This window comes from Eubalaena glacialis, chromosome 7 (genome assembly GCF_028564815.1).
Source record: "Eubalaena glacialis isolate mEubGla1 chromosome 7, mEubGla1.1.hap2.+ XY, whole genome shotgun sequence".
NCBI classification, from domain to species: Eukaryota; Metazoa; Chordata; class Mammalia; order Artiodactyla; family Balaenidae; genus Eubalaena; species Eubalaena glacialis.
Window position 1 is genome coordinate 67,185,581 of NC_083722.1, and position 1,153,433 is coordinate 68,339,013.

Sequence of the window (1,153,433 nt, forward strand, 5' to 3'; positions counted from 1 at the left end):
TTTACTTTTCCCAATTATGGCCATAGAGGCTGCTCTTCAAACTTCTACAAAGGAAAGTGACCCAAAAGACAGGCCTGGAGACACTGGTGGATGGTTTCCCCGGCAACTACAATTCCTGTGGCTATTTGGGAGTCCATGACCCAGCCAAGGGCCAACCAATGGCTTTTCATTCACCGCTATATGTCTTGTAAATCCAGTCAACTGAACTAAGAGTTGTTTCCTCAGTGAACATGTATTGATCACTTAGCATGTGTCCGGGTTCATTCTTGCATTGGGAGAATAAATCATGGTTCCTGTCCTCTGGCGTACTGGCAGATGAGATGTTCGTATAGATGAAGAGTTCAGTCAAATATCTACTGAGCAACTCCTCCCAGGCTCGGGGGTGCTGGTTATGATGTGTGTGCCTTGGGTTATCTCACAGAGACTTCAGTGGGATTGAGTCCACAGCAGTAACCCCCTCATTAACATGCACTTGATTTTCTTCTCTCTGTTCCCTGCTCCTTCACTCCTGCTTCCTTGAGATCACTCCCAAGTAATCTCCCTGCACCCAGGTGCTTGTCTCAGCCTTGCTTTTGTGAACACCTGAACTAAGACAAGAGATTCTGAGGGAACTCATCATTAGGAAAAGGAAACTGTTCACCATGACCACAGCTACGTCTTTCTTTTCTGTCAAATTGCTTCATGTAATGGCAGATGACATTGGCTATGTGGGCCTTTGGAAAATTCCAGGACAAATAATGGCATTTCTAATACAAGTTCAAGGGAAAAAATTCAAGATCCCAAATAGAAGCCTTCAAACACATTTCTAATCACAGCAAACATTGTCCTGACCTCCTTTAAATGGGGATCACTGTAACAAGTTTAAATTCCATGAATAATAAAGTAGGAGTCTCTAGTAGGTCCCTGGAAATTCCATTAAGTTTTGTACAAAAGCAAAATGGACATATGTCTTTGAGATACTTCACATGTCTTTGAGATACTACATGGAAACAATCACATTCCTGTTTCTGGGACTGCTTTTGGGGATGCCTCCCCAACTCTGAATGGGACCTCACTAAAATTGTTTTTGCCACAATCAGATGGAAATTTCTAGATTCCAAACCAATAAACAGTCGCAGGTTTTCTCTCACCTCTACTCTCTCTTCAATGACACATCTGGATATGGTTCCCACCCTTTCAGTTCCCTGCATGAAGCTAGGGACCTTCCACATCATGGGGCATCTGAGTCCCAGCTGTGAGTCTCACTCAGTGATAAGAGGTTGGCTGGGGTTGGGGGGGGCAACAGAGAGTGCACTGCCCTTTTCTATTCCTTTCCTGAGACAAGGGTAAAATTGGGGTAAAATTTAATTGCCATCTCACACTTGGTAAAATAGAACAAGAACCTCCAAACAAGGTAAAATTCCATTACAACTTCCCTTGTCTTTGTTCGTACTGAGAAGGAAAACCATTTCTCCTTAACATGAGCAGTGAGGTCTACATGTCAAAGACCCTCACAGAGGGACCTCAAGCAGGGGTTTGCACGTGTTCCTGCGGATACCCTGCCCAACCCCCCTCATACCCTCTCCCGGCTCTACTTTTCTCCTAAGCATTTGTGACCATCCATCACCTACTGCACCTACTAATATTTTTCTTGTTTATTATCTGTCTCCCCAACTAGAATGGAAGCACCATGAGTGCAGGGATTTTGCCTGTTTTTCTCTCTGTTGTAATCCAACAGTGCCTGATAGACAGTTGGTATCTTCAGTAGTATCATCCTGAAATTAGACAAAAGCTTGGGGGCAGGTGGTTTATTCGGGAGATGATCCCAGATACCAGAAGTGAGGAAATGAGGAGAGGACAGACAGGACACAAGGAAAATTGTTCAATAAATGTTAACTAAATGGATGGAGGGAAGGGAGTTCAGTAACTGGCTTACCCTAAGGAAATTCTACAGCAGTGTGTCTCTAAGTGTGGTCAGGGAAGCACCACCACCAGCAGCATTAAGGAACTTGTTAGAAATGCAGATTCCTGGGCTCCACCTCAGACCCACTTGAATCAGAAACTCTGGGAGGTGTTTGAACAAGCCCCTTAGGTCAGCGGTCCCCAACCTTTTTGGTACCAGGTACCGGTTTCCCGGAAGACAATTTTTCCACAGACTGGGGTAGGGGTGGGCGGATGTTTCACGCGGTAATGCGAGCGATGGTTCAGGCGGTAACGCCAGCGATGGGGAGCGATGGGGAGAAGCAGATGAAGCTTCACCAGCTCGCCCGCCACCCGCCACTCACCTCCTGCTCTGCGGCGGGCCCCTAACAGGCCGCGGACCGTTAGCAGTCCGCAGCCCGGGGGTTGGGGACCCCTGCCTTAGGTGATTATGCTCTATAACAACTTAGTGTTCTCAGACACGTCTTGGACACAGTCACAAATCAAACGAGTTTCCCCAACTGAACTACACAGCAGCCTCGTGGGAAAACCACTGGAAAACATCTAATCTGCAGCTCTGTTTCAAAAATGTTGCCTTTAGATTGCAGAAATGCAGCAGCTTCTAGAGTTCAGAAAGGGGGACGGCAACCAGAGGCGGCTCCCCGCCCAGCTCCCCGCCCCCCGCCGGCTCCCCACCCACCTCGACCCCTAGAGTCCCACCATCCCGGGAGCTGAGTACAGATTCCGATTTTGAATGAATCACTTCCAAATCTTTCTCCGGGAGGGAAAAAAGGGAGAGGAGTGGAGGACCCCGGGAGGGGACGAGGGATGGGTGGCGACCCCCAGGTCCCAGGCTGGAAGGCCTCGGTGCGCTGAGGCTCCAGGGGTCTGTGGAGGAGCCTTGGCCAGGCGCTGCTCCTGTTGGCGCCTAGGTTGCCGACGGTGAAAGGGGGCTGTCAGTGACTTTTGCAGGACGCGGCGAACCGGAGCACCAACTAGCGGACTCTAACACAAACGACTTCAAGGCGGAGGTGGATGTAGACCCCTACGGCGCGCTAGCTGGGGGTCGCCTAGCTCCGGAACCAGGGACGCGACCTCGCAGGGAAGGGCGCACGGCGGCCGCGGCGCCACCCGTGTCCCTACCAGGTGGTTGAGTGACGAGGGGCAAGGTCCTTATTTCAAAGCCGGCGGGGACGGGGCCAGGTGTGAGCTCGGGTGCTCAGGGAAGGTGGGAGTGGCGGACGCCGATGCCAGAGGGGAATGGGGACTGGGAGGCTTTGGGGGACACTCGCTGGCGCCACTTGGCCACAAGGAGCCGCGGCCACCGCGGGCAGGAGGTAGCTCCGCTGGGAAGAAAACACAGCCCTTTCCCAAACTCCGGGCAAAGCCCAATGGTGTCATCCTCATTTTACAGCTATGTGAATCGGGGCCCAGGACGCCAACAGCCAGCCGTGGCCGAGCCCTTTCACACTTGGTCCCCCGAGCGGACTATAGGCGTGCGGGCAGCTTCTACATCCCGGAGTAGGGTCCCCATTCCTAGGTCTCCCGCCCTGAGAGGGGAAGCTTCGAGCTGGAATGGGCAAGGGAGATGGGGTGGGCCCGGCTTGGGGAGGAAGCTCTCCCGACAGAGACGGGGCTGACGCCGGACACCCCGCCTGGGACAGGTTCACCCTACTCCGCTGGGCCATTGGCCCCTCTCTCCCGGCAGCCACCTCAATCTTTTGTCGCCCCGGTTGCCGCCCTCTGAGCACGTGTCGTTACCCGGCTGCGTCAGCGCTGGGTAAATAGATGACTGGCCAACGGCTCAGGCGGGGCTATTTAAGAGGCAGCCTCCTGCCCGCCTACCGTGAACTTGGCTCGGCTCCCCCGCTGCTCTGGCAGGAACGCGAAGCCCGTCGCGTCCTATTCCGAAGGTAGGTTCCCCGCTTTGGGGGATACAGGTGCCAAGTGTCCTTCATCCAAGTGAAGAAGGGTGTCTTCACTTTTGTGCCCCTTGCGTTTCATTTTTCTGTTTTCTGTGTCTTCTTTCCGACAGCTCGAAAGACATTTCTTGAAGTCAGCAAGGACAGTGCGGGTGGGTAGAGTTGCTTTAGAGACTTCTACCCGCCGGCTTTGTTCTTCTCTCGCGCAGGCAACGCTGGAGTATCTATCTGTTTGCTCGGATTAGCATGCAAATTGCGATTTGCTAGATGTTACACATCGGGGCAGTCTACTTTGCAATCTTTTCAAATAAACTACCGAGAGGCTTTAAGATTTAAATTCATTTTCTGAATACTGCAGGAAAATTCAAGTCTTTGGGGGATAGAAACGTGTGTGTTTTATCTGCCGGCGGATCTAAAATGCAGCGGTGCTTGGCTGAAGCCCGATGACTGAGCGCAGATTTCTGATTTTCTTTTTTAAAAAAACCTGCCTGTGCTTTGCGTAGTGGTTTATTGCCAATTCCCATGTGCACCTTGAAGAAACTTGAAAGATATGGCTTTTATTTATTGCTCCCACATTTTAAACCGTGCTTCTTGGTTTTTCACCATTTATTTCCCTATTGGAAGCTTCTTAGCTCTCTGGAAAGGTGCTACTATTCCTCAAGGGTCTCATTTCTCCCCCAGAGTCTTCTCTTTAGGATAATTTTCACCTATCTTTAATCTCTTGCTTTTCCAGTTAGGAGAAGAGAGACGACACTCTGTAACACTTCCTCAAACTAAAGGAAAACAGAAGACATTCCTTCTGCTAAACAGGGCAGAGGGCAGGGTCTCCCTCCGTCCCCCGCACCATTGCCCGGCCCCGGCTGTGGTTCCCCCAAAAGACGAGCGCGGTGAGCCCGGACGCGCGTGCTGGGGTCACGGCTCCCTCGTGCTTGCACCTGCCTGGCGGGTCCGGAGCCCCGCGCGTTTGGACTGAGCCCCCTTCTCCGTACCTCGGGGTGCCCGACCCTCCGCGAGAGCCCGCGGAGGCCCCACCTGTCCGTTCACGTCCCCTTCCCTGTGCTCCCCGCAGCCATGAACGGTGGCTTGTGCCTGTGCGTGCTGATGGCTGTCCTGGCGGCGGGCGCCCTGGCGCAGCCCGTGCCTCCCGCGGACCCCGCGGGCCCCTGGGCGCAGCAGGAGGACGAGGCCCCGCGGAGGCAGCTGAGGGCCGTGCGAAGAGTGAACGACGAGTCCCGAGCGCACCTGGGCGCGCTGCTGGCCAGGTACATCCAGCAGTCTCGGAAAGGTACGCAGGCTGCCTCCCTGTCTCTCCCTTCTGCCTCCAGTCCTGACCCTCTTCTCTACCTTGGGGCTGGTGGAGCAGGGTATCTCCTCCGCAGGAAACACGGGCAACACGTTAAGATGAAAGGTTTTTTCACTTTCTTTTCCCGAGTTGTACTGCACTGGACAGTGCAGTTTTTCTGGACGTCCTCTGTAGCAAACTGAGAGCGAGTGCGGAGAACTTAGTTTATTCAGGGAAACCTTTTAAAAAAGCTTTCTTTAAACTAATGTTTGGCACGGGTGTCGCTGTTTAAGTTCAACACCATATGAAGACATGAAAAGATAATTACTGAGCAAATTACAGACTCAGAAAGGGTTTGCAGATCCACTAAACGCTCTCTACTGTAAATGAGAAGGACCCAGGAGCCACCCAGATACTGCACTTGGAAACCCTCTAGCAGGCAGTAATCAATGCTGAGAACGCTTGAGATCTGACAGCAACAGTTTGAAAAGTGACAGTGTGTCGATTTTCACCAAAGTATGTAACAGGAGGAAAGAATCAGGAGCAGGTTTGAGCTCTCCTCGGCAGTGATTTAAGATGATTACCCAGCAAGACACGTGTTCGTTTTTATTTTGCTGTTGGAGAGATGGACCCAACTGCAGCAGGAGCTAAACAAGCCACACTTTTCTCAGCCTCAAAGTCTTTCTCCAGGAATAAGGTGATTCAGCAGCTCAGTAGCTGAGTGGCATATGGACAGCCCTGTCCCTTTCCTGGGCCTGGCTATCTCATCTATAAAGAGGGCACGAGGGTGGGGCTCCCCTCGGCCCCTTCCAGGTCTTTTTGAGATTCAGAGGGAGGCTCATTCATCTCTAGAATTCCTGGAAATCATGATTTGGACTGGGGCAGATTTTTTCCTACCAACTTTATCCACAGTGATACTGATGGTGAGCACACTGACTGGGGAGCGGTATTTTAAACTGGACCAACACAGCTGGACAATAAACCACAGCTGCTGGGAAGGGGTAGAGGGTGGGCTCCATTCCCATGAGGCTCTCTTAACCTGCTGGTGTGCCACGGCCTGGATTTGAAATTTAACTCATGGCTTGACGAGATGGGGAGAAAATAAAGGGCTTGGCTCTCCAGAATCTCCTATAATTCCATATGAAGGTGAGAAGGGACCTTTTTACCAGGGGATTTCAGAAGGAAAGAATAGAAGATGATTTGTTATATTTCATCCTCTCATTGGGAAATTGTCCCAACTACCATCTTCTATTTTGCTTTCCTGCTAATTAAACTGAAAGATGTGGAAATACTAGTCAGATGACAGAGAACATCTGAAAATTTGGGGGGTTCCTGCTGATTGTCTGCCTGAAAGTAGTTTAATATCTGTCCTTGGATATGGGTTGAATTTCAGCCAGACCAGTCTGAAATATCCTAGGCTTTTCATTGACCATAATCTGGAAGCCCTTTCATACCTTCAAGAAAGATCCACCAGAAACAGTTGTGGGTAAAAAAGCCAATTACCGATGATTTCCCCAGAACTGACACTCGACAGTGGCTTTAAACCACAAATCTTAGCTGGAAGGTCCTTCCTGGTGCCTCTTCTCAGCCCTTTGCCTTCAGCCTGCCATGACAAACAAACTCATGTGGGAATAGCCGTCACTTGGAACTTTAGCTGCCAACACCCAGGATCAGCACTAGCTAGAAAATAATCATGCTCTTCTATTTGACAAATATGAACTAGAAATAAGTATCTACATCTATAGAGTTTCTTTGACTGTTTTACACATTTTGAGATCACAGTGAATATTTACTCAACTATAGTATATATTATGCTTAAAGATTCCAAACAAGATAACGCACCCTTTGGGGAGTGCTCAAGAGTTTATCATTAGAAACTGTCTGTAGAGCTTTCAATGATCCGAGGAGAAGCAATTCTGTTAGTGTACACGTGCCCCAAGCCCAGCAAAGCCCGGTGCTACATCTGTATTGTCTCTCTTCATCCTCACAACAGCCTTGCGCAGTAAGGTCTATTATCCTCATTGTACCAGTGTGGAAGCTGGGATTCTGGAAGACTGAGTGACCTACATGAGGTAGCACATCCAGGCAGCATCAGGGCTGAGAGTCTATTCAAGTCCTGCCCTCCCTGGAAGGTCTGGAAGCCATTCAGCTTCCCAGCTGTACTGCCCATTACGAGTTTTAAAATTTCCAGTAGCCCGGCCCTTCAATTGTGTAAGTCGGGTGTAAGTGCCTACTCTGTGTACACTAAGTGAGTGAGGACTCGTAAATGCACAGAACCATGTGTGGAATGGGGAACTTGTGTCACAGGCGCAGCTTCCATGCTGTACACGGCGGCCCCACCAACCACTGAGGCTGCTCCTCACATCAAAGCTGCCCCTTTGCTTCCCTTAGGTGGAATTCCCAGCTGTGCCCAGCCCTCAGAGGGGGCATTCAGCAGCAACAGGCAGGAGGATGGGGCATATCGCCGTGTGACTGTGCACAGATAACTGGGTCCGAGAGTTTTGCTGAATGCAAGGACTAATATTTCACCTGAAAGGTGTTGCACAATTAAACAGCAGGGGCTGTTTTTCCTCTGCATAGACTGGGGATGCCTGCAAAGGGGCTGGAGTGTGCTGGGGTGACACTTAGTTCCAAAGCTGGGAATTAATGGGGGGGACGGGAGAGAGAGGGGAGAGGAAGAAAGGATGGGGATGTAACCTGCTCTGTAGGGTTATTTCTGGTTTTTAATTTAGCTAGCTTTATTTGATTATCCAACAAGACAGAATACCTGCTTCTGCACTGTCATCAATGAATAAGCCGTGAAACTCGATGCAGCCTGTGGGCAGGAGTTGGCAAGGGCAGCCTTGTGCAGAAGAGCTCAATGCCAGCAGTGGGACCATGGTGGCTCCCAATACAATAGGAACCATCGAGTGATCGTCCACCCCTCTGCCCTTGAAGCCACCTGGGCTTTGCCTATCGAGGTCCCTGAGGGACCTTAGGTTGTATAAGTGAAGGTATGATACTGATTTTCTACCCAGGAGGCCACTGTGTGTGATCTGTAGGCCAGGACTGTCACATGCCTCGTCATGGCCCTGTCCACTCAACGTGAATCATTCCTGGACTCATCCTGTTCCTAAGGACTTAACTCCCATCCCTAAAGGCCCATTTCAGGTTCAGTTATTGCATTTTGGTCAAAATGGCTGAATTAAATTACCTCTTTGTCCTGCCCACCCTTCTTTGAGTGTTACTGAGGTGCTGAGATTTTAATCTGATGGTGTGCCTTTTTCTCAATACCAGTTTTTAAAAAAAGAAGGTAGCTTTCAAATTAATAATTTTAAAACAGTATATATCTAGCATTGGGACTGGATTCCATTTTTAAAAACACATCCTAACATCAAAATATCGTAATTGCATTACCTTAAAAAGAGTCAGGCAGGCTCAGGGATATTAAGGGGTAAACTTTAGAAGTGGGTAGTACTGGGGAAATCCTGGGTTAGCACCTGCTGAGAGCCAGCTACATAAGGGAAAACACCCCTAGGAGTAGAAAAACCTAGGCAGGTCCCAGCTGTGAAAGGTGAGAGTGAATGAATTCACCTAAATTCATACAGATCGCAAACCACACCCACGACTAGAAAAGACTATACCCTCTCTCGAGTTAAACAGACATGGGTCCTTCTCCTCGCTTAGATTTTGGCCCAGCAATCCCACTATCTTGATACCTCTTTGATACCTTTAAGAAGGTGCATGTTATGTATTGTCTGGCCTTCTCCATTGTTTTCCTTTACAAACTGAATGTGTGATGCTCTTAGATATAATGGTCCCGTTTCCTTCCTCTCTGCCCCTTGTAGCTCCTGCTGGCCGAACGTCTGTAATCAAGAACCTGCAGAGCCTGGACCCCAGCCACAGGATAAGTGACCGGGACTACATGGGCTGGATGGATTTCGGCCGGCGCAGTGCCGAGGAGTATGAATACACCTCCTAGAAGACCCAGCCTTCGTCAGCACAACAGGGAGCAAACTCCTGACTCAGAGGAGGCAGAATAAGAAAACAATCACGCTCATAACTCGTTGTCTCTGACGTCTGACATTTAAAGTATCTATTTATTAAGTGTTCAATGTGAAAAATCTGTCTGTAACGTTGTCCAACGCAACCATGCACCTTAGCAGAAATGTACAAGTGGAAGACAAAATGTTTCCCTCATCTGTGACCCCCACCCCCTGTTCCTAAAGTGTTGCTATGCTATTAAAGTGATTTCATTCTGCCCCTTATTCCCTGTTTCTACCGAGGGCAAAGGGTCCTTTAGTCCTCAGAACATTCAAGGAGGGATTCCTGATGTATGGGGCCCAAAGAGGAATCCCTGTGGTAGATGGTCCCAGAAAGGGCTTGAGAAATGAGGGTCAGGCAGAGAGCTGGCTTCTCTACTTCAGGTCAGGTAGCCAGTGAAAGGGCCTTCTGTGTCAGCTCCACGGCCCAGCCCTGGCCGCCCTGGGCCCTGGGCCCCAGTGGGGCACCATTGCAAAAAGAAACCTGCCCAGCTTATAGTGCTACTTGTTTGTCTGGGTGAATCCCAGAGAGGCAGCTGGGGATGGAGCTTTCCATCAGCCCATCTCCACGGGGTGTTCTCATCTGCCAACTCCATCCCACACCAGGGTTTCTCTGGGGGTGCTCTTGGCCTTTAAACAAATAATGGGGCAGCACTGGTCAGCACTTTTGTATGCATTGGACCTCTCCATGGCCCTGTGGCACAGAGGCTATTATCCTTTTACAAATGAGGAAACAGACTCTGAGAGATGAAAGTGACTAGCCCGTGGTTCCCCAGCTAAAGAAATTCACAGACTTGAGGGCATATGGCTCCTAGGTTAACGTGACCTCCATCGCTCTAGCACTTCTCAGACTCTGGAGTGGGTATGAATCACCTGGAAATCTTGATGAACTGCACGTTCTGACTAAGCAGTTCTGGGCTGTGGTCTAAGCAAGCCCCCAGGTAATATCTGGTCCTGGACCACACTTGGAGTCACGACAGTATAGAAAAGAGTCTGTGATTACAACCCCTTGGGTCTCACCGTATTCCAGACATGTATTGCCGGGCATGTTCTGGGGGATCTGGTAGTTACCCAGAGCAGAAGCTCTCTTTTCGTGGGCCACTCCCTCTATTGGGTCTCTGCCGGGATCAGCAGAGAGAACTAGTCCAAAGGGATGTCCATGGATCATCTAACACCAGCCATCACACAGCAGCCTTTCTGTACCTCCTGGCTGAGGCCCCCAGGAACCCAGGGTTTTATCCAGCAAAGACCGCAGGTGGCCCAACGCAGCAGGACATGCAGCTCCAAAGGGGACAGACATTGGAAAGAATGGTGGTCAGTTCAGTTTTCAAGGAAGGCATACTGCTGTTTGGTTCCATATCAGTTGGGCACCACCCAGTGACCAGTCTGGGAAGTAGATGGTGGTCTATGTGTTACTTTAGCTCTCGAAGTCTTTGATATGCCAATTAGGACCAGATTCAAGCACGCATGGCTTGGGGTGAGCCCTGGAGTTCATGAAGGACTATATGGGGTTGCTTTCCTGAGCTACTCCCTTTCTATGATCTCCCCAGTACTTTCCAATTCCCTGGGGCTCCCCTTTTTGGTCCTCCACCCAAAAACTTGGGGCTCTGGTTACCCGATTCTGCCACACACTGCCACGTTTGGGCCCATGTTCAGGTCCAAGTAGCAGAAGAATAGAGAGAGAAAAAAATAATGGGGATTGACTCCACCTTCTTGGGATCACAGCTCCTCTGACCCAAGAGCAAGTTTCCCCTTCCTTAGAGTTTTGGCCCTGGCCAGGCTCATGACTGACTGCTACCACAGCAGCTGTGTGTTTGCCTGGGGGCTGTGGCATGAAAGAAAGAGAAGAAAGAAAAAAACAGGGAATGTTCATGCTCTCTGGCCATTAGGAATTCCCTTTTTCACTCCTCGAGCCAGAACTAAGGGGCATCTCCTGGAGGTGTCTGTGGCCCAGACCCCACTTCTGGTCCTCAGCTGTGTTAGGTTCAAGAAAGGCCCCACCCATAGCCTTCAGGGACTGTCCCTGCCTCCTCTCTGCCCACCAGGGCCTGGTAGTTTCTGCTGAAACTCTAGGATCTTGATGAAATATTATCTCAGGATGTGCTGAAATTTAAAAACCCAGTCATTCACAGCATCAGGCTATTCTCTAAGATTGGGTGCTTATTTTATTATCTTAATTTTGAATCCTTTACTATGACTCCCAAGAGGCTTCTGGTTTGGAAAATCTCAAGACAGCACAAGTGGGATTAGTGACAAGTGGGATGTTACATCTAATCAAGCTCCAAGACTAACAACTTTTCTACCTTTCCTTTCCCTGGCTCACATGCTGGTCTGGACACATGAAAACAGGCAGAATTGGCAAGAGTTCAAGCCTTACCTGCCCTAACACCTCTGGACTGCAGCCAGAGTGACTCAAAGTGTTTGATCTTTTTCCAAGTTCCATTCTGGAAAGGATGCAACTGCTCTCTGGTATCACCTCGTGTGGACTGTTACAAGCTCTTCACTAGCCCGACAACATGTGTGGAAGCGCACCTGTGTGTCAGGCACTATACTGATGTGGCAGGTATAGCAACCAAGAACTCCAGTGGGAGATTCACAAAAGCACAGTATAATGTTCCAAGAATGATGGCAGGTAATATTCAGAGGCTGGGCGAGAGCAGCAGAGCTGGCTGAATTAAGGGGCAAGACACCTGGGCAGCTGCCCCAGGAGCCAGTCTCAAAGAGACATCTAATCGCCACTGCAGCATTGGAATCTGGGTATCAGTGAAATTCTTCATACTTAGTAACTTAGCTAACTGATGAAATGGGCATCGATTCCTCCTCTACAGAAGACGACAATGCCCTCAAGTGGACAGTTTTTTAAAAAACCACTCCTGTGGGTGCCAGCTTCTCTCCGTAGAGAAACACGTTGAAATCTGCAGGATTCAGGCCTGCTTCTCTTTGCCAAGCTGCTGGTTAACCCACCTAGTCAGCTGAAATTTTAAAACCAGATAATTCAGGCCCTCAGACTGCTATTCTAAGAATGGGTGATTTATTTTATCTTAATGTTGGAACTTGAATATGACTGCCAAAAGGCTCCAGGGCTTGGAAAATCACTCAATGAAACTGAAAAGAGAACAAGAACCACCGACAAATGAAATGCTTTTTGTAGAATTAAAACCAAGAACAAAAAAAGAAACTCTTAGATGTATTTTGAAGATAACTTGGTAACTATGGTTACCTCTAATTAGTGAGCGCCTCATGCTTTCCAGATTTGAGTGGAGGAAAACTGAAGTGAAAAACAATTCCAAATTATTAAAAATGTTAAGTTCCATTGAGTGCATGTAATGTACTTTTGAAATGTAATTTAATGTCTGTTGAATCTAGTAATTAAAAAGTTGGTCTTGCATTTTTTAATTTTATTTTTTTCTGTAACTTATCATTATTACATGTTACAAAAAATATTGGCCCCTGATAGATCAATTTAAAAAACAAAACTAGGGGGGACCTTCAAGATAGCAGAGGAGTAAGACGTGGAGATCACCTTCCTCCTCACAAATACATCAAAAATACATCTATATGTGGAACAACTCCTACAGAACACCTTCTGAACGCTGACAGAAGACCTCAGACTTCCCAAAAGGCAAGAAACTCCCCACGTACCTGGGTAGGGCAAAAGAAAAAAGAAAAAACAGAGACAAAAGAATAGGGATGGGACCTGCACCAGTGGGAGGGAGCTGTGAAGGAGGAAAGGTTTCCACACACTAGGAAGCCCCTTCATTGGCGGAGATGGGGGGTTGCCAGGCGGAAGCTTTGGAGCCACGGAGGAGAGCACAGCAACAGGGGTGCGGAGGGCAAAGCCGAGAGATTCCCGCACAGAGGATCGGTGCAGACCAGCACTCACCAGCCCAAGAGGCCTGTCTGCTCACCCGCCGGGGCAGGTGGGGCTGGGAGCTGAGGCTCTGGCTTCGGAGGTCAGATCCCAGGGAGAGGACTGAGGTTGGCTGTGTGAACACAGCCTGAAGGGGGCTAGTGCGCCACAGCTAGCCGGGGGGGAGTCTGGGAAAAAGTCTGGACCTGCCTAAGAGGCAAGAGACCATTGTTTCAGCGTGCACGAGGAGAGGGGATTCCTTCCCTGTCTGCCCACAGAAGGCAGAGCACTGCCTAAACGAGCTGCAGAGATGGGCGTGAGCCGCAGCTATCAGCTCGGACACCAGAGACAGTCATGAAACGCTAAGGAGCATTTCACCTCCTGCAGCCACCAAGAAGCCTGTGTGCAAGCACAGGTCGCTATCCACACACCCCCAGGAGCCTGTGTAGCATGCCACTGCCAGGGTCCTGTGATCCAGGGACAAGTTCCCTTGGAGAATACACGGTGCACCTCAGGCTGTTGCAACGTCACGCTGGACTCTGCCGTCGCCCCTCATTCCAATTATAACTACCGCACCCCACACCCCCCAGCATGAGTGAGCAAGAGAGCCTTAATTAGCCGCTGCTTTAACCCCGTCCTGTCTTGGAACAGACCTTGGGGCCAAAACCAAAGCTGAATCCCAGGAGCTGTGCGAACAAAAAAGAGAAAGGGTAATTTCTCTGTGCAGCCTCAGGAGCAGCAGATTAAATCCCCACAGTCAACTTGATGTACCTGCATCTGTGGAATAGACAACTAATCATCCCAAAATTGAGGCCGTAGACTTTGGGAGCAACTGTAGGCTCGGGGTCTGCTGTCTATGACTGATTTGTTTCTGATTTTTATGCTTATCTTAGTATAGTTTTTAGCACTTGTTATCATTGGTGGATTTGTTTATTGGTTTGGTTGCTCTCTTTTCTTTAAATTATTATTATTATTTATTTTTTAATAATTTTTTTCTTTCTTTTTTTTCTCCCTTTCCTTCTGAGCCATGTGGCTGACAGGGTCTTGGTGCTCCGGCCTGATGTCAGGCCTGAGCCTCTGTGGTGGGAGAGCCAAGTTCAGGACATTGGTCCACCAGAGACCTCCTGGCCCCACGTAATATCAATCAGCGAGAGATCTCCCAGAGATCTCAGTCTCAACGCTAAGACTCAGCTCCACCCAACGGCCAGCAAGCTCCAGTGCTGGACGCCCCATGCCAATGAACTAGCAAGACAGGAACACAAACCCACCCATTATCAGAGAGGCTGCCTAAAATCATACTAAGTTCACAGACACCCCAAAACACATCACTGGACGTGGCCCTGCCCACCAGAAAGACAAGATCCAGCCCCACCCACCAGAACACAGGCATCAGTCCCCTCCACCAGGAAGCCTACACAAGCCACTGAACCAGCCTCAACCAGGAGAGTCAGGGGTCACATGCTGTCGCTGCTACTCTGGGCCTTAGTGTCACAGGTGACAGATAGAAGCCCCTGGGGGGGACCAAGGGTTTATACATTGGGGGGCTTGGGAGAACGACACATCTGTGGCTTTTCCCTTCTGAATAATGTCCCTAAACTTTAGCCTGCAGTTGTGAGTCTCTGCTACCGATGGCCCCCCGGTGCTGCAGCCGCCTGGCCCTAGAAAACCCTGCTGAATTCTGCCCTGCCCTCTGGCTTCCCTCAGGCTGGGGCTCTTCGAGAGCAGACCTGTTTTTCCTCATAGTGAGGCACCCTGAGGCAGGGCTGTGTCTTCCCTCAGGATGTGGCCCCTCAATAGCAGTGCTGTGTTTTCTGAGAGTGGTTCCCTGAGGCAGGGCTGTCTCTGTCATCAGACTGGGGCTCCCTGAACTCATGGCTGTGTTTCCCCTCAGAGTATGGCTCCCTGAGGCAGGGCTGGAGCTCCTCTTTTTTCTTTCTGGCCATGCCCCTCGTGGCTTGAGGGATCTTAGTTCCCTGACTAGGGATTGACCCCAGCCAGGGCCAGTGAAACAGTGAAAGCGCCGTATCTCCTCCTCGCTGTGTCTCCTCAAGGGCGGAGCTGTGTTTCCTCAGCCTGAGGCTCCCTGAGGCGGGGCTGTGTCTCCCCTCAGACTCAGCGTTTCTGAAGCAGGGCTCTCTCTCTCCCTCTTTGACAGCAGGGCTGTGTTTCCTCAGATTGGGGCTCCCTGAGGGTAGGGCGGTGTTTCTTTCAGTTTCTGGCTCTCTGAGGAAGGGCTGCATCTCCCCTCAGAATGGGGCTCCCTGAAGGCAAGGCTGTTTTAATCCTCAGATTTGTTTGCGCCCCCTGAGGCAGCTCTGTGTCTCCCCTCAGATTCCGGATCCCTGAAGGATCGCTGTATCCGCCCCCCCCTCACTGTGGCTTCTCGAGGACAGGGCCGTCTCCCCCTTAGACCGGAGCTCCGTGAGGCCAGGGCTGTGTTTCCCTCAGATTCGGGCTAAGGAAGGGCTGTATCTCCCCTCAGAATGGGGCTCTCTCAGGCAGGTCTGTGTCACCTCTCAGACGGGAGCTCCTTGAGGACAGGGCTGTGTCTCCCCTCAGATCTGGGTTCCCTGACGGAGCTCTGTATCTCCCCCTCACTGTGATCCTCAAGGATCGCAGGGCTGTGTTTCCTCATAGTGGGGCCTCCTGGCGTAGGGAGGTGTTTCCCCTCAGAATGGGGCTCCCTGATTGCAAGCCTCTTCTTCCCCCTCAGCTTCCCGCTCCCTGAGCCAGGGCTGTATCTCCAACTCAGACTGTGGTTCTTGGACAGCAGGGCTGTGTTTCCTTAGCCTGGGGCTCCCTGAGGGTAGGGCTGTGCTTCCATCAGATTTTCCAGCTCCCTGAGGAAGGACTGTTTTTCCCCTCAGATTGGGGCTCCCTGAAGTCAGGACTGTGTCTCCCCTCTGACTGGAGCTCTTTGAGGACAGGGCTGTTCTCCCCTCTGATTCTGGTTCCCTGAGGGGGCTCTGTATCTCCCCTTCACTGTGGATCCTCAAGGGCAGGGCTGTGTTCCCTGAATGGGCTCCCTGAGGTAGGGCGGTGTCTCCCCTCAGAGGGGGGCTTCCTGAGGGAGAGCTGTGTCTCCCCTCATCTCGGGCTTTCTGAAGCAGAGCTGTCTCTCCCCCTCAGACTGTGGCTCTTCGAGAGCAGCGCTGTGTGTCCTCATAGTGGGGATCCCTGAGGAAGGGCTGTATCTCTTCTCAGAAGGCAGCTCCCTGAAGGCAAGGCTGTTTTTCCCCTTAGATTCGCACTCCCTGAGGCAGGGCTGTGTCTCGCCTCAGATTCCGGGTCCCTGAGGGAGCGCTGTGTCTGCCCCTCACTGTGGGTCCTCAAGGACAGGGCTGGGTTTCCTCAGCGTGGGGCTCTCTGAAGCAGGGCTCTTTCTCCTCTCGGTATCGGGCTCCTTGAGGACAGGGCTGTGTCTCCCCTCGTTTTCGGGTTCCCCGAAGGAGCGCTGTATCTTCCCCTCACTGTGGTTCTTCAAGGGCAGGGCTCTCGAAGCCCTGTTTCCTCGGCTTGGGGTTCCTAGTGCAGGGCTGTGTCCCCTATCAGACTGGGGCCACCCGAAGGCAGGGCGTTATCGGCCCTCAGGCGCGGCCTCCTTGGAGTCAGGGCTGTGTTTCCCCTCAGAGTCTGTCTCCCTGAGGCAGGGCTGTGTCTCATCTCAAAGCCGGGCTCCCTAAGGCAGGGCAGGGCCTCCCCCCAGAATGTGGCTTCCCCAGGTTCCTGTCTTGCTTGCTTTCCCTGGATCTCTCACATCTACTCAAGGCGCTGCTGAGCCTCCGTTCTGCTGGTCTAAGATGAGGGCCCCGCTTTCCCTCTCTGGTTCTCAGTTCTTTGGGACTTCAGAGCATGATTAGCCTGAACCTTGGGATCTGGTGTGGTGCGATCCCAAGTACCGCTGAACAAATACTTCCTCCAACTCTGGATTCAATCATAAAGAATAAAGATTTTTTAAATTTTTTAATTTAATTTTTAAAAAATTGTTTATTTATTTATTTATTTATGGCTGTGTTGGCTCTTCGTTTCTGTGCCAGGGCTTTCTCTAGTTGTGGCAAGCGGGGCCCACTCTTCATCGCGGTGCGCGGGCCTCTCACTATCGCGGCCTCTCTTGTTGGCGGAGCACAGGCTCCAGACGCGCAGGCTCAGCAGTTGTGGCTCACGGGCCTAGTTGCTCCGCGGCATGTGGGATCTTCCCAGACCAGGGCTCGAACCCGTGTCCCCTGCATTGGCAGGCAGATTCTCAACCACTGCGCCACCAGCAAAGCCCCAAAGATTATTTTTAAAAGGAAGATGTATTAAAAGTGGGGTGGGTTAATTTCAAAAGATGGAAATATCGTAACATAGAATGCTTTTTTGTAAACTATTTTAAAAAGGTGCTTTCCTCTGTCTCCTGGGTGTGGCAAGAGGATATTCGAGGTGGTTTCCTCCCCATTCTATGCTCAGTTTTTTCCCTAATGCCCCAAACCTGTGTGTATGCCATGCCCTTCGCGGTGAATGCCTGCCTTGGGTTCACCTGGTGAACTTAGACAGGCGTCTCTACTAGGACAGCTGCCTGCCTTGAATTACTTTCCAGGGAAAAGCACACCCACCTGATTTTAGGATTGGATCATCAGGGCAGGTTCCTTCAGGTCTTCTGCTGTCTCCAAGCGCCCTCTACAGACCAAAGAAAATAAATCCTCCCAGCATATAGGGTCTTCCAGCCAGGAGCCCAAATGTGCAAAAAATTAAATTTATTTTTTTCTAAATTTGACTTAATCCCTATTATGACCTCCCAATCAATTCAGGTAATTCAGAATAACTTTCTACCTCCACCAACTTCTCCCCAGGAAGCATCTAAGTTCTGTGCACCGGCTCTCATTGGAGCTTGGGGTAGGCACTTGCCCACTTTCTTTATCCTGTTGGAAAGCCCCCAACCCATACCTGCCTCTGCTCCCAGGCAATGTTTGGAAGTGAGTCCCACATTTGCCTGGTGCTAGACACTTCGGGACCTCCTGCGGATCTTTCCACTGAGACCCACTTGCTGCCACTTCTACTCTCCCTGTGGTCACTGCCCTGTGATGGGGGTGAGGAGCTGGGCAGGGGTTCTGGAACATCTCCACTTTCTCAGTCCACCCCAGGAAATGAGCTTGCCTGTCCTTGCATCCCCACACTCCTCTGGGGCTTCTCCCAGACCCTGGACTTGGTTCAGGGACAGGGGAAGGCGAAGGCTGCCGCAGCAGCTCCCTCCTTCCTGCACCAGCTTGGTGAACCTGTTTGGGGCCTGGGAGGCATGGAGTGGGGCATGGGGGAGGGGGAGTAAGCAGTAGAAAGAAAAACTGGCTAGGTTTTCAATCCAGATCTTTTTGTCCTATACCAAAACAGATAGCCTTTTCTTTCTTCATAACTAAAAACCAAGACTTGGACATCTTTGTTTCCTGGTCCCATCAGCTGCCTCTTTGACAACTTCCCTTTGGGCCATGGTGCCCTCTGGTCAAGCTCCCTGGGCAGGGGGCAGGGCTCAGATATACAGAAGGAAATCCGTCACAGAACAGGGAGGGGAAAACCAGACCACCTCGAGCAACCCTCTGCCACAGTCACAAGACAGAAGAATGCATTTATTTTTATATTTACAAAACATATAGTACGAGGGTGCTTCCCACCTTTTGGGGGTTCCTTTTCTTGCACCTTCCTTTTAAAAAAATTCTTATTTGCTTTTTCAAGAAATATCTGAAGGTGACTTGCAGAAAGACAGCAAGCCCCTTTATTTTAATCCTTTGGCTAGTCTCTCCTAGGAAATAGGACATGCTTTCACATAGCAGAGTACAAGGACTGAATTCAGGAAATTTAATATTAATACAATATTTTAAAATATACTCCCAATATTCAAATTTCTCCGATCATCCCAATCTTTTCTTTTATAGCATCTTTTCCAATTTGGGATCATGAATTGCATTCGTTGTCCCTTTATTCTGGAACAATTCCTCTTTCTTTCATGACATTGATGTTTTTAAAGGGAACAGGTACATGGTTTTATAAAATGTCCCTCAATTTGGGTTCGTCAATTTGTCAACTTCATGATTCAGGTTTTGCATTTTGGGAACAACAGCATAGAAGTGCTGTGTCCTTCCCAGGACATCACACGTGAGTGGTACCTGATACCAGTTTGTCCCATTTGGGTAATGTTCAGTTTGATAACTTGTTTAAAGTGGTGCCCGACAGGTTTCTCCACTGCAAAGGTACCTCCCCAGCACTTTGAAAATTAATAAACATTCTGTGGGAAGGTACCATGTATGTAAATATCCTGCTACCTAACAAATTCTTACCCAATAGTTTTAGCATCCACTGTTGTCTAAATGAGTTAGTTTTGCAAAATTGCGGTTTTTCTAACTCTATTGTCCCTTCTACTCAGCATTCTACTTAGAAGCATGCATTCCAGGCTCCTTTTCCCATCCCTCCTCCCCTTGGAATGCCCTCCCCACTTGGCAAATCCTGCCCATCCTGGAAACCCAGATCCAGGGTCACCTTGTCTCAAAGCCTTCCCCGCCCCAGCCGGTAGATTAACCCACCCACTCTCTGTCTCCACTTCAAGCAAGGTGGCTACAGCTACAGCTGTCTGGCCTCCCTGAGCCTGAGACAGGGAGACACTGGGGAGGGGAACCCACTCCTCCCACGGCAGGACTCCCGCCCGAACTCCGAACTCCGCCTGATCTAGCACAGTGGTTCTCAGAGCCTAGTGAGCCCCAGGACCCCTTGCCGGGCTTGGTGAAACACATACCTGGACCCTATCCCCTGGGATTCTGATGCACCACCCCAAAACCTCACCGGCTTAACAACAAAAGTTGGTTTCTCCTTCAGAGCATATGTCAAATGCTAGACCGCAGGGAGTCTGGTCCACATGGAGACCCAGGATAATGGTGGCTCTGCCAACTTGTGACGCCATCATTTCAACATGTAGCTTCAGAGCAAGAGAGGAGCACAGAAAATCATGCATGGACTTTTCTCTGCTCACAGCTCACTGGCCAGAGCTAGTCCTGTGCCCTGCCCACTGCAAAGTGACTGGGAAACATGGGGATCAGATGGGCCATTTGGTGACACTGGTTTCTCTGCCGTAACCATGCTCCCCTTCTCTACTGGCACACAGCCATGCAGGCCTTCTCTCTGTTCCTCAAACACACCACATGCTTTCCTACCTTTGGGCCTTTGCACCAGCTGCTCTCTCTGCCCAGATGCCCGTGTGCCAGATCTCACATGGTTGGCTCAAATGCCACTTCCTTGGAGAGGCCTTTCCTGACTGCCCAAAGTAGCCACCCCATCTCTCACACCAGCCTATTTCAATTCTCTGTTCAAATAGGCCTTATTATGCCATGTTTGGGGTCATCTCTCTCCTATTAACAGACTGTACGTACACTCCATGAGAGAAACTGATCACTTATCACTATGTCCCATAGATGTTCAAAATATATCTCCCTCAGCTCATCAACCCTAAGGTGTATTACTATTCCCATTTTACAGGTTAAAAAAAATGGAGGACCCAAACAGAAGTGGCTTGCCCAGGGTCACACCACTACCAAATGGTAGCACCTGATTGAAATCCATGCCGCCACCACCCACTACTGTTTGCTTGCGTGATTTCACTGCTCCCAAATATTAAGGTGGCAGAAAATTTTATTTTATCCTTTTGTTCTCCATATGGTGATCCTCCACTGTGCTTCGTTTTTAAGTCTCAACAAAGTTCTATGGAGGGCAATTTGGCAACATCTATCTGGGAATTTATCCTACAGATATGCTCATGTATGTGGAAAATTACATATACGCAAGGTTTTTTCATTACAGTGCTGTGATAACAAAAGTTTGGAATTAACTTAAAGGTCCATGGGGGTGTGTATGTATTCACAGTGGGCACGTGCACGTGGTGGAGTAGTATGCAGCCCTGAAAAGTGAGAAAGAGCTTCAGGTTCTGATTGGAAGGTTACCTAAGGGAACGTATTACATTAAAAGAAAGGTGGGTTACAACAGAAGTATATGACTTTCAAGTTCCCCCAAGAGCTGAATACCTTCAAGTCTTTCATAGAGATCGTCTCCTCAATGAAAAGAACAAAATACAAATCAGAATAGCAGTGCGGTTTCCATCATTTGAACTTATTTTATTGGTACTCATTAGGAAATAAAATTTTATTGTTGATTTTGGATGCATTACAACACACTTTTTGGTAGTGGTTGCACAATGTTGATCATTTATTAACTATACTAAATACTGCAACCTCCGAATTGTTGATTTTTACACGGGTATTTCCTTTGTGATGATGGGTGGCTCCTCTCTCTGAATACATAAAATGGTCCGTTCCGTCCATGGTTTTCATATTCCTTTGTTATTCTACCTACTGCTTTAAAATACATTCAAATAAAAAGATATAAGTTCCTTGCAGTGAGTGCACACATACCACAGCGAGGAGAGTTGAAAACACAATTAACCAACACCCTCGTGTTCAGAGAATAAATAGTATGAAATCATGGGACCGAAGCTTGCTCCTGGGGACTTTCTCAAAGTATCTTCAGTGGACATAAGGTCACACTCACTCAATTGAAGGATACATCTTTTGCCAAGGGTGGCGGGAGGAGGGTAATGGGGGGTTGCAAAATGACGATTTCATTTGCGTATGATGTTATCCTTCCATAAATGTCTGGAACAAATGGCCACAGAGCACCGTGATGTGCAGTGCAGTCCTCAGATCAGAATAAATAAATGACCTGCTTGGATTGGAAAGCCACAGGCGCACTGTGACCGAGCTGGAGAGGACAGAAGATGTTTGTTTAAAATACAGCACACACAAATAATAAATAAAAGTTTGAAACTTAGTCAGTGACAGCGATGGGACCAGACTCCCTGTTTGTTCACGGTTCTTCTCACAACACCTCTACCTTTTCCTAAGGATAAAAAGTGGCACAAGGACACAAAGGGCTTTTTGGGACCACTCTGTTCTGAAACAAGAGGGCAAAATGTGTTTTGAGGGCATCGAACGGCTGCAGAAGAAGACCACAGACGTGAAAGCATGCTCACCGGTCTCGGGTCCAGAACAAGGACCAGAACAAGAGGACCGCCAAAGCCTCATTTCTCTGTGAACCAGTTTGGTGTTACCTTTGGCCGTGGTTCTTCTCTTTTACTTTTACTGCTAACAAATTTCATCCACCACCTTTCCCCAACCCCCTTTCCTTATGATCCTATTGTTAAAATCGCCTTGGGTCTGGTCTTAATTTGGTTGTGACACTAGGTCCCAGAAATAAGCTGCTATCTAATGAGCGGCTTGGTGTGTCTGAAACTTGTATTTTGGTGTCACAGAACCACAGAGAGAACATTCACTGCGACTTCCCATCTAGTACCATTACTTCCCTGCATATATTAAAACAAAATGCAGAAAAATAAAACAAATCACACAGAACACACAGGGGCTGCCAAACGGTGCAGCAGGAGTGTAAATACATTCTCTTTCAGGTCAGACGTCTGGTCCGACAGTGGATTACAAAACATGGAGGGATGAATTCAGGTTGAAGGCATGAGAAGAAAAAGTCACAGCTCAAGAACAGAAGCGACCGTCCGTTGGGGCCGCTGCATGTGGCAGCAGACGGAGGCCCCTTACGCTCTTACAGGGAGGGTGAGGCGAGGTGCCCAGTGACACCAGGCGGCACAGCCACTGTGCTACGTGACAGCTCAGGATGTGTGGCTCCGGCAGCCAGCCACAGATTCACTGGTTTCCTATCCATGGGATAAGAACACACATGGCGGGGGGGGGGGGGGGTTCAGTGCTTCTCAAAGGAAAGAAGGAGGAAAGACACCGGGCTGCCCCTGCCCCCGGCCAGCACGGGCCAAGTCCTCAAGAGAGCGATGTCGGTGCTGGGGTGCTTCCCGTGGGATTCGAAGGAAGGGCAGGGCGGATACAGGTCTCCAGGTCCTATGTACACATTTTACAGAGTCTCCACTCTGCCCCCATGAGGCACGAGGTTGATTTGTCTAGCTCAGGAGGGGACGTACAGAGGAGGGCAGAGGGAGCGTGCGCAGTGCAGTGGGAGGAGAGGGAGGCGGGAGCAAGACGGGTTTCCTCTAGCGGAAGGGCCTTCTCCCAGCCTCACCGTAAGCTAGTTTGTTTGGGGAGTTTAGCACCCATCAAGATGCCCGAGGTGAGCGTCACGGGGGCTTTCATCTGCATGCTGGACCCCACCATGGTGGGGAAGCTGCGGTTCCGTCGGATGCCACTGTTGAGCTGGAGCCCGCCGATGGCACTGGTGACAGTGGGGCATCCAAGGGGCAGGCCCTCGGGTACCAGACCTCCGGGGACAAGGGCCTGCGTGGGGCCCGGGGGCCCACAGAGGAGAGGTCCCTGGTCCTCAGTCAAGGTGGGGACGTGGGCTCGCCCCGAGTTCACCACTTTGGCCACACTAAACCTCCTGACTTTGTCCACGAGGTTCAGGTTGGAGACAGACACGTCGGTCTGGCTCTCGCTGCTCCGGACCGCCTTCTTCTCCCTCACCTCCCTCAGGATGGAGCTGGCTGGCTTGGAGGCCAGGAAGTTGTCGTAGGGAGGGCTCGTGCACTTGAACTCGAAGGAGGGCGGGGAGGACGTGGGCGACTGCATAGGCGAGTTGGGTGGGGTAGAGGGGATCACGGCCATCCTGGGGGTGTAGGAGTGCAGGAGAGAGCCCCGGCCAGCCCTGTCCCAGCTCTGGGGGTCGTACACAGCCGCGGAAATGCCCCGCTCCTTCAGCAGCCACACCAGCCCCAGGGATGTGCTCATGGTGGTCGTGGACTCACGGACGTTAGTGAAGGATTCGGCCAGGCTCAGCCTCCGTGGAGTGCACGGCGTGGCCACCGGCGTGGACTTCAAGTGGCTGGTGCTGCCACAAGCTGGAGTCGGGGCCGAGTTAAGGCTGATCAGAAAAGACAACAGGTCATTGATCAGAAAATGCCCACGAGCACCAAGGAAGCAGTCTGTGGCCGGCCGCCTGCAGGGGCGCAGCGCAGGCCTAGGACATGCTAAGGGGACTCCCCCAGCCCAGGCTCCCCGGGTGCCTCTTTCCATGTCTGCTCTTCCCTCTCACCACAGGGGCCATGGATTCCCCGAAGTGGGGACGTGGTTCAAGTTAACAGGAAGCTGCATGTGATTTCCCTCTTTCAGCCCTAGAGGGTGGGTACAACTGTCCCCTTTGCAGGTGAGGGAACTGAGGCTCAGGTTAGGTGACTTACTCAGCGTCACACTCAGCTACTCAGTGGAAGACCCTGGATTTAAACACAAGTCTGAGGGACCCCAAAGATAGGGGAGGAAGGCCTTCAGCAGAGAGGCTTTCTGTCCCTACCAAATTTACTCAGATTCCTGCCTTCCTTCCCAGTAGCCGCTTCCCTGAGGCAAGACGTTAACCAGGACTACGGCATATGAGAGTTTATCCTGGGAATGGCCGAAGCAGGTGGGACATCTCGGTGGAGGACCCTTGGGTGATGGGGAGACTGAGGCTGAAGGTGCCCATCAAGTCAGCGGCACACCCGGGCCTCCTGACTCCCACCACAGTGTTCTTTCTTCTGCACCCTGCTGCCCTTTAGCCCTTCTCCCGTGGGTGCCCAAGTCCACCTTGATGAGTGGAGTTATTGGGACAGAGGGAGCCACGTCACGTATTATCAGATCTTCATCTATGGAACCACCTAGAAAAAGGCCCACTGGGTGTGTGAAAGCTGGTTACTAAAGGAAAAGTGGAAAGATTCCTTCGTCTACTCATGTCATGCTGACTGAGGACCCACTATGTTCCAAAAGCTGGTATCCAGCAGTGAGGGAGTTAGGGCAGAAGGTATAACAGAGGGGCAGCAGCAGGGAATGCACTGCTGTCTGCCTGAAAACCAAGAGAGACCCACTTTTAACAACTGCTGCGGGGATGGATTGAGGCCACCCAGGCACGGAGGCCCTGAGCTGTTGCTGGATGAGCAACTGAGCGGCACAGAAAACATCCCTCCTGAGGGTCTCATGAGACCTGCCCCGGCACCTGCCCAAGGACACAGCAGGGGCTGCCGGTGCCCCCCGGGAACAGGCAGCTGGGTGGTCCCCGGGAGCCGGGGGATAGAGCCCTCTCTCCCTAGCCTGACAGGGGACAGGCCACATACCTTGGACAAAGCACCAACTTAGGGAAAGGGGAGGAAGGGGGTGGGCTCTGGAGCAGGTCCTTGGAATGAGTGGAGCAGGGCCCCCTCCTGCAGGAGGGACAGGTCAAAGGCAAGTACAAGCTGAGGCATCACTTGGCTGCACACTCAGGTGACCTCACCACTGGCCAGGGTGAGGAACCCAGAACAGGCCCGTCTCACACAAGCTCGGGACTGCGGATGCTGGTGGGTCCGGAGCACTCAGAGGAACATGGGATTAGAAACCACAGCAGATTCCTAAGGTGAAAAGGTGGATTCTTCAAAAGGCACAGGTGGAATTCTACAAAATTGATCTACAAGCAATAGAGGGCCAAAAAAAATCTGGACTTAAAATCTTGTTCACAGAGCCATTCCTAGGGAGATTCTCTATTTTGTTTCAAGCTGCCATTCTTTCAAACTCAGGCAAAAAGCCTTTTCCTACTACTGACTTCTCAGGCTTTTTCATCCCTGACGAGGCCAGAAGGACTTAGAGAAGAAGGCAGGGGTGCGGTGTTGAGTCCTATGGCTACAGTCAGAAGAGCACCAGGATGCCAGCCTCTCCCAGAGGGACGCTCTGTCCAGTGCTTTTAAACACGATCTCTTCAAACATAAAGCTGAGGGATAGGGAAGCCGGGTTCTCCAGAGGCAGGAAGGGAGACGGAGAGACAAGCTAAAATTTAGAGGTTCCCTTCCGGTAAGAACCTCGGTTAGACCTGTATTAGTGCTGGCACTCGGCGCGACTGGGGCATTTAGACAGGTTAGGGGTATCCGTTGTCAAGGCCGAGTTAGCCAGGCACAATCAGAGACACGTCCATGCCTACGTCGCGGGTTAGTGGCGGCCACGCGTGCACACACAGCTCCTTCATGGGGCCCTGCCAGGCAGGCCCTGCTGGTGGTGTTCTCACCCCCTGCCTCGCCCGTGGGCTCACTCTCTGCCCTACATCTGCTCTCAGCTCAACGGGGCCTGGGGCTGCTTCGTCGTCCTCCTCACATGACCTGCGGAGAATTATTCATCGTTGAAGGTGTTCCTTGGGGCAGCTGCTCCCTCCGAGCTGGCCCTGCTCGCCTCTCTCCCGTAAGTTACCTTCCACTCACCCTGCCAACCTCACACCACAGAGAAAACAGCTGATGGGGTCACGCCACCGCGTTGAGGGAGACCATTTTCCCTTTCACTGGAAGCTCTGGGAGGCCTGAAATCCAGCCAAGCAGAACCGCACACCCCACAGGCCATACAAGTCCTCTCGTCCTATGGTACCAACTCTTATCACTTCTTGGAGGTGCCCGAGGGAAATGGACCACGCTGGGCATGTGGTTCCATTTAAGTTTTATCATTTCGGTCATTACAGGGTGGCTGTGATGCATGGCCCCTGGGGCCATTGCCAGAGGCATAAGTGCTACCACAGGGCTCAGTAACTCCATTCTGTGAAAGAACACATTCTACTGACAAACTTTGGGGCAAAAAGCCAACAGACTTGGACTTAGGGGCTGTGGTAGTGCCCTAAACTTCAGCTGGTTGAGGAGGGACGTAAGAATCTTCCACGGCCAAGAAAAGAGCAACTAAAAGTGGGTCCAGGTCTCTCTATCTGTGTTGGATCTGAATCAATAGGGGTCTTGATTCAAAAAGAAAGAAAGAAAGAAAGAAAGAAAGAAAAAAAGATGGGACTCAGAACAGGTGACTGCAGTGCTTGGGAGATGCTTCCACTGGCTAGGGGTGGATTTGAATGAGCCTCTCTACTTTGGCTTTCCTCAACGTTAAGTCTCACAGGGAGTGTCTCAACCTCACCCCACCCTGCCCACCCCACGGCCGGGTCCCTTACCTTGGCGTGACCCGCGTGAGCTCGTCTGAAGGATGCAGGATGCGACAGGTGGTGAAGGTGAAGGTGGAGTTTGTCTGTGACATGCACTTCCCAGGGTGGTGGGCTAAATCAGGGGGAGGGGGAAGGGAGGAACAAAATATAGTCCTTGCATCCAAGTACACCCATGAGAAAAGTCAAACTCCCGCATGGCCCTGGACAGATGCAAGAAGCGATGGGCTACCTTGTGAACTGGATCTGGGCGAGGAAGGTGAAACGCAAATGTTCTGGATCGAAGGTGGTCCCTCAAAAATAACCACACTTTTGAGCACTGGTGTGCAGAGCATTGAATTGCAGCTTCCAACCCAGTCCAGACAGGGTTTCCCATCAGCGTTCTTTGGCCAGTAGTGGATCCAGTTTGAAGGGCTAATGGGCCCTTGGGGGTAAATTTGGGTTCCCTCCTCAGAGGTCCAAATCGGCTTCCTTCTTTTGTTGCTTTACTTTTCTTTTCATTGGCAAATAGGTGCCAAACTCTGCCAAGGGGAGGGGGGAGGTGCAGGGCAGGGAGAGGCACTTGCACCTGGGAACAGGGCAAGGCTCACGGGCTCCCTTTTCTGTTTACACAAAAAGGGGCTTGAGGAAGCTGGCTCCACTACTGTCTAACTGTGGTCGACAGGGAGGGAGACGGGGCCTCAGCTGCCTCAGCAACAACGTGGCAGGAGTCCCAGGGCCTGGGTTCTCTGTGGGGCTGAAGCTCCAGGACCTGGGCTGGGCTGACACACAGCGGTGCAAGCAGCACCAGTCCCCCCGGGCTGCTTTCTTGCCATCTCTAGGATGTCTGGTTTCTGATGAAAATGAGACAGAACAAGTTGTCCTCAACTTATTTCCTCTGAAAGCTCCAAAGAGTTGTTAAGGCAGCTGAAGACCACGATCTGGAGCAAAGTAAATCACAGAAGCGTTAGGACCATGCATCAGAAAGCTGGCAGGTGATAAGTAGGAATAGAGTCTACAGGAGACATCATGATTGTAGAGGTCATCCTCATTCATAACTCAAATGTAAAAAAAGAAAAAAAAAGGAAAAATGATGCTGCTTCCAATAGCATGCAAGGTGAGGTCTGGGTCATCCCCCCTTCCCACCCACTCCACCCCTGCAGCCTCTCAGCCCCCAGAGACCTCCTGGGAGACAACGGATTAGGATATTGGAGGCCATGAGCACGCTGAAGATTCAAAAGGCTGGAACGAGAATCTTCTAGCTCTTTATGGCAAGTTTTCTCTTGGATTTGACAAAAAGGAAAAGGAAAACAAACCAGAAGAGATCGGTGCCCCAAACCTACAGATCCACACACAGGTGATTGCATCTTAAAAAAGAAAAGAAAAAACTACAAACCAGATGAAACCAACAAACAAAAAAATATTGGAGACACGCAAATTGAAGGCAGGCAGGACAAAGCCAAAGCACAAAAATGGTGGCGGTGACTCAGGAGCTATGCAAGACTGGTTTCCCCTGATTATTGTGGTCCAATCCACGTCTTTGTGTCAAGGAAGGCTCCTGTGGCCCCTGGCATGGCAGCCAGCACCATGGCCACAAGAGCAAACTCTCAGCCACAGGGAGCTCCAGGCAAAGCAGGAGGGGGGTGGAAAACACACGTAAGAATAGCCTTTATGCATCTTTGTTTCTCAACCAAAAAAGTAATGGTTTAGGAACTCAGATAATTGAGAAATTACTGCAAGCAAAACAAAAATGGAAGAAGCTATGAAGAAAAGGCAACCAACCAATCACGATTCTCTGATTGCAATAAGGTCTAGAAACAAAAGCAACAAAAAACCTGAGAAAAGCATTCCAAATAACAGGTGTGAGGGGTTATTTGGGAGGGAGGAAAGAAAAATGCAGTAAGTAGAAGTAATTAAGACAGAACAGTTGAAAGAGAGAGAACAGTTTTTAAAAATATCAAACAAAAGCAAGGCTTGATTTAAACTTAGAAGTGTACCCCATTTAAAAACATGGCCAGAATATCAAATCAAAAGGTCACACATGTTCACTTTCTCCACCCCATTACATATCGGATCTTCAATCGCAACAGCTAGTGTGAGACGGACATTTTAGAGAGACAGTTGCATCAGCAGAAGCAAAACCCATCTTATTGCAAATGGGTTTTGGGAATAGGAAAAGGCTGCTAAAATTCAGAGGTCATCATTCCCCAGAAGCGATGGACAGCTTTAGAAGACCAAGGAAAATCAACAACAAGGATCAAAAGTGCCAAAGCCAGAGGTTCGGCCCCTCTGCAATACCACTGGGACACCTGGACCGGCCAGCTCTCCGAGTCACCACTGCCCACCGGGCCGCTGCAGCATCTCCCTTCCTTGGGACACAACACAGAGAGAGTGAGTCACCCGAGGCTCTTTGAGCTGCTGGGGGCTGATTCCTACAGTTCTGTGAACAGGAGAGAGCAAATTCCCAAAGCAAGAGGCACTGACAGAGTCTTCTAGGCAGGGAGCAGGGGCTCAGTGGGGAGTGCTCACTACTGCAGTCACCACTGCATCCCAAAGCCCTGCCTTAGGTGCTGTGGGTTAACCTCGTGCTGCTTGCTTGGGGCCTCCAAGGACAGGGGTTTTGGATTGAATGTTCTGACTTCCTACTTAAATCCTCATTCCTTTTCTCGGTCTGACTGGAGGACTGCAGTGTTCTGACCCAAACGTATTAACACTGACAAGTACTTTCATCAAATATTCTATTTAGGGATGAACTTGCATTTCCCCCCCTCAAAAGACCCTAACCTTTATTATTTTTATTTGTTCCTCCTCCCGCAGGTTCTGAAACTGGCACAAAATCCTCATCTGTCAAAGAGAACCTTTAAACTTCATTAATCCTTGATTATTCAAGATCGTCTACGTTGGTGAACTACATACAGGTAGCTACCGTGCAGATTTTTTGTTCTTTAAAATGTGCCACCTGCAAGCACACACCCTTCAGCCGAGGTGGAGTCTCAGAGGGCTGTATAAGGGGGACAGTCCCCCTGTTCACTTGCACTCTGACCGACCCAGGTGTGCTTTCCACCCAGAGCAGGTGCACTTGGTAAATGGCTCTGACTGGCTGTGCTCCTCTGAGGGCACATGGTGCCTGGTACTGACTGGAAAATTGGGTGCTTGGGATCTTGCTGCCGCAGCCAGTCGTGAAGGAGCCCTGGCCCAGCCCTGAGTCTCCAGTGAGGTGGGGCTTCCTTCTTGGATGCCCTGCAGACCACGCTGGGGATTATCTGCAAGTGTGCTACCCAGACCAGGGTGACTGCTGCTTGGTGGAAGGCTCGGGTCTCCAGGGAAGATGGGCAGGAAAGCCCAGTGCTCTCCTCGCAGCCCAGGGATCCAATGGTGAGAAGAGGAAAGAAACACGAATAAGGCTGGGTATAGTGGCGGGGACCTGCAGGGTGACTGGGCTTTGCAGCCTGGCCGTCTGCGTGATGAGATCTGTTCACACGAGCTCATGCATGTCGGTCAATTGGAACGATGCTTTCCTTCCCCCACCCACAGGGAAGGCCAGGATGGGAATGTGCCGGGGAGATCAGAAACTTCTCTCTCTAAAGGCCATTGCAGCATCGTCCTTAAAAGAACCCTCCCTGACACAGCTGTCAGGGTGCACCTGCACCTACTGAACTCTATGGGGAGCTGGGACCTACACACACACGGCTTCCAAGGGGATCTTGAGGACAGAGGAATGCTGGCCATGCTACACATCCAAGCTATTTTTTGGCTTACAGAAGTAACTTATTAAAATATTTTCTTTAAAATTACAAACCCATCCCAAAATCTTGGAAAAAGGGGTTTTATCTTGTGACATACTGAGAGCCTTCCAGATTCTTTTCCCACTCTTCATGGGAAGTGGTCAACTTGTGTAAAATACACAAAATGCCTTGACCTTTTCCCCTTTTTCTTGACTTGAACATGTCGTGTGAAGCTACCGTCACACGACTTGGATCTGCTCTGCCATTTCTATAAACTCATTCACCAAGACACACACACACACACACACACACACACACACACACACACACTCCCCCCACCTCCTTTAATTCTAGTAGCTGCCACCACATCAACAGTGGCATCCACCGGCCGACCTTTTCTGTCCAAGCAAAAACAAACCTACTGAAAGTAAAAGCATTGTCCATCCAGCTTAAAGGTATGGCTTGAAAGCCCTGCGAACATCAGTACTTTTTTTTTTTCCATCTTTTTACCAGCTTCTAATGACTTTGTTGTTTTTTGCTCAAGGAATAACCACAGTGGAGGTGGGGCGCGTATCTTTGCCTGTCAGCTACATGCCCTTTTTTTTTTATTTAAAGCGATGTTTTAGAATTCTTCCTAAAAAACTAAACTCTCAGGGCATAGAAAAATGCTCTAAAGATTTTTTCTATCGCTTCTTTATATAACTCTGCGTGTGAATTTTTCTGGAAAAAAAAGTTCTATGATGAGTCCATGTGGGAAAAACTCCATAAAACCTTTGTTTGCCCTGTGCTTCATCATTAACATCAATGCTGTTTGGGATTAATGTGGCTTTAACAAGTGTTTTTCTCTGGGGGGGGGGTAGGGAATCAAGGGCAGTTTCAGATACAGCAGTACAGCTTCTTTTCTTTTTTAAAAATAAAAGTGATATTAAACTACATAGTGTTGCAAAATGACATTTTTAAGCCCTTAGTTCCAGGCTTAACATGGGCCTGTGACTCTTTTTCTCTGCTTCTTAAGCATTTCTTTTACACAGCCCCTGTCTGCTCCTGTAGCTCTAGGGACCCCTGAGTCCCCAATGCAGACATCCAGCCCACAGGCACCGGGGAGGTTTCTAGCACAGAGATTGTGAACCACATCACAAGATCTCTTCCTGGTTTCTGTACAACTTTTGTTTTCTGCAAAATTTTTAAAAATAAAAAGTCTACTTGTCCCCCTACACCAAGCTGTCTACTCTGTTTCATCTAAAAACTGACTTAACAGAGGAACAATCTCACAGAATGGCACAGAGAGGACCAGAAATTCCCTCAGGTGGCCCTTGGGGTATCTTCAGGAGATAAAATGACTTAAAAAAAAAAAAAAAGATATATTTATTTATTTTTGCCTGCGGCAGGTCTTAGTTGCAGCACGCGGGATCATTGTTGAGGCATGCAGCATCTTCATTGTCGTGCCCGGGCTTCTCTCTAGTTGTGGCATGTGGGTTTTCTCTTCTTTAGTTGTGGCGTGCAGGCTCCAGGGTGCATGGGCTCTGTAGCTGTGGCCCGCCGGTTCCAGAGCATGTGGGCTCTGTAGTTTGCGGCACGCAGGCGCTAGTTGAGGCGTGCGAACTCAGTAGTTGTGGCACGCCGGCTTAGTTGCCCCGCGGCATGTGGGATCTTAGTTCCCTGACCAGGGATCGAACCCATGTCCCCTGCATTGCAAGGTGGATTCTTTACCACTGGACCACCAGGGAAGTCCCCAAATCACTTTTTAGAACGCTGTTAAAATATCAAAAGGGCAAACGCAAGAGTCTCTTTGGAGTCTTCGGATGCCAACAAAGCTGGACCCTGCGCCCTCTGCCTTCATGTCCGTCCTGTGGCAAACATCAACAGGTGTGGGGAGCGGGCCTGGCTAAGCTGCCTCAAGTCCATCATCCAGCTGGTGCTACCGGAGCCTGTTCAAGAGCGCACTTCTCCCGTGCGTCACTAGGCGGCGCAACTGGACAACTCACCGGAACTTCAACGCGCATCCACGTGCTCCCTCAAGGGCCCTCCACTTTAGAAGAGGCATTGTGCAAACAAACGCCCACTCAACAATCCAAGTGGGTGCCCCTCGAAGCACGGCAGTGCCCTCCTATGGTTTTCAGAGGTGAGGTTCCATAGAAAAAGCGGTTCCAGCGAGCGGGCTTGTTCTGGAAATTTTAAGCAGGGTTGACTCCGTGCTGTTTGGGATGAGTCAATTATGTGATTCTTCATTCATTTTTCACTTTGGGCTGCACTGGCCTGGTTCTGGTTTATTATACATTTTGATGCAAGAGCACAGGGCTTCCTTAGCATCTCCTAATACAGGGGGGTGAGAGCAGACCCCAGCTTTGTCCGTAGTGACCAAAGTCCTGTAACTGCTACACACCAGGGTGGGGTTGAAAAGTCTTCTCATTTGAGTGGGATCTCTTTGTCAACTCTCTCGGTGGAGATAAGAAGGAAACTTCCCAGAGGGTCTGTGAATCGAACGTACCAGACTTTCCCTTCTAGATTCATCAGGTCCTCACGGCCAACGTTGCCTCACAAGCCCCTTTGGGTCCTGCTTCTGCAGTGGGACTGACAGTACAAGAGGATGCCCACCCGGGGCTTTGCTCACACCAGCCCCTGCCCCAGAGGAGGCTGCAGTGATACTCAGGTCCTCGAGCTTTCTGTCTGCCTCCTTTCATCCACCAGCTGTTCCCTTCTCTTCACGTAACCTCTCCTGAACAGAACCTGGACCTACGTATCAAATAAGAAAGCTACAAAAGAAGCTAGTCCTTGGCTTTTGCTTCTGGGGGCCCAAGTGCTGCAGCTTCAGGGATTTTCAAGGGCACTTTTGACCAAATGTGATTTTTGCCTTCAACACTCAGCCCCAAAAATGACACACAGCTCCACTGCAGTACCACTGCCAGATAGGCTGCCATGATTTATAGGAACCTGTTTTAGGATATTTCCCCCACTGGAAATGGTCTCCATGTGTATGAGCATTAAGTAAACTGACCTTTGCTTTCTTTTGCATTGCTTTAATCCTGCCTCTGTCTCTCCTTTAAGAATCAAGGCATCCAAGATAATTCACCTGGACTGTCCATCCAACCATCTGCTGACCTAACTGTGTGACTTTAAACTCGGTTCTTAATCCTTTACCACATGCAGGCTCTTCTCTACACATAAATACCTAAAATTCAGAACACTGGCAGTACGAGATTATGTCTATTTCTGATAAAAGTGTACTTTCTATATGAATTAAAACATAAAATATATTACTGAAATAAAGTAAAACTGTAATCTAAAAATTGTTTTACATAATCCATTTTAATCATCTAAATTATTTACAAATATAACAAGGATTTATCCTTTTTAAAGACATGGGATTATAAAAATCAAATAATGACACAATAATACATTAAAATATATTAATAAATATTTTTCAGTACTCAAAATGTTTTCTCCATGAGAGAGTAGGCTCTAGACAAAAGTGCCTAATATACAAGTTTTCCCAATTGCCTCCCATAATACCAGTTGTTAAAAAAGAAAGGTTAATCACCTTCTGTCTTCAAAGGTTCTCCCTACTAAGTCTTCCCAGGAAGATGGCAGCTCCTGGAACTGTGCTGTTTGGCAACAGGAAAGGGCAGACCAAGGCAGGGACCAGGCCAGCGGGGTTACAAATTCCAAGACAGAGGATGCCCCAGGCTTTCCCACTGAAACTTATCTGTCTACCTGTGACTCCAAGATTGTGTGCATAATGCCACTCAGGGCCCCTGGGATGATTTATGTAGAGTGACGTGCTTCTTACATTCCTAGAATCAAAGTGGTTCTGTCATTCCCCACAGAGAAAAAAGAGCCAAATCATTGCCCATGCCTTTCCCTCCTGCACTGAGCTTTTACCAAGTCTTACCCAGAAAACAAGCTCGAAAGGACCTTTGCCTAGATGATCAGACCTTCCCTAAATTACCTTCAGCAATCTGTATAATTCTTTCTGGATGCACACTACCAGTGTGACTCCTCTATAGTTTCCACTGTATGTTTGTGTGCCTCTCCTCAAAGTTGCTGGGATGGATTTGCTGCAGGTTTGAGGAAGGTGGGAAGAAGCAATGGATACGCCTTTGTGTGTGGTAAGGAAAGTGGTTAGGACTTAGCTCCTCGTAACCGGTCCCCTTGCTCCCTCTGTCCTCAGAGAGATATTCTTAGCTGAATTGATAAGCTTTATTCCTTCTCTACAACTTCTCCAAGAGAAACCAAATGGTGCTTCTTTAAATTTACAGGATTCACCTTCTAATCCACCTCCAAGACTGCAGGAAGGGGTCACCACACTCAACACGATGCCTGCCCCTTCAGCCACAAAATCAGCAGACACAGTGTCTCCTGTACCACTGTCTGCCTTCCAGAGGGACGCCAGTGCCGATGACACAGGGAGGTAACAGTACCGAAGGAAAAAGGGTTCCTTTTCTTAAGTGAGAAGATCCTAAATAATATACATTTTCATTCCCTTGCAAGCTTAATCTGGCAACTCAATGGCTAAAAAATAAAATAAGACATAAATAAACCCAGGTGCTAAATAATCCTTTTTACTTGATGATACCTCTAAAGTTTATGTGAAAGAAAAAAGAAAAGTTCCTTGGCCAGAGGTGTGTGAACTTAGCCAGGGGATGGGAGACACCACCATGAACCTCAGCTCTCTCCTGCCCTGTACTCTATGGGGAGTGTTGTACGTCTCATGAACGAAAATTATCAGTCACAAAGATGAATGTCCTCTCCTCAAATCTGGTGACTTGGGAATGTCATGAGGATGACGACATTGGGTTAATTCATCTTTTTCTGGGTCTCTCCCCTCAGCCCAAGCAGCCAGGGGGTCCAGGAAGTCTGGGTTAAATAGTAAACCACGTGACCCTGTGATGCCAGGGCCCTGGGCACAAAGCTTTTCATCCCAGTGACGCCTAGGATGTGTAATTCTGCAACCTCATGGTCATATCTTTAATACTGGGGTGGAGGGAGGTGGGCACAGAGATCAGACAGTGCTCTTTTCCAGATTCATCTAGAGTTCTCTCTCTAAGAAAGCTTACTGACATCCTCTCAGGGTTTGCTGGATTAAGGAGTATTGCTAAAACACTTTAAAAAAAATCTACTTTGAACACATGTATAAGCTGGAAAGAAAACACATACGCCTTCACTGCAGTTAGGAAAGGGAACAGGCTGATCTATGAAGTGATCTCTGAAATCCTGAACACTTTCTGGGCTTCTTCCAATTTTAATGCATCGTGTAGGTAACAGATTCTCTCATTCACCTTCTGAACGATCCAGCACTCATAATTGCCCCTAAAACTGCCCAACTCAGCTCAGCTCAGCTCAGTTTGGAAGTCACCAGGGGACCCGAGAAGCTGCCTTTTAGACACGGGGAGAGAGCCAGAAAAGGAAGTGGGAGCTGATGCTTGGGGCAGGTAGGGGGCAATAATCCACTTCTTTTTAGCAGCCTTTCCTGCTCCCCTTCAAGAGCCCGCTGGGCCATGCACCTCCAGGATGGGCAGGGAGCCGCACCCATTGGTTACAAAAGGAGGCATCAGACTCTACTAAAAAACAGAACCGCACAGTGGGAATGCTTTCATCATCACCCACACAGACGAGCAGAAGCTACAGACAGAGAGCGACTACGGATGGTGCTCGGGACAGAAGTGAGAATGGCCCGGAACTCTGCCTCCGGTAGAGATGCCAGGTTTACAGGAGTGATCGCGATGCCCTCACCAGACCCCTCCTCCTCCTCCTCCTCCTCCTCCTCCTCGGCCGCTGGCGGCTCCTGCATCTCCTCTGGGAAAGCCTGAGGCCGGTTCGGGTAACTTCTGCTGCCTGAGACAGTCACGCGTGCTCGGGACCTCTCACCTGAGGTCTCTGGGTGCTGAACTGGCGTGGAGGTAGCTAGGCCCGGGAGGGAAATGTGGTCACCTGTGTCATCTTCTTCGAAGTCGTTAAGGCAGTACACTTCGTCCAGGTCAACGTCCAGTGTCCGGAAGCCCTTGGTGACCACACCAGGCCGGGGGTCCAGGATGCCCCCGAGGTGAGGCTGAGCCAACTGCTGCCAGTGGTGAAGGGTGGCAGAACCTTGCAGGAGAAAGGGCAGAGGGGGCGACAGGGAGAAGAGAGGGTTAGGATGGGGGTCTAAGCGGATGGCTGTTGACCACCCTCCAGTGCGGAGCGTGAGCCCCAGGGGGCTCTGGGTGCCACAGGTGGACGCTGGTACGGACACCCATCGAGCTGCCCTTGCCCCTCCTGCTGTGCAGCAGGTGCTAATCCCCTTCCATGCCCGGAAGGGACACCAATTTAAGGACGAAAATCAATTTTTTTACAAAGTAAAATTAACGCCATACTACCTGCCAAGGATGTTTGGTGACAAACTCTTTATTTTAATCAACTGATGTCAACCCCCCAATCCAACACAGAATCACTTTAGAACTAGAAGCGGAAAAAATAAGCGAGGCAAGCACAGAAGCGGGGTGGGAGGGGGGAATGTGTATGGATTCTATACCAAGTACACACAGCTGGGAACAGGGAAGACATAGCAGAGGCAGAGTAAGACGATGTCCAACCAACTCTAGGACCCACAAGAGAAAAGCAAAAAGAAATTAAAGTAGCACACAGAGAAGCGGTGGGCACGGCCGTCACCTCCTTTACCTAGGTTTTCTGTATTCCGCCAGCAAGCCTGACAGGCTGCAGGTTTGGGGAGTGGGAACTGGCTTAAAGAGACGTGATTTAAGAACACATAAGTCCACACAGAGGCCTGAAGCAGAGAAGCCCATCTCCTGGCTGACACCAGAGCCTGGGACTCAGATGACACCAAGCAAGGTCTGTAATAACACCGGAGTGCGTCCTTGAGGACCTGGAAGGTAAACCCCGTGCTCCCAAAGAGAGGTGTTCCAAGACCAAGTCTGCTTAGGAAACTTGGGTTAAGAAGCGTATTTACCAAGGAACTACATCTCAGAATCTTTAGCATGTTACTCTGTGCCGGGACTCTGCCCAACCCATCTGCTAGAGCAAACCTTCTCCCCCTTAGGACACTTAATACCCCTCACACGGCCCTGGTACTGTGGGTGCCCCGCCCGTGGGCATTCTATCCCCATTCCACAGATGAAGAAGCTAGCCACACCAATAACATTCCACGCTCAACAGAGAGACTTTGAGAACAGTTCTCAATGAACTCCCAGACACTTACTGCTGGTTTCCCGAGGGCATCCTCTGTTGGGAGGGCAAGAATCCCTCCAGACTACCAGGGTGCCCTGGGGAACGTCAGAAAGGGGAACCAGGGATGCCAGAGGCCAGCAGCTCAGGAGTCAAGATGAAAGAGAAGTGAAAGGCAGGCAGGCAGGCAGTGTGGCCAGGAAGTGGTCCAGGAATGTAACTGAACTCCCCGACCCTCCGCTGTGCCCAGTGAGTGCACTGCCTCCAAAACACTGCTGGGAAATAACTCCTCATGGGGCAGTCTCGGCTGAGGAGTCTTGAAAGGATTTTGCAAATGGGCAATTTCAAATCCACTTAAAAGAGAAAAAACTGTACACACTTAGGGGGTCTCTCCCGGTTTTAAGTGTCACAAGCACGATAGCAATCTACATAACCCGAACCTATTGAATATAACTAGAAAATATTCTAAATGCAAAAAAGAAAAGAGATGAAAGGTGCATATAATGAAACAAACGTGTGCATGGGATCCTGAGTCCCAGGTGCCACGGCACCATTTTTTAAAAAGCTACCCTGTATGGAGGCGTGCCAGCAGGGCAGCTTGCTCTACATGTATCACCTAGACTCACTCCTCAAAATCGCCCTGCAAGGTTAAGTATTATTACCCACACCTCACAGACAGAGGTTCACTGAAGTTACGTAACTTCCAGAGTCACTGAGTTAGCGGTAGCATAGCCAGGGTTCAGTGCTAAAGGCCCAGTTCTTTCTGTAAACTCATCCTGCCTCCCTCCTCAAACCACAGGTCTGAAAACTAGCCAGGAACCTGGGCTCAGTGAGAATATGGAGGAATAAATGGCGGCCAGTGCAGCTTCCCCGTGGGCATCCAGGGCCTGCCAGGAGATGCACACTCTCCCACCAACGGGGTTTCTCCTGCCACTCCTGGGGACCTCCATGCATAATAGTCCAAAATGGGTCCCCGGTTTGTGTGTTCACTGTTCACATGTCCACATTCCTGGCAACAAAACTGCACTGGGGAGAAATTTTAAACAAGACATTACGACACTCAGCTTGGGGCGGCACATCCAGGTCTTAGAAGGAAGATGAGAAATCCCCAGATGCAATGTGGCCATGGCCACATTGGGAAGGGGACTAAAGGGAAAGTCAACACACTGGAAAGTGAAGAACCATGTCAAGGAAGTGGCAGATCTCCTCATCCTTCTGAAGGGGGTTCTAGACGTTTACAATGCACCGGGAAAGAACTCATTGAGGCTGGAGGTCTGGGCCCGGAAAAGAGTCCCGCGGGCCTCCATTCTCCATCTGTCTAACAGGCTGCCCCATCTCTCCCCACCCCGTGCATGAGTCCGAGAGAGAAATGAGGCTACAGAGAGTTGCTATTTGGAGTTAAAGAGGCTACAGAAGTACATGGAGTTTTTTGCATTCCCTGAAAATGCAGAGCAAGGAAATCTAGTGAGATTACAATGAAAAGGTTATGCTGAAAGATGCACAATACGTGCCTTTTTACCCCACACCTCAGGCCTCCTTTACTCATGGAATAGCCAGCCTTTACCGAGCACTAAGGGCCAGGCTCTCTTCTAAGAAGCCTACATTACTGACTCAGTCATCAGGATAACCCTGCCCTCCTCACGTTACAGGATGAGGAAACCGAGCGCAGGGAGGTAAAGTGACTTGCCAGAGGCTGCACAGCCAGGCTTTAAACCCAGGCTGGCTCCAGTGCCCAGCCTCTTGACCATAAACACCACCTCTCAGACGGCACTGAGAAGGCCTCACATAATGTGAGCCTCAGAAATCAGGTCAATAACACACGTGAATGGTGTTCTAATTCTCAAACAGGTGTTTTCTATTCTACAAAAGTGACTATTGGTGACAACCTCTGCAAACTTGACTGTCATGTGAGTTAACGTCATGTAGGGGGCTCAGGGACCATCTCCACTCCTGACTGGTTCTGAGGCCCGAGCAAACGTGGTGGTCCAGGCGTGGCAGTGGATGGGAGGTGGAGTGTGAGGGGTTCTGCCTTATTCAGAGCCTTTGTTGTCTCTTTCCTATCCCGTTTCCCCAGCTCCCCACCCCCCACCTCCCGTGCCCACCCCTCCTGGCCTCCTTTATTTGTCAAGCACAAAGCAGGAGGCTCACTGTACTATTAACTACCTCCCATTACCATCACCTTCTCCCACCCACATGAGAATGAAGCTGGGGTCAGGCAGGCAAAGAGGGGAACCTTCATGTTCCTAGTCGGCACCAAGATGGTCTATGGAGCAGGGCGTGGACAGAGCAGAAACGTAATTACGGTCACTGCCCCTTTCCTTCTGTTTGCTTTCTTTCCACACCCCACTGTTCTAACTAAAAGGTTTTCATGTCACCAAAGGAGAAGAAAACTAAATCCATTTATGTCAGCAGAGCACCTAGGGCTTAAAAGTTAGAACTAAACCTGCTGGATAATGTACAGCTTGGAAGTGTATGCTTTTCCCTAATTACATATTAACTTGTTTATATTTGGAAATACTATCTGGTTATAATCAATCAGAAAGGAAGAGCAAAATAGAGGGGAAAAATACTGCCTGATTCATCTTTTGAATGCCGATATATCTCTTTCTAGTTTGAATATTTTGTTTGTCCTTTACCTGCTTAAAATGTGTAAGATAAGGTGAAGAGACAAGAGTGCTAGCATTCTTAAACACCTAGCCCAGTTATTTTGGCTGACACCAATGAGCAGATAGCAAGATTAATTAAATAGGTAAGGGAGACACAGATGGACGACACAGATTGGCTATCTTCTATGATCCCAGCCAACATTCTCCAGGGGCCTCACCACAGGTACATTTACCTGGGCCACTGGAGAGCATAGGAATCCTATCAGCTTCTTGGTGGCAGTGGAAAAAGATGTAAGAACATTGGCCCCAGCACAATGCTGGTCCAGGTCTCAACACTGGTAAGGCTAGCCCTTATACCTGAGTTACTGGAATAGGGGCAAGTTCAAGGAGACTACAAGTTAATAAGCACCTATTAGATACTGGGCACAATAAAAACACATCACATTTATTCCTTGCCACAATCTTGTGTGGCAGATGTGAGCCCTATTTCACAATAAGGGAAACAGGGCTCAAAAAGGTAAAGTAACTTATCCAACACCACAGTTAGAGCTGTAATGAACCCAGCATCAGGCAGACTTCCATGTCAGCACTTCACCATATCAAATTCAACATGGTAACACAGAAGTAACTGTAGAGGAGAGGAAGAAAAACATATTGGTTGTATTTTAAACAGCTAAGAAGTCAGAGGACTACAAAATGGAGCCAGAGGGATAGATCTCTATCATGAGGATACCTTACAGCCCATAGTGATAAGACATGACTTTTTAATGGTAGTGATATGGGTTCCTGGTGAGCAGGGTACTATAGTTGAAATTTATCTTGCAAATCTAATGGGATTTCCTCTTATTCTATTAATTTATCACAAAACTACTGCTATCTACGTCACAAGATTAAAAGAGAAAAAGATGAATTGGTCAAAATAACTTTAAAAAAAAATCTCTTCCTACAATATGCTTGGAAAATGAATCCAAAAACACATCCTTAGATGATCTAATGAAACACAAAGTAAAATATAGAAAGCAGACAAGATAGAGATGATAAATTCCAATGACCTTTGAGAGACAAAGGAGAAAAAAGAAAAGAAAGGCAAAAAGTAAAATTGCAGAAATGGAAGATTTTATTGAAAGAAAAACAGACATAATTATGGATCAGAAAACAATCACCAAGCTTACAACTGAATAAACAGTTAAAAAAAGGATGAGCCATCCCTCTTCTGAAATCTAAGAAGGACCTAAATTATACAATTAAAAAGTAATTATGAAAAAAGAATGTTCGCCCACCCTCTTCCTTCCTTTGGAGAATTATGGCACCCAGCATTTCTTGGGTCTTTAACAAGTAAAACCTCATCTTACATCATGCATCCTAACAGGGGTGATACTGCCCCCCAGGGTTGAAAACTGGTTCTTCTGGGGTGAATAACGGTACTCTCTTTAGGCACAGATACACATATAATACATATATCTATGGCATTAACTTTTCTGGGGGGGGAGGGATTGGGAATTAATGTCTAAAATGGCTTCTTAAAGAGGGTAACAAAAAAAAAGTTGAGAAATACTGCCTTACAGAAATTGATTTGGCTTTGCATTAGATACGTAGTAGAATTCTGAAATACCTTCTCAAACTCTCATGGGTTTCCAAACTAAAGGAGGAAAAAAGAAAGAAAATTACAAGCACTTAGTGGCTCTCAGCAGGGTAGTGGCAGGTAAGGGGAACACATGTTATAATGCCTAACGCAAAAAGAAGGAAAAAAGGGGAGTTTTTCCATGAGGTTAATCATCTAGGGTGTCCCTGACACTAGAAACTGAATTGCCCCTGGAAAAGGTAGGCTTAAGGAGGGACAGGACTCACTCGCCTCTACAGTCACCCCCTTCCTGGCCCCCAAACTGTGGAGGTCTAGAAGCCTTGCTCAGAACACACTGCATCTGAGGAAAGCCACACCCTCTTTATTTGAAGACCAAAGCAGAACATGTGAGTCAACAAATAGCAAACCGCTTTCATCTGGTTATTGAAAAAAACAACTTACAGCGTTTGCTTTGCACACCCCCTCCCTGACACCAAATTTTCTGAGACGTCAAAGCATCAATTGGCTACACTTCTCACACCCCCAGGCATGTCCTAGTTAACTTCTGAGGATGTTAGGAGTGCCTCTGCCTCCCCAAAAGATTTGTACTTCTACGGTTCTAAATGCAAGAGAAAGAGAACTAGGAAACCAGCGCCAACACGTTTTCTTTTCTTTGGCTGAGTTGGAGGTTAGTCTGGGCTGCCTGTGTGTGCATTTCCAAACCTGCACCGGGAGAGGTGGAGGCCTGGGCACTCAGAGGAACTCAAACCAGCAGCGCGGGTGGCTATCTCGGAAGAAAAAGGAGTAGGCGTTACAGAGGTTGCCAGCTTTCCGGTGGTGGATCAGGGACCACAGGGAGTCGCTGAGGAGGGCAGAGAGGGGCCGAGGCCCCTTGTGATCACCTTCCAGCGGCTTGACGATCTGCAGCTTCTCGGGCAGGTAGGAGCGGCTGCTGAACGACATGCCAGAGAAGCCGGTGAACTCCGAGAAGCGCGAGTGCGTGCCCAGGGACATGATGCTCTCGGTGGGCGTCAGGGAGCCGCTGAGCAGCTCGCCCTTCTCCGCCAGCTCCCTGAGCTTCCGCTCCTGCTCCTCCTCGAAGAACCTCCTCTCCGAGAGGTAGTTCTCCCGGCGGAGGGACAGCCGCCGCAGCGCCGTCTCCAGGTCGTGGGAGCCCGGGGTGCCCGGCGTGCCCGGCTTCTTACTCCGCTCCTCGTTTCTGGAAGGAGGGGAAACGGGGGTGAGCGCGGAGCACCCAGCAGGGGGCGCTAGACAACGAGGGCCTTACTGCTAGTTTCCAGGTGGCAGCTGGATCTTCTAAGGAAACCAAAGCAGCTGAAATTTAGGCTAAAATGGGGAAACAAATGCCTGTCCAGAAGAACTATTCCCTCTGTTGGTTCTTTTTTTCCTCAGGGAGGTGAGGAGGGAGCACTAAGGTGCATTGCAAATTTGCACACACTACGTAAAATCCAACCCCTACAAAACATCTCCCTCATGACGCCTTAGGAAGAAACCTTCTTCAGGCTGATAACCAATATTTTATAATAACTCTAAGTGGACTAAAACCTTTAAAAATTGTGAATCACTATGTTGCACACCTACCTGTAACTGACATAATATTGTACAGCAACTATACTTCAATCAGAAAAATAATAAAGTCCAGAAAAACCCAAAGTTCTCATAGAGCAGTTTCCAACTGTCTGACCCATCAGTCAGAAAAGCCAACTTTGTGAAGTCATAGGAAAAGGATGGACAATGGAATGGCGGTGGGTGGGTGGGGGGGTCCTGCAGGGCTTCAGGACGAGAGGGACAGACCACCGCTGAAGAGGACCCATCTCAGGAATACATAGTGTGGCGGGCACTTGCCAGACACCCTGCACCCCACCTTCAGAAGCGAACCAGATTCTGGTCACAAGACAGAGCCTGAGTCCTCCTCAGCCTTTCAGAATCCAAGCTACAAAGGGGTTCATGAAACAAATGTCTGGTCTGTAGCCTAACAGATAAAGATTAACAGAAAAAAACTGTCATTTATCCTCTCCTCCAACATTTTACAGAAAAGCAGACTTCTGGTGCATCCTGTTATAACTCTTTAAACTGGTTAACATAGCAGCATCCAGATAAGCATAAGCTCAGCCGGTTGGTACAACAGATTTGAGACCTGAAAGGTCGACACTTTTCAGGTGACTCTTATCAGCCCCCCTTCTTCTGATTACTGAACCTGTGTTCAATCCCCCCTACCTGTCCCCAAAGCAGAAAGATAAGAGACCCCGGCTGGCTCACCCCAGGTCTGCTGACTCTGCTTCCAGGATGATGCTGTTGGTCTTGTTGTCAAGGACGACGTTGCTGACGTCGCTGCCGTAGAAGCTGGACCGGGGGGTGCTGACACAGCTGGACAGGAGCGAGTTCATGGCCGAGGACTGGTTGGAGCCAGGGATGTTCATGGAGGACGGGGTCAGAGACCTCTGCTTGACCACCTGGTTGATGTTTCTTACGGTCTCAAAGACTCGCTTCTGGTGACTGGGGAGAATGCACAACATCATCCATGACTAAGCAAATGCAGGAATGACCCTGGAGTTCAACCCTCCAAACACTGTCCACTGAGAAGCCAATAGGCAGTTGGCCCACTGTGACCCCCAAGCAACCCGACACCCTGTGCCTTCCACGTGTTTCTTAGGGTGTTGGTTGGAATTCAAGAGACTCAATACCCACAGAATTCAGGGCTCCACTACGCGGTTGTGTCCTAAAGTTGATACTGCTTCCTACTTCCCTTAAGCTTGACCTACAAATATATTTAATGGTAACTTCTGTCTCCCACCTAGTTTTCTTCTCTCATGATAGTCTCTAGAAAGCAAACTCCAGGAGGGCCGTGTTCACTGCTCAGTACATAACAGGGCTCAATAAATTTTTGCAGAATGAGTCTTTGTTGACCATTCATATTAAAAAAAAAAAGTAAGACTTAAAGTTAGTCCTAAAAACTTCTATAATGAGATGATAAACACCAAATGAGTCTTTTTTTTTCCTGGAAACTGCCATTTCTAAGAGCAGAACCACACTTTGATGCTCATTTGTTCTCTTTTAAGGAGAAAAAGGTAGGTATGTTTCTATAATGGCTGCTTCTTCCTGGGCTGCAAAGGGCTTCACACATGCACCGAGGCTTAGGGACTGGTCACTTCCAGGATCCCGTTTAAGTTCTGTCTATGGGATTTGGGTACAGAGAAAACTTGATGAAATCAGATCCACAGGTTCCTTACACCTCCGAGCAGGCCAAGTGCAAGGTCTCAAGTTAGGAAGAGAGATGGCACAGGCCGGTCGGTATGTATGCAGAAAGGAAACGGAAGCCTTGCTCACACCCCACCCCCCGAAGAGCCCTCTGTATCTCAGATTGCATCTTATTTTTCTTTTCCTAACAGACGTCAAAATTTTTTTTAAGTAACATTTTCCACTGAAAAGAAAGATAAAAATGAGCGGTGGTGTCAAGACGGAGCTTGTGTGAAGAGAGATGGGAAATACATCTGTCCTTCTCTAACTTTCTGCAAGTTCATAATATATATTTAAAACCCAACCAGAGGAGGATGGGGGTTGTCAGCTGCGTTCTCCAATTTCCCTTAATCTAGACTGTCTGTGGAAGGATCACAGCGATCACTGCTGGCATCTGAGGCCCACCCCACAGTCCCTGGGAGCTGAGAACCAAGGCCGTACGCGATGTCTGGCGACTCGGGCTCTTCCAGCTGCAGCTCCTTGCGCATGGTTCCCTCAATCTCCGCCGCCAAGGAGTCCTGGGAAAAGCCGGGAGACACACAGTGAGTGAGCAGCAATTCAAGTGCTCTGTCTCTAGAAGAGGCGCGAAGACAGCCTGGCCCCAGAGCATAAACCGAGGCCTCGGAACACAGGGTGACAGCATCTGCCACGGGCAGAACGCCAGGCTGAGCGATCCCCATGGAGCTGAGGGTAAAGCCCCTTTGCTCCTATGAACTGAGGGTCTGAAAGCAAACCCTGTGTTCCCTGGGCCAAACCATGGAGCTGTGGCGGTGACCACAAGGAGAGGCAGAGGGCTTGCGGGGGAGGACCTGAGTGATGGGTGCTGTCATTTGGGCTCTGCTCTTGTGATCCCTGGCCTCCGGCAGGGAAAGCTCCTGTGCCCACCAACCATCTATGGCCCCGCCACCTTTAACAACCGGCTCACATCTCATTTCCGCCAGGAATCCTTCATCTCCTCCCCAAGGAGACAGCAAACACATTAAGACCTTGCCAGTTCTCTGAACAGTCCACTTGCGTCTTTCTCTAGCCAGGTTGTGAATCTGTGGGTCTGGGGAAGACCAGTCATTGAGGACTTCTCACCTTCTGGTTGGGCCAAGCCACAAGCTGAGACTCAGCAATGGAGGGGCCTGCTGTGTACCCCTCTCCCTGAACCGCCCACCAGGCCTCACTGGGTGAAGCGGAGCCTGACAGACAATCCTTCATGCTCACGCAGGTGGATGCCGATAGGACCAGGGTGTGCAGAAAAGCACCTGCTGAGGCCTCAGAGGAGGACACCACCTAGGAGAACCTGAAGAGAAGGGCTAAATTCGTGCCGAACAACAGAACTTCCTGCGATGACGGGAATGTTCTCTTTCTGCACCATCCAGTATGGGAGACACTGGCCACAGGTGGCTACTGAGCGCTTGAAATGTGACCAGTGTGACTGAGGAACTGAATTCTTAACTGCACTAATTTTAAGTGATTTAAATTTACATAGTCACTTGTGGCCAGTGGCTTCCCAGCTGACAGCGCATGGGGCCTCCTCCAGAGTGTCCACCTCCAGGGCCCCCCCACTCCACTGGGGATGTTCCCGTCTGGAATTTGTAATTTTTAAGCTAGTTATTTTTCTTAATACTGTTTACATTCCAAGTTCTGCACAAGGGAAGGACCTTCATACCACTTAAGAGAAACAAGATACCAAACTACTAATGACACTGCTGTTCTGGAGGAAAGTCACAAGCAAGGTCTGTGACATTTGGGGCCACGATCCCCCCTGGGCCATCTGGAGATGAGCATGGATCCCTTCTCAGAATAATGTTTTTAAATGAATAAAATAATTAGGATTAAAGAGGAAGCCAGATATACTGAGTTAATTACTAAAATATTAATAACTGCAAGTATGATAGAGTAACACACAGGATCGGGTTTCAGGACTGGTAATGACTGTCACTTTGAAGCGGAGATTAGCACAGGTGGTGTCTTGGGACATCTGTGGCCACTGACACGTGCTATGAAAAGAGCTGTGATTTCGATGGATAACAAAGTCACGGGGATGCTAATATCGCTGTGGTTTGTTACCTACCTTCATGAAGGAAGGAAACACCAAGTACAGTTAGGGATTAATAAACATATAAGATATAATCCTCCCTTGAAGTTCAAGGGCCCACTGAATCCTGTCTGTAGATCCCAGATTAAGAACTCTTGGCCATAAGGCAAGAGAATTGGGAACATACTTGAGCAAAACCTGCTACTCACTGTTTTATTCAGCAGTTAGAAGGGCTGGGAGCAAGAGAGGCAGATCCGGGTGTTTTGCTCCAGAGACACAGGCATGATGTGAGCTTTAGATTGCCTTAAATATCTTTCATGCATAATGCACTTTAAAAATAGCCGTCCTCAAAAACTGAGCTCTGCCAACAGCAGAAAAAGAGCAAACAAAAGCTCCACCTCAGCAAATAATAAACGCTGAGAATCAATCTCTCCAGAAGAAACCCAAATGCAGACTTTCAATTCAACTTTTCTTATGTCCTGGTTTAGCTTTAAAGTATAGGTCTGTCCTTGAGAGTGGGAACACAGGAGAGTGAATCCCAGGCATGCAGGAAACAAGACAGCCCCAAGGAGATGTGAAACCGGGAAGGAGGGAAAGTGAGGCAGGGAGTGTACAAAGCTACACGGGCCCGTCTGTGAGCCGACCATAGTCAGTTCTAGATCGGGATTCAGGGGATGTATTGTCCTTTGCTGCCTTCATTGGGATTCTTGGAATCACTGGATCACCAATCTGCTTCTTGGAAGGCTGACTATTTATGTTGTATCTTTCTTTTTGGTTTCCCTTAGATTTCAATCGGGTGGAGAGAGAGCGCCTGACTTTATATGTGAAATCAAAGAAGAAAAGGAGATCATGATTTAGAAAAAGTGGTTCAGACAGCAAGGGGTTGGGTGACAGTGTCTGCCATGGGGAGGGGGAATCTGTGAAGAAAAAAGAGCCCTGAGTAAAGGTCAATTTGAAAGGGACCAACTTTCACAAACATTTATACAGCCCTCCACTCCTATTTCATTTAGGGGAATTTCTCTCAAAAGTTCTTCTCTCCTCAGAGAGAACTGGTATCTCATCAAAGCATGGAAATAGAGCCTGAAAAGTTCTTGGTGGTTTGCTTTTCAGTCTGTTGATCCAGCCATCCAGATCTAATATCTAGTAAGCACCTACAACTCTACAATATACCAAGCACTGTGCTAGGTGCAGAGTATTAAAGAGAGGGAAGGAGGGAAGGAGGAAATAGCAAATAAGACATGGTCCCCACCTTCAAGGGGCCCTAGTCTGACAGAAGAAGATAAAATGAGAAAGTTCCCCAAATATTACTGGGAAACGACCAGCAGAGGGGCATCACCCTGTGCTGCCCAAGCCCCATAGGGAGAGGTCAGCCTCCTGGAAAGCCCCCTTCTCAACCACATTCCCCTAAAGCTTAAACATGAAACACATCAGGCCAGGGTTAAAGAAATAAGATTGTGGGGAAATAAGAAGAAAAATATAAAAATGTCACACCCAGCATAGAGGGAAATCTTTTTTCAGATCACGGAGGCCGAAAGCCACCAGAACGGTTAATAAGCATACAAAGAACCAGTGGAACCATAATGCAATTTAAGAATTCTCGAATGCGCTTGTGAGGCCAAAATAGCACATACTCTAAAAAGTCGGGGAAAAATAATGTAGAGTGCCTTCCAAATATCTGAGGTGCCTACTAAATCTAGTTCCTACTAAATTTATCTTCCAAGGGCAGGAGTAGAAAAGACAGATTCAGGGGGACGGAAAATAAAGAACCAATTCGTCTCACGTGGTTAAGAAGCCACGGGCTGGGCTCGCGAGCCCTCATCTCGGATCCAGATCCAAGCTGCAAAAGGGGAAGCCACCTGCAGAGGCTCAGCTCCAGAGCCGCCCTCCTCCCAGGAGCATCCGCTGGCCTGAGCGCGGGAAGTGGGGGTCAGGCAGCAAGTGGGCACTCACCATGGGAAACAGGCCCAGCGAGTGGTAGCGCCTGGACGTGGTGTTGGGCATGGTCTTGTTCCGCAGGTTCTTGAGCTCTTCCTGCGCCTCGTGGAGCATCTCCATGCACTCGGCGTACTTGTCCTCCAGCTCGCGCAGCTGCCGGACACCAGGAAGGGGCAGAGCGCTGGGATGTGAGACCTGGTACCACCCACCCACCCACTCAGGAGCCAGGAAGAACCAGGATCACTACCAGAGGCTCCCGCCCTCCACAGGACCAGCTGCCCTGTGTCCTGAGGCCAAAGAGTCCTGAAGGCACAGTTTTTCTTTTACTTGCAGACTCGGAAATCTCCTAAAACACTAACAACGAGCAACTGAGAGAAAACAAACAAGAGGGCAAGTCATCACTCCCTCGTTTCCTGCCACATCTTTGAACGGGGCTCCTCTGACATGGCGTGCTCTGTGTCCTTTCCCTTATTGGAACGTTTGTCGGGAGCCCGTGCACGCCGGGCTCCAGGCTGGTGTACAGCCCAGCCTCCCAGGTGCTCACAACCAGCGTTCAGGGGAACTGGGAGCCGCCTTAGGTGTAAGAATGACATTCAATTCAATATCAAAATGGTTGTTACGATGGACGGGACCCACACAGCCTGTTGGAGGGAGGCTGATGTACCCCAGCTGGGACCGGGGCCCTGATGAAATGAGGGAGAGCCACTCACCTCGGCCGTGAGCTGCCGCTGGGCATCCTTGGCGGCCCCCAGGTGTTGGACAAGTTCTTCATTTTCCACTGCACACTAGAACGTGGCAAAGGGAAATCAGCTTCTCTTTTAAGACACGTAGAAAAGTCTAACTTTCCCCCTCTTATTCCCTGATCTGTTATCATCCTATCACATGTCCACAGGAAGATTTTATCTTATACTGGAGTAAAATTTTGTCTTTTATATAGTTTGGAAGGCAGCGTATTTCCTGTGTCCGTGTTCATTCCCTATCGCTTACCCCTACCCTCCATAGTCACAGCTGCTCTCTGGAAGCATTTCACCTCAGGCTTGTAGCAAAGGCCTGACGTGGGAAACTTAATTGTTTTTTCGCTGCTTCATCTTAAATCTAAAGGGGATGGTTCTGCTGCAGAATATACAGGTGCCCTGTGTGAGGACAAATACCAAACTAGATCATTCAGACTTTGAATTCCCAAACTCTCTGTTTACAGCCCCTTTACCTTTCTTAATGAGTTCTATTCATTTGCAGATTTTTCTTAGGAGGTTAAGTGGTGATAAATGTGATCTCCTTGCCAATTCAGGGCAACAAATTTTATGCTACTGAATCCGCTAAGCTTTAGCAAAAGCTCTAAAGGGACAGCACAAATTCCTAAAATATGAATCTAAAGGGCACTGTCTTTGGGGTAAATGCCCCTTCTCGATCTCAGAACAGCTAGTTTTGTATCAGCCAGAGAAACAGAAGCCTTACAGCTTTTGCCTTCTTCTGCAAATCAACTATTTGGGAGAGCAGGTGTGTGATCTCCTCCTGCTGGCGGGCAGCATCTTCCGTCTTCTTGGCCAGTTCCTCCGAGATACTGGCAATCTGCACGTTGGCATCCCCTTTGACCAAGAAACGACAGTCGCAAGAGCCAGAGAGAATGGTTTCTTTGTGGTTTGTCCAAAAAAAAAAAACATCTTTATTACAAGACAGGGGGGAGGAGTGGAGAGGGCACGTGAAGATGGCTTGGAGGGAGAGTCCCCACCTTCCTATATGGGCTCGGTCTGTCGTGAGGAGGAACCGGCCCACCGGCTGCGGCTCGCAGGCTCTGTGTGGGTCCTCACCCCACTGCCCAGAGCCACCTCCCCAGAGAAAATCGGGCAGGCTTTGGCAGTCAGCCCGGAGGTGCCATACCACACAGAAGGCACCTCTGGCCAATTCTGCACGTTCCACACAGGAACACACCCCCATCAGTAACAGGAACCCCTGCTGCACTCTGTTCTAGAAAGGAACTATTGCCACGCACAACACAATTCCCCTGGGTGTTTTCAACCCATATTCAGGGCCATAACTCATTTTACTAGATTTAAACATAGGGTGTGTTTCATTGACTTAAGTGTTTTGCTGACACTCAGAATACTGTGTTGCCCGTTTGTCTTAACGTGTAAACTTATAATGGAGAGGGTGGGGGGAAGCACATCATATTTGCAAAGCTGAGAACTCTGGCCTCAACGTTTACACATCAAATTACTGATACTATAAGGCTGTTCTTCCACATCTTCAGCTCAGGACTCCGAAGCTGGACCTAACTCAGACATTAAATAACCAATATTCCAGCAGAAAGCCAAAATTAAAATTAATTTTAATTAATTGCGAGAGATTGGGGAACGTACGGCTGACAACACCGCACCCAGTGTCTCATAAACGAGGGTGAGGGGTGCCACACAAGATCAGGGGAGGCCTCTAGTTTTCAGAAAAAAATGCTACTGAGCCCAGGCTGGCAGGAAGACCACACTCTATCAGGTGATGCAAATCCATCTGGTCTTAATGATGGCAGATGGGGAAAGTAAAAGCGGGGGACGGGGGCGGGGGGCAGGCCATACTCAGCTCCTTCACGCAGTCGTTGACCAGCTGCTGTTCCTTCTCTTCATAGGTAATGGTCTCCGTCTTCAGCTGGCAGGCCTGTGGACGAGGCTCAGGTCAGAGATCCCACAGTCACACCCAGACAGCCTAGGGGATGCAGCAAGGGCTAACCTGGGTCTGGAAAGCTGCCCTTCAGCATCTCCCCAGCTGTGACCCACTGAGCCCTCAGATACAGAAAGTCAATCCCGACCACTAGAGGGCACCACACAAAGCAGTTGCTAAAACTCTTGTGAGCGCCCCCTCTATCAGTCGGCCTGTCTATTCACGTGTGTCTGTCCTGGCTCATAGTCATGGACCCCCTTGTGACCCAAACAGTGCCTATGACACAGCCCTGCCTACTGTGGGCATTCTAAGGATAACCACCACCACAAGAATGGCTAACACTTATAACACCTACTATGTGCCGGGCACCATCCTATGAGGTTCTGAGTGGGAGTTAGACCTGCTGTATTCAGCTGAGTAAAAACAGGGTACAATATGAAAGCATTAAAGTTCAGAGACCCAAGAGCTACCCTCGGACTTTGGGTGGCTTTGCTCCTGGCTGAAAAGGTGGGAAGATAAGAGATCTGAAGGCCCCAAGAAAATGCCCCAGTTAGAGAGGTACTCTGAGCCCTCAGGTCCTGGCCACAGAGATGCCACAGTCCTGAAAGCCAGATATAGGAGCCGGAATCTGTGGCTGGGAGCAGATTCCCTCCGCTTGCTTTAGGAGAAGACTCCGACAGAGGGACAAATTGCTGTGTGCCTGGGGCTACAGCATTTACTTGGGGCAGATTCTGGAACTCAGAATGGGGAAAACTGGACTGTAGTCTTGGCTCAGCCACTGGCTGGCAGAGAAAGCTTGGTCGCACTGGGCTTACGTCTCCCATCAGTAAATGAGAGGCTGGAAGAGGTGATGGCTAAGAGACATGAATGACCCTTGCCTCAGGCAGAAGAGCATCCTGTTAAGCCCAGACATGAGGCTCTTTCCAACATGTGAGGCAAGTTCGAGGTGACAGGTGGTCTGCCCTATTGGAGGGACTTCGGGGAGCCCTGGGCCAGCTTAGGTGAACATGCAGCCCAAACTTGACAGACAAGGGCCTGATCAATAGGGCTGTACCATACCTCTGGCTAGAGAGCATAAACTCACTGATAATTAAACAAAAAGTACTAAATTTGCATGCATCTGTATTTCTGGATAGGGGCAGTGGGTGAAGGGAAATAATGTGGGGTTTGGAGCCACCGAGACTTACAAACCCTGGCTCCATTGCTCACTAATTTGCAAGATCTTGGGCAATCCAAACACTTAGCAGCCTGGGTCCCGGTTTTCCCTACTGTAAATGAGAATCAAAGTAACCAGCTTCCAGCCTTGTTGTGAAGATTTTTTTAAAAAGAATGCAGGCAAAGTACCCACCACAGTGACTAGCCAATCAGAAATACTCAAAAGCACGGGTTTCCAAGCTGCCTCACTCAGTTCAACCTTTTTAAGTTAACTGTCTAAGAAATATGTCTCCAAGTTCTCGTGTACTATTAGGGCACATCTGACCTGCAGTAACGTGAAAACGAGGCTTTCACAGCAGGCCTCCAAGTCATTTCTACGTCCGAGTTGGAGACCACCATGGCAAGGCCCCACTTTCCAGGAGCTTTGGCCCTGACCGAGAAGGAGAAGGGTTTGCCACTCTCACCCATCCTCACGCTGCATAATTCACCAGTCTGTCTGCTGCAGCCCGGACAGCATGTGCTGCCCTTTGAAGGCAATGCCCGGCTCATAAATGAGGCACGCCCTCTGGGCACTTGGTGTGGCTGTGACCCCAGACCCACGTGGCTCTTCCACAGACCATCACCCTGGAGGACGGCGGGGCTGTAATCACGGCTATTCTCACCAGACATGCAAATGGGGCCACCACCCTTGCAGAGGGGACGAGGGCAGGGAGTGCACTTCACCTCTGATCGAAGTACAACGTTCTCCTCTTCAAGGTCCTTCAGCTTCTTCTGGAGAGAATCCAGATGGAAGTAATTCTGGACGGAGGAGGATGACTCATTCCTCTTCAACCTGGGGGAGAAAGTTCACTTTCTAGGGAGGGAGGCGTTTCCTCCCACCACCTGGCAAACCATGGAGAAGCACAAAGAAGGGCCGTTTCAAGGAAAAGCTCAGGAAAGGTGCAGGGGTGACAATGACCCATCAGGCTGCTCCCTCACCACCAGGAAAACAGCACAGGCTTACGGCACTTTAGAGCCACATCCCATCCCTTTGCTGCCACTTTGCCTGAGATTTCGGGGGAACCAACTCTATTTGAAGTCTACACAGTCTGCGATGCCTTCTATGTGCCAAGAACTATTTTAAGTACTCTACATGTATGAACCCATTCAGTGCTCACAGCCCTAAGAACTGAGTACTATTATTATGCCCACTTTACAAATGAGCAAACAAACAAGCACACAGAGGTTAAGTAACTTGGCCACGAGCCACAGAGCCAAGATCTGAACTCAGGCCATCGGGCTCTAGAGTTCATGTTCCTAATAGGAGACTCTGCTGACTCAGAGAAGCCCCCCCTCCACCCCGCCCCAGGCACCCCCCAAGCACCCACCATAGCACTGCTGGCTCCAGAACCCTGTATTTCCTCCAAATGCAGAGTCCAGCCTGTTACTCCTTAACAGCCAGGCCAAACCAATCTAAACTGACAAATAAGCAGCAAGACCCAGGAAGAGGAAAACTAAAGTCCCATCAGAATAGGAAAATCCATCTGTCAGAGGCACTCAGAGATGCTTGGCCTACAGGAGGGTGAGAGCAGCTGACCTGTGCTGCCAGTGAAGGTGACGCTGTCTAGGCAACTCCAAGGACATGGACCACAGGCAGCCAGCGCTCCGGCCCCTAGAGACAGGCCCTTGGGTGACTTACGGGGTGGAGCACACAGACTCCGGCTCGCTCTCCTCTGCGGCGCTGGAGTAGAACTGAAGCAGTTCATCCTTCATGGACAGTTCATGCCGGAGCTGTGACACCTGCACAAACACAGCCCGTCAGGCGCTCTCTCAATGTGACAGCATCCCCGCTCGCACTGAAACACTTATTGCTCAGTGACAACATTTTTTAAATTCCTCATTCAAAGTGAAGGCATGTCACCAATTTTGTGCTATTCAGGGAAAACAAAGGGCTGAGTTTGATCCCATTTAAGAAAAATACAATCAATTACTTTTTGGCAAAAATCCCTCTGTTTAAATTTGTAGTTTTTACTTTGGTACAAAGAAGAGGTGAGAGGGGACTAGAAGATGCTAGAATGATGGCTGGGGCAGCAAGACAGCATAGGGGCTTTGCAAGTAAATAGATGACCAGCTGGGAAAACACTCAGAGAAGCGGACCATGTTACCACATGGAGGAAGAGGTCATTCACTTCTGCCAAAACCGAATCCCATCTCAGACCAGGACCCTAGTGATGCCAGTTCCGGGTGGGCAGCTACAAGCAGCGAGCCCGTCAACCCTTGTTCTCCCGCTTGGAAAATCTCATAGCCCCACCTTGTGACTGCTACACCCTCACAGGAATTCTGGCCAAGCTTGGCCAGACCTTGCTTTGTACTCAATGATTACAAGACAGGCATTCCAGATACAGGAAGAAAAGAGGCAACCATCAGGAACTGGCTGTACTGACTACTGCAAGGATGGTTCTGCAAGTCACACTTATTTATACTTCAGGTTTAAAATAAACAGACCTGAGCCATAAAAATTTTCACCTGCCCTTTCACCATTCAGCACCGATGAATAGGCAACCAGCATTGTGAGGGAGAATTATAATTGTTCTAATTCCTTCTTGTTTCTAATTTGATTTGGGGTCTATAGTTTATCCCAACTTTCCTACACAACACCGTGAATATATTTTATCTTCCATGGAGAAACCAGTTTTATGTGCGTAAAGGCTTCAGCTTCAACACCTAGACTGATCATTTAATGATGTGCCAAAGGGAAACAGTTTTCAGACTCCAAGGTTTCCCAAGGGGACAAAAAGTCACTTCCACCCCCCAAGTGCAGGATGCACTTTGTGTGAGGAGAGGAAGCCCCAAGCAAGGGCAGCACCTTGGAGAAGCAGCGCGTGAGGGGCGACGGGTGACCATTTACTGGTTCCTGATGGCATGTCCCTCTGCTTAGAAGGGGCCAAGTAGGGGGCCAGGCTGAACTTCTCCCATACTTGGGAGAAGGGAGATTCAGGTCATGATGCTGGAGGCCGGGAGAGCAGGGGTCAGCTTTATTTCTCCTTGAACACGACTGTATCCTACCTCATCACCTTTTAAAGAAAGCCCAGGATTAAAACTTGTCTTTATACAGTGCTGTACATCAATTATATCTCAGTAACACCGGAAGGGAAAAAAAAAATCAATAAAAATTACAATAAACCCTTAAAAAAACTTTTTCTTATCGAGTGGCTACTCTGTTTCATCACATTAAATGATTGGTAAACCCAGACAACAATAGCTGGGAATATCTTTAACGAGGAAATAGTCTGAATACATCTTAGGGACATGAATAAGGGCATCCCCGCCCCTCCCCTACTAAGAAAGTTTCTGATAGAAAATGAGGGAGAAGAAATGAGAAGAAGGAAAGCCAATCAAAGTCCTCACAGCTCAGATTCACTGTTCAAAGGCCAGTGAGGATGATGGCGAAGACACTAGCAAGGGGGGCCTGGCTGTAAGCTCCTAATTCCGGTTGTAGCAACCCCGCCCGACTCTGCAGCCTTCCTCCTCCCGTCCGCACCGTATCCCTCCCAGAAAACCAGCGCTGCTCCTCTGAGACCTCAGCCCCTAAGTTAAGCCTAAAATGTTCTTCCCCTGCCCCCCCCACCCCCCATAATGATGGGGGCTGAAGACACAGGCCAAGATTTGTATCATTAACATAGTAGGGCTTCTCTCATGAAAACAATAGGCTATTTTTGGTTTTGTTTTAGAAACACAAAATTATATTGTGCTGATGGCGGGGCAGTCACTGCCTCACTCTGCAGCATGGCTGGCCTCCGGCTGCAGTTCCTTCTCCGCCTGCCAACGCCCACCCCGGCTCGGGAATCCCTGCTCATTGTTGGAATAGGCTGCGTGCCCTTTAGCCAAGCTCTCAGTGTCTTTCTCAGCTGATATGATGATCTAGACTCTTGGAGGACACGGGCTGTAGCTGGTCCACACTGGGGGCCTACTGACCACGTGAGGGCTGGTCCCAGCCTGGGCGACCCGTCCACGCTGTCGGAAGGAGACGCAAATGAACAGAAGGGGCAGCAGAAAGGCAGCTCTCCACGTCCGGGGAGGGCCTTTCCCAACGGGGTCCCGTTAGATCATCACCTTCCTCGGGCGCGCCTTTTGCGGCGCCCAAGCCACTGCAGACGCCCCTGCTGCCGGCTCACCTCCTCCCTGATGTGCTCCACCTGTTCCTCCAGCAGCTCATTCCTCTCGGTTAGCGTCTTGTTCTTCTTCAACAACGACTGGCCGATCCGAGCAGCCAACTCTAGATCCCGCTCTTTCTGTGAACGGCAGAAGCGAGAGCAGAGGTTGAGAGAACCCGTGCTTCCAGCAGGAGCCCACAGAAGTCAGTGTCAACTGAGGAAAACAAGGGCGTTCAGCAAGGACAAGGGAATTAACTAATTCACCAGCCACGCGCCAGCGTCTGATACCTGTTCAGAGAGGAGCTCACTCAGCTACCCGGGCCCCAAGCAATGAAAGGGAACCTTCCGATCTAATGAAAACAAGTCTCTTCCTACAGGAAAGACATGCTTCCAAAAACCTTTCTATGCAACTGCTTTTGGTCCTTGTGTAATCATTTGATAACCCGTCTCTCTACCTGAAGGGCTGGGCTATTGTATCGCCAGCACCCAGCACAGGGAGACACTCGGTAACTATTTGCTCAATGAATAAGCGAATCCAGAAATTCCAAAGTGCACTTAAAATAGCTAAGGCAGCCTCTCTGGCACACGTTAAGCTGGAATTTACTGAGTTCCTTAGATTTACCCCGTATGAAACAAAAATGTTTAAAGTTACTCTAAAATAGAATACAGTTATGTGTTTCTTCTACTTATGGGAGGTAGGCTACTTAGGCCTTATTTTTTAAAAAATAGCTTTAAAAATGGAGAAACAATGCATAAAATTGCCCTACTTCAGAAACAAAGACTATTGCAGACAGAATTTTCTTTTAGCTCAGTTGCTGACATTTAGAGCACAGCAGTACACGGAGGAAAATCTTTACTGGCATTCAAAGATACAGCTGCTTTTATGGGAGGAAAGCTGTTGCCTGACAGTGGAGACAGCGGGGCGGACACTGTCACCAAATGCACACTCACTGATCCTTGCTGGTGAAACTGCTGGCCACCACGAGCAGATTCACTTGCTCACTTTTAGGTGGGGATTGGCATGGGGAGGAGAACTCCGGAAAATGAAATCCTTTTAGAAGCCTATGCTAATTATTCTGTTCATCTGGTGTAAAAAGCAGAAGAAGAGGGACATGGGGTTTTGAGCAGAAAAAAGCTGGGGATTCAGGAATCCTTGCTTCTGATAACCATGTAGTCTTATGGCTTCCACTTAACAAGGATCGGGTACCCTCTAGATCCATCTTTTCCAAACACAGATTATAAACCATCAGTAGGTTGAGAATCATTTTAGTCACGGCAACTGCCATTTTGTTTTAAATGACATTCAACAGCATAGAACTGAAATACCAAAGTGCATTCCACATAGTAAGGTTATCACTTCATGCTTAAATTTTGCTTGTCACACATTTACCGACAACCTAAGAGGCATTTCTTATAGCAGGTACCCGTCAAAAGTTTAACTGCTCCAGGTGAACCGTTCTACTCTAAAATTTGAGAGTCTGGGTTCTGATTCAACATCCCTGGGGCCCAGTTCCCTCGTCTGTGAGATGAGGTAGGGTGGATGGGCAGACTTGCTGAGGGACCCTTGAAAGAATCTTCTAGCTCTATGATTCATTGAGTTGTAAAATATTTCAAAAAGCATCTTTTATTTCTAACTTCTTATATATCCACCAAATTATACCATGCAATAGTAGCACACCTTCCTTTGCTCATCACGGGAGTTTCGCTGAATTACGAGCAGAGTACTGGAGGTCAGAGCATAGTTTGGGGGGACTGGATCCAACAGCGATTTGGCTCTCTGGAGCTCTTGCATGAATGATGGTCTCTCTCCCCTAGGTCTTCCATGGTCCTGAAACCTGTAACTGCTGTCCCAGAAGCCAGCTGGGTGTCATGTCAAGTGAGCCATAAATTCCTCCACTCCTTCCCAATCTGTGCCTCCCCCTCATGCCCTCCCAGGGAACAAAGGGGACCAGTGAGTCTGCCCAACCAACCGAGACGCCCCTCTCTGTGCATTCATCCGTGCCGGCTACTGTGTCTACCAAGGAGGGTCCTTATCTCAGTGGCCCTTTATTACTTTTCAGACGGAACGGTTGTGCGTATTTGGTACTGGGAGGAAATGACCCACAGGGATTGTGTGAGGGAACCCACTTCTACAGGGGCCGCCTCAAAATTAGCAACTAGTGCAGGTGGTTTCAGCTGGCTAACTCTCAGTGAAAACTGTAGTACCACTGTCCATTTCCCTTTGGAAGTGTGGTCTCCATAAATCTCACTCCAGTCTGTTAAATCTCTCTACTAGAGCAAGCCCTCAGACTGAATACCCAGCAGGTGCTTCATGCTCGTTGGCTCACTGCCTACTGTTCTGTGTTGCTTGCTGTCATGCATTCGAGCTGCTAAGTTCCAGCACACACAGGCATTTTGTATGCAGATTTCAGTGCAAACAAATCAAGCCAAAATCATAATGATGAAGACAGGCTGGGCAAGGCACTGATGAGCACGTGAAGGATGCTGAAGGCTTCCCACGGCACACAGGGGCCAGAACCCAAGAGGAATGGGACGCAGGCAGGGGAAGGAAACAAATGCTGAGGGGCTCAACAACGAAGCCCCTCGCCCCTCCCCACTATACCCCAATACACGTCAAACCTCAGACTTGAGGGCCTCCTTGCCCTCCGGAGGGGGCAACTCTCACTTTGCCTACACCCAAAATCTAATCTGTATAGTAACATAAAGAAAATGTTCTGCTGGAAAAAAAAAAAAAAGGAAGTTAGAGTAAAAATATTCAGAGATGAAATGAAATTCTTAAACAAAAAAGTCATCAGAAGGTCTCTGGTTTTTCTAAGGCAAAAGGCCAGTTGGGTTTCTCATTAAGAATTTCAGTAATGAAAAGAGTCTCATTTCTTACAACCAGCCAACATGTGATAAATATTTACTTCGAAAACCAGGAAAACAGCTAGGAAATGACCACTGGATCAAACCCCAGTGAGAAAATGAGACCATAAATAAATCTCAATTTGGAAATCAGCTATTAGAAGAACTGGTTCTTTTATTCCCCAGGAGATGGCGGCCAGGTGGGGCTCATTCTGGCTCTCCTAGCTCCCTCTCCGCAGCTATGTTTCGCTGAAAACTTAATGCACTGTAGGATATATGTATGTGTATGGCTGATTCATTTTGCTGGGCAGTAGAAGTTAACACAACCTTGTAAAGCAACTATACTCTAATAAAAATTTTTTAAAAAAAGACTGTGACTTGTGTCTCAGCCCCTTTTAGCAATGACCATGAACACTCGAGCCGCCTGGCACGGCCCCAGAGATGCAGAGCTGCCTGCCTCCCATGCTGAGCAGCTGACTCATCTCATTCACCCATTTTGAGATAAAAAAGCATGACTAAGGGGCTCCCGGAATAACCCTCTCTGTAACTGGGGAGGAGACAGCTTTGCCCAAAGGTAAATTCCGAACAGCAGCAAAAGCCAGGGCAAGCTGCAGAATCCTCTTCCCCTTTAACCTGAAAGCAAACTCTTCACATTGGCCAGGGGCTGTGCTCCGGCATCCCATGGAAATCCCACCAGCACCCCGCCTGCATGTGGCAGGCATGCAAAACCAAAGCAAACGACCAGAGGAAACGGAACCAAAGCCAAGAAAAGCACGGCATGGCACAACCTTCACGCGACTGGGGCAATTAGACTTTAACCAGGAAACCCGCCTAGTTCCAAAGAAAGGCAGCAACTCAGATGTGATTCTTATCAGGAAAAGGAGAGGCACAGCGTTGTATATAAAACACGCAGATGCACACAGACCATGGCCATGGTGAGCTGCTAAAAATAAAACAAAGAAGCACAGCAAAGAGCCACCTGAAGAAACTGCCCCACAAATATTCTTTTGAGCAACTCAGTTTTTTTTTAAAGACGACAGCATACTTTTTTATACAGTGACACTCATTTAAGAAATGAGCTGTGGGGGCTTCCCTGGTGGCGCAGTGGTTGAGAGTCTGCCTGCCAATGCAGGGGACACGAGTTCGAGCCCTGGTCTGGGAAGATCCCACATGCCGCGGAGCAGCTGGGCCCGTGAGCCACAACTGCTGAGCCTGCGCGTCTGGAGCCTGTGCTCCGCAACAAGAGAGGCCGCGATAGTGAGAGGCCCGCGCACCGCAATGAAGAGTGGTCCCTGCTTGCCGCAACTAGAGAAAGCCCTCGCACGAAACGAAGACCCAACACAGCTAAAAATCAATCAATCAATCAATAAATAAAGTAGCTATTAAAAAAAAAAAAAAAGACTACCCCAAGAATAAAGCCTTATAGTGTTGTCAATAGAAGCTATTGGGTAGTTTTTAAAAAAAAAAAAAAAAAAAAAAAAGAAATGAGCTGTGAAGTGTTGATGACCAGGATCTGCATACAGGGCTGGAGTCCCAGGCTCCTCTGAAGTGGTCCTCAAGCATCCCAGCAGAGACGGGTCTGGCCCTGCAGAGTCCTCACCCAGCCCTGCCAGCTCACACTCGGCAGGAGCCAGGAACCGTGGGCCATGGATACTCACTGAACCAGCATCCCATTAAAAAAAAAGTTATCCAGTTCATGTTTTTAAAGTCAAAATGTCTCATTGACAATCAACTAACCATACTCCCCAAAACTAAATAAACAGGGCAGTAAACAACTACAGCCAAAATCAACAGGGCCACGTGCATAGTGGTTAAGGGCCCGGGCTGGAAAGCAGCTGAGCCACCGGGCGTCTTCTGTCCTCTCAAATGTAGGTCCCCTCACAGTAGGATGGGGGAAATAGTGGCATCTACTTCTGAGAACTATCGTAGAATTAATGAGATGATGCACAGACGACACCCAGCTCTCAAAGTGTACCCTTAATAATAAGCGTGACCACAGAGGCAGACACTTATCAAAGGCCCATCATTTCCGAGATTAAAAGGGAGAAAGAAATCAGGACCCAACAGGGTCCTCGCCTTGGAAAAACTTCTAACCAATCCAGTTGGATGAACAAAGCCAACAGAATGACAGGGTGGCTCCCGAGCTCAGGGCTGGCCGGGGCACGGACTACCTGGGTCTGGGGGAGTGTGACAGCTTCAGAGATCCCCAATGAGCCCTGCAGTATGACACTCAAAGGCAAGAAAAGACAGAGGGGCCAAATGGTGCAAAAGGTCACAGGTGGGAGAGCAGGAGGCAGGTCCCGGTGATGAGTACGGAGAGGATTCAGGAATGTGATCAAGTGTGTAGCCTTGAATGCCATGCCAAGGAGTTCTGAGTGTCGGGGGTAGCCGAGGTCATTAAAGAGGGCTTGGGAGGGTGGCAGCTGCAGGGAAGATGACAGCAGAGAGAAAACTCAAATCTCACTGCCAGGGCTCCAGGAGCTGGAGTGGTGGCCTTGGAAAAAAAATAATAAAGGTACAGACATAGGACCTCCCTCAGAAGACTTGAGGACTAACTGGGTATGGGGTGAGGGGTGGATTTAGAAACAGGACACTGTTGGGGAAAACTGACACAGCAGGAAGGGGGAACATGGTAAAAACTATTTTCAAAAGTTGGTGGTGCCAACCAAGCTAGCCTACGAGGTAGCTAATGCCAGCCGCCAAGACGGCTGCAACTGGAGAGCCACCAGAAGGCCAGTGCCCTAAAATGCCTCACCAATGGCCCTGTCACACGGCCAAAAAATCTAAACTCACTTATTCGGGGCTGAGGAGTTTGTAACTTCCCTGACATGCAGGTGGTCAAGCGGGTCTCAGCTCCTGCCCTGTCTCAGCTACACTGGGTCTACCCGTGGGTGGCCTTCAGGAGAATGGGAGGGGAGTGGGTAGCAGGGCAGGTGAACCCTCAGGAACTTGGGGTAGGGGTGGGGGAGTATTGGAAGGGTCCAGCCCTCAGAGCGGGTAGGAGAACACTGGATGTGCAGAAGGGAAAAGCACAGGGAAAGAGAGAGACATAAAAATGGGGTGAAAAGATGCCCCCCACCAAAAAACCTCAGGTCCCACACTCCTGCTTGGTCCTGTGTTTCAACTTTGTCCTGCCACTGGCTGAAAATGATGATTTCTGTGTCTCTCATATCTTTCTACTCTCTTCCTCAAGAAGGGCTAATGAATAGTCACATGACCCCAAATCATTCTAGATTCTACAGCAGAAACCAGGTTCTAAAAGTTAGCACCTCTGGGACTTCCCTGGCGGTCCAGTGGTTAAGACTTCGCCTTCCAATGCAGGGGGTGCGGGTTCAATCCCTGGTCAGGGAGCTAAGATCCCACACGCCTCAGGTCCAAAAAACCAAAACGTAAAACAGAAGCAATATTGTAACAAATTCTATAAAGACTTTAAAAATGGTCCACATCAAAAAAAAAAAAATCTTTAAAAAAAAAGGTTAGCACCTCTGCATTTGAGGTCTGATTTTGTGGGGAGAGTGGGAAGTAGTGCTTTAAGATGGGCACTTATTCAATAAATACTGAGAACCTACCATGTTCTGGCCTGTTGAAGGCATGGGGATACACATATTACACTCATCTGCTTCCAGAGGCCACCACAGCACCTTAATTCTCAACTGTCAACCGAATGCTGAGAATAAATTGAGAAAAGCATAGTCTCTAGACTAACTGCAGCTATCTAATCCCAAGCACGTTTCCTAAATTTTTCTTGCCACGCTTGTTTTGGTTATTTCCATGCTGACACTGCATAATAATATTCCCTTAACCTGATGTAAATAAAAACATAACAAAATGGAACTAAAACATTACAAAGATATGGATAATGATGTATTTTTCTGACATTTTTTGTATACACTTAACATATATCATTAGTATATATTATAAGGGTTTATAAAAATCTTAAACAGGATATTCTATAGCAAGTATTTAAATGCCACCCTATTCTGTGTCATTAATACATTCCTTTTAAAATCCAAAATACCTTGTACAAAGTTACAGTGACAAAAGCCAACATAGCTCTCAGTTCAAAAGATAAATAAAATAAAGCCACTGAATTACACCGAGAGGGCTCAGTTTCTGAGATTTCTTCACCGAGAAAGATCGTAATGTATGCTTTAACTGATATAAATTATAATCAGTCAATTATAAATGACTCTTTGCCTTGCCCCGAATCACTTACCTCCTCAAGAAGCCGAGTTACAGAATCTATGTCATTATATGTCTTAGTCATCTGGCCAACTCTTTCAGCACATAAAACTGCAAGAAATAAAAACGACAATGAAACTACTGATGCTACAAGCCTGCCAAACAAACAACCCACCTAAAAAAGTGGCTCTAAAGTCGTACTGGGCACAAAGGGTGATTGGTTTTGCTGGGTTCAGCCCCACCGGGTTTCGTTCCCCGGTTCCAGAGAAAAGATTCAAGCTGTGGGGTGAGGGGGCAGGGGTCTACTATTCACTGCAAAGCCTTGATGCTGCGTGTGTGTGTGTGTGTGTGTGTGTGTGTGTGTGTGCGTGCGTGCATATATGCACGTGCACACTCGGGGGTGGCGCTGAGGGCAGGGCGCTGGAGTGGAAAGGGGTCTGGCCTCATATACGGTCAACAAACCAAAGTGGGTCAGCAGCACATCAACTGAGGTATGAACCGTCAGAAAGATCCAGAGGATCTCGAACCCACTCACTGTGCAGACCCAACTACGTGGATAGACTGGGTCCTTCCCAAAGCAGCTCTTGGTATAATTATTAAACAGCCTAAGCTGATAATTGCATAATGGCACACAGCCCCCTCTTCCCCAAATGGCCTAAATTCGAAGGCTTTGCAACCGGTTTCCAAACCATGAAAACCAGGGTGACAGATTTTTTTTTTTTAATCCACACTCCCACCCCATACCCTCACATATGGTATTTCATGACATATGCCATTTGCTTAAGAGGCCTTAAGAGGCTGTCTGCAGGCCACTTTAGGACTGTGTTCTTCCACTGGAGAAAAAGGGTGTGCACTGAAAGAAGGCTTTAGTCACCAGAAAAATCTCAGGGTTGTTTTATTTTAAATCAATGGCAGGGAATCGATTTGTAGTCCAAATACCATGAAGGTAGCATGGGTTTTATTCTGAGGAGGAAGGAGTGAAAGCAAATGGATTTAGGGCCAAAGTGTAAAATTTTTTGAAACCAGCCACTTAGGGGCTAAATAATAACTTGTTAGTAACTCCTCATAACTAAGACTCTAGAAAATCATTCTTTTAAGCGTAGAGGACTTAGTCAGCTTTCGCAACAACCCACTTGCAGTCACAGCGCATGCAAGGCCTTTGGGAACTGAAGTGTATTGCTAAACCAAACTCAGTAGCGTTACTAATGGCTAACTGCAACTGGAGAGCAATAGGTCTCTGAATATTTTATAAATCCAAGTAGAGATCATCCTAGTGGGTGAGCGCAGAGAAATCTGATCTGTTGGAATGATTTTCTAGCTTAAGGAGGAGACCTGAAATCTGGTTCCAAATCTGAAACCCTCCCAACACAGGGCCCTCAGAGCTGGGGGCTGGTGGGATGAGGAGGGGTTCCTTTGCTGGCCTCTCCTCCAACTAGTGCTTTATGGCAGGAACCCTCCAGCCACTGGAGACAGCACTGCCTCAGGCATTTTCCTTCCCTTCCCACAAGGAAAAGCAAGGGAGATGTACAGGGTTGGTTTGAACCAGAATTTAATTTAACGGAGATGGAGTCCAGCTCAAATTGCTCTAAATAGATCATCAGCTCGAGGTCACAAGAAATCCTTAAGTGGAGATTCCTGTGCCTCGGACAGGAGTTGGTTTTCATGCTGCACAGCTGTGATGCTCTGCAACGGTGCAGACAAGACCCGGGAGCCCTCTAGCCAGCTCCCTCCAGGAGAGTATGGCGTCCCCTGTCATCTACCGGCAGGTACAAAGGCCTCTGTGTTGAAGCTTGTGCTGCGACTCTAGGGCCAGCTAATGTCCCCCTTGCTCTCCTCAAAGGACCAAGTCCTCTGCTTTCCTGGAAAAAAAGACAACCAGGCTACATTTTAAACTAATCTTGGTTCTATGTTACCCTAACGTAAGAGAACAAGATTCAGAGCAGCTTTCTGCTCTGGGTGGGATTGTATTAAACGGAAATTACACTTATATTTTTAAAGCTATTTTTTTGAATTGAGATCACTGTAGTTAATCATGTGTAGATAATCAGATGCAGATGTCAGAAATAACACAGAGATCCCATATACCCTGTAAGTTTCACCCAATAGTAACATTTTGTAACATTATATTCACAACCAGGGTACTGACATTGCTACAATCCAGGAATCTTACTCGGATTTCCCCATTTTACTTGAACGCGCACGCGAGCGTGCGTGTGCGTGTGTGTGTGTGTGAATATTAAGCTCTAATGATGTTATCGCCTGTGTAGTGTCTCGTATCCCCCAGCACAAGGACCCCTTGTGTTGCCCTTTTATAAAGCTAATTGTAGAAATATTTAACATGCTTTAACAATTGAACCCAATAAAACGTACACCTGGGCCAGGGTTTTTTCCAGCATTAACCAGTCAGGCACATAGTGTCACCACGTACACTTGTGGTGGAGGCTTGGGGTGCAGAAGATGCAGGCAGAACCTCCGGGAGGTTCTGAGGTCTTTGACAGAGCCCACCTACAGAAGTCAGAGGCAGAAATGAAAAACTCCTATGGTAGCATGTGCACTATTATTCCAGTTATGTTTTCAAAATACATATGATCTCACCGGTGGGGGGGTGTACAGATTTATAATACACAGAAGAAAACAGCAAAGCCATTAAAAACACTGAAATTTGGATAGAATTACCAATTTTAATATTCTTTTTTGTGCTTAAAAAATTTTTTTTGTAGTGACCATGCACTGATGGGGAAAACATTACTTAAAATATTTTTCAAAAAATATGCAGTTGACTACAATAGAGGGTCCTCCCTGAGGTAACTTTTAAGAGAAATTAGTAGCAGCAGCAGCCTACTTTTACCAAGCACGCTGACTACAGCCTGGCCTTGTTCTTAGCCCTCTAGATGGATTATATCATTTATTCCTCAGAGCAATAAATACTACAGGGTAGGCACTCACATTAACCTCATTTTACAAATGAGAAACTGAGGCCCAGAGAGGTTAACTAACTCATCCAATGTCACACAGCTAGCAAATGGCGAATTTCAAAATAAGAGGAGACTCCTAGCAGGGGCAGCAGCTAACATTTATGGAGGCCCTGCTATGTCCGGGGATTTAATGTGCTTCTTTCGTTTACTCCTCAGAACAATCTTGCAGGGTAGGCGCTGTTATGATGACTGCTCCACGGATGAGGAAACTGAAGCTCAGAGAAGTTAAGGACCCGACCAAGGTCACAGCAAATGAGGTTGCATATGGCGGGGACTGAACTGAGGCCAGTCTGGCTCCTGAACTAAACTAGGGAGCCACAAAGAACGCAAGGGCAAGGCTGAGGTCAGCACTAATCAACAAAGTTTAAGAAGCACAAAGAAAGCAAAAAGCATCTGTGGTGTAGGTCAGATCCCTGCCTCTGGGGCCCTGAGGCTCAGGTTTTCATAGGAGACTCTACCAAGGTCATGAGGCCCTGGGCAAACTCCTGTAATTGTGTGTCTTGGGTTTCTCTTCCGAGACATGAGGAATAACAAATGACTCTTTAAACAGTAAGACAAGCACAAGCTGCACTTTTCAAGCACCAGTTTTCTATATTCTCAATCTAAAATAAACCGTCTCAAGTTTCTCTCTCCAGGAGAACAGTATTTCAAATAGAAGTTCCACTTCTGACCACGGGAACTCTACCAAATAAATCTACTTCCCCGCAAAAGGTGTCCAAAACAAACAAAAATGTTATGCTCAGTAAAAGCTAGACATAAAAGACCATCTATTATATGACTCCATTCATATTAAGTATCCAGCATAGGCAACTTAGAGAGACAGAAAGCAGATCAGTGGTTCCCTGAGCTTAGGAGTAGGAATGGGGATTAACTGTATGTAACAGGCATGAAGGATCTTATGGGAGGGAGATGTGTGTTCCAAAACTGAATTATGGTGATGGTTGCCAACTCAGTAAATTTACTAAAAAACACGAAATTGTTCACTTAAAATGGGCGAATTTTACAGTATGTAAATTATACCTCAATATTTTAAGTTACCACCAAATACCATGCAAGCAAGCATCCCAGAACTACCTATGCCATATTCCAGCCACGTCCCCATAACATGACAAGGTAAACACATTCTTTCATGATCTCATGATGGAGCCTTCCTCCGGCCACAAGAATGTTCTCAGACAGCAAAACTGTTTAGGAGTAGCAAATCATCCATTCGAAAAATCAGCACTGATGAATGGCACATAAATGTACTAATCTATCCCACACAGACTAGACTAATTTTATTTTTTATTTTATTTATTTATTATGTATTTATTTTTTATTGGAGTATAACTGCTTTACAATGTTGGGTTAGTTTCTGCTGTACAATGAAGTGAATCAGCTCTATGTATACATATATCCTCTCCCTCGTGGACCTCCCTCCCACCCTCCCCCATCCCACCCATCTAAGTCATCATAGAGCACCGAGGTGAGCTTCCTGTGCTTTATAGCAGGTTCCCACTAGCGATCTATTTTACACAGAGATAGTTGTCATAAATATTTGCTCAGATGGCAGAAGAATTTCATGATACGTCCATAAGAAAACTGAGAGCCAGCTCTCTCTAGTTTTACTCTTCCACCCTTCTCCCAAGTTACAGCCACTTCTTGGAGATTCAGCCATGCCCTTCCTTTGCCTGTTGCCCTTCAATATCTATCTTCAAAATAATTTAGACTTGGCCCCGAAGTCCAAGTGTATTAACTACTAAGACCCATAAGACACACATGATTTGGCTTAAAAAACAAATAAGACCTAACTATTTTCATGCAGCCCTTGAAGTGTGTACAGGAATAGGGTGAGGCCCACAGTACCTGGTAATAAAAAACAATGCTCATTTGTCAGTAATTAGAACAAAACGAAAAAAGGCACAACAAATGCTTTGTATTCTTGTTTAAATGGCTTCATGTCAAAAATGGCCAGAAGCATAACGAACCTAATTCTTACGAATGTCCCATGTCCCTTCCCACCTGTATTGTACAGGCTCACTTTCCCTTGCCAGGGTAGTCTGAGAGCAGGGCACCAACGCAAGTTACTGAAGAGGCCGGGAAGAAGAAAGGAAGTAACTATTAAGTATTTACAACATGCTAACTGCTACCATGGGCATTTTACAAATATTATTTCACTTAAAGCCCAGAACAACCCGATGACACAAATATGACCCCCATGAAACACTATGAGACAGAGAGAAGGGCCAAGTGACTCGTCCAAAGCCAGACAGGACATAACCATGTACTTGAACCTGGTCTGTTGGGTGCTATAACCATCCACCCTTCCCTAGCCTTGAACACTCAGAGTTGACCTATGGTGGCCATTCATCACCAGAGTATTTAATGAAGACCTCCTTGGTGATGATCAAGTGGCTCACTTATGGACCGCTCACTGTGTGCCCAGCGCTCTGCTAAGTGCTAGATGTCTAAGTGCTGGATGTAGACCCCTCCTTCAGGGTCTATGCTCATCCTAGGAAGAAAGTACTACTATTACCCACATTTTAGACATGAAACTGCACAAGGTCACAGAGCTATAATGAGAGGGTCTGATTCTATTTGACCCCCAAGTTGGGGCTCTTAACCACAGCTGAGTAAACACATGAATCCTACCCTCGAGGACTTCGAGGCCTAATTGAGAAGGTCAGACACATGTATAAATTAGTATGGAACAAGCAGGAAGTGCCAGGTGAGAAATGCTCTTGGGGAGTTCAGACACAAGACGGCTGGGGACTGGGGGACAGGTGCCCCAAGTGGGCAGAGCAGTAAGGGGACCCCAAAATGCACAGACTGTGGGTCAGCTTTGCCCATGGCCAGCCCTGGGGTGATGCTGGCACCCCCACCCCAGAAAGAGAACCACCCTGAACAAGGCACATCACCAGAGGCCTGCGTGGAGTAGCCATGGATACGAACAAACAAACCGCAGGCTGAAACCAAGGTGATGAAAACCATGGGCAGAGAGACCTTTGTAACATTGCTGAGGTCAGTGCTGATAAGCTAGGCCAGCTCCTTTCTCTAACGTGACCCTACAGGAGAGAGTCCTACAAAGCAGTGCTGCTGGCCACGCTCAATCAATACAGACCGCAGGGCCCAGGCCTGACGGCTCTTTTCCTGGGGTGGACATTCCCACCCCACAAGACATCACAACCACCAGCAGGACTCGGCACCGTTCCGCACATGGCCCAGCCTTCCCCCTGCAGCCCAGGATGTCCCTCTCCAACTGGAGGAATGAGCTCCATTTGCTTCACCTTGGAACCAGCTGGAGAATTTGGACATGTGACGTTGGCCATCGTTTTCATCTCAGCTTTTGCAGATGATAATTACTGGTTAGTGCTCAGCACCTGAAAACTGCCCTTTGTGCAAAAGACTGACAGCAGCCGCCTCTGAGGAGGGGACGTGCGCTGTTCCGCAGTCTCAGGGCTCAGTAAACCCCAGACCGTGCCACATGATCTTTTCAAATCCTGCCACCCGAAGGCAATCCTGAATGACGCCTGCCAGGAACTGAGTGACCAAGCTTGCAATTGGGTAACAGCCTCAGAAGCGTCCAGGTGAAAAAACATTACATAGTCGGGCTTCTTTAGGCCTCTCCTTGAGAAAGCGGAGGGAAACTGCCATGCAACAAACCACAAGGGAGTGATGACAAAACTCCACTCTTCACCAGTGTTTTCCTGGTACAGGTGCCGCCACTCGGGCACAGAGGGGTTGTGACCACCATGTCACTCAGCAGCACTGTGATTCCCCCCTGCTCCAGCTCATCCTGAGCAGGCGGGATGGGGGAAAACAAGCAAAGCCCGTCTTCAAGAACACCACTCAGTAAGAAATCACTTGAGATCAACTCAGTTTCTGCACAACGCAAGCCTCCAGTGACCAGAAGACACAGAGCCCAGGTATTTTCTCTCCTGATGACAGAGAGAGCCATGCTGCCTCTGACAGCTGTGTGAGCCAAGCAAGCTGCTTCTCTGGGTGCCTTGTGGGTTATGAGGATGACATGAAGTAATGGGAGGCAAGGGCCCGAGGCTCTACTAGCTGAGAGCCTGGGTGTGGCGGAGGGCAGACCCCAAGGCGGGGCAATGGCCCTGCTCTGTGCTTGTGGCCCTGGGACTCTGGACAACATACCTGAGCCTCAGTCTCTTTGAGTGCAAAATGGGAGTAAGCCTTATTTCAAAGGCTGTTTTGAAGATTAAATGGGTGACACTGGGAAGTGCCTATCACCCCCACAAGGTGACCTGGGAGGGAACAACAAATGTCTCCTGTATCCATGGCTAACAATATGAGTGTTACCCCAAACTGATCTTGTCCTTCAGTTTTCAATCAGAAGTATCTCTTTTAGAACCGTTAATGGTGTAGAAAACCACCTAAATCACCTCAGAATCCAGGGAACATGGTTACCTCCACGTCTTGCACATATTCTCACTATTCACAGGGTCAGAAGAAAACAGGGTCCCGCCCAGTGAACACCCTGCTCTGGGATACAGGTCAGGCTTCCAGCAAAACTGGACACACAAACCAAGCCTTCCAAACCAAACCTCTGTCTTCCTGATCTACGCCACAGACTTCCTTCAGGCCGGGAACAAGTCTAGTGAATTTCAATTTACAAAGAAAACTAAGCATGTTGACAATGAAGTCTAGTTGGCCTTCCATATCCATGGGTTCTACATATGCAGATTCAACTAACCCCCGATTGAAAATATTCAGAAAAGAGAAAATTCCAGAAAATTCCAAAAAGCAAAACTTGAATTTGCTGCACTGGCAACTATTTACATAGCATTTACATTGTATTAGGTATCATGTGTAATCTAGAGACGATTTAACATATACGGGAGGATGTGTGTAGGTTATATGCAGATACTATGCCATTTTATATAAGGGACTTGAGCATCCATGGGTTTTGGTATCCAAGGGGATCCTGGAAACAATCCCCTGCAGATACCGAGGGTCAATTGTATCTTTCTTTTGCAGTTACTGTCCTGAAAATATTATTTTCACCTTCAAGACAGCTAAAAAAATTTTTATTACAGAGAGGAGGGAAATTGGATGGGAACAAAGAAGAGGCAAGGAAGAGAAATGTAACAGTCTATCTTAAGACGGCAAATACAGAGCCGGTTCCACCCCCCCCCCCGCCCCCCGACCCCTACCATCGAATGTGATCACAAAGTAGAGACCCTGTCATCTGTGAGATGTGGACCAGCACAGGACCAGGTGCACTGGAATCACCCAGAAGGTGTGTTAAAACCCAGACTGCTGGGTCCCACCCCAGCATGTCTGACTCAGCAGGTCTAGGGCGGGGCCCAAGAATGTGCATTTCTAACCCGTTCCCAGGCGATGCTGCTGCTGCTGTGTAGGGACCCTACCTTGAGAACTGCTAGCACAGTATCTAAAAGCAGTCTATGTAGGGCCCTAGAGCCAGTCTATGTAGGTTGAAATCACCTATGAGCTGTGTAACTTTAAACGAGTTGCTGAAGCTCCCTCTTATAAGTCTATGAAATGGAAAATTATAACAGTACTTAACCTCCTATGGTTATTTTAAAGATTAAATGCATGAATCCACTTAAAGTACTTGGAATGGTGCCTGACACATAGCAAGTACATACTAAACATTGGCTATCATCATCATTATCATCTGGCTATCAGTTCAAAAAAAAAGGTTCAAAATATATAGATATGTGAAATATGTACATAAAATACGTGCAATATGATTTTTCTTCTCTTGACGAGGATCTATGATACTGCTCTAGAACCTAGTAAAACCTTTCATTTTAGAATCATATGGTTCAATAATTGATTTTAAAAATGATCTTACGATGCTTTTAGGCAGCAGCTCATCTCATACTTTAATGTGCATAGGAATCCCCTGAAGGTCTTGTTAAAATGCAGATTCTGACCCAGTAGGTCTGGGGTGGGGCCTGGGAGTCTGCATTTCTGACAAGCTCCCAGGTGATGTGGGTACCCAGGATGCACGCCGAGCGGCCCAGCTTCAAGGGACACAAGCTGATCCAGTGAAATCTGGGCTGGCCCTAGTTCTGTAACAGCAGATGGAGGCCTTTCTCTTGATCACTTCCAGGAACCCAACAAATGCACAGTCCCAATTGGTCTTTCACTCCTCTCTCCTTTCGCCTCCACCATCTCTTTCATGAAAGGACCAGACAGGGGGTGCCAGGTTTCAGCACTGCTCTCCCCCTTTCTCCAATTAAACACTTTTAACTGTCCTATAGGTGAAGTGTTAATATTCTCAGGGCAGTAACCTCAAAAGAAGAACACTTTCAGTATATAGCCAATTATAAACCATTTAAAAAATAAAAAGTTATTCTGAGACATGAAAACAGGCCGTCACAGAGCAGAATTTTGAAAAAGTTTTCTGATTGCTTTTACTCAAGACCTAAAGAACTTCCTGCAGTCACCCTTTAAACATTCTATTTCACAACACCCCCCAAAAAAATCCCTTTTTCTGGGCTGTGAGTGAAAGCCCCAAAAGCCCAATTAGGAAACTCACACTCAGCATTTGGGTGTATCTTTATTTAAAACCCTCCCCTCTCTTCTCCAAAAGCAGCACCCCTCTGATACAGCCTGGTGGTGAGTTCCCAGGTAATTTCAATGTCAGCCCTTGTACTTTTCTATTTGAAATATTTCTAAACTTTTTTAAAATCCCTATTTCAAATTGGTGATTAATAATTTTTTAAAATAAACAATTTCCTAAAGTAAACAAAAACATATTATTTAATAATGACTCAGTTTCTTGTCCATTAACCCACCAAAAGCCATTCAGTCAGAAGAAAACAATGAAAACTCTAAAAACAGAGTGCTGGAATGCCATAAAGTGTGTGCATGTCGGGGGACTACTGACGTTTGCAAAAAGTATGAATTTCAAAGACCTCGGTTAAGCAACAGAAGCTAGACAAAATAATACACACTGTTTGATTCCATTTACATACATCGAAAACAGGCAAAACAAATCTAAGGTGATACAAGTCAGGACAGTGGTTTCCCAGGAAGGAGGTGTAAACTAGAAAGAAAGGGGGGCAAGGGGACTTCCCAGGATGCTGGAAACGCAGCTTCTCTCCTGGCGGCTTTACATTCACCACGTAAGACGTGTGTACTTGACCTTATACCCCACTACGAAAATAAAAGACTGCTGTGAGATCAGTGAAACAGCCAGACCTACATAGACACTAAGAGGGAAAGGATCAGACTGGCGCAAAGAACAGAATTTACCCTCCTCCAAGAGGTCCAGGGTTTCAGGCTGCTTGTGGATGGGCTTCCTCTCTTCACCCTGGCAGTCATACTCAAGATATTCTTCTTCTCCTCCCACATCTCTTAGGGACATTGCTGAAGTCACCCCAAAGCCAAAACATCACCCTAAGGAGCGGTCCTTGAAGGAGCTCCTGGCTGCCCTCCCGGAGGAGGCACTGGGGCCGGGGCTCCCCGGGGCGCACGCTGGGCCTTGGCTGGGGCCACGGACATGACCCGGCTCAGCTGAAGTGGACGGTGTGCACAGGGCCACTGGCCCATCGTCACCCAGGAGACCCGGAAGGGGGTGGCTCCCACAGAAGGAGGCGGGGCGGAGGGGGGAGAAGCACCTATCGGAATGGGAAAGCCCTGCCCAGCCCTGGGGTGGCCCTAACGGGTGCTCTGGAGTCAGACAGGAGGCGAGCAGGCAGGTGCACGGCCTTGGGCCAGCTCTCTGCATCCAGATTCTTCTTCCGCTTTTGCTCCCCCAGAAGCAATGAGGAATGGTAGCTTCCTGGAAGTTTCGCTGCAACTGCACAGGGCAATACCATCCATGCCTCAAGCAGGCACACCTGTCTAAAGGTGGAGCTCTGGCGGAGGAGGTGCCCTGGCGACTGATTGCCCAGTTCCCTCAGATGAGAGAGTTCCTGTGGGCGTGCCTCAAAAGTTGAGACAAATCTGACTGTGACAACAGCATGACACAGGGCTGAAGAGGGAAGGAAAAGATCATTCTGGTTTCTAGCAAGAGGAAAAGAAAAAACTGCAGTAAGCACTCCTTGTATTAAGCTTACTTCATCCCAGTTTTTCTTTGGTAATAATACATTGCATTTGCTCTTTTTTTTCTTTTTTTTTTTGCATTTGCTCTTTTTTAAACTGCGTTTTGTAAATCCCACTCTCACCCTACATCTGTGTATTCACAGCCAAATTTATAAAGATCTTTCCTAATTGCAGGATAAGGGGGAAAAATCTACAGCCTAATAGTTTGCAAAGTTGCCTGAAAAAAGAATCAAGTTTTATTGCACATCTCACTACCAATTCCTCTACACTGTTTGATTTTGCCTGTAACAGTGAAATGGCAGGTCCTTCCATCAAACCCACTGAAAGATGGCCTGAAGCACTGGTGTCTCAGAGAATCATGGCACATTCTACAATTCCTGTGCTTCAGCCACCTCCCTGCTACACTGTGGCAGGTCTCCCTGCTCCTAAAAGCTATACCAGGAGGCCTAAACCACTTCTCTGCCCAGTCACCCCCCTCAGGTAACCAAGGGGGCCTTTAGCAGAGGCCAGATTGTCAGCAAGAATTCTCTGCACAAGTTCAGGAACTAGGTCTCATCCATCTTTAAATCCTTAGGGCTGCAGATCCTGCTAAGGCGGCTAAAAATGTCTGCTAAACTGAATCGCTACCTCCATAAAAACAAATAGAAGACCATAGACCAGTGCCTATAAATAGAAAACCAGAATAGAATAAAGATTTTATTAAGAAATTAACACCTAGAGACATACTCATTGCCAGGTTACTTTTCTGGAACCTGAAAATGATTGCTACATTTTAGGATGTTAAAAATGTGTTCTTTGTAAAGAGTAGGGTCAGGCTTCCCTGGTGGCGCAGTGGTTGAGAATCTGCCTGCCAATGCAGGGGACACGGGTTCAAGCCCTGGTCTGGGAAGATCCCACATGCCGCGGAGCAACTAGGCCCGTGAGCCACAATTACTGAGCCTGCGCGTCTGGAGCCTGTGCTCCACAACAAGAGAGGCCGCGATAGTGAGAGGCCCGCGCACCGCGATGAAGAGTGGCCCCCACTTGCCGCATCTAGAGAAAGCCCTCGCACAGAAACGAAGACCCAGCACAGCCATAAATAAATAAATAAATAAAAATAAAAATAAAAATAAAAATAAAGTAGGGTCAGTAGAAATTCAGTAGCAGGGAGTTCAAAATCACATTTTGAAAATCTTCATAAGCTTTAAATACAATGTTTATAAAGGCAGACACTCAGGGGAAAAAAATCGTTCTTTAATCTCAGTAAACATTATCAAATTGGGGCTTGTTAATTCAATGCAAATGACAGTGAGTCTGAAGCTCTGGGAGGGGAGGGAGGGAGAAAGCTCCACTTTGTGCATTATTCATTCAGCGAGTATCAGATTAACTATAAGATGTGCAGGCTAGTGGGAGGCGCTATAGTATATATAAATGGGAAAAAAAAGCTGATTTCATATATTTGAAAATACTTTTAAGTGATTTTACTCATAACCAGTTGGTTATACTCATCTTTTAACTCAATTCTAGGCTACCTTTAGCAAATGATGTTCAAGTCTCTATATATTATATAATTAAAATATATATACATGTAAATTAAAAGATAAATTTAGGACATGGCATTGTGAACACAAGACCATCCTAGCCTCCCCATGTCACCCCATTTCTCTCAGTTCTCTCATTCTTCAGGGTACTCCCCACCCCAAACCCTTCCTCCTTCCCTCCCTCCCTCTGCAGGGGTGTGAGGGAATTCTCCAACCTCATCCACATCTGCATTCACTTCAAGGTTAAAAGCAGAGATGGGACAAAGTGCACCTTCTCTGAGAGAACAGTTTTCCAAAAGTCAAAGCAGAACAGACTCCTAAAGACCAGCAAGGAAGCCCAGGAATCCCTGTGCCAGGTGACGGATGGACCATGGGACATGGACATGGGAGGTGGAGCTGAGGGTGGCCCAGCTCACCCCGGACAGTCAAGCAGCCGCAGTGTGTGCTGTCCCAGAGGTAAGGACAAAATCGTGGCCCAGCGCAGGGGGGCAGGGCGTGGGTTCTGACCCATGTCCGGGAACGTTCAAGGCCACAGAAGGCGCCAGTCAGAGGGAGCTCTTCCTGTGAGTGTCCTCTCCAGATTTATTCTACACACCCCACAGAAGTCATCTTCCCGAAGCTCCACCCTCCGCTGTCCAAAGAGTGGTCACGAGCCACTAGGGCTATTTACATTGACATCTCTATTGATTAAAATTAAATAAAATCCAAAATTCAGTGGCAGGAGCCAAATTTCAGACGCTCCGTAGCCACATCGGGCTAGTGGCTGCCAAACTGGACAGCACAGAACGTTTCCATCATCACAGAAAGTCCCACTGGACAGGCACGCCCAAGGATGCCTGCCCCTCGTCTTCAGACATGAGCTTGATGCTCCCCAGCCTCCTTGGCCTGCTTTTCCCCTGCAACCTGTTCCTGCTGACCCCCCTCACCCTCTGCCAAGAGTCTCCTTCCCCTCTCTATCCCATGCATCCTGCTCTCCACGAGCCTCCCTGTACTTTTACTTCTCTGCCTATACAGAGCAGGGTGGCCCGTCACTGAGGGTCACTTCCCCAAGGCCCTTACTTATGCTATTTTAAAAAAAATAAATGAGAAACACAAAGCTCTGAAAACTTGGGCTCTAAGCTCCCTCTGGCCCTCTCATCAGTTCTCTAGTCCTCCGCTTCTACATCTGAGGGAGGACATTATCTCTGCTTTACCAAAGTTGCTGATAAAAATGTACAGCTACGTCATACATTTACATTCAGTTCTTTTTTTTTTTTTTTAAATCATCTTAACAGCCATTCAGAAGACTGCTGAGTCTGGAAAGGGAAAGTCAGCCTCTACCTCCAATGGTGCATCCCACAATAAACACACATGAAAAATGGGGCCTGTTTACATGTCTGAACACAAGCGAAGGAAAGTTAGAAAATCATCTCAAAAGTCTAGTAACAGTTTTTCAATTAATGCTTAAAATACCTCTGATAAAACTTCACTCGCAAACCAGCCACCCTGACCCTGGGTGACATTTTAGAGGTCACTGCAGTCAGGGAACAGCACACGTGCGACCTGTGCGTAATGCCGTGGATTTTCATTAAGGAATAAGAAGTCCTAAAAACAACCACTGCACAATCTGCCTGAGTGTCCCCATTTATAAAATCAGTATGAACTAGACCACCTCCCGCTGTGACATTCAAACCTATAATGTTGTAAAAGGGGACACGAGGGTGGATGATTACAAAAGAGACCGCAGCGAGAAACAGGTGGTCCAGATACTATACCTTTTTTTTTTTTCTGTCTGCGCTGCACAGCTTGTGGGATCTTAGTTCCCCGACCAGGGACTGGACCTGCGAACTCAGCATGAAAGCATGGAGTCCTAACCACTGGACCGCCAGGGAATCCCCAAGATACTATACCTTGTTCAAAATACCAGTTACCTTTTGAAAGGGATTTTTAAAAAGAACTTAATAACTAGTACTATTTCTGAAAAAATAAAATTAAGCACTGGCCTGGCACTTTGCCGATCACAAAGAGCTTTTACTTTATTTACACGCTTTACCCTCCTTCGCAATGGTTCTGGCCAACGTGGTTATCCCCATTTGCCAGATGAGAAAGCTGGGTTGACAGAGGCTCACTGGGGTCCCAGGATGTACCAAACCATTGGTAAAAAGAAACAACAGGCCCCAAATGGAGTCGCTTGCGCTAAGCCCCAGGGCAGCCAACCAAGACTTAATACCTGACCTAATTGCAGCTTCAGCCTCTCCCAGGAATGGAGTCTTAACCAGTCGGTCTGGAATTTCCCGGTCAGCAGTAATGAGGTAATCTGCCTGATAGACCCCATCCATCCCCCAAAGAAAGAGAGAGAATCTGCTTTTTCCCTGTCCCTGCTCCCGTCTGTCTATAAAAGCCTTCCATTTTATACACCTCCTCAGAGCTCCTTTCTACTTGCTAGACGGGATGCTGCTCGATTCATGAATCGCTGAAGAAAGCCAATTTGATCTTTATATTTATCCGTTGAATTTTGCTTTTTAACATCACACAGCCATGCAGAATGCAAAACAGGCCCCAAAGGCAGACTCCAAGCCAGCACTCTTTTCTGGCATTCTACCTATTTCTAGAATAATTACAAAAGTGCACTCCATTTCTTGAACTTAGGGACATATACTTGAACCCAAGCCTTTCTGAAAATTAAAAAAGCCTCACACTCTTTATAAGCATACTTTTTTTAAGTGACCAGTGTAGCCAAGAAACAACATAGGATTTCGTGACAGACATAAAGAATTATCTTCCAGACCCCTGTGCCCAGGGATGGTCTCCACTCACACTGGCATAGTTTCCCAAACACACCTGATGTAAAGAATCACCGAAAGCGTGCACTAAAGATTCAGATTTCTCAGGGCCTCTCCTGGTCTGGAGTTAGTCTGGGAATCTGCTTTTTTAATAAGCGAGTGATTGCCATTATTTGCCAGGTTTTAGAGGTTCCTGCAATTAGAGGTGGGACACACCCAACATAGGTAACCAGGACCCTGTTTGACTCTAGAGTTGTTGTTGTTGTTTTTTTAATTTTTATTGGAGTAGAGTTGATTTACAGTGTTGTGTTAGTTTCAGGTGTACAGCAAAGTGACTCAGTTATACATATACATATATCCACTCTTTTTGATGCTAGAGTTTAAACTGTAAACACCGAGTACATGTGTGAAAATTCTGCAAAGACCACTGCTGTACTCTGTTGATCGCTAGCTATTTCAAACCTCTAAAAATTACCTTAAGGTATTGGGCAATCAACCCCTCCAATTTCCTACTACTCTAAGCCCCTGCCCCATACCCCTTGTTTGGGCGGTAGTGGGGGACACAGAGTATTAGACTCCACAACTAAAACTGATTAAGGGGGAAGGATACAATCAGTGGACTGAATAAAGCTCTCCTAAACCTCAAAGAGAAAAGAGAAAAGCAGCCATTTCTTAATTCCACCTTTAAAAGAGGGGTCCCTAATCGTCCTGCAATCTATATTCCCACCCATATATATTACTTTTTTGGTGCTCACCCTGCAATTTAAGTGCGAGTCGGTAACTCTGACATAAATGATGATTTTGCATCTTTTTCAAAACATATGACTCATCTTTTGTTATTAGTATGGAAAGTTCCCTAGAAGTTTCCCTCATTAAAGATTCAAATGGCAAATAATAAGAGAGACAAAGCAACGCTGTGTGTCTAACTCCTACCTGGCCTCCTCACCAGGAAGTTCAGGACCAGGAGATGAAAGGGCTATTCAAAGACTGATTTGCAATTTTAAAGATGCATAAACACAAAGGCAAATTGCCTTCGTTTCCAGACTAACCTGCCCAGGTCAGGAAAGAACCCTAGTTAGACATGTATAAACAAGTAACGACAACATTAGCATATTCTTGAATTCCACCCCCTTTTGTGGGGTTTCCTAAACCAGATTAGTTCTGAGCTTCCATTCCTTTAATTCCCTGCTTTACTTAACTATCTTTAAAACAGGATTACGAAAATGTCAGTTGCCACAGTAAATTCTGTCCCAGTGGCCTTCTCTGCTTCATCCAAATTGGGATGGAGGATAAACGCAAGTATTTTGCTCAACATAATTCCGACAGTAATTGCAATCAACATTTATTTACCCTTGGACAGATGAGCTGCCTCTTCTTCCATTTTCCTTTTCTGCTGGAAGAAGAGAGATCTGGCTGCCTCGGGGCCAAAAGACTCAACTGAGAAATGGCTGGGTAAGAAAATCCTTCTGATAGACAGACACCCAGATAAGAGCAGGCCTCCTCTCACCCTTCAGATTAACCACCGAGAGTGACTGGCTTCATTTCCTCAGACAAGGGTGTAAATAGAGCTGGACGGTGTCGCAATTGGGTCAAGACAGTAGGAAACCTTCCTCCCTCACTTCCAGGATGGCTCCGTGGGAGCCATGGCCACACCCAGTGCATCCCCGGGCTGTGAGACAGGCCCTCTGCTGTAACCAATGCTCCGTGATCCTGTGGTCCATACTTTAAAAAGTTATGGAGGGTTCAGCGAGTCACAAATCACCAAGAAAACTTCAAGAGGTCAATGATGGATTCTGAAAAGAAGCACCCCTATAATTGCCTTCTGGAGTTGGGTAATAGGATGGGAACTTGCTTCAAGAATAATATACCCAAAAGAAAAAAAACTGAGTCATCTTTTCCCCTCACGACCCTGGGAGTTGCCCACCATCATCATTACTCAGGATGTTTAAAGATGCACAGGGACTCAACATGGCAATGTCTTCATCTAATGCTTGGGGATGGTGGGGCTCAGCTAGGGAAGTTTCTCAGCACATTTAAATATCCATCCACCTCCGCTAAGAAAGGCTCTTGGCCCTTTTCCTGCAGCCCATAGTCAAGGCAGAAATCAGCAGATAAAGAGATAATTATGTAGCTCTTAGCTTACTAATGAGGCCAGGTCCCAGCCTGTTACGTCATTCAGGTTAATCAAATGTAGTCACGTTAGAGAGACTGAAACTCCGGATTCAATTAAAAAGCAGTTACCTTACCTATTACTGGCTCGTGTGAGGCTGGGAACGTATCATCACTGGGGGAATGGACCCTCTAAGTATATATATTAATTGTGTCCTTTTTGTGTCTGTCTATGTAAAGGCACAGATTGAGGGTCACTTTAAAGAAGAAATTAAAGACGACAGGTTAACTGTGTCATATACAATTTGATGCCAACACCACAGGAGCCCGAGGCTCCTCCCCTGTGGCCTGAGAATGCACCTCAGTGCCATTTCCTGATGCCTGGAACCTCCTGAGGCCGCTCCAGCCACATAAACTCCACCCAGTCTCCTCTGGAATGTGCCACACCCTCCCTGCACACACAGCGGAGGATACAGGCTCTTCCAGCCCCTCCCAACATCTCCCACCCCCATCTCTGGGAGCCCACAAGGAAAATTCATTTGACTTGTCTGCCAGGTGGGAGGCTGCTTCTGCCTTTTCTCCAGCCTCCCCTGTGCCCCCAGGTCTGGGCTCAGAAAAGGGTGGATTCTCCCAGGGCAGAGGACCACTTCCTGAAAACACTAATCCCTGAACCCTAACGAGGACCACATCTCCACTTGCGCGCGCACGCGCGCACACATACACACGCATCACCCCAGAGAGAATTCAATCCCACTGAAGTGTGATGCTCACAAGCCCAGCACACACCAACAGCACCTCCAAACTGCCAAGGAGCCTCCCACAATCACGAGCCCTGCCCACCTGCTGTCTCCTCCACCACGCCTTCGCAAGGGTCAGAGCCATGCGGTCCTGGTCCCGTGGCCCTCTTTCTGCCCGTCTCCCCAGGAAGATTCCAGGACACCCCCTCCCCCGAAGGAGACAATGGCCCTACACATCCCCGCTCTGTTCTGCAGGAGTCATAATTACCGTCCGAGCATTCTTCATAATACCAGTCTAGTTCATAATAATCCGCTTCGATAAATTTCTGCATAGTCAGTATTCTTGCAGAGGAAAGAATGCACTTCACGGCGCCATCGACGTCAAGTGAAACGCTGCCATGCCTCCCCGCCCTTCCAAAACACTGGGCAGAAGAGCATCCCAAAACACGCCAGAATTAAGCTGTGCATTCTTAATGACAGTCTGGAGCCAAAACAGAAGAGGGGCAGTGAAAAGAAAAATTGTGGAGGGGAGGAGGAGGAGCAGAAAGAAAGGCAATTTGCAGAGCTATCAGAGACCCTGGCAGCCCCACTAATAAAGCGGCACCAGCCAGCAGCCCTGAATGGGAGTAGCCAGAATCGTCCTATCCGGAAGCACAGAAGGTGACGTCAGGGACACACACCACCACCCTGAGGTCTCACTCCAGCCTCGCCTCCCGCTCCCGCTCATCTTTCAATCTCACAGTTGCCATAGAAACAGGCCGGCTCTGAAAAATGATGCAGAGATGGAGGAAATGTCTTCCAAGGATGCTGGGAGCAGGGGCTGAGAGGTGCCACGTTGGCAGAAAGGAGGGTGCAGGTGGAAAAGGGGGGCAGCACCAGGGACCTTACCACCATCGTACCCTCCAACAAATGTCAGCACAAGTTTATTTGCTTAATTCTGGGTCACTACAGAATCTGCATTTGAAAAATGCCACCTTTAACAATCTGCAACCATTACTTCTTTCCTCAACCTGATTTTAAACATTAAGCATTTTTTCTTAAAAATTTTAACCACCACCTAACGGAAATGCAAAATACTTAGAAAATGGAAACGTTTTCATTTAGATACAGTCCTGTTCTCTGCTCGTGCCTTTGCTCAGACTCCTAGAAAAAGAGCCTGCAACACACAAATAGAGGAGAACGCCATTACAAAGGGGCCCGTGCAATATAATAGGCTGTTTTCATGGACATTTATATGTGTAATCAAGGTACAAAAATACACACCAGAAGGAAACAGCCCACCCTCAGGAAGGTGGTTCCCTCTGGGGAAAGAGTGAAGGAATGGGACTTTGAAACTGTACTTATAAATGCATCGGTAACATTTTATTTATATAAAAAAAGTGAAGTTAACATTTATTAGTCCTAAGTGTTTAGCATGTTTGAAATATTTCTTTTAAATGAGTAATGGGATAATTAAACAGATTTTACACTTACTATAAGTTAAACTCACTCCCTAAAGCAGGGTTTCTCAACCACAGCACTATTGACATTTAGGGTCAGATAATTCTTTGTTGCGGGGCGCTGTCCTGGGCATGGCAGGATGTTTAGCAGCATCCCTGGTCTCTACCCATTTAGGTGCCAGAAGCACCACCCTCTCTCTCTGTAGATGTGACATCCAAAAATGTCTCCAGATGCTGCCAAATGACCCATGGGTGCAAAATCTCCCTTGCAAAACCACTGCCCTAAAGCAAAACTACCTACAGAACCTCACCAGCCTGTTAGCCAGGTACTGTAACCATCTGCTGGTGTCAACAGCAACAAGTGTGGCCTTGATTCAGTTTTCCTCTTAACTTTCTACTCAAGACTGTATAATTTGCGAATGAGTAATAGTAAAAGGACTCTTCAACCACTACTGGGAGGGCAAGCTTCTCTCCTTCCACAGTGACCAAACGGGGACAATTTCCCTTTATCCTTCCAATGGCATATGATACCTCAGTGAATGAACTTGGAGGAAAAGGCATCCCTCTAGGGCAGGGCTTCCCAGACTTTAATGAGCATGTGAATTACCTGGAGCTCTTGCTAAAGTGCAGATTCTGATGCAGCAGGTCTGCAGTTGGGCCCAAGATTCTTCTGCATTTCTAACCAGCTCCCACATAATAGCAATGCCGCTGGTTCCCAGACTACACTGGATGGCAAGGCTCTTCAATAGAACAGACAGATTGGGTGGGGGGTAGATTTTACAGTGTGTGTGTGTGTGTGTGTGTGTGTGTGTGTATCTGTCTGTGTGTCTGGTAGAAAATTTAGAGGAAAACTATATAAGTGTGTGTGTGTGTGTGTGTGTGTGTGTGTGTGTGTGTGGCCTCCTCAGATCCCAACTTGGATACACATTTAAAATTTTCTAGGACATTCACCTAATTAAAGTCAGCAGCCAATGATTTTAATTCCTGCTGTAACTGCCCCCATTATCTGAACATATCTCATCTCTCCTTTTGGTCCTTATCATGTCTCTCCCTGGCAATGATGGCACCTCTCAAGAGCCCCACAGCAAACCACCAGGCGACCTCTCAGATGTCATTCCTCATGACAGGTGAGCTGAGGCTGGTGTCCTAAGGTTTTCCGAGACTTTGTTTTTTTAAAGTTCCCCAAGGTGTTTCTAAAAAGATGATTATAGGCCTCATAAATAAACCGATCAACAGTTAACAGGTTCCTCAAAATCAGCATGTTCAACAAGTTCAATCCAATATTCGGGGCGGGGAGAGTCCAATATTAATTTTCAAAATGAAGATGTAATAAAGGAACGGGAAATGCAAACTCCACAAAGCATCATAGAAAAGTTAGATGCAGTTAGAAACCCCTTAAACAAAGGCTTGGCACATTTACCTCACATTGCTATGAATTTCAAAAATATTTTATTCATCCCACATCACCATAAAGGCAAAAATCAATGGATGGATGGATGGATGGTCAACTAATGGCAGGCAGTTTAGCTTCATAGCTAAGAGCAAGGGCTTTTGGAGTTGGGCGGCCTGAAGTTTGGTCCAGGATCCTCATTTCCCATCTCTGTGACCTTCTTAGACACCTGAGTCTTATCTGCTCAACGGGGTGACTGTAATACCTGCCGCACAGATGGGGCGAGGTGTTAATTAATTAACGCATGGCAGAGCACTTAGCACAGTGCCTGGGACAAAGTGAGTTTGCAATAAATGTTAGTTGGGATCATCTTCATCACTCTAATTCCTTAAAAAAGGAAACAAGCCAGTACGAGCAATTAAAAAGAGAGTACAATTTTCTAAGCTGTAATGAGGGAGATGAGGTAGAAACGTCATTTATCAGCTTTTCCCAGCATAATTCATTAGAAGGCATTGAGTTCGCAGTAATGAGCAGGAGTGGCAATCTGGGGGTGGGGTGAGGCCATTTACAAATTACTGAACACAACTTACATCAAATCCGAAGACTGCATATATATACCCAATTGACTTTTTTTTTTAATTTTTTATTTATTTATTTTTTGGCTGCGTTGGGTCTTTGCTGCTGCGCGCGGGCTTTCTCTAGTTGCAGCGAGCGGGGGCTACTACTCGTTGCGGTGCGCGGGTTTCACATTGCGGTGGCTTCTCTTGTTGCGGAGCACGGGCTCTAGGCGCACAGGCTTCAGTAGTTGTGGCGCACGGGCTTAGTTGCTCCGCGGCATGTGGGATCTTCCCAGACCAGGGATGGAGCATGTGTCCCCTGCATTGGCAGGCGGATTCTTAACCACTGCACCACCAGGGAAGTCTCACAATTTACTTTCTTAGAAAATGCGAAAGAAAGCAGAATGTGTATGAATAAGGAAACAGCATCATTTATGGGTGAATTTTATGGGCCTTGAGCAAGTTTTAAATTGAACGTCTATACCAAAACTGCCATGTGATAGGCTCAGAAGGATGCAGTAATCCACCCACAACTCTGCAGAGATGGTTCCAAGGTTAAAATCCAGGTTTCTCTGCTTTCAAATCCACACTTTCCTCCAACATTCCCACGACTCCAGAAAGTTACAGCCCTTCCTTGGCCCAGGCTTACTGCAGCTGAAAAAGCACCTTCTCCTCCAATGTTCCTGGGCTCCCCCCATCACTGCCCCACCCCAGGAGGATCAGGAATCGGGACTGGTCCCAGGAGCAGCCTCAGAGAAGACCGCCTCACTCACCCTCATGTTCACACAACACTATTTAAGAAGTGCTGACTGCACATCAGACAACAGCCCTTTACAGCTCACTCAGCCCTCAGAGCCCTGCTACCTAATACCCCCTCATTGGGCAGACAAGGAAAGGGGGCTCAGAAAGTTGAAGTCACTTGACCAGGATCACTCAGCAAAAACCAAGGCACCAACCAAACCGGGCACCAACCACCTCCAAAGCCTTTTCTGTCAATAATTGAGAAAACAGGCCTGGGCTCTGAGCAGCGGCGGCCAGAGCGCTGGGGCGGGCCGCTTTGCTTTCCCACCGCCTCCCGCCGCGCCTCCGCCTCCTGCTCGGCCCGCCGCCGGCTTCTCCTCCCCAGACGGCCCTCAGCCCGCGCGCCAGCCGGCTCCGTTACGGCGACCCGCAGTCCCAGCGTCGTGATTAGTGATGATGCACCAGGCTATGACCTAGTTTTATTCTGTAGACCTAATCCGTATGCTGAGGATTTGGAAAAGGTGTTTATTCCCCATGGACTAATTATGGACGGGACGGAACGGCTGGCTCGAGATGTGATGAAGGAGATGGGAGGCCATCACATCGTGGCCCTCTGTGTGCTCAAGGGGGGCTATAAATTCTTTGCTGACCTGCTGGATTACATCAAATGAACAGAAATAGTGATAGATCTATTCCTATGACTGTAGATTTCATCAGACTGAAGAGCTACTGTAATGACCAGTCAACAGGTGACATAAAAGTAATTGGTGGAGATGATCTCTCAACTTTAACTGGGAAGAATGTCTTGATTGTTGATGATATAATTGACACTGGCAAAACAATGCAAACCTTGCTTTCCTTGGTCAAGCAGCATAATCCAAAGATGGTCAAGGTTGCAAGCTTGCTGGTGAAAAGGACCCCTCGAAGTGTTGGATATAGACCAGATGTGTTGGATTTGAAATTCCAGACAAGTTTGTTGTAGGATATGCCCTTGACTATAATGAATACTTCAGGGATTTGAATCATGTTTGTGTCATTAGCGAAACTGGAAAAGCAAAATACAAAGCCTAAGATGAGAGTTCAAGTTGAGTTTGGAAACATCTGGAGTCCCACTGAAATCACCACGAAAATTATCAAATGTTCTAGTTCTGTGGCCAGCTGCTTAGTAGAGCTTACTGAATGTATCCTCTAAGAATTTTATCCGTTTTGTATTTTAGAAAGGTCAGTTGCTGCATCCCCGAACTCTTTATTTGCACTATGAGCCTACAGACTATCAGTTCCCTTTGGGTGGATTGTTGTTTGACTTGTGAATGAAAAACCTCTTAAACCACACCACTATTGAATGAAAATATTGACATTGTATCTGTAAGAAACATTTAAAGAGAAGAATATATTAGTTTTTTAATTGGTATTTTAATTTTTATATGTTCAGGAAAGAACAGAAGTGATTGAATATTGTTAATTATACCACTGTGCGTTTAGAAAAGAAGCAGTCAGTTTCATATCAGTGACAGCATTTAGAGGTATTGTTATGTCGGATAAATCATATGTCCTGGAATTATTTCAGTAGGTTTCAGTAGTATTAACTGTATTTTCCCATTTGTTCAGATTATTTCTGGCAAATCTTTGTCAACAGTTCCTTTTAAGTACAGGTCAATAAGTTCTAAAAACCTACCACTTTTTGAAGTCTTCAGTGTAAAAATCCTTAAAATAAAGGCTCTCTCTTTAAAAGAAAAAAAATAATTGAGAAAACATTCAAGGAGTATTTACAAATAAAATTTGAAAGAAAAAAAAAAAGAAGGGGTAGAATTAAAGGAGATAACTCAAGTTGGCATCGCACAGAGAAAACAAATTGAAAAGATATTTTTAAGAACGATATTAAAAATGATCAGGAGAATAAGAGTTAAGTTAAAATTACCAATGTGTCTTTTGTGATGTTAAAAAAAATTCTATAGGCATACCTCAGAGATCCTGCGTTTTTGGTTCCAGACCACCGCTTTCATAAACCAAATATCGCAATAAAGCAAGTCACATGAAATGTTTGGTTTCAAAGTGCATATAAAAGTTATGTTTATACTATATTGTAGTCTATTAAGTGTGCAATAGCATTATGTCTTAAAAATATGTACATACCTTAATTTAAAAATAACTTATTGCTAAAAAAAATGCTAACCATCATCTGAGCCTTCAGCAAGTGGTAATCTTTTGGCAACTGTAACATCAAAGATCACTCATCACATCACCATAACAAACATAATAATAATTTAAACTTTTGAAATATTGAGAGATGTATCAAAATGTGACACAGACACACAAAGTGAGCAAATGCTGTTGGAAAAATGGTGCTGACAGATTTGTTCGTTAAAAAACCTTCAATTTGTAAAAAATGCAGTTATCTGCAAAGCACAATAAAATGAGGTAGGGCTGTATTGCCAGCTCTGTCAAGAAAGCGGCCCAACTAGGACACTATTCCACCCATCCCCAGCACATCAACCTTCTGGTGCCCAGATTTGGGTTAAATCTTAACAGGGCTCCTTGGAGAGTTGCTGATTCCATATCTTGGGGCAGGAAAATTCAAGACAGGCCTGCAGTAGCATGGTGCACAAAAGCAAAAGACCACTCCAAAAGGTCTGGGGTAGAAGTGATAAGGCGTAGGAGCCTGCTTAAAAGGACATCACCAGCCAGCTTGTGATAATTCGAACATCAAAAAGAAAAGCGAGTTAATAACAGTTAAAGGAAACGGGTTGAGTCTGTAAAGGCCACGAATGTCAATGAATATGAAAATAAAAAGGGCAACCAAGTGAACACGGCAACTGATATATTGCCTTAGGGAAAGGGGAAAATAACAGGGAGACATTTTTAATCCATCTTAAGAAGTAGGGGAGGGCGGGTGTGTGTGACTGTTCTGTTTCTGGCACTAATATCTTTTATAAAGCACTGTATGAACATTTCTCTAAGTAGGGTGGCTATGAATAAGCCAACCGCATATGGAATGAGGAGGTAGGTAAAAGAATAGAAAAACCTGATGTTGTGGCCACAACTACCCCCAGGTAGGAGGCGGATCAGATCCTGGGCTGCAAAGTTAGTTATATATTGTCTTTTGTAAGCATTTAAGTGACTCTAATAGATTTGGTCTGCAAAGTTAAGAAGGCTCTAGTTAAATAAACTTGTAATCAAAGTTAAATGTGTAAAAGTATTTAATACAATTTCTAAGTTTCTAATTATTAGTTGTGTGAACACATAAATATTCATATACACATACACAATTTAATATACTCATATGCATATATATATATACATATAAGAATTTTAAAGTTATTCAATACATTTTAAAAATGACTAAATGCTAACAATTTTGGATTAAATTACTACTGATGCAGTTATGAGTTTGCAGATAACTGCAAATTAAGATGAGTTTCTGATCTTAATTTTTTAAAACACTGCCACTACCAGTCACTGAGCTCCTGTGGCAGAAGGCAGGCTGCTAACGAACAGCTTGCTGTCAACTACCCCCTCCCAAACCATCTCCACCTCATTTCAAGCACAGGAAAAGCAGGCACCCATCCCACCTCCAGGGAGAAGGTGGGGACAGAACAAAGGCAGGAGACGGCACCCAACAGAGACCTACAGACTCAAGTGCACCCCAGCCTGGATGTAGTCCTCATTAAAAATCACTCATACATCTGAGAAGGATACAGAGAAGAAACAGAGTTCGCATGTGTTAAATGGTTCCAAGTTTGCTTCCTGCAGCCTGGGAGGGCTGCACAGGGCATCTCACGCCTGGGACCAGAAGGTCATGCAGCAGACGCCACAGGGTTCAAAACACAAACCAGAAGCTCAGAACACAAACCGTACCTCAGAACCACTACGGCCTGAGCCCGTCACCCAGGAGGGGCGGATGGGCTACAAGCTGAGCTGTCATGTCAATTTCCCACCTGAGTCCGTTCCAACTTTGTCTTAGACATGCTGGATTCACATGAAAAGGAAAACGGTCAATCTGTACAGAACTGCTTGCCAAGCATTTTTGTTCTTAAAAGAAAAAGCAAAGATAAATCAGCATTGGAATCTGGAATGATGAGAAAGAGTGAAAGTTGGCAGGTGGCAGGTGACAAAGTAGGCCTAAGGGTCACAGGGTAATCTGCTCACTGGGATAAGTAGCTGGCTGCCCTGCTCACCAGACACTGTGCCCAGGGCTCCTGGTCCCGGTCAGCACCCTGCATGGATGTGGCTGCTTTGGACCTTCAGAGATAAGCTCCTTCAATTCTCCCGGACACCTGGCACCCAGGCCCACGCCTGGAGGGGAATGGCAGGGAGGCGGCACCTTGACCGCGTGTCGCCAACATGTGGGGAGCGATGGTGCAGCCAGAGCTTCTCTGCTTCCACCTTTGACCCTGCAGACCTCTGTGTAGCTAAAAGCAATGAAAATGGGCCCAAGAAAGAACCCGCTCACATAAGGAGGGAGCAAGAGAGGGGAGAAGGCACAATTCCACGGCTCACTCAGGTCCTCACCTGGAAACAAAACTGCCCGAGGTCTTGAGAGCGGCAGAAAGGACACAACCAGTACGTGGGCGTTTACATGAGAGAAACTCACGGCAACTATTTATAAATATAATGTATATATTTTAGTATTATTTTTGTTAGCAAATGATAATGAAAAGTTTTCTCTGGCTATTAGATCCCTTCTCCATCCCCTGTACAACCTCCCCTGACTCCCATCATTTATCTTTCCTTCCTTCTTTCAACCCCACCTACCACAATGTTTGTCAGTGCTCCACATGGCACCCCTCCCGCAAACACACACACACACACACACCCTGTTTTCTCTTAGGTCACCATCTCATATAACTTTTGACCCCTCCCTTTAGAAGTTCAGCATTGTGTGTTATTTATCTCTTTAATTTGCACAGGCTCAGTGCATATTGTGGTGCCTTTATTTTTGTTTCACTTACGATTTTAGTTAGATGAAGGCAATCTTTGGAAGGGGGCAACAAACAAAATGATCTTTCTATTCTATACGCTGTTTTTAATTTTGCTTTGTTTTTACAAAAAAAAGATAAGAAAGGAGAAAAACTTGTTTTTTAATTTGAAGAAGATGCTTTTCCATTTTCTCTTATTTAAGAAGCACTTATTAAGCACCTATTTAATACAAGGCACTGGGCTGAGGACTCTGGCCTATTCGCACATGAAGTGGACATGGGCTGTACAATAATGGTCGGACTAGATCAACGGTCTTTTATTTTCTTGCCGTTGTTTAAATTAAATTTTACAAAATTAAAATGGGACGGGGAGCTGGTTTAACATGCAGGTTCCCAGACCCCATTCACTCCTCCCACACAAGCAAGGTAGACAACTCAGTACAGGATGCCAACGGAGGGCCTCAAGGGCACCTTGTGTTGGCCCAACCTGGTGCAAAGTCCCTGGTTAGGTAATGAAAGAAAATCAATAATCAGATGTCTTTGCTTCCTTAGCCAGAAAACCTCAGCTGGAACTCAAACAAGTCAAGCTCATGAAAGATTACAGGTACATACCAGGCACTCAATAAATACCTGTTGACTGATTCATTAATAATACTTTACAGCAAAAGCAAACAGTGAGATGGTATCTTGAAACTCTTATTTGCTTCATAACCTTCTCTTCTTAGGAAAAGGATTGTTCCAGATAAACTCAGAGGTGAAGTTGTCAGCAGATCATTTGCACTTGAGACAGAGAGAGATTTCTTCTCTTGTCCAATGCTCCTTAACCAAAAAGTTAACAAAAAGCACTGCCCTTAGAAACGGAACCAGAAGGAGCCATAACTACCGACATATCAGCACAGCAACCCTCATGGCTGGTGTCCACTGAACGTTATGAGATTAGAAAAATCTACAGCACACAGAGTCATCTCCACTTGAGTTCAGGGAAGCATAACCTATAGACCACAGGACGCAGGGGCAAAAATCACAGGGAAGAAGGAAACTTCATCTTGAAATTAAGCTACATCGGGCTAAGTTTCACTTGGGACAGTGACCTTGAGTGAAAGAAAATGAATTTTGAATATGTCGGACACATTTTTATAAATAAATAAGCTACTGACATATTCTAAAGCTGAGGGTTTGCTTTTTTCACGTTTACTAAATGTGTTTTATTCCTAAACTAGAATTTTTTTCTTATTTAGCTTCTCTGAGAGAATGGCTAATTAAGACATAAGGTGAGACCAGATTACCTAGGTTTGAAACTCAGCACCCCACCTTACTAGTTGTGTGATTTGGGGCAAGCTCCTTAACTTCCCTGAGCCTCAATATCCTCATTTGTAGAACAGGGATAGCAAGACTATTTTATTCAGAGGTCACTGTGAGAATTAAATGAGATACTTGTAAAGCATTAAAAACAGTGCCTGGGGGCTTCCTTGGTGGCGCAGTGGTTATGAATCCTGCCAATGCAGGGGACACAGGTTCAAGCCCTGGTCCGGGAAGATCCCACATGCCGTGGAGCAACTAAGCCCGTGCGCCACAACTACTGAGCCTGAGCTCTAGAGCCCGCGAGACACAACTACTGAGCCCACGCACCACAACTACTGAAGCCCGCGCGCCAACAGCCCGTGCTCCGCAACAGAAGACACCACAACGAGAAGCCCACGCGCTGCAACTAGAGAAAGCCCGCGTGCAGCAACAAAGACCCAACACAGCCAAAAATAATAAATAAAATAAAACAGTCCCTGGCACACAGTAAGACTATCCTTTCTTCCTGTTGCACCATCGAATCCTACATGCTCCATATTTATGGGTACATTTGCTGTGTGGGTCATTTTCATTTTCTGTGTTTCTCAGACTCAACGGGAGTGAAAATCCACTTGACTGTTGAAATTTGCCTGAAAAGGTATTCTACCACCTGGTAAAGGTGGAAACCCAAAGCTTTCCTGCCTCTTCTTAACAAGCCAGGTGAGGGCCAGATTTAAAAGGCAAAGCATCGTTTCTCTCCTCTGGGGGATGACATGTAGGAAAGGGAGATGAGTTTTATCCCACCTCCTGACACCCAAGGTGTCCACTCTGATCTGTGTAGCAATGGTGTAGGTGACCCTCTTGTCCAATGGTTCTCACCTGGGGGAGCGTATCAGAACCCCCTGGGGAACCACTTACCCTGATTCCCAAAGAGAACCACTGCCCTGATTGATGCAGAAAATAAATCTAAAGTGAAAGGAAGGTTTACGTTGTCTTCCTACACACCTCACAACTGATTTAATACACTGGTGAGTCACAGTGGTGTGAACCATGGCATGTCCTGGGTTACACATGTAAACAAACAGATGAAATCCAAAAGGGACACCAGGTACAGAGCAGGGTTCCTAACCTATGCTTCCACCGACCCCTGGGCCAGTCTGGCAAGGCTCACAGACCCCTCCTCAGAAGAAAGATTTAGAGACGTAAAATAAAATACAAAGGACTACAAACGAAACCAATTGTATTACAATGCAGTTATTAAAACTTCAAAAAGAAGTCTGCGATATAAGTGCCTCTTTATCAATGCACATTAAATAACAAGATCAGCACATCTAATAATGAATGTAATTTCAAAGCAGTGATGAGTAAAGATCTTATTTCTTCTGTATCTGCCTCTTCTGTAGCATGACATGAAAATATCTGTGATTTCTACTGGCGACAAAGTCACAGGCCCTGGTAATACCACTGTGCTTTGTTTTTTCTATGTTCATAATGAAAGTAAATGCTGCATTTCAGTTAGAAGTTTATGAAATTAAGGATGTAATTTTTTTTCCTTTACAAGTTAACAGAACTCCAATTTCTCTCTACAGACCCTTTGGGGGTCCCAGGACCTCAGTTTGAAAGCCCTGCTCTAGAGGGCGCTGTATTTAAGAGTTAATGCTTGCTCATTCATTTAATTGATATTCAGCAAATACCCACTTTGCTCTAAGCGCAGGTACCACAGAAGAAAATACAGAATTAAGGTTAGACTTGAAGGCAACCATGCTCTAAGAACTTTCGGAATCTTTGCTCAATGTTTATTTTGGTTTTCTAATTTTATTATAATTTGTGTTATGCACTGCCAAATCCACCAGGATTTTTTTTCTCTCTCTCCTTTAAATATATCACTAGAAGCAAAACAAACAAACAAATAATAACAAGCCACAATGTCTGTTCAAGTATACTGTTAAAAGGATTTTAGAAGGTATAGATCAGTGCTATGGAATAAATACTATGAGCCCTCCACACCTCAATTTCCTTGATAATAAAATCAGCCTGGCCCAAACTGTAGACATTTTACAGGGATAAGATGAGCCAATTCATATGAAAGGTCTCTGACAACAATGAAGTATAATCCTTGGGTGGTGTTCCAATCATACTGTGAATGTAAGTGATTAATCAGTGTGTGTGTGAAGGACCCGGGAGCCTCCCTCAGCAGAAATGGCCAAGCGGAGTCCTGCAGAATCATAGGAGGGTCTGTTAAGGAAGAGTAAGTAACACACAGGGATTTCTGGAAAAATAACTCTGCTGTGAATTCTACTGTGAAGCAGTCTGCAGAAACCAAATACGAAACCTACCAGGGAGGTCACCCAGGACGCGGTTTTCCACACAATACCACATCTCCCTGGGCATACAGATACCGTGAGTAAACAAAAGTGACTTGTAATGAGCCTCCTCTAGGCTACAAGATACACTGGAAGTTCTGAAGCATCAACCTGACCACTAGTTCAAGTCTAATGTGCTTCATATCTGCCCTTGTGTAGATTATTCTATTTTTACTCCTATCAAAACTGATCGTCTGCAGTGCTCACAAAGAGACTGTAGGGTTTGCATGAAGTATAAAAACACGGGCCAATTTAAACAAAATTCCTTCCTTACTAATATCTAATAGAGAAAATGTGAAAATAGCCCAGATACAAGCTAAAGAAGAAACTTACAAGTTCGACTTGTTTATTATTAATGATTTCACAAATTCAAGAATACTGGAGATTGGTTTGTATTGGCAAAAATAATTACAGAAAACTTTACAGATGCACAATAAGCTGGGGTTTTTTTTCTTTTTTTTCCTCACTTTAAAAAATTTATCTATTTATTTATTTATTTGAATAAGTTGGTTTTGAACCAAGTTATCTCTAAGTAGAAGAAGGATCGTTGTACTCTTTTTTTTTTTTAAAGGTGACGCAATGATACATGGATATGTAAATGATGTCACTTCCAAAGTGACATCACTAATTTAGACTAGGTTCATTAACTTGAATTTTAAGTCAGGAGGGTCAAAACAAAAGAGAACTGGTCTTACCAATCTCACAGGGCTGCCATGAATTTCTAAAGAGAAAAATTACATCAAAATTACATCTTGAGTGAACATCAGAAATATCATTGGTATGTTGTAAATCAACTATACCTCAATTTAAAAAAAAAAAAGCAATATCACTGGTATGAATTTTTTTTTTTAATTTTATTTATTTATTTATTTATTTATTTTTGTCTGTGTTGGGTCCTCGTTTCTGCGCGAGGGCTTTCTCCAATTGCGGCAAGCGGGGGCCACTCTTCACCGCAGTGCGCGGGCCCCCCACTATCGCGGCCTCTCCCGCTGCGGAGCACAGGCTCCAGACGCGCAGGCTCAGCAATTGTGGCTCACGGGCCCAGCTGCTCCGCGGCATGCGGGATGCTCCCAGATCAGGGCTCGAACCCGTGTCCCCCGCACTGGCAGGCAGATTCCCAACCACTGCGCCACCAGGGAAGCCCCTATGAATTTTTTAATTAATTTTTTAAAATTAATTTAAATTAATTTTTAATTAATTTTTTAAATTATCGTAATTAATTTTCAAACCTGTAAAATCAAGTTTCACATCCTTGTCATCACAAACACACTGAAAGAAGCCCCACCTAGTGTACTGCTCACCTTACCAGGTGTCAGCTCTGCAGCCCACGGCAGGACCACTTTGCTGCTGCAGCAATATCTTGCCTCTCCCGAATAACCAGCTTAGTGGGCTTTCACACAGAAATCAGCAGCCTTGATATGTCAGGCTATGTCCTATAAATACTGAGCAGCCTAGAGATTCCCAATACCTTGGGTTCTAAATGCAGACAAGCTCCTCCTCAACACAAGTTTCTAAGGACTCACATGGAAGGAAATGGGAGTTTTTTTTTTTTTTTTGGCCCTGGCTAGGGAAGTCCCTGGGAGCATTTTCTTTTTTTTTTTTAATCTGTTTTTTTGTTGTTGTTGTTAGTAAACTTTTATTTATTTAGTTTTTGGAATTTTATTTATTTTTTTATACAGCAGGTTCTTATTAGTTATCTATCTTAGACATATTAGTGTATATATGTCAATCCCAGTCTCCCAATTCATCACACCACCACCACCCCTGCCCCGCTTTCCCCCCTTGGTGTCCATACGTTTGTTCCCCATATCTGTGACTCCATTTCTGCCCTGCAAACGTGGGAGCATTTTCTATTCTTCAATATGGTTAAGAGAAAGCTGGTTCAAATGAAAACTCATACTTGTCCCCACTACTCTGACATTTCTATCCAGAAGACTCAAAGTCAAGGCCTTTTATGGGGCTAAATCCCACAACCGCATTTCTTCAAGTACTTTCCACAGATGGCAGGCTGCAAGATGCAACAGCCAGTACAAGCGCTCACGTGCGGCCACGGCTAAGGAGGACAGGGCACCACGAGAAAGGGGAATCACTCACGGAAGTACTTCAGCGTCTCCTCAATCTGCTCGGTCGTGAGGTCAATGTTGGCATCTGGAGAAATGAGGGGGGTATGGAGCCAGTCGTCGTGGTCATAACCGTAGATGGTGTCAGCTCTTAGCTTGTAATGGGGCAGCTGCTCCTCCAGCAGGCTGATGATCTCAACTTCCGGAAGGTCAGTGCTGTTGCACACGTCTGGAGGGGAGAAGATGGAGAGATGAAAGCCCGACCTGGTGGTGGCCCCGCCGCTGCTAGTGACCTAACCCTGGGGCCTACAGCCAGTGTCTTGGCTACTTACCCGCAGCACAGAGAGGCCAGATGAGGCCACATCAGAGATCCTTTCCCAATTTAAATTCTACTCTTGAAACTAGGAGTGATGCATGCTTACTGCCAGACCTACATGAAATAGTTCCTGCTTGTTTAGCTGCCCACTTTCTGTGAAGTAAAGCCAAAATTCTTGTGCTTTCACCATTTGGGCTAAGTCTTTCTTTCCAACCCTTTCTCTGGCCATTCTCGCAATGACTCTACAATTAAGCCAAACCAGTTATAATTTCACCAATATGTCAAACTTCTTCCTGCCACTATTTTACCATTCAAACCATGTCTCCACATAGATAAGATTTTGCCTTCGTTTAATTCATTCATTCACCTGTTCATCCTCCTGCATTTCCTTCCATCCACTCATCCATCCATCCATCATCATCCAACTATATCCTGAGTCCCACAGTCACAGGAGACACGATGGTAAATGCAACAGTCGTGGTCCTGCCTTTGCAATGCTTGTATCCTTATGGGGCTTGCAGCCATTAAACAAACAAGTGCCCCTCCGTCAAGGCACAGATTGAATACCACCTCTCCCCCGACAGGATGGTGTTTTGAGCATACCAGGCAGAATTAACCTGTCTTCCTCAGGAAGAATGTGGACACCTTTGCCCAGAAGAAGGGCTATGCCAGAGACTTACCAAAATCCCCATCTCCTTCGTATTTAATAAGAAGGCTGCACAGCAGCCAAAAAAATTATGGAATCACAGGTAAAGAGAGCGTTCAGTGGCCAACTTCCCCCCTTCTTGGGCAGGAGCCCAGGGAAAGCACCTGCTAGCCGCCCCCCGCTAACCTCCTACCACCCCACGCTACCCCTTCTTACTTAATTCAACATATAAAGCTTAACTGCAGGACATTTTGACTCAGGAAGTCCACGTGGCTTTTCAAGTGCTTGCGGAAAGAGTTATAAGTGGAAAGTAAAGACATCTCCGATTTTACTTGGAGCTCTGGGGACCGGAGGGGGACATGTGAACGCTCAGGACTCTCCGCCTCATGTGGGAAATGTCACAGCCAGCGCACTTGGCATTTCAGCCAGCCCCCACCAGGCCGGAGCTGCTCAGCCACTCTGCAAAGGTCTGCGGAGAACAGAGTGATGCCCTCCCCTCGGCCAGAGCCAGCAGCCCAACCTCAAGGCAGAAGATGTCTCGTGTCTCTTTATCATCTCCCACCAGCGACAAAACACCCTCCAAAAGGCTCCAGCCGAGCTCCTAACTAAGGAAATATTTCCTCATCTCACAGTCGAGTGGGGAGTAAGTTCCCACAAAGCTCATCTCGAGGTGAGGCCTCACAACCATAAAATGACCAGCATCTGGCTGAGGGGATACAGGGTCAAGGAGGGATGACACCCAAACGATGGCATCTCTTGGCTAAGCACAGATCTGCTCCACAAAAGGCCATGCCAGCCTATCCCTAGGAGAACGGGCAGGGTACCAACACATCCCTGCATGACGCACCCACACGACAGGCTAGAATCTTCTGGTGTCACTGCCATTTGGTGGTGGGAAAGGCAACGGACTCCAAAAAATAAAAATAAAATCCCTTCTAAGAACACCGTGTCACTTGTGAGCACACTGGCAGCTGCTCAAAGGCTGAGACTCCCCTGTCCTTCCAGGTTCCTAGGGCTGAAGGTCAACATATTTACAGTGTGGGTCCTTGTGCCCAAGAGGTATCGTTTTCCTTAAAGCGTATAATGACCAGTGAGATCAAGTATCCAAAGGTGAGGCTGCGTCAAAAAGCCTTTTTAAAAAACTCTGAATATTTGATTTTTCCGTAATGTGACCCGCCATGTAAACATCAGCAAGTTTTCAGCTGCCTGGCAGGCCCAGAGAGTTAGGAGACGATTATAAAGACTGCCCAGGGAGCTCTCCTTGACCCTGGCTGCAGGGCTAGGGGCCCCAAGGACCTCCTGTGGAGGGGGACACCACCTCTGCCGCATGGAGAAGACACATCTGAGGCCTGAGGTTGGGTAAACATAATACGAGAGCCTTTGAGAATTCCCCCGGAATGCTTTCACCGTGCCAAGCACCAAGCCAGGAGCCTTCAGTGCATTCTCTGACCCTCCCGGCAACCCGAGACGTAGATAATATTTGCTCTGACTTATAGGCGAGGAAGCTGAGATTCACAGGAGCTGTGGCATATCCTGTAGGGCAAGGTCACCTGGTTAAATAAGTGGCAGATTGTGTATGAGAAGCCTCAGCCGTCTGACCGTAAGCTGTGCCCTTCCCTCTGCCATCTGCTGCCCATCTCCCAGGCGGGAGCATTAGAAATGCTGGGGGATTCCCAGGCTATTCTCAACGGGAAGTTTCGTTCTAAACAGGTACAGATTTCGTAAGTATGGTAGAGGTGTCCAACTAAACACACTGACAAATCAGGGAGGTGTCTGGATGATTTTCCCTTCCAGAGCGTGGGAAGTAGAGCCAAGAACTGAAGTAGCTTGTCTGCCAACCCACTCCCTCCCTTGGCGCCTACTCAAGCTCGGTGCGTGAAAGGGCATTGCTGGCCTCACCTGGAGGAAAGGAACCTTTGAATGCTCTCTACGGTCATCATTTCTCCACTGCTCCAACTCACACTATCAACAAGCTATACTATGAAGTCTCGGGTAAGTCTCAAATGAAGGGCATCCCTCTCCTGACTGAACCCAGGCCCCGAAAGGTCCATGGCTTCTGGCAGATCGACAGCAACAGCAGCCCGGAACCCACCAACCCCCAGCCTGTCAAACCATCAAAGGCCAGGCTCACCCAGGCAAGTCGAGTGGACTTACGCTCAGCATCCTCCCCTTTGCCAATTACAACAGCCCCATGGATGCCAGCTCTATCTGTGAAAGACACTTTTAAAATCACAGTATTGCCCTGCTTTAAAAACCTCCCAGCTCCCTATAAACTGCTTCATGATTCAGCCCGTACTTTCCTAAGACAGAATCTACTGACTGCTTCCTGATATCCAATTTCTGCTTCTTTCTTTCGGTCAAGTCACCCCGAAGGTGTGGCTGGGCACACGGCCACGCAGCTAAAAACTACAATTTCCATCTTTCCTTGCAGTAAGGTCTGTCCATATGCCTGGTTAACAGGATGTAAACAGAACTTCCAAGTCAGACCCTATCCAACTGTCGAAATGCAGAGATGGGGTGGTGCTGGAGCCGCCTTCAACTGTATAAGTAAAGGCAGCACCTAGGAGGTTACCAGAGCAACCCTGGGTGCCTGGGACAAGCGGATAGCGGCAGCACTCCTGGGCCATCTACCACTTGGACTTTTAAAAGAGAAAGAAATACCCATCTACCTTATTAAAGCCACTTCTCGAGTATCCCTTCAGTGAAGCCATACCAACTTTTTGCCATCCTCCAAACACATTTTGGCACAAACCTTGGTTTGGACACCACCTGTTCTAATTGTCTGGAATGCCCTTCCCTGCCAGCAAACTCCATCGCAAAATATCACTCAGATTCACCCCATATTTCAAGCTTCCCTTGACCTCTCCCCTCTGGCTATGTATTTAGTACAGAGGTTATTTCACTACAACGTTACATGCGTTTTCTAACAGAGAGTCCCTAGGGAGGAGCTCTGAATTACCCCTTAACATCTAACCCAGCCCTCAGCATCACGCTGGGCAACAGGAAGTGCTCAGTAAGCGTTGGATGAATGATGGAAAAAAGGGAGGAAGAATCGGCAACGGGTGGCAAGCCTAGTCGGCCAAACACCCAGCCTTTAGCATGCGGAAGGTGGAGCCATCTAGTGCCCAGGTCTTTTCAAGTCTCACTCAGTATCTTCATCCAGCATGGAGGAAAGTCCCACAGGGAAGTGAATGTCACCTCAACCACTCAGCAAATGCAAATCCAATCCAGTGTCCAGCATTCTTATAGCACCACCCTGGGAGCAGAACGTAAGACCTCTCTTCACCTCTTCAGAGCTATAACCCTTCCTAGCTTTCTCCAAGGCATAAGGTTTGAAGCGGGTCCTCCTATCCGAGGATGGGGGCTTCACCGAGGGCTGTGGGAGGTGGGAGAGGGCTCTGAGGGTCTGGGGCTGTAGGTCCAGCTATGTCCACTCTCCATCTGACTTGGGCTAGATCCATAACCCCCAGAGGGGGCTCGAAGGAGGCCCCTCCATCTAAGCATTTGCACTGATGCAAAGGTGACACGCCAGGTTCATGAAACCTGCCAGGCACCCCAGATGATGCATACATTTTACAGCAGAGACTGCAGCTCTAAATTAGTGTCCAATGTTTAAAAATCAGAGAATCTCATGCAAAAATACAGATCCCTACCCTGTTGGAAAAAGCCAGCATATCTAGGACCACACAGTTATAGGCTCTGAGTGGTGGCCACCTCCAGATGGGCGGGGTGTAGCTCCACTGGGGTTTCTGGGCCTTCTGCCTGTACACCGGAGCTGAGGGCGCTGGGCCCAGGAGAACAGATAGCTGCAAGGGAGAGGAGGACAGTATCCTGAACACTCCCCCAGGCTCCGGAGATCCAAGGAAAAACAGCAGGGGGAGAGGTGAGGATAATAGGAGGGAGAGAGTGCAGTGCTGGACAAAGAGGAAAAGCTTGGCCAGAGAAAATCTGGCAAAATCAAAGTAAGAGAGGAACAGAAGGGCACAGGAAAGGAGGAAGGAGGAAAGCCAGACCCTGAGGCAGGCCAGCCAGCACCACGACTGCCACCTGCTGGCAAGCGCCTGAGGCCCTGGATGCAGCAAGAGCTGCTCCAGGAGTTTGGAGAATGGGCTCCCAGCCCTGGCCCTGCCCCCAACTTCGCCATGTCACCCGCAAGTCACGTCTTGGTTTATCTGCGACTTTGTCTCTCCATCTGTAGAACAAAGGCATCAGGTTGCAGAAAAGCTCTTTTTCCACCCAAAATGTCTCTGAGCCACCAGACCAAGGGCTGTGTCTGGGGGTGGCCGCCACTCCCAGCACATCCTGCCTCCACTGAGGGGGCCCCATAGCACCTGGATATGCCGACTTCTTCTGAGAGGCCGGGGATCTGTATTTTTACATAAGATTCCCTGATTTTTAAACGTTGGACGCTAGTTGAGAATCCTGTAAATACCTGAGGTCAAATTAAACACATGTGCCTCCGGTTTGCACGCCGGGGTTTCCCATCCTGGTGTCTAACTCTGGGCCTTGGGAGAAGGTTCCAGACCACACTAAAGGTGACAAGCAAAGAACGTGACCCCAGCCTGTGCTTGAAGAAGTTCTGGCTAGGGTCCGTAAGCCCCTGTCATTACCCATTAACCTTGGCAGTGACTGCAAAGCCATACCCATGTCTTAAAGTCTTCACAAGAAAAGACAGCTCACGTACTCAGCCGCCTGCAAATCATTCTGTACAGACTTGGAAACAACGCCTTTTTCTTGAGTTATTAGGATTAAAGGGCACGGGCTCAAGAGACTCACACACAGGCCATACTGGTGCCAGGGACACACGTGATACGTTGCAACTGGTATCTGCCAGGCAGCCTTCTGGAAACTTCTTCTCTATCATAGGGTCACATAGTTAAGAGCCTCACCTAAGCTTCGTCGGGGAACTCAGTAATTATTCTCTAGAATACCATAGAAGTTGTGATTTCACCAACTACAAAGGGACCTTTAGAACTAGAAACTACTGGCTCAACCACGTCATTTAATAGAAGAGGGCTGCACTCAGAGAGGCTGAGGAGGTGGCTGAACGTCACAGAGCAGCCAGTAACAGACATAAGACCGAGGCATGGTCCGCTGCATGGTCCCCGCACCAGGAGCCTCAGGAAGTGGCAGGACCACCCCGCAGGCGGACATTCTCCACTGTTTACCCAGCACCCTGCCTGGTAACCAGTAAATGCTCAATAAACATTTTGCTGAACGATACAAACCACTTGTGTCTATTCCTGCATTTCATTTACTCTCACAAACCAGCAGGCAGTGCAGGGTGAAGTGCAGGAACACATTTACAAACCAGGAAACCAAGGTCCCAAAGGTTACACGAGGAGCCCAAGTTATTCCACTAGGAAGTGGCTGAGCCCACTGCACACACACCTCCTGCCCCCCGACACCGTCCCCCCAACTCTAATCCACACACGACTCGCTGCTACTCTCTGGGGCCCCTTGAGAGGATGACCTAGGGAAGGAACCTGCAAGCAAGCATTTCTCCTCCCTTCCCTCATTTGTGGGCATTTCAGCAGAACTGGGGGACCCTCCCGAGAACTGAGCCTGGGGTGATGGTGCCCTGGGGCAGACAGCACTTCTGTAATGGGCTCTTTATATATGCTCCTTCGGTTCTACCGCAGACCTTCTGTGCCAGTATCTATGAGGGTGGGATCCAGGAGCTGGCTTTTACATCAAGTTCTCCAGGGGGATCTTGCCCATCAACATTTGAGAGTTGACAGCCCCTTGTGATTTTCATCAACTAAATTTGCCTTCTTTAAAAAAAAATGGATAAATAAGGACCGTGGCTCAACGTTCAAACGGTCTAAAAGGGCAACGTGGTCCCCACGCCCGTCCCTCCCACGCACCTGCCCTCTCCCCACTTCCACCCGAGACTTCTCAGACCCCTCCCCAGGGCCGGCGTGAGCTCACACCGAAGTCAGACTCTCCCGGCCCTGCCACTTACGGAAGGGGACACTGAGGCCCCGCCAGAGGTGCGGGGACCTGGGCGAGGTCTCATGGCTGAGCAGTGTTGGGACTGGATGCCAGGACTCCGACGCCTTCATGTCCCCACCATCCTGAGTTCACCTCCCGACACACTACCTCCTGCTCACGTTCCAGCCCCACAAGGACAAGATTTCTCTTCTCTTCCTTGCTGCCTCGCTGTGAGCAGTAACCAGTGTCTCCAGAGACACTCGCATGGAAGCAGAAAGAAAAGGCCAAGGAAATCAGGATTCAGAGACAGAAACAAAACGTGACACTGGAAGGGCCGTGGCCTTACCCGCCACCAGAAGTGACTCTTTCTAAGAAAAAGGATAAACAATGACCCCGGTTCAGTTCCACACAGATGGGGTGTCAGGTTCTGAGCTGTGGCTTGATCACACACGACACCAGCTCCCCGTGACAGCAGCACAAACGGAGACGGCCGAGCCGCCCAGCGGCCGCCTTCACAAGCAGGGTCTCCAACACGAGGCTAAAGTGCCACCTTGTGCAACTGAATGTGGCCCCGTCCACTCAGACACGCCAGCGTGTTGTGCAACAAGAGGGCAGGAAGAGGCGGGGCAAAGCAAAGTCAGAAGGACCCTGCTATGGAGGCCCCCGGATGTCAAAACTGATTGCAGTGTTTTGCAGAAATAGTGACTCCAATGGGCTTTGCACAGAAATCTACAAAAGCAGACAATACCACATCACAAGATAGATTGATTCTAACACTAAGACATAAAGTTAGAACTGCACAGAAATTTTATTTTAAAAGGAAAAATTAACGTGTTAATTTTAAGAGTTAAACCTGCAGGAAAATGCTCAAAAAATGGGGTGGGGTGGGGTGGATTAATATTCATTTGAATTTGTTCTACTAGGAAATAAATAGAAAAAAATACTTTGGCTTTCCAATTTTCTTGATAATTTCTCTTAAAAGCGTATATATTATATATCTTATAATTATTCAATTACCAGGCAAATATTTTTACATGAAAATAGCCAGTGTCAGTGTGATTGTAATTTATGTGCTCACAGCTGAATTAGTGTTTAGACAGATGGAGCTGGTGGAAATTGGAACGACACTTGCAGTAAACGGTTTGACAGCATGTTTGGAGAACCAAAATTCTGTCGTGACCCTCAAACAAGTAATCTCCCATGTGGGATTAAAAATAAGAGCGGAATCCAAAAAATCTGAAGTGCAAAATACATAAGCGTGTTTATAGTACATATCTGATAAAGTTAAAAACATGCATAACCAGGTTCCTTGAAAAGTTAAACAGAATTACCATATGATCCAGCAATTCCACTTCCAGGTATATACCCAAAAGAAGTAAAAGCAGGGACTTGACCAGATATTTGTACACCGTGTTCATAGTAGCATTATCACAATAGCCAGAAGGTAGAAGCAACCCAAGGGTCCATCAATGGATGAACAGATAACAAAATGTGGTAGATATGTACAATGGAATATTATTCAGCCTTACAAAGGAAGGAAATTCTGACATAAGCTACAATATGGATGGACCTTGAGGACGTTACACCAAGTGAAACAAGCCAGTCACAAAAGGACAGACACTCTGAATCCTCCTATGGGGGCTGCTAGAGGAGTCAAATTCAGAGACAGAACACAGAAAGGCGGCTGCCAGGGGCTGGAGGAGGGGGGAAGAGGAATCTGTGTTTAATGGGTGCAGTTGCATCTGGGGAAGATGATGAAGTTCTGGAGATTTACAGAGGTGATGTGTGCACAACAAGGTGAAGTGTACACTTAAAAATGGCTAAAATCGGGCTTCCCTGGTGGTGCAGTGGTTAAGAATCCACCTGCCAATTCAAGGGACACAGGTTCAATCCCTGGTCCAGGAAGATCCCACATGCCTCGGAGCAGCTAAGCACATGCGCCACAACTACTGAGCCTGCACTCTAGAACCCACGAGCCACAACTACTGAGCCCACATGCCACAACTACTGAAGCCCGCGCGCCTAGGGCCCGTGCTCCACAACGAGAGAAGCCACCGCAATGAGAAGGCCACGCACTGCAATGAAGAGTAGCCCCCGCTCGCCACAACTAGAGAAAGCCCGCGTGCAGCAACGAAGACCCAACGCAGCCAAAAAAAAAAAGGCTAAAATGGTAAACTTCATGTTATGTATGTTTTACCATTATTTTTTAAAAATAAATAAAAGATGACCACTCTACTCATGTTATCTCCCAAATGTACGGTTTTTGTTGGTTCTGGTTACAAAGTCACATAACTCCTGTTATTTTTAGTGTCCCATTTTGTAGAACACAGTTTTTCAAAAGCAAATATATCGTGTTACAGCAAGAATGCCTGTATAAAGTTTAATTTTTGTGCAGTCAAATTTTTTTCCACCAGTTTTACTGAGATATAATTGACTTACAGCACTGTATTAAGTTTAAGGTGTACAGCGTACTGATTTGACTTACATACATCATTGAAATGATCATCACAATAAGTTCAGGGAACATTCATCACCTCATATAGATACAAAATTAAAGAGAGAGAAAAAATTGTTTCCATGTGATGAAAACTCTTAGGATTTACTCTCAACAACCTCCATATATAACAAACAACAGTGTTAATTATATTTATCATGTTGTACACTACATCCCTAGTACTTATTTATCTTATAACTGGAAGTTTGTACCTTTTGACTGCCTTCATCCAGCTCTCCCTCCCCTGAAGCCCCCATCCCCTGCTTTGGTAACCACAAATCTGATCTCTGTTTCTATGAGTTTTTGTTTGTTTGTTTTTGAAGTACAATTGACCTACAACACTATGTTAGTTCCTGTTACACAACATAGTAATTCAATATTTCCATATATTTCAAAATGATCACTAGGATAGGTCTAGTCACAGTCTGTCACCAACCAAAGATATTACAAAACTACTAACTATACTCCCCACACTGTACATTTCATACTGTAAATCATTTGTTTTGCAACTACAAGTTTGTACCTCTTAATCTCCCCTTGATCATTTTCTTTGTAATCTTAGCCTTTGTATGGCCTTCCCCATCTCAAGATTACTAAAATATCCAGCAATATTTACTTCTAGCACTTCTATGGCTTCATTCTTAACATTCTATCTTTGAATCACCTGGATTTTATTGGGTTTGAAGGAGCTAAATAGGGATCCAGCTGTACTTTTTATAATGATAACAAACAACAGCAATAATAATGGCAAATATTTATGGATGCTACCATCTCCAAGCATTTATCTCCACTGACTCATTTAAACTTCCCAACAGCCCTAAGAGTGGAGACTATTATCATCCCCACTTTACAGAAGGGGAAACTAAGGCACAGAGGTTAAGTAACTGGACCCACATCACACAGTAAGTATTAGACCTGGCTTTCTCACACAGAGTCTGGACCCATTGGCCACAGCCATAGCCACCACCCACGATGCCTCTGGCCTTCTGGTCTCACTGATTAAATAATTCCTCCGTGTAACTCTCTTTTCTCTAAATTGTCCTCTTCCTCCCAACTTCCACTCTCTTGAGTACTTTGCTTTGAGACTTCCTAAAACATAGCACATAGCTAAAGCTTTACTTTTGACCCATTCAGAGACTTTGTCGTCAAATGTCAGGCGTGACTGATCTTACTTTTGTCCTGCCTCCTGGTGGTTCTACTCTCTTGAGGTTTCGTTAGTTACCTGTCTTGTTTTATAGAATATGTGTCACCAGATTCTTTTTTTTTTCCCTAGTGATTTAGGGCAGAGTTTCCTCCAAGTGCTGGGAATGGAGGGTGGCAGGCACTATGCAGGGTGGCCTCCAGCTATGAGTTACCATCACCATTTACCCTCTGAGCTATGCAAACGTCATCATTTTCTTATGGGGGTCATGTTGTGAAAGACGAGGAAACACTGATTTGGAAGGTTCACATTCTATCTTTAAGATATGACATCTTATGATATCACATCAAAGAGGCATGGTAGACACTGCTAGTGGCTTCCCAACCACCCATACTCTCCCACTTTCCTTAGTATCAAAGACCTGGGAAGTCTACATTTCTCAGCCTCCCTGGTAGCAAGGTATGACCAAGAGCGTTAAGTTCTGGCCATTGAGATTTAAGCAATGGTATGGTGAGGCTTTCCCAAAGGCTGCCTTCCTACAGCCTGGAACTTGGACATGATAGCTGGAGCTTCAGCAGCCTTCTAAGACCATGAGGTGACCTTAAGGATAGAAACCACGAGTATGGTGGAAATGAAGGAAAGGAAGAGCTCAGGCCTTTGAGGACAGGAGGGCCACACCAGCACCGCAGAGCCTCCCTCTGAACTTCTTTTACGTGAAAGAAAAATAAATCCTATCAGGTGAAGGCACTGTTCTATGCAGCTAAGCTTAAGCCTTACTTTAAATTACTAGGAGGTAAATCTGTATTTCTCTCATTATCTGTAGCAAAAATAGGATAACTTGCTTATACTTCGTCTCACTAATCTTCCTTCCACCTCTTGGGTTTTGTTGCTCTAATCTGGGGGTTCAGATCCAATTTCCTGTTTTCAAATTATTAACTCTTTACACCTACCTTTGCTTTCTGGTTTCTAAAAACATTTACACCCAATATTTATAGTTAGACTCTCAAAGACCTTCAAGGCAGCCTGAGCAGCTGCCAGAGTTCAGGGCCCAATCCTTCTGTCTATCCTCTCCTCCCCAAAGTCAGCCCTTACCAAGGAACAATGGAAGTCAGTTAGCATAAGGGATAAACTTTGAGATAAAGACTTATGTGCCAAATCACAGAAACTTTATTTTATTAATAGAACAAAATTTTGTGAACCCGAAATTCCTACTGTGCCTCTACCATTCAATGCAGCCAACTGTCTTATTGTTAATCTAAATTAACTTCCAGAACAGGAAATTCTGTTTATAAATGAACAATGGTTACTTTTTCAAAACATCACATGAGATCATCTGGGTATTAAAAGATTTCAAACTCATCCAAAAACAGATCACTACAGCCTGATAATAAACAGTTAAAACAGATGAAACAATAAAACCTGGGCGTGAAACGATTCCACGTTACTTGAACCAGGTTTCAAACCAACACAAACGTAAATTCAAAATGTAGACAATTACACAGGATAACCTCCTACAAAGAAGAATACAAATGAAGAAATATAAGCCTTTGTTAAATATAAATAAATAAAGGAAAAAAACTTAAAGTTATCTCATCAGGTGACGTATGTATGATACACAAGTGTGATCAGAAGCAGTTAAAGTTCCTATGAGGTGTGCACTTGAATAGCACGGATGACCACTCAAGATCCCTTGCTCAGCTCCCCAACGCCAGGGATAAGCCAAGAAAAACAAGGACAGCAGAAACCAAAAAGCGACTTTCTGAAAGCTTATTAAAAATGCAGCCACACTGGGAGACATGTGAGTGTATTGGTGGGTGACAGCTAAAGGGCCTGGGGTGTCTTTTTGGGGTGATGAAAATATTCCTAAATTGACTGTGGTGATGATTGCACAACCCTGTGAACATACTAAAAACCATCAAATTATACACTGTAAATGGGTGAATTACATGGTATGTGAATTCTATCTCAATGAAGCGGTTACTCACACACAAAAAATGTAACCACAAGGAATGTGAAAAAAGGTCTCTGGGCACACCTACCACCCTTGGGCACATCTCCAAATCTCCTGCCAAACACTGTTCATGAAAGACGCCTCTGAATCCATCCAAAAGGTTAAATCACCTTCCCTACCATCCTAGGAAAGCCCAAGGAATTTCTAATACCCTTCACTGCCATTTCTACTGAAAATGGGGCAAGTGAAATGAGATTTCATGCTTAGAAACAATAAACTCTGGTTGCCTGGAGAATCCAACGATACGGAACAACTGTTCACGGCTTAACAATGCTGAGGGGATGGGCTATTACTGGACCCAACAGGAGCCCTTTGAATTTTTATTTTTGGCTTCTCAGCTAAAAAGGGATATTTCTCTCTTATTGTTAAGTTGAAGTCCTGATACAGATCAGGGCTTGAAGGTCTAGACCAGGAGTCCACCAACTACAGCCCACAATAAAATTTGGCCCCCTCCCTGTTTTTATAAATAAAAATTGCATTGGAAAAGAGCTACACCCATTCCTTTAGGTATTGTCTGTGGCCGCTGTCAGCTACAACAGCAGAGACCACAGAACTGACAAACCTAAAATATTTACTCTCCGGCCCTTTAGGGATAAGTTTGCTAGCCCCTACGCTAGGCCATCGGAGCCCACGTCCTTCCCCTATCCACCCCCACTGAGTTCCCTAGCCCAGCAGAGCTAGGAGACTAGGCAAAGGGCTTAAAGGTCACTGACACCACTTCAGGGGCTTTCCTGAAGACCACCTACATGCCTGTGACATTCAAGGCCACTACTGCTACCTGAGGGTCTTCTAAAATCCAGGCTGATCTTCCCTCACTCCCCACCCTTGCTATGGTTCACTGTGAATGAAGTATCATTTCACAACTCAGTGACCTTGAGCCAGGCCATGGAATTTCCCTTGGCCAATGGAATGTGTCACTTACTGCATGTCCAATCAGAGGCTCTGAATGTGTCTGTGTGGTTACATTTGTCCCCTTGAGCTCCTGTCCTCTGCCAGGAGAAGAACATGACCCTACACAGCTGCTGCCCGTCATCCCAAAGCTTCAAATGAGACAAGTGAAGCAGACCTGAACTGAAGCTCAGGCATGGAAACTTATGAGAAAGAGCAAGGAGTAAATGTTGCAGTAGCCACTGTGAAATTGAGAGTTGTTTGTTACCCAGCATTTCTACAGCAAAACCTAACTAATACACACACCCAATTTAAAAGCATGTAAAGTACGGTCACCGATAACTAGGAGGATAAAGTTCACTGCACAGGACTGACATTCCATCACCATCAGGATCTCCTAACAAGTAGTCTAAGCAAGAAAGACGTGGCCACACTTGGCTTTCATAATGCCCTCCCTTAAAAAAACAACTCCTGGAATTAACTCCATAAAATAGCAGATGGGAATAAAATAAAATAAAGGTGGGATGGACCAAGGCAGGAGAAGAGATGGGAGCAGATTTCTTTTGTTCTACACATCTAAAGTTGCCGGCCTTACCTGTCATACTCTCTAGACAAGTAACTCCTCTCTCCTCCAATCCCTTTCAAAAGTTGCAAACCCAGGGCACTGCAGGTGTCTGGTCTCAAGGTTAAGGCTGCCACTCCAGTTGCTAGTGCTCCCCTGGCCCACTAGGTGGAGCTGCATCCACACCTGGGCAGGCCCACGCCCTCCCTCAGGTCCCAGACAAAGGGAGGAGAGGACACCAGAATACAGTACTTCCAGGCCTGCCTCAGACTCAGACTTGCCCCTTCCCATTTCTACTCACCACAAACCCCTCCTTAAATAGAACTGAAATAGCACTGAGCAATGGAGTTCAAACCTACAGTTACAACCACCTGAGTTGTCTGTTGTGAGGTTTTTTCAACACCGAAAAAAAAAGTATAGTTATATTTATCAGATACACTGAAATCTAACGTGTTGCGTTGGGCGTGAGAACTGAATTCCTACCAAAAGAAGAGAAGGGAGGTCAGGGTTCCCATGCCCATCGGCTCTGCCACATCATCATGTTTCTGACCATTAAGAAGCAAGACCTTCCTTCTCTCCCACCAAGAACATGACCCACATGCATGGTCCATCATGTAGATCAAAATCCAGTTTAGGGCTGAAAACCTCCTGGAAGAGGACGATTCGAGTCTTGCCCTAAGCTGACTCTCTGGGGGTCTGGGCTTCGTGTTGGCAATCTCTGGCTCCTCTGGCCAGACCAGTTCATTTTCTGCCACCTGCCTTTAAAAGTCCTTGCTAGCTTGAGACTGAAAAATGGAATACTGCCTGCCATATCAGTGAACAAAGGTCACAGTCATCAGCGATTGCAGCCACCACCAGACAGTGAGTTGGTGAGCCCTGAGGGAACTCAGGAAGGAAAGAATACCTGCCATCTAGCAGCCGTCAGACTGCAGCCACTCCCTACCGTGAGCCCTGAGGAAACTCAGGATGTGAAAACACAGGATACTGGCCCCAGATAGCTGAGGTGCATATCAAAGGAATGATTTCAGTGAGCCCAGACTCTTGCCATACATAGAGAAGTGCTAAATTCCTTAACTTGGGATATCTGTTTGTTTTTAATTAACAATTATCTTTCTAAAAATTTATTTATTTATTTTGGCTGCACAGGGTCTTCCTTGCAGCACGCAGGATCTTCCTTGCGGCATGCGAACTCTTAGTTGCGGAATGCACACGGGCTCTAGTTCCCCCACTAGGGGTCGAACCCAGGCCCCCTGCATTGGGAGCGTGGAGTCTCACCCATTGGACCATCAGGGAAGTCCCTTAACGATAATCTTTTGACATTCAGACTACCTGCCCTTTGTTGCAAAACTTCTATATAACCTGGCTCCCCCCTTGCCTCCTCGGAGCAGTTCTCTCAGGGTTACTTGAGATGCTGCCTCTGGGCTTGAAGTCCTAAAAATTCCCACCAAATAAAACATAACTCTCAATTGTTAGGCTGTGAATATTTTTTAAGTGGACAAGATTCACGCTGCCCCTGGCTTGTGCTCGCTTGCCCATTGCCCAGTCCGTCCCCTTGCGGCATCAGGCTTGCAGGCATCATCCCCGTGACGTGATGGGCACATCACCTCCGAGCCAAACACCGTCCAACTCCCCACTGCTCAGCTCCTGGACCCCATGCTCCCCCTCTGCCAGCCACCTCTGAAATCTGAAATCCACACATCTCCCTCCCTGCCCACAACCCCCAGTCCTCCCAGTTCTCAAGACCCCCTCCCCTTGATCCCCCATATTGCCTCCATCGCCTCTTCCCATCCAGCTTCAATCCCACAGCTCTCCCTCTGTGGTACTTTCGTGGCACCCACAGGACAAAACCCAATTCTGCACAAAACCAACAGTCCACCTTACTCTGCCCTGCAGCTGGGCTCCAGGGGGTGAGGGGTAATCACAAAGCATGATGGGCAGACGGAGAGCCCTAGAATGCCGTGGGCTCCCAGGCTCACCGCGCTCGGCACCCCATCTCCTCCTCCAGCACGGTGCCCAGGGGTGCCAGGGAAGGAAGTCCGATGGGCTGGATGGGGTCTGAAACAGCCTCTCCCTGGGCGGTAAACTAGGGTAACACAGCCTCTGCGCAGCTTCCAGGTGCCCAGAGTGGGAGCGAGCTGGTCCTCTCTCTTTCCCTCCTCTCCCAGAGGTCACTTCCCTCCCGAAGACTCCCAGAACTCCCAGCCTTCAGGCCTCCTCTTCACTCCATTCCTCTCCCTACCCGTTTACCTCCATCTAAGAATTCAGGAGATGTCCTGCACAGGGACTGCAGGCAAAGTGAGACAGGCCCTCCTCCCTCCATCCCCTCACCTGCAAGCTCACACCTTCATGACAAACCCCCGTGTTTCCCAATGAGCATTACAAAGCCCTTCATTATCACAGGAAGCCTGTTACCTAAGACACTACAGGGAAAGGGCCAGCTTTACAACAGGCCAACCTCACCTCTTCCACATGCTGGAAAACACTAAAGAACATGAACGCAGCACTGCCTGTAACCTGCTGTCTTTACCTAAGAGGCCCTGATTGAACGGGACGGCGAGGCTTACCAAGTCTTCACCAACCGAGATCCACCTCCCTTGTAAAATTTTTTTACAAGGCAAAAAAGAAAAAACTGTAACTGTTTCTTTTTATGCAGTGGGGGAGGGGAAGAGCAGGGAAAGGAAGGAGAGAAGGGAAGGAGTAGGGAGATGGGGAAACAGGTAGCACGGAGGAGAGAAAAGGAGTGGGAGGAAAAAGAAAGAGGTGGAGAGAAGAAGGGGGACGCAGTGGCGAGAGGAAGAAAGAAGAAAAGGAGAGAAGAAAGGAAAACTGAAAGTAAAAGTTCTCCAAGAGCACCCTCTGGAACCAGAAAGCCTGCTGGTCCCTGTCTCTATCGATTTCCCTATTCTGGACATTTCACATGTGACCTTTTGTGTCTGGCTTCTTTCACCAAGCATACTGTTTTCAAGGGCCATCCATGCCATAGCATGTATCAGTACTTCATTCCTTTTTATTCCTGAACTATATATACTCCATGGTATGAATATACCACATTTTGTTTACCCATTCATCCGTTGATAGACATTTGGGTTGCTTCTACTTTTTGGCTACTGTGAATAATGCTGCTTGGAACACTCACATAAAGTTTTGTGTGTGGAATTATGTTTTCATTTCTCTTGGGTACATAACTAGGAGTAGAATTGGTAAGTCAAACAGTAACTAGTATGTTGAACCTTTTGAGGAACTACCAGACTTTTCCACAGTGCAAGCTTTCACCTTGACTGCAACATCATGAGGGACCCTGAGCCAGAGCCACCTAGCTGAGCTACTCCTCAATTCCTGACCCACAGAAATAGGTGAAACTATAAATGTTTGTTGTTTCAAGCTGCCAAGGTTTGCGGAAGTTGGTTACACAGCAAGAGATAACTAACAGATGAGAATTAAACGAAGCTAGACACAAAAGGTGTTTAGGACAGTGTCTAGCACATAAGTGCTCTATCAATGTTAGCTCCTATTATCACTGTATCTTCCCACCACAGGGCCTTTGCTCATGCTATTTTCACTGCTTGGAATGCTCTTTCCCTCCCTCCCTCCCTGCTAACTCCTACTTATCCTTCAGATTTCTGCCAAGACTACTTCCCCACAGAAACCTTCTTAGAAATGCCACTTCAGGGAATTCCCTGGTGGTCCAGTGGTTAGGACTCTGCACTTTCACTGCCAAGGGCCTGGGTTGGATCCCTGGTCAGGGAACTAAGATCCCACAAGCCACGTGGCGTGGCCAAAAAAAAGAGGAAGAAATGCCACTTCAGAAATCCCCTTTACACAATCTCTTAGCACCCTGTACTTCTGTGAGTATCAAACATAGTCATAGTTAAATCGTAATCTGTGTAACTATTTTCAAGATATTTTTTCCTCTTCCGAAATATAAAAGAATCTCAACCTGGCACACCGCCCTACCCTCTGTACACACAACGAAATCTCAAGAATACCTCTTAAAGGCCAACAACCCACTAGAAAAATGAGCAAAGACAAAAAACAGGCTGTTTGCAGAAAAGGAAATAGAACAGAAAGGAGGCAGAGACTCATTCATAATTAAAAAGAAACAAAATAAGATGAAATACCATTTTTTATGACTATCTGATTAACCGTGATGAAAATGGTTGATCAAACTCAGAGACTGCCACTTCCCCACATGGATGCTGGGCACTTAATGGGTGCAGGCTCTCTGGAGGGCCGTGCTGTGATGCACACAAAATCCTAAATGCACATTTCCTGTTAGCCCACAGACACGCAGGGTAAGTGACCCAAAAGATGTGCATGCAAGAACGCTGTTCCTTGGAGCACTGTTAAAAAGCAAACACTGGAAACAACTTAAAGCATCCGTCAAGAGGGGACTGACAAAAACAGAGGCTCTTTTTTGGCCACTGAGTGGCGAGTATGATTAACTCCCTGCCCTTATAGCTGCTACTTGCACAGCAACCCTGCCTGCAGGGGCAGTGCCTGCCTGCTCACTGCGTACCCTAATGAGGCCAGGTCCACCAAGCTACAATCAGAATCCAGGCTCCATCATTTTAATTTAGTTTCTCCTTTACATTACAGTAAGGCATTACACTGGTTCTTCCAAGATGATGTGTTTAGAGGGATTCGTTACCTATTAATTTCTGATTAATAAAGGAGGAACTATACAATGTTTGTTATAAAAAAAAAACATGTCTGAGAACAGCTGGTTTAAATAAATGGAGATGATAACAATACAGCCAAACGAGTGACTATGGAGCCATTTCAAAGCATAAGGCAATATTCTATGTACTGTAATGAAATAATCATAAGTAATAGTTAATTTTTTTAATGCAGATTAGGGTATATGGTACGGTCCCATTCGTGTATTTTTAGAAAAGGAATTATGTGCATAAAAACTTCCTGGAATGATTTTTTTTTTTTTTTTTTTTATTTATTTATTTAGGCTGTGCTGGGTCTTCGTTTCTGTGCGAGGGCTTTCTCTAGTTGCGGCGAGCGGGGGCCACTCTTCATTGCGGTGCACGGGCCTCTCACTATCGTGGCCTCTCTTGTTGCGGAGCACGGGCTCCAGATGCGCAGGCTCAGCAACTGTGGCGCACGGGGCTAGCTGCTCCGCGGCATATGGGATCTTCCCAGACCAGGGCTCGAACCCGTGTCCCCTGCATTGGCAGGCAGACTCTCAACCACTGCGCCACCAGGGAAGCCCTGGAATGATTTTTTTTAATGGTCAAACTGTACAGATGGAAGAGTGATTGTTACTCTACGTTGACTATGCTTTGGTACAATTCCAAGTTTTACCATTTGCATGTGTTACTTTTATCATTTAAAACCCTAGTTAAATGAAATTATTAGAAGAGAAAAATCCACAGTGAAGGAAGTTAAATAGGGTCAGAAAACAACACTACTGGATTGTAAACCCAACGATGCCTGGTTTACATGACAGGACAGGCCACCCCACTCTGCACCTCCTTAAAGGTGAGGGTGATAACAGTACCTGCCTGGCAGGACTGTGCTGAGAAAAAAGTGAGTTTCCAGAGCAGTGCCTGGAAGCCTGCCGGGCACAGAGCAACTACTCAATAAGTGTCAGCCATTGCTAGGATCTGTGATGGCTGTCAACTTGGCTGAGCCACGGGGTACCCAGATATCTGGCCAAACGTTATTCTGGGTGTTTCTGTGTGGGTGTTTTTGGATGAGATTAAGATTTAAATTGGTAGACTGAGTAGAGCAGATTCCCCTCCATGACGTGGGCAGGCCTCATCCGATCCACTGAAGGTCTGAATAGAACAAAAAGGCTGACTCTCCCTCGAGTAAGACAGAATTCCTCCTGCCTGACTGCCCTCCAGCTGACATCAGCTTTTTCCTACCTTTGGACTCAAACTGAAATACTGTCTCTTCCTAGGATGGCGAGGCTGCTAATCTTTGGACTGGAATTACACCACCGGTTCCCCTGGGTCTCCAACTTGCCAACTACAGATCTTGGGACTTGTTAGCCTCCATAATTGTGTAAGCCAATTCCTTACAATATGAATATATATATATATATATATATATATATATATATATATATATCTCCTGTTGGTTTTCTCAGGAAAGCCCTGACTAATACAAGATTTATGAAACTTGATTTGCTCCAGGTCTAATTACAGTTACAAAGTTTCTGTTCATAATAGTTTCACTTGATTTGCTCAAGTTTGTCAATGTTCACACAAGATCAGACGTCAGAGAAGAAAGTCAAGTTTCTCTGGGCCGTGAGTCCCAGAGTCACCAGTGAACTATGTGGCTGGGGGAACATCCAAACCCAGCTGCAAGGCACACCCAGCACCCTCTCTTGCTGAATCCCTGGCAAGCCCCTACAGCAAACCTCCGCAAAGTGGGACACACAGGGTGCTGAGGGCAGAGGCCCACATCTGGCCGCTCCAGTCCCACTAAAGAGCATCTTGAACAAAGTGTGTGTGAAGTGACACTTGCTCTAATACTTGCAAAACAAATTAATGTAAATCCATTATGAAAACTTGGCATCTAAAAAAACACCCTTAGGAATACTATTTGTGGCTGGGATCAATGTTCTGAAGCCCCTGCAAAGCACCCCTGATCAATTCTTTAATAAGATTACTCTTTATTTTTATTGTAATTTATTATTGGCCAGCTTCCTAAAATGGTTTAAAGTAGGCAAAGACTAACACCAATACATTAGGTGCATTAAAAACCTGCTTCAAATTCAGAACAAAAACCAATTAGGAGGATAAAAATATAGCAGGCACCTGCAACTGTAGCCTCCCAATCACATGTCAAGAATCTTACTAATACATTTTTACTAAATTTTACAGTATATGTCAAAACCTTGTGTGATAAATATTGTACCCACTCACCTAAGGATGAGGAACGGAGGAGAAGCAAGGTCAGCTGGTAACTCCCAAAATCATTTACAGCATGTTTAAAAGGCAAATGTGAATGTTTTGTGTTTTGCTGAAGATTAAGTGTTAGCTCTAAAGTCAGCATAACAAGGCCCTCCTCCTGCACTGCATTTGCAAAAACAAACCAACTGCTAAATAGGGGCCATTCCACTGATAGAAGAAGCAAAGAACATTTCTAAATTTTAAATTTGAAAAAAACTTGTAATTCCCTAGATCCTAATTCACATTTTCTCCCTCTGTGAAAGAAGGGATGTTTCACTGTCCATTCTTTTCTGTTTCACTTAGCCAAGTAAGTACCATTTACATCATACATTTTCAATGGAAAACACAGTAAAAATTTTATACTAGACAGGAACTGACAAGCAAGATTTTACATTCAATTCATAAAAGAAGTCCATAATACTTTAATTTGAGCATGTTTTCAGAGGACAAATCATCAACTCTGATGGCTTTAAATCAGTGATAGAAAAGGAACAAATCTGAAATGGTGGCCCTGTGATGACAAGAACACCAGACAGGGCAGTTCCCATAAGCATAGTGGCAGCAATCCTGTCCGGGGTCACAGCGAGTCATTTCCACCTCTGCCCACCTCCAGGGCTCTGAGGGAGAGACCAGAGCTCATCTACGGACACCAGCAAAAAGCTGGCCTCGAACAGATGCTAGTTGAACAGAATTATTGAACAAGCCTGAAAATACTTTAAATACACAGACACACACACACACCCCCCACAGCATCTCCATAATCTCCCATCCAGAGTCTCATCTGTCTTGAAACCTAAAACTGAATGGAACAGGACAAGAGGAGCTCATGCCTCTGAGGAACTCACTGGTTCGTGGCCCAGCAGATTGTGAGTAACAGCATATAGACAGGACAGAAAGCAGACGGGTCATCAATCATCAGACTCTGATCAGCCTGGAGGAAGTGAGGAGAAGCTTCAGCCCCACATCAAGAGACAAGCCAGAGCAGAACTGATTAGCAAGCTCGCCGTCACCGGGGTGTGGATGGAGGTACAGGTCCAAGCACATTTCGTACAGAAAAAAAGAAAAGTGGGGCAGAAAAGAGGGAAGAGGGGGTGGGGGGGGAGACCCTGCCTGACTCTGTTCTTCACCTCCTGAAAAATTCCTTGCTGACCCAGATACCAGGTGAAGCTTTAAGAAACCAGGATAAGACACAGGATCAGGAAAATCAGTAGGAGAGGCCAGAAGGGGCCTCAGAGATTGTGGTCAGCCGCTGCAGAGAATTTCAAAGAGCAAGGTGGTGGAGTCCAGAAGCCTGGTCCCAACTCAGACCCGCTGCTCATGGCCCTGCAGGGGCCACCTGCCTCCCCTGCGCCTGGATGAGGGGCTGAGGGGTGAGCAGCCTCCAAGGTCCCTCCGCTCTGCCTGTCAATAACTCGATACTGCAATTCCCCACCCCAGGTCCAAGGACAACCTGCCAAGCCGAACAGAACAGGAGAGAAACAACTTTCCCTGTGGCCTTTTCACCCTTCCGGCCGCAACTTTCACAAAGAAAAGCAACAGTGGACATGCCGGGCAAACACACTTACCACATGAGCTTGTCCGAATGAGCCTGCCTGGGCAGAGTCTTGGCAGAGGCTGGGCCCTCACGGGCTGCCCAAACTGAAATACCAATGCCATGTGCAGAAAGAAACTCCAACAGCAATTCAGAGCGAAGAGCGATCCCCCATTAGCACCCAACCCAGGCAGCACCTCGGCACAGCCAGCTCCTGCACCTACTCAGCAGTTCTCTGAGCTTGCTTGTTGGGGCAAATCCGAAGACTACTCGCTGCCCTGGAAGCACAGTGGGTTACGTAACTAGAGGCAGCATGGGCACCCTATCGGCTCATCTTGTTAAACTGCCCCAAGCAGAAAATGACGCACCCCAAAATGTGATATCCCTAGGTTGAGGATAAGGGGAGGGAGAGGGGGAGCAGGGCTTTGTGATGGGCATTTGGGCTTTGCCTAAAAATTAAAGAGGAACAAAAAGCCTGCTGTTCGTCTCAGCGCTCCCCGGGAACTGTGGGTGGCGTGGATTTATTAGAGGCCGGGTGCCAAACGGTCTCCCAGGACTGCACTTGGCAAAGCCCTTGGAGTCCACATACGCATTCTCGGAGAAACTCCAGGCCTCTGGAAAATGTTTTCTGTTTTGTGTCTTCCTCTCAGTAACCGACAAATAAGACTTTAACCTGAGCGTGTTCTGCGTTGTCTGGCTGCACCTTAAGCACGTAACAGTGCCTGTGTTTACACTCCTGTTTACCAAGCCACTGCCAAACGTGACAGCACTGAGCTGTTTCTCAGCTGTCCTAAGGTGCTTGCTACACAGGTTCCAGCAAAGAACCCCCAGTTACCATGCCCCATAGCGTTTGAAGTTTCAGCACTGCAATTCTGCCATTACTTTGCCCTCAGTTGTCATGTTCAAATCGAAACTACTTTAACAAGCTAAATGTTTCCCGGATTTCACTGGCACAGATGCCACTAGCATCCCAGTGATTAGCTCATGTGTTTAGACAAATGAAGATGCAGTTGGGACACTGCCTCCTCCGAGAAGCCCTCCTAGTCTCCCGGATCCTCTCCCCTCCAAGGCTCACCCAGGCACCCTCGTTGATGCTCTCCCATGTGCTGTGCTTATCACTGGTGTAACCATTCTGCACAGCCTATTTCTACTCGCTCATCTATGTCCCCACCAACTGGACAGTATTCCTTGGGCGGGGGGGGCAGGTGGCAGGGAACACATACGCTGGGGGTCATGACCTACATGCAAGCCCCGCCCCTTAGAGCTCAGGATCTTAGGCCGGATGCTGAACCTTTCCTGATTTAGTCTCTTTACCTAAACAGTCTGAACCCTTCCTGATTTAGTCTCTTTACCTAAACAGTCTCCACTTAATGGGGATGCAGTACTAATTAAATGACACAACTCATTCATTCAGCAAATGTTTACGAGCACTGGCCACAGGCAGGCGCTCTTTCAGACACTGGGACTCAGTGGTGCACAAAGTCCTTGCCCTTAGCGAGTTTCTATTCTACTGCAAGTTTGGTCAACGAAATACAAACATGTAGTACTCACGGCTAAGTATGGGGAGATAGCTAAAGCAGGTAAGGGAGATGGGGAAGGTGGGTGTGGACCACCCTCTATGCAGGGGAGTCACAAAAGGCCTCTAAGGAAATGCCATTTGGAGAAAGTAAAGAAGGAATCAGGAGGACATCTGGGGTTAAGGCGATCCAGGTGCCGAGCAGCAGGAAGAACAAAGGCCCTGAGGTGGGATGTTCCGGGTGTATCCAAGAATTAGCGAGGAGGCCGGTGCATCTGGAATGGAGTGAGTGAAGAGGAGATAGGTCAAAGGGGCACCGGGAGCCCTGTCACTGAGGCCACGGTCAGAAGGGAGCCCGCTGGAGGTTTGGAGCACAACAGTTAAACCACCTGACATTGTATTTAAAAAGCCACTCCTTTGGCTGGGCAGAGATTGGACTGCACAGAGGCAAGAAGGGAAACAGGAGGCCCAGTTAGGAGCCCACTGCAATGATCCGGGCGTGAGATGAAGGCGGCTTAGACCAGGGTAGTTACTGTGGGGCTGGTGAGAACCAGTCAAACTCTGGACACACTGGGAACAAAGAGTCTGAACAGACTTCCCAGCAAACCAGGGTCTGAAAGAAATACAGAGGTCATGAATGCTTCCAAGGCTTCTGGCCTGGGCAACTGGAAGGATGTAAGTACCATTTAGAAAGACCGCAAAGAAAGCAGGTGGAGGGGGAAATCAGGAGTTCATTTCTGGCCAAGTTAGTCAGAGATGCCCATCAGGCGTCCAAGTGAAAGTGTTGTTATGTGGAGTCAGACCGACACATCTGGCCTTCGGGGCAAAGGTCCAGTCTGAGGACAGGAACTGGAGAGTGCTTAGTGTAGAAGCAGATTCTAAATCCCGGGCCCGCGTGAGATCACTTAGGGCATGGGGTACCCGAGAGAGTGAAGGGCTGAGCCCCGGGGCCCCCAAGGTTCCCAGAGGGGAGCAGCTAGCAAGGTCGGGACCCAAAGCCAAGGGAGGACCGTATTTCCAGGAGAAGGGGGTGGTCGGCAGTGTCAACTCCTGCTGAAAAGGCTAAGGATGGACCCCTGAACCGAACGAGGCCATCAGCACTGGGGACACGGTGGGGTCACAAGCCTGCTCGCGGTGGACACAGGAGAAAAACAGGAGAAAAAAACAGAGCAAACCGAAGAGCAGAGACACAGACGCTAGCTGCAGGGAAAGCAGAGCAAAGAAGGATTCTTTTTAAGAAGGGAGAGATGATAGCATGCTTTTATGCTAACAGGAAAGATCCAGGAGCAAGGAGAAACGGATGGTGTAGTAGAGAGAGGGCGGGGGCCGGAAGCGTGTCCTTCAGGGCACAGGCAAGCAGCGGTAGGATTTAGGGCACAAGTGGAGGGGAGGCCCCTGGTGCAACTGGGAGCTCAGGGGTTCAGCTCCCAGGCATTCGGCTGGGATCCCGGCACCTCCACGCCCCTCACACCCAGGAAGCTCTTGACATGGGGTGGGGCTGGGGGCCCTCAATGCCTAACTGGAGAGAGAACAGGGAAAAGCTACTGGAAGCAAATCTGCACCTTTTAAACTGTCACTGGGCGTTATTTCGAACAGCAGTATGAAAGCAAACAATGCAGACAAGACGAGAACTGGGCAAAAACTTCGATACGAACGCAACTGGATTTATCATTATGCCCCTCACTGCTGTTCTACACACCATCCCACACCATTCCCACTCAGAGCCCCCTCCTGTGCTGGCTCCAGGCAGTTGTCTCAATGATCCCTTGAGGAAAGACACAAGCGAGAGCTCCACTACAATGTGCCTGAATAGCAGATGTCGCCAGTGCGCAGGGCGGGGTGGGGGGGTGGGGGGGTGAGTGCCCTGTTCTCAAGACACTGGGAAGGCATGACTGACAAAACTTGACAGTGTACGAAGGGCGCTGCAGGGAGCTCCCCACTGCTGCAGCCCACAGCATCACGGCATGTTATTTCCATTACACCTACCTTATGTCTGAAGAAACTGAGCCTCAGAGAGAGGGGCAAGGGGCCAAACCACACTGAGCCCCGCTACGGGCCAGGGACGCTGCTCAAGGTTCAGTGATCCCGCCTTTAACCTTCACGACAGTTCTATGAGGTGCTGTCTTCATCTCAGACAGGTCAGTTCTGGATGGCCAGTCTCATGATCCCAAAGCTCAGACTCTTTGCACTTTGGTAGTCCCTCCCCACTCTCCACATCCCTCCCCCGGACCCACTCCTACGGCCCCACCCTTCCCCGGTCCTCACTGACTCCCCCACCATCCCTGGCGGGGAGAGGCGCCCTTACCAGTGATGGTGCAGGCATCCCGGTACCCTCTGCAGCCGGGAGCATCTTCCACAGCCTCGCTTACATAGTGTTCCTCAGGGATGCCCGGGCTGCAGGCTAGGACTGCATGGCTGGACGCCTCCGAAGGGGGCACGGAGTTGGCCAAAGTGTCGTCGTGCAGAGCGGTGGTGTCCAGCTTGGCAGGTTTCACGGGGAGGCGCCCACTGCCATCGGGGACCCCGCTGCCGGAGTCAGGGGCAGTCGGGCAGACGGCCCCCAGGAGGTCTGGCACACCAGCAGCGGCTCCTCACGGGGAATCTACGGGACAATCCAGAGAGAGGAGCTCAGTGACTTAGAGTCTCTGAAAAAAAAAAGAACAGAATCTTCAGAAAATAAGGACCCCGAGATGATGTGGGATCAGACTGTAAATTCTGTTTCCTTCAAGCCAAGGTATTTCCAATTGAATTCTTCAGTTTCGATAAAAGAATTGCAAGTGAAGTTCCATTCAACCAATCAGGTACCGGTATAGAACAAAATACAGAGTGTGTGGCTTCATTTACTAACTGAAACCTGTCTTGAAGCAGCTCTAAGCAAATCAACAGACTGGACCACAGCTAAAATGATGACACCTACCCTGAAATGAGCATACCCAGGTCACCTGGCAGCCACATGGAGTGTGGGAAGAGATATGCATGAGCATCCTGGGGAAGACATGCATCCCTCTAAAAAAAAGGCATCTTTTTTTTGTATACTGAATTATGTAAGATGTGATATCTCTCTTAAACCCTTTCCAACCACCGTACATTCTCAACTCTCCAAGAACTTTAAGGCATGCCCCAACCTTAAGCTACGGCATGAAACTAGAAGACTCCTTTAAGAATATGACGCAAACTACAGACCTTATGCCAAAAAAACACACGCAGGTTCAGGAAAATCAGCCCATTCATAGGCTCTCGGGGATCCAAGGGCAGCAGGTTAAGGCTCTGGGGATTAGCAGGTCACTCTCTCTAGAGGCCATTGCAGCAACATCAGCCTGACCCAGGGTCCACACCCCCGCGTAAAATCTGGATGGGCCTAAAAAATACCTGCTAGAAAAGGGATGGTGCATGGCAGAGGCTACTGAGAACCCCACTTGGTTCCAGTAACAGCGAACCTACATGCAAGAGATGTCTCCACACATTTCAGGAGAGCACTACTGCCTTAGACATTAACTTTCAATTCAGCCACGGCCCCTTTCCTCCCAGCCCACCTCCACATACCACATACTGTGGGTATGCACACATATACCCAGAAAAAATGCCAAACATGACCATCATGAACAAGACAGAAAGCCTGAGAAACATTCTTTAGCACGACAGTTCTCAAAGTGTGGCCTGAGAACCCCTGGGGTTCCCTGAGACCAGTTTAACCGGTCTGCAAGGTCAAAATGATTTTCTAAGGTACTTTCACTCTCATTCTCTCATAGATGGTACGATGGAGCTCTCCAGAGACTTCCATGATGTGTGATGATGCCTTTGCTCTGAAGGTTAATGAAGGGCATGTGTACTTCTGAGTCCCTGTGGTTTAAAATTTTCTGCTTTGATTTCTAATACAATATATGTAAATCAAGGTGACACACATGAACAAAACCTCTTTGGGATCCTCAATCATTTTCCTGGGACCAAGAAAGTTTGAGAATTATTGTTCTAGTAATGATATATTTACAGTTCATTTTTTTTTCTTTAATAAGAAAAAAAGAGAAAAAAGAGGAAAGTTAACAGAGATTTACTCGACATGGTGTAGTCAGTGATGAAGGGAAACTACAGCCCTCAGTACGAAGTTATTTACCAAAATACACCAAGAGTTCCTATTGTAAATGGTGATAAACTCCCTGCCCTCACTAAAATGAACACACAACTATAAAGTGGGAAGAGGTACGGGAGCCTGTACATCCCTGGTGAAAAGTGATAGGGAACCAGAGATAAAATCAGGATTGTATTGACAACATCTCCTCAGTGATTCAAGTACAGACAAACGGAGAAGCTGCCCAGTAAGAAAAAGCCTGGAATTCTCAAGAAGAACTCCCAAGATATTCTGGGCAGCAGAGGCCTGAGGGGGTAGACTAGAAGACCTTCCAGAAGGAAACCAATTAAGCTATTGTTATAGGGCACTCTGAGATATTTAAAGACATAACGACCCCACTCTTCCCAAGGAGCTGCAAGTACTCGGACCACACCTTGTGAGCTATCACTAATAAGCAGATGGACAAAAAGAACTCAGAGGTGGGGAAGACAAGCTGAAGTAGGCACAGCAGTGAAATTAAACCAGGGACACTTAAAATTAATACATGTTATTCACAAACCTGAAGCCTAGAAGAAGAAAAATGGGCAAAGGATATGAAGATTCTCTCCCCTCCCCCCAAAAAAAGAAGTATACAAACACAACACACCAAACATTTTCAGGACCCTTAATTGTGATCCAAAAAAATCTCTTTATCAGACTGACAAACATTTAAAAACTATAACAACGCTCAATTTGATAAGACTTTTAAGAAACTTATAGTGGAGAGAGGGGTAATAAATTCAGAAGGACAGCTTGGCTAAATGCATGTGGCTTTTTGGCCCAAGGATGCACAGACCAAGGGCGCTTATCACAGTGAAAGGCTAAGAACAAGCTAACACGTAACAGAGAGGATGGAGCCAATTATGGTGCAGCCACAGAGACGTGAACTCTGCAGCTGCAAAAAGGAAGTCTCAGAGCAGGTATGAATTCATCAGCGTGGAAGGATGCTCTACACAGAGAAATGGAAGGTAACGAACATGGGCTCTAAAAGGTTTTGAAAACTCATTAATGGATTGAACCCTCATTCGAATTTTCTTTAATCTGTACTTCGACGCAGTCTATATGATCCTTACACAGAAGTTTGAAATAGTTTCTCCCTTTGCAAAATGCCATTGTCCCCCTGAAATCAATAGGGTTTTTTTTTTTAATTGAAATATAGTTGACATACCATATTCTGTTAGTTTCACGTGTACTACATAGTGATTTGACATTTGCATACATTATGAAATGATCACCATAAGTCTAGTAACCATCTGTCCCCACCAATCAATGTGGTTTTTAAAACAAAGGGCCAAAAACATAAAGATTTCTTAAAGAGAACTTCAATCATGGATTTTACAACTTTTGCTTTTATCTTCTATAAAATGAGGGAGTTGGCCCAAATCACTACTGTCCCTCCTCCTAGTACCTTTGCTTCAACTTACAGCTGTCACACACTAACTCAGAAACATGTTGTTATAGCCAAATAGTTCAAGTAAGTGCAAACATTTTCTCAAAAAAACAAATTTTGGAGACACCAGCCCGTGCTCACTCAAGCCTCAAAGGGAACTCAAGCAACCACATTCAAGTCCAAAGTCCACTTTTTATGGGCAGCAACTGGCAAAGCCTTCAAAAGCTTGAGAAGCCCTCTTTTTTTTTTTTTTTAAAAGTAGAACAGAACTACTCCAACTGATTTTTTTTCACCTCAAACCCCAGTTAAAATAATTCAGCACACAGATGTGTATATTCAGCATTCACGTGCACACCAACTTGAGGTCCATCATATCCCATGATTTGTGAATTTTAATTCTCACCATATGATTTTTTTGTCAAAACAGTATTTTTGTTTTATTGTGGTTAAAAATAAACATATAACATAAAATGTACCATCTTAACCATCTTTAAGCTCAGGAGTGTTAAGTACATTCACATTGTTGTACAACCCATCTCCAGAACACTTTGCATCTTGCAGAAATGAAACTGTATCCGTTAACCAATAATTCCCCATTTCCACTCCTGCCAGCCCGGGGCAGCCACCAGTATGCTGTCTATCTGTATCTCTATGAACTCACTACTCTAAGTGCCTCCTATAAGAGGGATCCTACTGTATTTGTCTTTTAGTGACTGGCTTATTTCACTTAGCATAATGTCCTCAAGGTTCATCCATGCTGCAGCATGTCAGAATTTCATTCCTTTTTAAAGGCTGGATAATATTCCACTGTGCTGAGAAACCCTTCTTGAAGTAAAAAGATCAATCTTTAGCCCATGAAAATCTAGTGGGAAATAATCTAAATTTCTATCAATACAAAAACAGTTTATAAATTATGGCCCGCCCAAATCACTGGATTTTATAAAATAAGATTATCCACATAAGGCACTTACATCCATGCCAGGTACATATCACATTCTCAAAATAGTCATTATCATTGAAAGTACAATTTCCATATTCTCAGAATCAGGCACCTTTCTGGACTCTCCGCCAATATTCATATGCCAACATTTCCAAACCTATTATATCATGAAACCTTTTGCCACAGGACACCTGGTCCCATGGCATTTATTTCATGGAATAGACTTTGGGGAAAGCTTCTCTGTATTTGGCAAACCTCCATATCTTCATCACCCCCTGTCCAGGACTCATCTCTCCCACAGGCTGTGAGCTCCTTGAAAGCATGGGCTGGCCCTGGCACCCGTTAGTTACTGAGTAAATATCTGCAGAATAAATAATAATGAATGAAACAAGGGGTTTGGTCCAAATGACTTTGAGGATTTCCTGAAGCTACGAAGCTGTAGTTCTATGATCCATACAGGAACCAATGGGTCAAAACTCCCAAATTACACGCAGCTAACCCTGAAGATTCACAGAAATCAATGGGGAAACTTTCTGAAACACTCCTGAGGTGTTCCAGGGATGCAGACCACCTCCCATGGGCCCTTCAGAATGGCTTCAAATGAACCTCACTTCATCCTTTCCAATACAGATCAACATATACCAAATGTGATGTCACGATTAAACGTGTAAGATCATCCATGTACAATAATTCAGGAATCAGGAAGCCTCATTTATAGACCACTCAAAATCTGGGTTGCAAGTCCCTCGCCCAGTTTCTAGAAGAAAGAGTCACAGCAGGTACCCTCTGAGGAGACCCAGGGACCGTGGAGTGTTGAGTGGTGCTGAGAAGGACACCGTAAGGACTCAATTTCCTAGGACAACTGTTTATCAGTGTTTTTATTCATAATGCATTTTTTCTGCTGATAACTCAGGATCTCCAACAGCTCAAGGATCAGAAATAAACAGAGCCAGGCGTCTGATCAGACTCGCAGAGGAGTCAAGCATCCACTGTAGGAGTAGGAGAGGCCACCTGGCACATGGCCCCAACGACCCCAAAACATCGTTTGGGGTGAAGAGGAGAGAGATGCGTTCCTGTAGGTCTCCAGCCTCAGTTTCCTCCTCTCTGAGGTAATAATACCCACACCTCTCGGACTGTTAAACTGATTACGGACACAGATGCAAATAAAGTACCCAGCAGAGTGCTAAGCACACAGCAACCCTCCAAGTTCACACACTCTCAGAGTGGTCACCTCCCCCTCAAAATGATTCATTTACTGTCTAAGAGAAGTGACCCTTGCATGTTCCTAAATTTTCACAATTTCCCACACCAGTATTCTGTAAGGCAGTGCACAGTTGTAAAATCTTAACAATATCAACTTTTGTTGAGACTTACGGTGCGCGCCAGATACTATGTCAAGTGCTTTGGAACCTCTAACTTCTACCGCCTGCCGGTGGGTCACCTCCCTCTTAGCTGAGTACTGTTACCAGTTCCATTTTACAGCTGAGGACAAGAATGCTCAGAGAGGTTCAGTAACTTTCCAAAGGTCACAGAGCCAGCAAGAGGGGGAACCCAGGTCTGAACTGAGATAAGTGATGGGAACCCCATGGGAGAACGATCCTTGGCACCTGGTTACTGCCCCTCACTCTAATGTACACAGGCATTTCCGAGGCTTCACACGGGGTTCAGGAACAAAGCAGCCACAGCCCTGGATGCTCTCTGGCTCTGGCCAACCCTGGCACACCAAGCAAAAGGCTTCTTTCAGGCAGAGGGAACAAACAAGGCTTAAGCAAAGTGAGAGTGGACGGCCCTGAGAGATGAAAGCGCCTCTGTCTTACTCGATTCTGCTTGGGGAGCCTTTGGGAAGGAGAGATTTTTCTTCGCAGAGGAGTGAGAAATTCTGCAACCTGGTCAAATTTTCAGCAAAAGAGGTGCCAGAAAAAGAAGCAGGAAAAAGTACACAAGGAGGCAGGCTGTTTTGCATTTGAGCTGAGAGGGATCTCCTGCCTCTCACCTGGGGCCCTTGGCCCAGGTCCGGTGCCTCACTCTTCTCCTCCACTGGTGATCAAGATTCCAGCCCCTAGGCTGTCAAAGAGTACTGACCAAGCTGCTCAAGCCTAACCCAGTTTGCTGCTGACAGACTACATGTGTGCACGATTTCCTTCCTCTCCAGCATGGGATTTTTGTGGCTCAGAACCTGAGCAAAAACTCCAAGAGCTGTGTGACACTGAGGGGATGGTGTCGCTCCTCTGGGCCTCAGCCACCTCATCTGAACAAAGAAGAGACTGAATGAGCATCAAAAAGCCAGTGGCCTTGCAGATAAACCATGCCAGGAACCCCAAGTGCAGGCAGGTGGAGCTGCAGGAGGGCTTCTGTGTCCTACTCAGCCCTTCCCCCACTGCCCCAGTGCTATTAGCATGAACCTTCTGCCACCCACATGTAGGCAACTTCTGGCAGGAGAGCCAAGTGATACTGTGCAGACAGAGCTGCCCTTTGTGAACACAGATCACCTGTTTCCCAAGGGCTAAAGGAGGAGCTTCCTCCAGGACAAACTCAGAGGTTGTCAGGAGAAAACCAGAACAGAGCTTCGGGGTTGGCGGCCCAACAGGTGACAAGGAGAAGCCCATGCTGGGTGACCTCCTCCGTGGTCAGCCAGGTGCCTGAGCTTTCAAGGTTCATGTTTGGGGGGCAGAGGCAGCCAATGTATCTGGGGGACTGACTTACTGTCACAGTTCAGCAATTCTGAACAAACGGGTCCCAGTGCAGCAAAAGTTTTCAAAAAGGGACAAACTGTTCTCCAGGATCGTATCAGCCCTCTATTGCTATTGTGACAAACTGCCACAAATTTAGTGGCTTGAAATAGTCATTTTTCAAGTCACAGTCCTATAGGTTAGCAGTCTGACACGAGCCTCGCCGGGCTCCAGCCGAGGTGTCAGCAGGGCTGCGCTCCTTCCTGGAGCTCCGGGGAAAATCCCGTATCCAGGTTTATTCAGGTTGTTGGCAGAAATCAGTTACTTGTGGTTGCAGGACTGAAGACCATACTTCCATGCTGGCTGTCAGCCGGGGGCTGGTCTTTGTTCCTAGAGGCTGCCCGTGTTCCTTCTCCTGCTTTCCATGGGCTCCTAGAGGCCTCTCTCCAGTCCCTGCATGCAACCCCTACATCTCAGAGCCAGCAAAGGCATGTCGAATCCTTCACACACTCTATCTTCTCCTTCTGCTGCATCTTTCTAGTCTCCTCTTCTCTCCTTTTCTGTTTTTAAGGGCTCGTGTGATTACACTTCAGATAAGCCAGGACCATCTCCCTATCTTAAAGTCATGTGACCAATAGCCTTAATTCAATCTGCAAAGTCCCCTCATAGCAGTACCTAGATCATTACTTGACTGACTAACCAGGGGACAGGAGTCTTGAGAGAACAACTTCAGAACTTTGCCGCCCACAAGGGCCTTCGGTTCTAAAGGCACAGTATGCTTTAGAAGCCCCCACTAGCCCCAAGCCTAGTGAGAAGGCAGACCACAGTCAGCCCACAGCCTCCCAGGTCCTTTCAGCCCCAGAGAAAGATGACTCAGATCCAACGATGGGTACCACACAGGACTGGGTTTAGTCCCAGCCCAGCCACCCCCTACTGACTGCAGTCCCGGGTCAGGTTCCAAGATGTCTCATCTATAAAATGTGGGTACCACCAATGGTTGACAAGCTGCCGGAAGAAGCAGACACAATGAAAGGAAATGGCCTGCCAGGCCTAGGACGGCAGGCCTGAGACCAAATCAAAAGTCTGGAGACCTGCCTTAGGGGTCACAAGCATTTAGCACCTGGACATGCAATGGAGGCACTTTTTCACCACATTGTTTCCATCTTAGGAATAATCACATGAGGCCAAGGAACTTGCAGGCTGTGGATAGTCCTAAAGGAAAAGAGCCATTTGAAATCAGGGTGAGCACCCCAGAACCTTGATACCTGCTTGAGGCCGACTCACTCGCAAAGGATCTCGACTTAAGGCATGACTGGCACCAGGGTTTCCCCCTCTCTGGCCAGGGCTATTTGCTTTGATGCTATCTTACAACTACTTCTCTGAGCAAACAGCTGCCTGTTTACATGGTGATAAGACGAACATGTGCTTTTTGAAAGTGCAGAGAGCCCCAGCACTCCTTGCAAAATGAGCTACAGGTCTGGCACTGGGCTTGTTCATTTACATGCATGATCTCGTTTAAGGATCACAACCTATAAAGTAATATCCGTATCTGCTTTTTACAGGAGAGAAAACAGGCTCAGAGAGATTAAATTACTCGCCCAGGATGTGAACCTAGATTTGAATGGCTCCAAAGATGTTGCTGTATTACAGTTCTGAGTGTGTTGTGCTTATGTGCTTAAAGTTGTTCGAAGTCCAGTGGAGAATCAGATATTTCATGGGGTCCTTGACCAATGATCATTCTCCTGCATCTTGCCACTGTCTCTCAAAACAATGCTCTTGCCATAACAGAGGCAAAGGAACTCAAAGCGAAGACCCCACTGAGACCACTCAAGCCTGTATAAGAAATATGCACACCCCAAACAGCCCAAAGATGGGGGTCTGACCTCCAGGGCCATGTTGGGCTGGTGGACAGCTGATGGGCAACTGTGCGGGTCTGCTCCTCCCCTACTTCTCCATCATATCACTCCCACTTCATCTGACTTTTCTGGCCAACGGGACAAGGGGCTAAGGAGTAGAAAATATCATGTAAGAGTTGAACAGCTGGAGGAGGAGGAGATGAGCTGCAGTTTTGCAGCAATGGTGTCAGGTGGGAGAAAGAGCAGGGCCGCCAAGAAGCAGCCACTGGCCCTACAGGACGATGCTGCTCTCTGTGGGCTTTCACACGCGTAACGCCATTTGTCCCGTAAAATAAATCTATGCCATAGCTTGGTAGAACCGTTCTCATTCTGTGAGGTGGGGAAAGGTTAAGCGACTTGCACAAAGTTTTCTCTCAGATAATGGCAGAAGCAGGACTGGAAGCATTTCTTATTTACTCAAAAATTTCAGGGCTTCCCTGGTGGCGCAGTGGTTGAGAATCTGCCTGCCAATGCAGGGGACACGGGTTCGAGCCCTGGTCTGGGAAGATCCCACATGCCGCGGAGCAACTAGGCCCGTGCGCCACAACCACTGAGCTTGCGCGTCTGGAGCTTGTGCTCTGCAACAAGAGAGGCCGCGACAGTGAGAGGCCCGCGCACCGCGATGAAGAGTGGCCCCCGCTCACCGCAACTAGAGAAAGCCCTCGCACAGAAACGAAGACCCAACACAGACAAAAAGAAAGAAAGAAAGAAAGAAGCTTTCATTAAAAAAAAAAAAAATTTCAACTACTGCTATACCATGCTGCAAAAGGAAGGAGCATCTTGGGAGAGGGCATGTGTGACCACCCACAGAATGAGGAAGAATACTTGGAGGAGCTGATATCAGCAACTACAGCCAGAAAGTCAGAGCTACATGAGGTAACCAAAGGCACAGGAAAGGAGATGCCATATGGTCTCCAGGACGGCTATCAGGGCCCTCTGTGAAGTCCTATGAGAACGCCTGAGGGTCCCTAAAAAAGGAGAGGACAGGACAGCTGGAGACTAAGGCAGATACTGTCAAGGTTTCCACTAGGATGATTGAAGGGAAGAACTTGAGCACAGAATGGGGGCTGCGCGGGTGTGCCCGGCACATATGCCCAACACCTGCGCCTGTCACTTGTGTCTGTCATGTCTGCCTGACCTGGACACCTGATAGATGTGCCCATCACGTGCGTGGCGCCCATCACGTGCACGGCCCCCATCACATGCACCCATCACGTGCCCCTGACCGGACACCGGACAGGTGTATCAGTACTCCCGTCATGTGCGCCCAAGACGTGTGCGGTGCCCTCACATGTGTCTTTCCTCCCTTGCTCTCTCTCTCTCCCACGCTCTCATGCCCAGGCACACACAAGCACCCACGTACACCAACATACACGTGTGAAATAAATTCCATTCTTCAGGCCATACTGTTCTCTAGCTCTGAAGGTGAATCCCTCCGATTTTTTTTTTTAAATCAAGAATCACTCAAAGAAAATTTCCATCACTCAAGTCAAGTGGAGAAAAATGCCTCTGACCCAGCTTAGTCCCGTAACTCAGCCTTCTCTTTCTAAACTGTGCTGAGGACAGAAGCAAATCCACCAATACAAGGCACTGCCCCCTACAGATGCTTACGAAGTAAGGACAAATCCATTTCATCGATCAGGTCTCACTGAATGAAAACTGTCATGTGACCAAGTTCCCCGGTTTCCAAAAATAATTCTGCTACAACCAGAGCACAGGAGTGCCCAGCCACGCTGCCTGCTGTAAGCCCAGTGCCCTTTCCCAGAACAAGGAAGAAAGGAGAATAAAAAGGCAGCACGCTCTGACAGCCTTACGTAACAGTCCCTGTCTCTCCGGCTGGCAGCAGCAGATTTATAACATGCCATAAATAGCTCCCTCTCCAGGGAAAGGAGACCACGCTGTGAGGCTGAGCCGCAGAGCCTCACTGACAGCCTGCCTCTCCTCTTCCATCCCCAACGGAACCTTCACGTGTCTTGCAGCACAAAGCGAGTTCAGTGAGAGCAGCTGGCCCAAGCCCAGCGCAGACCTAAGAGACCCTAAAAGCTGAACAAGACATTCAGGGAGCATTGTGTAGCACAAGCCAGTGTAGGACCCATGACTACAGCACGGTCCTCTGCAGACAAGCCTCCCCAGCACACCAGGCCGACAGAGCCGCTCTGTGCTCCCAAACCAAGTCGGGACAAATAGCGGCCTCTGGACATTTCATTCTGCCAGCCAGAGAGTGTAAGCCCAGCCTGGCAGGTGGCAGGCAGGCTGGAGGTGGCTCTTGGTGGAGCATCCTGGCCCGTATGCTCCCTGCCCCAATTCAAACCCCCATCAGAAAACCCGGATCTGCACCAGAGTCCTCTCCACATTCCCAGGTCCAGGGAGGAACCCCAGAGGCTGGCCAAAGCCGTGCAGGGTAGCAGGAGTGGGAAGCTCATCCCAAATCCCTGTGGGGTGGCTTGTTGGAAATCTCTGCGATTCCAGGCTGGAAAGCAGTTGCTCTGAAGAGGAAAACTTTCCCTGAGAAGACTCAGATGTCTTAAATGAGGAAGCCCTGCAGCCCACACTGCATGTGCTGTCACTTCGAAGGGGGGTGGGGTCTCTGGGGAGCAAGAAATGGGGGGAGAGAGAGAGTCGGGATCCACGGGGAAGGCAAGTACATGAGGCCTGTTAGTGATAAACCTCACCCAGCCAGAACAGTGGCTGCGGAGCTGTCACGCTCAAGGATAAAGGTAATATAATAACCAGAGGCCCAGGAATGCGGGGCAAGGGTGAGAGAGGAAAAGAGGGGAAGAGAACAGTTCTCTGTACGGGACCCCTTCTTGGGTCCCGGCTTTTACTGCACTCACTCCCCAGGTGGAGTCTGGCTTTTAAAAAAATCATAATGACTCCAACAAGGAAAAGAACACGAATGCTTCCCAATTATTGCAGTGACCGTGAGCCCGGCCAGGCCCGGGTGCATTACCCCAGGGAATGCTGACCTAAAACTCAGAGCAGCCTGCAGGCCTGCGTCATGGCCCTCCTCCAGTTGCCGATGGGGAAACTGGGGCTGGAGGCAACTCCCCACAGTCCCAAGAACCTAGAGGTGAGGCCGGTGTTGAACCCAAATGTGTTTAATGCCTCAGCACATGGCAAACGCGCCAATAAATGCATAACGACAACATCGACTTAGTTCACGGTATTCTTCTCTTACCACTTAAGTAGATCTAAAATTTTCAAAACCAGTTGGGACAAAACAAAGAGCAATCCTACATGAAAAAGAAAATTTTAAGATTATAAGAGAATGTGGATTTCAAGACAAATGCTTTCAAAGAAACCATGAAGATCATTTTACACTGAAAAATGTTAACCTCCCCAATAAAAATACTCATGTAGGAATCATTATGAGAAAATTCAATAATAGTTTTCAGGAGAAAAATCACAAGTAATCAGAGAAATGAAAATGAAAACAAGTATGAGATACTCTCTTGTTATCTATCCCACATGCACACCTTTTCCCCCTAGTTATAACCTGTGCCTCTGACCGTGTGGGTAAGGAGGTCGCTCACACCCAGGAGTATGCATCAAAAGCAGTTCCACTTGGGGCTTCCTGGTGGCTCAGTGGTTAAGAATCCGCCTGCCAATACAGGGGACACGGGTTCGAGCCCTGGTCCGGGAAGATCCCACATGCCACGAAGCAACTAGGCCCATGTACCACAACTACTGAGCCTGTGCTCTAGAGCCGGCAAGCCACAACTACTGAAGTCCACGCGCCTAGAGCCTGTGCTCCGCAACAAGAGAAGCCACCGCAATGAGACGCCTGTGCACCACAAGGAAGAGTAGGCCCTGCTCGCTGCAACTAGAGAAAAGCCAGCATCCAGCAACCAAGACCCAACGCAGCCATAAATAAATAAATAAATAAATTTATTTTAAAAAAAAGAAAAGAAAAGAAAAAAATAGCAGTTCCACTTCTACAATTATTTCCTAAGGAAAAATCATAACAGTGCACAGAGATTGAACTTTCCTCTTCCAGCACTGCATCACAGTGAAACACTGGAAAATAAAAAATGTCTAATAATACGGATTTCAATGAAATAAAACATGGTCCATCCATATAACAGGTCTGTACACGTCCCATTTCTAATGATGCTGCAGAGAAACCCATGGAAGCCAAGAAAAGGTACTCGGGATAGCCTGAGTCGGAAAAAGGCAGGTCACAAAACAGGGTATAGAATATAGTGTCTCTGTTTCAGTAAAAATGAGACACATACAAATATAATTGAAGAGTATTTCCAGTAGAATTTCATCTCCGCAGGCATCCTTTTCCCATCCACAGAACTACACCCAACAGTCCTGTTACCCCTCCTTATTAGGTCCTTGGCTGTCCTCCAGCACGACAATCGAGCCCTCCCCTCTCCACACTTCAGCACCGCTGCACCGTTCTACCAGCCCACATGTTTAAACAGCCTGGATATGAGCACATTTCCTCACCATGGCCACAGAGGTACAAATGCATTTCCTAAAAGCACATCCACTACAAGTTTAACCCCTCTGGGGACAGAAAGACACAGTCACTATTAGTCACTATGAGATGTTGGGCAGGTCAGTTTAACTTCTACAAGCCTCAGTTTTCTCGTCTATAAGATGGGAAATAACAATAGTACCTAACGATGTAGGGCTCTCATGGGGATTAAAGGAGATAATAAAGTCAAATGTCCTCTAAGCCCTTAGTAAATGCTCAATAAATCACACCTCTGCTCAGACCTCTGAGAAAACTCCCCAGAAGCGGGGGTTAACCTTCTGGGGAAATGGGGGCCCTATTTCAACAGGCACTTTCCTACGATCAGGCTTTATAAAAAGTTCAAGTAGGGGCTTCCCTGGTGGCGCAGTGGTTGAGAATCTGCCTGCCAATGCAGGGGACACGGGTTCCAGCCCTGGTCTGGGAAGATCCCACATGCCGCAGAGCAACTGGGCCTGTGAGCCACAATTACTGAGCCTGCGCGTCTGGAGCCTGTGCTCCGCAACAAGTGAGGCCGCGATAATGAGAGGCCCGCGCACCGCGATGAAGAGTGGCCCCCACTTGCCGCAACTAGAGAAAGCCCTCGCACAGAAACGAAGACCCAACAGAGTCATAAATAAATAAATAAATAAGTCAATTAAAAAAAAAAAAAAGTTCGCACACATAATTTAAATTCCATGCCTCCTATAGTATTGGCAGAAACTGAGTAAAATAAAGACTTACTCCTGTCTGTTTTGTTCACTGTTGTGTCCCCAGCGCCTGGAACATAGTAAAAGTCGAGCGTAGAATGAATTAAATGATTCACCCTTTATGCTCAAACCTACTGAACACAACCAACCCAACTATTCTGTCTTAACCACAACTACACGATAGGCTAGTCACCACGATAATTGTGGTGACATAAAGTACAATGGATTTCCACTGAGTCATCTGTCATATTAGGAAAGGAGAAGGAAATGATTGAGGGGCTTCTTGAGTGACAGAAGTACCATCAACCAGGATCATTTCATGGTCAACTTCTGAAATTAACCCGCAAAACTTGAAAAGGGGGGGATCTCATCTAAGCATCAAAGGAAGACAGGAAGTTTTTGTTTTAAATTGTGTTGTTTTTTTAATTAGTTTATTTTATTTTATTTTTATTTTTGGCTGCGTTGGGCCTTTGTTGCTGCGCGCGGGCTTTTCTCTAGTTGTGGCAAGCGGGGGCTACTCTTCGTTGCAGTGCGCGGGCTTCTCATTGCGGTGACTTCTCTTGTTGCAGAGCACAGGATCTAGGCGCGCTGGCTTCAGCAGTTGTAGCACGCAGACCCAGTAGTTGTGGCTCACAGGCTCTAGAGCGCAGGCTCAGTAGTTGTGGCACACGGGCTTAGTTGCTCCGCGGCATGTAGGATCTTCCCGGACCAGGGCTCGAACCCATGTCCCCTGCATTAGCAGGCAGATTCTTAACCACTGCGCCACCAGGGAAGTCCTTAAATCGTGTTTTGAAGAAAGCTTCATTTCCATTTCCATATGAGCTTCTCAATGTGCACTGAACCTACAGTGAAATCATAGCCTTGTGTTTTTGAAAACAGATTCCGCAGCTATGGAAACAGAAGTTGTCACTGTATACTGACTTCACTGTAGGATCAAGTGAGAAGAAACATCTCAGCTTGGACACAGCTACTTAGCTACAAATATTGTTCTTTTCAATAAAAGTGCTTAACCGTAATCAATAAAGCCCTTAAATTCCTAATTCTCTAGACAAACTGTAGCACATAAAAGTTCCTTCAGCTAACAATTCATACTTCAGGCACATGCGTAGTAAAACAAGTGTCCCATTCCTGATTTTATTAATTCTAAATAATCCCCCGAGAAGCAAGTGGGTTCCACTTGGTCCACATTCAAAGTCAGATTCTAGACTTAAACCAGCTTGATGGCAAAGAACAAATTCTCTACAAAGCACGAATGCAGGCATCTGGAAATTACAAGAAAGGAATGGGAAATCTTAGCTCAATTTTTATCATCCACTTTCAGTAAGTAATCCAAAGCAGACCTTGGAATTACTCATGAAGTAGCACAAATAATTAGGAATGCGTGGTACTGACAGCAGAAGCCAGAAGTCTCTATATAAGAGTATCCCAGGAAGCGGTGAGGTCAGAGATCAGAGCCACCAATGGGCTGAAGGAAGCACATTTTTCCCCCAGAAAAAGGCACTCCGTTAGTCTTTCTGACTGAAATTAACAGGGCCGTTCCTAGGAAACTCGTCAAAACAGCCATGCAAACATTGAGTGAACACTGACAGCTGGGCCTTCAGTCACAGAGCTTCGTGGGATGGCAGGATTTCACTAGGGTGAGGGACTATGGTTAAGCACAATGCATAAAGGCAATAACAAGACAGGAAGTGAAAGGAGGAAACACACCAGCTAGGAACTGGATGGCGGGGGGCCGGGGGGAAGGGGGCAGGGAGGACTGAGTCATCCCCAAGCAAAAGAGGGCTGGCGCCTCACCAGTCCCCACCAGACACCACCCCCAAGGGTGCCAACTGCGGGAGGCCCCACAGAGGCACCACATCTGACCGTTGATGACCTTGCTCAGAGGGACCAATACCCAATACCAATACTCTCTCCATCGTATTTCCAGAACAGAGCAAGCAGCATCTCTGCACAGCCTTGGTGGGTCTAACACACCTCACAGCTCCTCTTCACAACTTAAAGTTGAACAGCAGACCCAGCTGAGACAGCTTGCTCATAGCTTTAAAACAACACCACCCACGTGGCCTCAGGGGAACTGATGGGGTCACATTTTTACAACTGTGTTATGCTTTGCCTACACTGTGTTTTTAATTTTTGGACTAACTGCCAAGTCTTAAAAATCATAAGTTTTCACACACAGAAGTCTGGATTTCTCAGCCCCTCTTGATAAATGTGGAGATCTGGCAACTTGAGGCTCACATTCGTGAGATTTTGCTGACAAGTAACACTTGGTCAGGACCTAGAAAGCAGCTGCCCTCCAATGTGCCAAAGTCCCCACCACTCCCTAGTACCTGGTACCCAGTTGATCTCATCCCTTTGTGTTATCCATCTGGCCTCTATTAGCTTGTTCTATAGGAAAAAAAAGGGGGCAACGTTCTGGAATAGCTTTGCTTCCACTAATACAGAATGATTCCAATCTTGGCAGATCTTCTTTTATATGTCAATGTCATTTGCAAAATTCCAGTTAAAAAGAATCTCTGGAAAGGGGATTGGTTTTAGATAGAGCTCTGATTAGCTTATTGTTTATACTTACAATTGTGACATATAACCCAACATAAAAATTTTTTAAGAAATCCTTAAACTTCACATCATGAGAATTTTCTCCAACAAATTCTACTGTTCAATTTACAATCAGAATCTTAGGAGATCTGTTAGACCTTCAAAGACTAGATAATCCCAATTATACTTAAATTGTTCCAGAGCAAAGGAAATGAAAAAGAAATCCATTTCTTTTTATGAAGCACATGTAACACTGACACCTAGGGACTTCCCTGGTGGTACAGTGATAAAGAATCCGCTTTCCAATGCAGGTTGGGTTCAATCCCTGGTCAGGGAACTAAGACCCCACATGCCGCGGGGCAACTAAGCCTGCATGCCACAACTACTGAGCTCGCGCGCCTCAACTAGAGCCCGTGTGCCGCAAACTACAGAGGCCACATGCCCTGGAGCCTGTGCGCCACAACTAGAGAAGAGAAAACCCACACACCACAAATAGAGAGAAGCCCGTGCACCACAACGAAGAGCCAGCGTGCCGCAATGAAAGATCCCACATGCCACAATGAAGAGCCTGTGTGCCGCAACTAAGACCCGAGCCAAAAATAAATAAAATAAAAATAAATAAATAGGGACTTCCCTGGTGGCGCAGTGGTTAAGAATCCGCCTGCTAATGCAGGGGACACAGGTTCGGGCCCTGGTCCGGGAAGATCCCACATGCCACGGAGCAACTAAGCCCGTGCGCCACAACTACTGAGCCTGCGCTCTAGAGCCCGCAAGCCACAATGACTGAGCCCGCGTTCCACAGCAAGAGAAGCCACCGCAATGAGAAGCCCCCACTATGAGAAGCCCGCGCACTGCAACGAAGAGTAGCCCCCACTCGCCGCAACTAGAGAAAGGCCGCACACAGCAATGAAGACCCAACACAGCCAAAAATAAATGAACAAAAATAAAATTTAAAAAAATAAATAAATAATAAATCTTAAAAAAACCACTGACACCTAAACCAGATAAATACAGCACAAAAAAATGTAAACTAGAGACTAACCTCACTCATGAATAGCAACACCTTACTCCACAAGGAAACAAAACGCCAGCAGCATTCTCAATAAGGTTGGCAACAAAGTTATACCTATACTACTCTAATATCTCCACGACTATGCAACAATGTGCACAATAATCAACAGCCTTCATCAATAACCAGTTAGAAGATGCAATGGAAGATAAAACACCAAATACAACAACAAAATATAATACTCAGAAGTAAACTGAACAAGATATATGTAAAACACAGGAAAACATTTTTAAAAATGAAACAAAGTTATTCATTATGACACAAATTAATTGTAAGAGTAAAATACTGGAAGCAACCTCAATGTTTACATATAGGAGTTTATACCAAACAATGGAATACTACGCCGCAGTAAACAAAAGAATATATCAGGAAGAACTCCGTAAACTGATTCTAGAACAGTCTCTGGAATATACTGCTAAGTGAAAAAGAAAAGGTTGATACTTTCTCTACAAGGAAAAAGGGAAATAAAATATTCACACATCAGTAGCTATTTATTTTTACAAAAAGAAATAAGGAATAAACTAACAATGGAAAATGGATTACCTTTGGGGGTGGGTAGGAAAAGGGTGAAAGATTAAGAAGGTAATGAGCCACCTTTGGGTAGAGCTTTTCCTACACTTGGGACTTTGGATCATGTTAATGTTTTACATAATCTAAGAATTTAGTTAAGCCAATGAAGATGGAGACTCTAACACTGAATGTAAACAGAAAGAAATGAACATAACCAGAGAGCAAACAATAACACCCTTAGCAACCTTAGCACTCAGAAGAAAAGAAAGCATCAATCAAAAAAGAAAAAAAAAGAAAGCATCAATCAATGTCACTAGTGCATACAATACTCTTGTATGTACTCAATGAGATACATTCTCTAAGGGTCAAAAAGAACTGCAAAAAGTAAATCTTGAATTTTATACAGTAGGTTTGTTGATGGTAGTGGTATGAGTGTAGCCAATTTTTAAATTATTTGGGGTGCAGTGTGTAAATATATTGGTGTTGTTTATAACAAGGTTTGCGAGTTGCTTGTCAGTTTAGTTGGAAGGGCCGGGAAGGCATTTTTGGCAGAAGGCACAAGAAAACCGTAAAAAAGTTTAACATGGGTGGAACTTTGGGGGGTAAAGGTGGAGAGGCGAGGGCAAATGCAGGCCGCTTCAGCACACAGCTCCGGGGTCTACTACTCACACTGTAATCTATGTAATTGTACACTAAGGTGGCCCTGGTCTCGTACCCCATGCTAAAAAGAGCTTGGCCTTTGTCCAGAGGCAAATAATCCACCATGGCAGACATTCTCTCGGCTGCAAGTTCACCCTGAGATGCTCAATGAGTTAAAGGAAACCATGCGCTTTGACATGAGAGCTTCATGGCCTGGAGGTCAGGAATACTCAGTATAAACCAGCACTACCGATTCATATCTGCAGAAAGACATGTATTTTAAAACCTATTCTAGAATTTCCACAATTCTGTGACCTCTGATTAGACTCAAACAATATCAAAGCGAACGGCCTTTACCCAATGTAACTACTGAAAAAAAATGTGGCTACTTAACCCATTGAAAATACAGCCTTAATATTCTAAGGTAAAGTCAATTCATAGATCATTTTCAGAAAAGCGTTTTCATTTCCCAGAAGAAATCTAGCACAAATATTTTAACTTCGGTATTTTAGGAAACATTCTGTAAGCTGCTTAAAATCTTTACTTTTCACTTGCTTTTCCATGATAAGTTCATAATAAAGCAAGATTCATCCTGTTCTTATTAGTCTAGAATCACATGGTAGCTTCCCAGATTCCAGCTGACAACATCCTAAGAGTTCTTAGGAATTACATTCAGGTAACCCAGCAAGTTCAGAAAACTGTTTCACAACTCAAAAGTCCTCCTGCACTGACTTGGGACTGTCTATGAGAGAATTCACATGTTTGTGACGTGTCACCATCACCCAATCCAGGAGCCTTCTGTGGCATGTCCCCCAGGTCCTATCTCACCTTGGTCTTGGGGTGTTTCAGTTATCTACTGTTATACAGCAAACCACCCCAAAACATAATTGCTAAAAACAACAACGACTGGACTTCCCTGGTGGTGCAGTGGTTAAGAATCTGCCTGCCAATGCAGGGGACACAGGTTCGATCCCTGGTCTGGGAAGATCCCACATGCTGCAGAGCAACTAAGCCCGTATGCCACAACTACTGAGCCTGTGTGCCAAAACTACTAAAGCCCGCGTGCCTAGAGCCCGTGCTCTGCAACAAGAGAAGCCATTGCAATGAGAAGCCTGCGCACCGCAGCAAAGAGTAGCCCCCACTCACCACAACTAGAGAAAGCCCGCGCCCAGCAACGAAGACCCAATGCAGCCAAATAAATAAAATAAAATTATAAAAAAAAACAACAGGGCTTCCCTGGTGGCGCAGTGGTTGGGAGTCTGCCTGCCAATGCGGGGAACGCGGGTTCGAGCCCTGGTCTGGGAAGATCCCACATGCCGCGGAGCAACTGGGCCCGTGAGCCACAACTACTGAGCCTGCGCGTCTGGAGCCTGTGCTCCGCAACAAGAGAGGCCGCAATAGTGAGAGGCCCGCGCACCGCGATGAAGAGTGGCCCCCGCTTGCCACAACTAGAGAAAGCCCTCGCACAGAAACGAAGACCCAACACAGCCAAAATTAAATAAATAAATTTAAAAAACAACAACAACAACGAATGACTATCTCTCACATTTCTGTGGGTGTGGCAGAGGCTCAGCTGGATGGTTCTTCTTCTGGTCTCACTTGGGATCCCTCACGAAGTTGCATCAGATGATAACAAGGGCTAGGGCATTTAAAATGAGTTCCCTCACATGTCTAGCACCTTGGCAGCGATGCCTGCAAGACTGGGACCTCTCTCTCATGTGGAAACATGTCGTTTCCACCATTGGGCTTCTCCAGTGGTGGCAGGAGTGGTCAAAGTATGAGGCAGAAATCGAAGATCTCTTTAAACTCGGTCTTGGGCTTCCCTGGTGGCGCAGTGGTTGAGAATCTGCCTGCTAATGCAGGGGACACGGGTTCGAGCCCTGGTCTGGGAAGATCCCACATGCCGCGGAGCAGCTAGGCCCATGAGCCACAACTACTGAGCCTGCGCGTCTGGAGCCTGTGCTCCGCAGCAAGAGAGGCCGCGATAGTGAGAGGCCCCCGCACCGCGATGAAGAGTGGCCCCCGCTTGCCGCAACTAGAGAAAGCCCTCGCACAGAAACGAAGACCCAACACAGCCAAAAATAAATAAATAAATAAATAAATTTAAACTCGGTCTTGAGAGTTAAACAGTGTCATTTCTGCCACAGTCTATTGGTAACAGTAAGTCCCAAGGCCAGCCCAGATTCAAGGGGAAGAGATGCAGACTCCACCTCTCCACAGGAGGGTGGCAAGAATCTGTAGCCCAGCCCAGGGCAAGACAGCATCATTCCCCTCAGACAATAAGGCACAGCTGTGCTGCCCCTGCCTGCTTTCTCTTTGTTCACCATATGGTTCACAAGAGAGTAAGAACTTGGGACTTCCCTGGTGGTCCAGTGGTTAAGACTTCACCTTCCAATGCAGGGGGAGCTAAGATCCCACATGCCTCGCAGCCAAAAAACCAAAACAGAAGCAAAATTGTAACAAATTCAATAAAGACTTCAAAAACGGTCCACATCAAAAGAGTAAGAACTCACAAAGTCACAAAGTCTTTCCTGGAGGAAAAGTCTGATAACACAAAGAACCTGAATGCTTCTTCAGCTATGGTCAAGGACAAGGGTTGACAAACTTTTTCTATAAAAGGAAAGACAGTGAATATATCAGGCTTTGAAAGCAATATGGTCTCTGTCACAACTATTCAACTCTGCCGCAGCAGCAGGAAAGCAGCCATAGATAATATGTAAACAAATGGGTATGGCTGTGTTCCAAAAAAAGTTTATATACAACAACAGGTTGGAGGGGGATGGAGTTGGCCTATAGGACTTAATTTGTTGAGCCCTGGGCTCGGAGAATGAGTGCTGGATTTGGGACCGGAAAATCAGGCCTGGAATTCTGACTTTACTCACTATCCATGTGACCTGAGTTTCTTCAACTTTCTGAGGTTACCTTCTTCATCTAAAATGTAGAGATAATGCCATTCATCTTCTGAGGCGGTTGTAGGAAGGGATACGCATGAAAGTGCACAGCCCCTTCCCTCAGTAAGACAAACATGCCTTAGTTCTAGCCTGCAGGGCCTGGAGAATAACTCCTCCGGAGGGGGGTCCCAGGGAAATCTGGCTGACAGGACAGAAGGACTTTCCACTACTGTTTCCCAATGAAATGGAACCTTCAGCAATGAAAATTATTTTTCGCAGCAGACTGAACAGTCTTTGTTAGAGACCTGGCCCTGTTTTGCTCTTTCTCAATAGCAAAATATCTTGTTTTAAGGCATATAGACAGTATGGACACAGATGGTTTTTCACAAACAAGTAAGCATACATGGTCAGTGAAAAGAAAAAACATACCAAAGTAAGCAAGCCTCAGAAGTGTGATTACTCAAATAGAAAGTTTGTTCAGTGGCACAGCAGTGTAATCATACTGTATTTAAGCTGGTTTTGTAGCTTCTGAAAGGTTAAACAAAAAACAGTCTCTGAGACAAGTACATATATATATTTTTTAATGCTAAAGGAGTAACTGGAATTTTTTAAACATGGGAGTGCAAGCTTTACTTTTCTAAAATTGGCCCTGATAGGGAAAAAAAAAGTATTCAAAAAATTTTTTAAAAATCTATCCTTAGCCAAAAGGAATTTAAAGCATTAAAGTACTTTGTTTGCATCTCCCCTAATAGGGCAGTGCTTTGTAATACCAACAGTCCTCTAAGAAAATAAGAGATTTCTATTTAGCTGGCAGCGTTCTACTCCAGCTTTCAGAAGATTCCATTCATCCACAGGAAAGTAGACAGATTAGAAGTTGAGTGATTTGTCCACTGTCAAAACCTTGTCCGCTGTAGGATTTTCCTGCAGCACCCACACGAGCAGGATCTCAGCCATGGCTCCTCTTGCAATTTCATCGTCCCCTTCTGCCACAGCGGTGTGGCCCTGGCCAGAGCAGCTGTCCCAGTCTCCAGGAGAGACAGCTGCGTTCTGGAGGGACGGCGTTAGAAGGGCGTGCGTTCCCTTCTAAGCCCCAGAGTGAGTGCCAATGGCTGTCATCATTTGGATTGAATGTCCCCTTCCAAAGCAATCTGGATCACTTCCAGAGCAAAATACTACTGAATAAAGTTAAAATCTAGGCAAACGGATGGATGGAAGGATGGATGACCGGACTTGTTGCTCCTGATCCATAAATTAATAAATGGATACATATTGTTGGTCTTCTGAGTCAGAAATGAGATGGAAAAGAAGTGAGATGACTTAGCATGAGACAAGCAAAAGCGAACATTCCCAAATTCCCTTGTATTTGTACTTGAGCAGAATGGAATTCTCACATGATAGCTGGGATGTCTATATTAAGGATCTCAGGCCAATCTTCTACTAAATAAAGTTCCAGTGGCGTTGAGTTCACATGATACCCAGAGCTCTCCAGACAGCTGCTTGTTCTCCCCATATCTCCCGCTTTAGAACTTCAGCTTCAAAGTAGCTCCTTGCCTGCTCTTGCCATGGCCAGAGTCCATGCTGTACCCAGGAGGTGTGAGTGTGACGAGCTATCAAAGGACTGACAGATAACAGAGCTGCCTCTCTCACGCTGTGTGTGTGTGTGTGTGTGTGTGTGCGCACACGCGCACGCGCCTCTAACTGCCTGCATATGTACACATAAACCCACCACTGAAGGTCGATGGTTATGTAACATGTTAACATCAGGGGAAGATGGATCAAGGGTGTGTGGGAACTCTCTGTACTCTCTTTGCAAGTTTTTTGTAAATCTAAAATTATACCATAATAGAGTTTTTTTTAAATAAATAAACTTTAGGTCAACTTGAAGGCTTGAAGCATATCATTCCAGTTTCCAAAGCCTCCTTCTGCATAAGGAGATGAAGCTGATCAGGTCCCCAAAGGACTGCAAAACATACCTGACATTCTGTGACTGTTGAATGTTGACATTAAGATGTTTCCCCCCTCCCCGATGGCAGGCTGCAACTATACACTAGTGAAATTGCTAAGCGGAGCCCCACCTGCAGGACAGGCAGTCAACTGCTTATTATGTTCCTAAGCCTTCCCACACTGTCAGTGCCTCCCTGCCTCCACTCTCCCAAACGCAAAGGGACAGCAAACACCAAGACGTGACAATGCGCAGGGGAAGCAGAGGGGCAGTATTCACATGTCTCCTTCTTACCCACAAGAAACTTCCTCAGGAGACCAAAGCAGACTGGTCCTAATTGCAATGGCCCGTGTCAAAACCATGGCGGGGGGTGGTGGGGAAAGGATGGGGGGATGGAGGGTATGGGGGTGATGGTCAGTGGGGGTGGAGGGTGGGGGGAATTGGGGTGAAGAGGTTGGGGGATAGGGGAAGGGGGGGTGAAGAGGTGAGAAGGGATGGGACCACGGTGATGGGCCTGGACCAGTCAATGCCTGCTCATGCCTCCCCCTCCCCCAGCCCCAGGTGTTGCAAAGGAGGAGGCTAAAGAGTGGAACAAAATCTGGATTCTGTTAGGAAAGAGGAAAGGGTGGTAGAAGACGGATATGTGAATTGGCAATCAGTTTCTGCTACTCCCATCATTCATTTGCTCATTCATTCATTCAAGCAGCACCACTGTGAATCTGCTGACAGTCTGTGTCTTGAAAACTCTTGCCCAGAATTGGATTCTAGCCCTCCAGGAGCTTATGGTACAGCCACATTTGCATAAGAATATTCCATTTCCCTGATATTCAAAGTAGCACTGGATATCCCAGGCAGTCTAAATACCAAAGAGTAATTTACTGGTTTCAGACTGATTTTAATTACTGCATCGTAAAATGCACCAGTGTCCCACTTCCCATCTCCATGGTCACTGCTGGCTGGGAAGCTGCTTAATCTGAATCGGTTGAGGCAGCAGAAGGTGCCCTTCACCAGGCCCCGTCCTATTAATAGCAGCTGTGCGTGACTCAGGTTACAGGTTGGCTCAAATCCGTATCAAACTGGCTCCTCCAACTGAGGCAATTTTGGTACTTAACTTTGTCTCTCACATGAAATTCTTATTTTTAAAACCCAAGTACTGGAAACAGAAAAGTTGATGTTGAAGTATATTAGAAAGGATATAGAGCAGTCTGTTATTACAATTAAGGCCAGAAAAAAGTAAGCACTGTGATTTTCAAAAAAAAAAATCCCAGGTACTCAATGTTGTATCCTCACGTGGCACACATTTAAAGCTTAAGATACGAAAAACACACACTATTATGTTGCGTTTGGGACATTAAAAAGCAGGATTTCTTACCTTGTTTCTACAAGATTTCTGAGTGAATGGAACAAAAAAGAATGCTTTTGATTTTACAATTTCTAATATTCACCTGGGTTAAACAACCTATTTAATGTCAGTTAATAGATATACTATCTATAATTTTAAAAATCAATGATACAAGAGAAAAGGGTATATTTCTATTTATGTTGAAATATTGTAAGCATTTATTGCAGGATACTTAACCCCAGATATATTTCAATTAAACAAAATCATTTCAAAAGTTTGCATGACACAAATGGCCAATAGGCACATGAAAAGGCGTCCAACATCAACAGACATCAGGGAAACGCAAATCAAAACCACAGTGAGACACCAATTCATACCCTCTGTGATAACTAAAATCAGAAAATAATAATAAAGTACTTCCCTGGTGGCACAGTGGTTAAGAATCTGCCTGCCAATGCGTGGGACACAGGTTCGAGCCCTGGTCCGGGAAGATCCCACATGCCGCAGAGCAACTAAGTCCATGTGCCACAACTACTGAGCCTGTGCTCTAGAGCCCGTGCTCCACAACAAGAGAAGCCATCACAATGAGAAGCCCGCACGTGGCAACGAAGAGTAGCCCCCGCTTGCCGCAACTAGAGAAAGCCTGTGCGCAGCAAAGAAGACCCAACACAGCCAATAAATAAATTAATTAATTAATCAAAAAAATAAAATAAAAACAAATTGTTTTTAAAATAAAAAAAGATACTAACAAGTGCTGGAACCCTCATACACTGCTTGTGGGAAAATGTAAAAGGGTGCAACCACTCTGGAAAGCAGTCTGGCAGTTCCTCAAAAAGTCACCATATGATCTAGCAATTCTCCTCCTTCCCATCTACCCAAGAGAAATGAAAATATATGTCCACACAAAATCTTGCCTATGAATGTTCGCAGCAACATTATTCATAGGAGCCAAAAAGTGGAAACAATCCAAAAGTTCATTAACTGATAAATGGATAAACAAAATGTGGTATATATCCACACAGGGAATATTATATGGCAATAAAAAGGAATGAAGGGCTTCCCTGGTGGCGCAGTGGTTAAGAATCTGCCTGCCAATGCAGGGGACACGGGTTCCAGCCCTGGTCTGGGAAGATCCCACATGCCGCGGAGCAGCTGGGCCTGTGAGCCACAATTACTGAGCCTGCACGTCTGGAGCCTGTGCTCCGCAACAAGAAAGGCCGCGATAGTGAGAGGCCCGCACACCGCGATGAAGAGTGGCCCCCACTTGCCACAACTAGAGAAAGTCCTTGCACAGAAACGAAGACCCAACACAGCCATAAATAAATAAAAATTAAAAAAAAAAAAGGAATGAAGTACTGATCCATGCTAGAACATGGATGAACCTCGAAAACATCATGCTAAGTGAAAGGAGCCAGACACAAAGGACCACATATTATATGATTCTATTTATGTGAAATGTTCAGAATAGGCAAATCCAAGGAAACAAAGCAGATTAGTGGTTGCCTGGGGCTGGAGGATTGGGGGAAATATGGAGGAAGTGGTGATGAGTACGGGGTTTCTTTTTGGGGTGATGCAAGTGTTTAAAATTGATTATGGTGATGGTTGCACAACCCTGTGAATACACTAAAAACCAGTGAATTCTACACTTTAAAGGGGTGAATTGTATGGTATGTGAGTTCTATCTCAATAGAACCATTTTTTTAAAGCTGTTAAAGTCTATGGGAAGGGGTGACAATAAAGGGATAGGCACAATTTGGAGTGATGCAACTATTCCGTATCCTGGTGGTGGTCACACAACTCTATACATGTATTAAAACTCACAGAAGTGGATGCCAAAAGAAAAAAGTCTATTTCGCTATATGACAATGTGAAAAATAAACATTTTTGCATGAGTCTATGGCTTTGGGCACGCACAGCTGACGTATTATGAACAAATGCTCAAAGATAATCACGTCAATGATTAGTCTGTAAGACAGGGAATGACTGACCTCTTGCTGACTTGGCTGTATCTGCTTCAGTGAATAAAATAACCAAGTCACCTCCACTTAGCACCATGCATAAATTGTAACATTCCCTTCCAAACAGTTCAACCATGCTGGGAACAGGTATGATGGTGATAAAACAGCAGAAGGCCATTTTGATAGGAAATAATGGAGTCTTCCGACATAATGCTGCTTCTTCCAGCCACTAGGTGAGGAGTGGGACTGGCTCTACAACTGGTGAGCAGGTGACCTGGGGTGAGTTATTTCAGATCCTCCTGCTTAAACCTACCCACAGCTTCCCATCATTGCTTATATAAAACCCAAGCTCCTGATTCCGGTCTGCAAGGCTCTCACTGTGCAGCAGGTATCTGGCTGTACCAGGCTGGGGGCCAGGACAGCAGCGTGGGCCATGAAGCCAGCCAGGCCTGACCCTGCAGCCAAAGGGAAGACTGAAGGAGGTCATTCACTCCACGGGATTGATTCATTGATCACGCTGACTCGGTGCTCAGCGCAGTAACTGGCACATATGAGCCCTCAATAAACAGCAGCTACTGTTACTATTATAGACACACAAGTTCCACACACATACACAGACACACACACACACAAACACACACACACACACACCAACGTCAGCTTCCTAAGGACAGGTGTCTGCCTCCCCCGTATCCTCAACGCCCACGAAACCAGTCTTAGAGAACAGAGGTAAGATTCAGGAAGAGCCCAAGTGTTTAGAGAAAATTCTACAAAAATTGAAAGCAGACCTTCCCAATATCTCTGTCACAGCTTACCTAAGTGTCAGGGTAGAGTAGGCTGTCTTCAGGGAGAGAGATTTTGGTTCCCACCTGTGTGAGATGAGCAGTAAATCCATCGCTGGTCATGGAAAAGGCACAGGGGACCCTCAGCAGACAGGGGCTGGGTCTCATTTCACTCAGGGAAGACAAATCAAGGACGGAGGGAAGACAGTGTCCCTGGATTTGGAATACCTCTTTGCTCAGGCCAGTTGAGGCCTGCTCTACCTGCCCAGCCAGGTCAAGCAGGGTCCGTGTGAACTTGGCTCACAGCTGGCCCTTGCCAGGGCTCCTGTGTGCCTGGATCCTGGGGGCGGCGGTGGGGAGGCAGTGGCTCTTCTGACAGGATTTCTCCAGTCTTCACCCGGGTCCAGGAGGAAAGGAGACCACACCACAGAAGGGGGCCAAGCAGAGTGCACCCAGCTCCCTCACGGAGAGGAGAGGCTTAGCAGGCCCCTCGAAAGCAGCCACTTGCCCCAAGGGTCCTCTTTTACCCTCTTCCTTCGCCACCAACGAGATCCCAAATTCTGAATGGGACTGTGGTATTTTCTCTCTCGCAGAGTGTTCGGGTTTTTTTTTTTTTCCAGGGATGGGCGGTTGGGGGGTGGTCATCATCCACCTTTTCTTTCTCTACGTGCAAAGGATGAGCTCAGCTATCACACTATACAAACCGTAAACGTCCACTAAAAGTCAATCAGACGGGGTCCATAAGGTCCACCAGCTTAAACAAATGGAAAAGAAAAGATTTCATTGTATGGGGCATTGCCTGGGAGAAGCAAGAACTCATAAAAACAGCCATTGTTCGGGAGGAAAGAATCCGACGGCTTTATTCCAGGCAGCACATGAAAAAGCAACATTCAGCCAGCTTGCCGAGTCAGGGAATCTAAATGGCAGTGGAGTGGCCAGTCAGCCGGCTCCCCCTGCCTTTCCCCCCTTAACAGAAGGCTTGAGAGGAGCCAGGCACACCAACACCACCAAATGCCATGGGAAAATGACTTCTTGAGGGCCTGTGCACCTGGCCCCCGATTCGCTCAGGATGCAGGGAACTCTGACAGCGGGAACTCAAATCCTGAGGCCCCCTCACCACCCCAGTCCTTAGCACACTGGTGTCCGCGGCTCTTTCATGACGGGGGGAAGGGTCAGAGGGAGACAAGGGAGAACAATGCATACAGTGTGAGCTCAACTAGGTTAGACACACATCTCATAACCATATGCACACAGAATAAAGACTGCAAGGAACCCCCAGAATGCCAACTGCTGTTATCACTAGCATCCACACGCACAGACCTTGTTAGTTCTTCACATAATGTACAATAAGACAAGTTATTTTTTCCTTCCAGATTTAATCATGCTTCGGGTCCAGTTGGCTACTTTCCCAAATCAGAGGCTGAAACTGCTTAACAATGGCATAAGCAGCCTTAAGCAGTGATTCTCCAGGGATAGTTCCCTCAGGAAGCCTCAGATGAGATTACGGCTCCCTAGGGGGATAGCTTTCCAAGTTGTCTGGGACTAAACCCCGAACCCACAACAACTGACTTTTCTGTGTGCGTCTACAGGATCATCTGAACGGGTTAGCGTGCACTAGAACCTTCTGGAGGGCTTGTGAAAACAGTTTGCTGGGCCCCAAGCCTGAGTTTCTGTGGTCTGGAGTAAGGCCCGAGAATTTGCATTTCAGACAAGCTCCCAGGTTAGCTGATGCTGCTGGCTGGGGACCAGCAGGAGGGCCACTGTTCTAAACCAACAGGTAATTTCAAGCCAAACACATCCCTAAGACACCAACACACTGAACTCCAGCACAGGGCCGATGCCATGCCCCTCAGAACCCTACCTGGGATGGGGCGTTTTTGCTTTGTAACCTCCTTTAAATTCTTTTTTTTTTTTTTAATTAAATTTATTTATTTATTTAATTTATTTATTTTTGGCTGCGTTGGGTCTTCGTTGCTGCGCGTGGGCTTTCTCTAGTTGCAGCGAGCGAGGGCTACTCTTTGTCGCAGTGCGCGGGCTTCTCATTGCTGTGGCTTCTCTTGTTGCAGAGCACGGGCTCTAGGCGCGCAGCCTTCAGTAGTTGTGGCACGTGGGCTCAGTAGTTATGGCTCACGGGCTCTAGAGCGCAGGCTCAGTAGTTGTGGTGCAGGAGCTTAGTTGCTCTGCGGTATGTGGGATCTTCCTGAACCAGGGCTCGAACCCGTGTCCCCTGCATTGGCAGGCGGATTCTCAACCACTGCACCACCAAGGAAGCCCGTCCTTTAAATTCTTGTGAGTTTGGACTTCACTGATGACTCTCTGCTTCTGACGGAACCTGCAGATCTAATCATTCAAAAACTGGGCACATGCCAAGTAAGCTATCGTATCACGAGGCCATAGGGCAGCTGCAAATCACAAAAGGTCTCCAAATGAGTCACTGGGGTGTCGCCAGGCAGTAGAGAACACAGGATTAGAAGGGGGAAAAGGCAATCTTGATGAACAAGAAATAAAGTTATTTTAAGTCCCTCAGAAAATAACAAAACTCACAATGTTCAGAACTGACAATCAAAAAGCATACATTTACTGGGAAGGAGGAGAAAACTACTCAATTAGCACCAGAAATATGACCCATTAGTGCTTTATGGATTTATGATTGGCAGTTAGTCTTAAGGGAAAACATTTATATTTCTTCCTCCCAAAACAAGTACTATAAATTGCAGCAGACACTGCACCTTCTAGCCTAAATCCAAACATAACAACTGTGAACACACTGATGCATCTTCCCCGTTAGACGGGCTCCAAGCATGCAGTAGACATCCTCTGAATTCCATCTTCCCAGGAGTGGGAACTCCAGCAAGAGCTGGTTTATCCTCCCGGCCGGTCAGATGAACCACAAACTCCTCCAGAGCACGAAGGTCTTGTACAAGCAGCCGGGCAAGGCAGCACAGAGGCAACCAACCAGAACCCACATCTGCCGGTGGAGCCACCTAACTCCACCCTGCCTTCCTAAGCTATGGCCTTCTGAGGGGCTCTTAGGAGTTCCGGAATGGTGCAAAAATTATGTGTGATTTTTTTTTTTTTTTCCAGATGTGCTTTATGGCAGATCTGAATCAATAAAAAGAAATAAAACTGTAACAGTTGGACTTCCCTGGTGGTGCAGTGGTTAAGAATCCGCCTGCCAATGCAGGCGACACGGGTTCGAGCCCTGGTCCGGGAAGATCCCACATGCCGCGGAGCAACTAAGCCCGTGTGCCACAACTACTGAGCCCGCGTGCCACAACTACTGACCCGCGCACCTAGAGCCCATGCTCCACAACAAGAGAAGCCACCACAATGAGAAGCCCGCACGCAGCAACGAAGACCCAACGCAGCCAAAAATAAAATAATAAAATAAATTAAAAAAAAAAAAAAAAACTGTAACAGTTGCTCAGCCAAAACCCAACACTTCCAGTGACACAACGCTACCCAAGTGAGCCCCGTTTTTATCTGTTTGCCACTCAGTTTGGAGACCACTGCCCCAGAACACACATTACTGGCTTAGATACCAGCCTGGTACAGGAGGGAGGGCGGTAGGAAAAGAGGGCCAATCTCTGCAGGCTCACAGATGTGCAGGCACAAGTGCTCTGCTTATAGGATATACTAAATTGTTCAATTACCTGAAGTTCACATAACCAAAAAGCTCCAATAAACAGATTTTTTTAATTACCTTTATATGTAACAGGCGATTATGACAATTCTGAAGAACGTTTAAATAAAGAGTACTCTGTGCAGCATTTCAATTTATTAAGCACAACGGCCTGATTTCCAGCCCTTCCAGGTGAAGGAGTCTTGGCTAAGTGGAAAACACATGCCAAATCCTCAGGATCACAGAACACCGCAGGCTGGGCTGAGATCTGGGTCCCAGTCTGGGGCCCAACCACAGCAGCAAATGGAGAGTCCAGGGGCCTCAGAGGCCCCATCTCCACTTTAAGCGTTAGCATTAGGCAAAGGGTATCTGATCTCCCTTATCCCAGATTAGACCCAGGACTACCCAACCTCACAGAGAAACTTCAGCTTTTGTTTAAATGAATTAAATAACAATGTGATTCCACCTTTAAAACTTCTTCCCTGGAACAGTTTCCACAGTGGGTTTCCTGTAAGTGAAGATGAGTCCAGCTTCTAAATAAGGTTATAAAAGGAAAAGGTATACATTTATAGAGATAAAATATACTATAAAATGTGTTCTCATGAGCAGAAGTTTATGGTAGCAATAGGTTTCTGCTTTGAGAAATTTTAATCATCACATTTCAAAATTGCCACATCTTACAGGAAATCTTTTTAAAAAAACACACAGGCATCAGCTGGTAAAGATTTTATTTTCTTCAAGGAAACTGGTTTTATGGCTTGAGTTTCTTAAACTGAGCTAACTTAAAAATCCAGAGAAATCATGTAATTCAAGTGAAAAAACAGAGCCCAGAAAGAAAACTGGCAGCAGGCTCACGGCTATTTCAGTGGCTGACCGGCTGACCTTTGCTACTAAATATTTGTAACAACTAATAGATAGCATTTATTAATAAGCACTTAACCTGTAGCACCTCCCCTCACCCTCACCACCTGATGAACGAAGCACCCCATCTCCGTCCTACTGAGGAGGAGACCGCAACTTTAGAAGCTTAGGAAATGATCACACAGCTGGCAAGGGGTAGAGGGGGCTAGAACCTGGGCGGTCTGGCTCCAGAGCCCAAGCTCTTGGCACCGCAAGACGAAACTTGTACTGGCAGATCCAATTTATCGACTCCACTTTCTAGGAAAGTTGCCCTCTTACACAGAGAAAACTCCTTCCACATAACACAAATGAGATCCAAACGACCTTTAAAAAAAAAAAAAAAAAGCCTGAGCCTGGATGGGAGGGGAGTCTGGGGGAGAATGGATACATTCTCAGCCATATGTACGGCTGAGTCACTTTGCTCTGCACCTGAAACTATCACAACATTGTTAATCGGCTATACTCTAATATAAAATTAAAAGGTTTTTTTTTTTTTTTTTTTAAAAAAAGCCTTAAGAGTAGATGGGGGTGAGGGAGGAAGACACTGTAGTAATGATAAAACAGTATTTTAAAATTCCAGCATCAGTGATATGGTCCACAATCTACAACAACACAGGGCCTGGGGCCACCTGAAAGGTGGGTTGGTACCCAAGCCAGGGGACGGGGACACCTGGACTCCAGCAAGTCAAGAGAACTAGCTGGCCACGGGCCACACTTTTCATCCCATACCAATCCACTTCCGGAGATCAGCACAAAGAATCACAACCAGACGGCAAGGAACACTGGCGTTTCCATTTTCAAAATACTAAACTATGATCACAGTCATCATTTTGTTTTATTTAAACTATACAGCCTCCCGCTAACCAAAGGCATTTTAAAGGGCCAGGAAGAAGGCTGTCCATCAAGTTATCAAGAGCTCTAAGAGGCCAAAGCATTGTCCTCTTCCAAATCCCAGTCCTCTGGGGAAGGAGCGGGGAGGGGCCCCTGCTCCCTCAGCAGGCCACTGGGTGAGAACCGGAGACACAGGGAGCAAAGCCAGGGACTGGCTCAGAAACGGCCAGACCTTGCAGACACAGCCTGTCTGAGACCATGGACACTGGGATCCCCTTTACTCCCCACCTCCATGGAGGAAACAGGACACAGGGGCCCGCGTTGGAAAAACCCACAGGCAAAAAGCCAAAGACAACATCCATCTAAAGCTGGAGAGATTCGCCCACAGGGCTGGGGGTTTGGAGCAGTTAGAGGGGTGCTGGGGTCAGAGCAAGGACAAAGGATTCCCAAGACAAAGGGGGAAGGGAGAGGGCAGGGGTCAGGAGGAGGGGACTAGGAAGAGGAAAGGGGGAGAGGAGGACGGATGAAGGAGGGACCAGCAGGAGAGGCCATGGGGAGGAGACAGGAGGAAGAGAAATGGGGAAAAGACAGGAGGAGAGGGGCGAGATGGAGGGGAGAGAGAAGAGGACAGGCAGGAGGAGAACTAAAAGCAAAGACAAAATGAGACAGCTGAGCGCCATGAAACGGTTGCTAGGCTGCTGCCCATAAACCCACAATAACAACCACAGATACACTAATCCTTACCCCAAAAGGGGAGGAAAGGTCAGCAAGAACCGTAAAGCAGAGTTCCCAAGATCGAATTCCACATAAGCATCCTTCCTAATGAATTCTTTACAAAGGAGACCAACATCCTCTGGTAATAAGAACCCAGGATCATCATTCTTTTTAAAAGATGAGACAAAGAGATCAGTATAATTAGCAGCACTTCCAGACCATGACAGGTCAGGGTCTACTTCAATATTAAAAGACAGTAATCACAGCAGTGGCAATGATACATACTCAGCCCTAGAGAGTAGAACAGCCCTTTTGCCATCCAAATTAAGAATTGTATTCCTTGTCTGGGACATATACTGTGAAGCAATCACTTTTATGGGTTCTTTTTCCAAAAGAAAAAGGACAAAGAACTTTAGTTCAATGAAAAAGAATTTTGCAAGCACAAGCAATTTCTATTGAGAAGTGTCTATTTCATTGAAAAGAAAAGGTATTTTCACTTAATGGCAGTTCTGAAAAATAATAAAAAAAAGTAGTGAGGCTATTTCTGAAAATCATTTATTGTAATATACCATATTAATAAAATAGAGGACAAAGACCATATGACCAGCTCAAGAGATGCAGAAAATGCATTTCACAAAATTTCAACAACCTTTCATGACAAAACATTCAACAAATTGGGAATAAAAAGAAACTTCCTCAACCTGATAAAGAGCATCTATGAAAAACTTACAGATAACATCAGACTTAATAGTGAAAGACAATGTTTTCCCCTATGATCAGGAACAAGACAAGGACGTCCACTCTTGCCACCTCCATTTAACATTGTCCTGGAAGTTCTAGCCTGAGAAAGTAAGCAGAAAACTACTTGCTGGCTGGGCAACCTCTAATTGGTTTCTATGAACCCACCTCTGGGGGGCTCGGCTGGGAGGATAAAATGCTATAATCCATGTAAATGCTCAATAAATGTTATCCACTGTTATCATTAAGAAAGAAGAGACAAGTCTATTCTCTATGTCTACATCTTTATTCCTGCCCTGCAACTAGGTTCATCAGTACAATTTTTTTTTGATTCCATATTTATGCATTAGCATACAGTATTTGTTTTTCTCTTTCTGACTTACTTCACTCTGTATGACAGACTCTAGGTCCATCCACCTTACTACAAATAACTCAACTTCGTTTCTTTTTATGGCTGAGTAATATTCCATTGTATATATGTGCCACATCTTCTTTATCCATTCATCTGTCGATGGACATTTAGGTTGGTTCCATGTGCTGGCTATGGTAAATAGTGCTGCAGTGAACATTGTGGTACATGTCTCTTTTTGAATTATGGTTTTCTCAGGGTATATGTCCAGTAGTGGGATTGCTGGGTCATAGGGTGGGAGGGGGAAGCTGCGGCGAATTGAGAGTAATATCGACATATATACACTACCGAATGTAAAACAGTTAGCTAGTGGGAAGCAGCAGCATAGCACAGGGAGATCTGCTTTGTGCTTTGTCACCACCTAGAGGGGTGGGATAGGGAGGATGGGAGGGAGGCTCAAGAGGGAGGGGATATGGGGATATATGTATGCATATGGCTGATTCACTTTGTTGTACAATAGAAACTAACATGGTATTGTGAAGCAATTATACTCCAATAAAGATTTATTTAAATAAATAAATAAAATGAAATACTTTGCCCAACATCAAAAAAAAAAAAAAAAAAGAAAGAAAGAAGAGGCAAGTGTTAGAGCCCAATTTTAGAGGCTGAAAGAGATTATCTAAATCTTGCTCGGGTTGGTTCCTCTAACACACTCTTCCAACACAGAACATGCTATTCCCTCCACCTGAATGGCACTGCCCCCTCCGTTTGACTGGGTTCTTTTCCTTTAGCTCTCGTCTCCTCAGGGGAGCCTTCCCAAACTCCCTAAGCCACAAGCTCCTATGATAGCCCTCCAAGCACAGTGGCCTCATGGTCACAGTTACAACTTTACATTTGTTTGTGAAATTGCATTATGTCCATCTACACAACCATACTGTAAACTCCGGGGGGCAGGGCTGTGTGTCTGTTCACCATCCCCAGCATCGTGCCTGCCATTCATTCAACAAAAGCACTGTGCCAGTTATCTAGAATAATCTTTACTTAAAACCAACTGATTATGGACTTTAATCACATTTACAAAATACCCTCACAATAACAGCTAGATGAGTGTTTGATTGCATAACTGAGGACTACAGCCTAGCCAAGTGGACACATTGAACTGACCACCACACCCCCTAAGATCAGGAACAAGGCAAGTATGTCACCTTTTACCACTCTTACTCAGCACAGTGATGGAAGTTCGAGCCAGTGCAATAAGGCAAGAAATGGAAATGAAAGGCACATGGATAGGAAAGGAAAAATAAAACTGTCTCTATTTGAAAAAAACAAAACACTGTACCAGGCACTCTGCTAGGTCCTGAGCATCCCCAGTTCACATGACATATGACGTCCCTGACTTACAGCAGCTTCCATTCTATTTAGGGGAAAGGCTGGAAACAAAACCCATAAACCAGTGAGTAAGATCGTAAAAGAAAATGGGCAAGGGTGGTCCAGTGGTTAAGACTGTGCTTCCAATGCAGGGGGAGCAGGTTCGATCCCTGTTTGGGGAACTAAGATCCCACATGCGGCGCTGCCACAAAAAAAAAAAAAAAAGAAAGAAAGAAAGTGGGCAAAAAATGGGCGCACCATAAGTATTTGTCCAATAAAAGAATGACAAAGACCCTTCTCTAATTAGTTACTTAACTCCTAAAACTATCAAAGTAGCTTTCGTTTATATCAGACCACAATAGCACGGCTCTCCTCCATGGTTCCACAGCGCTATCTACTGTGCTCTGCCAGGTTAGCTTCAAAGGAGCATAAACTCCCCAGAAGGTTAAAAGGCACTTCAATAGCCAGAGACAGATCTGGCCTGAAAGTGAGGAGACACTGCCTCTAATTCTCAGGACCAGAAACACATCAATTTTCCCCAGTTGCGACATGAGTCAGAGCAGCCACGGCTATCTCATGACCCAGGAATTCTGTTACACGGCTCTTGTGACTACAACTTGTGATTTTAAAAGGTTCATGAATGTGTGATAAAAGAGAGCACAAGGAGGCTGCAGAGAAAGTCGGCTCCTGTGAGGCTGGCTGCTATTTCCAAATCCACGCCCTTCTATCACCCTGGCAGAGGGATGGAGCAACTTAAATCAGCACCATGAAAACCAACTGAGTTAAGATTGGAAAGCTCACTTTTGCCCTTCAGTCATTCGAGAAATATTTATTGAGCAACTATTATGTGCCAGGCACCATTATGTGCCCCCCTAGTACTGGGAATATAGCGGAAAATGAATACAACAAAAACCCCTGCCCTCGCGGAACTTGCAGTCTGTGGGGAGTAATTATCTCAACAAGTTTTGCCCCCTATACTACACAGACAAGAATGGCCCTTTGGGTCAAGAGCTGAATGCCGAGTCACACGTCTGCATGCCTTCCACTGTCCAACTGAAGCCTTGCACAATGCTCTTTACCCTCAAGGAGCCACAGACAAAAATATCAGCAGTGATAGGCCACTGGAAAAATAAAAGATGGGTAACCTGGTGTCAGGAAAGGCTTCCGAGGCCAATCTCAGGTCAGAACTAAAAGGTGAGTGGGAATTAGCCAGGCTGCCAGAACAGGCTGTGCAGAGATTTTTTTTGGGGGGGGGGTGGTCCTCTACAGGAGAGGTAACAGCAGAGGCAAAGTCCCGGAGGAGGAAGAAAGCATAGCTCAGTTAGGGAACTGAAAAAGCTCTGAATGGCTTCAGCAAAAGAAGGAGGGGCAGCAGCCTCTTTGGCCCCATGGGGAGTTCCTGAATGGGTTTGTAGCAGGGGAGTGATGGGATTCTATCTGCACTTTAGAAAGGTCACTTTAGCAGCAAAGTAGAGAAAATATTGGAGCAGCCAAGCCTAGCAGGGCATTAAGGGAGATCTGGGAGGCGACTGCCCGGAAGGGAGGGAATAACAGAAATGGAGAGTCAGGAAAAGGTCCAGGTTCCTGCCTGAGCAGCTGAGAACAGTGGTGCCCTCCATGTGACTAGGCAGACCCTTTTTATGGCGGGGAGGAGGCGGGGACGAGGGGGAGTACGTGGTGGCACTGGCGGCGGTAATGAGCTGGGCAGTGTTTGTGCATCTTAAAACGGAGGTGTGCAGCACGCAAGCCGGTAGGTAAATGGGTCCAGAGCTCAGGAGGAAAGATTTGGGTTGTGATGGGAACGGAGACCACAGGCGTGGTGGCTTCCAGGGGCAGAGTGCAAGGCAAGGTGCTCACCTGAGGTGACACACCCTGAGGACACCACCACTCACAGGCTACACGGGGGCAGAGGAGGCTGCAGCCTGCCAAGGTGGGGTGGCGGAAGGAGGAGGAGGGAGGCCGTGAGGGTGCAGCTTTCCAGGAGCCAAGGGAAAAGAGTGTTTTGGGATGGAAACGATGCAAGTAATGCAGTCTGTGCTGTCAAAGGTCAAGAACGTCAGGACTGGAAGGTGTGCTCCGGGCTTAGCACCAAATTCACTGCGCTGGTGGTGGTGGAATCATGGGCTCGGGTGCCCAATGGCAATAGGGCCAGAAAGAAGAGGAGAGGACGTTTCAGTGAGACTGGCAGCGAAGAAGAGAAAAGCTATGAATGGGGGTGAAGACATGGTGTCTAGGAAAATGGCAGAGAGCTGAGTATATTATAGGATAGTGGGTGGGGTCCATGGATAGATGATGCTCTCCTAAGAGACAGAAAGGAGGGCCGATCAACAAGCACCAGCCCTGAGTAGGTGGGAGAGGATAGGATCCAACAAGACGGCACAGATCAGCCTCAGGCAGGAAGAGGGTCCTTCCCTCACGTGACAGGAGGGAGGACAAGAGAAAGGCACTCCCACGGCCGGCCGGGCATGAAGGCTGCAGGGCAGCTAGGCTGCTGGCTCCTGCTCACTCTGTTAAAAAGTATCTACTAAAAGCAAGCGCTGGGCTTCCCTGGTGGCGCAGTGGTTGAGAATCTGCCTGCCAATGCAGGGGACACGGGTTTGAGCCCTGGTCTGGGAAGATCCCACATGCCGCGGAGCAACTAGGCCCGTGAGCCACAACTACTGAGCCTGCGCGTCTGGAGCCTGTGCTCCGCAACAAGAGAGGCCGCGACAGTGAGAGGCCCGCGCACCGCGATGAAGAGTGGCCCCCGCTCGCCACAACTAGAGAAAGCCCTCGCACAGAAACGAAGACCCAACACAGCCAAAAATAAATAAATAAATAAAGTGTAAAAAAATTAAAAAAAGCACAAGCGCTTAGGTATTTGAAAGAGACATGGGAAGTCTAGATCAGTCACTGCGGCAAAACGCAGAGAGAGAAGCCCAAGGAACCACAAGGGAACCGCTGGGCAGAGCCCACAGCCTGGCTGAAGCTGCTTTACACGGTCATCATGCTGGGTGACAGGTGATTATATAATTTCTCCAGCCATCCCCAAAAGGCAGGGGCTGAGTTCTGCCAGGTGGCACCAAGGAAGGACAGGAGGTACTCAGTGAGGACAAGATAGGGTGGAAGGGGAGAAGCCAGGAACCTGGAGGGGGCAAGGAACGCGTGCAAAAGGCTGGAAGGACTGGAGTTCAGAGAGCCGGGAGGTTACGCTTAGGATCTGAGGTGGAACAGACTCCAGGAGATGACACAGTCCAGCTGTGACCGGGGCAGTGGGTGAAGCAGGGTGGAGAAGCCACTACTGGAGGGGAGACAAGTAAGGTGCTAGGTGAGTCATCAGAATCCAGAATGATTCACAAGTAGGTCAGGGGAAGATGACCTGAAGTCAAATGCTTAAGTCTTCCCTGGTGGAGGCAGTGAGGCTGGGAGCGGAAGGAGGAAGGAGGGGATAATACACTGAAACTCACCAGCCCCAAAGGAACGGGCTCAGAGCTCCTTCACTGAATGCCTGCTACATGCTGCCAACCAGCAAGAACAAGGCAAACCTTCCTATACATCCCCTTCTTTAATCCCTGCAATCACACTACACAGTCTTATTCTATAGATGGAAAAATCGAGGCTCATTGGCTAAGAACTCGCCCAGGGTCACAGAGCCTGAACATGCTGGACCCAGAATATGAGGTTCCGGCTTCTGAACATCAAATCAGCTCGTGCCCACCACATTTACAGAGAGACAGGGTAGATTGCGTTATTTATGCCCCAGCAATCACTTATGCCCATGCAAGGGTTCTCTAATTGCGCCTCACACCATCTCCGAGGAGGAGGGGTCAGCGGCCACCCGCTGGTGGCTAATAAGCGACCACCTGCCCTCCTGAATGGCTTACTGTACTCGCTGAGATGGGAGGCCACAGTAATTACCCAGAGCCCATTAAAAAGAGCCCAGAACGTGATGTGCTAATAGTTCCAGAATAAACTCATCGAAATATCAGTTTTTAAGGAAACACTAGTCTGGAATTTATACTTCTAAAAGAGCTAACTTGATCCTACTCAACAGGAAAAATCCCTTCCTTCCCACACTTCCAAACAAAGCAGCCAGTGTTTTAATTCCAATGACAAAGGATTTTCATTTTTAGGAGGACAGCGGCCTACCACACTTTTTTAGGGAGGTAAAAAATATTGGTGCCACCTTCTCAGGGTGATTTAAAAAACAAAAAAAACAAAAATACTCTGCCAGAAGGCAGCATGATTTTCTGTCCTCAAATACTTCAGATTCCAAGAGAATGCACCCTCCAAATTCTTTACCCATAACCTCAGCCTCTGACCCACCTGAAGCATCAGCACCTGCTTTACAAGGGAACCTGCTAAGCATTCTTAGCTCAGTCCCTCCAAGGCTGCAGGTGGACCAGCCGAGTCCCCTCACTTCTCAGGAGCTGCGGCTGTGTTTGGTTTCTCCCCTGTGCCACGCCTCAAGGCCAGCCTTGCAGGGAGGGAAATAACCTCAGATTGCTGATGTGAGCAACAGTGATAATGATAAACCTTGGATCAGCTGTTTAATCTTTTTAATCTCCCTGGTCCCTGAAATTCTGATCCTCCCTGGGGGGAAAATGCTATCATCCACATCCATCATAAGGAAGCCGGAAACGTACCTTCAGATAGCCCCAGTCTAATTTATGAGAGAAGCATTTTTAAAATAGTCAATTTCCCAATGCCATTTGCAGCAACATGGATGGACCTAGAGATTATCATACTAAGTGAAGTAAGTCAGACAGAGAAAAACAAATAACACATGATATCACTTATATGCAGAATCTAAAAAATGATACAAATGAACTTATTTACAAAACAGAAACAGACTCTCAGACATGGAAAACAAATTTACAGTTACCAAAGGGGAAAGGGTGGGGGGAGGGATAAATTAGTTTGGGATTAGCAGATACACATTACTATATATAAAATATATAAACAAGGTCCTACCCTATAGCAGAGGGAACTATATTCAATATCTTGTAATAAACTATAATGGAAAAGAATCTGAAAAAGTATATATATACATATAAAAAACTGAGTCACTTTGCTGTACATCAGAAACTAACAACATTGTAGATCAACTATACTTCAATTAAAAAAACATAAAAAATAAAAAATAAAATGGTCAATTTCCAATAGGGCACTGTCTCCAGACACAGGTTAAGCAAATATGCGTACTTACACTGAGACACTATTATCGAACCCTTTAAGAATCCCGGAAATTTTTCAATTTTGAAAATCCATATTCCTAAGGTTAACAATCAGCAATTGTTATTGATCCTGTGCTCTGAGGCATATTGCTCCTCTTTCTCTTTGTCATCTGTTCAGTGGTTACTTCATGCTCATTGATTTGAGATGTACCTTCTGACTTCTGCCACGAAGCATCTTTTCTCAGCCATAAAAGAAAACAGCATTCTCGTCCTTCTCACTGTTTAGCTCCAGCTTGAGACGTGGATGCCTCCACTCATTTCTTTGGTGTTGGGAAAACTTAAACCCCAGTGTCCCTACCAACCACTTGACCAACAAATTGCATATAATGATTTTTAACACCAGGATTCTTAAATTGTGTAAATGCTTTGTGATGTTAAAAATTCCGCTTAGAATACATGTAAGATTGAAGGCATCACACTAGATCTTCTTTGCTCGTGGCTCCCCTCACCCAGGGCCAGGTGTCCTGAACTGCCAGCCACCGGGCCACAACACATCCTTCCACTGGACTTGAGCTGCTACCACTCTCCCTGGGCCTGTACCAACCTCTCCTCTCTCCCGGCTTCCACTCCTGCCCCCATACCCTGGCTCTCCCCACAGCAGCTCGAGGATCCGTGAAAAAAGTCAATCAATTCATGTCACTCGCCTGTTCAGAATCCTCCAGCAGCTTCCTTCCAATCATACTTGGATTAACATTTCAACTCCCGACCAGGGCCCGGAAGGCCAGTGAGATGCAGGCCTGCGCTGACCATCCCCCATCCGTGGCCACTTACCCAGGGGGGTGCTGCCCTCCAGCCACACTGGCCTTCTTGCAGAGGCCTGGGCGCTTGCTGTCTGCCCTACCTGGCACTCTGTGCCTCCATATTTTCCCATGGCTCATTCCCCTCCCCTCACCAGTACTGGGTCTCTTCTCACCCACAACCTCCCTACTCCTTTGTGTCTCTCTCGCCTGCCCCCAGACCTGGACTGTCTATTTACTGTCAAATCTTAAGGCCTGGCCCAAAGAAACCACTCAACACACACTTAGCAATCATTCTTCTAAGGAGACCTCCAGCTCCTACCCTGCCAACACACCCTCACTCCAACCAAAGGTGACTCTTACCTGCGGAAGGCCGATGAAATCAGAACCAACCACGCTTCTGGAGCAAGCCATAAACCATTCAGCAAATACATCGGATGTGGCATGTACACATCTCTGCCCACAGCCCAGAGCTCCAGCACCTGCACCCACCAGTCTGTAAGATTCCTCTTCTCCAGATAAAGTTAGGAAAATGAAAAAAGACTGTTACTGTTTTTCTTTCCCATTCTCTCAATTGGCAGAGATATCAATGTGAATAATTAGTTGCCCAGTTCAGTATCACTTTTCTCATGCTGATCTCACTCTATAGTTTGAGTTTGGGGTGTGTGTGTGTTTTTTTTTTTTTACCTTTTTTGCAACTAAATACTTTTTTAAATTCAAAAAAGTATTTTTCTACAATAGTTACATTTACTCTCTCTTGAAGAAAAATGCCTAGGTTACAGAAACTTTTCTTAAGATCTACTTCTGACAGTTATAGCCATCATTAGAGTAAGAAAAGATGCTAATGTATGAACATATTATTTCATTATTTTTGAAATAAGAATATAATGTTGTGTCATAGCTACAAAATTAATATAAATATTTCAAAATATCAGCACTTTGAAATAAACATGAGGAAACTTCTATAATGAAGCTAGCATCACTCTGAGCTTTAAAGAATATACCTTGAGGTCATATCATATAACAGCACATTTCCTGCAGAAATTCAGGCTCCTAGAACAATAATTTAAGTCAATTTGATATTGATTCTATCTTGTGATCCCAAGCTGAGATGTGGGTTACTCTAAAAAGAAAGGGAGAGGGGGAAAGGCCATGTGGAAGCTGACCGATAAAAGCTGGTCAATGAGATGCAGGAGGGGTCATCAGCAGAACCAACAAGGCACAAATCGTGCACCAAACTAAACAAAAATTACCAGTGCTCCAGGCCAGCTCATCGATCTGTTCGGGCTTAGAGTGGCCCTGCAGCCACCGCTGTGCCACAGGAATGAAGAGGGCATTTAAAACAGACACTTGGCCAAACAACCTCCAGTGTAGCATCACCCTCGGACTTACCTGCACTCCTTATACTTTCTAGAAATGCCAAGGTTCACTTTTACCCTAAAACAGGCAAACTTTCTTCCTGTCCTACTGTGTCTTTTTCTAGTTCCACACAGGGTTAAATAAAAGGGCCTAAAAGGAGAAAATAAGGAAGTATGGAAGGGAGGGACAGAGGGAGCACGAGGGGAGTGAAAACAACACAGAAATAAAAAGAGAGAGAGAGAGAGAGACAGAGGGAGGGGAAAAGACACAGAGAAGAAACACATAGAGAAAACAGAGAGAGAGACAGAAGGAACAGCAGAGAGAGAAAAAATGACACCGACAGAGTGTCAGAGAGAGGAAAAAAAAAGGAAAAAGTTCATGGGAAAAAAGGAATAATGTGTTTCATGGAAAAGCTATTTGTTTCCGAGTCGCTCTTTTTTCCATGTACTGTATTATGCCATATGTGGGAAGTGAGCGAGGCTGGAACTCCGCCTAAGAACATCTGCCAGGGACCTTAAAAGCCTTAATAATAGCACAGCTGGTGTCCCCAGCCTAATGAGCTCACCACCCACGTGACCCCCCTTCCTCAGAGGCTCCTCCAGGGAAACGAGGGGCCGAGGGCTGGCCCAGGCCCGCCTCCTGCCCTCCCCCACATCCAGGCTCTCCTTCCTCCACTGCCTTCGTCCTCCCTTTCCTGAAATCACCCCCACCCCTTTTCCTGAGCTAACTTGCTCTGATTCCCCCAGTTCCTCCGAACAGAGAGGTTCTTAACATGAAAGGCAAATATCAGAAATAAAAGAGGTGGACATCACTACAGATCTGCTGGACATTAAAAGCACAATAGTTATGCCAATAAATAATTCAACAGCTTAAATGAAATGGACACACGCCTTGAAATAGGCAACTTGCCAAAACTAACACCAGAGGGAAGAAAAGGTCTGAAAAGCCCAATATCTATTAAAGAAATGGAACTCCTAATGAAAAACCTTTCCACATTCAAGGAAAGGCCAGGATGCCACCACGTGGGCCTTTCTGCCAGGGTACAGGCCCCTCCAGGAGCTCTGGCGATTCACTGTCTCTGACAGGGAGGCTCTCAGCCAGCTTGACTTTCCCACTGATCACTGCCTGTAACTAGGAGGAAACCATGCACACAAAATTGGAAAGGAGGGTGCTGGGGCATGGGAACAAAGAAGTGAGGCTTTACAAGTTTGGGAAGTTTTAACCCTCGCTGGTATAATTTTTTGAAACCAATTCCCATCACAGTGCACTTTTAAAAGTCCTCTGGCACTTGAACAAACGGCACCTTAGCATCAGGATGGGCAAGGATTTCAACTTCTAAGGGGAAACCTATTGCAAACTGACAGAGAGGAGACTCCAGTTGGCACTGACACAGTATCCACAGTAATTGGAAGAAGCTGAAAAATCTGCTGCGATCTCTCTCTCAGTCCGAGCAACACATCCCAACCACAGTGAAGAGCCAAATGGACATGATGCACGGGGCTTATTCACCAGAAAAAGACAAAGAAGGCCACGTTTCAGAAACCGCGCTTGGTGACACACAATACCATAGATGTCTGTAAGCACGCAGTACTGAGGCTAGCAAATTACATGATTCTATCCCTGCCTACCAGGTAATTATATCAACAGCAATCACATGATTAGCTGAAAGGTGGGCAATCATTAACTTTTCCTACTGTTAAACACTGTTACACACCAAAAGACAGTGTTTTATACCTTGTTAATGCCATGAATAAGTTATCTAAGCCTTGACAACTTCCTGTTTTGATTTATAACACCAATGCCACTCCTGCCATAAGTTAACATGGCAAAATTCACAAAAATTTAAAGAACAATTATGGTATTTCAGGGACTATAAACACTTTTATACATTATTCCCTTTTGTTGAAATGTTTAATAAACTGAGAATCCTTTCCAAAAATAAGAGTTGTTTCCGTTCGCAAAACACCAAAAGCATTAACAGAATCAGTTTAGTCTTTATCAACCTTGTCCTTCCACTTTCACTCTTTTTAGGTTATACATCCAAGGTCAAGTCTATGGTTCTCAAGTCTTAGGGACTCCTCCTGGCTCCATCTTTGGGCCCACAACAGTACACCTGGCCAAGCTGTATTTGGGCATCGGGCAAAAAGAAAATTCAGTAATACCAATTCTGCCTTTATTTAAAATTTTGATTTTTTTCATCGCAGATTTCTTCACATTAATTTAGATTTTTTTTTGAAATATTGCACTAAAATACTATTGATGTTGATTACTTAAATTTTTTGGCAACTCCCCCGCCCTTAAATTTCGTACTGTAGGCAAGTGCCTCAGTCACTTTAACTTAGCCCAGGTCCTAGCCCACAATAATAATACACCCTGGGTGAACCAATGAAGCAGAATAAACACCCAGGCTCCCTGTCAGAGACTGGAAAACAGCTGCCTTACGGACCATCTACTAGGGGTGTGTATGTGTGTGTGTTCTAAATGACTCCAAGGGGAAGGGGGAATGGTATGAAAACCACAAGTTCGAGCACAGTTAAATTCTGTGGAACAAATATTTTACATCATGTTGCATTAAAATCTAATAGTGGGGGCTTCCCTGGTGGCGCAGTGGTTGAGAATCTGCCTGCCAATGCAGGGGACACGGGTTCAAGCCCTGGTCTGGGAAGATCCCACATGCCGCGAAGCAACTAGGCCCGGGAGCCACAATTACTGAGCCTGCGCGTCTGGAGCCTGTGCTCTGCAACAAGAGAGGCCGCGACAGTGAGAGGCCCACGCACCGCGATGAAGAGTGGCCCCCACTCGCTGCAACTAGAGAAAGCCCTCGCACAGAAACCCAACTCGCACAGAAGACCCAACACAGCCAAAAATAAAAAATAAATAAATATTAAAAAAAAAATCTAATAGTGGCCAAATTAACTAGAATCTTTAATTATCTTACACATTCAGCTCCATTAATTTTTACTTACATATACACCTTATACAGTCAATACTTCCTCAGAGGTAACCACCACTATTCTGATCCTTATTACAGGATAGTTTTGCCTGTTTTTTTGTGTTTTATTTTTTGTTTTATTTATTTATTTATTTTTGGCCACACCATGCGTCATGTGGGATCTTAGTTCCCCAACCAGGGATCAAACCTGCGCCCCTTGCAGTGGAAGCGCGGGGTCTTAACCGCTGGACCGCCAGGGAATTCCCTGCCTGCTTTTGAAAATGGAATCCTACAGTGCATAATTTTGTGTCTGGTCTCTTTTGCTCAATATTTTGCGTGGAACTTTCATCCATCTGTTGCATGGATTAGTATTTCATTCCTTTGTATTCTGAGTAGTACTCCGTTGTATGGATATACCAATTTGTGTATACAGTCAACAGTAATTAATGGACATTTGGGCTTCTTCTAGTTTGGAGCTATTGCTAGTAAAGCTGCTATGAACTAAGCAGAGAACACTGGTTTCTGCTGAGTATATGCCCAGACGTGAATCACTGGGTCATAATATATATGCTCAGCTTTAGTAAATATTGCCAATGTTCCCAGTGTTTGTTCTTCTTTGCATGCGGTGCATGAGGATTCCAGCTGTTCCACATTCTCACCAGGGGTTGATATTGTCAAATTTCTTATTTTGTCCATTCTGGTGGGGCTGCAGAAGCATCTTTGCTAAAACAAGCGATTTCTAATTCCAATTTTACCACGATTCTATAGCTCCAATAGTACAAACCGTAAAACCTCAAGTAAGATGTACATGAATCACAAAGTGCAGAAAAATCTCTAATTCAGAGCTCATTATTTCAGGAATTCATAAAAATATGGACACAAGCAATATGTGAGACAAACACACATGATGCTTGGCAAGGAAACCTGAAAACATTCATGAATACCACAGGAATTCTTACAGTCAACGTGTTACTGTTAAGATGTTTACAAGGCTAAGCCAGCATCTCTTCTGAACCATGGAGAACCGAGTGATACAACTCTACAAATAAATGCACACCTATTATGTATGAACGAACCCAAAGAACATTTTAGCCCTTATCCTCCTTGGCCTCTCACAGCAGAGGGACCCTATGAACCCCACCTATCGCCACAAGAACACTCTCTCCCAGCATTTCTGGTCTCCTGGTCAATCTCTGTGAGTGCTTCTACATGTGGTATCACCACTGTCCACACGGGGATAGCCCCCAGACCCTGATCTCACACTCAGATCTTTCTACTGAGCATCAGCCCCAGATGTCCCACTGCCCTAAATACCTCCCCTTGGAAATCTCACGAGCACATCAAACTCAGCACATTCACAATAGGATCCTCCAGGCCTTCAGCCCTGTACAACTGATTGATGTTAATCCAATGTGGAAATCTTGGCCCCATGCTTGACTCTGCCGCCCTCCCCGAACCCTACCACCACCTCCCCGAAGAGCAGGGCACATCCCCTCAACATCACTCAAAGGAATCCACTTCTTTCCACCCGCAATATCACTTACGACCCCAGGTGAAGTCACCACACTGGGTCTCTCTCCCTGGGTAAAGCCAGGGCTTTCACTGCAGGTCTCAGTCAACCAGGAGGTGGATGAGGCCTGGGACCACACGCCGGCCTGGGCACGTTCACCAAAGGAAAGCCAGCCACCTCCCCTAAACGACACCCCTGCCCTGCCACAGCTTTCTCTTAGGAAAGTCTACAAACTGCATCCCTTTTCCGCCCTTGTGAGCAAACGTAGCTGCAACTTCAGAGTTTATGAGGGAAATTCTGGGACTTGATTATCCTCGCCATTCTCTGTCATGCTGCCTCTTGCCAAATAGAGAATCCAGTATATCATAAACGATAAAGGTCTGACTATAAGATAACCAAACTCCCAGGAATATTTATTTTCTTTTTTCCCTTCCATAGGAGTATTATTTCTCTTCTAGTATCAAGAGACTTACCCAGCTAAAAGATTTTCATGTTATGGATGGACCTAGAGATTGTCATATTGAGTGAAGTCAGAGAAAGACAAATATCATATGATATCACTTATATGTGGAATCTAAAAAAATGGTAAAAATGAACTTATTTACAAAACAGAAATAGAGTCACAGACGTAGAAAACAAACTTACAGTTACCGGGGGAAAAGGAGGGAGGGATAAACTGGGAGATTGGGATTGACATATACACACGACTATATATGAAATAGATAACTAATGAGCACCTACTGTATAGCGCAGGGAACTCTACTCAACACCATGTAATGGCCTATATGGGAAAAGAATCTAAAAAATAGTGTAGATATGCATATATATAGCTGATTCACTTTGCTGTACACCTGAAACTAACGCAACATTGTAAATCAACTATACTCCAATAAAAATTTTTTAAAAATAAAAATAAAAAGTGTTTCATGTTAACATTCAATAGTTGCTATGACATTCCTCTTGTACTTGTAAAGTAGTTCCTCGTTTAGTAATACAGACTATTTTCCTACCTTGCAAGTATAGTATAAATACATCCACTGCATTAGCCAGCACTTTAGTCTATTTTCCCAATGAGCTGCTTGTCATTCCTTATCTATTGTTGTAATAATAAGAATATTCTGCTTATTTTCTCAAATAGAAAGGTATTTTCTCAAAATTTTGACACCAAACTACACTTCTCCCTATAAGAGACCTTTGAAATGTCTTGATATTTGTGTCCAAATATCAAGTCAAAGGGATTTCTCTAATACCTTGGGATTCTTGCAAAGTTAACCCTTTCTCCTCAGAGCCGAAGGAGGGAAGATAGTTGTCAGATGAACAAAAACCACAGCCTACATCACTGCCTTTGGTCATGGGGGCTATTCCTGTTAGTATCACAAAGATGAAGGCCAGCACATACCCCTAGGGCATGGCACAGATATGTGCTCCAAAATTATTTGTGGATGAATGGATCATAAGGAGTTCAATAACAGCAGCAATAATAATGGCTAATTCAAAATGCTTACTGAGTCAAGCATACATATTAATTCATGTGATCCTCTTAATAACTATATGAGGTTATCATATAAGGTAATGATTCAGGAACTCGCTGTCATAAACAGGAGTTCTTTGCTGGGTTTAACATATCTGGCCCTGACAAAGCACCAGTCTTAAAGTGGAGAATAAAAAAGGAACACGGCTTCAAACATATCAACAGTATGGTTGTTTATCCAGACACATGGTTAAATCTGGACGTTTTTATTTTTTAACAAATGAAAAAAACAAGGCCATACACTACTCAGGTCCATAAAGCAAAATTTTACAACTCCCATAGTACTCAGCCTTTTATTAAAAACATTCTAGATACAAAGGTTGGAATGAAACACCCACCGTCCAGATAACAATCTTTTCTTCTCTGCAATGAAAGCCAGCAAGCCAGTTGTCTCACAAATTCTGCACCCAAATGTAGCACTCAACAGACAGAGCACCAGTGAGTCACACATGTAACAAATTGCTCATTTTCCTGCTCCCCATCTTTCCTCTAAATCATTACGCTGCTATTCCAGAATCATAGGTTTGGTTTTTTGTTTGTTTGGTGTTTTTAATCCCCCATCACAAAAGCTTACCAATTCCAACTTTGTTCCAATTTTGTAACTCAACAAGAATCTGCCTGTCCCTTTAGTTTAAGTAAACCTCCAATTTTCTTCCCAGGTTTGAAATTCTCCAATGAAAGCAAGGCCCACACCTTTGGACCCCTGTTTTAATTAAGAGAAAAAAAAAAAAAAAAAAAGGCCCTTGCCATTCTAACTGTGCTGTCAGATTTCTGCCAGTGTCAGACCACCAACACCCCACCCCCACTCAAAGTCAAGGTCCAAGAGGAAAACCAAATTCACTGTTAGAACCCTGTATTCAGAACCACAAAATGTAATGGATTGTCTCCCTGAGTTGCCCTTCTGTTTTATTCTCTTTGGTCTTCCAACTTACACACTCTAATTTCCATTCAAAATAAAAAAGGTGAGGGAAAAATGGAGGCAAAGACCATAAACGCACAGACCCTAAAACACTAGTAGCTTCTAGAAACCTTATTAACCTGAATCCAACTACACTTACTAAATAAATTAAATGTGATGCCCCCAGAGTTAAACAGCAATCAGAAGCAAGGGTTGAAGCAAGAACTCCTATTACCAACCACTTTTCAGGAATTCCCCAGAGCTCAAAGCAAGGCAAAGACCATGGTTAGTGCCGGGAGGATAACAGAATGAAGGGAGAAAAGTGACTTGAAATAACCATGTCACAACCATTAGGATGGCAATTATAAAAAAAAAAACCCAGAAAATCAGACTTCCCTGGTGGTCCAGTGGTTAAGACTCCAAGCCTTCAACTCAGGGCTCATGGGTTTGATCCCTGGTCGGGGAACTAAGATCCCACATGCCGTGTGGCCAAAATAATTAATTAATTAATTAATTAAATATACATAAAGTAAAATTTTAAAAAACGGAAAATCACAAGCGTCAGTGAGGATGTTGAGAAATTGGAACCCTTGTGCACTGCTGGTGGGAACACAAAATGGTGCACTCACTGAGGATAACGGCATGGTGATTCCTCAAAAATTAAACACAGACTTACCATAGGATCCAGCAATTCCACTTCTGGATACATACCCAAAAGAAGTGAAAGCAGGGGCTCTAACAGTTGTTTGTACACCCATGTTCATAGCGGCATTATTCACAACAGCCAAAAGATGGAAGCAACCCAAGTGTCCAAAGACAGATGAATGGATAAAGAAAATGTGGTACATACATAACAATGGAATAACATTCAGTTTTAAAAAGGAATGAAATTCTGGTACGTGATAGAACATGATAAACCTTGAAGATATTATGCTAAGTGAAATAAGCCAGATACAAAAAGACAAATACTGTATGATGCCTCTTATATGAGGTTGCTAGATATTCAAACTCATAAGAGACAGAAAGTAGAATGGTGTTTGCCATGGGCTGCGGAGAGGGGGAGAATGGGGAGTTAGTGTTTATTCAGTACAGAGTTTCACGGGGGTAAGATGAAAAAGTTCTGGAAATAGATGGTGGTGATATTTGTACAACAGTGTGAGTGTACTTAATGCCACAAAACTGTGCACTTTAAAATGGCTAAAATGGTAAATTTTATGTTATATTTACTTTACCACAATTTTTTTAAAGAAACAAAAATGGTCACTGCATTAGGGATTTCCCTTCATCTCTCAGACTGGAGGACTTGGGCACCTCTAAGGGAAAAACAGAATTTGGCAAAGATAGGTTATCTGCTCCCACACCCCACAGGAGGTTATGGAAGGGGCACGGCAGCCCTATGGCGCTGCACCTGCTAAGGAAGCAGGAGGGAAGATGGTAGGGTGAAGAGAAAGTTACATATACTGGGGTCAGATCCACTCACTTTCCATCTGGCTCCCATTCTGTCATTCTTGTGGTCTCCCGTATTCACAGTGCACATGACCCAGCACTTAAGATTTACTCTTCAAAGGGTAGGTAGGTGGATAGATGGATGGATACATGGATGGACATTTCAACTACTTGGCTAGAATTTGGGGAGAACTGCCTATGACCGCTCTGGCATATTTTTAAGAACTCAAAACACCTCCCAATGTTGGGGTAGGGAGGGTAAACCACTGGCTAAACTTTGGGCTGCTTTTCTCACTACTGATTTAGAATGACAGTTTGTCCCCTCCCTCTTGGGCCCTCCGATTATACAGTTCATTGCATACAAGTGAAGGAAGGGAAGAGGCGGGTGTTGGGAAGAGAGTAGATTCAGCAATCTTTTCTGAAAACCCCAGCCCCTTTCTTTTCGGTGGAGGGCAAGGAGTTGACTCCAGCTTTGAGCACCAATTCTCCCCAGCAACGCAGGGAGCAAGTGTGTGCTGGCTACTTACTCTTCCCAACATACGAGAAGTCTGGCCTTGTGCTTCTGAAAAGAACATTCTGTGTAACCATGAAGGAATGTCTAACAATTAACACCACCTGGGGACGTGTTTAAAATGCAGATTTAGATTTAGCAGGTCCGGGGCGGGGTCTGCCATTTTGCAGGTCTAACAAGCTCCCAGGTGATGCTGAGGCTGCAGGCCGACCCACCACACATTGAATAATAAGGCCTGACACTCCTGCAATCAGCTGGAACCATGACAGCAGGGACCGAAATCAGGCAGAAACAGCAACAGTCAGGATCTCCCTCTAATGAGTATCACCCTCCTCCCACTGCCATGCTCCACCCAGGCCACAGCCACTTGGTTCCACCATGAATCTACACCCTTCGTCACTTTGGGATAATTAGCCAAGCCATCTGCAGTCACTCACTCCCAGCTTTTCTCATCATACTGAAGACAACTGATGCTCCTGGAGGTCAAAGAAATTTTTGCTCCCCGCTCCCCAAGAAAAGTTTCAAACAGAAACTCGAGGATGGCTTCTGCACTCATTGCTTACCTGCTCCTCTTGGCTAAAATGCATGATTCAATAACACAAGTGAAGCCAAACTATTTTCAACACTCCAGGGAGACATTTTAGCTTTGGCCACATCTCAAACTGGAAATTTTTTGTGAAGGACCATAATAAAAGGAGGAGAGCATACACTAGATCATGCCTCCTCTACTTTTTGCAAAACTGAAAAACTGAGAGCTTGCAGAATGCTACCATTAAAAAAAAAAAAAAATCCAGGCCCACCCACAGTATATGCTGTTGATATTAAAGAACTGCCTGGAAGGTCTTTTTTGACTTTACCAAAACATCAGAGGAACTGATGGAGAGCCTCGAAAATCCTCTGGTTCTCCATATGCATGGATGATGCTTTTCTCCAAACCCGGAGAGAGAAGAAAAAATAAAATCTCATATTCCTATTCTAATTAGTATCTATTTTAAGAGCTGCAAATACACCTGCATCTATGTTATCAAATGTAGAATTTGCCAATAGCTAATCTGTGCCAACACAAGTCAGGAGACAGTGGCTTTTTTTTTTTTTTTAATGGTCTTTTTTTTTTTAAATAAATTTATTTATTTACTTATTTATTTTTGTCTGTGTTGGGTCTTCATTGCTGTGCGCAGGCTTCCTCTAGCTGAGGCGAGCGGGGGCTACTCTTCGTTGCAGTGCGCGGGCTTCTCATTGCGGTAGCCTCTCTTGTTGCAGAGCTCAGGCTCTAGGCGCGCGGGCTTCAGTAGTTGTAGCACGTGGGCTCAGTAGTTGTGGCTCACGGGCTCTAGAGCGCAGGCTCAGTAGTTGTGGCACACAGGCTCAGTTGCTCCGTGGCATGTGGGATCTTCCCAGACCAGGGCTCGAACCCGTGTCCCCTGCATTGGCAGGCGGATTCTTAACCACTGCACTACCAGGAAGCCCTCCACAGTCTTCTAACTGAGATCACACACCTGGTTTTAGGACTTAATGAAATTCAGGTTCTTGATGCCTCATCGCAGAAAGAATTCAGTGAGAGACAAAGTGATAGGTTAGAAGGGCATTTATTTAGAGAGAAACAAACTCCAAAGACAGAGTGTGGGCCATCTCAGAAGGCAAAAGCACAACAGTGGCATTTTTTTAAGTCAACATAATCACACTATCTACTAACTAAGCCTAGGGATTAGGAGAAGTACAATAAAGAAGGAAGGGCTCTGAATGGTATGCTAAAGGATACTCATCAGAAAAAGTCAAACCACTTACTCCACATGTTCGCAGTTATTTTCAACTAATTCTTTTTTTTTCTTTTTCAATTCTTTTATTTTTGGTTGCATTGGGTCTTCGTTGCTGCCCGCAGGCTTTCTCTAGTTGTGGCGAGCGAGGGCTACTCTTCGTTGCAGTGCGCGGGCTTCTCATTGCAGTGGCTTCTCTTGTTGTGCAGCACGGCCTCTAGGCACGCGGGCTTCAGTAGTTGCGGCACATGGACTCAGTAGTTGTGGCTCGTGGGCTCTAGAGCACAGGCTAAATAGTTGTGGCACATGGGCTTAGTTGCTCTGTGGCATGTGGGATCTCCCTGGACCAGGGATCAAACCCGTGTCCCCTGCATTGGCAGGCGGATTCTTAACCACTGTGCTACCAGGGAAGTCCCTCAACTAATTCTTTAAAAAAAAAAGATTTCAAAGCCCCCTGAATACCCCGAGCAGGGTCTTCCTTAACATTCAAATCCAGATAATTTATATTCTGGTGGTTCTTTAATTTACTCATATACCTATTTCCCCTAAAAAATGTAGCATCCTTTTCAGATGTCAGTACAAAATCCACTTCCTCTCGGAAGATTACCTTCTGCTGTGAAATGTCCTGGCGTATCATAAAATCTGGAACTAGAAGAGATCCTATAAATAATCCAGCTCCAAGACTGTCAAACTGGGGTACAGGTGCTTACGCTGTGGGGAGCCCCCAGAGCCCCAGGGAAAATAAGGTGCATCTTCCCTGAGTGCTTTCTGACTCAAGGCAGCAATTTAAAGCATTTTTATACTAAAATACGTAAGATGAATCCTGCATTCCATTCTACATCAAAGGAATCGCTGAGGGCTTCCCTGGTGGCACGGTGGTTAAGAATCTGCCTGCCAGCCGCATAGCATAGGGAGATCAGCTCAGTGCTTTGTGACAACCTAGAGGGGTGGGATAGGGAGGGTGGGAGGGAGACGCAAGAGGGAGAAGATATGGGGATATATGTATATGTATAGCTGATTCACTTTGTTATAAAGCAGAAACTAACACACCACTGTAAAGCAATTAAAAAAAAAAAAGAATCGGCCTGCCAATGCAGGGGACACGGGTTCAAGCTCTGGTCCAGGAAGATCTCACATGCCGTGGAGCAACTAAGCCCGTGCACAACAACTACTGAGCCTGTGCTCTAGAGCCCGTGAGCCACAACTACTGAGCCTGTGTGCCACAACTACTGAGCCTGTGCGCCACAACTACTGAAGCCCGCGCGCCTAGAGCCCATGCTCCGCAACAAGAGAAGCCACGGCAATGAGAAGCCCGCGCACCTCAACAAAGAGTAGCCCCTGCTCGCCGCAACTAGAGAAAGCCCACCGGCAGCAACAAAGACCCAACACAGCCAAAATAAATAAATAAATAAATTTAATTAATTAATTAATTTCAAAAATAAAAGGAATCGCTGAAGTAACACTGAAAAGTCGTGGAAATCTCAGGCTGAGCTCCCCAATCCCCCTTTCCAGGGTTCCTTTGCCCGGAAGGTTATGAGGGCAAGTTTCAGAAGCATGAAGAGAATCCATTTCCCAGCTTGAGACACGGAAGCCAAAAGACTTTCCCAAGACTGTGAGTGGCCGTCTGAAAGGTCACTGCCCCTAGATAGTCTTCAGAGAGATTTACAGTGCTTCTCACCACCACCCAGGTGAGTCTGGGAGCAGTCTTTCCAGAATGCCAGACTAGAAGCATAAACAAGGATTTTAAGAGCTCGCCTCCCACCCAGTTCCACCCTCTTCTACCTCAGGTGCAATATTAACAAACACGTAATTAAACAGGCTTCTCAATGAATAATGAAGCCACACAGCCCTTCATAAACACACGTCAAACCTTTCTTTAACCAGCCACACATCATTTGGTATTATATGTAGCTCAGAGGCACCTAGATTGACACATATGCTATTATTTACTGTCTCTTTGCTAAAACTTTGACTTTTTCAACAGTGCAGGTGGCCTCCATTTGGATACACCTAACAAGAAGGCAAGTCAAAATAGGGAACATTTATTCAAAAAGAAGAAAAAAGAGTGGGGGAGGAAGCAGAAGACCCATTCACAGTGTATCTCCATACAACTGACACTCACCCAAGATAAAATCTAAGAACACACATGAGCCTTGGGCTTGGTGGAGATAGTTCTCTCCCTAACATCTGAATCTCCTAAAAGAACCATCCTTTCGTCCTCCCACAAAAATCATGGTGCATACCAAATACAGATGAGTTAAACAGATCAGGGTTCATTTTCAAAACCAAGGGTCATGTACTCATATATTTGAACAGGCTGGCCACTGTAACATTATCCTCAAGTTTATTAAGCTGCAAGACAGGTGAAAGGCTTGATTTAATATCTGCAACCCTCAATGAGTTTAAATGAACTCTTCACTCTCCAATGCCTTTCTCATTGGAGCCCTATAGGAGAAATAAAGAACTGCCCCTTCAGGAAAAGCGGCCACCAACCTGCTTGCCTTCCTCGGCTGTCTTCCAGGCTGTATGGTGCAAAAGAATAATCAAGTGTACGAAAACACCAACAGCTGAGGGGGCAGAAAAAGCCCAAGGTCTGCTGCCCACCTTGGGAGCAGGCAGTCAAGATGGGAAGCCCAGAGGGTTAATTCCAGACTCATCTAACAATTACAGAGACCTACTATGTGCAAGGTCAGGGGTAGGGGCTCAGAAGAAAGTCCACATCAGATGGCAAACAGTAAAATGCTGCTAGTTTGGAAACTGAAAGTTTAGGAACTCCTCGGAATGTGAATAATGCTATTTTATTTTCAAAGTCCTTTTACAGGATCTGATTCAACCCTCACAATAAATCTATAAGAAGGAAAATAACCGCTATTATATCTGCTATCTTATCCCCGTTAGGGTTCAAAAATGTTACCAAGTCACAAATCTAGTCATGTTGGAATAAGACCTGAAAATCCTCCCAGGTCATTCAAACTTTTACAGACACTTTCATTCAAAACACTCTTTAATCCTTACAACAGTCCAGTGAGGTTTGTTTGCATTTTGCTTGTTTGTTTGTTTGTTTGTTTTAGAGGGACAATCCCAGAGAGGGGAAAGCCAAGTCAAAGAGGTTAAATAAGGGCCCAAGGTCACCCAGCCAGCAAAGAGAGAGAAGAGCTGGAATCTGAATTCAGGTTCCCCACTCCAAGGCCAACGTCCTTTTTTAACACACCAGAGAGGAGTGTGAACAACACAGCCAGAGTGGAGACACCCTCCACGGAGAGCTGGGGATGGGAAACCAAATCCCACAGGTCCCTGGGGCATCAAACAGGAAACGGCTTGTGCTCAGGCCAAGCTGAAACCCAACTCTTGCCAAACCTGCTGCACACAGACATGGGCTCTCGACCCAGCTCAGCATCATCCCCGAGCCCGGCTCAGCGCTCCAGGTGGCTCAGCCCACGACTCTCTGGGCACCTCTGTGATAAAGCTGGGGCCAGAGATCGAAGGGCAGACGAGCGTGATCTTTCCAAACCAAGAGAAAGAGGAAGGTGCCATCTGTCACTCCAGGTCCAACTCTGAACCTGCCAGCCAACCTGTCATCCTCCACTGGAACTTGGGACACCCTTCCCAATGCAGCCTGCCCAGAGCCCACACTGCTCAGTCAGCCACCTCCCTCTCTGCTGCTCTTGTAGTTGGAAACTGGAAAGGACCCTGTTCCTAGTTTCCCTGGGGTTTGTCTCCCCCCACCCCATAACCAAAAGATGCTCCACGGAAAGGGTACCCAGCCGGCCTACACACTCGCAGACACTGACAACATCCACACATTTGTTTGAAGCAAACAAAGTTCTAGGGAAGCTTATCGGAAAAAATATTTTTTAATCAGAGGCCTAGACATACTTAGGAGGCGCTCAAAGTGGACGCTGATTTCAGTTTCTGAACAAGTGCAGCGAAGGGTTCTAAAGCACGTAGACTGAACGGGTAGGGGCCATCCAGCGCCAGCCCCAAGAGCAGCGGGGCCGGGCTTTTGACCTGTACTTTCCTAAACACAACTTTACAAAAGAAGCAGCAATACACTTCATTAAGTTTCTTGTTACCTGCAGGAGGCTGACCTTGGAGATTCGAAAAGAATTGAAAAACTCAGGTCAAAAAAGTGACAAAGTGAACGTGTTAACTCTCAGGATGGAAAGGAGGGGTCCTAAAAGCCATTTGTCTCGACCGAAACACTCTCAGAAGACGTAGTTTACATTCGTTTTGCGGGTGAGTGGCAATCGGGGTTCCGCTCTCGCCCTAGCCTGGCTCAGCTCGGGACTCTTTGAAGGTCGCCTCACTGTCACTTCGGAGTGCCGGAGCCCGGAATCCAGGCCACGCGGCGTGACCGATACGATGCACTATTGGCACCTTCCTGTGCCCCCCAGGGCCTCCCGCAGGTGCGGCCGATGCCGGAGGGGGCCGCCCCCGCAGGGTCCCGGCCTCTCGCCGCTACCACACCACTCATCCACACTCCCGGGACACCCGTGTCCTTCCCCACCCACCCCCGGGCCCGATGCGCCCGAGGCACGGGTCAGCGGTCCACGGGCTTACCCTCGAGAGGCGCACGAAGCGCGGCCCCGTAGCAGGCGCGATCCCGGGGGCCTCCGGCGCGGGGCTGCCCGGGCGCTCGGCTCTCCTGGCCGCCTTCTCTTCGTTGTCCTCGGCCGACTCCCGGCCGCCCGGCGGCTCCGGTTCCCTCCGCAGCAGCCGGCCGGGCGGCACCGGGGCGCACGCGACTGGCTCGCCTGGGGCGCCTCCTCCTCCTTCTGCTGCCCGCCCGCCGACTCTGCGCTCCCGGGCTCGGGGTCCGAGGTTCCGGACGCGGCGTTCGTCGGAGCGCTCGGGCACCCCAGCGCTCCCTCCCGCGCCGCCCTCCCGCGCGCGGCCGCTCTCCGGGGGCGTCTCGCTCGTAGCGCGCGGCCGTCAGGGGCTCTGGGTGAGCGGGGGCGGCGGGCGGGTGGGCCCCGGGGCGGCGGGCGGGGGCGCTGCTGTGGACCAGGGCACTGACGCGGGCGCCGCGCCGCAGCCTCTCGCCATGGCTCTCGGCGGGCGGGCGCTTCGCACCTCCCCTCCGCGCTGCCGTCACCGCCCGACGCTCGCCGAGCCCTCCCCTTCCCCCGGCCCCGCCTGCCGGCCCGCGCCGCCACCTCCAGGGCGCCCGCCGGACGGAGCGCGTCCCAGCGGCCCAGAGCCGCGCCCCTCCTACCTCGCCGGCAGGTGGCCCGCTCCTGCGCCTTTACCCGCGCGGGGCCTGGAGAAGTCCCCGGCGAAATACCTGGGTCGGGAAAAGGTATCACACACCACCACCACCACTACCACCACCCCCGCCGCGAGCGCTTATTTACTTCTAGCACTTCTCCGTGTCCGTCCAGCCAGACTAAGGGGAGGATGGAACTCACGCGTAGACTGTTTGCCGCGAACGCCGTAGAAGTCCAGACGTTTCGTTCCTGCAGGCCGGGCCGTCCCTTAGGAGAGCAATCCTTAGTCTTAAATAAGGATGGGATAGAGCCGGGAGGTGGGGGGAATATGGATGAACAAAATGCCACCAAAGGGTAAGGAAGGAGGACAGGTGTGTGGCGGATCAGGAAACGATCCAGGAAGTAAGTCCTCACAGGCCACTCTATTATGCAAATGACCGGTGGAAGGTTTAACGGGGAACAACACGCATGACCTCATTTCCACTTGAGGCTGCTGAGTCTACAGCGTTGGCCTAGTCCCTGGCCAAAGGTCATAGAGGACATTGGGAGGACATGGAGAAGACTCAGACCAGAACCGAAGACCCAAGGAAACTAAACCATAGAAAACCTGGTTTCCAGTACTGGAAGAGTCAGTGTATAGAAGAGACTGGGTCAGGCAAGAATCATCAATGGATACTCACCCTAGGGGAGACTTTACTGGGGAGCAGATATTTGCCTGGATTAATGTGTTTTCCCATAGGTGGTTTAGGCTTATTAGTAGCAAGAGAGAAATATTCAATATACAAAGGCACAGGGAGACAGCACCTTGACCAGGATCAAAACTGACATCATTAATGAAAGCAGATGGATATCATGTCCTCAGAACACATCATCTATGCAGTATTTCCAGGAAGAATGCATAACCTGAATCTAATGATAATGAAACCCCAGACAAACCAAAATGAGGAATATCTATTAAAAGGGGGCAGGAGTTGTATTCTTCAAACATGTCAATGTCACAAAAGAAGGCTTGGGAAATGTTCCAGATTAAAGAGTGCTATAAAGTCGTGACACCTAAATGTGATACCTGGTCCTAGACTGGATTCTTTTGGGGGGAGGGGATGCTGTAAAGGACATTCCAGTGGACAAAATTGGAATCCTGATAGTAAAGTATTGGATCAATGTTAAATTCGCTGATGTTGATAATTTGTACTATGTTCATGTGTAAGAATATCCCTATCCTTGGAAATACACACTGCAGTATTGTGTAGGGGTAAGGGGGCATTCTGTATGCAACTTACCCTCAAATGATTAAGGAAAAAAATGTTGATAGAAAAATGATAAAGTAAATGGGCAGAATACTAACAATCAGTGAATTTGGGTACAGGGCGTATTGGAACGTTTCTGTAAGTTTGAAATTATTTACAAATAAAAAGATTTTTAGGGACTTCCCTGGTGGCGCAGTGGATAAGACTCTGTGCTCCCAATGCAGGGGGCCTGGGTTCGATCCCTGGTGGGGGAGATAGATCCCACATGCATGCTGCAACTAAGAGTTCACATGCCACAACTAACGAGCCCTGGAGCCGCAACTAAGGAGCCTGCCTGCCGCAACTAGGACCCGGTGCAACCAAATAAATAAGTAAATAAATATTTTTTAAAAAGATTTTGAAAAACCATCAAGTGGCAGAAGAGATGAGGTGGGAGGAAGGTGAGAAGTGGTCATAAAAAGACAACACAAGGGATCCTTGTGGTTTTAGAGCTTGTGACTTTAGAACAGGTGATAAAATTTATATAGAACTTACACAGACACACATAAGTACAAGTAAAACTGGGGAAATGGAGTAAGGCGGATTGTATGAATGTCAGTATCTAGTTGTGATACCATATTAAGGTTTTGCAAAATGTTATCATTGGGGAAATTGGGCAAAGTGTATTATTTCTTATGACTGAATGTGAATCTACAATTATCCCATTGAAAATTTCAATTACAGGGAGTTCCCTGGTGGCCTAATGGTTAGGATTCCGGGCTTTCACTGCTTTGGCCAGGGTTCGATACCTGGTCGGGGAACTGAGATCCCTGCAAGCCACATGGCGAGGCCAAAAAAAAGAAAAAAAAAATTCAATTACAAAAAAAGATCAAGCATATTCCAGGTGTACATAAATGAGCATGGCTGCCTGGGAGTTCAAAGAACAAATGTGCTGGAGCTGACTCCTAGTGGGTTTAGAGCAGACATGGAGCTGTTACCGACAGCAAGGGTTTTTAAGGAAAAAAAAAAAGACTGTGTGAAGCATAACTGACAGATCAGGTTCCTACCAGTTCTGTAATTTAAGAATCCTAGAGCTGGGGGATCTTTGAGATCATGTAGTCCAACCTTCTCATTTTCAGGAAACTGTGGGCAGAAAAGTGGTACATGACCAGAGGAGCATCAAATTAGTGGTAGACCCATAACTACAACTCTTGTCTGCTGAATATGTCCAATTGTCTTTGCACCTTTACCAGCTGCCTGTCACTCTCTATATCCATGAGATTTAGTCAAGGTTGGTACAGAATTTTGAAGTGATTCATTCAGCCGTTTGGAGTGTGACAGTGGCCTTGTGGGAGCAGGGTCCTGACATTTGGTTTCCAGCACCAGATGGCAGACATGTGGATCCCGCTCAGGAGGAGGAGGGGCCAATCTCCCTCTTGTACTCCCAGCTTGGAGGAAACAGGTGGCAAGCGGAACGCCTGGAGTGAGTGACCCCCCCCCCCCAGCTATGGGCCCTGAGCTACTTGGAGCTGCTGATAATCTGCCGCTGCTGCAAGTCAAGGGTGCAGGGCCCTGGGAGGGAGGCAGGATGGGCACACAGAAGAGAAAACAGTCATTGCCCTGGCAGGTCCCAGCCTCATCCAGTGTTAGCAGAGGTCTCTGCACCAGAAGTGACTCTGGGCTTCCCTGGTGGCGCAGTGGTTAAGAATCCGCCTGCCAATGCAGGGGACATGGGTTCGAGCCCTGGTCCAGGAGGATCCCACATGCCTCGGAGCAACTAAGCCCGTGTGCCACAACTACTGAGCCTGCATTCTAGAGCCCGCGAGCCACGACTACTGAGCCCACGAGCCACAACTACTGAAGCCCGCGCGCCTAGAGCCCATGCTCTGCAGCAAGAGAAGCCCCGCAATGAGAAGCCGGGGCACCACAATGAAGGGTAGCCCTCGTTTACCACAACTAGAGAAAGCCTGTGCGCAGCAACGAAGACCCAATGCAGCCAATAAATAAATAAATAAATAAATAAAATTTAAAAAAAGAAGTCACTCTGGCCTCCCTTGAGCCACAGAAAGCCACGCTATTCTTTCCTTTTGTCAAATCAAATCAAAATCAACACGTTTGTTCATATTTGCCAGGCTCTGAATTAGTAACTGGGGGAAAATACAAACAAACAAAATAAACAGCAAAAAAACCCATATCTGATCCCTGACCTTTAGGAACACAAAATACAGCAAAGGACCCAAGATGGAAATGTAGAAAATGATCTGACAGAAGAATTAAAATGCTAGCTCTGTAGGCTCGGATTCTCCTCAAAAGCAGTGTTGGAGAAGGGCTTGAGGGCAGTGATTACTTTTGGGAAGTGATCCCATGGAACAGGGGTGGGAAAAGGAACCAGGACCACACAAAACAGAGAGGGAGAGAAAGCCCATCCAAGGGTGCTTAATCTAGGTGGTCACCTCTGTGATCAACTGAGCTCAGTCCCACTGGGGGGCCCTCTGAGGAAATGCATAGAATGCAAGACAAAAGGAGGATACATCTATCCACCAGCTCCTATCTCTCATTGGTCAAGTGGATGCTGAGCAAAAAAGTAAACCAAGCAAGTATGACACAGGACATACATGCATAAAATGATGGCTGACTCACCAGCAAGAAAGCAGCCCGAGGGCAGGGATTTTTGTCTGCTTTATTCATTGTTGTTTTCCCAGCACCAAGACCAGCGCCTGATTCATAATGGATGCCCAATCAATACATATGGAATGGTTGAAATACTAACTCAGGTTGATAATAGAAGAAATTGTGAAAAAAATAGGAGCATAAGTCATTTTTTAACAATTTGTGTATGTATGTGTCTATTTGTGCCAGGTGGTGGATAGGCTAGGGTGACAGTATAGTGAAAACAGGCACAGTCCTGGCCTTATTGGACCTTTCAGTCTAGGAGAGGAGTCAGGTAACATGATACATACACACATATTGAGTTAGCTTGTGACAAGTGCTATGAAGAAAAGGATGCAGGCACTAGAAGTAGGTAATAGGCAGATTTATGATAGATTAGTTGGTCTGGGAGGACCTGTCTAAGGAGGTGACGCTTAAGTTGAGACCCAGAGGAATAGGAGCCAACCATGCAAAGGGGAGGGGGCAGCATGAGACAGAGACCCAGCGGCAACAAAGACTCTCAATAGCTGGAGCTCTGGGGAAGAGCCAGCCCGGGCCTGTGATGGTTTGGTAAGGAGAGAAGAGTTTTAGGTAAGGGAGTGATGTGGTCAAATGCAGATTTTTCTTTCCTTTTTTTTTAATGAACAGTTTTACAACACCATGTACTGGTGTGTCAATAGATTGTTCACTTTTAAAAAATAAATTTACTTATTTTGGGCTGCATTGGGTCTTCGTTGCTGCATGCAGGCTTTCTCTAGTTGAGGCGAGCGGGGGCTACTCTTCGTTGTGGTGCGTGGGCTTCTCATTGCGATGCCTTCTCTTATTGTGGAGCACGGGCTCTAGGCGCACGGGCTTCAGTAGTTGTGGCACACGGGCTCAGTAGTTGTGGCTCGCGGGCTCTAGAGCACAGGCTCAGTAGTTGTGGAGCAAGGGCTTAGTTGCTCCGTGGCATGTGGGATCTTCCCAGACCACGGCTCGAACCCATGTCCCCTGCATTGGCAGGTGGATTCTTAACCGCTGAGCCACCAGGGAAGCCCCCAAATGCAGATTTGTAACAGTCCCCTCCAGCTGCTGTATGGAGGATGGACTCGAGTGGGCAACCAAGAATAGCCCATGGCTGTGGACCAGACCATCTCAGGGCCAGCCAGGGAGGCATGGCTTCCATGGCATCCACCTCCACCACCTCTACTGCCCACCAGTAATACTTCAGTGATGTGCTAACACCCCACTGTAACATAAGTGGGCCCCCCAAGTTCAGCTGGTAGAGTGTAGAGTTGCATAACTGAAGTTTCATTAAAATCAATATTTCTCAATCTTACAGTTACTATGTGAAAAAAAAGGAAAAAATATTTTCTATTCATTTCATAAGTATGTAGGAAATAGACCAATTATTACAAATAAAGTATCAGCTTAAACTGACAGGGAGCTCCCTAAATGATTGTGGGGTACTCACTTATAACCACCTCCCACACGTACATCTTCCAAGAAAAGAACTTAAACCTGCCACCATTCCAGAATGAGAGCAAAGGTCCAACTACATTATATCCACATTCACGTTATCACTAAATGTCTTATCTTGGGGTTTTAATCTAACATTTATTGAGCACATATATGTACCAAGCACAGTACTAAATGCTTTAATAATAACAGCACATTGAATCCTCACAGTAACTCTATGGGGTAGCTGTTATCATCTGCAGTTTATAGATAAGGAAACTGAACCTCAGAGAAGTTAGTTAACTTACCTAAAGTCACATACTATTGACAAGGTCACAATCCACTCCAGGTTTCTAGCCTCTTATGACTAATTAAACACATTGCTTTTGTTCCCTGCATATAAAGGAGAATCAACCCCAGTCTCGGAAGATGGGAAGAATGGAGAGGTAAGGATTGGGGTGGGAAAGGAATCCTATAATTAAGACATTAATGTTGATGCATTGCTCACAGATTCCTTAGAAGGAGAAAAAAATGGATTAATACCAATAGCTTCTTTATTGCATCTGGTGTTTATCTTGAGACTTTAAACACCATCTATGCATGGATAACTTCCAAATTTATACTTCTAGCCCCGACTTTCCCTCCTGAAGTCCAAACTCCAGAAGTTTATAAACAAACTTCCTACTTGACGCTGCCATTTGGATGTCTAATAGACATTTCAGCCTTCTATGCCCTAACCTGAACTGCTGGTCTTTCCCCAATTTCAACTCTTCCAGGCTCCTAGGTTTCAGTTGCTCAGGCCAGAAACCTTGTAATCATTTTTAACTTCTCTCTTTTTTCCACCCCACATCCAATCTGTCCTCAAGTCTGTAGGTTCTACCTTCAAAATATAAGCCAGAATCTACTTCTCACCACTGTCACTGTTTCCATCTTACTCCAAACCACCATCACCTCTCCCAGATTCCTGTAAGAGCCTCCTAAATCCCTGCTTGCTCCCCAGCCCCCATCTCCCACACAGTCCATTGTCAACACAGGAGCCAATGTTCTGGAAAATGTGAGTCATATCATGGCCTTCCTCTTTTATTTTTTATTTTTATTTTATTTATTTATTTATTTATTTTTGGCTGTGTTGTGTCTTCGTTGCTGCCCACGGGTTTTCTCTAGTTGTGGAGAGCGGGGTGGTCTACTCTTCATTGTGGTGCACGGGCTTCTCATTGTGGTGGCTTCTCTTGTGGAGCACAGGCTCTAGGAACGCAGGCTTCAGTAGTTGTGGCGCACGGGCTTAGGTGCTCTGCAGCATGTGGGATCTTACCGGACCGGGGCTCGAACCCGTGTCCCCTGCATTGGCAGGCGGATTCTTAACCACTGTGCCACCAGGGAAGTCCCAGCCTTCCTCTTTTAAGACTCTAAAGTCTCCCCAGTGCTCTCAGTATAAGCAAGAGTCTTCCCAATGACCCATAAGACATACATGGTCTGCCCCCGACCTCATTTTCCTCTTTTCTCCAACTCACTCACTCATTCCAATGGTCTCCTTGCTGTTCCTTGAATGTGCCAGGGACATTCTCACCTCAGCACTTTTGCTCTGTTCCCTTTGCCTGGAATACCCTTCCCCTCCTTGAACCATCTCATTTAATAATACCACTTCTATTCCCCTGGCATCCCACTTCCCTTGCCCTGCTCTATTTTTTTCTTATTTAGCACATTTAAAAATATTATAACATTTATTATTGTTTATTTTCCATCTCCTCTTTCTTGATTCACGAGGTAGACTTATTCCCAGATGTATCCTCAGCACAATATCTAGAACATAGTAATTGCTCAATAAATATTTGTTGAATGATCAAGCCTTCAGAATCTAACCAAAGATCAACATTTTATTGTTTAGGGGGTGGAGAATGTAGTAATTTTTGTTTTTCATATCAAACTTAAAAGATCTTGAGGATATGTCCCGAACATTCTTAGCTGCCTTTTCACAGCCCATTGTGAAGTGACCATCTATCAAAAACCTGCTAGATCCTATTTGTTTTCAAGATCTACATTATTATCCTTGGGGTAATGAATGTCCCACATTACTTTCTTTTTGTTTTTGTTTTTTTAATTTACTTATTTTATTTTTGGCTATGTTGGGTCTTCGTTTCTGTGCGAGGGCTTTCTCTAGTTGCGGCAAATGGGGGCCACTCTTCATCGCGGTGCGCGGGCCTCTCACTGTCGCGGCCTCTCTTCTTGCGGAGCACAGGCTCCAGACACGCAGGCTCAGCAATTGTGGCTCACGGGCCTAGTTGCTCCATGGCATGTGGGATCTTCCCAGACCAGGGCTCGAACCCGTGTCCCCTGCATTGGCAGGCAGATTCTCAACCACTGCGCCACCAGGGAAGCCCCCACATTACTCTCTGATTATGGTAGAAAAGGACTTCTTATCTCCAAGTTCTAGGACTCTGTTGACACTGGCTAAACCTCCGGCTTTCATGGACTTTGAGCTCATCTAATCCTCTTTCTAAGCTAAAGAGTCCTAATCTCAGTTTAGCCTGATAGAAAACTACCTCTGCTATTTTAATTCTCTAGTTGCTCCTATTAAATCTTTTCAAATTTATATGAGTTTCTGGTGTATATTTTAAGTGTGGCTAATATTATCCTAGAGGCTTGTTTCCTAGTATTGTGGGTATATGTTTTGTTTTATTTTCCCCTGAGCAAGGATTCTTCATCCAGGGTCCATGGGGGTCCCATGGTAAGTGTTGGGGTTAATTAATATTAGAGTGGACTAAAGTGATATAATAGGTAACATTAAAATATAATGGCTGAACACAATGCCAATTTTTTGCTCAAGTAACAGCCTAGAGTAATTCCAGATTGTTTCACACACTTATTAAAGGACTTGGGCTAATTTTGGCTCTGCCGTCTTAGGTCACCCTGGGCCTGGTCATCTCAGTTAGGGGCTGGGGTAAAGAGCATGGAGGAGGTGTTATGAGTCAGGCCTGGCAAGGGCACACATACCACTTCCGCTCAAATTTCACTGGCCAGCGGTCCTAGTGACATAGCCACACTTAACTGCAAGGGAGGCTGGGAAATATAGTCTAGCTGAACAACAAAGAAGAAGGGGAAAATAGATTTTGGCGCTCAATAAATAAAAGCTAGCATTTTCTGCCAAAGGGGGGTCTGAGAAACGGACACATGCACAAAATATATTTTTTATTCCATTTGTTTTGTGCTATTTTGAAAATTATCAAGAAAATTTGCTTCATCAGTTAAAATTATAAGCTTATGGTTTTACTATACTTTATGCTTCACCAGGAAGCACGAAGTTATATGACTGGCCCAGCTTGGTCACATGACTGTAAGGACTTAGGGTTGCCGTCTGTTACTCATGAAACATGACAGTACATATGGTCCGGCAACGTACAAGCATCATCATACCATCATACCGTGTTATGACATCTGAAATAATTTCTTGTTAATAAGAATGGAGGAAAACCTGGTGTGAGGGACACTCTTGGGGCTCCATCCACATCCCTTGTGGCCCTACAGTTTCGTGCAGCCAGTACCAGGTGCCAGCCCCTGCATCTCTTTCACTGTCTGCCTCCCCTGGCCACTGAAGGCTGCTCTGCTCAGTACAGTGGCCTGGAAGTTCTGGGGAATCGATGACCTTGCACCAGAAGTTCCTCTGTCCCTTAGGGCAATGTATGTTTTATGCTGGCTGCTAGAATCCCTCCATGTGATTAAGTTCCAGTTATTTTTGCTTGATTAAACATCCTTCATTGGCTATCCTCCTTCCCCTGTCTCACTTCTCTTCTCTCCTGCCTATGTTTCCTGGGGTCACCAAATAAATTGCTTGCATAGCTCTGGGTCTTCTTCTGGAGGAACCCAAACTAAGACACCTGTCCTGCCATGAGTATTACGCGTATTAGTCAGTGTTTGCGCTCAGAACAGATTATATTGGAAGCCGTCAAAGCAAAGAAAAGAGCCTCAAAGAAAATTCTTTAGCCACTCTGTGATTATGTCACAATAGAAGAGAGGTGAGGAGAGGCAGGGTCAGCTGTTTCCGCACTGCAAGGTCTCTGAGAAGAAAACTAAAGTAACAATCTTGCACTGTTCAGCACCATCAAGTAGAACATTTTCCTCCTGGCGTTACTAAATTTATCGCATTTAGCAAAATAAAGCCATTGACCCAATATGAATAGATTCCTGTTTTTTTGACTGGGCCCTAGGAATAAAAAACCAATAAGAAACAAACTCCGTGTAGGGTATGCTAACTTGGCAAAGACACAGCTGAGTTAAATGATGGAATAAGGTGGCGAGACACAGTTTAACTTATTCCTCCCAAGCCCACCCCGCATGGACCAATTAAATGGAGGACGCAGCAGCAGCATTCTCTTAAAGGAAGATGCCAGGCCTATCTGTTAGCTGAATAGACAAAGAAGGACTTTCAGGAATGGAGCGAAGTGCTCATTCCTTTCATTTTACTTGAATCACCCCATGGGACAGGACACAAAAGCCACCTCATCACATGGGATGACATTATTGCCAACAAAAGCACAAAGCCCAGGGCAAAGTGCAGGAGTGCCTACGTCTGAGCATCTTGGACATTGTGAAGAAAGCGTGAATCTTTTTCCTGAAAAGTCAAACTAGAGTTGGCTTCCATTCAGAAACCTTGTTGGAAGCAGCCTTCAAGGTCATACATCCCAGTGCCAAGCAGGAAAAAATGACACACTATTCGAAGAAACTTGATTAAGTCATTGTTTCCCTTTTTCCCCTCTATTTCAAAAGCTTGTTGGATAGAACACATTTTATTGATTCTTTTCCTCCCCCTCTCAATTGGTTTGAAAATTTTGCAAACGATTTCTATTTCTTTAATATTTACCCTTAAAATTTTAACAAATTTATATTTCTTTAAAACAAGACGTAATCTTACTTGAGGATGTACTCTAGGAAAACAAACAAGAATGAACACAAATAAAGAACGTAATCGTTCACACGCAAAACATGATGATAAAATACAATATGTGCCTGGAGCATCTGGGAGTGCCAGCAAGTAAGAAGTGCTCAAAACACAAAACCCAACCCAACCCACAGTGATAGGGTAGGTCAAAGGGCACAGGAGTTCACTGAAAGAGCTTCCAATGGCCAAAGCTGAAATAATTTGAACCACAAAATAAAGTAGTATTGGATTATAACCCCAAGTACAAAATAAATAGCCATGAATCCACACTGATATAGATAAATGATTGAATAAATAAATACATGGGGAAGCAGAGACAAATCTCTCACGCAGAAGAATTCCGGAAGAAATCACTGTACGGTGGAAAAACCTGACAACCACCAGCTCAGCTAGGCAATCAAGGTTTTCAACAGTGATAAGTCAGGTTGATAGTATGTAATTTTGATATGATGTGATGAGAATGGCACTTTGCCTCAGTGGTCATCCTCTCCCAAACCCACAACCCCAGTCTAATCATGAGAAATATATTAGAAAAATCTCAGTTGAGGGACATTCTAAAAATATCTGACCAGTACTCTTCAAAACTGTCAAATTCATCAAAAACAAGAAAAATCTGAGAAACTGTCACAGCCAAGAGGAGCCTAAGGAGACACAACAGCTAAGTGTAATGTGGTGTCCTGGATAAGATCCTGGAACAAAAAAAAAAGAACATTCAGTAAAAACTCAGGATATCTGAATAAAATATGGACTTTAGTTAATAAGGTATCAATATTTTTTCATTATCAGTATTTGTGAAAAATGCCCCACACTAATATGAGATATGAATAATAGTGGAAACTGAGTGTTGGTCATATGGGAACACTTTTACTATCTTTGCAATTTTTCTATGAATCTAAAACTATCCTAAACTAAAAAGTTTACTTCAAAAATAGTGGTAAACATTGAAATTGGTATAATTTAAGGTCTAAATAATTTTTAATAATGTGTTGAGAATGTTTAATGCATTGGTTATTAAACAGCCATTTCCATTAACAGTATTATTTAAATGTCAACAAAATGAATGACTTGAAATTAAGATATAGTTTCTGCAAAGTCTGGACCGTTACGGGAGAAGGAAGAAGATGGAGAAAGGAGAACAGCCTAAAGGTTTCATCCTGTGTAAGGTATGATTTTGATGGAGAAAGGTAAGTTTTTTTTAGATATTAGGGGTTATTGCTAGAGAAACTGAGGTATAGCTGTAGAATATCCAAATCAATAGAGGGGAACAGTGATAAAACAAAGTCAAAACAAAATATAACAAGAATAAGGCCAATGAGTAACCAATGGTCAGAGGAAACATTAAAAGGTAAATCGTCCTTTAGAAAGAGAAGACTCTCAGACAGGGTCAAAAAACAAAGTCCAACTTTCTGGTGTTTATGAAAGACACACCCAAGCGAACACGAGTTTTAAAAAGTTGAAAGTGATGGGAAGGGCAAATATACAACAAAAGAATGCACAATAATTTAAGAGAAGAAAAAATAAAGAGAAAGCACAGGTGACTATTAATATGGCAGCAGTGTCCTCAAATTCTGTACACCTGCCTTTCTCAGTCAGCTCACATTCAACCTGAGTCCACATCCGGCCTGAGTGCAAGGATTTGTGCCCTTCCCCCCAGTAAACCTGAGGATCCTGAAAACTTCACATTTTCCAAAAATCCATCCCATTATTCTCGTGACTTCTTGTGCTGGGCCTCTAAATGACCCATTGCAGGCCCCTTGCCTCTGCAGATCTCACTAGCCAATGCCACTTTGAGGCCCCCCAACTGTCTGCCTGAGCACAGCTAATATAAGGCTGTCACGTTTAATTAGAGTTGACTAAGACCTGCAGAGAGTAATTACATGTTAGCCCAGTTAACCAGATGGAAAGACTCGATGTTGTGATATGTCATTCATCCCCAAATTAATCCGTGAATTTTATGTAATTCCAATCAAATGCCAAAGAAATCTTATTTTAAGGAAATGACAATATATCCTAAAGTTCATATGGAAGAAAAAATACATAAGAATATACATGACAATTAAAAAAACAATCAAGGGGTACTAATTTTGACCAGAAAGCAAAATATGACATAAAGTGACAGTAATTAAGGGGTTATTTCTGTCATAAGAATAGACAAATTGCACAGAACTGAGAGTAGAAAAGCAGAATAATGTATCTGTGAGATTTTAGTTTTATGGATAACAAGACACTATTTTCCCCTCATTATAGTAATCTAGATTCTTAAGGGTCCTGGATAATCAAATAGAAACTATTTTACTGGAAGAAAACTGTATTAAGTTTCATTAATCCTATGGTGCCCACTGTGACATGAGTTTTAGGCAAAATCCTGGGACAAATCAGAGAAAACACTTTTCAAAAAAACCACTTTTCTCTAAGTGTTCCAGTCTTCTCTAATTTCTTCTTAGTTCTTCTTCCTCTTTTTAAAGAGATGATCCTGATAATATATCCCTAGGGGCCTCACTTCATCCTTAGAAATTCCAAGATTAACAGCCACAACCAATAAAATCAGCCATTTTTTTAAAAAGTTATATTATAAAAAATTTCAAATATAAAAATAGAATCATAAGGACTTCCCTGGTGGTCCAGTGGCTAAGACTCCGAGCTCCCAATGCAAGGGGCCCGGGCTCGATTCCTGGTCAAGGAACTAGATCCCACATGCCACAACTAAAGATCCCACATGCCTCAACTAAAGATCCCACATGCCATGACTAAGACCCAGCGCAGCTAAATAAATAAATAAATAAATAAATATTTTTAAAAAATAGAATCATATAGTGAGCTCCATGTATTCACCACTAGCTTCAAGAATTATCAGTGCAGAGCCGATCTATCTCTATCCTCACCCAATCCCCTCATCCCTTGAGTTATTTTGAAGCAAATCCCAGTCCCAGACATCATATAATTTCACTCATAAACATCAGTGTTACCACTGGGGCAAAGATTAGACTTAGGGTTAAGGTTAGGTCTAGGGTTGCAACAGAGTGAGTTTTAGGGTTATGGCTTGGGCTTGGCTTCGGGCGTTTGTTAACCTTAGGACAAAGATAATTAGGATTAGGGTCAAAGCCAGTGGAATGCTCATATGGTGAATGTAGTACATGTTCTTTATTTCACACCCAGGTTTTCTTTGCCTGGCTAGTGTGCGCATCCTCCATTCACTTCCTTCTTCTGAAATTTACTCTTATCTTAACTGTAACAACCTCAACCCTGGAAATTAGGTTGCCCATCCCTAGTAGCCTGCAGTCACAGTTTGACTGCTACAGGCATTCTAAAGTGACACCCTTGCCTCAAGGTTGGGACCAGCTCTGGGGTGCAAATTTTGGTTCCAGGCTCCCCGTGGGTTCAGGCCTATTGTAGTCTCCATCGCTTAGCTCTTCTCATGCCCTGTCTTGTTTCCCTCACTGCCCTCCCCCTACAAGCACTTTCCCAGTAAATCACATGCACAAGAATCCCCTTCTCAGGTTCCACTTCTAGGCAACTCAACCTAAGATAGTGATCAACAACCCAAATATAAGGAGATTAATATTCTGAGCTGTCAAAAACTGACAATCACCCGCAATGCTTATCTCAATAAGAAAAGGAAACAAGATGCATAATCCCCACTGACTACATATCCTACTCCAGGGACAATATTTTTCTCTCTCTCCTTCCAATAAGCTCAAGGAGGCAGAATCCTATTTTTTTGTTCACTGCTTTAGCCTCAGGAGCTAATGTAGTACCTGACACATAGTGGGCCCTCAATATATATCTGTTGAATGAATGGACAGATGATACATATGATTCCTCTGATCTTGCACCTAGACTACTGCCGACTCCAGGCAGTCACGATGCCACACTTTTCTCTCATAATTTGAGGTTCTTTAGCTACAGCCAGGCCGTGAGAGAGCTCAGGGCGTTGACTCGAAATGACTCCCGGTCACACACACCGTGCTGCCTTGTCTTAACCATTTTCCCTCTCTTTATCCTTTGTCATCCTTGCCCCTTCATTCTCTGTGATAATTTTTCTTTCTTCTGTATTATTAAAATTTAATACCCAGGTGATTAAGAACCATCTCCAACTGGTTCAAAAATGGAGAACTCAATGGAGCAACTTTAATAAGCTAGCGACAAACCTCAATGTGCTTATTAAAAAATTGGTCTGTAATGAAGGAGGCACCACAAATTCCCGAGGAAAGGAAGAATTTTAGCGCTAGGATAATTGGTTAATTATTCTGAGGGGTAATAAAGTTATAACCTAATTTACCAATGTTCATCAAAACAAATTACAGATGGACTAAGTAATCTGACACCAAAAACTGAAATAAGTAGAAAAACAGGTGAATAACTAATCTCCATGTGGGAAATGCCTTTCTAAGGTTAAAAATAATTTTTTAAAAATCACAAAGGAAGTGTTAAACCTTTGGCACCACCCCATCACATATGAATTTATCCTCAGGCAAAAAATCAGAGATACTTGCCAAGATGGATGTATAAAAATGTTCATTTCAGTGTTAACTATGTATCAGGAAAGAGGAAAAGAAACTGGCGTTTACTCTGGACAAGGAGAGTGTGCCTCTCCTCTCCCCTATCAGAGACTGTTAGGGAGGTTGACCTAGTAATTTGTAAGAGAAAACTCTGAATTCAAATAATCTGCAGATTCTTTGCACTGCTAAAGGTAAAAGTCAGGAGTGGGAGACATTTGTTTAGGCAAACTCCTCAATGACTTCGCCGATGATGAAAGGTTAGATTAGGTTAGTTCTGTCTAGAGGGAGGTGAGTAATGGATAGAGAGTTCAGATGCTCCACCAGATAACATGCTAAGACTTACAATTTTCCCCTGAGGACAAGGAAGAAAGGGAGGTAAAGTCCTGGATGAGTAGAAGAGGTAAGGAAACAGAAAGAGCTACAGGCAGAGTCCTAGGGAGGAGGGTGGTGCATAGTTACCTGTGGGAGGACTTGCAGGCTGTAGATGGGCCACACTCCATTTTGTCCATTTAAATTATAAGTGTATAAATAAAGTACACACATATATAAAGTATAATTTAAACATATATTCATTTAAATTACATGGTGTACAGATAGAATAGGTAGTACAGTTATGTGCTTCCAAATTAGAAGTGTTCAAAATGCATCTCTTATACCCAGTCCTGCACCCATCCACCCACTTCCCCTCCACCGAGTCAGTAGTTACTGGTTCCTCATCCATCTTTCAGGAGATGGTGGATCTACTCTTTTATATATGAGCGACATATATTCTTGCCCCTTTTTTTTTCCTTCCACAGATGGTAGTCTACTACACTCAGTGTTATGCACCTTGCTTTTTCCCCTTAATCATTAGTCTTGGAGATATTTTCATATCAATGCACAAAGAGCAAATTCATTTCTCATTTAATCAGTCTCCTGTTGATGGACATTTGAGCTGTTACCAATTTTTAAAAATTACAAACAAGGCTGTAATGAATACTTCTGTGCACACGTCATTTTCCAAATGTAAGAATATATCCACTGGATAAATTTTTAGAAGTAGAATTTCTGGGTCAATGGGGATGTGCATTTATTATTTTGATAGATATTGACAGATCGCTCTCCCATCAGCAATGTGAAGGTGCCTGCTTTCTAACACCCTTATAAGCATCATGTCTAACATTAACTTAAAATTTTTATTGAAATATAGTTGATTTACAATGTTGTGTTTCAGGTTCACAGCAAAGTGATTCAGTTATACATACATATGCACATATATATTCCTTTTTAGGTTCTTTTCCATTATAGGTTATTACAAGATACCGAGTATAGTTTCCCTGTGCTATGCAGTAGGTCCTTGTTGGTTATCTATTTTATATATAGTAGTGTGTATATTTTAACCCCAAACTCCTAATTTATCCCTCCCCCACTTCCCCCTTTGGTAACCAGAAGTTTGTTTCCTATGTCTGTGAGTCTGTTTCTAACACTTTTCAGTTGTTTCCTTTCTGGGTTGTAACCTCCCTCTGTTATTGCCACAACTTCAGTAAAACCTGTTTCACACAGTAACATGGGCTTTGGGGAAGGAAGAAGAAGAAAGCACTGCCAGGTACATGAGGGGAGTCAGGGCCAGAGGTGGGCAGGATGTGCTGGAGATAAGACGGTCGGAAGGGACCAACCATTAAGAAATCTGTTGCAAGAAGTGACCAAAAAATACATTTTCACTGGAAATCTAGTTCATCCAGGAGTTGCCACAGTATGTGCGGTGGATGTTAGAGTGATTAATTTTGTTATTAAAGGAAAGAGACATCCTAGGAGGCCAGACATTTTACGGGCAATGGGTTAGTATTATAAGGTTGAAAATCCCCCATCCCAGAGGGAGGTGGTGTTTGGCTTTTCATGAATAAGTTGGTGCTGGAAGGATGATCACGCTCCCTCCCAGGCCTTCCAGAGTGATGGGGTGCAGCAGTCCTGAGGCTCCAGGACCCCAGCTTCTGTCTCCAGGAGAATCTGTTCCCTGAAAGGAGGGCTGGAAACCCCATGACACCTTGGCCAGCCTCTGTGTCCAGTTCTCTGGGGAAATGACAACCTGGAAGAACATCATAGAAACCATCTCTTGCCCTCTCGGTTTATACCCCTGCTTAGTGGATTCCTCCCCACCCTCCATTCTGTTTCATTCATTTCTGTTTTTATCTTTACCAATGCTTTCCTTCTATTTCCATGGGGATCATTCTGTTGTTATTTTTCTAAGCTCACTGTCCTTGAGCTAAACCTAACAACAAAGAATTGGCAAATCCACAACCATAACGAGTAACTTCTAAAAATGGTTCTCAGGAACTGGCAGAGCAAGCAGGACAAAGCAATGTAAAAGGAGGATTTAGGGGCTTCCCTGGTGGCGCAGTGGTTAGGAATCCGCCTGCCAATGCAGGGGACGCGGGTTCGAGCCCTGGTCTGGGAAGATCCCAAATGCCGCGGAGCAACTAGGCCCGTGAGCCACAACTACTGAGCCTGCGCGTCTGGAGCCTGTGCTCCGCAACAAGAGAGGCCTCGATAGTGAGAGGCCCACGCACTGCGATGAAGAGTGGCCCCCGCTCGCCGCAACTAGAGAAAGCCCTCGCACAGAAACGAAGACCCAACACAGCCATAAATAAATAAATAAATAAATAAATAAATTTTAAAAAAGAGAGGATTTGGAAGATTTGAACATGCCAGTTAATAAGCTTGAAGATATGCACCTGAAATTTTGAACCCAACAAATAAAAAAAAAATCTTCTTTTCAAACTCCTGTGGAACATTTAAAAATATTGACCACTGATTAGACCACAAAGGAAATTTCAAAAAATCCCCCAAAGCCAAATAACATACAGGCCAACCGCAACAACAGCAAAATTTGTTAATTAAAACCAAACAAACCCCTAACTCTTAGATATCTCTTAAAGAAAAAAGATAATGCAAACTATGGATGCTATACCTTTTCACATCTATAAGGCTATTAATTATAATTTTGAAGTTTTAGTCTGCTCTCTGCATTGTTTTTGTTTCCTGAGTTACTTTATTCGTTTGCTTATTTTAATCTTTGTCTTTAATGTTAGAGTCTTTTCTTGTATATCATGATATTTCTGGCTATGTGTTCACATGCAAGGTAAGGCACTAAAAGGCTCGTTCAGTGTTTATTGCACATTTTGAGGGTTTATTGATTAATAAGCTTCATTTTGTGTCAAGGCACTGAAATAGCTCTTTTATTGGGAGAACTTGCCTAAGCCAGATGTCAGTATTTTCTCTTGGGCAAATCCCTTTTCCCAGCAAGGAACCTCCCAATCTTTGCACCAAAGATGCTAACACTAGCTACTGCCATCATTCTGGTCAGGAAGGGCCACAAGGTTCAGAAGGCATTCTCTATCCTCTAATGCTCTAAGTCCTTTATTCAGTTGGTAGCAGAGGTGGAATTCCTTTCATCCACTACCAAGATGAGGATTAAATGCCCAGAGACTCACATGTTAGTGGCTGAGTTGGGGTTACTTCTGCTATAGATCCTCTGCTTATCTGAAGCCAAGTGCTTTCTGTGTTCCAGATGGAAAAGCCTCAGATTTTCCATCTGATGATGATTTCTTTCCTTGTTCTTAAGTGTCGTTATGGTTTAAGTCCTGATTCAGTCATTTTAGTGAGGATTTGGGAGGCTGCATGGTAAATTCATGTGTTCAGTTCCTTGAATCATGAGTCCAAATTATTTTCTGAGGACAGTTATAGCCTTTTACAAGTGTCCCTGTTTGGCTTCCTTCTGAGTAGAAGTGGAGCATCTTTCTCAGGTTCCCCAGTTGTCATAAGAATATGTGAACTTCTTCAACACAGGTGCTGCATATTTAACTGGCTTTAAGGAAAAACTACACTCCAGGTATTTTTCATGGTAGATAAACCTGGATTTAAAGCTCTTCTATCTTTAAAAGTTGTGACCTAAGTGTAGCAGTGTCAATGGAAGCTTCTCTGCTGAGCCTCTACTCTGAAAGCTTCCCCAGACTAAACAGACCAAGAGGGCTGAGTGCCCTGAAGCATACCCATTCCTGCAGAGGCCAGCGGCATTGAATGGGGTAAAGCTATCTGCTTATGTGGAGGGAACATGAAGAGAAATCCGCCTATGAACTCATAGTGTTTACAACAGTGCAGCTTTTCACAGCACATGTTATAGACCTCGGGGATGCATTTATTTCAGGAATAAATTTTTCCTGACTAAACGGTTTGCTTTTACTTTGTAGCCAGTGAAGATTTAAGATTTTCTCTCTAATAGCAGCTAGAATACACAAAGCCCATTTCAGGGCCCATTCTGCACACTTACCGTCATTCAGAGCCTTCAAAATATGTATTTTTTTTTTTTTTTTTTGTATCTTCTCTCCAGGATCCAGGTGAATTTTCTTAATTTGTTTGCCCTTTCCCTAATTTTTTTTCTTTTTGCCTAACTTTACATGTATTATTATTTTGCATGCTTCTTCGAATGAAGAAAGATAACCAATAAGTGATTTTTTTTTCTCCTCTGCAATGTCTAACATAGTGCTTTGTTCAAAGAAACTTTGTATGTGACTGAATGAAGAGATTCTTTATGATAATCTAGACAGTAGGAAGAGGAAGCAGAAGGTATTTCTGAGAGGAAGAGGTTGCATGTAATTCAGCATTTGGTATCCTTCATGTCAGATGTATTCTTACCAACTATAATGAGAAGGAAACTCTAAAATTGAGGTGAAAGCAAAGGTCACCCTGAAAGTGCCCAGGAATTGAAGCAATTAAGAACATGGTGTTTCAGCTCTGGCCTGTTCAAGAACCTAAACAGCACTCAGCTGTTTTTTATTTTTTGAAATTGAACTAATGCCTGTTGAGGTCCTACCTTTGGTCCAGTGGTGGTCACTGAGCGGGGTTCATGTACTCTCTAGCTTGTGTTTGTGATATTGTCTTAAAATTATCTATAGTAGTTCTTAAACTTTTCTGGGCCATTGGTACTTTTGAGAATCTGATCGAACCATGGACTCTCCACCCAGAAAAATGCACATGCACACAACATTTTAACTGCCTTGGCAGGTTCATGTATTCCCTGGAGGCATCCAAAGAACTTAGGCTAAGAAGCACCAGGATTTGGTATTGTTTCTGACATGAATGCTTAGGCTGTCAAAACTCGGAATAAACTAGTTGATATTTCATTGTATGTCTTGATTAATTAGGAAGTGATAGATGAGGAATTTTTTTTCCACATCAAATCTCTTAAATACAAAAAACTGACAATAATGGCTAATGTAAGACTCCTGAGAAGGCAAGAAGGGTTAGAAGTCAAAGAATAGGAGATGTGCTTAACTTGAGATCAGAGAGAGGCACGGTTCCTACACGTAAAGGTTTGCAAAGCGTGGTCCCTTATCGGCAACATCCACATCACCTGGAACCTTGATAGAAATGCGAAATTAGGGGCCTCGTCCTGATTTACAGAATCAGAAGTTCTGTGGGTGGGTGGGCTTGTTTTAACCAGCGCTCCAGATGATTCTGATGCCAAAGTTGATAATCTCTGCGCTAACTCGCATGGAAGAGAGGAGCTGGTGTTAACGTTTCTGGTGGTTGGAATTTGAGAACGTGGAGCTTTGAAAGTCATAAGCAACCAACTGGAGATCAGGGATCTGGTCTGTTTTCTCATGTACAAGAAAGAAGGTAATTCTTAGCCTTCTTTTTTCTAAAGGGTCAGGAAGCCATTCGAGGAGCCATTCGTTACCCGGATTATGTCGTCACGTCCACCTGAACTCTGGAGGGCGTCAGAAAGAAAAGGGATGGAAGGAAACGGAGGACAGTGGGTACAGGAAGAAATGACGAGGGCCCAGGACTCCACTGCCACCAACTATGCAACTACTGCCCAAGCAGTTCCCCTCCACCCGCCCCAGCCCCCAGTCCCCAGTCCCCAGTCCCCAGTCCCCAGTCCCCACACACAGTTCGGATGGACAGACTCTCCAACACTGCCGCCCACTTCCGGGCCCCACCCAACAGCTACTCAAAGTGCTCAGCCAGTCAGCGCCCCTGCGATCCTTCCGGCGTTCTGCGTGCTGCCCTGGAAACGGGATGGGCCAATCCAAACGCGGAGGGGTGCGGAACTCGCAAGGCCGGTCGCCGACGCTCTGAGCCCTGCACTTTCTACCCCTATCTAGGGTAGATCGGTGGACTCGTCCTAACGCTGGTCGCGAGGCCGCTGGAGTTGAGGGAGGTGCCTAGCGGCTTCACTTCCAGGCCCCAGCCAATGGGAACCGAAACTGCTCAGCCAATCAGCGCCCTGCGCTCCTTCCGGCGTTCTGCGTGCTGCCCTGGAGACGGACAGGCCGAATGCAAACACAGAGGGGTGCTGGACCTGCACGGCCTCACGCTGTCCGCCTTGCTCCATTGCTTCGCCCCTGGCTTTTGGCCAGTGGACTCGTCCTGAGGGGTCGGGGGCGAGACGCGCGCACTCGCGGCCGGCGTCCAGTGGACCTGCGGCTTCTCTCCACCAAGCTAGTAGGTGAGCGGTAGTGGCGGTTTTAGAGGCCACTAATGTGGGTTCCTGTCTCTTTCAGCGTTTGTTGGAGAGACTGTAGGCCTGTAGGGGAGCCGCCCACCACCCTCCCTCCCTCCGTGGACCCTGTGCCCTCAGCGCCCCCTCTCTTTTCGGGTTCTGCTTTGTGTTTGTGTTAAAGCCTACACAACTTTTGGTTCAGGGTACGCGGGACACCTCTTCTAGACCTGGGTTTGGGAGATGCGCTTTATAGACGCCCCGTGTTCGGAGTTTTATCCCTTAAAACTCTGACTTAGCTTTCCGCGTTCTAAGTCGGCCTCGCTGACTGATGTCGGTGGACGTGGGGAGGCAGTGAAAGCCGCCAGTTCGCTGGCCGCGATCTACTTGGGGTGGGGAGGAGAGGGTGTTTACGTAGCGACTCAGAGCCTACACTTTCGACGTCAGACCAGGCTCAAAGCTTGCAGTTGATTTGGTCCTAAAAGTGTTGCGAGGAGGAGCACCTGTTTAGTGCTTAGCATAGTGCCCGCCGCCTTTTGTGCCCTCGGGAAAGGTTGACTTCGCCTGCGGTTTTCAAAGGTAGCGCGCATCCGAAAGGCGAGTTAAAACGCAAAATTGCTGGACCCCGTTTCCAGAGTTTCTGATTCAGTAGATCTGGGCCCAGGGCGAGAATTTGCATTTCTGTCGAGTTCCCTGGTGTTGCTGATTGCCGCCAGAGAGGGAGTTAATGATTTGAAGGTGGGGATGATTAAGAGGAGGGTTCACTCATGTCTTTACCAGCGTGCCGTTACCACCTGAACCGTTTCAGAGTTTGTTGAATGTAGGCTCTGTCCGCTGAATCTTAAGTGCTTCAGTTGCTCGTATGTGTGAATTCCTCTGACTTCTGGCTTCTCAGATGATACCTAGGTGAACTTGTAGATTAAAAGAGACTTAAAAATGCACCATGCTTTTAGAAAGTGGAAGACTAAACTGTGGTGTCTGGGAATGCACACTACAGTGAGAAAACTATAAAGAAACGCATGAAAGTCAGGAGAGTGATTACTTTTGGGGAGTAGGAGTTGTTATTGTCCTAGGCTCAGGGAAGGAATTCTGGGGTTGCTGGCAAAGTGCTATTCCTGACCTGGGTGATGATTATGAGGATGTCTCTCTTATAATAATTCATTAAAGTATACATTTATTTTGTGGGTTTTTCTGTATTTGTGTTATATTTTACAAGTTGAGGTTACAAATGTTAAAAAAAATGCATATTAGGAAGTCTAAGGTGAGGAACATCCCTGGAGTGAGTCAAAAAGAATCTCAAAGTCATGGGCTTTCAAATTTGGAAGATAACTTAAACTTAGAAGACCATCTGATCCAATTCTTATTTTAGTCTAAGGAAGTTGAGCCCTCAGAATCGGGAAGTGCTGCAGGTAATAAAGGCTTGTCTAAGCCCAGTTTGTAATTGATGTGTTTTGTTAATTTCTGGCTGCCTGCTCTGCTCAGATGCCTCTATTCAGTGAAAGATTGAGGACATGAATTTGGCCTGACTCAAATTCAAAATTTTAAGATTTTATTTTTTTTCTTGTGGCCTAAAACCTTGTTTTCAAGGAATCACTTACTCATCTTACATAAAAACTTATTATTTCAACATCTTATTCTGATGTATCCTAATGTACCAATTCGTGAACATTTAATTAAGGTCTCTGGTTATTTTTTTTGCCATGTAATTACTCCTGTTAAGGCTGCATTTTAGTGGGTCAGGACTCAGCACTAGTTCTGTTTACCTGAACCAAAAGACTGGCACATATTTCTCCAGGAAAGAGGGGTTTATTTGGCATCAGCAGGGAATCCCAATTCAGGGTGTGTAACCATGACAAGCCACCGTGCAATTCCCCAGCATGGCAGGGAAGGCGAAAGCTTTCTTAGAGAGGAAAAGGAAGTTGGGAGGGCTGTAATAAAGAATCCATGGCTTTTCATTGAGTTGAGTCCTTGCCAGCAAAGAAGAGGAATCTTTCTTCTTCTTGTTGGGCTCTGCTATCTTTGCAGGGCATGAGAGCTCCCTGCTTCTGGTCTCCTAACTCTAATTGAGGTTTCTGTTTATTAGTTTTTTACGCTTCTCCCTTTTGATCAAGATTTTTCTCTGAAAGCATTGCTGATCAAGAGTCAGGTTTTCTAGTTTCAGGGGCTTTTTGTCCCTCAGTGTCGGGAAGTATCTTTCCTGGGTGTAGTGTCTCAAGTCGGAGGGAAAGTGCACAGATGGGAAACCTATTAAGGTCACAAGTAACAAGGAAAGGTAGGAGGGAGAACTCTCAGGCACTTTTAATCTAAAATCCATATGTTATCAAGATGATAGACATTGGCGATCCTCTGAAGTCTTAGGCCATCATCAAAGGTTTGGCTACTGTATGGTTAGGCCATTCAAAATGGCTGTTCTCTGCTCTCTGTACACGCCCTGCTTGACCAGTCCCTGCTTCACTCACATGACTATCCAATCATCGTAATTATAGAGGTTAATTAGTCCCTGGTAACTGATGAGCCCATCTGATGTCAATTCCCCCCCATAAATCGTAGCCGCCTCCTCCCTTGAGTAGTGAAGACTGCTGCCGTGTTCTGTCCTGCTTGCTGTCTGCCATACACGGTGGGGTGTCACTCCAGGACCTTGCTTCAGGCATGTAAGATCCTCTGTCCAATAAGCCATTTATGTCTCTGTCACTGAGTCTGGGCTCTTCGAGGCTTGGCAGCTACAAGGCTTGCAGGCCTGAGGGGTGCAGCCTAACAGTGACAACCTTCCAGCAGGTCTGATCTGGATATCTTGGGAAAGCTGTCTCATCAGATATTGTCTGCTTCAGTTCCGGGAAATCTTTACTTTCAGGTCACCAGAGGATGTGCAGGTCCAGTCAGAGTGCGGTGCTTCCTTTAGATGTGTTGTGAATCCAAGAGTTGTATTCCTTGGAGTTTGGTGGCACAAGGGTTGGTTAGTAGTACTTGATAGGGGCCTTTCCAGTGATGCTGAAGACTGTTCTTCTGGAAGTGTCTTTTCCAGTAAATGAAATCTCCAGGTTGCAAGGTGTGATGCTTAAGGTCTTTGTCTCCTGAGGGTGCATGGTATAAAGACCGCCCTACCGGGCTTCCCTGGTGGCGCAGTGGTTAAGAATCTGCCTGCCAACGCAGGGTACACGGGTTCCAGCCCTGGTCTGGGAAGATCCCACATGCCACAGAGCAACTAAGCCCGTGCGCCACAACTACTGAAGCCCGTGTGCCTAGAGCCCGTGCTCCGCAACAAGAGAAACCACCGCAACGAGAAGCCGGCACACTGCAATGAAGAGTAGCCCCCGCTCGCTGCAGCTAGAGAAAGCCCGCGCACAGCAACAAAGACCCAGCACAGCCAAAAATAAATAAAATAAATAAATTAAAAAAGACCGCCCTACCAAAACATGGTTATTTTTAATAGAGGCAATTAGACCTTTCAATATTGGAGTATCTCTCCTTTTATTAAATGTGGATCGTAAGAAGCAAGAGCCAAGTGCTTTGGGTGTCCTCTGATGATCTCAAAGGTTGAGAGTTTCTGAATTCCAAAAGGGGTGGATCTGAGATTTAGAAGGACCAACAGCAATGCTTTTGGCTGAGGTGTTTGGACGGTCTCTACACATTTTGCCAATTGAGTCTTAATAATGCCGTTAGTACGTTCAACTAAACCAGAGGACTGAAGATGGTAAGTAAAGTGTAAGTGTTGTAAAACCAGCTGAACAGCGCACACTTGTTGAAGCACCTGGCCTGTGAAATGGGTTACTTGATTACTATGAAGTTTGAGAGGAGTTTCCCAAGTAGCCATACTCTTTTCCAAAAGGACTTTAGCCACGTAAGAGGCAGTAGGCTGTCTGCAAGGGAAGTCCAGTGAAAACGTACAGACCATGACTAAAACATACTTTATTCACTAGATGAAGTTATATGAAATCCGTTTGCCAGACCTCAAATGGTCCATCACGCAGATGAAAATGTCCCGGGGCAGTACGAACAGGCCTACCTGGGTTGTATTTTGACAAGTGAGGTAGACACCTTTTGTGGCCTTCTTAATGTTTCCCCAGTAATATTGATTCATGAAGGCTATCATTTTGTCAGTAGACTGATGGTTTAATGCATGTACAGTGGTGAGGAGTGGGGATCTTAATCTCCCATAGGACTGGGTTGTTACTTAGTCCAAACCAGAGCTTTCTCTTCTATCAAACCAACAGCTGCTGAATTTCTAATCTTTTTTTTTTTAAGTCAGCAGGCAGCTTTCTTTTATTTATTTTTTATTTATTTATTTTTGGCTGCATGGGGTCTTTGTTGCTGCGTGCAGCCTTTCTCTAGTTGTGGCGAGTGGGAGCTACTCTCGGTTGTGGTGCACGGGCTTCTCATTGTGGTGGCTTCTCTTGTGGAGCACGGGCTCTAAGCGCGCGGGCTTCAGTAGTTGTGGCTTGCGGGCTCTAGAGCGCAGGCTCAGTAGTTGCGACGCACGGGCTTAGTTGCTCCGTGGCATGTGGGATCTTCCCAGACCAGGGCTCGAACCCCTGTCCCCTGCATTGGCAGGCAGATTCTTAACCACTGCGCCACCAGGGAACTCCCTGAATTTCTAATCTTGTTTTTCCTGTTCTGAGGCCAACTGTTGGGCCTTTCTAGCCAGTTTTTCTAAATTATCATTTGGAGAAATATCTCTTTGGACCATGACAGAGGTTTGGCTGCCGTTGGTCCCTTTAAGGGCAGCATTCCTTGCAGAAATAGCGGCAAGGTGATTTCCTTTTGCTTCCAGAGAGTCAAGCTTAGAATGCCCTGGAATCTTAATAATAGCTAAAGTGGCAGGTAAAAGTATTGCATTCAATAATTCCTGAACATAGGGACCACTTAAAATTTTATTTCCACTGGAAGTAAAGAAGCCACATTGCTTCCCCAACATTCCAAAATCATGAGCTACTCTAAAAGCATATTTACTGTCAGTGTAAATATTGACACTTCTGTCCTTGGCTGAACTACAAGCCCCTGTAAGGGTGTGTAATTCAGTATGTTGGGCTGAAGTAGCCATAGGTAAAGATGCTGCCTCAACAACATCAAAAGGAGTTGCAATAGCATACCCAGCAAAGTATTTGCCATTGTCACCTTTAAAATAACCATCAGCGAACCATGAGAAGTCACGTTTACCCAGTGGAATTTCCTATAGAACCATGAGGTGGTTCGTGGGGAGTGGTACTTCGTGGGTGAAGGAGGGGAGAAGAGTAGCCAGGTTAAGTTATTAAAACAATAAAAGAGTTATGTGAGGGGCAGTTAACAAAAGGATTTCATAGGCGGTGAGGAGGCCAGCTGATAAACGTTGAGTGTAATGAGAATTTAGGAGAGCTTCTATTGCATGAGGTACAGATGGTTAAAGGGGATCCCACATGATTTTTCCAGTGGCCTTAACCAAAGGGCAGTGGCTGTAATGGCTCTAAGGCAAAGGGGGTATCCCTGTGCCACAGGGTCCAGTTGCTGTTTATAATACCCTTTGGGCTGATGGTGGTCTCCATGGTTTTGGGTGACTACCCCAAGGGCATGCTCTTCCTTTTCATATACAAAAAAGAAAAAGGGAATATGATAATGGGGATGCCCAAGGGCAGGTAGGTTCATCAAACTCTCTTTTAAGGCCTTGAAGGCTGTGTCTTGTGGTCCTTCTCAAAAAATTGGGTTGAGGTTGTTATTGTTGAGTAAAACATGTAGAGATTTGGCTGTAAGAGAAATTTGGAATCCAATTTCTGCAGTAACCAACTAGCCTGAGAAAACCTCACAGGTGGTGCTTAGTTTTGGTTTTGGGAAACGTAGGCTGCCATGAAGTCTATCTGGATCTAGGTGTAGCCCTTTTTCTGATATTAGATGCCCTAAATATCAAACCTGGGTTTGGGCAAATTGCAGTTTTTCTTTGGTGACCTTATGTCCCTTTAAGGCCAAAAGCTTTAGGAAGTGGATGCTATCTTCCTGTGTTTCTGTTTATTAATTAAAAAAATTTTTTTTATTGAAATATAGTTGATTTACAATGTTGTGTTAATTTCAGATGTACAACAGAGTAATTCAGTTATACATGTTTATTAATTTTTTTACAGTTCTTTTTAATGAGTGGGTTTCAGGGAGGAGAGGAATGTAAAAGGGACTTAGTAAAACTGTTTCTTAAGATAGATATTATCTGTGCCTTTTTTGGGTTTGATTGATTTAAATTCAAAACTCTCCCACTTTTTTTTTTTATAAGTTAAGTACATCCTCTTGATTTTTATCAATGATTAGCTCACGTTAGATTTTGTTTCCTGAGTCTGAAGCCTTTTTTTTTTTTTAAATTTTATTTGTTTATTTATTGATTGATTGATTTATGGCTGTGTTGGGTCTTCGTTTCTGTGCAAGGGCTTTCTCTAGTTGTGGCAAGCGGGGGCCACTCTTCATCGCGGTGCGCGGGCCTCTCACTATCACGGCCTCTCTTGTTGCGGAGCACAGGCTCCAGACGCGCAGGCTCAGTAATTGTGGCTCATGGGCGCAGCTGCTCTGCGACATGTGGGATCTTCCAAGACCAGGGCTCGAACCCGTGTCCCCTGCATTGGCAGGCAGATTCTCAACCGCTGCGCCACCAGGGAAGCCCTCCCACATTTTTTCTACTTAGAATTTAGAAATTTCTCTGTTAATAGTTTGATTTCTTATTTGATCTAGATACCAGGTTTATAATCCAAATGACTAAATGTAATTACTAGCCTATAAGTTTTTTTAATTTTTATTTTATTTATTTATTTATTTTGGCTGCATTGGGTCTTTGTTGCTGTGTGCGGGCTTCTCATTGCGGTGGCTTCTCTTGTTGCGGAGCACGGGCTCTAGGCACATGGGCTTCAGTAGTTGCAGCATGTGGGCTCAGTAGTTGCGGCACACGGGCCTTAGAGTGCGTGGGCTTCAGTAGTTGCGGTGCGCGGGCTCTAAGGCGCACGGGCTTTAGTAGTTGTGGCACGCGGGCTCAGTAGTTGTGGCTCGCGGGCTGTAGAACGCAGGCTCAGTAGTTGTGACGCATGGGCTTAGTTGCTCCACAGCATGTGGGATCCTCCTGGACCAGGGCTCGAACCCACGTCCCCTGCATTGGCAGGCAGATTCTTAACCACTGCGCCACCAGGGAAGTCCATGAGCCTATAAGTTTTTATAGTAGAATTTTTCCCATTTTGCAGTAAGTTTTAATTTCATTGGAAGTTGGAATCATAGAGTTACTCCTAGATTCTTAGATTAATGGTTTCCTATACCAAGATAGGGGTCAATAAACTATTGCCTACCGGCTAAATCTTGCTCCTCTGTCTGTTGCTGTATGGCTTATACTCAAAGATGAATAAGTTCTGGAGATATAATGTACATCATCGTGATCATAGTCAGCAAAAATATACTATGTACTTCGAAGTTGCTAAGAGACTAGATCTTTTTTTTAAAAAATTAATTAATTTTTGGCTGTGTTGGGTCTTCGTTGCTGTGTACAGGCTTTCTCTAGTTACGGCGAGCGGGGGCTACTCTTTGTCGCGGTGCATGGGCTTCTCATTGCGGTGGCTTCTCTTGTTGCGGAGCACGGGCTCTAGGCGTGCTGGCTTCAGTAGTTGTGGCTCGTGGGCTCTAGAGCGCGGGCTCAGTAGTTGTGGCGCAGGGGCTTAGTTGCTCTGCGTCATGTGGGATCTTCCCGGACCAGGGCTCGAACGTGTGTCCGCTGCATTGGCAGGCGGATTCTTAACCACTGCGCCACCAGGGAAGCCTGAGAGTAGATCTTAAATGTTGTTGCCAGAAAAAAGAAATAATTATGTGATGAGATATGGGTTGCCATCATAGCATTACTTGACACTATTACAATATATAAATGTATCAACACGTTGTACCCTTTAAACTTACACATTGTTATATGTCAGTTATACCTCAGTAAAAATATTGAGATAAAATTCACCCCTTTAAAATTGTACAATTCAGTGAATTTTAGTGTATTTACAAAGTTATACAACCATCCACATTATCTAATTGTAGAACATTTTCATCTGCCCCCAAAGAAACCCCATACCCATTAATTTATTGCTCTTTTACGTTCTGTTTCATAGGGATTTTGCTATGTTCTGACTTCCTGGGTATCATACAGAAACATAAGCTGTTTTTAAAGAGGATATCTTACTGCTTGGATAATTTCTGGAAGTTTTATGTAGTCTAGCATGTATAATCCTCTCAAAGAGATGCCAGTTTAAAAGATGTTTTTGGTTGAGTAAATAACTATGTTGGAAATATGTTTAATATATCAAATCCATTATTTTATTTCAGTTTTAATTAAAAATCTAGACTAGTAAAAGACTACCTCAAATTGTTATTCACTCAGGAATATTAGGGGGCTTTTCTTGGCCAAGAAAATGAACTCATTATCCTTGATAATGATGTGGATGGTTTAAAAAAAATTCTTGATTTAAAACAGGAGTTGGCAAACTTTTTCTGTAAAGGGCCAGATAGTAAATATTTTAGAGGGTGTGCAGGCCATAGGGTCTCTGTTACAGCTACTCAACACTGCTGTTGTAGCCTGAAAACATCCTTAGACAATATATAAATGATTGAGCATGGCTATGTTCCAATTAAGTTTTATTTACAAAATAGGCATCAGGCTGGATTTGGCCCAGGAACCAGTAGTTTGCTCACCACTGACTTCGAATAATATTTGGATTGACTCCAATCCCTATGGATTAGATAGATGTACTATCATTTCATATTTGTTTATAGAGTGTATTCACATACATTGTCTCATTTCTCATAATTTGGGTTTAGGTGAGGCATGTTACCCCATTCATTATACAGATATTGACACAAAGTGCTTTCCAGTGTAACAGAGAAAGTAAGAGAGGTATCAAGATACACTGACTGAAATCTTATTCATTCCCTGATTTTGTTGCATGTGTTGGAAATAGCTGTCATTTTCATTATTTTTATTAAGGTCTTGTTACTAGGGAGTTGAATATTAGTTTGTGAATTGTTTCTTTTATTTTTTCCCCTTTTTTCATTCTATGAAAAAAAAGACTTGTATTCAACATTTGTAGGTGAATATTTTGAATTTATAGAATTATTAGATTTATTTACATATTAAATAGCTTAGGCTAATTAATCATGCAACTAACTTGCATTTTTAAAAAATAAATTTATTTATTTATTTGGATGTTATTTGGTCTTCATTGCTGTGTGCGGGCTTTCTCTAGTTGCAGTGAGTGAGGGCTACTCTTCGTTGCGCGGGCTTCTCATTGTGGTGGCTTCTTTTGTTGCACAGCATGGGCTCTGGGTGCGTGGGCTTCAGTAGTTGTGGCTCACGGGCTCAGTAGTTGTGGCTCGCAGGCTCTAGAGCGCAGGTTCAGTAGTTGTGGTGCATGGGCTTATTTGCTTTGCGGCATGTGGGATCTTCCCGGACCAGGGCTTGAACCCGCGTCCCCTGCATTGGCAGGTGGATTCTTAACCACTGTGCCACCGGGGAAGTCCCAAGCTTGAATTTTTTTTTTTTTAATTTTTATTTATTTATTTATTTATGGCTGTGTTGGGTCCCCGTTTCTGTGCGAGGGCTTTCTCTAGTTGTGGCAAGCGGGGGCCACCCTTCATCGCGGTGTGCAGGCCTCTCACTGTCGCGGCCTCTCTTGTTGCGGAGCACAAGCTCCAGATGCGCAGGCTCAGTAATTGTGGCTCATGGGCCCAGTTGCTCCGCGGCACGTGGGATCTTCCCAGACCAGGGCTGGAACCCGTGTCCCCTGCATTGGCAGGCAGATTCTCAACCACTGCACCACCAGGGAAGCCCCCAAGCTTGCATTTTTAAGTGTCATTTTTGTTTACTTTTTAGGAACTAGAGATGCTATTAGGCTGCCATTTTATCAAACGTGAGAAGTCAGCCCGGAGATGGAAAACTTCATTCTGTATGAAGAGATTGGCAGAGGAAGCAAGACGGTTGTCTACAAAGGGCGACGGAAGGGAACAATCAATTTTGTAGCTATTCTCTGTACTGATAAGTGCAAGAGACCTGAAATAACCAATTGGGTAAGTCAAGTATGTTTCCCTCCCTTTGGGAAAAGACAGAGTTATGATCAGATAGATTAAGTAGTATGTAAACAGAAGCCATTGAACTCACTATAGCAAATGGCACATTTTCAATCTGGAATGGGCAGCCTTCTCTCTGTAGTGCCACCAATCCTGAATAATGACTAATAAGCATACCCAAGTAATTAGCAACTTAGGTTTTTGTTCTTTGTTTTTGTTAAGAGTCAGGGAAAATATAGTCTATATTAGATCACTTACATTTAAATTTAGTATATGATTATGAAGCTTTCCAAAGGAAGGACATTGGGTGAGAGTGACTTGGGTTTGCAATAGCTGTACCAACTTTATAGCCCAGGCTCCTTGGACCAAACCTAGCTTTTTTTTTCCCCAACTTTTTTTTTATTGCGGTAAAATACACATAACATAAAATTTATTATCTTAACCATTTTTAAGTTTACAGTTTGATATTAAGCACATGCATATTGCTGTGCAGCCATCATCATTTTATATGAGGTACTTTTCAGAAACAAAGTACAAAGGTGATTGCCGGAGGCCAGGGAAAGGGGAAATGGGGAATTATTGTTTAATGTGTATAAAGTTTCAGTTTTGCAAGACGGAAAGAGTTCTGGACAATTCAACAATCGAACTCTTGGTATTTGCCCAAAAGAGTTGAAAACTTACGTCCACACAAAAACCTGCACACACATGTTTATAGTAGCTTTATTCATAATTGAAGCAATCAAGATGCCCTTCAATAAGTGAATGAATAAACAAAGTGCTACACATATGCAATGAAATACTGTTCATTAATAAAAAGAAATGGGCTATCAAGCCACAAGGAGACACAGGAACCTTAAATGCACGTTGTCAGGTAAGAGAAGCTGATCTGAAAAGGCTACATACTGTATGATTCCAACCATATGACATTCTGGAAAAGGCAAAAGTATGGAGACAGTAAAAAGATCAGTAGTTACCAGAGTTTGGGGGGCGGGGGGCAGTGGGAAGGATGAATAGGTGGAGTACAGAGGATTTTAGGGCAGTGACACTCTTCTGTATGATACATGTCATAACATATTTGTCCAAACCCATGAAATATACACTCTGTTTTCCACAGAGGCGATACCATTTAATATTCCCACCAACAATGTGCAAGGGATCCCATTGCTCTACATCCTTGCAGACACTTGTTATTTTCTGTGTGTTTTTTTTTTTTTTTTGGTTTGGTTTGGTTTTTGTTTGTTAAAACAGCCATCCTCATGTGCATGAGGAGGTGTTGGCTTTTGAAAGGCGTGTGAACAGTAAAGGGAAGACAGGTATATGGGGAAGGTGCACAGTAGTTGGTAGATTCGGAGCTGGGAACATGAGGAATTTCTCTTCTGATTAGGATTTCTCTGAGGTGAGAATCTAAGTCTATTAGGATTTCTCTGAGGTGAGAATCTAAGTCTTCAGTTAAGAGATGGGGGAAGGGGAAGGCAGTGTTCTAGAAAAGAGGAAAGAAAAGGTGTGAATTAGTCACCTGGAGAACAGACCAGCTGGGGCCATTTGAGATTGAGAATCATCAGTGGAAGGTAGCTCAGTCAGCGTGGTTTGTGTCTGCTTAAGTGCTTGGATGTATGCAGAGTGTGTGGAGGGTTGAATTGAACTGGAATAGCAGTACTAGACCGAGTGAGCTGGAAAGTGAGTGAGTGGTGGTTATGGGCTAGGATGTGTGGAAGAGATTTTGGAAAGAATACAGTTACCAGTAAAAAAAAAAAAAATCTAGCAATGCTGTCCAGTAGGAATATAATGGGGGTTACAAATATTTTTATTTTTTATTTTTGGCTGCGTTGGGTCTTCGTTGCTGTGTGAGGGCTTTCTCTAGGCGGTGAGCGGGGGCTACTCTTCGTTGTGGTGTGCGGACTTCTCATTGTGGTGGCTTTTCTTGTTGCAGAGCACGGGCTCTAGGCGCACGGGCTTCAGTAGTTGTGGCACACGGGCTCAGTAGTTGTGTCTCGCGGGTTCTAGAGCACAGGCTCAGTAGTTGTGGCCCATGGGCTTAGTTGCTCTGCAGCATGTGGGATCTTCCCGGACCAGGGATCGAACCCGTGACTCCTGCATTGGCTGGTGGATTCTTAACCACTGCGCCACCAGGGAAGTCCTTGGGGTTACAAATCTAATTTTAAAGTTCATAGTATCTACGTTGAAAAAAGAAAAATAAGTGGAATTCATTTTATTAATATATATTACTTAATCCAGTATATACAAAGTATTATTATTTCAGCGTGCAACCAGTATAAAATTATTGAGGTATTTTTCTAATTTTGATGTTAAGCGTTGAGCATCTGGTGTGTGTTTTACACTTGGGGCTCATCCCAGCTCAGACCAGCTGCTCCTCAAAAGAGCACAGTAGCCCTCTGTGGTGAGTATTGGCCACAGTATCTCCTGCATTGGCCAGCGCAGGCTGCAGATGGGTGGTTGCGGTGAGGGTGGAGGGTGAGATTGGCAGCCCAGCGTCTGGAAGAGTGGGTACTTGGCATGCATTTAGTGTACGGGAGGGTCTGGAGGGGTGTGCTGTGGCCTGAATTCTGTCGGAATTTCTGTACCTCTTTTATTTTTTCACTAGGACCTTCCCTTTTCTGTGCAAGAATCGGCGGAGATCCCTTTAAACTTGCTCACTGAGGGTTCTCCCCATTTTCTCTTGGCCTTATATTAGGGATCTATCACAAGGTGCTCTTCAAATTCTTTCTTGGTCACTCTGATGCTTGGTTTTCTACTCATCTGTCTTCTAAGTCATGTAGATTCATTTTCCTTTATTTTTGTTACAATATGAGCCCACCTAATTGTTCCTAGAGTGTGCCGAATTCCATTTCTTCTTCTTTTTTTTAATATTTATTTATTTATTTGGCTGCGCCGGGTCTTAGTTGCAGCACATGGGATCTTTTTTTTTTTTTTTTTTAGCTGAGGCATGCAGGATCTAGTTTCCTGACCAGGGATGGAACCCAGGCCTCCTGTATTGGGAGCGTGGAGTCTTAACTGCTGGACCACCCGGGAAGTCCCCAAATTCCATTTCTAAAACAGGGAGCTCTGTATTTCTACTAATTATGGGCCTGTTAGCCTGTGTTGAGTGACAGTAGAATTTGTAATTTTTTTTTTTTTTTTTTTAAAGAAAATCAGAAAGCAGGGGTGCAAAGCACTTTGGTAAGTTAGTCATCAGGAATTCTGAGTCTTCACGGTTCACACACATTTTTGTGGTTTTAGTTCCTATATTTAATGGGATTTTTAAAGGGAGAAAGCAAAAATCCCAGAAGCAACTTAGCGTTTTTAAACGGAGAGCCTTCTGCATCTTTATTGTTGAGTTTTGAATTCACTCTTGTTTTTGGTGCGTAAGTATTCTTATAATCTAATGGAAATGTACATTTTAAGATCAGTATGTTCATTGTAATCATTCCTCTTTTAATAATCTAGGTGAATTGATATTAGAATTCACTAAGAACATGCTTAAAATGAAAATAGAAAGCTTTGAGAGTTCTTTTAAATATTATAAAAGTAATACACTGTCATCATAGAAAATTTGAGAATATAGAAAACTGAATAGAAGGAAAAAGCAGCATTGTTGTATCACCCGAAGGCAATTACTGTTCTTTTTGGTTTGTTTCTTCTAGTCTTCTTTTCTATGGGCTTTTAAAAAATTTTCTAATCATAGTATTACATAATTTTATTTCTTGCTTTTTTCACTTAACATTATAATGTCACTTTTCCATGTTATAAAATTCAACAAATAATGTTGGCCTAATAATAATTATTAATATACAACTTATTTAACTATTATTGTATCATTGAGCCTTTAGGTTATTCTTACTTAAAGGTTTTTTTTGTTTCCTTTAAAATTATTTCTTTTTTCCTGATTATGAAAGTACTGGGTACTTAATATAGGAGATAGAAAATTAGAAGTAGAAAGAATTTAAAAACACGAGTAATTCTACTCGTAACAGCAGCTATTTTGATGTATACCTTCTGGTCATTTTTCCTATGAATATTCTTTTGCAATGTTAATTTACACAAATACACAAAACTTTTGTACAAGGTTTTGTTTGTTTTTAAAGACTGTACATTGAATTAACATTTTTCCATGTCACCAGCCTTCATAACCATCATTCTTAATGTCTGTATAGAATTCCACTGAATAAATTCCAGTGTTTTCTTATTTATTTCCCAGTTGTGTATTTAGGTGTTTCTTAATAGATGAAAGGGTTTAAGAACTTTTTTATTTTAGTGTGAATGCTGTGTGTTTTTATAGGTTCGTCTCACCCATGAAATTAAACACAAGAATATTGTAACTTTTCATGAATGGTATGAAACCAGTAATCATCTCTGGCTAGTCGTGGAACTCTGCACAGGTAAGATCATGTAAGAAGTGCTACGATTGTAGCCACAATATATAGTTTTGAAAAAACATATGATGTAGTTTTTTTTTTTTTTTTTTTATAAATTTATTTTATTTATTTTTGGCTGTGTTGGGTCTTTGTTGCTGTGCACGGGCTTTCTCTAGTTGTGGCGAGCAGGGGCTACTCTTCGTTGCAGTGAGTGGGCTTCTCGTTGCGGTGGCTTCTCTTGTTGCAGAGCACAGGCTCTAGATGCACGAGCTTCAGTAGTTGTGGCACGTGGGTTCAGTAGTTGTGACTCGGGCTCTAGAGCGCAGGCTCAGTAGTTGTGGTGCACGGGCTTAGTTGCTCTGCAGCATGTGGGATCATCCCGGACCAAGGCTTGAACCCGTGTCCCCTGTTTTGGCAGGTGGATTCTTAACCACTGTGCCACCAGGGAAGCCCTGATGTAGTTTTTGCTATTTTCCATTTTTCTTCTATTACAAATATAAGCAGTGTTGATACTATTGAGTACATTAACTTGAACACTTATTGCTTGATAGATATTAGGGACTGGAAAAGGGCAAAGGTGTTTGGTAAGAGGAAGACATGTAAAATTCAATTTGGGGTTAACTTTACTTTGGTATAAAATAATGCTAAATCACCTACATAACACTTAGAAACATTTTTTAGTGATTATTGATCAAAAAAGCTTTCCCATTCAGTAAAAACAAAGTATTTTAGGTCAACTAGCTATTAGCTAATTAGTTTATAAAGTCCTTATCTTTTTATTTTTATGCAAAGGATTCTTGCTCTTAAAAACTTAAGCAATATGGAAAAATACAAAGATGAATCAACAAATACCACCACTTAGCAATAATTAGAGATAACATGTTATAGCTCTTGCTTGATATAACTTTCTAGGACTATATACAGGAAGAAAGGTGACTAAATACATAGATACTGTATTATCTGGGCTTTTAGTTTCAGTATCTTTAGGAAAAAATGTAACAAGTACCATGGTTAGTGTACTTCTATTTATACACTGAGTAATAATAAATAATCATTAAATATTAAGATGAAATGTAATTATTTATAGCTTTATGAATCTTACGTACTGGCACTTAGAATTTAAAACAATCATTAAAGAGGTTATTTGGAATAATAACTTATTTGCATTTTATTTTTCTGAATGAATAGGAGGAGTCTGGTTTAATTACTTTCATGAGATGTACACACTTTTGAGGTGATCTGGGCACTCAACCCGTTTTACTTTTTGCTTCAGCTGTTATTTGTGACCCCTGGCCATTGTAATAGCCTAACTCTAATTTATGCCTGTGTTTGGAATGGTTCCTCACCCACCAAACAAAATGAACAAACCCCAAAATACCTCCTACCTTCATTGCACGAATTCTGATTGAACTTTCAGATGCCAGCTAAGACTTCACTTTCTCTGAACTTGACTCCTGTTATAATCTTGACCCTAAAAAAAAAAAAAAAAAAAAAAAAAAGCTTTGTTTCTGGCACTTAGGTGGTAGGAGATGTGAGTCGGACCCTGGTAGGGTATAGAAATGGAATTTGCAGTGTGTCTGCCATTGGCCTTTTATTTCATCAGTGGTGTACGTCAGAGTTTGTGATTTTCTAACTGTTAAGGAAGAGCACCTTTTTTTGCCATGCAGTTCTTGTAGAATGTGACCTAACTTTGCACAGGAGTAAACGTAACTGTATTTTGTACAATGTGATTAAAGTGCACAGCTTAGGTTAGTGTTTAACACTAATTTTTGTAGCTGTTTCTTTCCTGAGGGATCTGGAGTGCGAAGTCACAGCACCAGAGTGATTCTCCCTTCATCCCACTGGCTTATTTATTGACTCTTCTTACAGTCTGAGCAGTCGTTCTCCCTGAGCTGGCTCTGGAGCGTGGAGGTTTCCGTTACGGTGCTTAGACCACTGTTTGTTAACATGTATGTTTCCCTTGCCAGACTGTCCAGGTATACTGATTTGATCATGTTTTAATGCTCAGGTCCCAGCATGGAACCTCCCAGAGGCACTGTGTAATATTGGTGGGTTAAAGTGGGTGATTTTAATCAACTTGCAGGTGGTTCCTTAGAAATGGTTATTGCTCAAGACGAAAACCTCCCAGAAGATGTTGTAAGAGAATTTGGGATTGACCTGATTACTGGATTACATCATCTTCATCAACTTGGCATCCTCTTTTGTGACATTTCTCCTGGGAAGGTAATTCATGAAAGTTTTGATTTACTGTTTGTGTTTCAATTTATAGGGCTTCCTCAAAGATGTTTTTATTTTTAGATACAATTTTGATATAGAACATCTTGAAATTTTAAGTTAACATTTTTTTTAAACAAAAGGAAGTACATAGTACTATATTTTAGGTTCCTATTTAGCTACCTATTGAAGTAGCTTTTAGAAAGTGAAGTCTCCCCTCCTTTCAGGGTTCTTTGAGTAATTATTATTGCTCTTGAGGTATATGGTGAATGATGAGCTCAACAGATCTGTAAAATAAGATTCTTTGCTCTTAAATTATAGTACACAGTTATGAGCCATTATTTTAGTTTGATAATGACATTCTTGGCTATGTATGTATGATTCCTGATATTATGGATCAAATATTTTTCTTTTCTGGTAAAACGAATTATCCATAACTAAACGTGCTTCAGTGTAGTAGAGTCACAGAACCTGCTTAGAGTCTGAGTCACGTTAACACTGATATTTAGAAGCTGTGTGCCCTGGACAAGTTACCCTTTTTTCTCTCTGTACCTTAGTTTTCTTGCCTGTGATATGGAAGTAGATATTTCAGGGAGATTGTGAGGATTACGTATTATATTTAGGTTAAACTTGTAGGACATTTTCTTAGGGATTGTATGTGTTACTGGTCTTAGCTCCTAGTTCTTTTCCTTTGTTAATGTGAACACAATGAAATGAAAAGTTGAATATTTCCGTGTTAAACATTTTTCTAGGCCATCTGTATAAGAACCTAATTAAACCTACAAAAAGCTCTGTAAAAATTCTGTATAACAAATAGAAGTTCTTGTTTGAAATATTCATATACTTGTGTCAAGACTATAATCACTTAACTGCATTACAGCCCTGAAAGCAGCTATAGACAGTATGTAAATGCATGGGTGTGCCTTTGTTTCAATAAAACTTTATTGACACTGGAATGTCAGTTTCATATACTTTTCACATGTCAAGAAATATTAGCTTATTTTCATTTTTTTCCAACCATTCAGAAACATAAAAACCACTCTTAGCTCATGCTTGTACAAGCCTAGATGCTATAACGTGCCAACCTCTGTGTGGGAGCTCTTTAATGAGGTCTAGTATCGGCTCTTTATAATCTAGGAGCTTCAGGCTGATAAGTAAGGTAACTTTTTTTCTAGAACTGGGGTTGGCAGAGTTCCGGCAGGATGACTGTTTCTGTAAATGGAGTTTTACTGGAACCACCCACATCCTTTCATTTATGTATTGTCAGTGGCTGCAGACTTGAATAGTCAGGACAGAAGCCTTACGGCTTGCAAAGTCTAAAGTATTTGCTAACTTAAAATTTTTATCTGCCCCCTGCCGGTGGTTCTCAAAGTGTGTTCCCTGGACCAGTAGCGTCAGCGTTACCTGGAACTTGTTAGAAATGCAGGTTCTTGGGCCCCACCCCAGACCTGTTGAATCAGGAACTCTCGGGGTAGGGACTAGTTGTTTTTCTTAACAAGGCCTCCAGGCGCTCAAAAAAAAAGTTTAAAAGTCACTGTTGTAGACTAACTGACATCCTCAGTATTTGTGACTAGAAGTTGAGGGTAAACTTTAAATTGCTTTTAAGGACCAGAAAGCCCCCTGATCCATTGCCAGGGAGGAAAAGATGAAGGTATGATTTCAACAATCAACAGATGACTTCTAATCGCAAATTATATTAGCAGACTTGTGCACTTAACACATGCCAGTCACTGTCAAAAGCCCTTTGCATCATGTATCACCTCAGTCCTTACAACAGTCCGAAGAGTTAAGTATCATTTTTTCCATTGTATAGGTGAAGAGACAGATTTACAAAGGTTAAGCAAAGTCTGCAAGTCAGACTGCCAGTAAGTGGTGGACTTAAGTAAGTGGCTCAAATCTAGATCTCTAACTTCAACACACTAGTCTTAACCCTAAATCATATGTCCTCATTTGAATGAACAACCCCTAGGACAGGTGGGCTTCCAAATCCTCTTTCAACTGTCAATGAGAGTAGGTGAGTATAGATTGTTTCATATACTTTCCTCTTTATCTTTCCCAAAAGACTGAGGTTTCCCTCTGTGGTTAAATGATGTGTTTTTCATCTGCATCTGAGAAGGGACAATTTAATATTTGATTCTATTACTAGTCAAATGTTGGATTTATGTTTCTTTGGCTTCTTTTTTTAAAAAAATGTAAGCATTTAATTTTCTGAGTTGTGATGAAGCAAGAAAACCAATACTCAGAGTTCTCTAGTGAGATTATAAGAGGTACGGATGGAAATGCAAATTGAATAGAATTTGTTTCTAAGCACATGTTTTTTAACCTTTATAGATACTCTTGGAAGGGCCTGGCACACTGAAGTTTAGTAATTTTTGCTTGGCCAAAGTGGAAGGTGAAAATTTGGAAGAATTCTTTGCATTGGTGGCAGCAGAAGAAGGAGGAGGTGACAGCGGGGAAAATGTACTGAAGAAAAACATGAAAAGTAGAGTCAAAGGTACGTGGAGAGCTTCCAGGTCAGAACTCTAGTTGTGGGCGCCCAAGTCACGTGTTTAGGAGATAATGTCCACCTTTTATGTTGCCAGTCAAAAAATGTATTAAAAATGATCAGGAGAAGTCTGGATTTATGGATGGTTTTATCCAGGGCCTAAATTTTCCGTGTGGCTCTAATGCCGTGTGAGGCGCAGGGAACCTCTGACAAAGCCTTATCCTTAGCTTTATCACTGACCACTCATTAGAACATAAGGAGGGGGGTTTTGTCTCCCTTCCTGCTGTATCCTCAGCACTTAGAACAGCGTCTGGCGTACACTGGTGGCTCAATAGATACTCAACATTGTTGAGCAGCTGATATTCTGCAAGTCAGGAAGATTTTTAAGGGTGCGTCCTTGGGAGGTGGTTTTGTCAGTGAGATGGGGCCTGGGCTGTTAGACTGCTGTGCTTGAGGGGAGAGTGTGAAGTCACATTTCTTATACCAGAACTTTTGATAGAAGTGATAAAGATCTTTTTTCCTTAAGTTCCTGGTGTATGTACTTGAGACTTTGGACCACTGAAACTCTGGTACACTCACCAGGAAGCAAAGGGCACTGAGAGAGAGAGTGGCATCCTTGGGCTTGGTAGTCATATGGCCGTGGATGAGAGGAATGAGGGAAAGGGACGGGGAGCAGCAGGTTAACAGAGGTCCCATAAATACGAGCAAGGAAATTGAACTTGCAGGACCAATCCTGAAGTAAGATTTCATGCCCGGGAAGAAGGCTTTCTAAATCCCCAAGTGTCATTCCATGGGATGACTGGCATCCTATGAAAATGAGTACTATGGACTATGCTTTTATATAGAAAACAAGGAGGGCAATATGTTTCAGGAACGTGTGTTTGAAATTTTCCCCCTTCGTAAGGGGAAGAGGGCTGTGTCGTGGAGAAATGTCAGAGTTTCTAGCAGTGACACTCGATTGCTTCTGTGCTTAATCTAAGAACAGTCCCCATGATGGGCGCACATTAACCTCTTTTCCAAGGGATTGGTGATTTCTCACCTCATGGTAAGAACATTCTCATTGGAAGATGGGAGACTGTGGGTTTTGGCAAGTGCTCTGTTACTGCCCAGCTCTGTGACTTAGAGGATGTTAGAGTACCTTCCAGGCTTCAGCTGCTCTCATAAGTAAGCAAGGGAACTTTCTATCTCTAGAATTTGGTATTTCTATGTAATACTAAACTCTGTATCAAGTGTACATGATACACACTAGTGCTGTTCACCAAATAGGTCCTGTTCTGTTCCTCTTCTGGTTACATGGTAGGATTGCATCTTCCCTGCCAAAGCTCACCAAGTGTGCGCAGAAGTGATGCGAGTCTCTCTGGGATTTTTAAGAGCCAGTGTTTAATTTGCTACGTTCTTTGCCCCTGCCTTGGTGATTGAGGAAGCATGGTTGAAATGAAGCCTGGGTCTTGGATGGACTGACTGTGAGGGTCGGGGCCCCTTGGCTGACCTGTGAGGGACGTGTAGTTTTAGTTATAAAGAAACCTGTGTGGTTAAGTCAGTGGGAATTTGGGGTGCTTACTGCTGCATAACTTAACCTATCTTATTCAAAATACTACAATCGAAGGTTCTTTTCTTTCAACTATTTGAATTGTTAATTTAAAAAAAGAATGCACCTCAATGTGCCACACCTCTTAGGTGAATATTCAAAATCTTTATATTTTTATATATTCTCACATATTCTTGGGAAGTGGGACCTTAACATTAGAAAACATTAAAAAATGTGAAATATGCATGAAATTATATTTATGTGCATGTTCTCCCATCTTTTTTCACCTCACCTGGTCTCTCCTAGGTAGATTTGTGTTGGGAACATGACAAATGCCTAACAAAGCTGTCCTTTCTCCCTTGTTCTTAGGATCTCTTATCTATACAGCTCCAGAAATTGTGAGGGGTACTGACTTTTCCATTACCAGTGACCTCTGGTCCTTGGGCTGCCTGCTCTATGAAATGTTTTCAGGTGATTACTTTCTGGTTCAGTTTAAAATCAGAGCTGGACACACACACACAAAGGTTACATCTGGAGTTTTCAAAGAGTTTACCTATAAGATGTGAAAAAGCTAGTTTTCCTAAAATTTTCTATGTACTGATTTTGGCTGACTTGCTTGGTGTCTAGGCATATGCAGATTTGTAGGAACTTTTGACATGGAGGTATTTTTCATGATAATCATTTGGAATGTTGAAATATGCCTAACTAATGTGTCTAACTGATTATTAGTAGAAAATCTTGTAAAGGTACCTGTGACTGAATTATCAGATGTATCCAGTGGCCCATGTAGCCATTGGATCATGGTTGTCCATAAGTGAATTTTGTATTTGTTAGGATGATAAATTTTGAATTACACAACTATAAAAATATATAGACAGTGTGCCTGGTATGTACTAGGCATTCAATAATTAGTTATTGCTATATACATATTTTTTTCCTGTAAATTATGCAATCCTGAACTATCTGTAGTTGAGGTTTATTAAGAATTATTGGTAACAGCAAACTGTTGTTTAATTTTGCAAATTTTCATATGATTTCAGGAAAACCTCCGTTCTTCTCAGAAAGTTTCTCAGAATTAGTTGAAAAGATTTTTTATGAAGATCCTTTGCCACCTATTCCAAAAGGTAGGATGTTTTTATTATAAATGCAGTTAATTTACTTCTTACGTGGACTAAAGGTGCACTTTTATCCCCGAAGTGTGTTTTTATTGATTCATAACCCCTCAAATTTATATTTTCTAAATAGTCACAAATTGATATTTTTAGAAATGCTAGCATTCCTTTTGCCATTTTTAAAAAGATACTGAAATGGAAAGCAAAGTACTACTAAGACTTTCCCTCATTTAAAAATACGAATTATCTTGTGCTCGTATATCAAAAGAAGTCTGGTTCAAAGATTTAAGAAACTCAAACTTTTATGTCTTTTTTTGGTGTGTTCATGTGTATGTACCATTTACTTAATATGTAGTCATGTCCCATGTAGTTATTTCTATTTAGTGCTTGAATAGGAACAAATCAGGCGTCTCTCAGTCCTTATCTTGATGAATCAGAATGCTACCCAGATAAGCTTTTAAAGTTTTTTAAGCTAGATATGGTTGTATTTTTAAAGTGTTGGCAATTTAATCATACGAATTGTAATTAATGTAAGTCTACCATTAACAATTTTAAGAAAAGAAAAAGAAGGTACAAACATAATAAAACACTTTGCTGCACACCTCAAAAGATGTGAATCTTTCTTTTTTAAGTCAGTATTTTTTTTTTTTAATAATTTTTTTTTTAAATTTATTTTTATTTATTTATGGCTGTGTTGGGTCTTCGTTTCTGTGCGAGGGCTTTCTCTAGTTGCGGCAAGTGGGGGCCACTCTTCATCGCGGTGCGCGGGCCTCTCACTATCGCAGCCTCTCGTTGCGGAGCACAGGCTCCAGACGCGCAGGCTCAGTGGTTGTGGCTCACGGGCCCAGTTGCTCCGCGGCATGTGGGGTCTTCCCAGACCAGGGCTCGAACCCGTGTCCCCTGCATTGGCAGGCAGATTCTCAACCACTGCGCCACCAGGGAAGCCCAAAAGATGTGAATCTTAAGTCACAAAGATGAAGACAGGACTTTATGAAAAATAAGGTTGTGAGTTTTTAAAGAAAAAAAAAATCCTCAGTAATCAATGGAAAGAATAGAAATACAGAATATTTTCAATATTTTAAGAATCATCCTAGGTGAAAAAAAACAAAACTCTCAATATTTTGAAAATGGTCTATATTTCTTAAAACAAAAAACATTTCTTTTTTATTAACTTTATTTTAGTTTTCGTAGACATCAGTCATTCCTTTCTCCTATAATGATGACTTCTGATTTTTTTTTTGTTGTTAAGTACTCGTAGTACTGAGTATTGTTTTCTCCTATAAGTTAAAGATTTTTATGTAGGGAAGAGAAATCTGAGAATGAAGATATCAAAGGTCTGGTCAAGATACCGCTTTGGCCTAAGCGTAATTATTTCACAGGGACCTTGATCAGGCTGTGGCCACAGCGCCTGATAGCACCATCTGTTCTGATGGCTTTGGCCATTATCTTCATGGCCACTTCTTTTAATGATAGACTGATAATTTGACCATGGTATGTATCTTTCTAATATAAAAAGACAAAACACTTGGAGATTAACGGAATTGGACATTGTCATAATATTGTGATGGTTGTTTTCCTGTTAAAAATCTTTAAAATAGAGAGAGATTGCAAGTACTCTCATCATAGTATATTATAAAGCAAAGCTGGTCAAGTTAAGAGAAAATGGTCAGAAAATGAGGCATAATTAATAGTTGAAGATCAAGGGTATGAGTTTGTCAAGCTGGTGGTCCTTACTGGGGTTGTTCAGTAAAGAGAAAGTTTAGAGCTTAGTCAGAACTTAGTTTTTGAGATTCATGTTTTTTGTGGTCCAGGGAAAAGTTTTTAATTTTTGTGTCCTGCCCCGCCTAGCCCTCTCCTGGCATTAAATGAAGGCTGTAATTGTTACTGTGTATTCAGTGTTCTCTTAAAAATAATTTTTGTGCTTAAAATACTATTATTATAATGTTGATGTAGGGTGTGTTTTCAGCTATTTATCACTTTTTTTCTTTTTTGGGTATTACTTTGTGTATAGATTCTTCTCATCCTAAAGCTTCTTCAGATTTTATTAATTTGCTTGATGGTTTACTTCAAAAAGATCCTCAGAAGAGGTATGTATGGGTAGTACTTTAACATGAATGGAGACTGGAATCCTTTTTTCCTTTAGTGTACTTCTAACACTGTACTGTTCTTAATATAGAAAGAGCTGTTCAAATTATCTTTTTTGAAAAAAAAGAAATCTGAGTTTACATTGAGTGGCTGCTCTGGGTTTACAGGTGTTTTTAATCATGAGGAATTTTAACTCTTTTAATGTAGCAAATAGTTGCCTCATAGGTTGACAGATTTTCTTGTAACTCCCAAATCCAAGAGGTACATTCCCCGCCCCCATCCCCCGCCCCCCCCTCCCCCCCCCATTGTGGATTTCAGGCTAAAACTGTCTTAGCCTACTCAACTAGGGATGATACTGTCAAGATACTTAATGTAATAACGACTGAGCAGTATTTCAATGTGATGTGATTTATGATAATCCTGTCATACTGGGAATATCAAGTGACAGGATAATAGGCACAGTGTGAATTTTCTGTGTTGCAGGGATGGCAGGAAGTTAGAAATCCTTATGGTGTGGAGTGGGGGAAGGCAGGAGGGAGTGGGGAGTGAACGGTGGTGGGGGGGGGGTCTCCCTGGCCTGGGAGACAAGAGAAGCTAGGTTCTGGTTCTGCCACTAGGTATCTAGGGGTTTTAGGCAAGCATTTGGGGTCTCTGCTTCAGGGTATAAAATGAAGAATAAATTAGTGTAGCATGTAATGTATCTTCATTAAATATAACTGAAAAACTGCAGAAGAAAATGTTGATTCTCGTATAAGTTGTAAGACACTCCTATGCTTACGATAGAATGCTTTTAGGATCAACGTTATTTTAGTGGATACCTTCCCAGACATATTTGGATAAGATATAAATATACTTAATTTAACTTACTTTATTTAGGATTTATTTAGGACACATTTCCACGTATTTATATCCCATATTAAATACTTTTTTGCATACCTGAGACCACCCCATAATCTAGTCTTTTTCTCTCTCTATATTTGCTTGGTTATTTTAAATGGCTGCTGAATGTACATGTAATAACCTGTAATAACAGCATTGAGAGTTTTCTTGATTTAGAATATCATGTACACTGACTGCTACAGTAAATATCCTTCTATTTTTTTTGTTGTTGTTCACTTAGGCAGTTATCACCTTTGGATAATTTTCTTAAGGTGGGGTTGCTGGTCAAAGGCTAAGAACATTAAAAAGTTTGACACATTTGCTGCATCCTAGGAACACGAGTGGGTTTATACCTCCAGCATTAGAAATTTCCTTCCCCCCCATTGTTACCTACAATGGGTTTTGTTGATCTTATAAATTTTTGCTAATCTAATGGATGAAAAAAATTCCATTTTATTGGTAATTTTAATTGTTAGTGAATTTTAGGAGCCCTTTGTATAAAAGGAATATTATATGTGGTTGCAAATTCTCTCTTTAACATTTGTGTTTTAATTTTGATCAAGGTAGTTTCTATTTCAGTATGGAAATTTTGAACGATTAAATGAATCAGATACAAATTACTTTTTTGTTTTAAAATTTTAGTCGAGCTTAATCATTCTGAGTTTGAGTATACCTCAGGTATAATCTATTTTATTTATTATTTATTTTTTGGCCGCCTGTGCGGCATGTGGGATCTTAGTTCCCCAACCAGGGATCAAACCCGTGCCCCCTGCAGTGGAAGCATGGAGTCCTAACCCCTGGACTGCCAGGGAATTCCCCTCAGGTATAATCTACTAGTAGTAAAATTTGATGCTTTGATAGTGAGTCTGGGTTTTAAATATGGCCTGAAGTCATTTTTTTTTTTTTTTTTCTGAAGTCATTTTAAAGTGGGTGAACTAGTTAGATAACGTTTTGACTTCTAAAGAGAAGCGTGACTCTGGACAGTCATGAGGTTGATAATCTTGTTTATTTCTGAATGAAGTTCTAAAAGTGAAGTTCCAAAAAGAATGTGTGAAACAAATCTGATATATGTAACTGGGGCATGTCCTGGGAATTCTCCATGGTAAATCATGTTAAAATAGATTTTTAACATTTACGTTTTATAAAGATTAACGTGGGCAGGACTACTGCAGCATTCATTTTGGAAGGATGCTTTCACTAGAGAAGATCAGGACTCAAGCACCGAGGATTCCAGCGTCAGGTAGTATAAGCTTATTTTTGTGTGTGGGGCATGGTTATTAAACACTTGTACCCTTGCTATTCTATTTTTGCAGCATCAATGACATGCATTTCTATGCCTTCATAATAGGAGAAAATCAAGCATGTGTTTAATTCAGGGTTGCTTAAAGAGTTTAGTCATGACATTTTGTGTTCTTGATTTTGCTCATTTTCTGGTCAGTTGTTTATCCAGGCAGGGATTTAGTATGGTCATCATTAGTTGTGTTCAGCTGGCTTCCCACCTTGTCAGCACATGGTAGGATCTCATTTCCCCTTTCAAGTTAGGTGCAGTCATGTGACTTGCTTTGGCTAATAAAATGTGAGCAGAAGTGACCTGTGTTATTTCTGGATAGAAACTCAAAGAGCCACTGTGTGATGTGCCACATTTCTTTCTCTTGAGGTAATTGGGAAGAAAATGTCCAAGTGGAGTTGCTGTCAGGCTGGGTCTTTAGTGACCATGATGAGCATAGCTTTCCTGCCAGCCTTCAGTGGCTATGTGCACGAGTGAGACACAAAGCTAGGAAATTCTGAGTTCTAGGATTTGTGCATTATGTGTTACCACAGCATAACCTAGTTCATCCTGACTAATCCACTTCACTTTTATTATAAAATCTTTTTAGCCCAGGACAGTTATAAAAGTGATGGTATTTTCAAAAAATTAATTAACTTATTTATTTTTGGCTGTGTCGGGTCTTAGTTGTGGCATGTGGGATGTTTCGTTGTGGTGTGCAGGCTTCTGTCTAGTTGTGGTGCATGGGCTCAGCAGTTGTGGCGCCTGGGCCTAGTTGTCCCACAGCATGTGGGATATTAGTTCCCTGATCAGAGATTGAACCTGTGTCCCCTGCATTGGAAGGTGGGTTCTTAACCACTGGACCACCAGGGAAGTCCCAAAGTGATGGTATTTTGAAAAGAACAGGGTGAGAAGTAGATGAATAGAGACAAAGTCCAGATAATTGACTCCCCCTCTCCTCCATTCATTCGATGGTAAGTGGTTGTCTGATTCTTAATTTTAATCTTGTAAATTCAGCGTATTGGATAGAGACGTCTGACTTCTATTTAAGGTCTCTCCCAAACTTCGGTTTCTGTGATCCATTGAGCTTCAACTATGTTTTCACATTGTATTAGACTCTCTGAAAAGTACAGAAGCCTGGGCTTAGAACCTTGTCCATCAGTGTCAGCAAATCCCAGGACACCTTTCACCTTAGTTTGTCATCTTCCTTTTAATCTGTATGCCTTTTATTTCTTTTTCTTGCCTTACTTCCCTTGCTGGGACTTTTTTGGTAAGGTAATGAATGGGAGTGATGAAAATGAACACATTGCCTGGTTTCTGATTTTAGAATGAAAGCATTCAGCCTTTACTTGTTAAATATGATGAGCTGGAGGTTTTGGTAGCTTCCCCTTTTCAGTTTGAATGAATGTTGAATTTTGTCATTCTTTCTGTATCAGTTGATATGATCATGTGGTTTTTCTTCTTTAGACTCTCATGGACTCTTAAATAAATTGGTTTTCATATATTGAGGCAGCCTTGCCTTCCCACAATAAACCCCACTTAGTCATGGTGTATTATAGTTTTTATGTCTTGATGGATGCGTTTGGGACCAAGTAGCAGTAGGACAAGGAGAGAGGAGAAAAAAGAGAACAGAGCAACAGGGATTTGCTTCACATTCTTGGGGTCATAACTCTCTGGCTAGAGAAGAGAATGTTCCTCCTTCAGGGTTTTAGGCACTGGCCAGAAGCGGCTATTGTCCCCTGTAGCTGCTGCAGGATTACCTGCAGGCTGGGGAAGGACAAAATGGAAAAAGCAAAAGCAAAAGAACAAACAGAAAACTAGGGCGTTTCCACTGCTCTGACCCTTAGGGGTCCCCTTTCCTGTTCCTTGGAACAGAAATAGAGGGCTTCTCTTGGGGCTCCTGTCTGTACTCACTGCTTTTGAGTCCAGGTCGAACAATACTGGAAGGGAAAAAATGAAAGGGAAACTCACTACTGGTTCACTGATATCTTGAGTTCTGGTTTACTTCTCCGATCTGCCTGCTGTTACTTATATTTCAGGGATAAGGTTTATAGGCTTCTTAGTACAATACCTAGCATGTAGTAAGTGCTCATTTTAGCTCCTCAATGAAAAGTATTACTTTTCTAACTCGCTAGTTGTTTTTTTTTCTGGCCACGCCACACAGCTTGCAGGATCTTAGTTCCCCGACCAGGGATTGAACCGGGCCCTGGCAGTGAAAGAGTGGAGTCCTAACCACTGGACCGCCAGGGAACTCCCTCTAACTCAATAGTTTTGCCAAATGTCCTGTGCAGTTTAAGTATCTTTTCCAACCTCTTGTTTGACAGAGAAAACTCTACAGAAAGCTCAGTAGTAAGCTTGATTGTGTTGGGTTTCTATTGTTGAACAGCAGAAACCTGGAGTATTCTGGGTCACAAGATTCCAAGGAGCTTCTGAAGAGCCCTCATTGTGGACAAGCAAAAGGGGAGAAGAGTGGTCAGCAGCCCAGTCATGCCTTCAGACTAGGTGAGCTTTCATTTGGCACTACTGAACTCAGAATGCTATTTCTGAGGGTTCCTAATTTGTGTTACCTTCCTCTTTAAATCTCTGTGTACGTCGTGCCCTGCTCATATTTTTGTTCATTGATGGATATTGTTTTACCTTTCTGCCACAGAAAATCCATCTGAGTTGCGGCCTAAGAGCACTCTTGGGGGTCAATTGAATGAGTCCATGTTTCTTCTCAGGTATGTAAAATGACAGAGCAGTAAGGGATCCATGGGAGATGAAAGTGAAATCTTCTTAAAGTGTCTGTTGTCTGGCTGGTAAACCATGTTACACAGAAATAAAGGACAGGGATAAATGCAAATTCCAGTCTCACTCTCTACTTTCAAAGTTTCTGTTAAGTGCTGGCCAATGGAATGTAGACTTTGCTATGTATTTTTAAAAAATTTTAACCAAACCACCTTATTTTTCCTATTTATAAGGGTTAATTAAAACTTTTTCATTTTGTACTTCTACTTCAAATAAAATTGAATTTAAAATTTCAGAACTCCAGCTTTATTTAGATAAAGACTTATAGAAAAAGAACAGGCTGTGTTTTTACTTAAATGTCGTTTTATCTGGGAGGCTTAAACAATATTTGCAATCATTGAAATAATAAAATCAGAATGGTATTTAAAGTGATTAAGACCAGTGTATTTAAAATTTTATTAATGTGTAAATATTGTGTTATATTTTATTTATAGTTTTAGTCTCATAGAGAAATAGTTTAATTTCATGACATAGGGGTTATAATGAAAAACTAAAATTTCCTGATTTGTTTTACTCATATTTAAATATAAAGCATGTTAAATTTATTTATATATATCCTAGGCATTTTAAATTCAGTTTTTTAAAAAAAATTTTGTACAATCTCTGGTATATTTTATGACCTAAGTAAGTCCTTGTTTAATGAATGAATAAAAAGGCAAGTAAATGAAGGAGGGGTGATATTTGGAAATTTGAAGGAATTCATCAAAAGAGACCATAATGATCTGAATGGAAGAATTTCTTAAAATGCAGAAAACTCAAAATCAGAGACCTGGGTGTAATGGAGTGGTCCACAGAGTATGGCAGCCATTGATAAGTGTAGGAGGAATCATTAAAAATAGATGCAGAATATAACTTGTTGCTTAAGTAGGTACCAAGGTAATTTTCCATTTCAAACATTTTATGAAATAAAATTGTAAACATTGTCTATGCTTTGTAGAATATCTGTTCTATTTTATTATGTTAATCCTGCCTAGATCAGCAGACATTAAAAAAATAAAATCTTTTTTTTTAGGTTTCTGGTTAAAACAGAAAATACTGTATATAGCATAGAAGCTCCAAATAAAAAAAACAATTACCCAGGAAATTACTTTGAAAAGTTTTTTTTTTTTTTTTTTTTAAACTTTTTTTATTGCAGTATAACAGAAATACATGCAGTTTGGGAAAAGAAAAATGGCTCATTTGTAATTTTTGTTAAATTAATGATGTAAATACTCTCTTAATGGTTAATTTTAAGCTACCAACAGTTTGACACTTGACTCACAAATTCCTGTTTAACAATTGGCCCTCATGAACTAGGGTGAACCAGCTTTAGCACACCACTACAACATGTATACAGAAAAATGTACAGATCATTAGTTTGTAGCTCATTGTATATCAGCAAAGTGAACACACCTACCACCCTGATCAGTAAATATAATTATACCTTTCTTTCTTCCTTAAATGTGACCACTGTCCTAACTTCTAACACCGTAGCTAACTTTTGGGATTTATTTTATTTTATTTAAGGGTGATTTATTTTACTTAAGGGTGGCAGTGGGAATAGTCATAGATTTCTAATACAAACCAAATACAAAAATCAGACAACCATAAGAATAATGAAAATCTAAATATGAAAAGCTAATCTTTTAGGAGAAAAATAAGGAGACTATCTTTTTTTTTTTTTTTTCCCAATGGTAATGGATATGTAAGGATATTGACAACAACATTGGAATAGCAGAGGAATTGAAAATGCTATACATTGATCAATGGGAAACTAGCTAAATTAATTATATTGCATATACACAATAAAATACCATGAAGAAAGCAAACACATATATAGTCTTTGGTTGAACCATATACCATTCTAAGTGCTCTACATTACATATACTATCTCACATAATTTCCCAACAATACTACTACTATCCCATTTTACATATGAGACAAGAAGTTAAGTAACATGCCCAAGATGACACACATATATATATATATTTTTCTATGGCATAATATTGACATTAAAAAAATTAGTGTCATAAACACAAATTAGAGTTTAAAGTTTTTAAAATCTAACGAGATCACATAGAATCATCATATTCTACCGTTTTTCATGAGACATGTTTTTTAACCCAGAAAATAGTAAACAGGATAAAGTTTCTGAAATGTGAGTAATGTTAACTGGTGTGCATTTTTCAGTTCTCGTCCTACTCCAAGAACCAGCACTGCAGTGGCATTAAATCCTGGTGAGGCTATGACTCAGAATTCTCCACAGAAGACTTCTCCCTTGACCAAGGTAAGCAGAGATGGGATTTTCTTTTTTCTTTTTACGTAGGATACAGAGACTCAGAAGAATAATTGCAAGTTAATCTCTGAACTATGTTTTTAATTGCAAAATTTACAACTAAGTCATCTTCCTTGATTATCACTGGTTTTTCTAGTAAGTACTCTTAAGAGAGAGGTGCTTCATAGGTGTTTTTTTGATAACAGCTTTGTTGAGATATAATTGACACACCATATAATTCACCCATTTAAAGTGTATAATTCAGGGGCTTTTAGCATAGTCACAGAGTTATGCAGTCATCAGCACAGTCAATTTTAGAATGCTCATCATCCCGCAAAGAAGCCCTGTACTCATTAGCAGTCACTCCTGTTTTCTTCCAGTTTCTCTACCCTCTTGCCTGAGGCAACCACTAATCTACTTTCTGTCTTTATAAATATGCCTATCCCGGACATTTCATGTAAATGGGATCATACAATATGTGATCTTTTGTGACTGGCTTTTTTCACTTAATGTAATGTTTTTAAGATTCATCCAAATTGTACCATGTATCAATACTATATTCCTTTTTACTGCCCAATAATATTCTGTTGTATATACCACATTTTATTTTTCCATTCATCCATTTGTGGACATTTGGATGGGTTTCCCCTTTTGGCTATTCTGAGTAATGCTGCAATGAACATTTGTGTACATCTTTGTGTGGGTGTGTGTACTATGCTGCATCATATGGTAACTGTTTTTAACCTTTTGAAGAACTGCCAAATTGTTTTCCAAAGCAGCTGTACCATTATACATTCTCAGCACCAGTGTATGAGGGGTCCAATTTTTGCACATCCTCACCAAAACTTGTTATTATGTCTTTTAAAAAAGCGTGGTAAAATACACATTACATAAAATTTACCTTTTTAACCATTTTTAAGTGTACAGTTTGGTGGCATTGGTGGCATAAGTACATTCACACTGTTATGTAACCATCACCACTATCCATTCCCCCCTACCCATCCCTCCCCCCAACCCCAACCCCTGGCAACCACTGTTCTACTTTCTGCTTCTATGAATTTGCCTAGTAACCTTATATAAGTGGAATCATACAATATTTGTCCTTTTGTATCTGCCTTATTTCACTTAGCATAATGTCTTCATGATCCATCCATGTTGTAGCATGTATCAGGAATTTCATTCCTTTTTAAGTCTGAATAATATTCCATTCTGTGTATGTACCAATTTATTAATTCATCTTTCGATGCACACTTGGGTTGCTTCCACCTTTTGGTTATTGTGAATAGTGCTGCATTGTCTCTTTTTGGTTACAGCCATCCTAGTAGGTGTGAAATTATATCTCACTGTAGTTTTAATTTTCATTTCCCTGTTGGCTAATGATGTTGAGCATCTTTTCATGTGCTTATTGGCCGTTTGTATATTTTCTTTGGAAGAATGTCTATTCAAACCTTTTGCCCATTATTCAGTTGTAGGAGTTCTTTATATATTACAGATATATGATTTATAAACATTTTCTCCCGTTCTGTGAATTGTCCTTTCACTTTCTTGATGGTGTCCTTTGAAGCACAAAGGTTTTAAATTCTGATGTAGACCAAATTATCTTTTTCATGTGTTTGTTGTTGCCTGTGTACTCTTGGTGACATAACTAAGAAACAGTTGCCTACTGTAAGGTCATGAAGGTTTATTTCTATGCTTAGCTCTTACATTTAGGTCTGTAATCCATTTTGAGTTAATTTTTGCATATGGCATGAGGTAGGGGGTCCAGCTTCTTTGTTTTGCATGTGGATATCCAGTTGCCTCAGCACTGTTTGTTGAGAAGGCTCTTCTTTCCCCAAGACATTAAATAATGTCTTGGAATTCTTGTTGAATATTAATTAACTATAAATGTGAAGGTTTACTTCTGGGCTCTCAGTTCTATTCCATTGATTGATATGTCTTTTGTCATGCTACTAGCACAGTGTCTTAATCACTGTGGCTTTTTAGTAAGTTCTGAAATTAGGAAGTATGATTCCTGACTGTTCTTTTTCAAAGTTTTTTGTTTTTGGCTATTCTGGGTCTCTTGCATTTCCATATGAATTTTAGGATCAGTTCATCAGTTTCTGCAAAGAAGCCAGCTGGGATTGTGACAGCAATTGTGTTGAATCTCTAGGTCAATTTGAGGACTATCGCCATGCTAACAATATAAAGTTTTCTTCCACAAACATGGGATGTCTTTTTATTTATTTAGGTATTCTTTAATTTCTTTCAATCATAGTTTTTTTGAATGCAGAAATATTTTGAAGTAAAAAATTTACCAAGTTATCTTTTATTGTACTTATTGCAGTTGTTGCTGTATTTTTTATGTAATGTGAAATGCATTCGAACCATGTGAAACTTAATTTTGTATTGAAATGAAATGTAAATAGGTTGTAATAAAATCTCACTGTGCTAATAATTGTTTGGTTATATGTGAGAAAATCAGTGTAAAAGTAAAAAATGCATTCTGAAATGCGATAGATGTTGAATTTCTTCTGCCAGATGTTTATTGTAGAGGAGTGTATGTAATCATTTTATTGAGAATATTTAAGCACTAATTATATAAGTAAGGGAGCTTATGTTTTATAATTTTTTAAAATAAATTTCTAAGTTTGTTTACTAGCTGCGTTGGGTCTTCGTTGCTGCGCATGGGCTTTCTCTAGTTGTGGCGAGCAGGGGCTTCTCTTGTTGCGGAGCACGGGCTCTAGAGCACAGGCTCAGTAGTTGTGGCGCACAGGCTCAGTTGCCCCGCAGCATGTGGGATCTTCCTGGACCAGGGCTTGAACCTGTGTCCCCTGCATTGGCAGGCGGAGTCTTAACCACTGCGCCACCAGGGAAGCCCCTGTTTGTTCATTTTTAAACAAGGGGACATAATTTTATGACTTAATTTTTTCATTTAATATGTAAGACCTCATTGCAATTTTTGATTACTTAGTTTATTCCTGAGCATTTTATTTAACAGCTTATTTTTTGCTATTGTGAATGGGATATTGTATTTTTATAACCTGTTTTTGTGCATATATTCACTTTATGTATATGAAATTAATTTCTACATATAATTTTCTAATTGGTCTACCTTACTCATTTTTAGATTATTGTAAAAGTTTTTCAGTTGACTTCATTTCGGCTTTTCTTTCAAGTTTATCTGTTTTGCAAGTCCGTGTTCTTAAATTTTTTTTAAACACATTTTTTACAAAAGTTCCTCCTTACTTATTCTTCATGTATTTTTAATATGTCTGTCTTCTAAGTTGAAGAAGGGTTGTTGTGGCTTCCAGGAACTTTGTTAGCTAATTATTCTGTCCCTACCTTAGTTTTGGATCATTTCTTTTTCTACTTATTTTTCACTTCACTGATTTGATGTTCTGGTTAGCATTTTTTCAGTCAGAGTTTCAGTGGAAGTTCTTAATGCATAAATCCTCTTTTTTTTTTTTTCTTCTGATGTGAAATACTAAGGCATAGCACTAGGAATAAAAGTTAAGTTTAAGGAGAGCACAAAGAAACATCTTGAATAACTGATGGGGAACATCTAGTTATTCATTTTCATTATGTGTCAATTCCACTTTAACTAGGATTTGTAAAGATATGGGTGTTTAATACTTATATAACAGGTCAGTACTTCAGCTTGAAATTTTTTTATGCTGTAGTTTAAACTTCATATTGAATATTCTGTAAAGCAGAAATAAGCTGATTAAGTTTTGGTAGATGAAAGATAACAACCATGGTGGTAATTGAAAGACCAATTTGTCTCATCATAGTTTAGAATATCAAACTATAGAAGATCTGTTTTCTAGTTCTAACCAGCCGTCCTGGTAAACACAAGCAAGTCAGTTACTTTCTCTGAGCCTTGTTTTTTTCATCTGTAAAAATGGGAATAATGATACACTAGATTTAGGATTTTTGTGAAGATCAGATGAGACTGTCTGTGGAAGTGTTTTGAATAGCAGTGGAGGTCCATTGATACAGGTGACCTTTTTCCGTGGAGTCTACTCAGCATCTTACTAGCTCCGTCTTTTAAAGCTTTTCACTAGTCACAGAAACCGGGTCTAATATTTGTTCTTGTTTCAGATTACAAGTGGACACCTGAGTCAGCAGGAACTGGAGTCCCGGATGAGAGAGCTTATCTACACAGACTCAGATCTTGTCATCACCCCAATTATTGACAATCCGAAGGTGCGGGAAGGCACCCTAACAACCGAGGGCTGAAATCTGGGTGATGTTTCCATTCCCAGTATTCTTTGCCTTATTTTCCTTTTTTAAAAAAATTTATTTATTTATTTTTTGGCCACGCTGCATGTGGGATCTTAGTTCCCCGACCAGGGATTGAATCCACGCCCCCTTTCAGTGGAAGCGCAGAGTCTTAACCGCTGGACCACTAGGGAAGTCCCTTCTTTGCCTTATTTTCTCTCCTGTTCTTGTTGTCGTCTGCTTTTCTTTCTTTCTTGCCGCGTGTCTACATTCCTAACCCTCACCCTTTCTGTAACCCTCTCCTCTTCCTGCATCACCCTCTCTTTCACTGGAAGGGTAAGTTTTCTTCCCCCTTTGCAGCAGCTCTGCCTGTCAGTACATGAGCTGGAGAGTGGCTGCTGACTTCTAGACCTCAGACCTTAGCCTCAGTCCCTTCATTTCTCCATACTTAGGTGAATTACTCCAGACATTCTCCTCGCTGATGTGTTGTGAAGGCAGATATCAGAGAGCAGCGCTCACCAGACTGGGGTGGTGGGCAGATCACAGAGAGACCACACCTCTCATAGGTTGTCAGGATTGCAGGGCAGATGATGGGGAGACACGGGGAGCTTGGGGAGTCATGGTTACAATGTACTTCTAACCCAGTGGGATTTTCATTGCTTCACATCTTTGGAATATGATACTGTATTAGTAGGGAATGATGAGTACTCTCCTTGGAAAAGAAAATTAATTTCTCAGTTCCTCTGTTTTCTGTTGATTTCCAGCTCCAACACACATTTCACCACCTATTATGCATTTTTATTTTCTTCCTTTTTAAAATGTCTTTTTCTTTATTAATTTATGACTGTTTCATCTCACTGGGGACGTTTCTATAGTTTGGAACAAAAGGCTTCTTAGACGAATGTTTATTTACTAGATAAACAACATTTAATATAGATTACTCAGCTACTTTTCATAATGGAGCTATCTCTTTTTATGCATTCAGGTATCTGGCAGAGTAACTGTATATTATACCAAATGTAATGTGTAACAGGGCATTTTCCCAGTGGAACTTCTAGAACAATTTGTGCTATCTTTTGACCATATTCTGTATTTCTTTCTTTTTATAACCACACTTAGTTGTTTCTGGGAAAACTTAGAAGTTTTTTTTTTAACTTTTAATTTTGAACTAATTTTAGACTTAAAGGTTCAAAAATAGTAGACTTACTGTATACCTTTTACCCAGCTTCTCTTAGTGTTAATATTGTACAGGAACACAGTACTGTTAGCAAAACCAGGGGATTGACATTGGTACAGTGCTATTAACTGATGAACTGATTTGAATTTCATCAGTTGTGCCACCAGTGCCCTTCTTCTTATGTTCCAGGATCCCATGTTACAGTTGGTTTTTATGCCTCCTTAATTTGATCCAATCTGTCCTTGTCCTTCACAGTCATGTGGTAATTTCTTATTCTTTCCTTGTCTCTCATGACCTTGACACTTTGAAGAGTACTGGGCAGGTATTAATATTTTGTAGAATGTCCCTCTATTTGGGTTTGCCTAAGTGTTTCTCATAATTAGAATGAGGATATGCATTTTTGGTGAGAATACTGCCAGCAGAAGTTTAAAAGATGCTCTATAGAGAGGTTTTGGAGAAGTTAGACATAGAAATGATGGTTGAAATTTTTTTAAAATTATTTTTGGCTGCATTGGGTCTTCGTTGCTGCATGCGGGCTTTCTGTAGTTGTGGCAAGCAGGGGCTACTCCTCATTGCGGAGTGCAGGTTTCTCATTGTAGTGGCTTCTCTTTGTTGCGGAGCATGGGCTCTAGGTGCACGGGCTTCAGTAGTTGTGGCACTCGGGCTCAGTAGTTGTGGCATTCGGGCTCAGTAGTTGTGGCTCGCGGGCTTAGTTGCTCCGCAACATGTGGGATATTCCCAGACCAGGGCTTGAACCCGTGTCCCCTGCACTGGCAGGAGGATTCTTAACCACTGCGCCACCAGGGAAGTTTGATGGTTGAATTTTTTAATTAAAAGTATCATGTTGAAGTACCCCAGCTATTCCAAACTCATGGATCCAGCTGCTATACGTTTTCCTCACTTTGCTCAAGGAAATCGTGTGCTTTCCTATTCATGAAATTGTATCTTCGCCAATTCAATCATCAAGTCCTAACCACTCTTCAAGACCTCATGCCACTTTCCAGGTCTTCCATAAACCCTGCCCTGACCACATCAACCTAAAGTCCTTTCTGATTCTCTATCTTTTTAGAAACATTTCTCCTAAGTATTTTGTCTGTAATTACGTCCCGCCTGTTTTGCATTCTAATTTAAATATTTCATGTTTTTCTGTTGTTTCACAGATGTTTGTCTTATCTTTCTAACCAGTGTGTCAGCTCTCTGGCAGTAGGATCATGTCTTTTATGTCTTTGTATCCCCCTTAGCACTTAGCATAGTGCCTCACCCTGGCAGGTATCCAATAAATATTTGTTGAGTGAGTAAATTTCTAACCTAGAGGTAAATTAGCCTAAGAATAAGCCAGGATAGGGTGACCCTTTTCCATGAAGCTTTGTTTTATTGAAGATATCAATTGAAATGATTTTATTTTATACATTTTTACCTATATTTGTATATTTTAATCTGAAAGGGCTTTGTTGAATGCTTATTCTTTTTGGTGATAAATTTTACAGTGTTCTTTTCTGTCCGCATTGATTTATAATCTGATATAGGAGACATATCAGGAGATAGATACCCATCTTAAAAGGTTTTGTTTTGTTTTTTTAACCACAGATAATGAAACAACCACCAATTAAATATGATCCAAAAATATTGCATCTACCAGCACATTCAGGTACGATCATAAAGGGCTTATCAAGCACGTAGATTCATGGCAGACAAATACAAATATGAAATTTAATAGCAAATGGAATATTTTATTTATGAGTAGCTAAATTTTTATTTTCTTGCCAACTGGCTATATTCTTGAGACACTGTATAAATTATAAACAACCTGTAATCCATTTGAGCCAACGTTTGACCTTACTCAGCTGGCTCTAGGCTGCTCAGTACTCTTGTAAGTGGGAAAGTTCCTATGAAACTGGGCGAGTTTTCCTGTTGAATGGGTGGGCCCTTCTCCTGTCCTTTCCCTTGTAAAGCCAGTTGAATTTCCAACATTAATGGTGCTCTTATGGGTACGGAGGGTTGGAAACCACAATGAAGAATCGAGATTCTACTTGAGGGAGTAGGGCAGTTGAGATCAGGGTCAGATGGTTCACTTTTGTGGGGTTGATGTAGGACTGGAGATACTTAAAGGTTGATTGTTACATTTCCTTTCCCCTAACAGAAAGTCTTACTTAGGGTGAGTATAAGAATTTTTCTTATACCTTCAATTTTGATGTATTTTGTTTGATAAGTTATATTTTAAGCTGTTAAACTAGATCTGGAAAAATTCATTATAGCTAGAGTAGAATCTATGATTTGAAATCAAATCAAAGTAAATTCAAAATAAACAACATATGTTCAAATTTAAATAAACTATTCCAAGTAGAAGCACTATTTATGAAAACTTAGAGGAAAACTATCTCAAAATAATCCGTCCCTTTCCCCCTTTACTTTGAATTATTTTAGGAAATTATTGTTACAGCTTATTTTGTTCAAATATAGAGATTAGGTGAAACTATGTTAATTTTAGCTGGCATTTCATTTCCCAGTTTTTGTCTTTTGTTTGTATAGGGGTTTGGAGGTGGGACTCCCAGATGATTTCAGCTTTGTATTAACCTAGTTATGTTTACTAGTAATTTCACTGGGACCTTGTAACATCTGTAGAAATTTTGGCTTTTCCAGTACTTTAAGGCTAGGTTGCTTTATTTATGCAAAGGGTATCTTGTTTTTTCCATAGTACAGTTTTATTTAAGTTTGCATTTTGTTATGTTCTTGGTTGCAAGAACATTCTCCTAAATTTAGGCATCTACCTTCTTTTTTTAAGCATAGGTTTCCATTGACATAGTTCAAAACGTCTCCATGGGGTGAAAAAGAGATGAACATAGAAGAGCACGTAAAAGTAGTGACGTCTTTGGAGTATTTTTGGTTTTGACAGTGTAAAGTTATAATTTTCTGTTTGCCCTCACCTTAGGTATTGACATTCTGTGTTCCATTTTATTCCTCTGGTAATGTTCTCAGCAGTCCTTTTTCACATGATCCCCACTTTTAATATTTTCTTTCCTCTGCAGTGGATAAATTAGTATTTCTAAAAGACCAAGATTGGAACGACTTTTTGCAACAAGTGTGCTCACAGATCGACTCCCCCGAGAAGAGCACAGCGGCCTCCCGAGCCAAGCTGAATCTCCTTTGCTACTTGTGCGTGGCGGCCGGGCACAGGGAGGTGGCCACCAGGCTCCTCCACTCACCCCTGGTACGTAGTTAAGTCGTGAAGTAAAGACTCCTATCACGGACTTGCAGCTCTCCTTCTGCACGTAACTCTTTTATTTCTGTAGAGATTAAAACAAGTGCTAAAATACTAATACGATTTAATTACAGTGAAAAAAAGTGACCCATCAAGATGATAGGTTTGCCAGAATTGTCCTCTGTTTAATGCTTAGATCTAAAAGCAGTTGAATCGACAGTGATTTTGAACAACTCCTTTGGTAATGCTCAGCTTGCATTTTACGTTAACTTGTAAGGTATTTTTCATCTGTGAAATCATAAGACAGAGGTCTTTTCATCAGCTGCTGGAGTGAACTGCCCACGTGGAATACGGGCTCTTTTTACTGGGTCTTCCTGGTAAATTCCAAGGTTTCCGATGTGACACTGAACGGGGAACTGAGTCTCTAAGACTTTTCTTTTTCCTTCTTCCCCTGGAGATATTTCTTGGACCGTCTTGATTCATCGATGAAACCGTGGGAATTTGGCAGAGCTTTTGAAGTCATCCTCAGAAAGGAGTTACAGTGGTCTGGGGCATTTTCCCTTGTGGGCCTTTGTTTGGGAACTGGCTTGAAAAAATTTAAGTTCGTTTTCTTCCAGGATAGTATTACAGTTCCTTATTTGGTACTTGGTGTGTGTTTGTGGGGTGAGGGGCAGAGGCATATTTAGGGAATATAATTGAGTTGGAGAAACTGAACGTTCTTGTTCTTAGTTTTTATTTTTATCTTATCTTTACAAAGATGCAAAAGCACTGAATATAATTAATTTCCTTGGTGCAGGATTTGTATTTCATATGTATACAGGTTTGATTTGTTAACTTAGTGGTCACTTTCTGTGTCATTTCATGAATGAAATACATCTTAATTTTTTATTCTAGTTCCAGTTGCTAACCCAACATTTGCGAATAGCTCCAAGCTGGGATAGGTAAGTAATATTTATATCTTAATAAATTATTATTTTATTAAGTAGTTAAAACATATATATTTATCAAAAGCACATAGTCCTAAATTCTTATCACGAAATCGTCTAAAGTAATGATGACTCTGAATCATAGCACTTGCTGTAGGCATCCCAGTTGTCCATTTAAAAAGATTTCAAAATAGTCCTTATCCTAATATTATAAATATAATTCCAAGGTTATGTAAACTACATCTGGAAGCTTTATTAATGGTTACTCTTTTGAATATTCTTTATCAAATACTTTACAATTATCCCTGTGTTTTAATTTAGTTATGCTTCTAAAGCGTTTTCCCTTGCCACTTTATCTTTCCTTAAGGTGGTTTACAAAATCTAATGAGATTGTGATCTGTAAACTCCTGATGGAAGGATGTGTACTTGCTTATATGGGGGCAGCATACTCGGTGAAAAGCTCATTAAAGTGTAAGAAGGCTCTGTGCTCTGGTTGCCAGTGAGACTTGGTCAGATGATTGATTACCTCTTTCCGAGTCTCAGCTTCTGGGGGACTGTTTGTGGGATGATGAAAGTGCTTTGGATTCAGACAGATGTGGGTGTAGCTCACAAATCTGCCCCCAGGCAAATTATTATAACTGCTGAGTGTCAGTTTACTCATCTGTAAAATAGAGATAGTGTATCAACTTCATAAATTTTTGGTAACAATCAAATTTTTTTAAATTGAAGTATAGTTGATTTACAATGTTGTTAGTTTCAGGTGTACAGCAAAGTGATTCAGTTACATATATTCTTTACAGTTAAATTTTGAATGAAGTAGGTGTATGAAATACCTTGCACAGTGCCTGGTTCTTAGTGGGTGCTTAGTGTATTTTGGGGGTTTGGAAGTTGGTGTTATCAATCCTACTTATCTTGTATTATTGTTGAGAAGCTTGTGAAAACTTGAATGTGAACGGGTTTTGTAAAATGTGCCAGTGGTAGGATAGTAATTATTCTTCCATGCTGCCAAAACATAGGGGAAACAGTAGGTGTTCACAAAATGCTTTTTTGGATAATTATTCCTACGTATCTTCTAATGTTACTCTCCCAAGGTAAAATCTGGCGTTACAAAATAGGATTTTTAGATCATTTTTGGGCATGTTAAACTTTGAGAAGGATTGTGGTATGCTCACTGTAAAAGAAACCAACAAAAAAAATCTTAGCACTTCAGCTAAAACAAGTTATATCCTTGAATAGGGTGCCCTCTGCTGATTTTTAAAAAACAGACATTCTTAATCCTTTCCAGGTACTACTATTTTTTTCCATTTTTTAGATTTAAGTTTAATTGTAAAACAGTTTTAATTTGAGGAAAATATGGATAGATAAGCCCTATGCTTGGAGCCTTCTTTTACTCTCTTTCTCCATTCAAATACTTCTTCTTCCAACGAGGCCTTCTCTGTCCTGGGTCATATCACCTTGATAGCATATGATAAGGGTCTTTAACTTAGCTGGGGGACAATCACTGTTGAAGTATGTATGTTTATTCCTTGGCTTTGTTCAGCATATAGAAAAACAAAATAACATATAATTTTGTATGTTTCTCTTCACTTGATAACATGTATTCTTTTAATGTCACTAATTATTTGTCTAAGATTTTTTTATGGTATGCCTCTTTTTATATGCTATGAATATTTGATCATTTTATTTACCCTTCCCTATTTTTGGATAGTATTATAATATTGTAAATAATATATTGATGAACACTTTGCGCTTAAATCTTCATGCCTATTTTTGCTTTTTCCCCTAAGGGCAGATTTGTAGAATTAGAACGAATGGGTAGAGGGCAATAGATATTTTTGTGACTTCTGATAAATTGCTGAAATGCTCTGTAGAAACATGATATCAACATGCATTCCCAGTCGATGTGTGTAAAAGTGCCGTTTTGTTAGAACTTTTAACAGTGAATACTTATCAAATTTTATAGCATTTGCCAATCAACTTTATTGAGGTATAATTCACAGATAATGCATAATATTTTAATTTAAAAAATTTTACTAATTATAAAATATACATAACAAAATTTACCATTTTAGCCATTTTAAGTGTATAGTTCAGTGGCATTACGTATATTGCGATACGTATGTTGTGCAACCACAGTCACTATCAATTTCCAGAACTTTTTCATTATTCCGAACAGAAGCTCTTACCCATTAACCAGTAACTCCCATCCCTCCTCCTCCCAGTCCCTGATAACCTTTGTTTTACTTTTTGTTTCTATGAATTTCCCTGTTGTAGGTACTTAATATAAGTGGGATCATACATTTGTCCTTTTGTGTCTGGCTTATTTCACTTACCTTAATGTTTTCAGAGTTCATCTGTGTTGTAGCATGTATCAGACTGTCATTCTTTTTTAAGGCTGAATAATATTCCATATATGTATATGCCACAGTTTATCTTTTCATTTGTTGATGGACACTTGGGTTGCTTCTACCTTTGGCTGTTGCAAGTAGTGCTGCTATGAGCATTGGTGCAAAAATACCTGTTTGAGTCCCTGCTTTCAGTTCTTTGTGTATATACTTAGGAGTGGAATTGCTGGGTTATTTGATAATGTTATGTTCAACTTCTTGAGATACCATCATAACTGTTTTGCACAGTGGCTGCACCATTTTACATTTCCGCCAGCAATGCATGAGGGTTCCGATTTCGCCACATCCTCTTCAACCCTTTTTTTTTTCAATTTTTTTTTAATAGTAGCTCTCCTAACGGGTATGAAGTTATATGTCATTGTGGTTTTGATTTGCATTTCACTAATTAGTAATGTTGAGCACCATTATTCACCTTCTTTGGAGAAATGTCTGTTCAGGTCCTTTGCCCATTTTCTAATTGGGTTGTTTTGTGTTGTTTATTTATGGGAGTTCTATGTGTATTCTAGATATTAACGACATATTAGGTATATGACTTACAAATACTTTCTTCCATTCTGTGGGTTGCCTTTGTACCCTGATAGTGCCCTTTGCATAAAGTTTTAAGTTGTGATGAAACCTAGTTTTTCATTTTTTCTTTTGTTGCCTGTGCTTTTAGTGTTCTATCTAAGAAATCACTGCAAAACCAATGTCATAAATCTTTTCATTTGTTTTTTCCTAAGGGTTTTATAGTTCTAGCTCTTACATTTAGGTTTTTGACCCATTTTGAGTTAGTTTTTTTTTTATACAGTGTTAGGTAAGAGTCCAGTTTCATTCTTTTGTTATGTTTATATCCAGTTTTCCCAACACCATTTGTTGAAAAGGCTGTCCTCTCCCCATTAAACGGTATTGGCACTCTTGTTGATAACCATTTGACTATATATGCTGAGGGTTTGTTTCTGGGCTCTCTATTCTATTCCCTTGGTTTATAAATCTGTCTTTATGTGAGTATCACAGTGTCTCGATTACCATAGCTTTGTAGTAAGTTTTGAAATCAGAATATGTGATTTCAACTTTGTTCTTTCTCAGGTTTATTTTAGGGTCCTTTGATATTTATATTCTAGGAAGGATTTTTCTAATTTTTAGTATAGTTTGATACTTTAATAAAGTAAATGCTTATCGTCAATTTTTAAAATACAGTTTCTCCATTTGTGAATTACTTCACTTCTTGGTTGATGGGATTTCATTATTTGGTAGTTTTTTGTTTTGTTTTGTTTTTTGTTTTTTAAGTAGAATATCTCTCAGAGGCTCTGCTTCTGGAGTTCCTCCTTCCTTGAAGCTTTCTGCCTGTGGTTTTGGGGCTGAGGCATAGCAGGCTGAATGAGACCTTCTTGTACCTTCAGGCCACACTCACCTCTGTGCCATGCTGCTTTGTTTCTCACTCATGTGCTGGCTGCAGCTCTGGAAGACTCGGGGGCCAACCTGACTTTTTCTTCCTCTTATATGTGACCAGTTTGATTTTGTTTTTCAGTGAAAAAAGAATTTTTCTTTATATTCCAGGCTTGCAAAATTTTACTAGAATGTATCTAGGTATCTCTTTTTACTAATTTGCTTTGCCAGTCGGTCTGTTAAATGCTTCAGCCTTTCTTTCGCTTTCCTATTTCCTCACGATTTCCTCATCTCTATTTCATCCTTTTTCTGCTCCTGAAACTCCTGTAGGATGGGTGTGGGATTTTGTGTCTCTCTCTCTTTTTTTTTTGCTTGCTTATTTATTTATTTATTATTTATTTATTTTTATTTTTGGCTGCGTTGGGTCTTTGTTGCTGTGTGCGGGCTTTCTCTAGTTGCGGCGAGCGGGGGCTACTCTTCGTTGTGGTGCGCGGGCTTCTCATTGCAGTGGCTTCTCTTGTTGCGGAGCATGGGCTCTAGGCACGCGGGCTTCAGTAGTTGTGGCACGTGGGCTCAGTAGTTGTGGCACATGAGCTCTAAAGCGCAGGCTCAGTAATTGTGGCACACGGGCTTAGTTGCTCCACGGCATGTGGGATCTTCCCGGACCAGGGCTCGAACCCGTGTCCCCTGCATTGGCAGGTGGATTCTTAACCATTGCGCCACCAGGGAAGCCCAAATTTAGTGTCTCTTGACTTAATTTTCTTTTGCTTTCTCACTCTTTTATTGAGATACAATTCACATATCAAAAAATTCATCTTTTCTTGGTTTTTGTTGAGTTTATTTTTTAGAGCAGTTTTAGGTTCACTGCAAATTAAGGGGAAGGAACAGAGATTTCCCACATACCTCTGACCCCACATATGCATCGCCTCTCCAATTATCAATATCCCCTGCCAGAGTGGTACATCCTAAATTGACACATCAAAATCATCCAAATCTGTACTTTACATTACAATTCCTTCTTAGTGTTGTACATTCTGTGGGTTTGGACAAATGTATAATGATGTGTATCCATCACTATGGTATCATACAGAGTATTTCCACTGCCCCCAAAATCTACTGTGTTCTGCCTATTCATCCCTCTGACAACCACTGAACTTTTTATTACCTTCATAGTTTTTCCTTTTCCAGAATGTCATGTAGTTGGAATCATAAAGTATGTAGTTTTCTCAGATTGGCTTCTTTTACTTCGTAACATTCATTTAAGGTTCCTCCATGTCTTTTCATGGCTTGATAGCTCATCCTTTTTAGTGCCAAGTATCCCATTGTCTGCAGGTACCACAGTTTATTTGACCATTCACATACTGAAGCACATCTTGATTGTTTCCAAGTTTTGACAATTATGAGTAAAGCTGCTGTTAACATCCATGTGGACGTATGTTTTCAACTCCTTTGGGTAAATACTGAGGAGCCTGATTGCTGGATTGTGTGGTAAGAGTATATTTAGTTTTGTAAGAAATCACCAAACTGTCTTATAAAGTGACTGTACCATTTTGTATTTTCATCAACAATGAATGAGAGTTCTGTTGCTTCACATCCTTGCCAGCATTTGGTATTTTCAGTGTTCTGGATTTTGGCTATTTTTATAGGTGTGTAGTGGTATCTTGTTATTTTAACTTGCATTTCCCTGATGACATATGGTGTGGAGCATTTTCTCATATGCTTATTTGCCATCTGTATATCCTCTTTGGTGAGGTGTCCAAGTCTTTGGCCCATTTTTTCATCAGGTTGTTTTCTTATTGTTGAGTTTCAAGAGGTCTTTGTATATTTTGGAAAACAGTTTTTTATCAGATGGGTCTTTTGCAAATATTCTTTTCCAATCTGTGGCATATCTTCTCATTCTCAACATTTCTTTTGCACAACAGAAGTTATAAACTTTAATGAACTCCAGCTTATCAATTATTTCTTTCATGGATCATGCCTTTGATGATATAAAAAGTCGTTGTATATAAAAAGTCATTGCTACACCCAAGGTCATCTAGGTTTTCTATGTTATCTTCTAGGAGTTTTATAGTTTTGCATTTTACACTTAAGTCTGTGATCTGTTTTGAGTTGAAGTTTTGTGAGCGGGTGTAAGGTCTGTGTCTAAATTCATTTTTTTTCTTATAGATGTCTAGTTATTCCAACACCATTCGTTGAAAAGACTATCTTTGCTCCATTGTGTTGCCTTTGCTCCTTTGTCATAGATCATTTGATTATGTGAGTCTATTTCTGGGCTCTCTATTCTGTTCCACTGATCTATTTGTTCTTTTGCCAGTACCACACTGCCTTGATAACTGTAGCTTTGTAGTAAGTCTTGAAGTCAGGTAGCATCAGTCCTCCAACTTTGTTGCTCTTCTCCAGTATTGTTGGCTATTCTGGATCTTTTGCCTCTCCATATAAACCTTAGAATCGGTTTGTCAGTATCCACAAAATAACTTGCTGGGATTTTGGTTGGAATCACATCGAATCTACAGATCAATTTGGGAAGAATTGACATCAGGACAATATTGAGTCTTATTCATGAACATGGAATACCTCTCCATTTCTTTACTTCTTTGATTTTGTTCCATAGAGCTTTGTAGTTTTCCTCATATAGATATTATACATATTTTATTAGATTTGTTCCTACATATTTCACTTATTGGGTGCTAATGTAAATGGTACTGTGTTTTTAATTTCAAATTCTGCAAGCTTATTGCTGGTAAGACTTTTAAATATTAACCTTGTATCCTGCACCTTGCTGTAATCACTTAATAGTTCCAGGAGGTTTTTTTGTTGTTGTTAATTCTTCAGGATTTTCCGTATAGACAGTCATATCATTTGCAAACAGTTTTATTTCTTCCTTCCCAATCTGTATGCCTTTTGTTTCCTTTTCTTGTCTTATTGCATTACCTGGAGCTTTCAGTGTGATATTCAAAAGGAATAGTGGTGAGAGGTGATGTCCTTGTCTTGTACCTGATCTTTTTTTTGCCTTAAATATTTAATTATTTATTTATTTTGGCGGCGCCAGGTCTTAGTTGTGGCACGTGGGCTTCTTAGTTGCGGCACGTGGGCTTTTTAGTTGCGGCACGTGGGCTTCTTAGTTGTGGCACGAGAACTCTTAGTTGTGGCATGCATGTGGGATCTAATTCCCTGACCAGGGATTGAACCCGGGCCCCCTGCATTGGGAGCATGGAGTCTTACCCACTGGACCACCAGGGAAGTCCCTGTACCTGATCTTAGTGGGAAAATTTTGAGTTTATCACCGTTAAATATGATGTTAGCTGTATTTTTTTTGTAGGTAGTCTTTATCAAGTTAAAGAAGTTCCCTCTATTCCTAGTTTACTGAGTTTTTGTCATGAATGGGTGTTGGAATTTGTCAAATGCTTTTTTTGCATATATTGATATCATGTGATTTTTCTTTTTTAGTTTCCTGATATGATGGAAATTCACTTTTTAAAACTGTACAATTCAGCGGTTTTTAGTGTAATCACAAAGTTGTGCATGTATCACCACTATCTAATTCCAGAACTTTTTCATCACCCATTGAGACCTCATACCTGTTACCCTCTTCCCCTCAGTCCCTGGAAACCGCTAACCTACTTTCTGTCTATAGATTTGCATATTCTGAATATTTCATATAAATATACAAAATGTGATCTTTTGTGACTGACATCTTTTCACTTAGCATAATGTTTTCAGGGTTCATCCATGTTGTAGCATGTATTAGTACTTCATTTTTTTTTGGCAGTGCCACATGGCTTGTGGGATATTAGTTCCCTGACCAGGGATCGAACTTGGGCCCCTTCAGTGAAAGCAGGGAGTCCTAAACACTGGACCACTGGGAAATTCCCACTTCATTCTTTTTTATGACTGAATAATATTCCACTGTATGGATAAACCATATTTCACGTATCCATTTTTAATGGACACTTGGGTTGCTTCCACATTTGGCTGTTATGAATAACACTGCTCTGATCATGTGTATAAAGGTTTTATGTGAACATATGTTTTAATTTCTCTTGGGTACATACCTAGTAGTGGAATTGTTGGGCCATATGGTAATTCTGTGTTCAACCTTTTGAAGAACTGCCAAACTCTCTTTTACTGCTCTTCCCTGATTTTACCTTTGAGCTTTCAAGCTTGATACTTATCCTTGCTCATTTTACTGAGAATCACTATTTTATTTCAACAATCATATTTTCAAGTTTTTGTTCATTTGTTCTCTGATTGGTCCTTTTTCCTAGCTGCCTATATTTGATTTAAAATGTACTTTTGAATTTGAGGATAAATTATAGGATTATAAAAATTCTGTTTTGGAATAGAATTTAGGGTTAAATATTGTGACTAATATTTAAGGTTAAACATTAGGATTATAAAAATTTTATTCTTTTTAACCTGTGGGTCACTTCGTTTTCATCATGGTCCTGCTTTTTAATGCTGTTGGTTCCTCAAATGCTTGGTGATCTTTGGTACTTAGTTTATATTATGAATAAATGGTTAAATTGATCAGCATAGAAGCTGGCAGTACACATTTCCCCTATGGTTCTCTTAGTCTGTTTCTCCAACAACGTCTTCTTTAAAGGAAAGGGCTGGCCTGTGAGTGGATGATGCCTGTTGACTAGTTGACTTGTATGTTGGGAGCCCACCTGGCTGAAGAGCAGGTAGGCAGGCTGGAGGCCTCTTCAGTTTCCAGGTTGAGTTTTTCTTTGGGGTGGGGCTGGCTTTCTTCCATTAACCTCTTTCCTTGCTCTAGTATCTGGTGTGGAGGACCACTCTCTGTTCTCCACATCCATACTTGTATCCCACCCCAGAGTAGATTGCTCATTGTAGGAATAATTTTACATTTTTACCCTGGAGGCCAGGACTGAGGATTTATTCTGTGTATCAGGGAGGGAGATGGGAAGGAGGCAGGATCTAATTGGCTCACCTGTTCATTGTGAAGTTCTCTAATCTGATGATTGTCTATAACTAATCCTTGCTTTCTGTTTTACTTTATTCCAAGCCTCTGAGGCTTGTTGGGAAGACCTGTCTTCACCTGTGGTTCTTAGCCAGGAATTGCTTCTCTTCATTTTCTGTCTAATTCCATCTAAGTGTGTCATCTAGGATTTCCTCAAACATTCTGGTCTACTTTCAGCCCTTCTTTCTGTCTCCAGTTATTTAATTATAAATTTTTTTTCTTTTAGCAGACTCTTGAGGGAACAGAAAAGTGGGTGTCAGTGTCCCGTCTGCTATCGTAAAGTTTTTTTTTTTAATTTTATTTTTTTTAAATACAGCAGGTTCTTATTAGTTATCTATTTTATACATATTAGTGTATATATGTCAATCCCAATCTCCCAGTTCATCCCCCCACCCCCACTTTCCCCCCTTGGTGCCCATACGTTTGTTCTCTACATCTGTGTCTCTATTTCTGCCTTGCAAACCGGTTCATCTGTACCATTTTTCTAAATTCCACATATATGCGTTAATATATGATATTTGTTTTTCTCTTTCTGACTTCACTCTGTATGACAGTCTCTTGATTTGTGTTATTTACATGATGTGATTAATGGGCATTTTTATTTTTCATTTGCTGTCTAAGTTATACAGAAGTGTTTCTAAATTTACAAATGTTTAGGCTTTTAGTTTATGTTTGTTATTTCACTTTTATTATATCATCATATGTCCTGTATAACTTCTGCCTTTGGGAATTCTATGAATTTATCTTTGTGCTCTAATAAAAAATCATTAAAAAAAATGTCATGAATTTAGTAGATAATGTGGTAATCATAGCTAGCCCATTCAGCACATATTAAGTGTTAGACACCATGGTAATTTCTTCACACGGATTATTTCCTTTGACTCTTTGAGTAACTTGGTGAGATACATATTGTTGTTAGTCCTAGTTAACATGAAGTAATCAGGCACGTGAAGGAGGAGTAACTAACCCAGGGTTCCTTCCCCCCTGACCATGGGGCTAAGACTGGCCTCAGGACATTTCATTCCAGAGTCCTAAACACCATCCTATACAGCCTCCCACTGAGTAAGTGTGGTCAGAGTTTAGATCGTAGAGCTTGATATATACATCTGTTACTATGATGCTTGTATGTTTGTATTTACTGTGGCCTTCTTGCTGTGCTTGGGAGAGAGGTAGATTGGAGTTTCCCACTAGTGTTGGGTTTACTTTTTATTCTTTATTAATATGGTTTGTAATGACTCACAACTTATATCCTTTGTAGGTCATACCATTTTTAGTTCTCAAACAATCTTTTCCTCATTTAATGATTTTAACCTTAAATTCTGCTTTGATATTTACGTTGAAAATCCTGCTCCAATTTTGTTTACCTTTGTTCAGTCATATTTTTACCCACCTGTTTTCTTCTAATGTGTAGAAAATGTGTTACTTTGTTTTGATGTTGATATTATATTCATTCAGCAAACATTTATTGAGGGACCATGCCAGGTACTGTCTTAGTGCTCACAGCCCTGCCTTCATGGACCTTGTGGGCTAGTGGGGGAGATGGATAATAAATAGTCTGTTTTATTAAACACACAAAGAAGTAACTATAACATTTTAGATCTGCTCTAATACAGTAGCCACTATCTGCATGTGGTTATTTAAATTTAAATTTAAAACTAGTTCCATATTTCTCAAAAAGCTAAAAATAGAACTACCCTATGACCCAGCAATTTCATTCCTGTGTATATATTTGAAAGAAACAAAAACACTAATTTGAAAAGATAATGCACCTCAATGTTCATAGCAGCAATCTTCACAATAGCCAAGACATGGAAACAACCTAAATGTCCATCAACAGATGAATGGATAAAGAAGGTGTGGTACGTATATACAATGGAATACTACTCAGCCATAAAAAAGAACGAGATTTTGCCTTTGCAGCAACGTAGATGGACTTGGAGGGCATTATGCTAAGTGAAATAGAGATAGACAAATACTGTATGATATCACTTACATGTGGCATCTGAAAAATAAACTAGTGAATATAACAAAAAAGAAGCAGACTCACAGATATAGAGAAGAAACTAGTGGTTATCAGCGGTAAGAGGGATGGAGGAGAGGCAAGATAGGGGTAAGGGATTAAGAGGTACAAACTAATTTGTATAAAATAAGCTACAAGGATATATTGTACAACACAGGGAATATAGCCAATGTTTTATAATAACTATATGTGGAGTATAACCTTCAAAAATGGTGAATCACTATATTGTACACTTATAACTTATATAATATTGTACATCAATTATACTTCAATAAAATATAAAACTAGTTCCTTAAAGTAAATTTTGTGTGTATACATATATATATTTATTTCTTCAGTTGCACCAGCCATACTTCAAGTGCTGGATAGTCACATGCATGTGGTGGATACTGTGTTGAACAACGTAGACATGGAATGTTTCTGTTATCGCACGAAGGTTTATTGGCCATTGCAGCTTTGCGTGCTGTTATGGATGTGGGATGTTCTGAGCTACAGTGTAATGGGTCATTAGGGGCACCCGAAATGGTGACCTTTAAGAAAAATCCTGAATTATGAGATGGAGCCAGTTTTGTGAGGGCATTACATATAGATATAGTTGTATGTAAGTATTTGGTATAAATTGAAAAATATTGTCACTATTAGTTTAAATAGTTTACAACTTAAAACTGTAGGAGTTTCAAGGAGGGTGTTTTCTCTTGTTCTGATAGGAATTGTTTCTGGTGAGAATGGGAAAAATATTTAATTAGCATGTCCTGATACATTTTTCTTTTAGTTGGATAAATCTGGTTGCCATTATCTAATTTTGTAGATTGAAAAAGTGCTTCAAGGTTTCTGAAGTATTTTGAGCTTGTCTTTGAACTGAGATACATAAGTTTTTGCCTTGTATCCTTTAATTCATTAGTGAGTTTTTGATAATAGCATTTGTTTTACATTGTGAGAAAACTTAGAAGTTAATCCATCTGACCTTCTAAACTGCACACATTTAAGCAATTCAAAATTGAAGTGTAATTGACTTGACCGTGGTCCCATATCTGGTCAGTGACAGAGCTGTGACTGGAAGCTTTTCCTTGTAACTTTTGGGCCAGTGTCCTACCAAATTTTTTTCAAAACCATTACTTTTAAAACATAATCTTCTTACTCAGAGACAGAATGCTAATCATAGAAATGCCTAGGACTTCTTTAATCTGTTTATGTTTAGAGATTTAAATGGCTAATCCAAGAAGCATTGAAATCCATAACAGTTATCTCTGTATGATAGAGTTCTGACAACACGAACACTTACCTGTGGTACTTCTCTGAGTGTGATTTGTTTCCCTCCACGGGTCCTGCACAGTTTATTTTACGAATATGAAAAGTAGAGGCTCTCTGGATGAGGAACATGCAATGCAAGCATTACTAAATAAGAGTACAGTTCTAATCAACTCAATCATTTTTTTCCAATTAAAAAAGTCTTATCAAAACCAATTTTCTCCATGAAATGAACTTTTCCAAATCACCTGAAGTGATATTTAATAATTTATATTTCATTATAAAACTACTTTTATAATTTAATACTTCATTTTCTGCTGGGTAATGAAACAAACACCTCACTGAAAGTATTTTTACAATATTTGTTAGACTTGTAAAAATTTCTTTTAAAGTGAATATATACACATATGCTTCACTATCCTGATATTAATTACTGACTACTTGTGTATAAAATCATTGGTCTACTAATAAGTAGAGCAGAAGTCTTGAGAAAGAAAAATGGAGCTGGAGGAATCAGGCTTCCAGACTTCAGACTATACTACAGAGCTACAGTAATCAAGACAGTATGGTACTGGCACAAAAACAGAATTATAGATCAATGGAACAGGATAGAAAGCCCAGAGATAAACCCATGCACATATGGTCACCTTATCTTTGATAAAGGAGGCAATAGTATACAGTGGAGAAAAGACAGCGTCTTCAATAAATGGTGCGGGGAAAACTGGACAGCTACATGTAAAAGAATGGAATTAGAACACTTCCTAATACCATACACAAAAATAAACTCAAAATGGATTAAAGACCTAAATGTAAGGCCAGACACTCTAAAACTTAGAGGAAAACATAGGCAGAACACTCCATGACATAAATCACAGCAAGATCCTTTTTGACCCACCCTTAGAGAAATGGAAATAAAAACAAAAATAAACAAATAGGACCTAATGAAACTTAAAAGCTTTTGCACGGCAAAGGAAACCATATCAAGATGAAAAGACAACCCTCAGAACGGGAGAAAATATTTGCAAACGAAACAACTGACAAAGGATTAATCTCCAGAATATACAAGCAGTTCATGCAGCTCAATATCAAAAAAACAAACAACCCAACCCAAAAATGGGCAGAAGACCTAATTAGACACTTCTCCAGAGAAGATATACAGATTGCCAATAAACACATGAAAAGATGCTCAACATCACTAATCATTAGAGAAATGCAAATCAAAACTACAGTGAGGTATCACCGCACACCAGTCAGAATGGCCATCATCAAAAAATCTACAAACAGTAAATGCTAGAGAGGGTGTGGAGAAAAGGGAAACTTCTTGCATTGTTGGTGGGAATGTAAATTGATACAGCCACTATGGAGAACAGTATAGAGGTTCCTTAAAAAACTAAAAATAGAACTACCATATGACCCAGCAATCCCACTACTGGGCATATACCCTGAGAAAACCATAATTCAAAAAGAGTCATGTACCACAATGTTCATTGCAGCACTATTTACAATAGCCAGGACATGGAAGCAACCTAAGTGTCCATCGACAGATGAATGGATAAAGAAGATGTTGCACATACAATGGAATATTACTCAGCCACAGAAAGAAATGAAATTGAGTTATTTGTAATGAGGTGGATGGACCCAGAGTCTGTCATACAGAGTGAAGTAAGTCAGAAAGAGAAAAACAAATACTGTATGCTAACACATTTATATGGAATCTAAAAAAAAATGGTTCTGATGAACCTAGGGATAGGACAGGAATAAAGACACAGATGTAGAGAGTGGACTTGAGGATACGGGGAGGGGTAAGGGTAAGCTGGGACGAAGTGAGAGAGTAACATTGACATATATACACTACCAAATTTAAAATAGATAGCTAGTGGGAAGCAGCTGCATAGCACAAGGAGGGTGGGAGGGAGATGCAGGAGTGAGGGGATATGGGGATATATATATGTATATAGCTGATTCACTTTGTTATACAGCAGAAACTAACACACCATTGTAAAGCAATTATACTCCAATAAAGATGTTAAAAACTAAAAGAGCAGAGACCTTTAAAAATTTTTATTTTCCATTTCACTATTAAAGCACAACTTGTTCAGTTTTTGTCACCGTTACAGATGGTGCTACAGAGGGCATTGCGTTCAGGTCTCCCTGTGTACACAAGGGAACGTTTCTCTGGACCATATATGTACAGGAATGTATGCTCACCCTGTCTCATTCCACTTCTGTCTCATGTTAATGCTTACAGTTGTGTAATGTGACTAACGGGGGTTGGTTTCCTCGGTCCTAACTCTCCACTTCAGAGCCCATTTTCTCTCTGTTTACAGAAGGGCCAAGGTAGCGCGGTTGATTGGTTTACTGGCCTCGCACACAACGGAGCTCCAGGAAAATACACCTGTTATTGAGGTAATTTCTTTTATTACTGAAATGTTATGAATGGCAAAGATTGTTCTTGACTTTAGAATATGCAGCTTTCATTGGTGGTAAGTGTGGAATTGTGGCAGTTGTTATAAAATAACCTCAGTAGACCTGTACACTTCAGCACAGCCGCTCATTTACAACATAGTCTGTTGTCAAAGGTGGTGTGGTGGAATTACAAGGCTTGTGGACTCTAGTCATCATTACTGCATTTCAATAATTTTTGGATAAGGTTTATTTCATTACTAGTTTTCTTGTGGTCTACTCAACATTTTATTATAGCTAAAGTATTTTCTACTGGAAGCCCAGCTCAACTTCAAGTTAAAATTTTTTTGCGTTTTTCACATTGAATTTAGTGTTTTTATCCCTACCAGTTGTCAATTATTTCTGACAATAGTCACAGTATTTAACTGCCAGGCATGCACTAAAGATATTTTCAAATGCGGTCGGCCCTGTGTATTCACCGGTTCTGAGTCTGTGGAGTCAATCAGCCATGGATTTGAAGATATTCAGGGGGAAAAAAGTTCTAGAAAGTTTCAGAAAGCAAAACTTGAATTTGCTGCATGCTGGCAAGTATTTATATAAAATTTACATTGTACTAGGTAGTATAAATAATCTAGAGACGATTTAAAGTATGTGGGAGGATATGCATAGGTTATATGCAAATACTAGGCCATTTTATATAAGAGCATCTGTGGATTTTGGTATTTGTGGGGTTCCTGAAACCAGTTCCCCACAGATGCTGAGGGACAACTGAATCAATCATTTCTTTCAAATACCAATATTGGGAAGCCCTTATTAATTGACCAGTAATTCCAAGTCCCACGAAGTGGATGCTACCATTGTACTGCCTTTTTGAATGTTCCTGAACACTAAAAACTACTTTCTTATCTATCCTGTTAAATGTGTACTGCACTTAACTGGCAGTAGATTTTTATTCCTTGGACTAGGAGAGTGTCGAGTCAAAATAGGTTTGAAAAACCAAGGCATTTAAGGGGGAAGGGCAGAACTCCTGAAGGAAGGAGAAAATGGTAAAAAAAGAAGGGATTTTTGTAGAGCCAGACCTGGTAGTGTGGTTATTTGGGGCTTTGAGAGGAATTGTTTAGCCAAGTACTATTTGCGGTGAAGGAAGCTGTCCTGTATCTGTGCTGTCCAGTACCATAGCCAGTTGCTGGATGGTATTCCAGTTAGTCCTGGGCTGTCTAGGTGGAAGCAAATGGGAGATTAATTTGTGCTTAGTGCATTTCCTCTGCTTATGATTCCATCCCCATTCCCTGCAATTGTTAGACCTCTGAGCTACTAAAGAAAATGTTACTAAGTCTAAACTTTTCCTTCTTTTTGTGACCAAGAAAAATGAATTGTGACCTATATGATCACTGATGGTACCCAGCTTGGCTATCAGAGATCTGTAAACTAGATTTTTATCTAAAAGACCAAGCAGATAGGGCAGTGACACTTAGGCAGACGAGGAGAAGGCTTAGGAGCTCAAAAGTGGAGGCTTCTTCTGATGACTCAGAGCAAAGGGTCTCCAATGAAACAGATTTGCTGGAGGAGATGGGAGAGGACTTGATGAAAATTCTAAGACGAAGTCCTGACATTCTAGAGGACATTCCTGGATAATTTGAAGATAAGTAGGATGTGAATTCTCTTAGGATTCAGAAGAAAAAAAGAAAAAAGGATAAAAATTATGAACTAAGAAGGCACGGAAGACAGTTGCAGAAGATCTCTTACACTGTCCAGTATGGTAGCCATCAGCCAAAAGTGGCTACTAGGCCCTTGAAAAGCAGCAAGTCTGAATTGAGATGAGCTGCAAGTAGAGAACACACACCAGATTTTGAAGACTCAATATGAAAAAAAAAAATAATGTAAAGTATCTCACCTGTAATTTTCTTTATAGATTACATTTTTATTTTAAATTTTTATTGGAGTATAGTTGATTTACAATATTGTGTTAGTTTCAGGTGTACAGCAAAGTGAATCGGTTATACAAATACATATATCCACTCTTTTTTAGATTACATTCTAAAACAATATTTTAGATATATTAGGATAAATATTAAAATTTTTACTTTTATTTTTTAATGTGGCTACTAGAAAATTTTAAATTGCCCATGTGGCTTGAATTCTATTTCTATGGGACAGCACTTGTCTAAGATAAACACAATGGGATTTCCAGGAGGAGAGATCCAAGCAAGCAGAAATGAAAAATAATAGGAGAAAATTTCACCCTGAGCTGAAGAAAGACTCACATCTTTAGATGAAAGGTTTTTCTCCAAATGTCAGGCAAAACATTGAAAAAAAAGAATGCACACGTAGACCTATCCTGGTGAAATTTGTAATTTCAAAGATAAAAATAAAACCTAAAACCCAGGTTATAAGCAAATAAAAGCAAATTAGACTTACGTTTAATTTTTCTGTAACACTAAAGGCTAGAAGATAAAGAAAATGGTGGAAATGGATCGACACTTAGGAGGTCATGTGATGTTAAATTTCTCTGTTACATCCGTTTTACTGCCTGCTTGTGGGGACAGAAGACATTTTCAGAAACTCAATCTGAATTTCACCAACATTTCTAAAAAAAATTTACTTGAGCAAGCTACTTGAGGAGCTGCCAGCTTCAACACCCCCTTTCCCACCCAAGTTTTAAGATAGTGTAAAGCAGAAACAAATAAAAACAATGAATCTATTTAAATTTAAGTCTAAATATTAGCTGCTACTGTTGTTGTGAAATATAATCTGGAAAGAATGGATTCTTGAAAAAGAATATAAATATACTTAAAAAATTAATAGTAGCATGGAAGTAAATTCTGCATTATTTTAGAGGGTCTGAAAAGGTAGGGGAGAAGGGAATGGAGAAGGAAACGGCAAGTTCTTTCTTGTTCTTTTATGAATTGAACATTTACAGAGTGCCTCTTGTGGGTATGGCCTGTGTTACTTTCAGTAAGACCATCGTTCCAGGCAAGTTCTTGTCTTGTTCTAGAAGGAATTCATAGATGCTGTTTTATTCTTGGCACTGATAATCCATTTCATTCTTGACATTGATACTCTTATTCTTAACAAATATTTGTCAGTACCTGCATATGTACAGGGTGCTATCTAGGTGCTTATTTTATAAAAATAGATGGCAATCTCTGTTCTTGTGGATCTTGTGTTCCAGCATAAGGAGAGAGATAATAAACAAATAAATATATAAAATTCGGTGGTGATAAATTCAGTGGGAAAGATGTAGCAGGGTTTGGAAATGATGAGGTGGCAGCAGCGGTGGTTTAGAGATTGGTTGTGGAAGGCTGAGCAGAGACCTGAGGGAATTGAGGGAATAGTTCCCTCAGCTGGGGAAGAGCATTCCAGACGGGGAAGACACATGCACCCCAATGTTCATTGCAGCACTATTTACAATAGCCAGGATATGGAAGCAACCTAAATGTCCATGAACAGAGGAATGGATAAAGAAGATGTGGTAGATATATACAATGGAATATTACTCAGCCATTAAAAGGAATGAAATTGGGTCATTTGTAGAGACATGGGTGGACCTGGAGACTGTCATACAGAGTGAAGTAAGTCAGAAAGGGAAAAACAAATGTCGTATATTAACTCATATATGTGGAATCTGAAAAAATTGGTACAGACGATCTTATTTACAAAGTGGAAATAGAGACGCAGATGTAGAGAACAAACGTATGGATACCAAGGAGGAAAGGGTGGGGGTGGGATGAATTGGGAGATTGGGATTGATGTATATACACTATTGATACTATGTATAAAATAGATAACTAATGAGAACCTACTGTATAGCACAGGGAACTCTACTCAGTGCTCTGTGGTGACCTAAATGAGAAGGAAACCAAAAAAATAGGGGATATATGTATACGTATAGCTGATTCACTTTGCGATACAGTATAACGCAATATTGTAAAGCAACTATACTCCAATAAAAATAAGTAAAAAAAAAAAAAAAAAGGACTGGGGGTAGATAAGTGATTGGCACGTTTCTAGAAGCAACGAGGAGGCGAGTGTAGCTGGAACTGAGCCCGAGATAGCGATGGGAGATGAGGTTAGTGAGGTAGCCAGAGGCCAGGCCATCCAGAACCTTGTTGTAAACCATGGTCAGAACTTGGGGTTTTAGTCTGAATGAGGTGGGAAGCCATTGGAGGATTTGGAGCAGAGGAGCGCCTTGGTGTGGCCGATGTTTGGAAAGGACGGGGCACTTTGTTACAAGGACGGGGCAAGGTGGAATCAGACCACTTTAGGGGGCTGTGGCAGTTCAGATGAGGGATGGTGGTGACTTGGACCAGGTTTGTAGTGGTGGAAAGAGTAAAATGATTTTATTCTGGATACGTGTTTTTTTTTTTTTTTTTTCACAGATAGATTTTGGAGAGTGTTGATAGATCTGCTGATTGCTCTGATATTTGAAGGCAGACTTTAATAACCAAGTCTGGCCAGTATAAATTCTAGTATTCAATATGAAAAGTGCTGAGGCATCAGAAAAGCAAATCCAAAATGAAATTTCAAGACAGGCACCAGACTGGCAAAAATTAAAAAGCCTTAACAATCCTCAGTGTTCGTGAAAATACTGAGCAGGAGTGCTCACATGCTGCTGAGGAATGTAAATGGGCAGAGCCGCTCTGGAAAAGTGCTTGATCTCTGAAAGCTGAGCACATCACTACCCTGTAACCCAGGGTACCAAGTGACATGTACAGGAATACATGTTGCCAGCATGATTTGTAACAGCCCGAGATTTGAAACAACCCACGTGTCTATCAACAGCAGAATTGACAAAGTATGTCACATTCACACAGTGGAACGCTAAATAGCATTGCAAATGAGTTCATCCTTCAGCACTGGGAAATACGCTGGGATGAATCTCACAGTCATAGATAGTTTTCCTAGACATCAGTAGGACATTCCCTGGGCAAGACTGATCTATATATTCAGGAATGTCCCGGGGCTGTGATGGCTCTTGTTTAGAGGGTGAGCTCCCCCTCAGTGCCAGAGGTGACGAGGGAGAGGGGTACGTAGGTAGGAGTCATGGAAGGTCTGGAGATGAGGGCTGCCTTGAGGCACAGAGTCTGGGGAAGACAGAACAGAGGGCAGGGCTGGAGCTGAGAGGCTGCCCAAGTCCTCGTGCTTGGGACTCCTGTGGCTCTGATGGGATAGTATATTCTGCCACAGGAACTGGGCAGGTCTGGGCAGAAGGCATCAGTCACCTCGGGTGATGTGCCCAGCTCATCCCCGGTTCCATGCCTGTGGCCTCGTCCCCCTGGAAATTGCTGCTGCTGCGGCTGTGGCTACTGGGAGCATTTGGCCCAGCAGTTCTTGAGCTGCACCTGTCCCCGTGCTCACTCGGGTTGAGTTCTGTGGCCAGTGCTTCCCTCTCTTCAGTACTCTGTGTTCTCAAAGTATTTCCCCAGCTCCTGTTGCTGTCCCTTATTAAACATTGCATTCCTGATGCTCCCTTGAGAGGGGGAGGTGCGTGTTAATTCCTGAGGTCCTTGTATGCTCTGTTCCTTCACTTTTCCCTTTCTGGGTGTTTGCTGATGTTTTATTAATTTGAAATGGAACTTGGGAAAAATCATACTTAATTTAAAAAAGCAAGTGTATATTTAACTACCTAGGAAACTTTTGAATTATGAATTAACATATACTATATTGTGAATTATTTTCTGTTGGATAATGAGGAGTTTGCAGAATAACTTGAAATTGTGTCAGGTGATCCTTTGTGATGCCATCTTTTTTTTTTTTATTCTGTTACTACTTAACATTTTTTAGTTCTTTATTAATTCCTATGACCAGTTGGCTGTAACAATTAAAACAGCCACTAGAGAGCGCTCAAACACTGGAAACAAAGTTTTACAAGTTAAGAATTTATTTTCCAACTTCGGGAAGAAGTAGGCTTGGCAGGTATTTGGTACTGTGTTCATCTTTTCCCTGTTTTTTGGAGTTTCTGCTGCATGAAATGTGGTTCCAGTCCGTTGGCAATTATTACCATTTGAGATTAATGAAAGCCATGACAGCCTCTCCAGAACAATGCAGTCATTTCAGGAGATTTGGACTCCTCTGTGAGGCCCTATGATGAGCCTTAGGTTCAGAACTCTTGAGACCAGCTTTCTGTAACACAGTTGTGTCTTCATACATAGTTTTTCAGTAAATCATTAATAAAATTTCAAGTGTGAGACGCGTTCTGATTTTTCCAGTAGGTTTACTACCAGCAGACAATAAAACTCATGGTTGAAAATCCTGTAGGCATTTTAAAGGCATAGAATCTCATTTTATTTTATTTAAGTAATTTATTTTTTAAATTTTATTTTGTTTTTTATTGGAGTATAGTTGATATAGTGTTGTGTCAGTTTCAGGTATACAGTAAAGTGATTCAGTTATGCATACATATGTATTCTTTTTCAGATTCTTTTCCCTTATAGGTTATTACAAAATATTAATGGTTTCCTGTGCTATACAGTAGGTCCTTGTTGGTTATCTATTTTATATATGGTAGTGTATATATATTAATCCCAAACTCCTAATTTATCCTCCCTGTCTTTCCCCTTTGGTAACCATAAGTTTGTCTTCTTTGTCTGTGGGTTTATTTCTGTTTTGTATATAAGTTGATTTGTATCATTTTTCTTTTTTTTTTAGATTCCACATATAAGCGATACCATATGACATTTGTCTTTGGCATACTTCACTTAGTATGATAATCTCTAGGTCTTTCCATGTTGCTGCAAATGGCATGATTTCATTCTTTTTTATAGAACCTCATTTTAAAGATAGATTTTATTCATTTTATTTTATTTATTTTTGGCTGTGTTGGGTCTTCGTTGCTGTGCGCGGGCTTTCTCTAGTTGCGGCGAGCGGGGGCCACTCTTCATCGCGGTGTGCGGGCCTCTCACTATCGTGGCCTCTCTTGTTGCGGAGCACAGGCTCCAGACGTGCAGGCTCAGTAGTTGTGGCTCACGGGCCTAGTTGCTCCGCGGCATGTGGGATCTTCCCAGACCAGGGCTCGAGCCCGTGTCCTCTGCATCGGCAGGCAGATTCTCAACCACTGCGCGACCAGGGAAGCCCCCCTCTTGATGGTCTTATACGTGTCTTTTTTTTTTTTTTTGCATCGCGTCTTAGTTGTGGCACGCGGGCTCTTTGTTGCGGCGCGTGGACTTCTCTCTAGTTGTGGCTCGTGGGCTCCAGAGTGCGCGGGCTCAGTAGTTGCAGCATATAGGCTTAGTTGCCCCATGGCATGTGGGATCTTAGTTCCCTGACCAGGGATTGAACTAGCATCCCCTGCATTGGAAGGCAGATTCTTAACCACTGGACCAGCAGGGAAGTCCCTCATACATGTCATTTTGTATTTTATCATTGAACCAGGATTGAAATAAGGTCCTATATTGCATTTAGATAACGTTGACTCTTAAGTCCCTTAATTTCAAACATTTTTCTATTATTTTTTAGTGCCATTTATTTATCAAAGACAAATTGTCATTTGTTTTAGCCAAAGCTGGAATGTTGGAAACTTTCTTCTGTCCTTTTGGTGCCATGGTTCTTTCTCACCTGTATTTCCTGTGAACTGCTAGTTAGGTGTAGAGCCTTGATTAGATTCAAGTTGCTTTATGGAGGAAGGGTAGGAATTCTTCTTACCTGGTGCTGTGTATTTCCTATTGCCTCATAGGGAGATGTGTATAATAATGCCTGGTTGCCTCCTTATTACTGATGTTGTGATTGCTCACTGGCTTCAGTTGTGGTCAGCCCTATGATCATGAACTTTCCCATCACTGTCATACGTAGTAGTTTTAGTATCCATTGATGATCATTGCTTAGTTGCATTAGTCCTTTAGGGTTGCAAAAATGATAATTTTCTCATTCTGTAATTCCTTTCTCATTTACAGCTGGGAGTTTTCCTTACATAAGAGTTTTCCCATATCAGCTAATTGGTTATCCTAAAATATAGTTTGTTAGCAAAGGCAGGATAAATGATTGTTGCCCTTTATAGACCAATATTCAGAATAATAATTTGGTGCCTTAGTAGTCTTAATCTGTCCAATGAGATTTTCTATATAATAAGAAATTATGGATTTACATATGTATGTTTATTTCAGTCTGTTGCAGTCATTAGTCTTTTGGATGCTTAAGTTGTTCCATCTCAGGCCAATGGGAGCCCGTTCTAGTTTGCTCCTCTGTACTTTCTACGTGAGCCTACTAATGTGTCTGATAACTTACTTGCTTTCTGTCAACAAGATTTCACTATTCTTGGGAAGAGTCAGCCCTAGTTCTGAAGTCAATTCTATAAGGAACCTTGTTTAATTTTAGCTGAAAAGGGTGCTTCGAGAATGCAGTCTGGGTAAGGGTGCTCACTGCTGCTGGGATTGTCATTTCTTATAGAACTTTTCACGGGTGAGAGCTAGGAAATATTTCTTAAAGAGAAAAATCACAAGTTCATTCCGGTTCTATACTTCCAGTTCACATTTAAAATTATGGTTTTTACCTTTTTTAAAAAAAATTAATTAATTTAGTTTTATATTTATTTTTGGCTGTGTTGGGTCTTCTTTTCTGTGCGAGGGCTTTCTCTAGTTGTGGCAAGCAGGGGCCACTCTTCATCGCGGTGCGCGGGCCTCTCACTATCGCGGCCTCTCTTGTTGCGGAGCACAGGCTCCAGACGCGCAGGCTCAGTAGTTGTGGCTCATGGGCCTAGTTGCTCCGCGGCATGTGGGATCTTCCCAGACCAGGGCTCGAACCCGTGTCCCCTGCATTGGCAGGCGGATTCTCAACCACTGCGCCACCAGGGAAGCCCTGGTTTTTACCTTTTTATTTAAAATTTTAATTTCTCATAAACTGAAAGTCTTAGCTGCTAATGACATTAACATGCCTATTTTCTTTAACCTATAGTTTAGAATAAATAGTTTAAAAATAATAACCATGTTATTACTAACAGTAAAACTACAAAGTGCTGTTTAGGATATTTTTGTTTTGTTTTGGTTTTCTTTGGTCCTTGGGATACAATCCACAAGGTGATGTATACAGTCAAAATACTGAGTTTTCAGGTCAATTCAAATAGTTCTTCACTTTGTACTTCTGTCACCAGTATGATATATAATTATATATATTTTTCAATTTGTATTACATATTTTGGCATTAGAGATTTAGGGATTGCTTTGTGCTTTCTTTTTGGATCAAAGATGGTAGTGCTTTTTTTTACTGAGGAGTTACAAATATACAGAAATGTGTACAAAACATAAATTTCATGCTCACTGAATTGTTGCAAAGTGAAAACCCAGGATGCTGCCACTGGTTCAAGAAATAGAACATTGCCGGCTCACTAGCACACCCCTTGTGCCCTGTCTCGATCGCTAGTCTCTGCCTTTGCTCTAAAGGTATCCACTACCATACCTTCTGGTACTGTGATTATTTTACCTGTTTTTGAATTTTATTTAAATTGAATCATATGACGTATTCTTTGGTATCTGGCTTATTTTGTTACATGTCATGTGTGTGAAATTCATCCTTGTTTTAGGTGTCTGTAGTTCCTTTTCATTACAGTATCACACCACTAGTGATGGACATTTGGGTTGTTTGCCATATTTGGCTATTATAAATAAATCTTGTAAAAACATTTTGATGCACTTATGTGGACTTTCTGTTAGATAAACCTAGGAGTTAGAATTGCTAGGTCATAGGGTATGTGTACGTTCAACTTTAAAGGGTAATCTAAACTGTTTTCCAAAACAGTTGTATATACTTAAAACCCTTTCACCAATGAAAGAGAATTTTCAGTGATTTGTATTCTCATTAATACTTGGTTTTGGTATAAAATCACGTTAAATTAGTATCTACCAAGTTCTTTATTTTTAACATGAATGACTATTGAATTGGTTATATGATATCTATAGAGGTGATTGTATGGGTTTTATTCCTATCTCTGTTAATAGGTGGATTATATCAATGGCAATCCTAAAATTAAACCACCCTAGCATTTTTCAAAGTAACTCTACTTGAGTCATGATGTATTAACATCTTTATAATGCACTGTTGGATTCTTTTTGCTAATATTTCTTCTGGACTTGTCTCCCCATTTTCCCCCCCATGACATTGAGTTCTTGAAAAGCCCAAGCCAGTTGTCTTGTAGAATGTTCCACATTTGTCTACTTGCTTTTTCTTGGTATCATGAAACTTGATTTTCTAGTCCCTACGTTTCCTATAAACTGTAAGTTAGGTCTAGAGGCTTGATTAGATTCAGGTTAAAGTTTTTTTTTTTTTTTTTTGGTAAGACTATATCATAGGTGATGTTGGGTGCTTCATATTTCATCATATCAGGAAGCATATGGTGTTTGTACCCTATTAATTGTACTTACTTGGATCACTTGATTAAAGAGGTGATGCCATATATCTCCATTGTGAAGTTACATCTTTTTCCTTTGCAGTGTCACTTTTAGTGCCAAGTTAAGTATACAATAAGAAAATAATTTGAAAAGTTATATGGATTGTAACTTGCTTGTTTTAACCTTTTTCTAAATTGAAATGCATAATTTTAGTTAGTTCATGACATGTTTATCAATGTATTAGCTGTCGTTAATTGCCGTTGCGTTTTTCTCATTTCATTTTCAACAGATTAATTCACTAAGTTCATCGTGCTATGCAACATTATTATTGCCATTGCTGTTTTGAAATTCATCTAATTTTCAAATTTATTTTGCTTTTTATGTCCTAATTTTTAATTTTTGGTAGGATAATCACATCTTGTGACTTAGTTGCTCAAAAGATGAACTCTTCTCTGAATTCTTGATTTAAGAATATTGACACTCTGTTATTCAGCCTTCTACTGAATTGGTTTTAGACTTGAACTTTACGTTAAGCAGTAGATATATGGTGATTTGAAGCATTATTCAACTTAGTTTTCTCTGAACATTGTGTACTTGTGGAACTCTAAACGCAGGACATGATGAACTGTATTTAGGGACAGTTGGCTGTTCTGGCATCTGTTTTAGAGGTTGTGGTGTAGCGTGCTCCACTTTGGGCTCTTGTTCTCTATTAAGCTGCACAGTTGCACCACTTCCTTCGCTGTCCTGGTGCCTTGCATGCTGTAGCTTTTCATTACTGGAACAACTGCACATGGCAAGCTCAGTCATGGTCCTTATTTTCCACAGTCCTCATTTCCAACTTATAGCTTTTTTGAAGAACAAATGATACTTGTTGCACTTTTGGGGATGTACATATTTTATGTACATAAATGAAATTGTTTTTGGGAATGTACATATTTTATGTGCATAAATGAAATTGTTTTTACGTAGAGTTTTCCACATGTAGTGTTTATTATGCTTTTTTCTAATTATAAAATAACGTATGGTTTTCTTTTTTAAAAAATATTTCATTTATTTATTTATTTGGCTGAGCCGGGTCTTAATTGTGGCACACAGGGTCTTTAGGTGCGGCATGATCTAGTTCCCTGACCAGGGATCAAACCCTGGCCCCCTGCATTGGGAGCACGGAGTCTTAGCCACTGGACCACAAGGGAAATCTTTGGTTTTCTAATTATGACAACTTAGCTACTTAGATTACCTGGGAATCCTCCCAAATATCTAGAACTGCAGGATAAAATGTAACAAAAAGATTTGTAAAATACTTAGATGCACAAGAAAGGGAAATTCTCAAAAGTCAGAAATGGGGAGCTGAAATCTGATACGGTAAGACTTTGAGGCTGTCTGAGGCAGGGTAGGGTGGTGGTTATTGCTGTTAATTTTGAGATCTGGTAGAACCTAAGAATAGTAGATGAGGCCTTAGGTTCCCCAGTGGCAGTTAGTTGGAACTAAGACTCTTGAAGACCTATCCCTGTAGTAAAAGGGGAATTTTGCAGGGAGAATTAAAAAAGGAGCAATCCATTTATCTACACTGGGAGATAACAAGCAAGCTTGTTGATTTTATCTTCAGCTCTAGAAAGGTTAAAAAAAGTTTTCATATAAGTTTGTAACCACAGTTTTTCGAGTTTCATTAATGTTTGGAGTATGCATTTATACTTCTTCCCAACTGAGAAATTAACATAAAAATCAGACCTGGGTTGGAGTTCTGGTAATGGTTGAGAAGCTTCTGCCAATAATGATAATGAATCTGGACAGAATATAAAAACGGAAGTAGGTAGAAGCTAGAGGGGACACACAACTTGAAAGAAAGGAAGCTGTGTGAGCTGTGTTTTTAACTGGCTTATCTTCAGGCAGGTGCTCTGAGTTCACACACGGGAACAGAGTTCAAGTAGAACCCAACAGTCTTCCTGGATCAAGGAACTGAGTCCCACCACTTAACTTGGTGGGACTTAACCTCCAAACTCTATCTCCCCAGCACTGAGCAACTGTTGAAATTTCTGCTCCTCTTTGACTTCTCACCCACTGCTTTCTGCTGGGGTCCAGGGAGTTTCACTCAACGCACACACACAGCCTCCAAGTTAGCCAAGGACCTCAGAAACTTTTGGAAAATTTTCAACAATTTTCCCATCAAAAGTTTTTTCTATCTCATTCTATATTTTATGTGTATATTATGTTGTATGTATACATTGTATGTGTTTTTGCATTGTATGTGAAATAGGTAATGTTGATTTAAGTTGAAAGGTGATTACTTAACGGATGCTATCGTAACCTGAAGAGTATCCAGTAAAAAAGTAAACAAAGAGCTATAGCTAATTTGGTCAGTAGAAGAAATGAAATGCAATTCTAAATTAATACTCAATCAAAAATAAGTCGGGAAAGGAGGATTAAAGGGAGAAAGATCAAATGGGACAAATAGAAAGCAAATAGCAAGATGATAGACTTTAAACCATACCACATTAATAATTACATTAAAGTTCAGTGGCCTAGATAATTGAGTCAAAAGGCACAGATTGTCATACTGGATTAGAAAGAGAAGCCTAGCCATATGCAGTTACATAAGCCATACTTTAAACATGAAGATAGACTAACAACATGGAAAAAGATATACCATGGAAACACTGATAACAAGAAAGCTGCATGGCTATGTTAATAACAAAGTATATACTAAGGGAGTAACAGTAGAGATAAAGATGGGTGTTTCATAATGAGAATTTCAATTTATTAGAAAACATTAACAATCCTGAATTTGTAGGCACCAACTAAGAGCACTTTGAAGTAAATGAAGGGAAAATTGACAGAATTAAAATAACAGACAAATCTGTTATTACTGTTGGGTAATTTTTAAACAAGCAAGACAAAGTCAGAACACAGAAGATTTGAATGATAGGAATGAAATTGAAATAATTGACGTTTATAGAATACTAATTTGAACAACTGTAAAATATTTACATTCATTTAAAATGCACACTGAATATTCACTAAGACCATATTGTCAGCCATAAAACATATCTTAACAACAAAGGATTAAAATCATTTAGAATATATTCTCTGATGATGATGGAATTTAGAAGTTAATAAGAGGAAATCTAGAAAATCCCTCAAATATTTAGAAATTAAGCAAAATACTTTTAAATAACTCATGTTTTTTTGTTTGTCTCTTTGTTTCATCAGTTTCATGATTTATTTATTGAAGTATAGTTGATTGACACTGTTGTGTTTCAGATGTACAGCACAGTGATTCAGTTATACATAATATATATCTATTCCTTGTCAGATTCTCTTCTCTTATAGGTTATTACAAAATATTGAGTACAGTTCCCTGTGCTGTATTGGTCCTTGTTGGTTATCTATTTTATATGTAGGAGTGTATATATGCTAGTCCCAGACCCCTAAATTATCCCCCGCCCCTTTCCCCTTTGGTAACCATAAGTTTGTTTTCTATGTCTGTGGGTCTATTTCTGTTTTGCAAATAAGTTCATTTGTATCTTTTTTTTTTTAATTCCATGTATGAGCGATATATCTGTCTTTCACTTAGTATGATCATCTCTAGGTCCATCTCTGTTGCTGCAAATGGCATTATTTCATTCTTTTTTTTATGGCTGAGTAATATTCCATTGTATACACATTCCACATCTTCTTTATCCATTCTTCTGTTGATGGACATTTAGGTAGTTTCCATGTCTTGGCTATTGTAAGCAGTGCTGCAGTGAATTGTAATAGTGCTGCATGTGTCTTTTCAAATTAGTTTTCTCCAGATACACGCCCAGGAGTGGGATTGCTGGATCATATTGGTAACTCTAATTTTAGTTTTTCAAGGACCCTCCATACTCTCCTCCATAGTGGCTGCACCAGTTTACATTCCCACCAACAGTAACTCATGTGTTAATGAAAAACTCTCAAGAGGATTTAGGTAAATTTTAAACTGAATGGTAATGGACGCCTAACACGTCAAGAATTTTGTGATGCTGTTAAAGTGGGAGTGAGAGGGAAATAGTCCATAGCTTTAAATGCTCAGAGTAGGGCACTACCTATGAAAAGCCTAACGCATATCCCAGTTGCCTGGAAGGTTTGTTAGAATGCAGATTGTTGGACCTCACCTACAGAGTTTCTCATTCAGTAGGTCTGGAGTGGGGCACAATAATTTGTATCTTAATAAATTCCTAGATGACTTTGTACTGCTGCTGGTTCCAGGACTGTACTTTGAGAACCACTATATGAGAAATCAAGAATGTTCTAAGTTCCAATTTAAGAAGTTTAGGGCTTCCCTGGTGGCGCAGTCGTTAAGAATCCACCTGCCAATGCAGGGGACATGGGTTCGAGCCCTGGTCTGGGAAGATCCCACATGCTGCAGAGCAACTAAGCCCATGCGCCACAACTACTGAGCCTGCGCTCTAGAGCCCGTGAGCCACAACTACTGAGCCTGTGTGCCACAACTCCCGAAGCCCACACACCTAGGGCCCATGCTCTGCAGCAAGAGAAGCCACTGCAATGAGAAGACCGTGCACCACAATGAAGAGTAGCCCCAGCTCACCGCAACTAGAGAAAGTCCGCATGCAGCAACAAAGACCCAATGCAGCCAAAAATAAATAAATAAAATAAATAAATTAAAAAAAAAAAAGTTTAGGAAAAGGAAAGCAAATTCAACCCAGTGCAATTAAAATAAAGGAAATACTAAAAAAGAGCTGAAATCAATGAACTAGAAAAGTAACAGTATATAAAAACCAGTAAAACCGGTAGTTCATATGTTGATAACTTAAACTTATTAAACTTGTAGCCAAATTGATCAAAAGAAAATAAAAAGAAAATACAAATAAGCCACGTCAGGACTAAAAGGGAGACAGCAAGGGAGTAGATCCAACACTCAGGGTACTAAGGGGGTAATCTGAATAGCTTTATGCCTACTTACTTGACAACTTAAATGGACAAGTTGTCCGAATAACACAACTTTCTGGAACTGATAGAAGACAGAAAAATTTGGAGAACCCTATGTCTGTGAATACATTAATAAAAAACCTTCTGCCCCAAACAGCTCTGGGCTTCTATTGAGTTCACTGGTGAATTCAACCCCCAACCCGCCCATATATTAGTGTGTGTGTGTATATACACATATGTAACAGTATATACATTGATATATGTGTATATTTACTCAACATCACATTTACTTAGCTTTATGAGAAGGTACGAGACAGGCAACATAGCATGAATGATAACAAGGTAATTGGCCTTAAATCAGAAGGGACACAATTCACTGTCACAGGAAGAAAGGATTAATAAATGGAGGTGGAGTGGGGGTGTATGATTTGGTGGTGGGAGAATGAGGGATCTTGTATCTAATGGCTTCTGACAATGGAGTACCTCAAGGTCACCACCAGAAAGAGGTGGAGGAGAAGATATGAAGTTGTCATTTCAGAGAATGGGAAAGAGAATAAAGCTGCACAGAAACCAAGTTTGGTTTGTTTCACCTTAAATTGTTTATCACAATCTGCCTAGTTGTGTGATGTTCTCCAGAAGATAGTTGGGTCTTTAATCAAGGGAGGACTTGAGTCTGTTGAGGGGAGAGAGTGGTCATTTTTAGGTCTTTTCTGTTCAGAACCCAGTTTGTGTAGGAAAGCATGTAAAGAAAGACTGTGAGAAGGTGGTGGGATCATTGGCTTGGATGTTTAAAGGAATATTGCTGAAGGGCTTTGAATAAGGAAGCGTGAGAGAGGTGTGAGTGAAGGTGAGAGGGTGTCTGAATTGGAGAAGTATTGGGGATACTGTGAGGGTTCTGGGTGTGACTGTGGATGAGTCGGGGTAGAGGAACAGGTCAAGGGACCAAATGATGAGCTCAAGGGACTGTTGTGTGGTCAGGGTTCCAGTGTGTCCCCCATAGGGACATCCACTTGGCTGAAAGTGAGGACAGGAGTATAGGTGGGGAGGAAGGAGGTGAGCCAGGAAGGAGCTCGTGTCCTCAGTGCACAAGAAGCATGAACAGGGGGGTCAGCAGCCAAGGGCACTGAGGAGAGGACAGTGTGAGAAGATGATGCGAGACTCAGGATCACAGGTCCTTGGTCAGGACAGAGGGTTAGAGAGTGTCAGCAGGCGTGAGGAGGAGTGCAGCCTCACCTAGCCTCAGAATACACTTTGAGTTCGGCTCAGGATGCTTGCTGCTTGGCGGGGCAACAGGAAGCATAGAGAGACGTAGCTTTTCCACCGAAATCTCAGGGAAAACGATCTCTCTCTTCTCTGGATGAAGTGCTATTGATAAATTTGGCCCACCGTAAGGGCTCACTTAACGACAGTGCCGCCTGTGTGAGGGTTTGTGTTACAGCCAAACACAGAGCGCTAGTCAAAATGTTGCCGGTGGGAAGAGCTCTTCATGAATTAGTTAACCATGTTTTTGTGAATACTTTTCTTTCTAAAACCTGCATTTGAGCAGGATTTTCTTGTTGATGGCCATTTGTGAAAATGGTGCTAGGTGCTTTCCTGAAAAAACTACCTCTACCTTGTTGGGCTTATATTTTCCCCCTTTTCACAGGTATCAGGTGGTCCCGCAGGGTGCTTTGTACCCCACTACTGCCTCAGTGTAGCATCCTCAGTAGTTTCTGAGCCGAGGGGCTGTAAGACGCCGTCTTTCACACCAGGCACTGCATGACCGTTTCTGGCTTGTTTGAGGGTCTGAGCTGGGACTGATTCTCATTTATAATTCTTCCTCATTGTTAGTTTCAGTGAATTTGCCCTTGTACCTTTCTGCTAAACAAACTTCTTTTTCTGTTACTTTTTGGACAGCATGAGAGACAAATTTGTTAAATAATAAAGCAAGGGTTGAATAATATTCATACCTTTGTGTAGAACGAAGTGAAACGTTCTGGGTTTGTTATATTAAGCCATGATGCTGAAGTGCATATCGTTTGGGGAATTGCCATATTTGAATCACTTTTGCATACAAATTAAACATCTCACATCAAAGAATATTTATAAAGGCATGCTTCCTAATTTCTTATAATGATAGAATTCATTTAATTTCTTACCTGACATCTTGTAGAACAATTTTCAGCCTCTGTGTTTTCTGCTCTGACTAATTTTTATGCTCAGTTTACCTGGGCTATGAACATACCTTTGTTATAATATTTTTAGAATAGCAGTTGTGAGGCTTACATATTTGAATGTGATATAATTTAGTAATCCTTGGGAACCTAGCAAAGCATCACATTTAATTTTCTGTTAGATGAAAGAAACATGGGAAGAGAATTGGTGATGGAAAGAATTGGAGAGAACACACAATCAGAGCTGATTCCTGAAGCAGAAAAATGCAATTTAAAGATGAGTTTCCCTTATATTTCTATTTGAGGAGTGTTGAAAAGATGACATTAAGAATATAGTGACAAGTAAATAATACTAGTTGTATATAGCAAGCTCAGAACTACAGTATTGGGGCTATGTCTTTGTGCCGTAACTTTTAAATTATTATACATCGAAAAGAATTTTAATAAAGGACGATGGTAACTTGACCTCTTAAGAAAACATTTATGTCGTGAGCATGATTGTATTCTGCTCTTCCCAAGTAAAATGTCATTTAACCCTCAATAAATAAATATGTGTGTGTGTGTGTATACATATATATATATATATATATATATATATATATATATATCCTTTGCCCCCCAGTAGATGCTTACATTAGATACAGAAGAGGGGACCTGCCACCGTGTGGCCATACCTGGAATATATGTCTGGCTTGGTTTCTTCTGCCTGGAATGGCCTCTTCCTCCGTCTGTGTCAGGTTTAGTTTGTGGTCGCCAGAAAGAAGCAGAGAAGAGTGGAAAGAGGGTATGTGCATCTCTTTCTGGTATGGCTGCCAAGAGTTGTGACTATAGTACCCTATGTTGGTAAAAAGACACGTGTTAGGACAGCATTCCTGTTCTCGTCACCGTAGGTAGATTCTCGCTGGAGGCCTCTGCAGGCCGCCAGTGTCTACTTTGCACCCCTCTCCTTAGCCCCTGCCACCCAGTTGCCATCCGTGTACATCGATGCTTGATGAATAGTCAAGAAGTGGGATTCAGAGGCTGATTCTCTGATACTGAGATGACATATGAATTCTGTGTCCCTGGTGATTCCAGCAGTTTCTTTCCCTTTTTAAAAAATTTGAGTAAAACTAACTCAAAACTATAAAAACAGTAGTTTGTGAAGGCTTAAAAGGCTGTGGCTTAAAAGGCTGTTCCTCAAAAGGAAACCTGACAACTTATTCATTGGTCAGTCTAAGTGTATGATATGGGGTTCCACTATTCTTTTCCAAGGAGGAAAGAATGAATCCAGCTATTGGGGTGAACCTGTCATTTTCAGTATTAATTGAGTTCACAAGGTGATAAGGAAAAACTGGAAAGTGAAGCTTTTCAAAGGGGACTATCATTCACCCTGCCTAACCTGTGGCACACTCAAATTGGGATAATTCAATGATGGTTTATTTATAAAGGGGTGATTGAGTACAAGGGATGGTGCCATTTTCCAGGGTTGGTAATAGTAGAATTGTTCTCACCTTTCGGTACCAAAAGAATAAGTGGGTTGGGGAATTCCCTGGCCGCCCAGCGGTTAGGACTTGGCACTTTCACTGCTGTGGCCTGGGTTCAATCCCTGGCCAGGGAACTAGTATCCCGAATGCTGTGTGGTGTGACCAAACAAACAAAAAAAAAAAGAGAAAAAGAAAAAGTGGGTTGGGATGAATGTGGTTCCTGGAGCCCAGAAGGAGATGCGTTTGGGAGGCTGATTGAAAGGGGCAGGACCATGGATGGTGGAGTTGGCACAAGTGCAGGGGCAAGGATGGCTGATCCATACCTGGAATGGGCATCTCTTCCTGTGAGGGCACAGTGCTGTCCCCTCCATGATCAGAGGGTTCCAGTGTAGTCAACCAGCTGCTGGCTGGCCGGCCGGGCCCTCCAGGGAATGGAGCTGTATCATGGCGCAGTATTGGCCTCTGTTCGTGGCAGGTTGGGCACCCAGCAGTGTCAGTAGCCAGGTCAGCCTTGGGGAGCAGAAGCCCATGTTGCTGAGCCTATGCATTGCCTCCATCCTTGCCTCCATGTTCTTTGTACATGGCGTCGTTGAGCGAGCACCAGTGTAGCTGGTGAAAGATGCTGCCTGGCATCCGCGGGATAGTTCTGCTCTTCCAGCTGACTGGTGATGCCCTCTTGTGGGCATTTGTATGGGTGGGCTGTGAATGTCTTTACACTCTGTTCCCATTCCAAGAGCCCATCTATACCTCTCTCCCCCAGACTTTTTTTTGTTTTGTTTTGTTTTTTTTAGTACAGTTGTTTTCTTTCTAAGTATTTGACCCCTTGGCAAGCCTATTAACTACTGCTTTCCGAGTTGGTATAGATGCATCCCTAAGTCCATCTCTCTCTGGGCAGTGCATGTACATTTACCATAAACAAAGTTCTGCCCACTCAGAGGATTTCCTTTCACCGTTGTCCTTCTGGGCCACCTTTGGGTGGGATTGCACTGAAGTGGCCATCCACTTGGTACTGGTGCCGACGTACCATGCAGATCCATGTGTGCACCAGGTCTATTTGTGCTTTTTCGTCCTGGCAGGGAGGAAATGTAGAACTCCCTAGAAAGCCACGGGGATGGGCTGAGGAAGGGAGAGGCAGCTGAGCAGTGGCAGGCAGCAGATACCATGGGAGTCTGAGCTGCCTGCATATGGAATGTGAATGAGTAAATCTGCTTGGCTTGGGCTCATACGTACCATTTCAATTTTAAAATAAAATGCTACTGTGCATAACCAATTTTATGGTAACATCCAGTTCATGATGGGCAGATCAGGTCCCGAAGTATCCGGAGGCAGACATTCAGTCTCAGCCAGGGCCCAGCAACAAGCCAGGAGTGGCTTTTCAAATGGAGAATGGCGGTTGGCAGAGGGGAGGGCAAGACTTATTCCAAAATCTGGGGCATCTGTGCTATGATTCTGCTACAGGGGCTTGCCACGGGCTTTCTATAGCATCCCTTTCTGCCACAGTCAGTTCTGACAGCGATACGTCTGCTGGGTCTGGCAGGCAAGCTTGGACCTGCTGCAGAACTCCTTCTTGGGCCCCTCTCAAAACTGGCAGCCTTATCAATGATCACTAAATGGTTGGAGCCCTTAAAATCCAGATGGGCTCACTAATCATTGGACCTCCTAATCTTGATGGGTAGTGCCAGGTGTAGCAAATTCTGTCTCACTTTAGAAGGAATGTAATCACATGCTCCAAGACCACTGGATTCCTAGGAACTTCACCAATGTTAATAGACCGTGAACTTTTGGCAGGATTTATCTCCTGCCCTCTGGCGTGCAAGTTAGGACGCTGCTCACCAGGTCCAGTTAGCAGAATATCATCGGTGTAATGTAATAGCATGTTGTCCCGCAGAGTATCAAGATGATCAGGGTCCCTCTGGACTGTATTATGACAGAGTGGGAGACTTGATATAGGGGCAATGCAGCAAGTAGAAACAACTTCTGACTTTTTTTTTTTTTTTTTTTTTTACTGATTGGAGTAGAAAAGAAAGCATACCAAGTGCCAGGGGCTGTATTGATTTGCTTCTGTAAAGATGCCATATCTGAAATTGCAGCTACAATGAGCACCGTCATCTGATTAGATTTGCAAAAGCTGTAGTCATTCTCCATGACCCAAGTGGCTTCTGCCCTGTCCTAACAGGAAGTTAAATGGGCATGTGGTAGAAATCACTGCCCCTACACCTCTCAAGTCTTTAATGGCACTGATCCCTAATTGTTGATCTCCATGGATATGATTTGCTTTTGGTTTACTGTCATCAGGTGGGCAGGCAGGGTAGGTGTTCTAGTTCTAGTTGCTGCCACTTTGGTCCTTCCTACTCTAAATAGGGATCTGTTGTGGGAATCCTGCTAATTAGTATCTTTTTTCACTGTATGTTCTAGGGCTAGGAAAATAACCAGGGCTAGGTGTGTGGGCCCACTGGACAGATGTGAGATGGATTTGGTTAAGACTCCACGCAGCCCCTGGCCTTAATAAGCTCCTCCTCTGACTCCTGGAGTATAGTGGCACCCTAGGGCTTCAGAGATCAACCCTCGTGCAGAGCCAGTATCTAATAAGTTCAGAGAGTCTGAGCATTTCCCTTTCCCCAGTGCTCAGTCATGGTAAACGGCTGAGGACCCTCTGGGGAAGCAGAGTGCTGGGACAGATTCACAGCATTTACCTGTGGCCAGTTTGTAGGCATCTCTTTCAAGGGGACTTCAGCTTAGTCCAGGAGCTCTGGGTCTGTGAACCAGCTTGGGCGTGGGATCTGGATAAGAGGCTGTGAGTCCTTGTTACAGGGATTTTTGTTAGGTCTCTGCCCAAATAGACCCAGACATTTTCTTACTATATGTCAAGTATCACCTTTGTAGGCTGATTTGATGGTCAGTTTACCACTGTCTCAGATTCTAATGGGTCAGAATACTCTGATCACCAAATTGCCCTGTGACTCACTGTGGCACTTGTGTAGTTCAGTGCTGCCATTGGTCTCTGCTATCCCTAAATTCCTTTGCTCCCTCTGTGATCAGACAACCCAATTCCATCGTCAGTGTGTCTTCCCACTGTCATTTCTGACCTATAAAGGATCCTGCTGCAGAGCTGCTCAGAGGCGCTGGTGCCCCCTCCTCACCAAGGCATGTTTCTTAGGCCCTCCCAGGCCGGGTGGTTTAGGGGGATGGCTGGGCAGATTGCACTTTGCAGAACCATTCCAATGTTTCCAGTTCCCTGAGCTTTCAGACTCTGTCCTCTGTAGCAGTGGTTCTCAACTTTAGTGGCTCATAAGAATTCCCGGGGGGCTTTAAAAATTCTCATGTCCAGGCTATACCCCAGACCAGTTAAACCAGAATCTCTGGGGGTGGATGCAGATAGCTGTAGTTTTTAAAGCTTCACAGGTGATTCGAATGTGCGGACACTGGAGTCCCGCAGTAGTGATTCTCAGTGTGGTTTAGGCCGTCAGCATTAGCATCTCTTGGCAGCTCGTTAGAGTTGCACATTCTTAGTGCCCACCGCAGGCCCACTGCATGAGAAGCTCTGAGGGCAGGGCCCAGCATTCTGTGTTTTTACAGATTCTTCAGTGATTCCGTTGCATACTAAAATTTGAGAACCAGTGCTCTGCAGTATGCTGGTGAAATCCTAGCATTTTGACCTCATTAATTATGGGCCATCATTAAGGCCACATTTCAGTTGGTCAAACTAGGAAACTCCCAGGTGTTTGAACCTCTGGCCTCCAAGGTGAGAGGCATTGTGACTGTGAGCTGCAGACCTGCTTTTTTTTTTTTTTTAATTAATTTATTTTGTTTATTTTTGGCTGCGTTGGGTCTTTGTTGCTGAGCACGAGCTTTCTCTAGTTGCAGTGAGAGGGGGCTACTCTTCGTTGTGGTGCGCGGGCTTCTCATTGCGGTGGCTTCTCTTGTTGTGGAGCACGGGCTCTAGTCGCGTGGGCTTCAGTAGTTGTGGCACATGGGCTCAGTAGTTGTGGCGCATGGGCTCTAGAGTGCAGCCTCAGTAGTTGCGGCGCACGGGCTTAGTTGCCCCTCAGCATGAGGGATCTTTCCGGACCAGGGCTCGAACCCCTGTCCCCTGCATTAGCAGCTGGATCCTAACCACTGTGCCACCAGGGAAGCCCTGCACACCTGCTTTGTTTTGATTCTCAGGGAAGTTTTTTTTTTTTTTCTTTTTTTTCCCCACCGCTTCATTCAGTACCAAGGTCTTGAGGTTCCTTACTGCCCTCTCTTGCAGGCTGGTTCACTTCTTATTCGTACAGCCTTGGGGTACCAACTTAATGTGAATGGTTTCCTATGTGATAGCACACCATGGGTAAGCCCTAGAGTTTGGGTCTTGTTCCATTTTAAAAGGTCATTTCAAGGTCACAAAGATTCACCCACATTTCTGCAGGGTTAAAGTGTCTTGAATGCTTACCTATTTCTTTCTTTTCTTGTTTTCTCTCTGTTTGAATATTTTTTAAGTTTCTGTCTTTGAGATTTCCTTAATTTCTTGCCAGTTCAGCTATGCATTTTATAAAGATATTTAAAAATATTTTCTCTGGCATTTTACAATTACTTTCCATGGGAGGAATCTTTAGGATATTTTGTCTGCCATCTGCCAGAAATGGACAAAAGAATTTTAATGATTAATCAGGTTTTGAACTACAGATTTATTACAGATTTATTGCAGTTTGACATTGAATTTCTTAACCTGTATGGCAAGATTTGTCAGTATACTTCTCATTCACAGCTTTTCTGGTGATTGGTGCTTTGCGACACTGGTGTCAGTTCCATGATATAAATGTTGATGGCAGATCTTAGCTGCCACACAAATGATCTTCTTCTACCCTAAGATATGGGTGCAGTAGTTTACTGACTTGTTTTGTCAGTGATTATTTTAAAATGGGAAAACTTCATCATTCCTGTGTATAATTAGAGTGGTCTCTGTGAATTGGATGATTAGCGTTCTGTCTCAGTCAGGATGTGACTAGCTAATGATATGGTAATGGAGACCATCAAAATCTCAGAGGCTTAAAATTCTCTTGCTGCAGGCGTAGGTGGCTCTGAGGGCAGCTGACCTCAGCATTCCAGGCTGCTTCCAGCTTATGTGGCATCTCCATTCAGCAGGATGCTTTCATGTTTCCTGGGGCAGGGGAATAGAGTAGGGAAAATTGCACGTAGGTGTACATACATGATTTCTACCCAGCCAGTTGGTCAGAACTACTCACACGGCCCCACCCAACTCCAGGGGAGCTGGGAAGTATTTTTGTGTGTCCAGGAAGGGAGGGGAACTGGACAGCGCAAGTACTGTTTACCGCTTTTGCAGGCTGACTCTGCCTAACTTAAGCATAAAGGGTATTTATTAGGGGAAATGAGCAAGGTCAGAGACTCCAAGAGGAGGTCTGGAACAGTCAGGACCTGGGAGCTCCAGAGGGCCTTTGGAGCAGGACCCTCTTGGAGTCTTGCTTGGGACCGTTGCTAGAAGGAATGAGTGAACTTCAGCTGTTCCTTTATTCTCTGTCACCCGACTCAAGGTTCAGATTTCTGAGCAAGAGCCTTGGCTGTGGGAGGAAAGATGTTTCTGAAGGGAGCCAGGGGCCCTTGCAGGTTCCATGTTTGGATGGCTTCCCACACAGTGCCTGCTTTGTCATCCCACAGACCAAGCACAGTACAGGAGAGGTATTTCTTCAAAAGGAAGTTGGGTGATGTTAGGAAGAGGGATTGGGTGACTGTTGACCAAAAAATGACACATTCTTTTGCAGTTGAAATTTGTTGACATCTAATTAAAAAAAAAATAAATCCAGGAACTTGATAAAGTTTGTGTACCTACTGCTTCCAAACTTTTTCTACGGCTGTAAAAGACTGAGAAATCTACTGTGCATTTTATTTGCTTTTCCTGACAGTGCATAATCTTTAAGAGAAAAAAATCCACCAGTTACAGGCTGTTTGTTTACATTTAGGCCTTGACAGGGAAGTGACAAGATAACAGTCCTTACTTCTTCTCCCTGATTATTTACTTTTAGGAGTTTGATGCCAATTTGAACGTAGTTACCCAATTAACATGCAGAGAATTAGGGATTAAAGGTTACATCCATAGATGCTATTTTTTTTTTAACATCTTTATTGGAGTATAATTGCTTTACAATGTTGTGTTAGTTTCTGCTGTATAACAAAGAGAATCAGCTATACATATACATATATCCCCATATCCCCTCCCTCTTGCATCTCCCTCCCACCCTCCCTATCCCACCATCCCTATCCCACCCCTCTAGGTGGACACAAAGTACCGAGCTGATCTCCCTGTGCTATGCAGTTGCTTCCCACTAGCTATCTATTTTACATTTGGTAGTGTAGATATGCCAATGCTACTCTCTCACTTTGTCACAACTTACCCTTCCCCCTCCCCGTGTCCTCAAGTCCATTCTCTACATCTGCGTCTTTATTCCTGTCCTGCCCCTGGGTTCGTCAGAACCATTTTTTTTTTTAGATTCCGTATATATGTGTTAGCATACGGTATTTGTTTTTCTCTTTCTGACTTACTTCACTCTGTATGACAGACTCTAGATCCATCCCCCTCACTACAAATAATTCAATTTCGTTTCTTTTTATGGCTGAGTAATATTCCGTTGTATATATGTGCCACATCTTCTTTATCCATTCATCTGTCGATGGACACTTAGGTTGCTTCCATGTCCTGGCTACTGTAAATAGTGCTGCAATGAACATTGTGGTACATGACTCTTTTTGAATTATGGTTTTCTCAGAGTGTATGCCCAGTAGTGGGATTGCTGGGTCATATGGTAGTTCTATTTTTAGTTTTTTAAGGAACCTCCATACTGTTCTCCATAGTGGCTGTATCAATTTACATTCCCACCAACAGTGCATGAGGGTTCCCTTTTCTCCACACCCTCTCCAGCATTTATTGTTTGTAGATTTTTTGATGATGGCCATTCTGACCGGTGTGAGATGATACCTCATTGTAGTTTTGATTTGCATTTCTCTAATGATTAATGATGTTGAGCATCCTTTCATGTGTTTGTTGGCAGTCTGTATGTCTTCTTTGGAGAAATGTCTATTTAGGTCTTCTGCCCATTTTTGGATTGGGTTTTTTTTTTTTGATATTGAGCTGCATGAGCTGCTTGTATATTTTGGAGATTAATCCTTTGTCCGTTGATTCATTTGCAAATATTTTCTCCCATTCTGAGGGTTGTCTTTTTGTATAGACGCTAATGTTAAAACTTTGGTATCCAGACATCACCAAGGAGAACTTCTTACAGTGTTGCCACATTGCAACAACATTTTTAGTTATTACAGAATTTTTTTCTCTTCAAACAGGTTTACCATCTTTCTGTTCCTGCCTCTTCAGCCTTCTCTTATCTGTCTAGTGTGTTTTCTCTCTCTCACACTTTTTAAACCAACACTTGTGAAAATGAGAACTTGAAGTTTCAAGTCTACAGATCTGAAATGCAATACCCAAAGAAATCTAAGATTTAATAAAATAAAATTGAAGAAAGAGTTATGGGGCTGCTCTTTTATGTGCCCAAGCTGTGTTTGGGACATTGAAAATGGTGTTCTAAGAACGAAAAGGGCTGGGCAAAGTGATATCAAGTGGAATTCTCTGTTCATTTGAGATTGTGGAATGCCTCTTACTTCAGGAATTAGGGAGGAATTCTGAATAGTATCTAATTTAAAAGACTATGTTGTTATGATGGCTGCTGCTGTATCTCCCTTTGGGAATAGTTGGGTTTCAAAAATGTCCCTTTGGCCTAATAAAACACTGGGTCTGGAGTTTAATTCAGTTTCTATTTGTAGCTGTTAATTGTATACCCGTTAATGTGGACATTTAAAAACTATAATTTGAGAGTCAAGAGCAAGCAAACTCTTTCTGCAAGTTCAGAATATTAGTTTTATAACTGCAGAACTTCTTACTTCATCATCTTCCTGTCTTTCTGCCTAAGAGGCTCAGTCCAGGGTATGTGAGGTTGAAGCACATTTGACCTTTTAATGTCAATCTGATGATTTCAGATAAAGCCAAAAGAGGCCTGGCTTCACTTTGTCAAAGTTGTTGTAAAATGGGTTTTGATTTCAAAATAGTTTAGGAAATAGCATTACAATCTTAAATTATTTTTAGAAATAAGCAAGCAACCAATCATGCCTGTGGTTGCAGAATGATAGTTTCTATTAGGGTAATAGAACCAGTGATGGTGTAGATATGCCTCAAAGCATAATGATACTAGAAATAAGAGTCCCCCCACCAACCCCCTCATTTTCCTTAGGTTTTCCAAAAACGCACACAATAGTAGCATAATACTTGAATATACCATTTTTTATCTCTTTTAGTTTCAATGTTAGAAGGCCAGGCAAATTTTTTTTTTATAAATTAATTTTGGTTGCACTGGGTCTTTGTTGCTACGCAAGGGCTTTCTCTAGTTGTAGAGAGTGGGGGCTATTCTTCGTTGCGGTGCGTGGGCTTCTCGTTGCGGTGGCTTCTCTTGTTGAGGAGCACAGGCTTCAGTAGTTGTGGCACGTGGGCTCAGTAGTTGTGGCGCACAGGCTTAGTTGCTCCGCAGCATGTGAGATCTTCTGGGACCAGGGCTCAAACTCATGTGCCCTGCAATGGCAGGTGGATTTTTAACCACTGTGCCACCAGGGAAGTCCCAAGGCCAGGCAGATTTTTACAGACTATAGGACAAACGTGCATAAGAACAATATCCACGTATTACTTGGATTTCTGAGTTGGGAGAAGAATTAAACAATCTCATTTACCTTTTTCTGTTTAGTATTGGCATATTTGAATGTCATACTTAGGTCAGTAAAAACTTAAATGACAAATACCAAGGAGAAAATTATGTGGTTTGTTTGTTTATTAATTATTCTTACAGTTTTCCTTTTTAATATTAATATTTCTTTAAATTTTTATAGAACAAGTGGAAAATCTATACAGATAACATTGCAGGGAAACATTATTTGTTGTGTATTGTTTAGTGGTATCCAAAGTTAATTTTTGCAAGTGAGATGTCATGTTGCTGTGGCATTACTGGCATAGATTATATGATGTTTGTCAGTTTACAAGACACCGAACTCCAAAGCAATTTCTTTTATGCTGGAGGCAGTTCAGTTTTATCTCTTTAAGGGTCTGCAGCATTAAAATGTTTTTGATTTCCTGTGATGCTTACTGATACAAAATGCCAGTGGATGATAAAATGGAGAAAGGCTATATGTCCCTGCTATGAATTTTGTGAAGCAGAAAGTTGGATCTGGATTTTGAATTTAGTATGAGGTTGACTTGAAAAGAATTAAACCTTTTAGTTTGAGATAATTGTAGATTCACATGCAGTTGTAAGAAATAGTACAGAGAGACACTGGGTATACTTCATCCAGTTTTCCCCGATGGTGACATCTTGGAGAACTATTGTGCAATATCACAACCAGAATATTGACGCTGAGATAGTTAATGAAGAGAACAGTTTCATCCCCACAAGGATCACCCTTATTGCCCTTTATAACCACACCCTCTTCCCTCTGTCTCATGCCCCTCCTTCCAGCCCCTGGTGACCACTAATCTATTCTCCATTTCTGTACTTCTGTCATTTTGAGGATGTCTGAATGGAACTGTATGGTCTGTAACCTTTCAGAGTTGGCTTTTTTTCACTCAACATAATTCTCTGGCTATTCATCCTGGTTGTTGCACGTGTTAACAGTTCGTTACTTTACTTTTTTATGATTTTTTTTGATGTGGACCATTTTTAAAGTCTTTACTGAACCTGTTACAACATTGCTTCTGTTTTATGTCATGGCCCTCTGGCTGCAAGGCATGTGGGACCCCAGCTCCCCGACCAGGGATTGAACCCGCACCCCCTGCATTGATAGGCGAAGTCCTAACCACTAGACTGCCAGGGAAGTCCCAACAGTTTGTTACTTCTTATTGCTTAATAGTATTCCTTAGTATGGCTGTACCACGGTTTATTTAACCATTTACCTGATGAAAGATACCTGGATCATTTCCAGTTTGGTTAGTTACAAATAAAGCTGTTGTAAAATTGATGTACAGATTTTTGTGTGGATGAAAGTCTTCATTTCTCTGGGATAAATGCTGATGAGTTTCTGGGTTCTCTGGTAGCTGCATGTTTAGTTCATTTGTTTTTTAGAGAAACTGCCAAACTATTTTCCAGCCTGCCTGTACCATTTTACATCCCCGCCAGGAATGGTATGAGTGATCCAGTTTCTCTGCATCCTCAGCAGCAGGTGGTGTTGTCACTCTATTTTATTTTTGCGATTCTGATAGGTGTGTAGTGATATCTCATTGTGGTTTTAATTTGCATTTCCCTAATAGCCAATGATGTTGAACATCTTTTCATGTGCTTATCTGCCAGTTGTATAGCTTCTTTGGTACAATGTCTCTGTGCTTTTGGTATCAAATCTACTCTTTACCTAGATTCTGAAGACTTTATCTTATTTTTTTACTTCTAGTTTTCTGTTTTACATTTAAATCCATGATCCATTTTGAGTTGATATTTTGTATAAAGTGTCAGATGACTTAGGTTGAGGTTTCCTTTTTGTTTTTCCTGTGGAGAGCCAGTTGCTCCAGCAACATTTCTTGAAAAGATTGACTTCCCTCTGTTGTATTGCCTTTGCACCTTTGCCAAAAATCAGTGGGCCATACTTGTATGGAGCTAGTTCTGGATTCTCTGTTCTGGTCCATTGATCTGAGTGCCTGTTTCTCTGACGATGCCACACAGTCTTGATTACTGTAGCTGTATAATAAGTCTTGAAATCAGGTGGAACAATTTCAACCACCTTATTCTCCTTTTTCAAAATTGTTTTGGCTCTTCTGATACTTCTGCTTTCCACATGAATTGTAGGATAATCTTATTGATATCTACAAAAAAAATCTTGCTACGATTTTGATAGGAATTTCAATAAACCAAGCTATCAGTTTGGGGGAAATTGAGATCTTTACCGTGAGTCTTACTATATATGAACATAGTATATCTCCTTTTTGTATTCATTTATGAGATGGTCAGTCAGGAGCGGCCACAAGAGGAGAGAGAGGAGAGGCTCAGGAAAATAAAGTTTATTATGTTTACAGGTCCCAGAGACAGGCATGGCATACAGGGCCGTATGGAAAAACACCAAGGTGGTCAGGAGGCAGAAGAGGGGAGTGCTTAAGCCATAGCCTTTATTGGGGTTTCCATGGGAAAGGCGAGGCAGGATAAACACCTTAGAATTGGCTAGTCTGAATAATTTCAGCAGGCTTTGGGCTATAGGAAGAGTCTCTCGTTGCGTGGTACCTGGCCCTGGGATGATGAAGGCAGAAGAATATTGCCTTCTGAGTTATAAGGGCCAGATAGAGGAGGTATGGCTCTGGATTGGCGAGTTTGCATATTAAAGACATGCTCTCCTGGGCCTTTGCTACCTCTAAGAATTGGCTGGCCCTGGGAGGGTAGGGTCATTCTCTCCCCAGCCAGAAAGGTTTTTTTAAGATGTCAAAACATCATATTGTACAGAAAATAAAATACACACACACACGCACACACAAATACATCTCTTCATTTATTTAGCTTGTCTTTGATTTTTTTAAAAACAACATTGTTTATATTTATATTATACATAACTTATCAGTCTAGTGGTGTCATCATTTTACCCATTCAAGTGAAGTATAGAAAACTTACCTCCCTTTTCAATATTTAACCTCCCTCATTTTTATATAGTTGTCTTAAATATATCCTCCAAATACATTTAGAACCAAATCAAGCATTTTCCTAACATTTGCTTCAACCATCCAACATAATTTAGAAAACTTAATAGGAGGCGGAAAGCCTATTGTATTTACCTGTATTTTTGCCTACCATGTTTTTGCTTCCTTCCTGATTTTCCAAGGTTCTTTTTTTTTTTTTTTTAATCATTTCCTTTCTCTTTAGAATACTTCCTTTATCCGTTCTTTTATGATAGGTATGCTGGTGACAAATTGCTGTTTTTGTAGGTAAAAAGAAAAGGCTGAACATTGTTAATTTCAGATGGATTCAAGGTAATACTAGTGGATGATCAGTACGGGTTGAAAGAAAAGGAAGACTGTGTGTAGAAGTGACCTGCAAGGGCTGATGTGATGTATATGATTCCTTTTTCCTCCTCAACCACTTTATATGGGGGATTCAATGTGTGTAAGGCAGTGGGTGGTGGGAGTTACACAAGGTGGTATCCGTGTACAGGGGAATACTACTCAGCAATGAAAAAGAATGAACTATGTATAAACATAACAACATGGAAGAATCTCAAATGCATTATGCTAAGTGAAAGAAGCCAGACAAATAAGAATACCTAGTATATGATTCCATTAACGTAAACTCTAGAAAATGCCAACTAATGACAGAAAGTAAATCAGTGGGAGGAGAGAAAGGTAGTGAAATGGAGGGATTACCAAGGGAACTTGAGGAAACACTTGGGGGTGTTGCTATCTTGATTGTGGTGGTGATTTCACTAGGACGTGCGTATGTCAAACATATCTAATTGTACACTTTAAATATACGCAGCTCTGGAAATTCCCTGGCGGTCCAGTGGTTAGGGGTCGGCACTTTCACTGCCGTGGCCCTGGGTTCAATCCCTGGTCAGGGAACTAAGATCCTGCAAGCCTCACGGATGGCCAAAAAAAAAAAAACTGCAGCACATTGTAGGTCAGTTGTAACTCAATAAAGCTGTTCAGAAAAACCCACATCAACAAGTGTTCCTCCCGTGCATGACTATTGTGCAGCTCCCTGATGTGCAACTCCAACTTGTCCACACTCTTGTTTTACAGTATGGGACCAGTGATTACATGCTGGGATGTTGTAGCATCATCAGATTGCTCTGAAAGTTTTTAAGTGCTCAGTTTCAGTTTTTAAACTTTTTAATTTTTAAAAAAATTTATTTTATTTTTTGTTTATTTATTTTTGGCTGCGTTGGGTCTTCATTGCTGCGCACGGGTTTTTTTCTCTAGTTGTGGTGAGCGAGGGCTACTCTTTGTTGTGGTGCGCGGGCTTCTCATTGCCGTGGCTTCTCTTGTTGTGGAGCATGGGCTCTAGGTGTGTGGGCTTCAGTAGTTGTGGTGTGTGGGCTCAGTAGTTGTGGTGTGTGGGCTCAGTAGTTGTGGCGCGCAGGCTCTAGAGCGCAGGCTCAGTAGTTGTGGCTCACAGGCTTAGTTGCTCCGTGGCATGTGGGATCTTCCCAGACCAGTGCTCGAACCCATGTCCCCTGCATTGGCAGGCAGATTCTTAACCACTGCTCCAACAGGGAAGCCTTAATTAATTTTTAAAGTGAGATATAATTGACATACAACATTGTGTTAGTTTTAGTTGTACGACCTAATGTTTTGATATATGTTCAATTTAAAAACTTATATCTTGTCACAGTAAGAAATCATCTTGTTTGTGCACCATGTTTTCAGTTGCATGCACTGTTTCGGAGCAATGCTTCCACACTATTTATATACAATTTTTTCCCATCTCATTCGATATGTATCATTCTGAAACCATTAGACCCTACTTCATGGTCACAGTATCATTTGATTAGCCTGTGTTCTGGGGTATACATTCTGGCATGGAGCACATGGGATTTTCTCAGCATGAGTCCTAGGAAATTAAGTAGATCTGATAAAACATGCTGCCAGATTTCCAAGTGGATTATACTGGAATGTTGGTATAATGTTGCCCCACTTGTATTTTTGAAGGAATCATTTAAAAGTTTCATGCAGTGTAAGAATTTTTCAAACTGGGGTGCGCTGGAGCATCCTAGGGATCTGGCATGGGAAAATCTGTGTTCAGATTCTGGCTTCCAAGTGGGCTGGATGGCATGTGGGCAAGTGGCTGCAACTCTCTCAGCCTAGGTTTTCTGGCTTTAAAGATAGAGCAACGGTTCCCTCACAGAAGATTGGCAATATAGTGAAAATGCTTGGTAACTGATAAGTGCTGTAAGTTGGTAAGTTTATTTCACTGGGTGTATTTGTATCTTCGTCTGGGAGAGTTACTATTTTTTTCCTTCAGGAATAAGGCCCGTATGTTGAAAATAATTTGGAAACCAGTTCTTAAAAATGGAAGATGAATTTTGTAGAGTGTCTTGCCTGTTACATATAGGCTAAAGAACCAAGAGATACACATGAAATAATATACTTTTTCCCTCTCTTTTCAGGCAGTTACTCTCTTAACCGAATTAATTAGGGAAAACTTCAGGAACAGCAAATTAAAACAGTGCCTTTTACCAACCCTGGGGGAGCTGATCTATCTTATAGCCACCCAGGTAAGACTGTCTGGTTAACTCTGTTGTTCTTTGATGTGTTCTGACGTATCATGGCTGATAAGTGTTAATACCAAAGTTTTTTGATTTTGCCCCTTTGAGCACACCTAAGGAGTTTAGGAAAATTTTTACCTCTGGAGGAGAGAGGCTCTCAGTGTCTTTCTGACTCTTCTTCTATCTCTCCTTGTCTGTCTTCCTTCTCCCCCAGTGCCTCTTTTTCTTTAAAGTGTAGAAGATTCTCAGGCTGTATTTTGAAACCAGTGGACCAGAGTCCCCAAAGTACTCCCTAGTTTGCTGCCATCTTTGACTCCTTCATGCGAGAGGATCCTGTGGGTTCTCTCAGTGTAAAAGCACCATTATTATTTAAAACACTGTGTGTAAATATAGCTCTTAACATGGCATGAGAATCTGTGACTGCAGAATTTGACTTCTTATATTTGGGAATATATTGAATAGATATAGATAAATTACGAGTTATTCATTTCATGTGATGCTCTGAGTGTTTTAATGAGTACCAGTTAAGTTATAAGTTAATCAAAAGTTCTCTCCTTGTACATATGTTTTGCTTCTAGAACTTGCTTAAATGTTATATAACCTGAGTATCCTTAGTATCTAAATTGACTTTCTGGATGATCATCATTTTAAGGCAATTAACTTAATTACTATAAAACATCAGTATTTAAAATCATTTAGTTCCATATTCAGTATTGATAGCCTGTACGGCAAATCTCACCTCCTTAGTCTTCCTTTTCATAAATGTCTTGGCTATTCCTGGCCCTTTACATGTCAGAATAAATTTTAGAATCAGATTGTCCAATTCTGAAATCATCTTTTGAACCCTGCATTGACTATACAGAAATACTGCTGTCTTTGTGATTTTGAGTCTTCTAATGCATGTTCGGGATTGTACTGCATCTATGAGGAAAGTATTAGTACATTTATGGTATGTTTTCCTTTAATGCACAAAAAAATGGTGTTTTCATATATTTATATTAAAAGATCTTTCATTTAAGTTATTTAAATTATTGGGTTGGCCAAAAAGTTCGTCATCTTAACAGAAAAACCCAAATGAACGTTTTGGCCAACCCAATATATTTCACTCATAAAGCTTTTGTACATTTAGCTTGGTTGAGTGCATTCTCAGGTAATTTTATATTTTGAAGAGATAACACATTCATGAAACTAGAAAACTTGGAAGTATAGAAAGGTATACAGAGAAGGGTCTCTTTTCTATTTTTGTCCCCCATCTGTGTAGTTCCGCAATAAATAACCATTACGATTACTTTCTTACTTATATTTACAGCATTAGGTTTGCACAAATGAGTGAGTAGAAATGTAGATTCTTACTTTGTCTCATTTTATATAGCAAGTAGAGCAACTTTTTTCACTTAATAGTTACACAGTATTAAAAGCAGTGTATGGAGATACATACACTGGAGCTATTTCTTAATAATTAATATGGATGTCTTTCTCAATTAGTACTTAGAGCTCCCTCCCTCCTCCTCTTGCACTGGAACATTCTCTTGTGTGCTAAGTTTTGTGAAAGACGGTTTTCCTTGAGGTTCTTGGGGGGTGGGGCTGGAGAGTTTATATTGACTTTACTCTTACCTTGGGCCCTGGAGGCCTTGACATCAAAGCTCAAATTTACCAAGTTCTGCAGGCCCTCAGAATAAAAGCAAACTTCAGTGCTCTGTTTATCCCTTCATGCTTGCAGCTAATTTTTGGCTTGATTATTCTTTGTTTTCTTGTCAGCTGTCTGAGGCATTTTAAGGATACAGAATAAAACTGCTTTCCTTAGAAGAAAGGTCAGGTATCTCAGACCACAGGAAGTGTGGTCTGCCATCTTATCATGGGTGGGAGTCTAGTCCAATTTTTTGGGGGGGCGTGTGTCCCATTCTTTTTTTTTACCTTTCCCCCCAGCTTAATTGAGGTATAATTGGCATAGCATAAACTGCACACGTTTAAAGATTAAAATTTCATCAATGCTAATATATGTATACATCTGTGAAACCATCACCACAGTCAAGATAATGAAAATATGGCCTCCAAAAGTTTTCTCAGCACCGTTTGTTACCCCTCCCTCCTGCCCCTCTCCCCACCCCCAGGCAACCGCTGATTTGCCTTCTGTCATATAGACTAGTTTGCATTTTGTAGAGTCTTATATAAATGGAATAATGCAGAATCATATTTCTATTTGTTTCTAAAAGTAGATCTAGAGAATCATTTCCCTTGGTTCTCACTTTAATTGGATGTAAGCTAGGCTGTTTTAATAAAGGGATGATTCTGTGGCCATGACATTTGACCACATCTTATGATAGCAAACCAGAAAAGGAAGTTATTGTCCCTGGATCCACACAAATCACTAATGTTTCACGAGATGAGGCTGTTAGTGGCATTGCCACTTAGAATATAGGTCAACCTTAACATCTCAGGTCACTGCTGACGTAGTGAGACTGAACTGAAGTGAGTGATATATGTATACACACACACACACATACATACATACATACATACATACATACATGCATATCGTATATAATGTAGACACCTAAGTCCTGTCCTTTTGATTCTCTGGTAACACCCTACGGTTATAAGCATGAGAACAGAAGACCAGACTGTGATTCTGACGAGGATATTATGAGGCAACACATTTATAGTTTACGTATTTTTCTTTCTGACTTTTGTCAAGGATACATACCACATTGAGGCCAGGTATTCTTATATTTTGTCTCTTTTTGTCCAGCCCATAATCATTTCCAGATGACCTCCTTGCTTCACTCTTGTGTCCATTGAAGTCTTCCCCAAACATCAGCCAGAGTGAGCCTGTTAAACCCATGAGACTCTGCAGTTGTCACTCCTCAGAGCCCTCCCATGCTTCCTGTCTTCCTCGTTGTCACAGCTAAATCTCTAGTTGCCTTCTGGGCTCTTGTGAGCTGCCTCTCCAGTCCCCATATGACCTCTGCCCTCACGACCCTCTTACTTGTTTCCTCCTCCCAGGCGCACTGCCCTCCCCACAGTCCCCTGAAAACCCCCGTACCCTGATCCTGCCTCCACACCTTTGCATTCGCTGTTCCTCCTGCTTGCATTGTTTTTCCCCCAGATGTTTACACTTTCTCTCTGCTCACATGGATCCCTGCAGAGAGCCTTCTCCTGGCCCTGAGCAATGTGAGATGGAGCCTGTCTGACTACAGTCTTCCTCTAACCCCTTAGCCTGCTGTGCTTTTCTTCCTTTTTTTTTTTTTTTAATTAAAAAAGTGTTTTTATTGAGGTATAGTTGATGTACAATGTTGTGTTTAATTTCTGCTGTACAGCAAAGTGACTCAGTTTTATATATATATATATATATATATATATATATATATATATATACACTTTTTAATATTCTTTTCCATTATGGTTTATAACAGGATATTGAATACAGTTCCCTGTGCTATACAGTAGGACCTTGTTTATCCATTGCTATGCTTTTCTTTATAGCGCTCATCACTATCTTGACTTGTTTATTTTGTTTAATTAAAAAAAAACTTTGTCCCCCACTAAATACCATTAAGACAGAACGTTTATCTTTCTTGCTCACAGCTGTGTGGCTATTGTTTAGAAGAGTTCCTGGCACACAGTAGGTGCCTTTTTCCACTCATGAACTGCACCAAGGCCAATGGGACTGGAGGGGAATGAGCAGGAAGTAGGGCTGCAGAGACTGGCAGGGACGTGACCATGGAGGGCTCCTCGGCCAAATCAGATGCCTGGGTCTTTATCCTGAGAGCAAGGGGAAGCCGATAAAGTTTTAAGAAGGGTAAGGGTGTCATCTGATTTAAGTGCCACAAAGATGACTCTGGTTTAAATGTGGAGAATAGATTGGAGGATGGTAAGAGAGGCTTCTGGATCCTAATGGAGAGTAAGTGAAGTAGGAGCAAACTTAGGAGAGGAGTGGGCATTTCAGAAAAGAGAAGGTCGATAGGGCTGAATGTCCAAGAAGGAGGACCACAGAGTCCCCTGGCTTGAGTGACACGAAAGTCACCGGTAACCCCAACAAGAGCTGTTTCGTGTATTTATTTATTTAACGTGGAGTGAGTGAGGCCGAAGAAGTCAGACTGCAGCATGTTGAGGATTTAGGGGGAGGTGAGGACACTTGAGGAAGTGAACGTAAAGCTTAGGATGGTTGTGGGAAAGAGCGGAGGGGCTAGGGGCTGTTTTGAAAATGGGAGACAACAGGGGGCCAGATCAAGCTGGCGGAATAGAAGGACGTGGAGCTCACCTCCTCCCACAAAGACATCAAAAATACACCTACAGGGGACTTCCACTGCCGGGGGCACGGGTTCGATCCCTGGTTGGGGAACTAAGATCCCACATGCCACGCGGCCCAGCCAAAAAAAAAAGAGAAAAACATCTACATGTAGTTCTCACAGAACACCTGAAAATGGGAGATGACAGTGAGTCTGTTCTAGTGGAAATGGAAGGGATCCCGTGGAGATAGGACATCGAACACTTAGGAGCAACAAGGGATGGTCCAGATCCTAATGACCCTGAAGAAAGCAGGGTGGGAACGGGCTCGTGAGCCCATGTGGAAGGGGCGGAGGACCCTGTCCTGCTGTAACCACTGGGCGTGAGCAGCAGCTGGCTGCAGGTGGAGGTGAGTTAGTAGTTCCTTTCTCATCACTTCCACGGTCTCTGCGAAGGAGGAAAAGTAGGTGAAGTGATGGGAGGGCCGCGGGGTTGACATACTGTGGTCCTTTAGGAGAGGGAGTTGGTCAGAGAGAGAGACAGGCCTGGAGAGTGACGTGGAAGGTCCCTGGGCTTGCTGATCCTAGGTCCTTTGTGGACTCTGTGTTCTTGGCGTCACCCCTCCAAGAGCCCAGCTGTCTGAGCGCGGGCTTGGAGAAAAGAAGCCACTGGCTCCCTCTAAGGTTGAGTTTGCCCGGGCCCAGGACAAGGGCACTCCAGAGGGTGAGGTCATTCAGGCCTTTGGCAAGAGTGATTAAATGATAGACCAGGAATCTAAGTGGCTGCCAGGGAGGGTAGGGGATAGACTGGGGGAAAGAGAAGGGGTGGGGGAGGGGAGACGGGGAGCAGAGTCCAGTGATGTTAAGGAAAGGTTGTGGTGGGCCTTCTGAATAAATGAGCTGGAAGGGAGGAAAGTTGTGTTTGGAAGTTGAATTGGGTGCTGAATTCGCGATTTTTGAGCTGGAGCAGCTCTGGATGATAATGTCTAGATTATGACCCTATGTGGAATTCCATGATTAAGGGTACAGTTTTAATGGGTCACAATTCTCATCATGGGTATTAAATACTTTTGGATCAGTAAGGTACCAATTCTAACATTTGGACAATCTTAAATAAATATTCTAAGCAGAGCCTAATTTCTTCTGCTATAAAGAGATTATTGTTTTTCACCTTTCTCTGTGGCCCCTGGTTTAGTTTGTGATTTTATTTGATAGGTTCCAGGAGTGTTCTTGCGGTTCTCTCTCTAATTTGGTTCTTCTGTGAAAGAATTTTTCCTGATGTCATTAAAATCAGTGTACCCGCTAATCATAATTGCTGACTTTTATTGAGCTTTGTCTTGCTAGGTAGCATCCTGAGTTTTACTTGTCCCTATGGATTATCCGGAGATATTACTCAAATCTGTGTGTTCTGTGCTTTCAAATCGTTACGGATAATGTCATACCTTTTAGGTAGGAGTCACTGTATCATCACCTACAGTTATCAGTGGAGTGGTTTCTCTATCGACCAGGTCATACTGTCATTTCTTAGTTCTTTCCATCTAGCTACTGCTGAGGGGATCTTATCAACATCATATACAACATAATGAGAAATAGAAGAAACACCTTGTATGTACAGTGCAGTAAAAGACCCCTCATCAGGTCATAATTGTCAGGCTGTACTTTCAATAGAATGTTAAGAAGTTTTAGGTAGTTTGTATATATGAAACCGAGCCTTTTTCTTGAAAGGGTTAATATCTTTTGTGCTATTAGCTTCACTGCCTTTCCTTCCACTTCATTTTAGGAAGAAAAAAAAAAGAAGCCCCGAGAATGCTGGGCTGTTCCCTCGGCTGCATACACGGTGCTAATGAGGTGCCTTCGGGAAGGGGTAAGGCTCCTTTGTTGTCCTCTGTAGACGCTTGCAATTGTAATAACCCTTCAGGCACTGTGTGAGGATTGTAGCCTGCAGCAGTGCAGGAGCCTGTCAACCAAGCACTGTATTGCTCCTGAATTTAAGTAATCCCGACAAGCCACTGTGAGCCAGTGACCTACAGTGGAACAAGTGTAAAAACGAACTAACTCTCATTCACTTGTTTAAATGTCTTGCTTTTTAAGAGGTGATAGCAAATATAAACAACCTAACTAGTTCTCAATAACATATGCTTAATCCTGCCCCCCCTTTTAAAGTTATCGATACAACAGTTTAACAAGCAAGGTGTATGCAGAGAATTTTCTGCGAACCTTCAACATCCCCGTGATTATCTTGTCAGGTTGCCATTTTGTGGTTCAGAAACGGGGAAGCTGCCACTAGTATCTGTTGATTTTAATATTAAGTAGTAGTTATTATGTGATGTGTTTTTTTTTTTTTTTCCAATTTATTCACATCCCTTCTCATGCTATTGTTAATGGCTGAAAACCAGCCAGCTGGCCAACCAACCAACCTGAATATGTAGTTCCTGTGTGTAATTGTGTAGAGGATTTAGTAATTGACCTAAAAGGTTGGCATTTTTCTGTTTGCTTTAAACCTTGACATTGTTTCACCCAAGGCAGAGCCATAAGCTAAAAACATTCCTTAAGGAATGAAAAAAACACATGTCAGAATAAACATCTTTCTTTTGAGTTCATTACTTCATGCGTTATATGGTAATGGAATGATGCCCCAAGTGTAGAAAAATCTCTGCAAGGTTTTCCCCTAGTGATCCAGAAAGGAGGTGTGAACACTTACCCGCCTGTAGGGTTAACTACGTAGTCAGTTGTCACTGTGGGATGTGAATGAAGCCAGTAATCTGTACTTTATCAACAATATGAGAATTAAGTTATTTTTATCTATAGTCAAAAGACATGTTTGGATTTATCATTCAAGGCCTCAAGCTAGGCACACCTTGGGGGCACACGGATGAAGAAGGTGGAATTTCTATTCATGCACAGATCCTACCTGTTGTGGGAGATAAGATAAAAATATAAAGTGGAATCTGTCAAGTACATTCATGCAAAAGAATAAAATATAGGAGCTCAAAGGAGAAAGGAGTCTTCTAGGAATTTTTTAAATGATGTAAAGAAATTTTTAAAACTTTGTGTCTTTAATTTATAAAACTTAGATTAATGCCTAGTAAAAGATGATCAATTCTAATCCATGAGGTGGTATCCTTTATTAAATATATCCTCCCCACCCCCTCCTGTGTTTTCATTGAGTACATATTGTAAAGAATAGCGTTTGATATACATGTGTATTGTTAACAAATAATAACTGTAAAATAGTGATGTAGCTAATGATATAGTTAATGAATATACACACTTGCCTTTTATTGTCTTGGTATGTATGACAAGTTTTGTATACTTTTCATTAAGAGGGAGAAAAGTCCAGAACTCTCTAATTTATGAAAATTTTATATGTTTGAAAAGCATTTAAGTGTATGCTTTGGCAGCATGTACACTAATATTGTCCCTATTAAATAAATTCAGAGGTGATCATCCCCCCCTAAAAAAAGATTTCTATCCTTACAAAAATAATTCAATTGTAGCAATTCTTTAGCATATTTGTCTAATGTATTCAGGACATAGTTGAGGTAAAAAAATTTTAAGCCACTTCAATGATTAAAAAAAAATTTTTTTTAACGTAGAAAACTGTTTTCCCAGCCCCTACTGGTATTTCTGAATGTAGGTTCTTTTCTAGTGAAATGTACCTCATATACAGAAGAGTATATGAAATGTAGGAGTATGGTTAAAAGCACACACTCTGACCCACTTACTCTATTTAAAAAAAAAGTGGGGGGGTAACTTCCCTGGTGGAGCAGTGGTTAAGAATCCGCCTGCCAATGCAGGAGACATGGGTTCGAGCCCTTGTCCAGGAAGATCCCACATGCCGCAGGGCAACTAAGCCCATGGGCCACAACTACTGAGCCTGCACTCTAGAGTCTGTGGGCCACAACTACTGAAGCCCTCATGCCCTAGAGCCTGTGTGCCGCAACTACTGAAGCCTGCGTGCCGCAACTACTGAAGCCTGCGTGTCGCAACTACTGAAGCCTAGGGCCCGTGCTCCGCAACAAGAGAAGCCACTTCAATGAGAAGTCCGTGCACTGCCACGAAGAGTAGCCCCCACTAGCTTCAACTAGAGAAAGCCCGCACGCAGCAACGAAGACCCAATGCAGCCAAAAAAAAAAAAAATGCCGAGGGGGGTGTTGCTGGTTGCTTAGAGAATTTTTCTCTCTCCCTCTAGGATTGCAATATGTACTTTCTTTCAAAGAGTAAACACTGTTCTGAGTTCGGTGATAAACTTTCCCAAGGTTTTCTTAAAATTTTTTTCTCTTTTACTTTCCCAAGTTTTTCTTTATAGTGTTTCCCTTTTTGAATGTATTGCTAAATATTACGTTGATTGAGTCTAAATGTTGAACTCTATAAATGGACTGGCACTGTGTTCTTTTGAGACTTAAGTTTTTTGCTTAAAGTTAGGTTGAGATTGGTACATGCTGATTGTGTAAAGTGTTTGTACCACTGAATAGTATGTTGTTGATGTGTGCCTCAGAGACACACGTGTGTATCAGTTTATACTCCCACCAGCAGTGTATAGGAATATCCATTAACTCACATCTTCTTGAACATTTGATGTAGTCAGACTTTAAGTTTTTGTCAGTCTCGTGGGCATTAAATTGTTTCTCAAAGTAGTTTTAATATGCATTTTCCTGATAACTAATGAGAATGACCATCTTTTTCTATTTATTTTGGTTTCTGTAGTTTTTCCTGTTGTGAAAATGATTGTCTTAATTTTTTCTGTTGCTTTGTAGGAATTCGGCACACCTTCATTCCCACCCTCCCACCTACCCAGCCTATTGTTATAAAATGTTTCAAGTATTAGAAAAGGAAAGAAAACTATAATGATTACCTCTATTTACATCACCTAGGTTCAACTGTTAACGTTTTGCCCTCTTTGCTTTGTTGTAATATGTGTGTGTGTATATCTATCCATATATGTGTATTTGTTATTTATTCATTCGTTTATTTTCTGAACTGTTTGAAAAAATTTCAGATGTCATGGTACTCCACCCATAGGAATTTTTTTAAAATGTATTCTGGATATTAATTTTTTGTTGTTTATGTGTATCCCAGATACTTTCTAATTTGTTTGGTCTTTTCATTTTCTTTACAGTGTCTATTGATAAGCAGAAGTTCCTAATTTTAATAGAAATTTATCAATCCATTCCTTTATGATTTGTGTTTTTTATATCTTAAGAAAAGCTTCTCTACTCCAACTTCATTAAGATGGTCTATTACATATTTCTTCTAAAAGTTTTATTTTTCCTTTTTCCCTTTAGAAGTTTAATCTATTTGTAATTGTTTTGTGTGTGTGGTGCTATGTGTGGATCCAGTTTTTTTTTTCTTTTAAATAAATTTATTTATTTATTTATATTTATTTTTGTCTGTGTTGGGTCTTCGTTTCTGTGCGAGGGCTTTCTCCAGTTGCGGCGAGCGGGGGCCACTCTTCATCACGGTGCGCGGACCTCTCACGTCGCGGCCTCTCCCTTTGCGGAGCACAGGCTCCAGACGCGCAGGCTCAGTAGTTGTGGCTCACGGGCTTAGTTGCTCCGCGGCATTTGGGATCTTCCCAGACCAGGGCTCGAACCCGTGTGCCCTGCATTGGCAGGCAGATTCCCAACCACTTCGCCACCAGGGAAACCCCGTGGATCCAGTTTTATTTTAAAAAGTAAACATAATCTGTTATCCCAGCATCACTTAATTAAAAGTCCATCTTCCCCCCATGGCTCTGCAGTGTACCTCTGTCATGTCAATGTGCATGTCTCTTCCTGGTCTCTATTTAGTTCTGTTGGCCTATTATCTGTGCCATGCTGTCTAAATTAATAGTATTTATTTTTAATAATTTAAAAATATAGAGGGGCGTTTTTTCTTACCACTTTAATCTTTTTCATGAGTTTCTTAGCTTTTTTTGGTTCCTTTTTACTTAAAAAGTTGATTCTAAAAGTTATATGCAAGTTCACCTGTTGGGATGTTGATTGAGAGTATATATCTATGAATAACTTTGAGGAGAATTGGTTGATATTAGTGAAAATGGAAGGCATACTCAATGAGAAAACTAAAAAGAGAATGACACATTTGGTTTAAAAAACACTGGAATAAGATGATTGAAGTTCCTTTGAATTCTTGATGACATTCAGCTAATGTATTTAATTCATTGCTTAAGTTAACTCTCTCATATACAGCTCCCGTTCTTTACAGGTAGCATTTATGAAACATATTATGTACTGGCTGGACACAGGAAAGGCGAAAACGATTAAGACACTGCCCTATCTTCATTTATTCGGAAAGAAAATTTTTTTTTTATCCCTGGTTTAGTATGCCATTTATTGTTGTTTTGTAACTACATTTGCTTTTTTTTTTTTTCCTTTTTCTTTCTTGTGTAGTTACTGAGACATTTAAGGCTATTAACTTTCAACCTAGTGTTAGCTGTATCCCATTGTTTTGACATGTAGTGTTTCCATTATTGTTATTTTATAGATAATCCCTAGTTTAAAATTTTATCTTGGTCCCGAGTTGTTTATGAGATGGTTTAAACTTTTTCAGGTGGGTGGGATTTTATTGCCTCTTTTTTCTTTTGTTGCAATAACAAAGTTGCATTACTGTATAGATCAAGATTGTGGTCTGTTCTATTTCTCGTATTTTTTTAAATTGTGGTAAAACATATATATTTAATATAAAATTTACCACCTTAACCTTTAAGTATATAGTTAGGTAACTCACATTGTTGTGCTATTTCTGTTGTTCTTAAATATATTGAGATGTTTTTTGCCTAACTTAATTGACTTCTTTTTTCCACTTTCAAAACTTAGTAATGTACCTTGTTGAACATGGGCTGTTGATTCTGGTTTGTACTCCCTTTTCTCCTCCCTTTAATCTGTGCATTGAGAGAAAAGCGGAATGGAAATTTTACTTTTTTGTTTTAATTGATATGTAGACTTCTTAGAAGACAATTTTAGTTTTAAATTATACATATTGTTTTTGTTCATTGTGCATAGATAACTAGCTTTACCATGGGAAATTCACATGTGTTATAAGGGTTTTCCGGTCAAATACCTTGGGACACACTGGGTTAAACAAGGTTGAATAGTTTCGTTTGTTTGTATTTAGTACTTTTCAGAGCTTTTAATTATGAATCTCCATGGGCGCATATCGTATGTGATGTTTTCAAAGTTATTTGCCCACAGACCTACCTTATCCTGTGGCATGCTGTGAGATCCATTTAGGGAGAGGAAGATAGTCTTACACTGGGACTGTCATGAGTTTGTTTAAATAGTTTTCAGTAGGTTTTCTCTTTTTCAAAAAGTTACCTAAGAGATTATGACCTTGTTTTCCAAACAGGTCAACCTGTTATGATTTCTATAATTTTAACAATGGTAATAGAGATGTGAGTCAAATGCCTTTGATCTTGTTACAGATGTAAATGCTCAGGTGGAAAGAGGGGAAGTATTTAGAGTGAGAGATTTAAGGTGGAACATGCAAAAAAAAAAAAAAAAAAAAAAAGGAAGATATGGTATAACTGTTTTAAAAAGAGTGTGGCAATATAGAAGAAAAGGTACCCATGGTGACACTGAGTCATCGTTTCAGAGTTGGGGCTGGCATTTCGGAGACCTTGAGCTGGGAGTCAGAGGATGTGGATTTCAGTCCCAGGTGTGCCACTCTTGAGTAGTTTGATATTGGCCAAGCCCTGGGGCCCCATCTGATGTTTTGTATAAGGAAAGGTACCTGTGTTGGTTGATCTTCCACATGCTTCTGACTTGGGCCCTCTTTGACAGCTTTCCATTCCATTGCTTTGACCTTCATGTTTGTAGACAGTAGCAAAGAGCAATTCTCCCCTTGGTATCATTGCAGTATTGATCTCAGGAATATTTGGCATTGAACTTACATGGCATATGTTCTGTATGTGCATGGAATAGGGAGGCTGAGAAAGCTGGCTTTTCTTGAAGGTAGTTATTTTTATCTGGGTAGGTAGCAACCTACTGTACAGTGCACACAGAAGCTGGAAATAGTACGTAGAGTGTTTCCACATGTTTAGAGGAGAAGATTAATTTATGCATTTGTATCTAATCCACCACCTCTTTTTTTATAGCTTGCATAATAGTCTGTATATAATTATGGGTGCTGAAGTGACACCTGGCATATGTTAAAATGTGAGGTTCAAAAAATAAATGGTTGGCTTTATTATTCATTTCTCAACAATAGCTTATTAGATAATTTTGATGTAACAAAATTCTTTTAAGAGGAAATTGAATGTTCAGTTTTAGTGCTTTTTAAAAAAGAAAACTATTGGTAAATTGCTTGTATTTAATTAGAAAAAGATGGGGCTTGAACTAGAATGTATAGAGGTGTTAGCCATTATATGTATTATCTTTGAGGTGTTTTTAGACACTAGTTAACGAAAGTGAGAGATAAGTTAAAATTCTTGATACTGGATAAAAGTGAAAATGTACAGCTGTATTTTCTGTCTTTGGAACTGTCACAGTTTAAGTTTAATCTTCCTAATAAAGAATGTGTGTGCCATCAACATTGGGTTCTCTGCAGGTACGCACAGTTCTCCTCGCCTTTATGTAGTGAAAGTGAGCATCATGTATGTGGAATAGGAATGATGCAGGGTTTCTTGTGTTTTTCCTTTTAATATCACTATTCATAATATTTGGAAGGCTATTATTAGTAGGATGCAATACTAAGTATGGAGTTACCTAATGTGTCTTGAAGCAAACCTTTGAGAATGGCACAAAGAAGCGATCCTGAGTTTGCACTGAGTAGGGAGTAGACCAGCTTCCAGAGACTTGGTGGGGTGAGAGGCACAAAGTATGGTATGTTCACTGCTAGGGTGAGGTTTGTACCTCCTCTTCTTCTGCGGCAGATAATCTTAAGGGGGAAGCTCCACAGGGTTCTACGATTTATATTGGTTGGGTTTCATGTAAATTTTCATGTTCCTTTAACTGTTTTACCCCATTACATGCTTTGTAAACTTAACAAATTCTATACCTCTTTTGTTTCTTTCTCATTTAATACCCGTCTTTATGTTTTTTCTATTTATCTTTTTATTATTATTTTTAACTTAATGGTATTGTGGTTAGGGGGAGTGGTGTATGTATGATTTTAAATCTTTGGAATTTGTTGAGACTTCTCTCATGACTCAGTATGTATATGTACTTAGGGGGAAAAAAAGGTGAAATTCTGCCATTGTTGGGTGATGTGCTTTTTTTCTTGCAGTAGGTCAAGCTTGTTAATCTGATAGATAGATATAGCTATAAATCTATGTTCATGCTGATTGTTTTTTGTCTGTTTTATCAGAGATAGGTATTTAAATTGTTTTTCAGCTTTATTGAGGTATGATTGACATAAAATTGTAAGATATTTAAAGTGTACAAAGTGATGATTTGATATATGCATACATTGTGAAAGGATTCCCCCACTGAGCTAACACATCAGTCATCTCATATTTTATCCCGTTACCTTTTTTGGGGGTTGGGGTGAGAACATTTAAATTCTCCTCTTTTAGCAAATTTCAATTATACTATACGGTGTTATCAACTAGAGTCACATTGTTTTATATTAGATCCCCAGACCTTATTCATCTTACAGGTGAAAATTTGTACCTTTTACCAACCTGTCCCTATTTTCCTCACTTTTACCTTTGTTTATTTTTCCTGTTTTGTTTGTTTTTTTAAGAATGTTCCTTTTCTTTTTTTTCTCTCTTTTTTAAATTTATTTTTTAATATTTTATTTATTTATTTTTACTTTTGGCTGCATTGGGTCTTTGTTGCTGCGCATGGGCTTTCTCTAGTTACAGCCAGCGGGGGCTACTCTTTGTTGCGGTGCTCGGGCTTCTCATTGCGGTGGCTCCTCTTGTGGAGCACAGGCTCTAGGCACGTGGGCTTCAGTAGTTGTGTCTCTTGGGCTCTAGAGTGCAGGTTCAGTAGTTGTGGCGCATGGGCTTAGTTGCTCCGTGGCGTGTGGGATCTTCCGAGACCAGGGCTCGAACCCGTGTCCCCTGCATTGGCAGGTGGATTCTTAACCACTGCGCCACCAGGGAAGTCCCTTACCTTTGTTTTTGAAAGGTGTTATTGTTGGGTATAGATTAGTAGGTTGACAGTTATCTTTTTTTCTTTTTCTTTTGGTACTTTAAAGATATTGTTCCACTGTCTTCTGGTTTACATTGTTTCTGATGAGAAGTCTCCTGTCATCCTTATTTTTGTTAGGTTATGTGTTAGATAATCTCTACATAATGTGTCTTTTTACTCTAGCTGCTTTTACAGGTTTCTCTTTATTACTGGTTTTTAGCAGTTTGATTATGATGTACCTTGGTGTGACTTTTCTTTTTTCTACTTGAGGTTCATTGAGTTTCTTAGAGTGTGAATTATTAATTTTCATAAATTTGAAAAAATTTCAGCCAGTAGTTCTTCAAACAAATATTTTTTCTGCCTCCCTCTGCCCCCTTTTGGGATTCTCATTGCACATACATTAGGTTGTTTGAAGTTGTCCCACAGTTCACTGATGTTCCAATGCTTTTTTCTTTCTTACCCAGTCTTATATCTTTCTGTGTTTATTTTGGATAGTTTCTTTTTCTTTCTTCTTCTTCTTTTTTTTTTTTTTTTTTTTGCTAAGTGTTGTGTCTTCACTAATCTTCACTAATCATTGAGTCTGCAGAGTCTAATATGTTAATCCATTTCAGTGTATTTTTCATATAAGACATTATAATCTCTAGCCCTTTGATTTGGGTCATTTTTAAATTTTCTATTTCTTTCCTTATGCTTGCTTCTTCTTTCTTTTTTCTTGAGTGTATGGACTGTATTTATAATAGCCATTTAAATACTTTTTTCTTATTCTGTCACCTGTGTCATTTCCCTTAATTAAATTTTCTTTTTATGAGTCATATTTTCCTGCTTTTTAGTGTGTGTGAATTTAACTGGATGTCAGACATCGTGATTTTTTATGTTGGGCACTTTTGTTTCTTTATAGTCTTTTAAGTACTTTTGTGCTTTTTCTTGGTCTTATTTAAGTTACCTGGAAACAGCTTGATCCTTTCTGAGACTTTTAAGCATTGTTAGAACAATCCAGAACAGCCTTTAGTCTAAGGGTTAATTTGGTCACACCACTGGTGCAATCTCTTTCTTCGGACTTTCCTTGATGCCCTGTATTTAGGTGGTCTTTAGCTTATTGGTACACTAATTATTTCCAGCCCTGAGTAATTTCTGAAGATTGTTCTGCATACTCCTTATGATTTTAAAATTATCTTCCAGTTTTTATGTTATGCTGTAAGTTATAATTGTGTATTTTCCAGATTATTTCAGCCTTTTTATTGAAATATGTGGAGAATTATGTTATGCTAGGTTTAGTGATTAACCAAATGTAATAGTTTTATAATAGCCTGAAAAAATGACCACACCTCCTAAAACACCTAACACATCCAGGGGCACTCTTGGTATCAGGGCTTTATTTATAGAGCAGTGATTATGAAGAAATGATGTGTATATATTTCTCATCCTAAATAATACCTATTTAATTTTCTCATTGTTTTCTACTCCTTCTCTCTCTCTAGGAAGAACGTGTTGTTAATCACATGGCAGCAAAGATTATTGAAAATGTCTGCACTACCTTTTCTGCTCAGGCCCAGGGCTTTATTACAGGAGAAACTGGGCCTGTTTTATGGTACCTATTCAAACATTCCACTGTTGATTCTCTTAGGATAACTGCAATATCGGTAAGATGGAGCATCTTTTGGGGATATATTTGCATGTGTTTAAATACCAAGCTTGAAGAACTGTGCTAGATACAGAGTAAATTTCATTGGATAGGTAGAAATCTCAGAGTAACAGTTGGTAAGAACAATAATTTGATTTTCTCCTGAAGCAGGAGGACTGTCAGGAAATTCCAGTAGGATCTTGTGTGGCCATGAATTACAGTTTCAAAAACTCTTTGGAGGTGATAGTGGAAAACCATGGCAGTGGTTAGGGTGCAGAATTTGGTTTGGTATATTTCTAGTGTCCCTTGACTTTTCCTGTTAGCTCCCTCTTTCAGACTTTATGTTAAATGGGTTTATCATGCGGTTCAAATGAATTCATATTAATGTTCAAGCACCTGTGATTTTGCAGTTTCTGTATTTTGATTGGTTGTCTACTACTTTGCTTCCATGGTTATAATGACTTGATGTAAAGGATAATTATGTATGAAGATATGTTAACCTGGTTGTATCAATTTAATAGTCGGTTGAACAGATACAGCCCTTTCTCATATGATTTATTTATATACTCTGTTTGATCACCAGTCTTATCTGGACTCTCAACGTTATCTGGTACCCGCCCTGTATTTCTCTAGTCTGCTCATTTTTGTGCTTCTCACTGTGCCAATTTCAGACCTTATCCTCTTTCCTTAACCCTCCAATCCCACGTTTTCCCTCCTGCATCCTCAGTAAATGGCTTCCCCCTCAGTAGATACTTCCCAGAGAAAAATGGAGACATCCAGCGGGAATTATCCCAGTGTCGGTCTTACGCATCTTTGGACCTATTTGCATCCACACCTATCCTGCCTCAGTTCTTTCTCTCCTGTTACAGCTGATGAACTGTCCCTTCTCCTGTCAGAGACAAACGTGTCCATGATTCTTCCATCTCTTCTTTTTTTGAGAATCTCACTCAAGTGGTTATTTTTGCTCTTTCCTAAGTCTTTACCCTCTCCTTGTCTACTAGATCTTTCTAATCAGTGTTCAGGTATTCTTTACCACATTAAAAATAAAAAGACACACATAAAAACATATCCAAAGTTTTTTAGGATGTACCTCCATCCCTCCTCAGCCCCCCACCCCAGCCATACTTCTTTAAAGGGTTATTGCCACAAGCTTGCTCCTTTCTGGCCTGTTTTCTCTTCAACCCTATCTGGTATCTGTCCTAAAAACACCAGTGAACTTTCTCAAGGCATCTTTGAGTCACATCTTAAGGCATTCGTTTTAATCCTGGGCCTTTAAAAGAAAACCTGTCTTGCTTTAATTGGGTTTATATTATCATTTTCATTTTTATGCTCAGCATGGTTTCTTTTCTTGGCAGAGTTTTTTTCCGGTTGTTCCCACCAAAGTCTCATACCTTCTAGCTCTTTCTTCATTTGACACATTAAGCTTCACTCTTTCATCTTGAGCTTCTTATATTTTGTTCTTAGTGTTCGTCTAATTTACTAATTTTTCATTGTAATTTTTCCGATTTCCTCCAAAATGTCTCTTCTTTTCTGCTCCAGGATCATGTTCAGTATCATATGTTATATATTGTTTTCATATTTCTTTAGTCTCCTTCAATTTGAAACAATTCCCCAGTATTTCTGGGAACTTCATGTCATTTACAAGTTTAAAGGATGCAGGGCTTGTATTTTTTAGGGCAAAGCTCAACCTGGGTCTATCTAGTGTTTTCCCATTAAACCTCCTTAACATCATTGAGGACCCTTACCTGTAGCATATGCCTCTGTGATGGTTGCCATATGATGACCATCTGTTTCATTCCTTTTATATCAGAGATTGGCAAATACTTTCTATAAAGGGCCAGATGATATGTATCTTGGGCTTTGATGGCCCCATATGGTCTGTGTTCCATGTTCTCTTTGTTTTGTTTGTTTTCTTTAACACTTTAAAAATGTAAAAACCATTGTACATTGTTCTCATGAGCTGTACAAAAACAAGCCTTTGGTATTGGTTGGAATTCTATTTTAAAGACGCTCTTTCCCTTCTCCCACATGTATGTGTGTATTTATATCCTTAGGATCATGGGTACCTATTTTATTCAATGAATTGTAATGTGATACTACTATTACCACTATTATTATTTATTGTTTGGATGCTCAGATCATCCTAGAAGCCCTACAAGCTGGCTTTTGTGTCCCATTGACCTATTTCTTTTTTTTTTTTTTTAATAAATTTATTTATTTATTTTATTTTTGCTGCATTGGGTCTTCGTTGCTGCGTGCGGGGTTTCTCTAGTTGCGGCCAGCACGGGCTACTCTTCATTGCGGTGCGCAGGCTTCTTATTGAGGTGGCTTCTCTTGTTGTGGAGCACGGGCTCTGGGCACACAGGCTTCAGTAGTTGTGGCGTACAGGCTCAGTAGTTGTGGCACACGGGCTTAGTTGCTCCACGGCATGTGGGATCTTCCTGGACCAGGGCTCGAACCCATGTTCTCTTCATTGGCAGGTGGATTTTTAACCACTGTGCCACCAGGGAAGCCCCCATTGACCTATTTCTATCATTGATCACTTCCTTACTTTCTGACACCATGCAGTTTCTGGGCTACTTTTGTACTTGCTCTGCCAGCCCTGGAACCAATCATTTCTCCAAGGGACCTTTGGTATTTAGAAACCACGATCTAGGTGCTGTGCTTATTGCTACGGGGTGTTATTGTTTTCAGTCCTTCTTAGTATTCAGAGCTAGAAAAAAATATATGTACTCATACATACGCATGCATATAGAATTGTTCTTATATCTATCATTGTGGGTATTTGGAACAAAACTCATGCATTCATATTGATACTTCCAATATTAATCCCATACTTAGGATTCTTTTTAGCCTTCCCATTTTCTGTGTTTGTAAATCTAATCTCATACAGAAACCTGCTTTCAGTTATTCTCAGTATATTTACTGATCTGTTCATTCAGTTAATTTATTTATTCAGCGTAAGACTCCATCCACTCTGGCCGCTGCTTCTGTGTCATTCTCTTTCTCCCGTGTCACTGCCACTCTGTGTCCTGAGCCACTTGTGCTCAGTGCTCCCATTCCCCTCTGACCTCTTTCCTCAGAACCTGCTGTATTGCCCTTGGGAGGGGAAGGTAAGGGAAGATAGACTAAGGAAAACAAAGGGTTAGGTATCATTTTTGATGCTTTATCTTCCCTAATTCCTTCCCCTTCGATGTTTACATCCAGCCAGTCGACCTGTCCTCTGATTCTAATTCATAGATACTGCTCAGATCTGTCTGCCTCTCTCTGCAGCTCTGCTGCTGCCTCTATAATCCAGGCCACCACCGTCTCTCACCGAGACCAGTGGAGTGGCCTTAACTGGTCTCCCACGGCCAGTTTGCTTCTCCACTAATTCCATTTTCCATACAGGGTGAACTTTATAAAATCACATCTCCTCTTCTTACTGCTCTGCTAAAACTTTTCAACATCTTAAAAATGTTTTTTAAAGGATGATAATACTAGAGAAATACTACAGAGTACTAGGTAGAAGTTAAGAATTGGCAAGTGCTTTGAGTTTTAGGATAAAATTTAATGTTTAAAGCAATTAGCACATTTTGTGGAGTAAATTAGTGATGCTAGCTTATTTTACTATAATCCCTTATAGATTGTAAACTCCTGGAAAGCCAGGACTGTGTTTTGTTCATCTTTCTATCAGTTTGAAGCCAGGTCTTTAGTTGCAGGTTTGGGCTTTTCCTGCAAAGGTTGAGATGGAGCCTCTTGTCTCACGTCATGAGTGGAGGGCAGGAGGTTGATAACATTAAACGTTCTTCGTTACTTGGGATACAAGGGGAAATAGGCCACAAAGGTCCTGCTAATAATAGAATGGGGAATACAGTATGAGATCATTGTTTGGGGATCCTAAAACAAAGTTATTCTAACATCATAATCTTAAGAAAATTTCACCTGCCTTAAGAAGATTCATTAAAGATTGAGGATATAGAAACTGAAAATACGCATCCTGAAGACACTTTACACAGATTCCTAGAGGGATGACAGTTGCATTTTCCCCAGCATGCCTTACAGAGCTGAACTTCTTTTTTGGTTTCTTTTCTGATAACGACCTCTCAGGAATGTGCTCTGGAGGTTAACGTACCCATTTGGTGATAAAGATCAGAATTCTTCACATGACTTTCAAGACGTTGGGTGATTTTTGCTCCTGCCTACCTCTTTTGTCACATCTCCTAACACTCATTCCCTCACTTACTGTGCTTCAGTGACACACATGTTCTGATATTTTCAAGAATTTCCAAGCGCTTTTCGGCCTCAAGACTTTTCCCTTGCTATTCCCTGTGCCCAGGATGCCTTCCTCTGGCTTTTCACATGGCCGATTCTTCATCTTTCAGTTCTCACTTTAAATGTTACCTCTTTCATTAGGATGTTCCTTGCCCCTCGTGTCTCTTTGTATTTTCCGTCATAGCAGTGAACACAGCTGTATTTATGCACCCGATGTATGCACATCATCATACATCCTGTTAGGAGGTCAGTTCTAGGAAGGTAGGGACCCTGTTGCCATTGTTCCCTCCTGAGCACATGTGGTAGGTGCCCGGTGGATATCCGTTGACTTGATGGATGCAAGAGCAAGGCTGGAGGATGCTGTCATCGGCGCTGAGTCACCAACTTGCTCCTTGTTCCGCTTGTAACAGTCTGTGCCTACTGCCTGTGTCACTGATTTTCTGACCCATTTCTCCTAGTCATCTCTTGGCCCCATAGAGTCCCCCTGTACCAGTGTGATGCAGATAAGCAGCATTAATATCACCTGGGATCTTGTTAGAAACACAGGTTTCTGGACCCTGACCCAGACCTGACTCAGAATCTCTGCGGGGAGAGGCCCAGTAATCTGCATTCTAACAAGCCTCCAGGCGCTTCTAATGCCTGCTGAAGTTCGAGAACCACTGCCCTAGACCTTGGAGCTCTTGAAAAACACTGGCCTGGCTTGGAGTGAAAGATGGCTAATTAATCCTTCCCGCTCAGGAGTGGTGGCATCTGTTGCTTAGGGATTAGTTGTTGAAGGGAGCGGACCTGACTTGGGAAATGTATTGAATGCATAAAAGGATTCCTAGAATTATTAGGATTACAGGGAATCTCTGTATGAGCCACAGTGGGAACCAGAGAAACCTTTAGAGTTAGACTGAGTAGAATGGCTCCTAGGAGGGAGGTTACTGGGCTAATTATAATTACTGAAGTGCTGAGAGGAAGGGTGACAAAGTGAAGAGTTTTTCGGGGCAGTGGTTCTCACTGGGGTTGGAGGGGAGCTTTTCAACAACACTGACTGCTTCCTCCTCTCTCTCCACCCCCTGCCCCTGTCCTGATGTGTCTTAAGATCTCAGAGGTCAGATGAGAGTGTGTCTAGTTTGAAGAAGTTCCCAAGGTAATTTTCATACGACATGAAAAAATCATTCACAAGACAGAAAAGAAATGGTTCTTAAACTTATTCCATGGTGATTGTGTTAATGTTTCTAATAGATATGCAGCCTTCAGTTTTGAATTAGTCTCTTTCTTAGACATTGCTTTTAATAAATAGGTGGTCAAAAATTCTGGAGGTAACACAATGTCCTTTTGGAGGCAAATTTTGAAGTGAATTTTGAACTGCAAGTGTTCTTTCCAGTTTTAAAATGTAGTCTCAAGCTCTATTTTATTAAGTATTTGAAAACCTAATCACTGAAGATCTATCTTGAGATTTGATTTTTTTTTTTGATTTGGAGAACACAAGCCCTCATGTGCTCTTAAGCTTCTGTGAGCTTTCAACTGTGTTTGATATCCAGAAGTGATGGGTTAATAGTTATTTCCTGCATGAGCTTTTCAAAATGGAAGATAGGTTAGGCTTTTGAGCAGCTTTCTGAAGAGGAGAACTTCCAGTTGCCCTCATATTGCTTTGAATACACTTAGAAGCAGTCTGGACAAATCTTGTATCAAGAAACATCCCCATTATGATTGCGTAGGGATTTTATATCAATAGGAAGTCAGTTTTTGCTGTGAAAGCCTCTCTAAGAATTGTTACAGTGCTAATGAGACTTACTGTTCACTGTCTTGAAGCCAGTTTAAGGGCGACCCCTAAATATCCTTGAAAAATTCTAATTGTAGCATGATCTTTAGGGGCTCCATTTAGACTGCTCTTATTTCTTTTAATCCAGGGATTGAATAATCTTTGAAATAATACTGACTGAAATAACGAAATAAATCTGTTTTCTTAATTGAAATATGATTGATTTACAATATTATATTAGTTTTAGGTGTACAGCATAGTGATTCAGTATTTTTACAGATTATACTCCATTAAATGCTATTACAAGATGACGCTATAATTTCCTGTGCTATACCCAGTATCCTTATTGCTTATCTATTTTATACATAAGTTTGTATCTCTTAATCCCATACCCATGACTTGCCCCTTCCCCTTTTTCTCTCCCCTCTGGTAACCACTAGTTTGTTTTCAGTATCTGTGAATCTGTTTCTGTTTTCCTATACACATTTGTTTGTATTACTTTTAAAAATTCCACATGTAAGTCATATCATACAGTATTTGTCTTTGTCTGATTTATTTCACTAAGCATAATATTCTCTAGGTCCATCCACATTGCTGCAAATGGCAGAATTTCCTTCTTTTTTATGGCTGAGTAATATTCCATTGTGTATATATGTACTACATATTCTTTATCCACTCATCTGTTGTTTGGGTTTCTTTCATATCTTGGGTATTGTAAATAGTGCTGCTGTGAACATTGGGGTGCACCTATGTTTTCGAATTAGTGTTCTCACTTTTTTCTAGATATATACCCAGGAGTGGAGTTGCTGAGTCATGTGGTAGTTCTGTTTTTAGAGTTTTGAGGAACATCCATAGCAGATGCACCAATTTACATTTCCACCAATAGTGTACAAGGGATCCCTTTTCTCCACATCTTCTCCAACATTTGTTATTTGTAGACCTTTTTTTAAAATTATTTCTTTGGCTGCGTTGGGTCTTCGTTGCTGCGCACAGGCTTTCTCTAGTTGTGGCGAGTGGGGCCTACTCTTCGTTGTGGTGTGCGGACTTCTCATTGCGGTAGCTTCTCTTGTTGCAGAGCACGGGCTCTAGGGTGCGCGGGCTTCAGTAATTGTGGCACACGGGCTCAGTAGTTGTGGCCTGAGGGCCCTAGAGCACAGGCTCAGCAGTTGTGGCGCATGGGCTTAGTTGCTCCATGGCATGTGGGATCTTCCCGGACCAGGGCTCGAACTTGTGTCCCCTGCATTGGCAGGTGGATTCTTAATCACTGCGCCACCAGGGAAGTCCCGTAGACATTTTGATGATAGACATTCTGACAGGTGTGAGGCCAACATTAGCCTGATACCAAAATCAGACAAAAACACTACAAAAAATAACAGGCCAATACCTTTGATGAATAGAGATGCAGAAATTCTCAACAAAATATTCGCAGAACAAATCCAACAGTATATAAAAAGGATCATACACCGTAATCAAGTTGGATTTATTCTAGGGATGCAAGGATGGTTCAACATTTGCAAATCAGTCAGTAAGGTGCACCACATTAACAAAAGGAAGAATAAAAATCACACGATAATCTCAATAGATGCAGAAAAAGCATTCAACAAAATTCAGCATCCCTTCATGCTAAAAACTTTCATTAAAGTGGGTATAGAGGGAACATATCTCAACATTATAAAGGCCATTTATGACAAATCCACACTACCATTATACCCAGTGGTGAAAAGCTGAAAGCTTTTCCTCTAAATTCAGAAATAAGACAAGGATGTTCACTCTCACCACCTCTATTTAGCACTGTATTGGAGGTCCTAGCCATAGCAATCAGGCAAGAAAAATAAATAAAAGGCATCATCTAAATTGGAAGGGAAGAAGTAAATTGTCACTATTTGCAGATGACATGCTACTTTACATAGAAAAACATAAAGTCTTCACCAGAAAACTATTAGAAGTAATAAGTGAATTCAGTAAAGATTCAGGATACAAAATTAATATACAGAAATTTGTTGCTTTTCTATACACTAATAATGAACTATCAGAAAGAGAAATTTAAAAAAAAATCCCTTTTAAAATCACATCAAGGGACTTCCTTGGTGGTCTAGTGGTTGAGACTCCAAGCTTCCACTGCAGCGGATGCAGGTGTGATCCCTGGTCGGGGAACTAAGATCCTGCATGTCATGTGGCCAAAAAATTAAAATTAAAATATAAAATAAAATCACATCAAAAATACTAAAATATCTAGGAATAAACTTAACCACGGAGGTGAAAGACCTATACTCTGAAAACTATAAACACTGATGAAGGAAATTGAAGATGATTCAAAGAAATGGAAAGGTATCCCATGCTCTTGGATTGGAAGAATTAATATTATCAAAATGGCCATACTGTCTAAAGCAATCTATTAGATCTAATGCAATTCCTATCAAAATACAACATTTTTCACAGAATTAGAACAAATAATCCTAAAATTCGTGTGGAACCACAAAAGATCCCTAATTGCCAAAGCAATCTTGAGAAAAAGGAATGAAGCTGGTGGTACCACCCTCCCAGGCTTCAGACTATACTACAAAGCTACAGTAATCAAAACAGTATGGTACTGGCACAAAAAACAGACACATAGATCAATGGAACAGAGTAGAGAGCCTGGAAATAAACCTATGCACCTATGGTCAATCAATCTTCAACAAAGGAGGTAAGAATATACAGTGGGGAAAAGACAATCTCTTCAATAGATGGGTCATCATTTTCCCTTCTTTACTACTATCTCTGTCTGTCCTTCACCTGAGAGATGCATCAGACAAATTTCCCTTCCGAGAACCTGCTCTGCTCTTCGTGTCTCCATGTGAATACTTGTCCTCTTCTCTTTGGCTAGAATTTTCTTTACTTACTTTCCCACTCACCTTCAAAAGCCGACTCAATTATCATTTTCCTTATGTAGCTTTTGTTGACTTGCTTTTCCTGCCTTTCCAAGTGTAATTGACCCCATTTCTATTACAACACATTAAATTCTATTAGTTTATTAATTTGAAGTTTCATCTTTGATAGTCTATGAGCAATTGAGGAGTAGCTCAGGGGTCTGATTACCTTGGTTTGAATTCTAGCTTTGCCATTTACTAGCTATATGCATTTGAGCAAGTTACTTAAATATTCTGTGCCTTAGTTTTATTACCTATAAAATGGGGTTAATAATAATACCTTTCATATATGTTTTTTGGAAGGATTAAATGAGGTAGTCTTCAGATATTCTCAGATCATGTTTTTCACATACTAAACAATAAACACTTACTTTTATGACTATTTTTTCAACCCTGAGCTTAGTTTCTGCACAAAGAAAGCTTATCTTAATGTTTTTTATTAAAGTTTTTCTGTGTAGACTTATGAATTATTTTATCATTTTAGTTAACTCATAATGCATATGATCATTGTAAGAGTTTCTAATGTTTTACAGCAACTTAAATATTTATTGGTAGCTGGATTATTGTTTTAATTTTACATGTGTTGAAATTGTCCAAATTTCTTATGCCAAGGTAAGTAATGAAGGAACAAGGTAAACACCTTCTACTCCTTTCCACAGAAGTATTTGTTCTCTTTCAGGGGACTGGTTCATGGGCTTGGAGTAGTCTGATGGATCTGTTCTTCTGTTCCTGCAGGCCTTATGTAGAATCACTCGCCATTCTCCTACTGCCTTCCAGAATGTTATTGAGAAGGTGGGACTGACCTCAGTAATAAACTCCCTGGCCTCTGCCATCTGCAGAGTCCAGCAGTACTTGTTGACCTTATTCAGTGCTATGCTGTCCTGTGGGATTCATCTTCAGAGGCTAATCCAAGAAAAGGTTTGACCTATTATTCTACTTTGAAAATTGTTGTGTTCTCCTACAGTTTTAGTGGCTCAATAAGCAATGTATCTCTGTAGAATTTATTTTTCATCTCAAGGGGCCTTTTGAACTTTGCCAAACCTCTGTACCACAGCCCATTCATCTGAAGATGTTATAAGAGTCTTTTAGTGATTAAAATAGAAATCTGGTAAGTGGCTCTACCCGCTTGTCCCATTTTAGTAATGAAAAGTTAGAAAATTTATGAGTCCTTCCTACATGCTAATATTTCTTATGCCTCCTTGTCCTCAGCCCTCATCTCTTTTCCCATATCCCTTGCCTGCCTTAAGGAGGGGTCCCTTTATATTCTCTGCTTACCCTGACTCATTTTCATTCCTTTCCTTGTCCTAATACCCTGCCAGTACGCATAACCTTCAGAGCTCCCTTTCTCTTGTTTTTAACTTAGTCTCCTTCCAATCCTTTGATATTCCTTTATTTTATGGAGTGTAGAGTTTGTAAGTATTCAATTCCTATCAGAAAACTACATAGTTACAAAGAAGTCTCTGTAGTAGCTTTCCTCAAAGTGTCTTCTCTAGCACCTGCTAAGCAGTGATCCCTGGACCAGAAACATTGTATCACCTGGAAGCATGTTGGATACGCAGACCCTCAGGCCCCACCCACACCTGCTGAATCAGAATTGACATTTTAATGAGGTCTCTCAAGGATTTGTTGGAACTTTATGGTTGGAGAAGCCCTGCCCTTGAACATTAGTGTTCAGTGAGGTGTTAACAGGTGAAAAAAGTGGACCATGGTTATATACACATTTGGAAAGCAATGAGTCAGACATATTTCCAGTTGTACAACCTTTTCCAGTTTTTCGTGTGCTCATGTGTATTATGAATCTTCATGAGGGTAATGTAGTATGCAGTATTCTTTATACTTATTGGACCAATTACCCTTTTTCTGAGGGGAGATAACTGTCAAATTGGAGTTTTGTACAACATGGTGAAGGTAACACTGCTAGGAAGTGTGGAATGGGGCCACTTAAATATAGTGTTTGCCATGTTTCTCCTGCATGAAATGCAACACGTTAAATTTGGTTTTTTATAAAACTAAAAATTTCAGTAATTAATAATTGTCAGGCTTACATAGTAAACTTGATCTTGAAAGTCAAAATAGAAAGCAATCCACTTTTTGCCTTTAATTAATCTGATTTAATTCTGTGAAGAAATTTGAGCCTCAGAGAAAGTATAGTTTGTGTATCTAATTTTTTGCTATTAAATTTTCCAAGTCATTGTATTAGAAAAAGTACCACTTGAGTAGTTTTGCTGTGTAAATTGTGGTAAGAGAGGCTGAGAGTTTTATTTTTCTTGGTTTTATTGAGTTTAAGGTATTTCACAAAGGTGGTAAAATAATATGCACTAATTAATATGATTTTGTAATTGTTTTATAATGTTTAATATTCCATGTATCTTAAATAAATGATTGAATAATTACATGTATTAAATGAGAAATAATCTTTTGATTTTAACTAATATTGGCACTTAAAAATTTTTTTTAAGTTGTGGTAAAAAACATAAAATTTACCATTAACCATTCTTAAGTGTACAGTTAGGAGTGTTAAGTAGATTCACATTGTTGTGAAACAGAGCTCCAAAACTCTGTCAACTTGTTAAACAGAAGCTCTATATCCATTGTATACTTTGGGTGTTATGTTTTAAGACTCTGGATTTTATTTAAGTCTTCTGTTTTAGTAGGCCTCCTCTGACACTGAACTGGCCGAGGAAGGATGGTGATGCTTTGTTCCTTCCAGGTTGGGGTGAAAGTCCAGGTTCCCCTGTGGACTTCTGTTGACACCCCAGGGGTGTGGTAGAGCCCCTCCTTACTGCTGGGCAAGGGTGGGAACCCAGGCTTTCCACTAGGCTTCTTCTGATGCCCCCCTGGCTGGTAGGAGGACGGGCTCCTCATTATTCCTCCACTGGCACTGGTTGGGTAGGGGTGGGCGCCCCATTCCTGGTGGAAGGTGGTAAAGGTGAAGCCTTCCCACTTGCCTCCTCTGATGCCATCCCAGCAGAAAGAAGGAGGGGAACATCATTACTGCTATAAATGGGTGGAGGTCCAGGCGTCCCATCAGTATCTCTACTGATACCGTGGTTGGGGCCAGGGGGCCTTGTTATTGCTAGGTTGGGATGAAAGTCCCAGCCTTCTCTTGATCCTTTCTATTTCCCTGGCAGGGAAGAGTGTTGGGGTGCCTTGTTATGGCCATGTGAGGGTAGGAGGCTAGTCTTTCCTCTTGCCCTTTGCTGAAGGGGCCATTGTCTTTCCATGGTGTTTGGCTAGAGTACAGTAGCTATTGTCTTAATGTTTTTGGTCTTTCCACGCTGCCCCTTTCCTGATCCTTTGGCGTGGGAGAGCTGATTTTTCCTGTGTATTTGTGTTTGTGTGCTGTTTGGCTCCTGGATTATCCAGCACCCAATCTGGGATGTATGAGGCAGAGAGAAAACCCAGCAAACTCATTGATATATTGATCCTCAGGTGCTGAGGCCTCTAACCATTCTGCATCTTTTCTGTCTTGTCCTATAATCTTTAAAATGTATCTATGGCCACTCAGTAATATACAGTGAATTGTCATTTAAAAGGTAAGGTTCTAAAAAAAAAAAAAAAAAAAAAAAGGTAAGGTTCTGTTGTTTTTAATTAAAACAATTTACCATTATAGTGAACATTTATTATAGGCCAGACACTTAGTGACTTATAACCCTGGGTTATTCTCTAATGAGACTTAGTGTGTTGAGCGATTTTGTCAAGTTCATGGAGTTTATAAATGCTAAAGCTGATGCTCAGGCCAGGCAATAAATAAGGAAACAGAATAATTTCGGATAGTGTTAGTGCCCTGAAGAGCATTGCACAGGATGATGCTGATAGAGTGTCTTGCAAGGGGAAGTGTGCAGGGAGTGGAGCCAGACACCATTTGCTGGGAGGGAAGTCAGGGAGGGCCTCTCTGAGGAGGTGATGTTCCAGCTGAGCCCTCAGTGACAAGAAGGAGTGTGCTGTGTGAACCTCTGCAGGAAGAACTTTGTAGTTCAGCTTCCCTGAGGTGTGAGGGGTCATGGGGAGACCCGGGAGGAGAAGGAAGGCCAGCAGTGCTGAACGCAGTGAGCAGCGAGGAGGGGACATAGAAAGAGACTGGGCGGTGGAAGAAGACCCAGCTCATGTACGGCTGTGATACTGGCCTGCCTTAGGGGTTTCGACACAATGGCCATTGTTTTATTTTTACTTAAAGAAAAGTACAAATATTTGTATATAGGTGTGTGTTTTAGGGGCAGGTTTACCAATCTTAGTATTGCTAATTGTGTTTTTTTTCAAGTGCTTGGTTGTTAATGGGCTAGAATGAGTGGAAGAGGAAGGGACCCAGGAACAAATACCAGGCTTACTGCTTCCTGCTGGACAGGGAGAAAGAACTGCACCTGTTCTTTTTGGGGGATTGATGCCTCTATATGGTGATATTTTTTTGTTGTTGAAATTCAGTCCCCAAAAGAGGTCCATGCCATTCCTTTTAAATAAGAGAAATTACTATTTACTGCAGAAAATTTAGAAGAACCTAAAGAAGAAAACAAAATAGACTGTAATCTCACTACCTAGAGCTAATTACCATTGCCATGTGGGTTTATCTCTTCTTAGTCTTTGGTCCATATGTCTATGAATTTTATGCATACATTTATTAAATTACGATAAAAATGTGTCGATTTATCATTTTCATGAATATGTCATTAAATATACCGTAAGAACATTTAAAAAATTACTATATAATTTTTCATTTTGTGCCACTATGGTAATTTAACCCTTCTCCCACTGTTGACCTGTTTGCCTCTGACTTTTTGGTTTGCACTCACCCTGATGCAGTGAGCATCCTGTTTACATACAACTTTGTGTCTGCTGCTTGCAGATTACCACAGGTGTTATGCACACTTAGAAGGCTGTGCATAAACAATGCTAAATTGTTCTCTAGAAAGGTAGATGATGAGAGTACCATTTACTTGTAATGGTGTGAAAAGTGTTCACAGCCATGGTGACAAGGGAACTCTCTTGAGTTACAAATCATGTGTTCCGCATATTCAAGTAAATAGGAAAATTGGGCAAAACAAAAAGTGACAAACTGTTTTTCCACCCTGTTTTTAAAAAAGAAAAAACAAATGAAACTCTTAATAGGATACTTTCTGAACCCGTGGTAGATGGTACTTTGTAAGTAATTCTTGCATCATCACTAGATGTAGGGAATTGATAACCTTTTCACAATTCAGATACTTGAATGACTCTCAGCGAGAAGCTTCTGGAAGGCCTGACCAGGCATAAGAGAAAACCTTGTAAGTTAGGTGTGAGTTTATTTACTAATCTTTGCCCTGTAAACTGATTTTAAAAAAAAATTTCTGGTTCACTTTGTAGTTTTGTTTTTCTGATTCTTCCAAGCTCTTAATGTGTCCTACAAATATTCGATCTTGAAGATCTGGGGCTGGAGGAGTTTGGGAGTGCATAAAGGTGTTTGCTGCTGTTTTACTAGGAAGACAGGTATTGGATGAGGTCATTGCAATTTCCCTTAATTATAATATCTGGAAACTTAACGTAGCTAATGCCATTTTAATTTATTTTTATCAGATTATGTTTATAACTTTTATGAATTTTAGTTTAGTATTGAAAATCCAGAATATTTGAGATATAGAATACAGAAGACTAAAATAAACTGCTTAACCATCCCAGAATAATCTCTTCAAAAATTTTGATATATATCTTTCAAATTCATATTTATTGTGCATATATGTGTACACATACACAGACATTCACGAATTTCCTTCTCCCTGCTGCCACATACACATGCTATTAGAATCTTTTTACAGTAATTGGATCAGTTGTATACTGTTTGTTCATATTTTTCCTATTCAGTGATGTTGGGAATGTGTGTCTAACTCAGTATAACTCTTCAATATTGTTTTTAAAGTGTTATGACGTTCCATCATGTGAAGGTATCCCAGTGCATTCCAGCAGTTCACTACTGCACATTTTAAAATTTCCTTTTTTTTTTGCCAGGGAGAACATTCTTATGGCTAAATCCTTTCACATGGACATCTGTAATTATTCCTTTAGGATAAACTTTTAAGTAAAATTAAGCACTATCTTAGCTGCTCCTCCCAGAGTCTCTCATCAAGGATTTTATATTCAGTATCTTGGGTGTTCTGTTACAGAGACCACAGGTAGATGTATGAACATGGAAGAGATCAGTTCCCATCAGCTCTTCCTGAGGAATCTGTCAGAGAATGAGCTTTAGACAACCAAGAAATGTTTGAATAAGTTAAGAAGACCAAGTAATGTGGGACTTCCCTGGTGGCGCAGTGATTAAGAATCCACCTGCCAATGCAGGGGACATGGGTTCGATCCCTGGTCTGGGAAGATCCCACATGCCGCAGAGCAACTAAGCCCGTGTGCCACAGCTACTGAGCCTGTGCTCTAGAGCCCGCGAGCCACAACTACTGAGCCCGCGAGCCGCAACTACTGAAGCCTGTACACCTAGAGCCCGAGCTCTGCAACAAGAGAAGCCACCACAACGAGAAGCCCACGCACTGCAACGAAGAGTAGCCCCCGATCGCTGCAACTAGAGAAAGCCGTGCAGCAACGAAGACCCAATGCAACCAAAAATAAATAAATAAATAAATTAATTAAAATAAAAATTAAAAACAAACAAAACAACCCAGTGCCCAATTCTTGATGTTAGAAAATTGAAAATATATAAAACCCCGGGAACCCTACTCTGCTATATTTCAATTAATTGAGCGTAGTATACTCACATCAACTTGTTTACAAGTTACATGGATTCAAACATCTGCCTCAGTTTTTTTTTTTTTTTTTGAGGTATGTGACCTTGAATGTACTTTGTAACTGCATAATCAGTGATGCATACATTGCACTTCATATGCTTTGGGGTCACTTAACAATTTAAACATTACTTTTTAAAGTCATACCGTGTTTCACAGGTGGGTTTGTTCATGCTCGTTGGTAAGATGATTTCCTTCTGGGTGTTACTGACTATGGATACTGCCTTTCTAATTTTTGTCTTCCTTGCTAATTTTGACAGGAGCTGCTGTCCATTTTTATTTTAGCAGTCTAGTTTGACTGAAGCTGTTGCTTCAGGTTTCATGTTTTGACCGAGTAGCACAACAGTGATTAATAATAAGCCAGAAGGTGCAGATTGCTTATGTTGTTTGGAAGTACTATGGAAGATCACTATGAAATTTCATGCATATAAAACTTTGAAAAATTTGAAAGCTAAGTCAGTTCAGGTTTATTTTCCTCACAAAGTCACTAGGCATCCTGACTCAATGGTTGCTAATTTAAAATATGGTAATTAGTTTATGCATATTAATAACATGAGTTTGTATTGACACTTTTTTGTCTACGTTAATAAATGTGTTCTATAAGAAACATTTTACTAAGCTACTTGGCTAAACTTCTTTAAGGAAAGTGTAAACCAAAAACAATTTTAGATTTAATCAGTACATTTTTCACTTCCATCGACATTAAATGGGAAAATCGTGTCAGTGTATTATCCACATGATTTCTCTTTTTTTTTTTTTTTTTTGAGGCTATTAGCATTTGATGGCCAGGCTGTGCTCATTGATTTTCACCTGTGACAGTTGATTGAAACAGATCAGTTTTACCTCTTGAGAAATAAATAACTTGGACGTTCTCTACATCGTCATTATTTTTTATTTATCTCATAATTTTGTCCTTATCATATGTACTGGAGGGGTTTTTATCCTTTTGCTTACTTTTGATCAAGATATCATTTTCTTTATGATGGAAGCTTCATATATTTCGACCAGTTCCTCACATTGTGAACGTTTCATCACACCATCTTTACATTACGTAGGTATGTCCATTCTGAAATCACTGCCAAGAACCATTTGAATGTTGGACATGAACTCGTTGTTCTGTGGTTTGGGCTATAGACCTAAACAGCTTCTGCTTTTTTTTTTTTCTTCTCCACGTGTAAAATTTAGTTATGTTGAGCCAAATGGCAAGATGAATTTAAATCAAAGCTGAATACATAGTGGATTGCAAACTGAAGTGACCCGAGGTCATTTTTGGTTCTCTAAAGTAGCTTTGATTATTCATCCTTGGCACTAGTCTTTGCCTGCAGCCTGTAATCTTCCCTCCTCAGTGTTGTAAGATTAATGCTGTTCTAGAGGTCTGGTGCATGTTGCTTAAGATTAAATATGGTGCCCTGGGCAGTTAGTTTTAGGGAGTCAGTCAGTACTGTTCATTTAGTTTTTCTGAAATGACTAAATGAGAATTTATTTAGGGCACAAGATGCTTGTAGGTTTAGATCCAAAATTAGAGTCTGTAATATATTGTATCTTCTAAGGGACTTGGAATTACTATGTTAGAAACAAATCTTGTATGCAGTTTCTTTTATCTTCAGGTATTTGCTGCAGTTTGTCTAGTTTGTTTCACTCAAAATAATAGGCATTATTTTAGTTTTGCCAGATTGTTAGTAATGGCTGCATAACACTCCATCAATAAGAAATACAGTAGACCTTATCATCACTTCTTAGTGACATGTCTGTGGTTTTAAAATTATGACCGTTGCTGTACGAAACTTTTGTTGCGCCTGGAAAAATTTCCTCTTTCGTTATATGCTTAAGCTATATTTCACTTATCTCTTGCTGTGTAACTACTTCAAAATGTAGTGGCTTAAACAAGAGCAGTAATTTATTTTGCTTACCAATCTGTAATTTGGGCAAGATTGGGAAGGATTGAGTGGGAGCTGGAGAATAAACTTTCCAGAAGGCTCACTCAGATGACTGGAAAGTTGGTGCTCGCTGTTCCCTGGGAACCCTACTGGGCTGTGGGCTGGGAGCCTCAGTTGCTTTCCACATGGGCCTCTAAAGGCTGCTTGGGCTTCCTGACAGCACAGTGGCTGGGTTCCAAGAGAGAGTGTCCCAAGAGAACCAAGCAGAAGCCGCATGGCCTTTCAAAGCTGGCTTTGGAAATCATGTAGTGTCACTTCTGTGACTTCCCTTTCCTACTCCACCTGCCCTCCCCACATGCATCATTAGTGTTTGTAATGAAAGAAGGTAAAGCTGGATATGGGTAGATGCAATCTTTGCTACAATTATGATTTAACGAATTCCCTATTTTGGGATGTTAAGGTGGTTTCTATTTTTGTCTTATAAACAGTACTACCGTGAGCATTCTTCTTCTCAAAGCTCTTTTGTTCATCACTTGGTTAGGCTAAAATTCTTGAGATAGAACAACTGTGTCAGAAGAAAATAACATTTTTAAGGCTTTGGAGAAGTAACAACTCACTTTGCTACCAGCTAGAGGAAATGTTGAACACTTACTCTCATATGAACTATATTTGAGATTTATCCATTTACCCATGAGCATGCCAGCTCATCTTTGCTAGTCTGCTTTATTTTAAAACAGATTCTTATTCTTCCTAAATTTGCATTTCTTTGCCTACCAGTGAGTGTACATGATTTATTTGCTTGTAGGCAGTTTAGAATCCTTTGATTAGTCGTTTGCTTATTTCTGTAATTTTTTACACTAGAGTGTTCATAAAAGTTATATTGGTAAAAGTTATTTATACCTAAAGATATCGATTCTTTGTAAAAAGTTTCAAATATTTCAAATACTCTTTCCAAGGTTGCGTATTTATTTTGACAGATATGTAGTATCATAAGTTTGTTTTCCCCCATTATTTAAAATTTTCACAACCTGTTGAGAGTCTTTCTAGTAAAGGTAGTAAAGTAAGGATATCATTAGATGAATAGTCTGTCCTTTATCTTTTTTATTTGTTGAAGTCTTAAATATACTTGTGAATGTTTTGCTCTTTCTTTTGTTTTATTTGTATTTCCATACAAATTTCAAAAATGGAATTCTTGCAGCTTTATGCTTTATGATATTTTCTAGTATCTAGTTGGACAAACGCCTTCAGTCATTATATCAAGCCTATGAAATGTGTGTGTGTAATCACCTCCGACATGCTATTCTGTCAAGCACTGTGGCACTCGCACTCAGGTTTCTTGGCTCCAGATTACAAGTTCTTTACCACTATATTAAGCTGCTGCTTCATTTTTTCCAGCGTTTTCTTATCGCTCCATAACAATCTGTAGTTTTCTTTGTGTAAATCATACGTTTCTCTTTTAAGTTCTTTCTTAAATTGTTCTGTATTTTTGTCATTCTTAATCAGAACACATATTTATGTGTTTACAAAAAGACACGTATAAGAATGTCCATAACAGCTTTACTCTTTGTGGTTCCAAACTCCAAACAACCCAAATGTCCAAGAGTAAAATGGGTATATACCTTTTTCTGTGTTCACACCATGGAATATTATACAGCAATAAAATATGAACTACTTGTATACATAACATAGCTGACTTTCACACAATTAAATTGAGGTCAGGCAATGGTAATTTTTCTTTTTGTGTATCTTTGCTGTCTCCCCTTTTTCTTGCTTAATTTAGTGAGTGCTTTATTTTGTTGATATTTTTCAAAGGCAGCATTTTGATTTATCATTTCCCTTTTTTTCCTTTTACCTTGTTAGTTTCTGCTTGCATCTTTATTTTCTCCCTTTGCTTCATTTTGCTTTACCTTGTTCTTTTTTCAGCCTTTTGTGTTGGGAATTTAGTTCACACACTTCTTTCATTTTAATTTACAAATGTATTTGCAGGTCACATTTTCTTCTGATGACTGCTTTATTGTATCCTATAGATTCTTATATATAGTGTTTTTACTATTATTTTTTAAAATTCTGCAATTTTGGTTTGCATTTTTCCTTTACTCAAGGATTGTTTAATAGAGCGTTTTAAAATTTTCCAGGTAGAAAGGCCTTTTGGATTATTGATTTTTTAAAAATTACTTTCTACTTTTACAGCACTGTGATCATTACAGTTATTATTTTTTACTTCATGGATTCTATTAAGGTTTTCTTTATCACCTATTATGTAGTTACCTTAAAGGAACATTTCATATTTAAGAAAAAGATACATTTTCTATTATTTGAGTCTAAATTTTAATACATATCCATACTATCTAATCTTTTACTTATGTTATTTAGGTCTTCTATATCCTTACTTATTTTTGTTCTCTTGACAGTCTTGGACTGAGCGTAGTGTGGTTAAGTCTTCTATTCCTTCTTCCATCTCCTGTAGTCTTCACTTTTTAAAGGTGTTCACTATACTATGTAAGGCATAACCTTCATTACTGTATTCAATACTGTTGTGTATGTGTTGTGAATGGTGGCCTTTGGCATTAAAAAGTGTTGTTTGTTGTTTACTTCTTTTTGGCCTAAATTCTATCCTATATATCAGGAAAAATCATTATGTAATTCTTTGTATATCAGGAACAAACTTTCTGCTTTCGTTTTTGCTTGAATTTGCCTGATTGTGTGTGTATATGTATTGATTTATATATAAAATTTATACACTATGCAATTCGTATTTTTTTGGAGTGTAGTTGTACGAGGATTAACACATGCATAGACTCTTGTCACCACCACAAGAAGGATACAGAACAATTCCAACATCCCAAAGAATGACCTTGTGCTGCTCCCTTTTTTAGGTAAACCATGTCCCATCCCAGTCTCTGGCATTCAGTGATGCCCATATGGTTTTACCTTTTCCAGAATGTTATATGAGTGGGATCCTATAGTATGTAATCTTTGAGACTGGTTTCTTTTACTTAACATCATGCAGTTGAGATTCCTCCGTATTGTTGTGTGTACCGTTAGTTCATTCCTTTTGATCGCTGAGTACTATTCCTTTATGTGGATATACCACAGTTTATTTATCCATGTACCCGTTCAGGGACTTAAGGATTGTTTCCAATTTTTGACTCTTATGAGTAATGTTGCTATCAACTTTTACATGTAGATTTTTCTGTGAACATAAGTTTTCATTAAGTGAAATGATATGCAGTGGCTGGGGCATATATGATAGATATGTGTTTAACTTTTTTTTTTTGGCTGCGTTGGGTCTTCGTTGCTGCATGCAGCTTTCTCTAGCTGCGGTGAGCGGGGGCTACTCTTCATTGCAGTGCATGGGCTTCTCATTGCAGTGGCTTCTCGTCACAGAGCATGGGCTCTAGGCACGCGGGCTTCAGTAGTTGTGGCACGTGGGCTCAGTAGTTGTGGCTTGCGGGCTCTAGGGCTCAGTAGTTGTGGTGCACGGGCTTAGTTGCTCCGCGGCATGTGGGATCTTCCCGGACCAGGGCTCGAACCCATGTTCCCTGCATTGTCAGGTGGATTCTTAACCACTGCGCCACCAGGGAAGTCCCTGTGTTTAGCATTTTTATGAAACTGCCAAACTATTTTCCAGAATGATTGTGCCATTTTGCGTTCCCACAAGCAATGTATGTAGAATTCTAGTTGCTCCACGTACTTGTCATTTTTAATTTTAGTCATTCTAATAAATGTGTTGTGGTGTCTTAATTTGTGTTACTGTAATGATTATGATATTGAACATCCTTTCATGTGTTTATTTGACATCTGTGTACATTCTTTGGTGAAATGTCTGTTTAAATATTTTGTCCTTGAAAAATACTTTTCTTAATGTTGAGTTTTGAGAGTTCTTTATATATTCTGGTAACAAATACTTTCTCCTAGTATGTGGCTTATCTTTTCTTACAGTCACCTCTCCAGAGGAAACATTCTAAGTTTGATGAAGTTGAGTTCATCAATTATTTCTTTTATGGATTGCGATTTTGGTTTATATCTAAGAATTCTTCCTAACCTAAGGTCATGAAGATTTTCTCCTCTGTTTCTTATTAAGATTTTGTGGTTTTACATTTTACATTCAGTTCTATGATCCATTTTGGGTTAGTTTTTGTATATGGTGCAAGGTATGAGTTGAAGTTTAGTTTTTTGCATGTGGATATCCAGTTGTTTATAGCAAAAACTTTTTTCCAAAATTGCCTTTGTACTTTTGTCATAGATCAATTGACTATAATATTTCTGAACTCTCTACTGTTTCCCTTTAGTCTGTGTGTCTGTCATTTTGTCAATACCACAGTGTTTTGATTACTGTAGTTTTTAAAATGTCTTAAAACCATTGTGTGATTCTCCCATCTTTTTTCCCCCCAAATCGTTGTGCTTATGCTAGTTGCTTTGCCTTTACATATAAATTTTACAATTAGCTTGTCTGTATCTACTAAAAATCCTGCTGGGATTTTGATTGGAATTGCATTAAATCTGTGAGTCAGTTTGGGGAGAATTGATATATATATTAACTATCTTGAGTCTTTTAATACATGAACAGAAAATGTCTTTTATTTATATCTTAAAAATTTTTTTCTTACTGTTTTGTAGTTTACCGTGTACAAATTCTTGGCATATTTTTTTAGGTTTATACCTATATTTCTTTTGTTTTTGTTGTTGTAGCTATTTTAAAAAAATTTGTTTTCCAGTTCATTACGACTGGAATGTACAAATTCCAGTGTATACAAATATATCAGATCTTGCTAAAACTCACTTATTAGTTCAGAAGTGGGTTTTTTTTTTTTTTTGGTAGATTATTTGGGCTTTTCTATATTGTCTTGATATCTGAGACTATTTCTTCCATTCCAATCTGAATACCTTTTACTTTTCTCTCCTTATTGTACACTGCCTATGACTTTCAGCAAAATATTGAATTATGAATGATGGGACAGCCTTGCTTAATTCCCAATTTCAGGGTGGGAGGAAGCATCAAACCTTTGAACATTTAGTAGTTAGCTGTAGGTTTTTTTCTAGATGTTTTTGAGATGGGGGAAGTTCTCTTCTATTCCTCGTTTGGTGAGAGATTTTATCATGAGTGGATATTGAATTTTGTCAGATGCTTTTTTGTTATCAACTGATGTGATTGTGTGGTTTTCCTTTTTTAATCTATTAATGTGGTGAATTACACTGATTGATTTTCACATATCAAACCTCTTGAATTCCTGGGATAAATCCCACTTGAGTATAATGTATTATACTTTTAATATATTGCTGGATTCAACTTATATTTTGTTGAGGATTTTTTGCATCTGTGTTCCTAAGGCATAGTGTCTATACTTTCTTTTCTTGTATAACTAACTGTTTTGGACCTTTTTTATGTCTGTAAATGCTTGTTTAATGATACTTCCTTCTGATTGAGCTGTTATATTACAGATTACCTCTGCTTCATTTTTTTGTTTTGCTTGGGTGGAGTTGGAGACTCTTCATTGGCTGAAGTACTTTAATTCTCACTTTTTGTTGCCTTCTTAGAATAGCTTTATATGAAATTTGCGTCCTGTGTTCTGTACATTTTGAAATGTCTTAAATTATTCTGGCATAATGTTCCATGTAGAAGAGATCAGAGGTTTCAGTTGTTTCTAGGGCTCTTAGTTTTTTTTTTATTTCCCTTAGTTCTTTTTGTGTTGTTGTTAGTGATATTTATATATCAAGAAATTTAGCAATTTATCCATAAAATGTGCTACAATTATCTTACCTGGTTCATGCAATTCTTTTTTGTTCATTTATAGTGTTTTATTTCCATATAGAATTTAACATTTTTTGGTGTTCACGTTTCTCATGCTTTTTTTCTTCCTTTCTAATACATTATTTATGAACATTTTCTCAAATCTGAGATTTTAAATATGTATAAATATGTATCTGTATCTTCCATGGCATCTTCTAGATCTTTTTATCATTTGGTGTTTATTTTTTAAATCTTAGATTTGTCTAGGGCTTATTTTCAAGTAGGACAGAACCACCACACACAACTCAGTGTATTAATTTTGGTTAGATCAACATTTAGCAAACTTTTATTACATCACTTTTTGTTTTCAAATTGCATTCAGATGCATCAGGTATTCTGTCAATTTTTTCTCCTTAAAGAGATCTCTCCTGGAGCCTTCTGACCAACTCTGTTATGAATAGGCAGCCTCTGTACCTGGTTATAGTAGCTATCACCCTGGAATCATCCTGGGATTCCCTTTGCCTCTTTCCTGTGTTCTCCTCTTCCTTGGTTTATTTCCTCATGGTGACGGTTGGGAGTATATGAGAGGAGTGGTAGTGCGATAAGTGATTTTGGAAAGGTAATAAAAAGCCAGATCATGAAGGGCCTTGTATGCCGTGATAAGGGATTTTAGCTTCTCTCAAGGGTTTTAGCAACTGCTGAGGATATTTTATAGGCAAATAATGTATTTGCTCTTATGGAAGATCACTGTGGCTGCAACTTGTAGAATAGATGGAAGAAAGCAAAGTTAGACAAAGCCTGCTACAGTAATTCAAGAAAGATATAAGGATGCATTGAAATAGGGCAATGACAGTGTGAGTGTTGTTCTCATAGAAATTGGGTATCAGTTGGACACCTGAGAGAGGAAGGAAGAGTCAAGGAGGGTGCTCAGATTTCTAAGTTTGACTACTGAATTGATGACCCTCATAGTAGGATTATCACGCTTAGGGTAGGTGCCGAGTTTAGTGTTGGATGTGCAATACAAAGAATTGCACTATATCCTGTACCCACATTTACCAGATGTTAACGTTTTACCTTATTTGCTTTATAGTTTCTATCTTTTACCATGTGAGTGAGTGAGTGAGTGTGTGTGTGTGTGTGTGTGTGTGTGTGTGTGTGTGTGTTCCTACCCATTTGAGATGAGGTCACAGACCTGATGCTCCTTTACCTCTAATTACTTCACTGAATATTCTCTAAAAAATAAGCCATCGATTTAAAAATCAAGAAGCTAACATTTATTTAACATAAATTGCTAATCTGGACCGTTTTCAGATTTTGCAGTTGTCCCAGTAATGTTCTTTGACGTGAAACAAAACTTCCAGATCTTGAATTGCAGTCAGTTATCATGACTCTCTAGTCTTCTATAATCTGGAACAGTTTTTAAGTCCATGGCTAGTGGGTATTTGAATGGTTTTGGAATTAGGCACGTGGATGTGTGGGAGCAATGTTAGTGTGGGAAACAGATTTGTGGTTTTGGTCCTTGGACCACAGTGTATAAATTAGAACTGGGAGTTGACTGTGGGGAAATGGGCTTTCTACTGTCGACTGGAAAGGTGGAAACAGATCTATTACTCAAAGGCACCTTGGTGTTGATTCTGTTTTTTACTCCAATTGATGAATTAGTTTATTTGGTTCAGGATCTAGGTGAGCCTGATGCAGAGGTACAGATAAATAGTTATATAGATGTATAGATATATCTCCATCCTTAAATAGAAGCATATACCTGGCTGTGTAAACTCTTCCTGCCTGACAATATAGCACTCAATATAAAAGAACTTCGGCAAAAAATTGAGCTGTTTACATCTACGTTGGACACACAGTGTCACTGCTAGGTGCTTACCTCTGTCAAGGACTCTAGGGAACTTAACGTTCCTGCTCTCTGTAGCCATCTTGCTAACAGTACGATTCCATATTTCTGCCTACTTATATTCATTAACCCTGTGTGTGTGTATTCCATTTTTTTGCATATCAATAGGCACCTGAAGTGATGTATAAATCTGTTAGAAGAGAAAATGACACTAATACTTGTCAACACTTATTCCTCTGTGTTGTATTAAACCTTTAATTAAAGAATGTTATAGAAATATAGGTTTTTCTTTTGTGTTCCATACTGGCTATTTTTTTTTTTTTTTTAACATCTTTATTGGAGTATAATTGCTTTACAATGGTGTGTTAGTTTCTGCTTTATAACAAAGTGAATCAGTTATACATATACATATGTTCCCATATCTCTTCCCTCTTGCGTCTCCCTCCCTCCCCCCCTCCCTATCCCACCCCTCTAGGTGGTCACAAAGCACCGAGCTGATCTCCCTGTGCTATGCGGCTGCTTCCCACTAGGTATCTATTTTACATTTGGTAGTGTATATATGTCCATGACACTCTCTCACCCTGTCACATCTCACCCCTCCCCCTCCCCATATCCTCAAGTCCATTCTCTAGTAGGTCTGTGTCTTTATTCCCGTCTTGCCACTAGGTTCTTCATGACCTTTTTTTTTTTTTTTCCTTAGATTCCATATATATGTGTTAGCATACTGTATTTGTTTTTCTCTTTCTGACTTACTTCACTCTGTATGACAGACTCTAACTCCATCCACCTCATTACAAATACCTCCATTTCATTTCTTTTTATGGCTGAGTAATATTCCATTGTATATATGTGCCACATCTTCTTTATCCATTCATCCGATGATGGACACCTAGGTTGCTTCCATGTCCTGGCTATTGTAAACAGAGCTGCAATGAATATTTTGGTACATGACTCTTTCTGAATTATGGTTTTCTCAGGGTATATGCCCAGTAGTGGGATTGCTGGCTCGTATGGTAGTTCTATTTTTAGTTTTTTAAGGAACCTCCATACTGTTCTCCATAGTGGCTGTATCAATTTACATTGCCACCAACAGTGCAAGAGGGTTCCCTTTTCTCCACACCCTCTCCAGCATTTATTGTTTGTAGATTTTTTGATGATGGCCATTCTGACCGGTGTGAGATGATACCTCATTGTAGTTTTGATTTGTATTTCTCTAATGATTAATGATGTTGAGCATTCTTTCATGTGTCTGTTGGCAATCTGTATATCTTCTTTGGAGAAATGTCTGTTTAGTTCTTCTGCCCATTTTTGGATTGGGTTGTTTGTTTTTTTGTTATTGAGCTGCATGAGTTGCTTGTAAATCTTGGAGATTAATCCTTTGTCAGTTGCTTCATTTGCAAATATTTTCTCCCATTCTGAGGGTTGTCTTTTGGTCTTGTTTATGGTTTCCTTTGCTGTGCAAAAGCTTTTAAGTTTCATTAGGTCCCATTTGTTTATTTGTGTTTTTATTTCCATTTCTCTAGGAGGTGGGTCAAAAAGGATCATGCTGTGATTTATGTCATAGAGTGTTCTGCCTATGTTTTCCTCTAAGAGTTTGATAGTGTCTGGCCTTACATTTAGGTCTTTAATCCATTTTGAGTTTATTTTTGTGTATGGTGTCAGGGAGTGTTCTAATTTCATACTTTTACATGTACCTGTCCAGTTTTCCCAGCACCACTTATTGAAGAGGCTGTCTTTTCTCCACTGTATATGCTTGCCTCCTTTATCAAAGATAAGGTGACCATATGTGCCTGGGTTTATCTCTGGGCTTTCTATCCTGTTCCATTGATCTATGTTTCTGTTTTTGTGCCAGTACCAAACTGTCTTGATTACTGTAGCTTTGTAATATAGTCTGAAGTCAGGGAGCCTGATTCCTCCAGCTCCATTTTTCGTATTCAAGATTGCTTTGTCTATTCGGGGTCTTTTGTGTTTCCATGCAAATTGTGAAATTTTTTGCTGTAGTTCTGTGAAAAATGCCATTGGTAGTTTGATAGGGATTGCATTGAATCTGTAGATTGCTTTGGGTAGTAGAGTCATTTTCACAATGTTGATTCTTCCAATCCAAGAACATGGTATATCTCTCCATCTATTTGAGGAAGTAAAGCTGTCACTGTTTGCAGATGACATGATACTATACATAGAGAATCCTAAGGATGCTACCAGAAAACTACTAGAGCTAATCAATGAATTTGGTAAAGTAGCAGGATACAAAATTAATGCACAGAAATCTCTTGCATTCCTATACACTAATGATGAAAAATCTGAAAGTGAAATTAAGAAAACACTCCTGTTTACCATTGCAACAAAAAGAATAAAATATCTAGGAATAAACCTACCTAAGGAGACAAAAGACCTGTATGCAGAAAATTATAAGATACTGATGAAAGAAATTAAAGATGATACAAATAGATGGAGAGATATACCATGTTCCTGGCTATTGTTTTTATTTTATGTCTGTAGGACCTCAGCTGTGTAGACTAGAGACGTGACCTCTGTGTGTGCAGGTTTGCTCAGAAGTTCATGCCTCCATGCAGTTGTGACTTTCACTTCTAGTTATTTATTGCTACGCTTCTAGTCATGTGATGGAGGGGTTAAGAAGCAGGCTTTGTCATCTGCCTGGCCTGGATTTGAATTCAATTTTGTGAATTGGGGCAAAGTGCTTAGATTTTCAAGATTCCTTTTCCTCTTTAAAATAGGGATAATATTATCAACTCTTCATAGCTTCTTTTCAGGTTTAAATGAGATCATACATATTAATAACTTGGTGTAGGGAGCAGCACAAATTAAAAATGCAAAAGCAATAGCTGATATTATTTTATTTTCTGCCATCTGTTTGCTTATTACAGTCTATTGACCCTCAGAGTTGACTGCTCTATTTATTTCATGTTTTCTCAAAAAATATTCTAATGTCTCCCACAGGATTTTGTTTCTACAGTTATCCGTTTACTGGACAGCCCCTCGACATCCATCAGGGCAAAATCCTTCCTGGTTCTTCTGTATATTTTGATTCATAACCACGAGATGCTGCTGCTCAGCTGCCAAGCACGGTAAGATTTTCTCTGACAGTTTCACCAATGACTTCAATTTGACCCCTGTTTATTAGTTTTATTAGTAGTATTTCTTGGCCCCTATGTACCTGGTATTCAAAATTTTTTTCCTAGATTTTTCCAAGGGTTTAAATGTTTCACTTGTCACCTCAGCTTGGAAACACTGAAGCAGGGTGTTGGGAAGTGCTTGGAGTTTCCTAGATCTGAGTACAGTCCAAGGCAGGGTGTTAAAGTTGGTTCTGGTTTACATTTTTTTTTTAAAGGGAAATGTTTTAAATTTATTTATTTATTATTTATTTTATTATTTATTTTTGGCTGTGTTGGGTCTTCGTTTCTGTGCGAGGGCTTTCTCTAGTTGCGGCGAGCAGGAGCCACTCTCCATCGCGGTGCGCGGGCCTCTCACTATCGCGGCCTCTCTTGTTGCGGAGCACAGGCTCCAGACGCGCAGGCTCAGTAGCCGTGGCTCACGGGCCTAGTTGCTCCGCGGCATGTGGGATCTTCCCAGACCAGGGCTCGAACCCGTGTCCCCTTCATTGGCAGGCAGATTCCCAACCACTGCGCCACCAGGGAAGCCCTGGTTTACATTTTTGCAAGGCGTTCTTGACTGGTGGTTTGGTGATAGTTCTCATTTGTGTGAGCTTCTGGAATGAGTAGCTGGAAGCCCAGAGGAGCAGCCTAGAAAAGCAGAGGAGGAGGCAGGGCGAGGATCAGGAGTACAAGGACTGGCAGACCTCTCACTGTCTCTGGGTCTCACCTCCTTCCTCTGAAAGGAGAAGCTGTCCTGATGCACCTCAGGTTCCCTTCATCCTTTGATGTTTCTCGATTAACGTTTTTGAAACTGTCTGGTCCATGCTCTTGAACATATGGTTTATCACCTATTTCTCGATCTGGCTTTTTACTTATTGTAGGATACTGGGGAGATCTTAGAATTGCTGAGATGGATCTAGGTTAGGAACTAGAAAACTTACTCCTGCAAACAGAGAGTAAATGTTTTAGGATTTACGGGTCAAGAAGCAAAACTGCTAACACATATATATGGAATCCAAAAAAAAAAGGTTCTGAAGAACCTAGGAACAGGACAGGAATAAAGACGCAGACGTAGAGAATGGACTTGAGGACACGGGGAGGGGGAAGGGTAAACTGGAAAGAAGTGAGAGAGTGGCATGGACATATATACACTACCAAATGTAAAATAGATAACTAGTGGGAAGCAGCCGCATAGCACAGGGAGACCAGCTTGGTGCTTTGTGACCACCTAGAGGGGTGGGATAGGGAGGGTTGGAGGGAGGCGCAAGAAGGAGGGGATATGGGGATATATGTATACATTTAGCTGATTCACTTTGTTATACAGCAGCAACTAACACAACAATGTAAAGCAATTATACTCCAATAAAGATGTTAAAAAAAAACAAAAGAAGCAAAATTGTGCATATTATGTATGTACTTCTATTACAAGAGAGAAAACAAATTTCCACAAATTTTTTTATTGAGATAATAAAAAATATACTACTCCCAATCCATCCCTGGGATGGATTAGCAGATGCAAACTATTATATATAGAATGGATAAACAACTAGGTCCTACTGTATAGGACAGAGAACTATATACAATATCCTGTGATAAACCATAATGAAAAAGAATATGAAAAAGAATACATATATATGTATAACTGAGTCACTTTGCTGTATAGCCAAAATTAACACAACATTGTAAATTGACTATACTTCAATAAAATTAAAAAAAGAAAAAATACATACTACTAATAATTGAGTATAAGTTTTTGAAATATAAGTCTAATGAGAAGAGTAGAATTCTTTTGTGGGGGGAGAGATAACATTTTGTGTGATTAGGGGTCAAAGTGAGAGTCTCATGATCAAATCTGATTGCAGATGTTCTTCTTGGTGCTGATCCCTAATGCAGTTTTATGTATCTTATCTTTGAAAATGTCCTTTCACACAGGTTCTGCCACATATCAATATCAGTCCATGGGCACATGACTTTAATTGAGCATATTCATCACTTGGAAGGCATTTGTAGTTTTCTGTTAGATTCTTCCTTGATACCTGCCTGTAGCGTGTCATTGCATTGCAGGTGAACCCCTTCTAGGTGAAGGTCATGTGGAAGCTCCTGACAAGCCTCCTTCAGTTCCCGTCTCTCAGGGATCCCTGTCCTTTGTTGTTTGATGTCCAGTGTGCTGATTCTGACATCTCACATGTTTTTGTCTATCTGTTACTTGTTTTAGGTGGGAGGGTGTGCCCTGGTCCTGTTAGTCCATCAGGGCTGCAAGCAGAAGTTGCTCTTGTCTGTCAGTAAAGGCCTCATCGCTGGCTTTGCTGCCTCTCATCTCTCCTTGTGTTGACTATCGTTTTTCTCCAGGGCAAAAAATAGACTTTCTCGACAGATGTTCTTCCATCATTTCTTGGACTCACCGTCTGGTCTCCGTGTAGCAGCTGGAGTGTCTCTTACCCAGTGTGAATCAGCTTTTGTTTCTTCCCTGCTCAGTCTCTCCTCTCCTGTTGTGCTGAAATAATACCCCAGGCTCTGACCGTGGGCTGCTCTGCCCGACTTCATCTCATCCCTGCCCTCCTCTCAGCCCTTGTCTTCTATAGCTCCTCCTTGCACCCTCTCCGTGCCAGCTCAAAGTTCTCCTTGTTGCTTTCTGCACACGCTAACCTATTACACTCCCCTCGGGGGTTCCCTGTACCCACAGTGCACTTCCCCGAGATATGTGCGTGGCTGGCTTCCTCAGCTCGTTCAGGTTTCTGTTCAATCTAATGGTTACTACTTTTGAGAGCCACTCTGATCATCCTATCTCAACTCCCCCTCCTAACACCACCTCGGAAACTGTCTAACTGAAAAGAACTAAATCACTTAGACCATGAGGGCCTGAGCGGGACAGGCTTGGTCCTCCCAGGTAATTGCTGTGATTTCTGTGTCCCTGAGGGAATATTTAGAAACTTTGACCGTGGTGGGAAGATGGTGACCTGAATGCACACCCTGACCCTGACCTCCGCTGTGCTCTCACTGGAGAGTGTAGGGGTGGGGTGCCTGGAAGGCAAGGCTTAGCCTTGCAAGAGAGGTAAGAGTGGGCCCCGTTCTTCCTGCGCTGTGGGGCAGGGATGACGCCCTGTGCTCTAAGCCTGGGGAAATAGCAGATCTCAGGGCTTCTGTGGGGTCCAAAATGCAGGTGCTGTCTGTGTGTGGTCGTTGGGACCAGCACTCCCATCCCCAGCGGATCTGGAGCGGGACCGAATTGGGGGTCAGTGTGCCCCAGTCTGCGAGGCTGCAGGGAGATGACCTCATTCGCCAGCACTTGGAGAGAACAGGTCCCCCTCCTCGCCTGCTTCTTTGCTACAACCCAGCCTGATCAGGTCCGAGTCAGTGGGGAGGACGTCTTGGGCAAGCAAGGATTGGTCACAGGCCCCTGAAGGAGACTCTGCAAGTACTTGAAGGAGGAAGGACAAGAACAGGCAGCTCTTACTGAAGCAGAACTAATGGAATCGACAGAATTTTAACAAGCAAGGAATGAAAACTCTGTGGAGAGGCAGTTTTCTGCAATTCAGCAGAAGAACTGAAAGAAAATGGCCTCTTCTGGTGATGGCATTTGTGCTTTGAAAGGACACATTGACCCACACAGAGCTGTTTATAAAGACACGGGAAATTCACGTGGAAACAATAAGAAAGATGGAGTGTGGGTCCAAGAGACCTCACATGCAGAGTTCCAGGAACTCCAGGAGGAGGAAAGGAACAGATGGAGGAGGGTTTCTAATTGAAGAAATCTCAGAAGTCATCTTCTCCTTGAACATGCCTCCTTCTGATGCTGTACTAAACTGCGAGCAAAGGAGTTAAAAAATCACAAAACCACAAACGGAAAGGGAAAGATGACTAAGGCAGACGAGCGTTGTCACCTGTCTTTGTCTTTGGTAAGCTGGAAAGCTGACAGATGAATGTTCACTGATATAGCAGAATGGAGATAACTGAGATCCTTTAATGTCTGCAAAGGGAAAGGCTGGGAGGAGAAATGATCACTGCCTGGCAGAACTCTTGAAAGGTTGGGAAGGGGAGGTGTAAAGGTACCTTCGAAGGCAGTGGTGAGAGGGAGGTGAGACTCAAGATAGGAGGATTGATGGAAATTTGCCTGGAGATTTGATTCCCAGCCCTGAACATCCAGGACACTCTGCCTCTTCCACGGCAGCAGGAGGCTTGTGATGTGTTCTGGGTGATTTGAACCGGAAAGGCCACACATGTGGGGTTTGAGACAGATCAGAGGGAGATGAGGTGCTTTGTGAGATCCTCTAATGAGGATCGTAGAAAAGCCTGCTTACTCTCAAAGGTGAGGACTTCTGCCCTCTACCCCTCCTTGGCTTGCAGGCTCTTGGCAGCCTAGCTTGCGTGCTCTTGACCAGAGTTTAGAGATTCATCTCAGGGAAGCTGATCCATCCCCAGTAAAAGCCCCACAGGGGCTGACGTTTGGGTGTCCCCTACTGTAGCTCGGGAAACCTTGCCTGATATTCCTTTATTGGAGCGCATCAGTCATAAGCCCTGCTCCTGCACACAGACATTCCAACAATACTTCAGTGCATCCTCTTAAAATATAAATGGACAACCAAGTATCACCAGATATTTAAGGAAACATGGAACTCTAACATGGAACTCAGAAGCCAAAACTCACCAGCAGATAAAAGGAACTCAGCAGAAACAGACTAAAGTTATAAACAGAGAGTTCATGGAAAAAGGAATGAGGATGACTTTTTTTTTTAAATATTGTTTTTAGTTTATTCATTTTTTTTTGGCTGTGTTGGGTCTTCGTTGCTGCGCACGGGCTTTCTCTAGTTGCGGCAGGCGGGGGCTACTCTTCCTTGCGGTGCGCGGGCTTCTCACTGTGGTGGCTTCTCTTGTTGCAGAGCACGGGCTCTAGGTGCGCGGGCTTCAGTAGTTGTGGCTCGCGGACTCAGTAGTTGTGGCTCGCGGGCTTAGCTGCTCCGCGGCATGTGGGATCTTCCTGGACCAGGGCTCGAACCCGTGTCCCCCTGCATTGGCAGGTGGATTCTTAACCACTGTGCCACCAGGGAAGCCCGAGGATGACTCTTAAACCTATGAGTAAATGCTAAATCTTCCTTATTGTAAGAGGAAAGCACATCGTTACTCCTCACTAAAAGAGAAACTACACTGAATACTGTTTCCCACTCGGTACATTGGCAGTGTCTGCAATGTATTCTGTTGGTGAGGCTGTGGAGAGGCCGGCACTGTCGTGTATTGCTGGTGGGAATGCAAAATATTTTAACTACTATGAAGAGGAATTTGGCAATATCTAGAAAAATGGCATATTTTTACCCTTTGTCCCAGCCATCTCACTTCTAGGTTACAGTGTCCAATGATCTGTTCTTAGTGAAGAGGTGAAATGACACATGCATGAGACAGTATTTGTTACAGTAAAAAACTCTAAACAGCAGACTGGCTGGAGAATTGTGGTCACCCTTGTGTCAGTTATCTCTTCCTGCCGTAACAAATTACCACAGACTCGGTGGTTTAAGACACCACACAGTGTATTAATCTGACAGTTCCCGTGGGTCAGGAGTCCAGGCTCTTCATAGCTAGAGCCTCTGCTCACGTCTCACAGGGTTGAAGTGTAGGTGCTGGCCGGTGCTACAATCCTCATCTAAGGCTGGGGTCTTCTGCAAGCTCATTGATTGTTGGCAGAGTTCATTCCTTTGCAACTGTAGGACCAAGGTCCCCATTTCCTGGCTGTTTTTCGTCTCGGGCTAGAGGCCGTACTTCCTCTCCAGTGACAATCCACAGCAGAACTATTTGCTTTCTTCCTGGAGGCCAGTAGGAGTACTCTTTATAACCTTGAATCCTTTCCACCCAACTCAAATGTCTTCGACCTCACTCTTCTGCTACCAGCAGTAGAAAACTCTGATTTTAAAGGTTTCAGCTGATTGGGTTAGGCTCATGCAGATAACCTACATAAGTCAAGGGTAATTGAATTGGGACTTTACATCCTTAAACTCCCTTCACTGTAGTACTTAGATTAGTGTTTGAAGAGCCGGGGGGTGGGAATCTTGGCAGGGGGACGTCTTTAGAATTCTGCCAGCTGCAATGCCCATGGTGGAGGACTCTGCGGCTGTGAGAATGAACAAAGAGGCTCTCTACACACAGCCATGGAGTGACCTCCATGACATTAAATTATCCTGACAAAAGCAAGGTGCAGAACAGCACTTATAGTATACTACCTTTTGTATAAGAAAGGGGGAGAAAACAGGAAAGATATATGCATTTATTAATATTTTCAAAAAGAAAGAAGGATAAATTAAAAATGAACAAAATGGCATTTTATAGGGAATGGAAGGGAATAGGGAGCAGGGGTAGGGATGAAAGCTCCACTTCTCTGAAAGTACCTGTTTTATGATTTAGATTTAAGAGCCAGGTGAATGTTTTTATATAATTAAAAATAAAATTAAATAAAAATGATAAAAATAAAGCAGTCTCTAAATATTGAAAAAGAATCTGGTATCAAGTTTGTAGGATAACTCTCCAGAGACTAGATACTGAAGTGTTTAAAGAACACTGTGTTTGGCAGTACAGTTGATCCTTGAACAACATGGGGTTGAACTGTGCAGGTCCACTTATATGTGGATTTTTTTCAGTGCATGTGGGCAGTGCTGCAATCTGTGGTTGGTTGAATCCTCAGATGCAGAACTGCGTGAGTACTGAGTGAGAGCTGACTGTGGGATTTGAGCATCCATGGATTTTGGTTTCCGCAGCGGGTCCTGGAAACTGTATTCTATGGGGATATATTGATATCTCAAGGACTAAAATAACCCCATTAAGAAATCTTCAGCTGTGTTGTGTTCTTGTCAGTGTTAGTTACTGTATTGCTGTTGACATATATTTACACACATGTATGTATGAAAGTAATAGCAAGGTAGTAATTATGCAAATTGCAATAGGAACCAAGATTTTCAGCGTAAAAGAAGACATACAATTATAAAAGTAAAATCCTGTTATCTGTAATTTAAATCAAGTGTCAAGATGAACTCATGATGTATTCTTTTTTTAAAGAAATTATTTATTTTATAGTTTTATCTACTGAAAATCCACTCAGATTTTAATCCCCAAATGCCGTTTTCCACTAAAACGAACCATGGCCCCTTCTATAAACAGCCTCTTGGTCTTGGGCACAGCTATACATTCAGGCCAGGAGATGAACACATTGAGAACCTGGGGCATATTGTCATTCCTGAAAGCAAAGAAATTACCAGAAACTGTTAAGGTCATGTCAGAAGAACACAAGAGTCAACTGGAAGGAGTTTCTAGTGGCCCAAGATGGAATTTTGAACATTAAAAGGAATAAAGACTGCAATATATTAAAATATCAGTGTGAAAAAAGTCGAGTTCGTGATTATATTAAAAAAACAAACAACACTTATCAATCCCAGTTTAGAAAATTGCTAGGTCATGCTGTCATTTTCCTGAAGATTGTTCAATAAAGGAACAAAATCAGTATTTATCCATTGTTTAATATACAGGGTAATCAAATAGTTGATTTGGTGAAGTTTTTCTTTATAGAAGTTTCATAGCTAATAAATACCAGAGAAACCATAGAATTAGGAAAGCTCCATTTTGCAACCCTTAAACTCATAAACAGGATTTTTAAAAAAGCAATGAACATTTTTTGATAAATCTTTGGATATATGCTTTAACATTTCTCTTGGGTTAAATCCTAGAAGTGGAATTGCTGGGTCTTACAGTAGGTGTATGTTTAACTTTTTAAGAAACAGACAAGCTATTTTCCAAAGTAGTTGTACCATTTTATATTCCCACCACAGTGTATGAGAATTCCAGTATTTAATGTCGTTGCCAACTCAGTATGGTCGTTCTTTTTAATGTTAGCAATTCTAACAGGTGCGTAGTTCTATTTCATTGTGGTTTTAATTTGCATTTCCCTAATAACTTAGGATTTAGAGCATCTTTTGACGTGCTTGCTTGTCACTCTATATCTTTCTTCTTGAAACATATGTTCCAGTCTTCTCCCCTTCTGTAAAAATGGGTTGTTTTCTTAATGAGTTTTGAGAGTTTTTAAAAAAATATAGTCCAGATTCAAGTCCTTTATCAGATATATGACTTGCAAATATTTTATCTCAGCCAGTGGCTTGTCTGTTTATTCTGTTTTTTAATTTTATTTTTTTAACATCTTTATTGCAGTATAATAGCTTTACAATGGTGTGTTAGTTTCTGCTTTATAACAAAGTGAATCAGCTATACATATACATATATCCCCATATCTCCTCCCTCTTGTGTCTCCCTCCTACCCTCCCTATCCCACCCCTCTAGGTGGTCAAAAAGCACCGAGCTGATCTCCCAGTGCTATTGGCTGCTTCCCACTAGCTATCTATTTTACATTTGGTAGTGTCTATATGTCCATGCCACTCTCTCACTTCGTCCCAGCTTCACCTTCCCCCTCCCCGTGTCCTCAAGTCCATTCTCTATGTCTGCGTCTTTATTCCTGTCTGGCCCCTGGGTTCTTCAGAACCATTTTTTTTTCTTTTTTAAATTCCATATATATATGTTAGCATATGGTATTTGTTTTTCTCTTTCTGACTTACTTCACTCTGTATGACAGACTCTAGGTCCATCCACCTCACTACAAATAACTCAATTTCGTTTCTTTTTATGGCTGAGTAATATTCCATTGTATATATGTGCCACGTCTTCTTTATCCATTCATCTGTCGATGGACACTTAGGTTGCTTCCATGTCCTGGCTATTGTAAATAGAGCTGCAATGAACATTGTGGTACATGGTTCTTATTGAATTATGGTTTTCTCAGGGTATATGCCCAGTAGTGGGATTGCTGGCTCGTATGGTAGTTCTATTTTTAGTTTTTTAAGGAACCTCCATACTGTTCTCCATAGTGGCTGTATCAATTTACATTCCCACCAACAGTGCAAGAGGGTTCCCATTTCTCCACACCCTCTCCAGCATTTATTGTTTGTAGATTTTTTGATGATGGCCATTCTGACCAGTGTGAGGTGATACCTCATTGTAGGTTTTTTTTTTTTTTTAAATTTTATTTATTTATTTATTTATTTTTGGCTGTGTTGGGTCTTAGTTTCTGTGTGAGGGCTTTCTCTAGTTGTGGCAAGCGGGGGCCACTCTTCATCGCGGTGCGTGGGCCTCTCACTATCGTGGCCTCTCTTGTTGTGGAGCACAGGCTCCAGACGCGCAGGCTCAGTAATTGTGGCTCACGGGCCCAGTTGCTCCGCGGCATGTGGGATCGTCCCAGACCAGGGCTCGAACCCATGTCCCCTGCACTGGCAGGCAGATTCTCAACCACTGTGCCACCAGGGAAGCCCCTCATTGTGGTTTTGATTTGCATTTCTCTAATAATTAGTGATGTTGAGCATCCTTTCATGTGTTTGTTGGCAATCTGTATATCTTCTTTGGAGAAATGTCTATTTAGGTCTTCTGCCCATTTTTGGATTGGGTTGTTTGTTTTTTTGATATTGAGCTGCATGAGCTGCTTGTATATTTTGGAGATTAATCGTTTGTCCGTTGATTCGTTTGCAAATATTTTCTCACATTCTGAGGGTTGTCTTTTTGTCTTGTTTATGGTTTCCTTTGCTGTGCAAAAGCTTTTAAGTTTCATTAGGTCCCATTTGTTTATTTTTGTTTTTATTTCCATTTCCCTAGGAGGTGGATCAAAAAAGATCTTGCTGTGATTTATGTCATAGAGTGTTCTGCCTATGTTTTCCTCTAAGAGTTTGATAGTGTCTGGCCTTACATTTAGGTCTTTAATCCATTTTGAGTTTACTTTTGTGTATGGTATTAGGGAGTGTTCTAATTTCATTCTTTTACATGTAGCTGTCCAGTTTTCCCAGCACCACTTATTGAAGAGGCTGTCTTTCTCCATTATATATTCTTGCCTCCTTTATCAAAAATAAGATGACCATATGTGCATGGGTTTATCTCTGGGTTTTCTGTCCTGTTCCATTGATCTATATTTGTTTTTTGTGCCAGTAACATACTGTCTTGATTACTGTAGCTTTGTAGTATAGTCTGAAGTCCAGGAGCCTGATTCCTTTGGCTCCGTTTTTCTTTCTCAAGATTGCTTTGGCTCTTCGGGGTCTTTTGTGTTTCCATGCAAATTGTGAAATTTTTTGTTCTAGTTCTGTGAAAAATGCCATTGGTAGTTTGATAGGGATTGCATTGAATCTGTAGATTGCTTTGAGTAGCATAGTCATTTTCACAATGTTGATTCTTCCAGTCCAAGAACATGGTATATCTCTCCATCTGTGTGTAGGTTTATTCCTAGGTATTTTATTCTTTTTGTTGCAGTGGTAAATGGGAGTGTTTCATTAATTTCTCTTTCAGATTTTTCATCATTAGTGTATAGAAATGCAGTAGATTTCTGTGCATTAATTTTGTATCCTGCTACTTTACCAAATTCATTGTTTAGCTCTAGTAGTTTTCTGGTATCATCTTTAGGATTCTCTATGTATAGTATCATGTCATCTGCAAACAATGACAGCTTTACTACCTCTTTTCCGATTTGGATTCCTTTCTTTTTCTTATGGCTGTGGCTAAAACTTCCAAAACTCTGTTGAATAATAGTGGTGAGAGTTGACAACCTTGTCTTGTTCCTGATCTTAGAGAAAATGGTTTCAGTTTTTCACCATTAAGAACGATGTTGGCTGTGGGTTTGTCATATATGGCTTTTATTGTGTTGAGGTAAGTTCCCTCTATGCCTACTTTCTGGAGGGTTTTTTTAATCATAAACGGGTGTTGAATTTTGTCAAAAGCTTTTTCTGCATCTATTGAGATCATCATATGGTTTTTATTCTTCAGTTTGTTAATACGGTGTACCACATTGACTGATTTGTGTATATTGAAGAATCCTTGCATTCCTGGGATAAAACCCACTTGATCATGGTGTATGATCCTTTTAATGTGTTGTTGGGTTCTGTTTGCTAGTATTTTGTCGAGGATTTTGCATCTATGTTCATCAGTGAAAGTGGTCTGTAGTTTTCTTTTTTTGTGACATCTTTGTCTAGTTTTGGTATCAGGGTGATGGTGGCTTCGTACAGTGAGTTTGGGAGTGTTCCTCCCTCTGCTATATTTTGGAAGAGTTTGAGAAGGATAGGGGTTATCTCCCCTCTAAATGTTTGATAGAATTCACCTGTGAAGCCATCTGGTCCTGGGCTTTTGTTTGTTGGAAGATTTTTAATCACAGTTTCAATTTCAGTGTTTGTAATTGGTCTGTTTATATTTTCTGTCTCTTCCTGGTTCAGTCTTGGAAGTTTGTACTTTTCTACAAATTTGTCCATTTCTTCCTGGTTGTCCATTTTATTGGCATATAGTTGCTTGTAGTAATCTCTCATGATCCTTTGTATTTCTGCAGTGTCAGTTGTTACTCCTCCTTTTTCATTTCTAATTCTGTTGATTTGCATCTTCTCCCTTTTTTTCTTGATGAGTCTGGCTAATGGTTTTTCAATTTTGTTTATCTTCTCAAAGAAGCAGCTTATAGTTTTATTGATCTTTGCTATTGTTTCCTTCATTTCTTTTTCATTTATTTCTGCTCTGATCTTTATGATTTCTTTCCTTCTGCTAACTTTGGGGGTTTTTTGTTCTTCTTTCTCAAATTGCTTTAGGTGTAAGGTTAGGTTGTTTATTTGAGATGTTTCTTGTTTCTTGAGGTAGGATTGTATTGCTATAATCTTCCCTCTTAGAACTGCTTTTGCTGCATCCCATAGGTTTTGGGTCCTCGTGATTTCGTTGTCATTTGTTTCTAGGTATTTTTTTATTTTCTCTTTGATTTTTCAGTGATCTCTTGGTTATTTAGTAGTGTATTTTTTAGCCTTCATGTGTTTGTATTTTTCACAGTTATTTTCCTGTAATTGATATCTGGTCTCATAGGGCTGTGGTCAGAGAAGATACTTGATACAATTTCAATTTTCTTAAATTTACCAAGGCTTGATTTGTGACCGAAGATACGATCTATCCTGGAGAATGTTCCATGAGCACTTGAGAAGAAAGTGTATTCTGTTGTTTTTGGATGGAATGTCCTATAAATATCTATTAAGTCCATCTTGTGTAATGTGTCATTTAAAGGTTGTGTTTTCTTATTTTTTTTTCAGTTTGGATGATCTGTCCATTGGTGAAAGTGGGGTGTTAAAGTCCCCTACTATTATTTCCTCTTTTATGGCTATTAGCATTTGCCGTATGTATTGAGGTGCTCCTATGTTGGGTGCGTAAATATTTACAATTGTTACATAGTTTTTCTTGGATTGATCCCTTGATCATTATGTAGTGTCCTTCTTATTCTCTTGTAATAGTCTTTATTTTAAGATCTATTTTGTCTGATATGAGAGTTGCTACTCCAGCTTTCTTTTGTTTTCCATTTGCATGGAATATGTTTTTCCATCCCCTCACTCTCAGTCTATATGTGTCCTTAGGTCTGAAGTGGGTCTCTTGTAGACAGCATATATATGGGTTTTGTTTTTGTATCCATTCAGCCAGTCTGTGTCTTTTGGTTGGGGCATTTAATCCATTTACATTTAGGGTAATTATTGATATGTATGTTCCTATTACCAGTTTCTTAATTATTTTGGGTTTGTTATTGTAGGTCTTTTCCTTCTCTTGTGTTTCCTGCCTAGATAAGTTCCTTTAGCATTTGTTGTAAAGCTGGTTTGGTGGTGCTGAATTCTCTTAACTTTTGCTTGTCTGTAAAGGTTTTAATTTCTCCATTGAATCTGAATGAGATCCTTGCTGGGTAGAGTAATCTTGTTTGTAGGTTTTTCCCTTTCATCACTTTAAATATGTCCTGCCACTCCCTTCTGGCTTGCAGAGTTTCAGCTGAAAGATCAGCTGTTAAGGTTATGGGGATTCCCTTGTATGTTATTTGTTGTTTTTCCCTTGCTGCTTTTAATATTTTTTCTTTGTGTTTAATTTTTGATAGTTTGATTAACGTGTCTTGGTGTGTTTCTCTTTGGATTTATCCTGTATGGGACTCCCTGCACTTCCTGGACTTGATTGACTATTTCCTTTCCCATGTTAGGGACGTTTTCAACTATAATCCTTCAAATATTTTCTCAGTCCCTTTCTTTTCTTTTTCGCTTCTTCTTCTGGAACCCCTATAATTCAAATGTTGGTGCATTTAATGTTGTCCCAGAGCTCTCTGAGGCTGTCCTCAATTCTTTTCATTCTTTTTTCTTTATTCTGCTCTGCAGTAGTTATTTCCACTATTTTATCTTCCAGGTCACTTATCCGTTCTTCTGCCTCAGTTATTCTGCTATTGATTCCTTCTAGAGAATTTTAAATTTCATTTATTGTGTTGTTCATCATTGTTTGTTTGCTCTTTAGTTCTTCTTGGTCCTTGTTAAACATTTCTTGTATTTTGTCCATTCTGTTTCCAAGGTTTTGGATCATCTTTACTATCATTACTCTGAATTCTTTTTCAGGTAGACTGCCTATTTCTTCTTCATTTGTTTGGTCTGGTGGGTTTTTACCTTGCTCCTTCATCTGCTCTGTGTTTCTCTGTCTTCTCATTTTGCTTAAATTACTGTGTTTGGGGTCTCCTTTTCGCAGGCTGCAGGTTCGTAGTTCCCGTTGTTTTTGGTGTCTGCCCCCAGTGACTAAGGTTGGTTCAGCATGTTGTGTAGATTTCCTGGTGGAGGGGACTAGTGCTTGTGTTCTGGTGGATGAGGCTGGATCTTGTCTTTCTGGTGGGCAGGACTGCATCCGGTGGTGTGTTTTGGGGTGTCTGTGACCTTATTATGATTTTAGGCAGCCTCTCTGCTAATGGGTTGTGTTGTGTTCCTGTCTTGCTAGTTGTTTGGCATAGGGTGTCCAGCACTGTAGCTTGCTGGTCTTTGAGTGGAGCTGGGTCTTAGCGTTGAGATGGAGATCTCTGGGAGAGCTTTTGCTGTTTCATATTACATGGAGCCGGGAGGTCTCTGGTGGACCAATGTCCTGAACTCGGCTCTCCCACCTCAGAAGCACCGGCCTGACACCAGCCCGGAGCACCAAGACCCTGTCAGCCACACGGCTCTGTTCCTGGGAGTTCCCTGGCGGTCCAGTGCTTAGGACTCCGAGCTTTCACTGCAAGGGTGCAGCTTCGATCCCTGGTCGGGGAACTAAGATTCAGCAAGCCACTCCCCCCTAAGAAAAACAGACACCTGTTCCTGAAGACAAAGTGTCACTCCATGCTTCTGTCTGTTTATTCTTAAGAGCAGAAATGTCCAAATGTAAATGGACAAACAAATTGTGGCATATTTATGGAAGGGAATACTTAATTAGCAGTGACTACTTAGTGGCAAATATTTTTTAAGAACTGAAAGCTTTCATCTTACTTGTAAGGTAATAAGTGAATCTGCTGCTTTCATAGATGCAGATGGAAGACACGAGATACTGGGTCAGAGACAATGGACTTTTTTACCCACTGCATACAGCACGAGGGTCATGTTTGAGTTGTTTCCCCTTGACTCCCAAGTCCCGTGGTGGTTGCGGGAGCAGGCTGGATGCAGGCCCAGGTGATGCTGTGCACACAGTGATGCAGTTTGTGTCACTGCTGAGGAGCCCCATGATGAGGAAGCCCCTATTTTTACAAGGGTGCTGGCAAACCTGCGCAACCTTTACTCCCAGAAGGGGACGTTATCTTTATTATCCTTCTTGGGAAATAAGTCTGCCCTACTCCTGGAGGGAGACATTTTATTTTCCAAAGCTGTTTGCTCTACAAACATCGACAAAAAGATAGATGGGAACAAAAGCTGTCAGTGTCTCTTCACAAGACATGCAGAAATACAGGAGACCCATGGAGAATTTTCTTCGAACACTGTTGATATGGTAACTCCTGGCTTACTGTTTGTTTGTTTGTTTTAAATTTATTTTATTTATTTATTTTTGGCTGCATTGGGTCTTCGTTGCTGTGTGCACGCTTTCTTTAGTTGCGGTGAGTGGGGGCTACTCTTCATTGCCGTGCACGGGCTTCTCATTCTGGTGGCTTCTCTTGTTGCAGAGCACGGGCTCTAGGCGCGCGGGCTTCAGTAGTTGTGGCATGTGGGCTCAGTAGTTGTGGCGCATGGGCTTAGTTGCTCCGCGGCATGTGGGATCTTCCTGGACCAGGGCTCGTCCCCGTGTCCCCTGCATTGGCAGGCGGATTCTTAACCACTGTGCTACCAGGGAAGCCCTTGGCTTACTGTTTTAAGAAACTGGTGAACAGTTTACCAGAGTCAGCTGAACCGTTTTACATCCCCACCAGCAGTGTATGAGTGATCCAGTTTCTCTACATTCTTGCCAGTGTTTCATGTTGTTACTGTTTTTTATTTAGGCATTCTAATAGGTGTTTAGTGATATCACATTGTGGTTTTAATTTGCATTTTCCTAACTGCTAATGATATTGAATATTTTTATGTGCTTATTTTCTTACTATATATCCTATTCAGTTAAATGTCTGTTTATGTCTTTTGCTTGTTTTCAAATAGATTGTTTTTGCTCTTGAGTTTTTGAGCATTCTTTATATTTTTGAGACATGTGTGCACCATCAGATATATGATTTGCAAATATTTTCTCCCAGTGTGTAGCTTGGCTTTTATTCCTCTTAATAGAGTTTTTCTCAGAGTGAAGGATTTTATTTTTGTTGAGGTCCATTTTATTAGTTTTTTCTTTCATTCTTTCAATTTCAAGTCTAAGAACTCTTTGTAGATCCCAAAGATTTTCTCTAATGTTTTTTGTAAAATTTTTATGTTTATACGCTTTATATTTAAATTTGTCATTCATTTTGAGTTAATTTGTATATAAAATGTGTGTGTGTGTGTGTGTGTGTGTGAATTTCCTACAACCTTGCTGAATTCACTTATCTGTTCTAGGTGTTTTTTTGTTTTGTTTTTGTAGATTTGGGGAGATTTTCTATATCGACAATTATGTCATCTGTAAATATGGACTATTTCTTTCCCTTCCAATCTGTATTTCCTTTATTATTTTTGGCTTATTGAAGTGGCTAGAATTTCCATTGCTGCACTAAGAGTGATGAGAGCAGATGTCCTCACTTTGTTTCTGATGTCACTGGAAAGCATTCGTCTTCTGCTGTTTAAGTATAATGTTAACTCTAGATGTTTTGTAGATGCTCTTTATCATTTGGCGGAGAGTCCCCATTATTACCATCCTCTGTTCACAGTTTGCTGAGAGCTTTTTTTCCCCTTTAATCATAGATGGGTGTTGGATTTTGTCAAATGCGTTTTCTGTACCTATTAATATGACAAAATGATTTTTCCTTTTGTAGCCTGTTGATATGGTGCCTTACAGTAATTGGTTATCAAATGCTAAACCAGCCTTGAACACCTGGAATAAATCCCACTTGGACATTGTGTATAATTCTTTCATGCACAGCTGGATTTGATTTGCTAATATTTTGTTGAAAAGTTTTGCATATAAGTTCTTAAGAGATATTGGTCCATACTTTGCTCTTTCCCTCCCTCCTCCTTTCTCTTTCTTCCCTTCCATCTTCCTTCCCTTCCCTTCCCTTCCCTTCCCTTCCCTTCCCTTCCCTGCCCTGCCCTGCCCTGCCCTGCCCTGCCCTGCCCTGCCCTGCCCTGCCACCTTTATTCACTTCTTTCCTTCCTCTTTCTCTGGTTTAAGTATAACACTAGCCTCAGAAAATGAGTTTGGATATGTACCTTTCTCTTCTATTTACTGGGAGGGATTGTGTAAAATTGGTGTTGGTTTTTCTTTAAATGTTTGGTAGATTGCTTCAGTGAATCCGTCTGGGCCTGGAGATGTTTTGTGGGGCAGGATTTTAACTACAAACCCAATTTCTTTAGTGATTACAGGGCCGTTCAGATTATTAATTTTGTCCTGGTTGAGTTTTGGTAGTTTATGGGTTTTGAGGAATTTGTCCATTTCTTCTATGTTGTTGAGTTTATGGGAACAGTTTTTCTAGTCTTCTCTTATTTTTTAAGTGCTGAAGGATATGTAGTGATATTCCTTTTCATTCCTATATTGGTGATTTGTGCCTCCTCTCTTTTTTCTTTTTTTTGAGTCTTATATTTATTATCAGTATTCTTTTTTAAAAAGTAACTATCTTTTTGTTTCATTAATTTTTACTGTTTTTCTGTTTTCAGTGTCTTTAACTTCTTCTCTAATTTTTATCATTTTTTTCCTTCTCCTTGCTTTAGGCTTGTTTTGCTCTTCTTTTTTCTTTCTTTCTTTTGTTTTTATATTCTCAAAGTAGAAACTGAGAGTATTGATTTGAAATCTTTTCTCTTTATAAAAGGTCTCATGTAGATTTAGTGTTATAAGTCTCCTTTGCAGCAACACTTTTGCTGCTTTTGTACATATTTTGTTACATTGTTAAACCTTTTAAATTTAGTTCTATTTATCTTTTAAAATTTCCTTTGAAACTTTGTTGTTGATTCATCGATTATTTAGAAATGTGTTGTTTAATTTTCAGATGTTTAGAGATCGTCTATTGTCACTGTATTTTTTCTGGTTTGATTTTATTATGGTTAGAAAACATATTCTGTATGAGTCTAGTTTTTAAAAATTTGTTGAGGTTTGTTTTATGGTTTAGTATATGGTTTATCTTGGTGAATGTTCTATGGGTACCTGAAAAGGATTCTGCTACGTGTTGGGTGAAGTGTTCTTTATGTAAGTCAATTAGATCCTCTTGTTTCATTGTGTTGTTTAGATATTCTCTGTTCTTACCAGTTTTTATTTCTAATATTTCTATCAATTGCTGAAAGTAGGATATTGAAGTCTGCATTTATAATTGTGGATTTGTCTGTTTTTCTTTTCAGCTATAACAGTTTTTATTTAATGTCTTTGGAAGCTCCATTTTTTGGTGCATACTTATTTAGGGTTATTGTGTCCTTCCTGGTGGATAGATGCTTTTGTCATTATGTAAGTTCCTCTCTGTTTCTAATAATTTTCTTTCCTCTGAAGTCTCCTTCATCTAGTGTTGATATAGCCACTCTGCCTTTATTTTAAATTAATTTTTGTATTTTATACTTGTTTCCATCCTTTCACTTTAAACCTACCTGTGTCATTGCATACATATGAAGTAAGTTTATTGTAGATAGCATATAGCTGAATCATAATTTTGTATTTACTCTGCCAATCTGATTTAATTGGTGTGTTTGGACCATTTACATTTAAGGTGATTATTGATATGTTAGGGCTTAAATCTGACATTTTTTGTTTGTTTTCTCTGCTTTTCTTATCTTACTTTCTTGTGGGTTATTTGAGCACATGTAGGATTCTTTTATTTATAGTACTTTTGAGTATGTCACTTTGCATAATGTCCTTGATAGTTGCTTTTATTATTGAAACATACATATGTGACTTATAATAGTTTATTGGTTTCTGTGCTTTACTGCTTTGAGTGAAGATAAAGACCTTATTTCTATTTATTCCCTCACTTAAAAAATACTTGTTTTATGAATGTTCCCTACATATATTGAGCACTTTATCAGATGGGTTATAATTTTTGCTTCAAGCATCAAATATAATTTGAAAAACTCATGAAAGTATGTTAGAGTATTACATATTCCCCTAATTTTACCCATTCTGATGTTCTTCTTTACTTTTTTGATATTCTTAGCTTTATGTTAACATTTTCTTTATGTTTAGAGAACTTTCATTTGCTGTTCTTTAAGGATGGGTTTCCTGTAAAGGAATTGTTACTTTTCCTTTTCTGAGAAATCTTTATTTCCCCTTCATTCCTGAAGTTCATTCACTGCAGTTAATTTAAAACTTGTGGTTGAAAGTTTTTGTTGTTGTTGTTGTTCTTTGTTTTTTTTTTAGTCCTGAAAAATATTCTACTTTCTTCTGGCCCCTATAGTTTCATATGAGACATCTTTTATTTCAATTGGTGTTCCTTTGTTAGTGGTGGGTCATTTCTCTCTGGCTGTCTTAAAAGATATTTTCTTTGTCTTTAGGATTTAGAAGTTTAACTGTAATATATCTTTGTTGTGGATTTCTTTGGCTTTCTCCTATCTTGAGTTTGTTCACCTCCTTGAATTTGTAGATTTCAGTCTTCTGCTAAATTTAGGTATTTTTTCAGGCATGATTTCTTCAAATACTTTTTCAGTCCCATTCTTTCTGTCCTCCCCTTCTTGGAATCCTGATGATACAAATACAAGGCATTTTCTTATTGTCTGATAGGTCCCTGACACTCTTCCTTTTCTTAGCCTATGTTTACCTGCTTTTCAGATATTGTAAAGTCAGTTAATCTGTCCTTAAGTTCACTGATCATGTTTTCTGTCACCTGCACTATGTTGTTGAGCCCATCCATTGCCTTTAAAAAAAAATTTATTTATTTGGCTGTACTGGGTCTTAGTTGCAGCATGTGGGATCTTCATTGCGGCATGTGCGGTTTTTAGTTGCAGCATGCAGGGTCTTTAGTTGCGGCATGCGGGGTCTTTAGTTGCGGCATGTGGGATCTGGTTCCCTGACCAGGGATCAAACCTGAGCCCCCTGCATTGGGTGTGTGGAGCCTTGGCTGCTGGACCACCAGGGAAGTCCCCATTGCCTTTTTAATTTTGGTTATTGTAGTTTTCAAACTTCTATAGTTTACATTGGTTATTTTAAAAACTTTTTTTCACCTGAAATTTTCAGCTCTTTCATTGGTTTTCAGACAATTAGAAACTTTTTTTTTTTTTTTTTTGGCCATGCCACATGGCATGTGGGATCTCAGTTCCCCGGCCAGGGATCGAGCCTGTGCCCCCTGCAGTGGAAGCATGACGTCTTAACCACTGGACTGCCAGGAAAGTCCCTGAAACATTTTTATGATGGCTGCTTAAAAATTCTTATTAGATCCTTCTGGCATCTGCTTCATATTGGTGATAGCGTCTGTTGATTGTCTTTTTTGATTAATGTTGTGATTTTCCTGGTTCTTGCTATGATTCATGATTTTTAAAATTATATCCTGGACGTTTTGCCTATTATCTTAGACCGTGTCTTCATCTCACTCATTGTCGTTAAGTCTTGCTGTTACTAGGCAAGGTGTGGAGGTCCAGCTCATCACTGGACCCCATCGATAATTAACCTGGTGGGGGAATCATATTGCTGTTTGCTTCTCCTGGTTGGAGAATGGAAGATCACCTTCCCGCTCAGACACACTGTTGCTATCCCTGCAGGGAAACTGGAGAGTGTCTTGCTTGGCTGGGCAGGGAATGGAGGATCAGCGCCTGTTCAGTCTTAAAGATACTACACTTACAGGGGAATCAAGTCTCTGTTGCCTGCTTCCACCAGGTGGAGGACGGAAGATTAGCTCCCTTTTTGGCCTTGCCCACACCTCCCAGGTGGGGAATTTTGGAGTAGGCTATCTGCCTGGTGTGGGGATTGAGGTGGAAGATCTACTCCCTGATTGGCTCTGCTGAAACTACAGAGGAGGGAGGGGGTGTATGCAGTTTTCCATTGGTGTTTTGCCAGCTTAGGGCAGGTATTTTCAGAAAAGTTTTCAGTTAGGCCATCGTTTTACTGGTTCTTTAGCTAGGAGGAAACAGGCTTTTTCCTTTGGGGGTCAGTTCTGGGTTAGAGGCTTCTGTAACATCCTTTCCCAAGTAGATGAGAGGCGGTAAGGAAACCAAGGAGATGCACTGTCACGTTGTTCCCCAAGTCCTCCATTTTCTAGGCAGTCCATCTTCTTTCCACCTTTCCAAATCTTCCTATGCTTGTTTTTATGTTATATCCAGGGACATCTGGTTATAAGAGGGAGGACCTGTGAGGAATGGGGCTGCTCCATCTTGGCATAACTGGAAATCCAAAGTCACTTTTAAACATTGCTTGTGGAAATAGAAATTGTTGTGATTTTTTGGAGAGTAATTCAGCAACATCTATGATTATTAATAATATAACTTTGGTTCTAACAAACCTGCGTTTGGCATTTAGCTGTTAGAAATAGAAATATGGGGGCAGGACAGGAATAAAGACGCAGACATAGAGAATGGACTTGAGGACACGGGGAGGGGGAAGGGGAAGCTGGGACGAAGTGAGAGAGTGGCATGGACATATATACACTACCAAATGTAAAATAGATAGCTAGTGGGAAGCAGCCGCATAGCACAGGGAGATCAGCTCGGTGCTTTGTGACCATCTAGAGGGGTGGGATAGGGAGGGTGGGAGGGAGGCTCAAGAGGGAGGACATTTGGTGATATATGTATACGTACAGCTGATTCACTTTGCTATACAGCAGAAACTGAAACACCATTGTAAAGCAATTATACTCCAATAAAGATGTTTTAAAAAAAGTTAAAAAGAAAAAACTCATGAACAACAACAACAAAAAGAAATAGAAATATGAGTTATTCACAATATATGCATGAGCGTGTCCATTGTAGCATTGTTTCTAGTGGTCAGTACCTGGAAATATAGTTAATATCTATTGGTATTGAAATGCTTCAATAAATGATGGTATAGCTATAATATATATATATATATATATATATAATATGATATATATAAAATGAGTCATTTGATTAACTTGGAAGTATGTTCATTATATATAGATAAGTGAAAAATGAAAGGGCAGAAGTATATATTATTATGAAGTTATTTCTATAAAACAACATGTACAAATGGCAAAACTCTCCTATTTGTATCCAAATTTATTAAAAAGAAAAACATGTATGGAAGGATGATACCAAATTTGTTATCTGAGGAAGGTGGAAGTAGGAGATTATTTGTTATCTTTATTCATTCTTATTTTTAGCCTTATTATATAATAATCATGTTTCACTTATTATAATTACACGTTTCACCTGTAATTAAGAAAAAAATACAATGAAGCCAAAGGAAGAAACTAATTAAAATAAATGTTAGCAGTAGGCACCAGGTGATTTTGAAGGATTAAGGGAATCTTTAAGGTAGTCAAAACTCAAATTTGTTTAGGCTTTGTAGATTGAATTTAATAATATAAATTACTCTCAAAATCACATAGGTAGCGAGTCCAGACTATGGAAGAATGGTTGGTATTTGTTCCTTTTTGCTTTGCAGCCCAGGTGTTACATTAGTGTGTATATAAAATGCAATGTTGAATATAAAGGTATGCGGAAGGGAGGCAGACTTCAGGTTAGCGAGGTGTTAAAATTCTCTGTGATGAGTTTGTATAAAAAACTCTTCTCCCTTCCACACCTGTGCCTTGGAACTCTGCTAGCAGCTGCATTTCCAAGCTAACCGTGATGCTGCCTGTCTGCCGGAGAACTGAAACCTTATATCAAGAGCCCACGATAACCTTTGCTACATTATGTAGATATTTTTTCCCGCTTACCATCATCACCATCAGCCTTTTATGGACTAAATTTCAGCACGGTTTCTATGATGTCAGCTCTCAAATCTATCTAGTACAACAGGCAGTGAAATTGAGCTGTCAGGATTAGATAAAAATGATATGATAGCCCCTAAATGTTCACCTATTTCTCCAAATGGTTTCATACTCATATTGAAAATGACAGGAGATAAAATAGGGTCTTGTGTGTCTCTAGAAATGATAACCCTTTGAGGGATGAATGGTCTTGTAAGTTCATTGTATAGGTTTGCTGTGAGCCTGCAATGTCAATGCCTCCTGATGGATCAGGTTTTCCTAGAGGTTTTTTTTTTCTTTCCCCATAGCATTGCTATTAATATGGTAATCAGTGGGGAAAAAATCTGCTTTGATCTTAAAAGAAAGATTTTTTTTTTTAAAAGAAACATTTACTTTGTATAATTGGTTAACTGTGTGGGAAAATATTTTCTCAGCTTATACCATACAAAAGTCAATTCCAGATGGATTAAAGAATTATATGTGAGAAAGAAACTGTAAACAGCTGGAAGAAAATATGTTTAAATATGGGCAAGGAGAGCTTTTCTGAGCAGAAAAGGAATGAAAGAAACCATGAAAGGAGATACTGATAGTTTAGCTATATATAGTTTAGAAACTTTCATATCCCCCGCAAATCATAAATAAAATTTCATGCTAAGAAAATCCGTAAATTTTTGCATCATATATAACACACAGTTAATCTGTGTACTGTAAAAAAGATTCATAAAGATATTCAGCTTCAAGTCTAATCAGAGAAATGCAAATTAAAATGATAACCAAATACTTTTTCTATCCATCATAATGTCAAATTAAGGGAAAAAACCTTGCACTATCTTATATCCAAAGTACAGTTACAGGGGCAACTTTTAACCAGTAGGTGAGGTTACCTTTTTGAGGGCATTTAAAAATGTGTATCATGAATCCTTATGATTCAGAAGTTCCACTGTTATAAATAAACTTGAATCACAGATTCGTACTTTTCTGGGGATGTCAAGTACCTGAAGGATCTGAACCAGACTTTTCTTGGTTGCTTAGATTTTTGTTAACTTTAGCTTTTAGATATGGAAGTACCATGAGGCTCTTCAGAGAATCTCCTGGGTTCTAGTAGCCCCAGTCTGCACTGTTTGACCGCAACGTAATATTCCCTTGGTGATCATGAATCACTCACTCTTAATCAGTAGAGTAATCCTCTTCATCCCCCAAAATGGAATTTTTGCTATGTCCTCTGGTGGAAACCTTTCTTCCTTGGACCCATTCCAGCAGAGCTCGGGGTCCTGGAGACTGGAAGTAAAAATCTTGTGAGTGGGCTATTAGGTATAATACTGAGAGGCAGTCACTCCCACTTCCACCCCTTGATTACCAGACCTGTGTGTTTTGACTGTGGGGAAGGCAAAAGCATATATTTTGTTTACTGAGTCAAAGCATACACTTTGTTGTTGTAAGATAGGACCCAGTTTTTCGTTGTATTGTTTCCCAGCTGGCAGCACGACTGAGTTTGCAGTCGGCCATTCCTCCTTTCAATCAAGCCAGGTGCCTCTGGGTGATGGCGTACTTGCTGATGAGCAGATTTAGTGGGCTTGAGCATATTACCACACTTCCTTTGCTATTAATAAGTTCCTTGATCAGATGTAGTGTTACATTGATTATCATGATGATAAATAAGGCATTTCTTAAGTCTGTACTTAGGGCACTGGCAGAAGCATGTGTCAGGGAAAGCAAGTCCATATTCAGGGCATAACTATTCCAGCGAGGAGAGTTTACTGCCCCTTTTGTACACCAACCTGTTGCTAGATGACTGGCTGGTCCCCCCAGGATATGGGGCCAGGCTGAGGGCTCAGCACTGGTTTCTCGTGTTGGCTGGAGTGGCAGTATCTAGGCCATCGTTGATGAGGAGCATTCCTTACGTTGGGTGTTCGGATTCTAATGTAAATTTTGGGGTGGACACAAATCTTCAGAATATCGTGACCCAAAGATCAGGGTTGTGATTCACTTATTGATGCTTCCCTGGGGCTCCATGCATCACCCCTATTTTCCAGGCACCGAGAATACCACTAGACATGCTAGGTCATAAGGCCCAGCATATGGCAGAGCAGCTTACCCTGCACGTTGGAATTGCAGCAGAGCCTTTATTCACTCCAATTCCTTTAAAAACTATTAAATTTATGAGTCTCTCAGATAATGAGTCAGAGGGACACATTCAAAGGTGGTATGTATGTATTGCCTCCTAAGTTCACAAAGCCCACTTTTTGGGTCATAATCAGTAGAAGATGCAATAACTTGTCTTTGACCTGGAGGGATAGCCCAACATGCTGTAGACCATTGAGCCCTAGAAACTTCATTGAGGACCAGTAGACCATGGATTTTTATGGGGTTTATCTGTCTCTCACATGTTTTACTAAGCCAACTAAAGTGCTTGCTGCTACCTGTTTCTCAGATCCAGTCAGCCTCATGTCATCAAAGTGCTAGTGTGCAAGTACCGGTGTGATGTTGGTGGGACATCAAGATGATGTAGATCTTTGCGGACTGTTTTGATGGCCAAGAGCAGGATCGTTAGCATAGCTCAAAGGCAAGGCAGTGAGCTTTACTGTTTGCCCCGAGTAAGAAGCAAACACGTGCTGGCGGTTCTTCCGGATTCATACATAGAGCAAAGCCTTTGCCAGGTCAGTAGCAAGTACCACGTAAGGGCGATGTTGATTTGCTCCAGTAGAGGTACCAAACCTGAAACTGCAGCTGCAGTTGGAGTCACAACCTGTTTATATTTTGGATAATCCACACAGTCATTTTCTAAGATTCTTCACAGACCAGACAGGCGAATGGGGATATGATAGATTTTATCATCCCCGTACCTTTCAATTTTTTTGATGTTGGTATCAATTCCTATGATTTGGTTTTCTATGGATATGGGTTACTATCTTTTTTAGAGAGGGGACATGCCAGGGGCTTCTGTTTGTCCCTTTTTACCATCATAGTCCTCACTGCACAGATCAGATGGCCAATGTGTGGATTCTGCTAGTTGCCAAGTATGTCTATTCCAGTTATAAATTTAGGAACTGAAGAAATAAGCATGGAGTAGGTCCATACATGTGGTGTGTCAGTGTAATTTGAATTTGGGCCAAAACTGACTATAACCAGACTATCATAACCCAAGAGACAGTAGCTTTCATTACAAACAGAAGTATTGGATGATGAGCTTGCTGAAGAGCCCATATTTATTTTTTTATTAATATTTTATTCTTTATTTATTGAAGTATAGCTGATTTACAAAGTTTCAGGTATACAGCAAAGTAATTCATTTATATATACATATATATATTTTTTCAGATTCTTTTTCATTATAGGTTATTACAAGATACTGAATATAGTTCCCTGTACTATGCATTAGGTCCTTGTTGTTTATCTATTTTATACATAGTAGTCTGTATCTGTTAATTCCAAATTTATCCCTCCCTCCCAAGATCCCATATTTAAACTACAAATTTTTCCTTAAGGGGGAAAATACACTTATAAGTTAAAGGATGTGCAGTAGATAGATAAAAATGGGTTTAGATTGAAGTGAGGCAAAGAAAAGCATGGTGTCTTGATTTTCTGGAATAGTATATGGTCTCAACAAGGAACTGTTTGGGAGGTGGTCCAGGGTGAATCCAAATGGGATAGATTAGCCACAGTTCGCATGTTATGTCAGCATCATACTGCACATGGAAAGATCTGCAGTAGAAATAGACAGTGGAGTAGTCCATTGATGGGCACCGAGCCCAGAAGGACCAGAAGGGGAGGGAGGATGTCTCAGGGGGGTAGGAATGGGGGTGGGGCAGGGGTGATGGTGTCCTGGAGGAACTCGGATTAAGCTAAAGCAGGGAGTGTGGCTTCTTCATTTTTAAACCCCGTATAATTGATTTCTCACAATGTGAATGTGCCATTCTCTCAATAAGAGACTAGTGGACTCTTGTCTGCGGTTCACACCATTTCCAGGCAGCCTGCTCTTCTCTTCTCTTCTCTTGAGCTCCCTTCTGTTTCTCCTCTTCACCTGCATACTCGTAACTCCTAATTGCCTGCCTGGCTTACTTCCTCTTTCACCGTTTATCTGTGCCATTACCAGATTCATATTCCTCAAATGCCACTTACATCAAGTCATTCCTTTGCTTTAAAAAAGTCCTTCCTTCAGTCTCCCTGTGATCCCTCTCCTTTTAGTTACCATGGCCTTTGTTCCAAGTTTGCTGTTACTAGTTCCTTTAAAAATGGTTCATAGGGTTGAGAAACTCACCTCTTTGTATCAGCTTCGAAGTGTAAACTTGTTCCCCTGCCATTCAGAGCTTAGGGTTCTGCTGGGGTTCTCCCTGCTTCCCAGGCATGTTTTTCCTTCATGTGAGCTTGGACCTTCCCTTAATCCACTTATATCTGCACCATCATCTTTAGGAAATTCTTTGAAGGTTCTGGCTGTGAATGGTACAATTTCCTGTTTTTCGGGATAACGTGAATCTCCTGTGGGAATGTGAAAAACAAAACAAAACAAAAGGGAAGTAAAATATTTGGGTTCAGCTGGCCAACTCGAACCAGAATTTACCTCTGTAGTTACAGGGCTCATGGTAGGAAGTTAGCATACATTCTTTGCTTTCTTCCCACCTCAGTCTCTTCTTTGCTGGTTCTCCCTCTTCTGCATCTTCCTGGGCCCTCTGTTTCTATTACATTGCTATCCTAACGTGATTTCACTTAATCCAGTGGCTTCAAATAACATCTATTTATTGATATGCACCTGTATGACCTCTCTACACTCCAGCCTTATATTATCTTAACACATTCAATGGCATGCCCAAGAGGAATCTTCAAGTTGCCGTAAATGAACCAAATCTGTTCCCGAAGTCCGCCTCCACTGCCAGACTCCCCCCATCTCAATAATACTTGGATTACTGTTCAGATTGTTTATCTTTTTAACTTGATACCCTTGTAGACCACTAAGAAATAACATTTGCAGTTCTGTCGTAGAACAATTTTGAAGTGTTTATGGACACTACCCTCAAATGTTTCCATATTTTTTTTCCTTCATAGAATGTGAATTCTTTTACTAACTAATGTTCCGCTGTCAGTAAAGTCAATTTATTCTACTATAGCCTGTGTAAACACATCCTGTAATGTGAAGGCGTCAGGGAGGGCATGAAGAAATGAAGCATCATTCTAGAGTGAGTTTTATATTATTATGGATCCCTTCAGTCTTTTATTTCTCCCAGCAGAGGTAATGGATATTTTCTTATGTGTTAACAGTCTGTGCTAGTGGTTGAAAAGTGAGTAGTTTTTGCCTTAAAGAAAAGGTATTTCATACTATCGTAATTAAGTAGCACATTATTAAATTTTGTAATAGATAATACAGATTTTAGAAAAAATTGATTCCTTAGAGACAAGTGTGAATTTACTTTTCATACTCTGTAAATTTTGATGGGATTTCTTTTGTATTCTCTGATTTCCAAAAGATAAACATTTCCATTTTCTCTGCCCTCTGTTTCTGGCAACCCTGTTATTTATATGGAGGATTTCCAGGAATAGGGAAAGAACCACTTTTGAATCATCTCAATCTCTGGTTGGGTTAAGGTGATCCAGGATTATATGTAAATCCTGTCTCGGGAAGTCTAACCCTAGGCCTCAAAATATCCTTCCACTGTTCACAGACTGTGTGGATAGAGTCTAACACTCATCAGAAAGTAATCAGGCATATGAGAAGATAAGATGATATGATACAAAAAACAAATGAGATAAACTACAGTATCCCCAGGGGTTACAGTGGAGTTAATCAGATATAGACCTTAAAATAACTATGATCAGTATATTCAAAGAATTTGGAAGATGGAGAATTTCAGTAGAGAATTAGAACTATAAAAACAAACAAAGTGGATGTTCAGTAACTGAAAGGAAGAACTCAGTGGATTGGGTTAACTGCAGATTAGACACAGCTGAATAGAGAATTAATATACTGTACTCAGATCATCTGGGATCAATGGAGAGAGACAAAAGGATGGAAAATATGGAGAAGAGCAGAAGAGACATAGAAGAAAACAGTGGGGAAATGATGGTTTTTTAACAATAAATGGTGCTGGATCATTTTGGCATCAATATAAAAAAAAAACCCTTGGGGCTTCCCTGGTGGTGCAGTGGTTGAGAATCTGCCTGCCAATGCAGGGGACACGGGTTCGAGCCCTGGTCTGGGAGGATCCCACATGCCGCGGAGCAACCGGGCCCGTGAGCCACGGCTACTGAGCCTGCGCGTCTGGAGCCTGTGCTCCGCAACAAGAGAGGCCGCGATAGTGAGAGGCCCGCGCACCGCGATGAAGAGTGGCCCCCGCTTGCCGCAACTGGAGAAAGCCCTCGCACAGAGACGAGGACCCAACACAGCCAAAAATAAATAAGTTAATTAATTAAAAAAAAAAAACGCTTTATCTCTAAATTACACTGTACAAAGAAGTTAATTCATGTAGATTGCACATTGAAATGTAAAAAGATAAAACAGTAAAATTTCCAGTAGATAAGACACATGAAAATTTCTTCATTACCTTGGAGTAGACCAAGAGTTTTTAGCAGGACACAAGAGCACTGTCATAAAGGAAAGTATTGATAAATTGGATTACCTTAAAATTAAGAGCTTCTGCTCATCAGAATGCATCACTAAGAAAGTAACAAGACAAGCCATAGAGTAGGGAAAAGTATCTGCTATACACATAATCGACATGGGCTCTTCACTAAAATATATAAACAACTGAAGGGCAGATAACGCAATAGAAAAATGAGCACAGGCTTGTGAACAGGAACTTTACAGAATTGGTTATCTTTGAATGGCCAATTAACACCTGAAAAGATATGTTAATAATCATCAGGAAAATGCACTTTGGTCACAATGAAATACCAATGGATGTGCCGCAGCATGGCTATAATTAAAAAGCCTGATAATGCAGAATTGTGGCAAGGATGTAGAGCAACAGGAATTCTTATACCTGCCTGTTGCAGTGTAAATTGACTTAATCACTTTGGAAAACTGATCATCAGCAATGCCTATTAATCTGAAGCTAGGCATGCCTTATGATCCAGCAATTTCACTTCCAAATGTATATCCAACAGAAATGTCGCCATGCATTCAGCATAAGATGTGCTTGGCCGTATTCATTAATTGAAATAGCCCCAATGTTCATCAACAGTAAAATGAATAAATTGTGGTATATTCACACACTGGAATACCACACAGCAATGAAAAAGAATGTAGATGAAGATCTGCAAATATAATGTCAAACAAAGAAGGCATGCTCTCAGATAACTGGTAATATTTAGTCTGGTGGTTGAAGAGTTGAGGGAATGCCAACCTGTTCTAGAAGTTCTCAGCGCATGGGCATTTTTTGTTGACTTTGAGCTTCACACCAAGATCATCTGTATGGGCATTTTGACATGAACTTTAGCATCAATATCTCTAGGGTGTTTCTCTCGGGCCAGTTAGTTTCACCAAAGTGCGTTCCAGGTGTCAGCCTGGAGGGCAGGGACCTGGCTGCTTGGGTCTGGGGAGCCACCCTGGGGAAGGTGGCTGGAAGTTCTAGTATTCATTGTGCAGAAATTCACCTAGTCTCCCGGTTTTGTTTGGTGGCCCCCCCTTTTTTTTTTCTTTTTTTTGGCTGCGCCATGTGGCTTGTGGAATCTTAGTTCCTCTACCAGGGATTGAACCCGTGCCCTCGGCAATGAAAACACAGAGTCTTAACCACTGGACCGCCGGAGAATTCCCCTGGTGGCTCCCTCTTTGGCTTGGTTTGCTTTCTCCTAGTCTAGAAACTTTCTGTTTGACTTTCTTTAGAGAATAAATCTCCAGACTTCCACCTGTGTGCAAGTCTGGCAGTAGTCACCTAGATTCATTGGGTAGAGGAGGTAATCTACAAATCAAACACTTTTTAATCAGATTTTGCCAAATATTTGTACTTTTGCTCCTTTTCCTTCACCCTTAGTTTTTAGAAGTAGCTTTTCAATGCATGATACCAGGGCAAGTGGTTATCTACTTGGAAAAACAGTGGAATTAGATTTCTTCCAAAATCCATATGATAAATCAGTTTCCAGTGGATTGAAGACTTCTGTGTGAAAGACACTCAAAGGAGAAGAAAGAGAAAGAAGGAAAAAAAAAAAGGAAGGGGAAGAGGGACAGTTCTGGATCATTATAAATAATGCCTCCAAGTCAATAACAAAAGATCAATAACCCATGGGAGAATGAGCAAAAGACCGGAACAGGTATTGCACAAAAGAGAAAATATGAACAACAAAGAAATATCAGAATATGCTTACCATATTAATAATTACTAAAGTCCACATTAACACCACAAGGTATAAATGAGTAAAAATTGGATACTACTAGATACTGGTGAGGTAGTTGCTCAGGGGAACTTGTACACTGCTGGTGGGAGTAATTGGGATAACCATTTTGGGAAACCGTTTGGCAGTGTTGTGAAGTGGGACATTTGAGGTTCCATTTCTTTTTTTTTAATTGAAGTATAGTTGATTTACAGTATTGTGTTAGTTTCAGGTGTACAGCAAAGTGAGTTATACATATATATGTATATATATCTATATTTTTTCAATTCTTTTCCACTGTAGTTTATTACAAGATACTGAATATAGTTCCCTCTGCTACACAGTAAGTCCTTGTTGTTTATCTGTTTTATATATAGTAGTGTGTATCTGTTAATCCCGTAGTCTCAATTTATCCCTCTCTCCCCTTCCCCCTTTGGTAGCCATGAGTTTGTTCTCTATGTCTGTGAGTGTGTTTCTGTTTTGTAAATAAGTTCATCCCATTTATAATGAGAAAACTGAAGCTTTAAAGAGCTTAAGAAACTTGTTCAAGATCATGCTGTTAGAAAGTGCTAGGGCTGGGAATTATAGCCAGATTTGTTGAAATCTCTGTCAATATTATCAAGTTAAAAGAATGACCCTACTGAAGGAAAGGAGAAAAATAATCTAGAAATCATAATGGGGCACAGGCCATAATAAAGCTTTGGGGTACTGGTGTGGTATTGCTGTTGACTTACCTCTTTTTTTTTTTTTTTTTAAATCAAGACGGTTTACTATTTTTTTTTTTAATTAATTAATTTATTTTTAGCTGTGTTGGGTCTTCGGTTCTGTGCGAGGGCTTTCTCTAGTTGCGGTGAGTGGGGGCCACTCTTCATTGCGATGCGCGGGCCTCTCACTATCGTGGCCTCTCTTGTTGCGGAGCACAGGCTCCAGACGCGCAGGCTCAGTAGTTGTGGCTCACGGGCCTAGTTGCTCCGCGGCATGTGGGATCTTCCCAGACCAGGGCTCGAACCCGCGTCCCCTGCATTAGCAGGCAGACTCTCAACCACTGCGCCACCAGGGAAGCCCTGATTTACCTCGTTTTTAAAGTCAGCCTGACTCTTGGCACAGTGAGAAGATGGAGGTCTATAGCTCTTACAGAAAGTGGTAGTCTTTTTGCAGGGCACTCAGCATTTATCATCTGGTAGCGTATCCTGTGTAATTGAGCATTACATCACCTAAAAATTTCTTTGAAAAAATTGGCTGTGTAGAACAAGGATATTACTTCATGTTTTCAAAACATTTTAACTTAAGTTTTGAATAGATAACTCCTACTCATGGTTCATAATCCAAAAAAATTCAAAAAGTAAGAAATTACACCTCATGCTCCACAGCCCCAGATCACCATCATACAAAATAAAGCATTATTATTACTTGCTTATTCATCCTTCCAGAATTTTTTTTTAAATCCAAGCAAAAGTGAATATAGATTATATTCCTCTCTTGTTACACAAAAGCATACTATTTTGAACTTTGCTTGTTTTACTTAACATATCTTGTGGTTTTTTCCAAAATATATGTAGAGCTTGCTCATTTTTTTTGGTAGCTACATTGTAATGGTGGACTGTATTTTATTTAACCAGTCCCCTTTTGCTGGACAGTTTCCACCTCAAATTGTTGCTGTGTGTCATATGTATACAAGTATTTTAATAGGAATTGGAAATGTTTTTTCCCAATTTGTCTTAAAATTTTTTTAGCTTTATTGAGATATAATTGACATATAGAATTATAAGATATTTAAAGTGTACATTGTGGTGCTTTGATATATACATACATTGTGAAAGGATCCTCCCATCTAGGTAACACATCCGTCACTTCACATATTTTCTGTTTTTGTGTTTGGTGAGAACATTTAAGTTTTACTCTTAGCAAATTTGAACCGTATAATACAGTGTTCTCAATTATAGTCACCAGGTTTTACGTTAGACCCTCAGACCTTATTCATCTTGTAGCTTAAAGTTTTGTACCCTTATACCAGCTTCTCACTATTGACCCCAACCCCTGGCAACCACTTTTCTATTTTTAGTTTTCTATGAGTTTGACTTTTTTTTTAGATTCCACATATAAGTAATACCATGCAGTGTTTATCTTTCTCTGTCTGGCTTATTTTAACTTAGCATAATGTCCTTAAGTTCCATCCTTGTGTTGCAAAGCAATGATAATTCCATTGCATGTATACACCACATCTTTTTTTATCCATTTATCTATTGATGACCAAATGGGGGAAGTATTTTTCCCCAATTTATTTGTCTCTTTGTTTTGCTCATGGTATCTTTTCCTAAGCAGAAGATTTTTTTACTTCTTACGTGATCCAGCAGTATAATCAAACAGTAGAATTAAGAAAAAGGCCTTGGGGAAAATAAGGACCAAGGAATTGATGTAGAGAACTAGGTAAAGTCTTACAGCAATCTCAACAGCCATATGTATCTATTCAGCTGATGTTTACTGAGCCCTTATTTTGTGTCAGGAGCTATGCCCATAAGTGCAATGATGTTGTGGTGAGAAAAATCAGATACAGTCCTTGCCCTTGGCTATTTTTAAATTTACTGGAATGACACACATTATCAGATAATAAAAAATATATTAAGAAATTGCAGTTGGGTAAGGGCCTTAATGCTATGAGACAATGTCATAGATTTAATTTAAGAAGTCAGTGAAAACTGCAGTGAATTATGAAATATGTATAAGAGTTCACTGGCAAGGAGCGGAGAGAAAAGCCATGCAGGCAGAGAGGCAGTACCTTGTTGCTGGGGGAGGTATTGAGTTTGAGGGACTGTAAGAAGAACAGTATGACTGCGGGGGAGAGAAAGCAAGTGGAAGCTGGAGAGATAGCTGAGGGTGTTGTAAGTTATGATAAGGAGTGTTAAGAACTCCCATGTTAAGAAGAGTGGGGTTCCACTGAAGGGTTTTAAACACGGGAGCAAGGTGGTGGACAAGATCAGTTTAGATGTAAGGTGTGTAAGGGTTAGAGTAGAAGCAGGTAGGCCATCTAGGAGGCTCTGGTTGTAGAAGAAGGAGAAGGAAGTTTGGAAGCTTGCATTTGATGAGGAGTGGAAAAGTGTAATGGTTTAAGGAGTATTTAATGATTGACTTGGTGTGGGAAGTGAGAGAAAGGGAGGTGGGAAGGATGACTCCTGGGTGTCTGGCTGGTAGAGAGTGATGCTGTATGGTGGAATGTTATATTCTGAAAGACAACCAGTTTTGTTGGGATGATAATGGTGTTTTTTTGGGATACGTAGAGTTAGGAATGCCTTTGAGACAAGCAAAAGCAGATGTCAAGTCAAGTCAGCAGTTGAATGTACAGGTCTGTAGCTTGAGACACCAGGTTTGGGCTGTACATAGGTGATTGGAAAATGTCTGTGTAGATAGGTGGTAAATTAAATCATGGGTGGGGATGAGATGACCTGCGTGAGATGGGTAGAAAGAAAAGAGTAGTGGACCCAGAACTGAGTTTTGATAGATTTGAGCATTTAGGAGCGTGAACCAACAAAAGACACAGAGAAGGAACAACTAAAGAAACCAGAGAAGGAAACTAGAACTGTATGCTGTCATGATGTATAGAGGAGCAGGAGTGGCAACTGTATTGAACGCTGCTGAATTGTTCAGACAGGTGAAGGCAGACAGGTGTCCATTGGCTTTGATGTCATGGAGGTTGTTGGTGACCTCAGAGCAAGTGATGGGACTGAGAGCAGATTGTGGTGGGTTGAGGAAGTTAGGAGGAACAATGGAGATAGAAGGTGTAGATTTCTCTTTTAAGAGGTTTTACCGAGAAAGGGAGGAGAGAGGCAGTGGGGCAGTTGGTAGAAGGATGCGAAAAGCGTTTTGTTAAATGGGAGAGAGTGAATATATAAAAGCAGAAAACGAGTAATTGGCAGCTTTAAGGTTCTGAGAAAGTGGAAGGGAATGTGATCCAAAGCACAGTTGGAAGGAGAGAGAGGTCTGCAGTTGTGATGGGAGGAAAGGAGCCTAGGATAGGACGCACAGTCAACTGAGAATTAGGAAGAAGAGTTTTTGTCGTGATGCTCTCTATTTTCTCTGTACAGTAGGAGGCAAAAGCACTCACTGAGAGTCTCATGAGAGGATGGAAATTTCAGGGTTTAAAGAGAAGAAAAATTTGAAGATAGACTGGGAATAAGTCGACCAGTGAAATGTAGTTGGTTTGCTGGTGCTGTTCAGTGCCACTGAGTATTGGTGACATGCATTTACAGTGGAGTGAATCTGCCCCATGTTTAACTTGAGCAGCCTCTCTGCAGATGTACAGAAAGTATACAGATCATTGGATTCATCCAAATCATTTGGCTACATGGGTGCAAAGAAAAGAAAGAGGGCAAGAGTGTAAGTGAAGAAGTGCTGATGGATTGGGAGAAGATGTCATGGATTCAATTAGTGGAAGTTCCCAGCAGGCTGAAGAACTGTCACAGTGGAAGATCGTGCAAGTAGGAGTAAGAGCAGATTATGGTCAGAGGGCATGTTTGTAATACTTAGCTTGGAGGGGATGCAGTTAAATGCCGAAATCTTTAATGTTGGAAAAGCTGTTCAGCAGATGGCGAGACTGGGCAGGGAGATATCGCGACCCATCTTGGGGAACCAAAAAGGAAGATGGTATTTTCTGGTCCCGCTCCTTAGCTGGGCTGATGGAACAGGTGTCAACTAACCAAACTTCTGATTTGGTTTCATTCCCAGGTGTTTACTAATAGGGCTCCAAATAATAATAAGCAGGAAGGCAAGAGGATGCATAAATCTACTAAGAGAACCACGTAAATGCTAAGTGTTAAGATTTCAGCGTACGTTACGTATGTGTATTGTGTCCAGAACCACCCCTTTCCGGTTTATAGTGGAAGTTTTTGGAAGTTCTGAGAAGTAGAAGTTGGATGGGATGAGTGATTGCAACAGAGCTGGAGAGATGGATAATGGCAAGGGAGTCCAGCAAGGGAGATTGCTGTAAAGGGGCCTTTGAAGTCAGGGGACTCATTGCCTTTTAGAGAGTTTCGGGGACTAGGAACTCGGGGAGTGGGTCCAGCAAAGGGAAGGAAACGTGGGCGTAAAACTTTTCAACAATACCCTAAGTAACCAGACTGATGGTTCAGTTATGTCCCCTAGTTCTGGATTGGAGGCAGTTGGTTCAGAGATTGATATTTAATAAATGCCAATTGTTTGAAGAAGAAATAAGTTTATTGAGACAGATTTCATAAAACCAGTGGACAAAAGGGCATGTGAAATCCAGATGTTCAGATAGTGTCTGCTATCTATATCACCCAGTGCTGAAATGAAACTTTTTCTTTGGATTTATATACACAATTTAATGAAAGAACTGGAATTTATGTGACTTGCCTGGGGTTCAGAGCAAGTTTCAGACTGATGACCAACACAAGTGCAGACAACTTGTGGTTCTACTCTGAATCTTCAAAACACCAAAGCCCTCTTCTCTCCAGACGCTTTTGTTTGCCTTTCATCTGTCATCTGAAGAATGTGGTTTCCTTTCATGGGCCAGAGGCAAACGAAGTCAGGGCATTGTTTTGTAATACATTGGCAGAGAGATTCAAAGTTGCCTTATTTTCTCTCTGCATAAATGTTTCGATTTTTCTAAGGTAAAAATAGACTCTGCTTGACAAGTTGCTCCAAATCTAAATGTCAACAAGATGGGGGCTGTGCCCCCTGCAAACACTAGCCTTGGTGGCATGTTTGGGCAGGTGCTATCAACTGTTTTATCATGAGAGGTAATCTTTTGCATTTCTCTGTGTGTAGACTGGTGATGTACATCGAGAGAGACAGCAGAAAGACCACTCCAGGCAAGGAACAGCAAAGCGGCAATGAGTACCTGTCCAAATGCCTGGACCTGCTCATCTGTCACATCGTGCAGGAACTGCCACGAATCCTGGGTAAATTGGAGTCTCGTCCTCAGGCCCCTTGCTGCTTACCTTTCTGCGACTTGGCATTTAGGCATCACTTCTTTTTTTGTTCTTGCCAGTCTGTTTTTTGCAGGCGAGTGCAATGACACTTTTTCTTGAATGTGTAGTTTCAAAATTTGAATGTGCCTTATCTGTTTTCATAATTATTTTGTATCAGTGACATGAATGAGGCAATGAGCAGGCTAACGGTTACATTGAGTGTCATCTAGCAGTTTTGGAAAATAGAAGGAAAGCATTTTAATTGGTTAAAATTGGACTTAGGCTATCATTTTAGGTAACTTTTCTCAAGATTTCTCTCTGCATAATTCTGAAGAAAAGCTTTTTCCTTCAGGTTATAGCCACAAATTTATTTTTTGTTAAAAAATTTTTAAATGTGTAGGCATTAACATTTAATATTAAAGAATTTTGATATTAAAGTTCAAAGTTTGAAAATTTATTTGGTCTGAAAAAAAGATGAAAGTAATAATGATTTGCAAAGGATGTCTATTACAGCTAACAAAATTGATTATTCCACTGTTATTTACAGACATGAAAATAATCTAAGGAATACGTACGTTTAGTTTAAATCTCATTCCATGCTTTTCCAGCAGATGTAGCTATAAACCAGAAATGTTTAAAATGTTAAATTTGACCCAACCCGTTATGGTAAAAGCTATTTAGACGCAGAAATTCAGAATATTAAATCAAAGTAATGAAAATATCTTCATGGCTGATTTGACAGTAACTTTTTGCTCCTTACTAATACTGTGGGAGATTTTTGCCTGTTAATGACTGAAAATAGAGCATTTCAAAATTTATTTGGATTGTAACCTTTTTAAAACCTGCAAACCAAAGGCCATGAGCTGGTCAATTGGTAGTTGAGTTTCTTATTACCTGACTCGTCCTATCTCAGGAGATGAGGGATTCAGGTATCCAACAAACAAGTTTTATTTATTATTGGACTTGCCATCCAATGAGCAGTATTAGGAATTGATATCTTATTACTACCATCCTGTTCTATTATTAAAAAATTCTGATCTATAATCTGTTCACTTGTAATTTTTTAATAACTTTTTTCTGTTTACAAAAGTAATGAGTGCTCATGGTTGAAATTCGGAAAGTGCAAAAAAAAAAAAAAAAAAAAGAAGAAAAAAAGCATTTCTATTTTAAATTTCTAGGTGAGAGATCAATTTTATATCCATCCTGACCCCAGAGGCTACAACTTTCTGTTGTAATGTCAAGAGTTGTGAATTAAACAATGCAGCTTCTACCCACTTCTTTTATTTGGAGATTAATTGCCTCACTGAGCAATCCCATTAGTGTTCAACCCACAACCAGTGGTCCCTACGTATCTGTGGTCTCTAACCTCACGTGTGCTCTGGGGTGTGCTTCGCAGGTGACATTCTGAACGCCTTGGCTAACGTTTCTGGTCGTAAACACCCATCCACAGTTCAAGCGAAGCAGCTGAAGATGTGTCTCCCCCTCATGCCTATAGTGCTTCACCTTGTAACGTCTCAGGTATCATCCTGTTTGGAAAAAATGTATATAAATGTGACTCCCTTCTTTGTAAACTGGAGCTGAGAAACATCAACTCAGACAAAACATTTTCATTTTTCTTTTGTACATGGCTTTCGGGATTTAATCTGTGGAAACTTTCACCACACAGGTATTTCGACCTCAAGTTGTAACAGAAGAGTTCCTTTTCAGTTACGGAACTATTCTTGTGAGTAATGCTGAATTCTTCATGTTCCTAATAAAAATGTGGCTGTCTCTACTGTTTGTGGGATTTGGTGTCAGAATGAGGTAATTTTAAAATCTTAGTGGTATTTATTTGTCTCTAGGGAAGTGACCTTTTTATATTTTTATCTGTTGACTGTAAGAAAATTTGACATTTGGAGGAAAAATACATTCTCTCCTGATAATGCACTTTGTTCAGAGACGGACCCAAGTAGCATAAATAAGTCCATAGAAAACAATTTCATAGATTTTTATATTAAACATCATGAAAAAATTTAAAATAATAAATTAAAAAATTTTTATATATTTATATTTAAAGTGTGCACTTTGATACACTTTGATATGTGCACCCCTACGTTTATAGCACCACTGTTTACAACAACCAGAACATAGAAACAACCTAAATGTCCATGGACAGAAGAATGGATAAAGAAGATGTGATACATATATGCAATGGAGTATTACTCAGCCATAAAAAAGAATGAAATAATGCCATTTGCAGCAACAGGGATGGACCTAGAGAGATTACCATATTAAGCAAAGTCAGTCAGACAGACAAATATCATGATATTGCATATATGTGGAATCTAAAAAAAATGATACAAATGAACTTATTTACAAAACAGAAACAGAATCACAGACATAGAAAACAAATTCATAGTTACCAAAGGGGAAGGTGGGGGAGGGATAAATCAGAAGTTTGGGATTAACATATATACACTAATATTTAGAAAATAGATAACCAGAAAGGGCCTACTGTATAGCACAGGGAACTGTATTCAGTATCTTATAATAACCTATAATGGAAAAGAATCTGAAAGAGAACCGATTTATACATACATAAAAAATGGAATTCTGGGAATATAGTATCATCATTTACTTTGGCTAACATTGTTGAATTTTGTGCAGTATCTCTTTTTGTGATGGTATTTCTCTAACTTGAGCTTAATATTTTTTTTTTTTGAGCTCAATTTAACCTTGCCTTTAATTTTGATGAGATGAGTAACAATAAAAAACAAATCATCATATTATCTTTCACTTTGATTTTTGCTCACAAAAAATAGTCTCTTTGTTCAAGTTGTGACTTGTGAATTATATTATCTTTTTCCCTTGCCTGGAATAGTTACAGTATGTACTGTTGATAAAATGAGGAGCTGTACAAAGGGAAAACTAAGACATTGGTCACACAGCATCTTTGGTCTTACTTTGATATTAATAATAAACAGTGAACGGAGATTTTCAAAATGCCATGTCGTATAGGTATCTAGTTAAAATGAAGTAAACATCTCATTTTACTGCTTGTTTGGAATAAAAAAAAAAATGATTGCCACCCACAAGTGAGAATATAGTTTTCTAGAAGAGTCATCATATGGTGAAGTATGATGTTTTGAAGTATGAATGTTGAGTAGAGAGGTCACTGATTTTTGTAAGCAGTGGGTTTAGTCAGTGCAGTACGGGTCCTTTTGTACTCATTTTCAAAGTGTTATCATCCTTGAGTCCTGAATTCTACAAAGCACATAATTTTCCTAGTACATTCATGAATTTGAAAATTATTAGAATTTTGTCTGCCACCTCCTTTAATTTGCTTTTTAATCATTTTAAAGGACAATGTGGGCATCATTTTTAGCAGAACTATAATTCTATATTTGTAACTCCACTGCACGAACATATTGATGCCTGAAAATAGTAATTTTGCCCTTGCAGCCCACCTTGGAATATTTTGGCAGAGTGATTGTTTGGGATAGATATAATTGTGTTCATTCTCTTATTTTTTCTCATGTGTAGTACTTTTCTCTGCCTACATTAACTGAGTACAGTTTAGGTTTTCAAGGAACTACCAAGTGTCTCCAATATAAAAGTCTTTGTGGACTTTCAGGAATTACAGATATGTCTCTTAGGGAGACCTCATCTGCTCCATGTAACTCATCGGCTTCCACTGAGAAAGGGCCTCCTCATCTTCTTCTCCCAGGAGTGGGTGTACCCTTTGAAGGTTGGGGGTGTTCTATAGGGCTCTGTATGGGTTTTCTTAACAAAAGCACTTTCAGGGGATGGAAAATAACTTGCCTAGTTCAAAGGTAATTGTGCTACTGAAAATTCTTTAGCAGTCTTTTCCCTGATAATGTTGCTCAAGTACTGGGAGTTTATACACATAATGAAAAAGGTCTTTTGTCTCTCTTTGGACCATTTTCCTGGTTTGAGTCATGCCAGTCCCAGAAATCTTTTGCTATTTTTCTTACCTCATCTGTTATTTGGCCTTAGCTGTGTGTTCATCTTTCTTTACTCGGTGTTGATGGCACTGATGAGACACTAGTCCAGGGAGAATAGTATTGGCTAAAATCAAGGACCTGGATTTAGTTACCCACCCAGCTCTAGTGTACGTTATGATGAACCGTTGAGAGTTAGATGTTGCTTCTGTGAGTTGATTCACAGTCTACTCAGAAGATGCCACAAATATTGTTGAAGTCACAGTGCCCCTCTGGTGCCGGAGGCATAGGCAACTCCCCGGCAGCCTACAGCCCCTTAGAAGTTCATGGTGCAGATTTGCACAGTAAAGCCTTTTGAGTTTTCTGCTTTAAAAGAATTACTTTACATTTTGCATAGGCAAGGCTTTCCTGAAGTTGTTTGAGAGGTTTTGGGTTGGTTTGTTTGTTTTTTTGGGGGGGGTTGTGGTGGGAAGGCTGCACAATTATAAATGTTTGTAGGCCAGTGTGCAGAATGGCTTTGTGGAACTGGCCAGGGCACAGTGCTTCTGCTGTCCTGGTGGCCTGAGGGACCAGGCCATTCATGTGTATACCCTTAGCACTGTGTTGTGAAAGCCCTATTGTTCTACCTGGAGGTAAATATTAGTTTTAGTGTTTCTCAAAATATGTCTGGTTGAGTAGCTACTGTATTATGGCAGGCCCATTGTCCTTTTATATTTAAAAAATACACCTTAATTTGAGGTATTCAAGCTTGGTCCACCTTTAGTAGCTGTATACTTGGACTTCTGCTGAAGGAGCTCTCCAGGAACTGCTGGCCTGCCTCAGGTGGTGTGGGGACAGCAGTCAGGGTTGGTATGATCTCCCCTCATTAGAAGGGTCCTGAAGGCACAGGCTGGAGGGGGCATTGGAATTGTGCTTCCCATTGGCTTCAGTTTTCCTGCTGGCACCAGGCATGGTTTGCCTGTTAACCTATAGACATCTTTTATCTTTTTGGTAGAAAAATTCAGGGTACTTCTTATATGGAGGCATGAGTAGAGGAATTAACTTTTTGTAAACGCTTCTTCTTCCCCAAGTAAAATGAAGTTTTGGTCTCCTTATGTTTTAAAGAGGCAAGTGTTTAACACTGCCTCGGAAGCAGTTTAACAGGGCACTTTTAAACCATTATTAAGCTTTCAAAGGGTCCAGGCCAAAGAGGACTACATAGCTGATAATTTCTATTTTCACTTCTTATTGGCAGAAGCAATGTGCCATTGTATCTGCCTCCCTCTCCAGTAAAAAAAAAAAAAAAAAAAAAAAGTACGTAGGGATACTTTTAGCAGTGAAGCATCTAGGGAAGTGCTATCAGGAAGTTCCGTGGTTAATTTCACCATAGTTCTTTCGAGCCTCCGTTGAATTGGGCTGAGAAACAGGAAGTAATGACATGAAGGAAATCTGTTTGAGAACTCATGATGTGTATTATCCTGATGTTCACTGTGTTTTGTGTCCTTCTGAAAGTGCTCTTGATTAATGAGCTGAGGAAAAGGACTTTGTTCTTAAGTTTTGGCCTCATCAGTTTATAAAAGTACAGTGGTTGTGTGGTGGTTATAGTTTTCTACAAAAAGACATCAGAATTCAAATTTTCACATTAAAGAAATGATAAAATTATTGTGATTTTTCACATAAGAATATAATTACAATCTCTGTCATTGATAAATCTTCACTCATCCTGGGCGTTGGGATGATTATTAAAAGACATACTCCTGCCCTCTGCAGATTATTTATTTATTTATTTATTTAATTTTATTTTTTTGGCTGCACTGTGCAGCTTGTGGGATCTTAGTTCCCTGACCAGGGATTGAACCCGTGCCCCCTGCAGTGGAAGCTCCGAGTCCTAACCATTGGACTGCCAGGGAATTCCCTGCAGATTTTTACTGTAAGTGAATGTTGTTTTGTTGATAGATTGTGACTTCACTTGTAGCAGATAAAGCAGAGAGAGTGTACTCTTGTATTTTTAAAAATATACTATATAATTATTTTTTTTAAACATCTTTATTGGAGTATAATTGCTTTACAATGGTGTGTTAGTTTCTGCTGACTGTATACTTATTCATTGCCACACGAATGTTCTTGTTGTAAGGTTTTTTCCTTTCTTTTTTCTTTTCTTTTCTGTCTTTCTTTTTTTTTTTTTTTAATACAGACCCCGAATTGATACACCCACCTTGCTTTGAGAGCTTATTCTCAGCTTCTCTGAAGTACTGAATAGTAATGCAGGGCACTGGTCTGCCCTGGAGGCACAGCTTTCCCTTTTTCTCTCTAGATAGGGCCATTTTTTTGCCCCACAGTAAGTGCCCATCCTATTTGTTCCCCTGCTAAACTCCCAGCTTTGAAGCTCACACCCTTAGAAGATGCCCCATGTACTGTGGTCATCTACAGATTTTTCTGGGTCATTGCTTCTTGCTCAAAGTCTTTTAGCACTGGGCTCACTGTCATTCGTAGAGAATCGGGTATCCCTGGGGAGGATCCTTCCAACACCTCAGCCTCTCAGCTCCTCGACCACCTCTCTCCCCATGAGCTCGTCTTTCCCTCCCTCAGCTCCCTCCGCCCATGGCCTTATATTCAGCGTCACTGCTCTCTGGCTCCCACACCTAATTTTCAGCTCTCTAGCCCTGCTCCCCATCTTCAACAGCCTTTTAATTCCTTTGAGACTTAAATTGGCTTTTTACCACTTTGCACTCACCATCCTGCCCTCCCTGGGCCCAGTGACTTTTCTCTTTACTCCGCTTAGAGTCCCCGGTTCAACCCCTATCCCTGCCACACACACCCGTAATCCCTTTCCTCTCTCTTCCTCTGTTGTCCTCCTCTGGCAAACCCAAGTCCTCGTTCAGTTTAATTCTCTACCTACCCCACCCCTGCTTTAAGTGACTAAATATGGCTAGAGAAAAACATGACGAAAATAGCTGGTCTCCCTTTAAATTCATGACTGCTCATCTCAAACAAGCCCTCTCTGCAGACTGGGACATCTAGTGCCTTTTCCTAATTTATACACCTTCGCGCTCACCTAGATGACTGTTCATACGTTCCCTCCTCTCCTTGAATCTGCAATGCCTCCTGCCCTGTCCTCACTCTCACCTGATTAATTCCTATTACACTGAGAATGAAGAAGAAGAAATAGATCCAAAGAGATTTAAATTGGTAAATCAATGAAACATTCAGTAGGGATTTTTTTTTTAAGTTAAACTGGGGAAGTATAAGGAAGAAAATAAATTGAAAGAACCCTATAGTTTCACCATCTAGAAAACCCTTGTCGCTGTTAAAACAGAAAAAAAATTAATGCATGTGCATAGCTAGAAAGTTCCAACAGTGCAGAAAAGCAGAAAATGAATAGTGAAAGCGTACCTCCTGGGCCAGTAGTCCTCCCCAAAGGGAGCCTCTGTGAGTGGTTCCTGTGATTTCTTCCTTGAAAATTTTTGTTCACATCTATGTTTGTGTATTATCTATATATTCTTTAAAAAATTATATAGAAAGATCATACTGTAAACACTGTTCTCCCTCTTCTTTCTTTACTTAAGTAAGCTATAGACATTTAAGTAGATTTATTGAAGTCAAAAGACATCTTTTTATCAACATCTCTTTTCAACATCAAATCCATATTTATTCAGCAAAAGTTATGTGCCCGTGTTGAAATTTTATGAAATTATTTCAGCCAAATTATTATGAAAAGCTTACAGTGCCTCTTTTTATTATTTGTTATGTTATTTCATTGTTAATCTTTTTTGTTTTAGTTATAGACTGAAAAAAAGAATTCAAGCATGTATAAAATATATGCTTATTAAAGAAAATGTAGAAAATTATAGTGATATTGGAAGAAAAAAATCACTTATAACTATCAATGGTTAACAAGCATTGTTAACATATTGTTGTTTACTTAGTGTTTTCAATTTATGTATATGCATTTGTGTGTAGAAATCTATGTATGTATGTATAAGATATGTATATGACTTATACCAATACCTGTGGTTGAAACTATGTTGTGTATATATAGATTTGTATTCTTTTTTCCATTTAACATTGTAACATAACTATTTTCCCGTATCTTAAATTTTTTTTCACATTTTAATGGCTACATACTGTCCCATCTGTATGAACTGTATACAGTTCGATATCATTTCAGTAAAGTTTAAAAATACTGAAACAAAGAATATAGTATTTAGAGACACATGTATATGTGGTAAAACTATTAAGAAATGCTGAGGAAATGATAAATTCATGACAGTGGTTATCTCTGGAGGAATAACAGGCAGGTGGGATGTGGGAAGCTCATGCAAAGAATTGGGAATATCTTAGTTCTTAACTCGAATAGTGGGTTTAAGAGTCTTTATTCTTTATAACATAAAATCTATCTATATGTCTTCTTTTGTGTATGTTATATATAGTCTTTTTTTTTTGAATTTTATTTTATTTTTTTATACAGCAGGTTCTTATTAGTCATAAGTTTTATACACATCAGTGTGTACATGTCAATCCCAAACACCCAATTCATCACACCCCCCCGAACCCCCCCACACGCTGCTTTCCCCCCTTGGTGTCCATACCTTTGTCCTCTACATCTGTGTCTCAATTTCTGCCCCTGCAAACTGGTTCATCTGTACCATTTTTCTAGGTTCCACATATATGCGTTAATATACGATATTTGTTTTTCTCTTTCTGACTTACTTCACTCTATGACAGTCTCTAGATCCATCCACGTCTCAACAAATGACCCAATTTCATTGCTTTTTATGGCTGACTAATATTCCATTGTATATATGGACCACATCTTCTTTATCCATTCATCTGTCGATGGGCATTTAGATTGCTTCCATGGCCTGGCTATTGTAAATAGTGCTGCAATGAACATTGGGGTGCGTGTGTCTTTTTGAATTATGGTTTTCTCTGGGTATATGCCCAGTAGTGGGATTGCTGGATCACATGGTAGTTCTATTTTAAGTTTTTTAAGGAACCTCCATACTCTTCTCCATAGTGGCTGTATCAATTTACATTCCAACAAACAGTGCAAGAGGGTTCTCTTTTCTCCACACCTTCTCCAGCATTTGTTGTTTGTAGATTTTGTGATGATGCCCATTCTAACTGGTGTGAGGTGATACCTCATTGTAGTTTTGATTTGCATTTCTCTAATAATTAGTGATGTTGAGCAGCTTTTCATGGGCTTCTTGGCCATCTGTATGTCTTCTTTGGAGAAATGTCTATTTAGGTCTTCTGCCCATTTTTGGATTGGGTTGTTTGTTTTTTTAATATTGAGCTGCATGAGCAGTTTTTATATTTTGGACATTAATCCTTTGTCCACTGATTTGTTTGCAAATATTTTCTCCCATTCTGAGGGTTGTCTTTTCGTCTTGTTTATGGTTTTCTTTGCTGTGCAAAAGCTTTGAAGTTTCATTAGGTCCCATTTGTTTATTTGTGTTTTTATTTCCATTACTCTAGGCAGTGGATCAAAAAAGATCTTGCTGTGATTTATGTCAAAGAGTGTTCTTCCTATGTTTTCCTCGAAGAGTTTTATAGTGTCTGGTCTTACATTTAGGTCTCTAATCCATTTTGAATTTATTTTTGTGTATGATGTTAGGGAGTGTTCTAATTTCATTCTTTTACATGTAGCTGTCCAGTTTTCCCAGCACCACTTATTGAAGAGACTGTCTTTTCTCCATTGTATATCCTTGCCTCCTTTGTCATAGATTAGTTGACCATAGGTGCGTCGGTTTATCTCTGGGCTTTCTATCCTTTTCCATTGATCTATATTTCTGTTTTTGTGGCAGTACCATACTCTCTTGATTACTGTAGCTTTGTAGTATAGTCTGAAGTCAGGGAGTCTGATTCCTCCAGCACCGTTTTTTCCCTCAAGACTGCTTTGGCTATTCAGGGTCTTTTGTGTCTCCATACAGATTTTAAGATTTTTTGTTCTAGTTCCATAAAAAATGCCATTGGTAATTTGATAGGGATTGCATTGAATCTGTAGATGCTTTCGGTAGTATAGTCATTTTCACAATATTGATTCTTCCAATCCAAGAACATGGTATATCTCTCCATCTGTTGGTATCATCTTTAATTTCTTTCAACAGTGTCTTATAGTTTTCTGCATACAGGTCTTTTGTCTCCCTAGGTAGGTTTATTCCTAGGTATTTTATTCTTTTTGTTGCAGTGGTAAATGGGAGTATTCCCTTAATTTCTCTTTCAGATTTTTCATCATTAGTGTATAGGAATGCAAGAGATTTCTGTGCATTAATTTTGTATCCTGCAACTTTACCAAATTCATTGATTAGCTATAGTAGTTTTCTGGTGGCATCTTTAGGATTCTCTATGTGTAGTATCATGTCATCTGCAAACAGTGACAGTTTTACTTCTTCTTTTCCAATTTGTATTACTTTTATTTCTTTTTCTTCTCGATTGCCATGGCTAGGACTTCCAAAACTATGTTGAATAATAGTGGTGAGAGTGGACATCCTTGTCTTGTTCCTGATCTTAGAGGAAATGCTTTCAGTTTTTCACTATTGAGAATGATGTTTGCTGTGGGTTTGTCATATATGGCCTTTATTATGTTGAGGTAGGTTCCCTCTGTGCCCACTTTCTGGAGAGTTTTTATCATAAATGGGTGTTGAATTTTGTCAAAAGCTTTTTCTGCATCTGTTGAGATGATCATATGGTTCTTATCCTTCACTTTGTTAATATGGTGTATCACATTGATTGATTTGCATATATTGAAGACTCCTTGCATCCCTGGGATAAATCCCACTTGATCATGGTGTATGATCCTTTTAATGTGTTGTTGGATTCTGTTTGCTAGTATTTTGTTGAGGATTTTTGCATCTATGTTCATCAGTGATATTGGTCTGTAATTTTCTTTTTTTCTAGTATCTTTGTCTGGTTTTGGTATCAGGGTGATGGTGGCCTCGTAGAATGAGTTTGGGCATATTCCTTCCTCTGCAATTTTTTGGAAGAGTTTGAGAAGGATGGGTGTTAGCTCTTCTCTAAATGTTTGATAGAATTCACCTGTGAAGCCATCTGGTCCTGGACTTTTGTTTGTTGGAAGATTTTTAATCACAGTTTCAATTTCATTGCTTGTGACTGGTCTGTTCATAGTCTCTATTTCTTCCTGGTTCAGTCTTGCAAGGTTATACCTTTCTACACATTTGTCCATTTCTTCCAGGTTGTCCATTTTATTGGCATAGAGTTGCTTATAGTAGTCTCTTAGGATGCTTTGTATTTCTGTTGTAACTTCTCCTTTTTCATTTCTAATTTTATTGATTTGAGTCCTCTCCCTCTTTTTCTTGATGAGTCTGGCTAATGGTTTATCAATTCTGTTTATCTTCTCAAAGAACCAACTTTTAGTTTTATTGATCTTTGCTATTGTTTTCTTTGTTTCTATTTATTTCTGCTCTGATCTTTATGGTTTCTTTCCTTCTGCTAACTTTGGGTTTTGTTTGTTCTTCTTTCTCTAGTTCCTTTAGGTGTAAGGTTAGATTGTTTATTTGAGATTTTTCTTGTTTCTTGAGGTAGGCTTGCATAGCTATAAACTTCCCTTTTAGAACTGCTTTTACTGCATTCCATAGGTTTTCGATCGTCGTGTTTTCATTGTTATTTCTCTCTAGGTATTTGATTTCCTCTTTGATTTCTTCAGTGATCTCTTGGTTATTTGGTAACGTATTGTTTAGCCTCCATGTGTTTGTGTTTTTTACGTTTTTTTTCCCTGTAATTCATTTCTAATCTCATAGCGTTGTGGTCAGACAAGATGCTTGATATGATTTCAGTTTTCTTAAATTTACTGAGGCTTGACTTGTGACCCAGGATGTGATCTATCCTGGAGAATGTTCCATGTGCACTTGAGAAGAAAGTGTAATCTGCTGTTTTTGGATGGAATGTCCTATAAATATCAATTAAATCTGTCTCGTCTGTTGTGTCATTTAAAGCTTCTGTTTTCTTGTTTATTTTCATTTTGGATGATCTGTCCAGTGGTGTAAGTGAGGTGTTAAAGTCCCCCACTATTATTGTGTTACTGTCGATTTCCTCTTTTATAGCTGTTAGCAGTTGCCTTATGTATTGAGGTGCCCCTATGTTGGGTGCATATATATTTATAATTGTTATATCTTCTTCTTGGATTGATCCCTTGATCATTATGCAGTGTCCTTCCTTGTCTCTTGTAACATTCTTTATTTTAAAGTCTATTTTATCTGATATGAGTATTGCTACTACAGCTTTCTTTTGATTTCCATTTGCATGGAATATCTTTTTCCATCTCCTCACTTTCAGTCTGTATGTGTCCCTAGGTCTGAAGTGGGTCTCTTGTAGCCAGCATATATATGGGTCTTGTTTTTGTATCCATTCAGTGAGTCTGTGTCTTTTGGTTGGAGCATTTAATCCATTGACGTTTAAGGTAATTATCAATATGTATGTTCTTATGACCATTTTCTTAATTGTTTTGGGTTTGTTTTTGTAGGTCCTTTTCTTCTCTTTTATTTTCCACTTAGAGAAGTTCCTTTAGCATTTGTTGTAGAGCTGGTTTGGTGGTGCTGAATTCTCTTAGCTTTTGCTTGTCTGTAAAGCTTTTGATTTCTCCGTCAAATCTGAATGAGATCCTTGCCAGGTAGAGTAATCTTGGTTGTAGGTTCTTCCCTTTCATCACTTTAATCATGCCACTCCCTTCTTGCTTGTAGAGTTTCTGCTGAGAAATCAGCTGTTAACCTTATGGCAGTTCCCTTGTATGTTATTTGTCGTTTTTCCCTTGCTGCTTTCAATAATTTTTCTTTGTCTTTAATTTTTGCCACTTTGATTACTATGTGTCTCGGCGTGCTTCTCCTTGGGTTTATCCTGTATGGGACTCTCTGCGCTTCCTGGACTTGGGTGGCTATTTCCTTTCCCATGTTAGGGAAGTTTTCGACTATAATCTCTTCAAATATTTTCTCGGGTCCTTTCTCTCTCTCTTCTCCTTCTGGGACCCCTATAATGCGAATGTTGTTGTGTTTAATGTTGTCCCAGAGGTCTCTTAGGCTGTGTTCATTTCTTTTCATTCTTTTTTCTTTATTCCGTTCTGCAGCAGTGAATTCCACCGTTCTGTCTTCCCGGTCACTTATCCAGTCTTCTGCCTCAGTTATTCTGCTATTGATTCCTTCTAGTGTAGTTTTCATTTCAGTTATTGTATTGTTCATCTCTGTTTGTTTGTTCTTTAATTCTTCTAGGTCTTTGTTAAACATTTCTTGCATCTTCTCGATCTTTGCCTCCATTCTTTTTCCGAGGTCCTGGATCATCTTCACTATCATTATTCTGAATTCTTTTTCTGGAAGGTTGCCCATCTCCACTTCATTTAGTTGTTTTTCTGGGGTTTTATCTTGTTCCTTCATCTGGTTCATAGCCCTCTGCCTTTTCGTCCTGTCTGTCTTTCTGTGAATGTGGTTTTCGTTTCACAGGCTGCAGGTTGTAGTTCTTCTTGTTTCTGCTGTCTGCCATCTGGTGGATGAGGCTATCTGTAGCTCATTTTTTAAAGGAAGCAAACTCATATGTTTCCTAACTGATTCTATGTTTCATAATAAACTGGTAGGAACACTTTAGTAATTGTGATGTATTATTGGAGAGTCAGCATGAACTAGCTTGAGAGTTAAAAACTCCTGGGGGCTCAGTCTAAGGTAGGGCACACTTTGTGGGTTTTACCTCCAGAAGCTCCACCCAGTTGTCACATTAAAGATTGGGAAAAAATCTCATGTTCTTGACAATCCAGTGGTTAAGACTCCACGCTTCCAATACAGGGGCTGCAGGTTCGATCCCTGGTCTGGGAACTAAGATCCCACATGCTGCTAGTGTTAGAGAGTCTCCTGCAGATGTGGGGGGTGGTTGTGGCTCACCGTGGGGACAAGGACACTCTATAGTCTTTTATATTTACCAAAAATTTTAAGAAAATCATTGGATTATAGTAAGATCTATTGATATTTTCCACTCCAGGCTAATTGCTGACTTAATTATTTTTTATTCCAAGGCTATCTTATATTTTATTTGCTATTTGTTATCATATCTAAAATATGATATATGTATTATTTTGTGAGCTAGGGGCAGGCACTCAGTTGCAGTGTCTCCGTGTATCACCAGCACAGGTGCTCTGCCTGTTATTAGCCAGGGCAGTGATGGTTTCATTCACATCATGTTCACGGAACACCCCTTCTGTTCGGAGCACTCAGTTGGGGTCTGGGAGGTTCACCCCAGGTTGTTCACAGCTGAGCTGCTCAGGTCTGCCTCTGAAACATTGTTGGGGGTCATCCCACAGGGAGGCACGGGCATGGTGTGTGGGGCACAGTTAAGGGAGTTGGGGTCGGGGTACAAAGTATGTAGGAGGGTCTCAGAACAGTGGTGAATTTTGAAGACAGGCCTTTAACTGCTGCATCTTGATGCAGTACTGATGCTCAGGGTAGCTAAAGCTTGACCTCCCTTTGAGATGACTGTTTCTCCTGATTTAGTGCCATCCTCACTAATGTCCCAGTGTACTGAGTGAGTAAGTGTGGCAGATTGGAAATGGTTTATGTGTCAACTGGATTATCCTCACTTTAGCAGGTTGACCTTTCTGTGCTTATATTGCTATTGATTTTATTCTAACATTTAGTCTCACTGGTAGTGACTTGTATATTTAAAAATGATTATAGTTTATAGTGTATATATACTATTCATATGATCATGTTTAAAAACTATGATTATAGTGTTCATAATATGTATATAGTACTTGATGCCTTCCATGAGTTATTTCATTAAGAATGATAGAGTTTTGGGCAAAATGTTACTATTTTTTTAAGGACTGTCATATAAATATTATTTATTTGCAGTTACCATTCATGTGTAGTGTAGAATTATCCAAGTTTTAAAAAAAATTTCTAATTACTTTTGTGCATTAACTCAATCAAGAGACTTTCTAAAAATATTATCTTTCTGCTTCTGGATAAAGAAATTAATGCCTACTTATCACATGAAATTTAGAAACTGTAGAAAAATATAATGAGAAGATAAAAATCACTTGATTCCTACTGCCTGGAGTCACTCATGGTGAACATCTATAGGATCATATATTCAGTTTTTTCTGTGCATGGTTCTTATATCAGAGCTATTTGAAAATCTCTGTTTATTAACATTTTTATTTTTTACAGAGTCATATTAAATCAGTAGACTCAGGAGAAACTAATATAGATGGAGCCATAGGTGAGTAGACCATGGGACATTTTACATCTCTGCTTGAGGTATTTTGATATTATGATTTTGGACATGTAAATAAACATCTATAATAATTAACTGTATTTCTAGGACTGATGGCATCAGAAGAATTTATCAAGATCACCCTGTCGACTTTTGAAGCAGTGATACAGTATCCTGTTTTATTGAAAGACTATTGCTCTACGGTCAGTAGAAGTCCCTTCCTTCCTTGTTGACTTGTTTTTGGTGGTTCTTTGCTCATTATTCTCTTTCCCTTCTGGTCCACACCTTACCCCCAGCGTGCTCCTTCTTACTCCTTGCCTGATTATTGGTTGTAACCAACAGCGAAGACTCTCAGAACAGAGTTTCTCAACCTTGGACTGTGGGCATTTGGCGATGGACAGTTCCTTGCTGTGGGGGATGTCCTGGGCATTGTAGGATGTTTAGCACCATCCCTGGCCTATACATAGTAGATGAGGGTAGCACCCAGTCCAGCCCCCCTCGGTTGCAACAACCAAAAAGGTCTCTACACATTGCCAGATGTCTTCTGGGCAGCGAAATTGTCCCCATTTGAGAACCTGTGCCTTAGGATGATCCTTAGGTGAGCTGAGTGATGACTTTAGAGGAGGGAGGAAAGTTTTGTGACTACGTTCTCATCAGCAGAAAGCCCTCAAGAAAAGGAGCCAGGTAAGACGAGGACCACAGCAATAATTTTCGTATTCTCTCTCCTGGTTCTAGGGGTTGACTTAGGTCAGCAAGGCCGTTATCACTCAGGGTCTTTCAGGAGGTACCAGTCAGTGGTGCCTGGGGCTGGAATCATCTGAAGGTCACTCCCTCACATGGCTGCCTCCAGCTGGGACTCTGCAGGCATCTCTCTCCATCTCTGTGGGTCTCTGCAGCAGGGAGACTTCAGGGTGGCCTGACTTCTTACATGGCAGCTTAGGACTTTAATGATACATTCTCAAGAGAGAGGGGATAATTATTTTTTGAGGGTAGGAAATGTCTACCAACTCTTTATGGTTGTTTTCTTTTCAATATATTTTATTATAAAATATAAAATACAGAAAAGTGTATTAAAGTGTGTGTAGTTTGATGACTAGTTGTAAAGCAAGTGCTCAAGAAATCACTGCCCAGTTAAAAAAGAAAAACCAAACAGAATGTTACCATTCTGAGCCCCGAAGTCCCCTCAATCACAAATCCTTTCCTCCCTGGAGAGGGGACCACTATCCTGACTTTCATAGTAATCATGCCTGTGCATTCCTTTGTGGGCCTGTGCCTGCATTCTTAAACAGTATAGGCTGGTTTTGCCTGCTTTTGCTCTTTGTTTCAATACAGTATGTATTCATTTGTGACTTGGTTTTTTTTGCTCAGTGTTTGTAACATCCATGTTGTTAAGTATCTTTGTGCTTTTATTCTTCATGAGTGTGTAGTGTCCCACTGTAGAAATCTGAGTATATGAATATATCACATTTTACTTATTTATCCTTGATAGACGTTAGGCTATGTCTAGTATTTGGCATTTACAAACAATACTGCTATAGATATTCTTGTTTATGTATTTTGCTCCACATAAGCATGCATTATTTCTGGGGTACATACATAGGAATGGAATTAGTGGTTATAGGAAATATGCAAACTCAGTTTGTCTAGAAAGTGACATTGTGTTTTCCAGAGTGGTGGTGCCAGTTTACTTTCACACCAGCACTGCAGGACCTCATGTCCTCATTCTTCCCAATTCTTGTTATTTCAGCCTTTTAAATGAATGGGTGTATAGTGATGTTTCACCATAGTTCTAAACTGTATAGTCAAGACTACTTATGAGGCTGAGTGGTTTTTCAAATGTTTACTGGCCACTTGGGAATAATCTTTTATGACGTGCTTGTCCACGTCTTTCTAAGATTTTGGTTTTCTTGTGTAGTTTTTCAAATTTATTGGCATAAAGAAGTTCATAGTATTTTCTTGCCAATTTTTCTTAGTGTTTGTGTAATCTAATAATATATCCTTTAAAAATATTTGCTATTTACTGTTATTCCTTCTCTTTCTTTTCTTGAACAATCTAACTAGAGGTTTCTTAGTTTTACTAACTTTATCAAAGAGCCAGCCAGTGTTCGGTTTTGCTAATCTCCTACATACTATATGTTTCTTTTCTATTTTATTAATTTCTGTTCTGTTTGCTTAATTTTGTTCTAATTTTGTTAATTTCTGTTCTGTTTGCTTCCTTTCTCCTTTCTTTGGATTTATTCTGCATTCTTTTTCTAACTTTTTGAGATAAATAGTTGATTTTTAAAAATATTTCTTCCTTTCTAACATATGCATTGAAGATCATGTCTCCTAAATACTGCTTTAGCTGCATTCCACAAGTGTTGGTATGTAGCATTTTTGGTATCTTTCAGTTAAAATGTTTGCTTTCATTCATGGGTTATTAAGATAAATAAATTTTCAAACATATGGGCACTTTTTAGTTTTTTTAAACTGATTTCTGACTTAATTGCGTTGAAGTTAGAGAAATACTCTGATTTCAGTCTGTTGAAATTTATTAAGACTTGCTTCATAGTCCATTACAAAATTTTTGGTAGATGTTCTGTATGTGTTTGGAAAGAATAGGTATTTTGCAATTCTTAGGTGCAGTATTCAGTTATATGTCTGTTAGGTTAAATTTATTAGTTATCTTGTTCAAATCTTTTCTATCTTTATTAATTTTTGTCTGTTTGTCCTAGAAATTACTAAGAGAAGTGTTTCTAAATCTCCTTTAAGGCTATTATGAATTTGTTTATTCTTGTGTAGTTCTGTAGTTTTTGTTTTATATATTTTGAAGCCATATTATTAGGTGCATGCAAATTTAAAATTATTATGTCATTTTATGAAATTGACCTTTTTCTCATTGTAAAGTGACCTTTACTTTCTAGTAATGTTTTTGTCTTAAGATCTGTTTCATCCCAGCTTAATATAATCATACCTGCTTGCTTCCTGATACATCTTCTCTCATTCTTTTCCTTTCAACATCTCTCTGTCCTTATGTTTAGATCTGTGTCAAGTAAATATCATATAGTATTTAAAAAAATCTAATTTGACTTTTCCCTGGAACATGTACTCCATTTACATTTACTGTAATTGTTAGTATATTTAGATTCATTCCACCATCTTCTTTCAAGCTTTGTCATACATATTTTCTCTTTTCCCACTTCTACTTTCTTATCTTTCTTTTCTATTGGCTAACTTTTTTCTGCATTTTTTTTTCTTTATGTAAGGTTGATAGCAAAAGCTGAACTTAAAAATTAATGATCTTTTCTCTAAGTAAAATACAGGCCATAGCCTACTCAACTCCATTTAGTCCTCTCATGATATGTATGTAACTTTTGCCTGGTATTTTAAAGTCTGTCTTGTTTCTCTCTCTTTTTAACTCCCTTTTGTTATGAAATGATAAAAGAATACTCATTATTACTACTATAATATGATGTTCATTTGCCTTTGCCCCCATATTTACTACTTTTTTTGCTTTTCTTTCTTTCTTACTTCTCACTCCTTCCATCTGGGTTCACTTGTTTCTGACTGACATTCATCCTTCACAGTTTTCCTTAGCTTTGGGTGAGCTGGTGGCAAACTCTTTGTCTGATAAAGTCATTGTTTCTTTTTTTCCAAATATTTATTTATTTTATTTGGCTGCACCGGGTCTTAGTTGCGGCATATGGGACCTTTTAGTTGCAGCATGCGGGACCTAGTTCCCTGACCCTGGATTGAACCCAGGCCCTCTGTATTGGGAGCACGGAGTCTTAACCACTGGACCACCAGGGAAGTCCCAAAGTCATTGTTTCTTGAGGGAGATTTTTTTTTTCTGAGTGTTGAATTCTAGGTTGGCAGTTACTTTTGTTGTTGTTTAGTACTGTGAAGATACTATTTCATTATCTTATGTTCTGGATTGTTGCTATTGAGAAGTTCACTGATAGTTGGTTTTTCCTGTGAAGATAATCTGTCTCTCTGTTCCTTGTTTCCTTTTAAGACTTTTTTTGGGGTGGAGGGGGGAGGGCCTTTGGTTTCTATAGACTCACTGTGTCGTAACTAAATATGAACTTCTTTTTGTTTATTCTGCTGAGGATTCTGTGTACTTTTTGAATCTGTGGATTGTCCCTTTTTCTTCAACTCTGCAAAATTCTCAACCCTCATCTCTGCTTATCTTCTCTCTCCCCTGCTCTGTCTCCTTTTAGCAGCTCAGATCCCATGTATATTAAACTTTCTCACTGTATTTTCTATACTTCTTACTGTCTTTTTATATATTTCACCTTTTTCTCTCTCAGTGTTATATTCTGGTTAATTTTGTTTGCTCTGTTTCTGTCTTCTGTGTTCAGTCTGGTGCCAAATACATCCACAGTGTTTTAAATTTTGGTTGTTTTTCATGTGTAGGAGTTATGTTGTCACTAGAAATTCTGCTTGTCTGTTTTATTCAATCTACTGTATTGCTTTTTATAATTTCCTGTTCCTTATAGTTATTTCCCAGTTTGTGCTTTGTTTATTCACATTTGTTAGATGTAGTTATTTTACACTGTCTCATTATTTCAGTGTCAGAAGACTGTGATGTGGTGTCTGTTATATCTTGCTCATACCCACTTTGTCTTGTTTTCTTGCACACCTTGTTAACGTTTACTGCGCGTTGGTAATGGGACTTGAAATCTGTTTGTGGGCATTCCCTCGAGCCTAGTGTGGATGTTCCCTCCTCCAAGAGGCTTCATGTTTGTTGGGGCCCTGCCAGTCAGGGCTACCTCAGACCACGGTCATTTGTACCTGGTGTGAAAATTCCTGAGACTGTAGGTCTGAGAGCATAACTTCTCAGGGCAGCCTTCTCAGCAGTTCCCAGGAGTGTGAATTTATGTGGAGGGGTTGGTGACTAGATCTGGTTTTCCTAACTCTGAGGGTATCATCCCCACACCCGCCCCAAAGTGCCCAGCTCCGTGTAGAAGACTCCCAAAACTCCACATGCTGGGCAGACGTGAACTCAGACCCCTGTCTCTCTGGTCCCACTGGCCTCCATTGGAGCCTTGTGTTTTTGGTATTGGTAAATGCCTCCAGAGCACTATCAGTTCCATGCTCATATGTTCTATTCAACTCTCTAGTTAAGGCTTTCATTCAGATATTGGTAGGAAAGCTCCCCCACTGCCTTTTCAGGTCTTAAATATTTTAAGGTTTTGTTTGTTTATGTTTTATCTGGCAATTTTTCATTGTGAATTTTCAGTGAGAGAATTAATCCAAATAACCATACCCACTATTGCCAGAAAGCCTGTTTGTTATGGTCACTTTCTTAGCAATGATTTCTCAGTCTTCCATTGAGATACTACTTGCTTGAGTGTTGCTTATTGATTCTTTTCCTTAATGAGCAGTAACCCCATGGATAATTTGTTAAGATCCAGTATTTACAAATGTCTATAGTTATATTTAATTAGACATTTAATTAGTTTACTTTCTAATCATGAAGTTCTACCATAATAATCATTGAAAGGACAGCCTGTGTTACGATAGGGAAGCTATCATTGTAACTCATGGACTTCCTAAAAAGTATTTTTTTTAATGCTGTAACTCATGGGAAATCCTCTAATTACCTCTTCTTGAGCATGACTGGAATACATGAAATTGAAGATCCAGCACCGCAAAGGGTATCACATTGTTGGAAATGTTAGCACAAACTATATTCAAGGGTACTGGACAGTACTTTGTTATATGGAAGTGGTTACATGCATTTAATTCTTGCTGAGCACAAATACTTAGCTCACATTTTTTCCCATAATTTAGATCATTTAGTGCCTCAGAATTGGAAATTATCAGTGTGGCTTGCAGAGCAGTTAGAAATACCATAATGATTTGGTTTGTACAGAGAGTTCGTTCCCATTCATGGTGGTTTCAAAAAAAAAAAAAATGTTCTTAATAGCAAAGGGGAAAATAAAGATGATTCTTTATTAGAAATTTCTAACAGTAATATACATAAGTTGCCTAAAATATAATCTGTTTAAACTTAAAAAAAAGCTGTAAAAGCTTAAGCCATGGCTTTAAGCTAAGCCATAATACCTTTTTTAATGAAAAGCCTGTCCTTTTGTAAGTTTTAAACTGAAAGCTGGAGGCTAATAAACATTGAGTAGTTTAACTTGAATGAAACTAGATTTTTGAGTTAGTACCAAGAGTTGATGAGGATGTAGAGCAAATGGAACTCTCAGAAACTTCTAGTGGGAATGTAAGTTGATACAATTCCTTTGGAAACCTGTTTGGTAGTAGCTACTGAAAGTAAACATAAATATATTATGACTCAGCAATTTCACCTGTAAATATACATTCAGTAGAAATGCAAGCATATGTTCACCCATATACATATAGAGGATGCTCATAGCCCCAAATAGGAAACTATCCAAATGCCAATCAACAATCTAATGGATAAATAAACTATGGTTTGGTCATACAATAGAATACTATACAGCAATGAAAATGAATGATCTGTAGTTACACTTAAGAACATGGATCAATCTTACAAAGTTAATCTGTGACAAAGATAACAAATACGAAATAACATGATCCATTTGCATTAAGTTTAAAAACAGAGAAAACTAATCAGTTACAAGTCAGGTTAGTGGATACCCTTGGGGCAGTTAAGTGTTTACAAGGGGGCTTTGTCCAAAATGTCCTGGAAGTGCCTTTTTTTTTTTTTAATCTGGGTGCTAGTAATATGAGTGTGTTCATATTGTGAAAGTTAACTAAGTTATATACTTAGGATTAGTACATCTTTGTGTTATATTAAAAAGTTTACATAGATATGAAAAATTTTTTCTAATAAAAAAGTGTTTAGAGCTTAATGTAAGCCTATTTTTTAAATGAAGTTAACTGATATGAATTAGCATATCTATGTATGTATCTATCTATCATTGACATGGACTTGTATTCTGTATTAGTTTCCTGTAGCTGCTATAACAAATTACCACAAATTTAGTGGCTTAAAAAAACACAGATTTATTATTTTAGAATTCTGTAGGTCAGAAGTACAGAATGGGTCTTTGGGGCTACAAGCAAGATGTCAGCCTACCTGTGTTTCTTTTAGAGGATCTAAGGAGAAAATCTGTTTGTTTGTTTGTTTGTTTTTTTGGCTTTTCCAGCTTCTAAGAGCTGCCTGCATTCCTTGGCTTGTGACCCCTTCCTCCATCTTCAAAGCTGGCAGCGTAGTATCTTCAAATCTCTCTCTCCCCTCTCTCTCTCTCACCTCTGCTTTTGTTGTCACATCTTCTTCTCTGACTCTGGCCCTCTTGTCAAGGACGTTTGATTTTACATTGGGCCCACCTGTATAATCCAGGATAAACACCTCAAGTTCCTTAACTTAATCACATCTACAAAATCCCTTTTGCTGTGTAAGGTAACAAATGAACAGGTTCCAGGGATAAGGGTGTGGACATCTTTCTGTCTACCATCATTCTGTCTACCACAAATTCGTATTTTTTATCGATGGCTTCATTACTATAATTATTTTGGTGCTCTAATTATATCAGATTTGGCCTTTCAAGTTGGCTCCTCTGTCCTTGTGACATACCCTCTCATTTTTTGAGTGAGTTTTTACTTTGCGTCACAGCAAGATATTCTTGCCTCAGCTTGTAACTAACCTGACCTGGCTCTGGAATCAGTCATTTCTTTGAGGAACCCTGGTTCCCTTTCGTGGGAAATGGCTTTAGAGACCACAATCAGGGCGCTAAGTGTCTCCTCTCTCCTGGGATGTCTTAGCTTCTAGACCCTTCCAAGAAACAGAGCTAGGAAATATATACATGTAAGTACACGTATGAACACACACAGGACACACTTGTATGCATACTTACATATACATGTACACACACGTAAACATATTTTGAAATCATGAGTTCACACCAGTGTCTTCAAATCCAGTTCATCCCCACATGGTTCTTTCTTGCCTTGCCCCATTCCATATTTTTGTGTCCTTTCTTCCTTTGTAAAAATTCTGGCTTCCAGCGACATCAGCACATTTTCTCATTTGCTTAATGTTATAATATGTCTGAAATTGTTGCAGAATTGCTTTACCCAAACCAGTATGAAAACAAACCTCATGAAATCAGGATTTGTTTGCAGAATTCCCTCCTCCCCCCCCCCACTCCCAGATGTCACCCCAGCAAGGCTGGGGTGTACAGTCAATACTTGGATTAGTCCCCCATCTTTCCTTTTAGTGTGGTCATATTGAATAATATTCATTTGAAATATAGTTGATTTATTTTCAGTTTGCTTTCAATTTTAGGTTTTCTTTTCTTCCCTTCTTATGCTTTTTGATTTTATTTTTTGAATATGTAGAAGGTTAGCATGCTTCCAAAAGTAAAAACTGTAAAAACAGACATATTCAGAGCAGCATCACTCCCTTCCCCTCTCCCCCAGGGTATACATCCCGTCCACTTCGTCACCATTCCATCATACCCTCCCTACTCTTATAGGTAACCAGTCTCGTTTTCTGGCTTGTCCTTTCAGTGTTTCTTTTCGTAGAGATAACGTTTTCTTATTTCCCCTTTCTTTCTTATACAAGAAGTAACATACTATATTTTCTCTTTTGCACTTTGCTTTTTCATTTAGTATGGGTACTGGAAATTATTCCATCTCTTTCTTCATAAGAGCAGTGTGGCACTCCGTCATGTGTGTGTATATCACAGGTTGTTCAACCCATCTCTGATGTGTGGACATTTGGGTAGTTTCTAATCTTTTCAATCACAAACAGATAACCTTGTGCATGTGCAATTTCCTTCTGTTGGAGGTGTCTCTTCGGTGCCAATTCCTGGACTGTGGGATCAGAGGGTAAATGCATATGTGGTTTTGCTAGATCCTGCCAGAGTGCCTTCCACATGGGTTTACTATTTTGCTTTCCCAGCAGCAGTGATCAGAGTGCCTGTTTCTCCACAGTCTTGCCAATAGTGTATTGTCAAACTTTTGAAATTTTGCCAACCGGATGTGGCCTTGGGAATTCCTTAACATCTTTTTAGGCACTTAATATTGTAAAGAAGATTTAAACAGTGTTGTGTCTAGTTTTTATAGTTAGTTGTTCTCCTCAAAAGGGGCATTCTGAATCATCTGCTCTGCCATTAGCAGTGGTAGAGGTCATGTCCTAGGCACGTTTTTCCTGTACACCTGACAGACAGTACCTTGTGTGGGGTAAGGAGACTGGCAGTTGGTGTGAACGTGTAATTGTTGTGCTGTCAGATGTACCAGATTTTTGTAAGGTCTACTGAAATGAAGGAACTGATGATTGATTTTCAAAGGTAGAATAAGAATTTTAGTTGAGTGCTTAGAATAGTAAACTTCCATTTTCAAATTATTTACTTCCATCAGTAAAATTTTGTTTAAATTAAGAAAAAAACACCCTCTACAAAAATAACAGAGTATAAAGCATACTTTCATTATAAATGATTAAGGTTTAGAAATACACTTTCCATAGGTTATAAGATTGTTGCTTTATTCTTTGTGAAATAAGAAAATTTGAATGTGGGTACGTGTTTACTTACAGTTTAAAGCTGCTGAACTTCAGTATCTCATGTTCAACATTTCTTAAAATGGAAAATGTGTTTTTAAAATTATAAACAAATCATCATCTTGGGCATCAATGGCTTTGCTTAAGAACAAATGAAATATGGTTTAGCGTGAGTGTAATTTACGTGTTTCAGTGCCTTTGTGATTGTTCAGCTTGAATGTCTTACAGCTGTCTTTAGCATCCCTAACTCACAGACATTCATTTCTTCTGGGCCATGTTGTTGAGGACTATTAATAGTAATTAATGTGTATATGCAGACACATGTTTTTTGAATGAGGGACCCAGTTTTTGAGCACAGAAATAAAAAAGTCCCTAGACTTGGGAATCTGCATTTTCAAAAAGAGTTCAAAACGACTCTGTTTTTATGACATGTCCTGAAATGACCTTTAGCACATATGAATATCTTTATTTAAAAAAGCAATACCACTACCATTAAATATTAAAATTCCTTGGATTGTTCCATATAGGTGTATTACCTCTGCAACTAAAAAAAGTAAAGAATGGTGGAATTTTATGATAGAGAAAAGTCATTATTGCAGGGACATTGCATAGAGTTGCAGTGGTATTTATTTAAATGGTGTACATGTTGTTTATAAGTTCTGTGGAAGATTCTAGAAGGGGAAGGCACTGATGAACAAATCATCTAACTCCACAGCAGCAAAAGGGCTCTCAGTCTATTGTCTCAGATGTTCCAGTCTCTTCTTTTTAACAAGGAGACCTAGTACCAATGAGCAAACCATGCCAATTTGAAGGGTTAGAACAGTTTCTCTGTCATAATCTGTATCAGATTTTTTTTTTTTTTTTTTTTTTTTAAATTAATTTATTTATTTTTGGCTGTGTTGGGTCCTCGTTTCTGTGCGAGGGCTCTCTCTAGTTGCGGTAAGCTGGGGCCACTCTTCATCGCGGTGCGCGGGCCACTCTTCATCGCGGTGCGCGGGCCTCTCACCACCGCGGCCTCTCGTTGCGGAGCACAGGCTCCAGACGCGCAGGCTCAGTAGTTGTGGCTCACGGGCCTAGTTGCTCCGCGGCATGTGGGATCCTCCCAGACCAGGGCTTGAACCCGTGTCCCCTGCATTGGCAGGCAGATTCTCAACCACTGCGCCACCAGGGAAGCCCTGTATCAGATTTTTGTCATCCTAGATTCCTCACTGTGACTTGGAAGTGATTTGGTAAAGAGAGTTTTTAGGTTTTTGTCCTTTTTTCTTCTTCATTGTTATCTATTTTATTGCCATTTGGCATTGGGTTGTCATTAAAGCATACCATTTTCCTTGAGGACACAGTGGGGGGTGGTGGTGAAGGGTAAGCTGGGACGAAGTGAGAGAGTGGCATGGACATATATACACTACCAAGTGTAAAATAGCACAGGGAGATCAGCTCGGTGCTTTGTGACCACCTAGAGGGGTGGGATAGGGAAGGTGGGAGGGAGACGCAAGAGGGAGGGGAAATGGGGATATATGTATACATATAGCTGATACACTTTGTTATACAGCAGAAACTAAGACAACATTGTAAAGCAATTATACTCCAATAAAGATGTAAAAAAAAAAAAAAAACGATACACGCAAAAAAAAAAAAAAGCATACCATTTTCATGTGACTTCTCAAAATGCAGATTGAGGTTCATCATGGGTCAGACTGCACTCCCCAAGTGATATTTTTGAATCACACATTCCGCAACATGATTAATCGATAATCATTCTTTGTATTGGTATTGAAACCGCACGACTTCAGGTGAGATTCAAACACAGCCAAAACTCAGACTGGAACTCGGACCCACTGTCTTTTTTTTTTTTTTGAGTTATGAAGAAAAAATATGGAACGCTTCACGAATTTGCGTGTCATCCTTGCGCAGGGGCCATGCTAATCTTCTCTGTATTGTTCCAATTTTAGTATATGTGCTGCCGAAGCGAGCACCCACTGTCTTTTTTTTTTTTTTTTTTTTTTTCACTGTATTTTATTTTTACAAGAGATAAATAGACTGACACCAAGCATTGTACATGGATGACCACAACAAAAGCAACAATGATTGCAATTACCAAACATGAAACACACTCATACTATGTCATAATATTGACATTCAGTCCAGTAATCCTCCACTGTAACAGCTTCTTTACTTTGCAGTGAAAATTGATTTGTATATTCTTTGCCTCTGAGTCCTTGTGGGATTTTTTCTTTTTTTAACTTCAAACAGAAAGTCACAAAAATTATACTCATCCTCATCAGTTCACTCAGTTCCATGTAATTAATTTTTTTTTTCATCTTGATCTTTTGTTAGCACTTTTATGAGCGCATCAGTTTTTCATTAGAGTTCTGAAAATGCTTATTCATTCAGTTCAGCAGTACAGTCAGGTACCAGAAACCTGTACTTGTCAGAGTCTTTTCCATGAATTTCCTGAAGATGAAACCCTTTTATAGGAACATATTTACAAAAGCATCAGAGTACACCCAGAACTGTCTGTAAATGAAAGAAGACTTAAAAATGACCACGGTTAAAGATTTGATGAAAGTTCATAATAATGCAGTTGACAAGAAAATTAGTTATTTCTGAGCACCCACTGTCTTTTAATTGAAGTTGCACACCTGAAGCTCAGGTTCCTTATGTCTCAGTGCAGAAGGAATTCAGTGAGAGGCGAAGTGATAGGTAAGAAGTAGATTTATTGAGAGATACACACTCCACAGGCAGAAAGCAGTCAGTCTCAAAAGGCGAGAGCAGCCCCAAAATACAGGGTGGTTAGTTTTTATGGGCACAGTAATTTCATAGGCTAATAAGTAGGAGGATTATTCCAGCTATTTTGGGGAAGGGGCAGGGATTTCCAGAAATTGGGCCACCGCCCACTTCTGGGCTTTTTATGGGTGGCTTCGGAACTGTCATGGCACCTGTGGGCGTGTCATTTAATATATGCTAATATATTACAATGAGTGCATAACGAAGCTCAGGGTCTACCGGAAGTCGAATCTTCCACCCTCTTGGACCTAGTCGGTTCTAACCAGTTTTTGTTGTATCCTCAATGGCTCTGTCATTCTTTTAAATTTGTGCCCTGCCCCCTTCCTCCTGTTTCTGTATGATTTAGGATGCAAAATTTCTCAGGTCCTAAGGGAACTTATCAATAGCTACAATTTTAGATAAAAATCAGTGGGTGTTAAAGGAAGAGAATAAAAATGAATACATTTTAAAAGTGTGTTTGGAAGAGAGAATCCTCCATCTCTGCACGGATGCGTGGGTCTCATTATGTGGAGGGAAACCTCCTCCTTTGCAGGTAGGCGCTCCTCTCCAGGAAATACGGTCTGGTGGAAGACAGAGAAAAGCTGTCGCCATGAAACATCTTCCTGGCCTTTTTATAACCATCAGGATCTGTGTGGGATGGTGGGTTTTCTTTAAGTTAATTTATTTATTTATTTTTATATTTATTTTTGGCTGTGTTGGGTCTTCGTTTCTGTGCCAGGGCTTTCTCTAGTTGCGGCAAGCGGGGCCCACTCTTCATCGCGGTGCACGGGCCTCTCACTATCGCGGCCTCTCTTGTTGCGGAGCACAGGCTCCAGACGCGCAGGCTCAGTAATTGTGGCTCACGGGCCTAGTTGCTCCGCGGCATGTGGGATCTTCCCAGACCAGGGCTCGAACCTGTGTCCCCTGCATTGGCAGGCGGATTCTCAACCACTGCGCCACCAGGGAAGCCGGGGTGGTGTTTTTGTAGGTAGGGATCTAGGAGTGGCCTAGAAGCCTGGACGAACAAAGGGGCTGGGGGTGGCAGGGTAACTAAAATTTGCATGATTAATGAACAGGCATTGGGTGGTGGGTGAGATAAGAGGGAAGGAGGGAGGAGCCAAGAGGGGGCCTGGAAGAGGCTGGCGACAGGGCAGGAGCCCAGAGCTTGTGGAGGGAGAAGGTTAGGGAAAAAGTCAAAGTTGCAGGTGATAAAAGATGACTAAAAGCAGGATGTTTCATATTCAATTTTAAATTGTTGGTGTTGCTGTTATAAAACCTGCTTCACTTCGCACCCTCAGTAAAGCCTGCTACATACTGAGAGCTTACGAGACTTTTAATCCTTAAGAGAGGACTGTGTGTTCCGTCTCCATGTTGGCATGGTACAGTGAGAAAGGTGGACATTGATGAAGGCCACCCCAATGAGAACCAGCAGAGGCTGTTACTCAGAGCTGTTATAGCACGGGAGTCAGCACCATCACTTGCCTTTGGCAGAGACTCCAAGGCTGGCAGGGGGTGTAAAAACTTTAGGGTGAAAAAGAGGGAGGGCTTAAGGTGTGCCCTGATTGCCATGGGGGGACTGGAGTCAAGCTAATGAGAAACAGAGCATCCTATGTGGTTTGGATAGGAGAATATATTTAGGTTTCTTTGGTTGGTCTTGAGTCAAAGGGGACACAGTACAAAAAAGAGTGACGCTGGCAGTTATCGACCAAGTTCTAACCATTCTGAGCTTATGGCTGCAGCTGTTACAATGTGGCTTCCATGCTGTTTCCTGCAAAGGTTGTGGCTGGAGTCCTTTTGTCATAAATAGTCTGACCATTGTTCATTTGTATATTCAGACTCTCGGAAGCAAACATTAGGAGAAGGTGAAAAGCAGATAAAATACTAGAGTCAGTGAGGTAAAAACTAAGCATTGGCAATGAACCATGGAAAGTAAATAAGCCCTTGCACATTCCTATAAATCTTGGAGAGGACACTAGATTTCTTATAGCGTGCAGGGCTAAGGGTTTTCCTTTTAAAGCTCAAAGTTTGGGGTGATGGCAGCTGACAACTAGGATACAAAATCAAATGAGTTTTTTTTTTTTTTTTTTTGAGAAATTAGCATTCTATAGGACAAGTACCTTTTACGTTTCAAAGTTTTTTTTTTACATCCTGTTCATATTAATAGGATAAATTAGTATGAATAGAGGTATAGCAGTGATATAAAAATGGACACAGAAAACACTTAAGTATTTTGTTTACTCATATATTCATAATAAGTGCCTTTTGCGAACCACCTGTTTAAATGAAGCACTGAGAATACACTAGGGTGCTAGAATCAGGCCCTGCTCTGAATCCGGTTCAGTGTTGGCTGAGAGGAAGGGACCCATATGGAAAGCAAAGATTGGACCGCCGTAGTTGATTGGACTGTGTTGGTGGTACGCATGGGGCATGCCGAGAGCCCTGCTCAGTCTAACAGGGTCTGGAGATGAATTTTTAGAGGAGGCAATTCTTGAGCTAAAATTTGAAGGCACGTAGGAATCAACTCCTGATGGGCTCCTGTGGGAGGAGTGGGTGTTATAGGCAGAAAAAAATCATGTATACAAAGGGAGAGGAGTGTGAAATGATTTCATAAGTCATTTTATGGTTTCTCCCAGTATTATTTTGAGAAACCTAGCGTAATTTACTTGAAAGTACTTAACCTTTCACAAGAGGTGTGAAATTATATGCATGAGTTAGTTTTTTTTTTTTTAACTGAAGTATAGTTGATTTACAATTTTGTGTTAGTGTCTAGTTTACGGCAAAGTGATTCAGATATATATATATACACATACACATATATACATTTTCAGATCCTTTTATAGTTTATTACAAGATATTGAATATAGTTCTCTGTGCTATATAGTAGGTCCTAGTTGTTTATCTGTTTTATATATAGGAGTTTATATCTGCTAATCCCAAACTCCTAATTTATCCCTCCCTACCCTTTCCCCTTTGGTAACCTTACGTTTGTTTTCTGTGTCTGTGTGGCTGTTTGCATGAGTTAGTTTTAATCTCTGTCCTAGGAGAGGTCAGTTTATATGTGAAGTACACTTTCAGGAATACATCCTCCAGGGGTGATTAGTTAGCATTTGAAAGACCCTGATCAGAAGTTCACACTTGTGAGGTGTCTTTATCTTGATGATACTTTTGTTAGAAAGATTTTTTCCTTTGGTGAAATTAGTCCTTTTTGCAAGAGATGTGGATTAGCTAGAAATATTGTACAGGTGGCCCACCCACCCTTGGAAGGGTTCAAGAATCCACTGAGCCCAGCCGAGTGGTGTTCTTGGCATTGGACTCATTTGTTCCTATGTTTTGTACGCTGGAAGCCTTGGGCAGTCTGCCGAGGTTTGCGGACTCCTTCTAAGAATGGTGTTTTTAAATGCATAAAGCAAATTAAATAAAATGCACAGGGTTATATAGGAAACCATTTATACTGAAATATAGTTGTCAGAATATTTAAAAAAAAAAATTTGCCCTGCTCCTGGGCCCAAGTAACCATCGTTACTGTGGTTCCAAGAGCCTTTTCCTGTGGTTGTTCTCCCCTGTGCCCCCAGATCACTTCGAGCACCCTTGGAGCTGCTCTTTTATTTTGCAGCAGTCCCCTTCTGTGAGCCAGTACGTGTGACCTCCAGAGATTTGGGGCCGGAGGCTGAGGCTAGAACTTTGCTTCATTTGTCATCTTGAGACAGTCTCTCAATTTAGAGTTCCTTTCTCATCTCTGACTGGAATCTTGCAAATTGTATGTCTAGATGATTGTTTTAATTCTCATCTGAATGTTTTCAAATTAAATTCAGAGTAAATTACTCTAAATATCTCAAAAAAAAAAAAAAAAAAAGAAAGCCTAAGTCATCGCATGGATCTCTAGGCCTTTACATCTAACTTCTGGCAGCTATTTAGTTTAAAGGCAATGGCAGCAACAACAATAAAATACACCCCAACCTCTTCCAGGAAACACTGGCTTATCTCCACATCCCAGTTTATATAATGTTAGTTACTTTATACATATGTGTATACATATTTGTAAATGGGCTCCTTTCCCTTCTGGCCCTTAGTAGCTATTAAGTTCTGAGAGTGGTGGTGATAAAATCCCCTTACCTACATATTGTGAGCTCATCTAAATCATTTATTTTATGTTTGTGTGTGTATGTATATGTATTATATACACACACAATTAATGTTTGTAAATGTTGGGATGTGTCAGTTATACAGACATTTTTTCCCCCGCAGTTTGTTGAGAGTAGATACCCTTCTGATTTGCATGGAAATTTATTGAAATGGTTTATTTTCTTTAACTTCCTTTGTTACATTTTCTTTACATTTTCTGCCTTAAACGCTACTCCAGGAACTAAAGATGTTTCTTTGCTCTCATCTCCGAAGTAACTAACATTTTAAATGTTTTATTTTCATGTTGTCTTTTTTGCTGGAATCATTGTATATTTAACTTTAAGTGAACATTTTGCCAAAAGATATGTGGTCTCCTTTTTCTTGTTAGGATTTTAAAAACAACAATCTTTTCCTGAACACCATTTATTATTTCAGTCTATGTAGTTATTGAATAGAGTATAAATAAAACTAATGAAATTGTTCTTCAGTTTTTATATCCTTTGCCTGGTTTGACTTGCTAAGCATGCAAACATTTTCAGTGTAATTTCATTTTTCAGTTCATGTCTTAATGGGTAACTTTCATTTGATAAAGTAGTCAACTGTCATTGCTCACCAAAAATATGAATTAAAGGTGAATAGTCAAATAATGTTCTAAACTTCTGTAGTCTTCCTTTACATATTATAAAAAGCATTTTGTTTTTCCATTACCACCCTCCTGTTACTTCTTCTCAAGGATCGTTCTCAGTTGGAAGGATTAAATTTGTATCATCTTGGGATACTATTATAATTGCCTTGAGTTATTCAGAGGAAAACTGTGTTAATTAAAAAATTAAATAATATTATAATTAAATAGATTTATTCTTTTAAGACTTACGAAATACATTTTTAATACAGAAATTTACATTTAGTATGTATTTAAGATTATAGGTATTGTTTCAGGATACATAGTGTCATACTGCCTGTATCATTTTGCAAGTTGATGTTTTCATTAAATAATGAAATATAAATGTAATGATTTATTCAGTCTCTTTTCACTCCTGAAATCAGATCTGCAATGAGTGTTTTTAAATATGTCATGTAGAAGCTGAATTGCTGAGTTGTATGCCATGTTCATCTTCAGCTTTGGTTGGTATTGTGAAATTGTTCTTCCAAGTTAAATACTGATTTACTGATTTTTTTTGTGGTATGTAAGTACCCATTTCCCCCAGTCTTGGTATTATGTGATTTTCTAACTGGATTTGTGTAAATTTGTGTAAATTGAGAAATTTCATTTCTCTGATTATTAGTGGAGTTGAGTAGTTTTGATATGGTTACTGGCTATTTAGGTATTCTCCTTCGGGGCGCCCCCTATTCATGTATTCTGCATATTCACTCATTGTCAGGTAGAGGGATTGCAGAACTTTCTCCTAGCCAATGGCTTTTCTTCTCATTTTGTTTATGAGAACTCATCTTATACAAGTATTTTTCATTTTAATGTCAAATTTATTCGTATTTTTTTAAAAAAATAAATTTATTTATTTTTGGCTGCGTTGGGTCTTCGTTACTGCGTGCGGGCTTTATCTAGTTGCGGCGAGCAGGGGCTACTCTGCGCTGCGGTGCGCGGGCTTCTCATTGCGGTGGCTTCTCTTGTTGCGGAGCACGGGCTCTAGGCGAGCAGGCTTCAGTAGTTGTGGCTCGTGGGTTCTAGAGCACAGGCTCAGTAGCTGTGGCGCACGGGCTTAGTTGCTCAGTGGCATGTGGGATCTTCTCGGACCAGGGCTCGAACCTGTGTCCCCTGCATTGGCAGGCGGATTCCCAACCACTGCGCCACCAGGGAAGTCCCTGTTAGTATTTTCTTTTAGTTTGTACTTTTTAGGTATCATTTAAAAAGCCTTTTCCTACTCTAATAACACAAAGGCTATTCTCTCATATTTTCCTTTAAGAGCTTTTGTTTTAACTGTTAGATCTTTAAGCCTGCAGTAATTTTTTTTTTTAGCATTATGATATTTTTTTACCAAATAGACAACTAAGTTGTACCTATCCCTTCAGTGAATAGTCTATATGTTTTTCCACTGTTGGTAGTACTCTATCTGCTACTTACTGCGTTCCCATATGTATCTGTTTCTAGGCTCTCTGTTCTGTTCCATGAATCTCTTTGTCTACTCCTTTGCTTGTGCTATCATGTTTATTTCCATCACAGTAAACTTGGAAACTTGAGAAGGTGAACCAAATATGCCTCATGCTTTTTGGAAAATTTTCCAGTACTCTTGACCCTCTCCTTTCCAAATACATTATAGAATCAGTATGAGGAGTTCATGCAAACCTCGTTGGAATATTTATTTTTATTGGAATTACAGATTAATTTGCACAGAGTTGACCTCTCTGAGGCTTTTCATCAATTACTATATTTTACCTTCATTTATCTTTTCTCTAACATATAGATCTGAGTGTCTGACCTATGTCATTTTCCTTCTTTCTGAGAAACTTAACATTTCTTGCAAGGCAAGTCTACTGGCAAAACATTTCTTCAGTTATTGTGTGTGTGAGAAAGTCTTTATTTTTCCTTTTACTCTTGAGGGATAATTTCACTCAGAATTCTAGGATGGTGTTTTTTTCCCCCTCTCAGCACTTCAAATATTTCACTCCAGCATGATGTATCAGGTAAAATGAACTGAGATCAACGAGCCCTTAGTGTGAAGTTTTATGTTTATCTGGCTAAGAGCCAGGCTGTGTTTACTGTTGGCTGTAGCTGTAGGTTTCAGAGGCTAAAATTCCCCATAATGTCCTTATTTTGTCTCTCCTGTTGTCTTGGGTTTCCCTAATAACTCCTTCTGAAATAAAGCCTGTGTCTTTATAATAAAGCAGCTCTCTGTTGTAATCCTGTGTTATTACACAGGAGCCCTATTGATGTTGTGGTGAGGTGGGGGGAGGAGGGTTCCATAGCCCCTCTGATTTGGTCTCATTCCTCTTCTGAGCCTGTGTGCCTGGGCTGTGAACTTCACAAGTGCTTCTCACCTCATCCCCCCTCCCCGTTGGTAGGTGCAGGTGCACACAGGGCCTGAAGGAGGTTTTCTCTCTTCCGCTCAGACTCCAGCAATTAGTCAGTCACCCTTTACGTTTTTGCCCCAGCTGCTGGCTCCACTGGTGGTTTCTGCTCCTGTTAAGCTATGATTCTCTGTCTTTGCCTGTCTCTTCACTTCTGGGGGACAGCTGGTTTGCCCTGTGACTTGACGTCTCTGGTATGTCTGAGAAGAGTTGCTGATTTTCTGTTTGTCTTTTTTCTTGTTGTGAGCATGGTTGTGACAGCTTTCAAGCTTTTTTTCAGAAGTCCATCAATGGCTGTCATACTTGTACATATTATATATATATATATATATCTTTCTATGAAAGTCATGATGTCGTAGATACCTTAGAATTTTATTACTGTTGTAAATGGTACCTTTTTCTAATTACGTTATTTGATTGGTTGTTGTAGGCATATTGGAAAACTACTGATTTTTGTCTCTTCATCTTCTGACAGCCTTGCTTTTTGGACCACGCCTAATTGTTGGTTTTCAAACTTATTGAGTTGGACATGTAGATAATTTCAGTCCCACTCCTCTCTTAATATGCTCTCTTAAACCTTCAAGATAGATGTTGAGCGTGTTGATAGGGGTTGATAGTGGGATATATTTCTCTTCTTTGCATAGTTTTTGCTTTTGATGTACCTGGGAGTTTAGAGTTCTAAAAATTCCTTAGTGAAGCTTGATGTCTATGCTTTGAGTGATGTGATGTCACTTCATGGAAGAGGGTAAACAAAACATCCCTAGTTCTTAGGGTTGTGGTGCAAATATCTAGATATAATGTTACGTATAAACTTATTTTGCGGAGTGGAGCTAGAACAGGGTAACACTGACGGACCACTACCCATGTGTGGAGATCCTTACCTGTGTAGGGTATCCTTTCATTGGTTTGGACAGCAAGAGGGTGGTGTTGGGCCGTGGACCGCTTTTCCTGCCCTTTTGTCAGTGTGAGGAGAGCACATCTTAGGATCAGGAATCAATTCAGCTATAAACAACAGGAATTTTGTTTATTGTCACCAAAAGAGTTCACCAAATGAGATAGTGGTTTTCAGAATTACACTGTGGAGGGCTTCCCTGGTGGCGCAGTGGTTGAGAGTCTGCCTGCCGGTGCAGGGGACATGGGTTCGGGCCCTGGTCTGGGAAGATCCCACATGCCGCGGAGCAACTGGGCCCGTGAGCCACAATTACTGAGCCTGCGCGTCTGGAGCCTGTGCTCCGCAACAAGAGAGGCCGCGATAATGAGAGGCCCGCGCACCGCGATGAAGAGTGGCCCCCGCTTGCCACAACTAGAGAAAGCCCTCGCACAGAAACGAAGACCCAATACAGCCAAAAATAAATAAATAAATAAAATAAAAAAAAAAAAAAAAAAGAATTCGGTCAACAACCTTTAAAAAAAAAAAAAGAATTACACTGTGGAAATGATTTGTCCTTTCTTCATCATCCATTTTCATTTGGGGGGTAAATTGTTATTTTGGAGTAGGTTTCAAACCATATTTGATTGTGCTCTGTCTGATACAACTAGAAAATCATAGAGGTGGTTTGTGTAATGGGTTTAGATCTTTGGAATCTATTTCTAAAAATCACCAGGATTAACTTGTCATAGCGCTTTGATGTATTTGCAAAAACATGAGGATTATGTATCTCCTTTTCCTCCAACATTTTAATTGTTGTTTAGTTTAAACTTGACTAATGATCACCAGCTTACATATCTTTATTTGACGGTTTAATGTCAACCCATGCCAACCAGAGTTTGTATTATTATATACTAAAGTTCCTTTCATAAACTCTGAAGGTTTTGATAAACTACTGTCTTGATGACCATAATGTCATTTTGACCTGAGGACTTTTTCAGATTTAAATGAGCTTGGTGGTTTATTAAATGTCATGCAGAGTTTAAATCCTGGGTAAATTTAGCTGTTGCTTTTTTTTCACTCCTTTGACTAATGATTCTGTCAGTGGAAAAGGCATGGGTAGTGGTTGATATTGTAATAGGGGTGGGGTGGGCGCGAGTGACAGCGTGTGACCCTTAGTGGGGTGGTTAGATGTCCTGCTCCCCCAACAGTCAGCCTCACAGTGGTCTGTGCGCGTAGCAGAGAGTGCGGTGAGAGACGGATCGTGGCTGGCCTTCTCCTTGGGGCCCTCCAGGCCCTCTGGCCTTGGGCCGGCGGGTGAGCTGGGGGCCTTGGGGGCAGGCTGCGGGCTGTGTCCTGCAGGGCTCCAGAGCCCTCGCCAGGCCGCCCACGGTCCGGGCCCGGCCTTGAGGCAGCGGCGAACCTCTCCCCCATCCCTGCCCCTACAACCTAATGGCGGCGGCAGTGGTCTCCGTGGGTCGCAGTGCGTGGGACCCGGCCCCTGATTTGGGCAGCCTGAGGGCCGGCTGGGTCCTGGGCACCTGGCTCCCTCAGCGATGACGGCTGGGCGGGGTCTGGGGACCTGGCCCTGCGGGCGCCGCCAGCTGAGATCTGCCTCCTCAGCCGGGCTGGGCACTGGCGGGAGGACCCGGGCAGGGTGACCGGCCCGCGCAGGGACCCCTCCCCTTAACGAGGCCTGGACCTCGGAGGGCCAAAGTTGAGCCTTGGGACCTTGCCTCGTCTTGTCAGAACAGAGACTAACATTTGTTTGGTGGACGTTTACAGGAACATCGTAAACTGACCATGACCCGACCTCAAGAACAAAGGATCTGACACCAAGAAGCTTCCAACAATTAACCCCGCCCCTCCCTCACCTTTCCTGTAAAAGGGCTTTGCTGAAAGCTTTTGGGAAGTTCAGGGTTTTTAAGGCATGAGCCACCCGTCTCCTTGCAGGGCCCTGCAGTAAACCTTTGTCTGCTCCGAACTCCGACGTTTCAGTATTGTTTGGCCTCACTGTGCGTCAGGCACACGGACTTGAGTTCGGTAACAATATCAGTTTTTTGTTTGTAGGGATTTGAACCAAGTCTTTTACGTCTTTCCTTTTAGGTGGTTGATTATATCCTGCCACCCTTGGTCTCCTTGGTTCAAAGCGGGAATGGTAAGTGTGACCACATCAGTGAGAATTCCATCAGTTACACATTCTGTTTTCATTCTATCTCCACGTGGTCACGTTCTTGGCATTTTTTTTTCTTTCAAGTGGAGTGGAGACTCTTCAGCTTGCGGCTGCTCTCAGAAACCACATCTCTGCTCGTGAACCAGGAGGTTGGTGATGGCAAGAAGGAGGCGAATGTCGATTCTGACAGCAATCTTCTGGCTCTCATTAGAGATGTCTTACTTCCCCAGTAAGTCCCATGCACTGCACTCAGGCAGAGAAGTGTAGGGTGCCCAGGGTGCTTCTGGCAAACGAGGTCCAGTGATGGGCTCGGGGTCGCAGGGACCTTATATTTTTGCCCGGGGGCTTATGCGCTCCCTGTAAAGGAGGTCTAGAAAGAGAGGCAGTAACTACTGTGCTGCATAGGACGCAGGAGAATCTCAGTCCTTCTTCAAAAACATCCATTTAGAACTTTATCTGTTTTCTACAAGACACATGACTGGAGTTTTGCAGATTTAAAAATGTTTGTGGCCAGAGGGATAAGGTTTATTATTCAAGGTCAACATGACAAGACTCCTGAACATAGAATTGGGACTTTTCCTGGACCTACTCAGAAATAATAGAGATGGAAAGAAATCTTCCTTCCCTCCCCTCCAAACTCTTGGAATGGAAATTAAGTTTAGTTAAAAACAGGATATTTTTTGTGGGGGAGGGATGGTGGCAGAACAGTTAATGACTAGTAATTAACAGAAGGGGATTATTTTTTTTCTTTTACTCCATTGCTCACATAGCAAACACACAATAGGATGACTGCTGAGAGCACCCAATGCAAATATGTTAAGCTCTAAAATGGCACCTTATAATTCAGACAACACTGTAAATTTTATCAAACAAAAAAATTGAAGTTAAAAAAATTGAAGTTTAAAAAAAGTGCATGCCACATATCACTATTAAATAAATTTTTTATAAAATTAAACAAATGTTGGAAAGCGTGTCAGGCATTAAAGCGCATGCCTAATCCTGCTTCCTCAGGGCCTGGCCTACAGTCTGAGTCAGTTCAGCAAGTTTTCAAGGATGGCAGCTCCACCAGATGCTCCCCGATATTTGTTAAACTTCTCAAGATCTGTTCTTATTAAAAAACCTTTTTTTTTTTTTTTCACAATATAGAAACCAGATCTAATTATATTCCGAAGAGCTCAACCACTCCTTGTTGGCTTAGGAAGGTATATTTTACGAAGTGTGTAGCCAGTGTGTGACAACCCTTCTCCCAGCTGAGGGAGCCTGTCTTGACTGACGGGAGCTTGACCTGTGCCGGCTTGATTTACAAGCTAGACCCTTGGTTCTTTTTGCTTCCCGTGCTTCTGCAGTTGGCTTCAGGGAGACTCCTGGTAATACATACAGTAAGAATACTTTTGATACTCAAAGTAAGAAAATGATTATCTATATGAAAAAAAATTAAACTTTGTCATGTGGAGCTTTCTCAGTGATAAACTATCAATGAATATATTTTTGGTTGCATTTGTTATATATGCGTGTGTGCATGTGTGGTTTGTACTTAATGTGGGTAAATATAAGATTCCAATCTCGTTTCATGGGATTAATTAATGCTATCAGTGCCATCTTGTCTGCTACCCGACGACTTGTACTGAAACATTTTTCAGGACCTGAGATGTCCCCCAAGAGGGACAGGATTTCCTCCAACAAGACTTCTCAGTTTAACAATAGTTTGTTAACACCGATGCACATTTGAAAGAAAATCTCATTGTTTCTAAAGTCTGCCCACTTTTGGAACAGTCTGTAGTATAAAAAGTATTGAATCTATAATTTTAGTGCTCCTGTTTTATTCATTTGAGCTATAATAAATAATATGTATTTCCTTTAATGGGCATCTTTACCTTTTCCAGAGATGAGGAATTGAAGAGGAAAACACAAATGTAAACCACATGGCAACTCAAGAGCAAATGTAATGTAGATGAGCTCAGGTTTTGATTAAGCAATTTGAAATGCACTTTGGATAATGTTATGGGATTTATGGGGATGTGGTGTGGAATGTTTTCAAACCTTGTGTACTGATTCTGATGTGAAGTGCAGGTCTTGGCTCTGCATTTAATTCTTTAAGCCTCAGTTTCCTCATCTATAAAATGAGGATAATTGTACCTAATTTAAAAGATTCAAAAATGAGGATTAAATGGGATACTTCTTGTAAAGCACTTAGTACAGTGTGTGGGACATAGTATGTTCTTTTTTTTATTGTTTATTTATTTAATTTATTTTTGGCTGCGTTGGGTCTTAGTTGCAGCATGCGAGATCTTCGTTGAGGCGTGCGGGAATCTTTCGTTGTGGTGTGCAGGCTTCTCTGTAGTTGTGGAGTGCGGGTTGTTTTTTCTCTTCTCTAGTTGTGGCGTGTGGGCTCCAGGGCGCATGGGCTCTCTAGTTGAGGAGCGCAAGCTCAGTAGTTGTGGCACGCGGGCTTAGTTGCCCTGCAGCATGTGGGATCTTAGTTCCCTGACCAGGGATCGAACCCACATGCCCTGCATTGTAAGGCAGATTCTTTACCACTAGACCACCGGGGAAATCCCCCATAGTACGTTCTTGACAAATATGTAGCACCACTACTATTATTATTAGGAACATTATAATCCCTCCTATTAAACTTTAAAATGAAGATTGTAATGGTACAATAATAGTAATACTACATACTTCATAGAAGTGGCCATTAAATAGATGCTGATGATTGTGCCCACCTGGCATATATAGTAAGGGCTCAATAAATATTATGTAAAAAATTTAAAAAAATGAAATACAAATGATGAATTCATTTAACTTTGATACTGGAAAACTAGAAACCTTGACAAGGAATTTGGTCTTTGCAGATAGCTCTTGGCAATTGTAAATTTAGAAATGCTTATAATGGAAAATTCATGTTCTTCAATGAGTATGTGCATATAATGGCTTAAGAATAATAAAGTTTCTAGAGTTTATAGGAGCTATATAAAACCTGCTTCAATGTGCAAATAGACATATTAATGTCGATCCTTTTAATTTTGTTAAAGTTTTAATCCTTCTTTGACCTTAAAAAATACTTTGGGTAAAGCCAAGGTGACAGTCTTTTCAATCTTTTCACCTGAAAGTGTTGTATTAGTTAAGACGATTTCTTTTTTTTTAATAAATTTATTTATTTTATTTTTTTATTTTTGGCTGAGTTGGGTCTTCGTTGCTGCACGCGGCTTTCTCTAGTTGCGGTGAGCAGGGGCTACTCTTTGTTGCAGTGCGCAGGCTTCTCATTGCGGTGGCTTCTCTTCTTGCGGAGCATGGGCTCTAGGTGCACGGGCTTCAATAGTTGCAGCACGCAGGCTCAGTAGTTGTGGCTCACGGGCTCTAGAGTGCAGGCTCAGTAGTTGTGGCGCATGGGCTTAGTTGCTCCGTGGCACGTGGAATCTTCCTGGACCAGGGCTCGAATCCATGTCGCCTGCATTGGCAGGCGGATTCTCAACCACTGCGCCACCAGGGAAGCCCCAGTTAAGACAATTTTATTTGCAAACAGTAATACTTAACTCAGGCTAACTTGCAAAGTAATTATTTGCTCACATAACTGAGAAGTCAGAGACTTGTGCTGGTGTCAAATATAGCTGGATTCAGGGGTTTGAATTGTGTCTACAGTACTGTGTGTATGTCTCTTTCTTACCATCTCTTCTCTGCCTACATCTATGTGGCTTTGTTCTCAGAGAGGCTCTTTCTACTTGGTGGTTAAGTGGCTCCTGGTTTATGATTCTAGGGAAAGAGTGGATGTCTTTTCTAATGGCTGTTACAAAATTTTCAGGGAGCACAATAATTTAATCTTGTTAAATACCATGTAATACCTCTCTTCCAGGTGCTTTTCAGAACTGTGGTGTGATATGAATGAAAATTCAGTTGTAAGAATAAATATCATATTAAAATAAGTATTAGTTATCATTCTCAGAGAAACAGAACAAATAGGAGATATATATAGAGAGGGAGAGGGAGAGGGAGAGAGAGAGGGACAGAGAGATTGAGATTTATTATAAGGAATTGGCTCACATGATTATGGAGGCCAAGAAGTCTTAAGATCAGCAGTGTGCAGGCTGGGACCCAGGAGAGCCAATGGTATAGTTCCAGTTTGAGTCTGAAGGCCTGAGAACCAGGAGAGCTGAGGGTATACTTACCAGTACCAGTCTGAAGGCTGACAGGCTGGAGACCCAAGAAGAGTTGATGTTTCCATTCAAGACCAAAGGCAGCAAAAGACCCATGTTCCAGCTCAAGGAAGTGGCGCAGGAGGAGTTCCTTCTTACTCAGTCTTTTTATTCTATTTTGGTCTTCAGTGGATTAGATGAGGCCCACCCACAGTAGGGAGGGCAATCTGCTTTACTCAGTCTACTGACTCAAACGTTAGTCTCATCCAGAAATACTCTCACTGGCACACCCAGAACGTTTGGTGACACACCAGTAATCAAACGTTGGTGGCCCGTGGCCCAGTCAAGTTGACGCGTCACTCCATCTATCACAGATAACATGAGTGAACGGCTTACTATGTAAATTGTGAATATCAAAGAACTGTTACCCCTTCTTACTGTGCATGCTTTGCTTTCTAAAGAGATGAAGTTTAGTTACAAGCATTTGTTTAGTGCCTTTTGTATGTGGAGGATTATGTAATAACCACATATAGAGAGATGGTATTTGAGTTAGACTTTGAAACCTGGGTATGATTGGATGGAAGAGGAGTGGCTACCCCAGGCAGGAATGGGGTAAGCAAAGGTGTGGAAGAGGCAGAGTAGTGGGCAGTGAGCAGACCAGCTTATTTCTAGCAGAAATCTGCATGTGAGAGTTCTGTGAAATAAGCTTGGGAGAAAATGTTTTCTCTCTTCATCAGCCCATTCATTCACTGATACTAATTGTATCCATCTTATTTCATAGGCATATTTCTAATAATGACTAAGATAGGCACAGCCTCTGCCTTTGTGGAATGTATTGTCTGGTAGAGCCAGATATTTCATAAATTAATAATTTTTTTTAACCGTAGAAGTTTGTAAGTCATGTAAGTCATTAATGTTTAAGTATAAATTAAATAAATATCAAAGCTGCCTTTCTTAAACTGTGAGCCTACACCATGTTTATAAACGTGCTGAGGAACACATGTTCTTTCTGAAATATTCTGTGTGCTTTTGAGTTTTACCCATTTAACTTTTTTAAGCTCAAGGTTTCTCAACATTACATGACATTAGGACACTACTTACTGAGGCTTATCTGTTAACATCACCTAGAACTCTAGATTCCTTTGATCACAATCTTTAAATACTATTCCATTATGGGCATTTCCATGTCAGGAACAAGAAAGAGATGCTCATCATCAAAACTTTAACTTTGGATTATCAGTGTTAACTAATAATACAAGAAAATTAAACTCTAAATATTCTATTAGTTTTTCTGTTGGTGCATAACAAGTTAACACAGAGTTAGCAGCTTACGTCGACATCTGTTGATTAGGTCACGCTCTGTAGGTCAGGAGTCTGACTTCGTGCGACTGGGCTCCTAGCTCAGGATCTCGAGCTGCTGAAATCGCATGTCTGCTGGACTGAGTCCTTGAGTGAAGACTCCGGGAGGAATCTGCTTCCCAGCACACTCAAGCTGTTAGCAGAACTGTTTCTTGTGGTATTAGTTTCTCAAGACTGCTGTAACAAATTACCACACACCGACCGGCTTAAAACAACAGAAATGTATTCTCTCACAGTTTAGGAGGCCGGAAGTCTGACATCAAGGTGTCAGCAGGGTTAGTTCTTTTTTGAGACTCTGAGGGTGAATCCACGCATCTCTCCCAGCTTCTGGTGGCTGCCAGGCATCCTGGGTTTATGGCAGCATCTCTCCAGTCTGTGTCTGTCTTCACATGGCCTTCTCCCCTGTGTGTCTGCCTCACATTCACCTCTGCCTCTCTCTTGTAAGGACATCTGTCATTATCTTTAGGGCCTACCCTTAAATTCAGGGTGATCTTACCTCGAGATCCTTACCTACATCTGTAAATCGCCTCTGCCTCTCTTTTGTAAGGACATCTGCCATTATATGTAGGGCCTGCCCTTAAATTCAGGGTGATCTTACCTCGAGATCCTTACCTACTTCTGTAGAGACCCTTTTCCCAAATAAGGTCATATTCACAGGGGGTCAGCACTTGGACATATCTTTTGGAGGCCGTTATTCATCCCAGTATACAGATGCAGGACCAAAGTCACTGTTTCTGTGCTGCCTCATGTTCTTTTAGGTGCCCGAAATTCTTTTCACGTGGCCCCTCCATCTTCAAGTCAGCAGTGGTTTGTCAAATCCCCTTCATGCTTGCCATTACTCTGACTTCCTCTTTGGCCACCAGCTTGAGAAAACCGTCTGCTTATTGAAGTTGGTAGTAGTGTTCATTGGTAATGTGGATCTTGTGATTAGAATATATTTGTATTCAAATCTTGGCCCTGCCATTGACTTGGTGTGTGAGCCCTCACTTCCTCCTTCCCCTCCCTGCTTTCCATTTCTCCTCCTTTCTTCAAGATAGTTGAAATGCCAGGAACGTAACTGCTATCTGTATGGTTAATGAGGAAAAGTTTTTTTCTGGGAAGAAAGATAAACCACATATACTCAGAAAATTGCCATGATTTTTTCCAGCAAAGAGACAAGATTTAATTTTAAAGGTTCATGCAGAAGAGAAGAGGCAATATTTAATGGAACCTAAGCCCAGAGTGACCTTATTAATTAAAATCAGCACCTCTCAGAAGTTTTATATCAAAGTCATTATCAGTGAAATCTTAACATTGAAAGTAGTCCTCTGCTGACTGTTTGAACTTTTTTTTCTGACACTTGTTACATAAGGGGAGAGCGTTGCTCTTTCAGTATTTAGCTATAAGCAGGACTAGATCCTCCACTCAGGAAACACATCACTACTCTTGGGGAAGAGGAAATTCTAATATTCCTACAAATGTAAATAATGTAATTTGAACTACCTTGTGTGATTGTTCACAGGAGGTTTAAAACCCTTTCTTCTTCTCTCCCTCCTTTCTCCCATTTATCATATAAATGATATATCAAGTGACTTCTATGTGCCAGGAACTCAGGATACAGTGGTGAGAAAGATTGAATCCTTGCCCCTCGGTGTTCATACCGTATAGTGGGTGAGACAAAGCAGTAAATAAATAAATATATAAGGTGATTTCAGTTAATTGTGAGTGCTCTGAAGAAAATACAGAAAATGGTGTAAGTAGGTAGAGAATGACACCTGCCATATCAGTAAACAAAGGATGTTGTGGCCATCAAGCCCTCAGCCACTGCCACCACCCCAGACTGTGCACCCTGGGGGGATTCAGGATGGAGAAAAGCAGGACACTGGCCCCGGATAGCTAAGGTGCATATCAAAGGAATGATTTCAGTCAGCCCAGACTCTTGCATTTTCCCATACGGAGAAAATTGCTAGATTCGTTCACTTTAGGTGTCTGGTTTTTCTTTAATTGACAGTAATCTTTTGATGTTCCGACTACCTGCCTGGTTTTTGTTGCAAAAGCTCCTGTATATCCTGGCCCCTCCCTTACTTCTCTGGAGTGGTTCCTCAGAGCGATCTGAGAGGCTGCCTCTCAGGCTTAAGTCCTCAACAAGTCTGCCAAATAAAACATAATTCTCAACTTTTAGGTTACGCTTTTTTTTTTTTTTTTTTAATCGACAAGGGGAAATGGAGGGAGGGCCTATTTTATTTTATTTCAATAGCATAGTCAGGGAAGGCTTTATGCCAGGCAGCAAGCCGTGGGGGAAAAATGCGCTAAGCAATTTACCTTTGGTAGACTGGAACCACTTTGCCAACATGTTTTGTTCTATTTTCATATTTTTCTTTAGCTTTGAGTGTTTTGTATTGAAAAGAGATCATGCTGATATAAATGTGTTTACAGTGTTTTTATGACAGTAGGACATTCAGCATTTCTCTCCTGGGGAAAGTGAGTACTGTCTTTTTTTTTTTTTTAACAATTCTCTTGTGACCTGTACAATCATCAGGGCCATAATGACTTCATAAATTATTAAGGCTTTGTTTTTTAAAATCTCAGGACTGTATCCTGGACAACTTAGAATTGTATTTCCTTTTAGAAATTTGAATTTATAAATGGATTTTATTAGTGGCAACACACTGTAGAGTTGATGTCTCTGAAATAATATCCAGCAAAAGTCATGAGTTTCACTACCTGATTTCTGTGTTGGTGGCTCAGAGGACATCCAGATGTTTCTGTATTGCATCTTTGTCTCCCTTAACTACAAGTATTCTATGTTAAAATAGGCATGAACTTGACCATCTTTGATGGGAATCAGAATATATAGGAGTATTTCATTTTTGGCGATTCCTTAGGTAAGTTTTTTTTTGCACATAATATTTAATTAAATATTTTTGCACCAAAAGAAAGTTCCACTTTGTTCTTTTTACTTAATCCTTTTATGTTTTGAGTGTGTACCTAAATCAGTGCATTTAGGTAGAGTGATCTTTCCTCTTTTGGGGGTACAACCTATGGGAATCTGAATTGGGATAATTTGGGAGTTAAAGGTAAAGGCTCTTTCATCCTTCTGAATCAGAATAATTCTAGTGCTCCAGTTCTTTGGATAATATTTTGTAAACCTTGAGTGTTGCTTTAGTGCAGTCATTGTTTGGTTGTTTTTTTTAGCCTTTCAGGCCTTCATAATGAAAATTTGCTGTTGATTTTATCAAAGAAGCCCAGACATTAGGGCTTACTATCTGAAATTATATTTAATACTTATTTTGAAGTCTTACCTATCTTTCTCTCACTTAAAAAATGTAATATATATATATATATATGTATGTATGTATGTATGTATCTTCCCACCATTTGTTTATTTCTCCATCCACTTATGTATCCATGTACCTACTGATATGCTTAAGTATCTATGCATCCACGCAAGACAATAGAGTGTCGCGTAGAACTTAGGTCACATAAAAACACAAGATTGGAAAGTCTCAAGATATCAACGATTTATTTGATTTATGCCCTCTCTCAGTTCATAAAATTTTGGAGTTGACCGAGATATCACCTAGTACAAATTTTGGAAGAACCTGTACCGAAAATGCCCAAAAGAGTAGGTTATCTCCCCCTTTCTCATAGCGGTCCAGGGAAAGTCCTCAGCCTTCTCCAAAGGTAGATTTCACCTCCATGCGTTTACTGTTTGGCAGCCTTCTGTTTATCTGACCCCACACATCTCCTTCCTTTAAAATCTTTAAGCCTGGAATCCACCCTGCACTGTTACAAATGCATTTTAACATAATGCCTTCCTCATAGCTTCCTTTGCTCAGAAACCTTGAAACCTTTAGGTGGCAGAAAATAACATTAATAGTTCTTACCCAGCCATTCAAGACTCTCAGTGTTTTGCCTCTTGCCTACCATTTTATGTTAACATCTGCCTTCTCCACTATATGATTTCTCTATTCCTGGTGAGATTTACTTAGTACTTTCTGAAATTTCCTCCTTGGAACCTGTGTCTTCCTCCTACCCCCAGACGTCATACTGTGAATATCTGTATCTATACTTATATAACACTCTTTTATTGACTGTCTTGTAATCTACTTACCTATACCTACATTTATAAATGTTTTAAAATCATTAAACAATTCCTGGTTAGTAAATATCTAGGATTTTCCCAGTATTTCACTATTATATGTACTGCTACAAGACCATTTTTAGGGCCACATCTTTGGGTGCATACTGATTTCCTTTTGTTGAATCTCTAGATGTGGAACCACTGTGTTGAAAATTAAATACATGTTAAGGGCATTTGACATGTTTTGACAATTTGTTTTTGAAGATGACAAACGGTGTATACTACCAGCTTCTGTTTATGAAGCTGCCTGTTTTTCTGTACTCTTATTAGCTGCAGCTTGCATTCCTTCGGATAGTCATGATGCTGACAGTTTTCTCCCCATATTTGTTGGCCATATATATTCTTCTTAGGTGGATTTTGTACTTTTTTTTTTTGGTGGGATGGTTGTTGGTTTGCAAATAGCTCTTTATATATTAAGAATGTATAAAATCTACCAATATTCTGCAAATAAATTTCCCTGCATTTGATTTGTTTATGGTGGTTTTGCCACTGAGAAACATTTACTACTTAAAAACTTGAAAACTGTGAATATTTTTTGGATTCATTTCTCTTTGTTGTCATGCTATAGAGGCCTTCTCACCTAAGAGTATGTGAATATTTACTCATTTTAGTATTTCAACAAAGTTAAAAATTTTTACTTGAATTTTTAATTTATTGATGATACATTTTCATAAGATATGGCCTGACCATTCTGTCTCCCTTTCTGTGATGACTCTTTCTTGTCCAATGTTGGGTCACCTTTCTTTCCTTTTAATTTGTGTGTCTATTCTTGATCCCACGCTACACTTAACAATTCCAGTGGTTTTGTAATGTACTTTAGCTTTTCTTTTAGCAGGTTCTTCCTCATTGTATTTGTCCTTAAAATTCCTTGGATATCCTGGAATCACTCTTTCCTCCCAGATTCTCAGAGTACACTCCATTGACATGTGAAATGTGAGTTTGGGGTTTAATTCCAGCAGAGTGGACCTTTTTACGATATGGTGCCTCCCCTTTCCCTCAATGAAATAGGCACTTCTTTCCATGTGGCCAGTTCTTTGGTCACACCCCCCAGAATAACTCCTCACAATAATCAGAGTTATTTAGGTAGCCTGTTTCAATGTTCTGCCAGCCTACCTGCTTGACACTGGTTACTCCAGGCACTTGACAAGGTAGGGAAGAGTCTAGCCCTCGGATCCCTGAATATGTGATTTTTAGCACTTTTCTCTCCTCTTGGATAGAGAATTTAGTATGAGTGGCTTTTCTTGCCTGGTTTTCAGCTGTTTGGAACCTAGCAAAGATCCCTTATTTGGGGAGGATCCTAGAAGTGGAAGAGAGGGGTGTTGGGACACTGGACGGCATACTCTCACGTCAACAGCAGCGATCGCAGTCTCTGGCCGGGCTCAGCGCACTTGGAGTGCTCCTCTCCAGCCCCCGTCCATCCACGTGGGCCAGCTCCACACTGGTCACTCTCCTTTATAGCCATTTCAGGAGTCTGGGGTTATCTTTTTTTTGTTTTGTTTTCCTGCCAAGTCTCATTCAGAGGAGTGCAAAATCCAATTACTATCAGCTCAGTTGCATTCTCTCTCTTGAGAAAGACAAGCTTAATAAATCACAGCATTCTTTTGGCTAGTTCTTGCTGACCATTAGAAACCTATCTAAAATATGTTCAATATATCAATATTTCTATTCTAAACATATCCATTATAAAATTTACCCTTCTTTTTCCAAGGGGAAAAAAACATAGCAATATTCTTTGGGAAAATTGTTACGCGTTAGACTGGTACAAGCTTCATCCTTCCCTCCTGTTTCAAGGTTAGATAACCTTCAAACAACCTCAACACATTTGTATTTCAGACAGTAAAAGTTTCATCAGTGTTTTGGGTTTAAATGTAGGTTCTACATATTCTTGTTAAGTCCCTTTAAAAATATTTCATATTTTTCAGTCCTCTTGAGATTGTTTTGTCTATTATATTTCTAACTAGTTGTCCATGTGTTCTCCTCTGCTTTCTGTACAAGCATGTGAGTAAGGACATCCCATGGGCAGCTTTTTAAAATTCATAGTTTTGTGGTGCTTTCCTCAGTGATTCCAGTAAGTCTGGGAGTGGGGACGAGGGGAGCTGGTCATCTGGGGTATGTGAGTGACTCCTAAGAAGCTTCTTACCCCTACTTCTGTTGAAATTCTCTGGCTGACAATTTGCAAATACCAGTAATCAGTGGAAGAGTGCATTCTTCTCTTATCTCTGACTTTAATGCCTCACTATAAACTCAGCAGTGCCTCAGATTCCCTGTTAAGGATGTGTGCTGCAAAGGCTTAGCTCAGCAGGTGTGGGGTGGTCCAAACCTTGCACCTTATGAAGAAACTGGCTCTTGACTCCCTTCTGGAAGAGTACTTCTGAGCCTTTGGAATATCCTTCCTGATAAGAGAGTCTGTATCGCATGAGCCATGCCAGATAATTCACGCTAACAACGTGAATTATGGCGGGGCATTGGGCCACACCATATCAGCTTGACCCTCGGAGGGGCTGGAGACAGAGGTTAGCCACACAGGCACTCCACACCTAAGTGACTGACCCCTAATAAAACCCTGGACGCCAGTGCTTCCCTGGCTGGCGGTACTTCACACGTGTTGTCACGCATTGTTGCTGGGAGGATTAAGCCCTGTCCACACAACTCCACTGGGAGAGGACAGCTAGAAGCTTGTGCGTGGTCCCTCCTGGACTCTGTACTATGTGCCTTTCATCTTTGCTGATTTTTAACCAGTATCCTTTCTCTGTAATAAACCGCAATCGGGAACATAACAGCTTTTCTGAGTTCTGTGAGTCCGTCTAGCAAATCATTGAACCTAAAGGTAGTCTTGGGTGCCCCCAGTTGAGGATGATAAGAGCTTTTTATTTTATAAGACTATTAAGAAAAGGAAAATGCTGAGTTGTTCCTTTTTAAAAAAATTTCGAATTGTATGTTAATTTTACAAATACATTTTTATCACCTCTAAAGATGTTCCTTGATTTTTGTTTTATTCGTATGATAAAATGTCTGGCTTTCCTCAATTTGATTTTTATTTGTTAATATTTTATTTATGAATGATTGGTATTTTGTCTTTTATGTTTGTCATACATGGGTGAATCTTTAATTGCTGTAATTTAAAAATATTTCATAAGAAAAATTAAAATATGGTACTTCCTGGCTCCTTAAACAGAGTGCTCTACCCAGTTTAACATTTCCTTGACTCACTACCCCCATTTTGAACATTATGGTGTGTAATGGGCCCTCAGGTCCCATTGGGGGATGAGTGGCTGCTTCCTCTGCGTTAAATGCTCCCTGGACTGCTTTCTGCTAGGAGTTCTTGGGTTTGCTTTCTTTTGTTTTTCCTATGCTTTCAAGCCCCACTTCTTGTAATTCTTGGGTTGTCTTTCTGTAATAGTCCCTCTCCTCCCTTTACTTGGCTTCTTTTTTAAAGACTGTGGGCTTAGAGGCTGCATAATTAAGCTTGTTATGTAATGATTTCCAAAATGAGAGTAAATAGGCTCTGAGTAAGAGCCTGGGGCCCTCTTCTCTAGAGGATAAAACATCTGCTTCATGTCATGGAGTTTTAAATACACATTTTGGATTTTTGGAGATGGTTTGCTCCCTCGTTAGTTGGTTGTTCTGGAGAGTTAAGTCGTAAAGTTGATTGGTTAGTTTGTCCATTTATTTATTCATTCATTCATTTGGTGCTTATTAACTGAGCATCTACATGGTGTTGTTTACTGGATAGCTGAACCTAAGTAGGTCACACACAGCATACAGGCCAGCTCTATATCTAGCAAATAACATGGGAGCACAGTGGAAACTTTTGATGAAGACATTTTGAGTTTTATTCTCTCTGGTAATACTTTTCATTTCAGGTTCTAAAGTACTAATAAGAATGCCATTCAGCAAAGAGTTGACATAGCAGATCTGAGGCTGCTCTCCTGAGAAAGCCCTGCTTGCAAGGCTGGCCTTGGCTGCCATCTTGGGACTTGGCTCTCAGAGAGCTGCCAGTCAGTGTTTAACTGATGAGGGTAGTCCTCTGTGCCCAGACTGTTTGTGCAGACAGTATGGTTTATGCTGGATGCCTGCCTTCATCCTGGGAGTCTGGGATTTTTGGTACATGTTAGGTTGCCTATGCAGCCAGCCCCACGCGATAAATACCTTGGTCACTTGAGTGTCTAATGGGCTTCCTTGGGCAGTAACATCACGCACACATGCTGCGTTTTTGTGGCTGGGGGGAGAGTGTGCTCTGTGTGACCGCTCGTGGGAGGGAGAGAGGATAAGGAAGTTTGCACGTGGAATCTTCCAGCCTCCACCTGTGTCTGTCTCCCTTATGACTCAGCTGTGTGCCCTTGCTGTGCTGCTGTACTAAGTCTGTACTATAAATACAACTGTATGTGAGTCTTATGAGTCCTCTAGAATCCCTGAATGTGAGGGTGGTCTTGCGACGCCCGACACAAATGCCTAATGTTTCTGGGTCTCTTACTATGTGCGCAGCTCAATACTAATCATTTTACCTGGATTGTCTTATTGAATCTTCCCAACATCCCTGCTCTGTGAGGTCGGTCAGTATCATCACCACCATCGGCAAGTGCCAGTCCTATATCTCATACATTTATTTCAGTATCTATTTTCTTCCACATGTTTGAAACATGGAATATTGTTTCTGTTGTTCAGAGGAAACTTTAAGTGACAAAAGCACTGAGTGTTTTTTAATCACGTTGTCATTTCAGGTACGAGCACATCCTCACGGAGCCTGACCCCGTACCAGCGTATGCTCTGAAGCTGCTAGTTGCCATGACTGAACACAACCCAACTTTTACCAGGTACTGTCACTTCAAATTTTCTTTTCTTTGTTTCTCATCTAGAAAGTGAATTTTCTGTGTTCTGAAAATGTTGTTAAAGATGATGAGATTCTACAAGGCTAATGTTGGAGTTACCACAGTGGTAAATTTTCATGTTTTATGGTTTGTAGTATCTGTCATCTATGGTGTTTTGGGTCATGTTCTCATATTTTTATTCTTTATTAGAGTTTAAATACTGTGGAATTCATAATGCTTTAAAATTATAAATTCTTTAAAGAGAAAATACTAACACATAATACTTTTATTCTTTTTAACATCTTTATTGGAGTATAATTGCTTTACAATGTTGTGTTAGTTTCTGCTGTATAACAAAGTGAATCAGCTATATGTATACATATATCCCCATATCCCCTCCCTCTTGCGTCTCCCTCCCACCCTCCCTATCCCACCCCTCTAGGTGGTCACAAAGCACCGAGCTGGTCTCCCTGTGCTATGCGGCTGCTTCCCACTAGCTATCTATTTTACATTTGGTAGTGTAGATATGTCAATGCTACTCTCTCACTTTGTCCCAGCTTACCCTTCCCCCTCCCCGTGTCTTCAAGTCCATTCTCTACGTCTGCGTCTTTATTCCTGTGCTGCCCCTAGGTTCGTCAGAACCATTTTTTTTTTTTTTTTAGATTCCATATATATGTGTTAGCATATGGTATTTGTTTTTCTCTTTCTGACTTACTTCACTCTGTATGACAGTCTCTAGGTCCATCCACCTCACTACAAATAACCCGATTTCGTTTCCTTTTATGGCTGAGTAATATTCCATTGTATATATGTGCCACATCTTCTTTATCCATTCATCTGTCGATGGACACTTAGGTTGCTTTCATGTCCTGACTATTGTAAATAGAGCTGCAATGAACATTATGGTACATGACTCTTTTTGAATTATGGTTTTCTCAGGGTATATGCCCAGTAGTGGGATTGCTGGGTCGTATGGTAGTTCTATTTTTAGTTTTTTAAGGAACCTCCATACTGTTCTCCATAGTGGCTGTATCAATTTACATTCCCACCAACAGTGCAAGAGGGTTCCCTTTTCTCCACACCCTCTCCAGCATTTATTGTTTGTAGATTTTTTGATGATGGCCATTCTGACCGGTGTGAGGTGATACCTCATTGTAGTTTTGATTTGCATTTCTCCAATGATTAGTGATGTTGAGCATCCTTTCATGTGTTTGTTGGCAATCTGTATATCTTCTTTGGAGAAATGTCTATTTAGGTCTTCTGCCCATTTTTGGATTGGGTTGTTTGTTTTTTTGATATTGAGCTGCATGAGCTGCTTGTATATTTTGGAGATTACTCCTGTGTCCGTTGATTCATTTGCAAATATTTTCTCCCATTCTGAGGGTTGTCTTTTCGTCCTGTTTATGGTTTCCTTTGCTGTGCAAAAGCTTTTAAGTTTCATTAGGTCCCATTTGTTTATTTTTGTTTTTATTTCTGTTTCTCTGGGAGGTGGGTCAAAAAGGATCTTGCTGTGATTTATGGCAAAGAGTGTTCTGCCTATGTTTTCCTCTAAGAGTTTTATAGTGTCTGACCTTACATTTAGACTAATCCATTTTGAGTTTATTTTTGTGTAAATGACTCTACTGCCCAAAGCAATCTACAGATTCAGTGCAATCCCTATCAAACTACCAATGCCATTTTTCACAGAACTAGAACAAAAAGTTTCACAATTTGTGTGGAAACACAAAAGACCCTGAGTAGCCAAAGCAATCTTGAGAAAGAAAAATGGATCTGGGGGAATCAGGCTCCCTGACTTCAGACTATACTACAAAGCTACGGTAATCAAGACAGTATGGTACTGGCACAAAAACAGAAATATAGATCAATGGAACAGGATAGAAAGCCCAGAGATAAACCCACGCACATATGGTCACCTAATCTGTGACAAAGGAGGCAAGAATATACAATGGAGAAAAGACAGCCTCTTCAATAAGTGGTGCTGGGAAAGCTGGACAGCTACATGTAAAAGAATGAAATTAGAACACTCCCTAACACCACACACAAAAATAAACACATATACTTTTAAAAAGTCAGTTCTCGCCTCATTGTACTGAACAATTGTTTATTAAATCTCTGTAGTATTTATAGACTATAATTTTTCTGCTTTTTTTTTTTAAGAATTAATGTTTTTTTAAAAATAAATTTATTTATTTATTTTTGGCTGCATCGGGTCTTTGTTGTTGCGTGTGGGCTTTCTCTAGTCGCGGCTAACGGGGGCTACTCTTTGTTGCGGTGTGCGGGCTTCTCATTGTGGTGGCTTCTCTTGTTGCGGAGCATGGGCTCTAGGTGCGCAGGATTCAGTAGTTGTGGCACGTGGGCTCAGTAGTTGTGGCTCATGGGCTCTAGAGTGCAGGCTCAGTAGTTGTGGCGCACGGGCTTCGTTGCTCCGTGGCATGTGGGATCTTCCCTGACTAGGGCTCAAACCCGCGTCCCCTGCATTGGCAGGCGGATTCTTAACCAGTGCGCCAACAGTTAAGTCCTTAATTTTTTTTTTTTTTTTTTAGTTGACATACTTTCATTGAGTAGTGGAGAGCTTTTTGTCTTTATTGAAGACACTACCTGTGATGATACCAAATTTTTTAGTGCTAGTTGCCTAGGGTAGCGGCAGCTGCTTCACTCTTGCAAAGAAGGGTTTGTCAGAGACCACCCAGCTCTGCAGAAAGGCAAGAGAAGAGTTGTTGCTTTCAAACAAGAAGCCTAGTTTTGGTTGTATGGGTGATGTGTGAGGACCTTTTGGGATTGGATCCTGTACCTGTAGGTGCAGTGCACCTGTAGAGTTTCCCTTTGATCTTTCTCAGAGAACTAAATCATACAGTCCCAACCACCTGGATTTCACCTGGTCTTATGTTTACAAGTCCTGCATAGTGATGAGCCAGCATCATATTGTTAGTGCTGAACAAGAAAGGCTATTTGTAGAGTATCTGTATTGAGTGAAAGGCTGACCTAAGACAACCTTCGCAAGGGGTGTGCCAGGGCCTGGGGTATGCCATGACCCAGTCGCAGGGCTGCCCTGGTGCTCTGGGTCTTCAGGTCAGCCACCGTGTGGGGCCTGTCACAGCTCTCAGGCCTATGTCCTTCTGCTGTGAGCAGCCTCATTTGTTTCCAGAGAGTGACATATAAATATTACCCTGTACTCCCTGTGCCACGTTGTAAAAGACTTTGGGGAGCACTTAACCCTTTATATTGTTGGCAATTCTGAATCCTGTGTTTCTGTAGTCTTTTAAAAGTCTGTCCAATGAGCCTTCCAAATTTCTCACTCAGAAGGCACCATTCTCTATTCCTACAGAAGAAATTTATGTCTAAAGAGTGAATCTGTGTTAGGAGTTAAAGCCAAATTCAGATAGTTGTTTCTTTTCTGGACCTTTGATACCAAGTGGGAATATTGTATACTGATTTTATCCTCTCATTAGATTGAACAGATTGCGTTTCCTTTTTTTTATGTTGACTCTTGCTCATTCATGTGGCATGTTTTCCAGGCTACTTTCTCTTCTTGCCAACTCTTTATTAAATTCATCTGAATTTCCTCATATTGAGGGAAAAAAACCTAGTGAGGTGGAAACAGATAACTGATGACCTATAACTTTTTTATTTTAAAATGGTTAGACACTAGGTTTAGAAGTCAGTTTATATTTTTTTAGTTTACAAGCAGAATTCAATGGATTAATTTTTATAAACTTTTTTCTTTGTTTTCCTTGCATAATTAATACTTGAATATATTGTCTTTGTATTAAATTCCAACACTGTAATCACGAGGTCCCCTGGGCTTCCTCATTCCCCACCACTGCTGCACAGGTCTCTCCCCCAGGGCTAATACTTGTTATTATTTTGGTGGGTGTCCTTCCTGAACTTTTTTGGGAGCTATTTAAATTCAGTATGTATATACTGAATTTAAATAGCTTCGCTGTGTGGTGGTCAGTTTTTAAAAAAATCATAGATAGTATCATTGGGTGTGTGTTTTTCTGAAATTTACCTTTTCATTTATCAAAATTATTTGAAGATCTTTTCGTATCAGTATTTATTCACACTCTTGGCAATATCTTTGCCAAACTTACGGATGAAAATGGGATTTCATTTCATTTTGCATTCACCTATCTACTGATAAACTCGAACCTCTTAATATTTATTCACTAAATTCAATTGTAAAAGGTCCATAGCCTTCAACCGTCAGTTCTACTTCTACGTATCTGTTCAAGAGAAAAACTCATATATACACAAAGATTTCTGCCTAGGCAAATAAGTTTTAAAATGAGAAAAATGGTTTTAAAATTAAATTACGTTATAGCTATAATAAACACAACTGTGCAAGGGTTTGAAAGGGCAAGATACGTTTTGAATACTGCTCTACAAAGATATCCTAATAATTTTGTAAACTGAAATTGTTTATCACCCCCAAACTCCATTTAAATACCGCTTTGCCTTTTGTAGGGTCTCTTTCTGTATTCACTGTTCTCTTCTGTTTGCCTTTTCTCTTGAAACAGGATATTAAAATGAGAGTTGTCCCATGTCGATTTTGGCTGAGGCTCCAGAGGTCAAGAGCAAAGCATTAAAGGCCTATTACCACCCACCTGCTCTCTTCCCCCCCACCCCTTCTAAAGGGAGGTTCTAGATCCCACAGGCCCTAGCAACCTGTGTGCATTTTGCAAAATCCATTCATATACCTTGAAGGGGGGTGGGGGAAAGGAAGTTTTTTATTTCCCTAACTGGATTTTCTTTTTTTTCAAAAATGAATTTTAAGTCCAACATTTTGAAATGGGTAATACATTTCTATTTGGGGGGAAAAAACAATATAAAAAGATAATACCGAGAAGACCTGTTCCTTCCTCTGTCCACTGTGATCTTTCCTCATCTTCCCATTATATCCCTTACGGCTGACTGCTTTATTTCTTTTATGTCCAAAGGCAAACTAATGTGACTGTGTATTTTCTCATTTCTCCCTTTCACACACAAATAGCATATTATGTATGTTTTTCTACCCTATGACTTTTTTCCCCAATATTGTTTCTATGTCAATACATAGAGAGCTTCCATGTTGTGTTTTACAGTTATAAACTCTTCCATTGTATAGATATACCGTACTTTGTCTCATTAATGTCTAATGGATAGACTTGAGTTCTTTCTAATCTAGTGATAGAGCAAAGAATGGATAATCTTATGTTCATACTTCATTTTGTATGTATGCATCTACGTCTTACAGGATAAATCCCTAGATATGGTATTTGTGTATCAAAGGATAAATGCACTTAAAATTTGTTTTCAGGTTCAGCCATATTGCCCTATGGTGGGGACTTTACCATTTTGCATCTCCAAAGGACATGTTTGAGGATGCCTGGCCCCCTACAACCTTGCTATCAGAATTTGTTGTTAAACTTTGGAACTTTGCCAGGGTGATGAGAGGTTATTTCATTGTAATTTTAATTTGCATTTTCCTTTTCATGAGTGAAGTTGAATATTTCTTTTTATGGTTAAGGACCATTTGCATTTTGCTTTTTGCTCATGTTCTTTGCCATCAGTCCTTGGTCTTGGCAATGCCACCCTTCAAACTGAAACACCTCCTGCCTGGCTTTCCATTGCACAAATACATTACAGGCCACGAATCCGTTTTACTTCTAACAGTGTCTGCAGTATTCCTATTTTTTTTTTGCTGTCGTGAGTAGCATGACCATGGCTGTTACTTTGTATGCTACAAGTGGTGAATCCATGTATGTTTCTCCGTTGTGTATCCATTCTAGAATGGAAATACTGGCTCACAGAGCTTGTGCTTGCCTAGATCCAGTAGATACTTCCAAGCAGTTTTCCAAATCGGTTGTACCAATTTACATTCCTACTAGCATTGTTCACAAGGTCTGGTTGTCATGTAAGCTTTAAAAAATTTTTTTTAAAGTCAGGTTTACTGAAGTATAAGCTTACATAGAGTAAGATTCACTCATTTTAGGTATGCAGTTCTCTGAGTTTTGAGAAACGTACACAATTGTGCAACCATCACCACTATCAAGATAGAGTATTTCCATCATTCCAAAATGTTCCCTCATGCCCCTTTGAATGTTAGCTTATAAAAATTCTGTCTGCCTGGAGAATGATATGACCAGACTGATTTTAAGTTTCATTTTAATTTTTAAAATTTATTTTTTAAGAGTTAATACATAACACATTTCAAATTTCAGTATTTGAAAGAGTTTACATAGAAAAGCATATTTTCACCCCAGGAGATAGCCACCCTTTGAGCAGTTTGTGTGTGTATGTATATTATCTTTCACATATATGGTAGTATGTCGACTGCACCATTCTGTACTTCTTTTCAAAAATGTGTATAACAGCTTTATTGAGATATAGTTCACATACCATCTGTACTTTTTTTAAAAAACAGATACATAGTATTACATTTTATGAATATTCCATATTTATTTAACAAGTCACCTTTTGGTGAACATTTTTGTTTTCCTAATCTGTTGCTATTATAAAACAAGGCTACAATTAATAATTAATTAATTATTCATCACATGTGTGTGTATATATGGATAAGTTAAATAATGAGAAGTGGAATTGCTTCATCACAGGGTACATAATAGCATCTGGGGATCTTATAAAAAGTCTAAAACCCAGGCCATATCCCAGGCCAATTAAATCACAGTCTCTAAGGCTGGACATAGACATCAGTAGTTTTTGAAGCTCACCAGGTGATTACAACGTGCAAACAAGAGGGTTTTCTTTCGCTCTTTCAATTGAGACCCGTTTCTCTGCCTTTTCATTTTGCTTAACTTACTCTGCCTTTGTAAATTTAGGTGAAACACTTACAGGTTGCTGTCGTGAAGTGTTGTCCTTATATGGGAGCGTCCCTGTGTAGACTGGGTGTGCCCAGTGCCTTTCGTGGGAGATCTGGATTTGGCGTGGACCCAAGTCACGTCATTCCTCAGTGTGTGCTGGCAGCTCTCTCCTAGGTAGGGGTGGAGCTGGAGATGGAGGGGCTAGACCTGGCGCCAGGCGTGAGGTGGGACCACCCCTCTGCTCAGTGGCCATCACCACCTAACAGGGGCAGGGTCTGATCCCAGGTTGTAGAGCAGAGGCCCTGACAGTCGGGCCCGAGCTGGCTCTTTGCCTTTAAGCGTGTGCCTTCCCTGCTCCTTGCCCTGGGACCCTTGCCCCTTGCCCCAGAGGGGGGCAGTGCTGAAGCAAGGGGTCCCGTGGGGGCTTTTGGCTCATGTCAGCTGCAGACAGAGCTGTCCGCAGTGCGCCTCCTGCAGAGGCACCAGCAGTTGTTTCCCTTGCTCTGCTCAGACACAGTGAGTCCAAGTCCCCTTTGTCCCTCACAGCCGCTCACTCCCCTAGAGCAGTCCTCAGTTTGCGCTCTCCATCCTGCCTCGGGGACAAGCCAGCATGCACTTGTGCAGGCGTGGAGTCCAGGCTTCCCACAGCCCTCCTGTTGGTCCCAGTGGTCCTCCAGCCAGCCAAGGGGGTTCATCTCCCCTGTGTAGGACCCCAGGGTTGGGGCCCAATCTGTGGCTCACAGCACTCCCTCCCCAGGGCGGGTCTCCACCCGTGTATCTTCCCCTTTCCTCTGAGCTCCCTCCCAGTGGCACAGGTCCCAGCCTGATCGCTTTTCTTCCCTTCCTACCCAATTACTTGTGGATCTTTATTCCAGCCTTAGTTGTACGGAAGTCTTTTTTTGCCAGTTTCCAGTTAGTTTTCAGTGAGAATTGTTCCTCACGTGGGTGTATTTTTGATGTGTTTGTGGGGGAAGTTGAGGTCCACATCCTCCTCCTCCGCCATCTTGATAGATCTCCCACTGTTGTTAACTATTTTTTGAAAGTAAAATATACCTTACATTCTTATGGAAGATTTTATAGATGGATGTGTTTATGTTATATTGTCTGGTTGTAGGGAAATCTGGAGTGTATGTACATGTATTAGGATGTCTGTCTGCTTTCCTTGTAAACGATTTTTTGATTTGTGACCCTGTTGAGTTTGTGACCCCTGGACTTTAGACAGGATGCTTATTTCAACAAAGGAATCTTTTCTCATTGTTTTCTTTCAACACAGATGTGAATTCATGGTTACATGAATACTTAGCGGCTATTTCGGGGTCAGAAGTGGATGGTTTCAGATTACTTTTTTGGTGTGACATTTACAAGGCAACCACTTAGAGGTTATTGTACACCTTTAAAAGTAGTGGTTCCCCAGTCGTGTACAATAGAGTGCTGGTAAATCCAAGTAGGGGTTCAGTAAAGCTTTTTGTGTTTCACAAGGCATCCTTATCTGTAGGCTTTCCCAGGTTGTCTAAAACAGAGATTCACAAGCTCTGGCCCACAGGGCCAGGGCCTGCGAGGTAAGAGTGGTGGTTATGCTGTTAAAGAGTTGTGCAGCCTACCCACACAGACGAATTTGAGGCATAGAGACCTTGTGTCTGGCAAAGCCTAAAAATAGACTTTCTAGCCCTTTTCAGAGCATGTTTCCTGACTGCTGAACTGAAGGAGTACAACTTTTTTGTCTTTATTCATGAGAATAGAGAAATATTAGAACGTTAGCACTATATGGGACTTTGGGGAAATCATTAAAATGTACATTAACAAAAAGCTACTCTTGATCGCTGAGATCAACACACCAGGAGATGACTGCCCTCAGAGAGGGTGTGTTACACTCACAGATTCCGAGAGGAGGGAGCACACCACGCCACGGGCAGCCACGTGGGGAAGCAACAGAGGCAGTCAGGAGGCAGAGGAAGGAAGAGGAAAATGTGGGCCAGAGCCTTTGTTGTAGTTTACAAGGGTAAGAGTGGGTGAGCAGGCTTAGGATTGGCTGCTTGAATAATTTCAGTGGGCTCTGAGGTGTGGGGTTTATCTCTACTTAGCTGGTACCTGGCCCTGGGATGATCAGGGCAGGGAAACAGTGGCCTGGAGTTTAAGAGCTCCATATAAAGGAGGCTGTTGGGGGTTTGGTTGGCTTGCATAGGAAAGGCAAGCTCAAAGGAGAGTAGTTTGCTGTCTCTGGGAACTGTCTGGCCCTGGGAGGGGCCTTCCCCCCAGAGTTAGTAAGATCTTAAGATGTCAAAGAATCAAAAATACAGAATAAAAAGACATGATTAGTATCCTGGGCCGATGTCTTCATTTTACACTTGAGGAAAGTGAGGCGCCAGAGGGAATTTGTGTGCCCCAGACGCCATAGTCAAGTCGAAGAAGGTCAGGTTTCGGATCTAGACCTCCTAGTCCACTGTTGTTTGTATATCCAGCAGAGCCACATTTTAAAAGACACCCAAGTGAATATCACAGTGGATTTTGAAATAGGATTGTTTTAAGTTTCTTTGTGTCATATTTACTTGTAAGAGTGGTCCAGTTCCTCAACATACTTGTCTTCAGTGTCATGTGGATCTGATAATAGCACATGCATGATTCTCCTTTGTTTCCCTCTGCCATCATCATTAGGTTCTGGCGCTCCTCTCTCTTTATTTTTACCATTGAGGCAGCTCTTGGCACATTTCTGGTTAGTAATATCCTGGTTGCTGACCTGTGCCTTCCCTCACTCTCCTGGATTTTGAGCCCTCCTCTGCTCATGACTTAAACCACACTTACAGGGTTGAAATCCTTCCTTATTATGTTAATTATGATATAACACAGCATCCTGTCTCCTACAGGAACTAACGTAAGTCTTTACGTAAGCGCTCATGGAGTAGGTATTAAATTAATTCTCTCCATCCATCCCAGTATTCTGATAGAATTATGGAAGGACACCAATCTAAAGCCTTAGGAGTTTGATCCAAGGTGTTCTGTTTTCCTTAGTGATTTGTGAGGAAGATCAATAGTAATTGATCCAAATCTCTTTTGACGTTTTTTTTTTTAATCTTTTCAGGAAATAAAAAACTCTTATGTGAGTTTTTCCTGGTGCAAGTGGTAGTAATACTTCTGCTTATTTTCTTCTATTATCTTGTTCATCATCACAGAGATTTCCCCTAAGTACTTGGTGACTTGGTACACACTTTATTGCCTAACCTTACTGTATGGGGATCAGTTGGGTCCATTGAGACTGTTTATCTCAGTCCTTAGAAACAACTTAATCTCTTGAATCTGTATTCCCATAGCAACCCTGTATGCTGGAGGCTTACTCACCAGTTATCCTCCTCTGACTCGCATGGGACCAGTGACAACTTTCCTTATGGAGTGGCAACCAGGGCCTGGCCAAGAGCCCAACATGCTGATGTGTCTTTGGTCACATGGTGCCTGGGCTTGAGCCACTCACTTGTCGTGTTGGAAGCCAGCATTTAGTTGAAGTCTTTGGTCAGAGCAGTCCCTGGCGTTTTGGGGGCTACAATCAACAATAATTCACAGTTCCTTCCTTCTGTATTTAAATAGATGTTAAGGGATTTTTAACAGAATGCCACCTAACATTTTCTCTTGAAGTAGTTCCTTACTTGCCCACAAGAAAGTTCATTTGTTTCTTTGCTCTTCTTCACAAAGTCTCTTGAAGTTTTACAGTTCATTTCCATTGTAGAATTATGGAACTTCAGGGCAGAATCAGCTTTGATATTTTTCTACCTACAGGAAAAGTTAGTATTATTTATTCATTCACTGAGTCACCTCACAAATAGTTGTGTTCTCTGAGTTGGACAAAACATACACAGTCCTGATTTTCATGGAGCTTATGAATGCATGGGGGTAATAGACAATAAACAAGGAAATCAATTAAAAAAACCCCATGATTTCAGCTAGTGATGTAAGTGGTGTACAGAACAGTAAAGCGGCGTTAGAGAATGGAGAGTGATGGGCTGGGGTCAGCTGTTTTCAAGAGGGTGGTTAAGAGCTTCTTTGGGAAGGTGACAACATATAAGATTGAGGTGACGAGCTGCATTAATGCTAGCTTCATTATTAAAGAAGCAAGCCTCTGATTTTCTGCGACTTTCGGATGAGGGGAATAACAACAGTGTCGGATGCTGCTGCGAATGTCGGTAAGATGAGGATGGAGAATTAACCATTAGAGTTGGCAAGAGGAGTGATTTCTTAGGGGTTATTTTTAGTGGCATTCAGGGGCAAAAGCCTGGTGGAGTTCACTGAGAAGGGAATGATGCGGTGGAGACAGGGAACATCAGTAGTTCTAAAGAGAGTTTTGCTATAAAGCAGAGCTGGAAAATGGGGAGCTGGAGGGAGATACGGGATCAAAGCAATTTCTTCGTTTGTTCTGAATGTTGTAGTGATGTTTCTATGTTGATGAGGATGATCTAGTGCAGAGGCTGGTAAACTACAGCTTAGGGGCCAAGTCCAGTGCACCTGCTTTTGTAAACAAAATGTTATCAGAACACAGCCACACTGATTCATTTATTTATTGTTTGTGGCTGCTTTTGTGCTACAGCGGCAGAGCTAGGTAGTTTTGAAAGAGACTGCATGACCTGCAAAGCCAAGAGTATTTACTTCTGGTCCTTAACTGGAACAATTTCCCAACCCTTGATCTCATAGGAAGGGTAAAACTGATGAAGCAACAGGGTGAGCAGTGCCTTGCTAGACTGATATCCTTGCCTCCTAGGGGGGTAGCCCCTGCAATGCTCCCTGAGGGAGAGGTGTTAGAATCCAGTGCACGGGCACAGGGGTAATTGAGCCGGGAAGTTAGGAAGTGATGCTCTGCCTCTGGGATGCTTGAAAGTGAGACTTTTGAAGTGGTGCAATTAGTAGTCATAAAACTGTCTAGAAACTGGGTGCCCGAGGGGGGATTAGAAAAGAGTTTGGAAGTGATGAGGTCATTGAATTGAGTGGTCAAGGTATTGAATTCTTATTTGGATAACTGGAAACTATGTTCTGTATTCCTATTTTTAGACTATTTATAAAAACGATAGTAACTGTACTAGAGCCTCAATGTTGTTTACATATTTCTGTTTGGGGCTGTTGCCATTTGTTACTATCCTTCGTTTCCTACTTTCAGATAGAGAGTAAAATGGTAACTATTACTGTGGTTATTGTGGTCATTATTTTTTATGCGTTCCTCTTTTTATACTTGCCTTTTAAAAAATTATTAAGACATTTTCCCTATGGAAAATGCGTTATATTTCCCTTATTAAACTGTTTAAGCATGTTCAGAATTACTATTCATTCTTAGCTCTTTCAGGTAGGACAGAGCTCAGTCCTCTCTGGAACCCTGCTTAGAGGTGTTTTTTAGCCTGGGTCTTCTATCTAGAGTGGATATCTTCTGCCTAGAAACATATCTAACCATAGAATGTTGGTTAAATCTCAGGTGTACTATGCCCTTGGCCATATTTTATCACCTGCTCATTACTTGCTCAGACTTAAGCATTTGAGACACAGTTTGGGCCTGTGATTCTCCATGTCTTCCCTGGTGCAGCTTGATGGAACCTTGGAGTGGTGGGCAGTGTGTGCAGCCCGTAGGTCCCTGGTCATCTCCTCCTCAGCTTTTCACTGTCAAGAGCCCTAGGCTTCGTGTGCCCCTAGACAGAGCCAGAGACTGTTCTGCAGACTCTGTGGCCATTGTAGAGATGACATGAAAGCACTGGGAAGATAGTACTGCTCACATACCACAGTTCTTTTAGTGCAAGAGTCTAGCCTGGGCTATCAGAGCATAATGCGAATTCTAGGACTGCATTCCAAGCCTCCCAAGTAGTTAAACATTGGGCTTAGTTCAGCGGCAGGCTCCTCAATTCACCAGTCATTATTAGGGAATGAGTCAGTCGCGTAGAGAAACCTTTCTCTGGGTTTTGTGCCAACAGTTTTATAGGTGTGAGTCCGCAGTGAGCTTTTCCTGCGAGTTCTGTGAGGAAGCGAAAGCTATAAGTGGCCTGTGTGCCAGTGGAAATGAGACCTTCCCCTTGGACAGTTCTAGGGTGAGAGTGTCAGTGCCCATGACTAGATGGCAGTCATGGGCATTGGTAAAACCAAAACCTTCAGTAGCTTTCGTAAGCCATTGCCATCTAAATATTGATATCCTTCAGTGGAACACTTGATTTCTCATTTACATATAGGGTATGCCATCAAAGCAATCTACTTTATTCTTTACCATAATAAACAGTTTTCCATTTCTTTATCCAGCCACCATAGGCATCATTATCTTCAGGATTTAAAAGGAGTATTCTTTAAATTATTTGTTTATTTAACATCAGATTAACATCTTCATTTAATTGGTTCGTTAAGGAATATGTCAAGATGACAGTTGAACCAATTGCCTCAGACCAGAATATTAATGTATGATATGTTTATTTTGACTGATGCGTTTATTTATCTTTGCTTGGTGGGAGTTTCCAACTTTTCTTATTGGCATCTTTGATTTTTTTGACTCATCGGCTAATGCCTTTTGGTTATTTTGTACTTGTAAAACAAATTTGTTTTACTTCTGATGGTGTTAAAATGTGCAGCACTGGGGACTTTCCTGGTGGCGCAGTGGATAAGACTCCACGCTCCCAATGCAGGGGGCTCAGGTTCGATCCCTGGTCAGGGAACTAGATCCCACATGCATGCCGCAACTAAGAGTTCGCAGGCCCCAACTAAGGAGCCCACGTGCCACAACTAAGAGCCTGCCTGCCACAACTAATACCCAGTGCAATCAAATAAATAAATATTAATAAATAAATTAATTAAATGACTTGGCTGAAGAGGCCCAGCAAGTCACTAAAAGAGCCTTCATTAAAAAAAAAAAAAAAAATGTGCAGCACTGAAAACGGTGGCAAAAGGGAAAAGATAACATTGGCGATGAAACATTTCTCTATTTCGTACTTATACAGTTATTAGGTCTCTTTATGAATCGTAGTTAATTTAGAAACCTTTGTTTACTTGGTTAGTACAGCCAGCAAACCATCATGGCATCCTAACTGTAGACATAACAGCTAAACAAAGTCTTTCGATATGATCGGTGTACCTTCTGAAGTCTGAAAGAATCAGTCCCCCGATAATTTTTGGCAAGTTTTAGCCTCATATTTCTCTTGTCATGTTTGCGCTTTCTTTTGGTGATTCACCAAGGTAATGGACCATGTTAGAATTAGCAATGTACTTATGCTGCAGACTCATCGTTGTTGTTAATCTACTGCGGATGAAGCCAGGCGTTGTCTGAATCCATCACATACACCTGTCACTGTCAGTCATCTTTGTAGAACAAAGTGAAATCCGACCGAGTGGCATGTAACATGAGGCACAAAGCACAGATTACCAATTCAGTTCTCTTGTCTCAACACCAAACCCTCTTCCATGTCAGGTCTTCTGATTTTATATGATGACAGTTATTGGTCAGAATATATTACAGTGTTTGCTGTACAGACGGGGCCTTTGTCATGTAATTAAAGAGTACGAGAGCTGCCAGACTAAACAGTGGTCTGAGTTTCAAATAATGTTCTGCGACTGCCTTGGCACGTTTTTATCACCATCTCGAACATGTGTTATTACTTAGTATTCTTTGCCATAGCTAGATTACAGAGGAAAAAAACCCCAGGCAGTGAAGGAGACTAACCCTGGTTCTTCAAGGAGATAAATGCCTCCGAGATACCTTGTACCCTCAGAATGCACCATATTTGTGTGTGCATCTCTCTGCTTGTACTCATAAATCCTGCTTAAACCAACTGTTTACGAAGTCAACATAATGGTCAGCTTTTACGGACAGACTTCGTTAGTTATCTTGAAATTCTAAAGAAGGGTAGGCCCAAAGGGCAAATGGACAAAGAACTTGAAATAAACATGAAAAAAGGAGTCCCCCTCATTAGTAATCAAAGAAAATTCCACTATGATGATAAAAAAACATCAAACTGGTAGAGTTTTTAAAAAAAAATAGCACTCGTTCAGAGGCTAGTGAAACATACACTGTCATAAATTGGTACATCTTTTATGACAGGCAAACTGACAGTATGTATTAAACCTTAAATGTAGCCTTTGATTCCACTTCTAGGAATTCATCCTAAGAAAATGGTAAAAGATATACACAAATACTTATGTACAAGAATGCCCATTAAAACATGATTTAAAACAGCAACAACAATATTAGTAAAGACAGCTGGCATCTGTCTTTACAGAGAGCTTTGTGTGTACTAGACAGGGCTGGGTGCTTCACAGGCACAACCTTATTTGCTCCTTACCATCAGTAAGGGAAGTAGGCAGTGGTATCACACGGGAGGAAAGTAACGCTTGGAGTTATGTGCGCAGAGCTAGGAAGATTGAATGAGAAGTTGAACTCATTTGACACGATTCCTTAACCATTACATTTTTTTTTTCCCTAATGAATACTAGTAAAAAGTGGAAAACAGGGGTCCATCAATAGAGGACTAGTTAAATACAATGTAGGTTAGAAAAGTATACAATGGAATATTACTCAGCCATAAAGAAGAATGAAATAATGCTATCTGCAGCAACATGGATGGACCTAGAGATTATCATAGTAAGTGAAGTAAGCCAGACAGAGAAAGACAAATATTGTATGATATTGCTTATATGTGGAATCTAAAAAAATGATTCAAATGAACTTATTTACAAAGCAGAAATAGACCCACAGACATAGAAAACGAACTTATGGTTATCAAAGGGGAAAGGAGGGGAGTTTGGGATTGACAGATAAACACAACTATATATAAAATAGACAACCAACAAGGATCTACTGTATAGCACAGGGAACTATACTCAATGTTTTGTAATAACCTATAAAGGAAAAGAATCTAAAAAAGGAGATATATATATATATATATATATAATATATGTGTAATAATATATGTATAACTGAGTCACTTTTCTGTACACCTGAAACTAACACAACATTGTAAATCAACTATACGTGAATAAAAAAAAAAGAAAAAAAAGTTGACCCTAATAACAACAACAATAAAAAAAAGTATGTGGGTATGAGAACTTATACTTTAATTGACTATGTGATAACATGGGAAATGTTTTAAATACATTTAAAAAATCCCAATATATGTAGGATGATTTGAGTTTTTCTCTCACCCTCTACTGTGATATAATACACCTAACAGTCTATTAAAATAGGCAGATTCCAGTTCTAACCCCAGATCTATTGTTGGCTTTGTGAGTGACTGAGCAGATTGCTTCACTAGCCTAAGCGCCAATGTTTTCCTCTGTAAAATGGACTCAGCTATGGTTATTAGACATTAAACAAGGCGTGGCTGTCCAAGCAACACAGAGTACATGTACAAGAAATGGTAGCTATTATTTTAATGATGAGGTTGGTTCCATGTCTTATATGAATCAAAAAACAAGGAAATAACACATTAAAACTTATTAATGATTTTCTTAGAGTGCTGGCATTATAATATTTTATTTGTAATGCTTTGCTATTCTCCCAAATGTAACATTCAGTGTATTTTATGCCTCCATATTTGTATATTTTATAGAAAAAATTTTATATAAATAGCTACATACAGTTATTATGGTTTTTAATAATTTTCTGTAATCAAGAAAAAATACATTTGTTAAACACATCCACACAGAGACACAGGCTGGTGGTTCTTATCAAAAGTTAAAATATGAATGACAATCTCTAATCCATCTTACGGTTTTCCTGGTCAGCAAGGTAGCCTTTGGTTCAGTAGTTTCAAGTTGATCATCGCTCTCTATTTTTGTCTGTTAGTACCATAGTATCATGGATTGATTTTAGAAGTAGCCCCTGAAATGAGCTTGGGGATACTAAAATTACTCAGCATAATGAAAGTACAGTTTATAGGAACTGGGACTGAAGCGAAGGTCTGAACATCAAGGAGTTTGAGCCGAGTGTTAAGCTGTTCTTTTTGACCCTTTTCCATTCCACTCCCATTGACGTCCTTACTTCCTACCTCCTGTGAACTTCTGAGACTTCCAGGTTTTCTTTTTCCTGCCAACTCTTTAAATGTTGGTGTTCCATGGGTTTCTGTCCTCAGCTCACTTCTTACTCCCCTTTCCAAACTTAACTCACTTCTTCTCCAAACTAGCCTTTCCCCCATACGTTAGCTTAATATTGTATCTTAGAGCAGTTAAAAATCATGAACTCTGAAACTGATTAGCTGTGTACCTTGGATAAGGTTCCATGCTAGTGTCCTCCTCTATGGAATAGGTTACTCATTCCTACCTCAAGGTAAGGATTAAGTAAGAGGTGAAGCCCTAAGCCCAGTGCATTACTGCATAGGAGCTTCCATAGATGAGATCCCTTGCTGTGATGTTGGTTGTTCTGGTGGCGGTCATGGCGGTGGCCTCCAGGTAGGACAAGTCAAGCACCTGGAGTCATTCTGAATTTCTTTCCTCCTCTCTCTCTCCTGCATCCAGTAGATTTTCAAGTCCTGTTGATACAACCTTGTTGGTCTTTTCCTATTTACTCCTGCTTTGGTTCTTATTACCTCTTACCTTGAAAGTGGTCATTGGCAGCTACCTGATCTTCCTGTTCCCAGTCCTTTTTGTATTCAGTCCATCCTCTCACTGTAGCCTGAATAATCATTGGAAAAAGGTAAAGCTGGTGATGGCATCATTTTGCCTAATCCTTCTCTTAGTGGTATCCAGTCACCTAGAGCAGGGACATTTGCTAACTCAGCAAACTTTGTCTACAAAAGGCCAGATAGTAAATACTTTGGGCGTTGCTGGCCATATGGTCTCTGTTGCAGCTACTCTGTCATTGTGGTGTAACAGCAGCCATGGACAATATGTAAATGAATGAGCATGGCTGTGTTCCAATAAAACTTTATTTATGGAAGCTGAAATTTGAATTTCATGCAGTTGTCATATGTCATGAAATATTCTTCTTTTGATTTTTTCCCAACCATTTAGAAACCTAACAACTATTCTTAGCTCGTGGGCCACACAGATACTGGCAGGTGGCAGGGTTTGGCCTGTAGGCTGAAGTTTACCAAATAAGTTGAAGTTCCTCAGCATGGATAACAAGATCTTTTGTGATCTGCCCTGGTTTATTCCTCCAGCCTGATATTTTTTAAAAATTATTATTATTTTTTAATGCAGACTTTATTTATTTACTTATTATTTTTGGCTGCGTTGAGTCTTAGTTGCGGCACACGGGATCTTTTGTTGCGGCATGTGGGTTCTTTGTTGAGGTGCACGGGCTTCTCTCTAGTGGTGGTGCATGGGTTCCAGAGCACGTGGGCTCTGTAGTTTGTGGCACGCGGGCTTAGTTGCCCCGCGGTATGTGGGATCTTAGTTCCCCGACCAGGGATTGAACCAGCGTCCTCTGCATTGCAAGATGGATTCTTAACCACTGGACCACCAGGGAAGTCCGCAGCCTGATCTTTTGCTACCTTCTCTTTACTTCTTCCACTTATTCAATAAACTCACCTTTTCTCTGTCCTTAATGAGTCATCATGTTTTTGCTTTCTCTCATGCTGTTCCCTTTGCCCAGGGCACAACTCATTCTTAGCTGTCCTCCCTCCCCTTCTACCCTGTCTTCCATCCACTACTTGTAGATAACCTACTTCTCTTTCAAGGTTCAGCTCGAGCAGTACTTATTCTGTGCAGTGAGGACACTCATGTCAGCTGCCTGGGTTTATATCTCAGCCCCACTTCTTGTCTCTCAATCATTTCTTTGTCTCTCAGTTTCTCGTCTGGAAAAAAAAAGGAATTCATCATCATCATCATCCCTATGATTTCCCTTTGTTAGAATCCACTGAGCTACCATATGGACAGCACTGGGAATCATGGTTTTCACATAGTTACTGTGCAATCCACGTTTACTCTGCACCTCAGATAGAAGAGACTATTTCTGTGGTCCCTTCCGTACCCTTTATAGACATCTGTCATAGCACTTATAATACTTGATATGGCTCTCGGCCCAGGGCATTGCATTCAGTAATAATAGGTACTCAGTAAATGTTTATTGGGTGAATGAGAGAGAAAAGGGAGAAATCTTAGCTTGACTTTAAGTGGATTCCAAAACAAAAATCTCTTGCATGTTACTAAGTAACGGGACAAAAAGGAGCCATAGAGAATAAGCAGGTTCATTAAATTGAAAATAAATTTTAAAATATCTTATATACAATTACTGTTTTTTAGTATCGGGCTCATGTCCATAGGAGGAAAGAAATGCCACGTGGACAGTCTAGTGGTCCTCTTAGGAACCTGTGTCCCTGCCAATCCTTTCTCTTACTGATTTGCATTTCTTTCTGTTCATTCCCCTCCCCACTCCTGCAAGGATGAGCACGCTTCTTACCTGTGGTTTCAACATGTGGAGCTGTGGGACCAGTACAGAATCATGTCTTGGAGAAAGTGCCAAGGATTCAATGAATTATTAGAGTAAGGAGGCCAGCTGCAGAGCCACGGGGTTCAGAAAGACAGAAGGTGAGGGCTCAGGACCCAGGCAGAACAGAAAGCACTGGGCTGGATGTGGGGAGGCGGGGCCAAAGCCCTTGGCTGGTTAACAGGAGCGTTGTTGCCTGTGCAGGGACGGTTTGTGTAAAGCCGTGGACAGAACGGGACTTTCAGGCATATCACAGCATGTAGAATTAGAAAGAGTCAGAGATGTCTTGTCAGTGAGCTCCATACGCTGCGTGGAGAGCCTCTTGACTACTGCTATTCCTTCTCACCTTCTGTACTTTCTGTGATAGAAACATTCTGTTGCCTGGATTCATTCAACAGATGTGGATTATCACAGGGCTGTATTGGGCATCTATTGAGGTAATAGGTAGAAAAGCATTTTTGAAAGTTGCTAATGTAAAGTTCTTCTATTTCCACCTAAAACCTCCTTTCTATTGGAAAACGTTTGCTTTATACATAAGCAAAGTGTCTCTTACTGAAATTCATATCTTTTTCATGCTGTTTTAGGCAGTGGGAGATTTTTGTACATCAGAGGTACATTCTGGTATGGCTCGTGTGCTAGCTTAATTCTGACACTTTCTCAGCAAATGAAGCAGTCAACTTTATAACTTGGATTAAGTTATTTTTATATTGTTTATGTTTTGTGACCACTGGGGTGCAAATTTCCTCAGGGAATAAGTAGAATGCCTATCCTAAGGAGGATTCTGTAGATGTTGGTAAAATGACTAGATCTGAAATTCTGTGTGCTAAAGCTGCTAAAATCTTAACCCTGCCCCTTCTTTTGGGGAAAAATAAGTCTTTATATGTGTACCTTTATTAGTAAGACTTCTGCAGTTCTCTGCAAGAGGATTAGCAAGCATTGTAAGCAAAGGCAAACATTTCAAGGAAAAACCTTACAAATATTCTTGCTTTCAAGATAGACATAATATCATGCCATAAGTAAACATTATGAAACCATTTCCTTTTGAAGTTGATTCACTGAACCAATAATTTGAAATTCAGCTTGATGTTAGAGACCTTTTATTTTAAATGACTGTTGTTGGTCCACTAGACTGGTAAATTAGGTATGCCATAAGAAACAAAAAAGCTTTGTTTGTAGTCTAGCGCTCAGTTATTAACAAATATGAAATCTAAAACTCCTAACCAACGTTGTTGGAAAGCTAACAAACGTCCAGCATCTATTTTGGGTTTGTACACAAGTTGGCCAGAAGCAGCTTATTCAGAGAATGAAATCTGAATTATTAAAAAAAAGGAGGCGGGGGTAAGATGGAATTGGGGTGGGGGGAAAGGTCAAGTCTGTAGTGGGCAGAATTCTAAGATGACCTTCAAGACTCCAAGCCCATCTTCTCCCAGTTATTCAGTTAAACGCTAACTTAGTCCTGTTGTGAGGGGATATTGCAGATGTCATTAAGGTCCCAAACTAGTTGACCTTAAAATACGGAGATCATTTGGGTGGCCCTGACTAATCATATGAGCCATTTAAATCTGGTCTAGAGGTCAGAGACAGGTAAGTCAAAGAGATTTGAAGCTTGAGAAGGATTCTACATGGAGGAGATTCTCCGTTGCTGGTTTTGGAGACGGAGGGGGCCGCGTGGCAAGGAATGTGAGTGGCCTCTAGAACCTGAGAGGGACCCCTAGCTGACAGCCAGTAAGGAAATAGGGGCCTCAGTCCTACAACTGCAAGGAACTGAGTTCTGTCAACAATGATTGAAAATGGATCCCGTCCACCCTCCAGATGAGAATTTAACCGAGCTGGCATCTTGATTCCAGAATTTTGATACTCTGAGCAGATAACTCAGCCATGCTGAGCTAGACTTCTGACCTACAGACCTTTGAGCTAATCAGCAGGTGTGCTTTAAGCCATGAAGTTTGTGGTCATTTGTTACGCAGCAATAGAAGACTAATATGAGGCCTCTGTCATGTCTCCTTTGCATCACTGTAGTAGCCTATTAACTGGTTTCTCTGCTTCTAGACCAGTGTTGGTCAAACTGGTGAAGAAACAGTTTTTGAAATTCCAATGTGTTGCAGACCAATACTGTGGCAGATTGTGGTTTACGAAGATGGCTGCAACATCGCCTGTCCCTGTGCTTTTCTGTCACGTGACCATGCCACTCCCTCTCTCAGGAGGCTCTAGTTTCCTCCACCTGAGTCTGGGCTGGCCTTAATGACAGGCTTATAACCTCTTACCATTTTCAAGTGATGCTCTGTGTTGCAAGGCTGTTAGAAAAGGCCATGCAGCTTCTGCCTGGTTCTCTAGCAAGGCTCCTCCTTGGCACTCAGCTGCCATGCTTTGAGAGGCCACGCCACGTGGAGAGGGTAGTACTGGGTGATCCAGTCAACAGAATTAACAGCCTTCCTTGAGTCATCCCAGCCCAGATGCCAGACATGTGAATGAGAAGCCTTCAGATAATTACAGCCCCTAAGCTGGTCTAGTCAACCCCAGCCTTGTGTCTTCCCAGCTGAGGCCTCAAACATCGGGGACAAAGACAGGTCATCCCCACTGTGCCCTGTCCAAATTCACGACCCACAGAATCAGTGAGTGTCATAAAGTACTTACTGCTTTCTGGCACTACCTTTGGGATTGGTTTGTTATGCAGCAGCAGATAACCAGAATAAACATTTTTATAAAATGCTATGAAAGCGAAATTATAAAAAGAATATAAGCAGAAAACACATAGTGTCACTGCTATGCTACTCTGTTGGTCAAAGTAGTTACAAACCTGCCAAGATTCAAGAGGAGAGGATACAGACCCCACTTCTCAAAGAGAGGAGACTTGAAGAATTTTGGGAGCCATTAAAAAAAAAATTTTAATTTTGAAATAAATTTAGCCTTATCGAAAAGTTGTAAAAATATTACAGAGAATTTCCATATGCCTTTCACCCAGCTTCCACTAATGGTAACATCTTATGGAGCCATTGTACCGTTGTCAAAACCAGGAAATTGTCATTGATGTAATATTGTTAACTGATCTGCAGATTTTATTCCAGTTTTGCCAGTTTTCCCAATAATGTCCGTTCTCTGGACCCCACAGTGCATTTAGTTTTCAGGTCCCCTTAGTCTGCTCCAATATGGGACAGTTCTCACCCTTCCCTGTCTTTCATGACTAACGCTTTTGAAGTGTACAGGTAGTTATTTTGCAAGATGCCCCTCAAATTTGCTTGAATTTTTTCATGGTTAGATTAGGGTTATGCATTTTTCACAAGAGTACCCCAGAAGTGATGATGTGCCCTCCTTAGTGTGTGATATCGGGGTGTACATGACGTCAGTATGTCTTATTCCTGGTGATGTGAAACGTGCTCCTTGGGGAAGGTGCTCCCTGCCAGGGTTCCCCACTGTAAGTACCTTGTGGATAGGTCCTTTGAGACTCTGCAGGTATTCTGTTTGTCATCATATGTTGCTGGGGCCATGTTATAAAACTGCCACAAAGTTCAAATTTTTTATCATTAGATCCAACAGATTAAAACTTAATCTTTCCAGTTTCTGTCATTATAGTGTCATAGATGTGGGCTGTTTGCAGACTGGCTCTGGTCTGCAGACCACACTTTGAGGAGCAATGTTCTAGGCTGCACTGCTTCACCAGTTCCTTTTTTCCTATTACTGTCAGATTGGAGTTTGAATAGCAAATCCAACGGTGTCATTCTTCAGCTTAGAATTCGTCAGAGGCTTCCCATCCTTTTAGGGTGCAATCCAGACTTCTAAGCCTGACGGGCAAGGCTACATCATTCTGCTCCATCTTTCACATTGTCCCTTTACTAGTTAGACTTCTCCGATTATCTTCACCATTGTATCCATGTAGGCACAGCTGGCTCCTCCACACACTGTAGCTGGCCAATCCCCTGTCTTTCAAGGCTGATGAGCACCTCTTTTCAGTAGTCTGGGCTCACTAGGTTTTTCCCATGTCTAGTCCCCTGTATCCTGTGCATATATCTCTGATAGAAGTTGAATTTTGTTTTTATGTTTGGTTATGTATATGTCAAGCCATTTTTAAAAAAAAATTTATTGAAGTATAATTGATTTACAATGTTGTGTTAGTTTCAGGTGTACAGCAAAGTGATTCATTCATATATTAGCTATATCGTATGATATTTGTCTGTCAAGCCATTTGACTTGACTGAGCTTAAAGGCATCGATTTTGAGTTATAAGATTAGCCCATGACAAGGGTTCAAGAGTGTTAATCATAACTTGAGATAGTATCCAGGAAGAAATGTCTCCAGTACTAAGTAAGATCTGTATGACCAGATGGATTCCAGAAATGCAGAGACGGTGTGTGGAGAAGCCCTTTGGGGAGAACATTGTCCCTGATGGATAGGGTTGACTGTTGGGGCCTTTGGCTCTAGACTTGTGGCCCTTCTTCATGTGTATGGTCTCTACCCCAAGGGTAGGTAAAAACTTCAAGTGAGGAAGCAAACTCAAGACAGTGCAGCTCCATGGGTGGACCCCTGTGTCTCCGTAGGCCTGTTTTATTGCTTTTGGGGACCACTTTCTTTGTCCTGCAAAACTGAGCAAAGAGCAGGTGGAGATCCTCTGCCTTCCTCTCCCTGCACCTCCTTCTAAGTTTTAAAGGAAAATTTTAAAGAATGCTAATAATGGTTTGAAATTCAACCCAATCTAGTGTTATAGCTCTCTGAACAGAATGGGAGTGATCTCCCTGTACCAGTTTTTCCTGTGTTGCAGCTAGTCTTTAATATCTAAATATTGCTAGGCTTACTTTATATTTAGCCCTATTTTCAAAGTATATGAAATGTAATCGTGCCAGAAAATAGAGAAAAGCAAGGCCGCCATGATTCCATAGGTCACCGCTAATAACTTTACCTCGAAAGCAATTGTTCTTTCTTACATCAAAAGTGTTGACCTATTATTTAAAGTATACATTTTAATCTTTTTGGTAATCATTTAGCACATTTTGTGATAAAATCTTAAAATTTGTGCTCATAGCTTCCAGAGATAAATCTCAACTAAGTATTTATCAGAATTTAAATACATGGTATTTTAAATGAGTTATCAAGCATTAATAAATACATGAAAATGTTATCAATAAATGATTTATCAATTAAAAATTATCAATAAATAATTTATCAATAAATAGATTTAAAAAAATTTCCCAATACCAATGGCAACATTTACTTTAAGAACAGGAGGGTGTTAGAATGCCAAATAATGTATCCTAAAGATTTTCATAAATTCATTCAAAATTTTCTAATTCAAACAGCACCTCTTTTGTTAACAACATAAACCACAGATATACAAAGTCCCAGTCAATCTCCTGTAATAAAACCTTGTAAGGAAAACTCTTTCACCATGTACAATCTTATCATTAAATTACACTGTTAAGGGGAAGAAGAACCGCCCCTCCCCAACAAAAAACCCAAGGTAAAGTAGTCCCAAGAATGGAATTTGGAAAGGGCAGTATATTTCAATTTAATCATCTGGAATTACTTAAATACAGTGTGCTTAGATGGCTAACATAAAGGAAGAAAAGTTTACTGTGCTACAGTTACTATCTTCACAATCCTTTGAAGATTTGGGATAATTTCAAAAAGATCTCTACTTTGTTTTTGGTTTAAAAAATTCAGATAAATCTTTTCCCTTCCTGTCCTTCAGGCTGTCTATAAACCATAGAAATTTCATTCTTTTCAAATGTAGGAAATAACAGACTCATGTAGTAAGATGATACTGGTCATTTAAATCATGGGGGCCAACCACAATAGAGCCCCTGGATAAGATAGCCTTTTGAGTCATGATTTTCCAAAGTCTCTGTGATGACTTAAGACCTGCTGCCTGAATAAATCCCTGAGAACCAGCCACATCCACTTTGTTTAGAGGTAAGCCTCCTCCTCCCTGCTCTACAGAGGCCCGAGCATCAGAGCTGCTCCCCAGAGGACCAGGTCAGAGCAAGAGAGCTTCATTACTCAGAGCACATCAAGGGTTGATCATTTGAGAACCGAGCTACTAATTGGACTTATGATGATATGAAAGGAGATGCTTAAAGTAAGGAGATGTATTTTTTAAAATCAAAATTTAAGAACATATTGAAAACTATGATCTCTAAAGCAGTCTAAAATCTGTGGATTTCAAATATTTTATATACAACTCACAATAAAACAAAATGCATTTTATGTCACTACCCAGTACACATATTCAGACCTGTAAGTGAAATAAAAATGCTACGGACAATACTGTGTGTGACACCCTTGGATATTTTCTATTTTATTGTTTTAAATTAAGAAAATGCTGGTCAATAGCCAGTAAACTCATTGCCCACGTATCGGTCACTTCCCATAGTCTGGAAAAATGCTGCCTCAGATAGTTGTAAGTGTATGCAGCCACCGTTGTCCCATATCAGCTTTAGAGTGCTTTTGGGATTACATGTGAAGTTAGTTCATGAGTCACAGAAAATGTCATAGAAAAAAAATTTTTTTTCACCAGAAGTGATTTTATTTAGCTTGAGTTCCCTTTTTATTTACCAGATGTGGCTCTAAATTATGTGTTAGTCAAATCAAAGAACAAAATTTTTCTGGTTGATTGTGTTCGGAAGAATGTGAGGATTGAAGTTTTAGAACTTGGAGGAGACTTAAGAGGTAGTCCAGGCCAGCCTGCTCGTCATGCAGAGACCCGGAGACGAACTAGTTGCAATTTTTAAGAAAGAATTAAGGTCGTTTATGTAATCATATGTTAGTAATAGAATGTATTTTAAAATACCATCACAGAAAGGCTGGTGTTGTGAGTGGCTGCTTCTGGATCTGAATGTTGGGGTAGACTGTGATACAGGGGGCTGTCACTTCTAGGTACCATTGGGGAGGCAGTGGTGCCTGTGTCCCTGTGACTTTCTTGGCTGTGGTTGCTAGGGCCACTTGGAGATGGATGTGCTTGCCTCTTTCAGCCTGGGCCTAATAAAAGTATATATCATAAAAATTGAAAAAGACCTATTTAGCGAACGATATGGTTAACATCTAGGAAGCTGAGGAAGAGGATTAAGAATGTGCTGACGTAAAGTTGTGCTTGGTCCTGAGTCTGTGCATTTCCTGTCCTGCCCAGGCATGGTATAAGGAGCTCCGTCCTCACATCTGAGCCTTCAGTTGCCCAGGAAAGTGAGAGACTGTAAATGAATTCAATATTTGTAGTCAAAACCTTTTCCCTCTAATATATCGAGACTACAGAAATCATCACGTTTATTTTTGCTAGATACTGAGCTAGGGCTTTCTAAGTGCTTCAGTCTCTGAGAATTCTCTCTGTATCTCACTTTTCCTTAACAGATACTTGTAAAACACTGTGATCTTTTTTTGGCTAATCTCATAGGCTTTTCTTTCATTAATGTATTATCATAGACAAACAAGCTCTAGGGAGGCCAGACGATAAATTCCCTTTCTATCCTCCTGGTGTTTTCTGTGAAATAGACGAACAGCACATACCTACAACGAAAACAACATGCTTGTCTTAAGTGCTGTAGTTTATCCTACAAAGTAAATTCTAATCAAGTTAAGGAATCTGATTTTTTTTTTTTTTAAACTGAAGCAGGATCAGCAAATTATAGCTTGTGGGCCAAATATGGGACACTGCCTGTTTTTGTAAATAAAATTTTATTGGAACACAGCCATGCCTATTCACTTATGTATTATTTATGCCTGCTTTTACATTATGGAGACAGAGGTAAGTAGATGCTATAGAGACTGTGTGGCCTGCAAAGCCTAGAATATTTACTATTTGGCCCTTTATAGAAAAAAGTTTACTGACCCCTGGAATAAAGGAATATTTAGAGATTGAAGTATTGTTCTTAAAAAACTATCACTTTTGAATCAAGGCTATTTTCCCTTAAGTAACATGAAAAAATTCTTCTGTTACAAACAGATGACAATTTATAACTAGGTTTGATGAGAGAAAGTGCCTAGAAACTATTGAGTGATTGGTGTCTACCTTTTTTTAAAGATCATTAAAAATCATTGTACGTTAAATCATTAATGCTGAGAAGATAACTAATGGGGCATATATGAAAGATTACAGTGTGGCATGCTAATAATTTAACTACAGGGAGGATTGGTTACATTATTTCAGCTGGCATTGCCTATTTTGATAGTCTTTATGATAATTGTGAATTTTAATAAAATTTTACATTTATAAATATCAGTCTGTTTGAGATTTTACTTGCTACAGATCAGTGAGGCTAAGCTAATAGTCATTTGCAAAGAAGCCTCATACTTCTTGTGTTTAGATGTAGTTCAGTGCATTAAAATGAGTATTTAGTCATAATATTTTTCGGTCACAGAATTTAAGCAATAAAACATGGGGCTGAAATACTCCGTATCAGGGTAGCAGTTTAAATAATTTTAAAATAATTAATAAATTATCTTTTCATTTTTTCACAGACTTGTGGAAGAAAGCAAACTGATCCCACGCATTTTTGATGTAATTCTGGTAAGAGAAGAAATGTGCGTCTGAAATTCAAGTGAAATTTAAAAATTTTTTAAATTTTGACCACGTTGGTTGGTTGGGTTCTCACCCTAACTCTGCCCAGAAGGATTGTGTGTCCATCATCTCACTTAACCTTATTAGGCCTCAGTTTCCTTGTCTGAGCTTTTGTCCAGCTCTGAGATTGTATAGGGACGCTGTTTAATGACCTGCCCTCTTTCTGAAAATCCTTTGCATTTTATTTCCATAAAGTTAAAAAATGTGTTATCTAATATAGAAAGAATACTGTATCTGAGGTTGGTTTGTGGAGGAAGGGCAGAATGACGATCGCTGTGCTTCAATATGAATTTTCTGATTTTCACCATGAAGCTCTCTGACTTTGTCATTACTGGGTCAGATCAACAATTTTATGCCTATGGGCAGAAGTTGTCTTCTTCATAACGTAGAATAGCTTAGCTTCTGTACACCATTTTTTCCATTCATAGAACACAACTTGATTGAAAACCATCGGTTAAAGAAAACCTTTCCTCTCTGGTTCCTATGTGTAGAGAATAAAATGGGATGTAGGGTTGGCTTTTCTCACTTCTGATAAATCCCTATTTATACTAAATACAAATCTGAGAATTAGGCTGAAAACTCAGTTGGTACTTATAGCAAGGGAGTGCCCTTAGCCAAAGATGTGTTCTCTTGTACCTGAGTGGGTTGTCCCCCTTTACCGAAAAGTTTCCCTCCATAGCTAACTGACAGTGCAAGGGACAAAGGAGGGGACATGTCTGCAGTCAGATCAGCCAAACCTGCCTTGGTCATCAATAGAGCAATAGCTGTTTTTGTCTGATAACCCTACAAATGGAAGATTAGCCCTCCTTAATCATCCTAAAATATTAATCTACAAGTTGTTTGTGTGCTGATAGGGCTGTATGGTGAAAACATTATTTTTCTTAGCTGCAGATCGCCCTTTTTTTTTGGTGGAGAGGTGTTGGGTTTGCTGAGCTACTTGCGTTAGGCGGGGAGTAGGGGTGGGCATGGGTAGTATTCCCAAAGCACGCTCAAGTGACAACAAGATGACCCAGAGCTGCCGTGCTAAGAGGATTGAGTTGCTTCAGATAGTCAAAGGGGATTTTAGAGGCAGTATCAGGAGAAGAAAGGGAGAAAAAGGAGATGAAGAACCATGGAGATCATCAGCTGTCTAGTGGGGATTTTTAAGCTTTGCCCAGTGGTATGTGCATCTCCCACCTTCAGTAGGACATACATCACTTGCTAATTTGTTGTGGAGTTGGATTTGTTTTTGGAGGGCCACGGGTGCTGTTAATGTTGGGTTCGGCTGCACGGTTGGGCAGGGGGCAGGAGCCAAAGCTGTCCACATTCAGCCACCTCTGGCTTGCACTTGAAAAGAGACTTAGTGTTGCAGACATAGAGAGCTGGAGCTAGACTGGACCTTAAACTCATGGATGTTACTCATCCCCTTGCTGTGCCAGGAGGGCTTCTGACCTGCTGAGGTCAATACAGCTCCTTTTGTGACTGATAGAAAGTTCTCTAGCCTTTGGCAATCATCTCAAGGTCTAAAATCCCACACATGGAAAATTCTTCCTTGTAGGTTACCAAAACCCCTCCATACGTGATGAATCTTTGTATAACGAGCACCTAGCAAGGCTTCATGTTGCGCAAATGTTTAACTGATTAATGCCACCATTGAAACCCCTGTCATTGTGTTGTAGCTGTCGTTGGGAGTGCGTAGAGGTGACATATACTTTCCAGGTCAGGATTTTAACTTGTCCTGAGCCCTGTGACCTCGGAGGCATTTCTGGGATGAGGCTTTTCCTCCTGCCGGAACAGCTCCATACTCAAGTGTTTTGTAGGCCCTTATTTTGAAAAGAGGTCCTGCTGCTAAGAAAAAGTAAAGAAAAAAAACAGTTGGAAATCACTGCTTTTTGGGACAGGACTTTTGATGTATTTGAAGAACATTATTGAATCCCTATTCTATTTTTGTCTTTCTTGAGTTGAATAATCTCTACTTTTTTCTCTGTATAAATACATTTTTAATCAATGAAGTATCTTTGTAGCAGTTATCCTATGAACTATTACCTTGTCCTTTCTAAATTTTTGTCACCGAGCTAGACATAATATTTTGATTCTATGCTGTACTTTTTTTTTTTTTCTCCCATATTTTAACATTTCTGAATCCAGGCTATACTTCCCAAACCAATGACATTTTACAGTTGCTTTCAGCCAGGTGACCTGGTTGTCATTGCCTTAACCAATTCATTTCAGTTTTATTTTTCTTTTTATTAGTGCCCAAGAACGATATATTAGAAAAATGTATGTCTGTGTTTAAAAGAGCTCTTTCAATAAAAATGAAAATTCTAAGTAATAAGAAACCATGCCGTAGTTTAATTGGCAGCATTTTTCTTCTGTAGTGCTTGATAAAATAATGGTGTATCTTAGAACTGATGGATTCCTGGATTCAAGAAAACACAGTGTATACTTCAGTTGGGTTTGCTTTCTAAGTTCAAGGGCCTAGGTGGTGTCTGGCATATATATAGCAGCTTCTAGCAATGGTTTGATCAGAACGAGACATAATGAAAAGATTGTACGAGACCCTTTGGCTACTGCTTGTGTCTTTTAGCCACTCATTAAAAAACAAAACAGCATTTGACTCGTTTAGCTGGTGGTCCACTGTGACCTCTTGATGATTTTTTTCTTTACTCTTAGCACATAACTGTCTTCCATCTTCTGTTTGACGTACTTAGAGCCTGATAATGGGCTTTATAACATCGTTCTTTTCTAGAGTTCCTCATATGATATGCTCTTACCCACAGTGTAAGACATCCTCTCCTAGATGTTTTTCATTAGAAAGCAAAACTGTTTCTTCTGGTGGGCAGGAATTGCAGTCAGCTTCTATGTCTTTCCTGCAGGCTTGGAGGATGGTGAAGATGAAGGCAGCAGAATTCTAAATTTGTCATCCCGTTTGGTAGGAGGTTTCTCAAGGGAGAAAGAGAATACTGTGAACTCCAGGGGAGGGAGTGATTGGCTCTGCTCCGTGTAGGGAGAGGAGTTTCACAGAAGAAGTAACCTTTGAACAGGGCCTTGAGCGGCTTGTCGTGAGGAGAGGGGGCATTCCAGCTTTGGGGATGATGAGTACTTAAATGTGCCTGCACCAGGGCCGTGGAGAGATGGTAGGGAGTGAGTACTTTGGGACCAGATTCCCGCAGGGCTTTATACTGTGGTTCTTTCTTATTTGTTGGCTTTGCAAATAATTTATGCTCTTCAAAATCACGGCCCTCTAAACAAACTAGTGGTTACCAGTGGGGAGAGGGGAGGGAGGAGGGGCGATATAGGGGTAGAGGATTAAGAGGTACAAGCTATTATGAATAAAATAAGCTACAAGGCTATATTGTACACGGGGAATATAGCCAATATTTTACAATAACTGTAAATGGAGTATAACCTTGAAAAGATGTGAATCAATATCTTGTACACTTGTAGCTTATATAATATTGTACATAAACTATACTTCAATTTAAAAATTAAAAAAAAATCAGGATCCTCTATTCAAAAGAAAGCTTTTTGAGCCCCTCTGCTGCTGGGGCTATGTGCAGTGAGGAGGTGTGCTGCCTGGCCATTGGGGTTGGGTCTGGGAGAGGATCAGGATGAGGGTCATGGGCTTATACTGGAAACTTGAAACAGGTTGAAAGCTGGATTCTGAGAGTCACCTGCAAGACTCCATCAGCGAGGCTTTTGAGATCAGCCAAAGGGACTGTGGGAAGGGAGCTTAAAAGATAGAGCTGGTCTCAGAGGTCTGATCTAAGGGTCCAGGAGTTCTAACACCACATTCAGGCCAGAGAACAGGCAGGATGTTTTTAAATCCTGTGTTCCAGCTGCAAGTGTCCCCACTCTTGGCAGGCCAAGCGGTGGGAAGAACCAGGTAGCTGATAGCTTACAAAAGGGAGCTGTCACAGCAGCTCAGTGCTGCTTCCCTGGCAGACACTGCATTTTCACTGGCAGCACAAGGCAGCTGTGTTGGGGGGAGTGGAGGCTCAGGCAGCCTGCATTGAATTAAGCTGACTAGATTCCCACATACAGCCTTCAGGGTCTACGACTCTAAGGCAGTCTGGATCTGGTTAATAAATGCGGGCTCCTGGGGAAAGTCAATCATAGGAGGACCTGGTGGCTTGGTTTTTGAATGCAGAGTTGCTGGACGAGCAGGATGGAAAGCATTCTTCTTTCTCCTTTGCCACTTTCCAAAGAGTAGACATTGCTTTTAAATGTGTCTTAAGTATGAATTTGGACGGATCAGCCTTTGGGTTTTGCTATAACGCTAATCTCTCTTCATTTTATTTCAGTGGTTGATGTTTTGACCTACTTCCGTAAATCATTTTAATGCCAAGTAATATGGGCAACCTGTATTTTATTGGAAAAAAAATCTATATTCATAGATTTTCCAATATGTGCCAAAATATCGCTGTCATGATATTTTATGTGTCTATTCCAGAGCAAACAATTAAAGAGCAATTTCACTGGCAAATGTTAACAATAAAAATGGGATTAGCAGCACACGAGTTTGACAATTATATTGTTTTAACAGTTCTCGAGGATAGCAGTTGAAGCAAGCTTGAGTAAATCTTTCAAGTCAACTGTATCTTTAGAAAAGAGTCTCTTTACGGACCTTTGGAGCCTAAAGGATTTAGTCCCTGAAATACCAAAGTAGTACAGAGACTGGTAGCCGCATCACATTTAAGGAATGTTTCCAATCCTGAGCGTTCATCAGGCTTCTAAAATTACTTTGCTCCATTCTAGTCGCAGCCCATCTAATGTGAATTGGTTCTTAGGGTTAAAATGACAAGTTACTTATAAGTTTAAGCATCTGCATGCTTGTGTCCAATATGCCATTAATAAGCTGCTGCTCTGCACTTGAGCATGAGTTTCTAAAATAGAAAACATGATTTGATTAAAATTTCAAAATGCTTGACTTAGGAAGGTACTTTAAAAGTTACACAAAGAGTACTTACTGGATGCAGGGGATAAATCTGAATCTTCAACCTACATGGATACCTATCAGGGATTCTGTAGATTGTAAAATGGAGCTCTATAACCAATTCCTGGTGTATACGAAGATGATTTTATACACTGCTAACATACTGCCATTAAAGTATGTACTTCGAAGTGTTTTGTTCAGTGGGGGTGGGGAAGGAGATGGATTTGCGCAGATCTATTCTGTAAACTTATATTTACAGAATAACTCTCTGGGGCTAGTGTGCAATGTATTGATACTGGATTGAATGAAGTGAAGTTGCCCATACAGCATCTGAACTAATGGCTTTGATCTGATCAATACCATGTTATCTGGTTAACTGAATAAATGGGTTGAAGCTAAGTAAAATAAACTTCTATCAGTACACTTGGGCTAAAGCATGACTAGTTACTGCATAATCAGCCCAAATGGTTTGAAAGAAGATGGACTGTATTAAGATAAAAACTACATGTTATATCCACTGAAAAAGTGCTAGAATAGGGCTTAGGATATCTTTGGCCAATCACAGGGCATATATTGGGAATGTGTTACATAGGGCTTCTCCCAAGTCAGTGGAATCTTGCGTGTTGTCATCATCATTCTTGTTTCTAGTTCTGCTCTAGTTCCTGGGCTTCAGTTTGAGGAAACAGGTACTATTCCCTCTTCCTTCTCTGTAAGGAGATGGTCTAGTTACAAACCATAGAAGTAGAAAGTGATAGGACGTCAAATAATGTAGTTCCTAAGAGTGTTAAGCTTTTGTGTGTTTTGGTTTTATTCTTAGTTGATCGTGGGGTTAGACTTGTGAAGAAGTAAGGGTAAAATTAGGGCATAGCAAATAAATGAAACCTCAACAAGAATGAGTTACAGACCAGTGAAAAGAGATGCATGGTCCAGTAAGGTGTTATAAGGGAGAATCAAGAGAAAACAAAAACTGGATTAAATTTTGAACAAGCAAAAGAATTAGTATAGTACTGGAAGAAGAGTGTTCTTGTTTGAAGGTCTGTGAATCTTAGGTACTTATGGGAGCCTTTCCCCCTGCACTCATCTCACTGCCTGTGCTGTTGATCAAATTTCTCCTGCAGACCTGCGCTTTTCAATATGGTAGCCAGTAGCCACATAAAACACAACGAGCACTTGAAACATGACTGTCTGAATTGAGATGCGCTCTAAGTGTCAAAGAGATACCAAATTTCCAAGGGAAAAAAGAGCGTAACGTAGCTGATTAATTTTCCTGTATTGATTACATGTTTAAATGGCAGTATTTTGGGTGTGTTGGGCTAAACGGAATATTATTAAAATTAATTTCATCTGTTTCTTTTTTTTTACTGCAGCTTTCAGAATATTAAAAATACGTGGCTTGCATTATATTTCTGTTGGATAGTGCTGCAGTAGGTGATTTCCTGTCTTGTATCCTCAGTCACATTGTGACTTTTGCTTCAGGGGGAAACTGCTCTAGGTACAACCAAACCGCATTCGTCCCCAGCACCTTGCCCTCCCTGCTTTTTGTTTTTCAGTACGTTTTGATTTATTAGTGAACGAGTGAGGGAAGTGAGGCATGGCTGTTATATTTAGACCCTTTCTTCAAGATTGCAGTCACAGCTGACCTTTCTCCCCTTGGTGGTGGATTGGAAGATGAAACGGTAGGAAGGGCCGGTGTTCTTCAGTATAATGTACTCACAAAAGGCAGTGTGGTTGTAGCTCCCCTGAATTCTGGCCATGACTAGCGATACCACTCAATTCTACTTCTTTCCTAACTCTGCAATATCTGAGGATGCCCAGTGATTGGCCATTGGTCAACTTTGGGTTCAGGCTTGTGTTAAAATGCCCACTGTGGTCATCAGGCCTTGCCCATTCTCACTACTCCAAAGCCCTATGTGTTTGGGGCCCTTTGATAGATGGAACAAAGTAAGATAACTTGTGGTAAATACAAAGAGGTACTGGAAGAGCCAAGTTTAAAAGGAGTGATCATTCATTCTCAATATGTGACCAGTGAATGTTATGTTTTCTCAAAGTTCCTCAGTAATGTAGGACCCCATAAGTTTATTCATGAACAAAACTATTGAGATACCCACTTTTTTGAGAATGTGGAAATATCAGTAAAAAATTACTAGTTTTGATTAAAGCAGCAAACATCTACTAGCATTTGCTTTTGATGCTCTTTGCGTTTGTTTTCTTGGATGAGCAAGAAAAAGCAGAATTTATGTGCTTACCCCCTCGCTGCAAAGGATTTTCAAGCTGAGCCAGGAAATCTGATGCACTAAAGCAGTTTACAGATTTATGGGGAAAGGAGAGCTTTTTAAATAGCTCTAGCAAGTGAATTGCATTTTGGATTTATTAGAGGTACCAAATTGGAGAAACACTATGAGGAGATGCCAGTAAGGGCAAGTTATTACACAGGATTTTTTGGTTTATTTTTTTCTGACAACAAAAACTACGTGCTTGTAAAAAGTTCAAATTGTACAGAAATGTCTAAGATAGAATGGGAAAGTCTTCCATAATATCACAGCCTACAGCTTGATGCATATTTTCCTCATTATTTTTCATGTATGTATTTTAAAAAAAATATTTATTTATTTGGCTGCACTAGGTCTTAGTTGCAGCATGCGGGATCTCTGTTGCGGCACACGGGATCTTTAGTTGCGGCAGACGAGATCTCTAGTTGCGGCCTGCGGGATCTCTAGTTGCGGCATGTGAACTCTTAGTTGCAGGATGTGGGATCAAGTTCCCTGACCAGGGATCGAACCCAGGCCCCCTGCATTGGGAGTGTGGAGTCTTAGTCACTGGACCGCCAGGGAAGTCCCCCACATATGTATTATCTCTCTCTTCTTTTTTAAAAAAAATGGGACCCTACTAAATAATATATTTTATATATATCTTACTTTACAGTGTCCATGACAGCAGGGTGTGTGTGTGTGTGTGTGTGTGTGTGTGTGTGTGTATGTGTATGTATGTACACCCATATGTATTATTTGTTCTATTTGATGGCCATATAATATTTTTTGTATTAGCTTAATTTATTTAGCCAATCCCCACTGATGGACATTTCAGGTTTCCCCCCCAACTTTCTGCTAATATGAACAGCACTGAACAGAGAATATCTTTGTACATCTGTGTGAGTTTCTATAGGATAAGTTCTTAAAAGTTGCATATTACACCAAAGTATATACATCTTTTGTATTTTAATATTACTCTCTGAAGTGGTAATATAAAATTCCCCACACAGCAGTAGTATAAAACAACACTTGCCTTGCCATACTCACAACTGAATATTACTGGTCTTTTAAATCAGGGGTCCCCAACCCCTGGGGCAGGGACAGGTACCGGTGGTCCTTGGCCTGTTAGGAACCCGGCCGCACAGCAGGAGGTGAGCGGTGGGCCAGTGAGTGAAGCTTTATCTGTGTTTACAGCTGCTCCCCATTGCTCACATCACCGCCTTAGCTCCACCTCCTGTCAGCATTATGGTGAGTTGTATAATTATTTCATTATATATTTCAACGTAATAATAATAGAAATAAAGTGCACAATAAATGTAATGCACTTGAATTATCCCAAAACCATCCCCCTACTCCGGTCCGTGGAAAAATTGTCTTCCAGGAAACCAGTCCCTGGTGCCAAAAAGGTTGGGGACAGCTGTATTAAATTGTCAGTTGTTTGTGTTTTGACCTGTGTGCTTTTTAATATCAGAGTCAAATTTATCAGTTTTTTTTGCTTATAGCTTCTGTTAGGAAAGAACTTCTCTTCGACAAGGTTATAAAGTATTAATCCATCTTTTATTCTATACATTTATGGTTTTATCATTAAATCCTAAATCTTTGCTCCAAAATAACTTTGTTGTGAGGAACGACTACAAGTCCAACTTTTCTCTTCCCCATACCTCCCTCTCACCATCACCAAATTCTTTCAGTGGTGTTCGTTGATGTAATTCATCATGATGGTGACTTGAAATGCCATATTTATCATTCATTCTCTGTATTTTGTTTATTGTCTGTATTGACATACAGTAAGCTGCATATATTAAATGTATCAATATAATTTGATGAGTTTTTACATAAATATTCAATCAAGATAATGAATGAACATATCCATCATCACCAGCATTTCCTTGTGCCTATTTTTAACCCATCCCTCCCTACCCCCATTCCTGTCCCAAGCAACTATTAATTTACTTTGTAGATTAGGTTACATTTCCTAGAATTTTATATAAACTAGTAATAAGGGATGGACTCTTTTCTTTTTTAATGAATCCCTGATTTCTTTTGTTGAGCGTACTTACTTTTTCCTAGGGAGAAAGCATTATGTCTGATGTGAACCATTAGGTTTTGTTAGAATCCTTTAGTAGGTTGAGAAGTTCCCTTTCATTCCTAGTTTGCTGAGAGATTTCACTGATGGATTTTTTTCTTCATCTATTAAAATCATCATGTAATTCTGTAAAACATTTTTTAATATGGTGAATTTATTGATTGATTTTTGTATGTTAAAACAGTCTTGACGCCTGGAGTTAAAACCCATGTGATCATGCTGTATTTTTTTAATATATAATGCTGGATTTGATTTAGTAAAAATTTTAAGTATTTTTGTGACTATGTCCATGAAGGATATTGTTGTATAGTTTTCTTTCCTTATAATCTTTTTCCGATTTTTGTATCAGGGTAATGTTGGCCCCAGGGAATGAGTTGGAACATGTTCCCTCTTCTGCAATTTTTTGGGAAAAATTTTCTTTTAGAATTGGTATTTATTTTCTCCTTAAATGTTTAGTAAAAATAACCGGTGAAGCCACTTGGGCTTGAAGTTATCTTTGTGGGAAGCTTTTAAAGTATAAATTCATTTTCACTACTGGATAGAGGGTTATTCAGTTTATTTCTTTTGGTATCTTTCAAGGAATTTGTATATTTCATTTAAGCTGTGAGATTTATTGGCATGAAGTTGTTATGGTGTTGCCTTATTATCCTTTTAGGGTCTGAGAATCTATAGTGATACCGCCCTCTCATTTCTGATACTGCTTTTTTGAACAGTGATGAAAAATTGAGTGTTCCCTTTTTTTTTTCCTCTCTGATTTAGTTAGCTAGAGGTTTACTGCCTTTATTTGCCCTCTGAAAGAACTAGCTTTTGGTTTTATTGATTGTTTTTCCTATTTGTTTTTTCATTAATTTCTGTTCTTTATTACACCTTTTCTGCTATTTCCTTTGGGTTTCATTTTTTGCTCTTATTCTGATTTTTTAAGAGATGCTGAGGTCATCAGTTTGTCACTTCTCTGTTTTACTACTATAATCATTTAGTACTATAAATGTCCCTCTAAGCACTGTCCTAGTTTCAGTTTTGATATGTTTTATGTCATTTTCATTTAGTTCAACATAATTTCTAATTTCCTTTGTGATTTCTTCTTTGATTCATGGATTATTTAGAAGTCTGTTATTTAGTTTTCCCATATTTGGGGCCCAAATGTATTTTTTATTGATTACACTTTAATTACATTGTGGTTAGAGAACATACTTTGTATGATTTGCATCCTGTACAATTTCTTCAGACTTGTTTTATGGCCCATTCTATGGTAAATGTTTCCTATATACTTGTGGAGAATGTGTAACTGCTGTTGTTGGTTGGAATGTCCCGTGAATGTCAATTAAGTCAAGTTGGTTGGTAGTGTCGCTCAAGTCTTCTGTGTCTTTACTGGTTTTCTGTCTACTTGTCTGTCACTTACTGAGAGAGGGGTAATAGTGTCTCTGGCTGTAATTGTGTCTTTGGCTATTTCCCCTTCAGTTATATCACTTTTGTTTTCTGCTTTGAAGCTCTGTTATTCCATGTAAAAATTAAATTTGGGATTATGTGTCATTTTGAGGAATGGAACTCTTTATCATTATGAGATGCTCCTCTTTCTCCTTTGTTCTAAAACCCACTTTGTCTGATGTTAGTATCACCACTGCAGCTTTCTTTGATTAGTGTTAGTAGGCATATCTTTTCCCATCCCTTAACTTTTAACCTGTCTACACCTTTGTATTTAAAGGTGTTTTCCTGGAGGTAGATGTAGTTTGATTTTACCTCTTTATCCAGTCTTACAATATTAGTCTTCTATTTGAGGTGTTTAGAACATTTTCATTAAAAATATTTAAATCTACCATCTTACTACTAGTTTCATGTCACAGCTTCTGTTCTTCTTTCTCATTTCTTTCTGTCTTTTCCAGCCACCTTTTATATCAGTTGAGTATTTTCCCTTTTAATGGTTGGTATAAGGTTTACAATATGCATTCTTTAATTTACCTCAGTTTGCCTACTATCATGTAGGTAATTACCCTGATGTAATGATCACCTCCCGATATACTACCAGACAAAGTAACCAAGGGTCATTGGACATAAGGGATCACAGATCAAATAAAAAAACATCACGTGATTTATTGACCCAATTAAGTACGTATAGTGAGAAGTAAGGCATAGGGTAAATTAATACCTTTTAAATAGGGTGCAAGCAGAGTGAAGTACCCTCCACCTGAATCCTGCGGAACGGTGTGTTCTTATGCTCTCCCCCCGCACCCCCAGGCTGCATCAGCCTTCCTCAGAGTTGCGTCTGAGGAACAGGGCCCACCGATGGAAAGTATCTCAGGCCAACAGCACATACTTGGTGCGACATGTATAGTTGGCCCTGGCCGTACTTGCCAGTGAACTTGCTGACCATCCATGGGTTTTATTTGTGTTTCTTAAGCAAAGAACACACAGGACCTGAGTAGATGTCACCAATGTGTGGCTTAATTAAAACTTCATGTATTGGTATCTGCTGTTTTAGTATTTAGTTTAATATTTAGTGTATCATGAATATTTAGGGCCCAGATGTCTTATGTATGTTTAATGACTCGTGAATACTAGGTATCTTCTGGTCCTTTCATCCATTTTTATTCATGTCTAGCACACTTACGCTCTATCTTTATATGTCACATCGTATGGGCATCAGACATTCCATTTTTTCTTCCATCTCAGAATTAAATCCTCCATGTAATACGGAAGTGTACTTCACACCACTCCGTGTCTTATGTGAGAACCTTTCAGCAGTATATTTCTATTTGTAGTGGCTTCTTGTCATCTACATCATGAAATCCATTTCCTTCCGAACCCTGCATGATCTGACTGTGGTTTCCTGTCCCGCCTCATGTCATCCTCACTTTCCCTTCCTGACTGCGCTGTCACCATGTTGACAGCTCAGTTTACTGAACAGGCTACACACAGGCCTCCTTTTCTCCTCCTCAGGACCTTTGCTTCTACTAGTCCCTCTCCCCAGAATGTTCTTCTCCCGTCTCCTTGCATGGCTGAGTGCATCTCATCCTTTGAATTTCAGAGACCTCTCTACCTCATCCACACTATGAGAATAAGGGGCCACACCTGTCTCTGTAGCCTCGCCAGTCATCTGGCACAGAGTAGCCTTAGGTGTTACGTGGCTATATTATAGTTAAGGTATAATGCATTATTATTTCTAATGTCGTGCTAGATTTAATACACAGACTTGTAGAAGGGTTTTTACTTAAGTATTTGTAAATGTATGAAATTGGTCTGTAGTTTTCATGTCAGGCCTACTACTGTTCTTAACTTTATATTGGGATATAGCTATAGTTTCACAAGAAACTGGAAAGGTGGCACAGAGAGGTCCTGTGTACTGTGCTCAGTTTCCCCCAGTGGTTGTAGCACACTTAACTATAGTACAATATCAAAAGCAGAAAGTCTACATTGGTACACCATGTTCTGCATCATTCAATTTGTGTACAGTTTTTGAGGTTTGTTTTATGGCCAAGGATATGGTCTTTTGGTTTATGTTCTGTGGATGCTTGAAAGGAATGTGTATTCTGCTGTTACTGGTTGAAGTGTTGTATAAATGTTGATTAGACCGTTTTGGTTGATGGTGGTGTTGACTTCTATACCCTTGCTGATTTTCTTTCTAGTTATTTTATCAGTTGAGGAGAGAAGGGTGTTGAAGTCTTTAATTATAACTGTGGATTTGTTTCTTTCTCTTGTCTCCCAGTTTGTATTTCCATGTGTTTGCATCTCTGTTGCTTGGTTCATACATATTTAGGATTGTTAAGTCTTCTTGGTGATTTGAATCACCATGTCATTTTATCATTATAATTTTGTCATTATGTAATATCTGTGTTCCTTTTAATTTTCTTTTCTCTAAAGTCTATGTTTTTGCATATCAATATAGCCACACCTGCTTTGTCTTGATAAATGTTTGCAAGGTATGTCTCTTTCCATCCTTTTAATATTCAGCCTCCCTTTATCATTGTAGTTTAAATGAGTTTCTTGTAGGCAGCATATAGTTGGGTCATTTTTATTTCTTAATCCACTCTTCAAATCTGTCTTTTCAGTGATTTATATATTTAATGTAAGTATTGATGTTCGATATTAAGTTTGCCATTTTATTTTTCTGTTTTTCCTTTTTTTTTTTGGTTCTTTCTCTGTTTTCTTTCTCCTGCCTTCCTGTGGATTACTTGAATATTTAGTTATCATGTCTCCTTTTTTTTTTTTTAATCATGTCTCCTTAATCTTCTCTAGGCTGTGGCATTTCCTCAGACTTTACTTGTTTTTGATGACCTTGTCAGTTTTGAGTATTACTGGTGTTTTGAAGAACATCCCATAATTCGAGTATGTCCAATTTTTTTTCATGATGAGATAGTTATGGGCTTGGGGGAGGAATACCACGGAAGTAAAGTGCTGTTTTCATCACGTCATATCAAGGGTACATGCAATCAACAAGACCTGTCACTGAGTGTGTTAACCTTGGTTATGTGGCTGGGATTTGTCAGGTTTCTCCACTCTAAAGTTACTTTTCCCCCCATTTCCATACTTTACTCTTTGGAAGCAAGTCATTAGGCACTCAGAGGTTGGGGATTAAGTTCTACCTTCTTGAGGACAGAGTATCTAAGTAAATTATTTGGAATTTTCTATACAGGAGATTTATCTCTTCTCATTTAATTACTTTTTGACAACTTTAAAATTTCTCTCCTAGTTATTGGCTCTTCAGGTTTTTTTTTTTTTCTTCTTTAATTTACTTTGGAAATTTGAATTTTTCTAGAGTATACAATCCATTATTTATTAAAGTACATTGTGTAAATATTTATTTTCATATTGGACATTTACCCTTCTTCCTAATTTGGTATATTTGTGACTTCTCTCATTTTGTCTGCATTAAGATAGTATTTAATGCTTTTTTTCCCCCAAATCACTAGGTCTTGGATGTTTACCATTTCAACTGATTGTATTCTATTACATTAATTTTAAAAAAATCATTAATCATTCCTTTTTCTCTTTTCATTAGAATTATTTTGTTCTTGTCCTGGTCTCTTGATTTAAGTGCTTTTATCCACTTATCGATTTTCCTTCTGAGAAATAACAGGCATCAACCTGAGCTACATCTGTTTCCTGAGTGTGTGTCAGGGAGAGAAGTGGAAAGTGGTATTACGTGGAGTTTTGGGGTGTGACCTGTGGCCATCATTGTTGTTCAGTCAGTTGGTCATCAGGCACTGCTGGGATTAGAGAGGAGAATGAAACACAGGTCTTGGCCTCAGTGAGCTCACAGTTTACTGTGGAGGCAGACATAACTCGATAGCTGGAACACAGAACGGTGTAAATTGTAACAGAGACACAGTGGGCCAACTCCCTGCCGTGGGGTGATCCGCGCCCCTTCCAGGAGGGAAGCACACTTGGGCGGAGCAGGTAGTGTTGCAGTTTGCACATTGGACCGTATTCACCAGCAGAAGTGTGAATTTGCTCTGTCTGCTCCCTTCCCCAAAGGGCGGACGTGCCTGTCCTTCCTATGCTTGGACGACTCTGTTCTCCTGCCAAGGTAAACTGCCAGGGAGTCCTCGTCTCTCTTCCCAGCTGTCTCTTCTGAGGATCACCTGGTCTCTGTTGACCAGGTGAGATGCCTTTGTCACAGGTGCTCACAAAACCCTGTCCTTCTTCATAGCACTTGTCATTTTGCAGTTTTATGCTTGTTTTGTGTGATTCGTTGATTAAAAGTCTACCGCATGATTACTGACTTCGTGAAGCAGGAACTATGTCATATTTGGTCGCCATCGTATCCCTGCACTCAGATCACTGACTGGCACATAGTAGGTGCTCAGTGAATACCTACACGGTCGAGTGAGTGTGTAGGGGAGCGGTGGTGGACGGAAGGTGCTTGGGGTCCACGCCCCTGCCAAGGGGCTCAGACTTTGCTTCTTGTCCTCTGTGAGCCTCAGAAGAATATTAACCAAGGATTTGACATGGTTCAATTTAATTTAGAAGGATCTACCTGGGAACCATTTGTGTGGAAAGCACATTTTAGAACACGTGAGTAAAACAAGCAGTGTTAAGTAGATAATTTTTATTTCTGTAGATATTAACCAGTAGTTACTATTCACTAACCTTCCCATTTTGAAAATGCCTTTTCTGAGCAGTCTTTTTATATGTTAATGTAGATTCTCTCCTGTGCTGTGGGTAGGAGTGATATTGAGAGTTTTTACCTATGAATATTGTCTCCACCCACCAAGATGTCCACGTCCTAATCCCTGAAACCTATGCACATGCTAGGTTGCTGGGCAACGGGAATTTAAAGTTGCAGGTGGAAATAAGGTTGTTAATTAGCTGACCTTCTGCTAAGGAAATGATCTGGATTTTATCCCCGTGGGCCCAGTGTAATCACAGGGTCCTTAACTGTGCAAGGAGGAGTCCTCAGAGATGTGAGCAGGACTCCAGGGTCACTGGTGGCTTTGAAGGCGGAAGATGGGGCCCAAGGGATGCGGCGGCCTGCAGAAGCTGGAAAAGGGAAGGAGACAGCTTCCAGGAAGGAATGCAGCCCTGCCAACATCTTGATTTTCAGTTCCGTGAGACCCGCCTTGGACTTCTGACCTCCAGAACTGTAAAATAATACTTTTGTGTTAATCTGCTAAGTTTGTGGTTAATTTGTTACAGCAATAATGGAATACTAAGGGAATACCGCTTACTATATTTTATGATAAGCCTATCATGTAAACAATCATGAGGAATATCACAGAGCAGTCTTTGTAGAAGTAGCAACTGAGACTGACTTGGAAATCTGCTTGGGTCTTTTTGTGTTTGTGTATTTGGTGGGTGATAAAAATATCCACATATATTTGATGTTTTCTTAGATTAAGACTCACATTATGATTCTTGATCTAAATTGGTTGAAGCAGAAAAAATGTTCTTTTTTTATTCTGATGCTGCCCCGCATGATTCACACACACGTGAATACTTCCTGCTGCACCATGTAACTATGGCAATTTCTAGGTTTCGTTGTAAAAATGATTCATTTTGCTCTCCATGACAGGCTTTCGTTTGAAATATATTACTCATGTGCTCTGGGAGATTGCTCACATACGTCTCTCTCCCCCTGTCTGGTCTCCTGAGATGCTCTGTTGAATCATTGGAATTTTATTTTACTTCACTATAAAATGTTTTATAGTTTTCCATAGCTCCAGTTGAGCTACTTTGTAACAATTAATATTTTAGAGGGTTTAGTTTAGAAAGTATGCAGTGCTGTAAACTGTTTAGATAGATGCCGGGGGTTGCAGCTGAAGCCAGGCCAGGCCTTTCTCCCTGCGATGGAGGCTGCTCAGCCATGGGGTGGTGAGGTCAGCTGGGACCAGGGCGAATCTGCTTTGATTGGTTTTGCATATTGGGGATACTTGTAATGTTTGGTGGGTCCACTCAGCCCTCAGGGGCCTTAGAACTCTTAAGGTTTATTAGCTTGGGTCCTTTGGGAAGTCAGGGACTGCCAGTAATGAAAGGCATGCTTAGAAAAGAGTTTTTTTTTTTTTTTTTTTTTTTTAGGAAGTGGTCATTATTTTTTTAATTTAGGGAAATACATGTCAAGAGGCATGTTTTGGTTTTCACTTTTTGCCACGTGGTATGTTTTGCCAATGTATCTCCCTTGGTCCACACAGAGAAAAGAATTCTTGGACCCTGTTGAGTTGCCTCAAGAATCCTTAAGGAAGGCCCAGCTACAGAAGAAGAGTTAGCTCTTGGGTTGGCTTTGGATGGCACATGGGGACATATGTCCCTTAAGGCTTTTCCACGGTGCCCCACCACAGGGTGGGGAGATACCAGAACATCTGGGTATCCACTCTGGGTGGGACTTCCCTTCTCAGTCACCTCCATGCTGCCTGCGAACAGGGGCGCTCAGTGGATTTTACCCCTGACTCCTAATTGAGGACTCTGCAGGTGTGGCCTGTTCTCAGGCCTGGCCGCCCACCCGGGGAGCTGCAAAGAGACACTCGGCTGGGATGCTACCTCTGTCTCGAGGGTGGAGGTCAGGGATGCTACGGTAGCATACAGTACACAGGGCAGGCCCCAACAAAGACCTCCCTGGCCCCAAATGTCGGTAGTACTCACGTTGAGAGAGCTTTCCCTGGAATCTGGCTCACTTTATTCCTTCCCACGTCTACTGCTGTCATCATTCTTGGTGACTTCAGCTTTCGTGTGGATGGCCATCAGTACCTCAGCCGTCTCACTTCTAATGTTCTGTTCCATCCCCTGCACGTACCTCGTGTGCCCAGCCTGGGGACACATTTCTAACCTTGTCCTCACTCATCAGTGAACTCCCTTCACAGTCTCACTCCAAGCAGCCCACTTTGACCGCCCCTCCTGTCCTTCCAGCTCACCTACTGTGGTTCTCTCAGGAGTCCTTCCGCCTCATGGGGGTGTCCAGACCCTTGATGCCGCCACTCTCACTATCTGCCCATCCCTTATGTCCTCACTTGCCTTTCTCTGCTCCGTGATCTATCCATCTCATGCCCTTGGACCCCAGTTCCCTTACCACCCCCCCCCTTCCCTATTCCTTACCTGTCACAGCCGCAACTTTTATTAAGCCCAGCTCTTCTCCTGTTTTCCATCAACCCTAACCTGATAAATTAAAATCTGCTGGAGAAAAACACAACTATACTGACTATACTGGTTTCTCTTTAACTGACTAAATCTCAATTGGGAATCCGTGGTGCTCTGTGTGTCCCCACTCTCAAACGACAGCTCCCACTACCGAGCGGCCTTTAGCTTCATTGAAACGTTTGCTCATCCAGCACCAAAGCTGCCGACCTCTAGGCACGTGTACCCGTCTCCTTCTCTTTCTCCCCCACCGCCCCCTTGATGGAATGACTACAATAACCCTGCTTTTATCAATGGCACACCAAGTCATCGACTTGTGTTCTGGGCCCACCCCCTCTGGCCTTTGTAAGATTTTTCTCTCAGCAGTTGTCTTCTGTGGCTCTCTTGTTAGGAAATAGTAGGCATGCTCTTCTTCCCACACTCCTCTGCAAGCTATTACTTAATTTCTCTTCGCACCCTCGTAGCTAAATTTCTTGAAAGAGTTGTCTTTGATGCTCTCTTTTTTTTACCTTAGGCGGTTTCCTCAGCTACTCTGTAGGTTTTTGTTTCACTTCTTTACTGAGATTGTGCTTGTCAGTGTCAGCAATGACTTTCACACTTGCACATCCCATGGTCTGTGTTGTTACTTCCTTGACCTGCAAACAGCTTTTGATAAAATCGCCTGCCCTCCCTTGTTGAGACCATCTTCGGCCTTGGCTTCTGTGGCCCCACCCTCTCCAGTTTCCCTCCCACCTCCCTAGCTCCTGCTTCTCAGGCTCCTTTGCAGACTCCTCAAGCTGTATTTGACCTCGAAGATTCAGGGCGCTCAGAGCCTGTCTTGGGACCCCTTCTCTTCTTTATCTGCATACTTCGCCGTGAGTAAATCTATCCATGTCCATAGCTTCGAATGCTATTGCATTAGTAATTCTCCATTGACTGCCCTTTTTAGCATGACTAAACTGCCTTTTTTAGCCTGCTCAGTGCCCCAGGAGGCCGACCCAACCAGCTACATCACCTGGTTTCCTTAGCCTCTGGCTTCTTTGGGGTTCTGCCAGTAGGAGGTGCTGGCGTGATTGAGGGCAGGAGGAGAAAGAGGTCAGGATACTTATTTTCCTCATTGTCTCCCTGCCTGGTGACAGTCCTGGCAGTGGCTGAATTCCTTTATAACTGCAATTCCTGTCCGGGGTCCCCTCCTCTGTGGCTACAGCTCCTCCGGGGCTGTGGCAACACGATCCCTTTCCCTTGTCACTTCGGGCCTAAGAGTAGTCACTGCTGGTCCCTGGGTGCTTCACCGCCCCTGCTGGCTGTCTCTAGCTTGCCTACGCATCTGTGAAGAGTCCCTTCACTTTGCGTTTTCAGCTAAGTCCTTTTGAGTGTGCCATGTGTCATCTCATCTGGTCAGTGCACCACCTGTAATCTGTTAATACTATCTGTATCTGCTGCAGACTTCCAGATCTTATGTTCAACCTTGATCTTTCATTTGGAGCCCAGAGTCTTGTGTTGAGCTGCCCATTTGAAATCTCCACATGGATGTCTTAAAAGTATCTCAAACTTCACCTAGGCAAAGAGGTTTTCTGATTCTGTGCCCACTGCCCTTCCTCACCCATACCCAAACTGTTGCTTCTATAGTTTTCTCCACCTCCGTAAAATATACCTCTCTCCATCCATGTAGGATGATCCCAGATTATATTCTCTTCTTCTTCTAAACATACCTCCATTTGCCTACTTTTTCCATCTCTGTTACCACCACCGTGTCCAACTCACTGTCATATCTCACCTGGATTGCTGCGATGTGTCCTGCCTGACTCATCTCTCTGCTTCATCGTTTCTTTTTCTTACTATCCGTGCTCCAAATAGCAGCCAGATTTTACCTTCTTAAAATGAAAATTATATATCCCTCTCCAGTTTAAAACCTGCCAGGGCTTGACATCCCACTGAAAATAAAATCAAACCTCTTTACTCAGACTCACAAAGTCCACATCATCTCTTCCTTGCACCCCTCACCGCTTGCCCCATCACCTGCTTCAGCCACAGTGGCTGTCCTGTTTCTCCAACTTGTCAGCCTGATATCCACTTGGGACCGTTATGTAAAGTTCCATTTGCCTAGATTGCTCTCCCCTCACCTTGGTATGGCTGGTATCCACTTATCATTCAAGTTTGTCTAAATCTTACCTCATCTGGGAGGTGCTTTCCCCAACTGACCCGGTATTTACTTAGTCACTATCTATCAGATCACACAATTTTAATTCTTAATGTGGCCCTTAATACTTTTTGATATTTTTGTTGCTTATTTGTCAGTTTTGTGTCTTTACTCAGTAAGATTTAAGCTCCGTGAGGGCAGGGATCTTCTTTGTCACATTCAGCACCGAAACCCCAGCACCTGGAAGAGTGAGTGACATTACTAGAAATTTTATTTGTTTTTCTATCGATTACCTATTCATGGCCTTGCCCATTTTTCGATATACATATTTATCATTTTCTTAGTGATTTATAAGAGCTCTTTATATGTTAATAACATTAAATTTATCACATATGACCTAAATATTTTCTTAGTTTGTCATTTGATTTTTAGTTGTATTTGTTGATCTTAGACATTTCAGATACTTTTGGAGTCACATCTATATACTTTAAGATTTTGGTTTTGATATTAGACTTTAAAATAATTTCCCTGCTCCTAATTAGAAAAACATTTCTCTCTCTTTTATGGTTGTGATTTTATTTTCTAACATTGAACTTTTGAATCTACTTAAAATTTGCTTTGGAGTGTGATTTGAAATAAAGATCTAAAATTGTCTTTTTCCAATATTTAATGATTTAACACATATTTAGGGTGTTTAGTATATACAAGGTGCTTTATACATATTAACTTCTAATCCTCATAACAACCTTATGAAGTAGTTTGCCTCATTGTTACAATGAAGAATGTAGAGGCACGGAGAGGCTAAGTACTTGCCCAAGGTCACAGGATGGTAAGAGTCAGTTTTATCTTGCTTCGGAGTTTTGTACTATTAACCATTACAGTCTGCTACCTCTGTTACTGTTAAATATTCATTTCTGCACTGTTTTGTCAGTAGCCCATCCATCTCTACTGTTTGGAAAAAGCCACTTTTAACATGATGTGAAGGTATATACATACTCAGGTCTCTTCACAAACTTTCTCACCTGCTTAATTGTTTTAACCTCTATTGTAGTGAAAGTACCACAGTTAAAAATTTAGGCTTTCATTTAATCTTTTCCTCATTCTCCTTCTTCAGGTGTTTTAGTATTGTTATACATTTTTACTAAAACCCAACTTTATAGAAAAATTAAAACCTGGACCATCTCTATTAAGGTTGTTTCAGTTCCATAAATTCTGGCTTTATTGTAAGGAACCATGAACAGACTCTTAGTGGGATATGAGGAATTACTTTTTCACACTATGATGACTCAACTCTACGGCCACTGCAGGTCGAGTCTTCATTGGACATGAGATTGTAGTGTGAACGTGATTAGCACAAGGCTGGTGACAGAATAGATGCTCAGTAATTATGCTATAAATGCAGAAATGAGAATAATGTGTCAGTCTCCACATTCTTTTTCTAATTTTCATTTGTATCCTTTCTGTCAGCCTTACGTATTTAATGAGTAATAATGATTTTACTCAAATGAGATGAGGCGTTGAAATCTATCCTCTCTTGCCAGTTCCTGTTGGGGAGAGAAAAATGCTGAGTTTCCAGGGTTACCCTTTCCTTCTCCACTGCTATTATCATCCCTACTGGAATGGGTCAGGAGAGGCACCAAGATGTCTGGTTTCTCTGCAGGGACTTTCAGAGATTTTATTTTCAGAAAACTTTCCTCATTAGAGCCTAGGCAATTTGGGTCCACAAGAAGAAGTTTAGTAACACAAACCCATTGTTTCTTATAAGGAATTGTTATGTAACCCATTGTTTCTGAGAGAAATGGAAGCATCCATTATATGAAATACTAGTCATTGGAAACCAAGATGAGCAGGGAGATAGAAAGAATATCATTGGGTAACCTTTTGTTCTATTGAGATTGGCATTATGTATGGCATCTTTCCAAAACCGATCTATAAATAAAATTCCATACCTTCTTTTATTATGCTGCATGCTTTTCTTTAGGTCAGCCTAGCCACAAAATAGTTTATATCCTAGGGATGAATGATGTCGTTCCAGGAAGAATGTTTTCCATTGAGTATTTTCATAGAATGTTCCATATATCAATATTTGTAATGGATTTCTTATGATGAGCCTTTGGAATTGACGTGCTACTTTAAGGACCACATTGTTTTCTTTTTTTTTTTAATTAATTAATTTTTAAATTTATTTTTGGCTGCATTGGATCTTCGTTGCGGTGTGCGGGCTTTCTCTAGTTGTCACGAGCGGGGGCTGCTCTTCGTTGCGGTGCGTGGGCTTCTCATTGCAGTGGCTTCTCTTGTTGCGGAGCATGGGCTATAGGGCATGCGGGCTCAGTAGTTATGGCTCATGGGCTCTAGAGCACAGTCTCAGTAGTTGTGGCGCATGGGCTTAGTTGCTCAGCGGCATGTGGGATCTTCACGGACCAGGGGTCAAACCCGTGTCCCCTGCATTGGCAGGTGGATTCTTAACCACTGCGCCACCAGGGAAGTCCCCACATTGTTTTCTAATAGATAAGACATTAACCTCCCACTTATATGGAGTAATTGTTGGTCCTAATGGTTAATCCTTGAAAACCAAAATAAATAAATAAATAAATAAATAATGTCAACTGAGTCATGCAATTTGGCTTATATTATGCATGTATTATATATGGCTTGGGTTCAGTTGAAAAGTGAAAACAAAACTGGACTTTAGTGGCCTGTGGCAACATTCACATTTTGCAGTGCAGATGTATGGTTCTATATTACTCAGTGTCAACTGAATATATTTTTTCTGTGTGTGGTTAGTTTGTCTGTCATTAATGAAGTTTGTGATATTAGTTGCTTAAGAAAAATACACTCACCAAAAAACTAGGGTGGGAATGTTAATGTGCCTACCAGAAAGCAATTGTGTAAGTAATCAACTTAATGGTAATATTATTTTATACACTTATTTCTGCATGTATTAATATTTCCTCTTTTATGTTTCAAGTTAAGGGGCCATTCAAGGGTAAAACACTTCCCATAATATATGGATAGAGTTTGATAAACTCCTAGGCCAAGCTAAGGGTAGTGCAAGTTTTTGTTTCACTTACTGTGTTGTTTTGTGCTTTCACCATGTGTGTACAAACTCTGTACACATCTGCATAATTATTGACATGTACACATCAACATTTTTCCTTTGACATTTTCTCAGACAAACTCGTTGCACTTATATTATTGGGGAGAAATAATTTATGCCAAATAATTTTAATAAGGTAAATATTTAGGGAAATGAGCAATGACTTTTCCCCCTGGTTAAATGTTAAAATATATTTACAGAACCCATCACTGCTTTAAGAGTCAAAGAACTTGGGAAAAGGAAGAAAATGTGATAGTCTGTTCATTGGAAAAGGAAAAACAAAACAAACTAGAAAATATTTGCTGGCACTTAGATGAAATAGTCCCTGTGACATTTGATCAGCATTTACCTAAGGAAAATTGTGAAAAAAAATATGCATTTTCTGATTTCCGGTGGTTTGTATGAGTTTAAAATTATATATGTTCTACACCAGGAAATGGTAACACCCTAGATCATCAGTTTAAAAAACTTAGTATTGTCCTTTAAATATAATGATTGCTTTTCCTTTTTGTACAAGTGTTACCTTTAGATCTTCATTGTATGAAAACTAAAATATACAGAAAAGCCCAAAGAAGAAAATAGAAATTAGCTATAACCCCATACCCAGAGATAATCATAGTTAATATTTAGTGTATTTCTGTGTTTGTTTCTATGTGTCTCTCTCTCTATACATCGTTTCTGTTTTAGATATGAACTAATAAATTTCTTTGTGTGGTTCCAGTATGCATAAATTTCAACTACTGTGGTTTAGTTAAGTAACTCCAGTTTCCTAGAAACATGGCTCAGATTTCACTTACCATGGTATATAAACTGTGAGTAATTGCATTAAGTATACAGTTCACTGCTAGCTTTTTAAATCAAGTCACTAAGTGAATAACAGATGCACATCACGATGAGTGGCCTATCACATCGCTTCTTTCAAAGTCTGTTGGTGATTTGTCACGGTGTTTCTGTTCAGGCTTAGACAGCAAAATCTGTAGTTGTGTTTCCTTCTCATCTTCCAGTGATAAACCCACAGGACATTTCACAAACGTGGATGATTGAAAAAGAGATTGAAAGACAAAAGTTCGGCAGAGAAAGGAAATGTGATAATGCTGGAAATAAAATTTTAATCAAATGTAAATGGAATTAGAGAATAAAAATCTGTGAGAATGTTGACCACTGCTGCCATTCCAGGAAGTCTAGATATGCAGCCAGAGGAACTCAGCAAAGGTACATGTATTGACACTAGTGAGGAAGGTGATTGTGCTGAAAAGAGTGAAGATCTCCCAGAGGAAGTGACATCAGTTAAACAATAGCATGAAGGGAACTCTCAGAGATATTTCACAACATTGAAAGACAAATGATAAAATATTAGAAAATGAGTATGACAATTCCCCAAAGCATAGAAGAGATGCTCAGTTTATAAGTTATATGATGAGGAAAACACAAGTACTGTTCAAACTGTTGTTTGTTGGTGTTTTACAGCGATGAAATAAAACACTTTAATTCTCAATGTTTCTAATGTTTCAAATTACAGTGTAGTAAATATCAGGGTTTAAAAATTCCCCTGTACATGCATAGCTGATAATAAGAGTTTTGAATGTTTTGACAACAAATTTTAAAGGTCATGCAACAATTATATTTTTTTCCCATTAATTATTAAGGTCACTTTGTGTGATTTTAACTTGCACTTAGAGAAGAGCTAACACCTATCCTTCTCAAACTCTTCCAAAATACTGCAGAGGGAGGAACACTCCCAAACTCATTCTACGAGGCCACCATCACCCTGATACCAAAACCAGACAAAGATGTCACAAAGAAAGAAAACTACAGACCAATATCACTGATGAACATAGCTGCAAAATCCTCAAGAAAATACTAGCAAACAGAATCCAACAACACATTAAAAGTGTTGTTTTATCCCAGGAATGCAAGGATTCTTCAATATACACAAATCAATCAGTGTGATACACCGTATTAACAAATTGAAGAATAAAAACCATATGATCATCTCAATAGATGCAGAAAAAGCTTTTGACAAAATTCAACACCCATTTATGATAAAAACTCTCCAGAAAGTGAGCATAGAAGGAACATACCTCAACATAATAAAGGCCATATATGACAAACCCACAGCCAACATCATTCTCAATGGTGAAAAACTGAAACCATTTCCTGTAAGATCAGGAACACGACAAGGTTGCCCACTCTCACTGCTATTATTCCACATAGTTTTGGAAGTCCTTGCCATGGCTATCAGAGAAGAAAACGAAATAAAATGAATCCAAATCAGAAAAGAAGCAGTAAAACTGTCACTGTTTTCAGATGACATGATACTACACATAGAGAATCCTAAAGATGATACCAGAAAACTACTAGAGGTAATCAATGAATTTGGTAAAGAAGCAGGATACAAAATTAATGCACAGAAATCTCTTGCATTCCTATACACTAACGATGAAAAATCTGAAAGGGAAATTAAGGAAACAATCCCATTTACTACTGCAATGAAGAGAATAAAATACCTAGGAATAAACCTTCCTAAGGAGACAAAAGACCTGTATGCGGAAAACTATAAGACACTAATGAAAGAAATTAAGATACAAACACATGGAGAGATATACCATGTTCTTGGACTGGAAGAATCAACATTGTGAAAATGACTCTACTACCCAAAGCAGTGTACAGATTCAATGCAATCCCTATCAAGCTACCAATGACATTTTTCACAGAACTCAAACAAAAAATTTTTACAATTGGTATGGAAACACAAAAGACCCTGAATAGCCAGAGCAATCTTGAGAAAGAAAAATGGAGCTGGAGGAATCAGGCTCCCTGACTTCATACTATACTACAAAGCGACAGTAATCAAGACAATATGGTACTGGCACAAAAACAGAAATACAGATCAGTGGAGCAGGATAGGAAGCCCAGAGATAAACCCACGCACCTATGGTCAACTAATCTATGACAAAGGAGGCAAGGATATACAATGGAGTAAAGACATCCTCTTCAGTAAGTGGTGCAGGGAAAACTGAACAGCTACATGTAGAAGAATGAAATTAGAACACTTCCTAGTACCATGCACAAAAATAAACTCAAAATGGATTACAGATCTAAATGTAAGGCCAGACACTATAAAACTCTTAGAGGAAAACATAGGAAGAACACTCTATGACATAAATCACAGCATGATCCTTTTTGACCCACCTCCTAGAGAAATGGAAATAAAAACAAAAATAAACAAATGGGACCTAATGAAACTTCAAAGCTTTTGCACAGCAAAGGAAACCATAAACAAGACAAAAAGACAACCCTCAGAATGGGAGAAAATATTTGCAAATGAAGCAATGGACAAAGGATTAATCCCCAAAATATACAAGCAGCTAATGCAGCTCAATATCAAAAAAACAACCCAATCCAGAAGTGGGCAGAAGACCGAAACAGACATTTCTCCAAAGAAGATATACAGACTGCCAACAAACACATGAAAGGATGCTCAACATCACTAATCATTAGAGAAATGCAAATCAAAACCACAATGAGGTATCACCTCACACTGGTCAGAATGGCCATCATCAAAAAATCTACTAACAGTAAATGCTGGAGCAAGTGTGGAGAAAAGGGAACCCTCCTGCACTATTGGTGGGAATGTAAATTGAAACAGCCACTATGGAGAACAGTATGGAGGTTCCTTAAAAAACTAAAAATAGAACTACCATATGACCTAGCAATCCCACTACTGGGCATATACCCTGAGAAAACCATAATTCAAAAAGAGGCATGTACCACAATGTTCATTGCAGCACTATTTACAATAGCCAGGACATGGAAGCAACCTAAGTGTCCATCAACAGATGAATGGATAAAGAAGATGTGGTATATATACACAATGGAATATTACTCAGCCATAAAAAGTAATGAAATTGAGTTATTTGTAGTGAGGTAGATGGATCTAGCATCCATCATACAGAGTGAAGTAAGTCAGAAAGAGAAAAACAAATACCGTATGCTAACACATATATATGGAATCTAAAAAAAAAAAAGTTCTGATGAACCTAGGGGCAGGACAGGAATAAAGACACAGAGGTAGAGAATGGACTTGAGGGCACTGGGACAGGGAAGGGTAAGCTGGGATGAAGTGAAAAAGTATCATTGACATATATACACTACCAAATGTAAAATAGATAGCTGGTGGGAAGCAGCTGCATAGCACAGGGAGATCAGCTCAGTGTTTTGTGACCACCTAGAGGGATGGGATAGGGAGGGAGGGTGGGAAGGAGGTGCAAGAGGGAGGGGATATGGGGATATATGCATACACATAGCTGATTCAGTTTGTTATACAGCAGAAGCTAACACATCATTGTAAAGCAATTATACTCCAATAAAGATGTTAAAAATATGTATATATACCCAAAAGCATTGAAAAAAAATAGTACTGCTCATTGACAATGCATCTAGTTATCCAAGAGCTCTGATGGAGACGTACAACCAGATTAATGTTGTTTTCATGCCTGCTAACACAACATTCATTCTGCAGCCCATGAATCAAGAAGTCATTTCAACTTTTAAGTCTTACTCTTTATGAAAGACATTTCATAACGCTGTAGTTGCCATAGATAGTGATTCCTCTGACAGATCTGGGCAAAGTCAATTGAAAACCTTCTGGGAAAGATTTACTATTCTAGATGCCATAAACACATTCATGATTCATGGGAAGAGGTCAGACTCTCAATATGAACAGGAGTTTCGAAGAAGTTGGTTCCCACCCTCATGGATTACTTTGAGGGGTTCAAGACTTCAGTGGGAGAAGCAACTGCACACGTAGTGGACATAGCAAGAGAACTAGAATTAGAAGTGGAGCCTGAAGATGTGACGGAATTGCTGCAACCCTGTGATAAAACTTGCATGGATGAGGAGTTACTTTTTGTGGATGAGCAGAAGAAGTGGTTTCTTGAGATGGAATCTACTCCTGGTGAAGATGCTGTGAAGATCGTTGAAATGATACAAAGGATTTAGAATAGTGCATACACTTAGTTGATAAAGCAGTGGCAGCATTTGAGAGGATTGACTGCAATTTTGAAAGACGTTCTGTGGGCACAATGCTCTCAAACAGAATTGCAAGCTACAGAGGAATTGTTCATGAAGGGACGAGTCCACGGATGTGGCAGACTTCATTGTTGTCTTAGTTTAAGAAATTGTCACAGCCGTCCCAACCTTCAGCAGCCACAAAAATGACCAGTCAGCAGCCATCAGCATCAAGGCCAGGCCCTCCACCAGCAAAAAGATTGTGACTTGCTGAGGGTTTAGGTAGTGGTTAGCATTTTTTAGCAATAAATTATTTTTAAATTAAGGTGTGTGTACGTTGTTTCTTTAGACATGACGCTTTTGCACGATAGACTGTAGTAGAGTGTAAATGACTTCCACGTGCCCTGGGAAACCAAAAAATTTGTGTGACCCGCTTTATTATGATATTTGTGTGTTTGTGATGAAACTGAACTTGCAATATCTCTGAGTTATGCCTGTACCACTGACTGGGGGAGATTTTACTCAGCCTTTACAGACTTTCTGTTCAGCTTACTAGCCTTACGCAGCTTCAGAATCCATAAAATGTCTTCTGGGGATACTACTTTTGCATTTGAGGCCCCTGAAGCTTCCTGTTTGTCTTTCTAGCCTCTTACAACCTTTAAAACCATTGCTAGTTTCTCATGCCCTCAGTGGAGGCCCTCTCTATGTACCAAGCCTAACTTTCAGCCAGCATCCAGAACCAGCAGATGCCCCCCTCCCTAGTGGGGGAAATGTTTGGAAGTGTCAGTTCACCCTGGAAAAGTTCTCTACTTTCTGGATTTTAGTTCAGTTACTTCTTGGTGCTTTTGAGCTCTCTGTTATCTCTACAGATATGATTTTGTAATTTTTCTGGAGTTTTCTAGTTGTTGTAAGGTGATATTATTGGCTTGTGTGACCCATTGTATCCTACTAGAGGCAAAAGTGTCCTAATTCATTATATTCTGCTTTTACCTTTTTGAATTTCATCCTTTTGCTTTCTTTTGGTAACTTCATTTTTTCCTTAGCTTTTTAAAAACTGAGTGTGTATTTGTATATTTTTATTGTTGTGGTATCTAATGCTGTATGTTTTCCTCTGATAACTTTAGTAGTATTCCATAGATACTAATGCGTTGTTTTCATTATCCTTATTTTCACAGAACTTTGCAATTTGGATCTGTATTTCCCTCAAGAGTTTTAAAATAGCATTTCAGAAAAGCTTGTTTGGTTTTTTAATTACTTAATAGTATTGGATAATTGCACTGAAGAATTTTTATTTTGGGGGAAATTTATTGATGTTTTCTTTGTGTCTGCTCTGGTGAATTTTCATGAATTCTCTGTGTATGCTTGTGTACACTCTGTACATATGTCAGAATTTGACATCTCTAAGATATAGCTTATGGAGCAGTTATCATGCATAACCATACTAATAAGCTATCTTAGATGGAAGGAGGTGGTATACAGTACCGGATTATTAGTATGGTTCCATGTATTTCTCTTCACTTCTTCTGATTTCTGAGAGTTGTTGCTGTGTTATTGGGCATTTACATATTAGTAATCATTATGAACTTATTACATTTTATGATCTCTAGTTAAAATTGTTTCGTAAGTGTATCCTTAATAATAATTTTTTTTCTTTCTCTTCAGACCTTAATACAAAGTTAGAATGGAAAATTGGTATGGATTTATGTCTGTTCATCATATAACACCCTCCCAACCTCTTTTCCCATCGGTACCATTCTTTCTAAATGTGAGTTTCTCTACTAAGTCCTTTATTTCTTAATAGCCTCCCTTAGGATTTGGCCCAGAGACTCATTTAATTAGCGAATGGTGATTCTAGTTAAGCTTCATAGCTTTATCATCGTGACACGTTTTGCAAGTAAACATGCTTTGGAAAGAACATCTAAAACCCCACCTACCTATTCTGACAGGTGCTTCCGTTCTCTGCAGAGACCAGAATGAACACCCTCTCCCATCTTCCCCTATGGCATTCCATGAGAGATCGCATGATTGTTGACAGTCATTTGCCTGCCCCTAGACAGATTGTGTGATTGTTCACAACTCACGTACTCAAGGATTCACATCTAGATGGCTACGCAGGAGCGTCTTGCTGGAGGCAAACAGTCCAGCAGTTCCAGTCCGTAGTAACAAAACACTCCGAACGTGGTACCCGTCCATCAAACAGTAGGAGGAGGAGAACAAGCATGGGGGCTGAGGCCTGAGGAGGTGAGGTGACTGGTAGTGTGGGACCCACCAGCGCCTGAGGTGGGGATGACTGTGACTCCCTTTCAAGCCTGGTCTAGAAGGAGCTGCCTGGTTGGAGATAGTCTCTCTAGCAGGTAATACATTACTGTTGAATAGGATTCTAATTAGAGTGTAATGTTTTCCTCTGAAATAAATATAAAACAAAGTATTCATCTCTCTGAATGGTTACTTTCTGATTGCAGAATGAGTAAAATTTTAGATGATCCATCTCATCTTATTAATCCCACTGGGTTTATTAAATGAGACTTATTTATGCTTGCAAATCAAATTGCTGTAAAAGATTGTTTCAATAGACAGAGGCAAAATCATAATAAAATAATTTAGTAAAAATGGGAGCTTAGAGTATGCTTAATGGAACATGATTAGATTTAATTTTCTTACTGTTTCCATCATTAAAGCTCCATTATCTTTTCTGAAACCTCATTTAGGCTTCCAGCCACATCACAACTCTGAGGCATTTCTGGGGAGCACATAGAAGCCTGTGAGTTCCATTAAAAAACAAAAATAGCCAGTAATATGCTGTTCTTTCATTTTTGCTATTTGATATCAGCGTCTCACATCCAGAGTATCATATATCCTCCTTCTAGCCTCATCTCGCTCTTTTTTTTTTTTTTAATTTTTTTAGGCATAATCACCATGTGTGGTTATGTTTTTGTTTTTGATTTTTGGTTTTTTTTGGCTGCATTGGGTCTTCGTTGCTGCGTCTGGGCTTTCTGTAGTTGCAGCGAGTGGGGGCTACTCTTGGTTGTGGTGTGCGGGCTTCTCATTGCAGTGGCTTTTCTTGTTGTAGAGCACGGGCTCTAGGTGTGCGGGCTTCAGTAGTTGCAGCACGCGGGCTCAGTAGGTGCGGCACGCGGACCCTAGAGCATGTGGGCTTCAGTACTTGTGGCTCGCGGGCTCTAGAGCGCAGACTCAGTAGTTGTGGCGCACGGGCCTAGTTGCTCCGCGGCATGTGGGATCTTCCCGGACCAGGGCTCGAATCCATGTCCCCCGCATTGACAGGCGGATTCTTAACCACTGCGCCACCAGGAAAGCCCTCTGACCTCATCTCTTGAAAGCCATATGTATCGTTATCTGAGAGCTTTCATACAAAAGAAGTTTGGTTTTATAGTTGAAAAGAAAACTAAGACTTACTGCTGACTGTCCCTAAAGTGCAGAGGCTCTGAGAATTCATAAGAATCCTTCTGGTTATCCCTTTGCCTTCAAGGATATCCACAGCTAAATCATATTTGTAGATAATAACAGAATCAGTAATAGTGTTAGCCTTCTACTCATGGTAGAAGGATAGTTAAGAATCCATATGCCTTAAAAACCTCCAGAAGTTTTTGCCCCCTCTGTTTGCTGTAACTAAGGGGTGAGAGCTGGCCTTTCCAGCCAGAGAGGTAGAGCCTAGTGAATTTAGGCTCAGTCTGAAGTCAATGCCCAGAGGCCCCCAGGGCCAAGTGAAAGCAGGAAGGGAGGTGTGGAGGCCAGGTGATGAAGGCTGCTCAGAGGTGAGCTGAGCGAGGTTGGCAGGGAGTGACCCCTGTGGAGTTGACCACGAGGGTGACATGGTGCCACTCCTGCCCACTCTATGCGGAGATGATGTAACTCATATCCGCGAGTCATAGTGACAGTGGATGTCTAGTTTGCTTTCAATGCCACTGAATCCCCAAGAAATTAATATCCTGGGCATTTACTATAAACCAGGATTTAGTGTGGATTCCAAAAGTCTTAGCCAAGTGTTGAGAGTAATCGGCCTCAGTGTGCCCTTGTAACGTCTTATGCCTCTCAACTGCATGTTCCTAAGTTGCAGGGTCTCTGCTCTTCCTCAGGTTCTAGGTACCTCCCCAGGTTCCTGCCCAGGTCCATTCCCATCTCCGTCCTAAAATCTTCTTTCATCATCTCAGTTCTCCAAGGTCTCATTCCCTGGGATACTTAGAGTAGGGCTTGCCTTGATTGGCACACCGTGCTGCCCCTTAGCCTGTTCTGATTGTCTGCCCTGCCCACCCACTGGATGGGAAGCTCCCCAATGGCAGGTATCCCGGGGCAGGTTTGGGGCGCTTCATCAGGATCTAGGGCAGGCCTGGCATATGCTGGTCTTTAGTACAGATTGTTGAAGGAGTGACATTCATTTGTGTGCAGAGGAGATTTTTCATTTTTTACCTTCTTCAAAATTATATACTCTATTTTCTGTTATACAGAAGTATATCAGGTGGGCAGACTACTCAAAATGATGAATAACCTACAAATTGTTCACATAGTACTTTGTAAAGAGTTTTGTGTATGTCTGTGCAAGTGTATGTGTTTGTATGTTTTTAAATTTATGCAATTTCACACTAAAACCTTTTTTCTTTTTTAGTGTGGGATCTTAGCTACCATCCATTTATTCTGTCCAAGTCAGTTTTGTTTTCTATGTTATAAAACCCTGTGATTAAGCAGACAGTAATTCATAAACATATTCTTTTTCTCCCTCCCTTCCAAAATTGATGTGGTGAAGTTGGCATTGGTGGTAGCTCAGCTGGATTCTGCTATTTGGGATTCTTCTAGGGGGCTGAAGAAAGGCAGGATTCTGAGGATTTTTTTCCTCACATTATATCACAACTTTATATTGTTCTTGGGTTTGATTAATGAGCATTCTGTGGAGGGGTAGATGCGGGGATGCCAATCTAGTGCTAAAACTTATATTTAAGTGATCTTTGCCACAATCCACAGATAAATATTTGAGACAGTTTTGTTTAACTATAGTCACAAAGCTTAGAAATTGTTATATAATTTGACATTGTTTAACCTCTCATTCAAAGATTCATTTGGGAAAGACACAGCATCGGGTATAGCATCAAAGGATGTTAGGGAAGAAAAGGACCTTAGCTTGAGTCTCCAAGTAGATCATTTCTCTCCGGGCATCCATTTCTGCAGCCATAAAAGGCAGTGCTTTCCCCCTGCTGCTTACTTCCAGTGGAGCTTGCAGCCCTGCACCTGGATAAGACAGCTGATGCAAAATGATGCATCTGGGCGCTCTGCCCCTCTGAGTTGCTGTAGGGGAAAGTCTCCCTGTCATCTGTATGGCTTTAGACAACGTGTTTCCAGCTGCCTGAGGTTTTGCCTCTTTCTCTGCCCTTGTTGGATCTGGTGACAGTGAGTTGGACGACGTGGCTCAGAGTCATTGCTCTCGGCCTCTCTCTCTGGTGGAGTGCAGATCCCTGGTGGGAGCAGAACCCACACGTTTTGTTGAACTTCAGAGCATAGAGACGTGCAACGTTTCAGAATTGGAGCTACGTGAATTATTTCCTCTGCTTCCTAAACAGATTTTGGTTGGTTGATTGGTTTGCTTAACCTGCTACTTGTGCCCTGAGAGATGAGATTCTAAGTTTAGCCAGTAAAACTGGCGAATAATAAAATCCAGTCCTCCGGGAGTGGGCTGTTTATGCCTGTGAAGCTCAGGGGCATCGCCTAAGGATCAACACCCCTTCTCTGTTCACCCCACACCAACACAAGCTCATGACAGCCGTCACCATTCATTATCATGCACCCCAACAGGAGGAGGGATTCCCGGCCAGCCAATCAGCCCGAGGGGACCAGGCATCTAGTCATTTGCAGCTCATCAAAATTCACATGCAGGCCCCCACTCACTGCAACTAGAGAAAGCCCGCGCGCAGCAAGGAAGACCCAAGGCAGCCAAAAAATAAATAAATGTAAAGTTAAAAAAAAAAAAAAAGTAAAAAAAAAAAAAATTCCACATGCGGGAGGGGCTGTGATACCATCACTCTACTCACAGGTGAAAGTGTGGTAGCAAGAAAGCAACCCAGAAGCAGGGCTCCACGAATCCAGAAACAGCTGGAAGTGCCCAGATTTAAAGAGAACAGTTAAAGTGCCCAGAGTTAAAAAGCACTTCCTCTTGCTTTTCTGCTCCCTGTCGAGAATGGCAGGGGTCCCCTGGGGGCTGACAGTAGACAGTGGTGACGTGCAGGAATGAGAGCTCTGTCTCTGTGCACCTCCCTCTGAAACACTGGTCAGCACTTATTTGGAGGCACCCAGTGGCTGGATGTGTGGTAGGTCTGTGCCTCACTTTTCGTTCCAGATGGAGGTGAACAGCTGCCTTGGATGCAGAGACCTCTTGATTTAGCACCTGCAGACGAGGGGTTATTCCCTGAGCTCAGCCCTACTGGGCTCACTTTTCCTCTTGGGGAAAATCCTTCTGACCCTCTTTTCTTCCTTCCCATCCTTTCTCCCTCCGTAGTCTGTCTCCCTTCCATCCTTCCTCCCTCCCCTTATTCTTAGCACTCATTCTGATTTCTGGCTTTCTCTCAGACCTGCATGAGGAAAATTTAATGATGCCAACTTGACATCTAAGCTCTTCAAGCTGAAGTTCATTTATTGAAATACAGGAGTTAAAAATATGAAAACACCATAGCTGTCCCTTTTCCCTCCTCCTCACTTGCTCATTCCTGAGCTCAAGGGACTTTTCACGGATTGGTGGGACTGTTGCTTTCATGCAGAAACAACGCCGTGACCAAATGGGCACTCCATAGATGAGTCTTGGATGCCTAGCCTATAGCCAAGGCTGCCAAGGGTGTTTGTCCCAGAATAGATATTAAAGGGGAGGGTCAGCTGATGTCTCAAGGCTCTTAGACATACTGCCTGGTTTGGCATAAGAAATTAATTTAAACTGTCAGTTCCCTTTTCAACTTCAGAAATGGACACTGGCAAGTATATGGTCACTTTCTCCCGTGGTCAAGTTGGTCAGTCTCCTGACTCTTCTTGTTTGCCCAGCCCATGCCCTGCAGGTTTATTGATCCTTTCTCTCAAACCTTTTCCCAGCAAAAGACCCCTTGATGCGCCCCCTCCATGGTTGTCCAGCATGAACCACATTAACATTGACCAGTTTATGCTTATATCTAGGGAATCTTCCAATTCCATTTAATTTTTTTAAATGCTAGTAAGAACACAAAATATCATCTAGGAAATGAAAAATTCCTGAGATGATTTTATCCCATTGCAGCCAGTTTGTTTTCCAAGATGTTATAGTTTTTATCATCGTGTGGACAAAAATGAGCTTATCGAATGTTCCAACAAATATAACTGTTATTATCTAAGTAGAGTCTAAGAAAAGGAAAACTGCCCTCCATTATGGAGATTGAGAACAAAAGTGTGATCATGCATAAAATACCAAGTGCAGCATATTTTAGGGAGAGTGACAGAAGCCGGGGCTGCCTTAGATGCTGCTGATTTTTAAACATCACATATATGTGTTTGTTTGCAATTTCCCTGATGTCTGATTTGTTACCTGCTCAGAATAATTTATTGGGAAAAGGTGCTCCTTGTTTAACATTTCTGTGAGATGGCCAGGCTCTCCTATCACCTCTTTAGAGATAACCCTCTGCAACAAAAACTGGTTGAAAAAATCCTGTCAGCCCCAGAAAGTATGTGCTTCCCAGGCATGGGGGTCAGTAGGCATTATGTTGAGGTTTTTCCATTTCCCCAGTGGTATCCCACCTACCTGTTCAGGGATAAGAGCTGACCTATCAAAGAAGATGCTAAGGACAAATGAGTCTGCAGCCCTGGGGAGAAGTACTTAAAACATTACTCCAGTGTGCACAAAATTTGTATCCATCTTTAAAGTTACCTCCCTGACTCTGCATACCTCGATGTGATCGTTATTTATTTATTTTTTATTGAAGTATAGCTGATTTACAATGTTTTGTTAATTTCTGCTGTACAGCAAAGTGATTCAGTTATACATGTATATACGTTCTTTTCCATAGTCTTTTCCATTATGGTTTATCACAGGATATTGAATATAGTTCCCTGTGCTCTACAGTAGGACCTAGTTTATCCATGCTGTATATAATAGTTTGCGTCTGCTAATCCCAAACTCCCAATCGATCCCTCCCCCACCCCCCTACTCCACCTTGGCAACCACAAGTCTGTCTCTATATCTGTGATTCTGTTTGTTTCGTAAATAGGTTCATTTGTGTCATATATTAGATTCTGCATATAAGTGACATCATATGGTATTTGTCTTTCTCTTTCTGACTTACTTCACTTAGTATGATAATCTCTAGTTGCATCCATGTTGCTGCAAATGGCATTATTTCATTCATTTTTATGGCTGAGTAGTATTTCATTGTATATATGTACCAAATCTTCTTTATCCATTACCTGATGTGAATTTTACAATTGTGAGGGCAAAGTGAAGTAATGGAAAATGAAGATGCACTTCTGAGTTGAAGTCCTGGCCCTACTCCTTATGTTCCCTTCTCAGGGCTTCGATTCCTTTATTTTTAAAATCAAATGATTGACTTAGAAAGTTCTCTCCAGTTCTTCCAAAGTCTGGTAGTATGATTCTTGCTTTGCTCCAGGCTTGCCAGCTGGTTTGGGGCAGGCCAAGGAGCTCTTATATTTTTTTCAGCTCAGTTTTCTTTTCACTTACTGCACCATTTCTTTATGTGCCTTGAAACCCTAGGTTTAAGTAAACTTCCAGTCGTTTCCCGCTAGTATCTTTTTCCTGCAGGATTTACTAGTTCTCCTTTGGGACAGGAACCGTGAGTACCAACACCTGGGGAACTCCCACTGCAAAAACTGCAAACTCCCACAGTCAAGATAGCTGTAATTGAAAACTCTCTTGTCATAATTCTGTGTATTGATCTTTTCATTCATTTTTACCTTCTGTAATATTTTCTTTCTTTAGAATAGGACACTTCTTTATATTTGTGAGCAGTTATCTTTAACGGAGGGTCCCATTAAAACTGTCAACGTCTTTCAGAATTTGAGAGTGTACATTTTCCATGCTGATTCAAGTGCTTCATGAGTACTTGACAAATATGTAGCAGGTGAGAGATTTTATGTATTTCATTTGAAGTCAAAATATCTGAATGTATCACTTATTGCAAACATTATTCAGATGTAAATAGATAGCGATTGAAAACGTTTTGAGAAAGGTCATTTTTTAATCCTTTTGTAGTTCTGTTTCACACCCTTAAATAGCAAACTTTAGGTGCTCCACAAATATTTACTGATTGCTTGATTGAAGGCAGTTTCTAGTTGCTGACAAGTTCATTTCTCGAAGGAGCATCCCACAAGCTGTATATCCCTTCCCGAGCTGTGGTCGTATAAGCGACATTGAGCATTTCCTTATTTTACCAGAGGCCACTGCATACTGGGCACTGCACCTAGGCTCTGGAGACCCGGCTAAATGTCCTAATTCTTCCCTCAAGGGGCTCGGCATTGGTCGAGGAATGGATGAACAACAGTTAAGGGATGTGGTAGGCGCTGTGATGAAGGCAAGCACGGGAAGGTGATGGAAGCGCCGTCCAACATGAGAAGGGCAGCCTTTGTGCCCGCCCGCACCCCAGCTTCAGCAAACAACATCTGGCCTGAATTTTTAAGAAGGAATATGAGTTTGACAAGCCTTTAATGTTTTTTTATTGTTGTTCTTTTCCTTTTCTTTTTTTTTTTTATTCGGGTATAGCTGTTTTACAATGTTGTGTTAGTTTCTACTGTACAGTGAAGTAGAGTTCCCTGTGCTATACAGTAGGTTCTCATTAGTTATCTATTTTATACATATTAGTGTATATATGTTAATCCCAATCTCCTGATTCATCCCCCCCCTCCTCCTTGGTGTCCATACGTTTGTTCTCTACATCTGTGTCTCTATTTCTGCCTTGCAAATTGGTTCATCTGTACCATTTTTCTAGATTCCACAGATATGTTAATATACAATATTTGTTTCTCTCTTTCTGACATAGTTCACTCTGTATGACTGTCCCTAGGTCCATCCACGTCTCTACAAATGACCCAGTTTCGTTCCTTTTGTTGTTGTTGTTCTTACTTTGCACGTTGGCAGAGATGCTAAGAGAAGGCAGGAGGGGTTTTGTGTCTGGATGCACACTTGTATTTTCTCTTTCTCATCTGTCCCCGCTATTTCAGGCCTGTATTTAGCTCAGAGAGCATGTTGTGGGCCAGAGTGGCCTGTCTTTCAACACTCCAGGCAGACACATGAAAGGGGTACAATCCATCCCCAGGGACACTGGTCCTGGCAGCTTCCCTTCAGCTCCACGGCCAGGGTTCTCCCTCCTGAACAGTGTTGGCTCGGGCCCACCGCGCCTGCCTTGAGGCCTAGGGCCCTGCTGGGAGCCCAGAGGACGGAAGTTTCCTGCTAGAAGCCTAAATAATGTGAAAGGGCACGGCTGGGGAAGCCAAGTGACACAATGAACCTGCCGGAAGGGCATCCACAGTGCACTGCCGTGGGTGTTGCACAGGACTGGGATTCTAGAGCCGAGCTGGCACACTGACTGACAGATGGTACCAGTTGAGCCAGACTCCCTTCCGTGCCAGCTGGAATGTATTGCTGGTAATAACTTATATTTGCTGCTGGAGGAGCTCTAACGTGTTTGTCAGTCAAATTTAAAAACAATTTGAAACTCTTTTCTCTTGTGTGTTCAACCAGAAGGATGGAGGGAGATCTAAATAAAAGAAGGGACTTAATTTTATACCTCTAGGCCCTTAAGGTGAGAGCATCATATGTTTTTGGCTACAGATGGGAGAAGAACATTTCCCGGCCCTCCGAGTCTGCTCAGCCCCACGGAACCCCGACCACAGGGCAGAGGATCTGGTTAACTGCTTCACAGCTGGTAGAGCAGAGGCCCAGTAGCGGTTACCCCAGCACCAACTTCCTCATACCCCAAACAGTCCCACTTTGGACCCCTACATCCTGGCCTTTCTTCCCAGGAAATCCCATATATATATTTATGAGCTAAATGAGTGAATTCATTTTAAATCACTCTGTGCCCTTGCCGTTTAATCCAGTTTGTTTCCTTCCCTGTTCCTCACCCCCAGGGGTCAGTATTTGTCTCGATAAGTCTTGAGACTATTTCGAAATCATAATGCAGTGCTCCTCTGGGATTGAAAGCCTTGGAGCTCCAGTGCCTTTCCTCTGTCATCTCCTGGTTCTTGTGGCTTCTCCCCCTTTCAGGCCTTGGAATCCCACTGGGACTTTGGGCACAAACTGGACTGTGGGACGCAGTGGCCTCCCTCCATCCTGGATCTACTGTAGACTCCGACACGCTCACTCCCCAGCCCCGCGGCCCCCGATGTCAGCGCTGGGAGTGGAGCCTAATCTCTGCCACTTTAGAAAGAGGAAGCTGGTTAGCAGTCAGAACGGTGAGGCCGGAGGTAGAGATACCTTTAGGAGATGGTGGTGGCCCCGGCCAAAGAGGGCAGTGGCAGTGGGGTTGGAGAGCAGACGACAGATTCAGGAGGGGCTCGGGGAGAATCAGGGGACTGTCATGGCTGATTGGATGTGGGAGATGAGAATAGAGACAGTAGTCCTGGGTGATTCCAAGATTTATGACTGGGTAGCTCGGCAGATTGGAGGGTCGTTCACTGGAAAATGGAAAAGGAGAACGTGTGAGGGGAAAGGAGCTGAGTTCAGTTTAGATTCCACTGAGTTTGAGCTGCCTGTGGGACAGCCCTGTGAAAAATCAATAATATGAAAGTGTCCTCTTCTGCACGCATGTACTCTTGTGGTTTGGGTGCTCTGAAGGCTCGTTTCTGCAGGCTCCAGATCTCTAGCATTCTGGCTATGCAGGAGAACGTAAGAAAAGGAGAGTGGGTGGGCACCCCACTACGTCCTGGGGCAGCACCTCTGTACCAACTGCAAGTACATGCGCAGTACAGGGGCAGCTTGCAGAGCAACGTAAGTTTTTCCCCCTGAAAGGTAATGTGAATGTGTGTTGAATGGGATACGCTGTGTGTTTATTTCTAAGAGATCGTGGATGTCACGTGTGCATCACTTGTGTGTGTTTCTGCTTTTCGTTCTCTCGGTGCTCTCTAACCTTGTAGGATCGGCTCTTGTCTTCTAATGTGTTGTCTTTTGAATCCCGACCCACACCAAGGGCGGAAGAGACTTGCCACAGTTCATTGTTACTTTTGATCGTTACAGATATCTCCTACCTGGACTGTTCAGACCCCAGCCCAACTTTTTCATCTGGACATCTGGAGTCTTCTAGTGCCGTTTCCATCTTGAGATATTAGCATCAAGTATAACGCTCTGTTTACAGCGAAAGCACTTTGGGAAAACTGATCGTTTTTTAGCAGTGTTTCCTTGCTGTGCCCTTGGTGTTGCAGAGCTGCCCTCTTTAAGCACTGAAGCAATTAGTTTTGAGAAGGCTGATTCTTCAGGGTCCAGTGCTCTCCTGCCTTTCATTTGCTGAAGCTGTACATTTTAATGAAGTTGTTTCATCTATGTTGCCAAACACTAGAATTTTGTGGCTTCAATTCTAATTATCTCTACTGGCAAATGCTGTGTTTTATTAGAACTCTCAAGTGCCCTGTTTGTTAAATGTCCGCACACTGTGGCGTTGGGCTCACAAATTAGGTCAGCCTTGCTTATTGGGCTATGGATGAAGGAGTTAAAGATTTTCGTCATAATCTTAAAGTTCAGTAGGATCGCCTTGGGTGTCTTTGTAGGATAGCAGTGATGGCTTCTCCTGTGAGCTCAGCTTCCTTTCTCACCCATCAAGCCTACGCTAACACTGAGTGTCTCAATCATGTGGCTATTGACTGTGGGGCTAGTATGTAATTTCATCCTTGGGGGTAGTATGCCCATTCTTCCCTTTCCTTAGTTGCCTAATACGCACATCTTGCTTCCGGATTGCATGTCTTACAGCAAATGATCTGTATTAAGGGCTCTTGTGAAGCCAGGAGTTCCCAGTGGTGGTGACACAGGGCTGGTCACATTGTAGCCGAAGACGGAGGGCAACATTACAGTAGTGGCCCCAAATCAATATGTCTGTGCCTCTTTCCACCCTGCCTCTAGATTCCTTTAAGTCCGTGGGTCCTCAGGTCATGTTGGCTAACCTGGGGTGTGCTGACTGGTGACCCTGACACCCCACCCTCTGCTCTCTTGCTCCATTAATGTGGTCACCAGGCAACGTCGCTTGGTGATTAGGGACCCCTGCCATCCTACAGACTGAATCCCAGCTTCACAATCGAGGAGCTGGGTGATCCTTGGCAAGTGACACTTCATCTTGCTAACCTCAATGTCCTTATCTGTAAAGAGGGGAGAACTGTAGTCACTTCAGGATTTTGGTGAGGATTAAATGAGATAGAATGCTTGGGGTAGAGGCCATGGCACATAGTACCTTATCAGTATATTGTCAGTTCTGCCTTGTCCCGGCTCGGGCCCACGTGGCTGCTCTGCCTCAATCAGCACAGAAGCTGCTGGTGCCTGGGCCCCAGACCCTCTGCCAGAGACCCTGTTGCAGGTCATTAAAAGCTTCCTTCTCTCCTCACACCACTTTTCTTCCATGTGTTGGGGTGCCAGTGGTGTGGACCCCTTTCTTTATTAGTGAGCCATGGGGATTAAAAAAAAGACACCAGGATTTTACCTAGGCTTCTGTTACAGTCCTTTCACCCTGGGGCTCAGGTAGACCTTTTTAGGGAGAGGGGTTGTCTTAGAGGAACATCTAATGAAGACACAGGCTTTAATCAGCATCATCCCTTCCCTCCAGCTCTGACCCAAGGTCTTTGAATCAAACTTGTGGTTCCCTTTCCTCTTTACATCAGTCTTCCAGGGGCCCAAGAAGAACTCTTGTCCCACATGTTTACCCTGGTGGTTTCTCCCTTCATATAATTCTCGACTCTGACTTTGAAAGTAAATATGATGTTTTTCAAAGCATAATTTATCCCCTGTGGGCTATGAATATGGCTGTGAACAGCAAGAACAAATCTTAATAAAGTTGCTAAGAGAAATGAAATAACTCAATTTGATAGAAAATAATAGAAGTATGCTTAATTCATATTTATACATTCTCAACTACTCTTCGCCTGTCTTTAGCATTCTTTCTGGGGGAAGTTATGATCTAGGCCACAGCAATAACCGTCTAGATTCCCCTAGAGAACCATGTTGTCATCTTGAGCAGGAACAATGACTCTGTTCCATGGTCTCCCTCCCTCATACTAGATAAGAAGCATTTATACCTACAAGAAGGAAGAGGAAGTGAGTACAATTTTATAATATAATTTTAATAACACCCCTACTTTATATAGAACAAAGTTCAGTCTGTGAATGGTCTGAAAATCAACAACAAAGAAACTAAAACACAACAGTGTTTTGAATAATGGCTGGAATAGAAAAGGAACCATGCCTCCCAGTCTGGTTGTAGGATTATTGGTCTCTATTCTCTGCATCAAATATGGTGCCCTGAGTGTTTCCATGATAAGGTTAGTGGGGGCTTTTGATAGAGTGTACCTTTGTGCCCCTCTGCAGATTGAGTAGTGGGGCTGGCAGAGCCCGTCCTTCTGCAGTGATTCTGGAAACCCCAGGCCAGGAGTCTCAGGACCTGGTTGGCTGGGGTATGGTCCTGGGTTCTTAGTGTTCAGGGGTAACAGAGATTTGGAAACTTGGCTTTTGTACTTAAGGGAAATGCCTACATCAACAGGTGGCTGTCACTCTGTGAGCACAAGGAAAAACCAAAGTATTGGCTTTGCAACCAGCCAAAAATACTGCCAAGAGCACAGAAAAGGTGCATTTAATCATAAAAACATGTATATGGAAGGAACAATGGATTTATCTCCAGTAAAACTGACCTATATTTGCCGCCAGACTGGCCTTTGAACCAGGAGTGGTATGTGTTATTTTACCAAATGGGACCAAAAGAAGAGATTTGTTAGTGTCTTTATTCTTCACAAGAATAGGCTTCCTATGTATCGTTAGTTACTTTATCATGAGTAACATGTCATGTCATCTTGGTGCTTATTAATCACCCTTTCCTTCCAACCAACTGTAAGAATAATTAGATGAAATTGGTGGCAGCCCACTGCTTCCACATTAATATTCTTAAGCTGGTGTCAGTGAATTTTATATGGTTGAGGCTGTTCAGTTTGGCTTCTCCGTATCTATCGATTGCCCTTTTTGAGCAGAATGAAGGTGTTTTTATTAAGCTTGGATGCCAGTGAGAGTTATTTTACGGTGACCACAATGCAAGGCACTGTCAGCATGTCGGGGAATGGCAGGCGTGGCGCTGGACGGCAAGTCCAGTTATGGGCATCTCGAATTATGAGGGGGCAGGGAAGTGCCATCCTCCTGCATACCTAGGAGAGGGAAGTGGGAAATCGTGTACATTTGTAATGACTAACTTGAAGTCACAAATGTAGATTCTTGATTAAAACAGAAAGCTGGTTCCTTGAAAAGACCAATAAAATAGGCAAGGCTTTGGTGAGTCTGACCAGTAAGAAAGAGGGAGGAGACAGGTAAAAGGTGATGTCAGTCGGTTCAGAGAAGACAGGTGAAGACAGGTGACTGCTGTGTACGATTCTATTACAATACGTTTGGAAACTTGGACATTATAGGTGATTTTCTTGGAAAATGGAAATAAAATTGGGTCAGTGTGTACATTCCTGAGTATAAGATGTTTTTCAAAAAAATACTTGAAGATCTACCGGTAAAAATACACTGAGCCCAGTTGCTTTTATTAGTGAGTTCTACCACATCACCCAGAAATAGATGCACAATAAATATTTGTGGAATAAAATGGATGGACAAGGCTAGCGTGAAACTGATACTAAAATCAGATGAGGATGTCACTCATAGGCCAATAACATTGAAGAACATTGATGCAACTACCCTAAAACAAACTAGCTAACAGAACCTGGCAGCATAAAGAGTAAATCCAAACCTGCTCAGACGCTGCCTTCCAAAGGAGGTTTGCCTTACGTGCCTTGTTTAAAACTGCAGCCTTCCCCTGCAGCACTCCCAAACCACTTTACCCTGTTCTGTTCTCCTGTAGTGTGTATCGTCTTTAACATACCATGGAATTATTTACTATGTTGTCTTCCCTCTCTGCTTCAAGGTAAACTCCACAGGGCATCCGCAAGGGCAGGGCTTTTTCTTAAAAAAATTAATTAAAAAAATTTTTTTTGGTCTCTTTTATTCACTGACATAAGCCAAGTACCTAGAACAGTGGGCACTTAGTAAATATGTATTGCAAAAATGAGTTAATTCTAAGTGCAATATGGCATCCTGGATTGGATCCCAGAACAGAAAAGGATGTTAGTGGAAAATGTGAAATTTGAATAAAGTCTGTAGTTTCACTATTAGTTTTGTATCAGTGTTAAGTCCCTAGTTTTGTTTTTTATTTTAAAGATTTATTTATTTATTATTTATTTATTTTATTTATTTTTGGCTGCATCAAGTCTTAGTTGCGACACACGGGATCTTCGTTGAGGCATGCGGGCTCTTTTGTTGTGGTGCGTGGGCTTCTCTCTCGTTGTGGCGTGCGGGTTTTCTCTCCCTAGTTGTGGCATGCAGGTTCCAGAGCGTGCAGGCTCTGTAGTTTTGCAGCACGCAGGGTCTCTAGTTGAGGCGTGTGAACTCAGTAGTTGTGGAGCATGGGCTTAGTTGCCCCGCGGCATGTGGGATCTTAGTTCCCTGACCAGGGATTGAACCTGCGTCCCCTGCATTGGAAGGCGGGTTCTTTTTTTTTTTTTTTTCTTTAACGTTTTTATTGGAGTATAACTGCTTTACAATGGTGTGTTAGTTTCTGCTTTATAACAAAGTGAATCAGTTATACATATATATATATATCCCCATATCTCTTCCCTCTTGCATCTCCCTCCCTCCCACCCTCCCTATCCCACCCTTCTAGCTGGTCACAAAGCACCGAGCTGATTTCTCTGTGCTGTGCGACTGCTTCCCACTAGCTATCTATTTCACATTTGGTAGTGTATATATGTCCATGCCACTCTCTCACTTTGTCCCAGCTTACTCTTCCCCCTCCCCCTGTCCTCAAGTCCATTCTCTAGTAGGTCTGCATCTTTATTCCTGTCTTGCCCCTAGGTTCTTCATGACCTTTTTTTTTTTTTTTTTTTTTAGATTCCATATATATGTGTTAGCATACGGTATTTGTTTTTCTCTTTCTGACTTACTTCACTCTGTATGACAGACTCTAGGTCCATCCACCTCACTACAAATAACTCAATTTCGTTTCTTTTTATGGCTGAGTAATATTCCATTGTATATATGTGCCACATCTTCTTTATCCATTCATCTGTCGATGGACACTTAGGTTGCTTCCATGTCCTGGCTATTGTAAATAGAGCTGCAATGAACATTGTGGTACATGGTTCTTATTGAATTATGGTTTTCTCAGGGTATATGCCCAGTAGTGGGATTGCTGGGTCGTATGGTAGTTCTATTTTTAGTTTTTTAAGGAACCTCCATACTGTTCTCCATAGTGGCTGTATCAATTTACATTCCCACCAACAGTGCAAGAGGGTTCCCTTTTCTCCACACCCTCTCCAGCATTTGTTGTTTGTAGATTTTTTGATGATGGCCATTCTGACCGGTGTGGGATGATATCACATTGTAGTTTTGATTTGCATTTCTCTAATGATTAATGATGTTGAGCATTCTTTCATGTGTTTGTTGGCAATCTGTATACCTTCTTTGGAGAAATGTCTATTTAGGTCTTCTGCCCATTTTTGGATTGGGTTGTTTGTTTTTTTGATATTAAGCTGCATGAGCTGCTTGTAAATTTTGGAGATTAATCCTTTGTCAGTTGCTTCATTTGCAAATATTTTCTCACATTCTGAGGGTTGTCTTTTTGTCTTGTTTATGGTTTCCTTTGCTGTGCAGAAGCTTTTAAGTTTCATTAGGTCCCATTTGTTTATTTTTGTTTTTATTTCCATTTCTCTAGGAGGTGGGTCAAAAAGGATCTTGCTGTGATTTATGTCATAGAGTGTTCTGCCTATGTTTTCCTCTAAGTTTTATAGTGTCTGGCCTTACATTTAGGTCTTTAATCCATTTTGAGTTTATTTTTGTGTATGGTATTAGGAAGTGTTCTAATTCCATTCTTTTACATGTAGCTGTCCAGTTTTCCCCGCACCACTTATTGAAGAGGCTGTCTTTTCTCCACTGTATACTCTTGCCTCCTTTATCAAAGATAAGGTGACCATATGTGCGTGGGTTTATCTCTGGGTTTTCTATCCTGTTCCATTGATCTATATTTCTGTTTTTGTGCCAGTACCATACTGTCTTGATTACTGTCGCTTTGTAGTATAGTCTGAAGTCCGAGAGCCTGATTCCTCCAGCTCCATTTTTCTTTCTCAAGATTGCTTTGGCTATTCGGGGTCTTTTTTGTTTCCATACAAAGTGTGAAATTTTTTATTCTAGTTCTGTGAAAAATGGAAGGCGGATTCTTTACCACTGGACCACCAGGGAAGTCCCAGTCCCAAGTTTTGATCAGTGTACCTTGGTTGGGTATGCTGTTCACATAGGGAACATCTGGGTGAAGGGTATATGGAAACTCTCTACACTGTCTTTGCAACTCATCTGTAAATCTAAAATTATTTCAAAAGAAAATTTTATTAAAACTAAATTAGTCCAAAGAATTCTAAGATGCTTCAGCATTTAAAAAGTAAAATAAAATTTCCACTCAAATGACACCTTCTCAATGAGTCCCACCCTGACCACACAATGTAAAATGATGGAGAGCGTCACTGCTAAATTCCCAACCCTCCTTTCCTGCTCTGCTCTTTTCTTTTTCTACCATAGCACTTGTTATCTTCTAACACATAGTCCAGTTTACTTATTTACTCTGCCTGTTTTTTTTTTTTTTTTAAATATTTATTTATTTATTTGGCTGCTCCGGGTCTTATTTGCGGCATGCGGAATCTCTAGTTGGGGCATGCGGGATCTAGTTCCCTGACCAGAGATCAAACCCGGGCCCCCTGCTGTGGGAGTGCAGAGTCTTAACCACTTGACCACTAGGGAAGTCCCTGTGCCTGTTGTTTGTTGTCTATTTCCATGAGGACAGGGAACCTTGTTTTGTTCCCTCAGGTGCCTAGAACAGTGCCTGGTACATAATAGCTCTTCATTAGTTATTTGTTGCGTGAATTAATAAATATGATATAACTTATGTTTAGATAACAGAGCAAACCATGTATTTCTGTGTGTGTGTGTGTGTGTGAGAGAGAGAGAGAGAGAGAGAAAGGGAGGAAATGAATAGGAAAGGGTCTGGATGGAGTCTACTAAATTGATACACGCATAACTCTTTAGGATAGGACTCGTTATTAACAGTGACCAGGGGGTGGGGCCAGGGCTAGTGTGGGACAAGCTAGCCGCCTAGAAGCACTCACTTCCAGCAAGTGCTTGCATTGGCACAGTCCTGAGAGCGAGTGCCTCCATTCTTTCTATACTCTATGCAGCTGGCTTGCCTCACCTAGTCCTGGAGCTTAAAGACTTTATTTTTATACTATTTGAAATTTTATAGTTTCAATCACAATCAGTGCTAGTTGTTTAATTTTTTAAAAATTCAGAAGAGTGAAAAGGAAACAAAACTAAAGCAAGTTATTTTTTTTAATTTATTTTATTTATTTAGTTTTGGCTGTGTTGGGTCTTCGTTGCTGTGCGTGGGCTTTCTCTAGTTGCGGCGAGTGGGGGCTACTCTTCGTTGAGGTGCGCGGGCTTCTCATTGCTGTGGCTTTTCTTGTTGCGGAGCATGGGCTCTAGGCATGGGGGCTTCAATAGTTGCGGGATGCGAGCTCAGTAGTTGTGGCTCACAGGCTCTAGAGCGCAGGCTCAGTAGTTGCAGTGCACGGACTTAGTTGCTCCGCAGCATGTGGGATCTTCCCAGACCAGGGCTCGAACCCGTGTCCCCTGCATTGGCAGGTGGATTCTCAACCACTGCGCCACCAGGGAAGCCCCAAGTTATTTTTAAGATCCCTTAAAAGTTACAAAGAAGTTATCTTTTGTGTCTTTACAATGAGAAATGAGGGCCAAAGTTACTCCCTGCTGTATGATGCAAAGTGTTAGGGAAAGCAAAATTCACTTTTTCAGGTCCCAAGTGTAGTTTATTACACTGAAGCAGTGATGCAGTAAGTCATATCCAACATAACCAGCAATGTGTAAGACTGAAGAAGGAGAATAGCAGTTTACTCTCCAAACAGCAGAAATATTTCTTTAAGAAGTTTTTCTTCTGTGATCTCAAAATCACTTTCAGATGTGGTTTCCTAAGTTCCACGTACTTGATTTCTGATCTCTCTGACTCCTTTGGTGCCCTTTGAAAGCACAGAGGGCTATGTGGTTGTCCCTCAGTGCATGGGCAGGGGACTGCATGCAGCAGTGCTGGTGCTGAGCGATTCAGACTGCCTCCCGCTCACCTAACTCACTGATGGGGCCTTACCACAGAGGGGTCTGCTTCACCCAAGTGCAAAAAAATAATCATTCAACCTTGTAAAAGAATGAAGGGATGGAGGTCGTTTGATCATTTGTCTTTATTACGATGTAATGCTATTTCTGTACTGTTATGATGGAATGGTGATCTGTTGCAGGAACATCAGGCGAACATTCTGGGTAACACCATGCAAAGTGTGGTTGCATTGCTCAACAATCTGGTCACCTGCAAAGATTTGAATATGAAGCTACTTTATGAACAAGGTAAATGCTTCTTAGACTTCATCTTTGATTATGCTGAACTTTGCCTATTTGTAAGTTTCCTCATCTTAGAGAGTCAAGAAGTACTATTTAAAGTTGATCAATCAAAATAGATGTTTAAAGGTGTACAAATAATGATAACATCACCAGCAGAAATGGAAAGTGTCGTTAGATTGTGATAGATTCTCTGAGTTAATTCATTCTCCTTCATGTCACAAAATCAATACAGACTCCTTACAGATGAGAAACCAAGAAGTAGAGTGTAAGCAGAGTATTTAGACTTATTTCTGCCTATCAAAATGAAAGCATATATGGTCAAAAGCACCTTGGAAAATGAGACTGGATGAGTTACACTTTACACTTTATGCATATCTGTAATATTAAAATGAAAAACTTTAAAAAAATTAATTAATTAATTAATTTTATTTATTTATTTATTTATTTATGGCTGTGTTGGGTCTTCTCTTCCGTGTGAGGGCCTTCTCCAGCCGCGGCAAGTGGGGGCCACTCCTCATCGCGGTGCGCGGGCCTCTCACCATCGCGGCCTCTCTTGTTGCGGAGCACAGGCTGCAGACGCGCAGGCTCAGTAGTTGTGGCTCACGGGCCCAGCCGCTCAGCGGCATGTGGGATCCTCTGAGACCGGGGCTCGAACCCGTGTCCCCTGCATTGGCAGGCAGACTCTCAACCACTGCGCCACCAGGGAAGCCCTAAAATGAAAAACTTTTTAATGACTTCATTTTTTTAGAGTAGTTTTAGGTTTAAAACCAAATTGAGAGGGAGGTACAGAGATTTCCCATAAAACCCCTGCCCTCCACACATGCATAGCCTACACCATTGTCAACATCACTCACGAAAGTGTTATGTTCTTTACTAAAGGTAGACCAACATTGACATCCTAGTCACCCAAAGTCCTTAGTTTACAATAGGGTTCACTCTTGGTGTTGTACATTCTATGTGTTTGGACAAATGTATGACATATATCCATCATCACAATATTATACGGTGTCTTTTCTTTCATCACCCTAAAAATCCTCTGTGCTCTGCCTATTCATACCCCTGCCTTCCGCAACCTCTGATCTTTTTATTGTCTCCCTAGTGTTACCTTTTCCAGAATGTTATAAAGTTAGAATCACACAGTAGGTAGTCTTTTCAGATTGGCTTCTTTCACTTAGTAATGTTTATTTAAGGTTTCTCCATGTCTTTTCATGGTTTGACAGCTCATTTCTTTCTAGCGCTGAATAATTCTCCGTTGTCTGGATGCACCACAGTTTATTAATCCATTCACCTAACGAAGGACATCTTGGTTGCTTCCAGGTTTTGGCAGTTCTGAATAAAGCTGCTGTAAATATCTGTGTGCAGCTTTTTGTGGGGACTTAAGTTTTGAACTCCTTTAGGTAAATACCAAGAAGTGCAATTGCTAATCATACACTAACTGTTTAATTTTGTAAGGAACTGCTAAATTGTCTTCCAAAGTGGCTGTACCATTGTGCATTCCCACAGTGAATGAGAGTTCCTGTTCCTCAGCATCCTTGCCAGCAGTTTGTGTTGTCAGTATTCTGGATTTTGGACATTCTGTTAGGTGTGTAGTGGTAGCTCGTTGTTTTAATTTGCCTTTCCCTGGTGGTATATGATGTGGAGCATTTTCTCATATTCTTGTTTTCCATCTGTATATCTTGTCTGGTGATCTCTGCTAAGATCTTTAACCTAATTTTTAATTTTAATTGGGTTATTTGTTTTCTTACTGTTGGGTTTCAGGAATTCTTTGTGTATTTTGAACAAGTGTCCTTTATCAGATCTGTCTTTTGCAAATATTTTCACCCAATTTTGTGGCTTGTCTTTTGATTCTCTTGGTATTGTCTTCTGCAGAGCAGAAATTTTCAATTTTAATTAAGTCCAGCTTATCAGTTACTTCTTTTATGGATTTTGTCTGTGGTGTTGTATCTCAAAAGTCATCACTATACCCAACGTCATCTTGTTATGTTATCCTCTAGGAGTTTTATAGTTTTGAATTTTTTACAATTAGGTCTGATCCATTTTGAGTTAATTTTTGTGAAAGGTATAAGGTAGGTTTTGTGTGTGTGTGTGTTTGTGTGTGTATGTGTATGTTGCTGTCTAGTTCCAGCACCATTTGTTGAAGGGACTGTCTTTGCTCCATTGTATTGCCTTTACTCTTTGCCAAAGATCTTTTAACTATATTTATGTGAGTCTGTTTCTGGGCCGTCTGGTCTGTTCCATTAATCTATTTGCTTGTTCTTTCACCAGTACCACACTGTCTTTGATGTCTGTAGCTTTATAGTAAGTCTTGAAGTCGGGTAGCATCAGTCCTTCAACTTTGTTCTTCTCCTCAATATTGTGTTGGCTGTCTGGGTCTTTGCCTTTTCATATAATCTTTAGAATCAGTTTGTTGATACTAATAAAATAACTTGCTTGGACTTTGATTGGGATTGCATTGATTCTATAGATCAAGTTGGGAATATTGTTGCATTTTAAACATAACGTTTACTACTTTTATATTAATAAAATCTTTCATTTGAATGTTCATAAAAATAAGACTTGAATGAGATCAATCAGTGGATAAGATCATTAAGTCCCTGTTCTGATTTTTCCCCCCAAGAATTTAGAGTTTTGTTTCTATGTGGTCATTATATTTAAATGTTGGCAATATTTTTTTCCTCCCCTAAGAAAAATGTGCATTCCCAGCAGTAATAAATATTGCCAACAGTTGAGGGATTTTAGTGCATAGAAATATTTATTCTTTTATACAGCAGCATCCTATTCTGTTTTATGGGTATGTCAGAATAGACCAGTACTCTAATGGATATGGGTAATCTCCAATTTTTTGCTATTACAGATAGTTCTGCAATGAATAACCTTATGCATGCATACCTTCACACGGGAGCAGGACTATCTATAGGGTAAATTCCTGGGGTTAGAATAGCTGGATCAAGGGGTATATGCATCTGTAATTTCCATAGATATTGACAAGGTGTTGTAAGTAACATGCCAATTTGTACTTCCATCAAGTCACATGAGATTGGTTGTCTTCGGACCTATGAGTATATTATGTTTTCCCATTTGTTTGACTTTGTTTCTTTATAGTTTTCCTTATATAGGCCATATGCATTTCTTGTTGTTTATCTCTTCCCAGGTTTCTTCCCATCCTTTTTTGCTTGCTATTAGAAATAAGGAATTTTCTGTCAATATAGTTTTCAATTATTTTTTTTTAGTATGTGTTTGAAAGTTTTTGATTTCTATTTATTAACTTTGTTCCTAGGTTAATTCTCTTATTACTTTCCATAGTAATGGTTTCTAAATGATTCTGTTTACTTTCTGGTTATATAATAATAACCATTAGTAACCATCTTTCTTTTCAACTTTTATAGTTCTACTTTTTCTCTCTTGTCCAATTGCAAGATTCAAAGAGAATGAGATAGAGGATACGTTGGTATTACCTCAGAATCTTTTTTTCTGTTTAAGGAAGTACCTATCTATTTAAATTTTATCTTTTGTAATCAAGAATAAATAATGACTTTTGTCAAATGCCTTCTTGACATCTCTGGAAATGAGCAAATGATTTTTCCTTGGATCTATTCATGTAACAGATTATATTTAATAGATTACCTAATATTAAATCATCCTAGCATTTGAGTCAGTAACCACACTTAATTGTGATATAATATTCTTTAATTGTGCTACTTAAATTCTTTGTTAATCTTTTATTCAGGATTTTCCATTGCTACTCATAAGTGGGATTGGTCTGTAGTTTTGTTTCCTGTTTCTTTCTTTTTTAAAAATACTGTTTTTTGCTAGACTTTGGTGTCATTGCTATATTCTTCTTTTTTTTTTTTTTTTAAAGGAAGTTTTCTCTCTTCTTTTCTCTCTTCTTTTGAGCTAAATTGAGATAGCAGAAATTATGCAGTGATAGGAGATGTAGGAATTCCGTCCTAGCCAGTGGAGAAACCTTGCTATGCACCTAAGTAAAGTTACACCAGCCTGAAACTGAAGGCTACTCTAGACCTGCCATAGAGTTTCGACCATGTCCTAGGACTAAGGATTAAACCACTGTAGATCTTTCCTAACAAAGAATAAAACTAATCCCTCAGGGTCAAAAGATTGACAAGGAATTTAACTGCCTGCTAGAACAAAATACCACTTAAAAGATGACAATATAACCCACACTCTCTACAACATATTATCCACAGTGACAAGCATACAGCCAAAACTTAATATACATGAAAAAGAAGCTAGAAAATGTGACCCATGATGATGATATAATGATGATGATGATAATAAAATGTCAGTTCAAACAAAGCCCAAGATCACCCAGATGTTGGAATTACCAGATCAGGCACTTTTTTCCTATCTGTTAAAAATGTTTATTAGCAAATAATAGAGAGGTAAGATAACCCTAGCACCCAACTGATGCTTTCTTGACAGTCAGGAGATTTGAAAGGAGAATAATGCTCTCACTGTATTGTTCAAGGTGATTTCATATGGTCTTGGCATTCTTGTACTTCCTAAAATCATCCCAAATTCTGAGAAACTCAACACCAGGAATCTGTACGAGTTTTCATGTGTTGCAGTTTTTCTTTCTTTGGATAGAGTTTTTTTCCAGCTTTTTAAAGATGCAGCCGAACTACAACAATGTGTAAGTTTAAGGTATACAATGTGATGATTTGGTAGGTGTATATATTGTGAAATGGCAGATCAGGCTTTTAAACAACTATTATAAATATATCCAAGGCCAAAGAGAAAAGAGGTAGGGAATTTCATCAGAGAAATGGAATCTATGAAAAAATAGAGCCAAGTAGAAGTCTAGAACCAAAAAGTATAATATCTGAAATGAAAACTTCCCTGGAGTTTAGCAGATTAAAAACTGCAGAAGAAACAGTAACTAAACTTGTAAGATAAGTAAAGTTTTCCCATTTGAAGAACAAAGAGAAAGATTTTTTAAAAATGAAAGAACGTCAGTGACCTGTGGGACAATAATCAAGCATTCTAATATATGTGTAATTGGAATCCCAGAAACAGAAGAGGGTTAATGGGGCAGAAAAAGAATTTAAATAAATAATGGCCAAAATATTCCCACATTCGGTGAAAATATTTGCTTACAGACCCAAGAAGCTAAGAAAACCCTTAGCAAGATTGAAAAACAGAAACTACCTAAGCACATAATATCCAAACTTTGAAAAGTGAAGATAAAAATTTTGAAAGTGTTCAGAGAAAAATGACACATAAAGGAGGTCAGCAATACAAATGATGGCTGATCTCTTGTCAGAAACAGTAGAGGCCAGAAGAGCAGAAAAATACCTTGAGTGTTGACATAATAAAAGCTGCCAACCTAGATTTTTATATTCAGTGAAAATATCCTTTAAAAATGAAGGTGAAATATGGACATTTCAGATAAATGAAAATTTCAGAATTTCTGCCTAATGGTAAATGTTAAATTAACTTTTCAAGATAAAGGGAAGTGATACCAGATGAAAACTGAAACTCAGATCTGCAGAAAGAAATAAAATATACAAGGCAGGGCTTAACTAGAAAAGAATATCTTTTTTTTCCTCTTCTCTGAAATTCTTTAAAAGAAAACTTACTAGGCAGGCTTCCAGAATGGGTACATTGATGACCCCCATAAACCTATCTTGCCATAAAAGTAACAAAAACACTGGAAAAAAAAGTTTCGTAGTAAACTTTGTGAACTCTGGAAATTACCAAATTACTAAAGGCTTGCAACAATGTAAGGAATGTTTATTCAAGAAAAACTGATGAGTCTCTATAAGAAGAGAACCATTTTGAGCTCTCTGGCTCATGTTGAGGTCCCGCACAGAGCTGTAAAGTGCCTAAATGTTGAAGGCATTCTCCAACACACACACACAGCCCCTTGGCAAAGGTGGAAGACTTACTGATTCAGGGCATTTAAGGAAATCTCTGGCCAGTCTTTAGTTGGGTGCTGAGCTAAATGACACAGGCTTCTTTCTGTGGCTTGACACTACGGGTAATACAGACTTAAAGAATTAGCACAGGAAAGTCACTGAACTAACTACAACAAAACAGCAATAACTGAAAACCATTGGGGGGTGTGTGTGTGTGTGGAGGGGGTCTGATTTCCAAAGTTTACACGTTATATGATCTAAGATATCCAGTTTTAATCAACAATTACAAAGCATGCCAAAAAAAAAAAATAGGAAGGCATGGCCCATATACAGGAAAAATGCAGTCAATAAAACTATTTCAGAGGAGATCCATATGTTGGATTAACTAGACAAAGATTTTAAATCAGCTATTATCAATACATGCAAAGAACTGTAGGAAACCACGTCTAAAGATTTAAAGGGAAAGCATGAAAATGATGTCTGCGCAAGTTGAGAATATCAATAAAGAGATAACATTATAAAAAAGAACCAAATGGAAATTCTGAAGTTAAAAAGTGTAATAATTGAGATGAATAATTCACTAGAGATTCTCAACAGTAGATATGAATTGGCAGAAGAAAGAATCAGCTAGTTTGCAGATAGGTAGGTCATTACTACTGACCTTATAGAAATAAGAAGGATTATAAGGGAATACTGTAAACTAACTATATCGCAATAAATTAGATAACTTAGATGAACTTTCTAGAAAGGCAAACTATTAAAATTGTTTAAACTATTAAAACATCTGAATCATTGTTCCTTTTCCATAAGAATGACCCGTATTTATAGCTTAGTAGGTTTTTCAGCCTGATGCCTGTGCATGGAAGTTAGGGGGCCCTAATACCGCTTTTCGTTCTGAAAATGAATTATCCCTGTCCTTTTTAATCCAAGCTGGTGGTTCTTCTGACATTATAATTCTAGCAAAAACTTTGTCAGTTTCCTGTAAATCTTACTGAAGTTTATTCCATTAAACAAAAAGCCTACCCATGAATCCTTCAACACATTTTCCTCTCTAAGTTGGGCTGAGAATCAGGATACTGTGGAATAATGCCTGCAAGATTCTTAGTAGCCCTATTGGCCAGCTGAGAGAGTGGATGAGGAGTCAGATGCCTGAAATTGAGATTCCAGAGATTGCAGCTACTAGCCCATGAAAGCATGGGATTGCAGGGCTGAGGCAGGATAAAGGAAAAAATCCTAGAAGACATAATCTTAGGGAATTGAGAGGTCAGGCATGGAAGGATTGTCTATGATGATGGAAGGCATCTACTGAAATTTTGTGTTCAGAGGACTGTTAGATTTGGAGCACCGGAAGAAGCACAGGCAGATTTAACATGAAGCTTAAGTGTCAAGGGCCCTCATTTATGCAGGGACAGTTTACATTCGTAGATTTTTTCTTCTTACAGCCTATCCCCACTCCCCAACTGGACAAGCTTCAGTTCTCATAATATCTAGCCCCTTTCCGTGTTTTGTGGAGTGGAGTGGACATCACAAAAATAATTATGGCAAGAGTAGTGTTAGTGTAACCTTGAGCTCAGAGAATAAGGTGGCGGGGGTGATCTAGTGGTCTGAGGATGATGGCAGTTGGATGAGGGGAAGTAGGTGGGACAGACTTTTGATCTGAGATTCAGTACATTATAGCCTGCCAGCTGGCTGCTTACTTTTACAAATAAATTTTTGTTGAAATGTAGATATGTCCATTCATTTGCATGTTGTCTATGGCTGGCTTTGTCGTATAATAGCAGTGTTGAGTAGTTGAGACAAAGACTAAAATATTTTCTGTAGGGCCTTTTAAGAAAAAGTTTGCCAACATCTGTTCTAGAAGCAGCAGTGGGGTACAAGGCGACACCACTAAGGCCCAGTGTTAAATGCGGACAGAGTGGACAAAGAAGTATCCATCACTTGAAGGTCCTGCCGAGGAGACAAGGCTCTAAAAGGGGCAGGTTTCAGGTAGAGTAGGAAGATAAAAGGTACATATAGACCAGAAGTGGATGATTTGAGGAATTTAGCTGATAACTGACTATGAGCTCCAAATACCACAGTGGAAGGGGTTCAGAGGTTGGGCAGGGATGGGATGTGGCCTCTGAAAGGAGATGCACAAATCCTCTTGCTGTTTATACTATTTGTGGGTGACTGGGAGTCCTGAGCTTCTTGTGACAGCGTGAGTAGGGACAGAGGGCATGATGAGTCCAGGTGGTCTTAAGGCGGAGAAGGGTGGTCAGGCTGCAAGTGTGGTGGGGTGAGGAAGGGTAGTGGGATTCCAGGAGTACACCGAGGTTGGGATCTCCTTCCTGGCCCTTGCTAGGGGAGGTTAGAGGGGAGGAGAGGCGAGGCCCTTGTGGCTGCAGAAAGTCTGATTTCATTCTCCAGAGATAACACCAGGTCTGACTTTCCGTTATACTCTGCTGCTTTCCAGACTCTTTGGCTACTAAATGTGTGGGCTGATTTTTCCAAAGTTGGGTAAAAGATCTGTTGGGTGTTTGCCAACCCAGAGTGTATTAAGATTCAGTGGAACATGGCCACATGAAGAGTTACTAATGATCTGCCACTGTATGGGCTTGAATGTATGTGGTTGGCTTGAATGAAGTCTTCTTGTTAATTTTTATTTTGGATCAATTCTGGTTCAATCATTGGTTTATATATTCATTGCATGTCATACAGAATTAAATTCCCTATTCCAAACATAGTTACTTGTAACATTAATACCTTAAAAAAATCACCCCAATGTAAGTGAGCTGTACTGCAGATGAAGTAGAAATGATTATTCCTGCCTTGAAGTGCTTCATTACGGTGCTGTGTTAGGCCAGTGTCAAACTGAGTTTCATCCTCAAACCACACACTAACAACTAGTGGTAGAATGAATTCTAAGGCATACATTTTTTCCCCCCTCACATTTTAATATCTCTGAAATAAGTACATCAACCATTGCTATCCACATGGCAGTCCTGATGTAGTTTTTGCTGCTGACATGTGTGTGATGAACCTTGTGGACTGGGTGTGGGTGCCCTGGAAGTGAACCCAGAGACCTCAGGAGAGATGCTTCGTAGTGCTCTCTTGCATCCGTGTTCTCTTGGAACAAAGCTTATGGAGCAACACGGACATTGATGATTCCGAGTTGACAAATGAGAAGAGTCAGCCTCCAAATGGGAAGACTTTTTTAGAAAAACTCAACCAATTAATTTTACTTAGATTTCCTTTTTTATGTATTATAAAGGCAATATATGAGAAAATCCATATCAAACTGAGTCTCAGAGCGCTTGCATTGAGTGTAAGACGAAGTTCTAAGTGATAAAGCGTGTGCCATGTAATTGGTAGCGTTTTTTCTTTCTTAGTGGTACATAAAATAATACTGTCCCTTCTGATCACTGGCAGCTTAGACTCATTGAGGTGTGGTAGGTAATACATGTGAGGACCTCCGTACAGCATCTGCCACCTGGTAGGCATCCCACAAAGTATGCAGACTCTGAGGAGTAGAGTCATTGACACATCACCAGTATGCAGCTGCATTGTATAATTGAGGTTTTTTGCTCAAACATTTTCATTTTTAAATGAAACGTTTAGGGAAAGAATTAAAAAACAAAGTAAGACCTTTTGTTTATATTTGAAAAAGGTGTTAGAGTTATTAACATTTTAAAATTGGCTGCTGGCTCATCCCTGTGCAATGACCTTTTGATAATGGATATTAATTCCAGCTTCAGTTTTACCAGCAGAGCTGTCAGCATAATGGATGTACATGACACACTGCAGTAGCCAAAAAACTGTAGCACCTCCAAAGGAGCATTTAAGGGAATTGTTTGTCCCCGTTGGTTTATGGTGTGTCAGAAATCAAAACACTCATTTCTTGCTAGGTTTATTATAAAACTGCCTAAATCGGTGTTTCCTCAAGAGACCAGAAAATCACTATGAGAGCTGTTTGGGCTTTGAAGGTGTACTTGATAGCTCTCTTAGATTCCTTTACATTTAAGAATAACATTCAAAATGATGTCACAGAGCAGGAGTTGGCAAACTTTCCTGTAAAGGACGAGATAGTATTTTAGGCTTGTAGGACCATATGATCTTTGTCACTACTGCTCAATACTGTCAGTATAGCAGGAAAGCAGCCACAGAGAATGCATACATGAGTGGTTATGACCTTGTGTCCATAAATTTTCTTTAAAAAATTAGGTGGCCAGCCCACTGGCCATGGTTTGCCAACCCCTCTTGTACAATAACTAACTCAAACTCTCCCAAAACTAGTCTGAAAATTTCACATCAACATACTGGTAAAATTTAGTTATTAAACTATGATTCAACTTAAGAAGTAACCGAAAATTACATTTAAATGAATATATTCAGAAAGAGGCCACTGCCTTCACAGTAGTGTGAGGATTTGTGAAGAAGAAGTGGAATATTTGCCCTAAGGGCTTAGTCTAAAAATCATAGTAAATACATCTTACTGAGTCAGTTAGCCTTTGTTAGGTAATAAACCACCCCTTAAAGCTAAGTGACTTAAAATAATAGTCATTTATTTGCTTACTCTTCCGTGGGTTGGCAGCACAGGCTGGGTTCTGCTGGTGTCAGCTGGACTCACTCGTGTGTGTGTGTGTGTGTGTGTGTGTGTGTAGCCTTGTGTGGCTGGGGGGATGCTCACCCTCAAGGAGGCGCCCTCAGGCTTTTTCCCATGGTGGCAGCATTCAAGAAGAGTCTGAGTGGGGCTTCCCTGGTGGTGCAGTGGTTGAGAATCTGCCTGCCAATGCAGGGGACACGGGTTCGAGCCCTGGTCTGGGAAGATCCCACATGCCGCGGAGCAACTAGGCCTGTGAGCCACAACTACTGAGCCTGCGCGTCTGGAGCCTGTGCTCCGCAACAAGAGAGGCCGCGATAGTGAGAGGCCCGCGCACCACGATGAAGAGTGGCCCCCACTCGCCGCAACTAGAGAAAGCCCTCGCACAGAAACGAAGGCCCAACACAGCCAAAAAAATTAAAAAAAATTAAAAAAAAATAAATAAAAGCACATACATATTTACAAAAAAAAAAAAGTCTGAATGGAAGCTGCAAGGGCCCTTGTGGCCTGGGCTTGGGAATCTTCTGTCACTTCATCACATGCTATTGACTGAAGGAAATCACTAAGCCAGCCTGGGTCAAGGGATAGGGAAAGAGGCTCTGTCTTTGATGACAAGAGCTGCAATGAATCCATGACCATCTTTAGTCTAGTATAGTTACCTAGACATTTAGAACCAGAGCTTTACGTGACACCATGACTGGCGCACTTGGGGTTGGCAAACTACCCTGTAAAGAGCCAGATTTCACATATTTTAGTCTTTGTCGGCCATAATCTGTTGCAACTACTCAGTTCTGCTCTTGTAGCAGAAAAACAGCCATAGACAATAAATACATAAAGGGACGAACATGACTGTGTTTCAGTAAAAATTTATTTACAAAACAGATGGTTTTCCACCCTGATCTAGATCATCCAGTCTTTCAACAAGTATTTGTGTGCCAAGCATTGTTCTCGGTGTAAGGAATATGGCAATGAACAAAACTGGCAAGATCTCTGCCTTCATGGAGCAGACATTCTGGTGGAAAAAATAGACAGCAAACCAAAAAAATGAACAAGAAGTTTACATTAGATAAAGTTAGATGTTACACGATGATAACTACTGAAGGAGTAAAAAACGAAAAAGGGGGTATGAGGTGTCTGGATGGGAGTGGGGTCGACATCCTACCTTGGGGAGCCAAGGAAAGCCTCACTGTGAATATGGTTGTTAAGTAAAAGCTGGAAGGAAGTGAAGAAGCAGCCATACAGATAAACCTGAGGGAAGGTGGGCAGAGAGAACAATAGGTGTGAATCCTAGGTGGGAGCCTGCCTGGCAGGTCAGAGGAACAGTGGGGAGGCCAGTGTGGCCACAGCAGAGGAAACACTGGACAAGACAGGAGGAAAAACCAGCAGAACTGGCTGGTGCCTTCGGGGAGTACAGGGTCATTTTTGTCAAAAGCTGTTTAGAAACTTATGGCTAGACTGCAGTTCAGTTTGAACTGAGGATTAGGAAATTGGTTGGTGATTACTGACTACCTACTTACCCCTCTATCTTGGTTGACTTGTGAAGATTAGACCAGTGGCTTGGGAATCAGTGGGACTGAGGACCGTCCCAGGTGAGGCTAATGATAACCCAGGTTGGAAAATCTTTGCTGTGTAGACTCAGCTCCCACACAGAGCCGGACTCTTGTTTGCTGTCACCCTGAGGGATTGCTGTGTGAATGGGTCTGGAATTAGAAAGCCCTTTTTCCACAGGAGCAGCACACTCCATCCTTTGAAGAATTCTAATTGTTAGAAAGTGTTTCTTTACCTTGAACTAAAACTGGCTTATCTGTGATTTTTACCTTAGTTGATTCTAGTTTTCCCTGTTGGGACTACTTAGACAACATTTGTTTCCTTCCTTCTCCCTCCCCTTCCCCTCCCCTCCCCCTCCCCTCCCCTTCCCCTCCCCTCCCCTTCCCCTCCCCTCCCCTTCCCCTCCCCTCCCCCTCCCCTCCCCTTCCCCTCCCCTCCCCTTCCCCTCCCCTCCCCCTCCCCTCCCCTCCCCCTCCCCTCCCCTCCCCCTCCCCTCCCCTTCCCCTCCCCTCCCCTCCCCCTCCCCTCCCCTTCCCCTCCCCTCCCCTTCCCCTCCCCTCCCCTTCCCCTCCCCTTCCCCTCCCCTCCCCTTCCCCTCCCCTCCCCTTCCCCTCCCCCTCCTCTCCCCTTCCCCTCCCCCGCTCTCCCCTTCCCCTCCCCCTCCTCTCCCCTTCCCCTCCCCCTCCTCTCCCCTTCCCCTCCCCCTCCTCTCCCCTTCCCCTCTCCCTCCTCTCCCCTTCCCCTCCTCTCCCCTTCCCCTCCCCTTCCCTCCCCTTCCCCTCCCCTTCCCTCCCCTTCCCCTCCCTCCCCCTCCCCCCTCCCCCTCCCCCCTCCCCCTCCCCCTCCCCCTCCCCCTCCCCATCCCCCTCCCCATCCCCATCCCCCTCTCCTCCCCCTCCCTCCTCCCTCCCTCTGGCTGCATAGGGTCTTAGTTGCAGCACACAGGATCTTCATTGAGGCATGTGGGATCTTTTGTTGTGGCACACGGCTTCTCTCTAGTTGTGGCGTGCGGGTTGTTTTTTCTCTTCTCTGGCTGTGGCGCATGGGCTCCAGGGTGCGTGGGCTCTGTAGTTTGTGGCACGCAGGCTCTCTAGTTGAGGTGCGCAGGCTCAGTAGTTGTGGCACACGGGATTAGTTGCCCCGCAGCATGTGGGATCTTAGTTCCCCGACCAGGGATCGAACCTGTGTCCCCTGCATTGGAAGACAGATTCTTTACCACTGGACCGGCAGGGAAGTCCCTTAGATAACATTTGTTATTTCAGTTACTTATAGGAGGGATTAAATACCTTCCAGTATGCAAGTAAAGTTTAGACTGTAGTAGTATCACAGTTGGTATCTTATAATATTTTACATTTAAGATGCCAGAAATATTTTATTGAGTTTTTTCAGCTAACTATTGATAAGAGGCATGTGTATTTCTTTACTACCCTGTGTGACTATTTACAGCATCCCTTGTTAACATATCTGTCAATGTTTGGTGTTCCTTGATTTCAGTGTTCACTTTACTTCGTCCTTTATTGAGGGGATTTATTCAATTATACCTATTCATTCTAGATGGAGTTTATTTCAAGTTCATTTGGCTGTTGTTGGATTACAAACCACCCCATAACTCAGTGAATTAAAACAAAAATCTGTTATTTTGACTCTCGTGTCTGTGGGCTAAGCTCTAGGGTAGACTGTGAAAACTCTTACATTAACAAATTGCCTAAGTTGGGGTAACTCCAGTGGACCCCAGTGAAGTTGGGTTCTTCTAAAGTTCTGCTTGGTTCTGGGTTGTCTTCCCAATCCTTAAATGCATTCAGTGGCCATGCTCAACGTCACCAAAATAAGCATGGTAGTCTTTCACCAAACAAGGGCCCCTGACTGTGACTCCCTGACTGCTGTGGCTTAATTTCCTTAATGGTCTCAAGCATTTCACGTGAGTTTCTTGCACCCTCATCTTTCTGAATGCCCTGTTCTACCTATCAGCAGTTCCTGTGCTCTCCATGCCTAAAGATTCTGTGATGGGGGAGCTAGGACTGATTTTAAGGATTGATTTTAAAAAAAAATTACTTATTTATTTATTTGGCTGCATCGGGTCTTAGTTGCGGCATGCAGGATCTTTGTTGCAGCATGCGGGCTCTTCATTGAGGTGCGCAGGCTCTCTAGTTGTGGTGCTGGGCTCTCTAGTTTTGGCGCACGGGCTCTAGAGCACGCCGGCTCAGTAGTTGTGGCGCACAGGCTTAGTTGCCCCGTGGCATGTGGGATCTTAGTTCCCTGACCAGGGATCGAACCTGCGTATCTCCATATTGCTTTCCATAATGGCTGCACCAGTTTACATTCCCACCAACAGTGTAGGAGGGTTCCCTTTTCTCAACACACTCTCTAGCATTTATTATTTGTAGACTTTTTAATGATGGCCATTCTGACTGGCCGTTGTTCTTTTTTATAATTAAATATTTATTTGTGGGATCCTTCCTTCCCTCCTCCCTTCCTCCCTTCCTCCCTTCCTCCCTTCCTCCCTTCCTCCCTTCCTCCCTTCCTCCCTTCCTCCCTTCCTCCCTTCCTCCTTCCCTCCCTCCCTCCCTTGCTTCCTTCCTTTTCTATTGAGATATAATTTACATATAATGTTGTATATGTTTAAGGTATACACTGTGTTGATTTGATACACATATATTGCAAAATTACATTATGCCACATAATTACCATTTCTTTTTTGTGGCGAGAACGTTTAAGTACTACTGTCTTAGCAGCTTTCAAGTATATAATACTGCATTATTAACTATAATTACCATGCTGTACATTAGATCCCTAGAACTTATTCATCTTATAACTGGAACCTTATACTCAGAGCTATAGTTCTTAAGAAGTTACGAAGAAATAGAGTGCCTAAGAGCTTAGGATGGAAAATATCTCATTTACAGAAAGAGGAATGGAGGAATTTCAGAACTATAGATAAATCTGGCTCCATAAAATGATGATGATGTTATTCTGTGATAATTGAAAAAAGGAGAGGCTAATCAGGGAAGGCCTGAGACCATATTTAAGAGGCACTAATAGGACATCTTGGAGATGGAGATCATTAACTCTTAGATGATATTATTAGGCTGTGAACATTTGTATAGACAACTGTTAAGTTGGGTAATGCTAGCTTGTGGGAAAAAAGAACCAAAATTTCAGTAGATTAACACAAAAGAAGTTTATCAGTTGTATAATAGTAGAATTTATGACCTTCCTCGTCAGTGGGCTGCTTTCTTTCATCTCATTCCATTTCATGGATCTGTCATTCTCCTGGGTCTTTGAATCCTCTGCATCCAACAGGCAGAAGAGTAATATAGTGGAGAAGGCAACCTGGTTCTCAAGAACCCCAGCTAGAGATGAAAATACTTACAAATCATCTATCTGATAAGGAATTAATTTCCAGAATATATAAAGAACTCCTACAACTCAACAACAAAAATCAAACAACCTAATTGAAAAAGGGGCAAAGAACTTGTATAGATATTTCTCAAAAAAAAATACTAATAGCCAATAAGCACATGAAAAGATGCACAACATTATTTGTCATTATGGAAATGCAAACCAAAACTATAATGAGATATTTCTTTGAACTTATTAGAATCACAACTATTTTTTTTAAAAAAGGAAAATAACAAGTGTTGGTGAGATACGGAGAAACTGGAACCCTCATGCATTACTGGTGGCAATGTAAAATGATACGACTGCTGTGGAAGACAGTATGGTGATTCCTCAAAAGTTAAACATAGAGTTACCATGTGATCTAGCAATTCCCCTCCTAGGTATATGCCGAAAAGAAGTGAAACAGGGCCTCAAACAAATACTTTCGCGTGAATGCTCATTGCAGTGTTATTCACAATAGCCAAAAGGTAGAAATAATCCACATGTCCATCAGCAGATGAATGGGTAACAAAGGTGGTATATATGTACAGTGGAATATTATTCAGCCATAAAAAGGAATAAAATTCTGATCCATGCTACAACATGGATGAACCTCGAACACATTATGCTAAATATTAGAAGCCAGACACAAAAGGACAAATAATGTATGATTTTACTTATATTCTACAGAAAGTAGAATAGTCGTTACCATGGGCTGGGAGAAGGGGGAAATGGGGAGTTTTATTTAATGGGTACAGAGATTCTGTTTGGGATGGTGAAAATGGAAATAGTGGCAAAGGTTACACAGCATTATTAATGTATTAAATGTCACTGAATTGTATGGTTAAAGTGGCAAAGTTTATGTTATATATGTATTTTTACCACAGTCAACAAACAAACCCAGCTGGAAATGACACACGTCCCTCTTGCTCACATCCCATGGGTGAGAACTGGTGTCTGGGCTATGTGAGGACGCAAGGAGTTTGGGCAATGGAGAGCCTGGCTGAGCAGCCACTTTCCAGCAAAGATTCCACAGTTTGGAAAGAAGAGCACAAATATTTTGCAGATAGCAACTATTGTGACATCAAAGACTAAATTAAAAAAAAATTTTTTTTTAGTATATATGTATTTTGCAAGATAGTAAATCCACTTTGGAAGTAACTTCCTTGAAACTGTAGGATCAGAAGATCCTGAAAAATTCTTATCGAACATGAGCCACGTAAAAGAAATTAATATTAAAGTTCCCATTTTACTAATTATAATGTATGAAATGTTTAAAATGAGTATAGTGTTCCTTATATTGTTTGTGTTTGTTCCATGTCTTATTATTAAGGTTTCCATGAATGTACTTTGATTTTCCTGTCCCTGTTTTCCCCATATGTTCACACGTGCTTCAACTTCAAATTCTCGACCACATTGCTTTCAGCAGGTGGACTACTGTCTGATGGCCCAGCTGCAGGGCATCAAATGACTCCTCTGTATAAGGAAGAATGTTGAGTTTACTTCTGGGTTAAACATTAAAGAAACGTTGCAGGTAAAACTAGAGTCTCCTTAGCTTTAGGCATCCATGGTAGAGAGCCTAATGGAAACCATTCCTTCTAAGGAGTGCAGAGGATGCTGGGATGTTCGGCTTGTAAGCCAGATGGTTAATCAGAGCTTCCAGCACGGTCTGCAAATGTGTCTGCCTCTCCTGGGAAACGGAAGGAGGTTCGTGTTGTGAGTTGCTCCAATAGGCAGGACTTTCGGTCCTAGGGAAAGTTCCAGGGCAGCCACTTCCTGTTCAGCATAAGACAGTTCTTTCCAAGGGTCTGAAAACTTAATTAGAGAGATGTCGGCTTCTGGACAAAGTGAGTGCCACAAGTCTCCAAGGGAGACCAAACAGAGAAGCAATTCCAGTGTGGATGGGAGGTTGGCTGAGGGCCTCTAGAGCCCCTTGACAGCTCTAGAGATTCTGTGATTCTTTCTTATACTTGCCAGTAGTTTGCAAATATTCCTACAACCTCTAAGATGAAAAGCAGAGGAGGAGTTAATGTAATGAAAGAAAACTATTAAGATGTAAATTGTTTTCTCTGTTAAGCGCTTTCCCAATGTGCTGAAACACACATTTACTTTTCTTCCCTCCTGTCTAGGCTGCTGACACTCAGGAATTAAAGATGGAAATGTGGAATCAAGCAGGTTATACCTGTACAAAGAGAGACAGCTAACATCTGGCTCTTTCTTTTTTCCTTTAAATGATACAATCAGTGTTGCATAATGTGTCTAATGCCTTCTCTTTTATATCCTTAGTTTTAGAGAAAAAAATCAAATGCCAGGTGGCCATTATTGCAGCACAGTGTTGACATATTCAGCAAACAGTAGGCCATTTAAAGTGACGAAAGTTATTAATGGGATTAGAACAGTAATAAAACTTTATAGAGGAGTTTAATAACTCGTTTACAGACCATGAAACAAAGCTAATAGTCAACCTTCATGGGTGAAGTGTTCTATTTGTCCTGTGGTCCACTGCTTTGACTTTCAGTCAAATGTCAAGAGATCACTTAGATTTCAAATATCTTTATGTGCATCTTATTGTTAAAGCCTGTAGAATTTTGCACAATTAAAAAATGAGTCCCCAAAGAGCAATGATTTAGTGTTAACATTTTCAGTAAAATGTAAGCTATCAGCTCTTTCCATTTACAGATACATAAATGAGTGATTGGCAGACAGTATGATCTTCTGTCTATATAAGCACCAAATTTTGGATTTAATCCAGTTTTTTTCTTTAGGTATCTTTTGGATATTAGGTATAAATAGCTGAATAAATCATAGGGCTTTTATTTCTCATTCTGTTAACAATTTCCACCGTAATTGAGTCTGGGCATTATAGTTTGTCCTCCCCTGCCTCCTAAGAGCTCTTCCACTGCACCATGCCCAGAAGACTTCCTTTCCTGTTGGAAACAATTCTTCTGATTTGGGTTTTGTTTCCTTCAATTTCATTCAGTAACCCTTTTTTGAATCACAGAGGGTTTAGAGTTAGAGTAGTCCTAAAAATCATTTTTTCAAAAACCGCTCATTGTACGGATGATGAAAGCAAGGCCAACAAGGTGCAGAAACTTGCCCTGGGCTCCCCGAGCTGGAAAGCAGCTGGGATGACTCTGAGATGTAGAGGTTGTAACTTGAGCCCCTTTGCTCCCTGTGCCTTCACCAAGGGCTGGCTCACCTCCATCTTCAGAACTGCAAGTGTTTGGTCAAAGCACCATTGGGTATTTTCTTCTGCCTCTCATTTGGAACCAAGCTTTTGCTTTAGCTTTGTTTGCTGTTGATGAAATTGACTGGAACACTGCCTTCTTTCTTTGAGGGTAATATTACGACTCGTGGTCCTCCTTTAAAGACATGGGTCAGTATCTTCTCCCTTGATGTCCTTGGTGACCAGTGGCATGCTATATATATATATATATTTTTTTTGAGATATCTGGCCAGTGTTGAGAAAAGACATCTCTGCCCAGAGAATAAAACCATGCATTCTTTAATCCTGGGCTTCCACCAGCTGAGCTCTCTATCTGGGGATGGCATTCATCCTAGTTCTCTGATATGTAACTGGTATGGAAAACTTGATACGTACTTTAAAGATAAGTTTCAAATAATCAAAAAAGTGAGGAGTTGTTATATTTGAAATAAAGAAAGAAAGAGTAATTGTTTGGGGACAGGTCCATTTTATGAAATTGAAGTAGTAAGCAGGTTGGTGGAATTCTCAGTCCTCCTAATCATGTCTTGACAGGATGGCCAATCCAAAGGGTTTTGACTCAGACAGCTTGATCAGGTATTTGTTATTGGGTAAAGGGATACTCACTCAGATTTTTCTAGCACAACACCAGGCATGTCATTGTTGCTCAACAAATATTTATTAAATGAATCAGTAAAAGAATGAATGAGAAAATGCACTTGAAAATTAAAGATAATTGCATATGGTGTGTGCTTGTGAGAGGATCAGGTGATAGGAGAGAGAATAGGTCCAATAATAAAAATAATGACAGTAATTACAATAATAAGATGTAGGACCCAAGATGGCATATTTTCTAAAGACCAAGGTATCTATCCTTGAACAACTCTGAATCAGGGTCTGTACCTGGCAAGGTGAATGTCCCTTGAGGAAAGCCAGTCATCCACATCCTGAGAACCCATAGAGGGAGCTTTCAGAATGGCAACATGAAAGTGGAACCTGGTTTTGGCCTGAGGGGTTATTTTACTTTAAAGTTGAAGTGTCTGAAGGTAAAAGGTATGTAGCCAATGATGCTGTAGACTCATATATTGTTGAAGGGGCAAAAATGTACAAATATATACCAATGTAAACATTTTCACGGGCCCTCATTACAACTGTGTAGCAAAACCAAAGACACACACACATACACACATACACACACACACACACACACACACACACACACGGAAAAACCCTGAAGCTTTAGTCCTCAAACGTGGACTTTCCAATTAAATGTGTCTAATTCTTTTCTGGTTTAAAATGGCCCGATCGTAAATCAATCTGCAGTCTGTTCAAAATCCAGCTCCCTTTGAGATCAGTTTCTCCTCTCCCCTCCTCCCCAAGGCAGTCTGGACCTACAGGGGTGCTTGTGTGTCCTGGTGGGGCTAGGGGAAGGGAGAGGCTCTTTGGATCCCCTTACAATGAGATACAAATGAAAAACATTATTTTAAGCTCATTTCCTTCATTTTAATGGTATGAAATGCCTCTTAGATTTTAATCAAATATGCTTCATTATTTTTGAAAATGTGATTTAGCATTTTATGATAGAGCAGTTGGTGATTCGGTTTAGTTTATCTTTTTCTTAATTAGTAGACTTTATTTTTTAGAGCAGTTTGAAGTTTATAGAAAAGCTGAACAGAAAGGACAGAGGGGCCCCTGTATGTCGTCCTCCCCTATCTCCCGTGTACAGGTTCCCTTCTTATTAACATCTTTCATTAGTGTGTTATATTTATTATAATTGAACCAATTATTATAATTGAACCAATTGATACATTATTATTATATAAAATCCATAGTTTTCTTTAGGGTTCACTCTTTGTATTATACAATTCTGTGGGTTTTGCCAGTTATATGATGTCATGTATCCACCATTACATTATCGTACAGAATAGTTTCACTGCCCTAAAAATCCTCTGCTCCCTTGTTCATCTCTCCCTCCTTCCCACCCCAAGCCCCTGATCTTTGTAGTATCTTTCTAGTTTTACCGTTTCCAGAATGTCATCTGTTTGGAAGCATCCAAATGCAGCCTTTTCATACTGGCTTCTTTTACCAAACAATATGCATTTTAAGGTTCCTCTGTGTCTTTTTGTGGCTTGATAGCTCATTTCTTTTTATTGCTGAATAACATTCCATTGTATTTACCTTATTTATTTAGGCTGCGCCGGGTCTTTATTGTGGCACGTGGGATCTTTGGTGTGGCATGCGGGCTCTTTAGTTGTGGCCTGAGGACTTCTTAGTTGCGGCATGCATGTGGGATCTAGTTCCCTGACCAGGGATCGAACCCGGGCCCCCTGCATTGGGAGTGCGGAGTCTCACCCACTGGACCACCAGGGAAGTCCCTACCATATATAGTCTATCAGTATTCCATTGGATTACCACAATTTGTTTATCCAGTTACCTATTGAAAATATCTTTGTTGCTTCTAAGTTTTGGTAATTATGAATGAAGCTGCTGTAAGTATCTGTGTGCAGGCTTTTGTGTGGACTTAAGTTTCCAGCTCGTTCTAGTAAACACTAAGGAGCAGAATTGGCTGGATTGTCTGGTAAACCTATGTATAATTTTGTAAGAAAGGCCCAGACAGACTGTCTTCCACAGTGGCTGTACCGCTTTGCATTCCCACCAGCAATGAGTGAGAGTTATTTTTACTCCGCATCCTCACCAGCATTTGGTGTCAGTGTTTTGGATTTTCACTATTCTAATAAGTTTGTGGTGGTGTCTTGTTTTAATTTGCAATTCCCTAATGATGTACGATATGGAGCGTCTTTTCATATGCTTATTTGGCATCTGTGTGTATTTTCTTTGATGAAGTATGTGTTCAGATCTTTTGCCTGTTTTTTAATTGGGTTGTTTGTTGTCTTATTGTTGAGCTCTAAGGAGTCTTCCCATATTTTGGATACAAGTCCTTTCTCAGATATGTGTTTTGCAAATATTTTCTCCCAGTCTGTGGTTTATCTTTTTATTTTCTTCTGGTTTGATTAGTTTTGATACTTGGTTTTAATGGCTGTTACAGCTGAAAAGTAAACCTCATCACAGTGCATAGATCTTTGTGGAGAAAATGCACCATTGACTGCCTCCTAAATTATACTTATTTTCAAAACCGTATGCCAGTTATGCAAATATTTAAAAAAATAATTCGTCTAGTAAAATTTCATTTTCCCAGAACATTGCCTATTCTTACAAACTAATTGGAACATATCACATTCTTCTATAAGAATTGCTTGGAAAACATTTAAGTGGGTGTGAAAATAGCCTCCATTTTTTGGTCCTATCTCATTTACTTTTTACTGAGTTTTAACATGTAGTAATAAACTACATAATTTTTAAGCATACAGCTTAATGAATTATTACATATGTATAAACTTATAAAACCAACACATAGATCCAGATAAAGAACATTTTTACTACACCAGAAAGTTCCTTCAAATCCCTTCCCAGCCCATGCTCATATCCAGGGCCAATCAGTATTCTTATTTCTATCACCATGATTAGTTTAGTCTGTTCATGAACTTCATATAGAAGAAATATAAATATATCCACTTTTGTGTCTGGCTACTTTCATGGCATAATTTCTGTGAGACTCATCCACATTGGTTCTTTTATAAGTTTTTTTTTTTAACTTAAAAAATTTCTGTTTAGTATCCCATTGTACTAATGCATTACAGATTCTTTCTTTTCCTACTGCTAAACATTTGGCTTGCTTTCAGTTTATGTCTGTTATGAATAAAGCCGCTGTGAACATTCTTTTTTTTAATATAAATTTATTTTACTTTTGACTGCGTTGGGTCTTCATTGCTGTGCGCGGGCTTTCTCTAGTTGTGGCGAGTGGGGGCTACTCTTGGTTGCGCTGCATGGGCTTCTCATTGCGGTGGCTTCTCTTGTTGCAGAGCACGGGCTGTAGGCACGTGGGCTCAGTAGCTGTGGCTCACGGGCTCTAGAGCGCAGGCTCAGTAGTTGTGGCTCACGGGCTTAGTTGCTCTGCGGCATGTGGGATCTTCCCAGACCAGGGCTCAAACCCATGTCCCCTGCGTTGGCAGGCAGATTCTTAACCACTGTGCCACCAGAGAAGTCCCTGAACATTCTTGTACATATCTTATTGTGCACATATCCCCTCATTTGCTTTGGATACATACAGAACCATGCATGCACACCCACACACACACAGACACACATACCTACATACATACATCTACTAGTGGAATTGCTGAGTCATAGGGAAGACATGTTAGTCTTGAATAGATTTTGCCGAACCGTTTTCTCAAGTGTTATGCTAATTTGTACGTAAACTGGCAATGTAAGAGAATTCCAGTTGCTCTACGTATTTGGTCTTTGTCTTTTTAATTTTAGTCTTTCTGTTGGTGTGTAGTAATATCTCACGTTTTAAATTTGTAACATTTTTATATATTGATTGGCCATTTGGATATCCTCTTTTGTGTCTTGCATGTCTTTCACTCATTTCTAACGTTAACTTGTGTTTTCCTTACTGAGTTATAGGTTTCTTTATATATTGTAAGCAGGAGTCCTTGGTTGGATATGTGTATTGCAAATAATTTCTTCAATTTTATAGTGTGCCTTTATACCCCTCAGTGATAAACTTAAGGAGCAAATGTTCTTAATTTAATGAATTATACAGTAAGTCCCCTACATATGAACGAATTCCATTCCGAGAGTGCGTTCGTAAGTCTAATTTGTTCGTGAGTCCAACAGAATTAGCGTAGGTACCCAACTAACACAATCGTCTATATAGTACTGTACTGTTATAGATTTATAATACTTTTCACACAAATAGTACATAAAAAACAAACAAAAAATAAAACATTTTTAATCTTACAGTACAGTACAACAGCTGGCATACAGGGGCTGGCATCGAGTGAACAGGCAAGAAGAGTTACTGACTGGAGGAGGGAGAGGAGGTGGGAGATGGTAGAGCTGAAGGGCCATCAGCAATAGGAGATAGAGGGCAACCTGCAATTTCACTCATGCCTGATGTTGATGGTTCTGATTCCTTGCTGGAAACAGGTGCGCGTCTGCGTCTTTGAAAGTTCTCAACTTGAAGGTCCATTTGTAGGGGACTTACTGTAATTTATATTTTTATCGTTAATGCTTCTTGTGCCTTGTTGAAAAATTTTTGCCTGTGCCATAATCATGAAGATGGTTTCCTATGCTTTCTTCTAAGCTTTATTATTTTCCTTTTATATGTAGGTCTATGAAACATCTCAAATTAATATTTGTGTATGGTGTGATAAAATGGTCATGGTTCATTTTTTATCTTCTGCATTATTCATTTAAAGACCTTTTCTCTTTGTCTAATTTTTCTTATGGTATATATCTGAGGATTTTCAGCAGATATTAGAACAAATTATGCTATAGAAAAACTCCATCAGATGATGCTGTATACTTTTTCAAACATCCTTTTTCAAAATGCTCTCTTTATAGTAGTTAACTTTTTCACTCAATGTTAAAACTTCTCTTTCACCTTGAAGGGACAGGTGAAGAGTGTGTTAAGAAAGGATGTGTGTGTGTGTGTGTGTGTGTAATCATCTGCTAGATAGCATACTGACAACTTATTTGTTACCACACAAAATCTTAGCAAGTATCTTTTTATAAAGAAAAAACTGTGTAAGTCATTTTCAGGTTTAGCAGCTCTTTTAAGATCTTGGTCATGAGATTAGCAATGATCACTCTACATCTCATTACAAAATAATTATAAAGACCTTCCTATTTTAAAGATCTTGTTTTTTTGTTGTTGTTGCTTTTAAAAAACTAACCCCATCCCTGGCTTAGTGTTTGAGAGTGGGCCCTCTTGATCCAGGTTGCCTGGGTTTAAGTCCTGGTTCTGAAACTTATATCCACAATGACCTTGGGCAAGTCTTAACTTCTCTGTGCCTCAGTGGCCTCACCTGTAACAATAGGTTTAATTACAGTGTCCAGTATACGGGTTGTTGCAAATAGTACATGAATGAGTGTAAAGAGGTCAGGATGTTGTCTTGTACAAAGTTCATGCTCCATAAATAGTATACATTAAAATACTGTCAAGTATGAAACCTCAAAGAGGCTTCTGTATATCTTTCATTGTTTCCTAAAATGTTGAGAAATACTAGACTGAAAATCACATGAAACAGTTTTATTTTTCTATTGTAGGTGCTTAGTATAAAATTCTTTCCAATGATGGTGGGAATTAATATAACTAACCTAATCATATAATTTCTAGCTAAAATATCAAGATAAAATACATTGCAGGATTTGTTGCAATAGTAGTAGCTTTCATAATTTTAGATTTTTAAACTGACTTCTTTTCAGATCTGATTAGGTTGTCATTGCTTTTAGCATCATACTGTAGCTGAGGAAAAGTGTAGGAAGCAGAATTGTTCTGAATTTTTGTTTGTTTGTATTATTAGTATTAACTTCAAGTTCACTTTTTTCCAGGAGTAAGATACGTTACCTTTTTATAAAAAAATTTTTGGCTGCTTTGGGTCTTCGTTGCGGTGCGCGGGCTTCTCGTTGCTGTGGCTTCTCTTGTTGCGGAACACAGGCTGTAGGCATGCGGGCTTCAGTAGTTGTGGCACGCGGGCTCAGTAGTTGTGGCTCACGGGCTCTAGAGCACAGGCTCAGCAGTTGTGGTGCACGGGCTTAGTTGCTCCGCAGCATGTGGGATCTTCCTGGACCAGGGCTCGAACCTGTGTCCCCTGCATTGGCAGGCGGATTCTTAACCACTGTGCCACCAGGGAAGTCCAGTACTTTACCTTTTGATTATAATTTAGTTAAAACTAAATAATATAGTTGGTGCATCCATTTAACCAGATGCACATGAACTGCTATTATGTCCCAGTCCCTGGAATTTTACAAAACCCCTGGGATTGCCCACTCTCCCTTCCTGAGTCCTGCAGCTCACTCTTTTCCGTCTGGATAACCAAGCGCCACTCTCTTTGTGCAGCAAAGTGATGCATAGATCCAGTGGAAATACCAGTTTTGTTATTTTTTTTGGTAAAAATAATTATAAGTTAAGTTCTTATATTTTCTTATCACACTCCAGTTGATCACTTTGGCCTGTGGTCTAAAATAACAAAAACACTAGCTTAAGTAACAGAGGACACGGAAATGATTCAATAATGAAGGGCTCAGTGTTGGAAGGCAAGAAAATTAATCTGAGAGGAAAAATAAGCTATTTATGGGAGACAGGCATTTCTAGTTTAGTTTTTCTTACTATGTGGACAGTTAAAAGAATAACACTACAGAAATGCATTTGACAAAATATAACACCTATTTGTAATTTAAAAACCATTAGCTTACTAAGATTAGAAGGGGATTACCTTAGTTTGATAAAGAATATCTCAAAAAAAAAAAAAACAAAACTAAAGCAAAATGTCATATTCAATATTAGAACATTGAGAATTTCACCCTGGGGTTCAAACAAACCAAAGATATTCATCATCATCACTTTCAGTAAACATTGTATTGGATGTCCTAGCCAGTGCAAGAAGGTAAGAAAAAGAAATAGATGTGTAAGAATTGGAAAGAAAGAAATAAAACTACTATTATTTTCAGATGACATGAATGTGAACCTAGAAAATTCAAAAGAATCTATGAGCTAATGACATTAATAAGGAAATTTATCAAGGTTACCAGTTACAAGGTCAATATAAAAATCAATTGATATAAGTATTAAAAAATCAATCATGTTTCCACCAAGTTGAAACAAAAAATTTAAGACTTGCTATGTATAAGTAGCATCCAAAATTCAAGTAACTAGGAATAAATCTAATGGACAAAATGTCTACACTGAAAACTATAAGACGTTATTGAGAGGCATGTACATAGGATGTTCATAGTACAATATTTATAATTACAGAAAAGTGGAAACTACTCAAATACTCATCAACTTTAGAATGTTTAAATATACTTTGGCATATTCACACATTGTAATGCTACACAGCAATGAGAATAATGAACTACACCTACTCTTAGTACAGTGTGAATGGATCTCATGAACATAACTTGTGATTCTAGTTCTGCCGACTACAAAACCAGGCAGTTAATCCTTGAAATTGGAAGTCAGTGCAGTAATGACTTTTGGGGAGGAGAATAATGTCTGGCAGAAGAATAAGAGGATTCTGGGTAATGGTGATTTTCTCTTTCTCAAGCTGCAGACTCTTTACATGGGTGTTTTCAGTTGGGGAAAATTCATCTAGCTGTGCACTTATGATATTTACACATTTTTTTGTTTATAGCAATAAAAAGTTTTTCTAAAAAAATCTATTACTGTTTGTATACACAGATGGTAGGTTAACACTGAGTATATGCCTACCTTAGATTCAGTAAGTCAGATTGGTTTGTCATTTGATAGTACCACATAATAGCTGTGTGACCTTGTGCACTCAGCTAGGGCACATGTGTGAATTGCTTCCTCATCTGTAATATGGGGATAATATCATCATTGTTTAGTTATATTGAGAATTAATATGGCACATAAGTGTCACTGAGAAAATGATCATTTCCCTTTAAGGGACTGTGTGTGTGTGAATGTGTGTAAAAAATTATATGTATATGTGTGTGTATATAAAAATATGTGTGTATATACACATACATACCTATCATAGAAAGCAACAACTCAGTGGAATTTTATATTACAACTCGTGATTAGATGATCTTTCTAGAAACGAAACCGTATGTCTAAATGTATGTTTATAGTTTACATTTTGAGACGAAAGTATAGCCATATATTTAGCTATGTTCAAATATAGAGCAGAGTTCATTCAAAAATTTTTTACAGTGAGATTATGGCCATATTTTTTTTTTTCCTCTAAAAGCTATTATGTATAATAAAACGTATCATTAGTTACATTTAGGTTGTTATAGATGATAGGTTGGGATCTAATAATGATTTGTCTCCCTTTGCAGCTTGTCAGATTTAATCAGTAGGTAATGAGACATTGATGGAAAATGAAATTCAGAGTTATGCTCTACACTTCCATATTTGCATACATCACTCTGAAGACCTGAGCCATTTTATAGTCCAAAATAACAGAAATAGCTTTTATTTCCATTCACGTAGTCATTCAAACATTTATTTATTTGAATATTTGTTGAGAATGACTAATTCCAACTACTTTTTTAGACACCGGTCATAGCAATGGATAAGACAAGGGCCCCTGTCTTAACGGTGATTATATTCTAGAGGAGAGAGACAGTAATAATTTGTGTGTCAAATATATGTCAGATCATGACATGAATAAGGGGGTAGGACGTGCGAGATGGGGGTTGTGTACAGGAAGATTGGGGAAGGCTTCTCTTTTAAGATGACATTTGAGCAGAGACGTTAGGGAAGGAAGAGAAAATCATATCATTGTGAAGGGGATGAGCATTCTCTAGCTGACCAACTGAATACCTCGGTCTTAATTCAAAATCAAATGACCCAAAAGAAGAATTTAAAAAACATATCTCTACTTCAATGAGGTGTTTTTCTTTTGTTTGTTTTTGTCTATTTCGACTCAACCAAAATGGCCTTTCCTATTGCTGAAATCAAAGCAGTGATTCAAATGACTAGTTCTGAGTGCTGAGGCTCTGTAATTCAGTATTTCTAGCTCTAGCTCCTCTTTTCAGAATCCTTGCTTTAAAAATGTATTTATATCATGAGGGACTTCCCTGGTGGCGCAGTGGTTGAGAATCCGCCTGCCAATGCGGGGGACATGGGTTCGATGCCTGGTCCAGGAGGGTCCCACATGTCACAGAGCAAGTAAGCCTGTGTGCCACATCTAGTGAGCCTGTGCTCTGGAAGCCCGCGAGCCACAACTACTGAAGCCCATGTGCCTAGAGCCCGTGCTCTGCAACAAGAGAAAGCCTGCACGCAGCAACGAAGACCCAATGCAGCCAAACATATAAGTAAGTAAATAAATAAATAAATAAAATGTATTTATATCATGAGTAAAATTCAGATTTTTTTTCCAGAAGAACACGGTATTGTTTTATGTCGTTTTAGAACATTCAGATGTCAACTGTTAATCATCAGGTTTCTTCTTTTCTTAACAAACCAAAAAAGAAAAAGAAAACCAAATGATTCATAAAGCATGTGTACTAATTACATATATGTTATATTTTTAAGTTAAATATAATGTGAGAAAGGGACTTCCCTGGTGGTCCAGTGGCTAAGGCTCTGCACTCGCAGTGCAGGGGGTCCGGGTTTGATCCCTGGTCAGGGAACTAGATCCCACATGCTGAAACTAAGACGCGGTGCAGCCATATAGATAGATAGATAGATAAAATGTGAAAAACTCATTATTTAAGTTAATTTTTTAGCCAGTTCAGAACTCAGTGTCTTTAATCTTTTTCAACATTCTAACCTAAATAAATGATTTCTAAACAAACAAACAAAAATTTGTTATCCTGTGACATTAGCAGGAATTTTTCTGAGATTTTTAGGGCAGACAGGACCTTTGGAGCTCTTCTAGTCTGATTCCTTAGTGTCGGTGAGGAGGTCCTGAGGAAGGTAGGGTGCCTGCAAAACTAGATGAGACAGCTGTGATCTGCAGGCTCTAAAACCAATGCCTCTTCCTCTTCCCCAGACCAGTTATAGTTTTGTCTTTTAAAAAATGTGCTGGACTGAGAGTTCTGGGACATCACCAGCACTTCTGGTGTCCGCCACAGTGTAAAGAAGAGCTGATGTCATGATTATTTGTGTAAATAATCTCTGAAACGTTTTACAAATATTTAGTTTGTTAGCAACTAAATTTTGATCTCTGTTGGCTTTTTTTTTTTAACATCTTTATTGGAGTATAATTGCTTTACAATGGTGTGTTAGTTTCTACTTTATAACAAAGTGAATCAGTTATACATATACATATGTTCCCATATCTCTTCCCTCTTGCATCTCCCTCCCTCCCACCCTCCCTATCCCACCCCTCTAGGTGGTCACAAAGCACCGAGCTGATCTCCCTGTGCTATGCGGCTGCTTCCCACTAGCTATCTATTTTACATTTGGTAGTGTATATATGTCCATGACACTCTCTCACCCTGTCACATCTCACCCCTCCCCCTCCCCATATCCTCAAGTCCATTCTCTAGTAGGTCTGTGTCTTTATTCCCATCTTGCCACTAGGTTCTTCATGACCTTTCTTTTTTTTCCCTTAGATTCCATATATATGTGTTAGCATACTGTATTTGTTTTTCTCTTTCTGACTTACTTCACTCTGTATGACAGACTCTAACTCCATCCACCTCATTACAAATACCTCCATTTCATTTCTTTTTATGGCTGAGTAATATTCCATTGTATATATGTGCCACATCTTCTTTATCCATTCATCCGATGATGGACACCTAGGTTGCTTCCATGTCCTGGCTATTGTAAACAGAGCTGCAATGAATATTTTGGTACATGACTCTTTCGGAATTATGGTTTTCTCAGGGTATATGCCCAGTAGTGGGATTGCTGGGTCGTATGATAGTTCTATTTTTAGTTTTTTAAGGAACCTCCATACTGTTCTCCATAGTGGCTGTATCAATTTACATTCCCACCAACAGTGCAAGAGGGTTCCCTTTTCTCCACACCCTCTCCAGCATTTGTTGTTTGTAGATTTTTTGATGATGGCCATTCTGACCGGTGTGGGATGATATCACATTGTAGTTTTGATTTGCATTTCTCTAATGATTAATGATGTTGAGCATTCTTTCATGTGTCTGTTGGCAATCTGTATATCTTCTTTGGAGAAATGTCTATTTAGGTCTTCTGCCCATTTTTGGATTGGGTTGTTTGTTTTTTTGTTATTGAGCTGCATGAGCTGCTTGTAAATCTTGGAGATTAATCCTTTGTCAGTTGCTTCATTTGCAAATATTTTCTCCCATTCTGAGGGTTGTCTTTTGGTCTTATTTATGGTTTCCTTTGCTGTGCAAAAGCTTTTAAGTTTCATTAGGTCCCATTTGTTTATTTGTGTTTTTATTTCCATTTCTCTAAGAGGTGGGTCAAAAAGGATCTTGCTGTGATTTATGTCATAGAGTGTTCTGCCTATGTTTTCCTCTAAGAGTTTGATAGTGTCTGGACTTACACTTAGGTCTTTAATCCATTTTGAGTTTATTTTTGTGTATGGTGTCAGGGAGTGTTCTAATTTCATACTTTTACATGTACCTGTCCAATTTTCCCAGCACCACTTATTGAAGAGGCTGTCTTTTCTCCACTGTATATGCTTGCCTCCTTTATCAAAGATAGGGTGACCATATGTGTGTGGGTTTATCTCTGGGCTTTCTATCCTGTTCCATTGATCTATATTTCTGTTTTTGTGCCAGTACCAAACTGTCTTGATTACTGTAGCTTTGTAATATAGTCTGAAGTCAGGGAGCCTGATTCCTCCAGCTCCATTTTTCGTTCTCAAGATTGCTTTGGCTATTCGGGGTCTTTTGTGTTTCCATACAAATTGTGAAATTTTTTGTTGTAGTTCTGTGAAAAATGCCATTGGTAGTTTGATAGGGATTGCATTGAATCTGTAGATTGCTTTGGGTAGTAGCGTCATTTTCACAATGTTGATTCTTCCAATCCAAGAACATGGTATATCTCTCCATCTATTTGTATCATCTTTAATTTCTTTCATCAGTGTCCTATAATTTCCTGCATACAGGTCTTTTGTCTCCTTAGGTAGGTTTATTCCTAGATATTTTATTCTTTTTGTTGCAATGGTAAACGGGAGTGTTTTCTTAATTTCACTTTCAGATTTTTCATCATTAGTATATAGGAATGCAAGAGATTTCTGTGCATTAATTTTGTATCCTGCTACTTTTCCAAATTCATTGATTAGCTCTAGTAGTTTTCTGGTAGCATCTTTAGGATTCTCTATGTATAGTATCATGTCATCTGCAAACAGTGACAGCTTTACTTCTTCTTTTCCGATTTGGATTCCTTTTATTTCTTTTTCTTCTCTGATTGCTGTGGCTAACACTTCCAAAACTATGTTGAATAATAGTGGTGAGAGTGGGCAACCTTGTCTTGTTCCTGATCTTAGTGGAAATGGTTTCAGTTTTTCACCATTGAGGACAATGTTGGCTGTGGGTTTGTCATATACGGCCTTTATTATGTTGAGGAAAGTTCCCTCTATGCCTACTTTCTGCAGGGCTTTTATCATAAATTGGTGTTGAATTTTGTCGAAAGCTTTCTCTGCATCTATTGAGATGATCATATGGTTTTTCTCCTTCAATTTGTTAATATGATGTATCACGTTGATTGATTTGCGTATATTGAAGAATCCTTGCATTCCTGGAATAAACCCCACTTGATCATGGTGTATAATCCTTTTAATGTGCTGTTGGAGTCTGTTTGCTAGTATTTTGTTGAGGATTTTTGCATCTATGTTCATCAGTGATATTGGCCTGTAGTTTTCTTTCTTTGTGATATCTTTGTCTGGTTTTGGTATCAGGGTGATGGTGGCCTCGTAGAATGAGTTTGGGAGTGTTCCTCCCTCTGCAATATTTTGGAAGAGTTTGAGAAAGATAGGTGTTAGCTCTTCTCTAAATGTTTGATAGAATTCGCCTGTGAAGCCATCTGGTCCTGGGCTTTTGTGTGTTGGAAGATTTTTAATCACAGTTTCAATTTCAGTGCTTGTGATTGGTCTGTTCATATTTTCTATTTCTTCCTAGTTCAGTCTTGGCAGGTTGTGCATTTCTAAGAATCTGTCCATTTCTTCCAGGTTGTCCATTTTATTGGCATAGAGTTGCTTGTAGTAATCTCTCATGATCGTTTGTATTTCTGCAGTGTCAGTGGTTACTTCTCCTTTTTCATTTCTAATTCTATTGATTTGAGTCTTCTCCCTTTTTCTCTTGATGAGTCTGGTTAATAGTTTATCAATTTTGTTTATCTTCTCAAAGAACCAGCTTTTAGTTTCATTGATTTTTGCTATTGTTTCCTTCATTTCTTTTTCATTTATTTCTGATCTGATCTTTATGATTTCTTTCCTTCTGCTAGCTTTGGGGTTTTTTTGTTCTTCTTTCTCTAATTGCTTTAGGTGCAAGGTTAGGTTGTTTATTCGAGATGTTTCCTGTTTCTTGATGTAGGCTTGTATTGCTATAAACTTCCCTCTTAGAACTGCTTTTGCTGCATCCCATAGGTTTTGGGTCGTCGTGTCTCCACTGTCATTTGTTTCTAGGTATTTATTGATTTCCCCTTTGATTTCTTCAGTGATCACTTCGTTATTAAGTAGTGTATTGTGTAGCCTCCATGTGTTTGTATTTTTTACCCATCTTTTCCTGTAATTGATATCTAGTCTCATAGTGTTGTGGTCGGAAAAGATACTTGATACGATTTCAATTTTCTTAAATTTACCAAGGCTTGATTTGTGACCCAAGATATGATCTATCCTGGAGAATGTTCCATGAGCACTTGAGAAAAATGTGTATTCTGTTGTTTTTGGGTGGAATGTCCTATAAGTATCAATTAAGTCCATCTTGTTTAATGTATCATTTAAAGCCTGTGTTTCCTTATTTATTTTCATTTTGGATGATCTGTCCATTGGTGAAAGTGGGGTGTTAAAGTCCCCTACTATGATTGTGTTACTGTCGATTTCCCCTTTTATGGCTGTTAGTATTTGCCTTATGTATTGAGGTGCTCCTATGTTGGGTGCATAAATATTTACAATTGTTATACCTTCCTCTTGGATCGATCCCTTGATCGTTATATAGTGTCCTTCTTTGTCTCTTGTAATAGTCTTTATTTTAAAGTCTATTTTGTCTGATATGAGAATTGCTACTCCAGCTTTCTTTTGATTTCCATTTGCATGGAATATCTTTTTCCATCCCCTCACTTTCAGTCTGTATGTGTCTCTAGGTCTGAAGTGGGTCTCTTGTAGACAGCATATATATGGGTCTTGTTTTTGTATCCATTCAGCCAGTCTGTGTCTTTTGGTGGGAGCATTTAATCCGTTTACATTTAAGGTAATTATCGATATGTATTTTCCTATTCCCATTTTCTTAAATGTTGTGGGTTTGTTATTGTAGGTGTTTTCCTTCTCTCGTGTTTCTTGCCTAGAGAAGTTCCTTTAGCATTTGTTGTATAGCTGGTTTGGTGGTGCTGAACTCTCTCAGCTTTTGCTTGTCTGTAAAGGTTTTAATTTCTCCATCAAATCTGAATGAGATCCTTGCTGGGTAGGGTAATCTTGGTTGTAGGTTTTTCTCCTTCATCACTTTAAGTATATCCTCCCACTCCCTTCTGGCTTGCAGAGTTTCTGCTGAAAGATCAGCTGTTAACCTTATGGGGATTCCCTTGTGTGTTATTTGTTGTTTTTCCCTTGCTGCTTTTAGTATGTTTTCTTTATATTTAATTTTTGATAGTTTGATTAATATGTGTCTTGGCGTGTTTCTCCTTGGATTTATCCTGTATGGGACTCTCTGTGCTTCCAGGACTTGATTAACTATTTCCTTTCCCATATTAGGGAAGTTTTCAACTATAATCTCTTCAAATATTTTCTCAGTCCCTTTCTTTTTCTCTTCTTCTTCTGGGACCCCTATAATTCGAATGTTGGTGCGGTTAATGTTGTCCCAGAGGTCTCTGAGACTGTCCTAAGTTCTTTTCATTCTTTTTTCTTTATTCTGCTCTGCAGTAGTTATTTCCACCATTTTATCTTCCAGGTCACTTATCCGTTCTTCTGCCTCAGTTATTCTGCTATTGATCCCGTCTAGAGTATTTTTAATTTCATTTATTGTGTTTTTCATCGTTGCTTGGTTCCTCTTTAGTTCTTCTACGTCCTTGTTAAATGTTTCTTGCATTTTGTCTATTCTATTTCCAAGATTTTGGATCATCTTTACTATCATTATTCTGAATTCTTTTTCAGGTAGACTACCTATTTCCTCTTCATTTGTTAGGTCTGGTGTGTTTTGACCCTGCTCCTTCACCTGCTGTGTGTTTTTTTGTCTTCTCATTTTGCTTATCTTACTGTGTTTGGGGTCTCCTTTTCACAGGCTGCAGGTTCGTAGTTCCCGTTGTTTTTGGTATCTGTCCCCAGTGGCTAAGGTTGGTTCAGTGGGTTGTTTAGGCTTACTGGTGGAGGGGACTAGTGCCTGTGTTCTGGTGGATGAGGCTGGATCTTGTCTTTCTGGTGGGCAGGTCCACATCTGGTGGTGTGTTTTGGGGTGTCTGTGGCCTTACTATGATTTTAGGCAGCCTCTCTGCTAATGGATGGGGCTGTATTCCTGTCTTGCTAGTTGTTTGTCATAGGGTGTCCAGCACTGTAGCTTGCTGGTCATTGAGTGAAGCTGGGTCTTGATGTTGAGATGGAGATCTCTGAGAGATTTTCACCATTTGGTATTACGTGGAGCTGGGAGGTCTCTTGTGGACCAGTGTCCTGAAGTTGGCTCTCCCACCTCAGAGGCACAGCCCTGATGCCTGGCTGGAGCACCAAGAGCCTTTCATCCACACGGCTCAGAATAAAAGGGAGAAAAAATAGAAAGAAAGAAAGAAAGAGGATAAAATAAAATAAAATAAAACTATTATAATAAAAAATAAGAAAAAAATTATTAAGAATAAATTTATTAAGAAAAAATTTTTTTAATTTTTAAAAATAGATTTATTAATTTTTTAAAATAAAAATAAGAAAAAAAATTAAGAAAAAAATTTATTAAGAAAAATTTTTAATTTTTTAAAATAAAAAATATGAAAAAACTTATTAAAAATTTTTTTTAATTTTTAAAAATAGAAAATAAGGAAAAAATTATTAAGAAAACATTTATTAGGGAAAAAAATTTTTTTAAGTAAAAAAAAAAAACAAAAAAAACAAAAAAAACAAAAAAAAACCCCCCCAAAAATGGACGGGCCTAACCCTAGGACTAACGGTGAAAGCAAAGCTATACAGACAAAATCTCACCCAGAAGCATACACATATACACTCACAAAAAAAGGAAAAGGGGAAAAATTAATATATCCTGCTCCCAAAGTCCACCTCCTGAATTTGGGATGATTCGTTGTCTATTCAGATATTCAACAGATGCAGGCACATCAAGTTGATTGTGGAGCTTTAATCCGCTGCTTCTGAGGCTGCTGGGAGAAATTTCCCTTTCTCTTCTTTGTTCGCACAGCTCCCGGGTTTCACCTTTGGATTTGGACCCGCCTCTGCGTGTAGGTCGCCTGAGGGCGTCTGTTCTTCGCTCACACAGGACGGGGTTAAAGGCGCAGCTGCTTCGGGGGCTCTGGCTCACTCAGGCCGGGGGGAGGGAGGGGTACAGATGCGGGGCGAGCCTGCGGTGGCAGAGGCCAGCGTGACGTTGCAGCAGCCTGAGGCGCGCCGTGCGTTCTCCCGGGAAGTTGTCCCTGGATCACGGGACCCTGGCAGTGTCAGGCTGCACCGGCTCCCGGGAAGGGCGGTGTGGAGAGTGACCTGTGCTCGCACACAGGCTGTTTGGTGGCGGCAGCAGCAGCCTTAGCGTCTCATGCCCGTCTCTGGGGTCTGCGCTGATAACCGCGGCTCGCGCCCATCTCTGGAGTTCGTTTAGGCGGTGCTGTGAATCCCCTCTCCTCGCGCACCGCGAAACAAGAGGCAAGAAAAAGTCTCTCGCCTCTTCGGCAGCTGCAGACTTTTTCCCGGACTCCTTCCCGGCTAGCTGTGGTGCTCTAACCCCTTCAGGCTGTGTTCACGCCGCCAACCCCAGTCCTCTCCCTGCGATCCGACCGAAGCCCGAGCCTCAGCTCCCAGCCCCCGCCCGACCCGGCGTGTGAGCAGACAAGGCTCTCGGGCTGGTGAGTGCTGGTCGGCACCGATCCTCCGTGTGGGAGTCTCTCCGCTTTGCCTTCCGCACCCCTGTGGCTGCGCTCTCCTCCATGGCTCCGAAGCTTCCCCCCTCTGCCACCTGCAGTCTCGGCCCGCGAAGGGGCTTCCTAGTGTGTGGAAACCTTTCCTCCTTCACAGCTCCCTCCCACTGGTGCAGGTCCCGTACCTATTCTTTTGTCTCTGTTATTTCTTTTTTCTTTTGCCCTACCCAAGTACGTGGGGATTTTCTTGCCTTTTGGGAGGTCTGACGTCTTCTGCCAGCGTTCAGTGGGTGTTCTGTAGGAGCAGTTCCACGTGTAGATGTATTTCTACTGTATCTGTGGGGAGGAAGGTGATCTCCGCGTTTTACTCTTCCGCCATCTTGCCGACTTCCCTCTCTGTTGGCTTTGTTATTTGCATTTGTGCTTCCTGTGGCAGAGCCACTGATGGTCCTTCGGGTCGTCAATTACATCTTAAGTGATGTCCAGCTCCCTGAGATTTTGTTGCACCCACCTGGTTTCTTGTGAGAGTTACAAATTAAATGGTGACTTGCTGAGAAAAGCCTTCCTTGCTTCTAGAAGACTGAGGCTCTGGGCACCTGACATGTATTCATAATTCTAACTTAGTCTTCGGTATGTAGGATTCCTTTTGACAGTCATATGGGGCTAAGTGTTTTCTGTTCTCTTTGTTAATCAGCTGATTGTTTACCATGCCCATACCTTCTCTGAACTTCTGCAACTATTGAAAAGTCCATTAAAAATGCAGGTATTTTCTTCTTAGGCTAGTATATCAGTCTGGTGTATTTCTATGTCAAAAGGCATTGCATTTTTTTTTCTTAATTGGAGTATAGTTGCTTTACACTGCTGTGTCAGTTTCTGCTGTACAGCAAAGTAAGCATTGCATTTTTAAGGCAGTCGATGCGTAGATTTGGTGTGTGTGTTTAACCAGATTTATTAAGATATAATTTACATGTAATAAAATACACTAATTAGGTATGCAATGTGATGAGTGTACAGTTGTGAAACCACCACCATAATCAAGATATGGAACATATTCATTACCCCAGTTTCCTTGTGCCCCTTTGCAATGAATTTTCTCACCCACTCTCAGGCCCAGGCAGCTGCTAATTTTTTGTGTATCTATAGTTTTGTCTTTTAAAAAATGTGCTGGACTGAGAGTTCAGGGACATCACCAGCACTTCTGGGAGTTTCTGAGTTGACCTGATCCTAGAGATTGGCTACAGGGAACATGAGGGCCCTCACTCCATCTCCCTGATTCCTGAAGAAACGTTTCCTACCTTTGCTCAGCTTGGCCTCTCCTTGCCCTCTACACCATCCCTCCTACCTCCCACCACCAGAGATAAAAAGACTAAAATAAGGAAGCTGATACCCTGGCCCAACCTTAGACCAATGAAATTAGGGTTATTGTACATTGGGACCCTGGCATTGCTATTTTCTGAATATCAGGGTGTCAGCCGGGATTGAGAACCACTGCCTTAAATGGTTTCAGTAGAAAAAAAAGATAAGATGAAAACTAATGAACTAGGATTCAACTTAAGAAGTTAGAAAAAGAAAAGAAAGGGAAAAAACCCAAAGGAAGGTGATAATAAAGATGAGAGCAGCAATTAATGAAGCAGAAAAGTTCATTAATACAGTAGAGAAGATTAGCAAAGGCAACTCATAGGTCTTTGAAATGATTGATAAAATTGATCAAACTCAAGAAAGCCTCAACAGAAAAAGGAGAGAGGGTACAAATAAATAGTGATAAGAATAAAAAAGAGCAGTGACTGAAGAAATAATAAAAGAATATTATGGAAATATTATGCCAATAAATTTGGAAACATAGAAAAATAGAAAAACTCTTAGAAAAAGATAACTTACCAAACTTGATTCAAGGTATAGAAAGTCTGAATTGTATTATAACTAGACTGAGTATATAATTTATCATCCAAATCTAGTACTTTCAAAAAATTTGCTTAATATGTGTAAATCAGTAGTGTTCCAGACCAAATAGAATATGTAGTCACCCTGTCTATAACTGTTAAAGAAATTTTAAAACCTTCCTAGAAAGAATAAATCAGGCTCAGATGGTTTTACATGGGAGTTCTACCAAAAGTTCAAAGGCCAGATAATTTCAATTTTACACTCTTCCATAGAATAGAATAACAGTTAATATCCCCAACTCATTCTGTGAGGTCAGTTTAATCTCATACTGAAACTAGCCTAGGGCAATACATTAACAAAAAATTACAGATCAGTCTCATGTATGAACATAAATGGCAAACAGAATTCAGTGAAATATGAAAGAGAAAATACAGTATAAACATATAGGTTTTAATCCAGTAATCTAAGGATGGTTTAGCATTAGAAAAATCTATAAAATGTCATTAACCACATTTACAGACTAAAGAGGAAAAAAATACAATTGATATAGAAAACCATTTTATAAAATTCAACACCCCTTTAAGATTAAAAGGAAACCCCCCCAAAAAAAGCTCTTAGCCAAATAAAAACAGAAGGAGACTTCCTTAACTTGATATAGAGTATTTACCAAAAATATCCAGCAAACCTAAATTGTAAGATAATGCCTAAGAGGCGTTACTTCTGAAAATTAGGAACAACATTATTGCCCATAGACACAGTAAGCCCCTATCCAGCACAGAATGATGTTTAAAGAATATAAAAAGTATAACAATTTTAAAGAAACAAATTGTTGCTATTTATAGATGATATAATTTTCTACATGGAAAGCCACTACAAGAAAATTATTAGAAATAAAGGGAATTAGCAAGTTGGCTCAATTTAAGATAAATATATAAAAATTATTTCTATATATAAAAATATAATATTTAAATAGCAGTAAAAAGTGAAGTCCCAATACATTAATCTAAAAAGCTATGTGCAAGGCCTTTATGTGGAAAATTATAAAACTTTATTGAATGACATTAGCAAAGACAATTGGAGAGATCTGCCTTATTCATGGATTAGAAGACCTGATTATAGCAGAGATACTAATAGTCTCCCAAATTGGTTAATGAACTCAGTACAGTTAAAATAAGGGTATTACCAGGGTTTTGGTTTTGATTTTTGAAAGTTGGTTATTTGATTCCAAGCTTTATCTCAAAGAAGAAAGGCCATGTATAGTCAAATTCTACTAATTAAGACAGCAGAGTTTTGGTTCAGATATGGTCAAATAAACCCATGGAACAGAAAGATTGCTTAGAAATAGAGCCCTACTTGGTTCTGTGACAGAAGTAGCATTCCAGATCTCTGGAGAAATGATGTAATGTTCAATAAATGGTCCTATAATAATAGTTTCTTAGGATAAAGAAATGGGGCCTCTGCTTCATACCATTCACAAGAATCAAGTCCAGATGTTTTATATATTTGAATACAAAAGAGTAAACTTTAAAACTTTTAGAAGAAATGTTGAGTGCCTTAAGGTTTTAAAAATTTGTTCATCGTAGGACACCACATGCAAAGTGAAAAGACAAAGCATAAACAGAGAGAAGCTGTTTCTGACATACATAATTGACATAGGATTAGTTTCCTATGTATATGAAGAACTCCCACAATTCAGTGAGAATTGAAAAAGACAAACAGCCCACTAGAAAATTAAGCAAAAGAAATGAATAGGTGCTTACTGAACAGATAAATGGCTAATAAATATGAAATTACAAATAAATATGAAAATAACAGTGTTTTTAATAATCGGGAAATACAAATTAAATTCTCAACGAGTTATTTTTATACTGTTAGATTGGCTCTAGATTACTGCTAAAGTTATGGATCGAAGTGAGCACTGTGTATGGGTGTCTACAGTCATGACTCGACTGTGGACAATAGTTACACTGTCTCGTAAAATCGAATATTTGTATGTCCTTTGAGCAATTTCTCTCCTACCGATATATCTTGGAGAAGTTCTTGCATATGTGAACCCAGAGAAATGTACAAAAATATTTATAGCAGCATGGAAACAACCCAAATGAACATCAGTAGGTAAATGGGTTTATCAGTGTGGTAAAACCATATACTGGAATATTTTCCAGCAATGAAATGAATGTCTCATAGCTATATGCACCCACAATATTAAGTGAGAAAAAAAAGTAGGCTGTACAATTCTATGTGTAGTATAATAACCAACTTTATAAAATTCAAAAACAAAATTAAACAATACATTTAGGGATACATATAAATAATAGGATTGTGAAAGCAAAAGCAAGGGAATAAAACATTCAAAATCCAGAATAGTGGATATATCTATGGAGGATTATCGAGGAAGGTTAAATGGAGTTGGTGAATTTTTAAGTTCAGTGTAACATTTATGTGCATTTTATTATTATGCTTCATAATTTATATGCCAATATTGTTTTGATTACATCAAAATAACAAAATTTAATAAAATGTTGGAACTACAATGACAGATTATTTAGAAAATAATGGCTCAGGAAAAACTATATATTCACACTTTGTTTTTTCAGTTAAGCTCTTCTCAGACTGAAGTTAATGGGTTTGAATTCTTTTGTTAATAAATAAGAAAAATGAAGATAAATGGACCATGTATTCAACTCAGGGAGTTCGAATGAAAGCAGCAATAGAATGGAAGAATTAATTAATAAGCGTTAGGCAAATAGTTGAAAGCTAAAAATAAAGTTAGCAGAACAAATATCAGAGCTTAAACGTTTCTGCAGAGGCAGATAGGGCTATGCAACAAGGTCAGGCAACTATAAAACGTCCAGTGGACCTTTGTCTGGAGGTGCTCCTGTGGGGAGCTGAATCCCCATGTAGGAAACTTCTATGCAGAGAGATGGGTGAAACCTCTCAGGAGACTCTGGGCCATAGCATGTGGTACACTGTGGGTTACAGGGACTGGAGAACTTGGTCCTTCATTCTGGCCGCAGGTGGGTAGGACTGGGGTGGTGGGTTCATAGGCAGGGAGTCTCTGGTCAAAAACAACCTTGTTCTTTACCCTACTGTGCCGTGCTGATGTTATCTTATTGTCCCCCCACGAACGTGCCATTTTCATCAATATAAAGCCAGCAAGTTTTTGTGGAATTAGTCCATTAATTAAAATTTCAATACATTAATTGTTTATTGCCAGATATCTAAAGCCAAAAGTGAAATTGGACAACTGAAAAAATCTTTAAACTCCTACCCCTTGCATTTTGCAGGGGATTGTCCTACACACAGGAAAAAAGCTGCCACTTGCCAAGAAACATTAGTATTCCACTGTGATGCTTCAGAGGTTTTGCAAATATTTATTTACTTCAGACTTTAATGTAGTCGTCTCATAATTGCCCAGGCCACCAGAAGGGGAAAGTGCATGGTTGGAAGGGGGCATTTAAGGATAGATCACAAGCAAGACATCTTTCTCTTCATTTAAACAGAGCACCTCTACTCTCATCTGTTTTGTATATTGGGGTTCTTCATGATATTTCCTAGCAAAAGAGTTTTCATCAGTTAAAAAAATTTTGAAAACCAGTGTTCAATTGCACTTTACCTATAAGAATTGAGTTCCTTGCTCAATAAAAGTATTAGCAAGAGAATGAGAGAATGGATGAATGAAGTGGTCCCATGGCAAGAACATGTAACGGAGTCAATTTTAATTCAGCTTGATATTTACATTGTCATTAAATTTGATAGCACAGTATAATACAGAGGCATGAGATTTAGGGCAGGTTTTTTGCTGGGCCCGATTTCCCGTCTGAGCTTTTGGTTTCTAGAGATTTGTCTTTTCAGGTCATTTCACATAAATGGAATCATACAATATAGTTTAGTCTTTTGCATCTGACTTTTTACAAACTTACATAACACTTTTGAGGTTTATCAGTGTTGTAGTGCGTATCAGTATTTTGTTACTTCTCATTAAAGAATAGTGTTCCATTGTGTTTATCTTTTTAACTTTTTATTTTGTATTGGAGTATAGTTGGTTAACAATGTTGTGACAGTAACTGGTGTACAGCAAAGTGATTCAGTTATACATATACATGTATCTATTTTTTTTCAAATTCTTTTCCCATTTAGGTAGTTACATAATATCGAGCAGAGTTCCCTGTGTTATACCATTGTGTTTTTATTTTTTTAAAAATTTATTTATTTTTGGCTGCGTTGGGTCTTCGTTGCTGCACGCGGGCTTTCTCTAGTTGCGGCGAGTGGGGGCTACTCTTGGTTGCGGTGCGGGGGCTTCTTATTGTGGTGGCTTCTCTTGTTGCGGAGCACGGGCTCTAGGCGTGCGGGCTTCAGTAGTTGTGGCTCGCAGGCTCTTGAGCGCAGGCTCAGTAGTTGTGGTGCACAGGCTTAGTTGCTCCGCAGCATGTGGGATCTTCCCGGACCAGGGCTCAAACCCATGTCCCCTGCATTGGCAGGTGGATTCTTAACCACTGCGCCACCAGGGAAGTCCTAGTTTTTATTTCTTAAAGAATTCTTACTGTTAATTCATTATGATCATATTTTCTTTTATGTCTTTCAACATGTTTTTATTTGCTGCTCTAAACCCTGTGTCATCTTGGTGTCTCTGATGTATCTTTTCTTGGTTATGGATTACATTTCCATGATTTTTTGCATATATGATCCTTTTTCATTGCCTGGTGGCAGTTCTGGAGGCTGTATTGTGAATCTGAATTTTGTTGTCTTCCTTTAGAGAATGTTGACTTCTGTACTGGCTGTCATGTTATTTACTGGTGGTTCTGCTTGATTCTTTCAAGGCTTGTTTTAAAGTTTTGTTACCACAGGTTGTTAGTAAGGTGTGGTTTTTCTAAGGTCTCAGTTGAATACTCAGTGTGTTAAACAAGGTCTCCTTTCTCTGGATTGTCAGAACTCCTTGTCTCCCAGCTCCGTGCAGTTTTCACACTCTCCATTCAACCTACAGCTTCCAAAGTACTGTTCTCTATCACATCTCCTGGAATCTCATCCAGTGAACATTTTAGTATTTGGCCGAAGACTTTAGGGTACCACTAAGCAGGTCTCTGAAACTTTTTTTCTGGACAGCTCCACCCTCTTCATTAGTCTACCTGGCAAATTCTAGCTGCTTCAGCAAACCCTAGCTTCAGTCTCCTCCTCAGCAAAGTGAGTCTGCGATGCTCTGCTTGGGCCCCATCACCCCGTGCTTAGTCTGGAAAGTTCCTTTGGGCAGAATGCCAGTGTGATTATAGAGCTCATTTCATGCATTTTCCCTCTCTACAGGAATCAGAATCCTGTACTCCTTGTCTCACATCTGAAAAACAGTTGTGTCTTTCATTTTGTCTAGGTTTAACATTATTTATGGTAGAAGGACTAGTTTGATACCAGTTATACCATCATGACTGGATGTCAGAGTCCTCAGTCTGTTTTAAATTAGAAGTTTACTTATTATCAGTATCTCATCCTTTATTCGAGTCATTTGTGTTTCCTTCTCTTTGAAAAGTATATCTATTTGTTTCCTTTGACCACTTTTCTTCTGTGTTTTTAGTGTTTTCTTATTGGCTTGTCAGTGTTCTTTACAAATAAATGAACATTGACCCCACCATATGTTATGCAGGTATTTGCTACTTTGTTGTTTGACTTTTAATGTTGTTTGTTAATGTTGCATTTTAGTACGGAAATATGAGATTTTTATAAATATTACTTATAAACCTTTTATGGCTTTTGGGTTTGTGTTATATTAGGAATGGTTTCTCAACTCTAAACGTAAAAGTTCTCTTTTATTTTTTTCTGTTACTTTTATGGATTCAGTTTTGATTATTAAATCATTGGTTCACCTGGAATTTATTTGATTTTAAATTGTGAGAGTAGGAGTTATTATTTTATGAATACTCAGTAGTGCCAGTACTGTTAAGTGAATGTTCCGTCTTTTCTCCATTGATCTGAAATGCAATCATATTACACTTCTGTGTGGATTTCAGGCCTCTTCATTTTTCCCTTCAAGTTTATTTACTCGCATGCCAGTGCCAAACTCTTAATTTTTGTAGTATTGTTAGTTATGTATTTAAATGTTTGATTGGGTTAATTCTCGCTTCTAGTTACTTTACCTTTTTCAAAAGGTTCCTTGCTATTTTGATTTCTTTCCATGATAACTTTGTAATTAGGTTGTCTAGTTTCAGAAAACACACTGAGTGCTTATTCTTATCTCAATTACTTTGAATTTATAGATTAATTTAGGAAGAATCAACATTTTATGATTTTGAGCTTTTCTATCTAAAAACATGTTATGACTCTCCATTTGTCTATCTGTCTGATTCAGTGTCCCTTGATAGTGTTTTAAGCGTGTCTTCACATAGACCTTGAAGAGTTCTCGTTATATTTATTCCTAAGTATCTCATCTTCTTTTGTTGCTATTGTAAATGGGATTGATTCTTCAATTCCGTCTTCTAAGTGGCTATTACTCTCTTACACGGAATGGTTTTCTTTTTGCAACAAATTTTAATCTGTGATATTCATAACCTTCATCTAAATGCTGTTCCCTGTCTCTGTCTACTTTTCTCACTGTCATTGACACAGACATCTATTGAGCACTGGTAGATGTCAGCCACTGAGATGGACTCTGGGTATATGATGCAGAAGATGTAGTCCATACCCTCAAGCACCAGTAATTTTATTGTCCCTCTCATCTAAGTTAATTTACATATTCATTTATTCATTCAGAAAGTACTGAACGTATTTCAAACGCCGTGATAAGCATTAAAGGACCCACAAAAAAAGCACCCTGTTCAATTCAACTATATATATTCCAATATTTTTTTAATGTACTTTTCATTCCATTATAATTTCTTTCTTTGAGGAACTTGCTGTCTAGTTGGGGAGAAACATTTTGCGTGAAAATATAAGTAGTACTACAAGATGATATTTCAAAAAAGGAAGGCATAAATGGAAGCTCTCAAAGGAGAAAGAAGTGAGTGGAAGTGTGCACTTTGAGTGAAGTGGAGGCTGTTGGGAAGATGAGGAGGAAAGACCACCTTGGCTTGAAAGAACAGCAGGAACAGAGGTCGGAGGTAGGAGTGAAGGAGGAGGTGCAGGGTGCCGAGAATATGCATCCTGGCTTGACAAGTGGGTCTGTGTTGGCAGGCAGGGTGTGGAGGACCTTGAATGCTGGGTTGGACTTTGACTTGGTCAAGTAGGTGATGGCACAGTGCTCGGGCTCTCTCTTGGCAGTGAAGGGACATTACGTCAGTGATACTGAGCCAAGATTAGGCTGCCCCACTTGTGGGATGGAGATTGGAGACAGAGAGAACTGACAGGAGGCTGAAACAGTAACTGTAGATATGTGGTGATACAAGCCAAAACTGGAACAGGAAAGGAACTGCTGTAGCATACAGAGTCATTCAAGAGACACGGCAAAAGGGCACAGGCATTTGGGCTGAGAGGGAAGAGATAGCCTTGCTACCAAGGTTTCAAATCTCAGGAAAATTCATCATGCCTTTGACCTTTTCCTGAAGATGTCAGTCAGGGAGTCCTATCCTCTGAATCGAATTAACATGTAAAGTTGAGGAAGTGAAAGTATTCATATGTTAGAATAATCCTAGTCATACCCTTTGTGTATTGATATTAATACTATATGTTTTAGTCTTTATAGTTAGAATACAATGATTAGAATTTTGCTAGCCAAGGTAGGTGGGAGGTGACATCTGAAGGACAGTCTCCTTTGAGAGATATCAGTTGAATAACTCCTCCATAGTAGAACTTGTGTTTACTGGATGTCAGAGTGTTAGTGCTGATTGCTTTGGAAACTTAGCAGCAAAGTAGATGCATTTCTTATACTAGAAACAAGAACTTTGCACATAGTGCCAATGGAGATGAAGCTTAGGGGCAAAGCATGTATTGGGGGGGTTTCGGGGGAGAAAAGATTGTGCCCAGAAGGGTGATGGTGCTGGCTTTTGGGTCATCACGTTATTAGCAGGATTTGGCTCCACTACCAGAGGAGACCCACCTATTAATTGTGAAACACTGGGCCAAGCAGGAGAATGAAAGCATAACACAGCCTACCATCTAGATACTCCCAGTCTTCAGAAAGATCCTGTTACTGTCCCCTTGTGCCCAGTGAAATATTCTCTTACCAACCAACTGGTGATGAGTGACAGAGAACCCAGCAGGGCAGTGAGAAAGAAGCCGTTGTTGAAAATAGATGATCAAATGCTAAAGTGCTTGTAGTGAAGTACTTTTTGAAAATTCTATTGATGACTTTAACAGTAGAAAAAATAGGAAGGAAACAGACTTATCTACACTGTCAATAAAAGAAGGAGAGATAGGATGATAATTTTGAGGGACCACCAAGGCCAGTGGAAGGTTTCCTTTGGATTGAGAAATTGGCTTAGTTGAAAACAACAGATGAAAGGGAGAGAGGAAGGAAACTTAAGTGAAATTGAATAACTCACAAGTGAGGGTGGTTGGGGGGGGCATGGGGGGGGTGGAATGGGTGGAAGGTTTGGAGAAAGCAGAAGGGTATGGGGTAGCAGTCCTGCTTTTTTTTTCCCCCCCCCATAACATTCGGTTTCTCTCTCTCTCTCTTTTTAAAAAAAATTTATTGGAGTATAGTTGATTTACAATGTTGTGTTAGTAGGAATGAGACTGCTTTTGCTCTGAGACCTCCAGGAAGGAAGATCAGAGTATGTCATTTTCTCAGCTCCATTTTCTGTCTCGTTGATTTTCACATTATGCTCCTGTACCAAAGCCATCCCAATTAGATAAGCAAAGCCAGCACTTAAATGTCTCACAGGCTTCCAAGTAGTATTTGTTTTCTTGGTATCAAGCTTCCTCACAGCTGAGACACTTGAAACTTTCTTCAAGGTGGAACAAACCTCAGGAAAGTGTCAGAATGGAATACAAGTTTACTTGGTGTTACAAAGGTTCAAACTGAACTCTGAACAGAAGCCTTACTCACTGCTAACAAATTTGTAAGTTTCAGATCATGATAAAAAAAATAAAGTGCTGTCAATTTACAATTTAATTTTTTATAAGATGTAAAATATCTGTATCTTTTCCAATCATAAAAGCAACACATACTCATTATGAAAATTTATATAATGAGGAAGTGTATGAAGTTAAAAGCAAACCCAGCTGACCTGGGTTATCCATGTACGTAGAGCTTTCCAAGCAGAAGTAGACAGTGAGGAAGAATCCAGGTCTGGAGTTAGCTTGCCTGGGTTTACGCCTTACTTACAATTCTCTGGGAGGTCCCCACTTTCTCATCTGCAAACTAATGGGAATAATAACTGGGTGACCATGGAGGATTAGATGAGATGTGTGTAAAGATAAAGTGTGTAAAACAGCACTGTGCTGAAAAACTAGGAAGTGTTTAATAAAAAAAATTACTCTTAAATGCCTGTAGTATATTGCTATTACACTATATGTATTATTTATTAACTTGGTTTTCCATATTCTATGCTGTAGACATGTTTCTGTATCAGTACATGTAGCTCTACTTCATCTTTTTTAATGGTTTCAAATCTCATTAGTCCCCTCCCCACACAGGCTTTTAAAGAAGCCTTTTAACTATGAAAGTAGTTAACTATTATTATTGCCTTGGCTAGATTATCCAACAGAATTTTTATTTTTTTAACTGAAGTATAATTGATTTGCAACATTGTGTTAGTTTCAGGTGAAGAGCAAAATGATTCAGTTATATATATATATGTGTGTGTACCTGTGTGTGTGTGTCTGTGTGTGTGTATATATATATATATAAACTGAATCATATATACATATATATATTCTTAGATTCTTTTCCATTATAGGTTGTTACAAGATATTGAATATAGTTCCCTGTGCTGTATATACAGTGGGTCCTTGTTGTTTTCCAACAGAATTTTTAATGAAAATTGTGAGAGTGGGCATCCTCTCCTTGTTCCTGCCCTGAATGCATATGCCTCTACTGTTGATTGGCCAGTTATATAAATGGACAGTGGTCAGATCCTATATGAAAATAGACTTCTGACTTACAACCTCTGCAGCAACCATTCCAGGACGCCAGACCATCACCTCTGTAGCATCTGGCCCAAATCGGTCAGGACTTGGTCAATAACTGCCAGCTTCCTTAATTTTTTCCCCTGCTTCCAACTCAGGACCAGCCACAGAAAGTCAAATATGCTCCCCCAAACAATGACAAGGTACCTTGCTTTTAGTTAACCCACCTCCAGCTCCCCCATGCCAACAGCCTCCAATCAGTGTGTTTCACTATAAAGCTGCCTTTGAGTCTTTGAGCTGCCTGCCTTTGAGTCTCTGCCAAACACAAGTGATGCTGGCTGACTCCTTTGCTACAGCAAGCTCCGAATAGCCTCTGCTTGTTCTCATTTGGGTAATATTTGTTTATTCCCACACACTGTTAAGTGTGTCTTTTATTAATGGTTTTTCTAATGATTAATCAGCTATGAATTTCTAGAATGAGCCCTTCTTTGATCTTGTTGTGATGTCAGTTACTCAACACGTTTGTTGAGTACCCAATATGAGCCAGGGGCTGTGCTAGGCGTAGGTGAGATAGGAATAGCCCCAATAGATGTGTTTCCTGCTCTTGTAGAATTTATGGTCTAGTAGGGAAGACAGACAACTCATCAGATAAGTGCACACCTTGATTGTGGCGTGAAGGACAAAAGAGCTTCAGGAAACTGAGGAGTAAACGGGGAGGAAACCCAGAAGTGTGGGGTGTCCTGTAAGCCAAGAGGGCAGCAGCATTTCCAGAAGGTCAAATGTGTCAAGAGCCATGAAGAGGTCAAGTGCAAGGAGGTAAAGAATGAGTATTACGTTCTTCTGTTTTTAACCAGTATTCCTCATATATTTTCTTCTATGGTTGTTTCTGCCAGCTTCATCGTTTACATTAATATTTAAGTGAGTTTTTGCAAGTTCCTTTATAGCTTGAATTGATTTCCAATGTGACTTCAGATTTTTCAGAAATTCGATATATAAAAGCTACATATAAAATTCTTCCTAATGTTTATTTTCTCCACCAGAAAATGGAAAATGAAGTACATTCCCTGCTGATTGTTATCATTTACTTGACAGCACTGGTGTTGAATACCTAATATTGCTTTGTGTCTCCTGCACCATCAGCTAGAATAGGCTCATTCTGTGAGTGGCATCTGTTAATTAACTAATGTGGAAAGATGTCACTGACGTGGAAGACTGTTGTGGGATAATAGACCTGCTGTGTACAAATGCTAAAATAACTTTTGCAAAATAAGATTTTAATGAAGCAGATTGATTTTCAAGGCAGAGTGTCTTGGTGCCATGGCAGTTTTCTATCCCTTCTTTTTGTTTACGCTTCTTCTTTAGCCCTTTCTATTTCTCTAGTAGTGGGAGAGATTCAACTTGGTATGTAAAGCCCTCCCCATTACCTTTCTTATCCTTATCTCTTCCTAATTACATCTTTTAAAATAAATCTGGGGGGTTTTTTGCATTCACTTATTAGACTGAATAGTTGTATTTTCCTCTTTTTCCTTTTTCAGTCATTTCAGTTACAGAAAAGCAATCTTGCGTAGTGTGTAATAGCACAGACTGTGGAGCCAGATGGCCTTGGCAAAGGCATCTAACCTTTCTCAGCCTCAGTTTCATCATCTGTGAAATGGAGCTGTTAAGGAGATTTTTTTTTTTTTTTTTTGGTTAGATATCTGTTAAAGCACTTAGAATAGTACCTGGCACATGATAAGAGCCATCTAGGTTTTTGCTATTATTACTGTTTCTCTGGCTAGTTCTAATACCTAGCTTTTAGTTTAGAGTATTGATGTTATTTTATTATTTATTTATTTATTTTACTAATAGTCACAGTTTGTTATCATGAATCTTTATTGAAGTGTCTGCAAATAATTTTCCATGTAGCGTTTTAGTAGGTTTAGAGGAATACAATATTCATTTGCCACATTCTGACTTATAATTACAAAGTATCAGAGCCTAAAGGAAACCTTAGGTGTCACATAGAGCTCCTTCATCGTCATTTTCTAATAAGGAAATTATGGCTCAGTAAGAAGGAGAGAGTTGACCACAGTCACTCTGTTAGGTTCTGTAGGGCTGAGACCAGGATATGTGTCTCCAGGCCCTCAGTCCATTGTGCTTTCTCTGCTATAATTTGAATGATATAGTCTCCCTCTCCATTTTTGGCCAACCAGAAATGAGCCAATTCATAAGCTTTTCCTACAGAACAGTGTAATGACTATAGAACATCTCTAACATTATCAGATTGGGTTCTCTAAGGTTTTGGTCTATCAGCTGATGCAAACTCAGAAGTGTGTCTCATCAGTAGGAACAGTGGCTGAGGACTTCTTGGTAAAGACGACAGACTAAGCCAAAAGAATTACTTTTGTTTCCTCCTTGTATTAGTTTCTAACAAAGCGACAGGTTTAGCATCCTAAAACAACACAAAAAATGTATTCTCTTACAGTTCTGGAGGTCTGAAATCTAAAGCCATCTGTTGGCAGGGCTTCATTCCTTCTGGAGGTTTCTGTTTCCCTGCCTTGAAAACCCAAGTTGAAGAGCTGCTAGAAGCTGCTGCATTCCTAGGCTTGTGGCCCCTCCCTTGCATCACTCCAACCTCTTGCTTCTGTCATCACATTTCCTACTACTATCTCCAATCTCCTGCCTCCCTCTTCTAAGAACCCTTGTGATTACATTTGACCCACTTGGATAATCCAGGATAATCTCTCCATCTCAAGATTCTTAACTTAATCACATTTATATAGTCCCTTTTGCCATTATAAGGTAATATTCACAGTTTGCAGGGATTAGGATGTGGATATCTTTGGGGAGAGGGGGCATTATTTATCCTACCACAGTCTCAAAATGCCGTTAAAATAAGAGTCAAGCCTTTTAAATTATTAACTCCAGGGAAAACAAGAAATTGCCCAGGAAAGGAAAAATAATCATAGTTTTCTATATGATTTATTTAGGAATAGTGTTTACAGTCATAGCAATGTAATCACTGAACATCAATCTGATTAAAAGTAAGAGATAATCATAGTGGGGGATGAGGGGTGGGAATTGTGTGCATGTGAGGTAGGGGTGGGGAAAGAGAGCTGCATCTTCATTATCGCATGGTAGGAAGTCATCAGATAATGTCTAAAACTAAAAAACTACAAGTGTGTTATTTAGTGATACAGAGATAAATAATAAAATAATCAAGTAAAAGTAAAACTAGTTGCCTCTGGGAGAGGAGAATGACCTGGGGCTGCAATAGACTGACAAAAATAAAAATAAATAAATAAATACAGATTGAAAGAAAGGGAAGTAGGACAGGGATAACGCATGGAGTCAAGAAAGGATTTTTTGAAGATGACTGAGTAACTTGAAAATTGATAGTTGGGGAACTGCTAATCTATCCAGTTAAAAGAGGACTTAAAAATAAGAATTCCCAGTCTCCTGTGTTGGTTAGAACTTTTTACCTGCATGTATCAGAAACTTGTCTCAAACTAGCCACATGAAAAGTGGAAGGTCTACGAGTCCAAGGGTGTCTGATGGAACTCGAGGCAGAATCATTCCTGGGCCCCAGAAACAGCTAGAACCAGGGGCCCAAATGTGACACCCGAAGCCCTTCTCCCCCCAGTTTCTCTTTTCTGTCCATCATTTTCCTTTTCATTCTTGCTGTAGCCCTGCATTCTTACTGTTTGATCCTTGAGATGACGCATAACCACTGCCACTCCCCTGTTTCAAATGTTAAAATGTGTTCCCCAGAGAGATGTGGCTCTCTCCTTCCCTGCCCTGCTTCTGGAACTCCAGGGGAAGAAAACAGGGCTGGAGACACAGTCACCTTGCGCAGAGCATACAGCGGCCAGGCGATATCTAAACTTCCTGGCTTCTCCTTCTTGGGATTAACTTTATCATGGAATTTTATTTTAAAAATGGGATACTGTCAAGTAAGCACTTTATATAGTGTGGGAAGATGTCTCTGACAGATTCTTCAGTGAAAAAAAGCAAGCCATAGAATCTGTTCCATGCATGTATGTGTGCGTGTGTTTATGTATATTTCACATGCCTCGAAAGACTCCATGGCAAGCCCTTACGTATCGTGATTTTTGAGGAAATGGAATGTCTGGGAAGTTTTAATTCTCTATGTCACACATTTTATATACAAATACATATATCTGTATTATTCGAATATTTACAGAGTATAAGAAAAAAATGAAAAATGTGAATTTGTCCATAATGAGTATATATCGCTTTTATAATAAACCAATGGGAGAAATCTTTGCCACTTTGCATTGCCTATAGGATAAAAACCTAGGGTCTTCTGCCTTGGGAATCTGACTACAGCCGCCCTCTCACAGGCCCTATATTCTAGCCTTCACACAATTGCTTGACTACGGCATGTTCAAATCCCAACTGGAAATCTTTCTCGTGTTTCTTGACCAAAACTAGTGAGCTCCTCCTCCTCCCTCCTGCCTATCCAAACCCTCATGTCCTACCAAGGCCACTTTTAGTCCCTCCTTCCCCTGTCCTCCCATTGATCCTTGCTCTCTGACAGATAGCACCAAGCTGACCTTTTATTCTGTGATGTGTTTCACATGTGGATATCTTTTTAATGGGCCTTGAAAAGAAGGAGCCACTTTTTGAGTGTTTTCCCTCATTGTCTGGCACTATGAAATTTACATCATAAGAGCTCTGCATATTGCAGATGAACAACTGGTTAAGTGACTGATGCATGTTTTCTCCTGAACATTTATCCACCAGCTGGGAGATAAATGGCAGGGGAAGGAAAAGGAAGGACTGAAGGTCTTCTGGGGCCTCAAGAGCACATCTCTAGCTCAGGGCCCAGCTCATAAAAGCCCCTTCGTAATTCAGCAAGTGCTGTGTTGTAGTCGGAACGGAATTAGACAAAGCTTCCAGGCTTTGGGGAGTGGACTTTGGGCTGTGTTGCTGCTGAGGAGTCTCCCTCCCTCACAGGAGGGCTTCCTTCCCTGCTCCTCCACCCCACTCTCTTCTAGCGCTTTCCTGGGCATTGCACGTGTATGATTCATTGTTCTTTACCCATTAATTTCCTGATAAAAACTGGAAAGTTTCTGTACCTTTGAGTTAATAAAATTTACTTAGTCATAAACAACATTGTATTATAAGTTTCAGGTATGAAATTAGCATCCACTTCTACTTTTTATATTCTCACTTTCCAAAATTGTTCCAGGTATATTTGTTTAAATTAATCCTATGCTCTTTTAGCTGTCTCTGAGTAATTAAAATTCACGTTATCTTCAGTGCATAAATCCTTTACGTGTTAAACTGATCCTTTCAGTGGTTTTTATAATTGAGTTCATTCTGTCCAAAACTTTTACCTCTCAAGTATGCAACTAGAGCTTCATTTTGGCCACACAGAAATAGGTTTATGTGTTGCTAAAATTCAGGATCTCTGTTTAAACCAGAAAAGGGCATTGCAGCTCCTGAGACAGGTGGCCAGGATAAATCATACACCTGGAATAATTCAGTCCAGTGTTCTTTATCTGTGGAACTAAGTGATTCTGTGCTAATCACAGGAGAATCCAGGGACAATTGTGGACTCAGGGGAGCTGGAGTGAGTTTGTTTTTAAGATACTCTCATAGACAAAGTTTTCTTAGGAAAGTAGTTCAGAATGAATGCCCTGAATACAGAGTCCGTTTAGGTTTTCGGAAGAAAAATGTCATTTAAACATTAGTGTCTGTCCTATTTGAGAGGTCCCAGCCTATGACATACTTTCCGTTCCAGGTTCAATGAGTTAGTAATTTCTGAGCACAGAATTATGGATTGGCTAGTCATCCTCATCTAGCAAGACTTATTCAGTGTTCCTCTCCTGACTGGGGAAAGCCAAACTCTCATGGGCCCTCGGTGTTTGGGAGGGACGGGTGTGAGGGTGAGGGCTTTAGGTGAGAGTGGACCCCAAAGCTCCAGGGCAGAGGCATGCAGAATTGGAAGGGCAGGGACTTCCCTGGCGGTCCAGTGGTTAAGACTCCGTGCTTCCACTGCAGGGAGCGCGTGTTTGACCCCTGGTCAGAGAACTAAGATCCTGCATGCCACACGGCGCGGCCAAAAAAAAAAAAGAACTGGGAGGGCAGATGTGGGAGGAGGATGAAGGCTGGGGTGAGGGGTTGGGCTGGCACCGGGCACTCTGTGGACACTCAGGGCCTCTTAGGAAGCGCTTATGCCAGCCTGTGCAGGCAGGTTGGACACAGATAAACGGGCTAGAAAAACAGAGGCAGAGACTGACACTAAGATGGTTCAGTAATTCTTAACCTCAGAGGTGTTTGGACGTGTTTTCGTTTGGGGTCATTTCTGTGTGTGTGTGTGTGTGTGTGTGTGTGTCAGCTCCTTAATTTTGGCCAGGAATGGTTGCTGGGATGCTACAGCTCAGGACCCACGCTGTTCACAGATGCCTGCGTTTACCCTTCAGTGAATCCAGGACAGCATTGCCACTTTCACCCTCCATGTTGTTCTATTTAAAAGAAGACGTTTAACTCAGCTGATGTGATGTGACTTTGGAGGTTTTGGTGGTTAAGCGTTGATCATTTTGGGAAAAACAAAACCATTTCCCCACATTGAGTTGCACAGATGCTTTTATACTCCTCTTCCGGATTGTCTGTTTAGGTTGACTCTAATGAACCCTAGTGGAAATGACCACATGTTTGTATGATGTAAATGTAGAATTATCTGCAAGGAAGCCTCTATCTGGGGAGCTTATGCTTGGATTTAGAGTGTTGTTTTCAAATCATTAATGATAGAAATGGAAAGTACTTTCAAAAGCTTGGAATTTCAAAGTGTACTCTTATATTAGTTCTCTGCTCCAACGGATTTTGAGAAAGTAATGTTATAATAAGGACACAGTGACCAAAGCTGGGAACAGCTCAGGCACATTAATATTTCTGGAATATTAAACGCTTGAAAATAACCTATGGGGATGACCCCTTTAGAGATTTGCTTATAATTAACACAGAATAATTCTTGGATTTTTTTTTTGAAGAGTTGGTTATGATTCATGTAAAATAGTTCTTGCATTCTATGACTTAATGAATTTTGATTTCTTTTAGAGATGCTGGGATGGAGTATTAAGATGGCATTTGGCCAGAGGACTGGGAAGTACTAGGACGCTATCCCAAATGTCTTTGTACAGCATCTCTAAGGGAGATGACAGGCAAGCAATGCGCAGAAACCCTTTTAATTATACTGGTCCCCATAGAGGACTGCTCTTAGCCCCACTTCCTATACTAGGTCCATCTGCTGGCCTAGAAACAGAGTTGGCTGTTGCTATCCCTGTGTATTTGCCTCGGCGTTGGAACTTCACTCTTGGATCTTAACACCCTCATGCAGGAGAGCCTTCTCTTCCTTGCACACAGATGCAAGCCAGCTAGCCCGAGGGGAGGGCCAGGGGACACAGCAAGGGGCTGTGCGTTTGCCCTGAGGGTCTGGAGCAGAGCTGACCTTAGCCGCAGGTGGCTAGTGTATCTCAGACTGGGTCTGGTTGAGAGAAGAGGAGCAGAAACCCCCTCCCAAGACAGCAACAAAAGAAATGGCTGGGCTCTTCCCAGGGGCTCAGGCCTCTGTCTCTGCTGTATTGCCATTAGCCTTCTTAGGGGCAGAGGAAGGTAGAAAAGAGCCATACACACGTGCCTGCTGACAGGTGAATCCCTTGGAAAGTTTTCACTCTGGAGAACACAGCCTGGCAGTATCCTGGAACTTCATTCAGTCTCTAGGGAGGTGGAGTATCTTTCTCTTGACTGGGGAGAATGAAAGTACAGAAATGGGGAATGTTAACTTCCTTTCCTTCCCTTTGCTACCTCCTTAGATTTATGCCTTCACTTTAGTAAAATGCATCATGTGTTAGCTCATTCACAGAGCTTTGCCTATTGTAACAGTCTAATCCTCAGGTCCCGTAGGGTGAGGTGAGGGGACGAACAGGCTGCCTCCTTTGCTCCCACAGAGGATGTGGACAACTCGTGTGGTCAGCTTTATGCAAATGCCAGTCCAAGCTCTCCTGCCTTCCAAGAAACTCTATTTCCTAACTCCCTCTATGGGGAAATTCTGGACAGCATGGAAGCAAATATGTCAAAACCTACATGGTATGTGGGAAAATGTAACAGGGAAGGTCTGGCAACTTGAAGTCTGACTTCAGGGCACAGGACCTAACAAATTTTACCAACGACAGTCATCAGTAACCTGGAAGTGACCCAATCGGTGAACTTTTCTCAGGCTTTGAACTGTGTCAACTAGATACCCTTGACACCCTTTTTCTGTTTGATTCTGGTCATTTGTTGATGTCTGTGGCATTATGTTATTATGGCTCTTTCTCTGTTATGTTGGCACCTTTGCCTCCATTTCCCCTGTAAATTCCTCCCCTGTGTGGGATCTACTCATCTCTCAGTCTTTAATTCTGGGCCTCTGGCTTGCCCGTCCTCGGGAACTTTTCCACTGTCTCCAGTCATCTCCCACCTTTTTCCGATCTGACTGTTAGCTGGTTTCTAGGCCTTCATCTCCAACAGCCTTTGGGCCTTGGCTTTTGGATGTTATCTCAAACTCAGTGTGTCTTGAAAACTAACGTACATTATAGTTCCTGGAAAACTCACTTGCCCATTTCCTCCAGTGGGGGTCTAGTTCTCCTGTCTCTTACTGAGGCTTTTTGGCCACACCTCACTGTTGCCAGGAAGTCACAAATCACACTTGCTGAGGGATGTTTCTGCCCCCTCCTTGCTTCCCACCTCACCAGCACTTGGTCGTGGCATAACTGCAGAGGTTTCATCATTGACCTTCTGGTCTCAGTTCCCCACTGGTTGCTCCCAGAGGCTCCGTGGTATTGACAGAAATGGACCTTGGAGTTATATGCAGGTTCAGATCACTCTGTGACTCCTGCTTACTCTGTGACCTTGAACTGGTTACTTGAATACCCTGAGTTTTCGTTTTCACATCTAGAAAGTGGAGATATTAGCATCTGTCCCCTGGAGCTGTTAGAGAATTCAGATGAGATATTAAATGGAAAAAGCCAAGTAAAGGTCCAGTGCCAGGCACAAAGTAGGTGCTCAGTAAATGCTGCTCTCATCCCAGCAGAGACCGCACTTCCTGCTTCACTTAACTTCCTCCGACCTCTCTCAGTCTATCCCAACTGATTTTCTTTAGCTCTTTTAAAATTTAGGTATGGTTTATATACAGTGAAACGGACAAATCTTATATATACAGTTCAGTCATTTTTGAAAAATGCATACATTCCTGTAACCAACACCTCGTTAAAGTATAGAACATTTCCGTTACCTTAGAAAGTTCTGTTCTGCCCCTCCCTCAGAAGCAACTACTATTCTGTTTCAATCAACATAGACGAGTTTTCTTTAAATGTATTCATACAGCTGAGTTTATATACCCTCTTTTTGTTCCCGGTGTCTTTCTTTCAGCCCTGTTTTTGAGATTCAGCCATGTTGTTATGGGATTTAGTGGTTCATTCCTTTTTATTGCTGAGTGGTACTCCATTGTATGAATATATCTCAGTTTGTTTATCTGTTCTTCTGTTGATGGACACCTGGGCTATTTCCGATTTGGGGCTATTTTGAACACAGGTCTAATGAGTCTTTTTGTGGACATATGTTTTCATCTTACTTGGATAAATCCCTAAGAGTGGAATTGCTAGGAAATGTAGTAAATATGTATTTAAATTTATAAAAAACTGCCATCTGTTTCCCATCAGCAGTATATGTAAGTTCTGGTCATTCTACATCCTCACCAACATTTGGTGTTGTCAGTTGTTTCATTATAATTATTCCTGTTTGTGTGTGGTGGTATCTCATTGTAAATTTGGAGTTTCCTGATGACTAATGACGTTGAACACTTTTCATGTGCTTACTGACATATCTTTTGTAAACTAAGTGTTGAAGTCTATTATCCATTTTAAACATTGGGTATTTTGGGTTTTTATTATTCAGTTTAGGAATCATTTACGTATTCTGGATATAAGTTCTTTTTTTTAAATTTTTTTTATTACTGGTGTCCCTGGAACTTTATAATGCCACCACTCTCTCTGATTGTCATTGTCATGACAGCGCAAGTGGCTAAATATGGCTACTTGTGATACACATGATATTTGGACTTTAATTATTCCAATTATTGCTTACTTAAGGTCAATTCAACATACATGAAAGAGAGTTTTAAAACCCACATCATCTGCCAGTTGACACCATCCATGTCGCATTTATTCCATTTATCCTATGATCATTTGCTAAGAGAAACTGTCAGTTGCCAAGTGTCACTTCGGTGGCCAAAATCTGAATTATTTTTTTATTTTTATTTTATTTATTTATTTAGGAACGTTAAAATATTTATTCAGAGACTAACCATATATTGGGGGTCCTTTCCTAAAACCCAAACATGAAAACCGCCAAAGGAAAATTCCATATAGACTGTGATTGCAAATGACTAATGCAATATAATTTAAGTAAAACATGGAAAATACATTTCCTTTTTAATAAAGATCTAAATTGTGTTCCTTTTTGAAGGCTTTGTTTTGTTTTGTTTTTGAATTTTATTTTATTTTTTTATACAGCAGGTTTTTATTAGTCATCCATTTTATACATATTAGTGTATACATGTCACTCCCAATCTCCCAATTCATCCCACCACCGCCACCCGCCACTTCCCCCCCCTTGGTGTCCCTACGTTTGTTCTCTGCATCTGCGTCTCAATTTCTGCCCTACAAACCGGTTCATCTGTACCATTTTCTAGGTTCCACATATATGCGTTAATATACGATATTTCTTTTTCTCTTTCTGACTTACTTCACCCTGTATGACAGTCTCTAGATCCATCCACGTCTCTACAAATGAGTCAATTTTGTTCCTTTTTATGGCTGAGTAATATTCCATTGTATATATGTACCACATCTTCTTTATCCATTCATCTGTCGATGGGCATTTAGGTTGCTTTCATGTCCTGGCTATTGTAAATAGTGCTGCAATGAACATTGGGGTGCATGTGTCTTTTTGAATTATGGTTTTCTCTGGGTATATGCCCAGTAGTGGGATTGCTGGGTCATATGGTAATTCTATTTTTAGTTTTTTAAGGAACCTCCACACTGTTCTCCATAGTGGCTGTATCAATTTACATTCCCACCAACAGTGCAAGAAGGTTCCCTTTTCTCCACACCCTCTCCAGCATTTGTTGTTTGTAGATTTTCTGATGATGCCCATTCTAACTGGTGTGAGGTGATACCACACTGTAGTTTTGATTTGCATTTCTCTAATAATTAGTGATGTTGAGCAGCTTTTCATGGGCTTCTTGGCCATCTGTATGTCTTCTTTGGAGAAATGTCTATTTAGGTCTTCTGCCCATTTTTGGATTGCGTTGTTTGTTTTTTTAATATTGAGCTGCATGAGCTGTTTATATATTTTGGAGATTAATCCTTTGTCCATTGATTCATTTGCAAATATTTTCTCCCATTCTGAGGGTTGTCTTTTCGTCTTGTTTGTAGTTTCCTTTGCTTTGCAAAAGCTTTGAAGTTTCAGTAGGTCCTATTTGTTTATTTTTGTTTTTATTTCCATTTCTCTAAGGGTGGGTCAAAAAAGATCTTGCTGTGATTTATGTCAAAGAGTGTTCTTCTATGTTTTCCTCTAAGAGTTTTATAGTGTCTGGGCTTATACTTAGGTCTCCAATCCATTTTGAGTTTATTTTTGTATATGGTGTTAGAGAGTGTTCTAATTTCATTCTTTTACATGTAGCTGTCCAGTTTTCCCAGCACCACTTATTGAAGAGGCTGTCTTTTCTCCATTGTATATCCTTGCCTCCTTTGTCATAGATTAGTTGACCATAGGTGCGTCGGTTTATCTCTGGGCTTTCTATCATTTTCCATTGATCTATATTTCTGTTTTTGTGCCAGTACCATACTGTCTTGATTACTGTAGCTTTGTAGTATGGTCTGAAGTCAGGGAGTCTGATTCCTCCAGCTCCATTATTTTCCCTCAAGACTGCTTTGGCTATTCGGGATCTTTTGTGTCTCCATACAAATTTTAAGATTTTTTGTTCTAGTTCTGTAAAAAATGCCATTGGTAATTTGATAGGGATTGCATTGAATCTGTAGATTGCTTTGGGTAGTATAGTCATTTTCACAATATTGATTCTTCCAATCCAAGAACATGGTATATCTCTCCATCTCTTTGTATCATCTTTAATTTCTTTCATCAGTGTCTTATAGTTTTCTGCATACAGGTCTTTTGTCTCCCTAGGTAGGTTTATTCCTAGGTATTTTATTCTTTTTGTTGCAATAGTAAATGGGAGTGTTTCCTTAATTTCTCTTTCAGATTTTTCATCATTGGTGTATAGGAATGCAAGAGATTTCTGTGCATTAATTTTGTATCCTGCAACTTTACCACATTCAGTGATTAGCTCTAGTAGTTTTCTGGTGGCATCTTTGGGATTCTCTATGTATAGTATCATGTCATTTGCAAACAGTGACAGTATTACTTCTTCTTTTCCAATTTGTATTCCTTTTATTTCTTTTTCTTCTCTGATTGCTATGGCTAACACTTCCAAAACTATGTTGAATAATAGTGGTGAGAGTGGGCAACCTTGTCTTGTTCCTGATCTTAGAGGAAATGGTTTCAGTTTTTCACCATTGAGAATGATGTTTGCTGTGGGTTTGTCATATATGGCCTTTATTATGTTGAGGTAGGTTCCCTCTATGCCCACTCTCTGGAGAGTTTTTATCATAAATGGGTGTTGAATTTTGTCAAAAGCTTTCTCTGCATCTATTGAGATGATCATATGGTTTTTCTTCTTCAATTTGTTAATATGGTGTGTCACATTGATTGATTTGCGTATATTGAAGAATCCTTGCATCCCTGGGATAAATCCCACTTGATCATGGTGTATGATCCTTTGAATGTGTTGTTGGATTCTGTTTGCTAGTATTCTGTTGAGGATTTTTGCATCCATAATCATCAGTGATATTGGTCTGTAATTTTCTTTTTTTGTAGTATCTTTGTCTGGTTTTGGTATCAGAGTGATGGTGGCCTCATAGAATGAGTTTGGGAGTGTTCCTTCCTCTGCAATTTTTTGTAAGACTTTGAGAAGGATAGGTGTTAGCTCTTCTCTGAATGTTTGATAGAATTCACCTGTGAAGCCATCTGGTCCTGAACTTTTGTTTGTTGGAAGATTTTTAATCACAGTTTCAATTTCATTCCTTGTGATTTGTCTGTTCATATTTTCTGTTTCTTCCTGGTTCAGCCTTGGAAGGTTATACCTTTCTAAGAATTTGTCCATTTCTTCCTGGTTGTCCATTTTATTAGCATAAAGTTGCTTGTAGTAGTCTCTTAGGATGCTTTGTATTTCTGCGGTGTCTGTTGTAACTTCTCCTTTTTCGTTTCCAATTTTATTGGTTTGAGTCCTCTCCCTCTTTTTCTTGATGGGTCTGGCTAATGGTTTATCAATTTTGTTTATCTTCTCAAAGAACCAGCTTTTAGTTTTATTGATCTTTTCTGTTGTTTTCTTTGTTTCTATTTCATTTATTTCTGCTCTGATCTTTATGATTTCTTTCCTTCTGCTAACTTTGGGTTTTGTTTGTTCTTCTTTCTCTAGTTCCTTTAGGTGTAAGGTTAGATTGTTTATTTGAGTTTTTTCTTGTTTCTTGAGGTAGGCTTGTATAGCTATAAACTTCCCTCTTAGAACTGCTTTTGCTGCATCCCATAGGTTTTGGATCATCGTGTTTTCATTGTCTTTTGTCTCTAGGTATTTTTTGATTTCCTCTTTGATTTCTTCAGTGATTTCTTGGTTATTTAGTAACGTATTGTTTAGCCTCCATTTGTTTGTGTTTTTTTCGTTTTTCTCTGTGTAATTTATTTCTAATCTCATAGTGTTGTGGTCAGAAAAGATGCTTGATATGATTTTAATTTTCTTAAATTTACCGAGGCTTGATTTGTGACCCAAGATGTGATTTATCCTGGAGAATGTTCCGTGCGCACTTGAGAAGAAAGTGTAATCTGCTGTTTTTAGATGGAATGTCCTATAAATATCAATTAAATCTATCTGGTCTATTGTGTCATTTAAAGCTTGTGTTTCCTTAGTATTTTTCTGTTTGGATGATCTGTCCGTGGGTGTAAGTGAGGTGTTAAAGTCCCCCAATATTATTGTGTTACTGTTGATTTCCTCTTTTATAGCTGTTAGCAGTTGCCTTATGTATTGAGGTGCTCCTATGTTGGGAGCATATATATTTATAATTGTTATATCTTCTTCTTGGATTGATCCCTTGATCATTATGTAGTGTCCTTCTCTGTCTCTTGCAGTAGTCTTTATTTTAAAGTCTATTTTATCTGATATGAGTATTGCTACTCCAGCTTTCTTTTGATTTCCATTTGCATGGAATATCTTTTTCCATCCCCTCACTTTCAGTCTGTGTGTGTCCCTCAGTCTGAAGTGGGTCTCTTGTAGACCGCATATATATGGGTCTTGTTTTTGTATCCATTCAGTGAGTCGTGTCTTTTGGTTGGAACATTTAGTCCATTGACGTTTAAGGTAATTATCGATATGTACGTTCCTATGACCATTTTCTTAATTGTTATGGGTTTGTTTTTGTAGGTCTTTTTCTTCTCTTGTGTTTCCCACTTAGAGAAGTTCCTTTAGCATTTGTTGTAGAGGTGGTTTGGTGGTGCTGAATTCTCTTAGCTTTTGCTTGTCTGTAAAGCTTTTGATTTCTCCATTGAATCTGAATGAGATCCTTGCCGAGTAGAGTAATCTTGGTTGTAGGTTCTTCCCTTTCATCACTTTAAATATGTTATCTCACTCCCTTCTGGCTTGTAGATTTTCTGCTGAGAAATCAGCTGTTAACGTTATGGGAGTTCTCTTGTATGTTATTTGTCTTTTTTCCCTTGCTGCTTAGAGATGAGGGTCCATTTCTGGAATGTGGAATTGGAAATATCTGCATGAACTCATTATTTTTTTTTCTGTCTAAAAGATGTATACTTCTTATGCCTGTCCACTGAATCAGTGACCCAGTAGCAATGAGTGTTTCTAGTGCTGAGACCATGGTCTCTAATTACCAGTCTCATTAAAAGAAACCAGGACTCCTTCGAGAGGTAGCTAATGCACAGTCTTAGGCAGGAATTCATAAGATGAGCTTGAGACATACAATCTTAGTAGAAGGTAGGTCACTTTCAAGGGGCTCTCAGTGGCCAAAGATGGAACAAGTTTAGCATAAAAATAATAGTGATTGAAATCAACTAAAATCCATAAAATATATTATTTAAAAATTTATTATATTCACATTGATGCTCCAAAGTGAACTGATCAGTAACCTTGGTAATTTCTAGCTTCCCCCACCTCCCTACCTCGGTCCCATTTGGGACTTGCAAACACTCCAAAATCATTGTTGTGAAAACTGGTAAATGATAACAAAGAAACATTTATCAAGCATCTACCTTGCCTTTCCTTTACAAACCATATTTTATGATAACAAAATAAGTTGATAAAGGAAGGTTCTTTATAGAAGAAAAGCAGATGAAAAAATATAGAAGGAATGACAGAATTTGAAAATTCCATATTGCCATGTCTAATGAAATAATACAACTGGACATTGGTCATTAGTAGATAACGTTTGATGGGGAAGTTTATACTGGATGAGTTAGGCAAACAACCCGTGAACCCATGGGTCAATTTCAACATCATTAAGAGTAGAACAACCAGACAGTATATCCTTCCAGATATAATGCAACAGGATATACAGAGTACCCAGCTCCAAGTATTATTGCCAAAATAATCAAACCGGAATTAAATTGAGTCTCAAAGTCTAATTACCAGTTTACAGGAAATGCAGGGATATAAGAACACCCAACGAGAACATCTACAGGAAAAATATTCTCATTTCTCCAACAAATAAATGGCCTGAAAAATTGCAGGTGGGGAAGAGGACTGTTAGAGGTTGAAGGAGACTTAAGATCTGCGGCCAAATGGAATGTGTGGACCTGCTTTGTATCTTGAGTCAAACAAATGAACTGTAAAAAAATGACAGTTTTGTGACAGTTGAGTTTTGAACGCAGATGGTACATTGAGTATGTTAAGAAGTGGGTTAATTGTATTAGGTGGTAATGGCGTTGTGGTTATGTTTTTTAAAAAAAAGGTATTTGTGAGACTTACAGAAGCAGTTACAGGAGAAATAAGATGATATCTAGAATTTGCTTTAAATACTAAAAAAAAAAGTAGATGGGGATAATTAAACAATATTGGCAAACTATTGATAGTTATGAAAGAGGGTGATAGGGATTCATTTTACTGAAATTTCTCATGACTTTCTTTGTTTTCATAATAAAATGTTTAAACAAGAAAAACTTGCATTTTAATCTGAAGTGAAAGTTCTGTCTATGAAGAGCACTGACTATATGGCTGAGCTAGGCCATTTAACATCGTATTAATGGGCTTTGCTGGCATTTTCACTGTTATGAAGAAATATTTAGGTCATACTTCATTTCTAATCTCATATGAGCACCTTCCCTGACAGCAGGTGACTTCCGAGTGTAATGTCAGAGCTTGGTGTTTGTTGCCTGTTTTTTTCACAGGCTGGAAAGGCTTGCCAGCCCAGCATGGATTCGATTGCATTCATTGTTTGTGCTCCTTGCTTGAAGGCTGAATAAAGATCAGGAAGAGCACAGTTGTTCATCAGCTGTTTCGTCTGAATCAAGCAGCGTGTAGATGGGTATCCAGGGGTCTACCTCCTCCTTCTGAAGGGCCATGTCCTTCTCTGCTGTTCGCATAGCTGGGTCCCTTGCACCTCTGACCATCAGCGTGATGTGTCACAAAGTAATCATGAACTCCCCAAAAGAGAACATCTTCTCCTGCAGCATGTGTTTACCACATACTACGTTTTAAAGCCCTTCTACCCTACCTGCAGCTCACAAATGCCAAGTGCTGATTCATAGCGGGCACTTGAGTGATGCATGCTAACTCAAAGGAGAATGCCTGTCGGTGTAATGCATGTGTCCTAATAATTGCTTTTCTTTACTATGTGTCATTGATGATTTGTGCTATCAAACCTTGTCACTTGATAGAGAAATTTTGCTAATAATTCATTCTACTTTCCCTTCAAGTATATTTATTTTCAGCTTTGTGGCTTATACCAGTTTTTGCCGCAAGGATTACAACTTTGAATGATGCTCTGTAATTTTGGTTTCTCTCTGCCTTTGGTGACACAATTAATTGCTTTTGTAGTCTAATTACTTTGCACTTGTCTAGGAACACTAGATTGGTTTACTGGAAATGACAGTGTGCAATGTCTGGGAAAGGTACCAAAGCTTGGATGGCTGTGCCTGGCAGAGTTTCCATCCAATTGTCCTGAGGACTAGGGACCAATGGATTGCAGGTCCAATAAATAAGTGGATTGCAGGTCCAGCTTACAACACATGTCCTACCTCCTTACCATGTTTTTTTCCCCATCTGCTTGTGTAAAATATTTATATTCGAAGATTCACTTTTTTCTAGAACATTGAGATCTGTTGATACTAAAGGACCCCCTTACCGTTTCGGTTTATAACATTTCACGTTGTCTTTTCACCATGTTTACATCTGAATCATTTTGGGAATTCAAAATGTAATGCTGCGTTACAATAATAGTAAAAATGCCAACTTAAATGTATTGGTCATAACAAACTACATCAAAGTGAAAGCTGATGAAGACCAACCGCACTGTGAATATGAGGTTTGCAGAGACAGACCTGGCAATTTCTCAATTTCACATTGCTTAAAAATCATTATCTTACATTTTGGAATGCATGTGAAAAAAATCACTTCATTTCTTTAGCCTCTTGGGGTGACCCAATTACTTGTCCATCCTTGATCCCCAGTTCACTTGCGGTCCCTGAGCCACCCCGTGAAGAACTGTACCTTTAAACAGAACCTGGGGACAGGATGTTTGCATACAACACTGTGCAGTGTCAGGGAGTCTTTCATCCCTGTGAAGCCTGTCCATGTAGGACAGTGTTTCTCAAAGTGTAATTTGGGGAACCCTTCCATCAAAATCAGCGGGGGAGCTTTTTAACAAGTGTATTCCTAGGCCTCATTCCAGGCTCCTGAGCAGACTCTCTGGGTGTGTGGCCTGGGAACCTGCATTTTAGAAACCTTTCCCAAGTGTACCTGGTACAAATACAGTTGAAGGACTGTTTAGAGTTTATGCAACGTAGACTATGTATGCCTGCTCTGCTGGGTTTACGTGACACGTTATTTTTATATTTTATGATGAATGTTTTACCCTTCTCCTATTTTACCCCCAGGACTGGTCCATCATGTCTGTAACCTGTTCACTGAAACTGCCACACTGTGCTTGGATGTGGACAATAAAAACAACAACGAGATGGCAGCCGCCCTGCTATTTTCCCTGCTTGATATTTTGCACAGCATGCTGACCTATACCTCCGGGGTCGTGCGACTGGCTCTGCAGGTAGAGGACCTCTTTCTCCACATCTTGAACAACCCTGTGCCACGTCCCACTTCCCTTTCCTTCTCTTTTCTCTCATCTTCCTTGAATGTGTCTTTATTTTTGGAAAAGAACATATGATTCTAACAATAGAGAGAGAATACCATATTTATTAGCCATCTTTGGGTGACCAGTGTCAAGGACAGGTAATTTGAACACAAAATCTGAAAGGAAAGCAGGAGAGGCCCAAGCAAAGAATTGGTGAGTACTCATTAGGGAACTGCTGGTGACCCAGAGATCATTTGGACTGCGGGGTTGGCCAAGCAGTGTGTAGTCTTTCCTGTCCAGAGATGGCACTCCAGCCCACCCCCAACAGGATGGATTAGCTAGTGAACAGCAGCAGATTGAGATTTTAGGTGCGCATACACACGCACACATCATGTGTTTGTATGTGCATAGATACACAGACATACATATTCATGCATATGCAACACATAAACCCTCACACTTGCTTTCCCTTATGACTGATAATGTGGAATTGCAAGATGGTTTTTTGTTTTTTAATATCTTTATTGGAGGATAATTGCTTTACAATGGTGTGTTAGTTTCTGCTGTATAACAAAGTGAATCAGCTGTATATATACATATATCCCCATATCTCTTCCCTCTTGCGTCTCCCTCCCACCCTCCCTATCCCACCCCTCTAGGTGGACACAAAGCACCTAGCTGATCTCCCTGTGCTATGTGGCTGCTTCCCACTACCTATCTATTTTATTTATTTTACATTTGGTAGTGTATATATGTCCATGCCACTCTCTCACTTCGTCCCAGCTTACCCTTCCCCCTCCCCACGTCCTCAAGTCCATTCTCTACGTCTGCATCTTTATTCCTGTCCTGCCCCTAGGTTCTTCAGAACCTTTTTTTTTTTTTTTAAGATTCCATATATATGTGTTAGCATACGGTATTTGTTTTTCTCTTTCTGACTTACTTCACTCTGTATGACAGTCTCTAGCTCCATCCACCTCACTACAACTAACTCAATTTCGTTTCTTTTTATGGCTGAGTAATATTCCATTGCATATATGTGCCACATCTTCTTTATCCATTCATCTGTCGATGGACACTTAGGTTACTTCCATGTCCTGGCTATTGTAAATAGAACTGCAATGAATATTGTGGTACATAACCCTTTTGGAATTATGGTTTTCTCAGGGTATAGGCCCAGTAGTGGGATTGCTGGGTCGTATGATAGTTCTATTTTTAGTTTTTTAAGGAACCTCCATACTGTCCTCCATAGTGGCTGTTATCAATTTACATTCCCACCAACAGTGCAAGAGGGTTCCCTTTTCTCCACACCCTCTCCAGCCAGCATTTATTGTTTGTATATTTTTGGATGATGGCCATTCTGACCAGTGTGAGGTGATACCCCACTGTAGTTTTGATTTGCTTTTCTCTAATGATAGTGATGTTGAGCATCCTTTCATGTGTTTGTTGGCAATCTGTATATCTTCTTTGGAGAAATGTCTATTTAGGTCTTCTGCCCATTTTTGGATTGGGTTGTTTGTTTTTTTGTTATTGAGCTGCATGAGCTGCTTGTATATTTTGGAGATGAATCCTTTGTCAGTTGCTTCGTTTGCAAATATTTTCTCCCATTCTGAGGGTTGTCTTTTGGTCTTGTTTATGGTTTTCTTTGCTGTGCAAAAGCTTTTAAGATTCATTAGGTCCCATTTGTTTATTTTTGTTTTTATTTCCATTTCTCTAGGAGGTGGGTCAAAAAGGATCTTGCTGTGATTTATGTCATAGAGTGTTCTGCCTATGTTTTCCCCTAAGAGTTTTATAGAGTCTGGCCTTATATTTAGGTCTTTAATCCATTTTAAGTTTATTTTTGTGTATGGTGTTAGGAAGTGTTCTAATTTCATTCTTTTACATGTAGCTGTCCAGTTTTCCCAATACCACTTATTGAAGAGGCTGTCTTTTCTCCATTGTATATTCTTGCCTCCTTTATCAAAGATAAGGTGACCATATGTACGTGGGTTTATCTCTGGGCTTTCTATCCTGTTCCATTGGTCTATATTTCTGTTTTTTTGCCACTACCATACTATCTTGATTACTGTAGCTTTGAGCTGGAGGAATCAGGCCCCCTGCAAGATGGTTCTGAGGGCTAGAGATGTATTGGATGGGCCAAAAAGTGCCTTCGGTTTTTAAGTAAAAATAAAAGACACATTTTTCATTTGCACCAAAACTTTATTGAACAAGATATTCACCCTTTTTTGTTCCACTGCCTTCTGCCATTTTCAGGCAACTTCATAATTCCATCTTCCCAAAACTTTTTATCTTTTTGAGCAAATAACTGTTCCAGGTACCTTTTACAGTCCTCCAGGGAATGGAAATTTTTTCCATTAAGAGAATTTTGTAAAGACCTAAATAAATGGAAATCCGAAGGTGCAATGTCTGGTAAACATGGCGGATGAATCAGAACTTCCCAGCCAAGCTGTAACAGTTTTTGCCCGGTCATCATAGAAACATGCGGTCTTGCGTTATCCTGATGGAAGATTATGTGTTTTCTGTTGACTAATTCTGGGCACTTTTCATTGAGTGCTGCTTTCAGTTGGTCTAATTGGGAGCAGTACTTGTTGGAATTAATCATTTGGTTTTCTGGAAGGAGCTCATAATAGCGGACTCCCTTCTGATCCCACCATATACACATCACCTTCTTTGGAAGAAGACCAGCCTTTGGTGTGGTTGGTGACGGTTCATTTCACTTACCCCACAGTCTCTTCCATTCCACGTTATTGGGCAGTATCCACTTTTTATCACACATCACAATTTGTTTTAAAAACAAAACGTTTTCATTGCATTTCAATGGAGAATCGCATGCGGAAATATGGTCAGGAAGGTTTTTTTCCCCTTAACTTATGTGGAACCCAAACATCAAAGCGATGAACATAACCAAGTTGGTGCAAATGATTTTCAGCGCTTGATTTGGATATTTTGAGTATGTCGGCTATCTCCCGTATGGTATAACGTTGATTGTTCTCAATTAATGTCTCAATTTGATCACTATCAACTTCAACTCGTCTGCCCGACCGTGGAGCATCGGCCAGCGAGAAATCTCCAGCATGAAACTTCGAAAACCACTTTTGACACGTTCGATCAGTCACAGCATCTGCTCCATACACTTCACAAATCTTTTGTTGCGTTTCAGTTGTGTTTTTACCTTTCTTGAAATAATAAAGCATAATATGCTGAAAATGCTTTTTTTCTTCCATCTTCATTATTAAAATGGCTACACAAAAATCCACCAATTTTGATAAGTCTCTTTTTAAATGCACGCTGATATGACAGCTGTCACTAACAAAATTGTTTCAAATGAAGTTAAAGACAACTAAGTGCTACTAGGGCCATCTTACGGGAAAACTGAATGAATCTTTTGGCCACCCCAATATTTAGTGGCTATAGAAAAGTCAGGTAGCCCCAGACTGTAACCTGGCATCGTGCTCTGAGGAAGGAATGGCATGTGAGTTCACTGAGTAGTACTTTCTGTGTTAGGTGTTAGGTACCACCACATGCTTATCTCCTTTCATGTTTTCTCTAAAGAATTGAGTCAGCTGATACTTAGATCATGGGATAGCACACAGCCAATATGAATTCACTGTTATATTTAGAATCCCAGTAAAATTGCAAGAGATGTGTATCAATGGTAGCATCCTGGCTTGGATAGATGCAGAAGTTGATGTTGAAAGCAGACCGTTCCGATACCTTGCCAAGAGTCACAGTAGCAGAGCCAAGAATGAATCCCTAGACCCCAGTTTAGTCTCTGTTATTCATAATTATCTTTTACCCGCAGTTAAGGTGGTGAAGTATGTAGCTTGTCTCATGTGTTTTAATAAATAATTCCAAGATCCCCTCAACCAAGATGATAGTTAGTCAATAAGTTTTAACCCAAACTTGTAAAGCCAGTAGATGAAAATGGCCTTTGGACTACCTTGCTGTTTTTATTTGCTCATATTCTAAATGAACAGTAAAGCTTGGCTAAGTACTTATGGAATCCTGAATTATGGATTTCTCTTAGTTTTCCCTCTCTTTTCTAATAAGTGTCTCTTCAGAGAGCATTGTTTCTTTTTCTTAAAATTTTTATTGGAGTATAGTTGATTTACATTGTTGTGTTGGTTTCTGCTGTACAGCAAAGTGAATCAGTTATACGTACACATAGGTCCACTCTTTTTTAGATTCTTTTCCCATGTAGGTCATTACAGAGTATTGAGTAGAGTTCCCTGTGCTATACAGTTGGTCCTTTTAAGTTATCGAGAGCACTGTTTCTTATTTCAGTTTCCACAGTGGTAGCTTTATGTAATTCTTCAAGGTGTAGTTGATAGTTACTCTCACAAGATGCTTTGATGATATCAATCTGTAAAAGATTGTGTAGGTTGTGGATAAAAAGGATCAGAAGTCTAAAAATTCTTTAAATTCCAGAACGTAGAAATCCTCTTTTATTTCAAGTGATCAGGTAGGGTGTTTAAAAGGAAACTCCTTAGTACAAAATATTTTCTAATTCTTTTTTTCAATTTGTTAGTGTACTAATAGATCACTGTTTTTTATTCTTTCATTTTTTTCAGGACCACTTTGTATTTTACTGCTGTCATCTTTCTAAATCTTTCCCTATAATATCTGCCAAGTATTGCTTTTGACCTTGATGACCGACTTTGATCTACGTGATACCTGGTGTCAATCTGAAAGAGGTAGAGTCCTTGAGACTGAATTAGGGAAAAGGTTGGGAAAAGAAATGGAGTGGGCACCAACAACACATCCTTCTAGAACACTGAGCTGTAAGTTCTTTCCAAAGCATAAGTCACCTCTTCCATTTGTAAACATGCTGCACACCTGGGATTCTTCTGCATTCAAAGCCCATGTCTGCTTTTAACAGGAACCTCTCGAAAGTAGAAGAGCTCAGTGTTGCCAGTGTTAAAAATGATAATAGTGCTTAGATTTATGAAGCACTTTTCTTTCTCAGGAAGGAGAAGGATATGATGCAGGAATGTGTACTGGGAAGGTGACGAGTAGGGGAGGGAGGTGTCAGAATCTCTGCTAGGAGTCCAGTCCCTATCCCCAACCTACCTTGTGAGTTTGTGTGTGAAAGATGTGGAAGCAGAGACAAATAGATGCTCAGGACTCACTGGTGTGGTGGGAGCCCCTGGGCCTTGCAGGCTGGAACACCTTGGAGTTGAATCCCAGCCACGTCACTTTTACCTATGGGGCGCTGGGCACGTTACTTGACCTGTCTGAGTATCAGTTTCCTTGTCTGTAAAGTAGACATGCTAACTACTCAGCAGGGGACTTAAATGAGAGAATGCAAGATATGTAAATATGATGTGCCTTAAGTATACCTGGCCCAGGGAATGTAAGCGATAAATGGTTGCTGTATTGTTAATAGCAACAAGAAGAAAGGTGCTCACCTCCCCTTCCTGTTTACAGAGGGTTCCTGGGGGCCATGATTTCTTCATTTCTGTGTCCTGGCACATGGGAGGGCACTCAGTTCGTATTTAGGGAGTGAACTAACTCCTAGCAGGCTTACGAGATATAAATTTATGGTTTTATTTTGCATTTGTGAGCCTAGCCCAGGGCTTGGCACCTGTGATTTTGGCAGGAATCAAGAGAAGAAGGTTGTTAAGTGTCAGGGAGCTTCATTTTGGTAAGACCGTCAATACCCAAATAGTGGAGCAAATCATCATCTTAATACAGTGAGATGCCTCACCACTGGAAGGTACAGGGTCCTGCAGAGTGAACAGGGGCGGGGGATGTTACCAAGTTTGGGGACTAGGGAAAGAAAATATTCAATATTAAAATCCAGGTCACCTGACTTCCCAATCTGGGCCTTGTCTCTCACTTCTGGAGTGATGGGGGCAGCTTGATACGTTACTCTGGTAGTAGGACGGTTTAACTGCTGTTGGTCGGCAGATGTGTCGGCATTGCCTGGGAGACTGAAATGTGGCCACTGAGTCTTCTTGGATCTCACGCTCACGTGAAGGCTGTCAGGGTAGGGGCTACAGTCTCTATTTCACTATCTCTTGGAGTTACCAGTTCGACTCCTCCGGGCTTTCCCCTTATTGTTGTCCCCCATGAGCTACCCTGTCTGGTGGCTGAGTGCAAGTGAGATTTGTCTGCTGTAGTCCATGGTCCTCATCGTTTCTCTCCTGCCCTTGAAAACTTTGATGACATCTCATTATCTACATATCATTTTCTAACTCCTTGGCAAGACGGTCAAGGCCTCGTACGATCAGCCCCAGGGTGGTTTTCCAGCCTCGTGCTCCAGCCCTCGTGCAGCCCGTGCTCACGCCAAACAGTCACCTTGGCATTTTCCACGTGGATCCTGTGCCTTATCACTCCCGGCCTTTCCTCACGTGGTTCCAGCACCTGAAACACCGGCTGTCCACGTCATTCCCTGCAGACCATGTCCCCACTATCCAAACGGTGAAGTTGTGTCACCTTTTCCTACTCCCGCCCCAGCTCCTCTATTCCCTCCTCCACTGTGGCAGTTTTCACACTCTGCCTTTAGGGCAGTTATTTGAAAGCTTGCCGTTCTTCTTCTTCTATTTTTAAATTTTATTGAAGTATAGTTGATTTACAGTGTGTTGTGTTAATTTCTGCTGTACAGCAAAGTGACTCAGTTATGCATATGTATACTCTTTTTCATATTCTTTTCCATTATGGTTTGTCACAAGATATCGCACATAGTTCCCTATGCTATACAGTAGGACCTTGTTGTTTATCCCTTCTATGTATAATAGTTTGCATCTGCTAATCCCAAACTCCCAATCCATCCTCCCTCCCCCACCCCACTCCTCCCCCCTTGGCAACCACAAGTCTGTTCTCTATGTTTGTAAGTCTGTTTTATAGATAAGTTCATTTGTGTTGTGTTTTAGATTCCACATATAAGTGCTATCATAGGGTATTTGTCTTTCTTTTTCTGACTTACTTTGCGTAGTATGATCATCTCTAGATCCATCCATGTTTCTGGAAATGACATTATTTCATTCTTTTTAACGGCTGAGTAGTATTTCATTGTATATAGGTACCATATCTTCTTTATCCATTCATCTGTCGATGGACATTTAGGCTGTTTCCATGTCTTAGCTACTGTAAGTAGTGCTGCTATGAGCATAGGGGTGCATGTATCTTTTGGAATTATAGTTTTGTCTGGATATGTGCCCAGGAGTGATATTGCTGGATCATATGGCAACTCTGTTTTTAGTTTTTTGAGGACCTTCCATACTGTTTTCCATAGTAAAGCATGCCATTCTTTTAATGAAACCGTGAGGTTCTACAGAGTGGGGACTGAGTCGTATCATCTGTGCATGACAAGTGTGTGGGTGATGGTGTTTGGGGGGCACAGAGTTTCTGCTGTGGGCCTGGATTTTTGTGAGGAGAGTTGAATTTCATATGCATTCCTGGTGTGCACCTTCCTCTTGTGCAAGCTATAGCATTCCCTTTCTGGAACCCTTGGCATCTTTATAAGGAGGTGGTACCTGAATACTGGCGGGCAGGGTCAGGATGTTTCTTGGTGACAATAACAAATGACTGTAGACCTTGGAGGGTCTGGGGGCCCACTGGATATCCTGGTGGGAAGAGTCCCACAGTGTGTGCTTGTGCTTGTAGCCGTGTCTCCTTGCTTATGTGTGTTTGGAAAGGAAGCAGTGGCCCCATGCCCCTCCCTGCCTGGGTGCTGGTTTGCAAGACTGCCTTATTTTTCCCAAGAGACAGTTGGTCTACTCTAAAGGATAACATGTTAATGTGCAAGGGCCGACATTCCACCTCACATGGTGTTTCAGAAGGCAGGATCAACAGCCGAACTTCAGAAAGGTTCAGACCTAGGATAGTGCTACGCGTTTGTTTTCTGGGAGGAAATTTCACCTCTCTAATAGAGGCCAGGGGTTGAGGTAGGGATAGGGGAGGGGAGAGGTGAGAGGAAACTCCTAGCTACCAATTATTGTTGTCCCCCTTGGCTGCAGAGAGGTGCAAGCTGTTAAAAGGCAGGTGTCTGATTTTCCACAACATCCTTTTGAACCGAGGAAAGTGGGCCACTTAAATTCTGTCCATAGGCCCGAAGGCAGAAGGAATCTTGGCATTTATGAGAGGGGCCCCAGAGTCCAGGTTAGTGACCTAAGGTGGGGCAGCCTGCTTTAAAAAGGCTCTGGCAAAGGTCATTACCTAAAAGTAGTTTTGTTCTGAGTGAAATTAAAAACAGAGAGGGTGTATGCGAATGAAATGTGTATGTACTATAGCAAATACAATAAATAATCAGTGCCTTCTCTCAGTATAAAATTATTCATCTCTATGATAGAAATCTTCTCTGAAATGAGGCAGTTCTATAAAACTCCTGGGAAAGACACACTTAAAGTTAAAGCCACTCATTTCTCAATTCTTACTTCCATTGCATACTTCCTAAGCAATGTAGACCTGTATCTGAAGCTTCTTCATGCAGTGGTCCAAAGCCTGTTCATTCGATAAATATTCTAGATGTTATTTGGGCAGGTGTGTGCATATAGAGAAGGAAAGCACAGCAGAATGCATTTGGTCTGCATCATACAATGTGTATGACAGTGCCCAGAAGAGGTGAGCTTGTGTGATTTGGAGTCATTTAGCCTGGATTCATCCTCCAGCTTTGTCACCCATTGTCTGTGGGACTTTAGACAAACTACTCAACCTCTCTGAACTTTAGTTTTCTCCCCTGACAAATGGGGATAACCGCACCTCGTCTCAGGATGGTTGGGGAGATAAAGTGCTTTACCACCCGCAGTGTGTGAACATCAATATCATCCCTCCAACGACAGCCCGGGTTATTGCTTTATCTGTGGTCCGCCCAGATCCGCCTCTGTGGCCTGAGCTGGTGGCAGTGTGTGTACTCTCTGTCACGTGATAACCGAGCCTAACTTCTCTTCAGGGGCCTGAGGTCAAATGCTTCCTCTGTGCCGTCATCACAGGCCTGTCTGGGTGGACCTGTCTCCTACGGCCAAACTGACTAATCTCCAAGACCCCCTCCCCCTCTCCTCCCCCTGTTCAGGCACAGAAGTCCGGCTCTGGAGGGAGCACTCAGGCCGCAGAAGACCTGCTGCTGCTTGGCAAGCCTCTGACAGACCTTATCAGCCTGCTCGTCCCGCTGGTAAGAGCTCACGCACCTGCTGTGTGTCTCTCAGGTCGTTGCAGAGGGTGAAGTGATTTTATTTGAATTTCATGATGTCTTGAGTTGCTATGCTATTTTGATTCCTTTCAAAACTAGAACCAAAAGAAATTTCAGAAGATTATTTAGCCTGGAAATACTAAATTTCTACTTTAATAGGCGGGTGGCTAATCATTCATTTAAGTGGATATTTAAGTAAGGCAGAGCCTCAAATTCTTCTTAATGGATGTGAGGTAAAAAAAAAAAAAAAAAAAAAAAAAAAAAAAAGGAAAATCAAGAAATGAATTCCAAGAAGGAAGAAGAAATCCATTGTGGGCGTCAATTCTCTTTCAAAAAGATATTTTAGGGTTACTTGGCATGCAGGACTACCCTGAAATGCAGAAGCGCAGACAGAGCTAGAGCATATCCACCACAGTCTCCATAGAAATAGAATGAAATAAGTGAAATTACACGAAAACAGATGAGACTTCACAAGACTACTGAGTACGTGAAAAGAACCCAATGGAGACTTGGAGTTTGGACCAACTGAACCTCATTGTAGTTTTGACTTGCATTTCCCTGATAATTAGCAATGTTGAGCATCTTTTCATGTGCCTATTGGCTATCTGTATGTCTTCTTTGGAGAAATGTCTTTTTAGGTCTGCCGCCCATTTTTTGATTGGGTTGTTTGTTTTTTTTGTTATTGAGTTGTATGAGCTGTTTGTATATTTTGGAAATATGCAGGACATAGATGGGGCTCCAGTGAACAGAGGGAAGACTAACCAAATCATGCACTCTTTAAGGACATATGAAAGACTCAAAACATCCCCATTAAATATAACTGATGCAATATATGATATGTAGGATAATACTTATATTAATAGCATATAAGATTTAAACAGTAAAAAAAAAGCTTAAAGGCAGTTGAAGAAATCTGTTTCAGGTAAACTTCTAGGACACTCTATTTCACATAGGTATCTTATAGACAGGGTTTTGGTGTTTGCTACATTCTGAGATTTGCTTTAATAGTTGAATTTATTCCAATCAGATTTATTCTTAAACTTATCTTTGGTCTTAATTTTATTGTCTTGTTGTATATTTTCTTTCTAAATGTTTTCCTCTATTAGACGTAAGGTTTAATGCAAAACAAAAAACCTTTATCAGGGCAAAGAGAAGGACTCTACAATGGTAAGGAATAAAATCCACAGGAAGATACAATAACTATGAACCGTTTTGTGTCAAATATCAGAGCATAGAACTATAAAAACAGAGAAGGACCAAAACATACAGGGAAGGACCAAAACATATAGGGAAAAAAAAGTACAGTAATATCAAGAGATTTAACCTTTCTCATTGCTTGACGACTCAAGTGGATGAAAATGATGATGTAGAGCAGGGGTTGACAAAACTAAGGCGTGTGGACTAACTCTGGCTCACTGCCTCTTTTTGTAAGTAAAGTTTTATTGAATACAGCCGCACAAACAGTTGTCTATGGCTGCTTTTGCATCTTGACGGTAGAGTTGAGGAGTTACAACAGGGACTCTGTAGCCCACAAGCCTGTGTTGTTTACTCTCTGGCTCTTTACAGAAAAAGTTTGTTAACCCCTGGTATAGAGGATATGAAAACTTTAGTAAGATTAATCTAATAGAAGTATATCCGTCTCTCTACCCTGAAAATACAGACTGTACCTTCTTTTCAGTTTTCTGGAAATACTTTAAAAAGTTTACCATGCGTTAGGTTAAAAGAATATCAATAAATTCCAATAAGTAGGAATGGTATAGACCACATTGTTTAACTGTAATACACTTAAACTAGAAGGAAAAATAAAAATAAAAATACACTGTTAGCAAATATTATTGGTGAGCACAGTCAAAGACATTGTGATTGTATCAGTCTGGGTCCCATCAGAAGACAAACCACATAGTGATTTAAACAGGAGAATTTCAATAGAAAGAATTATTAAGCTATAATTGAAGAGTAAATGCAAGATTTAAAAAGAACTCTGTAGGGTATCCGAAAGCTGAGGGAGAGGGAGAGTCCTCAGGAAGGACAAACTTGAAAGGGGATACCTCTTCCCCAAGGCTGTGGGTCAGACCTCATTGGAGAAGGTGTGACGACAGCCCACAGGACAGTGGGCCAATTGGCTGGGTTGCCCAGGCCAGAGCTGGTCCACAATCCCTGGGGAAGCAGGAAGCAACCCTGAGAGTGCCGGTGAATCGTAGCTAGTGGGCAGACGCACAGAGGGTGGCAGGGTGCCGCTGCTGGTGGTGGGAGGCCTGGAGGGTCCGATGTCTGTGTAGGGAGGACCACAGGAGATGAACCCAGAGAGGCAGGCAAGTAGGGGGAGTCGGGGTGCCAGTGCTCGGGAAAGCCTGGAATGCACGGTCTCCACTAGGGAGAGTAGTGGAACTGTGATCACAGGCCAGGCTAGGATGAGGGCTGCAGAGGGGCCCAGTGTTGTGGGCCCCCGGTGAGGTCAGACCTCCACCAGATGCCACCACACCCGTACTTCTGGCCTACACTACAGCTGCCAGAAATAGCTGGAGAGCCCCTTCTTGCTGCAGTGTGTCCTCTGAGATATTTCCCCCAGCCTTTGGGACTCTGAACTCCTGTTACTAGTAACTTGATCACACTTAGGTTCTAGTACATTGGCCGAATGTCTGCCTAACGTGTGTGAACTGTGTTGTCTACATACACATTCACCCCTGGAGTCATTAGGTTTAAAAATGGCCTGCGACAGACATTCAATATGTCTTCTCCGGAAAAGATTAATACACATTTATAGCTGTGTATACAGTGAAGAAAAATAGTAATAAGGCTATTGAGGGCCTCAACTAGAGCACATACAGACCAAAGATAAATTTTTACAGTGGTTGTTAAAAATGTGATAAGTTACAGAATGAGGTGCTGGAATTGCTTTCCCACAGGGAAAAATAAGCAGACTTTTAGTTTTCACTGGACTTGGGTAATTATAGAGGTATTTTACCTAAAGGAAGGAGAATGAACTTGTTAGCTTTTGAGGTTCTTTCCAGATAGGGTCCTGTGAAAGTAAGCATACTTATCCTTCAGGGAATATGAAACCTGTCAACCCATAATTTACGACCCATGTTTATACTATACATTATAAAATCATAGTGAACTGTGGGTATAAGACTGATTCTCAGTCTGTCTTTTTTTTTTTTTTAAATAAATTTATTTATTTATTTTTGGCTGCGTTGGGTCTTTGTTGCTGCGCGCCGGCTTTCTCTAGTTGCAGTGAGCGGGGGCTACTCTACGTTGCGGTGTGTGGGCTTCTCGTTGCGGTGACTTCTCTTGTTGCGGAGCCCGGGCTCTAGTCGCGCGGCTTCAGTAGTTGTGGCTTGTGGTCTCTAGAGCGCAGGCTCAGTAGTTGTGGCACACGGGCTCTAGAGCGCAGCCTTAGTAGTTGTGGCGCACGGGCTTAGTTGCTCCGCGGCATGTAGGATCTTCCCAGACCAGGGCTCAAACCCGTGTCCTCTGCATTGGCAGGCGGATTCTTAACCACTGTACCACCAAGGAAGTCCTCTTAGTCTGTCTTGAGTGTGAACTACTTAGAGAATCTGATGATTCTAGACTCTCCAGGAAAAAATGCCTAGACTCACCTATATGCAAAGTTCTGTACACAATACAGAATTTCAAGGGGCTCTTTGAACCCTCAATTGGTAACCATAGTGTAAGTAAGATATGGCTAATAAAATATATAACAAGTTGACTATGTCTCCTGAAGAAAAGATAAAGCAGGGTAGTTGTTTGACGTAAATATGTTCTTTTTTAAAAATAAATTTATATTATTTATTTATTTTTGGCTGCATTGGGTCTTCATTGCTGCACGCAGGCTTTCTCTCGTTGTGGTGAGCAGGGGCTACTCTTCATTGTGGTGTGCGGGCTTTTCATTGCGGTGGCTTCTCTTGTTGGGGAGCACAGGCTCTAGGAGTGTGGGCTTCAGTAGTTGTGGTGCGTGGGCTCAGTAGTTGTGGCTCGCGGGCCCTAGAGCGCAGGCTCAGTAATTGTGGTGCACGGGCTTAGTTGTTCCGTGGGGCTCGAAACTGTGTCCCCTGCATTGGCAGGCAGATTCTTCACCATTGTGCCATCAGGGAAGCCCCTAAATGTTTTCTTTTTTATGAAAATACAAAGCCAGGATATGTATCCCAGATGAATTTTGTAACTAGATAATTATTTGCTATAAAAATTACGCTACAGCTTCCTTTTCCCCCTATTAAAATAAGTATTTTCAAATTTATAAGAGATAATTGTTTTTAAGGTTTTCCTTATTATATGCCAAAGATGCCAGTCTTCAGCCTGGCTTATACTTTTCATATTAACCATGCCTTTCTCAGCCACTGGAAAGGTGTCCCTCTGCAGTCTGGGTAGGATTGCAGTCCTCACTTAGCATCTCCTATGTTGATCTCCTGTAATATCCTCTGGATAACTTTTTTTTAGTGAAGTGTCTGGCAGTTCTTCTTGGCTGTAAACTTATAGCCTCCTGACAAAAACTTATTGAATTACAGAGATCCAGCATATACTCTGCAGATAATAATATACAGGATCCTCAGTATACCTTCATAAGCATCATGCATAAGATCAAAGAACAGCCATTGGGTACACAAACATGCCAATTTATCACACAATACAATACAGAAATTTTTTTGTTATGCTTCTAGGTTCCCTGGGGCCCTGTGGAGAGAATAACTAACTACATGATTTGGGCCAAGGAAGAAGGGCTGTATGAATTTTTTTTCTTTTTTTGTTGTGATGAAATAAACATAACGTAAAATTTACCCCATTTATCATTTTTAAGTGTGCAGTTCAGTAGTATTAAATATATTCATAATGTTGTGCAGTCATCACCACCATCCACCTCTGTAATTCTTTTCATCTTGTAAAACTGAAACTCTATACCCATTAAACAGTAACTATCCCTTCCCCCCCCACAGCCCGTCAGCCACCATTCTATTGGGTTGGCCAAAAAGTGCCTTCGGTTTTTAAGTAAAAATAAAAGACACATTTTTCATTTGCACCAAGAACTTTATTGAACAACGTATTCACCCTTTTGTTCCACTACCTTCTGCCATTTTTCAGGCAACTTCATAATTCCATCTTCCCAAAACTTTTTATCTTTTTGAGCAAATAACTGTTCCAGGTGCCTTTTACAGTCTTCCAGGGAATGGAAATTTTTTCCATTAAGAGAATTCTGTAAAGACCTAAATAAATGGTAATCCGAAGTGCAGTGTCTGGTATATACGGCGGATGAATCAGAACTTCCCAGCCAAGCTGTAGCAGTTTTTGCCTGCTCATCATAGAAACATGCGGTCTTGTGTTACCCTGATGGAAGCTTATGTGTTTTCTGTTGACTAATTCTGGACACTTCATTGAGTGCTACTTTCAGTTGGTCTAACTGGGAGCAGTACTTGCTGGAATTAATCGTTTGGTTTTCTGGAAGGAGCTCATAATAGAGGACTCCATTCTGATCCCACCATATACACATCACCTTCTTTGGAAGAAGACCAGCCTTTGGTGTGGTTGGTGACGGTTCATTTCACTTGCCCCACAGTCTCTTCCATTCCACGTTATTGGGCAGTATCCACTTTTCATCACCCATCACAATTTGTTTTAGAAACAAAACGTTTTCATTACATTTCAATGGAGAATCGCATGTGGAAATACGGTCAAGAAGGTTTTTTCCCCTTAACTTATGTGGAACCCAAACATCAAAGCGATGAACATAACCAAGTTGGTGCAAATGATTTTCAGCGCTTGATTTGGATATTTTGAGTATGTCGGCTGTCCCCCGTGTGGTATAACGTTGATTGTTCTCAATTAATGTCCCGATTTGATTGCTATCAACTTCAACTTGTGTACCTGACCGTGGAGCATCGGCCAGTGAGAAATCTCTGGTACGAAACTTCGTAAACCACTTTTGACGTGTTCGATCAGCCACAGTACCTTCTCCATACACTGCACAAATCTTTTTTTGTGTTTCAGTTGTGTTTTTACCTTTCTTGAAATAATAAAGCATAATATACCGAAAATGTTGCTTTTTTCTTCCATCTTCAATATTAAAATGGCTACACAAAAATCCACCAATTTTGATAAGTCTTTTTTTAAATGCACGCTGATATGACAGCTGTCACATACAGTCTAACAAAATTGTTTCCAATGAAGTTAAAGACAACTAAATGCTACTAGAGCCATCTTACGGAAGAAAATGAACGGAACTTTTGGCCAACCCAATATTTTCTGTCTCTGTGATTTTGACTATTCTAAGTACCTCGTGTATGTGGCGTCATATATTATTTGTCATTTTGTGACTGGCTTATTTCTTTTAGCATAGAAGTGGTATTTCATTGCAGTTTTAATGTGTTTTTCTCTAACTATTAGTGATATTGGGCATCTTTTCATGTGCTTATTGATCATTTGGATATCTTCTTTGAAGAAATGTCTATTCATGTCCTTTGCCCATTTTTGAATTAGGTTGTTTGGTTTCTTGTTGTCGAGTATTAGAAACTGTGTAATCTGAAAATTAACCCATTATCAAATATATGATATTAAAATACTTTATGCCATTCTGTGGATTGCCTTTTTACTTTGTTGATATTGTGTTTTGATGCACACTTTTTGAAAATTTTCATAAAGTCCAGTTTGCCTAATTTCTCATTTGTTGCCTGTGCCTTTTGTGTCATATGCAGGAAATTGTTGCCAAATGCAGTGTCATGAAGATTTTGCCCTTTGTTTCTTCCAAGAATTTTATAGTTTAGGTCTTACATTTAGGTCTTTCATTCACTTTGAGTTTATTTTCGCGTGTGGTGTTAGGTAAGGGTCTAACTTCATTCTTTTGAATGTGGATATCCAGTTTTCTCAGAACCGTTTGTTGAAAAGACTATCCTTTCCCATTGAACGGTCTTGGCACCCTTGTCAAAAATCATTTGACTATATATGTGTGGGTTTATTTCTGGAATCTCTGTTCTCTTCAGTTAGTCTGTATGTCATTCTTCTGGTTTGATCATTGTAGAGTAAGTTTTAAAATCAAGAAGTCCAGCTTTATTGTCCTTTTTCAAGATGGTTTTGGTTATTTGGGGTGACTTGAAATTACATATGGATTTTTGGATGGGGTTTTCTGTTTCTGCAGAAAACTTTATTGGGATTTTGAGAGGGATTGCATTGAATCTGTAGATTGCTTTGGGTACTATTGTTGTGTATTATATTGATTGATTTTCATATACTGAACCATCCTTGCATTCCAGGAATAAAGCCCACTTGTTCATGGTGTTTAATACTTTTAATATGCTGCTGAATTTGGTTGTCCAGAATTTTGTTTAAGATTTTTGCGTCAGTGGTCATTAGGGATATTGATCTGTAGTTTTATTTTTTATACTGTCTTTGTCTGGGTTTGGAATCAGGGTGATGCTGGACTCATAGAACAAGTTAGGTGTTCCCTTCTCTTCAATTTTTGGGAAAAATTTGAGAAGGATTAGTATTAGTTCTTCTTAAAATGTTTAACAGAATTCATCAGTGAAGCCCTCCGATTCTGGTTGGGGAACTAATATCCCGCAAACTGCACGGTGTGGCTAAAAAATTAATACATAAATAGGGACTTCCCTGGTGGTCCAGTGGTTAAGAATCCGCCAGGGGATGTGGGTTCCATCCCTAGTTGGGAAACTAAGATCCCACATGCCGTGGTGCAACTAAGCCTGTGCACTCTAGAGAGCATGCCACAACTAGAGAGCCCATGTGCTGCAACTACTGAGCCTGCACGCTCTGGAGCCTTCACGGCACAACTAGAGAGCCCTTACACCGTGATTGCTGAGCCCGTGCACTCTGGAGCCCACGTGCTGCAAATACTGAGCCCGCGTGCCACAACTAGAGAGAAGCCCATGCGCTGCAACGAACATACCGCACGCTGCAAGGAAAGATCCCGAATGCCGCCATAAAGATCCCGTGTGCTGCAACTAAGACCCTAAGCAGCCAAATAAATAAATAAGTATGTTAATAAGTAAATAAATAAATGAAAGAAGGGAAAATAGGAGACTATTTTTTAAAAAATCACATTATCTCACTTGGCATCCAGTACGGGCAGCAGAATTGGTGTTTGACGTGTAGCTGAGGAGCCAGCCCCATGTGCACGCCAGGAGGTAGCACCTCGGCTCTGTGTTGTTGCGGTCTGCAGAGGTACTTGCAGAAGATTTTTGATTACTAATTCAATCTCCTTACTAGTTACAGTTCTATTCACATTTTCTACTTCTTCATGATTCAGTCTTGGTAGCTTTTGTGTTTCTGGGAATTTTTTCAGCACGATATTTTTTTTTGTAGGAATTGTTTAATTTGTTCTAAAATGTTCATGAAATACAAAGAACTTTAGTATAGCCAAGACAACTTTGGAAGAAAACAAAGTTGAAGGGTTGACACTACTTGATGTCAAGATGTACTATGAAGTTACTATAATCAAAATAGTGAGGTATTGGTGGAAAGATGCCTTTGAGGTTTGTGGATATGTTTGTTACCTTGATTGCTGTATGTTATAAATATGTGTAGTTTTTTGGCATGTCAGTTATGCTTCAAGGAAACTGTTAAAAAATAAGTCCTTTTGAGGCTGCTCTATTATTTTCATTTCTTCCTGAATGAATTCACCTAGTAGTCATTGTGTTTGGTGGTTCTCTTTCTCTATTTTAGGCTTCCTTCCCAGTCAGGCTCATTAAGAGTGGAAGTTATTTGTATTTTGTGATGCTGCTGTTTCTTTTCTCTGCACCAGCCCCTTGCTATCTAGTGATATTATGGTTACTTTGACTCTGCTCTGGGTCCCCAAATTCCGATATCATGATGATACTGGATTTATTACAAATCCAGACGTCGAGCCTGCAGGGGATTTGGCACAGGTTCTGTTGCTGCTCTTTTCAAGAGTAGAGCAGCTTCATTTATTATCCGAAGCCCCAAGGCTGGAACAGCTTCTTCAGCTTCCTTTTGTGGACAGGAACCCCAACCTCCATTTCACACTCTGTGCCTGACTTTTGTCCTAGCTCCACATGGGGTGTGGCCCCAATTGTATTGGAGATCCTAGTTGCTATAGATACTTCTAACAGCTTTTGAACCTCCAGCTTCTGTGTGTTTGTTTCATTTCTGGTCCACAAAGATATTTGTATCTTATAAATTTTTTTCTTCTTGTAGTTATTATGGAGGTGGTAGTGCAAAATTTGAAGTCACACACTATCTTGACTGAAAGTCACTGGTCTGTTTAGTTCCCAGCCTTACTACCCGCCCTTTCAAAGTGGTTGGCCATCACAAGCTCTCAGTAAATAATTGTGGGGTGCATGAATGAGATATAACAAGTGCCAAAACCTAGTTACAAAACAAAATTGTGATACGAGCTGATTTATATCATGCTGTATGTATGTGTGTATAAAGGACACAAAAAGAAGTGAGGGTAGAGTGATTTATACCAAGGACTTAACAGGATGTTTCTCGACAATTTTTTATTAAAATTTTGATTTAGGGTGTGAGTCATAAAACAGAAAGGTTTAGTGTAATAAGGTGGGGCAAGGATCCTCCTGAGAGGGCACAGGACAGGTGACATTCAGCCTCAGCCTTGGAAACATTCTTCACTCAAGAGTGGCCAGAAGCTGGCCTCAGAGGCAGCTCTCACCCTGCATCAGTGGGGACCAAGGGGTCTTCTTGCTTTTCCCGGAGTATAGTGTGTAAGGCATGGAAGCAAAGCAAGGAAGCAGCTTAGTGCCAGCTCTTTCCACTCTAGAGATATCTGACATTCTCTCCATCAGATGGAGAGTTGTATCTGGACTGTAAATTTACCTTCAGAATCTTGAACGTTTTTCCTAATACACCTTATTTTTAGTAAACAGTGAGGTTTTTTTTTTTTTCTAAATTTAGGATTTGAATTCTCAGAGTCAGATCTGACGGGTAACTCCATGCTCCTTGAATGATTCAGAAGCATGTATCTCTCCCACTATCTCTGCCAGTGGCCAGCACAGTAGGAAAACTTCATAAATATTCGCCAGCTCTGCAACTCAAGTTTCTCACAGTAGCTGCTACAACAGAATTCACTCTTTAATTCTGCCGGTAAGGGTCAACATACTGTTCTGTTCAATGGAGACGAAGAACAATTTGGTTGGATTTCCTGTGGCAATAAATTCGCTCTGTGATGCTATACTAAACTATATTTTGGTCCTCCAAAATAAGCAGCTAGGCATGTCTCAGTAGAGCATAAAAGTTTATGTTGAATTTTAAAATGTTGTTCTTCTACTTTTAGGCTCAGGAAGTTCCATGTCTGGGCACCTGTGCTACATCCATGAAATGATAAGAATAGTGATTTCTTTTAGAAAAAAGCAAATGAAATTTTTTTGATCTACATTGATTGTGATGATTTGCTAATCGTAATTCTTTTTTTAAAAATATGATTCTTTTATTTTTTTCCTATTTTTTAAAAAGTGAAGCGTAGTTGATTTACAATGTTGTGTTAGATTCAGGTGTACAGCACAGTGATTCAGATATATATATATTCTTTTATCAGATTCTTTTCTTTCATGGGTTGTTACAAAATATTGAGTATAGTTCCCTGTGCTATACAGTAAGTCCTTGTTGTTTACCTATTTTATATATGCTACTGTGCATATGTTAATCCCAAACTCCTAATTTATACCCCCCCACTGCCCCCTTTCCCCTTTGGTAACTGTAAGTTTGCTTTCTATGTCTGTGGGTCTATTTCTGTTTCGTAAATAAGTTCATGTGTATCATTTTTTTTAAGATTCCACATTTAAGCGATAGCATATGATGTTAGTCTTCCTCTGTCTGGCTTACTTCACTTAGTATGACAATCTCTAGGTCCATCCATGTTGCTGCAAATGGCATTATTTCATTCCTTTTTTTAAAAAAAATTTATTTATTTTATTTATTTATTTTTGGCTGTGTTGGGTCTTCGTTGCTTGCGTGGGCTTTCTCTAGTTGCGGCGAGCGGGGGCTACTCTTCATTGAGGTGCGCAGGTTTCTCATTGCGGTGGCTTCTCTTGTTGCAGAGCAGGGGCTCTAGGCACGCAGGCTTCAGTAGTTGTGGCACGCGGGTTCAGTAGTTGTGGCTTGCGGGCTCTAGAGCGCAGGCTCAATAGTTGTGGTGCACGGGCTTAGTTGCTCCACAGCATGTGGGATCTTCCCGGACCAGGGCTCGAACCCGTGTCCCCTGTATTGGCAGGTGGATTCTTAACCACTGTGCCACCAGGGAAGCCCTATTTCATTCCTTTTTATGGCAGAGTAATATTCCATTCTTGATGCCCTTCCTGAGTAGACTTGTCACTAGCAGCAGCCCCTGGGTCTCCTTTCTGATTACTGTCAAAGGGCATGACTACCTGATCCCCCTTCCCAAGCAGGCCATTTTGGGCAGATGGACCCTAACATGTCCTTATCCAGTGACCCAGCACAGCCAATTGACACAACGTGTAAAAGCACCTTTTCCATCCAGTTTATCTGAAAGGTTCACCAGGGAGTTAAAATGACCATGTCTTGCCTACAAGTCAGTAGTTGGACCAGAAGAGCTCTGCTGGCCCCTTCAAGCTCTGTCATTTTAAAATTCACTCAAGAGATAATGAAAACTACCTAGTATCAGTATCAGAAAAGGTGTAGTATTTTTCCAAAAAAATTCTCAAGGAATCTTGATTACATGCAGTTCCATGTTCCTACTTTTAAGTATCACTTGGGCCAAAAGATAGTTGTATTCATATTTAGTTCAAAGTTATGAGTTATTCTCACATAGAATCTTAGCAATTTTAGACTTATTTTGGGCCATGTCTGCATGATCTGGTGAAACAAATTGAGAATCATCAACCTTGACTGAGTTGAACTCATTAGCATACTTCTTAGAAATTGGTGTATCGTTGTGTGGATTGTAAGCCTATGTGTGTACCTTCTAATAGGTATTTTTATTTTTATTTTGATTCGATTCCCTAGGGTCATTAGTAGTCAGGTTTCCATAGTTTCTGTCTGTCCTTGGAATTGAGCCATCTTCGGGAACAACAGTATGACATCACTAAAGACTTGTCATGCAGAATTCATTTCCTGTCATCATTCTACCATCAAGAGCATGCCTTTTGGACTATACACTCAAATGCAGTAGAACAGCACTCATTTTACAGAGAAGTAGATTTGCGTATAAACTGTTTGGTTAAGCTTCTCCTGGCTTTCTTTTTGTCAGTGTGAATGGAAGGGTTAAATTTTCAACTCACAACTTTTTTTTATAAGTGTGGTTTAGCACATAATTAAAGATACACTTGAGGCAAAAATAGGAAACTCACATTTCACGTAAATGAAACCTCAAAGCTGTTTGGAATGTGGAGGCCAAGATAATTACAAAATCCATCATGTGGAAACACTGCAAATACAGAAAATTCAATGTGTAACTTAGTGATCAGTTTCTCTTAATTTATCACTGAGAGAAAAATAAATTGAATATTTAATAACTAACCTCTTCTTTCCTGTACTAGTTATTGTTTAAAAATCAGTTCAAAACATTTTGAGCATTAACACTGGGAAAATATAAAGTACCAAAATATAAAATAATAATAGAATAAGGTATTATGTTTTTATACTGGAACCTCACATACATGATGCCAGAAAGTGCAAATGAAAAGTGAAACATGAGACAGTAATCCTGATGTATGGGTAGAACAGCTCTCTTCTGAGTTTTCATTTGTTTGTTTGTTTTTAATGTTTATAGTGACACGTAGTTTCTGGGTGTGCCTGTGAAGGTGTTTCTGAAAGAGATTAGCATTTGAACAGTAGATTCAGTAAAGCAGGCAGAGGAAGGTGAATTTGCTCTGTGCTTGAGCTGGGACGTACATCTGCTGCCATCATATGTTAGAACTCTCGGATCTTGGGTCTTTAGACTCAGACTAGGATTTACACCATTGGCTCCCTTGGTTTTCAGGACCTTTAGGTTTGGAGAAGAACTATACCATCAGCTTTCCTGAACTTCGAGCTCGTGGATGGCAAAGCATGGAACTTCTCAGCCTCCATAACCATGGGAGCCAATCCTTCATAATAAATCTCTTTCTGCATAATTATATATCTCCTGTTGGCTCCTTCTCTGGAGAATCCTGTCTAATATACTAGGTGAAAGGGTTGTAAATTTTAAATTTTGATATGTATTACCAAATTGCTGTCCCTAAAAGGTAGAGAACCAGTTTTCATTCTCACTAAAAGAGAGACTGCCTGTTTCCCCACAGCCTTGCTGATACTGAGTTTTACGAAATTACATCATTTTGCTTTTCTTATAGGTGAAATTTTGTGTCTTTGGTGTTTTGTATTTATTTAATTTTAAATGTAATTTAGCATCTTTTGTGGGTTTGTTAGCCGTTTGTGTGTCTTTTCCTATAAATTGCTTTAGTGTAATCTTTGCTCATTTATTTTCTATTTAGTTTACTTTTTTTCTATTGATTTTTTAAAATTCTTTGTATATTAAGAAGTTTATAATTTTGTCATAACAAATACACTTTTTTATTTTCTCTTTGTATTTCTAATTTTTATTAGTACTTTAGCTATAAAGGTCGTTTTCATTCAGTAGTCAACTTTATCAGTGTTTTTCTTTATGACTTTTGAATTTTATGTCATCTTTTAAAAGGCCTTCTCATTCCAGGACTATAAATATATTCACCTGTATTTTCTTTTAGTACTTTCATGTTTGTTTGTTTTCTACTTTTAGATATTTGATTTAGTCAGGATTATTTTGTTGTAAGGAGAAGGGTGGACATCTACATGGTGGTGTATTTGTAAGAGATTTCAAACATCAAGTACTATTAAGATTTTGTTTTGTATCCTTTGCCATATAATTATTAGATAAGTGGGAGTAGCACCTGCATATCTTATGAAAATACCATTTCTTTGAATACAATTGATTATATTTATTCTTTGCGCCACAATCATTAAATAATTGGGAGTAGTTTGTGTCCTAAGAGATAATAGGAAAACATGTCCTATGAAAATAGTATCTCTTTGGCCTAATTGGATGTCTTCCTAATAAAACTAAAGGGGATGAAACCATAGTGAATCTTTTATAGCATAGAAAAGGAAGTGAGTGGTAGCCTCCAAGTAGGAGAGCTATTCTGATATATCCTGCCAGGGGTTACACAGAAGAGCCTTGCTTTTACATTATGTGATCCTCCAGAGAAAGTAGCATTTTCGGCTGGTTTCCCCTGTGGAAAGACACCTTTTCTCCATTGGTTAATCAGAGAGAAACAGTCACTCTCAAGACATGTGGGGTGATGAAGAAAATTCCATTTAAAGTTGAGAGGTGTTGATGGATAACAGATAACTTGAGATATATATTTATATGTGTGTGTGTGTGTGTGTATGTGTATATTGTATATATGTATTTTATGTCTACTTTAAGGTCATACTGATTGCGTTTTACTTTGTCAATGCTGGTCTTTAATATCCCGGCCTCCTACAGTGTATGCTAGATTTTTAAACTGTGGAAATTGCTGTTGCTTGTCTTCAACAGGGCTAATAGCCTAGTAACGCGGCGCTCTGCATTTATAGGTAACAGCAACAAAAAGAGAAATGGTTACATCTTTAAAAAGGGGAAACAAAACAATGATATCTGATTGATTTGACAGTCCATGTGAGGCTGTTTGGCAAGACACAGTGACATTTCCATGATGCAGTTGGGTCACCTCTGGAACACCCGTTAATTTAATTATGGTTGTGTTGGCTTCATTGGTTGCCCAGACGAAAGACCTTGGGCAAGTTAGTAAGTCTCCATTTCCATGTCAAAAAAAGGAGAAAATTTTAACACCACACACGGTTGTTGGGAAGACTGAATGAACAGTGTGTGAAGAACTGTTGGCACGGCACTTGGCACATAGTAACCCCCCCACCACCAGTGTGTGCTTTTCTCTCTCTGTTGTATCCGTACTGGTGGCGGCATTATCTTTATTACTCAGTAGTACAATAACATGTGATGCAAAACCCATTACGGCTACAACCTCAAAATGCAATTCCCAGGTGCCTTCAGACCATATTTAAGATGAGCAGTAAACACCCTGAATTTGTTTTATTTTTGCCACCCTGAAAAAAGCCCTTTGATTTCATGTAAATTCAGAAAGCATGCCGGTGCATCATTTTTGAAGCAGAAAAATAATGTGGATCTTTACCCATAACTGTGATACAGTGAAGTTAGCAGTTTTGATAATGATGTTTGGCTTTTTTGTTTTGTTTAATGCCTACAAAATTATCCTGCCTACAGCTCCCAGAGGTCCTTCCCATACAGCACGTTCTGTAATCATATTACGGATCTAATAAACGTCTCTCTTATTGTAATAAACTCTCTTTGTGAATAGCCTCATTAATGTGCTGAAATAATGTGCCCAGGGGTATTTCCAACAATTTCATTGTAGCTCTAAAATAAGCTGCCCTAACTGCCACTTCATCTCCAGTGAGTGTGCCCTGCAGTGTCTCACAGATCACGAAGGTACAAGGGGCAGAGCCTCCTAGTAAAGCTGCTTTGGGGGCAACAAGTCCTACAGTATAAAACTTCAGACAAACAGTCTCACTTTTATTTTAATTCTGGATCAGTTTCTTTGAATAAGTGAACCATTAGTTTGTAAAGCTGAGACTTTACCTTATGGAGTTTATGCTTAATGTCTAGATAATAAAGCCATAACTATAATTAACCAATTTTATGCAGAGAATTTTCTTCTTCCAATTGTAAAAAATTGCCTGGTTTGGTAAGTTTTTACTGTTAGGAAGTGGTTTTTAAATTTTATTAGCCTGGTAATTTTACTATAAAATATCCATTCGTTTAATGGAAATAAAAACCCTTTTTAGGGATAAATGTATTCTCTCCTATACATTTTCCTTTGGGGTATATTCTCTACCTCAAACCTGTATTATTTAGATATGAGCTTTTCAGAAAGGGATTATTTTAGCATAAAGAGAACTCCAGGTGTTTTTTGATATCCTGGATTCAGTAAACAGTAATTTTTGCAGAATTCTAAACCATGTAATTCTGTAATACATTTTTGAATCTTTTTTTTTAAATTATTTATTTTATTTTATTTTTGGCTGAGTTGGGTCTTTGTTGCTGCGTGTGGGCTTTCTCTATTTGCGGCGAGCCGGGGCTACTCTTCCTTGTGTGGTGTGCGGGCTTCTCATTGCGGTGGCTTCTCTTGTTGCGGAGCACGGGCTCTAGGCACGTGGGCTTCAGTAGTTGTGGCTCTTGGGCTTAGTTGCTCCGCGGCATGTGGGATCTTCCCGGACCAGGGCTCGAACCCGTGTCCCCTGCATTGGCAGGCGGATTCTTAACCACTGCGCCACCAGGGAAGTCCACATTTTTGAATCTTATAACCAAAAAGTAAAAAATTCGAGTTTCTTTGTTCCTTATTTGACAGTCATAAGAAATCATGATGGTCTGTTGTAGGAACTGTTAAATGCAGCCTTAGCCCTTCACATCTTCTCCAGCCATTATCGTTCGTTATAGTGAGTCTTGTGTTTACCTCTTGACAGTTTGTGAGGGTCATTACAGAGGGTACCCAGGAAATTTCCCCTTTTTAAAATTTTTGGGGTGGGGAAGACAGATTTACTTCAAATATTTGAATTACAAAATGTGCCATCAGCCCCTTAAAACAACTCCAAGCAATATAGAAATGATAGAAGTAAAACTAAAGTCTCCCCTCCCTGAACCAGGCACTACCTCCAGTGTAACTATGGCTTACATTTGATGTGTGTCCTGGCGTTCTTTTTACTTTGCTTACAATCATATGCGTTTGTATCATTGTTTTTCTCTTGTATTGTCTTAGCTTCCATTTCTAAAAATAGTACCAGAGGATAGATATTTTGTAACTTGCTTTTCTTTTTACTTATCCCTATAGTATGGACATCTTTCCAAGTCAGTATTTATACTAGAGAATGGACTTGAGGATACGGGGAGGGGGAAGGGTAAGCTGGGACAAAGTGAGAGAGTGGCATGGACATATATACACTACCAAATGTAAAATAGATAGCTAGTGGGAAGCAGCCGCATAGCACAGGGAGACCAGCTCGGTGCTTTGTGACCACCTAGAGGGGTGGGATAGGCAGGGTGGGAGGGAGGGAGATGCAAGAGGGAAGAGATATGGGGATATATGTATATGTATAACTGATTCACTTTGTTATAAAGCAGAAACTAACACACCATTGTAAAGCAATTATACTCCAATAAAGATGTTAAAAAAAAAATGATCTCATTCTTTTTAATAGCTGCCCAGTATTTCATAGTGTGAATGTACTATTGTTTATTCAGTTGAAACATCTCCTGATGCATGGCCAGTCAGGTTGTTTCCACTTATTTGCTATTAGGAGCATAATACAGTACACATCTTTGTTTGGGTTTAGGTACTTCTGTATTTCCTTTGGTTAGATAAGCACCCAGAAGTGAGATGGCTAGGTTAAAAGGTACTTTTCAATTTTAATAAATATTAATTGCCATATGACTTCCCAAAAGATTTTAGCAGTTTATATTCTAATTAAAAGTGTATAAATATACTCATTTTCCTACATCTTCAGCACTACATCTTCTGAGTCTTTCTAAAATTTTGTCCATTTGACAGGTAAAAGTGATGTCTCACTAACTATATTAATTTGGATCCCATGGCTGTAGCATTGGGAAAGAGAAAGGAAATATAGCCACACAAATGCAAACTATGTGTAACATTAAGGCATTAACTTTGTATAGAGAAGTAGATGATTTTATAGAAAATTAAAAATTACCAAAATTGGCATCAGAATAGATAAAAATATCAAACTTCAAAAGATGTAAATTTGATCATCTAATAATATGTCTCTCAAACTGTTTAAATAGGAATCCACAAGGTCTAAATTTGTTTTCACCACAAGCAGGTGGAAAAGAAGGATATGGCAATCCAGCAGAGACCTTATGAGTATGTATACCATGTAGAAATTCAAAGATGTCAATATAGGTATTATCACGAAAGCAAATGTTGTTAGGTAAGGTAAAAATCAGAATTATTTATGTTTTAAAAGTTACACGTTGATTACAGAGGACATGATCACCCTCTTTGCCTTCTAGATGTCTTATGAGACTCCGTTATTAGAAATGATATTTTCAAGGACTACTTTATGATATACAATAGATTCTCCTTTTCTGCAGCTGTAGGGAAAGAAGGAACATTTTCCTCTTTATTATTCTGCTAAGATTTCTTTCACAAACAGTTAGAAGGGCTGCCAGTTTGAAGGGTAGATAGTAGAATTGCATTAGTTACTACCAGAAGAAAAAACTTAAAATATGGGAAAAAAAAAAAAAAACCCAGACAACCGGATTCTAATAATGTGATATTTTGCATCTACAAGATCTATCATTAAAACATTGCAGGCCTGGGTGGTTTTACAAGTGAGTTCTAAATTTTCAAGAAATAGACAACTTCTATGCTATTTAAATAATTTAGAGTACAGAAAAAGATGGAAAGCTTCCTAGTTTATTTTCATAAAACTATAATAAATCTAATGCCATAACCTACTTTAAAATAATACAGAACAAATGAAGATCACTTTTACTTATTAACAGAGGTGAGAAAATTTCAAAAAAGTAAATCAGATCTAGCAATATATTAAAGGACCAATGTAACCAAATAGGTTTTGATCCAGGAATTCAAGAATAGTTCAAGCACTCGAAAAGCATAATTTAATATTTTAAGAAATTGAAGGAGAATAAAAACATGATCATAATAATCAATACTAAAAATTAGTTCAACTAAACCAGTCTTCATTTTTAAAAACTCCATTTAAGATAGAGTGAATCTTCCAAACATGTTGAAAGTTATTTTCTAGAAATAAATTGTAAGCATTTAAAATAAACGTTGAAAGCATTTTCATTAAAATTGAATAAAGAGGAATGTCTTCTACTGTCACGAAGTAGTCAACAGTGGCGGGGGGAGGGAGATGTGTTGTTGGTAATGCTGTAAGATAAGAGAAATATTAAGTCTAAAAATGATCATTACTTGCAGTTGCTAAGGTTTTTATACCTAGGGAAAAAAAGATTGAAATAAAAAAATTGTTGGACTAAAAGCAAATTTCAGTAAGTTGGTGGCTTGAAATATAATACCCCAAAACCAAGAGCTTTTCTTTATACTGGCATTAATCTGTTAGAAGTTTTCTGTGAAAAGAACTCCACCCCCCCGCAAAAAGGCCAAAACTAAATGTAACAAGAAAATGCAAGTTATATGACCATAACTGTGTAACATTTTCAAAGACATAAGATAGGACCTGAATGAATGGAGAGACATGCAGGTACCTGGTGGTAAGATTTAAAAATACAGATTCTTCCCAAACTCATCTACAAATTTTAAGTAATTTTAAATCATAATTTCATCCACACTCTTTAGTTCATTAAAATGGTCCTGTGGAATAAATGTGAGATTTACCAAGAAAATCTTGAACAGGAAGGTCTCTTTTCACTGTTCTCACTTTTCACACATCCATCTCCTGTCTCTCACAAGATGCCTTTAAAGGAAAAGTGCAGGAACTCAAGAAAGAATAAAGTTAGAACAATGAAGAGAAAGGGAAAATGGGAGTCCGTAGCAGATTAAGATTTCAACATATTTCTAGGAGACAGAAGGAAGCCTGTAGAAGGATTAAACAGGCAGAGGAAGCCTGGCCCCAAAACACCCTGTGGGGTTGCCAGCATGGTGGTGCGAGTTGGCCTTCCCACTGAAACCCCACAGCACCTCTGGCCTCTGGGGAGGAGTTGAAAATAGGGACGTTTTCAAAAGTCTGTATGAGGAAAGCTCTGCATCTGATCCCTCTTATGCTTTTCTCCAATTTCCACATACAGAAGACCAAGTCGCCTAGTACATGTCCTGCAACATGATGCCGGGACTTTTCCTAAGGAAGTCGAAGCTGAGAAGAAATCAGACAGTACCCCAGGGTAACGCCTGCCTGAATTTTCTGAGGAGGGTGGTGGTAGAAGTGATGTGAGTCTTCCCTGAAGAGAAGCTTTCCAAGCTCCACACCTGCAGTGTAGGGCTGGGCTGCCACCCTCTCCCCAGGTGATCTCACTCAACTCCTTGATTTCAGTGATGGCTATACAAGGAGGATTTCCAAGTTTGTATCTTTAGCCATGACCGTCCCTGGAACTCCACTCACATATCCTATAATGCTACCTATAATATCACCATAAGAATATCTACGCCCCTGGTGGTTCAAGCAGTGAATGATGATCTGACTCAGGTTTATGCTGGCTCTGTGCCATCTTGCCCTCTCTGGCCTCATTGTCCAGCCTCTTCTACCACATTCACTCCAGTCATGCTGCCTCGTTGCTCAGCCAGGGTCTTGTCAGCCACAGCAAGGCGTTTGGACTATATCTAAATGCGCTGAGAAGTTTTTGGAGGTTTTGAGCAGGAGGGCGATATGATCCGATTAAAGTTTTTTTAAAAAATCACTGTGGCTTCTGTGTGGAAAATAAATTGTAGGGAACACAAGTGGAAGCATAGTGGAACATTTGGTTACTTCTTGGGTATCTGTCTCGAACATCTTTCTGTCATCCAATGACAAAAGCAGAATCCACCTGAATGTCTACAGTGGAGAGAGAGAAAAAGAGCAGAAAGGGACATATGATCAGGCCAAAGCTTTTACACAAAACCTAACATCTTAACAGTCGGTGTTGACATATTTACCCTCTATGGTTTCTGCAACTTTGGTGCTTCAGTAGAATTATTTAAATCTCCTTCTATATTGACTGGATATAGTTTTTAAAATGAGCTGTGTTTTCCCATTCTTTAGTTATTGATGAGGAAAACATGAAGTTTATTATGAAACTAGCCAGGGCAGTGCAGGAGGCCCAGAAGTCAATGCTGATTTGACCCACCAGTGACTTTCAACTTATTTTTGGATTTTTTTTTAAACCCTGGTACTCTAGTCTATGATATATAGACTTACAACTGAATCAGTAATGGTAATGGCAGGTTTTCTTCCCTCAAAATTTCCACATTTAGGAATATAATGTGCCTGGGGATCCAAGAAGTAAGGATAACTTCTCAGGGGGAGGGGACAGTGTCAAGGCTGTGGTCAACAGTGTTTCTGTGGCGCTGTCATAAGGAATTAACCACCATTCATCAGCTTAATGCTATTTTCTGCTGCCTCTTCAGCTGAGTTTGGGCAGGAGGGATGTATTAAAATGAAGAGGAACAGGGATTCATGGCCTAATGTGAAATCTTGTTAAAGATGTCCTGGTAAAACAGAGGGAATCTTTTCTCCAGGTGTTTAAATAATATCAAAAGGGTAGAAAACCTTGTATTACTAAGTGGTTTTCTTTTTTCTTTCTTGGTTAATATATTCTCTTCTCTGAAAATAAATATTCCCTTATAATTTTGGCAAAACACTGTACTAGGCAATATTTTAAAAATAGAATATAAAATGAGAAAGGTTTTGAAATGCTGCATTGTATTATGCAGGTTGAATAAAGGGAAGTAAACAGTACAACTGTGATTTTCAATTGTTTTAAAACAGTTTTTAAAGTTGAAGTATAAGTTTACTTAGAGATATATCCAATTTGTGTGTGTGTTTATATTTGTTATCTCATCTCTCCCACAAAGCATTTGAGTTTGCTAATGAGAATGTTTGCTATCAAGTTAGGGTTGTCCGGTAAATTACAAGATGCCAAATGGATATACTTACACTAAAAAAGATAAATTGTTTATCTGAAATTCAAACTTAATTTGGGTGTCCTTTTAAAAAAAAAAAGGTCTGGCAATCCTAAGTAGAAAACATGAAGAAAACAATGAAGGTAAGATAGGGTGAAGTTTCTATACAAATATGAAGTCTAACATAATTGCTAAAGTTGGGCCATGGTTTTGGCCTTAAGAGTCCTGGTTGCCAGACAAAAATGAGAATATAATCATTTACAAGATGTACCTTGCCCAGTAAGTGGGGTGAGTAGTGGGGTGAGAGTTCTTTGGGGCAAAAAACATATTCTAGTTTTTAGATCTGAAAGAACACTTTTTTTATGGGTCTCCATTAAAGGGATCCTTTGCAATGGGGGTGGTGGTGGTACTATCTACCCCTATTGAGCATTTATGAACTAGACAGTGTTTTTCAAAGAGAAGTTTTTGATTAAATGAAGTCCATTTCACTTTTTTTTTTCTTTTGTGAATTGCACTTTTTGCATCATATCTAAGAAATCTTTCCCACGTCCAAGGTCAACAAATTTTTTGCCTCTGTTTTCTCTTAGAAATTTTACAGTGGTAGGTTTTATATTTAGGTCTATCAATATATATTTTTTAAAGAACCATATGAGTTTCAGGGATTCCTGAGGATTCTGGCTTCTTTCATTTAGTGTGGATGTTCCTTGGTGGTTCTGAGCTACCTTAGCTAACCCTAGAATTGATGCATGCTATCAACTATTTTGAGTTAATTCTGGTATGTGGTAAAAGGTCTAGATTGAAGTTTATGTTTCTGTGTATTGTTTGAGCACATTTGTTGAAACTATATTCTCAACTGTATTGCCATTGCACCTTTGTCAAAACTCAGTTGTATTTGTGAGGGTCTAGTTCCTGGGCTCTGATCTGTGTCTAACTTTATGCCAATGCCATACTGTTTTAATTATTTCAGCTTTATAATAATGTCTTGAAATCAGGTAATATTATTCTTTCAACTAATATATACATGTATAATATAAAAACTTAGAATCAGTTTGTTGATTTCTACCAAAAAAAAAAAAAAAAACTTATTGGGGTTTCTGTTGGGATTGCATTTAGTCTTAATTTGGGGAGAATTGGCATTTTAACAAAATTGAGTCTTCTCACTCATGAACAAGATATATCCCTCCAGTTATATGGATCTTCTTATTTCTCTCGGCAGTATTTTGTGGGTTTTAGTGTACAGGTCTTTCATCTTTTGTCAGATTTATCCCTAAATCTTTGAAGTTTTTAGATGTTATTGTACATGATATTGTTTTTTTATGAGTACATATTATAATTATTTACTGTTGGACATTTAGATTGTTTATAATTTTTTCACTTATAGCATTGCAATGAATAACTTTGTATATGCAGATATACTCACATGTGATTATTTCCCTTTAAAATTTTTTAAAATTATAGTTTATTGAAGTGTAGTTGCTATGCAATGTTATATAATGTTATGGGGGTACAATATAGTGATTCATAATTTTTAAAGGTTATGCTCCATATATAGTTACTGTAAAATGTCGGCTGTATTCCCCATGTTGTACAGTATATCCTTATAGCTTATTTTATTTTTTAAAAATGATTTATTTATTTTTTAGTATTTACTTATTTATTTTGGCTGTGCCGGGTCCCAGTTGCAGCATGCGGGCTCTTAGTTGCAGCCTGTGGGCTTCTTAGTTCTGGCATGCAGGCTCTTAGTTGCGGCATGTGGACTTCTCAGTTATGGCTTGCATACTCCTAGTTGCAGCATGTGAACTCTTAGTTGCGGCATGCATGCGGGATCTAGTTCCCCGACCAGGGATTGCACCCAGGCCCCCTGCACTTGGAGCATGGAGTCCTACCCACTGAACCACCAAGGAAGTCCTCCTTGTAGCTTATTTTATACCTAATAGTTTGTACCTCTTAATCCCCTACTCCTATTGATATATTGCCCCTCCCTCCTCCCTCTCCCCATTGGTAACCACTAGTTTGTTCTCTGTATCTGTGAGTCTGCTTCTTTTTTGTTATACTCACTAGTTTGTTGTATTTTTAAGATTCCACATGTAAGTGGTATCATACAGTATTTGTCTTTCTCTGTCCCACTTATTTCACTGAGCATAATGCCCTCCAAGTCCATCCATATTGCTGCAAATGGCAAAATTTCATTCTTTTTATGGCCAAATAGTATTCCATTGGGGGTGTGTGTGTGTGTGTATATATATATGTGTGTATATATATATATATATATTTATTTATATATTTATATACTGCATCTTCTTTATCCATTCATCTGTTGATGGACATGTAGGTTGCTTCCATATCTTGACAACTGTAAATAATGCTGCTATGAACATTGGAGTGCATGTATCTCTTTTCCATTTAATGTCTTTGTTAACTGTGTTAAACTCATTTATGGGGTCTAGTGGATTGTTTGTGAATTCCATTGGATTTTCTACATCAAGAATCATGTCTTCTGCAAATAAGCAGTTAAGTCTTCCTTTCCAATCTGGATGCCTTTTATTTATTAATTTATTTTGGCCTGACTGTGCTGACCAGAACCTCCCATGTTGAGCGGAAATGGTGAGAACAGATGTTCCTATCTGTCTTTCTGATCTCAGGGTGAGGCATTCAGTCTCTGACATATTTTTTATCAGGCTAAAGAAGTTTCCTTGCACTCCTTGTTTGCTGAGTTTTTGTTAGAAATAGGTGTTGAATATTGTTAAATACTTTTTCTATTGAGATGATCATATGGTTTTTCTTTTTTAGTTATTATGGTGTTATGGGTTGACTGTATCCCTCAAAAAATATGTGTTAAAATCCTAACCCCCCAGTACCTCAGAATGGAACCTTATTTGGAAATAGGCTCATTGCATGTGTATGTAATTTGTTAAGATGAAGTCATACTGGAATAGTGAGGGCTCCCTAATCCATTATGACTGCTGTCCTTATAAGAAGATGGCCAAATGAAGCCAGAGACACAAGGGAGAATGCAATGTGACCATGCAGGCAGAGATTGGAGTTCTGCTGCCACAAACCAAGGAACGTCTGGGGCTATTGGAGGCTGGAGGAAGCAAGGAGGGATTCCCCCCTGGAGGCTTCAGAAGGGGCATGGCTCTGCCTTGATTTCAGACTTCTAGCCTCCAGAACTGTGAGAAGATAAATTTTTGTTGTTTTAACCCACCTAGTTTGTGATCCTTTATTATGATGGTAGCCCTGGAAAATTAATACATATGATTTATTACATTGACTGATTTTTTTGAACATTAAACAGACCTACATTCCTAGGATACACTCTATTTAGTCAGGATGTATTGTCTTATTATTATCCTTTTAACATTTTGTTTGATAATATAATATCCTTTTAATATTTTATTGTTCCTTTATTTAATATTATTATCCTTTGATTTGCTATAATTTTGTTTAGAATTTGTGCATCTGTGTTCATGTTTTGTAGTTTACTTTTTTATACTGTTTTTGTCTGGTTTTGGTATCAGGGTACTGTTGGTCTCAGCAAATGAGTTGGGAAGTATTCTCTCCTCTTCGTTTTTCTTGAAGACTCTGTGCAGAGTTGCTATTGTTTTTTAAAAAAAGATTTATCAGGAAGTAATTTGTACCTTTAACCCCTGTAAAGTGTACAGTTCACTGCTGTTTAGTATTTTCTCAGAGTTGTGCACCATCACCATGATCTAATTCCAGAACATCTTCGTCTGAATGTTCAGAAAGGAATTTCATATTCATTAAGAGTCACTCCCCATTCTCTCCCCTCCAGACCCTTGTCAATCACTAATTTACTTTCTGTTTCTATAGATTGGCCTATTCTGGATATTTCTTATATATGGAACTATATAATATGTGGCCTTTCTCTTAGCATGATGTTTTTTCCAAGGTTTATTCATGTCTGTAGCATGTATCAGTACTTCATTCTTTGTTTTGGCAAATAATATTCTATTGTATAGATACACCATAGTTGCTTATCCATTTATTATGGACATTTGGGTTGTTAACGCTTTTTGGCTATTTTGAATAAGGCTGCTGTGAACAATTGTGTACAAGTTTTTGTGTAAATGTGCTTTCTTTCTCTTGAGTATGTATCTAAGAGTGGAATTGCTCAGTCCTATGATCAGTCTGTTTAACCTTTTGAGGAAATACGGAGTGTTTTACAAAGCTGGCATCAGCACCAGCAATGTATGAAGGTTTTAGTTTCCCCACACGCTCACCAACACTTGTCATTATCTGTATTCTTAATTATAGCCATCCTAGTGGGTGTGAAGTGGTATCTCATAGTGGTTTTGATTTGCATTTCCCTGATGGCTAATGATGTTGAATATCTTTTCCTGTGGTTATTGACCATTTATATACCTTTTTGGAAGAAATGTCTATTTTCTTTGCCCTTTAAAAATTATGTTATTTGTCTTTTTATTACTGAGTTGTGAGAGTTTTTATATTGTGTGTGTATGCAAGTCCCTTATTAGGTATTAGATTTATAGCAATTTTCCCTTATTCTGTGGGTGGTCTTTTTACTTTCTTCATGGTATCATTTACAGCACAAAATGTTTTAATTTTGATGAAGTCCAGTTTATCAAATTTTTTTTGGTTGTTGCTTGTGCTTTTGGTGTCATACCCAAGAAACCATTGCCTAACCCAAGAACACAAAGGTGTAATTACTCCTATGTTTTCTTCTAAAAGTTTTACATGTTTAGCTCTTGTATTTAGATATTTGATCCATTTGGAGATAATTTTTGGATGTGGTGTGGTGTACGGGTCCAACTTCGTTCTTTTGCGTATGGATATCTAGTTGTCTCAGCACCGTTTGTTGAAAAGACCATTTTTCTCCCCCCCCCCCATTAAATTGTCTTGGCACTCTTGTTGAAAATCAATTTACCATAAATGTAAGGGTTTAATTTTGGGCTCTAAATTCTATTCCATTGATCATTATGCATGTCCTTATTCCAGTACTACATTGACTGGATTACTGTAGCTTTGTAGCAAAATTTGAAATTGGGAAATGTGATCCCTCCAAATTTATTCTTCTTTTGTAAGTTTGTTTTGGCTATTCTTAGTCCCTTGCATTTCCATATGAATTCTAGGATCATCAATTTCTGAAAAAAAAAAAAATCCAGCTGCAACTCTGAATGCTTTTAATCTGTAGATCAGTTTGGGGCATGTTGCCAACTTAATAATGTTAACTCTTCCAATCCTTGAACATGGAATGTTTTACCATTTATGTACCTTGTTTAATTTTTTCCAAGAATGTTTCAGTTTTCAGTGTACAAGTTATGTACTTCTTTCAACATTAGTTCTAAATATTCTATTATTTTTGATGCTATTGTAAGTGAAATTGTTTTCTTAATTTAGTTTTCAGATTCTTCATTGCTAGTGTATAGAGATACAATTAATTTTTTTTATTGGGGTATAGTTGCTTTACAGTGCTGTGTTAGTTTCTGCTGTACAGCGAAGTGAATCAACTATGTGTATACATATATCCCCTCTTTTTTGGATTTCCTTCCCATTTAGGTCACCACAGAGCATTAAGTAGAGTTCTCTGTGCTATACAGCAGGTTCTCATTAGTTACCTATTTTATACATATTAGTGTATGTTGATCTCATATTCTACCACCTTGCAGAACTTGTTTATTTTTATAGTAAAAAAGTGGATTCTCTAGGATTTTCTGTATGTAAGATCATGTAATCTGCAAATAGGGTTTGCCTTTCTAGATGATTTTTCTTTCTTTTCCTTGCCTTTTTGCCCTAGCTAGAACTTCCAATGTAGTGGTGAATAGACCTGGCAAGAATGGACGTCTATCTTGTTCATGATCTTAGAGGGAAGGAATCCACTCTTTACCCATTAAGTATGGTGTCAGCTGTAGATTTTTCCCTAGATATCCATTATCAATTTGAGAAAGTTCTCTTCTATTTATAATTTGTTGAGTTTTTTTTATCCTAAAAGGGGTTTTAATTTTGTCAAATGCTTATTCTATGACTGTTGAAAGGCTCTTATAATTTTTGTCTTTTATTCTATTAATATTGCACATAACATTGATTTTTAGATGCTAAACTAGCCTTACATTCCTAGGATAAATCCCACTTGGCCGTAGTGTACAATCCTTTTAATATGTTGCTGAATTTGGTTTGCTAACACTTTGCTGAAGATTTTTTTCATCTATATTCATAAGGGCTATTGGACTGAAGTTGTCTTTTCTTGGAATGTGTTTGTCTAGTTTTGGTATCAGGGTAGTACTGGCCACATAGAATGAGTTTGGAAGTTTCCATTTCCTTTAGCTTTCTGGAAGAATTTGTATAGACTTGGTATTACTTCTTCCTTGAATCTTTGGTTGAATTCACCAATAAAGCCATCTGGGCCTGTAGTTTTCTTTGTAGGAAGGTTTTTAACCGTAAATTCATTTTCTCTAATGGATAAAGTGCTATCCAGGTTACCTGTGTCTTCAGAGTGAGCTTTGGCCTGCTCTCTTCTCTCTGGTACTTTGTCCTATGAACTCTAGCTGCTTTGGTTTTCTGAGACTTTTCACTCTGTCTCCTCAACTTAAAAAATCTGCTGGTATCCACCTCAGTTGCCGTCCCTGTGCTTAGGCCTGGTGACCTCGTAAGCCTCTGACCTGGGAGCTCACCTCAATTGTTCTCCATCCCTTGGGCATCACTGTCCTACATTACCTGATGTCTAGTGTCTTAAAAACCATTGTGTCGTGTATTTTTCTGCTAGTTTGTTTTTGCAAGCACTTGGGTATATTCTTATCCTGTTAGTTCAGGGAAGATGGAAAGATTTTTATACCATCACAATCTTTTGGGTATTGGTGGGGCAGGGCACAAAAAACAACACAAAACACAAACATTATCAAGTTTACAAGGATCCAAGAAATAAGCCATCTTTGAAATTATTACTTATGATAAGCATCCTCCCATCATTTCAACAATGAAGCAAAACTAACTCAGAAATGAAGAAATGTTAAAGTAGACTGAAATAGAAGCATGAATGCCTGTGCCTATCTCACTAACTACCCAAAAGCTATGAAAATAGAGAAAGGATTAAATATCTTACAATCATGGGAGAATGGAAGGAGAAGCTGTTAGTGGAAAAGAAATTTTGGGCAGTTACTAGATGATAGAAAGCAGATGGAACTGAATCGAAATATAGTGAAGAAACCTATCACCCAGAACATACATAGGAAAAAAACTAACCAGAAGGTAGGAACAGATGCAGATGATCTATAAACTCAGAGTGGAAAAATGATGGAGGCCCTAGGCACTTACCAGGCTAATTGAAGATGCACATTTAGAACAGGCAGGCCTGTCAGTCCCCTTCCCTTATTCATTTTGCTCTGCTTTATTGCAACATAATAGGTCAAGAACTGCACTGTAAAGAGAATGAACTGTCTATCTGATGTGATTTCTAGTATGGGGTTATGCCCTAGAAAGAAACATTGTGGAGTTTGAGGAAATCATAGAACACAGACAGAGGAGGCAACTTGAAGAAACAGACATATACAAATGCAAAGGAAATTGAAGCCAGCTGCCTATAATAATCTGTCCAATCTTTCATTCATAGAATAGAAAGCCAAGGACCACCAGACATTTGGGGAAGCATAACAACGAGAAGGAGAGAAACCAAGGTGAATAAACAGCTGAGCACAAAAGAAAGTTGATAGGAAGTGTAATGGGTTGAATTGTGTCCGCCACAAAAATGATACGTTGAAGTCCTGACTCCCAGCACTTCAGAATATTAAACCTCATTTGAAAATACTGACGGTCTAGATGTAGTTAGTTAAGATGAGGTCATACTCAAGTAGGGTGGGCCCCTAATCCAATATGACTGGTGTCTTTGTAAGAAGACAACCGTGTAAATTCAGACACACACAGGGAGGAAGCCATGTGATGGCGGAGGCAGAGATGGGAATTATGCAGCCGCAAGCTAAGAAATGCCAGAGGTTTCCAGCAAGTCATCAGAAACTAGGAAGAAGCAAGGGAAGATTCTACTGTGAGTCTCAGAGGGAGCAGGGTCCTGCTGTTTGATTTTGAACTTCTAGCTTCCAGAACCGCGAGGTAATACATTTCTGTTGTTTATGCCACCCAGTTTGTGGTACTTTGTTATGGCAACCCTAAGAAAATAATATTGGTAGTAAAAGAGAATTTAATAATTCTTAATGAAAACATAAAACAAATGTTCAAGTAACCCACAGGAAGGTTAAAAAAAGAGAGAGGGAATCAGAAAAATAAGAAACAGGGGAAATAAACAGAAGACAATAAAATTGCATGTTAGACTTAAACCCTAGCATCTTAATATTTATCATAAAAATGTAAATGGTCTAAATGCACCAATTAAAAGACAGAGATGACTAGAATGGATAACAAAACATGGTCCAACAGTATGTTGTCTACAAAAATCTCACTTCAAATATAATGATACAGGCAGGTTGAAAGTAAAAGGTTGAAAAGTATATACCATGCAAATATTAATTTTTAAAAAGCAGGAGTGGCTGTTCTAATATACATGTTAATTTCCTGATTGTGATCTTGTGCTATAGTTATCCAAGATGTTTCCATTGGGGAAGTTGGGTGAAGTATGTGTGGTATCTCTTTGTATTGTTTCTTACAATGGTATATGAACCTGCAAATATCTCAAAATAAGATTTATTCACACGCAAAAGAATGAAGGTGGTCGCCTACTCATACCATATACAAAAATTAACTCAAAATGGATCAAGACCTAAATGTAAAAGCTGAAACTATAAAGTTCTTAAAAATAAATGTAAGAGCTAAAACTATAAAAATTCTCAGAAGAAGCTTAAATCTCAGGACCTTGAAATAGGCAATGGTTTCTTAGGTTTGACACCAAAATCACAAGGAATAAAAGGAACAGATAGGGACTTCCCTGGTGGTCCAGTGGTTAAGACTTTGCCTTCCCATGCAGGGGGTGTGGGTTCAATCCCTGGTCGGGGAGCTAAGATCCCACATCCCTTGTGGCCAAAAACCCAAAAAAACATAAAATAGAAGCATTAAAAATGGTCCACGGGCTTCCCTGGTCGCGCAGTGGTTGAGAGTCTGCCTGCCAATGCAGGGGACACGGGTTCGAGCCCTGGTCTGGGAAGATCCCACATGCCGCGGAGCAACTGGGCCCGTGAGCCACAATTACTGAGCCTGCGCGTCTGGAGCCTGTGCTCCGCAACAGGAGAGGCCGCGACAGTGAGAGGCCTGCGCACCGCGATGAAGAGTGGCCCCCGCTTGCCACAACTGGAGAAAGCCCTCACACAGAAATGAAGACCCAACACAGCCATAAATAAATTTAAAAAAAATAAATTAAAAATGGTCCACATCAAAAAAATCTTTTAAAAAATGGATAAATTTGACTTCATCAAAATAAAAAATATTTTGTGCTTCAAAGGACACTATCAAGGGACTTCCCTGGTGGTCCAGTGGCTGAGACTCAGCACCCCCAATGCAGGGGGCCCAGGTTCGATCCCTGGTCAGGGAACTAGATCCCACATGCTGCAACTAGACCCAGCGCAGCCAAATAAATAAATAAATAAATATATTTTTAAAAAAGGACACTATCAAGAAAGTGAAAAGGCAACCCAAAGAATGGGAAAACATTTTTGAAAATCATATATCTGCTAAGGGATTTGTATTTAAAATATATAAGGAACACTTAGACTCAATTCTAAAAAGACGTATGACCTATCTTAAAAAGTGGGCAAAGTATCTGAATAGACATTTCTCCAAAGATGATATGCAAATGGACAGTAAGCACATGAAAAGATTTTCAACATCATTAGCCATCAGGCAAGTACAAATGAAAGGCCACCACGAGTTACCACTCCACACGCACTAGGATGACTGTAATTAAAAATATAGGTAATAACAAGTGTTGGTGAGGATGTGGGAAAACTGGAAACCTCACGCATTGCTGGTGCTAATGGCAGCTTTGGAAAACAGTCTGGCAGCTCCTCAAAAAGTTACACACAGTGTTATCACATGACTCAGCACCTCCACTTCTAAGTATATACCCAAGAGAAACAAACACCTGTCTGCACGAAAACATTTGCACACATGTTCACAGCAGTGTTATTCATACTAGTCAAAAGGTGAAAACAACTCAAATGTCCATCAACCGATGAATGGATAAACAAAATGTGGTATATCCATACAATGGAATATTACTACGTAATAAAAAGAAATGAAATAGTGATACATGCTACAGCATGGATGAATCTTGAGAACATGCTAAGTGAAAGAAGCCAGTCAGATAGGGTCATATTTTGCATGATTTCAAGTATCTGAAATGTCCAGAATAGGCAAAGCCAGAGAGACAGAAAGCACGTTAGCACTGGGCAGGGACTGGGGGTAGAGAGAAGAGATGACGTGAAGGTAACGGTTACAGGGTACAGGGTTTCTTTTTCAGGTAATGAAAAGATTCTAAAATTGGTTCTGTTGGTGGTTGCACCACTCTGAAAAATACTAAAAACCATTGAATGGCAGATATACGTTAAATGACTGAATTGTATGTCACAGGAATTATAGCTCAACAAAGCTATTAGAAATAAAATAAAACTTTAAACATTAAAAGGTTAAAATACTTATGGTATGATTATTCTTTCATAATATACCTTTTATACAGAAACAATGCTTTCTCTCTGCCTGTTTAGTCAATAATGATTTGGAAACAGACAAGTTCAAACTGTTTCTTAATATCTTCTAGAAAGTGGATTTTCCTAAACAAGTAAACAAGAATGTAAGGGTTGTGCCTCGGAAAAATCAAACTGTTTCTACACCTATAGATGCACATACACCTGTATGAATATATGCATATATGCATATGCATATAAAATATATGTTGGTCCTTTGCTTGCCACAGGTCATTCATCACTATGGATTAAAGAAAGGACTGCAGGATTTCCTTCTGATTTTGTGCTGTTAGCCTTGTTTGAGTTACTGTATGCATTTTGAAAAAGATCCATTCAAAAAAATACTCCTTTAATTCAACTTTGTACTCAGACTGACATTCTGTCCGTTACGCCAAATTTTACTGTGGTTCTTGAGGAATACCAACACCATCTTCAGTTAAGCTTAAGTCGTCCAATTTATTAATTTTCAGCTTCCTAACGAGGATCCTGAAATTTTTGAAGTTTCATCCAAGTGTCTGTCTATACTGGTTCAGTTGTATGGAGGGGAAAACCCAGACAGCCTGTCTCCCGAAAATGCAGAGAATTTTGCTGATTTACTGACATCCAAAGAGGACCCGAAGGAGCTAAAGCTTCTGTTGAGGATTCTCAGAAGAATGGTGAGTCCACACAGATACTGGGGCTTGGGTGGGCGGCCTCAGTGGCGGCCAGTAGACGGGGAGTAGTCATTTTTTTCGACCTAGTTTCATTGAAGAACTCCCAGTTACCTTTCCCCGTAGTCACCTACTGTTAACATTTATCATATTCTACATATCTATCTGCATATACAAGTATTTTTCCTGAACTGTGAGAGAGTTAGACACATTGTTCCTGCTTACCCCTTAGTATGTGAGTGTGTATTTCCTGATGAAATGGATGTTCTGTTACTTAACTACAGTTATCAAAACCAGGAAATTTAACATTGATACAAATCTTTTACTCATCTGCCATCTGTATTCCAGTTTTGTCAACTGTCCCCATAATGTCCTTTATAGCTTGTTTTCTGGTGTCGAAACCAGTCCAGGATCATGTATTTCAGTAGACGTGTGTCCTTAATCTGGAATAGTTCTGCAGCCTTTCTTTGTCTTTTCATGACATTTCTGAAGAATGGGCCAGTTGTTTTGTAGACTCTCCCTCAATGTAGGTCTCTCTGATGTTTTCTGGACAATTGGATTCAGGTAAGCCCCAGAAGAAATACTGTGTCCTTCTCAATCCATCAGATCCAGAGGCTTATGATGTCTGTTTGCCCTTTACTGGTGATGTTAATTTTGATCACTTCATTAAATCAATGTGTTGTTGTTATTTTTAAATTTTTTAATGGTTGCAAAAGGGAGATTTTCAAACTCGCAACGTTTCTAACCCCCCTTATGGTACTGTAGGAAAAATTTTCCCTTTCGCCCCATTTATTTTTTATTTATTCTATTTTATTTTATTTTTTGGTGGTGTTGGGTCTTCGTTGCTGCACGAGGGCTTTCTCTAGTTGCGGCGAGCGGGGGCTACTCTTCATTGCGGTGCACGGGCTTCTCATTGTGGTGGCTTTTCTTGTTGCAAGAGCACAGGGCTCTAGGCGCGCGGGCTTCAGTAGCTGTGGCTCACAGGCTCTAGAGCTCAGGCTCAGTAGTTGTGGCTCGCAGGCTGTAGGGCACAGGCTCAGTAGTTGTGGCGCACGGCTTTAGCTGCTCCGCGGCATGTGGGATCTTCCTGGACCAGGGCTCGAACCCGTGTCCCCTGCATTGGCAGGCGGATTCTTAACCACTGAGCCACCAGGGAAGTCCATCGCCCCATTTATTTTATTTTAAAAAATATATATAGCTGATGTTTACTTGAAAGTACTTTTGAAGACTGACTTATTTTCTTTTTACAGTAGATCTTGTTCTGCTGCTTTCGAAGGCCATTATTTACAGCAGCTGTTGTTGAAGTTAGTAGAGGAGTGGAGGTCCCGTTAGTCTGTGTCATGTTCTGGCTTGTCAGTCTGTGTTCACTTCTAGATCCAATTATCTTGAGGGGTCCTTTGGCAGTGGAGGCTATGGATGCTCCAGAGAGTTGCCTTCAAGACAATTTTTATGCTAGTTTGATAGACAGCTGCAGTACGTGACCCAGCTAAATCTACACAGCAGGTTATGGGTGACAGAACTAGAACAGAGATAGAGAGTTACCCTCCTCGCTGCTACATTATGCTTTTGTACAGCCAGACCTCCCAACCACAGCAATGCTTCCTGTCTAGTGGAGTCATTCCCTGAGTAACCGGATGATGACACAATCTAAGTGAGCCTCCCAAAGTGTAGGATAAATACTTCTGGGGACAGTAGATCTTGGGCATGGTACTCCAACCTAACACTAGATGACACTGAATCACGGAGTAAGGCAAATATTTCCTCTTCCATTTTATTTTGATCTTTCTGATGATTTAAGGTGAAAGTCTCAATTTGGTACTACTGTGTCTTTAACACCTCTCGAATCCTTCAGAATGTCCCTTTTTAACAGAGAGGAAGCCTTTCAGATGACTAGCTTTTTCAGTAGAGATAAGATATTTCTTTCAAAAAATAGTTTTATTCATTTAAAAATGGTGAGTCAATGTGAACTCAAGTACTGGAAAATATGGTAATATGAGTGATATGTACATGTGGCAGAATCGTGTGTTTGGTACAGAATGACAAAAGCTTGGGGATATTGACCTCACATCTGATACAATTAATTTTATAGAGATTCACCATCTCGTATTTGAAAATCTTAGGGCCAGATTTAGTTTGGAATTTATAATTTTCAGATCTTTTTGGCATGGTGCTTATACTATGTATGATATGACTCCATAGCAGTCACCTGGGGTGGTACCGTCGTCAAGCATGGTAGTATTTCTGCTGCAAAGTGTATGAACATTCACACCAAGTGGGTAAATAAAAACTATGTGTGACCCCATGTGGCTTAGGTCAGGTTTTGCCACCAAATATGTTTTTGAACCAACTTAAGAAAAAAGTTTTGATTTTCAGAGCTTTCTAGATTTTAGAATTGCAGAGAGATTATGGACCTATCTTTGGAATAAATTACATCATTTTTAAAAACCAGGTTAATTTAATCACGCAGGAAACAATTAGACCCCAACTTGGTCAAAGTAACCAGACTACACCATCTTTTAGTTAATTTTACTGTCTGAAATGATTTCCTGATAGTTTCTGACCTGCCACATATAGGGCCAGGTAGGTTTTGTTTGTGGAAGAAAAGTTGAATCCAAGTGACTTTATCTGTGTGTGTGAAAATAGAAGAAGTTTCTGGTGCTGCTCATCTGTTTTTTTTTTTTAAATTGTAGTAAAGTAAACATAATATAAAGTTTACCAGCAATCTGTGATAAGTGCTTTATAATCTTCTGCAAACTTTCTAAATTACCCATGGATGGGTCAATGTTGGGTTCAAGTGGTGCAAAACACACAATCAGGGATTCTGGGCCTTGAACTTGCCTACCCTGAGGCTCGGTTCTGCTTAAACTTAGTACTGAGTTCAGTACGTTTGGAGAAAAGCAGCAGCACATGACCCAAAGAGTTGTATGATGCCAGCGCCCACTCCCGGACTGATGTGGTCCTTCCCCTCTCTCTCGCTGCGTCCTGTCCTCACCTCCGTGGTTGCCATTGTTTTGTAACTGTCAGCTTACCGTCTGTTCTCACCTTCACATTACCCTTGTTCAGGGTAGTGATGTGGTCTTTTTCAGCATGTTATAGTGTCTAGCCCATGAAAGGTTGTCAGCAGATGATGTTTCTAACTGTGTTAAGGACTTCTGGTGAATTATCTCATTTAATCTTCACAGCTACCTTAGCGGTCAGCTCTAGTGATTGCTTCCATTTATAGGTTAAAAGCTAAGGCTCAAAGAGCTTATGTAACACTCCCAAGGCCACCAACTAGGACTCGGCAGAGCTGGGACCAGCCAAGCTGAACTGACCCTAGCTTGCGCTCTTGCCAAGTAGCTAGCCACCTTGCTGCTGCTCTGTCCAGTACTGATCTGGACTCTGAGGGCATTCATTAAGCTGAACTTGACTGAATTTCGATCTAGAAGGCACCTAAGAGATTCATTCTTTCATTCATGGGAAAATAATAGAGTTATTACTATGTGCATCCACTACATTGGGGGAACTAAGACAGTAAGATATGCTCTTCCTGCTGCCTGTTCTCAGGGATCCCTAACTGGAGCGAGAGAGAAATGCCAGCTTCATTATAAAGCAGAATGCAGTCAGTGCCACGCTAGAGGAACCAGCAAAGTTCCACAGAAACATTCCCTTTGGGGAGGAGATTGGCCAGGACATGGTGTTTGAGCAGAATGTAGAAGGATGTGTTGGTCGTCCATGCATGGACCAGGAGGAAGCACATCCTGAATAATGGCCCCAAAATCCACAGGGCTAGACTGACAGACGTAAGAAATGGACCAGGAAAGGCCAGAGGGTACCAAACATTTGCAGTTTGGACACCGTTGTTAGAATTAGGAAGTTCTGGTCTCTGAAACCAAAGGACAGTGGTAGCATCTCAATTGAATTCAAATTATGTTTACGGTGAAATAAAGCTTTCTCACAGTGCCCGGCATGTAATTGGTATTTATTAAGTATCCACTGAACTGAGTAAGAAATATCTATAAAATCTCTGTTTTTGTTATTGGCAATTGTTCATTTTTGCTCTTCAGTGTATATTGTGAGCTCATTTGAGTGCTTTGCACAGGCCAGAATGAGAGGGACCTTAAAAGGCATTTAGTTGTTCCCCAGTCTGATGCTTCAGTCCCCTCCACACTATCCCTGCCAAGTTTCTTAGAAGGGGGTGAGATTGGATAGGTAGATGCATAGAGGATGGGAACCTGGGAGATAGAAAGAACGTGAGCAAAGATTTCCTGTGATTTTAAGGGGGCTGGTGTCTCAGGCTCTCCTCGATGGCCTGGGGGAGCCAGACTTGATAGAGAGGCAGGGAGCAATTTGGTTTTGTTACCTGAATCAGTAATTGGATTAAGGAGGCTTGTTAAGTGCAGCCTTCTGATTATAAGAAGTTAAGGAGGGAAAGACAAGCTCTTTAAGGACCTACCTCAAAGGACATTTATTAAGTGCACACTCCTTCTGGGAGCAATTCTTTTTTTCTTAATTGAGGCAAAACTGGCATATAGCATTATATTAGTTTTAGGTGTACAAGATATTTCTATATATTGCAAAACGATCACCACAGTAAGTCTAGCTAACATCCATTGCCATACATAGTTATACATTTTTTTCTAAGATTTACTTTCTTAGCAACTTTCAAATATACGATGCAGTATTATTAACTATAGTCACCATGCTGTACATCACATCCCAATGACTTATTTATTTTATAACTGGGAATTTGTACCTTTTAATCCCTTCACCCATTGTACCCACTTCCAGCCCCTCACCACCAATCTATTGTCTGTATCTATGAGCTTGGCTTTTTCTTTCCGTTTTTTTTTCTTTTAAGATTCTACACAAAAGTGAGACTATGTGAATTTATCTTTCTCTGTCTGACTTATTTCACTTAGCATAATTCCCTCAAGGTCCATCCATGTTGTCACAAATGGCAAGATTTTTTTTTTTTGCTTGCACCGGGTCTTAGTTGCGGCAGGTGGGCTCCTTAGTTGCATCTCATGGGTTCCTTAGTTGTGGCATGCAAACTCTTAGTTGTGGCATGCATGTGGGATCTAGTTCCCTGACCAGGGATCGAATCCGAGCCCCCTGTATTGGGAGCATGGAGTCTTATCCATTGCACCACCAGGGAAGTCCTAAGATTTCATTCTTTTTTATGGCCAAATAATATCCCATTGTGTGTGTGTGTGTGTGTGTGTGTGTGTGTGTATCAAATTTTCTTTATCCATTCTTCTATCATTGGACATTTAGATTGTTTCCATATCTTGGCTATTGTAAATAATGCTGCGGTGAACATTGTGGTGTATATTTCTTTTTGAATTAGTGTTTTTGTTTTCTCTGGATAAATACCCAGAAGTGGAATTGCTGGGCCTTATGGTAGTTCTATTTTTAATTTTTTGAGGAACTTCCACACTGTTTTCCATGGTGTTTGCACCAGTTTACATTCCTACCGACAGTACACAAGGATTCCCTTTTCTCCACATCCTCGCCAACATTTGTTATTGGTTGTCTTTTTGATAATAACCATTCTGACTGGTGTGAGGTAACATCTCCTTGTGGTTTTGATTTGCATTTCCCTGATGTTTAGTGATGTTGAGCATTTTTTCATGTACCTGCTAGCTATCTATATATCTTCTTTGGAAAAATGTCTATTCAGGTCTTCTGCCCATTTTTTATTCAGATTGCTTTTTTACTATTAAGTTGTATGAGCTCTTTCTATTAATATATTTTGATATTATTCCCTTATAAGATATATGATTTGCAGATATTTTCTCTCATTGGGTAGGTTGCCTTTCATTTTCTTGACGGTTTCCTTCACTGTGCAGAAGCTTTTTAGTTTGATGTAGTCCCACTTGTTTATTGCTTTTTTTGCCTTTGCTTTTGGTGTCAGATCCAAAAAAATCATTTCTAAGACCAGAGTCAAGGAACTTACTGCTTATGTTTTCTCCTAGGAGTTGTATGGTTTTAGGTCTTATGTGCAAGTCTTTAATCCATTTGGAGTTAATTTTTGTGTGTGGTGTAAGATAATGGTTCAGTTTCATTCTTTTGCATGTGTTCAGTTTTCCCAACACCATTTATTGAAGAGACTGACCTTCCTCTATTGAATATTCTTGGCTCTTATGTCAAAAATTAATTGAACATATATGCATGGGTTTATTTCTGGGCTCTCTATCCTGTTCCATTGATATATTTGTCTGTTTTCAATGCCAGTACCATACTGTTTCGATTACTATATCTTTGTAATATAGTTTGAAATCAGGGCGTGTGACGCCTCCAGCTTTGTTCTTCTTTTTCAAAATTGCTTTGGCTACTTGGGGTCTTTTGTGGTTTCATACAAATTTTAGGATTGTTTGTTCTATTTCTTTGAAAAATGCCATTGGAATTTTGATAGAGATTGCACTGAATCTGTAAATCGCTTTTGGAGCATTTCTAAAAACAAGAGGGTTCTACTCTGTGAGACTGTCTCTTTTTAAGCCCTGATTGAGGAGTGCCTCTTTCCCCAAAACTGAGCAAGCCAGGATGATTTCAGAGAGGGCAACCCCAAAATATCCTTGGCCCTACAGTTTCTAAGGCCATGTAGTGAGCCTGTCTGTGAATGGTAAACTGTGGTTATTAGAGAGCCATCTTAGGAATAATGTGGCAGATTCCTCCCTATGAGTTACACAAAAGGCCCTTTCTTGAAATATCTGTTTCAGCTCCCAATCTTGTGACTGTAACTTTCTAAAAGCAGAATTTTCACTAACAGATGAAAGAAATAAGATGTTTAATTTGTGCGGATGGGGTTGGGATATGTTTTGCCCCTAGGTTGCTCTTCCTTATTTAGTCTGTATTTAGAACATTGAGAAAATGTTGGGGAAACCTGAGAATTTAATTATGTACTGTAATTTACCAGGATGTGTGGTGGTTTTATAATTAGACTTTGTACTCTGGCTTTAAAAATGTGATGGAGATCCTTCCGGTTGCTGCCAGGTTTACCTGTCCCTTAAACTTGGTATCAGTGGGAGTTTTCTCAGGGTAATGATCGTGGATCAAATGCTTGTCTCTTAATTAAAGCTAGTTTTACTCCAACACTCAAAATATTGACTACACACAAGCCATCACAAACTTGTTCTGTAAAACTGACTGCTCTCTGAAAGCAGAGCATGGTCGTAACACGCTGAGGTTGCCAACTCCTTTCACCTGCCCGCTCACCCATCTACCTGGTACAGCAGAGGTGGCAGCAGTGGGACTTGGGCTCGCTCTCTGAGGGTGATTAGTATTAAAGATTATCACAAATATCCATCCCTTGGGGACCCTTGACCCTGCCGCTTTCAGAAAATCTTGCTATGCTCGCCACCATTTTTCTTCCAAATTCTCAGGTAGGTCCCCTGGTCCTTTCCATTTTCACCATGAGAGCAGAGATGTTGTGTTGCTGAAAATCAGTGTAATAGCATTTCTTCACGTACAGAGTTTTTAAAGCTCTGAAGAGACCAAATGAGGAAACTAGGAATTCTGCAGCCATTCTTTTTCTATTTTAGGAGCAGGATGAGTTGTAGATGTAGAATCAGAAGGGACCTAATTTCTATTAGAAAAGTAAAGAACTATTCCTTGAGGTGTAACAAGAAGACAAAATGATACCTCTCCCTCCTAGCTTATTTTTCTCATGGTAAGGCCTTCTTTTCTTGACTTATTTTCCTAAAGGGAAAAAAGTGGGGAGATTGTTATGAAGCCAGTGAAAATTTTTAGAGAAACACTATGTACCCAAAGGAGTAAAAAGCAAATGTAATCAATTTTTGTGAAATCTCGTCCCTTAGAACGTTTTCCTGAGACTCTGAGAGGACGCTCTTAGGAGTTTCCAAGAGGGATCTTTCCCTGAATCCATACACACCGTTTATTGTTACACTGGATGAGCATCTATGCCCGTGATTGCCATAGGACTCACAAGTTAATTGGGAACTCTTTGATTAATTTAGTTGTATCTTTCCGACAAAGAAAAGAAACATCTTGCTGAAAATTTTTTCCTTAGTTCCCTGAGAAAACATTCCTGAGATTTTGAGCAAGACAAAATCAGGAAGCTTATGGCCAGTGGAATAGGGTCACTTACAGCCAGTCACTCTCGAGACCGAAACTTCTGTGTTTCTGTGAGTGAAGCCACATCCACCTCAGAGAGGAAGTATGTGGATCTTTGCCGTGGGTTTCCTGAGGATGTGCAACATGTCTCATCCCTTTGAACATGTCTCTTTCTCCCTCACATTTCCTAGGTGCATCTGCCCTCTCCCCTGCCCCTTCCCACATGGAGGCGCCTCATGGTCAGGCTGGGCACCTTCCTGTCCTCCTTGTCAGTCTGATGTCTGTGGGCCCTGGGCAGCATAATTTCCCTTCTGTTTTGACTTCTTATTTCAAGAGATTCAGCTCCCTACCTGCTTCCTGAAATTCTTCTGCCAGATAAAATTCGTTCTCTAATGAGCCCTTTCCTCTTTCCGTTCCCATTGCCATGGATGGTATCTTTACCCACCTTTCTATTATGAAAGGTTTCAAAACCACACAAAAGTTGAAAGAGTAATATGATTGAGAACCTGTGTAATCAAGAATTATTATCAGAATTGTTATCATTTCACCATATTTTTCAAGTCTCCTTATGTACTTTATTCATGCAAAATGTTGTCACTCTGATATTTTTTATTTCTACGTGTGTGTTTTAAATCACGTGAAAGCAAAGGAATCATGACACTTGGCCCAATAACATTATCACACCCAAGAAAATTAATAACGATTCATAATATCATTAATACCCAATTCATGTTTAATTTTCCTAGTTAAAAAAAACGACTTAATAGGGACTTCCCCAGTGGCGCAGTGGTTAAGAATCTGCCTGCCACTGCAGGGGACACGGGTTCGATCCCTGGTCCAGGAAGATCCCACATGCCACGGAGCAACTGAGCCCGTGCGCCACAACTGCTGGGCCTGCGCTCTAGAGCCCGCGAGCCACAACTACTGAGGCCCACGCGCCTAGAGCCCGTGCTCCGCAACAAGAGAAGCCACCGCAATGAGAAGCCCGCGCACCGTAACAAAGACCCAACACAGTCAATAAATAAATAAATAAATAAATTTATTTTTAAAAAAACAAAACAAAAACAAAAAACGACTTAATAGCTTTAAAAAAAAAAAAAGCCATGTTCCAGTCAAGGCTCACATACTGAATTTGTTGTTTTCTTAGTCTCCTTTAATCTAGAAGAGTCTTCCTGTCTTTTTTTTCCCCTATGAAATTGACTTTTTGGAGAGTCTGAGTCAGTTGTCTGGTAGAATGCCCAACAGTCTGAAATAGTATGAATATTTCCTCACAGCATTTTTGGTCACAATATCTCATCGGTAATGGCCCCTAATCTTGTATCCCATCAAGAAGCATATGATGCTAGGCTGCCCCACTTTCAGTGATGCTAAGTTTGATTGCTTGGCTAAGGGGTTATCTTCTGCTTCTCTCCATCAGGTAGATACATGTTTCCCTTTGCGATTACTAAGTAATCCTCACAGAGATGCTTTGGCACTGTGCGAATATCTGTATTCCCCACAGCTTCTTAAAGAAAAGGGTAAAGACTATAAAAAATGGGCCAATGGTGATGGAGCAAAAGAAATAGTTAATTTTTAAGCATTAATTTTTAAACTGTGGAAAGGACCAATCTGCTATCCTTGGGAACAGGTATCCCTCAAAAAGAGAGAAGACCTACTGCTTTCTTGCATAATATTAATTTGTTGAGAATCTACCCATTGTAAATTATAAGTAAACAGCTAAGGGTCCTTGGAATTTGTTTTATGTTCTGTATCTTCCTCATGACCAAGGAGGGGAAGAAGCTGTGAGGGATCATTTATTTATTCAAACTTTGAATATTCCCATTTATAGGTACTTATTATCTGGTTCAAATGATAGTGATTACAAGTAACTGTGGAGTTTTCCTGATTCTTCATGATCATTCTGACCATCATCAAGCCCACTGTGCAGCTGTTGCTGTGCAGAATGTTCTAGACTCTCTTGGTAATGTGGGATTTCTTTAGTGACATGCTTTTAACAAAACCAGTCTTAAAATAGTGAACATTCAAAGCATGTTAAGAATTAGGATGAACATGTTTGAGAAATACTTCCTTGTGGATACAGACAGCAATGAAAATTGCTCTGGAGGACCTTTCCTTAGGAAGACCTGTACTAAATGTTTCTAATTTTTGTATTTAAAAGAATATTTTAAATGCAATTTTCCTTTGTATAATCTATAACAATTTTAATAAATGAATTCTGTCCACTAAAAGAATAGTTAATGTCTACATTATATTCATAGGAATATCTTCCTTTCCTCAAAAGGATTGTTTTCAAGTTGTTATACTGTATATGACAAAGAACCAGAGTTGGGTTTTGGGTTTTCAGTTTTTAAATAATCATGGAAAAAGCTAAAGATAAAAAAATTTCAGTTGATATTTTAAATATTTATCTGAGAGAGTATTTTAAATTCAAGCCGTTAGAAAAGTTTAATTTAAAGGTGAATTATGACCTCTTATTGTTGTTTTGTATAAGCAAGTGTTTTGAAATTGATCAACAGAAATACTTGACCAAGTTTAGGTATGTGATTTTGCAACACAGGGGTTCCTTTTTGTTCTGGAATAAGTAATACTGGAAAACTAACCACTTCACGTAAATTCACTTAAACTGGCCGCCTAACACCTGTGGTAAATAATGACAAAATGTGTGGCTGGGGCTTGATCTCAAGAAATAAAACTGAAATTTATTTAAATGCATTGATTTTGTCTTTTAACAACATTATGAAGACATTCTTATAATGGGTTACTTCGCATTTTGTAAGCCTGTGCAGAAGAAGTCTTCGCTAAGAGTGACCACTCACTCAGCAAGTAGTTAGTTATGCAGTGCCTGCTCAGTGCTGGGGATAGAGCCGTGAACAACACAGACTAAGATCCCTGCTCTACTGGAGCTTACCAGGGAGAGTGAGATGACAACTGCATTTATTAAATAAACTATTGATATTTTAGATAGTAAAAGCACTAAGAAGAAAAATATAGAAGGAAAGAAAGATAAGACGTACAGTGGGACATCTGCAGCTCTGGATGATGTGACCAGGGAAGGTCTCACCGAGATGACATCTGAGTAAAGACCTGAAGGAAGCCAGGGGGAGATTTGGAGCAGGACACACTAGACAGGGGACAGCATTTGCTAAGTCTGCAAGGCAGGTGCCTACCCAGGGTGTGCTAGGAACCCCAAGGAAGCCAGTGTGTCCAAAGCAAAATGAGCAAGGAATAGATATGTAAGATGTGAGGGAGATGACAGAGAAGGGTTTGGTGGAGGGAGGAAGTTATCCTTGCAAAGACTGGCCTTCATCCTGAGTGAGACGAGGGCCTGTGGAGGGTTTTGAGCAGAAGGGCGAGCGATCTGGTTGCCACGCTGAGAGCGGTCATTGAAGCGGGCGAGGGGTGAGAGATGCCGGCGGGTTATTGCAGTCCTGGGGAGTCCTGGTCATGGCTTGGAGTGGTTATATTTTGGATACATCTTGACAGTACAACCAGTAGAATTTGCCAGCAGATTGGATATGGGCTGTGAGGCAAACAATAGTCAATGATGATTCCAGTTTGGGCCCAACCCAAAACCTAGATGGCCAGAACTCAGGAGGAGCTGGTCTGGGGGAAGAGGGGAAATCGGGAGCAGAGTTTGGGACACATTATGGGTAGATGCCTGTCAGCCATTCAAGTGGGAATGTCTAGTTGGCTGTTGGATCTACAGGTCTGGAATTCCAAGTAAGAGAAGTCTGGACTGGAGGGAGAAACGGTGAGAGGTGGTGATCAGAACATGGGCTGTTCGAATGGGGATTCTGGAAGGCCGCCAGTTAATGGCAAAAACCAGGTCTAGAGTAAAACCACAGGAGTGAGTGTCTGAGGTGTGGAGGAAGACAGGGTCATGGGAGGGAAAGCCAGAGACCTGAGTGGTGCTGGAAGGACCCTCTCTATGGACGGCAGTATTACCAAGCGCTGTGACAAGAGTGGCACTGGGGACAAGGACAGTGAGCTGGGAACCCAGTGACCCACAGCTGCAGCAGGAAGAGTAGCAGGCGCTATTCTCTGGCGACATTAGGTGTAAAGCTGAGGGGTTAAGGAGGAGAGGTGGGGAATGGTCAGGAAGCAGCAGGGAGGACCACGGAGCCATCTCCGTGAATAAGGAACCCGAGAAAGGGCTGTACAGAGCACTGTGGGTGTGAGCCCAGGGGAAGAGGGGTGACCTGGGAGACCTGGGCTCTGCACTGTGATCAACGTAAACTAGGATGAAGTGTGGGTGCTGGAGACTGGTCCCGACTGAGATTGCGCAGACAGGATGCATGAGGCTGTGAGCAAGAGGCAGGGACCCTGCTGGTGCCTGCAGAGTTCTGGGCCTTCTCCTGACTCTAGCCAGGACAGAGGTGACCCCACGTCTCTCTGCCCACGAGAATCAACAGAGGGCTGGTCTTACTCTGAGTGTGCAGAACCCATCCGAACCCTGCCAGGGCGGCCTGTAGCTGGGCCCTTTCCCTCCATCACATTGGGCTCTACCAGCAATTCTAGACATTTTTGCGTGTCATCTTTCACATTATGAAAAGTGCATGATGGCACATTATAACAGCCTTCATATCTAACCTTCTCAGCATCATCATAAAATGTGGTCTTTTTTGGAAAACTGTTTAAGGTCTTCATTAATTTTCCATTGCTATTCAAATTAGTATTCCCCTTTGAAGTTCCTGCCCTTTCTTCACACTTGAAGAGATTTTCCTCTTCTTTAGCTGGTGACCGTCCGGTGTTGTCTATCTGTCAGACCTTCCCTCTTTAAAGACTTTGTATGTCTGCGTCTTTATTCCTGTCCTGCCCCTAGGTTCATCAGAACCATTTATTTTATTTTATTTTTTTTAAATTCCATATATACATGTTAGCATACGGTATTTGTTTTTCTCTTTCCGACTTACATAGAGAATGGACTTGAGGACACGGGGAGGGGGAATGGTAAGCTGGGACAAAGTGAGAGAGTAGCACTGACATATGTACACTACCAAATGTAAAATAGCTAGCTAATGGGAAGCAGCCGCATAGCACAGGGAGATCAGCTCGGTGCTTTGTGTCCACCTAGAGGGGTGGGATAAGGAGGGTGGGATGGAGGCGCAAGAGAGAGGGGATATGGGGATATATGTATACGTATAGCTGATTCACTTTGTTATAAAGCAGAAACTAACACACCATCGTAAAGCAATTATACTCCAATAAAGATGTTAAAAAAAAAAAAGACTTTATGTAATTCTTCCACCATTACTGGCAATGATTTAATGAAATCCCATATCTTTTGTAAGATTGGAATTTTCCCTTTGCAATTGATTTCTATATTGATTTCTATTGATTTCTAATTGATTTCTATATTAGCACAGATATGCTAATTTAAAAAAACAAAAAACATTGTGCCTAGGCCTGGCTGAACACTTTGTGTGTGTGTGTGTATGTGCGTGTGTGTGTGTGTGTGTGTGTGTGTGTACGTACGTGAGAGAGAGCCATCCATCAATTTATCAGTAAACATATTCATGCCTCAAGTTCCTGGGGGCTGGGTTTTGAAAATAAAAATTTGGGTAATAAGAACCCTTTGCCACTCTGTAATCACCCTTTTAGCTTAGCAGATCTGATGATCCCACATTCAGGCATAGTTTCCGCTTAAGAATTTGCCTTTAAAATTAACCATCACAAAAAATGACCCTTCTGATCTATGTCAGTGGACATTTACTTTGATCTTTCAATGTTTTGATTTGTGGGGTGGGTGAGTAAGCCTGAGCAAACCCACACGATCTCTTTATAGTATTTCTCCTTAGGACTTCAGGAGACGGATGAGGAGGTTGGGTGGCCGACATGTGGGGTACAGAGACCAATTCTCATTGGCATCTTAGGGAGTTGAGCCAAAAATCCTAGACCAGTATCTCAGGGGTTGTCACTGAGACCTGTCATAACTTTTTCTGTTTCAGGGATTAGCTTTTTCTAACACCACGTTTTCTAAAGGAAACGTATTGAAAGTGTTCCTGAGAATTATTTCCCGTAGCATCTTGCTTTCCTATTTCAGTTGCAAATATGCCACTGTCATGACCCTCCTGGAAGCAAATAACGATTGGGACTCTCATTTCCAATTATCCTCGCCTCCCTTCTTGATTTATACACAGAACAGATTTATCCTTTCTTCAAAGAAAGTTGTTAAGTTCTACACAGTATAATTTTTTTCAGGATATTAAATACTTTTATTTACTATAAACTGATAGTACTTTCTTTCTTTAAACCCCAAGAAACATTGTAGGTTTCATTAATTGGGTCACAAAGATGTTTGGTTTTAAGTACCACAAAAGTTTTGATGCCATTTGCTTCCTTTTAAATTCCTTCATTATTATGTCAAGAAACAAAGTCTGTTTATAAACTCCACATGGACTTTTTGTGTGATGGTTATGAGAAGGTTTTAATGAAATTTGAGAGTGTCTCTAGAGATCACAGATCCTAGGGCCTTTAACATTACTGTGTTGCTTAGCAACCTGGAAGTCATTTCATTTCCAGGCTCTGTAATAACATGATATACTTTTCTTTGCCAGTCCCTGATGAAAATGTAATGGAAATAATCCCTTTCTAAAGGTTGCACTCCATGAGTGGGCAGCAACATAGATTTTTTTTTCCTCTTTTTTCACCATCTGGGCAGTTTTTTAATTCAGTGCACAAGTATTGTCTTCTGAATGTTGTACGTGACAGAATGAAATATATTCTAAGATGATATTCTTAAATGGAAGACCTATTCTTCTGTTATAATGATTAGAAATACCATAGAAGTTGTTAACATACATAAGTGTACTTACACCATGTTGAAAAAAGGGTAAACTTATTAGTTGACCACAGTTAATGCAAGAATGTCTGCTTACTCCTAGATAATTTATTAAATCCAAGTATTTGCAGGTATTAGACAGGTCTTAAGAGTACAGTAAAACCAAATGCTTTTGAGTAATAGGAACAAAGCCAGTCTACATTAGTGAAAAGTTTGACTTATTGACTGTTTTTGAAAAAATATTTTTGTAATCTTTCTAAAGCAGTATTTTTTAATTATAAAAGTAATACACAATTTGCACATGAAGTTCATACATAGTAGCATTGTTCATAAAAAGTGGAAACAATCCAAATGTCTGTCAACTGATGAATGGATAAATAAAATGTGGTATATCCATGCAATGAAATATTATTCAGCCATAAAACGGAATGAAATACTGGTACATGCTATCACATAGATGAACCTTGAGAGCGTTTTGCTAAGTGAAAGAACTTAGATGCAAAATGCCACACACTGTGTGTTTCCATTTTTATGAAATATGTACTAGAATTGACAAATCTGCAGAGACAGAAAGATTAGTGGTTGCCAGGGGCTGGAGAGAAAAGGGAATGGAGAGTGACTGTTAACGGATACGGGGTTTTGGGCGAATGATGAAGGTGTCCTAAAACCTATTGTGGTGATGGTTATACACCTTTGTGAATATTCTAAAAACCACGGAATTGTACACTTTAAAATGGTGAATTTTATGATATGTGACTTTGTTATAAAAAATTATAGCATCCAAAAAAAAGGAATATGACTTGGGAAATATATAAGAGTAAAAACAAAATAATGTCATCCTTCAACTTATAATCCATACATTACCATAGTTAATGTTTTATTTCTTTCTAGACACACACACGACATATATGTATGTATGTGTATATACATATGCACATAAACACATACACATATATTGACATACATTTCTAAACAAGTTAAGATTTTAAATTATTATGGTGAAAAAGTTCATGTGTTTACCTTGATTGCCTCCCAAAATCACTGAAATGATCAAAATAAGTATAAAAATAAGTGAAAATGCACAACCTCACTGGAAACAAGGAAAGGTATCAGTGATAGATGCCTAATTTGGGAAGTTTCTACAAGACACAATTAGTTTAACAGAAAGACTATTCAGAATTTAGGAAACCATAGACCACCATAGGGAAGGAAGCAGAAATGCTGAGACGCTCTGGAAGAATCCCAGGCTCAGGAACAGCAGAGGCTCAGAGGAAGGGCAGAGCCCAGGCCCAGCCCACACCTTGGAGCTGCTTACTGTGTGTGCACAGGTTCTTCCCTAGGGTGCCCTGTGGTGGGCACAAGAATAACTGAATTCCGGGCTGGGCTGCCCTGGTCCTCCAGAGCCACTGCCGTCCGCCAAAGTGGATGCTCAACCTTCCATCCTGTTCCTTCTCTGAAGTTAAGTCTTCATTCATTTTTCTTACATTTCTCTCACTCACCCCAGGGCAAGGCTGCCCATAGCTCTCAGCAGCATCCTTCAGGAGCAGCTTCCCCAAGGAAATCAAAGCGAGATCTTACAAATTCCTGAGGTACCAGTCCTCGCTCATTAGATCTTCATTTTATGAAAGATGGGCAGACAAAGAAGAATTGCTGGACATCTGAGGGAAGTCTGTGGCCAAAGAGTGGCCACAGGTGAACCAGAAAAGCCAGTGGCCACAGTAAAGAAAATATAAGAAAGAGGACTTAAAAGCAAATTCTAATTAGTATTCTCACAGAGACGTCAAAGATTATCGCATCCGTAAAACAAAACATGACGTTCCAATTTTAAAACCCAGTAGAGGGATTGAATAACGGAATAAATGGACAAAAGCCAAGTGAATTATTTATGAAACCAACCTGAAGAATTCTTTCTGAGCGCCGAGTGAGAGAAATGTTAAGAATTGTGGCAGATGGGTCCAGGAAACCCCACAGCTCTTCGTGGGAACCGTATCTTAGCAGGTCTGATGATCCACACACATTCAACACCCTCCTGGCACAGAGAAGGTGATGGAACCCTCAGCTGTGGTATGTGGACAGTTTCCCCACATCCTCCACAGGAGAGCACTTTGCTTATAGGGTATGTGCCTAAGTGGATATCTATTTTCCCTTCTTTTTTTGTCTTAAATGAGGCAAGTGTTAACGTTTTCTGTGATGTGAAGAAGTGTTCACTCATGGCAGGCCCTGATAGGACAGCTAGATTTTCCAGACCAGATACTGAGATGATTCAGCAAAAGGCACTTCTAAAAAAATTGAAGTATAATTGATGTACAATGTTATATAAGTTACAGGTGTACAGTATAGGGATTCATAATTTTTAAAGCTTATACTCCACTTATAGTTATTTTTAAATATTGGCTATATTCCCTGTGTTGTATAATATATCCTTATAGCGTGTTTTGTGATAATGGTTTGTACCCTTTACTCCCCTGCCCTTGGATTGTCTCTCCGCTCTTTCCCCTCCCCACTGGTAACTGCTAGTTTGTCCTCTATGTCTGTGAGTCTATTTCTTTTTTGTTACATTCAGTGGTTTGTTGTATTTTTAATATTTCACATGTAAGTGATGTCATACAGCATTTGTCTTCCTCCGTCTGACTTATTTCACATAGAATAATACCCTCCAAGTCCATCCATGTTGTTGCAAATGGCAAAATTTCATTCTTTTTTTTATGGCTCAGTGATATTCCATTATATATATATACACATACATACATATACATGTATGTATGTGTATATATACATATACATACATATATATACACACACACATACACACACACACACCACATCTTCTTTATCCATTCATCTGTTGATGAACACTTAGATTGCTTCCATGTCTTGGCTATTGTAGATAATGCTGCTATGAACATTGGGTTGCATGTATCTTTACCAGTTAGTGTTTTGGGGTTTTCTTGGATATATACCCAGGAGCGGAATTTCTGGGTCATCTGGTAGTTCTATTTTTAGTTTTTTGAGAAACGTCCATACTGTTCTCCACAGTGGCTGAACCAATTTACATTCCCACCAACAATGTATGAGGGTTCCCTTTTCTCTGCATCCTCGCCAACGTTTGTTGTTTGTGATCTTTTTGATGATAGCCATTCTGACAGGTGTGAGGTGATATCTTGTGGTTTTGGTTTGCATTTCCCTGATAATTAGCGATGTTGAGCATCTTTTCGTGTGCCTGTTGGCCATCTGCATGTCCTCTTTGGAAAAATTCAGGTCTTCTGCCCAATTTTTAATCAGTTTGTTTGTTTTTTGGATGTTGAGTTGTATGAGCTGTTTATAAATTTTTGGATATTAACCCCTTATAGGTCATATTATTTGCAAATATTTTCTCCCATGCAGTAGGTTGTCTTTTCATTTTGTCGATGGTTTCCTTTGCTGTACAAAAGCTTTTAAGTTTCATTAGGTCCCATTTGTTTATTTTTGAAAGAGCACTTTTGGATTCAGAATTGAGTCTAGTGAAAATACTGAAAATTGCCACCTTGGGCATAGTTTCCTGGTGTGGTGGAGTTAACAGGACCTCCAGGCCCTTGCTACTCAAAACGTGATCCCAGACCTTCAGCAGCTTCATTACTTAGAAGCTTATTTGAAATGCAGAATCTCAGGCCCCACCCTACACCTGTTGAGTCAGAATTTGTGCTTTAACGTGGTCCCCAAGTGGTTCTAGAGGTGGTTCTAACATGGTCTAGAGGTGGCTTCTAAAAATCCAGAATGGGTGGTTAGCAGAGCCGTAAGCAAGATTTGAGTCTGAGAGATGCCCTTTTCAGAATCCAGTGTGTCTTTAGCCAATTCCAGATACTTTCAGTTATGTTTGCTGGGAAGGCGACTGGAACTCTTTTTTTTTTGAGACTGGAACTCTTAATTTGTGTCTGTCCATTTATTTCTGGAAGACCTACTGACATCAACGTCTAAAAATCTTTTTTATTTCTTATTTTAATTTTTTTCTTATTTGAAAATGATAATGACTTTCAAAATGGACGTAACTGTTCAGGGTTTCTGTCTCTAAAGGCTATTTTATCTAGTAAAGAAGTCACAAGGGGAGAGACTTTGAGCAACAGCAGGAGAGAAATATCAGGAAGAGAATACTGATTAAATAAAGCTGTGAAACAGGCTAGCGGAAGGTAGGAGAGTTTTTTTAAAAATCTGTTAAAATGGTAATATCCTCCTGCTAATGCATTAATAATGCAGTAGCAAGGGCATAGCGCCCAGCTTGGGGGCTGGCGGAGAGCAGGTGGGCCAGCATTGTTGCTGATCCATCAGTTCAGGTGCAGAGGCCGGGACCTGGGGACGGGGGAGTACTGAGTGAGCCCTTTTAGACAGTCAAGCACCAGTGACTGGATTAAGGGAAGACACTTGGACACAGACAGGCAGGTTCAGACCTCACTCTGTCCCTTATCTGCAGTGTGTCCTTGGACAGGTCACTTAACATCTCAGAGCTGAGTGCTAATTTACCTGGTAGGGCCCTTAATAGAGGATTACAGGAGATAGTTAACGCAAAGGGTTTATCATAGTGCAGTGCATCCCTTGTCACAGCACAGAGAGAAAGCCACTAATAAAAGACATATGTACATGCGCACACACACAGATACATATTTTGGAAATGCCAACTGTCTTCATAAATATCCGGGATCCAGGCATACATGCCTACCAGATTGTACACTTACATCCTTCTTATTTGCTCAGTAAGGGCTTTTTCTGGTTGAGAATGCACATCCTTCCTGTCAGGGATACACACCTCCTGCTGAGGGGTTCAGCGGCAGCCGAGTGAGAACACATACCACATGATGCACGTGTTTTTATTGCTTGCCTCTGCAAGAACCCAGAGCTCGGAAGTCAGCTTTCTTGCAGCCACAGTCAGATGTGGGGAAGCAAGCCTGGGCCCCAGCAGTCTCCCAGCACAGGGGAGGCCTCTGCTGTCTGCTTCGCTGAACTAGGGATCTGTCTCGCCCAGCAAAGCGCAGAGCAGTCACCAGGGCTGCTCATGACTTATGCATGAAGCGAGGTGATCCCATCTGGCCTCCCTCAAGGTCTTGACCCTTCCTTGGCCCTTCCCTGCTGCCAGCACATAATCCTTAACCCCTGGGGAACCAGAGGCCCGTGGCCAATTACTGTGGGCATCTCCGTGTGCCCCCCAAGGAGCTCCTTGTGCCTTGTTAGGCTTAATTGCATGGCCACTGGGAGCTGGAGCCTCTGGTGTGGGTCTCATCAGTGGCCCCGGGGCATTCTGAGGAAGGGCAGCAGTGCTGGGAGAGTCCACTGCGCGGTGGTGCACGGGCTGGCGGCCTCCGTTACCACTACAAAGGCTGCAGGCTGGCAGGCTGGCGGAGGCTGTGTCACTGCACAGAAACCTCCCAGGGACAGTGCAGCCAGAGTGGGGCTCTGTTCTCGGGGGCTTCTGAGCCATCGTAAAGCTGGAATGTTCTCTGCTGCTAAGCGCAGGGACCCTCCACTTATTGTCACTGTTAATCAGATGACTCTAAAGACAAGGAAACGGTTTTCTTCAAAGTTACTGTCTTGACCACCCTCTTAATAATGATACAAAAGCCAACGTGTATTGGGTGTTTTCTCGGCTGGCCACTAAGCTGAGTCACTGACCTGGATAACATTGGAGCCACCCTGTGAGGGGAGATAGGAATACCCCATTTCCCCAGTTGGGGAAACTGAGGCACAGGAGGCCCCCGTGAGTATGTGGGGAATCTAGGATTTGAATCCAGATATTTTAATTGAACATCTTTAACCATCATAAGTAGTGTATGTTGTATCATACTTACTGCAGATAAGGAAGAAATTGTACACCTTAAACGATTAACACGGTAAATTTTATGTTACATGTATTTTACCACAATTTTTAAAAACTGAAAAAAGGAAAGGAAGACTGGGCAAAATCCTCCAGGGACCTGTTTTTATAAATGTGTTGCTGGTGTGAATGTTCCTTACTGATCTCTGCTTTATCAGTAGCCTGAATATGTCAGTCTCTAATTCAATCCCAAATTCTAACTCTGTCTTGTCTCCTAAAATTGTCTTTTCTCAAAAAAAAAAAATCCCCAAATAATTTGGTGCTGTCATACCTAGGAACTTTCTGTGTATTTCAGGCAGCAGTACTTGGAGGGGCTGCATTTTTCACGCTCTTTAATCCACAGGTCTAGGCCTGTAGGACCTCACACCTGAAATGAATCATCTTACTATAATTAACCCTCTGCTGTCTGATCTGGCCCAAGAAGTGGGCTGTTCTGTTTCATTGAGGCATTCAACTGATGGTGTCTCAGGAAACTAGACTGCAGTAGGAGAATGTTTATCAGCAAAACTCTTCTAAACACAGATTAATCTTTGCTTGACTATTTTGAGCTCCCTTCTGAGTAGACAGTGATCTGTGTAATGTTTCAAACAGCAAAACGCCAAGTATGGGCTTACTCGATTATTTTGTTGTTTTTTACAAGAAGGCTGAAGCTCTTACTTCATAATGATAAAAATCCAAAATGTAACCACCTTCCCTAGAAGCAACACCAAAGCATTAGAATCTATCTGTAAAGATATTATGGCAGAAACTTGCATGTAATACACATCTATTATATCAAAATTTGAGTAAGGTGCTGCATTTTATTATCATTATTGATATTACACACTCACACAGAAACGTGTGGAGAACAAAATAATAAAGACTCATGTAACCACCACCCAATAAGATGCTGCTTTGAAAAAAGGTTTAATCACACTAGGATATGAAAACTGATGTTACGTAATGCTGTAATATAAAATAATCCCTTATAATGATGTATGTTCAACAGTACAACTTTCCAGCTTCTAAGCAGTTTTCTGGAGTATATGCAACAAGTTCTGATGGATTCAGTCGCCCGCATCCTCAGGGGATGGCCCGTGTCAGCCCTGCTCCCAGGAAAAGATGAATTTGTGTCCCAGAGCACTTTTCAAACAACAGAAGAAGGAATTGGTACTTTTGATAATTTTGTCTATTTTTCCTGAGTTTTATCTCATCAAATGAGAGTTTTCTCTCAGTCGACTCTAAGTTTACTGTTTTCTCTTTCAAACCTTTTAAAAGATGTCCAAACCCATCATTTTTTTTCCATCTTCTCTCTCGGCTAATGATTTTTCTTCACACTTCGCTGAGAAATTAGATCAGGAGAGAACTGCCACAGGCTCCCACCCCGACATCGCCACCTCCCTCCTCTTCTGCGGGGGGGAGGCCAAGGCCTCCGTCCCCTCCCTCTTGCTCAAGGATGTGCCTCCAGCATCTGTGCCCTTTCTATCTCCTGCATCACGACGTGCCCCTCAGCGGGGTCAGTCCCATCGGTGTACTGATACGCTGTCACATCAGCCATCTTTAAAAAGGAGAAAACACTTTCTGTACCCATATCTCTGCCTAGCTGCCCCATTTCTCTCCCCGTCCCAGCAGAGCTCCTTGGGATCCAGTCAGTCAGGCTTCCGTACCCACCCCTCCGTCAAAACAGCCCTGAGCATGGTGGCTTGTGAACAACAGTTCTCAGCCTTCCTTTCACTCGGCCTTGGCACAGCTGGTGGCTCCTTGAGGAAACTCTTCCCTTGGATTCTGGGACACCACACTCTCTTGCTTCTCCTCCTGACACACTGGCCATTCCTCTTAGTTTCCCTTGCTGGTCTCTGTAAACACTGCGGCGCTGAAGACTCCGCCCTAAGCCCACTCCTCTCCATCTACGTCTGCTCCTCAGGGAGCTCAGCCCGTGCCTTGCCTTTCCTATCGTCTCCCAGTTCGCACCTTCAGCCCCCGGGGCCCCTGAACTTGAATCTGATGGCGTCAGCAGCCTGCTCCCCATCTTTGCTCAACTGACCACGGGTATCTCAGATGTCCTGTGGCCTTCCTTCCCTAAGCCGGCTGCCCCGTCACCCTCCCCATCTCAGCCATGGCAGCTTCAAGTGTGTCAGGTCAGACCTTGCACAGGCGATACGAGTGCTTCTCCAGCAGGGCGGCCTTTGAGCGGGGCCCAAAGGAAGCAGGGGAACAAGTCACATCATCTTTAACTTCTCCCCCTCTCGCTCCACCCCCGTTGTCCACACAGATCAAGAAGCTGATCTTTTCACTACCACCACCTCCCCTGTGCTGATCCATCACCTCTCATGTCAATTATGATAACTGCCTGAGCGAGTCTTCCTGCTTTACCAGTGCCCCCGTCCCCGCCCCACAGGCTGTTCTCAACATAGCCGCCAGGGCGATCCTTTTAAAGCCCGAGTGAAGTACGGCTCCCCGTCTCAGAGGAAAGTCACAGCCCTTCCCTCACCTGCAGGGCTCTCACAATTTGGCCTCCACTCCCGGCACATCTCAGCATCCCTCCTGCCACTTTTCTTCTTGCTGCCTCCAATCCAGACATACTTGCTGCTCCTCAAACACACCAGCCACGCCGGTACCTCAAGGCCTCTCTTTCTGGAAGATTCTTTCCCAATCCCACATGGCTTCCCGCCTCCTTTCAGGTCTTGACTCAGGTGTCACCTGGACCGAGAGGCCTCCCCTGGGCAGCCTCAGTGAATGAGGCGCCCCTTTCCCTGCCTCTGTGCCCTCTGCCTCCTGACCCAGCTTGCTTTTTCTCCATTACACTCATCGTTTGCTGGTGTCTTGTCTGTTTGCTTGTTTATTTTCTATTGTTTATCTCCGTCACTAAGATATAAGCACTATGAGGTCTGTTTTTCGCATCTTTTCTGTGTCCCTCGCACACAGAATTGTACTGGGCCTGTGGTTTGTTTGGATAAGTGAATGGTTTTTATAAACTTTGCACCTGTTCCTCCTTGGATGGACTCAAGCCACAGGCTGTCCTGCAGAGCCCACTACTTTGTGGTGTGTTTGCCCCAAATGCCCTGTGGCAAGAGATCGTGTAAGAGGCAGCGTGGCATAATGATAAGCAGCTTGAACTCCAGAGCCAAAACAGCTCATTTGAAATGTAGCTCCACTTACTAGCCCTGTGACCTCAGGTTACTTAACCTGCAGTGTCCCAGTGCCTTCATCTGTGGCATGGGATTCTAATAATACTCTCCTTGTGTAGCACTATTGTGAAGATCAGATGAGTTACTTCTGCAAAAGCAGTTAGAACAGTGCCTAGCACATGTGAGGTACTATCTAAGTGTCAGCTCTGTTGTTTTTATTTATCTTTGGATCTGCTGTGACACCTGCCACAGCAGCCTGAATTAAGTGAGCATTCATCAAATTGACATGTCTCCTGTCGGGGGGACGACCTAAGGGAGAGTGGGTGGCACGTTGGATTGTTGGGCTGCAGACTGATACCCAAGCCACTCCCATTTCATAAAGGTGTTCAGCAAACGCGCTGAGCCCTGCTCTGCACTGTGCTGGGCATCGGGCAAAGCGTGATGGGCAAACCCAGATCAGTCTCCGGTCCCAGGGAGCTCTCAGCCCTGCCCTATTGAGCCGTCCCACTCCGAGAAGCTGACAATGAGGGAAGTAGCCCAAATGCAGTCTGTGGTTTCATCGCACTGGCTCCCACCCACCCCAAGGCGGTTGTGGCCTTCCTGCCAGCTCCGTGCACCACACTCAGAGGGACGTTCTGCCCACACACCACTGACGTTCTCAGAGTCGGCTCAGAGCTGCTGACTGGGGCTGCTCCTCCTTCCCTCCAAGATATGGTTCATGAGGAGACAAGGTTTTAATTTCCAGTCTAGGTATAAGTCCCTGCTTATGCCATTGGGAAACCTTGGATAAGTTACCTAACTTCCGTAAACGTTCTTTGCTTTATCAATGAACTACAGATGAAAGCATCTGCCTATAGGCTACTATGAGGATCAAATGTTTACCCAAATGTCACCACATATCCCAAGCTTTTAGGGTCACCATTTCCCTTCATCTCCAAGGAAAGCGATTCATATGCCGTAGGGTCCAGCACTCCCCCAGGGTTGCAGAGGATGCCTGGAAAGTGGAGGGGGCTTAGATTTTATAGGTTACTTACATCCCCGATTCCTGCCTGCTGCTCGCCATCAGAGCTTTTGCTGCTGACCTTTCTCTCCCTGCCTTGCCCAGAGCTTGGACCTGAGCCACCTTCTTTCAACCTTCAAAGTTCCACCTTCCCAAAGGTGGAGAATAGGGTGTTTTCAACCTGCTGCCTGAATCATTAGGCCATATTCTACTTTGCATCCCACTTCCCATGCTGCCCCTTTCTTTTTAGCTCCTGTTCCCCCTGGCTTTTCCCCTACCTGGGACTTGCCCTTGCCACTTGAAGCTACTCCTCAGGCTCCGGGCTCTCATGGGCTTTGCCTGGTTTCACCTTACCTTCCACACTGACCCTGTCTTCCTTGTGGACCACCTAGACCAGAGGAACATTCTTTTTTCTCTTAGCTAGCAAAATTAAATCTTTATTTTATTTTCTGATTGTACAGGTAACATCAGACCTTTAGTCATAATCATTCAAATGTTGCAGAAATGACTAAGAAAGTTAAAAATCCCGGAAAAGGGAGTCCAACTAAACATACTGTCCCACAGCTGCCCTTTTGCACTGGCTGGTATGGCGTGGAGTTTTAAATCTGGTTCGTCTACGATTAATAAATAGGAAGCATATAGTTTACCATGCTGTGATTTGGAATACCACCGCATTGTCAGACTTCTATGAGTGATTGTATCAGAAAAGAAAGGTCAGAATCACTAAGAATTCAAAAGGGAGTATCAAGAGAAAGGGCACTAGCTGATAAGAGGGCAGACCTGACAATAACAAATCAGATGCGTTCCTGCCAGGCAGCTTCAGGTCTCGTCTGTGTGTCTGACACATCCCAGTGACTGTCACAGCTCAATCTCCTATTAACAAGACCTGATGTTTTTTTGAGCGATCCTCTTTCCTTTATAGAAATACACGCAAGGTCACAGTAGAGCCAATGAACAGTTCGGCACAGAGAACACGAGGGGACAGGACCCCTGCATGGTAGCCTTCAATATAGACATAAATTTAATTACGAGGGCCATGGCCTATTATTCATCTTACCCAAGTAAGAATGATTTTTAAAAATTACCTGTATGGAAAAATTACTAGAGAGTTAAGTGAAATATCCAGGTGTTTACCTGAAAGAGGCTGTGGGGTATCCTCAGGGCTAGAAATCAGGTTTACCAAGAGTTTTTGTTCATAAGTTTTCTGTTTTGAATTTGATGATATTTTTCAAGCTAGCGGTTTCATTTTAGCATACCCAGTAATGAAATAAACAAAAGTGTGAAGTGTGAGACACTGCTAGTTAAACATTTATACCAGCCCTACCCTGTCATTTCTTGAAACTATTAAAATGTAATGTTTTTATATGAAATCATTATAAATTTATAACAAGTCTAATCTGTGGGGATGCGCTGTTCCATGGACTGAATTATTGTTCTAAATTTCGGGTGGCAAATGCTTTCTCTGAGCTATGGTGCTCAGATTAGTTCCTATGATGCAGTGTAAGAATATATCTTCTAATTTGCCTAAAACATGAGTGCTGATTATACAGTTTGATTTGAGACCTTCTAAAATATTTTTCCCAAACAACAGTCTTGACAATCAGCCCTCTTACAATAAGGAAGTGCTGATTGATTGTGAATATTTACCTGAAGACTTTCTACCCCCAAATCTCTATTATTAAGAACGTATCCGTAGCGATGGTGACACCAAAAAACATCACCAAGTCTTCAAGATGGGTGCAATAATTGGGCTGTAAGCAGATGTCAGGTTCTGCAGGGCTTTAGCTATGCCCAAGGGCATTCTTGGGTTTGGAGGTGGGGATTCAACCCAGGACTGGATCTCTCTTCCAGGGCAAGTTTACGTGTGGGTGGACCAAAAGCTACCATGTTTTGGGGGTGATTGAAGAGTATTAGGAATGCCTTTTCACCTCAGAGTATCTCTGCCTTTCAGGTCCTCCCTGAAACCATCATCAGTTCCTAAAATTCCACCACTAGAGATCTTTCTTTGGGGAACAAGCTCTCATTGATAGGCAGGAACTCTTGGAAAAAGTGTTGTGTTTGCCCTTAGCACAGTTAGTTCCTTGGCAAATAAGAGTTTTCTAGCAGCTTTCCAACTTGGTAGGGAGCTGAGAGCAACTCCTTCAAGAATGATGAACCTAATAGGAAGAGGGCAGTGCTTTGATGCATGTGCTGGGGGAAAGGAAAGAAGATGATCCAGATCACTGGGGATAAGGGAATTCACAAGGTAGGAGTGGGGTCAGCAAGCCATTCTGGATTTCCACAATGTAACAGAAGGCAAGTGTTTACCTAGACAACACTGCACGGTAGCTCTTCTCTGCAATTGCATGAATACAGATTTGGAAAACAAGTTATCCTGTAGTAAACACAGGTTCTTTGGTGGGCTGGCCTGAACCTCTCAGAATTTGATTGCTCTGTCTCACAGTGGGGCCTTCATTTCCTGAGCTTCCAGGACCCTTTTGTAAGTTGGCCTCGGTTAAGCTTCTCTTTGGTTCCCTCACTTAAAAGCAGATAAAGTACAGTAAAAGAACACTCTATTGTGTCTTGACCTCAAAGAGCTCCCAGTCTTAACAGGCAAGAGGCCTGTTACCACACATTGTTTGTAATTAGAAGGTGAAATCAAGAAAAAGTTAAACAAAAATGAGAATTACCTGCAAATGTGGTCTAAAGGTAGCTGGTTGAAAACCATTCAGCATGGACATCCCTGAAACAGCCAGGGAGGCTGGTTTGTAATGGATGCAGCCTCTGCCAAGTCACTCAAGCCTTCAATAAAAGGGGATTGGTCCTCATGGTCTCATAAGGCCCCTCCCCATGAGGTCACGACCCCAGCACAGCCTCTGCTCAGCCACTGTGGACTGACGGGAGAAGGAGGGTGGCGGGAGCCAGTGATGCGCCAGCCATAGTCATCCTCTCATGTGACTCACAACTGGACTACATATCCCAGCACCCCTTGCATTCGGGTTCTAGCCAATGGGGTGTGAGCACAGGTGTGGCCTCTGAGCTGAGGTTCCTTAGGAGGCAAAGGTGCCTTTTCCATCATCTCTCTGCCCCTTTGCCAGTTGGATACACAGGGCTGTGAGGCCCCCGTGGGACAGTGGGGCCACAAGATGGAAGGAACATGTGCCTCGGAGGCATCAGGTCACCTTTGAAGCTTGCACTGAACTGTTAAAGGAGACAGTAATAAACTTCTAGGGTGTTAAGCCCCTGAGGTTTAGGTGAAAGAGTGGTAGGGACTATCTCCTACTTCATCTAGCATTATTTTAACCAATGTAGTAGGTGTTACGTTAGTTACTTCTATGGAAGTAAGATGGAAAGTTGTTTTGCTTTAGTTGTGATTGACTTCTTTTTTTTTTTTTTTTTCCTGTATATCCATACAATGAATATTATTCAGCCTTAAAAAGAAACGAAATTCTGACACATGCTACAACATGGATGAACCTAGAAAAAATTATGCTAAGTGAAATAAGCCAGACACAAAAGGACAAATAGTGTATGATTCCAACTTACTTGAGGCACATAGTGATTGACTTCTTATTAACACTCCACTACTCCAGATTGTTAACCAAATACATCAATATAGATGTGTGCCTATTTCACTGGCCTTCTGAGAGCCTTATCTGGTTGGTATTCAGTGAAGTAGGTCACTGCTTAGTGGAGCCAGGCCCTGCTGGTTCTAGCCTGTGGGAACCTGACGTCCAGAGAGGCTTCTAAGATGGGGAGACTCAGCAGAAATGGGTGTTAAGCTTAGAACTTCATAGAGTAAGCAGGAAACAGTATCCCTGGGAGAGGCCAAAGTCAGATGGTTTCTTAGATTCTTTAAGCCCAATGAGGAAGGCCACCACATACTGCTGGGCTTGAAGGCAAGTCCCATTGAGGAAAAGCACGGGAAGGAAAGAGTAGGAGGCAGATGTCGAGGCCCATGGGCACCATTCTGACCCAGTGGGTGGAAGATGCTACTGATCTGTTTTGCTTGGGATTGGAAAATGCATGTACCCTGTTGTCTTGTGAGTTGGCCTTGTCTGACCTCAAGAGCTTTCTCATCCCCTGTTAACCAGCACCTTAGGTAAGATCCCCTGAGTCATCTGCCTTCCTCCGTGCCACACAGCTTCCTGTTGGGGTTTTGGGCTCTGCAGAGGCTGGGAACCTAGTCTAAAGGAGGAGGTTAAGCAAAGAGGAGCTGTAAGTTGCTCTGCTGGGCCAGTCAAAAGGGCACTTTTCTGGGAGGGGAGGTTACTATGGTGTTAAGTACTTTTGGCTTCTTCTTGGTGGCCGGAGAGTCCTGAGCCTGGAATCAGAGCATGGGGAGAATGAGCTTATACCCGAAAGAGAGGGGTCCCAGCAATATGAAGGGAGCAGGGAAAGCACTGGTTAACAGGCGACCAGCTAAAACCCCTAGAGGGACACCAAAACTTGATACAGACTTCTGTGTTTTTTTTTTTTTTTTTGGTGGCCTTGGGTCTTCGTTGCTGCGCGCGGACTTTCTCTAGTTGTGGCGAGCGCGGGCTACTCTTCGTTGCGGTGCGCGGGCTTCTCATTGCGGTGGCTTCTCTTGTTGTGGAGCACAGGCCCTAGGCGCGTAGGCTTCAGTAGTTGTGGCACGGGGGCTTCAGTAGTTGTGGCTCGTGGGCTCTAGAGCGCAGGCTCAGTAGTTGTGGCGCACGGGCTTAGTTGCTCCACGGCATGTGGGATCTTCCCGGACCAGGGCTTGAACCCGTGTCCCCTGCATTGGCAGGCGGATTCTTAACCACTGCACCACCAGGGAAGCCCCAAGTCTTCTGCTTTGAATGGCAAATCCCTTCTCATACTCTCAGTAAATACTGTTGTAAATATTATTCAAGAAAGCTGTGCCTGAAGGGATAAAGGAAGTGGGAGCAGTGTGCACCCTGGCAAGGGCAGCGTGGGGTGTGACCTCACCTTTCCTCTGTGGCTACAGTGACAGTTGGAGCACTTGTTGGGGAGGGAATCAGTGGTCCCCGAATCCAGGTGGTAAGTAGGAGCTGAGTCAGAGGATGCCTGCAGCCGAGTAAGAGTGTGAGGACATAGCTACACATGGGAACAGTCTGGAGACATCCCAACCCCCTCAAATACACTGGAGCAGTGTTTGTCTGTCTTTTTTTCTTTTGCCATTTTGTACCCAAGGAAACTTAAGACATTTTTCCTATTTGCTTCTCCCTATAAAATTTAAATACCACAGATATTTTATATATATACATACATACATATATACGAATATACGTGTGTATATATATGTGTATATATATGTGTGTGTATATATATATAGTGGTCCTTTGGAGGGACACGAATCATTGTAATAACTAAGATGTAGTCCTCCCCTGCCAAAAGCCAATTTCTACCCCTATGGGAGCAATATCACCCTGGTAAAAATGCATGTCCTAGAAGGTGACCTGGATATAGGAGGGAAGGTCAGGTCCTCTACCCCGTGGATAGGGTGACCCCAGCAGTCACTTGGGTGACTGACACTAGACACAGAGGAACACCTGTCCCTCTGATGTGGAGATTCACTAGGTGGTACGGAAGGTGGCTATGTTTGAAAAGGCAGAAACTTGGATTTGTCCCAAGTTTATCTTTAAGCAGTCCGTAAGGCTCCTGTAGCAATCCTGGGGGGGCGGGTGGCAGGTGGGGAAGTGTCTACAGCTTGTAGCTGGAATAAGAAGAGAAAGAATGAAGCAGTGCCCTGTCAAATACCATCCGCTCTGGAATGCCTGAAATTTCTAATTATTTCAAAATACATCCTGGAAAAATTGGCGATTATGCCACTTTTTATCAGCTGCCACTGGATGCGTGTGGTTTCAACCAAAGAGCTTCTGGTTTGACTCCTTTTGTGAAGAAGGAAGGACCGTTAATCTCTGCCTCCACGGGCTCTGGTATCCGGCCTTCCACCAACAATCCCAAAGAAGTATTTCCTGCCAGGCTAAGTTGTCGTTTAGGAGAGTCAAGGCCTTGACTCACCAGCTTCTGAAGGGGTTTGTCAAGTGGTGACACAGGGTGTGAAGTTCCCCTCTCCGGCCCCGAGGCTTGCTGGCTGTCCAGAGGACAACTCTTGGGCGGCTTGGCCCATCTTCCGTCCAGAACACACCTGCTGGGAGTGAAAGAGGTGGCCACTCACTCTGAGAGCCATCTGGAAGGGAGAAATTGATCATGTGACACACTTAGAAGTTTTGTTTTGACTTTTGCCAAATGAATGAGGGGAATCTTTCATTACAAGGTCCTACGGTTGCCATCACTGATGCTCCTGAGAAACCCTGAGTTCTTTTGACTGAGCTTTCATTCTGGAAGAGCCGAGTGGAGGCAGATATCTCGTGAACCTCCCTGTGGGGGAGGAAGAGGCCCTGCCGCTCACCCTCCAAAAGGACCAAGCCTCGTTAATTCCTCCGCAGAAAGAAATCTGCAGACGTCTGGTGACAGTACCCAACTCCTTTGAGACTTTAAAATGGAAATTCAAACTTCTGGATCTTTTCTGTGATGACAGGGGCAGCTCCAGTGAGGCAGACCTTGCCAAACACAAAGACACTTCTTGAAAGACGTAGTAAAGAGTGAACCATGAATACTACATGATTCTGGAGTTGCTTGATGCAAGCCTAGATTTGGTTACTGTAAAAACCTACACACACCCACACACCCACACACACACACACCCACACACCCACACACACACACACCCACACACCCGGCTATCAAACACTCTGACATGATCTCACTTTCTTACTGAAGCTAAATATAACAGCAAGCCTTCAAACTGAAATTTATTCTGAAGCAGGATTACTTTTTAGTTTATATGCACAATAGGCATATAAAAAGGATAAAGAAAGATATATAATACTTTATACAGATTATTTCTACATTGTATTCATCTTAAAGAAATAAACTTGCAATGAAATATAACTAGTTATATGAAAACTCTTGCGTTTCTGTTCAGGCACATTTTTCTGGAGAATGGATCCATAACTTTTATTTTAGTCTTAAAAAGGCCCATGACTTAAAGCAAAAAACAAGAAAAATAAAATAAAAAACAAATGGTCAAGGACAGGCTGTCCCTCTATAGGGGAGAGAGAAACAGCCATGTTAGAATTTTATAAAATGATTCCCTCAGCTTACACTTTCATTACCTTCTTAGGTTAAATATGAGGGTGCTAAATATGATGAATAGTACGTTTGCATAAAATATGGACAAGATCTGTGTTTATGAAGGAATGACTCTCAAATCACATTTATCATAATGTAATATTAAATTATAAAATATATACCGTGTGCCTGGAAATATACCCGTGAAATAGCACAGAGAATTTATGTCCATATTAATAATGGCAAGATGGTCAAAGTAATCTGGGTTTTATTTTTCAGAAGGATATGTGTGACCTTGACAGTGGTGCCATGGTGATATTTCCTTTACTTTATGGAGGAAAAACCAACATAAAGGAAAATTATTCTGTTTCATTGAAAGTAGAGATGAAGTACCTTGGGCCCTATATTCCATAGCAAGACTCCTCCAAGGAGAAACTTATATGCCTTGTATGTGTGCCCAGAGCTCCAAGGGGAAATTGGCTTTATGTTTATATTTGATAAATGGGGTGAGGGTAGAAAAGACCCTATTCCTGTTTTGCCATTCTAAAGCCTGCCTTTGCCTTTCCTAGAGTTCAGTTCTACATGAGGGACAGGACTTTGAAGCTGCTTCTTATTACTACGACTAGTAATACTTCTACTAGTAATACTACTACCAGTACTACCACTGCGGGTCCCTCTCATCTGTCTGCTCAAGAAATGTTGGGTGTTGGCGAATGGGGAAGTTCCATGCTGGCCCCTGAGGAAGACTCAGGCATAGGGGCTGGGAGGAGAGGAGTTTGGCTTAAGTCATCCCAAGCTGAATGGACTTAGAGACCAGCTCTCAGGAACCAACCTAGAAAACCAGACTTCCTTGAGGATGACCCCAGAGACCTGCAGTTTCTGAGCGTGCATTATTCTGTGGGTGCTTCTTTTGCCCTGGTCAAGTCGCAAGAGTCTGTGACTGCCTTCTAGGAGCTATATTAGATATGGATGGAGAGATGGAGGGATGTTTTGTTATTGTCAGAAAACTAGGCTCTATAAATGATAACACCAGGGGGGCGGGTATGTGGTAAATTCAGTAGGAGTTCAGCCTTCCATCTCGTGTGGCCTTTGGTATGGCCTGACCCCTGGAGATCCTCTGGTCTTCCAGATGTGCCCTGTCTCTCTTGGCACCTGTATCTTAGAGACTGACTTAGGGAAGAGTGAACCACTCAGGTCACAGCTTTAGGAGGGCACTTTGGTTCCGTGGGTCTCTTGGTTCGGGGTCAGCTTACGGAAGATGTTCTCTTCTCTGGAGTCGCCAAGCTTTCTGAGTCTTACGTAAGATGAGCACCAAAGACTCTGGGCTTCTCTGGCAAGGCACAGCCAAGTCATGTTCATACCTTCTAATTCAGATTATGCTGAATGTAATAGATGAGTAGATTCATGGACGTGGAAGGAAGCTCTCCGGGAAGTGTGATGTATTATGCCGATGTGAGGAACTTCTGTTGACCTCTTGTGATTTTTCCTGCTGTAAAACTAACAATGCTCTGAAGAGTTTGATGTGTACATTTACCCTTGTTTTCCTGGAGCTTGGTGTGTGTGTTCAGTTACACGTCTCTCTCTTAGAATATGATGATCTTGGGGCAGCGTAAGGAGAGAGACGTAGGCTTTGGAGGAGAAGAAATTTCAGCTGTTTGTACCTCCCTGAGCTCACATAGCCTCTCTGACCCCCATTTCTCCTCTGCGAAGCAGAGACAATAAAACGTACATTCTAGAATTGTTTTTGAGAAATAAATAAAACAGTGTAAGGAAAACATTTGCAGAAACCCCAGCATGTCACAGACACACTCAGTGGTAGCCTTTACCTTGTTCTCCAGGACACCTTGTGTAGGGACCCAGAAATGCTGCACTGTGTTTGCTGGTGGTCAGTGCTACACCTGTGCCAGGACTTCATCCTTTTGCATTTGAGACCTTGTCTTTCTTTTTGCCTCCTCTCAATCCCCATTTAGTTTTTTAACGTATTAAATCAGCAAATCTGCCTGTTCATAACTTTCTACTACCTTATTTTTCATATAGGGAACAGGTACTGATGCCCGTGGTAAATCAGGCTCTGCACTAGGGGTTACCGTGGGTTTACACTGTCCTCAATGAGCCCACAGCACGTGGCACAGCAAGGCAACGTGTGGTCCATGCACTGCGATGATTCCATTGGGAGGAGGGCCTCCTTTTTTTCCTGGAGACACTAGGTGGTATCCGAGATGAGTTTGAAACATTCATGTATGATGTAGACATGCTGATATGGAGGGAAGAGCATTCCAGATACAGGGAACAGCATGAGCAAGAGTATGGAGGCAGAAAAGGGAGATCCATACAGGGGGAAGGAAAGGAAGTTTTAGATGGAGGTTTTTTTAATTTAATTTTTTTATTGAAGTATAGTTGATTTACAATGCTTCAAGTGTAGAGCAAAGTGATTCAGTTATACATATATATATATACACACATACATATATGTATTCTTTTTCAGATTCCTTTCCATTATAGGTTATTAAAAGATATTGAATATGGTTCCCTGTGCTATACAGTAGGTCCTTGTTTATCTGTTTTATATATAGTAGTGTGTATATGTTAATCCCAAATTCCTAATTTATCCCTCCCGCCCTCTCTTTCCCCTTCGGTAACCATAAGTTTGTTTTCTGTGTCTGCGAGTCTATTTCTGTTTTGTAAATAAGTTCATTTGTATCATTCTGTTTAGATTCCACATATAAGTGATATCATATGATACTTGTCTTTCTGTCTGACTGACTTTATTTAATGTGATAATATCTAGGTCCATCCACATTGCTGCAAATGACATTATTTCATTCTTTTTTATGGCTGAGTAGTATTCCATTGTGTGTATGTGTACATACACACACACACGCATATATATACCACATTTTCTTTATCCATTCATTTGTCGATGGACATTTAGGTTGCTCCCATGACTTGGCTATTGTGAATGGTGCTGCTATGGACATTGAGATGCATGTATCTTTTTGAATTAGAGTTTTTATCTTTTCTGGATATATGCCCCAGAGTGGGATTACAGGATCATATGGTAGCTCTATTTTTAGTTTTTTAAGGAGCCTCCATACTGTTCTCCATAGTAGCTGCGCCCATTTACGTTCCCACCAGCAGTGTAGGAGGGTTCCCTTTTCTAGATGGAGTGTTAAATGCATGAAAGAGAAGAGGAAGAAATGAAGTTGCCAAGATGAATCAGAGCCTGATCTGGAAGGGGTTTGCCTACTGCCTGATTTTTGAGAGCTGGGAGAAATATCTGTCTTGTCTCCTGCAACGTTATAGGCTGTCAGTTCTCCCTTTTTTTTAGACTATGAACTCTAAACTAGAAATATGCAAAGTTAGAATTCTCTGTTTTATGATTTCTCCAAAAATAAAGAAGCATTTTGCATGCTAAAGACTTGAAAGCAGTAGACACACAACAAGTCTAGTTAGAACATGTGTAACTTTGGACTGAGTCTACTATTGGGATAGACTTTAAAGCTGATACTGTGTGCCTTTGAACTCAGCTAGAGCTGCAGGGATGGCACTTTTATTTAGTTCTATTCAGAAAAAAGTATAAATCTTTACTTGTGAATCCTATGTTGTTGTTTTTTTTTTACCTAAATACTTGTCCCTGTGTCTGAAAAGGGGGGATTCCAGTGACTAAATTCTGTAATTGGAGTTCTTTGAAGATAATCTTGAGTAATGACTCATGTATTACAGGTTATTTTTAAGCCATTAGAAAAGTTGGAAGCTCATCAGAAAAAGCAATGAGTCTATACATGACAGAGCCCCCAAATCCACATGACTGTCTCACACCCTTGTCACGTTCAATGCCATATACTCAAAAATACTTGGAGAATGGTTTTCTAAGTGAATTATTTTAGGAGAAGAGAACTCAAGGATATAGCATCTCTGCTTGCTGTCATCTTTTTCAATTATTTTACCTAAGATTTATTTTCCACAGCATACATGAAAATGTACTTCTTCCTTATTCATTTTGCGGTTATTACGAAAAGTCGTTCACGATGCAAATGAACATCATCCAAAAGCTTGAACATATTAAACTAAGCCTGAAACCATTCAATGGCAGGATTCTTCTGCCCCTTTCAGCCTCCCCTGCTCCCTCCCCACGTCTGCTGGAGATGCGCCTCCTGCCCTCCTGGACCCCATGTTCCGGGCACTAAAAGGAGCGCTGAGTGGGTGCTTGCGGAACTCACCTTCTGCAGAGAAGAAGAGCTAAGGACTTCAGTAGCCAAAAAACTTGGGAACAATGCTGTGGAAGAGGAAATCTAGTGTTAGTTGTGAGACACGAACAAGAAAGAGACGATACGAACTTTCAAGAAGCTGGTAAAATTAAGTACTGATGTCATGATGTGTCCAGATGTGAGCGGCGTGTCATGTTGAAGGTGACAAGAAGGACCGTCCCAGTGCAAGCATGTCCTCAGTGCATGGGGCAATCCGCTCGGTAAATATTGGTTGAGCGTCTCGTGAAAGCACCTCACTGCCCTGCTGAAAGCCTATCAGCGGGTCCCCAGTGCGCTCAGGATAAACCCTGGAGTCTTGAACTCGGCTTTTGAAGTCCCTGCTGACTTCTGCTCATCTCCCCAGTGTTGCCTCGCCCTCCTCCCTCCTTGTACCTTCACTGCAGCTACTCTGGCCACTGACAGTTCCCCTCGCTGACCGGACTCTTGCTCACCTTTGAGTTGTTCCCTGTCCCTGGAGCTCTGTTCCCTCCCAGCCCCACCTCCTGTGCTCACCTGTTTCCCCTGGCAAACCCCTGCTGTCTCTGCAGGCTCAGTTTACAGCCTTTTCTAACCCGAGTTGGGTAACATCTTGGGCTTCCCCCAGTGTAGCATTTCATGGCATTACTGTGTTTCGTTTCTGCACGTAGACTGGATGGTCTTGGAGGAACTGTCTTGTTCACATCCACTAGCAGTTAACAGAGTGCGTGGACCATACGTAGAACACACCCTGACATCGAGAGGGAGGGAGGACAGAAGAATGGAGGAGAGAAAGAAGGGAGGAAGAAGAAAGAGAGAAAATTGAATGCCTGCAAGGCATTGAGCCAGGCACTGGGAAAAAAGCATCAGTTAAAAAAAAAAAATTCCCTCGCCCACAAGGAGCTCACAGCTTGGTGGGGAAGACAGGTTCGTACTAAATTATGAAAAATACAGCACGAGAAAGCATACGACAGGGGTGCAAGTCATATGCAACCAAGTGTGCTGAACCCCCTCAGGGCAGCTCCTGAGCACGAGAATGAGGCCTTGCTACAGACCTCAGGGTCAGTGGGGAGCAGGGGCCCCCAACAGGTGAGGCCAGGCGGTCGGGTGAGGAGGCCGCCCTGGGTGGAATGCTGGCTGGGGAGGTTGCCATCTGCAGACACAGGTGCCCACGGGACCCACCTTGCTTCCTCTTGGGATGGTTGGATCAAGCCTGTGCTTTGTGTAGGGACACTGAGGGTCTCTGGGCTTACGTGCCCCAAATCACAGAAGAGCACCCAGGGCTGCCCTCCTCTGATTCCTGCAGGTGCACTCCCTCTCTCTCTCTCTATCTCTCTCTCTCTCTCACTCTCTCTCTCTCTCTCTCTCTCTCTCTTTCTCTCTCTCTCTCTCTCTCTCTTTCACATGAAGAGGGAGGGAGGGAGGGAGGGAGGACTTTCAGCATTAGTATTGTTCTGAGGAGCCGCTTGAAGTAAGGTTTACCCTCTACCCAGAGCTAGCCCAACTTCAACAGTTGTTGCGATGTGGTTATAATAAAGAATAAGGGTGGGAAAGTATATACAAGCTTATCAAACTTGGGCATTAACCACTATTATCTTGGTTAAAGTGTTTAAAAAAATATAAAGCTAATGTTAAGATGCCCAAAGTACAGTCTAAGTGAGTCACTGTTTTTCATGTAAACTGTGTAAAACCAAAGAGAGGGGCACATCAGCCCTGCTGCGGCTCCTTGTTTCCCGTTTATGTCTCGTCAGTAATCTCACGAGGCTCCGGGTGGGAAAGAAAAAGATAATTAGCGTTAGGCTGTGGGAGAAGCTTCCACAGTGACAGAGGCTTATTCATTGTTATGGACAATCACAATGCGACAGGAGCTTGTAAGGATGCAAATTAAAAGAAGACCACAGCTTGTCAGTGGTTTGCTTTTTTGTTCCTCTGACCCTTTATTAGACAGTAGCCGCTTGCGTATTTCTTATATGACTTTAGCTCTAATAACAGTAGCAACATCCTAATTATTAGGGGCCTCTAAACCAGCTTTGATTGCAACACAGACGAGGAAAATCTGTTAGAAGCCTCAGCTCAGTAGAAAGTCGAGATGGAAGCATTAGATTGTGGTGCAAGTCCCTTAGCCTCTCAGGCAGCCCTTTTCCTCTCCACGCCCATCCCTTTCCCCTGGATGTGAAGTGACCTGTGGCCGTGCACATCTGATATGACTGGGTGGGCTGGCCTGTCCCCACGCAGGAAAACGCAGATGGAGAAGCTTGATTCTGAACCCTCACCTCATTAACATCCTCTCCCCATACGCTTCTCTACTCAGCATCGACCAAGAACTTAAAAGGAGGCAGAGAAACTTATTAAACCATCATGGCAGTTTCTTCCACATCATCCACGTCTTACCACAAACCATGTTTGAATTTTTTTCTCCAAAAAATTACGTAATTTAACACATCTGCTAAATTTTTGTGCGCTCTTAGCTTTTAATATAGTGCAATTTGTTTATAAATGTTTCAGGAAATGTTCTTCTGGTATTTGAGATGATTTTACAGATGCTTTAGGTCTTGTCCTTCTCCCTTGTAGCCTCCACCAGGAGATATAGCCAACTTCCTCCAACGATTCTCAGGAAGAGTAGTCCTGAGCCCAAGGGACAGAGATGAGAGGGGTGCCTGCCCCACTGGGAGCAGACCAAGAGTGTGGGACGGGTGAGGAGAGTGGCTCATGACTGCCATTCATACCTGTCTGTTCATCTGTTCTCCTGGGCCAGACATGGCTACTTGCTAGTGATGTTATCCCTAGGGATCCCTGATGATAACGTTGGTAGGAGGGAAAAGAGATTTGAGGGATGAGGTTATTTTCAAAGTTTCCCCTTCCCCCCTCTCAGTTATAAAGAATTTGCAGTAGAGGCATATAGTGTGCTCTGTGAGGATGGCTTAGGCACCTCTGTCTTTTGTGAAATCAAAGTTACGATATAGTGATAGTGATGGTTCCAACATCAGGCTTTCTCTCTTTATTTAGGTTGCTGTTCTGGTTTGGGCAGGTTCCCAGGGTGTAGGTAAACTTTCCTGTGTGGGGCTGTGGTTGTCCAAGCTTCCCTGGTCTGTCTTTATCATACTTAATGTGGTGCCACCAGGCCAGCTCCTCCAAAGAGCTCAATTACCAAACAAAATCACAGTACTTTCTCTGTACTTTTTCTGAACCGGGCCTAGCCCTGCCTTTTGTCACCATCTGTAATGATCAGCTATTATGACAGTAATGCACAGCACAGTGATATAACACACTACCCCAGAACTCTGTAGCATTGCATCAATAAGCATTTATTTCTTGATCACATGATGGCAGGTCATCTGGGTTTCTCTGATCTAGGCTAGGCTCAGCCAGGCCTGGCCCAGCCCACAGGTTGGATTCAGCCCCGCTCCATTCCTCAGGGCCAGTGGACCAGTCAGAACAAGGCCTTCTCCTGGCAGTGGCAGAAGCACAAAAGACCAAACCCAACCATGCGAGTACATTCCCGGCCTCTGCTTGTGTCATGTCCACCAGCATCCCATGGGCCAAATCAAGTCACATGGTCAAGCCCCAAATCAAGGAGATACAAATATCTCTACCCACTGTGAAGCCAAATCAAGTCACATGGCCAAGGCCAAGTGAATAGTTGCTGAAAGTAATATAAACTATCACAGCATCACGGGGCCTGGCCACAGAAGGTAAATCCCATCTCAGTCTCCTTGTTCCTCTCTTGCTGCTTATGCTGAAGACTCTTAACACCTTCATGGTATAACCACAGTACTTGCGGAAGAATTAAGAACTCACATGTTGGAGAACAATTATAGTCTCTTAATCCAGAGGGAGCACCAGTTATGGCACCAGCCTGGGACGTTCCCAGGTGGGATGACAAAACAGCCAGGCTTCCATTTGGAAATTTGAGGAGGCTGGTCCTATACTCAGCTTAGGAACCATTCTCTTACCCCCAGCCCCAGCGTATCGTTTGTACATGTGTCTGTCTCCTCTACTGGGCTCTGATGTCCTTCAAGGGAAGAAACTTGTCCCTTTGTCCCCTGGGTTCCCACCTCAACCCCATCCAGTTCTATAAAAGACTCCCAGGGAATGCCTAGAAAATGGCAGAAACTTCAGCCTTGCACTGCAAGTGGTTACCAGTATGAACTTGGGCTTATTTTCACATCATTATAATCATAGAACATTTGAGATGAAAAGACTTTGAGCAATCATGTAGTTCAGCAGTGTCCAGTGGAATCTCCTGCAGTTGGAAATGTTCTATATCATACTGTCCAATACAGCAGCCACTAGTCATAGGTAGCTCTTGAGTACTCCAGATGTGTCTAGGGGAACTGAGGAACTGAGTTTTAATTGTATTTAATTTTAATTAATTTAGATGTATACTTAAATAGCCACATGTGGCTAGTCACTACTATATTACAATGTAGGTCTAGTTAACCCCTTGTTGGCCCAGAGTGGACATCAGTAGATATTTCTTGAATGGATGGATGGATGGATGGATGGATGGATGAATGAGAAAGAGAGAAATGGCCCCCACCCCAGTGTCACACAGCAAACTCGTGGCAAAACCAAAATAAGAGGCTGGGGCATGGACACGCTGACCTGGGCACTCCCCTGACGCCATGTCACCTCCTCAAGGCCTGTTTGCATTACTTTCATCTTAACTTCTGTACTTGTAACCTTCTAGCAACATCTGAATACCTCATGGTCAAATAGGTTGTGGAAAAAAAAAAAACCCAGAAAAACAAAACTATTTTTCTGCCTTTAGTAATTTGAAGAGTGAGCATTAAAAACTCAGACATCAAATAATTTTTACACAGTAGAAATAACATATACTTTCCATCCAAATTAAAACCCACGCTCCCAGCAATTTAATTATGCAAATGTGATATAAGCAGCAGTGAAACAGTGTTAAAGGGGAAGAATGAAGATTGATAAGCTGAAATTTCCGGTGACATTTTCCTTTTTAATTTCCTCTTTTGGTTAATATTATGCTGATTTTCATGCACTGCTTAGGTGGAGACTTTCTTTGTGATAAGTGCCTCTACAAATTTATGCAAATAATATTAATCACTGTTGAGAAGCCAGCAGCCTTTCCCAGCCCCGCTGCCCACAAGTGTTAGGCAACAACACTAGGTAGGTCTTGAGCTCTGAATGTGATTAAATACACTGGTTAAGCAAAGCTGCTGCGTTCAGAAAGGGCTGTTTTCCTTTAGCTGCTTGGAGAGTTCTACATTCAAAGTATAATTCCCACCTTTGCCCTAAGAGGGGCCCCCAACGGAAAATTGAAGAGTGGATGTAGATTGCGTTGCTCCCACTTCACCCGAGGGGCCCCATTCCACTGGTCCTTTGCAGTCAGGAGCTCTGTCTTAGGGTGGGTCCTTCAGAAGCAGACCTTGAGATGAGGATTCGGGTACAAGGAGTTGACTGAGGAAGTGCTCCCTGGTGAAACCTATGAGGGGTTGGGAGACACAGGACATGGAAGGGGAGAAAGCCAAACAATGGTGGGATCTCAGGCGGAGTTCTGAGGAGGGTGGTCTCATCCTGATTCCACAGGGGACACTGAATGTAAGTTGTGCATCAGAATTGGTCCCCACTTGAGACCAGGGGACCGGGCTTTTGTCCATGGCCCTCCAGTCAGTCGCTGGCAAGAGGCATCCTGTGGGATGTGACTCCCCAGGTACTGCAGCCCACTGGGAGTGCAGGCTGGGAGGCCAAGAGTGCAGGCCCTTGGGCGGGCTCTGCAGACTTGGGAAAAGAGACCCGAGGGGATTGGGCAGAGCACCGGCTGTGTCTACTGGAATCTTGCTCCAGGCTCCTGCCCACAGCTGGCACCCCCAGCTTGCTGCGCTTCTTCCGAAGCACGTGGTCTCTCGTCCCTGGAGTCCCGTTGGGGCCCTTGAGGGCTTCCTGTCCAGGCAACTGGGACTTCTTTCGTAAGGGTTATTATGCCATCAGATCACAGTAGTATTTTAACAGCAGTCTTCAAGTTTTAAACAGAGGGGTGAGCCGTGGAGGGAATTTGTAGCCAGGCCAGTGAGGAAGATGCTTGGATCAAGAGAGCACCTCACGGGCAAGGCCAGCTAATGAGGAGCCCACATCATCCAGAAATTAAGATTTGGTGTTTTTCCTCCAGCATCTGGGAATTTCCTTATAAATCTTAGGAAGGCTGTGGTGATTCCTGCCTTGCCGTGGCCAGAAAATTCCGAGCTTGATCTCTGAGCGGTGGAGTGTCCAGCGGGTCATCCTGCCACTTCTGCAGCCGCCTCCACAGGCCTGGGCACAGTCAGGGGAAGGAAACTGGAATTCCGGGTGCGGGTACCCTTGTGTCGAGGCACTCAGATCCTATTGGAGAAAAATTGGAGCCCCAGACACTCTCTCTCTTCTTATTTACTTCCTCCCTCTTAAAGAAGGTGCTTCTCTGATGGGCTCTTTCTGCAAAGCAGAAATGCTATTTTGAAGGTGAACATAAAAGCTCTCTTGGCAAAGAAATTGCTTTGTTCCATTTGAGAATCCTCTCTGCCTTTGAGAGAAGAGAGGGTGTGGGGCTGTGAGAACTTGATTAGCCCTCATCAACTTTCCCTCTGGTTTTCAGAGACGAGGCTAGACAGAAAGGCTCACACGTTCTCCCCGTGGCTCTCTGTGTCCCCTAGTCGCCGAACTTCAAGGGCCGCCATATCCAGAGCTGCCGGAGATCCTGGAATTTCTATTAGGATGGCAAACCCAGGGGGCTGGGCCGGAGCCCATACTGCGGTAGAGGAACCAGATTTGGATTTACTGTCTGGGTTGAGACAGACTAAGTGGCTTTGATAATTCCACCTTATGAAATGAGGACATTGTATGAAGGGGGAATTGTAAACTGTAAATTTTAGCTCTTGGGGGTGATAATGGTGGTGAATTCTGGGCCTCAAGACTTCACAATTCTATGTGAAAGCACGGCTGTGTTTGCATCTGTGCACACACACGTGTGTGCGTGTGTGTGTGTGTATCGTTTTTCCTATCCTGGCAAGTGTGGCTGGTGTTGATGTGCCCTCAGATACCAGCCCTTCCCGCACCCCACCCCCCAGAACAGGGAACGTAGGAGACCCCTTCTTCACCCAGGCCCTTCCAGACAGCCCCAGTGACAGAGAGGGGTGACAGCTACTCTTATTCCCGAACCCCTCCCCCTCCCCCTCCCCCAGCCCATACAAGGACTCTGTCAAAACAATGTCAATTTTATTTTCCCCAAATTGCCTAGTTTCGTATTTTTAAATAAATACAGTAAATATATACTGTATAGTAGAATTTTAGAGCCCAGAAATGTAATATTCAAAATAAAAATTATATCATCATCAGGATTTGGAGTAATAAGACGTGGATTTGAGACCTGCATTTACCGTTGGCTCATTATGTGGCCTGCAGTGTCTCGGAGCTTCCCTTTCCCCATCTAGAAAGTGGGGCTAAGGCCCAAGTAGAAAGACTGTGTGACAGTCCAGTAGGATGACCTTTGAAAAGTGTAGTGACCTGGAGAGGACTTCTCACACAGAGCTAACGTCATCAGCGTCTTTAATAAAGTGTTTGGAGCTGCGGTGAAGCCCCTCCCCAGTTGTTGTTTTTTAATAGATCTTCATTGGAGTATAACTGCTTGACGATACTGCGCTAGCCTCTGTCGCACAACAAAGTGAATCAGCCACATACACACATACATCCCCATATCCCCTCCCACCCTCCCTATCCCACCCCTCTAGGTGGTCACAAAGCACTGAGCTGATCTCCCTGTGCTGTGCAGCTGCTTCCCACTAGCTGTCTATTTTACATTTGGTAGTATATATAAGTCCATGCCACTCTCTCACTTCGCCCCAGCTTCTCCTTCCCTCCCGTGTCCTCAAGTCCAAGCAGAGCTTCATTCTCCCCCATGGTTCCCAGCAGGTTACTGACAGCGGGGCTGTAGCCCCACGGCTTCCTGTGCTGGGCATCCCTCAGGCTGCAGGCAGACGGCAGGGATGTCCTGACTCCCCGTCTCCCAGGCTGCCCGGAGACCCCATCCTACCTGGTCCCACCCAGTGCTAGGCTCTGTAAGTGCAAACGCTGGATGCCTACCTGGGGCAGTTAGTGGCCTGGCCAAAGAAGGGGCAGCCCACGGGCATTTGTAAAGGGGAGTGTGGGTGGACTTCGGGGTGAAATAGCAGTTTCTCCTCCAGCCCCACGCCTGCCTGTACCGGCAAGTTCGCTTCTTAAACCTTCAGTGCATTGACTCCTCCTTGAGAGCTGGTGAAGAGAAGTGGCTTCTGTGCTTGTGCAGAAGCAACATGGGACAGACATCCATAGGACACTCCTCTGACCACTTTGTCTTTCCCAAGCTGGACCCCAGCAAGACCCCTGGACTTCAGATGGGGCTTGAAGTTCTCCCACCTTCATTTTCTGTTACGTTTTCTTACAAGCTTTAAACTTGGTGTGGAGGACCCTTTACTGCATGTTATTTTCCTAGAGCTCTTGTCGGTAGTTTCTTTTGTACAGAAAGTGTCGTCCTCCAGAGGCAGTTTCATTATAGTGGGGGTTTTCCTGGTAACAGTACGGGGGTCTCGCTGGGAGTGTCTGAGGCTGGGATGCCACGTGTTGCAAGGGCAATGAGCTGAGCCCTGATTCTCCCACTCTCCTTCCCTGCCTGGTCTCCAGGGGGAGCTGAGTGAGTCTGGGTGGAGGACAAGCTCACCTTCTTTGTGGCAAATACTGTGCACTCAGCTGGCATAACTGGTTCCCTCTTTCCTACATGTAGCACGTCTCTTTCCTTCTTTCTCTCTCTCTGTTTCTCTCAGCCTTGTTCTAGAAAAGGTTTACAAGGTTTTTTGGGGTTATTTTTTTTTTCTATTTTCTGGTTAAGTATTTCTTTATAAGAATGTAGAGCATTTTTTATTTGGGTTCTTTTCATTTTTTGCATAGAGGCTCGGAATGGACATTTTTAAAATATCTAAAATAAGAAATAATTTGAGACAAGAACATTAGTGCTATTCAAAGACCAAATACATTCTTTCTTTCTGTCCTCATGCATGTGACATTCAACTCTTTTAAATGCCTCATGCCTCCAAGACACACCTGTTTTGTAATTGCCAATTTCCGTGGTGTAGGTCAGCATTATGCACAGTATTCCTTAACAAAATAGTTCTTTGCTTATACACCTTATAATAATTTATAAGGCTATAATTTTCTTAACATCTTGTGTCATTAGTGGTTGTGACTTCTTTGCAAAAGGGAAAAAGTATTTTAATTTTTATTTATTTATTTATTTATGGCTCTGTTGGGTTTTCGTTTCTGTGCGAGGGCTTTCTCTAGTTGTGGCAAGCGGGGGCCACTCTTCATCGCAGTGTGCGGGCCTCTCACTGTCGCAGCCTCTCTTGTTGCGGAGCACAGGCTCAAGTATTTCATTTTATGATACTATTTCTTGTATTTTTTTTGTCTGTCCCCAAGAAACATCAGCTACCACCAAGAAATATTTTAGTAGTTTCCAATGCTGTTAAACTTGATGATAATATGAAGATGAAGAGATTCTCATTTAACTACTTAAGAATTTATTAAATAAAAGAAAATAGAGATTGATAAATATTCAGAGTCACTGATGACATCAGTTCTCCTGTCCCAGGTCATGAAATGTGATTCTTTACACTCAGATCATCTTACTGTGGAGTTAACCAGCATTAAGCGACCTCAGCCTTAGTTCCTAACTCAAATTAAGCTAATTAAAAAGTCCACTCTTTTTTTGTTTTGTTTTTTAGCTGTCTTTTAAAAAAATTATCTTTTTTTGCAAAGACATAACGTAATTATTGACTACATTCCCCTCACTGTACATTTTATATTCTGACTCACTTATTTTGTAACTGAAAGTTTGTACCTCTTAATTCCTCCCCCCAGTCACCCTCCCCTTTGGCAACTACCTCTTCGTTCTCTTCTGTTTCTATTTTGTTACGTTTGTTCTTTTTTTTTTTTAGATTCCACATATAAGTGAAATTGTATGGTATTTGTCTTTCTCTGACTTATTTCAGTTAGAATGATACACTCTAGGTCCATACATGTCACAAATGGCAAGATTTCATTCTTCTTTATGGCTGAGTAATAGTCTACTGTATGTGTGCACACGAGTGCATGTGGGTGTGTGTGTATGTATCACATTTTCTTTATTCATTCATCTGTCAGTGGGCACTTAGGTTGCTTCTATATCTTGGTTATTGTAAATAATGCTGCAGTGAACATAGGGGTGCTTATATCTTTTTGAATTAGTGTTTTTGTTTCTTTGGATAAAGACCCAGGAGTAGAATTGCCAGATTGTATTGTAGTTCTATTTTTAGTTTTTTTGAGGAATCTCCATACTGTTTTTCATAGTGGATGCACCAATTTCCATTCCCATCAACAGTGCGTGAGGGTTTCCTTTTCTCCACATCCTGGTCAACACTTGTTATTGGTTGTCTTTTTGATAATAGCCATTCTGACAGGTGTGAGGTGATATCTCATTGTAGTTTTGATTTGCATTTCCCTGATGATTAACGATGTTGATCTTTTCATGTACCTCTTGGCCATCTGTATATCTTCTTTGGAAAAATGTCTTTTCAGATCTGCCCATTTTTTATTTGGAATTTTTTTTTTTTTTTACTCTTGAGTTGTATGAGTTCTTTCTATATTTTGGATATTAGCCCCTTTTCGGATATATTGTTTACAAATATCTTCTTCCATTCAGTAGGCTGCCTTTTTTTTTTTTAATTTAGTTTTATTTATTTTTTTTATACAGCAGGTTCTTATTAGTCATCAAATTTACACACATCAGTGTATACATGTCAATCCCAATCGCCCAATTCAACACACCCCCACCTCCACCCACCCGCTGTTTTCCCCCCTTGGTGTCCATACGTTTGTTCTCTACATCTGTGTCTCAATTTCTGCCCTGCAAACCGTTCATCTGTACCATTTTTCTAGGTTCCACATATATGCATTAATATACGATATTTGTTTTTCTCTTTCTGACTTACTTCACTCTGTATGACAGTCTCTAAGTCCATCCACGTCTCTACAAATGACCCAGTTTCGTTCCTTTTTATGGCTGAGTAATATTCCATTGTATATATGTACCACATCTTCTTTATCCATTCGTCTGTCGATGGGCATTTAGGTTGCTTCCATGACCTGGCATTGTAAATAGTGCTGCAATGAACATTGGGGTGCATGTGTCTTTTTGAATTATGGTTTTCTCTGGGTATATGCCCAGTAGTGGGATTCATGGGTCATATGATAATTCTGTTTTTAGTTTTTTAAGGAAGCTCTATACTGTTCTCCATAGCGGCTTTATCAATTTACATTCCCACCGACAGTGCAAGAGGGTTCCCTTTTCTCCGCACCCTCTCCAGCATTTGTTGTTTGTAGATTTTCTGATGATGCCCATTCTAACTGGTGTGAGGTGATACCTCATTGTAGTTTTGATTTGCATTTCTCTAATAATTAGTGATGTTGAGCAGCTTTTCATGTGCCTCTTGGCCATCTGTATGTCGTCTTTGGAAAAATGTCTATTCAGATCCTCTGCCTATTTTTAAATAGGATTTTTTTTTTTTTTTTTACTATTGAGTTGTATGAGTTCTTTCTATATTTTGGATATTAGCCCCTTATTGGTTATATTGTTTACAAATATCTCCTTCCATGCAGTAGGCTCCCTTTTATTTGTCGATAGTTTCCTTTGCTGTGCAAAAGCTTTTTAGTTTGATGTAATCCCATTTGTTTATTTTTGCTTTTGTTTCCCTTGTCCAAGGAGACATATCCAAAAAGTATTGCTAAAACTGATGTCAAAGAGCATACTGCCTATGTTTTCTTCTAGAAATTTTATGGTTTCTAGTCTTACATTTAAGTTTTAATCCATTTTGAGTTTATTTTTGTATATAGTGTGAGAAAGTAGTCTAATTTGCTTCTTTTGCGTGTAGCTGTACAGTTTTCTCAGCACCATTTATTGAAGAGGCTGTCTTTTCCTCATTGTGTATTCTTGCCTCCTTTGTTGTAAATTAATTGCCCGTGTAAGTGCGGGTTCATTTCTGGACTCTCTATTCTGTTCCATTCATCTATATGTCTGTTTTTGTGCCTGTACCATACCGTTTTGCTGACTATAGCTTTGTAGTGTAATTTGAAATCAAGGAGCATGATACCTCCAGCTTTGTTATTCTTTCTCAAGACTGTTTTGGTTATTATGGGTCTTTTGTGTTTCCATATGTATTTCAGAATCATTTGTTCTAATTCTGTGAAAAATGCCACTGGTATTTTGATGGGGATTCCATTGAATCTGTAGATTGCCTTGGGTAGTACTGTCATTTTAACAATATTAATTCTTCCAATCAATGATCGTGGTATATCTTTCCATCTGTTTGTGTCTTCTTCAGTTTCTTTCAGCAGTGTCTGTTTTCAGAGTATAGATCTTTAGCCTCCTTAGTTAGATTTATTCCTAGGTATTTTATTCTTTTTGATATGATTGTAAATGGGTTTTTTTTTCTTAATTTCTCTTTCTGATAGCTCCTCATTAGTGTATAGAAATGCAACATATTTCTATATATTAATTTAGTATCCTGCAACTTTACTGAATTCACTGATGAGTTCTAGTAGTTTTCTGGTAACATCTTTAGGATTGTCTGTGTATACCTCATATCATCTACAAACAGTGACAATTTTACTTCTTACTTTCTAATTTGAATTCCTTTTATTTCTTTTTCTTGTCTGATTGCTGAGGCTAGGGCTCCCAATTCTGTGTTGAATAAAAGTGGTGAGAGTGGGCATCATTGTCTTGTTCTTGATCTTAGAGGTAATGCTTTCAGCTTTTCACTGTTGAGTATGATGTTAGCTGTGGGCTTTCATATATGGCCTTTATTATGTTGAGGTATGTTCCCTCTGTACCCACTTTGTGGAGAGTTTTTATCATAAATGGATGTTGAATTGTGTCAAATGCTTTTTCTGCATCTGTTATTATTCTTCAGTTTGTGAATGTGGTGTATCACATTGATCAGTTTGCAAATTTTGAACTATCCTTGCATCCCTGGGATAAATCCCACTTGGTTGTGGTGTGTGATCCTTTTAATGTATTGCTGAGTTTGGTTTGCTGACATTTGTTTGAGAATTTTTGCACCTATGTTCATCAGTGATCTTGGCCTGTAATTTTATTTTATTTTTTGTGATATCTTTGTTTGGTTTTGATATCAGGGTGATAGTGACCTCATAGAATGAGTGAAGAAGCATTCCTTCCTCCCCACTATTTTGCAATAGTTTGAGGAGGATAGGTGTTATCTCTTTGAATGTTTGTTAGAATTCACCTGTGAAGCCATCTGGTCCTGGACTTTTGTTAGCTGGGAGTAAAACTCCACTCTTAGTAAGTACGCTGACTACTATTTTTTTTTTTTGTAACTTAATTACTCATTCTAAAGAACACAATTATAAAGAAAGAATCTTGTGCCATTGTTAAAAGTACCTTTTAAAAAATTAATTTAGAATTGTCAAAGTTTTGTTTCTGTCACTTGTATAACCATCAGTTTCGTGTAAATAACAATTTACCTTTGTTGACCTTTCTCTCTTTCACTCTCAACTTTATAAATTTTCATCCTACTTCAAATTCTCTGTCCCTAGGAAAAGCGTCATCATTTTGACTGTCCCTTTCCCCTCCAGCTGTGACATTCCAGAGCCCTGTTCAGTTTTTCCTTCCCCCTTTATTTGAATCTTGATCTCTACTCCTTCAGAGGGTGAATTAAGACATAAGTTAATTAAGCATGAAACTTTTGGGCTTGCCTGGTGGCACAGTGGTTAAGAATCCACCTCCCAATGTAGGGGACCCAGGTTCGAGCCCTGGTCTGGGAAGATCCCACATGCCACGGAGCAACTAAGCCTGTGTGCCACAACTACTGAGCCTGTGCTCTAGAGCCCGTGAGCCACAACTACTGAAACCTGCATGCCTAGAGCCCATGCTCCACATCAAAAGAAGCCATCACAATGAGAAGCCCATGCACCACAACGAAGAGAAACCCACGCACCGCAACGAAGAGTAGCCCCTGTTTGCTGCAACTAGAGAAAGCCTGCACACAGCAATGAAGACCCAACACAGGCAAAAATAAATAAGTAAAATAAATAAGTTTAAAAAACAAAAAAAATGAAACTTTTTTGTGGTTAATTCTTTTCCACAAAATTCAAATCCATTCTGATACTAATATACACATCTCAGACATCTTTCTTAGGCAGTAATCTTCAAAGACCCAGAACTCTTTCTTTGTTTAAATGGTGTGTAGCCACACAAGGGGACTTCCTGCCACCGTTTGGAGAGTATGTGGAAGTTGAGTGGGGGAAGAGTAGCAGACAGAAGCACCTGCAGAGCCCACATTAGTGTCACCCTCCACAGCTCATGGTTATATATATTTATGGACAAGCATGAAGCCTCCAAAGATGCTTAAAGCAGGTTTACCAATGTTAAAATGTCTGTCTGTATTTATTCATATTTATATAAATATATGGTCTAAGCAGAAAAATAGCCCATAAAAAAAATCCCCCAAAGTCATGATGGAATTTAGAGCTGAAAGGGACCTAGGATGTCAGATGGGACACCCTTTCTTTGTAGCCAAGGCTTTGGGTCCCTCCAGTGTAATGGAGGAAAACAAAGAACACAGTGGCTAATAGAACCAAAAGAGACTTGACAGACCTCCAAATGAGAGTAGATGAGGCAGCCTGTCAGCCCAATTCAGAGAAAAAATTTTAACAAAGATTTCTATAGGTTAAGCTCTCTCCAATTTGCAACCCCTTTCACAAACCTCCAATTCCACACTCTTCCTATCACCATAGCAACACTCTTCTAATAAACAACTAGAAGGGAAGAAGCGATTTTGCAAATGTGACCGTCTCCTACCCTCAGGTTTGCCATTGTATGTGTGTGTTTTCCTCAGTTTTCCTATCCTGTGAACTTTTATTCTCTCTCAAGATCTTACCATTTTATAATAAATAGCACCTGGCCATTAAAATAGGAAAGCCAGGCCTGGAAGCTTTAATAACTTGGCACTATGTATTTCACTTAGATCAATGGTTCTCAAGTGCCAATCCATGGCCCAGCTGCTTTGGAGTCAATTAGACCCCAGTCCAGACCAGCTGAATCACAATCTCTGGTCAGCCCGGGAGTCTGAATTCTTAATGTTCTCCACTGAGGTGCTACCAGGTTTGCCAATCATGATTTATCTTATATTATACCTGTCCTGAATAGCCAGCATCCCAACTGTTCATATGTCCTTTACAGCAAATAGATGAAAAATAAAACAGCTCAGTTCAAACTGCCTGAATGATAAAAGGAAACTACGGGATCTGTTTTAGACAACTTCTCCCCGCAAAAAAAAGAAAGAAAAAGAAAATTATCACAAGATGACACTACCCTTAGTTACCCTTAGGTAAGATATGAAAGATTTCAGAATTTTAAAAATACCAGACATTGAGGCAAAGAAACAGTACTGCAGGCCAAGGTGGATATGAAACATTTGCTGATTTCAACTCTTTCCCCAGGCAGAGGCCCAGTACAGATCCCCCAATTCTGATTGTCTATCCAACTTCTCAGCACTAATTTTTCCATGATTTATAGTGTATCTCCATTTAAAGGGAAGTAAAAGGCGTCACAGTCACGAATAGAAATGAGTGGTGACTGAATCACCAGTTCCCCTCTGTGAATGCAGGTCTGTTGAGGTTGTGTACACCATCGGGTTTTACTATTATAACATTAATTTCCATAGATGCCACTGGCAATCAGTCTGCAGTTTGAAATTATCCAGGTCACACTTGTCTGCATGATTCAATTTAGTGACTTGATCTGAAACATTTCTGGATGATGTCTTCACAGTTTATTCTGACTCTGATATAGTCTGAAATGGGACCTTCAGGAAAGATTCTCTCTCATGTTGTCTGGATTTATCATGGCCATGCATAAGTCATCCAGAAGAGTGTTATTTTCCTGCCCTCTGGGTCTCAATGCACAATGCTTTGCTTGAAGAAAGAAAAAAAAAAAGGATTTGTTTCAGAAATTTCAGCTGAGATGACTAGAAAATATTTTTGAAGATTGATTAAAGTTGGTTTAAAGGTTAGTACCAACCTTCTTAAACTATTATCTTGCTTGCTATATACCATCTGGCCTTCCGAAGCAGCACAGTATAGGCTTAGTCCATTGAGCAGCTGAGACTTCTGGCTTCTGACCAAGACTGACATTGGGAAGATGGGTAGCTCTAAATACTGTCGTTTTGTAGCACTAAGTGTCATTAATCATGATGAAATCAAGTGGATTCTTGCTTGGACTTGACCGTTTTCCAGAATTTTTCCTAAAATCACTTGAATATTTGACTGGAATTCACAAATGTTGATGTGGCCCTCAGATCCGCTTTGTCATTGGTGCTTCTGGAGTTGATCGGCTTTGAAATGGAAATGTAGGCTTGCTGATTTGTGTTTTATTTTTTCCCTCTTGGCTGGAGAATTTCTACTTACTGGAGGAATCAGCCTTGTCCTCTAGGCCATATAGTGGTCACGCTCAGATTTCCGGTGGGTGCAGAAGAAAGACTCGTGAGCTTTTAAGATTCAACATCCCAAGATCTTACTTCTTTTAATTATTATCTTGTACTGCTACACCATATATTTTGTACATCTTACTTTCTCTTTAAAAGCTATTTATTTTAGCTTATAGAAAACTTGGAAAGACACTTAAGAGGAAAGAAAAATTATACCATAGTCCCAGATAAATTATTGGTTATAATTTTGATGTATTTCCTTCTAATCATATATCTACTCATTCCATATTAAAAGATATTCACTGATCACTTGTTCTTTATAAGGCACTAAGGAAGACTCTGAAGTTATTGACAGTCAACCAAACAGAGACCAATTGCATTATTAGGGATCTCTCATTAAATACAAATGGATAAAACAAAGTGCTAAGAAATTTGCCTTAAACAGCCTTAGAGATTCTGTGGGCTTGGCAAAGGTGTTAATGATGAGGGAAGCGGATTGCAGAGAAGAAGTTCATTTTCACCTTGAATCTATAAAATACTTAGGAAAGTGTGTAAGTAAATATAGAAAAAGGAGAAACAGAGGAATCCTAAATGACGTTGTGACACTTTTGTTATCCTGGGGTTGGGGATGTGGAGAGAAAAGAAGAGCATAGGGATAGCCTCAGGTAGACGTTTTTCCTCATGTTTTTACTTTTTTCCCAAGGATCTAAAGGCAAGGAATTAATATTAAACAGTCAGGTTTTATTCTATAATTGCGCATGTTATTATCCCAAGAACCCTCCATTTTCTTCAGGTAATTGGAGTAGATGAGCTGTCAAGAACCCTGGAGTAGATGCCCAGTTTGAATTGACTCGCCCAAATGTTTCTGCTCGCTTGATGAGTCCCTTACATGCATCACTGCTGTACCATTTCCTCAACTGTTGGCCCAGAGGAGCTCCCTGCCCCCCGGTAGACAGTCTTGCCTGACACAGTCCAGACTAACTAGATCTCTTACCCTAATGAATGGTTGCAGGCCCGACCTGCAGAACTAACAGCGACCTAAGTCGGTCTGGGGGCAACTGCCTTCTTTCACCCAAACGGCCGCTGTGCCTGAAAGAGTTCATTATGGAGTTTACTAATAGCCCGTTTGTGTGTGTGTGTGTGTGTGTGTGTGTGTGTGTGTGTGCGCGCGCTCTACATGAGCAGACTCATTGGTCTTTGGGAAACTACAATGCCAAGTGCTAAGCTGCAGATCTCATGTGACTCCCTACAGAGGCTGGCAGATGGACCACTCCTTCTGGCTTCCCTCTGGCCTCCTCACCTCGTTTGTCTATGACCTTTTTAGCCACTGTGAGCGTAACAGCATGGCTTAGTAAAAACCCTGAACTCCAGACTGCTTCCCTGGCTGTGGCTGGGCTGCTTTCATAGGCTTAGCTCTGCTGCCTGGAACTATTATGGAGCCCAGGTGAAATTATGGGCATAAAAGTCCTTCTAAGCCACAGAGTGCTGGGGCCAAAGGGTTCTTTGGAGTTTTTAGATGCCTTAGGGGTAAATGGGTCTCTTAGCCTGTGACTTGGCTCTGGGCCTCTAACTCTCCAGTCACCCCTCACCTTGATGATCCACACGCTTCTTATAGCATCATTGCTTGTCCATGCCCAGCCGTGGTCCCTGAACCCTCATTCCCAGATGGGTTTGTAGCACAGTAGGAGAATAGTTAGACCTCACTTAACTGGTTTTGCCTATAAAAACTGCCTAGGTAAGCATTGCCTGAGGAATTGGGACAATGTGTGAGCAGTGGCCAGCCTCGGGAAAGGTCCAAATGTGCTCAGATTGTCAGATAATTCATGAAACTCATAAAAAAAGAAGTCAGTATAGCATCGATTTCCTTGGGAAAGCAAAAATCAGTCCCAAGAGGCTTGTGGGGAGGAGAGAGAAGTCGATTGAATGAAACAAGGAGGAAATAGGCATGCAGGGATTCGAGAGATACAGAGCATCCTTGTGCTGGCAAATTCTAATCTCTCTGGCATTGATTCTAGTGCACTTGAGTCCAGAAAGCTCAGTGACGGCAGGATTGTAAAATCAGTGGCAGGAAACAGCTCTTAGCTTCAGGGGAGAAGCACATTTAACTGTCTAAAGAGAAACCACTGGGTCTGTGGAGGTGAGGCCAATTAATGTGATATTAATCTGAAACATCTTCATGCTTGTACAAGTTGGGAACTTCTAATCCTGGTGCTTATGTTTTAATAATTCTGTATGTTTCTGTATTTTTATTCCTTAATGCAGTACCATTTTTCAAATCTAATATGCTCTTCCAATAAATACCCTTCCTTATGAAGAGCTTTATTTTTTCATTCAAATGGTTTTAAACCCTAAGATATATAAACAAAGGTGTTTATTGTTACATTGCATTAGTGAAAACTTGGAAATAATCTAAATATTCATCAATATGGGGACCTATTATGTAAATGTTGGTCCATCTGTATAATAGAATACCATGCAGTACACAAAAATAATGAGGTAGAACTATATATATTGCTAGGAAAAGATGTTTGTGGTATTGGGTTATAAAACTGTATTTTTAGTAAGACTCCATTTTTATAAATACTGAATCTATGTAACTAAATAAGTTTAGAAAAGAGTTTATAAGGAATAGGCATTACACTATTAAAGCGTATTCCTCTAAAGGTGAAAGTTGTAGAGGGAAATTTTCCTTTACTTATCCATGTATATATGAATTGATCTGTAGTATGTGGGTTTCTTACAGTGAGCATGTGCCTTTTTTTTTTTTTTTTTAGAATTCAGGTTCCTTCAAAATTAAACAACAGTAGAAAGAAAAAGATCACTAGAGGCACCAGATATTATAATTTTCTTGAACTGGATTCGCTGCTCCCCAGATTAAGCCAAGAAGTTTGGAAAACCTGAAAAACCAGAGATTTCAAAGTAGCCAAAATAGGCAATGGATGTTCCCCAACATCCTCTGTTTAAGAATTTGAACTGTTGATACACACAGCAACTTGGATGCATCTCAGAGGCATTGTGATGAGTGAAAGAAGCCAGTGTCAAAAAGTTCCATACAGTAGGATTCCATTTGTCTGACACTCTCAAAATGACAAAACCATGGGGAAGAGATCAGTGGTTACTAGGGTTTTGGAAAAGGGGCAGCAGAAGGGAATTAGTTTTGGTGATGGAATTGTACCATATCTTGATTGTGGTGATGGTAAACATGCAATTTACATGCCAAAATTCATAGAACTAGTGACAGAAACATATATTTTACTGTACGTTAATTTTTAAAAAATTTTAAAGCAGTAAAATAAAGGGGAACCAAGGAAGATTGTGTGTCTGTCCCACATAAGAACTTGGCTGTGGTCTTCTGGTTTGTTCAGCACCATATATCCACCTACTCTGCAGGCCTCGCTCTCCTTGGCTGAGTCCCAGGGGCAGCCTTACCCTCACCTCTGCCCAGGATCAGTTCCTCCACCTATAAGGGATTGTTTAGTTTCTATTTGAATAAATCCCGTATCAGGAAGCTCAGCATCTTTCAAGGCTTTATGTTGGATTTACATATATGCCTTCTATGTAACTTCCTCTCTGTAACTTCCACCAATGGAATCTAATTTTGCTCACTGGTAATAAAATAAAACTAAGTCCAACCTCTCTTAAAACTCCAGAAACTTCTGTATATTGCAGTCATATCTCTGCTCTCTCAGCATCCCGCCTCTCCTCCTCGGAACTGTTTCTTTGCTCATCGTGCTACATGCTGGTTTCCAGACACTCCACCCCTCTGGTCTCTTTTGTCTGCTGCCTCGTTTGTCAGCATCCCTCTGAAAATGCAGGGGCCAGAGTGAATGTGCTTCTCCGTCTGTGGTCTGACAATAGAGAACAGAGCTGGCCCACTCTCTTGCTGATTCTAACGGTTTTTAATTTAGTGACAGTGATGGTTTCTTCTCCATCTGTAGAAACTGTATCGCTCTGCAGACTGGAAGTGTGCAAACACTGCCTTTTTACACATGCCGCTGTGAAGCCTCAACTCCCCATCCTGTTCGGTAGGAGCGGGTTCTTTGTCGTTCACTGCAGAATTCCGCATGTATCCTGTTCAGTTATGTCTTCCTAGGGTGACCATCCTGAACTATCCAGATCACTTTGCATCCTGCAGTGTTCTGGCCTCTGGCATATCTACCTTCCTCCCCACCCTCAGGCTCAGACATGCCAAGTCTTCATCTCTATCATCTTCATCCTCTAAAAGACTTGAAGAAGGGAGAAGTCTGAACTTCATTTCTGCCCCATTGCCTCTGACTCAGTGGGAGAGCCTTTTCCACAGGAAAAGAAATGCCAACATGCCCTAAGGTTTCCTCTGCCTGTGTTCCTTTCCAGAAAGATCCCTCTTGTGTTCTGAATGTTGTCACTCTTTATCGGTGACTGTTAATTGTACGCCTTGATGCCAGTTTAGGTGGCTGGGCAGGATGGCGCCGCATAAATACAAGTTATCATCCTAATTAGCATCACTGCATACTTAAGCAGGTTGGAGACCTCACGGCCTCCTCTGGTACTTCATAGGTGTGTAGTTATTATGAAATTACTACACATCTGCGTGTCTTGTTTCCATAATTGCTGCACTTGAAAGGTGACTACTGGTCTCTTCCAGAATGAAAAGGTGTTAATTATGTTCATAATCGGGAATTCTGAAGCAGCTTCTCTTAGTGGGTCCTGGAGGGGAGTGTGCTGGAGATGACAGAGAAGGCAAGTGGCCGGGGCCCTGGTGCCAGTGCGAGGGCAAATGGCTATGAACGGAAGTAGAGATTCCATAGAGAAAAGTAAGAAAAATATCTCAAGGAAAAGCAAGTTATAAATGGTCATCGACTTGAGGACATGGGGAGGGGGAAGGGTAAGCTGGGACGAAGTGAGAGAGTGGCATGGACATATATACACTACCAAATGTAAAACAGATAGCTAGTGGGAAGCAGCCGCATAGCACAGGGAGATCAGCTCAGTGCTTTGTGACCACCTAGAGGGGTGGGATAGGGAGGGTGGGAGGGAGACACAAGAGAGAGGGGATATGGGGATATATGTATACATATAGCTGATTCACTTTGTTATACAGCAGAAACTAATACAACATCGTAAAGCAATTATACTCCAATAAAGATGTAAATAAATAAATAAATAGTCATCGAAGCACTTTGTTGGCATGATTAAAAAGTGCCCTTGCTATAATAAGGTAAATTAAATAGGCCAGGGATTTGGTGCAATTTCCTTCTGAACAGAGTCCCCTATGGACTTTGTCCAGCAAGACATCTTCTTCCAGCAGGTTGCTCAGGATGTGAGGATAAAGGTAGAAGGTGCTAGATTGTCCTTTTTCTTCCCCTTCTAGAAACCAGGGGTTTAATTCCAAAAATCGTTTTTTCTCAGTTCACCAAAAATAAATAAACCGCCCCAAAAGCAAAACTTCTGTGCTGGTCCACCTTATCAAAAGCTTGGAAACACCAAGTCAGAGAGCCTAACATATAAATGCAATGTTATCAAACACTGAGCTGTTTTATATAGTTATTGCTAAACTAGTTGGTCAAGAGACTGCATTCAATTCGGAACCCTTACCTAAAGCATCTGCCACTGTGTTCTAAAGGCCCTGCTCTTGATGGGATGAGCCGGGGGAGGGGGGTTACGTGGTTTCTGGCAGTGGTCCCTCTGGTTGCTAGTCTGGCTCATGGTGCCCCTGTCCTCTGTGGCCTTTACTGTGTCCCTCCAAAGCATCAGGCACAGTCAAAGAGGACCATTTCTAGATGACCTTGAAATAGTTAAACTGTCCATCCTACCCATCAGGGTGAAGTGACTTAGGGAGAAAGAGAAGACGACACTTCATTAAAAACAGCTTACAACTTCTGTCAAATGGACTTCGCACATGACCACCAACAGACTGCATGTGAGCTTTTCTTTTATTCCAGAATCCCCAAACATGTACCCTATTGACTGTAAGCTTCTTTTGCCTTAAGTCTGCCATTGACCTAATATTTTTCTTTTTACTTTTCTCCAACATAGGAGGGAGGATATAATGTAATCCACTATATGCGTGTTCTTGTGTATATACAAGCACGCAAATGGAACTTTCTTTAACTTAAGGTTAATACATTTTCCAACGAATGTAGGGTAATCTAGTTGAAGAGGAGAATTGGGAATTGTAGCCAGCAGGCGTTTCAATCACAGATTCTAAATTGCACTTAAGTTAATAATGAAATGCTTGCAAGAATTAGCTGCAAACTTGTATTCAAGAATCGAATTTGAGGAGTTGTCCGTATTGATTTGTGAGGTATAATGGTACCTCTTGTGACCAGAATGCTGTGAATTTGCTGCCTGCAGAAAGAATGAGAGAGCGGATCAGAGCAGTCTGTTCTTGGGGAGCCCCAGCTGTGCTGAAGCAAACAGTCCCAGTTAGTGGGAGGTCCAGGAGCCTAGTCATTGTGTACAGTGACTTTTACTGGAGTATGATAAAGACCTGGCTTTACTTTATTACATATATAAAAGCATTATTTTATATGTCTATATAAATATATACATTTATCTATATAGATGTGTACAGACATACACACGTGCATGTACACACATACAGTTAGGGGTGTGTGTGTGTGTGTACAGTATGTAAAATAAAATCCATTGTTTCATTAAAAACACCTTCTCAGTTCCAGGAACTTGCCTCCTCACGTGCAATTTCAGTGTCTCTGAAAATCATTTTCAACCAAGACAATGACATAAATTCTTAAATTTACTGAATGGATAAGTATTTGTTTTGAAAGTATCTGCTTTACATAACATAACATAAAATCTGATTTCTTTTTTATATTTAATTGGAGTTTAATGCTTATCTTTCTTCTAAGAAACCAGTGAATAATTTATATTTATATATAAATATTGTTTGAAAAGTTGTTTCTGTCTCTAATCCACATGTAGTCCGTCTTAATTCTTCCAACTGCCCAGGACACTCCCACCTCCTGGGCTTCTTTTAGATGTCATTTTTCTGAGTGACCAAACTGATATTGTCACTTTTTGGAAAGAGAGCTTTGCCTTGGGGATTCTTGGGAGAATATTGCCACGATACCCATCTTATAGTCACCAGGGGCTGAGTGTACAGTTCAAGCGGTTCTTTAATGAAAAGCATATCATTTAAGCCATCAGAAGATTTATAGTTTATGCTGTGAAGAAATGAGGGACATTCTTACCACTGTAACAAACCCTGCTGGTCCTTCCCTTCTCCCAGCTAGTGTAGATAATCTCATTTGGCTAGGTAATTACCTCCTTTGGAAGGATGATGATTTGTTTTTATTCTCGCGGTGCTAATGTTTTCCCAATCTATAGTTTTAGTACAAGATTTCCTTCACGCAAGAGGGAAACGTGCACAGTTTATCGTGACATGCTGGTTGGAAAACAAGAAAACCAAAGGAGGCTCTTCTAAGATCACGGTGCACAGGGTAAAGGAGGAAGATGTCCTTACGTTGCTTTTGATGAAGTGAAGAGAAAAATGCTGGCGAGTAGAGGCCCAGAGAGAGAGGGTACCTTTCACCTCAAGCCTTTGCTTTTGCTTATACTGTTCCCCCATTGTTCTTTCCACTTGCCCAAATCCCGTCCATCCTTCAAGACCCGTTGCCATTTCTGCTCTCTCAATAGCTGTCAGCCCCTTCCTCTGCTATCTGCACACTGAGTGGTTGCTCCCCTGACACTTAATCCTCTGTACCTGATGGTAGTTCTCTGTGCCCTGTTGTCTCTGATTATTGAGTTCTTATTAAACTTTTCATGTTTGCTCTGCTATGTCACATGCCTCTGTGTAGCTCTGCACACAGAGTAGATACTCAGTAAATGCACTGAATTTGGTAAAGGATCTCATAAGATGTTCAGTGGTTCCCCCCTCACTCAGCTTAGCCTTCTTTTTCTGCAGAGGATTGATGACTGTTGAATAGTAGGAGATACAATGACACTAACTAGGTATCTCCTGCCCAGCAGCCAGGCTCCCATCTTCTTTGTGTCCCCTTGTGTCCCCAGCACAGGCCAGGCACACCAGAGATTCTCAGAACCTGCTTGCTGAATTGAAAGAAAGAGAAAGGGCTGCCTTCTTGATGCTTCGGCCCGGATGAAATAGCTGCAGCCTCTGAAACCCGATCTCTGGCTTGCCTGCCTTCCTGCTGAGCCAAACCTGCAGTGACAGTCATCATTCCTCAAAGCCAAAGAACTGAAATGCTGCTGGATCATGAAACAGCTCAAGATAACCAGGTGTAGGCTTTGCTGCCTTCCCCCCTTTAGGAACCCAGGGAAGTAACTAACCTGTACCACCCACAAGAAAGGGGAAACATTTCCAATCTTTTTTTTTTTTTTTCTATTTTTTTAAATTCTAAAGTCCGTCTGTTCCCTCTTGAATTGCGGTTATTTTGCTTGTTACTTTTTGTTGACAGTAAAAATGCCTCTCCATCACCTTATCTGCCTTTTACACCACCTGCAAGCGCTCATGGGAGTGAGATTGGGGAGGGGGTGCTGGGGGGAAGAGGACTTTCAGCAAACCTGCAGGTGCAGCCAGCCCTGCCTGGTGGGCAGTAAGTAGGCAGGGCCATATGCACGGCTGCAGGATCCCTGAATGTCAGCTCCTAGCCAGGCAATGGAGAATTAACTCTCTATAGCACAGGAGTGCTGAGACCACTGGAGTATTTAGTCAATACTGTAAATCCTGGTTAACAAAAATGTTCATTTCTTTGTCTTAGAGCTGAATTTAAAGATTCTCCATCTAGAGAGACTTACTTTCCCTACTCTTTTTTGTTGTTTGTTCCTGTTACTCAGCTAGGAGCCAGGATTTAGTTGTTTCTTCTCCTTCTCCAGTCTCCACTCACGCACAGAGAGCTCTTTTATGTATGTATGTGTGTGCATTTTTAACTTACACAAATGACACTGTACTATTGATAATGTTTTTTTAAAAAACTTTTTTTCCACAACCCTATACTTTAAAAGTCCATTCATGTTAGTGTATGTACATGTAGTTCTTTGCATCTGGAGTATAGATCCAGGATGGACTTACAGGACCAAACGTAGGGCATGGGCAGGCTGTCTTTCAAAAAGTACTGCAACATTGTTTGACTTGATTTGACAGAGGTTTGACCTGCACCAGGTTAAACCCGTCCACAGTGGCTCTTGAGGGTTCTTGGCTTCTGCACATCCTTGCAGGATTTGGTATTACCCAACTTTCTGTTTGCTGGGCACTGATATCCATTTTGATGGGTGTCAAGTAATATCTCATCGTAAATTTAATTTGTGTTTCTCTGCAAACAAGTGCTTCTGTGAATTTTCTATTTCTATCCTTTGCTCATTGTTCTCTTGGTATCTTTGGCCTTTTCTGGTTGATTTGCAAGTATCGCTTATATGTTCTGGATATTTAGATCTAAAGATGGCAAATATTATCTCCATACCTGTCATGCTTGTTAACTTTGCCTATGATGTGATTCGTTAACCAGAAAAAATATCAGCTGTTTGCCTTTGGTTTGTACCTTTGGAGCCTTGCTTAAGAATTCTTTCCCTTATCCAGATCATATAGATAACTACCTACAATGTGTCCTTTTCACCTTAACTTTCAAAATATCATCCTGTAAATCTTCGGTATACATTTATTTCTGTTTCTTTTTGAGTGAAGCAAAAATTTTGACTTTAGTTTTAATATGTGTGTGATGTAGTCTAGCAAGTATGCTGAGCATTGGCTGATTTGGCCAGAAGGAAGCATCCATCATTTCTTTAACCAGTGGTTCCCAAACTTTAGTGTTCATGGGAATCACTTGGGAGCTTTGAACAAATGCAGATTCTTGATCTCTACCAAAGATTCTGGTTCATTAGGTCTGGGGTCAGGCTCTGCTTTTTATCCAGTTCTAGGTGGTTCTGATGCAGGTGGTCTGTGGCTATTACCTTGAGAGCTACTACCTTACGCTGGGTCCAATTGTAGCAGGTACATCACTTTAAGAAACACTGTCCACAAAAATTCACATAAGGGACTTAGAACAAAGGGAGTGTCATGGAAAATTTACCTGCAGCACCAACCCAGCCTTTAGAGTGGGAGTCTCACTGGGTGTGAGGAAGCAAGGCTTCTACATATGCAAGAGTTGTTGAATATTTTATACCCCAGCTCTTTGCACACTAATGCCGAGTTTCTAAAGGACACTGGAGACTAGAAGAGGGTTTTCCGAGGCTGTTACGACCCTAATTATTACCTGTCATCTTATTTTAAAGGAGCCCCCTGAAGTAGTAATGGAATCGTGAAATCTTGGGAGGAAAAACCTTCCCAGGGTCTGAATTTGCTGCATTATAAAGGGAAAAAGTAAGAACCAGAAAGACCTGGCAGTTAAGATCCATGGACTGTTTCCAGGCTTTAAAAAAATGGCAGTAAGATATAATTGCATGAAATTACTGAATCTTCAAACTTGTTCTGAAGCAGCCTAGATGCCTTATTTGAAGGATGGGCCTCAGGGTCAATTCAGGAGCCTGTTCAAAACTGAGAAGCATTTTTGTCTGGGACCGTGGCCGGTAAAAGCTGTTCTCAGTGCCCAGCCTGGGTTGTGGAGCTGGGCAAGGTTAGCGGGTGTCCTCTTTGTCCCACAGACACTGGAGGAATTTATGCTAGGTGCATGAGGCTCCTGGGGACCCAACAACTCTCCCTGTTACTGAAAATTCGGCTGTAATTCCAACAGTTGACTTGTATTATCACATTCGTCGTCATTTTCAGGGTAATGATAGTGATACCCTCTGGATTCACATAGCACAGTTTACGTAGGACTTTGCACTAGATTATCTCATAATAATAATGGCTGCCTTTTGTTGAGTGCTCACAATGAGATGGAGGCTTTATGTATATGACCCTTAATTCTCCCAAGAAATCTGTACTTTTATAGTTGGGGAAACAGGCTCAAAACCACTAGGAGAATTTCCTTTAAGTCTCGTAACCAGTAAGCAGCAGAGCTGGAATCAGAATTCAAAGAGCAGATATTCTAATCATATATGGCCTCTTTCGTAATTTAAAGAAAATTCAAGTTTATTTTCGTTTAAACCCTTAAACATTTGAAATATAGCGTATTTATATCATTACTGAGTTTTACTAAGTTATGGGAAAGTTTTGTATCTATATGCATGAAGAAACCATTATGGAATCAGTAGATAAAAGCTTGGGCTCTCCATTTATTAATTCAGTGACTCCGGCTCCACCTCTTATTAATTCAGTGTTTTAAGGAGACTTATTTAACCTCTCTGACCTCAGTTTCCAGATCTGTTAATTGGGTACAATAGCAATACCTATTTCATATAGCTTTTAGGAGGTTTGCGTGACCTAATACATAAAAGTGTTTAGAAAAGTATCAGGTGCATGGTAAACAATAAATGTTAGATGTTTAAAAATTGAATATGGTGATATGATGGCATTTCCTTTGCAGATTGGAGATGTACTTGCTTTGATCACATACCAGAATATATTTAGGCTAGTAAAACAATGTTTGCAAAGGTTTCTCCTTGTTTAATAGAAGCTAGATTTTGAAAGAGCCACAGACCTGCAGGTTCTCCCTTTTGATCTGGGCTCTCCCCAAATTGATAGCACTTAAACATCTAGCGCATTCTTTTTTGGGGGGGGGGGCAGTAAAGCTTTATTTATTTTTTTTAACATCTTTATTGGAGTATAATTGCTTTACAGTGGTGTGTTAGTTTCTGCTTTATAACAAAGTGAATCAGCTATACATATACATATATCCCCATATCTCCTCCCTCTTGCGCCTCCCTCCCACCCTCCCTGTCCCACCCCTCTAGGTGGTCACAAAGCACAGAGCTGATCTCCCTGTGCTATGCGGCTGCTTCCCACTAGCTATCTATTTTACATTTGGTAGTATATATAAGCCCATGCCACTCTCTCACTTAGTCCCAGCTTACCCTTCCTCCTCCCTGTGTCCTCAAGTCCATTCTCTACGTCTGCGTCTTTATTCCTGTCCTGCCCCTAGGTTCTTCAGAACCTTTTTTTTTTTTTTAGATTCCATATACATGTGTTAGCATACGGTATTTGTTTTTCTCTTTCTGACTTACTTCACTCTGTATGACAGTCTCTAGGTCCATCCACCTCACTACAAATAACTCAATTTTGTTCCTTTTTATGGCTGAGTAATATTCCATTGTATATATGTGCCACATCTTCTTTATCCATTCATCTGTCGATGGACACTTAGGTTGCTTCCATGTCCTGGCTATTGTAAATAGCTAGCTCATTCTTGATGAGTTATGAAAACCATGCACATATGACATGAAAAGTGCCTTTAAATCTTCTGAGCCATTGAGAGCTCAGTGGAAATGAGGTGTCCTAATAGCTCTTACGATGGAAATCACCTGGTTTGCGGTATAAATTGCCGTCACAAGCAACCCCTTGTACTAGTCCACAGACACCCCACCCTAGAGGAGAAGCCCACAGACACCCCACCCTAGAGGAGATGCCCACAGAAACCTGAGAAAGAAACACAGTCTGCAGGTCCATTCCCAAGGCTGCCTCAGTCTCCACATGGCCACTTAAATGTCTCTGGGGCCATCTTGTACTAGTTTTAATATTGCATTTAAGTGAAAAGAAAAAAAAAAGGGACCTATTTCTAGAAATCCACAAGAAATATCTAAACTCGTTTTCATAGACCTGTTACAGTTAATCATACCTTTTCAGACACGATCCTTTATTCCTCAAAATCCATCATAACAGAATCAGTGGTACTGAGTCCTCCACAGTTCTTTTTAGAACAAAATTAACACATACTGGAATTAAGTTTTCTAAATGAATCAGTCATCTTCTACCAGTTATGGGGACGACACTGATTAAGACCTCCTCATTCCAAATGCTGCCCATTTTCTTTGTAAGCCACAGTTGGACACACAATGTCAACAACAGTGTCCAAGTAGTTTTTCTAGATTTGCTCTGACCTCGCAGACCACACGGCCGACTGCCTGCGGCTGTCACTCCGAGATGACTCAGGTGGCTGGCTGGCCCTGTTCATCAGGATTTGCCTCAGGGCACGTCACAAACCCTGGACTTTTCTTTCTACCAGCATCGTGCATAGTACCCTAACTATAGAGAAGATTCTCATTAAAGTGTTTTAGGATTAGGTAGCTATAAACAAATCTTCATTTGTGGTATTTCTCCCAGTACTATTATATTTATAATTAAAATACTACAGTTTTGAAGTAAAAACTACATATAACTGTGCTACTTACTGAATTCAAGACCAAACCCAAGTATTCATTTTTATGAAAATATGCAAACAACCGTTTTTTTAAAAACTAACACATATATATGGAATCTAAAAAAAAAAGAAAAAGAAAATGGTCAGAAGAACCTAGGGGCAAGACGGGAATAAAGATGCAGACCTACTTGAGAATGGACTTGACGATACGGGGAGGGGGAAGGGTAAGCTGGGACAAAGTGAGAGAGTGGCATGGACATATATACACTACCACATGTAAAATAGATAGCTAGTGGGAAGCAACCGCATAGCACAGGGAGATCAGCTCGGTGCTTTGTGACCACCTAGAGGGGTGGGATAGGGAGGGTGGGAGGGAGGGAGATGCAAGAGGGAAGAGATATGGGGACATATGTATATGTATAACTGATTCACTTTGTTATAAAGCAGAAACTGACATACCATTGTAAAGCAATTATACTCTCATAAAGATGTTAAAAAAAAATGTAAAAAAAAAAACTAACCTAACAATACAGTTCAAACAGCTGTAGACTTCTTAATTTATAACCTCAAACTTAATCTACAGACTGAAATTATGTTTTGAGACCCACATTTTAAAAATATCTTCTCAACTCTCTATGCCAGACAAACAAAATCTCATCTATTACCATTTACCATTTATCACTCATGGAATGGAAGAACAAAAACAAGGGTTTTTTTGTCCGTCTTACTTTTTTCACCTATGTTTTCCTTCGTTAGGATTTGCTCAAGAGGCAAGATAAAGAGTTGTAAGCAATTTTTGCCTTAAAACATTAATAATTTACCTTAATCCCTGGGACAATAGCATAGGATATACCCATTAGTTAAAAGGTCAATAAAACTGCATCCACAGGAGAAGGGAGGTCAAGTGACAATTCCCTGCAGCATGTGTGAGTTAACAGTAAACAGCTATCAAAAGAGAGGAGCTGGCAGCAACTTTCCCAACCTCAGGACCAGAAACTAAGTCTTTCTTGTCTGTAATCATGGGAAGTTATTCTAGTGAGTGGCAGAGCCCCAGTCTGTGGTTTAGATAGCATTGCAGGATAAACCAAAACACCTTCTGGAGTATTTCGATAAACTTCTCCATCAGAATTGCAATTCTTTTCAGCATCAGCTGTTTATCCTGAGGTTCCTACTATGATAAACTCAGTAAATTTTTGTTTAGAAGGATATATATTTGACCAAGAAAAAAAATGGTGGTCGTGTCTTGGTCAGTGTGTGGGGAGGGAGGGGGACATCAGGCTGGAACTGGGCTATGTCACCTCCTCTTCCATCACAGAAGTTTAACAAACCCTTGTGTTAGATTATTTACCTTTATAAATAATCAGCTGTACAGGGACAGCGAAGAAGTGAAGTGATAGTGTTTCAAAATCAGAAGTGAGTTTGAATTGCTGAGAGAGTAGATGTAATTGCCTATTTTACATTAAAATATTCAATCATTCAAACCTTTGAATGTTTAAGGAGAGTATTAATGTTTTTAGAAAATGATATAATATGTTTTTAAAATTTCATAGAAAAATATATGGGCAAAGAGCAAAAGAAGAGGAAAATATTCTAAGATGTTAACTCATTCACTTAACGAAAGTTTGAGTGCCTGTTATGTACAAGAGGCTGTTGTAGATGCTGGCATATGGTGACGAACCCAAAAAAAGACAAGTTCCTGCCTTCGTGGAGCTGGCACACCAGCTGTGGGGAGGGGGCACAGCATACTAGTTTTTTTTTTTTAATTGAAGTATAGCCGGTTTACAATATTATGTTAGTTTTAGGTGTATAACACAGTGATTCAGTATTTTTGCAGATTATACTCCATTATAAGTTATTAGAAGATAATCGCTATAATTCCCTGTGCTGTACAATATATCCTTGTTGCTTATCTATTTTATACATAGTAGTTTGTATCTCTTAATCTCACACTCCTAATTTGTCCCTCCCCCTTTCCCTCTCCCCTTTGGTAACCAGAAGTTTGATTTCTATCTTTTTTTGATTGAGGTATAGTTGATATACAATATTATGTTTCAGGCATACATAATGATTCACAATTTTTAAAGGTTATACTCCATTTATAGTTATTGTGAAAATATTGGCTGTATTCCCTGTGCTATATAGGATATCCTTGTAGCATATTTATTTTATACATGGCAGTGTTTTTTAAAATATTTATTTATTTATTTATTTTGGCTGCGCCGGGTCTTAGTTGTGGCACACAGGATCTTCATTGCGGCATGCAACCTTCTTAGTTGCGGCATGCGAACTCTTAGTTGTGGCATACATGCAGTATCTAGTTCCCCGACCAGGGATAGAACCCGGGACCCCTGCATTGGGAGCTCGGAGTCCTACCCACTGGACCACCAGGGAGGGAAGTCCCTATACGTAGTAGTTTGTACCTCTTAATCCCCTACCCCAGCAGTCCCCAACCTTTTTTGGCACCAGGGACCGGTTTCGTGGAAGACAGTTTTTCCACCGACGGTGGTGGGGGGTGGGTGTGGAGGATGGTTGAGGTAGCAATGCGAGTGATGGGGAGCGGCAGATGAAGCTTCGCTCACTTGCCCACCGCTCACCTGCTGTGCGGCCCGGTTCCTAACAGGGCTTTGGGGACCCCAGCCCTACCCCTATCTTACCCCTCCCTCCTTCCCTCTCTCCACTGATATCCACTACTTTGTTCTCTGTATCTCTGAGTCTCTTTCTTTTTTGTTATATTCACTAGTTTGTTTTATTTTTTAGATTCCACATGTAAGTGATATCATACAGTATTTGTTTTTGTCTGACTTATTTCACTTAGCATAGTAGCCTCCAAGTCCATTCACGTTTCTGCAAATGGCAAGATTTCATTCTTTTTGTGGCTGAATAGTATTCCATTTTTGTGTGTGTTTGGGGGTGTGTGTGTGTGTAACACATCTTCTTTATCCATTCACCTGTTGGTGGACACTTAGGTTTCTTCTATATCTTGACTATTGTAAATAGTGCTGCTATGGGCATTGGGGTCCATGTAGCCTTTTAAATTAGTTTTCGTTTTCTTCAGAGATATATACAGGAGTAAAATTGCTGGACCATATGGTATTTCTATTTTTAATTATTTGAGAAACCTCCATACTATTTTCCACAGTATGAATTTACATTCCCACCAACAGTGTACAAGAGTTGCCTTATCTCCACATCCTCACCAGTATTTGTTATTTGTGGTCTTTTTGATGGTAGTCATTCTGACAGGTATGAGGTGATATCTCATGGTGGTTTTGATGTGCATTTCTCTGATTATTGGTGATGTTGAACATCTTCTCATGTGCCTGTGGGCCATCTGTATGTCTTTTTTGGAAAAATGTCTTTTCAAGTCTTCTGCCCATTTTTAATTGGGTTTTTTTTTTAATATGTTGAGTTATATGAGCTGTTTATATATTTTGGATAGTAATCTCTTTTTTTTTTTTTTATAAATTTATTTATTTATTTTTGGCTGTGTTGGGTCTTCGTTTCTGTGCGAGGGCTTTCTCTAGTTGCGGTGAGCGGGGGCCACTCTTCATTGCAGTGCGCGGGCCTCTCACTATCGCGGCCTCTCTTGTTGCAGAGCACAGGCTCCAGACGCGCAGGCTCAGTCATTGTGGCTCATGGGCCCAGTTGCTCCGCGGCATGTAGGATCTTCCCAGACCAGGGCTCGAACCCGTGTCCCCTGCATTGGCAGGCGGATTCTCAACCGCTGAACCACCAGGGAAGCTCAGATAGTAATCTCTTATAGGTCATATCATTTGCAAATATTTTCTCCCATGCAGTAGGTTATCTTTTTGCTTTGTCGATGGTACCCTTGCTGTGCAAAAGCTTTTAAGCTTAATTAGGTCCCATTTATTTATTTTTGCTTTTGTTTCCGTTGCCTTGGGAGACAGATCCAAAAAAATGTTGCTGTGATTTATGTCAGAGTGTTCTGCCTATGTTTTCTTCTGGGAGTTTTATGGTTTCTGGACTTACATTTAGGTCTTCAATCCATTTTGAGTTTATTTTTGTATATAGTGTTAGAAAATGTTATAGTTTTTTTTTTTTTAAAACATCTTTATTGAAGTATAATTGCTTTACAATGGTGTGCTAGCTTCTGCTTTACAACAAAGTGAATCAGTTACACATATACATATGTTGCCATATCTCTTCCCTCTTGCATCTCCCTATAGTTTTATTATATATATATATATAGCTGTCCATTTTCCCCAGTGCCACTTATTGAAGAGACTATCTTTTCTCCATTGTATATTTTTGCCTCCTTTGTCATAGATTAATTTACCATAAGTGCATGGATTTATTTCTGAGCTCTCTATATTGTTCCATTGATTTATGTGTCTATTTTTGTGCCAGCACCATACTGTTTTGATTACTGTAGCTTTGTAGTATAGTCTGAAGTCAGGGAGTCTGATACCTCCAGCTCTGTTCTTCTGTCTCAATATCATTTTGGCTGTTCGGGGTCTTCTGAGTTTCCATACAAATTTTAAAATTATTTGTTCTAGTTTTGTGGAAAATATTCTAGTTCTGTGTAGCTGGGTCCTGGGAGTCCTGGTCCTGGACCCTCTCACGGGCAGGGCCATGTCCAAGAGTGGCTAAGGGCTCAGGGGGGTTCTTAAGGCAGCCTATTTGCTGGTGGGTGGTGCTCTGTCTTCACCCAGTAAGTTGCTTGGTCTGAGGCATCCCAGTACTGGTGCCTACATACTGGTGGGTGGGAGTGGTGCTGGGTCCTGAGGCTAATAAGCTAGAGGGAGGATTCCAAGATGCCATTTGTCAGCACCAATGTCCATGTAGTAGAATGAGCTCCCCAAATTCACTGCCGCCAGTGTCTGTGTCCCCAGGGTGAGCTCCAGTTGCCCCTTGCTTCTCCAGGAGACTCTCCAAGATCAGCAAGTAGTTCTGACACAAGCTCCTTTTAAATGACTGCTTCTGCCCTGGGTCCCGGAGTGTGTGAGATTTTTGTGTGCATTCTTTAAAAGTGGAGTCTCTATTTCTCACAGCCCTGGGGGTCTCCTGAAAGTAAGTCCTACTGGCCTTCAGAGCCAGATGTTCTGGGGGCTTGTCTTCCTGATGCAGGACCCCCAGGCTGGGGAGCCTTATGTGGGGCTCAGACCCTTTGTTCCTTGGGGAGAACCTGTGCAATTATAGTTATTCTCCCATTTGTGGATTGTCCACCCGGGGTTATGGGTCTTGACTATACTGCGACTCCACCCCTCCTACCCATCTTGTTGTGATTCCTTCTTTATATCTTTGGTTGTAGAAGATCTTTTCTCATAGGTTCCAGTCTTTTTCACTGATAGTTGTTCTGTAAATATTTGTAATTTTGGTGTGCCCATGAAACGAGGTGAGCTCAGGCTCTTTCTACTCTCCCTTCTTGGCAGTCAAGTCCTCTGTTCATTTTTCTTCATTCTTGTTTTCTCTTTGTTCTTTGGATTGCATAGTCTCTCTGTTGATATAACTTCAAGTTTACAGATTCTTTTTTCTGCCCTTTGAAATCTACTGTTGAGGGTCCCTAGTGAACTTTCTGTTTCATTTTTGTACTTTTCAACACCAGAATTTAATTTTTTTTAAAAAATTATCTGTATTGATATTCTCTATTTGATGAGATATTGTCATCATACTTTGCTTTACTTCTTTAATCATGGTTTCTGTTACATCTTTGAGCATATTTATAACGCTGCTTTGAAGTTTATGTCTGTTAAACCTAGTATCTGGGCCCTGTCATGGTTTCTGTTGCCTTTTATTTCCTGTTTGGGTCATATTTTTCTGTTTCTTTGCATGTTCATAATTTATTGTTTGTAACTGGGTATTTAAGATAATATATTGTAGCAGCTCTGGTTACTGGTCCACCTTCCCTCAGAGCTTGTTGTTGCTATTTGCTTGTTTATTTGTTCAGTGATTGGCAAGTTATTCTAGTGGAGTCTGTTTCTCCTCACCCCCTCAACAGCATGGAGCCTCTCATGAAACTTTCTCAGGAGTGCAGCCTTGGATATATTGCACAGTCACCCTGAGATGATCATGGTTTCAGTAGGCTCTCTGTCTCTTTCCCTGATCTCTCCAATAAGCTGCCTGCATTTTTGGTATCATATCAAACTGTTATCCTTTATTAATTGCTGAGTACTATCTTTGTTTTCAAAATGCTCTGGGAAAAAATTGCTCACAGTCTGATCCAATTAAATTTGGGCCCCTTTGCAGGGGAATTTTTGAGGCTAGTCTTGAGATTTGTTCTGACCCCAGGAGGGCTCCTCTAAGCCATCTGTTTCCTTGGTTCTCTCTGGTAAAGAAGTTGGCCGGCAGTTTAGGTTGTTGCTATGATGAAGCTACTAACCTCCCCTTGCTTGCTTACTACCAAAAGCTAATTTGTTTTTGAGAGCATCCTTTGCCTTGAACTTCCTCACACTCTGGTCCAAATAAAGTCAGGTCCTGTGGGAAGAGCTTTGGAGTTCTTGGTTCTTAAATCCTGCCTCTTCCCCTGGGCAAAATCTCTAAGCCACAAATCTGGAGCTGGGGGAGGGGACAGTGACCAGTTTCTCTTAGAGTGACACCCTTGTTTTGTGAGCAGCGTCAGGTGGGGGCTGAAGCCTCTGGCCTTCTCAGCTTATGTATTCCAGGGTGGATCCTCTGCCCTATGAACAAACAGGGGTGAGGGCCATCAGGGCACCAGTATTCTCAGTGTGCCACACCTGACATAGAGCATCTGCTCTCTGAGTGGGAGCTGGGTGGAGGAAGGGAGGCTCCAGCCTCTCAGCTGTATTTGTCTAGAGTTTAGCCTCTGGAACACATAGTTGGGCAGGATGAGAAACACAGGTGGCTTGCTCCTCCTGGGGGGTGTATCATAGCCCTTAAGTGAGAACTGGCAGGAAAGGGAGCCCTGTATTCTTGGTGCACCAGCCTGGAGTGGAGTTTCCATCATACTGAGGTGGAAAGGGTGAGAGATTAAGTGGATCATGGTTGAAATGCCACAGACTTTCACTGTTCATACTGAGTATTAGTGGGTTTACTTTAATAACTGTTTCTTCATTTGTTGTATGCCCTTAAGACAATTTTAGACACTTTAAAAAAATAATTTCTACCAATTATGCTTGTTTTGCTGGGACTGGGTCCATGGAGCTCCTCACACTGCCATTCCGGAAGTCAGGAACACCGTATTTACTCAAAAGAACAACTACTGACAAACTGATTAGACTCAAACATTTGGCAGTCATTTTCTCAAAAATGAACGAAGTCTGTCACTTTGGAAAAGACAACTAACACATTTATTGCCAAAAAATTGAGTTTTCAAGCAAAAATTAGAATTTTAGAAATGTGTAATCACCACTGAGAGTTTGGCAGCCTCCCAATACTTAAAGACTTTTCTGATGAGATCAGTGGTGATATTAATGAGTATGACTTTTTTAATATTAAATAATGAAATGTGTCAACATTTGGGCAGATCTTTACAACTCAGTATAACAATATTTTCAAGATGACAAACACAAGATATTACAAAATTTTATGTGGTAAAAGACCTATTTTAAGTGCATGATAAACCGATCAATTTCAACATAATAGAGTATGAAAAGTTTACTGATATGGTTTCCATTTCATGTCACAGTTATCCTTAAGAAACTGACACTTGCTGTATTTTGGAGTAGTATCAAAGAAGAATATTCACAGTTCCCTGGAAAGACAATTATGATACTTCTCCATTTTCCGATTTTGTATCTGTGTGAGGCTGAACTTTCTTCATGTACTTCGACCAAAACAATATATCCCAGCAGACTGAATGCAGAAGCAGATATACGAATACAACTGTCTTTTAATACACCAGACATTAAAGAATTTTCAAGTGTAAAGTAATGCCACTCTTGTTCCTAAATTTTCTTATTTTAAAAAATGCATTTTTTAAGTAAAACATTTGCTAATATGCATGGTTTTATTATTATAATTTTTAAATGAATTTATAAATATTTTTTAAATGTCTCAGCTTTAATTTCTAGTACAGTAAATATTAATAAATATACCCCACATAAACAAAAGGTCTTCGAGGTCCTCCAGTTTTAAAAATGTAAGGCGTCCTGAGAACAAAAACTTTGAAAACCACTCATCTAATGTAGACCTATATATAATTTTCATTAGATCAGTGTTTTCATATATATATGTGTGTGTGTGAGTGTATGTGTGTATATTTGTACATATGTGTGTGTGTATATGTGTATATATATATATATATATATATATACACACACAAATACATATATGTATGAAAGCCTGCACCGAACAAAGGTGTATTCTTTACAAGGACGTATGGAACAATTACACTTACAGCTTATTACAAAATTTTTTAACAAATTTAAAATAAATAATATACTCAGACCACATTTCTAACCACAGTCAAATTAAGTTAGAAATGAATAATAAAATAAACCATCCCATCACCACTACCACCACTACCATTATTTGTTTTTTTGGAAACTATGGAATATACATATTCTTAAATAATTCATGTCTTTAAAAGAATTTCATAATGTTAAAATTAAAAATATTTAGAACAGTTATGGTTGTCTATTGCCACAAAACAAAGCATACTGAAACTTAGTGGCCTAAAAATATAACATTTATTTTGTTGACCGGTCTGTAGTTTGGCTTAGACTTAGTAAAGTCAGTATGTCTCTGCCCCTCTGTTCCATGGGGCATCAGCTGGCACATCTCAAAGGCTGGGGGTTGGAATCATCTGAAGGCTTACTCTTGTGTCTGGCAGTGGATGGTAGCTGTCAGCTGGAACACCTATACACGGCCTCTTCACATAGCCTGGGCTTCCGCAGAACATGCTGGCTTGTTCTAAGGATGACCGTCTCAGTAGAGCCTTGCAGTAGCTGTATCTCCTGCTATGACCTAGCTTCAGAAGTCACTCACCATCACTTCTCTCCACTTGAGCTCAGTCAGTCAGGCTGAAGGAAGCAGGAAATTAGACTCCATCTTTTGATAGAAGGATTATCAAAGAACTCCTGGGCATGTTTTAAAACTACTATAGAATTGAAATAATAACATTATATAGCTTAACCTAGACAGTACTTTAGTACCTTAGCTAGCTAGAAGGACATTTTAGCATTAAAAACAAATTTTGAAAACAAGAAACATTGAAAATAAATGTGTTGAATGTTCAATTAAAGAAGCTTGTAAAAGAATAACAGATTAAACCCAAAGAAAGCAGAAGGAAGGAAATGCTAGATATGAGTGGAAATTAATGAAATAGAAAATAATGCAATAAGTGAGAAGATCAACAAAATCAAAAGATGTTCTTAGAAAATACTAATAAAGTAGTCCAACTGGCTAAGGGAAAATAACAAATAAGTACCAACAATGGGAGCAACCCCTAACATTTAGTGAGCACTAGATATAATAGTTGTTATCACTTTTATTGCCAAGGATGGGTCTAAGCATATTACATACATTAACTAGTTTAATTTTCACAACAATCATGTGAGATTGGTTCTTTAGGTAACCCTAGTTTACAGATGATGAAACCAAAGTATTATAGAGGTTGAATAATTTACCCATGGGACACATAGCCACTGAGTGCCTTGCTACTATTTATCTTTGCTGTATCTGTAATTATGCACCTCTTTTGATTCCTGATGGTATTTTTTGTCTTCTCTCATCTTCTCCTGAGGTTTGTCTACTCTATTGGTCTTTAAGAACCATCTCTTGACTTTGTTGATTTGTGTGTTTGTTTCTGTTTCATACATCTTTGCTCCTACAGTTCTATTTTCTTTAGATTTATTCTTTTCTTCTTCTAATTTATTATTGAATAATTTCCATGATAAGCTCATTACTTTTCAGCCTTTTTTCTTTTCTAATATAATCATTTAGGGCTATAAATATCCCTCATAGGGCCATTTGCACAATTCTACAAGTTTTGATATATAGAATTTTTATTATCACTCATATCTAAATTTTTTAACAATTTTATTATAATCCCTTCTTTGAATCATGAATTATTTTTAAGTGAGGTTTTGGGGTTCCAAACCTCTGGGTTGTTTTGTTGTTACTGACTTCTAATTGAATTGTACTGTGGTCAGAGGACCTTATCTGTATGGATCCTAATTCTTGAAAATTTTTGAGACTTGCTTTATAGCCTAGTGTGTTATCACTAATGTTTTATATGTGCATTAGGAGAATATGCATGCTTCAGCTGTTGGGTGTAAAGCTCTATATATACTCATTAAATTGAGCTTATTAATTATTTTGATGAAATATTCTATATCTACTTAAATTTTGTATCTGCCTGATTATCAGCCAGGTTGTAAATTTGTACCTTTCTCCCTTTAGTTCTATCAGTTTTTGCTCCCTATATTTTGACACTATTTTACTGGTGCATTCGAGTTTAGAATTGTTTTATTTTATTGGTGATTTCAAACCTTATTATTCTGTAATAACTTCTTCTACCCCTAATAATGGTTTTTATCTTAAGGTCTATTTTTAAAATTAATATAGTTACACTAGATTTCTTTGATTATTACTTTCCAGGTTGGTCTTTTTCCACATTTTTCCTACAACCTTTCCATACCTTTGTTTTAGAAGTATCTCTTACAAAGAGCATGGAGCTGGATTTTGGTTTGTTTGCTATTCTTTGGATAACTCTCCGTTACACTTTTAACTTAATTGTTTTCTTAGTTTAAGTCTTTTATTGTAAAATATCTTTCAGACAGAGGGCATGTAAACATATTTGCATAATTTAAAGAATAATTATAATGCAAACAAATGGGTAACCGTGATGCAGTTCAGGAAAAGAACATTGTCAGCCCCTCAGAATCCCTTGTGCACCCTCCCCCGCTACATTCTGCTCTCTTCCTCAGTGTAACCACTCTCCTCGCTTTGTGATAATCATTCCGTTGCTTTTCTTTATAATTTCATCATCTTTCCCACTAATTTTAAAATTTCTTTTAACTTCTAATAAAAACACTTAAGACTTTAAATTATCCTTTCAGTAGCCCTTTAGTTAAAAACTGCAAATTTCAAATGTAGTCCTTCTATTCTTTTTTAGTTCTAAATATGTTCTGTGTTCCATTAAATACATTCTGTATTCCATGAGTTCACCCTTGGTCATTTAGCAGTATGTTTTAAATATTCAAAATTTATGATTTTTTAAAGTATCTTTTACTTATTTTTGTCTATTTTAATTGTATCATAGGTCAGAAGATACCATCTTGCTGATAATAGTTGTTAGCTATTCATTGAACCTATCCTTTGTGGTCAATTTTTGTCATTTTTTCACATGTTTGAAAAAAACTCTACACCTTAGCTATAAGGGTACAGAATTGTATGAGTGTCCGGTATATTTATCTTGTTAGTTCTGTTCCATTCCTGTCTTTATCATCTTCCCAGTGTTTTTGTCTGCATGATAGACATCTCTCACTGTGATTACAGATTTCAATATCTCCTTATAATTTGTTCATTTCTACTCGTATATTTAGAGTTATAATGTTTATGTGTATGCACATCACAGTTGTTAGCTTCCTGGCAAACTTCTAGAGAACTGTTCTTTTATCAGTGTGTTCAGGCCTTCCTCATCTTCATCCTTGTTTTTTTATTTGAAGTATCATTGCTGTACAATATTATATAAGTTATAGGTGTACAATATAATGATTCACAATTTTATAGTGATTCACTATATACTCCATTTATAGTTATTATAAAATATTAGGTATATTCCCCATCTTATACAATATATTCTTGCAGCTTATTTTATACCTAATGGTTTGTACCTCTTAGTCCTCTATTCCTATGTCCCCCCTAATGCTTTTTACCTTAAGGTTTGTTTTACCCTTTGTTTGCTTGTTGTGTTGGTCAGGGTTCTCCAGAGTAACAGAACCAATAAGATGTGTATATAGAGAGGTTTATTTTAAGTAATTGGCTCACACAATTTTGGAGGCTTGGTGAGTTCAAAATCTGCAGGGTAGGCCAGGAGGCTGGAGACCCATGGAAGTTGCAGGTGGAGTCCAAAGGTAATCTGCTGGCAGAATTCCCTCTTCTTCTGGGGAGGTCAGTCTTTTTCTACTAAGGCCTTCAACGATTGGATGTGTCCCACCTACCTTATGGAGGGTAATCTGCTTTACTCAAAGTCTGCTGATTTAAATGTTAATCTCATCTTAAAAAATGCCTTCACAGAAACATCTGGAATAGTGTTTGACAAAATGTCTGGGTACTGTGACCTAACCAAGTTGAAACATAAATTACCATCAAACTTGTTATTTCATTTTTAGTTTTACTCTCAGCCTTGCTCTGCTTTTGTGCTTTTAGGTAGGTTTCATTTGTTGTTCATTTGAATAACATAAAGTTAGATTTTGTTGCTGTTTTTATCTGATCTGACAATCTCTGTCTTGTAACTAGTCCATTTATTCTGTTCACATTTATTGTGATCATATTTGGAGTTAATTTTTTCTACCATTTTATTGTACTTTTCTGATTCTTTCCCCTTCCCTTTTTTTTTTCCTGGCTTCTAGTAAACTGATTGAGAAGTAAATAAATATATACCTTTTTTCTTCTTCTACTGGTTTGAAAGATAGATACATTTTGTTTCTTTTATTTAGTAATCATCTTAAAACAGTTAACAGGTATAGTTAATTCAACAAAGTCTAAATGCAGTGCTACTCAAAGCATGAACCATAGATTGGTGCCAATCCAAGAACTTTTCTGTACAATGAGATTTAGTTCACAATGAGATTAATAAAGAGATTGAGTTTGCTCAGCACATGAGGATGGAAAGTGAGACCTTGGATAAATATGAGAAGGGAAGTGGAAACTCAAGCTTTTGCGTACCAAAATGAGCATGTTCTCAGGCAGCCACCTCTGCTCCAGATTTTAATTTCTTCCTTGTGTTTTCCCACTGGGGATTTTCCTTACTTCCTTGCTAGTTCAGCTGTTTATTTAAGGGAATGTGGGTTATATTTTATCAGCACATCTAGGCTATTGTAGTGTGAGAATTTTTGGTCTAGGCCTTAACGTTGGGAATGGAAGTCTCTCACAAGGCATCTTTATCATCAGGAAAAATATTAATTAATTTAAATGAAACAAAGGGAGCCACCTTTACAGAGGGCTGGAGTTCCCCTCTCCAGGGTAGAAATCTTCCCCTCTGGGCCTGGCCCTGTCATTTTGATGGCCCAGCATGTGCACCCCTCTCCATATTAGGGCGATGTTCCCCGCCTTGTAACTCTTGGCAGGAGGCTGCCAAGACTGCCTCAAATGATAATACTTTGTACTCCTATTCCAGCCTCCCTTGCAGCTGGGCTACAGGTGGGGATTTCAGCTCTACCTCTCAGACTCCCTCATTGCACAAATGGCATTGCCAGGAAGAAGCGGGGCTGTTGCTAGTCATGGCTGTAGGATAACGAGCTTCCCACTCAGCAGAGACCGTGGTGTAGGCTGGGGTCCCTTGTAGCAGTGGTGGTAATTGGCGTGAGCTTTGTCCCTGAAAGCTTAGCCTCAAGGCTTCCAGCTCCCCCCAAAATCGTGAGCCCCTAATGTCTTTCTCTGCTGAAGTCAGCCAGGGTTGATCTCGGCAGCTTGCTACTAAAAACTAAGAATCCATGTGTTACATTTATCTATGTTCAAAGTTCCTGTTTCTACTGAGCGAACAAGACCATGTTCTCTTGAAGAAGGAAACCCCGGGCAGATGTTTCACCATTTTACACGTGATACTGAGTACCCCCTACTCACATTTTGCAGGCCTTCAAATGTGTCCCTCTCTTTAGTGACAAATACAAGCAGAGCATCCATTGGACATGACTACTGGATGTCCGGCCCCCTCCCAGGTATTTCTGAGTATTCTTGGGGATTTTGAACATCTCTTGACTGTCACCTCTCACCTTATTCTCTGCCACGCAGCTCCCAATTTCAGTCCCAGGCACTTCTGCAGGCCGCTGCCCTCCCCAGCTTGGCATACCTCAGAGCACAGGTGTAGCTACAGAGCTTGCTACCCAGGGTGACCCTGAGTTACAGACTTGAGCATATCAGAAGGAAACTACAGTGCAGAAAAGACACATTTACAGTTGAGGTCTTAAAGACCATCACTAGTCCCTGGCCCGGAGAACCCCTTATCTCAGAGGACACTGCTAGACACATATGCAGAAACTCACTTCTGTTTGTGAATCACTTCTGTATTTTAGTGTGAAGAAATAACTTAGGGAGAAATCAAGCTGACACTTCACTAACTTCACTGCCTCCATGGAGACATTTGCACATTACTCCAAATGTGCTCTAATATAAATGTGGTGGCACAATTCTTCAGTCACAGGATCTTAATTTGAATGATTACCACTTCTCCCGTTTTCTTTGGGAAGTGGAATTAACACTCCAGCATGAACTAGAAATGCTAAATTGTTAATAGCCTCCCTAGAGTTTTACTTCTTGCTATGACATCTTCAATGATTTAATCTTGATTTGGGCAGAATAAAATATCACAGTGTAAGCTCCTGAACTGGAAGTTCTTTAAATGTTCTTCAAGAATAGGCAACTCTTTTCTCCTGAACCCTGAGAAGAAGACAGTGTCAAAATCAGTTATGAGCCAAATTATCATTATCAGAGCCAATGCTATCATTTTTAAAAATTGTAATGACTTAAGAATAATGATAACATTTGCTCATTTGTATTTGAATGTTTGATGTTTTATGAATTTTGAATACACTATTGATTTTGGTCCTTCTGACATAAATGCATAATTCTGTCTTCTAATCTTTTGCTATGGACTGTTTTAGTATACTTCATTTTAAGAAAAAGTTCACTTATTGTTTAATATGAAATTCTCTTATGATGTCTGCATTGAATTAAGGATAAATTATTTAGATTTTCAAATATTTAAATAAACTTGTTTATCTAAAGTTTGACATATAGAGAGCCAAAGATAGCTGCTTTGCTAACATAAATCACTGAAATGTTTGAAATTATCCATATTCCCCAACAGACATTCATCATGATTTTTTAATTTAGAATCATAGCTTTTTATTATTTTTCTTCATTTTAAAATTCTCTGTTCACTTTAAATAAGGACTGTTTTGCAACTTGGAATCTGAACTTTTGGCAGAATGATTGGGAAGTAAATAAACCTGTGCTACAACAGAGCAGTATTCTAAATATTTCAAGTACTTTGAAAATAGTTAAAATAAATGGCTCATCACAACATGCTGAGTTTTCATAAAACTACCTCTTTTGATCACAAACTTGGTTATTCAGAGAATAATCTCACTGCATCGTTCCTGTCAGCTGTCTATTCTTTCATATTCTTTCTTCAGAAGGCCACCAGAGGAACTTCCCTGGTGGCCCAGTGGTTAAGACTCCACGCTTCCATTGCAGGAGGCATGGGTTCGATCCCTGGTAGGGGAGCTAAGATCCCACGTGCGGCAAAAGAAAAAAAAAAAAAAAGGCCACTAGACATTTAAAAGCCACAATGGTAGGCTGGCCTCCACCATCATCCCTGTTCCCCCTTTTATTCTGGATTCAAGACATATGAAAATCCCTGTGTACTAGCTTGCTTAAACAACTGAGTCTTGATTCAAATATCATTTTGTGTCCACTCAATCATGAGCTGGAGAAAACTCTGTTTATCTCAGAGAGGAAAGCTGAACATACTTTAAACTGATACTCAAACTCTTTAAATATGTGTATTCAATTCTCCATTAGCCAAGCATTCTTCGTAGCACTTCTATTGATAAAAGTTGTTTCCTACACAAGAGAAGGAAAAGACCTACAAAAACAAACCCAAAACAATTAAGAAAATGGTAATAGGAACATACCTATCAATATTTACCTTAAATGTAAATGAATTAAATGCTCCAGCCAAAAGACACAGACTGGCTGAATGGATACAAAAACAAGACCCATATATATGCTGTCTACAAGAGACCCACTTCAGACCTAGGGACACATACAGACTGAAAGTGAGGGGATGGAAAAAGATATTCCGTGCAAATGAAATCAAAGAAAGCTGGAGTAGCAACACTCATATCAGACAAAATAGACTTTAAAATAAAGACTATTACAAGAGACAGGGAAGGACATTACATAATGATCAAGGGATCAATCCAAGAAGAAGATATAACAACTGTAAATATCTATGCACCCAACATAGGAGCACCTCAATACATAAGAAAAATGCTAACAGCCATAAAAGGGGAAATTGACAGTAACACAATAATAGTAGGGGACTTTAACACTTACACCAATGGACAGATCATCCAGACAGAAAATAAATAAGGAAACACAAGCTTTAAATGACACATTAGACCACACGGACTTAATTGATGTTTATAGGACATTCCATCCAAAAACAACAGAATACACTTTCTTCTCAAGTGTGCACAGAACATTCTCCAGGATAGATCACATCTTGGGTCACAAATCAAGCCTCGGTAAATTTAAGAAAATTGAAATCATATCAAGCATCTTTTCCAACCACAACGCTGTGAGACTAGATATCAATTATAGGAAAAAAAACTGTAAAAAATACAAACACATGGAGGCTAAACAATATGCTACTAAACAACCAAGAGATACCTAGAAACAAATGACAATGAAAACACGACAACCCCAAACCTATGGGATACAGCAAAAGCAGTTCTAAGAGGGAAATTTATAGCAGTACAATCCTACCTCAAGAAACAAGAAAAATCTCAAATAAACAACCTAACCTTACACCTAAAGTAATTAGAGAAAGAAGAACAAAAAAACCCCAAAGTTAGCAGAAGGAAAGAAATCGTAAAGATCATGTCAAAAAGAAATGAAAAAAGAAATGAAAGAAACAGTAGCAAAGATTAATAAAACTACGAGCTGGTTCTTTGAGAAGATAAACAAAATTGATAAACCAGACTCATCAGGAAAAAAAGGGAGAAGACCCAAATGAACAGAATTAGAAAGGAAAAAGGGAAGTAACAACTGACACTGCAGAAATGCAAAGGATCATGAGAGACTACTGCAAACAACTATATGCCAATAAAATGGACAACCTGAAAGAAATGGACAAATTCTTTTTTTTTTTAATTATAAATTTATTTATTTTTGTCTGTGTTGGGTCTTCATTGCTGAGCATGGGCTTTCTCTAGTTGCGGTGAGTGGGGGCTACTGTTCGTTGCAGTGCGTGGGCTTCTCATTGTGGTGGCTTCTCTCGTTATGGAGCACGGGCTCTAGAACACACGCTCAGTAGTTGTGGCACATGAGCTCAGTTGCTCCACAGCATGTGGGATCTTCCCGGACCAGGGCTTGAACCCGTGTCCCCTGCATTGGCAGGTGGATTCTTAACCACTGCATCACCAGGGAAGCCCCTGGACAAATTCTTAGAAAGGTACAACCTTCCAAGACTGAATCAGGAAGAAATAGAAAATGTGAACAGACCTATCACAAGCACTGAAATTGAAACTGTGGTTAAAAATCTTCCAAGAAACCAAAGCCCAGGGCCAGATGGCTTCACAGGGGAATTCTATCAAACATTTAGAGAAGAGATAACACTTATTCTTCTCAAACTCTTCCAAAGTATAGGAGAGGCAGGAACACTCCCAAACTCATTCTACGAGACCACCATCACCCTGATACCAAAACCAGACAAAGATGTCACAAAAAGAGAAAACTACAGGCCAGTATCACTGATGAACATAGATGCAAAAATCCTCAGCAAAATACTAGCAAATAGAATCCAACAGCCCATTAAAAGGATCATACACCATGATCAAGTGGGGTTTATCCTAGGAATTGAAGGATTCTTCAATATATGCAAATCAACCACTGTGATGCACCATATTAACAAACTGAAGGATTAAAACCATATGATCATCTCAATAGATGCAGAAAAAGCTTTTGACAGAATTCAACACCCATTTATGATAAAAACCCTCCAGAAAGTGGGCATAGAGGGAACCTATCTCAACATAATAAAAGCCATATATGACAGACCAACAACCAACATCATTCTCAATGGTGAAAAAATGAAAGGATTTCCTCTAAGATCAGGAACAAGACAAGGATGTAAACTCTTGCCACTCTTATTCAACATAGTTTTGGAAGTTTTAGCCGCAGCACTCAGAGAAGAAAAAGAAATAAAAGGAATCCAAATTGGAAAAGAAGAAGTAAAACTGTCACTGTTTGCAGATGACATGATACTATACATAGAAAATCCTAAAGATGCCACCAGAAAACTACTAGAGCAAATCAATGAATTTGGTAAAGTAGCAGGATACAAAATTAATGCACAGAAATCTCTTGCATTCCTATACACTAATGATGAAAAATCAGAAAGAGAAATTAAGGAAACACTCCCATTTACCGTTGCAACAAAAAGAATAAAATACCTAGGAATAAACCTACCTAAGGAGGCAAAAGACCTGTATGCAGAAAACTATAAGACACTGATGAAAGAAATCAAAGACGATACAAACAGCTGGAGAGATATACCATGTTCTTAGACTGGAAGAATCAACATTGTGAAAATGACTATATTGGGACTTCCCTGGTGGCACAGTGGTTAAGAATCCGCCTGCTAATGCAGGGGACACAGGTTCGATCCCTGGTCTGGGAAGAACCCACATGGCGCGGAGCAACTAAGCCCGTGAGCCACAACTACTGAGCCCACATGCCACAACTACTGAAGCCTGCATTCCTAGAGCCCGTGGTACACAACAAGACAAGTCACCACAATGAGAAGCCTGCGCACCACAACGAAGAGTAGCCCCTGCTCGCTGCAGCTAGAGAAAGCCCGTGCACAGCAATGAAGACCCAACACAGCCAAAAATATAAATAAATAAATAAAAATTAAAAAAAAAAAGAAAATAACTATACTACCCAAAGCAATCTACAGATTCAATGCAATCCCCATCAAATTACCAATGACATTTTTCACAGAACTAGAACAAGAAATTTTACAATTTGTATGGAAACACAAAGGACCCCGAATTGCCAAAGCAATCTTGAGAAAGAAAAACGGAGCTGGAGGAATCAGGCTCCCTGACCTCAGACGATACTACAGAGCTACAGTAATCAAGACAGTATGGTACTGGCACAAAAACAGAAATACAGATCAATGGAACAGGATAGAAAGCCGAGAGATAAACCCACGCACATATGGTTACCTTATCTTTGACAAAGGAGGCAAGAATATACAATGGAGAAAAGACAGCCTCTTCAATAAGTGGGAAGCTGGGAAAACTGGACAGCTACTTGTAAAAGAATGAAATTAGAACATTTCCTAACACCATACACAAAAATAAACTCAAAATGGATTAAAGACCTAAATGTAAGGCCAGACACTATAAAACTGTTAGAGGAAAGCATAGGAAGAACACTCTATGACATAAATCACAGCAAGATCCTTTTCGACCCACCTTCTGGAGTAATGGAAGCAAAACCAAAAATAAACAGAAGGGACCTAATGAAACTTAAAAGCTTTTGCATAGCAAAGGAAACCATAAACAAGATGAAAAGACAGCCCTCAGAATGAGAGAAAATATTTGCAAATGAAGCAACTGACAAAGGATTATTCTCCAAAATATACAAGGAGCTCATGCCACTCAATATCAAAAAAACAAACAGCCCAATCCAAAAATGGGCAGAAGACCTAAATAGACATTTCTCCAAAGAAGACATACAGATCACCAACAAACACATGAAAAGATGCTCAACATCACTAATCATTAGAGAAAAGCAAATCAAAACTACAGTGAGGTATCACCGCACACCAGTCAGAATGGCCATCATCAAAAAATCTAGAAACAGTAAATGCTGGAGAGGGTGTGGAGAAAAGGGAACCCTCTTGCACTGTTGATGGGAATGTAAATGGATACAGCCACTATGGAGAACAGTATGGAGGTTCCTTAAAAAACTAAAAATAGAACTATTCTATGACCTAGCAGTCCCACTGCTGGGCATATCCCCTGAGAAAACCATAATTCAAAAAGAGTCATGTACCACAATGTTCATTGCAGCACTATTTACAATAGCCACTACATGGAAGCAACCTAAGTGTCCATCAACAGATGAATGGATAAAGAAGATGTGGCACATATATACAATGGAATATTACTCAGCCATAAAAAGGAATGAAATTGAGTTATATGTAATGAGGTGGATGGACCTAGAGACTGTCATACAGAGTGAAGTAAGTCAGAAGGAGAAAAACAATATGCTAATGCATATATATGGACTCTAAAAATATGGTACTGATGAACCTAGTGGCAGGACAGGAATAAAGATGCAGACGTAGAGAACGGACTTGAGGACACGGCGGGGGGAAAGGGAAGCTGGGACGAAGTGAGAGAGTGGCATGGACATATATACACTACCAAATGTAAAATAGATAGCTGGTGGGAAGCAGCCACATAGCACAGGGAGATCAGCTCGGTGCTTTGTGACCACCTAGAGCGGTGGGATAGGGAGGGTGGGAGAGAGATGCAAGAAGGAGGGGAAATGGGGATATATGTATACATATAGCTGATTCACTTTGTTGTACAGCAGAAACTAACACAACATTGTAAAGCAATTATACTCCAGTAAAAATGTTAAAAAAAAAGTTTCCTGTGAGAACACACAAAATGCCCACGTTCTTCATCCAAGAGCTTTGAATGATTCTAATTTCCCCCTGTTCTTGCTCTGACTCTGAGTCAGTACGGACGTGACCTTGGGCAAGTCCCTGAGCCAGTCACACCAAATACTTCCAAGACCCTCCTCCTCAGTCTGGGTTCAGCTACTTCCTTATTGTAACTTTAGATCCCAGCGCTTCTAGGTCAGAAGAAGCCCCCAAAATCCATGAGATGGTCAAAATTTGATTATATTCAGTCCAGAAAGTGTTCAGTCGGTATTGTGAGATCTGTGCTCAAGAACTGTTCTGGGACTGATGTTCAGTTAATGCGTCCCAGAGCTCCTGGCTTTTCTATAGTCCATCGGAGGGCAGAAGTGCTACACCATGCCCGGCACTGGATTGTCGCACTGGTAATACCATCTTTTATTGTTTCAAGGCTCCAAATTAACATGACCTTTTTTGGAGTTGAAGGTTTCACAATTTTTCTCTTTCTTATCCCTGATCCCAGGGTCTAAAATTAAGGGGAGGGAAAAAAGTCAGTTCAACAAATACTTATCTACCATGTACCAGACTTTGTTCCAAGATCTGGGGATGCATCAGTGAAACAGAACAGACATAAATCCCTGCTCTTGTAGACTTTACATTCTAGTGGGGGGAAGCTGACAGTCAACAACAAGCACAGAACATTATATTATACAGTGTATTATGAATTCTACAATGTAGCAGGAAATACTAAGTGCTGGGGGCAATTAACAAAGGAATGGGAGTATAGGTATGAAGGGGTTTGGCTGCAATTGGGAAGGTGACATTTGTGTAAAGACTTGAAGGAGGTGAGTGAGTGAGCCATGTAGGTGTCTGGAAGAGAATCCCGGGGAGAGGAAACGGCAGATGCAAAAACCCTGAGACGGGAGCGTGCTTGACTTACTCAAAAACCGGGAGGTTCAAGGAACAGCAAGAAACCTGGCAGGCTCAAGGAACATCAGGGGATGCCAGTGTGGATAGAGTAGAGAGAGGGAGGAGGAGAACAGTGGAAGGTGACGTCAGGTCACTTATTACAGTTTCAAGAACAAAGACAACCGTGGCTCGGCCTAGGGTGGTGGTAGCAGGGGTGGTGCGAAGTGGTCAGATTTTTGAAATGTTTTGGAGACAGAACTGGATTTCCTAACAGATTGGTTTGGAGTGTGAGAGAGAGAAAGGAGTCAAAAATGACTGCAGGTAGAGTAGATTTGGAGAGCAAGATGGGGTGTTCACTTGTTCAATATGTTAAACTTGAGATGCCTATTAGATACACAAACTCACGTCCACCGGCGTATTTGACTTTTCCTTCCAGTCTTGGTATTGACTTGGTCTTGGCGAGGCATGTGCATAGGCTCAGAATCTTCCAGGATTTCCTTGCTGTTGCATGGATGTGATAAGCTGAAGGTTAGACTGAGTTCCTAGAGCGTTAGCTATAACCCACCCCTTAATTTGCCATGCAAAAGAGCCTGCCAGAATGCAAGAAGGTGAACGTGGTATTTCTAGATGGTAACCTTGGGTTTCTAATTTGTTTTCTAAGAAGAGAAAATTAATTCTTTTATAAATGTCAGTGCTCTAACTACTGTTAGCCACAAGTCACTTGTATCATGCCTGGGAGGATGTCAGCATAGCATTCTCCTAGCTGAGACCTATGTGGTACTTTCTTGTCACCATCTGGGTGCACTGAGGAAGTGTCCGGTGGCCTCACCAGGCTGTCTGGTGGCTGTGTGTGGACATCCTTAAATTAAGACAAAGCTTCTCCCAGCTGTGCTCATATTATTTGGGAAGTATTCTGCAATCACAGAATAATTTTAATACAAAAATCAGTGAAAACTTATTGCAAGATTCTGTATTGTTATGATTATGTTAAATAATGCCCATTAAAAACATACAGGTAGAGCAAAGTTACACGTACATACATAGTCAAATACTGTATCTGTAGTGATGAAGCTTCCTCCTCTAAAAACTCATTTTTTGAAACGCCAATACCCACCAGTTTTCACAATTTAGAGCTGCTGTAAATGTCCCAGAAATGAATATCTAAGTAACATTTACCTCTTCCTTAATTCTCTGCATTTTCAAAATCTTATGCCAACCTCATTTATCCAGTGGTATATAAATCAGACAGCTCTATGGTTGCCCCAGGCTTTCATCCAGTCAAAGAAATGTAACCAAAGCTCCCATTTTTTCAATGTTTTGTCTGCTAAATTTGTACCTCCTAAAAATAAATCCAATTTTGGCAAGTGTATGATGACACTGGTGCTCAGACCCTGCTTATGTCAATGGAAGTTGGTTCAGCCCCTGTGGAAAGGATCTGATGGTGTGTTTCAAGGGCCGTATTATTGTTAATAACCTTCACTCAGTAATTCTGTCCCTAAGGATCTATCCTAAAGAAATCATCCAAAACATGGGAAACGTTTTATGTAAAAAATTATTTATAATTCTTGGAAGTTACAAACAATCTAAAAGCCCGTCAATATGGGCATGATTAGATAAATGATATTATACTCCTTCAGTGGAATATTTTATAGTCAGAAATTATTATAATACATACAGATTAGCATTGTGGAAAAGGATATGGGCTATAGTGGTTGAAAGTAAAGCAGCACGAAAATAGTATGTTCACTAGAGTTACAAACTATTCCTCTTGAGCAGAGAATCACAGAACATAAAAATCTCCCCATCCAAATTTCTGGGAGTCCCCCCGCCGAGTTGCATCGGTTAAATATTGTTGCATTAACCAATCACCCGGAAACGTGACTTAAAACAAGAGCCATAGTCGTAGCTCATGATTCTGCAAGTCGGCCATTTAGGCTGGGAGGTGCTGGCGATTCCTTAGCTGGCCTTTCTGGGGCGTCTCATGCATCCCTGCTCAGCTGCAGGTCAGGTAGGTGGCTCTGCAGGACTGCTGGGCTGTCTCACATATCTGGAGCCTTGGCTGGGACAGCTGGGCCAGTTCTGCCCCATGTGACCTCTTCTCCGGCAGGCTAATCCGGGCTTGTTCTCTTAGAGGTCCAAGAGGGAGAATGGAAGTGTGCAAAATCTCTTGAACCCTAGGCTTGGAACTGGTACCATATGGCTTCCATCACATCCTATTGGCCAAAGCAAATCACAAGGCCAACCTGGATTCAAGAGTGGGAAATAGACGCTACCTCTTGATGGGAGGAGCTGCAGAGTCACGTAGTCGGGGGTGTAGATACAGAGGGGAAAATCATTGCAGCCATTTTTGTAAATGTTCTGTGCCACCAACTCATTGAATTGTTGAGGTTCCTAACCCTCATTGATTCTCTAAAGAGTTCAGCTATTCCAAACCTGATGTTTTACTCCAGGCTGAGATCCCACCCAAACACCCAGACAGGCACCACTTGGGATGGGCCATGGTCAGCATTCTCACTGCTCAGTCCCTTGCCATGCCATTTCTTACGTATTTTGAATATTTCTTCCATTTGACCCTCTCTGATTGGAGGACTCCTAATATGCATGAAAGTTTACAACCTTCCCAGTGTTATCACTCCTCTAATATACAGTCTGGAGAAGAAGAACCTAATTGTTGACTGATTTAATCTTCAATGACAGAGGGCATAACCATGGAAGCTGGGACCCTTATTTCTTATTTCTAGATCAAAATCTTATTTTCTTTTTGATTTAAGAGGGAGAAGTGAGAATAGGAAGATCTAAATATTTCCAAATGGCACTAATTCTGGTGAATTTATTTATGTTAAAGACAGGAAAGCATGAGTGGACAGGGCATAGTGTTGAAGTTCTCTCTCACTTTTGGGGACTGACCAATATGGGGTTGAATAGAAAGCTTTAAACTCTTCACTTTTTATCTTTAAATTCTTAGCAAAAGCCACTACTTTTGGTTTTTGAGTCCCAATGTTCTCTCTCCTTATTGACAGAAAGACTTAAATAGTTCATCCATCAGAAAACACAAAAGCTCAATTTTAAAAGTATCTCAGCAGCTTTCTGGTCTGAGTTTATGTATTAGCCTTGTAAGCCAAATATTATTTTTCATCCATTGCATTTTAAGCTGAATATCGCTTGCTGTGTATGGTGTATGATACTGTTTTGGGGTCTGATTCTTCCATTCATTAGCAGAATCCAGTGATAGATGCAATATCCTCAGTAGAGATGGGCAATTTTTTGCCTGCTGTAAACCCATAAGGTGAAGTGCTGCCTAGTCAATTGTTGACTGGGGATGTATTGATTTGTGTTAGGCCTTTGACCTATAGGTGCTGCCGGTGTGGATGTTACATTGCCAAGAGAGCATCGTTCATGTCCTTTGCATCTGGGATAATGAGCTGAAGTTCATGCTCTTCTGCAATATGATAATGCATTAGCCCATCCAAGAACTTTGGACGGCCTGACCATCCTCAGCCTCTTACGGTGAGAGAGGCTGTGCTTGGCAAGGCACTTTGCTTTGGAAAGCAGCAGTGGTCCATCAGAAAGCACCTCAGGTGTTGGAGAAAACAAATCAGTTAATAGTGTGAATTTTTCTTTGCCTTCAGTTGATTTCAATGGCTCTTAACCTATGGAGCTTTAAGAAAGTGTTGGCCCCTAGTCCCTGAAGATTCTGACGTGCTGGGTCTGGAGGGGCCTGAAGATCTGTGTGTTTCAAAGCTGTGAAGGTGATTCTGGTGTGTAACAAGGGTTGAGACCCCCTGGATTAGACCTGTGTTCTGAGGAAGAAAGGTCTGGCAGTCCTTTAAAGAGGGCTCAACATCGGCAGCCTTTGGTCACCTCCTTTCCAGTGCAAGATGCTGGAAAACTCTGTGGGACCCTCCTGTGGTGTGGCATCAGTCTCAGAATCAAAAAGCTGAGGCACACCCTCTGTTCTGCTTTCCAAGTGTCTGTAGCAGGAAGCAGCCACCCCCTGCACGTGCCAGGCATCAGTGACTGCAGAGAGTCAGGAGCTAGGGCTCCAGAAGGAATCCAGGATCACAGAGCACGCACGGGAAAGCTAAGCAGCAAATAAGTGCAGGCCAGAGCACAGTAGGGACACATGGAGGCTGTAAGAGGGAGAGGAGTTTCTGGAGACATGGGGTCCCTGAAGGATGGATGGGCTTTAGTGAGGCCAGGAGAGAGCACCTTCCTGGCAGGGAGCTGGAACATGGTAGCACCTGGGGCACGGCCCCCTCGCTGTCTCAGGCCCCATTTGCAGAGGTCTGAAGTGCGACAGGCCTCTGCTTGGGAAAAGTTGGGGCATTAGGTCTTACCACTGTGTTCTCTGTTTCCCCAACCTGATACTTCCTCCTCCTTCTCCCCTCCTTCCTTCTGTGACCCCCATTCTGCTGTTCTGCCGCGATCTGGATGTCACCCCGAGGCCCTTTGCAGCCTGGGCCCCGTCTCCCCGCAGTGATCAGCTTCTGGCCGTGGAGACCCCAGCTTTTGCTCAGGCCCTTTGTGGTCTCAGAGCCGTTGGGCGTGGCGTTCCCTCTGTTCATGACACTCCGATGCTCTGCTTTTCCTCTCGCTCCTCGTGTGGCCGCCTCCCGTTCTCCTTCAGGCTCCAGCGTAAATGTCAGCCCCCAGCAAAGGGCTCTCATGTCTCATGCTTCTTTCTTTTTGCACCATTGACACTGAGCTGGCCGCCTCCCCGCCATGGTCCCCAGCTGCTGGGCAGAGATTTCTGTGCTTGCTCTACAGGCAGGACAGACCTTCCTGACTCCCAGCCTCAGCCAAGGAGCTCAGCTCTGGTTTAGCAAGTCTGGGGCCCGTGACCTCGAGCACCCACCAGGATGGCGCTACAGCCGCCCTTGTGGTGGGCACCCTGGTCAAAATCCCTGCAGGGTTCGGCTTCCCGCCCCGCTCTCCACTACCCTTTAGGAATCCTTTCCCTCTCTTTCAGACTGAGTTTTGTGTCTCCTTGTCGTTTTGGTTGTGTGCTGCCCTGCGTTTCAGTGCGTTTCGACAAAAGGAGGGACTTTCCCCCCATCGCTGCTGCTGGCCATATTGACCTGGAGTCACATTATTATAGACCAAATCTGATCACTTCCTTTCCCGAAACTCTCATGATTCTCTCCTACTAACAGAGACAGGTACAGGCTCCTTCACATGGCACACGAAGCCTGGCACAGCTGGCCCCACGGTCCTGGACTCACCACACCCTTCACACTGTCATGCCTTGGTTCCCGCTGTCCTCTCCATCTCACAAACTGCATCTAATCCTTCAAGATGCAGATCAAGTGCCGCCTCTACCGTGAAGCCTTCTCCACCCGTCTCACACCTGCCCTCTGCTAATCCCCTGGCGTCCACCTGTGCTGCTCCCAGTGAATCATGGCTTCTCTCGGCCTGATTGATCTCACCCCCAAAATCTAATCCGCCACCAACTGGAAAGGGAGCCTGGGGATTGTAGTTTCTGGGGTTCCCTGCTGTGACAGGCAAGAGCTTAGAAGGGTACCGATGGTCCAGAGTATCAGGAAATGGCATACATGTGCCACAGTCCTTCCCCACAGGGAACTCATGACCTGGAGGAGCCCGAGTAATCCTGGGCAACACCCGGTACGTGCTTTATGACATTGCCTCCCAGCCACTCGGTATCTCAGCAGTAGAACTCAGTCCAGTTCCTTGGGCTTCCCCGAACCGTTCCCGGTGCAAGCCCACCGGTCACGAATACCACCACGCAGCCAGAAAGGGCTCATTGAGGAGTGGAAGCCAGGGAGGATGGCAGAAGCCTAGGTGAAAGGCAATATCACCTAGAGAGTAAGAGCAGAGGCTTAGAAGCCAGAGTGTGAGGGTTCGAATCCCAACTCCTCCACTTCCCAGCTGGGTGGAAGTTACTTGACCCCTGTCTCATTTTCCCCATCTGTTAAATGGAGGTAATAATCATGCCTCTGCATCCAACTGTTGTCTGATTAAATGAGTTCATGCATATAAAGTGCCTGGTACATAGTAGATCTTCAGTAAGCTTAGCTGGCATCGTCACCACCACCACCATAATCAGCATCAGCATCACACCTATAATAACATACGGCAGAGACCTTACCAGGTCTTGTACCAAAATAAGGTTGCGCTAGTGGAGGAGGTGAGCATCGGGGTCCAGTGCCAGGTGTTAGACCGACTCTCTCCTCCTTGGGCTTCTGCCCTCCAGTCTGAGCTCTGTTCCCTCTGTACAATGAGGAGAGCTTGGATGAATACGCCCCCAGATCCCTCCTGCTCTGTCAGCCTGAGGCTCGGAAGGATGCCAGGGGTTACCGCTCAGGCTTTCATCCTGGCGAACGTTCACCTCAGCCTTGGCCTTTCGTCGGTAGAATATGTTTGTGTTGAGTCACCAAGTCATATTGAAGTCACTTTGTATTTTGTGGATATTTTCAATAATGCTAAATTTCTGAGGGAATTTTGTGGAAGTGTTTATGATTATTGTTATGGGTTTTGGGTACAGATGATTATAAAATCTAATTAAGAATCCAGAGTATTGAGTCGCCCTTGGGGATTTAATCATTTATTCCAGTCATTTTAGTGCACTGTGTCTTCTCCCTCAAATACCTGAAACAGTAAACTCGGTAAGCAATAGCCATGATTTTTCAGTGGTCCTTGCACTCAGATGATGGTGTATTATTCCAGAGTCAAGAACATTTTAAGTATGTGGTTTATAATTGCCATAACAACAGCTGTAATGAAACAAAGCAATTTAAATAAGTTAACTAAAAATGTGTAAATGTGTGGGAGATGCAGCTATACTAGCAGAAGGTCGAAAGCCTCAGGAGTGGCCTGGCTGCATCAGATGCTCCCCCCACGGAGCCTCCTCCACACCCGGTGCGTTTGGTGCTGTGGGTCCCCGACAGTCAGGTGGGGAGGCCCGGCTTGGGAGACGCTGCTCTCTTGTGAACCAGAACAAAGGGGAATCCAAAGGTTTGACCATCACAACGTTTCAAGACTAGGCTGGAAATGACGGCCACTCAGAGGATTACTTTGAGGAGGGTCCTTCTCTGAGTAAACACAGCCACCGGGCAGGTGCGTGAGTGGGGCTGGTCGGTCTTTGGCTGCCGTTACCTTGGGGTACGGTAAGTTAAGGCCCCTCAAAGCGTTCTCGGCATCCTGTATTAGGTACTAGTAGTTATGTTATCAGCAAGTCACAAAAACCCCGAGTCAAGCGGTGCAAGCAGGGAGTGGGTGTGTTAGGTCTCATGGAAGGGGGTCCGGAGCTGCACGAGGTGCTGAGGCTCTGCTTGCTCTTCGTCGTGCAGCTGCCCTCCTTCTGCGAGCTGCTTTCTTGGGCTGTAGCAGGACATTTGCCGCAGCTTCAGATCATACCAAGACCGACCCTCCAGAGTTGCACCGCGTCCTGCCCAGGTCTTAGAGAAGGGACCCTTTCCAAGAAGCTCCCAGCAGACTTGCCCTAAAGTCTCAGTGACTAGATTCAGGTCAGGGTCCTGGCTGGCGATCAGCTCCCAGGATTCACTCAGACAGTCAGAAATGACCTCCTGTCCCCCGGAGGCTCGGTTAGGAAGGGAAAAGTGGAAGCTGGGTTTTTTATGATCACACATGCTGTATTTCAAATTTTTTTTTTTTCTGTTTGTGAAATCACTTGAAGTTGAGTTTTCCCACAAAACTACATACAAAGAATAACCAGACTCAAACTGAATTTTAGTATAATTCTTATCTTTGTCCAAAAAATCACTGTGTTCCCTTTAGGTCTTTCCAAGCACCCTGAAGGTAACTCTGAAGACACTTAACACAGTCACATTATGTTACACAGACTCATGGGATCAAGAGCCAACTGAAGGTCCAACCTAGTTTAAGAAAACAAGGCTTGCACACTCTGCCCCCAAATGTCCCCACGTGTAGCCCTGATAAATAATAAAATTCACTGGACTAAACTTTATGAATAAACGTGACTTTGGCTTCAGGGCAATAACTTCCCGTTCATATATGGCTCTCGTTCATATATTTGGACTCTGGCGGATGTTAATATCATCCTAGGGAGGTTTGAGGCTCTTACTGGGAGGATTTGGTTGAGAGAAAAACTCTGCTTCCACGAGACCCAAACCTGTAGCCAGAAGACCAGCTCTGTATCTGAAGATGCTCAAACCCCCAGAGAGCTGTGGTGTCAGAGGGGTGAAAGGAGAGTCTGAAACGTGTCCCCCATCAGTCACAGCTGTGTGTCCTGTTCTCAGCAGAGTGAAATCACGCAGCCAGCTCTCACCCCCACGGGGACCCCATTTGATCTTATTTGTTTCTGAAGTTTGGATGGAGAAAAATCAGTATAAAGATAAGCATCATATTCACAGCTGAAATCATATCCCAGGGGCAGAAAACAGAGGAAACTGCGTTGTTTTTTCTCTTCACATCATTTCAGTTCTTGAGCCAGCGGGAAATTGTATCCCTCTCTCTCCGTCACTCGGTCCTCCTTCCTTCCCCTCCACCAAGTTAAACGGGAACCGTTTCTTCCTGCTTGCTGGTCCCTAACCCCTTTCCTTCGCCTTTCTCAGCCCCCGGCGTTGCCTGCTCGCTGAGCTTCCTCACCTCTGCTCTTCTGCGCCCCTTCTCGTTCCCCCCAGATTCAGCCCCAAGCCTGACCTTGCTGTGTCCTGTCAAGATTTTGACCAGGCTCTGCCATGAGCTCCTGGAGTTACCGCCAGGCCCTCGATGTGCAGGGAGTGCCTTGTGCATCAGCCTCTGCCATCTTCTGTGAGCGGTTTGCACAAACAGTGAACAGTGCATTACAAGGTGAACTTGCAGCAGGCTGACCCTGAGACAGATAGTCCAGGCCTTGCTGTCTCGGGTCCCTGGAGAATCGCGGTTGGGTAAAGATGATGGACATCCGTGGAGAGCCTCCTGGATTAACTGTCACTCCTAGGGTTGAGGTCTTCAGAGGGGCTGAAGGCACGAGGCAGCGAGGGCTGGTGTGAAGACAGAAGGCAGCTCCGAGCGTGCGAGGGCCTGAGCTTGGGGTAGAAAGAAGATGCCCTGCAGTTTGGGCAGGAAGCCTTGCCCCAAACCTGTGCTCCTGCCCCGCTCTGAGTGTGTGTTCGGGGCCACCTTTCCTCACCTGGCGCCAGCCTCCCTGCCTCCCTAGCCACGGCTGTGGCCGCAGCCTGAGGTGTTGCCTGGGCCCTGCCTCCTCTCCTGAAGGCCTGGACGGGCCTTGGGGCTACACCCAGGCGGGACCCTCTGCGGCTCGTCACAGCCTCAGCCAGCCAGCTGCCCTCGCTCACTCCCCCTTCCGCTTCTGCCTCAGCTTAGGGCAGGTTCGTGGCCTCTGAGGTCCTGGGCTGGGCAGATCTAAAAACGCAGCCTCATGAGGCTACATTTAGGGCCAAATCCGGGCTCAGGAACTTCCCTCTCGGGCCCAAGAAAGCCACTCTGAGCTGCACTCGCCCCCTCTGAAAAGCTGAGATAAAAATAATGCCCACCTCAGAGGGTTATTTCAAGGATTCAAGAAGATAACATATGAAAGACCTTCACAAACCGTAATGCACCGATCTATTATCTTTTTTTTTTTTAACATCTTTATTGGAGTATAATTGCTTTACAATGGTGTGTTAGTTTCTGCTTTATAACAAACTGAATCAGCTATACATATACATATATCCCCATATCTCCTCCCTCTTGCGTCTCCCTCCCACCCTCCCTATACCACCCCTCTAGGTGGTCACAAAGCACCAAGCTGGTCTCCCTGTGCTATGCAGCTGCTTCCCACTAGCTATCTATTTTACGTTTGGTAGTGTATATATGTCCATGCCACTCTCTCACTTCGTCCCAGCTTACCCTCCCGCCTCCCCATATCCTCAAGTCCATTCTCTAGTAGGTCTGTGTCTTTATTCCCGTCTTGCCCCTAGGTTCTTCATGACCTTTTTTTCCCCCTTAGATTCCATATATATGTGTTAGCATACGGTATTTGTTTTTCTCTTTCTGACTTACTTCACTCTGTATGACAGACTCTAGGTCCATCCACCTCACTACAAATAACTCAATTTCGTTTCTTTTTATGGCTGAGTAATATTCCATTGTATATATGTGCCACATCTTCTTTATCCATTCATCTGTTGTTGGACACTTAGGTTGCTTCCATGTCCTGGCTATTGTAAATAGGGCTGCAATGAATATTTTGGTACATGATTCTTTTTGAATTATGGTTTTCTCAGGGTATATGTCCAGTAGTGGGATTGCTGGGTCATATGGTAGTTGTATTTTTAGTTTTTTAAGGAACCTCCGTACTGTTCTCCATAGTGGCTGTATCAATTTACATTCCCACCAACAGTGCAAGAGGGTTCCCTTTTCTCCACACCCTCTCCAGCATTTATTGTCTGTAGATTTTTTGATGATGGCCATTCTGACCAGTGTGAGATGATATCTTTTTAAAGGAAACTGTTCCATATCGATCTCTGAAGATACAGTCTCTCTCGTTCAGCATGGCACGTAAGTCTGTCCGTCAAAACGAGGTCCCAGGAAAGACCTTCTTTCCCTAGTTCTTGACAAAATGAGTTCAGCTTTAAGGCAATCTCAGGTTCAAATTTCAATTGATGAAAAGAATGTAGAGTGAACAATCTCTCATCCAGTCCTGTTTTCCAGTCACTAGACTCTCCTCTCTGGAGGCAGCCAGAATGATCATTTTTCTGGACATCGCTCCAGAGATGCTTTATGGAGGGGAATGTTGACTGTCCATCATCCTCCCCTTTTACACAAACGGCAGCTGACTCTGTACACTGCACCTCTCTTTCCCACCCACCTCCCACTTGTTTTATCTTTGACAGTCAGAGAGGTGGGAATGGTATTTTGCTGTAGTTTTCATTTGTATTTTACTTACTGTAAGTGAGACTAAGCACGGTTTCCTGTCTAAAAGCCATGTGAGTTTCCTTTCTTGTGAACTGTGTTTTTGTATGTTTTGCCCATTTTTTAAAAAGTTGACCCTATTATTGATTTCTAGGAGCTCTTTACTAGGAAAAGGAGCTCTTTGTGAACTATGTCGCAACTATTTTCCCAGTTTTTCATTTACCTTTTAAAAAATTATTTATTTATTTATTTGGCTGCGCCGGGTCTTAGTTGTGGCATGTGGGATCTAGTTCCCTGACCGGGGATCGAACCCAGGCCCCCTGATTGGGAGCGTGGAATCTTAACCACTGAACCACCAGGGAAATCCCTCGTTTACCTTTTGATTCTGTTCGTACCGGTGGTTTCCGAGCAGAATTTGATTTTATGTAGTCAAGTTTCTGTCAAAATTCTTTGCAAAGAAAAGAAGGAGGACAAAGTGCTGTTCAGCTCTGACCTTCCAGGGAGTCTGTCTCGAGCCTTTATTCTTTTTCTAACCCCTGTTGTGATCCTCTGATCTTCCCTGTCAGCCAAGGGAAGGTGGCAAGGGCTAGGGCTTTGACCTGGGATGGTCCAAAGAAGCAAGGGAAAGTCTAAAACTTTGAGCCTTGCACCAGATGGAGAACACAGATGACACCTGAAGTGAAGGGCTGTCTTGAAGGTCAGGTAACTGGAGCATAGGGCTTCCCCAGAGCTCTGGGAAGGGCGTCTTTTGTTCACTTGGGGTTGGTTAAAGGTTCCAAGCCTGCTCCACACTTACCATCATCAGACAACTGTAGGAGAATGAGAGAATTCACCTAGTCAGTGAGCTGAAATCCACAGTGTGTGGTCAGCCAGTGGGGCAGGTGTCTGCCATTCACAGATACCTTCCCTAGCTCATTTGCTCCCCCCAAACACTAAACCAGGCTCTTGTGGATCAATAATAGTCTCACCTGTTACATATTCTGTCATTGTGGAATCCTGGAATCAGGGGCTGGTTCTCAGTCCTTTCTGCATTGAGGTCCCTTCCTAAATACATCTGTGGCAAGGCCCATGCCCAGCAAGGACAGCTTGCTACCCACTTGCTCTGCCTGCAGGCTGGTGGCAGCAGCGGCTGAGTCAGTCTTGGTCGGTGGGCACAGCAGAGCCTCACGTTTCCTGGGCACATGGCATCACCGTGGACCCCACCAATGTTGGGAAAGATTCTGAGCGGGTTCACCAGCAGCTGAGTTGTTCTCTCTTGAGCTTTCCAACATTTGACGGATACACCAACTTGTCTGAACTAGTAGCCGGAAGGTTTGCTCTGAATGCCATTACTGCTTCTTCCCCACCCTTTCTCTCTCCGCCCTTTGGCCATTCTCTTAAAGCCGGATTCTAATCTTTCTTTGAATAGAGTATTTCTCAAAAGAAATGTTTTCTCCCTCTGCTAGATACTCGTGCAAGAGAAGATGAGCAGGAGGCTTTGATCTTGTAAGCATTCTTTTTAAGTTTGATCTTTTGATCTAATGTTTTGTTTCTATGTACTTAATAGTTTGCTTCAAAATCACCTAAATATCAAGTCAAAGAAGACAAATACTTTTCAAAAGCAAAACCCATACCCATGCTTTATTGTAACCCCTAACAAAGTGCTATTAAATTGTCCTTTGCAACCAGCAAATTGTTTCTACCGTGGCAGGAGGTGAAGAGGAGGGCTGCACCAACCCAAAGCCCAGATAGCGAATGACACGGCAGTCACTCTGCTTTGTCACATCACTGTCCTAATATTCTTTATAGGAAGTGATATATAAGTTCTTCCTGCAGGACGTTCACTGAGCACCACAGGCTGTGCAGTGGGCCCATGTCTTTCTTGTGAGGGCTTTGAGTTGACCTAGTTCACCCTACTTCAACCCCATTGGACTATGGGCCTCTGAGGCAGTTTAGTGGGCAGTGCAGGGGACAGCTGTCTCAGGCGTTTCCACACAGAACTGTTAGTAGACAGGGCACCGCATCTAGGTTATCAGAGTTGCAGAGCTATGATAGAGGCATTCTTTTCCCATCACCCTTCATCTTCCCTGCTACCAGGTAGGTAGGAGTCCTAGGCACATGCAGGCATGAGATACAGGACGCAGAGGAATTCCAACAACCACAGCTCCATGGGATGTAAGTGGCTGCACTGCTTGCTGAAGTGTCAGAAATCTAAACAAACTGCAGTGAATCAAGCCCACCAGGATTTTTATTCTGGTTCAGTATAGGTATAGTCATGTATTCTAGGCCAAGGCCTGTAATTAATTTGGCTATATCTGTGCCAAAAGATTCTTGCAAATAAGAATTTAAGATTCTGTGTTTGCTACGCATCTTTAAATCCGTGAGTCAGTCCTTAGAGCTTTTTTTTTTTTTTTAAAGTAATTTGTGCTTTCTGAAGAAAACTATTACCACTGTAACTGAACATCAGTGTATTATTGGCCATCCGTGTTAATGTACAACCTTAAAATATACTGCAAAGTAATGCATGTGCACACAAAAAAGGAAAAACTGGACACGTTCTAGGTATCCAACGATAGAGAAATGTTTAGATAAATTTTGGATGTGTAAGCATTACAAAGACTTACCTGGAATCTTAAAGTGGAAGACTTCCACTTTAGGGCAAGATGGAAGAATAGGACAAGATATACCCTCTTGCCTGAAACAACAACACGATATATATAAACAGTATGTAATAAGCAATAAAACAGTGGTTTTTAAGACACTGGGCATCAGGCAGTGAAAGATCGTGATCCCTGAAAGACAGTACACAACAGTCCTATCCAACAGCCGGTATCCTAGAATTGAGTCTCATTGCCTGGCTTGGGTGATGTTCCCCTGGGACTTCTTAGACAGGCTTTGCTCATATGCCCACACCTGAAGGAAAGGGTGGGTATCAACCTCATCCAAACCACACCCAAAGAAAAGTCCAGAAGAGAGAAAGAGCTCTGGACAATTAAGGTACTGCTCCCATCCCAACAGGCTGTACCCCAGGTCCTAACGCCTTTGCCCTGCCAGGACCATGATCCTGGGGTGCGCTGGGAAGTGGCTCTCTGAGGGGGACTTTGGAAGGGATGTGGCTGGGGCCATGGCCTGGGTGTGCTGCTGGCTGTCAGGAGAGGGGGCTGCCCTGGACACTTGAGAGGAGGAGCTTATTGGGGTGGTTCCTTGGTATTTTGTATATTTTCTCTTCCAGACCAACCTCGAATCATCGTATCAAATTCCATCCAAAAAACTCTCATTGGGATTTGATAAGGGTTGCATTGGATTTCTAGGTGAACCCTGAGAGAGCTGACATCTCTATGTATCTTCTTCTCATCCTTGAGCATGTGATTTCTCTTCCCGTATTTGAATCTTCTTTGGAAGTTTTCAGTTTTCTTAATAAGTCTTGCACATTTCTTGTTAGTTTACTTTTCCTCTCTAGGTATTTCATAGCATTTGTCATCTTTTCTTTATTTTCTAACTGGTTATTGTAGATTGTATCACATATGATTATTTTGGTTCCCAAGTGACAAAGAAAAACTCAGTTAAAACTTCTTTATAATAAGTGATCGGATAAACAAACTGGTATATCCATACAATGAAGTACTACTCAGTAATAAAAAGGAAAGGATTAGTGATACAGGCTACAATATGGATGAATCTCAACATAATTATGTTGAGTAAAAGAAGCTAGACAAAAAAGAATATGTACTAGATGACTCCACTTATATAAAATTTTATGAAGTGCAAAGTAGCATATAGTGACAGAAAGCAGATGAGTGGTGACCTGGATGTGGAGGGGGGAGTGGGGAGGAGAAGGGAGGGATTATAAATGGGCAGGAGGAAACTTTTGGGGGCGATGTGTATGTTCACAATCTTGATTGTGGTGTTTGCGTCACACAGGTACACAGCACGTGTACATATACACACATGTATGCAACTGTATACATATGTACTATATACTCATATATATACAGCTGTATACATATGTACAGTTTAGCAAATTGTACAGCTTCTGTTTGTATAGTTTATCACGTCAGTCAAGCCTCAGTAAAGCTGTTAAAAATTAATATGTGCAGACAGAATGAAAGTGATAAAATATAGAAAAAGGATGTAGAAAATGTAAAAAAAAAACAGTTTTATTTATAAGTCCTATATCAATTAGGTAAAAACTGCACGTGATACAGATGGTTAAAAAGAAACCATTTAGAGAGATGGTTATTTTAGGAAAAAAAAGAGTTATTACAATAAATTTTGCCAGTTGTTTTAATAATACAAAAATGAATAAATAGAAGACAAAAATGCACTCTATTCTCAGATTTTGTCATTTTTATGGATTTGAATTTCTGTTTCTCTAAGGTTTTTAATAGCTTCCTTAGAAATATAAACTTTCTGTGCCAAAATCTCTTCATGTATAAAATGGGAACTTTAATAGCACTTAACTCTTAGAAGCTTAAATGAGCTAATTCATTTCTAAGTTCTTAGAACAGCAGTACCTGGCATACAGTAAGTGCTCAGTATGTGTTCGCTCCTGCCATGACCAGCTACTAACAGAGCATTGCCACCAGGCTACCTTGGATCCTGGAAGGACCAGCAGAGATTGATCTTTAGAGCAATGATTCCCCCCATCTCTGTGTACTCAGAGACAAATAACAAAAGTTAGAAAAGAGATAGGGAGGGAAGGGAAAGGGCTCGAGATCTTTGTTTATACTTTCTCACTCTGAGGACTTGAGACCTCACAAAAGTGCAGAGCGATTCTTTGGGTTCTGTAGGGAGAGGAGTGGACAGGTGAAGAGGTGGAGCCCTCAGCCAAGGTCATGGGCCCTCAGCTGGGTGCAGTATGATGGGTGGAGTGAGTACCTTACCTGAATGTCCAGTCCTGGCCCTCAGACCCTCCCCCATCTGACTGTCTCATCCTCACCTCTTTTTCTGGACTTTGGACCCCCTATTTGAAGAGGTAGTTTTTATTGTGTATTGTGTATAGATCCTTTTTTTCTCTGCGTGACCTCTTGGCCTCCACGTTAGCTAACAGCCTGGTCTGTCGTTATCCTGGGCTGCTTACAATGATGTGTGTATGTGTGTTTATTCTAATGTACATGTATATTCCAACTAGTACAGAAAAGTCTATAATTTTCACATATAGCAGTTCATAGTGATAAATAGTATTTTCATTGCACCTTCAAACTAGAGGTAGTGCCATCACAAAGTATTGAGGGTGGAAAAAAGATGAGCCCCCGGAGAGTCAAGGATTTTCCCCAGCACCCTTTCAGCTACAGTTATGTTCAAGTGCTTTACTCTATACTTCTATTTATTAAGTAATTTAACGTTATACGAAAGTGTAAAATCAAATGTTTACCATTTGAATAACTTTAAGAGGCATAGAGATTGTACTATTTAAAGGAATCCTATGAAGGTCCAGTATGTAGATAATCTGCATCAAGTTGCATTTCCTTAAAACAGTCCCAGAATCCCTATGGTCTTAACTCATGTTTCATTATCATGAACCAAAGCATCTCACCAAGGTAACAATGGATCATGGTGCCATTTTGTCATGAGGTGAAATGGACTGTAGCCTCATAATAGCCCTAAATGAAGGGAGCCTATGTTCTCCTGAAGCCATCTCATCCAGATATGGAAGACTGTGCATTAGCAGAGGACCATCAATTCCTGGAACTCATTTATCTATCCTAGGCCCAGTAACTGTTCCTAGGATCTTCTGTAAAAGGACATGTTGAGTGGCATGTAAAATTCCTACAGCCTGTGGCCTTTATTCTTTTCGTGGATTTGCACTGAAATTATTAGTGAAGCTAATTGAGGATTATCCATTTCCAAGGGATACCTTGGAATGGTGATCGAGTGATTATCCTCTAAATACAAAATAAGAACGTCGTGCCCATCACATTTTTTCCAGAATCCTGATCCATTCCGAAACTCATACAAAACTAATTTCAGAGGACTATAATAAAGCTTGCTTAACTTAAACTCTTACTCATGTTGGTCATGTGGGAAAAAAAGAAATACCTAGTGATAGCTGAGTGCCAGTTTGGTCTGGATATAAAACATCTCCCCTGGATTGGCTGAGTCAGTCAGTGTAACTGGTGAGCACTTTGGTCCAGAGAGCAGCTCAGGGGCTGGCTTCTGTGAGCTGCATCTGAGGTACTGCTGCTGGGCTGGCAGCAGCTATATGCAAAATCTTTACTTTCTGGAGCCACATTCAGGGATGGTGGAGCGTGGGGTTTCAAGGATGCTTCGCCAGGGGGCGCTCTGCCTTAGGAAGCCTGGGAGGGCCCTGCAGCACACGTGCATTCCGGGTGGGATACATCCCAGTGATGGTCACAGACCCAGGTACCACAGAAGGAAGGCCATTGTGTATCACAACAAAGGCTGGTCCAAGACCTAGCTTCATATGTAAAAATAAAAAAGGGAGAGGTAACCTCCTGAATTTCCTCAGACATCCTAGCATAACATGAGAAGGCAGCATAATATGCCTCAGCCAGGATCCAAAACCCAGGGTCTCTCAGCCTCAGCGCTGTTGACACTTGAGCAAGGTTCCCCCTCCTCCCCTCTAGTGAAAGAAACCCTTTTCTCCGTCTCAGTTTATTTTCCTGTCTCTGCTCAGTGAAAACCTCCTTAGAATACTTCTGCCTCTGAACTAGGGTCCCTGAAGCACTTTAAGTCATGAATACTCAACCTCATCTGAAAGCACCGAAAGGTTTCCTCTTGGGTAACGCTCTTTGGCTTCTAAGAAGCTTGACCTTGTACTTGGAGCCATTAAGGAGAATGTGGAGAAACCACGGTCCAGCCTGTCTGTGGGCAGACCACCTACTTCTGAGAATCCCCCCACGGTCACTCGCCTGGGTTGAGAGGGAGGCCCTCTTGGTCTCAGAGCTCTGGGCCCGACTCTGCGAGGCCCCTTCTGTGCCCCGTCTGCTCTAGAAAGAAGCGCAGGCAGAGCCTGAGGCTTTTCTAGACCTCCACCCACTAGAGACTCACTTGGACCACAGCTCTGGCATCCCTATCAAAGTGCTCAGGGTGACCCAGAAGGAAGCCGCACGAGTGGTCACTGCTCCCTTGAGTCCAGGACCCTCACCCTGTCCTGTCACCAGCACCGGCTCCTGGTCCCCGTCCCCCGCCTCCACCGGGGCCCCACCGCCCAAGGATGAGGGCGGAGCCTGCAGAGCTCGGCCACCTCAGCCTGCCAGAGCCTTTCGTAGAGGAATACCCAGGCTCTTTGATGTTGCTCCAGAAGCCTCCAAGACCTCGCTTCAGTTAATTTTAACCGAGGCCAGTTGGACACTTGTCCGGGAAGTTGTTTCCTGCACATACCAGCCCTGCTTGGCTCTGTGCGGTCCATCAGGTTCGCCCGGAGCGGGGAATGTTTGGGTCAGCAGACTTCTCCTGGGAGTTTTCCACCCCCCATCACGCACATACACACACATAGCTCCCTGTCATCCCCCAGCTGTGCAGAATGGATGCTTTGGGGGTCAGCCGACGGCTGACCTCTCTCTCTGAGGTGAAAATCCAGAAACTTCACCAGGCCCCTTCCCCCTTGTGGGACCAGCCTTTCTCAAAGGGCCTCACAAAGATTTCCCTCCAGCGGTGGTCTGGCCTGTGGGAGGGGAGGCCAAGATCTCAAAGGAGCTGCTCATTTTCTAAAAATGGTCATTAGTAAAATATTTCCAAATGGAGTATTTGATCAAGTCCCTCAACAAACATAACAGCCACCAGGGGAATTTTCAGCAGTGTCTGGCCTAAATTTGGACTAACTGATGCCTGATGGTTTTAATTATATCAACCAAATGTGCTTTAATTTTCCTTCCCATTGCATTTCCCTCCCAGTGTTATCAGTCCCAGGAAATTTCAGCAGCCCCTAATGTTTCCTTAGAGAGTCCCAGAGGATAAGGTAACGTTTGGAGGACAGTGCAAGACAGCAGAGGAAGTAAGTAGACTCTTAGCTCAAGTGTCTCCGTCAGCTCTGCCCGACCGTGTCTGCCTTGTTCTGATGGGTGTCGAGGATGCTGCCGAGGTGGCGGAGTCCCTCAGAAAGCAGGCTGCTCCCTGCGGCCACACTTTTGCTGACCGTGGCTGCCTGTGCCTGCAGATCTGCCCACCAGCCCTGAGCGGTCCCTCACTTGCCTTCCTGGCTGGAGGCCAGGCTGAGTGTTCTGGTCCAGTCTCCAGGCCTGGCTGCCTTGAACTTCAGTCCCCGAGACCCTCTGTCCGAACTTACAAATCCCAGCTCGATGCCTCTGGAGTCCTTTGTCATGGCGGCCCTGAGGGCCTGTGGCGACAAGGTACTAGACCCAACCCCAAGGCTCCTTTTATACTTGTGAATTCAGTGGATTCACGGCAGCCAAGGGGCTCCTGCTCAGCGCAGCGTGTGACTCTAAGCAGAAATTACAGCCTTTCCCCCGATCTGTGACATGTGTTTCAGGAGGAGGTGGAAGACTTCGCTCATTAGGGTGACAGTTTCACCGTGTGTTTCAAAAGTGGTCACTTACCAAAAAATAAAACACTCATTTACTAAGTCTGTTTACAAGCTTGCTGATAATGGGCAGTAATTTATCCCCCCCCGAGAATTAATGTGTAATCTGTGTTACCCGTTTTCAGATCTAAGCTCTCCATGCCTGCCTTTTCCTCCTTTTCTCAGAAAAGTCCTGGAATTGCTTTATTTCTGATAGAAATCCCCAGGGCTCTGTTTCCATAGCATAGAGTCTAGGATGCAGACTCTCCTCTCGTCCCCCCCAGAAGGGTCTGTTTAGGTGCTTTGCCTGCAAGGAAAGGTCCGTGCTTGGCTCGTCAGCACCCTCACCCCGGCGGTCACCCACGCCTCACCTCTGCTGACCCCGGCGGTCACCCACGCCTCACCTCTGCTGACGTGCAGTCTCTGCCGTCCAGGACGAAGGGCCCGGCAGCGTCTTGTCTTTGCTGAGTCGAAGGCTCAGCGGGAGGGAGGGTGCTGGCCGGTGAGTCCTTGGGTGTGGTTCGCTGGGCCCTGCCGCCTCCCCCTGGGCCGGTTCTGCAGCCCCTCCTCACTGGCTCCCTGCTTCCAGCGGGTCCCTGCTTCTGCCGCCTCCAGGTCCCCACCAGAGTCCTTCCCCCCTTAGGACCCATGTGGCAGCTGCTCTTGCCCCTCCGCAGAATACGGGTCCCCAGTCTCTTCTTGTGGCTGGTTCTTTCTCACCGTCGCATCCTCATGCGTCGTCTCCTCGGGGAGACTGTCCTGGCCACGCGGCCGCCCACCGCACATTCTCCTCCCCCCTCTCCCCTGCTTGATTCTTCCTGACGCCCACCGCTGTCTCAAATTATCCTGTTTACTCTTTTTTTAATTGAAGTGTGGTTGATTTACAGTGTTTCAGGTGTACAGCAGAGTGATTCAGTTATATATACACACATACGTATATTCTTTTTCAGATTCTTTTCCATTATAGGTTATTACAAGATCTTGAATATAGTTCCCTGTGCTATACAGTAGGTCCCTGTTGTTTATCTGTTATATATAATAGTGGTTCTGTCTCTGTTAAACCCAAATTCCCAACTTATCCCTCCCTGTCCTTTCCCCTTTGGTAACCAAGTTTGTTGTTGTCTGTGAATCTATTTCTGTTTTGTAAATGAGTTCATTGTATCAAATTTTAGATTCCACCTGTAAGTGATATCATATGCTATTTGTCGTTCTCTGCCTGACTTCTTTCCCTTAGTATGATCATGTCCGGTTCCATCCATGTTGCTACAAAAGGCATTATTTCATTCTTTTTTATGGCTGAGTAATATTCCATTGTATATACATAGACGACATCTTCTTTATCCATTCATCAGTCGATGGACATTTAGGTTGTTTCCATGTCTTGGCTATTGTGAATAGTGCTGCTAAGAACATTGGGGTGCGTGTATCTTTTTGAATTAGAGTTTTCATCTTTTCTGGTTATATGCCCAGGAGTGGAATTGCTGGATCATATGGTGACTCTGTTTTTAGTTTTTTAAGGATATTCTGTTTACATTTTAACTGTGTTTCTCACAGTGGAAGCTCTGCCTTGACACCCATCCTACACTATATCCCCAGAATCTAACTAAAGAGGGCTTGGCATATAGCAGGTGATCAAGACACCCTGTCTTCTTCTTCTTCTTTTTTTTTTTTTTGTTTTGGCCACGCCATGCTGTTTGCGGGATCTTAGTTCCCCGACCAGGGATCGAAACTGCTCCCTTGGCAGTGAAAACACAGAGTCCTAACCACTGGATCACCAGGGGATTCCCAACACCCTGTCTTCCTGACCACAGAATCATGCTAACTAAGATTTGTCAGACCCTTTACTGCTGCAGAAAGAGCCTTCATGTGTATTCAGCTCGTGTCGGACTGTGATTTCTTCTCTGCCCGCCTCTCACTAGCCTGAGGGCCTTGGGAGCGAGGATGATAACACTGGAGACCTCAAACTGAGCATGTCCGCATTGTCATTTCACATATTCGCAGCCACGTTCCACACATTGCTTTTATATTTTCTGCTCTTTACCTAACATGACAGGGTGTGCATTTTCCTGATTGTTCTTATTTATGATGCTGCATCACAGCAGTGCGGTTTCGTGGCCGACAGTATCCTCACTAGGTCGAGTGAGGAACTGGGGAAAGAAGGAAACTGGGGGAACCTAGTAAGCCTTGTTGACCTGCTATCACTCACTTGCCCCCGCCCCTTTCCCTACCATCCAATAGAAAGTTCAGAAAAAGGCCTGGAAGCAGTCACTGAATAAGCCACTTCTGCTGTCTGCTTCTCCACCTCAAAGCCCCGCCATTAACACACACACACTACCCACACCACAAATTCAAGGACTGCATTGTCAAATAGACCCCTCAGTATGACCCCATAGAGCATTCCTAAGGATCAGCTGAGATTTGTTTGGGTCAAGGTCACATAATATCTCCTCACACAGTTCCTCACTTCTTACGACCCTAGTTCTCACACTTACCAAATCACAGGACAGTTACTATCTTGGGTGTTTTCTCTTGTGAGGAACTGATTCCAACCACATCCCGTGGTTGACATCCTAGCGCCACTGACTGGGAAACCTGTTCTCTCGTGTTTGCCTTTCTAAGCACTTGGATCAGGTCCTCTGGGGAAAATGGTGCGGCCTGATCCTGTGTTTCCCCAGAACTGTCTTTGGGCCAACTTACAGTTTATTCTTATATCCACAAGAGGTCCACAATCCGATTTCTTTGCCAATTAAAACTGCTTTTTCCTCACTTATTTTGGACCTGGCTGTTGTAGTTAGTTGGATCAGGTCTAAAAGATTTCCCAAACCAGCTATATTTATATTCAACATTTTAAACTTACTGGATTGAATGGCCAGAAACGGATGTAATTATGAACAGTTTCTAAGCATTAAGGGCATTTTTACTGCCCCAAAGGGAGCTGAAGAGAGCTTCATTTAGCTGGCCTAAAATGAAGAGGGTAGATATGGATAATTTTCTTCTAGAAAGCAACCGTGTCTTATGGGGTGAAAAAGAAAAACATTCAAATCCTCAGCATGTCATTTCCATGGGCTCTGGATTTAGCAGGTGCCCACAGGTACAGACGGGAGTTTGGAGAGGAGAACTGAGGTGTCGGGCCAGGTTGGGGAGCGTACAAACCCCAGGAGGAGAGGCAGGAAAGGTCAACAGAAAGAAGAAAATCCTTCCACGCTGGCGTGTTCTCACTAAGGTCAGCTCGCCCATGCCATTTGGTAACTATTTGCCCACCATCTGTCCTGTCTTTGCTTGCTGCTTTTCCAAATCTGGAAATATCAGATGAGAAGAGAGTACTCCCCAATTTGACCCCGGCTCTAGAGGCTGCGGTCTTAAACACGGCAGGCCAAGCCATTCTTTCGGGGACCTGGGCTCCTGGAAGCTGGGGCTGGCTCCCCCTGGGCCAGAATGGCAGCCTCCTCCCTACTCACGGAAGGTGTCAGCTCCCGCCTTCCCCAGCGGCCACTGGCTGTCTCTGTGCCGCTGCTTCTGCAGCCAGACCCTTATAGGGGCGGCAAAGGGCAGCACGGCGACTGGGGCAGGGAGGGCGGTGGAGCGAGTCGGCCACATCTGGGTCTCCATGCCAGCCTCACCCCATCTCTAATGTGAAGTCATAGAAGACCTTCCTCATAGGGTTATTGTGAAGAGAACAGGAGATAATGGTCCACAAACTGTAAGCTCACGTCCCATCACCAGCAGGGACAGCCCTCCACCTGAGGGTGTGAGGAGAGATGCAGAAAAGCCTTCTGGTCGCCAGGCGCTAAGAGAAACTGCCAAGCGCGTGGTGGTCTGCACATCAGGGTGTGCTTACTGCAAGTACATATGATCCATGGACTCCTTCGGTCAAGACCTGGAACCCCTGATGCTGTCTAGGAGAGAGATTCTGTGGTCCCTGCTCCCCCTGGAAATGATGGGGATCAACAACAGCAACAATGAGGGGAGCAAAGGGTGCCAGACGGTTTACCGGGGTGGCAGGGGGCACCGAGCAGCACGGTTGGTAAGCCTTTACACTGGATCACCGGCATGTAGGCAGTGGAGCCTGAAGTGAAACACCGTGTCATCGGTCACTCGGTCATTGATTGTTATTAATCAGCCAGTCGGCCAACAGCTGAGCAGTGTGCTTAGCGGACGTGAGGATGGAACGGACTCTCTGGAAGGGCACGTGGATCTTGAAGGTGGGGAGGCCGGGTCTTAGCTCAGTTCCACTGCCTGCTGGCCAGGTGACCTTGGGCAAGTCACATTAGCCCTGCTGGCTTCCGTTTCCTCTTTTGTAAAGTGAGCATAGGAATACTTCTTTTTCATGGTTGTCAGAAAGAAGATAACGTATTTGAAAGCACTTAACTCTGTTCTTGCACATAATAGGTGCTCAGAAATGTTGGTTTCCTTTCTTGAACCAAATTCCAAGCTCTTTTTGCTCTAAGGCCTGCTGACTCAATTAGTTTTATAGACAAAGGTGAATCACGACAGTTTTTTACCTGAAACCTAGGTTTTCTTAGCTCTGCCTATGCATGTTGGTGAACGCCCTGTGCCTCCTCCCACCCTCTCCCCTCCCCGTTCTCCTTGAATGCTCAGCATGGAAACTCATGGGCGCTCTTGAACACGAGGAGCTGTTCTGTTTTCTTCTTCTTCTGTTTTCTTCTGTTTTCTTCTTCTTCAGCCTTCTTCAACTTGAGGAATCACTGTATCCGGACGCCACCATCTCCCCCGGCCTCTGTGCTGCCAGGGTCTCCCTGTGAGTTAAAGCTACACTGTGCTCCATGCAGCGCGTGGAAGAACGCCTCCACAGCAGAGTCCACCCGGATGCAGGGATGGTGCTGCTTCTGGCCCGATACCACCCAGCTTCAGTGTAATGTCTCGGTCTCCCTGCAGAGAACCTGAGTTCACAGGATCTGGGCCAAATCCGGGTGACTAAGGCTTTGGAACTGGGCCTGCCTCATCCACAAGCCCACACCTCTGCCCTCGAGATGCCCCAGTGTAGGTTCCAACTGACCCCCCTCACTCCTTGGTGATCAGCAGATCTGCTGACAGGCATTCTTAGGGATGCCTCTAGATTTCCTTCAGATCATCCACCTGATTACTAGCCTGGGTCAGAAGGGGCCTCACTTGCTTTTGTTGAGGAATATAGCGTTTCTAAATGGACTCCAGGGAAGGCACAGATGCCATGAGGCAGCCAAAGGCCATGCATGAGAATTACCCCCTTCCACCCCAGATGCATTCAGCAACTCATGGAAGACGCACACGGGCCTGGATGCAGAGCAGCTTGTATTCATACAGTCTTGCTTTAAATGTGGATGTGAAAGGCAGCTCAAGAAATTTCTGGAGACACCCAGAGTGAGCACCAAGTGGGAAGCGGGGAGGGACTGCCAGATTCCATCACGCCGCCCAGAGGTTCTTCCCAGATTCCAGCCTGGCGTCAGAAGGCAAGGGGATAGCGTGTCTCGATATGCAAGGGGTAGAAATGGCTTTGAAGTAACATAAAAACCTTAACTGAAGAGAAGACAAAGTATATGTTAAGAGAACAAAATAAAGGGGCTCGATGGATATGTTTATTTTTGAAATTGAAACTCTCTGAAGTAGAGTTGTCATAGTTACCTGCTTGTTTTTACTCGTATTTATGAGATCTGAAGGCCACGGAATTAAAATAATCCTCCCGTGTGTGAAGCGTGCGTCTGTAACAACAAGCGCCGGGGAGCACCTGGGCCACGCTTGCTCTCGTCAGCTCCGTCTGCTGGGTTTTTTCTGGTCTGTCCGTGTTGCCCGGGCCTGCCTAGAGGAACTCACGATTAGAAAACTCAGGTTAACTTGGCGTCGTTGTGCCACACACATTCAGGATCAGGGAAGAGACAGACACGTATTATTACACACTCGTAACAGAGGCCGGCGGCCTGCCTGTGCCTGCCTCACTCACAGCTACGGAGCTCCACACCTGAAACCATTGCCAATCCACACCTGAAACCATTGCCAACCAGAGACGCTGGCAGCGGAGCTTTTACGAGCTGCAAGAGGACGGACGATGCTGTGAGTCAGATTCATGAGCATAAACTCACAATGTATCACGATGATACAAAGTAAAGTACCTTCTGACTTAACGCGTTTTTAAGGCCTTTGCTGAGGAATGTTGGCACCAGGCCTGGCTTTGTCCCCCGGTGGCCACTGTGCCCCGGGAGACCTAGTCTCCCCTCAGCTACCCCGGGGAACACTGCGGAGGCTGCCAACTTCAGGCTCCTGCCGTTACCGAGGGCCTGAGATGGCTTCTTTTGGTAGTTTGCATTCGGGAAGCTGTAATCCAGAAAGGAGCCAACCCAAACTCTGTCCTGGAGGGTGGGTGTGTTTAAAAAAAAAAAAAAAAAAAAAAAGCCACTACCTTACAATTTGTGGGCCTGGTGGGAATGTGAGGGATGATTCTGCAGGACACCAGCCTCTCCTTTCAGTGTTTTGGTTTCACAGTGATTCCTGAATACTCATTGACACAACCCACGTTCAAGGGACTGTAGCAGAAGGTTGAATAAAGTAGCATATTTACCCAAAGTCCATCATCTGCTTTTTCATATTCCCTCAATTAAACAGAGATGGAGGAATTGTCTTTCCAAGTTGATCTTAATTCTAAGTTCAAATTCCCAACCTTTTTATGACGTTTCCCTTAAAGATCCCAGTGTTTTGAACGGATGCCTGTCTACCAGGTGAACTGCATGTATTTAGTATAATTCATGTTTCCATTTTGGTTGACTTTAGCCATCCAGCTACCAGTCAGATGTCTTAGGAGCAGGAAAAATGTGAGGCAGGCATGGCTTAGTTTTCAGGAAATGGACACCTGCCATGTGATGTTTTGAAATAATAAAATCTACCCATGGACTCTTAGAGGTCCAGGAACCTCTGCTATAGAATATTATTGCAAAATAAAATTGTTTCCTTGTCTTGGCTAATGGAACTGACTTCTAATGAAAATATCAACTATAGGAGGAAGGTACTGTGTTGACACTCTTCGAGAGTGTCCTCTTGCATTATTTATTTTCTTCGAGAGTCACTGCAGTGCTCGCTCTTGACTATGTCATCAGAGCCATGAGAAATTCTCCAGCAGTTGCTCAGCCATGAATTCATTAACTCAGTGGACAAGTGTCACTTTCCCTCCTGCCTCATGAAGGACGGGTCTCAGTGTGCCCAGAACGTTCTCTGCTTAGGTAGCTCAGAAGAGGAGGAGGTGGGATGACTTTCGAGCAGACCCACAATTTGCTGTTTAACAAAGTTTAAGTACTGAGAAAATAGAAGGGGAAAGGCCACACTGTCTGATAAATACAGTGGGGTGTTTCTAAAAGAAGGTTGGTACCCATCATAATTTATAGCCTTTGGTGGCCAAAGAGGAGACCAGACTCTGGGAGAAAGGAGTAACTCTTTCCAAAGGATTATTTCAAAGCCATGTGAAATCCTAACATTACAAGCTTGACTAATGATAGGAAATTGGTGTCAGAGGGCAAAATAATTTAGCAAGGCATATTAAAAGTCTTATCTTTTCAAAAATTATCCAGACTTATCTTTACTGATATCTCATTCTAAAAATCCAGTCAGACCTAGATACCAAGTAAGGCGTGAAGGCTTTCCTAGCTGTTTTTCCATTTCCCTGTTGAAGGACGTCTCGGTTCCTTTTTCTTTTTAGTGATTTTTGAATAAAGCTACTACAGACTTTTGCACACAGGTTTTTGTGTGGACATAAGTTTTCATTTCTCTTGGGCAGATACCTAAGAGTACAATTGCTGGGCCGTATGGTAAAACTGCGTTCAATTCTATAAGGAATTGCCAAACTGTCTTCCACCATGGCCGTACCATTTTGCATTCCCACAGCAATGAATGAGAGTTTCTGTTACTCTGCATCCTGGCTGGCATTTGTTATTGTCAGTTTTATGAATTTTAGGCATTCTAATAGGTATGTAGTGGTATTACATTGTAGTTTCAATTTGCATTTCCCTAGTGACAAATGATATTGAGTATCATTTCATGTCCTTGTTTGCCATCTATAATACCTTCTTTGATGAAGTGTCTACTCAGATTTTCTGCCCATTTAAAAAATTGGGTTATTTGTTCTCTTGCTGAATTTTAAGAGTTCTTTATATGTTCCGGAGAAAGGTCCTTTATCAGATATGTGATTTGCAAATATTTTCTCCTAGTGTGTGCTTTGTCTTATTCTCTTATCAATCTTCTACAAAGAGCAAAGACTTTTTAAAAATTTTTATTTTTTTATTTTTTATTTTTTTAATTGAAATATAGTTGATTTACAATAATGTTGGTTTCAGATGTACAGCAAAGTGATTCAGTTATACATATATATGTATATATCTATATTTTTTATTCTTTTCCATTATAGTTTATTGCATGATATTGAATATAGTTCCCTGTGCTATACAGTATATCCTTGTTGTTTATCTATTTTATATATAGTGGTGTGTATCTGTTAATCCCAAATTCCCAATTTATCCCCCCCGCTTTCCCTTTGGTAGCCATAAGTTTGTTTTCTATGTCTGTGAGTCTGTTTCTGTTTTTTAAATAAGTTCATTTGTACTATTTTTTAGACTCCACATATAAGTGATATCATATATGTGTCTTTCTCTGACTTACTTCACTTAGTATGATAATCTCTAGGTCCATCCATGCTGCAAATGGCAAAATTTCATTCTTTTTATGGCTGAGTAATATTCCATTGTACATATATAAAGAGCAAAGTTTTTAACATTGATAAAGTCCAATTTGTCCATTTTTTTCTTTCAGAGATTGTGCTTTTGTGTTGTATCTAAAAACTCATGAACAAACCCAAGGTCTCATATCTTTTCTCCTATATTTTCTTCCAGAAGTTGTATAGTTTCACATTTTGCATTCAGATCCATGATCCATTTTGAATGATTTTTTTTTTTTTGGTCACGCCTCACGGCTTATGGGATTTTAGTTCCCAGACCAGGGATCGAACCCAGGCTCTCGGCAGTGAGGGCGTGGACTCCTAACCACTGGACCGCCCGGGAATTCCCTTGAATGATGTTTTATTTGAGGTATTAAGATATGTTCCTAGGGTCATGTTTTTGCATATGGATGTCCATTTGTTCTAGCATCATTTGTTCAAAAACGTTCCCCCATTCAGTTACCTTTGCACGCTTGTCAAAACTTTGATATTGTTTGTGTGGGTCTGCAAAAAATCCTGCTGGGGTTTTGATAGAAACTGCATTAAACCTATATTTTGGGAAAATTAATATCTTTACTATATTGAGTCATCTAATTCATGAACACATTATATCCATTTATTTAGTTTTTTAAAAAGTTTATCAGCGTTTTGTAATTTTTAACATATAGATCCTGACATATTTTGTTAGATTTATATCTTTGAAATTTGTCAGAACTTGCTTTATGACCCAGTACGTGGTATATGTTGAAAAGTTTCCATGCACATTTGAAAAGAACATATATTCTGCAGTTGTTAGATGAATTTTTCTATATATGTCAATTAGGTCAGGTTTGTTAATCTTGTTGTATAAAACGTCCATATCCCTTCTGATTTTCGTATGCATGTTACTGGGAGAGATTGAAAAATATCCCACCATAATTATGGATTTGTGTAACTCTCACTTTGGTTCTGTCATTTTTTGTTTTACAGATTTTGAGGTTGTTATTAGGTACGTTTAGAATTTAGACTTGATATATCTTCCTGGTCAGTTGATCGTTTTATAAATATGATATGTCTCTCTTTATTCCTAGTTATAATGATTGGCTTAAAGTCGACCTTGTCTGATATTAGCTATACCAACTTCCTTTGGTTACAATTTGTGTGGCATCTCTTTTTTCGTTCTTTAAACTTCAGTTGCTCTGTGCCCTTATATTTAAGGTATGTTTGTAAGCATCATGTAGTTGTGTTTTATTTTGGTTATATCTTATCTAAAAATGTTAGTCTTTTATTTATAGTACTTGGTAAATTTACATTTAATGTAGATATTAATATATTTGGGCCTACATTTACCACATTACTCTTGATTTCTGCTCTGTTTTTCCTTCCCTCTTTGGGTTTGGGTTTGGATTTGTTTTGCTCTTTTTCTAGTTTCTTAACATGAAAGCTTGGATTATGGATTTGAGACATTTCTTTTTTAATGTAAGTATTGTACTGTAAATTTCTCTTTAATCACTACTTTAGCTGCACCCCACAGACTTTGATATATTGTATTGACATTTTCATTCAGCTCAGAATAATTTCTAATTTTCCTTGGGATGTCCTCTTTGATCCTTGGATTATTTGAGTGTGTTGTTTAATTTCCAAGTGATTGGAGATATTTTTGTTATCTTTGTTATTTATTTCTAGTTTAATTCCATTATGATCAGAGAATATAATTTATATGATTTCAGTTCTCTTAAATTAGTAAATATTTGTTTTATTACCCAAAATATTGTATACATTGGTGAATGTTCCTGGATTCTTGGGGGAAAATGTAAATTCTGCTGTTGATGGGCTTAGTGCTCTACGAATATCAGTGAGATCCAGTTGGATGATGGTGGTGTTCAACTCTTCCATATCCTTGCTGATGTCTGGTCTACTCATCCTATCTATTACTTATAAGAGTTATTTGAAGTCTCCAACTACAGTTGTGGATTTGTCTGTTTTTCCTTTCAGTTGTATCAGTTTTTCTTTATGTATGTTAAATTTCTATTGTTAGATGCATACACATTTATTGTTTTATCTTCTTAGTGAGAGAACCCTTTTATCAAGATGTTATGTCTTTATTTATCCCTGATAATTTTCTTTGTTCTAAAGTCTTCTTTGCCTGATATTAATACAGCCACTCTAGCTTTCTGTTGATTCCCGTTTGGATGGTGTATCTTTTTTTTTTTTTTTAATTTATTTATTTATTTATTTATTTTTGGCTGTGTTGGGTCTTCGTTCCTGTGCGAGGGCTTTCTCCAGTTGCGGCGAGCGGGGGCCACTCTTCATCGCGGTGCGCGGGCCTCTCACTGTCGCGGCCTCTCCCGTTGCGGAGCACAGGCTCCAGACGCGCAGGCTCAGTAGTTGTGGCTCACAGGCTTAGTTGCTCCGCGGCATGTGGGATCTTCCCAGATCAGGGCTCGAACCCCTGTCCCCTGCATTGGCAGGCAGATTCTTAACCACTGCGCCACCAGGGAAGCCCCGGTGTATCTTTTTTAACCTTTTATTTTAACCAACACAGGTTGAAGGTGAGCCTAGAAGTTCATAAATAATTTTATGGGGTTGCTTTCTTGAGCTCTTCCCTGTTATCTCCCCAGTACTTTCTGGCTCCCTGGATCTCCCATTTTCTGTCTGGCCACAAACTGCTTAACTTCCACAATTGTCATGTCGGGGCCAAAACATTGTGAGAACAGAGAGAGAGAGAGAGAAGAGTTTTGGCTGATGGCTCCTGTTGCTGCCACCACTGCCACCACAGAATTGCCTGGGGCATGGTCCAAAACAGAACTGAGGAAAAGGAAAGGGGGTTTCATCTACTCTCTCTGAGCTTTTGGAAGTTTCCTTTCCCATTCCTCAAGCCTGTCTTCTCCTGGGGCTGTCTTGTGTGCCCCACTTCTGGGGTTTGGGTGTGTTGAGTTCAAGGTGGTCTGTACTGGAGGGAAAGAGGTGATGGCGCTTTGGTTTCAGTGTCCTTCCCCAATCTGCCAGTGTTGTTTACTTTTCAGTGTTCTGAAAGAGCTGCGCTGTGCATTCTGTTCAGGTTTTATATGGAAAGGGTGGCATGTGTTTTCTCTGTCTTTCCCAGAACTAGAACCTGATTGATATTATTTAAAATTTTTATTTTCTAATTAACTCATACTGATAGAACAACAGTTGATGTTGCTAGTAAGAGTTCAGGTAAGTGGCCAAATCACATAGTTTTCAATTAATTCTCTTGGCTTTGTTTATGCTTGCATTTATGTCAGCTGCACACGGTGCTATTCTCGTCTCCCCCTTTGATCACATAGTTTTCACTGTATTCTTTTGTTTGCACCTTCCAACTAGCCTCGTGAGTGAATGTAGTCTTGTTATCTCTTTGCAACTTGGAGCACAGCCTCTTACACACGATCCCACGGTAGGGCTGGTCAGGGCAGTGAGTCTGGATGTAGCTCAGCTGAGCTGTATGAGGCAGAGTTTTGAGAAAAATTAGATGGGAATCCTCGCCGAAGACCCTTTCAGGGTAAGTTTGTGCTTGCTTCAGACATAATTGAACTACAGCAGCCTTCTGAACTCATCAGGTGGGGTGTAATTTCAGAACAAATTTACACACAGCTCTTTTAAGATGCAAATCTTTGCAGAAATTACACCTGATGCAGTTGAGCTGGCAGCTGGGGTCTGGCACACTCAGGAAGCGGGATAGGGTCTCAGTGGAGGTGCAGATTCATTCACGTGCAATTCAGAGGCCACATTAAGGTCTAACTACCCCTGTGACCTTCCTATCACCATGAGTGATTGATTAAGAAATATTCAGCCTCTCCCTGAGAACTACAGGGATGATAATCCAGCCCTGGTTGCTATGATCAAGTGGAAAGACAGAAAATGGTGGGGACAACCGAGGCCAGCCTGGTTCCAGCCTCATGTGGGGTTAGGGTCAAGCTCCCTGTGTATTGCTGTAGTGGTCCCTTAATCTCACTAAGCCTCAGTCACCTCATCTATAAAACACACTACATGCTTACCTTGCAAGGTGAGGCTACTGAAAGGGATAAGTGAGAAAACGTACAGGAAACTGCAGAGCCTTCTGAAATGTGAAGTTCCATACCAGTGTTTATTAGAAAATATTTATTAAATATCAAAGATAAAAATGGGACATGAATGGTGAATTAAGAGAAACATTCTAATAGCAGAAATCAAGGTTCATTCCTGAAGTCTTCTCTGCCTCGTAGGGCATGGACTCATTTTATGGAAGGGCTGAATTAGGAGGTCTCCAGGGGCCTGGGCTGGGTCAGCACCTATCTGAGTCCCATCCAGCCCTGAGAGTTTATGATTCTGCCTCTGGTGCCCAAGTGTCCCTCCTCTGTGTCTCCCAGGATGGTGGCCGTTGGCAGGGGCACACTTCCCAGGGTACGCGGGTGGGGGTGTGACCGGTTTGATTCCTAGTGCCTCTTTCTTTTCCCAGGCTCCTGAGATCGCCGGGAGCCCAGCATCATCCTTCTGTCCATATGAAAGAGGTTGTGTCGGGCTTGGGACGCAAGGGCCCACTGGGTCCCGGAACCAACAGCTGGAAAGTTTGTTCACCCATGATTTGCTTTAACTGAAATGTTCAGGCTTCCAGAACACAGACCCTCCTGAGGGACCGACGGGAGGCACCCCATCCTGCTCTCGCACATCTCCAGCTGCAGCGGACTCCTTCCTGCTCACCCCAAGGGTTGCCTCCATGGTCAGCAGCACACTGGGGCTCAGGGCTCACTGCCCAATAGCACAGGTGGCCTGAGACTCAGGGTGCCCGTCCAACGGATCATGGGTCAGGGATGGGCCAGCCGACCGCTTTCCTCTGCCTCCCTTGCAGATCACCTCCAATGAGAAGCACCTGGAGAGCCTCAAGAATTCGGGCAGCCTCCTGCGGGCTCTGGAGTGGCTGGTCCCGGCTGGGGGGTAAGTAGGCCCAGGAGGGCTGGGGGGAGCAGTACAGAGCGTACCTGGGCTCAGCAAATAGCCTGGCGTTCCTTTTCTCCTCTCTTCTTCCCTCCCCCAACCCCCGTTTCCCCTACACACCAGGGACCGTCACCTTCCTGCCTGACACTGCCCACTGAGATCCCTCCCTCCCAGTGTGGGATGGGCCACTCTGCCCCTCCACCCCCTGGGAGTCCCCACTATGGAGGTGGGGGGAGGTAAAGGGAGGGAGAAAAGAAGAGCATCCTGGCCCTGCAGCGTGGGGAGGCCGTATTCCCATCTACAGGGAGTAGAGATGGGGACGGGAGCGGATTATGACCAGGTGGGAGACCTGATGAACCTCATGAGAAAAGCAGTACCCGTTTGTGCACACGTGCCCCCCGCAGCAGCCTGGCCAGAGGCACCATTACCACCACCTTGCAGAGGGTCTGGAGGCCCACTCTACAGCCCCGGCTGCCTTCAGGGGGAAAACTTGAACCCACAGAACAGACTGTTTGACACTGAGAAGCTGAGGTTAGGTCAGCCTCCCAGTCCTCAGCTTCACAGTCAGTACGTCTAGAGCATCCTAGAAGCGAGGTGCCGAGACCAGGACAGCCCTGTCACCCGGAACACGCTGTACCCTGTGGAGGGAGGAACCGGCCTCTCTGCCAGTCCCCCGGTGATGCCGATGCTGGTGTAGAGAGGGCGCTGGGCGGGTTCTTGCCGCACACACCCCTGCACTCCCTGGAGAGGCGGTTCTGGGGGGCGGGGGAAGCAGGGCTGACGAGTCATTTAAAATGTTAGTGCCACGTGACCAGAGAAAAATGGCATGGGAATAAAGAGAGAACTGCCCCCAGGTATCCACCCTTTAGTCAGCCGGTGTGCTGTGTAATGGCTCACTGCATGTGACAGTGCCAGGGCCTGGCAGGTGGGCTCTGGGGGTGGTTCAGGGTGCTTGATTAAATGACTCGGTGAGTGCCTTGTCCCCAGAGCTGAGGGAGGCGGCCGGAGGACGTGGTGGCCCCTGAGCTGCAGCTGCTCTCCCTGCCCTGGGGAGGAGGCCCCCCCTGCTAAGGGGTACCTGGCCTTCGCTGGGTGTGCGGGACACGGGGTGGTGCACGGCATCCCTGGTAGTTTGTTTTCAGAACCACAAGGTTCTATGGAATCTGCTTCCTGGTGTTTGGGGTTTTGTATTAGTTGGAGAAGAATATGCGGTTGAGGTACTGCTGGGAAGGTGAGTCTGCGGAGAAGGCTCAGCTCCAGCCAGCCCTGTTGTATTAATCCTGGATTGGGTGGGGAGGGGACAGCGCCTCCTGGCCTACCCCACCCCCCTTCCTCTGTAGCTTAAGCCAAAGATGTCAGTTCTTACCCGTGGTTACTGTGAGCTGAGGGGAAGGACGGGCTGGCTTTGATGGGAGGGGCCCCTGCTCACCCCGGTGGCCCCTGTGGCGTAAGGCACGGACACTGGCTCCCCAGGCTGGGCCACAGGCCTTCCGCTAGACTGGTCTGTGAGGAGCAGGTGATGACCGTACCTGGGGACCCTGGCCTTGTGCAGACAGCTGAGATGAGGCCCCTGTGAGCAGATGTGTGCCTGCAGAGGGTGGGAGAGCCACCGGGAGGCACGGACTTGAGTGGGGAGCTGCTGAGAGCCCTTCCTCTCCACGGCCTGCCTCTGTGGGACTCCCCCGCCCCCCAGCTGGGTCCGAGGCCAGCACATCTTCATGCTGTACCAGTTTGGGAGCGCTGGACCCAAATTTGGACCAAACGTGAAAACGAGACTCCCTGAGGCCTCTTCCGTACCCACACGTATCACTCCAGCAACTAACACGTCTACACCAGGCAGATCTCGTACTGGTCGACAGGCTGCTGCTCTGAAATTGTCCCGCTTGGGCTTTGTTCGGATGGCCCCACCAGAAAAAGGTTTTTTCATGTTGACCAAGAGTGACCGGATGGCAGCGTTCTCAGTTCTGATGGGGCCCTGCCAGGTGGGTGTGTGCTCCTTGCCGGTCACTGGCCCCCAAGGGCTGCTCTGGCAGGCGGAGTGGGCAGCACGGCTCCAACAGAGTAGCCTGGTCTCAGCCGGGAGCAGGCCAAGTTCAAGTGCATTCCCTCAGCCCTCAAAGGGGCCTTTGATGCACAGAGCAGGAATGCATGGCACCACCTCCGACCACAGTCCTGTCCCCCTGCGACCCACCTCTTTTATGCAGCCCCCTGGCATTTGGCAACAGCTGTGTTTCTGTGTAGTGAAGGGTGTGCTATCAGCTAATTTCATATTTCAAGGCACACTGCTATGCGCCATTCTTTTCTTTGGTAACATTTGTTAAGGCACAGGTTTAAAGGTGTCTCAAACAATTTGCTCCAATAACGAAGTTTCCGTTTGAAACTCTTAATTGCACATCCACACCTATGAGAATAAGAAACCCAACGCTCCTGGCTGATTGGCCAGGAAGGGGCAGCATGGAGCAGGGAGTGTCAGCAGCTGGGATCTTTGCTGGATGGCACAAGTCAGCTGCAGGCAGGCGCCGGGCAGGCTCATTGTGGGCCTCGGGCCGGCAGGCTCTGGCTGCCGTCCGCCTGACTTGCCCTCACAGCTCAGCATCGGTGCACCTGGCCAAAGTGGGGTCAGACGTCGAGGGGTGGCAGGGCCAGTGCTGAGCCCCTGTGGGACTGTGGGCTTCGGGGTCCTCACCTCATGGCCCTGGAGCCTGCGAACGCTGTTTCTGCTTCTCAAGATGATGCTAGGGGCAGCTCTGGGAAGCAGCTGGTCCATCAGGTACTCGGGAGCAGAAGAGGCCCGCCCCTTTGGAAGACAGAGCATTTTACCCTGGGGATGCCTAAACGTCTCTACTTTGGTTTTTCTCACAGTTCGTCGGCCAACAGTGCAGTGGCTTCCTTGGCCCTGGAGATCCTCCAAGCTGCTGGACACTAGGCAAGAAGGCATTTAGCACAAGCCCACTCTGCGGCACCCACCCTCAGCTACACACATTCACCACATGGCACCTACAGCTCTGTTTGGATCTAATAAAGTCAGCTGAACCCAGAACCTCTGGCTGAGATGCTCTAACTCCAGACCCTGGAAAACCCACTCAGAATGGACCTCCTCGGTGCATGTGGGATGCGTCTGGGAACCCCAGGTTTGCTAGCTGTTCTCAGAATGCTCTTTCCCTCTGTGTGGGCCAGGTGGGCCTCTGCTGAAGCCTGCACTGCCTGTGCTAGTCTAGGCCTGCCAGCGTCTATTAGCATCTTTCTTCTCTGGGGAAGATTTAACAGGCAGAACTAGGCAGGAACGCTCTCCCAGCTACAGCTCCAGAGCAAGTCTTTGGAAGTTACCGTCTCTTGTCTTCCTCCCACTTTTACCTGCTTGGCTTTTCTTCATTTCAGGGATGAAGTGATTCCAAGAATCTTGGGGAGAACTGGGCAAGACTGCACTAACAGGAACAGGTGGTTAAAACTTTGCCTAAAGGAATGCAAAACGCTCAAGGAACGCTGGCTTCCTTGAAGATCTGCTCATCTAGATGGGATGATGGCATCAAGGTAGAATCACACCCCCCACTTCTACCGGTGACTCCCCCCTTATCCTCGAAGCCTTTCCAGCTTCTTCCTCACACATATGCCCTTAGTGCCCCCTATGTAAGAGTCAAGCCTGTGAAAACACTGGGTGGACACTGCGGAAGGGGGCTGGGACTGTTGTACTGAGGGAGGGAGGGGTGCATCCTGGGCAGCTTGAACCAGGTGAGCAAGTTGAGAACATTCCTTGGCCTCCTCTCTGGGTCCTCTGTTTCCCCACCTGCAGAATGAAAGGGCTCGACTAGATCAGTAGCTGCAGTGCTCTGGGCTGCTTAGAGAGGGGATCTGCCCCTTGACACACACTGCCTGAGCCCAGATGGGCTTCTGTCCCAGGCAGCAGCCCCTATGCGGGGGGAATGGGCGGGGGACGCAGAAGCGGGAGGCACAGGGGCACACAGGCGGCCCCACACCTACTGCATCACGGGAAGCTGGGCACACTGTCGCCAACAGGCCCACTTTGCTGCGGTGATCTGGGTAGTGTGCCAGCTTCCATTTGGCTTTGTAACGAACACAGCAGCTCCGTGCCCCCCTCCATCAAAGGCGTGGATGTCACTTACCTTATTTAAACCTCACCACCTGCCAAGCAGACCTTATCTCCATTTCATAGATGAGAAGACTGAGGCTCAGAGGAGCCAGTCCACTTGCCCAAGGCCCCACTGCTGGGCTGAACTCGGGACTCGGACTCCGCAGCCTGTGTGTCTGCCAGTGGGATGTCCAGAGTCGAGCTGAGTAGCAGGGGTGTAAGGGGGAACCCCACCCAGGAGCAGGCAGTGTCATTTGCTCTCATAGCCTCCTTACTGCCCACAGGAAGTCCTGCTGGGCAACGTGCCCATCACCAGGCTGTGCGCCCAGGTGGCCCTGGCCCGGCTGGGTTTGCCTGTGCTCCTGGGGTGGGGGAGGCTGATGGAGCAGCTGGAGGCCTGGCCTTCAGCTCCTGTTGCTTTGCCTCTTTGGTCCAGGGAACAGGCACAGTTCTCCCTGTTTTCCCAGGAAATCTGTTCTCTCTCCTTTCATTCAGCTCTTAGGGGAACCACCCTGGAGTTCTAGACCTAGAGTCCCCCAGAAGGTATTTCAGAGCAATCGAATTCTTCTTTCTCTACCCTTTTGAGCTGAGCAGGGAGGAGTCTTTGCTGCTTAAGGTGAAACAGGAGGAAAGTTTTAACATTCCAGAACCACGTTAAGTGGACCATGCCTGGCCCTGAGTCCCACAGCCTTGCCTCTTTGAGGAAAGGCGTATTTGAATAGGCAAGGAGGAGATGGTCCCAAGCAGGGCTAGTGCCCCACCAAGGGTGCTCAGCCCAGGGTGACAGGCGCTAAAGCTAGCCCATGCCAAGTTTTGCACGCTGGTGTGAGGCTATGTCCTCCTGGAGTTAGGGGATCCTTTCTGTCCTTCTCACAAAGGTGCCTTATGGAAAGCAGCAGCCCCAATCTTAATGAGCTGAGGTAGGGGACATGAGAAGTCTGGCTGAGCAGACAAGAGGGAGGCCGAGGGCAGTACCCTTCCCTGCCCGACATGAGAGGCCCATACCCTTTTGTGGCTTCCCCGGCTCCAGTTCTGAGAAGACCTGGGCCCCAGCCACCCATCAGAGCCCTCAGGATTCTCGCAGTGACCAGAGGCCCAGACCCAGGTAACTACCGGCCCTCCCCTTCCCACCACCTCCAAGCTTTAGCTGTTTGCTAACTGGCTACAGTCCATCGGCTGAGCCCCCCAGGGATGAATGGCATCACTGAAGTTGCAGAGTAAGGGGGCAAAGGAGGCAGCAGGAGCATGCCTTGCATGGAGCGGAGCGGGCCGGCGAGTGGCTGCACCAGGCTGCCTTCTTTCCCTAACAACAGGCCCAAAGCTTTGAGACCTTGCCTCAACTTACAGCCTGAGAGTAGGTGCCCAGTGAGCTGTCCCTCTGTGAAAATCTATCTGGGGTGACTCTGGCCTGGAGGGTATCCTGAGAGGAACTGACAGTCACCTGGCAGCTAAGCAAGTGGCTCTGTAGGACGCAGCAACAGAATTTACTGACTGACGGTTCTTTGGGCTTGTCTAGCTCTTCATGCTTCCCGTATTATCATGAGGTTTCCCCTATTACCTCATGAGGTTCTGAGGTCAATTCTGTGAATGCAGGGCAGCTCTTAGCCCTGTGGGACAGCTCAGAAGTGGAGGCTCTGGTGGCTAAGGCTTTTGTCCATAGTGAGTGATAGTGAGAGGACCTGGGTCTCTCCTGCCTCCACTTGAAGCAAAATGCCCTTTATTCTCCCTCCTCCAACAACAGAAAAATATGTAGAAATAAATCTCTCCGATAAATGGACTTAGGCAGGGGCTGAGGTAGAAGCCTCAGGAGGGAACTGGTAGGGAAGGGGGAGGCAAGAAGCTACAAAAGCCCAAAGAGGCTTGGTCGCTGGGGAGACCTGTCTGGAGTGGGGTGGGGACAAGACTCACTGAGTTTCAGGAGGCTTTGGCCCCAACAGCCTCAAGCTTCCAGGAGGCCGAGGGAGGGAAGTGGCAACAAGCAGCAGCCTTGGCCCAGAATAAGGACCAGGGCGGTGTGGAGTCTTGATGTGACCTGGAAGAAGGCTGGCCTTTTACACCTGGCCTCTGGCCTCTCAGAGGCTTGATGCTGAGGTGGCAGAGGAGGCTGGTCACCTCCCTCTAGATTACTCATGAGGTGGGGAGGTGGAGTGGACACCACCCAGGACGTTGATGAATAAGAAAAAGGAAGCACTACCTTTTCAGCCCCCCGCCCCCATTATTTTCTAATTGCATTTGATGGGTGTTCACTCAAGCAAGGCAAGGCAGTTAGAGTCTCACCTACTAGAACAAAACAACTGCAGTGGAGCAACTCAGCTCTCTGCTGGTTTATAAACCATACGGCACGATTCAGATCTTGTTTTTATTACACTAATCAAGACAACATATTTATCTCAAGATCTTTCACTGCCAAGGATTCCAATAACCAGGTCAAAGCCTCATGTCTAGAACACCTCATCCAACATGGAAAAGCTTCATTTTTCAGCTCATTGGTGGTCACTGCAATGGGATCAGAAGTCCTACGCACCTGCATCCCCAGGTAACCACTCTTCTGTTTTTTTGTGGTAATCTAATAATTTTCTTGCTTTTTAGTTTTACTATCTCTGGATGATTTCCTTAAAACAGTTTGCCTTTCTTTTTGCACCAATGCAGTCCTACAGCATGCATTTGTGACTTGCTTTTGTTCAGTATCATATTTGAGATATACCCATACTATCGTGTTGAAGCTGTAGTCTTTTACTGCATTGCGGCCATTCTCTTGCAAATTATTGGACACATGGGCTTCCAGTGAGGGCTTTTGATACTCTGTTGATCGTGGATTTTTTTTCCTGCATTAATTTCAGTTTTATCCAAATGGCTACCTAACTGTTCTACACTTTTACTAAAAGGTCCCTCTTTTTCACACTGACCTCCAATGCTACCTTTAAAGTATCTATTGTCTTCATCTTATTCTGTTCACTTAGTGTATACTTCTACACACGTGCCAATAACAGTGTTAATTTAACTACCTCTAGCTTTACAGTTAGGCCTTGACAGCTGATAGAACAAGTCCTCCTATCATCTTATTCTTCACCAGTGTCTTTGCCGTTCTTGGCTCTTTGTCCTTCTAAGTACACTGCAGAACTACCTTGCTGAATCAGATTAACCTTCATATAAAGTTTTTACATGGAACTTCAAAACTATAATAATTTTAGGCAAAGCTCTGAAATGTTTTCTGGTTTTAAAAAAAACACCCTGCTGTGGTTCTTTATGTTAAAAGCTGAACTCACTAAAGATCTTCACTCTGACCAATAGCTCTAACCTACTAATAAATAGTTCATGCAACGCTGCCTTGCTTCTTTGTGTCATGCACTGGAGGCACAACTGCCCCCTCACCAGGTACACAAATGTTTCCTCTCCAATCCCAATTACATCTTAGACCACAGGGAAGAATTTATAAAGCTTTCTCAAAGGGTCCTCATCCAACAAAAAGGTACTGAATACATGTTTTTAAATACACAGTAAATCACAAACAGCCCTCCCTAAGCACAAAACACTTCCATGCTTTTTAAAGCCCCAAACACAAGTCCTAACAAACAGGTCTACTGACTCTGCCCTCAGGGATGAACTAAGCTTGTCAGACCTACCACCAGGATGACAGGCTCACCTGGCAGAGAGCATGGAAGAAGGCCCATTCTAGTTCTCTCTGATTATGTTCAGATAAACATCGGCAGGTAAACCATCTTAACTATCAGTTCAAAGTGGAGTTGAAGGAATTCCCTGCTCCAAATGAGTCACACTTCTGTGAAGGTGCTTGAAGTCCAAATCCAGGTGAGTAATTCTTCATTATTACCTTAAAGGAATGAAACCATGTGATGGAGTCTGGGGTGGGGGATGCCTATTGGGCTACACAGAACAAAACTGAAAGCCAAAGAACTAGATGCCTTTGGTCACGTGGGCAGGATTATACATATGGCTGCAGCCAGGATGAAGGAGTCTCGGCCATAGGCTCTAAGCCCAGAGTCCTTCAGTTGGAGACGGTGGACTCACTCACCTCTTCTTACACAAGCTCAGAATCAACGTTCAAGGCTGAAACACTTTTGGTGCAATTTAACCCAGGGCCAAGTGCTAAAGAAACTTGGCAAACAAACAATTCCGTCTACTAGCAGTAAGGCTCTTTCCATCATTACAACTTAAGTTTATTCAACTTCATCCTGAGGAAGACACATAGTGAAATAATTTATTACCCTCGCAAACCACTAAGTGACAAGGAAAAAAAGGTGACACAATCGAATGAATTAAAAGTTTAATTCTGAACCATTTTTATAACCGCATTTTCTCTTGAAGCATTGTATCACAGCAGGTTACAACAACTTTGGGATAAAAGGCAACTGGTAAACTGTCCAAAACAAGGTTCCAAATAACACCTCTTGCTGATTTACCCTACCCATACATATCCCAAATAAAGTTTTTGATCAAAAACATGAAATAGAGCCACCTGCTTATTTTAAGCATATTAAAAAGGAAACTAATTGGACCATTTCTATTTGTCTATTTTATACAAAAAGGCTACACAATGTTACACTTTATTCAGATTACAATTAGAGTGATTATGAATTAGTGTTCTACACCATTACTCAATTCTTAAAAATTAGAAATTGCTGTAGCAGTATTCACTATAACTTAACACTACGAGAGACTTAAAAAACTAACAAACAGTTACTGCAAAAAAAAGAAAAAAAGAAAAAAAAAAAGAGCTACTTCAAAGCAAGCAAAGTCAGTACCATTACAGATATTTAAAAAAAAATTTTAACAAGCAAGGCTAGAGTTTGATAAATTCCATCTTGTGATCCATTCTTGTGCATTCTTCACTTCTTGAGTCACTCCCAAAATCCATTTGTATTGTTACTCCTCGACCAAAAAGGACCAGAACAAAAAGTTTACTTCAATTGTTCCCATAGGAAACTCAGCTTGGTTAGTGTGTCAGGCACTTTCTGAGATACCAGCCCACCCCTCGAGCCCTCTCAGCAACTCTACAGGCCAATCACAATGCAAGTTCAGACAATACAGCTGTATAAAGAGAGAAAGGCTGCTATTAATGTTTAAAACAGCAAATGTTACTCATTTGAGTATTAAGTTGCAAAAGCTGTGGCAAAAAACATTAAAGTTAATAACTTCCACACATGACCACGTAACAAACCAGAAATCTGAGAACATTCACATGTTCCAAGACATCTCCTTTCAATGTATCTTTTTTTGTGGCAGATTTACAAATAGGCCTAAACCACTCCCACCCTACCAACCAAGTCTTTCTGAAGTTTTGTAGGCAGAGTAAAAGTATTTTACCCAAACTGGCTTTTTTAACTTCTTACCTAAAGGATGATTTACAGGTCAGTATCAAACCAGGCCAGCTGATTGCTGTCACCTGGAGGCAGCCCATCCATGAGGTCCTGGGCATGCCCCAGATCTGGCAGCCCATCAACTGGATAGTCAGCACCAGGGTGGTGGCCGCCCATCTCATGCTCCATCATGGGGTCCATACCCAAGGCATCCTGGCCGTATCCACCAGAGTGAAAAGAACGATAGCTGGGATCTAGGAGAGTCAGGGGTAGCAACGAAATGGGTAAGGGAGACAGAGAGAAGACATAAAAGTGAACACTAAGGTTAGGGACATCCAAGGGCAGCAAGCTTGTCAGAAAGCGCTGCCTTCTAACCTCTTCAACTTCTAGCTTTCTTCAGCTAAGTGCCAGTGCCAGGCCACCCATGAGGCTACACAAAGTCTGTTTCCACCAAAGGCCTACCAGCAGGTTCTAGCCGTGGACGTGTGGCATTTACGCAGGCAGGGACAGGCTCCTGAGCGGGGAGCAGCAGCAAGCAATCTACTGTGTGTGACACCTAGGCATCAAGGAGTCACGGCAGGAGGTGAAGGCGATAACAAGGAGGTCTGGCAATTGTAATCTATTTGTCAGAAAGTCCAGGCGACACCCACAAAAGTACAAAGAAAATGTGCCAGTTTCCAATGAAACCTTTAAATGTTTTATATTAAGGGTTAACATTTATATGTACCTGTCAAGGTAAGAAGCTTATAAGCTCTAGTGGTTTATTAACTAGGAAAAACCAGGTAAGATTATAAATTTAAGATGAATAGTTACAGCTGTTAGTGGTCTACCCCTAACTATGCTCCATTCGCCACTACCCAGATTTGAATTGTATTTTTAGAGTTTTCTGAAAAGCTAACTATGTAAATACCCATCCCAGATCTGAGCTTGGGGACAGAAGTTTCCATACTCTCACTTCCTGGGTGGGTTGTAGAGACAGGTATTATGGGTTCTCTGAACCAAAAAAACTGACTAAAAAGCCAGGCGACTTGTAACATCCTGCACTATACTGCAGAGGCCTAGCAGTAGTGACACATATTTATTGGTGTGATCCTACTGCTTGCTCAGTGTGTGGCTCAGAATTCCCTGTGCTCCAATAAAGATACCATTGGTGACTCTAGAATTTAAGAACTGCCTTTAATTGCTACCACTACTTTCCTGCCAACACTGGTTTCCCAGATGAGCAAACCAGCTCTTTTGATAAAGCTTTGGACCTTTAGCTTGATCTGGAGATAATCAAGAAACGTGAGACACATACCATCCTGGCGATATCCAAGGGGTTCTCCCTGGGCACCGATATCAAGTCCAAGATCAGCAGTCTAGATAAACAGGTACAAGGCAAAGAAGCAAAATGAAAATTCTCAACTCAAAGCATACTGTCTAATATTTTGAAAACATACTTATTTTCAGATTACGAAATGAATAAAGAACTCAAACGTTATAGAAATACTTAGAAAATGCAGAATTACTTTGAAATACAGATGCATACAATACAGAAATACTTCAAACTCTACCCTTCAAAGATACCTAGAGATACCTTGAGAAACATGTTTTCCCATTGCACACAGTCTTAACAATACTAATTTATTCTTTCCACAAGTATATATTATTAAGTACTTACTACGTGCCAGGCACTGTTCCTGGTGCTAGAAATGTAACAGGAAACAAAACAGGAAAAGTGTCTACCCCCAAAAGGAGTTGCTGACAGGATATGTTATATGAAAAGACTTTTAGAGCCTGTGCATTAGAAGAACGAAGTTGCCACTAACTGTGAGAGGACAGGTCTGGAGAAAGGGAGTGGGTGAGGAAGGTCAGAGCTCAAGCTGGAACGTGTTAAGATTGCCTATTAAACAGCCAACTGACATACTACTCACTGTTTGGCAGTTTGCTTTATTTTTTTTCCACCTAACAATATATAGGATCTCTCCAGTCATTCAACAAAAATAATTGACTTTATGACTATGTACCATAATTGAAAAAACTTTCAGGGTGGTTCTACTGTTTCAATGAACAACTGTACTGAGGACAAATACTGAACGAATTAATAGAAATTCAAGTAGAAAAGTACGTGAAAAGTTGAGCATTTTTTAAGAAGTAGTGATAAACTGACCTCCAACTAACAGTCGTTAACAGACTGCCTCTTTCCTAACAACCTTTTGAAAAATGTTCTTTAAGCTGCTAACTTTTTCATCTGTCTCCCTTGGAAATTCTAACTTGTTTGTTCTGAACAGGCTGCTTAAAGCTGTAGTTTTTCCTCACAGCAGTTGCTAAAAGAGTGTAAAGAATGAATATTCAAGCCAAGGACACAGTCAGTGCAAATGAACGTGTACTGAGTGGTTTGAGAGGAGACCACAAACTGCCTTATACCTGCTCCAGCAAACAGCCAAATAAACGTGCTCACGCTGCCTACCTCATTCCAAGCCATTGGCTCCGTTCTGAAGAGAGAACTGGTCAGCTCAACCGAAAGCCGCTTCTTATAATCCTGTGGCTTGTCCTCAGACATTCGGAACAAAACAGCAGCTGCATATGTTGCTGGGAGAAGGATGGAATAAAGGTCCTTGAGGAGAAGCTGAGGCGTCACTGTACACAAGCTAAAGGCTCTGGCTCCTTTCCTACTTACCCACACCTTCATTCCTAGAATGAAGTAATTCTGTCAGAGGAGCTGTGGCTCCCTCAGCTTCAATAGCTTCTGCGGCCTCCTTGTCCTGAGCGAGTTCACAGAGGACCCCTGCAGCTACTCTTTGGATATTTTCAATGGGAGAATAAAGCAGCTAAGGAGAAAACATACACCCAAAACCTAATTAAATCTAAAGTTAAAACATGGCAAGCACCCCACTGCAGTGTAAACATTCCCAATTCACAATTCAGAGTGTACGCGGTATTTGTACCGCTTGTATTAAAATCATATACTCTACATTTGTGTTCTTGAGTGATGCTCAGGAGCAATGGTTTTCTAGAGCATTTTTAGCTACGAACCTTTTCTTCAGAGTTTTATTCAAGCTAAAACTTGGAAGACCCAGAGGTGGCTGGAGGCCTGTGCTCTGGCAGCCCAGACCAGCTTTCGTCCCTTCAAAACTGAGCAACCCTAAAAGTGGAGTAGAAAGTCTCCTTCCTTTCTTGAGGTTCTAGTCCCAATGTTTCTCCTTCTACTGCCCAAGAAAAACGAAGGGAATTTTCATAAATGTATTCAACTAAAAGGACATGACACATAGAGATTCTATTTTTTATACTTTGAACAGGAAGCATGGGCAGTACTGCCATTTTAGAAATGGTGACAGTAGACGAAAAATTAAATGCTGCTGCCCCTATTTTGGTCTCTAATTTCCTGATACTTTGCTCATCTTTAAAATCCTGAAATTTTACTGACACACAGAATCTAGAACACCTCACTTAAAAGCAACATACCTGCACAAACAATGGAATGGTATTTAGGCCTCTGATAACAATTCGGTTGTGAACATCCCGAGCTAGGATGTGAAGGGCTCCAGTACAACCTTCAACTATTTCTTCCATGCGGACCCCCTCCTACCAAAAGAAATATGGTTAATAAATAGGGCATTGTCCTCTCTAAAGTTTATATACTTGAAAGGCTTTCTGTTCTGAGTAGCAATTACTAGTTATTCACATTATAAACCCAAAGTTCCCCAGAATTTGCAATTAATTAGTTCAGGAATGAAGGTGGACTCCATTCAGTTGAATGTCACTTTCTGAAAGTGGCCTCTTGTCAGCACTAATTCCAAGCAGCACCCCTCCCCCATCACGGTACTGCGCACAGCAAAGCACAGCTTCAATATACCTCTGCATCCCAAAGATAACTTTCTTACAGTCAGGGCACCAATCACTCTGGGTAAAGGGATATATAAAGAAAAGATACACAAAGATGGGAAAGTAACGTGCAGACTATGTCAGTGTTTTCTTTCAGATGCTCCCTCTATCTTTGTACATCTATGTGTATTTGGTGAAAACTTAGCAAAGTTTTATCACCAACTGCTAAAATTCTACTGAGCTGCCAGTAGAAAATCCACTCACCTCCTCCAAGACTATTCAACTGATAGCCTATATGGGAGAAGGAAGTTAGCTTTTGCAAAAATATAACTACAATCTGCTTTCCCTCTATCTGAGTTTTTAAAAAGGTCATAATTCTGCTACTTGCAGCAGCTTTTATATTCAACTTCATTTTTATAAGGACACAAAAGCTCCTTTCTTCCTAGAGAGGAGATTTTAAAAGGTACCCTTTGCATTCTATTAAGCCACCTCATGGAGACAGGCCAACACCAAAAGTAATGAATAGAGAAAGGCAAAGCCTCCTAATGAGTGCATCCATATCACAACTAGCAATCAGAGTCTCAAGATCTGTTCTGGTAAAGTCTTGTTCTCTAAAGTAACCTGATTAAATAAGAGAGAATCTTTGAAGGTCTGAGTCTTAAAACACATTCTGAGGAATCAGAAGTGTCTTTAGATACTTGTAATGAAGCTAGTTTTGAGACTGCAAACTTGACATCGAAGTTTCAGGCTAAGATTATAGGTAAAGATCCCAGAAATGCTACTACTTAGTCTTGTAATTTGTTGGCATTCGTTAAGTCCAGGGAAATAGTTTAAACCACTCTTGGAAGAGCTAGTAAAAGGTACGTCAAACATTTATAGGTAGAACTGCAGTGGGGGATAAGAGACTCTGAAATCAGACAGACTTGGATTCAACTTATGGCTCTGCTACTTCCTCAGGATGTGAACCTTTTGTATGGATTAAATGAGACCCCAAAGCAGTAAATCACACTCCACACCCCATTCGTACGATTGAGGAGGCAACGATGTGAAGGACAGACATGTCAAAGGACATACCACTAGGGGCCACATTACTCCTTATCTTCTATGCAGCCACAGAGACATGTCAGTTTTTTTAGTCAATAGCAAACAGCCCTTCAGGCAGGCAGGAGAATGCAGGGAGCCAATGACCTCAGTAGTTCAGGATCTTATGGATTTTTGCATTCCTTTTAAATAGCCAGGTGTCACTATTAAGATTTACCTACCACAAACTGCTGCTGTGTTCCACCCATAGATGTACGGCGCTGGGTATCCTGATGTGCACGAACCAGCAACTGAACTAGTCGTGGAATGGCACCCTGCTCACGCAAAGGTGCGTGATTTGCGGGACAAAGGGCAAGATTTCGAATCAATCCAACGGTAGCCTGCAGAAAAGGAGGAAGAGTAAAGAACTGGCAAACAACTCAACAAAAACCATTTTCTTAGCCTAAAATTCCTAACACACTACATCTATCACAATCACTTGAAAGTAAAACTGACTACAGAAACACTTCAAACCCTCACCTCCATCCCAGACATATTTCCTATTTACTAAAGAATACAACTCCTACTTATCAATCCCTGGTGCCTAGACAGCCATCTAATAATATTCAGAGGTAGTTCATTTTCAATTCTGCAACCTTCTACTTTCACCGACAATTTACCTTGATCAGAGGCCAATGGGATGGTGGATGTAGGAGTTTAACCACAACTGGCAGTCCATAGTGAAGGCGAACAGCATTCTGGGCCATCTCAGCTTCCTGGTGTCGGCTGGTCAGATGACGAAGAGCACAGATGGCAGGCTCAGTGATATCCTCCCTGTCACCAGCACGAAGGACAGTACGCACAAGAGCCTCTATACCACCCACTTGGCACACCATCATCTTGTTCTTGTAATTATTGCAAGTGAGATTAGAAAGAATTCCAGCTGCACAGGTGACCACATTTATATCATCTGAGCCCAGAAGCTGAACAAGGGTCCCAAGAAGACCTTCCATCCCTTCCTATGGAGATGAAAACAGACGCTCAGGACATATTCAGCTTGACTCTTCTCATTAAGGCACCGGTTTACTCGGAATTTACCTGTTTAGTTGCAGCATCTGAAAGATTCCTCAGAGTCCAAAGACAATTCTGAACAAGACGCTGACTTGGATCTGTCAGGTGAAGTCCTAAAGCTTGCATTCCACCTAAAACGATTAAAAAATATCTAAGGCGATGGCTATTAGCTCACAAGTCGTTATCAGTACAAAGTGTCTTCTCTAGTCTTAGAACGTGTCCCTCTTTATTGCCAAAGCTTATCCCCTCCATCTAAGTCCTTTATTTCCTTTCATTTTCTACAATGCTGCTCAGTTTCCCTTTCTTTTCCAGTTCATCTCACCTAGTGACAACTTCTGTCAAATATCTATTGTTCCTTCCCTGTGTTCTCTCCACAGTCCCCCTGTAGGTAATATTCCTATTACTTATTTCCTTTCATCCAATTATTTCAAAAATATTTAATACCAGGCCCTGTTTTGAGTTGGAGCTATACCAGTGAGCAGAACAGTCTAAAATTCCTACCTTCACAGAGCTCATGGTCTACTTGGAGGCAGACAAGAAACAAATACACAATTAGTAAACTAAAACTATACAGTGTGTCAAATGGTGTTAAGTGCTACAAAAGACATAACACAAGACAAAGGAGGGGGCTACATTTTTAAGTAGGGTAATTAGGTCACCTAAGTGTGAAGGTGACATCTGAGCAAAGACCTGAAGGAGTTATGTAAACTCATGGGGTGAGAACAATCCAAAAAGAAGGCACCAGAACGCTTAATGTCTGGGACTGTATAAAAGACACTGACTCCAAAAGATGTGCTTCAGAGATTCACAACCTTCCATCATTTAGGACCCTAATGAAGGACGTTTACACTGGCAGAGGAGTCTAAATGGAAGCTCAATTCCCCCACACACTGGCTTAACTTCACCATCTCTCTCCTACTGACATCACTTCTAAATGCAGTGGGATGTACTTTCCCTTGTCTCCTTGTTTATCTTTTCAGGTCTGCTTTATTTCCTCAATTAGGTTAGGTCTACTTGCTGTAATTCTCACGGCACCCTGTACTTTTCCCTTCACAGCATTTATCACAACTATAATTTAGCCTACCACCCCTACAGTAAGACAAGATCATCCCTACCTGGTTCGTTCCTCATAGCAGCTCCAGCTGCTAACAGAGTGCACAAGGCTGATGCTACTTCCCTGGTGGTCCAGTGGCTAAGACTACGTGCTCCCTATGCAGGGGGCCCAGGTTCGATCCCTGGTCAGGGAACTAGATCCCACATGCCACAACTAAGACCTGGCGCAGCCAAATAATTTTTTTTTAAAAAAGTAAAATTATATATAGAAAAAAAAAAAGACTTGATTCCCCTCAGACCTCATTCCCTCCCTCCACTGTAATTATTAACTCTAAGAGAGTGGATCTTAGTTCCAGATGCCTCTCAGAATAGCCTGAGAGACTTAAACACACACATTCTGATTCAGCATGCCCAGGGTAAAAGTCCGGTGCAGATGGCTTAGAGGCACCCCCGCCTCTTCCCTGTAGCCCTTACCCACATACACTAAAGAGGGCAACTCCCAAATCTCTATCCCAGCCCAGTCTTCCCTTGCATTCCAGTAGCATACATTGCCAGCTACCTTTAGTCACTCTGAATATGTCAACTCAAATAACATTCATCCTTTGCTATGTATTTTTAATGTCTAATGACTTCATTCCTAGAAGCCTATAACACATCCCAGTGGCCTGGTCTGCTTGCCTTTGGTCATTCGAACTGTCATACGATGCTAGTATTAATATTCCCAACACCTCACTGTGATGCTGTGCCACTGCTCAACAGCCATCAATAGCTTCTCATTATAAGATAAAGACCAGGGACTTCCCTGGTGGCGCAGTGGTTAAGAATCTGACTGCCAATGCAGGGGACACAGGTTCAAGCCCTGGTCCAGGAAGATCCCACATGCCGTAGAGCAACTAAGTCTGTGCGCCACAACTACTGAGCCTGTGCTCTAGAGCCCGTGAGCTACAACTACTGAGCCCTTGCACCACAACTGCTGAAGCCCACGCGCCTAAAGCCCGTGCTCCGCAACAAGAGAAGCTACCATAACGAGAAGTCCGCGCACCGCAAGGACGAGTAGCCCCCGCTCACCGCAACTAGAGAAAGCCTGCGCACAGCAACAAAGACCCAACACAGCCAAAAATAAATAAATTAATTAAAAAAAAAAAAAGATAAAGACCAAATGCTTTAGCATAACCTTCAGGAGCCCTTTAGGATTTGGATCCCACCTAGTATTTCAAATTGACCTAAGCATTCTACACCTGTTGTTTCCAAAGCTGGAATAACGCATGAATAAACATCTTCCAGGCACCTAGAAACTCCTGCACAATATAGCCCTGCCTGGCTCTAGCTCATTACCCTCATCCTGAGCTATTCATCCCATTACTCACTAGGTTCTAGTTACACAGACTTTCTCTTCAGCACCTAGAACTCAACAATTTCTTTCCTACCTTCAGGACCACCTGGAAGGCACTTAATCCTTCTCATATAGATAACACCTTCTCATTCTGCAATTTCATTTAACATCCCCCTCTCAGGAAAGCCCCTTCCCTCCCCATTAATTCTGTATCACTATTTGCTTGCTGTTCGTTTCTCTTGTAACATTCATTCCAATATGTGATCACTCCATCTTTCTGCATATTTTTGTCACCCTCACCACCTGTAAGAATAAATACAGGGACCACACCTATTTTGTTATCCATTGTATACCATGTGCTTATTACAGTGCTTGAAACACAGGGGCTGAATATTTTCAGAATAAACAAATGAGCATCAGAATAACCTAGGGAACTTCTAAACATCAAGATTCCTAGGCCTCCAGTCCCATACATTTCCAGCTACCTACTGACTCTCTTGTCACTTCAACACTCCAGGGATTCTGATTAAATAAGTCTAAAAATCTGTATTTTTTGCACGCATTCCAGGTATTTCTGGAATAGCTGTTATCAAGCCAAGTATTAGCCATCATTTTTGATGGGTAATATGAACACTGCCTAAACTAGGCTTGAATAGCACCAAAGAAGGTGTCAAGCAGAACATATACTTTGTCTGAATGCAACTTTGGCTTCAAACTGAATAGGACCATCTACTTTCAGTCTGTTAAGGTCAGTTCTATCACCCTTTTCCTAAGAAAGGTAATCTAATTAGAACTACACGTGCTGCAAACATGAGAAGCCAGAATAGACAAGTATACTTACCAGCTTCTACAATAGCCGGCTTATTACTAGAGCAGACAGACAGCACCTTCAGTACTCTGCTTGTGGTCCACAGTAGTTTCTCATAGGTGTAGGTCCTCATTATATTCACTAAAGCTTGAGGTCCACCACTAGCCAAAATGATCAGCTAGAAAGATGTGTATGTATTGTTAGTCATGGAGTCTTGATCAAATGCCTGAGAAAAGCTACTATTACCAACCTATTTTATTATACAAGAATTTCAGCCAGCTTAATGACTTAAATATATTCCTGGTCGTCATTAGCTAGACCCCCATACTGGGGCCCTATTTAACCCCTCCTTCTACAACATTTCACTCAAATTCATGCACCCCAATCCTCCCAAAAATATATAAACTCTGGCGCAATTTTCTTCTTCCCACACTGATCATAGTAAAAGGAAAAACAAAAACAACCAAAAACCGTGTTGGTATGAAACAATAATGCCCAGATACACAAGTTACATCAAAGCCGATGTGTTGAGTGAAAATGTGAACCAGAATGGGCACTTAAAAACTCTTAATGATCTAGCTCTTTGCTTTTCCTAATCATATCTTATATCCACCTCAAAAAGAGACAGCATAAAATAGTCATTCTTGCCCTTTACTCCCCCGCACACCCCCACCTCCTGACTCTACCCCGATCTTCTGAAAACACATCTCATCACTTCACGCCTCTGCTAAAAACTGTTTCCCATTATCCTTTTAACATGTTCCACTAAGCCCTGCAGGATCTGCCCTATCTCAACAGTCTCACCTCACACACTTCCTCTTCCTTACTCTTTGCATTTCTTGAATTTCCAAATCTTGCCCTGCTCCTCCCTCAGCAGAACTGTCAAAGATGCCATTTCCTCTCCCCAACCTTCATTCACCTTTAATCAATCCCTTCTTATCCTTAAGAGCTAAACTCAACTATCACTTTCTCCAAGAAATCTGTTTGAACCCTCAAAAGAGGGTCTGGTTCATTTACATGCTCTCATAGCCCCTTTACTTCCTCCTAACACATGAATTAAATAGTAACTAGGGTATTATTTCAGTGTCTCTCTTCCACCCAAGAATGAAAGCTTTAAGAGAAGCTTGCGTGCTATATCCCTATCACCTAGCATAGTGCATTACACACTGACAACTCAAATATTTAAAGAAACAGAGATGTCCAACTTTTCTAGGATACATACAAAGGGTGAGGCATACAATGAATTTGCCAAAATCCATTGAAGGACATGACATTGGGGGTCTCCCATGCTCCATGACAACCACGTTCAATACAATTCTTTTACCTTGCTTTCTTGATTGCCATAAGCTAAAATCTGAAGGCAGTCTGTTGTAATAGCCAAGAATTTAACATTTGTTTTGTTGAGCAAGGCAACCATTTTCTGCAGCCCGCCAGCTAAACGCACTGCCATTTTAGCTCCTTCCTGATGCAATAAAAGGTTGTGGAGAGTTGTAATGGCATAAAACAATACAGAATCCACTGGTGAACTGGGAAGAAGAAAAAAGTCTCATCAGAAATGTTGTGATTGCACTCTTCTCCTTCTGAGCTTGCAGCATTCTGACCATGTTTTCTTACCCAAGCATCTTCACCAGGGCAGGAATGCCCCCAGACTTAAAGATGGCCAGCAAGCCCTCACGATGATGGGAAAGATTGTGCAAGGTCCCAGCAGTACAGCGAGCCGTTTCCACATCATTTGTATTCTGCATGGTGCGTACAATAGCAGACACCATCTGAGGAGAACGCATGATGGCGTGTCTGGAAGCTTCCTTTTTAGAAAGCTGATGGACCATAACTGCAGCCTTATTAACCACCACCTATAATGTACAGGAATTAAGAGACGTCATTTTCCAGTTTTCTAATACTGATACTGGGTAGATATTATAAGACTACTTCCTTGGGAGTTTCCTTCAAAGCAGATTAAAAAGCTAGCCATGTCACTACTTACCTGGTCTTCATCATTTAGCAGTTTTGTCAATTCAGGGATTGCACGTGTGGCAAGTTCTGCATCATCTTGATAGTTAATCAAATTTACAACTGCATGTTTCAGCATCTGTGATGGTTCAGCCAGACGCTGGACATTAGTGGGATGAGCGGCATCAAACTGTGTAGATGGGATCTGCATGCCCTCGTCTAATGTCTCAGGGAACATAGCAGCTCGTACCCTCTGAGCGCGAGTCATTGCATACTGTCCATCGATATCTGCAAAAGGTAAATTCAACACTATGCATAGCTCAGCATTCACCGAGTATTTGCTATCCTAAACAGTCAAGGTGATATTGCAATCACTCCCTTCTCTTTACCACACCATTTTATTTAAGCTATTATACACTAACTTTTATTAGAATAACTATTTAGTTCTCAAAACTGCATTCTGACTTTCAGTAAGGCAATAATACTCTTACCAGCTACTTGTTCTTGAGTGAAGGACTGAGAAAATCCCTGCTCCCACTCATACAGGACTTGGGTGGTATCCACATCCTCTTCCTCAGGATTGCCTTTACCACTCAGAGAAGGAGCTGTGGTAGTGGCACCAGAATGGATTCCAGAGTCCAGGTAAGATTGTTGCTGCCAGTGACTAACAGCTGCTTTTCTGTCTGGCTCCATGGCCATGTCCAGCTCCATCAAGTCAGCTATAAAAATCAAACAGCATTAGTATTACTACCAGGGAAATGTTACCTTAATTTGAAAATAAAAATCTACGATATGACTCACTGAAATCTTTTTAGAAATAAAGTCAGGTCTGAAAGACAGCCAAGGATAACAGAATGATGGCCAGGATCAGCTCAGTGATGAAAAATCTGTACTCTTAGGAGACCACCTAACAGTTACTCACTGAATCAGTGAAGAATGGTACTGCATCCAGGCTCCAGAAGCAGTCATCCAGACTAGATTCCTGCTGGTGGCTTGTTTGCTATTTCACCAAGCCATTAGGAGGAGTGAGCAGAAAATGGAGCAAAAGGTAGCCTGACAAGTAAGCAGGGAGAGAGGAAAGCAGGGGACTCTGAGCCAGACTGGGTTAATGGCAATGAAGCAGAGCCCCAATTCAGTAACTAAAGACTTATGATACAAACCTTGGGTAGCCATTGTCCACGCAAGATTTTCAAAACCGTAGTATGGTGTACTTCAGAGACCCTAAAAGAGTTAATCAAAGTCATTAGGATTTAAAATTGTTTGATTTTAATACTCATAAGTCACTAGGATGGCCTGTCAAACATCATGGATGACCTCCACAAAAAGCCCCAAGTCGTCTTTTACCATGTGATACAGTGAAACACAGACCTCATGGTCTCCTCCAAACACTTCAACCACAGCTCTATCATTGCCAAACTTCTAAGTGAAAACTTCTCTTTAACAAGCACCTCTTTTCAGGAGAAATACAAATTACAGATACACAGGATGTCAAAAAAGCAAAATTACTGAAGATGACAAAGCATAAGCACTCTACTAATGAAAGCCAGGGAGGGGAAAAAGCTATTCAAAATCAACTCCTCCTTGCGTTCTAAAAGTCCTCCCCTCTCCCTTTTTAATTTCTTTCACTGAAAAATTCTTAAGTCTTCTTTGGGCAATAGAGGTCCAGTGGGATTTTAAAAACACCAAATTAAAAAAAAAAACAACAAACAAACACCAAATTTTCATTTAACGGGTCAATTGTTACTGTTTTCTTTTCTGATATAATACAATGCCATCTAAAATACCTTCATAAGGTATTTTATGTGTGGTGACTGGATCAGAACAGTAGATTTCAGATTTTTTACTAAGAAGTAAAATTACTTCTCAAAGTTTGCAACACAAATTAAAAGCACCTTTTTTAGTCAAACTTTTCTAAGTTCAATTTTATAACAATGATTTATTATAAATACAAGTGAATGCTTTGATCAATGTAAAAATCACTCACATATATATTAAAAAATCTTAGCATCTAATTTATGTCTGCATTTTGGCATTTTTGTGTAATATTCAGGAAAACACTGAATTACACAGGGAGCTATTTGCAAATGAGACCAGTTTAAGGGCTCATGGTCTCTAGATATTCCTAATAACAAAACTTCCTTTATTACATAGTCTGCCCCAAACAAGTTCCTCTTGCACTACAAATTAAAAATTAGATGTAAATTACCAATGTGGACTAAGATATGTAAGTGTGAACTGTGTTTTCTATCAGTGTCCAAAAAAGTTTAAATGTGTTTAACATAATGCAGTTGGAAACTACTCTAAAGTCCTATTTTCTCTATGTAAAGGAAGCATGTGTTGATTATTCCTGGATTTGCTCTTCCAAAACTAGATTTTTATAACCACAAAGATCACTTGACACCTAAAGCTTACAAGAGTTGTGGACACAATTGTTTTATCGTCCACAGTAGGAACAATTGACGATTTACTTACAAGGCAAAGTGAAGGACAGAAAATAACAAAGGTGATTCCTGTCAACAAGAAACTTGTATTTTAAAATCATGTATTAAGTAGGATTATGTGTTTATTGTTTTGATTCAATAGGATGGGAGGGGGTGTGTAGAAACCTGCATTTTTAATGAACATTCTAAGGATGCAGAAAGTGATCTGCAGACTATATGTTGAGAAATACTATGATGGAAGAAACCCAGGTTCTCTGTCCACTGATGGCTGTATTTTAGTTCGTATCTTTTGCCTATCTTTGAGACTGGCTATTTAACCATTTCTCCACCCCTCTGAAAAATGGGTTCCCCTCTCCAGCTCCCAATATATTTCCAGGGAAGGGGACTTAAAACATGTTTTACACTGAGCTTCTCCTCTGGCCAATGCCACAGGGCTCAGAAACCAACTAGTCACATCTACAGGTGCAGCTGTTTAAGAAGTGCTTTGATGTATCTGGCATCAAGAAAAAAAAATATTTATAGTGTTTTTTTCCTTGTTGAGACAAAGGCAAAACATATTAGCCATATTACTGGGTAAAATCTACTTATGTGGGCTGACCTAGTAACCTGACCAGGATTATAATGATTTTATGGAAAAAAGCAAGTTCATGTTCCAAACTTACAATATCTATTTGCATGTTGGAGACGTCTTAGTACTATTATTTTTTTATAGCACTTTCAAACTTATGCAACATACATAAAAATTATTCTTGCTTTTCACGGCAACCCTCTGAAGTGAGGGAGGCCAAGTGTCAATCAGCAAGTAAAGAAGTAAAAAGTAGGAATGAAAATGGGGATCTACATAAGCATCAGTATATACCAACTCACCCCTACACTGATCTGCAGACAAATCCAAATTTACCTAAAATTTGAGAAATATTTACTGAAGAAATTGAATATCCTATCCAGAGAACTACGGCAGAATCTTGCCCCAAAGGAAAGCTTTCCTTATTCTTCCTCTGGGCAGAGCTTTCAGCCCAAGGGCTGGCTCCCCTCTACTACACCCTGCCATACATTAAGGGCCTAGAGCTCCTAATCAACTAAGGCTTACCAAAGACTTCAGGAAAACCAGACTCCAGAGAAACAAAACTTTAAAATCAGGGTAAGGTGGGGAGGGAAACAATGTTTCACTTTATTACCCTCATAAAAACTGGAGAGAATAAATAAAAATAAAAAGTTCAATAGATAACTGAAATTGAGAAAAACTCCTAGAGCATAAAGGAGAAAGACACACAGAATACAAGAGAAGAAACAAGAGGATCAACTCAGGGGATCAAAGCTCCAACTTCAAAAAGAATTATGAGAAACAAAAATGGGGATAAGCCCACTATGTACCAATCGAGATAAAGAGAGTATAATGCTTTTTAAAAAAAAAAATGAAGTACTAAATGTTCCCAGATGCAAGTGACCACTACTATAAACTACATTTAGAATGCTGTGTGTCCTGACAGCTTTATCACCACCAAGTGGTGCTCTGACAAAGAAAGAGGGTGCTGGGGGATCACCAACTTATCCAGTCTAATGAGGTAATGGATACATGCACACTTCCTTTTATTTTCCTCTTTTTCCTTAACATATACTCTTTTCCAATTATATATTTTGTAGAGAACACCTCAAAATTCATCTATTTCTGATTTAAACTCTATAAGGTTTAGAAAAATATATATCCATTACATATAATAATTTCAATCTAAGGAGAAAGTTCATCCTACACCATACCTTATTCAAAGTATTACCATGAGTAATTTTTCCTTCAGCTTTTCTAACAAGACTACTTAAGCATGCTAGGTTTTTTTTTATTATGAAATTTTTCAAATATGCAGAAAAGTGGACACAACTTTTTAATGCACACATCACCTATACTTAACAATCATTAATATCGTGCCATATTGGTGCCTTCCTACAGAATGATTTTAAAGTAAATTACATACATTAGTACATTATGTGGCTATAAAAAGTAACGATATTTTCTTACATACCACAACATTATTCTAAAAGATTAGCCTTAGAGCTAACTTCAAAATGATTGTTGGGGGCTCTACTTCACCTTTTGTACTTTAAGTGGCCTTCGGTCAAAATCTACATGAGAAATCTTGACACAATATAGATATCACCCATCAACACAAAATTATCTTAATTACCTTGGATTTCAAAAAGTTTGAGTACTACTAACTAGAAGTAACTTTGCTATAAAACAGATTATAAAACCAGTTTATAATAGATTACTGGCTGTTCATGCTAACAATTAACTTTTCCAAGAATCTAGTAAGAAAGTGCACGAAAAACTTTTGATATACTCTCAGGAATCAGAAAAAAAGTTCTTACTAAAGTCTATTTTGTAAATCTAAAAGCACATACATATGCATTTTTATTAACTGTCACTACTAATACCTTGCCATTTAAAAATTTATAGTCTCCTCAAATCTTCCTGTCTCAGCACTTTTTATTCAACATTAACACTTTTAAGTCACAACTTACTCTAGTTTCCTTTCTGCTTTTACTCCTCAGCTGTGTGTTTGTGTGTGTGTGTGCGCGTGCGCGTGCGCGCGCACGTGCGTCCATGTCCTGGGAGGGGTCTTCCCCAGACTGGGCAATAAAAAATAAACATTTAATGACACTTTCGCTCCTCTGAAACACCTAGATTGATACTCCTGGTATTATCTTTAAATATGTAGGTACAAAAATGGCTATTAGAAATCTGAATTGTCTGTGGCTAGGGAAAATTAGGATGTTCCTGGTCATTTTCCTTCTTTCATTTTAGTGTCTCCTCTACCTCATCCATAAAATAATATATGCTTAGTATAAAATGGTATTTTCCTTTGGCATTCCCATAATAATGACATTGTTATATTTGGTATTCTGTTAAATTTACTGTTAGGTTTTTTTTTTAATATAAAAATATAAAAGCCAATTCATTGTGTTGTAGACCCTTACCAAATATTATCTGTACTGTATCATAGGTCTATACTATAATTTAACCACACCTCACATTCTTGAATATTTAGTTTGTCTTTCCTATTTAGTTTGCTATTCAAACAATGCTGAAAAAACATCTTTGCATATAAATAGTTCTCTTAATTTCTTCCACCAAAGGACTACTTCAATTACTGGGTTAAAGAATAAGAACTTTTAAGTTTTAAGGCTTTTGATACATAGCTCCAAAATACTGATGGAGCATAAATTGATACAGTTTTCAAAGAAGGCATTGTACTAGTGACCACCTTACCAAGGGCCTATCAAGCGTCAACTGTTATCTCGGACTTTTTTTTTTTTTTTTTTTTGGCTATGCTGGGTCTTTGTTGCTGTGTGCGGGCTTTTCTCTCGTTGTGAGGAGCGGGGGCTACTAGTCGTTGCAGAGTGCAGGCTTCTCCTTGCGGTGGCTTCTCTTGCTGCAGAGCATGGGCTCTGGTGTGCAGGCTTCAGTAGCTGTAGCACACGGGCTCAGTAATTGTGGCTCGTGGGCTCTAGAGCGCAGGATCAGTAGTTGTGGCGCACGCGCTTAGTTGCTCCACGGGATGTGGGATCTTCCCGGACCAGGGCTTGAACCCGTGTCCCCTGCATTGGCAGGTGGACTCCCAACCACTGTGCCACCAGGGAAGCCCTCGGACAACTATTAATAGCTATGTCCAGCCATCTAATGTATGTACCACCACCCCACCCTACAAGTTTTTCTAAATTCTGAGAAGACTGAATGCTTAATTTTTTCCCCCTACTTGTAGCCGTTTGTCTTGCCAGATTTTTATGTCGTCCTTTTAACATTTTTATGCAGTACATGTATATGTCATGCATAAGAAGTCACTTGAATAATCGCTGATATAGCACATTTAAACCAACTATGTGTGTCTGAGAATATGATTTTACTACTTAAAATAATTCAATTATGGCAATATCCTTTACATGTATGATATATCATTAGTCTCACTGATGAGTAACTGCACACAGAATCTTTGGTCAATAAACACAATCCTAAAATAGTTCTGATCCGTCAGGAAAAAAAAAAAAAAATGTTTTAAGACAAATTTTCACTTTTTCCACTCTAAGAACAAATTACTACAAAAAGTAGAAACTGTTTTTCTCCAGCTTATACTAATATAAGCTACCAAAAAGACAGATCTTTTTCAATCTTATTTCTTTCAATTTTTAAATTTTTTTTTTTTAACTATAGTTGACTTAAAATATTGTGTTAATTTCAGGTGTACAGCTTCAGATTCTTTTCCATTATAGGTTATTACAAGATATTGAATATAGTTCCCTGTGCTATACAGTAAACCCTTGTTGTTTTTATCTATTTTATATACAGTGGTGTGTATCTGTTAATCCCATACTCCTAACTGATCCCTCCCCCTCCCCTTTCCCCTCTGGTAACCCTTTTCCCCTTTGGTAATTATGTCTGTGAGTCTGTTTCTGTTTTGTAAATAAGTTGATTTGTATCATTTTTTTAGATTCCACATATAAGTTATATCATATGATATCTGTCTTTCTCTTACTTCACTTAGTATGATAAACTCTAGGTCCATCCATGTTGCGGCAAATGACATTATTTCATTCTTTTTTATGGTTGAGTAGTATTCCATTGCATGCATATACACACACACATATACACACACGCACACATTGTGTGTGTGTGTGTATATATATATATATACACACACACACACACACACACACACACACACACACATCTTCTTTACCCATTCATCTGCTGATGGACACTTAGGCTGCTTCCATGTCTTGGCTATTGTGAATAGTGCTGCTATGAACACTGGTGTGCATGTAAGATTGATATTTTAAAATACAGCTATTTCAAAATACATACAGAATAGCCTTTATCAACACAGGCACATTTTTATAATTTCCAAATATAATTTTATGCAAGTTGAAAAGAAAACCCAACACTTCATATTGTTTATGTAGTAAAAGTATAAAGAATACACACCAGCTTCTTAATACTCAGGGGCAAAAGGCATAGTATGCGAAAGGATATTAAAGATGGCTTCAACTCTTTAGCTGTGTGTGTGTGTGTGTGTGTGTGTGTGTGTGTGTGTGTGTGTGTTTAATCAAACAAACAGCAAAATTACATCTGTTAATCTGGGTGGTGAGTACATGGGTGTTTATTACATTAATCTCTACACTCTGCACAGCAAAAATAACTAAATAAAAATAAGAAAACAGCTGTACATCAACATTTCAGATAAAATAATTTAAACTCCAAATATGATTTAAAAATACTTTTGTATGTTAATCTTTTAAAGTTCATTAAAATGGAGTTACCAAAAAAAGACATGAATATTTTATAGAAACTTCTGTTAAATCAGCTAAACCTTACACACGCAAGTCTTGAATATGAGAATAAAACATGTCCATCTCCTTGAAAAGGTAGCAGTCACAAAAGCTAAACAGGCTACAAGTCTATTTTAAAAGGCTAGGGGTTGTAGTTATGTGGGAGGATCTGTTTCCATTACATCTTGAAACTGAAAACTCTGTTTCTCAAACTTCACAAAATGATGACTGGCTAAATACTTTTAAACTGAGGACACTCTTTTTAACCTTCTAGAGACACTTTTACACCCATTTTAAGTGGATTTTACAGTCTGATAAAGCTGCACAGAAAACACAGTTCAACCAAATTTTTAATGAAAGTTATTAAATTATATACAAACTAGTTTCCTATATACATTTAGGACAGTCAAAAAAACATAATCACAAAGAGTTCACTCATAACTGCAACAATAAAAACAACAAAAAAAGGTACATACAAAATTAAAGGAGAGCTGTCTTATTCTTGACTAGAATTTTTTTGTACTATATAAAGATGCCAGTTTTCTCTTAGTTTATAAATTCAATGTATTCCCAACAAAATGCTCAGTTAGATTTCTTTAGGAATGAAAATGATTCTTAAATTCATTTGGAACGGAAGTGTGAAGATAATAAAAAAAAAGACTGAAATAACAATAAGGGACCAATTCTATCAGATACTAAAATTCATTACAAATCAACAGCCAAAGCAATTAACAATTATATTATTGGGGGTAGGAATGGTTAAGAGACTATAGTAATCAGAAAGCACCCAGACATAATGTGGCAATTTAATAAATGTAAAAGGTGATATTTCAACTGGTGGGAGATAGCTGGATTACTTGATTAATAGTATTAGGAGAAAGGGACTTTTCCTTGTAAAAATACCATTTTTTCATCCTTACTGTATTAAAATTAAACCTACATATGCCAAATATTTACAGGTTAAAAACAAAAATACCAATGGGATAAAATATGGTCTATACAAGGGTGGTATATATGGAAATAAAACCATGGTAAGAAGCCCAACATAAGCATGACTTGGAACTCTGAAATCAAAAAGATAGGATAATTTGTGTGTGTGTGTATAAAACCTTAAAATCCCAAGCAAAAAACCACCATGTATAAAGTAATTTTTTAAATGACATATTGGACACCAGAAGTGAAATATGATTAAAGGCTAATATCCATAGTACACAAAGAACTGAGGAGAAATCAATAAATACAGCAGAGAAAGGACAGGAACCATCACTGAAGGAAAAATAGAAAGTAAGCAACAAACATATGCAAAAGAGTTTAAACTCATTTATTTCTGCTTATCAGACTGGTAAGATTGAAAAGATAATACCCACTGCTGAGATGGATATAGTTAAACTGGCAGAAACTTTTTGGATGGTAAGTTGGCACTATCCATTAAATATAAGTGTAAACACTTTCACATAAAAATTCCATTTTTATAATAGAAATGTATTCTGCAGAATATTCACAGAAGCATGCCAAGAGGGCTGCACAGTGACGCATTCATAGAGAAAAAGCTGGAAATTACCCAAATGCTCATCAACAAGGGAGTGAATAAAAAGTAATGTATCCATTGAATGGAATGTATATTCATCTACTCAACAAATATTTAAGTATCTTTTATGTTACCAGCATTGCAGGAACAGTGAGTAACAGTCAGAGAGTCAAGGTCATACGTCTAGGAAAGCCTGCATTCTACTATTAGAGAGTTCAGCAATAAAAACAAGACAATTTGAAGAGTGAGAACTGCTGTGAAGAAAATAAACAAGGTAAGAATAGAGTGACTTAGTTGGGGAGGAGGGCTACACTATGTAAGAGTGAGTGATGAGGGTGGAAGCGACAGGAGCACAGAAGGAGGAGCTAGCCAAGTGAAGATGGGGCAGAACACTCCATGCAGAAAACCAATGCAAAGGAAGGAAAGACCTGTAGGGAAATAGTACTGAAAGGTCACCAGTATAACTAGAAATCAGGGAACCATGAAAAGAGGTAGGGACCAAATGGATAAGGGTACATACTGGGAAGCCACTGGAGTAACTAACACCTGTGATTTAGGATTTTTAAAGTTCACTCTAGTGTCTATATGGAAAAAAAAAGACCACGAGGGTCAAAAGCAAAGCAGGGAGAAGAGTTAGGAGACCACTGTAAATCATCCAGGTTGAGAGGGATAGAGAATTACTATGAAGCCGTTAAAAGTTAAAAAGAATACATAGAAAAAAATTCAACATATATCTAATATGCAAAGCATTGCATACTTTTTAATAGACATTTCTGCACACATTTGCAAAGAAAATGTATAGAAATAATATACTGGTATTAGAAATGATACTTGCCCAAGAAAATATCTATCATTTAGCCCACTCTTTGTTAGCCAAACAGTGATATACAGCATTAAGTAAATGTTTCTCAACATAAAAGCTAAGTGGCCTATAAAATGGACTTTCTGCAAAAGAAATGTGGAAACTACTCAGCCAACCATTAGCACCTCAAGGCACAAAGAAATTGCTTAAAAAAAAGACATTCTTAGGAAAAATAACCAATGTTTTCTAAAAGCAAGGAAATCAAACTTACTGTAGGTTTTTAAAATATTTAGGCAAATGTCATTTTATTATATCAATAAATTTCTATTTTTAGTAATTTAATCTAACAGATTTTTCATTCAGTTCTTATTCTACTAAAGCGGCGATATTCTAAATATCAACTGCATCACAAAGTAATGGAATCTTCCCAAGCAACCTCATGAAGTAGATAACACTCCCCCAAATCATCAGATGAAAAAAATGACTAGCAGCAGTTAGTATGAGTATAGGTAGTAAACTGCTCTGTTAAAACTCATATCCAGGTCTGTTTAGCTCAGTCACATGCCCTTTCAATCAAATCATTTATCCCATCCCCACCCCAAAGTTACACACTATTAGTATTTAACAATCACTGTTGCAGTTAAGTGCAAGAGAAGGGTTAGCAACTTTTAGAAAAAAGTGTCATAAGTAATAATAAAGAACTACATTCTTTGAACAGTAACCACAGCAAAAAAGAATAATTTAAAAATATTTCTAAGATTTGAATCAGTACATACTCCATACTTTGATTCTGTGCCTAGCACAAATGCTGACAAGAAAATGCAGGATTTTCAAACATCAGTATATTATGCCAAGGAAATGGAAGATTTTACTTCAAGAAAGTTTCTAGATGTTACTCTCTAAATTCAGGCTACAGGCAGAATTAATGGAAGGGAATCAAAGACTTCCAGAAGTAATTTAAATGCATTGCTTTTTATCCCATAACAATAACCTTCCTCTTCTCCACTTGTTGTAAGAGTTCCCCTTCCCACCATACCGGCACACTGAACTTAAAAAAAAAAAAAAAAAAAAGGCAAGCTCAATATGTGAACTCTGAGAGGGCTTGGGGGCTGTACCTTTAGCTCCTCACTGTTTCCAAAGTGCTTAGCACAGATTAAGCTCTTAAATACTTGATGGACTGAATCTGCTAAAAACAAGAAAAATGTTCTAAAAGTAGGCAGAACAACTAAAATGTAATATAGAAGCTTAGAAAGCCAACAATTATATATACCTAAGAGACTTCTTAAATGCCTTTACGAACACGAAGGATTCATTTGTGAACAATGTATATCATCTAGAACAGAAGTCAGCAAACTTTTTCTGTTAAAGGCCAGACAGTAAATATTTCAGGGTTTTGCAGGCCTTATGTAGCAACTATTCAACTCTGCTATTGTAGTGAGAAAACAACCACAGACAATATGCACACTAATGAGCGTGGCTAGGTTCCAATAAAACTTTATTCATGGAAAGTGCAAATTTGAATTTCGTAAATTTCATGTGTCATGAGATATTATCTGTCTTTTGATTTTTATCAGCCATTAAAAAATGTAAAAATCATTCTTAGTTCTCAGGCCATACAAAAACAGGTGGTAGGCAGCAGTTGGCCAACCCTTCATCTATTTATTACTTACTTTCACTAAGTACAAACGAAAGGCAAGTGAATTTACATTTTAATAATTAAGTACATTAAACCTAAATGTGAAGACCAACAACAGAAAGGGTTTTTAAGTGGGCTACTAGGTTACTAAGAGAAGTCACTCACCTTTTTCCCAGGAGTATCTTCAAAAGCAGGCTGTGTGAAAAAAATGAAACTGGACCAAATGACATATGAAAGCCACATCAAGTCCATTTGTTTGGGAAAAACATATCAGGCCATTAAGATCAGGTATATGCTAAACTAGAACATGGCTTCAATATGCCTTTTTCTTTCCCCCATAAAAAATGTTAGCCACTGTTGTTGTTATTAATTAATGATCATTATTAATATCACTTAGACCCGCATGTTTGGCTGAAGGAGACAGTGTCTACAGAGGATGTGATGATGACACAGAAATTATGAGTTACCTAGAATTACTTTTTAACTCTCTAGAAACAATTTCTAGTGTTATTGGCATAGAGAGAATGATTTTTCATTTACTTTTCCACCAATAGTGTATATATATATTTTTTCTGATTATAAGTTAATAAATACCTTTTTACAGAGGAATATGAAGAATATTACTGTCTTAATAATTCCAACTTTCTCTCTACGCATTTTAGTCTAATTTTTCAACAGTTACGCACCTGGTACTTTCAGAAAGTGCTCAATGAACATTTTTGAAGATATATACACGGCTGACCCTTGAACAACATGACGGGGGTTTAGGGGCACCAGCCCCCACATGGTAGAAAATCTGAATACTGCTATCTCTGCCTCAGAAACAAAGGAACTGATAAATGACTCACCCAAGGATAGGACAGTATCAAAACTCAAACCCTAGTTTTTTTCTTCCACATACTGCGATCTCTAATCCAACAGAAACTTTTCCTCACACTTACATATCTGTAAAATCAAAATACAGGCACTATATTTATTGGTGGAAAAAAGTGTTTAAGTTGATGTATGCAGTTCAAACCTGTGTTCTTCAAGAGTCAACTATACTACGTATTTTCATACCAAATGTGTTTTCTAAAGCATTTTAACTAAACAATGTATCACAGAGATATCAATGGATGTAGATATAATACCAAATTCTGTAAAAGTGTACAGATTATCAAAGAATTTAAATTCCTTATAGCAAACTGACTTTGATACAAATACTGTTACTTCTGCTTTTTATATATTATTTGATATATTTTTGCTAATTCTCTTTTACCTTTTGAATCTTTCTGTTTTAATTGTTTTAAATGTGCCTCATACATTGAATATGATGTTGGATGTTATCTTTTTTAACCCAGTTGGAGAGTCTTTTTTTTTAAACATGTTTCATTTCATTTATAGCTGTTATAAATTATATGTTGGTCTTGTTCCTCTTGTCTTATTTTTGTCTGCAAATCCTAACACCTGGGTTATTTCAGCATTTTTTTTCTCTTGACTTTGGGTGACTTTTTCTTATTTTATCACATGTCTAGTAATTATTGATTGTATATTGCATACATTATAGATTGTGTATTAGATATATTGTGGAGACTCTGGTTTCTGGAGTCTTCTAAAGACTGCTGAGTTTTCTTCTTTAAGGCAGTTAAATCACCTTAATTTTATGGAGCTTGGTTTTACACTTTCTTAGGAGGAATCTATTTCAGATTTTACCCTTAGATTTAGGGTAAATTACCTTAATCCTGGAAAACGTCTTTACTCCTAAGGTGTGACCCTTCTCTGGTTTCAAATGAAAAGCATGAGGTGTTTACCAAGACCCCCTAACTTGGCAGGACCAAGCTCCAAACTCTTCTTCATTGTGAGGGTGAAAGCTGAAATCTCTGCTCATGTTTCTCAGTGTTCCATGTATTGCTTTAAAATGAGTTCCTTGGAATTGCCACCCCCCCCCACCCCGACACACACACACACACACAATTCTGGGGTAGGCCGACGATCTGAAGGGAGTTTATGTACAGATTCTGAAGCTCCCCTCTAGGACTCCCTCCACTGTGAATCTACCTACCCCCCAACTCAATTTCCAGTCATCCTGGCAACCCTGAGCTCCATCGTCTGATACTTAATGAGTTCTAGTCGTCCTGCACCAGAAACACTGGTGATTGTTCTCACTGGAGAAGCCTTAGAAATATGGATGTCACCCAGTAAGTGTATTTCCCTTCTTTCATGGGTCACATCTCCTCAAACTTCTTTTGCAGCTCTCTTGGTACCGTCCAACAGTTATTTTTATATTTTTTTCCAGAGTTTATAATTTTTTCTTCCAGTTTTATTGAGATGTAATGGACATACATACTGTATAAGATATACAGCATGATTTGATTTACATACATCATGAAGGGATTTTATCAGTATATTTAGGAAACATCCATCATCTCATATATAGATACAAAATTAATAGAAAAAAATTTTTTTCTGGTGATGAGAACTTAGGATTTACTCTCTTAACAGCTTCCATATATAACATAAAGCAATGTTAATTACCATGTTGTACATTACGTCCCTAGTACTTATCTATCTTATAACTGGAAGTCTGTACCTTTTGACTGCTTTCATCCAATTTCCCCCTTTAAGATTGTGTTTTACTAAAAAGATCTCCAAGCTTGCTTGTAGAACCCTTTAAACTGGCAACCAGATCCTTCCAAAGGCTCTAACCTGGAACTTTAAAAAACACAGATTACCAGGCTCCATCCCCACGGTTTTCTATCAGTAGGGCTAGGATAGAACCTTGGCACTGTATTATTTTTTTAAGTGCCATACATGTTGCTGATGCTGCTACCCTCAGAGCAAAGGGCTACAGCTGTAGACAAACTATATGACTCAACTCTATGTATAACATTAGTCAGTAACCCAAGCTAAAAAACCCAAAACATAAACCTGACTCCAGAGAGTAACCCTAGCATCAGCTCCTTGCAAAGCATCTATTCATTAAGACAGCACATATTCTAACTTAATCTTTAGCAACCTTCTGCCCCCCACGATGCATATCAAGTTTATGGCACTCTCCCAAGCAGAAGGACATCTTGCTGCGTTTGACAGCCTTACCATAGCAGTAGGTCTCCTAATTATGAGTCTCTCTTACATTAAGGAAGAGTAGAGTAAGCTAGGAAACTTTTATTTTCAAAATGTTACTCCATTACCTCAATACAAAGAACTTCAAGGAACTCTAAATCTCTGTTCCATTGTGAGTCCAAATATACACCAATAAATAAGTCATAACCTGGAGCTATATACGAATGCCCAATTGGTATATTATCTTCTCAATTTACCAAATTGTTATTTAATCAAGAGATTTTCTGTTCCACAAGAAGTCTTTCCCACAATTCTTTCATTTACTCCATAGTTCCAGGATATAGCAATACCAATAGCATAAATGCAATGTAAAGATTTCATACATTCAAATTTTGTTATGCAACTGCTACATACCAAGAAGAGTAATAGATTCTGGGGATACAGTGGTGATATAAAATAGACGTGGTCCTTGCATTCTTGATAGAGAGACAGACAACAACTGAATAAACAATTACAAAGAGTGATAAGTGTATAACTAAGTAACAAGTGGGAGAATGGAGTGGAAATGACACTAGGACAAGTGGAAGGCCCTACTGAGAGTGGCCACAGGCTTCTGTGGTAACCTTCAAGGGTACCTTTAAGCTGTGAGGATAACCTTCAAGCTGAAACCTGAAGAAAGATGCAAAAGAGCCAGCATGTAAGGAGAGCAGGAACATTCCAGAAACAAGAAAACATGTGCAGAAGCCCACAATCATTAGGACCCCGTCATCTTTTAAGACCACGGTGGTTCGATTAAAGTGGGAAAGTGTGATTAAAATGAGATGAGGCTGAAAATAGCCAGATCATGTAGGGCTCTACAGCCTTTGTTAAAAAATGTATTTTTTACTCTAAGTGCCACTGGAAGTCCATAAAAGGTTATAAGCAGGTGAATAACAAGATCGTATTTGAGTTTTTCAAAACTGGCTTTGGCTATAATGAAAAATAACTGAAAAGGGAACAGAAAAAAGGGAAACCAGTAAAGCAACTATAGCAATGTCCAGGTAACAGATGGTGGTGGCTTAGGCTAGGGTAACAGCACTAGGCACAAAAAGCAGCTAGATTAGAGAAATACTTTGGAGATAGAAAAGAGTCTCTGGTTGATGGACTGATTGCAGTAGATGAGAGAAATTAAAGTAGATGAGAGGAATTAAAGATGACTACTAGGTGTTTGGCTTGAGCAATTAGGTTGTGATACTTACTGAGTTTGGTGCAATGTAAGAAAGGAGAACGTTTCTAGAACTGTGCTGTCCAATACAGTAGCCATTAGTCACACATGACTATTTACATTTAAATTTTATTAAAATTTAGCTCATCAGTCACATTACCACATTCCAAGTGCTCAAGAGCCACATGTAGCTCGTGGCTACCATATCAGACCACACAGATGTAGAACACTTCCACCATCACAGAAAGTTCTACTGGACACTGCGGTTCCAGAGGAAAGTTTAAAAAAAAAAAAAAAATGCACCAAATGCTGAGTGATCCAGCAAGACTAAAGGTAAAAAGTATCTGACTGGTCAGCATGGAGGTCCAATAGTGAGTTCAGCAAGAGCACATTCACTGAAATAATGAAAGCAGAACACAAACTGGAATAGGAGATGAAAAGTGAAGACGATATCCATAGGATATCTCTTTCAGACTATGAAAGGGAGCAGAGAAATTAAAGGGGCATTAGCTGGAAAGAAACAAAGGTCGTCCAATTCCAGAATATTCACCCATTCAACAAGTATTTATTAGCACCTACAACTTCCAGATGCTGTTCTGAGTACCAGGCATACAAATCAGAAAAAGACAGTGACAGGGGGAAAGAACAAACGAATAAACAAATGTTACTTCAGAGTATGATTAAGAGCCACAAACTAAATAAAAGAATATAATAAAGTGAAAATGAGTGAAGAGGGACGAACTCAATCTGACATGAGCCATAAATGACAGGAAGGAACCACCTCTGCAAAGATGGAATATATTTGTATGCTATTGGGAAAGATCCAAAATGAGGTGAAAAGATTTAAAAGTCATTCACTCAACACATATTCACTGATCAACTAGTTATGTACTATGATTCTAGGTACTGGGAAGAAAACAGTAAGGAAATAGACAATAATCCCTGTCTTCCTAGAGCTTATGTTCTAGGAGGCTAAGAAAAAGGGGGGAAAAAGGTAAAATATCTATTATGTTAGACAGTGATGAGGCCTAAGGAAAAACATAAAGCGAGATAGGAGATAGGAAGTTGGGGAAGAACTGCACTTCTACTGAGTTTGCAGAGCCTATTGTTTCTAACTCCAAAGCATTCCTCCAATCTAGCTACTCTGTGCCTAGTGCTACTACCCTAACCTAAGCCACCACCGTCTGTCACCTGGATGATTGCCGTAGTTATTTTACTGGTTTCCCCTCTTTCTTTCTTATCTCCTTTCAGTTTTATTTCTATGAAGAGTGAGAGGAGGAAAGTAGTAGGTGATAAAGAGAGTAGTCCAAACACATAGGAGTTTGTGCTTTTACGGAATGAGATGGTTAAGCCCCTGGAGGTTTTCAAACAGAGAAGTTATATGATCTATTGCTTTAAAAGGATTATTCTGGCCACTGTGTTGAGAATACGTTTAAGGGGAACAACGGTGTAAGCAGGAAGACCAGTTAGAAGACCTCTGTAGTAATCCAGGCAAAAGATTAGGACAGCAAGGCTATGAATTGGCATGGTAAGAAATGGCTAGATTTTAGATATATTTTAGAAGGAGAGCAGACACAATTCTCAGACAGGGTTTGGATATGGGGTGCGATAAAGACAGTCAAGAACAGCAAGGTTTTAAGTGTGAGTAACTGGAAAGACAGAGTTCCATTTAGGACAGACTAAGAGAAGCAGCTTTAAGAGAAATTGGGAGCTCAGTTTTAGATATTACATTTGAGAATGCTTCTGAGACATCCAAAATGTTGGGGAAAAAGTTGGCTATCAGGATCTATAGTTCAGGGGAGAAATCCAGGCTAGGGATATAAATCTGGAAGCCATGAGCGAATAGATTAAATACCATGTTTAAAGCTATGAGACTAGAGTGTATTTAGACAATGAAAAAGGAGAGGTCCAAGGACTAAATTTTCAGCCACTACAACATAGAGGTCAGAGATGATAAAAAAAGCAAGGAAGACTAAGGAGGAACCACCAGTGAGGTAGAAAGAAAACCTGCTAGCAGATGTGGTGGCCTAGAAGCCAAGGGAAACTTGTGTCTCAAGCAACTGTACCAAATGCTACTGAGAGGTTAAGTGAGATGAGGACTAGAGATTTATAACATGGTGGTCACTGGTAGGGGTTGAAAAGAAAAGGGGAGAGAGTATATCCAAGCAATTGTTTCAAGGTGTCTTGTTCAAAAGAGAAGCAGACTGGGTGGATGAAAGGGGAAACAGGAAGTAAAGATTTTTTTGTTTTAAATGGGACAAATAATATCATGTCTGTATGCTCATAGAAGGAAAAACCAATGATGCAAGAGAAGGGAGAATGACAGGGTCATATTCTTGAGAGCAAGAGGGAATGGGATCTAGTATAGAAATGAGCTGGTTGTCCTTATCTCTGAACACTACAGTTTGTCCATGATGACAGAGGAGAAGGTAAAGGGCACAGTCACAGATGTGGGAGCATACAGAAATTCTTCCAATTATTCAATATGCTTTGTGAAATAGAAAGCAAGGGAAATAGATGAAAGCAAGGATGGGGGAGGGGGTTTGGGGAGGTTTGAGGAGAGAGGGAAAAGATACAGTCATAAAGAGGGGTGAACTAAGAGACCAAGGACCACTGGACATGAAATCAGAGAGGGACAAGGTTGTTGAGAGTATATATAATGAAGTGATTATGATTCAACACGAAATTTCAGTTGGGTAGAAGTGAGGGTGAGGGATACTGAAAAGCTTAGAAAGACAGTGTAAGTTTCAGTGGGGCTGAAAAGCTGTTGGAATTGAAGTATTGGGGTGGTTGAATCAGATGGAAAAATAAGATCATTGGAGGAGAGGACATCAAGGAACTAAGAGGTCAGAACAGCGGAAGCATCCTCTATATCAGTGTTACTCAAAGTACCAGACCACGACACCCTAAGGAGCTTGTGCCAGATTATATAAACCAACATACTGCTTCCTTCATCAAAAAAGTTTTGGTACCAAAAAAAGTCAGCTGAACTAAACACTGAACTTAGTGACACGGTGATACATTCTGGTACAAACTCCTTACTGCAATTCATACTGGTAACAAACAGTTCACAGACCAGGTGACATTTTGAGTAGCACTGCTCCACATGGATATTGATATCACCAAGAACCAAGAATTATGACAGAAATAAAGACGACAGTGAGCCAGGAGATAACGGTATTCAAGGAAGTAGGGGAATGACCCAGGAAAGTTGGTAGATGACTGAAATAAGGAGGGGTGGTGGGTGGTATAATTTGATGGCATTAGAGTCAAAGCTTAAAGTTTTGGAAAAGAATGGTCAAGAAGTGATAATGAGGAACAAAGAAGACATCTACTCTACCTCTTGGTTCACCAATAAAAGGTGTGCAAGAAGAGGAAACATCTACCACTTCAGAGAGTTTCAAGGTCAGTAGCATTATCAGCGGAGAGGCTAGGTTACAGCTGGAGCAAGAAAGAGAAGGAAACATTCCCAGAACAGATAGACAATAAAAAGGATTTGCTAAGGACTATGAGTTCCAGAAGGCACAATGAATGGACTTCAGGAGATGATAAAATGTGGGAGATGGAGACCAAAAACAGCAATGGGATTCAAATCCGGAGGGATACGGGTAATACATACAGAAGAGTGAGGCATAACTAAAGAAACAAAGTCCTACAAAAGGCATGTGTTAGGACTGGCCTCTGACCAGAATATAATGCTTACTCCTTTATAAAAAGATGGACCTCCATCCATGCAGATTGATGATAAGAAGGTGAAGGAGTTTCTGCTTATTTAGCTTCTGATGGGGAAAAGGGGACTAGTTTGACGAGCAAAGAGACAGTTAAACAGTCTTCCTATCTTAGCACTTTCTAGAGAAATGTAATATGATCTGGGGTGTAACAGCAATAAGGAGAAACCTAAGGCTCTTTGGCATATAGTCAGGGCATTCTTCAAGCATGATTCAAGAATGTAAGTATTCTCTCAAAAAACATCCAGTTTTAGTATTTTAACTATCATTACTTTGCGTTATGAGTGACTCCCAGATTTCTAATCTCTTAAACTTTCTAGCCTCTTTTCATTCTATGGGGAATAGACAGCCTGGCACTCTGACTCAGGACCTAGGAAAAATGACAGCAGAATTAAGGCAGGAAACAGTGACCTATAGAGGACAACTATCAGATATGAGTTTCACCTTGTAAATGGATCACAGAGGACATTCATAACTAAAAGTTACAACGATATAAACCTCACTCATATCTCATGTGGCTTTTCCAAGAGAAGATATCAAATTAAAAAAATAATAATCAAAAAACTAAACAAACTTTAAGTAAATCAACTTTAAGCAAAGTACCAGAAAGACTAATAAGAATCTATCTAAAGAGTACCATGTCAGCATACTATGTTTCCTATATAACATTTATGTAGTGTCTACTTTTGTATCTAAATGAACTGTTGGGTATAAAGTAATGTTTGACATTGCTACATTCTTTCAGTTGCTCAGGAAAGATTTGAAGTGTCTACCTCAGCACTTTCTACACAATAGAATGGAACTCCACTTAGAAACCTCCATAGTTAGTTGGATTGAAAAATATTTCCAAGAAACCCTTGTTCCTCCCTTACACATGGGTCATTCATCTGGTATACAGAAGACTTCAAAGACAGACTCACTCCCTACACCCTTACCCCCAAACCACTTAATTATACTTTAAAGTGGGGGGGGGCAGCTTTTACAACCCCCACCCCACTGAGAAGCAAATTACAATCATTAAGATCGTCTTCAAAATGCATTCCCAAGAAAGTTTGCAGTAAATCTAATGTCTCACAATTTTATATGGATAATGTACAATAGAGTGTGTGTACATAAATATCACAATTATTTCAGCTATCATAAAACCCTGTTAATAAAAGAAACTTATTAACTAACCCTTTAACATGTGCACATCTTTTCCTTCCAAGTCAGATCAGCTACCAGCATTTAAGATAAGATTTATCACAGCTATCATTTGTATGCCATGAGGACTGAAGAACTTCAAAGAATTGAAACAGGTTAAAAATATCTCCCCCACCCCCAATTTTTTAACTAATTGTTTAACACACCTGTTACATCAGTTAAAAGGAAAATATCAGTCCAGCAACATGTAAGTTATGAAATCCCGAGTAAAACCATGGGAATATTAGTGAAGAAATTAACAGATGGAAAGAAACAGGGGAGCAAAATGGCACTGCATGAAGCAGTTTCAAACCAGCATCAGCCAACTATTCATACTTTTCAAACTGTTTTTTTTTTGGGGGGGGGGGTGCGGAGGAGGCCTTTTCAACAAGTTCAAAAGAAATCAGAGGCAGGAAATCTCTGGACTATTACAAGAGAAACTTTACAGTAGCTCTGTAAAGTTACATGGAGATTGTAGAACAGGCCAAGGGGTGAACACCTTGGGATGAATGTTTTGTGAAAACTCCACTGATCAGTTTGGCTTGCATTCTATACCATATCATATAAAAACAATTGCAGTCTACAGCACTATTTTCAGATTTTTTTTAAAACCAATGTTGGCTTATGGTTTGCGTTTTCAGTCCAGACATAGTTTGCCATTTAAACATGTAGTCAGAAAACTAAATACCCAACTTTTCAAACTCTGGAAATGAAAAACCTTGCCCTAGCAGCGAAAGATTTAACCAATATCTACTTAATTGCCTGCATAAATTTATTCTGACCAAATAGCAGTAAGCCATTAATTTAAATAAAACTAATATTCAATTAATTTCTCATTATCTAAACTTTGCTTTTCAGTTTTAAATCTAGTCTGATAATAGTTTATCACAGAAATGCAGACTTTGGCTGAAAACCAGGACATGAGTTAACGCCATCAATAAAATTTCAGGCTGACATGATTGTGTACACACAGCCAGAATTTGTCCAGCATTTTAGGTACCTTCAAAGATTAAGTTTTGAGACCTCATTTAAGAAAACACTTTAAAAAACTATACTTAAAGAAAGAGTCATGTACCAAAATATTCATTGCAGCTCTGTTTACAATAGCCAGGACATGGAAGCAACCTAGGTGTCCATCATCGGATGAATGGATAAAGAAGATGTGGCACATATATACAATGGAATATTACTCAGCCATAAAAACAAATGAAATGGAGGTGTTTGTAATGAGGTGGATGGAGTTAGAGTCTGTCATACAGAGTGAAGTAAGTCAGAAAGAGAAAAACAAATACAGTATGCTAACACATATATATGGAATCTAAGGGGAAAAAAAAAAAAAAAAAGAGGTCATGAAGAACCTAGTGGCAAGATGGGAATAAAGACACAGACCTACTAGAGAATGGACTTGAGGATATGGGGAGGGGGAGGAGTGAGATGTGACAGGGTGAGAGAGTGTCATGGACATATATACACTACCAAATGTAAAATAGATAACTAGTGGGAAGCAGCCGCATAGCACAGGGAGATCAGCTCGGTGCTTTGTGACCACCTAGAGGGGTGGGATAGGGAGGGTGGGAGGGAGGGAGATGCAAGAGGGAAGAGATATGGCAACATATGTATATGTGTAACTGATTCACTTTGTTGTAAAGCAGAAGCTAGCACACCATTGTAAAGCAATTATACTTCAATAAAGATGTTTAAAAAAAAAAAAAAAATTATAAGAAATTCAAAAAAAAAAAAAAAAAAAAAACTATACTTAAGATGATCAAGTAATAAACAAGTTATTTCTCCTCCTTTTCCTTGACCCAACCCATCTTAATTCCTGAACTTACAAGTGTACGTTTCCCAGATTTCACAAAGTTAGTAATATGAACCTGTTTTAAGTTCCTAATCTATAATCAATTGATACAAGGCATTTTTCAAGTGCCAAATATGAACCTAATAGTTTAATAAATCTTACTTCCTAAGTTATACATATATATACATATGTATACATAGAGAGATACAGATGCATACCTACTCCCAGAATCGTATTACCTTCAATCATTTAGTAGAATCATCATTATAAAAAAACTGTACTCTAAATGGACTACTGCAGATGTCACAAACTGGCAGATCCTGCCAATAGGTGTATTTAATTTGTGTTAAACAGTGTCTCAAAACATGAATTTCATTCACCAATGTGTGCAAATCATGGGATGCACATTAATCCAGATTTCCTGCTTCTCTTAGGGGAAAAAAAATTCAGATGATGCAGACACATGAACTACTTTCCCACACAATAGCTGGAGCTGAAGACTGGCTTAGATAGGACATGTGTTCCCCAATTTGTCGTAGTTCACAGGGTCCCAGTTAGCCCATACCTGCCTGGCCCTGGAGACACTGAATAGTTATTCCCACTGTGATGGCAGAATTTTTTTTTTTTTTTTTTTTTTAAGTAAGATGTACATAGTTTTCAGGAGAACTTTCAAATCTACTCTCATCTCATAAAAATCTTGGAAAACTGGAATAGAAGCTATTTGACCTACAGACAGTAAATGATGCAAATACTAGTTATGGACTTAAACATTACTTATTCCATATATGATGCTTTTTGAGGGATCACAACCCATTCTGAAATAACCATTTATATAAAACAGCTGAGGCACTCTTGCCTCATGTTTTTAAAAAGGTATAACAGGGACTTCCCTGGTGGCGCAGAGGTTAGGAATGCTCCTGCTAATGCAGGGGACACGGGTTCAAGCCCTTTTCCAGGAAGATCCCACATGCTGTGGAGCAACTAAGCCCGTGCGCCACAACTACTGAGCCTGTGCTCTAGAGCCCGCGAGCCACAACTACTGAGCCCGCACGCCTAGAGCCCGTGCTCTGAAACAAGAGAAGCCACCACAATGAGAAGCCCGCGCACCCAACGAAGAGTAGCCCCCGCTCGCCGCAACTAGAGAAAGTCCTCGCGCAGAAATGAAGACCCAACACAGCCAAAAATAAGTAAGTTAAATAAATTAATTTTTAAAAAATCTATTAAAAAAAGGTATAACAATAATACATTTCTTAAATAGTCAAAAATCATTATCAATTTTTCCACAAAAATATACTAAATTCCAAGAGCAAAATGGAGCAGTAAGTGATACGGTCATTTTCCCTCCCTACTCAATCAACTTTTAAATTTCATTTCAAGCACCTATTTATGGAAAACATACAAAGTTAAAAATTTTTTTTTCTAAACTGAGAATTTTCCATAAAATGACCATTTGACTTCTAAAAGCTATTTTTTTTTTAATGATTGCTTTTATTTAATTTTGGCTGCACTGGGTCTTCGTTGCTGCGCGCGGGCTTTCTCTATTTGCGGCGAGCGGGGGCTACTCTTCACTGCAGTGCACGGGTTTCTCAATGCGGTGGCTTCTCTTGTTACGGAGCACGGGCTCTAGTGCATGCGGGCTCAGTAGTTGTGGCTCGCGGGCTCTAGAGCGCAGGCTCACTAGTTGTGGCACACGGGCTTAATTATTCTGCAGCATGTGGGATCTTCCTGGACCAGGGCTCGAACCCGTGTCCCCTGCATTGGCAGGCGGATTCTTAACCACTGTGCCACCAGGGAAGTCCCTAAAAGCTATTTTTAAATGGGCTTTCTTCCTGTTACTAATCAGAATCTGATTTAAAACAAGTATTTTCATAAAATAATGCTACTAATAGAAACAGCAAGAACTTTTAACATAGGAGCGTGGAGAAAGGTGTTTACTGAAAATTTTAAAGGTCAAAATACTGGTATTGTGCATCACAGCATTATACAAATGTATACGCTATACAAATGCCTGTAGTCACTAGGCATTGTGCTCTAGAGTTCACGTTAAGTTGACTCAACTAGCTTTGTTGATACCCAGTTCTTAACACAGACATAATATTCCTTGAAAATATAACCAAGTTGAAGACTTACTCATGTTTTACTGTATAAGAGATTTTAGACAAATTGACAATTCACTTCTTTGTTAACTTCTTCTGAGAATTTTAGTTTCTATAATTCATTAATATGGCTAGACATGAGGATCATTTACCCCAAAATTACACTGAGTTTTTGGTTTATAATTATGATATATTTAAGCAGAACTTCCTATTTTAAGTAACAAATAAAATTTAACCCTTAATTTAACTTTGACCTTTCTCCTGCAAATAATGGTTGAGATGACATGTTCTCAAGCCGATCTTTTAACTAGCAGTAATAATATAAATAAGCTATTCTAGAATTCAAAAGGTTCCTTGACTGATGCTTTCCCATCAAAACTGTTTGTAAATATATTCCATGCAAACTTGATGGGGAAAAAAATATCACTAGCATTATATTATATCCACTGGAGGGCACTCAATGTGACCGAAGCATGCAATAACATGCCCTAACTCTATTCTCACTCAACTGCATCAAGTTTGAGGGAGACTTTGGGGATGGGGAATCTCTCTTAAAAGAAGAGATGCCCGCAATTAACAAACTTACAAAGATAGTTAAACTCTAAAAAGGGTTCCTAATGTGACGGACTTTCTCTATTAAGAGCTTCTTTTTCCTTAGAGAGAAAGCAGATTAAATACATACTTCAAGGATACAGGGTTCAGGCCTCAACAGAAGTATCTAGATTTCAAACCTGGTCAAGCTCAGACTTGCGTAAAACACAAAAGCAGCATTCTTAAGTAAACAGAGGAAATAAAGAACTTTCTCCAGAGTTTAAGTGATGAAAAACTACACAAGTTAACTCCTACTCATTTTCAAGCAACACAAATAATATATTTTCCTTTCGTGAAACTTAAGTACTTATTTTAGCCTATTACTCTATCACACCACAATTAGAAAGGTATTACATAAACAATAGTCTGTTAAAGAATGAGAACTGATTCTGCAACTCAGTATCCTCTCAATGAGGGTACAAGATGCAACAGCTACATGCTCTGGACTAATCAGCAAGCAGTAGCTCCTAGTCTATGTTTTACTATTTACTTTTATGGTATAAAAATGTTTTTAGTCAAGGTGTTTCAACTAAAGATACCGTATTCCCAACAAAAAGAGGACTACAAGAATACAACTAAGTTAACACAACTAATGTTTTCACAACCAATGTCACAAGTCAACATGTAGCACGAAAGAGTTGCCAATACTTTTTATTAGAAGTTTGCCCTGCTCTAAATGCATTCATCCCTTCTGCCCTGGGTTGGCAATCAAGCACGCTTCCAACCAAGCTCAAAGTACAAACTTAAAATTTACCAGCTCCTCCTCTACAATTACTATCAGCAACTAGTAAACCATAAAAGAGAAATAAAAGCTTATTATAACTGGACCGATGTATATTGTTTCATTTCAATAACACAAAAGTTTCATTTAGCTGAAGATACTACATATACTCCATTTCTGTGGTTTTAAGTTCACTGCTACTTATAACTATAAAAGACTTGAGATTCAAACTTTTGAATTCTCCATGTTCCTAGTTTCAACAATACTTACGCTCCTCTTTCCACCCCTCCCAACAATAAAAAAGGATATTTGCAGATAGTTTTCCTAAGGGCCAAATCTCAAAACACCCTTAGAGAAATTTGCCTACTTCATGTTTTCCCTTTCCCATTTGGGGAGGTGGAGGAGGGAAGTGTCTATGAAGACAAAAATACACTTCATTTATATGTATAATTTTTATTCTCTTCATCACTAGTAACAGTAGGAAGCTCAATTCAGTTTCAGTTTTAATATAGGAATCTACATTTTTCTACATAATTACCTTGGTAAAGGAAATAGACAACATTTCAAAAGAAAGAAAACTCTTGAACACTTACTGACACTTGAACACTGCTAAATGTTTTTTTTTTTTAAGCCACCTTTTTTTTTTTTTAATTGGTTTTTCCTGAAAGCGATTTTAAATGACTGCTCTAGCCTCTGGGAGAATCTCAGGCCTAGAACTCCACAAGGACTCTAAGTTACATACTATACTAAACTTTCTAGTGCAGTTTTTTAATTTCCCCCTCAAGGACTTCAGACTTGCATAGTCTCAGCATTCCTTTAATCCTATAGAATAGTCTTCTGGAAGTTTTTCAAGTTACTGTTGCAATCACTTTAGGGCCTTGTACATGGCCTTCAGAACAAAGACTAGGTCAAAGTAATGAATACTGGGCGCAACTTAATCAAATTTTGTGAAAAGATATTCTCAAACCTTAATAGCACTTTTTTTTTTTTAACCCAGAAATTTGTGGGTTTAAATGTAAAAGTAAAATAACTGTAGCAGCCGCCTTAGTTCAGAATGGGGCGGGGGGTGGGGGGGTGGGGGGGGTTGGGGGGTGGGGAAGGGGAGGCTCCCAAGTAGAAGTTTATGTCACTTATTTAAGCAGATACTAAACAGTAGCATTATATAAATAACATTTCAAGCTATGTCCAATATTAAGACAAGTTAACAGGAAGATAGCTGAAGGTACTGAATGTACACCAAGGGACAATAATGAAATGGCTTCCCAAGTTCCAGACAAAATACGTTATAACTTAGCGATCTGAAAAACAGCAGCCCAGACTTTATCAAAAGCTAGCCGTCTCTTCAAGTTGCTGTCTAGTCTAAGCCACCACTATTCACGACACAAAGCTCTCGTTTCACTAAAACCACTCCTCGATTTCCTTCTGCCGACCTCTGCATACCAGCAGGCCAGTCTCCCTTCATTCACCGCTCACAAACTCGGGGGGGAGGGGAGACCACAGATGTCTGGAAGATACAAAGTAGGAGACAATGCTCCCTCCAACAGAGAACAGAAAACGAAGGAAACAACTACATCCGACTGCCAAAGCTTTCAAGTTTAGCGGATTCAGAAGCGGGCTGTGAGAACTGAACTTCGAAAGTCTCTGTTCCAACTCCTCTCCCCAGACAAAACACGGAACGAAGTTGCAACGCCTGAATTTCCTTCGGGCAATTTCGTAGCGAGGGAAAAATTCACCCCGCTGGAAAGTGTTCTCAAAATCAAGTTTAGCTGCCATGAAACTATCTGAATAAAGAATTTACACGAACAAAATTCTCGAAGCAGTCAGAGGCTGAATCCTATGGGTCACTTGATAAGAGACAGTAAGCCAGTCGCCCTCGCCCTTATTTTTCCCAGGACCTCCCTTGCACGCCGCTTTCACCCACCTGCACCGTACAAGAAAATATAGGTGCAAGATATGGATTTTTATCTGTGCAAACCCTCCTGGCGCATCGCACCGTCTGCAATAATAGTTTGGATCCTCTAAGGTTTAAAGTTGTTTCGATTTAAACAAGCGCACTCACGCCGGCAGGGCATTAAAAAAAAAAATACTAACGATCCTATTAACAATACGTCCTTAAGCACGAAAGGGGGAACCTGGAGATGGGACCTCGGGTGGCGTCCCAGGCCCAGCGCCCGCACCCCAACTCCCCGCGGAGGCCGGGAAGGCGGAGTCCCCCGTCCCCACCCCGCCCCCCACCCCGGCGCATCCCGAGGCGCAGGGTCCCTCCCCCAAACTCAGCCGCGGCCGGAGCCCCGGACAGAAACCACAGCACACCCCCCCTCCACCCCGCCGGCCATCCGAGCTACAGGACGCGCCCTCGCGGCGCCCCCTCCCCGAAAGCGGTGCTCCCCGGGCCCCCGAGGAGCGGCGCGACCGGAACCGGGCCAGGCCGCCGCCCTCCGTCCCCCAAGCGCGGCCCGCCTCCGCCGCCTCCCCGGCGTCCCCAGCCCGCAACCCCCGCTCCCCACCCGGGGCCTCCGGGCTGCGCTGGGCCCGGTTTCCAGCCGCCGCCGGGACCGCGCGCCCGCGACGAAGTTTGGCTCCGAAGCGGGAGCGGGAGCAGCCCCAGAAGGGTAAAGGGAGGAGCGCCCAAGCACCTCAGGGAAACAGGCTCCTCCCGCCGCGGGAGTCCGACCGTCCTCGGCCTGCAGTGGCGGCTCGACGGGGACCGGAGCTGCTCCTCGGACCTTCCTCGGTCTCCGCCTCCCCTCGCTCTCCGCTCCCGGGCCCGGGCTAACGCGTCTGCCACAGACCGAGAGGCTTAAAATGGCGCCGCACAAGGAGCTCTTATAAGTCGCTCAGGACCCTCTGTATCCTGCCGCCAGCGGCGCAGCGCGGAGCGTTCCGCCGCGCGAGGACAAGGGGCGGGGCGCGGGAGGGGGGGGCGGTGGAAAGTAGTCCCCGTGCCGCTGAGCAGCCCGCCGCCGGCCGCCCGCCCGGGGCAGGGGCGGGGCGCACGCGTCCTCTGCGGACGCTGTCCGGGGTAGAGGCCGGTTGCTGCCCCGCCGTGCGGGACCGGAGGACGGCCCGCTAGGGCGCCGTGGTCCGAGTCGGGGAGGCCGGGGGCCCCCGCGAGCCGGGGTAGGACGACGCTGGTACTCTCCGCTGTCCCGAGCCCGACGTCCCCGCCTCGCGCGTGCCCCGGGCCGTGAGAGCGGACGCGGGGCTGGCCGCGCGCTGCCCGCTGCTCGCGGGAGGCGGCATCGGGACCCAGGCCCTCCGGGGCCGAGCGGGCCAGGCGGCACAGGTCCCGGGAGGGCGGAAGTTCGGGGCCGGGGCCGCGCCGGCGGCGCGGGGAATGAGGTCGGGGCCCGCCCGCTCCGGGCGCTGCTGGGCGCCGCTGCCGCCCGGCTCCCGGTCAGGGGACCCCGGCGCGTTCGTGCTTCCGCCGTAGTTGCGGTCTGGGCCCCAGGCTGTTTGCAGGACTTGGCTCGCAGCCGAGCCAAGAGCCCCAGAGCCCCCCACGGTCCGGATCGTGGATCCCGCATCCCTACCGGCTGTTCACCCCGAATCTGGAAATGAAGTACCCGGCCGAGCCGCCAGTTCTCCCCACTCCCGAAGGCTGTGAACTCGCATTAGGATAGGCGCCTAGCCCGCAATTCAACAAGTCCTGATGAGTCCCTACTGTGAACAAATGACTGATAGAAATGGACTAGCTCCAGAGCCCTGCCAACTAGGTTAATTCTTATAGATTCCATTTTCATCTGGTTCCACTTTGTTACTAAGTATCAATAGATTTTTGTGGTGGTGGCGAGGATTTTTCTTTGGAGGAGGTGCATTGATAGGGTATCACTTATTTGAGAAATCCAAGTATGTTGTTTATGGAAAGAGCTATTGATTAGGCAGCTTCTAATTTTTAAAAACGCATTTTCTATTCTTCAAAAACATTTTCGAATTCGTCTTAATAGGTTGAAGTTGGTTCTTCATTCACCTTGGAAATGTCTCCATTGTAATCCAGCAGGATTGGCATTTGTCAAAGCTGAAACAATTATGATCGATTCACTTTCTCTAGTCTGTTGTTGTATGCTTATTTTTCCTCCAAAACAATGGAGAGAGTACAAAAAGCAACAAAGTTATCTTGAGGCTTTTATCTCTGTAATTAATGCATGCAAACAATAGGTCTTTATACATAGGTACAGGCAGGAAACCTTCTTACTCATTCACTCATGGAGTAGGTTATGTAGTTTTAGGCATAGCTATGCTTCAGGGGCAACATGTTCTTTAAATAATTCAATTTTTTTCCCTATCTTAAAGATATTTTATTATATACCGTGGTAATGTTAACTGCTGTCTATCACCCTAGCATACGTGGGGCCCTGCAGTGGGAAAAGTCCGCAGACTAAGATGATGTTCAGTGAGATCCATTGTCTACAATGACTTTCTCATTTGTGTCTTTGCTAGCAGTTCTGTAGAATTAAGAGTAGAGGATGGTTGCAGTTAACCATCTGGTCATAATTTGAACAGATCGAAAGGAAAAAGATACTTCATCAAAGCAGTGTTTCTAATATAAACTCAAAAGTGTAAATGGCATTTTTTCAGGTACTGATCCCCAATTTTAATGTTTATATACAGAGTTAAAGAATATGCAGTTGATTTGATTAAAGTCATATATTTAAAATAAGATGACTAATAAATATCAGAGTAATTTTTTAACAGACGTTTCCTTTTTCTATGTTCAGTTTTGGTTTTGTTTTGCTGAATAAGGCACACTATTAAAACTGGTTAAGAAATATCTGCACCATTAGAACATCTAAAGGATAAAAACTCTTCCATATTTGTATTTCTCTATTTAGATGCCAAAATAATTGAAGCATTTTTCTATAATTTAGATATCTTAATCTAAATTTATAATTAATATTTAAAATCCCTAGTAATACTTTAAGCAAACACATGTTAGTAAAGGAAATGTAAAATTTGCAACAATGCAGCAAGCTATTTTTCCCATCACGTCTAAGTGTACTGAAGAATTACTGGGTGACTAGCACTAAGACGAATTAGTCGAATTTAACAGATTGCTCAGAATTTTTATTTGCTTATCCCCAAGATAGAAATTGTTCCAACTGCCTCACCAAAAATATGAGATGAATAACTTCTCTGAAATGAAGACAAATATTAACATTAAACCAACAAGAAATACAAGCATCAAAATACCTGATGAGTTGGTGAAATAAGTGATTTTGTAAAAATGATTTTTAAAAATTGACCTTGGGCAATACATTTCATAAAAAACACTTGGTTATCTTTTTTACACCTTTTCCTTCTAGAGCCAGCCACTTGGGTTTGACGTGAATTAATCCATTTTGTGAAACTGCAGAGGACAAATGGTTCTAAATTTCAGGCTGTGTTCCTGGAAACCAAAAGTGTCTCCAGCTCGTTTAACCGAGGAAGTATTACCTGTCATGATTTCAGACCACTGGCACATCCAGCAGTGGTTTCATGGAGCCTGAAGGTACAGCGTCCCTTCACTAAAACACATACTTTTGAATCACCTTTAGGCAAAGAAATAAATGCCCAGATTGTTTTTGCACTTCCGACGGAAACATTAATCAAGGCAGCATTGCAAAGAAGGCCCGTTCCCTTTTGGGACAGTTAACTCTATCAAATCCACTAATTAAACATTTATTGAACACTAAGACAATGAGCTTCCTTTAGAGAGAAATGGATGCCTGGCTCCTTTTGATGAGGACCCTTAAATGAATGTGTAATTGTAATTGTTAAGAAGCCCTCCTTGAAAAGAAACAGAAACAGTAGAAAACAGTGAAATGAGGGTGTGGTCTCTTCTGGACAATCTGAATCTCCTTGGGAAGAATCCTCCCCCAGCAGAAAGGTAAGACTAAATAATATTCCATGCATTTATAAACAATAACTCCCGACTCTCTAAGAAGGCTCGTTCAAAAATATTTCTTTTCAACAACCTGCAAACACTGGACAAAAATCAGCATCAGCTTTTCACTTAGCAGTTCATCAAGTGGGCTGTTTATGGATTGGGGCTTTTGATTTGCAATCCATCATGTCAGGGTTCAGTGTTATCTTTTGATTTCTTTCCAGCTGAACAGACTAAGTAGTTGTAAATACCTCTTGTCAGACTACATGGTTGGCTATTCTTATACACAGAAGTCATCTAGGAACCCACTGGGCAAATTCGGCGGAGAGCCACTATGGAAAGCTTGCATCTGGTGTGCACTGCGGCACGAGGGGGGGCAGTGAAGGTGGTGGGAGGCGATGTCCATGGTGGTGGCGGCGGCAGCAGCAGTGGTAGTTATGTTCATGGCCGCTTCAGCTATGCCAGGAACACTTTTCGTGCTTGGAGTTATGTGTTCTCCAGGCCTTCATTGGCTTGACACAAGAGTCTCTGCCATACTAAGGAAGTACATTTTAATGGCTACCATAGAAAGTGTAAGGAGAAGCAATGGAGACATCGTCCATCATATTCAAAGAGCACAAAGGTATATGTTTCTCAATGTTTCTAAGAACTAAGACAAATACCGCTGCATTGCTAAGAAATCATGCTTTGGAGACATACCTCCCCCAAACATACACACACACACACAAACACACACACACACACACCTCTCTATTACAAATTTCAAAATGGTTGCAGATACTTCATTCACAAGAAGGTTAAGGCGTTTCCCATCGAAAGAAGGATTAACTTACCGGAGGATTCTGGGACTGCAGATGTATACTGCGACAAAATCCTAAATTCATCGAAAAAAATCATTTCTGGACTCCAGCTGCTAAAAATAATAGAATTATAGTAAATCATGGATAAGATTAAAACAAGCCATTTTCACATTCCAAAGTGTTCAGGAAAAAAAATGATTCTTTTCTTTTAACTCCTTTCTTAAACAATGCAAATTTTAAAGTAGCTTTTTCTTTCCAGAGCACGCAGCGCCATGAAATCGATAATTTTTGATCTTTCGGTTAGTAGGCAACATGGTGAGCTATTGCAGGGACTGCAGGCAGCAGACATGTTCTTGTCAGCTAAAAATTTTCATATTGTTTTTGAATCCATTGAGATTTGTAGATGTGATACCACCGGTTTTTTGTTTTAGCTTGCACTAGGCTATAGGGACACAAACCCTCAGTTTATCGACATATCCAGGTCTATTGCTTTATATATACTAAAAACAGGGAGTCTTACTGGATCTTAAACAAAAAATTATGTAAAAGGAGTGGCTGGTGTGATTATAATCCCATCATGCAGGGTCCACGGTTCCCATTTAGTGAAATTTCGCAGAGGGCAACTTCTTAAGAACATCCCTGCTGTGCAGAGTGAAAAGCATGAACAAACCAAAGACAGAATTCATCTGTGTTTATATTTTACAAACAATGAAAAACCTACTCTTTGTATGCCTTTTTTCCCCCACCTTATTATTTCATGAAAACTGCAGCATTTTCCCCGCCCCCATCCAAACACTCACCACCCCAGCACTGCAGTATTCCGCCCCTCCGTTGCTTCTCCTTCGTCTTCTTTTTCGCTTTCACAAATTCTGCACGCGCCATCTTTGTGTGGGGTGATTCTTTGCTAATTTCAGTTACCCATTCTCTCACAAATCGGTTCAGAAATAGAAAATTATAGTGTGCTTTGGGGCTTAATTTGCCTAAATTCCTTCCAGCCTTCCCTTCTGACACAGAAACATGGAAACAACAGGGAAGGGGGGGGGGCAAAAAAAGAGATATTTCTATTATTGCCATAACCTGTTGTATACAGTGGTGATAAAAAATATTATTAACATAATAGCAACAGCTGCAGCCTAAATAGAAGCTATGAGATAATTAATGTGCTACAACAAATTAATTTGCTGCAGGTGCCTCTGCTGTGAACTGAGTAACCCATGCCATATAAAGTCTAAATAAAATGATGAGTCCCCCCACATGCTAAAAGAATACAGAGCAAAATGTCTTGTTCAGTAAATATTATGCGTGCCTATTGTAAAAAAAAAAAAAATCCTCCCCAGCCCCTTTCCCCCTGTCCCCCACCAACCTATCTCAAATGGTTTAGTCATCAGTGGATAACAGTGGAGTTGGATCGGGTGTTTATGTGTATGAGTGTGTAGGTACGCAGGTGGAGGGTATAGCTTTCTTAAACATATGGAAGTTTGATGCTGGATCTTAGCTGGAAAACGTATGGAACAGCTATAGATTTCTTTTTAAAAATCAGCTCTATTGGTTTTAAAACAAAAATTAGTGTATTCATGTGTATAGCCAGAAGGAAAATAACAGTGTTGAGCTGTAGCCCATCTTTTAAAGATAATTAATCTTTTAAAAAATCACCTCTCTTACAAAAAAAGGAAATGTGTTTGTCGTGTGGCACTCTTCATTGATGTGAAAGACAGACTTTTTCTTTACTCTCACTTGCTGTCAAGTTGAGTGTTTATGGAGAATGATTGCTGGTTATATCACAAGTGTGTTCCAGAAATACACCGCATCAGACAGGGCAGCATGGACAGGGCCTGGGGAAGGTCACAGTGCCAGAAGCAAATGTCCATTTTCCATTTTGCACCACTCAGCACAAAATAACTTTGAGCCTAGAAAAGTGGAGGAACATATAGATTGATTTTTTTAACTACTTGACAAAAAAAAAAAAAAAAAAATTCTCTTAGAGTAGGGATATAGTCATTTCTGAGTTTTCTCCCAATAATGCTACTGAAGGAAATGACATTTCTGTTTTCATTGCAGCCTTAGTTTGTTGTTTGTTTAAAAGTCAAAAAATATAAATTTTATCATTGATCTAAATTTTCAAGGTTATTGGTTATTCAAATTTACTTTATTGGATGATCTTAAATTTTAATTCTAAATCTTACAATAAACTAGATCTATAGTTTCTTAAACAATGCATAGATTTTTTAAAATAGCATTTTGATTTAACTTTGCAGAAATTTTATTTCTAGGAGAGGATATAAAATTATTCAAACAGAACACTGTTCCGGCTATATCCAGAAGGGACACTGCATTTGCACGGGTTTTCGTTTAAATATATTTTACTTCACATATTCTTTCAGGTGGACAGAAATGCTCTGAGTTACCACCATTCTCTAGACGAAATTACAGTGTATTTGTCACACCATTTCTCATGCAGTGACGGACATGCATTTTACTCCATCTTTCTTTTGTTTATGCTAAAGCTTTTTCTTCATAATCCACTTTCAAATCTGCCCATATTTTGAATTTATGATTATAGACTCTGAATTAGCGGGGGAAAGAAATAGAAACAAAGACTGTATTTTTTTTCTCATAAAAAGAGGAGAAACAGCCAATTCTTTGATAAAAATGAGAAAACTTGATAAGTATGGAATATATCCATCTCCTCTGGGATTTTCCAGTAATTTTGATGTTAGTCGACTGTGTTGTTCCACACAAATGGAACTCTGTGAAATCATATAGTTCTATGATTATGAAATCAATGAGAGAAAGAAAAAATGCTTTAATTTCTGTTGCTTTAAGGGATCATCCATTCAAAATATTTTCCTTCCCCTATAAACTGTATTAGAATCTAAGCTATAAGAAATCAAGACTGTAAGTGTCTAACACACATATTCCTCTTTCCTGTGAATGTTCTCTTTTCATAGCATCATGATCCCAAATCTCTCAACCTTTCCTCATAAGACTTAGTTTTCAGAACCCTTATTCTTACATTATCAGAACAAGGGACATTGTGCAAGTTCTAAATAGTAAAAAATGATTTTTGTAAACCAGCTTGCTTTGGGGTAGTTTGTTACACAGGAAAAGCTCACTAATATAGCTAAGATGATGCAACTTTTGCCTTGTTTTTAATAATCACATCATACCGCAGGTTTATCCTGAGCTTGTTGTCTTCTAAAACAAAAATGTCTAAAGATTTTAAAAATGCAGTCTGGTTAGTAAAAAAATTTTGAGTATATGCTCTCTAGATGTCTATTTATTTAAATCATATACAGGTACTGCTGTCAATACATATATTAAATATCAATGAAACTTGGCTTCTTTTTTTTAAGATAAAAAGTCAGTATAGGAGTTGCAGTATTTTATTTCCTCATCCCAATAGATCCTCCTGTGTACCTTTTGGGTTATATTCACACTATTCAGGACCACTCTTCTAAAACTCTGAAATCTTTCACAAAATCTGCCTTAAAGCATTGTTCATCTATTCTGAATGTGTGCAATTTGTTTTTTAAAACTAAACTCAGCTTTATTTATGATACTTGCTGATTGTTGTAGAACTCTTTTGGAAATTACACATTGATCTTTTCTATTAACTGAGTTTAAATAAACCCCCTTTGGTAAAAAAAAACCCACCATTTGTGTTTCTAGCAAATGTACCTAGAATATATACTGGTTTGCGGGGTCTCTTGCATCACCATTTTCTCTTGGTATTTAACTCTTTTGTGTATGTGGATATGTATCCCATTTCTTTCTTTAACTATGTTTTAAGAAGGGGGTGTTGGGGACTTCCCTGCTGGTCCAGTGGTAAAGAATCCGCCTTGCAATGCAGGGGACGCAGGTTCCATCCCTGGTCAGGGAACTAAGATCCCACATGCCACGGGGCAACTAAGCCCAAGCGCCACAACTACTGAGCTCACATGCCTCAACGAGAGAGCCTGTGTGCCGCAAACTACAGAGCCCAGGTGCTCTGGAGCCTCTGCACCACAACTAGAGAAGAGAAAACCCGCATACCACAACTAGAGAGAAGCCCGCCCGCCACAATGAAAGATCCCGCGTGCCACAACCAAGACCCGACACAGCCAAAAATAAATAAATAAAAGAAGGGGGTGTTAATGACATTTTCAACAAAGAGGATGAGGATGCCTTTTCAATGTCAAAAGATTCTGAGATACCTCACATGATAGTAGCTGTACTTTTAGTATCTGTTGATTAAGAATCTGCATGGTGACAAAAAGCTACTATAAAATCAGTAAGGCTTTTAAACAAATTTATGTTTTATTAATCACTGTGGAATCTACATGAATGTGAATACTAATCACAAACATATGTGGAAGACTCATTTTTCAGTGCACAGATGATTCTTCATGCCCTTCTGGGGTATTCGGGCCCTTGCTTAACTTGGTAATGAGAAAGCCACTGCAGGAATGAAAACAGGAAACACAAATCCCACTCTGTGGTGCGCTAGTTCGGTGACCTGGACAGACTCTAACCTCTCTGGGTCCTGGCATCCCCTCTGTAGTGGCAGAAACAGCAGTGGTGGTGGGAGTCACAGTAATCCAAATGGTGACGTCCATTTGCTCAGGTTATAAGCTAGATACACAGAGCTGGAATTTGAACTCTGTACTGTCCAGTGCAGTAGCCATTAGCTGTGGGTGGCTATTTAAATTTAAATGAATTAAAGTTAAAATAAAATAAAGTTAAATTAAATTTTAATTCCTCAGTCTCATTAGCACATTTCAAGCACTCAGTAGCCACATTTGGCTACCATATTGCACAGCATGGATAAAGAGCCATCATCGGTTCCATTGGGCACTGCTGAACAAGACTGTCCAACTGCAAAAGCTGTACTTTTGCCACTGGATTTAAATCTTTCTTACTCATACATTCCTTTACTTTTCCATCCATTTAGCAAACATTTACTGAATACCTACTACATGCCAGGCACCATGTTGAACACTGGGGAGTTATCTCACTGTGTTGTTGTCAAGGGCAAATGTATAGACATAAAAGAGCTTTTTAAGCTATAAAGTTTTAGATGAAAGTGAGATACTTGTAGGTTGTAGTTGCTATAATAGTAGGACCCCGCTTCATTGAGGGCAGGGTCTATGTTACTCTTCTTGGAATCATCTCCTCCCTCCCCCACCCCACCTCCAGCACGTACCCATCAGATGTGAATGCATAGCCTCCCATTATAGTGCATATGTGTCAGTTTTTATCCATCCACTTTCTGAACCCTTTTCCTAAATTAGGGGAATTCATCAGGTAGCGTATGGGCCATGGAGCTGGATCATGGGCATGATGCCTCAGCTCAGCCAATCAGATTCTCTGCTTGGGACTTTGAAACTAGAGCACATGACGTGAAGAAGCAGGTTTAATTATTTCAGTGACTGCAGCAGTAATGTCCACTTTCTACGCAACTGTCACTTTACCGGATCTGCGATGGTTAATCTTAAAAGCAACTTTATTTTGTCCACCCCAACCTGACACCCCCTTAAGCCTCCTTCTTAGGGGTGGTCCCACCATCACCACTGGATGCCACGTGAAATGAATGCCCATGACTTTCCTGGTCTTTGTCAGCTAACAAAGTTTTCTGGTCACTAAGTTGCAAAACACGGTCTCAATTTAACACTTGTATCTTCAGTCGAAGGTAAAAATTCTCCCCCCGTCCCAGCTAGGGCTGCGAGGAGGGCGGCTTGACTCCTTCCTCTCACCACCATGTCCTCCCCGCCGCCCAGCTGCTGTTTTTGACCCTTCTGGGGTTGCGGCCATGAGGAAAGGTAAGAGGAACGTAGCACTTCTTAACAGACTGGTTCCTGTTGTCAACTGGCTTTTGCCCTCTGGGTCCGGCCAGTGATTAAAGGTGGCCCTGTTGTGGACATTTCTGTGGGTTCTCGGGCAGCTCCCCTGCAAGAACACTCTGCCACTCCCTTGGGTACGGAGTGACTCCACAGCAGCCCCTCTGACGTTCTCTTCAAGGATCTGCCTCCAACCTCGAGCTCTCATCCCTTTCACGTCCTCACTATGCTCAGTACTGGGTCATCTGCTTTGACATTTCTGCCTGGTGACCTGCCCCATACCTTACTCTGACATCGAAAAATTGTCATGTCTTTGTGGCTCACTTGAACCTTCTGGCCTGACTTCCTGCTCCCCTAGGGACAGTAGTGGGGGCGATGGCAACGGTGACCTCATCTGATGGTTCTGTGGGTATTGTTTCCTCACCTCCTTGGGCTTCAGCTTTTATTTTGAGCCTGTTGCTTCTACCTTCCTGGTGATTCTGTGAACTATCCAATAGCCTTTCAATACGTTCTTTTTCTGCTTTAGCCAGCCAGTCATTTTCTATTCCTTAAGTTCAACACCTGCTCTGATAAGCGTTTCCATTGTAATGTGTTTTTTTAAATAAATTTATTTGTTTATTTTTGGCTGCGTTGGGTCTTCGTTGCTGCACGCGGTCTTTCTCTAGTTGCAGAGAGCGGGGCGGGTGGGGGGGCGCTCTTCGTTGCGGAGCGCGGGCTTCACATTGAGGTGGCTTCTCTTGTCGCAGAGCACGGGCTCTAGGCGCGCGGGCTTCAGTAGTTGTGGCACGCGGGCTCAGTAGTTGCAGCACGCGGGCTTCAGTAGTTGTGGCTCGCAGGCTCTAGAGCGCAGGCTCAGTAGTTGTGGCGCACGGGCTTTGTTGCTCCGTGGCGTGTGGGATCTTCCCGGAGCAGGGCTCGAACCCGTGTCCCCTGCATTGGCAGGTGGATTCTTAACCACTGCACCACCAGGGAAGCCCCGTAATGTACTTTTGACTGTTGTCTATCTATCTCCCTAGTTTGCATCTAGTCACTGTATCTCTACTATCCTTTCACATTGCAAAGCAACGCAGGCACCATGTAAAACAGTCAAACAAATCCGAAATATGTAACATGGAATGAAAAAGTGCTACATAATTCCATGCCCCTCAGATCTCCATGTTCATCAGCATTTCCAAATTTTTTTTGGAAGTAAATAAAAGATTCACATATTTTAAATATATTTCACCCTATCCACAAGTTACCATCACCACAACCCTCACCTTAACTCTCTTATTAATTTCTTCCGTATCCTGCCAGTTTCTCTATGCATATATAAACAAACATGACCTTGTGTTATTTTCCCTTTACCTTCCCCCGTTTTTACGCAAAAGATAGTATAATCTTCTTGCACTTTACTTTTGTCACTTAACAATGTATCTTGGAAATCTCACCACATCCACTACCCAGAGAACTGCCTCAATTGTTTTTAAAGCTGAAGAAAGACAAATACTGTATGATATCACTTATATGTGGAATCTAAAAAAATACAACAAACTAGTGAATATAACAAAAAAGAAGCAGGCTCACAGATATAGAGAACAAACTAGTGGTTACCAGTGGGGAAAGGGAAGCAGGGAGGGACAACATAGGAGTAGGGGAGGAAGAGGTTCAACTATTATGTAAGAAATAAGTTACAAGGATATATTGTACAACATGGAGAATATAGCCAATATTTTATAATAACTATAAATGGAGTATAACTGTTAAAAATTGTGAATCACTATACTGTACACCTGTAACTTACATAATATTGTACGGCAACTATACTTTTTTAAAAAGCTGCATTTTAACTCTCCCCTTCCCATCGATGGACGTTAGATTGTTTCCAAGAGTTTGTCATTACAAATAGCACTGCATAAATCATCTCACACGTGTGTCATTTACGACAGGTGCAAATCTTAACTGTAGGATAAATTCCTGGAAGTGGGACCGCTGAGTCAAAGGGTATATGTACCGGGAGAGCGGAATCAGTACTAGGTATTGTTAGATTCCCAATAACTAGTTGGCACTCCCAATTGCCATAGATAGGTGTTGTAACAGTGTCTGTTCTCACCAGCAATGAGAGAGCACCTGTGCCCTGGCAGCTTCACTGATGGAGAGTGTGGGGAAAGATGCTGCTGCGCCCTACCCACACCCGCTAGAAGGTCTTCTCTAGACCAGCTGCCACTCTGCCCCAGGGCTTCTCTCTGGCTCCAGGAAGCAGGCTTGACCTGTGTGTGAGCCTGGGGGATGGACAGGGCAGAAACGCCTGAGAGTTCATTCCCCACAAGCAACCATCAACCAGTGATGTTCAGGGAGTTGGTGGATAAATACCTCAGCTTCCCGCTCTTAGAGGGGATAACTCTGGAGTGTGTTCTGCACTGTCCCCCACGGTTCTCCAACTGAGCTCCAGGCTTGGCTTCAGAACACACCCTTCATAACACCTTTCCCTTTCCTCCTTACTTCCCTACTGGTGTTTCCTGCCCTCCCCCCCCAAATAAACTACCTACACTAAAATATTCATCTCAGGGTCTGCTTCTGGGAGAACCCAATTGAACAGCCTGTCATCAAAATTTTGGAATTGTATGAATGATATCGCAATGTCATTTGGATTTGCATTTCTCTTGTGAGTGAAGTTGAGCATATATTCATACATTTGAGCTATTTTTATTTCTATTTCTGTGAACTAATAGTCAAGTCTTTTGGCTATTAGTCTCTTCAATTTCTGTAAAAATCACTCCATAATAGGAAGATTAGCTCTTTGTCTGCACTATGAATATTTTTTCCAGTTTGTTGTCTTTTTCTTTTTCTGTTTTTCTGCTTTCTTCTCTCCTTCTCTTCCTTCTCCTCTTTTTTTTTTTTTTTTTTTTGCCATTCAGAAGTTTTAATTTTTATGTAGACAAATTAATCGATCTTCTCTTGTCTCTTCTGTATTTTGAGTCATAGTAAGAAATGCTTTCCTCCGTTCCAAGTTATAGAAGAATTCCATGTTTTCCAATAAATCTTTAAAAAATTCTTTAGTTTGCATCTTTAACCCACTGGAATTTATCCTAGTGGATATTCATCAACTATTACCTTCATCATGCTTTTCCTACACTGTGATCTCTCCTAGAATCACAATCACCCTGAAACTGCCCTTGGATTACTTTGAGCGAGGTGTCCTATTTCACTGGCCCAACCTATTTCCTCTTGTAGATGATTATGGATCTCTTGGCTTTCCTCTTAAGTTGGCCTTTACCACCCTTAGTAGCAGAAGAGTTTCCTGCTGCAGCATTTTTCTACCTGCAATAGCCCCCCTGTATCTTTTTCTTACTGAGCACATAGTTTATCTCACCTGATAGTGTACATTTTCTTCCTTTCCCACAACTCTTCATTTTTTTCCTTTTGTTCTGTTCAAAATGGCAGAGCAACTTGTGTGCCATTTTCATATGGTATTGGACCGGATCTCTCCTCAAGACTGCAGTGTGTTTTTCCTTGCAGCCTCAAAAAGTAATGAAAAAGATTGAGAGTGCCACAAACAATTTTAGAAATCTATGGGGTCCTTTTGCAACTCGGGACATTGCGGTGTACATTTTAAATTTATTTTTGTCTTGATAATTATTCACTCTTAGGGAGAAAAATACCAAAAATAGACAGACAGACAGATAGATAAATAGATAGATAGATAGACCTGATCTGTATTCATCTATAGAGTGCTAAATAAGTCACACAAATCACATCTGCATATGAACTTGATTAAATTCTGTCGTTTTGGCCAAAGTGGACAAATTAGAAGGATTAAACCTTTTTTTTTGATTTGTTGCTTCCTTTCTGTTTGGCCATCCCTTAGATGTGCTTCTAAAAATATTGCTCTTGCACTTTTGGTGCTTTTTTTATGACATTCTAGGTCAGTTCTGCCCCCTAAATGTGGGTGAATCATACTCAGTGATCTTTGACCTTCTTTTAGTTAAGTAACACCCATGGAGGGCTAGTCTCTTCTTGGAATGAAAGAAGCCCATCATGTTCTATTGGCCTGGTTAACTGTCCTACCATTGAATCAGAGGCTCTATTCAATGAGAGAAAAGGAAACCAGCTATCATTCCTTCCTCCCACGGGCCTTTTAAGCTCCTTTTGCCCACATATGCCACAAAGAAAATGCATCACCTCTGTTTACTCATCTGCCTCTGGGTGTACCAGAGGCTGCTTGTTCTATCTGAGAAGAGAATATTCCTGCCTGCTGCAACTAAAGTAACACAGGGTCCACTTTCATGGATACCCTCCACGGCCTTTTCTCCCTTCTTCTTGCACGAGACCATGGGAGGAAAATTGGGTGGTGAAGTGCCCATCTCCCTACCAGACCTTCATTCTTCCTGCCTGTTTGCAGTGTCGCCTCTGTGGAAACTTCCATCACAGACGTCTCCTCCGGGCATCCCCACCCTCCTCATCAGTATACTCCTCCCCTGAGTGTCACTAGCTGTGGGATTGTAAGACTCCATTATAATAAAGGTGACGATGACAGATCTCAAGGAAGTAGAGCTCCAAAGTGAGGGAGGGAGGCACATCAGAGAGAACGGGCTCCGGGAGCCTGATAATGAGACGGAGAGGACTTCTCCTGCTTATGGGTGAAAAAGACAGGGAAGTCTCTGAAGACAAAGCACATAATAATGCGATCACAGAGCCCTCCTAATGGGGCCAATGTGATGTTCAGAACATATATTCTTTTCACTGCCTTACTCTTCTGTTCCAGTGGAAAGGTCTTCAAATGAGTGTTTACTCAGTGTACCTCACTCGGTAACACCACACTCTGGGCAGGACTTTTATTACAGCAAAGTTACATGCAGGTATATGTTTAATTGACTTAATACCTTGGGGCTCAGAGATAATTTTTTCTAAACACTTTGTCTCAGTTACAAGAATTTAAAAAAATGTTTCGTCAAACATAAATCCCTTAATAATGTTGTCAATTTATTTCTTAAAGATTTTCTAACATGCTTAGCTGGGTGCTCCCTTGCCCTTTTCTTCTCCTAAGAGGTGGCTTTTTTTTTTTAACAGAAGTGTATAAACTGGGTCAGCCATCACGGCCAGCTTCCTGTGTAAGGAACGCCCTGTTTTCTCCAAGCTGGAATTTGGAGATGCAGGACCTCTTTAGGAAGTGACTTGAGGTCCCCTTGGTGTTCAGGAAAGAAACAGGCCATACCTCTGCCTCGTGTGCTGGAGGGGACTGCTGCTCTCACGGTAGCTGGGGATGCAAACGTTCACGTTTCTCTTGGACTGGACCCGGGCCGGACCTATTGGCATGGCTTGACTGAGTTGATATAGCCTTTCCCTTTCTTCTGTTTCTCAGTCACTGAGTCTGGCAATCAGAAAGGCAATCAAAGTCATGACTCTCCCAAGTGCATGTAGATAATAGAGGATTTTCCAGAGCCATTTATTCCCAGAGGGCTTTCTGGATGGTTCCTGAAATTAGGAACGAGAGGGATGGTCCACGAGCCCTAAATATTTTTTGCTTAGGACTAAGGATTTCCAAATCCTTAGTGGGAATAAAGAATGCTAATGGGTATGGGGTTTCTTCTTGGAGTGATGAAAACTTTCTAAAACTGATTGTGGTGATCGTTTCCCTATTTTATCAATATACTAAAAATGACTGGCTTGTACACTTTAAATAGGGAAGTTGTATGGTATGTGAATTATACTTCAACAAAGCTGTTATAAAACTGTATTCATATATTTGATTGGTAATAATTAATCCTATTCTTAAAGGATCCCATCCTTAATGAATCTAATGATATGCATCTCTCAAGACCAATAGGAATCACCTGGGACTAAGTGCAGGTGTCAAAATAGATGAGCAGAGTTTGTGCAAAATTTGTTCCTGTGACAGACTCAGAAGCTCACATAGTTCTTACAAAACACTGTTATGCAATTCATTCATTTCAAAATAGGGAATCTGAGTTTTGTATTACTTACCTACGTAGCCTAAGATTAATTTTTAAAATGCTAGGGTAAATGAAAGCTCAGAAATACACATAATCTTCTGGTCACCACTTGCCCGTCACCTGGTACTTCCTGATTCACTGGCAGGAGGGATCACACACAAACATTCCCAGTGGAATTCTGGGGTCGTGTACCTCAGCATTTTCTCAGGGCAGCTGCAGGTAGGGTCAGGATGTTGGGAAATCATTGAATCCAGGGCTTTAGAATGCCTGTGACCCCTCCCCTCACTTTGGTGTTGACCTCCAAGAGCTAGCACCTGTGTTTCTTTTTTAGCAGCTGGTCCTCAGTCTATAGGGACCATATGCACAGAGAGCCAGCAGTGCCTAGGAAGAGATGTGCCTACCCACACGGGGCGTGGCCCTTAATCAATGACTGATGGGTGCACACAGGGAGCACTGAAATGCCAGGTGGAGACAACTCTGAGGCATCACTCACACTCTAGAGCCCCTTACGGCAGCGGTCCCCAACCTTTCTGGCACTAGAGACCAGTTTCCTGGAAGACAATTTCTCCACGGAAGATGGGGGGAGGGATGGTTCAGGCGGTAATGTGAGTGATGGGGAGCAATGGGGAGCGGCTGATGAAGCTTCACCTGCTCGCCCACCACTCACCTCCTGCTGTGCAGCCCGGTTCCTAACAGACTGGTCCGTGGCCGGGGGTTGGGGACCCCTGCCTTATGGGATCAGGCAAGGCCCCTTCGAGGGTATCTGCAGGGGATCACACCTTTGCTTAGTTCCCTCCCCTTCCCTGCTTCCCTACAGGTCTCCCCTGGGAGCACTTCCTCTAGAAATCCCCTGCACAGGGATCCTCAAGAGCAGAGGCTGCTTTCAGGGGCCTCACCTAAGACCAGAGTCCCCATACCAGGCTAATCAGTGTGCTGGTGGTTAGCGTGCCTAGGCCCACTGTGGGTACAACTGGTCTCTGAGTCTTAACCATGTGACTCCAGCCTTTCCCTCTGGAAAATTGGAGTGCGTGGGCAGGCAAGGGGTCGGGTGGGACTTGACAGAACCAAGATGTAGAGAGAGAAACACGGGGGTCCTGGAGCAGGGCCAGCTTTATGGGCATGCAATCTGTGCGGTCACATAGGGCTCTGCACTTAGAAGGACCCTTGGTTTAATGCTCTTACATCGTCAACTTGAAATTTGTAATACTTTTTGAAAAAGGGCCCTGCACTTTCATTTTGTGCTGGGCCTTGCACATTATGTAGTTGGACCTAGTCCGTGTATCTAACCATATCTGAAGCTACATACTCCTGGATGTTTTTGGTTTCACAACCCAGCAAATGTCCTTTGGGTTTCTGTCATTTGCAGCATATAGAGCTATGAGCACAGTGGGTTCCCAACTGCAAATGTCAGAAACTCATTCTAGCCGGTTTCGGCAGAAAAGGAATTTGTTCAAGCATTATCAGATAACTCAGAGAATCTGAGAGGTCCAGAGGAACAAACCTGAACACCCAGTGGCAAAAAATAGTGGCCAGATTCTATCACAAATAGAATACATCCCTGGACACAAATATCATGTTCACATACCCGAGTCTGGGGCTCGGATGCTCCTTGGAACCTTCGTCACAGGGAACTGGATACCCTGCCGCTACGCTCAGCAGAATGGGGTCCATGCGCCACCAAATTCTTCATGGCATTAGCTTCCCAATCGAAGTCTCCTGTGGGTGTCAGGTTGGTGAAGGCTATCTCCTGCCTGCACCTGAGAAGCAAAAGCAGCTGGGCAAGAGGCATTCTAAATAGCTTCTCTCTTGCATTGGGTGGGGGCGGGAGGGGGGCAGTCATGAACCAGGGAATTTCCCCAAACACAGTAAGGGGATTGAAAAATGTTGGGAGGCATCCACGGGTATCCACTACCCACTACTTACATACATTTGAATTCTGCTGCTGACTGCACACAGGAAGTACTTCATAAACGTGGAATGAATCACACACACACTTTCTCCTGCTCTCAGTGATTCAGGGGTCTCCCAGTATGCTCCCCCCAACCAACCCTTAGGACATCCTACACCTTGTTGCCCTTTTGGGGCTGCTCCAGGCCCTCTTTTCGACCCCATGTCCCTGATACTGTACTATTTTCCACCCATCTGGAATCCCAACCAGGACAATACGGGTACGTTTCTGCAAAGCAAAACAGAACCAAGCCCTTAGGTTATAAGGTGTTTGTTTACCTGGAGGCAGGTGGAAAGGTGCTTGCTTTCCAGCCCGTTCAGAAGGAGTATTTTTCGGAATCAGGTGTTAACAAAATAATGAACCAAATAAAATGTACAGTTAGCAATTATCAGTTTCCTTTGATGAATCCGCCCTAGAGTTTGTTATTGCCAATGTGATGTAAAAATTAAACAGAAGAACAAAAGAGTGCCTTTGGGAGGGGCATGAAATCAGCATTTAAAAACAACTGTTTCATCCATTTTGTACCGTTTGTACTGAATACATTTATTTCAAAGGAGAGGCTGGAATAGAGAGTGGAAATGGGCGGAGGGCCCGCCATGGACACCAAGCTCCTTGAGGCGGGGCTTTTCGGCTGTTTTGCAGGAGGCTCTGGGTGGCCTGTGGGGAGAACACCTTGGTGTCAGAGGGATGAGGTCGGGCAGACATCAGCGGGGCCAGAATCTCGTCTAACTGGTGTGTGCTTGGGGCTGTGCAGGATTTGGAACCGGGAAAGAGTAAAGAGCTGTGTCTTGTCTCTCTCTGCCCTGGGTGAGCTCATCGGCTCAGTTTTTCTGAAGCTTCACTGCTGGTTGGGGTGGGGTTGGCATGAACCAGGGCTCCTCTAACACGCTATTCTCTCCCCCCACCCTGGTTAGAAGGATTGTCAACCTTCATTCTGCCAGAGAGGTCAGGCATTGCTAGAGCCTTCAGTGTCCTTCAAGGGCGTGTGGCTCTGAACTCTGCTTCCCCGGGAATCAGCGAGGAGACTATGGTAGGTGCTCAGAAGACATTTGCTGAACAACTGCTTGTTCACTTTAAACCTTCATCTGGGCTGTTGCCACTACAGCATTCTTCCCCTTTCTGTGCTGCCCATCAGTCACTATGGCTTCTTGGAATTTTGACAGAAAGCATTAAAACATAAAATGAAGTCATAAATCTTGAGGGAGAGGTATTCCCCTGAATGCCAGGAACACATATCCACCCTGTGTGGACTGCCCCACAGTTGGGGTCTGCTCCTGCACATCCCCAATCCTCAAGCCCGGCTCCTCTGTGTTGCCTAGGATGGGAGAAGAACACAGGTCAGATTCCCTGTTTCCACTGTGAAGGAAGCAGCCACATCCTTAGAGGCAGTTTCTGAATAACCTGTGCTGTATGTTTTCACTGAGCTTAAATCCAAAGCCAGATAGATGAAGAAGAGCCATAAGGACGAGACAGGAAGCTTGAGAGATTCACTTTTTAAGGGATCAGCCACGTCTGTGAAATCTCATCTCGGCTCCCAAGCGCTGGTCTTGACGCCTAATACAGCGCTTCTCGCGACCCTCCCTGTGGCATCCTTTGGGCTCTGGTCTCACCTCCTACCGTCTGTAGGAGGTGACGAGGCTTTCTTCACATTGAAGGGGAGACACAGGACACACACTTCTCAGCTCCCATCTCTGAGATGCAGAGCACACTTCCTCCTGTCCCTGGTGGCACCACGGCAGTGGGTTTAAATCCACAATCAAACTCATTTCTGGGCATGTGGGAGGTCACTTTCTGAACTGAGGTTCCCTGCCTGCAGCCTCTGAGATCAGAGTGACCCAGTGGAGCTTCCTCTTTTTCTCCCCAAATTTGGCCAAGACAAGTTCTTCCAGTAGGCCAAGCTGCAGCTCACCACCAAGATACTTCTGAATTTTTTTCTGTTCAACAGGATGCCTAAATCCTCAAAGGGGGCAAAAGCATCTTTTCAGAAGAGATGCCAAATCAGCTGCTGATTACCCGTGCTAGAAGTATACACAAAAGAATAAAACACCATGCTGTACAGCGCCCTCCCCGTTCTGCACTTGGAAGAGCTTTGGCTTCCTGAACCTAAGAAACATCATGGCCTAGTAGTGTAGGGCATACCCATGATTACAAACCCCAGCTCTGCCACTCTCATCTAGGTGACCTTGGGCAAGCAACTTGACCTCTGGGACTCAAGCTGGTCATCTGTAAAATGAAGATAATGATTGTACTGTCTCACAGAGGTGCTGTGAAGATTAAATGAGACAGGGCATAGCCTGGTACCTGGAACATTCAGTAGGAGCTTAGTGAACATCAATCATTACCCCGTTACTCAGATGTGGGCGGAGGGGAGAGACATAAGCTTCCTGGGAGCCTGGAATCCTGAAAGATGCTCTCCTGAGGGGTGCAGGAGCATGAACAGGGTATTGGGGCAAATGCTATTGCCCTTTAAAGTGGCAGCTAGGAGCCTTCAACTCTGACCAGCCTCCCCCGCATGGATGGCCGCCTCTGCCTGGATGACCTCTAAAATGGGCAAAGCCATGGGCCCAGAAGGTTTTGCTCTCCCTGCGACTGATTTGTCTAATTATCATTCTCCCTGGGATTTGACTGACCAGAGGTGAGCTCAAGAGAAAAGGAGGGGTCAAATATCAATAGGACCTTCTGCCCAGCACAGAGGAACTGAAGTTTTCTGGAAGCTAGGGCAAGCCTTCCAAAGATTTTCAGCAGGAGGGTGGCAGGATCAGAATTACGTTTCTGGAAAATCACATTGTACACCACAGGTGTCTGCAGAGGGCCATAGAGTCAGGCAGGAGGCAGGGGGTGAGGGAGACCTGCAGTGGACCCCCCAGTTGCTCAGGGAAGAGGTGGCCCACCTAGACCAAACAGGGCAACAGGAATGGAGAGGGAGAATGAGGAGAGAACGGGTGTGAGTGAGTCGAGAGGTAGAATCAGCTGTGCTTTGTGAATGGTTGGGTGCAGGAGCGGGACCGCAGGGGGAGCAGCTCTCACGGTTCTGGCTGGAACATAACGCTGCCCAAGGCAGGATGAAGAGCAGGTTTGGGGGAAGATGAGCTTTGGCACAGGCTGAGTTTGGGGTGCTTGTGGGAGGCTCCAGTGGCAGCTCCTCCCTGAAGATGCAAGGCTCAGAGTGGGTACGGTCTGCACTGGGGTGGTTAGTTCCAGCTGTGGATGAGCTGCCCAGAATACTTAGAGAAAACTTAGATGAGCACAGTGATGGCTTTGACGTCAACTCAGCTGAGTTACAAATCAGCGTGGCCTCAGCATGGCCGGGCACTGCCCACCCCGAGGTCTTTGCGGGGTGGGGGGCATCCAGGCTGTACCTCCTGAGACCGTTGCTTCTGGAGAACTTGGAGGAGAAGCAATGTGGAGATTCTGTGCAGGGCTGGAAGCTGGGGAGCTAAGCAGTCTCACAGGAGTGTCAGCCCTCCTCTGGTTCCCCGGCCTTGCACACAGTGCCCCACTCCCTCTCCATGCCCTGCACAGAGCCACAGTCAAGTGGGAGGGAAGCCCACCCCTAAGGCAATCCTCTGCCTGCCCTGAATCTCTGGGGATGCCTGCCAGAGAGCACTGGGCCTCTGGGGAGCTTTGCTTTCTCGCCTGTGAGGCTCTGCAGAGCCTTGGCTGTTGGCGGGAGACAGGAGGGCAGCATTCCCTGAGGCTTGGCACTACTGGGGGGGGGCAGCACCCTGGTTCCAGGAGCCTCTGCTCTGGCAGAGAGTTCACAGGTGAACACTGGGGGTACGGTCCACAGCCGCCGAGGAAACAGAGAAACACTCCAAGCTGTGCCCTGTACAACCAAGTAAAGCAAAGATGGACAAAACGACTCTGTCTCCTTGAGAGCCTGCTTGAGGCACAAGATTGATGATGGGGTCCTCTGTAGTCAGGGACGTCATTTATTCACTCATTGTAGGTCTTGAGGAAATGCCACATCAAAATGGCCTGAATCACTAGCACATCCTTAGGCTCGCAGACTCATGAATCACCTACACTCTCGGCATCAAGAGGAACTTCATCATCCATCCATCCATCCATCTAACCATCCATCCCAGAGACTGCCACTGTGCCACACCCTCAAATGCATGTAGAGAACACAGAGGTGAATCAGACACAAACCTAAGAAATGCACAGCCTGGAAGGAAGAGAGGGATAAATAAACATAGCCCCCATTATCTCCACCATGATAGTCTTCCTGTTATGATTGGTAGACTTCAGAACAATAGTAGGGACACAGAAGTGGGCGTGATCAGTTCCACTTAGGTTGGAATGGGTGGCTGGCCAGAGAGGACATAGCTTTTGAGATCAGTCTTGCAAAAAGCAAGAGGGATGTTTAGCAATATGCTATTCTGTACATCTCTAAAGTTCCTGAAGTTCTAGTAGTTAATCTTTGCTACCTTGAACTAAAGACCAAACTAGAGGTCTCTGGGGGTATGGAATGGACTGAAGAGCAATTGATTCTTTTTAAGGTCCTGCTTAGATATTAGAAAATTACTTAAATTTAACTTTTCCAAATATTTTGAAATATGAATAAGTGGATAAAATTTCACTGAATAAGAGAATGAGTCTTTTCTAAGAGCCCTGGTTATTGTCAAAAGAAAGAAAAAGGACCGCAAAAGGGAGGTTCTTTTGTTACAAATGGGCCTTTATAACTTTTAGGGAGGAGGAAGCTAAAATATGGAAATTTCTATCACTCATTTTTATTGTGTTTCATAATCACCTGATTCTGTTAAAAGGAGTTTTTTTTTTAAACTCTCACATGATTTAAACTATCTTTTAAAAGTAAGTAGAGAGACAAGAATTCCAAGATGTCAGAAGAATGGAGGCTGTGCTTACTGAAGATGCGCATTAGAATCATGTGGGCCCTGCTCAGTACTTTGTTCCAGCACGCCCCATCCCTGCTCTGGGGAACTCACATCCCCAACTCCAAACACATGACCTGGGAGGGGGTGTGACAGTTACAAGACTCTGACCCCTTGCTGGGGGATCATGTGACCCAAGCAAGACCAATCAGGGTCCGTCTCTGAGACTTTTCGGTTGGAATTGGAGAAGGGCCCTGTCCCAGGGGTTATGGATCAGAAAGGAGTTGAAGAAGAAGGTGGCCTTATTCTCTACCACTCAGAGAAAGCCTGTCTGCTGTGGGAGAGAATGAGCCAAGCAGATATAAGCAAAGCAAAGGGAGAGACAGAGAGCTCTGGTTTTGTTTCTTATCCCTAAAAAGATACGTAAAAATGAGCTTTGAATGGCTCAAAAGGATTAGGAAAAATAGGTCAACTAAGAGAATCCAAATGTAAGTGGTTCATTGGGAACACTCAGTGTGGTAGAGATAGAAACATGAGACATGTTTTTCCTCCTCATTGCTGTGCTCTGTGATATCTGCTTTTCTTGATCTTTAATTTATCTTGGCACAGTCCACAACTTTCTGGCCACTTTCAGTGATTAAATACAGCCAGGTCCTAATAAAAACACCAATCTTCTATCCAGTGCTGTGATTTCTCCTCTGCCACTGCTGCCTAGACCTGTGGCTCAAAGGACTTGTAGGGAGAGAAAACATGGTCTTCCTTTCCCTTATTTCCCATCTCTCATGTTTCTAGCTGGTCTACACTGGGCAGTGGGGGAGGGATGGGAAGAAGGGGTCAACTTACACAACTCTCATGTGGTAAGGGGGCCTTGATTTCTCTCTGGTTCAGTACAGTCTGCCAGGTGATGCAGGTTCTAATGGCTCCCAATATGCTTTGCCTAGATAAGTGACCAGTGGACCTTTTGTCTCATTTGGTAGGCTGAGAGGAAATTGAGTTGCCAAGCCATATGAAGCTCCCACTAGAGATCTGAAGGAAGATGAATGGTACTTAAGTAACAAGAAGACTGTGAAATCAAACCATTAAAAAACAATTTCAAGACCAGTCAACTTCCCTGACCTTCTTTTCCCTGTGATGAAGCCCCCCAAAGTCATCGGATGGTTCTTTTGATCTCGCTCAAGTTGACTGTGTTGACTGTCTCACCATTTTCCATCAGGGCACAGAGGTACTCCTTGCTTTGGGGGAAATGCTGCCTCTGGGAGAAGATGGGGAAAGGGGAGACTCCACTTCCTTCCCCCATTTTCTCCAGTTATTTTCCAGCCTTGAGGACAAAGCTGGGATTTCTGAGGCTGAAGTCACCAAGGTTGCCCGCAAGCATACCTAAAAGAGAGAGTCTCACTAGGTTTACTTTTCTCTGAGTTTTAAAAACTTCTTTCATCCAATGTGAGCACTCTGTCACGCTCTACCCTAGAAAATGAGTTCCAAATTGAGGTCCAGAAGGGACTTGTGTGGGTTTTTGGCCCATGGAGCAAGATGCCTTTAAATCTAGTGGTGATGGTGTTGTGAGTGTCACCTAGGATGACATACATTTCTTCTTCTGTCTCAAAAACCCAACTTCCCAACTTTCCATGTTTTAGTTTTTAATTTAAATTTAATTATACAAATTATAAAGAAATGCATTCTCCTTGTGAAACATTAAAGCAAAACACTTTGGATAAGATTACAGACCACTTTGACAAACAGTGCCACCCTCCCACCGAAGAAGTCATAGCTATTGCAGGAAGATGTGTACCCCCTAGTTCTTTTTCTACTCATTAACATGCATGCTATGTATTTATGTCTCCATAGAAAATATAAAGAATGTGTGTTTAAATTTATTAAAGGCATTCTGTTTTGCACACTATTCTACAACTTGTTTTTCCATTTGACACGGTCCTTCAGGTTGGAAGGACTGAACTCAGAGATATCTCTCTGGTAACACAGCCTGGAGGGCATGAGGGAGGCTGAAACTCAGCCCATCTCTGCTAGCTTAGTCCGAAGCGAAGGCTGTCTTTCTCTATTCTAATTCATTCAAAGATATGGTGTGTGATGTGGTGGCCCTGGATGGATCCTCTATGCTCTATTTAATTGCTTCCTAATATTCCCTTAGTGTGGATACACTGCTTTTGATGGATCCATCCCCATGGTTGGACCTCTAAGTTTTTTCTAGTTTCTCATGATCGTAGGAAATGCTGCCATGAAGTTTTATGTCTGTTTCTGTGCACATGTGCAAACATTTCCCTAGAGAAGTAGTGAGATTTCTGAGTCACAGGGATGCACATTTTAAATTCTACTAGACAATGTTAAATTGTCCTCTGAAGGGCCCATCAATATGCAGTCTCACCAGCAGTGTAAAGAGTGACCATTTCCATCATCCTCACCAACACTGGATGCTGCCAGACTTGGATCTTCCTTCCAATTGCCGTCCCCTTCTTAGTGTGCATCTGGTCGACCCTACCGCTCTGGGGTTGTTCCCAACCCACTGTCTTATTTTGTTCCTGGTTTCTTCATTAACTTGATCTCAGTCTTGGCTCTCTGGCCACCTGAGTTTCCTTCTCCTTTGTCCTGACAAGGAGCGTCTGCTCTCACGCTGGCCTGAATTCCAGGTGGCAAGTGGGCAAGAGAACAGCTCTGCCTCCATCTAGCTGTGTGACCATAGATGAGGCCTCAGTTTCCCCATCAGTAGCATAAAGGAACTGGGTTCCAGGAACTCCAGGATCCTAGCTCTCACTTTAACCAGGTGCTCTTGCCCGCATCAGAGCTAACCACCATTCAGTCCGGGTGAAATGCTTTACTGCAAGTGCACACAGTCAGACATGAGTCATCTGAAGAAGTGATGGGTAGGTATGGACTTTATTGCTCCAATAAATTATATCACCATTCATTACTGCATTTTCATGGGTGAGGATGGGTGATGAAGGAAGGACCTTTCGGTCTGCCCAAGCTCTCCACCATGTAGTGAGCATTTGTCAATTAAATCGGGCTTACTCTCACCTCTGCAGCCAGTTCCTTCTTGCTTTTCAGACCAGATCTTCCCCATTTATTCTTCTCCATGACCACCTTTGGAAGGGATGAGAGTAGAAGATGCAGGGGGTGGAAAAGTGCTTTTATGAGCTGCCTGCTCTCATGGCTTAGTTCACTGCTGTTTAATAGAACTGTCTGAGATGATGGAAATGTTCTCTAAAATCCGTGCTGTCCAGTATGGACAAACTGAAGTGCCTTGGACCACTTGTTATAGAAGGTGTGGTTAGGATCCCTGTGCTAGTGTATAATGAATGTAAGGAAGCAATACAGTCCTGGGGGCCTCGCAGCAGACACTCCAGAACTCAGTCCTCTCCACCCTCTTTAAAGCTTCAGTCTCTTAATCTGTAAAGAACTGTATTGAGGACGAAAGGACATAGCGTGTTTAGGCCTTGACCCAGGGCCTGACCCACTGTAGATGGCCAACTGGGGTATTCCCTTCCCCTCTGCTCTGCTGTCTGGGTTCTCAGGACTCCTGCATGCTTCAGACAAGTAAAAGGTTCCATCATGAGGAGGTGGGACTCAGGGAGCAGAGCCTATGCTTCTGGGAGCCTATGCTCCCCCTTCAAAGGCTTCCAGAGCCTCAGACTCTGATTCACCCAGGTGAGTTGCATAACTTTATGGACGCCACAAATCATATCACTCCCACTGTGGGGATTTCCAAGGGTGGGAATTTGCCTCTCCCACTACAGCCTACCTGGACAGGTGTTGGAACATAATAGGTATTCAGTGAATAATGGTGGGTGGGTTGATCAGCCAAAGTCATGTAGTTTGAGTGGCAGCCAGGAGCTATGAGTTTTAGATACCACCCCCCGCCCTGCCCCCAGCTCTGTTCCAGGAACATGCAAGGACTTTGGGGTCGCAAGTTAGGGCTGGACCCTCAGCTTTGCTGTTGCCTGGCTCTGTGATCTTTGCGAGTGCTGACTCTGCCCTCCAATTCTGGGACCTGAATATGTATGGCCTGCTTTGCTGGGCAGGTCCTGAGGCTGGCATAGGCGTTAAGGACACACTTCTCCTCAGGCTGGGGTTTGCTCTCCCAAACCCCCGCCCCCTCTCCACGCAGCGGAGCTTGCAGCTGGCTTCCTGTGGCTCCAACAACAGGCGGGCGGCGTTCTCCTTCCCTTCCCTGACCTCACCCAGCAAGCACTCCAGAGGCGGTCAAAACAAACAGGACTTGCGCGACCCGGCCAGGAAATCCAGAACAAAGGAGGGCTTCTTTTATCAGCTGTTTCCTTTTGTCAGAAGATAAATCGTGAGAGCAATAACCTTAGAAAAAAAAAAAACTGGAACAGAAGAGAAATAACATCAGTTAAATACTACTTTGATAAATTTGAGTAATTCATTTATTTTTCATTCAATGAGTATGTGATTATTATGTGTCAGGTACATGGAGCTATGGCTGTTTCATGGTGTACAAGACATGCAGTTTGACCTAGAAGAGTTCAGGGTTTAGTGGAAATTAGAAATAAGAACCCGACAGGACGACAGTACAGTACGACTAGGGGTCACTGACTTTGTCATTACAGTGTCCCTACTGCCTGGAATTTGGTGGGCATGTAATCGGTGCTTAATAATGATTTGTAGAGTGAATGAGGACAGATGCTTGGGAAGCCCATAGGAGGGGTGCCTAATCCAGAATCCAAAGCTTCTTGGAAGAAATGACAGAGAGACCAGAAGACTTGAAGAAAAGGCAGGAGTTAGCAAGGCAGAAGTGGTGAGGGGAGGTATGGAAAGATGGGGGTGGGCAGGGGTTGGGTTTTGCAGGCCGAGGAAGCAGCATCGGGTTGAGGATAAGGGCCTTGGGTGAGCTCAAGCAAATAAAGTTGCCAATAACTGACCACTTTTGACTAAGAAAAACTGCAACGTCATATGGTTCAACCAAATACTTCAAATGTCAACTGAATAATCAGGGACAAGATCACGTGGGGCCTTATGAGCTGTGTCAAGATATTGAATTTTTCTCCTGAGGGCATAGAGAGGCAATGAGGTTTTACATTCATTCATTCATTCATTCATTCATTCATTTATTTATTTATTTATTTATTTATTTATGGCTGTGTTGGGTCTTCGTTTCTGTGCGAGGGCTTTCTCTAGTTGCGGCAAATGAGGACCACTCTTCATCGCGATGCGCGGGCCTCTCACTATCGCGGCCTCTCTTGTTGCGGAGCACAGGCTCCAGACGCGCAGGCTCAGTAGTTGTGGCTCACGGGGCCAGTTGCTCCGCGGCATGTGGGATCTTCCCAGACCAGGGCTCGAACCCGTGTCCCCTGCATTGGCAGGCAGATTCTCAACCACTGCACCACCATGGAAGCCCGATAGTAGTCATCTTTGATCTCACCACCCAGATAACCATGGCCAGTTTGAACCGACATAGTCACAACAGTGTGCTCTGCCTTTTCCCGACTTTTCTCTCCAGTTGTATATGTGAAGAGGAGCAGGGCATGAAGCTGCTACTTAAAAGTTGCCAGTGGCCTCTGTGTCTAACCGAGGCAGCTGTAGGTTACCATGGAAAAATTCGTTTTTGTTTTGTGAGCAATCAGAGTGGGAGAAAGACACGGCAGGACTTTTTTGGGCTTAGTTGCTGTATTTCCTCACACATGGCTCACGTGAGGTTGCTCCGGACAAGGTGGATACATATGTACAAGGTCAAGGTCAAGGGCATTGAGATCTAACATTTTCTCTAAAAAATGAAAACAAAACCAAAAACATTGGAAGTTTGAAAAACGGAGAAAAATTCAAAAAAGAAAATGATTACCTGAATCCTACCTCGCACAATCCCATTATTGACATTTTTGGTATATTTGCTCCCAGTCCTTTTTCTCTATCTATTGTGTTCATATACATAGTGATAGATCAAATTGAATGAATGTTCAGCAAATATTCACTCTTTAGTATTTGCGTGTGCATGTATTCATATGTGTACACCCACACCCATAGAAAATAAGTAGTAATGTTTTGTGTCCCTCTCCCTTTTGCCATTTTATTTATTTTAAAAATAAATTTATTTATTTATTTATTTTTGGCTGCATTGGGTCTTCGTTGTTGGGTCTTCGTTGCTGCACGCGGGCTTCCTCTAGTTGCGATGAGCAGGGACTACTCTTCGTTGTGGAGCGTGGGCTTATCATTGCGGTGGCTTCTCTTGTGGCAGAGCTTGGGCTCTAGGCGCACGGGCTTCAGTAGTTGTGGCACGTGGGCTCAGTAGTTGTGCCTCGCGGGCTCTAGAGCGCAGGCTCAGTAGTTGTGGAGCACAGGCTTAGTTGCTCCATGGCATGTGGGATCTTCCCGGACCAGGGCTCGAACCCGTGTCCCCTGCATTTGCAGGCGGATTCTCAACCACTGCACCACCAGGGAAGTCCCACCATTTTATTTTAGAACTCTAGCTTGGAAATTCCTAAAGGGATTTTGTTAACCTGAAATAATCCTTTGCAACTCTTTGATGATATGCCCTTAACTCTAAGAAGGTCTTTTATATCCTAAAATCGGTGGGTTGGAGCCACTGTTGGTATCTCTTCAGAATCAGAGCCTCCTCCTTTTTGTGGTGTTATGTTTCTTACCAATTTTACCAAGGGTGGGCATAATTGACATTTATAGAACAACAAGTCAAGTCCTGACACTTATAAAATTGGTAAGCGGGCCACAGACACTTCTCTGCCTCTGTGGCTGGCTTCCATGGAGTGTGGGTGGGTGGCAAGGCTGTCCACACAGAGCCCAGACCTGCTGCCCAGAGTGGAGAGTGAACACTTGAAACTGATCAAGTGGCTGCTTGTTCATTAGACAAGCCCTGTACCCATCCTGGTCCAGACCCACCACTGCCCCCCACTTCCCTGAGCCCCCTCCCCAGGGTTCCAGCCTGACTGCCTCTCCATGATGGAGGAAGCTTCAGCCCACAGGCCCCAGCCCTCCCAACCCAGGCACATTCTGGGTGGGGCTCAGGGTTGGCCATGGAGAGGCAAAAATTATGGAGACTTGTGACATTTCACTGATGCACTGAGCACTGAATCCATTTTGTTTCCATATTTCTCTTGGGGAAAGACTTCACCTACTAAGACCATTCCCGTGCAAGATGGAGATGCCTCAGATCTCTGCCCTCTTTTAATACCTTTCAGTCTTCCAACTTTTTCTAAGTGCCTTTAACTTTTGCAGTTTTAGAGAAGAATTCTCATTCTAAACTTACCCTTTTTTGCATATGCTCATCCCCCCTTAATGGCTTGTCCTATGCCACCAGCAACCCTCCCCCTGCATGTCCCCGGGATTGCAGGCAGCAGTTGCATCTGTAGGTTAAGGGTTCGGCTGCCCAGCCACCAGGGTCCTGGTGGGTTTCCTTGCAGTCCCCTCAGTTGCTGTTTATTCCCTTTCTGTTGTCTTGGGACTCAACCCCTTCTTCTCCTATTATCATCTCATATTAATTTTATTAACCAGAAGAAATTAGAGATTTCCTGTGGTCCGGCAATCAGAACTCCAGCCTTGATAATGACACCTTCTTTGTTTCTTGTTCTTTTCGCTACTGCTTTCCATAGCGAGCTTTCAGGCTCCCGATCAAAGACATTTTTACTCTTCATCTAGTATAATATTAATAACCACTCAAAGTAACAATAAAACAACAATAACAACAAAAACAGCTTACATTTATTGAGGGCTTACTACGCACCAGGCACTGTTTCACGTATCTTACCCATATGATCTCTTTTGACCCTAAAAACTATCCCCACTCTACAGATGAGAAAAGTTAGGCACAGAAAATTTACATAGCTTACCGAAGTGCTAGAACCAATGTATGAACCCAGTTAGTATCCCAGATTAAGAGCCAGGAGAATACACTGTTTTTAGAAATACCCGCATATCCCGTTGGCCCACTTCCCAAAGCCTGCTTACGTGGTCTTGGGCGATCAGATACTCTTTGTCCTGAGGACATGGATGACTGCATATGTCTTCTTGAAGGCTCTGCGTCAAGACTCTTTTTTTTTTGGTTGTTCCTGTCTACACTGGCTGCAGCTGCTCCTGTAGGTTCTCAGGGACGTGCTTTATCGGGATTCAGATGTCCCTTCCCCAGGCTCGAGCAGTGCTCTCTGGGATGCATCCCTGATTGGAGCCCCTGCGATTGTGTTCCCGATACCCTGGTCTAGCCTGCGGGTGATTCCATGACAGGCTCCGAGCTTGGGCCGGAGGCAGGAATCTGCATGCGTCAGCCAGGGGCTGGTCCTCTGCTTCAAAGGTGTATTAGTGACGCAGGCATAGCCATCAACTTCTAGATACCTGGGGCAGCTATGATGGTCCATGATCCTGGACATCAGTGTCATCTTCCTGCTGGTATATCTTACCCCCAGTACCTCCCCCCAGGTGCTCCTTTGAGCCAGCCTCCTGGCTTTCCTCCAGCCCTCTTGACCCCAATGACATCAGGTGATGGGGCCAGACAGCTGGGATCAGTCTTCCTGAACGGCTCTATCTATAATTTCATGGTCATTTGGACTGGTGTAAATGACAATGGTAGAAAAAATAACCCCATGTGCAGAATGACTCTGGTAAGGTGGGTCAGACTCAGTGACAGAGGTGTGGGTTATGGTCAGAGTGAGGCTTCACTAGAATCTACACCGACCCAGCAACCCCCTTCGGAGACGGAGGCCTCCTGGAAACAAGACAACTTCCTATAGTAATGGTGTTACCAGGGGTCCTGTCTCTCTGCTGTGGGACCACTCCTCCACCCAATAACTGGATGAGTTAGAAGAGAATGGTGACCCATCCAGCCTGCTGGATGTGATAACCAGACATCAGGAGGCAGAGGGTGAGAAGCTTCCCATAAAGGCCGAGGAAGAGCTGATGTGGGGAGTTTGGGCCAGTGGTCCCTGAGGGGGTGTGCAGAGGTGGTCAGCAGCAGCATGGATGTGCAGAGGTTCAGAAGCCCAAGGCCTCCCCAAGGGGCGCTGGAGCCGAGAAGCTCAGAGCTACTGACAGCAGCTGACAGGCTAAGCGAGGAGGCATTCAAATGGTCCGAAAGCTCGGGAAAAGTGCCCCACCTCATTTACGTTTGTTAAAAATCAGGTTGGCAAAGATGAAAACAACTTATTGGTGAGCACATGAAGAAAATGGCACTCTCATACACTGCCGGGGGAAGCATAAATTAACACTGGTCCATAATCCATTACCTGAAACTCTTGGGGACAGAAGTGTGCTGGAATTCAGAATTTTTCAGATTTTTGAAAAGCAACATGATGTATAAATTATATAACACTCCCTGTAGGAACTAGGGCAATATATGCATTTATGTGTCTGCATGAAATGTACAAATACTCATACTAAGTGGGATAAATAAAGCCGTAAGTAGCCTCGTGTCTATTCAGGTCAGGGTCTGCCACCAAATGAGTTTAGTTGTTAAACTTATTAAAGCATTTTCAGTTTTCAGCGTTTTCGTGGGATTATAGACCTTTCTGGAGGGCAATTTTACCATATGCATTAAGAATCTTAAAATAGGGACTTCCCTGGTGGCGCAGAGGTTAAGAATCCACCTGCCAATGCAGGGGACACGCGTTCGAGCCCTGGTCCGGGAAGATCCCACATGCCACGGAGCAACTAAGCCCGTGTGCCACAACTACTGAGCCTGTGCTCTAGAGCCCGCGAGCCACAACGACTGAGCCCGTGTGCCACAACTACTGAAGCCCGCCCGCCTAGAGCCCATGCTCCGCAGCAAGAGAAGCCACCGCAATGAGAAGCCCCTGCGTGCACTGCAACGAAAAGTAGCCCCCGCTCGCCGCAACCAGAGAAAAGCCCGCGCGCAGCAACGAAGACCCAACGCAGCCAAAAATAAATAAGTAAATTTATTTTTAAAAAAATCTTAAAATACACATACCTTTTCACCCAACAATTTTTACTTCTAGGAATTAGTTCTAAGGACATAATTGTGATTATGTGCAAAAATCTAGCAATAAGGATGCTCATTACTGCATTGTTTTTGTTTGAAAAAGAAAGAAATTAGAAACAACCTAAATGTTTACTAATGAGGAATTGTTTAAATATGCAATGGACTATGAGGTGATCCCTAAAAATATGTTTGCTTACTGACTTGGAAAGAAGTGCATGATATATTGTTTTAAGGCAAATTTAAGCTATGAAGACAATCTTATTTGTGTAGTAAAACTTAGAAGAGGACATATGCACTAACCAGGGTTATTTCTAGGTTTTTATTATGCATAGTTTTTCTTTATTTATTGCTAATGTGGGTTTTCTCATTTTCTTTGAGTTAGAAAAGTAAGACTTTCAAAGAATTCAGATGTATGTAAGCTAAAACAAAGGCTTCCACTCTTCTCACCCCTCCCTAACTCCTCCTTGGGGGTAACATATATCCATTAGGTGGGTTTCTTTCCAGACACTTTTTCTCTGTTTGTAAATGCATAAAAACTTTTTTTTTTAAACATCTTTATTGGAGTATAATTGCTTTACAGTGTTGTGTTAGTTTCTGCTGTATAACAAAGTGAATCAGCTATATGCATACATATATCCCCATATCCCCTCCCTCTTGCATCTCCCTCCCACCCTCCCTATCCCACCCCTCTAGGTGCTCACAAAGCACCGAGCTGATCTCCCTGTGCCATGCGGCTGCTTCCCACTAGCTATCTATTTTACATTTGGTAGTGTATATATGTCAATGCTACTCTCTCACTTTGTCCCAGCTTACCCTTCCCCCTCCCCGTGTCCTCAAGTCCATTCTCTACATCTGTGTCTTTATTCCTGTCCTGCTCCTAGGTTCATCAGAACCATTTTTTTTTTTTAGATTCCATATATATGTGTTAGCATACGGTATTTGTTTTTCTCTTTCTGACTTACTTCACTCTGTATGACAGACTCTAACTCCATCCACCTTACTACAAATAACTCAAATTTGTTTCTTTTTATGGCTGAGTAATATTCCATTGTATTTATGTGCCACATCTTCTTTATCCATTCATCTGTCAGTGGACACTTAGGTTGCTTCCGTGTCCAGGCTATTGTAAATAGTGCTAAATGCATAAAAACTTTTAAAGTAATTTTTCCATCCATGGAGTTTTAAGTAATTTTTCCATACCGTGTATATTGTTCTACATCTGACTCTATCAATAACCTGTTTCCATGCTGCAAGGGTGGACCTTAGTTTACTCAATCCTTTCCACCTTGTTGGACATTTAGGTAGCTTCTATTTATTTACTATCTGAAACACTGTTGCAAAGAACATTCTTGGGCATGTGCCTTTGTGGACATGTGCGTCATTTACGTGCAAGAGTTCTTATTTTTCATTTTCCTACCATGAACATGTGTTCTTTAGATTATTAAAAATCTTATTAAACATATTAAAAGATTCCATTAGATTATTTCAAATAGCCTGAAGCCACTCAGTTGGCCCATTTTTTCTCAGGATAAATGAGCTATTTGTTAGCACCACCTTATAAATAAATGCCACATGTTTTTGAGCCACACGTATTTTTTACAGATTCATCCTCCCTGAGGAGTATCTGGTCCAGGGCAGCAGATGGGAGTCTTGGTTGCAGTTGCCAAAGCCTCAAGGGGTGGGGTGTGGGTGTGGATTGTCCTTGGATGGCTCTGGGTGTCCACTTTTCACAGACAATCAGGTGACCCGGGGGCCTTCCCTTGGCAGTTGGTGGTCGCTGGCCACTCCTGGGAAGGCTTCAGTTGCTGATCCCAGGGGATAATGGTTTCCCTGGGGGTGGGCTGGCTTCTCTGGAGTTTGGACCTGATGGGTTTTCTGGAGGTACACGGGGGTCCTGGATCCAGAGGGGAGCTCCTGGGGTAGTGAGGGCAGGCAGAATGGGTCCTCGTCCTGGGCCCAAGTTCTGGGCTTCCAAGCCCTCTCTCCCTCTTATGAGTGCAAAGCAGATGCCACATTTCCTTAATTTTCAGAAAACCATTTTTCTTTTGCATTGCAATGCACCTGCAATAGGAAGTGGACATTGAATGTGGGAGTGACCTTCCCCTGGCTCTTCCTGAAGCCTGTTTTATCAGAGGCTGAAAAATCCCATCCCTTGTATGCAGAGGATGAAGGAAAGTCTTTTCTGAAATTCAGACTGCACTTAAGTGTGAGGCAAAAGCCGAACTCATCATTCCTTTTCCTGGCTGCTCGGTGCCCATCCCTTCTCATAATGCTGCCAGAAACCCTCCTGTGTAATTAGTGGGGCCGTAATTAATACATGAGAGGAGTTTTCCTAACAGATCCGAGCCAGTGTGTCCTCTTAAAATGGGGTGGGAGGCAGACTTTACAGGCTTCTACATGTTGACCCGAAACATCCAGTCAGAGAATCGCATTGTCATCCCCGGCCGTGCACATTTATATGCTTCTCGGACGCACCGGCCCCTGGAGGGAAGCAAAGGGGTGAGGAAGGGTTATGAGTGACTAAACTGGGGACTGGAGAGGGTGGGCTTAGAGAGCTGGGAAAACTGTGCATGGAGCTGCGGTTCCAGTAAGAGAAACTTCGGAAGGCAGAGGTGAATTGGGTGGGGAGGCAGATTGGGGATGTCACAAAGAAGTGAACGTTTATGAAGCACCTACTATGTGCCAGGCACTGAGATGCTGTCTCATTCAACTCCTGAGATAAATGTCAAGATCTCCCCTTTTACAGGTAGCAACGGGGTCCCACAGTGGTGACGTGACCCACTGAAGGCCACAGTTAGGGACTGAGTTTCTTCTGGCTCCCAAGGCTTAAAGGAAAATCATTCTTACTGCAATCTTTCTTCAGTCTTTTCCCACCAGTCCATCCAGCACTCCACTGGTGGATGAATGTCCTAGAATCTTGGTTCGGCTCACTCCCTCCACAAACTGGCTGGTCCCTACCTCTGCAACCTCACTGCCTGTGGATGGAAAACGGGCCCCCTTTTTTACAGCCTCGCTCAGGTGACAGTGAAGATATTGGCCAAGACACTCTCTGAAGTCTCTTCTAGGCCTACTGGTCATGATTTTATGGTTGGAAAATATTTATAAAATTCATAAATATTTTTCTAATTAATTTTACAGGTTTCTGCCCTCCAGTAGGCGCAAAGCAGCACCCTTGCCCCCAAGCATGACCATCCACCACTCAGTTGACCAAGCAGAGCCTTGGTGTTCCTTTTCCCCCTCACCCAGCCTTAACCATTCAGTCACTAATCATTAACAAAGCCTAAATAGCCTCTAACCCACCCCTATCTTTCCATTTCTCTTACCTCCAGACCTTTCCACCTGCTTGTCTCTGAGGCTTGAATCCTCTTTGTTCCCCTCTTGGTTGGTGGATTCCTACTCATCTTTGGGGATCTCACCTCAGCGGCACCTCTTCCAAGATTCTTGGAGCCATTTTGCCCCCAAGTTGGGCTTGGGAGCCCCTCCTGTGGCCGAATGACCTGGCCCACAGTTCTCCTGTGGTGAGCGCCAGTTAACGTGCGTGAAGGTGATTTTAAACTATAAAGTGCCATTCAAGCATTTTCCCCTTCTTTTCCCCTTTTCTTTCCTCTTGCTGTTCTTTCTTACTTTCACCCTTCTTCCTCCTCCTTATTTAGTGGAGGTCCTTCATCTGAGGGCCAGTAGGCGGCACTTCCCGTGTTTGGGTAAATGTGTATGTTTCTGCGGACGAGATCCAGAGCTTTCATCAGTGCCTCAGGTGTCACTGACCCAAAAAAGGTTAAGAATCACTGTAAATTTTCTTGACACAAATGGGGAGCAAGATGAAGTAGGCTTTATTCTTTAGCTCGTCATCATTCTCTCTGTCCTGCTTTATCTTTCTAGAACACAGACACAGACTTAACGTGGCAAGCCAAACTTTCAGATCTAGGTTGAGGTAATATTGGAAGCACTAAAGTTCAACCTCAAAGCAACTTCTTGCCTCAACATTGTCTGTCCCCAGGAAGGCAACTCCAATAAACAGTGCTTCCTTTAAATGCTGGGGAGAGTGAGGAGTGAAAGGCCAGGTTCCCTGTGTGGCTTGATTTTCCTGGGGAATAAACTGAGGCAGCAGGTGCTGAGTGGGATTTGCACCAAGGACCGGAGGCACCACCCCTAGCATCCCCAGGAGAGCTGCCTTCCTGCCTCATGGGCCCAGCATTCCCAATTGCTTCCTCCCAATGAGGCCTGAGGCTCTTGTGAGAAGGGATCACTATCGCTCAGTTTAATGCCCACTTAATATGTATTTCAGGATAAAGACTGAGGATTCATGGGTTCAGCCTGTGAAGGTACAGCATAAATGTGTGAAAATAAAATATCTCCTGACCTCGCCATCAGAGACATAGATTTTATTTTTTTCTTAGGAGTGTTTGGTGAGGTTTCTTTCTTTCTTTCTTTATTCCTTTCCCTTTTTTTTTGGTGGTGGTTGTCGTAGCTCAACGGGGCTTTAAATTTAGGGAGTAGTCTGATCAGTCATAGCCAGAGCCGGCAGGAGCGTGGAAGATGTGACCGGGAGATACAGGCCTATGAGTTTCGTAATAAATCCCTCAGTCTGCGGCTGGGGCCCTGAGGGGAGGCTCCAACTTTAGCCTGCCCTAAACAAAGTGTGGAGTCATAGAAACAGCATCATAATAACACTCTCAGAGTGCTTATCGAGGCCCTGTCTTAGTGTAGGGGGCCCCCAAAGCAGATCGAGGTAGGAGGGGTTTGGAGAAGTAGGACAGGGGAGGGAAGGAAGCTGATCCAGGGTGAGTAAATGAGCAGGTCACCTCTGTAGGCAAGGGGAGCTCAGTCCACCAGGGAGGAAGTTGGGGCATTTATTCATGAACTCCGGTCCCTCACTGGTGGAGGATTGTTCTCCAGGGTGCTTTTTGGCTTCTGTGACACAATATTCTGCTACACCTCCAACGGTTTTCAGTCTACTTTTTGGGGTCTTCTTACTCTATCCATCATTTTTTTAAATATAAATTTATTTATTTATTTATTTGGCTGCATTGGGTCTTTGTTGCTATGCACAGGCTTTCTCTAGTTGCGGCGAGTGGGGGCTACCCTTCGTCGCCGTGCGCGAGCTTCTCCATTGCGGTGGCTTCTCTCGTTGTGTAGCATGGGCTCTAGGCGTGTGGGCTTCAGTAGTTGTGGCATGCAGGCTCAGCAGCTGTGGCTCATGGGCTCTAGAGCGCAGGCTCAGTAGTTGTGGCGCACGGGTTCAGCTGCTCCGCGGCATGTGGGATCTTCCCAGACCAGGGCTTGAACCCATGTCCCCTGCATTGGCAGGCGGATTCTTAACCACTGCACCACCAGGGAAGTCCCACACTATCCATCATTAAATGTAGAAGTGCCAGAGGACTTGGTCACATCCCCCTTTCCTTGGTTATCTACACGATCATCTTACACTATTTATCTTATCTGCTCCCTTGGCTTTAGTTCTACCTGTGTACTCATGACTGTAATTGCCAGCTTGCGCAGACTCCTAGTTGTCCCCCCAAATGTCACCTGCATCCCTAGGTATTTGTCAAACACCACCCGCTGGCTCTGGAGCCTGAGGAAGGGAGAAATAACATCAGAGGATGAGCTCCGGAAGGGTCCGCTTAAAATAGGCAAGATTGACGGCAAAGGCATCTGTGGCTCATCCTTTTCAGTCATTTCCTTGTAAATAGCAATGAGCACCTTCCCCTTTTTTTGGCAGTCTAATCACTGTGAACTCCCCTCTGGTGGGTACTTTTTTTAGAGCATAATAGAAGGTGTGATATCTTGTGAGAGGCGCCAGAATCACTTGGAGAACGGCAGCTCTGGGACTGAAGGAGGAGGTGACAAGTTCCTGGGAATATTAAAGATTAACACCAAATACTTTGTTGCTATTTAACTCTGACGATTCATGTTGCTGGAGCGGAAACAGAACATTTCTTTCCCTCCCTTCTGTTTATTCCTTCCCTTCTCTGTTCTGGGGATTCAGAAGCTGTGGATGTCAGATGCCAACTCCTTAAGGGCTGAAATGGTTTTATATAATAACAGAGAGCGGGAGCCTACAAAATGAAGAAAGAATCTAATTCAGTGCTTGGACTGAAATGGGAACTGGAAACGAGGTGGGGGGGGAAGTAGTCTTAAAAATAGCTCACTCAGAGAGAAGAATGCGTCTTGTCTCCCAGTGGCAGGCAGGCGCAACCCTTGGGTGAATTATAGGAACCTACTGTAGGCCTGTGCGTTCGCTTTTGAAATGTTGATCACGGCTAAAAGGAGGTGGGTGGAGGGGAAGGCTGCTGGTGCCTGACGCTGGGAGCAGCCTTTGGCAATGGATGATGCTGTCAGGCCCAGGTCCACTGCCTGCACAGGCAGCGTGCCACCTGGATACTTATGCCCTGTGCCCTCCTGCTGGTTGCTTATGCAGCTCTCAGTGCTGAAACTCCAAGCCTTCCCAGTGGGGTACACAGGTCTCCAAAGGAGGCTGGGGAAGCAGCCTAAGAAGATGGGACGAGGTGGAAAGAGAAGGAGGAGAGAGGGCTGAGACAGGAGATGATGATGAACATCTTAGACACCCAGTGGCGCGCACACACACACATGCAAACACATAGAGTTAGAGCATGAGAGAGAGACAGAGAGAGAGAGACAGAGAGAGGGAGAGAGAGAGTGCAAATGGGAACAGAAGCCCACAGGGAGAAGCAGAGAGAAGCCAGACAGACCCAGAGACAAAGGGAAGGAGGAAGACCGGCAATGGATTTATTGCTGGGTAATGAGAAGGAATGGGATACAGCACTGGCCCCCAGGCTGCAATGATGCCCTCTTCCTATGCCCCAGCCCCTCGCTGTGCTTGCAAGAGAAGCCATGGTTGATTTTGTCCTGTGGTCATCTTCGCTTCTAATGGACAACTCCCAGGAGGAGCCTGAAAACTGTAGGATTACTGCAGGCTTTCACTGCAGACCTCCACCTTGGCAGGTGGTCAACCAAGGCCTTAGCTTCTGTGCCCAGTGCGTTGAGGGATTTCTGGATCAGCCCTCTTTCTTCTCCCTTTGATTGATGACGACGCCAAGTGCCTCATCTACATCCCCCTCAGATTCCCCCAAACAGGGAAATGAACCCTGATTCCTTCTTCCCTGGCCCGTGATGCCTGAGAAGGTGAGCATGCAGACAGACCAGGTGACCAAGAGCACCTCCTATAGCATCTTGCAAATCTAAACCCATAAGGAGGAGGACGGGAAAGAGGGCAAGACCTCTGTCCTGCATTCCTGGTGTCTGGCATGGCACTGCCATGGGGGCCCCTCAGTGCTCACCAGTCTCCCTGCTGCAGGTTCTGGTCGCAGACATGTGTGTCTCTCTCTCTGCCTGAGGACTCTGACCACGAGTGCGTTTGGCTTTGGGAACAGACCTAAGCCAACGACTGTGGATAAGTACTCCACCTGCCTCATCTCTTGGATGGCACAACTCTGAGGCCTGTCAACACAGCTTCCCAGGGCACCCCAGGTGCCCAAAGAGGTGACCTGCCCATCAATACCCCCTGTATCGTCTGTCTTTCCTTCCCTGCCCCACTGTACCTACTGCTTGCCTGCAGCTTTCTGGGGTGGCCTCCCAGTGACCCAGGTGCCCTCCAATTCTAATCCTTGGCGGGACCCCCCTCTCCAAGACAGGGTCTGTGTGGTTACAGTTGTTTCCTCCCAGTGCCTGTGAATGGGCTGGGCTCTGTCACCAGCGTGTAAAGCGTCACACCTCATTCTCATCTGGGTTGCCCAGAGACCACCCAGGGAACTTGCTGGAGTCAAAGTGTGTCTCTACGACTGCCAGGCAGGAGCTGCCTTAATCAAGAAACAGCAGAGAAACAAGAAAATCATGGGAAAAGAATAAGCACGGTAATTTCTGCACTTTGACAGACATACTTTGAGAATTAACAACCCAAATTAAGTCAAACGCCCTTGAAGCAACCCCTGAACTTGGAGTGAGCAGACCCAGCCTATCTTGGTCCTTCTCAAACTCTGGCTGCCGACGGTGATCTGTGAGGCGGGCGCAGACAGTAGAAATGTGGACGGTGGCTGCCGCCGCCTCCATCCTTAAAGAGAAAGATTCTGGGAAGAATTATCCTCTTAAGAGAGGGGCCAGTGTCTGAGCAGAGTTTGGTCACTGGAGGACACAGGCTGGAGTCGAGTCGCTGCTCTGCCACATTCTGGCTGTGTTACTTTACTGAGCCAAAGATGTAACCTCTCTGAGCCTCAGTTTCCTCACCTGTAAAATGGGAGCCATAACACCTCATGAAATTGTCATGAAGATTAAAAATGACTTAATGCGTGTCCAACGGCTGATATCAAGTATAGCCCCCTTTGCCCTCTCTTTGTCCTCCTCCAAGGGAGCCACCCCTGACAGAGGGCAGGTTGAGGGTAAAAGGAAGTGTGTCCGGCCACACGGTCAGGCATCGGGATGGCCGGACACCACGGCTCCCACACACAGCCCGTCTGCATCCGTGGGCGTGGGAAAGAGATGTAAACGCAGACGGGCATCAAACACGAGTTAGACATGCCATTCCGCGCCACCGACACATTTCAGAAGTGCACATCACAAGGCTCTTGTGGAAGCCCTGGCAGCCGGCCAGGGTCAGACCACAAAAGGAAGTTGTTTCCCCGCCGGAGCAGCCGGGTGTGGCCAGGGCACCACGTCACCGCAGAGCGTGGGGCTCTGCTGGGATTTCCTGCCCTCCCTTCCGCTCTTTCTCCCGTGGGCCCTGCTGCGAACAGCTCAGGTGCCAATACCCCGGCCAGCGAGGAAAGTCAGCTTTCGCCTGACCCTTCCCCACGTCCCCGGAAGGGCCGAACCGGTGCTGTTTACACAGGGCCTCTCGATGTGGCCCTGCAGCCCTCCAGGACACCGCCCTAGCTCTTCCTCCCCTCGGAGTACCAAGAAGCTTCTTTCATCCGCAGTTGGTAGAAGTCACATTCCGTCTGTGGCATCAAGGTCGGAAAGGCAGCCACAGGCCAAGAGGTGGCAGAAGGTCTGTGACGCGGTTGGCCTAAGTCAGGCCTCATTCCCGGCAGACAGTCTGCAAATATTTATTGAGGGGCTGCTCGGTAGCAGCTCTGTGCCCAGGTCTGACAGAGATGCCCTGTGCGAGACAAGGGGCTTATGTTCCAACTGGGAAGACCAGACTGACACGCGGAATCCAGGGGTCCTGTTGACCCCAATCTATGCTTAGAATACTCTGATGTGCGGGAAGGCGCAGACCACACACGGAGACGCGGGTTACTCTCGGAACACCAAGGAGGCTGTAGAAGGATTCTGGTTTGGCCCATCGACTGTCCTCCATGTAGCACTAAATGCACTAAGTTCTCAGATGGGCCCCTTGTGGTCTCTGGCCTCCTTCCTTACTCTCATTCCTTTGCCCCGTATCTTCGGTCCCACGTAAGTTTGATCCCTTCAATCTAAGCGTGAAAACATCCATAAGATGTTTGCATTTGTCGATTAGCCCTTGCAAACAACCTTGCAAGTAAGGTCCTGCTATTTCCGTTTTGCCACGGAGGAAACTAAGGCTTATTCAGCCTCAGGTATCAAACCGGATACCTTATGTCGATAGCATCGTGCTTTTGTAGAGCACCTCAGTTCCATTTTCTTATTTGTCCAATGACAGCTTGGCTCACGTCTAGCCTTCCCTCATCCGGGGGCCCTGAGCATGGTGCTGGGCACACAGTAGCTGCTGTGGGAATTAATTCCACCAGCGAGTTCACTCTTGACTCAGAGCTGAGCTCCATGTACTAAGGGAACGAGTATTTGTATTAGGGAAATAGAAGGGGGTCATTGTGGGACTGAGGCTCAGTCATGGGGGTGGGGAGAACCTGGGGCCTTGGAGGCAGGAAAAGGGGGTCCTAGGAGGCCAGAGATGGACATAGAAAAGGAGATGGAGGTGGCCAGAGATAAGCTTCTCCTGTGCTTCCACTTTATTGCATGCAGAGGGAACTCCTAGGATCTAGGGGTTCGTGGATGGCCCCTCCCTGGTCATGAAAAACCCTGCTTTCCCTCCTTTCTTTCTTTCCTCCCTCCTTCTCTCTCTCTCTCTGTCTGCCTCCCAAACTCCCACACCTCCTCCCTCCGTAATTGCATTAGGCTTTAGCCTTGGATCTGGCACCTGTATTTTTCAGGCAATGAAAGCAAACCCTGACTGTGTTGTGATGTTCTTTTCAACAAAACTGCCTTTTAGGTAAATACTTTTTGGGCCAATCTCACTGAATTAACTATCTGGGTCTTTTGAATTTCTTCTCCAGGAGATAATTATGGCCTTTGGGATATGTAAAGTGTACCGCAGCCCTATGAGCGGACAGGAAATGCCGGCCTCTCTCTCCCTACGCCACCTCCTTCCATTTCTATGTGACCCAGGGAACCAAATTAGCAGTGGCTCCCATCTCCAGGGTCCAGTGTTGCTTTGGATCTCTCTGGGGGAAGTCCCTTAGGCGTTCAAGGTAGCTCTAAATGTGAGGGAGAAAATATGCATGTTCTTTTCCGTGAGAGCAGTGACTTCCTTCCAGGCAGCTAAATTTTTTTGGGAAAAATAACATTCTGTAGATTCCCTCTCCAATTCTGGAAGGTGAAATAGAGCAGTAAGTAGTGTCGTTACCATGCTATCGCTTTGGGACCACTAAGGCTCATTCACAGCACAAGACAAGACAAAAGCTCTTAGACCCGAGTTGGGGAGTGGGTTGCTGGTAGGGGTAGCTGCGTAGCTTTGATTAGAGTAATGAAACATTGTGCAGGAAGAAGCTGCCAGCCCTTCTCTGGCTCGGGAATGTGGGAAGCCACCTTGAACATGAGAATGGTTCCTCTGTATCATGAAAAATGTAAGATGAGTCATTGTCGTCCTAGGGGAGAGTGGACACCTTCTGTGTCAGAACAAAGCTGGCTCTTCCCAACACCCCTTGAGGGGCAGAGCTGGCAGGAGGGAAGATGGCGGGAAAGTTTGCAAGGGGCTTTCTATTCATTTGCTAGGACAGCCATAACAAAGTACCACAGACTGGGTGGCATGAACAACAGAAACGTATTTTTCTCACAGTTCTGGAGGCCAAAAGTCCGAGAGATAGGTGTCAGCAGGGTTGCTTTCTTCTGAGGTCTCTCTCCTTGTCTGTAGTTGTCTACCCTCTCCCTGTGTCCTCACATGGTTTTTCCTCTGTGCAGGTCTATGGTCTAATCTCTTCTTGTAAGGACACCATCGGTCACACTAAGGTAGGGTCCACCACATGACCTCCTTTCACCTTCATGACACCTTTAAAGGCCTTATCTCCAAAAAAGGTCACAGTATGGGGTACTGGGGATTAGGATTTCAACATATGAATTTTGAGGAGGACAAAATCCAGTCTCTAACAGGTTTCCTGGGAGGAGGGCTGGGAAGGTGGGAGTTGAGTGACTAGGGAGTGGAGGGGAGATTACTACTTGTGCCCCAAGCTGCTGATGTTCAGATAGGTTAGAACCTCCATGGGGCACTGGGTCATCCTGAGGCCCCCTGGCCAGAGGATACCAAAGGGTCCAAAGGTGAGCTCACCACGGAGGAAGGGAGGCCTGGGCTCTTGACCCAGGCTCACCAGCAGGGTTTAGAGGCTGGCGTGTGTGGGCGTGAGGAGTCGGGAGGAGAGCAAGGGTGGGGAGGGGAGCTGCAGCTGGATGCTCCTCCAACTCTACAGATGGAACTGGCTGAGCATGTGAATGCAAATCAAAGAACTGCAACCCTGGAGCCCAAATTGGGGCATCACAGGCGGTGCGGAGGCTTGCGTGAGCGAGGCTGCTGTGCACAGCTGTACCAGCTGCAGATGGCATATTTGTGTCCTATGGCCACATGGCTGTGTGTGAGAACGGCACCCCTGGAGCTGGGCTGCGGCCTGCGTGGCGGGGCAGTGTGGTTCTGACCCCAGTGGAGGGGCATCCATCCAACTCTGCAGGACCAGTTTTCAACAGTGACACCATGTGGCAGCCACAGAAGCAATACCAGGAACAAGACTGGGCAGACTCTCACTCTCTCTCCACCAGGCATTTCAAGGCAAGGCTGACCTCTTTAAGTCTGTAAGGCCCAAGTATATTGGGAGATGGAGATAGAGAAGGTGCCAAGGAGGAATTTTCTTCCACATAAGGTGGGAAGGTGGGAGTTGGGTGATTAAAGAATACAAGAGATATGACTGATTTGTACCCCAAGTTGGTTGAATGGAACATACCAGTTGTATTAAGATCCCTTTGGGAAGAGGGGACAACATTTTTGGGTGAGATTTTAAAAATCTGCACTTCTGACACCATTAAGCTCCTAGAAGAGATCATAGGCAAAACATTCTCTGACTTAAATCGTACTAATGTTTTCTTAGGTCAGTCTCCCAAGGCAATAGAAATAAAAACAAAAATAAACAAATGGGACCTAAGCAAACTTACAAGCTTTTGCACAGCAAAGGAAACCATAAACAAAACGAAAATACAACCTACGGAATGGGAGAAAATATTTGCAAAGATGCGACCAACAAGGGCTTAATTTCCAAAATATACAAACAGCTCATACAACTCAACAACAAAAAAACAAACAACCCAATTTAAAAAAATGGGCAGAAGACCTAAATAGACATTTCTCCAAAGAAGACATACAGATGGCCAACAGGCACATGAAAAGATGCTCAACATCACTAATTATTAGAGAAATGCAAATCAAAACTACAATGAGGTATCACCTCTCACCAGTCAGAATGGCCATCATTAAAAAGTCTACAAATAACAAATGCTGGAGAGGGCGTGGAGAAAAGGGAGTCCTCCTACACCTTTGGATGGAATATAAGTTGGTGCAGTCACTATGGAAAACAGTATGGAGGTTCCTCAAAAAACTAAAATAGAATTACTGTATGATTCAGCAATCCCACTCCTGGGCATATATTCAGACAAAACTATAATTCAGAAAGATGCATGTACCCCTATGTTCACAGCAGCACTATTCACAATAGCCCAGACTTGGAAACAACCTAAATGTCCATTGACAGATGAATGGATAAAGAAGATGTGGTACATATACACAATGGAATATTACTCAGCCATAAAAAAAGAATGAAATAATGCCATTTGCAGCAACATGGATGGAACTAGAGATTATCATACGAAGTGAAGTAAGTCAGAAAGAGAAAGGCAAATACCATACGATATCACTTATGTGGAGTCTAAAATATGACACAAATGAACCTATCTATGAAACAGAAACAGACTCACGGACATAGAGAACAGACTGGTGGTTGCCAAGGGGGAGGGGGTTGGGAGAGGGATGGAGTGGGAGTTTGGGAGTAGCAGATGTAAGCTATTATATATAGGATGGATAAATAACAAGGTCCTACTGTATAACACAGAGAATTATTTTCAGTATCCTATGATAAACCATAATGAAAAAGAATATTAAAAAAGAATGTATATATATGTATAACTGAATCACCGTGCTGTGCAGCAGAAATTAACACAACATTATAAGTCACCTATATTTCACTACAGAAAAAAAGGAAAAAATCTGCACTTTTGGATTTTGGTTCAAATTTTGACTTGTCATACATCCAAATGTACACGTTTTATCAGTTTGTACTCATCAACCGGGCAAAGATTCTTATGCAGGCACTCTGGCAGACACGGACAGAGCGGTATTAGCCTCCAGTGACTTACTAATGAAGGAGGAGAGACCTGAGCTGTTCCATCAACTCTGTCCCACATCCAAGTCAGCTGCCTTCAGGGAAGAAATGCTCTGTCTTAGGTTGGGTTTCTCAGAAGCAGACCCTGAGACAGGGATCTGTGGGAAACTGATTTATTAGGGAGGTGCTCCCAGAGGGAGGGATGGGGGAGCAGGGCTGTGAGCCCAGGCAGAGCTCCGGAAGGTCACAACTCACAGTTTGTGGGCTTTCCTAGTCCCCAAACAGTCAGTCCTTGGCTAAGGGACTCCTGGGAGGTCAGAAATTTCCAGGCACTTGGAGCATTTTGCTCTTGTGAGCAGAGTGCCACGGCAGCCCAAAGACAGTCCTCCCAAAGGAGAGGCAGGTATGGCTGCTGGAACCAAAGGAACCCACTGCTGGGGGAAGGGTGCATAGAAAGGATCAAAGGAATGCCTCTGGGGGTGGGTAGGGCTCTGTCCAGGGTCCCACTTCACGAATGAACAGCTCCCACAGCTCATGTTGACTCTTCCCCCCAGAACTGTTCTAAGACCTGATTCAGTGGAGGAGTGTGAAACTTGGGCCAGAACCACCGAGGCTGAGGGTGACTCCTTAACTCACCGGCTTTGTGACCTTGAGCAAATGACTCTGACCTTCACTGTCCTCCCTGGCAAGATGGGAATGGTAATTCTTCCCTCCCAGGGCAGTTGTAGAGATAAGAGAGGCAGAGCCTGCTAGGCACTTGGCCCCCTGCTTGGCCCGCAGCAGGAACCTGTGAAATGCCAACTCCCTGCCCTATGACTTCCCTTCCCTCTTCTTGGGGAAGAACCTGTGCCCCGTGAGCGCCAGGTCCGCTGCAAAGTCCCTGTGACCGGCTCGTTTTGTTTACGTACCGCTCAGCGGAAGGTAACAATTTAGATGGCAAACTGCACTGCCAGAGTCGGGGAGTTGGTGTATTAATTCCTGACTATTTACTGTGACAGGTTTAAAGCCCAATATGTCAGGGAATACTGGGGCTCCCACTCTGCAGCACACAGAATTACGAAGACAGACGCACCCTGCTGCTTCCCGGCAGCATTAAGCATTTCAGGGCACTGCAAGTTCCCATCATCTCCTGTGCTCAGGGGGCTGGGAGCACCCAAAGGGTTGACTTCATCCTGTCTCCTTTCCCAGCAGCTCCCGGGCTTATGGGTGCTGGGGGAAGCCACCCTTTCTCTCTTGGAGGGGCACAGACAAGCCCTTCCGCCATCTGTATAGCTCTGTACAGTTGCAGGATGTACTTCATTCCAAATCTGAATTGATTTGTGGAAAGGTAACATGACACAAAGGTTCACTGTGTCCAAAGAGAAGTAGTTTAGGAAATGTCCAAGAGAACTTTCTGCCATTATAGGAGATTTCTGTAACACACCCTGTCCAACACAGCAGCCAATAGACACATGTGGCTATTGAGCCCATAAAGTGTGGTGAGTGCGGACAAGAACTTGCATTTTTAATTTTAGTTCATTTAAGTTTAGATAGCCACACATGGCAACTGGCTACTGGTTTGAAGAGCACTGGGGTAGCCTCCTTTTGCTGTGACTTATGGAGGCTATAAAAATGTTAACCACAGCACACATGGGTACTGTGCATGAATAACCATGAATAGCGCACATGAATGCTCCACAATGAATTACTGCTAGAATATACATCCTAGTGGAGATAAGAAACATAGCACGGGCATCATAAAGGATTTGCTGATCATTCCTTGGAGGTGACATGCCTAAGACACAAACACTCATAAGTGATTCCTGCCTTCCAGGTTGATGAAGGATTCCTGCAGGGAGGACCACGATGGTCATCTCTGTTTAAGTGAAGCTGGTGATCTTCTCGGCCTCAAATTGAAATGGGAAACGAAGGCATTTGGGCCCCTTTGAATCCAAATGGGCAAGTTTCCATTGATGTTCCTGGCTGATTTCCAGGGATGATTTATTTTAAGAGAGGCAAATATCCTGGGGTAGACTGAAAAAGCCAATTCCTATCTCTTTTCTTGAAGCTTCTGCGTCAAACCCTATTAAAATATGAAGAGGATCCTTAAGCCAGAAGGCCAGGTAATCCTGTGCCTACCCTAAAATAAATCCGCAAGAGGAGCCTTTTAGGAATCTGAATAGCTCGCAACACTTTTGGAAACAAGTGCGCCAGAATGAGGTGCGTTTGATAACACGGGGACAGATGACTCAGTAAAGTGACCTGAATCGTAGAAACTGCTGGTGCTGTGAACGCTGTCCTTTATCATGTGGCCAGGGAGGTTGAACTAACTGGCCCAGTAAGTGATCCTGGCAGATCCTGGCAGAGTGAGGAGGCGCAGGGAGAGAGGGAGGGGTGGAGTGCTCCCGGAACCAGGGACTGAGGGCTGCACAGGGGTGGCAGAGACCCAGTCAAGGCCGGGGACACCGAGAGGGGACACAACCTGGCTGGTTAATATTTTCCAATTCTCCCAGTTTCTTGAATGAAAAACTAATCTTTATGCTAAAAGGAGTTTTCCCGTGGATGATTTAGGGAAATTGTTACAGTTACAGGCCCCTTAGGAAGGGATTGCAAGTAGGAACACAAGAATCAGGGCCAATGGAAAGTCTGGTTTCAATCAGCGTTCAGAGGGTGTCCACTGCACTCCAGACACCATCACTCGGGGTCACTGCCTGTGTCACCTGTCCCTGAGTCACCTAGCACACAGCATTTTGTGCCTCGCCTTCCAAAATTATCTATTGCTATCTAGATTTCTAAAAGACTCCTCTTGTTGATTTAGACACAGGATTACCTTGCCTACCGATTTAAGAATCCTCCCCATAGGATCGTAGGTTTGACTCAAGAGCCTCAAGGAAAGGAGGTAGGAAGGGGTGTGAGAGATAAGGATGAGAGAGGTGTGGCTGTCTTCTGGTTGCTCCTGCTAGAGTAAGGGAGACGGGGATGGCAACCAACAATTATAACACCATGCAGTGATTGTTTAAATAAAGCTGGGTGCTGTGTACCTTGGAGCTCAAAGGAAAGGATGACTAACTGGGGAGCAGAAAGCAGAAGGTGAGTTAAGAGAAGTGAGTTGGGGAGTTACAGCAGCTTAGCAGGCCTTAGAAAATAAGTAGTAGGATAGAGAAAGGAAAGGCAGGCTTTCTAGAGAGGGTGCAGAGGGCACAGGTGCAGAGATCAGTGTATTGTGGATGAACAGAGCCCTGTAGCCTGGGCAGGGTTGGGGGGGAGGTGTGCAGCCCCAAGAGCCAAAGCAGGGGAGGGAGAGAGGGAGCATTCGGACCAGAAAGGGCCCTGTGTGCCAAGTGGAGGAATCAAGAGTTTTATCCTGTAGGTTACTGGGAAATAGCAGAGGTCTTTGAACAGGAAGTTTTGTGATTAGCTTTGTTTTTTAGGACTGGAACTGGGTATTCTTCCTTCCTTACCAGCCCGTGCGTATAAGTGAAGTTACAATGAAAAGTGCGACCTGTGTTTTGCTCCCGTAATTTCATATCCCCCTCCCATCTGCTGAAGGGAAGGACCCCACCCCACCTGTGATATCCCCAGGGGACCCTGAGGAAGAGGCTCCTGCTGGTAATTCCACGGCCTCCTGCTGCCAGGCCGGCACACAGCTCTCCAGGGATGAAGGTGGCCTTCCTGCCTCCACAGAGACCACCTGTGCTCCCCTCTCCCACATGTCGGGATATTACTTCTTCTCTGTGTTAAGTCCTGTTAGAGGGCCCCATGGCAGGGTGACTCAGGCCCAGAAGCATCACTGGGTTGTCAAACTTCCTCTTCTTCTTTTTTTAATTAAGATTTTTTTTTTTTTTAAGGGAACCCTCCTACACTGTTGGTGGGAATGTAAGTTGGTGCAGCCACTATGGAAAATGGTATGGAGGTTCCTCAAAAAACGAAGAATAGAATTACCATATGATCCAGCAAGCCCACTCCTGGGCATATATCCAGACAAAACTATAATTCAGAAAGATACATGCACCCCTATGTTCACAGCAGCACTATTCACAATAGCCGAGACATGGAAACAACCTAAATGTCCATTGACAGAGAAATGGATAAAGAGATGTTGTACATTTATACAATGGAATACTACTCAGCCATATAAAAGAACGAAATAATGCCATTTGCAGCAACATGGATGCAACTAGAGATTATCACACTAAGTGAAGTAAGCCAGAAAGAGAAAGACAAATACCGTATGATATCACTTATATGTGGAATCTAAAATATGACACAAATGAACCTATCTGTGAAACAGAAACAGAATCACAGACGTAGAGAACAGACTGGTGGTTGCCAAGGGGGAGGGGTTGGGGGAGGGATGGAGTGGGAGGTTGGGGTCAGCAGGTGTAAGCTATTATATATAGAATGGATAAACAACAGGGTCCTACTGTATAGCACAGACAACTGTATTCACTATCCTATGATAAACCATAATGGAAAGGAAAATAAAAAAAGGATGTGTGTGTGTGTGTGTGTGTGTGTATCTGAATCACTTTACTGTACAGCAGAGATTAACACAACATTGTAAATCAAGTATACTTCAATAAAAATATAAAAAACTGAAAATTTTATTTTTTTTAAAGAAGTTTAAGGTTCACAACCAAACTTCTGTTTTGCTTTGGGACCCCCCACTTTCTTCCCAGAGCACAGTGCTGGATTTGAGGCTCTTTGCTGGGTTGAGACATTTCTGGAAGCTTTTCAGCCTCCCCTGAGACAGGCAGATCATCAGTGGCAATTTATGGTTGTGTTTAAGTGAATTCTCAGCAACTCAGAAATATTTTAGAAGGCAAATTGAAGTTTGGAGGCTTTTCCATCGTGAATGCTGTGCTTCTCCTCTGTAGTGTCAATAATTCTGTAGAGGAGGGCAGGGAATTGGTGATATGGGCAGGTCCCAGAATTGAACTAAAGTAGTGCAAATCCCAGGTCTGCCACTTGTGGTGTGACCTTGGCCCAGTTACTTAGTTTGCTCTGTCTCAGTTCCTCCTCGATTAAATGGGGATAATAACAGTATTTCCTACATAGAACTGCTGTGAGGATTTAAATGGGTGGATGAAGTTTAGGGCAGTGCCTCGTATAGCACAGGGGCTCAGGCAGTGGTGATGACGTGCGATTACTTTCTGCTTCAGTTAACAGGAAGAAAGGGAATGTGAATGGTATAACTGCAGTGGTGTAGTAAAGCATTAAATTAGTAGGAATTTCAGGTGGATCGAGCTGTGAGACACTGCTTTGCTTTTCAAATGGGCATGGTCACAGGGAGTTGGAGAGTATTTTTCTGTGGATAAGATTCAAGCGAAAGCTGACAATGATTTTCATGGGGGATTTAAAATGTAGCTTTGCCCAGAGTGAGGGACATAGATGATCTGACCTGGACAAGTGTTGTCTCTGTGAGATTATGTGGCTCTCATCGTGGGGTGTGGAGGAGTTTGGAAAAGTGAGCTCTTGAAAAAGACAAGTTGCAAAAGGAAGACATTATACCCCTCTGGCCCTTGCACTCTGGTTCTTCTGGAAGCAGGGTGCAGGCAGGCTCGGAGACTAATTAAATAACTGCTAGAAGCCCCCAGTTCTCCTCTGGCAGCAGGAGGTTCCTCAGCTGCTAACGAAGGAAGGCTGGTTCTTTCCCGCCCCGCGCCTTGGAGCCTGGGGCTGCTGCTCAGTGTTTAGCCCGGAAGGCAGGTAGTGTCCTCATGAAGTTCATTGTCTCAAGCTGGTCTCCTTACTCATAGGCCGTAAATGCAGCACGAGCACGGGAACCCCAAGCGGCCATCCAAACCCAACGTCCCAGTGGTTTTCTGCCCTAGACCGGTAGGTAGGACAGATGGAGTGCTTGCTGTGGCCAGGCTGGATGGTGCCGTGGGCAGAAGGCCTGCATCCCAGTGTTCTTCAGCGATTCCTGGCTCTAGTGGATTCCACGGGGGAGGAGTAGTTGACTTGCCACCAAAAGAGGTGTCTTCTCCCCACACCTCAACACTCCATCTTTATGTAAAAGTAATTTTCCTTTATCAAAAGCTTATTAACATCAAAATTTTAGTAAAGTCAGCTTTAGAGAAAGAAAAAAAATCCCCTTCCCACCAACACAATTATTTTTGCATATTCTCCTTCAGTCTTAGCCATGTTATACATATAGTTTTAAAGATTTGCAACCAGTAGTCTACAACTTGTAGTCTAGTTTTCACTCGACATTATGTCATAAGCGTCATTAGTGTCGCTCTATGATTTCCTAATTATTTTTTAGAGCTTTATGACATATATTCCATTGAGTTACTAGACTATCATTTATTTAGTCATTCCCTATTAATGAACATTTAGATCATTTTCAGCATTGGCTATGATGGTGGCTGCTATATGAATGTCTTTGTATTTATAGTCAGTTTCTTCTATTAAATTCTTTCTTAGGATAAAATACAGGAGATGGGCTTACAGGATTGAAAGGTATGAACATTTTTTTTCTTCTTAATACGTATCATCTTCCAAAAGGACTGAACTAATTTACAACGTTACCAGCTGCATATGACGGTACCATTTCCTTCCCAACTTCTCTCACATTGGCAGTTGCAATACAAATTTGTATTATTAATTTTTATAGTACCCTATATCTGTTTCAATTACATTTCTTGGATTAATCTTCCCTCTATCTGACCCTTTAGTCCAAGAAGATCTAGCAATCCACCATGCCCTGCTGGCCTTAACTTTCTAGTACCTCCCTACAGCCTCCAACTTAATCCTGAATCTGTTTTCACTGATTCTTAAAGCTGGGGAGAATCTCCCTGCCTGCCCCTGACACCTGCCAGATTTGATTCTCTTCTGGATTCTTCTAGCATGGCACGTTTTCTGTCTCGTCAACTCCTCCAACTGTTTCAATTAAGGAATTACTGTTCCATGCTCTCTGGACAGCATACCTCCCGCTCCTGATAGTAAGCACTGATGCAGACAATTAGTGCGAGTGGTAAAGAACATTTCCCCATACATTTGATTATAACATGCTTTCTCTTTTGGGAGTTGTCTATGTCCTTTACCATTTCATTCATCCATTCATTCATTCATTCCAACAAATATTACTGAGTGCTTAAGGAATTCTGGATGTTAGAGATATGACAATGAAAATATAATCTCTGCCCTCATCTAGCTCACAGTTTACTGGGGCACACAATATCAACAAGTGAGCAGGTAGACAAGTAATATACCAGGCAGTGATAAGTGCTAAGGAAACAAAAGCTAAAGTAGGGTAAAGGGACAGAGAATGCTGGGGAAATGTAGGCAATGGTGTTCGGGAGCTGGCTTGCACCATCTCTTGAAAATTGTGTGCATCCCTCCCCAGCCCGTGTCCAATGACCTCACAGTGGCAGCTTGAAATTGGTCATGGTGGAAGTGTTGACATCACAAGCATAAAATCCTACAATTCCGGAACAGCTTGTTGTTAAACTTTTGTCAGCACACAACTGGATGTGGTGTTGCCATTTTGTGTGGGTTGGTCAGGGAAAATCTCACTGAGAAGGTGACATTGGTCCTGGAGGAGGTGACGGAGGAGCCCTATGGTATCTGGGGGAAAGGCATTCCAGGCAGAGGGAACAGCCAGTGAAAAGTCCTGTGGCAAGTTGTGGTTGGCATGTTTTAGAAACAGCAAGGAGGCCAGTGCAGCTGAAACAGATCTGGAGGGGCTGGGGAGCAGGAGAATGGTGGTAAGTGATGAGATGGCATGGGTAGGGGGTAGACTGGTAGGAGATAAGATCAGATATTGTCCTTGCAGGTCACTGTAAATACTTTGGCTTTTACTCTTGATTTGAGATGGAAGTCACTGGATAATTTTGAGCTGAGATGTGACATGTTCTGATTTATGTTTTAAAAGGACCACTCTGGCTGCTATGTTGAGTATATAAGTGTAGGACGGCAGAATTCCAATCATTAGCAGGCTTTTGAAATCATCCAGGAGAGAGTTGATGGTTGTTTGGATTGGTAGTGGAGAGGAAGGAAGGGTTAGATTCTGAATACATATTCCAGGAAGAGCCCACAGTATTTGCTGATGGATCAGGTATGCTGTGTGGGAGAAAGAAGCCAAGGATGATGTCTTTCTATTAAGGTCATTTCCTATATTAACTTTAAAGAAAGTGTTTTAGTTTAGGAAGATTTGAGGCATGGTGGCAGACACCACTCAGCTCTTTGGTTTATACTTCTTTCTTCAATACAGATCTTATTCTGACGAAAGATCTCCATTTAACTCTGTTTGATTTTGAGCAAGCCAACTATGCACAGCTGTTGGGGAGAGTGCCAGAGGTCCACAAAAATCCACGATCCCCTGTTCTCACATAGAGTAGCAGAATTCACACTGGGCACAAGGCAGCTAGATGCATCTCTGGGAGCAAGTGTGGGCCAAGGGGAGGTGAGTGGAAGTATCACCTTGAGGTGAGCGCCACACAAAAGAGAAGACATTTTCCCTCTTCTCCTACCACATAAGCTCAAACATGGACGTCAGATGTGCCGATGACTTGGCTGTGACCATGAGCCGGGAACTGCGAAGGAATAAGCCGGAGGAAACCGAGGTTCTGAGATGACCAGGTGGAGCAGAGCTGCCCGCCGCCACTTCTATCAGGACTGTTACATGACAGAGAAAACACAATCTTTTCCAAGCCATAGTTTCTTGGGAATCTTTTTGGTATAGCAGCTTAAACTTTACCCTAACCTAAGAGCCAGTTCCAAAACAAACCAATGAACCAGTGGAAAATCAGAAGGTAGAAAGTGACATACTCCAACTGAAGAAGGAAGCCTGAAGGATCAGACCCCTTAGACGAGTACAGAATGGAGGAAGACCAAGGGCAAAGGGCCATCCAGTAGCTGGGAGCACCTAGAGAAGGCTAGCCGTGATTTTAGGTGGGCACAGTGGGAACAAATTTGCACTGGTAACAGTGAGTAGAAAGGCATTGGGTGGAGGAGGGGAAGCATTCTGGAGTTTTAAGACAGAAAGATTTTCCTAGCATGAAACCAGTATGTACTGGGAAGTGGGGACTGAGGTCAAAAGTCTATTGGGGGGGGGGTGTCATTCCACTGTGAAGAAGGCAAAACACGAGAAACGATCCTGGGAGAAGACACTCTTGCAGTCATTGAAGAGGTGGAAAGAAGGGACCCAGTAGGCCTTTTGAAAAATACGTCTTTTATTATCCATGCGCTAACCTTGATCTATGCTAAGGGAGGGGCAGAAAGACACCTAACAACCTTCCCCATTAAAGTTAATGGGGAATCTTCTATAAAGTCTAAGGGCAGAATATGACATGATGAATCCGTATGATTATATCATGAAGCTTCCCAAAGATAAATAAGGCTCTTAAAAGACATGTTTATTGGTGAACAATTTATATCGGTGTACGTACCGTCAGCTGGAATGTAACACACAATTGCTGAGGATAAGGCAGGAAACGATGACCAAGTTTGGCTCCAGCTGGCGCTGCAAGCGCTGGAGTGCAGTAAATAACTGCCGAATCGCAATGAAGATAAATTGGTGTACTGGGTGAACACTTCCAGAGAGCCAACACATACTTCTTACTGTCTATAAGGAGCTGACATTGCCTGGCCCTTGAGGGAAGCAGCAAGGTTTCCCATCAAGGCCACTTCAGAGGTTAGGTCAATGTCTTTGGCAGGAGGAAAGGAGCTGTATCCTCATGCTCTGGCGTCCTGGTCAGGCACACGTGTGAGCCTATGTTTCAGCCAGAGGGACTGGACTGCCATCTTTTCCATAGCCCTCTGGGTGTCTGCAGCTGGAAGAGCTCTGCCCACTTCGTTTCTCTCTGTGTCTTCAGTACTTTGTCACTCTAAGGGGACATTCTTTTTTTTAATTGAAATATAGTTGAGTTACAATATTGTGTTAGTTTCCGGTGTACAGCAAAGCGATTCAGCTCTACATATACATATATATATATATATATATATATATATGTATTTCAGATTATTTTCCATTATAGGTTATTATAAGATATTGAGTATAGTTCCCTGTGTTATACAGTAAATCCTCGTCGCTTATCTATTTTATGTATAGCAAATAAATATACTACATTTTTGTCTGTTAATCCCATACTCCTAACTTATCCCTCCCCGCCCTTCCCCTTTGGTAACCATAAGTTTGTTTTCTATGTCTGTGAGTCCGCTTCTGTTTTGTATATAGATTCACTTGTATTATCTTTTAGATTCCACATATAAGTGATATCATCTAGTATTTGTCTTTGTCTGACTTACTTCACTAAACATAGTATTCTCTAGGTCCATCCATGTCGCTACAAATGGCAATATTTTATTCTTTTTTATGGCTGAGTAAAATTCCATTGTGTATATATATCACATCTTCTTAAGCCAATCGTCTGTTGATGATGGGTTATTGATGGGTTATTTCCATGTCTTGGCTATTGTAAACAGTGCTGCTATGAACACTGAGGTGCATGTATCTTTTCAAACTAGAGTTTTCGTTTTTTCTGGATATATGCCCAGGAGTGAGATTGCTGGATCATATGGTAGCTCTATTCTTAATTTTTTAAGGAACCTCCATACTTTTCCATAGAGACTGCACTAATTTACATTCCCACCAACAGTGCAGGAGGGTTCTAAGGGGATATTCTCATAGTTCCATTCCTCACCTTCCCAAAACGTCTAAGTCTTCTGTGGTTTGGATTTTATTTCCCTACTCCGCAGAGGCTTGCTAATCACCGTGCGGTATGACAGTAACAAACATGTGGGCTGTGAAGTGGGCCTGCTCGGGTTCAAATCCTGGCCATGCGATGTATGAACTCTGTGATGTTGGGCCCAGTGTCCTCATTTGTGAAATGCAGATGATATTTCTGATGAAAGGCATCATAGTACCGTGGTTCAGAGTGCGGGCTCTCTGAACTATCTGGGTTTGAATCTCATCCCCACCATTTACCAGTTGTGTAGCCTTGGGCAAGCCTACTTAACTCTACTTAAAAATGAGGATGACAACAGAACTTTCCTCATGTGATTGTTGTAAGGATTAAGTTAGCTGATCCATGACACATGGCAATCACTTAATAAATGTTACCAATTATTAATTGAAGGGTTGTGGTAACAATTACTTGAAAAATACATATACCAGGCTTAGATTGATGTCTAGGACATGGAAACACTGGATAACTGTTTGCTATTATTAATTAAATTCACTGATTACCTCTCCAACTGCCAAATCAATTGAGCATTTTCTTCATCTTACTGGAGTGCATTGGAAACTGTTGGTCACTCCTATAATCTTGAACTTGCTGTCCTTGGGTATCCACTGACACTGAAGTCTCCTGGTTCTCCTCATACTCTGCCAGCTGTTTCTTCTTTTTCTTTCATGAGCTGTTCCTTCTATTTTCTTTCATGACTTCCTCCTTTTCCAAAAACCTTTTACATGTTGATGTTCCCTAAGGTTCCTCCTAAACACTCCTTTTATTTCCATGCTGCACCCTCTCCCTAATTTAATCTACTTTCTTGGTTTCATACTCTTCTGTAGCTCAATGACTCCAGTCCTCTCTTGAGCTCAACTCTAAGGTATCCGATTGCTTCCTTAACACCTCCGTCTAGAAGTTCCATAGATACCTCAAAACTCACCCTGGGTCACACCAACCACCATCTCCTGCAGCCTGCTTTTTCTCTTATGTTCTGTGCTTCTGTCAGTAGTTACACTCACTCCCCTGAGCTGGAAACATTGTCAACCTGACTTCCCCTCCTCCAGCCTTTTTAGCCAATCAATCTACAAGCTCTGCCCATTGTTACCTCTTAAGTATTTATCAGAAAGATCAGCTCGTCATGCTCACTGCCATTCCCCAAATCCAAGTCACTTCATCTCTCAACAGAATTACTACCATCACTTCCTAAGTGACCCCCTCCCTCCCAGCTTCCTATGCCAACACATTTCCTACACAGCAACCAGGAGGATACAAAATACAGATTATTCCAATTATTTCATGCTTAAATCCCTCTAGCCTTCTTGCCCTCAGCAGTAAATCCAAAATCTTCAACACAGCCCACAAAGCCCACAGCTCCAGCTTCATTTTTGCCTTGTGCTCCAGTGAGATGAAGAGCTCTGGTGTTCAGTCCACATCCTGTTAGTTCCCACTTTTATTCACTGCCTGTGACGTTCCCTCTCCACGTAGTACCTCCCAAAGCTCATCACCTTTAGGATTCATTTCAGGTGCCAGCCTGCCCTACCTCCTCTTTCCTCCAAGTCTTATTGGCCCCTCTGGACTACAGCCCTGCATTCATTTCTATCACTCCACTTAAACCAACAGAATAAAATGGTCTTCGTTTGTATCTGTTTATCCCACTAGGCTGTAAACTCCATGAGGGCAGGAACTGGCTCTAGTTTTCTCCTTATATTCTTAGATGCTAGAACACTGATAGGCATATCACAGGGGCCCAATAAATGTTTTTTTTTAAGAGAATGAGCTCATGAAGAAATAGACTGCGATCCAGCTGAGGTCAGGTCCTTCTAACGAGAGGCAATGGGCTGTCCTACCCTGATTAGCTGGGGTGTGCATGTAGAGAGACAGTGTCCCTAGGCTAAAGTTTCTGGAAGAATTGAAGAAGCCTATTAGATACAAGGCAGAAAATGGGATGAGGTCTGGGGGCCAGCATCTATCTGGTTAGGGCTCTTCAGGATAACCTGAACTGGATAGGGACGGGCAGGAGTGAGGACCATCCTGGGGAAGCATGACGTGGATACTAACAGGGCTGATGTTAAGCCAGTTGTGCTACATTATGTCCCATAATAATTATTCCTCTCTATATAACCATACCTCTTTGCAATGACTTTGCAGCTCTTCCCATCAGGAGGTGATGCCATTTTCCCTACCTCTTGAATCTGGGTTGGCCTCATGACCTGTTTCAGCCAATAGAAAGTGGCAGAAGTGACACTGTGACAGGTCTGAAGCTAGGATTCAAGAGGCTTTGTGGATTTTTCTCTCTTGGAAACCTGTCCAGTCATGTGAACAAGCCCAGGCCAGCCTGTTGGATGATGAGAGACCAAGTGGACCAGAGCTGAGTCAGCCCAGTCATCCAGCACAGGCCTCAGAAATATGAGAGCACAGTGACCATCAGCAAAGCCACCCTACAGCTGACCTGCATCCGACTGCAGGGGTACGAGGGAGCCTCGCCAAAGCTAGAAGGACCACTCACTGAGCCCAGTCCCACATGCCAGGACATGCTATTGTGAGCTAGATAAATGGCATGGTTTTAGCCACTTAGCTTTGAGGATGTTTGTTATGTAGGAATAGGTAACTAATACATCATTTAACAAAGTTGGATGGGATCTGAGAGTCAGAGAAAGTGATGTGGGTCCCTTTCCCCACACTTAGCTCTCACTGCAAACAAATGCCATTGTCCTTTAAACTTAATTTTACTGGGCATTACCGGGGAAAATTTCTGGCTGATGTCTAGGTCAGTGGCACAGCTGATAAACTGGGTGATCAGTTTATATCCTGTCTCCAAATGCCCACTTCCAGAGCCCCTCTCATCTTTGGACATTATCCCCAAGGAGAACCAGCAGCAATGGCTACACCACCCACAACACTACCACCGGAGCTCCTTCTGCCACTCCTTGAAGGTGTGTGCCATGATGGGTGAGCATGGGAAGGTAAGGACCATGGCAGTGACACGTCTAGACCTGAAACCTAACACTGGCTCACTGTGGGACTTGATCTCCCTTTTTTTTTTTTTATTTTTGGCTGCGTTGGGTCTTCGTTGCTGTGCGCAAGCTTTCTCTAGTTGCGGCGAGTGGGGGCTGCTCTTCGTTGCTGCACGGGCTTCTTGTGGTGGCTTCTCTTGTTGCGGAGCACGGGCTCTAGGAGCGCGGGCTTCAGTAGCTGTGGCACGCGGGCTCAGTAGTTGCGGCACATGGGCCCTAGAATGCGCGGGCTTCAGTAGTTGTGGCACGCGGGCTCAGTAGTTGCGGCACATGGGCCCTAGAATGTGCAGGCTTCAAAAGTTGCGGCACACGGGCTCCAGCAGTTGTGGCTCACGGGCTTAGTTGCTCCGCGGCATGTGGGATCTTCCTGGACCAGGGATCGAACCCGTGTCGCCTGCATTGGCAGGCAGATTCTTAACCGCTGCGCCACCAGGGAAGGCCCGGGACTTAATCTCCTTGAGCCTCAGTTTCTTCATCAGTAAAATGGGGCCAATAATGCTTGCCTCAGAGGGTCACTATTAGGATTAAATGAGATAGTACTTGTGACGGGCCTATCTCATTGTAGGGTCATTATGAAGGGTGGGGGAAATCATGGAGGCATGGGGCCCAGCATAGCTGAGCTTGAAAAAGATGTCTTTTCCTATGTGAATGAGGAGACAGTCCCAGTGCTCCTTGCTAGCTACAGGTGTGGGTTCAGATTATCTTAGAGGCATCAGAGGAGGCCTGAGGCAGGTGGGGCTTCCCCCCGGAGCCCCCCCCCCCACCCCCGCCTCAGAAATCATGCCCCTGGCCAGAAACCATGGGTCCTGCCCTTAATGACTCTGCTGCTGTCCTGGTCAGGACAGGGCCATGCTCTTGGCAAACCTTCTCTGTGCTTTGTGCTGGCGATGTAGTGTTTAGTGAATTTCTTCCTGTTTGGGAGCCTAGAAATGATTGTCTTGGTGGCCTGGGCACGTGTTTTCCTAGCAGAAGAGCACGTGCATGGGGGATGGTTTGCTCGTTTGCAGCCAGGTCCCCCCTGCTCCCCACTGGTCTACACCCACACCCGCAATATTGCTCCAATTCCTGTGGGCCAGCAGGCTGTGCCCAGGGGTGTGGACCGACGTCCATCACAAGTCAGATTGAGGGTTAGGAAAAATCATTTGGGACGTGATGACAATCGCAGGCACAGACCCTACACTTGTGGCTGCTGTTTCTTTTCATAGACTATTCCCAGGGGACCTCTGTCCTAAGCAGTTGCCAATCTCTGCTAAAAACCTCCATATTTCCCCAGACCTCTAGAAAACTTTAAAGAGGAAAACACTTAAGCTTTGAGTCATCTACTCTTTTTGCTACCCTCTATCTCATTCCATACTCTTCCAGTATTTTTGCATATGCACACATATATACACACTGATATACATCATACATATGTGTAAGTACCTCTCTCCGTATATACGTATGTGTGTATACATGAAGAGATAATACATGTATGTATGCATGTATGCACATACACACGTGTATGTGTAAAATGCGATCATACTGATTAGCAGCCTTTTGTTTTCACTTAATATATCATAAACATCTTTGCTGATCAGTAAACTTTTATTAAAAGGCCACAGTCTAGAGAAGCCAAAATTCAGTGCCAAGTTCAGTGCCTAAAAGATCTTGTTTGTTAGTGTCTTTTAAAGACTTTAATTTGAATGTCTTAGGAAGGGACATAAATCCTTCAATCCCTGACTGGCCCTGGAGGCATTTGAGATTGTCATCCTGAGTTTTCTATTATTATTTAAAATTATTATTATCCTACCGTATCAATCAACATTTCTCAGTAGTAACTGGCATTTGGGGTCAGATAATTCCTTGTTTTCTGGGACTATTTTGTACATTTCAGGGCACTTAGTATCTCTGGCCCCCACTAACTTAATGCCAGGATGCCCCCAGGTCAATGTGACAACCAAAACTGACCCCATGTATGGCCAACCTGGGCCATCTGTTCTTGTCCTGGGTGAATGATGAGATCATTGTAGACTCTCCTTCATTGACATGTTTCATATGATGATCATATATCCTAGTTCACCTGGGACGGTCCCAGGAACTCCTGCAGTCCAGATGTATTTATTACTAGCACCCACTTTCACTCTTAGAAGTATCCTTGTTTGGATGATAAACGGCTACCCCCAAGTATAAGGCCCTGCTCCAGAACTGGTTAGAGTTGACAGAGTTCTGCCTGGGAAGGACTGCATGCTAAAGGTGCTAAGTGTGTCTTCCCAGAGTTAACCTATCTGTCTGATGGTGGATGGCTTCTGCTGGGCGGTGCCATGGACAGATCCCATTCCCAATTCCAGGGCTAAACATCAGGGCATTCAGTGACCCGGGCACACTTTTTAAAAAAGTGAGCAGAGGATTGGCTTAAGGACAGTACTTGGTTGGAGAGTCAGGGTGTCTGGTGACCCCTTAGATTGATGAAGACCTGGGGCTTTACAAAGAGGGAGAACCTCTTTTATCCACCCTCTGTGGAACCCCAAGCAATGAAACAGGCTGCAAGTGTGGTATTAACACTTATGCTGTGGACTACACATCTATTTCCATAGTGCATGTATATCTGTGCTTTATATACAAGGATTAAGAATTTTTTCAAGCCCCCCCTTTAAGAGCTAATTTTTGCCCGCTTGTGGGTGATAGCACTCCCATTGAGAATGCATGGCCTAGAGAGGTCTGCCCAGGCTCCACGTTTAATAGATGGGGAAGGGAAGGGGAGGGGAGGGGAAGGGGAAGGGGAAGGGGAAGGGGAAGGGGAAGGGGAAGGGGAAGGGGAAGGGGAAGGGGAAGGGGAAGGGAAGGGAAGGGAAGGGGAAGGGGAAGGGAAGGGAAGGGAAGCAGAACCTTAGGGTATGAAGGGCTTCAAGGGTCCTTTCACCCTCCCTACCCTGGAAACTTGCATTCTCCCTGAGCATATCCACAGGTGGAGGGTCAACCTAGCTTGCAAACCCTAGCCCTAACCTTAACCCTGACTGGATGGTGGATGGTGTGTCACAGACATCACTCAGGCAAGAGGCAAAGTCAGGACTCGGGGCTCCCCAGTCTTGGGCCAGAGATCTTACTTGGGTCCATTATGTCTGTCTTTGGATCTCCTCTTAAGATGCTTAAACCTTCACTCTCTCATTTACATCTAAAACATGCAGTAGGTTTGGAAGGACCAGATGTCTCAGAGAGAAGGCTCCTCGAGGCTATGGGAGATGCAAGTTCAACAGTCACTTAAAAACCAAACCCAAAAGACTGGGACTCCTCTGTGGGCTGGCTGGAGAAGTGAATTCCATCAGGAACCTTCTAGTTAACCCTTTCATGTGGGGACAAATGCTTCACTCACTCAGGGCTTGGGAGAGGTCTTCCTCCAGGAACCTTGCCCGGGCAGCTGGTTATCTGGGACACGGAAGAAGATTCACCCCAAACCTTTGACTGCAAAGGAGCTGGGTTGAAGGTAACTTGGACTGACATGGCTGCAGGCCCCACTTCTGCCTAATGCCATTTCCAGGTGGATCCTTAAGTGTTTAGAGCAGGCCCCGTGCAGGAAATGTGTCCTGTGTTGAAAACTGAGGTTCTTGCTATTGTTCATTCTTACTTATGGCCTTTTATGGATTGGTGCTCCTTTAAAGAGATGTGTCAACTATTCCTGTGGGCAGCTCTGTTTATCGACACACGATTTGCTCTGTGTTAGTTATGCATGAATCATGGGCATTACTACAATCTGGAAGACCACAGAATTTTACATGAGGTGGTGCCTTTCCTGCCATCAGGTTTCTCAAATGTCCTTTCTGATTTTGCTCATCTAACCTCACCTCAGATTCATACTTTCCACTAGGAATGATGTATTGTCATTGGATTTTAAAAATTAAAACTATTCTGAACATATGTGGCAAGAAACACTTTGGGAGTCAGTACATGTTAATATCAATATTAATCTAAATAATAATATTGTTTATTGGGCTCTGTGTACCAGGTCTATGCTAAGCACTTCCATGGACTAACTCATTTAATCCTCATAACTACATTGTGAGATATATATAATCAATTCTCTCATGTCACAGAGGATAAAACTGAGGCTCAGAGAAGTAAAGTAACTTGATCTCACCAGTCAGAACAGCCATAATCAAAAAGTCTACAAATAATAAATGCTGGAGAGGGTGTGAAGGAAAAGGAACCCTCCACATACTGTTGGTGGGAATGTAAATTGGTGCAGCCACTATGGAGTATAGTATGGAGCTTCCTTAAAAAACTAAAAATAGAGCTACCATATGATCCAGCAACACCACTCCTGGGCATATATCCAGAGAAAACCATAATTCGAAAAGATACATGCACCCCAATGTTCATAGCAGCACTATTTACAATAGCCAAGACATGGAAGCAACTTAAATGTCAATTAACAGATGAGTGGATAAAGAATATGTGGTCCATATATACCACAGAATATTACTCAGCCATAAAAAGGAATGAAATAATGCCATTTGCAGCAACATGGATGGACCTAGAGGTGATCACGCTAAGTAAGTCAGAGAGACAAAGACAAATATCATATGATATCACTTACATGTGGAATCTAAAATATGACACAAATGAACTTGTCTATGAAACAGACTCACAGACATAGAAAACAAACTTATGGTTACCAAAGGGAAGGTGGGGCAGAGGGATAAATTAGGAGTTTGGAATTAACATATACACACTAATATATATAAAATAGGTAAACAAGGACCTACTGTATAGCACAGGGAACTATATTCAATATCTTGTAATAATCTATAATAGAAAAGAATCTGAAAAAGAATATATATGTATGTGTGTGTGTGTATATATATACACACACACGCATATATATACACAACTGAATCACTTTGCTGTACACCTGAAACTAACACAACATTGTAAATCAACTATAGTTCAATTAAAAAAAAAAAAAGAGTACACAGCCACTGAATGGCAGAGCTAAGATTCAAATTCAGATCTATCTGATGTAGAGCCCGAGCTCTTAACTACAGGGATATATGGGCTCAGAGAACTTGGGAGAAGGGTGCCCCATTTACCTGTTCTCTCTGAGGCACATACACTCCCAGTGCCTCCGCTTACCAGGAATGCAATGTGGGGTCACAAGGACATCACTGCCTCGAAGTCAGAAGATGTGGATGTGAGTAGCAACACCTGCCCACCTATATTCAGTTTATTATAAAGACCGAATGCTACAATGTGCATGACTAAGGCCTTTAAAATTGTAGGTTGTGATGGCTTTTATAGAAGATGGCTGTTATGTGTATATACATAACTGTCTCTACATGTTTATACATAACACACACATAGACACACATACAAGAGTATCCAATGTTGATAGGCTTATATCAGGTTGCTCACCGTTGGACAAGCCATTCTTGGGATTAGGAATGATTAGCCCTGAAGGGGCCTAAGAGATCATCTGTACTTTACAAGTGAGGACAATGAGGTTTGGTAAGAGATTTCTGTGTACTTTCTCCAGGGCTGGCAAAATAACACTAAGGCTTAGAGACAAATGACTCAAGGGTAGCCAGGGACCAAAGAGGTGTAACATTGAAATGTAATATTGGAAAGCCTGGATCACTTGGTGGTAGGAACCAGTCCAGACCGGGAGGGGAGCAGACTGGAACCAGAGAGACAATCAAGAGGGCTGGGGGGAGCAGGAAGGGAAGGTTCCAGGTGGCTGGACAATGCTATCTATTTTTAAGGGAGAGTATTCAGAAAGCTTTACACCCGAGGTGAACTGATACTGTTTCTTCTTTATGTGTCCTCACACTGTTCATTCCCAAATTGGGAATTTGGGTTTAACAAAGACACACTACTATATATAACAGATAAACCAGGACCTACTGTACAGCACAGGGAACTATATTCAATATCTTGTTATAACCTCTAATGGAAAAGAATCTGAAAAAGAGTGTATATATATATATATATATATATATATATATGTATGTATATGGTTGAATTACTTTGCTGTATACCTGAAACATAGTAAATCAACTATACTTCAATCAAACAAATAAATAAATAATTTGAGACAGTGGTGGGTGTCACAAAGAATCAAGCAGGGGAGAGTGGAGAGGAGAAAGTGCGACAGGTGGCCAGGTGGCCAGGACAGTCTCCCCAAGGAAATGATGCCTGAAGATGCAACAATAAGAAAGAACCAGGCACGAGAAGAGTCTGGGGACTCGTATTCTGTGGAGGGGCAACCGCAGCAGTGAACAGTGCTCTATGGCCGCCCACCTACGGGTAACTGCGTTTTACTGGGTTCAGTGAGGCTGGCCTGAGAGTACATATTTGACATCTGACCAGGAGGCTGGACTTCAGAGTGTACTGAAGGGTGGCCCCAAGGGCAAGTCAGCTCCCAAGACTAGGAAGTAGTTGGGGAGGGAGCCTGAATTGAGTCCACCAGTCCCAGGTGGAAAAGCCAAGGTGAAGGGTTTGATCCCTAAAGGGGTCAGGAGCCATTTGGTCTTTACGGAAGTGACTTCTTGGCCAAATTCCATACGAATCTCACCCATGATGCCCCCAGACTCCGCATGTACCCATTCTTTCCTCAGAGGTCTAGCTGACCCCGCACTCATCTTTCCCTATCTTCGTGCAAATGCCTGGGCCCAGTCCAAACTAGATGAGAGGGTACCGATAAGTAATCCAAGTCCACAGCTGACAAAACAACCCACAGCACACGTCCTGTGTCCAGATGGGGACCAGGGGTCAACTGTGTCATCTGTCTTTATGAAGACAGCATGTTATTATACTAATTACAGTGTACTGGGCTTTACTGGGAACCAAAAATAGATATATGTGGTTTCTAAGGACAGGCATGAACATTCCTTTGGCTTCCTTTGCTATGTGATTTTTTTTTTTTTTTTGGACAAATCTTTGCCATGATTAGTTAAAAAAAAAAAGAAAAAAAGAAGGGACTGCCAAAAGCTGTGCCACCTTAAGGCATTTCTGGAAGGGCATTTGCATTTGACCTGTGCTACTGTCACATGTGCCCTGTTCACGGTGCTGTTCCCCACGGTCATGTGTGATTGCAAAGGACACAAAAGAGGCAGCCCCACTGTATCCTCTGCTGCAGCTTTTTTATTTCCAGGCTCTTTACATCTCTTAATGAGGAGCTGCACATCACAGCCCAGCCTGGGTGGGCCCACGAGGCCTCTTCCCCGGAGAAGAAACTGGTGCGAGGCTTGGGCTGACTCTGCACCAGGAGGAGAGGAGGAATTAGCATTGATTGAGCTCCCGCTGTTACATCTTGCTGTGCTCCCCTGAGCCAGATGTTTTGCTGATCACTGCAAAATCTCTGGAAGGTAAATGAAGAAGGCTCTGCAGACAGAAGTCAAGGGTGGAGCTGGAATCTGGGCTCGAGTCTTTTCATTCCAAGCCCGTGTTCTTCCTGTGTTATCTCAGGATAAAATTAATCCACGGCCAGATGAAGGATGAGTAGAACCTAGTGCTTGGCAGGTTCTGTGAGATACAGGCGGTGGGACATGGTGTGTCTGTCCAGGTGGGCGTTTGTGTGCTGGGGGTGGAGGTTGGGTGGGGCGAGGAGATGCAAGGAGAGGTGGTCAGAACAGACCATGGACGTACTGGGTGCTGTTAGTACTTTGAAGACCCTGAGGAGCCAGTGAAGGAGGGGTGGTGGGTCCGGATCTGTGTCCTGTAAGCATTGCTCTGACTGTAGTGTGGAGGCCGGGCTGAGGGCAGACTTGTCTCAGTAACGCAGGCAAGAAGCCATCAGGGCCTCGTGAGTCGTGGCTTGCAATGGCTTGCGATTTAGAAATACGAGACTGCTGGCGACTCGATGAGGCACTGACGGGGAGAAGCGCCATGAGCGCCAGGCTGTGGCTGGGTTCCACTGCAGTGGTTCTGAGTTATGGGTATCAGAAGTCAACCTCTGCTGAGTGAAGCAGAAGAGAGCTTCATGGAAAGGACACTGGGCAGCTAGAAAATCCGTCGGAAGGGAGACGCCTGATCTGGGGGATAAGCAGCCTGGAGCAACACCCAGAACCACGTGGGGGCAGAAGGGGGCTGGCGAAGCTTCTGCTGCTACCATTGAACCCTGGGTGGCATTGCTGCCACCTCTGTGCCACACACTTGAACCTGTGGCAGAGAGGGAGGGAAAGAACCCCATCATTCCTGCTTCTAGCTCCTGAGTCAAAGCCCAGTGTGGGGACAGGGCTGGTGGGTCCTGCAGGTGGCCTGTGCCCTGACTGCAAAGGCTGCTGGAGATTCCAGTTTCTGTCACCGTCATCGTCTACAGTGGGTGGCAGGCACCCAAGACAATGAGAACTCATAAAGTGGGAGACTCCCCAAATAAAAAGGCGGTTGAGACACTGGATGGCCAAATAAAATTATCAAAATCCACTAACATAGCTTTAGTTGAGAAGTGAGAAACTGGGGGCAGGATTAAGAAATTGGGTGCTGATGGTAAGAATATTCTCTAACAGGTATTGAGCGATTACTCTGTGTGCTAAGTGCCCTAAATGCAGAATCTCAGTTAATCCTCACGACAAATCCCCTGGCAATTAGGAATATTATATCAATTTTACAAAAGAGGCAAATGTATTACAGACATGTCCCTACACACACCCAGTAGGTGGCTGAACTGAAATTCTAGCCTAGGCAGCCCATCTTCTGAAACAGTGGTAACACTTCCGTCAGTGAGGGCTGCGTGAGGAACTCAAGGTGTATTTCTTTACATTAGAGCATTGTAACCGACTGTCCCTAGGCCTCACTGGTCATGGGGAAACATTATGCCACGTTAACTGTTAATAGGAATTCCAGTCTTTTGCAAAGCCCCATCACAGGGCTCTCCCGGGAGTCTCCAAGAACAGCTTAGTGGGATTAAGAGTCAGACCAGGTAATTGGTTATTGGTCACTGTGTTGTCACCATCCTTTGCTAAGCCCAGGCCTGCTGTCAGTGCTGCTGGCCACACTGAGAAACCCCAGTGCTCCCATCCAGACTTCTGATGGGTGGACACTCTCCTGCAGCCCCTCTTTTTTTTTTTTTAATTGAAGTAGAGTTGATTTACAGTGTTGTGTTAGTTTCAGAGGTACAGCAAAGTGACTCGGTTATACATATATAGGTATACCTATTCTTTTTCAGATTCTTTTACATTATAGGTTATTACAAGATATTGAGTATAGTTCCCTGCGCTATACAGTAGGTCCTGTTGTTTATCTATTTTATATATAGTAGTATGTATCTGTTAATCCCAAACTCCTAATTCATCCCTCCCCCTCTTTGCCCTTGGGTAACCATAAGTTTGTTTTCTATGTCTGTGAGTCTATTTCTGTTTTTTAAAGAGTTCATTTGTATCATTTTTTTAGATTCCGTATACGACATCATGCAATACTCGTCTGATTTACTTCACTTAGTATGATAATCTCTAGGTCCATCCATGTTGTTGCAAATAGCATTATTTCATTCCATTTCATTCCATTGTGTGTGTGTGTATACATATATATATATATACACCACATCTTCTTTATCCATTCATCTGTCGATGGACATTTAGGTTGTTTCCATGTCTTGGCTATTGTGAATAGCGCTGCTATGGACATAGGGGTGCATGTATCTTTTTGAATTAGAGTTTTTGTCTTTTCAAGCTATATGCCCAGGAGTGGGCTTGCCAGATCATATGATAGCTCTATTTTTAGTTTTTTAAGGAACCTCCATACTGTTCTCCATAGCGGCGCTGGCAGCCCCTCTTGGTGGCACTGGAAGTCCCCCCTCTAACACCTGCACCCCATCTGCCAGACGGAGGCACCTGCAGCTACACAGTCCCCCAAACCCACCACAACTGCCTCTCAAGCCCAAGATCCTCCAGGGCCAGTGGCCCTCCCCCAGGAGAGGCCTTCAGAAGCAGATGTCCGCAGCTCACTCCGGCCCTCCTGGCCACTGACTGTATGAGGAGAGAAGAGGATTAGCTCCCCTCAGCCATGCTCTGTGACAGGGGACGCGCAGCAAGGCTACTTGCACCTCTAAGATTCTCTAATTTTAGTGGGAGGGCAAGTTTAGTTACTCCTACAAGCCACACCCACTTCAAATCATTCTCCTCCCATCCCAACCTCACATTCATTCATTCATTCGGTCAGCAACAAATATTTAGAGTGAAATCATTATCTGTAAAATGATAATACCTATGGAATAATGGTATCTATTTGTCTTGGTTTGGATCTCCCTGAAAGCAGGGACTTGGGTGTGGGTTGTTAGTTTGGAAAGTGATTCCACGAAGCAGGAGGGAGGGGGCAGGAAGATGAGCTGGGAAGGAGGGAAGGCCCATCATGAGGGTGCGTTATCGGGGTCCGAGAAGTGCGCAGAGCCCCCCGGAACTGTCCTCCTGAAGGAGGGGGGCAAGAGCATTTATCCACAGCTCCTAGCCCCACCCCCCTCAGTGGAGAGCTGCCCGCAGCGGGAGCGGGTGCTCTGGGTTACCTGCCCCCGTCCTGCCCTTCAGAGGGCTGAGCTGGCTCCTGCAGCTTCAGTGGGTCAAGGAGGTAGAGGGTCAAGTGTGGGAATGCGCCTGAGCGGTCCTGTCCAAGGAGGAGTCCCCCACCACAGCTGGACTGAAATCCGGGGTGAGATGAGGAGCCACGATGTGACACCCAAAACATATGCTGCACTTCCCTGGGACGCTGTTAATGGTTAAGTGAGGTAGCTTATGTGAGATGACTAGAACAATACCTGGTCCCAGTGAGGCTGGGTGTGTGTGTTTGCTATTATTATTTGTGTGACAACTGCAATGTGCCTGGTGCTTCTCTGTGGATAAGCCCTCATGGGACTTACCTTCAGGTCACAAAACATACCTTGTTTATGTATCAGAACTCTGGCATTGTTCAAGTTCCTTTGCCAGGAGGTTCTTAGCCCCCAGGTAAATGGGTCGCTTGAGGATGGTCGGATGACATGACCCCACCTGCCTGTTTGCCTTGTGTCTCTGTTCTATCTCCGCTCCATCACGGAGGCCCTCCCTGTGCACCCTGCTGCTCGGGATTTGGACAAGGATTTGAAAGCTAAGGTTTGAGTCCTGGATGTAAAACCATCAAACCCAAGTTGTCTACCTTCTGAATTATATCCTGATGGGAAGAGAAGACAGCTGGAGACTAAAGTCACTTAGCTTTTTAATAATTGATGGATAAGAGATTGCAGTATGTATAAAAACATACCTTCTGGATATGCCACTAAGGGCGGTTCAGGCAGAAGAAACCACTCTCCCGTCCCCTGAGGCTAGCCTGCCTTTAGCTAATCTGATGACCTAATCCTTTCACATGGGAGAGGACCAGAGTCTGTGTGTCCAGGCGATAAATGCCCCTCTTCACTGAGCCTTCTGGAGGCAAGTCTGGTCTAGCCAGTGGCTCACCCATCCAAGCTAGATGACCTGCCTCCAGTCCCAAATAGGAATGTTCAGTCCTCCTACTCCTGCCTTGTTCCCAGCCTAAGCCTTGACCATGCTGGCTCCATACCTGTCCCTAAGATGCAGCCCTTGATATGCCTCCGTGAGGACTGCCTTGGCCACCTTCTTGCTGGCTGACTCCTTGGTTTACAGTGGTTTCTGGCTTCACAGGTTTCTGGCTTCACCCTTCCCCTCAACCCTGTGATAACACAGCCAGTCATAGGACTGTTGCAGCCCAGGGTGCAGCCTGCTCTAGCTCCATCTTAGTTCTCACAAATAGAAGCTGGTGAGGTCTCACCCCGAGTGAGAGCCAGAATTCACTTACTTTCCAAACGTTAACATATTGCTATGAAAACTTGTTTCTATTGGTCTGTAGTTTCTGATTCAAAATCTCAAGATCCAAAACAGCTCTGAAAACCAAAAGTTAATTATAATCTAAACAGCAGCAAAATCTGACCTAACATCTCATTTGCCAGAAATATCTGACCTACACTCGGGGGAAGCTATTTACAGACTTATGGGTCTCACTTGGTGTGAATATGCATATATGCCTCTACAAAAATATTAACGCCACTGATGATGATTTGTCCTAGAGCCCACTGGGAGTGCTGTGTAAGATGGGGTACGTGTACCATATTACCTTTCCAAAATACGTTCTACATTCGGAAGCGCACCTGACCCCAAGAGTTGGGGATGAAGGATTGAGGCCTGGTGTCAGGATGGCCCCAGGGAGGGTTATGATCTGGGAGAGGTGGCCATGAGTGACTTTTGCTCTCCAAAGCTTAGGCTGCAGGGAACCAGGAACAGCTGCAGCCCGAGCTAAACTGGGGTTTGAAGTTGCTCGTCATATATTGCAATAATAAGGTCCAAGAAATACTGACAGGGCACTGACAGCGTCTGTACAGTTCTTGTCACTGAAAATTCAAAGGAATTTTTGCACTACTTTATCAGATTTACAGATGAGGGAAAAGAAAGTTGTTTCCCCCAGTTTGGTGGGAGAGCCAGCAGAGTCTGGAAGAGCGGTAATTGTGCTCAGCAGGGGAGTCATTGGTGCCTAGTGACTGATTAAGTAAAGGGTATGTTATCCACTTCTGACCAATGAGACATGAGGGAGAGCCTGTGTGTGTGTGTGTGTGTGTGTGTGTGCGTGTGTGTGTGTGTGTGTGTCTGTTGAGGTGGGGTGGAGAGTGGGGAGGATGGGGTGGGGGGAGCGTCTGGGGAAGGTTTGCCATCTCCTAGGAAGGAGACTCACTGAGAGAAATAGCGCCCTCCTCCTTGTGGACTTTGCCAGGAGCTCTTGGTACTGATGTGTCGTCTGGCCCTCACCCCTAGGAGAGTTTGGCATCAAGGATGGCTGAGTGGTAAGACGGAGGGTCTCACCCCTAGGAGAGTTTTGCATCAAGGATGGCTGAGTGGGAAGACGGAGGGTCCCTCAGTCTCTAACCACAGTATCACCTGGCAGTTGATCTGTTTCCACTTCAGACTATTCTGCCTCTGGACTTGTTTATTGTTGAAGCCACGGGTGAGCTGGAGCTCCCTGTTCTTTGTACCCCAAAGCATCCTGACTGATAGAGTTGGGGGTCGTCATGTCCTTGAGACAAGAGCATCCAGTAAGGTGAGAAATAAGGGAAGGGCATGCCATGGGCAATGGGAGCTTGGCATTTTCAGTGAGATGGTGTGAAACATACCTTGTACTCTACCTGGAACATCCCCAAGCATCTATATTAATTAAATAACTATTAATGAGCTTTTATCAGGCATCTACCCCATGGACAGCACAGGGACAGGTCTTTCTGGGAATAAAAGAGTCACGCAAAGCACCGTCCTTGTCTTCAAGCATCATAAACTTTAGTTGGTGGAGACAAGACTAGAAATAAAACAAAATAAATGGTTTAGAGAAGGGTGTGATCAGTGTGTGCTGCAGTAGGTAAAAACTTCATGGAGATGGGACAGCTAGGGCTTCATCGGGGGAAGGACAGAGGTGGGGACATTGAGAACAATGTGCCCAGATGACACTGCCTGAAAGTAACAGAGTTGAGATTCAAATCCAGGATATCTGACTCCTTCCAACACCTGGGCATCTGACTACTACACAGGGAAATAGTCATGCTCTCAAGATGGATACGCAGGCTTGGAATGCTGATTTATTAATTTAAAATGAGAAGGACGAAGTGAGAGAGTAGCACTGACATATATACACTACCAAATGTAAAACAGATAGCTAGTGGGAAGCAGCCGCATAGCACAGGGAGATCAGCTCCGTGCTTTGTGACCACCTAGAGGGGTGCGATAGGGAGGGTGAGAGGGAGACGCAAGAGGGAGGGGGTATGGGGATATATGTATATGTATAGCTGATTCACTTTGTTATACAGCAGAAACTAACACAACAGTGTAAAGCAATTATACCCCAATAAAGATGTTTTTAAAAATTAATTAATTAAAATAAAATGAGAAGTACAACTGGCCAGTATTATAACCCCAAATTTGGAAAGCCAAATTATATTCACTAGGTCCCTGAGGGAGCCTGAAGCAAATCAACAGATACCCCTGATACGCCTGTGCCTTCAGGGGCGAGGTCCCGGCTAGGTACTGATAAGAAAATGGCCAAGCCTCGTAGTTCAAAGTTCCTAGTTCAATTCCAGGCTGTTTATAATATGCTTCTCCAGACATGGTCAGACTCAATGGGCCAGGCTCTAGGAATTCATTATCCTTCCATTCAATGGCGCAGCTAGTAAATGTTTAACACATGGCTCTCCAGGAAAAAAAGCCCTGATTTGTAGAATTTGCCAAGTTCCACAGCATAAATATTCCAACCAAGGCTGATTTCAAGCTACCAGTAGGCAGAGCTGTGCACAGTGGTCCTCCTGACTGGTACGGGTGGCTTCCAGGACACCAGTGTGATCACGCTGCATCCTGCCTCTCCGAGACTATATCCAGATGTCCTGATGGGAGTGTGGGGTGTTCCCAGACTTCTCAGTAGCACATTTACCAAATTAGTCACAGCCATTGAACACGAACTTTTTCAGTTAAATTCTTGGGGGAAGCCCTCATTGCCAAGTTCTTAAAGAACACTTTATTTTTACCCCCATATACCACCAACTAACACAGTTGTCAGGTGGCCATTATAGTGACTAGGAACCTGATGGGCTCAAGAAACCAAAAATGGATTTTCTTTTCATACTGTCTGAAGTCCAGAGTTCTGTGAAAAAAAATTATAAAGAGTGGGGTATGGGATCTGCAGTGGACTGAGAAACACCATGGGTGGCAAGAGATACATTAGTACAGAAGAATCTTCTGGAACACCCTTGTTCCCTCTACCCCTCCCCCTACCTCACTTTGCTGTCTTGCCCAACATAAAATGACAGGAAAAAAAAATCTGTGTTGCTTAGTAACGGCCCAGGATGCAGGGGGAGACCAGTCAATATAACTCTGAATTAGGGCAACAACAACCCACAAAAACTCCATCTTGAGGATTTAAAGGAAAACCAAAGCACAGCTATAGTCTCACTACCTGGTGGGGAAGTCCCATTAGCTCTGGGCATTGGGCTATTTAAGATGAAATGTCTGGGATATGGATTTTTTTTCTGGGAAGAATAACCTACTCTGAGGTCATCAAAATCAATAGGCCACTTTGAAGGCTGACTCGAACCATTATTGGTGATGTTTTGGATGTGTTTGCGAATCAACAGTTCAGCAGAAATAGGACCATTTAGTAGTTCCCATGGAGAGCCCTGTCAGGCTTGCAGTGAAGCCTCTCCACCCACTGAAAGCACTGGCATCTCCCAAGGGCTGTGGGGAACCTGAGGGAGCCTGAAAGCTGAAACCAGCATAAAAGATTGAGTGTGGAGCTTCCAGGGTGGCCAACGGTCCTAGTTTGCCTGGGACTGACGGGTTTCCTGGGATGCTGGACTTGTAGTGCTAAAACCAGGACAGCCCTGGTCAAACCAGGGCTGCTGGTTACCCTAAGCAGTGGTTCTCAACTGCAAGTGATTTTGCCCCCCAGGTAGGGTTACCGGATAGAATCCAGGATGCCCTGTTACATTTGGATTTCAGATAAACAATGAATACTTTTTCAGTATAAGTATGTCCCAAATATTATAATAAAATGATTCCTTGCTTACCTGAAATTAAAATGCAACTAAGCATCCTTTTTCTTTCTTTCCTTCTTCTTTCCCTTTTGCCTTCCTCCCTTCCTCCCTTTCTCTTTCCTAAATCTGGCAAGCCTACTCACAAGGGACATTTGGCAACAACTGGAGGGGTTTCTGGTTGCTACAACTGCAACTTGTGTGCATGCGGGGTGTGGGGCAGTGCCACCAGCATCTAGTTGTAAAGGATGATGCTAAGCTTCCTAGAATGCATGTGACAGCCCCTCATAACAAGAAATTATCTGGATCCCGGGACTTCCGTGGTGGCACAGTGGGTAAGACTCCACGCTCCCAATGCAGGGGGCCCGGGGTTCGATCCCTGGTCGGGAAACTAGATCCCACATGCATGCTGCAACTAAGAGTTCGCATGCCACAACTAAGGAGCCAGCAAGCCACAACTAAGGAACCCATGTGCCACAACTAAGGAGCTGGCGAGCCACAACTAAGGAGCCCGCCTGCTGCAACTAAGACCCGGCACCACCAAATAAATAAATAAATAGATATTTTTTTTAAAATTTATTAAAAAAAAGAAATTATCTGGACCCAAGTGTGAGGAGTGCAGAGACTGAGAAAGCCCATCCTAGATCTCACTTAAGCTGGGCACCCATACAACTTCGTCTTTTTGGGAGAACACTTAAGGACCAACATGGGTGCCTCTGCTTCACATACACACGGAAAAATGTATTATAAATTCCTGACCTTGAGTGTTTTCAGTCCAATAGTCAAACAGCCATTGGCATTTAAGAAGTGAGTAGGAAAAGGCTTTTCCCTTGCAAGGCACCCCCTTCCATCTTTGAGGAGAGCCAGGCAGGGTGTGCATGACACAATAGTGCAGATAAAAGCTCAATCGGTGTGGTCTCCAGGACGCCGCCATCTCTCCAGACTTTTATGGTGACATTTCCTCACACTCCTGAAGCTTGTTCTTGGCTTTGAAAACAGGGCTTCAGAATGTCTTCATTGTTTTACCTACACCGGTACTGGGAGCGCCTGGAGTTTTCCTGAAGGAAACTGTAGCAGCAGGAATTTTGTGTAATACTATAATAAGGGGGCTTTATCCTTTCAAAAATACATCCTTTCTCCTTGTTGCCAGCTCTCCTACAGCCCTGTGAAAAATGTAACTCAGAAGTTACTGAGGCGTTTTTATGTTTTTCCTGTCTCCCTATAGTTCGTATCAAGCAACAGAAGGCAATTATTCTGTAGTCACAGCGGTCCCCAACCTTTTTGGCACCAGGGACCGGTTTCGTGGAAGAAAATTTTTCCACAGACAGGGTGGGAGGGCAGGGGAGGATGGTTCAGGGGGTAATGCGAGCGGTGGGGTTCCCTCGCTGGCCCGCCGCTCACCTCCTGCTGTGCGGCCCGGTGCCTAACAGGCCTCGGACCAACACCGGTCCACCGCCCAGGGGTTGGGGTCCCCTGCTGTAGTCCATGCTTAGGGACGCTAGCTAGAACGAATGAATGAGTGAATGAGTGAATCAAAATGTCAATTCTGTGCTCATTTCCCTCTTGTGTGAGTAGTGAAATGTAAACAGTGGCATCTGCTTAAAAGGAATTGGGGAATTTGATGACCCTAGGTGCCTCATAGAAGTGCAATTAGTGTTTTATGGGTACAGAGTTTCAGCCGGGGAAGATAACAGGTTCTGAAGATGGATGGTGGCAATGGTTGTGCAACAGTATGATTGTACTTAGTGCCACAGAACTGTACACTTAAACATGGTGAAAATGGTAAGTTTGCGTTATGTATATTTAACCACAATTTAAAAAAAGGAATTGGTGGTATGGTATTCATCTAAGCATATAGTAAGTGTTCAATAATGCTTGCTGATTGACTGTTAACCTAAGGTTGATCTGGGTCTAACTATTTGCATGTTTTCCCCCAAAAAGCTTGGCGATTGCCTCATCATCCTGTATAGTTATCCTTAAAGTGAGGTGGACACTGCCTATTCTTTACTCCAGCAATCACTTGAAGATAAGCCTCTACCCCCATGGAGGAATAGCAACGAGGTTTGGGGCCTTGACCTCGACTCCAGGGGCACACTTGATTGGGCTGGAAGGAATTCCAGTGGCCTGGCCTGTGATCTGTTTAGGACCAGTGAGTGACCCATTTAGGACCAGTGAGTGACCCATTTTGGACCAGTGAGCCATAAGGAGAAGGTGGCTACAGGTTCTGTGAAAATTCTTAGAGGACGTGAACAGCCAGATGGCTCCTGACGGCCATCTCAAGAACAGAGGGGATCCAGGTATAGGATGAAGCTGATTTTTAGGGGGCAGAGAGGGAAGGCAGAAAGACCCTGGGGTCCCCAATGTACTGCTGGATCCACCCCTGAAGCCACCCGCTTCTGATTTCCAGTCTGTCTGCCAGTGAGGTTTCTTGTTTTTGTAGCCACTTTGAGCTGGCTTTTCTGTCACCTGCAGCTGGAAGCAGGGCTGATCCCTGTGAAGCTAAATAAACATAAGCTTTAGATCTCTCCACTTACATGAGCCCTTCCAACGCCACAGGAGGTCCTAACAAAGCATTCCCATGTTTTTGTAAAATTTGCAAAGGCCAGGTATTTTAACTACAATGCTTTAAACCATTGCTTCTTTCTGTCTGGATGCACCTGTGTCACAGTGCCTCGGGGGTTGGTGCCGTTGAGGCAACCATGGGCAGTCCTGGGATCCGCGAAGGGGTGTGGATGGCTATAGTTCACAGTCACTTTGCGGTTTCGCCAAGAATTCTCTTACCTTCCCCAGAGCTGGCTCACTTGGTTTAACATCTTGCAACCCTCTATGTGCACATATATGAAGCTAAGCCTATAGCCAAGGGCTTAGGAACCATGGGGTCTGCCAGATCCACGTTTAAGTCCTGGCTCTGCCCTCTGTGTGGTTTGGGGCCACATACATACCTCTCTTAGCATCACTTTTCTCATCCATAAGATGGGACCCACCTCACAAAACCACTGTAAGGATAAAATTATGCAAAAATCTTGGCATACCCTAAGTGCTCAAATAGTGAGAGACATCAAATATTGGATCTGACCCTCAAGAGGATGACCCAGTTTATTCAAAGCCCAGAAAGATAGATGGTTGAGGCCAAACAGGGGACACATGTGGGTGAAGTGTGACCAGAGGGAAGGGTGTGGGCTGTGACAAAGTGGAGAGGGTAGGCCCTGCCAGAGATCAGCCAATCTCAGCTCCAGCCAAGTGTTGCCAGGCAGTGGGAGTTGAGGGATGCCAGTATTTTTTTTTTTTTTTTTTTTTTTTGGCTGCATTGGGTCTTCATTGCTGTGCGCGGGCTTTCTCTAGTTGCAGAGAGCCGGGGCTCTTCTTCGTTGCGGTGCGTGGGCTTCTCATTGCGGTGGCTTCTCTTGTTGCGGAGCATGGGCTCTAGAGCGCAGGCTCAGTAGTTGTGGCACATGGGCTCAGTAGTTGTGGCGCATGGGCTCTAGAGCGCAGGCTCAGTAGTTGTGGCGCAGGGGCTTAGTTGCTCCGCGGCATGTGGGATCTTCCCGAGCAGGGCTCGAACCTGTGTCCCCTGCACTGGCAGGCAGATTCTTAACCACTACGTCACCAGGGAAGCCTGATGCCAGTATTTTTAAGAAAAGCCAGAAAGTCAGATTTTTTCCCCCTAAATTCTGCACAGTTTTTAAAGTCTTCAAGTAATTTTAAAAAGTTAAACCCTGTATAGGCCAAACAAAATAGAAGCAAGGGCTGAATCTGGCACACCTCACTGGTTTGCTACACTTGCTTTGAAGTCTGGAGGTCGGCCTGTGAGCTCCAAATGCCAAGGCCACCTGGCCTCTGGCTCTGCTCTCTGTCCCTGCGTGTCTCCATCCATCCCCTTGACTGTTGCAAGGCAGGGAAAAATACTTCTACGTGTGGACAGCTGAAGATATGATGTGAAAACCATCAAAGGGGAAGAGAAACGAGAATAAGCAGGGAGATCAAAGTTTCTGCAACTCCTTCCCCCTCATGCAGACATTGTGTTTCGTTGGAGGCCAAAAGTCAACCTACTTCAGCTCAATTCATTTCAATTAAATTTCCTAAATATTACTGCATGCTAAGCCCTAAGCTAGGTCTTGGGGATTTTTTTTTTTTTTTTTTTTTTTGCATGCTTACTGTGTGCTTGGCACAGAGTTAGATGTTTTAACTGCTTTGTCTCACAACAACCTTGTGAGGTAGAAATGATCTTCTTCATTGTGGAGAAATAAAGACTCAAGAGTGGTGAAGCTCAGACATAGAGAACAGAACTGTGGTTGCCAAGGGGGAGGGAGTTGGGGGAGGGATGGAGTGGGAGTTTGGGATTAGCAGGTGCAAACTATTATATATAGAATGTATAAACAACAAGGTCCTACTGTATAACACAGGGAACTATATTCAATATCCCATAATAAACCATAATGGAAAGAATATGAAAAAGAATGTATATGTGTGTGTGTGTGTGTGTATAACTGAATTACTTTGTTGTACAGCAGAAATTAACACAACATTGTAAATCAACTAAACTTCAATAAAATAAATTGAAAAAAAAAGAGTGGTGAAGCTACTTGCCTAAGGTCCCCTCACTAGTCATTGACACAGCTAGGTTTAAGCCCCAATCTGTGATCTGTGCATCTCCAGATCCCTTCTTGGCTCTGGGCTACCATTCTTTTCTTAGATGCAAACAAATGAAGTGTAAAGCTTGAAGCAAATGTGCTAAGCATTCCAGTGGAGGTGAGTGAATGTGCTGGGGGAGGACAGGAAAGGGAAGGGCCTTCCCAGCGATTCTCAGGCTGCAGTGTGCACAGGGGTCACCTGGGGCTTTTCACACCCGGGGTTCTGAGTCAGAGGTCTGGGGAGGGGCTCCACAGCCTGCATTCCTAAGAAGTTCCCAGGTGATGTCCAGGCCGCTGCTCTGTCTGCCACACCTTGAGAAGCAAGGCTCTATCCCGTGATCTCAGACCCTTTGAGGAGAGCCACTTGAGTGGAATGGTGACAAGGCAAGGATATGGCTGGTCAGTGTGAATCCATCACTGTTTCTAGCAAAGCAACCCTCCCCTCTGCCTGTCTTCTGATATGTAGCTACTCATGGTTGCCAAGAAATTTGAGGCTACTGTCCAATTTAATCCTCAGTTATCATTATACACATTTTACAGATGGGGCTCAGGGCTCTTAATGGTTCTAATGAATCTAGCATTCCTGATTTCAGGCAGGGGAAATGAGCTTGAGATGTAGCAGGAAGGATTCAGTGCAGTAAACAATGCCAGAAACACAAGCCCCAGGCCCCAAGTGAAAGGGGGCAAAGACCTAACTAAGCCCAGAGAGAGTGGTGGAGGGGTGAGAGGTGAGTGATTTGGGAAGCCTGGGAACCAGTGGCAAGCTGCCAAAATTAGGATCTTGGCAGGGCTATGCATGCTTCCTGGTCTAGATTTCACCCATGAAGGTCCATGCAAGGAACCTCCCTCTTCAGTTAGAGGAAATGAGTCTAAGGTTTCTCCAGTGGAACCCACCAAACTCAGAGGCCCAGCCTTGCGGCCACCATATTTAGAATTGCTAATGCTCACCTACCCTGTAACATCCTGCCCTAGGTGGTAGCCTTTCCCAGATGCCACTGATGTGCATGGCTACCCTAAGACTTGCCTGCTAGTCTTCCATTTTTATGATTTATCAGTGAAGAAGTGTTGGGAGCTTTCTAGGACAAGACACGCAGGCACTGGGGATGAGAGAGAGGGCCTTAGGAGCTTGGGGGATTAAGTTCTTAGATCCATCATGATGAGAGGTGCTTTTGAGCTGTCATCTTGGGGCCCTAGCAGTAGGTCTTTTAGGACAGCAGATTCTCGCATCTCTAGTTTTCTGGGCCACCTTATAAACTTGGTCTAGCAATCTAGCACCTCTCCATAGAACTTGGAGGAAGGGGGGTTATTGCTTGCTACTCAGGGCTTGTGTTGGGGAGAAGATCTGGTCAGCTCTGTGATTCCAGGTTTGAAAAGACTCAAGTCACACTGGAAATCCTGGGTAAGTACGTCATCTCGGAGCAATAAACATGCGCTGCTTCTTCCATGCCTCCTGAATTAGCAGAAATGTGCTCTCCTGCCCCAGTGAGAACCCAAGTGGTTTCTAAATTTCCCCTGGCCTAGCTGGAACTGATTCTCTGAAGGCAGAAGAGGTTAAAAATGTGTTTTAAGCTCCAGGCAATTGGAGAAACCTTGCAAAACCCCTGACACCAAGAGGACCTATATTGGATTTTATCTAATATTAATAATGATCAAATGCAGTTGGCATCACAGCTCTTAAGATTCTCCAGGAGAACATCTTCTGGTTTGAGACTCAGAGAAGACAGCGTGATGCCTGAGGCACAGACCTCGTCAGGAAAATAGAATCAGGAAATGAAAGAGCCCCCAGATTAGAGCCCTGTGCTCCTAGTTTAAAAACATGCCCTGAATGTAAATTGGTGCAGCCACTATGGAAAACAGTACGGAGGTTCCTCGAAAAATGAAAAATAGAGTTGCCATCTGATCCAGCAATCCCACTCCTGGGCATATACCCAGACAAAACTATAATTCAAAAAGACACATGCACCCTTATGTTCACAGCAGCACTATTTACAAGAGCCAAGACATGGACACAACCTAAATGTTTGACAGGTGAATGGATAAAGAAGATGTGGTATATGTATACGATGGAATATTGCTCAGCCATAAAAAAGAATGAAATAATGCAATTTGCAGCTACATGGATGGACCTAGAGATGATCATACTAAGCAAAGTAAGTCAGAAATAGGAAGACAAATACCATATGATCTCACTTATATGTGGAATCTAAAATACGACACAAATGAACTTATCTATGAAACAGAAACAGACTCACAGACATAGAGAACAGACTTGTGGTTGCCAAGGGGGAGGGAGTTGGGGGAGGGATGGAGTGGGAGTTTGGGATTAGCAGATGCAAACTATGATATATAGGATGGATAAACAACAAGGTCCTACTGCATAGCACAGGGAACTATATTTGATATCCTGTGATAAACCAAATGGAAAAAATATAGAAAAGAATATATATATATATATATATATATATAAAATTGAGTCACTTTGTGGTACAGTGGAAATTAACACAACATTGTAAATCAACTATACTTCAATAAAATTTAAAAGATAAAATAAAAACACGCCCTGAAGGCATGAGAGAGGGTGTTTCTCTCTACCGAAACACCCTCTTTCCGTAGAGAGAGGTCGCTCACAAAACTTGCCTCAGATGGGGCCCTGAAGGAGAGAGCAGGTCCCTTCCCCTCCAGCCAGCAGGACTTCACGGGGGCAGAAAGGAAGGCTGACAACCCTAGTGACCAACAACAGCAGTGGATCTCGTAGTGTGGTCCCAGGACCAGCCACGTCAGCATCTCGTAGGAACTTGTTAGAAAATCAACTTTCAGGCTTCAGCCCAGAACTGCTGACTCAGAGAGTCCGGCGGTGGAGCCTGGCAATCTCCGTTTCACTAAGTGCTGTGACAGACTGTGATGCTTACTTAAGTTTGAGAACCACTGTCCTGCATCAAACGATGGGACTAGACTGGTGACAAGATGTATTTGTATTGACTGGTATAGTGTTTGAAATTTTTTGAACTGATGTCCAATGTTTCAAAATGGGTATTTTTATACGAAAATTCACATTTCTGAATTTTCCTGTGGCATTTCTTGGGGAAAAAATAGGAAGATCTAGCCACAGGGGACTCTCATAACTGCTTGGCAATAATTGCCTGGTGCTGAGAAGAGGCTGCTGCTCTTAGAAGGGGCATGAGCCCTCCTGGAAGCAGCAGCCCCTCATTACCTATCTCACTGGCCGGCTGCACTCACTTCCACTGGAAGCCTTTGAGCCATTGGCCCATAACCTATATAATGTCTAGTGTCACCTCGAGTTGAAGTTTATTCAACGCCCATTTGCTGAACACTTACATGATAGGATGGGCTTTCTGCCACCCTCATCATCTTCTTTCCTCCCTGACCCTTATCATTCCCAACCTCAACTCCCTCCACTTTTTGCTAAGATGGGGAAAAAAGGAACGTCTTGTTTAACGCAATACCCAGAGTACAGCCATGGAAGTCAGTCAATACCAGCAGAAAGAGGTTTATGTGTTTTGCCTACACTCTGCTCTGATCGCAGTCTTGAGAAAGTGAATTCATTATCATGTTCAGAAGGAAGGGACACTGCCCTTCTGTCAGGCTTGGGCAGCCATTATCCGTGGTTTGGGGGTCCTCAGAGGTGGACACACTCATTCAGCAGCTGGTGGCCCCCTAGCCTGGGATGGTCTGGGACAGTTGACACTCTTCTCTGTGCCAGACACTGGGCTGGGCCGTGAGAACATACAAGGTGATGGAGAGCCTTCTCTTTCTTTTGGAGACGGTTGGCAGGGGCAGCATGTAAAGGTCAGTCTGCATTGTCAATGCCAAACGCATAGTCTTAAACATTCCCTTGCAGGTGGCAGATACTCTACCCTTTATGTCATTCCTTCAGTCCCTTTCTGTCTCCCTTTTTACAAAAGTAACGATCCCTCTTGATAGACAAAGGGTCTACCATGGTGCTTTCTTCCATTAGGTCATTTGGTTATCAAGCGAGGGGTAGGTTCTGGGGAGGGAATGAAAATGAAAATTGGGGAGTGAGGGGGATTAGAGTACATGTGTGTGGGAAGGGAGGGCATGCTCACAATTCTACACTTAGCTTTTCTAGACCAGCTGTGACTTGACAGCCCAAGGCATCCTCAATTGAAGATAAACCTTCTCATTTCTGAATATACATCCCTGAAGGCAGCTGGTGAGCTGTGTACCCACCGGGGCCTTAGGACCCAATGGCACTGAGTGGGAATCAGTCAGAATAGTAATGATGTAGGGCTTTTCTGATGGGTACATGTTGCTGCTGACTAATTCCTGGGGCCTGCTTGCTAGAGGATGGAGGGGCAAAAGAGGGGAGGTGGGTCCTGGGGGCCAGGTTGAGCTGCCGGAGATGGAGAGTGCTACCAGGAGGCTCAGTGAGGATTTTTAGGTGGGAGGCTGAAGTAAGAGCCGGGTGGTGGAGAGGCGGGGGACGCGGGGGTGTGTAATAGATGGATAAGAAGTTTGTACAAGGGAGACAAACAGGAGTGAGGACTGGGGAACAGGACAGAGCGATCGAAGACTCACTCCTGTGATCATGAGGTAGCCACCATGGTGACCCTGGAGCTTAATCTTGCCTCTCTTGGCTTTGGGCAGCTCTTGAATAATGCTTACCCCCAGTAGGACCCATCTTCAAAAAGAATGAGAGGTGGGAGAGCAGGGAGGGGGAGTTAGAATCAGGAAATTCAGTCATTAAATGTAAGCCTCACTTCAACCCTGCAAAGTATGGAGTTATGTTCCCGCGTAGCCCAGATATCCGCTGACCTGTTTATCCTTTGACACCTAAACAGAGATGCTTTTCCCCTTGTGCCAGGCCACTCCCCTTACTGAGATGTCTGTGATGCCCCGGGCCTAGGTGCTTATGTCACTTCTGAACTCCCGTGTTCATCCCCACTTGCCTTCCAGGGCCACTTCCTCCGTGCTCTGTTCTCATCTTCTTCCCCATGCCTGGCCTCCCTCCTTGAACCACTTTTCGTGTGAGTGGTAGACTTTATCCAAATCTGGAAGCAGCAGATGGCTTTGTCTTACAAACAACATCAGATGATACTGGATATTCCTGATCCTAAAAATTCGGCCTTCACCAGCCCAGCCACCACATTTCGCTTTCCATCTCCAGGTCCCATCTCCATCGGCTCACGTGATTCTCTTCCATCCCCACACACTTCTGATACCTTCTTGGTGCATGGTTTGTTAGCTGCCACCTTGCCTCACTGTTGCCATGCAGACCGTTTTCTGGTGGTATCTCCCTCCTTACCTAGCGTGGCCCATCACAGACGCTTCCTGAACAAATATGTAAAACGGATGCTGGTGCCAGCCAAAATAACTTTTTTCACCCTGCTGCAACCACTTTACAGCTGAACTCTGTGAGGCTCCAAGAAGTTAAGCAGCATGGCTAGGACACACATCTTCTGGGCCACCTAGGGAGACATGTGAAGGGGCTTCCTGCCCCCCAGGGAGCTGGACACTTGGAGGGCCTCAGGTGGTGGTGGGGGGGGTCTTGTCCTTCTGTTTCCTCTTCATGTCATGAGTCTCCTGTACTTGCAGGGCTCCCTCTTTTAAAGCAAGTCTGTGGAGGGAAGGCTGTGATGGGGCCAACATTCCATCAGTTCGCCCTCTGGGGGGAATGGCTGTGGGTGCTGGGTAGGCCAAAGTGCCGCACTGTCAGCAAGTTCCATCCCTCCAGCTGTAGCCAGCCCAGCACACTTGTCTCAGTTTAACACGCTGCCGAGTACATTGTACCTCACAGCTCAGAATCAATAAAGTCAAGGCAATTTCCTTAACATGCCATCAATAAGAGATTATGGAAGGGGGAGGGTTTTCTTTAGAAGCTAATGCCTTACTAAAGTTCAAATGAGGCAATATATAGTAAAATAAATTCAATATCTATTTTCACTCTTTGCAATTTTAGTGGAGACTAAATGAAATGAAACTGTGTTGATCTTAACCCGTTCAATATATCTTCACTTCCTAAGAACCAAGGTCATTTTTACCTTCATGGGAAGGGAAGCAAAATATAAAATACCCATACCGAACAGAAATGCATTTGCAGGGTTTTGAAAGCCAGGTAGATGGCTGATATATTATGTAATTCATTTCATGGCATAGCTGAATGTGTTTTATAGATAGTGTTTAACCTTGCCAGTTCTGCTCTGAGATAATCCCCCTTCTGAGGATAAAAATCATATATTTAACATAAAAGGAAAAGTTGGGAGAGAAAAGTAGCATAATGTGTTCTGTATAACAGATAACCAGAAGTTGCTTACACAGAAAGGTGATCAGAGCAAGTTCATTGTTACTTTGCCTTATTAGCTAATCATCATGTTAATATTAATCAGAAATGAGGTGATAACCACTTGAGTGGCACTGTGCTACTGAATGACAAAATGTATCCAGTGTTGCTTGGCAGGGTGGCGTGTGGGCAATGGCACAGACCCTATCTATCACGTAACTGTTCTGTGATCTTGGGTAATTTACTTAATCCCTTTGAGGCTCAGTTTCTTTGTCTGTGAATGGCCATAGCTACAATCACTGTAGCAGATAATGCTGGTTATTTATTCATCATTCAGTTCCCTTCCTGCTCCTTCCCAAAAGAACCCTGATTTTGTTCAAGTTTTCCCAACCCCTAACTCCATACAGGAATCTTGATTCATCCCAACCAGTACATGCAGCCCCTGGCATCTATTATTAGTCCAGGGAAGGGCATGTGGTCCCAGTTGGTCCAATCAGATTTAAAACAGAGGTATTTTACTGTCAAAATGACTATACTACCCAAGGCAATCTACAGATTCAGTGCAATCCCTATCAAATTACTAATGGCATTTTTCACAGAACTAGAACAAAAAAAATTTTTAATCTGTATGGAAACACAAAAGACCCTGAATAGCCAAAGCAATCTTGAGAAAGAAAAATGCAGCTAGAGGAATCAAGCGCCCTGTCTTCGGACTACACTACAAAGCTACAGTCATCAAAACAGTATGGTACTGGCACAAAAACACACATATAGACCAATGGAACAGGATAGAAAGCCCAGAAATAAACTCATGCACCTATGGTCAGTTAATCTACAACAAAGGAGGCAAGACTATACAATGGAGAAAAGACAATCTCTTCAATAAGTGGTGCTAGGATAACTGGACAGATACATGTAAAAGAATGAAACTAGAACATTCTCTAATGCCATGCACAAAAATAAACTCAAAATGGATTAAAGACCTAAATGTAAGACCAGATACTATAAAACTCCTGGAGGAAAACATAGGCAGGACACTCTGACATAAATCACAGCAACATCTTTTTGGATCTGTCTCCTAGAGCAATGGAAACAAGAACAAAAATAAAGAAATGGCACCTAACTAAACTTAAAAGCTTTTGCACAGCAAAGGAAACCATAAACAAAATGAAAAAACAGACTACAGAAAGGGAGAAAATATTTTCAAATCATGAAACTGACAAGGGACTAATCTCCAAAATATACAAACAGCTTATATAATTCATTACCAAAAAAACAAACAACCCAATTAAAAAAAAAAAATGGACAGAAGACCTAAATAGGCATTTCTCCAAAGAAGACATACAGATGGCCAAAAGACACATGAAAACATGCTCAACTTCACTAATTATTAGAGAAATGCAAATCAAAACTACAATGAGGTATCACCTCTCACCAATCAGAATGGCCATCATCAAAAAGTCTACAAATAATAAATGCTGGAGAGGGTGTGGAGAAAAAGGAAACCTCCTACACTATTGGTGGGAACATAAATTGGTATAGCCACTATGGAGAACAGTATGGAGGTTCCTTTAAAAAACTAAAAATAGAGCTACCATATGATCCAGCAATCCCATTCCTGGGCATATATCTGGAGGAAACCATACTTGGAAAAGATACATGCACCCCAATGTTCACTGCAGCACTATTTACAATAGCCAAGACATGGAAGCAACTTAAATGTCCATTGACAGATGAATGGATAAAGAAGATGTGGTATGTATGTATGTATGTATATATATATATATATATATACCACAATGGAATATTACTCAGCCATAAAAAGAATGAAATAATGCCATTTGCAGCAACATGGATAGACCTAGAGATTATCATACTGAGTGAAGTAAGCCAGATAGAGAAAGACAAATATCATATGATATCACTTATATGTGGAATCTAAAAAAAAATGATGCAAATGAACTTATTTACAGAACAGAAATAGACTCACAGACACAAAAAATAAACTTATGGTTACCAAAGCGGAAAGGTGGGGAGGGATGAGGAATAAATTAGGAGGTTGGGAATAACATATACATAATACTATATATAAAATAGATAACAAATAAGGATCTACTGTATAGCACAGGGAACTATACTCAATATTTTGTAATAACCTATAAGGGAAAATAATCTGAAAAGATGGATAGATAGATAGATAGATAACATATATAAATGAATCACTGTGCTGTATACCTGAAATTAACACAATACTGTAAATCAACTATACTTCAATAAAAAAGTTTTAAAAATAAATAAATAAATCAATTTTAGAGTCAAAAAAAAAAAAGAAAGAGGTATTTTAACTTTCTCCTGGTGAGTATGAACAAGGAAGCATATTGTCCCAAAGGCCATTAGTCACCATCTTGCAGCCACATGGGGAACTAGACTTGATGTGAAGGCAGTAGGAGAATGACAAAGCACACTACCAGGAAAACTATACAACAGCTCTACAAAATAGTTCCAAAGAAGTCAGGGAATTTAATAAAGATAAAAGAAGAAGTTAAAGGCTAGAAAACAAAAGAAAGAATAATCAATAAAGGGACTTCCCTGGTAGTCCAGTGGTTAAAAGTCCGCCTTCCAATGCAGGGGACGCGGGTTTAATCCCTGGTCGGGGAACTAAGATCCCACATGCCGTGGGGCAACTAAGCCTGCGTGCCACAACTACAGAGCCCATGTGCCGCAACTACTGGGCCCACGTGCTCTGGAGCTTACACACCACAACTAGAGAGAAGCCCACACGCTGCAACTAGAGAAGCCCATGCACTGCAACGAAAGATCCCATGTGCTGCAACAAAGATCCCGCGTGCTGCAACTAAGACACGACGCAGCCAAGTAAATAAATTTAAAACATTTTTTTATATCAATGAAAGCATTCTGTGAGTATCAATGGGCTATATGGAATTTACAATAAAGAGTATAATATCATTCATTATTAAAAAAAACAATAATCAATAAATCTTAAACTTGTTCTTTGAAAACACCAACAAAAAGATAAACCTCTGGCAAATCTGATCAAGAAAAAAGTGTAGACGATACAAATTTGAAATATACAATTTCAAACTTTTTCCTGCCATCTTATTTTAGTTTTATATTTAACATCTTATGTGTTCTCTCTTCCCCTGATTCTGGTTTTGAGTGGAGTGATTGCATTTTATTTGATCCTTTTCTATCTTAAAGACTTGAGAAATTATATACTATTTCTCGTCTTCTAGTAGTTACCTTTACTTTTTAAATAAAAATATTTAAACATATTTTTCTATCCATATTTAAAGTTCATAAATGTTTATGTCCTCTCTCCAAATAAGAACATAACTTTGGCATATTTTTATTTCCCTAGTCTCTCTGCCATCTCCCTCCCACCCCACTGCAGTAATCTCCCATGCTGAAATCATTTAGCACTTTAATTTTAATTTTTATTCTTTTTATCAAGTAGTCGATACCTTTTTAGATAGCTGTGAGTTTCGTTGATTTCTTTGTCATTGAACCTCAGCCACCCAACTCACATGGTCATTTTCTAGTCTAGAATTTGTCATCCATAACAAATGAATCATGACCGAATTCTCCATTTTAAATATCCAACTATCTGATCATCATCACCTTTCTTTCTATCTCACTGTTCTGGTTCTCTTATGGCAGAAAATATCTGACTTTATTGAAACTTCTAAATCTTTGACTTTATCTTTTGTCACCATCCTTCACTGCCTAATTCCCTCCCTACCCACTTTAAGTTACATGGACAGCACAGTATGACCATCCCTTGTAAACTCTCTTTGTCCTTCTCTCCCTTCATAATTACTCCTGGAAAAACAACCTGGTTAAACCCAATTTTATGCTTACTCTATGTTTGTGCCCAAGAAGCTTAATATTACTGGAGAAAATTACATTAAATCACTTTAAATTTATGACCTTAGATCTCATATGGGCACGCAACCCTTCCAGACACTCCTACTACTCTTCCCCAATAAATGTACTTTTCCACCCTCAAAAACAGAAGCTTTACTTCTTCTCTTCTTTCCTCAAGCCTCCAAAAGCCCCTCACCTCTTAATCTCAACTAGGACCTCAATTCCAACTTCATGGAGAAAAACTTTAATTAGATGTGAATGACTTTGTCTTCCACCTGTTGGTCAGCCATGTTGTCTGTATTTGTACCTCACTGTTGTAACGAAAAACTTGGGTCCCTTCCTATCTAAGCCCTGCATTTTACCCTGCATCCCATCCCCTCTAAACTCAAGGATTTGCATACTGCTATTATCCCCTTTCTGTCCTGCATTGACACTTTCTCCCGTTCAATTAGGTCATCTCACATATACATACATACCTCAGTATCTCCCTCCTCAGATAAAACCCTTTTGATCTGGCATGTCCTTTCAGCTTTCCCATTTCTCTGTTCCCAGTCACAGCTAAACTCACTGAAATATTTGAGTATAAACCAAACTTTCAAATTCCTTCCTTCCCATTTTCACTTCAGTCACTCCAGCCACATTTCAGTCTCATCAATCCACACTGACAGGGCTTGTACTAAGGTTGCCTTTGACCTACATCTTGCTAAAGCTGAAGGCCAATTTTCTGTCCTCACCCAACCTCTCAGTGGTATTTGATCCAACCCACTGCTCCCTTCTTCTTTGACACATGACTTCTTCTGATTCTGAGATAACACACTCTTCTTATTTTCTTCCTATCCTACTGCCCACACTTTCTCAGTCTCCTTAGTTGGCTGCTGCTTCTTTCCAGATCTCTAAATGTTAGAATGACCAAGGCTCTTTCTTTGATCCTTCTCTGTCCATAATCTATTGGTGGTCTCCTCCAGTCTTATGTATGTAAATAAAATGTTTGTGTTGATGACTCTCAAATTTTTTTTTTAAACATCTTTATTGAAGTATAATTGCTTTACAATGGTGTGTTACTTTCTGCTTTATAACAAAGTGAATCAGTTATACATATAGATATGTTCCCATATCTCTTCCCTCTTGCATCTCCCTCCCTCCCACCCTCCCTATCCCACCCCTCTAGGTGGTCACAAAGCACCGAGCTGATCTCCCTGTGCTATGCGGCTGCTTCCCACTAGCTATCTATTTTACATTTGGTAGTGTATATATGTCCATGACACTCTCTCACCCTGTCACATCTCACCCCTCCCCCTCCCCATATCCTCAAGTCCATTCTCTAGTAGGTCTGTGTCTTTATTCCCGTCTTGCCACTAGGTTCTTCATGACCTTTTTTTTTTTTTTTTTTTCCTTAGATTCCATATATATGTGTTAGCATACTGTATTTCTTTTTCTCTTTCTGACTTACTTCACTCTGTATGGCAGACTCTAACTCCATCCACCTCATTACAAATACCTCCATTTCATTTCTTTTTATGGCTGAGTAATATTCCATTGTATATATGTGCCACATCTTCTTTATCCATTCATCCGATGATGGACACCTAGGTTGCTTCCATGTCCTGGCTATTGTAAACAGAGCTGCAATGAATATTTTGGTACATGACTCTTTCTGAATTATGGTTTTCTCAGGGTATATGTCCAGTAGTGGGATTGCTGGGTCGTATGGTAGTTCTATTTTTAGTTTTTTAAGGAACCTCCATACTGTTCTCCATAGTGGCTGTATCAATTTACATTCCCACCAACAGTGCAAGAGTGTTCCCTTTTCTCCACACCCTCTCCAGCATTTATTGTTTCTAGATTTTTTGATGATGGCCATTCTGACCGGTGTGAGATGATACCTCATTGTAGTTTTGATTTGCATTTCTCTAATGATTAATGATGTTGAGCATTCTTTCATGTGTCTGTTGGCAATCTGTATATCTTCTTTGGAGAAATGTCTATTTAGGTCTTCTGCCCATTTTTGGATTGGGCTCTCAAATTTTAATGAGCAGACCTGATCTTTCCTCTGAATTTTAGACTCATATATTCAACCATCTACTCAACATCTCCACACGCTTGTCTATTAGACATCTCAAACTTCACATGTCCAAAGACAACTAGTGGTGACCACACCCTCCCCCATCCTAGCCCCAACTATCCCCTCTATGTCATCCCCATAGTACCATATGTCACTACCCTCCATGCATTTATGATGCCAAGAACTTGGTTAACTTCAATTCTTCTTTTTTCCTCATATCCCACATGCAATTCACTAGTGGGTCTTGTTGGCTTTACCTCAAATTCATAGCTCAAATCTGTCCACTTCCTTTGTAACAACACCGTCTTTGGTTTAGTCCAATTTTCCTTTAATCTTTCCCCTGGACAACTTTAATACTCTCCTTAGTGATCTTACTATCTCCATTCTTGCTTCCATAACAGTCAGAATAAAATACACACTGTGGAATATTTCAGACTCATAGGAAAATACAAAGAATAGCATAACAAACATCTATACCCATAATTCAACATAAGAAATAAGATATTCTTAACATAGTTGAAGTTTCCACAAGAAAATCCCTGATTGTCACTCTCGCTCCTCTAGAGGTTACTGTCCTCTTTCATTTTGTAGTTATTATTTCCACACGTGTATTTATGTCTTTACACTTTAAATAAATAGTATATATTTAAACAATATACATATATAAGCAATATGTAGTTTTGTTTTTCATCCCTTGGCTTTTTTTTTTCAGGGATGCCTGTGACATTCCTTAATGGCTATGATTCCCTTTCCCCTGACCTCAAGACATCTGGATCCAAATTTGTGCAATTTGCATAGGGCCTATCAACTGCACAAGACCTTTGGGTTCTCAAAGGTCTCACTGACCTTTGGGTCAGTCTCATTGCACTGACCCACCCACTGGTACTTCTGATTTTTCCCTTTGTCCACACTTCTCACTGACATTATTTGAAATCATGTATATATTTATGTAAGTTGCTGCAAAATGTTTTCTTATAACTGGGCAAGGCTCAGGTCAATACATAAATAAGTAAATTTGACACCTCTTAAAAGAAAGAGGAGAGTTTGATATAGAGCCCTTGCATGGTGGCAGCAGTAAGCCCTCTTTTTTTGCATTCAGGATTCTGTGCTACAACAACTGACCAGGTCACCTTGTACTGTCCCAGAAGCTAATCTGATGTTTTAATAACATTTTAGGATTAACTGCATTATTCAAAACTGTACCGTAAAGGATCATGAACCATAAACCAGCTGCTCAAACACCTAACCACACAATGTCATCATAATGACATCCCAAGTCTCCATTTTCATTGGAGTGGGGAGGTGGAATAAGGATGTAGGAAGTCCCCTCAGACCTCATATTTATGATGTAATATATTTAAGATCACCCCCATTAAACCCTCTATTTCAGACTTCCCTGGTGGTGCAGTGGTTAAGAATCCGGCTGCCAATGCAGGGCACACGGGTTCAAGCCCTGGTCTGGGAAGATCCCACATGCCGCGGAGCAACTAAGCCCGTGCTCCACAACTACTGAGCCTGCGCTCTAGAGCCCGCGAGCCACGACTACTCAAGCCCGCGCGCCTAGAGCCCGTGCTCCGCAACAAGAGAAGCCACTGCAGTGAGAAGCCCGCACACCTCAATGAAGAGTTGCCCCCGCTCGCTGCAACTAGAGGAAGCCCGCACGCAGCAACGAAGACCCAACGCAACCAAAAATAAATATATAAGTTTATTTAAAAGAAAAAAAAAGGCTTTTATTTCTTCGAAACAATTGTAGCATTGATTTTCAAGGATAGGCTGGTACCCTGGTAGGTTGTTGTGTCAGAAGAAGGTAAGTCTAGGATAACAGAGAATATGGCAATTGCCTTCAGACATGAAAATGGCTACCAACGCGGGACGAGCACTGGAGTTTTTCTGTGTAGCCCCAAGAGGTAGAACCAGGTCAAGGTGTTTAGATCAGTAACAGAAAGAACATTCTCATGGTCAAAACTGGCAAAAGATGGAATGGCTTAAGCTATTTGTTGTTATTTTAGGTCTTGAGACAAGTGAAAAATGAGAATAGTGGATGAGGTCAGCTGTGTCCTCTGGTTGGCAAAAATGAAGTCTCCATTAGCTGTGAAATAAAAAGACACTACCCATTCCTAAAAAGTTTACAGATATTCCTATTACACATCCATTAATTGAAGATGATGAATTCTGAGTGCTTAAGAACTTCACGAAATCATTATAACGATGTAGATGTTTGAGGAAAGGGCTTGTGAGTTCTCAAAGGAAGTTTCATCCTCATTTATTCTGTTTGGATCTTCTGAGGTGACAGGTGAGAGGGGATCCTTCATGCCAATGAAGACGGCTATGAGCTGAGAAAAGTTGGAGGACTGTTGGACTCTGCTGTAGCTTACTTGGGCTATCAGCCCCCTACTCTGAGTGATCAATGAAAAGAATGAGAAAGGATTGCTCTGTCCTGGTATCTGAAGTGTTAACCTTGGGAAGTGTGCCCAAACAAGTGAACAGCAGTGAGTAGACAGACATCTGAGATACTGAGTGAGTCATGGCTGAAATCGTCCATTTTGATGTTCCTGTGTATTGTTGAATATGTACTTTATCTTTCCATAGTCTGGAATTCTGGCAGTCCTATTTGAGAGGCAATATTTCACAACAAGCATTAATGCTTGTGCATTTGAATTCCATATTCTAAGCTGCCTTTCACCCTGTGCACAGGGCCAGTGGCCACAGCTTCCCCATCGCTCAGTGAGGGTCAGGGGTTGTAGAGAAACACTGGAGCACCTCACCACCTCCTCAACGGTGCTCCTGCCTGCTCTGGGTCAGCTGGGATATCCGCTCAGCCACTCTGATGCCCACAGCCACGAGTACAGGGAGTGAGCATCCCACGGGGAAACCTTTGACCACCAGGGACAGAAGCTGGTGTTCTCTCCTTCCCTTTTCCCAGCACCCCACTCCTATTCCTTAGGATCATTTCCCAAACTGTGCAGCTGGCATGCAAGCCCAGGTCCCAGGTTCTGCGTTGGGGAGTAAACTTGGCTAAGACAGACACCAATTTGTTTTACTTTGCGCAAGTTCCTTTCTCTCCCTGGGCTTCTCTTTCCTCTTCCTTGAAATGAGAGAATCAGGCTTGTTCATTCCTTCCAAAACTAAGAGTCTATAAAAAAGAGGAAAATTGTCAAGAGTTCCAGGAAATCCCATCTTCCTCATTAATTCCTTTATAAACATTCAAGTGATTTAACTCCAGTTCAGATAAGGCTTCCACAGTTTTAAACACTTCCATTCCCCGTTGTGAGGGTGTGGCAATTCTGCTTCAGAGTTTCTGTTATCCCCCTGACCCTTCAGACCTTATCCTGAAGTAGCAAGAAAAAAAGCTATCAGGGAACGTAGTAATACAAATGGTCACAGGTCCACGCCCCTTACTATTTTCCTACCATTCACAATGACTGCCTCACCAGGGAAACTTGGAATAGGGTTTGGTCTCTGTAAATAACAGTGGCATTGCTGAGCCCAGTGGTCATGAAGGGCAGGGACAGAAATGACATGCTGTCAGCAAACACTGGTTTCAGTCACATGACGCAATAAAGGAATAGAGAAAGTCAAGCAGCTCTCCACTAGGAAACTTCACCTTGAGGATCCAGACCTGGAAAAACTGGACTGAATACATTTTAGGAAATAGCAGATTCCCATTCAGCTACAATCTTCAAGGCAGTTTAAGATTGAGACAAAATATTTAGTGCTAATAAAGCATTTTGATGCTTATTTATTGGTTGTTCCTGGTTTGAATAGCAGAAATCAGGAGAAAGGTGGATTGTGGCCGGAGGTTGGATTTTTTACACTCAGATGGTGGGGGACAGTCTCATAGTGTCAAGATGCTGGGAAAAGCTACCAGCTTCTAGGGAGTGAGGGTCTAGGGCTGGTAACTTCCTGCACTAAGGCATCTTTGCAGGAGTCTGTAGGGGGTAGGGTGATAAAGCTGCCACCAAGTGGAGGTTTTGGTGAGGTTCTTTGTCCAGATTTCTAAATCCAGCCACTTCCCTTAGTCCAGGCCCCCATCAGCTCTCTGGTGAATGACCTTCCCATTGGTCTTTGTGCCCCTCCCCCTCTATTCTTTCTGCATGTAACAGGCAGTGTGTTCTTTAAAACATAAGTCACATCATGTCTCCCCCCAACTTAAATATCTTATTTATTTATTGACTTGTTTGTTTTCTCTCCTTGCCCAGTAGAATGTGTGCTCTAGGAGAGCAGGGGCGTCTGTGTTTTTTTGACCACTGTATTCTCAGCAGTATGGCTGTCCTTGGGACTTATTAGGTGCTCAATAAATATGGGTTGAATTGCTGACTTCCAAATGTCCTCAAGAATCATCAGTTGTGTTCAGAGGGAACCAAAGTCCTCCAGCAAGAGAGCACTCCCCATGCCCAGAGGGATGTAGCAGAAGGAACTCAAAAGATGAAAATCTGGCTGATGTTGGACATGAGGAGGTATTCTTGGCCTCAGCAGTTCCTTCTGAAGAAGGCTCTTGTGCAGTGAGAAGCTTTGAAAACAAGAGGCTAAGCCTTTAGTTCATGTCTGATACTATGCAACACGTAATGTATCCTGTCACCAGGGATTGGGAACAGAACGTGTAGCAGCAGGCTGCTCTGAGGCCGACCACCTGGCAGGCAGTGTGCTGCAAAGCACGCCCTGAAGATGCACAGGGTCCTCCCCCTCCCATGCTCAGACACTCCCCATGCAGCACCAGTGGTCTTAGGAAGAAAATGACAGTCAGCTGGACATTGAGTTGGTCCCCAGAGGGAAGTGACCACTTGACTGGCCCCACCACCTTTTCTTGGGGCAGCAGAGCTGGCCTTGGGGTCAGCTGTGAACCAGAATTTGTTGCAGTGAGAGCTGGGTAGCCCAGCTTTTAATTTGGATCAATGAGAGGGTTGGAGTGATTGATGTTGAGGAAGTGGAGCTGGAAGAGTGGGGCAGACACCCAGGTGTGCTGGTCCTTTCATCTTCACATCAAATGCTACCTGGTGAGTTACAGGGCACAGGCTGGGGGTGGAAAGAGTGAGGGGTAGGCAGCTGCTGCTCAAAAGCAGAGACGGGACCATGTGGCTGAAGACGGATCCTGGCTTCCGGTCAGACAGCTGGCTCTAAGTAACAGGCTGCAATTTCCTGGGAGGGGTAGACAGGTAAGAGTCTCCTAGTAGATGAAAGAGCTGGGGGCTGATGATGTACACAATGGAAATATGATAAATTATTATTCATTCATGTAGTCATTTGTTAATTCAACAAGGATCTATAGCCTTGATAAGCAAAGTAGGGGCCATGGCCCAGCAGTGTCAGCATTATCTGGGGAGCTTGTCAGAAATGCTGATTCTCAGGCCCCACCACAACCCTCTGAACCAGAATCTGCCTTTTGATAAAACTGCCAGGGAATTCTTAGCCATTGCCAAGCCAGAAGGCCTGATCTACAGGATAACTGTAATGGCCCACTACTGGGTAGGGCCCTGCAGGGATGCTGAGGGGGTGCATCTGGCAAACATCACGCCCCCCACCCCCTGCACTGTGCAGGGCTTGGAGGAGGGGGCCCAGGTGCTCCTCCTGCAGGCGTTACTTCTGAGAAGACACACCTGGCTTATTCCTTTCCGAAGTTCATGTAACATCTGCCCACTTCAACAAAATAGGAACACAAATGACAATAGCACGCAGCAGTGACAAAGAACAAAGGAGGCGTGAGTTCCCTTTCTTGATGGGTTTGAAATAAAGCCCTTCTCTTGCATCCTCTCCCCACTCCCAATGAAATTCCCAGTGTCCTCCCACCAAAGAAAAGTTGCTCTTTCTGAATGAATGAATCTGTCCCAAATCACACCTCTGTGTGAATTTAAATCAGTGCCCATTTGCATTTCGACACTCTTGATGATGCCAGAGCCAACAAACAGGTGGGAGAGGCATCTGGGTACACAGAATTTACAGCATTCAGGTTGAGTTATGTCATCTTAGAATGAAGGTCCTGAAAACGACCCTCCCAACATAGAAATCTGAAAAAAGCACTTTCCAATTTATAAAAGTACTTCTTTCCTCAGGCACCTATTTTGTAGGTGAAGAAACTAAAGTTCAGAGAGGTTGTGACTTGTCCAAAGTTGCATAACTAGCGGTAAGTGTTAAAACTGAGATTTTAACCTAGCTCTTCAACTAGAAAATGTGTGTTCTTTATATACTGTTAGGCTGTTTCTACAGTAGGAGAATTCTGGGTTATCCAAGAAATCCCAAGTCCCTCATCTTTTTCAATTTTCCATTAATTCATGCAAAAAGAAATTTATTGAGTACCTTCTTCATGCTTAGAGCTGAGGAAAGAGGGCAGCTACAAAGATAACACATCTGTCCATCTATCCATCCATCCATCCATCCATCCACTGATCTATACATCCAATTGCTGCCTTCAACCTCAAGAAATTGACAGAACAATAAAGGAGAAAAGACACACTGAGATAACTGTATTATGCCCATGCCCCTGTGATAGGAACTGAACGTGCTTCACCACCAATTTCTTGGCCCCATATAACTGATGTCCTCCCAGTGACTCTAAATCTAGAGTGCACTCTCTCTCCGGGCTCTTTACTGCCAGCTACTGAACCAAGTCTGCTAACCACATTTCACCATGTCAGTAGACACCTGGAACTAAGCCACTTTACCACAGTCCGGAAAAATATCCACTCCTGCATTTTTCGAGCTTAGATATGCATTGACAGCTGAGATCTGCCGAGTAGCAGTGACACTATGGGAGTAAGGCTGTCCCCCTCCCACTCCGTCTCTTCTCACCACCCCTTCTCCATTCAGGGAAGCTCCAATGCTTTTCTTCCTCTTTTAGGGTGAGTCATTCACCCATCTCCTAACCCCAAAGTTGTACAATGAAATGTATCATAGTCCTCAGGAGAAAAAGGACTTTCTCTTTGCCAGGAGGACTTTAGACTTGTGATATTTTACCTTTAAATAAACTCTTCTGTTGACATACAGCATACAGGCAGAGAGTGTACACATTAGAAGCCTACTGTTTGATAAGTTTTCACAAAGTGAACACAGGTGAATAACCAGCATCCAGACCAAGAAACAGAAGAAAAGCAGCATCCCAGAAACCCCGTCTAAGACAGTTGGTAATTGAATGAGCAGATTTTTTTCTTCCTATTACAAACATGAGAGGAACATGGAAAGGACCATGAAGGAGGAATAATATCCTACCAGAAAATGGAGGAGGCTTTAGTCTGGCAGGAGGGAGCAAAGGAGGCTTCAGAACAGAGCCCTGCAAGATGAGTGGTGTTTGGTCCAACAGGGAAGGGGATCGTGCACCAGGGTGGCTGGGATGGCTTTAGCTTCCGAAAGGATGTGAAGGGTTTCAGCAACTGGCAAGGAGCCCAGTCTGGTCTGTGACTGGAGATGGGGGAGGGTGAGGAGAGAACACTGGAGAACCTAAGGCTGCGACCGCCTTGTGAAGGATCTGGAATATTCAGTGGCAGTTGCAGGACTTTAGATATATCTATTAGACTCAGTGCTCCAACTGACACACACACAAAATCAGATTTGTTTAAGCAAAAAAATAAAAAGCAACATATTGCCTCAGGCACTGCTTGATCTAGAGTTCAAAGGATGACAAAGAATAGGTTTTCCCCCCTTCTGTTATTTTATCTCTGTCCTCGGAGTTGTCACCTTTTAATTTGGGTTCTCCCAAAGCAGACCCCAAGGCAGGGATTTGAATGTCATTTGGGAAATGCAGGAAGTATAAGTGGGGATGTGGGGAAGTGACACAGAGAAGGGAAGACAGCCAGAAAAAGGGGCGGCATCAAGCCAGCTCTCACTGTGGGTGCCTGGAGCTTGATCCCACTGAGAAGCTCTGGAAACCATGTAGAACACACACTTCAGTGCTACCCTGCTCGAGGGGCAAGGTAACAACTCCACCAGCCTTCGGTGGAGGGCTGCTCATAGGGAGTGTTAATTCCCTGGCACTCAGGGAATGCAGCCTTCTGAGATTTTTGAGAAAGCCCATAGGCAGAGATGCAGTGGCGAGTGGCTGGTGCCCATGAAGGGGTAAGGGGGCCCCAACAGCATCAGCCATTCTTAGCGGGATCTGTCTTTACCCTCACAAATGGTAACCAGCATTTCTTGGGGCTGGGAGAGATTTTTCTCCCCCAATACACGAGCAAAAGACCCGATTCTAGCTTTCACTTTGTCCAAATTGGGTCACTGGAATTAATCTCTGAGGCCAGGGGGAGGTGATATCATAGAAAAGAACTTCCATGCCATTAGTTGACCCAGCAGAGGAAGGAGGAGAAGTTAGTTCCTACTGCGAGATGAGGCGTCTGGTGCGGATGGGATGGGGTGTCCTGGAGGCACCTGGTATGCGGAATGGAAGCCTGAGAAAGGGCTTGTGCTGAAAGTGTTGACGCAGGTGCCTGTCTTCATTTGGGTCTCCCCAGAACAGACTCCAAGACAAAAACCTGGGTGCAGGTGGCTTATGTGGGAGGGGGAAGTGATACAGGGAAGGAAAAGAGGACAATTCAGGGGGTGTTAATGGCATGTCACCTCTGTGGGTGAGTGAGACTCAATCCTGCTGGGACCTCTGGGAACCAGTGTAGAACATACCTCGGAATTTCTCACCAAGGCAGAGGAAACTGAAGTTTCTGTTCACTAGCTCCCATCCCTCCTTGGCTGAGAGATTTTCTGAGGTGGTTTTTACTCCCCAGTCCTTCCTGCCTGATCTGAATGTGGACTCAGCACGTGTCTATGGACAGAGGATGCCCTCAGGCCGAGAGGCACAGGACGCCATCAGCAAGTGGCCATTAGCTGGCTGCAGGAATCCTCCAGGGTGGACGGAGGGGATGTGGCTGGGACACCATCGTCATCTACTGCGGGGCCCTCCTGTTCTCTTGTGACTGCGGCAGAGCCTGCCCCCAACCCAATTCACACCTTTTTCAGTGTTTGAATTCTTCACTCCCTGCTCCCAGGTAGCCCCAGAGTCCCTGTCTCCTCTTACCCCACTATCTGTACCTCCATTGGCCCTGGATGTCAATGTTCTAGATGGAAAAGGTAGTCCTTTGATAAATTCCCACATTAAAAGGAAACAAGGAATAAAAGCTTGCAGAGGGGAGTGTCAAGTGTTAATCCAAAATTGTCCCTGGGAATGGAAATGGCCGTTATGTGGGCAGAAATTAAGTCACCTGCCCTGTATCTATTAGCTTAATTGAATCAGTGCTTCTCAAGTGGCCTGGAGGGTAGTTTAGAAATTCTGGGGAGTGTGAAGCAGGCACACGGCCCCCTCTGAATCTGATGGCCCTCCCTGCAGAGGGGTGGAGGTGGGGACATGGCCTCCTCTCTGCCTTTCTGGTGAGGAATCCCTGTGTGAAATCTGGGAAGTTACTGATGTGCGAGCCTTGGAATGCAGACGATGTGGCGACACAGGCAGGGGAGGCTGAGAACCGCTGGTTTGAAATATAATCCTGTATCCCCACGTGCAGGAGAGTGGGAGGAACTTGTGGGGAGAAGACATGGGTTTGAATTCAAAACTGACTAGCCCCTGAGCTTCTCTGCATCCCAGTTTCATCATCTGTAAAATGGGAATGATAATGCATAGGGGAACTGAGGGAATTTATAGAGTTTCTGGCACAGCATTTGGACTGTACACTTATTTATCATTGTTCATTTTGCAATCAACCCTCTGAGTGATCTTTAATGCAGAGCCCCTACCCAGTGTGGTGACGGAATAGCAGTCTCCCAGGCCCCTCCCTTCCAACCATTATTACTGACCCTCCTGCTGAGCTCCTGGTTGGTGTCTGCCTCAGAGCTCAAGCTCCCTCCACTGTTGCCAAACGGGTCCTCGAAGCGAGGGGTCAGGGATGTTCCCCTTCATCTCATGATCACAGCTGTTATAGAGCACCTCTCTTTGTCTTGCAGGCTTGGAGAGCAGGGGCAGTCTGGAGGCGGGCTCAGATGTCCCAAGGGCTACGGCAGAGTGCAGATAAGGTCTGCCTGCAAGTCTTGCAACAAAGGGTGGTATTTAACAGGAAAGGCTTTGCTAGGGCAGGAAATAGAGGGTAAGCATCCTCCCTGGCAGGGACAACGGAAGTGAGAACCATGACCAGATCACCTCCTCAGAGCCCCCTTCCTGACCTACTCCCTACTCCTCCTCCTCCCAATGTGAATCTGAAGATGTTCCCTCCCTCCCCCTTTGAGCCCCACAGGGCACACTCTCACCAAACAGCTGTCCATCTCATCTATTAGGTACATTTGTCTGCATGACTATGTCTCCTTTTCTTATATGGTTGCAATTAGTACCGAAGTCATTGCCCTCAAACATTCAACATGGTATTTTTTTAAAAACGACAGTAAACAAAAAATAGCGCAGGCACACACACATACGCAAAATAGAACATTCAAGGAAATTTCACTTGCATTCCTAAAAAGACACCGATGGCTGTGGCTGTGGATTCTCTGAGAAGCCTGGGTAAGTTAACAATGTATCCTAAACCCAAATGCAAACACAAATGCCCTTAGAGTGAAAAGCCACTTGCTGACATTTGGAGGAGAAGAAGTGGGTGGAAATTCCCAGGAATTCCCTGGGTGAATCCTGCAGAGGCATTGCCTCCAGAAGACTGACCCCAAATATAGCAGGTGCAGCTGGCCCAGGGCAGGAAAAGCATTCCTGGGCTGTTCTTTACCCTCAGCCAGCAGGGGCTCTGCCTCATAGTGTGCTCTCTTTTCTACCTCCTGGATCAGTGTGACATGCGCCAAGCCTTTTTCCTACCCTTAAAGCCCCATGGGGCAAAATGAAAAGGAAATTGCTGACCCCCCCCCTTCCCCTACTTGCTTCACCCAATGACAGCCAAGGACACTTTTTTGGCTCTTTTTCTGTGACTGCTCCATGCACTTACTGAATACACTAGGAAGCCAAGCAGAAAGCTCCTGCAATGAGAGCCTGCCCAGTTCAAGTCCCCCCAGGGCAGGACCTCCGAGAATGCCTCACACACAAGAGCTCAGTCGAAGAGTTGGAGATGATGCAAACTAAGCCCAGCTAGTATATTCCACTGGCCACTTCTAATGCACAACCCTATGCACAATTCTTTCTGGAATAAGGTGGGAAATAGATGAAGAAATAATTACACAATGTTAGTTACATACTCATATATTTAGCCTTTACATATGTACTGTATTTTCAGAATAGTTTGCAAGTATTACACATTCAGGGACTCACTGTGTGTGGTGTATACTCATAAGTGAATCTTACTCATAGTTGAATCTTTCTGTAATAGGATTTGCTGAAAAGTGGCGAAAAGATTGGACCATTCAATAAAGGTGTTGGAAAGAAACGATATTATACTCCTACACCACACCATGCACACAAATAAAATTGAAGAGGATTAAGAATTTAAACTTAACAAAATGTAATGGTATTAGAATAAGGCACAGGACAGTTCATTAAAAAAAAAACCAACAGTGTTTGGGTGAAGGCCTTCTTAAGCAAGAAACAGACTCCAAAAAGCCATAACAGTGGGAAATTAAGAAATTTCACCTTATAAAAATAAAAATTTCTGAACAACAATAAAAATAATACCATAAACAAAGTTAGATGGCAAAAGTTACAGGCAGAAGAAATATTTGCAATGTATTTAATACAAAAGGGATTATTAGCCAGAGTAGGTATGTGTGTGTATATGTGTCCGTGTCTGTGTTTTTCAGATCAATAAGAAATACTTGCTGTTATAGAAAAGTGGACAAGAGATATGAATGGGCACATCGGATTTTGCTTGAATCCTTGTCTGGGGGAAACCAAACGAAGACAACGGGGTCCTCCTGGAAGGAAGGCAGTGGTGGCACCACCTTTAAGTGGCTTCCTGATCGGTAAGCGTCCATGGAGGGACCAGAGAGGAGGAAGGGACAACTATTCAAGAGCATATGTGTGACCTTTGCAGTTTGGAGGAGCAGGGTGTGGACAGATTTTTTGCATGAGGTGCAGGCTTGTGCCACTGAAATGTAAATTATTGCTGTTGTTGGGATCTCCACTTTGCTTACACTGCCATCAGTGGGACAAAAACACATGCTATGTTAGGGTTTCTCACGGTCCCTGCTTTAAATAAGACTAGGACAGCTGGAGTTGTGGGATTACTGAAGGTGCACTTTTCCCAGCACCATCAGTCACTGCTCAGAGATTTAAATTTCACACATGGAATCTGTAGCCTGTGAACTACTGCTGTTTAAGTTGGATATTAATAATTTGTGCCCCTTCTACTACCAAGAAAAAGTTTTGAGAAATTACTGCTTATGTTGTGAATTTTAGAACATCCTGGGTCAATTCATCTTCTACAGTTAACTGGTCAAAGCAGCTGCTGTTTGTAACATCAAAGATTAAGTTTTCATAATCCACGGTGGGCTGGCTCCAAACACAAGACACAAGTTTCCAGCCTACCTGGGGATCCTTTGATTCAGATCTTTTTCTTCCACACACAGCAATCGTTGAATCAGTTCAAGCCAAATGGACTTATTATGAAGACCATCCTTTCTGGAAGGTGATACAAAGTCAAGACAGCCCTTGAAGGCACTTCTGAGTCTCTGCAAGTGCGTTATGTTGTTACTACTGGCAATATCAGATTGTAAGGCATAGGAGAGGTCAACTAGTTCATGCCGGATGAGATGTGTCTGAGCCACCTGGCATGCTGGTTTCACATTACATTGGACTTAGCTTCTTTGAGACGCAGCCTACAGGATGATCAATTAATACTATTAACTGTGTGGCTTTACAGCGTAGATTGTGCTGATTGACAGGTGCCTATATAAGGTGCAGGTGGGTGGCAAGTAAGGAAACTTGTCTCAGCAAATCAGTTTATTTGTAAGCTGTAGAAATACCTTGTTTTCTCCTTAAAAATGACATAGAAGAGAAAACTCTGTATTACTATAGATGACAATTTTTGTGCCATGTTGACCCTAAAACTCATCTAGGTGTTGCTCATTTGATAATATGCCAGGTGGTTTGGAAAAGATTCTAACGTTTAGCATGACTGGTCAAAAGATTTTGATGAGAAATCCATATAGATTTCTGCAAAATGAGTGCCAAGGCAGAATTTCTTGACATAAATCTATCTTGATATAAATCAATAGATATTTATCCATCTATTTAGTTTGAGAAAGGATGCAAGTTCTTGTCAACAGTAGTCTCAAGCAAATATTGGAGTTATAAAATTCCAAGGTGTGTATGACCTCTGTATGACATAAACCAAAACTTTCAGAAAGGCTCAGACCTTTAAGAAAGGCCATTCAGTGGCTGGGTCTGCTGGGACAGAGGGAGGCACACGATTGCTCAATCCCAGCAACTCTCCTTTGAAAAAATTACCTTGTGTTTCCCCTTAATTACAAGTTTCTTTGCTTATAAAAGATCTGGATGTGGTTTCATCCCCTTATATCACCCAGCCTGAATGCAGAGCAGGGTGAGGGTGGTAGGTGCCCAGTTGTAAAAATTCAGGCTGGCTTGGAGTGGGATACACAGGCTTGTAGGAGGCAGAGAAGGCTAGGAAGGAATGGCAAGAATGAGGGCTGGGGTGAAGGACAGGACTCTAGGGCAGAGGCTTGCCAGGGTGACCTAGACTTTGGTAGACCTTAGGAGAGTCCAAAATAGCGGAGGCAGTAGGTGGTGCTCTAAGCTGGAGAGGGCTGAGCCCATGGGGAGATGAATCCACTAACCAAGCTAACCAACCCCTGCTGAAGCCACAGTGCACAGCACCATGTGGTTCCTCTCCAGAGCAAGGGTGTAGTGGATCCTCAGCAGTTTCAGGGCTCAGGCCAAGAAGGCTGAAGCTTAACACCAGGCGTGTGGACAGCAGAGGGTGGGTGGCTGGCCCAACACGATGCTATGAGTGAAAGGCTGACACGGGGTGGGGGGCCCTTTGGTGGCCAGAGGATTCATCACAGCAGATACCACGCTTGTGGCTCAGCAGGAGTAATTCCAACCCCACATGCTGGGGCTGAGCTGCTGAGATGCTGTTTGCTATAAGGCATGTCCCTGATTGGCCAAGGGATATGCCTTGCATCTTGAAAGATGTAGCCTTCTCATAAGAAGCCCAAGAATGGCCCAGATGCACGTGGGACTAATAAAGCAAGTACCATGTAGCATGCTGCCCTTCACAACTTGTCCCTGTGTTCCCTTGTGCAGTCTCAGCCAAACTGGTCTCTTTGTTTTCCCTTAGGAAGACCCACTGCTCTCCCACCTCAGAGGCTTTCCACTTGCTCTCCCCTCCACCTGGACTGCTTCTCCCCCAGACACCCTCCGGGCTCACTTCCTCACTTTATTCCAGTTGCTGCTCAAATAAACCTCAGAAAGGTCTTTCCAGACCATCCTTACTAAAATAGCACTTTTGCTTTCTCTAGGCTTTAACCCTGGATTTATTTTTCATAGCACTTATAATTCCTTGATACTATATCATCTATTTATTGTACACTGTCTATCTCCCCACTCTAATAAAAGCACTATGGGGGGGGTAGAACCAACTTTGCCATCATATTTTCAATGTGTAGAACCAGACTTGGTACAAAGAGGTGCTCAATAAATATTGAATGAGTGAATGAATGAATGAATGAATGAATGATTGAGCAGACTACCAGTGCCCATCACATGGGGCTGTGGTGTGCACCACCCTCCCTCGTGTGTGTGATCAGTACTGCTAATTAAATGAGGTTGCCTAAGGTTGCCAGTGGTCCTAAGAGAAGACTAGAGGACTCCAGAAAACTTGGGGTTGCTGGGTGTTGTGAAAAGAAGCTTTCAGTTCGCAGTGAACCGTCCCACTGCATGGGTCTCTCCCCAGCTGGTTGTCCCCATCTCCTGGGCACAGTGGCAGCCATGTTTGACACAAGCACCCCCCAGACCTCCCGCAGGGGCTGAAGACGGGCAGGCTTCCAGCAAGTTGCAACCTTGAAAACAACCTGGGAACTGCATCCCCAGGACACAAAACCCTCTAATTTGTATTCTCAGTAAGAGTCCAGAGGACACTGCACTGTGGAAAAGGGGGAAATCTGCAATCAGGGTAGATTGCTTTCTGATGAAAAACATGAGTTCTTTAATTTAGAAAACCATTCCAGACAGCATGAATAGCACAGTGGATAAGGCAGAAAAGAGACTCATTGATTCTGAAAGATGGTTTGATAAATTATCTGATTACTCAGAAAGGTAAAAAGATTTCCTGTAAGTGTAAAAAGATTGCGATCGTGAGCAAAAAGAGTCAAGAAAAATTCATTCAGGAGGTGTAATAAAAGCTGTTTTCCTGAGCTGGAAAGACTAGAATCTTTAGATTAAAAGGGCTTACCAAGTATCAGAGAAATTAATATAAAGAAAGAACACACACTTAGAAATATCCTGGAACATTTTTTAAAAATTTAAGAATAAAGAAAAAAATCTTACAAGTAACCATGTAGATAAAGCAAAATGATCACGTCGTCAACTCACTTCTTTTCATTTTTTTGATCAGAAGCAAATGAAGCAATGTTACAGATAGCAACTGAACGATTCTGGGGCCAGGCAAATGGGGGAGGAATTCCCAGACAGACAAGGTCTCTGGAAGGATGTAACTCACTTCTTTTCCTTCATCCTGTTTCCTCAAAAAGTAGTCCAGTGATCTTGGAAACAAATCACAATACAGAACTCAAGCATGTCTTTATAACCTTTTTTTTTTTTTTCCCTTAGATTCCATATATATGTGTTAGCATACGGTATTTGTTTTTCTCTTTCTGACTTACTTCACTGTGTATGACAGACTCTAGGTCCATCCACCTCACTACAAATAACTCAGTTTCGTTTCTTTTTATGGCTGAGTAATATTCCATTGTATATATGTGCCACATCTTCTTTATCCATTCATCCGATGATGGACATTTAGGTTGCTTCCATGTCCTGGCTATTGTAAATAGAGCTGCAATGAACATTTTGGTACATGACTCTTTTTGAATTATGGTTTTCTCAGGGTATATGCCCAGTAGTGGGATTGCTGGGTCGTATGGTAGTTCTATTTTTAGTTTTTTAAGGAACCTCCATACTGTTCTCCATAGTGGCTGTATCAATTTACATTCCCACCAACAGTGCAAGAGTGTTCCCTTTTCTCCACACCCTCTCCAGCATTTATTGTTTCTAGATTTTTTGATGATGGCCATTCTGACCGGTGTGAGATGATATCTCATTGTAGTTTTGATTTGCATTTCTCTAATGATTAATGATGTTGAGCATTCTAGAGAATGGACTTGAGGATATGGGGAGGGGGAAGGGTAAGCTGTGACAAAGTGAAAGAGTGGCATGGACATATATACACTACCAAACGTAAAATAGATAGCTAGTGGGAAGCAGCCGCATAGCACAGGGAGATCAGCTCGGTGGTTTGTGACCACCTTGAGGGGTGGGATAGGGAGGGTGGGAGGGAGGGAGACGCAAGAGGGAAGAGATATGGGAACATATGTATATGTATAACTGATTCACTTTGTTATAAAGCAGAAACTAACACACCATTGTAAAGCAATTATACTCCAATAAAGATGTTAAAAAAAAAAAAAGAACTCAAGCATGAGGAAAATAAAATATGAAAGAAATGGGGTGAGCAGTGATAGAGTTAAAACATGTGCTATATATATATATACAATGCAATATTACTCAGCCATAAAAAAGAATCAAATAATGCCATTTGCAGCAACATGGATGGACCTAGAGATTATCATACTAAGTGAAGTAAGTCAGACAAAGACAAATGTGATATGACATCACTTACATGTGGAATCTAAAAAAATTATACAAATGAATTTATTTACAAAACAAAAATAGACTCACAGACATAGAAAAGAAACTTACAGTTACCACAGGGGGAGAGAGATAAAATTAGGAGTTTGGGATTAGCAGATACACACTAGTATATATAAAATAGATAAACAACAAGGTCCTACTGTAGAGCACATGGAACTATATTCAATATCTTGTAATAAACTATTTTTCTTAATCATTCAGTGTGATTCTCCACTTTATTTCTTTTTCCTGTGGTTTTTTAAAAATATTATTTATTTTATTTATTTATTTTTGGCTGCGTTGGGTCTTTGTTGCTGCCTGTGGGCTTTTCTCTAGTTGCAGCGAGTGGGGGCCACCCCTCGTTGCGGTGTGCGGGCTTCTCACTGCGGTGGCTTCTCTTGTTGCGGAGCACGGGCTCTATGCATGTGGGATCTTCCCGGATCAGGGCTCGAACCCGTGTCCCCTGCATTCGCAGGTGGATTCTTAACCACTGTGTCACCAGGGAAGCCCTGTTATAAACTATTGATATAATGGCAAAGAAAAAAAGAAGCTTGCTTAATAGAAAAAAAGTTGAATTATTGTCTAAATAATTAATAAAATATTTAAATACAATATTAAATATAATTAATTCAGTATTTAATTTTGTAAGGAAACAAGGCAAATATAAAAATAATTGTGAAAAGAAAAAGATTGATAACTAAACAATATCATTAGCTTGGATTTGAAAGCCAAGGTTATACCAAAAAAATCTTGGGAAGTTGGAGGTGGACATAGGTGGGAAAGATAGGCAAGTGTACTAGGTCTCTCACTTTCCACGGAGAGGGTCAGCAGGGCCTGTAGCATTCCTGACACTGATAAAAGGACATAGGAGCGACTATTTTTTGAAATATAAGGGTAACCATCAACCCATTAAAAACAGAATTAACAACTTTCAAATCGCTTGGGTAAAAAGAACAAGTACACAAAACATTTGGCCAAAGATAGGAAGAAAAAAAAGCAAGGAGGCATAAAAATCCCAAACAGATTGCATAAACTAAGATGAAAGAAATAAGACCAACTACGTCCATCTTCATATCAAATATGATAATAAATAAAAGCAAAGAGTCCCAGGTTGATCCAAACATAAGTGATTTATAAGAGACATATCTAGAACAATTACAGAGAAATGAAAATAAATTAGTAAGGAAATAAATACATTCATACATAATGATGACGGGGCAAGAATCTACCAGGATAAGACACACAAATAAGAAAAAGGAATCCATTTAAGAAGCAGGCTTGTGGAAGGAAGCTTGTTATTCCCCATAATTCCTCCTAGCACGAGCATTATATTTACATGGAAGAAATATATTGATGGGCCACTGGGGTGGCGTGGAGAGCCCAGGGACAAGCTTAAGCCTCAGAATATGCCATGCAGGGCCCAAAAGAGGACTTACCCATGATCCCCAGAGGGAAGTAGAGAGAGAAGAAAAGGAAGTGGCAGGATGCTATGCTCTGCACTGTGGCTCCTTCCCTGTGTTCCCCACAAGGTCAGTTAGGTCAGCTGAACCCCTGCTGAGCCCTGGGCATCAGTGGGCTCTTTGTGGAAATGGGTAAAGGAGCTTGGCTTTCCATCCAAGTTGATAAAGGCTGAAATATTTCAAGCAAATTCCAGGTGCAGAGAGGATCCTAAGGAGGCAATGGCAGCAACACAGAGAAGACCTTTCGAATTTTTCTGGGGGCGCGGGTTTGGGGTGACTCAGTGACTCTGATGCACTGACAGTGAGGTCACACCAGTAAATGCACTCTGATGGAGATTTGGGGACCACACAAACCAGACCAGAGCAGAAGCTGAGGGCTGGAATGTAACAGACACAGGCGCTAGGCTCCCATTACAACATCCATACCAGGAGTGGTGGAGTAAAGGGCCACAGGTGAGCAGCTGGTAGCCCTGGCAGCTATGCTTGGTCATGGGAGGCCGTCTGTAAGTTTGGGCCTGTACCCTCTACTGAAATAAGTGCATGTGGACCACGTCAGTGCTCTGTCCACGTGCCCTCAGACCCCTTTCTACCACTCTCATGTGCTCCCTGCCTGCCCTGTGTTTTCACTGCCAACAGCCAGCGCGTGCAGCGTTTTTCTGGAGGGCTCCTTCAGGCTGCTGCAACCCACCAGGCCTGCCCGAAGGAAGGGTTGGGAGCTCCTGGGAGTTTGCTTCTCCACCGTGGCCCTTAGCCAGTGACTAATGGGTGTGGGTGGATTCAAGCCCATTCCCTTTTCTGAGGTGTCCCTTCCACTCCAGAACAAAACTTACATTCCAGAGCTCCCGGCGGGGTCAGGCTGAGACTGCCTTGGTCGGGACCTGGCTTGAGATCACTCCCAGCTCAGCTTCCTGCCCTTCTGGGTCCTGCACCCCTACTCCCTCATCAGATCCTCATCTCAGGGTCTGCCTGTGGGGAATCCAACTACAACAGGTGTGCCAGCTTCCTGCAGTTCTGGCTATTTCTACTGTCTAATTTCCTCCCTTTGCTCTGGCTTCCTGCCAGAGCAACCTCATGACTTGTTTCCCAGGTAGATCCTCTCACAGGGAATGAATGAGTTGAACTACAAACACCCGCATCGGGGCGTGCTCTCACTTTACACCTTACTCTCGGAGGACCTGTTAAAGAATATCCCCCTCCAGCTTTTTGAAAACCTGTAAAGTGGTTGTGGAAACTTTTAGTTGTTGGATTCCCTCTTTGTCTATACCAGGTTTCTCCTCTGTGGAACATCAGGTCTGGGATGCTGGCAAAACACAAAAGATATGTGGAATATAGTCTGTATGGGAACAGTATCATAAGTAGAGAGTCAAGTTCTGTCTAGAAAAGAAATTAGGGTGGAATATAACAGATCATGGGTAGAGTCAAATCAAATACCAGGAGATCGACGATGGCTAAGGAGAAGGAGAGGTTAAGATAGGTAAGATGGGAGCTAAAGGGAGCATCCAGAGATTAAAAAGAGCAGGCAAGAAAATCTGCTCTCACAACTTTTATTCAACACTGTACTGGAGGTCTTACTCAAAGTAAAAAGGCAAAAAAAGAGGAATAAAAGGGATGTAAATTGGAATGAAAAAATAAATAAAATGTTCTTTACTCACAATGACATGATCGTCTACATAGGTTATCCAAAACAATGTACAAAAAATCTACTTGAACTAATAAAGGGATTTAACAAATTTGCATGGTATAATAACAATATAAAAAATCAACTGTAAGTTGAAATCAACTGCTATCTACTAGCAACAAACAATTGGAAATTGAAGTAAAAATGCCATGTACAACAGCACCAAAAATTATAAAATACTTAGGGACAAATCTGACAAAAGATGTGAAAAGGTCTGTGTGCTGAAAACTATAAAACATTGCTAAAGAAATTAAAGAATACCCAAATAAATGGAGAGATAAACTTTATTCATGGGTTGGAAGACTCTGCATTGTCAAGATTAATATTATTCCTTGATTGATCTACAGATTTAACAATCTCTATTAAAATTCTAGTAGGCTTTTTGTAGAAAACGACATCCTGATTCTAAAATTCTTGTGGAAATGCAGTGAACCTAGGATAGCTAAAACAACTTGGAAAAGAACAAAACTAGATGGTTAACACTACCAGACTTCAAGACTTAATAAAGCTACAGTTATCAAGATAATGTGGTATTGGTCTCAAATTAGACAAAGAGATCAATGGAACAGAAGAGAGAGAGAGCCCAGAAACTGACCCATACATATGTGGACCATTGATTTTTTTAAAATAAAGGTGCAGGTAGTATAGAGAAAGATTAGTCTTTTCAATAAAGGGTATTTAACAATTGGAAAACACACACACACATACAAATGATGAACTTGAGTCCATACCTTGTACCATATACAAATATGAACTCAAAATGGATGATAGATCTAAATGAAAAACCTAAAAATATTAAAGTTGGAGAAAAAACATAGAACATCTTTTTGACCTTGAGTTAGACAAAGATGTTTCAGATATGACACCAAAAAATAAAATTTAATAAAATTAACATCATGTAAATTAAAAACTTCTGCTCAGGGACTTCCCTGGTGGTGCAGTGGTTAAGAATCTGCCTGTCAATGCAGGGGACACATGTTCGAGCCCTGGTCCAGGAAGATCCCACATGCTGCAGAGCTACTAAGCCCATGCGCCACAACTACTGAGTCTGCACTCTAGAGCCTGTGAGCCACAACTACTGAGCTCGCATGCCTAGAGCCCATGCTCCGCAACAAGAGAAGCCACCGCAATGAGAAGCCCGTGTGCCGCAATGAAGAGTAGCCCCCGCTCACTGCAACTAGAGAAAGCCTGTGTGCAGCAGTGAAGACCCAATGCAGCCAAAATATAAATAAATAGATAAAAATTAAAAAAAAACAAAAAACAAAAACTTCTGCTCTTAGAAGGACACCGTTGGAAGAATAAAAATACAAGCCAGGGGCTTCCCTGGTGGCGCAGTGGTTAAGACTCTGTGCTCCCAATGCAGGGGGCCCGGGTTCGATCCCTGGTCAGGGAACTAGATCCCACATGCATGCTGCAACTCAGAGTTCACATGCCACAACTAAGGAGCCCATGTGCTGCAACTAAGGAGCCAGCAAGCCACAACTAAGACCCGGCGCAACCAAGTAAATAAATAAATATTAAAAAAAAAAATACAAGCCAAAGACTGGTATAAAGTATTTGCAAGATATATTTCTAATAAATAACTTATATGTCATATATATAAAGAAGTCTCATAATTTAATAGTGAGACAATTTTTTAAAGTGGGCAAAAGATTCGAAAGTGGGTAATAGATTTGAACAGGCACTTCACCAAAAAAAGATATATAGATGTCAAATGAGCACACCAGAGGATTCTCAACATCATTAGTCGTTAGGGAAATTTGAATGAAAACCGCAATGACATAAAACTATACATCTATTAAAATGTATCAAATTAAAAAAATCTACCCTGCAAAGTGTTGCTGAGGATGTGAAGGAAATGGGACTCACAGACACTGCTGTTGGGATGTTAATTGGTCCAACCACTTTTGAAAACATTTTGGCTATTCCATTTCTAGGTATTCACCCAAGAGAAAAGAACTGTATGTTCATACAAAAACGTGTACATGAATGTGTACTTTATTTGTAATAGTCAAATATGGGAAATAATTCAAATGTCTATTAATTGATAAATGGATAAACAAGTTGTGGCATATCCACACACTGGAATACTATTCAGCAATAAAAAGGAATGGACTATTGATTTATACAACAAGAAATTCTAGAATAACTATGCTAAGTGAAAGAAGCCAGACAAAAAAGAATATATATAATTCCATTCACATAAAACTCTAGAAAATGCAACCTTATCTACGGTGACAGAGATCAGAGCTTGCTCAGGGAGGGAGTGTAGAGAGATGAGAGAGAAAAGGTTACGAGGGGCAGCAGGGAGCTTTCAAGGGTGGTGGACATGTTCATTATCTTGACTGTGGGATGGTTTCACTGCTGTATCTATGTACCAAAATGCATCAGACTGCATTTTTGATATGTGCAGTTTACTGCATGTCAATTATACCTTAATAAAGGAACATCACTTTCCTTTTTCTTTCCTCTGGGGGAAGGATCTGGATAAAATCTGAGTGAGCCAACTTGCCTATTATGTTAAGCTTCCAGCTCTCCATTGCAAATCCAGAGGTGGTCTGCGCATTGCTCTTCTCAATTATCCTGCTTGATGGGTAACATTGCAAAGTGCTGTTTGGGCTCTGCTGGAAGGATGAGCACTATTTCCGGTGCAGTGGAATTTAATCTCATGATCACCAGCAGTCCGGTCAGGGTGGATGGCCCTGCCTTAAGACTGCAGACCCTATCAACAAGATAAGGTGCATCATTTCCAGGAGATGTAGGATTGCCACTGCAAAACTATTTTTAGGAAGCTGCTTTTCTGTCCAGAACATCCACCTGAAAATAGCTCTGAGCACTGTGGAGGCAGCACCTTGCAGCATCCTGAACTGAAAGCTGAAAGCTAAAGATTCATGGAGCAGATTTTACCTCTAATTCCAGATTTTGTAATGATACAAAACATGCTGATAATAAACAGCAGCTCTAAGAAGCTTGAGAATATGATCCAAATTTAATTTACTCCTTGCCTTTCATCTGGGAAGAATCGAATTATCAGGTTCCTAGAGGCAGGGGGGAAACAATTAATATTTCACTCCCCTCCCAGATAATAGTGGATCGTTCTAGTGCATTTCTACTCACACCTCGTTTCCTTTTTCTTCCTTGTTAACAGAGGCCTAATTTTGCTCAGGCAGCAGGTCGTGTAAGCCAATCATGGCAATCCTGTTTCCTTTTGCTGGTGATTGGTAGAGAGGTAGTCATGAGAACAAGGGCTGGCAAAGGAGATGGAAGGGGAAGCTTCTAGGAACTTTTGGGGAAATACAAGAAATCCAGCACATGAAGGAAGTCCTCCCCACCACCTCTTCACTCCTACCTTTGGGGCAGGGTATGGGGATCTGATGCCTGAAGTTGCAGCAGCCGTCTTGCCACCAGAAGACCACACCCGGGGAAGTAAAGCCAGCACACTGAAGAGGCAGCATGGAAGCATGGGTGCTTCATGACATGGGGAACTCCTGAGGCAAACCTTAAACACTCTACCTCTGGATTTCTTGATAATTAAAGAATAAAAGTCCTAGTAGCTTAAACCATTGAAGGCTGGGCTTTGGCTCTTTATAGCTAAAGCAATCCCAAGGGATGCACACCCTGTGGTTTTCCCCCAACATCTGTTCTCTCCATCTTCCTTAGTAAATAGAACCCCTCAGTTTTCATCTGGGCATATAGTCACTTGGATTAACGCTCCATTTCCCAGCCTCCCTTACAACTAAGTGTGCCCATGTGAACAACGAGAGCAGTTTTGTCAGGTGGCAGCTGCAGGGAACTGTCTTTAAAAAGAATTGTTGCATACACTTTGCTCCTTTTTCTTTATCCTGTTCTTTATCCAGCTATTTGGAATAAGAGTGTGATGGCTGGAACTTCAACCACCGTCTTGGACTGTGAAAAGGAAGGTCTCATTCTAGGGCAAGTGGCAAGGTGAGAGAGCCCAGGTCACTGAGTCTTTTGTAGGGAAGAACAGCCCTGGATTGTCCATCTTCAGGTTTTTATATGAGAGATAAGTCAGCTTCTACCATGTTTAAGCCACTATAATTTTTTTAAAATGTAGTTGAATTTAATCCCAACTGATACATTAAATAAGCAGCTGCTGGAGGTACCCCATAACCATCATAGCTATCATGTCCTGGGTCCACAGCAGCCCTCTAGCTTCTAGATGAAAACAAAGGAACTGACAGGAAATTGCAGCCACTCGAATATGCTGTTGTAGCATGAAAGCAGCCAATAGAGAATATGTAAACGTATGGGTATGGCTGTGTCCCAATAAAACTTTATTTATAAAAACGGGTAGTGGGCTAGATTGGGCCTGTGCACTATGTGTTTCCAATGCCAAGTGCTATGTTAGATGCTCATTTATCAAGCATTTGCAATGTGACTGACCTTGTCCAGATGTTTCAAAACACTATCTCTCATTATTCTAATCAGAATCCTGAAAGTCTTATGGACGAGGACACTGACACTTGAAGATAGTACGTAGCGTGGCCAGGGCTCACAGCCAATAACAGTGCTGGGAAGTGGATCCAGACCCGCATCTCTAAAATCCATGCCCGTGTGAATACATCACTCATATTATTTTCTGCAAATGAAATTTCTCTTCTAACAACTGTGTGAGTTGTGCCTGGTAACATGGTCCGCAGGCGCATTTGACCACATTTCCGACGTTCCCCAAGGACCAGAAGAGAAGAAATGCCAGCAAAGCCCTGGGATGAGGCGAGAACACAAACATTGTCTCGTTTAACACACTTCCTGCAGACAGAACAGTCAGCTTCAAACCGTGGGTGGGAAAGGAAGGGAGAGACAATGGAAGGAAAAAAAGAGAGGCACGAGGCTCTGAGGAATTCCACAGCAGAACAGCCTAATTATAGTGTCTCCTCTCTCAGGCCTGAGAACCCAGTGGGCAGGAAGTTAGAAATACCAAGCCTACCAACAGGGATCTACCATGGGCTGACCCCTGAATGAAGGGCTTTCTTTCTGTGATTTTTATTTAATGCCCACAGAATCCCCATGAAGTTGATACCAGGACCACTTTCTTAGTGGCACCAGAGACTCAGAGAGTTGGGTAGATTGCACAAGGCCACCCAGACAGCGAGGGGCAAAGCTGTGAATTAAAGGACACCTGTCTCATTCAGAAGCCCAAGTCCACTCCCCGTCCCCTGGCTTTCCAGGGTCACTCTTGAGGTGGAAGAGCAACGAGGGCTTCTGTGGGAGTGGTTTATCCCAAAGGCAACACCCCACTGATCAGAGTGTGTGCCTGTCCAATCCTGGTCGTTCCTACTTGTTTCTTTTTGGGCGGGGCAGCAAAATATGCAGGGATGGAGGGAGTCAGAGTCATTCTGGCTGCTGTGTAATAGCAGAGTATATATGTGTGGGAAATAGATGATTTGACTGGGAGGTGGTGGGGCTAGGACTAGGGAGATGGCCCCGGAGGTGAAAAAAATGGATGGATTTGGGAGTGCAATAGGACACGGTCATGGACTCAATGTGGGAGGGAGGAGGAGAGAGAAACCGGGGGACAATGCCCAGAGTCTGGCTTGAGCAACCGATTTGAGAGAGGTGGGTTACAAGTTCCACTCTAAATAAATTAAGTTTGAGATTCTGATGACATATCTAAGTGTGTGACGTCACCTAATGAGTCTAGAGCTAGGAAGTGAGGTCTGGGCTGGAAACAGACATTTGAGAGTTGTTGGCATTTGCCTGTGTAAAACCAGCGGCCGGCTAGGTGTCCCAGCCTCTGAGAGACACACCATCCTTATGCTCTCTTTCTTATGCTGACTGGCCCAGCATCTTGGTAGAGCCCCAGCTGCCCTGCTGACCCCAGCATGCCTTCACACTGCCTCTGTAGTGGCCTTAGAGCACACCGGACCTCCTCTTCTCCACAACAATCCTATGTAAGTAGGGGCAGACCAACGTGGGACACCGGGCCCTGAGCTATGACCCCACTCCTCTTAAAGGCCCCATGGTACCCAGCACTCTCCAGGAGGAATGGAAGGCAAGGGGCTGAGTACCCAGTGCAGCACGTGGAGCTTTGTGTGTGATGTCTTCTGGTTCCCCTGCTTCTGGATCCTTGTATCTTTGGTCCTGATCTCTTCCCAGCTCCGGAAGAGCCCTCATCTCCCTTGTTGAGCTTTCTTCTCCCAATTTTAGCATTGTGTGTTCAGTGACCTTTAAGCAATACCCAACCACCTCCAAGTTCTTTCTAGCTTCTTTTATACATCCACCTAAAATGTTCACTCTCTTTCTTCTAGATGTTAAACAGAATTATCAGAACCAGGCTCTTTTTTGGCTACAGCAGGTGTTTCTCCAAGTTTCATATTATCTGCTATCGTCACTGACGTGCTGGGATTCAGGTATAAACACCTCTGCTCAGGTGACAAAGGTGAGATAAGGGAGACTATAGGTGACTAGCCGGTGGGAATTTGCTGCAGGGTCCAGGGAACAGCACTTGTCTTGGGCCCAGACAACCTGAGTTCGATGCCAGGATCCACCTGGTAATAGGTGTGTGAATGAGGGCAAGTCACTTAACCTCTCTGTGTCTCAGTTTCTGTGTCCGTAAATAGTAATAATAATTTCAGGATTATTGTTAGATTGTGGGGTATGTGGGGAAAGTGCTTTGTACACTGTACCTAGAATTACAAAGGTAATACGTTATTTCCTGTGTACAACACTCGGCAATTTGTATAATTAGAGGCTCTTACGTTTCTGCTCGCTCAGTTGCGTTAGATGGTAAACATCCCAAGGGCTAGCTCACACGAGCCCGGACGGCTGCTGGGCGCTCGGCGGAGGTACAGAGTTGTGGCAGCTTTTTCTGTTTAAAGTTGCCTTTGTCTCTGTGCTTTTGCACTTTAGTCAACTTTTCTTTTTCTTTCTCTCCATTCACATAGTGATGTCAATCAGTTCATATTCGGCAAATATCAGGATTGTCAAGATGTCAGAGTAGGGAGAAAGGATGCAGGGAACCGAGTAGGGAGGGAAAATCCACAGATAATGAAAGTATCAGTGCTTACATCTTGTTTCTTCTCTTTACCTGAAGAAATAAATGAGAAGCAGCCCACTTGAAGTGGCCATAACCCCAGGGCCTTTACAGCCCGTCCTCCTGGGTGGTTACCTGAGGGGAATCTTCCAGCTGAACTGGTATCAGCTGTACCCCCTTGTCTGTGAGTGTCTGGAGTTCTCACTCTGTGTGCCCTTTGGCCTGAGAGAGCTGCCGGAAGCCTCCTCGACGTCTGTGTTGACTCTCTCTGCTTCTCTGGCTTTTCTCGGCCTCTTTCCTGTTCACCTCTGTCCTCAACTGTCTGGTAAGCCTGACTCATAAGAAACCACAGCCAAGTCACCTGGAGGTCTGAGTCACTGGCTCTTGGAGCATCTCTTTCTTAAAAAAATAATAAAGGCCAAAGTAAGTGCCTAAGTCAGGGCTGTATTTTGCAACAGATTTCAGCCAAGTATTGCTTTAAATGGTTAGTTCTGGGAATTCCCCACATGGGTCAGATGACTTATCTTTGGCAACTAGGATACTAGTGAATCATTTTATCGCTTAGCAACGGACTTCCCTCCTCCCTCCCTCTTTCTCTCCTTTGCCTCCACAAGGGTTCGCAGAGAACCCGCGTGTCCCAAGCATGACACTATGTCTTGGGTGTAGAAATGAGACACAGTGTGATGCTCAACGAGCTCCTGGTGCACACAGGGGATAGACCAGTGAATGCACAGGGACACATGTGACAAGTTCACCAGTCGGGGTAGCACAGGGGCACTGAGCTCAGCCTGGGGATTGTCCTGACCCAGGGCCGGGTAGGAGCAAACCAGGTGAGGGGGGGGGCAGGGGAGACATCCTAGGCAAGGTCAGAGAATTTTCTGCCACCTTCTTTGGTGGTCACCCGAAATGCTCTCTTATACAGCAGCTGTCTTCTACCATTGGGGCCAGTTGAGCTTGACTCTCCTCTCCATCACATGGGAGTGCCCTGCAGGAGGGGGGATACGACAAAGGTCGCGGTCAGAAGGAAGATGGAGGAGGGCGGTCCCTTTCTTAGGGAGCCCTAAGAAAGGCAGCTACCTTTCATGCCAGTGTCCTTCGGGCTAGACTCACTAATCAATCTTCTGGATGATCCAATGGTGAGCAGTGCACCTGCAGGCACAGCAGAGAGCAGGAGATGCAGAGGGACAATATGGTGGTAGCCAATGCTTTTGGTACCCTGTGCCACGCTCCCTCAGCCCACCTATGATTTGGCCGCAGCTCCGATGGAAATTCAGTGTGGGCTCACATGACGATGTCCAGCTCAAATGCAAGATGGATCTTCCCGTGTCCCTGCCACAGCGCCATCTCTGAAGCGGGGAGCCCTCACACGAGCACAGCCTCCCAGTGTGAGGGGGTAAAACCCCCGGAGCCACCATCAACCTGTGGAGGATGAAAGCCAGTAGAGATACACCCAACTTCTCATCCTTTGGGTGGAACGTTCCTCAGGTATGTTTGCAGTCCAACAGGAATTCAAAGGAGTGAAGGTGTGACTGCAGGTCCGTTGAACAACTTCTCCAAGTGGCAATAGGCATGGCTTTCCACCGTCTGGCCACATTCCACCTCCTCTTCTCAGGAATTCCCTTGCAGGTGCACCTTGTTCCGACCACAAGTGCACAGTGTTTCTCCTTAGGCCCTTGCGAGCCACACCCTCTAAACTGGGAGTTCTGTGGCCTTGGCTGAGTAATCAGTTGGCTGAGCCATCAGTTGGCTGAGCCGTGTGGGTTAAAGGGCACGTTATACTTTGAGACCTTTGACTGGAAGGGAGAAGGGCTGAGATTTGTTTACCTGGTGCTGTTGATGTCTAAGTTATTCTCCTCCACTCAGTCCCCACGCTGGCTGGCCTTGTGCTGGGCACTAGGGATACAGCAGGGAATAAAGCACGTGTTGTCCCTGCCTCCATGGAGTTTGGTGGGGAAAACAGACATTAAACAGATCAACACTGAGAAATACGTAGTAGCCCTTCCAGAACTCACTGCCAAGAGACTGGTAGCAGACAGATAAACCAGGGAAGTCCCAAGGAGATCAGGAAAAGCTCCTCTGAGGTGCTCCTTCAGCTGAGAGAGATGGGGCAGGGGCAGGAGGCTGGCAGTGTGCTCCAGGTGGAAAACCAAAGTGTGCAAAACAAGGGGCACGGAGTAGCTTGAAGCTTTTCAAAACTGGAAGTGAGCTGGTTGGCTGGAGAGCGGGGTGCCTGCGGGCTATGGTGAGATCTGTTCATTGCCAATGATGAATGGTGACAGCACAGCCTGCTGCTTCCAACGGTCAGCCTGTGAGCAAGCATTTGCTGAGACCCCATGGGCTGAGCTACACTTTGTGGGGTGCAGAATAATGTTTGGGCCCTGCCCTTAGGAAGTTCCAAGCCACAAATGAAAAGAGAAGTGTACTTCAAGGAGATGTGTTGTTTTCAATCTACGAAAGGTTGAGCTGGCATTGGCAGACTGAAAATATCACCAAAAGGTCTGACCAGCCTCTGCAGCTGTTATACATTACTGGGGTCCAAAGGTCTGGCCTTGACTGTCTTATTTTTTTCTCTCCCAGTATCCTTGCTTTAAAATAGAAAAAAAACCCCAACCAACTTAAAAACAGTCTTGTTTACTTTATCCAAGATTAAAGAGCTTGAACCGACTTGGACGGTCTAAATGGATTTTTAAGTGCTTTATGGACAAGTACCCCTAATTGCTAAAATGCTAGACTGGGCTTCCGTGACTCTGTGCAGTGCTTGTGTTGTCTGGGTTTGCTTATTTACTCTCCTTGTTAGAGGTCAAAACCTAAGTCTCAGATTAGAAGATTTTAATTTTTGAAGCTGAGGATTGAAACAAATTCTCCAGAGCCATGTCACACGCTGGGCAGTGGCTTTCAATTTTCTTCCCTGAGTAGGACAGTCCAAGGTCTAACAACGCCTCTAATCCAGTGCTCTACACATGAGAAATCAGTGCAGTGGTGAAGTGCCCTAGAGGTGCACGTCATGGTCCATGTGTTTTGGAAATTCAGAACCACCACAGAGAAGTGTAGGCGGGGGCAAAGCTAGAGTCTCTGGCCTCCCCTTCCTCTTCTGTTCACCCATCATGGAAGCAGCCTGGGATGGTAGAAAGAGCCTGGGATGTGGAGACCTAGGTTCTGAGCGTCAATCCTCAGTGACTCTGGGTGGGACACTTCACTTCTCTGAGTCTCGGGTTCTTTATTTGTAAAGTGGGGATGATAATACCTGCCTCAAGGATTGGTTACTGGATCTAAATCGTGAAGCAAGAGCTCAGGCATCCCCAAAGCCATCAGACGCAACAGAGTTCTTGTGAGAGTCCCTCCCGGAGAGAAACACGTCCTACAATCTTTGCAGAAACCATCCTCCTGGCATTAGAAGAAATTATGCTTAGGGATTTTTCCAGGAACCGGGAAAAATTTCTTAGATACTTTGTAAAGATTTATTGCAATATTCTTGGGAGAGGCCTGGCGGGAGGGGGGGGGGCAGGGTAGTTTATATAATTTTTTTGGAATTGATTATCTACTGAGCTTTTTATTAATCAAAGGTTGGTGTGGCCCTTCTCTTTCTGCTGTGTCATTTCAGCCATTGCTTTTCTCATGCTTTCTGCAGGATGGTGGGTAGGAGGTGAGCTCTGCACTGTGGACCCACCCAGCAGGTTAAGGATCCCCAGCCAGTCTGGTTTTTACAGGCCCATGAGATGAGTCTGTGGGCCTCCAGACCATCCAAGGCTGGTGGCTCAGACCCGGGGGCCCCTGGCTCTGTGGGAGGCTGAAGTCACCCACTGGGTGGGGCAACCCTTCCCTCTGGCTGCTCAGGCAGCGTTCCTGAGAAGCTTTCACGGACAGATGACTGAATGTCCATTGTTCTCTGGAGAGAAGGGCCAAGACCTGTACTAGAAACCTGCAGGGGAAACAGAGGGAGATAAAGTGAGACTATGAAGCAAGCCCTGCTTTGTGAGGCACCAGCTAGCTAGCGGGTGTGTGTATCGGGTGGGCAGTGCTTCCTGCCCTGAGTCCAGCAAGGAGGTGGAGGCAGCTCTACTCATAAAGTGGGGTGCAGTGAGGGGAGCAGGGCCGGCGAGAGACTCATCCCAATAAAGGGAACGGAAAGGGGGCTCGCTGCTGAGGGTACAGTCTGAGCCAGGCCTTAAAGGAGAAGAGTGGAAGAGGGGTGGGGAGGAGGCCTTAGCCGAGGCAGCTGAATTTTCAGACGTACACAGGTGTCGTGGCTGGAGCTGCGAGTTTAGTGTGAACCAGCTGTTGAGTATCGCAGGGGAGACCTGGATGAAGGGGTTGCTGACCAGCCTGGATTTTTGGCCTAGGCGCTGGCTGGATGTTTTCCATCATGTGGGTAACTCAAATAAGTTGACAGGATGCATATTGGTATGAGGCTCTTTTCACTTATTTACCATGTGGCATGGGAAGCTCTTTCAGTATCCTATCTAAGAAGAATTCATGGTGGAAGAACTGCACGAAAAGAAAGTCATATGAGATCAAAGATCTGAAGAGAGAATTAGAAAGAGCAGAGAGCAAGAACTCTTTTAATGCACAGGGTAAGATCAAAATGGATGGACATCCAGTTTAAGTTGACCACACTACTTCTCTCTCCTGTCACCCCACCGAAATGATTGTAAATGAATTTTAAAAAGGAAACCCCCGCAAGAGGTCAAAGAAACAGGAGAGGAAACAGCAACAGATGAAAGCATTCAACAGACATTTGGAAATCAAAATGTGGGTGAAGCACGGTAGAGCCAATTCACTCTACAGAATCTGGACTCAAAAACACCAAGGACAGCAAAGGGCAGGGAGGCCCTGGGAGCTGGAACCAGGGGGGCCGGTTAAAGATGTCTGCATATTAGCTATACTCTCCTCCGTGCCAGTGTCAGGGAACAGCCCCCTCAGAGGGAATCTGCCTCCTCCTAGGTAGGCTGACTTAAAAAGACTCAATGCAGAGGACACGAGACACAGTCAAGGTTGGTAGGGGAATTAAGGGAAAGAGTGTGTGCTAAGCAGGGGGACCTCTCCACAGTCTTCCTCTCCCAGCCCTCCCTAGAAGGCTGATGGTCAAGCATGGACAGCCAGGGAAGACTGAAGCAATAACCTCTGGAGAGGATAAATATCTCCGGACTGAAAACTGGATATGAAGGTAAGTGGGATAGAACGTATTGTCTATTGAATCCCATTACTCACGCTGCTATCATATTGGTTATTATTGATTCATTAATTGTACCAGTAAAGAATACAGAAATGTGGGTACACCAAAGTTAGAAGGTACTGTCTGACTCTGGGTCAGGGGAAAATGAATGTCCAATGACCTCCTGAAAGTGACTTCATAAAGACAGCTCAAGGTCACGCAAATGTTACTCTTGTTACCTCATTCTCCAGGTCACACGGTTCTTACATAATTAGGTAACGAGAGCTATAAGGATGCTGCTTCTTTGTGTTTTGAAGCCCATGATATAAATCTCTTCATTAAGTTGAACGAATATCTGAACATCTTTGACACCATGCCAATTTCATATGGCTCAGCCCACTAAAGAGGGGCTCCATAAGACAGGTAGAGAGAGGGACTGTTCTGGGTTTTGTGGCTCCAGGTATCATGTTCTGGCAAAAGTCTCTAATAAGAAATAACCTTGGTTACCTGGAGCAGAATTTAACCTCTCTAATAGGCAGGCATCTTTAAACCACAGTAAGATTTAGAATCTTTAAACCACAGTAAGATTTAGAATTCAGGATATAACGGCTTAAGAGAATAAAAATCATTCTACTGATTATTTTGTTAAGAGGGAATCATTTTATTTTATTTTATTTTTTCTGTGCTTAGCCAGGTTTTATTTATTTATTTATTTATTTTTAACACCTTTATTAGAGTATAATTGCTTTACAATGGTGTGTTAGTTTCTGCTGTATAACAAAGTGAACCAGCTATACATATACATATATCCCCGTATCTCCTCCCTCTTGCATCTCCCTCCCACCCTCCCTATCTCACCCCTCTAGGTGGTCACAAAGCACTGAGCTGATCTCCCTGTGCTATGTGGCTGCTTCCCACTAGGGAATCATTTTATATTTGGCATTTTAGGTATGCATAATATGAGAATTTGGCTAATTTAACTCAAATTTAACGCAAACTTAAAATGTGTATTAACTACCAAACGTAAAATAGACAGCTAGTGGGAAGCAACCACATAGCACAGGGAGATCAGCTCGGTGCTTTGTGACCACCTAGAGGGGTGGGATAGGGAGGGTAGGAGGGAGGGAGATGCAAGAGGGAGGAGATATGGGGACATATGTATATGTATAACTGATTCACTTTGTTATAAAGCAGAAACTGACACACCATTGTAAAGCAATTATACTCCAATAAAGATGTTAAAAAAATAAATAAAAAAAATAAAATGTGTATTAACATTTTCTATTTATATATATCCATGTATATATCTCTATCCCTATTAAGCTGTCTATCTATCTATGTAGCCCACTACCTGTCTTTGTAAATAAAGTTTTATTGGAACTCAAAAATAAAATAAAATGTGTATTAAATATTTGTTTTAAATTTGTGATTTTAGGTTGAATTAGAACATTTAAGATAACATTAAATTCAACATAATGATGAATATTTTAAACATAAAAATTATTTACATTCTCAGGAAAGTTTCGTTTGTTAATTCAGAAAAACGAAGTATTTAAAAAGAAAACTGAAAATACATAGAACAAAAATGCCTAGAAATATAGGGAGAACTTGACAAAATCACAATGATAGTAGATTTTATTACAACTCTGTCATTATTTGGTATATCAAGGACCTAAAAATAAGCAACGTAGAAAGGAGTTAAATATCACAACCAACAAGTTAATTTAATAGTTCTATATAATTTTTTTTTTTTTTACCCTGGAAAGCATGTTTAAAACTTAGCATTTACTTGACCACAAAGAAAATAAATCCTCTTCAATAAGAGATTTTTCAGTCTCATTTTCAGAACACATGCATCACAGACTGAAGCTATTTCTGCATCCCCCTCCTGCAGTCCACTCTACTGGTGAATAAATCAAGCCTCCTTGGGGGTAGTAATGAAAGGGGGCAGAGAGTAAAGGATGGAGCAAAGGGAACTGGTGTTATCAGTGCCTACTGTGTGCTGACTTGTCTGTGTACCATCTGCTTTTCTTATATTTTCTCACCCAATTCCCAACACCCTGTAGAGGCATCACGACCCACTTTGCAGGTGACAGAGGGTTACTCTCACTGTCCACAACTTGGACTATCAGACCCCTATCAACTCCAGCCAGCAAAGTTCCTGCCTTTCATTGGAGGGAGGAGCTTCACCCTCTGCCCCCAGACTTAAGTCCTCTTTCCCATCTCCGGGTGGCTCTCTTCCACCTTTGTGGTAAAACGGGGACTGTCACATTGACCCACTTCCCAGCAGTGGCGTGAGATGTAACAACTAATTACGAAGGCTAATAAAGTATTTACAGAGCCTATCGCACACTTTGGAAGTGCAAGGGCTAACTTAATAAAAACAAAATGACAGTGCTAGATAAACAGCACACAGAGCCTAGTGCCACTCTGGAAAAGGGTAACAACTTGCCAGGGTAATTTCAGGCTCTATTAGATGCTTGCAGCAAATATCACTGTTATCCAAGAGGAGAGAAAATCTGCCACACAGGAAATCCTGACTGAAGGCCGCAGTCCAGCCGTGCAGAGCAATGTGGTTTGATAAAAATGAGCAGTGACCTTTCATGCAAGTGCTAGTACGTCTGGGCTTTTTCAGAATTCAGGAAGGTAGAAGCGAGTTGGCTCCATGTAACCTTGGGCTCAAGCTCCAGGGCCTTGCCTGATTTGGAAAGAAACCCCTCTCCAGGAATCTGAAGCAGCTCTGGGCTGGCCAGGCTCGAGAAAGGAGGAATGTCTTGATGAGAAGTGTAGGGGCATTTGGATCTTTGCAGGGGACAACAGAAGGAGCAAGTAGCACGGCCATTTAAGTAACAAAAAGAAGGCCAGTGTATCAGAAGGGTCCAGACAGGAAGATAGATCCCATGCCAGGAATTTTGTGCAGGGACGAGAGGGAGGAGAAAAGCTGAAAGGGCACCCGGGAGACACTGAGGCCACCCAGAGACCATCAACAGAGGGAAGCTGCTATCACCCTCAGGGGCCGGAGGAGCAAAGGTAGAGGAGGTGTTGCCAGAGCCCAGATGTGAGCTGGACCCACGAAGAAGATGCAGCTGATGCAGAGACATGACTCGAAGCAGAGCAAGGAGGGGACAAATCCTAAGATGCATAGTTTGCATGGTGGGTACTTGTGGCATTGAGCAGGGCAGGGGAGGGCTCTGAGGGCCAAGATCAGATGCCCAGTGCACAGCAAGGCAGTGGAAGGTGGCACTGAGCAAGGTCAGCTAAGCTAGATAGGATGCTAGGCTCCCACCGAAGCACAATGGGAAACACTTAACAGGCTTTTCGGTGTTTTTGTTTTTGTTTTTGTTTTTGTTTTGTTAATCCCAAACTCCTAATTTATCTCCCCACCCAACCCCCCAGCCCCCTGCACTATCGCCTTTGGTAACCATAGTTTGTTTTCTATGTCTGTGAGTCTATTTCTGTTTTGTAAATAAGTTCATTTGTATCATTTTTTTTTTTTTAGATTCCATATATAAGTGATATCATATGATGTTTGCACACTTAACAGGTTTTTAAGCCAGGAGTGACTTTCCCATCCCACGTGCTAGATAAACAGCAGGTCAGTAGCAGAGCTCTGGACTCCTAACTCCCCGTCCAGCTCATGAATCATCACCTGGGGAGCCTGGTACCCGCTGCATGCACTGTCCATGAGAACAAGCCTTTGGGTGAAGGAATATGATTCTGGTCACTTAACACAAGTTGTGAGAATCACAAGGCTGGCAGCCCCCCCAGGAGCACGTGAGCGCTCTTTCCCTGAATTTGAGTTCCAGCCTTTTACTGTTTCAAAGATCCAGTGCCAGGGGCAACCTAATTCTAACTGGGTAACCAAATTCTAATACCATGTAGGCATGGAATTCCAGTTATAGAAAGTCACCTTTACTTCCACCACAAATTACTAAGCCTGACAACAGGGTCAGTGAACGGAGCAATGTGTTGAAAACATCAGGGTAAAGGGCTTCCCTGGTGGCGCAGTGGTTGAGAATCTGCCTGCCAATGCAGGGGACACGGGTTCGAGCCCTGGTCTGGGAGGATCCCACATGCCACGGAGCAACTGGGCCCGTGAGCCACAACTACTGAGCCTGCGCGTCTGGAGCCTGTGCTCTGCAACAAGAGAGGCCGCGATAGTGAGAGGCACGCACACCGCAATGAAGAGTGGCCCCTGCTTGCTGCAACTGGAGAAAGCCCTCACACAGAAACAAAGACCCAACACAGCCATAAATAAATAAATAAATAATAAATAAAATTTAAAAACAAACAAACAAACAAACATCAGGGTATGTGAATCAGTCAGGTGACCCCAGAAAGTAATGTAGAAAGCTCTAGACAAGCCCTGCTTTAGCTTTCCTCCCCAAGAATGGTGTTTAAAATTGTAAACTGTCTAATGAATCAAGTGAGGAGCATAAGTTCATGGGGTGTTAATTTAATGGCTCACTTGGACTTTGACTAATTTAGCTCTTGTGACAGTGTGATGATTTTGGAAACTCCAAACTGGGAAGTGACACGAATTCATTTCACCCACCCTTTGTCAACAGAACTGAACTGCTGGGAACTGAATTGCTGCGTGCCTTTAGGTGGGCAAGGAGATGGGGGTCTCATAAACTCACAGAGTCAGGGAAATAATTTACTCAAGGTTGTCTAATTTGTTAGGGGCAGAACTGGAGCCCAGAATCCAGGACTCCAGGCCAGGGGTTGTGCCTGCCGGTGACACAGGGAGAGCTATTTGGTTAACAGTGTCCCCCCCACGTCCCATATTCTTTTCCGAGGCTCCTGTATTTTTCAAATAGCTGGACCACAATATTTACTCCTACCTCCCATGGACATAACACTGTCTTTGCTTCTGGAGCTCCAAGAGTTTTAAGATCTGATCCTTATCCACAAGCTGTGAAGAGAAGCCCATGGGACTCAACCGTCTGACCTGAGGATAAAATGAGAGAATGCGTTTCCTGGCGCCCAGCACAGAGCCTGGCACACTGCAAGCAATCAAGCAACACAAATGTCTTCCGTGGTGGTGGTGTTTATTAGCAAGTATGCTGGGCAGTCTCCATTGCCTTTCCCAGCAGACCAACCCTGACGGGAGGCTCTCCGTCACCCCTGCTTTCTGTCTGCTGTCGCTGTAGGAGGCGCAGGAGGATGAGGGGCTGCAGTCCTCTTCCATAGGCCATGGCTCTTGTGCGGGTCATCACCCCTCCCTGCGCCACCTCGGGACCGGGAAGGCAAAGGCTCCCACGGCTGCTAGCCTCCGGTGCCTCACCAGCCCATGCTGGCTTCCTGACCCTGTCCACACCCTCAAAAACCATCCTTCCTTACACTCACCTCAGTTACTCCATTTGAGCGTGCCCTCCTTTTCTTTTCTAGACTCTATCTAATCTAGTAGTTGAGTAAACTATATTTCACAGTAAAAAATCAGTTTGAAAACTCTCAGGGCCTGTTACAGGCTCTTTGCCCAGTTGTGGTCTGGGCACACCTGTGTCTTTGCTATTTCATCCTTTCAAACTTCTCATCAGGCAGGTTATGGGAGAGGAAGTAAGGGGAATTTGGCCAAGGAGGGTGATCAGACATTTGACTTATGGCCTATGCATACAGATTTTCTGGATCATGGCAATCGAAAGTATTCCATCCCACTGTAACCTCAAGTATGCTTGGGTACCATTGCCAAGCTCATGAGTCCCATACACCTCTCTTCTGTACGGGTCACAGATTCTTAAGAGAACTACCATATCCAGACCATTCAGTGTGATTTCTGGAAAACTGAGCATCAAATTCCAGCACTAGAAAAATGTTAGGCACATCCCAGGGCACTCAATACCTATTCATGGACTAATGAATGAAGTCTGAGATCTACCACATCCCACTATGGTTGGCATATGGGGTAGAGTCACAGAAGTATAACTTCTTGAGTGCAAAACATGCCCCTATGTCTCCATGCCTACGTGTTCAGGCATTCTCTGTAGAAGGCAACTGAATGAGCATTGCTAGGTACCAACAGAAGCATCCAGTTGGGTCTCTGATTTTAAGTTGTCTTTTCTAAGGGAATATACCTTGCCTTCTTGAGGCTGGCATTTCATTGAAAGCCCCTGATTCTAGCTTCTTAATTGACTAAAAGAAAAAAGGAGGAGAAGACTCAATCTCTACAGCTACCTCTACCAACTCACTGCTGGAGAACACTGACCAGCAGTTGCCCACAGGATGACTCATACTAAAATACTGCTTTTATGCCACAGGTCCTTCTTTCTTCCTTTTGGGGTTTGGTAATATTTTTCTTCCCCTCAGCCAGCGCCTCCTTTGTATATGGACCCTGGGGCCCCAGGGAAATCCTGATAGAAAGTCAGCGTTGCTTGGCCTCCCAGCGCTCCGGCCTCAATGGCTAAGCCTGTGCTTGTCTATTACTTGCTTTTCTGAATGGACACACTTCATAGCAAAAGGTCCTGTTAGAATGTGTACTTCCTGGAACATGAAAGACATGGATGGGAGAGTTTATGTGGGTGAAGTGGGTGGCAATATAGAAATACTTAAATTTGACCAGCACATATTTAAATATAAAGAGAAGAAAAACAAAAAAACCTCATTCTACAGCACCTGCCTACACAGAAAGAAAGAAAATTTAGCTGAGAGGGCAGGGAGTGGGCTAAGACCTCTGGTCCTAAAGCAGTTTGCTTGATCTGAACTTCCTGCTGGTCAAATTTTCTTTCAGGACACTCCCTCTAAAACCCTAGTGATCCCTGGGCTTTAGGAGCTGGTACTGTGGGCATGAACTCAGCCTTCACCACTTTCTGGCTGTTTGAACTGCAGCAAAATGCTTAGGAACCATGGGCTTCAGATTCATCGTAGAGAAAGTGGCCAAAGATACTTCTCTTGAAAAGTTGGTCTGAGGATGAAATTAGATAATGTAAGGGTTTTAGCTAAGTGATGGCATACGATAAATGCTAAATAAATACAAGATTACCCTGTCTTCTGACCTTAATTAATTTAATTTCACAATCCTGAAAACAAGGCATTTATTCACTCATTCATACATCCATTCATTCAACAAATAATTATGGTGATGACCTCGGTCCTGGGTATATAACCAAAGCATAACCCAAGTGATGAACAAATCTAACAGGTTCTTGCTCTCAGGGAGTCTAGCAAGAGAAAATAAGCATTAACAAAGCTCCACACGAAGAAAGTTTTAGCTACATGTGTGTTAGGAAGAAAAAGAATATGGCCCCATGAGACACCATAATAGGCAGATATGAGTTTGTATGTGGAGGAGGTCAGGAATGCCTCTCTGAAGAAGACATATTGAAGTTGAAATGAAACGAACTGTTAGAGTTTGCCCAGCAAAATCAGAAGGGTGGGAGTAGAAGGAAGAGGAGAACTCTACAGTAGATCAAGATGTGTGAAGACCCTGAGGCAGGAAGAGGTTGGTGTGCTCAAGAAATTGAAGGGAGGGTGTCATGGTGGGTGTGCTTTGAGGGCGCTAGAGAGTAGGATCCAGTGACAAAGGAAAAGAGTAGCCACTGAGCGTGAGAGGTATGTTGGTGGCCTCAAATAAAGTAGGAAAAGCAGACCAGAGGATTCGTGGCCCTGCGTGCCCCATGTTGTAGAGATGGCCAGCTCCCATCAAAGATCATGTTTCTAGAGTATAGACTTGTTCCCAGGAAAAGGCTGCCCAGTCAGGACACCACTAGATTTCCCAGCCCCTTGCATTTAGATGTGGCCATCCGACTACAAATCAAAATGATGCATGTCATTTCTTGATCAAGACTTTGAAGAAGCAGGTCCACCTTCTCCATATGCCCTCTTTCCCATCTTTCCAGCTAGAAGCAGATGTCTTTGAGACAAAGATGCTGGAGTGCAAGACAGAAGGCACTTTGGTCCCTAAATCCTGGGGGATAGCTGCTGGCTTACTAGGGCCATTCACCATGGACTGGTATGGTACTGTGAAGTAACCTTCTTTTGTGTTTCAACCATTACATAATTTTTATTCCATTTATTACAGCACTTAAGCATTCCTCTTACTTAGACACTGTACGAAGGAGTTTTGATTTTATTCTCAAAATTTTATCTCAGGACTTCTCTGGTGGCACAGTGGTTAAAAATCCGCCTGCCAGTGCAGGGGACACGGGTTCAAGCCCTGGTCCAGGATGGTCCCACGTGCCACGGAGCAACTAAGCCTGCACGCCACAACTACTAAGCCTGTACTCTAGAGCCCACGAGCCATAACTACTGAAGCCCTTGTGCCACAACTACTGAAGCCCACGTGCCTAGAGCCCGTGCTCTGCAACAAGAGAAGCCACTGCAATGAGAAGCCCGTGCGCAGCAACGAACAGTAGCCCCGCTCGCCACGTCTAGAAGAAAGCCCGCGCGCAGCAACGAAGACCCAACGCAGCCAAAAATTTAAAATAAATAAATAAATAAATAAATAAAATTAAAAAAAAACCTTTATCTTGAGTTCTAAGTGTAGTGGGAAGTCACTGAAGAATTTTCAACAAGGAACTGGCATGACCTGCTTTCACTGTAAAATGATTACTCTGGCTGAACAAATGCAGAGAGGGGTTGGGAGGTCTAGAACTGTATAGTAAACAAGGAAAGAGATGATGATGGCTAAAAATAGTGGTAGCGGTTGAGAGAGAGAAGTTCTGGTGTTCAGGATCACTAGGACTCAACGGTGGTGGGTAGGTGGGTGAAGATAACCCTCACGTCTGACTGGAGCAACTGGCTGCCACAATGGTGGACCCTGGGAAGAGTCCTGGCTCGGGGAGAAGGCAGCAAGGGTCAGAATGTGCAGGGCAGAAGCAGAGGCATTTCTGCGTCGCACCACCTCTGTCGGTCTTTGCAATGGAGCTCATCTTTGTGGGATTCTGCGGTCACATTACCAGACAGAGTCTTCGGTCTGGTTGGCGTGGGATGTCTTTCCCATACGAAGTAGCAAACCCATCATCCATTCATTCATTTGCTCATTCATTCACTCCACCAGGTACTGGGCTAGGGATGGGGGTGGGTCAGCACACAGTCCCGCTCTTGAGAAGTTCATAGTCCTCATACTCTCCATCTTTCACTGCTCCAATAAGTTTATCACAGTGGAATCAGTAGCCAGAAATATGTGGCCAGAGGAACTGACGATTAATGAAACTATTGTTTCTGATATGGAGAGTAAGTGGTGTGAGGGGCAAGGGTGGAAAAAGAGGAGGTCTAGGAAGAGAAAGGGCAAAGAAGGACTGTTTCCCCTAAAAATTTACAGTGTTTCCTCCTATACAACTTTATAGGATACTTAACACGTGCAGGGAAAAATCAAGACCCAGATGCTTATGGGACCTCCCCAAGGTGTCCACAGCTAGAACAATCTTTGACTCAAGGTTCATACCTCCGTCACTGCACACCATGGGATGCTTCCCTGGAGGGGTAAGTGTTGCTTATAAATGAGTTTGGAGGAAAATGGTTGAATGTGGGGATTAAGGAGAGGCTATACTGCAGAGGGGCAGAGTGATGCCCCTTCACCTGGACAGGTGTTCAGGGCTGCCTGGCCATCTACCCTGGGTGAGGTCCCAACGGTTAGAACTGGTTTGGTCAGGTTCCCAGTATGGAGGCAGAGGGTGACTGCAGGCTGTGTCCTGTGGAGCCCGGGGAAATTCTGTCTCCTGGTCAGGGAGGAGGGTATTGGGCTGGAAAAAAGGACGTGCTGACAAGGTCAGAACGTGCAAGCAGTGGACCAGTGGTGTGTAGGAGATACGGCTTGGTTTCTAGACCTCAGGGCCTCAGTGGGGGGCTGTTTAAATCTAGTCAGAAGCAATGTCATTTCCTCAGAGAAAGATAACCCTGGCATGCGTGTGTGTGTGTGTGCACGCATGCCCACAAGCATATGTGCATGCTCTCATACGTGCTCAGGGCGTGTTCCATGCTGGTGTGGGGTTCGAGACGGGTAGAGTGGAAGCAGGGGAACATTAGGAACAGGAAGCCGACTAACCCGGAAGCTGGGAGAGCCAGCCTGGGAAAGCACTGGTTTCCGCCCATGCGGCTCTCTCTGTATCACTGAGTCTCCCAGTTTCATTCCCAAGATTCACCACACACAGTTCTTTCTTACACGATCCTTACTTATAACTAGGGAGGTATGCTGAAGACTTGGGGATGCTTCTAGCTCTCCCCAAGATGGAAGAGGCCCCGTTAGCCTTTGCTAGAAGAAATCAGTGGCAAAACAGACACTGTGCTAATATCAAACACTTGGATTCTGTCTGTGAAAGGCGATCTGTTAAATACAAACATGCTTTAATGTTTCCACCTTCTGTAAGACTTTTCACAAATATATGCTTATAAATCGTGAAAGCTCTGCTTATATATTCAGTGCCTTGACTTTCAGACTGGAAAAAGTGGTCTCTGTCTCAGCCCATAATGACAGTGGATTCCCTGAGGATTATATGCAATTTAACACCAAAGTGCTTACATGATGTGCCAAACACTTTAAAAATACTCTTTTAATCTTCTAACAACTCCACGAGGTAAGTACTCTTATCGTCCCATTTTACAGACGGGGTCACTGAGGCTCTGTGAGGTCAGATAACTTGCCCAAGGTCACACAACTGGGAAGTGTTGATGGCGGGATTTGAATCCAGGCTGTCAGGCTCCAGAGGCCCTGCTCTTGACCATGCATTCCTCCTTCCATGGACGAGAGCGGCCTCTGCTCTAGCTTGTTGCACTGAACGGTTACCAGGCTGTCTCCTGCACTAAATAGGAACCTTCTGGGAGGAGCTGTTTCTAGTTTCTCGTCACTCCTCCAGCTGGAGGCACAGAAGCTGGCACGTGGGAGAGCCCACTAAGGCTTGTTTCATGTCTGCTATTGGGACTGGAAAGGCCTGCCAAGGTGATCTGGTCCATTCTTCTTCCCTAGCAGCATCATCTGGGATTCTGCACACAGCAACCTTATCCACAGCACCTCACCCCCTGACGACTTTCTCTCCACAGTCTAATCCCCTCTCAACAAGCTCCCCTGGCAGACCAAGCCCTGGTGCACGACCATGGGCATCTGTCACTTCTGTGCAGGGCCAAGAGGAGATGTGCCCACAGCACTGAACAGGAAACACTTTATCTGGGCTGGGCACCAGAGCAGGCTGTGGTCGTTTGCTACCTCCACGACAGAATGCCCTCCAGTTCCAACAAGGATTTATCCAGTGAGCCTGCTGCCAGTTTCACTGTGTTCCTTTTGTTTCAGGAGCACAGTAGGTAAAATCCATTGGTGAGGCAGATGCTGGATTAAACTTAGAGATTCAGACGTAGACACTTTCCTGAGTGGGGAAGAAACATTCTGTGTGGCTTGGGTTTTCTCCAGAATGTTGCCCTGAGGCCTAATAAGAATGAGAAAAATAGATGGGCCTTTTCCATTTCACTAGTAGACTTGGAAAAGAAGGGAATTTAATTTTAGGGACTAAAGTCCTAACCAGATTTTCAAAATGGTGTACCTTTTTTTTTAATTTTAATTTTTTTACTGAAGTATAGTTAATTTACAATGTTGTGTTAGTTTCAAGGGTGCAGCAAAGTGATTCAGTTGCACATACATATATATATTCTTTTTCATATTCTTTTCCATTATATGTTATCGTAAGATATTGAATATAGTTCCCTGTGCTATGCAGCAGGTCCTTGCTGTTTAACCTATTTTATATACCGTGGTGTATATCTGTTAATCCCAAACTCCTACAAAATGACAGACCCTGACCCAACAAAAAAGTTGATTAAAGGAGGCAGGAGGGTAACATTTACTGAGCTCCTGCTATGTGCCAGGTTTTTGTAAATGTTCCTTTAAAAGTCCCAATAAGTTCACAAAGTGACTATTTTGAGGTGCACACAGATGAGACTGAGATTCAGAGGTTATGTGACCTGCCCAAGGTTACACGACCAGTGGGTCACAGAACATGAATACAAACCAAGGTGTATGTGACCCCAAAGTTCACGGTGTTCCCAGCACACAGCACTGCCACAGACCTTTACTGAGCTACCTACAAAGAATGATTCTCTTGATTGCTTCAAAAGAGGTCTCTAACTTTTAAAAACACCACAAGTATATAAAGAAAAGTCTTCTATTTTGAACACATAACACCTGTTCCAAGATTTAAATGGCAAATAGCATAGTGGTATATTGTATTTTGGAAATAGCATATTTTTGAAAAGCTCTCCTGAACTAACTTGACAGAAATAAACCGTACCAAGTAAAAGCAAAGAAAGTGATAGCTGTTCCATTTGGTATTTCAAAATTTTTCTTTCTGACCAAAGCTAACAAGCAACAGAGTCAAACAAGGAGACGTTAACTATTAACTTGGGGGTGAAAAGTCAATGGTAAGCACATTCTTGGTACTACCCTGCCCACACTTCAGCAAATATTAACACATACGGGCAAGGACATTTTCCCGTAACTATACGAGTGTGTTGTATACATCTGAAAAACGCCAGCAGTGAAGGCATTTTCCCAATGCTCAGCCCTTCTGTTACAGAGGCCCAGAAAAGTAGCCTGCTTAAGGTCACCTGGTCAGTTAGAACTGGGACCCCCGAGGACAGCAGTCCCTGGCATCCCACCTTCGTGTGATGGTTGGATGGCTTTGACCTGGTTGGACAGAACTACAGTACATGGCATGACTGCTTCCATTTACAAAACACTGAGGAGTTCATCATCCTCTTAGAACTAATATCATATCTGAAATGAAAAACAAATTCACAGCCCCATTCTGATCTTTTGCCTCAGGTCTGGGGCTAATGGGTAGATGACTCTTGATACCATAACTTTCTAGACTTGAGCTTGCAGACTGGTTTTCTAGAAGGAAAATGGCATAGTAGAAAATGCATGCAACGGCATCAGACTAAGCTGAATCCACAACCTAGCACTGCCACTGGGCGGCTGAAAGCTAAGGGCAGGTAATATCTCCCCCCGCACCCGGATCTCAGCTTTCCTAGTGACGAAGGGGAAATAATGATATGTAATAATCCTCAAGTGTAGAGGGTTGAACACTGTCCCTCCCAAATTCATGTCCACTGGGAACCTCAGAATGTAACCTTATCTGGAAATAGAATCTTTGCAGATGAAACATATTGGATTAAGGTGGACCCTAAAGCCAATGACTGATAGTCTTACGGGAAGAGGACAGGATACAGAGAGTCAGAAAGACTGTGTGAAGACAGAGGCAGAGATTGGAATTACACTGCCACAAGCAAAGGAACGCCATCAGAAACTGGAAGAATCAAGGGAGGATCCTCCCCTAGAGCCTTCAGAAGGAGCGTGGCCCCACCAACAACTTGATTTTGGACTTCTGGCCTCCTGAATTGTGAGAGAATAAAACTCTGTTGTTTTAAGCCACCACTTTTGTGGTAATTTGTTACGGCATCCGAAGGAAACTAATACGCTCTGCAAAAGGCTCAGTAGGGTGCCTATCATGGGGAGAATAACAGATAAATGCCTGTGCTAACTTGGAAGATAGAAAATGAAGTTTTGGGCACGTCCAAAAGGATCTCCAGGCAGAATGTTGAAAGTGTCAGCTGGCTCTTACTAGCTATACATGGTAAGTTACCACAAGAAAGAAATGGACTCAAAAGAGAACTGGCCAGTTTGCAAGCCAATTTTAGAGGGAATATGGAAAGACTTAATTTGAAAAATTAAAACTCTCTGGCCTCTTGAGTGAGGAAAAGATGATCAAATTAACACATGACCTCAAGGTAAGATCAAATCAAGGATGTGGTTATGAAATGCTGAAAGAATTAAGGTATTCCTGGTAAGTCCACTCAGCCAAACAGAAGGGCTTTCAGAAATTTTAAGGGTGATGTCCCACAGCAGGTCACATACTCAGAATGGCAGTGATTAAGTCTACAGAGAGAGACTTGTCTTGAAAAGGACTGTGGATGTGACCTTGTCTGTTCAGATAAACAAAACGGGGTCTGGAACACAATATATATTTGTTCAGTGAATGGGTGTATTAATGAATGAGCTAGAAGGAAAAAAGTCTAGAATAAAATGATATATCTGGAGCTTGCATTCTAAGTGGGGGGAGATAGACATATACAAGTAAACAGATAAAAAACAAAAAGAATTCATATGAAAAAAACAAAGAAAAGTAAAGGGATAGAAAGTGACCAGATTTGGGGGGCTGGTGAGGGATTGTATTAGATTGGCTAGTCAGGAAAGGCTTCTCTGAGGAAGTGACATTTTGGGCAGTGACCTGAGTAATGAGAAGGAACAAGGCTCTCTGAGGGGAGAATTTCCCAGGTAGAGGGAATGGCAGGTATAAATGTCTGAAGTGGGATCAAGGATGAGTTTTACAGTTTATGTCTGCAGCAGAGGTAAACTCAATTCTAGATGCTCATATTTTCTGGAATTCGATGAGGACCATCCTATTATGTGAATACTTTACGATGCATTTTTGGTGGCTTCCAACAGTAGAAGGGGGAGGGGCTGGGATGAGTGAGGAATTTATGGGGATAGAGGAACAGAGAAAGACATTGTATGCATTTGAATTTACAACTCCAATATAAATAGCTGGGTGTTTTTAGATTATCCACTTGGTTTATAGATTACTGAAGCTTCAACCCCCTTCCACTAAAGCAGGCGTTTGAGAGTGGCTGGTTGACATCTTCAAGGATCTGGTCTTCCACGCTGGGCTGTGCAGCCTCCCCGTGGTCCTGTCCCACCTCTGCCCAGGCTGCTCTCTCTCTGAGCTGTGTGGTTGATCTCTGCTGCCCGGGGAGTGAGTGAGTGAGTGTGAGTGAGTGAGTGTGAGTGAGTGTGAGTGTTTGTGTGTGTGTGTGTGTGTGTCTGTCTGTCGGGAGTCAGCACGTCTTCTGGGCACCTGCCCTCCTGAGTACAAGTGGGCTCTGGCAGTTGTGTGACCCATCGCCATTCCCTTTACTTTGGGAGAAATCTCAGGGGCTCAGAATGGCGACCAGCTTTCTCAAGGTCACAGGGCATGACCACTGATGGTAGCCGCCTGGATTTCAACACCTCCCTTTCCTGTTTGCAGTGACCCAAGAGCTCTGGGTCTCTTCCTTCCCTGGGAGACCGCTCACCCCAAGCCAAATGGTGCCTCCTTACCCAGAACCAAGCCCCATCCCCTAAATAGCCTCCTTGCTCTCCTGCCCTGCCCTCAAGCTGCCCTAGGTGTTTCCGCTGGGGGTTCTCCAGCCCTTAGCCTGCCACCCTTGACCTTCCTGGAGTTAAGACCCCTCCTTCCCTCCGGAACCTCACCTTGGGGTGTGTTGCCATGTCAGCCAGGCAAATGGCTATGACTCAGAGTCAGTTCGAGGGACCCTCATGGGACCTGGCTCCAGCCACAGGTGGGAAAAAGGCGGGGTTTCCTCTCATTCCACACAAGCCTGAGCCTCAGTAGGAGGCATGGAAAGCCCTGTCTTTGGTGGAGTGAAGCAATTCCTCTGTAATCACTGCAGCGAACAGCCTTGGCTCTATTTTTACAACCCTTGCTCGTATCTCTTCGAGGCAAGGCTTCCCTAGGAGACTGCTGAGTCAGAGAGTCCCCAGGGAAATCCAGGGGAAGCTTGCCAGGCAGAGCCGCCAGCGGGGGCCCCTCCTAATGAGCCCTGCATCACCCACTCCTCCTCTGCGCCTCCTGCCAGGGCCACAGTCAAAAAACACTGACCCTCCGGTGACGCCGGATTTGGCTAAATCTACGCATCAGAGCCTGGAGTGTCTCCCGTGGGCCAGGCCCTGTGATGTGGGCCAGGACTTTGAGGAACTGGTACAAACCCTGCCGTGACAGGTGAGGACACTGAGCCTGGACAGAGTCCAGGCCTCTGCTGGCAGAGCTTTCCTTCCTGCTTCACAGCACCGCTTGCAAGAGGCCCACGGTTCTTCCTGGACCATCTCCTTCCTCTTTCCCTCAATTTCAACTTCCCTTCGTTTTTTGTAAAGAGACCATGTGGAGCCAAACTCCACCGGCTACGTTTAATTTGTGTTCTGTTTATGTGGAAAGCTGCCCTGGCTATGTATCCTGGAGAAGTCTGGCCTTGGTCCTTCTCAGGACCCACTCCTGTTAGCAGCCACTCTCTGCGCTTCTGCCCGAGGAGCAGGGCCTTTGCCCTCATGGCACCAAACGTGCTGGGGTGAGTAGGCCTCGGGGTGTTGACTGAATTCTCTGAGGCTCAAGGGTCCACAGGACTAAACCAGAGACTGGGGGTTTGGGATGGTCTCAGAGCAAGGAGGTACCCACCGGTAGCCGTCACATCCCATCCCATCCTACAGGGCGTAATTGCTGCTGCCTGGTGCAAAGGGAAGTTTTAATTGGAAGCAAACCATCAGGTTGGTGTGAATAGCTCACAAATCACAACAGGAAGTACATCACACCATTGGGAACAAATGCTGTGGAAATTTTCTTCATAGAAAAGGAAGGGAGAATGTTACATCGTACCAGACATTTGTACAAAATGACAAGATGTGGAAATAATTAGCTAATTTATTTTCTTTCAAGTTTCGTATTTGTTTGTTTTCCATTTATTCTAATGTAATTCTCCTTAGTATAATGGTGTGGCATGTATATATACATGTGTCTGCAGGCCTGCAGTTGAGAAGGAGATCCAACCCTCAGCGGTTTTTGTCTGATTCTTCACCCAGCAGGCAGTGATGTGTCCCACTGTCCCTTGTGACTGTTTGGCCTCACTCCAGAATCTCATCACACCCTTCACTGCTGAGAGAGTATGATCCCTGTGCCTGGCATGGGGACCCGCTGGGACAATCTCAATGCCATTGTCACAGCCAAACACATTGAATTTACATTCTTTTTTGCATAATGCTGTTTCATTTAACATTTCCTAAAATGGGATGAGAAAAAAAGGGTTTTTTTGGGTAATTTATTTATTTCTCTCTTGGTTTGGGTTCTCCCCAGAACAGAGCCTGAAACAAAGCCTTACATGCTAACAGTTTTTCTGAAAGGTGATTCCAGGAAGTAGAAAGAAATGGGGAGGCTGAGAAAAGAGGAAGAAAATAAGCCAATAAAAGATGAGGGACTGAAGCAAATATAAACTGGTTGTTTTGTGGGTACCTGGAGTAGTCTTTTGGGGGGCCCTGTATGGAATTGTGTAGAATGCACCTCAGAACTGTCCACTTGACCAACAGGAGGTTGGGACACTTTCGTACCAATTCCCATTCTTTGAATAAAGGCTTCTCCTGGGGATGTCAACCCGCCGCCCCCCTAACCCTCTGGGCTGTGCTTGTGTGGAATGAGTAAGCCCTGGTGGCCTTGGAGAAACTCCAAGGTAGAAAAACCAAGAGAAGCTCAGGAGGTTGGGATGCTGTTGCCTGCAAAGATCAGTGCATGACAGCCGCCAGCTGAAGCTGGAGAGTACAGACGAATCTGCAGCAACGTTTCTCATTCAAAAGAGAAAGAAAGGGAAAAAAAACAACCCCAGATTTGCAGTGGTGTACACAAACACCTACAGTACAGGACATCAAAGATGTGAAGAAATTGTGCAATGAAGGGGAAAAAAAAAAAAACAGAACAAAATTTCCCTTAGTTCTTCCTAGCAGCCAGTGCAAGGAGAATGTGACTGTATTTGGAGATGGGGCCTTTAAAGAAGTAATTAAATTAAAACGGGGTCATTAGGTTGAGCCCTAATCCAATGTAACTGGTGTCCTTACAAGAAGAGGAGACTGGAACACAGACAACACAGACAACACAGACAGAGGGACAACCACATGAGAACACAGTGAGAAGGCAGCCAAATGCAAGCCAAGGAGAGAGGCTTCAGAAGAAACAAACCTGCTGACACCTTGATCTTGGACTTCCAGCCTCCAAAGCTGTGAGAAAATAAATTTCTAATGTTTAAGCCACCTAGTCTGTGTTACTTTTTTATGTGTTACTGAGCTGACTAATACATAGTCAGTATATGCTGTCATATGAACTGGATCATGTGATCTTTTTTTTTTAAAGGATTTTAAAAATTTTTTAATTTTAATTTTTAATTTTAATTTATTTTTGGCTACGTTGGGTCTTCATTGCTGCACACGGGCTTTCTCTAGTTGTGGCGAGCAGGGGCTACTCTTCGTTGCAGTGCGTGGGCTTCTCATTGCGGTGGCTTCTCTTGTTGCAGAGCTCAGGCTCTAGACACGTGGGCTTCAGTAGTTGCAGCATGTGGGCTCAGCAGTTGTGGCACGCGGTCTTAGTTGCTCGCGGCATGTGGGATCTTCCCGGACCGTGTCCCCTGCGTTGGCATGCGATTCTTAACCACTGCGCCACCAGGGAAGTCCCTGAATCATGTGATCTTACCTCCTTGCTTGGTGGGAGGCCACAGTGGGCACCTGACCCAACTGAGGCCTGACTACAGGCTCACCATCAACCCATGGAGAGTCATCAAAACCTCTACTTTGGGGATTTGGGCCAAAAGACATGGAGAGGTGGACATTGTTGGCCTTTGCTGAGCGCTGGGAGTCCCAACAGACTTGGGACTAGAGTCCCAAGTTAACCCATGAGAAAGTTAACCCACTGGTAAAAGAAGCAGATCTGCAGAGAGAGAAGGGAGAAGATGGGTAGAAGGAAACAGGTGAAAACACAGTCCCTAAGATATGGAGAGAGTCGAGATATAAGATATTCCTGACTCCTATGGGGGGGTGGTGAGGGAGGGGTAGACTGGGAGTTTGGGGTTAGCAGACACAAACTACTATACCTGGAATGGATAAACAACAAGGTCCTACTGTATAGCACAGGGAACTATATTCAATATCCTGTAATAAGCCATAATGGAAAAGAATATGAAAAAGAATATATATATATGTATATATGTATAACTGAATCACTTTGCTGTACAGCAGAAATTAACACAACATTGTAAATCAACTATACTTCAATAAAAAAAATAAAAAAAAATAAGATATCCCTGACTCCTAAAGACTTCACTTTCCACAGGCCTAACTTAGTTTCCTGTTTTGGGAATATCCTTGATGTACAGATTTTTATTTGTAATTTTTAAAGTCCATTTTATTATAAACTTTCTTTGCACTTAAAAATTAACGCTGCTTTACGCACAGACTTAGAGAATGAACTTATGGTTACCAGGAAGGAAAGGTGGGGGAAGGATAGATTGGGAATTTGGGATTGACATGTACACACTGCTATATTTAAAAAAGATAACCAACAGGACCTACTGTATAGCACAGAGAACTCTGCTCAATATTCTGTAATAACCTAAATGGGAAAAGAATTTGAAAAAGAATAGATACATGTATATGTATAACTGAATCACTGTGCTGTACACCTGAAACTAACACAAAATTGTTAATCAACTATATTCCAGTATAAAATAAATTAAAAAAAAAAATTAACACGGCTTTTGTACTTTGAAGTATTCAAAAAATATGAATATATTTACTCTAACTCTTAACTCCATCATGGCTGGTTAATTTTGTAGAGAAACTACAACCATACACATGCTTTTTAAAAAAAATTTTTATTGGAGTATAGTTGCTTTACAACATACACATTTTCAATGCATCCTACAATGTGACACATATGTATCTTCTGTTTTTTATATAAAACTTCTAATAAAATAATTTGGAGCAAATAAAAAAAAAAAAGACCTCTCTGTAACTTTTAGTAAACTTCCCTGGATACAGCATCTAATCCTTAGCTGGATGGAGAATATGAAGAGAATGAATGATTTACGCAAGAAAATGGAGAAATCAGGGACCAAAGGTTCACGACGAGGTGGCGAAGGGGAGGAGCAGGGATGGCTGAGTGACACATTTTCCCCAGCAAACCTGCCAACTCCATACATCTGTGCATGTTAATGTTCCATTGGCCCATAATCAATCCAATATGCTAACCCTTACAAAGGTATTATTTTTTACAGGACAAATCTTTTATTTCAAAAAGACAAATCAGAATGATATTTTGGAATCAAGAGTTTATTCAGTCTCAAAATCAGGCCAAGCAGACCACCGTCCTTTCTTCCTTTGTGTAAGTGGCATTCATCTTGTCTGCACTTCCTGGAACCAGTAAACCGCCATCTAGGTAGTCTGTATGGGTCCCTCAAGTGTCCACTGAGCCATATCTTCCATCCTACACAGCTGTCATTTACATGGAAGGGGCTGTAGTATTACCAGCGTCCCAGCAGTGTGGCCCAAGTCAAATGTAGGGGTATGGTGGTTGGTTCACACACTCTACTCTAGACGTCAGGGTTGGGTGCCATCCCCAGCACTTCCCTAGTGCATGTGTCATTTTTCCTCATGGCATTAACATCTTATGCTTTATATTTTATAACTTGTTGAATAGACTGTGCTCTGTGACTAGACTGCAAGCTCTGTGAGGACAGGACCATGTCTTTCATTATCACTGTGGCTCCTTTAGTGAGAGCGCAGGAATTTGCTTGGAGTAGGTGCTCCCTAAATATTTGTTGACATAAAACAGAGTACACTGTCCCCAGCTGTTGGCCAGGGGATAAGGCTGTCTGATTCCTCACTGGGAATACCACAGTTGTCAGAATGTCATTTCTGCACCCCTAAATTGTGTCCTCTTCTCCATTTAATACATTCCCCTCAAGTCTTAAAGAATCCACAGAAAGAGATGGCAGCGACCACAATTTGTCTATCCGCTCTGAAATGTGAAGTTACTTTGTGGTTATGAGGCAGTAAATTTGCCATCGTTTTTATTGGAAATGGTGACAAGAAGGCAGTGATCAGCTCTCACTGCTTCCCTGGGATTTCCTTCATGATCAATGGTGTGGCCACTTTTCCTGTCACTATCAAAGGTTGCTTGGCCTTTTGCTGTGGGAATTATTGGAGTACGAGGAGCAAGGAAGGGCATGTCGAAGCCCACCTGGATTTATCAACCTGGATTTCCAGTAGGAAATGGGTCAGGTTTCATGCCAGTGAGAGACTGTTTCCCCCACAGTCCCTGCTGTGTTCAGGTGGCTTCTTAATGTCTATCCTGGATCCGAGCAGGCACGGTGAGCCACAGGGGCATGCCATAACGGAATGTAGCCTGATTGGTGATAATGAACATCCACGTGGGAAAAAGATTGACTACAGAAAGTGTAATTACTTTTAAGTCCCCCAGTTCCGTAAATGCGTATAAAATCACACAGGACTGGGCTGGTTTGTCATCATAAGTGCTATGAAGGAAAGGTTTGCTAACAAAACAAACAGATTAAACAAAAATGCAGGCGGCACGTTCAGACACCTTAGGGAATCATTTTTTAAGCTCTTTAGCAAAGGCTGTATGTAAATCAACAATGAGTTAGAATATTTACCTATTGAACTTTGTTTTTTTAGACAGGGAAAAAATATTTTTTTGGTCTTAGTCGTAACGGAAGGAAAGGGAGTTCTTTCAGGTGAAGGTGGGCTCTGGGACCCTGCAAGCTCAAATGTCCTCTTACCATCTGACCCTCTTCCACGGCCAGTGTTGGCCCCTCAAGCGCCTCTGCAGAGACCTGGGATGCCAGGGAGGCCAGTTTGAAAGCCACCAATCTGACAGGTGTGACCTATATTTGGAGCTATCTGATAAGAAGGTAGAGGAACTGCACATGCTTTATAGGAACAAGATTGTTTCCGAACAAAACATTCTCTAACCACGGCTTTTCTTTCACCAGAGACTTATCCTCATTCAAATATCCTTTGCAATTAGCCCAAACAATTGTTTAGAGCCCTTCAAATAAAACGATTACAGAGAAGGGGTGGGAGAGACAATACGAAGCTGAGCTGCAAGTGATCGCAAGTTCTTGGAAGAGCAGCAAAGGGAAGGACAGAGGTTACCTGGTCTGTGCCCGTGTCAGGAAAGGAGGCAGGAAGGGAACAGCAGGCATGGAGTTGAGAGGTTTGAAATGGTTATTCCCAGGAGCCAATACCAATACACTTTCAAAGGCACTCGGCCAACCAGGAGTATGGAGCAATATCACGAGGCATGGCTGCTGCCGGCATGAGTGCGCCACATGCCTGCTGGAGGCTGTTGCAGACTACATGGTCCCAGGGCTGCAGGCTGAAGTCCAGCAAGGTCGAGCCTCTGGCCAAGGAGCTACAGCTCATGCACACCCAGGCTTGGAGCAGCCACCCAAACTGGAGTGCCAGGCAGCACAGACCAGGGACCCTGGTCTGGTTGCTCTGATCCTGGCTTAAGGCTCACAAGGGCCCCTGAGAGGAACAGCCTGACCGGCATTCCCAAGCAGCTGCTGTGGTCAGTGTCCCCAGACCCTCTGAACACTGCTGACCCTCCCATCCTCACATCTCCCTGTGGCCACCATGATTTACCACTAATATGCTCTGGAAGATCAGTGGCTTTAAGTGGGCAAGGATGCTTAGGGGGTCTGCATTATTTAACTAACTCTCCCATTCTCTGTGTATTAGGGTGTCTGCTCCTTAAGAGCAGGGAATGTGCCTTATTCCTTCTATTTCCCCAGGAAACACTGTGTTGGGTGCTCAATATATGTTTGAGGATGCGTGGAAGGGAGGCTGAGAAGTAGGACAGGAGTGTGGGTGGAGACAGCAGTGATTCTGGACTTGTGATTGTCTTTCAGCAGTGATCAGCTTTTTAGGCCACCCTCAGTAGCGGCTTGCCCAGTGCCTCACGAGCCAGCAGCGCCCATCTGCCTTAATCTTTGTGTTCACTCTGCTGCTTTGAACACCCACTCCCCTTATCACAAAGTAAGGCAGCAGCAAGCTTTCACGATTCCCTTGCTGGAAAGCTGCAACTCTTGCAGCACTTTCTTTCTGTTTATAAATAAGTTCATTTGTATCATATTTTAGATTCCACACATAAGTGATATCATGTGATATTTGTCTTTCTCTGTCTGATTTACTTCACTTAGTATGATCATCTCTAGGTCCATCCATGTTGCTGCAAATGGCACTATTTCATTCTTTTTTATGGCTGAGTAATATTCTATTGTATATACGGACCACATCTTCTTTATCCATTCATCTGTTGATGGACATATAGGTTGCTTCCATGTCTTGGCTATTGTAAATAGTGCTGTTATGAACATTGAGGTGCATGTATCTTCTTCTGGATTGCTGGATCATAAATATGTTTGTTAAGTTTCTTTTAAGCTATTACAGTTTCTCCTCTCTCATGTTCTCAATGTCATTTATATATTGGAGAAATCCAGTCCTTTGTCCCATAGAATTTCCCGGGTTTTTTTTTTTTTAAATTGGGTTTCTTTCTTCTTCAGTAATGTTGTTTAGCAAGTTCCTCTATCTCCTGAATTTCCTATAAACTGGTAGTTATGTCCAGATGCTTGATTAAATCCAGGTTTAATTCTTTCTGGCAAGAATACTCCTTAGGGAATGTTCTTGTATACTTCCAACTGCATTATATGAGGAGACATAATTCCCATGGCAACTTCTTAGCTTACATCCTTATTAAATACATAAAGTTTCTTAAACTTTATATACTCTTCTTGAATCACAATCTGGCCCCACTTGTAGGTTCTTACCATTAACTTTAAGATTTAGCCCTAGAACCATGATAAACCACTGGGTACCCCCAGCAGCTGAACCACCTAGAGATCAGCAGGTATAACACAGGAGACTTGTCCTTAAGTTTCTTTTTTTTTTTTTCGTTTTTTATAACTTTATTTATTTTTGGCTGCATTGGGTCTTTGTTTCGGCATGCGGGCTTTCTCTAGTTGTGGCGAGCGGGGGCTCCTCTTTGTTGTGGTGCGCGTGCTTCTCATTGCGGTGGCTTCTCTTGTTGCGGAGCACAGGCTCTAGGTGTGCGGGCTTCAGAAGTTGTGGCACGTGGGCTCAGTAGTTGTGGCTCGCGGGTTCAGTAGTTGTGGCTCGCAGGCTCTAGAGCGCAGGCTCAGTAATTGTGTCACACGGGCTTAGTTGCTCCGCAGCATGTGGGATCTTCCTGGACCAGGGCTCGAACCCATGTCCCCTTCACTGGCAGGGGGATTCTTAGCCACTGCTCCACCAGGGAAGCCCTTAAGTTTCATTTACTGTCCACATTTATCATTATGCCATGCTGTTGATTTTTAACCTCTGGAGCCACGACAAAGTTCTGCTTGGAATGAAATAGTACATGGCGTCAAACCAGGTGCTTGTGTTACACAGTTATCCTCAGAGCTGTAGGGAGTCAGCCATGTTCTTATAAACAAAGGAACTACATCCACTGATGTAAGTTATTGATACCAATAAATAACTTGTAAGCCTGCATGCTTTGGTTTAAAATTCCCAGCTACATTTAAGCAAGTTTGCATAAATTGATTAACAAGAATTCCTAGCTGCAATAATACTTAATTATTGTCCCAGAACTCACAACTATAGTTTTGGGAACTAGATCCAGAAACGTCCTCCAGGGCTTCCCTGGTGGCGCAGTGGTTGAGAATCCGCCTGCCAGTGCAGAGGACACGGGTTCGAGCCCTGGTCTGGGAAGATCCCACATGCCGCGGAGCAACTGGGCCCGTGAGCCACAACTACTGAGCCTGAGCGTCTGGAGCCTGTGCTCCGCAACAAGAGAGGCAGCGATAATGAGAGGCCCGCGCACCGCGATGAAGAGTGGCCCCCGCTCGCCGCAACTAGAGAAAGCCCTCGCAGAGAAACGAAGACCCAACACAGCCAAAAATAAATAAATAAATAAATAAAATTTAAAAAACGTCCTCCATCTGGCTAAGACTTTTATTTGCGTCTCCAGAAATTCAGGCAGATATTCGAGGGCCCTGGTATCTCAATGCCTAATGCTTCTGCAATTGCAGAGAACGAGGCGATTGTGAGATTAGCCCAAGTTCTGCTTGCCTGCTTTCTTTCTACCCAGGAACTGGGGAGATAATTTTCACTTTTTAGGGAAAATTAACCCAACCTCTCAAATTAAATGGATGCAAATCTCACAATCAGGGGCTCAGAATCCACATGGAGTCACAAACAGTCTATTGTGCACACCTGTCTTGTGGAAACCTGATCCATTCACAGAGGAGTTGAGATCCTTCTTCGGGATGTATTTTGAGTTTTATGAAGACTCCCTTGGGAATCTGGAGCCCCCAAGGGAATGGGCTATCAGACACTGGAAGGGAATACTTGCCAATCACACCCAAGTTAGATCACCTTTACAGAAGAAATTGGTGTTGTTTATTGGTACTGAAATTGGTGCTCCCAGAGACATCCCTGATTTGGGCCCTGAACTTGGCTCTGGTGACTAACTGGGAGGCTGAATCCACAGCAAACTTCTGGAGCACGGCCACGTTGTCACAATCCGCTGATTAATCCACAAGCAGGTTTCCAGGGCCCTTCTCCAGCTCCTGGGGCAAGTCATTTTTGTGTCTCAGTTTTTCCACTATCACAGGGATAACAGCAGCCCACACTGGAGACAAAAATGATTGGAAAAGCAACGCAAGAGTATGCTGTGAGTACCGACACCGTCCTCACAATTCCCTAAGCCTGGAGGCTCCCATCCACCATGGAGAAAAGTTTTATTTCCTTTCAGTGGTCAGGAAAACACTCACTCTTCATGGCTTCATCAGCCCTACAGCTTCCAGACTGAGGCAAACGGAGTCAGTGGGAAATTGCTGGGGAAGCCAGCTGTGCAACAGTGAACAACTGTCTTTGTGAGAGAGGAACGCTGTGCTGGGCAGTGGCTAACGGGCCTGCGCAGTGGAATTTTTCTCCCTTTTTAACCAGACTGAGCCTCGCTCCTTTCTGGCAGGCAGACAGGCCCCCTCTTCCAAGTATGCAGGAAAGTTCTGTTTTGACAAGTACACACATTCTTTTTCAAAAGCCACAGAGGCAAACGCCTTTGTTGCAGACAGACCAACTCCCTTCCAGCCCAGGAGGTGAAAACCCTTTCATGAGCCACATAATGGGAGCAGCACCGCACTGGCTGATGCAGGCCCCGAAAAGTACACAACTTCCATTCTGTGGCTTCCACATACATAATGTCCTTCCCCTCACAAATCCAAAGGCTGGCAGGGCTGTTTGTCCGGCACTGGGCCTGGAGGGAGCAGGGGGTTGGCAGGAGTCATGAGGCATTTTTCTGTGGGCTTTGGTTTCCTGGCCAGTTGAACCCAGTCCAATGATTGTCCCAAGGTTCTGCCAGATAAAACAAGGAGAGAGCTTTTCTAGATGCCTGGTGACTAAGAGAGGGGGGAGGGAAGGCACAAGCAGGATGGGGGGAAGGGGCACCCAAGTCCCAGCCAAGGCCATGGCTCAGGAGACCCCTACCCGAGCAAGGACTTTGACTCTGCCCCACGGAATGGCCTCCAGAGACCTTGCCCTTCAGGTGAATGCCTGGCACTCAGGCCATTCTCCCCCTGGCACGGGGCCCTGATCTTAGCACCCCTTGTGACTGAAAGTCAAATTCCCCGGAACAGGGGGTTAGCATTTTCAGTGAACTAATCCCACTTGCGATATTCAGTATTCTGAGCAGTCGGCCCTATCCGGGAGCAGTCTGGAAGGCTGCTGCTTCCCTGAGATGGTATCAAGAATGGTATAGGGACTTCCCTGGTGGTCCACTGGTTAAGACTCCGCGCTACCAATGCAGGGGGCCCGGGTTCGATCCCTGGTCAGGGAACTAGATCCCACATGCCACAACTGAAAAGATCCCATATGCCACAACTAAAAAGATCCAGCATGCGGCAACGAAGATCCCACGTGCTGCAACTAAGACCCGGTGCAGTCAAATAAATAAATAAATATCTTTTTAAAATCAGTTACTTAAAAAACAAAAAAAGAATGGCGTAAGACACTATCCACTTCCAAAGTACCTCACTGAACTGCCCATCCACTGTGCTTGAACTTTGTACACTTGGAACCACTAATTGGGAGTCACTAAAGCATCATCTTCAAAAAATTCTGCTTAATATTTGCAAACAATGCTACCAACAAGGGCTTAATTTCCAAAATATAGAACAGCTCATACAACTCAATAACAAAAAAACAAACAACCCAATCAAAAAATGGGCAGAAGACCTAAATACACATTTCTCCAAAGAAGACTTACAGATGGCCAATAAGCACATAAAAAGATGCTCAACATTTCTAATTTTTAGAGAAATGCAAATCAAAATTACAATGAGGTATCACCTCACACTGGTCAGAATTGCCATCTTCAAAAAGTCTATAAGTAATAAATGCTGGAGAAGGTGTGGAGAAAAAGGAACCCTCCTACACTGTTTGTGGGAACATAAATTGGTATAGCCACTTTGGAGAATAGTATGGAGGTTCCTTAAAAAACTAAAAATAGAGCTACCGTATGATCCTACAATCCCACTCCTGAGCATATATCCAGAGAAAACCATAATTTGAAAAGATACATGCACCCCAATGTTCACTGCAGCACTGTTTACAATAGCCAAGACATGGAAGCAACCTAAATGTCCATCAACATATGAATGGATAAAGAAGATGTGGTACATACAAACAGTGGAATATTACTCAGCCATAAAAAAAGAATGAAATAATGCACTTTGCAGCAACATGGATGGACCTAGAGATTATCATACTAAGTAAAGTAAGCCAGACAAAGACAAATATCATATGATATCACTTATATGTAGAATCTAAAAAAATGATACAAATGAACTTATTTACAAAACAGAGACTCACAGACATAGAAAACAAACTTATGGTTACCAAAGGGGAAAGGAGGGGTGGGGTGGGGTGGGGTGGGGTGGGATAAATGAGGAGGTTGGGATTAACATATACACACTACAATATATAAAATAGATAAGCAACAAGGTCCTACTGTATAGCACAGGGAACTATATTCACTATCTTGTAATAACCTATAATGGAAAAGACTACGAAAAAGAATAGACATATATATATATGTATAACTGAATCACTTTGCTGTACACTCGCAACTAACACAACACTGTAAATCAACTCTACTTCGATTTTTTTTAAAGTTCTATTTCAGATGCACATGTTAAGATCACTATTATGCTCTAATTAAAATACATAAATTCATGTAGGCAAATTACAAAATATATGTAGACTTCACTCCCCTGGGGGTCTAGTGGCTACTCCTCTGGGACCTCTTCTTCTTTTGTCCTGGTTCTATGTTCCTCTCACTTCCTCAACGTGAAGACCCTCCTTCCATATCAGTCTCAACACACCCACCCTGGATTGACTATTTCCTAGTGTCTAAGCGGAGGAGTTAAACACAGAAGTTGTCCAATGTCCAGTATCTAAAGTATGGATACTTTCTGTCTTGGTTACAATTCAGCAATTCTATTTCTGTTGCTCTGTTATTTTGGTACCTAAGTGTGACTGCATAGATGTGTGAAATGTTGACAATTCCAGAGGAGCTCTTTTCTCCTGAAATATAAGGGTTCTATGATATCGCTTTTTGCAAAAATGTCTTTGAAGTCTTCCTACAAAGTGCCTGAGTTCAGCCCTGCAGAGGTGGGCAGGGTGAGAGGGTGAGAGCTCCTGATAGGCAGGAAGAGGACATCATCCAGGCTGCTGGTGGCCAAAAGGATTCTGATAACTCCAGGCTCTTTCCCCTGCAGTCACTTTAGATCTCCCACTATCGAATGCCCCTCTGGCTCTAACAATTTTTCTCTGACCACAAAATGTGGCTTTGCCAATGCTCGATGTTTAATTATTTCAATTTCATTAAGTCTAAGTTACTCAGATTGTCTTCTTGTCTTCCAGTTCTTTCAAACCCAACCTGAAGGGTATTTGAGACCCAGGGCTTAGGATCAATGCAGGGACGAAGGTCCAGGCTTCTAAGCCATTCCCACCTCTAGGTAAGTGCATAAAAAGAATAAAACAAACCTATATACTAGGAAGCTTAAGGTTTCCCATTGATTTTCACTTTCTTTTTGTTTTTGTGAGGCGCACGAGAGGAAAGGGACAGAAGGGAGAGTGGTGTCAGTTTAGGCCAGAACCATTGGTACGGATGGTCTGGCAGGAGCAGCGCTGGACATCATCTGCATTGGCCGGAACGCAGCACCAGCCTTCAGAGCCTCAGTGAGCCGCATTGGCAGCTCCAGCCAGTTTCACCCCTGAGACCAGGCCAACGGTGACCTCAGGGAGTGACCAAGTTCAAGGTGAGGCTTCTTAGTGTGGGCACAAGTCCCAGAGACAGGAGAGAGGCCAAAATCACAGACAGAGACAAGGGCTAGGAGCCTGGAAGCTGGAGTGGAAACCAGGCAAGAAGGACCCCAGCAATGAACATTCTAGCTGGAAACTTCCCCTTAACAGTCATCAGCTGCCTAGAATGTGGATGGTAAGATGCTGGGACGAGACAGCTGGGTTCAAGGAAGGAAGAACGCAACCAGATTCTGGTAGGTAGAGTTGGGCACAAGAAGGGTTTCAGGTAATGCTTTATGAATGATTTAACATTCAAAGCCTAACATTTTTAGCCCTTTGTGGCTTTATAGGAGGATGTGCCCCTGTCTTCTGGAGCCGTACCGTAACTACTTGGCCCAGGCCCATCCTTGAGTCCGATAAAGGCAGTGGCTGTAGTGTGACAGCAGTTGAGCTACTGGCACACATCCTGCATCCCGGGTGCCCACGTGGGGCCGGAGGTCTACTCTACTCCCCTAACCAGGGTCTGTCTTGCTCTTCCCCTGCCTTGTTTCCAAACCTCATTCACTTATTCAATAAATAGTTATTAAACAATTACGTTGTGCCTTGTGCCATGCTATACAGAACTGGTTCCTTATAGTCTGGTGGGGATTTCAGACAGTAAGGAGGCAAATAAAAATAATTACAAGTTATTACCAATTATGATCATTGTTTTGAAGATAAAAATATGATGCTACGAGAAAGAAAAAGTGGGGTTACCTACTTCAGAATGGGAAATCCATGAAGACCTCCCTGGAGGAGTGGCATTTCAGCTGTGCCCTGAATGCAGAGCAGGAGTGGGAGAGAGATCATGCAGGCAGAAGGAAGAGCATATGTGAAGGCGCTGACTCAGGAAGGAGCTGGAAGCATCACAGAACCGAAGCAGGCTTAGCCTGGGTATGTTGTCATGGTGGTGACAAAGGCAGAAGCAGAAATGCAAATGGAAACGTATAAGTGCTCTGTCGAGCATCTGCTTGTGTCACCTCTACTAACATCCCATTGGATAAAGCAAGTCACATGGCTGGATGCAGAGAGAGTGGGAGGTCATCAGAGGTCACGGCAAAGTGCATGACTGAAGGAAGGAGTGAGGTATTCGAGCCATAGATGTGATTGCTCTACCACACCTGCACTCTTCTTTTTTTGCTTCTTGGTAAAGGAGGAGAGCTCATCTCATTAGGAATCTGGCCTGATTTAATGTTGGAGGATCACTGACAATTTTTCCTTTATATATTTTAAATTTACATACCAAAAGATTCACCTTTTTTTGTGTGTACTTCTATGATTTCTAACACTTGCAGAGACTTGTGTAACCACTACCACAAATAAGATACAGCATATCTTCATCACCCTTCAAAATTTCCTTAGGTCACTGCTATTTTGAGAGCTCATGTCTGGATGCTACATCCCAAAGAAAACAGGTAGGGTTTCTTTGTTTGTTTGTTTTTAACATCTTTATTCGAGTATAATTGCTTTACATTGTTGTGTTAGTTGCTGCTGTATAACAAAGTGAATCAGCTATATATATCACCATATCCCCTCCCTCTTGCGTCTTCCTCCCACCCTCCCTATCCCACCCCTCTAGGTGGTCACAAAGCACCGAGCTGATCTCCCTGTGCTATGCGGCTGCTTCGCACTAGCTATCTATTTCACGTTTGGTAGTGTATATATGTCCATGCCACTCTCTCACTTCGTCCCAGCTTACCCTTCCCCCTCCCCGTGTCCTCAAGTGCATTCTCTACATCTGCGTCTTTATTCTCGTCCTGCCCCTAGGTTCTTCAGAACCTTTTTTTTTTTTTTTTAGATTCCATATATATGTGTTAGCATACGGTATTTGTTTTTCTCTTTCTGACTTACTTCACTCTGTATGACAGACTCTAACTCCATCCACCTCACTACAAATAACTCAATTTCAAAACTCGTGGTTTTGAATGAAAAAAGTTAAATCCTTGACAGCACCTCTGGAGTATTCTGTAGCCAAAACTTGAGGTTTAGCTGAGAAAATGCCCTAGTCAAAAGGGTAAGCCATCAGATGGAACACCCTATGAAGACTACGGTAACAAGAAATTTAAAAATCTTCAAGTCAGAGGGATCTCAGCTGGAAGAGATCTCCACCCGACCATTTTACAAAAAATACTAAATCCCTGATGGGTTTGAGTGCATTTTCAAGAAGGAGGGGAGAGAAAGAAAGAGAGAGAGAGAGTGAGAGAGCTAAAACAAGAACCCAAGCCTCTTGCTCAGTCCAGTGTTCTTTCTGCTGTTCAAAGCTTCTTTAGCCATTGGCCACTCACCTCCTTTATAATGTTCATCTCTACCTTTTGTGTTCATTCTCTGATCATCTGGCCCAGTGGGAATGGACTGGTCTCTCAGTGCTCTGTTTTCTTAATTTCTCTAGTAGAAGCTGAAGGCATTGTTTTTCTCCAAAGAACCCTATTTGGTGCTGAGGGATTTGAGATGCCTCCCCTAGGTTTGCAGAGGGAACAAGGTTTTAGTTCCCAGAAAATGTAATACACAGTTTGATCTTTGCTACTCCACTGAACTCCTACTGAGTTTGCATTTCCTTATCTCATAGCTCTCCCAGCTGCCAGGTAATTTGATCTGGATTTGTCTTATCAGTCCAAGGACAGCAAGCAGGTGATGAATGAAGGGCTAGGGAGGCAGCTGTCTCTTCTTTGAAGCCATGGCATTTTTGGAAGGGACTCTGTGTGTGTGTGTGTGTGTGTGTCTGTAGCAGTTGCTAGAAATGGAGGTAGAACTCACTCCTACACTTCTTAGCCCAAGAACTGTAGTGTTCTTTGTCTTTGCTCCCTCCAACTCACTTAGATGTGACTCTTTCATCTTGAGGGTTCTTGGTGTTCATGCGGTTTTGTGGTGGCCTGGTCACTGTGGCTCTCTTCCCAGAGGACAGAATTTCCCTGGCATGACTTTGGTTGATCTTCAAACAATAATAGCTCACCTTATAAATCATGGGCGGATGCTCAAGCTGAGTGTGGAATGGCACAGCAGGTGGATTATTCAACCTTCCAGAAGACAAGCCCTGTTGGTACCATGGGGCTGCTGCCCCAGGTAACCTGGCTAGGTCCTGAGCTTCAGAAGTGAGATTAGAGGATCCAGGAGAAGCTGTTGAGGCATGGCATCTGACCCACTTAAACCTGTTATACTCTCTTCAAGAGTCTGATATGTCCTTTGAGAGGCAACGCCTCTGCATTGTATCTCTCCTGCATGACTGCGGGGAGAAAGCCCTCTATTTCTACTGGAATAAAAAAAATAAGCAGGGAAAATGGAATCTAGACTAATGGATATCCACACCCAGCAGGACAAAGCCCTGTGATGATGAAACCACCAGGCCGACTCCATGCAGTACTATTGCTGCCATAGACTAAATAGAAAGGTACCCAGCCCACCCACTTGATACCTCAGCATCCCTGTGCCTTGCGGGTGTGATGTCATAAAACAAGTCAACCATCATTTAGGGGAGTCATTTCAAGGTTTCCCATCCCTGCTCTCTGGCTCACTTTCCCTCTGCTGCTGTCACCAGGATGTCAGCACCCAAATTGATGCAAGGCCCCAAACCAAGCAAGCATCAATTGGATTGTCAGCCCAGTGAATGACCCACCCTGGGGACCTGCTGTTATAGCCCTACCTCAGCTGTCACCTTCCTGTGTCCTTCCACTTTCCCCAGGCAAGCAGAGCTGCCAAAAACAGCAGTCAGCTTCTCCCAGAGGAAGGGAAAGCTGTGTGGAAGGTCAGGTAAACACAGGGCCTGAAAAAGCTCTCCCCTCCCCAACTCACATACGCTGCTGTGTCTTATCCTGGCTTCAAGCTAAGGACCTCTAAATCCAGCCACAATAGTAACACTGCGATGGCAGGAAGAATGTTCAGCCCAGAAACCACATCCTCCGCAGCGCCACAGCTGGCACCAGTGAAGGACGTGGAGCTAAATCGAAAAGGAATTTGAGTGACAAAGTGACATGATGTCCATCTCAGCTAATGATAGGACAAGTTGGTCTTCCATCACTGGCCAGGCAAAACTGCCAGGCCCAGATCTGTATTTAAAAGCTATTTCTCATGGTTTTAAGTCACCAGCTCAAGCTCAATATCTAAAACAGAGAGAATGAATTACGGAACAGGACGAAGGGAGCTTGTTAATTTTCTCACTGATACACTGTGAAATGAAAGCTTTATTCTAAGAATGGTATATCCTCAGGGCTCTCTCTGGAGAGATGCTGACAAATCCAAATGTCCTCACTGTTTCCTTTACCCCTCTACTTTATGGCTTTTTTGATACACATTTATAAAATATGTATATTTCATGGTATGTCTGTATCTGTAGGACTCGGGGAATTCAAGTCTGTGATCCTCTTTAGGACTTCCTTGACCATAAAAAGTGTTTAGGTGGTACTACTGATGAACACACACACACACAGACACACACACGTTAGACTGTGTGCAGCCTGTCTGTATGTATTACAGAGACACCCGTGCAGGCTGCTGGCTATTGCCCATGCTGGTGAGCTACAGCCCATCTCCAACTGGAACCCAATGAAATAATCATGATAATTTTGCCTTCATGTATCACCTTTCATCAGGAAGGATGAAAGGACTTCAGAAACTCTGGGTTCCTCTTTGATCCGGGCTCCTATCTGGTACACCAATCTCCATTGTGTATTCTGCCCCTACCCCACAGATGGGCCTCCCATTGATGGTAATTGAACTTCCATATGCAGAGCACCAAGGGGCCAGCCTGGCCTGAGAGCCTCCTGTCGGCTGCCAGGAAGGAGAGGGCTGCTTCCAGAGGGCCTGCAGTGGCTGTTCAGCGTTTGCAACAGGGCATGGACTATAAACATGGCGAAAGAGGGAAGGAATTCTTAGCTGCAACTTTAGTTTTGAGAGAGGGATGCTTAAGGGCAGGTGGAGGAACATTCTAGGCAGCGATAAAACAAATCTCCAGAATGGAGGTGTTGCCTAAGGCTCTGCTCTTAGCTGTCTTCTCAGCCACACCCAGGACTTTAGCTATTAGCTTTATGGGAAGGACTTTGAAATATATATCCCAGGCTCAAACTCTCCCCTGGGTCTAGCCAGGCCTCTCCAGCTGTCTCCTGGGCATTTCCATCCACATATTTCGCTGGAACTTCTCAACTTCCACCAAATATAATGTATGATTCTTCCTCCTTTGCTCTCAAATAGTTCCCTTCCCTGACTTTCCTATATGTAGTTGCTGGAGTTAGAGCGAGCCCTGGGTAAGTTAGTCCAGATCTTTGTTCTCATGGAGCTTGCATTTTGGAGAGGGGGTGGGGCTTCTCCCCCCCCCCCTTTTTTTTTTTTTTAATTTATTTTATTTTTGGCTGCATTGGGTCTTCATTGCTTTGCGTGGGCTTTCTCTAGTTACTGTGAGCAACTACTCTTGGTTGCGGTGCACGGGGTTCTCACTGTGGTGGCTCCTCTTGTTGCAGAGCACAGGCTCTAGGCACGCGGGCTTCAGTAGTTGTGGCACGCGGGCTCAGTAGTTGTGGCTCACGGGCTCCGGAGCACAGGCTCAGTCGTTGTGGCGCACGGGCTTAGTTGCTCGGCGGCATGTGCGATCTTCCCGGACCACGGCTCGAACCCGTGTCCCCTGCATTGGCAGGCAGACTCTCAACCACTGCGCCACCAGGGAACGCAATAAACAAATAAAATAAATGAAGATGAGAAATGCCAGGGAGTGATGGGTCAGGTGATGATAGGCTAGGGGTGTGGACTGCCTTGGACAGCGATCGAAACTGGCCTCTCTAGGGAGAGGATGGGGAAGAAAAGCATTTCGGGTGGAGGGAAGAGCAAGCACCAAGACCCCACGGCAGCAACGAGATTTGCCCGTTTGTGGAACAGAAGAGACGCTGGGCTGCTGGAGTATGACAGAGGGAAAATGGGAGGAGATGAGATGGGAGAGGTGGGCAGGGAGCAGATGAGGCAGGGTTTGCTGCGTGAAGTTTGGATTTTAATCTGAGTGCCGTTCAGAGTCAGAGGAGGGTTTCAGCAGGGGCTCTGGGAGCTGACGTCCATTACTGGCATCTCTCAGCTGAGCCTTTAAGTCACTTTGACTCTTCTCTGTATCACACACCTCTCGCTTTCCACATGGGCAGTATCTAACAGGGAATGAGGGTAAGGTTTTGGTAATCATCCAACTCCCTGCATCTCCCCTCCAGGGTCTTGGACAGAGTCCTCTGTGTTCAAAAGGACTCGCAGCCAAACGGAAAACAAAGCACCCCTTTTGTGATCACTGGGAAAGCACCAATACCCCTAAGGCTGTGAATGTGGCTTAGGCTAGCGGACCAAAGCATAGTTTTCTCATATTCTGAGAATGTAAACCTTGGAACCCACCTGCCCAGGCATGCCTGCTGGAGGAGGGGGTGAGCGTGGGGTGGTAGAATGGAGACTGGCTGGTGCATCCGTCTCTCAGCTGCTCTCAGTGTTGGCTGCTAAAGGATCACAGCTGTTTCCTCTGCCAAAGAATTCCCTTGGGAGGTTACACCTCCCCATCAGGGGGCAGTGGGCAGCCCATGACCCCCTGGCATGGGGGTACAAAAGGCCGGCCCCTTACCACCGGGTCAGACAAGTCTGTGGTGCAGTTCATGCTCCAGAGCTCCCTCGGGATCAGACCAAAGCGTCTCCAGCTGAGCTCCCATCCTCCTTGCTCTGTCCTCTGCTCCATCTGGCTCCCCCCTCCCCTTCCCCTGACAGCACACTCTCAAGACACACGCCCTCGATCACCTTTTCAGGCTCTGTTTCTCAGGCAGGTAACCTAAGACAAGTGGAGATATAGCCAGACCTTTTAAGGATCCTGGACTTAGGCTCTCTGCGATATTTTTTATTCACCTGTCTCCTTTAAATTCATCCATTTGTTCAACAAACAGTTGAGACACGTTTCGTACACTCAGGACCATGAGAAACCCAATGGGCACAGCCCATGCCCCCATGGAGAGTACTAACAGGGGAAACGCAGACATTAGACAGGTAAATGCATCCATTGGGTACAGGGTGGCCAGGCAGGTCTTCCTTGCTGTACTGGGATTGTTTGCCTCCAAGGCCATATTTCCAGGATGATGGAGGGGTGAGAGAAGCACAGCCACTAGAGCCTTTCTTCTGCTTCGGGAGCTGCTGGGATGTAGTTGGGATTAGGGGCCAAAATGACATTATTTAGTCTCACCATCTCCCTTGAGCTGACTCTTGTCAGTCAACCCACATAGGGAGGCGTGGTTAAAGGGGAGAGGACACTGCAGGAGGCCTCTTGAGGTGCTCACTCCTTGTTTTTCTAATTCTTTTATGTTTTGGAAAGACTTGCTCTTTTCAGCCTCTCAGGAGGATGGTCTACCCATAGGCGATATGGCTGCCTCCCCAAACAATCTGGCCAGGATTTTAACCACCAGCCCACAAAATCCTAAACAGTTTATGCCCAGCAGCCCATGCTGTGAGCTGAGATTCACGCTGCAGTTCCCATGACTGAAGGAGAACATTCCAGCCATCCCTGGGCTCTTCTATGGAGGCTGTATCTTGCCAACGAATTGTTTTTGCCCTGGGACCCGTGGCCACACTGCTGGGCTGAGACCTTCCTGTGTTCATGGGGCTCTCCTGCCCCCAGTGGCACCAGTCATCTCAGTTTCCCACCTGGAGGAGGAAGAGGAAAGCTGTTGGCTGACACTTGTTCAGGCCACTCTGAGAGGTGCAGCCTAGGGAAGACCTCTGTGAATGGCAGCCAGATCCCAGCATCCTCTGTGAGTGCCTGCTAACGGAAGAGATCCCTTAGGGCCAGCACCAGCATCATCTTGTGTGCCCTGTGCAGTTACACAAGGCTCCCCCCTCAGAAGGGTCTCGTGCTTGGTTTAATGCTCTTGGTTTAATGGTCAGCAGTGGGAGAAGAGAGGAGTGGGGGCAGAGGAAATCCTGCTTGATTGGCAACAGGACCAGATCTGTCTTCTCTTGCTCTGACAGATGTTTGGAGCTGGTCATTTTTCTCAGGGAGCTCTTGTGGGCTCCTTGGAGGCTTCCTGCTAGCCCTTCACTGGGAGTTGCCTCCCTCCAAACAGATGTTTCTCTCTTCCAAGAGTCAGCTGAGGCTCTTTCCACAGCCCTTAGAGATCCAGCATTCCCCCTCAGCTCCTGGGGCTTCTCTTGAGAGGAGCCCAAGCAAACCCCACTCTCTCTCTTCTGCAGAGCCCTCCTCCACCCAACTCTGTCTCCTCCGTCTTGCAGCCATGGACCACTTCGTCTCTGTCTGCTGTGCAGTAAGACACTGACCTTTCCTTCCACACTTCCCAATGCAGGCCACGCATGTCACAGCGTTCTGAGTGGCCCTATGGAAACCCCCTCACTAAATTTGAGGCAAAAGTAGCACTTCCTACCACTTCCCCCTAAGTGGAGTGAGACATCTCATGTCATGGCAACAGCTTTCTCCAAAAATAAACACACACACCCTTTCAAAATTCTCTCTCCTCACTCTCTACTATTTTTGTGTATTTTCTATACAAAATATAGTAGAGTGGTGGGTGAGAGAGGACTCAGGAGTTCTGAAACCAGTTCTTGACAATTTTCTTTTTCTTTTTTTTTTAAAACATCTTTACAATGGTGTGTTAGTTTATGCTGCGTAACAAAGTGAATCAGCTATACGTATACATATATCCCTATATCTCCTCCCTCTTGCATCTCCCTCCCACCCTCCCTATCCCACCCCTCTAGGTGGTCACAAAGCACCGAGCTGATCTCCCTGTGCTATGCGGCTGCTTCCCACTGGCTATCTGTTTTACATTTGGTAGTGTATATATGTCCATGCCACTCTCTCACTTCGTCCCAGCTTACCCTTCCCCCTCCCCGTATCCGCAAGTCCATTCTCTATGTCTGTGTCTTTATTCCTGTCCTGCCCCTAGGTTCTTCAGAACCTTTTTTTTTTTTTTTTTAGATTCCATATATATGTGTTAGCATACGGTATTTGTTTTTCTCTTTCTGACTTACTTCACTCTGTATGACAGACTCTAGGTCCATCCACCTCACTACAAATTACTCAATTTCATTTCTTTTTATGGCTGAGTAATATTCCATTGTATATATGTGCCACATCTTCTTCATCCATTCGTCTGTCGATGGACACTTAGGTTGCTTTCATGTCCTGGCTATTGTAAATAGAGCTGCAATGAACATTGTGGTACATGACTCTTTTTGAATTATGGATTTCTCAGGGTGTATGCCCAGTAGTGGGATTGCTGGGTCGTATGGTAGTTCTATTTTAGTTTTTTAAGGAACCTCCATACTGTTCCCCATAGTCCCCCATAAAATCAATTTACATTCCCACCAATAGTGCAGGAGGATTCCCTTTTCTCCACACCTTCTCCAGCATTTATTGTTGACAATTTTCTTTATAATTTTTTTTTTTTGGCCGCGCCTCACGGCTTGCGGGATCTTAGTTCCCTGACCAGGGACTGAAACCGTGCCTTCGGCAGTGAAAGCGCAGAGTCCTAACCACTGGACCACCAGGGAATTCCCTTCTTTGTAATTTTTACATGAGGGATCTGGCTTTGGAATTTCACACTATTGTGTCTCATTGTCTCTGGGGGAAACTTCAATATTAAGATCTTGATACATGCAAGGCCCTGGACTAAGCACCATCACTTAAATAACAGACTGTTTACAAAGCCCTATGAAGTTTATGAAGCGTCTCACATACACTACCTCAACTGATTCTCCCAACAGCTCTGTGATAGACATTATTATGTCCTCGCTTTACAGGTAAATCTTTTGAGATTCAGTTGGCTGTGTGGCTGGCCCTTGTCAGTTACCGAATAAGTAGGATGGCCGGGGTGGAGACCCCCTCCCAGGTTTTCTTACTCCCAAATGCCCGTTCTACCTTGGCATCTCTGCCCAGGAAACAGACGTGGATGTTGGTGACCATGACAACAGCTTCCCATCAGCACTCTATGAGGTATGGGAGTAATGGGTACGAACATGCTTTGCAAACCATACAACAAACGACCAATGGAGTGTGATACTATTTATGTGGTTATTACTTTTAGCTTCTGGGTCATCTGGGTTGACTACTTAGGATGCCGAAGTTCACAGTCACCTGGAATGGTCATCCCACTGCTGGACTTTGGACCACTCTGAACACGGTCTACCCTTGTCTTCACCTCATGTGCCCTGTTTTGTGTATTTGGGGGTCCCTGTCCACAAGTGAAGTTTACTTTTCCTGCCTCTCAGTACTTCAGGCCTCTGCTTATTGTCTCACCTAATTACTTTGCCTTCACAAAGGTGAAACGGTTGAGGCAAAACTTCAAATCCCAGCTAGGCTACCCGTTTTCATCCTTTCAGTGGCCTTTCAGAGACCATAGCTTCTGACCTGGTCAAGTCCCACACTAGTCATGCCATCCCAAAGAGTGTCTGACATAGTGGGCCAGGAATCAGGCTTCTGGGAGAAATTTACATGTGGGCAAGATCTTGTACCTTCAGATCTTACATCAGATGGTCATCTACAGAGGACTACCCTGGCCTTGAGTGGAAGCAGCTTTGTACTCACTGAGGACATTGTAAATGATCTAGAGGAGTTATCAAAAGGGCAGAGGAACTCAAGTTAAGGAAACACTGGGTAAAAACAATAAACAAAAGATAATAATATTTAGTACATAATGTATTTAGTACCTGCTAAGCACTTTCATGCATTATTTTTTATCCTAACACCAAGCTCATCGGTCTATGGGGTAGGTATAATTATTTCCACTCTTCAAATCAGGAAGCTGGGGTACAGAGAGGTTAAGTAACTAGTCCAAGGTCACATATAAGTGACAGACACAGGATTCAAACCTGGGTCTTTCTGAGTTTGAAGCTTATGTTATTAATCATTACGCTGTGTGTGATCTGACTTCTTAGGGACACTGGAGAGGAAAACGGTAGATGTATCAAATGTGGGGAAAACCATAAGAGCTATTTTAAAGAAAGAATAAAGCACCTTTGTTCCAAAGTTCCATCAGTGAATATGCCATGAAAATGTGTATGATTCTTCTAGATTCGTCTCTTCCAAAGTTTCCCAAGCACTCTGCCTTGGCTCATAATGTAAATAATGGCTCTACAACTGAAGTTTTGCAAGGTAAAGCATCTTTAAAAGAACTCTGTATGTGTTACAGAAAAGTGATTTTCCAAAAACACACATTCCTGTAAAATTTCATTCTGAGGGGCAGTCATGAGGCCTCCTGCCCCTGTGGCCAAATGCACCACATTAAAGCAAATGAAAACATAACTCAGATGGTTAATATGAATTAGCCTTTCCATAACTCTTCATATTGTCAAAGTGCTTTGCCCTGCTGCTTCTGGTTTATATAAACTAAGTGATTCAGTCAGCCAAACATCAGGAAGAAAGATTTCACCAGGCTTTGATTGAATTAAATGGTCTACCATTCTTTGGCCAATGCTAAAGGTTTTATATGAAATTGGAACAAGAGAAAATTCCTGGGCTAAGAAAGTCTGATGACCAAGAAAACCTCTGGAATAATATTCTCACTACAGTCAACCACGAAAATATCCAAGGCCCCCCCCTCAAGTAGGTCACAACTCTGTAAGAAAATAATTGGTGGGCCTTTGTTCTTTCCCTCTCTACAGAGTAAAAGCACCAACCCTTTCCATTTGGTGGCACGGCTGGCATGTTAGTGAGTTTTGTCCCCAAATCCAAGGTACCCTGAAGAGCAGTGTCTCAATTCAGGTACTCCCATCAGCAGACCCTGAGACAAGAATTTGAGTGTGAATGGCTTATTTGGGAGCGCATGCCAGGAAACTCTGGTAAGAGAGTGGAGAATTAAAATAGGGAAGAAAAGCAACCAATAAAAGGTCCATATTCAAATAAGTAGCCACTTTGGGACACTAGAGCTTAATCCTGCTTGGGCCCTTAGTGACCCTGAGTTTCCAGCCTGATGGGTAAGGAGCTGGGGTATTTACACACCACTATTACTTATAGGTTAATAGCTGCTGGATAAGGATGTCAAATCTCCAGCAACTCCAGCCTTTCCTCCCGCAGACAGAGCCAGCTCCAGCAAGCCAGAGAGCACCCTCAGGCAAAGTGCCACAGGTGCTACAGTCAACATGCATGGAAATGGTAAATGCGATGCAAGCTGCATCTTGAGGAGGAGTGGAAGAAGGTGAGAAAAGCGCAGAGGTAGGGCTGACGCACGTATTAGGCCACTGTCTGGGGCCCATGAAAATGTTTTAATTTGAATTTCTTTTAAGATCAGAAAAAAGAATGAACATAATCATTAAAAAGATATAATAAAAATCCAGCTTGTATTTGCCTTTATACCAGCACTGTCATAAAATATAATTTTTAATATTTTTTAATGGAGGAAGGGGCCCATGGAGACTCACAGAAGTCATACACTGTCCTTGCGCAGAGGAAAACCTTCAGTTATTTTTCTTGATTTTTGGCATATTCTACCATTTCAAATGGCTCACACTGGTCCAAACCACCTACCTCTCCTGTTTCATTTCTTTCCTCTTTTCTTTCTTTCTCTTCTGCTTCCATGCTCCTGTGTCCCTCCTGCTGTATTTTTCTTTGTGTATCTGTAGTAGACATCTGTTATTTTTGTCTGCCCAGCATCTACTCCCAAATCTTTTGATAAAAGCCTCTGAATTTGCTTTTGAGAAGCCAGTCTGCCCTACCCGCTCCTGGCCAAGAGACAGGCAGGCACTTGACGTAAATGAGATACTTGCTCCTTGGAATTCGACTTCTGAACAGAGTAATGTAAGAACTACATTACTTCCTGCTCCCCAGATCCCTGGTGTGCCCTAGCTCCCATCCTCTTTGAAATCTCATTCTTCAGCTCTTCCTTCCATTCTGTAATGTATAGGATAAATAGATAATGTATATGAGAGGCATATATATATGCCTATATATATACATATGTATAGGAGAGGCATACCGTGTTCATAGCTTAGAAGACTCAAGTCCATAAAAGCCATCAATTTTTGTTGATTTGATATCCCAAACAAAATATGAGTGGTTTTTCCTTCCATGAAAATTAGTAAGTTCTTTCTAGAATTTCTATTAAAATCAAAGAGCAAAGGATAACCAAGACACTCTTGAAGAAAAAAACATAAATCAGGATGATTTGCTTTACCAGATGACAAGAATTATTATAAAGGTTTAATTATTGAGGTACAGATAACTAAGGTAAAAATCTAGACAAATACACCAATGATACTGAACAGAGAACCAAGAAACAAACCCATATATGTATAGATACTTGATTTATGACAAAGATGACACTGCAGAGGATTAGAAAAAAGACTTTTCAGTAAATGGTGCTGGGACAATGAGATACCTATATGAAAAAAAAAAAAATGAAGTGGATCCCTACTTCATACTCTACACAAAAATCAATTCCAGATGGATTTAAACCTAAATGTGAAAGGCAAAACAACAAATTCTTTAGAATATAGGAAAATATATTCATTATCTTGGAGGAAGGAAATAATAGAGAAACACATAGTAATTAATGAAATAGAAATTTGTTAAGATGGTAGATCTTATGTTAAATGTTCTTATCACAAAAAAAGTAGTAGGAAACTTTTAGAGGTGATGGTTACATTTGTGGCATTGATTATGGTGACGCTTTCACAGATGTACACTTATCTTCAAACTCAAGTTTCAAAACTCAAAATCAAGTTGTGGGAAAGTCTTTGCCTCCCTGGCTCTTCCACTCACCCCTTTCTTGTGAACTTTTCACATTTCTTGGGTTAAACAAGGCATAGAAAACACTGACCTACAGGAAAAGATTACTAAACAGGACTCAAAATTAAGAACTTGTTCATAAAAATCACCTTTAAGAGCATGAAATTACCTTTAAGGACCTGGAAATGCAAGAGTGGGAGAAAACCCATTTGGAACACATATAACTGACAGAGGACTTGTATCTGGAATATAAAGTACTATAAATCAATAAGAAAAAAGCATACAACCCAATGAAAAAACAGGCAAGGGACTTGAGCAAGTCATTTAGAGAAGAGGATGTCCAAATGGCCAAAAATACATGAAAAGGTGATTAATTTCATTGTAATGAAAACTGCAACCACAATGAGATGCCAATGGATGTCTCTGATGAGGGAAACCAAGTGTCTTCCAGGTTAAGAAGAAATTTACTGTTTATTGTATACCCTTTTGCATTAAGCATATTTTACATTATACTTGTATTTAAGTTAAAAGAAGGAAATAAAAGTACATTTGAATTAGAGAAGGAAAACAATGGAGGGAAGAACAGAATTGACAAGACAAACCCTATTTCCTTGCTGTGGAACAGTGACAGGCATCAGCTGATTCATGTTCTTGAGCTCTGACAACTACACAAAGAGAAACTAATGGCTGATAGATCAATTGATGGAGTAATCCAACAGGTAATTCAGGCTCCCAGACCACTTTTTCTTTTCTAAAAGAAGTCTGGTTTAGTGGGAAATCTAGTTTTCTTTAGCTCGTGGAGGGTCATACTGGCCTGGGATGATATCTTACTGACTTGAAATAAACCCCTTTGAAATACATGTATGTTTCAACTGAATTATTTACGGAGGGGCTAAATTTTTCTATCCTGATGGACCAGTCATTCACCGAATATTGACTATACCACGTGCCAGGCACTGTACTAGATAATGAGGACGCAGCAGTGAACAAAGTAGACAAATTCTCTGCCCTCTTGAAGATAATCTAGAAGGAGAAACAGAAAATAAACAAATATCCAGAACAACAAAGAATTGAGGGTAGTGCTATTTCAGACAGGGTGGCCCTGTAAGGCCTCTTTGAGGAGCTGAGATTTCAGCAGAGAGTGGAATGAAATAAGAGCGGGAACCATACAACCTCCACAAAGGGAACAGCAAGTGCAAGAGGCCTAAGGTGGTCTGCGTATTGATGGGCTCTACTGGGGTGATTGTTGTTTCATGGGATTCGATGCTATTTTGCTGTGCTGTTTCCTTTAAAGAGGTAAAGTTACAAGTGGGTTTCATGTCTGTCATTTGTCTGGATGCACTCCTCTAGACAAGCCTGGGTTGAGAGCAGATATTGTCAGTGACCTGCTATGAAAGAACAGATTGTCTGCCCTGGTATCATGGCCATGTCATTCATATCCTGGAATGGCTAATGAGGTGTCTTCTTTTGGTATAAAACTAGTGTCTGGGGATTGTTGGACTAATTCTGTAATGTCTCCAAAGTAAAGAGGGCATCACTAACCGCCATCATAAACTGGGGGTCTTAAGCTCCCTCCCACCTCTCCTCTCGGTATTCAGAGGGCGTATCTTGAGCTTCCAGACCCCATCCAGGACCGCTTGTTGCTCCTATTCCCACAGTCTTCCTTTGAGTTACGACTTACACTCTTGTTTCTTCCATACAAAAGCCCTATTTTCTTTTCTTCCACAATGAAAGTTGGCTCGTCAAAACCTAGAGCTCAAACATTTAGCAACCAAAAAACTGGTTCCCCTTTCTTTCAGGGCAGGGAGGGCTTGCTCTTCAAACCCTGCCAGCAAGTGTTGAGATATGTGCTTTCCATCCTGGAGGTGGGAAGTGTCCTCCACTCCCAGAGCGGATTGTGTCCCACTAATGGGACAAAGGAAAGGGAGGAGAAATAGTTGTCAACATGTAAAACCAGGTGGAATATTCAGTTCCTGCTACCTTTTCTTCTGCCTGTGATCTGTTTGTGTCCCCAGTGTCCCCAGGACAGAATTCCTTTCATTAGGTAGACACACCACCCACTACTTGGGGAGGGACTCCCTGACTTCCTTGGGTGTGTGCCTTAGCCTGGCCCCTAGATGAACTGCTCACCCCCTTTGTGCTTTGTTTCCCAGGGTGTGATTTCCTCATTATTCTGTCTCTTGTTCATCTCTGGGTCATCCTGCAAGTGATATGAGGCTCCAATATCACCACACAGGTGTTAACTGAAGCTATGGGAAAGTCTTTGCCTCCCTGGTTCCCCGACCCTCCCCTCTCTTGTGGTTGCCTGCGTCTTCCTCCAACTCATATTTGACTTTCCTGCTACAATCCCTGGGGAGTCCATCATCAGACCCACCTTCTCAGAAAACACTCCTCATCCCCTCCCCAGCCAAATGAGCCCACCTACACTTGAACTTTGTACATATGGGGACAGTTTTCCCATCATCTTCCTTAGGAAAAATAACCAGGTTATTTCTAATCTGAACCACCTTGGTGTTCCCTCTTCCACTTCCTCCCCATATTTTGTTGAAGGGTCAGGACTTACATGGGCGGCTTTCACTAATGACCATTTTGTTCTTGCCATATTGTCCTCAGATTTGTACCTCAATTGGTCCCCTTCTTGCAGCTCCTGGCACCTTGTTATGTTACTACGGTAACATAATTTAGTCAGGTCCCTGCTGTACAAAGCAGCAGTGGTGATTAACTGCTACTCTTCCTGTAACTTAGGTCTAAGGCCACCTGTGCCCTTGATCCAGTGGCTCACCTCCTTTGCTTATCCTCAAGCAGAGATGGTTGGTGACCAAGGTTCCCTATCAAACCTAATGGCATCTTTCCTGGTGGCATTAAGCATGTAGTAAAAGCACCACAGAGAGTCTCTTGCTTCTTCTACTCAGGGGAAAGTGTTCCTATCTGTGTACATGGTGAGAGGAGGGTGGGGCAGGCAATGGAAAGGATGACCCTCCCTCCTGAAGGCAGGAGAATATCTGACGTCCTATGAAGCTCCCGATCCAGTATGAGTAGGGTAGTGGGTCTCAAGACAGAATATGCATTAGAACTCTTAGGGATCTGGTGAAAATGCAGATTTCAGGGATCCACTGACAGATAATGAAACTCAGGCACAGAGATTTTATACAACTTGCCCCAAACTTTTCAGTGAGTTAACCTGTATATTATACTGTCTCTATTTAATTCTTTTAAACATATTTATTTTATATTCTGAATTTGATGCTTTTATTATCTGAAATTCTTAAGGGTCCAAATCTGCTGTTGGTTGATTCTCCTCATGGAATCATGGCTCACAGAGTTTTGTTTGAGCATTTGTTTTATAATTTGAAATTGTGAGTTCAGGTTGGGTGGGCTACATCTGTGGGTGTCCTGTGTGGCTTAAGTTGGGGTAGGAGAAATCTCTCCCAAAGGGTTTTAGTTTTGCTTCTTTCCAGATGTCTCAGAGATGTTTCCTACCAAGGATCACTTTTTATTAATTTCTTGGTTTGGAGTCTCCTGGGAAAAATTTGAACCTGGACCCCATATGCAGAAACTCTGGGGATGCAAATTCCCCAAGGAGAATATCTTCCATTCAGAGGAGAGCTGAGAGAGATTTAAGCTTGTTGGTCACTTTCCTTTGATGGTAAGTAGACTTTCTCTAGTTCACTGTTTGTATTAGGGCTCTCCAGAGAAACAGAACCAACAGGATGTGTATATATGTAGAGAGAGATTTATTTTAAGGAGTTGCTTCACATGATTGTGGAAGCTTGGCAAGCCCAGAATCTGCAGTGTAGGCTGGCAGGCTAGGACCGAGGGAAGAGTTGCAGTTCAAGTCCAAAGGTGATCTGCTGGCAGAATTCCTTCTTGCTTAGAGGTCAACCTTTGTTCTTAAATTAAGGTCTTCAACTGATTGGATGAGGCCCACTCATATTATGCTTTACTCAATGTCCACTGATTTAAATGTTGCTCTCATCGAAAAAACACCTTCACAGAAACATCCAGAATCATATTTGACTACGTATCTGGGCACTGTGACTCAGCCAAGCTGACACATAAAATGACCATCAAATCATTTGTGTGAGTGTGGGATATCTGAGGATCCCGGCTTTATGCAAGGGTCTCACTTCTAACTTTCTGCCTCACGCAGGCCCCAAAACTTCATCTCTTACCCTGCATGGAATTAGTCTATTTTTAGGTCCAGGTTTCTGAGTTCCATTTAGGATGACCTAATTCTCAAAACTTGAATTTTCATTTGGAAGCCTATTATTGCTCTCATTAACTTACTCTTCTCACTTGATGTTCTTGAGAAAACCAGCTCTTTAATGACGTGTAGGGATTGTGGTAGTGTATTCCCTTGGCCCACAGATCTCAGACCGAGTGATTTGGAATGGATTTTAGCACCTGCAATTCACAGTCTTCACTCGCTATACTAAAGGAAATTCAAGTTAAAATGTTGTCAGCTCAGAGAGCAATTATCATCTGAGCCCAGTTGATTTTGGTGTCATGTGGATCTGACTTTATAAAACCATGGCCATAGATTAAGTAGAACTCACTGCAGAGTGTGTATACCATAGTCATTGAAAAGGACCCAGTGGGTAAATCTTGTATTAATGTTACTGATGCTAATAAAGCCACCATTTATGAATCCCTTACTATTAGGCATTGTGCTAGGCACTGTGCATAGCATTTTTAGAGAAGTTATTTCCTTTGAAACCCATGGATCCAGGAGCTCCAAGAAGCCAGGGTCTGCAAGAAATAGGTACTTGTTGTTACCATTTTACAGGTGGAAAACAACCAAACCTTGGAGAGGTTGCCTTAATAGCTAGGTTTATATTGCGATATTGCTATGTAACAAACGATTCCAAAATCTCAGTGGATTTCAACAAGCATGGGTTCTGTTATGGTTACGTTTTCTGTTTAGTAAATTGTACATGCTTCAACCTATAGTGTGGATTCAGTTCTTATGAATTAACCCTTTTTGAACCCCAGCTGTCTTAATTCTAGTTCCCTAGAAGCAGGGCCTGAGATGGGGATTTTTGCACAAGTGACTTATTGGGGGAAAGCTCTCAGGAAAAGAAGAGTGAAGGAAGAAGAAGGGGGTGGGGCAGAACTAATCAGAGATGTGGTCTCAGCTGGAGTCCACTTTAGTCTGACCCTCCATATCCCTGATCTGGAATGTGAATTGAACCACAGAATTGGCCCCACCTGGCAGTAAGGGGACTGGGGTTTTGTAACTCTGTATCAGCCAGCCAGTGGCTACAAGTCGCCCAAGATTGGTGGTGGGGGCCTGCAGAACCCTATCTAAGTGATGCGCAGTCCTCCTGCAGCCACATCGTAGCCAAGAGAAAGTTAACATGCTTCCATTGTGCAGGGAGAATATCAGAACATCTGCTATCAGTGGCTGGAAGACATTGAAACCCTCCAGAGAGTTCGGAGAATATTAGCAATAAAAAATTGTGTCTGGGATGACTTGAGTGAAGCCTTGCCTGAAGGTGGAGGTGACTTTACACTGCATGGTCCCTTTTTGAAGACATGAAATGTTTTAATAAAGTGTATTACTGTGAGAAAACCCTTTTCCTTATTACAGAGTCAAAAGCCAAGTGGTGTGTGTTATTCCTGAGATTTTTGCTTACATCTCTGTCTCTCCACTCCTTGTATAAAAACCTTAGTTCTCTAACAACAAAAGATCAGCAAGAGGAATTAAGAAAACAATCCCATTTAATATTGCATCGAAAAGAATAAAATACTTAGGAATAAGCCTACCTAAGGAGGAAAAAGACCTGTACTCTAAAAACTATAAGACGTGATGAAAGAAATTAAAGATTACACAAATACATGGGAAGATACACCGTGTTCTTGGATTGGAAGAATCAGTATTGTCAAAATGACTATACTAGTCAAGGCAATCTACAGATTCAATGCAATCCCTATCAAATTACCAATGGCACTTTTCACAGAACCAGAACAAAAAATTTTTTAAATCTGTATGGAAACACGAAAGACCCCAAACAGTCAAAGCAATCTTGAGAAAGAAAAATGGAGCTGGAGGAATCAAGCTCCCTGACTCTAGACTATACTACAAAGCTATAGTCATCAAAACAGTATGGTGCTGGCACAAAAACAGAAATATAGACCAATGAAACAGGATAGAAAGCCCAGAAATAAATTCACACACCTATGGTCAATTAATCTATGATGAAAGAGGTAAGAATATACAGTGGAGAAAAGATAATCTCTTCAATAAGTGGTGCTGGGAGAACTGGACAGCTACATGTAAAAGAATGAAATTAGAATATTCTTCTAACACCATGCACAAAAATAAACTAAAAATGGATTAAAGACCTAAATGTAAGACCAGATACTGTAAAACTCCTAGAGGAAAACATAGGCAGGACATTCTTTAACATAAATTGCAGCAATATCATTTTGGATCCACCTCCTAGAGTAATGGAAATAAAAATAAACAAATGAGATCTAATTAAGCTTAAAAGCTCTTGCACAGCAAAGGGAACCATAAACAAAATGAAAAGACAACCCACACAATGGAAAAAATATTTACAAATGATGCAACTGACAAGGGACTAATCTTCAAAATATATAAACAGCTCATATAGTTCAATATCAAAGAAACAAATGACCCAATCAAAAAATGGGCAGAAGATCTAAACAGACATTTCTCCAAAGAAGACATACAGATGGTCAACAGGCACATGAAAAGATGCTCATCACTGCTAATTATTAGAGAAATACAGGCGGTCCCACCCCTTGCGCCCAGAATGGAGCCCGCGTTTCCGCAGAGCTGGAACTCCTGGCTTGGGGACTCTTCCCTCCGCCGTCACTGAAATGCCCCAGAGCCCGAGGGGAGGGCGACCTCACTGAGGCTGCTGGCTCTGGAGGGGCCCCACCAGCTGAAGCCGCAACAGTCCTTGGGACCGCGGGCCAGATCACTCATCCTGGGGTAAGTCACCTGCCATGTCATGAGGACACTCAAGCAGCCCTAAGGAGAGATCCATGTGGCAAGGAACTGAGGCCTCCTACCTACAGCCACGTGACTACAGTGTGCTGAGTCCAGTTCTTTGAAGTATACAGACAATCGTAGTGCATTTCTGGAGGAGGAGCTTCAAGATGGTGGAAGAGTAAGATGCGGAGATCACCTTCCTCCCAACAAATACATCAGAAATACATCTACATGTGAAACAACTCCTACAGAACACCTACTGAACGCTGGCAGAAGACCTCAGACCTCCCAAAAGGCAAGAAACTCCCCATGTACCTGGGTAGGGCAAAAAAAAAAAAGAAAAAACAGAGTCAAAAGAATAGGGATGGGACCTGCACCAGTGGGAGGGAGCCGTGAAGGAGGAAAGGTTTCCACACATTAGGAAGCCCCTTCGCGGGCGGAGACTGCGGGTGGCGGAGGGGGGAAACTTCGGAGCCACGGAGGAGACCGCAGCAACAGGGGTGCGGAGGGCAAAGCGGAGAGATTACTGCACAGAGGATCGGTGCCGACCAGCACTCACCAGCCGGGATGGGTGGGAGCTGGGAGCTGAGGCTCGGGCTTTGGTCATATCCCAGGGAGAGGAATGGGGTTGGCTGCGTGAACACAGCCTGAACGGGGCTAGTGCGCCATGGCTAGCTGGCAGGGAGTCCGGGAAAAAGTCTGGAGCTGCCGAAGAAGAGACAAGAGATGTTTACTTGCCTCTTTGTTTCCTGGTGCGCGAGGAGAGGGGATTAAAAGTGCCGCTTAAAGGAGCTCCAGAGACCAGCACGAGCCGCGGCTATCAGTGCGGACCCCAGAGACGGGCATGAGATGCTAAGGCTGCTGCTGCAGCCACCAAGAAGCCTGTGAGCAAGCACAGGTCACTATCCACACCTCCCCTCCCGGGAGCCTGTGCAGCCCGCCACTGCTAGGGTCCCGTGATCAAGGGACAACTTCCCCGGGAGAACGTACGGTGCGCCTCAGGCTGGTGCAATGTCACGCCAGCTTCTGCTGCTGCAGGTTCGCCCTGCATCCGTACCCTTCCCTCCCCCGGCCTGAGTGAGCCAGAGCACCCGAAGCAGCTGCTCCTTTAACCCCGTCCTGTCTGAGCGAAGAACAGACGCCCTCAGGCAACCTACACGCAGAGGTGGGTCCAAATCCAAAGCTGAACCCCGGGAGCTGTGCGAACAAAGAAGAGAAAGGGAAATCTCTCCCAGCAGCCTCAGAAGCAGCGGATTAAAGCTCCACAATCAACTTGATGTACCCTGCATCTGTGGAATACCTGAAGAGACAACGAATCATCCCAAACTGAGGAGGTGGACTTTGGGAGCAATGATATATATATATTTTTCCCTTTTCTCTTTTTGTGACTGTGTATGTGTATGCTTCTGTGTGTGATTTTGTCTGTATAGCTTTGCTTTTACCATTTGTCCTAGGGTTCTGTCTGGTTTTTTTTTTGTTTTTTTTTATTCCATAAAAAATTTTTTTTTCTTAATAATTATTTTTTATTTTTTATTTTAATAACTTTATTTTATTTTATTTTACTTCATTTTATTTTATCTTCTTCTTTCTTTCTTTCTTTCTTTTCTCCCTTTTATTCTGAGCTGTGTGGAGGACAGGGTCTTGGTGCTCCAACCAGGCATCAGGGCTGTGCCACTGAGGTGGGAGAGACAAGTTCAGGACACTGATCCACAAGAGACCTCCCAGCTCCACGTAATATCAAACAGCGAAAATCTCCCAGAGATCTCCATCTCAATGCCAAGACCCAGCTCCACTCAATGACCAGCAAGCTACAGTGCAGGACACCCTATGCCAAACAACTAGCAAGACAGGAACACAACCCCACCCATTAGCACAGAGGCTGCCTAAATTCATAATAAGGCCACAGACACCCCAAAACACACCACCGGACGTGGACCTGCCCATCAGAAAGACAAGATCCAGCCTCATCCACCAGAACACAGGCACTAGTCCCCTCCACCAGGAAGCCTACACAACCCACTGAACCAATCTTAACCACTGGGGACAGACACCATAAACAATGGAAACTACGAACCTGCAGCCTGTGAAAAGGAGACCCCAAACACACTAAGTTAAGCAAAATGTGAAGACAAAGAAACACACAGCAGACGAAGGAGCAAGGCAAAAACCCACCTGACCTAACAAATGAAGAGGAAATAGGCAGTCTACCTGAAAAAGAATTCAGAATAATGATAGTAAAGATGATCCAAAATCTTGGAAATAGAATGGAGAAAATAAAAGAAACGTTTAACAAGGACCTAGAAGAACTAAAGAGCAAACAAACAGTGATGAACAATACAATAAATGAAATTAAAAATTCTCTGGAAGGGATCAATAGCAGAATAACTGAGGCAGAAGAACGGATAAGTGACATGGAAGATAAAATAGTGGAAATAACTACTGCAGAGCAGAATAAAGAAAAAAGAATTAAAAGAATGGAGGACAGTCTCACAGACCTCTGGGACAACGTTAAATGCACCAACATTCAAATTACAGGGGTCCCAGAAGAAGAAGAGAAAAAGAAAGGGACTGAGAAAATATTTGAAGAGATGATAGTTGACAACTTCCCTATAATGGGAAAGGAAATAGTTAATCAAGTCCAGGAAGCACAGAGAGTCCCATACAGGATAAATCCAAGGAGAAACACGCCAAGACACATATTAATCAAACTATCAAAAATTAAATACAAATAAAAAATATTAAAAGCAGCAAGGGAAAAACAACAAATAACACATAAGGAAATCCCCATAAGGTTAACAGCTGATCTTTCAGCAGAAGCTCTGCAAGCCAGAAGGGAGTGGCAGGACATATTTAAAGTGACGAAGGAGAAAAACCTACAACCAAGATTACTCTACCGAGCAAGGATCTCATTCAGATTGGACAGAGAAATTAAAAGCTTTACAGACAAGCAAAAGCTAAGAGAATTCAGCACCACCAAACCAGCTTTACGACAAATGCTAAAGGAACTTCTCTAGGCAGGAAACACAAGAGAAGGAAAACACCTACAATAACAAACCCAAAACAATTAAGAAAATGGCAATAGGAACATACATATCGATAATTACCTTAAATGTAAATGGATTAAATGCTCCAACAAAAGACACAGACTGGCTGAATGGATACAAAAACAAGACCTGTATATACGCTGTCTACAAGACACCCACTTCAGACCTAGGGACACATACAGACTGAAAGTCAGGGGATGGAAAAAGATATTCCATGCAAATGGAAATCAAAAGAAAGCTGGAGTAGCAATTCTCCTATCAGACAAAATAGACTTTAAAATAAAGACTATTACGAGAGACAAAGAAGGACACTACATAATGATCAAGGGATCAATCCAAGAAGAAGATATAACAATTGTAAATATTTATGCACCCAACATAGGAGCACCTCAATACATAAGGCAAACACTAACAGCCATAAAAGGGGAAATCGACAGTAACACAGTCATAGTAGGGGACTTTAACACCCCACATTCACCAATGGACAGATCATCCAAAATGAAAATAAATAAGGAAACACAAGCTTTAAATGATACATTAAACAAGATGGACATAATTGACATTTTTAGGACATTCCATCCTAAAAAAAAAGAATACACATTTTTCTCAAGTGCTCATGGAACGTTCTCCAGGAGACATCATATCTTGGATCACAAATAAAGCCTTGGTAAATTTAAGAAAATTGAAATCGTATCAAGTATCTTTTCTGACCACAATGCTATGAGACTAGATATCAATTACAGGAAAAAATCTGTAAGAAATACAAACACATGGAGGCTAAACCACACACTACTTAAAAACCAAGAGATCACTGATGAAATCAAAGAGGAAATCAAAAAAATACCTAGAAACAAATGACAATGAAAACACAACCACCCAAAACCTATGGGATGCAGCAAAAGCAGTTCTAAGAGGGAAGTTTATAGCAAAACAATCCTACCTTAAGAAACAAGAAACATCTCAAATAAACAATCTAACCTTACACCTAAAGCAATTAGAGAAAGAAGAACAAAGAAACCACAAAGTTAGCAGAAGGAAAGAAATCATAAAGATCAGACCAGAAATGAAGGAAACAATAGCAAAGATCAACAAAACTAAAAGCTGGTTCTTTGAGAAGATAAACAAAATTGATAAACCATTAGCCAAACTTATCAAGAAAGAAAGGGAGAAGACTCAAATCAATAGAATTAGAACTGAAAAAGGAGAAGTAACAACTGACACTGCAGAAATACAGAGGGTCATGAGAGATTACTACAAGCAACTCTATGCCAATAAAATGGACAACCTGGAAGAAATGGACAAATTCTTAGAAATGCACAACGTGCCGAGACTGAACCACGAAGAAATAGAAAATATGAACAGACCAATCACAGGCACTGAAATTGAAACTGGGATTAAAAATCTTCCAACAAACAAAAGCCCAGGACCAGATGGCTTCACAGGCGAATTCTATCAAACATTTAGAGAAGAGCTAACACCTATCCTTCTCAAACTCTTCCAAAATATAGCAGAGGGAGGAACACTCCCAAACTCATTCTATGAGGCCACCATCACTCTGATACCAAAACCAGACAAAGATGTCACAAAGAAAGAAAACTACAGGTCAATATCACTGATGAACATAGATGCAAAAATCCTCAACAAAATACTAGCAAACAGAATCCAACAGCACATTAAAAGGATCATACACTATGATCAAGTGGGATTTATCCCAGGAATGCCAGGATTCTTCAATATATACAAATCAATCAATGTGATACACCATATTAACAAATTGGAGGAGAAAAACCATATGATCATCTCAATAGATGCAGAGAAAGCTTTCGACAAAATTCAACACCCATTTATGATAAAAACTCTCCAGCAAGTAGGAATAGAGGGAACTTTCCTCAACATAATAAAGGCCATATATGACAAACCCACAGCCAACATCGTCCTCAGTGGTGAAAAACTGAAACCATTCACTAAGATCAGGAACAAGACAAGGTTGCCCACTCTCACCACTATTATTCAACATAGTTTTGGAAGTTTTAGCCACAGCAATCAGAGAAGAAAAAGAAATAAAAGGAATACAAATTGGAAAAGAAGAAGTAAAGCTGTCACTGTTTGCAGATGACATGATACTATACATACAGAATCCTAAAGATGCTACCAGAAAACGACTAGAGCTAATCAATGAATCTGGTAAAGTAGCAGGATACAAAATTAATGCACAGAAATCCCTTGCATTCCTATACACTAATGATGAAAAATCTGAAAGAGAAATTAAGAAAACACTCCCATTTACCACTGCAACAAAAAGAATAAAATATCTAGGAATAAACCTACCTAAGGAGACAAAAGACCTGTATGCAGAAAATTATAAGACACTGATGAAAGAAATTAAAGATGCTACAAATAGATGGAGAGATATACCATGTTCTTGGACTGGAAGAATCAACAGTGTGAAAATGATTCTACTACCCAAAGCAATCTACAGATTCAATGCAATCCCTATCAAACTACCAATGGCATTTTTCACAGAACTACAACAAAAAATTTCACAATTTGTATGGAAACACCAAAGACTGAATAGCCAAAGCAATCTTGAGAAAGAAAAATGGAGCTGGAGGAATCAGGCTCCCTGACTTCAGACTACACTACAAAGCTACAGTTATCAAGACAGTATGGAACTGGCACAAAAACACAAATATAGATCAATGGAACAGGAAAGAAAGCCCAGAGATAAACCCACGCACATATGGTCACCTTATCTTTGATAAAGGAGGCAAGAATATACAGTGGAGAAAAGACAGCCTCTTCAATAAGTGGTGATGGGAAAACTGGACAGCTACATGTAAAAGAATGAAATTAAAACACTCCCTAACACCATACACAAAAATAAACTCAAAATGGATTAAAGACCTAAATGTAAGGCCAGACACCATCAAACTCTTAGAGGAAAACATAGGCAGAACACTCTATGACATAAATCACAGCAAGATCCTTTTTGACTCACCTTCTAGAGAAATGGAAATAAAAACAAAAATAAACAAATGGGAACTAATCAAACTTAAAAGCTTTTGCACAGCAAAGGAAACCGTAAACAAGATGAAAAGACAACCCTCAGAATGGGAGAAAATATTTGCAAATGAAGCAACTGTCAAAGGATTAATCTCCAAAATTTACAAGCAGCTCATGCAGCTCAATATCAAAAAAACAAACAACCCAATCCAAAAATGGGCACAAGACCTAAACAGACATTTCTCCAAAGAAGATATACAGATTGCCAACAAAGACATGAAAGAATGCTCAACATCATTAATCATTAGAGAAATGCAAATCAAAACTACAATGAGGTATCACCTCACACCAGTCAGAATGGCCATCATCAAAAAATCTATATATGCTGTAAAAAAATCAATCATAAAAAAATCAATAAATGCTGGAGAGGGTGTGGGGAAAAGGGAACCCTCTTGCACTGTTGGTGGGAATGTAAATGGATACAGCCACTATGGAGAGCAGAATGGAGGTTCCTTAAAAAACTAAAAATAGAACTACCATACGACCCAGCAGTCCCACTACTGGGCATATACCCTGAGAAAACCATAATTCAGAAAGAGTCATGTAGCAAAATGTTCATTGCAGCTCTATTTACAATAGCCAGGACACGTCCATCAGCAGATGAATGGATAAAGAAGATGTGGCACATATATACAATGGAATATTACTCAGCCATCAAAAGGAACGAAACTGAGTTATTTGTAGTGAGGTGGACAGACCTAGAGACTGTCATACAGAGTGAAGTAAGTCAGAAAGAGAAAAACAAATACCATATGCTAACACATATATATGGAATCTAAAAAAAAAAAAAAAAGGTTCTGAAGAACCTAGGGGCAGGATGAGAATAAAGACGCAGATGTAGAGAATGCACTTGCGGATACGGGGAGGGGGAAGGGTAAGCTGGGACAAAGTGAGAGAGTGGCATGGACCTATATACACTACCAAACGTAAAATAGATAGCTAGTGGGAAGCAGCCGCATAGCACAGGGAGATCAGCTCGGTGCTTTGTGACCACCTAGAGGGGTGGGATAGGGAGGGTGGGAGGGAGGGAGATGCAAGAGGGAAGAAATATGGGGACATATGTATATGTATAACTGATTCACTTTGTTATAAAGCAGAAACTAACACACCATTGAGAAGCAATTATACTCCAATAAAGATGTTAAAAAAATTATTAGAGAAATACAAATCATAACTACAATGAGGTATCACCTCACACCAGTCAGCATGGCCATCATCAAAATGCCTACAAATAATAAATGCTGGAGAGGGCGTGGAGAAAAGGGAACCCTCCTACACTACTGGTGGGAATGTAAATTGGTATAGCCACTTTGGAGAACAGTATGGAGGTTCCTTAAAAAACTAAAAATAGAACTACCATGTGATCCTACAATCCCACTCCTGGGCATATATCTGGAGAAAACCATAATTTGAAAAGATACATGCACCCCAATGTTCATTTCAATACTATTTACAATAGCCAAGGCATCGAAGCAACCTAAATGTCCATCAACAGATGAATGGATAAAAAAGATATGGTGTATATATACACAGTGGAATACTCCTCAGCCATAAAAAAAGAATGAAATAATGCCATTTGCAGCAAAATGGATGGACCTAGAGATTATCATACTAAGTGAAATAAGTCAGACAGAGAAAGATAAATATATGATGTCGCTTATATGTGGAATCTAAAGAAAAAAAAAGATACAAGTGAAATTATTTCCAAAAGAGAAACAGACTCACAGATTTAGAAAACAAACTTATGGTTATCAAAGGGGAAAGGTTGGGGGAGGGACAAATTAGAAGCTTGGGATTAACATACACACACTACTATATATAGAATAGATAACCAACAAGGACCTACTGTATAGCACAGCTCAGTGTTTTGTAATAACCTATAAGCGAAGAGAGTCTGAAGAATATATATGTATAGGAAGAATATATATATATATGAAGAATATATATATATAATATATATATATATCTGAATCACTGTGCTGTATACCCGAAATTAACATGATATTGTAAATCAACTATACTTCAATTAAAAAATTAAAAATTAAAAAAAAAAAACAGCAGTCAGATTCCGGCAGTGCAAAGAATTACACTTGAGATATTCTTTCTATCACACCAAATTACCTCCAGAGACAAAGGAAGGAGGCTACTCCTCATCTGGGAGTTGTTGGCTGTGAATGCAAGAGATGTGGTGACACACTGTTTAAATAAAATTAGTTGGAATACACAAACTGGTGTGAGCTGGGTGGAGTAGAGGGTAACTGGATTAATTTAAAACAAAACAAAATGAAAAACCCTTAGTTCTGACCCACATGGTCTCAATCTTGGGTTGCTATGTCAGTTGCTTCATCATTCTCATACCTCCAATCTCTCCCCCTTCCAGCCTGATCATGTAATACTGATACCATCACACCTTTGATAAAGTCCTCCTGCTGAATATTTAAATCCCCTATCTGGCCTTTCACACTGTCTGTGGTTTGACCCCACCTGCCCTCACCACTCTGTTTCCCACCACTTTGAACCCCATCCCTTCCTCCTCTGCTTCAGTGGTTCCTGATCACACTCACTGGTGTGTCTTTTACCATCAGCCCAACTTGTGCCCAGCAGCAAGCCAGAGTGTCCCATAAGCAGGTCAAGAAGGCCCAGGATATACTGCTGCCCACAGGTGAGAGGTCCCATTTGTTGGGAGGGGACAGAGGTGTTGCATTTAATTGTAAGACAATACAGGAAGAGGGAAGGAGCAGCCCTTAAGGCAAATACCCTAGGTTACTCTTGAGGCTATGGAAAGGTGTGGTCGTTAGGAGTTGAGCACAGAAGCCTGCTACGCTGGAGGCAGAGGAGCTGAATCCCAAGCTTTTCAACATTGCAGAGCCAAGCCAGGCATGGAGAGAAGCAGCACGGTGAGTTCACCTCAAGGGCCTGGAAGCAGGCATCTGCCAGTCCAATCCAGTTGGGTCAGTTATGCCAGCTGTTCCCACAGGGCATGGTGCTTGGTGCTGACAGGAAGCTTCTCACTCTCTGTCCAAGTTAAAGCAGCATTCTTGATCTGGGCAGGTAAAGGCTGGCAGGTGAATGCTGTTTCCCAGAGCAAGGCAAGGTCCTGCGAACACTTCTGGTTGGCAACTCTAGCCCAGAGCTCAGGCCTTCGGGGCTGGGGGATACAAGCTCTAACAGTCTTTTACCTCTCTAAGCTACTAGTTTCCATTTCTGTAAACTAGGGAATAACATTGCTTAGTTCATAGATGGGATGTCTAAGTGCCTAGCACAACATTTAGCACACAGTGAGTGCTCAATTAGACTTTAATCTTCTCATATTTCTGTCACATCTTCTGCCACAGGAAGCACTGCCCCCCTTCCCCTGGGAGTGAACTTCAAGAGTCTGTACTAGTTACACCTCCCCAGGACCTCCTGGGCTGCCCCCGCACCAACTATATTTTCTTAGCACCCACCCGACATGCATAGTCTTATCACAAAATAACAAGGAGCACTGTTAATTAATTTCTTAACTGTGTTTGTGTCTGCACCATCTCCCTACCCTGCTGTATTATGCCATTCGTCAGTGGTGCAGACATACTTCTTGCCCAATGTGACTCCTCCAAATGTTAGAACTTATTCTTGGGCTGAACTAAACCAGCCCATCTTGATGTCTTGAGCTGGGACAATGGTTAATAACACCATTATTCTCTCAATAAAGGGAAAGAATTTGCACCCTCCTCTGAATTTGTGCACATTGTGAATTTCAGACTATGCTGGCTGAATACAAATTTCAAAAACTTTTTTCTTTTATCTCAAGTCTAACCATCAGAGTCCAGTTGAAAGCTTCGGCTGACATGGTTTGCTTTTCATGACGAAAGTACGTCTTAGGAGATGTTTGCCTGTCAAGAAGAAAAGCTATGAAAGCCCAAGAGTTAAACTCTGCCAGTGCGGCCACAGCTCCTCCATCCTATGTCGCATCTTCCTCTGTCCTTGAACAGTTGATAATATGGGTGGTGGGGGAAGAGAGGAAGATATCACAGTCACCTTTTTAAAGTCAGCCTTGCTTCAGCTGTGAGAACTGAAGACTATGAAGATCAGAGCAAGTCCATATTCCAAGTCTTCAATGGATTTTCCTTTCCTTTGAACATGAAAGCCCCAACTTAGGCTCCCCGAGGCATGGAATCACTTAAGCGATGGTCACCCTAGGCCCAAGTCCAGCTGTGAATAAAGTCAAAGATTTCAAGGCTCAAATCTTTATGAGAATGGGTCATTTGACTACACCATGTATTTCCAAAAATACGCTGAGGACTGGAAGTAGGAGACCTAGTGGCTTGGTTTTCCTCCAGTGCCATCCAGGGCTGTGTCTAGAGCTCTGCCTTCCCTTCCTTGCTGTCCACTGTAGGACTATCTGTGCAATGTCAATAAAAAAGAGCCCCAGCCCTTAGATCTTTTGCCACTATTTCTCAGTTTTAAAAAAGAATGTATTTTGGACACAAACGTTTTAGAAACTTTTATGCATGAACTCATCTGCCTTTTGCCTCATTTCCTTACTCTCTGGATGAAATAGGTTTGGGGTACAACACACAGAAGAACGGGACCCATTTGCCTTCTCACCTCCTGCAGTCTTCTAGACTCCATGATTGGAGCTACTTACTACCACCTCCAGACTCTGAGACCAGTCCTTTCCGGATCCTAAGATATTTCATGGGGTTCTAGGCCAGGTGTTCTGTTCTACCCACGTGAGACTTGTGCTGGCCTTATACTCCATTCCTTGTCCCAGGGGCATCCCTTTGGGTTTGGGTTTTTTTTGTTGTTTGTTTTGTTTTGTTTTGAACCAATCTGATATTTTACACTCCACTTCTAGTTTGGTTTTGGCTTTCTTTCTCCCCCCACCCTGCCTTAGTCTCTCGGGAATTTTCTTATTTTTACCCATCCTGTGCCACCTTTGTGACACTCTTCTGTCTTCCCATATTTCTCCCATTCAGCCTCCTGCCAAGACAGCTTGCTACTCATTCATCCTCTTCCTGGATATTCTGTCCTTTTACCTCCCATCCAGGCTATATGTGGCATTCTTCGGGGCCTTTCTAGGTCCCTGCCAGCCTTGTGATATATTTCCATTGCCTGTGATGCCTCAGTAGTCTGCCCTGCCAGACCCTGGGATCTGGTTGGATAAAAGGGTATGACTGAGCCTCAGCAAATCAGCTATAGCTTGGTGTTCTGGATCAAGAACTGTAAATATGGGCCTGGAACTTTTGCCACTTTTTGAAAAAGTTACAGTCCTGGGTTTACTGGCAATATAATGGTTATAGAGAACCTGGGTTTTTGTCTTAGTTCCACCTTTCATCTTCTGGGTCATTCTGGCCAAATCTCTTCCTCTTATTTTCCTTATCTATGAAATGGGACCCTGAAGACTCTTCCAACTCTGAAGTGCCTTGATTCATGTATATTTTCATCTGAGGCATTTCTGCTTTCAAAGATGCATGAGCTCCTTATGAGATTCATCAGTTTGGGTGGAGAAAGCTAACATCCTACACTTGGTCTATACCTAAAACTTGGTCACTATCTTCTTTTCCCAATAGCATTTTATTTTGTGTTGCTCTGTTTAGAGTCTCATCAAATAATTCAACAAATACCTATTGTATACTGGCATAAAGGAAGAATGACTTTGAGAATGAGATAAGACACTTGCACATGAGTATCTTCCTCCTTAGTGGAGATAAAACCCCCGAAACTGCCATCTGGGGACCATCCCAAAGCAGCCAGAGCTTCCAGATGTTCCTGCCCCTGCTCTGCCTCTCACAGACCCAGGGCTAGGAATTTTATGAGCCTTCCTAGGTATGCATTTTCTCTCCTTACAGAGGAAGAAAATAAATCAACCTATACCTTGGGAAAGATCATTAAGACCAGGGTCTTTAAAAGAGTAACTCTGAGCCGACCCAGTCAAGACAGGCTCTTCTCCATGTTTATCCTGAGAATTCTCCTTGTAATATGACTGGGCCAAATAACAGCATCTCATATTTCTATAGTAATTCAAGCCTCACATATTGTTTTTGTCTACCTTATTTGAGCCCTAAAAATAATTTTGTGAGACAGGCAAGGCAAATATATATATATATATATATATGTATGTGTAAGTGTGTGTGCGTGTGTGTGTATATATATGTATGTGTATATGTGTGTGTGTGTGTATATATATATATGTACGTGTGTGTATGTGTATATATATATATAATCCTGTTCCCATTTTCCATACATGAAAACTGAGGCATATATATATAATCCTGTTCCCATTTTCCATACATGAAAACTGAGGCTCAGAAAGATTGTGTGACTTGTTCAAGTCACTCTCCTGATGACTGATCCCATGCCCTCTCTCTTCCATTCATTATCTTTTTTAACCTGAGAATGTGTGTCTGCCTGCTCAGCCGTAACCTGAGCCTTGCTTTGCAGTGACGACCAAAGAACCTCTTCAGACAGTTTCATAGATCATTTTCAGGCAGCTGTGGAGAGGACAATAAACACAATCTTACAGCTCAGTGTGCAGAGAAGCAAGCAAGATACGGTATTATACATGGTCATGGAGCCAGAAGCCCTAGATCCAATCCTCCTGGTGGTATGACAGATGACTTCATAGCTCCAAAAATATTTTCAGTCAGTTTCTCATAAGCTCCAGTTGTCCAAAGCTTCCAGAAGCATTTATGAGGTGGGGAGAGGGGTGGCAACAGGGTGCTTATTGCTGCTTTGCTTTAAACAAAATTACAAAGTGAGACTTTTAATTTGCCTCTTCTCTAGCAGCTCGACCAGCACATGTGGGTGGGTTGATAAGGTCTTTTCCTCTCCTCTACTTTTTAGCAGGAGAATTATTCTTGGGGAAAAACAGATGCTGCAATTACTTGGAAAAAAAAAAGAGAGGACCAGCCATGTGTCTAATTACTAAGCCAGCCTCACATGTGTGCCTGCTTACCTACTGATGTGTAAATAGCCAGAGAGTCCTGTGTATGGGGAACAAAGTCCACATAAGCTCACAGACACACCCATGCATTGCTCCTCCCAGGAGGACCCTGAGGACAGCTCTCCAAATGAACATGGCAGGGCTGAGCCTTTAGGAGCTGAAGGGGAAGAGGTCCTCCCCAATGTGGCAATCTGCTAATGGGAAAAAGACTTTCTGGTCTTAGCATGTCAGAGGACAGAGGGCTCCTTAGGAGCCCTGCTGCAGCCTCCTGGTCGTAACGAGAGGAAACCAGAGACCAGAGGGGCACGCTGAGGACCAGGGCCAGACACAGCCCTTGGGTGGCTGTTCCTGCTTTTCCTCCCAAGGCAAGCCCACCGAGGCAGCACAGATCTCCAGAGCCTCCACACCTGCTGTGCGTCTGAGTAAGGGGGAGCATTCCAAAGATGCCTGAGTCCCTTGTGTGTTGGGATCGCATGCAGGAGGAAATGGAATGCAGGAACACACAGGGTAGACTGCACAGAACACAAACAATACTCAGGTGGTCACCACAGCCTGTATTCTGAGAGAGAGAGAAAGAGAGAGAAGCACTATCCAGGCTGACTCCTAAGTAACCAGGAAACCCAAAGGAAACTAGGACAGTGGACAGTGCTTGGCTTGCTGATAGGGGCAGCATGCTGTGAGCCCCGTCAGGTGTGAGTGTGTGTGTGTGTGTGTGTGTGTGTGTGTGTGTGTGTGTGTGTACACCTTCACAAAGGCAGACAGACTAAGTCCCAGGATCCAGTGACAACCCTCCTTTAAGTAGACAGAAACTCTAGGTGACTCCACAGGGCCATGGATGCTCTGGGGGACCCCGGAACTTTTGCAGCTGCACCTTGGAGGGGCCGTAATGTGTACAGGGCAAATTTTAGAGATGGTTTTGACTTCTCAAAGCATTTAAAAGTTCCTTAGAAACCCACTACAGCAATGGGCAGTCTCTGCTAAAGACGTTTTGTAGAGAGAAATGTGTGAGCCCGAGGCCTCGGAGCTTGCTGCTGGATCTGTCTGCTGTCCAGTGTCAGCCCCTGCTCAGTACTCCTGCTACAGCTGGTTATCGCAGGAGGCAGAACCAAGAGGTTTTTCTGTTTTGTTTTGTTTGGTTTTTGTGGCAATTTATTTTATTTTATTTATTTTGTTTGTTTGTTTGTTTTTTGGCTTTCCTGAATAGGTTTGTATTTCAGTTAGTTCTCACTTGTCTTTCTTTGAAACGTGCCTCTGCTTTTCCTCTGTTTTTACCCCCCACCCCCAGGGTTGGCTTTTGGCTTTGACAAAAGTAGGACATTGAAAAATAAATCATAAAAACCGGAAACACCCTCACCTCCAACACGAAAAATCTTGAAGTTGTACATATGGTGTAAGTCCGGGTCTTTAGTTTTGATTGGATCAGAAAGACTGCAGACTTTGGAGCTGGACAGACTTGCAGTCAAATCCTATGTTTGATATTTACTTCCAGGTTCCTTTGGGCAAGTTCCTTAACCTCTCTGCATCTCAGTTTTCTCATCTGTAGAGCAGAGATCATTATGCCATCCTTATTAGATTGCCTGAGGATTAAATCAGTCAGTCACGTACAGCAAGCAGCACATGGTAGCTATTCAACAAATGCTACCTCTTTCCCCAGCTGTCCTCTTGTCCTCTGTGTCCCTGTCAGCAGCTGTCACCCCCAGACATGGTTCACATGGCCGCTATCCATCTTCATAAAAAGCCTGACATGGGGGGGTTCTTTTAGGGAAGCAGGAAGGGAAGGGGTAGTCAGGAGCTATGAGCATCTGTTAATCCAAGCATTTTAATAGATTTCCTTTGAACAGAGAACACCCCTATCATATACCACATACATGGGAGTTCTCATTCTCCGTGGAGAGGCATTTTGGTTCAGTATGAGACTCTGGGATCAAGCAAGCCTGAGATCTTGTGCCAGCTCAGCCACGTACTAGCTGTGTGACATGGGGCAGGTTACGTAATTCTCACAACCTCAGTCTCCTCATTTGTGAAATGCAGGAAGCACATCGTACCTCACAGGGTTGGTTGTTATATTGATTAAATGAAATAATACTTTATTGGGCACTGTTTCCATTATCTGCTACTACACAACACACCTTCCCAAAACTTAGTGACTTAAAAGAAGGGTTTATGATTTTTCACGATTCTGCAATCTAAGCCGGGCTCAGCTGGGTGGCTCTTCTGTTCCATGCAGTGTCCATGGGGCTGAAACATCCAAGATGGCTTCTTCAAGCCCATGTCTCACACCCCATGGTGGCTGGAACAGGTGAGGATGATCCAGCAGCTAGCTAGCTAGCGCTCTCTCTCTCTCACCTCACCATTTGGGAACTTGGGCTGTCTTTCTACATGGTAGTCTCAGAGCTGTTGGACTTCCTATTTGGCAGCTGGCTCCAAAGAGAAAGAAGCAAAAACTGCCAAACCTACTAAAAGTTGGTCTAGAACTGGCACAGTGTCATTTCTACTACATTGTGTTGGTCAAAGCAACTCAAAGGGCCAGCCAGATTCAATGGAGGGGAGATAAGCCCCATCTCATCCAGTGAGGAGCAACATGCACCTGCAGGATGGGAAGGACTTGATGGCCACCATATTTGGAGACCAGCTACAATAAGCCTGCAGTCCAGTGCCTGGAACAAAATTCATTTTTTAAAATGCTTGCTTGAGATCAGATCAAGATCTCTGCACATATCAGAAAATGAAACATAGACTCCACACCTAAAATTTCAGGAGATCTTGGGTCCTTTAGATGGATGAACAAGAAATAATTCCAAGCAGGCATTCCCAACCGAAGCCCCAAGAATGCCAGGTTCCTCCTCACTCATTACATCCATGTCTTGTGCCTACGTAAACAGCCTTCTCAGAGTGTGGTAAGCAGTGCAGAGGTCCTATTTGCCATGGGGATTAATGCAAATTCATGCAAAGAATCCTGGGAAAAGGTGGTTCTTACAGCGCAGAGCAGAATGTGAAAGCCATTTTAAAGACTTGTGATGTTTCATAGTTACTACAAAAAAACCATTTGGTGGAGAGATTTCTACTACAATAAGGAATGATTTTGTGTGTCTGTGATCCTGTAAACCATTAGACAGTGATGGTTATGGAAGAGGATACTGCTGCAGCAAGTCGTAGGTGGAAAGAACACGGATATTTTCATTAATCAGACTTCAGAGCAAATGAGACAGGCAGAGCCTTCATAATGCCGGGTCAGTCTGCTCTCCTAAAAGATTAGGTTTTCTTTACCCCCCACCTCCTCCCTGCCACAAGTTGGCAAAGTTGTATAATATTCTTCTTAAATAAGAATGGAATAGAGGATAAAGCAGGGAAAGAAATGGCTGGTGTATATGTTCAAGCCCAAAGACGATGTCAAGAAGAATTTCTAATTTTGGAGAAACTGAGAAAACAGATATAACCACTAGATGAAATTACCAGGTTTTGCTCCCACAGCTTATACCAGTATATTTAACTGCAGGAGGAAATAAAGCAGCAAGACAATATAAAATCCTGCCTTTAGAGGTTAGGCAAAATTTAAAGTTTGTAGAGACAGGGAAGAGATTATATCTGTGTTGCATGTTCTGTGTTTGGACCCTAGGCAGATTTAAACGTGTTTGGTGACATGGCCTATGGTCAGGGTGAAACTGAAGTAGGCAAACTTTTCTTAGATTCTTTTTTCTCTTTTTACTCGCCAATCTTGCTTCTGAGTTGCCCTTTCTATCTCCCTATTCCCAAGTGCCTGGTGCTCTCACAGTGCAAGATCTCTTCTCCCATGTCACAACAATTTATACTAGAAGAGGAAAAAAATTTTTTTTAATCTGCTGGGAGAAGAATTTCTTTTAGGAAGGAAATTGTCTTTGTGTAGGTAATACAGAACCTTGACAGGTTGCTGAAGGATGGAAGGGAATACCCTGAGGACATGGTCTGGGAGGAGGCAAGAAAACAAAAGAGAAGGCTGAAGTGATCCATGCTGGAAACACGCAGGGGCTAGAAATAGGGACATAGCACAGAAGAGAGCATGGCCAGGAGCCGGCACTTACGATGGCAGAAATGGCCCAGCAACATTTCTTGACAGTGTTCTACTACAACAGCAGTTCCCAGACGTTCTTCGTTCACAGCGGCCTTAGTCGCTCTATAATTTTTTTCATGGTGCCCCTCCCCACCCCACCAAGGGCCAAAAGAAATACATAACCATTGTTTTATTAATTAAGTAGTAAGCCCAAACAGTTTAATATATGCAAACAACTTAGCAGCGTTTCCTGTTCCATGTTATTTTTCACAAGGTACTTGCTTTTTATCTCAGCAACCCTGAACATCCAAGATTCACAAAGATAAGATATCATTGAAAGGAATGTAGCACAATCTACTGTTGAAACAGGGAACTACTTTGAGCTAGTAACTTGTGCAGTGCCCAACAGATTTTGAATACTACTTTGTTTCTTCTGAAAGTTTAAAATATCCTACAGCACCGCAGTGAGTTTGCTGCAGCTCCCCGGGGTGCTTGGTAATACAGTATTGGGAAGCACAGAACTACAGTATTCACTTTTCAGTTGCCGGCGTTGACTGCCATGTTGTCCTGCTGTCTCTCCCAACTTTCAGCAAGTTCTAATACACCTGAAAAGGCCTTGTGTGAGTGTCTAAAGTGGATGAGTGTTGAAGACGGTTCACTGAGTCAGGCTGGGGACAGCAGACACAGGTCAGAAGTAGAGCAGAAAGCAGAACTAGTTCAGCAGAGGCCGGAGGTCAATGTGAGAGGTGTACCCTCGGACATGACCTCTGGGCCTTTTAGAAATCGCAGGGTGGCATTTCACTTTCTGTAAGATTTGGAATGGAATTTGAGCCAATCTTTGGACAGAATGACTCCAGTTGGCATTTGTTAAGAGTTGAATATCTATTATCTATTGGCAAGGTTTGTAGAGTATTTAATATAAATTACCATCATTGCTTGGCCTAAAATTGGAAAAGTGTGTTATGGGGACCAAAAAAAATCCTTTTATGGAATATATTTTGACAAAGTGGAGGCCAGCCTTGAGGACTGTCATTTTACATCAATTGCACAATAGTGCCATGACTAACTGGTAATTTGCCCTTTTATTTTATGGAAATGCAGAGCATAAAGTTTATCACTATAACAATTTCTAAGCATACAATTCAGTAGTGTTAAGTATATCCAATGCATTGTGCATCCAACCTCCAGAACTTTTTCATTGCAAAACTGAACCTCTTTATCCATTAAACAACTCCTCATTCCCTCCTCCCCCCCAGTCCCTGGTAACCACAATTTTGTTTCTGTTTCTACAAATTTGGCTACTTTAGATACCTCATATGAGTGGAATCATGCAGTATTTGTCTTTTTGTGACTGCCTTATTTCACTTAACATAATGTCCTCAAGGTTTATCCATGTTGTAGCATGTGTCAGAATGTCTTTCCCTTTTGAGACTGAATAATATTCCATTGTACGTATATAACATTTCGTTTATACAGTCATCCATAGTGGACACTTAGGTTGTTTCTACCTCTTGATTACTGTGACTAGTGCTGATATGAACACGGGTGTGTACCCTCTTCTGTTGTTTCCGTTGTATTCCCCACTATACCATACTATACAATTGACTTATTTAATATGTTTATTGTTTACTGTCTGTTTCCCCTCACTAGCATGGAAGTTCCATTAGGGTAGGGATTTTTTTCTTGTTTCTTCCCTGATGTATCCCAAGCAGAACAGGGTCTGGCATATAATAGAGATTCATTAAATAGTGTTATTAATAAAATTAGTATCAAACACTGACCACGTACCAGGCCCTGTGCTAGGCTGGAGGAAGCACCAGCGAATAAGATGTGGAATTTACACTTAGTAGGAGAGTTAGGTAAAATTAATTGGTGGGTTCAAATTTGGTAAAACAAACTTACTTACAAGAATGTTGTTAGTTCTGCAGCTGACCTTTTCCTTCATGTGGCCCCTCTTACTTGGATATCACTGTCTCTGTTATTTATGTGTCCTAATGACTAGAATAAGTTATTTCTATCTATTCATTTAAATTCTACTTGATGTGAAGACATTTGAATAATTTAAATTGTGATTGAATAACGATTCTATTTTTATGGAACATTTCCACCCACCGATCTGGCTTCACTGAAGAGTATATTGCAGGATTCTCCTAAACATTCTTCATTTAAGATTAATATCCACATGAAGAAAAGCTTTAAATGTTTTTCTCATCACATCGTCATAGAATTACTTGGAATATCTCTACAAAGGTATTATCTGATTTCCAAAACCCAGGTGATAGCTATTTTTTTCACTCTGTATTTTTACTTGAACAAAATTCCAATGTTCCTTAAAATAACTAAGCACCCTCCTAGGTTGGTGTCCCAGGAGTTTATCTATGAAGAGCTCAGAAATTCTGTTCTGTTCTCTGGGCACACGTGGTCAGTGTGCTTGATTCTCTCTCCTGCTTCTGCCCGATCTCATATTAAAACTATTCTTTTTATTCCCTCCTCTCAGTAAATAGAAAAGTTTCTTTGGTTATTTTTTTCTATGCAAAAAAAGTAATATATGATTATTCCAGAAAGCACAATCACAGAAAGAACACACGGGACACAACTGCTCCAACTGCTATTAAAATCTGGTGAATATGATTCAGATCTGTGCTGTCCAAACTGGCAGCCACTAGGCCCATGTGGCGACTGAGCACTTGAAATGTGGCTACACCGAATTGAGATGTGTTTAAGACGAAAACACACATCAGATTTTAAAGATTTCACACACACACACACACACACACACACACACATGCAAGGATGGAAAATCTCTCAATAATTTTTATATTGATTACATGTTGAAATTATAGTATTGTGGATATGTTGGTTAAATAAAATATATTATCAGTTATATTCATTTCTTTTTACCTTCTTTAATGTGGCTTCTAGAAAATGTAGAATTACAGGACTGGCATTATATTTCCAATGGACAGTGCTGCTTGGATAATCATTTTCTGTGTGTCTCTGTACCCATATACGTATTTAAAGAGCAAGATCATGGTACTTTCTATTTCATAACCCACATTCTTCACTTATTATTATATTGTTGGCATATTTCCATGTCTATAAATATAGTTCTTCAAGATTATTTGTAATAGCCACAACGTTCCATTGTAAAATCAGACCATAATTTCTTGAACCAATATCCTATTATTAAACAGTGAAATGTTTCCATTTCCACTATTAAAAGATCATTGTAATAAATATCCTTGGGCCCACATCTTTGCTTAGGTGAGTGACTATTTTATTAGACTAATTTTCCAAAAGTAAAATTGCTAAATCAAAAAACACACATTTTTAGGACTTCTGTTACTAACTAAAAACTATCAAGTCACTCTCTAAAAATGTGGTGCTAATTTAAAAATGTGGTGCTAATTTAAACTCATCAGCAGGTATACTCGGGTTCACTTCCTTATAGCTTTCCTTTACTGATTGTTATGGTTTAAAGAAAAATCTCACTGTCTTCATTTTACTACTTCTGTTGTAAGTAAAATGAAAGTGTTCTCCATTTTTATTAGCACTTTGTGATTCAACTTTTGTAAACTAACTTCATGTCTGCAGCCCATTTGTCTTTTGGAGAATCCTCTTTTGTTATTGACTTACAAGGATTTTTTTATAGATTAATTATATTAATCCTTGGTCACACATGTTTCATACATTTTTCTTAGTTTATTTGCCTTTTAATCTTTTATGTTATTTTTTGATGTCCAGAGGTTTTAGTCCTCACATAATTTTCTTTTAAGATAACTGTCCTTGAGCTGATGTTAAGGAATTCCTTTCATACTTTAAAATGATGTCGTTATTCAAGTATAACGTCTTCCAGTATATTCTTGGTGACATTTTTTATATTTATTCCCTTACACCATATGGCATCTATTTTTGTGTAGAAATTATGAGGCTTACCTTTTCAAAATGTTTAGCTAGACATCCCAATTCCATTTATTAACCAGCTGTCCTTTTTTTCATTGGTTTAAAAAGTGAGCTAACATGGAATGATTGAGTCCATACAAGGTCAAGTCCATGTAACTTCACAGAAGTAGGATGGAAAAGACATATACCTGGGTCTAGGATATAGGTGGGCAGGGATCAGGTAAATCAGAGAGGAAGAATAGGAAGAAGGGGACAGGCTACCAGCCTTCTGTACTGTTCCCAGTCATGAGTGACCTTAGTTGAGTCTATGGCTTTAACCTGTTCAGAATCATGTGCCACTTAAAAAATCTGAGTAAATTTAAGGTGTCTTGCCCCAGCAAACTGTGTACACTTATCCATCTTTGAACATAATAGCATGAGGTTTACAGATCCCCTGAAGTCTGTCCAGGGACTTATGGGGGTACACAGACCTCGATGAAGAGGACTCTTTACCTTGTGGAAGAGAAGATCAAAGACCTAGAGGTAAGTCATACTCCAGGTAAAGGCAGGTACAGGGTTCTACTCCTCCCTTTATGCTGTCGTACTGAATACCTGTCAGTCCCCAAACTAAGACTATACTTCTCAGTCTCAGGCCTCTGTTCCTACTGACATCTTGTCTAAAATGGCATTTTCTGCTGCAGTGGATATTGCCTCCCGAGCACCCATTCTCCACCCTGAAATTTCTATCAGAACCCAAAGTTTTGTTTAGTTATCCTTCCACTCCAGGAATGGACCCCACCCCTCCCAGCACCAGGGGTGGATCCTGGTTGACTCAGACCAGCCAGGACACTATATTCTTTGACCACAGTCATTGGTCCAGGAGTGGACATGTGATTTAAGCCATACACTTGATGGAAATGGAGGTCTCTTGCTTGGGCAAAAGCTGGAACAGAAGCACTCTCTCTCCCACTGGACACAAAAGGGGAAGCAAAGGCACCACCTGCTGCTGTCAGCCATCCAACCAACCAGCTTTAGAACAAAGGCAGCACCATGGAAGGCAATGTGAGGGGTGGAGGAAATGCCTTAATGAGGTGCTGAGCCACCAGATCCATCATCCTTGAGGGCTGCCCTAACTCAGGACTCCTGTTACTCGAATCAATAAATTACCCTTGTTGTTTAAGCTATTTTGAGTCATGCTTTTTGTTCCACATAACATAAGTTTCCTAACTGATACATCCTGGCCTAGGGAAACCCGGCCGAGACACTACCTTCTCTGTGCCTTCCATGGTTAAGCCAGATAGAAGGGATGCCTCCCTCCAATGCATCTCTACAGCCTTTTGTTCTTCCCTCTCATATTATATGAATGCCCCTTACTAGACTGTACACAAATTGTAGGTCAGGAACCACAGCTTGGGACCTTTCACATCCTCACAACACCTAGCTGTTAGCTGGTGTTCAGTGACTTTTTGAAAGCTACACTACGATTGCCTCACTCCATGACTGGGTCTGTGGCTTCCTTTATCACCAAGATAAAGTTTTTTAAAAGGGCTGAAAGAAAGGTTAACAGAAGTTTCCCTGATGGCAGTTCCGGCAGAGAGTGCGGTGAGAAGCGGATCGTGGCCTTCTAGCTCGGGGCCCTCCAGGCCCGCCGGCCTCCGGTCGCCAGGTGAACTGGGGGGCCCCCGGGACAGGCTCAGGCTATGTCTTGCCAAGTCCCAGAGCCCTCGTTGCACCGCCCACTGGCAGGGCCCGAGCCTGGAAGCAGCAACGAGCTTCTCCCCCACCCCCACCTCCGCGACCTAATGGCGGCGGCCCCTCGGAGCCCAGATCCCGCCCACCGCCAGCTCTCTTGACCCCACGCTGCAGGGGTTAGGCGAAGCCTCCCGCAGGCCAGCGAGGACGTGGCGCCTCTGGGCGTCGGGCGTGGCAGGGCGAGAAGAATGGCGGCCACTGGAACGCCACGGAGGGCCGTTAGAACCTCGAGGGCCCGGGAAGGGGGGGGGGTCTACGTGGACGCCAGCTCAGCCACCCTTAGGCCTTGGAGCCCGCGCGGATCCGGGACCTGAGGTGACCTCTCTGTCCCAGTTGGAGGAGACCTCACCTCGTCCAGACAACGACGGACTAAGGCCTGAACGGGCCCGGAAGGTGAGCGGAGCCCCGGTCGACGACGGGTGGAACGTTAGCGGGTCATCGGGCGGTTGGTCGTCGTTCTACCAAGACCTCGATGTCGGAAGATAGAAATGGTAGAATAACGTACCACATGCGGCCAATAGGAAGTGCCCGCCACCCTTTGGGAAGAGTTACTGGCCGTTTATAGAAGGCCTGTGTATATGATATGAAAAAGCTGCTCTCAACTTTCCCCCCAACCTTTCGAAAGAAAACTTTTCACTACATATAGGCCTTCTAGATGTGAAGAGGTTGCCGACGTATGATAGAGTTAAAGTCACGTGTCTTGTAAATGCCCATTTGTTTCTTTAAAAAAAAACCGTAGCAAAGAAATGTCTTCTGGAAATGACTTTTCGAAATGGAGTCGTTTGACCACCTCTAGAGGCGACATCAGGAGCCACAGAGGTCCACGTTTGTTCAGTGGGTTAGAGGACATGGAATGGCAGACGTTGAGGAGGAAGAAAAGAAGGTTCTATGCCAGACTGGTCACAGTTAGAAGACATTTCCATATTAGAACCATTGTTTTGTGTGTGCATTTTACTCCTTACTACTGTATATGTAGTTGACAAGAAGTACTTTTTTGAAATATCTAGTCTTTCTAGATGTTCTGAAGTGCCTGATATATGTTCAAAGTAGAGGTAGTAAAAAGACATTTTGTAAACATCTTTTTGTTAAAATTCGTAAGAAATGTTGTTTTGGGGGGGAGGGGTGGCCAAACCACCTTTTTTTTTATTATAAATTTATTTTATTTTTTATTTTTATTTATTTTTGGCTGCATTGGGTCTTCGTTGCTGCGTGCGGGCTTTCTCTAGTTGCGGTGAGTGGGGGCTACTCTTCGTTGCGGTGCGCAGGCTTCTCATTGCGGTGGCTTCTCTTGTTGCAGAGCACGGGCTCTAGGCACGTGGGCTTCAGTAGTTGCGGCACGGGGGCTCAGTAGTTGTGGCTCGCGGGCTGTAGAGCACAGGCTCAGTAGTTGTGGCGCACGGGCTTAGTTGCTCCGCGGCATGTGGGATCTTCCCGGACCAGGGCTCGAACCCGTGTCCCCTGCACTGGCAGGTGGATTTTTAACCACTGTGCCACCAGGGAAGTCCCCAAACCACCTTTTTGAACAGTACGCAGTATGCACTGCGTTTGTTTGTGCACTGGTTCAAGGTCGGGGGGAGGAGAAGGAAGTGCAAAGAGCTCTGTGCCAGTGTGTTTATAGTGAGGCAAGATTACCCATTGTCTTTTTTTATGTTCCTGCATTTTGTTTCACTTTGCTGTGTATATAGTGTACATAATGGACAAATGAGTCCTAATTTACAACACCTAGTCTTTCTAGATGTTAAAGAGGTTGTCAGTGTATGACAAAAATAGAGTTAGTAAATAATACATTTTGTACATTTTGTGTTAAAATTTCTAGGAAAGATTGTCTTCCGAAAATTTGAGCATTATAGCCCTCTGGGTTGGTGGGGGTGGAGAGAGAGAAGGGGGTTGGTCTTAGAATGGCTAGAATGCTGGTATTTTGAAGACACTTTCAGATTATAACTGTTACATGTGTACAGTTCGTTCAATACTGCTCTGTATATAGTGGACAAATTAAGTCCTTATTTGAAACGTCTAGTCCATCTAGATGTTTAGAAGTGCCCAATGTATGTGAAATGTAGAGGTAGTAAAATATCACTTTGTAAATATCTTTTTGCTAAAATTCATAGGAAGTACTGTCTTTGGGAATGTTAAATGTTAAACCACCTCTCTGAACAGTACACTATTGTCTATACTTGTTCAGTGGTTTGGAGGAGGGAGGGAAAGAATTGCAAAAGGTAATATGCTAGTGTGTTCATACCTGGACGTTTTCATACAAAACCATTTTTTGTATGTTCATTTTGTTTTGCTGTGTATATAGTGTATATAATGGACAAATTTAGTCCTAATTTTGCAACATCTAGTCTCTAGATGTTAAAGGGGTTGCCAGTGTATGACAAAGTAGTTAGTAAAATGAGCACATTTTGTCCACTTTATTGAAATTCATAGGAAAGCTTGTCTTCTGTAAATGACTTTTGGATATGAATTTGTTCAACCACCTCTAAGCATTACACATGCATGTACTTGTCCACTGGATTGGCGGCGGAGAGAAGGAAGTGAGGGAGGAAATGGTTCAGGCCAAAATGGTCATATTTAGAAGATACCTCAGATTGTAACCATTGTTACATGTGTGCAATTTTATTTAACAGTGCTGTGTACACAGTGGACAAGTAAGTTCTTATATGAAATATCTATTCTTTCTAAATGTTTAGAAGTGCTTGATGTATTTAAAAGTAGTTTTAGTAGAATGATGCTTCTTGTAAATAGCTTTTAAAAACTGATGGGAAGAGGGAGAGGAGAAGATGGAGGAAGAGTAAGACGTGGAGATCACCTTCCTCCCCACAGATACATGAGAAATACATCTACACGTGGAACTGCTCCTATAGAACACCCACTGAACGCTGGCAGAAGACGTCAGACCTCCCAAAAGGCAAGAAACTCCCCACGTACCTGGGTAGGGCAAAAGAAAAAAGAAACAACAGAGACAAAAGAATAGAGACGGGACCTGCACCAGTGGGAGGGAGCTGTGAAGGAGGAACGGTTTCCACACACTAGGAAGCCCCTTCGCAGGCGGAGACTGCGGGTGGCGGAGGGGGGAAGCTTCGGAGCCGCGGAGGAGAGCGCAGCCACAGGGGTGCGGAGGGCAAAGCGGAGAGGTTCCCGCACGGAGGATCGGTGCCGAGCAGCACTCACCAGCCCAAGAGGCTTGTCTGCTCACCCGCCGGAGTGGGCGGGGGCTGGGAGCTAAGGCTCGGGCTTCGGTCGGATGCAGGGAGAGGACTGGGGTTGGCGGCGTGAACACAGCCTGAAGGGGTTAGCGCACCACAGCTAGCCGGGAGGGAGTCCGGAAAGAGTCTGGAGCTGCCGAACAGGCAAGAGACTTTTTCTTGCCTCTTTGTTTCCTGGTGCGCGAGGAGAGGGGATTCAGAGCGCCGCCTAAACGAGCTCCAGAGACGGGTGCGAACCGCGGCTATCAGCGCGGACCCCAGAGACGGGCATGAGACGCTAAGGCTGCTGCTGTAGCCACCAAGAAGCCTGTGTGCGAGCACAGGTCACTCTCCACACCGCCCTTCCCGGGAGCCGGTGCAGCCTGACACTGCCAGGGTCCCGTGATCCAGGGACAACTTCCCGGGAGAACGCACGGCGCGCCTCAGGCTGCTGCAACGTCACGCTGGCCTCTGCCACCGCAGGCTCGCCCCGCATCTGTACCCCTCCCTCCCCCCGGCCTGAGTGAGCCAGAGCCCCCGAAGCAGCTGCGCCTTTAACCCCGTCCTGTGTGAGCGAAGAACAGACTCCCTCAGGCGACCTACACGCAGAGGCGGGTCCAAATCCAAAGGTGAAACCCGGGAGCTGTGCGAACAAAGAAGAGAAAGGGAAATTTCTTCCAGCAGCCTCAGAAGCAGCGGATTAAAGCTCCACAATCAACTTGATGTACCTGCATCTGTTGAATACCTGAATAGACAATGAATCATCCCAAATTGAGGAGGTGGACTTTGGGAGCAAGATATATTATTTTTTTCCCTTTTCCTCTTTTTGTGAGTCGGCATGTGTATGCTTCTGTGTGAGATTTTGTCTGTATAGCTTTGCTTTCACCATTTGTTCTAGGGTTCTGTCCGTCCTTTTTTTTTTTTTTACTTAAAAATTTTTTTTCTTTTTTTCTGAATAATTATTTTTTAATTTTAATAACTTTATTTTATTTTATCTTACTTTATTTTATTTTATCCTCTTTCTTTGTTTCTTTCTAGTTTTTCTCCCTTTTATTCTGAGCCGTGTGGATGAAAGGCTCTTGGTGCTCCAGCCAGGCGTCAGGGCTGTGCCTCTGAGGTGGGAGAGCCAACTTCAGGACACTGATCCACAAGAGACTGCCCAGCTCCACATAATACCAAACGGTGAAAATCTCTCAGAGATCTCCATCTCAACACCAAGACCCAGCTTCACTCAACGACCAGCAAGCTATAGTGCTGGACACCCTATGCCAAACAACTAGCAACACAGGAACACAGCCCCATCCCTTAGCAGAGAGGCTGCCTAAAATCATAGTAAGGCCACAGACACCCCAAAACACACCACCAGACGTGGACCTGCCCACCAGAAAGACAAGATCCAGCCTCATCCACCAGAACACAGGCACTAGTCCCCTCCACCAGGAAGCCTACACAATCCACTGAACCAACCTTAGCCACTGGGGACAGATACCAAAAACAACAGGAACTACGAACCTGCAGCCTGCAAAAAGGAGACCCCAAACACAGTAAGATAAGCAAAATGAGAAGACAGAAAAACACACAGCAGATGAAGGAGCAAGGTAAAAACACACCAGACCTATCAAATGAAGAGGAAATAGGCAGTCTACCTGAAAAAGAATTCAGAATAATGATAGTAAAGATGACCCAAAACCTTGGAAACAGAACAGACAAAATGCAAGAAACATTTAACAAGGACCTAGAAGAACTAAAGAGGAACCAAGCAACTATGAAAAACACAATAAATGAAATTAAAAATACTCTAGATGGGATCAATAGCAGAATAACTGAGGCAGAAGAACGGATAAGTGACCTGGAAGATGAAATAGTGGAAATAAGTACTGCAGAGCAGAATAAAGAAAAAAGAATGAAAAGAACTGAGGACAGTCTCAGAGACCTCTGGGACAACATTAACCGCACCAACATTCGAACTATAGGGGTCCCAGAAGAAGAAGAGAAAAAGAAAGGGACTGAGAAAATATTTGAAGAAATTATAGTTGAAAACTTCCCTAATATGGGAAAGGAAATAGTTAATCAAGTCCTGGAAGCAAAGAGAGTCCCATACAGGATAAATCCAAGGAGAAACACGCCAAGACACATATTAATCAAACTATCAAAAATTAAATATAAAGAAAACATACTAAAAGCAGCAAGGGAAAAACAACAAATAACACACAAGGGAATCCCCATAAGGTTAACAGCTGATCTTTCAGCAGAAACTCTGCAAGCCAGAAGGGAGTGGCAGAACATATTTAAAGTGATGAAGGAGGAAAACCTACAACCAAGATTACTCTACCCATCAAGGATCTCATTCAGATTTGATGGAGAAATTAAAACCTTTACAGACAAGCAAAAGCTGAGAGAGTTCAGCACCACCAAACCAGCTTTACAACAAATGCTAAAGGAACTTCTCTAGGCAAGAAACACAAGAGAAGGAAAACACCTACAATAACAAACCCAAAACATTTAAGAAAATGGGAATAGGAACATACATATCGATAATTACCTTAAATGTAAATGGATTAAATGCTCCCACCAAAAGACACAGACTGGCTGAATGGATACAAAAACAAGACCCATATATATGCTGTCTACAAGACACCCACTTCAGACCTAGGGACACATACAGACTGAAAGTGAGGGGATGGAAAAAGATATTCCATGCAAATGGAAATCAAAAGAAAGCTGGAGTAGCAATTCTCATATCAGACAAAATAGACTTTAAAATAAAGACTATTACGAGAGACAAAGAAGGACACTATATAATGATCAAGGGATCGATTCAAGAAGAAGATATAACAATTATAAATATTTATGCACCCAACATAGGAGCACCTCAATACATAAGGCAAATACTAACAATCATAAAAGGGGAAATCGACAGTAACACAATCATAGTAGGGGACTTTAACACCCCACTTTCACCAATGGACAGATCATCCAAAATGAAAATAAATAAGGAAACACAAGCTTTAAATGATACATTAAACAAGATGGACTTAACTGATATTTATAGGACATTCCACCCAAAAGCAACAGAATATACATTTTTCTCAAGTGCTCATGGAACAGTCTCCAGGATAGATCATATCTTGGTTCACAAATCAAGCCTTGGTAAATTTAAGAAAATTGAAATCGTATCAAGTATCTTTTCCGACCACAATGCTATGAGACTAGATATCAATTACAGGAAAAGATATGTAAAAAATACAAACACATGGAGGCTACACAATACACTACTTAATAACGAAGTGATCACTGAAGAAATCAAAGGGGAACTCAAAAAACACCTAGAAACAAAAGACAATGGAGACACGACGACCCAAAACCTATGGGATGCAGCAAAAGCAGTTCTAAGAGGGAAGTTTATAGCAATACAAATCTACCTCAAGAAACAGGACACATCTCGAATAAACAACCTAACCTTGCACCTAAAGCAATTAGAGAAAGAAGAAAAAAAAAACCCCAAAGTTAGCAAAAGGAAAGAAATCATAAAGATCAGATCAGAAATAAATGAAAAAGTAATGAAGGAAACAATAGCAAAGATCAATAAAACTAAAAGCTGGTTCTTTGAGAAGATAAACAAAATTGATAAACCATTAGCCAGACTCATCAAGCAAAAAAGGGAGAAGACTCAAATCAATAGAGTTAGAAATGAAAAAGGAGAAGTAACAACTGACACTGCAGAAGTACGAAGGATCATGAGAGATTACTACAAGCAACTATATGCCAATAAAATGGACAACCTGGAAGAAATGGACAAATTCGTAGAAATGCACAACCTGCCGAGACTGAACCACGAAGAAATAGAAAATATGAACAGACCAATCACAAGCACTGAAATTGAAACTGTGATTAAAAATCTTCCAACACACAAAAGCCCAGGACCAGATGGCTTCACAGGCGAATTCTATCAAACATTTAGAGAAGAGCTAACACCTATCCTTCTCAAACTCTTCCAAAATATTGCAGAAGGAGGAACACTCCCCAACTCATTCTACGAGTCCACCATCACCCTGATACCAAAACCAGACAAAGATGTCACAAAGAAAGAAAACTACAGGCCAATATCACTGATGAACATAGATGCAAAAATCCTCAACAAAATACTAGCAAACAGAATCCAACAGCACATTAAAAGGATCATACAGCATGATCAAGTGGGGTTTATTCCAGGAATGCAAGGATTCCTCAATATACGCAAATCAATCAACGTGATACACCATATTAACAAACTGAAGGAGAAAAACCATATGATCATCTCAATAGATGCAGAGAAAGCTTTCGACAAAATTCAACACCCATTTATGATAAAAGCCCTGCAGGAAGTAGGCATAGAGGGAACTTTCCTCAACATAATAAAAGCTATATATGACAAACCCACAGCCAACATCGTCCTCAGTGGTGAAAAACTGAAACCATTTCCACTAAGCTCAGGAACAAGACAAGGTTGCCCACTCTCACCACTATTATTCAACATAGTTTTGGAAGTTTTAGCCACAGCAATCAGAGAAGAAAAAGAAATAAAAGGAATACAAATTGGAAAAGAAGAAGTAAAGCTGTCACTGTTTGCAGATGACATGATACTATACATAGAGAATCCTAAAGATGCTACCAGAAAACGACTAGAGCTAATCAATGAATTTGGTAAAGTAGCAGGATACAAAATTAATGCACAGAAATCTCTTGCATTCCTATCTACTAATGATGAATAATCTGAAAGTGAAATTAAGAAAACACTCCCATTTACCATTGCAACAAAAAGAATAAAATATCTAGGAATAAACCTACCTAAGGAGACAAAAGACCTGTATGCAGAAAATTATAAGACACTGATGAAAGAAATTAAAGATGATACAAATAGATGGAGAGATATACCATGTCCTTGGATTGGAAGAATCAACATTGTGAAAATGACTCTACTACCCAAAGCAATCTACAGATTCAATGCAATCCCTATCAAACTACCACTGGCATTTTTCACAGAACTAGAACAAAAAATTTCACAATTTGTATGGAAACACAAAAGACCCCGAATAGCCAAAGCAATCTTGAGAACGAAAAATGGAGCTGGAGGAATCAGGCTCCCTGACTTCAGACTATACTACAAAGCTACAGTAATCAAGACAGTATGGTACTGGCACAAAGACAGAAACATAGATCAATGGAACAGGAAAGAAAGCCCAGAGATAAAACCACACACATATGGTCACCTTATCTTTGATAAAGGAGGCAAGCATATACAGTGGAGAAAAGACAGCCTCTTCAATAAGTGGTGCTGGGAAAACTGGACAGGTACATGTAAAAGTATGAAATTAGAACACTCCCTAACACCATACACAAAAATAAACTCAAAATGGATTAAAGACCTAAGTGTAAGGCCAGACACTATCAAACTCTTAGAGGAAAACATAGGCAGAACACTCTATGACATAAATCACAGCAAGATTCTTTTTGACCCAGCTCCTAGAAAAATGAAAATAAAAACAAAAATAAACAAATGGGACCTAATGAAACTTAAAAGCTTTTGCAGAGCAAAGGAAACCATAAACAAGACCAAAAGACAACCCTCAGAATGGGAGAAAATATTTGCAAATGAAGCAACTGACAAAGGATTAATCTCCAAGATTTACAAGCAGCTCATGCAGCTCAATAACAAAAAAACAAACAACCCAATCCAAAAATGGGCAGAAGACCTAAATAGACATTTCTCCAAAGAAGATATACAGATTGCCAACAGACACATGAAAGGTTGCTCAACATCATTAATCATTAGAGAAATGCAAATCAAAACTACAATGAGATATCATCTCACACCGGTCAGAATGGCCATCATCAAAAAATCTACAAACAATAAATGCTGGAGAGGGTGTGGAGAAAAGGGAACACTCTTGCACTGTTGGTGGGAATGTAAATTGATACAGCCACTATGGAGAACAGTATGGAGGTTCCTTAAAAAACTAAAAATAGAACTACCATACGACCCAGCAATCCCACTACTGGGCATATACCCTGAGAAAACCATAATTCAAAAAGAGTCATGTACCAAAATGTTCATTGCAGCTCTATTTACAATAGCCAGGACATGGAAGCAACCTAAATGTCCATCATCGGATGAATGGATAAAGAAGATGTGGCACATATATACAATGGAATATTACTCAGTCATAAAAAGAAATGAAATGGAGTTATTTTAGTGAGGTGGATGGACCTAGAGTCTGTCATACAGAGTGAAGTAAGTCAGAAAGAGAAAAACAAATACAGTATGCCAACACATGTATATGGAATCTAAAGGGAAGAAAAAAAAAAAAGGTCATGAAGAACCTAGTGGCAAGACGGGAATAAAGACACAGACCTACTAGAGAATGGACTTGAGGATATGGGGAGGGGGAAGGGTAAGATGTGACAAAGTGAGAGAGTGGCATGGACATATATACACTACCAAACGTAAAATAGATAGCTAGTGGAAAGCAACCGCATAGCACAGGGAGATCAGCTCTGTGCTTTATGACCACCTAGAGGGGTGGGATAGGGAGGGTGGGAGGGAGGGAGACGGAAGAGGGAAGAGATATGGGAACATATGTATATGTATAACTGATTCACTTTGTTATAAAGCAGAAACTAACACACCATTGTAAAGCAATTATACTCCAATAAAGTTGTTTAAAAAAAAAAACTGATGGGAAATACTGTCTTTGGAAATGGAATTGTTAAACCGCCTCTCTGAACAGTAAAAAAAAAAAAAAGAAGTTTCCCTGATGCCCAGAGAACCAGCGAGTTTCACAGGTTGTGATTCTCCAATCTGACTGTATTTTTCATTCACTGGAGAATTTTTTAAAATACAGAGGGACTTCCCTGGTGGTCCAGTGGCTAAGACTCCATGCCCCAAAACAGTGGGCCCGGGTTTGATCCCTGGTCAGGGAATTAGATCCCACATGCCACAAATAAGAGTTTGTATGCTGCAACTAAATATCCCACATGCCACAACTAAGACCCAGCGCAGCCAAATAAATAAATCAATATAAATAAATAAAATAAAATATAGATTTTTCTTTTTTGGCTGGTTCAAGAGGTAAGAGTGACCTCACGTATTTACTACTAAATGGCAATAAATAAGTGGTCAGAAGATGATCTATTATTAATAAAGGAGTGAAAATGGTGAAGGAAATCAGAGGCGCTGATGAATCTCAGGGCAGAGTGGAATTGGAAAGGGGCATCACAGTTCAGAGGATACAGAGAGAAGAGCTTGAGAAAAGTGCTGGTTGCTGGGTTGGTGGGTAAAAAGAGTGGGAGTGGCAAAGGGCCACAAATTGAAATGACTCCTACCCCTAGGACATGTAGCATCAGAATTTGCCCCTAGGAGAGGAATTCAAAATAAATGAACAATATGATTGGATGTCTGATGAAGGGGCTGCACCTTTGGGCTTGACTCTTTCTGTCTTGATATTGAGGGTCACTGAGTGATCACCTGGTCTCCCTGGGCCCCCTAAAATGAAGCCTTCTGGTTGATCCATCTGGTCTACTTATACAGAGCTTACAGGCAGCCTATGAAGGAAATGGAACTTCAAAAAGGTAGGGAAAACTCCAGCCACTTATCCATATTAATTGCCATAGTTATTCTTTCATGTATAAGATGGAACAACCAAGATTCACCAGCTACTGCAGCACACAAACAGAACAAATAAGATGGGCCAATATGAACAGACAGAACAGTGGCCCCAGAAAAGCAGAAATAATTTCTGAAGGAGAAGAGAACTTTAAAGAAATCTAATTTCTCTCCAGAGAAAGTTAAGTGGCTACCTCATCCATTAAACAAGAACATGCAGCTATAAAAAGGAGCAGTAAAAGAATGAGTTCATAAATTATATATATAATATATAATTTTACACATTGATTTTATATTTGTAAAATTTGCATGCATATGTATGTACATATCATTTAAATTCAGTTTGCCCCACTAGAATGTAAGTTCCATGAGTGCAGAGACTTTGTTTTTTCCATTTGCTGTGTTCCTACTACCTAGAATCTGACACAAAGAAATAAAAATAAAAATATAACCAACCCAAAGGAAAATAGAAGGGGATGAAAGGGATACTACGGATGAGCTAAAATTCTTGCCTTTCAAGGTACAGAGTCAATAGATATTTCTTAAAGTTGAGAAATCACGAGAAAATATTATAGGACTTCCAGGTCAAGATGGTAGATTGAACACTTGGATATACTTTTTCTCTGTCTCAAATCCGAATAATGTTTGGAAATTGGAGAGTAGATGGATGAGGACTAGCTTTCTTAACTGACCCGGGGCACCTGAATTCCAGGCTTATAGGAGAGAAAGTTGTGAAAGGTCCATTGGTAAGAGATGGGGTGCAGAGCGTGTGCGGTTTGATAAGGTAGAGGTGAGATAAGAGGACTGGACCTGCATCTTCTGAAGAGGGAGGACGATAAATACTAAAAAGTTGAGAAGTGTGTGTGTGTGTGTGTTTGTATATACATTATATCTATATCTATCTATCTATCTATCTATCTATCTATCTATCTATCTATCTATCTATCTATATATATATATAAAACTTAGTATACGGAGGTAATTACCAAAAGAATCCGCTAAAAGAATTTAAAGCAGTTAACTCTAACGAGAGCAAAATGAGAAGGGGGCTTCTGTTGTTTGTAACAAATTTTGTTGGACAATTTGTGAGCTGTGTACCTATATAACCATAATAATTTTTTAAATTGTTGAATAACAATAAAAAGTTATACACTACCAGGTGAAAACAAATAGCTAAAAGTGGTCACCTCTGGAGAGCAGGATTATGATGGAGGGAGCTGAATGAAGCATAGAAATATTTTCATACCTTTAAATGACGTTTGAGCTTTTATCTCCATGTGTGTTCAGTAAATATCTTTCTATCTATCTATCTATCTATAAATAGACTGATTACAAAAATGGTCAAGATAATTGTCCTCCTTGTATCCATGCCCTTGTGTAGTACCTTCTGCGTTGGTCTCCGGCTTTGGCCACTTGACTTGCAATGGCCAACGGAACAGTAGACAATGGGACACAAATGTGATAGAAGCTTGAAAAGTGCTTGTGCATTGGGGTTTGCCCTCTCTTGCTGCTCTTGGGACTCTTGACAGTGCGGTCATATAAAAAAGCCCAGGCTAGCCTGCTGGAGGATAAGAGAACATGTGGAGCAGGTACCAACTGTTCCAGCTGAGGCTCTCTTAGAGCAGCTAGCCCCTGGTCAACCCGGCAGCTGACCACAGAGGCCCAGCAAGACCAGCAGAAGAACCACCTAGCTGAGGCCAGTCCAAATTCCCCACTCACAGAATCACAAGCTACTGAACAGTTACATGTATAAGAATGAAATTAGAACATTCTTTAACACCATACACAAAATTAAACTCAAAATGGATCAAAGACCTAAATGTAAGGCCAGACACTATAAAACTCTTAAAGGAAAACATAGGCAGAATGCTCTTTGACAAAAACACAGCAATATCTTTTTTGATCCATCTCCTAGAGTAATGAAAACAAAAAAACAAAAATAAACAAATGGAACCTAGTTAAATGTAAAGATTTTGCACAGCAAAGGAAACCACAAATAAAATGAAAAGACAACCCACAGAATGTGAGAAAATATTTGCAAATGAAGTGACCAACAAGGGATTAATTTCCAAAATATACAAACAGCTCACGCAGCTCAGTGTCAAAAAAACAAACAACTCAAAAAATGGGTGGAAGATCTAAATAGACATTTCTCCAAAGAAGAATACAGATGGCCAGTAGACACATGAAAAGATGCTCAACATCACTAATTATTAGAGAAATGCAAATCAAAACTACAATGAGGTACCAACTCACATTGGTCAAAATGGCCATCATCAAAAAATCTACAAACAATAAATGCTGGAGAGGGTGTGCAGAAAAGAGAACACTCCTACACTGTTGGTGGGAATGTAAATTGGTACAACCATTATGGAGAACAGTAGGGAGGTTCCTTAAAAAACTAAAAATAGAACTACCATATGACCCAGCAATCCCACTCCTGGGCATATACCTGGAGAAAACCACAATTCAGAAAGATACGTGCACCCCAATATTCATTGCAGCACTATTCACAATAGCCAAGAGAAGGATGCAACCTAAATGTCCATCAATGGATTAATGGATAAAGAAAATGTGGTACATACATACAACAGAATATTACCCAGCCATAAAAAAAGAATGAAATAATGCCATTTGCAGCAACATGGATGGACCTACAGATGGTCATACTAAGTGAAGTAAGTCAGACTGAGAAAGACAAATATCATATGATATCACTCACATGTAGAATCTAATTTTTAAAATGATACAAATGAACTTATCTGCAAAACAGAAACAGACTCACAGATTTTGAAAACAAACTTATGGTTACCAAAGGGGAAATGTGCGGGGGCGGGGGGGGGTGGGGGGGAGATAAATTAGGAGATTGGGATTAACATACACACACTACTATATATAAAATAGATAACCAACAAGGACCTACTGTATAGCACAGGGAACTCTACTCAATATTCTATAATAACCTATATGGGTAAAGAATCTGAAAAAGAATAAATATACATATGTGCATAACTGAATCACTTTGCTGTACACTTGAAACTAACACAACACTGTAAATCAATTATACTCCAATAAAATAAAAATAAATAAATAAATAAATAAATAATTTTTAAAAGAACCATGATCTAAATAAAAGTTTGGAGACTTCCCTGGTGGTCCAGTGGTTAAGACTCCACGCTCCCAACGCAGGGGGCCTGGGTTCAATCCCTGGTCAGGGAATTAGATCCCGCATGCTGCAACTAAGAGCCCATATGCCCCAACCAAAGGTCCCTCATGCCGCAACTAAAAAAGATCCTGCATGCCACAACAAAGATCCCGCACATGGCAATGAAGATCCCGCATGCCCCAGTAAGACCCAGCACAGCCAGATAAATAAATAAATAAATATTTTATAAACAAATAAATAAAAGTTTGTATTAAACTTTTAAATTTGGGGCAAGTTATTATGTGTCAAATGTTAACCAATAGATGCAGATACAAAGACAGAAATAGAAATAAAATAGAAATCATATATTTCTAGATCCCAACCCAGATTTCTAGATTTCTGGATCCCAACCTAGATTTATGAGATCATACTAGAGGGTGTATCCTGAGAATTTGTGTTTAAAATCTCCACAATGACTCTTAACACAACCTGGACAAGCATTTGAGAACCACTGGTATGAAGCAAAGATCAAAGGGTTTGGAGATCTGAGTTCCAAGCCAGGTACTTCTACTTACTAATTGTGTAATCTTGGGCAAGTGAAGTTAAACTTCTCTGAGCTTCCATTTTATCCTCAGGAAAAGAGAGGAAAGTTGTTATGGCGATTAAATAGGCTGGTGTATGCAAAGTGTCCAGCATCATACACGGAACTTCTTCCCCCACCTCCTTCAGCAATCCCTAACGGACCCTTATAGAGGAGGCCAATTCTGTGTATAATTCTGGAAAGCCTGCGGGTGGTTTGGCTATGATACTGGATTCTTATTGTCCTTTCTATCTTTAATAAAGCACAGGACAGAGAGAGGCTGATGGAAAACCACCCACAGAAGGGTTTTATTTCCCTCATTTGTCAGGGTGACTTTAATAAAAATGTTATAGTGTGAAATAAGAAATTTCCAGGATAGAATGGAACAACAGGCCATAAGGGAAAAATAGGGCTGTTATCAGATTCATGATTTTGAACGAATGATTTGGAAAATCTCAAATACAGGATGAGAAGTTTCCAATGAGGGGACAAGAAATCTTAGACCCAGGGCAAATAGCATGACAGCAACCTGAGAATGTCAAATTGCCTCCACTTTCTTTTCGAGTCTGGAGAGCGAATTAAGGTGACCGGGAGCAAGCTTTGTAGAAGTTTGAAAGGTGTGGGCCTCAGTGTTCCCATCTGTAAAATGACAGGCTTGAATTAATTGCTCTCTGAGGTCGCTGTGAACACTGACATTCTATTAATTTACAGCCAGAACATTTCTCCTCCTTGTCTAACTGTATTGTGCTTTCTACTCTCTGTTTTGAAAAGACTTTTCTTTAAGATAAGCACATATGTGGCCTATCATCTATGCCTGTGTTTCTTTTCTTTTTCTTCATTTTGGAGCACCACACTATCCAAAGAAGAGCTATATGCATTGCCTCAGTTTCCCCTAAGTAACCAGCATTTTTGAGGACAAAAATAAAATGGCTTGGTGACATTAAAAACAAACAAACAAAGGAACAAATAGAATGATTGGCCACGCTTATTTATCAATGCCTGTTTGCTCGCACATCAGCCAGAAAACTGGCACAAACTCAGAACATTCATTTTACTGTATTACAAACTGCATCATTAGTTGATGTTGGAAAGAGAACATATACTCTGTGTGGACTCCTAGTGACCAGAGTCCCAGGCTTTACCCAGGTTTTTGTTACCCAAGCATCTGTCCCTGAGCTTGGGGGCCCTGCCCGGGGCAGTGTTATGCACAGCCCCTATCGTGAAAGAAGTTATTATGCAAGAAAATTGGAACTGAATACAATCAGACAAGCTTTACCCATTCTGGACTCAGAAAACCATCTAACTGGTAAGCAATACATTCTAAAAATACTTGAAATATAAAACTATTTAAAATCTTTTTTTAATCCTATCAAAGAGATTGATGGCATTTTTCACAAAGTGAACATTTTAATAAGACCACTTGATGATCTTTCCTAACATGATCATAAAACCATGCATGGGATACACAGACATGGCCATGGACACATTCACTGACTGCATATCCCAAACTAAATGCACAGGGTAGGGGCTCTCTACCCTTGGAAGACCCAGTACATTACCAGTTAGGCCAGTGATAGCCCAGCTTTGCAGGAAAAGGGGAGTGAACACTACCCACATCACTGATTAGAACTTGGCCACTCCAAGCATATTCTATGGACCAGGGGCATCAGCATCCCCTGAGATCTTGTTAGAAATACGGACACTCAGGCCCCCACACCAGACCCAGTGAGTCAGAATTTGTATTGTAAAAGGCTCCCCAGGTGACTCATGTACATGCTAAAGTTTGAAGAGCACTGGAGTAGAGCATCTCCCTTATCCAGGTGGGATTATTTTCTCACTGGGAGAGACTGTTAAAACTGGCCACAGATTTCTCTCACTTCTGTTTGCATGCCCCTTTGCTCCCCCATCAAGATGTGGAGTCTTTTTCTCTGCTTCTTTGAATCTGGGCACTTTATGTCTTGCTTTGAACCACAGACTGAAGTAAAAGTGATCATGCTGGAGTTCTAAGTGTGGGCCTCAAGTGGCCTTGCAGCTTCTGCTTTCACCCTCTTGAAACTCTGAGAACACTAAATGAAGAAGCTCAAGCTAGCTGGCTAGAAGATGAAAAAAATGTGGTGAGTGAGGCCCAGCCAAGAGCCATAACCATTAACCCAACATGTGAGTGAGTCATGTTAGATCATCCAGCCCTAGTTGAGCTGCCAAATGGTAGCAGCCTGGATAGTGTCCTCTGAAAGATGAGAAGAAGAAAAAATGAGTCCAATTCCATCCTGGTGGAAGAAAGAACCTTTGCTGATGTAAAACTAAGGGTTGGGTAAGTTTATTCCTGGGGAAGCCCCTTTGGTGATAGGTTCACAAATGATGGAATGATGGAGCTATTCATGCTGGGTGATTAACACAAGCTCTACAACCAGTGTTACCCTCTCCACAGCTCCCTGGATGGATGCTATGAAGAAATAATAAATAAAATAAAAGCCATGATCTGAAAGGATGCTCAACATCACTAATCATTAGAGAAATGCAAATCAAAACTACAATGAGGTATCACCTCACACCGGTCAGAATGGGCATCATCAAAAAATCTACAAACAATAAATGCTGGAGAGGGTGTGGAGAAAAGGGAACCCTCTTGCACTGTTGGTGGGAATATAAATTGATACAGCCACTATGGAGAACAGTATGGAGGTTCCTCAAAAAACTAAAAACAGAACTACCATACGACCCAGCAATCCCACTACTGGGCATACACCCTGAGAAAACCATAACTCAAAAAGAGTCATGTACCAAAATGTTCACTGCAGCACTATTTACAATAGCCAGGACATGGAAGCAACCTAAGTGTCCATCGACAGATGAATGGATAAAGAAGATGTGGCACATATACACAATGGAATATTACTCAGCCATAAAAAGAAACGAAATTGAGTTATTTGTAGTGAGGTGGATGGACCTAGAGTCTGTCACACAGAGTGAAGTAAGTCAGAAAGAGAAAAACAAATACCGTATGCTAACACATATATATGGAATCTAAAAAAAAAAAAAAAAAAAAAAATGGTTCTGAGAACCTAGGGGCAGGACAGGAATAAAGACTCAGACGTAGAGAATGGACTTGAGGACACGGGGAGGGGGAAGGGTAAGCTGGGACGAAGTGAGAGAGTGCCATGGACATATATACACTATCAAATGTAAAATAGCTATTGGGAAGCAGCCGCATAGCACAGGGAGATCAGCTCGGTGCTTTGTGACCACCTAGAGGGGTGGGATAGGGAGGGTGGGAGGGGAGACGCAAGAGGGAGGGGATATGGGGATATATGTATACGTATAGCTGATTCACTTTGTTATAAAGCAGAAACTAACACACCATTGTAAAGCAGTTATACTCCAATAAAGATGGTAAAATAAACAAATAAATAAATAAGTAAAAGCAAGCTATGCTCATAATTTCCTGATATCTGGCTCCCAGATTTATGCAGAGACCTCTGGCCTGTCTGGCTGCTCTCTTCCCCATGCCTGATAGTTTCTGCTCGAATCCAGACGCCAGCCAAGGCAGTGACTTATGAGTCTTTGGTGAGCAGTGCTGAACTGGAAAGACTCTAAGCTTTGGGGTCACCCAAACTGAGGTTCAATCCTGGCCCTGCCACTTGCTAGTTAGGTGACTGGGGAAATTATCTAGCTTTTCTGAGACTCAGCTTTGTCATCTGTCAATTGAGATTAAGAATCCCTATCTATCAAGATTGTTGAGATTATGTATAAGAAAGAGAGCATATTATGAATGCTCTATAGTATATTCTGCATAAATGAGGCTAGGGGTGTGAAACCCATAACATCCCTGACAAGTGTCATTTTGAAAAAGACAAACCACCAGCCCCCACCTGCTGACCACAACCCTGCCCACCCTTCCAGAACACCAGACTTCTAAATGGCTGGACACACCGACTACAGTCTGGATGTTTACTGCTGCCTGCTTGGCAGCCATTCCATTTACAGCCGTTGGAAGGAGGGGGCAGGGTGATCAGCATTCATCTCTGGGTCACCAGGTCAAGTGGGTACTAATCAGGAAAAATGTTTGGCTATTAAATGCTCCATTGAGTGCTTTAAATATCACCTGATGTGTCATAAATCTGGATTAGCCGTACAAAATCAATCTTTACCATATGCAAATTAAAGATGAAATGAGATTGTCCTTGTGAGCCATTGCTGTGCCTTAGCACACCGGTCCTTCAGCTTTATTTAACTGGCCTGAATTGTCTCCCATTTTGCTTCAGTTTGTGACTTGAAACCCATTATCCCTTACACAGTTTATGGTCAGAGAGCGCTGATCCCAAAGATAACCTTTAGAGGGATTCTGCGAGTGGCCACTGGCTTTGTTTGCTCATCTCCCCGGTGTAGACTTAGCGGCCACCGGGAGTGAACTTAGCTGTGCTGGCCTTGGCCCTGAAACCATCTCCTAAAAACTGGACGTTTATCTTGGTCGTGATGCACGTGGTGCATGCATGTGTGTGTCTATGGGTGTAAATATGTATTCTAGGAATATATTCAGGAAGTTAAGTTTTCCCTTAAAAATAAGACACAATCTTTATTAGTCACTCTTCTTGATTCTACAGAGCAGTAAAGCCTTGGGATCAGACTTCTCAGAGCTGGATTAAATCACTGGTCTTGGGATGTCAGAAAACAGGCAAGTTTTTGACCACTCCCCAGACTGCTCTGTTCCAGCCCATACAAATCACTGTAGCAAAAAACCTCAGGTAGGGAAATGGAATAAAATCATTGGCGACCTCCCAGGGGAATGAAATGCTAACTTTAAGTCCCAGCAGCCGCCAGCTACCCAAGAATTTATTAATGCTCTGCCTTTGTATTCGGCAAGCTTGCAATAGGATGCAGCTAATTAACCTGCCTGGGAACCAACTGGCAGGGATTGGAATGGGATGGAACGGAATGATGAATAATCGTAAACTCTGTGTACTACTCATAGTTTGCTAAAAACTTGCAATAAATTATCTCACTTAATCCTCTCAACAGCCATGTGAGGTTGGTTTATTATCCAAGTTACAGTATGGAAACTGAGATGCAAAGAGATTAAATTAACCTATGAAAAACCTTAAAAATGTTCATGCCTTCTGACTAGTAATTCCTTTTCTGGGAATTTACCTTGGGAAAATTATAAGAAGTCCAACAATAAAGAGATTTATTGACAGATACCTACAAGGAAGGTACTTATAATCGTGAAAAATTGAAAACAACCTACATTGTGCAAAAATAAAAAATTACTTGGATAAATTACAATAATTTAATATAGGGTATGCTCAATAATCTCTAAAAATCAGGTTTCTGTACACGATTTAAGGAATTAAGTGGATTATGATTTAAGGAAATAAGTTGACTATCTTTAAGATAAAGAGTATTTTAAAAAGAGAATTGCCTCCTTTACATACAGTATAATCCCTATTTTTCAGTATCTCTGTGTCTATGCCTGGAAAACAAGAGGAAAGAAATACCCTAAAACATTAATAATGGTAGTGTGTGTTCCATGAGTCCATAACATGTTCCCCTCTTTTTACTTTTCTCTATTTTCATAACTCTCTATAATATACAAATATCATAATTAAAAGTGAATGACAATAAATTAATAAAATAATAGTAATATACAAAAAATGGGTTAATGTTAGCTTACTCATGAGGAACTAGTGAAAATCAGGAAACTAAAACATACGAGATACTCGGAGTGCTTTTGAAGGTCACAGTAAACATATGCCAAATATACTTATTTTATCAAAACCATTTTGCCCATTTCTAACTCATTTATCTTTAACAAGATAAACAAGATTTCACGAGGCTCTGGTAATGATCCATCTGTGAAATCACTGGATGTTTGGTTCGCCCCTGCAATTTTCTATACTTATCTTCCTTATCCTTCACAAAGTACTGTCAGTGTTTGGGAAAATGGTTTTGTGAAACTTAGTAAATTGCTAGGTAAAATATTTCCTTGGATAATGGTGTGTCTGACACTTTAAACATCTGAAAACTCTCCGAGTTATTAGATCTCCGGTAGAGGAGGTCAGATAATATCTCTGGAGATGGCTCCTATTAGGGGAGCTTTGGGTGATATAAAGTATGAGCCAGGGGTGGAGGGAAATGGCAGGCTCCAACTGCAGAATTCTAAGCAGACATTTAGAAGGAATTTCCAAACAAGAGGCACAGGCCCTGTTTCTATCAGAGTGGAGGGAAGCAAATTGATTCTGCAAGAGAAAAATCTGGCCTTAATGAGGAGACATCTTATGATGCCCAAATTCCATTTCTTAACATTTATTTTTTGGTTAAGCTGCATTGAAAGCTATAATTTTAGCATTTTTGATTTGGGGACATTGATCTTTCAATGTATGGGTTTTCCAAAATTATTAAACTCATTTGGATTGTAGTGACAGTTTTTAGTTTTTTAAATGTCTTTTTTTTTTTTTTTTTTTTTTTTTTTTAGTTTTTGGCTGCTTTAGGTCTTCACTGCTGCACGTGGGCTTTCTCTAGTTGCGGCGAGCGGGGGCTACTCTCCGTTGCGGTGTGCGGTCTTCTCATCGCAGTGGCTTCTCTTTGTTGTGGAGCACGGGCTCTAGGCGCAAGGGCTTCAGTAGTGGCACACGGGCTTCAGTAGTTGTGGCTCGCGTGCTCTAGAGTGCAGGCTCAGTAGTTGTGCCGCAAGGGCTTAGTTGCTCCGCTGCATGTGGGATCTTCCTGGACCAGGGCTCGAACCCATGCTCCCTGCATTGGCAGGGGGATTCTTAACCACTGCACCACCAGGGAAGTCCGTACATGTAATTCTTTTTTTTTTTTTTTCTTTACCATCTTTATTGGAGTATAATTGCTTTACAATGGTGTGTTAGTTTCTGTTGTATAACAAAGTGAGTCAGCTATACATATACATATATCCCGATATCCCCTCCCTCTTGCGTCTCCCTCCCACCCTCCTTATCCCACACCTCTAGGTGGACACAAAGCACCGAGCTGATATCCCTGTGCTATGCGGCTGCTTCCCACTAGCCATCTATTTTACATTTGATAGTGTATATATGTCCATGCCACTCTCTCACTTCGTCCCAGCTTACCCTTCCCCCTCCCCGTGTCCTCAAGCCCATTCTCTACGTCTGCATCTTTATTCCTGTCCTGCTCCTAGGTTCTTCAGAACTGTTTTTTTAGATTCCATATATGTGTGTTAGCATACGGTATTTGTTTTTCTTTCTGACTTACTTCATTCTGTGTGAGAGTCTCTAGGTCTACCCACCGCACTACATATAACTCAATTTCATTTCGTTTTATGGCTGAGTAATATTCCATTGTATATATGTGCCACACCTTTTTTATGCATTCATCTGTCGATGGACACTTAGGTTGATTCTGTGTCCTGGCTATTGTAAACAGAGCTGCAATGAACACTGTGGTACACGACTCTTTTTGAATTATGGTTTTCTCAGCGTATATGCCCAGTGGTGGGATTGCTAGGTCATATGGTAGTTCTATTTTTAGTTTTTTAAGGAAGCTCCATACTGTTCTCCATAGTGGTTGTATCGATTTACATTCCCACTAACACTGCAAGAGGGTTCCCTTTTCTCCCCACCCTCTCCAGCATTTACTGTTTCTAGATTTTTTGATGATGGCCATTCTGACCGGTGTGAGGTGATACCTCATTGTAGTTTTAATTTACTTTTCTCTAATGATTAGTGATGTTGAGCATCCTTTCATGTGTTTGTTGGCAATCTGTATATCTTCTTTGGAGAAATGTCTATTTAAGTCTTCTGCCCATTTTTGGATTGGGTTGTTTGTTTTTTTGATATTGAGCCGCATGAGCTGCTTGTAAATTTTGGAGATTAATCCTTTGACAGTTGCTTCACTTGCAAATATTTTCTCCCATTCTGAGGGTTGTCTTTTCGTCTTGTTTATAGTTCCCTTTGCTGTGCAAAAGCTTTTAAGTTTGATTAGGTCCCATTTGTTTATTTTTGTTTTTATTTCCATTTCTCTAGAAGGTGAGTCAAAAAGGATCTTGCTGTGATTTATGTCATTGAGTGTTCTGCCTATGTTTTCCTCTAAGAGTTTTATAGTGTCTGGCCTTACATTTAGGTCTTTAATCCATTTTGAGTTTATTTTTGTGTATGGTACTAGGGAGTGTTCTAATTTCATTCTTTTACATGTAGCTGTCCAGTTTTCCCAGTACCACTTATTGAAGAGACTGTCTTTTCTCCATTGTATATTCTTCCCTCCTTTATCAAAAATAAGGTGACCATATGTGCATGGGTTTATCTCTGAGCTTTCTATCCTGTTCCATTGATCTATATTTGTGTTTTTGTGCCAGTTCCATACTGTCTTGATTACTGTAGCTTTGTAGTGTAGTCTGAAGTCCGGGAGCCTGATTCCTCCAGCTCCATTTTTCTTTCTCAAGATTGCTTTGGCTATTCGGGGTCTTTTGTGTTTCCATACGAATTGTGAAATTTTTTGTTCTAGTTCTGTGAAAAATGCCAGTGGTAGTTTGATAGGGATTGCATTGAATCTGTAGATTGCTTTGGGTAGTAGAGTCATTTTCACAATGTTAATTCTTCCAATCCAAGAACACTGTATATCTCTCCATCTGTTTGTATCATCTTTAATTTCTTTCATCAATGTCTTATAATGTTCTGCATACAAGTCTTTTGTCTCCTTAGGTAGGTTTATTCCTAGATATTTTATTCTTTTTGTTGCAATGGTAAATGGGAGTGTTTCCTTAATTTCTCTTTCAGATTTTTCATTGTTAGTGTATGGGAATGCAAGAGATTTCTGTGCATTAATTTTGTATCCTGCTACTTTACCAAATTCATTGATTAGCTCTAGTCGTTTTCTGGTAGCATCTTTAGGATTCTCTATGTATAGTATCATGTCATCTGCAAACAGTGACAGCTTTACTTCTTCTTTTCCAATTTGGATTCCTTTTATTTCTTTTCCTTCTCTGATTGCTGTGGCTAAAACTTCCAAAACTATGTTGAATAATAGTGGTGAGAGTGGGCAACCTTGTCTTGTTCCTGATCTTAGTGGAAATGGTTTCAGTTTTTCACCATTGAGAACGATGTTGGCTGTGGGTTTGTCATATATGGCCTTTATTATGTTGAGGTAATTCCCTCTATGCCTACTTGCTGGAGGGTTTTTATCATAAATGGGTGTTGAATTTTGTCAAAAGCTTTTTCTGCATCTATTGAGATGATCATATGGTTTTTCTCCTTCAATTTGTTAGTATGGTGTATGACATTGATTGATTTGCGTATATTGAAGAATCCTTGCATTCCTGGGATAAACCCCACTTGATCATGGTGTATGATCCTTTTAATGTGCTGTTGGATTCTGTTTGCTAGTATTTTGTTGAGGATTTTTGCATCTATGTTCATCAGTGATATTGGCCTATAGTTTTCTTTCTTTGTGACATCTTTGTCTGGTTTTGGTATCAGGGTGATGGTAGCCTCGTAGAATGAGTTTGGAAGTATTCCTCTCTCTGCAGTTTTTTGGAAGAGTTTGAGAAGAATAGGTGTTAGGTCTTCTCTAAATGTTTGATAGAATTCACCTGTGAAGCCATCTGGTCCTGGGCTTTTGTTTGTTGGAAGATTTTTAAACACAGTTTCAATTTCAGTGTTTGTGATTGGTCTGTTTATATTTTCTATTTCTTCCTGGTTCAGTCTCGGAAGGTTGTGCTTTTCTAAGAATTTGTCCATTTCTTCCAGGTTGTCCATTTTATTCGCATATAGTTGCTTGTAGTAATCTCTCACCTACATGTAATTCTTTAATTCACCTGGAATACATGTAATTTCTTTTTTACATAAAATATTTATCCACTGAGAATTAGTATTAGTAATTTTATTAATAGTAATCATCCCCACTACCATTTGTTAGCACTTGTTATCTGCTCTGAATTGCACTAAGTCCTTTTACATACATTAGCAGACATCACTTGCTTTAAACTTCACAACACTATGCAGATCTGGGAACTGAGCCTCAGAGAGGATGAGCAGGGACAGAGCCCTTAAACATTCTGCTGTGATGTCATTTGCATCACAGACCAAAGTGTTACATCAGGCATGGTCCCTTCCTGCAGTTTTTGTTCGGCTCCATTACTCTGCCTGTCCAGTCTTGCATCTTATCATTCAAACAGCTGATAGGTCAAGTCTACCCTGATAAGTCTACATAATCAAAATTAATCTTGACTATTCTTACCCATACATTCTCCCAAAAGATTTTTAAAATAATTTTTATGTTTTAATTATCCAAGTAATACATACTCATTATTGAATGCTTAGGAAGTACACATAAGCAAGAATAATAAAAATTAAAATCACTTATGAACTTGCCCACCCAGAGATGATCACTGTGACAGAATTTCCACGTTCATCCTGTTTATTTATGATCTGTCTCCTCATTAGAATATAATTTCCATGAAGTGGGGGTTTGTCTCTTTTGATCACTGTTGCATCCCTGGGATCTATGTAATGGGTGACACGGTCTGCTGCCCAGACCACAAGTTCAGGACCAAGGTGCTCATTACCCAGTCTGCTCAGAATGCTGGCTCACAGGTTAGCCCTTCTCTAGGAATAACCTTCAGCCAAGGGGAATGCCTCTTCCAAGGTTACATCTCCTCCACAGAAGTAGCCCACATCAATGACCTGTTGGTTTGAGGGTATAAAGGCCCAGCCCCCTTGCCCCAACTTGGAACTCCAAAGGGCCATTTCATTCCAGAGCTCCCTGTGGAACTGGCTGAGACCTATGATGTGACTGCATCAGGTTCACCTCCCTCTGCCCAGTATTGCTTCCATAACTCCCCTACCAATGCTATTTCTGAGACTACTCCTAGTTAACCTCCTGAAGGTGAACTTCTGCTACAAAGCCTGTTTCCAGGGAACACGACCCAAGTTAATGTAGAACACAGCCTGACACACAGTCGGCTTTATAATATTTCTGGAATGAATATACGCAAAATTTTTTAGGGGTCCCTCCTTCATTCCTGGTGATTCTCACTCTTCAGCAATGAAGCAGAAGCTCCATCAGGCCCCATGAAGTGAGAAGAAGTCAGCTATTCCTGTGCAGCCATCAACACCATTGCAGCTTCTTCTCATTACTGCTTCCTCGACTCTTGATGATGCCCCAGGGCCCCATCCACTGCTTGTTAAAAACAGTGACCAGGACAAGATCCCAGCTTGGCTACTGATTCTGGGTAGCTCTGCACCCAAACTCCACTGTTCTCCCCAAATCCTGAGGCTTACTATCACTGCTTACTGAAGCCAGGGAATCTGCAGAGATCCCAATCCTGCTAAGCCTGCATTCCTGGGTCTCTGCCCAAGTTACAGTGGTCCTGGAGGGTGGGAAGGATGCTCCCTCCTCAGTGTCTTGTTCAGATAAGGGCACTCCACGGTGGAAGTGGCCTGGTCTTTCAACTTTCAGATCTTGGGTTCATTAACATGGCCACTTCTTGAGAGCATGACCCAGCCAGGATGACTGTGTTGGGACAAGTAAGACAGATCTGGAAACCAACACATGCCCCCAACTCTTGGTCAAGTCATCACCTACTCTTCTGATGAAATCTCTCTCTGGGCCTATGTGAGGTCAGGATACCTAGAAACAGAGCCTGAAATTGGGTATTCTTGACCATTAATTTATTGAGGAACACTCTCCGAAGAAAGGGAAGCAGCATGGGGAAGGGGGAGGAACTAAAAAAAAATGTGGTCTCTGCTGAGTCAGCTTCAGCCTGATCCCATGGGGAACTTTGGAGCAGAGGTTGTACCACACATTTTTGAAGAGCTGGAAACTAATTCCTGTAAGTTGTTGTCATTGTTCTTTTTTTGCAATAAGATACATCACTTGATACACTGTAGAAAGTATGACTGTCGATAGGATCTGACAGAATCCACATTACACTATAAGGGGCCAATACATCTGTTATCAAAATTTCCCCTTTGGTTCACCCATAGAACATTTTCATTGCAGCCTCTGAATCAAGAAATGAAGCTTCACTCAATTTCACAGACAATCAAGGGGAAAAAATGATGGGTCAATATCCACAAAGCAATCAATGTGATAAACCACATTAACAAAATGAAGGATAAATATCACATGATCATCTCAATAGATGCAGAAAAAGCTTTTGACAAAATTCAACATCCATTCGTAATAAAAACTTTCAGAAAAGTTGGTATACAGGCAACATTTCAACATAATAAAGGCCATTTATGACAAACCCACAGCTAACATCATACTCAATGGTGAAAAAATGAAAGCTTTTCCTCTAAAATTGGGAACAAGACAAGGATGCCCACTCTCACCATTTATATTTAACATAGTATTAGAAGTCCTAGCCACAGCAATCAGACGAGAAAAAAATAAATAAAGGCATCCAAATTGGAAGGGAAGAAGTAAAACTGACACTATTTGCAGGTGACATGATACTATATACAGAAAACCCTAAAATCTCCACTCTCAGGTACACACCCAAAAGAAATGAAAACCTATGTCCACACAAAATTTTGTACACAAGTAGCAGCACTACTAATAGTAGTTGAAAAGTGGAAGCAACCCAAATGTCCATCAACTAATGAGTGACTAAAAAAAATGTGATATATCCATACAGTGGTATGTTATTCAGTATAAAAAGGAATGAAGTATTGATAAATGCTAGAAAATGGATGAACTTTGAAAATATTATGCTAAGTGAAAGAAGGCAATCACAAAAGGCCACATATTGTATGATTCAATTTATATGAAATGTCTACAAGAGACAAATCAATAGAGACAGAAAGTGGATTAGTGGTTGCCTAGGGTGCCTGAGTTCCTTGGGGGTTGGGGGTGGGGAAATGACTGCTAATGAGTAAGGGTTTTCTTTCACAGTGATGATAATGTTCCAAAATTAGATTGTGATAATGGATGCACAATTCTATGAATATACCAAAAAGCACTGAATTGTACACAAACAGGTCAATTTTATGGTATGCGAATTATATCTCTAAAAAGCTGTTTAAAATAAAACTAGCACTATCTCCATAAAAGGCCCAAGAGTTAATCCACAAATTAAAGACAAACCGTTAACACTCACAATTACAATGCCCATAAATTGCACAAAGTCCCATCACTTGGAGGGATGCAACAATAAATTTTCCATCACTATGAACAGCAAATCATGGCTGCCAACATGAGCATTTAGGAGGAAAAATACCGACAGCAAATATGGAAATATACATCAATTTGACACTAATTAGTGTTGGTTTCAGTCCCTATTTGGGGGGTTGCCATATAGGTTTTGTATTTTTTCCTCCAACCTTTACATCCATTGCCAAAATCAGGACATTGCATGTCTTAGGGAGGGGTTTCCTGCTAAACCAGAAGAGTCTCAAGCAAACCAGAATGGTTCATTATTCATGGACAAGAGAGAAGGAAAAGGTCTTTCCTTCCCTGTGGCATGCTCCATGTGAGGGCATCAGACTGGACTATTTGAACCCCAGTGTCCTGCAGAATTTTTATTCCTAATGTATTTCATCTTCTTTGTTGCTCTTATGAATGAGACATTTTCTTTTATATTCCATTTATTGTTTGTGTATAGAAAGGCTGTTGACTTTATATATTAATTTTCTAACTACCTTACTGAATTTTCTTATTGTCTCCTAGGTTTTCAGTTATTTTTTTCTGGGTTATTCAAGGTTTATAATCATGGCATCAGGAAATAATTATAATGTTGCTTCCCCCCACCCATCCATTATTTTAATCCCTTACTTATAAACCACTTTATCTGTAAAGGCTAAAACTTCCAGAAAACCCCAACAGTCAATTCAGAAGGCACATCTTGTCACTTGCTTTAATGACAATACTGCTATTAAGTATTTCGCTATTAAACTGACTTTAGGGCAGAGACAACTTTAGCATTTCAAGTAGTATCTATATATTTCTATTTTATCTCAAGATTTTATGAAGAATGGATATTGAATTTTTTTCAAATGACTTTTTTGAATCCTTGATATGAACATACAGTTTTTCTCCTTTGATTGGGGTGAATTGTATTGATGATTTCATAATATTGAATCATCCCTGGCTTTATTGAAACTGGACCTCACTGAGCCATGGTTCATAATTTTGCTAATACAATGCTCTGTTCTAGTTACTAATTTTTATTACAATTTTTACATCAGTATTCATGAATGAGCTTGGAGGTCTTCTCTGTGCTCTGTCTGATTTGAATGCCGGTGTTATTTTTGGCTTCCTATCTTACGTTGTTGGGCTTGGAGACAGTTTTCAGTGTCGGATTTCTCTGTTCCTTGAATGTTTGAAATTATTTACCTGAGAAACAATCTGGGCCTGGTGATTAGGGGATGATGCATTTTCAATTTCTTCTCTGATTATTGGCCTGTTTAGAATTCTTATCTCTTCTAGAGTAAATTTTGGTGATTTCTATATTTTCAAAACAATAACTTCATCCATGTTTCAATCTAATTTGCACCTAGGTTTGCCAATCATTCCTTGAAACTTCTTTTAATATCTTCTGTACCTCTTGTTAATTCTCCTTTCTAATTTTTAATTTTATTTATTTCTAATATAAGTGGTTTTGTCAAAGAAATGGCAATCAAATTTTTAATTTATTGATTCCTCTTTTTCTGCTTTGTAATTTATTAATTCCTGCTCTCAATTTATTACACCTGGTGGTTTTTCCTAACCTCCTGAATGCATTTTTTATTAATTTTTCACTTGTAGTTTCTAATACATATATTTATGGCTTTATTTCCCTGTGAAACCAGCTTTGGCCATTTCCCATTAATTTTGAAACTCTATATTTTATTATTGCTAATTTCTAACATCTGCAATTTCAACTTCAATTTTCTCATTGACCCAAAAATTGTCTAAGAGGAAAATTAAGGGGCTTCCCTTGTGGCGCAGCGGTTGAGAGTCTGCCTGCCAGTGCGGGGGACACGGGTTCGTGCCCCGGTCCGGGAGGATCCCACATGCCGCGGAGCAACTAGGCCCGTGAGCCACAACTACTGAGCCTGCGCGTCTGGAGCTTGTGCTCCGCAACGGGAGAGGCCACGACAATGAGAGGCCCGCGCATCGCGATGAAGAGTGGCCCCCACTTGCCGCAACTAGAGAAAGCCCTAGCACAGAAACGAAGACCCAACACAGCCAAAAATAAATATAAATAAATAAAAATTAAAAAAAAAAAAAAAAAAAAAAAAAATTAAGGGTTTCCCTCCCTGTTATTGCATTATCGAATAAATGTAATTACACTAATAAATATGATGTTGCTTATTGGTTTATAAAAAATATTATTCATCATGCTAAATTAGTCAAGACCCTGGCAGGAAGCAGATGGCACACTGAAAAGAATTTAACTAAACAGAATTGAATGAGGATACTAAGTATAGACGCATAGGCTGGGTTGAGGGAACTGACAAAAGATAGTGAAGTGCCCAGGACCTAGCAACAATGAGAATCCATTACCACCCCTAGGCCTGAAGAGACAAGGGCAGGGAAAAATATTACTGCAGCCACAGAGGAACACCACCACTGCTGAGAATCCAGGGGGTGGAGTGGAATGCAGAGAATAATTATCCAACCCCTCGTTCTCTTCCAGGCTTCTGCCCACATCCAACAGCCAAACACAGAGGACCCAGTAGATACAGTCTGTGGAAGTCAGCCTCAGAACAACACAGAACAGGGTAGAAAAGGGAGGAGAAAAAAAGTTTGGGAATAAAAACTGGGAATAGCCCAGTAGTAAATATCATTTTCCTCTTATTCAAACATCAGAAATAGATATAAATTCCATTAATGCTCTGTGGTCCAGTGATGAATTCTATTTATTGTTTATATGATTTCAAAGCATCCTTGCATTCCTAGAACCCCTGACATATTCTCTTCATTATACTTTTCAGTTGCTGTAACCTTTTATTAAGAATTTTCCATCTATGCTCATAAATGAGACTCGTCTATAATTTTCCTTTTTGAATGGCAATCAGTGTTATGCTTGCCTTGTGAAATGAATCAGAGGAGCTTTTCACATTTTTAAGTTCTGCAATAATTTATATAACAAAAGAATTGTGCATGTCTTAAAAGTTAAAAAAATTATTCAATCATGTTCCTGCTAGGAACTGGTTGTCTTCTTTCAGGTAATTCTTGGATAACTTTTAGAGTTTTCCATAATTATTAGTTTGTATAGATTTTCTACTTTTTGAGTCAATTTTGGTCATTTATAATTTCCTTAAAAATGGCCCCTTTCCTGGAGATTGATTTTCTCCAATAAGTCCCTTTTCCCCAAACTTGGGGTTAAATGGTCCTGGTAAAGGGCTTCTGCATCTCCCGCGCCAGCCCACGGGGTTGTCATGGCTGCAGCATGGAGAGATCCTCAAAGGTAGGTTAAAACAGTTAAAACTCATAAGAGCGGTTTTATCTTGAGACAGGATTGTTCAGGCTTCCCCAAAGCTGTTGACAAAGGCCGTGCCCCATGGAGCTGACCACAGGAGAATGAGCTTAAGGTGACCTTCCATCCAGAGTGATTCACCATGCGGTTGGGTAAACTCAGCACCTGTCTACCCTGGAAACTGACCTCTCAGAACCACGGCTGTGATTTAGCCTCCTGCTTAGCAAACGTGACAAGGAAGTGGGTGTGAGGAGAAAGAAGGGGAGGGAGGGAGCCCAGCTCTAATGACGATGTGACTCCCTTTGTGATGCTTTCCTTCCGGTCCTGGCTCGGCCACTTTGGATGTGTCATTGTGACTAATCTCACTGGGCTTCAGTTGCCTGATCACTGAAATGAGAAGCTCTGAGGACTTCGCAGATTTATGATTCTATTAAGAGATCCCCCCAGGAGTAAGCTTAACACAAACAGTTTCACGCCTCACCTCCAGCTCTCTCCCTAGTAAGAAATGAATCCTCCTGTCTAAGTAACAGTGTCTGAGATCTGCTGCAGGAGGGACCAAAAGTCCCTGCTGTTTCCCATATATCTCCCCTCCAGCCTAACCTGCCTTGGACTCAAAGTTCTCGCATGCTGGGTTTAAGGCATCAACAGCCCGAGTGAGAACACTGTCCTGGAGAAACAACCTTTGGAGTATCTGACAACTTCAGAGGCACTCATGCGTCCAGTTGGTAAGGTCCTGGGGCAGCAGAACGAGCTGACGGGGATGGAGAGGTCTAGTGCATGGGATGCGGCTGGGGAAGGCCAGCCTGGAATGACAACCACAACTGCAGGGGATGGATGGGGAGGGGTACAACTGGCAGGCAGGGGACAACATGGTGGCTTTTGGGCCGCTAAAGGTGGAAGTGGACTGAAACACACATTAGCCTGTGGGAGTCTGAGGAATGATGAGCTTCAAAGACTCTGGCAATGTAGTATCTTTGGAAGCCAACCAAACTGGGTTTCCACCCCAGTTCTGCCACTCACTACTGGGCTACTAAACCTCTGTGAGCCTCTTTCCTCAACTGCAAAATGGGAATAATAATGCCTATCTTTAGGGCTGATAGGAGAGTTAGGTGAGATAATGTATAAAAAGTACTTAACCATGGTGACTGGTACAAATGAGAATTCAATCCATATATCTATTATTATAATAATTCCCAGTTTTGCCACCATCCTTCTCCGGAAGCCAATTTTAATTAATGTAACTAATTACAAACATTTTTGTGTTCCTGCCAAGCACCGTGCTGTTCACTGTTGGGTTTTAAGGAAGAATGTGGCATATTCCCTGCCCTCCAATAGCTTCCAATCCAGTGGAGTAGATTTGTACACAACCAAGTAAAACACACAGCAAAACAAGCACAAGAACCAAATAGAGATGCCCCAGCATACTGTGGGATGCCTAGGGAGAAGCCATGGACTCTCAGGGTGGAAGTGGAGAATGTGTCGGGGAAGAATCCTTGCAGGTGAATTAGGCCTTAGAATCTGAGAGGGTCCTCTAGTCCAACACCCTCACTTTGCAGTTAAGGGGCCAGGCAGATTAAAAAAATCCAGGCTTAACAATCACTCAGATAGTGAACCCAGACTGTGTGCCAGTCATTGTCAAGACTGACTTTTCAAACCTCACAATAACCCTATGAGATGGAAATTCTTGCCATCACCATTTTACAAAAGAAAACACTGAGGCACGGTGAGGTGAAGCGACTTGTCCAAGGTCACATAGCTTGCAGGTGGGAGAGCATGGATTTGACCCATGTTGTCCTCTCCACCACAGCTGCCTCTCTTAACAGCAGAGCTAGAGCTTAAGCACACAACTCATGACTTAAAATCCCAGGTTTTCCTGTTCTCTCACACAGCTGCTTCCCAGAGGAAGAGAAATGTTTCAGAAGGTGAGGAATTCTGGGTGATCTTTCCAGGCTGAGGACAGAGGAGGAGCAGTAGCATGGAGATGTGAAGTACTGTGTTGTCGGAAGAGTGTGCAGATTCTCACAGCTGAAGGGCAGAATGAAATTAATCAATAAAAGACAGCAGCTGAGGTTCCTGCACCATTACAAACCTCAAATATCAGGAAAAGAAGAAGCCAGGAACAGCAACATTCGATACACTTTAGACGTAAGGGGAGGAAAAGAGCTGTCATTTGGGCATCAGGGCTCCCCAGTCAGCACAGAGACGATAGGGATTTAAAGCAAACCTCCATATATCTGGAGAAAACCATAATTCGAAAAGATACAGGCACCCCAGTGTTCACTGCAGCACTATTCACAATAGCCAAGACATTTAGGAAGCAACCTAAATGTCCATTGACAGAAGAATGGATAAATAAGAAGTGGTCATGTATACAATGGAATATGACTCAGCCATAAAAAAGAATGAAAAAATGCCATTTGCAGCAATATGGATGGACCTAGAGATGATCACACTAAGTGAAGTAAGTCAGACAGAGAAAGAAAAATACCTATGATACCACTCATATGTGGAATCTCATTTTTTAAAAATGACACAAATGAACTTATTGGCAGAACAGAAACAGACTTATATCAAAAACAAACTTATAGTTACCAAAGGGGGAACATGGCATGGTGGATAAATTAGGAGCTTGGGATTAATATATGCACACTACTGTATGTAAGATAGATAACCAACAAGGACCTACTGTAGAGCACAGGGAACTCTACTCAATATTCTGTGATAACCTATATGAGAAAGGAATCTGAAAAAGAATGAATATATGTATATGTATAACTGAATCACTTTGCTATACACCTGAAACTAACACAACCTTGTAAATCAACTATACTCCCATAAAATTTTTTAAAAAATACAGCAAATCTCAACTCTAAACTCACTCCTCATCTTGGGCTCTCTAGCTCTGCAAATATTGATACTTCCACCATCCATTCTCTTGCTGGTCAGAAGACCAGGAGGCATCGTAAACTCATCCTTCTCCCTCGTTCCTCTGTCAAGTCTATTTTTTAAATATTTAAATTTTTTTAAATTTTGAAATTGTCTCCTGTGTTAGTCTAGGTTCTCCAAGAAGCAGATGCCAAGTGTGTGTAAACATGCAAGGATTTTGATTAAGGGAAATGCCTATGAGAGAAAACATGGAGGAAGCCAGGAAGGCGGGAAGAGTCATCAAACCACGATGCAGTGTGACCCCAGGTGAGAGAGGGAAGGAAGGTTGGGTGGAGGTGTCCTATACTGCTGTGTAGTGTAAGGAAGTTTCCACAAAGCCATTGGGGAGTTCTGGAGCCAAAACCAGCCATGAGAGGAGTCCACGGTCTCCTGGGAATATTCCTGCATTTGTATTACTGCCACCCTCAGTGATTGGCGGAGAGCAGTCCATGGGAAACATGGCTTCAAAACAAGCATGATGTTGGATTGCAGAGCACGACAGCAGGGCCCTTGGTCAATTATGTTCCCTGTCACTGGAGATCTGTGAGACTGGGCTCATAGGTACCACCATGTGAGGATAGACTCCTGGCTCCTCACCAATCCTACCATCACTGGCCCTTCCGTTCTCTGGAGGATTGCAGCACACCCCCAGCTGGTCTTCCTGCTGCTAATCTTTATCCCCCTAAACCTTTTCCCACACAACAGTCAGAAAGACCTTTCTAAAACACATATCTAACATGTAAATCTTCTGATTAGAGCCTTCGATAACGATTTTACCAATTCCCTTGAAATCTATAAATGGAGTTCTTGCTTTGAATAAGAGATTGATTGAACATTTAATCAAACAAGATGTCCTTGAACTAGTTAACATGTGCATTATTCCAGCACTCAGACCTCTGGGTGAGGTAAGACTCTATGGAGACTGAAAATACAATTTAACCAAGATACTTAAAGCATTATCTCCACTGAAAGTCAATAAATGTCTTGTTGATCTTGTTGGGGAATTAAAACTTTTGTAAAATGTGACTTTGCTAAGCTTATTAACAGCTGATTATTAATGATATTACATCAAAAACACAATTAAACTCAAGCAACTACACTTGGAGTTCTTCATTTGGAATTTTGTTGACCTTGGGATTTTCCAATACTTTACGGACACCCTGCCATCTAGGACTCAGGGGTGGTACCACCTTTTGGAAATGGTATTAACTGATCCTACCTAATCATGAGGTAAACAAATCATTAGCCATGGAAAGACTGGAGGAAGTTCTTGCCACAAGACATGAGAATCACAGTGTGGCTCCCTAGGAACACAATGTAAACATTTGCTTTCATCTCAGCAATTAAAAAGTCTGTAACTCCTGGGACAACTGGACCATTACACGTAGCCCTGATCACTAGCCTTTATCTAAGGATGAGACCATAATTTTTATGTTCACTCCCACCTATGCAATGCTGAAATCCTTTGACGTAGCAATATACAAGGAGAAATACCTATTAGGAAAATCGGAATACCACTGAACATTGTCATGGTGATCAGTTAATTGAGTGAAACCTGAAATTGGTTCATAATGTAAACTGAATATTACTTCTAATACAAAGGAATTTGAATCACCCTTTAGTATCAGGACCAGTTCATATCTGCCTGAGAAGCAGCATGGTTTCTCCAAAAGACATTCATCATATTAGTTTAGCTATTATACAAGCGGTCCTCCAGGAATTATCTACATGAAAGTTTGAAAAACTCCTAGGCTTGATGGCTAGTTATTAATCCCAATATTGCCAACACGTACAAAAAAATCATACACCAGCACACTACGACACTGGTTTCTAATATCTTCCATGATCAAGTAACTCATAACAATCATTTCAGGTAAATGGCTTCTTGATTGTGGCAGATTCTTTTTCCAAATGCCTCCAAGCTACTAAAGATTGAGGGTCAGAGGACCAAGATTCTAAATCCCTCAATCTTTGGCCACCAGCCCGCACCTTTGGCAGGTTCCTAGGAAAGAGATAAGAAAGAGGCTAGTGTGAGGGAAATGCAAGGTTGCTCTTGCTTTGGCCCCAGAACTACACAGGAAGAGCCCAGGCTTGGTAGCTGAGCTGGACCACAGAAGGGTGACAGACAGTCTTTGTGTCTCTGGCCAACAACTACACTAAAAACAGTCTGTGATGGTCTTATGTGTCAACTTGGCTGGGCCATGGTGCCCAGATAGTTGGTCAAACATTATTCTGCAAGTTTCTATGAGGGTGTTTTTGGATGAGATTAACATTTTTATTGGTTGACTGAGTAAAGCAGATTCCCCTCCATAATGTGGTGGGCCTCGTCCAATCAGTTGAAGGTCTGAATAGAACAAAAGACTGACTTCCCCTGAGCAAGAAGAAATTCTGTACACACACACATGCGTGCACGCATGTGCAAAAATCAGAATGCCACTGAACATTGTTATATATATAAATATAACAATCATATATAGATACAGATACAGATATAGATACATAGATATAGATCCTGTTGGTTCTGTTTCTCTGGAGAACCCTGACTAATACACAGGCCAGGAGGGTTCCTTGAACTTTCTCTCAGCCCACAGCTGTGAAGAAGAAAAGAAAGGTAAACCTCCCCCCCCCCGGCAAAAAAAAACTGACCCACAGAGGGGGTGTTTGTCTCTCACTAGGGCTGATAGCTGATCTGCCTAAGCTCACACACTGAGGCTCTCCCAGGGCAGAGGGAGCCTCCCAAGTAGGCATTTGACAGTGAAGTGTTTCCATCCCAGAGTGCTGGAGCCTATTTTACACTAGGCCCACATCACCTGGATGCCCAGAGTCACCAAGATGCCCTGTGCTGGATATTTTCCACTTGACCCTTTCTATCCAATCTGCCTGTCCATAACAACCCAGGAAGCTGATTTTGTGAGCCACATCAACAGGCTCTTACCTCTAGGCCTCCAGTTGGATTCAGCCGCTCCCCCAAAGGTCATTTATCCCATCTGCATCCCTCCCCAGGGGACCAGAGGTTCTGAAACCTCTCCCTCTCCTCAATCCTTTAGAAGCACTCATTGAACCCTGCTGTTTCAAACTCCTATCAGTCTACGTGTTCTGCTGAAACTGTCCACACCTCTGTAAATAATCTCTTTTTGAAACTCTCTTCAAATTACCCAATTTAAACGTGTGATCTCTTTTCTGACAAGACCCTGACTGATCTACCACCTCCATTAGGGTTGAAAGATTTAACAAAATAAAAATACAGGACGCCCAGGTGAAGTTGAATTTCAGATAAATAACACAATTTTTTTAGTATAAGCAGGTGCCAATATTCATTGTTTATCTGAAAAATTAAAATTTAACTGGGCATCCTGTATTTTAACATTTTAACTGGCACCTCTAGCCCTCACCATCAACTAGGAAAATATCTTGGGGATTTTGGTGAACTTCAGCTGATCCCTGAAATAAACAAGGTTAATGACAGACTCAGAATCTTAATACTCATGATGCACATATGGTCCTAATTTTCAGGACTGTTCTCTCTCTTTTTTTTTTTTTGGCTGCACAGCATGTGGGATCTTAGTTCCCCGACCAGGGATCGAACCCACAGCCCCTGAAGTGGAAGTGTGGAGTCTTAACTACTGGACTACCAGGGACATCCTGCAGGACTGTTCTCTGAATTGTATACGTGTGTATGTGTGTGTGTGTGTGTGTAAATGTGTGCATATACACTGAGAGAGAAAAAGCAAGAATGTGAGGAAAGGTGAGAGCAAGAGAAATTAATGGGATATAAGCCTGGAAAGGAAGGATGGGGCTGGTTATTCAAGAACTTAAATCCAGTGATGACAACTTGGGCCAATCCACTATCTATGACTTTATCAAACTGTTGGATACACAATAAGAGTTCTGGCCCTCCTCTGCATTATCCAGATTTTCTTACATATCTTTTATGATTGACTCTGATGAATTTGGCTCTCCAAGTTTGCTTTGTCTTTTCAAAAAATCTCCTGAGATTTATATCAAAGGATAAAATTGGACTCTAGGAATCCTGCTAGTCTTACTAACTTTAAGCCACCTTTGGATATTATTTCATGTTCAATTTGTAGGACAGATTCTTGATAATAAGATGAGATAAAAAGATTCAATTTAATTCCCCTTTTCTTATATTTTTCTTACAAAGACAGAAAGAAAGAAAGAATAAGAAGGTGAATATAAGGAGCTTTGATAGCTCAAATTAAGTGTGCTGGAAAAAAATGGAAAAGTTGTGGCTCTAGTAATCTATAGTGAAAAAAACAGAAACATGATGTAATCACCAAATAAGTTATTATTTTTCTCAGCCTCCAGCTATTATAATTTCACTGGATATCTTATAAGCTCTTATTGTTCTGGGAGATACTCCAAGACTTGCTCCAGTATTTCACAAAGAAAAATTTGCCACCGGTCTAGAAAGTGTTTGATGAAGTATTATTGCAAGTGCCTTTTCAGCAGCATGGTGGGGTGAAGCAGGAAGAGGAGGGGCTTCTTTCTTAAGACGACTGAGATTGAGATCATTGTTTGAAGGACGAGAAGTGAATACAGAGCTTCTCTGAGAAGATATATACACTGTAATGACTCAAGGAGCTGAAATTTTTGAGATGAGTATCAGAGCAAGAAAGTAATAGTGAACGTGAAGGAGAGAAAGAGGAAAAAGAGGAGGAGGAAGAGGAAGAGGAAAAGGAGATGGGCTAAAAGGAAAACAATAATGGAACAATTGAGTTTTTTTCTAACTCAATTGTTAAAGTACAAATTTTTATCAGTGGATAATAAACTAAAACCTTCCTTAACACCAGAAAACCTTTCTGCTCTATATGAATTTACCCTGTAGAACAGTGGTTCCATTATTCCTTAAGAGTCTTAATAAATTCACCATATTGGATCCCCCTTGTTAGAATGAAAGATCCCAATGTCATGAAAGAAATAGATATAAAAAGGTGGGGCCCACAGAATTTCTAAGATGCAAGTGTTAATCAGCAAAATGTCACTTAGGCAGGTATCCCTAGAAGCAGACCCTGAAACAGAAATTCAAAGGCACGCAATTTATTGAAGTAAGGTCTTGGGAGAAGGGGAATGGAGGGAGCAGGGTGGGGCAAGGAAGAAGCTAAGGTTGGGTGTCATCCCCACTGGAGACAAGCCTCAGCCTGATCCCCTGGGTTGTTCTGGAGGATGAACTGCAGCATAACTTTGGTCCCACTTTAAAGCCAGCGGCTGGCCTTTTGTACCCCCATATCAGTCAGTCATGGGCTGCCTGTTGAGGTGAAATGTGTAACCTCAGGTTCAGGCAATCCTCTGGAGAAGGAAAAAAATTATGAGCCATTAGCAGCCAACACTCACAGCAGGCAGGAGCTGGGTACACCAGCAGGTAAAGGGCATCTGGTGGGAGCCTAACTCCAACTGTGGGCAGGATCTGAGTGTTCTTCCCTGGAAGTTCTCCAGCCCCAAGCAAAATCAGAGGATAGAGACAGGGGCCACCCAACTCCATATGCCAGCAGCATCCAGATATCCAACCCTGCCAGGACACTAAGTGACACCTGTTTTAGCCCTAGTCTTTGGTTTTCCCTCCCTTCCTAGGGTCACAATTGACACAGTCCTGGCCCCTGATCCTTCTGCATTCCTGTAAACCCCCAGCCCTCTCTACCATCTCAATCTTGGCTTAGGGCCTCTTGGCTACCAGACCACCCTGAGGCGGGCACTGTGTCTCAGTGAGTCCTCATCCCTGCTGGGATTTGGTCTGAGAGACCATAGGAGTCTTTAGGCTTAGGAAAGACATAGAACACTGGAGCCTGAAGGACCTTCAGAGACTCATGCAGTCCACATGCAGGCCACAGGGTTCGTGGTGCGGAAGGACCTTGCCACGCGACTGGTCTAGTCTCTTACCACAGAGCCCAAAAGTTTTACAAGCACCAACCGGCTCAGATGTCCACTCCTAGTCAAGGTACCTTTGGTTAGAGTCTTAAGGCACATAGGGCAGTCTCTTCTAGGCAGGCACTGTGGGTAGAGCAGGCAATGAACATACAGTCATCTGACCCAAAGACAGCCTATCCACTGGCTGGTCAAGAACCAATCAGATTTTTCTTCCTCAAAGATGCAAAATGAGATGCACAGAGATTATGGTTAGCAAGGATCAGTACCTCCACCTCCTAAAAAAAGATCACAGTGTAGAGAGAAGCCAGTGGAGGTCATGTAGGACTTCAACAATATCTACAAGTCAGGTACTTTCATAGGTTAAGAGATCTTCACACAAGGACATTGACAATTATGGAGGCAAACGTGAAAATTCATGCAAGTTTCTGTTGCTTTTTCTTGTCTACACTGCAGAAAACACAGTCCTTGCCCCCCCCCCCCACCCAAGACTGGCATTTTCGTAAGGTTTTATTTTTTTAATTTTTATTTTTTTTGCCACACCATGCAGCTTGCGGGATCTTAGTTCCCCTACCAGGGATCGAACCTGGGCCCACGGCAGTGGAAGCACGAAGTCCTAACCACTAGACTGCCAGGGAATTCCCTTGGTAAGGTATTTTAAATTCTGCTACTTCCAAATGACAATTAACCAGTTTCTCAATTTCAGAAATCTAGCCTGCTGTGAACTGAGTTAGGAATGGTAGAATTTGTCTAAGGAGCTTGACAGTTTTATGCATTTTGCCATGGAGATTATAGCCACTGCAACGTGGGGACAGGGGCTGGCTTGGGGGGAAAATGGGTGCTCATCGAGCATTCTGTTCAGACAACTGCCCATTATCCAGGGGGTTGATGATCCAGTTTGGGGATTTTTCATGCCTCTGGCTTCTCCTCCCTTCTACTGTCTGCCCTTTGGCCACATTACAGATCAAATTAGAATGTCTTTGAGAAGATAGAAGGGGAAGGGACAGGTAGAATTCAAATTGGTCAATTTTGCAGCTTGTTCGCAGTTCTAATGCATGAGATCAAAACCAGAGGCTAACGTGGGGTTTTGGATTATCAGTGGATTATACTGAATCTATAACAGACCTCCCCTCTATTCCTAAAGAAATTGGAGTCTGATGAGGACTCACTGTACTGCACATGGACGTCAGGGCTCAGCACACAGAATCCCAAACACAAGCATGTTAAAAGTTTAGAGCTGGAAGGGGCCTTAGATATGATCCAGCCTTGGAAAACTGAGGCTCTGAGATCTGAAGCGAAGTGTCCAAAGTCACACCATAAGATGATTGCCAGTGGCTAGTGAACAACATGAGAGGAGAACTGAAACCAGTTAACTCAAAAATTACATATCTGTGGCTGGTTGTTACGTGACATATTAATTAAATGTGCCCTTTTTTGATGCCCTGTGGCTTCTTGTTGGGACTCTCCACCAACCGGGAAGTAAAATCAAAATCATCCATTGAGGCACAGATGCCTCCAGCACTGGGAATAGAACCCCTGACCCTAAAGAGGATGTGGGGGTGATCTGGTGGCTGTCCCCTTCCTCCCTCACTGCTCCATGTGCCTCCCTCCTGAAGCCGTGTGCTCGGTCAAAGAGGACAACCTTCCCAGAAAGAAGAGAACCCTTTTCCAATCAAGGGTATATGAGCAACAGCGCTCCCCTGCTAGGACCTCCAAACAAGAACACAGCTCTGAGACTGAGACTGGACAGACCCCAAAGGGGTGTCAGGGGGCAAAAACCAGGTTTTCCTTCTGCCTGACTGGAGGAGGGCAGAGTTGAAAGATCAAGAATGAGAAGCCACGTGTTTCACTGCCCACACACACATCGTCATCATCATCATGACCGTCATCATCATCATGACCATCATGACCATCATCATCACCACCATCATCATCATCCTCAGAGAGAGGAGAAATAGAAGAGGGTTCTTCATGAGGTTTAGGGAGAGCTGAGAGAGAAGAGGAAGGCCTTCTGCTTCTCTTCTGGAGGTTTCCCAAGGTGGCACTCTCACCCAGGTACCTCGCTGGAGCCAGCAGGGTGTAAGGGAGCTGGTACAGAGGAGAGGAGGGAGGCAGGCAGCACTTTCGCCAGCCATGGTGTGGTGGGGAGGCTCCCACGGTCCCAAATCCCCCCGTGGAAAGAGCCAGCATGCTGCCTTGGAAGCTGCCAGGTGAACAATGTAATTCACGGAGATACACACCAAAAGGGGGCACAATTTATGTGTTGAGGGTCAAAGGGAGGCATGACTGATTTGGTTCTAAGGGAGTTTTTGGAGACCAGATCACCCACAGGCCACACTCAGAGTATGAATTACATGAGCAACATGCCTCAGCAAGGCTGTCAGTATCCTGTCCACCTGTATGGGGAAAGCACCCCACTCTCCACGCAGCACCCAAAGCAGGGGAGAAGGAGGTGGCTGCTACCTCCTAACCACAGCAGGTCACCACAGATCATCACTCACTGCCTGCTCCTAAAGCCCAGCAGTTTAGTAGAACGAGGAGAGGCACAAAATACCACCGTGTCATTCTGGGACCAAATTGTAAATTGTAGATCCTGAGTTGACCCTAGAAATGACTGAAATCATTACAATGAACTGGATGAAGTTTCCTGCTGTCCAGGGGAACTGGAACTTATTCCAGGGAGGGAAAGAAAAGGAACTCCCTTGCTGTACTTGGTGTCTGAAGGGTTGTTTGTTGGGGGTTTTTTCCCACTTTTTTTTTTTTTTTTTTGGATTTTTGAATTTTTTTTAATTTATCTTTTTATACAGCAGGTTCTTATTAGTCATCAGTTTTATACACATCAGTGTATACATGTCAATCCCAATCGCCCAACTCATCACACCACCACCCCCACCTCCCCGCCGCTTTCCCCCCTTGGTGTCCATACGTTTGTTCTCTACATCTGTGTCTCAATTTCTGCCCTGCAAACGGGTTCATCTGTACCATTTTTCTAGGTTCCACATATACGCGTTAATATGCGATATTTGTTTTTCTCTTTCTGACTTACTTCACTCTGTATGACAGTCTCCAGATCCATCCACATCTCAATAAATGACCCAATTTCGTTCCTTTATATGGCTGAGTAATACTCCATTGTATATATGTACCACTACTTCTTTATCCATTCGTCTGTCAATGGAAATTTAGGTTGCTTCCATGACCTGGCTATTGTAAATAGTGCTGCAATGAACATGGCGGTGCATGTGTCTTTTTGAATTATGGCTTTCTCTGGGTATATGCTCAGTAGTGAGATTGCTGGGTCATATGGTAATTCCATTTTTAGTTTTTTAAGGAACTTTCATACTGTTCTCCATAGTGGCTGTATCAACTTACATTCCCACCAACAGTGCAAGAGGGTTCCCTTTTCTCCACACCCTCTCCAGCATTTGTTCTTTGTAGATTTTCTGATGATGCCCATTCTAACTGGTGTGAGGTGATACCTCATTGTACTTTTGATTTGCATTTCTCTAATAATTAGTGATGTTGAGCAGCTTTTCATGTGTTTCTTGGCCATTTGTATGTCTTCTTTGGAGAAATGTCTATTTAAGTCTTCTGCCCATTTTTGGATTGGGTTGTTTGTTTTTAATATTGAGCTGCATGAGCTATTTATATATATTGGAGATTAATCCTTTGTCCGTTGATTCGTTTGCAAATATTTTCTCCCATTCTGAGGGTTGTCTTTTCATTTTGTTTATAGTGTCCTTGCTGTGCAAAAGCTTTTAAGTTTCATTAGGTCCCATTTGTTTATTTTTGTTTTTATTTCCATTACTCTAGGAGGTGGATCAAAAAAGATCTTGCTATGATTTATGTCAAAGAGTGTTCTTCCTATGTTTTAATCTAAGAGTTTTATAGTGTCCAGTCTTACATTTAGGTCTCTAATCCATTTTGAGTTTATTTTTGTGTATGGCATTAGGGAGTGTTCTAATTTCATTCTTTTACATGTAGCTGTCCAGTTTTCCCAGCACCACTTATTGACGAGACTGTCTTTTCTCCATTGTACATCCTTTCCTCCTTTTTCATAGATTAGTTGACCATAGGTGTGTGCATTTATCTCTGGGCTTTCTATCTTGTTCCATTGATCTATGTTTCTGTTTTTGTGCCAGTACCATATTGTCTTGATTACTGTAGCTTTGTAGTATAGTCTGAAGTTAGGGAGTCTGATTCCGCCAGCTCCGTTTTTTTCCCTCAAGACTGCTTTGGCTATTCGGGGTCTTTTGTGTCTCCATACAAATTTTAAGATGATTTGTTCTAGTTCCGTAAAAAATGCCATTGGTAATTTGATAGGGATTGCATTGAATCTGTAGATTGTTTTGGGTAGTATAGTCATTTTCACAATATTGATTCTTCCAATCCAAGAACATGGTATATCTCTCCATCTGTTGGTATCATCTTTAATTTCTTTCATCAGTGTCTTATAGTTTTCTGCATACAGGTCTTTTGTCTCCTTAGGTAGGTTTATTCCTAGGTATTTTATGCTTTTTGTTGCTATGGTAAATGGGAGTGTTTCCTTAATTTCTTTTTCAGATTGTTCATCATTAGTGTATAGGAATGCAAGAGATTTCTGTGCATTAATTTTGTATCCTGCAACTTTACCAAATTCATTGATTAGCTCTAGTAGTTTTCTGACGGCATCTTTAGGATTCTCTATGTATAGTATCATGTCATCTGCAAACAGTGACACTTTTACTTCTTCTTCTCCAATTTGTATTCCTTTTATTTCTTTTTCTTCTCTGATTGCCATGGCTAGGACTTCCAAAACTATGTTGAATAATAGTGGCGAGAGTGGACATCTTTGTCTTGTTCCTGATCTTAGAGGAAATGCTTTCAGTTTTTCACCATTGAGAATGAGTTTGCTGTGGGTTTGTCGTCTATGGCCTTTATTATGTTGAGGTAGGTTCCCTCTATGCCCACTTTCTGGAGAGTTTTTTATCATAAATCGGTGTTGAATTTTGTCAAAAGCTTTTTCTGCATCTATTGAGATGATCATATGGTTTTTCATCTTCAATTTGTTAATATGGTGTATCACATTGATTGATTTGCGTATACTGAAGAATCCTTGCATCCCTGGGATAAATCCCACTTGGTCATGGTGTATGATCCTTTTAGTGTGTTGTTGGATTCTGTTTGCTAGTATTTTGTTGAGGATTTTTGCAACTATATTCATCAGTGATATTGCTCTGTAATTTTCTTTTTTTGTAGTATCTTTGCCTGGTTTTGGTATCAGGGTGATGGTGGCTTCATAGAATGAGTTTGGGAGTGTTCCTTCCTCTGCAATTTTTTGGAAGAGTTTGAGAAGGATGGGTGTTAGCTCTTCTCTGAATATTTGATAGAATTCACCTGTGAAGCCATCTGGTCCTGGACTTTTGTTTGTTGGAAGATTTTTAATCACAGTTTCAATTTCAGTGCTTGTGATTGGTCTGTTCATATTTTCTATTTCTTCCTGGTTCAGTCTTGGAAGGTTGTGCTTTTCTAAGAATTTGTCCATTTCTCCAGGTTGTCCATTTAATTGGCATAGAGTTGCCTGTAGTAGTCTCTCAGGATGCTTTGTATTTCTGCAATGTCTGTTGTAACTTCTCCTTTTTCATTTCTAATTTTATTCATTTGAGTCCTCTCCCTCTTTTTCTTGATGAGTCTGGCTAATGGTTTATCATTTTGTTTATCTTCTCAAAGAATCAGCTTTTAGTTTTATTGATCTTTGCTATTGTTTTCTTTGTTTCTATTTCATTTATTTCTGCTCTGATCTTTATGATTTCTTTCTTTCTGCTAACTTTGGGTTTTGTTTGTTCTTCTTTCTCTAGTTCCTTTAGGTGTAAGGTTAGATTGTTTATTTGAGATTTTTCTTGTTTCTTGAGGTAGGCTTGTATAGTTATAAACTTCCCTCTTAGAACTGCTTTTGCTGCATCCCATAGGTTTTGGATCGTCGTGTTTTCATTGTCATTTGTCTCTAGGTATTTTTTGATTTCCTCTTTGATTTCTTCAGTGACCTCTTGGTTATTTAGTAACGTATTGTTTAGCCTCCACGTGTTTGTGTTTTTTACGTTTTTTTCCCTGTAATTCATTTCTAATCTCATAGCGTTGTGGTCAGAAAAGATGCTTGATATGATTTCAATTTTCTTAAATTTACTGAGGCTTGATTTGTGACCCAAGATGTGATCGATCATGGAGAAAGTTCCGTGCGCACTTGAGATGAAAGTGTAATCTGCTGTTTTGGGATGGAATGTCCTATAAATATCAATTAAATCTACCTGGTCTATTGTGTCATTTAAAGCTTCTGTTTCCTTATTTATTTTCATTTTGGATGATCTGTCCATTGGTGTACGTGAGGTGTTAAAGTCCCCCACTATTACTGTGTTACTGTCGATTTCCTCTTTTATAGCTGTTAGCAGTTGCCTTATGTATTGAGGTGCTCCTGTGTTGGGTGCATATATATTTATAATTGTTATATCTTCTTCTTGGATTGATCCCTTGATCATTATGTAGTGTCCTGCCTTGTCTCTTGTAACATTCTTTATTTTAAAGTCTATTTTATCTGATATGAGTATTGCTACTCCAGTTTTCTTTTGATTTCCATTTGCATGGAATATCTTTTTCCATCCCCTCACTTTCAGTCTGTATGTGTCTCTAGGTCTGTAGTGGGTCTCTTGTAGACAGCATATATATGGGTCTTGTTTTTGTATCCATTCAGCAAGCCTGTGTCTTTTGGTCGGAGCATTTAATCCATTCACGTTTAAGGTGATTATCGATATGTATGTTCCTATGACCAATTTCTTAATTGTTTTGGGTTTGTTTTTGTAGGTCCCTTTCTTTTCTTGCATTTCCTACTTAGAGAAGTTCCTTTAGCATTTGCTATAGAGCTGGTTTGGTGGTGCTGAATTCTCTTAGCTTTTGCTTGTCTGTAAAGCTTTTGATTTCTCTGTCGAATCTGAATGAGATCCTTGCCGGTTAGAGTAATTTTGGTTGTAGGTTCTTCCCTTTCATCAGTTTAAGTATATCATGCCACTCCCTTTGGCTTGTAGAGTTTCTGCTGAGAAATCAGCTTAACCTTATGGGAGTTCCCTTGTATGTTATCTGTCGTTTTCCCCTTGCTGATTTCAATAATTTTTCTTTGTCTTTAATTTTTGCCAGTTTGATTACTATGTGTCTCGGCGTGTTTCTCCTTGGGTTTATCCTGTATGGGACTCTCTGCGCTTCCTGGACTTGGGCGGCTATTTCCTTTCCCATGTTAGGGAAGTTTTCGACTATAATCTCTTCAGATATTTTCTCGGGTCCTTTCTCTCTCTCTTCTCCTTCTGGGATCCCTATAATGCGAATGTTGTTGCGTTTAATGTTGTCCCAGAGGTCTCTTAGGTTGTCTTCATTTCTTTTCATTCTTTTTTCTTTATTCTGTTCAGCAGCAGTGAATTCCACCATTCTGTCTTCCAAGTCACTTATCCGTTCTTCTGCCTCAGTTATTCTGCTATTGATTCCTTCTAGTGTAGTTTTCATTTCAGTTATTGTATTGTTCATCTCTGTTTGTTTGTTCTTTAATTCTTCTAGGTCTTTGTTAAACATTTCTTGCATCTTCTCCATCTTTGCCTCCATTCTTTTTCCGAGGTCCTGGATCATCTTCACTATCATTATTCTGAATTCTTTTTTTGGAAGGTTGCCTACCTCCACTTCATTTAGTTGTTTTTCTGGGGTTTTATCTTGCTCCGTCATCTGGTACATAGCGCTCTGCCTTTTCATCTTGTCTATCTTTCTGTGAATGTGGTTTTTGTTCCACAGGCTGGACTGTAGTTCTTGCTCCCGGAGGGCTGTTTTGACTGTGAAATTCCCTATCCAAAACATTCACGGTTGAAGGCATGGCTGTCCTTTGTCTCCTGAAAGCAAAGTGAGAGCATTTGGCCTCGAACTGTGGCTGATGAAACAGTTGGATCTACCTACTAGGCCTGCAAGGACAAACTGGTGAAAGATATCAGCATCCAGTGAGCAGCTATGATGCCCCGCCCTGTGGTCAGTGCCTGCACCATTCTCAGCACCCTTCTTGGAAAGTCTCCACAAGGAGGAATTGTTAGAAAAACAGCTAGTATGTACCAGCATGGGCACTTACATCAGGTCACTGAGATGCCAAAGCCCTTTCCTCCTATTCCAGGTGCCTGCCAGCACAGTTAATCAGAGAAGCTGAGAACCATCCTCAACCTCCGGCCTCACCCCTCCCTCCTCATATCCCCTCCCCAGGTGCTGTAAGAGTAGGATGGTCAGCAGCTGCGCACACTAATGCAGCCCTGTCTGGGAACAGGGAACCCAAGGAGGATGCAGCGGCAGCCTCTGGTGGGGTCAGCGACTTGTCCAATTGAAAGTCCACCCTTCCTTTGAACCAGGCACAATCCCCCCGAGGGGCTGGGTTGTGTCTTTCCCTTGGCAAATCACACCAGCCCCTTGGGAGGGAGACTTGCTGAATGTGGCAGTGTTGACACAGCAGTCACTGGACATGTCCCAGGAAAGCAGGCCCCAGCATGTGAGATGAATTTTCTCTGAACCGTGTGGTTTCCAACGTGTCAGAAAAACAAACTTGGAGAAGTCTGTCTGGCTTGTGTGCCTATACAGACCCCCCCTTCCAGAGCTGAAAATGCAGTTGGCCATAGCCTCTTCTTGCTTTAAAACAAATAAATAAAGTCTGTCCTTGAGTCTGGTTCTTTGAAACGTGAGGCGTGGACAATGGGGGCTCTTTCAAGTAGCAGCCCCAGTGGCCACGTGACCAGGCCTGTGTGCCCGAGGAGGCCAGTGGAGGCTGCCTCTGCTCTGGGCACTGGGGTCCTTTCAGCTGAGCTGCTGGCCCTCCCCTCGGCCTGCCTGCCTCCAGGCCCTTGGCTACTCCTCTTCCACCCAAACATCTGAGTTCCTGTTCCCAAAATAGCTGCGCAGAGGAAACCACCAAGACTCAGGGCCTCTGCAGTGAGTGAATTCTTGGACCGGCAGGGATGCAGGGAATAGGCAGGGCCTGGGTGGAGGGCACAGGGGGAGTGACTGCCTGTCACTCCTGCAATTCACTAGTCAGGGCTCCAGTTCACCAGCTGGGGAGATGCCAGGAGGCCCGTCAACACCCACTCCCCTCGCTCCTCCCACTGGAACTTCTGTTTTTCCCATACGAGCAAGGCGAGGCAGCAGCCCAAGACAAACTCGTTTCATTGCTTTCCCATCCTGCAGGAAAGGCACTCAAGTGTGTTTGACCTTCACATGAACTGGCCAGGAACTCCTCCTTTCTCTCCAGGGACTGTGGCTAGCTGGGCACATGCAAAGGGAAGCACTCTAGCTGCTCCCCACCTCCCACCTTCCCAGGAAATGATGCCAAAGAGGCCCCCTTTGTTTGTGGCAAAGGAGAGGGGTCTCTGCTCCTCCCTGGCCGGTAGCAAGGAGGAGGGGCTGGCCTTGAGTCAGAGTCCTGGGAGGGGTTCAGGCTCAGCGCCCTGGGCGCTAGAATTCCGGCAAGGGGGCCACTCCTCTCCCTTCCATTAACATAAAGAGGAGAGGGTGTCACCCAATTCTCTAAGCCAGGCGTTCTCAGCCCCAGCTGCACATGGAGATCACCTGGGGGTCTCTTAATAACCCCTTACCCAAGCCGCCCCCTGACCAAGGAAGTGAGACTCTCTGGGAGGTGGGACCAGGAGCTGGTATTTTCTAAAACTCCCCAGGTGCTTCCACTGTGCAGCCACGTTTGAGAACCGCCGATTTCACAGTCCTTCTCAAACTCTAATACCTATGAACCACCCGGGATCTTGTTAAAAATCTAAGTCCCTGTGACCACCTAGAGGGGTGGGATAGGGAGGGTGGGAGGGAGGGAGACGCAAGAGGGAAGAGATATGGGAACATATGTATATGTATAACTGATTCACTTTGTTATAAAGCAGAAACTAACACACCATTGTAAAGCAATTATACTCCAATAAAGATGTTAAAAAAAAAAAAAATCTAAGTCCCAGTTCAGCAGATGAGAGCAGGGCCTGAAGTTCTGGAGGTTGAACAAGCGATGCTGCCATTGCTGGTCCATGGAACACACTTCACACACTTCGAGTAGCCAAGCTTTAGGAGACCTTAAGAGTCTCTAATAACACCCTGTACTTCTCCCTGGCTAATCTGACGGGAGCAATGAGGAGAGAAGGTGAGGGAGTCAGACTTCTACGGCTGGAAGGGATTGCTAGGCTAGAAGCCATGTCCACGCATCTGGAAAATCTCTTCAATGGAGGAGAGGTCTGACAGTGGAACTAGCACTGAATTCAGGGTGGAGTGAAATATAAAGGTAAACCTTAACCTTCAAAGCTGGGATGCAAGAAATGGCAGTGTAAAGGGTTACCTCCGACAAGCCAGCTCCACATCTGAGGCTAACGGTGGCAATACCCGTCTTAACGCTGACAGAACTGAGTGACATAAAGCCCCATTTGGGGTTGTCAAAAACCATCTGGCTGAACAGGGTGATGGGATCCCAGTGGGTTAAGCAATGAGAGGGATAAGGCGTTTACTTGTCTCGGGGGGTTCCCAGCATCTCAAATAGGGCTGACATGCTCTGCCTACAATAGGGAAAGCCTTTCTGCTGCCTATAACTTTTTCTGTTTCAGTCACTGCCTTAGAGAATAAGAGTAGCATCAGAATCTCATCATAACAGGTTTCTCAAAGTTATACAGGCACAACATCCAAAGCATTTGAGCCACAATTGCCAAGCATTCCCTACTTCAACACTTAAGTCAGAAGGGCTGGAACAAAAAGCATCGACACAGATAGGATTTGGGACAGACTACTCTCCCCAAAGCTCTTTAATATTGGTAAGATGGGGGGAACAAAAGGACCTACCTCATTGGATTACTATGAAAATTAAATGAGGCAGTATATGTAGAGCACATAGCACAACACCTGGTACATAGTAAATGCTCAATAAATGCTAGTTGCTATTATAATTATAATAGTAGTTATTACTATTACTATTAAAATAATAATATTCATCTCATAGTATGTGAAAACACCTAGCATAATGCTTAGCATAGAGTAGATGTGCAATAGACACTAAAGCTAAGCAACAGCTAGGTTAAGTTTTTCTTCTCTGCTTCCCACTTTTTTAGGGTAATCCATCAGCCTTTAGTTGGTTTCCATCTACCCCTCAGTCAGGTTTCTTGGCCTCAGCCCTAAACCTGCTCCTGAATCCTCATCCAACAGCACAGAGAAGGTTTAGAATGCAAATTCCCCTGGGATAAGTGCAGCCAGAAGACCTGCCTGCTTTCCTGAGAAGAGGTCTTCCTGGTGGGAAGTAAGAGGAAAGGGTAGGGCTTGGGAAAGGAGCGCTTATTTAGAGACCCCATAAGTGAAGGGCTCAGGACCCGGTGCTGTGCAGATGCTACTCAGTCATGGCCAGCATCCCTCCCCCCTTGAAGAGGAGGAGTCATCCACACCTAAGAAGAAATACATGCCTTTGCACCAGGTATCCTTTGCACACATCCACATGCTAGGAGAATGGCTTTAAAAATCATTTCTTCACCACTGGAAGTTTCTGCCTCTGTTGGAAAATACATCTCTCTCTCTCTTAGGACTCAGAGCAGTAAGTCTGGATGGACTTACAGCAGGCTCACAGTGTCCCCTTGAATTTAAATAGACGAAGACTCCGAGGGAGAGGCTGGGGCTAAGGAGGAGCCATGCCCTGGAATGTGACAGCATATGTTCCCTCGTGGAATTCTACTTCCTGATAACCCTGTGCTGGAGGATCTGCTTTCTGCCAACCTCGGTCTCCATCTAGCTCAAGACATTCTGGGGTGGGAAGTGGCAGAGCAGGCCTTCTGGAGCCCACAGAACCTGGGAGGAAGGAGGCCTTCTGACAGGCGGTCCACTTGGCCTTGGTTGTTCGAAGGGGGTTGATGCTGAGCACAGCGTGGATTTGTCCCCCCGGCCCCGGGGACTCAGGTCTGTCCCGGATGAGAGAGCACTAACAGGGTACACGGGAAGGCCTGCGGTGTGAAGAATGTGAGGCTCTGGGGAGAGAGAGCAGCCCAGCTCTGCCTCTCCTCCACCTTCTGTGAGCTAGAGTGGAGAGACGCCTTCCTCTCCTCCACAGAGCACTTTGTCATGCGGAGGGCTCTAGCATTTTCTTTGGCTGGGCTGGCAGCTCCTGGTGTGGAGTGGAACCATAACCTGCCAGAGGCAGTGACATCCGGTAGGCATGGCAGTGCCCAGGACAGGCTGCAGTGCCCAGTGAGAGGGAAGGCTGGAGGTGCCCATGCTCCCAAGTCCAAGCTCATACTGCTTGCCACACGACAGGCCAATCAATCGAGAGAGTTTTGGGGGCAAGGAATAGCAACTTTATTTAGAAAGCCAGCAGACCAAGAAGATCGTGGACTAGTGTCCCAAAGAACCATCTTGCCTGGGTTTGGGTGCTAGTTTTTTTTATTGAACAAAGATGGGGAGGTGAGGAGGTAAAGTAAAAAGGCAATAAGTTATTGCAAATATTTCCTGGTTCTGGTCCAAAACAGGCAACGCTCTAGGCCAAGGGGCAGCAAAAGAGGCAGCAGAGGACTTCCCTGGTGGCGCAGTGGTTAAGAATCCGGCTGCCAATGCAGGGGACACGGGTTCAAGCCCTGGTCCAGGAAGATCCCACATGCCGCGGAGTAACTAAGCCTGTGCACCACAACTACTGAGCCTGCGCTCTAGAGCCCACGAGCCACGACTACTGAGCCCACGCGCCTAGAGCCCGTGCTCCGCAACAAGAGAAGCCACCGCAATGAGAAGCCCGCACACTGCAACCAAGAGTAGCCCCCACTCACAACTAGAGAAAGCCCGCATGCAGCAACAAAGACCCAACGCAGCCAAAAATAAATATAAATAAAACAAATAAATTTTTTAAATATATATTTAAAAAAGAGGTGGCGGAGCTGGGGACACCATGTGGTGGCCAAGTGGGCTTGGGCTTGCGCTCCCAGAGGGCTCCCAGGAACCCTGTACGGGAGGCTTCGCCAGGAACCGAAGTCCTATATTGGCTGGTGGTGGGTGATTACTGTCCACATCATCTGAGTTTTCACCCAAGCCTGGGAGGGCCCGAGGAACGCTGGGACATTTGTCAATTTACCAATATCATTGGGATGAAGCCTGTTTTATGCACATGGCCTTGAGCACTCACCCCTTCCCTCTCTTTCTCTTTTCTTTGCCTATCTGGGTTTTTGTCTGCCTCTGCCTTCCCTCCTTCCCTCCATCTCCACGTCTGTCTCTCTCTGTCTCTGTCTTATTCACCCCTTCTCTCATTCCCCACACAACGCTTGACCCATGACAAGCATTCAACAAATATTTTTTTAACTTCATATTATGGAAAAAGTCAAACAGACACAAAAGTAGCAGAATAATTTCCAGAACCTTTGTGTGCCCATCACCCATCTTCAACAATCTTGGAAGTCCCCTCCCACTGCTCCCCCCACATTATCTGGAAGCAGGCTCAGACACTGAATTACTTCACTCATAAATATTGCAGAAGATGTCTCTAAATGATAAGGACTGTGTAAAAACCATAACTATGATCCCATTAACACACTCAAAAATGATCAAACATCAAGTTTTTATCAAACATCAAGTTAGTGTTCCAGTTTCTCCAACTGTCTGATTTTTTTTACAGTTTCTTAATTCAAATCACCTAAATACAATCCACTAATGTGTTCCGTTAATAAGTATCCTAAGTCTGCCAAGTCCCTCTTAAGCTGTAGTCAACAAATATTTCAGCTGATCACATCTCTTTGTTTCTCTGTGACTTTCTATTTTTCTACCTCCCCTGTATCTACATCTATCTTCCTGTTCCCCACTTTGGTTTCTGTCTGTCTCTGGCTGTCTGTTTCTATCTAATTTTATCTCTCTATGAATATTTTTCTTTCTCTGTGCCTTTATCTGTAACTTACTCTCTCTCTCTGCCTCCTTCCCAAGCCCTGTCTTTGTGTCTCTCTCACACACACACACACACACACACACCCAGGAGGGTCAGTAAGGAGGCACTACACACACCTTTGACTGAAAGTGTATGAAGAGTTGGGTCCCTGACTGAAAGGTTAGTGCAGCTTTACTGAGGCACCTCCTGCTTTTTTGTGCTAAGCCCGTTCCACTGGCTCTCTTGAGACCCTCTGCTTATTGAGCGCCCCTCAATGATCTACATGTAGGAGACAGCTGGGACCACAACAGAATAACCAACATGAAGGCTGAGGAGTGCTGCACAGATGTCCGTGGCATTTGTTACTTTATCTGCTGCTCCAAATAAAATTTAAAAAGCTGTAGAATGCTCGTCGACCAAGCGCTATTTTACATCAATCACAGGGACGGTGCTCGGTTTTTAAAGAAATCTTTTACAAAGTCTTAAATTATTTGTTAGAGCTGGAGGCAACCAACCCAGAGTTTTTCCATTCTTTTCAGCAGTGGAATTCTTTTTGGAATAAAATCTTACATAAAACCCAGATATATAAAGGGAATAAAAACAGAACATGGTATGTGTGGGTTGGGGAGGTGGAAGGAGAAGTCTGTAGAAAATAACTTAGAAGACAGACCTAACCAAACTCATTTTGCAAAGGAGTAGACTGCCTGGCAGAGTGGGGGAGGGGACCCACGCGAGGCCTTGCACTGCCTTCATCGTAGAATCAAGGGCAGACCCTAGCTCTCTACTCAGTACCTCCTACCTGACAAGGCAAATACAGAATTTCAGGGAGGCCCTGGGCCTGGGGCTTTTTGCTTTTTTGAAGCTAATCATTTCGGCAAACGTGCTGAGCTGAGTAGTGCTGGAGCTGTGGCTCCTTTGCGCTCAGGACAGAGCCTGTCGGTTGGCTCTGGCAGATGACTAATGGCAGGATGACTTTAGAATCTGATCACCAAGGTCAGAGCTGGAGAAACTGAGACCGCCTCTGATGGGAGTGGTCCTGCACTTGTGGGAAGGCGAGTCCAGAGCGACTGGCTAACAGAGCCGGAGAGTGTCCTTCCTTGATGAAGAGTAGGTGCATCGAACAAGTTTGAGATGGAAGGACTGAGTGACAGGAAAGTACATGCTGGAGGAGAGCTGACCTAGATACCTGGTCCACAGCTGCACACCTGGGCATTCAGAGAAGCCACAGAGAGCAAAGCTGAGCGCCTAGAAGAGACTCCTGGTTCTTGCTGGCTGGCTACGTGCATCTCCATTGGGTCTGCTGGGGAAAGCTGCTAGGGTGGCCCAAGGCAGCAGAATCTTGGTTCGCAATCAAGGTCAATGATATATAAGCTCAGTGGAAAATTACGTTATTCTGTGCAGCTCAGAGAATTGAGAAACACCTGAGCTTCAGGACCAGAAAGACTGCACATAGATTCCAGCCCCACCACTTTCTAGCTAAGCTTCGGTTTCCTCACCTATGAATCAGGATGATGCCACCTACCTAGTTCACTGTGTATTTTCACATCAGTTATCTCTCAGCAACTTTGTGAAGCATACTGTGATGCTAACTTTATCAATGAAGAAACTAAGCCCCAAAAGGACTCACCCGTCCTGTCCCACATAACAGGTGAGTGTCCCAGCTGAGCTGATCTTCACGTGGCTCCTGGTCCACGCTTTTCCCATCGCCCCATGATCATGCCGCCTCCTGTCTAATCTCCAGTTGGACCAATGAGAGCACAGGGGCTGAGAAATATTACATCTTAAAACAGCCAAGATTCAAATTTATAGAGAAAGAAAATAGACTACTTGTTGCCTGGGGCCAGGGTGGGAATGGAGATTAACTGTAAATTGGCACAAGAGATCTTATTGGGGGATGAAAATGTCGTAAAACTGACTTATGGTGACAGTCGCACAAGTCTGTAAATTTCCTAAAAAGCATTGAATTGTATGCTTGAAGTGGGTGAGTTTTATGATATGTAAAATATACCTCAATAAAGCTGTTAACAAAAAGCCAAGATTATAAAATATGTAGTTTCTTAGAATTGTCTGTTTTACTGATCATATTTGGAAGCATTAGTATTAGTTTATTTCCTTTAAAATATGTTCCTTGTCATTATTGATTTGAGAAAACAGAAAGATCCACTTGGCTCTATAGTAACCATTAGCAATGTGGTTAATATCTGCTTCACCTTGTTCTCACTGTGAGACCATAGGTTGGTGACCATGAGATTGGTCAACATTAGAGGTAATACACATAAACAGCTGGCGGGGGTCGGGGGGAGGGTGGCAAATGGTGGGCTTTCACCAATGGCAGGGTTAGAGGCCTGGAAACACCTTTATACCCGACCATCACAGGGCGAGTCATTGGCACTGTGCAAGGCTGTTGTGACAATTAGCAATACCACAGGAAAGCACCTACACCCCTCCTGGCACTTAATAAATCAAGGCAATAAACATCTTATTTCCACCGGGCCCACTGAGTCCCCGGGACCTCAGCTCTGCGGCAGAAACCCTCCTCCTCAGGAGACCCCACCCATGTCCCCAGTCTGGCTGTTCAAATCCTGGCCTTTTAGAGCCTCCATACCTGCCCACCGTGCTGTCAGGTTCATGGGAGAGTGTTCCATCACTAATTCTTGCCCACAAAGGACCAGGAGGGGAAAATTCCAGCAAGGCTGTATTTTAAGAAAGGGCAGTGCCTGCAGGGCTGCCAATGTGGCGCTTACCGTTAGTATTTTGTGATGGCTGATTCTACTCCTCCATTGGATTAGAATTGAAAAGTTAAAAGAGCAGCTCTTTGTTGCTGTTTTATAAAGGAAGTAATTTCTGAGGTTTGGTGACATATACATTTTTCAGAGTGCTGGGGCTGCATGTTGGTGCTAGTTGGTGCCTGGGTAGGAATAGCCAGGTTCCATGTTGGTAGGTGGGAGGGGACTTATTAAGGGCTTTGTATCACCCCATGTTGTCTCCAGAACCAACTATGATTGTAAGAAAGAGAAAAGAAACCACAGAGGTGTTTGCAGCCCTTTGTCTTAACTGGATCCCTCTGGAAGCAGGGGAACAGGGATTTGAGTGCAAGTAGTTTATTTGGGAGATGATCTCAGAAGGCACCAGTAGAGGAGTAAGGGAGTGGACAGAGACGCAAAGAGAGACTGAGCAGAGCACAGTAATAAGCAGGTTACCCCTGGAGCAACCAAGGCTTTGGGGAAGGACTCTAATAAGAGACTCAGTAGAACAGATTCTCAAACTTGAGCATGTATCAGAATCACTTGGAAGGCGTATGAGAACAGATAGCTGGGCCCACCCTCAGAGTTTCTGATTCAGTAGGTCTGAAGTGGGTGGGGCTGAGAATTTGCATTTCTATCAAGTTCCCAGGTGATGCCCAGGCTGCTAGTTCTGGGACCACTCTGAGAATAACAGTGAAGAAGTGGCTGGTTCAAAGGGGGAGAAGATGAGGTATTTATATACTGATTCCCATCTCACATTGGCTGAAGGCTGTCCTGGGGTGGTTAACTCCCTAGTGCCCTGTGTACCAGTCTTGCACGGCCCTGCAGCCAAAGAAAGTCCTTAGATTGAGAGTAACAAGCACTTGCTGTAAGGAGCCACAGGGCTGTATGGGAGCAGAGTTCTGGGGCTCTCAGAGGCCAGCCACACCACTTTCAGGAACAGTGCATCTCTCAGTAAAATCACCATCCCCTGAGTTAGATGGAAAGAGCACTAAAACACAGTGGTACCAAATAGGGTTAGTGCCCCAGCTGCTCTCCCACTCACAGCTGTGAGATTTCAAACAAATCTCTCACCCTCTCTGGACCCCCAGCTGGAAGATTTCCAAGGCCCCAATTGTCTCAAAGATTCCCTGATTCTCTGCCAAATAGATCCAAGGTACCATGCTCAACCACAGCCTATGGAAAGGTCCAACTGAGCAGAGCTCCAAGATAGCACGGACGTTTACATTTGTTGCCCCCGCCCGGTCCTTCCCCCAGGATGTGACCTTTGCCCAGACAAGTGCTGCCCCCAGAGTGCCAAGCAGTGCCCTGCAAAGCTCTCAGGCTCCCTGGGGTGGGCATCCAGGGGAGGTGGGGGTCTTCAGGCCCTGGTCCCCAGGCGCCAGGCTCACTGCCTTCCCTTCACGTCCTTGACAGGTGTATCAAGCGTTAATGAGGCACTCAGTCTCAACCAAGGAGGACATAAGACTATATGCATTTTCTTTCTTTCTTTTTTTTTTTTTGCATTTTCTTTTAATGGGTTATGCAGTTAAAATAATAAGCTGCTTAATCTTTCCATTTGGGGTAAAATGATGTATTACAGGAGACTTGATTGTTTCGCCACCTCCCACCCTTTCCCTGGGCAGACTGGCAATGACCACTGTCAGATGGTTGAGCTTTCTGGGCACTTGTGTATAAAAGGCAAGCCTGGGGTTCTCCAGGGCACTACAAAGGGCAGTCTGGCCTTTCCAGTGCCAGGGAAGCTCATGGCTCCTGCAGCCGGTGTAAAGAAACACATGGGACTCAGATTCTGATAGAGTGGGCATCTATGGGTTTTGTCTTTCAAACAGTCAGATCTTTTGTCAGAAACAGTTCCCCAATTTTTTATGGACAGTCCACACTTCCACACTCTTAATCCCAATGGTTTGGGATGATAAGAGCCACCTGGTCCCAGGTGAGCCTCATCAGCATATTTCATAATATTGGCCCAGTGAGGATCAGTCCAGTAATAGCCAGTGAGGACACCAGTCCACTAAGGGAGTTCCTGCTCCAAGTGCCAGAAAATCCCAGTACCAAGATTCTGGGTCTGCTTACAATTTCGTGAGTTAGATGGAAAGAGCACTAAAATACAGAGCCATCAGAAATTGTCCACGCCCAGCTGCTCTTGTACTCACAGCTGTGTGACCTCAAACAAATCTCTCACCCTCTCTGGGCCCCCAGCTGGAAGATTTCCAAGACCCCTTCTATCTTGAAAATTCCCTGATTCCTTGCCCAGAAAAGCCCTGCAGCCTGACAACTAGATCCAAGTTACCATGCTCAGTCACAGCCTGGAAAACATGATGGTAGATAGGTCATTTTGTAAGTCCACAGATGGTAGTTTTGGCAGAAACATGAGTGCAAGGAAGGTAAAACCATATCCCGAGTAAGAGTCTATTCCAGTAAGGACAAAAGGCTGCCCCATCCATGATGGAAGCAGCCCAATGTAATCAAATATCCTCTTATACAGTGCTCTAGCCTAATTACCTTGGGGCTGGGAGGAGTGTCCATCAGAGAGGGTCAGTAAGGGAGGTTTAGCCAGTACAGAAGCCCAGGGCTTTCCTAATCTCTGAGCTTCACCCACCCAGAGACCTAGCAAGTGTTTGGTTAATCTGACCCAAGTGGATGGATGGATTTAATAATGCAAGCCAAAAGTCACCCATATCTGGGTCTGGAATCCCTCCAAAGGCAATAACTGCTTCTGATTTTTAGAGATATTTCAGGAGGAGCCCAAGGATAAGGAGGGGAACAGGAGGGATCCAGGGCTGTGAATGTCTTTGCTTCCTCGGGAAAAAAGTCAAAAGATGCTCCCTCCATCCACTCTACTTTGCAGTTAGTCATTCCAACTGCTTTGGAGATCTTCAGCAGGAAGCTAAATGCCCAAGTACTTATCATTTGTGTCCTGCCTACTTGCTACAATGGACCTGAAAGAACTTACAATAAAAGCACACGTGGTAGTTTGGGAAAACTGCAATAAAGATGAGAAAGAGATTGTGGAGAAAGAAGAAGGTCATTGTTTCATTTACCAAGGAAGAGAGTTAGTTTAACAGTAATTGAGCTTTGAGCTTCCTAGGATGGAGGAGCCTGACCCCTTCCTCACAGTTGTGAAGGAAAAGGCAGCAGCCTTTCTCCAGGCAGAGGCATGACAAGGATGGTGTCCCCTTCCTGTGAACAGAGTCCCTTGAGCTGTCTTGGTACTGGTATCGGGTATTCCCTGACCTGGTGACCCTGGGAGACAAGGGGGATGAGGTCAGATCAGGGGGTGAGGGGATTCCCCCAAGCACCACAGTGTATGGGTTTACCGGCCAGAGAGAGCCCTCCAGGCCTGCACTCTCAAGGCAGTTGCCAAATTAAACAGCCAGAGTGGGTTGTCCTTCTAGCCTGGCCAGATGTCCTTCCTCAAACCTAAGCCTGGGTTTCCTTGCCTTCCAAACAGAGGAGTTTTATCTCTAAAGTCCCTTCCAAACTCAACAGTTCTGAGCTCAGAGTGAGAGTGGAGTCTCTTGGAGGATGTCTTAGGAGAGTTTCCCTGGAAGCAGAGCCTGAGACAGGGATTCAGTGCACAGGAGAGAGGGAAGCAGGACAAGGAAGGGGAGGGGTTGAACTTTTCTACTCTCACGTAAGTTTATCCTGAGCCCAGTGCCAGGGGGCAGGGGGGCGGAGGGTGTGCTCTGGAGCAGAAATTCTACTACATAGTCTCCCCCTAAAGCAATTAAGGGCTTTGCACCCCTTTGTCAGTCAGTCTTCATGGGCTGCCTTGGATGTGGTGTTCATACCTCCTGGGCAAGGTGGGCTCCGAAGGCAATTCTCCAGAGAAGGGGGACTGCTGTGAGCCATGGCAGCCCCTCATACCAGCTAGGGGAGTGGAAAACCACAGCCACCAATGCCTGGGACACGCAAGCATTAATTCTGTCAGACCTCTACATAGAAGAGACTTGCTGGGGATGGAAGAGACATCCAGCGTTCTGTAAAGCCCTCCCCTTTCATTCAACCAATGTGACTGAGATCCTGCTACCTGCCAGGCACCATTCTGGGTGCTGGAATATGAGGCTTGGTTTCCAAAAAATCATAACAAATATTCTGGTTACAGTCTCCTCTCAAGAAGGGCTGGATCCCTGCTCCACGGCAACCCTGCCCAGGGGAGAGTTAATCACCAGCTGCTGACAGGCATCTTCTGGGCTGGGGAGGATGGAAGGAGGAGCGGTGTAGGATGGCAAATGTTAGGTCTTGAAACGCCTAACGTGGCACATTCAAGCAGAGCTGTGGCAGCCATGCTGGGCCAATTTGGAGGCAAGTCTGGCCCCACTCTCCAGGAGTTTCTGGCCAGGAAGCTTGCTGTGCAGCTGACTGCAGCCTTCATATGTTGGGGCAAATTCCACTTGGCAGGTGGAGAGCAAGCATTTGCTGGGCAGTCCTTTCCCTTCAAAGCCTTACGCACTTCTCTCTCACCTTTTAACTTGCATCTGTGCTCACCTCTACAGCCCTACTTCTGTGGGATCCTTTCCCAAGGGCCTGGGCACTCACACTTGGGCAGCCCAGGGGCAGCTCTCACACCCCCAGAGATCCACGGGGTGGGTGGGGGGAGGATGTGCGGTGGGGAATGTGAGCTTAAGAAGCAGGGCCAGATCTGGGCTCCTGCCTGGAGGTCCACAGCAGGCAGGCAGTGAGGGAGGGGCCACCATGGGGGGGGACAGGAACACAGCCTGTGAAGCCAGGGGGAAATTACAACAGGTTGTTCAATGTTCCATCTTCAAGCTCAAACTCCTTCTTGTTTATGGAGTTATAAGAGGGATGTTTGAGGAGTAGGAGAAAGGGGCCTAAAGCTAGCATTGTGCTAGTGAAAGTGGGCAGGCCTGGGGTGCTGGAGAGAGGTCCCTCACAAAGCACCCATTATCATGCTGGGAAAACCAGGCAGTGTCTGGGGACTCATGCATGGCAACAATGCCAACTGCAAACTGAATCTATTGATGGCCAAACTATCAACCAGAGACGACCATCATGGGGCTCACAGTTCTGTCTCTCCCTCTGTCTCTGTCTCTCTATCTCTTTCTGCATCTATCTATCTATCTATATACACACATATATATCATATATATGTATGTGTATATGCATATATTTGTGTGTATATACATATACCCACTCACACACATTTCTCTAAAATATGGACCAGACCACTTTCTATCTTTCAGAGAAAGGTCCAATAGCAAGCCAATTAGGTGGCCACTAGTCTATAACACATGGCCATAATTGTAGGATTCCTGTGTCATTCCAGGGACAAATAAAATACGTGACAGAAAAAAGATAAGAGTATTGACCAAAACGCTAACATTCATTGAGCACTTCATGTGTGCCAGGCACTGTGCAAGCCCTTTCCTTGCATGATCTCAGTTCTCCATAGCAAGCCCCAGTATGAGGATCATTAGTGTTTCCTTTTGCAGATAAGGAATCTGGAGCAGAGAAGAGAACCAACTAATCCAAGCTCGCACGGCCAGGGCAGGGGGTACTCCCGGCCCAGCTCCTCACCACTGCAGACAGACGTAGACTCCAGTACAGCTCGGCCTCATGCAAAAAGTCTTCAAAAGCAGTGTCAAAAACCAACTTGTACAAATGAAGTCCAGTAATAAATAGAAGAGAAGGACTGGGGCAGAGAGGGGACAAGGATGGAGAGGGAGGAGAGAGAAAATAACCACAAAGAAAAATGAAGCCAGGGTGAGGGATGACGCCAGGCCAGACAACTTAGCCCAAGGCATCCTGCGAAGTAAGGCCAAGGACACGAGGGGGTGGCATGCTCTCACCTGGAACAACTCAATCCACTTTGTCAGAAAAGAGACCTTCCCAGCCCTAAGTCCTGAAATGGATCCGTCCCAGAGTTTTTCTTACTTAAAGAAAAAAATTCAGAGATTGTTATCGTTGAGGAGGAGGATAAGGACACTTGTCCTTTTGGTTGGTATTCGTTGAGAAAAACTTCTCTGAAAGGAACCCCTCCTACACTGTTGGTGGGAATGTTGGTTCTCTCCATGGAGAACAGTATAGAGGTTCCTTAAAAAATTAAAAATAGAGTTGCCATATGATCCAGCAATCCCACGCCTGGGCATATATCCAGAGAAGACTCTAATTTGAAAAGATACATGCACCCCTATGTTCACAGCAGCACTATTCAGAATAGCCAAGACATGGAAACAACCTAAATGTCCATTGACAGATGAATGGATAAAGACGATGTGGTACATATATACAATGGAATACTACTCAGCCATAAAAAAGAACAAAACAATGCCATTTGCAGCAACATGGCTGCAACTAGAGATTATCATACTAAGTCAAGTAAGTCAGAAAGAGAAAGACAAACACCATATGATACCACTTATATGTAGAGTCTAAAATATGACACCAATGAACTTATCTACGAAACAGAAACAGACTCACAGACATAGAGAACAGACTTGTGGTTGCCAAGGGGCAGGGGGGTGGGGGAAGGATGGAGTGGGAGTTTGGGATTGGCAGATGCAAACTATTATATATATATAGGATGGATAAGCAACAAGATCCTACTGTATAGCACAGGGAACTATATTCAGTATCCTGTAAGAAGCCATAATGGAAAAGAATATGAAAAAGAATATATATATGTTTGTATATATAACTGAATCACTTTGCTGTACAGCAGAAACTAACACAAACTTGTAAATCAACTGCACTTCAATTTAAAAAAAAGGAAACCTTCTCTGCCTCAGGTGCCTCTGTGAGGGACGGGGGAGTGGGGAGTGGGGAGTGGCCACTGACCAAGGCTGAACTCCTGCGTTCTAAAAAACAGAACATCCATGCCCACATGTATGTCTCCCATCTGACGTTCTCTCACCCCCTCTGATCTCTCCTTGCTCTGCACCCACACCAATGCCCTGCAACGCTGAGTGGGCCTGACATTTTGGTTCTGCAACTGATGGATACGCACTTTAAGTTGCTACCCACTTAGGTGATAATTAACTGGACTCAGTTATGTGTTCACCCTTACTGCCCCCACATCTCGTTCCCACTCCCGGAAACTCCTTCTGAAAAGGACTCTGTGCAGTGTGTGTCTGCAATGGTGCACGTTCCATCTTATTCAGATGGAATAATTATAATTATAATGAATTATAATTCATTATTGTGTGTGTGTGTGTGTGTGTGTGTGTGTGTGTGTGTGTGTGTGAATCTATCCTGCCTGGCATTCCATGCACCCATCAAATCAGAGGGCTTAATTATTTCATAAAATCTTCAGTCTTTAGTTCTTCATATATTTGTTTTCTCCCCTCCATTTACTCATCCCCCTCTTTGTGAGAGTTTTAGGGAAAAAAATGGTGACACTTCTAATTCTAGCCTCCATATTGTTTTCCGTCTCTTTACCTTTCTGATACCTTCTGGAAGAGGGATGACCCAAATATCCCTCTCAACAATCACTCTCTAGCTGAATCCTCAATGTTTCTTCAACCCATACACTGGGTGCTCTATTTTAATTCTACTTTTCATACCTATTACCTCTAATTAGTTTTCTTCATAAATGTTTATTCCTACTTCTTGATCTCCCTGAGGGTATTTCTTATGCTTATTTAAAATTCTTGATCTATTTGTTCCATCAGTTCTGCTCCTCCTACACAAGTTGCTCCATTTGCTGGGTTTCTTAATAGCACATGCACTCCTTGGATGTCTTAGAATTTTTCCTGAGAGCACTCACCCCCTCCTCCTTGGGATTGTCAGCTGACAGCCAGAACTGTCCACTTGCCTAGAGATGGAGAGCTCCCACTATGCTCCTCCGGGGTAGAGCCCCTAGGTAGCACTCTGGGCTCAGCCCCAGGCAAGCGTGCCCCTCAGGGTGGGACTGGGGAGGAAGATCGCCAGCCCACCTACACATGTTGCCATTCTCTGCCCTGATGGCACTGTGGGACTTCCCTCTGGCAAGACTGCATCCTGCCCTGTGGAAGACCAACACAGAGGGCAACCATCCACCCAAGGCAATGTGGGAGAGAAAACGTGCAGCTGGAAAGCCCCGGCCCTGCCATTGTTACTCCACCCTGGAACCCTACCGCCTTCACTGTCCCAGGGTTTTCTCCCAGTTTCTGTGTTGGTTCTGGAGATCCAATCACCTCTCTTGTGCCAGAGGCATTTCTACATTTGGAAGTGATGATGCAGCAGCCCATGCTGGTGGCCACCTTGTTCGGAAACCTCTTTCCATTTCTGTGACTCCATTCTCTGCCCACCAGGCCCCCCTCAGGGAGCACAGCCTCCAACTGCCAGCCACTGCCTAAATCAGGGCCCTTCAGAACAAGAGACATTTATGGAAGCAAGCCAGGATTTCTTCAGGACTTCTGACATCTTTGAATGAAGCCAGGCCACCAAAGGCTGATCTTGCCCTCTCTTCCCGTTTGCCTCCAAAGAACTGCTCTGGCAAGCTACGGTCCACCCAGCCATACACAATCCCTCTGGAATCTTGTACCCAAGACATTTCTTACAGTCAAGTACTGAAACCTTTACTTCTCCTGAGAAACAGATATGTTGTGTTCTCTCTGCTGATAAGGAATATATAACTGACCCCTTTCCCCTTTTGGCTTTGGATGTTATAAGGTTTAGAGCCAGGACTGAGCTGCGATCCCAGCACATACATGGAGAGACTCATAGCCTGCATATCCTGATTTACTACTGGGTCTTGTTGACCTTTTTACTTGTCTATTTATTTAGATCCTGATTAGCTGATGGTTAAAAATATATATGTATAGAAAGCAAGCCTCTTTTAGAGATCCATGAAATAGGAAAAGAAAAGAATAAGCAAAGGAAGTGACTGTTTGTACTTCTCCAGACCTGCATTTTAATTCTAAGCTATATTTTACCATTTTATTTTATCTGTTTCCGTTGTATGTCAACTCAGTTCCACTGTGGAATGAGGCTGGGTACACAGAAACATATACAAAATAAAACACATAAAGTCTGCGGACTGTGAGTTTGTGAGTAATCCTATAAAACACCAAGACATTCTACACATGGCCATTCGTTACATTCAGCCTTAACGAAAGTCAAGGTCAACCAATCAGTGGAAGTGCCCCTGATTTGCAGCTGATCAAGAAGCTTTTGTTAGAATAATGAAGGCACACACTATGGCCTGGGCTGGGACTTGAGCAGATTCATCTCACAGGAGGGAAGGTGTCCCTACCCCAATCTACTTTCTTATTCAGTGAGGACGCTACCAAACCTTCATGAATAAGGTACATGTTAGGGGATGAATTTGCACTGAGCTTCTCATGCTCTGTTGGCCCATCTGCCCACCAGCAATGGCTTCCCAGAGTGCAGGCGCAGGTGAGGATGTTAACTGGCCCATGGAGCGGGTCCATGACCACACGAGCATTGAGGGGGAGGAGCTCTCAAAGCTTCAAGAGAATTCCAATTCTACCAGTTGGAGCCCTGTGATTTTCCAGGCATAGGAGGACATGTTAAGATTCCTGGCTGATCCACAACTGGCCCCTAAAAGCTCACTTTCTCCTGCAGGGCAGCATGGAAAATACTGATGGGCTGCCTAGGAGCATGCTTTATCCTCACCTCTTATCAAGGCTCCATGGAAATGCAAGTAGGTGAAAGGCTGTGTGGAAATGGGTAAGAAACAAATGCCCTCTGGGCACTAGAAAAATCACTCTTCTGGGAGTTTAACAGGACCAGGCAGCTGCTCCGCACTGGCTGTTCAGACTCTCCAGGAACTTTTTCAGATGAAGTGTTTTCCTCCCCAAGGCTTAGGTTAGTGAAGGCACCACGAAGTGCCCATGGATACTCAGGCAGGAGTACAGGGTCTGTGTTCTAGGTCCAGACTAGCCCTCATTCAATGCCCATGGTCTGATCCTTCCCTTTCTCTGTGCCTTTCTTTCTCCCATCTGTGAAATACAGATTGTAACCCTTGCATGGAAGGTTTGAGGACCTGGGGAGAGATGCGGAAGGATTCTACACTTCTCAAAAGAGATCCAAAAATATAAATCATCCCATTGCTTTAAATGAGTAATAGAAGTGGTATAGGTCGAGATGGTGGTGTGGGAGGATGCCGAGTTAGCATCTCCCCACAACTAGGGTGCCTGCCGGCCGCTGATGGGGTACCCTGATGCCCAAGGAGACCCGAGGAACCCCCAAGTGTACCAGTAGGACATGGGGGGAATGAGGAGGGAGGAGAAGTGGAGGCCAGACAGGATCAGCGCCCCTGAGGCCAGCGAGATCAGGAGAGGCAACCGGGAGGGACCCTCCGGGAAGAGCAAGAGAGGAGTGGACCTCCCCACTCGGGATGGGGAGCCTGCTGAGCTCCCAGGCCGGTACCCACCCCCAAAGCCCACCCCCAGGCCAGGTGGGTCCTGGAGGCATAGGAAGGAGGCCAGGGAGATCAGGAGAGGTAGGCAGGAGGGGCCCTCCAGGAGGAACGGGAGAGAAGAGGAGGGTGTTTGCCCTGCCTACTCCACCCAGGAAGCCTGCTGGGCTCCCAGGTGAGGTCCCCTGCCCTCTGAGACCAGGGGTGGGGCGCGCGCCTGGGCCCCTTCTGGCCCTTGAGCCTAAGCCCCACCCCCCACAGCCCCCAGGGCCTTTTCCAGCCCCGAGAGTCCTGAGCATTGGCCCCACCCACTGCCCAAACCTAAGCCTTGCTTAGGCCCCACCCTCCACAGCCAAGGCCTTTCCCCCCTTTTTTTTTCTTTCTTTTTCTTTTTTCCTTTTCCCTCCTCCTCTTTTTTACTATTGTGGTACTGATGTACTTTCCAGTTGTTGATTCATATATATTTTAATTTTTATATTTTTTCTAACAGATCTGTTAAACAGTTTCCTAGTCTAATTTTATTTTTTACTTTGTTATTGTTCTTTTTTTTTTTTTGCCACCCCACGCAGATTGCGGGATGGTTCAGGAGCCGGGGGTCAGGCCTAAGCTCCTGTGGTGGGAGCTCTGGGTCTGAACCACTGGACTAACAGAGAACCTCAGACCCCAGGGAATATTCATCAGAGTGAGGTCTCACAGAGGTCCACATCACAGCACCAAGACCCAGCTCTACCGAACAGCCTACAAACTCCAGTGCTGGAAGGCTCAGGCCAAAGAACCAGTAAGACAGGAACACAAGCCCACTCATTAAAAAAAAAAAAAAAAAGAGATGGCAACAGAATATGTCACAGATGAAGGGGCAAGGTAAAAACCTACAACACCAAATAAATGAAGAGGAAATAGACAATCTACATGAAAAAGAATTCAGAGTAATTATTGTAAAGATGATAGAGAATCTCAGCAACAGAATGGAGACACAGATTGAGAAAATACAAGAAATGTTTAACAAAGATCTAGCCGAACTAAAGGACAAACAACACAATAACTGAAATGAAAAATACACTAGAAGGAATCAATAACAGAATAACTGAGGAAGAAGAATGAATAAATGAGCTGGAAGACAAAATGGTGGAAATAACTGCCGAGGAGCAGAATAAAGAAAAAAGAATGAAAAGAATTGAAGACAATCTCAGAGACCTCTAGGATAACACTAAATGCACCAACATTCGAATTATAGGGGTCCCAGAAGAAGAAGAGAAAAAGAAAGGGTCTGAGAAAATATTTGAAGAGATTATAGTTGAAAACTTCCCTAACATGGGAAAAGAAATAGTCACCCAAGTCCAGGAAGAACAGAGAGGCCCGTACAGGATAAACATTAGGAAAAACACACCAAGGTGCGTATTAATCAAACTAACAAAAATTAAATTCAAAGAAAAAATATTAAAAGCAGCAAGGGAAAAACAAAAAATAACATACAAAGGAATCCCCAAAAGGTTATCAGCTGATTTTTCAGCAGAAACTCTGCAGGCCAGAAGGGGGTGGCAAGATATACTTAAAGTGATGAAAGACAACAACCTACAACCAAGATTACTCTACGCAACAAAGAACTCATTCAGGTTTGACGGAGAAACCAAAGCTTTTCAGACAAGCAAAAGCTAAGACAATTCAGCACAACCAAAACAGTTTTACAACAAATGCTAAAGAAACTTCTCAGGCGGGAAACACAAGAGAAGTAAAAGACCCACAAAAACAAACCCAAAACAATTAAGAAAATGGTAATAGGAACATACATATTGATAATAACCTTGAATGTAAATGGATTAAATGCCCCAACCAAAAGACACAGACTGGCTGAATGGATACAAAAACAAGACCCATATATATGCTGTCTACAAGAGACCCACTTCAGACCTAGGGACACATACAGACTGAAAGTGAAGGGATGGAAAAAGATATGCCACGCAAATGGAAATCAAAAGAAAGCTGGAGTAGCAATACTCATATCAGATATCATAGAATTTAAAATAAAGACTGTTACAAGAGATAAGGAGAGACACTACATAATGATCAAGGGAACCTATCCAAGAAGAAGATATAACAATTATAATAAATGTCTATGCACCCAACATAGGAACACCTCAACACATAAGGCAAATGCTAACAACCATGAAAGGAGAAATCGACAGTAACACAATAATAGTAGGGAACTTTAACACCCCACTTACACCAATGGACAGATCATCCAAACGGAAAATAAATAAGGAAACACAAGCTTTAAATGACACAATAGACCAGAGAGATTTAATTGACATTTATAGAACATTCCATCCAAAAGTGGCAGAATACACTTTCTTCTCAAGTGCACATGGAACATTTTCCAGGATAGATCACACTTGGGTCACAAATCAAGCCTCAGAAAATTTAAGAAAATTGAAATTGTATCAAGCATCTTTTCTGACCACAATGCTATGAGACTGGAAACAAATTACAGGATAAAAAACTGTAAAAAAACACAAATACTTGGAGGTTAAACAGTGCGCTACTAAATAACCAAGAGATCACTGAAGAAATCAAAGAAGAAATAGAAAAAATAAATGGAAACAAATGACAACAAAAACACGACAACCCAAAACCTATGGGACACAGCAAAAGCAGTTCTAAGAGGGAAGTTTATAGCAATTCAATCTCACCTCAAGAAACAAGAAAAATCTCAAATAAACAACCTAACCTTACACCTAAAGCAATCAGAGAAAGAAGAACAAAGAAAAAACCAAAGTTAGCGGAAGAAATCATAAAGATCAGATCAGAAATAAATGAAAAAGAAATGAAGGAAACAATAGCAAAGATCAATAAAACTAAAAGCAGGTTCTTTGAGAAGATAAACAAAATTAATAAACCATTAGTGAGACTCATCAAGAAAAAACGGGAAAAGTCTCAAATTAATAGAATTATAAATGAAAAAGGAGAAGTAACAACTGACACTACAGAAATACAAACGATCATAGGAGATAATTATAAGCAACCACATGCCAATAAAATGGACAACCTGGAAGAAATGGACAAATTCTTAGAAAATATGAACAGACCAATCACAAACACTGAAATCGAAACTGTGTTTAAAAATCTTCCAACAAACAAAACCCCAGGACCAGATGGCTTCATAGGCAAATTCTATCAAACATTTAAAGAAGAGCTAACACCTATCCTTCTCAAACTCTTCCAAAATATAGCACAGGCAAGAACACTCCCAAACTCACTCTACGAGGCCACCACCTCTCTGATATCAAAAGCAGACAAAGATGTCACCAAAAAAGAAAACTACAGCCCAATATCACTGAAGAACACAGAAGCAAAAATCCTCAACAAAATACTAGCAAACAGAATCCAACAGCACATTAAAAGGATCATACACCATAATCAAGGGGGGTTTATCCCAGGGATGCAAGGATTCTTCAATATACGCAAATTAATCAATGTGACACACCATAATAACAAATTGAAGGAGAAAAACCATATGATCATCTCAATAGATGCAGAAAAAGCTTTTGACAAAATTCAACACCCATTTATGATAAAAACCCTCCAGAAAGAAGGCAAATAGGGAACTTACCTTAACATAATAAAGCCCATATATGACAAACCCACAGCCAACATTGTTCTCAATGGTGAAAAACAGAAACCATTTCCACTAAGATCAGGAACAAGACAAGGTTGCCCAATCTCACCACTATTATTCAACATAGTCTTGGAAGATTTAGCCATAGCAATCAGAGAAGAAAAAGAAATAAAAGGAATCCAAATTGGAAGAGAAGAAGTACAACTGTCACTGTTTGCAGATGACATGATACTATGCATAGGGAATCCTAAAGATGCTACCAGAAAACCACTAGAGATAATCAATGAATTTGGTAAAGTTGCAGGATACAAAATTAATGCACAGAAATCTCTTGCATTCCTATACACTAACAATGAAAAATCTGAAAGAGAAATTAAGGAAACACTCCCATTTACCATTGCAACAAAAAGAATAAAATACCTAGGAATAAACCTACCTAAGGAGACAAAAGACCTGTATGCAGAAAACTATAAGACACTGATGAAAGAAATTAAAGATGATACAAACAGACGGAGAGACATACCATGTTCTTGGATTGGAAGAATCAATATTGTGAAAATGACTATACTACCCAAAGCAATCCACAGATTCAATGCAATCCCTATCAAACTACCAATGGCATTTTTCACAGAACTAGAACAAAATATTTCACAATTTATATGGAAACACAAAAGACCCCGAATAGCTAAAGCAATCTTGAGAAAGAAAAATGGAGCTGGAGGAATCAGGCTCCCTGACTTCAGACTACACTACAAAGCTACAGTAATCAAGACAGTATGGTACTGGCATAAAAACAGAAATATAGACCAATGGAACAGGATCAAAAGCCAATAGATACACCCACGCACATACGGTCACCTTATCTTTGATAAAGGAGGCAAGAATATACAATGGAGAAAAGACAGCCTCTTTAATAAGTGGTGCTTGGAAAACTGGACAGCTACATGTAAAAGAATGAAATTAGAACACTCCCTAACACCATACACAAAAATAAACTCAAAATGGATTAAAGACCTAAATGTAAGGCCAGACACTATAAAACTCTTAGAGGAAAACATAGGCAGAACACTCAATGACATAAATCACAGCAAGATCCTTTTTGACCCACCTCCTAGAGAAATGGAAATAAAAACAAAAATAAACAAATGGGACCTAATCAAACTTAAAAGCTTTTGCAGAGCAAAGGAAACCATAAACAAGATGAAAAGACAACCCTCAAAATGGGAGAAAATATTTGCAAATGAAGCAACTGACAAAGGATTAATCTCCAAGATTTACAAGCAGCACATGCATCTCAATATCAAAAAAACAAACAACCCAATTCAAAATTGGGCAGAAGACCTAAATAGACATTTCTCCAAAGAAGATATACAGATTCCCAACAAACACATGAAAGGATGCTCAACATCACTAATCACTAGAGAAATGCAAATCAAAACTACAATGAGGTATCACCTCACACTGGTCAGAATAGCCATCATCAAAAAGTCTACAAACAATAAATGCTGGAGTGGGTGTGGAGAAAAGGGAACCCTCTTGCACTGTTGGTGATAATATAAATTGATACAGCCACTATGGAGAATAGTATGGAGGTTCCTTAAAAAATTAAAAATAGAACTAACATACGACCCAGCAATCCCACTACCGGGCATATACCAGGAGAAAACCATAATTCAAAAAGAGTCACGTACCACAATGTTCATTGCAGCTCTATTTACAATAGCCAGGACATGGAAGCAACCTAAGTGTCCATCGACAGATGAATGGATAAAGAAGATGTGGCACGTATATACAATGGAATGTTACTCAGCCATAAAAAGAAACGAAATTGAGTTATTTGTAGTGAGGTGGATGGACCTAGAGTCTGTCATGCAGAGTGAAGTAAGTCAGAAAGAGAAAAACAAATACCATATGCTAACACATATATATGGAATCAAAAAAAAAAAAAAAAAACGGTTCTGACGAACCTAGGGTCAGGACAGGAATAAAGATGCAGACATAGAGAATGGACTTGAGGACATGGGGAGGGGAAAGGGTAAGCTGGGACGAAGTGAGAGAGTGCCATGGACATATACACACTATCACATGTAAAACAGATAGCTAGTGGGAAGCAGCTGCATAACACAGGGAGGTCAGCTCGGTGCTATATGACCACCTAGAGGGGTGGGATAGAGAGGGTGGGAGGGAGACGCAAGAAGGAGGGGATATGGGGATATATGGATACGTATAGCTGACTCACTTTGTGATAGAGCAGAAACTAACATACCATTGTAAAGCAATTATACTCCAATAAAGATGTTAAAAAAAAAGAAAGAAACAAGAAAAGTCTCAAATAAACTATCTAACCCTACACTTAAAACAACTAGAGAAAGAAGAATAAAGAAAACCCAAAGTCAGTAGAAGAAATCATAAAGATCAGAGCAGAAATAAATGAAATAGAAATGAGGAAAACAATAGCAAAGGTCAATAAAACTAAAAGCTGGTTCTTTGAGAAGATAAACAAAATTGATAAACCCTTAGCCAGACTCATCAAGAAAAAAAGGGAGAGGATGCATATCAATAAAATTAGAAATGTAAAAGGAGAAATCAAAACTGACACTGCAGAAATACAAAGGATTATAAGAGACTACTACAAACATCTATATGCCAGTAAAATGGACAACCACAAAGAAATGGAAAAATTCTTGGAAAGGTACAATTTTTCAAGACTGAAGCAGGAAGAATTAGAAAATATAAACAGACCTATCACAAATATTGAAATTGAAACCGTAATTAAAAATCTTCCAACAAACAAAAGTCCAGGACCAAATGGCTTCACAGGCAAATTCTATCAAACATTTAGAGAAGAGCTAATACCGATCCTTCTCAAACTCTTCCGAAAAATTGCAGGGGGAGAAACACTCCCAAATTCATTCTATGAAGCCATGATCACCCTGATACCAAAACCAGGAAAAGATATCACCAAAAAAGAAAAGTATAGACCAATATCACTGATGAATATAGGTGCAAAAATCCTGAACAAAATAGTAGCAAACAGAATCCAACAACACATTAAAAGGATCATACACCATGACAGCTTCCAGATAAACTTCCATTAGAATAAGTTCTGCTGCTTAAAAAGAGGTTTAATAACTGGGACTAGAGGATCTCTTGAGAGTTTTTTATTTGGCTTTTGTTTACCTCCCAGCTCTGAAAGTCTACAGTTCTTCAACACAGAGCTGCAGTCCACGTGGTTTAAGAGACTGGGTGTTAAATTATCCCATTAGGATTGGAAATAGTTCCTAAATCACACCCTAAGAGTGCCTGAAGCAAAGGCCCAAACATAGCTGGGAGCAGCAATTTTCAGCTCAGAAAAATCTAGTCACAAAAATATAAGAATTACTGAATCCTACCCATCAGAGATGACACACAGTAAAGGAGGCATTGGAGCTCTCCCCCACCCTCACCCTTGTCCCTCTTTCCTTCCCCTCTGGAGGTTTTGGCTAATGATAGAAATTGGGTAGGTGCTGGTTCCCATGTTGCAAATTTTTCTTCACTGATAATATATAATTTTATTCCATTTCTATTCAATAATTCTTTGGAATAAACCTTAGGATATGCAAAATGAGCAATGAAGATGAAATTGTGAGATGTTAAAAATATCCTGGAAAAGATATTTCTAACCCTTTCTCCCTCTGGGCACTACTTTGAGGTTGGGTAAATTTTCTTGATTCTTAAAAAAATAAATTATAAAAAGAATATATGAGGGAGTCCTCTGAACTATCAAAATATTTACATTAAAATTTAAGATATTTAGTGAGTTCACCATCTCATACATGTTTATACCTAAGGTACTGTTATATCCCGTGACAGAGTCATATTTCCTGAGAAAAAGAGCAACTTCAGAGCCTACGTTGCAAATATCTTATGCTTTTCATTCTTTGGAAATATTTCACCACTGGCAAATAAAATGATGGTAGAGGAGTTTGTTCATTTTGACTGTGTATAAAAAGATAAACCTGTTCTTTCTTAATTGCCAACAGGAGAAAATACATGAAACTTCTAATGGGATATCAAAACAAATTAAATTCTTGCAACTGCTTGTAAATACTTTGTGTAAGCAACAGCTAGAGCTCAGGAAGAGTGAGATCTTGGTGATACTAATTCCAGTCACCCATTTAACCATTACTGAGTGTCTTCTATGCGCCAGCACTGTCCTGGGTACTGGGGACACGGCAGTGAATGAATCTCTAAGATGCCTTCAAACGTTGAAATATTAGTCCCATCCTTTTATGAACTTGGCATATGTATTGGAAAGATGTTTCCATTTTTAAATCCCTGTCTGCTGCTCTGATAAATAATGTTCTCCCAGGTTCCCAAAAGGAGAATTAATTTGGCGAGACAAATCAGTTGTTGTTCCACTCACTGTTATGGTAATAGAGAAATTAGGTTTTTAATTAAGGCTGAGGAAGGATGGAAGAGCAGTAGGCAAATAAACACCCACACGGTTTGATGCAGAAGGGGTACAACAGAGTCTCCTTTTTTTCTATGGGGTCTAAAATTCTCATCGTTAGAGCAGCTTCTGTAGGTGAAGGCATTTTATCTAGGAGGTCCCAGCTACATGCAATTTTTGCCTTGGAAATATGTTAGCACCCACTGACTTGGCATAAGGATTGAATATCAGCCACTTTAGGGAGATACACTGTAGGTATCACTGTTTTGAAAATGAGTAAGCTGAAGCTTCGAGAAGGTAAGCAACATGCTCCGGGTCACACAAATGTGAGATGGTGTGAGGATTCAAATTCAGGCAGTTTGATTTCAGGATACTCTGACCCTTTAACCTGTATTGACTTTTACTACATAAAGAAGAGGTCTCGAAGTATCCAGTACATTTATCATCTATATTTATTTTTTGAAATCACTATGCTATGTTAAATTACAGAAGGAATGCATGTTAATTGGAAGAAGAAGAAAAGAAGGAGGAGGAAAACAAGAAATGGGGGGAGGGGAGTAAAGGAAAATACAAAAGAAGCATAAAGAGACAACTGCTCTATTTCTACTGCTCACAGACTGTGCATTCTCAGTGGGGACGGTATGGCTCCTAAGGGATCAAAAGTTGGTCCTCATTGGGAGAAAAACTTATTCTCTACATATATAAAGTAGAGATAGCCACACAATACATAACCAGCTAGACACAGACTATATCTGTGGTATTAAAATTTCACTGGGGGGCAAAATTTGGGGGAAAAAAGGCTTGGAGGGGGTGTGATAATTTTTTTAAAAGTTGAGCATACTGACATAGGTATCAATTTTAACATACTGGTAGCCATCTGTACAGATTTTTCTATCTATGCTATGTTTTCTTTTTACAAAAATGGGATTATGTGTACATACCGTGCCTATGTCAATAAAAAGCCTTCATAATAATATTTTATAATGTTAACAAAGCACTCCTACATATAGTATCTTATTTGATCCTTATAATAACTTGGGAAGATAAATATTTTTATTTTTATGTCCATTTTACAATTGAAGACACTGAAGTTTAAGGAGGTGAATTAACTCACCCCAAAGTCTCTTAGCCAGTATAAATAGCAGAGCCAAGATTTAAATCCTATTTCTTAAGACCTTTGGGTTTATCTTGCTATTTTTTTCAAGCCTCTTGAATAGAAAGCTTAGTTCACTTATTTTTCATCTTTTTTAGTTTTCTGATAAAAGCTATAAATTTTCCTGTAATATCAGTTAGGCTTTATCACAAGATCTATACCATTTCTCCATCAGACAGATACAAGAAGATCTTCCTTATCCTTGCAAACTTGTTACAAGTTTCCAGTGAGATACTGTTGAGGGAAAGGACTTTGTGAAGCTTAAAGAGTTTTCCTTATGATGCGACCTTGTACCTTCTTAGAGGATGCTGACTATCTGTCCCTAAACAGGCCTTAAACAGATATCTGGGACTTCCCTAGTGGTGCAGTGGTTAAGAATCTGCCTGCCAATGCAGGGGGACACGGGTTCTATCCCTGGTCCAGGAAGGTCCCACATGCCGCAGAGCAACTAAGGCCGCATGCCACAACTACTGAGCCTGTGCTCTAGAGCCCGCGAGCCGCAACTACTGAAGCCCATGCACCCTACAGCCTGCATGCCACAACTACTGAAGCCCGTGCACTCTAGGGCCTGCGTGCCACAACTACTGAGCCTGTGCACCACAACTACTGAAGCCCACGCGCCTAGAGCCCATGCTCCACAACAAGAGAAGCTACCACAGTGAGAAGTCGTGCACCACAACAAAGAGTAGGCCACACTCGCCACAACTAGAGAAAGTCTGCACACAGCAACAAAGACCCAACACAGCCAAAAAAGAAAAAAAAAAAAAAAAAACACTAAGGGAAACCAGGAAAATGATGTATGCACAAAATGAGAATATCAATAAAGAGATGGAAAATTAAAACAACAACAACAACCAGATTTCTGGCATCAGGATGCTATAATAGGCATGCTCTCCCGGGTGAACTCCTTTGCCTCTACCTTGTTCTAGACCCCGTGCCCAGTCCCGACACTTGGGGTCTTGTTCACAGCTTGACTGTGGTGGGAACTGAGGGGCTGGCTATTGGTTTAAATCAACAGCAGGCAACCAGCAGCAAATAGGCCTTGAAAAGAAATGACACTAAGAAACACTGGTTTACATTTGACCATGAATTTTTTTAGGGATTTTTTGTTTTGATTTTTTGAGAAGGAGAAGATGGAATTTTCTGTCCAGCTCAAACCCTGCTGGCCAAAAGGTAGAAAGAGAGCATGGGTTTGCAGGCAGGCACTCGGGTACCAGCAGATGAAGCTCTGCACAGAGTCGTCCTCACCTCCTGGGACCCTGAGTCCTGCAGAGTGTCCAGAGAGGGGATCCACATGTAATCTGACCCTTCCCTGGTAAATCACTCCAAATACACGGGCAGTGTTCCTCTGCTATGTCTCTACCTAGAATGGTTTGGTGTCTTTTCAGGGCCTTTTCCCACTGCCTTCACTGCAGGCCACTCTGAGCCAGTTTAGCCCAATTCAGGCTCTGCTTTTCCAGTGACAGCAGTGCAGGAAAATATTCTGGTGTCTTGTGAAACTTGTTCAGCTGAGAACTTGGCTACAAGGTTTGCTATGGCAACCTGAGCAGATGATTAGGGGGAAAGCTGTGCTTCCTGCTGGGGTGTGGGATGTATGTTTGTGTGTGCACATGAGCATGTGTAGCATGGAGGAAAGGAATGATGACTAAGAAAACGAACTTGTTCCTAGTCGAATGGACCCTGGACTCAATTGCAATTGCAATTTCAAGATAGCCTGAAGCCAATTCTTTTCGAGTTGGTTAGATTAGTTCTTGCTGTGCTGTGGAAATCTTCCCCTGAAAGTGTGTTTCCACCAAATTTTATTGAGATATAGTTTCTTCATAATCTCCCAAGATAATGGACCTGTAAGTATCCATAGGTGGATGGACGCCATGCCTATCAACTTGCAAATGTTGTTAGTGGCAGATGACAGGTATGTCAAGACTGCTTATAAGAATCGGATGCACCTTTAAATGTTAATTACTTAATTTTTTTGAAATTAAGTCTAGAATTTCTACAAGGTATATCATCAAACATGATTTACAGATTTTGAATTTCATGTAGTACACTCAATGTCTGTAAAAAATTCTGCATCCTCGGTACCTATTTACGTAATTAAAGAGTTTTACACACTTTGAATATTTATTTCATAAAATATTTTAACTTCTCAAGTGTAAAACATCTGAATCACATGTAACTGAAAAATAGTGGAAGAAATGCTATAATTGGAGATTTTAAAAATTAGAGACAAAATGAAACTCTATACAGCTCCCTCTCCTCTCAGATATGAATAATGACAAAAGATTTACTGGGTGCTTATCATGTACCAGGTTCTGCTCTAAGAATTTTATATGTTCCTATTCACTGAATCCTAACAAAAACAACACGCAGTAGATATTATTATTATCTCTGTCTTACAGAAAAGGGAATGCAGACAGAGAGAGAAGTTGCCCAAGTCAGAAGGCAGTGAATGGCGTCACTGGGATGCAAACTGGGTGACCTGGCTCCACGACCCTTCTGATAACCCTCCCCAGAGTCCTCCCAGACTAGGGATCTGCCCCAGGGTGGGGGAAAGGATGGAGATCCCTGCTCAAACCCCAGCACTTTTCTATATTGCTCCCTCTCCAGTTCTCTGACTCTCACCTCCTACAGATCTTATTTCCTTTCGGGTAGGAAAACAAGTTCATCATCATGCTCTCCTTCAGAAACTATTGTTCAGAGCATAAACTTTGGGCCTCTGGTATTCAAGCAGCCTAGAATTTAAAAAGTCTTATCTCTCAAAGTTACTGCCTCTGCCATGAGCTTCAAAAGTCTGTTTCAAAACCCAAAGCTGAGCACTGGCTCACTTCTATCTCCCCATTTCAGTCCATTCCTGAGGAGGTAAGCCTCAGCCTCACTGTCTAATTTTAGCTGAGGAAGGACTGTAGATTAAAATGAATTAGTAAGAATGAAGACACTTCAAGCAAAATTTGAAAATATTATTCCTCTACATGTTGTATCTAGGAATAATAAAATTATTGATTGCATTTGTGAGAAGTATATGAACCAGTAAATAAAATGTGCTAATAATTTAACTGTTCAGATGGGCTGTAATGCGTATGTTATTCAAAGTAAAGCTGGTAGATTTACAAGCGCTCTGGGTCAGAGTGCCATTTCTGAACATTCGTTCAACCTTTTGGAACAAAATCATCCCAAATTTTAGCCACCTAGAGATTATATTTCCCAGCCTCCCTTGAGCTAGGTGTGGCCATTTGACCAAATTCTGGTTTAGGACACTTCTGCTTACTGGCCTTGTGCACTTGAATAAGCCATAGAGTCTCAATCACAGAACATACCAGAAAGAAGCATGGAGATAAACTACCTAAAAGCAGAGGAGGGATGAAAGACCAGAGTTGGGAAGTGAGGTTCCCAGGCTCCCCATGATCCACTGGAAGGGCTGCGTCTGTAGCCCAGTTGTCTGCTGGCTATGGAAAGTTCTTTATACTACCCCTCAGCTCCCTCCCCTTCTCGTCCCTAAAATTCAGCTTCTTCTTCTGCAGTGTGAGGGCAATAATAGCACATAGGTAGTAGACATAGTGGATGACTCCCCAGGTTCCATTGCACTGCTGAGCCACTGAGTAGTGGCAATGAGGTTTGAAAAATGGAGCCTCACTCCAGAGGTGAACCCTGATTAGTCTCAGGCAATTATAATTTCCCCCACTTCCCCTACCAGTGACTGATTCACAGCCCAGGCCTCAGCTAATGAGCCTTTGATATTCCCTTGGTACAGTTTTTAGATAAGGCACGGGCATGTGATCTAGGTTGGTCCAATCAGAATTAAGGAAAGATTTTTATTTGTTGGCAAGGAAGAAGTACCCCCTCCCCCTCCCTTTCCCTCTTCCTCTCTCTCTTCAAACATGAAGGAGAAAGCCTACAGTGCTGCCTGGGTAGCCATGCTACAACCTAAATTATTCTTGTCCTGATGTGTTGTGAACTTAAAAGAGGCAACATAGCTAAATCACTTAGCGCAGTGCCTGGCCCATAATAAGTGCTCAGATAACAAAACAGTCTGTCCACAGCTCCCCTGGCTCATAAGGAAATTACCACATGGTTCCATTCCTTCTACGTTAGTCAAGGTGCAAGGTTTACCTTTATAGCCCACCCCATGCAAATAGTTAATATTTCCCACTCAGTGTTCAGGAGGGTGTTTCAAGGGGTCCTGGTGGATTGTCTTCCAGCCATAGATCAGTGGGAGTTCATCAGGGAGAAATAAGTACATCTCCCTTCCACCCCATTCCTCATCCTAAAGACAGGAGGGCCTTCCTCACCCCCTTTACTCCAAGTATTTCCGGTTCCTCTGTACCTTCCTCCCCAGTCTGCCTTCTCTTCCCCCACCCACCAGCCCCAGTCGTACTTGGTTTGGGAGAACAGAAAAACTTGCTTTAAAACACCCATCCTAACTTTTCTGTTGGTCACTGTAGCCTACAGCTTCCTTAAGTCTTTGTTTCTGCCTCATTAGGGAAATAAAGACTGGTTTTCAGTGTACCTGTGAGAAAAAAGGAGGGTAGGAAAAAAAAGAACAGGATACATAAAGATAGATTCTCCACCCTATTGAGGAACAAATGCATTCACCCGTTTAAGCATCCAATCAAGTGTTCGGCTCGTTACAAGGACCTAAGTCATAATATCTATTGTCATTTGTAATAAGTTCGTTGCAAACACAGCCCCAATTCTCTGTCTGCCTCTTCTCATATCTCTGCCCCTTTGCCATGTGACTTTGCAGCCCCTCCCTTCAAGAGGTGGAGACTACTTCCTCACCCCTAGGCTCTGGGCTAGCTTGTGATTTACTTTAGTCAGTAAGATTCTGGGAAAGTGATGGCGTGCCAGTGCTGAGTGAATGCTTTCCTCTTCCTCTTAGAACCTTGCCTACATACCATGAAAATAAGCCCACACTAACCTGCTGGAAGATGAGAGATCACGTGGAGGAGAGACAAGCCACCCTAGTGACTGCAGATGCTTGAGTGAGCCCAGCTGATACAAACAGAGCTTGGGCAAGATCCACAGACCTGCCCAGCCAATCTATAGATTCGTGACCTGAGATAAATATTTACTGATGTATGCCACCGAGGTTTTTCTGGTTGTTTTTCATAAATATGATTATGGCTATAGCTAACTGATGTGTTGTTTATTATTACTATTATTTTCAACAGGCTGTCGGCTGAAGAGAAAAGAGCAATTTTGTGGGCAGGCTGGCTGAAGGCTGCTCAGGCAGAGTCCCATAGTCAAGTTGGCCGTGGATTGGGGAGGTGCAGTGGGCAGAACCAGGAAGGGGAAGAAAGCACCTCCTGTCTTTGCAGCAGTGACCTTCCCATAGTTCCATGGTCGTCACTTTTTTGCTTACATGCACATCTCAAAAAGAATTTTGAAAAACTATGTACCCCATTGCATATTTTTAAGTTCACATGTAAAAGTTTTCATCCTAAGTTTAGTGATTACAAGAGACGTCATTTTCTCTTTGCTGTAAATATTGACATTTAAACATAAAACTATCAGTCTTTGAAAATACTGAAGGGAATCTGGGCTCATGATCACTTCATGCTCACTACCGCCCAATTTAAAATATGTGAATAATCTCTTCTTCACTGTTGAGAAATTTTACATCTTTCATTTTTCTCCTTGAATTCATATTTCTTTGCTACTTCTTTCATAAACCTTTAACATACTTTTTAAATTTGAGAATCTTTTATTGATCACCCTATCATACATTAAAAATACATTAAATATATATTTTAATACATTAAAAATGCATTTTATTCTTGTGAATGTAAGGCTCTCTGTGTTTCAAAAAATTGCTTCTGGATTGAATTATCACAAAACGGACCAAAACTTCAAAAAATATACATATTACAAATTTTGATAATTTTTAAACATAGAAAGTTAAATATAATTGGAAAGGCATCTTCTAATGAGTTGAAATATGATCTAGCTTTTCATACACATTTAATGAAAGAAAAGGTACATTCTGCTGAAAATTAATCAGTCCAGAAGCTAGAATAATATTATTCTTGTTAATAGGAGGTAGAAAAGATTAAATATTTTATATGGTAAAATAAAATGAGCATTAGCTATCTTTGGATTATTTCATGACATGATTTCATAAAAAGGATTTTAAATTACCTTACTGAATAGCATATACTGCATCCAAAACAAGTCGCCTAAACTTTTTATCTGTGGGTTTATTTGATGTATCCTGAATGTTTTGGCAGGCCTTTCAGCTATATTTAAATGAATCGGTGTCACTAAGCTACATGCTTGGGCTGTGCTATGGTGCTATTCCTTTCAGCTGAAGACCTGACCTAGGTTTAGTACTGAGTGTAGTTGGAAAGTACTGCTTACATTTAAATACATTGTAAAAATCTGAGCTTTCTTCTTTAGAATTCAGTGATTCCAGCTGATGATATTTTTGCTTTGCTGTCATTGGACTGTCCTTCAAGAAGCAAAGTTATCTTGACTCCTCTCACGGAGGCTATGTATTCAGAACATCCTAACATGGTCAAAATACTGTTTCTTAGACCATCTTTCCTCTAAACACAAAATGTATTTACATACCCGGTAGCAATGTATCTTAGTCAGATTGGGGGTAAGTGAGGGGTATGCCTTTTGCTTTTTTTTTTTCTTTTTTCATAATAAAATGGTAGAAAAATTTTGTAAATTCAAAGGTATTCGCATTCAAATCAAACCAGAAAAATGTGTATACGGAAATTAAGGATCTAGACAATGATTCCCTTAAAACAACCCATGCTCAGTACCCCTCTGAACTTTTTCACAGGCCCCTAGGCGTTACTGCCTTTGTTCACAAGGCGCTTTCCTACCTATACAAAAGGCTCTGGCATCACTGTCTCATCTGATCTTGCAGGACTCTGTATCCACTTTACAGATGTGCAGACAGAAGCTCAGGAACATTAGGTGATTGTTCCAGGACATGTATGCGGTCAGGGATAGCGTCAGGATCCCAAATCCAGTGCCCAGACCTCTCAGCCTGTAGATGAGGGCCAGGATGCTATAACGTGTTGGCTAAATGTCCACTGTGTGTCAGGCACTGGGCCAGGCTGGAGGACTCATCCATGGGCCTCCAGCCAGGGCTGAAATAATATTGATAAGCTATTCATAAAGAAACACATCTATTATCAATCAATCGATCAATGGATAGATGGATAGATAAGAACAGAGAGAGAGAATAAGAAATTATGTAATTCTTGTTAGGACTAATCATTTTCAACATGAGAAAAAAGACAACTATAAAATTTTTAAATTTAGTCATAAACCATATAACCTTAAATTTAAACGGGAAATAACAGTATGAACACATGATTTTTCTTTCTAAAAAATGTCCGTTTCTTACCACTGTCCATTGGAAAAACCTATACGTAACAATAACTCAGAGGCAGTGAGCACTCCTAATGCCCCCCAGCTACCAGTTTACAGAAAGTACAGAGGATGGAGGAACATGATAACCAACACAGTGGAGATGCAATGCTGAGGCCAGAATGTGGAAATTCTCCAGGCCAGAAGCCCTGATTTCTCCAACAAATAAATGGCATAAGAAAGTGGAGGGAAGGGTGCTAGACATGAATGGTCAACCAAATACAATGTGTAGTCCTTGTCTGAATCCTGCTTTAAACAAAATAACTCTAAAAAGATATATTTGAGACAATCCAGGGAATCTAAACACAGAGTAGGTATAAAATAATATTAAGGAAATATTGTTTTATTAGGTGTTATGTTATTATGGTTATGAAAAGTACCTTCAAATATTCAAGATACATATGCTATATATATGGAATCTAAAAAAAAAAAAAAAAAGGTACTGATGAACCTAGTTGCAGGGCAGGAATAAAGAGGTAGACACAGAAGATGGACTTGAGGAAATGGGATGGGAGGGCGAAGCTGGGGCGAAGTGAGAGTAACATCGACATATACACACTACCGAATGTAAAATAGTTGGCTGGTGGGAAGCAGCGGCATAGCACAGGGAGGTTGGCTCGGTGCTTTGCGATGACCTACGGGGGTGGGATAGGGAGGATGGGAGGGAGGCTCAAGAGGAAGGGGATATGGGGACGTGTTTATGTATATGGCCGATTCACTTTGTTGTGCAACAGAAACTAACACAGTATTGTGAAGCAATTATCCTCCAATAAAGATCTATTTTAAAAAACAAATAAATAAATAAAATAAAATAAAATGTTCCACTAAAAAAATAAGAAAGATATGTATGCTAACATATATATATGTTTACAAACATATATATTTATGGACAAAATGACTGATGTTTGTGATCCCCTTTGAAATACTGCATTGCTGTGCGTGGGAGGTAAATAAGGGGAGGATAGAAGAAATAGCAATTAAGTAAACATCATCTTGAAGTGCTCAGAAAGGAGTGCTCTCCTAAAGATACCTAACCAAACCAGTACTGGACACTGTGGCTGCCCTGCCCAGATCCCCACCCATCCCCTTGCTGCTGTGAGTGATGCCCACGAGCCCTTCTCTGCAAAACTGCCCTTGGCCAACTGAACCGCAGCCATCTTGCCAGGGGGTTAGGCATGACCCCGCCCCACAAGCCATCAGTCAAAGACTCATGCAAGCGTCCAAAATGCAGGCACTCTTGCCTCTGTGGTGCAATTTACTCTCCAGAGATCCCCGCGGGATCAGGCTGAAGTGGACACCCACCCAGACTGCATCCTTTTTAGCCCCTTCCCCTGCCTCATCCTACTTCCTTCCCTCCCTTTGTCCTGAGAGCTCTCTCCCAATCAGACGTGTGCCAGAAAACCCCATCTCACGTTCTGCTTATGACAGACTTGGTGTGGAGAAGAGGGCGAGGTTGTCCCCAGTGTGAAAGTAGAGGATAAAGCCAAGGACCCATCAAGCTGTACTGGAAGGATTAGAGAGAGGTTGCTAGGTGTGTGTAGTTGGGGCGTAGTAGGATTAGTTACACCAATAAAACAGGAGGACTTGGGGATACGGATGTCGGCAGCAGCAGGAGACTCCTTACACCTTCAAACATCCCTTTAGAGCTCCCCCACCCAAGCAAAAGGGAGCTCCTGACAGTGACCCTTTAGTTCCAGAGGGCTGGGCAGGTGAGGGAGGGGGAGTCTGGCGGGCTAGCTGAGCAGCGCTGGGACAGGACCTCACCTGGGGCTCCAGAGACCTGCCTCCTCAGTGCCCAGAAAGTCCCTGGAAGTAACTTTAGCCCTTGCCTCTGGGATTCACCTGATCCTGCGCTCTGGCTAGAATGAACATTTTATTCACATCTGCTCAGAACAGCCCTCCTTTTCTGGGAAATATTCCTCCAACCTCATTCTAGTGAAGGTTGCCAAAAATAGTACCTCACCCTAGACATAATGATTGGTCCAGAGACAGGCACATTACTAGGCCAAGACAAACAAGGGCTAGAATTTTCAACTTTTAAAAAAAATCACAGTATTTAATACCCTAACTAGGCAATACAGTTATATAGTTCAACAACCAAAAAGTCTAGAAAGGTATAAGGCAGAGAGTTTTCCTCCACAACTAGGCAATTTGGGTGCAAATATAAACAAATACAAATTTATCATCTCACCCTCCTTTTTTGTTACTTAAATGGCAGCGTAAAGTACACATTTTCTGCTCCTGGATTTTTTCCCTTAACATTGTATCTTGGTGGAGATCTTTCCATATCACTATAGGAAGTACTTCCTCACCTGTATTTTTTTAATCCTAGAGCTACAGAGTATGCTATTGAATATATGCAGCATGCTTTAATCAGTGCTCTCTCAATGGACATTTAGGTTATTTCCTATCTTAGCTGTTTCAAACAACACAGCAATGACTAACCTTGTACCTACATCATTTTACATGTCTGGGAATATATGTATGACAAATTCTTAGAACTGAAGTTGCTTGTCTTGCTATATGTGGGCTAATCCTCCTCTACAGGAATTACACCAATTTTCCACTCTCACCTTTAATGGACAGAAATGCCCATTTCCCCACAACCATGCCAATAGAGAACCATCAAAATGTTAGATTATTGCCAATCTGGAGAGTTTCAAAATGGCCTCCTGCGGTAGTTTTAATTTTCAGCATTTTTTAAATCTTTGGATTGGAAGGCCAAATGCATGCAAAGCTCTCAGGAGGGGACCCAGGCTGTCAGTCTCCACACCTCAGCCCTGCAGAGAAGGCCAGTTTGGGAGACAGTCAACCACAGGCAGACAGTAGCAGAACTGAGGGACAGAAAGGAGGTGGAGGGTCCCTGGCTGCAGGTACCACCCCTCGACACACACCAGACTGCACCAGCCAGTGACTCCACTCTTGATTTAAGCTGGTTCAAGCTGGGGTTCTGTTGACCTGCATCCAGATCGAGAAACACAAACAGCCTCTGCAGGCTACCATGATCTGGTTGCCAGGTGGACCTGCCAGCTGTCAGGCCAGGAACAAGAACATTTGTAAGATGCTACTGTAGGTACAATACACCACTTTGGGAAACTGATGATTTCTAACCAAGTTCAACATACACCTACCCTAAGGACCAGCAATTCCACTCCTAGGTATGTACCCTGGGGAAATGACTGCCTATGTCCCCAAAAAGGCATAGCTACTTTTGTCATAACAAACACTAGATATTACCCAAATGCCCATCAACAGGAGAATGAAAAAAGAAAACACTGAGGTATTTCTTTGGATAAAATACCACTCAGCAATACAAATGAATAAACTACCAATACACACAACAACGTGGAAGAATCTCACAGACATAATGTAGAGCAGAAGTCAGACATAAAAGCATACATCTCACATCGTTCCATTGTTATGAAGTTCAAGAAAAGGCAAGACTAATCTACAGTGATGAGGTGAGAATAGCTGTTACCCCTGCAGGGTGCATTTCCTGGAAGGAGGAGTGAGTGCACTTTCTGGGATAATGAAAATGGTCCATATCTGGATAAGTCATTCTTCTTTTTTTTTTTTTTTTAAATTTATTTATTTATTTATTTTTGGCTGTGTTGGGTCCTCGTTTCTGTGCGAGGGCTTTCTCTAGTTGCGGCAAGCGGGGGCCACTCTTCATCGCGGTGCACGGGCCTCTCACTATCGTGGCCTCTCTTGTTGCGGAGCACAGGCTCCAGACGTGCAGGCTCAGTAGTTGTGGCTCATGGGCCCAGTTGCTCCGCAGCATGTGGGATCTTCCCAGACCAGGGCTCGAACCCGTGTCCCCTGCATTGGCAGGCGGATTCTCAACCACTGCGCCACCAGGGAAGCCCCCTGGATAAGTCATTCTTTTGTGTGCATCACACAGATCATGTTCACACAATCTCAGCTGTTTTCATTCGCTTATCTAACAAAGTCATCCAGTCAGAAGTTTAAGGAAATAAACAGATAAGCATATATAGGAACTGAGACTCTGGGGCACATTGCCTCTGTGTGCTCTCCTCTAAACACACTAGGAAATCGGCCTTGACCTTTACTTGGGATTGGCTGAGGGTCAGAGAAGTGGGTCCAGTTTGCATGTTTTAAAATACTTAAAATATTTTAAAAATGTATTGGTTGTTCCAAGTTTACTGTGAAAAGAATTTTGCATTAAACAAAACAAGTGATGGGAAAGCAACTGTGAATAAGTGTCACCTTTCCCCAACCTCAAGGATGACTTTTCCTAGTTCATGTTTTGAAAAGGCAGGGTGTCCTAGGTTATCTCCTCCATGCTCATTGGCCAACTCTGGGACCCTGGCACCAGCCTCCTCTCTGGGATACTGCCCAGCAGAGGCCCCAGCAGAGAGCAATGTGAATGAGCCACTTTTGTCATGACTGCTTGACTTTTAATTCCTATAAGCCACGAGCCCTGATTTACCAAAGTCCCAGCCTCCTCTTTGCCCAGCCTCTGGTTTCTAGGAGGGACCTGCCTACTAGAAGCTTTTCACTGATAGTTGTGTAGACATCCAGCCAGACAACAATCCTGGGACAATAACGTGTAAGGCTCTGCCCCCTCGTGAGGGAGCAAGAGAAGGATCTCTCATAACACATGTATAATTGCTCCTGTCATGTAAAACACCGGTGGGAATTCCTTTAAGCCACGTCAACATGCCTCAATGATTTTCAAATATAATGTGCAAAAGAAATACCTAGGATGTTTCATGAGATACATATTCCTAGAAAATAGATGGCAAAGTCAAATGAAGTAATTAAGGAGTGTTTTTTTTTTTTTTTTAAGATTTATTATTTATTTATTTATTTTTATTTTTGGCTGCATCGGGCCTTAGTTGCAGCACACAGGATCTTCGCTGAGGCATGCGGGGTCTTTCGTTGCAGCGCACGGGCTCTTTGTTGTGGTGTGCAGGCTTCTCTCTAGTTGTGGCATACGGGTTTTCTCTTCTCTAGTTGTGGCATGCAGGCTCCAGGGCGCGTGGGCTCTGTAGCTGTGGCGTGCAGGCTCTAGTTGAGGCATGAGGGCTTAGTTGTCCTGTGGCATGTGGGATCTTAGTTCCCTGACCAGGGATCAAACCCACGTCCCCTGCATTGTAAGGCAGATTCTTTACCACTGGACCACCAGGGAAGTCCCAAGGAGTATTTAATAAAAGAACTATTTACAAACATGGGGGAAAGATTAAGGGAAACGGACAAGGGTGGTACAAGAGTGGGACCTGGTGCCATCCCTAGATCTCCAGGGTCAACTGAAGGAAACCAGGAGGAAGAGTTGTTGGAGAGACATGCCTGAAAGGAACTGCTGCATAGAGTAGAGGGCAGAGCAGGAGGGAACCAGGGGAATAAAACCAGGATCTCTCTCTCTCCTCCTATCCTCTCACTGGTGCCCTCCACTGGCCAGAGAGCAAGGGAGGCCATCAATGCAACCTATGCCAGCCATAGAGCTGCCTTCCAGGCTCAAACCGGGTTGGTGAAGTTGGAGAATAGATTTGGAGAGACAAACAGAAAATATATTCAGAACAAGAGTGATTACCAATCTGATAACTTAATTGGATTATCTGGTAAATTCTAAATGCCACAGTTGATTGGCAATATTGGCAAACTGGCAACGAACAAAATAAGAGTGATGAGGGTGCTGGGAAGTTATTTTGAGGATGGTTTTATAAAAATGGGAATATTTAGTCTGAAGACAAGATTTGGAAGGGATAGCCAGTGACTATCTAGTTTAACTGGTTTGATCTAGTATGACCTGTTTTGATGGTTTAACCAGTTTGAGCCACTCCACAAATGCATGTCAAATCTCTTTACTTTTTCTAATTACCACGCCATGTGGTAATCTTGAGTACACAGAAGCCTCATCAACAGTTGGTTGAGTATATCCCTCTTGAGGCTTCCCATCCATCCAAACTCTATTGTCCAAAAACCCCAGGGAGTTACTTAGTCACAAAGGAAGCAGCCTACTCCAATGCTGCCTGAGGGAACTGGAATCTGGGCAACCTGTGACAACCACTGTTTCTCACTGCCAGACTGTTGCTGCTGGAGCTTAGACCCACACCATTCCTTGCATGCTCGTGCCCAAGGATAGTCCCTGGGCAAGCACCGCGGGTCACAAGCTCAGGCACCAAGGTGACAGCTCTTCTAGTCCATATATGCACCCTTAGTCTCTTCCCCAGGGTGGATATGGGCAAGCTGTCCTCAGGAGTGCCCGGGCAGTTTCTCATTCTAGCACCTGCCACATTACAGACTATCAGGGAGAAAGAAAACCTTTTCTCTACCCTCTTATGTTCAGTCCTTGGGGGTGTGCAAATTAAACTGACAAAAGACAGATTAGCAAGAGAAAAGACAGATTTTTATTCATGGCTGTACACAGGCGTTCACAGGGAAAAAATGTGACTCATGGTTAGACTTGCACCTTATATAACATCTCAACAGGAGATGAGGAGGGCAGAAGGGCACTAATGGAAAAACAAATGACTTTTTTAAAAGATAAATGGACCCTTAAAATAACAGATAAGAATATGATAATTTTGTGACAAGGTCTGCCTGAGTGTGGTGCCAAGTTCTCACCACTGAGAAGAGAAGATTAGAGTTGTTCCCGGGGAGGGTATTGATGACCACTGAGTTTGTGGGGGAGGTTCTGCTTTCAGGTAGATTCGGGATTTCAGGTAATCAAATGCCTTGAACTCAAAATAATTTTTTTGCCGGAGCGGTATATCCTGATGCCCTTGACGACTCAGAACCAATATCTGTTTCTTCTTCCCCACCTACCTGTCCAACTCCCCGTGGGTAAGCCTGATTTGTTTTCAAACCTTTAAAAAGCAACTCATTTTGAAAAACGATTCTCCCTTGACAGTTGAGGCCATCCTCCTTACACCCAGACTTTTGAGAAAGCTGCCCTCAGAGGTACCAAGATAGCTTTCTCACCAGCTATAGTGTGACACAGAGGATGACTTCCTCTCACTAAGAAGACAACAAGGGTAAAGTATATTCCCCTGCAAGGTGCTCTGATGGTGAGCCATCTTTCCACAGAGCTACTCGACACATTTTTGACAGAATGACACCACAGGGGCCCTCATGTTTGGGGGCTACAGGGACAGAAGTTTCAAAAAGTGAAAGAGAATGACAGATTTCAGTTCGATACTAAGAAGAAATTTATAATGATGAAAGCTGTTCCAAGAAAACTGGATCTAGAGTGCTTGCGAACTGTGCATACGCACAGCTATGCACAGATTATAAGGATCATAAACTAAGAAGAAGAGACGGATTATTGAACAAATGGTATTGGGGAGAATGACCATTTCTGAAGGGGAGAAAAGTTAGATTTCATTCAGACTTCACAATAAACAAAAATTCATCTGTGTTAAATATGTGCTAAATACTTTTTAAAGAATGTAAAAATATAGATTAAAATGTAAGTGATATTTAAGTTTTTTTCAGAATGGAGGCATTTCTATGGATAAAAACAGTAAAAAATTTCATTTATTTATTTTTTTATTTTATTTTATTTTATTTTATTTTATTTTTGGCTGCATTGGGTCTTCGTTGCTGTGCGCAGGCTTTCTCTAGTTTTGGCAAGCAGGGGCTACTCTTCGTTGTGGTGCGTGGGCTTCTCATTGCGGTGCCTTCTCTTGTTGCAGAGCATGGCCTCTAGGCGCACAGGCTTCAGTAGTTGTGGCACGCGGGCTCAGTAGTTGTGGCACACGGGCTCAGTAGTTGTGGCACGTGGGCTCAGTAGTTGTGGCTTGTGGGCTCTAGAGCACAGGCTCTGTAGTTGTGGTACATAGGCTTAGTTGCTCCGCGGCATGTGGGATCTTCCCGGACCAGGGATCGAACCCCAGTCCCCTGCACTGGCAGACGGATTCTTAACTACTGTGCCACCAGGGAAGTCCCACAATAAAAGATGTCAGAGAGAAAATTACAACTCCATAAAATTAAAAATATCTTTCCATCAAAACCAACAATAACAAAAAAGGCAAATTATAAATTAGGAAAGAAATATTAAAATAAGTATGAAAAATATTAAGGTTACTGTTTTAAGTCATAAAAAGTTCTTTTAAGTTAATTTTAAAACCAGTATCATCCAGCAATCCCACTCTTGGGCCTATATCCAGAAACGATGAAAACTCTAATTCAAAAAGACATTGATACATGTACTCCAATGTTCACAGGAGCACTACTTAAAATAGCCAAGACATGGAAACAACCTAAATGTCCATCAGTAGATGAATGGATAAAGAAGATGTGGTATATATATACAATGGAATATTACTCAGCCATAAAAAAGAATGAAATAATACCATCTGCAGCAACATGGATGGACCCAGAGAATATACTAAGGGAAGCAAGTCAGACAGAGAAAGACAAATACCATATGACATCACTTATATGTGGAATCTAAAAAAATTATACAAATGAACTTATTTACAAAACAGAAAGAGACTCACAGACATAGAAAACAAACTTATGGTTATCAAAAGGGAAGCAGGGAAGGGATAAATTAGGAGTTTGGGATTAACAGATACACACTACCATATATAAAATAGATAACCAACAAGGACCTACTATGTAGTACAGGGAACTATATTCAATATCTTATAATAACCTACAATGGAAAAGAATCTGAAAAAGAATATATATATGTGTGTGTATATATGTATAAATGAATCACTTTGCTGTACCCCTGAAACTAACACAACATTGTAAATCAACTACATTTCAATTTAAAAAAATAAATAAATAAAAACAATATCACACCAATAGAAAAAATGAGCAAAGAAAAGGTAGAATTAAATCACAACAGAATGAATATCCATTGTAAGCATATGAAAAAAGACACTTAATGCCTCTAGATCAAAGAAGTAGGAAATAAAACACTGGCAAGTATAATTTTTTGATTATAAAGTTGACAGGGTGTTAGAATGACAAAGCAGGCAAACTTTTATTGAGAGAGGCTCTCTTTTTTAAAAAAAGAGGGGCAGGGTTGGTTTTGCAGAGGTAAGCTCCCCATCCCTTGAAGAGATTTAAGAGCAACTGGCTACCAGCCCTTAGAGATAGAGCAGTGAGGATTCTAGGCTGCAGGGAGATGTTGGGGCCTGACGAGTGACAAGCAACCCCCTGCTTCTGTGGGTTTTCAGTGCTGTTCCAGAGTTGGACTGCCACACAGCTGACTTTCACAGTAGAGACCCTCCAGAAAAACAGGTTTTCCAGGACCTTACTTCCTACGTTTCTATGTCAATGCCTCCAGTGCTTATAGGTAAAAACTAGAACAAAGACGCTGTCCTTAAAGCACTGGCATAGGGGTGGGCATGCTATCGAATTAAGGACAAGCTCAGTTGTCCAAGGTAATGTGATGCAGTATGTATCAAAAAAAAAAAAAGGTCTGCCTACGTCTGTCTGGCAGCTCTTTTGTGAGTGATGAGTTACTGAATGCCACCCAGTGCAAGGGCACTCAGGAGGCCCAGTCAAGCTGGCATGGCGTGACAGCTTTTTGCATTCCTCCGGGGAAACAGCCTCAGTAAGTAGCAGCTATTGCTGCAAACCAGAAACCAGTAACCAAAAGGTTCACTGCACAAAGTATTGATCCTTAATTATTGATCTTCTCTTAAAAAGAAAATGAGTCTCCCTCTCCCTGTCCTGCTTTATCTCCCCTTCTCTCTCTTTCTCTTTCTCTCCGTTAAGACACCTACACAAGTAGGTATGTCAGGGAGAAAACATTCAAAATGGGTGCAACGCTCTCAATGATTCCCCTCTAGGCCATCACTGAACCGCGGTGGCTGGCTGACTCACTGTTAAGCTCATCCCCAATAATGTTAACCTTTCCTCCTCCATCTCAAGGTCAACTTCACTCCTCGGCTGCATCTAAAAATACTACCATTCTGAATGTCCTAGAAATTAGCTGCCACCTTGGCTACTGTGTTAGTGCCAGTCCCTGTCAGATTCCCCCACCCCACCCCCGACCAAGAGGCAGAGCACACTTTTCTTTGAGCTCCAGGACAATCCAATCCCTTAAGAGTGCTGCAGATCTCAGCTGGGTAGGTGAATGCTCTATATCCCCTGTTGGGGGGCTGGGTCTATAGGGGCAGGAGGCCTCGGACCAGCCCTCTTTCTCTCTCACACATACTCAGCCCCCAGGCTCACTTCTGCTCTTAAATGTGTCAAGCAACAGACCCCAGGAGCCCCATTCAACAGAGCCAGACTGCAGTGCTACCCAACTTCTTGCTGCAAACAAGACCTGGTTAAGACCTTTAAGAAGCCCTGAGGACTGAAACTATTATGATGTTACATATCTCAATCAAAAATATTAAACAATATAATACATGTTAAAAGATTTAACAAAGTTCTGATTTTTTCCATCTATCTTCCTTGGGTTTTCTGAGGTAAAACTGACGTAAAATACATGAGTTTCAGGTGTACAACATGATGATTCAATATTTGTATATATCACAAAATGACCACCACAATAAATCTAGTTAGTTAACATCCATCCCACACAGAGTTACAAAGAACTTTTTTTCTTGTGATGAGAACTTTTAAGATCTACTCTCTCAGCAACTTTCAAATACGCAATACAGTATTATTAACTATTGTCACCATGCTGTACATTACATGCCCAGGATTTATTTATTTTATAACTGGAAGGTTGTACCTTTTGACTCCCTTCCCCCATTTTGCCTACCACTCCCACTTCCAGCAGCCAACAATCTGTTCTCTGTATCTGTTTGTTTGTTTTTAAGATTTCACATATAAGTGATATCATACAGTATTTGTCTTTCTCTGTCTGACTTATTTCACACAACATAATGCCCTCAAGATCCATCTGTGTTGTTGTAAATGGCAAGATTTCATTATCTTCTATGACTAAGTAATATTCCATTGTGTGTGTGTATGTGTGTGTGTGTGTGTGTGTGTGTGTGTATATATATATCTCACATCTTCTTTATCCATTCATCAATTGATGGACACTTAGATTTTAACTCTTTTTTACATATATTTTTTCTTCAGATTCTTTTCCTTTATAAGTTATTACAAAATATTAAGTATAGTTCCCTGTGCTTTACAGAGAGGCTAAGTCATTTGCCCAAGTCACGTAGCTAGTATGTGATGGAGCTGGCATCTAGACATCTTCTCTGAACTGTCCAGGAGTCACTGACACTGGTGAAATGGAGGAGGGATCTTAACACCTGGCAACAATTTTCAAATGAGAACCTGGGGCTGGAGGTCTCTCTGCCCCTCTCATCTGCAGGATGCCCTTCCTGGTACGTGGCGGGCAATCTCTCTCTGTGGGAGCAACAGATTCCACGAGGGCTGGGGGAAGTCAGGAAAAAGGGATAAGCATTTCCTGAAGGTACTCATTATTTTTCCAGAGCTTTCTGGTAGGATAGCTGGTTCTTCAGAAATAGGAACTCATTCTCCAGCTGGCTCTGCACACTCAGGTGTTCACCCAGGTGGTATCCATGTGGCCAATAACTACTTGTTCATCCAAAGCAACAGTTGAGTCTCGGGGCTGCTAGAACCACTGGCCTGGAAGCTGCCCTCATTCTTACTGCCCATAGCCATCCAGTTTCCTCCTGTGACTTCCAGCCCTGAGTGCATGTTTCTTCCCTTCACAGTCATTACCAGCATCAGGCTGGCATGGGAGATGGAGAAGGACAATGTTTGTTTCCAACCATCAACGGTTGGACACAGGGCCCGCCCCAAGCCGTGGATTCCAGGCCCAGCCCTCTCTTCTGTAAGGTGTTGGTTTGACTTGGACGGAGATGTGTCTGCACCTGCCAAGTTCAACACACAGTGGAGACAAACACAGCTCTATCCCTGAAAGGCCCCGCCTAAGGCAAAGGCAAAGGCAAGGCACAGACAGGGCAGTTCATCTGGCAAACAAGGCGACTCGGCAGTGGGGGGTACACCAGGCTCCAGGGCAGCCGGATGGAGCGGGGAGAGGGTGGCTAGAGGGCTGCACACCGAGGCTCTGGGAGAGGAGCGGCAGGCCGAGTTTCTACTGCTGTCCACCTCCTTTTTCCATCTAGATATTTTCCCTTTGGCCTTAAAATCACCCCACAAGATTTGACTGATGTCTTTGGTTGTTGTTTTAACTGGTCCTCCTCAGAGAGGGTTTTCAGCCTTTCCAGGAGCTGGCGCAGCTTCAGAGCAAAGCAAGCTCTCCCACACCCACTCCTCTCCTCACCAAGCACCAGGCCAGCCCCCTGGGCTACGACTCCACCAAACACCTCCTCCCCCGCACCCAGCTTCAGTCCCTTCTCTGCCACCTTTTCACCCAGTAGAAAATGCACCACGTTTAAAAGAGATTCAACCCAAACCAGTGGCATCCCTGGAATGTAGAAGAAAGCCCTGCTAGGACATTCAACCGCCCTGCATTATGTGTCCTGGGCAGAAAGGGAGGACAGGGCAGACCACAAGTATACCACTTCTGGATGGTTCCTACCCCCATCCTATAATCAACGGCTTTGACCTCCTTGAAGAGCTCTTTACAAGTCTCCACATTAGCTGATTTGACTTTTAGCCATTGTTCTCTAATGGAGACAAATTAAAAAAAAAAACCTAGGCAACCACCCACCTGGATAGCAGGCACCTTGATAACAGAAAGAGTCTGTAGGGCACATTTCTAGATTGAGCTGAAGCTGATCTGAGACACTAAGTGACTTTATAGTTACAGCTGAACTTCACTCATTATTACAAAATACTAGTTATACCAGTCCTGACACATCTAATAGCAACTTAATGGCTGTTTATTAAACTCTCCCCAATTATGGCTGCTTATCATATCAAAGGGCTGAGAAAACACCCCCCAGATAACCTTGGGAAGACAAGACGGGCCCAAGTATAATGGGGCTTAACAGAGACCTCAGGAAGAGAGCAAGAAAGAAGGTGAAAGCCATCCTTTAAATAAACAAACCATGTTACTGTTTGCAGGTGACATGATACTATACATAGAAAATCCCAAAGGTGCCACCAGAAAACTACTAGAGCTCATCAATGAATTTGGTAAAGTTGCAGGATACAAAATTAATGCACAGAAATCTCTTTTATTCCTATACTAACAATGAAAAATCAGAAAGAGAAATTAAGGAAACAATCTCATTTACCGCTGCAACAAAAAGAATAAAATACCTAGGAATAAACCTACCTAAGGAGGCAAAAGACCTGTACTCAGAAAACTATAAGATACTGGTGAAAGAAAGCAAAGATGACACAAACAGGTGGAGAGATATACCATGTTTCTGGATTGGAAGAATCAATATTTTGAAAATGACTATACTACCCAAAGCAATCTACAGATTCAATGCAATCCCTATCAAATTACCAATGGCATTTTTCACAGTATTAGAACAGAAAATTTTACAATTTGTATGAAAACACAAAAGACCCCGAATAGCCAAAGCAATCTTGAGAAAGAAAAAAGGACCTGGAGGAATCAGGCTCCCTGACTTTAGACTATACTACAAAGCTACAGTAATCAAGACACTATGGTACTGGCACAAAAACAGAAATATAGATCAATGGAACAGGATAGAAAGCCCAGAGATAAACCCACACACCTATGGTCACCTAATCTATGACAAAGGAGGCATGAATATACAATGGAGAAAAGACAGTCTATTCCATAAGTGATGCTGAGAACACTGGACAGCTACACGCAAAAGAATGAAATTAGAACACTCCCTATCACCATACATAAAAATAAACTCAAAATGGATTAAAGACCTAAATGTAAGGCCAGACACTATAAAACTCTTAGAGGAAAACACAGGCAGAACACTCTTTGATATAAATTGCAGCGAGATCTTTTTTGACCCACCTCCTAGAGTAATGAAAATAAAAACAAAAGTAAACAAATGGGACCTAATTAAACTTAAAAGCTTTTGCACAGCAAAGGAAACCATAAACAAGACAAAAGACAACCCTCAGAATGGGAGAAAATATTTGCAAATGAGGCAACTGACAAGGAATTAATCTCCAAAATATACAAACAGCTCATGCAGCTCAATATCAAAAAAAGAAACAACCCAATCGAAACATGGGCAGAAGACCTAAATAGACATTTCACCTAAGAAGACATACAGCCAAGAGGCACATGAAAATATGCTCAACATCACTAATTATTAGAGAAATGCAAATCAAAACTACCATGAGGTATTACCTCACACCAGTCAGAATGGCCATCATCAAAAAATCTACAAACAATAAATGCTGGAGAGGGTGTGGAGAAAAGGGAACCCTCTTACACTGTTAGTGGGAATGTAGATTGGTAACAGCCACTATACAGTATGGAGGTCCCTTAAAAAACTATAAATAGAACTACCATATGACCCAGCAATCCTACTCCTGGGCATATACCCAGAGAAAACCATAAATGCAAAAGATACATGAACCCCAATGTTCACTGCAGCACTATTTACAATGCCAGGACAAGGAAGCAACCTAAATGTCCATCAACAGAGAAATGGATAAAGATGTAGTGTATATATACAATGGAATATTACTCAGCTATAAAAAGGAATGAAATTGCGCCATTTGCAGAGATGTGGATGGACCCAGAAACTGTCATATACAGTGAAGTAAGTCAGAAAGAGAAAAACAAATATATGTTAATGCATATATGTGGAATCTAGAAAAATGGTACAGATGAACCTATTTGCAAAGCAGAAACAGAGACACAGATGTAGAGAACAAACATACGGACACCAAGGGGGGAAAGGGGTGTGGATGAACTGGGAGATTGGGATTGACATATATACACTATTTGATACTATGTATAAAATAGAGAACTGATGGGAACATACTATACAGCACAGGCAACTCTACTTAATATACTCTAGTGTCCTAAATGGAGGTGTTATATGTATATGTATGGCTGATTCATTTTGCTGTGCAGTAAAAGCTAACACAACATTGTAAAGCAACTATACTCCAATAAAAATTAATTTAAAAAATAAAAAATAAAATAGATAACTAATGAGAACCAACTGGATATCACAAGGAACTCTACTCAATGCTCTGTGGTGACCTAAATGGGAAGGAAATCCAAAAAGAGGGGAATATATGTATACGTATAGCTGATTCATTTTGCTGTACAGCAGAAACTAACACAACATTGTAAAGCAACTATACTCCAATAAAAAGCAAAAAAATAAATAAACCATGGATTGAAAAAGTGCTAAAATACTAGACGTACAGAGGAGACTGCTGTACAGTATTCAACAACTCCCTCCCTCTTTTAAGTATTATCATTCAAAATACTGTAACGTGTTTTGCTCTTGGACTCAGCATTATATAATTTCCATTGTAGTGACAAGTAAACTCTCCTATGTACATGCTCTTTATAAGATTATAAACACAAACCCTGGTACTATACCCTCTGGGTAAGTTAAGTGATTTTAATCCCTCATATTCACCAAGCTTGATTTTTACCTTGTGCTGTCTTTAGACTTTAACAGCTGAATGGAGATGGGATCCCCCTGTGCTACCAGTGATATCTGCATTGCGATTTTACTGTGCATCAGGCACTTCACATAGTCATTTAATTTAATCCTTAGAAAAGTTCTTAGGTTTTGTTATTATCCCCATTTTACAGATGAGGCACTGAGGTTCAGACAGACTTATGTTAACATGCCAAGGTCACAGAGCTAAAAAGCGTCCAAAGCCAAGATTTAACCAGTGGGTAGCAAACCTCAGATCCCATAGCTTAATCATTATGCCATACTTCCCTAGTTTGATAGACAACTGATTCGTCAACTACTGATTTAAAATGTTAGCTCTTTGATTTAGTTTTCTGATTTAAAGGGAGTAGATATCGTTGGGGCACGCCCTTCCCCCGTTCAATAAACCTTTGCCTTTGTATTAGTTTCCTATTGCTTCTGTAACAAATTGCCTCAAACATAGTGGTTTAAAACATCAAGTACTTATTATCTTACAGTTCTGGAAGTCAGAAGTACAAAATAGGTTTCATGGGGTGAAAATCAATGTGTCACATGGTTATACTCCTTTGGGAAACTCTAGAGGAGAATCCATTTCTTGCCTTTTCCAGCTTCTAGAGGCTGCCTGCATTCCTTGGCTTGTGGCTCCATCTGCAAAGCCAGTAATGGCATCATTCTGATCTCAGCTTCTGTCATCACATCTCCTCTGACTCTCCTGTCTCCCTCTTCCACTTATAAGGATCCTGGTGATTATACTGGGCCCACTGGGTAATCCAAGATAATCTCTCCAGCTCAAGAGCCTTAATTTAATCACATCTGCAAGGTCCCTTTTGCCATCAAAGATAAAATAGTCACAGGCGCTGGGGATTAGGATGTGGACATCTTTGGGGGTTGTTATTCTGCCTACCACAGCCTCTAATGGCTGTGACTGTTTCTTGCAAGGACTTCCCTTGGGCAACTGGAGTCACTTTTCCTGCAGCATAAAGAGCTGGAAGTGTCTGTTAGTGTTGCCAACTATCCTTGCCCCAGCTGAAGCATTTCCTGGGACATGAGATTTTTAATGCTAAAACCAGGATAGTCCTGGACCAACTAGGGTGGTTGGTCGCCTTATCCCAGAACAGACCTTAGCCCATTGGATTATGAAAACCCAACTCTCTTGCATCAAGTTTGGACAAACTCTGAGGGATCATTTACACTCCAGAGTTCCCCTACAAGATTAGGCTGAGGCTGCTAATTTTGCCTAAAATTATATTTTGACTCACTTCTCTCCCTTCCCTGTCCTGCTTTCCCCTCCCTTAGTGAATTCTACTGGGAGCAGTTCTTTAACAAACCATACTTTGGGATGACCAGGCTAAGAAAGAAAGGTTACTATAGCTTTGTTTACATTTATTCAACAAACACTGAGTTCCTATAATGTTTCAGGATGAAAAGTTAAACAGAAGCCAATCCTAGCCTGCAGGAAGCTCACTAAAAATGCAGAGACAATTGAGTAGAACCAGTACAATGTGATAAGCACTGAGAGAGGCATTCAAAGGACATCATGGAAAAGCAAAGGAAGGGTGCAGACCTCGAGGGAAAAGGTACAGGCAGGGTTGATCATTAAAGAAGCCTGGACTTTATTTTGAAAGCTACACAGAGCCATTAAAGAGGACACACATTTCAACCAATTTGTGCAGGTCAGAGGTAAAATCTCCTTGGAGGTGGACGGGGAAACATCCTCACCAACACTTGTTAGTTATCTTTTTTATAATAGCCATTCTAACAGGTGTGAGGGGATATCTCACTGTGGTTTTGATTCAAAGCTTTTTGATTAAAAAAAAATGCAGACCAGTAAGTGTAGACTTGTATTTGATATTTGTAACTATATATAGTACTTTGATAAAACTCAAAATCATTTTTTAAAAGATCACTCTGCCAGACGTGTAGAAAGAGATTTGATGAATGGGAGCACACCAGGGGATAAGACTAGAGTAAGAGACGGATGGCAAGGCTAATGCAATAATGAAGTGACCAGATTTAAGGACCTGGAGTAAGGCAGCAATGATGAGAGAGAAAGAGATGAATTTGAGAGATATTGTCAATGTATCAAATGGGATAGGTAAGGGAGAAAGAATAATCTAGGGCAAAGCTCAAGTTCTTGCTTTGAGAAATTGAGTGGGTGGAGGTGCCATTAACTGAATGAAGAACACAGAAGGAAAGGACTTTGAAGGGCAAGGAGACAGGAAGAATTGGGCCTGTGAGATTTTCATTAGGAGATGTTTAAGAGGCATGTGAAAACATTTGGGCTAATATAGATTTTATATAACCAATGACAAGGTCCCTAGGGGAGGGGACAGGGAGAGCAAAGTTGGGGTGGGATTTACGCACCCAGCCCTCTCCCTGCTTTGTTTCCTCTTTTCAATGAAGTTTTGTCCCGGGGTGGTGGGGGGGGGTGGGAGAGGATGACCAAGCCCTGAAGTCGGTACCCTAAGTTCCCATCCCCTAAACCTAGGAGGCAGCTAACACAGCTGTAGATGCCCCTGGGTGTCCTCACATAAGAAAAGGAAATCGCTTCCCAGAAAAGCCAATTCTAGGTTCAGTTAATGGATAAAGTGTTAATTGACAACTCCCTTTGATAAGAGAAGCTGAAAATAATTCACTTCCTTCTATCCCCACAGAACAAAACTGGGGAAATTGTCAGAAAGGAATACTCCACAAAAAAGTGACAGTTTTAAACTGTTTCAGGGGTGAGTTATTTTAAAATCAAACCTCATATGCTCTTTAGGACGTATCAGAGAATAAGGAAAGGAAGAAAATATCTTCATTCTTTTACAGCCACTGACATAGTACTGATACCAGAATTTGTCCATGATAATTTTTTTAAAAAAACCACTCCAATACTTATAAATACACATGAAAAGTCTGAATATAATAGCAATAGAATCTAAGGATATTTTAGAAATTAATTCAAGTGGGATTTATTCCAGGAAGGTAAGCACAGTATAAAATTAGAAAATCTAATACTGTATTTCTTCATATTAATGAATCAAAGGAGGAAATCATGTGAAGATCATGAGAGGGTTCCAAAAAGCATAACACCCTGATTTTTTAGAAATTCAGTAAAATTAATAATATATACATACACAAAACCAATAACATATCCTGCTTAATGGTGAAACAAGTATTCTGATTAAAGTCTCAAACAGAATAAACATGTTAAATATAAAATAACTAAAAAGTAAAATAAAGGTCATTAATATTCTAAATGAGAAAGCATGTTTCCCACTATTCGTGTATATTGTCGTTGCATTCCTCAAAAACAGAAGAAAATCAACTGAAAACTTATTGGAAATAATAAGCAAATTCAATAAAGTGATCAATTGCAAAATAAGTGCAGAAAATCAGTAGGTTTCTTATACACTAAGAAAAGAAATTCACTTAGAAAATACAATATAGGTTCAAGATAGCAGGCAGAGTAGAAGGACATGCGCTCACTCCCTCTTGCAAGAGTACCGGAATCACAACTAACTGCTGAACAATCATCAAAAGGAAGACAATGGATCTCACCAAAAAAGATACCCCACATCCAAAGACAAAGGAAAACCCGCAATGAGAAGGTAGGAGGGGCACAATCACAATAAAATCAAATCCCATAACCGTTGGGTGGGTGACTCACAAACTGGAGAACAATTATACCACAGAAGTCCACCCACTGGAGTGAAGGTTCTGAGCCCCACATCAGGCTTCCCAACCTGGGGGTCCAGCAACGGGAAGAGGAATTCCCAGAGAATCAGACTTTGAATGCTAGCAGGATTTGATTGCAGGACTTTGACAGGACTGGGGGAAACAGAGACTCCACTCTTGGAGGGCACACACAAAGTAGTGTGTGCATCACGACCCAGGGGAAGGAGCAGTGACCCCATAGGACACTGAACCAGACCTACCTGCTAGTGTTGGAGGGTCTCCTGCAGAGGCGGGGGGCGGCTGTGTCTCACCATGGGGACAAGGACACTAGCAGCAGAAGTTCTGGGAAATACTCCTTGGCATAAGCCCTCCCGGAGTCCGTGGTTAGCCCCACCAAAGAGCCTGCAGGCTCCAGTGCTGGGTCGCCTCAGGACAAACAACCAACAGGGAGGGAACTCAGACCTACCCATCAGCAGACAAGCAGATTAAAGTTTTACTGAGCTCTGCTCACCAAAGCAACACCCAGCTCTACCCACCACCAGTCCCTCCCATCAGGAAGCTTGCACAAGCCTCTTAGATAGCCTCATCCACCAGAGGGCAGACAGCAGAAGCAAGAAGAACTACAATCCTGCAGCCTGTGGAATGAAAACCACATTCACAGAAAGACAGACAAAATGAAAAGGCAGAGGACTATGTGCCAGATGAAGGAACAAGATAAAACCCCAGAAAAACAACTAAATGAAGTGGAGATAGGCAACCTTCCAGAAAAAGAATTCAGAATAATGATAGTGAAGATGATCCAGGACCTCAGAAAAAGAATGGAGGCAAAGATCGACAAGATGCAAGAAATGTTTAACACAGACCTAGAAGAATTAAAGAACAAACAGAGATGAACAATACAATAACTGAAATGAAAAATACACTAGAAGGAATCAATAGCAGAATAACTGAGGCAGAAGAACAGATAAGTGACCTGGAAGACAGAATGGTGGAATTCACTGCCACAGAACAGAATAAAGAAAAAAGAATGAAAAGAAATGAAGACAGCCTAAGAGACCTCTGGGACAACATTAAATGCACGAACATTCGCATTATAGGGGTCCCAGAAGGAGAAGAGAGAGAGAATGGACGCAAGAAAATATTTGAAGAGATTATAGTTGAAAACTTCCCTAACATGGGAAAAGAAATAGCCACCCAAGTCCAGGAAGTGAAGAGAGTCCCAGGCAGGATAAACCCAAAGAGAAACACACCAAGACACACAGTAATCAAATTGACAAAAATTAAAGACAAAGAAAAATTATTAAAGGCAACAGAGGAAAAATGACAAATAACATACAAGGGAACTCCCATAAGGTTAACAGCTGATTTCTCAACAGAAACTCTACAAGCCAGAAGGGAGTGGCACGATGTATTTAAAGCGATGAAAGGAAAGAAACTACAACTAAAATTACTCTACGCGGCAAGGATCTCATTTAGATTCGACAGAGAAATCAAAAGCTTTACAGACAAGCAAAAGCTAAGAGAATTCAGCACCACCAAACCAGCTCTACAATGAATGCTAAAGGAACTTCTCTAAGTGGGAAACACAAGAGAAAAAAAGGACCTACAAAAACAAACCCAAAACAATTAAGAAAATGTTTAGGAACATAATAGGAACATACATATCGGTAATTATCTTAAATGTGAATGGATTAAAGGCTCCAACCAAAAGACACAGGCTTGCTGAATGGTTACAAAAACAAGACCCATATATATGCTGTCTACAAGAGACCCACTTCAGACCTAGAGACACATACAGACTGAAAGTGAGGGGATGGAAAAAGATATTCCATGCAAATGGAAATCAAAAGAAAGCTGGAGTAGCAATACTCATATCAGATAAAATAGACTTTAAAATAAAGACTGTTACAAGAAATAAGGAAGGAAACTACATAATGATCAAGGGATCAACCCAAGAAGAAGACATAACAATTATAAATATATATGCACCCAAAATAGGAGCATCTCAATACATAAGGCAACTGCTAACAGCTCTAAAAGAGGAAATAGACAGTAACACAATAATAATGGGGGACTTTAACACCTCACTTACACCAAAGGACAGATCAGCAAGACAGAAAATTTATAAGGAAACACAAGCTTTAAATGACACAATAGACCAGATAGACTTAGTTGATATTTATAGGACATTCCATCCAAAAACAGCAGATTACACTTTCTTCTCAAGTGTGCATGGAACATTCTCCAGGATAGATCACATCTTGGGTCACAAATCAAGCCTCAGTAAATCTAAGAAAATTGAAATCATATCAAGCATCTTTTCCAACCACAACTGTATGAGATTAGAAATAAATTACAGGGGAAAAAAACCGCAAAAAAACACAAACACATGGAGGCTAAACAATACGTTACTAAATAACCAAGAGATCACTGAAGAAATCAAAGACGAAATCTAAAAATACCGAGAGACAAGTGACAATGAAAACATGACGATCCAAAACCTATGGGATGCAGCAAAAGCAGTTCTAAGAGGGAAGTTTATAGCAATACAATCCTACCTCAAGAAACAAGAATCATCTCAAATAAACAATCTAATCTTACACCTAAAGGAACTAGAGAAAGAAGAACAAACAAAACCCAAAGTTAGTAGAAGGAAAGAAATCACAGAGACCAGAGCAGAAGACTTTGGAAGCCTCCATTGAAGAGAGAAGAGAAGAAGCTTGGAGCTTAGGTTAATATCAGAGATGCACATGACCTGGGGAAGCTGCATGTGATGCCAGTTGAGCCTCAGAAAGTCAGTGCGACCACAAAAGTGCCGAGCAGGGAGAAGGCTCTGCTGGACAAGCAGTTGGAGTGAGGATAAAAACAACTGGATCACAGGGCCAGACCCTGCATGATCCACATGACATTGGTCTAATCCAGTTATCACCCATTGAAAACACTTTATTCAAGCTACTTTGTGAAGTTTCAGAGGATAAGAAGAGGCTACAGCAGTGTGTTCACCAGGAAGGACATAGATTGACACTCACTGGAGGTTACATTCACTAATTCCCCTACAATCTGAAGGTGAATGACATCATCCTTGGTTCTACTCAAGAGACAGAATTCCAAGCCCAGGACGCAGTGAGTACTGGTGGAGAGAGAACACATCTTTTTGTCTGGGACTCTGACAAGACTTTGGCTTTGATTTTGTTTTGCCCTCTTCCCAGCTTTGTGACCTTGCATGTGAGCAAGAGTGCCTCACTCTCTTGTCAGCTCTCCATTGTATCATTTTCTGGCCTCATTGTAAGCCAAAATAGGCAGAAAAAATAAACAAATAAAATAAATAAATAAAAAGAAGAGCACCAAAAATAGGGCATGGATTACAAGCATGTTAACATGTAGAAATGTGTAATAACAATAAGAAACTTTGAGGTATTATAATTAATAGCTCAATATTCAATAGACTTTTTGGTAAAGTTGTTTAAACTTATACAGCATTATTTTGTATGTATGCATAGTAATAGCCATTTGCAGTCACCAATAACTGGGTCATTTAAATGACCAAATTACATAATTCCCATAGGCTGTCTTTACAGAAGGAAGTTTTTTTTTTTTAGGAAGTTTTATTTTTCTATGTTGAAAGTGATACAATGTTCATATACATTTTTTTAAAAGTGATACACAAGAAGTAGGTGGACTGTCGACATTTTTCCTGTAGAATTAAAATGATCTGCGGATCAAAAAGATTGAGAACTCTTGAGAAAATAAAGGATCAGAAAAAGCAGCTAAAGATACAGTCAATTTCCTCCCAGCCCATTCTAGGCCACAGACTCTCTTTGACACCATCACCCATATTTATATTGTGTTATATACACATCTAGATGACACATACAACAAACGAGATATAGAAGGAAAGGTACTTGGAGACACAAATGACTCATTCTCAGCTCTTTTTTTTTTAAATTTATTTATTTTTGGCTGCGTTGGGTCTTTGTTGCTGCGCGCAGGCTTTTCCTAGCTGCGATGCGCAGGCTTCTCTTTGCAGTGGCTTCTCTTGTTGCAGAGCACGGGCTCTAGGCTCGCGGGCTTCAGTAGTTGTGGCTCGAGGGCTCTAGAGTGCAGGCTCAGTAGTTGTGGCGCACGGGCTTAGTTGTTCCGTGGCATGTGGGATCTTCCCAGACCAGGGCTCAAACCCATGTCCCCTGCATTGGCAGGCGGATTCTTAACCACTGTGCCACCAGGGAAGCCCCTCAGCTCTTCTTATAATGCCTTTGTTTCTACATTCTCCATAGTTGGGGGGAAGCAACATATCTATACAGCATTTAGAAATATGACCAACATCTGAAGCATTTGTCAATGACTGGATCATTTACATTGCTAAATTACCATAACTCCCACAGTCCATCTTTAGAGCAAGGAGTTTTATTTTTCTGTCTTGAAAATGAGATAATATTTAGTTAAATGTGTCTAATAGTTGCATTCACTACAGTATTCTTAATCCACAGAATTGAAAGTACAAGCAAAGTTTATGAGATTCAATGATCTAAAATGCTATCCTTTACATTTTAAATTTTGTAGGCAAAAAAGTCAATTCTGTTTCATAGTACTCTATCATATTCAAAAGCCTATTTTCTTACTGTGGAAAAGAGATCATGTTTACATAACATTTATGATACAATTAGATTTCATAGTTCTGTGGACTTTTTTCTGTCCCAAAGTAAAATTAGGTTTCCTTATATGGAAAAAGATTTTAAAAGTCAGGGAAGAAATATATCAAAATATTAACAAAATTAAATAATTTTATACAAATTTTTCTTCAAGGAGTATACACTACTTTGATAATTATAACAAAATATTCCTTTAAAAAAAAAAAAGACCAGAGCAGAAATAAATGAAATAGAAACAAAGAAAACAATAGCAAAGATCAATAAAACTAAAAGCTGGTTCTTTGAGAAGATAAACAAAATTGATAAACCTTTCGCCAGACTCATCGAGAAAAAGAGGGTAGGGGATTCCCTGGTGGCACAGTGGTTAAGAATCCGCCTGCCAATGCAGGAGACAGAGGTTCGAGCCCTGGTCCAGGAAGATCTCACATGCCGCGGAGCAAGTAAGCCCATGCGCCACAACTATTGAGCCCGCATGCTACAACTACTGAAGCCCGCATGCCTAGAGCCAGTGCTCTGCAACAAGAGAAGCCACTGCAAAGAGAAGCCTGGGCACCGCAGCTAGGAAAAGCCTGCGCGCAGCAACAAAGACCCAACGCAGCCAAAAATAAATATATTTTTTTTAAAAAGAAAAAATTAAAATTAAAAAAAAGAAAAAAATAAAGAAAAAGAGGGAGAGGACTCAAATCAATAAAATTAGAAATGAAAAAGGAGAAGTTACAACAGACACCGCAGAAATACAACATCAGAAGACACTACTACAAGCAAATCTATGCCAATAAAATGAACAACCTGAAAGAAATGGACAACCTGGAAAAAATGGACAAATTCTTAGAAAGGTATAACCTTCCAAGACTGAACCAGAAAAAAACAGAAAATATGAACAGACCAATCACAAGTAATGAAATTGAAACTGATTAAAAATCTTCCAACAAACAAAAGCCCAGGCCCAGATGGCTTCACAGGTGAATTCTATGAAACATTTAGAGAAGAGCTAACACCCATCCTTCTCAAACTCTTCCAAATAATTACAGAGGAAGGAACACTCCCAAACTCATTCTATGAGGCCACCATCACCCTGATACCAAAACCAGATAAAGATACTACAAAAAAAGAAAATTACAGACCAATATCACTGATGAATATAGATGCAAAATCCTAAACAAAATACTAGCAAACAGAATCCAACAACACATTAAAAGGATCATACACCATGATCATGTGGGATTTATCCCAGGGATGCACGGATTCTTCAATATATGAAAATCAACCAATGTGATACACCATATTAACAAATTGAAAAATGAAAAACATGATCATCTCAATAGATGCAGAAAAAGCTTTTCACAAAATTCAACACCCATTTATGATAAAAACTCTCCAGAGGGTGGGCAGAGAGGGAACCTACCTCAACGTAATAAAGGCCATATATGACAAACCCACAGCCAACATCATTCTCAGTGGTGAAAAACTGAAAGCATTTCCTCTAAGATCAGGAACAAGGCAAGAATGTCCACTCTCTCCACTATTATTCAACAGAGTTTTGGAAGTCCTAGCCATGGCAATCAGAAAAGAAAAAAAAATTAAAGGAATACAAATTGGAAAAGAAGTAAAACGGTCACTGTTTTCAGATGACATGATACTATACATAGATAATGTTAAAGATGCCACCAGATAACTACTAGAGCTAATTAATGAATTTAGTAAAGTTGCAGGATTCAAATTTAATACACAGAAATCTCTTGCATTCCTATACACTAGCAATGAAAGATCAGAAAGAGAAATTAAGGAAACAATTCCATTCACCATTGCAACAAAAAGAAAAAAAATACCTAGGAATAAACCTACCTAAGGAGGTAAAAAACCTGTACTCAGAAAACTATAAGACACTGATAAAAGAAATCAGAGATGACACAAACAGATGGAGAGATATACCATGTCCTTGGATTGGAAGAATCAACAGTGTGAAAATGACTACACTTCCCAAAGCAATCTACAGATTCAATGCAATCCCTATCAAATTACCAATGGCATTTTTTACAGAACTAGAACAAAAAAAATCTTAAAATTTGTATGGCTCTCTCGGCCTTAGCGCCATCTTCGGAGAAACCTCCGCGCCATGAGAGCAAAGTGGAGGAAGAAGCGAATGCGCAGGCTGAAGCGCAAAAGAAGAAAGATGAGGCAGAGGTTCAAGTAAACTTGTACACCCATGGAAGCCACAGGAGCAGAAACAAGGGAAGCCAGAGGACAGGGACGCTGGTACAAATTGTTGGACTGCTTGCCTACTGTCTAGAACTTGTCTCAGTGGATCTGGAACATCGATGGCCATTCTGATCACCTCGACCGCCTTTGAGAGACCCACCTTGCTCGTATCAAAACGGTCCCTTTTGGTTCTTTGCCCTGGACCTTTGACATACTGGACTAGTTCTATTCTCAGTTGTGGCTGAATGTAACATGTAACAATAAATCATCTCTTTTGCTGTCTTAGCTGAAGAAAACAAACAAACAAAAAAACAAAAAACAAAAAACAAAACAAAAAAAAAATTTGTATGGAGACACAAAAGACCCCGAATAGCCAAAGCAATCTTGAGGGGAAAAAAAAGGAGCTGGCGGAATCAGACTCCCTGACTTCAGACTATACTACAAAGCTACAGTAATCAAGACAATATGGTACTGGCACAAAAACAGAAATACAGATCAACAGAACAAGATAGAAAGCCCAGAGATAAACCCACACACCTATGGTCAACTAATCTATGACAAAGGAGGCAAGGATATACAATGGAGAAAAGACAGCCTCTTCAATAAGTGGTGCTGGGAAAACTGGTCAGCTACATGTAAAAGAATGAAATTAGAACACTCCCTAACACCATACACAAAAAGAAACTCAAAATGGATTAAAGACCTAAATGCAAGACCAGACACTATAAAACTCTTAGTGGAAAACATAGGAAGAACACTTTGACATAAATCACAGCAAGATCTGTTTTGACCCACCTCCTAGAGTAATGGAAATAAAAACAAAAATAGATAAATGGGACCTAAGGAAATTTAAAAGCTTTTGCACAGCAAAGGAAACTATAAACAAGACAAAAAGACAACCCTCAGAATGGGAGAAAATATTTGCAAACGAATCAATGGACAAAGGATTAATCTCCAAAATATACAAACAGCTCATGCAGCTCAATATTAAAAAACAAGCAGCCCAATCAAGAAATGGGCAGAAGACCTAAATAGACATTTCTCCAAGAAAGACATACAGATGGCCAAGAGGCATATGAAAAGCTGCTCAACATCACTAATTATTAGAGAAATGCAAATCAAGACTACAATGAGGTATCACCTCACACTGGTTAGAATGGGCATCATCAAAAAATCTACAAACAATAAATGCTGGAGAGGGTGTGGAGAAAAGGGAACCCTCTTGCACTGTTAGTGGGAATGTAAATTGATATAGCCACTGTGGAGAACAGTATGGAGGTTCCTTAAAAAACTAAAAATTACCATATGACCCAGCAATCCCACTACTGGGCATATACCCTGAGAAAACCATAATTCAAAATGACACATGCAACCCAATGTTCACTGCAGCACTATTTACAACAGCCAGGTCATGGAAGCAACCTAAATGCCCATCGACAGACAAATGGATAAAGAAGATGTGGTACATATATACAATGGAGTATTACTCAGCCATAAAAAGAAACGAAATTGGGTCATTTGTAGAGACGTGGATGGACCTAGAGTCTGTCATACAGAGTGAAGTAAGTCAGAAAGGGAAAAACAAATATCGTATATTAACTCATATATGTGGAATCTAGAAAAATGGTATAGATGAACAGGTTTGCAAGGCAGAAATAGAGACACAGATGCAGAGAGCAAATGTATGGACACCAAGGGGGGAAAGCGGGGGCAGGGGTTGGTGGGATGAATTGGGAGACTGGGATTGACATATATACACTAATATGAATAAAATAGATAACTAATAAGAACCTGCTGTATATCCCCATATCTCCTCCCTCTTGCGTCTCCCTCCCACCTTCCCTATCCCACCCCTCTAGATGGTCACAAAGCACCGAACTGATCTCCCTGTGCTATGTATATGTATATCTGATTCACTTTGTTATAAAGCAGAAACTAACACACCATTGCAAAGCAATTATACTCCAATAAAGATGTTTTAAAAAAAAAGAACCTGCTGTATAAAAATAAAATAAAATTCAAAAAAAGAAAATACAATGTAAAAACAGATTTCACTCACATTAGTATAAGGTACATATGAATAAATTCCACACACTGGTTGGTACATGACCTATAAGATTAAAACCATACAACTGTACTAAAGGATCTAAGAGAACATAGGAATTATGGAAAGAGATGCTATGTTCTCGGATAGGAAGATTAAAAATGTAAAAATGTCACTTCTGTAAATCTATAAATTGAACTGTCAATCAAAATTCCTCTGTACTTTTCTAGAAACTTGATAAAAATGATTCTAAAGTTCATCTGGGAAAAGAACTGTGTAAGAATAGCCAGAATATTCAAAAAATGACAGTAATTAATGAGGATTCATTCTGTCATATTAAATGTGCTATAAATCTATAGTTATTAAACAATGATAATGGAAACAAAATAGAGGGGTGTATATTTAAAGGATGGAATTTCAAATCAGTGAGGCACTAAGGAAAATAAATATATACATCTGCCTTTCTTCTTACATAAAAACAATCTTTTTCCTAAGTCTGCTCCCTAACAAATCATTTCACATGAATCCTCAACTCAGAGTCTGCTACTGGAGAATCCAATCGAAACTGCATCACCTTATTTAATTTTCAAATACAAATCTATGAGGCAGGTTTTATTCTATTTTACAAATAAAGAAAACTGAAATTAAGAAAGTTAAGAAATGTGCCCAAGTTAAGTAGAAGACCTGGGAATAAAAGCCAGGTCGGGGAGGTTCCAAAGCTCATTTCTTCAGCCACCTTAGAGACCTGTTCCCATCCCAGTCTCTCACTGGTCCCACAAGGTCGAGGACTGGGACAGCTCTTCTGAAAGTTTACCCCAGTGAGTCACATCTGTAAGGCTGGCATGTCATGGACAAAGACAGGTCTTTGCCTAACCACTGCCCCGAGAGTCACAAGATAATTGCAGATAAAATACCTGAAACGTTCACAAATTCTGCTCACTATAAAACGTCCTACCACCATATCACACCATTTTCAAAAAGCACCACTTTTGAAATTCTATCTCTGACCACACATTCTATGCCTGAGAATGTCAGGTGTATTCAACTGAAAATATTTCTAATTGTCCTCTTTGCCTACCCCCACTCACCCAGTGAGTCGCCATTGAGCAAACGGGACAAATCCGGAGTTATTGACTCCACACAATAGTTACAGTAGATTAGTTACCTTCCAAGAAGTCTTTAAAGCTTATACCAAGCCTTCTCGTATGTACACACCCCTAACAGTGCACCAGTCACACTAGTTTCTAAGCGTCTTTCTCCTTGTTTACTTAATGGACTCTCTGAAAACAGAAACTAATTCATATTCCTAAAACCTGTGAAGGTGCCTGGCATTTGGTAGGTATTTAATGTTTGTTGAATGAATGAATGAATGAACGATGATACATAAATGGATAAAGGCGTTACTCTTCAGACTAGAACAGAACAGAAGCCAAATCCCAGAGAGGACACTGGTAGGCTGACTGTGGGTACAGCCACTTGCCTAACGTACCTTTTCGTTCATAGCGGAGTCTGGGGGATCTTGGTTAGACTGACTGAAAGTGGGGTGGCCATGGTGTATCTGGCCCAGGTAACATACTCTGAACATAATTTACATCCATCCCATTGGTCATTCAGGGTTGCAGCCAACAAAGGAAATAATGTTGTGCTGAGAGGAAAAACAAATTAAAAGGAAACAAAGCTTAAGCATGCAGCCTAGCTGCAAGCCAAGAATACTTCCTTCTTAAACAGGAAGCTGGAGCAATGAGCATGACCCCAACCTTCGGAGGCTGCAGATGCTATATCAGAGTGGCCATCTGGAAGGAGAGTTCTCCATTCCAAGCTCTGCTGTCAGTCAGAGGAGGCCACAGAGTTCAACCAGAAGCTGGGAGAGAATTATTATTGAGCCTCCAGGAGAAATTCAACATTACAATTACAGTAAGTATTATTATTATTTAATCTTAAGAGGTCTAACACTGTCTTACGCCGTTATTAGTCCTTTGAGAAACACAGTCTTCCTTCGCTAATAATAACCTAAAACATTTGTGGAATTAATATATTTTGTTCACATTTTATCTGCATAAAATTCCCCAAGAAATTCATTAACCAGGATTTTTATTATAGCAAAGTAACTCATATTTAAAAAAATAAACTCAGGTAAAGGCGACCCCTAGATCTTTCTCTATAACCTGGGAAGCAGGTAACAACTTAAGACGGTCTCAAAAGATCCTAGTTTATAACTAATCTAAATCCCTTGTATCAAATAGAAAGCCTTTTGGAGCAGGTTCAAGCCCCAAACTACCAGAGTCCTCTCACTTTGTCTGCAGTAGAAATTGAGGTAAGTCTATGCCTAAATCAATGTAAACATGACTTGAGATGTATAAGGCTCTTTTTGTGTGTATAAACACACACACTCTCTCTCTCTCTTTTTCTATCACCGTAATATTGTCAATTTGCTCTAAAGGTTTTTTTCTTCTTAAAAAAACCCTTTTTTCTTTTTTCTTCAGCTACTACTGGATCCTTTAACTTTATAGGTATTTTCCAAGTCATTGATAAGCATAAATCTCCCCTAAACCAATGACAAGTTCCCCGTAAACCTGTAACTACAAAACCTGACACTGAAGAATATACCAAACCATTCACTACCACCACAAATACAAAGGGAGAGGCAAGATAACCGGAGATTTTCTGAATCGGGATTTTTTTTTTAAATCAATGCTTTAGAAACGTGGAAAATATTGGGTTGGCCAAAAAGTTCGTTCGGTTAAGGAATACATTGTTCAATAAAGTTCTTGGTGAAAATGAAAAATGTGTCTACTTAAAACCCAACAAACTTTCTGGCCAACCCAATATTTACTCACACCAACCACCAACTCTAAGTGTCTTCTTCTACCTCTATGCCCCAGAGCATGAGACGTCACCATAAATGAAATCCTTGTCTTGTATTTCCTGCCTTATACGAGCACTGACTCATTTTTTTTTTTCTACTACTACTTTCACTGAACAATTTTGGGTCTATCCTTGCTTCTTGGGATATAAAAATGAGTAAGACACACTCCTTGTGCTCGAGAAAACAGTCAAAAGGGGAAGAATGGACATGCAAATAAAAAGATTAAAAGCTGCACTATGAAAAGAAACAATAAATACCATTACTGAGTATTTACAATATGCTGGTCATGGAGCTAAACATATCTCTTGCAGCCTTCCACCACAGTCCTATGATGTAGACCCTGGGATTATTCCCATCTGACAGATGAGGGGACTGAGGCTTAGAGAGACCAGTCACATACTCAAGAGTCCTATAACTAGGTAGTGGGAAGACAGAAGAGGCAGCTCAGCCTAGGTAATGCGCAAAAGACTTCAAGGAGCAGGAAGTCCCCAGGTTGAGGCTTGAAGAATGAGTAGGAGAAAGAATATATATATATATATATATATATATATATATATATATATATATATATATATATGAATCAATTTGCTGTACACCTGAAATTAACACAACACTATAAATCAACTATACTTCAATTTTTTTTAAAAAAAAAAAAAGTCTGAGTAGGAGGCTTCTGGGTCAAAAACTGTCTGGCTAGGAATTTAAAATAGACAATGTTGCAGGAGGTCGAATTTCTAAAAGAGCTTTTAGAGTCAGCAACTGGAATTTCTTTTTGGTTTGTTTTCCTGTTTAGCCAAAACAAAGCAACAAGATTGCTAAAAAATTGAATGATGTGAAATAGAGTACACACACAGAAGACCCTTTTCTAACCTCCCTCCACCCCACTTGACCTTCCTCTCTTCCTAAGATATTACGATCAGAGATTCATTCTTCTGGGTTAAGGTGTCTTGTCTGTTCTCTGGCAGTTCCCTATTAAATGCACAGATTAGACACATGTTAGTTATTACCCATTAACACTCTAGCATGAACGAGTATATCAGATCAATGTTATCCCTGGGGTTCCATTGCCAGTTACTACCTGGGTGACCTTGGGCAATTCCCTGAACTATAAAACGGGAATGATTTATCTACCTGATAGGGTTGTTGCCAGGATAGGAGATGATACATGCAAAGCGCTTAATACAGTGCCTAGCACATTGTAAGCACTCAATAAATGTTAGCTAATCTAATAATTAACAAGACCCTGAGGAAGGGTGGATTAGAGGGGAAGTGTCTAGATGAGGGGAAAGCCAGTGGGGGCAGATTTGGAAGAGACCATCACTGTCTCCAGAGACTTAGCTCCAGAGAGACATAGGGGAACAAGAAGTCAGTGACTGGGCAAGGGGAGACCCGAGGGTCCCATCCATGGTAAGGTACTGGTTAAGTCTCATATGGTTACACACTGGTTTCCCCATGAAACTTAACAGTCTTATTCATCACTGTATCGTCAGCACCCAGTGCCTCCTAAGTGCTCAATAAGTGATTGCTGAATGACTAAATGACTGAATGAGGAATTACCTTTTGTATTTAAAAAGACACATAACGTATAGAACAAAGGCAGGAGGGACACACTCTAAAATGTTCATTGTAGTTACAGTCACAAGATTACATATGACTGTTTTTTCCTTTGTACGTCTCTGTTTTGTTTTGTTTCAAATTTTCTGCATCGATCTTTAGTTTTATAATTTGGAGGGGGGGAAATTCAGATAGTCCTTGGTTTTCTAGACTACCCAAGGTTAGATTGCTCATACTTTTCCCTCATAAAGGAGGGAACTTGATGAAACAGAGCTTCTCAAACTCTAATGCACTTCAGATCACCTGGAATCTGGTTAAAATGTAGATTCAAATTCAGCAGGTGTGGGGCAGCGCCTGAGAGTCTGCATTTCTAACAAGCTCCCAGGGAATGCTGCTAGTGTTGGTCTGTGTACCTCACTGTGATAAGGCAGGTTACAGTCTAATGTAAAATAAACCCCAACCTAAACATATATACAAAGAAAACAAAAGCAGGAAGAGAAGATGTGCCCACAGCAGATGGCATCTCATCCTGAAGCCAATGCGACTTCAGGACATTTATCTCTTAGATTGTGCATTTCAGATTTCTATTTTGCTCACTTGGTCTATTTGGAGGCTGTATTGTTCAAAAGAAGGGATTAGAGTCTACGAAAGCCCTGGGGATACGCATATTTTCTCAACAAAAGGAAGGGCTGTGGCAGACCTTGCTCATTTGTTCACTCTGTCTTCCATTAAACACCACCACTGTTGCTGTCAGTCGAGTTCTCTTTAGATTAATGTCTCCGAAATTAATTTTGTGTTCAATAAACCTCCATAAATATGTTTGTTCAGCAGACCAAATTGGACCCTTAGTTTTAACTAAGGCTAGAAGAGCAGCCACACAACACTCGTCCCCATTCACACGCTGTAGGCCCCGCTCTTTCATTAGTCACTGTCACCAGTGGTGTTCACTGGTCCCTGCTAAGCTCCTCCATATAATAAAATGTTGCTTCTATTGAAATATAATCCTCCCAGAGCACAGAGGCATTTTAGAAATTGGCTGAAGAGGATTACAAAGCATTGGAGAAGAAAATAAGGAAAAGTGGAAGCAACCCTTAATTTAAGGTTCTCTGACAGCGGGCACCAAATCTTCACTTTTTTTTTAACCCTCATTTTCTCATAGAAATTTTAATACACTCCCCTCTCACCCACCTTGTCCCATTCCATCCCCACAGTCTGTTCCCTAATCCTAATATTACAGACTTCCAAGTTGGTTCAAACTCCTCATTTTACATATCAGGAGTCTGAAGCCCAGGAAGGTTGGACAACTTTCCCAAACCCTCGTTTTTGCCCCATACACCAGGGCTCCCTCCAGGACCTCAAGCTGTGGTCTTAAATTGCTCGAGACCATAGACTCGGGAGTGAACAAACCAGGTTTGTTGTTGTCCTGCCATCAGGGTGCTCCTGGTAAACAGCTTCAAAAGTCAAATGGTGCTTTAATAATAATAATAATAATAATAAATGGCCCTGGATTTTATACTTTTTAATTATAGAAATTTTCAAACATACACAAAAGTAGAGAGAACAGCATGATCAATCTCCATGTACCTGTCATACAGTTTCAATGATTATTGACATTTGGCCATTCTTGTTTCATCTATTTCCCATTTTACCATTTATTTATTTTTGTTTAAGCAATCGTTTTTAACACCTTGGGTGATTTTTTACTGTTATGTCTCCAAATGATATAACAGCATTTGCTGTTATCTCCAGATTTAGATATCACCAATTTTAAACATCACCTACTGATTTCCTGTTAAGGCAAATCAAGATATAGCTTTATTTCCCAGCCCTGCATCTTACCCTCTCTGATTCAATTTCTCCAAAGATTAAATTTTAGGTCTCCTACAGAAATGGGATGAGAATCTAATACTTAACTGCTTCTTACGTCGACTTTCAAATTACTGTCTCCAGTGCCCCACCTCACCCAGCATTTTTTTTTTTTTTTTTTTTGGCGTAACCACAATCGCTGGCGAAACCACAGTCGCTTGCAGGCCCCCAGCAGTGGAAGCGCGGAGTCCTAACCACTGGACAGCCAGAGAATTCTCCTCACCCAGCATTTTAAAGCTCCTGTGCTCTCCATATCTGAGCCTTTCCTATATACTGCGTGACAAAAGCAAGAAGTAGAGCCTGTGTTCAAACTCACACGCACACTCACAGGCACACTCATACACGTGCTCACACATACCTTGCAACCACTCAGTTTTGAGCTTCATCCTCTTAGCGAAGCCATGAACCGTTTTTCCCTCCTCTCTCTGACTTGGTGTGTGATTCAGAGTTCCAAATGCTTTATAATTCCCTATTTCTTGTTCTCCCTGTTGATTTTGGATAATATCTGGAGAAAGGTTCCGGGAAACACCTTTACTTCATCATCTTCCAGAATATTCTACTGACCAAGATTTGAAACTGGCTCCGTCACTGATTAGTTATGTCATTTTGAGTGAGAGACTTATCTTTTTTTGAATCTCAGTTTTCTCAGCTTTCCTAATAATCTTCTCTTCCTAGGATGTATGGATTGAATAAGCACGATGCCTGGAACACACAAGAGTCCTGTTATATCAAGAGATGGATAATGGGGAACTCCCTGGAGGTCCAGTGGTTAAGACTGCGCACTTCCACTGCAGGGGACGCCGGTTCGATCCCTGGTCAGGGAACTAAGATCCTGCACACCACACGGCACAGCAAAAAAAACGAGAGAGAGAGAGAAAGAGAGAGAGAAAGAGATGGATATGGCTGGCACAAAAAGTGCTAGAACTTCTGAGGAGGGGGTGGCTGGAGAGGAGAGCAGGTCCCAGCAGTAACTTGATACCCTGCTGGGCACCTCCACCTGCATTCCTAACTCAGCTCATTGCCCAAAGGCCATCCAGGAGCTGGTAGGGCAGGCAGAACTGATCATCCCCATGGTGGAGCATCCCACTAACCTGAGGAAGAAACTAGAGGTCAAAACTCACGGTCATCCTCACAGATTTGAAATACTGCATTCCACTTTAGTGTTTAATCTGTGTATCTATAAAATTATGGTTTGGTTCAGCAATCCCACTTCTACAAATCTATCCCAAAGACACACTGGCAAAAATAAGAAATGACATGTTCATATGACTATTTGCTGCAATGTTATCTATAATAGTAGAAAACTAGAAAAAAATTTAAATGCCCATCAGTAGAAAAATGACTGAATAAATTATGGTATATCCACATAGTGGAGTGTTATACATCTGTCAAAATAAGATATGCATATGTATGCAAACACATATTTTAAAACAGAAGAATGAACCATACAACTTTTTAAATGGTTACCTATAGACAGAGGGGAATAGAGAAGATAAAATTCAGGCTTCTCTGAATATATCCAGTTTTGAGGATTTTACTTGAAACCATGCAAATAATTTACATAATTACAAAATGAAATTAAATTTTTAAAATGCAATCTCTAAAATCAAAAGCAAAATTAAACAAGTGAACATAGATGTATATAGCCTTTGGTAGCCTAGTCCCAAGGGAAAGTACTCTAAGAGATTCTAAAATAAATAATCTGTACATCCCTAGAAAGATATGCCTTAAAGACAAAACTGCAAAATTCTTAAGTTGTTTTCAGTAATCACATTGTTGATGAGAGTGTTGGTATTATTATCCAAGAGTATGTTGGATGTGTTTTTTTTTTTTTTAAATGTGCACTTGTGATGGTGCCACTGAGAATAAGGCTGCTCAGTGTGAGGAAAAAGAGACACAAATGTCGGATCAGTGAGGTTTGCTCTATAATCCTAAATTTGAATCGACAGTATCAATGCAAACTTAGATTTTTTTACTTCTTTCGGTTTTTATCATTCTTTTAACGTTTAATTTTGAAATAATTATAGATTCACAGGAAGTTGCAAAAATAGAGAGGTCCTGTGACCCCTTCCAGTTTCCCCTAATGGTTACTTGCCATTTATAACTATAGTACAATATCAAAACCAGGAAACTGACATTGGTACAAAATGTGTATATAGTTCTATGCCATTTTATCACATGTATGAATTTTTGTAACCACCACTGCAATCAAAGTACAGAATTATTCTGTCACCACAAAAATCTCCCTCATGCTAATCCTTCATGATCGTACCTACCTCCTCCCATTCATCATCCCTAACCCCTGGCAACCACTAATCTGTTTTCCATATGTATAATTTTGTAATTTCAAGAATGTTATATAAATGGAATCATGCAGTATGTGACCTTTTGAGATTGGCTTTTTTCATTCAGCATAATGCCTTTGAGATCCATCCAAGTTGTATCATTTTTTGTTCCTTTTTATTGATGGGTAGTATTCCAATGGTATGGATGTACCCCAGTTTGTTTAGGCATTCACCCACTGAAAAATATTTTGTTTCCTCTTTTGGGCTATTACAAATAAAGCTGCTATGAACATTCACATTATGGTTTTTGTACAGACATAAGATTCAGTTCTCTGAAGTAAATAGTCAGGAGTATGGTTGCTGGGTTGTCCTATAAGTGTATGTTTCATTTGTAAGAAACTGCCAAACCATTTATTCATTGTGGTTGTGCCATTTTAAATTCTCACCAGCAATTTATGAGAGAACCAGTTTCTCTGCATCCTTGCCAGTGTTTGGTATAGTCACTATTTTTTACTTTAGCTATTCAAAAATAAGATAGTGATATCTCTCTGTAGTCTTAATTTGCATTTCCCTAGTGGCTAGTGATATTGAATATCTTTTCATATGCCTATTTGCCATCGGTATATACCTTTTAGTGAAATATCTCTTCATGCCTTTTGCCCGTTTTCTAATTGGATTGTGATTTTTTTACCATTGGGTGTTGAGACTTCTTTATATATCCTTGATTCATGTCCTTTGTCATATATATTGTTTGCAAAACTTTTCTCCAAGTATACAGCTTGTCTTTTCATCCTCTTAACAGGATCTTCTGCAGAGCAAAAGTTTAAATTTTGGCGAAGTCCAATTTATCAATTTCTTTCTTTTATGAATCATATGTTAGGTATTTTGTCTTTTCACCAAGCTACAGGTCCCAAATATTTTCTCCTATATTTTCTTCTAAAAATGTTATAGTTTACCCATATAGTAAGTCTTAAAATCAGGTGGATTGATTTCTCTCACTTTTTTTAAAGACTGTTTTAGCTATTCTTATTCTTTTACCTTTCTATATAAATTTTAGAATAAACTTGTCTATTTCTACAAAAAAATCTTGCTGGGATTTTAAGAGGAATCGTGTTGAATTACAGATCAATTTGGGGAGAAATTACATTTTCTATGTTTAGTCTTTCAATCCGTGAACATGGTATATCTCTCCATTTATTTAGATCTTCAATTTCTTTCATTAATATGTTGTAGTTTTCAACATACAACTCCTGTATAAGTTCTGTTGGATTTATACCTAAAAATTTCTTTTTTTTAAGTGATCATAAATGGTATGTTTATTATTTCAGTTTCCATGCATTCATTGCTAGTGTATAGCGATACAATTCAGTTTTTTATGTTGATCTTTTATCCTGCAACTTTACTAAGCTCATGTATTCTAGAAGTATTTTTGTAGATTTATGGGGATTTTCTATATAGGCCATCATGTCATCTGCAAATACTTTTATTCTTTTCAATCTATATCCCTTTTATTTCCTTTTCTTGCCTTACTACACTGACTAGGACCTTCAAGTACTATGCTGAATAAGAGTGGTGAGAGTACCAGGTGAGGGTGGAGGTCTAGGCTCCCCACTCAGCCTCTGTTGATGGGGATGAGGAAAAGCCATGTTTAGTTTAATTGAATGAGATGATAATCTGTAATAATTATCAAAACATTTTTCTAGGGACTTCCCTGGCGGTCCAGTGGTTAAGAATCCGCACTTCTACTACAGGGGCTGCGGTTCAATCCCTGGTCAGGGAACTGGGATCCCACACGCCATGCATGCGGCCAAAAGAAAAAAAAAATTCTATCCTTCCAGGCTGTACCTTTCGTGGTACTTTAGCTAAAGACAGAAATTTTTTCTTGCCCTATTTTTGCCTTTACCCATTGATATTTCTGGATTGCCGGCTTCTGGACAGCTGGACTGGGTTGCAGGCAGTCTGGGATATAAGGAGGCAAAAAGAAAACCCACGGAACTAACAACTGTGTGGTTCCTCAAGTTCTGAAGTCTCTGGCTGATCCACCTCTTCCCTACATTTTTCAGAACCTTCTTTTTTTTTTTTAATTTATTTTTGGCTGCATTGGGTCTTCGCTGCTGTGCACAGGCATTCTCTAGTTGTGGCAAGCGGGAGCTACCCTGCATTGCGGTGCACAGGCTTCTCGTTGTGGTGGCTTCTCTTGTTGCGGAGCATGGGCTCTAGGCGTGTGGGTTTCAGTAGTTGCAGCACGTGGGCTCAGTAGTTGTGGCACACGGGCCCTAGAGTGCGTGGGCTTCAGTAGTTGTGGCATATGGGCTCAACAGTTGTGGCATGCGGGCTCTAGGGTGCACGGGCTTCAGTAGTTGTGGCACGTGGGCTCAGTAGTTGTGGCTTGTGGGCTGTAGAGTGCAGGCTCAGTAGCTATGGCGCACGGGCTTAGTTGCTCCGCAGCATGTGGGATTCTCCCAGACCAGGGATCGAACCCGTGTCCCCTGCACTGGCAGGCGGATTCTTAACAACTGCGCCACCAGGGAAGTCCCAAGTTGCCTCCTTTTAAACTTGGTCTTTGTTCTCTGACATCAGGATTACCCAGTAGAAGTGCAGAAAGCTAGGCACCAAGGATCTAGACATGGCTGCCAAACGCCACCTCCTCCTCTGGAACTTCCTATTGCCAGCCCTGTCCTCTCCCCTCTCATCATATCACATCTGTACCTTAGTGTGATTTTCTATTTATTCTACCTATAATACAGACAAGCTGGGAAGCTGTTTACCCCTTGGAGATCTGGCTTGGACACTGCCAATTCCATAGCCTTTCAAAGTCTGGAGTTTTCCCATGAATTCTGCTTATTTCCAGGCACTAATAAAAAGAAGACATCATTCTGAGGGTGTGACACAAATGGGAGAAAGTGTACACATCTTCAGCACACAGCTCCATGAACTTTCGCACACTGAATACACCTGTGAAACCAGTACCCAGGTCAGGAAGCAACTTATTCCTACTGCTAGTGATTAGCAGAGCTGAGATTCAACACAGCTGTCTGGCTCCAGAGCCATAGTCTAGAACCACTAAATTGTGCTGCCAAAAATATGGAGACTGGAGAAGGAGTTTGAATCAAAGTTCTGGAAGAATCACCTCCACATGGTTGTTTGTATGTAACTTCTATGTGTTCTTTTGTTTATATCTTCCCACTTGCCTTTCAGAACCCAGGGAGAGAGTGTGAGGCTCAGAGCCAGGAAGCGGCTAGCCCAAGGGCCACAGCTGGAAGGGCAAAGTAGGGTTTGAGCCCAGACTAAGTCAATGTCCTCTCATTTTACATGGGGGAAACTGAGGCCAGGAGGGGTTGAGTTACATTGCCCCTCCCTCCAGTAAACCCAGCACAGGGTTTTGCTCATGGATGGGGTTAATGTGTCCTTAGAGTCCATGTCTGGACTGGATGATGAGGCACTTGACCCTTCAGACTCCCTGGTAGAGCCTGGGACCTTGGCTGCACTTGTGCTGGTGACAGGAGATCACCAGAGCCTCAGGCAGAAGCTGTAGGTAGAAGAGAGGACAGTAAGAGGATGTGTGCAACACAGGGTGAGCAGGGCAGAGGCCTCCGTATATTTGGGGTCCAAAAGGGGATGACCTGTGGGCTTGACCTTCAGGGACAGCCCGCAATAGCCTTGGCACTTCCTGCACTTTCCCATCATAATATTTATCATACATTATTGTGGGTGAAGAAAGCTCCTTGAACAAAGACACAGTGATGGCCATCATCTGTTCCTCCTCTAAGTCTTCAGTGCAGCCCTTGAAGAAGTGAGTAAACTATGTTCTTCCAGAAGTGGTAAGTGGCTGAATGTCCCAGAGGCAGATCCTTGCTAGATCTACCATAAAAGGCGTCAGAAGCACTGAATTCCCTCAGGAACAGAGACACAGTCACTAGGACTTGAGCAGATAGATTTTTCCCTGAATGAAATATGACTTTAATTTGCACAATATGCTCATTTATATTAATAATAGCTGGATGAGAAGTGCAATAATAAGTCCTTAATGCTAACCTGGGGCAAAAATCTAATACAAATTAAATTGGCTCTGTTCCTAGGAATTTTAGTATATTGCATGGTGATTTTTTAGCCAAAATTGTGCAGAGCATAGCTGATTAATATTCTAATTAAGATCAGAATGGGACAATAGAAAATTGTTGGTTTTCTCCAGTACTGAACAAACAAATGCCTTCCCAATAAAAGTAGGTTTCCAACAGACATCTGAATGAACAAGGCTCTATCTTCTGTGGAACAAGATAGCAGGCCTACCTAGAAGGTTGTGAGGCCTTGAAATGCTGATGTCTCCAAAATCTACCCCATGAATGCCCTTTTGACTGCAGAGGCATTTTTGGCCTTTGGAGGAAACCTAGATACGCGCAATCAATCATTTTTTTCTCTATTATACCCCAACATGGAGAAACTCTCCCACTCACAATCTTGAACAGGCAGCCAACTATATGATTGTGCCTTTGCTCACAGATGGCTGAAACAAATGTAGATACTTGTACCAAACCGGGTCAATCCCAAGGGTACGTGAACATAGGGAGCTGAGCTAGAAGGACAAGTGGTCTTGGGGTCTGAGGGAACCCACTGAGGGCTGCCATGATGCTCACTGTGAACCTCAGTGAATGGGAAGAACTCCAAGTTTGCAGGGCTGGCAACTGTAGCAGTCAACATAGCAGAGAGTGGAAACCATGAGGATCCAAATGGCAGAGAGAAATCAGAGTGCATAAAATCTCCCAGAGTGCTTAAAATAAACCCTCCTTTTCATAATCCAGTTTGAGCAGTTTTCTATTCCTTGCTAACCAACAACTCCAAGATAGGGTGGACTAAGAGGTTGCGGAGTTTGTGTCTCCTCACAACTAGGGCACCTACCAGGCACTGGTGGGGGAACCACAGACACCTAAGGAAGTACCCCGAGTGACGAGGTAGGACATTTGCGGGGTGGGGGGGTGAGGAGAAGTGGAGGCGGGACGGGACTGGTGACCATGAGGGGTGGCTGGGGGAGGGGACGGGTTCCCACACCCAGAGGGGCCAACCCATGGTAAGGGAATTTAACAGGGATGGGGAGAGACCCTCGGGAGATTGGAGGATCGGAAGGGAATGGCGCTAGCATTTGTCCTGCCCACTTGGGCCCCGGAGAACCTGCTGAGGTCCTGGCCCTAATCCTCCACCCTCTGAGGATCCCTCCAGCTGTGCTGTGCCTAAGCCCCACCCCCGCACCCCCACCCAGGGCCTTACCTCCGAACTCCAAACTCCACACTTCAAGGCCCCCTCAGGCCATGCTGTCTTTTCCAGCCGCAGGGGTCCTGGGCCTAAGCCCTGCCCCCACCCTAAACCCCGCCCCCACCTAAGCCCCGCCCCTGCCTAAGCACCATCCCCCACAGGTAAGGCCTTTTCCAGCCCCCCCTCTTTTTTTTTAAGGTTGTGCTTCTGTTTTACCTTGTTGTTGTTTCATTTACATTTTTATTTTTCTAATAAATTTTTTATTTTTCTAACATTATTTTATTCTTTATTTTTCTAATATTATTTTACTCTTTATTATTATTCTGCCCCTTTTGGCTTGTTCCCCCCAACTTTTTTTTTTCTGTTGTGGTTCTGTTTTACCTTGTTGTTGTTGTTTCACTTATATTTTTTCTAATAATTTTTTTATTTTTCTAATTTTATTTTATTTTTTATTCACTCTTATTGTACTGCTCCTTTTTTTTTCTCTTTTGCCATACGGTGAGGCTTGTGGATTCTTGGTTCCCAGGCCAGGGGTCGGGCCTGAGCTCCTGTGGTGGGAGCATTGAGTCCAAACCACTGGACTAACAGACAACCTCAGACCCCAGGGAACATTAACAGGAGTGTGGTCTCCCCGAGGTCCTCATCTCAGCACCAAGACCCAGCTCTACACAACTGCCTGCAAACTCCAGTGCTGGATGCCTCAGGCCAAACAATCCATAAGACAGGAACACAGCCCCACCCATCAAGAAAAAAAAAGAGAGATGACAAAAAAATATGTTACGGATGAAGAAGCAAGGTAAAAACCTACAAGACCAAATAAATAAAGAGGAAACAGGCAACCTACCTGAAAAAGTATTCAGAGTAATGGCAGTAAAGATGACCCAAAATCTTGGAAACAGAATGGAGGCACAGACCAAGAAAATACAAGAAATGTTTAACAAAGACCTAGAAGAACTAAAGAACAAACAAACAGTAGTGAACAACACAATAAGTGAAATGAAAAATACACTAGAAGGAAACAACACCACAATAACTGAGGCAGAGGAGTGAAAAAATGAGCTGGAAGATAGAATAGTGGAAATAACTGCTAAGGAACAGAATAAAGAAAAAAGAATGAAAAGAATTGAGGACACTCTCAGAGACCTCTGGGACAACATTAAATGCACCCAACATTCAAATTATAGGGGTCCCGGAAGAAGAAGAGAAAGAGAAAGGGTCTGAGAAAATACCTGAAGAGATTATAGTTGAAAACTTCCCTAACATGGGAAAGGAAATAGCCACCCCAGTCCAGGAAGCGCAGAGAGGCCTGTACAGGTTAAACCCTAGGAGAAACACACCAAGATACATATTAATCAAACTAACAAAAATAAAATTCAAAGAAAAAAAATTAAAAGCAGAAAGGGAAAAGCAACAAATAATATACAAGAGAATCGCCATGAGGTTATCAGCTTATTTTTCAGCAGAAACTCTGCAAGCCAGAAGGGAGTGGCAGGATATATTTTAAGTAATGAAAGGGAAAAACCTACAACCAACAATACTCTACCAAGCAAGGCTCTCATTCACATTCGACAGAGAAATAAAAAGCTTTATAGACACGCAAAAGCTAAGAGAATTCAGCACCACCAAACCAGCCTTACAACAAATGTTAAAGGAACTTCTCTAGGTGGGAAACACAAGAGAAGAAAAAGACCCACAAAAACAAACCCAAAACAATTAAGAAAATGGTAATAGGAACATACATATTGGCAATTACCTTAAATGTGAATGGATTAAAGGCTCCAACCAAAAGACACAGACTGGCTGAATGGATACAAAACCAAGACCCATATATATGCTGTCTACAAGAGACCCACTTCAGACCTAGGGACACATACAGACTGAAAGTGAGGGGATGGAAAAAGATATTCCATGCAAACAGAAATCACAAGAAAGCTAGAGTAGCAATACTCATATCAGATAAAATAGACTTTAAAATAAAGACTGAGATAAGGAAGGACACTACATAATGATCAAGGGATCAATCCAATAAGAAAACATAAGAATTATAAATACGTATGCACCCAACATAGAAGCACACCTCAATACATAAGGCAAATGCTAACAGCTATAAAAGAGGAAATTGACAGTAACACAGTAATAGTTGGGGACTTTAACACCTCACTTACACCAATGGACAGATCATCCAGACTGAAAATTAATAAGGAAACACAAGCTTTAAATGACACAAGAGACCAGATAGATTTAATTGATATTTATAGGACATTCCACCCAAAAGCGGAAGAATACACTTTCTTCTCAAGTGCCCACGGAACACTCTCCAGGATGGATCACATCTTAGGTCACAAATCAAGCCTCATACAATTTAAGAAAATTGAAATCATATCAAGCATCTTTTCCGAACACAATGCTATGAGATTAGAAATCGATTACAGGAAAAAAACTGTAAAAAGCACAAACACATGGAGGCTAACAGTGCCCTGCTAAATAACCAAGAGATCACTGAAAGGAAATTTAAAAATACCTAGAAACAAAGGACAATGAAAACACGATGACCCAAAACCTATGGGATTCAGCAAAAGCAGTTCTAAGAGGGAAGTTTATAGTAATTCAATCTCACCTCAAGAAACAAGAAAAATCTCAAATAAACAATCTAACCTTACACCTAAAGTAACTAGAAAAAGAAGAGCAAAGAAAACCCAAAATTAGGAGGAAAGAAATCATAAAGATCAGAGCAGAAATAAATGAAATAGAAACAAAGAAAACAACAGCAAAGATCAACAGAACTAAAAGCTGGTTCTTTGAGAAGATAAACAAAATTGATACACATGTAGCCAGACTTACCATGAAAAAAAAGGGAGAGGACTCAAATCAATAAAATTAGAAATGGAAAAGGACAAGTAACAACTGACATTGCAGAAATACAAAGTATCATAAGAGATTACTACAAGCAACTCTATGCCAATAAAATGGACAACCTGGAAGAAATGGACAAATTCTTGGAAAGGTACAACTTTCCAAGACTAAACCAGGAAGAATTAGAAAATATAAACAGATGAATCACAAGTAATGAAATTGAAACCATAATTTAAAATCTTCCAATAAACAGAAGTCCAGGACCAGATGCCTTCACAGGTAAATTCTATCAAACATTTAGGGAAGAGCTAACACCTATCCTTCTCAAACTCTTCCAAACAATTGCAGAGAGAGGAACACCCCCAAACTGGTTCTACGAGGCCACCAGCACCTTGATACCAAAACCAGACAAAGATATCACAAAAAAAGAAAATTACAGGCCAATATCATTGATTAACATAGACGCAAAAATCCTCAACAAAATACTACCAACCAGAATCCAGCAACACGGCCAGTGTCCTTGTCCCCATGGTGAGCCACAGCCACTGCCCACCTCTGCAGGAGACCCTCCAACACTAGCAGAGAACACCAGCCAATCCCCAAATGCCAAGTCTGTTCATGCCATCTCTGGACTTCCTTATTGCCCTGGCTCAGCTACTCTGATCCAAGTAAGAAAGAAGACCACTGGCCGTGTGGATGACAGGCTCCTGATGCTCCAGCCAGGCATCAGGGCTGTGCCTCTGAGGTTGGAGAGCCAAGTTCAGGACACTGGTCCACAAGAGACCTCTCATCTCCATGTAATACCAAACGGCGAAAATCTCCCAGAGATCTCCATCTCAACGCCAAGACCCAGCTCCACTCAACGACCAGCAAGCTACAGTGCTGGACACCCTATGCCAAACAACTAGCAAGACAGGAACACAACCCCACCCATTAGCACAGAGGCTGCCTAAAATCATAATAAGGCCACAGACACCCCAAAACACACCACCAGACGTGGACCTGCCCACCAGAAAGACAAGATCCAGCCTCATCCACCAGAACACAGGCACTAGTCCCCTCCACCAGGAAGCCTACACAACCCACTGAACCAATCTTAGCCACTGGGGACAGACACGAAAAACAACGGGAACTACGAACCTGCAGCCTGTGAAAAGGAGACCCCAAACACACTAAGTTAAACAAAATGAGAAGACAGAGAAACACACAGCAGATGAAGGAGCAAGGCAAAAACCCAGCAGACCTAACAAATGAGGAGGAAATAGGCAGTCTACCTGAAAAAGAATTCAGAATAATGATAGTAAAGATGATCCAAAATCTTGGAAATAGAATAGAGAAAATACAAGAAACGTTTAACAAGGACCTAGAAGAACTAAAGAGCAAACAAACAGTGATGAACAACACAATAAATGAAATTAACAATTCTCTAAAAGGGATCAATAGGAGAATAACTGAGGCAGAAGAATAGATAAATGACCTGGAAGATAAAATAGTGGAAATAACTACTGCAGAGCAGAATAAAGAAAAAAGAATGAAAAGAATTGAGGACAGTCTCACAGGCCTCTGGGACAACATTAAACGCACCAACATTCGAATTATAGGGGTCCCAGAAGAAGAAGAGAAAAAGAAAGGGTCTGGAAAATATTTGAAGAGATTATAGTTGAAAACTTCCCTAATATGGGAAAGGAAATAGTTAATCAAGTCCAGGAAGCACAGAGAGTCCCATACAGCATAAATCCAAGGAGAAACACACGAAGACACATATTAATCAAACTATCAAAAATTAAATACAAAGAAAAAAATATTAAAAGCAGCAAGGGAAAAACAACAAATAACATACAAGGGAATCCCCATAAGGGTAACAGCTGATCTTTCAGCAGAAACTCTGCAAGCCAGAAGGGAGTGGCAGAACATACTTAAAGTGATGGAGAAAAACCTACAACCAAGATTACTCTATCCAGCAAGGATCTCATTTAGATTGGATGGAGAAATTAAAACCTTTACAGACAGGCAAAAGCTAAGAGAATTCAGCACCACCAAACCAGCTTTACAGCAAATGCTAAAGGAAGTTCTCTAGGCAGGAAACACAAGAGAAGGAAAAGACCTACAATAACAAACCCAAAACAATGAAGAAAATGGTAAAAGGAACATACATATCAATAATTACCTTAAATGTAAATGGATTAAATGTTTCAACCAAAAGACATAGACTGGCTGAATGGATACAAAAACAAGACCCGTATATATGCTGTCTACAGGAGACTCACTTCAGACCTAGGGACACATACAGACTGAAAGTGAGGGGATGGAAAAAGATATTCCATGCAAATGGAAATCAAAAGAAAGCTGGAGTACCAATTCTCATATAAGACAAAATAGACTTTAAAACAAAGACTATTACAGGAGACAAAGAAGGACACTACATAATGATCAAGGGATCAATCCAGGAAGATATAACAATTGTAAATATTTATGCACCCAGCATAGGAGCACCACAATATATAAGGCAAATACTAACAATCATAAAAGGGGAAATCGACAGTAACACAATCATAGTAGGGGACTTTAACACCCCACTTTCACGAATGGACAGATCATCCAAAATGAAAATAAATAAGGAAACGCAAGCTTTAAATGATACATTAAACAAGAGGGACTTAACTGATATTTATAGGACATTCCATCCAAAAACAACAGAATACGCATTCTTCTCAAGTGCTCATGGAACACTCTCCAGGGTAGATCATATCTTGGTTCACAAATCAAGCCTTGGTAAATTTAAGAAAATTGAAATCGTATCAAATATCTTTTCCGACCACAACGCTATGAGACTAGATATTATTAAAGGAAAAAATCTGTAAAACATACAAACACATGGAGGCTAAACAATACACTACTTACTAACCAAGACATCACTGAAGAAATCAAAGAGGAAATCAAAAAATACCTAGAAACAAATGACAATGAAAACACAACGACCCAAAACCTATGGGATGCAGCAAAAGCAGTTCTAAGAGGGAACTTTATAGCAATACAATCCTACCTTAAGAAACAAGAAACATCTCAAATAAACAACCTAACCTTACACCTAAAGCAATTAGACAAAGAAGAACAAAAAAACCCCTAAGTTAGCAGAAGGAAAGAAATCATAAAGATCAGATCAGAAATAAATGAAAAAGAAATGAAGGAAACGATAGCAAAGATCAACAAAACTAAAAGCTGGTTCTTTGAGAAGATAAACAAAATTGATAAACCATTAGCCAGACTCATCAAGAAAAAAAGGGAGAAGACTCAAATCAATAGAGTTAGAAATGAAAAAGGAGAAGTAACAACTGACACTGCAGATTTACAAAGGATCATGAGAGATTACTACAAGCAACTATATGCCAATAAAATGGACAACCTGGAAGAAATGGACAAATTCTTAGAAATCCACAACCTTCCGAGACTGAACCAGGAAGAAACAGAAAATATGAACAGACCAATTATAAGCACTGAAATTGAAACTGATTAAAAATCTTCCAACAAACAAAAGCCCAGGACCAGATGGCTTCACAGGTGAATTCTATCAAACATTTAGAGAAGAGCTAACACCTATCCTTCTCAAACTCTTCCAAAATGTAGCAGAGGGAGGAACACTCCCAAACTCATTCTATGAGGCCACCATCACCCTGATACCAAAACCAGACAAAGATGTCACAAAGAAAGAAAACTACAGGCCAATATCACTGATGAACATAGATGCAAAAATCCTCAACAAAATACTAGCAAACAGAATCCAACAACACATTAAAAGGATCATACACCATGATCAAGTGGGGTTTATCCCAGGAATGCAAGGATTCTTCAATATACACAAATCAATCAATGTGATACACCATATTAACAAACTGAAGGAGAAAAACCATATGATCATCTCAAGAGATGCAGAGAAAGCTTTCGACAAAATTCAACACCAATTTATGATAAAAACCCTCCAGAAAGTAGGCATAGAGGGAACCTACCTCAACATAATAAAGGCCATATATGACAAACCCACAGCCATCATCATCCTCAATGGTGAAAAACTGAAACCATTTCCACTAAGATCAGGAACAAGACAAGGTTGCCCATTCTCACCACTATTATTCAACATAGTTTTGGAAATTTTAGCCACAGCAATCAGAGAAGGAGAAGAAATAAAAGGAATCCAAATTGGAAAAGAAGAAGTAAAGCTGTCACTGTTTGCAGATGACATGATACTATATATAAAGACTCCTAAAGATGCCACTGGAAAACTACTAGAACTAATCAATGAATTTGATAAGGTTGCAGGATACAAAATTAATGCACAGAAATCTCTCACATTCCTATACACTAACAACGAAAAATCAGACACAGAAATTAAGGAAACACTCCCATTTACCATTGCAACAAAAAGAATAAAAAACCTAGGAATAAACCTACCTAAGGAGGCAAAAGAGCTGTACTCAGAAAACACTGATGAAAGAAATCAAAGATGACACAAACAGGTGGAAAGATATACCATGTTTCTGGATTGGAAGAATCAATACTGTGAAAATGACTATACTACCCAAAGCAATCTACAGATTCAATGCAATCCCTATCAAACTACCAATGGCATTTTTCACAGAATTAGAACAAAAAACTTTACAATTTGTATGGAAACACAAAAGACCCCGAATAGCCAAAGCAATCTTGAGAAAGAAAAATGGAGCTGCAGGAATCAGGCTCCCTAACTTCAGACTCTACTACAAAGCTACAGTAATCAAGACAGTATGGTACTGGCACAAAAACAGAAATACAGATCAATGGTACAGGACAGAAAGCCCAGAGATAAACCCACACACATATGGGCACCTAATTTACAACAAAGGAGGCAGGAACATACAATGGAGAAATTGCAGCCTCTTCAATAAGAGGCTGGGAAAACTGGACAGCTACATGTAAAAGAATGAAATTAGAACACTCCCTAACACCATACATAAAAACAAACTCAAAATGGATTAAAGGCCTAAATGTAAGACCAGACACTATAAAACTCTTAGAGGAAAACACAGGAAAATCACTCGACATAAATGACGGCGAGGTCTTTTATGACCGACCTCCTAGAGCAATGAAAATAAAAACAAAAATAAACAAATGGGACCTAATGAAACTTAAAAGGTTTTGCACAGCAAAGGAAACCATAAACAAGACAAAAAGACAACCCTCAGAATGGGAGAAAATATTTGCAAATAAAGCAACAGACAAAGGATTAATCTCCAAAATATACAAACAGCTCATGCAGCTCAATATCAAAAAAACAAATAACCCAATCAAAAAACGGGCAGAAGACCTAAATAGACATTTCACCAAAGAAGACATACAGATGGCCAAGAGGCACATGAGAAGCTGCTCAACATTTAGAGAAATGCAAATCAAAACCTCAGTGAGGTATCACCTCACACTGGTCAGAACGGCCATCATCAAAAAACCTACAAACAATAAATGCTGGAGAGGGTGTGGAGAAAAGGGAGCTCTCTTGCACTGTTGGTGGAAATGTAAACTGATACAGCCACTGTGGAGAACTGTATGGAGGTTCCTTTAAAAACTAGAAACAGAACTACCATATGACCCAGCACTCCCACTACTGGGCATATACCCTGAGAAGACCGCAATTCAAAAAGTCACATGTACCCCAATGTTCACTGCAGCACTATTTACAATAGCAAGGACATGGAAACAACCTAAATGTCCATCGACAGATGGATGAATAAAGAAGATGTGGTACGTATACATAATGGAATTTTACTCAGCCATAAAAAGGAACGAAATTGGGTCATTTGTAGTGAGGCGGATGGACCTACAGTCTGTCATACAGAGTGAAGTAAGTCAAAAAGAGAAAAACAATATCGTATATTAATGCATATATGTGGAATCTAGAAAAATGGTACAGATGAACCTATTTTCAGGGCAGGAACAGAGACACAGATGTAGAGGACGGATGTGTGGACACAGGGCGGAAGGGGAGGGTGGGATGAATTGGGAGATTAGGTTTAACATAAGTACACTACCATGTGTAAAACAGATAGCTAGTGCGAACCTGCTGTACTGCACAAGGAGCTCAGCTTGGTGCTCTGTGATGACCTAGATGGGTGGGATGGGGGTGGGGAGGGAGGACCAAGAGTGAGGCAATGTATGTATACATAGAGCTGTTTCACTTCATTGTACTGCAGAAACTAACACATTGTAAAGCAATTATACTCCAATAAAAAATAAATTAAAAATAAAAAAAGGAAGTAGCAGCACAGGTCATATGATTTCCTGCCAAGATTCTTAACTTCACTCCTGGTTAAAAACTGTACCAATGTCTTGGATGAGGGCAGAGGTGATATCCTGAGGAAAACTGTGGAGAATGTGAAGGTAAGGGGATCAGCAAGAATAAAGTGAAAGAATCAGTAGCCAAATAACTGGAAATCTGGTAAATCTAACAAGAAAAAGATCAATATGGATGAAGGTGAAGACCCATGCTTGGACTGAGGAAAAGACAAAAAATCAAGCAGACATTTCAGGATGAGTAGCAGAAGTGGAGAACTGATCTAAGAGTAACACACATTGAAATAACTGAGGGGATTTAGTTGAAAAACATGTCCAATATGTGCAAGCTCATGAATTCAGCAACCACTATATGCCCCTACTGTATTAGGTGCTATACAACCATACATCAAAATTTTACTAAGGCCTTCCTAATATCTCATAAATATAGAAGGCCTCCTTTTCAGCAAAGTGCTCCACAATTGTACTCTTTTGGCTTGGTATAAGGTTCAAAAGAGGGGTTGATTCTTTTATAGCAAGCAGAAGATGGCAGAATCAGGAGTCTGTGAGAAAGGAAGAGCATAGAGAGTGTGTTGTACAAAGTTATTGCCACCATGTGGCAGGAGAAACACGTCTGGCAGAATCCTAAGGTGCATCTATTCACTAAACGTGCACAAGTGTCCCAGGGTCTGAGCATCTAAAACTCCCATCACAGCAGCAAATTCTAAGCAGGATATTCATTTTCTAATGTGACCCAGTAAGTCAACAGGGCCCCAAGACACTGAATAAGTTGGATGAAAGTGAAATTCTTTCTTTCTTCATAAAGTCCTTGACTTTGTTCTCTTTTGCACTTGAAATTAGAGAATTATGACAAACCCACTCATGACAAGGAAAGTATATGGTTTTATAGGAGAGGCAAAACCTAAAGAGAAACTCAGAACTAGATGGAAATTCAGAGATGAACTAGTGTAGCCCCTTCATTTGACCCCAAGCTATCCAAACTCAAAATGCTTAACATAGCTTAGAATTGTTGAGCTGGCTCCAGAACACTCTAGAATATGTCTCCTGCCTCATCACCCTTCATCCCCCACACCCCTACCTTCCCTTCCACCATGCTTACCACATAACTTACCATTACTCACAGAGGAACCTAGAACAAGGTTCAAATTCTAATGGCTGAGGGGCCAGGCAGAGGATATACATGAGTAAAGTGAGCCAGATGGGGCCTGTGCTGATCTAGGGAAGGTTCCCCCCACACGGGAGAACAGCCACCACTTAGCCAATTCTACTACACAGGTGTGCAGTCCACCACGGCCAGATGTTCGTCAAGAGAAGCCCAAAACCTAGCTTTTTATGTGAAATCTCCTGGCTTTTATTTTTTTATTTTTTTAATTTTTTATACAGCAGGTTCTTATTAGTCATCAATTTTATACACATCAGTGTATACATGTCAATCCCAATCGCCCAATTCAGCACACCACCATCCCCACCCACCCATGGCTTTCCCCCCTTGCTGTCCATACACCTGTTCTCTACATCTGTGTCTCAACGTCTGCCCTGCAAACCGGTTCATCTGTACCATTTTTCTAGGTTCCACACACATGCGTTAATATACGGTATTTGGGGCTTCCCTGGTGGCGCAGTGGTTGAGAATCTGCCTGCCAATGCAGGGGACACGGGTTCGAGCCCTGGTCTGGGAAGATCCCACATGCCGCGGAGCAGCTGGGCCCGTGAGCCACAGTTACTGAGCCTGCGCGTCTGGAGCCTGTGCTCCGCAACAAGAGAGGCCGCGATAGTGAGAGGCCCGCGCACCGCGATGAAGAGTGGCCCCCGCTTGCCACAACTAGAGAAAAGCCCTCGCACAGAAACGAAGACCCAACACAGCCAAAAATAAATAAATAAATAAATAAAAATTAAAAAAAATATATACGGTATTTGTTTTTCTCTTTCTGACTTACTTCACTCTGTATGACAGTCTCTAGATCCATCCACGTCTCAACAAATGACTCAATTTCGTTCCTTTTTATGGTTGAGTAATATTCCATTGTATATATGTACCACATCTTCTTTATCCATTCGTCTGTCGATAGGCATTTAGGTGGCTTCCATGACCTGGTTATTGTAAATAGTGCTGCAATGAACATTGTGGTACATGACTGTTTTTGAATTATGGTTTTCTCCGGGTATATGCCCAGTAGTGGGATTGCTGGATCATATGGTAATTCTATTTTTAGTTTTTTAAGGAACCTCCATACTGTTCTCCATAGTGGCTGTATCAATTTACATTCACCAACAGTGCAAGAGGGTTCCCTTTTCTCCACACCCTCTCCAGCATTTGTTGTTTGTAGATTTTCTGATAATGCCCATTCTAACTGGTGTGAGGTGATACCTCATTGTAGCTTTGATTTGCATTTCTCTAATAATTAGTGATGTTGAGCAGTTTTTCATGTGCTTCTTGGCCATCTGTATGTCTTCTTTGGAGAAATGTCTATTTAGGTCTTCTGCCCATTTTTGGATTGGGTTGTTTAATATTGAGCTGCATGAGCTGTTTATATATTTTGGAGATTAATCCTTTGTCCGTTGATTCATTGGCAAATATTTTCTCCCATTCTGAGGGTTGTCTTTTCATCTTGTTTATGGTTTCCTGTGCTGTGCAAAAGCTTTTAAGTTTCATTAGGTCCCATTTGTTCATTTTTGTTTTTATTTCCATTACTCTAGGAGATGGATCAAAAAAGATCTTGCTATGATTTATGTCAAAGAGTGTTCTTCCTATGTTTTAATCTAAGAGTTTTATAGTGTCCGGTCTTACATTTAGGTCTCGAATCCATTTTGAGTTCATTTTTGTGTATGGTGTTAGGGAGTGTTCTAATTTCATTCTTTTACATGTAGCTGTCCAGTTTTCCCAGCACCACTTATTGAAGAGACTGTCTTTTCTCCATTGTATATCCTTGCCTCCTTTGTCATAGATTAGTTGACAATAGGTGCGTGGGTTTATCTCTGGGCTTTCTATCTTGTTCCATTGATCTGCTTCTGTTTTTGTGCCACTCCCATATTGTCTTGACTACTGTAGCTTTGTAGTATACTCTGAAGTCAGGGAGTCTGATTCCACCAGCTCCGTTTTTTTCCCTCAAGACTGCTTTGGCTATTCAGGGTCTTTTGTATCTCCACACAAATTTTAAGATTTTTTGTTCTAGTTCCGTAAAAAACGTCATTGGTAATTTGATAGGGATTGCACTGAATCTGTAAATTGCTTTGGGTAGTATAGTCATTTTCACAATATTGATTCTTCCAATCCAAGAACATGGTATATCTCTCCATCTGTTGGTATCATCTTTAATTTCTTTCATCAGTGTCTTATAGTTTTCTGCATACAGGTCTTTTGTCTCCTTAGGTAGGTTTATTCCTAGGTATTTTATTCTTTTTGTTGCTATGGTAAATGGGAGTGTTTCCTTAATTTCTCTTTCAGATTGTTCATCATTAGTGTATAGGAATGCAAGAGATTTCTGTGCATTAATTTTGTATCCTGCAACTTTACCAAATTCATTGATTAGCTCTAGTAGTTTACTGGTGGCATCTTTAGGATTCTCTATGTATAGTATCATGGCATCTGCAAACAGTGACACTTTTACTTCTTCTTCTCCAATTTGTATTCCTTTTATTTCTTTTTCTTCTCTGATTGACTGCTGTGGCTAGGACTTCCAAAACTATGTTGAATAATAATGGTGAGAGTGGACATCCTTGTCTTGTTCCTGATCTTAGAGGAAATGCTTTCAGTTTTTCACCATTGAGAATGATGTTTGCTGTGGGTTTGTCGTCTATGGCCTTTATTATGTTGAGGTAGGTTCCCTCTATGCCCATTTTCTGGAGAGTTTTTATCATAAATGGGTGTTGAACTTTGTCAAAAGCTTTTTCTGCATCTATTGAGATGATCATATGGTTTTTATTCTTCAATTTGTTAATATGGTGTATCACATTGATTGATTTGCATATATTGAAGAATCCTTGCATCCCTGGGATAAATCCCACTTGATCATGGTGTATGATCCTTTTAATGTGTTGTTGGATTCTGTTTGCTAGTATTTTATTGAGGATTTTTGCATCTATATTCATCAGTGATATTGGTCTGTAATTTTCTTTTTTTGTAGTATCTTTGTCTGGTTTTGGTATCAGGGTGATGGTGGCCTCGTAGAATGAGTTTGGGAGTGTTCCTTCCTCTGCAGTTTTTTGGAAGAGTTTGAGAAGGATGGGTGTCAGCTCTTCTCTAAATGTTTCATAGAATTCACCTGTGAAGCCATCTGGTCCTGGACTTTTGTTTGTTGGAAGATTTTTAATCAGAGTTTCAATTTCATTACTTGTGATTGGTCTGTTCATATTTTCTATTTCTTCCTGGTTCAGTCTTGGAAGGTTATACCTTTCTAAGAATTTGTCCATTTCTTCCAGGTTGTCCATTTTGTTGGCACAGACTTGCCTGTAGTAGTCTCTCAGGATGCTTTGTATTTCTGTGGTGTCTGTTGTAACTTCTCCTTTTTCATTTCTAATTTTATTGATTTGAGTCCTCTCCCTCTTTTTCTTGATGAGTCTGGCTAATGGTTTATCAATTTTGTTTATCTTCTCAAAGAACCAGCTTTTAGTTTTATTGATCTTTGCTATTGTTTTCTTTGTTTCTATTTCATTTATTTCTGCTCTGATCTTTATGATTTCTTTCCTTCTACTAACTTTGGGTTTTGTTTGTTCTTCTTTCTCTAGTTCCTTTAGGTGTAAGGTTAGATTGTTTGTTTGAGATTTTTCTTGTTTCTTGAGGTAGGCTTGTATAGCTATATACTTCCCTCTTAGAACTGCTTTTGCTGCATCCCTTAGGTTTTGGATCGTCATGTTTTCATTGTCATTTGTCTCTAGGTATTTTTTGATTTCCTCTTTGATTTCTTCAGTGATCTCTTGGTTATTTAGTAACGTATTGTTTAGCCTCCATGTGTTTGTGTTTTTTACATTTTTTCCCCTGTAATTCATTTCTAATCTCATAGCATTCTGATCAGAAAAGATGCTTGATATGATTTCAATTTTTTTAAATTTACTGAGGCTTGATTTGTGACCCAAGATGTGATCTATTCTGGAGAATGTTCCATGCGCACTTGAGAAGAAAGTGTAATCTGCTGTTTTTGGATGGAATGTCCTATAAATATCAATTAAATCCATCTGGTCTATTGTGTCATTTAAAGCTTCTGTTTCCTTATTTATTTTCATTTTGGATAATCTGTCCATTGGTGTAAGTGAGGTGTTAAAGTCCCCCACTATTATTGTGTTACTGTCAATTTCCTCTTTTATAGCTGTTAGCAGTTGCCTTATGTATTGAGGTGCTCCTATGTTGGGTGCATATATATTTATAATTGTTATATCTTCTTCTTGGATTGATCCCTTGATCATTATGTAGTGTCCTTCTTTGTCTCCTGTAATATACTTTGTTTTAAAGTCTATTTTATCTTATATGAGAATTGCTACTCCAGCTTTCTTTTGATTTCCATTTGCATGGACTATCTTTTTCCATCCCCTCACTTTCAGTCTGTATGTGTCCCTAGGTCTGAAGTGGGTCTCTTGTAGACAGCATATTTATGGGTCTTGTTTTTGTATCCATTCAGCAAGCCTGTGTCTTTTTTTTTTTTTTTTTTTTTTTTTTTTTACCCTCTCCAGCATTTATTGTTTGGAGATTTTTTGATGATGGCCATTCTGACTGGTGTTAGATGATATCTCATTGTAGTTTTTTGTTGTTGTTGTTTTTTGTTTTTTTTAACATCTTTATTGGAGTATAATTGCTTTACAATGGTGTGTTAGTTTCTGCTTTATAACAAAGTGAATAAGTTATACATATACATATGTTCCCATATCTCTTCCCTCTTGCATCTCTCTCCCTCCCACCCTCCTTATCCCACCCCTCTAGGTGGTCACAAAGCCTGTGTCTTTTGATTGGAGCATTTAATCCATTCAGGTTTAAGGTAATTATCGATATGTATGTTCCTATGACCATTTTCTTAATTGTTTGGGGTTTGTTTTTGTAGGTCCTTTTCTTCTCTTGTGTTTCCCACTTAGAGAAGTTCCTTTAGCATTTGTTGTAGAGCTGGTTTGGTGGTGCTGAATTCTCTTAGCTTTTGCTTGTCTGTAAAGCTTTTGATTTCTCCATCGAATCTGAATGAGATCCTTGCCGGGTAGAGTAATCTTGGTTGTAGGTTCTTTCTTTTCATTACTTTAAGTATATCATGCCACTCCCTTCTGGCTTGTAGAGTTTCTACTGAGAAATCAGCTGTTAAGCTTATGGGAGTTCCCTTGTATGTTATTTGTCGTTTTTCCCTTGCTGCTTTCAATAATTTTTCTTTGTCTTTAATTTTTGCCAATTTGATTACTATGTGTCTCAGTGTGTTTCTCCTTGGGTTTATCCTGTATGGGACTCACTGTGCTTCCTGGACTTGGGTGGCTATTTCCTTTCCCATGTTAGGGAAGTTTTCGACTATAATCTCTTCAAATATTTTCTCTGGTCCTTTCTCTCTCTCTTCTCCTTCTGGGACCCCTATAATGCGAATGTTGTTGCATTTAATGTTGTCCCAGAGGTCTCTTAGTCTGTCTTCATTTCTTTTCATTCTTTTTTCTTTATCCTGTTCCTCAGCAGTGAATTCCACCATTCTGTCTTCCAGGTCACTTATCTATTCCTCTGCCTCAGTTATTCTGCTATTGATTCCTTCCAGTGTATTTTTCATTTCAGTTATTGTATTGTTCATCTCTGTTTGTTCTTTAATTCTTCTAGGTCTTTGTTAAACATTTCTTGCATCTTGTCGATCTTTGCCTCCATTCTTTTTCTGAGGTCCTGGATCATCTTCACTATCATTATTCTGAATTCTTTTTCTGGAAGGTTGTCTATCTCCACTTCATTTAGTTGTTTTTCTGGGGTTTTATCTTGTTCCTTCATCTGGTACATAGCCCTCTGCCTTTTCATCTTGTCTATCTTTCTGTGAATGTGGTTTTTGTTCCACAGGCTGCAGGATTGTAGTTCTTCTTGCTTCTGCTGTCTGCCCTCTGCTCTCCTGGCTTTTAAATGAAGAAAATTAACTTGGATTTTTTTTAAACACTGTACACCAAGCAAAGCCAGATCTGGCCCACAGTCTGCCATATCTGCTTTGGATGATAGACCCCATGAAGGAATCGACAACCCCTCATCGCTCACCACTGGGTGGCCTGTGATGAGTCGGTGTCTCTGAGCCTTGGTCTCTTCATCTATAAAAAGGCTGTTGTAAGAACTAGGTTTATATAGATAAACTACACAGCATGGTGGCTGGCTCAGGCAATTCTCAGTGAGAGACAGCTGCTCACTTCCCTGTACTGTGGAGACACCTGCATGTGGGTGTTGGGAGAATTCTCCACAGCCTTCCACCTGTTCCTTTCCCTACTGTTATGAAAAAGTGGCCACTGCTCAAGGCAGTGGAGTGGGGTGGTCTTTAATCAATCATCTTTACACTAAATCAGGATTTTTACAAATCAAAAAATTTTGTTTTACATGTTTCCTGGCCTAAGGACAATAAGAATATACACATACATAATAAAAATAAACAAGGTTTTATCCTTACGAGTAGCATTTAAACAGAAAACATCACAGTTTTGGACAATGAAGGCAGGGTGCTCACGTCAGGCCATGGCTGCAGAAGGTTACACTACAACACATGTGCTCAGATCCAATTTACCACGTCCTGCTGGGTGGCCAAGGGCAGAAAGCAGTTGGAAGCTGAGAACATACTCATGTCTTCTCTGCAAAGGTGAGTGGGTCACTGCCTTCAAAAGGACTGAGCTGGGCTGCATTTAGCTGTTGACAACATAACAGCAGGAAGTGGGGCTAGGGCTTAGGGTCAGGGCAGATGCCAGTGGAACTGGGGGAGTCCTTGGAGCACCAGGCTTGTTCACAGACTCCCTGCCTGTCCCCTCCTCACCCGTGACGTGGGATGTCTCATAGCAGTGGGACGCTTGAGGTCAGATTCAGGCCTGGATTATTGGTCGGACTTTCTGTGTTTCATTCTCATTTCTATTTAGTGACGATTTCATACCTGAATCATAACAGGCAGAAAATATTCAAAGATGCATTTTCTAAAGTCCATAAGGATTCTGGTGCAAAGTTTTACAGAGTCAAACAATTGGGGACATCTCAATTCCTGCCAGGCAAAAACATTCTTTAATTTAAAATTTAATAAGTGACACAGAGAACTGATGACCCCTGTAGGCCCACCAGCCCCTAGCACTAGGTCTTCACACAGTAAGCACTCACTCCATACCGGTTACTGAATAAAACTCTTGGCCAGAGGAAATAATGACCAATGAAGTAGAGCCAACAGTACTATGAAAACTGAAACTCTCCAAAAGCATGAATTTACTCTCGTATTCTATTTCTTACTCACCAAAGGTCTTTCTCCATTGGCTTACTCATTCATTCATTCATTTATCCATTCAATAAATGTTTATTGAGCACCCACTATCCTTCAAGCACACTGTTAAATCCTCAGGATAAAAAAGATGATCTTCTACATGCACCCCCAATGTTCACAGCAGCACTACTTACAATAACCAAGACATGGAAGCAACCTAAATGTCCATCAACAGATGAATGGATAAAGAAGATGTGGTGTATATATACAATGGAATATTACTCAGCCATAAAAAAGAATGAAATAATGCCATTTGCAGCAACATGGATGGACCTAGAGATTATCACACTAAGTGAAGTAAGTCAGAGAAAGACAAATATCATATGATTATCACTTACATGTGGAATCTAAAAAAAATGATATAAATGAAATTATTTCCAAAACAGAAAGAGACTCACAGACATAGAAAACAAACTTACGGTTACCAAAGGGGATAATGGCGGCAGGGGTTGGGGTGGATAAGTTAGGCGTGTGGGATTAACATACACACTACTATATATAAAATAGGTAAACAACAAGGACCTACTGTACAGCACAGGGAACTATATTCAATATCTTGTAATAACCTATAATGGAAAAGAATCTGAAAAAGAATATATATGTGTGTGTGTGTTGTGTGTGTGTGTATCTACACACACACACAACACACACACACGTATATGTATAACTGAATCACCCTGCTGTACACCTGAAACTAACAAAACATTGTAAATTAACTATACTTCAATTTTTTAATGGTTTAAAAAATATTCATTGGGGGAAAAAAAGATGATCTTCAATTAAATCATTATAGCTACTCTGTGAAAATGACGTGGCCTCAGAATGTAACGGCAGCCAGATCATCCATTGTGGACACCAATCCATAAAGCCCATCTGTCTAAAGCAGCAGGTGTGCTAGAAACTGTTTTGCTCTCAATTTTCCTCTGCACTGCACTGACACAGCATAAATGTCACTTGGTTTGCCCAAATTGAAAAACAGCTTAAAAGAGGGAGGGAGCATTTATGAACTCACCATTCTTTTGGGTTATGAGTTTATTTCATGTCTGAGCTGATGACTCTCGAACCAAAAGCCTTCACTTGCAATATACCAGTTCCGTCCCAGATCAGTCTGTCATTAAGACGAGTTGATCAGAGGAGTAAACGTGACAAAAACTGGGAACTTTCAGGTATACTATAAACGTCATTTAACCACAGTTTGCATGAAGAGAGCTACAAGGCCAGGGGTAATGCCAATTAGAAGAACAAATATGGAATTCCCTGGCAGTCTAATGGTTAAGACTCTGCACTTCCGCTGCAAAGGGCATGGGTTCGACCCCTGGTCAGAGAACTAAGATGCCACATGCCACGTGGCGTGGTCAAGAAAAAAAAAGAAAAGAAGAACAAATAATGCTTGCTGACTCATACAGATCATTTAACACTTTTATTTACCTTGAGTACTTTGTGCCATTCACTGTGCTAAACGTTTTACCTACGTTATCTTCTATAATCTTCACAACTCTGTCATTACCTTTCACTTTATAACTGAGAAAACTAAGGTCTTTCCAGGGGGTTAAACACCTGCCCAAGGTCACAAAGTTAAGAAAAGATGAAGCCAGAAATCCAAACCCAAAAGGTCTGATTCAGAGCCCCAGTTCTGAACCACACAGTTTCTGCAGCTCTGTCATAATCATAACTTCCCTTGGGTGTCACCACCAACCCACGGCAGTCAGAGAGCCTCTATTCCCATGGGGAATGACAACTCAGATCTCACAGCTCTCATGGGCACCGTGTTACAAGAGAACAGAGCACAGATACACCACCTCTGGCTGGCAGAGACTCGAGGAATCTGGAAAGACCATAGCTCCTACTTAGCAATGTTCTAAGATACTGCAACCAAAACTGAGCTCTGGTCACATGCTCTCTGTTCAACTGAATGCTTTGACTGGTGGCAGCAGCCTCTAGAGAAATGAAATACCAAGCACTAGTCTGAATGTGCCCTGGACCCTCCTGAAACCAGATTCAAAGGGCAGGAGAAGATATCCATGAAAACTGTATCAATAAATACATTTACCTCTTGACCAAATAATCCTACTTTTAGAAATGTGTCCTGATATTCCCGCACTCATGGAAAGATTATTCTTTGCTGCACTGTCTACAACAACAAGAGTGGAAACAACTCAAGCATCCTTCAAGAATGTACAGGTTAAATTAATTATGGTAAAGCCCTTTAATGGAATACTGCATAACTGTGAAAAAAAATGAAGAAGCCGTGTACTGCTATGTACTGATATGGAAAGGTGTCTAAGATTTATTGTTAAACAAAGAATATAAAATGAGGCACATCTGTGTATATATGCTTACACTTACCTATTAAATATATTTATTTATGTAAACATAGATAAAATTTACATTTACATAAACTCTAGAAGAATACACAAGAAGCTAATAAAAATGGTGACCCACTGGTGTGTTAGGGGAGGCACAGAATATAGGATAGATAGGGCAAGGTTGACAGTGACCACTATATATCTTTTCATAACATTCTGCTTTTTGAACCATGTGACTGGATTACCTATTCAAAAAGGATAACCATCTTGAACCCAGCTAAAGATTATCTGGATGATTTTGGAGATTCAGCTGCAGAGTCTGATCATGAACAAGTGTGTGCCAGAATATATGTACACAGATTTGGGGACCATCTTCTCTGCCCTGCCACTCCACTGGCTCAGACTGGGAGTATTCTGTATTATTCAGAGTAGACCAAGCTGCTGTGATAAAGAGATCTACACATGTAATATTCTGACAGGGTAAAGGTTTGTCTTGCTCAGGTACCCAGAAGGGTACTCGAGTCTGCAGGTTGCTCCCCTCCTCATGGTCATTCAGACAGTAGGAACTTTTCCACCTGCCTCATTCCCTCAGGCCTTGGTATCACATATATCCAACTGGCAGAAGGGGAACAAGTGTGGAGAGGGCACACATGGTCCACTAGCAACAAACATCACTTCTCATATTCTATTGGTGAGAACAAGTCACATGACTACACTCAAGTACAAGGCAAGTTAGGAAATACTTTCCAACTCAACATCTCCTATGGAAGGGAGGAGTGGACAGTTACCCATCTCCAGTGCCATCTCTTTCTCCATCACTGAAGGAATTCTGGGAGAGTTACTAGGTGTCATTCACCCAACAAAGCTTTCCCAGGAACCCCTGTGTCAGTCCTGCCAATATAAAGGAGACTTTGATGTGGTTTGTGCTTTGTAGAGATGCAGAAGCTTATCTCCAGTTGGAATGATGAAGAGAGCCACAGGAACTAGTTAGAGACCCCACTTACCCTGAGCCTCCATGTACTGCAGGATAGAAATCAGAGTCACTGTCTTTCCCATCCCCCATCTCTGATTCTCTCACCAATGTTTCCTTGCTCCCCTCTGACTTTTTCTGTTTAGTTTATCATCTACTTCATGGCAAGAGGACCCTTCAGTGACCTATTTTGTGTATTCTTCTTGATCCACCTGACTCCGGTTCCAGCCCTCATTTCCACTGGAGTGGCTTCTTTGTTCCCCAGGAGATCCCCCTCCTAGCCCTGTCTGCCCAGTGCCTTCACATATGCCTACAATTGTGTGCGCACACACACATGCACTGAGGCTGTGAGGCAGCTATTACTGTGCCCGGCCCCAAGGAAGCATAAGCAAGATGGCACAGGGGACAACCCTACCCACAGCCTGTAGGAAGGAAGAGAGAACACACTGACAGGTATCTGAGGGGCAACAATTAGGGATGGATTTTTAGCTGAAATACCTCTGCCAAGAACCTAAAGTGACATAGATGTGATCTAGTCCATGGAATTCACCAGGTGGAAGCAACAGATGCAGATTGCAAAGGCTGCTGCATTAAACCAGAGCAAACAAAAGTAAAATTTAACCAGACCATGCAACTCTAGGAGTTACTCACTTTTTCACCACCAAGGGCCCATTTAATTATTTCTATACATCACATGGGCTCATGTTTGCAAAGACTCTTCCTCCCAGAGAAACTACATTTATTAGAGAGTGATGTCTTCATTTCCCCTGTGTCTTATTAAGCAAAGACATATGCAACTACCAAGCGGGGTTTGTGATCACTCATTTGTTCATTCAACAAACATTTACTGAACCTTTACCACATGCCAGGCACTAGGAATACAGTAGAGAATATAGCAGACAAGGTCCCTGCCTTCCGATTCTTACTGCGAGGCAGACGTTCATCAAATGATCATAAACAAGTAAGTACAAGTTAGAAAGGAGAATAAAGGAGGCCAGGAGAGAGCATGAGGTGAGCTTTGCATGAGGTACAGCTTCAGGGAAGGCATCTCTGCCTAAGGGACACCCAAGCTGGGACCAGATTCTCAAGAGGTGTGACTGCCCTAAACTCAGTAATTCCCTCTAAAAGAGATGAAAACACAACTTTAAAAGGAAGCTGATACTGTCTACATGTCTGCTCTGTGACAGATACAGGGCTGGGCCATTTCTTGGCACTGTTTCATCTCCTCCTCTGCCCAGTGCATCCATGGTGGGTGACCTGCTCCCTTATTTTTACAGATTAAGAACCAAGGCTCCAAAAGGTTTAGTAGCCTGACTGCATCTCCTGGGTAGTAAGAGGCAGATCAGAGAGTCCAACCTGGATCCAAAGCTCTAAGGAGGCAGTAAGGAGGGATGCTTGAGGGGACTCCACTCCAGTACTGGAAGGCAAGACATGAAGAGGCACCCACATCTGCTGTGAAGGAAGGGTGGATCCACCCAGGTTACACTCAGGTGCTTAAACCCCTAGAGGGGGCATGTCAAGAAACCATAACCACACAGGCCCCTTGGACCGCCACATCTCCTTCCCAGGCTGTGCAAACGGGTCGCCCATGAGAGCAGCCCTGCCGCTAACAGAGAGTTGTCCTTTTGTACAGATTTCTATAAATGAACTCTGTAATTTGACAGAATTTGACCTCTCACGCTGAGTCCTCTGCAGCGTCCCATCATCATTCCTGGCAGGACTCCCAACCTCCCATAAAAAGGAACGTGTGACCTATTTTAAAATTCCTCCAGGGAAAGAGTCAGCATGTTGCCTTGGCAACCGATGCGGGCCATTCTAGGATTCCTGCTTGGTTCTTCCTTCGGTCTAACCTACTTCCGCCCTGATGTAATTCAAAGCCCACTCATCCTGTGCTGGACTCCCAGGGGTGGAGGAGTGGACAGGATGATTCCCCATGGCCACACCCTCCCACCTCTCCCCTGCTCTGTGAGAGTTCTGGGGGACAGAGAAAGGGAAGGAGTGTGAAAAGGAGGGGAACTGGAGGACCACAGGAGGACCCTCTCACTCAGAAATGGAGGCTGTCAGAGTTTTGCTGACCCTGTCCCTCTGCCTTCCCCTCTACGGACCACTCTCACCCCCTGACCCAACAGCTTTAAGAAACTTGCCTCTCCACCAGCCGCTCTACCCTTCGTGAATTCCTGCAACCCTGGCTGTCTATGTCTCCCTGCAGGGTTTACCCTGTGGGCCTGTGCCTTTAGCTTCACCTACACATGCATCCATCGCCCTTTCTCAAAACCAGAGTTCCTGGAGTCAAGAGCCCATGTCTGGCGTTTCTCTTCAGCCACCACATCCCGGCACTGTAATACACATTTCTACTGACTTCAGAGAGAGTTCCAAGACTTCTTTCCCCTGCTCTGGGTTGTTGAGCACACGCCCAACTCCCCTTCACCCACTGTTGCTGTGGAGGAGAAATACCTGCACCAATAGGTATCAAAACCTTAATGGGACCCCCACAAGGCAAAGTCCTCTGTCCTGGTTCCATTTGGAAGGTGGGAAGCAGATCTTTGGTGGAAGGAGTAAGGGACCGGCACAATTACTTTCCAGGACTATTTTGGCTGCCAATGACAAAAGCCCAATTCAAACTGGCTAAAGCGAAAACAAAGGAGGAGAGAAGAAATTTATGGACTCACTTCACTGAAAAGGCCAGATCCAATGGCTCCAACAATGTGGTCTCCATCTCTTAACCTCATCCTCTATTTTGGCGGCATTCTCAGTGGGTCTTCCCCATGTGGTAACAACGATGACCACCAGCAGAACCAGGTATCTACCCTCCCAGGCTTGTGACTCCAGCAGAAAGAAAATACCACCTTGCCCAGAGTTTCAACCAAGTCCCAGGATTGATGCTTCCAGGGTCATATGCCAGCCCTGAACCATTCCCCCAGGCCAGGCCTGAGTCTTGTGTCTGCTCCCTGCAGCTGGGTGGAGTCACCCTCACAAACCTTGTGGCCTTGAGTAGGGGAGCAGTGGTATCCCAAAGCAAAATCAAAGTGCTGTTAGCAGAAGGAGGGTACATGGAGGCTGGGCTGACAAGCATAACAGATGTCCACTGCCATCTGCATATTCTTTTCTCTTCTTTTGTCGTGTTCAGAATAGTAAGACATGGAGTTGAAGTATCTACCCCTTAAGGAGCATCTTTAGTTCTGAAGGACTGGGCGGAGCCAGAGAAGAACAGAGTTGAGGGAAAAAAAAAAAAAAGTGAGTCACCTAAAATTGGCACTGACACTAAGTTTACAGAGAGAGGAGTGAATGGAGGTATTTGTTCACTTTCTCATTGAAATCCCCAGCTGTTCCACCTTGAGGCCTTTCTCACTGGCTGTTCATTGCCAGCCAGACTTCGCAGACATCAGAACATTTTTCTTAATTATATATCTGTATTTAAAAAAAAAAATAGTGGTGCTTATCACTCTGCTTGCACATGGGAACCTGGATGAGCCCGCTGACACAAAGCAGTTTCTAAGCAACTTGTGGAGCTGGTGCCTAATGCAACAGCCGCAAGATTTGGAGGAAAAATAAAATAAAGCCCATGGAAACTCAAAGTGGAACCAATTGTGATTGGTTCATCAAGGCTGCACAGGGTCCTATGGGAGGTTAATTCCACCTCAGGCTGATGGGAGGGGGCTTGTTTCCGGAGACCCAGGACCTCTCTGGTGTGGGATACTTGATAAGTGGTTTCTGGAAGATTCCAATAAGCACTCTGTCCCAGGGACACTTGCCGCTGATAACGTGTGATAACAGAAATGCTGATGTTCAGAACTATGAGAGGCTCCAAGCATTGCCAGCAACTCCAGGGAAGACGGCAAGGTGAGGAGGAGGGGCAGGCCGAGGTTTCCTTGTGCCTCCACTGCCCTTATCCCAGTGTGGCCTTAGTGCCCCAGAGAGGGGATAGGCATCCTGACAGAGAGGAGTAAAGATTCCCATCTATAGGACTGGCCTTACAGTGTACAGAGAGAGTGGATAATTACAAGCAAACTGGTGTCTCAAAAAAGTGCATGGGCTTTCACACCAATGAGATTAACATTTGCAGCTGGCTACAGGACTCACCATCTGTATGACTCCAGAAGAGTCATTTAACTCCTCTTTGCCTAAGTTTTCTTGTTTTTCTAGTGGGAATACTAAGAGGATCGTCATGAGGATTAAACAATGATCGTCATGAGGATTAAACAATCACAATGATAGCAAAGCTCCCTGTTCCTTGTAGGTGCTTAGCAGATACCTATTTGTTCCCTTTGGGACCTTCCAGGTACAGACCCCCTCCCTATGTCCTCCGCCTCTTGTCTGTAGAAAAACTTTAGCCTCCTAGGCCTTCCCTGAGTTCCAAAGAGTAAATTTAATCAGAAGTGGGAACATGCAGAAAGAAAGGAAAACAGTCAAGCAAGACAAAATAATAATAGTTTAGGCATTAAACAAAGTCAAGGACCTTTAGTTCCTCCTCAAGGACTATAGGTAGTATTCTGAGCCATGTCCTTTGAGCTGTTTTGCAGATACTGAAATCTCCATCAGGTGGAAGAAGTTAACTGTATGCTGACCACAAGCACATAGACCCCAGACCGGTTGGAACCAGAGGTTGATGATGTTGACTCCTGATTACCTCACCACTAACCAATCAGGAGAACATCCAGGGTCTGACCACACACACTGCAATCCCCCTCCCTCATCCTGTCTTTAAAAACCTTTCCCTGGACTTCCCTCGTGGCTCAGTGGTTAAGAATCCACCTGCCAATGCAGGGGACACCAGTTCGAGCCCTGGTCCGGGAAGATCCCACATGCCACGGAGCAACTAAGCCCATGCGCCACAACTACTGAGCCTACGTGCCGCAACTACTGAAGCCCGCGTGCCTAGAGCCCATGCTCCGCAACAAGAGAAGCCACCGCAATGAGAAGCCCGCGCACCACAGCGAAGAGTAGCCCCTGCTCACCGCAACTAGAGAAAGCCCACATGTAGCAACGAAGACCCAATGCACCAAAAAATAAATAAATAAAATAAGTAAATTTATAAAAAAAAAAACCTTTCCCTGAAAGCCTGCAGGGAGTTTGGTTCTTTGGAACACTAGCTACCTGGACTCCTTGCTTGGTCCCCTGCAATAAACACTGCACTTTCCTTCACCACAACCCGGTGTCAGTAGATTGGCTTTACTGCATGCAGGCAAGAGAACCCAACTTTGGTTTGGTAACAGTAGATGCTTAGCAAATACCTATTTGTTCCCTTTCCCTCAACGCCTTCTCTTACCTGCTCCTGATGTTTTCCTTTCCATCAATTAAATTCGCGTATCCATTCTACAGTAGCACTTGAGGGCCTGTAGCACACCAGGCACCTGGGGCTGTGCATACAGAAGCCACATGGGCCTACCTGGCCCTGGAGGTGCTCACAGCAGCTGGAGCAGCCCAGAGACCAGACAAGGTGGGCAGACAATCACAAGTTGACGAGGTGAGTGCCAGACAGGCCAGTGCAGCAGGGAGCACTGCCGGGCGGGTGGGCAAGGGGTGAATGGGGGCCACAGATGCATCCGGTTTGAAACCTGCAGGGCTAGGGGACAGCTGTGAGCCACCAGCCTAGAGAGCTGGATCACCCAGGACCTTGTGAGCCTTGCTAAAGGGTTGGTGCTTCATCTTAAGTATAGGAAAGTGAATGGATCAGATTTTCATTTTAGAAAGGTCACTCTGGCTGTTGGGAGGAAAACAGGTTGGAGGAATGGGGTGGGTCAGATTGGACACAAGACTACAGGAGAAATGGCTGGAGCAGAAGATTTCAGTGCCCTGCCCACACCCCTCACCCCAGCCACCTGGAGCACCCACCGGCCTGTCTCTCTGCTGCCAACGCTGGCATCTCTTTGCCAGAGGGCCTTCCCTTGCCCCTGTTTTGCCGCTACTTTGCAAACTCCACAGCAGGTCAAAAGTGATGCCTGGTTGGAGCTAGGGTATAAACACCTCTGCTTTCTCACCCCTTGGGTGGGATAGCTCTGAGACATGGGTCTACTGTGGCTTCCCAAGCCTCTCCCATGGGGTTAAGAGCCAGTTGCCCAAAGCAGTAGCTAGAGTGCCATGCACTCTACATTGGCTTCCTCCCCTTCTTTGACTCACTTTCCCTTCTGCCCATTTCACTTTCCAAATGAATAGCTTATACAGGAATCCTTGTCTCAGAGTCAGCTGCTGGAGAAACCCAAACCAAGGTTACCACCAGCAAAACCTTTCCTAGAAGTGGTTTTGATGTTGGGGAAGAGAAAAAAGGCACTGGAGTTCACAGGAGAACAGGCTCAGGGGATAAAGTTTGCCTGTACCTCCCGTTTCGCTCCATTCTGCTACAGTAACATGAAGGACCAAGTGGGAATTGAGAGACTACATCTCAGACACCATACATGTCACCATTTAGCTCTACATGGAATCCCAGAGCCCTGGGATTGTGGGGAGGCTCTTTGGATCTTCCTTAAGCATCCTTTGGCATTCTCCTCCAGCTGATGTAGCAGAAGAATACTTAATGCCTACACTACCAACACCCAAGACCCTGCTGTGGAACCATTTGCAGAGGCAGAAACCAAGTTCTGGAAGGAATTCAGCATCGCAAAAAAAAAGAAAAGAAAAGAAAAGAAAACCCAAAGCTCCAAGCTCCAGCATTTGGCAATCATTCATTTGCTAATAAGAAATTCAGTAAATATTTATTAAGCACTTCTTGTGTGCCAGGCCTCATGGTAGGTCCTATGGATGTGACCTTGAACAAAGATAGAGTTTCCTTTGTTCTCCTCATGACCAGATGTATTGGCAATGGTTACTTTCCTGGCTGAGCTCTCTGAGTTATGTGCTCGGTTGAGAGCAGATTCCCTCTACCTCTCAACATGAACCACATCTATTTCAACAACTCAAAGTAATGGAAAAAGACCAACAACCCAATAGCATATAAAAATGGGCAAATGACAAAGACAGTTCACCAAAAGAAAACCAACAACTCAAACATATGGAAAGATTCACAGTGTGCTCCTAATACAGGAGTTATCAGCTCATGAAAGATCAAAACACTGATTATCATATTGTGTTGGAGAGGGTGTAGAAAAATAGGCACTTTCATATACTGCTGATAGAAGCATAAATTGTAAAATCTCTATAAAGGAAATTTGGAAACCTCCTTCAATAATACAAATGCATAATGCTATTTCATTCCAATTCTGGTCATTTTTCTTTAACGTAAACTCACATTTTTGTGAGCAATGGCATATATGTAAGGATGGGGTCATTGCAGCATTTAGCTTGGAAACAAGCTAAATGGTAACCAACTTGGAGGTGGTTAAATTAATTATAATATGTCCATCAACATAATAGTACACAGTTGGGGGAAAAAAGAAGCTGTTTATGTACTATAAGGAAAGTTCTCCATTAGTGTTAATTTTTGTTTAAGTAAGGAAACAACAGTATGTAAAATATGCTACCATTTGCAAAATACATATATATATGTGTGTATATATGTATTGTACATTTGGAATATATATATTCACTTATTTGCACATGCACAAAATATCTCTGAAGGAAACAAAGGAAATATCTAACATTGCCTTGAAAGAAAAGATTCAATGTCTAGAGGATAGATGAGATTTTTTTTCGTTCCAAATCTTATTATATCTTTTTAATTTTGAAGCATGTGAATTATCTAATTTTTAAATGTATTTACAATAATTAATAAATAAATTGAATCTCTTGAAAATAAACTCCCTCAGAGCCCTAAGGCATTAATTGTGCCTTGTCTCTAACTAGGTATTAGTCAGGGTAATCAATGCCAGCTGCTGTAACAAAAAACTCCAAATCTCAGTAGCTTCAAATACCATAAATAACTTACCTCAAAGATGGATACAGGTGAGGTACCCTGTTCAAAGCAGCCTGATTCCATCTCGAAGCTCTACCATCATGGTCTCTGATGTCATTCTGGTTTCATCCAGCTGGCAAATGAAGTAAAGAAAGAGTCTGAGTAATGTATACTGAACACTCAATCACTCCAGCTCAGAAATGACACTCATTACTTCTGCTCACGTGACATTTGGAAGGAGGCTGGGAGGTTTAGTATTCCTATATGGCCAGGAAGAAAATGAAATGGTTTACAGAGCACAAAGCATTCTCTCTGCCATAAAGGGTCATACTGAGCCTCCATGGCAACTGCACTAAGATTCTGGAGATTCTGTTGGTCACTTCCTTAACCAACTCTTTACAGCTGTTAACTTAAAAAAAAAAAAGACTTTTTCTTTTAGAGCGGTTATAGATTTACAGCAAAACTGAGAGGAAGGTACAGCGATTTCCCATATACTCTCCGCCCCCACACATGCATAGACCAAAGTGATGAGTTTGTTACAACTGGTGAACCTACAACACAAATCATAATCACCCAAAGTGCGTATTTAACATTAGGGTTTACTCTTGGCTTTGTACATTCTATGGGTTTTATCTGTTAACTTTTTTTTTTTTTTTCCCTGAATCCCTCAGTATTTTTTAACCAATTTGTTTTTCCTTTTTTTTTTTATTTTTTATTTTTTTATAATTTTTTAATTTTTTTATTTTTGGCTGTGTTGGGTCTTCGTTTCTGTGTGAGGGCTTTCTCTAGTTGCGGCGAGCAGGGGCCACTCTTCATCGCGGTGCGCGGGCCTTTCACTGTCGCGGCCTCTCTTGTTGCGGAGCACAGGCTCCAGACGCACAGGCTCAGTAGTTGTGGCTCACGGGCCCAGTTGCTCCGCGGCATGTGGGATCTTCCCAGACCAGGGCTCGAACCCGTGTCCCCTGCATTGGCAGGCAGACTCTCAACCACTGCGCCACCAGGGAAGCCCCTATCTGTTAACTTTTGCTATGTTAACGAATCATCCAAAATGTAGTGACTTAAAATGACAACAATTTATTTAGCTCATGATGTTTTGTTTTGACCATTTGAACTGGGCTCAGATGGATGGTTCTTCTGGTGTCAACTCACTCATGCCTCTGCAGACAGATGCCAGGTCAGCTGGGAACTAACTGACCAAGGACGGCATCAGCTAAGCTGGCTTGTCTCTATTCAACATGATCTCCATTCTCTAGCTTGCTAACCTGAGTTGTCACATGATGGCTGATAATGCTCAAAACAGGCACCATGTCACTGCCACCACATTCCATTGGTCAAATTACACTACAGAGCCATCTCAGACTCAGAGCGTAAGGAAATAAACTCCACAACGTGATGAGAGGAATTGCAAAGTCACATTGTAAATATGGGGCAGCGAGTAACCGTGGCCATGTTTGCCATATACTATAGTTCTCCTCAAAGACCTCTGAGTAAAAAACAATTGGTTCACATCCATACCAAGGCCTTGCTGGGAATAGTTCTTGCTGAAGTTGCTGACCAAGGACAGTCTTCTGCAAGAAAAGGCCGTGGAACAGCTGTTACACAATCCCTGACATCCAAACCTATACAGGTATCTATACAGCTAAACCATAGGTGCTAAAGCAAACCAAGGAGAGATAAAACATAGGATAATTTATAAAGAAATTTGCTAATAATACAAATCATTGACTCAGAGTTAGAATTGGCTTTAGAGATCATTTAATCTAGTGTTTTTTAAACCTGTGTGACATGAAACCAAGGGAGTTCCAAGAAGGTGATTCATGAGTTCACTGAGGGGAAAATCAAATAACAAATAGCCATGCAGAGGAACTCTGGGTCTCCGCACCCCTACTTCTACCAAGGTGTCCAGAATTTTTTATAATAAAGAAGCCATTAGCCACCTTATTGCAAAGATCCCTCTACTCATTATACAAATGTTCACCTAGAATTGCCCTGTGGTTATTTGGATTCATTCGATTTTTACTACCCAACATCTTTTGAGGAGCCAATATATGTTGAAGGCCTACTACACACAAAGCATTGTGTTAGAGCCTTCAATATAGAGTCTCATTCTCTCTGCCATAAGACTTGAGAGTCTTTCAAATGTTTTCTCTACATCTGCCTTCATTCTAGACAGATGCTTGTCAATTCACCTTCCAAGTCAAGCCTTTATTCCAAGCCATGTTTCCAGTCTTCCGTACTGCCCCATTCAAGGGTCCTTTCCTGCTATAGTGAACATCAACCTGCTTTTTAAATCCAACCACCACCCAGTTTTATGCTGTCTCAGTCAGCTCTAGCCCACCCAGGTCTCCAAGTGCTCTCTCAGTCTGAGTAGCAGGAGATCCTCAGTAGCCCCCCACACTCCCACTTTCCATCTACAGCCATGGCTCTCCTTTGATAACACCTGCTCCAGGCCACTCTGGTATTAAAATCATATACCAAGCCAGGAATCATTTCTCCATTTCTCTTCAAGCCTGGTCCTCATATGACATCATCTCATTTCTGCAAACTCCATTGCTACATGATAAATAATAAAAAGATTAACAGGAAATGACTGAAATCTTTATTTTGAAATAAGAATCTCACATTGCAACATGAGGTCAGTTGCTATTAGACAAATGTGTACCATCTGATCGTCTAGAATTCTATTCTTGGCTCTACCATCTATTCTGGACCCAGCCAGAAGCATTAATTGAGTCACTTTATGTCTTTGGGCCTTTTACTCCTTCTCTCCCTCCTGTTGGTGAGAGGGCCACCAACGACCTACTATCTCCCTAAATATCCAGCTCCCAGGCCAGCTGTTTGGAAGTGCTGGTGAACAAGGATGCTAAGAGTTAATGGGAATGTCCCCATCCCAAGAGAATTCTGGGACTGCCTGGCTAATTCTATCTGTTGAGGCTCCATAAATGTCAGAAGTTAGTGGGATAGTGTGTCTAGCTGGTAATTGCAATGGGATTTCCTGTGTGCATTAATAATATCTACCTCCTAAATGGTGCAACCACTATAGAAAACAGTATGCGAGTGTTACCAAATGCAAGTCCGTGTGCCCGACGCACAGTGAGACCAAACAATACTGAAAAGTCAGAGTCTAGAGCAGAGAAAGGTTTATTGCATGCAAGGAGATGGGTGGCTCACGCATTAAGAACCCCGAACTCCCCGAAGCCTTTCAGCAAAGCCCTTTTATAGAAAAAGTGAGGGAGGGGCATGGTTGGTTGTTGGAAACTTCTTAGTGTGGGACCCTTTGTTCTTGCAGCTGTCCGCACAGGTCAGGTCACAGTCAGGTCACAATGTTCCTATAAACCTCCATCAAAACAAAGGTTATTCTCTGTTCTGCAACATTTATTTATTCATTCATTCATTCACCCGTTCATTCATTCATTCATTTATGGCTGCGTTGGGTCTTCGTTGCTGCACGCGGGCTTTCTCTAGTTGCGGCGAGTTGGGGGTTACTCTTCGTTGCGGTGCGCGGGCTTCTCATTGCGGTGGCTTCTCTTGTTGCAGAGCACGGGCTCTAGGCACACGGGCTTCAGTAGTTGTGGCACATGGACTCAGTAGCTGTGGCTCGCAGGCTCAGTAGTTGTGGCACACAGGCTTAGTTGCTCCGTGCATGTGGGATCTTCCCGGACCAGGGCTCGAACCTGTGTCCCCTGCCCCCTGCACTGGCAGGTGGATTCTTAACCACTGTGCTACCAGGGAAGTCCTGCAACTTTTTATCTAAAGGTGTAATACTCTTAAAAGTCATGGCCTTGAAAATTATACAAGAAATGGAAGGGGAGGCATTGAATTCTTTCTCCATGCCTCCTTTCGGCTTTTAACACTTAACAAATGCATAAGCAAAGTGACATCATTACCTCTCATTTTACTTGTTCAAGGTCCCAAGGCTCAACTTTCACCCTCCAAGGTCCAGGCCCTGGCTAAAAGGAGAGGGTCTCTACACAGGCCAGTCACCCTGCCTGGGAGCACTCATCCAAAATCCAATCTGGGTCCTCCCGCCAGTGCCCAGGCCCAGCTGAGGAGGCAGATCTCAGCTGGCAGCGCCCTCAGGGCCAGGTCCCCAGACCCTGCCCAGCCGTCATCACTGAGGGAGCCAGGTGCCCAGGACCCAGCCGGCTCTCAGGTTCCTCAGTCCAGGCAAATGGGCCACAGCAACGCTGACCACTGGTGGAGCAGAACTGCTAAGGGCCGTGTGTTAACAGCCAGGCGTTAACGACCCTGCACCCACCCCACCCCTATTACAGAAGTTCCTCAAAACAATCAGAAATAGAACTACCATATATGATCCAGCAATCCCACTTCCATGTATTTATCCAAGAGAATTGAAATCAGGATCTTAAAAAGATATTTGTGCTCCTATGTTCATTGTAGCCCTATTCACAACTGCCAAAAGGTGGAAACAACCTAAATGTCCATCAGTGGATGAATGGATAAAGAAAATATGGTATATACATACAATGGAACTTTATTCAACCATAAAAAAGGAGGAAAATCTTGTCATATGATACAACATGAATGCACCTTGAGGACATTATGCTAGATAAAAATAATCCAGTCACAGAAGGACAAATACTGCATGAATCTAATTATATGAGGTATCTAAAGTAGTCAAACTTATAGAAACACGAAGTAGAATGGTGGTTGACAAGGCTGTGGGGAGAGGGACAGAGTGGATTGCTGTTCAATGTGTATAGAGTGAAAACGTTCTAGAGACCTTCTGTACAACACTGTACCTATAGTTAGCAATATTATACTGTATACTTAAAACTCTGTGAAGAGGGTATATCTCATGTTATATGGCTTTTACCACAATAAAAAATGATAATGATAATATCTATCACTTACCTTTCTACTGGTGGGTGACAGGGAAAATTAATGTGAAAATGGTTGGAATAGGTAAAGAGCTATACAAATGTAAGAGATTATTACTATGATTATTATGATACCCCACCTTCTTTTTTTTTCTATTTCAGAATGCAAGATTATTCTCTAATTAAGTCTAAATTAGTGGGGGTGGGAGGAAGGCTATGTTTTACATCAGGTCCTCCAGGAGTCCTCTGGTGCCAAAGACCAGACAAATCAGCAGCACAAATGAGCCCAAGCAGGCAAAACTCCTTAACCACAGACAGAAAGGAGCTTATAGTGTAAAGCTGAGAAAACACTGCCTTATGGAACTTTCCTCAGCTCATGTGTATATCCAAAGGCAGAGCTATGCTCTCCAGCTAGGAAAGCAAAGATATTTTTCACACCCTGGCCAGAAATGTTTCAAAGTCCTGGGAAATCAGAGATGGAAGCATACAAATAAAATGCCATTGCATCCCCAGCTTAAAAGGAAAAAAAATACCAATTCATCTCCAGAAGCTAGCACAGTGCCCTGAACATAGTATTCATCAGCCTAAGTACACAGAAAATATTGGATGGATGGAGGATGGATGGATGGATGGATGGATGGATGGATGGATGGATGGAAGGAAGAGGGGGAACAGAATGAATGAACAAGCAAAAAATGTTCCCAAGTTGGGCTTCTATCTTTAGGAAGAGATGTCTCTACACCAAAATGATCATAAACTGCTATTTCAACAAGTACCAAGGCAGGCTTTGCTCATGAACAACTTTTCATGACCCAGTGTTCACCACAATGCTTCTGTAGGCTTAAAGGATAACTTTCTACAAAATTATAAAAATTATCCCCTCTTATCATACACCATGATCAAGGGGATTTATTCCAGAGATGCAAGGATGGCTCATATTCTGCAAATCAATCAGTGTGATACACCACATTAACAAAAGGAAAGATAAAAATCATATGATCATCTCAACAGATGCAGAAAAGGCACCTGACAAAATTCAACGTTCATTTATGATTAAAAACTCTCAATAGAGTGGTATAGAGGAAACATACATCAACATAAAAAAGGCCATATATGACAAACTAACAACTAATATCATACTGAATGTTGAAAAGCTGAAAGTTTTTCCTCTAACTTCAGGAACAAGACAAGGATGCCCACTCCCACCACTCTTATTCAACATAGTACTGGAAGTCCTAACCACAGCAATTAGGCAAGAAAAGGAAATAAAAGGCGTCCAAACTGGAAAAGAAGAAGTAAAACTGTCACTGTTTGCAGATAATACGATGCTACATAGAGAAAACCTTAACAACCAGACCAAAAAACTTAGAACTAATAATTGAATTCAGTAAAGTTACAGGATGCAAAATCATACAGTATGTTCTCCTTTTTGTCTGGCTTCTTTAACTCAACATAATGTGTTTGAAATTAGTCTGTTATTGTGAATAGCAGTAGCTCATTCCTTTGGGCACTGAGGAAGATATTCCAATGGCCAGATCACATATGGAAAGGTGTTCAAAGTCACTAATCATCGAGGAAAGGAAAATCAAAACCACAGTGCAAGACCTCTACACACTCACTGGAATAGCTACAAGCAAAGGTTGAAAACACCAGGGGTTGGTGAGGATATGTAGAAACTGGAACTCTTGGACACCTCTCATAGAAGTGTAAACTGGTAAAATCACTGTGGAAGACTGTTTAGCTTTCTACTGAAACTGAAACATTCACCTCTTCCATGACCTGGCGATTCCACCCCTAGATATTTACTCAAGAGAAATGAAAACATAAATTCACAATAAGACCTGTACAAGAATGTTCATAGTAGCTCTGTTTATAAAAGTCCCAAGTGGAAACAGCTGAAATGTCCATCAATAAGAGAATGGATAAATAAATTGTAGTATGTCCATAAAATGGGCATAAGTCTCTGGGGCTTCAGTTTATGGGAAGAAAAATGTTTATGCCATACACAGAACTGTTAGTGGAATAATGTGGAAAGTGGCTTACAAACATAGGATTTTTGTTTCTGTTTTTGGTTTTTTTGTTACATAAATAAGAGAAAGACAAAGAAAAGTAGGTGAAAAAAGACAAAAATCAATGTGCTGTTGGCTGCCAACTCCTAAGCCTACTTAAATTTCTCATCTCCCTGGATCCAGCTGCCATTTCTCTGACCTACTGCAAGCAGAAAGTAGTAGTCAGGAAATAAAACCATTTTTGCCAAAAACAAACAAACAAACAAGGTAACCATAAGGCTCTGTTGTAGAGCCTTAACTTTCAAGAAACAGCCAAATTTCCTGCACGTGTTTAATCTGTTCAACTCAGAAATCTTGAAGTACCTACTTCTGCATCCTTTCCATTATCTTTATTCCATTTTACTATTAAATGATTCATTTCCTATTCTGTTTTCATCACCAAACCACCTCAAAACTCTTTGGAAAGAAGCAGGAAAATAATCACATGCACTCATACAGACACACAGATGCACACACACATGTACTCGAATACAGACACACACACACATGTTGCCTTCTCTACCTATGTACACAGGGAAGTCTTCATATTTTCTACACTGATGTACAATAAACATCATATCAAACAATGAGTCACTTGATAGCAAACATGCCAGAACATATACATCTGAGTGAGGTTCCCCGAAGGGCAGAGCCTGTATTCTTATTCTGACGATGCCGTTCTTGCTCAAAACATTTTTGGATTTTTGGAAGTTACATAACATAGCTGAAGAACTGTGAAAATAGCAGAGCCTGTTGAGCCTAGAGGAGAAAACCTGCCCTTAAATATTCGAAGAGCCACTGTTCGAAAGAAGAACTACATTTATTATCCCCAATTTACAGATGAGGAAACCGAGGTTACATCACTTGTCCAAGGTCACTTGCCAATAAGGGGTGATGGCTCAAGTCTGCCCCTGATCTGCTTTACCACTGGCCCCCTTAGAATAGAATGGAACAGACTAATGGTGAAGAATGATAAAGCACCCCAGGTGTCTCCACTCTCCGGTGGAAGAATACTGGGGTACAGTGGGTGCTTCAAGGGGAAAATGCTCAATCAAGCCCCGGGGCTGGGGGTGGGGGAGTGGTAGGTATCAGGAAGAACCTCGTGGAAGAGCTGCTATTCACAGGAAGGGGCTTTAAAAAGGTGATTCAGCTCTTTGCAGACTGATGGGTTTTTATTTTCTCACCTTTTTCCAAGGTCAGTTCAGAAAAAGCCAGGAGGGACTTGTAACATCCCATTCCTCAGTCACTATTAATACTCTTGTCTGGTCCTCAAAGGGCATTTGACCCCTCTCGTGTGGATGGGATCTTGAGACAGCCTTGGAAAATGGGACCACTATGCAGATTTAAGCGGGCTCCCAATGCCTTCTCCAATCTGCCTCCCAGACTCCAGATATCCATCCTCAGATCTTCCTTAGCAGTCAGGTGATGGTCCGAGAAGTGTGCGTGTGTGTGTGCATGTGTGCACGCATGTGCTTGTGTGTGTCGGGCAGGAGGTGGGGAGGGGGGCCAAAGCCTGGGGGCCGTCTCTCCCCCAGCCTCAGAGCATCCAGCTGCTGCACACATGAAGCTGAAGCTGCCTGGCCCTTTGATCGGGACCCCATGCTGTGCCTTGTTCAGGGAATTTTTAAATTCTCTTTCATTTTATTGCGCGGCTTCCCTCCCCACCTCCCATCCCTGAGCCAGGTCTCAGGATTATTGGGTCCTTCTTTTCATTGATTTGTTTTTCTGACCTTTGTAGTAGATACAGACATATACGGATGAAAGAAGAAAGGAAGGAAGAAAGAGAAGGGGAGGGGGCCTGGGCAGCCTCCGGAAGGGAGGGCGCGTGGCGAGGGCCTTGTGTCTGGCCACATTTCACAGAAAAGAGGCAAGCAGGGTGGCAGCTGCCTGGTGCCCAGGAAGGGGAAGCCCCTGGCTCACGGGGGCAGCCACTGAAGACCAGGCAAGGCCACCACCCCATGTCCCCCACAAGCACCAGAGACTGACACCGGGCCTCTGTTTCTCTGTATGCTTGCTTTCTGTTGAAAAGGCTCCTGAATCAGCTCCATGAATACCCACTCCACGTGAGACTCTGCACTAGGAGCAGGAACGCACGCGTTTTTTCCTTTCCCTCCCTCTGTGAGCCCCGTTTTTGTATTAAACCCAGGTCCTCAGGCCAACCACACTGGTGCATGTTCCATCCTTGACACTGAGAAGGAGGAAAATGAATATCTGTGGAGTACCCACTGCTCAGCACTGAGAAGGGGGTTTTATGTGTATTACTGGGTGCTGGGCAAGACTTTCCCTCAAGAAACAGAAGCTAGGACCCGCGGCGCAGCCACAAACTGGAAGGCCGTGCTGGATATGAGAGTGTGATTCCTCCCCCCACCCCACCTCAAAGCCAAGTGAGAAGGCATCAAGAGTCAGCAGTAAGGATCTGGGATTCCTGCAAGATGGGGAGTCTGGCCCCTCACCCCCCAGGGATGTGCTGTGCCCACCTAAGCAGGGACACACCTAGAGAGGAGCACCTGGCAGGAGAGGAGCACCTGGAACAGCCCGATTAGTGAGGCCGATGCTGCAAGTCCCCCAAAGGTCAAGCTGACATCACAGACTGGACTGGACTTGTCTCTCCTGTACTCCACTCAACAGAGCTGCCCACCAGGCACAGGAAGGCAGGCAGCAGGAGGCTGCGGAACAGACTCCAAGGTGAAAGCCGAGTGGGGAGTGGGAGAGGTCAGTCTCCATCAGGGAATGACCACAGGGCCCTTCAAGGACCTAAACATGCACCTCACAAGCAAGCCTCGCCTTTGGACTCGTGTCACAGAGAGCCACCGACAACCAGTCATCGGCAAAAGAAACACCAACACCCATCAAAGGGCGCACCCAAGAGGGGTCAATTATGGAAAGAGATGCTTGACTTCTCTTCCTTCTACCAGGGACATCCTGGAGGAACCAGGCTCTGAAAAGGAAGGAAGGGCTCCAAGTTTGCCTGGGGGGAGGGAAGTAATAGAGATGAGATTTAAATTGACTTTGAGAGTTAGCAGGCCCTGGGAACCCCCCTACTCATATCTCCTCACCTCTACCTTTGAGTACACACAGGCCTGACTTCCAACTGCCAGATCCTGCATCTCTTTGCCTGCAGACCTTCTCTGGCCACTAAAGCCCTCTCTGCCCACAAATCCATGCAGGTGAATTAACACGGCCTCAAAGCAGCCCTCATCCACTGGCAGACGGGTATCTCTCATTTGGGTAGAATAACTGAGTCACTTGTCCTACACTGTATTAGTTATCTGCTACTGCATAAGAATTTCCTCCCAAAACACAGCAGCTTGAGACAACAATAAATATTTATTACCTCACGATGTTTGTTGATCAGGAATTCAGAAGATGCTTGATTGGGTGGTCTGGCTCCAGGTTACTCATGAGACTGTACTCAAGATGTCGGCTGGGGCTGCAATTAGTCCAAGGCTTGACTGGGGCTGAATGACCTGCTTCTAAGTTGGCTCATCTGGCTATCGGCAGGAGGCCTCAGTTCATCACCACACACACTTGCCTGTATGGCTTCTTGAGCGTCCTCACAATCTGTGACTGGCTTCCCCCAGGGCTATAATCCAAGAGAGACCAAAGTATAAACAGCAAAGTCTTTTATGACCTCGCTTCTAAAGTCAGATGCTGCATTAATTATCTACGGCTGCATAACAAATTACCCCAAGACTTAGCAGCTTAAAAAAATGTATTAACTCACAGTTTCTATGGGTTAGGAATCTGGGCACAGCTTAGTGGGCGGCCTCTTGGTGCCTCTGACTCAGAGTCTCTCTCAAGGCTACAGCCAGGGCTGCAGTCATCTCAAGGCTCAACTGGGGAAGGATCCCCTTCCAGGCTCACTTGTGAGGCTGTTGGCAGACCTTAGGGCCTCAGGGGCTGTTGGCTGGAGACAGTATGGGGGCCTCTCCATAGGGTAGCTCACAACACGGGGGCTGGTCTGTCCTCAGAGCCAGTGAAGGAAAGAGCAAGAGAACACAAGCAAGGCAAAAGCCAGAGTCTTTTTGTGACCTAATATTGGAAGTGAGATGCATCACCTTTGTTATTTTCTCTTGGTTAGAACTGAGTCACTTCTCATTGGTTATAAGTGGCCCTACTCTAGGAAAGGGGATTACACAGGGCATGAACACCAGGAGCTGGAGATAACTGGGGCCATCTCAGACGCTGCCTGCCGTGGACAGCATCATTTCTTTCTGCCGTGTTCTACTGGACACACAGGCCACATGCATAGTTCAGTGTGGGAGGGAATTATACAAGGACATGAACACAGGAGGCCAGGATCACTGGGGGCCAACTTGAAGTGTGGCTCCCACAAAAACTGTCGCCAGGGCACCCCAGTGAGATTAAGCACCTGTTGATAATACACTCTCGGACGTCTTCCTTCCTTTCCCTGGTCACCTGCCCACTCCCCTACTGGTCTATCCTGGCATCAGCTCCCAAATAAACCACTTGCACATGAATCCTTATCTTGAGGCCTACTCCTGGGGGAACCCAGGTTGAGACAAAGAGAGAATCTTTAAACTAGACTCATATAAAAGTGTACGTGTGTGTGTTAAGAACTGATGCAAAATTTATTTTTTACTGTGGGACACAGCAAACATTTTGAAAGCCATTTTAGTAAGCACTACAGGATTTCAGAGCACGAGTGGTTTCATTTAACCCTGATGAAATCCTGAAAGACTAGGCCTCAGAGAAGATTCAAAGCGGGTAGAGAGAAGGCAAAAAAAATAAGAAAAGTCGGAAAGCACACTGTGCGTCCAGAAATGATGTGTGAAACTGAGCTATTACTTCTTGGGCTCATTTCCCACTTGTCTTTTGGAGTTACAGCATTATGTCTACCTGCTCATCACCTTCCTTCAATAGGGGGCCTTGTGTCAAGCCTCACGCCCAGCAAATCTTTCATACATTCATGAGGGAGAATTGCTCTGTAACCAAATTTTAAAGATGAAATGCAAAACACTTCAGAGCATGTGAGGGCAGTCGGGGAGGTTCCCAGGAGTAAGCTAAGTCACTTGAAACAGCTGTACATTTTCATACATTTTTCAGAACTCACTTTGAGACTGACTGTAGATAGACAGGTATCAAATGACTCTTGACCTCTAAGTACCCAAAAAATGCCCAGGAGAAATCAAGGCCTTCCAATGCACTCAGTCGTGGGTCTATCAAGTGCTGGCTAGAGGAGCTTAAATCCAAATTAATTACCCAGACATCTCTAGCTCAGAAGTTGGGCCACAGACAAACTCATCAGCATGCAATAGCAGCACCATTCCCACGGTGAGAAGAAAAGGAAGCAGGATAATGAGGACAGTAGATAAAAGGGAGGCCATGGAGGAGGATCTTAATTGTATCTTAATTGAGTCACACACTTTCTCCTTCAGGCAGATCCCAGCCCTCAAGTCAGAAAGAGAGTGGCCTTTCTGCTGGGGTGCTTCCTGTGTCCCAGCCCTGTGTGATGTCCAAGGTCAATATACTGTGCCACTTGATTAGAAAACAAGTGAATCTGTTAACTGTTGCTGCAATAATGCTATATAGCAAACCACCTCAAGTCTTAGTAATCACTCATTTTTACTTATGCATCCACAAGTCTGTGGGTCCCCAGGTCAGCTGGAGGTTGGCAGATCCAGGCTGGGCTTGGCTGAGTGGTGCTGCCTCAAACTTTGGATATAGCCTGTTTTGGCCCTCTCTGAGGTATGGCTCATATCTACTCCACATGTGTTCATTCCAGGGCCCAGACTAAGAGGGATGCAGATAGCTAGAAGGTCTTCTCTGAGCATAAGAGAAAAATCAGACACATCTGAGACCTCTCAAGGCCTGGGCTTAGAACTGGTACCCACTCATTTCTGCCAAAACACCACCGGCCCAAGGAAGTCACACGGCAGAGCCCGAAGTCAAGGGGTGGAGACTACACCCCACCCACGATGAGGCCACGGCAAGGATGAGGATGTAGGGAAGGTAAAGGACGCAGAGCCAATGATCCCATCTGCCAAAGCCTGGGTCTTGCCTCCAAACTGGAGTTCTGATCAATTTGCTGTATTTCCGTTAATTAGGAAGCATGAAGGTGAGCGTGGCATGTTCACACACCTGCCAACCACAAATCCTGGAGGACAGTGGTGGGGGACACTACCCACTTCATTTGCACTGCAGGACGGGTCAGTGTAGACCACTGCGCTCAGGAGACTGTAGTGTCAGAATTGGTTATTACCGTTGTCCAGAGAGGTGTGGCGTTTCCTCTGACTTTGGAATGTGAGGGTAATTGTGGGTTATGTGGTCATTCCCAGGGAAAGAAGAAGAAGGCCTTTCTTCAAAGACAGATGGGCTACTCTACAATTATGAATGTTTTGTAACCATCTTGTTCCTTTTACATTGGCTTTAGACTATGTGGTTGGCTGGCAAGGCTATTTCTGGGAAGGAAAAGGCTTCACTTCTTTTCTGAAGGTAGGGTCAAAAAAAGTAAAAAAAACAAGCTTTTTGGCCTGGATTGACAACTATAGAAAACTACCCCCAGACCACACAGCATAGCTTGGACTCAGTTGTGACAGAAGTGCTTTCTCAGAAACCATAACTCAAAAAGAGTCATGTACCACAATGTTCATTGAAGCTCTATTTACAACAGCCAGGATATGGAAGCAACCTACGTGTCCATCGACAGATGAATGGATAAAGAAGATGTGGCACATATATACAATGGAATATTACTCAGCCATAAAAAGAAATGAAATTGAGTTATTTGTAGTGAGGTGGATGGACCTAGAGTCTGTCATACAGAGTGAAGTAAGTCAGAAAGAGAAAAACAAATACCGTATGCTAACACATATATATGGAATCTAAAAAAAAAAAAAATGGTTCTGAAGAACCTAGGGGCAGGACAGGAATAAAGACGCTGACGTAGAGAATGGACTTGAGGACACGGGGAGGGGGAAGGGTAAGCTGGGACGAAGTGAGAGAGTGGCATGGACATATATACACTACCAAATGTAAAACAGATAGCTAGTGGGAAGCAGCCGCATAGCACAGGGAGATCGGCTCGGTGCTTTGTGACCACCTAGAGGGGTGGGATAGGGAGGGTGGGAGGGAGACGCAAGAGGGAGGAGATATGGGGATATATGTATACGTATAGCTGATTCACTTTGTTATAAAGCAGAAACTAACACACCATCATAAGGCAATTGTACTCCAATAAAGATGTTAAAAAATAAAAAAAGTGCTTTCTCAGGCCCTGTGAGCCACCCCCTGGGTGTGCCCAGGGTCACAGCATACAGACCTGCCGGTTGACCTGGCACTAGGGTGCCTCCCCAGGGAGCAAGTGGGGGCTGAATTCCAGCCCATCCTCCACTTGCCAAGCCAAGCACCCAGACTAGGGGTGTATCATCCTAAAGGAAGAAGCACCTTTGATCACTGATCTGCCCACAAGGGGCATCTTTTGGTAATTCACAGAAAGACAACTCACCACCAAAGGGGAATGAATTTCCTTGGAAGGGAGATGTTTGGCTCTACCAGACTGCCCAGGGGCCACCCAGAGCACGGGGCCTGGCACAATGTGGCAAACTGGATTACTCTTTCCAACTCTTCAGTACCCCCACAATATCACTATGCATCCACGTCCTTTGCCACGTGACTCTGCAGTGCCCCCCACTAGACAAGGGGGATGTACATCTCCATCCCATTCACAAGGGTCTTGGCCATATAAGCATGCTCTGCTCAGTGGAATATCAGTGGAGGTGAGGTGAGCAGAGGCTTTAAATGCACTTGCTTCATCAAACTTGGCCTCTTGAGCCTCAGCCACCTGCCATGAGGAGGGGATGCTCCCAAGAGCCTCTGGCACCAGATGAAGGAGCCCCATGGAGACCCACAGTGTGAAGCAGAACCACCTTCAATGTCCCACAGACCAATAAGCAAAAATAATAAACGTATGCTGTTTGTTATGCTGCATTATTGCAATAAAAACTGACTAATATACATGGTGATTCATGGAGTGAAATAAACTCCCTCAAAGCAAAAAGCCTGGGTAGTCCAGCTAAAAGAAAGCATCCAGGGGTGAAAAGAAAACAGAAAAAACAAATCTATATTCTACCCGAGGAATGAGCAGGGAGGCTGACTCCAGCTGGAATGGAAACTGAGGACACCAGGCAAAAGTAAGTGAATTCAAAAGAGGACTTGGAAGTGATGCCTTGCCAGGTTCTGGAACTGAGCTTCCAGGACTTTACATGGCAAGCCTGAGGCTTCCACTGTGGGTGAGGAGGAGCTACTGAGAGTTCTGAGTGTGTCCAGATACTGTGATGTCAATCTAGGTGGGCCCAAAGTGAGTGCCATCCACAGGAGCAAAGGCCACCATGCTAGGCACCACGGGGGAGTGGGGGGGACAGGACGCCTAGAACACCTTGCTTTCAGCACGAAAGCTGCAACGCATTCCAAGAGAAGCCCTTCTGAGGATGGCAGACACTTTGCCTGCAGGAGTCTTTCCACTGAGTCAGCCAGTTTTTAATGAGTGCTGTACACCAGGCAGTGGAGCCACCTCACTGCCTTTTTTCCCACCTTGATCGAAGCTCTATCCAGCTGCAGTTGATTTGGCTTTTGCTAATACAGATGCATTTCTCACCACTTGTAGCAATAAGCTACAGAACATTCAGGTTTTACTGACTTGTAGGGAGAAACGCTGGAAAGGAGAAAGGAAGGAAATTCCTCTGCTACACTGCTTCCAACCCAAAAACAAATACCAAAGCCAAATGCTTAATTCCCAAAGGTCAGCTGTAATGTAATGTAATGTAATGTAATGTAATCAAGCCCACGTGTAATGTGTGTCATATTTGGGCAGAAAGAAGGGCAAGACGGCCACTGTCCAAGTGGCCTGCGTCCCAGGTACAATTCTGCCAGACTCCAGGGCCACAAGGACAATGACATCAGGGTTCACCCCATTTAGATCTGTTTACAACAGTACCCAGAAGGAATAGCTTTGCTAAGAACTTTTTGAATAACAAGAAGATTCTGTTGAGAATAAGTGGACCAACAGCAGGTAACGGAGCTTTAGTAAAATATAGAACTGTAAACTGTTTTCATGTAAAACTGAGCTTTAGTAAAATGATATGTATTGAAAACCCATCATTGGAGCTTTCACATGAATCACTGTTAATCCCCCAACAACCTTCAAGGTAAGTGTCATCATTCCTGGTTTGACACATGCAGGAATGAAGGTTAGAAAGGTAATACAACTGGGACTTCCCTGGCGGTCCAGGGGTTAAGACTCTGCACTTCCACTGGAGGGGGCATGGGTTCGACCCCTGGTCCCCGGTCAGTTGGCTGGGGAACTAGGATCCAATATGCTGCTAGGCAAAAAAAAAAAAAAAACACACAACTAACCCACAGTCACCCAGCAACTAAGTGATAGGACCTGAATTCAAATCCAATGCTGATCTGGCTCTAAAATTTATTTTCTTTCCATTATACAAAACTGACATTAACTTTATTATTTTATATAAAGCACAAATAAAATCTCAGTCTACAAACACACATGTCTAACAGATATAATTTTCTTTGGTTTTCTATTACCCAACTTAATTTCTCTTTCAACTTCATTCCACCAGGGCCATGGTAACTTAAACTCAGGCAACTGCTTGCCCCTGTCCTTCCCGGGTTGCACAGCAGGTCCTCGGGAAGCTCCATACCACGTCCCCTCGGGCATCTGGTTTTAGCCCAGTTGCAGGTGACAGGTCCACAAAGGTCCACATACACTGCCAGCGCCTAAGTCAAGCACGAGCCACCATGCCTCTCTGCTTTGCTGCCTGAGTGGGGAGGCGCCCCAGCCTCCATGTCATCAAAGAAGACAATTTTGAGACCCAATCTTCCCAGGGTCTCCAGAGAAACTGAGCCCCAGGTCCTGCAGGGGTAACTTGTTCACTACTGCCCCCTTTATTGGCTTCTCCTCCTTTCCTGACTCACTCCTCCCACCCCCTCACTTCTGCTTCCTGGGATCTCCTCCCAAATAAACTACGTGCACATGAATCCTTGTCTCAGGCTCTGCTCTCAGGGAAACTTACACTAACGTGGTTTAAGTCCAAGTTCCTGGGAATTTCTACAGGGTCAAGGCATAGCAAGGACGGACTGGGATGGAACAACCAATGGGCCAGTCACCTGCCCCCTTAAGTATCAGCTAAGGCATCCCCATCCCATCATCCCAGTCACCAGGCTGCACAGCTGCTGCTGAGTTGTCCCTTGTTCCTGTCCTCTGGTCCCTCAGGCCCCACAGCTCTCTTTCCTATTTCTATGCCAGGCCGCATGGGGGTGACAGAATCCCTTGATCAGGCTCTCAAAACATTCCATATAGCCGTTCCCAGACCCCCAGGGCTCTACCAAGGGAAGAACATAGAAGCCCACTCTCAGGTCTCGTCTGCCTGTGTTGGCTTTGGCTGCTTCCTGATGCTCCATGGAGAAACCAGAGCTGGCGACCTTCTCTCTAGGACCATCAGAGCTTGTGCTTTCATCACTTTCCTTCTGGCTCCCTTTATCCCCACCCTGGGAGAAGCCCTCTCCCCTCAAACATTCTTCCCTCCCTCATACTATGTCCCCTGAGCATTTTGTCTATGCCTGAGTCCCCTCCATCCCCTGAGGGCCCCTGTTTGTGAAGCCCAAAGTCAGGAAGAAACTGGCAGGCTACATTCTGCTTTCTGCTTGTCACTTTTGTCTCCTGAAACAATTATCTCAGGTTCGTCCCCTAGATCCTTGAAAGATTTGGGGGGAGGGGGACCACTGTGGTAAAAATAAGGGAACTGAAAATATAAACATTAGTTTCTATTGTTTTAATATCATCCTTCCACCTTTAGGAGACAAATTAAAAATAATCTATGGTATAATGCAGTCCTAGTATGGAATTCCAGTATTTCTTCACCAAGTAATTGGAAGAGAACCCTTCATTTCCTCCAGATCTTTCCTGTGGCCCCCACCATTCTGGACCAGTGTCATCATTTCCTGATGTCAGGGCTTCTGCACTATGAGAAGGGGCTGTCCAGCCCTTCGGCTCACACTCTGAGTTCAGGCCTGACTACAATTCTGGAGACGTTGGTTTTCCTTCCTGTCAGCTTTTCTGTAAAATGACTGTTGTAACTGGCAGTTGCCCCAGAACCATCACTCCTCCCTCCGCTCCTGTTTTTCTGTGCCCCTCCCCCCAGGGCGGCGTAGTGCTGGGAACAGTACTTTCTGCTTGTGTGGCACCTGTTCCCACACCCACCAGTCCCTCCCCTCCTCCAGGTCCAGCAAGTGCATGGCTGCCCCAGGCTTGTGTCCAGACCCAGCAGACAACCATTCCATCAGCTCTCAGGAGAAACTGAGGCACAGTTCCTGATGGAAATGGTTTCTGACACTCACAGAATCACTGTGAGGCCCAAGGCTTTGACTGTCTTAGAAAGTAGAATCCCCTGGTTAAAAGGAAACATTCGTCTACTGTTTCCACAAGTGCCCTGACCTTGCTGCCCAGCTGGGTGGTTTGTGGCTGCTGCTTTTAAATACCAGCTCAAACTCTCTTTTCCTTTTCTTTTCTTTTAGAATATATATCCTTTTTTTCCCCCTACTATTTATTTATTTATTTATTTTGGCTGCGCCGGGTCTCAGCTGCGGCACACAGGATCTTCATTGTGGCACGTGGGATCTTTAGTTGCCGCACGCGGACTTCTTAGTTGTGGCATGTGGACATCTTTAGTTGTGGCATGCAGACTTCTTAGTTGTGGCATGCATGCGGGATCTAGTTCCCCGACCAGGGATCAAACCCAGGCCTCCTGCATTGGGGGCACAGAGTCATACCCACTGGACTACCAGGGAAGTCCCTCAAACTCTCTTTCTTTAAGAACCATTCCTAACTCTGGTTTTGGGAAGAAATATCACCAAAACCCACAAAACATGCTATATCCCATACAAAATGTACTGTACTGCCATTTTTAAAAATGAGGAAGATCTCAATATGTTGATATGAAACCACAGCCAAGATATATTGCATGAGGAAGAAAGCAAGTGACAGAACAATGTATTTAGGATACCACCATTTGTGGATTTTAAAGGGGTTTTTTATAAATATATATGTAAAGAATATCTCTCAAAAGATACATAAAAAAAACTTAAAAATGTAGGAGTCCCTGAGGAGGGAGCCTGGGGACTAAGGATTATTTTTCCTTTTCATTGAACCAGCTTCACCATATCCCTATATTACTTTTAAAAGGGGGGAAGAAAAAGGAAATGCACTATTAAATTAAACAAAGAGGCTCATGAAAAATAATCTATGTGTATTATATTTACTCAAGGAACCTGTTAAAAATGGTAGCTCCAATCGGTCAGGGGACTCTAGGATCTGCATCTCTAATCAGTCCCCAAGTGATTCTCACATCAGAGGACTGTGCTCTGAGAAAACCTACCACAAAATGCTAGCCCGTCGTAGGGCTGCAAGGCAGGCTGCTGCATGCTCTGGAGGAACTGGTGGAATGGAGACAGGCAGTGCTGAGGGCATCTGGGCATCACCGAGGGCTGTCCCGAGGAGGGCAGCATCTCTGCTCACCCTGACATGACACTGAATAAGAAAGTAAGGTACAAGCCATTTCACCTCTCAGATCCATGACAACAATCTCACTGGATAGCGTACTTGGCAGCAGCTTACTTTGTTTGCTTGCTCCTTTCCCTTTGTAGAGGATGCTCCCCTAACCTGAAAGGTAAGCAAAATTAGAAGCACCATAATTTTAAAAGAAAGGGGAAGCTGAGACTCACAAGCATGGATCTAAATTTGAAATCTAAACTTGAGCCCAACAAACCTTTGTAACAATCTTAAAAAAAAAACAAAAAAAAAAACAAGCAGAGACAAAGAAAGCAATGGCAAACAATCTCCAAAATGATTTAAAATTAACTGACAACTGGTCATAAAGGGAAAGAGTCACCAGGCACCCAAACCTGAGGCAATGGTGGACACCTAATGAATCTTGAAGACTCACAAAATTGCAGTGACCACTGGGAAATAAAGACGTCCCCATTAAATGGTGGTGGTGATGCAAAAAGCACTATTTGGTCCTTTAGGTTGGTTTCCTGGGATTGTGTAGGCAAGAGAAACAGGTGCAGAAGAAAAGCAGAGGAACCGATTGTTTGCAGGCCAATCTGGAATTTTAATTCACACAGGCTCCAGCTGCCTGGGCCAACATAGTTCTCAGGTGCTCTTAAGTGTTTCACAAACTAAAGCAGGCACTGGTGATGGGATGAATCCTAGGCAAAGGCTCCAGGAGCCCTGCCCAGCCCCATCCTCCTGCATGTGTCCCCTAGAAGACCAGGGAAGGAGGGTGGGGTAACCAAACAAAAGACACATGCTGGGAGTCTGTGATCCAGCTTGGAGCTGGACCTGGGGATCCCACTGGACCCCAGGCCCACAGTAAAAAGGAGAGAAAAGCCAACGTTGCCTCAACCTGATAATGAGCCAGCTTCATTATAAGATTAGCTGCCGGGATGAACAACACTCTCTTAATAATGCACACATCACTATGACAACCACTCACTTTGGTACCTAAAGATAACTTCATGGTGTGGCCATGCTTCTGAGACCGGAAGGAAGGGTGCAGGGCGCAACCATTAAAAGAATGACACAACCATTAAGAACAGGATTTGACAAAAACTGGTTAGCACCTAGGAAGCCCAAGACGGCAGAATATTTGACTTCCGGTAGACCCTGAGCCTCATTCTGCGCTCATTGTAATACATTAGCATATGCTAAACGACACACCCACAGGCACCATGACAGTTCTGAGGCCGCCAGTAATAAGGCCAAAAAGTGGGTGGTACCCCAACTCCTGGAAATCCCTGCTGCTTCTCCAAGATAGCTAGAACATTCCTCCCACTCATCAGCCTATGAAATTTCCCAGCCCACGAAAACCAGCCACCACCACAACTCAATGCCGCTCTCACCTTCTGAGCAGGTCCAAATGCTGTCTATGGAGTGTGTATCTCCCGGGGTCCGGGGCCGCTCTCGCCTTCTGAGACGGCCCACACTCTGTCTGTGGAGTCTCTCTCTACATAAACCTGTTTTCACTTTACTACCACTGCCTCTTGAACTCTTTCCTGTGGGAAGCCAAGGACCCTCGCTTGGCGGCCTGTCCCAGAGACTGACGGAGACCTGGGACATGCCCATCCTCTCGCCCCACTTTTTCCTACAGCACTTCCTTGTTGGAAAAGAAATGCTGTTTCCTGTGGTCTCCATCATTCTGCTCCTCACAGCGCCTCCAGCTTTGTGCACAGCCTGTGCCTGTTAAGTGCGTGCAAGCCGACGTGCGTGCACGTCTGTGCGTGCACGTCTGTGCGTGCACGTCTGTGCGTGCACGTCTGTGCGTGCACGTCTGTGCGTGCACGTCTGTGCGTGCACGTCTGTGCCGTCGGGGTAAGTAAGGAGCCTAGGGGGTCGTAGCAGTCTTGGTTGCAGGGGTACCGACCAGTGCTCGAAGTTGGTCAGATTTCTTTTGGGCTCAGGCACCTAAGCGCGTTGACATAATTATTCAGGAAGACAGGCTTGGCCAGGATTAATACTGTGATTAATTACGGTGAGAGCCTCAACAAGAGAGGGCGTGCAAGGAAGGGTCGGGGAGGGATGTGACAGCCCCTGTCTCGCCAGCTCGCCGTCAGGACGGCCGAGGAGAGTGTTGAGTGGAGAGCCGCATGGGCCTGACTGTAATGAGAAATGAGAAAAGTGCTGAAAAATTGATGGCGCCTGCAGATGGCGCAGGCTGGCGCGCAGCGGGATCCCTGCAGCCCGCGCCGGGCTCCGTATGCAAATGCGGGCGCCCGGGCCACGGACGGGGAGGAAGAAAAGCTGGCACAAAGGAGAGAAATGCAAATGACAGGCACGGAGATCGGTGCCGAGAATCCCGGATTAACTGCGTGAAGCTGCTGCTCGCCTGCGTTTAACCCTTTCTGAACTGTGTTGGAGCTGCAGGGGGTTGCTGCTGGGACGTCTGGTCTGGATCTGGGTCCAGGCCGGAGTGGGGGTGCAGGAAAAAGGAGATGGGAAGAACCCAGAAACTGGTTGGTTCTTCCAGAGTGGTGACTTCTTTGGAAAAGGTCCTGGGGGGAGGGGATGGTGAGGAAGTGACCTCTGGGGTAGGAAATGCAGTGGGCCAGCTTTGCGCGTCCTGGTACTGTTGGCTCCACAGGCAGCCAGAAGAGCTTCTAAGACGCGGGCAGTGGAAAAGGAGGCCACGAGGAGAAAGCACCGGGACGCTGCCACGTCCAGCACCTCGACCTGTGCGGTGGATATGCGGATGGGTCCAATATCATTTGATATTGTAAATATCAGATGTGTGCACTTTCCTGTATCTCAGTTATACTCCAATCAAAAGTGAAACGAGGAAGAAAAAAAAAAAATGAGGCCAGAGCAGAAGAGCAGAGATCTGGTTTAAAGCTTTGCAGACTTACCTTCTCTGGGAGAGAACAGCAGAGGAAATATTTCATGAATAGTGGGGGGCCCGAAACACAAGTCAGGGTCGTGGTGCTGTTGGGACCCTCCTGCTTTGGGGTACACTCTCTCTCAGAGTATCACCGTGGTTGGTACTCATGGAGAGGAAAACATGCTAAAACACTGACTCATCCCCAACCCTCCTTCCTGGGGAACATGTTAGGATGAGAAGTCAGCAAGAATACCCCAAGGAGTCCACAGGTGTGTGATGTCAGGTCTGTAGACCAGCCAAGAGGAAGAAGGGGGTCCAGAATTCCAGACAATAGAATTCCGTGTAAATATAGGCAGACCTGGGAAGATACAGGTGCTGGTGATACAAGATGTTGGTGATACAGGGTTACACACACATGGGGGAGAACATAAATACATATGTTTCAAGAGAGAATAGAATCAGAGATTACATCTATGTAATAAAATTTAAGTTATTCACATTTCTATAATATTGATTTTTTAGGTCTGAACGACTGTATATCCAGCTATTAACAATAGTTCCCTCCATGGGATAGGAAGACTTGGACTATCTCTGTAGTGCTTGAATTTTTTTATACTATTCAAGTATTAGGAAAACGTGCATAAATATAGTTTCATTTTGAAAGGAAAAAAATGACAAAGCCAATGGGAACCATGGGAGTAATAAGCTCGGCCTTTCTGGTGGCCTAATTCCCCAAGATAGGCTTCTGGGTGAAGAGTCTTCCCCAAAGTTCTTCCCATTTATGAGCAGCACTGCTGAAATCCCTGCCTGTGGGTCCAGAGCGTTGCCATCTGCTTCCCCAGGAAGCATTCCACTTGATCCCCACCATTTTACATATGGAGGCACAGAACTGCAGATCTAGAGATTTTCGGGTTGCCATTGTGGGGGGCAGGCTGAGTGGGGAGGCGATGTCTACTGACTGCCTATTTGGTGCCCACGCTGTGCGGGACACTGCAACACAGGACTTCTGCCAAGTTGCACCCTGTCGTTTTCCTGATAAGGAGACCCTTTGTGAGCAATTTTGCTTTCCCTACAGAAACTCTCTCGGGGGAGAGTGTGGAAATAACTGTCCACCCCGGGTTGTGTCCGCGCTATCTTTGTCCGGTCTCCACAGCTCTCGGGTCCAGCCCAGGGTCCAGAACAGCAACAGAGGGCCCACATCTGTGTGGAGAAAGGAGTTAAATCTACAGCCAAGGAGAGGTAGGTGAATGTATACATATACGCACACACACCAGGAAAGGAGGCCACTTCGGGTGTTAGTTGTATTTTTTCCCCTGGGACAAACAAAATAAGGCAGATTGTCTATGCTAGAGTTCCTTTGAACCAGAAATTACAATCTTTGCTTGAAGAGACAGGAGGATTAGAAAACATTTTAAATGTCCTCCTTTTCTCCTTTTACTGCAAAGCTCCAATGAACTCCAAACCCAGGGGTATTCACTGCAACACAGCAGATTAACCATATAGGACTGGAGAGTCATTAGGGATCTTTTTTCCTTTAACTCAAGCCCCCATGTGAGGACAGGGCTTGGGGCGGGGGTGGAGTTCCGGGAGGAGGCCACCTTTGCTAAGACGGACACAGCTTCGCTGGGCACAGCAATTATTCTAAAAACACCTGGAGCATGAAATTTTCAAATGCCAGAATGACGGTGGGTCAGGCTGGTGCCGAAGGTATTCTTTGTGTGATGCCACAGGAGAGGCCGGGAAGCTTTTCCAGGAGTTGAGATCTGTCCTCTTTCTCTACCTGTCCTGAAGCAAAGGCTTGGGATTTGAATCCCTTGGTGCAGGATTCTCCCTGTCCTGATTCTCACACAAGAAGAAATCCGGAAATCACAGTGGATTGCTTATGCATCAACCCCATGGAAGGGTAGCCAGGTGTTCTTTGCTTTCTGTTTCACAGATACATTCAACTGACATTTAAAGACAAAAACAAAACAAAACAACAACAACAAAAAACCTGACCTGTGATGCTTTCACCAACTCCTTACACTGAAAATTGTTAGAAGAATTAAGCAATCCTCTGCTTTTTAGGAGTAGCAGTTTACACGTAGTTGATGATTTTTTTTTTAAATCTTCTTTGCACAGAAGAACGCCAGCTAAAAGATGTAGAAGGA

General features: G+C 42.3%; 4 protein-coding genes, 1 non-coding gene and 1 pseudogene across 22 annotated transcripts; 3 read left to right on the forward strand and 3 right to left on the reverse strand.

Annotated features, from left to right (window-relative positions):
• Positions 1–4,892: 4,892 nt before the first annotated feature.
• CCK (cholecystokinin) lies at positions 4,893–9,064 on the forward strand. Its single transcript, XM_061195275.1, has 2 exons — positions 4,893–5,106; positions 8,931–9,064. Exons 1-2 carry the CDS (start codon positions 4,893–4,895, stop codon positions 9,062–9,064), a joined length of 348 nt encoding a protein of 115 aa, XP_061051258.1.
• A 12,040-nt stretch (positions 9,065–21,104) lies between these two features.
• TRAK1 (trafficking kinesin protein 1) lies at positions 21,105–123,530 on the reverse strand. 13 transcript variants are annotated; one of them, XM_061196577.1, is made up of 16 exons: positions 123,252–123,530; positions 97,031–97,225; positions 64,162–64,238; positions 57,123–57,239; positions 54,647–54,747; positions 53,692–53,800; positions 51,732–51,810; positions 50,620–50,750; positions 49,875–49,949; positions 49,180–49,317; positions 45,645–45,721; positions 44,226–44,462; positions 42,848–43,164; positions 36,549–36,704; positions 26,929–27,031; positions 21,105–23,877 (listed from the first exon to the last, which is right to left on the reverse strand). In XM_061196577.1, exons 3-16 carry the CDS (start codon positions 64,210–64,212, stop codon positions 23,079–23,081), a joined length of 2,490 nt encoding a protein of 829 aa, XP_061052560.1. In that variant the 5' UTR covers positions 64,213–64,238; positions 97,031–97,225; positions 123,252–123,530; the 3' UTR covers positions 21,105–23,078. The 13 variants fall into 13 exon arrangements, with proteins under 13 accessions (XP_061052560.1, XP_061052559.1, XP_061052557.1 ...); XM_061196576.1 differs by having other exon boundaries at positions 36,486–36,704; XM_061196574.1 differs by having other exon boundaries at positions 36,351–36,704.
• LOC133094638 (hypoxanthine-guanine phosphoribosyltransferase-like) lies at positions 86,955–87,481 on the forward strand (annotated as a pseudogene).
• A 79,953-nt stretch (positions 123,531–203,483) lies between the features above and the next one.
• On the forward strand, positions 203,484–732,647 carry ULK4 (unc-51 like kinase 4). Of its 5 annotated transcripts, none has more exons than XM_061195276.1 (37): positions 203,484–203,642; positions 213,469–213,662; positions 217,939–218,038; positions 220,098–220,237; positions 222,560–222,722; positions 224,611–224,712; positions 225,282–225,365; positions 227,365–227,440; positions 229,465–229,557; positions 231,971–232,086; positions 232,235–232,304; positions 234,541–234,637; positions 238,706–238,810; positions 241,590–241,650; positions 243,029–243,210; positions 244,096–244,142; positions 258,471–258,549; positions 291,541–291,648; positions 297,646–297,729; positions 307,417–307,578; positions 317,208–317,390; positions 335,643–335,770; positions 372,147–372,280; positions 373,686–373,807; positions 373,956–374,012; positions 387,375–387,426; positions 387,529–387,623; positions 409,779–409,830; positions 409,930–410,074; positions 424,179–424,271; positions 451,866–451,914; positions 500,593–500,698; positions 567,151–567,317; positions 576,352–576,450; positions 609,217–609,402; positions 729,451–729,536; positions 732,399–732,647. In XM_061195276.1, exons 2-37 carry the CDS (start codon positions 213,525–213,527, stop codon positions 732,460–732,462), a joined length of 3,825 nt encoding a protein of 1,274 aa, XP_061051259.1. In that variant the 5' UTR covers positions 203,484–203,642; positions 213,469–213,524; the 3' UTR covers positions 732,463–732,647. The 5 variants fall into 5 exon arrangements, with proteins under 5 accessions (XP_061051259.1, XP_061051260.1, XP_061051261.1 ...); XM_061195277.1 differs by having other exon boundaries at positions 231,974–232,086; XM_061195278.1 differs by lacking the exon at positions 609,217–609,402.
• On the reverse strand, positions 398,762–398,868 carry LOC133095843 (U6 spliceosomal RNA). The gene has a single exon (XR_009701700.1). It is a non-coding gene; the product is annotated as a U6 spliceosomal RNA (small nuclear RNA).
• Positions 732,648–737,888: 5,241 nt separating the features above from the next.
• Positions 737,889–778,906, reverse strand: CTNNB1 (catenin beta 1). Of its 2 annotated transcripts, none has more exons than XM_061196581.1 (16): positions 778,702–778,906; positions 751,138–751,198; positions 750,469–750,696; positions 750,012–750,265; positions 749,642–749,880; positions 749,352–749,553; positions 748,061–748,205; positions 744,861–744,964; positions 744,443–744,781; positions 744,005–744,163; positions 742,383–742,502; positions 741,598–741,748; positions 741,388–741,509; positions 740,236–740,296; positions 738,972–739,192; positions 737,889–738,510 (listed from the first exon to the last, which is right to left on the reverse strand). In XM_061196581.1, exons 2-15 carry the CDS (start codon positions 751,148–751,150, stop codon positions 738,984–738,986), a joined length of 2,346 nt encoding a protein of 781 aa, XP_061052564.1. In that variant the 5' UTR covers positions 751,151–751,198; positions 778,702–778,906; the 3' UTR covers positions 737,889–738,510; positions 738,972–738,983. The 2 variants fall into 2 exon arrangements, with proteins under 2 accessions (XP_061052564.1, XP_061052563.1); XM_061196580.1 differs by having other exon boundaries at positions 737,889–738,669.
• Between the last annotated feature and the right edge of the window lie 374,527 nt (positions 778,907–1,153,433).

Bases quoted from the DNA above. Each gene is read 5' to 3' on its own strand.
- CTNNB1 (XM_061196581.1), bottom strand. The intron at 749,554-749,641 runs GTAAGAAAACAT...TCTTCTTCCCAG, and splicing joins GCCCTGGTGAAGATGCTTGG to TTCACCAGTGGATTCTGTAT. The intron at 741,510-741,597 runs GTAAGTAGGAAA...TCCTTCTCCCAG, and splicing joins TTCTAGGAATGAAGGTGTGG to CAACATATGCAGCTGCTGTT.
- TRAK1 (XM_061196567.1), bottom strand. From the start codon at position 74,441: ATGTCCCTAAGAGATGTGGGAGGAGAAGAAGAATATCTTGAGTATGAC. The intron at 44,463-45,644 runs GTACGGCCTTGG...CATTCTCCCCAG, and splicing joins CCCGAGTCGCCAGACATCGC to TCACCAGAAGCGAGTCTTTG. The intron at 23,878-26,928 runs GTAAGGGACCCG...TTTTCTGATCAG, and splicing joins CTCACGCGGGTCACGCCAAG to CCTTAACTCGGCCCCGACTC.
- ULK4 (XM_061195276.1), top strand. From the start codon at position 213,525: ATGGAAAACTTCATTCTGTATGAAGAGATTGGCAGAGGAAGCAAGACG. The intron at 258,550-291,540 runs GTAATTTCTTTT...CTCTCTTTTCAG, and splicing joins AAAATACACCTGTTATTGAG to GCAGTTACTCTCTTAACCGA. The intron at 451,915-500,592 runs GTAAGAGAAGAA...GATCTGTTGCAG, and splicing joins GCATTTTTGATGTAATTCTG to GAACATCAGGCGAACATTCT.
- CCK (XM_061195275.1), top strand. From the start codon at position 4,893: ATGAACGGTGGCTTGTGCCTGTGCGTGCTGATGGCTGTCCTGGCGGCG. The intron at 5,107-8,930 runs GTACGCAGGCTG...TGCCCCTTGTAG, and splicing joins CATCCAGCAGTCTCGGAAAG to CTCCTGCTGGCCGAACGTCT.